Genomic DNA, 1,026,712 nt, shown 5'->3' with positions numbered 1-1,026,712 from the left:
TTCCTTCTCTGATCTTCTGTCTTAGACTCAATCAATTCCATCCCCGGGTAGTGCGCACAGACAGTAAGATGTGAAAATGAAAACTGGGGGCAAGTGATCAAGACTGGCCTCAATTGCTCGCTCGAATGGACTTGTACAACGTGCAGGATCGAGGTCAAGGTCGTGCGGATCAGGTGCTCAGGATTCGAAATTCCGATTTCCTCCGTTTTCAGACCAGCGTCTATACACTATCTATTGTAGTCACTGCCAGAGGTGATCAACAAGAAATGCGTGGATGATATTGATGAGCTGTTGAGTCATAACTCACCTTACGAATATCCGACCCAAATGCAAGTTATTATTTCTTTTCATAGTCCGATTTGGAATTCAAATGTACCTTCTCCATAGTGGCAATATTTAGCAAATATCTTTTACTCGAACTTCAAGCATACGAGATGCATCAACTAGTTATTGCAGCGCCGGAAATTCAAGCGCTGGATGAAGAATAGGTGCGGACATGCAGACGTAAGATTTTATTTTCTTGATAATGTTTTTACTGCACTCATGTATAGTAAATAGTTCCGCGGATGATCGAAAACATGTGCAGCACATCCATCAGAGAATCATGCATGACATCAATAAAATTCAAGATACTTAATAATATCCACATTAGTTCGTTCTGCATCTCAATTTGTTCCTAGTGCAGTCTCCTGATTGCCACTGCGAATGTCTTAAGTTTCGGCAGGTCAAAACAAGGCTTAGCTGAAGCATGCAATATACCCCACGACCTGCATGGGACTGTCGATCACCTGGCGTCGATCACTCGATGACCCTAGTGCTCGATCTCGATTTGTTGAAAGAAGCAAAGACACAACTTGCATATTCCTTATACATCTTGCGCTGTACATATACATCTACCAAAAGAGCAGATTATTGCTGCCTACTAGAGGCCAAAAAAGGCTATAGCTTGCGCTTGCTGATTGGCGATATGTGCGTTGTCCCAGATAGCCTGTCTTCCCTTGGCAGCGTTTGTTTGAGGTCTCGACTTTGTTTCCAAATTTATGATTGGAACAATCAATAAAAATAGGCTACATCACCCAGATCGGATCCCTGCTCATTTCTGTATTTCTTTTGTACCGCATACAGGCGTATGGAAATTAAAAACAGAATATGTCAATTGCCTCTGCAGGCCAGAAGTTTATTGGCTAAAAAAGTGATAAGAATTTCAAGAAAGAAACAAGGTAGGGAAAAAGCAAAGCTGCAGATTCTCAGCTTCCACTGAATCCGATCGGACCTGACCAAGGCCAGGTTGCAATTAGAGGTGGGTTGTGGCAAATTGGGGAATTAGCAGCTGAGACAGGAACTTGAATGGAGTTGGAGAAGGTTCGCATTTTTCGGTAGCATTCTGCACGCTCGCTCTCCTTGTGAAAGGGGTCATCTTAATTATAAGAACACATGGCAAGAAAAGAAAAAATTCAGGTAAAATGGATTCTCGGCCGACTTTTCGCTGCGTGGGAGACCCTGGAGGCCAGGTGCAGGATAGCAGTTCATGCCAACCATCTTCCTAGTCCTTCCGGAGAACTAAAGAAGACCGAATGAGGATCAAAATAAGGCACAAGAAAAAGGAAAATAGAAACCGAAGATGAAGAAAAAGAAGCCCCAGAAACCAGAAAGCAAATGCCATAGAATCGTCTTCCGCGCCTTCATGCTCCAGTCCGTAATTGGTTTCGTTCAGTGCTATCAAAGCATGTCGCTTAGGTGCACAAGCTGTGCGGGTTTTGTATAGGACCGTACCGGCCATAAGTCGAATAGACCGGGTCATATCCTCCAGCACTGAGCTGCTGCCTGTGTGGGTGGCTGGCAACTCCGGCGAAGGTAGGGTCTTGGTAGGGATCGGTCTTGAGATAGTGATCAGTCTTCAGCGTATCCATCGGATCCATCGTATCACTCATGATTGAGTAGTCAAAGCCCGACGAAGAAGACGACGAGATCAAAGGACTGTCACTCAGCGGGGAATGCTCCGCCGTAGGCATATGCCGATAATCTGTTCTGCCGAAAGGACCACGATGGCCCGAGTCGTACATGAGCAGATGGGATCGCGCTGCTTGGCCGATTCCGGGAGGGAGAGAGCCTCCGCTGCCGTCGCCGGCGTTGGTATCGGGGCCCATGCTAGCGGCGCTGTCCCGACGACCATCCTTGTAGTGACCGGGAGAGCGCCCCCGGACAACCATTGCGTGTGATTGGCGTCGAGCGATGTGAACCCAACGAGCTTTGCCATCAATGGGGTTGTAAACTTCAGCCTGGAGTTCAACAATCAGATTGTAGGTTTGTTGCTGCGCGCGGCGCTTGCCATTGTTGGCGGTTGCCTTTTGGAACTGAATTCGCTGGAAAATATGCTGCGTAGGTGGTTGACAGGGTGGAGCAGTATTTGTGAAAGATGTATTGTAGTCCACCGACTGCGAAAATCCCGAATTGCTAACATTTGAAACAGACCCTGCAGATAGCGAACTGGGCGGAGCAGGTTGAAGAATAACTCGGCCAGGCCTGGTCTCAGACTGCTTATCTCTCTTTGGAGTATGCTGCACAAGATCCCGAGTCTCGCCATATTGCCCATTCACGATTGCAGAGATGGACATTGCGAAACCTCGGATAGGTTCCAGCGTCTGATCTGGCTTGCGAAGGTACAGGGGAACCGATGACAGCCAGGGTTGCAGCGTAAATGAGCAGGTGACGGCGAAATAATTCCGGCGATAGCAGGTCCATTTGCCTTCAGATGGGAAGAATCCTCTACCCATTTTGGCATGGACCTCAGGTGTGATCGTGTGCTGCGCGCCTGCCATATCCGCCACAATGGACTCAAGGATGCATGTTTCTTCAAACGGTGGAGCTGAATTATTCTCAGCCTGTGGCTGGGATCGCTGAGTTTGTTCCATCATGGGCTGAATCAAGCTGTTCTGGCTACGGTCGAAGCCAGTGTCCAGAACTCGAGTGTTCGTGTGCTGGGGAGCCCGAGAAGCATCGCCCAGCGGGAATCCCGGCCCCCGCTGAAGAGAATAAGAAGGTAAATAGGCGTTATTCCGTCCCATAAATGCCGGAATAGAGTTGACGGAGGGCCCCAGGCTCTGCATGGTTGTTGACATAGCGGGGGGTTGTCTGAAGTGAATACCGAGTTTTGTCAGTCACCATAGCTACTTAGACACAGGCGACATACTCACAAAGTGTGTGGTAGCCCTCGAAAGTCTCCAAATCTATCGAATGAATGATGGTGAGGAGGATGAGGGAAAAGAGGACCAGAAATGGGAGAAAAGGAATCTATGTATGCCGCAAGAATTTCCTTGTTAGAATATAACAGATATTGGAGATTGATGAGGCATGGGCAATACCAGAGCAGGAATCCGGGGGTGTCATTGCAGCCGTAGTCGAGACAGGAAAACTATAAGAAGACGACACGTTCAGCATGTTACATCACCACACAATCTCCGCGAGCGAACGCCTAGCGAGAGAAAAGACAGGAATTCAGATGAACCCTCGCGCATGATGTGTAAAAAGAGAGGAGGACGGAGGGCGCATGTAAAAGCGGGAGCAGAAGCCGGAAAGCACGAGACTAACTCAGATAAAAGGGTCAAGGCATCGGAAGAAACACATGCACGTAGCAGATGGGTATGGAAGGTAAGAAAACAGGCTGGACTAAAGTCTAAGCTGCCTGGACCCGGAGGAAGCGCATTGACAAGGGGAGGCTGGCCAAGTGGCGCGCAAGGACAGTCCAGATTTAAAGAATAGAACGACTTACTGCAAATCCTGCATAGCTGCCTGCTGTACGCTGTACCTCACACCGTTGGTAACAGGCATAGAGGCGAGAGCTCCGACTCGCTGATTGTTGTCATCTTCATCCGTCCCAAACGCCGGCAAATGGGACCACAGTGCTTGCCCACCCAAATAGTCACCGTCTGAAGAGGCAGCTGGGCAGTTAAGAAATGGATCTGGAAGAAAAGACGCTGGGCACGTCGTCGGTCAGAAGGGCAGAAAATAAAAATAATAATTTGCGAAAAAGGCAAAGGTCACCAGCGGTGATATTTAACCAACCGCATGACGGGGCAACCATGGAAGGAAGAGACACTTACAGGGATCCATCCTGAGCGGTGTTTTGCCGGGTTCCTCGTGGACCCTGAGTATGGACTGGTGAGGTGACACCAGCGAGACACCTAAGCCGTTGCCTGGCCCTTGATGTCCTTTGTGGCAAAGTCCAGCGTCTAGATTGGTAACAGGGTCAGTGACTGGGTCCAAGTCAAGGTTGTCAGTGGGGGTTTCTCACAAAACTGTGCTGGAATTCGTGGCAAAGCTCGCTCTGAAGCAGGAAAGGCACGGGCTTTGGACCAAAGGTATCAGAGGTGAGAAACCGAGGTGTTATGCAGGTGAAAAACAGGAGATGTGGAAAGCGGATACTATTTTGCAAGAAGCAAAGCGAAGGGAGCGAAGAAAGAAATCAAGAGAGTAGAAAGGAGTGATAAAGTGAGGGCATGCTTGAAGAGAGTGAATAGGTCGAGCCTCAAGTAAGAGAAGAGCGAGCAGAAGACAGACACAAAAGAAATGGGGGATCGCTGACTCGTCCACAAATTCGTCACCAGATATTGGCAGATTGCATGATTTCTTAATTCAGAGGCCTCACATAGACCCGCTGACTTTGTGCTCAGCTTGCTAAAGAGCTTAATTGGAACAATGGTCAAAGCAGGAGCAAGGTCCGCGGGCACTAGACCGGGAGATCTGAGGAAGATCCTGGGATGACAGGCGCAGAATGAAAAAATAATAATAATAATGGCAGTAATAGAAAGGGAAAAGAAAAAGGAAAAACCGTAGTCGAAAAAAGGAACTTACTGGTGTAATATAATGTGACTGGCCGTACAAATTAACAGATCAAGCCACCAGCGACATTGACGGGCAAGTAGCTTGCATGCACTGTAGTGAAGCAGATCTCGCCAGTGGTGAGAAGTTCAACCAAGCATAGAAGTGCCGATGCCAAATGTACAGGATAACCCCAGTGGCAGATCGCAAGTAATTTCTTTTGGAGGGTCCTAGTGCAGGGCTGTGGCTGGGCTGAGGATGGAGCCAACGACCGGTTGCAGCTTGAATAAAGCGCCTTTGGGATCTTTGGTAAGGGGGATGGTGCCTCATCAACTGATATTTGATGTGCATTGACTGATGAATGTGTATGGGAGATGACGAATTTCTATTTTCTAGCTCTCTGCACTGGAGGATTGCCCTGCCTCTTGCCAGAATAAGACCACCGTTGGTTCTCCAGATCCTGGTTGCTTTCCTAATGTGGATACAACCCCCAGTTAGTCTCTCCAGGCATCACGGCCGAGCCGAGAGGCGACTTTCATCACATTTGCCACGAGTTTCCGTGTTTAAGCTCGGTCAGATAGCCAGGGACATGGGAAATACGTTGTATTCGGGAGGGCAAAGAATGGGTGCCAGCAGGCAGTGTGCATAGGGGTCCAACTGGAGCGGTCCAGCCCGTGGTTCTGTAAGATAATTTTGGAATTTCATTTTTGCTTTTTATTTTATTTTTCTTCATGTAATAGAGGCGCAAGAGGTATGGAGGCGATTTATCCATCCGCAGAACTGTAGCATCGAATCATTAGAGTCATCTTGATCAATTTATGGCGCATGTCATTGGTCAGAACCACCATGTTCTGTGCTCTAGAAGCCGAGTCTCAAGGGTTGAACGCCAGCTGCACGGACAGCGGCTGATACGAGATGGGTAAGGCACAGTATAGTGATTGTTCAATGGCAGGCACCTAGGCTGTATTATCCACAGCCGAGTGGCCCCGATGAAGTCAGATGTGCCAGCGCGAACACCCGATAAGCGGGTCACTGCATGAAAACGAAATAAAATGAAACGAAAAAGGCTAGAGGTGACGATCGACCCTCCAGGCTAGCCGTGTAGCCCCCAGTCGCATGACAGAGAATGATGTATCAGACCATGGAACTCGCAGAGAGCCAATAGGCGGGTTCCATCCTCATCACGGCCCTGTAGGAAAGCGCCGGTGAGGAAGCAGAACCCCATTAATTGTCAATTCTCTTTTGCACTTCTGACCCGCCTGTCGGAATAGTCACCGAGACGTGGCAATTATTTGATTGTGGAAATACTTGAGGAGCACGAGCAGTGGTTTAGATTCTGTATGAAGAAAATAAGATCAGGCGATCGGCAACTCTCTACACAACAACTGCATTGTCCTGTGCTGGCGACATCCTCACCGACAAACTGAAGCGAGAAAATAACAAGGCGGCACTGGTGACTGTATGCAGCCATGGACGGCCCGAGACACATCCCGCTCCACCACCAGAGAGCTTTGACCCCCGCCCGGCCTGGGGCTCTTTTCCTCCGGCAGACCAAGAGAGCCCTAATCCGGATATAGCCCGCACAAGGAAGTGTAAAAACAAGAAAGGGCACAAGGAAAAGCACAAGGCGTACGCGGCAGCTTTTCAGGAAAGAACTTCCGGTCTACTAGGGCAGTGGAAATAAACATCTCGAGTGGAAGGAATAACCATAGATCCAGAGATCCCAGGCCCCAGAAGCGGGTCCGCGGTCCGATTCGTGTCGACAGAACTTGCATTAGTGGACAGATCGGCCAGGCTACCGCAGCCTAGTTGGGTGAGTAGTGTGCAAAGCGTAGGACTCTGGAAAAGCACCCGACAGCTAATGATTGGTCGGGGACACAGTCAATAGAAGGCCGTGGAAATGTTGTGCATCATTCGTTCACTCTTCCCCTCGAGCTCCATACATATCTCCGTGAACAATGGCCGTGCTCATCCTAAATAGGACAGGGTGTGTTCCGCTTTGGGCTAGATAATAGCAGATCGCAAGCCATTCACACTGCCGAGAAGTGATGAAAATGTTGTCTCCTTGCTGGCACGTGCAGGGGCGGTGAGTGCCGTCCAAGTTCCAAATTAGTACAAGCTGTATCCATGAAGATAGCATGTAGTGTGTAGTATGGCCACCCTCTACTTCGTGCCGGAGCTCCGGCTCGGGGAACGAGCCTTCTTAGGCTCCACTGTTCGTGATCTATCGCTTCGAAAAACGCTAAATTACACTATTTTGCATGCGACACATAAAGCATTGTAATTGTCCGAATAATTACTAGGGTTGCTCTAGCAAACCGTACCAGGTACATCGGTCGCTGCAGGTACCTCTTGAGGTGAGTTTTTAGAGTGCTAAATATATACTTCGATTTAACTTCTACTAGGTGGGATCCCGCCAATGAGGCGAGAACCGCATAGATTTCCATCAAACAAACCATGGACAGAAGTACTCATTATTGTCTCAGCCTGGTCTTCGAAGGCACATGCCCCATTGTCGGATGCCTCCTTTTGCCGCCCGTTGGTGGCTGTATTGATATCTCGACGTCCTGACGAGCATTCCTGTGCGACGCTGGCCATTCGTCGCCAAGCAACAATGAGCCGTGGTTGATCCCGCCGCCCATTTCCGGATCGCATGGAAGGGATAGAGGGGGAGAAAAAAAGAAAAAAAAAAAGAAATACAAACTATCAGACGACAGTAAAGAAGCCAATGGTTCGTCTGCATGCTCTTGAAAGGTTATACGTTCAGTGCATTGGAACAGTCCAATGACCGGGAGTCTCCGAAAAAGGCAGCAGCCGGGGTGGCATATTGTGAATTCTTGAACTCCCCTTGTTCCGTGAGCCTGGTACAATATGTCGCTTGCTCTAGGGTTCGCTGCGCAATTTCTCTCAACGTCTAACACAATATGGCAGCAAATATCGTGCGAGTCATTTTCCGGTCCTTCAGGCTACCAGATCTACGACAAGGTCGGCAATCCCCTCCTCACTGCTTCCTCTGATTTTTCAAAATATACTTAATAAGATAGGCGCATTAACTTTCCGTAGACCAGCGCCCCAGAGTCAGAAGACACACATCCAAGGCATCAACTCCCTTGGATTCAAGGTTCCTGGCCTGTCACCTGCGTACCACGGATCCTGAGATTGAGGGTTACTTCCTTATGATCTTCAACCCGATTGCTGTTATCCACAGGGAAGGATGTTTCGCCAAGGGTCCTACCTGTCCTCCCTCAGTCTATGCAGTGGACCTGGTGGGTATTCTCATTGGCGGCAGGCCATCCTGTCATCCTAAACTTTGATCCACCGGGATCTACAACCTGGCAACATCCGATCGTGTCGTATTATAAACCATGGGGCTTCTCGGCAGATAGATCCCCTGAGAAGGAAGCCAGAAATTGCTTCGCTGCTGCTGAGCATTGCAAGACATGCCCAGCAAATGATATCCTCAAGACTGGGATCTAGCCGGCAACAAAATCTGACAATTGGACAGTCGATCTTGTCTCGCGATAATAAAAGCTTGTCAGGCGGGCGCCACCTTCTCTGAACGGTCAACGTTGGATACAGTCCGATTAGGCTGCCGTCAGGACCAATAGGCAAATATCTTTTTTTTCCCACTCCACCAGTGTGGCGACCGGATCCTCTTCTTCATCTTTCCGTTCTATTCCCTGGAACCCGGCCGACCAATTCGGACTCGGGCTTGAGTAGCACGGAGGAAACAGCCAAGAAAACAAAAAGCCCCTCAAGAAATGTGCTCAACGGCAACCTCTCTTTACCAAGAACTTCCCTTTTTGGCGTTTGCCTCGAGCGTCCCACCACACGCTCCAATACTTTGCCATCGTGGCCCTGTCAACATTGCTCTTGGCTTTGGGACGTCATGAATGCCTTTCACATCTGTCTTGCTTGTCCTACTTCAGTCCACATTGGCGGAAGAATAAGAGACAAATTCCAAAAAATAACTTTGAAATGCGGTGGCCTAATAGTTTCAGAAAGAAATTACCAGCAAGTTCACGGATCCGCCCCATCCTTGTGGCAAGGGGCGCAGCGAAACGTGCCTATCCCCTGTAAGCTTTCCCATGTCTCTTTCCTGAAGTGGGACGCTGATGCTACGTTTGGCAACCCAATATTAAGCCCTTTCCAGGGAAGTGGGTCCTGCCGTTCAAGGATCTAGACAAGTCTCTCAGCGTAAAAAGAAGGTCTTTCTTTGTTCGGGGTGGCCGATGGCATCGAATATACACCCAAGTGCATCAATCTAAGCTCTGAGCAGATCTTTAGGCATCAGAGAAAATCTCTTCAGGCATTCGGTGATGAGACATCAGGGATATTCGTTGCAGCGGGCTGGACAGGATTGCTGGATCTGGCAAGAGCTAAGTAGATACGAAAGAAAAAATCAAAAGCACATGGATTAAGCTAAGTCGAGCCTAGCCTTCTTCCATTCACAATATCGTTCCATTCTGGTAGACAAAGCATGTCTGGCATCGAGTCACCGAATAAATCACCCTCAATATCCCAAGCCGGATCCGATGGTGGCATGCTTTGGCTGGGCCATTCTGGCTCTAGCATGTTCTCATCTCTCTGCATATACTCGAGATCCATCTCTTCTTGTGGTCCATTGTGAGTTGCATAGCTTGATTCACCAACATTAGTACTCTGCGAGACCCCCTTGTTGACTTTTCTATGCGTCCCCGATGCAGATCGTCTGTAGCCGCCTCTTGCAATCCAAACTTGGTGTCGGATCCGAGCAAGACATCGCCAGATACTCCCTCTCCCAGCGCCGACTGCTGACAAGTCGTCCGAGTACGACAGGGCATCGAACATCTTGTTTACCAGATCCCACGCTTTCTCGGTCTCCGGTGCCAAGGGGAAAGCGCATAGAAAACGCAAAACATATGCGAGAGCGTACCACTGCGGGTACACTTGGAATAACCAGGCAAGGTTTCCAGTTGTTCTGCCACTGAGCAGTGAATAACTACTCTCAATTGTGCGGCAGGCTGTAGAAAAAGCTATTTCGCAGAGCCCCTTCGATGGGGAAGACGTTGAGCAGTTTTTGTGGTCGGCTTGTGAAGTGAGATGCTCGCGAGCCTGCAACATGAACTCCATTTTGGTGTATGCAGTCTTGTAATGAGCTGCAGCAGTTTCTTGGGCTTGGGATAGAGCTTTGTGGGAAAAGAATTTCTTTTCGAACCATGCTTTGTGTTCGCGCATAATCCTTTTTCTTTCTTCAAGATCGCCCGTAAGGTCGGCGCCTTGGCCCGTTGCTATCGTGCCGAGCACACGCTGCAAGATTTTGGTGGCTTCAATTTGAGCCAGAGCGAAGGATGTCTGTGTCCAGGCATCCGATTCTGATGGCAGTGTCTCCATCGTAGGGAACAAACAGTCGTCGTCAACATTGAGTGGAAGTCTCTGTCCTTGATGGAGCCAGTCAAAGCTGTAGGCAAATCCGTGATCTTCAGGTGCCCTGTGATCGAGTAGGTTAAGATGCCACCAGAGTCTGAGTCGGCGCTCAGTCTCAAATGGACTCAAACCTAGGGCGGCCCCGTCTCGATGAATGCCAATGGACTGCGCTAACCGGATCGCAGTACCGACTAGAATCCAGACGCCACGCCCAGGATCGTGAACTCGTAGACATGTCTGCTTTTCATTAGATAACACAACTACAAACATCGGGCTGAATGGGTCTTTTGACTTGCAGCAAAAATGGCTATGGCCTCAACAGTCGTAACGTCGGGTTCGTTGAACAGGTTCAAGTCGATAATGATCTGATTGAGTCCATTCTTGAATTTCTCCAGCAACTCCGAGCGGCTGTTCGAGGATATTTCTGATATCTCGTCCTCGCTCAAGCTAGTTGTGGCAGCGAAGTATATTGCAAAAGCCAGCGCTGAGAACGATGACGTGGTTTGAGACGGGTCGGCTACCAGAGTAATGATGGATGATTGTGTAGTCGGAATATGCAAAACTTTGACTACAGGGTCCACGTTTTCGATGAACGCCCTCCAAAGCCGTAGTGCTAGCTGAGGATCCGGGTACAGGTCTGCTGGATTTCCGCTTCTGTTGTCTGCTATTGGAGATATTCCAGTTATTAGATTGAGATCTCTGGAGGTTCTCGTGGCTTTTCCACTATCAAACTGGTAGTCAGGTGGTTTCATGCGTTCTTCCTACGAGATTATTAGCTGATATATTGTCAAGTCGATGGGTGTTTTGAACGCACATCTTGAAAAACGTCTAGTAAGTTAGCGTTGTCGACATAATGAACCCTCTCGCCATCTTTCAAGAGAATCTCCCATGATCTCGACGGGTTTGTAGGTGATGACTTGGAAAAATATGAAGCTGGAGAAGCCGTCGAATCTGATATCTTTGCTTGCGATGTCGGTGGCGGAGCCCCGGATGAGGGTTCTCTGTTCATCTGCCAGAGCAGGACTGACTCAATCCGCTGCAGGCGATCAGAGATATCCTGTAGCGACGAACTCTTCTTTCCACTATCACGCCGCTCACTCGGATATGTACAAATCTCCCTCATGCGAGCGCATTGAGAACAAGGGCTCTTGCGATCGCATCGCGTCTTTCTTCGATAGCACCTAACACATGAGCGGCTAGTTTCGCTAGTGCTGGCCTGTTTATCGGAAGCATTATCTTGCTCTCTGTCCATTGTATCGGATGCTCCAGTACCTGCCCAAGGTGCTTGGTAAGTGTAAATTTACCCAGGTCGGGGGCTTCGGCTCTGTCGGGCCCGGCAGGGCCGCGAATGAGCGAATTATGTAATCCTGCCCATAAACCCAGCCGGAGAGAACGAAATGAATATGATTCGAACAATACCTACTATAACGTGATCTGCGGATTCTGTAGAAATGAGAATAAACTGTTGTTCTGTCTTGAGATGTGCTGAAAGCAAATCCCATGATGCCAACTGTTTAGGAAATTGACATGGTACAGATCTAATTTTTCGGTGCAGCGGGGCCGAAGAGGCCGTGAGCAACTAAAGAAGTCTTATATCAGGTCCCTATAACCGCTATAAATCTGCAGGCCTCTAAATCTTACTAAAACCAGTTCCTATACAATAAACCATGATGGCATCGCCTGCTAGCTCTCATGGCCGTTCAGAGAGCAATTCATCCGACACAGCCGTCGAGCTCCAGACCAGAGCGCCCGATGCTGAAGAACAAGTGAAGCAGCTACCTGAAGGCGGCTACGGTTGGGTATGCGTCGTATCCGTGTTTCTCATCAATGCACATACATGGGGTATCAATAGCGTATGCATACTCGAGCCATAACCCCAACTATAACATTCAGTGAAAGCTAACGAGCACCCCCCCCCAAAGGCTTTTGGGGTTCTTCTCTCCTATTACCTTTCTAATCACACATTCCCAAACACCAGCGCCCTCGAATATGCATTTGTCGGGGGTCTAAGCATCTCCATGGCCTTCGTCATATCACCTCTCTCGACATACATGGTTCATATCTACGGAATCCGACCCGTGATATCCATCGGCGGCGTGCTAATAACAGTATCGCTTATCTCTACCTCCTTCGTCCATCAAAATTGGCAGCTCTTTTTATCCCAGGGCGTATGTTTTGGACTGGGAATGGGCCTTTCTTTCGTCGGCTCTGTCGGTGTTGTATCGCATTGGTTTCATAAACGCCGAAGTCTGGTTAATGGCATTGTAGCAGCTGGTTCTGGGATTGGTGGATTGACGTATTCACTTGCGGTGAATGCTATAATCTCCAGTCTTGGCTATCCATGGGCCATGCGCATTCTCGGTATCATCTGTTTCGCCATCAATGTGCTCTGTGGCAATCTCCTTCGGTTGCCGCCGAGCTCTGCGCCACGAACTGGTCAAAGTCTTATGCAAGTGCAACTCTTCCGACAACCGAGATATATCTTCTATCTCTTATGGGGTATCTGCAGCGGCTTGGGATATATCGCGTTGTTGTTCAGTCTATCAAGCTACGCAGTGGCAGTTGGGTTGACACAGCAGCAAGGAGGCCTTGCTAGCGCTCTCTTGAATCTAGGCCAGGCCCTCGGTCGTCCCATGGTGGGCAGATTGAGTGACTCTTTCGGTCGGATTGAGATCCCCCTCGTCAGCTCTCTGTTCTGTGCCGTATTTTGCCTGGTCGTGTGGCCTTTTGCATCATCTGCTGGGTTGCTGTATTTCTTTGCAATCGCTGTTGGCCTGGGAGCGGGGACATTATGGGCAGCAGCAGCTCCAATTGCCGCAGAAATCGTCGGGCTCAAGGATTTAGCTGGTGCATTGGCGTTCTTTTGGTTGGTTCTCGCACCACCCACCGCTGTGGCTGAACCTATTGCCGTGCAACTACGAAATCAAACCGGCGATGTGCATTCGTATTTGAGAGTGCAGTTGTTTGCCGGGTTCATGTATCTGGGGTCTGGCATATGGCTTCTCTGTCTCAAAATTTGGAGAACTAAGAAGCCAGCGCTCTAGCAACATCCTGTAAAAGGAAGTGTACAGTGTCTATTTAACACAACATGTCAATAAATACAAAAAGCAATTGAAGATGCAAATGCAGTATATCTACAAGGTAAAAACAGTATATAGACAAGAACCAAGGGAGAAAGATAGACGGATCACATCAGACTAGTCCGACCACCAATCTCATTTCCGGGTTCACCATTGGGCATCTCGCCATTGCGGCCAACAACAAACTCTCGATAGATAGCATCAAAGCGTCGGCGTTCAGCAGCGCTAAGAGAAGAGCGTGTGGTAGCCAGCGAGCGTTCGATATGCTCCCAGCGAACGATGATCTCGTCATGCAATTCATTTGCAGAGGCCTCCGCTGTACCATTGGCCATTGGAGCTGCAGCGGCACCGCTACTTCCTTGTTCCAGTTGGCGCTGGCGGCGGCGAGAGTTCTTGATTGCTTCCAGTTTGGCCGCAATCACGGCAGGAGGTGGCATGGACGCGGAACCAGATGCTTCTTCGGTTGAGGAGTAGAGGAATTGGATAAATGATTTGCTGTTGACAGTTGCGGATGAGCTTTTGGTAGCACCTGATTTTGCGGCGGGCTTATCAGTTCCGGTGGATCGGTCACCCAGCGCGTCGTGAACTGCTTCCAAGTGCGCGTTATACACAACAGCTTGCAGATCCGCACCAGAAAAGCCTTCTGTCTCGGCGGCAATGTCGCTGAAACGAGAGCGGACCTCGTCGCTCATCTTCAATTTCTCACTTACTGCTCGAATAATATCGACCCGGTCTGCGTGGGACGGCATGTTACAGAGCAGAGACTTGTCTAGTCGGCCAGGACGCAGCAGCGCCGGATCTATCAGGTCAGGGCGAGATGTTGCTGCTAAGACGTAAACGCCTGACAGACCTTCGGCACCGTCCATCTGTGTCAGGAGCTGGTTGACCACGCGGTCAGTGACTCCAGTGGAATCATGGCCACGTTTCGGTGCAATACTGTCGAACTCGTCGAAGAAGAGGACACAAGGACGGGCGGCCTGGGCTCTCTCAAACAGGTCGCGAACACTCTTCTCGCTTGCACCAATGTACTTGTTCAGGATTTCGGGACCCTTTACACTGATGAAGTTCAATCCGCATTCACCTGCCACGGCACTCGCCAGCATCGTCTTGCCGCAACCCGGGAAACCGTACAGCAGGAGACCGGAGCGCAACCGCAGCGGACACTGTGAAAAGATCGGTGCATATTTTGTAGGATATTGTAGGGTTTCGAGCAAAGTTTGACGGGTCTCGAACAAACCTCCAATGGCGGAAAATGTGGTAGTAGACGAGGTGAGGGTCACGTTTCGAAGAGAAGCCGGAGTGAAGCCCTTTAGAGCGCTATCAAAATCCTCAGAGGCGAGCGTGATCATCTTGGATTCGGCAGACAAGTCCTGAACGGAGCGAATAAGCGCCTCATTGCGCGCACGAGCAACAAGTAACACGAGATCGCCAGGCATGTAACCGTCAGTCTTGCCCGCCAAATCCAAAAAGTCAACATCTCTGCCGAGAACAAAGCCATCCCCGCCAGATGAGCTGGGACGACTTCCTGGATTCGAAGGATCGAGCCACGAGTCATGTGTGGAATGCGTGGAAGAGCTTGTGGTTCGAAAATGGCCGTTGAGTGTATCCGCCGCTTTGTCTTGGCTGGTCAGTTTCTCCAAGACCTTTCGTCGCCCATCCTTATCCGGGGCTCTCATGTTGATGATCTCACGAACGACATGGCCACCGATAATGACATTGTTCAATGATTCCTTGGCTTGCGCAGTGGCCAATAGAACAACGGAGGAGTTCATTGAACAAAACTCCCGAACCATGGAGCATATGACCTCACTGTTTTGGCGACTACGACCATTGTCTCCGCCGACTTGTAACTCGGTTTCAACAGGGCAGAGTTTATCAAGGTCGTCCAGAATCACCACCGCCTGACCACCAAGACGAGCACACCATGACGCAGACATGAAGAGGCGATTCAACACCTCTTTGATGTTGGAGATCCGCGTCTCATCAGTGACAAGCTTGCGACAAGAAAAGTACTTGACGTTGAACAGATGTTCCCTCCGCAGGCGATGGGCCAAGAGGTAGCTAAGAGCCGTCTTTCCGGCCCCGAGACCGCCAGTCAAAAGAATTGAAGAAGATTTGGTCAAGTTGCCTAAAGATTGAGAGATAATAGGATCGATCCCCACCAGATGGGGCATTGTATCGGGGATGGGGTCATCAGTGGGAAGTTGTGATGCACTTGTATCGGTTGGTTTGGGTATTTCGGCTTGCACTTCAACGCTCAACTTTGCCTCGGAGCCTAGAAGCCACCCAAACATCGGCTTTGAATCTTCAGTACCCTTCAAGGGCGGATCGAATCGGATGATGGCGCCATCAAACGAAGAGACTGACGGATGGTTCTCGGCCTTGGGCAAGATCATGCCATCGGTCAGGGGCCCCGAGAACAATCCAATATCGGATCCAGTACTGCCGTAGATTACTTTGAGGCGCTCTCCCAAGGCATCCCGAGACGCTGCAGTGTCAGCGCCAAACTTCAGTCCATCTTTCTTCTTCGACGCATCCACCATAAACGGATACACCTTCAGGGTCTTCACCGCTGAACGGTGCAGCTGTGGTGGCGCGGCCTCGACACGCAAAATTCCTCCCACAATGTTTTCCGCCCCGAGGGCCGTGCACAACAAGGAGGACATCGCCGCATGCCGACAGTCCGGTGCCTCCTCCCAGGGAATCAGCTTCGCCACAAGCTTCGTTGTCGGAGAACCGGCTTCGCTTGACTTTTGTTCCGCTTGGGCAAGGTGCTTTTGAGGATCTGGTGGAGGTTTGAGACCAGATGGCTGAACTACCGACACGCATGCCCATGTTGCTCCTCGAAGCTCATTCGTTGCAAGGAGGTCCCGATCAACCCAGACACGGAGGCCGTCGTTTGCATCCTCCTCCATTTCCTCATCAAACCATTGGCTCGCCGCCGATCGGTCCACACCTCTCAGGTAAAGTGAGCCTCGGGTAGTAGAGTCGGAGCGACTTTTCGGGCGGACAGTGCTCCCGGCGCTCCTCCCACCACCACTTTTGCGGCTGCTGCCATTTGCACTTCGGCTGTCTGTTCGGGACCCTTTACCGGGCTTCGCTCTGGTTTTTGGAGCCACAATCACCTCGGCATCCGGCGCAATTTTGGCAAACGGCGAATCGTCTGACGGAGCTGGCGTAAGAGACGTGACAACGATATTCGCGGTTGAGGTTGGAGAGAGGTGCAATGCGAGCGGGTGCATATGGTCCGATTGTGCTGCGCTGTAGGTAGGGTTTGGTAGAGCACGGATCTGCGAGAGGAGATTGAGCTCCAGGAATGTGGCATGAAGCTCGATGACTAGGGTGAAAACCGGTCAGTAAGACGTCGTGTAGTGGGCTAGAGGTGCCATGATACGTACTCTCCCAGTCTTCTGGGGTCAGTGGCTCGATGTTAATGGTATGCGCGACTGGCGGATCCAGGTGTATGAACAGCCCGACCTGGAAATGAGTGTGAGAATCCCACGTGGGAAGACGAAGCAGGGGAGTAATGTATATACCTTCTGTCCTTCCGCAAGACCGAGAAGCCTTCCAAAGGTCGTATCTAGCTCGACGGTCGAAATCTCTTGCTCTCTGGAGAAGCCACCGCTAATGCCCTCTCTGCCCACGACAGGCGCGAGCTTTCGCCGGCTCGGCATTCCCGTCCAACCCAAGAAGCACGATTGCTGCTGCGGAGAAGCGCCATTGGATTTCGGAGAGATCGACCGGTATTGCAGCTCAATGATGACATTCTGAGCAGCCTGTCGCAGTACATTGTTAGCCGGAGATGGGTAGCATGGCGGGGAAGTGATGGACTGACGGTGTTGGCATTGACCAGCAAGGCGACCAGCGACGATGGCAGATTGACCAGGCAGTTCTTGAGAGGGACGAGGGCCACTTCAGCCGTGGCAGAGGGCTTCTTGGGCGCCATACTGGAAGGCGCAGGTGAGATGGCGCACACGAAAGCTGGCAGAGGTGTGTCTGGTCAAACACCCCGGACTCCGCCAGTCACGCTTTCCCGGGAAACGACTCGGCCCGCCGAGCTCGGACCGAGGGTTGATCCGGTCCGAGACGCGCCATTCCCCTTCCGGTATGGTGCATTTCTCACGCGTCCCCGTCGTGTGTGGGTCGTGTTTTGTCGCGTAACCACAGCTCAGTCTTTCTTTCTCAAGGGCTCATCCACTCTTCTCACCCTGCGCTCGTTCCACCCTCTTCACCCCTTTCATCATGGCTTTACTGCAGTACCCCGCGCCGGTTGATTATACGAAGCAATTGGACGCTTTCAAGGACTTCTTGAAGCATTTCAAGACCTTCCAGTCCACTTCCGAAGCTGCTGCCACCGAGGCCTTGGAGGACTTGAACATCAATGGCGAGCGCTCCAGCGATGAATATGACTTCATGGACGATGCCGACGAGGCGGAGGGCGGGCAGACCAGCGGGGCAAGGAGGCGCAAAGACCTGAAACTCAAGTATATGCAGGTTCTGCAAGATGTTGCAAACCGGGACCAATCGAGCATTCTGATAGAGCTGGATGATTTGTCGGTGGTAAGTTTTTGTGTCACACTGGGGTATTCAGTCATAGCTCATGGTTTCTGCTACAGTTCGAGAAAGCGCTTCCGGATGAGCAGCAGGATCTGAAACTGGTGGACTCGATCCAGAAGAATACCAAGCGCTACATCGATGTACTGTCGCAGGCGGTCGACGAGGTCATGCCCAAGGAGACAAAGGATGTCACGTAAGTCCAAAGCTAACGACGATCCACGATTCCAACGACTAACCCGGGCGCAGATTCAAGGATGATGTGCTAGATGTGATCATGTCACAGCGCGAGAAGCGCAACGAAACGATGGAGATGGCCATGGAAGCTGACATGGACGCGGCGACTACCCCAACAATGTTCCCCCCAGAGCTCACTCGTCGATATACTCTCAACTTCAAGCCGATTACTGCCTCGGGATCCAGCGACCAACGTGACTCTAAAGCGATGGCAGTCCGTAATGTCAAGGGTGAACACCTCGGTAGCTTGATCACTGTCCGCGGTATTACTACCCGTGTCTCGGACGTCAAGCCGTCGGTTCAGATCAACGCCTACACCTGTGATCGTTGTGGATGCGAAGTCTTCCAGCCGATTACCACCAAGCAATTCCTTCCCCTCACAGAGTGCTTGTCGGAGGAGTGTACGAAGAACAATTCCAAGGGCCAACTGTTCCTCTCAACTCGTGCCTCGAAATTCGTTCCCTTCCAAGAAGTGAAGATCCAAGAGATGGCGGATCAGGTGCCTGTGGGCCACATCCCCCGGGCTCTAACTATTCACTGCCACGGCGCTCTCACTCGCCAACTCAATCCCGGTGACATGGTTGACGTTGCCGGCATCTTCCTGCCCACTCCTTACACTGGTTTCCGTGCCATTCGCGCAGGCTTGCTTACCGACACATACCTAGAGGCCCAGCACATCACCCAGCACAAAAAGTCGTACACCGACATGGGCATGGATAGCCGCACTCTTCGCAAGATCGAGCAGTACCAGAGCTCGGGCAACATGTACGAATACCTTTCTCGGTCTATTGCTCCCGAGATTTATGGTCATCTCGACGTCAAGAAGGCCCTGCTCTTGCTTTTGATCGGCGGTGTCACGAAAGAGATGGGAGACGGTATGCACATTCGTGGTGATCTCAACATCTGTCTGATGGGTGATCCTGGTGTGGCCAAATCTCAGCTGCTACGATACATTACCAAGGTTGCCCCACGTGGCGTGTACACTACTGGACGAGGCAGCAGCGGTGTCGGTCTTACTGCTGCGGTCATGAGGGACCCGGTCACGGACGAGATGATGCTGGAAGGCGGAGCGCTGGTTCTGGCAGACAACGGTATTTGCTGCATCGACGAGTTCGACAAGATGGAGGACTCGGACCGAACCGCCATTCACGAAGTGATGGAACAGCAAACCATCTCCATTTCCAAGGCAGGCATCACGACCACGCTCAACGCTCGCACCTCGATATTGGCCGCGGCTAACCCGCTGTACGGCCGGTACAACCCTCGAATCTCGCCCGTGGAGAACATCAATCTGCCTGCCGCGCTACTGTCTCGTTTCGACGTCTTATTCTTGCTTCTGGACACCCCGTCGCGCGACACCGACGAGGAACTGGCCAACCATGTCACCTACGTGCACATGCACAACAAGCATCCCGAGAATGAGGACGCGGCGATCATGTTTACTCCCCACGAAGTCCGACAGTACGTTGCCAAGGCACGAACATATCGCCCCGTGGTGCCATCTAATGTGTCTGATTACATGGTGGGCGCGTACGTTTCGATGCGCAAGAAGCAAAAAGCGGACGAGGCCAGGAAGAAGCAGTTTTCGCACGTCTCTCCTCGTACCCTGCTGGGTATTGTGCGTCTTTCGCAGGCTTTAGCGCGTCTTCGCTTCAGCGAGGAGGTAGTGCGCGAGGATGTCGACGAGGCTCTGCGTCTTATCGAGGTTAGCAAGGCCTCCTTGCTCAACGACGGCGAGGCCGGTGCCGACCACACCCCGACTAGCAAGATCTACACCTTGATCCGAGGCATGATGGAGAGCGGCGCCGCTGCGGTAGGAGACAGCGACGATGGCGAGCTGAGCATGCGCCGCATTCGCGAGAGAGTGCTGGCCAAGGGCTTCACCGATGACCAGCTCACTACCGCGATCAACGAGTATGCCGAAATGAGCGTAAGTTTTCTTTTTATCTTCTTCTATCGCATATACTGATAATTTCCTTAGGTCTGGCAAGTTACGGGCAATGGCTCGCGTCTGTTGTTTGTTACTGCTGCTGATGATGACGAGATGGGACTGTAATCTGTTTTTGTTTCTGTCACTCTGCTACTTAAATTGTCCTTATCCTGTGCCTCTTAATGTTTTCTGGGCTTATTTTGCGAGAGATTGCATGAGGGTCTGCAACGGAACTGGTAGAGCCTCGGGCTGGGTGTTTTTGGTGTTGCGAATCTTGGAGATAGGGAATCTGATTAGGGTAACTAAATCAAAAGATATTTATTTTCTGTCTCTGCAATATTGGTAGCGGTAAGCCGCGAGTGGCGATCCGCTCAGTGGGAGTCGCTCACTGAGCACTCAAGGCCAGGCCTGAGCAGCCTCCGACTGGGACCTAAGCAACCTGAGTGCTCACCCCGTTGCACAAACCCGACCAACCCCTTCAATTCGCATCATGCCTCTAGCCATCAGCCTGCTCCAAATTGTTAATTGCTCCGCTGCCTATGAGCCAGATTCCTAGAAAATTAGAAATAGGGAGAGGACGTGTATGACCCATCCGGGAATATGGTGCAGGCTTAGGCATAGTTATTCTTGTTCTCGGCCATAGAGGCCTTGGTTATCATGCGGTGCTCACGGGATCGACACTCGGGTCTTTCTTATTCTGTTTCTACCTTATATTTGTCTCTTCCTCCTGTATCGGGTCCCTTTCTGTAGCCAGTCAGTCATGAAATATAGCGGGCTTGGGCCTTTAACAGAATAAGTAGAAACCGAAGGCTAGATGCTGAACTATCTACTAAAATCCGCTCTGCACTTCTATATGCCCATGAGCTGGGTTAATCGCCTACTTAAATCGAGGTAATAGATATCTTTAATGCCTTTTAACTACGCGAAAGAGAACGCCGAGAAATGGTGTCAAAGAAATCCATATTCGGTGGTCAATTTACTGTCATCGAGCGTTGTGGTGCAATATTGTAGTATATTAAGGAGTGACCAGACAGTTTTATCTTCTGTCTCTATACACATTAACATATCCAAATCGAAGTCTTCCCTAAACATTGTTCCTCCCTTCTCCTTCCCATCCCCGTCATATGTCCTCTCACCACTTTCGCGCTTCGGTACCTCAACCCCCACCCATCAAACCACCCCAACTAGACAGCGCAATGCTCATAAAGCTTGACCTCCTGGCAGATCTCATTGGGCGCCGCATATGGGTCATCACAAAGGGTATTGCATGCGGTGTTCTCTGGGACGAAGACGAGGAATTCATAATTGCTCATCGGCAGGCGGAACTGGTCCTTGACATTGAGGTTATGCTGGGAGGCTTTGTAGCCGGCACGGCAGGCGCAGTGGAAGGTCGAACCCGTGTTGATGCACGAGGTGGTTATGTCGCAGCTGTTCTGACCTGAGATCGGGTTGCAGGTTCCGCACTTGGGCGGTGGGACTGCTGAAGAGATGGCCAGGGTGGCGGAGAGGAGGGTCAGGAGGATTGTGGTTGTGGACTTCATGTTGAGGGTTTGGGGAGCTGTGTGAGGCTCTGGTTGTATGTAGATTGAAGGGTGGCTTGGCTTGTACAATTGAAAGTGTAGAGTTGATCTTGTATATATTTTGACGGGCTATCAGCTATCTTTATATAGTTCACCATCCTCGGCTTACCACGGCGTGCTGCTAATACTTGGATGGCCATGTCTTTTCTTCTAGGGTCGTCTGCTGAACGCCTCATTTTTCTGACCTGTTCAGTCGCACCACGGGGTCTGTCTCTCGCTGGGCACATTCCACGGCTCGTCTCGCCGAGCCCCGCGTACCGGTGATATGGTAGGCGGCAGCAATATCCGTCTTTTTTTTTTTTTTTGCTCGTTTAGTTTCCCAAAATATTGGTTTCCAGGTATTCTCATGCCTGTAATTTCCTGAGAAGGTTGACCAATCCGCGACGCCGCGGGATGCGACGAATACGAGAAGTAAAACAATCCCTCGACACACCACCAATAGCTTGTCGATAATGGTGATGTCGATGGCTTGCCAGCATGCCTTGCCAGCTCAACGCAGCGCCGACTGAGCAAAAGAAAAGCGGGGTGACTATAAGTATGTCTCAGGCAGTCATAGTCATAGTCCCTGCATCCAGCCTATCCCCGCCGAAGCCCTAACCCAAATACAGACCTTGGCTCTCCCACCACCGCGGGGTCTATATATAGCATCATTTTTGTGGAGAGAGAGTTTGGTCCATGTAGTCGGCTGCTGCAAGGGTCTGACACCGCATGTTGAACTCGCTACTCATGATATGCTTGCTATTCCTGGTTGGCGGAAAGAAATTTGGGTATTCCGGCGCTGGACTTGGCCGAGTGTAGACTGGCGTAGAGTTGATCTGGAACCTGGCCAAGGATAGGGCCGTCAAAGCGAAAGTGAGAAGAGCCCATAACTAAAAATCGATGCAAACCAGCTGCAGCCCTGCGCGTATTTTTACCGTGGTCGAACAAACAGGCGTGGTGCATCGCCAGGAGTGCGGCTTCACCGCCGGAATCAATTACGGTTTACAAGTGATAATAGATTACTCTAGGATTGTTGTACTGTTCATATTTTCGCGAGCGGCTTGCATTTGTATCCACCACTCGGCCACACCGGCCTACGTCGGACGCCTGATTTCATGCACATATAGCGGGTATACCAAGAAGCGCGTGCGTCCTTGTCAAAGTCGGGGATCGGGTACCATTCTGGATGAGATAAGCAGGTGAATGAGGCCCTCGGACTCTAGATATCTTATATCGGGTTCAGGATCCCTTGTTCTACAGTCGACGTATATACATTGTACGGGGTCAGCGTAGCTGGAATCAAAATACAAAGACAAGAACCCTGAGAGTGCTTTGGGTGCGCTAGACCGAAGGGTGGATCTCGCAAGGAAACGCAGGCAGGGCCAGCGAATAACAGTTTCGAAGACAGAGAAACCGTATTGATTCTATTCTCAGATTGACATTGCCCCGATGAATGAAACCTTGCATAAAAATGCCAGGCCTAAAGATGAGTCTTAGATGCCTCCGGCTCCCCAATAAGCCGCACAAAGCTCCCATGCACTTCATCGGTCAGATCACTTGCTTGCATGCTGCGCCCCTTGGCTTCAAAGGCCCGTCGCGAACACTCCCTGGTAATAGCGCTCCCAGCCCACGCGGCCAGAAGCAGGGTAGTCGCGGGCGACATGCGCTTATTCTCGTCCTCGAGTTCTGCGCGGACGTCATCCTTATTCTCGGCCTCCTTGTCATTGTCCTTCTCACTCGAGTCCCACATTCGAGCATGGTATGCCGCTCGCCAGGCAAGCATCGTCCCCAACGAGCCGGTCAGGGTGTCACCCTGGCCGCCGCTGCGTTTCAGGCCACCTTGAATATCAGAGATGATACTCGCGAAACCGTTCGAGATGACATCGTGAGAACCCTTCTGGATGATGGTGACACCGCCCAGAGCCTTGGAAAGTTGCTCACACGCTTCGGACTCTTTGCTGGTTTTATCGCCATCCTGTCCGCTCTTGGCGATATCCGCTTGACTGGCAACTTTGATTCCGAGGGCTTTGGCTAAGCGCCCGAATTCGACCACGTTGGGTGTTAGGATACACTGCTTATACCCTTTTACCAGGTCCGGGTTCTCTGTCACAATGAGAAGCCCATCTGCATCCAGCACAAACGGGATGGATTGCGTTCGTGCTTCTTTGATCACCTCTGCCACAACTTTGAGTGTCACTTCGTCGCGCCCGAGCCCTGGGCCGATCACCAGGGCATGGAGCCGGGAGAGCATGCTGATAATTGGGCTGGCAAGTGACGGCGCGTCAATTGATTTCGGGTCTTTGACTGTGTCCACGCTGGGCAGGATTGGGTGTACCATTAGGTTCGGGGAGTAGGACTTGACGACCTAGTCGCGATATCAGATTTAAGTCGGGGGGTTCAAGATTGTATTCCCTTACAGGTGCCGCGGAGCGTTCACAGAGAACATGGCTCTGGATTATCGTGGTTAGCGTACCATGGCAGAAAGACATAGTGCCAGCAATACCATATCGCATCCTGCACTTGAGTCAATAATTGGGCAGTGACGGAAACATCAACACCACTGACCTAGTTTCGCCGATGCCATCGCCGAGAAATACGGGGCTCCAGTATAGCTTTATAGTAGTCAGTCAAAGAAACCACAGGCAAATGACTGTACGTACTCAACACAGCCTCCAATGACGGCTACACGCCCGAGTTGTCCTGGATGCAATTGTTAGTTCAGACCATAGCTGTGTCCCAGCACAACCAGCTGACCTTTGTGGAACTTCTCAAGCATAGGCGGTACGATCTTGCGGACTTTGCCGAAGAGGATCTTCGACGAGGTCGACACATGGTGTACGGACTCCATGAGGATGGCGAGCAAGGGTAGTGGGAGGAAGGGAAGTTGCAAAGTCCGGCATGGAAAGCGTGATGTCACTCACGAGTGGGGCTGACAAAGAATGATCTATAACTAGCAACCAGATGAAGTTCGAATTATATTATTGACAGGAAACCGCTCAAAATGCTAGTAACAAAACCCTGGAAAGGTTCACCGTTTATTCCGGACCAGCGCAGCCAGCTTCTTCTGGCGCTCCAGCTTCGCCTTCTTGGCCTCCTGCTCCGCCCGCTGCTCTTCTTCATCTTCACGTCTGGCGCTCCTTAGCGCCGCCGCCTCTTCTTGCTCCACATCGTTTAAACCGGCTTCCATATCAGAAGATGCATCCGACCATTCGTCTTCATAACCCCCGTAGTCTCCTTCATCTTCTTCGTCCGTGCCTAGGTATTCATCCGCCCGGGATCGTCGGCCATATCGCTTGCGATCATGTGCACCGCGAGCGACAGACATGCCTGCTGTTCCGCGATACGTAGGTGGTTCAGGAAGCCGTGACTGTTTGGCAGTGCCCTTGTAGGAAACCTCCTCCCGCTCGGCTCTCTTTCCGTCTGCTTTGCCCTTGGCAGCAATCGGGACGCCTTTCTTGACCAGTCGCGCTTGTTCTTTCTCTTTCGCCTGCGCCTCCATGATCCGCTTCTTCCGCTCCAATTTGCTCAGGCGTTCTTTGGGAACTGCTTGATGCCGGAACATGCCCGCTTGCGTCGGCGCTTTCTGTTGTAGTGTTTTCGCCTGGGCCATGATATCTGCAAAGGATCCCTTTGGTGGTACCTTCGATGGAGCAGCAGGAATGGCTTTCACCGGCGCGGGTCGGGCTGGTGCGGGCTTGGCTGGTGCGGGTTTGGCCGGTGCCGTCTTCGCGATGGCAGACGCGCCATTTCTCGATGCAGCCGGCTTGGGGGCCTGAGAAGCAGCTGCAGGCTTCGATATGGGGTTGGGCACAGACTTCGAAGCTGCAGGCGAAACGGTGGGCCGTGGTGCAGTTGGTCTGCTGGGCGCTTGGCTGCTGGGCTTCGTCGGACGAGGTAGCTGTTCTTCGGCCTTGCGTTTTGTTCCAGTATCAACATTTCCACGCACTGGGATGTCTCGGGATGCCGTTGGTGCTAATTTACGCTCATTGTTCTTCGCGGTGGAGGAAGGTGCCGGGGGTGCGGGCGGCTGTGACAGTGACGCCGAGGACGGTTTGTCCGTCTGGATGGACGAGAGGATGGAGTCGAGGAACTTAGCAAAGTGTTAGATCACAGGCACACCGTAGTAACAAGGCTGACAACATACACTCATGTTGAAGGGTGAAAGTTAGCTCAACCAGCTGATAAAGAGAGATGAAGGGAAGCTTTCACCGTCGATGGTTCGTTCGACGGGGCAGCTTCATGACTCCGAGTGCAACTCCACGAGAGCTAGTCTTCTGATCGAGTAACGAGTCCCTTCTTCTGACGAAATGCCCGTCGGTTGTCTAAGAAGATGAGTGTGTCCAGTTCATCATGCGTGGCCGACCCAGTCTGTCGGCCTTATCGGATGCGGTCACCTGACCAACTCGCTTACACAATCGCACTTTTTCCTTCAATTTTCATCTGCATCCACTCTCTCTTCAACCACCTCGAACTCGACGTTGCAGTCTCCGCCCAAACCGCGGTTAAATCGATTGTTTCTCTTGTTCTCGATATCTCAAAAAGTATGCTCGTCGCCTGATGTTTCTACACCGACGCTAACAAATTTTGAACAGCACCTTCAAAATGAAGCACCTCGCCGCTTACCTGCTCATCGCCCTTGCCGGCAACGAGTCCCCCTCGGCCGCCGATGTCAAGGCTGTTCTGTCCTCCGTCGGCATCGACGCTGACTCTGAGCGCCTCGACAAGCTCATCGCTGAGCTCCAGGGCAAGGACCTCCAGGAGGTTAGTTTCTTTCCGCATACATCAAGGACAATACTGACTCGCTGCGTAGCTGATCGCTGAGGGTTCCACCAAGCTCGCTTCCGTTCCCTCCGGTGGCGCTGGTGGTGCTGCCCCTGCCGCCGCTGCTGCTGGTGGCGCTGCTGCCCCTGCCGAGGAGAAGAAGGAGGAGAAGGAGGAGGAGGAGTCCGACGAGGACATGGGCTTCGGTCTCTTCGACTAAGCGCTTTCTCTCACGGAGCCTCAAAAATGATGAATTGGAGGGACGGATTTCTGAAATTGTGTATGGTTCAGGCTGTTGCGATGCAGTTACGAATTTCTCATGTGTGAGCTGGAACGAGCTCCTAGTCAATACAGATCATCTGCTCTCATTACTTCTACTGTAAAATCTGCCGCCTGTAAGATTACCTGGTAGGATTCACTGGTAGGCAAAGAAATGTTCTTAAAGTATTGTTGAGCCTCACAGTACATCCTTCAAACGGCCATCCCCTACACCAGGATCCATGCCGATGGGCAGTACGTTCACGCCTGGCAATTACCAGGGTATCCTGTATTCCTTTCCATGAGATAAACTGCAAATATTCCATAAGACCCCATGAACAAATCGACAATAACAGAACTTGATTGCTATACTTCAGGGACCCGGTATCACATCACGTGATCATAAACAGGGCTAGGGCTGCCCGAGTCATGTGCGTCTCTAACCGAACCCCCCAAATTCTTTGTGCCCACCCAACCGATCAGCGACACCGACCAACCCGACAACCCATCTTCCTTCGCTTTTCGAGTCACGTCCGAAAAGCGACCTCAAAGGAAACACCCGCAAAAATGGCTGACATCGAATACGTGAGTTCCCCCCTTTCTTGCTCGTAATTCTCTCGTTCGACCCGCTAACGTGAAATCTTTAGAACGCCGAGGAGGCTGCCGGTACGTTCTGAACAATATCCCATCCTGCTCCCCAGCGCCCGAATGGAATGTCAAAGAGATGGAGTGTTGCCTTGTGATGGAATTTGTGATGAGATGGAACTTGTGTGGGCGGTTTGGAGATGGAATTGTGGACGTCAACTTGGATACAGGATGGGGGCACACGAAACGAGACAACGGAGTCGCTGACAAAACCCTCGCCATACAGAGATCAAGAAGAGAAGACAGTTCCGCAAGTTTTCCTACCGCGGCATTGACCTCGACCAGTACGTTCACCCAAACAAGAGCCACACCTATAGTGTCAACTTCCAAACAGATTTGCATGGCAATCTGCTATGGATTGTTGTCGCTGCCATTTTGGCTTGCACCAGAAGATCACAAATCTGACTGTTCTTGATAGGCTCCTCGACCTCTCCTCGGAGCAGCTCCGTGATGTCGTCCACGCCCGCGCCCGCCGCCGCTTCAACCGTGGCCTGAAGCGCAAGCCCATGGGTCTGATCAAGAAGCTCCGCAAGGCCAAGCAGGAGGCCAAGCCCAACGAGAAGCCCGACCTTGTCAAGACGCACCTGCGTGACATGATCGTTGTGCCCGAGATGATCGGCAGCGTTGTCGGCATCTACTCCGGCAAGGAGTTCAACCAGGTCGAGATCAAGCCCGAGATGGTCGGCCACTACCTGGCCGAGTTCTCCATCTCCTACAAGCCCGTCAAGCACGGTCGTCCCGGTATCGGTGCCACCCACTCTTCCCGTTTCATTCCCCTCAAGTAAACGATTTCGAAAAACGATTCCCTTGGAGTGTTCCGTGGAGGAAATGGTGTTGATGATGGTGGACTCGATGGTTCTTGGGTTCATGTATTTCCAGTGCGGGTCAGCCGCCATTTCAATATAAGAATTTGTCGGCTGGATGACCCTTCACCAAAACAAAAACCAATCTAACGACCTGAATTTCACTCTGGAATTGTAGTCTTGTAGTTGTGTGTTGAGTCGAGAACATCTTGCCTCCAGCTTAAGCATATCCAAGCCCACTACGCGATAGCCTGACAGACAATTCCCCGGAAATCTTCTTATCTTCTATCCTCGAGCAATAATAATAACTCACGAATAAGAATAATGGAACACTCACTATTACCCACCCAATAGCAACAGCCGAGTAACTCAGCAATTTGCCGACCTCGACCCTAACGCCGGTTGGTCGGCCACCGGTGGTACAGCCACTTCCCGGGGCCGAGGCTATCCTCATTACCCCAACAATCCACCGAGGACTCCGAAAGGGTACTTGGGCGAACTTCTCCTGCTCCAGTATTCTTCTCTCTGGACACCTTGCAACGCGAATAGCTTCCTCTCCTTATTTTTACACTCTCATCCCTCTCGACCCTAGATCTTCCCCACAATGGTCGTATCCTCGCTCTATCCTCCAATCTCCATCCCGCCTGTGGATTTGTGGACATTCCTGTTCGAACGCAAAGACCGGCCCTTCCCTGATGACAAGAGTAAGCCTTCAAGAACATTTCTGTTTTCCATACTAACTTCACCCAGTTCTCTACCAGGATGCCGAGACCCAGCGCCACTACACCTACTCCAGCTTAAAAGATGCCTCGCTGGAGTTCGGCAAAGGCCTGAGGGCCACTTACGACTGGAAAAAGGGCGATGTCCTGGCCCTGTTCACACCCAATAGCATCGACACCCCCGTGCTGATGTGGGGAACCCTCTGGGCTGGCGGAGTGATATCTCCTGCCAATCCAGCATACACGGCTGACGAACTGGCATTTCAGCTGAAGACCTCCGGCGCGAAGGTCCTTGCAACCCAGGCGTCTGTGCTGTCTACTGCCAAAGAGGCCGCAAAGAAAGTTGGCATCCCGGAAGACCACATCATCCTCCTCGGTGATGAGCGTGACCCCACTGCTCGCCACAAGCATTTTTCTAGTGTGCTTAACATATCCCGGGCTACTCGGTATCGCAAGGCCAAGGTTGCCCACGAGGACGTCGCCTTTCTGGTTTTCTCATCAGGAACCACCGGTGTTCCCAAGGGAGTCATGCTAAGTCACCGCAACATAATAGCCAATATCCTGCAGCAGGTTACCGGTGAGGGAGGCAAGTTGAGCTGGAACGGGGGCCCAGATGGCAAGGGTGATCGGCTTTTGGCGTTCTTGCCTTTCTATCACATCTACGGTTTGTCTTTTCATAAAAGGCAAAATGAATCAGACTAACCATGGCTTAGGCTTGACGTGTCTCCTCACCCAGACACTGTACAAGGGCTACCAGCTGGTGGTAATGGACAAATTCGACATTGAGAAGTGGTGCGCGCATGTCGAAAAGTATCGAATTACCTTCAGCTATATCGTCCCTCCAGTCGTTCTTTTGCTGGGAAAACACCCGGCAATTGACAAGTACGACCTGTCTAGCTTGCGGTTGATGAACTCTGGGGCGGCTCCACTCACTCGGGAGTTGGTCGAGGCCGTGTACTCGCGCATCAAGGTCGGCATCAAACAGGGCTACGGGCTCAGTGAGACTAGCCCGACGACGCACACGCAGCCGTGGGAGGAGTGGCGCGACTCAATCGGCTCCGTCGGCCGACTCATGCCCAGCATGGAGGCCAAGTACATGACCATGCCTGAAGATGGTTCGGAGCCGCGCGAAGTTTCCGCTCCTGAGGTCGGCGAGCTCTACCTACGAGGCCCCAACATTTTCCTGGGATATCATAACAATCCTGCCGCAACGAAGGAGTGCCTGTCAGACGATGGCTGGTTCCGTACCGGAGATGTCGGGTACCAGGATGCCAAGGGCAACTTCTACATCACAGATCGTGTCAAGGAGCTGATCAAGTATAAGGGATTTCAAGTCCCACCCGCCGAGCTGGAAGGAATCCTCGTCGACCATGAGGCCATCGACGATGTTGCTGTCATCGGCGTGCAGAGTGACAGCCACGGGTCGGAGGTTCCCATGGCGTGTGTCGTCCGCAGCGCAAAGAGCAAGTCCTCTGGCGCCAGCGCCGAAGATGAAGCTGCCAAGATCATCAAGTGGTTGGAGGGCAAGGTTGCGCCGCACAAGCGTCTGCGTGGCGGCTTGCGCTGGGTGGAATCTATCCCCAAGAACCCAAGCGGTAAAATTTTGAGGAGGAAATTGAAGGAGCAGTTCAAGGACCCAGCTCCTAAGGCCAAGCTGTGAGTTTCTCGCTATTTACCTATACAGATCTGTTGTACATAAGTTAGACCGAGTCGGCTTCACGCCAAATTGATTCGTTGCATTTGTTCCATACCGGAGATAGATATCTACCAACCTAAAGCCCTAGACAATCTTCTCCAGGCTAAGAGAAAAACCTTTTAACCATACCATCAACATCCTCCCCCTCAACCGCATCCTTCTTCTCCCTCGCAACTTTCTCAACGGCTTCATCAACGGGCAAGTCCCCGTTAATAAGATCAATCCACCCCTCGGTATCAGCCCTAGCAAGCAACTGATCTGCAACAATAGCAACATCCTCACGGGTCACACTCCCCTTACCCCTTGTCCTACCCAGATCCACCATCCGCGTCGCCGGCTGATCAGTCAGAGTCCCAGGACGCAGGTTAATAGCCTGGAACGGACGCGCCGATGGATCGGCTTTGCGCTTCGCTGCCAGCGCGGTCATGTACTCATCGGCCTCTATCTTGGCCTTCGCATAGGTGGGCAGCACCTCTGTGTTGACCCGCATGATAGCCGCCCAGTCCTCGTCGGAAATCCAGGCTGGTTGCTTGGTCCGGCTGCCAAGATAAGATACCATTAGGAACTTGCTCACGCAAGTGGAGGCGAAGGATGCGCCGAGGAAGTGCTTCGCTGCTTCTTGGTCAATTGCGATTGTAGATGCGGGGCCGCCTTTGCCGCCGGCTCCTGGGAGTTGTTAGCATTCCGTGCGTTCGCGCGAGTATATGCATATTTGAACCAACCGGCCGACCAAACTACATAATCCGGGGACACTGCGTCTAGTATTTTCTGAGCGTCCGATTCACTCTTCACCTGGTCCAGGCTCGAGATCAGCACATCCAATTTGCCCTTGCGGCCTTTGCCCAACGCTAGAATCTCGTTCTCATGCTCGGGGTTGCGGACAACGCTAGTAACGTGCCATGCCCGGTTCAAGAGCAGCGGTGTCAAGTGGAGGGCCACTTTGCCGTGGCCGCCTAGGAGGAGAACTTGCATTTTAGGAGAGATGCAAAGAGTGAGGAGGAGATATGTGGAAGAAGAGGGAATTGACGAACTAACTCCTCTATCCCTTGATGTTACACAGATTGCGGGGCCGGACCAATGGCGTCATGATTATCTAGGACTAACACTCAATACCATTAGGCACATTTTCACACTTATCACTCGCCTGCCCACCGCTAAGATCAACATCCTCCCGACTAACACTCAATGCCATGAGGCACATTTTCACACTTGTCACTGGCCTGTCCACCGCTAAGATCAACATCCCTCCACTTCCAGTCCGAACAACTCCCATCTCCGCACAAGATATAAACCGGCGCCGCATCGCTGTGCACGGAGCCCGTGATTTTCTCGATGGTCAAGTCTGTAATCGAAACTCCCGTAGTCGGCGTGCCAGTCGGGCTGCCATTCTCATAGTCCTGCTCGATAACAATGCCATGGTCCGAGATGTTGGACAAGCGGATGTTTGAAAACGTGACGCCAGACACAAGACCTGTCTGCTTGTAGTCCGTCTTGATGCGGATGCCGTTCTGCGAATTGACCACGGTGGATTTTTCGATCTTGACGTTCTCGACTTTGTTGTTCGAACGCCCACCTACGGAGCCGATGGAGAGCCCATGTCCACCAAAGCAGTAGGCGCCTGTGAACAAAATATTCTATGCCATATTAGTGATGCTCTTTCTTATATAATGCAAAGAGACTGTACCGAGCCAGAGTTCACAGCAAGACAATCGTCCTGGTTACGGACATTCGCTTTCCTTATGGTAACGTGAGTAGAATCTCCGACATCAAAGGCATCGGTATTGTGAGCACCAAGCTCATCGCCGTCGGAGTCGTCAACCGTGATATGGGTGAGGAGTAGATGGTTCGATTCAATACTGAACGCCTGCACGGGCGTATTCTTCACGTTCAGCCCGGCGATGAGCGAGTTGTCTAGACCATGCGCGTAGAAGAACTTCGGCTTCGTCTTCCCTCCATTTGTGCCCTGGCCATCCCACCACCGCTCTCCGCCGCCGTTGATGGTGTGATTCGTGGTACCGACGATGACGATGTTCGAGCCCGACACGCGGATTAATGGACCGTCCCATTCCTTGTAACCGAAGCTGGTTTCGCCTGCGAAGACAACCTTGGTCTTGGGCTCCAAGTCCGACAGGTCCAGAGTTTCTCCGGCGGGGACATGGATATCTTCCAAAACGATGCTGGAGCAGGACTTCTTGCCAGCGATGGCGCTGGCCGCAGAAGTAAACGTGCAATCCGTCCGTTTTTGAACAGGCGTCGGGAGTGCAGCGACTAGGGATGTGCCGATGGCCAGCATCGACAGGAAAAACATTTCAAAGAAAAAAGATGGTCTGGTCAACAGACCCGAGAATCAAAAAAGAAACGAATGTTCAAAAGAAAGGCGAGGGTCTACCCTCAATGCGAAAGGGAACAAAAAGAATGACTCGATTAATGTCGAGCTGAAGACCCAAGACCGAGCCCAGCGGTGGATAGCCTATATACCGTGTTGGACACCAGCTGACAAGCGCCGCACCAGTCATCGTGAAACAACACCAAAACTGGCCTTTTCCCGCCTCTCTCCCGACCCCCTGCACATCGACCTAGACCTGTCAACCCGAACCAGCGTCTTATGTATCCATCCTTCCCTTTTATTTCCTTATTTGTCAAACCATTCAATTGCTAACATACAAGTCACCCCGACCGTAAAAAGAACAGTGCGTACAACAGGGTCCGCCGCACAAAAGGCTATTTTCAGCGATCGCCTCCATTTTTTGAGGGGGATCAACCTGTTTCAGCTCTAGACGCTCCGCCCGCTGGCCAATGAGTGCGCTAGGATGCACACCAACGTTGCCTGTGAGTGGGGGGCTAGCGGGAGAATCGGTTTCACCACTCAACTTCAAACTGGTCGCTTGGAGGGATGCTGGTCAGTTGGCATATTTCAAGTTATGATGATACCCTGGGCTAATAATAATGTCTTGGTCTTGGCTACCCTGGGTATGCAAAATTGGTGCATTCGGTCATACTCTATAATTTGAGGGCTTCGCGCCTTGCAAACTATTAATGTAACCCTGTGTGCGCCCCATCTACCTGCTGCTTTTATCCACACTGTCCCCAATTTTGCTCTCCATTTGCGTCTGGAAGTGTGGATCCCCGGAAGGGAGTATCAGAGAGAGAGAGCTACGTCAATAATCCCCTGCAGATCCCATTTATCCCCCGTGTCGCAGCTTATAGCTCTCACCGGTGCAGAAGGATGCTCTATGTTAAGACAAAGCAATTGCTTGTCTATCTTTCGGCCATCTTTCGGACACTTAACGTCCCTCCGCCATCACCATGGCTCCATCAATCATGGTCCTGATAAACCGCAGCCCTAAGGCTAAAAGTACATACATTTTATGTAATGGATTCACTTGCCACACCTAGACTTCTCGAAACTACAGATATCCAATTGTCAGTATTAGATCTCAATCATTCAATCGATATGCGTGTACATAGTCCCAGCTTGGCCTCGGGTGCCTTCTCCCGTCCTTGACTAGTTTCTCCTCGACCGCGCTGCTGCTGGTGGCGGGCACCCTGAGTTGCCCAGTGAAGAAGAGGATTAGGCGATTCCTCAGCTCGGCTATGGTCCGAAAGTAGCCAGGAATATTCCTGAGGGGACTCTTCGCGGAGACTGTTGGGGGGGGGGGGGGGGGGGGGGTGTTGGTGTCAATCTCCTCGTTGGCCTTGCCCTTGGCGACGCGGATGGTGGCGGTGATGCTGGTAGATCTAAATGAACTTGAGTACATTACACCACGACCATTCTGCTCTTCATACTGATGAATGTCTCAATAGAAATGCGATTCACTGGACGAATTTTCCCCCAACCCTCAAATAAGGCAACAAAACTTAACTGTGCTTTCACCATTCAAAGCTCCATCTCCTCTACAAAAACCACTTGCATAGGGAAGCCTTCCAGAGTGAATATGACACTACTGTTTCAAAGCTCGCTGTACATATTCACGAGCTCTTAATTACAGCCAGCATGATAGATACTTGCGATACCTGAGAGGGCACGCGATGTTGTGAACTTCAAACGGAATGGCCACATTGATTTAGTCAAGTGGGCGCGTCAACTTAGCCCCCAGATTACATAGTCCCGGTAATTCCGCCGCTAACTGAGATGAACTGTGCAGTGATCCACCGGCTCTTCTCTGATACTAGCAGAAGCGTAGCATCAGCCAGATCCTCCACTGACCCAAGGCGATTCGCAGCTCGCGTCTGTTCATACATAGAAAGCTGAAGCGCAGTTGGAGACCCATCAGGAGCCACTAGATACGCTTTCGACATATCTGTTGGAACTGGGCCGGGTGCGAGTGTATTGACGGTAATCCCACGGCTCTTGCCAAGCTGTCCGGCATTTCGTTAGGTGGTTGTCGAGCGTAGAGAGTGGGAAAACACGAAAGAAATCTTACCTCGCCAGCCCAAAACGTTGTCAGGGCATCCATTGCAGCTTTTGTCGCACCATATACAGGTGGTGGGACCAAAATTTTCGAGGCGATAGAGCCAATGTTGACGATGCGGCCGCCTTGCGGCATTCGACCTACGCCAACAACAGCTTGTGTCATGTAAATCACGCCGAAGACGTTGACAGCGAATTCGTATTCGAGCTGCTCTTCTTTAACCTCCAAGAGAGGTGTGTTGCGTGCAGCCGCTGCGTTGTTGACTAAAACAAATAGTCAATCAATCCCTGTTCAACTACCCGGAAAGAACATCACGCCGCCCATGACATACCGAGAATATCGATGTGATCGACGCTAAATGCTTTCAGAATCTGTTCAACCATGTTTTTTGCAGTATCGTAATTTTCTACTCCTCCTTGTACGACGGTGGTTTTGGTGCCAAACTCTTTATTGATGTCAATCGCTACCTTCTCAGCCTGTACCTCTGAGCCTTCCGACACATAATGAATTGCTACAGATGCGCCGTTCCGGGCCAAAGATCTAGCAATAGCGGCACCAATGCCAGACTCTCTGCCAGAACCTGTAACCAAAGCAGTCTTTCCTACCAGTGAGAGTGTGTCGGGCGCCATATCCAGAAAAGTAGCAAAGAAAGCTATCGAAGCAAAGGATCACACAGCTACTTCCGAGCTCGAACTGGCAAGAGGTTATGTTTTATATATACGACAGAGTTGACTATATGGAACCGATAGTATTAATTTTGCATATATTAAATAGATGCTATTATAAATCATCAAATTATAAGAAGTCGGGAAAGCAAAATTGTTCTATCTACGAGTCCCCCGCTCCTCTTGATTATGAATATCACGGGCAGGATTGTCGCCGCCCCGAATCGTTTGACTAATGCCGCATGAAAGCCTTGTTTGTATCATAGTTTGTGCTGTTTGTGTTGATGACCAAGGACCAATGGTTCGCTATGCTCCGCACCCACTGCAAGCAAGGTTTGTTTGCATCATAGTTTGTGCTGTTTGTGTTGATGACCAAGGACCAATCAACGTTCCGAGGTCCAGGCGGGTTGGCTGCATAGTCCGTGGTTTGTGCTAACAACTAAGGTCTAATGGATGCAGATGAAAATCACAAGAGAATTCAATATCTAGCTTACGAGACAATTCACTATCCAGCTTACCAAGCGTTCGGGTGCCGAACTGAGTAATTCGTATCCTGATGTTCCCGCCATTGAAGTATACCGGTACTTTTAAGCAGACCAACTCTCGACCCTTGATCGAATTCTCTTTCTCTCAATCAATTAATCTTTCATTCACTCGGCATGTCTCTCAAAACCCTCACTCTCTGGACGCTCCGGGGCCACCCTGGCACGCCCAACCCCTGGAAGGTCCTTATGATCCTAGAAGAGCTTAAGGTTCCCTACGAGCCTAAGTTGGTCGATTTCGACGACCTCAAGAAGGAACCATACGAGTCTATCAATCCTAACGGTCGTGTTCCCGCCCTCGAGGACCCGAACACCGGCATCACCATCTGGGAATCCGGCGCCATCCTCGAGTACCTAGTGGACACATACGACAAGCAACACACGATCAGCTTCACCGCCGGCTCAAAGGAGTACTACGAAAGCAAGCAGTGGCTACACTACCAGACGTCCGGCCAGGGACCGTACTTCGGGCAGGCCACCTGGTTTACGGTCTACCACCCCGAGAAGGTGCCCAGTGCGGTCGAGCGCTATGTTAACGAGATCCGTCGTGTTTCGGGCGTGCTCAACCGATCGCTCCAGAACAAGGATTACCTCGTTGGCGGCAAGTACAGCTATGTCGATACTGCTTTTGTGCCGTGGTTCGAGGTGGCTGCACTCTTCTGGTCGAACGAAATGGATCTCGAGAAGAGCTTCCCGCATGTTCATTCCTGGTTGAGCCGTATCAAGGCTCGCCCGGCTATTGCCAAGACCATTGATGATAAGGCGAAGGTCGCGGCTGCGGAAGGGAAATAAGGCAATGTGATGGCAGATGAAACTTCTAGATAAGAAGACGAATTGAATCCAAATACGTACATATATCTTCTATATTTAAATCGACCCATCTCTTAAGCTGGCGTCTTGGCGGTGGGACCAGAATTAAGAGAAGAGTGTGAAACGGTGAAGCTAGTTTTGCACTTCTCTGTAGTTGCGGACTACTTTATACCTCCAGTCAAGGGCCCGACGGGTGGAATCCCATTCGGCCGTAGTGGCCGGCAGTAGGAACAACCACACCCCGATCCATGCGAACACATCCCTCCAGGTCTCCGTGTTCCCGATTACCTTGCCGACGAAATCAACCGTCTTCGAAAAGTCCATTTTAAATGGAATTGATAGTTGGGAGTGGATAGAATGGATGGGAGACGCCTTGCTGAGCCGGAGAATTGTCCCTGTGGGGAGGGGCCTTGTTGCTGCTGATGATGGTGGTGTCCGTGTTAAAAATCATGCCAATGCAAATGCCATTTTGTGTCCGTTGTTCGTGTCGGCGGCGGCCTTGTTGTTGTTGTCGCCGCTGTTGCTCTTGTTTGCAATAGACGTAGGGACAGCACGACTGGACTTGGGCCCTTAGAGGTGTCATTGGTGGCAGTGGCGGGTGCGTTGTCAATCCTTATGGAGACTCGCTGCGGCTGGATGATAATAGACTAGGCATTTTCGAGATTGCAGCGACAGTTAACTCTAGTCATCCTTTCACGATCTACCTAGTTCGAAGATACCCTGGTTTTGCAAATATGTCATTGTATGAGACCTGATAATATACCGGAGAGTCTACCTAAAGATGACTGGCATGGTTCAACCACCAGCCCAGCTCGACGCCTAGCATCCCTTCCTGATCGTACATCACCAGGTGTCCCGCATTTTCAATTAGCACCACACGCTTAGCATGCAACTTCTCCTTCAGGCGCTCCGTCGTTTCCACAGGAATCCATCGGTCTTCTTTTCCCCAGATGATCTGCACTGGTATCCTCTCTCCTACCTCTGGGTACTTAGGCTCGACCTCGTCAGTGCTACGGCTATTAGCCTGAATCATTTGTCGCACAAACCCCCTTCTTCCTTCATCAGAAGAGATCCACGGACTCTTCAACATCTCCATCGTCTCTTTCCCCAGATCTTTGTGGGCTGCATCGCGAATATATGCTTCCACCACCCCCTCAAACACTGGTCCGGTCAACGCAGTGAAAACTGCCTCGTTTTCAGCCACTAGTTTGAATAACGGCTGGCCGAACGGCCCTATCGCAACCACATTTATCAAGCACAGGCTCGCATAGTCACAGCCATGTATGATATTAGCCCGTAAGCTCATTAAGCCGCCGTGGTCGTGCGCAACCACATGGGGCTTGTGCCGCCAGTCTAGCGACCAAAATTTATAGAGCGCAGCAAACACCTCTGTCTGAAGTGCGAGGTCTGCATCTAGAGCCGTTTTGTCGTCGATCGTCCCCTCTTTGCCGTCAAGAGGCTTGCCAAGAGGGCTGGCGCCGAAACCTGGATTGTCGAAGAGGTAGACGTGAAAGTATTTGGCAAAAGATTGGGCATAGTTACTCCAGACGCGTGAAGACCATGGGGTACCATGCACAAATATCAGAGGTGGTAATTCAGGATCGCCAAGAGATACCCAGCGGATATGATAGTCGTGGGTAGCAGTGCAGTGGTGAAAGGTTTGAGTGAGCTCGATGGTAGACGATGGCAAAGACATCATGTTGTTTCTCGAAATGGATTTAGGGCTATATTTATTTGTGCTGGAGGAGAGAGAGTTAATCGATATGTTTACTACCTCCTCGACAAGAGCATCCCCGCCTTTTATCTGGCACTACAAGGAACTTAGGTAACCAGGCCCAACTCAACGCTAATTGGTCAATTCGTAAGCAAGAATACGTCATATAAGAACTTGAACCCTCTCAAGGTGTACAAGAGGTACTCGCCCCCCAAGTCGGACTTCTCAAAAGGGTTTTGGGGAGTTTTGGGGAGTCCGACTAGGGGGGCGAGTACAGTATGGTAGGTCTTGGCATTAGGGTTCGAGAAACCATCGAAGAGTATCGGTGGTGACACCAGTTTCGTGACATGCTCTGTAAAAAGGGCGAAGTTGTCTGTAGAGTTCCCAAATTTAGGATTAGACTATCTGACATGGCTGGCAATGTAGACATATACTTTTATGCGGGCTTATGTTCAGTCTCTGCTATATACAGGGTGAAGTGTTTGGATTGAGTAAAGCCAATCCTTAAACAGTATTCACCAGATCCAAAGACATGCCTGTAATGCAATGCTTCAAAGAAGTAGTCGGTGCAATTCCATAAAAATTTGTCCGTCCCCGACAGTCAGCCAGACAAGAGAGGTCAATTCGATAGGGCCCACATAGAAACCATGATATGATTTGAGGATTGAAAGCATGACTGCAAGATTTGAACACATGTTGTCTTTTAAGCAGTCGCCGGATCTACCTGATTTCCTTTTCATGAGAATTGTGCACCCTTCAATGGGACAACAATCGATTCTGTAGTTAAAGAGTCATCAAGTTCGGACCTCGAGCAACAATAGCCTTCAAGAGTTCCATTCGTCCATAAATCTCCAAACTTGAATACTTTTTAGGAGTTTGGGCTTTTCTTCAACTCATATGAGGGGCGCCCGGGCGTTTCGGCTGTTCTAGACGTATGTACTCCGTGAGAAAGCCACGCAATATATATTTGAGCGATCGGGTTATCGGTCCCGACACACGGTCTAGAATTACACAGTGTTCGGGATAGATTAATTACTCAGGAGCCATCGTATATACAAAGTCCGTAGTGGCGCAGCCCTATCCCACTTTTTCCGAAGAGCGTTGGGCAACAAAAGTACTTGACCAAGTGCTGAAACAACGGTCAAGTGGAAACCAACAACACGAGGTAGGAAAGTGCCGAGACTGGATCCCATCCACTTGGCTCCCACACCCAGGTTGCCCGTTCGGCCCCAATAGTTCTTGTGATTTCTCAGCTGGGTCGCGCTGGATCTCTACCAAGATTTGCGACAGATTTACTTCTCGATATTAAATGCATGCATCCGACCGCTCCTCAAGCCGGCAGTAGCTTACATCTTGGCCCGTATGAAGAACAGTACACACATACGGTACGGTAGCTCTAACCAAGACAGGTTGAGACACGGTGGGAACTAACTGTGCACTCCACTCTCGTTGAATTGCGGAAAAGCGTCCCGTTTTTGCCCCCCATCAGTAGTCTCATTCTCGCCCGATGAATACTGAGTACCTAATTTAATAAGTGTGATCAAATATGTGCTACACATGTAACTAAAATGCAAGATCTGTCGCACCAGATGCATGCGCCTGACGTATGACAATGTATGGGCCATAGGATGCCCGATGCCTTATTTGAACTGCCCTATTTTAGACTAGTCCAGGGGCAAGTTCAACACTACGCCCGTCGGAGCAAGCCAGCAAGCGAGTCCACTCACTCTGGGTCCTCAACAACGGCTGTCAGCCCACACAGGGCACCCCCCTGCCTGCCCCTTCAGGCTTCGCTGTGTCCGGCGTCAGTAGTCGGTGGTCCGGTCTCCATTTTTATCAACATCTCATAGCGACGCTATGAAATCATGGTTCCACTGCCGAGGAGATTCCGGATTTTGACCCATTGCTTATTTCACGATTTTTTTGTTTTTCTTTCTTTACCCTCGGCTTAAAAAAAACACGAAAAAGAGTTCTCAGGGGAGATGGGGTGGATAACCGCGTTGAACGGGGCCTAACCCTGGTCTGTCTGGATCCACGAAAACGAGCGGTGCCGGGGCAGACTTGACGCGATTGGAGCAGCGGGTGTCGGGGTAACAAGATTATTGCATCTGTCTGTATGGTCGGATGCAGATGCCAGTAGTCTCACAGCCTATAGATCGTGCCATCACTGCTTGCTCCCTCTGCACCCCGGGTCCCGGGCAAGCATATTCTATGATTTCCGTCCGGACGGAGGCAAGGAGTTCGATCGGAGCGCATCCACTCATCCTTTAGGGGATCTGCCAAGCCGCTGGTAATAACAATCATCATCCACCGACAGGGCTCACAATGGGTCCGCGGGCCAGACCCCTGGTGACGCTAGCAAAGTCTGTTCTTTTTTCTTTGGTCTCGCCATTGCCGGATTCCGCCGCCCTCGGGAAATCTAGTTACAGATGGTAAAATAATCGAGCGATCGCGTAGGACTATGGGAATAATTAGATTGCGATGGTTGCTGGACTACATGTCCGGCAAGGGTCTGCTTACCGGACAGTCTGCAGGCATCCTGCGAGAAGGGATGCAGGTACCACAGCCCGTAACGAGAGTAATTAACTATGATCTTATTGTTGATCGACTAACTGACCTGCTAGGCCTTTGGTCGTCTACTTTTGCAAACCCCTTCCTCCGACATTCCATACTGTCAAAAGGAATGAATCAATAAAAAATTCTCCCCATCATACACGTCGATTTCTGACAAGTCCAACCGCCATCATCGGGGCACTGATTGGTCTCTCCGGATCGGCTGACAAAAACAGACACGGGTAACTCAGGTACGCGATAGAGACCCGCATTCCTTTCTTTTCCACCTCGCGCTGTTGAGCTCGTCGCTGTATGTCTGCTGCTGCACCAAACTTGCCGTCCCTAGAGATGCTGACTGCCATGTCTGTCTCTTAGTGAATAATAATCAATCTTCTGCCTCACCTTTCAATCCTATATCGAGGGCTGCGTGAATGTAGCCCCCTGGCTATTTTTCCCTGGTCCATTGCGCCGCCGCAACTATCTGAATCCCCTCGCCGACCCTGGTGCAATTCGCCATGAATCGGTTCCGCAAACATAAGAAGGTTAAGGAGGTCAAGGAGGCCCGGGAAGTGTTAGAGGGTGGCCAGAATTCTGCGCCGCCGCCGGCTCTGAGTTTTGAGAGCCTGAAAATCAAGAACCATGCCTCCGACAACACCAGCCCGAACTTGGACCTGTCGTCCGCCCTCCCCTCCTCCGACGATTTCCGAACCAGCTTGCTCATGCCGAAGCTGTCTGCCAGATTCAGCATGCTGAGGGAACAGAACGATCCATCCTCAAAAATTGGCAAGGCTAGCGACGACAGCGTTCTGTTTCCGAAGCGAGCCTCGCGTCTGAATCTGTTCGGCCATGTCCCCAATGCGTTAGCGGACATCGATGAAGTCGAATCCAACGACGGCAGTCGTCCCTCGCTCGCATTGGGCCGCGCCGATTCCTACGTGTCTGGCGGAGATGGAGGATACGGCACCGACGACGACCGATCACCCGGCGGCAGCATCATGAGTCGCGGCCGACGCACGGAAGGCAACAACCTGTTTGGCGGACGCCAGAAGGTCTATAAGATTCCAGTCCGCTCACCCGGCCCTTCGCCGAGCCCGAACGACGCTAGCCCTCGCGGAGGAATGGGCAAGGCTGTTTACGAGAACGATTTGAATCTGTCCACTTTCCAGCGGCTGCGGCTGAAGGAAAAGGCAGAGAGAGAGGCGGCCGAGCAAGCGGCCGAGCAAGCGGCACGGGACGCAATTCCCCGAGAATCAGACGATGCTCACTCGACTATCTCGTCCACGAAGCGTACCACCTACTCCTCCACTGCGTCCGGGCCCGCCACCAACGCCCGCAGTTCGACCGCTGCTACTTCAATTGATGAATCGCATAACATCCAACCCCAGGCTGCTTTGAGTTCAACTCCTGAATCCCCAACCGAGAATGCGCGAACGGGAAAGCCACTGCCCTCGCGCTCCCACCGCATGTACGGCCAGGGATTAGCCCAGGCAGCTCAGAACCAGCAATCCTCAACCTTGAGTCGCCTGGAAAGCCTCAACCGCGCTCGTGCCGGCACTCCAGAACTTCCCCCACTGAACCGCAACTTTTCCAAGAGCGCGACCAGTTTGCGTGACCGGCTGCAAAAGCTCGCCGTCGCCGATCCCGCCTTCGCACCGCTTTCTGCGCCACCTGTGCCCTGTGCCAACAGCCCTCCGTCATCCGAGTCATCGAGGCACCGACCTTCCGCAGAGACGCTGACCAAGGAACGCTTCTCACCGACGGCTACCGGATTCGGGATTACACCTCCTCTGAGCCCACGGACGAGCGAAGCGGAAGACGGCGCGTCACTGGCCGCAGCTGTCCAACCGGAGGATCATGGAAAAGCCACCGCTATGGGTCTATTCAACAAACCTGCCACGGCATTTGATGAGCAACAGTTCTCTCGTCGCCAGCTCCTGATGTATCAGGGACGGAGCACACCTCCATTGCGACGCCCGTCCCCTCCACGCCGAGCTCCACCACCAGAGCCTGCCGGCCGACCCAGAGGCTTTTCCAAGTCCAGTGTCCGATCCCGAGCCGAGTCTGCTTCGTCGCACTACAGTAGCGATCCCAATCGTAGTGTTGATCACTCCAGGGCCTCGAGCGTGGAAGCGTCCCCCCGTCGACCTGGTTTGGCCACTTTCTATGCCGCATCCACCGCCAGTGAATCTGGAGATGACCGAGACGACCGTCGCTCTTACGAGGTGTCATCTGCCACATCATTCGCCACGGAATACGGCCACTCAATGTATCATTCCACTACCACAGCATCCAAGCCAGCCACCCCCACCGGAGATCATCTGGAAACTCTCCCGGAAGTCACATATTCAGAAATGGGCGACCTCAAGCCAATTGAGGAGCACGAAGGTGTGGACACGGATATCACCCCCGAGCAGCCTTGTTCACCGACCACGCAACCATCTGGAGCAGACTTGTCTGGATTGGTTCGAGCCCAGTTACGTCGCGAGAGCGACATCTACCTCCCTTCATCCCCCGGGTTCCCCATGTACCGACAGGATGGAGGCATGAGCAACTCGAGCACCCAAGAATCGTTGTTTCAGAAGTCGGTCAACGCGTCTATGCTGAGCAACCTTGAAGAGGACGCCGTGTCGCCCCTAAATGTCCGCCCTGGAACGTCCGGGTCTCAAGCAGCCTCCAGACAGTTCGGAGACGACTCGACCCCTCGTGACAGTGAAGACTCAGCTGAAACAAACGCCTCGCCCGAAAGTACCAGAAGGTTGAAGGACGCCTCATGGCAAAACGAGCTGGCGCTCCACCATCGACGAGATGGTAGCACCGAGACACAGAAGGAGCGAGAGGAATTTGCCATTGAACTGGCTGAGAGACGCAGAAAGGTTCAAGAGAAGATGCGCAGCGTGACTGAATTCGACAGTCGATCGAGCAGTCCTATTCCAGGTCGACAGACCCCAGAGTCGAGTCAGCCGAGACCTGGAAATGCCTTTGCACTGCTGAACAAGAAGCCCAGCAAGTCCGGCTTCCAAAGATCCGACTCCAGGTTGAAGATGTTTGGCTATGGAAATACCTCCACGCCCTCCTTGGTGCAGGATGACGTCCCGCGTGAGGAGGAGCTACGTTCATCCAACTTTGGCCGGCATTCCAACTCCAGCTCCCCCAATGTTGGCGAACGGTCGATCCGGTCCCGCATGCCGATGCTTGGCCGCAGCAGCAGCCGTGATGGATCGCGCGACTCAAGCCACAGCCGTGGGCCATCGCCTGCCGGGGGGCTGAGGTCTCGCTCTGGGTCTGATGCCTCAGCGACAGCGAGCCGGTCTAAGAGCCGAACCAGATATCGTGCTGAGCGCGACGATCTTGAAACCGTGGAAGAGGGCACGGTTATCGCGCACGAGAATTTCGTTGCGCCAGAGAACTTCGAACCCCGCGCCGTCCCTTCAGTCCCCTCCTCGGCTCGTCCCTCAATGGAGGCAAGCGAGCCGGCCCCCTTGTTCGACCGCACCTCATCTGCAGCTTCGGGCAGATACCGCAGCGCCAGCCGCTCTGGTGCTGCCACCCCGAGCTTCCAGTACGAGCAGCCATTCCAGTTCCCTCGGCCTGGCAGCAATTCGCCCTCCATGATCGGGGTATCCCCACGTCCCTCACCGGCTGCACCACCCTATTCTGCCAACGCCACGCCTCCTCTCAACGAGATACCCTCTGAGCACTCTTCTAGGCCTGGCTCTGCCGCTGGCGGCGGTTCCCACTCGCTCCCTCAACGTGCACCAGGGCACAACGCACTCCCGAAACGGCCAGTGAACAAGAAGCAGATCTCCGAGCCGACCTTCCTGTCCAGCACATCCAACGTCCCGACTGTCGGCTTGCCCTCGCCAGAGACCCAATCCCCAATTCCCCCTATACCACCACGGAACCCGCGCAGGCGAGGTACACAGACCATCATCGACGCATTCAAGAGTGACAAGACCGAATCGCGCATTAGCTCACCGTTCCCCGCCGTCGACGAACAGAGCACATTCCAGGACGAGGAAAAGCGCCCTCGCTCTCGCAATCGTCTGCGCAAGATGTCCAGCGAGGGCGCCAGTATGCACGGACGGGCGCGCAAGGACTCACGGTCTGGATCTGCTCCCGCCGTCCCTGCATACCCGCCTCCTGCGATCCCTGTCGACGGAGGCATGTTCTGATTGATATACTGCTGCCTTTTCTCAGACGCTTTTTTATACAGATCTAACATCTAACCATCTCCTTGTCATCCCTTGTCTTTGTTGAGTATGTACACAGTTTGTTGTGCCGTTCTCTCTCCATATATCCCTCTCTCGGGCTCTTTCTTTGTGTTCTTGATTTTGTGCCTCTTTCTTCTGTGTCCTTAACTTTGATGACTGCCTATATACCACCCGGTGCGTTTCGTGAGCGTTTGTTGTTTACTACCATTTTCTCTTCCTCTTCCGTGTGCAGGCATATGAATTAGCAAAATGGAAACATAAATTATACTCCTTCTGTGGCCTGTCATGTTCTTTCAATAGAGCAAATGTAGTAACAAAAGCGCTGCCTGGCGAGGAAGATAGTTGGCCTGAGGCAGCGACTCCAACTGCTCTGTTTTGTGTCGCGCGGGCGTATCATGTGCTGCATCACGTGGACGATTCTAGCCCTACTCCGCTGCCCAAGTATCAGGATTAGAGCATTTATAGCTAGAAGCGCCAACAGGAATACCTTATTTCACAAAATAAAACACAAAATGATAAAATCAGACAGTAAACAATAATTCCATGTAGTGAAAAGCACTTCCACTCTTTGTTGTGGGCGTGCGTAGGTGGGATCATGAAAAAGACGGCGCGTCCATGTTCGGCTTCACCTGTAGAGCGTTTTGGAAATGGTTCGTCGCGATACAGCGTGTCCCACGATGAATATTTTTAAACTACGTCCTTATCCCAAGCTTTTTTCTTTCTTCTTAACCACTTCTCATCATTCTCGCCATCCCCCACGCCTGTGCCTCATCGGCATCACTTTTCATCGACTCATTCTCCTATCTGCCTTTCTCAAACCCAAAAGCCTCATCCTCAAATAACAACATCTTGTACCCCATCAGGGGGATTTCTAACCTCCCATTCCCTCTTCTCAAGTGCCCCCTCCTTGAACCTCCATCCTCGACATCAACGCCCCTTCTCAACTCCACTCCACTTCTCCAAGCCTTCCTCCACCTGCTCAACATGGCGCCCATTCACTCGCGCTTCGAGAGCAGCACCACAGATATATGGGTCTGGGAAGAGCGCAAGGAGAAAGCAGAGAAAGCAAAACACGTGCTGAAGTTCATCGATGGGGAGGAGGTCCCCTCTGACCCTTCCTCTCCCGTAATGTCCGACGGTGAGCTATCTCCGAGTCCCTCGCCCACATCGTCAGAGCAGGATCGAGAAATCGAAAAATTGGTGAAGGATTATCTGACTCAGCGACTTCTTGCATGCACAGCTGTCACGGTGGCCAGACGTGAGAGACGCGATATATATGACATCGCCGCTGAAGATGACGAGGCAAATATCGTGATGCAGACCATCCTGAACCAGAAGCTGCTGGAAGTGCAGGAGGCTTGTTCCCATATTGATGGCTCCTCCGAGGCGGGTCCATCGCGACAGACCCCGAGATACCCGCCGGGCCTGGGCCTCGAGCGCCGCGAAGAGGAAGAAGAATCCTTCAGCCAGGCTGGGACGATCATTGTCACTTACCCCGCGGGTCCAGCTCCTCCTTCTGACGACAAGAAAAAAGAAGACCTGACCGACAACGACGCCGAAACGGAGACGGGCGATTACGAGCCGAAAGAGCCCGAAAAAAACGGCAGCCACGACAACGAAGAGGCCGCAGTGAGTGACAGCGAGACTGCGGTTGCATCTGATACGGCCGGGCTTTCTTCTCCAAAAGTTGGTGAGCATGCTCGTGCAAAGCCTCAGAAGAGTGGTCCGAAAAGTACGAAGAAAAAGAACCATATCAAGAAGAAATCACAGAATCGAAAGAAGATAATTGAAACCCGTCGCAAGGCAAAGGCGCGCCAGGACCGAAAGAAGATCAAGGACTATGCCAAATCCGAGAAGGTAGAGGACGAGGCGGCCGATTCTTCTGCGACTGTTTGCTCTGCCTCTTCGTGTCCCATTCCGACAAAACGCCAAGCGGACGAAACGGATTCCGAATATTATACCGATGATAGTTTCAAGATCATCACCGGTGATGAACTGCCTGAGTCTGAGCGGCGTCGACGCCGGGATACGGCCGACGATGACGATGCGTCCGTTGTGCCCGAGAGTCAAGATCTTTCAAAGAGTCAGCGCAAGAAGGAGAAGAAGAAGCGAAAGAAGAATGCGGTGCGGGAGGCTGTGCGCCTTGCACAGCACACTCTCGCTGCTGAGACCTCATACAATCCTTTCATCCCACTTGCATCCATTAGGTCGGAAGCCACGGCAAAGGAACCGCAGGTGGAGCCTGGGCAGGAGAATCCTGAACAGGAGAGCTCGCTTTATGTTTCGGCGGTCGAGAATGCTGCACCCGAAGATGAACAGTCGATTTCTCTGGCAGAGAGGCTCTCATATGAGGCTCAGATTCAGCATGATGATCAAGAGCCTGCGGGAACTAGCTCCGAGCATGAAACTGAACAGGTCGCCGAAGATACTCGTTCAGAGAGACTGGCTGCGGGTAGCCCGGCGGTTGGTTCGAATGTCAATGCTTCGATCGATGATTTTGAGATCAGTGTGAGCCCCGAGCGTCCTATGGCGGCCTCAGTAGAGGAGATCGAGGAAGACAATCCGCTCGAAACTGGCGCCTCCGTCCATATTATAGAGGAGACAGGTAATGCCATCGAGCTTTCTTTCGAGACAACCGCTGTGGACGACTCTAGCGGCTCGACTACCGTGGTCAACGAGCCGGTTAATAACCCGCTCGCTGGCGAGCCGCGGCCGCGTCCCCCTCCCCTTCCGCCGCGACCCGCCAGATCGCGTACTCTGTACTATGCAGAGGGTTACCCGGTTGTCAATCCGCGAGCAGTGTGGCCCAATGACACTGCCTTGCACCACCTTCGTGCGCGATGCGGCTTCCACCTGGCATGCTGCTACCATCGGCCGCGAGGTTATGGCATGCGTCCTCCTGGTCGGTCGTGCTGCTGCATGCACCACGCCGGCGATTGTTGCCAATGCCACTCCATGGAGGTAGAGAGTAGTGGAGTCATCTACCAGCATTTTGATGGAACGGTCACCTTGCCCTATGTACCTGAGCATCTGCGGAGTCGAACTCCCAGCCCGTCGCAGCCTCCAATTGTTCTCGAGCGAGTTGACGACCCTTTTGTAGAGGAGCAGGCTGAACCTGGGTTTAATTCTCGAATCTTCTCAAATATGCTTGCCCGCTTTGGAAGCGTTATGAATTCTACCGGACCTGTGACGGCAACGGTCCGGGCTTGGGGAGACGGGCTTCGACGCACGATGGTTCTTATTGACGGCCAGGCACCTCGGTACACCGAGGTGCCGTATCCCGCTCTTCCTCCAGAGTCTGAAAGCGAGGAATTGGGTGCTCCCACCGTGCTCGGAGATATTCGTGAATCTGAGGAGCCAGGTCAGCCGGAGCAGCACAGTCATGAAGCGGTGGAGCCTGTGGCGCAGGAAGATTATATTCAGGAAGAGCCAGAAGTAGGACAGCATGGAGAACACTCGCATCAGGAGGAACATGTTCAGGAAGGGACAGAAGCTGAGCAGCAGGAGGTACATCCGGAGAGTCCACCCATTCAAGTGATTTGGCAAGTGTCATTACCCGGTAATCTCATTGAGGAACCGGAGCCGATCAGCGTTGAAATCAATCCGTCATCTCCTCACGCGTCTATCGAGACGGCGGCGGAGTTTGATGTGGGCAATGAGAAGGAGAACGCGGAGGACAAAGACGAAAAATCTGATGGCCAGGTGAAAAAGCTCAACAATGAGAATAAGAAAGCGAACGAGTCGCACGATGGCACTGACAACCAGTCCGACAAACAGCACAAGGAAGAAGAATCGAACGACGATGAACCTGAGACCAGACACCCCGTCATCCGGCCATATGTCCCCGGCGAGATTCGGTCTCATTCTCAGCCCGCGTGCAAATCCAAGGAGATGATGTTTTCTCGGGTTTCTTCTTCTAATTCACTGGCTGTGGAACATACGCGGTTGATGGTTGCGCCTGTTTTTGTGCAGCAAGCCTGTGGAAATCTGGAGGGGGAAGGAAGCTGGGCTGATGAGATGGATCGAGAGGCTTCTTCGGCTGCAGATGCAGAGGCACCTTCGCAGGCTGAAGGAGATGGAACAGGTTCTGAAGATATGCCAAACAATGAGCAGCAGAGTGGTGATGCAGATGATGCTAGAGGTTCAGGCAATGGTAATAGCGATGGGGCAGAAGGAGGAAGCAATTCGGCTGAAGGGCAGGAGCCATATCATTTCAACGAGTTCCAGCACATTCAATGGCAGGACCCTCGTCCTGTGTTTCATGGTCCCCTGCTGCCTCAGACACCTGAGTTCTCTTCCTTTCTACCACTCCGCGACTCCCCTTCTCCTCCACATCTTCACCCTCCACTCAGCAACATCCAAATCTACTACTCAGACAATCTCATTCTTGCCAGGCCTCTGATGCCACCTCTTGATACCCACACCCGCAGGATGTATGGCGACACCAGCATCTCGGACGTGGTGATCGTCCTGCACTTGGACTGGGCGCCTCTGGCGTCCATCCCGCACCCCGTCCACAAATTCATGGTCCAGAGCAACCCAACTCTACACTACATTTTCACCCAGCTCAGCATTCGTGCTGGCGCTGAGGTCAACGAGATCCACGTCCATGGCGGTTTTCTATATCGCGGCATGCACGCCTTCGGCATGGCCCTGAAGCACCTGTACAGCTGGCCCCTGTTGACCAACAACGACGTGCGCGTGTGCACTCTCCAGTCCATGGGCATAGAACAGCAGCCGTCCGAGGCTCATCCCACCGTGAACGCTCTCTATCTCGACAAGGCCATGGTTGACTACGCCTTTTTCTACGCGGCCACTGGTGCCTTCCTGGGCTACTCTGATATCGTGCAGCGCGGCATGGACATTGCTTTCACTATGGTGTCGTGGGACACCATCGAGCAGTTCCTCAGCTTCGGCGTGCGTATCAAAGAATATCTCATCCGCTGCCCCGATGTTGCTCCCGTTACCACGACTGCCGCCTTCGACTTCGAGGCGCAGAACAAGCAGCTGCAGCGCGTCTGGGGTGAACGCATGACCAACTACTCGCTGGAGTACGTCCTGCAGGCCGTGGACCCAGACTTCCCTCTGTGGACCAAGGGCCGATCCGAAATCGTGCCCGACCGCATTCCCATCCCGATTCGCACCTTGCCCGGTTCGATGATGATGAACCCTGAGCTGCTGAACATTCGTTTCGGCGACGTGCCCTCCATCAATGATGGCAAGCCCTCCGAGCCCTTCATTCTCATCCCGTGCATCGCCTTGATCACTCTCCCCTACGCCACCCTGCAGCGTGGACTGGCCATTCTGCACAAGCGCAAGGCCCTCACCAATGGCCTTCTGAAGAAGATCGTCATCGAGCGCGAGGACCGCCGTGTGCATGCCATCCGTTTCAAGAACCAAAACAGGCCTTACCCGCTTGATCCCATCCCAGAGGACCAGCTGAATGAGCTCGGATACCGTGAGTTCGTGGTCCCGGCTCCGGCCCAGGAGGGTGACACTCCCCAGGCAGCTGCTGAGCGCCCCGGTCTGCTGAAGCGGGAGTGGAAGGGTCTGGATCCACTCAACATGGACGACCTGCTCCCCCGAACTAGCACTAACCGGCCTAGGGCGCCTACGGGTGATGCCAACTAGACTAACAAAAGAAAGCAATGGCCGTCACTCTGACGACAGTTGATGATTAGATGTGAGAGACGAGCATTCAATGTGTGATGATTACCCGGGGGTGTTGCTTGAGAGATGTGAATCCGACGACGTGTACAATATCTTTTCCTTTTTTCCTTCCTTCTTTTCTTTTCTGTATTGCTATCATCTTGTGTACCAACTATGTTGAGTTTACTTGTCATTTCCACTATTGTAGTAATTCCCGTATGTACGATTGATTTTCGCAGTCCTTTCTATGAAAAATGTATATACGCTCCAAACAAGAAGGCATGTATAGACAAACGCCGCTTAAAGCTTGTCGGGGAATCCAAAGTTCACACCAAATGGAGGGAAGACAAAGCGCTGGAAGGACTTGGTAGCAGCCAGCTGATCGCTGTACTTCTTGATGGTAGCCATATCATCAGCATCAAGCTTAATGAGGTCGGCACGGTTCGCCTCGATACGCGACGGAGTGACAGACTTGGCGAGGACGGAGGAGCCGCGGGCAACTGTAAATCTTTACGTCAGACTTGTTCCCCAATAGAAAGAGGTATAACAACATACTGTGCCAGCTAAGCAAAACAGTCGCAGGCGAAACGCCGCGCTTCTTCGCAACCTCCACAATCGGCTCAGCCGTGAACAGCGGGCTGCCGGTGCTACCGAGTGGGCTATACGCCGTAACGTGGATGCCCTTTTGGTTACAGAAATCCACAATCTCCTGCTGCGGCAGCGAGGGGTGATTCTCAATCTGGTTCGCAGCAGGAATAATGCTGGCCTGGGGCAGGAGCTCTTCTAGGTACTGGACGGAGTAGTTGGAGACACCGATGGCCTTGACCTTGCCGGAGCCGACGAGCTTCTCCATGCTCTTCCAGGTGGTGACGTGCGAGTGGCTGTAGATGATGTCGCGCTCTCCGTTGGGGAGCTTGGGGAAGATGGGGTGGTTGCCTGTTCGTGAACAGGTTAATACTGTTGGTCTAAGCAATAGTCGGGCATAAGTGCTGACCGTTGGGGTTCATGGCAATTGGCCAGTGCATCAGGTAGAGGTCGACATAGTCCAACCCCAGGTTTTTCAGACTGGTCTCGAGTCCCTCAGAGACACGTCCATGGTAACTGTTCCACAGCTTGGTGGTGACGAATAGGTCCTCGCGCTTGACGATGCCAGCGTCAATGGCCTCCTTGATGCCCTGGCCGACCTCGTGCTCGTTCTGGTAGCACAGCGCGGTGTCGATGTGACGGTAGCCCACTTTGATGGCGTGAAAGACCGCTTTCTCAACCTCACCTGGGGCAGATTGCCAAGTCCCAAGCCCCAGGGCAGGGATCTCAGCACCGGTATTCAGCTTAAAGTGGACGTCTGCAGCAGCCATTCTGTATGTGTGTATGTGTGTGTGTGTGAGAGAGAGAGAGAGGAGGAGGAAAGCAAAGGAGGGAAAGAACAAGTAACCAAACCCCCACTATAACCCCACGGGAGAATGATTAGTCCATCAATCACGCTTTCGCCTAATCGCGTCAACCCGGATGATTTAGCCGACGGCCGACAGCCCGCGCCAACAGCCAGGAACCGGCAGAATATTCAGGTGGGAGGCGGTAACTCCTGAACTATGGGCTTAGTCATTTGGGCCCGCCATCGGAAACCAGAATCCTGGACCGATCGCCCTGACATAATAGCAAATCCGCTGTGCCGTTTCGGAAGCCAGAATCCGCGATGTAGTGGAAAAATGCTTCCACCAGCGCACAATGATGCCAACGGAGCCACGATGATTGGCTCTGCGGCACAACAAGTCTGGGGAATCGCCGCCATGCAAGTTAATGTCGGAAAACTAGACGCGATCAAGCGATCGATGGCAATATATATGGATGGGCCATCGCCAGGTCCCTGAACGTCACATATTCCCCACCTTGTTATTGAAAATATCCGTCTAAAATTATATCGCAACACCATGGCACCCATCGCCACAGAGACCTTCAATACAAAGCGCGACGGCCAGGCGCTAGAAGAAACGTCCGACGCCATCGACCAGGTGAATGTGCTCAAGGCAACCAATAAAGGTCTCTACGAGGCATCCGAGTTCGATCAGAACAAAGACAAGACCCAGTTCCGACAGTATGAAGACGCCTGCGACCGGGTCAAGAACTTTTACAAGGAGCAGCACACCAAGCAGACTGTCGCCTACAACCTCAAGGCCCGGCACGAGTTTCACCGCAAGACCCGCGCGGAGATGACGGTGTGGCGAGCGATGGAGAAGCTGAATACGCTCATTGACGAGTCGGATCCCGACACCAGCCTATCGCAGATCGAGCACCTGCTGCAGTCCGCCGAAGCAATCCGGCGAGACGGCAAGCCTCGTTGGATGCAGCTTACCGGGCTGATTCATGACCTCGGCAAGCTGCTCTTCTTTTTTGACGCCCGCGGGCAATGGGATGTGGTCGGCGATACGTTTGCTGTCGGATGTGCCTTCGACGATCGGATTATCTATGGCCGGGACTCGTTCCGCGATAACGAGGACTTCGGGCATGAGATCTACGACTCCAAGTTCGGCATCTACTCGCCCGGCTGTGGGCTGGATAACGTCATGCTCTCCTGGGGCCATGATGAGTATCTGTACCACATTGCCAAGGACCAGTCCACCCTACCCGCCGAGGCACTCGCCATGATCCGCTACCACTCGTTCTATCCCTGGCACAACGCCGGCGCCTACCACGAGCTGATGGACGACCATGACCGCGACATGCTGCGTGCCGTCAAGGCATTCAACCCGTATGATCTGTACAGCAAGAGCGATGACATTCCCAGCATCGAAGAACTCAAGGTAATTTTTCTCTTCTTTTCGGTACACCTTCAAGCTAACTAACTGTCTTGCAGCCGTATTACCTTGAACTCATTGACGAGTACTTTCCTAACAAGGTCGTCAAGTGGTAGATGTTTATAATGTGCTTTTTTGCTTTATATTAGATTCCCATCTTGTGTTGATCGTTCTCTTCACAAGAAGCATTCATGTCATGAGCCTGTTTTTTAATGATACAAATAAACCAGACGATGTCTTTGCCTGATATATGCATACCTCACATTCTGATCCCACTACATATGTGCCGTTATATACGCGCATAACTATGTGGCATAAATGTTTTCTATTATTTACGCTACTATACTAGCTAACAGTACTTTATCTGGACGTCTGTGGTAGATGGAAACCAATTGCTCTACGGCTACTCTGTTGGAGCCGGCGAAATCATTACCCCGTATTCTTCGCCAAACATTGTGCCAAACGTTGCTGAGTCGGGATCTAATATCTCATAGGGCTAGCAAAACTATACCACAATGAACTAATTATGTACTTTGGTGGTTTGTTGGCCCGGGCTTTGCGAAGCTCGCTGATACTCGTTTTCTAGCTTTGGGCCCATAATTATCATACCTCTTTCTGCTTGAACTCACTGACTTCTTCCCCGGAAACGGGTTTCCGAGCTCGTGGGATCAACATGTGTATGCACCTGCACAAATCTATTTCTGGTAAAGTGCAGCAGAATGTATATTGGTCAATCTGTGCCAAGTGTATATACCTTCTATCACATAAGGTCTATCATGCTATCATAATCCCACCTGTAAATCTAAAGGTGTGCAACCTCAGTCCGGTTCCCCTGGAGGTCAAAAAATATCTTCTTCCCCGTAATCAACGACTCCTGCAGCGCAGCGCCAATCCGCACAGCTTTCACCGCAGACTCCAGATCAAGGGGCAGCGGCGTGTTATCCAGACAAGCGGCGGTGAACTCGTTCGCCTCCGTGACGAATGCATACTCAAAGCGGTCATAGTAATGCTGGGGGATCTCCCTGCGCACGCCCGTCTCGTCATAGATATGCACGTGGTTGATCGCCGGCTGCGAGTTTACGGTCAATTTGCCGCGCGTGCCGATGATTTCCGTGGTATCTTCTTGGCCCGCGGCCATCATTCGCGAAGCGTAGAAATAGGCGATCCTGCCATCGTGGAACTCGACCAGGCCCACCGCGTTGTCGCGATCATTGTGCTTGCGGAGGTCGGGTTCCACGGCTGTATTGCCCACCGCGGAGACGGATTTGACTTTGCTTTCGGCGCCGAAGAACCACAGCGTCAGGTCGATATCGTGGATCGAGCAGTCGACGAAGATCCCGCCGGAGAACTGCGCGTACGCCACGAAAAAGCCTGTCGGATCGAGCTTGTCGCATGTCTGGCTGCGCAGCACGGAGGGGACTCCGATGGACCCAGCCTTCATCTTCTGTTCGGCATCTCGATAACTGGCATCAAATCGCCTGGAGAACCCGCACATGACTTTCAAATGCGGTTTTTTGACTGCCGCGTCGATGACGGATTGAGACTGTACATCCATTAGCCTCATGCAATCGATGTCTGCGGTCGTTCCGCCTCCGCATGGCGGTCGGATTTGAATGTATTGTTGGGAGGTTTTGGATGCATACAATTTCAACGCTGGTACTCAGCGGTTTCTCACACAGGACATGCTTCTCAGCTTCCATACCCTTGATCGCCTGCTCGGCATGAACACTTGTGGCACTCGCGATAACCACCGCCTCGAGCCCCTCCTGCTTCAGCATATCGTCGTAGTTCTGATACAATTTGACCCCAAAAGGGGCGAGGTGTGTCTTGGCCCATTCCAGCTCAGCCGGGTCAGGCGAGCTGGCGGCGACCAGCTGGGCGCGAGGGGTTCGTTCCAGGAAGTTTAGGGCGTGCCTTTTGCCCATCCTGCCGAGGCCGGCGCAACCGACTTGGAGTCTGCGGGCGGACATATTGTGTGCTTGGTTGTATAGAGGGAGGTTAATTTAATTAATCGGGGGTGAGGCTTGAAGGAGTTGAGTTCAGGAGAACAAAGTGAAAGGAGAGCTTGAAGTAGTGCTGCATGCGGAGGTTAATCGTTTCCCCGACCTTATTTTCGGAATTCGCGGGGTGGAAGCCACTTTCCGAGACTCCAAACAACACTCGGATTACAGAAAAAAATATTATTATAGAGAGGAACTCCTAGTGGTAGGCTACGCAATGGACTACTCCGTCTTCTCCTCGGCTTTCTTCCCCCGACGTGCCTTGCGATTCGCTTTTTCGACCGGATCTGCGAACCCATCTCCCCGCAAGAAGGCCAAGCCCTTACGCAGCCCACCGCCCTGAACCGCCGATGGTCTCGCCTCCAGAATAGACCCCATCAACGCCCACGACAGCACAAACAGCGCCAGCTCACCGCCCTTTCGGCCCTTCCACAGGCCTCGCTTGACGCCCGTTTTCCAAGCGGAGTCGACGGCCGCCCGGAAGAAGTACAGGAAGGTGCCGCGGCTGTTAAAGAATAGGAAAGGTAGCCCACCGATCGCGCCGCTGAGGAAAAACCGTTTAGTTGGGAGTGTCGAGCGAGGTAGGGAGCTGTTTAGGAGGCAGACGCTGCCCCAGGCAGAGCCAACCGCTGCGGAGAGCACGACCGTCAGGGTTATGATCCGCTTAGATAGGGTGTTCACCGAGGTGATGGGTTGGGCCAGAATCGTCTTGATGCGAGGGATGCTCAGGGCCAGGGTCAACGCTGTGAGAAACCGAGCGAGCTTCGGCACTGACAGGAGGATGTGATGCAGGAAGGCCGTGCTGCAGGTCGGGACACTAGGGTGCAGCAACGCACAGGACAGATGCGAGATCGAGGGATGAGCTGGGCCGGTGATTGGGGAGATGGCCTTGACCAAGGACGGCAGGGTGTTGGGGTCTGCGGGGTGTAGAATGGGAGACACAAATGCGCTTGATTTGATCAGCAATGACTTGTAAACCTTTCTAGATTGACTTACGGCCAGCGCAAATCCGCAATAGAAGCAAGTGAGTCCACAATCTCTTCCTTCTCCGGCCAGGGCACATTGCTAGGCAGCGACTCCGGTCGGCTCTGGATATAGCTCGGCGAGAGCTTCAGAATGACATTACCGAACCACTATTGATCGCACCATTAGCACTGTACTTTCCGCAGTCCCCTCAACCTCACAAAAAAGCCTACCTTGGGTGTAGTCTCCCGATCAAAGACAAACGCGTGAAACAGCTGCGCACACGACACGGGCATAAGCAGCCAGCTGCCGAACCACCAGGGCCGCTTATCCAAATACCCTTTCTCATCGAGGACATTAAAGAGAAACTCCAAGCTGCGCGTGCTGGTGTAGATGGCTGCCGTAAGGCGGAGCTGGTCCTGCGGGCAGATGCCCAGCGCGAAACCTGCCAGACTGGCTCCGATGGCAGGGGCGAAGCGCGAGGTTAACGCGCGCGAGACCTGTGGGTTTCTCTCGCAGAAGGGACGGGCATCATCCGTGCGCAGGTTCGCGCGCAGTCGGACGAGGAAGCGGTAGAGGATTCGGTGAATGAGGAGGAGGAGGGATAGGGAGAGGGAAAGGCGTAAGTTTGGGGAGCGGAGGAGAGAGGTGCGTGTTTTTGACCTGAAGAAATCAAAGATAGATGTGTAAGTAGGTTGATGTCAAAATAACAAAGATTTTCTTTGAAGTAGAAGGAAAGGAAGACCTACTTTTCAGCGCCACCTCTCACCCTTGCAAGAACCAGATCTGTCAACTTGAGCGCCAGACTCGACCCCAAGAACACACGCAGCGACGCGCGGACAGCGGCTTCGCTGTGTCTATTTCTGGGACGGGAGAGGGCATCGTATCGTGATGGCGAGGGTAGCTTGTTCTGCAAAGCTGGCGGAAAGCGCGAGAGGGCGGCTTTGTGAAGGAAGCGATATTCCTTAGGGTTGAGAGAAATGCGAAGCAAGTCACGTACCACGGGAGGCACGTCGCTTACATCGGCTGTGTCCGCGGTGGACATGGTTGCGGTGGTGGGGTAAAGGGGGAATAGAGAAAGGGAAGAAGAGTTGAGAATGACGAGGGAGCTGAGTTGGTTGTCTCCGCTTCACTTGACCTCGGCACATTATTTAGGTTGGACAGTTCACCGACCGAGTGACTGACCGGATGGGTACGTTGGATCTAGGATGGATTGAGTGGTTTGCAGTGAGAATCTATATAAATACCTAGTCGGATCACGGAATTTTATGTTGATTTGGATTTCCAGGAGAGCGTGTGGTAGCGTCTTCCCCAGGATTTCCCCAGATTTCACATGCGCAGTACTAACTATACTCAAGCAAGTCCGGATATCGTTCATTAAGGACGGGGATGACAGAGCAAGAAGAAACCACCACGACCAGACACCCCAAACAGGCCAGAGGCAAAAAAGCAAAAAAAGGGGGAAGATAAGTAGGTCTAGATACAAGGGAAATGAAGAGACGGAAACACTCGTAGTCACATCGTTAACCGGCCTTAAACAAACTCCAAAGTCCAGTCAGGAAGAAACAAGGATCACCAGAAACTACACCATCCGATCCAGTGCTGGCAGATGTTCTCGACGTTTGTGGCTTGTGCGAGCAACTTGTCCACCTGGTCGCTGATACCCAGCTCCTCGTAGTGCTTGAAGTCGCGACCCGTCAGCTTCTCCTTGACTCGCGCAAGCACTTGCAGGGCCCGGGCGTTTTGTGCCTCGCGCGCCTCCTGAGGGACGTTCTCCTGAGCATCGAGGATGCCGCCCTCGAGGATAGATGGCCGGCGCGGGCGAGAGAAGTTGCTCGGCTGAACTCCGTGTTCGAGGTTGATACCCTCGATGATCGACTGTCGGCGTTCAGCCGTCAGTGATACGCGGTCGGGGGACTCTTGTGCACCAAGACGCCAGTTGATCAAGGGGTCGTGAATGAACTAGATAGGAAATTAATTGGCTGGGAGACATGGGGGGGAAAGGGAAAAAAAACTTACGGCTTCCAGAACAGCCATCAACGAGTCCTTGTTCTCCCGCAGGACACGCATAACAGCCTCGCAGGTGATACGATAGCTTCCCTCGATGTTGCTGACCTCCATGGCGAAAGTCAACATGCGTGTAAGTCGGAATGGCACTCGTTCGGGATACTTCTCCCGGTGCATCGCCACCTCGAAACAGTCACCGAAATCGATGTGGACAACCCGGCCAGTTGTGCGATCCAGAAGCAAGTTCGAAGGATGCCGATCTCCCAGACCAAGGATATACCCGACCATGGACATGACGCCAAGAGACCGAGTATAATTGGTACGCCGCTCCAGCCAAGACTCGGAGCTCTTGCTCTTGAGCCATAACACGCGGTACAGATCTTTGCCGGTGGTATTGTCCATCGCATAACCAAACACTTCAACCTTCTGCATAAGAGTGAGGCTGTCATAGTCCGGTGCCATCTGAAGCATGATGCGGTGCTCGATGTTAAGCAGAATACGGCGGCTCTCACGATATTCTTTGATGAGGGCGTGCAGGGTGTCACTGTTCCACACCCAACCCAGCAGACCAGAACTCTGGGACAATGGAATGGCGGGGAAGCGCTGTACTGAGAGATGGCGCTTGAAGCTCTCGCCATCGTTGTCGAGAAGAGTATTAATCAGACCAAAGAGCTGCATGACTCTCTCATCCTGTCGAATATCCTCGTGTCCCTTGACAAGATACATGTAAGAGCTTCCGTTACTGCCCTTGAGCGTCATGCGTCGCGGGCGTTTCTTCGTCTGGAGGACATGCAGGATCGGATCAAAGCTCATAATTCGAATCACTGGGCGGCCACTCTGGTACGTTCCGGGCACAGCAAGGTCAAGATCGGAACAATCCTTGAGTCGAGGGGAGACGTATTTGAGGTCAAGAATGGAAAGTTGGGGAAGTTGACGGCTGATCTTGCGGAACACTGTGTAATAAAGATCCCACGCTTGGTTCAGATCACCAATCTCTTCTGTGTCGCGATAGAGCATGCAGTAGTGCCTAGCCTCCGCGAGATCGCGCCCGAAAGCTTGCGCGAAGGATACCTCTCGGAGCGTCTCGGCCCCCTGGTCCAGCATATCATGGAGAGGCGCAAGCGTAGCGAACATGCCTTCGACGTTGTGGTCACCAAAGTAGAGACGGGAAGCCTCCTCCAAACCTTCATGCCAGAGTTCGTGCCACAGTACCGCGACCCGGATCAATTCATGGGACACAAGATCGGCTTGCTCGACGAGTTTGGCACTGTGCTGGCGCATACTTTCCATGATGTTGCTCGCAGACTGTGAGCGCCGAGTGACGTTTGACTTCATTGCCACAGTCAACGGATACACCAAAGCCTGTGGGTGTGCTTTTCCGACCTCGGCAAGCAATCTATGAACGGAACCGCGAACCCGGATGTTGGGCTGGTTGATCCGCGCGATCAGCTGAGGAGTAACGGCGAGCCAAGTATCGATGTTGACTGCAGTAAACCCTTCCGTGACGACCGTGTTGACTTCATGGTCACCGCCGTGGGTGAACCAGAGCGTAAGCAGACGCAGAGTGTCTTGCAGAGACGATGTTGAAGACAAGGCAATAGACCGGAGGAAACCACGGATGGCAGGGATGACATGCTCCGTCACAATGTGTGCTGGAACTGGTGCAGGTACACCATCCCGGCTCGCTTGACTGGCAATTGTCGTGACGACTTCGAAGTTCGCCAATGCCCAGGAGTGCCACGCTTTGTACGAATCACGGTTGTACTGGGTCGCAGCCGAGTACGCGCTGAGGACATCACGGACATTTTCTGCACGCCAATCGCCTCTCTGAAGGGTTGTCTGCCATTCGCCTTGCCGCAGGTAGCTCTTGGAAAGAAGCTTCCGGAATTTGGCAACGTCGCCAATCCGTTCGCGCACACCCGTGGCATCTGCATGATTCGATTCTGTGATGCCGTTGACGCCATTGATACCGTGGTGGTCGGCGGCGTGCGTGAGCGCATTGTACTTGGACAGGTCATCGGTCAACCCAGAGGTAAACTCTTTCAGCGATGTGAGAGCTTCTTGTTGGTGGCCACTTGCCCAGTTGAACTTGAGTCGAGCGTAGGTGACCTCGGGAGGTGCGATAGTTCGCGTGCCATTGGCGTCAGCGATGACTGTCTCTAGTGCCGCCAACGATCGTTCCGCGAGCCCCATGCGGTTAGATTTGCGGCACAGGTTGGCGAACTTGATTGACATATCGAGATCCTCGCGAGGAGCAGTCACGAGTGCCCGAACCTTGAGCATCCGCTGCCAGACTTCTACGTTCTGCTGGCAACCCAGCAGGCGATGGTTCCAGGTTTGGCGGATGGCTTCTTGTTTCTCGGGATCACCCACGTTTTGTTTGTAAGTGATGATTTCCTCCAGTTCGGCAAGCATCTGGACTCGGACAACGACGTTGTAAGCGCGATTATACGATTCTCCAAGCAGCGCTGACAGTTCGGTATCCAGGCCGTTCCGAGCCTTTTCGATATACATGTTGGCCTCGTCGAATTGGTTGCGGTGGATGGCGAGAATAGCCCCGAAAAACGATCGATCGGGAGACTGTTCCTTCATGACTCCAAGGTAAGAATCCATCAACTCCCACTGGCGTCGGCCCCAGGCGGCGGCAGCAGCCAGAGGAGCAATAGCCCTGCGATGCTCCAAGGATGCCTGGTTCCACTTCTCTTGAGCAAGATCTGAAAGCACCTTCCACTCTCCAAGAGCGTGCAGACATCGCATCTTACCCATCGTGATGCCAAATGAATCCGGATCGGTTTTCTCTCGTCGCTTATAGGCAGCGAGGGCTTCATCCCAGCGCTGGAGTTTCTCGAACCAGGTTTCCTTAAGCTCCACATCGCGATATGCTTGAGCTTTGCGAAGGATACCGATGGCGGCATCCGACTGCTGCAACTGGTTGTTGATTGTGATCAACGCCTCAACAGCACCCGAGTTCTGATCCTGTTCAAACTCTAGCTCTTTGTAGTGAAGAGCTTTGGCGAAGGCATGGCATTTGGCGGCGTATTTACCAAGGGTCCGGATGTCGATGGGAAGGGCCTTGTCGTCGTGCTCCATGAACTCGGCAAGATTCAACAAAATCTGCAGGATCTCCGGGGGAATGTTCGGAGATGTAAGAGCCTTCTCAATCGATCGAACCAACTCCTCTTGGTATTGATCATACAGCTCAGTCCAACATGACACAAACGCGGCGTTGAAAAGATCTCTTGCCAATGGTTGATAGATACCGGCCAAGCTGGCACAAGCTCTCAGGGCCGGAGAAGGAGATTCCTTCAGAAGCTCAACGCTGAACCGACGTATCCACTCCTGCCAATCCTCACGGGTGGACTTTTGTGAGGCGTCCCATGCATTTTTGAGATGTTGTTGGTTCACCACAATCTTCTTTTGTCCGATTTCAGCGAAGTTGTTGTCATCAGTCATGGAAGCGTAGTTCTGCTCCGGGTTTAAGTCCTGAGGAAGCCCCTCACCCTTCTGGAGCTTCGTCACCAAAACCTGGTAGTTGACGTGAGTGATCTGATGATGCTTGAGGACTTTGTTCAAAAGATGGATGTAGTGCGTAAAGTCCTGGCCAAGTTGAAAGATAAGAGCACAAATGCAGTCCATAGCAGCCTGGCGCAAGAGGCGGTCGCTGCCAGCCACAACACGAGATAGGGAATGCACCATGAGAGATGCAAAGTCAGAAACATTGACTTGTCGTGACAGTTTTGTCAGACTGTCGATTGCGGACTTGCGGATGCTCTGCGGGTTTTGCGATCGATCGAACAGGCGAACAATAGCAGGGATGATGAGATGCATGTATTCCTCTCCACTGGAACCAAAAATCAAAAAGGCATGGAGGATCCTTTCTGATGGTTGGCGACGTGGTGTAGTATCCTTCTCAAGTGTGTCCAGCATCAAGGGCACCAGACCAGCAAGATACTTTCGGAATTCCCCTTCCAACGACTTGGCAACGGCTTCCACCAACGACACGATGGTGCCCTGTACCTGGTATGATGCATCCCAATATTCGCGAACGACCTCGATAATCTCTGGCAGAAACGCGCGGATATGTTGTCTGACAATGTTAACTAAGATAGCCATCTGGTTGAAGTAAGACTCGAGACGGCTAGCCGGAGAGCTTCTGATCACCGAGATGAAGCCTGGGATGATTTGGCTCAAAAATGGCACACACTTCAAACCCAGAGTCTTGAAGATGGTAACAATGGCATCGATGACCGCTGAATGATATTGAGCAAGAGAGTTTTCGCGCAGGATGTTCTGCATCAGAGTATGAATGACCACCGTAGGATAGTATTCTTCATTGGACGGCGTGAGGCCCTGCATGATCAGAGCGACATCGGACACGTTCTGGATTTCGTTGATGTGATGAACATCTGGCTCAATCTCACTGATCTGCTGGTACTTGTATGGATCAAGGGCACCGAGGACACCAAGTAGTTTGATGGTCTCTTTGCGTAGGGACCCTGTCTGTTCCGTTTTGATGATGGTGATGAGTACGGCAAGCAGATGAGGATATTCGAGGTAAGGTTCGATCACGTAGCCCGAGTTGCTGGCTAACTGTCCCAGTGTCCGCAACGCGGATTCCCGTTTTGTATGCGAAGAAAGATCCTGAAGAGAATCCAAGATGATGGGCATAATCTGCGGCAAGTATCGCCTCATTTCAGCACCGCCTACGTTGGCAAGCTCACCCACGGCCTTCAATGTAGTAGCCGCCACGCCCGGATTGCCGTCCGTCGCCTTGGGTAGCAATGCGGTCACCATGGGATCGACATACGACCGTATCAACTTGGTCGCATTAGAGACAAATAAGCTGATGAGCTGGGCCGTTTCTTCCTTCTGGCGGGCCGTATTGGCAAACCCAAGTCCAGTCAGAAGATTGACCAGCAATTTTCGGAGTGGTGGGAAAACATAGGCCGGGTTGACACTGGAGAGTCGGCCAATGATGCATATTGAGGCTTCTTTGACGGCGAAAACTTCGTCATTGACGGCCAAGAACAAACACCGGATGTTCTCGGGGCGTGCAAGATGGCGATCAAATTTGCGATCTAATGACCACAGTACTGTGCGGCGGATCTCCGGGTCAGGATCGCCGACACCAACGGTCAGCAACTTGTCGATGACCTCGCTGACGACCTGTATTGAGTGCCCGCTGGTTTGGTTGATAATGGGATCATGCACAAACAGCTGACAGCAGGTGAGAGCCGACGCCTTTCGAATCTCGGGGCTGTCATTTTCCACGTAGTTGATGGCAACGTCGCGCACAAACTCATTCAGGATGTGACCAGAAAAGTCAAAGCTTCCCAAAGTGTGAAGAGCGAGTGCAATCTCCGAGTCCGAGTGGACCTCGTGAAGTGCAAAGTCCTTTGCGAAAGATGGCATTGGCGGAAGTCGATTTTCTGGGCATCCGAGCGGCCGGAACGGCGTGCCACAGAGGATGATGCTTAGCATATCGAGAAGTTTTTCTTGGATGGTAGGTTTGATAGGAGGAATGTAGTGTGCCATATCGACCAACGCCTGTGTCAAAGACTCACTGAGACCGCAGGCAAATATCGGGTCGAGCAAAGCTTCGATGTACTTGCTGAGCGCTTGTCCTACAGCAAGGGAAAGCATACTAATGCACTCAAACATGGGCGCCTCGACGACCCCCGCTCGGTTTCTCGCTTTCATCGCAAGACCCTCCCGGATGTAAATGATGATCCCGTCCAGATATTGGGCGATGGCGGGACCCACTGCGTTCGCAATATTCCCGATCGCAATGAAGGCCGCATTCCTTTCCTTGTCCCTCTTGAGTTGCGCTTGTAGGTAGATCATGAATCGGTGCAGATATATCTCCGTAAAATCGACAGGGGCGTAGGAGGCAAGGATAGGAATGGTCAGGACGACCTGGGTGCGAATCTTGGGGTCGCGGTGGTCCTTGAGGCGAAGGACAATCTCGCAGGCGTTGCGGTAGTGCTCATTCATAAACATTGTGCCTTTCAGAATCAGCGCTTTGAGAATGAGAAGGGATCCATGGATCCACTCGACATTGTGAGATTTCAAGCCTAGCAGAGCCTCGTCGTAGATTCTCGCAAACCATTGCTGGCGGACCTGGATATCTCGGGCCGCAATGATCTCGAAGCATTCGCCCACAGCCTCTGCAGCGGTTTCTCGGATGAGGACTTTGGGGTCCCGCAGCGCGACCCAAACCAGTTCGAAGATCTGCGGTACGAAGCCGTAGAGCAAGGTCGGTGATCCCTTGGCCAGTTCTCGGATGACGAGCACAGCGGCAAAGCGACGACTCTCCTGACGCTCCGACTGAAGCCATTCCAGCGCCGATTGGATTTCACTTTCTACCAGTTCTGCCGTCAGGGCTCCGCCAGGCTTCGCTAGACGGCCCAGCGACCGGGCCGCGTAGACCAATACCACGTTATCATTGCTGCGAAGGGCGCTGCGCAGGTAGCTGGCAAAACGAGTGGTTTTCTGGGCGGCATCGACTCCATCGAAATCGATTAGGCGGTCGAGCGCGAGGAGGCCGCCGATTCTCTCATTGGCATCGCTGCCGGTTACAACCAGCTGGGCGATGCGTTGGCTGACCGTATTGTAAAACTCGACAAATTTCTCCGGGGCCCAGTCTGGATGGAAAGAAGAGAAATGTCAGTAGGATGCTTTGGGGGGTCAAAGTGGGCTCGATCGCATACCCCGTGAGACGGAGAGGACGTTGTCGTAGAGCTCGTAGGCAGCTCGCACCCTGGTCTCCTCGTTCTTGGATTTGAGCTCAGTGAACAGCCGCTGGGTCACATCTGTGATGGGACCTGCTTGTGCCATGGTGAGCCACAACACACCCCAGAGACATTGGAAGCCAATGTCGGAAAGTGGAAAGTGAAGGTGGGAAGGACGTGAGGTCAGGTGGTCGGGGAGGTCGTGTTAGGCGCACGGGCCACTTGGTGTTTGTCACCACGAGAGCAGGGCCTACGGTCTAGTAGTGCACGAAGTATAGGAAACATGCTTGGTATCCATTGTTATTACAATGATTGATGATGTCTCTGTCGTGAATGGGTAATTTGCATCCGGTCTGTGAAGTATATGTCCAGTGCGATATCGATTCTCCAACGATGCACACCGAAACAGGATATCTCACCGTTCAGTCCTAGCCGTAGTTAACCGCGTATCTAAGCAGGGTTATATAATATGATTCAGGCAAAATAATTAGCCATTCAAGGGGAAAGCGGTATTTGTAATCCAACGATATGGTGGGGAACATGACGAGATCGAGGGGTATCCTGATAAAGCCCAACTCTCCTTCCTTCCAACCAACTTTCCTCTCTCACACTCTAACATAGACATCATCATGGTGAAGGTACTCTTGACTGGTATGCAAAATGCAGCTCTAAGCCTAGATTTTTCGGCATTGGCTCACTATATTCTCAGGAGGCAGTGGCTTCATCGCCGCTCACATTGTTGATATCCTGCTGCAGCATGGGTATGAGCCCCTCACTCAATTAACATAACCAACTCTGACTGGAAAATCAGCTTCGATACTGTCGTCACAGTCCGCTCCGAGGAGAAGGGCAAGCGCATTATCGATGCTCATCCCGACACGCCCAAGGAGAAGCTGTCCTATGTGGTTGTGAAAGATGTTGCCAAAGATGGTGCCTTCGACGAGGTAACATTGGACTTTGTTTTATCATGCCTAGATACTAACATGTATAGGCGGTCAAATCCAACCCTCCCTTTACCTATGTCCTTCATACGGCAAGCCCTTTCCATTTTAATGTTGCAGACCCGCGCAAAGACTTCCTGGACCCCGCAATCAACGGAACCACGGGAATCCTAAAAGCAATCAAAGCATACGCGCCCACCGTCAAGCGAGTGGTCATCACTTCGTCCTTTGCGGCCATTGTGAACCCGAAGAATCATCCCAAGGTCTACAGCGAAAAGGACTGGAATCCGGTCACCTGGGAGGAGGCCATGGACCATTCCAATGTCTACCGGGCTAGCAAGACCTTTGCCGAGAAAGCAGCCTGGGACTTTGTCGAGAATGAGAAGCCCAATTTCGATATTGCCACCATCAACCCTCCCCTCGTGCTGGGACCTATCGTTCATTACCTCAACTCCCTCGAGGCCATCAATACGTCCAACCAGCGGATTCGGGATCTCATCCAGGGCAAGATGAAGGAGGGCCTCGCCCCGACGGGGACCTACCTGTGGGTGGATGTCCGGGATGTAGCACTTGCACACGTCCGAGCCATCGAAGTGCCCGAGGCTGGCGGACAGAGATTCTTTGTCGTGGCTGGCTATTATTCCAACAAGGTTCTGGCGGATAATATCCGTGAGACACACCCGGAATTGGAGTCGAAGCTGCCTCCCAAAGACTCCCCAGATGACACTCCTTCCGGCATCTATGACATTGACAATTCGAGATCCAAGGAGGTGCTGGGGCTGAAATATCGCTCGCTGAAGGAGACGGTCTCAGAGACGGTTACTTCATTGCAGGCAGTGGGCGCTTAGATTGTCAGACGGAGAATATATATATATATATATATACAGGAAATTTAAATCTCGATTCCTTTAGAGATTTCTATTGTATCTCTTTGCGAAGACATGCAAGGTCGAAATGCGTAGAGAGCTAACTAACGACATGATTATTTACTTCCTCTTGGCAAACCTGCGTGTTTGGTCTCTACGTTCTGCCGGATCCGCATCCTCGACTTTTCCTCTCCGACTCGTTCGGGACAATTCCATCGTCACAGCAAGATGGCATCCGCCAGGTTATCGCCAACGGCGAATCTCTTGCGGAAGTCCCGCCTGTTTGCCCTTCCGCCGGCCTTAAACCCGCCTCAGGATCCGCCAACGTCCAAGGCTGTCCGCGAATCCGACACCGCGACGCTCCCTTACCCGATTCGAGCCTCGATCGTGACACCGCGAACATCACTAGCCAAGGGTGATTGGGGTCTGAAGCGGGCGCTACCGGCAAAGTCGACTTCAGAAAAATCTTCAAGACCGATCGTCCGGTTGAACGCTCTTGACACCTATGAACATGTCACCGACTTTGACTCTGCCGCGGACCACACCCTTACCCTTCAAAAGTTCCAAGAGCTGCACATGCCTATATCGCTTCCCTTCGAGATGAAATATGCGACGAACGTTATGCCGGAGCACAGAAGTCCCTTCGAACAATCCCTCGACAACTCCGAGACTAGCAAGGGCCTGGGCGAACCGGGAGTCAAGCAATACCGACACACCGGACCTTGGCTGGCTGGACTGACGGAAGCCGAGTTCGCAACCTACCTGACCACAGTAAGCCGTCGGAAGCCTGAGCTTCTGCGACAACTACGTGACCAATTGGTTGAGAAGCGCATCGCCGAGGCCCGGAAAAAGGCCCAAGACAACGGCGAGGATTTGGAAACGCTCGCTCCTCCCACCGTCACGGAAGAGGACTTCCAACGGTATCTCAAGACCTTGCGCGCAAACCCGACCGAGATGGGACCCGTGCTCTTTAAAATGTTGGACCTTTCATCGTCTCCGGATCGGCCCAATGACCGCGTTGCGAACACCGCTTACGAGGCTCCCGGGACGAATCTTGCGGCCATCGACTACGCCAAGAACGGTCCTCCGCGCACACATCCCTCTGCGGGCCTGTCATATTCGCGGTCGCACGCTCTGATATACAACCACCCCAAGTACGGACCGCAAGTCACCCAGAAGCCGGTCCAGGCCCGCATTTTGCGTCCAAAGGGCCGGTTCAGGGGGCGTGCGTCCAGGGCCGTTGCGGGTGTGGGTGGTATTGCAGTGGAGGATTTGAACGGGATGACCTTCCATACCGACATGCCGGCTGGCCTGATGTCCTTCGACGCGTCCATCCCCGGCGGTGCCAAATACTGGGCCAGTCCAATTCGGGCCTCCATTGATGCCGCTGGCCGAATTCGCCTAGTGTCTAACCGCGCTTCGGAAATGGCCAAGCTTCCTTACGGTATTGAAGAATACAAGCCAGCTGAAGGCACGAATGTCTCAGACGTTGCCCGTGGTGCTCACGGTCGGGTCCCTCGATTGGACCGGAGCCCGTTGAACCAGGCGCGTTGGACGACTCCGGCGAACCGACCGACTCGGCAGCCCATGAAGGGCACGGAGGATGTGGCTCGCAGCCTTGTGGAGAAACTTGGATCTTAGGGCGCAGCATTGTACGATTAGAACTGGTGGCGTAAAGCCACTCCTATTATTATTCCTGTTGTGATATAGTTAAATCGAGCCTCCATTTCATCTGTACTTTACGTCCATGCCTGATTTATCGGGCATCATAATATTATGTAACCATGGTATATTCACGTGACCGCTTAGGGCTAGGGCTGGTCACACACAAGCGAAACCCATCCAAGTCTGAACTCTGCCTCTCTTCGATCATACATCCAGCCAACAACCGCCAACATGGGTCGCGTCAGGACTAAGGTGAGCATCCTATCGTGAACGCCTTCCCTCACGGAATATCCTTCTAATATTTCTTTTCCTCCAGACCGTCAAGCGCTCCGCCAAGGTCATCATCGAGCGTTACTACCCCAAGTTGACTCTCGACTTCGAGACCAACAAGCGCATCTGCGATGAGATCGCCATCATTGCCTCGAAGCGTCTTCGCAACAAGGTGAGAAAACACACAATTCCGCATTATGATCTGCCGTAACTGACCTTTTTGACTAGATCGCTGGCTACACCACCCACCTGATGAAGCGTATTCAGCGTGGCCCCGTCCGCGGTATCTCCTTCAAGCTCCAGGAGGAGGAGCGTGAGCGCAAGGACCAGTACGTCCCTGAGATCTCCGCTCTGGACGTCTCCCAGACCGAGTCCGGCCAGCTGGATGTCGACACCGAGACCAAGGATCTGCTCAAGTCGATGGGCGTAAGTCAAACCCAACTACACCTTCTCAAAACACATTCACTAAATGACCCTCTCCACAGTTCGACAACCTCAAGGTCAACGTCGTCACCGTCAGCCAGCAGCAGGTTGCTGAGCGCCCTCGCCGCTTCGGTCCCCGCTAAATGCACCCACCACACCCTACCAAAAACCCCCAAAATTCATGTCTTGTCTCTGTTCGGTCGACTCCTGGCGTTTATCCGATAACCCACTGGCTTGCGTGTCTTCGCTCGACTTATCTTAGGTTCTAAGAATGGAGGCTATGCAAAGATGAGGAATGAAAACTATGATTCTCTGAGATCGGTGTCGCTGATTCTCTCTCCATGAGGGTTGATGCTTGATTGCCAATTACTCTTCCTGGCCGTGTCTGCCTCTCGGGGCAGATCCACGTAGGATTCAGCAGGCTGATGGCCTGTCTGGAGAAGACCTTCGGTTGGTCGGGACTGCACGTGTTTTCTGGGCAGGTTCTGTCTGGAAAACAAGACGAATGGTCATTTGTAGAGATGTAGGATTTCGTAGATACACATTGCTGCCCCTGGGTATAAAAACAAAAGCAACGGCAAGACAAAGAAAAAAACAAAACGCCTAAGAACATCGCAATGCTCAAATGCTACGCCACGGTCTGTGCCGTCTGTCAAATCTGATCGAGCACGTCCCCATCATCATCGGCCGGCTGCTGCCCCCGTTCCTCCGAAGGCACATAGCCCTCAATGGAACCTCCAGTGGCATCCTCCGGCCGCAGTTGAGGAGCAGCAACCGGGTGATCCAGCTCACGTTCCTTTTCCTTGATCTGAACATCCACACGACCATTTCGAAAGACAAGACCGGTATCACCGCGCTCCAAAGCAAGGTCCTTCCCGTGGTCGGTATCTTGCAACGTCAAGTTGCCCAATCCCAATTCCGCCGTAACATCTTCCTTCCCCTCCATGTCCTTGGACGATGAGCCTGTAGTAGTCGGAATAGTCGCAGCAGCAGCGGCCTCCTGCATTCGCTTCGCACGCGCCTCCTCCAGGAGCAGAATATTCCGATTTCGCTTATCCCCCGCGCGCCTCTCCCAAACCGGCTCCTCAGCAAGCTGCACACGAATAAACAGTGCCCTCTCTGCACAATCATCAGAGCACCACTTCTCCAACTTCTCCTGCGGGACGATATCCATACTGCGTCCACGGCCACCAGGCCCACTCCCCTTGGCACCCCATTTGAACTTGAAGCTGCCCTGCTGTGCAGAACTACCCTCCTCCTTGCGATGCCTGCGCGGACAGAGCCCGTAGCCGCAGAGCTGGTCGTAGTTCCGCTCCAGGGTCAGGTTGTCGTAGTCGCTGGGGCGGAAAGGGATTAGGGCTGCTTTGAAGGTGCGCGCATCTTCGGGGGAGGGCGTGGCGGGGTCGGCGGATGGAGAGGTCGGCAGCGTGACTAGATCCAGGATCCGGTCGAGGATCAGGTTCTCGGTATCTTTTTGGGCTTGGATTTGGTGGGCGTGCTGCAGAGCGATGTCGAGATGTTGGGCTGTGGCGCCAGGTCGGGCGAGCAGGTACTTTTCTTGCTCTTCGGGAGTGAGTTCGGACGGTGGTGCTGGGCGAGGTTGTTGCGCGTTGGCAGCGGCGTAGGCGGTGGGTAGAGAGGTTTTCAGAGTGGACTGTTGTGCTCGGTCTGGGGGGTTGGCCATGGTGGGCGATGGGGGTGGGATGGGATAGGTTAGGGTTGGTTGGAGGAAGAGAGAGAAAAGTGGCCGAGGTGAGAAGTTTGGGTCGCGAGCAAAGAGGCAAATTCCCCCGGATTGTGATGAGGGAGGCGCCCAATGAGCTGGGTGCTGAGCTGGCAGTCTGGGTGGTAATGATGAATTAACTAGTGAACTATGCGTTAGCTGTCGTCCATTCCATTCTGCGAATGAGAAGCGCATGCCGTCTCTTCTATACATCGGGTGACGTCGGCCTCGGGCAGCTGCTGACTGGGGGTATAGATGAAACTCGTCAGACAGACCAGACCGACAATAATAATCTCGACTTGACGCTTACCATGTATCATCATAGTCCCTACAACCAATACCACAATAATAATAGCAGCGTTCGTAGTCGATCTGCCCTGGTGGATCTCATCCCGCCAAGTGACGACCGACCACCTCACTAACTACTACTTCCTTCCCCCCATCCGTTTTCCACCCTTCCTCTCCATCGCCCTGGCCCTCCCATCATTCCCCCCGACTCACAATCTCTGGCCTGGTCCAAGGCTGCTCAGTCCTTTGTGTTTCAGCCGGTGTGTTTCCACTGTCCCCTCCTCCCATCCATTCTCCCCCCCCCCCCCCCCCTCATCGTCATCTCCTAGCAGGCAGCACCGCCTATGTTTCATCCACGCTGACTGCCCTCACCCCGTCCGTGACACAGCAATTTAATCCTCCCACTGCATGCTACAAGTCTCAGAGCCGGTGCTTCGTCTTGTACAGTCCGCCACCCCTCGCCAGTGACCACCTTTACACCGGTGGTTCCGTATCGCCCATTGTTCTGCCCCTCCCCCCCTCTCCTCTCAGTCCCGTCTTGAGCGAGAGTTCCAACGGACCAGATGTCCAGCCCGCCGTTCACGGTGAAAGCCGTCTTCGAGTATGCGTCGGGCCATGATGACGACCTCAGCTTTCCGATTGGCCAAGTCCTGACCGTCACCGCCGAGGAGGATGCTGAGTGGTACTATGGTGTATACACAGACAGCTCGGGGGCCAAGCAGGAAGGTATCTTCCCCAAGAATTTCGTCGAACGGTATGAGCCTCCCGCTCCTCCGCGCCCATCGCGCCCGACCAGGCCGAAGAAGGAGGCTGAACCTGCTCCCCCGCCCGAGCCGGCCGCGGTGGAATCCCCTGTCGTGGAGAGCAAGTCGCAGCTGGAGCCAGAGGTAGAGGAGCAGGCCGCCGCGGAAGAGTCTGCGCCTCCTCAGCCAGCTCCTACTCAATCCCCGTCGCAGGCGGCCTCGTCTCCGCCGGCGGCACAACCGGCGGCCCCTCCACCTCCTACGGCCTCCAAGCCCCCGCCTCCGGCTGTCGCAGAGAAACCGAGCGGTTCGTCGTTCAAGGATCGCATTGCGGCCTTCAATAAGCCCGCCGCGGCACCAGTTACACCTTTCAAGCCCGGCGGCTCGTCGGCGTCCTTCATTAAGAAACCATTCGTGCCGGCTCCTCCCAGCAAGGATTCTTACGTCCCTCCACCACGGGAGCCTGTCCCCAAAGTATACAAGCGGGAAGAAGACCCTCAAATCCAGGAACAAATTGCTCGCGAGCCTCCCGTCTCTGAGAGCCGGCCGCCGCTGCCGCTTCCCACTGAAGCGCCGGCGGAGAGCGAAGAAGACCAGCCCAAGCCCACCAGTCTTAAGGATAGAATTGCGCTCCTGCAAAAACAGCAACTGGAACAGGCTCAGCGTCATGCGGAGGCGGCCCAGAAAAAGAAAAGCCGCGACCTCCAAAGAAACAGGCTGAGGAGCCGGCTGTTCCGGCGAAGCCTGGAGAGGAGCTTGAAGAACCTGGAACAACTGAAGCTTCAGGGGCTGCGCGTGATCCGAGTGTCGATACTTTGAGGGGTGGTGATCCCTTTTCGCCGACTGAGGAGATGGTCAGTGATACCAACGACGCCGACTATTCTGCTGCAGCAGACTCCGAGGATGCTGGAGAAACTTCCACCAGCAAGGATGAGGATGAGGAGCGTTCTTATCCAAGCATCCAGCGTCAGCCATCGACTCGCTCTGTGGAACAACAAGGCGACGAGGCGGATGTCGAAGAAGAGACCGGTGAAGAAGAGGAGGAAGATATGGATCCTGAAACCCGACGCAGGATGGAACTGCGAAACCGCATGGCCAAGATGAGCGGTGGAATGGGCATGATGGGTCTCTTCGGACCTCCCGGAGGCATGCCGGCTCCTGGAGCTCGCAAGCCCAAGACTCCTGGCGAGTCAGAGAAGAGACTCGGAGAGCCGGAGGTTACCTCTCCTACCAATGCTCCCCCGGTCCCTATGATTCCAATGCCTGGGATGAGCATTGGCAGCAAGCCTGCCCCTCCGTCTGCCGATGTTGAGAAGGAAGAAGAAGAGCCCCTGGCAACCCCTGTGTCTGAGCAGCATCCTGCATATGAGGTTGCTGACGTGGAAGATACTGTCCACGAGGGTGCTCTGCCCCGTAGGTCTACGGACCGGGCTCCACCAGTTCCTCCATCTCGTGGTAAGATGATTGAATACCTGTTTGTGGTATCGCCAGCTAACCTAGCATAATGCACAGCTCCCGCTCCACCACCCCGAGACTCCCGCCCCGTCCCACCTCCTGTGCCAGTTGAACATCCTGCTTCTCCTCCGCCAGTTCCTGGAGGTAGGTCATGCTTACTTCTTTTCCATATGGAAATGCTTACGTTTGATACAGGTCGACCGGCTGCTCCGCTCCCTAAATCCACAGATACCGGAGAGGAGTCAGATGATGAGCTGTCTATCCATACGAGGAACATGTCACTGAGCGCTGCTCCCCCAGCAGTTCCTGCGCCAGCGATACCTGACCACCTTGACTCTCGCCGCTCCTCAGTCTACGACACAACGTCTACCATTGGGTCAACTCCAACTACGGAGAAGGATAAGAGACATAGTCGCCCCCCTCCTCCCATCCCGCAAAATCCGCCTATGCCGCCATCGCAAGGCCGCGCTCCTCCCCCACCACCCCGGGATCAGCTACGCCGCCGGTCCACTGCTGATAGTCGCGGCAGTGCCATCTCCGCACCCCGGCAGGCAGGGGATGACGCAGAAGGCGAGGTCACCGAGTACGACGGAGATTATGACACCGATATTGCCTCCTCGGCGAAGTTCAAGGACGCACTGAAGTCCCACGAGCGTGACTCCAGCTTCGATGAGGGCACGATCACCGACGACCATTCTCTCCACTCGCCCCTAGGCCCCCAGGAAACCCGCACGGCTCCACCGCCGCCTCCAACTGCCCCTAGGGCAGTCCCACCTCCTCCTCCGAGTCAGCCACCACGAAATGCTCGCGCATCCATCGACACGCCTAGAGGACCGCCTCCGCCTCCGCCACCCAAGGAGTCATCGGGTGGTGATGACGAGGAGTACGATCCTTTCAATTACTCTGCACCTCAACACGGCCTGCCTACTCCACCACCTCTCCCTCAAGGTCGGCGACCAGAGGCACCCCCTCCAGTTCCGCAAGCACCGGCCGCTGACGACGAGGATGATCTCTACGATGCGTCTCCCGTGCAGAGCCCGCAAAGCTACTCTACATCGCAACGTGAGAAACGGCCTTCCCTCGCTCCACCGCCGCCGCCGAGCCAAGCGCCAGCCATTCCATCTCCATCCACGTCGCGAAGCCAGCGTCAGTCTATGGATTTTATGAGAGCCCAGCCCAACGTCCGGCGATCTATGGATGTTTCTCGTCCGTCTGTGGATCAGGGATACATTGCCCAGGACATTGATCTTGCTGAGAATACTCTTTGGTGGACGCAGCCCAATACCCCTCCGCCAGTTTTCCAGAACCGCAAAGATCTTCTCTATGAGATCGAAGAGTCTTCCTCCACGAAGCGAGGTGGCAAGACAACGGTGTCCAAGGATGTCTATGTGCTTTTCTTTGATTATTCTCAGACCGTGGTGACGGTGCAATTCGATGTCAAAAACCCTGCCGACGCCTCCCTGGAGCAGCGCCAGGAATCCCCGCCTCTCCAGCCCCGGCAGGACCAGCTCGAAGAGGCGCACGTCCAACTCGGCACCCGAATCTCCGAGGCCATCAACTCAATCCAAAACACGACGGTGGGCGACGGTACTCCCTTCGGATTGGTTCAGCACCTACTCAGCCCCCTGCCTGATGCGCTACTCCCCGTCGGCACACGAGCCTATGGCGCATTGGTCTACTCAAACCTGGCCAACGCGTCTGTTACCCAGAACGACGAGATCCGCGCCGGTGACATCGTCAGCTTCCGCAATGCCCGGTTCCAGGGACACCGCGGCACGATGCACCAGAAGTACAGTAACGAGGTGGGCAAGCCGGACCACGTCGGCATCGTCGTTGACTGGGACGGCACAAAGAAGAAGATCCGGGCCTGGGAACAGGGTCGCGAGAGCAAGAAGGTCAAGATGGAAAGCTTCAAGCTGGGTGACCTGCGCAGTGGCGAGTGCAAAGTGTGGCGCGTGATGTCGCGCAACTGGGTGGGCTGGGAGACCAGCAAATAAGTCCTCCTTCTTCTTTGTTCTACATTGATGATTTAGGTGGGGATTGTGGTTGTATGAGTGGAATATGGCTCTTCTCTCTCCTGTCTATCTTCTTCTTGCCCTTTCTGTCTTCTCCGTGTCCCCTTGTATCTAGGGGGTCACCCGCTGCTTCTGGGTGGGTAATGGGAGAGAAAGCAGCAAAGATGTCTTTTTTTGTGTCATGGAGAATTGAGCGAGCGTTCTTTTTCTTTTCCTTTCATGTGGTAAATTTTTACATGACTTCATCTATACTTGGTTCTGCTCTGGCACCGCCGAGATCTTCCCTTCGCTTGAGTCTTCACAGGTGTTAGTGAATCTCATTCATCTCGATGTATATTCTTCCACGTCCATGTAGTCCGAGGGTTGATACAAGTCACATGATTTTGTCCGCCTGGGGCAGCAGTGGCGCTTATCCCATCCCGTATCGCGCAGCTATCGCAACTTCTCCAATCCAACCCAACTCCAGCTTTTCCCCCACCCCTCGTCTCTCATTAGCACCACAGACTTCAAAATGGGTGGCGGTGATCTGAATCTGAAGAAGTGAGTACTCTGAACGTCATTTCTGCCTATCCTTCTCTCCTCTCTCCCCCCCTCTCTCTCTCTCCCATCTCTACCTCTTCACAAATTCAACAAAGAACTAACCACCAACTCCCATCAGATCATGGCACCCCTCGCTACTACGCAACCAAGAGCGCGTCTGGGCCGAAGAAAAGAAAGCCCTCGATGAGCGCAAACGGATCGACCAGCTCCGGCGCGAGCGTGAAGAAGAGCGCCAGATCCAAGAGCTGCAGCGTCTCCAAGAATCCTCCGGCAAGGGCAAGCAGCAGAGCCGCGTTGATTGGATGTATCAGGCGCCTTCGGGCGCGACGGGCCAGTACTCTGAGGAGATGGAGGGGTACTTGCTTGGCAAGCGGAGGATTGATGGGATCTTGCTGAAGAACGATACGGATAATAAGAAATTGGAGAAGGGGGCAGATGTTGCAAATGGTGCTGGTACTGGTGCTGCTCCTACTCTTGGCGTGGTTTCGGCGAGGGATACCATGACGAAGGTTATGAATGATCCGTTGCTGGAGGTTAAGAAGAGGGAGCAGGCCGCTTATGAGGCTGCGGTGAAGGAGCAGTTGAGGAGGAAGGAGAGGGAGGAGAAACGTGGCGGTCGTGATTCCGGGCGTGAGAGGGAGAGAGATCGTGATCGTGAGCGGGATCGCCATTCCAAGCGCAGACGATACAGTGATGAGGCCGAGGATGACCGTCGGCATCGGCACCACCACCGCTCGTCGCACCGTCATCGGTCGAGGTCGCCTGCTTCGCCGGAGAGGTCGTCGCACCGTCGACACAGGAGTGAGCGAGACCATGAACATCGAGATGGCCGACGACGTGGAGAAGATCGTGATCGTGATCAGGACCGTGACAGGACGAACGATGATAGAGCCCGTCGAGATGATCGTGACCGTCGAGACAACCGTGATCGAGACCACGAACGAGATCGTCGCGGCCCCCGTGAAAGACGCGACCCCCGTGAAAGACGCGACTCATATTCCAACCGCCACCGTGATGAACGACGCGACTCAGATACGCGGCGGCGTTCGCCATCTCCGCTTCCAACGCAAGACCGGAACAACCGCGAGTACGCTAACAACAACAACCGGCGTGACCGAGACCGTACTTCTGCACCATCCAACAATATCCCCAAGAACAACAGACCTGCACCCGACCAAAAGGATCTAGACGAAGAGCGCCGCCGCAAGCTGGCAGAGATGCAATCCAACGCCAGCGAAATGGAGCATGGTCGCCGCCAGCGCATCGCCGAGATCACTGCCGAAGAAGAGAATCAACGAGAGGTGGACGAGCGGCAGCGCTCGGATAAGGGCCGGTTTGTCTCGCAGCTGCATCAGCGCGCACAGGAGGATAGTTTAGATGAGCGCATTCGGAGGGGGCGTGGTGGGTATGCTAAGATTGAGGCGGATTGAGGATTTTCTTTATCTTTCACGTCGTTTGGTTCTTTCCTTTTTTCAACGAATCTTTCCTCGTCTCATGGATACGTGCGTCTACGTCTTAGTGTTTAGTCCCCTATTCCCAGTTTGTGGCTGTGGATTCTACTACCTTCATGGATATCAGTTAAATGGACATTCCTCTTATTATCATGCACTCTTCATATTCCTGTCCCGACCATGCGAACACTGCTATTGTTGAGTGTTGCGAATCTTCTCGTTCTCAGGCAGAGCCTATTTCACCATCCATTTCGGTTCGAGAACCTGCTGAACAGAGTGTCGATTCTCCGGTCTGACGGACAGCGTTGTGCGCAGCATCGAAGAAAGAGCATCTTGTTCGTTTGATCCAAGAGGCGGCATTCCTTCCTGTATTCGGAGTTTATGCACGCTTGTCTCAAAGCGAATCTCTAATGCTTGATATTGGGGTTGGGCTCTTTGGTTGCATAGTAGGAAGTCGAAGCTGGGAGGTTGCATGGGTATCGCAGCCGCGTGAATTGCTGATGATCTCGCTTGGGAATAAGAACATCGCTTCAGAGGGGGGTATTACGAGCAGATGGGAAGAAGCCCTATTAGAGCCTCCCATTGTACTTGCTATGGTTTGGCGCAGGGTGCCACTAACCTCCTTAAGCAAACGGTGCTGCGCCAAGACACGGCAAAATACGAGCGCTCAGCTCCATCAACAATAAGTACGAAGAAGACCAGAGGTTTTCAGAAGATGGGGTCAGACCTGGCTAAATCTTTCCGTACTCTTTATATTCCGTTCCCTTTAGGCTGCTTCGAGAAAGAACGTCTTGGATTGAAAAATACAAGAGTCTACTAGGTCTTTACAGGATGAAACAAACGCTCGTGTTCTTGACCTTGACTGTTTTTGTCATTACGTGCTTGTCCCAGTCTGTTCTTGATGAACTCCCAAATTGCGCTGTATCTACCTCCTTTCTCTTACTCCGTCCCATATCTTTGATTTATACCCAAGGGAGTCTCGCGGGACGTGCGGAATGGCTTAAAGAAAAACAGGTAGAAACGATTGAGCTGACGCAGAAGCTAACAGCTATTTGAAAAAAAAATTAGGTATCCTGCGTCAGTGATGTGTTACCTTCATCCTGCACCGGGGTTTCGTGCATCTGCGACTCGCCATCTTCTATCTCGTCCATCAGCTGTTGTGTTTACAAGGCTTGTGATTCCGCAGACCAAGAAAGTAAGTCATATCATTTCGAATTTTTGGAGAGACACATGGGAGAAGACTGTTAGGACCTCTCGATGTGAAGCAAGGGTTAATATATTTAACCCAATTACTTTTGGACACTGATTAATTCATTTACGTTTTCTTTCTAGCGACGATAAAATTGGCAAATGAAATCTGTAACTCCAGTGGGGTGGCTATTCCTTCATCTGCCAGTTGTTCGTCAACTTCATCGACCACTTCTTCTACAACCTCCTCTTCCACGACGTCTACTGGGCGCACCAGCCCGACATCCAGTTCTATCGGGACACGTTCGTCAAAGTCTGGGTTATCCACCGGCGCCAAAGTAGGCATCGGTGTCGGCGTCGCTTTTGGCAGCATCTTCTTGATACTATTTGCCTTCTTACTATGGTATCTAAGGCGCCGTCGCGGCCAGGATCTAGGGAAGTCGGCTACTGTGACCGCCGACAAGCCAGGAGACGATGTTGGAGGTCAGCTCTACGGCACAAGCCCGCGGACACAGGTGGGACATATTGTCTCGCTCGGATCGACATCATTTCCGGCATTGGGTGGCGCTAATGCCTGTGGTCACTGCGGTACAACAACCACAACACCCTTCTGCACACGGTGTGGTATGCCGTCAAGGCTCACAGGCTATACAGATCTCGCAGTACGGCAGGAGATAGGCCCTACAGATGCCGCAGCGCGACAGGAGATAGACTCTGCAGTTGTCTCAGTACCGCAGGAGATGGGCTCTACAGACGTTGTAGCGCGGCATGAGATTGACACCGGGTACTCCAAGGCAGATCGCGACGACAACGAACATCTCGCTTCCCCAGCTACAAGGCAAGGGCCTCCACTCCCGATTCACTACTCCCAGAAGGGGCAAGCCGAGGTCGAGTTAGCAGCAAGCATGGCCTCGCACAAGGGAAATAACTGCGCCGGACTTGACGAAAATCCCAATCTTTCTCCTAGGCCATATCGGGATCGATCAGGAACTGACACCGCAAATGTTACGCCGCCGTCCTTAGAACGCTCGACAATGTCGACAGCAATCGATGGACGATGTACCATGTGCAATCTTCCTGGCGTAAATACCTGTGCTGGCTGTTGATCTTCACGATACTGCTCTATCGAATGTCGCGATCGAGATTGGCCTACTCATAAGCTTCTCTGCGATTCATTCAACCACTTTATCACCTCACCACTCTCCACTGACCGAAATGTCACGTTCAAGCGGGCCATTCTTTTCCCTGCGGATGCTGAAACACCTCGCTTCGTGTGGCTCAAGTGCACCTTGGATCCGAAGGGATTTGAATTTGATGATTCCCGCAGCATGCTAGGTGACGGACATGTCTTCCCAGGCCGAAATTCCGTAAAAAGGAATCCTGTCAGAGAAAAGGAGCTTGATTACAACATCGAAATTGTTCATCGCGACGACTTCAAACATGATGGATCAAGAATTAACGAAAGTATCCTGACAGCAACTCAGCAGAAGACGACATGTCCCTGGGCCGGCAACGTTGTGGCAGTGAGGCGTGAAGGATCGCGATCAAATACAGCTGTCGTTGGAAATATGACCATGGAGGACTTTCGACATACTACGGACTATTTGTCGACTTATGCTTCCAATCCACAGGACTTCGGTTCCTCTCCAAAGCAGCTTCGGCAAATGGACGTTTACGGCCACCCAGGCATTTTGGCGCATTTGAAAAAGAACTTGGACTGGGGGGCCACATCCGGCTAACGGGGCTTTCCCTGTCCCTAGTTTTCACAAATCCCAGCGCTTTCAAAAGGTGCAACCTGGGGACTTCATTTTCCTAAAGGGTTCTAAGAACTTTGGCTTTGTACGATCTGTTGTGCACCGTGTGGAAGGAGTTAGTTAAACCCCTAATAGTAATTAGAAAAAAACGAGGTCGATAAGGCGTCTATGAGAGTATTTGACCATCGATGATTCCTTGATTAAATTGTTTATAACCCCTTCTCTATAATCTTTCTGATAGACACCTGTGATATAATTTGCCTGGTCTCGTCGTGCGACAATTTGATAAGGTAGTGCCTGGTTTCTCTAAATTATTGAACAATGTGCTTGATCACTGAACAGTGAGGATAATATGGAGAGCCACTGTTTTGTATAGGCAGACGAAGGATGGTGCTGTGAATAGCATCAATTCTAGGGGGGAGGTGGAGATGATAATTTGACCGTGAAGGACACCAAAGGACCATTGGCAATCGCTCTATCTACAATTACAACAAAAGACGCAACCCAAGGGACCAACTATAGCAGCAACAGCTCGCCTGTCGCAGCCCCGCCGGCCAAATGAGGCTGATACACCTGCTGCTGATTCTGCGTGACAACGTACTGCGTTTGCTGTGCGCCTCCATTCCCAAGGCCGTCATCACGTCCGCCAAGGTCCAGAGACGCCATCTGCTGGGAGCCGACGCCGCTGAAGTACGAGTCTGCGGCGTTGACGGCGTCGTTCATGGATGTCTGACCCGTGGTCGCGTTGGGGCCGGTGCCGGGCGCCGTGACGGGGAAGTTAGGTGGAGGGGCCGGGTTGATGGGGCTGATGGGGTTTCCTGTCGTGGTGATGGTGGCCAGGCCGCTGTTGCTTGTGTTTCCGGTTGCGGCGGCAGTGGCTGTAGGTGGGTTGTAATCTAGCATGCTGGCACTGCCGTCCTCGACGGGTGGGCGCTGCAGGGCCGGACTGTGTTGGAGGCGACGGGGACGAGCGGCGCGGAAGACCTGGTGGATGGGTTTGAGGTAGACGGTGGCAAGGGTGCCGACGTTTAGACACAGCTCTTCGAGGGTGCGCGGGTCCAGTTTTTCGCTCTCTGCCGTGATCGGGGGTTTTTGGCCCATCACTACTTCCTTGGCGGATGCTGGGTCGGTGGAGAGGAGACGCCAGTACATGTAGCCGCGATCGCGCAGGTCCGGATCGTCTGTTTCTTCAGTGCACCACTTCAGCACCTCTGGGACGATCTGTTGGCCCTTGGTAGGCCGCTGAATGAAGAGCTTGACGGTGGCTGTCAGCAGTGCGAGCTGCACTTCGATGGTCTCATCGTGGAAGGTTGCCAGGTAATCCTGCAAAAGACCGTCTGAATTCTCGATCCGGTCTGCATATTGGCCAATGATCCAGATGATGGCTGCCTTAGCCTCGGGCTCGTCGAGATCATCGATGTTTCGAATCACATGTCCGATAATACCCTCGTACTGATTTGGATATTTGCGGAAGATGTTGCGAATCACCACTGTTGCCTCCTGGACAATGTATGGGATCTTGGCGTCAACCAGCTCCAAAAGCGTGTCGATACACTGCCGCGCAGCCGACTCGATCTTGATGGCTAGTTTTCCGATGGCGCGGACTGCCTTGCGCACAAAATGCACATCGATTTCAGTTGCATATTCTCGAAGCTCCGCCAAGACCACGGAAATATTTTCTTTGGTGGTCAACATAAACATCAACTCCAACTTGGTCACCTTGACGTAGATGGGATCATTGTAGTTGCAGAAAAACACCCGGATATCATTTCGCAGGACTTCGGGTCTCTTCTGCAGGATCAGAATGGCGTTTCGCAATGCCAGATACTGGACCTCAGGAGGTTTAGAGAGCAATGTAATGAGGGGCGGTGACAGTTTGTTGCATAACGAAGTGATGTGTTTTTCGCCAGCAATATAGTTCATGAGATAGAGTATGACTCGACAAGAAGTGAGGACAACCGCAGAATTCGAGTGTGATAGCCGTGGTGCAATTCGCTCTGCCAGCAGGAGCGCCTCGGCGGTATCTTGGGGCACGTAAGACATTAATGCTTCGAGGATATAGGTTTGACCCCATCTGCAAAGGCTGTTAGCCATCATTCGCATATACAAAGGGTTGTTCTTACTCAGAACAGTCCGCCAGAATCGAAACCAGTTTTGATGCGCTGACGTAGTCGATGGTAAGGGAGATGGATTCACTCCGGCCCCAAATGTCCACCAACGAAGCCAAAACGCTTGAAACAACTGTCGGGTTCTCGTCCTTCAACATGCGGTTGAGTCTATCGATCAAGTCGGAATTTTCTACCGTTTTTTTGTCGTGCTCATACAGTTTTGCGACGCAAAAGGCAGCCGTCTTGCGGACATAGGGATCGTTGTCCTGCATCAGGCGTTTGAGGGGTTGAAAGGTCGCTTCAACGAACTCGCGGACATGTACATAAGCGATGGTTCGTAGTGCGAGTGCGCGCACCAGCGGGTTGGTGTCCTCCATATCCTATTGAGCCGAAGTCAGACATAGTTCGTTTGTTGATGGGTATGCGGGCCATACATCAACTAGAATCGGTAGCGCCTTGAGTGCGACATCGGGCTTCATCCTTGAATAGTTGACCAGGAACAAAAAGCACCTAGAGATGTCAGCACGTTACTAACCGCTGTGACTGTCCGGCATACATCTTCTTGATCTCCAAGCTGGGTAGGTTCATGCAGTCGATCACGTCCGGAAACAGGGCCACCATGTCGTTATTGCTCATGGTCATGTTGGCAACGATCTTCTTCAGCGCGATCTTTTTGGCGGAGTAGTTCTTGTCCTTCTTGCCGCCGCTATTGAGCTCCTGTCGCAGCTCGGCGACTTTGCCCTGTCGGGTTCGAGGAAAGAGTGAGCTATTAGGCGGAGCATAGGGGAGGATGCCGATGAACATGGGGTATCAGAGTTTGGGGCAGTAGGAGAGACCAAAAGCGCGAAGCCTTCAAGAACAGACATAGTCGAGGGGAGTAAGATGCGGGGAAGGAGGAAGGAAGAAAAAAGTCACGACGGGCAGCAACAAAGAGGCAAAAGCACGTTCACATACCCTGGCGAACAACTTCGCATCACCCCCGGAAGTACTCATGATTGCGTGGGCGAATCAACGGAGGAGGGGTCTGGCGCGGAACGCTTGAGAGCGACGGATTTGAGACTAGTCTGGCCGTGCGATAAAATCACATGCGTAGCGAGCGGGAAAGGGTCGAGCCAAGTGCCAGATCGCTAGCACTGGATTAAGGTATCGACAGAGCGCTAGGAAAGGTTGTGCTGGAGTCGAGGAGAGCTGGCAAGAAAAAGGGACCGTAGTGGATTCTTCAGAACACCGGGCTCGGACAGCGTTTAGAAAGATCGAAAGTGGCTGGGAGGAGGGACAGAGATGCTGCTGACTGTCATAGCAAGGGAATTGAACCCGACAAGAAAAAGATATAAATTGGATCGGGAGAATGAAAAGAAAGGAGGAAGGAGAGATGACGAAGGCAGGCAGAAGGAAGGCGGAGTGAAGAATGGCCGGGCGGGATTGCGGAGGAACTGGTGACACTCTCTCTCTCCTTGTCATCATCCATCTTCACTGCAACACACCACACCATCATGTCGCAGCCCCTTCCTCCCCCTCCACCACCGCAATGGGTCGTTGCACTCAACTCGCCTATGCCCAAACCCACTAAGGCGGCCTCTAGCATCCCCGACCCGCCTGGGTTTTCAAGCAGCAAAGCCGTAGGCAAGCAGGTGAGAAGCCATCCCACGCAACCCCCAGAATATCTAGGCTTACGCTATCCCCTTGTCTCTTCAGCGCGAAAAACAACAAAAGGATCAGCAGCAACCCACCGCCTCGAAGCCCGAAGAAACCGACGCGCTCAAGATCAAGAAAGCGTGGGAAATCGCCATCGCCCCGTCCAAGCAGATCCCCATGAACGCGATCATGATGTACATGTCCGGCAATAGCCTGCAGATTTTTAGTATCATGATGGTATTCATGCTCTTCAAAGGTCCCATCCAGGGGTTGTTCAATACCAATGCCGCATTCGCCAAATTTGACACCGAGTCGACGCGCGCAAAGCTGGTCGGTGTCAAGGCGGTTTATGTGCTGATGCAGTTGGGACTGTTGGCTCTGGGGATTTGGAAGGTTAATGCCATGGGTCTTTTGCCGTATGATTTTATTCTTTCTCTTTTTCTAATGGAACTGAACTGACTTGAAACGCAGGACGACGAGGTCGGATTGGTTGGCCTGGGAGTCAGAACGGCAACCTTTGGAGCGGGCTTATTTTGCTTTCAGGTGATGCATGGAGGAGACATACAAGGCAAAATAGATTGTTCCTGAATAATTCGAAGCTGCTTTCACGCTGATTCATCGCATGCCTATTCGCAGAACCATGTGCGATGGGATGCATTATTCTCATCACACTTTTACTACTTGTAATTTGAAAAAACATTCCATGAGGAAGAGTATAAGGCTAAACATAAATATCCAGCCGTCGCCGCATGGTTCAAATTCTGCTCGAAGTACACGTCGATTTCTTCTATAGTGCGGTACGGCGTCTCAGGATATAGAAAGACCTACCCTCACATCCGAGCAGGGATGTGAAGGCACAGGGTAAGTGTAGATTGTTGGTTAATTTGTTTTCCTGGGCAGAACAGACCTTACTGTGTCTAATAGCCTCGGTGGGACATCAATATCACCTTTTCTCTGACTGCACATTATGAACCTGGGTATCGCTCCCACCATTCTTAGCCTCCAGCTTCACCCTCCGCTCCTCGCGCCATCTCGGTCCATGCCGAATTACTAACAACAGAAGCGGCGACGTGCCCAGCATGACAAATGCAATAAAAGTATAGCACCAGCCCCTCCCCATAGCATTGAGCATGGGATCGATCAAGGCCGTAGCTCCCGCACCCAGCAAACAGCGCATAAAGTTATTAGCGGCGGTAGCTTTGGCCGCCTGCTCCGGGTAGAGGTCAATCAAAAGCGTGCTGACAGTATTGAACGACCCGGTCAGGGCCAGGCCCATGATGAACAGGATGGCTGTTGGCGCGGCGAGATGGATTCCGAAATTCAAGAGCCAGCCGAAGACAAGGATGCTCAGGCTCCCGATCGTCAGGAGCGGGAAGGCGATCTCCAGCCGTGCTTTTTCGATAGGGAAGTTCCGGAGGTCGGTGTGTCGGTTTTTCACAAGGGGGAAGTTTAGACCCTTGGCGATGCGTCTGTAGTTAAAATCGAGGAACTTGCCGTTGCCGATTGAGGCGATGGTGGCGCCTACACCAAAGGGGATGTAGCATAGACCGATTTGGAGGTCGTCTAAGCCGTATAGGTCGCGGTAGATGGATGGTATGGAGGCGCTGACGTCGTAAAACCCGGCGAATAGCAATGCGTTGGAAAATAGAATAATGCTCGTATCCTTCTGGAAGACAATGGAGAGCGTCTGGAAAGGATTGGGGAAGGAGAGTTTCTTCTTGGACGAGCCAGGTGTGATACCCTCTTCACGAGCTTTGCGGGACTTGAGATAGCTGATCAAGGACATATTCCATTTCTGAGGAGGCAGTGACCCATCCCCAACGACTCCGCGAGCGGTCTCCGGGAAGAAAATCAGGAATGGAACCATAAACGTTCCTGAGAAAATGGCGAGGAACCAAAATATGGCTCTCCATCCCAGATACTGCGATAGTAGGCCTCCGATCACTGGTCCGATGGAGGGCCCGAGGAGTGACCCCGCCGTGACGAAGCCCATATATGAGCCGCGCTGGGATGCCGTGGCCACGTCGGATACCACGCCTGCGGAGAGGGCAATGGTTGTGCTGATTCCGGCGCTTTGAAGACATCTTAGCACGAAGAGGGCTGCGTAGTTGCTCTGTAGAGCTAGAGCAATGTTGGCTGCGATGTAGAGAGTGAAGCATACAACGTACGCTGGTCGTCGTCCTGCGTTGTCGGCGAAGTCGCCAATGAACATGGGCGAAAGACCTTGGAAGATCTGGGAATCATGAGTTTTTGAAAAAAAAAACTGGAACTTTCCGAGATACTCACCATGTAGCTCGTAAGGGTCAAGTTGATTAATGAACCTGTGACATGTAGATCCTTGGCCAAGGTATTCAAGGCCGGGAAGTAGATCTGAGACGAAACCGGCGAGAAGAAGCCGGCCCACGAGGCCATGAAAACAATATATCGACGCTGCGTCTCCGTGAAGACGGAATAGTCGACCTCGGCGACGTCGGGCCCACTACTTCCATGATGATTCCCCGCATTATTGACATCCTGAGCAGCAGCAGACTCTAGGTCCCTTTCCGTAGGCTCAGCCATCCAATCCAATTCAGTTCAGTTGGTGCGAGAACATCGAAGCACCACGCCGCAGCAAGCTTGCCGTTTTAGATGGTGAGAAGAACATGTTGAGAAGAAAGAAACCCCACTAAGAAAGATTATTTGAATTAACTCCATCCATACTTAAATCCGAAGCGAGACCAGCGACAAGCGGCGCCGGTTTTTTTTTTTTTTTTTAGTGGAATCCCGCTTTCTTGATTTGCAGAGGGGCAAACTGGGTCTGTGCCGAGATGCCGAAACCGTCCACTTGAGCTTTATCGTGAGATGTCAAGCCCCGATAAAGCGGCAAAGCGTGAGTCAGTCAACCTTTTTTAAAGGTCGCACTCTAGGCAGCTCTAGGCAACCGCATCTAGACAGATCTATAAGTTTCTACCCTTGCTTCTTTCGGAGGGAAAATGCATCTGTTCGGCGACTGATGCTGCAGACCGAGATTTTTTCATTGGACGCCAGTGACGATCTCGGGATAACATCAAACACCCCGAGACCGGACTGCCAATCTACATGCCTCCAGGAAGATCTGACAGAACTCCCACACCTCGGTGTATGTATTGTACAGGGCTGTGGGCGCGACACGGACAACATCCGGCTTTCTTTCGTCGATCACCACACCATTCTGCTCCAAATGACTCAGCACCGAATCCAGCAGACCGGGCTGAAGGCGTAGACTCAGTTGCGCGCCTCGTTCGTGTGGATTGGATGGTGTGATGAGAGTGAACGGCTTGTCTTCCGCGGGTGCGTCGTGCGGGTACCTGAGAAGCAAGTGCTCCAGGTAGCCAGTGAGACGGAGCGATTTCTGGCGGATTGCAGCCATGGACGCTCGGTCAAAGATTTCAAGGGAGGCAATTACGGCGTTCATGTCCAGGACCGAAGGATTCGATAGTTGGAAGCCTGCGGCGCCGGGCTGGGGAATGAATTCTATAGCTTTGGGTTAGTCCTGCAATCCACGAGGGCCCGGGAAAAGAACGTACTGTTGTCCATATTGAACCGCGTCTTGCTATCATGACCCCACCAGCCAGTGAATCGAGGACGAAACGGTTCGTCGCTATCAGCCTGCTTCTCGTCCACACGGCCGTGTCGCTCGTGAACAAACATTGCCGCCATGCCACCAGGTCCACTGTTAAGATATTTGTAGCTGCACCACGCCGCAAAATCTACGTTCCAGTCATGTAGCCGCAGATCCACGTTCCCCGCGGCATGAGCACAGTCCCAGCCGATCAATATGCCTTTGGAGTGGGCGTGAGCGGTAATATGTTCAATATCAAAGTACTGTCCGGTGTAGAATTGGATGGCCGAGAGAAGAATCAGCGCAGTACTGGAGGCATTGTCATCAATGACTTTGAGAATTTGTTCCGTTGTCAGAATGGGATAATCTGTGTTTTCTGGCTCGATGAGGACCATGGCATCATCCGGGGTAAAATTGTGATGGCGGATTTGAGATTCGACCGCATACTGTATGTGCCTGAATTAGTGTGCTGTGCCAATATATACCTCACAGCAAGACGTACATGATCGCTAGGAAACGCCTTCCCCTCCAGAATAATTCTATATTTCTCCTTGGTTGGGCGGTAAAAACTCGCCATCAGCAAGTGCAAATTACCAGTCAGGGTCCCCATGACGGCAACTTCGCTCTGCAAAGCACCAACAACGGGCGCCATCAGTTTCGCTCCCGCGGTGTCAACATCGACAAATGGAGGCAGGAGCTGATCCTCATGCGGCATGAAATGACCCGTCACGCCTTTCGTCGCCCAGGTACGCAGATATCGCTCGATATACCGCTGGATACTGCGCGGCTGGACTCCGAGGGAGTTGCCGCAGAAGTAGATGCATATTGGAGCTGAAGATTCGTCCTCGCCTGTTGGGGGCTGTTTAGTATAATCAATTGGCAAGAACGACGAGAAATATACCTTCATCCCCAGCCAACACCTTCCGCTTCAGGTCCTTTTTGGTCGGAATGATAAACTCGTCCCGGAAGTGTCGCAGCGGATCTTGGGAATCGAGTGCCTCGGCATACTCTCTGGTGTAGGCGTGCACCTCATCGTGGTAGGAGAGCGAGGGACCATGCTTGAGATCCCGGACATACTGTCTGGAGTCCATCTCGTAGAGAGGTGTGTGCAGTAGTATACTTGTACCTCTTCTTGCAAAGAAGAGCAATGTCATCCCACCGCCGATCCCTGCCCTTCCCGCTCATTTATTCTGCCACATCCCTCCGCCTGATATGGACCAATGACAATCCTGCCGAATCGATGGCCGATGGATATCTAAGCAAGTTCACCCATCGCCTTCGCCGTGCTCTCCTCCCAAAACACCCCAGTCTCCAACATGTCACGGCCATTACTCTCGTCAACCGCTGCTCGACGGTTCTCCCAAGCCCCGCAAACCCGCCTGTTCTCAACCTCCCGCCCGGCGCAGCGCTTGTCTGCATTCCCCGACGGCAAACTCACGGCTTGCCGGCAATTCATTCACATTCAACAAAGCGCCCCACGCTGTTTGTCAAGACACTCGACTCCTCGGTCTTCTTTCCTCCGTCCGCAACATGCCTCCTTCTCCTCCTCGACTGTCCGACCCGCTACGAAAGTCACCCAGAACCCGCGCGCCGGGGACGATGGCGCCACGCTTATGGTTAAGATCTCGCCGCGGGCGGTAGAGGTACGTTTGACTACTGCTTTGGTTTCGCATATGTTTTTTGCAGGATGAGCGGATGGGAAGTACCTGGGTAGTGCTACTGAGTATTTTCGAATCGGAGCATACTCATACCTCTCGCCCGGTATGAGCAGCTTTACGGAGATTCTCAGTACATGCGACCACAGGGTGTGGAGAACAGGGCTTCCCGTCCGCTCAGCCGTACTTAAGCCACACGCCGGTCAGTTAGTAGTTGGGTGGGTGACCACCAGCGAATCCTGACTGTTGCATGTATACTTTTCTTTTTTTTTGGTCACTCACTCATGGTTCTCGTTTACTGTCAACTTTTTATCTAAACTAATAACCTCATCACCCAGCGTCTCCGCGAAATCACCGACCCAACCACCTCCCCCTCCGCCACCAGAGAAGACAACCCCTACCACCACCTCCGAATCACCGTCACCAGCGGCGGCTGCCACGGCTTCCAGTACATGATGTCCCTGGAGTCCGCGAACAAGATCGACGCAGAAGAAGACACCATCTTCGAGGGCGAGGAAGATGTAGCCACGACGGATGCAGCGGGCGGGGAGGCAAAGGTTGTGATGGATGAGCCCTCGTTGGAGCTTTTGCATGGTAGCACAGTCGATTATACGACTGAGCTGATTGGGAGCCAGTTCAAGATTGTGGATAACCCGCGCGCGACGAGCAATTGTGGTTGCGGGACGAGTTTTGATGTTAGTGATTGATCGATTGGGTGGCTTATATTTGATCATGATCAACCTTGTACATGATATGTATGGCATATGCGTCTGCTTTGCGAAGATAGAATAATAGCATATTATACCTTTCTCTTCTCTCATGCTTGCTCTTTTTACATACAGCACCACTGCAACTACCGGAGTTCTTAATACTATAAAAAGGTCTACTTCAGGGCCAGTATATCGATCTGTTTGTGTGAAAAGAAACCGAGTTTTTTCTATCAAGGTATGTATGTATATACAAAAAGGCCGGCCCGAAATTAACTAAGACCATCTTTAACAAACCGAAGAGACTACTGCCCGAAAGTCCAACCGAGAGATGTATAACTATACATCGTCTATTTCTCCTCGTTCTCGATGACATACCCCCAGTCGTGCTGCTCTTTGCCATACATAATGGTCTCAAGCCACGATTTGATCAGGGAGGCGTACCCGGCCGGCTCACCGGACGCACCAAGGGTGCTGATATCGACATTGTCGTTGCGGATCAGCTCGACGGGCGTGATGAAGTACTGTTTGCTCTTGTTAGCTGATGATACAAGACGGAAAGAAAAAGGAAGACAGAGAAAAACATACAGCAGTACCAGAGACAAACGCCTCAACAATACGCCCCTCCTTCGCGGCCAGCTCAATCTCGCCAATGGTCAACGCCCTCTCCACAACGTGCACAGGCGCCAACCCCCCAACAGCTCGCTCCGCCAGTCTCTCACGACAAAGCTCCAACACACTTCTCCGCGTAACACCAGGCAGGATAAGCTGATTCTCCAACGGCGCCGTAATCATCTCCAAACGGCCGGTATGGGCATTATGCATAACAACAAAGAAATTACTCGCCCCGGCCTCGGTAACCTGGCGCTCGGCACCAAACAGCCACAGGATCTGATCAAAGCCCTGCGCCTGCGCGGCGCCGTGTGCCTGCAGGGACGGGCCGTAATTCGCGCCCAGCTTGGCGTATCCGAAGCCGCCGGGCCAGGCGCGGATGCTGTCTGGGTGAGAGGCGTAGAGGCGCAGACCCTGAGGCGCGCCCGGTTGCCCGTATTTCTTGACTTTGCTCACGTCTGGCCAGAGGACGGCGATGATGAAGAGGAGAGCTTCCTTTGGCACTTGGACGCCGAGGTGAGGGCCATTTCCAATAATCGCGGGCCGGAGGTACAGGAACGAGCCCGGGCGGTCTCGCGGGAGCCAGCCTATATCATGATATTAGTTTTACAGAGATATCTTGAGAAGGAGGAGGTAACATACGCGGGCCATCAACCTCCATCAGCTTCGCCACGAGCTTCTTCAACTCATCGGGCTTGAAACCCGGCAACGACGAGCGCACCGCACTCCCAGACAGCCGTTCGCCATTACAATCCGGTCGAAAGAGGCGCAGCTTCCCGTCGTACCCACGGTAAACCTTCATGCCTTCGAAGCACTGCGTAGCATAGTGCAGACAGCCCGCCGTGGCGGGGATGCTGAGGTTCTCGAACGGCTTCACCTGCGGCGTCTCCCAGCCGGTCTCGGCGGTCCACCGCACGGTGACCATGTGGTCGGTGCAGTAGGAGTGGCTCAGCTCCTCGGGCGAGCCGGGGGCAGGTACATCGCGGGGGGTGGTGGTGCGGGTTAGGTTGCAGGTAGAGGCATCCAGCTCTCCTATTCTTGGGGGGGTGATGGATCCCATTGCTGGTGGATTGGATGGAGACGGAGAGGAAAGTCAATTGCAGGAATTCAATGACTTAAATCTGTGGAGTGTGAGTGGATAGAGTGAGTCACTCTATCAGAGTTTTAGGCCGAAAATTCCAACCTAAGAAACAGACAATCGTCTAGTCGTTTGTTTCGCTGTTGTATCTACGAAGATACAAAGAAGTCCAGGACAGGTCTCTCTTATAGGGACGCGGCTTGCCCCGGCCACCCATTCTTCAAGAATGCGGGCCGAGCCAAAAATTTTTTAAAAAAAAATCGGATACACATTTGCCATCGGCAAACACAGCCATTCGACTCATGATCTATGGAAATTAAATAACATTTGAATTCGTTCTCGAGTTAGATATAGCTGCATCTGGGGATACAAATGTGTGTCACACAGAGTTTCGATCGTCCTCAAAATCGGTACATATGTCGGGTAGGGTTGACGCCCTGTGAGTGACAGCGGCTTTTCTGCCGCTGATAAGGGAGACCGCCGGTTATCGATCTGCCGGAACAAGGGAGACCCACTAGGGACTCTGGATAGTGCCCGAGGATAGCCGTGAAGTAACGAACTATAGATGATATGGGGAACAGTTAGCGCAGTGCAGGGGAAGACGTTGAGATAAAGGCCGCCGCCACGAGAAATGCTGCATCTGCACTGTATTGGTCGGAAAAGAGGACAGGGATCCCAGTATTGATTCTGTCTGGCTGTCGGTGACTATGCGGGTCGATGATAGGTAAAATCATACTGAAATAAGAATAATTATTATTCATTTACTAGTTACTAACTACTGCCTCGAGACGATTTAATATTAGATCGCCAAGCTGCTGCCGAGACTCTCAATACTTTCCCCGCGCACGAAACCTGATTGTTAGATGGCTGTTTTTTCCGACTTAGTAATGTGACATCAGTTTCGTCGCCTTCGTTAATAACAATGTACATCCATGCTCCATGGGTTCCGCTGCGATTTGATAGACAGCCGCTTACCGTAGAGATCTCTGCTTTGCCTTTACCTTGAGCGGGTGAATGCGACAGCCCGCCGATCCACTAACGAGTAGTCCGCCGTCCTAGTAGTCTCCCGGTCACCTTGGCAGAATCTCGTCTATCTCCTTTGGGAGACAATCATCGCTCGCCCCGCACGGAATACCATGCCTCGATCCCTGTATGTTTATTCCAGCGTGGACTAACTAGTTTTGTCGAACGGAGGAACGAAACGGGCGATCCATTTCAGCGCGAGGGTTGAGCGGATGCCAGTGTTTGTCAGGTCGTCTCTGACAGATGCTGATCGTGGTAGTTACATAGTGAGTGAAACAAGCTTTGGGCGGTGTGCTTGCTTATGCGGAATGAGCCTGATGTGTTTTGACATCATCTCATCTCCACCGAGCCGCCTAGCGCAAAGTGGAGGGTTCAAGAGGAAAAAGATTCATACGTGGAGCACGATGAAAAAAAGAAAATCCACGCCATTCATTATTGGCGGACAATTAATCCGTATGGATAGACCATCACGCGCGCGGAGATCTTTGTCGGGATTTGGGTGCTTGCCTATCCCTGCGCAGCCAGCAGGGCAAAGAAGCAAACCAACAAACTTCGGTTGCCAAGGGATTTTACGCGCGAACAGGTTGTCGGTCCCATGCCATCCATCGGGTCTTGCCACTGCGTACAAACCCTGGCAGGTATTGAACCATTCTTCGGTTGGGGACTTATTCTCCGGAGAAGCCCTCAGGGGCGTGGATCGGATTTCATTCGTTCCCGGACTCGACTAGGATACCTTTCACCCTAGCACGGACCAGTTGCCATGACCGCATTTCTCTCAGACGGGAAGGGCAGAAGTGGAGCAGAGGCGAGATGCCCGTGGGTATCAATCAGATTGCAATCAGGATAATCTGTGACAGCTTGCCTAAAAGAAAGACGCCTCATTCCCCGTTCTTCTTTCCAATCTAACAACCACCAAGAAGATTCGTTCTCTGCCAGAGTAAATACTTCTCGCCCTCTTCTATTCATCTTCGACAACCGCATGATCAGTATCTTCTCAGGTACTGGGTTTTCAAGGACCGGGAGGAACGTTTGATGGGCCAGAAACAGCCAAACAATTGCATGACTTAAATGGGTTGGTCTCCTTCGAATCCCTGTCCCTCTCTAAACACACCAGTGCCTGACACGCATCATCGGGCGCCAGGTACCACCCACCGCGGGGCTTAAATCTTGGAAGAAACCCCTCCCTGATGCTTCTGGTACGCCATCCTCCCCAAGAAAGGCCTCTGTTGGCCCCGGAGTACAAGATGAGCCAGGAAGACAAAATGGGTATGGCCTTGGAGGGGAGGAAGAGCCAGGACGACGTGGTCAGACCCTTTCCACAGTTGCTGCCAGGGCCCCGGAAATTCGCGCCGCAGTCATCCACCAGCATTGAGCGCCTGAAAAAGACCTCCATGGCCTGCAAGGCCTGCAAGACTGCAAAGAGAAAGGTACACCCCCACTCCCCCGTCTGCGGCCTGCTCCTGGCTGACAGCTTGGTTATAGTGCAGTGGTGCCGGCAAACCACCGAAACCGCCATGTAATGCGTGCAAGGTCACAGGTACCCTATGCGAATTCGACCCAACACTCGACCTCCGGCGCAAGGAAGCTCATACCGCCAAAATCAACGGCCTCGAGGCGAAGATCGAGGAGCTGCAAAATTACAAGCATCTACTGGACGATTTGATCACAAGGGTTCGATCGCCACACAGGCATGAGGTCAATCGGATCGTGAAGATGATTCGCATGGATGATTTTGATCTAGAGGAGGTTGTTCGTGCTATCGAAAGCCCGATCGCCGCTTCCACACATCCCCAGTTGCTTCCGGACCCTCACGACTTGGAAATCTCAGGGGGAGACATCCAGGTGAAGCAGGAAAAGGACGGCATAGAATGGTTGGACTTGCCGCCACAGAGAATTGTCGACCCTTATGCTCGTGTCACGCTGGAAACCCTCTGCGATATCCCCCGCTTTAAGGTGCCAGCGCAACCGTGGACCAAGGTCACCGATGACAGCCACCTGGTTTCGCACTTGATTTCACTCTACCTCACCTGGGATCATCCATGCTCCCAGTTTATAGATCAAGACGTTTTTCTCAAACACATCAAGGCGAAGGATCTGACGTCGGAGTTTTGCACCCCACTCCTGGTCAATAGCCTTCTAGCAATGGGAAGCGTATGATTCGCCCGCAAATATCCATTTGAGCCTGACTAACCCCTCTATATAGGTTTATTCCGATAGCCCGCAAGTCATCTCCCAGCAAGAAGACAGCGTTTTCCGAGGACAGCTCTTTCTGTCCGAAGCAGAACGTTTGTGGAAAACAGAGGAGGGCCGCCCAACGCTAGCGAATGTGCAAGCACTCCTTGTGATATGTTGTGTGTATGTCGCCCACCAAGTCTTATCGACATGTTTTGCGCTCTTCCAGTACTGAACAAGATTGCAGCCACAGATGTCAAGGCAAAGCCAACCTGGGCTGGCTTCTCCTCCGACAAGCGGTCCAGTTAGCCCACGATATGGGATTGTTTTACCCCCCGGAGGCGATTTATCCGCCGGAGATGCAACGAGTTCGCTCAACCACCGCCTGGGGTATCTTCAATCTGAACTCGTAAGGGATCTGCGTTACTGTGAGGTTTGAGACATGGCTGACTGGCGTGCTAGACAAATGGCAATGGAGCTGCAGAAGACGCCGAATTTGGAAAAGCCGGGGTTCCAAGTCGGTATAGGCGACGTTGCCTGGGTCCCGTATCCACGATTGAACCAGCTGATATATCCGAGAAAGAAAGCGCATCTGCCAGATGTGCAGGATGGACTTTCCGAGTTGATGGAAATCGTGGCAGATGTCCAAAAACTCTTTTTGGACAATTTGACCCTCAGCATTGACGATCTATGGGTCAAAGCCCAAGACCCATACAATCGCTTTGTGGACTGGCTGAGTCGCTGTCCCGATGTATCGCAGATTGAAGACCAGCCGGTTTCGGGATTCTTGGTTTTGCGGTACGTATTTGACCACCGAAATGACAAGTGATAAGAGTGGCATTTGCTGATGGAAATAAACTGAAAGCCTGAAATGTCTCCACGCAATCATGGCCCTCTTCGAAATGCTGATTCGCCGCGATGAGCAAGGACCTTCGTCTAACCCCATATGGCGACAAGAGGTATTGGAACTCCAGACCCGGACCGCCGAGGAGACGGCCGAGTGCCTCCGTATCCATCGTCAGTCGTATGGCATCCGGTATATCCCTCGCCAGATGGTCGGCGCCATTCAGTCCGGTCTCCTGGTCCTCGTACACCAGCTGGCAACCCGCGAGCAAGTGCAAGTGAGAGAACCGTTCGCCGAGCTTTGGCGGTTTGGAACTGCAATTGACCACAGATTCGAACCGATCGCGGAAACTGTCCGGCAGATTCGATTGATGGCCCAGAGTGGTGTCGTCGAGATACCAGTTGAAGTGATCGAGATCAGTGATCCCGAGCACGGGGAAGGGCTTTGAAGCATCGTCGTCTCAGTTAAGTTCGGCATCGCGTCGCTATTGCAGATATAGTGATTGATCATCGAGTCACTCGTGTGGCGGCCGTCAGTCCAGCCAATGTCAAGAGGCGCGCTGAGAAGAGATGGTGGTCGTCGTGGCAGGATCGAATGTAGCGTTCTATCTTTCTCTGCCATCGTACCTTCCCGATCCAGATGGCAGGGCTGCGTTGTACGATGGGACAGGGGCCAGGGTCCTGGCCTCTCGGAGTGTGTTATTCAATCGTTGATTACATTCAGATTGTACCCTGTGTGATTGTCATGGTCTAGGTGGCTGGAAGCATCTTCCGGACCACTCCTTCTCACTGGCGGCCTGCCCAGCGTTTACGACACTACATCAAACTGGTATGATCCTTTTTGATAGAGAAATAAAGAAGATTCAATTCTTGGCTTTCGCCGTATCTATGTAGTTTGTTCTCGGGTAGTTTGCTTCCAAAGTCAGCCCTCCTCTGGTGACCGCCTACCACGCTGACGAGGACGCACGCCCGCCCCTATTCATCATATAGGTACAGACTGCGAATCGGCAATGTTTTGTTTTCCTTCGGGGCCTTGTTAACAAGGACGGCGAGGGTCAACACGGTTTTTGGTCTGGCAGAGGAGCTACAGACCCGTATCTGCAATCGAGGTGAGATCACCCGCTGTGGGTTTGGGACTTTAATTTCAAGGCTGTGGTCATGGAATATGGAGTCAAGGTGTCATTTTCATAGGAGAACCTATATACTATTTGGCTCGGAAATATCACATTGCCATCTTTCTCCCTTTGCTTATAGACTTGGATGTTTGTCGATGCTGAGTCAGCTCGATAAGATAAGCCACAAGCGAAAGCCCTCAAAATTCGTTCTCCCGCCAAAACCCACTGTGCCCGATCCCTGCCAACCCCGACTTCCGCGCCCTTTGTTGCGGCCATTCGACCGACTTCTTTCTCCCCCTTCTCCGTCACCCCTTTTATCCGCTTCTCAAGAAAAACTCTCCCCATCCAGCATGTCGTACGACGACCGCGCCAACGCGCGCCCCAACCTGAACGATGAGTCCGATGTTGAGGAGGAGGCTCTGGTCAACGACTACCGCGAGCAGGTCAATTACGATGATAGCATGAGCGAGCTGGACCGGACGACATCCCTCGGCGGCCAATCCCAGACTCAAGACCTCCAGGCACAACTCGCTGCGGCCGCTACCCCGCTGGAGTACCAGGCCACTCTAGAGACCAAGTTCGCCAGCTATGATAACTACTGCAGTCTCTTCCACTACATTCTGAACTCGGATGGTCCCGTAGATTTGGAGGTTCCCTCGGTAGGTTTTTCTTTATCCCCCTCATTGTTCGATGGGACGGGAAAGTTCTTAGCATTTTGTTTTTGTATCAGACTAACACTTTTTCTCACAATCAGTATTACTGGGCTTGGGACGTGATTGATGAGTTCATCTACCAATTCGAGTCGTTCTGCCGCTACCGCAACCGGGTCGCTCGCAGCGGGTCCAACGAGGAGGAGGCCCAGGTGCTCCGCGAGAACCCGAACACATGGGGCTGCTACTCGGTGCTGAACGTGCTGTACTCTCTCATCCAGCGATCGCAGATCAATGAACAGCAGGCCGCTATTAAGAGGGGAGAGAGGACCCCATGGCTTTCGCCGGCGAGTACGGTTCCCGGCCATTGTACAAGATGCTCGGGTATTTCTCGATCATCGGGCTGCTGCGGGTGCACTGCCTGCTGGGTGACTTCAGCCTAGCGCTGAAGACTCTCGACGACATCGAGATGAACAAGAAGGCCATGTTCGCGCGCGTGATGGCCGCCCACTTCACCACATACTACTACGTGGGCTTCTCGTACATGATGATGCGGCGGTACGCCGACGCGATCCGCATGTTCAGCCACATCCTGGTGTACGTGTCGCGGACGAAGAACTTCCAAAAGGGCGGCAACAGCTACGACGCCATCGCCAAGAAGAACGACCAGATGTACGCCCTGATCGCCATCTGCGTCGCGCTGCACCCGACCCGCCTGGACGACACCATCCACTCGGCCGTGCGCGAGAAGTACGGCGAGCAGTTCTACCGCATGCAGCGCGGCGGGCCCGAGGCCCTCCCCGTCTTCGAGGAGCTCTTCCGCTCCGCCTGCCCCAAGTTCATCAGCCCCACGCCGCCGGACTTTGACAACCCAGCCTCCAACGTCGACCCCGTCGACCATCACACCGCCATTTTCATGGACGAGATCAAGAACACCCTGTTCAACCCCACTATCCGCTCCTACCTGAAGCTCTATACCACTATGGACCTCAAGAAGCTCGCTGGCTTCCTCGAGGTCGAGCCGGAGAAGCTTCGCTCGTGGCTGCTTGTCAACAAGCAGCGCAGCCGTGAGATCCGCTGGGTCGAGGGTGGTCTGCTGGACGGCGAGCCGGCTATTGCCAACGACCTCGACTATGCGCTTGAGAACGACCTCATCCATGTCAGTGAGACCAAGGCCGGCCGTCGTCTGGTCGACTGGTACCTGCGCAACCTTGCCCGTGTCTACTAGAGGATCTGTCTGCCGTTTGTGGATGCGGTTGACTCGTTTATTTTGACGGCGAAGAACGGAGGAGTCTGCATGCATGCAAGAAGGAACGAACAACGACCTGAGATGATTGATTTTTCTTCCTCCTTTTTCTTTTTCTCTCCTTCCCTTTCTCATTCCCATTTTATTTCTCATCGCCTCCATTCCTCGCCCTTGCTTTGCTAGTTCGCATACTCATGTTTCTTTTTTTTATTGTTGTTGCTTGCTTGCCTGACCTAGACGTGTTCAGGCTTCGTGGGTTCAAAATCAAAGTCGGATGATTTACTGGAAGGGCGTACGTACGATGTTTGCCATTGCCCTGCTTTCTGCTGTTGGGCGCTTTGCCCATCTGGAAAAAATATGTTGTCGAGCAGAGAGAAAAAGAGACTTGATGAGATGAATAGATGAACAAATTACTGGTTCCACTCGTTTTCACACGTACATGCTTAGATCAGGATCACGTTGCACTCCTATTGTCATGTGCATGTAGCGTAGACCAAGATCCCTCAGTCAGGGCTCTAAATGCCACACGGCTTCAAAGCATCCCAGCGTTACATGCACGAATTGCGGCCATTATCAAGTATCGCCTTACATAAGGCTTTTCAACCCCCAGGTATCCAAGGAGCAGCAGGAGCAGAAGTAACTTTTTGCCAAGTGTGATAAGTCTGTACTAAGATACCATAGATCAGCCTCCGCAACTCGTAGGTGCGGAGACTGTCTAGTACAAAGTACGGTCCTATAGTTAAGGCTCCGCATCTCGTGAGTCTTGGAGGAGCTGTGAGAAGTTGCAGAGACTACCTCGTACACAGACTGACTATAGGTAAGGTTCTATGTCTTCCCTTAGCTCCTTAAGTGCCTGTGAGTTGCGGAAACTACCTCATGCAAAGTACTGACACGGCTCTGCACTATCTTGCCGTAACTAAGCCTCCTCAGCTCCTTGTTGAGAAGCTGTGGAACTCGGCTCATACTAATTAATTATAGGTCTACACCGTCTTGTAATAGATAACTCTCTGCATCTCCCGAGTCTTTAAGGAGATGCAGACTCCACGCCATACAAAGTAGATGACTACCAAAGAAGACATATCACCATCAAAGAATGATTATATTACTATACAACCGACGACATACCTACTGTCCCATCTCCGTATCGTTTATATTCCCATCATCCTGGAGCTCACCACCACCATCCAAATCAACCACAAGCGGCGCATACTCCCCGGTCTCCTCGTCCTCATCATTCCCATCCATCTCCATCTCGACCTCCTCCCCATCCTCCAACTGAATCATCCCGCGTCTCACAATAGCCTCCCGCTGTAGCTCCCAGTCATATTCAGCCTTCACCCACGTCCCAAGCTTCTCCAACTCCGCTTTAACCATCGACCCAGCCACACCATCGCTACCCCCAACAACCTCATCAACACCCCGCTGCAGTTTCATAAGCAGGTCACGCAGGAACGCGCCACCCTCGTCGCCGTCTATTTCGAATAGCCCACCTTCCACGTCGTCGCAGCGCTGAAGTTGCAGTAGCAGTAGTCGGAGCACGGCGCTCATCAGCCCTTCTCTTTCACGTATTGCTCGCCGGGACGTTAGGATTAGTTCGAGGAGTCGTTTCCATTGTTGTAGACATGAGTGGTTCATCATCGTTAGTACCATCAGGAAGGTAAACTGCAGTTCACCGAGCAGCTGTGTTTCTCCTGCTTGTTGCGTATCGCCAGAACCAGAGCCAGCGTTGTAGCGCTCGACAAGTTCGCCAAGAGCCCAGGATCGATCCTGTGCTGCCTCCGTTCGTTCTCGCCCCACGGCGCCCTCTCGCCAGGTGCGTTTGAGGTCGATGGGGAGAAACCCAAACTCGCGTTCTGGGAGCTCCCCCACTGCTGCATCTCTTTCTGTTCCTTCTGCGCCGGTGCCTTCGTTCGGAGCATCTAGGCCCGGTATATAGTCCGCATCCCGGTTCGCCGTGCTCGCCGAGGTAACAGTCCACCGTGGATGCCCATCCACATCTATCTGAGGGCGGCCCACAATGCGCGACAGGATGTCGGGTGTAATTCGATCCGTCAGTCCCTGCCAATCCCTCCGCCCGCTTTCCTCTGTCTCTTCTTCTTTATTATCATCATCTTCTTCCTTTTCAGCTTGTGTGCTAGAAGACTCCCCCGAATGCCCTTGATTAGACAACATGGACGCCGACACGCGGCTCCGATAGCGAAATAGGCCGCCGCGCTGCCAGACAGAGCCGAGGTTCGCCTTGTAGCGCATGGCCTCCTGGCGCTCTCGATCCGTGATTGGAAGAGATTCGAGGGCCTCGGTGTCGTGATTCCATCTCCAGATGTATATCTGTGGTTCATTCTGGCGGGATGTCGTCGTCACCAGCGCGGTCCCGGCGCCACTATCGTTCAAATTGGAGTTCGACCCCGCGCGACTGATATCGCCGACGTAGAACCACGCGCCGGTGCGCAGGGAGAAGCTCTCTGTTGTGCCTGTGTAGAGAAAATGCCATCCTTCAGGCAGATCGCGGATGCCGTGGAAATTGGGCGTGGAGGTGAAGGTGATCAGGTCGATGCCGACAAATGTCTTGGGCGGGAGGTGGGGGAGGAGGATTGTCGGGGAGGGCTGAGGGGATGGAGGGGGAGGAGGCATGGCGGCGGATCGGATCGGATCAGGTCAGATCCTGCCGGAGGGAGTGGAATGGCAGCTGCTGTGAGTGTCGCACTTGTGTTCTGTGTGTCGTTCGTGCTTGTCTTTTGACCAGCGTGCAAGACTTGAAAAATCGGCTGCAGAGATGGAGGGGGATCTGAGGTCAGCTCGAGGTGGGGAGCTCGGATCGATGTCAAAGCTCGAGACAACAGGTCATGCCAATGGGACAAGGGTTGATTTGGCTGGCGTTATAATGTCAACGGATGTATGTGGCAGGTCAGTTTGGAAATCGTTCGAGCTCTCCGCCCTCCCCGCACTCATGTTTGATCCACGGACACCTATCTACACATACGGAATTTACAATACTCCAAATATTCTCGGATCCAGTCATTGATTCAGCGGTCATAGACTAATAACTACCTAACTCAATAGCTCAAACCCAAGACACAGAGAACGTTTTCTTTTCAGGGTAGAAAAAATTGAAGACCAGGCAATAAGGGCCGTTCCTCGCGTTTATTCCATCCACAGTTGCAGGCGCAAAAAACCCGCGTGTAGCCTCCCATCCATCCAGCCATGCAGGAAAGAGAGAAAGACACACAGTCCCGCACACGCCTACAGACGGCGACCACGGCGACCACCCTTGCGACGAGTAGAGTCGGAGGGGGTGGGGGTGACGTCCTCGATGCGGCCGATGCGCATACCGGCACGGGCCAGAGCGCGGAGAGCAGACTGAGCACCGGGGCCGGGGGTCTTGGTGCCGTTACCTGTAGACAAGCATTGTGAGATTCCAATTCCACTTCCAGCTAGACCATGGGGGATAACATACCACCGGTGGCACGGATCTTGATGTGCAGAGCGTTGATGCCCAGCTCCTTGCAGCGGGCGGCGACGTCCTGGGCAGCAAGCATGGCGGCGTAGGGGGACGACTCGTCACGGTCAGCCTTGACCTTCATACCACCAGTCACACGGACGATGGTTTCGCGACCACTGTGGTAGAACAAAAAGTCAGCTACCTTAATTCGCAAGTCACTGTGAGACCATTGCATTGAGCGCGAGGTTTGTTTGTTGTGCCCGCTTCCCTTCCAATTCCAGTTCCAGATGTACCGGATCAGGTGTGGGTGGGATGTTTGCACTACCGTCGCAGCTCGCAGGGTGTAGATCGCACGGGGGTCATGTCATGACATGGACGTACCTCAGATCGGTGACGTGGACGAAGGTGTCGTTAAACGAGGCGAAGATGCGGGCAACGCCGAAAACGAGCTTGCCTGTTTGCGAGATGTCTCTGGTCAGCCTATCACGATCCCAGCAGTAGAACGACAGAAGTTGTCCAACGCACCATCACCGGCCAGGGGGCCGAGGGAGACGTTCTCCTTGGCGGGAGCGGCGGTCTTCTTGGGAGGCATTGCGACTGTGGGTGTTGGGGGGTTAGTGGATGGAATATGGAAGAAGAAGAAAAAAAAAGGACGAAGCGATTCGCAGGATTAAATGGAGTTTAGTGTGTGCCCTAGACTCGGGTGGGTCAAGCGAGAGTGTGGCCTGACCGTTGAGGTGTCAATCCGGATCGGGAGTCGGGCCGGGCAGGTCACTTCCACGCTATTTAAATTTCTTTCCGTTCCCTCGTTTTTCCTTCTTTCCCTCCTCAGCCTGGCAATTAATTGACCCAGAACTCCAGTGCCTGAACGGGTCATTTCAATTGACACATAGCAGACACTGCGAGTTTCTTCGTTCATCTTGCCTGTTCCACTTCAGTGTGTGAAACGATCGTCCCCTCGTGGGCGTGCGTGACTGCCCGACATGGGACTAACCAAGGACAATGCCTCGATTGGCATTATTGGCATGGGCGATATGGGCAAGATGTATGCCCAGCGCCTGAGTGATGCCGGATGGAGGTAAATCTTTTCTGTCGTTCTGGTCGACTGGCGACAGCCATCTTTCAAACGGTAAGCCCTGCTTTTTCTTTTCTTTACCCTCTCTCTCTCTATCGAATGATGACTAGAGTGCATTTGGCTCGAGCATGGTCCAATGGTCGACTACCTCGCCATTCTGGTCGGTAGTTGGCTGTCGGACTGTCACTGATGTAACAACCACGCTACCTTATATTTTTTGTCTGATCGATCTTCGATGCTGTTTTGGATTGTTTTTGCCACAACATCTGGGAATCCGTGCTGACCCGTGATTCCATAGGCCCATGAATCCTCCTTCGTATCTGTACTAACCATAATCAAGGATCATCGCCTGTGACAGACCTGAGAACTATGAATCCTTACAACAAGAGTTCGCTTCTCAAGTACGTCTCCCGGCCAGGGTCAAGGGCAAACCACAGATACTTATCGTACATAGCCAAGGGTCACCATCTTGCCGAATGGCCATCTCGTTTCCAGACTTAGCGATTTCATTCTTTACAGTGTAGAGGCCGGGATAATCGACAAGGTAGTGGCGCAGTTCGGGCCCTGTATGTTGTGCACACCGTGCTTCGAGGCTGTTGGATCGTTGACATGTTGGAAAAGCAACCAAGGCCGGCGCGATCGTCGGCGGCCAAACGTCCTGCAAGGCCCCCGAGCTCGCGGCGTTCGACAAACACCTGCCCCCGGATGTAGAGATTGTATCCTGCCATTCGCTCCATGGCCCCAAGGTCAATCCCGAGGGACAGCCACTGGTATGGGACCCTTCCTCCCTCCCCAGCCCGAGCGTGAATTTCCTTCCAGCCCGGACGTGCCTGAAATAACGGTTGCCATCATCAGGTCCTGATCCAACACCGCGCCTCGGACGAAAGCCTGCGATTCGTCGAAGAGATCCTATCGTCATTCGGGTCCAAAATTGTCTACCTCACCGGTGAGCTGCATGACCGCATCACCGCCGACACCCAAGCCGTCACACACGCCGCGTTCCTCAGCATGGGCACCGCGTGGCATGCCAACCAACAGTTTCCCTGGGAGATCTCACGCTGGGTCGGCGGGATCGAGAACGTCAAGATCAACATCACCCTCCGCATCTACTCGAATAAATGGCACGTCTATGCTGGCCTGGCCATCCTCAACCCGGCGGCCCAGCAGCAGATCCGCCAGTACGCACAGTCCGTCACCGAGCTGTATAAACTCATGATTGGGGGACAACGGGATGAGCTGAAGCGCCGCGTGAAAGCGGCCGGCGCCTCGGTCTTCAAGGCTGGCACGGAGGGACAAGACCTTTTGCTGAAGGATGAGGTGCTGGATCGGTTTTCTCTGTCTAATCGCTCGCGCGAGATGTCGCCTCCGAACAGCCACTTGAGCCTGCTGGCGATTGTGGACTGCTGGTCGAAATTGGGGATTGTCCCCTATGACCACATGATCTGTTCGACTCCGGTATGTATGAGGGCAGAAACATCAAGGAGTGTGCTGACGGTGTACAGCTGTTTCGTCTTTGGCTGGGCGTCACGGAATACTTATTCCGCAATCCGGAGCTTCTTGATGAAGCACTCGACACGGCGATTGACGACAACACCTTCCGGTCAGACGATTTGGAGTTTACCTTTGCGGCACGGGTGAGTTCAGAAGAAGATAAATGCGAGTCGCGTGCTGACTGTGTGGCGTATTCAGGCCTGGTCCGATTGCGTATCCTTTGGAGACTTTGAATCCTATCGGGACCGCTTCGAGCGGATCCAGCAGTACTTCTCGCCTCAGTTTCCAGAGGCGGCGAAACTGGGCAATGAGATGATGAAGACGATTCTGGAGAAGACGGAAAACAGGCATAACAATGGTGTATGATAGAGATAGAACCAGTGTATGATTTAGGGTTAATCGATTTAATTTGGGAACCACAACAAACAATCAATGGTTATACATCCTAGCGCGGCTCCCTTAGTCAGATCACGATTAGATCGACTGGAGTTGACGATGGCCCGCAACCCGTGACTTCCCCCCTCTGTAACTGCCATTCCTCCATTCCTTCCCTTTCCACCGCTCTCAATGCCCTATTCTCGTGACTGGTGCTAGACAACCCTCCCGCGGGCTGGATGGAGCTCGATGGCTTCCGGGCACAACTCAGCATTCTCCACCACCTCGACCCAGCACCGTGTTTTGGGCGAGGGCCGCTCATCTCTCAGCCAGGATGGCTCCTCCGCCGACGGAAGCTGGCACGATGCCAGCTCACGAACGGGGCGGAATGGTCGGTCTGAGTCTGGGGGCAGTGCCACCATGGCTCCCAGGGCGTCATTGGCTCCGTCCTTTGGCGGGCCCGGCAGCTTCAGTGCTGAGCTCAAGAGCATGAATTCCAGGAGCGTCACCCCGCGACCAGATGGCACGTACGCCGCCCGCCGAGCCAGCCGATCGATCGGCGAGGACGACTTACCCACCACCGAGGAGCGCCAGGCCGTCATTCGAGACAAGATCGCCAAGGAAATGAAGATCAAGACCGGGACCGAGAATATGTTGGAGGCCCTGTTGGCAAAACCCCCGAAACAGACCAAGGAACAGAGATTACGCGTCGAGTCCGAGCTCAGCTCGTCCAACCGAAAACTGGCGGAGCTGCACCAGGAACTGGAGGATGAACTCTTACGTGCGCAGGCGCCGTCGTCCCCCCCTCCTCGCAGTCGCCTCTCGGGTATCTTCCGCGGCAGTCCCATGCGCTCGCCGTCGCGCAATGACACTCGTGGTGGGTTGCTGGATGAGGATATTGAGGAGGATGGCGAAGGAGATATGGAGTCGCCAACCTTTGTCTTGACGGAAACGTTACAAGCACTAGAAATCGAAGGGATGTCGCCTGATTTCTACGTGGAACGTGCAAACAGCTTGGTTGAACTGTTCAAGCGGTACCCCTCGTTGAAATATGATCTAGCATGGCCGGTGTTCGGTCTCCGCGTCCAAGTCATGCTCCTGAGTGACAACAAGGAAGTGGTAGCCGCGGGATATCGGTTGACTCGCTATGCCATAGCGGACCGGAAATCTTTGCAGACGATCCGGACGCTTCACACCGATGAGCTGATCATATTGTCTCTGGTCAAAGAAAGTAAAGCAAGTATCGAAAGGGAACAGGCTTTAAAGTTTGTACGGGCGTTTTTGGATGTCAAAGACGGTGTGAAAGAGATTGATCGCGCCATCGTACGAACGATCGTCTCCATCGCGGAGCACCACGAGGACCGACTTCGGAACATATCAATCATGACTTTGGCGGAGATGTTGGTCAAAGACCCCGAGTTGGTCGCTTCTGCTGGCGGATTCTCCGCGCTGCATGATGCTTTGGCCGAGGGGACTTTTGGTGCGTCGGAGAGTTTGATCTCGAGCTTTTTGCATGTTCTTGATACCCCTCGGAGTCGAAAGTACTTGCAAGGGTGTGAGCTTGAAGCCGTCCTCGCACCCTTCACGGACTCCTTGTCCGATTCAATGCGCAATGGGCGGCTAAAGTCCGCCGCTAGAGCGATATCTGCAATGCTGAAGACTTGGCCGGGTCTGGTGATTCTTGCAAGGCACCAATCTCAGCCACTACGCTCCCTTCTCGAATCACTCCACTATCCCGATCCTCAGGCTCGCGACCTCATCATGGAGCTGTTGTTTGACGCTCTTCGGATCAAGCCTCCTTCTTGGTCGTCTTCTTTTCTGGCTGGCAGAAGACTCACAACATATGGCAGAGTCTCAAATCTCCGCTCAGACCCAGACCCCAAATTCTCTCGCGGTTTCTCAGACACCAGGAGCGACAAATTCGATCTCACGGCACATTTTTCGACTCTAATATTGGCAGCATTGGTTGAGGCAGGGTTACCAAAGGTATTTCTCGGCCCTCGTTCAGACAATCCAGAATGCTGACTCGATTCCAGGCGCTTTCTGATCTTATTGAAGACGAAGCTGATCCCTCACTTCGACGCAAGGCAACATTGCTCTTGACCGAGGTACTCAAACTCGCCCATCATTCTTTGCCTCAGACGATCAGCGCCAATTTGCAAGTCCTTGCACACTTGATTCCATCAGCAATCAATTTTGACATGGAAAACCATGACGTCTCCACCTCAACCATCTTCCAAATTGACAGCATTAACCGGACGATGGCGCGCTCTGGTGGTTTCAACGGCGGGGCAAATCGGTACAACATGGACGCTGATCTATCGGCGTCTCTGCTACCCGGTGACCAGGGCAAGGACAAATTGGGCCCTGCTATGGACGAACAACAATTCCGCAATGCCATCCTGGAGACCCATGTGCTTAACACGGTCAACTACCTCAAGTGGAAATGGGATCTCATCCATCGGTTGGTTGAGGGGCCTCTTACCAACCCGAAGAGACTGGACGAGGCCATTAAGGGGTCCAAGTTTATGAAGCGTCTCATTGGATTCTACCGGCCTTTCAAGTACCGTTTCTCCATGATTCCCAACTCCAAACCAAACCAGCGTTACGTCCGGACTGGCTGCGCCCTCATGCGCATACTGGTCCAAGTTCCTGAGGGTGTCAAATATCTGGCCGAGAATAAGTTTCTGAGACAGGTCGCTGAATGTCTGGCCCAAGTGGACCGGATGAGTGGTCTCACTTCCGCGTCACCCCTCTTCTCACGAGAGCAAATGACCAATACCTTGAGTGGTGGCTACTTTGCGATGCTGGGCGCTCTAAGCGCTGAACCCAATGGACTGATCATGATGGAGAGATGGCATATGCTGAACATGTTTTACCACATCATCGAGCTCCGAGACCGGAACGACTTGATCCAAACGCTTTTGGGGAATATGGATTACGGCCAGGAAAGCCATCTTCGAGTCATGCTGTCTAAGGCTCTTACCATTGGCTCTAAGGAGATTCGAATCTTTGCAACTAAGCTCCTCCGAAAATACGCCGTGGGGGATGCCAGTCTTCCCGCTAATGCAGCCATCGGCAATGCGGAATGGGTCATCAAACTGCTGGTGACTCAACTATATGACCCAGATGTCACGGTCTGCCAGACTGCCGTCAAGGTTCTCGAAGAGGCATGCAACCAGCGCGATTACCTCGAGTTTGTGGTCAAGTGCCGGCCTTCACTTGATCACCTCGGAGAGATTGGCGCGCCGCTTCTTTTGCGGTTCCTGTCCACTTCAGTCGGATACCATTACCTGGATGGCCTGGACTACATCACTCAAGAAATGGACGACTGGTTCCTTGGGCGAAACGATTCCTACGTTGGTCTGGTGGAGGCTGCTCTCTCCCGGGCTTATGTCGACCAGCCACGACGCAGCAGCTATGCGCCCGAGGATCTGGTCGATCTCCGAGACATTGGCCTGGTTCCACCGCATTTCTACCGAGAACTCGCTCGGACAGCCGAAGGGTGTAAATTGTTAGAACAGTCGGGCCATTTCAATGAGTTTGCTTGGACGATCCGCGATTTCCAGCTGGACGAGGAAGACACCGAGGCGCTGCTCAAAGTCAAGGGTTGTCTGTGGGCCGTTGGCAATGTTGGATCCATGGAATTCGGCGCCCCGTTCCTCGAGTCGGAAATCGTGCAGCGGATTGTGCAGATCGCAACGAGTGCCGGTGTCGTGACCATGCGAGGTACTGCGTTTTTCGTATTGGGACTCATCTCTCGCAGTCGCCATGGGCTGCAAGTGCTGCGAAATCTGGGATGGGACTCAGCCGTGGACCAGAAGGGAGACTCACTGGGTCTCTGTCTTCCCACCGATTTCCGCAAACTGTTTTTGATCTCCTTCCCCGGTTTCGATGCAGAAGCAAGTCGCATTCCGCGCGAGCAACTCAAAGAAGCCACCACGGACCCAGACTCAGTCAACCAGAAGATCCTAAAGCTGATCGTCGACATGGGCAACACTGTCCTGTCGAAACGCTCGGCCGCAGATCTCCACAGCATCAAATCCAAACAGCCCGAACGATTCCACCAAGTCCATCTCTTCCGCAAAACCCTCTGCATTCTCGAGAGTCACCATTTCCGACTCCCCGCCCGCCGCTTTGCCCTGGATCTATTCGACAAAAGCGTGATGCGGCGGATTGTTTTTGAAGAAGACTCGTCGTCGGACTCTGAGTCCTCAAACTCCGACTCGTCGACTTAAGTCTTTCCTACTCTTACTCTTTTTCTTTCGTATGGGCATCTCTTCCTGACTCCGGCTTAACCTATCGTCGATACTATACCCCCCCGGACACAAGACGGTGCGTCACGTTGTGAATTTCTGTTGTTCTGTGCCACGATTTATGTCCATGCTCCCCTCTACTATCCATCTGTCTACGACCTCTTTTGCAATGCGGCCTGGCGAGCAAACATGGTGCGGGGTCGGTTTATTCTTTTTTAGTTTGGTTATCTTTTTTGGGGGTTCCTGCATCTGTTTTTTTGGCATGGCGGTGGGCGGATTTACCTTGGAATGAGACATGAATTATATCTCTGCAGTTTTGGAATGATTCCGTGGAATTAGGCCATTTGTAATGTCATGTCCGATGTCATGGATCCTCAACTGCCGATTCGCCGATCTGCTGGACTCGGCCCGCCTCTGCTGATCACGAGTCCCTCCCAACCCAAACATCGTTCTTCTTCAGTACATAACCCGAATGCACTCCTATCCGCCAGACTATTTATATACATATATTTCACTTCTATAACCAGAGACTCCCAGTCTCATGACATGCGATGGAGAATGCAGCCACCACACCCCCATCTCCGCAATCCCCGCATGCCTCCGCTGACCCAGGCGCAATAATGACGGACGTGCCGACGTCACCAGAAAAACAACCGGATGCGCCGCATGTCGTCGTCCAATTTATCCAATGCCGCCGCTGCTCATGTCCCCTGAAGAATCCACTCCGTCTACCGTGCGGCAACACGGTGTGCCGCGCGTGTCTGCCCCCGACACGCCCGCGGACGGGGATCACATACCCCATCGCGGCGGGTAGGGAGGAAGGATTTCTTTGTCATTGGGATGGAAGGGATGGATGTGCTGGGGAGCACTGTGTTGGTGATTGCGGCGCGGATGTGTTGCTGGGCAAGCTCGTTGCACTGTATGAAGAGAGTCTGTCGGGTGCGGGCACCCGGCTGGATAATGAAAACGAACAGTGCAGCCTGGTAGTCAGATGGAAGACCGAGGCTCAGGAGCAGCATTCGGCGCAGATTGATCGCGCTGGGTGGTTGGAGGGTATATATGGATTGGCGTCCCAGGGCCGGCTTCCCTGGGGTGCGCGCGACGTGGTCTATGAAGGCGATCTCACAGACGAGCGCGATCACCTCATCCGCCAATCACTGAAAGAAAATCTGCGCGCTGAGCTCGACTGTCAAGTCTGCTACGCGCTCATCCTCGACCCCATCACAACTCCATGCGGACACACTTTCTGCCGCAAATGTGTCGCCCGAGTCCTCGACCACACAGATCTATGTCCAATCTGCCGCCGCAAGCTGGGCCTACCACCAACCGTGCTGTCAGAACCACTGAACAAAACCATAGCAGGGATAATCGACCATTTCTTCCCCGACCAAGTCTCGGCACGGCGCGAAGCACTCGCGCAGGATGAGACGGGGTTAGACATCGAGAAGAACCTGGCGCTATTCGTGTGCACGTTATCGTTCCCGACGATGCCGACGTTCCTGCATATCTTCGAACCGCGATATCGACTCATGATCCGACGTGTCGTCGAGAGCGGCGACGGTAAGTTCGGGATGGTCATGTATAACCGACAGGCGCGGGCACAGCCAGGCGCGGAGGAGTTTATGTGCTACGGCACGCTTTTGTCGATTGAGCGGTATGAACTGCTTCCTGACGGACGCAGCCTGGTGATTGCCAACGGTGTGTCGCGGTTTAAGGTGTTGGAGGCCGGGATGCTGGACGGGTATCATGTTGGACGAGTCGAGCGTGTTGACGACGTCTCGCTAGCAGAAGAGGAACGGCTTGAGTTGGCGGAGACTTCCATGCCGGTCAACCCAGTGCCAGAGTCAGAGCCAGAGGGTCAAGCGGCCGATCTCCTCCCGCCGGTGGACTCGATGTCGACCCAGCAGCTGCTGGATGCGGCGCGCGAGTTCATCACCCGCCAGCGCCGAGGTGCCGCTCCGTGGCTCCATCCACGCATCATGTTGGCCTACGGACCTGTGCCGGACGACGCAGCGCGGTTTCCTTGGTGGTTGGCTTGCGTGCTGCCCCTCTCAGAGGAAGAGAAGTACCCGATTCTGGCGGCGACGAGCGTCCGTGAGAGACTCAAGATCGCAGCGCGCTGGGGGCGGGAGATTGAGGCTCGAGATTTGTATGTTCCCGAGTTTTGGTTCTCGATCCACAAAACACCACTAACATGGATGATGGCAACAGGTCCACCCGCTCATCGCTGCTCTCTGTCTTATGACTAGCCGCCCCTCTCCTCATAATCTGTATCATCCCATTGTTCTCAACACCATTCTCCACGGCATTTTATTCCTCGTCTAACAGCGTCCTCACGTCGCTAACGCCCTTCTCCTTCTCGATATCCGTCTCCTTTGGTGGTGCGGGACCCGCGGTGTTCGCGAATAGCCATAGTCATCCCCAGTCCGCGCAGGAGTCGGAGACGTATGTCTCGCAGACGCTGGTGATTGGCGCATTTCTGTTGATCTTCCTGGCGCAGGTGGGCGTCAATTTCTTGCATGTTCTGCGGGATGCTCGTCGGCGGAGGGCGATTGAGGCGGAAATGCGGCGGCGTTTGAGGGCTAATCGTGAAAACCAACGTGTCAATGGGAATGATAATGAGAATCACGTTGGGGAGAGGGAAGCACACAGGCAAAATGCCGGAGAAGAAGATGGCGGGGAGGTAGGTGGATGAATCAATGGATTGTTTTGTATATAAATCCTCAACATGCTCAGCAACTCACCTCCAGTACATACACATCATATCAACAAGCACCAACCACATATGCAATGTATCTATTTCATCCTAAAAACCCAACTTGTATGTATATCTCACTCGGGAATAAGCTCATTTTCATAGAGCGGTCTTGGAATCTGTGCAGCATTGTAGATCACATGACCTTCTTAAAATCAGTAGATGGTTGCTTTTCGTAGCCAGCGTAGTAGTTGATGAACCTTCTCTTAACATGGGGCATAGATATCAACGGTGAAATTTTGGCTGGAGGTGAAGTTATACACCTCGAGAACGCTTATCATCACGTGCGTCCACATCAATAACGCGTAGAGTCAACTTCCTCAACACAACCACCAGCGCTGGAACTTCCTCCAGTGCTGAAAATTCCCTCAAAAGGCATGACAACTCTCTCCCTATCGCTGGCCCCGCCAGCCTTGATCAGGCTCCACGACGCCTTGACATGTCTCTCCAAGTTCAGTGAGACGGTCGCCATCGAGGCAGAGCACGACCTGGTAGGATTATGCTACAAATAGTGCCGCAAAAAGATAAGCATTGACCATGTGGCTTAGCTCCGCTTGAGCGCAATTAACTCCACCAAGACGGCGTACGCGGCGTTTGCGTTCGCCAGGGAGCTGTTCTTCGAGGCGTATGCCTTCAGCACCGATGGCAACAGTCGGGCTGCGCGTCATCACCAGAGCACGACAAGTAGTGCGCCTTCGGATCGGTTCTGCTGCCAGATCTATATCAAGGTCCGTGGACTGGGCCTTCTTTGCAATGCAATCAATGGCTGTTCGTTGCTAACGGTGAGCCAATACAGGCTCTGTTATCCATCTTCCGTGGTCGCATCGACCGGAACAAAGACACCGCCGTGGAGCGCTGCGACATGGAGATCCGCGAAGGTCCGCAGCAGGCTGAGTGTCGGCTAACTGTTAGGATGATCTGCGGCCTGGGTAAGTTTCTCATACTGAATGGCATGAGCAAACATCTGACTCATTGTAGGCGTGATCAAATCGTACAAGCTCACCTACGAGCCTGCAACCGTTCAGCATGCCGTCTTCGATCGCACAAAGGCTCTCAACCAGTGGACTGCGGACCCGCGGTTTTTGAGGTCGATAATCGACCACTTCAGCTTTTCAGCCGAGCAGCTGGATATGTACTCCGACTCGGGCAAGGCGGTGTTTACCAGTTTTACGACCAAGATTACCGAGGGAAAAGGTATGTTGCATGCATCATATTCGGCAGAGCGGAAACCAATTTCGAATAGAAGTCCTCAAACATCCCGTCCACACCTCCGTGGCCATCGACAAGAGGGACTTTGCCGACTTCCTCGTCGAGAACAAACTGCACGTAGCAATCAACCTAAAAGATTTCAAGGCCGTGGTCACCCACGCCGAGACGATGAATGCCACCGTCACAGCACGATACACACGCCCCTGCAAGCCGCTCCAGCTGGCATATGAGTTCGAGGGTGTCGACGCACAATTCACGCTAATGACGCGTGGCGAAGCCGTCGAAGGAGGCGACGACGATATGCCGGCCTCCTCGCGCGCCTCGATGCCACGGCAGCTGTCTGCACGGCCGACGCCCGGACCAGCTCTGACTCCAGCAGAGAGAGCCAGGCGAAATCCGAATCCCGCTCCGGAAATGCCGCCTCCGCCAGCAGCGCGCAGTCGGTCGATCCGCCCGCTGACGGGCTTGTCTACTCAGGAGAATTTCGCGCAGAGAGCTAGTGTGGAGCAGCGACCGTCAGCATCGTCCACGTCAATGGACTTTGATAGCTTGTTTGTACCGGCGGATGATGATCGGCAGTGGGATGAGATGAATGAGGAAGAAGAGCCGCAGGATATTCTGGGGTGGGATGCCACGGGCCAGGTTTGTGGTTTTGCGCGCTGTTTTCCTTTTGTGTCCTTGCTGATCATCGCATGCAGGAGACCTTCCAAGCTACGTTGCGCGATGAGGAGCCTGATTTTTCCAGACTGACGGCGTCATCGCGCAAAGAGGCTTCGAAAGAAGAGATGGGCATTCCGCCGACACAGCGCATATCCCAGGTATGTCTATTGGTAAATCCGGTCGTGAACAGCTCGCTAACGAGGCACAGATTCGTGGCCTGGGTCTTTTCGACTGAGTTATTTGTTTATCTTGCTCTCTAGAGACATCTGCTCAAGATACTATCAACCAACTAGTTGCACATCCAACCCCAACACCAACAACCCTGCCACCTGCAGTCCTCGCATCTGCCGGCAGCGACATAACATTATACGTCCCCGCCACGTTGCCCCGAGCATCTGTCTCGGACCCGCAGTTCCCATGCTCGCCCCAGCCGAACGCTGCGACGGTTCCATCCTCCAAGAGCGCAAGGACATGCTCGCTGCCGACAGCGAGCATGGCCGGCGGGGGGAGATTTGGCGGTGGGTGTTGACCGCGATCATTTCGTCCCCATGCAATGAGATGACCTGGCCGTGGTGGGATTGTGGTGATATCCCCTTCAGACGTTGATATGCCCGTTGGGTTAGGTGGAGCATGTACATAAACCCCATTCCAACTCGCAAAAATATCGGTAAACCCATTTACAGCAGTGACCTCCACAACCCCCTCATCCTTCCCGTCTCCATGTGGAGATGACGATGAAGCTGACAGTTCAGAAGAGGAAGAAAGAGAATCTCCCAACACCCCCCACCGCATCCCTCTGTCACCCAGCAGTACAAACCGTCGACAGTCATCCCCCCAGACAACCGTAAACTCCCTCCCACAGACCGCACCCCTCGCAAAGAAGGGAATCCCATCAACGCGCGTAGGCTCCCAAATAATCTTGGCGGCTTTATTCCCAGGACCCAGTTGGCCCTTTCGAGAACTGCCCCAGCCGTAGACTTGGCCGTTTGAGAGGATTGCGATGGTGTGGGCCATTCCGGTTGCTAGTGCGGTGATTTTTGGGGTTGATTCTTGTCCAGATGGATAGGGAGAGGGTGGGAAGTTGGTGATGTATGATGGCGCTGATGCCCGGGAATGCAGTGTCTGTGCCCCAGTACCAAGTTCACCTTTCGTACCTGTTCCCAGCACGTAGATGCGGTCTTCCTCTTCTTCGGGAGAGACCGATTGATCGTCTGCCCGGCGATTGATCTGTTCTGATGAAAATAAAGAATTCTTCTTTGATATTTTCGGCACCGAAGCTACAAGCAACGACCCCTCCCACGTCGCAGCAATATGCTTGAAATGCTCGACAGTCAATCCGGAGACGGGGTCGTGGACACGCACCCTTCGGAAGCGGAGGAGTGGTCCTTCTTCTTCATGGTCGTCTCGTTCTTGTCCCTGCTCTTGCCTCGTAGCCGTATTCGGAATCTTCTTTTCGTTTGCTGTTGGTGGGCCATTCTCCTCTCCATCGCGATGCCAATCTTGACCTTGCGCATGGGTACAAGTGATGTTTTCTCCACACCGTCCATCCCCATTCCACCCAGCTGCCCAAACACCCCCCTTGGCCGTGAGAAGCAGGGTATGGTTCCCGCCTGCGACAACACGTATAATATTATCATTTTCGTCAAGAGGGTCATGATATTGTTCTGATGTCTCGAAGACACACTCCGTGGGCGAGGAGACATCCTCCGTGTGGCCGATGCCGAGTTGGCCGGATCCGTTGGATCCGAGGGCAAATAGATGCATTTCTTTTCCTTTTCTTCTTCTTCTCCTCTTTCCTTCTGGGGGTCACTTTATTTGGCTTGGACCATTTTGTATAATTGGTGGATGAGCGTTGGCATAGTTAGAACAACTTCGTCGAGGCGAGTCATTGTGGTTAGTCAGCACCTTTACTGAGAGCTTCACGATTGTATCTGCAAGAGCACGTAGACAGTACACTCACGGCTAGAATTGACATCTATACAGGTAGGTACAACAGAACATTAATCAGATCAACCAGCAAATTGCTGGATGGGTATAATATGAACATCTCTAATTACAGACAGGCCACAGGCCAGCATCATTCAAGCATTTCAACAATGTGCAAAGCCAGGCGCCGAATAAGGCACGAAGCAAACGGGGGATATCGAGAGACGGAGGTAGTTTTTTCTGAAAAAAGACATTGACAAGAAAGGAAAGAAAGTGAAATATGCACAAGGTGACAAGCTTAATGCTTCTCGTTGCCGACGGTATCCTCGGAGGTCTTCTCAGCCGGCGGGGGCAGAGTAAAGTTATCCTGCTTACTCGGCACGGACTGCTCCATGCCCTTGAACATGGGGCTAGTGCGGTGGAAGTAAGTGTGGACATGACCCTCGAGGAGCGACTCATCAGTGTCAAAGACAGCTTCGCTCTTCTCCTCAGACACCTTCTCAGCCATGAGAGCTTCCCACTCAGCGCGGAACTCCTCGACCTTCTGCTGGTAGTCCAGCTCGGCGTTGTAGTACTTGCCCCTGCCGGTCATGCGCTCCCACAGGGACAGGTGCTTGGAGTGGACGGCAGGGCCGTGGTAGTCCTCCTCACGACCAGCGCGGAGGTACTGGAAGCGGCGCTCCTGCTCCTTCAGGTCCAGACCAGTGGTGTCAGGGAGGAAGAAGAAGGTGAAGACCATACCGGCCAGACCGAACCAGGGGACCACGTAGAACTTCTGTTGCGTGGTGATGTAGTTGCCCAGCACGGCGGTGAGCAGCGCGCCGAGCTTACCGCACGCGGCGGAGAGGCCGTGGGCGGTGGCGCGGATCGGGGTCGGGTAGACCTCCGCGGCGACGAGGAAGGTGATGCAGTTGGGGCCGAACTGGTTGAAGAAGGAGCTGAGGAAGTACATGGCCTGGAAAGACTTGATGTGCTCGGGCTGGGTGTAGTACTCGTAGTGGAAGGCGGGAACGACAAACATAATGAAGCAGAGCAGGAAACCGATCTGCTGCATCCATTTGCGGCCGTATAGCTTGTTGTCGACAAAGAACGAGGCCATGTAGTAACCAGCCAGCGAGACACCGCAGTTGGCCAAGTTCCACAGCCAGGTGGGCATGACGGAGTCGGTCTTGCCGATGATCACGTCGATGAAATCGGACTGGAACAGCTTGTTGCCATAAAAGAAAACATCATTGGCGAACCAGCCAACAGTGGTAGCCAAGAGACGAGGACCGAAGTACTTGAAGGTCAAGCGGAGGGACTCGACATCGTAGCCGGTGACCGAGGCCTTCTTCTTGGCGGCCGTCAGCTGCTTGCTGGCCGCCTTCATGTGGTAGGCACGGTAGTAGGTGAGCCACAGGGTGCCGACGGCGGGGATACCGAACGACACGCGGTAGGTCCACTGGGTGGCCACCGTGGAGTAGGGCGCGTTGCCGCTACCGTGGTGGAAGCAGAGCAGCAGGATGATCAAGAGAGCCTGGTTAAGAACCTGGCCCCAGCCCTGCATCAAGAAGGCGCTGACGACCTTGCGGCCGCGGTGCATACGATCGTCCTTGGTCGAAACCTTGCCGGAGCCGACGGCGTTCTCCATACCACTGGTCGCGGTCATGGGGTACTCGCCACCTGCAATTGAGTTAGAAAAGACCTCGACTGATGATCCAGTGTCACCACTTACCAACACCAATGCCGTAGATGAACAGCGACCACGCGTAACAGATCACCCAACCGTTCTGCGTGACACCCCAGGCGGCAGTCAACATGACCAAAGAGAGCGTCATGATGGTTGCGTCCTGAATCAGACCCCAACGACGACCGATCCTGGAGAGACGGTTAGATTCATTCCCGTCAATTGGGAGAGAGGGACCTACCAGTCACCCAGCACACCGACGAGGACCTGGCCCAGAATGATCCCAATGACCTCGAGGTAGGACACGGCGTTGATCCACTGCTTGTTGCAAATGGTCGCATGGTCCCAGCAGTCGGGGAAGGCAGCCTGGAACAAAGGCTGGACGTTGCCGATGGAGAAGAGCACGTAACCCTCCAGACCCAGACCGGCACCGGGGAGCACGTAGTTGCGGAAGTAGTAGCTGACGGGCGACAGGGGGTCCACCTTGATCATGGCCCAGATGTCGCTGAGTTCCCGCTTGGCCTCGTTGTTGTTCTGGGAGTTGACGAACCCGATCTTCTTCATGAGCGGCAGATCGGCCCAGTAGACGCCTTCCTTGGTGTAGCTGTCGGCCGGGCGGATCAGCTGGTCGAAGGCATCCTTCTCGTGCATGTCCATGTCCTCGAGCGGGTTATGGGTCCCCGACATGTCAGGCCCATGAGGGGCACGAGGTCCAAAGTCAGTCATGGTGAAGGAATTGATTGACTCGGGAGAGAATCGGGAGTCCAATCGAGCAATTCGACCGGGAAGGAATGGGGTGAGAGGACCACAAAAGGCGAGGCTGCACAAGCCTACTAATTGCGGGCGAACGACAGTTTAAATAAGTTGATCGGAGAGATGTGCAGGCGAAGGACGGCCGAAAGGCAGACCATAGCCATGCCCTTCTGATTTTTTAGATCGATTCGCCGCAATCATCCACGCTCGGGAGCCAATCATCGAGCCGGTCGCAGCAGTGTGTTCGGAGGGTGGACTGTCACTGGTTGCCACAGGCTCCACGGTCCTTCAGTGCGCTCGGGTCACCGCCTGCCTCTTCGCGCCCCTCTCCGGTCCGCCTTCTTTTCCCGAGACACTCGCTGTCCAGCCTGTCCACCACGTGCAGATCTAGCCTAACGCCTCCCCGGTGATTGGTAACTCTCGAGATTGACGTCGGATGGGTCAGCCCACCCCACCGATTATCTCACCACCATTCACAATCCCCGCTCACCGCACGAGATCGACTTGCCCCTAATCGCAGCTACAGTTTGGGGCGCGGCCAGCCGACGTCCCCTGCGCCCATGGTTAGTGCCGTTCGGGCCGGGCTGTCGAGCAATTGCATGCGACCAAGCAGCCACCGGTTCGACAAGCCTTCTAGCCAAGGCCTTCGTCTAGATGGTCGGAGAGAGACTGCGCGCAAATGAACCTTCTCAATCCATTGACCGGGCACCCGTTGTTCGGTTCTTGACCTTCGCATCTACTCGATGGGATGGAAACTCATCAAAACACAGCACGCGGCGGGTCTGTTCAATCTCACGGCCCCTGCAGGGCGCGTATGCATGACAACCAGTGCCGCTATAAACTTTTGCTCGGGGCTCCAGCTGATACGCAGTATGGCAGTACTTGCTGGGGCTGCCACCGGCCAATGACCATGACTTGATGACCTTCCGATATCCTCATTCCAATGCAGGGTCAGAGGGATCGGCCCCTCCGGTTGACAAACAACTCCATCCGGGTGCATCCCTCGGGCGGCTTGCTAGAAGGACGGGCGTCTTCTGGAAGCCCGCGCACGTGGTAGTGGTTTGTTTCAGTGCAATCCTGTGGGTTCCATCCGGACCCATCCATGAGCCTGCTCGTATCACTCTGCCGACGGTAGGTCCCGGGCACACCGTCTAGCCTCCGTCCTTTCTTTCAGAGACACCGGGCACGACGAGACTCCACTCTCCTGGCTGGTGAGATGAGGAATTCGCGGCGACTGGTCTCATAGTTCGGGCAACGGAACGGCACTAGTCTCGGTATCCGCGTTGGGGTCCGGTGTTGTTGGCTCTGGCAGCCTTGCCATTGGGTATTTGCTGACAATGGCCTGAGAACGTGCTACTTGCGAGTGGCCTGGCATTATCCGAGATGCTATCTATAGCATCTTTTTTGAGTCCACCCGGGCACTCACTGGGCCCCTGTCAGCCCTAACTGGAGCGACTCGGGACGGGCCATCCAATGAGGAGCTTGAGTGGCAAGACTATTGCACGAATCTGATTGTCGTGAAGCAGCAGATCATGAACAGGGGTGGGAAGTCGGTAGCGAGCTGGCTCCTAATCCTTTTCAGCGCTAGTGCTTCTTTGTTATTCAGTTCAAGATATTGACTATAGGCCATGTAGATTATGGAAGTAGTCCAAGTTAGTTCCTTCTTCTAGCTACACTTTAACCAACTCCCTCCTTTCAGCACTTAATATCAACCTGCAGATTCCCTCTCTTGCTTTTAAGGCTAGAAGAAAGCGTTGTGTGGCCAGTCAGTGTCCGCATCCCGAACCACAAAGGAGAGAGGGGTTTAGGCGGTTGAAGGGATAGATCTCACTCGTACTACAATTAGACATGCTAAATTGACAACAATATCATGACTTCGAACTACTGAACGCCGTTTTGGATTCTAATCCTCCATGCCAGTCTACACGTGATCAGCCAGATAAAAATGTGGGGGATAACTACACCACTCCACTCACTTTCTACCCCAAGTATCAATCGGTCAACCAAAATGTCCAAAAAAGAAGACTCGGACTCGGACGAATACTTCAACCTAGGGACTCACCACCGCAGTATAAGAAGCAATCACTCCGAGACCCAAAAATGGTTCAACCGTGGCCTAATCTGGGCATACGCATTCAACCACGAAGAATCAGCAACATGCTTCTCGCGCGCCATCGCGCTGGACCCAGACTGCGCAATGGCCTACTGGGGCCTTGCGTATGCCATCGGTCCGAACTATAATAAACCGTGGGAGTTTTTTGATGAGAATGAGCTGAGTAATGTCGTTAGAAGGGGATATGTTGCTGCTAGAAATGCTGCGGCTGTTCTTGAGAATGATAATACTGGTTCCGCGGTTGAGAAGGCGCTTGTCAGCGCTATTCAGTCTCGATATCCGGATGAAGTCCCTTCGAAGCCGTGTTCCGCATGGAATATGGATTTCGCATCGGCTATGAAATCCGTCTACGAATCTTTTCCACACGACCTGGATGTGATAACCATCTACGCTGACGCGCTTATGAACACGCATCCATGGACGCTATGGGATCTCCACACTGGCACTCCCACAGACGGTGCACCAACACTCCAAGTCAAGAAGCTTCTCGATCGCGCATTGGCACTAGAAGGCGCACTCCGCCACCCAGGTCTGCTACACTTATACATCCATCTAATGGAGATGTCACCATCCCCCGAATCGGCGCTCCCCATAGCCGACCATCTCCGCGGCCTCGTCCCTGATGGAGGACACTTGCATCACATGCCCACTCACCTCGACATGCTCTGTGGACAATACCAGCGGGCTATCGACTCGAACTCGGCGGCTATCGCTGCCGACGAGAGGTATGTCACTCAGATCGGGGCGAAGAATTTTTTATACCCTCTATCGAGCACATAATTATCATTTCCGCGTTTATGCGGCTATGTTCTCGGCGCAGTACCGAGTCGCGTTGGATACGGTCTCGCAGCTTGAGGCAGCTATTCCGGATGATTTGCTCAAGGTTAAGTCTCCGCCTATGGCGGACTGGCTAGAGGCGTTTCTATCGCTGCGGGCTCATGTCTTGATTCGGTTTGGACGGTGGGATGATATTATCATGAACCTGCACCTCCCAGATAACAATCCGTCCCTCTACTGCACAACTACAGCAATAGCCCACTACGCAAAGGGAATAGCCTTCGCGGCGACAGGCAACATCGAAGCAGCGGACCACCAGCGCCATCTCTTCCAGACAGCCGTGCTCCAAGTTCCCGACTCGCGAACGCTGTTCAACAATAAATGCATCGATATCCTAGCTATCGCTCAAGAAATGCTAGACGGAGAAATCCACTATCGACGCGGTGCCATCGAGGCCGCATTTACGCACCTCCGACGCGCAATCCATCTCGAAGATAACCTCCCCTACGACGAGCCGTGGGGCTGGATGCAGCCTACTCGGCATGCCTATGGCGCGCTGTTACTAGAGCAGGGGCGCATCCAGGACGCGCTGGATGTATACCTCGCCGATCTGGGGGATACGGATGTTTTGCCGAGAGCAATGCGCCATCCTGATAATGTGTGGTCTCTCCATGGGGCGCGTGAGTGTTTGCGCAAATTGGGGCGCGAGGAGGAGGCGGAAAAGATGGAGGGGAGGTTGGCTGTTGCGGGCGAGAAGGCGGATGTGCCTGTTGAGGCGTCTTGTTTTTGTCGCCTTGGAAGTGGGAGGAGGGCAGGTTTAAGGTGTGAGGGTTTGGGTGAAGGTGAGGGGTGTCATTGACGTGATCATGTAGGCGTCGTATATATATATGCTCTGTATATGGGTGGTAGATAGGGAGACAGCCATGCTGCATGTAAAACCAGAATCAATTCAGTGGATGAGTCCAGAGTTACAGGTAGATAGGGACTTGTTGTGAAGATACTATGAGGATGGTAGAGAAGAGACCCTACCCTAGCGGACGATCTACGGTAGTTAGGGCACCACCAACATTGTTCACGTCACCCCCTACTCCAACTATACATATTTTATGTATTTCAGTCCAATCCAGAACGGAGATTAATGTTTGAATTGATCAGCCGATTATGTATCTAGGCTAGAGTAAGGTAGTGCAAGATTCCCTCGGTGGCTGGGCCGCATTCCTCGCGCGGGCCGGGGTCGACTTGGACACAACACACGACCTGAATCAAGATCAAATCCCGGGGTATTCAGTATTCAGTATTCAGATCCTCAGTAAATAATGAACCATATCTTTTGGTTTAGGCGATGAACATACATACCGCGCCAGAACCAAGTCATGTGCGGGCGATTTCTCGCGCCGCCTGTGCTTGGAATGATAGAGGAATGAATCCCGCGAAGGGGGGGGGGGGGGGGGTAAGAACTGGATACAATCTCCAGAATCGAAGATTCTGAGTGCACTGAGAGTCAACCTGGGTATTATTTGATCCTGTAGGTAAGTGTGTTCTTTCTGTCCTCTCCTCTGTTGGGGATCCGACTGAATCTCTCCGTTTGTATCGGTCAGTACGCCATTCCATACCGAATCTGCTTTCACCTCACCCTCGGCGCGCGAATTCAGTTCCCCAGATGACCAAGATCAAAATGAAGCTGATGCAAATGCTTCCCGAGGGGACGGTGTTTGTCGCGTTCATCCTCACGCTCCTGTGTCTCTTCGCCGGCACGCAGAGGAACCTCCTCGACTCCGCTAATATCATGACAGTAAGCTTAAATCTGTACCTTTTAGCTAGATAGATGCCCCTAATGACGATGGCAGCTCTACACCCCCGAAGAAGGCTCCAGCGCTCACAATTTCTACTCGGTGCATCTCATGTCGTACTGCCAGGGAACCCTGGGAACCATTGATCCCGGCGTCCCCGGGGTCACGCGCAACGTGACGTCCTGCTCGAGCCGCACGATTCTCTTCTCATTTGACCCGACGCAGGCGTGGCCGAAAGAGATCACACAGGGGCCCGCGCTGGAATGGCCGCGGGTGATCAGCGACGACTTTCAGGCGTTCCGGCTGACCAGCCGCGCGATGGCCGTGCTCTACTGCATCGCGGTTGTTGCGATGGGCGGGATGCTTCTGGTACGAGTCTGGGCGTTTCTGTCGCCGAATAAGCAGCAGCATGTGTTGGAATTGCCGTTCATGCTGGTGAGTGACCTCTGCCACGAAGAACTGGGGTCATGCTGACAGGACACGACGGTCATACAGCTGGGCGCGCTCAGCCTCAGCATCGCCTCGATCATCGCGACCGTTTTGGCATTTGAGTTTGTCGCCTTGATTAATGCGCACGGCAAGGGGTCGAACGTCTCTGCGGAGTACGGAGACAAGTTCCTCGGCATGACCTGGGCGGCGGTGTCCCTGTTGATCGTGGGCAGCGCCGCCAAATTCCTGACGATGTTCGGCAGTGGTCAGCAGACCGTAACCGCAGCACCCGCAAAGGATACCGAGGAAGGGTAAGCCAAGGAAAGGCTGCTGCGAGCTGTGGCAGCACGAGAGAGAAAAGAGAAGATGTCACTGCTACCTCCGACGGATTGAACGACCAATCCGCGGGGGGGCGGGATGCACGAAATTGGGAATCCGGCGAGTTATTTGCCAGCAACGGGCTGCACCCGGACCAATCTGGGGCGGACAGGGGGAAGTAAGCGCTGGGGGGAGAGGGGAAACGGGGACACGATGTACATACGCTGATTCGTGAATGCGCGATAGAAAGCAATGGAAGAACTGTGCTCCGAAGCATCGCACGGATGGAACGATAAAGCCTCGGCCTCGATGCGACTAGCGGGAAAGGATGGGTCCAGACTGGGACAAAACAAGGTCCCAACGACCGGTCTCTGTCTGTCGTCACCATGATGGACAGAGCGATGCGCGAGGAGATGTAGACCAGTAGTTTCTTTCTGGGACTATGCTCTTGCGAGTGTTTTCTTTTGGGCCTGAACGTGCCCAATGTAGGGCAGACGTGGTCGTGGGTGGCGCACCTATCCCCGGTTATGACCGGCACTGCGGCTGGCTTGTCCCACTAAACCCAGAATCGCCCAGGGGCTTTGGCCTGCGCACCATTGAGATTGAGCGTCCCTCAGACAGCTGGAGACGGAATTTCCCGGGCGTAATCAGCATGTTTGCCGGTGAGAGTATGAGGATGATACGCGGTGTCAGGAGCATTGTAGACAGTCTACTGCACTCCGGAGTGGGTCTCTCCGAGTATAGATGTGCTATTGTCCAGTGAGAAGTATAGGAGAGGAAATGAGGTTGCACGGACTGTCCAGAGTAATCCTAATAATCGATAGTGAGAATAATAATAATAATAATATACCTCAAAATGATGATGCGTGCGACGTGCCACCAAACAAGGCGGAGCGAACTTCCGTGGGGAGGGGACCGAGTCGATGAAGTCATCGTCGGAAGGCACCACACTTGTTAAATACCTCTTCTCCTCCGTTCTTCCCTGTTCTACTCAATACATTCACCACTCACTCTCTGTCTCTTCTCTCCTCTCCTCTGCTCTCCTCTACTCATCTCACACTTATTGCCCTTTCTGTTGGTCCACCCAACAACCAATTACACCCACGTCATACGTCAACCCTAAACTATACACTTTCTCACCATGGGCAAGAAAGCTATCCACTTCGGCGGCGGCAACATCGGCCGTGGCTTTGTTGCCGAATTCCTGCACACTGCCGGTTACGAAGTCGTCTTCGTCGATGTTATGGACAATATCATCAACGCCCTGCAGACTCAAAAGTCCTACCAGGTCACCGAGGTCAGCGAGGACGGCGAGACCACCAAGACTATCACCAACTACCGCGCCATCAACTCCAAGACCCATGAGAGCGACGTCATCCAGGAGATCTCCACCGCCGACGTGGTCACCTGCGCCGTGGGGCCCAACGTGCTCAAGTTCATCGCCCCCGTCATCGCCAAGGGCATCGACCTGCGCACCATGCCCAAACCGCTGGCCGTGATTGCCTGCGAGAACGCCATCGGCGGCACCGACACCCTGCGCAAGCACATTGAAGAAAAAACCGACGCGCAGCGCCTCACGAGCATGGGCGAGCGCGCCCAGTTCGCCAACTCCGCCATCGACCGCATCGTTCCCGCGCAAGCACCTGACAGCGGCCTGAACGTGCGCATCGAGAAGTTTTACGAGTGGGTCGTCGAGCAAACCCCCTTTGGCAGTGTCGGCCACCCGGATATCCCCGCCATCCACTGGGTTGATAACCTGGAGCCTTACATCGAGCGCAAGCTGTTCACCGTCAACACCAGCCACGCCACGGCCGCGTACTACGGCTACTATGCCGGCAAGAAGACCATTGCGGACGCACTGAAGGAGCCCTTCATCCGGAATCAAGTCCGCGATGCACTCAAGGAGACCGCTTCGCTGATCACCGCCAAGCACGAGATCTCGGCGCAGGAGCAGCAGGACTATGTCGACAACATTGTCAGCCGCATCTCCAATCCCTACCTGGAAGATAGCGTCGAGCGCGTCGGCCGCGCGCCCATGCGCAAGCTGTCCCGCAAAGAACGGTTCATTGGGCCTGCCGCGCAGCTGGCTGAGCGGGGAATGAAGTTCGATGCGCTGTTGGGCTCGGTTGAGATGGCGCTCCGCTTCCAGAACGTCCAGGACGATGCCGAGAGCGCTGAGCTGGCCAAGGTCCTGAAGGAGAACTCACCGGCTGATGCAACAGCCTTGTTGACGGGTCTGGAGCGCACCCACCCACTGTTCCAGCCTGTCCTGAAGGTGGTCGCTCACGTACAGTCAGAGTCCAAGGAGACCGGCCAACCGCGCATTTGAGGAGAGTTGCTGAACTGTTTTTTTATTCTTATTTTTTGTATTACACACACACGGAATTCGCATGGAATATGGCGCGACAGGGCACTGGGAGGACCAGGATATGACTTACGACTTGTAGTATGAATAGCAATGCAATGCAGTGCAATGCACTTTAACTAGCCTCAACACTTGACAGTAGTCCTGAACAGTATAGTAGAAAGACAAACCCTTATATCCAGATATTTACAACTTACTATCCCGCCAAACAGGCTTCCTCTTCTCCACAAACGCCCTCAATCCCTCCTTCAAATTCTCCCCTTCATTCAACCTCTTCACCCAAGTATCTGCCAACATACTCGTAGCCTCCTCAGCCCCAATCCCCTCCCACCCCAACTTAATCCCCTCACGACTAACAAGCACAGCATCGGGACTATTCTCCGCAATGAGCGCCGCGACCTCCACAGCCCTGGCAACTACCTTCTCCCTCACCGCATCCTCATTTTTTCCAAGGTCAGTGGTATCAACGACCTCGTTAACAAGCCCCCACCTCTCCGCCTCGCTCGGCAACACATTCCGTCCCGTAAGCGCCATCTCCATCGCACGCTGCTTGCCAACCGTTCGCACAAGCCGCGTCAGTGCCCCCGCCAGCGCGACAACTCCACGCTTTACTTCCGGGAGCCCGAAGACTGCGTTCGAGGATGCAATTACCAGGTCGCTGTTGACGATCATTTCTGTGCCGCCGCCGAAACAGAGCCCGTTGACGGCGCAAATTACCGGTTTGCGGCCTTTGCGCCGGGAGAGACCCCCGAATCCGGTGCCTGGTTGGGTTCTGCTTTTGTTGTTGGTGGCGGATGTATTCCATTCTATATAGGCCGCGGTTTTGATTAGTATATTCATGTCTTGGAACTAGCCAACCGTGGCCTTCGTCGAGAGGGAAAGGGAAAGAGAAAAAAAAAAAGGTAGTAGTGGTTCATACCCTTCAAATCAGCCCCCGCGCAGAAAGCCCGCCCCATCCCCGTGAGAATGCCCACGCGTACAGCGGGCTCGGCGTCCATCCATTCCCAAACGGCATGCAGATCGGCATGGCCCTGCGAGTTGATGCAGTTTAGGGAGCGCGGTCGGTTGAGCGTTACCAGGAGGACATGGGGTGCGGGGAAGGAGAGGAGGGCGTGTTGGGGGGTTGGTGGGGGATTGGTGAAGGAGGGCATCTTGAGATTGTATTTTAGCGTTGGATTGGGTTGGAGACTGATGGGAGTGGTGTAGGGAGGATAGCAGGGTCTTGTGAAGTGTTTGTTGTAAAGAAGAGGTTGATGATACTGAAAATGCGGGGACAATGCCGAGGAAATACCGAGGCTAATGCGGAGAAGTGTTGGGCGGGAGTGGGTGCAGAGATGGGTTTCATGGTTGAACCGCAGCTCTGATTGGCAAGTCTATTTGATACTAATGGAAGAGCTTGGTAGCTATGTCACATCGAATCGCTGATTTATAGACTGTATAGTTGATTATTGTATGTCTCCAGTGCCTTGGCACCTCTCTGCATCTATGCTATACAACACCGTCGCTTTTATTTGTACACGTTATTCACCTCCCTCCCCATCAACTCAATATTCTGCCGCTGGTCACTCAACTCCGACGGCCTAGAGTTACTATTCATAAGACGCGACTGGGGACTCCCCCCGTATCCCGGAGGGGGGGCAGTCGCAGCCACCATCAAAGCCTTGGACAATTTGTTCGCGCGTTTGCGTTCCCAGAAGGCCCATAATAGCGACGCCATAGCTATAAGGCCGAGTGGGATACCCAGTCCTGCGCCGATGGCTACGTCATGGGAGGTGCTTGTGGAGGAGGAGGAGGTGGGGGTGTTGGTGGTTGTATTCCCAGAAAAAGAGGTGGAAGAGTTGGATGCTGAAGATGTAGATGGCGCAGATAGAGAAGAGACATTCGCAAGAACAGCGCGGCCGGGGAGAATACTCGCGTCGTTGAGCTGGAAGGCGTCGTACTCGTACGGACAGACGATTCTATCGCCATCGATCACCGGCGTTCCGCAGCAATACGTGGCGACGCCGTCCTCGAAAGCGAGGTTGATGATGGAGCAGCCCATAGTACTGAATTCTTTCTCCTCTTTTCCATTTTTCATCTGTTAGTATTTCGCAAATCGAGTTGGATGTGACAGTAGGAAGGATATAACATACGGCAATACGACGGGCACCCCGATGCCCAGCTGTCGCTCGTACAAGACCCGCGAGAGAGAACGTACGGCTGGAGCACGTCCATGCAATATCCATTCGACAGACAGATATCATCTGTGCCGCAGCACCAGGAGACTTCATCGCTTGTGCAGGGGACAGTTCCCGGAGCAGGCTGGCCGTTAGGGAAGTAGCATGTTCGCGTGTCGGACATGGTCAACCGTGGTGTGGACCAGTAACTATGACAAGGCGCGCTCGAGATAAGGGACGGATCGAGGCTGAAAAGCCTTTTTCAACTTCGAGAGAACTTAAATAGGGGGAAGGAAGTTTGATTCCACTGCTCGCCGACGATCAGCGCTTCCAACCAACCACTCAATCTGGCCGTAATGCCCCTCTTCTTGGATCGGGGTGGTGTTGCAGTCGTTACTATGTGGCCGGAGGTGTGAGATCTTTTTTAGCCTTAAAAATAACCCCCTTCCTTAGAGGAGATTTCTATTTCCATCTGCCTGAGGGGCGGGTCAGCCGCGCATCCGGGCGCTGGCCCCCACTCGCTATTCAAACAGGGTCCGATTGATGGCGGAGCACGCTAGAGTGTTGATCGTCGGGAGCCCGGTTGTTGATTGGGCAAGCCTGAAGCTGAGGTGGTGTATTTTGACACGACAACCAAACTCAATGCCCTGGGTGAATCAGAGAGCTCAACTTGGGAGTGGACTAGGGCAACCCAATTTTATATAGTGAACAAAGCATTGTTTATCAAGAGATATGAGTAATATATATACAGTAATACAGTAGCCCCAGCAGGAGTGAAACTTGGCGACCTAAATTGAGATTGAAATCGAAATCGATATTGGGGTATTTTGATCGAGCCCTAGGGGTATATATGGCCAATCCATCTCGAATGTGTATCTCGAAACCTGCCTCGAAATCCGAAAACCTAGGCGGATGTTCTGGAAAATGTACAGGGCCAGATTCAGACATGACTTTGATCAAGGAGGCGTGCGTTACTTCGAACCTACACCAAACGACTCGCAGGAACCCATGGCGGTGCTTCAATTCGTATTGCCTCATCGAGGATGATGGCCATGCTACCGTGACTGACTTCCCTGCTCTTATTTCTCTGCCTGTAACATAGACCTACAAAGAACATCCTTCTTACGCTCACTTCAATACACCCATGACACAGATACACGACTACAATCCCAAGAGTAGTTTTCATTCATCACAGGACACAGGATATCTGTCAACACGATTGACACCGCCAGCCCATAAGACCCCGAAAACGCCGTAGACACACTCAAAAGCCGCTGTCCGAAAAGAAAAAAAAAAGCCAGAGAAGGATATAAACACGAGGAAAGTCATTAACTATGCCTTGTTGATCCATCCACTGTGCACCATGAAGTCGTAAATGCGGCTCGTCTTCGTGCTCTCGATCTGTAGACCGTTAAGTCAGTGATGAACATAAGCAGAGCAAAAGGACGACTCTCACCTTGCACATCGCCCGCGCGTCTTTCTTCTTTAGACTGCCGCCTTGCTTCATCGCCTCCTTCAATAGCGTATCCTTGACAACCAGGTACGGCTTCGGCATAAGGTGGAGCACATTGCATACTTCGACCTCCTCCTTGGTGAGGAGATGCATATCGGCCGCGCCGTCGCCATCCAATTTCCACGCCGGAACACCGCTCAGAGGCTGCACCACGTACTTGGTCTTGGCGGGTTGCGGAGCCGGCATCCCGTCGCCGTTGACGGCGAAGGCGCGATCGAAGTCGTTCAAGGGTAGGTCGCTGGGGTCGGGCTGCTTGTGCGGATTCGCCGCCTTCTGCAGTCGCAGCGGCAGCTCGGGCATCGTTAACTGACCCGCTGCCGATGTCTGGTCCAACTGCTGCGACTGTTTTGGTCGCGCGCTGGCAAAGCGGTCGAACGAGCCCTGGGGCAACAACCGCTGGACACGCTGCTGCTTGTCCTGCTCGTATTTCTCGCCCGTTTTCAAATCGCCAATCCCCATTTGCCGCCATTCTTGCAGTTGCGAAATGGCAAGGCGCAAGTTGTGCTCATACTCCAACCCCTTGTTCAAATCTTCAAAGTCTTTGCGGTTCATCATCCGTGCCAACGGCTTCGCCTTGTTGAGAAGCTCGCGTTCTTCCTTGGAGCGCTTCTTATCCTGCGCAGTGCTCTTCCGATATTCAAGCAGATTGTGCTCGAAGAGGATCTTCTTGCGCTCCGTACGCGCCGTGAGCCGCGAATTGTAGATATCGACCACCGTCATCTTGAGTTCGGTCTCCGGATCCATTTCGCCATCAGCGCCGATACCCGCCCCAGGCTCGAACGTCATATGCTGGACCGCCTCCTCTGCATCGTTCAAGAACTCGGTCTCGAACTCTAGACGACCAGGCATGTAGCCCTGCACCTCGTGGCAGGCCGGTACACTGGCAGTTGGTTTCTGCTTCGGTGTCGTTGGGGGTGCTGCCTTGGCAGCCTCCTTGCGCTCCTCAATGCGCCGCTTCTTGCGTGTCTGGAATTCCTCCTTGGAGATCGAGTCTTGGAGACTGGTGTCTTCCGGGTCTGCTCGGTCCGGTAGCGGGAAGTTGGAGCTGTTGATGTAGGTGTCGATGTAGTGGTCGCGTACTTCATCTTTGGTGCGGTAGCCGCCAATGTGGTCTGCGATGTCGGCCCACGAGCCTAGGCCGTAGATCTCCGCGCCTTCCAGAAGCAACAACTCCTCGTCCGCACCCCAGTCCTCCTGAAATATTGGGACGGAGTTTTGTTCGATGACATGGAATGGATGGGATTGCGGGTCGTGGTTCTTCGACTTCTCCCCCGCACCAAAGCAGGGGACGCAAAGGTCGTATTCATGGCAGTCGGGATGGGCGCACGAGATGCGAACCTAGCCCTCAGAGTCAGCATTTGGTGGTTCCGAATAACCATAAAACACTCACTGTTGATGTGACATCCACGGAGCACACGTCGCAATGGAATTTGGTGCCAGCCTCGGTGCCGCGCGAGGCGGTCTTCTTGCGTATTACTCCCATCGATCCTTGGGCCCTTTCATCCTCCACTGAGTCCGACGCCGTTGCGAAATCACAAACACGCCCTCCAGATGTCTGAGAGGGCACACAGAGGGAGTTGGGTGGCTTGGGAAGAGAGGTGCAAACGCGTGAGACGGGGAGGCGGACGGGTGGCCCGGGGTTAAGCTTCTCCGCAGTTCGGTGGCGTAGGGGTGAGGGCTCGGTGAGCGAGGGAATATTCAATGTTAATCGGTGTTGTTGGTAGTAGTTGGTCGGGGTAGTAATCGAGGAACAATGCAGTTGAGCGACTAAGCAATCAGGAATGGGACACTTCGGTTCAGCGTGTGGAGATGAAATGGTCGTTCCCCTTGGAAGTGGCGGTGCGGGCTGTGGCTGAGTCAGTGTCAACTGTGGCCTGAGGCATGATTAGTGCCTGAGGTGTCCGGTCCCTTCCCCTCTTCTCTCTTGTTTCTCAGTCTGTCTCCCTCCCTCCCTCTCTCTTTTCCACTTTCAGTTTCTTCCCCAGTCTCACTTGTTCGTCGATCCGGGGCTTGGATACCGTCTTTCGTCCTGCTGGTTGTGCCCTGACTAGCCGTGCCACTGTTTTGTGGTGCCTCCCTTCTTTTGTTGATTGCCACACTGGTGGGTTACTTGTGCCGTGGCTGTGGCGGCCTGCGCTATTTGGGGAAACTGAGATTAATTCGGGGTCGTCAGGAAGTCCACCCACCCTTCGCATTGCGGTCGGCACCATTCTGAAACCACTTACACCCTCCTCTTTCCATTCCCCTTGAGTCTTCCTCACACACCGCCACCATGTCCTGGAAGCTCACCAAAAGTATGTTCAGTTGGTCTCCCTATCTACCTACCTCGGGATCACGCTCCCTCCCCCCCCCCCCCTTCCAACGTGACGGTCTGGCATCGAGGCTAATACAATTTGTAAACTTATAGAATTGAAGGAGACCCATCTGGCTCCGTTGACGCAGACTTTCGGTCGGTCGTCGTCCACTTCGACCATTAAGGGTGATTCGAACGGTGGCGAAGAGACCATCACACCGGTACCCTCTCATTCCCCAGCGTGGCTTCGGCTACCTCATCAAACGGGATTGGTATGCTTTTCATGTCTCTTTTCTCCCCCAGTATCTAATGATGCCTTTTCTTAGCCGCTTCGGAGGCCCTTGTTTCACCCCCTGTGGCTCCCGTCAAACCCGGCATCCTCATCGTCACGCTCCATGAAGGACGCAACTTCTCTCTGTCTCCGCATTACCAGCAGATTTTCAATTCGCATTTCCAGAACAACTCATATGCACCGTCATCCTTGCGTCCCAGTACCTCCTCTTCGTCACACTCCGCCCATGGCCAGGCCGGTTCCTTTGCGCAGTCCAACCGACCGCAGTCCACCAGCGGAGGAATGAACAACGCACCGACTAGTCACGGCCGGTATTCAACCAAATATCTCCCATACGCCCTTCTGGATTTCGAAAAGAATCAGGTCTTTGTTGATGCCGTCTCGGGAACTCCTGAGAACCCTCTATGGGCCGGTGACAACACTGCCTTCAAATTCGATGTGTCCCGCAAGACTGAGTTGAATGTTCAGCTATATTTGCGAAATCCTGCAACCCGGCCTGGTGCTGGGCGCAGTGAGGACATTTTCTTGGGTGCGGTCAAGGTCAACCCCCGTTTCGAGGAAGCCCAGACCTTTGTGGAAGATCCGAAGTTGAGCAAGAAGGACAACCAAAAAGCAGCTGCAGCTCATGCAGAGCAGGAGCGTCATCTGGGTCAACTGGGTGCTGAGTGGCTGGAGATGCAGTTCGGCACTGGCTCGATCAAGGTTGGCGTCTCGTTTGTGGAGAACAAGCAACGCAGTTTGAAACTGGAGGATTTTGACTTGTTGAAAGTCGTGGGCAAGGGTAGTTTTGGCAAAGTCATGCAGGTCATGTAAGAGTTCCCCTCCCCTTCATCCCTATCAATTTTGATGCTTATCATTCCATCCCCTCAAACAGGAAGAAAGATACTGGCCGAATCTATGCCCTCAAGACCATCCGCAAGGCTCATATCATTTCACGATCCGAAGTCACGCACACGCTCGCCGAGCGATCGGTGCTTGCGCAGATTAACAATCCTTTCATTGTGCCATTGAAATTCTCGTTCCAATCGCCAGGGAAATTGTATTTCGTCCTGGCATTTGTGAATGGTGGCGAGCTCTTCCATCATCTCCAGAAAGAACAGCGATTTGATATCAACCGAGCGCGGTTTTATACCGCGGAGCTGCTGTGCGCTCTGGAATGTCTCCACGGATTCAAGGTTATCTATCGTGACCTCAAGCCGGAGAATATTCTTCTCGATTACACTGGACATATTGCTCTCTGTGATTTCGGCCTTTGCAAGCTGGACATGAAGGATGAGGACCGAACAAATAGTGAGTTTGGCCCTCTTTGTTCCATTCGGTCAAAACTAACCACAAGCAGCGTTCTGCGGCACTCCCGAGTACCTTGCCCCGGAACTTCTGCTGGGCAACGGTTACACAAAGACTGTGGACTGGTGGACACTGGGTGTTTTGCTCTATGAGATGCTGACAGGGCTACCGCCATTCTACGACGAGAACACCAACGAGATGTATCGCAAGATTTTGCAGGAGCCTCTGACCTTCCCCAGCAGCGACATCGTCCCTCCCGCCGCTCGAGATCTGTTGACCAGACTGCTGGACCGTGATCCCCAGCGTCGACTGGGCGCCAACGGTGCCGCGGAGATCAAGTCGCATCATTTCTTCGCGAACATCGACTGGCGCAAGCTTCTCCAGCGGAAGTACGAGCCCAGCTTCCGACCGAACGTGGTATGTGTCGTCTTCCCTTTCCTCTCAAATCACAAAGCTAACAGGCTCGCTCTAGGTGGACGCCCGTGATACAGAGAACTTCGACCGCGAATTCACCCAAGAGGCACCACAGGACTCGTATGTCGACGGCCCCGCCTTGTCGCAGACTATGCAGCAACAGTTCGCCGGGTGGTCGTACAACCGGCCGGTGGCCGGGCTCGGGGACGCAGGCGGCAGTGTCAAAGATCCGTCTTTTGGAAGCATCCCCGAGTAGAGTTTTTGATCAGAGTCAAATTAGATCCGAAAAAGAAAAAACAAATGATCAGTGTGCGGACAGGCCTTTCATCATAGAAACGAGTCTCCTTTGTACCGTGTGCTTGTTCTGCTTCACTCAGATATCACCACCAATCTGATCATTTTCCAAGTTTTTTGTTTGTTTCCCCTCTTGGGCTGTTGTCTCGTCTCATTAGGAGTGTGTGGCATCTTTTGGTCTCGGAGTCTCCTTTACACCCCCATTGCAACCAATTCATCTCCCTCTCCATTCATCTCACATTATACTGTTGTGCACTGCCCGCCCTTTTGGCAAAATGCACTGCGCCCCCTTGTCCGTCGATGTTCTCAAGCGATGATCATTGTCTTGCCCTTCTTTTCTGTCGCGATCTTCGCATTTTTCCCTCTAGGTGCGAGCGAGACATCCACTCTGTATTTTGGAAAAACATCAAAGATTGGTTTCTTTCTTTGCAATTGAGAATGCAATGCAATACATGACAATGCAATGCAATACACACAGGGTTCCGATCCGAATTTTCTGAGGCAATACATCTATAGAAGAAATATAGCAAGTCTACATACCTCGCACCTTCTCCCAAACATAAGTATGCAGCTGGGCAAATGCCAAACGAAATAGCAGAGGTCTCCGAATTGTTAGACTTGGCGACAGTTCTAGGGTTTTTGTTGATTTTGTGGGGAAAATAATGTCTGATAATCAACCAAGTCGGTTCCTTTTCTCGACTCTCCAAAGCCCAGCCTTCCACCCAGCCGGACAGATCGTCTCGGGTCTGAACCAAGGCAATGTATCCGTTGTCGTTAGGCATGGGCTCCCACATCAATTGTGACTTCCTTCCGCGCATGAGAAGGGCAATTTGCATTCGCGCCTTCCTACAGTCTCTTCAGCGTTCTTGTTTGACCGGCCATGGCAAGACCCGAAAAGCTGGGAACAATCTCCATACATTACTACCCCTATCAATGCTGGAAGCGCGGCGCATCTTCCGCTCGATTTGCTAGCAGCATGCCAATAATGCAATGAACCCGCCCCAGTAGATAGATGTTGAGAGGTTCTACGATGAGGGAGGCTATATATATCGAAAAGACAATTCCATCTGCTGTCACTGTGTGTATCTTTCTTATCTACCCAGTCTCAGGTCGTCCTCGCATCCCATGGAAGGAGACAGGTTGTAGAAAATTACAAAAACAGAAATAAGAAAACGAGAAACAGAAATGAAATAAATTGTTCGGATACACGTTAAAGACGCCGCTCGCAATTCAAGAATCAGACCGACTCTCATCAATCGGAACCAAAAACGCTCTCTAACAACAACACTCTAGCCTCTCAACCCAACCCAGCAATGACAAATTCAATTTTTTGTGCATCATTTACTCCGCCTCCACTGCAGCCGCAGCATCAAGATCAATCTCGGGGCCACCGTTGGCAGCGCTCGCGGGCTCGGCACCATCACCGTCACCGTTGACATCGATCAAAGACTCGGAAGAAGGTGGTTCCGGGACAACGATGCCCTCCTTCTCCAGACGGATGTACTCATCCCACTCCGGGAACAGGTCGTCGTCGGTGGAGATGACGTCCGGGGCACCGGGTGGGACGCCGATGAGCCGGGAGACCTTGGACTTGCCGCCCTGCTCAAGAGAAGAGCGCCACTGGACGACGAGGGCGGGGGCGCTGGTGGGCTTGTAGGTCTGGGCGAGGAGAACGGCCTCGGCGAGACGGTTTGTCTGGACGAGGAGGTCGAGGCAGCCATCGACATCGCCTAGCGACCAGAGCGTGGAGAAGGCGACGTTGTGCAGACCGGACTCTGAGGCTTGGGCGGCCAGCGCGCGGAGACCCTCGCGGTTGTTGCTGGCCGTGTGCAGCAGCAGAAGAGAACCGATGTCTTTGGCGTTGGTGAAACACTCCTGTGCCAAGGCTAGGTTCCACCCGGCCAGGGCGGCATCGCCAACGATTTTCCACTTGTGCTCGACATTCGCCTCGCGTGCGATCTGGAGGGCGGTCTCGAGGTCGTTGAGCGCGAGAGATAGGTCAAAGCGATGCTCTGGGTCGGTTGCAACCTCCAGAGCCATCTCTTTGTAACCTTGGCCTTCGAGGAAGCGGGCAATCTTGTTCTGTTGGTCCACGGGCACGTCCTTGAGCAGCTCGGCGGCCATTTCCATGTCGCCACGTAGCACCAGTGTCTGATACTCAACCATGCTGAGCGACAAACCAAAGGACATGACGTTGACGTCCTTGTCGGAGATGTAGATTCGGCCATCCCGGGGCAAGTAACCGAGGACATACATGGGCTGGTCGAAGTGAGAGATCGTGTAAGTCTGGTCACCCACGAGGTAGTTCAGGCGGTTCGTCGAGTTGGTATAGATGAAGCAGTCTCCAACCCACTCTCCGGTCCGAACAGACTCTTCGACGGTGGTGACGAGCTCGAAAGCCGACTCAACGCCATCTTCGTCGGCTTCTCCGTTGTTCAAGCCGTTGACGTAGTTCTCGCGCGAGAAGCGGAGGACGTGGAAATTGTCTTCACAGGCAAGAGTGACGAGCTCTCCAGACTCGGACCAGTAAACCTGTAGGAGAAACAGTCAGTTCGTCGCCTTTAGATATTCATAGGATCCAACAACTTACAGTCTTGGGGTCAGCTTCAATTCTCCGCACCAGGTTACCGGTCTCCCAGTCGAATAGACCAATGCCACCCTGGCCCTTCACACCGAGAAGGACACCGTCACTGAAAGTCTCCAAGTTAGTTAAATTCATCTAACGCACGATATTGGCTCACCTGAGTCCCTCTGCCTGGAAACCAACGTCAAGACCACTGCTCTGCTCCTTGAAGTTCTTGAAGATCTTGACGCTAGTCGTTGATTCGCGAATGGCGTAATCGTTGCTGTTGTCTTTCGATCCCCAAGCAAAGTCAAGGGCTTGGCCGAAGGCTTTGTTTCTCCAGGCCAAGGCGGTATAGATAATGTACTCTCCATCACCACAGACGGAGACGAAGCGTCCATTCGGCGAGTGTGACAGAGTCTGCGGGTATACCTCACAGTTACCCAGATCCTTGGTCGGCAGCGAAAGAGGCGTACCATCCTTCACACTGGAGTCACCGCCCTTGATAACTGTCGACACAACCTCGCTGTGTCTGGCCCAGATGAGCTTGCCGGATCCGTCCATCGAGACGGCGGGCTCTTCCCGACCCATCTTCACGACAACAGCACCGTCATCAAAGCCCATTGCGACGCCCTGGCGGCCCCGCTGGTAGGCAATACACCATGCTCGTTCCAGACCGTAGCTTAGTGACTGTTCCAGACGGTAGGTGTTCGCATGCCAGATCTTGATCGTTCCATCCTCAGAACCAGAGATGATGACGGGCAATTCGGGGTGGTAGCAAGCGAATGAGACATTGCTTGTGTGGCCCTCGAGGGTGGCGATGAGCGCTTTAGTTGTGTAGTCCCAGACCTTGACAGTCTTGTCATCGGAAGTGGTGAGCAGGTATGGCTTATCTGCCTGTGGGTAGTAGTCGACATGGTTAACACCCTTGGTTTCGTGAGCCTCCAGGGTGAAGTTGGCATGCGGAGAGCCAAGGTTCCAGATCTTCACGGTACGGTCCAAACAGGCCGATGCAAATGTGTTGGTATCCTTGGGGTTGATTGACATTCCCATCACATAGTGGCTGTGGCCCTCGAACACCTGAACGCACTTCCAGCCCTTCTCCCAGTCCCAGAGCTTGATTGTCATATCATCGGAGGCAGTGAGTACGAAGGGCTGGGTGGGGTGGACGGCAATGGAGCGGATGTAGTCAGGGTGGGCTTCGAAGGAGGTGATCTTTTCGGACGTGTTGTAGTTGTAGACTCGGAGCTGGTAGTCGTCGGAACCGCACACAATCCAGTTCTTGCGGGCAATGAATCGACCGGCGCGGACAGGGACATCCGTGAGTTCGAACGTTTTGATGATGGACTAGATATGAATGTGAGCTATGCTTTCAGTTGAAGTTGCGTCGCTCTCAACGCCTACCTGCGACTCATAAGACCAGATGTAGACGTGACCTGTGGCGGGTGCGTGGTTAGCCTCTTTGACATCTCGCAACAGCCACCTCGTGTCTAGAGCATACCGCTATACAAGGTTGTGAGGATCTAGAAAGGCATCGTTAGTTCTTGATGAATAAACCAGCGTTTCAAGATCATCTTACCCATGGCTCTGTAGGGTGGAAATCAATGCCCTTTACCCGCTCCGAGCGGGCAAAGAGCTGCCTCTGTACCAAACAATTCCTGTCAGCGACCGCTCCCAATCTGTGGATGCCTCAAAGGACAGCATGTTGTCCGGAGGGCACAACGCCGTCTGCCCTCCTGGCTGGTGGTCGGCGTACCTTGATGTCGAGCCGCATATTGTGTGAGGGGTGTGGGAGTTGAGGCGAGTGCGAGAGTGTGTGTGTGCGGCGTAGGCCTGCCAGAGGAAATTGCACGAGCCGCTCAGACAGCCCGGGAGTCGGGGGGAGGCAACTATCCTCAGGGAGAAGACGAGGGTGAAGAGGACAATTGCAAAGAGCACAACCTGAGAGTTGCTCAGGGACAACATTCAAGTACGACTGTGTCCACAACGCCAATGCGCCACCGCCTGCCGCTTACGGGCCCTCCCTCTAGCCATCCCCATCATCATCTACGGCGGGAAATATTTGTTTGAGATAAGTTGGCTTTACAGATTTAAATAAATTGGAACCATGGCAGGTGTATTCAAACAAAGGAACGTCTAATGGTTACAGCGTGGCCACCGGCGCTCAACTGCGCTCAAAGTAAGTCCACTGGCCCGGACGGGGCTTCTCCTCGAGTTCCTCCCACCTATGACCGGTTAGAACTTGTGCCAAATAAAAGACCAAGAGGGGACAGTTCCGACTCACACTTTTGACTGGTGCAGCTCATCAACAAGCTTCATCTCGGCCTCGGCGACTTGAATGACCTCCTCGATAAGACCAGCGCCAATCTGCTGTTCGATTTGGGAGATCCTGTACAATGTGAGTTCGCTGCTCGGTGGCTCGCCACCAATTAGCTGGGAAGGACTGCACATACTGTTCGGCCTCAAGAGCCGGCTCATTTTCCCACTTCGCAGCCGACCATACCTGCCCTTCTTGCCCTTCCTTCGCGCTCGACTCCTCGCGCTTCAATAGTTCAGCGGATTCCTCCGGGGTCAGAGCGGGATGCGAGATCGGACGGGTCATCTCTTCACCGTCCCACTCCTCGCCACGAGGGTTGTCGCTGCCATCCATTTCCTGGCGGGCAGCATATGCGAATGTGCCATCCTTGCGCTGGAGCTGAGCGAATCGCTCAGGCTCGGCTCCCACGGTCTGCTTCACCCGCGCCAGCCACTCCTCAAAGCCCGGGGGCTTCTGAGATTCCACAATCTGCAAACGATGGCGGGTCAATGCCTCGACCGATTGGCGGTAGGCGGAGTTGTCGGGAAACTCCTTCAGCTTCTGCAGGGTGTTTGTGTAGAGATAGATCAGAGTCGGGCGCGGGCTTGGGTGGGTGACCAGGCCGGTCAATCCGGTCGGAGCGAAGGGCTCCAGGTACCGGGGCTTGACATTGGCCAGCAGTCGAAGAGTAGACCGCATTGTGTGTGGTGGTGGTGATGTGGGATGGGGGTGGTGGTGGTGTAGGGAGACGAGGAAGTCGAGCCGCGCCCGGAACGGAAAAACCTGTTCCAGCGGCCAGGTGAGGCATTGCCCCCCTGCCTTTCTTTTCTCTCTGGACCAACACATCATTCGTTTCTGGGCTCTGCGCATTTCCGTTCTTCCGCTCTCAGGGTCCAGGGCATTCTCTCGAGTCTCTCTTCTCATTCTCTCCCCTGTGAGCCGACGCTCAGTTTTCGGCCCCCGCCCTCCAATGTGCCACCTGTAACGTTATTTCGCAATTCTCCTTTCCTCCTCGACCAGCGCCTCTCGTTTACCTCCCTTTTTCACGTTTTCCTCTCCCGCGAGGTCGATTCGTTGCCACGATGAGACCCTCATGGCTGGGGTGGTCCCTCTTCTCGCTGTTGGCCGTGCCTGCGTTGGCTTCGGTGGACAGCTCGTCAAGCTCAGATGGCATGCGCCTCTTCAAGAGGAAGTGGTCCGCTGAACCGAGTGGTCCTACAGAATTCAATGGCCTAGAAGTGCCTCCAATTAGAGAAATCAATCCGGACAACTTCAAGGAACTCACCAAAGAGGGTTACTGGTAAGCGACCAAACATCCCGCCATCTCAGAATATGTCTCACAAAGACCCAGGATTATCGAACACTTCTCGCCGTCCTGCCCTCACTGCAAGAGGATAGCCCCGGCTTTCCAGACCATGTATGAATTCTACTACGTGAGTTTCTTTGTTTGGGAAGTTAGGTGCAATCAGATGCTAATCCCCGATAGACCTCGAACCCCCTGTCCTCGTCTTCTACAAACTCTCTGGATACCAAGTCCCTGAACTCTTTTACCGGCTATTATGATCTCCGTTTTGGAAGGATGAACTGTCAGGCTTACGCAGATCTGTGCGTGGACCTCAAGATCGAATTCTATCCGACGTTTGCATTTTACCACGATGGCGAGCAGTTAGATAAGTACGTGGGCCCAAGGAACATGGAAGAAATCAGCAAATATGTTGAAGGCAAGCTCGAAGTGATCAAGCCTGGTTCTCGGCCTCCGGATGGCGTGAAGTTGCCAGAAGTTGGCGCGACCAGCATGGTTACGACGGAGGACTCGAAGGACTCGACGGAGGACCCAGATGATTATCTTGCCAGTGACAAATACCCTCGGCCGGGAATCAAAGCTTCTGAGAAGGACAACGAGCAGGTCCCCAAGATGGCTGCCGTGGATCTGGATTTGGATGCCGGAAAAGCTGGGACTGATAGCTCCAGCTCTGGTAGCTCAACTCCTCCCAAGAGCGTTGTTCCGAAGCCCAAGGGACCGCCTCCCAACCCGCAGGGTATCTCTGTTGCGCTCACCGCAGAGAGCTTCCAGAAGCTTGTAACGACGACTCAGGATCCGTGGTTTATCAAGTTTTACGCCCCATGGTGCCCTCACTGTCAGGCTATGAATCCGAACTGGCAGCAAATGGCCAAAGAGATGAAGGACACCCTCAACATCGGTGAAGTCGACTGCACGGTTGAGAGCCGTCTCTGCAGCGATGCCCGCGTCTCGGCTTACCCGACGATGTACTTCTTCCGTGGCGGTGAAAGAGTCGAATACACCGGGCTGCGTGGCCTGGGAGACCTCCTCTCATACACGAAGAACGCCGTGGCCGTCCAACACGGCATCCAAGACGTTGACGCGATTAGCTTCAAGGAACTGGAGGCGACCGAAGAAGTCTTGTTCTTGTACTTCTACGACCATGCGACAACATCGGAGGATCTCAAGGCTATGGAGCGTTTGACTCTCAGCCTGGTGGGACACGCCCGGATCGTCAAAACCAGCAGTGCCGCTTTGGCAGAGCGATTCAAGATCCATACCTGGCCTCGTCTTCTCGTGGTCCGCGATGGGCGACCGAACTACTACAATGCCCTCGCTCCCAAGGACATGCGAGACTTTCGGCAGGTTCTGTCGTGGATGCAATCCGTCTGGCTGCCCATCGTCCCCGAGCTGACGGCATCGAATGCCCAGGAGATCATGGATGGCAAGTTCGTGGTTCTTGGCATTTTGAGCCGTCGCCGCTCCGATGATTTCACTCAGTCCCGCCGGGAACTGAAGGAAGCTGCTCTGGAGTGGATGGACAAGCAGGTCCAGCTGTTCCAGCTTGAACGATCCGAACTCCGTGATTCCAAGCAGCTGCGTATCGAAGAGGCCGAGGACCGGAATGACCAGCGCGCTCTGCGATCTGCCAAGCAACAGCGCATCACAATCCGCGAGGATGATAAGAAGGCAGTGTCCTTTGCATGGGTGGACGGCGATTTCTGGGAGCGCTGGCTGCGCACGACCTACGGTATTGACGTGGAAAATGGCGACCGCGTGATTATCAACGATGAAGATGTAAGTGTCCGTCTAGAACATGTGTGGGCAGTTCCTGAACTAATTCATTCCCAGAATCGCCGCTACTGGGATACCGCATCGAGCGGTGCGACTATCATGGCCTCGCGTACCTCGATCCTCGAGACCATTCCGCTGGTGATTGCTTCTCCTCCGAAGCTCTCCCCCAAGTCCACGGTTGGTACCTTCGAGACCATCTTCTTCCTGACTCGGTCTTCCCTTGGTAGTCGTCGCATCCTCTTCTTCGCCCTGGTTGTCGTCGCAGTGGCCGTGGCGGTCCTCTTTGGTCGTGGACGCCTCTTGAGACGTGCTGGGTTAGGCCGCGGTGGCATCCTGGGCAACCCTAACGGCGGCTTCTTCCACTTGGACGGTAAGGAGGGCCTGCTGAATGGGGGGTCGACGGACAAGGTCGACTGATGGGATAACATGTACAGTTTAAGGTGTTTGGTGGCACGGTTCTTCTTATAATCATCTTCCTTATTCGAGAAACTATTGTATTTTCTTTTCCATGTTCTGATTTGGGGCTTTTCCCCTCTCTGTTACGAACATAGTTGTCTGTTTTAATCTCATTGCATTCATGATTATTTCCAGCTTCTTCTGTTAGCGTTAGATCTCTCCCTTCCAGTCGGGACAAGGGTAATGTGCTGAGTCAGTAATCACATGACCTCGGGCGCTTTCGGTTTTGTCCAGCCCATCGCAAATGTCCACCGTCGCCGCCCGTCCTCTCTCGAGCAATTGTGTCGCCCACGAGTTCTCTTCGGAGTCAGCAAACATGGTACGTCCTCTCTTCCGGACCAGGAGGAGGCCTCTTGGCGTCTCGAGACTCCCTGTCCGATTCACAATGGGTTTGGGGGGAAGGCCATCGCGTCATCGTCACGGCTACCATTTCCTTACCTATGGCACCCACGGCATAAAGTGCCAGAGATGAGCTGTGACTGTAAGGCATTGATTGCTAACATGCTTGATATCCTCTACAGTTCACCCCCACCCTCCGCCGCGCTGCCGCCCAGGCTTCCTCTTTCGGGCCCAAGTAAGGATTTCCCCAGATCGATGTTTCTCTCTCTTTTTGGGCAATGATTGGTGCATGGTGCCGTGCTTGGAAGAGATATTCTGTAATTATCTTGCTTGTCTGCTGGGTTCTGGGTTTCCGTGGATTATGGCCTCGGATGTGTGCTGGAGTGCAAACCCATACATAGCACTCGCAACTTATGCTCGACATGGGAGAGTAGAGGAGTTGACAATGGCATTCTGGCATGGACCTTAACTGACAATTCTGTCCTTGTCCAGGTACTACACTCCCCGTCACGTTGGTGGCGTGAACCTCAGCACCCTGACCCAGGCGTAAGTTATCCTCTCTCCTCCGCCCCCCAGTTTCTCAATCGAGAGTTCCGAGTTCTTGGTGGTGGACCATATACTAACAACCCAATAGCGGTACTCTCGCTGGCAGCTTCGGCGTTGCTGCCGGTGTCTTTGCAGTCTTCTTCTTCGGCGAGGTGCCCCGTGTGCGCAAGGATATCCTGCAGAAGATCCCTGGCCTGGACGTCTACTTTGACCGCACTGTGGCCCCCGAGGACAACGTGAGTTATAACTATTGCACCCGCATATATGATGGGAAATTACTAACTCGGTGTCATTAGCCCTTCTAAACAGCTCAGGCTCAGGTTTTTGGGGTTCCGATTTGGCCGGCTGGACTGTAGAATAATGACGAGGGTCTTATCTGTTTAGATAGCACATAGAGCCGCTCCGACCGACGTTCGGCAATACACTCTCCTTTGTCTATCATTCTTCGTGGTTATTGTTATTATTCGCTATTATACAGTGATAATGATCTGTATAGTCAAAGGCCGGGGCTCAGCCATCACTCAGGGGATACTTTCCACAAGGGGCAGGTCCATGCAGGGCAGCAGATAAGCCAAGCCCAAAACAATCCGTCCATCTTATCTTGACAGGCGACACAACCCCCGTGATAGGGTAGCCCTAGCAGTACTAAGTCTATGATGATACGATGATTCCGCCCAGCGCATGTCGGACGCTTCCACCTTCCCGAGTGGGTTTGGAACTATTGCCAAGCATCCCGGGGGCTCAAGAGCCCTGTGCTCTCCTATCTGTGCGGAGACGCTGGCTGAACGGGTCCAAAGACTGCTGCTATTTTCTCGGGAATTGCACCTGTTTTTGCATTGTCTTATCTATCGATGGGGTCTGAGATAATATGGATCAAAAGACCCAAACCCACTATCTTAGGGTTGTCAGTGTGTCTTTCTCGCCCCCCCTCTTCATGTTTCTCTGTTCTAGCGGCGTTCCTTTCTTCCGCTCGCTCCGAGATAAACTTTGTCCTGACTGGCTCTGCATCGAGATGGCGTTCCCTGATCGTCAATGCGCGCGGGGGATTAAGGAGCGGTGGCTGTAGATAAATGACCCTGGTCTGGGCTTGTGGAAAGATGAGACCCCCCGTCGGCGACATTATTTATCTATGGCCCTATCCTCCCCCTGGTCTGGTTGCGATCTCAATATTGCTCTCAATCTCCATTCCCATGAGCACAAACCATGGCGGATACCAAAACCTCTGATTCGGACACTTCGAAGAAGCCCGAGGCCTACCGCGATGTCAGTCATGGGCAGGTTACCTCGGTGCTTGTCGACGGTGACAACCCCATTGCGGACCATGAGATGGATGCCGATGAGAGGGTGATCGTTGCGCTGGGGTATAAGCAGGAGTTCAAGCGCGAGTTCTCGCTGTGGACGACCTTCTGTGTCAGTTTTGCTGTCCTCGGCCTATTACCGTCATTCGCCAGCACTCTGTATTATGGTAGGTTGCCTTCGGCAGGCGTCAAGTTGCGGTTTGAGAGAAACTGACTTTGGGTTCTAGGTATGGGATACGCAGGAACGGCAGGTATGGTGTGGGGATGGATTATCGCCATGATATTCATTCAATGTGTGGCCATGGGCATGGCAGAGCTATGTTCGGCGATGCCCACGAGGTATGGCAGCCCCCGTGAGGTATTCGAAAACTCAACTGACTCGGTTTTCCTTGTAGCGGTGGGCTCTACTACGCCGCAGCAGTTCTGGCACCTCCCAAATACGGACCTTTCGCCGCCTGGATCACCGGCTGGTCCAGCTGGATTGGACAGGTCACTGCGGCGCCGTCGGTGAACTTCTCACTGTCCGCCATGATTCTGGCCTGCGGATCGATCAATAACCCGTCATACGTGCCGACAAACTGGCAGGTGTTCCTGCTCACGACCTTGATCATGATCCTCCACGCAGCTATCAGCAGCATGCCCACGAAGCGGGTCGCGCAGTTCAACTCATGGGGGTCAACATTCAACATCATCGCGCTCGCCATAGTCCTCATCACCATCCCCGCCGCGGCAAAGACCAACCCGAAATTCAAGTCCTCCCACGAAGTCTGGGGCCACATCACCAATCTTACCGATTTCCCCGACGGCGTCGCCGTGCTGATGACCTTTGTCGGCGTCATCTGGACCATGTCCGGCTACGACTCGCCCTTCCATCTGAGCGAGGAGTGCTCCAACGCCAATATTGCCTCTCCGCGCGCAATCGTCCTCACCTCAGGCGTCGGCGGCCTAATGGGCTGGTTCCTGCAGCTGGTAGTCGCCTACACCGTGGTGGATATCGAAGCAGTCATCAATTCGGATCTGGGCCAGCCATGGGCTTCTTACCTGCTGCAGGTCCTGCACCCCAACGCCGCAATGGCCGTGCTGGGTCTGACGATCGTCTGCGGTTTCTCCATGGGCCAGGGGTGCATGGTTGCTGCGTCGCGAGTGACATATGCCTACGCGCGCGACGACTGCTTCCCGCTTTCGCGGTACTGGAAGCGGGTCAACTCGTACACGCAGACCCCCGTGAACGCAGTGATAATCAACGCCGTGCTGGGCATTTTAATGTGTCTGCTTATTCTCGCAGGCGACGTTGCCATCGGCGCGCTGTTCTCCATTGGCGCTATTGCGCAGTTCGTCGCCTTCGCCATCCCCATCTTCATCCGCGTTTTCTTCGTCGGTAATCGCTTCCGCAAAGGTCCCTGGCACCTCGGTCCCTTCGGGCCGTATATCGGTGCCGTCGGGTGTGCCTTCGTGATGCTGATGGTTCCGATTTTGTGTCTGCCCAGTTCGAGGGGAAGTGACTTGACGGCGAGTGTGATGAACTGGACGTGTCTGGTGTGGGGAGGGCCGATGCTTGCGGTTACCATTTGGTATATTGTTGATGCGCATCGCTGGTTCACAGGGCCCAAGGTCAATGTGGAGCATGCCATTCATAATATCACTGAGATCGTGAGCGATGATCCTGATGAGCAGCCGCCTCTGGAGCCGAGTCCGGGGGATGTGAAGGCAGATTAGTTAGCATATTTCGGTGAGGAGTTTCGGGGGGTATATGTAGTTTTTTGTTTTTCTACGTGGATATACTTTAATATGAGGTTGCATGCATACCGATCAAATTAGTGGAGATCACTGTCTCTTAGTAGAGTGTAGGGTTAGGTGGATACAGGCAATAGCCGTGTAAAAATAAGCATATTCTAAAGAATCCGTTTCGATACTAGTTTCTCCAGGGTTCATCATGACAGCTCCTTATGGAGAACGAGACCCAGAAGGATGCCCCATCCTGACCTGTTCCTGGTATTGCCATGTGGCACCGATGGAGCAGTGGGCATTCTCCACAGGTCCCATATGCTTAAATTGACGCTGGATGATGGATCCCGTGTCCATACCATCGTTTAATTTGTATATTCAATGCAGCGATGGGACTTGCTTCTGGGGTTTTAGTGATGAGTTGGTGTGGAGGTTAAGAGTTCGCTGGATATGTATCAAGCCCCATGATAGTTGGCTCGCAAAAAAAAAAAAGCTTCGAAATATATATTACCGGCATGATGTTCTTTTGCGACCATGATCCTGCACATCCTCTTTTTTTTTGCAAAAGCCTATACATACTAGGTAGACACGCATTGCTGATCTCCTGGTACTGTACCCAGTACTTGAAGATACCCTTAAATGTCGCAGGATCCCAGACAAGCAAGTCCAACATCCACAGCCTACTTAGGCAGGACCTTACAGTATACTGGCTGGAGATAACCCCTGCACACGTCCAAACCCATCCCTCTCTCCAAAAAAAGCCACAATAACCGCCAGGCCTCGGCCCTCAGGTACTGAGTACAGAAGCACCCACCGGAAAATCTTGCGACTATGTACTGTGGTATGCAGCTCCACCGGCGCCCGGTGCGGCGGCCCCCCTGGACGGACGGGTCCCCACCGGCGGTGGTGCGGTGGACACTGGATGGACATGGATGCAACGGAAAAATAAGTTCGATGGGACACACAGATATGCTTAATCTGACTCCAGACGGAGGGCTCCATCCAGGGGGAAGAGGGTCTCCGTGTGAATTTGTTTACAACTACCGTAATAACCCTTCCTCTATCGTAAACTTTTATTTTCCTGCTAGGATCTCGAATTACCGTAAGAAGTGTCTCGGGCGAACTAACTCTGCGACGCGTGGAAAGTCAAAACGGAACTCTGCCTTTCTCCAACCATGACGACGCATAGGATCTTGCTGACTCGAATTACCAAAAATTATTTTTTGAGGACGTAATATTGTCGGGGATCTCGGAAGTACATACACGGCTGACCATACCCGATCGACAATTTCAGGGGTGCGTTGCGACTGGGTGATTCTGCCGAAGAGTTTCAAACAGACAGTCCAACAGTCTATCAGTTTTTACGTCATGAGAGAAAACGTGCCCTGGATGTGGTTGTTGTGCCTGGTTCACAGAAATCAAAAGTGTCGGGTTGTAACGAATTTACGAGCCGGAATGGCCTGTTTCGGGGAGTCGCCGAGGGGACGCCTTTTTAGCATTTTGCAACCAAAAAACCGCGCCACCGCGAGAGATCCTTACTATGTGTGATCCGAGGCCCAATCACTGCGGGCATTCCAGGCAGCCACGGGCCTGAAAGACGATCCGGTCTGGACTCCTGCGGCAGCAGCAGCAGAAACATAAATACCAAATGCTGCATTCCACGATCACTACTGCAAACAGGAAGGCACTTTTTTTTTTTTTTTTTTTTTTTTTTCAAATGGTTCGGTCGTTCCATGGATTGCAGAATCCGGGACTTTGGCTCAATTTCACTCAGATCAAATCACATGGATATGTTAATAATAGTACTTTTCGCTTCGGTCTGCCCAGAACTAGTAATAATGTCCAGAAGTATATCCGAAACCAATGACGCGGCCGCCAGGGGGTGGTGAATTATTTTGGGTTCCTCGGTACAGAACTGTATGGCCAGCAATACCATTTGCAAGTGATTTATTGATTTGTTAAGCACATAACGAACCAAGACCTTGGCCTCGGTCTCGACGAGTCGCATCGTGAGGCTATGAGGTGGGTGGCGCGATCCTCTCGCTCCCACGGGCGAACGCGCAGCGATTGGTCCCGGCGCATCCTGAAACTCGACGATCCGGACTTGGGAATCCAGTCGTTCCGGACAGTGCCGGATGGCTGGGCCGGCTGACTTGCTCTACGTTAGGCAGGTTGGCGCGTCTTTTGTTGCTCTGTCATAATGCATAGGGCCGAATTCGGCGGCTCGGGCTGCTCCTTGGATTGTGTAAGTTACTTGGTGCTTGGCGCTAGTTAACTATTAATTATTGCAGAGCTACTGACGGACACCACCGAGGCGCCGGTCTCCAGCGGTGTATTGTAGGTTGTCACTAGCCCTACTAGCGGGCCTATGGAGACTGGAATAATTGCCCCCCGTTCTCCGTCGTATCCTTTCTACCGAAGTTTAAGCTTTCCAGCAGATTTAGGGGGTTTATGCAAAACAGAAGAGTTCCCCTGACTACTACGGAGATCATGGACTTGTAACATGGGCGAGGTGCGGATCTAGCGGTCTAGCTGCAGACTGCTAGAAAAATACATAGCTTCCTGTACGTACTGCGGTGCCTATTGTAACTACATCCCATCCGAACCGCTCGGCTCCGAGTGGATCTCGCAACTCCCGGCATGCGCGTGGATGTGCAACAAAAACAAAGCGCAGAGGTAATTTCAACACACCGTGTCTTTTTCTCTTATTGCAGTTAAGGTCCCAAGTATTTGCTTAACCAAGCACGCCACCAATTTGGCCCTCCCCCTCGGCAATTGTTGTAACCGGCGCAAGCCCGACTCTCCCGGAGGAGTGGAACAAAGCGGAAGGTTAAGCGAGCGAGGGATTTTTTCCCTGGCCCGTAATCGGAGTTTCCCTTTCGAATAACTTTGTCAAAAAAGAGTTTCCTAAATGCCCTGTACTACTGCACCCCGACACGAAATGAGGCAAGATGGTCATTGTGGCGGGCAGTTAATCCATGTTCCTGTTCAGCCATGTGCCGGGGTCCATCGCGAAGTCTGCAGAACCCTGGTCGAAGCCTCAAGGTCCACAATCGAAGCGGGAAAGAAGCTCGTGCGAATCTCTGGTGGAGAACTGCCTGACGGGTCACGAATTCATGACACTATAGCAGGACTATATATCCTCCAGGGACTAGTAACTGCCAAGTCAGATGGGGCATCTGATAAATAATTCATCAAGAGGGGGTGGCGCCAATAATCAACCACCCCTGTCCCGATGATTATTATTACCCTATGGAGGAATCTCCCAAGTACATGCTAGGTATCGCGGAGGACAGCGGGATCCCTCCCGCGCGCGGAAATAAATTGGGGTTATACTTAATTCGAGCGGCTGCGGCGCATGCAATCAAAGGGTGTAGGGCAACAATGCAGGGCCGTTCTTCTGTGTCTCCTGCATGCAGAGGACTCCTTTCTCGGGCGACAAGAACAAGAATGACGTGCTGAGGCCGATCTGCCATGTAGATACTGTCCGATCCAGGCACGACAGTCGGTCGGAGGCCATTTGACCATCCAAGATGTACAATATAAGGGTTAAAGATGGCCAAGATGATTCACTAGCGATAATCAAATAATAGGAGTTGCACGATCGTAAATCATAAACTACGTATCATGATTAGTGTGCTCCGAACGCAGCCCGGGCAGGGCCGAGCTGTGTTCGGAAGCGTCACCCTTGGATGCGCGTAACGCCGTATTGCCAATACCAGCATTTCCACGGTTTTTTTGAGTAATTTTCTCGCCTCTTGCCTCCCCAAGGAACGATCGGCCTGTTTTCTGCTGAATTTTTCTCTTCTCTTTTCCCCCGTCTGCCATCACTGAAATTTTCCCCCTCGGAACCATCTTTTCCCTTTCCCTTCAATTCTTCTCTCTCTCTCCCCGTCTGCCGTTTCTTCCCTTCACAACCTTTCGACACATCCTTTCCTCCCCCCACCACCAATACAAACCTTCCCCAGCGCAGTTGCAAAATCATCATCATCCGATCTGAACTAGTTCTGTCGGTCGCTGCGAAAGACCCACTTGCACGCCCGCTTCTTTGGTGGATACAACCCGGCGCTGGTGACAACGTGCGGATTAACACTTCGGTTCCCACAACACGACGGTGGATTGCGACCGTGGGGAATTCAATCTGAGATCACGTTCTCTTCTTCTCTTCTCACCTTCACTCTCTCTATCTCAGTGGAGTCCTTGCTCCATCATCTACTCGACCTCCCCATCCCAATTGCCCTTTCCCGTGACACGCCTTCCTCGACCTCGGGGAAAAAAAATTGTTGCAAAGAGACAGTCTTTTGGGGAATCGATGATTGAGCTATCGTGAAGAAACAACAGAAACACACCTTTTTTCTTTGACCAAGTCTCTTCAACCCGACACGATGGATCCCAGATCTCATCCCTCTCGGCCTCCCTCGACGAGCCTGCCTCAAGGCTCCACGCCGCTCTCGGGGACTCCCATCTCGAGCATGCACATGCCGCAGTACTCGATGCAGCCGCAGTATCCGGTCTCCCAGCCGCACACGCTGCCTCCATTGCAGCCGCATCATACTCATTCGCCCGGACCGCACCAGTACATGGGCCAGCCGTTCCGACCGGATCTGTCGCGCTATCCCGCATCGTCTCACGACGTGTATGCGGGCTCGGCAGCCCCGATCATGCCGCACACTACTGTCGGTAGCCCTGCATCATCATACTACTCACATTTTCCTAACCCTCAGTCCCAGGCTCACTATCCGCCACCCCCAAGTGTGCTGCCACCCGCGTCGACTGCTCAGACCTACCCCCAGCCCATCGCCCCGGCGCCTCCGCGTGACCGACGTGATTTCAATGGCCTTCCCTCCGGTGCCTTCAGCTACTCGGACGGGGGAAGTCCTGGGGTATGGGCACTGACGTGAACGGCGCGAACGGCTCCCCATACGGGGGTAAGGAGTCTCCGCGCACGCAGGTTGTGGGCTCGCAGGGTCGCCGCGGCATCCTGCCGAGCGTCCCGGGTCGCGCAACTCCCGTCACGAACGGCGTCAACGGCGCCGCGAAGAGCACGACCATTCCCGCCAAGGACGCGGATGGCAAATTCCCCTGCCCGCACTGTAACAAGACCTATCTCCACGCTAAGCACCTGAAGCGCCACCTTCTGAGACGTGAGTTTTTGTTTTGCTTTTATCGGACCGTGAAAATCGCGTATGATACTAATGACGCGTATCCATTTTTCAGACACTGGCGACCGCCCCTACATGTGTGTTCTCTGCAAGGACACGTTCTCGCGCAGTGATATCTTGAAGCGCCACTTCCAAAAGTGCTCGATTCGACGGGGTAACCCGACTGGTGCTACTCACCTGTCGCACCCCCATGCGCACTTGAAGCGTTCGTCACAAGCGGCCGCGGCTGCGGCGAACGCTGCTAAGCCTATCCAGGACGAAGTCAGTAACCCCATCCCACCCTCCGGTGACAGCATGATGGGTGCGCATTTCGGCAATGGGACCGTGAACGGCAACGGGATGGCCGGTGGCCGCCCCGGCTTCGCGGAACAGCAGCCCTTGGGATTCACGATGTCGGCGGTCAACGGCATGAACCGTGGTCCCGGAGACGACGCGTTCGCCGCTGGTCAGCCGCAGGCGCGAGCCTCGTGGATGGCTGCTCCCAAGCCGAATTCGTACTACATGCAACACCACCCCGGCGCGGACGCGCATGGCCAGCAACTGAGTGTTGACCGTCCCCTTGAACAGGTAAAGCCCCTGGTCGTTCCAGACCCCAAGCATCCGATTATGCCTGGCCCCCATTCGAGCCAGCCAGGAGTTGACTGGACCTCGATGTTTCAGCACGGCCCGAACGACGGCTACATGAACCCCGTTTTCCCCCATTCGATGGCGGCCGGTCAGGAACCCATCCACGCCCCCGTCGACGCCGACCGCAAGTTCTACCCTGCCACGAGCGCAGGCGGCCCCGAGGGCGGCATGAACGGTCTGTACCTCGCTTCGACTACGCTTAGCGGCGACGGTTCGTAATGCCTCTTCTTCGTTTGGTGCCATCCCATTTACTAATATGTCTGATAGGTACTGTTCAGCCCGCTCGGCAGTAGGCGACGGTGGAATGGGTTGGGGAAGTATGGCAACATGGAGAGGTGAGGTGAGAATCATGACTGTCTAGTGCTCTACGACTTGTTTGATTCCATCCCGACTCTGTGTGCTTGCGTTACTCCTGTCTTCGCTTGATCCGCTGATCCCGCCCACCGCGGCGTTTCTCGTGCTTTCAGGCGTTTTCGCCCCGGGATTGTCTTTTTCCGTTTAGTATTGCGCGCGTGTTGGTTGATCTTTCTGATTGTTCTCGATCCCATCCGGAGTGGCACTGCATTCTTCTCTTCGGCGAGTACAAGGGTGATTGTTCTTCTTTGATTTTCTCGTTATCTTTTTCATATCTTTTGATGAGTGGGCGGACGGTACGGCGGGTGGTTTTGTTCGGCGTCCCTTTATAGACTTGGGCATGTGTGTTCATTGTGTTCGAATCCGGCCTTTCGACAGACCGAAAAAGCTATTTTTTCTGGCTCGGGAAGGCTGCCGTCGCAATCTGTGTTTCAAAATTGTTTTTGATCCTGTGTTGTCCGGTTTTTTGTGCTGCATTTGCATGTTACTTTTCCGTTTCTCCCTTGTAAGTAGAGTCACGGCCACGGACATACTTTTTGATCTTGACGGGGTTTCCGGTGAAAGATGAAAAGCTAGAAATTATCAATAGATCTCTCGTTCACTGCTTTCGTTCTGATCCATACCGTGTGTAGTAACGTCATCTCTCTAATGCCGCGGGGCTGATTGGATCTGATTGTCCCGGGGGTCCCCCTCACCACTCCTCCAACCGCCTTCCCGAACTTCGCTGAAAACCGGAATCATTATCGTTTGCAGTCATTTTCTTCTTCCCTATTTCTCCGCCCGCCCGAACAGAAGGGGATAAAATACTTAATCAATCCTCCTCCCGACTCCTGTCGATCCTCTCTCTCTCTGGACTGCTGCACACCATATCATGTCCACCAACCGGCCATTCCTGGCCAACTTCCTGGCCGCCTTTCGCGCCCCGGCCTACAAGGCCTCGTCGCAGACGTCGTCTTCGCTCGGATCGGCGCAGATCGCGCAGAGCGCCCGTGCGATAGCCACCAAGGCGGGCTCGTCGTCTTCTCCTACTTCTTCGTCAAATAACCAGACCTCGTCTTCATCATCATCACCTTCATCAGCGACAGCAAATCATCAGAACCAGTCGTCGGCCAACCATCACCACTACCACCACCACCATCATCATCACCACGCCTCCACCGAATCGTCCGCCCTCGCCACCTCCACCTCTCAACCTCCATCAACCTCATCCTCCTCTGCAACCCCCATCCCGATATCCCGCACCTCCGGCGCTGACCGCCAGCGGCGGGGCAGTGACTCCTCCAGCGGCTCTGGCGGCTTCCGCGATGCCCTCGGTCCGGAGAAGTGGTATATCGGTGGAAGGACCCCGGCTGGCGAAGAGCGGTTTTATCGGTTGGGTATGGTTACCAAGGGTGGGGGGAGGCTTGGGGGGAGTGGGAGGGTTGGGAGTATTGATCAGTTGAGTCTGTGATTGATCTCCTGTCCCGCCAGAGAGATTTGGACATCATCTGATATGGGGTTTGGTGTACGGTGCCTACATACTACACTGCTATATACTACAGTTTAGTATGTAGGTGGCTCGGTTATGATTGATTACGATGTTCATGTCTGGTTATGTCTTGTCTTGTCTTGTCTTGGGTTGGCGCTTCTCCTCTCACTTCTATTCTTGTCATTCCCTATTTTCGGTGGTCTGGATGGGGAGTTTTTTTTACTTTTGGCATCATTGGGTTCTCATCATTGGGTTCTCGGGGGCGTTTCATTTGGGTGTCTTCGAGGTTGAGCTTCGGGTGGTTCTTTTATTTTCTCTGTTTCTTCAGGCATAAGAGAAAAAAGATATATTCTATCTACCTACATCGTTACATTTACAATACATGCTGGTCTTGTTCAGACTGATGTTCTTTCCGATTTGCTCTTAGTTGCTGAGGTTGGTCGATAATGTATGAGGAGAGAGGAGGGACGAAGGAGATGCTTCATGTTGACAGAAATTAGGGGCGAGTAGCTGAAACAAACTACCTTGATCTACTTGGGGACTGCTGGATATTGACATCCTTCGAGATGAGATTCATTCCGATCCTTCAATGCTGACCCTAACGCGCACTGCTGAGATCCTCATCCAACCGAAACAGACTTCAAATCAACTCACATCACCTGCTGCGTAACGCAATGCAGCACGCCACCAGTCCTAGGCAATGCATTCACACTAACCGTCCGAATCTCCCTCTCTGGAACCAGGTCCCTCAAAGTCTGAACCGCCTTCGCATCCGCCACTGGATCCCCAAAAACAGGAGCAACCAGCACCCCATTCGCAAAGTAGAAATTGACATACGCCGCCGCAGGCACCTTCTCCTCGCCAGGAAGATTCCCACGCACCAATACCGGATCTGGGTCCTCGATATCGTGCACCTCGATCGTCCTTCCCTTCGCATCTTTCGTGGTGCGAAGCACCTCGCGCATCTCCTCGTACATATCATGATACACTTGATCCACGGAGGGATGTGGCTTGGAGAGCACGACCACGCCAGGCTTGACGAAGCGCGCTTCCGCGTCAACGTGGCAGTCTGTGATATCTAGCCCCGCTCGACCCGGGAACCAGATAAAGTGCGTGACGCCCAGGAGTTGGCGGAGATGCGTCTCAATTTCGGTCCGGCTCATGCCAGGGTTGCGTTTCCCGCCGACAATGCTGCTCTCCGTCGCCATGAAGGTGCCCTCGCCGTCGATTTCGATGCCGCCGCCTTCAAGACGGATGGGTGAGGCGATGCGCTGCACTTGATTGCTTTTGCTGATTTGGTTCTCCAGCTCGAGAACCCTTTCCGCGAACGCCGTGTTCTCGCTCATGGCTTCTTCCCCCATGACGGGCCACTCGTCGCCTAATTCTGGCTCTGTCTCGCCCACCCGGCTCTGGTAGATCTCCTCGTCTGTCTTGACGCCCCATTCGCAAAACCGGAAATCAATCGCATACCGCTTCCCGTCGTCGGCGCCGCGCACGTACACGGGCCCCGTGTCGCGGACCCAGCAGTGGTTCGTCGCGCAGGGCACAAGGGTGATTTGGGTCTTGTGTGGAGCGCTATCATTGTTGTTCATCCGCTCGTTGACCATCTGCTGCGCGCGCGCCTGGATCTCTGGCCGGACGTGCAGGCGCACGGGCTCGAAGGGGGCGAGCGTGCCTGCTAAGTCTACGATCTCGCTACATGTGCGCTCATAGAGACCTGGTAGTGTGGAGCAGGGGGATGGGAAGCCGAGAATGGTGGCGATGTGGGGAGTTGTTTCGGCGGGACAGATGTATTGTTTTGGAGACATGGTGGTGGAAGAATGTGGTCGTGCGGAAATTATTGTGGGAGAAAAAGAGATGGGACGGCAATAATATTTTGACCAAAAGAATGTCCGAGGCAGTCTACAGATCATGGTGATGTTCCCAGCGGGTTTTATACAGGAGCAAGTATGAAGTTGCCTGCCGTCGACCTGCCGGATAGGGCTGGTGCACGCGCACCAATAGGATCGTTTTGCGCCAACTCAATCGGTTGCCTCGACAGGGATTAACTATACACAACGACACGACCACTCTAGATACCGTCACTGATGTAGCAGCGCCTGGTGTTCACCCTCCTCTTCTTCGTCCCACTCGATCCCCTCGCCCAACCACAGCATCGGCATAGCCGTCAGCGCCGCCAACACTCCCAACGTCCCGGACATAGCGCCCCAGCCAAATCGATACTCCACAAACCCTCCCCACAGCGGCCCCAGGAACATGCCCGCGAACTGGCACATACTCTGCACTCCGAATCCCTGTGCGACCGTGTCCTTGGATCCCAAGGAACCGTGGCGCGCGCGCTCCATTTCGGACAGTGCGAGCTGCGTCTCGACGTACATGGCTGGGGCGCAGGCGTGGATAAATACCCCGATCAGGAAGAGGAGAATGACTAGCAGGGCGATATGCGGCGGATCATTGGGTTCGACGAAGCGGAGGCTGATCAGGGATGGGGAGAGGAGGAAGAAGCAGGTGAAGGCCACGAAGCGGGCGCCGCAGCGGTCTGTGAAGTAGCCTACACCAGATCAGATTTTTGTTCATGATGTGATTTTATTTCTGGTGAATTACTCACCGAAAAACGGCTCGAAGAAAGCGGGAATCGCCATGGGGAGGAAGATCAGGCCCATTCCAAAGGCGGACCATTCGTAGCGCGATTCGACGAAGATGGCCAGTGTCTGCATGGTCAGTTTCTGTCCGGGATTAATTCAAGAGGGAAAAGAAAGAAGGACAAACTGCGTCAAAAGCAGACAGCAATATCCCATGCACCAGGAGCGCCCACGAGGAAACCAGCACTCGGCGCTGCGTGAGCATACGCAGCAAGACAAAGACTCGACTCCTCGGTAGTTCTTCCAACCGATCAGGACGCACCACCACCTCTGCCTGCAGTCCTCCACCTCCATTATTAGCACTGCTACTTTCCCACCTCTCCGCACTCCCATTCTCAATCATAGCAACCCGCATCCCAAAATCCACTGCAATAATCCCATATGCCACCCAGAACACTGCATCATACCCACCAGCATGATACACCAGCCCACCCAGGAAGGGGCCTAAGAGAAAGCCCGACGCAATAGCTGACCCAAGATACCCAATCGTCTGACCGAGGTTCTCCTGTGGCACGGAGTCATTAATCAGTGCGAAGGCAGCGACCACGACCAGCGCTCCGGCGCAGCCTTGGAGCAGGCGACCCGCTACGAACATGGCTAGCGAACGGGATACATGTAGTACACCCATGCAGCCTGCCAGTAGGATTAGCGCGCCGAGGAAGGGGAGTCGGCGTGTGCGTGCGCTGTCGATTAGGTAGCCGAAGACGGGGCAGAGGAGGAGCGCTGTGCCGGCTTCACACATTAAGAGGACGCTGACCCAGTATTCTCCTGGTCTTTGCATTAGTACTTATTCGAATTGGGTGCTGGGGGAGAGACAACGTACGGTCTTTGTACTCGACTCCAGCGCGAGTTACTAGTGCTGTTGGCATGACGGGGACAATCTGAAGGTCGTTAGGCTTGTCCGGATCACTAGTGACGGGATAGGTCTCGAAATTTACCATTGCATAGAGAAGGAAGTCCTGGGTGAGTTATTTTCTGGTCAGCTACGTTAGTAATTCTGATAGCACTTACCGTGAAGGTGGACATCCAGATTGTCGCCACAATGAACGGCGTTGATGACCTTAGCCCTAGCAGCATCGGGGGCTGTCTCCTCCCCGGAATCGCCTTGGACACTGGTACAGTTCTCATGATATCCAGCAGGCAATTGTGTTTTCGAAATATCGATGATCGTAATGTCAAACACAGAAAAACTAAATAGGAGAATCAAAGAGCGAGTTGGGTTCAAGGTGATTCTCTTTGTTCTCAACTGATCCAACAAAGAACCACCACCATCCACCCCGACGACTCGTCTTTACTGAGAAAAACAGTACCTCGTTACCTAGTACTTTGATTTTGTCTCCCCCTTTACACAGCATTTACCAACAGGAAGACCGTTACAGCCAGACACCACCGATCGGAAACGCAAAAGTGGCAACCACGTCTCCGATTCGACGATTCGCAACCAAACCACCAAACTCTTGATGCTCCTGTACGCTGTCACGTATTTGCTTGTGCGCTCTATCACAGGGACTGGTCGGCGATGTGCAGTCACTGGTTGTCTACGGTGCGTGACCCTGTCTGAATCTCAAGCCTTGACAAGACAAGCTTCGGGCATGTGGGTTGTCCTGTGTTGCCGGACAGAGCAGACCATTTGCTTTTCTTCCGAGGATGGCCACGGGGTCTGTTTGCCGGGATGAAACAGCAGTCTCCTCTATAGCTCTTTTCTAGCAGTGCGTGATCTGTGCGCGGAGACATGGTGACACGCTGCGGGAATCTCTATCCTGGTTCGGAGGATCTACTTGGCCCCCTGACGTTTTTCTTTATCAAGTCCCCTCTCAGTTACTACCATCCAGTCTACCTCGAATCTAAGTGACACAGTCTCAAACGCTCTGCCGGTGTATTCCCGCAAACCTAAACAGCGTCGCCTTTCTGCCCGCCCGCCGGCGGCGGTTTGCTAGCTAGACACTCGAACTAGACGATGTGAACTAGAGGAGCATGTTCATGGGTTTCCTAAGCCTTTGGGGCAGTCCGACTATGTTCACAATGCTATCGAAAGGGGACCTCTACAGCTTGAGTCTCCCTTGGATTATGAACCTAGGATTCTCTACTTTATAACTCTTAACTACGGCGCTCCTAACTCCGATTTTGGTCTAACACTCCCCAGAGCTGCTCCATACACTCAACCGGCAAGATGGACTTGACTCAAGAATAGACCGGAAGCCTCTCATTAAACTAGGGACTAGTCCGGATCTATATGCCACTATATACACGAGGTAATGTCTGCTGACCATCGATTATTTGCGTTCGGTCAAAAATCATCTTGTGGATTCTACCCGAAAGTCTTTCCACATTTGAATTCCATCAGGAGTTGCTCCGTTCGACGCCAACTCAGTATCTGACTGTCCATCTATATCGTCGTCACTCCACCTAGTTGTCTGGATATTCTGACCTTTGGGCTTCGTCCTCTCCGATATAATTTCACTGTTGTTGGTACCCACGTCCATGCGAGTAAGAGAATAGTTTTGGGTAGATTTCCGTCTGCCACCAGCCCTTCTCGAACTCGAGGCCATCTCACGTCCTGATGAACCCAGCCAGTTTGCAGGAAGTACCGAAGACAAAACACGACGGAGGAGGGGCAGATTGACAGCGACGATGGCGAGTTGCTCTTCGACAATACTCCACATCAAAGGAAGGGGCAAGGTATATGTCACATCGGCGAAACTGATATGCATGAGGCTGACCACGCGGACCATGCTAATGGCGCTGACGCTGTTGGTTGAATGCATATTAGTCACATACTGGCAGGTATTTTGGACAGTCAATGGAGAGGCAATTGGCACTTACAAGAGTCCTAGCAAGAATGCTGCGATCAAACCAACTCTTCGGCCAATCGGTAGCTGTAACGTCCAGATATACGGGACTGGCAGTGACATGACCATCAAGTCGGTGACCATGTTCAAGACCCCGGCTACCACAAAGGCAGCATTCCGATTTCCGCATTTGCCGCCCGGCAGCGTTGGGTTCCAGTTAAACTCGATCGGTCGGCAAATAAGAAAAGACTCCAGAACAATACTCAGTGCCCAGGCCCATACAATAGCACCTGTCACGTAGATAGCAATTCGCATACTCGGCTTCGAGCCGAAAAGCTTGTAGTAGAGGACCATCATCGAGGTTTTGACAAGGGCGAGACCTACTCCGTAGAGTGCTTGACAGACGATAATCATCTACAAAAGCAGGATCAATGAGTGAGCTTCACATAACAAGGTCCTTCAATTTCTCATACCTTCAGCACAAACTCGATATCTGGAAAAGGGACATAAGTGGTGTGTGGTCCCAACCCTCCTGCTTCTTCTATAGTAATCGCATGAAGTCCCACACCTCCTTTTGTGACAGCTAAGAAAGTCCAATTGTGAGTGATTATTACCTTCGGAATCAAGACAAACCATACTTAAGATAACAACTATCGACGATACGATCACCATGGACTGCAATTTTTAGTCAGATAGAGCACAGAGTGGGAGAAATCAATGAACACATACCATCGCAATCAACATGAGATAGTCATCCAGCCCGAAGTTGATCTTCCTCATTTTCCGAGATGCAAGCCGAAGGATTGTAGAGAAGAATGAAACCCATCCCAGAACAACTATAACAATGACAATGTCCCTGCCATCTTTCGATTCGAGTCCGTAGTGACCCATCGCGGCATAACTCTGCAGTGCACCTCAGTGAGCAAGCGCTGTTCCTTGACAGCTTGACATTATCCAATTTTGTCTAGGAGAAGGGCGAGAGGCGAGAGAACTAAGATCGTCTTCACGCTAATACCCGTATTCGAACCCTTCAAGTCTCCACAGCGGAATTCGGCTCGCTCTGATGACAGCCTTGCGCTACTACACCAATCAATACGGCACTACTCCGTAGAGGAACGCCACCTCAAGACGGCTGTATTTAATCACAGAAAACCATACTAGCCTTGTTCACAGATTGTCAACCATAAGAAAAATCTGGCAATCTATGGTAGTGGATCAAGCAATATTGGGGATCCGCAGATCGATCTGGGAACGTGGTTCGCATAGAGTTCGGAAAACAATGCCGAATCCTATTGGAATTGGCACAATCAAAACTGATATCCAGCTTAAATTTGTGACAAGTTATTGACCCGTCCAGGTTGTTAGGCAACTGGTTTTGACCCATTGCAGGAGGAGGGTTTCACTTCTGTAATATTGTTGATAATACACACAAACCTAACGAGTTTCCTCTTGCCGATCGGGTTGGGGGCTGTCGGCAATTAACGACTTAGCACCTGCACTTAAAAATAATACTGTAGTTGTAGAGCATAATTATTCACTTGTACATATCCAGCCCCGTCGATATTACCGCGCCATTGGTCGCTTACACAGTAACTGGCGGAGCAGCTTTTCTAGCGTTGTCCTCAGGGGTTCTTAAGACCATGAGGGGTAAAATATTCAGAGAAATCCGGTGGCCCTGCACTCTGCGTCCCTCAATTCTCCCATAGTCTTCAATCGTTTTTCTCCAGTCCGAACGCAGACAAGAAACTGAACACCCGATAATCTTAGTCATGGCGCCATTGGATACAGAGTCCATCGAAGGACTGGAGAACAAGCCGTTCGACTTTGTCATTGTCGGCGGAGGAACTGCGGGCCTGGTGGTGGCCAACAGACTTACAGAAGACCCTAGTGTCAGTGTCATTGTCCTGGAAGCAGGGACCAATCGTCTCAATGATCCTCGAATTACGGTGCCGGGCTTAGGAGTGACCACGTTTGAGGATGCAGACTTCGATTGGGACTTTCGTTCAATTGCTCAGGTACGTTGCCCCATTAATCAATTGAGAAAAGTCCTATCAATAGTGGTTTACAACTGGCGCCGGAGTACAGGAACAACTCAACGGCCGCAAACTCTTAGCAAGCAAAGGTCGCACCCTCGGAGGCTCCTCGGCTATTAATTTTGGCATGGTTATCTACCCTTCCCGTTCCGGATTGAATGCATGGGAGGCATTGGGAAACCGCGGCTGGGGTTGGGATGGCCTCTCCCCGTATATTCGCAAGTCTCAAAAGGCCACTCCACCGTCGGATGCAAACCGTGAATTTTTCAAGGGGATGAAGTATAATCAGAAGGATCAAGGTACCGATGGCCCTATACAGGTCTCATTCGGAGACCAATATATGCCATATCACGCTGCGTGGATGGAGACGTTCAAAACATTGGGATATCCACAGATCGATGATCCGATCAATGGTGCTGGTACCGGTCCCTTTGTGACTCCGGGTGCAATAGATCCAGCGACCCACACTAGGAGCCATGCTGGAGCTGCTTATTTGGCACCGGAAGTACAAGCTCGGCCAAACCTAAAAGTTGTGACAGGGGCTTTGGTACAGAGCATTGCGTTCGAGAGACGAGATGTCGGAGTCACTGCCACAGGCGTTCAAATTCTGAAGGACCAGAAGACATATACTATTTTAGCCAACAAAGAAGTCATTCTTGCCGCAGGAGCGACGCAAACGCCTCAGATTTTAGAGCTATCCGGCATTGGAGATGAGAAGATTCTTCAAGCTCACGGAATTGCCTCGATTATCAACAATCCTAGCGTCGGGGAGAATTTGCAAGACCACGGCATTGTTCCTTTTGGATACGAAGTTGCGGATGGGCTTCCGTCCGGCGATATGGCCAGGGACCCTGCCGTCGGGGCCGCCGCAATGGCTGCTTACCAGAAGGATGGTTCAGGCCCCTTAGGCATGGTTCCATTCGTCTCCGCTTTTATGCCATGTGTGAACTTCCCCGAGGGAGAGCGTGAACAATTGCTTCAAAGTGTCCAATCGTCCATCGACAGTCCCAACACTCCTCGGGCACACAAGAAGCAATTCGAGGCAGTACAGAAGTTGCTCAAAGATCCTTCAGAACCTACAACTCAATATATCATGGCACCATTTCAGATGCTTCCACGAGAAGGCGATAATCCTAAGCGTCTATTTGGTATGAGCCATCCGGGATTTTTCATCAGTCTTGTCTCCCTCCTTAGTTATCCGCTGTCCCGTGGATCGGTCCATATCCAGTCTGCCAATGCTGAAGCTGCTCCCATTATTGACCATGGAACGCTACGTCACCCAGTTGACCTAGAATTTCATGCCCGACACAGCATGTGGTTGGACAATATTGCAGAGGCCGAACCAATGGCATCTCTCCTCAAGAAAGGAGGTGAGCGACTGCACACACCGGAGCCGTTGACAGACTTGGAGAAAGCCAAGGAACTGTGCAAAGAACTTGTTTTGTCCATGTACCATGTCAGTGGAACTTGTGCAATGATGCCTCAGGAGAATGGTGGTGTCGTGGACCCTCATCTCAAGGTTTACGGGACTACAAATGTGAGAGTTGTAGACGCCAGTATCTTTCCGCTGGAACCTAGGGGGAATATCCAGGTTACTGTGTTCGCGGTTGCAGAAAAGGCGGCGGATATTATCAAGCAAGATCTGAAATAGGCTGTTCGCTCGGCAGTTGACCTCAGGGTTGATCAACATTATTTGTGAAAACAGGAAAAGATAACAAAGCGGGTTCTATTGGGGGTGAGGACATAGGAAAACGTGGTAGATTGGATTCCTAGGGGGCGGAAAATGCCAGGGCTTTTTGTAATGGATCTTAAATGTCACGATTGAGATAGCTAAGCAGTTTGCATAAGGAAAATGAAGTCGCATGACCTGAACTATGTAGACATGCGAAGGCCGGATTCTGACGACGAGCTATTAGATGCAGGGATTTGCTCCTTAGACGCTGGTTGTTCTCTGGCACTTCGGTTGTGAGCTAGAATCGGCTTTCTGTGGTGAAGGCTGCTCTGGCATCTTCGCAGTTTTGTTGGCTCTCGGGACCTGCGTTAAATCTTGCTGCTGTGTCAAATATAGGTTCAGCCCGCTATCAGAACCGAAATGTCTCTTGCAGCCATCCTGAACTAAATTAGCAAAAGGTAGGGTAGAACGACAAAGTTAATAAAATCGCTCTGAACGCCGAATAAACAGCGTTGTAGAGGCGTTCAGACTAGGTGAATTCTGCGAGGAATCTTGCGAGTATCTCGGATGAGTAGGCAAATAATTGGGAGATATTAGTATCGCTAGATTGTACAGTGCATGGAAAATAGCACTCCTCGCTCGCAAAAAGACAAGGAGATTGGAAAGGCCTATTACAGGACACTCAATGCAGGCAGGCGGCGTCAGCAGCATTATTGCGCCGACATGGTACAAACGGCTAACCCCCCGGGACCATCCCGAAATAACGCGTGGCAGCACATCGGCCTACCAGGCTCACCCATCGCATCTCTCCGCGCTCCCGACCCCGTAGTGGAGATCGCCGGACGGACTCCCGTTGAGCCAAGTCGCCCAGCCGCATCACATAGATTCATTATTTATTCCCCAGCGCGACGCACGGCCGCAGACTCGGAGGCCGGAAGTTCGGATTTTCGGGCAGGAAAATTGGGTTTTGAGAGGATCTGGGGAAGCGTTACGGTGTAGGCGTAGAGAGGATGGACTTGCCGATAAGATAGCGGCAGTAAGGGAGCTGCGGGCGGCCACTCGCGGTCATCGGAGGTGCCCGATGGCTCGATCATCCTGGCGGAATAAATACTGCTGCGCCGGCTGATTGACCTGCTTATTATTTTTTGTACATCTCTTCTCTTGTCTTGCATTTCTCATCCCTTTCTAATCCTCCATCATGTCGACTCTGGCCGCTGCTCGCTATGGCAAGGACAATGTCCGGGTGTACAAGGTGCACCGGGACGAGAAGACCGGCGTGCAGTCCGTGTGTGAGATGACGGTGTGTGTGCTGCTGGAGGGCGACATCGAGACCTCGTAAGTTTCTTATCCGTCCGCGCACTTCTTCTGAGCTAACCGACTCCTTCCTCCTCTGTGCAGCTACACCAAGGCCGACAACAGCGTAGTCGTCGCAACCGACTCGATCAAGAACACCATCTACATCACCGCGAAGCAGCAGCCCGTGACCCCCCGGAGCTGTTCGGCTCTATCCTGGGCACGCACTTCATCCAGAAGTACAGCCACATCCACGCGGCGCACGTCCACATCAAAACCCACCGCTGGGTGCGCATGCAGGTCGACGGCAAGCCGCACCCGCACTCGTTCATCAAGGACAGCCCGGAGACGCGCGATGTGCAGGTCGACGTCGTTGAGGGCAAGGGCATCAGCATCAACTCGTCCATCCAGGGTCTGACCGTGCTCAAGAGCACGGGATCGCAATTCTGGGGCTTCGTCCGCGACGAGTACACCACCCTCCCGGAAGTCTGGGACCGCATTCTCAGCACCGACGTCTCCGCCAATTGGCAGTGGCGCCAATTCACTGGTCTCGCGGAGGTCCGCACGCACGCTGACAAGTTCGATGCTGCATGGGAGGCGGCCCGCACTATTACCCTCAAGACCTTTGCTGAGGATAACTCTGCCAGTGTGCAGGCTACCATGTACCTGATGGGCGAGAAGATCCTGGCTGCTGCTCCGCTGGTTGATACGGTTGAGTATGCCCTGCCGAATAACCACTACTTTGAAGTTAGTAAGTATATCTCCCTCCTTCCACTTTTACCCCGTGCTAACCAGTTTCTTCTAGATCTCAGCTGGCACAAGGGCACCAAGAACACCGGCAAGGACGCCGAGGTGTACGCGCCCCAGTCGAACCCCAACGGCCTCATCAAGTGCACGGTGGCCCGCTCGGGCGGCAAGCCCAAACTGTAGATATCGTCGGGTCCGGACTCCCGACACCGGAGTTCAGCATGGTGTTTTTATTGTACATATAGTTTATTCATACCTCTACCATCGCTCAAATCGAACTAGGATTCCTTTATTCAATATACGTGGTATTTTGTTTTTTGCTGGAAGAGAGCTGGTAGCTATAGGTACAAAAAAAGCGGCTAGTGTATCAAATGGTCGCGAAAAACATGCAACGTCACCCAAATAAAAGAGACTCCACACCCATGCGCTTGCGCAGAACATAAAAAGAGACAGAATTTGCACAGATAGAATAATACAGTAACAACGGTGCTTGAAGGGCGATTCATGAAGACTCGCGCGCGGACTGGAACGCCTTCTGGAACTCCGGCGTGTGCCCTAGCACAGACTCGTTACCGAACTTGACAATATTCTCCTTGTAAGGATGGGCAAGGCCTTCGAACGCTGCAGGATATATACGGTTAGTCGAAACCGCCCCCTGAAAAATCGCGACAAACATCTGTCCAAGGCAAGTAACTCACTCTTCAGACGCGCCAGCCGTGGCTTCTGCAGCCGGTTCTTGGGTAACATCCCCTTCACTGCCCGGCGTAATACCTCCCCGCCACCCCATTTGGCAAACATCTGGTCCATTGACATGCTCTTCAAGCTCCCGGGCCGCGTCGTGTGCGTGTAATACTGCTTCTGCAGCCGCTTCTTCCCCGTCGTATGCAGGTCGTTGCACCCCACAACCACCACGTAGTCGCCGCAGTCTGTCGAAGGATCATAGATGGGCTTATTCTTGCCCATCAGGACCAGGGCGATTGAGGAGGCGAGGCGCCCGAGCGATCGTTCGTCGGAGCCGGCGTCGACATAGTGCCATGTTCGCGAGTAGGCAAGACGGGTCTGGCGGTTGGTGAGTCATTGCGTCAGTCAGACAGAAAGAAAAGACAGATGGATTTATTTACCTTGCCGACTGTGGTGGACATGGTGGGTGGAATGACAATAATGCCTCGATCAACAAGGGTCCAATCCTCCGCGAAGTTCTGTTCTGGCATCCATCCACGTGACCAACGAGCCCTACCGGATGAGTCAGCCATTTCCCCCAACTCGGACTAGCGCCAAATTACCGATCCCACAATCGGAAAGCACGACCAACAAGACTGTTCGTTCCTTCCATCTCCCTCGACAACCACCTTCGACTCCGACAAGGGCCATCTCACCCACCATGGCTTCCGTCCCGAGTGTGCAATGCTTCGGCAAGAAGAAGACGGGTACGTTTGCTTCCTCGTGCGAATTGTGCGAATCGCTTGCTAACTGGAATCGGACTTTTAGCTACCGCTGTCGCCCACTGCAAGGTATGAAGACGAATCCTGCGAATCCCCCCGTTTGTCGTGCTTGGAGAGAGGAGAGAAAGGAGAAAAAAAATTGTCATGGTGGAATATCGCACAATCGGCGAAGTGTTAGGTGGTTGGGCTGAGATGGAGATTTGCGCACTGGATGAACACAGCACAAAAAATCATGGAAACAGATGGCTGAGACTTCTTTCTCTTACAGCAAGGCAAGGGCCTCGTCAAGGTCAACGGCCAGCCCCTCTCTCTGGTGCAGCCTGAGATCCTCCGCTTCAAGGTACGACATATCCCATGAAAAACTTCGGACCCAGCAAAAAATCTGACCCAATGCCCACAGGTCTACGAGCCCCTCCTGATCGTCGGCGTCGACAAGTTCGCCGGTGTCGACATCCGTGTCCGCGTCTCTGGCGGTGGTCACACCTCGCAGGTCTACGCCATCCGCCAGGCCATCGCCAAGTCCATCGTCGCCTACTACCAGAAGTACGTCGACGAGCACTCCAAGAACCAGCTCAAGCAGGCTTTCGTCCAGTACGACCGGGCGCTCCTGGTTGCCGATAACCGCCGCGCAGAGCCCAAGAAGTTCGGTGGTCGTGGTGCCCGTGCCCGTTACCAGAAGTCTTACCGTTAAACCTTTTCTCTTTCATTTTTTATCAGAGAGAAAAAGGGGCGCGGGATTACGGAGTATATGGCACTGTCTGCATATCATCCTCTTACGACTTTGTTTCCGTTGACTTCTTGGTGGACTGGGTGCATGGTGTCTTGTGTGTGGTAGGAGACGAATATGAATGCGGGTGGTGGTGGTTTACCCGCTGCGATGAGAAAGGACCTGAGTTGAGGACATCCCTTGACCTGGTCAGAAGGGGGAAGGCATATCCTATGTTTTTTCACTGGCGCTGTCCTTGAATGGCTGGATAAAAATTACCTAGCATAGGCCAGGAAAATCTGCTCAAATAACACGGGTTTTTCATTGTTCAGCAAGATGTAGTCCGTCTGCGGGCTCCATACGTTGTGACTGGATGTAGGATGGACTGGGAGTAGGTCATGTAGATTTGGTTGCAGTAATGCAGTGTGCAGTCTACGCTTGCCAGGTCGATACTTGAGACGCTGGCTAGATGCTCTCAAGTCGTAGTACGAAGCAGATATCTCCAACCGCCGTTGATGGCAAGGATGCCAGCCGTACACAAATCATACCTTTACAGAACCATAAATCCCTTCGAACAGGGCTCAACCACCAAACACCTCTCGTCCCACTGATCAAACAAACAAACAACCAACCTTAATATGGCTCCGGCTCCTCATCCTCATTATCTTCCACACTGCCCTGATTCCCGTCATCCTCATCCTCCACCCTCTCAACTGAAAGCACATGATAAGAGTTGTACACATGGGCGTCCTTCTCCACGGGAGGCAGTTTGTGGAGGGGTGCCGAATCGTCCATATCATCGATATCGCCGTCACATTCGTCTGGGTAGAAGCCGATCTCCAGACCACGGTACATGGTGCGAGAAAGCATGCAGGTGCGAGCGTAGAGCGCATTGCTCACGCTGTTGGTGCTGAGGTACGCGTTGCCCTCGGAGAGCTGCACATAGATGATTACCATGTTGTGGATGTGGTCCAGATCGTGCCGGATCATGTCTTCAGTTATACCGGGTCGCTGGCTAGATGACAAGGTTGCGCGATGCAGTGCCTTCCTTGGCTCGCTTCACTGAGTATTGGCCGGCCCACCACTGCCGGCCTGCCCAGATAACGGGCGTCTGGATTTCGGGCGTCAGTAGGGGTGGGATAGGGTTGACTATAGAGCATAAGGCGAGACGGATACTTACAGAGCGACGGGCAACATAGAAGACGTGCGACTGACAATAGGCCATGAAGTTCTCTGCATCACGGTGATTCAAGAAAGTGACAAAGCACGCGTTGCGGTGAGGCAGAAGGTGAATGTCCATGAGCAGACCGCCGCGGATCGCATTAATGATATCGGCGTGCGTGACACCGGTCGGGGTGCGGAGAGCGATCATGCATGGCTCACTGTCGTTATTGCGTCTGTCCTTGTCACCTACCAGTTCATGACCCCGATGTTCAGCGCCGAAGTCAACGCCAATAGTAGAATACTGGCCGCCCCGCTTGTTGTCGCTGTCATCCTGAGGGCTATGTTCCTCATCCTTGGAGGAGTCGTCCTGCTTGCGGCGGGGAGCAGGAAGCGGCGGGGAGTTAATGCTGTCGCTGTCCCTGTTATTCTGGGAAGAGCTTGAATAACCTCCAGCTGCTTGAATCTCGCCCTACAGTTTGTTGGATTAGTGTATGGTATATCATTGAAGAAGACAGATGACGCTCACTTTGACCCGCTTCTCAGCAAGGAGGATTTTCAGGTGGTCTAGAACGGAAGAATTAGATCGGGGTTCTAAATATGGTCGCAAGGACGGACCGAGTTCAGCGGACGCTTTGAGCTGGTAATGCGCATTTGATATCAGCTGGTGGACGCGTTGCAGCATAGTATCGAATAACCTACCAGTTCCTCGTACTCAGATTTTGGAATATTCACAAGATCCTCGAAGTCCTGAAGACTGAACTAGTCGTTGTTAGCTGTGTGCGACTGGTATTGTATGATCATAGTGGGATATTTACTGCAGGCTGTTTGCCAGAAGAGACGGAGGGCCCCGCAGAGGGCCCGGAGGAGAGTTCAGCCAGCCCATTCCCAGTTTCTGCCATATTGACTGCTAAAATAAAAAATAAAGCGCGAGTTTTGGAAAGAAGAAAGGTATAGTGCGAGACAGAAAGAAACGCGGAAAGGATCAAAGGGGTGTGAGATAGGAATGGGATGGACGGGAAGGGGGAAGAAAGTGAAAGTGATGGAGAGCACCGAAAAGGAAGACAAGACAGATATCAGAACCACCTACACGCTCGTGAGTGGTGGCTCAATATCAACATCAACACTTTATTATTTAGAATTATCAAGGAGGCAGAAGCCGATACAAAACAGCCACGCTCATTCGTAGATATTAAAGTAGCATGCACAGGGTTCTCTACTTTATATATTAGATATATATTAGGCTATAAGAAGGCTGTCTTTGAAAGATCCCCAAAAACATGAAGCCCTGTCTGATAGACGAATCTGCTGAAAATGGCAAAGTTGTAGTCTGTAGAATTATTCTATCCATCAAAACAAGGTCATACTTGTTCTCTGAGAGAGCAGACTTATACTTGGGCTTAGAAATTGTGGTTCATGGAACAATATTTCGAGACTGGGAGTTCCACCCAGTAGCTGCGCAGGATAAACGTCAAAATGATGATGTCTGGTGGTGGTCGTATAGAGTTAGGGCTTTGTTTAATTATTTATGCCTGAGGCACCAACCGCTGACAAAGGCACTTTAGTCGCGTCCGTGACACGGGTGCGCGGCGATGCGCGTCGACGGTGCCCCTTCTGTTTCCCCCACAGAACAGTCGAAGCCACTGGCCCAGACATCTCTCTGTTACACTCCAACAAGAACTCAATCCACCATGTCTGCTGCTGCCCGTCGGGCCAAGCTCGAACAGCTTGTCGCTCTCCGCAAGTCCGGGAAGAAGAGCGGTTCGACCTGGCAGCCTGAGGAACAGGAGGATATCTACGAAGAAGTCGACGATGAGGGCTACAAGAAGATCATCCGGGATCGTCTCGACCAGGATGACTTTGTCGTCGATGACAATGGCGCCGGCTACGCGGACGACGGCCGCGAAGTGTGGAACGAAAACACCGTGGACTACGACAGCGATGAGAGCGACGAATTGCCCGCTCGAGGCAAAAATGCCAAGCGGAAACGCGAGGAGGAGCAGCAGCGGAAGGAGAAGATGAACAATGGTATTACCAACTACTTCAACAAAGGCCATGGCGCTGCAGCCGCCCCGAAGCCCAAAGTGAGTCGCTGTCCTTTCCCGCGAGATTCAACCAGTCTGACACAGTGCCCAGCTCGTTGCCAACGCCGATGACCAGGCGTTCATGGCCGGCCTACTCGATGAAGTTGACACCAATGTGGTGTCGAATCACGTCCCGACACGAAACATAGTCAAATCAGAGGCGCGACGCAAAGTCCGAGTTCTCTCCCCACCCTTGTCCGAAAGGCGGCACCGGGAGAAACCCATAAAAAAGGAACACGAAATGCCTAGCTCCCCCATCAAGGACCAACCCATGCTCCCCTCTGAAGATTTCGACGACGGCCCGTTGCCTATGATGGACGACGAAGATGTTCCTATGAGCGACAATCCCATGCCCTCGTCACCAATCAGCAAGGCAGCGGAACGCAAAAGCGCTATGAAGATTAAGGCCGAAGAGTCTGAGGAGGAAGACACCGACCTGATGGATGTTGCGGAAGCCACGGTTTCGGAGTCCAAGGCGGCCAATGTTAATATGACGGGGAGCCGGCCACCTCCAAAACTCAAGGAGACTCTTCCAACACCAGCAAGCTCGTCCCCGGTCAAAGCATTACCGGAGGTCATGGATGCTTCCTGGAACGATGTCAGGAGCAAGTTGAACGTTCTCAGCAGCCCGGCCAAGGAATTGCATAGCTTTGGAAAACTGCGCGCCCAGGATGTCGTCGAAGAAGATGGCAGCCTGCGCATGTTTTGGCTAGATTATACTGAGGTCAACGGAAGCCTGTGTCTGTTCGGAAAGGTGAAGAACAAGCAGAACGGCTCCTACGCCAGTGCTTTCGTCAAAGTCGACAACATCCTGCGAAAGCTGTACTTCCTTCCTCGGGAGCATCGACACAAGCATGGAAGACAGACCGATGATGAGGTTGACATGCAAGACGTCTACCAAGAGGTTGATGAGATGATGACGAAGATGCGCGTTGGCATGCACAAGATCAAGCCCTGCACGCGCAAATACGCCTTTGAAATGCCCGGCGTCCCCAAGGAAGCGGAATATCTCAAGATGTTATATCCGTACGACAAGCCTGCCCTGCCCATGGACGTTAAGGGCGAGACGTTCTCGAATGTCTTTGGCACCAACACCTCTCTGTTCGAGCAGTTTGTCCTCTGGAAAAACATCATGGGCCCCTGCTGGCTCAGAATCGACGAGGCCGACTTCTCGGCAGTCAACAATGCATCCTGGTGCAAGTTCGAGTGCCAGGCAGCCAAGCCTGCGCTCATCAGTCCGGTTCCCGACACCGAGAACCTGGACGCTCCGCCCTTGACCCTCATGAGTCTTTCCTTCCGAACTCAACTCAACGTCAAGGATAACAAACAAGAGATCTTGGTGGCGAGTGCCAGAGTATACGAGAATGTTTCTTTGACTGACACTACTCCTCCCGAGAAACTGCCTTGCAAAACCTTCACTGTCATGCGTCCCTCTGGTGCGTCTTACCCAATGCATTTTGAATCTGAGACGCGGAAGCAGCGAGGCACTTTCATGTTGGAAAAGAGCGAACAATTCCTGCTCAGCAAATTTCTGGCGTTGTTCGAGAGAATGGATCCTGATGTCATCATGGGTCACCAGCTGCAGGATGTCGATCTCAGCATTCTTCTGAACCGGATGCGCGAGAAGAAGACCCCTGGATGGCATCGTATCGGTCGACTCAAGCGAGGAGATTGGCCCAAGAACTTTAATAGGGGTGGCAGTTTCTTTGCGGAGAGGCAGCTGATTGCCGGGCGACTGCTCTGTGATGTCGGCAACGATATGGGCAAGGTATGCTTTTCTCCCCTCAATTGCAACGACAAAGCTAATCCCAGGTAGTCCCTCATGATGAAATGTCAATCGTGGAGTCTGACGGAGATGTGTCAACTTTACCTCGGCGAGGGCAACGCGCGTCAGGAGTTGGATGTCGAAGCCGCATTGAAGTCGTGGGCTACCACCAAGGAGGGGCTTATGAATTTCGTCAACCACTGCGATACAGACACATACTTCATTGCTGCCCTGGTTCTGCGCCTGCAAATGTTACCTCTCACGAAGGTCCTCACTAACATTGCCGGAAACTCCTGGGCACGCACACTGAGCGGTACTCGCGCCGAGCGTAACGAGTACATTCTGTTGCACGAGTTTCATCGGAATAAGTATATCTGTCCGGACAAATACTCCTCTCGCCTGCAGAAGCAAGAGGAGAAGATGTTGGAAGGCGATGACGAGGAATCAGTGGACAAGAAGAAGAAGGACAAGTACAAAGGTGGTCTCGTCTTCGAGCCAGAGAAAGGACTTTACGACCGCTTCATCCTTGTCATGGATTTCAACAGTTTGTATCCCAGCATCATCCAGGAGTTTAACATCTGCTTTACGACTGTGGATCGAACAGCCACGGTGGGTGTCCTTTCATTTGCTGTTTAGACCTAATCTAACGTATCCCCCGTTTAGTCCGAGAACGAGAATGAAGAGAGGGTTCCCGATGTTCCCCCGTCTGATGCAGAGCAGGGCGTTCTGCCTCGTCTAATTGCGACTTTGGTCAGCCGTCGGCGCGAAGTGAAGAAGTTGATGAAGGATAAGCGTGCCACTCCTGAGCAACTTGCCCTGTGGGATACGAAGCAACTGGCCTTCAAGTTGACTGCGAACTCCATGTATGGATGTTTGGGATACACCCAGAGTCGCTTCTATGCCCGGCCCCTGGCCATGCTCACCACCTTCAAGGGTCGTGAGATTTTGAGAAGCACCAAGGATCTGGCAGAAAGCAAGCAGCTTAGAGTCATCTACGGTGATACTGATTCCGTCATGATCAACACCAACATGGACACCATCAGTGACGCGCTCAAGGTTGGTGATGAGTTTAAGAAGTTGGTCAACGAACAGTACCGGCTGCTGGAGATTGACATCGACAATGTCTTCCGTCGACTGCTGTTGCATGCCAAGAAGAAGTACGCTGCCGTCAATCTGACCGAGGTGGATGGCAAGTACGTTGAGAAACTGGAGGTCAAGGGTCTTGACATGAAGAGACGTGAATACTGTGCTCTTTCGAAGGAGGTGTCATCAAGGCTTCTCAACGAGATCTTGTCCGGTGAGGATCAAGAAATCGTCCTCAACAAGGTCCACGACTACCTGCGCGAGCTTGCGGGCAAGATGAAGGAATATACGATTCCAATGCAGAAATATGTCATCTACACGGTAATATCGGACCATCTGTCCCAAAGAAGCGCTTGCTAATATTTTGATTTGATAGAAACTCTCCAAGCGGCCCGAAGAATACCCCAACAAGGAGAGTATGCCACCGGCGCAGGTTGCGCTTCGTGACATCGCCCGAGGCAAGAATATCCGGCCGAACGATGTCATTTCGTACATCGTGACGACCGGCGACTCGGAAACCTCGTCTCTGCCGCCGGCGAAGCGATCCTACAGCCCACAAGATGTACTGAAGCAGAACTCCGGTCTCAAACCAGATGTCGAGTTCTACCTGCTCAAACAGATCTTCCCTCCCATTGAGCGTCTCTGTGCTCCAATCCCGGGCACCGACGCTGTCCGCCTAGCTGAGTGCTTGGGTCTCGATGTTCGCAAGTACCAGATCAACACATCCAGCACGAACAACCAGCAAAACAGTGAGATCTTCCCACTGGAGTCGCAGATCCCGGACTCTGTCCGCTTCGCCAACTCTGCACGACTGACCTTGCGCTGCCGCTTCTGCAAGGAGCAGTCCGTGTTCGAGGGACTTGTGGAGTCGTCACACATGTGCTCGCCGCACGGAATCATCTGTTCCAACGAGAGCTGCCACAAACCATTTGCGGTTCTGACCATCATCGCACAGCTTGAAAGTCAAATCCGCGAACAGACCGCCCGATACTACGAAGGCTGGCTGGTCTGCGACGATTCCGCATGTGGCAACCGCACGCGGCAGATCAGCGTGTACGGGCACCGGTGTCTTGGTCCCCGCGGGCGTGCCGAGGGCTGTCTCGGTCGGATGTCGTACGAGTACTCCGAGAAGCAAATGTACAGCCAGCTTCTGTACTTTGCCGGTCTCTGGGACGTGGACAAGGCCAAGGCTGCGGCGGCGAAGGAATCCGGCGAGAAGAAGGACAGTCTGGCTGCTCTGGTCGAGTTCAACCGCACGCGGTTCGGTACGATCAAGACTGTCGCTGATGGCTATTTGAAGAAATGTGGCCGGCAATGGGTGGAGATGGACGGTCTGTTCCGTTTCATGTTACAGTAAATGAATGGCTAGGCGTATAACCTTGGGAATTGTAAATATTCGGACTTGGAGGGTTTTCGTAATTTTGGAGAAATCAATCAATCTGTCCATTGCATCGTTTAACCTGTATCTTCATACGCATCATACTTGTAGGGTGAATTCTGGAAGGAATGAATGAAGCCGCCAGCAGGCCCTTATCGATCTTATCGACTCCCGGCCCCGCCACTTCTTCACTTCACCAGCTCCAAGCAGCCTCGACGCGTTGACACAATCATACGCAGAATTCGACAGTTCCGCCAGCCTGTTGACTCTGCCATGCCTCCGAAGCGGGTCTTGGTCATTGCTGGGTCGGACAGCTCTGGTGGCGCGTACGTTCATCCCCCAACTCCTCATCCCGCCGGAGCAGAAAAAAAAAGTGGCATCCGATTTCGCTCGATGGGATGTCCCCACAGGGTCATTATCCAAAAATGCCTGCACCAATAACATAGACAAACAATGATATTGAACTGATCACATTTTTTAGTGGCCTGGAGGCTGACCAGAGGGTCCTTGCGGCTCATGGCTGCTATGCGCTCACAGCCACGACGGGGCTGACAGCACAAAACACACTGGGCGTGCAAGACATCTTCGTTGTACCCCCGGAGTTTGTGAGGAAGCAGATCAGGGCTGGTCTAGAGGATATCGGTGCCGATGTTGTGAAACTAGGTCAGTCACTCTATAGTTGCTGTCCATCCGTGTCTAATGTGTGTGTTTATCAGGAATGCTCTCATCTGCGGAGACCATTGATGTCATTGCAGAGACACTTCCAGCTTACCAAGTCCCCTTCGTCGTTCTGGATCCGGTCATGGTATCGACGAGTGGATCCCAACTGCTACCAGAAAAGGCAGTCAAGGAACTCCGAACAAAGCTGCTTCCCATCACCACTATCCTAACTCCGAACATACCCGAAGCTCAGCTCCTACTGAAAGACGCCGGAGCAGATGCTCCCGAACCAGAGAATCTTGAGGAGCTGATTTGGCTCGCGAAGAAAGTATGCTCACTCGGCTCCAAGGCTGTCCTGCTCAAGGGGGGCCATCTTGTTCTCACGAAAGAGTACAAAAAGGCTCAGAGCCCGCAAGAAGCGACGACTGTCGTAGATGTCCTCTTTGATGGAGAGAGCGTTACTTTGTTCGAGACAGAGTACTTGGTCTCAAAGAATACCCATGGAACAGGCTGCTCGCTTGCTTCTGCTATTGCCGCAAATTTGGCACAGGGGAAGGACATGGCAAGAGCCGTTCGCAGTGCCGTGCGGTTTGTTGAGGCTGGTATCAAGACCAGCACTGATTTGGGCAGGGGAAGTGGACCCATCAACCATTTTCATTCGGTTTATACAATGCCCTTCGCACCGTATGTGATACTTGCTCTAGTGATTGGCACTACTTGTACTGACAAGGCACTAGTGGAGGATTCCTCGAATACATTTTGGATCGTCCAGATGTCCAGCCGGTGTGGGAGAGATTCACTTATCATGACTTTGTGGATGGCATGGGCCAAGGATCACTTCCGGTCGACCGGTTCAAAGAATATCTCGTGCAAGACTATCTCTACCTAGTAAGTATAAAGCCCGCGTGGCACGACAAATTACTGATAGGTCATCTAGGTCCAATTTGCGCGGAGCAACGCATTGGCAGCTTACAAAGCGAAGAGCATGGAGTCAATATCTGCTGTAAGTTTCCTTGGATTCTCATGTTCATAGCATATCTAATTCAACCGATCCAGTCCGCCCGAATCGTGCTTCATATCGAAAGGGAGATGGCATTGCATCTAGATTACTGTGCTTCTTTCGGTCTCACAAAGCAGGAGATGGAAAACCACCCCGAAACAATCGGTATGTTCCTTTTGTTATTAAGGATTTTCTCATACTTGTGACTCTTTTCATACTAAAACCTCCATAGCCTGCACTGCGTACAGCAGATACATTCTGGACGTCGGGCAATCCGACGACTGGCTCGCACTGCAAATGGCGCTCGCACCATGCCTGATCGGCTATGCCGCTATTGCACGCCGGCTCTACGGCGAGGAAAAACCCTACGCCAGGGTAACCAGTACTGGAAATGGATAGAGAACTACGTGGCGGAAGACTATACCGAAGCCGTACAACTGGGGTCAGCGTTGTTGGAGGACCACATGCAGAAAGTGTCGCCTAGCCGGATGGAGGAGCTGATTCAGATCTTTATGCGAGCGACTGAGCTGGAGATCAGCTTCTGGGATATGGGACTGGGCAACACTAAATGATAGTTCTTAGATTCAATATGTATTTTGCCACCCAGAATCCGGACCCGATGCACGTGATAGCACGTGACAGGACCAGAGAAAAGTCGATCCACTAGTCCTGATCAGGCCCAAGTCGACTTTTTTTTGCCTCCCCTGGCTGAGTTCTTTCCTTCTTTCTCCTCTTCATTCTCCATCCTCTCTTTTCTTGATCCGTCTCTCTTGTCAGATTCTTCTGGATTTGACCTCACTGACGGCTTCTCTTTATCCCCGTCTTCTTCACCTAACACTCTCTTCGTCCCCTTAGTCCCTTTTTTCCCACCAAAAAAAAAAAAACACCAGGCTTCATTATGTCGTACGGTGGCGGATACTCGCGCGGCGGCAACGACTCCTACCGGTAAGTCTACTATCTCGAGAGAGAATCATCTCGTAGTTTTGCTTCTCCTTTTTCATCGTTCGCATCTTTGCGATGCGTTGGGTGAAAATATCGAGCGCTTGCGCTCGGGTGGCGTTGGGCCTAGAAGCACTCCTGCGGGCGCTCACGTCCATCACAAACCCGCCCACAAACACCAACAGTTTCAGGACTTTTGTGCTAACTACTCGCTATGCAGCTCTCGTGGAGGCTACGATGACGGTTACCAGAATGGCGGTGGCTCCAACGGCTACTCCAACGGCCACAGCGGTGGCTACGGAGGAGGTGGTGGCGGCTATGGTGGTGGCTACGGCGGCGGCCGCGGTGGTGGCTTCGGCGGTGGTGCCGGTGGTGACCGCATGTCCAACCTGGGCGCTGGCCTGAAGAAGCAGGATTGGGGTAAGTCGCCGACTCTTCTAGTGCATTTTTCTTAGTCACTCATACTAACTACCAATTATTAGATCTGAACACCCTTCCCAAGTTCGAGAAGTCCTTCTACAAGGAGCACCCAGATGTCACCGACCGATCGGACGCCGAGGTTGAGGATTTCCGCAAGGCGCAGCAGATGGCTGTGCAGGGCAGCAATGTTCCTCGCCCCGTCGAGAACTTCGATGAGGCTGGCTTCCCGCAGTACGTGCTATCGGAAGTCAAGTCCCAGGGCTTCGAGAAACCGACAGCCATTCAGTCGCAGGGCTGGCCCATGGCTCTCTCCGGTCGCGATGTCGTCGGTATCGCCGAAACTGGTTCCGGAAAGACCCTGACCTACTGTCTTCCCGCGATTGTCCACATCAACGCGCAGCCCCTTCTTGCTCCCGGCGATGGCCCCATCGTCCTTGTGCTTGCTCCTACTCGTGAGCTGGCAGTCCAGATTCAGACTGAGATCACCAAGTTCGGCAAGTCTTCTCGTATTCGCAACACTTGCGTGTACGGTGGTGTCCCCAAGGGCCCTCAGATTCGCGACCTGTCCCGTGGCGTCGAGGTTTGCATTGCCACCCCTGGCCGTCTGATTGACATGCTGGAGGCTGGTCGCACCAACCTCCGTCGCGTCACTTACCTCGTTCTCGACGAGGCGGACCGCATGCTTGACATGGGTTTCGAGCCTCAGATCCGCAAGATCATCGGACAGATTCGCCCCGATCGTCAGACTTGCATGTGGTCTGCTACCTGGCCCAAGGAGGTCCGTCAACTTGCTTCGGACTTCCTGAATGACTACATCCAGGTCAACATTGGTTCCATGGACCTGTCCGCTAACCACCGTATCACCCAAATCGTCGAGGTCGTCTCGGACTTTGAAAAACGCGATAAGATGATCAAGCACCTCGAAAAGATCATGGAGGACAAGGGCAGCAAGATTCTGATTTTCACTGGTACCAAGCGTATCGCTGACGAGATCACTCGTTTCCTCCGTCAGGACGGATGGCCAGCCCTTTGTAAGTTCTTTTATTCCCCATTCCTTTTAGAATGTGCGTTGCTAACATTGTTCTCCAGCCATCCACGGTGACAAGCAGCAGAACGAGAGAGATTGGGTGTTGAACGAGTTCAAGCAGGGCAAGAGCCCAATCATGGTGGCTACCGATGTGGCTTCCCGTGGTATCGGTATGATCAAACTGCAAACCCCCCCTCCCCCCCTTCTCCCCTCCCCTGTCGGGGCCTTTCGAAACACTTACCTGTGTTGGTGTTGTGTGACATTATGGCACGGTGTTGAACTCTCTCGAAGCATGTTGGTGAAAGACGACTCGTCCAGGCGCAGCATCTGGTCATCTCAAATGGTTCTCAAGCCAGGAGAACCTTGGACTCACAGTGCAGTAGCAGCAGACAGTCCTGACTGGCCAGTATTCTCCCACTCTTATCTTTGTCGCAGACACTCGTAGAGAGTTGGAGTCTCATGTTCTCAACGTTGTTTGAGCTGTTGAAACTGCATTTGCCAAGGTTGCTCCGGGACCGCGATCTATTGCCACATTCCTATGGACTCCGCTTCCCCGGATTTTCATCAAGAAGTCCGTCCACGAAGAGAGCAGTGATGCATCCAAGTCCTGCATGACTCAGAAAGGGCCCTTCATGGCCACGTTGCTTTTTATTCCCACTAATGCGCTGTTTGCTAACATGGCCCTGATTTTTTAAAGATGTCCGCGACATTACTCATGTCCTCAACTATGACTACCCCAACAACTCGGAGGACTATGTCCACCGTATCGGCCGTACTGGTCGTGCCGGTGCCAAGGGTACCGCCATCACATTCTTCACCACTGACAGTATGTATCTTCACTTATGGTTTGTGCCGTCGATATCTGACTTCCCATTTCCACAGATTCTAAGCAGGCTCGTGACTTGGTCACTATTCTCACTGAGGCCAAGCAGCAGATCGACCCCCGTCTCGCCGAGATGGTCCGCTACAGCGGCGGCGGCGGCGGTGGCCGCTGGGGTGGTGGCCGAGGCCGTGGTGGTTGGGGTGGCCGTGGCCGTGGTGGCGGCGGTTTCACTCAATCCAACGCTGCGCCTCTGGGCAACAACCGTCGCTGGTAAATCCCGCGCGCAACCGCTGCTGCTGCTGCTCAGTGTAGTCAGTCATTGAGCTTGTATTGTCTCGACACACCATATCGGTAGACCTCTTTTCTCGATTCTCTGCGTAACTCGGTATGGATCGGCGTTTTATGTTTGAAGTCACTTAATAGACAGTCTTACTTTTTCTCTTTTATCGACTTTCTTCCTGGGAACTCTCACTGGAGCCATCTCTCTATCGTTCCGGATCTTTCTTTACTACAGCTTTCCAAATCGACTCTAGAGTTTGGCTTCTCGGAAGACGTCCCAATCATGTTGATTGATGTTTGTTGTACTTTGCAAAAGTCTCGGATACGGGGATCTCTCTCTCTCTCTGGAGTTGTTATGTTCTTTTAGTGCTGTGTATTGTCCATAAATCGAGATCATTATTGATTGCATTTCCATAAGATAGATCTTACCTGCCCTAACACAACCAACCTACGACTGTTTATCCAACCACTCCGCCAACTCCCGAGCCAGGATAGCATGTACATGGCTCGTCATATGCCCCGAATCATACCAGAAATAAGTATCCAGCGGCGTCGGACATCCATAGTTCCGATAATCCGTATAGATATCTGGCTGGTCATACCCAGCACAAAAGTTTGTGGTATTCACAATCCCATAGGGAGCAGGATCGTCCAAGATAGCACTCAATCTCGCATGCGCATCAAACAGCATCACGTTCGTATCAGCATACTTCTTTCCAAAGGACTCCGCATGCTGAGCCACCGCGGCATTGTACCATTCCACCTGCGTGATATTGGGGCTTGGGTCGCTGGACCCCAAATTCGACGGGTCGCGCTCCATAGGCGGGAGATTGAAGAATAGGTATGATCGAAATCCTAGACCGTATAGTTCGTCCACGGACTCGAAGAGCGTTGTCACGAGGGCGTCGTAGAATGTCGGGAAGTAGTCTACCGTCGTGTAGCGTGCGCTGTCGCCCACGTCGTTGATTCCGATCCAGATTGCTACGAGGGTTTCGTGGGTTGAGAGTCTGCCCGAGAGGGGCTTGTGGCCGTACTCTGTATACTGCGTGATTTGCTCTTCGAGTGAGACGGTGTAGTTGTGGTGGCGCGGTGTGCTTTGTGGATTGGTTAACCATTATGTTAGGGAAGAAAAGGGATGAGGCTGGATGCGGGTATAGAGAAAGGCAGGAGAGAAAGACGGACTACTTCGTCGAGATATCTGCCCCTGCGAAGGCAAAGTCCCATAGTTCTCGTTCACAGCTGCTGGGCGAGGTGAACCCTTCTTCGAGGCCGCAGCCTGTGAGATGTTCGATCCAGTTTGGCCCGCCTTCTGCTGTGCCAGTCTGAAGTATTTTTGAGTTAGTCCTGTGCCGGTGCCTTGTCTGGCCCTACTGACCTGGTTCTGGACAATCATGTCCGAGAAAAGAGTCTGCGCATCGTAGGCATAGTTGAAAAGATCGCCAATGAAGCTGTAGTTCTGGTGGCCGTGCGTACCCTGGACATACGTATACGAGTCACCGAATGCAAGTCTGATTTAGGTGTGTTAGAACACTCGGTAAATACTATGTCAATTCTTACTGACAGCGCCTTTGTGGAAGACCAATCAAACCTGTCCCCCGAGTGTGGCGAGGGCAGAGCAACAACTAGAGGAATGCTAGCGACGAGCGCGAGGATGCAAGCCATAGTGAGCGACGATGGTTTGGAATGAGACGAGGCAATGCATCTATCTTAATAGATATCGTATTCATCGTGCTCGGGCGAAATTGTGCCGATTCTTGCACCATATAGATCCTGAACAGGAATCGCTTCAGGTATACCCCGCATGGAAGATCAGATCCGGGGTAATTGTGCAGAGCGACGGAATCAATTTATCCGTCTACAATCCAACAGGGCTGGAGGCCTATCTATTGTTTTCCCTCGGTTTGCTTTCTCGCATTTCTCATGTGAGATGTTCTTTTTGGTGTCTTGTCCTGATCTGCAATCGTAGGACGTGCAATCTTTTCATGTTCTGATTCTAGTAATCTCTGCTTAAGGATTCAACTCTTATTTTGAATAGACAGTTCCAGAGGCTATTTCTAGCATGTACGCCTGATTGTCGACTTGACAGTTTTCGACAACAGTACTTTAGTCTCCTACTCTCTCATAGGCTGGGAAAAATCATCATTTACTAGTTTTGAAAGACGGTGTCAGACTCATCTTCGCCATTTCAATATTTGATGGTTATCTTCATTGAAAGGCACTTAGTCAACGAGAGTTAGGAGCTGATTATCGGCGCAAACTGCCTTGTCCCTCTATATCTGAAAAAAATGTCTTATAGTAATTGAATGCACCTCAGGTCACGGGATTACTTCAACAATCTATTCAAGAACTGATATTTTTGCTTTAAGTGGAAAATATCCACCGCAATGATCTTATCTAGCATGCAGATTTGCTTCCAAAATAGTATGAGAAAAAGCGGCAAATATTGCCTACTTCTAGTCACTGAAAGTGCCCACAAACCTCTGGTTGTTAATTCAAGCTTTTTTCCAAAGAGTATCTATATCAGTGACTCATGTACTTCGAATCATAATATTGGGTATGTATAGGGCATTTTAGCTTGTGGCTATGCTAATGGTGGCCTATAGTATGTGTGATTTACATTGTGACCGCGATCGATCGAACCTTGCCCGACTTGGCCTAAGTATATTTTTGATCCACGGACTACGCCGCCTCTGAGCTAGACTCGTATTCTCTGCGGTACTCTAAAATCGCCGGGGCTTTCTAGCTCATACATGGGCCCCGATAGTTCAGAAGTCAAGATTTATGCTTAAATGGCTCCGACCGACACCATGTGGGTGCTAGTGGATTCCTTCTAACGACGGTTTCCACGTCACGATGAACTAGGACTCCTAGTGCTGAGTAGGATAACCTTAATTGATCTCTATCGTAGATTTGAATGTTCCTTTGCTTTTTCTAGGCTTTGTACTAGAGTTAAATATGTGGAGTTGATGGTAGATATATAAAAGTAAGGTAGTCGGCTATAACTGCAAATGATTTCGAAATATATGTTGATGCGCTACCACACATAACTCTTCGAAGCCCTCTACCCCAGTAAATCTTTCAGTGGAGGAACTGTTCATTATTATTGCAAATGAGACTGACTGCACCGCTGAACGCCCATCTAGTCGCGCTAGACAAACAGAACTTCCATTTCCAAGTCTGAAAACCATCAGCCACCGATCTCGCATCTCCGAACACAATTCCCTAAAGCATCAGCGTGCAGTACCAAGCAAGGCCGCATCCCGCATAAGCCCCATACGCACCAATCATCACCTCACCATCCCAGGGCCCAGATCCCCGTCGATGCAGTGGAGGGAATGTCACTACGCGCCTCCCTGCCAGACCTCGATGACCTCCGATGGCGGCCAACGGGAGGCAAAGCCGCCGCCAGGAAGGATGCGCTAGCCTGCACCGACCCCTGTCACAATCGCGCAACCCCTCCCGCCTCCAGCGAAGACATCGGCCCCGGATGCTTTCTTCGTCTTGGCTCGGATTATGTACTGTACATACAGAACAGCCGTAGAAGCCGCATGGAAAATGCGACGCTAGTTACCTAGCTCGCCTGGTTGTTGGGTACATCGGCATCGGTTTAGTATCTAGTTGGCTTTCCAGCCTGTTCTTGGTGGTGTCATAATTATTGTATTTCCTTGCTCACCCTGGTTCATCTTAATTGACTTTGGACAACCGGGAACCCCCCAAGCCACATTTACAAAATAGTCATGTCGCAGCTGACGCGACGGGTTTGACTTTTTGGAGGAATTGTTTATTGCTGGCTGAAGGTGAGGGTTGAGATGAGTACCGGGCGTTGCTGCTCACCCACACCACAAGACCCCCTGTCTCGGGATTGGGATCCCTGCCAAATGTTCCACCGGCGACCATTTTTTTTTCTCGGTGGTTTGATTCTCGCTCTTTCTATCACCTATCCATCCCGGAAATCCTTTGCTGAGCTGCGACCCCCCCCCACTCAGCTTTAGCCGAGGGTGGGTGTATTTTATCGGAACCATGGGAATGCAATTGAGGGGAGAGAGCGACAACAATCTTCCTTCTTTCTCCTCCTGGGGTTCTCTTTTATCCGCGCGGAATGTCCACAGTAATTCCGGAAAAACAGAGTTGACCAAGATTGCTTGACGCGATCTACCGACGGCGGGACAGCGGGTAAGACTTACTGTGTATGGCGTAGTCCGACTGCGGCCATTATTTGGCCCTCTCACCACGGGCCCGCTGCAGTGGAGACTCTGGTGTCAGGGGAGAGACGGAGGGTTCTTGAGCCGTGCGCTAGTTAGCCCCTAACCTGTGCACGGGGCAATTGGCATCTTGAATTAAATCGATTAGCTAGAAGGCTGGAATCATTGTACGTAACTCTGCTGAGGGGAATTCGTACGGTGTGGACAGACTCTGTACAGTTTGTGCTTTGCCGAGAGGCGCCCCATCTCCCAATTCGGGTAGCTCATGGGAAATGAAGCAGCGCCCCAAGTAAGTAAACAACTGGGGGATCGTCGAGTCTTCCGTGGGCTAGGCACTTTAACTTGCGATACGGCTCGGCTCTCAGGGCAAAAGATAGAACTGATCATCCGCCGCTTCTTTCGAAAATTATTCCGTCTCGACGCCGTCACGAGGTAAAATGCTGGCGACCCTACCCACGTGTAAGCCGGTCTTCAATTTCAATCCTGTTCAGACAAACACCGAGTCAATCTAGCCGGGATTCGAATTAAGTGCCGCAGCCGCGAGAGGCGCCTTCTCCCTATTTGCTATGATTCTTCATATGAAAACGCCCAACAAGTTTCGCCTGCAACTCCCGGCTACAGAAGAAAGTAACGTCAGGAACGCGCTCGAAACGAAGGTGGACATGATGCCAAGAACTGGGGGTCTCTGATTCGATCGAGTCGCTCATCCTACCCTGGCGCCAGCGCCCTGGTGGGCAGGGTCGAGGGGATTATGAAAACTGGGGACAAGCTGGCGCCACTTTTGGGGTTTGATCGTCGGAGATACATGTATTACTGTACAGCGCAATTACCTGTCGGCCACTAATAATTATGATTGCCGCACCATATGATTGATGCCTTTTGATATCGATGATCCCGGCTGCACTACTCCCGATATCCCGCGCAGGGCGACATGTTCGGTCTTCGTCCCGCGGGAGACCATCCACCAGAACAGAAGTCCGAACCCCTGAACAATACCTGTCAACCAATGGTTGAGACATTATTATTCACCCTCAGCGCGGTTTTCACTCACCGGCAGTGGATGAACGGGTTTCCACCCTCTTGCGCGCGGGGGTGAGATCCAGCCCGCCCCGTCCACCCAATCACTGGCCGAGAGTCTTTCCGAGCAGTGGGAGGGGTGCATTTATGCTGCATCTCCGTGTTCTTCCTATCAGACTGGGCCAGTCCCGCTTTTTTTTTTTGTTTCCTTTTTTTGTCTGCTGCTGCATGTACAGTATGTACCGGAGAGCCGCCGACGAACTCCGCTCGTCCTGCAATTGAAAAGTCCGCCAATTGACGGTGGTGGAGCGAGTGCACGTTCCACGGAAATCCCGTCAACAAAGATGCCCCTTTTCCGCTTTAGGGGCTGGGGCCCTTCTCAACTATAATTAACTGCTCGCCAGGTGATGGCAGAACCACGGTAGGGTCTGATATCGAATATCGAATATCCATCTCTGATCTGAGAGTGAATGGATGTCAATGCAATGAATAATAAATCAAACGTTCGCTACGGAGGGCGGAGCCCTCCGTAACAAAATCTTTACAAGTACTCAATCGAATCACCGCCGTAGTGGAGCAAGCAGCGCTGCGCTGTCTTGAGCTCTCTCTATCTCTCTTTTTTTTCCCTGTGTGTTCGTCTCCACCGCCACGGCCCTGGTCCCACCGTTACACGGCGTATAACTCGTACAGGGTTACGCGAGAGCCGATGCTTATCAGACTCGATTCTTTTGTTGCCTTTTGCCTTTTGCCTTTTTTTTTCTGGGAAATGATCCCTACTAGGAATAGAAAACCGGCCCCAACCGCTCACCTCATGGGCCACTAAACCGGATCGAGGCCGGCCGACCCAGAGGCTCCGACTCCACCGGTCGCTTCTACTTCCCCCGACCTGCGCTACTCCTTTTTTCGCTAGCGGATGTGGTCTTCCACCAATATCAACACCTATAGGTATACATACAACCACACCACAATCCGGCTTGTCATGATGTCGAGCGCTGTCAGGGCTAACGACATCGATACCTTGTCTGTAATAATCATACTCACCCCTCCCGCCTGTAGTCGGCAAAGCTTAGCCGGAAAAGGGGCCAAACCGGTGTAATAATACGGTACGGCCCACATCCTCGGATCCCACGAGGCCTTTTTTCCCCTGCTCTCTCCTCCTTTTCCTTAGCTTCTTTTAGTCGTGCCTCTTCCCATTCTTTTTCTCTAGGGCCCGACACTAGCTCGAACTTGTCTCTGTGCATCCTCCTCCCCCGCGCCACACCACCCACCAAACCCGCCCCAAACTAAGATTTTAAGCATCTTGATTCTCTCTGCTTTCTGCCTTGCCTCTTTGCGCTTGGCTCAACAACGCGTCGATCGGAGAGCAGCACATCACCGTTCACTGCACGGAGACCCGCCGCTGACCAAAAGAACGTAGTACAGTCGGTACGTACCTGTGACTTGTTGCCTTGCCGATGATTCTTATATCGTCACAACACATACCAGCACACACTTCCCTCTCGCTCTCTCCCACATTCTCTCCTTTTCTTCACCAAAACGTGGCGTCCCACCTCCCTTGCATCCCTCTCTCCCTCCCACCCATCCCTGACTCGTCAATTTCCCCGACGCCAACACAGAAGGCTGATTTGTTTCTCCGACGCGTCGCAACAGTCTACGCGGGTGATCCTGGACCTCGGACTCGATTCGTAGCACCTGCCGCGCGAATCGCCCTCTTTTATGGACAACCGGCCCGCCCCCGAGTACGCACAGTCAGGTTCGCACCCAACACCGCCCGTCGACCACAACCACCACACCCCTTCTGAACATTCGGCCGCAGATTCTGCTGCTACCAGTGCTCATCACTCCTACAACCCGCAACCTGAGGTCCGCCACGCGCAGTACACACCGCAGTCTGAGGTGCGACCCGCCAATATTTCGTCCTCCAACACTCCTCAACCAGACTACGGTCTGAATCCACCACCGGCGCCCGCGCGCTCGCCCGCTTACCAGGACTACCTCGCTCGCCCGCAGTACCACCACGCGCCCAACTCCCAGCCCGGTGGTGCTCCCGGTATGGCTCAAGCAACAAGTCCGTTCATGTCCACCATGCCTACGGGCCTGCGCAGTCCCTCGAATGACAAGTCTGACGGCGCTGCTCCCATAGATCCCTCGATTGCGGCCTCCAGCCCCAACGCCTACCCGCCCCCCTACTCTCCCTATCAGCCGCAGGGACATGAGATGCAGTATCAGGGCCACCCGCCCCCGCCTCATCAGATGTACGCGCGCCCGGACTGGCCACATGGCTATGGACAGCATCAGCACGGCTTGCCGGGCCCATATGCCTCTCCTGCTACAACGGTTGGTTCCTCCTCCCCTGCCGCCACAACCACAGGGCCGCGCCCTGGCCAGGTATGTTTTTGATGATCCCTGTGTGTTTCTGAAGGCCTCGCACCACTTTACCGTTGTCTTGGGACGCCTCTGGACTCGACTGGAACGAAGAGCCGGCCACCCAGGGATCGTCAAAAACAGCGGGTTTTCTTACTTTTCGCTTCGGCGGATTTTCCCCCCTGATTTATCTGATACTGATTTGTTGTGCTCTATAGGTCTACTCCTTCGTTCCCATTCCTGGTGCGCAACAGCACAAGCGGCCCCGTCGTCGGTACGAGGAGATTGAGCGCATGTACAAGTGCGGCTGGAACGGCTGCGAGAAGGCGTATGGTACTCTCAACCACCTGAACGCGCACGTCACGATGCAGTCGCACGGCGCCAAGCGCACTCCAGAAGGTACGTTAATATCTTTTTTCTTCATGACGTGCATTCGCGGTCGCGGGGAGCTAGTCTTGTCGCAAATCGCTATATCGGGCTTAGCGCAGGTACGGGCGCTAGTTGAGTTAACACTCCGGCGCCGGGCCGCAGTAGCGTGGCCACCAGCGTGGAGAGATAGAACTAAACATGCCTTCATTCCCCGCTAACCAAATGCGTCCATTCCCTTACGTCGTTCCATATGCTAACTTTCGTGACAGAATTCAAGGAGATTCGCAAGGAGTGGAAGGCTCGGAAGAAGGAGGAAGAGGCCCAGCGCAAGGCCGCCGAGGAGCGTGAGCGTGCCGCTGCCCAAGCTGCGCAGGCCAACCAGGTCGATGGTCCCAACCCGTCGGACCCCTCTCAGGGTGGTCCGCCGCCCAGCTACGGCGGTGGTGTGCGGCCCCAGCTTCCTCCCATCGGATACCAGCCCGCCGGCGAACCTGTCCCGAGTCAGTACGGCCCTGGCCCGGGTGGCATGGTCTACCAGGGCAATGGACAGATGCCCTATCCCCCCAACTACCCCCACTCCCCCTACCAGAGCGGTCCCGTGTACCAGCAACGTGAGTAATGCCGCGATGTTTCCCCCCTTTGCCAGGACCGACGACATGGAGGTTCCTTTTTCGCGGTCAAAATTCGCCCAGACAGGTCGGCTGATTGCTCGCTGCGGCTTCCAGAGACCCAAGCGGCCAACTACCAGCAATAATTCCTCCTCCTTGATCGAGAACCATACGCTATGGGCGGGGCCTGCATTTCCTCCCTGATTACGATATCCCCTGTCTGATGTTTTGCTTTTTTCCCTCTCCAAATCCTTCACACCCTCAACAACGTCTTTGCAACCAATGATACCAATCCTTGTGGCTTTACATCCCTCTTCAGCCCTTGTTCCCGACGTTTTGTTCCCCTTTCCTGCGAAATTCTCCTTCCTCTTTTCTTAGAGCGCATCCAGCTCCCTTTCCTCAGGGGGTTCGTTTGCCGGGGTTGTGGCTTCCAAGGATGGATGGGCGGCGGATTTTTGCATTCGGTTATTCTTCAGCATTCTCCCCAAAATATCGGGCTGTTCGTGTTCTGTTCTGCTTATTTTCTTCTTCATGTATGGAATTACTCCGTGCAGGTGTCGTCTCCGGGCCTGCCCGTCTTTCTGCCTCTCCGCTTCTTCTTTTTAACGTACATTACGCGATAATGGGGGTTCGTCTTATTGTCTTTCTATGAAATGCTTTTCCTTGTGCATGATTCGACACCACCTATTTTTTTATTTTCCTCTGGTGTGTTTGCTTCCGATGGCTGGTGTGTAATGTTCTCTTTTCATGCTGTACTCTTGCTCTGGTGTAAATATCCCACTACCAAAACGCGAGGTGTCACGGGTGACAATAGTTACGTTTATCACAATGAACGGCAGCTCATGGTTTACAAGGGCGTTCTCTTAAGAGTGTACAGAAATGACTATGGTGAACTTGTATAGCCTCCAACTTTGCAGACAGTCAAGCCAGAATAATAACAGCCCACAACAAGGTATAATATCATTGTGCGCCATACTTTCTTCCCATTGGGACCGCCACCTACCTCATAGATAGTAACTTCTCCAGCTACGTACTACTGTAGCAGTACACCCGCTAAATAAAGTCTGGTGATCTTAGCCTGGCACTAGTAACGGATGTCAGCCTCAGCCACGCTTGACGTGCCGTGGTTGTAATTTTGCTTTAGAGTTATTTTAGACCCTGCTGGCCAGATCCTAGTCTGTGCTCCACCCGCAGCAGCGATCCAGTATTTTGCGTTCCCGCGCTTATCTAGCGTGGCGTTGTGTACTCTGTACTTAATGTATGTAGCACATAGCTAGCTCGGATCGGAATCGCTCTAGTACCTACAGTAGTGTGCATATCAACTCGTGTTGTAAAAACTAAAAAAAAAAACGAAAACGGCTGTATGCATGTATTTCTCGGCCTAAAGTACATACATACGCTCCCGTTCATTGACCCACGGGAATATCGTGCACCAAGTGCGGGATCTAAATCGAGCCAGAATTTAGTTAGTTCGAATGGAGTATGGGAAACACAGGAACCACGCTAAGACATCACGTGACTTACTGTCCCAGGCATTGCCCAAAGCCTGTTGGATTAGGCACCACATCTAACCCAAGTGGGGCTAGCGCGAGCCAGATTTCGGCGCAGTGGAAATTATTGGCAACAGACAATTGTTGAAACACTCTGGACTTCACACCCGTCGTGACCTGCGCCCCTTGACCTCGATATACCCGCCGTTCGGAGGATTCGGATACCCGACTCACTTGGATCCGCTCCGGTTTACGTCCCCGCGACACTCGCACTGGACCTCCGCGGGAGATGACGACTCGCTTGCCGGCGTCGTTCTGGAGCAGAGCTGCGCTTAGTCGAGTCATTGGTGCGCACCAGCGTCGGCAGCAGACAATCACTGCTCCATGGAATTTGAAACCGATCTCGCTATCGACCAACAGCCCCCGACTGCTTTCCTTCTCCACCGTTAAGCTCGGCAGACAAAATCCCTCCAACTCAAGGCTCTTTAAACAGGGACTCGTCGACGACCGAAATGCTCCGCCCCGCGATACAGACACACTAGGGTGGAAGAAGGCCAGCCGTCGGAAGGAAGAGGGTGACGGGGCAAAATCATCGGGCTTGAAACTGCGTACCCGCGCCGTCTCCTCCAAAGCTTTGGCTCAAGAACTCAGGTGGCTGAAGGATCCGAGGGACTTTGCCAATCGAGTCGCGCTTATTCTGCAGACGGGTGATTTTGATTTCGCGTTGAAGCTCGTTGAGCGCGGTGTTAGGGAACGCATGGGGTGCGATGTCGCATGGAATCATGTCTTGCAGCGCGCCTTCCACGAGATGACCCCCAAAGCGGTATTCAAGCTTTACAATGATGTGAGTCTGGTTCTTTTTTCACTTTTTTCTTACCCTGCGCAAGTTCTGTCTATAACTGACACATTCGTTTTTTCTCATCCGGTCAGATGAAGAAGGCAGGCAGCAAACCCAACGCCAAAACCTATACGATCCTGCTCAAAGGCTTCGTTGAAGCCTCCAGCGCAGATTCACGCACAATTGTCCAATACGCCGACAAGATTTACAAGTCCATCTTCAACCAGAATTCTGGGGTGAAACCCAACATCATCCACACCAATGCCATGCTCACGGTCTGCGAACGCCACAACGACATGGATATGCTCTGGCGCATTATCGAAGAGCTTCCGGAGTCAGGAGACAGAGCTCCAGATATGACCACTTATACTATTATCCTGAGAGCTATTCGAGCCTCCGCTATAGCCGATATCAAGGAAATAAACCCCAACGACACACACCAGATCCTTGCTCGAAAGGCCCGCATTGTTCGAGAGGCCGAATATATCTGGTCTGATGTCATTGCCCAGTGGAAGGCAGGTACCCTGTCTGTTGACAATCACACAGTGGGCGCCATGGCCGAACTGCTGCTAGATGGTTCCAGTGATAATGACTTGTACAAAGTCTTACAACTGTACCATCAAACAATGGGCATTCCCATCCTGCAAGCCAAACCGCCTGCAACTGTCGATTCTTCCCGTCGACGGACCGATCGATTCAGGTTCACGGAGAAATTTCTTCATGAACCCGAGGAAAAGGCGCGGGAGGAAGACATCCCATTCGTGGACAATGAGCACGGCCGAGCACTCCGAAAACTGGACGTCGCGGAAGAGCAGTCGCACGTTGAAGAAATGGACGAGTCTCTTTTCGAACCCATCGTCCCGGACAGCGTATCCCCACTCAAACCATCCAACAAGGATCTCACCCACATCCTGACAGCCTGTCTTAACATGACGCAAGGCTTGGGCGGCGGGCATAGCTACTGGCGATATTTGACCCGGGAGGATACCCCCCACCGCATCGAGCCTGACATAGTTTCCTGCATGCAGTACCTTCGTCTCGTGCGCCTCGCGCGGTCCAGCAGAATCGCCGCTCAAGTCCTGCGAGAGCAGATGGTCCCTGCCGGCATCGCCAACGGCAAAGTCTTCCACGTCGCCTTCACCACCTGTCTTCGTGATAAAAAGAACGTCTCCGTCCTCCTGCATGCCAACACGATGCTCGAGCTCATGGCCAAAGCCGAGGCCCTCCCCGACGCACGCGTGCTCGAAAATTACGTTCGTCTGATCTCCATTCTTTCTGAAGAAGCACAGCTCCTCCTGAGCGTGAAGGGTCTCGACGTCGACGCAGGCCCCACGCCAGACCTTCAGAAGCTCGCCACCCAGCTACAAGTGAAGTTGCGCCTGGTTGCCCTCGCACAGCTGCGTCCCCATTTCGAGACCCTCGACGTGGCAATGAAGGAGGCCACGAAGCCAATACGTCCTATCCCTGGACAGCGTTTGCACTCTGTCCCGGGCAAGGACGCTGTGCTAGCCATGCAGCGCATACGTCTGTTGCTGGATGAGACTATCAAGTTATACTCGGGGTTGATCCCCAAGCCGCAGCTTAAGGAACTCAGGGATGATTCGAGCTCTCTCGCCAGGTACTCCAATGAGGATGTTATCAAACAGTTCTCGAAGGTTGATGTCCATCCCACGCAGGAACAGAAAAACGCGTGGCTGGAACGCCGAAGGGAATTGTGAGTTCTCGAAGAAAGTAGCCATCGTCGTTGCAGGGCTCTGTGTGATGCTGCCCTTCTGATAGACTTATGGCTTGGGTTGAGTCTTAAGCCTGTACTATAGTGTATTTATATTCGTGTTCAATATAATGAGTGGTTGTCATGGTATAGAAAAATAGGAACTATTGGGACTGATCACCCTTGACACGCAAGGTACACTCATTGCTGGCTTCCATCAAGGCACAATTGTTGCACGCGCCTTTGTGCTGCCATGAATCCCTGAAAGTACGTATGATATTCAATCCGTCGGAATAAGGCCGCACTTGCACAAGGCCCGAGCTTCTCGTTTGACTTGACAACGTAATAGACGCGAGTAAGCTGATCCGCAGCACGTCTTCGCTCCACTTTTTGACATGTAGTATATGAATGTAGGTTCGTACTTTCCAGCGCCATGCATGACACGGACAGTAACTAATCCTTTCCTAATCCAGCACTTTATTCCACCCCGGCTTCGTGCATGAGGAATGCCGGCGCGCCTCTAGCGCTGGAGTGTTTAGCTTTCTTCGATCCGGTCACGCAATCACCACATGCCGTGGCATTTTGCATCCCGCTCCGACAGCTTGGCTTTATTTATTTGAAAAATTTCTGCTAGTATAGCTGGGCTGTAGATCGAGATTTTCTTTTTTTTGGGTTTTTTCTCCGAAGAGAAAGGTTGCAATGACCGTCCCCCAGCAGCGACGGAAGTGGTACTACCTGCAATGGTTTTCAGATACCGATACCAAGGAAGAACGGCGGCTCATTCTGAAGCTGGACTTGTTAATTGTTCCCTACGCATTCCTTGCGTATTGGACAAAGTATATCGACCAGGCGAATATCAGTAAGTTCCCTTCAACTAGACATCATCCACTTCAATCTTACAAGAATCTTGCAGACAATGCCTATGTCTCCGGACTTAAAGAGGATCTCAACTTGCAGGGAAATGATCTAGTTCAGCTGCAGACCATATACACAGTCGGGGCGGTCGTGGGGCAGATTCCTTTCGCTTTCTTATTCACCAAGCTTCCAATGTATTGGCTAATTCCGTTTATGGACATTGCCTGGGGCATTTTCACGCTGCTCCAGTATCGAGCCTCTTCATATGCGGAGATGGCTGCCTATCGCTTTCTGGTCGGGTGGTTTGAGGTGCGTGACAAGATCCTATTCAGTGGTACTTGCTGACTTGATACAGGCAGCTTACTATCCAGGAATGCATTATATATTCGGTAACGCAACAAATAAACTTGTTAATTTTTCCATACTCATTTTATTCCAGGGTCATGGTATCGCTCCGACGAGATCTCCAGAAGAGGAGGATGTTTCTATGTTGGCTTGACCCTTGGCACAATGACAGCCAGTTTAATCCAATCCGGAGCATCGGGCCGTCTGGATGGGGTCAATGGTCTCTCTGGTTGGCGCTGGATGTTCATCATCTGCGCAATCATCACCATCCCCATTGCTATAATGGGTTACCTTTTCCTGCCAGGCACCCCAGATAAACCCAACCGACTAATCCTGAAGGAAGAGGACATTCAACTGGCCCAGAAACGTCTCGAGCGTGCCTCGCATAGTACCAAAGAGGAAGTTCTCTCCTGGCGCATATTCACCAAGCTCTTCCGAAACTGGAAATTCTGGGCCATGCTCTGGCTGGATATTCTTTTCTGGAACGGCAGTGTCAATACCACGACTGGCGGATATCAGCTGTGGCTGAAAAGTCTGAACCGGTTCTCGACTAGCAGGCTGAACGAGCTGGCCGCCATCTCTCCGGGACTGGGTATGTTCTACACGCTTGTGATCTGCTTCGCCTCAGATCTGCTTCTTGGCCCTGCTTGGGCCATTACAGTCGCCCATATTTGGAACATTATCGGCTGTATTATCTTGGTGATTTGGACTGTGCCCGAGTCGGCGCTGTGGTTTGCTTTCCTTACCACTTTCTCCGCTGTGGCCATGTCCAGTGTCCTCTACGGCTGGATTAATACCCAGTTGCGCGCTTCGCCTGTTGAGCGTGCATTGACCCTCGTCACCGTTAATGCTGTCGCTCAGTCTACGACTGCCTGGACTCCGCTGTTGGTATTCAAGACCGTTGAGGCGCCGCGCTTTACCAAGGGCTATTCGTTTGTGCTGGGCAATGCCATCTGCTTGATTGCTTTGGCCCATGTGATTCAATATTTTCTCTCGCGCGAGGAGTATGGAATCCTTTCTTTTCTCTAATTGACTTCTTCTGACACTTTTCTTAGGAAACGAGATGCCAGCAGGAACAGTCCTGCCGTGTCAACTTCTGGAGACTCGAGTCAATTGGAATCTGGGGTTGGCGCAGAGACTGTACAGGAGAAGGTAGAACAGGGATTGTGAAATAGTGGTGTTGGAATACATCGTTGGGTGCATGCATTGCAGACAGACGCGTATAGATGTGTGGCTATCCGTATAGAGCAGTCAATCGCCAAAAGCAGCAACCAGAACAGAAACTCAATTATTCCCACTACACTAAGATCCTCTCTATGCCAAATAATTTCCGTCCTTATTGTTAGGCTCGGAAAATACACACCGTCATTGCCAAAGTTCAAATCCCGAGACCCCTGTCCGTGGAGCCTCGATCCTCAATACAAATCCCGGGGATCCACCACGATCAACAACCATCGTTCTTGCCCTGCTAAGCTGTCAATAGCAGTTTCCCCCGCATGCGATAGCATGTGATGTGCCCATTGGCTGTTTTTCTGAGGTTTTTGTAGGCGTCGGGATATGGGCGAGGAAAGCCGTCACGCCATCAGACACCCGATGATGACATTCATTCCTGCGTCGCAAGATATCCTGTGCCCCTCTTCTACCTACTGTACGTCCATTAGAGGCATGAAGATGTGAGACCATAGTATTAATGCAAATGCGGTAGGATCCGATGACTTTTGTTACGCTTTCTGTGGAGACGATGGCGAATGTCTTGTCGTCCGCGAGGCGAACAAGGTACACCCTTCGTACACAGCACCAAATCAAGGCATGTAACTCTCTTTTCACTATTCTGAGCTGTGCCGCTCTACCCACTCTGACAAAGACGATGGCGTGAGAAGCACCCACGATGGACGAATGCTGAGATCCTCTACGCCGTAGGTACTCCTCGGCGTGCATGGCATACCCTCCGAGGGCTTGTCTCGGCCGTACCAGAGAGGGTTTTTAGTTAGATCGGTTTATATAATAATACCCAGTCCCTGGAACCTCGATTGCTCAGATTACATACATTCCCTGTAATCGCGCCAACCCTGACAAGTAACATCATGGGAGACGCGACTGTGGCTTCTAGCCAGAATGGCAGCAATGGCACCAGCGCCAATGGCAAGAAGCACATATTGATCAATGCATTTGATATGTACACCGTGGGCCATTTGTCGCCTGGGCAGTGGAAGGTTAGTTGTGTAGATGTTATCGAGAGAAGAATTGGACTGATCGGCTGTTCTCGTCCAGAACCCCAAAGACAAATCGGCTACAAAGAACAACCTCGAGTACTGGATTGACCTGGCAAAACTGCTGGAGCGAGGTGGAATCAATGCTATTTTCCTGGCAGACACCACCGGTGGTCATGAGACATACGAGGGCAAGGTGGGTGTGCTTACCTGTGAACTGGATTCAGGGCTAACATCGTGACAGTTGGACAACTGCATGCGGAGAGCCGCTCAATGGCCAGTGGGAGATCCTACAATTGTAAGCGTTGATTTGCCCTAAACAGAAGATCGCAGCTGATGCAGTATAGCCTATCTCTGCGATGGCAGCCGTTACCCAAAACCTGGCGTTTGGCATCACAGCCTCCACCTCATTCGAGGCACCGTTCCTAATGGCCAAGCGCTGGTCGACGTTGGACCATCTCACCAATGGTCGAATGGGCTGGAATATCGTCACCTCGTACAAGAAGTCGGCGTTCCAGGCCATTGGACTAAACACTCCGATCGAACATGATGAACGGTATCTCCAGGCGGATGAATACTTGCGAGTTCTCTACAAGTACGTCGCTTCTCTGTCTGATGGTATCGAAACTGACAAAATCGTGGCAGGCTCTGGGAAGGCTCGTGGGCCGACGATGCGGTCTCTCCAAACCCCGAAGCAGACTCATATATCAACCCGGACAAAGTGCGCGAGATCAACCATAAGGGCAAATACTTTTCGCTGAAGACGCGACACATCGTCGATCCGTCTCCCCAGCGGACGCCATTTTTGTTCCAAGCTGGGACATCACCCGCCGGGTCAGCATTCGCCTCAACGCACGCAGAAGCAATCTTCGTCACTTCGCACTCGCCAGAGGTGCTGCGACCCAAGATTGCGAATATCCGCAAACAGGCCGCCGAAGCAGGCCGCGATCCGCAGTCGATCAAGTTCTTTGGCACATTCACACCAATCATAGGACGAACGGATGAAGAGGCATGGGCCAAATATGAGGAACTGAAGAAACACGCTTCCGTGATCGGAGGACTGGTACTCTTCAGCGGCTGGACGGGTATCGATATCTCGAAGATCCCGCTGGACGAAGAGATCACTCCCGCACACTCGCTCGAGGCTGGCAAGGTGACTAGTATCCTGGACTCGCTGACGAAGACGAGCAAGGACATACCGAAGTGGACGCCGCGCGTCGTGGCGGAGAAGGCTGCCATCGGTGGACTGGGGACTGTGGCTATTGGGAGCCCTACCACGGTGGCGGATGAAATGGAGCGCTGGATCCGTGAGGCTGACCTTGATGGATTCAATATTGGCCATGTCAGTAATCCTGGCACCTTTGAAGATCTAATTGATCTGGTTCTTCCGGAGTTGAGGAAGCGTGGGTTGTACCCTGAGCAGTCGGCTAGTGAGCCGTTGACTGCTCGTGAGAAGGTGTATGGGAAAGGTCAGAAAGGGCTTCGGGATGATCATCCTGGGAGTCGGTACAAGTATGATGTGTACCAGGAGGAGGAGCCGTATGTTGAGGGTAACTAAGTGAGAGATAGTGTTTACCCGCAAGAATAATAGGATGCAGTTGAATTTTCCTCTTTCCATCGTAGTACTCACCTCAATAGGGGCACCCCACACTTTACCTAGGGAAGCGTGTGCACATTTATGCCTCCGGCCTTGGGTCAACATTGGCCGTGTGAACAACTCATCAATACATAATCTCCATAATATAGGTACATGAATATGTTATTGATACATACCATCCAATCTGCAAGACGCGATACGGTGCAAGTAGCAGCTCTCGTTCATGTCGCTCAACCATCCTCACCTTATGATTCCACTCCCTCCCAACCACTTAGTGATAGGGTCCACTCTGAACGGATATCTGTATAACAACCATCTAAGAATAACTTGGTTAGAGATGGTCCATTGGATACGACTAGGATAGACGGGATAAAACCTACTGGCATATCTTGTAGTCCAGGAAAGTCAGCAACGCCGAGTATACTCCCAGCTGAACCATAGAGAACTGGCTCCATTGCAAAACGGTCACAGCAGCCAAGACAACAACCAGCAGTGCATTTATCCAGACCACCGGATGATCATAATTCCACTTTACGATCTTCAATGGGCCGGGTGCTTTATGCTTTTTCAAGGCATACCGTTTCCAGTTCCTCCGGAGGATTTCAGGGGCATCTGGCGGCACTGGCGGTAGTATCTCATGAAGCTCGGATGAACCTGGTTGTAGCACACTTCCGATGAGCTTCCGCATTTCTTTCGGATCGCTGGGCGGCTGCCAGGAGGACGCCGCGATTGCATCCTTATGTGTGGGGGCGCTGTCATTTTGGCCCGAAGGTCTCACTGTTCCCGAGTTGGTGGATGAGTCTGTGCTTGGAGTCGACATCATAGAGTGCTTAGAATGGGTACATGGTATGTATAGTGTTCAGGGTCATTGTGTGACATCAGGCCGCGAGGAAGGATGAACTAGAGCTTTACAAGAGCTGGCGCCTAGAAACCGACACTAAACCTGACCGACTGTGTTTTTTTACAGGGTCCTCGCAGCACCTCTTTTATTTTATATTTAAAAAAGAAACTTAAGACGTCAAACTCATAGAAAAGATTTGGCAGCAGTAGTGGTAGTCGTTAGCGGCTGCTATACACCGATGTAAAAATAGCCCCCTCGTGACCGCCCCCGGCGTCACTGAAGCCACTTAGCCTCTTCGGGCCAGCTCCATAACACTTGTCACCAACGATAACCCCCATTTCATCATTCTTTTCATCATTTGTTGTCCGGGAGCACCTAGTGCGTCTGTTTACGACCGTCTCATCCCACAATGGCCAGCGTGCAACAAGGCCACTACGGCGAGCTGCATGACGATGAATCCATCTTGGACGATGACCTGATTGACGCGGATAATGATGGTGAGCCATTGCCTCTCGACCTCATTCCTCATCCAGTGCTAACTTGCCCGCACCCAGCCATCGAAGCCGACGACCCTCTACGCGACTCCGACCGCGCCCCCCTACGAGGCAACATCGAACCCGACTCCGGATCCCGAGCCGGCGGTGCATCGGGCTATGGCAACTACCTGACCTCCTCAATCCCCGGCGAGGACCGTCGCGCGCCGCAAAATACCCTCGACGAAAGTGTGTGGCAGACCTTGTCGCGGGACCTGGTCGCCGTGTGGGAGAAGATGCGCCACGTCCTCTGGCCTAAATACCTGCTGGGCGGGATGATGTCGCGCGGTGGCAGCGGCCTCAGCGATGAGGAGACCGGCGGGGCAACGGGATTCGGTCGCAACCTACGCGGGATCGTAGGTCGCTGGCCGGATGCTGATGTTGTGCTGCAGGGTGGGATGAGTGAGGGTTTGCGCGATTGGGATCTTTGGTTCGTCTCCTATACAACCCTCGGGGAAGATGGCTAACCGGTGGTTGCGTGCAGGGGCCCGTTGATTTTCTGTTTGCTTCTGAGCATGTTCTTGTCTATGCGCGCTAAGGGAGACCAATCCTCGACGGTCTTCTCCGGTGTCTTTTCGATTGTCTGGATCGGAGAGGCTGCGGTGACTCTCCAGATCAAGCTTCTAGGCGGCAAGATGTAAGTGATGTCGTCTTTGTACTCTGGATGTTTTGCTGATCTGTCTTTCTACTAGCTCCTTCTTCCAATCCGTCTGCATCATCGGCTACACGCTCTTCCCCATGGTCATTGCGGCTCTTCTCAGTGCCCTCGGACTTCCTACAATCGCGCGGATCCCCGTCTACCTCGTCCTGGTGGCGTGGTCGCTGGCAGCAGGCGTCAGCATCCTGGGAGGGTCGGGTGTGGTGCGCAACCGAGTGGTTATCGCGGTGTTCCCGCTGTTTGTGTTCTATATTGCGCTCGGCTGCCTGTGTTTCATTAGCTAGGGGTCACATGACGATGCGAGGGGTGGACTATTCAGACTGGTGGATAGCGAGTGTGTATTAGACCCGGAGTGGATAGCCATTTTTCTCGACTGTATTGTATGGATTGACTCCTGTTATTGTGTATGGTTGCTTATTGAGGCCCGTGATGGTTGCGCTCTTCACTGCGGGGCCGAGCGGTGACTAGGGCGACACCCAAACAACTTATCGTCTTCACACACTCTCTCTCCCTTCCTTCCCTTCCCTTCCTTTCCCTCGCCCTTGTCCGCTCTTGGTTCCGATCCTGCTTCATCGCTGGTCCCGATCCTCCCCTATTTCCGTCATCTGAATCGATCCCTCTGTGTCATTGAGTCGGCTCGGATTCGGCCCGTCCGGTCTGAGCGGCGGCTCTACTACACACACAACCACAACAACCCACCCTTCCTACCGTCTTCCTCCTACCGGCTCCTCACCTTTCTTGTACCTCGTACTCGACTCTACCTTTCGCAAACCCTTCATAACCAGTGCCGTGGTGGCCTCTGACGGTACGTCCCCCATGGTTGACATTAGGCCGCAAGGGAAGCTCATGCTGATATCACAACCAAGCAGAGACTGAGCCAAGAGCCATGGCGAGACTGACAGGTAAGTGGCCCGGTTGATTTCACCTCCATGCACATCTCCATGCAGGACTCTTCCACATGCGCCAACCTTTACCCGGCTCCGTGCTAACTCTGATTCTTCACAGCCGAGGAGGCGCAGTCCCCTCCTTCCGAGAACGACGGCGAGCGTCCAGTTCGCAAGCAGCTCAAAGAAACCACCATCGAGTCTGCTCCGCTCCCTTCGGAGGCGCAACCCGAAGAGAACGGCGGCAACAGCCGGTCCAGCAGCCAACGCCGAAAGCGCTCCTTCGAAGAGTCCCGCGACGACAACGATGAGGTAGCTGGTAGTAGCCCGAACTCCAGCCCCAACGCCAGACGGAAGCGCTCACGCGATTGCACCCCGGAGAAGTCGGAGCCTTCCAAGATCGCCAAGAACAAGGGTGCGCAGTCCAGTGCCGACACCCCGAAAGTGAGTTCCTGTGATCCTCGACGCCGGCCCAAGTTGGCCATGAGCCCTCCCCAGCGTCATCCTCCTCCTGTTCCTTGGACCACATATCCTGCCCTTCCTTGCACCTACATCCTCCCGCAGACCCACACCTTTGGCCTGGAAGACGACGGATCCCCGGCTCCTTTAAGGGCCCCTTTCCCCCTCTCGGATGAACTCCCCATCCAGAAGAGCATTGAAACCGATGATGATGATTATGCCAACACAATTTCGCAGGCTGCCCCCGACAGCGAATCCGATGATGACAACACCGAGCTCTCCGAAGCCAATAACCCCAACGTGAGTGCCAATTTTTCTTCTTCTTCCCAACACATTCCTGGCTTCGGCGTGGACGACTCGAATGCTGCGGCCGCCCCTTCTGCCAACCCTGTCAATGCTGCGGAGGGATCTCCAGCCAGCTTTGGCAACCCCACCCCCGTCAGTTCTAAGAACTATGAGAACTCTCAGAATCCCGGGACCTCTGGTTTTGTCCGAGGACTTGAGCTTGGCTTTTTTCTCTCCACCTTTCTCTTTACCGCAAGGGCCGAGCTATCGGACCAGCAGCGTTATGAAGCATTTGCGTACTGGGTTTCTGGTCTTGTTGCGAACTCCTGGGCTCTCTATCCCGATCCTTCCTCTGCTCCTGTGATTTCTACCCATGCTGTTCCCGCTCCTGTGGTTCCGGAACCTTGTGCGGCAGACGAAGAGAACCTGCACAATTTCTGGGCCACAGATGACGAAGGCGATGAGCCGGTTGTGAAGGAGGAGTCTACTTCCCCTCTCTGTGCCCGCCCTACCAGCGACGATAGCGAATGTGGCTTCTGGCCTAAATATCGGCCACTGGAGGATGCGGGCGTCGAGAGTCTTTCCACATACTTTCCCACCGTGATAGACGATAACACCGAGGAACGGAACTTGCCATTCGAGCCTGCAGGAGCAGTCATCTCTTCTGGACATCCAAGACCCACAGCCCCATCTGGAGATGCCCTCAGTCCGTACCAAAAAAGCATTACCCAGTTTATCACTTCATCCGAACGGGAAGACTCTGAGTTTCACAGAGAATTCTCTGAGCCTGTGCTTTATGATTATTATGAGAATGATGCCAACCCACCCTCACAGGATCCCGCGATTGACCCCAAAGTCCCCACGAACCCGCATCCTACGAGCCCGAAGAAGAAACGAAGCCGAGAGCAGCTTGAAACGGACCGATCGATTAGGCGCGACGCCGGGACCTCGACCACTAACGACCTCTCCAAGACCGCATCCTCCGGCAAGAAATCTACGAGTGGAGAGGAGCCCGAGAAAAAGAAGCATCGTGAAAACTCTCAGGAGCGCGATAAAGCGGCTACTGACAAGGTATGTATCTCCTGAGTCGTTTTTGATTGCCTACTGAGGTTCTGGCAGGCTTTCGCTGCCAGTGCGTTCGGAAACATGTCTGCAACTTCGCCATTTGCTGCTTTAGGCTCTGCGAAGGCCAAGGCCACCACTAAAGAACAGCCCGCGTCTACGTCTGCCTTTGCATCGTCCAGCTTGGCGGGCTTTGCTAGCTCCGCGCAGTCTCCGTTCGGTTCATTGGGCGCATCCTCTTCGTCTGTCTTCAAGTCAACAGATTCCACTCCCAAGGGTGGACTTGCGTCTCCGCCTAAAACCTCGGGATTTGGTGGCCTTGGCTCCGGTTTCTCTGGTGTCGGCGGTGGATTTGGCGCAGCAGCCAAACCGGGCGGTCTCACCAGCTTTGCATCTCCCAGCGCTCCAACCACTTTTGGCGAGTCGAAGGCCAAGGCATTCGGCGCTGAGGAATCCGAAGACGAGGAGACTGGCAACGACGAAGATGAAGACGAGTCTACAGCGGGCGCCTTTGAGGAAGAAAAGACCGACGAACGATTCTTCCAGCAGACCAGTATGCATTACCTACTTTCTGCTTAGATGACATGTACTGACCCCATATCACAGTTGAGACCGGCGAGGAAGAGGAACAGAATCTTTTCGCATGCAAGGCCAAGCTGTTCCACTTCTCCGAGAAAGAGTGGAAGGAGCGTGGCATCGGCACATTCAAGATCAACACAAGGAAGGACTCCGACGGAAAGCTCGGCGCTCGGATGATCATGCGCGCTGACGGTGCTTTCCGAGTGATGTTGAACAGCCCCGTCTTCAAGGGCATGAACTTTGGCGATGCAGAGGGTGCCGAACCGGCTTCCAAGCAGATTCTGCTGGCTAGTCTGGAGGAGGGACGTACCGTTCCCCTGCTCCTGCGAGTAAGTGATGTCTTTTCTCTAGTTGTCTTGGCCGCGGTGCTAATACTTCACACAGACTGGAAACGAGTCCTCCACCAAGGAACTTTATGAGACCCTGAAGAAACTCATGGACGAGATTTAGAAATGAAGACCGACCAACTACACTTACAACTCGAAGAGGGCCGAAGACGTTTTGTTTACACGGGGAGCGCGTTATAGTCTTTTGTTTGGTGGAAGGTGGTGTTACCCATTTTGCATTGATGAAAACACTCTGTTCTGTTAGCGACGAGCAAGTACGAATACATGTTGGACTTGAAAGATTCTCTTGCCAGCAACAACATTACAGTACCTTGCCCAGGTCAGGTCGTAGTCGGGAGGGCCGATGGCGATTGGTGTTTAGCATGATATTTTAGACTGGCCGATTCCGCTGGGCGTAAAAGTATGTTCGTAGATTTTTGAGTAATCAGGAGAAGGATAAGTTAGTAAATTTTGCAACGCACTGTAACTAACAATCTGACTCTCTCTTTGTTGTCTAGTTAAGGCTAAATAGAGCACGTGACTCCGCGTTCTCGATGATCGATGATTGCGCGACAGCCCGGGAACCAACCAACTCCCGGGCAAGCAGGATGGAGTATTGTCATGGCCGGCTTCATGCCAGACTCCGCTCTAGATGCATCATCTCTCAAGCGAAAACGAAGCGACCAAGATGAAGACTGCGGGCCATCGTTCACAGTGCCCATCCCGTCGTCGCGCACAGCGCTAGACTCGACCGCCGGAACAGCGACGCGAACGAGACCCCCAAACCCAGATCCTCCCCCAGAAAACAGCAAGAAAAAGAAAACAACACAGACGAAAAATTCCAGATCGTCGAATCCCCGATCCAAACCCCCGAAGAAGAGAACGCCATCCGCGCCATGGCCAGAGCCCTTCAAACATCTATCCCAGATCCATCGCGCCCTGAATCTCGTTTACACCTTCTGCTGCACGCGCAAGCACTTTGCCACCACATTCGACAATATCAAGAAGGCAGTTCAGGCACAACTTGGTCAAGGGCGCGAACTCACGATCGAGGATGTGGCGCGGGTCAGAGTGCTCGTTCCGCGGGCCGTGCGGTTCGAGTATGTGGATGAGGCAAAGCTGGAGGTTCTGACTGCGGGAGAGCAAGAGACGATTGAGTATGGTCTGCACAAGAGCCCTGGTCTGATATCTGCGCCGGATGTAAATGATGCCGACGATGACGCCGACGCACCCACGGAACCCAGGAAGGATGTCTTGTTGTTTGAGTTTGTGGATCGGGATCTGAAGCGTGAAGTGCAGCATCCCAAGACGGGGGAGCCGTCGAAGCCTGTGCGACGAATGAAAGATGAAGATCTGAAGATGCCGGTCTACAGTCAGAAGCAGATGCTTGCTTTGATCGAGAAGCGCAATTCCAAGTTCTCGGACGCTATCGACGCATTCCTGATCCGGTGTGAGGATCAGGTTATTGATCCTGTGGAGACATTGGAACAAGAGAAAGACGCTTTCCTACCTACACCTCCTAATAGTGGGACAAATACGCCCGCCACCGCGGCCAAGCCGCCTGCTACGATCCCCAAAGAACGCAAGTCCATTTCTGAGATCATTGCTGAGATCCGGGAGATGGAATGGTACCATGCCCAGATTGTGCCAGAGGGCCACCGGGTATTTGATGCTCAGCCTTCCGTGTACGGGGACCTCTCATTTCAGCTCTCGCAGGACCTTGTCAATGCCCTATACAACATGAAAGGCATTACGCAGCTTTATTCCCACCAGGCAGAGGCGATCAATCACTTGTATGAAGGACATAACGTGATTGTCTCCACCTCGACGAGTTCCGGCAAATCACTCATTTACCAGATCCCCATGCTGCATGAATTGGAAAATGATTCAAACAGCAGAGGCATGTACATATTCCCCACAAAGGCCCTAGCTCAAGATCAGAGGCGCAGTATGATGGATTTGCTGCAGTATATGAATGGCCTACAGCATACCATGGTTGAGACCTTCGACGGGGACACGCCTATGGGAAGTCGGAACATGATCCGCGACGAAGCGCGCATCATCTTCACCAATCCCGACATGCTACACATTACGATTCTGCCGCAGGAGAGCTCATGGCGCACGTTCTTGAAGAACCTCAAGTTTGTGGTTGTCGACGAGCTGCATGTCTACAATGGCTTATTCGGGTCGCATGTCGCGTTTGTGATGCGTCGGCTTCGCCGGATCTGTGCTGCGGTGGGTAATCGGCATGTCAAGTTTATATCTTGTTCTGCTACGGTTGCAAATCCTGAAGAACACATGAAATCCATTTTCGGTGTGGAGGATGTGAAATTGGTGGATTTTGATGGGTCTCCTTCTGGCCGCAAGGAGTTTATTTGTTGGAATACCCCATACAAGGACTTCGGAGATCCCACTTCTGGGCGCGGAGACAGCGTTGCTGAGACTGCACGTCTGTTCTGTCAGTTGATACTGCGCGGAGTGAGAGTGATTGCATTCTGTCGGATCCGAAAGCTTTGCGAGATCCTCCTGCAGGCAGTGCGAAGCGAGTTCCAGGCCCTCGAGAGAGTGGAAGTTGGCAACTTGGTTATGGGCTATCGAGGCGGATATAGCCCGCAAGATCGACGTCGGATCGAGAAGGAAATGTTTGATGGCAAACTCATGGGTATCGTGGCGACCAATGCTCTGGAACTGGGGGTTGACATTGGATCCCTTGACGCGGTCATCACGCTGGGCTTTCCCTACTCGATTTCCAATCTGCGTCAGCAAAGCGGCCGAGCTGGACGACGCAACAAGGATTCCCTCTCTGTGCTGATTGGGGACAGATACCCGACAGACCAGCATTACATGCAGAATCCAGATGAGCTCTTCACACGGCCCAACTGCGAACTGCAAATTGACCTGTCAAATGAACTCATCCTCGAAGGACACGTCCAATGCGCAGCATTCGAGATGCCCATCCGCCCGGACGAAGACCGTGTCTACTTCGGCGAGCAGCTGCTTGTATTAGCAGCAACACGTCTCGTCAAAGATAGTCTCGGCTTCTACAACTGCCACGAACGCTTTCGACCGCAACCGTCAAGATGTGTCTCGATCCGCGACACGGAAGACACACACTTTGCGGTAATCGACACAACAAACAACCGCAACATTGTCCTCGAAGAGGTCGAAGCCTCGCGTGCTTTCTTCACTATCTACGAAGGCGGGATTTTCCTGCACCAGGGACACACATACCTAGTCAAAGAACTTAACGCAGAGCAGCACTTCGCCCGAGTCGCCCGCGTCCATGTTGACTGGAACACGATGCAACGGGACTTCACAGATATCGATCCCATCGAGACCGAAACCATGAGGCTGGTGGGTACAGGTGCAGATGCCTGCCGCGCGTTTTTTGGGTCTGTCCAGATCCACGCAGTTGTATATGGCTTCTTCAAAATCGACAAGCGTGGACGCGTCCTCGACGCCGTCGCTGTCGATAACCCGCCCATAGACATCCTCACTAAGGGCATGTGGCTTGACGTGCCCTCGCGCGCCATCGAGATACTTCAATCCCGTCACCTCAACATCGCAGCCGCCATCCACGCAGCCGAACACGCCGTCCTCTCGCTTCTCCCGTCCTTCGTGATATCTTCTCCAGGGGACGTGCGCACGGAATGCAAAGTCGCAAAGAAGGAACTCGGCAAATCTCTCCGCCGAGCCAATGACTCCGACGCAATAGAGAAGAAACTCCAGCCACCATCTAGACAACGACCCGCCCGTCTGACCTTTTACGACGCCAAAGGCGGATCTTGCGGCTCGGGAATCGCAAGCAAGGCCTTTGAATTCGTAAGTCTTCTTCTTCGAAGGGCTGTGGTGCGCATCGAAGCCTGTGCATGTCTCTCGCCGCAGGGATGTGTCGAGTGTGTCTGCGACGAGCGGTGTAAGGAGATGAACGTCGTTATGAGCAAGGCTGGCGCTGGTGTGATTCTGCGCTGTTTGCTTGGATGGGATGTGGATGTTGACGCCTTGCCGTGGGGTGAGGATGTAGACGGAGAGGTTTTTGGTGGTGGTCCTGGTGCTGAACTTGCTGGTGGATTGGAGACTATTGTCAGGGCGGGTGAGGTGCCCTGGAAACCGGGGTGTAGACCTGAAGACGGCAAAGTAAATAGAAAAAAGGAGTGAGGTCTAGCCCTTCTGATAGTCTCATTCTACCCGCCTTTCTTGGAACGCTATAACAAGCATACATCAATTACTTAAAAAAGGTTAGCGCCCTGTTTGGGTTCAACTGCCTCCGTGCTGCTTAAGCTTCTGGTTTTGCTTACTATGAAATTATGCTGCGGTCATGTCTCGAATTCCTTCCTCGTCTTGCAACGATTTACTATAAACCTATCCACTTCGAACCACAATACCTCGACACAGTGTTCTACATGACCGACAATACAACCCTTGATGAGATTCATCTCGCCGGAATCACACCGTGCAACTGCAGATCCCTTGAGCTGGCACCCACAGACACCTTGACATTCGTACCCAACTTAGTGACCTCCACCCATTTCTGCTGAACAACATCCCAAATTGAGATATCACGTCGACGTAGCTCAAAAATTACGGCTTGTTTGTCGCCCGGCTGGATCATTGTTTTCTGGAACCCGCGGAGCTGTCGCTTTGGCTCCCCATTACCCAGGTCAAGGTAGAGCTGGGATACCTCCTGGCCAGCCACCTCGCCCGTATTTTTAATATCCACGTGCACCTTGTACACAATGTCGTACAGTGACGGATCGCCTCCTTGAGCTTGTGGGGTCTGTCGTTCCACGGGGACAGTTGGTGTCGTAAGACTGGTAGTCACCGTCATGCTCGGAGCAAGGTAAGGATAGATGTAGTCCGTGAGCGAGCTGATAGTGCTGGGGAAGGTGTAGTCTGATGGATTGAGACTGGTGCTAGGACAAATTGTTGGGTCTGCCGTGCTAGACGTAGCGGAATATGGCAGAGACTTGGTGGCCTTCACGGGCACAGATTCAATGCGCAATTTGCTGTATGCAAATGTGGTGTAGCTGAGGCCAAATCCAAATTCAAAACGAGGCTCGATATCGTGCTTGTCAAAGTAACGGTAGTCAATAAACAGACCCTCGTTGAAGTCCAGCTGCGGAACGAGGCCGTTTGGCTCATAGAGGACATCTGTGCCGTAATCCTTGCGACTCTTGCCCACCGTCCATGGAAGCTTGCCAGAAGGGTTGACATCGCCATACAAAACATCAGCAATGGAGTTGCCACTCTCCTGACCTGGGAATCCTGCGAAGAGCACGGCAGTGACGTTCGGGTTTTCGATCCATTCCTCCATGAGTATGGGGCCCGGCGCGTGAACCACAACCACGGTCTGGCTGCAGTTGGCGGCAACCTGCTTGACCAAATTGTCTCCATCTTTCCAGGCTGTCAGATTGTTGCGGTCTCCATAGTTCTTATCGACTTCAAGGTAGCCCTCGCCGCTGATTGCGTTGATGAATGTCAGACATACGCTAGCTTGCGAGGACACCACGCCAATTTGATCTTTGGCCCAGTTATCCAGGACATACTGCACAACAGTGTCGTCTGCCAATGCACGTTGCTGGATGGCAGACAGAGGGTCGACTAGGTAAGGAAAGTTGGTGCTGCCACTCCCCCAGCCCATGGCCACCGTGCCAAGATCGCAGGCGCGATCTGGGCAGCCATTGGGACCGTACTTATTAGGACCAGCATCCTCGCCAATGACTGCGATCTGCTTTGGACTCTTAAGTGGCAAAGTGTTGTTTGTGTTCTTCAGCAGCACAACCGAGTTGGAACCAACTTTGCGGATGATCGCGCTATGGTTCTTGCGCACATCGCGATGGTCGTTGATCTTCCGCCAGCCGAGCTCCGCCTTAGGATATTCGTAACCGTAAGTGTCAAAATCACCAGAAGCAAAATTAAGTTCTGGATAGTCCTCATCCTGGCCAAGATAATAGTATGAAGCCATGATGCGGGTCGCCATGTCGTCCAGCCGCCATTCAGGCACACTGCCATTCAAAACAGACAACGTCAAATTGGGGCCCCAGAAGGACTCGCCCAGTCCCGAGACACCGTTAGGAGATGTCTCGCCCGGACCAGTCATATCCATACCACCAAGAGCCGAGTCGACGCCTGAATGCTGCGAGCCGTCGTCTGAGGTGACATATCCCTGGAAACCCAGTTCACCCTTGAGGATATCGTTGAGGAGGTGATCACTCTGGCACACCTGCGTGTTGTTGACCTGGTTGTACGAGCACATCACACCGGCCAGTCCGTTCTTCACGCCGTCATACCAGGGGAAGAGATAGAGTTCGTGGAATGTGCGATCGTCACAATTGGACGAGTAGGGTTCCGTGATATTGGGGCCGGCGTGCCACTCGTTCCACTCGACAACCTCGCGAAAGTGTTCTTGCTCATACAGAATAAAGTGTTTGCCCACTGCAATAGCGCCGGATGCTTGCATGCCTGCAACAGCTTCCCCGAAAGCAATCCCGGACAAATAGGGATCGGGTGAGAAGCCTTCAAAGTTCCGTCCAGCTTCCGGTGCCCGGCCTAGGGGACCGACAACCGGCGCCATGATACTGTTGTCGCCCTTAGCCTTGTGCTCTGCGCCATTGGCATAGGACTGAGTGTATATCAATTCTCGATCCCATGACATGGCGAGGTTTAACCCGGCTGCAAAGGCAGACGAGTAATCGGCTCCTCGAACGCCAGTTGGACTATCATCACCAGCGAAGCCCCGGAAATTGAGACGGGGAATGATTCCAGTAGAGTAACCGACTGTCTGACCAGTACCTACTCCTGTAGTAAGGTTGACCTTCTCCGTGAGTGTCAACTGACACACGAAGTGACGGGCCTTCTCGTAGGCTGCTGCCCATTCGCCATAACCAGGGCTCACTGGAGGATGATAGGAAGTCCCATGGACCAGGGTAGTTGTAAAAAGCAGTAGTAGTAGATTGGCTAACATGGTAACTGGCCAAGAAAATGTTGTTTCGCAGTTGGATAGATCGGTTTCGTGTCGAACAGATCGACTTTTAAATACTCCCTAGATACACTGCAACCCCTCATTTTCATTAACATCTTCTCTTTCGTTTTGCGTTATTGTAAACGAGATTTGATCTTCCATCCAACTTCCACATCTAGCTATCGGACAGTTTAGTATAGACTAAATAACCTGATATAAACCCTGAATGGAGGCACTAGTCAAGTTTATTCCCAAGATTCATGGTCTAACCCCCACACTTCCACCTTGTATAATGCATGGATAGAATCATTCGCAGATGGTAATTGGTGTGCTTTGCCGAGCATCTCAGTCTGGTCTGAGATCCTGCGGCGGAATATGCCGATGGAGGTGTCGATTGAGTTACTCCAGAATGACCCACCCAGATACAAGCATCTCATGGGGTTGCCTGTTCTAGAGCGGAGAAAATGCCGTGAAGATCATGATATTCATTTTACTGTGTAGCAACTGCCTGGAGAGGGGTAGACCAGGTAAAACACAAAACACGAACCCAATTTTTAATACCTCGTAATGATGTATACCGCTTAGCCTTTGTGCAATGGAGACCTGATCAGGGCGGAGTGTAACTGTAGAAAATCTCTCTAATTTTTACGTAGGCAGGCATGGCATTAGAAAGGAACTGCGTAAGATCGTCAATTCCATGTCCGTATATTAAAGTAGCACTTTGCAATACTGGTTGCAGCTGGGTGCAGCTGGTAGACTACATCACCGCAGCCGAACTAAATAGTGGAATTATCAATACTGGCCCGAGAGCCGGACCCATTATAGCGTGTCCGATAGCCGGGCATCGAAGTATCACTACTTGGAGCTCTGTTTTGGTCGTAATTCAGAGTAAGACGGCTTGATTTCATCCTCAGACAGGAACTTGGGGTTTTACACAACATCCGGCATCCAGATCAATTAGAAATAAATTCCAAAAATACTGAAGAAGATAGGACTTGACTTCAGTGTAAATTTCCATATCTACATATGGAATAATTCAGACAAATTCCCTCTTGAAGTTACTGGAAACACCAAAGCGCTTGATGGGCTGATACTTCCGAACGTGAGGTTCCAGGACAATTGGCCATGTCGTTTTGAAACCTTCACCATTAAATGGCTCGGCACTGGGGGTGTGCTGGCCATTATTATTCCACCAGATCGGCCCGGCTGCCCAGTATGTCCAACCAATCCATGAGGGATGCTCTTCAAGGAATGAGAGCATATTGTCCAGAGCCTCATAGCAAATCTTGTTATACCCACCCCCAAACTCACTCAGGAATGCAGTGAAGTTATTCTTTTCAAGCCAGTCAGACACTAATCGCAAGTTCTTCACGCCGAAGTTAGGACCCACGCATTTTTGGTGAGTGCCACTGAAGTCGTAATCCAGATATAGATGCATGTCAAAGGCCCAGTTATCAATGGGGTCAAAGATGTGGCCCATGATCTCTGAATTTGGTGTCGATCCCGGCTCCAGGCCATTACCGCTGGTGTTGGTCCAGATCTCGGCGTTTGTAAATCCATTTCCCGGCACCAAAACAAGCTGGAATGCACCTGCGTACCGGATAGCATCTATAGCGGCCTGATCATTTCGCAGAATCAATTCCGTGGTCATGTTATGTGGCTCATTGTTGATGCCAAAGATGACGTTCGGGTTGTAGCGGAAGCGTGAAGCGATTTCGTGCCAGAATGAGGCGAATTGTTGTGTCGTGGCGGCGTTGGGATCAGAAGTGTTGCCGATCACACTGCCTGACCAAGGTTGATCGGAAGCGTTGTTATAACGCATGTAATTGTGAGGGTCAATCAACACATATGACCCATGGGTGGTAATGTAGTCCACAGCGTCCTTGTACAGGTCGAAATAGGTCTCATTGAAATGCGGCCCTAAGCCGTATTCCAATGGACACATACGTTCCTGGTAGATAAATATTATGACTGGAAAAGGGAAGAGACATAGGAGAGACTTACCATCAGAAAAGTGACGCGAAAGGTATTGCACCCATGATCAATATAGTATTGGACGTAGGTTTTGTTGATAAAAGCATAATCCGTGCCAAAAGTGCCGGGTAAGACACTAGGATTGAACTCGCCCCCAGCTGAGTACGTGCATAAGCCTCTGTTTTTGTAACTATTCAAACAAGAGTTGCACCTTCATTGAAGCCGGCATAGATTATATGAGCCGTGCTGGCTGTAACACATAGGAAAACTCCTACTGCTTTCGCTAAGGAAATCATTTCACCGATTATTTGACATTAAAAATGTGAAAGTTGAGAAGATCAAAACCAAACGACAAATTTTATTTGAGTTCAAATTGCTTTGCCCTACTGTCCAATTTATTTCCTTACTTATGCTGATCATCACCATTTGGTCGGATAAATCTAAGTCAGAGCAGGATTGCGTCTCACAGTTGCAGCGCTTTGATACTCTTACATCTTTCGGACACTACCGCCGCAGGCATTCCTAATCGGGAATACGCTGAACTTTGTAAGTCTGCAACATTAATTATGTTCGACAAAATATCATGGCGATTCGGCTGGAATCCTGCAGCTAGCTCTGGCCATGTTAATTACCGGGCCCACTGACGTTGGTAGCGGTAATGCTACCCGACATCGGCAACTATTGTCGCCGTTGGTCATCGTTGTATACTCAGCCGATTGTAGGAAAAGGATTAGCGCCCAACGGCGGCGGGTCACTTCCACGTGATCGGCTATTTGATAAATTGGGATGATTCCGCAGTGAATTGGCCCCTTCTTCGAAGACACAATTGGGTGTTAGTCTCATCGTGGGGAGAAATTCCACGGCAGGATTTGCCGGGAACATTCTGGGGAATCATTTTATGGGGAAGTGGGGTTTACAAAATGCAGCATATATGACCTTGCTGTGCAGTCACTCAACGCCCTAGCCTACAAAGTCTTCTCCACTTCAGTCGCTACTGCACCTCTTGATTTTCTTAGGTATGAAGACCCAGCACGCCATGGATCGTCCAGAAGTTGTCCACGATGAGGACCCAACCAAACCTACCACGCAGAGAAACATGACCCAGTCACGTATGCAGGCAGCTTTGGTTAGGGAGAATCCTCGTGTCCTCCGAAAGAGCTTCTTAAAGCTATACGCATGCATTTTTGTTGGATACTTATGCTCAGCCACCAATGGATTCGATTCTACGACCTTTGGTATGCTTGAAATCCTTCCATACTTAACAGCTTGCTGATAGCTAATCAGGAGGGCTGTCTGCAATCCCACAATTTACTGAGCACTTTGGCATCACAACCAAAAACCAAGGCCTTGTTGCAGCTGTGTATGTCATCGGAAACATCGCTGGTTCGTTCTTTGGTGGGCCATGCACAGACACGTATGGTCGCCGGGCAGGAATGACCCTTGGGTCAGCCATTTGTGTTATTGGCACCCTTCTCCAAACCGTGGGAACCAACCTCGCCATGCTCATGACAGGACGCTTCATCCTTGGAATGGGCGCTGTGTTGGTTCAAACGGCTGGTCCTAGCTACGTTGTTGAGATGTCATATCCCAAGTATCGAGCTCAACTTACGGGTGGCTACCAAGTATGTTTCTTTCTGGGCACGATTATATCAACGTGGCTTGAGTTTGGTCTCAATCATGCAAATACGACCCTTTCGTACCCATGGAGACTTCCTCTTGCTGTTCAAGGCCTTCCATCTGTCATCATTCTATGCGCTGTTTGGTTTATTCCGGAAAGCCCTCGATGGTAGGGACTGTCTCATTTTTCCTTGACAGCAAACTGATTAGAAATTACAGGTATGTTAGCCAAGGACGTGAGCCTGAAGCTCGAGCTGTTCTCATCAAGTACCACGGAGACGGAGACCCAAACGCACTTGTCGCAAATCTCGAGCTGCAAGAAATGCTGGAAGTCATTGAACAGGACGGCTCTGACAAGCGATGGTGGGATTTCAGGTCACTCTTCAACACCCGAGCTGCACGTTACCGTACTTTTCTGGTTACCTGCATTTCCTGGTTTGGTGAACTTGACCTGCCACCAACAAGCTACTATTTCCCTCTGATGGGTAATTATTCTAGAATAGTACATTTTGAGCCCTTTGTACTAATCTAATGATATAGTAAAAACTGCCGGAATCACCAATGTCTCTACCCAACTATTGCTCAACGCAATCCAGACGGTCGTCATGGCAGTTGCAGCGCTCTGTGGCCTTAAGATGATACATAAGATCGGCAGACGACAGCTTCTAATATGGTGCAGCCTTGGGATGACAATTGCCATGGCCGTCATTACAGCATGCACCGCAAAACAGGCCGGGAAGCCCGCTGTAGGTGGGACTGGCATTGCGTTTCTCTATGTCTTTTTAGTGGCTTTTGCCTTCGGATGGGTAATTTCACTCGATTCCTCTTTTCTTTCAATCTGTTTGATGCTAACTGCGCCTTGGTCTTAATTAGACCCCCATGCAAACTCTCTACCCTGCAGAGGTTCTCGCTTATAACTCTCGGGCCAAAGGTATGGCCTACCTGGCATTCATGAACAATGCCGTCAAGGTCATGAACACATATGTTCCCCCGATCGCCATTGCAAACTCTGGCTGGAGGTACTACATTCTATATGTCGTTTGGGATGCATTCGGCATTGTTGTGATCTATTTCTTTTTTGTTGAAACAAGAGGCTGGAGTTTGGAAGAAATTGAGGACCTCTTCAATTCCAAGAATCCTGTGAAGGCCAGCCTGGAAAAGAAAAGTATCAGTGTTGCAGGTGATGGAACCATCCTCAATGTTGATAATACTGATTCTAATGCTTAAATATTGGAATAAAAGCAGTATACAGCAAAGTTATGTAACAATGGAGATGTCTCTTGGTATACACGTTTGTAAAGCAAGGCTGGCTTGCTCGAAAGTTTCATCCAATATGATAAGATTCTACCTAAGGCCCTGCTTCAGGCAATATGTGGCCCACTCTCCCGCTCCTTTCAGTATAATTAAACTGCTGTAAATGATAGAATCAGTCAGGATACTCGGAGAAAATAGCTTAACTATCAATATTAGAATAACTAATTATAACATAGTCTTGAATTCTACTAGAAATTTGGATCTCAGCATAGAAATGACGGGACAACAGTATGCTTAGAATCTAAAAATTAGAATTGGAGACTAAAGAATTCATAAAAAGCTAAGTCTAACTCTTCAGGCCATCTCAACCGGCAAGGTTTCATGTATAAAGACATCTAAGCGCTCAAGTTCCTATGATCTATTAGCATTGTTTTCCACGCTAAGTTAAATCATCGTACCTCTTGAGTAACGGGCTGAGTATCAGACGAAACAAGCTTGCTTCCATCAACAACCGTCACTGGCTGTTCGATTGCTTTGAGCTTCTCGGAACCAGTGCCCTTTGTCCGCATACGGTCAACAAACAGCACCGGAGTTTTTGCATTCGCAGTTTTCCTGAGCACGTTGACCTCATCCGTCAGGTTTAGAGAGTCTGTAATGCCCAGGATACCTCCAATTTTGTTGTTGTCAGCCAGAGTCGCCCTCAGAGCAACTTCCAGGCCCTCATTGTATCCGCCGACCGCAATGCGGCCTGGATCGCAGCCCTTGGTAATCTCCTCTTGTACAATCTTCTGGATCAAAGCCTCGTTGTTAGAGATGCCGCTCTCACTGTTCGTCTCATTGTAATCGAGATACGGGAAGATAAATGCGATGTGGTTGCAGTGCCCGAGCTTTCGTAGCGGTTCGACCATAAACTTCCAGTCGCCTCCACGCTGACCTTTGCTGTGGCACCAGACAAAGGTAGATGTGTGGCAAGTCGGGACAGCGCGCACCCGAAGGTAGTCATCGGTGAAGACGAGAGGATCAGGAGCCATGATAGGTATTGCGATTTGAAATTGGAAAGATGGAATGACAAGAAGAGCGTTGGCAAATTTAGTTGCAAGAAATAGTGACTGTTTGTCGTTCAGACCTGCCGCTTTATAGCACCGATATTTTGGAAATAGCATCTGCCGGCTCCATAGTCACCTCTTGTTTTGCTTACCGAAAAGGGCCGCATTATCATAGAGTATGAAGGAGTGGATATAGAATTTAGTCAATACCTGGTACAACAGAGGGAGCAGTGGATAATATGTAAGTGTCTGAACCAAATAAAAGACCTAAACGATCACCTGATTCGGCAGATTTTCGAATTTGGATGCAGCCGAACGACTGCTCTGTCCAAATTCGTCACGGAGTGGGGCCGAGATGATATTAGCTACTTTCAAACTAGTCTAACATCCTCACCTGTTGGGTTAGTTACTTCGGCTCCACCAGAGTCATTCATTACTCATTGTAATAGCTTCACTTTCTTTCCAAACTAATACTGTTATCTTATCCTCACATTGCTCTTAGTTGGATGCCACAGCATGGGCTAAAAATTGTTTTCAGAACCTGGACTAACCGGTCTTGCAGGATTGTGGAATTCGTTGGTTATAGGTACTGTATGGACGGCGAATCCATGCCCATCTCACAAAATTTAAAAGTCAATATGTAAATTCCATGACTGTCGCAGCGACTGTATGCCCTGGGAAGTGCCCAATGTTGTCACCTGCTCGATTCTTCGCAAGATTCGAATAAGTTCGGCTTGCTCATCAGCGTTTCTCAAGCTTCGACCACCTACTCTTATCATTAACGGACGCCGTGCTGGTCCCCGAGCAAGCACTTACATATGACAAGTGGTTGTATCGCATTTACGAGAGCGCCAGGATGATTGTCTCCGAGTGCTTTTGTCATGCCACATAATTGGATGGTATGTCTCATAATTTCAGCCTTCTGGGGTATTAGCAAGCTCTCTACAACGCAGACAGTACTTACTTCTATCCCTCTTGCAAAATGCAGAAAATCTATACCGCTCGCTTGATGTGGATTGTGAAGAGCAAGAAGCACTTTCACTAGATGATAGAACTGCATCGAGACAACTAAGGCTAGTCAGTGTCAGAGCGTCTGAACTTGGAAAATAACAGCATACTGTGCCAAGTACCTAAGTACAATATCTCAGGAAAGGGTTCACTGTCCTCAATGATATATAAAGGTTGGAATGACTCTGGCAAGGTCTCCTTCCACGTGTTGACCTCGCCCTGAAATTCAATCCACCTATCCAGATCAGCGGTTTGATCTTCACGAGAAAAACAATAGTCGACAATCTCGGCGGTCAACATAGTCATCTTCTCGGTCTTTACATAATCGAAGTCTCCTCCCCATATTATATCAGCTTTCCAACCTCTAGGGTTAATAGTGGTTGGCTTGCGTGTAGCAAGAGCAACCATGATCTCCTCTCGAAAATATGTCCAGAAAGCAGTCCGCTTTAGAGCTCGGAACCCAATGTTGTTTCGGTTGTGTGTGAAAAGAGATGAACACCCCTTTAAGTGGCGCTGGTGATCAGTTTCGTAGCTCATCATCTCATACATGCGGAGCACGACCGTGGATATCGGCAACGCGTTATCCATGGCTGTAGCAGGATCTGCTAAAGCCGGAATTAGGCCTTGGACACATAAATCATGATAATGGGCGGCACAATGCTCGTCGCATGTCCCATCACGTCGACTCAGGTGACATGCAGAAAATGCAAGAATAGCGTATAGTAGAATCGGGCAGCTGAGGGCTAAATAAGGCACAAATGTTTCAAACTGACGCAGCGGATCGTTAACATCAAGCTGGTTACCGTCAGCGTGATTATTAATATAGTCAGTTAACATACCCAGCAGGCTAAGTTATTCACGTAATGCTTGAGGAGGCGGGCAATCAATGGATCGCTGAGCGGCTCCGCTGGGCCTCGTTTGTATATTGTCGACCCAGATATTCTCCTGCGGGTCAGGGCCTGAACTGGATCGAGAGAGTCCATGATATTGCTATTTGGTGTGGAATGTTGATCCGCATATCTGATAGTATCAACGGACGGGCCCGGAGTCAATGCCAGGACTGTATTTTCTCCTACTGAAATATCAGCCATTCCTCCATAGGCTTCAAAATCTGCATTTCTGATCAGCCAAAGATAAATTGAAAAAAAGAGGGTTAGATGCTCTACCATCGATCATCATATTTGGCGAGGTGCTGCTGTGCGATATCGTAAGTTGTGGAGAGCTGGGAGGATTTGAGTTCCTCGTTTCATCTCCATCATAGCTCACATCAACTGAGTGTACAAATGTGACTATGTCGATGTTTCAGAATACCGTGAGTGCTCAGAATTCCATGAAAGGACTGACTCACTTTCTGAAGGAGTGTCAAGCCATACATGGTCCGATGTGAATCGAAATCCACCATTAGTCTCTCCACCACTTCCTCGCCTTGTGTCATACTGACAATCACGGCGACCAATTTCACAGTGCTGACATTGAGGTTTTCGTTCGTCGCCTTTTTGTTGGCACTAAGTCAGCGAATTCAACGCAAGTTGGTGATTTGAAAGGAAGAACACACATTTCATATGCCGTCTTCTACACGTGAGGCTTTGCTTGTCAACTACAATCGGATTGCCAAAATTCCAAGGGTAAGTATCTGGAATTGCGATTAACTTACCAACCTGGGCGCAATATAGTCAGTAGTGTAGTATGCCAAGGCAACAAGGGTGATATGCTGACCAGTTTTAGCACGCCTTTGAATCTCTCGCTCTGGTGCCATGGCGTCAAACCATAACAAAATTCAATAGAACACTTATGCAAGAGATCTGAATGCTGACAAGACGAAGGGATGGAGAATTCGTGGCGGAGAAGATACCGTGGAATTTGGGTTATGGCCCCCACCCACGTGATTTTCGTTTAGAGACTGGGGAAGCCTGGTGAGAGTTGATGCTGGGATTCGAAATAGTAGGTATATTTTGAATTTGGAGGAATCTGACTGGCTTAGGGATTTTTGAGGAAAGACTATTGAATTTCTCCTACGTTTCATGCCTCTTGTCAATGCTACTAGTACTCCCATCCAGCATTCTGACTGCAGAGGTTAACCTAGTTAAACATAGTACTTACTAGCATTTTCAGTCAGCGAGTGAGTCAATAGCTTATGCTTGAATTAACCAGAAAGTTAAATAGGGGTGATCGCGGCCGACAATATACATCATCTTTAAGCAAAATTATGGTATAGACTCTACTAATGTTAATCCTTATTATGTGCCGACAGTTGGCCAGTGAGTGATCTCAAGTGCGCAATTCTTATACTTCCTGTATTGCTCAATTGAGATAAGCTGGACAAGCTTGGTTTTGTTTCTAATTGGAGACGCCACATTTCGAATTTAAATGCATTTAGAGAAACATTCATCTTGTAAAACATCATTTTCTGCAAAGAATATATGACCTATCAACGTCTAATATAAGTTAACAGTGCGTTCACCAGAGCACAAGCTTTCAATAATGGCTAAATCATTTAGTGCCTCCTCTGGTCCGGCACGAGACTGTGCCTTCCCCATCTTCACAGCGTCTAGGAAAGCCTTGATCTCGAGCTCCACACCTTTGCTCTTAATTGTTTCACTGCTCTTTTCACCCGAAATCCGCTCAAGGCTTAGGGTAAAACCATCAGGACCATCAGTCAGGAAAAATGTACCTAGCGTCCCAATGATGGTAAACTCAGTGGCTCGCTTTGCGGACGAAAATGACATCGAGATGGTACCGGTTCCACCACCGCTAAGGAGGATTCCTGCATTGACAGTATCAAGAGGCGGCAGGTGAGCAGCGACTTGGCGTGAAAACCCTTGAGTCTCAACAATTTCCTGCCCAGAAATATAGCGAAGCATTGCTATATGGTGAACCCCGCCATCAAGCAGAAAGCCTCCTTGGTATTCTGGGATCTTTCTCCATGGAGTCTCATAGTACTTTCCAGTGGGACCCTGATTGCGCCATATCTTGAGGTGAAGCTGTGTAATATTGCCAATAGCTCTCTCGTCAACAACCCATTTTCGCCCAAGCTCAAATTCAGGCATGAAACGGAATTGCTCTGCAACGCTGAAAATCAACCCGTCCTTGGCGTAATGCTTCTTGTAATCCTCAATCAGCACGCGTGCAGTCTGGACGTCTTTCGCGATCGGTTTCTCAGACAACACATGCTTTCCAGCTGCAAGGCAACGGCGGATGATGTCTGGTTGGACAGGAATCGGTAAAACAACGACGACTGCATCGATATCTTTGCGTTTCAAAAGGTCGTCCAGCGTGTGACCAGCGGTGTCTTCTGAATAGAGCTCAACATCCGGAACACCAAGCTTCTTTGCTTCGTCAACCAATGTCAAAGCGGAAGTTTTCGAACGCGAGTAGATAGCTTTGAGGTTTGCCCTGTTCGCAACAAGAGCCGGGAGATGCTCTTTTTGAAGTGTTAGTGACGAGGGTTGTTATTCAAAAGTGGAAAAATTACCATCAGTGGCAAAGATGCCGGCTCCTAAGATAGCAATTCCAGCCATGGAGGGAGGTGAGTCGGATTAAGAAGGGGATTCAGAGCAATTGTAATCTGCAACGTCTCATTGAAGACATTCTTATACTAACGTTCATCTATAGGCCCATCTCGGCCGTCTACGAACAGGGAGCTACGCGAGCACGTGATCGGGTAATGAGTTCTTTCGGTCACTTGGGGTTTTGTTGATCGCATCTCCACATTTACGGGTCCGGACAACGTGAGAGAAGTTTATGGAGGCGGCGACGATCATACTCAGTTAAGTAATTGCCCGCTATAGGTGCTCCGCCCCGCACCCAGCTTCTAGAATCACATTAGTGATGTTCAAGGCATATATATAGCTGTCACTGTCATCAGTTTTATGGTCGCCTGCAATTGGAAGCGGCATTAGATTTTGTGATCTAGACTGCAAACTGCGCATTTGAAAGATGGCGGAACTCAAGAGAATTGAAATCACTCAAGGCTGGAAGTTCAAACAGGCCAGCAGCCTCAACAACTCCACGGCCTCTTCTTTTCTGCCTGTTGCCCAGTTCCCGACCGTCGCTCATATTGATCTCCTTCACCACGAGCTCATTCCGGACCCATACATCGACTCGAATGAAACAAAATGCCTTTGGGTCAACGAGGCGGATTGGACGTACTGTACGTCGGAGATACCCAATCTCAACCTTTCGAATCCCAATGAGCACGCCGTTCTTGTCTTTGAGGGCTTAGACACAGTCGTTGATGTATTCCTCAATGGTGAACATATTCTGGCAAGCAAAAATATGCATCTGGCGCATAGGGTCGATGTCACTGAACTTTTGAAACGGGCTGAGGGCAAAAGCTCGCTGGAGCTGCGTTTCAAGAATGCGCCTGCGATTTCACGAGAGGAAAAAAGCCGCATTGGATATAAGGGCAACGAGACGGATGTGCATTTTGGTGGTCCAGAGAGGTTGTTTCTGAGAAAAGCGCAGTACCATTGGGTAGGTTGTCCTGCCATGCTTGGCCGTATGCGCCAGGTCACAGGGTTGAGGTAGGGCTGACACAATTGCAGGGCTGGGACTGGGGACCGGCGGTCAATACTTCGGGCCCCTGGAAGCCCATCTATCTCGAGATCTTTGAGACCAGAATTGATGAGCTTCTCATTCGCCAAGAGGTTTCGGCAGATTTGAAGACGGCAGTTTTGAACGTCAAAGGGAGCGTTGAGCATCCTTCTCCGAACCAAGAAGTCAATCTTGAACTGCTTGCTCCTGCTGGGTCCCGTATTCAGAGCCACATTCTGAAAGCAGTTGGTACCCGATTTGAAGCCAGCATTACCATCAACAACCCTGAATTGTGGTATCCTTATACTTACGGAGACCAGCCTCTCTACACCGTGACTGTCCGGCTTCCCAAACAAGACAGCAGAAGTCAATCGATTGGTCTTCGTCGCCTTAGACTACTCCAACACTCACTTCAGAATGCGGAGGGAACATCATTTGTCTTCGAGATCAACAATATCCGCATATTTGCGGGTGGCTCATGCTGGATTCCTGGAGACTTCATGCTACCACGCATGACGCGCCAGCGCTATTCAGACTGGCTGCAACTTGCAAAGTCCGGGAACCAGAGCATGATCCGTGTTTGGGGCGGAGGCATCGTCGAAACCGACGACTTTTACGACATCTGTGACCGAGAAGGGATCTTGGTGTGGCAGGATTTCCTCTTCGCCTGTGGCAACTATCCGGCTTCCCAAGATTTCATGGAAAACGTCAAATTGGAAGCGGAGGATCAGTTGAGGCGTGTGGGCCATCATGCGAGCCTGGTACTCTGGGCGGGCAATAATGAAGATTACCTACTGGCTGAAAGATGGGGCTGGGAACTTGATATGACGGACGAAAAAGGACCGTGGGATCAGACAGATTTCCCAGCCAGAGAAATCTATGAGAGATTACTTCCTCGTCTGGTAGAGGAACTGGGCGGTGATGTTCCATACTGGAGGAGTAGTCCTTACGGTGGATCTTATTCAAATGACACCACTGTGGGAGACACGCATATCTGGGACGGTGAGTTTTCTCAAATCAGACGAATGAAAACAAAAAAAGCTGACCAGTCTAATTTCAAGTCTGGCATGGAAAATTGTCACCCTACCAAGACTACAAGAACTATACTTCTCGCTTCATCAGCGAATTTGGATTTGAATCTTGTCCCTCCTTGCGCACTCTGCACCGAGCCATCACCGATTCTTCGGAAAGGCACGCCCAATCCCGAACCTTTGACATCCACGACAAAGGACCCGGGCACACTCGCCGTTATCCCATGTACATGGGCGAGAATTTCCGTTTCCGCATGAACCCACTCCGAGATTTCGTCTATTGCACTCAGTTCCTGCAAGCCGATGCCATGGCATACGCGTACAATTGCTGGCGCCGAGAATTCCGAGGCCCTGAGCAAGAATATTGCGCTGGGGTGCTTGTGTGGCAGCTGAATGATATCTGGCCGGGCTCTAGCTGGGCCTTGGTAGATGTTGACTTGCAGCGCAAGCCCGCCTATTATGTCACGAAAAGAGCTCTAGGGAAATTCGTCGTCGGCATGGAGCGCACCGTTACAAAAGAACCACCATACATTGTGACTGGGTATCTACCAGAAAAGCATGCCTTGGACGTCTGGGCCGTGAATGGCACTCTGGAGCCACGAAAAGCAACTCTTAAACTGAGCGCCTATGATATTCGATCTGGCTCTCGCGTTTCACTGCCCAAAAATGTTGAAGAGCAGAACTTGGTGCTTCCACCTAATCGAACAACCGAAATCACGAGCATCAATATCCCAGATCCGGACAACACTGTCGTTGCCGCCTACATAGATGATAGTGACACCACTGAGCGTCTTGCACGTTGGGTTTCTTGGCCTGAGCCCCTCAGGCTGCTACACCTTTCTCCAGATCTACTTATCAATACTAGAATTTCGGAGTTGGGCGACAGGGTCTTCGTCAGTGCAAACGCCCCTGTGAAAGGAGTGGTGCTCTCCGTGCCCATGACCGAACTAGGCGAGGATGCAGTTTTCGAAGACAATTTTGTGGATTTGGTTCCTGGCGAGACGGTGGATATCGGTGTCCATTCGCTTCAGGGCCGGAGTGTGCAAACGCGTTTTCTGTATGACTGGGAGATGGAGGAGGGCTTTGAGCTGTAAAATATTAAGAGATGTGTGCTAACACTAGGAGGACATGCTGCTGTTATTTGTCTTATTGGGGATCTCAGAGATACTTCTCCCGCTGCGTGATTGATAGAAAGCTTCAAAAATGAACAACCTATACCACGAAGACAGTTAGTCCTCTTCTTCGACGTATCCCCGTACCGGAAGCCCAATAAAGATCACTTATTGCCCCGGTTGACGAAGAACATGTGAGACTAAAAGCCCCGAATTCTGAATAATATTCTCTCTTGGACACGAACCTTCAGCCGGCTCTTGCGATGTTCGACACCTAAAATAAACTCCACTGGGGAGCCTTGGACCGCCAAGCAAGGTATTACGAAGTGCTCCAACATTCTTTATTCCAGACTCTGGTAACCAGAGAGACTAGAATGGACGTGAAAAAAGAAAGATGTCCGAACCTCATTGAGGGTTAGGCGCCTATATTGCTTCATCGTATCATCTACGTCTTTGCTTAGATGTCGAATATACCTCTCTCACTTCGTTCTATTCTTTCGGCCGTGGGCTCTGCCGTCATCGACTGACTTCCTCCGGCTTCCCTCCTCGATCTGCTAGTTCCGACCTAGCGCACGAAAGTGAAGCCGACCCGCTCCACTACTAGCTAGAACAGATGTCTACTTCACTTGGCACAGATAGGCATAAAAGGATCAATAAACTCCCCAACCCAACCTTTAAATTCTTCTATAGCACAAAAAACACAATCCAAACCCAAAACAACCCTTTATCAACACCCCTCCCCACTGATGGCAGGTTAATAAGGCAAAAAAAAGAAGCAATAGAACAAGAAGACACAGGTGTATAGAACCAGTTGTTAAAACCCGAGGTTCACTTTTATGCGCACGTTTCTGGGCATTGGGTATAATTAAATGTACACATCAAGTCATGATATAACCGAGAAAATGCAGCGACATTGCAAAAGGAAGGAACGGAGGCAGACGAGGGTATTAGTAGGGGGGATAAGGCGGATTAATAGGATAGGACATGACGGAATGAGAAGGCATCGTAGGGAAAAAATGTTTTTTTTTCTGGACGGGTACTTCGGTGGCAGAACAGGAACACTGTTGCGATCGAAAGAAAGGTTATGCCGAGGGATGTTGGTAGTAAGCAGTCTACTGCTGAAGACCACTGTGGCTGCTCGAAGAAGGACTAGGACCCTGATGCGGCTCATCCTGATCGTCGACATTCAGATTCCAAAACAACGACTTCATATCGCGAACATTTTCCCTGAAATCATCGCGCGGTTGGCTCAGGCGTTCTTCAGATAAAGAGCGGATTTCGCGCACAATGCTATGATACCCTTCATCATTAGGCAGCCACCAGTGGTTGATTTCGGGTAGTTGCCAGATAGCAGCAATACCAGCGCGGAATTTCGGGGCGATTATGTAGCTGTGTAACAAAAAAATTCATATTAGCGAGTCCGTTGAATTGGAAGAAGGTTGGAGGCTCCAAAGTAGGGAGGAAATAGTTACCCGTTCTGCTCCATCAATGCCATCTTCCGCCGCGACCACATCTGGTGCTTGTTATCCTTGGGAAGAAACATGCTAGCAATGCCGATGCAGTTTTTGAAGCCGATGCAATATCCGTTCTCTTTATCTGGCCAGTGGTCGATGGCCTCGATCAATTGGCACTGCTCGTAGGCAAGTTTCTGGAGATCCGGGAGAAGGGGCCGTTTGAGGGAGAGCATGGTCTGGTATTTGTACATTGTCTCGGTGGAGAGAATATCGATCAAAGCATAGTTGTACTCCCATAGGATGCCCTGGTACAGACAACCGGGAGCATATGGGTCCACGATGTCGTCATCGGTTAAAGGTTGTTGGTGTGGAAAGGAGCGGACGAGGTAGTCGGATTCGTCGAATTGCTTTAGAATTGCCTTTGCCCGATCTAATGTCTGGCCGAGCTGTTCGTTTTGTGCAGCGAACTCATCGAATGGAATCAGGCCTCGCGATAATTTGGCATACAACGAAGCCATGTCCAACCCGAAGCGGCGGTTGATCGATGCTACCAAAGCCAATTGCATAGTCGGGTCTCCTGGATATCGAGCGGCTTGTTCGGCGTCATACTGTTCCCTTGCGATGTACCAATGCCGACCGAGGACCGCTTCTGTGCCGGCCAAAATCCCAACGACAACATCGAAGCGTGCATACCATATAAAGATGTTCCTGTGTAGCTCGCTCGCGCTGGCAGACTCAGGAGTCAACAGCTCCCGCATTAGCGCGTGAGCGGCTTGGTGGTGATCTATCAAATTCACCCAGTCACCAATGTATTCCTGTAATTGACAATGTCAGAAAAAATCTTCTCCCTCGAAGATACAATAAAAAAACAAACCTCAAAAGATGTGAGAACCAGAACCGTGACCAATATCGCCTCGCCATGCTCTTCCCCCGAGCCCAATGATTTTCGCAAAAGCGTCAATGCCTTGTTGTAATATTTGAGGAATGTATACATCTTGCCGTCGGGACTTTGTAGCGTGTGGTGGTATGCCGAGAACCCGGTGAGGGCATAGAGCAGCGGCTCATACTGCAGAGCAAGCTCAATGATGCTCTGATGGATGAAGTGGTCGGTGCTCTCGTGTAGAAAATAGTGTTGAGATGTGATGTACTCCTGGTGGAAATTCAAATAAAACCGAACGTCGTCTGGCAGTCGGGTATTGCTGAGCGGGTCCACGATACTGGCTGACCGCGCGCTCATGGACTCAAAGCGCGACGATTCGGTCGTCGAGGAAGGCGAACTGCTCTGCTCTTTATGAAGGGGAGAATTTTCGGATAACGGTTTCACGCTCTGTTTCTGTAGAGACTGTGTGCTTTGACTCTTTTGCAATTTAGGTTGCGACGTGATCGTGCCGCTCGTGGGGGACGGGCGCGGTCCCGGCTCAGCGCTCTCGGGTTCATCTTCGTCGAGGATGGGTTCCAGCGGGCTGACCTCCTCGACTTCTGGCTTGCTGGATGAGTCGCTCCCCTGCGACTTTGGGCGCTGGCCACGCGCTTTGCCTGATGAACGGACGCTGGACTTGGAGGCGGTGGGCGTAGTGGGCGAGGGATAGACACACTCACGGTTGCCCTTGCGACAGCGCTCGCAAGTAGGCCGGGTCTCATCGCACTTGATGCGTCGCGAGCGACAGGTGAAGCAGCCGCTGCGCGTGCGCTTGTGTTTTTTCAAATCCGGGATAGGTTGCAGTAAGGTGGGCTGCGACTTCGGCGGCGATGGATACGTTGGCGTGGGCAAGGAGGGCGCCGAGGAGGGGTCATGCCAGAAGGCAACGCTCTCGGGGTACTGCGTCGGACCAAATAGCGAGTATGCGGCCGTCGAGTCCTGCTGCAATGGGTCGAAGAAGCCCGTCATGGCGGGCTGGGGGTGGTAGGAGTGCGCCATGACTGTTCGCGCTCGTCCGTCGCTTCCGGCATGAATCAAATCAGCTGGAAGCTAGACGGGGGCGCATGGCTGGAAAAGAGAGATACAGAAGGAGTAAGAAGGGGGGAAGGGAAAGGGTGGGGAGCACCGTAGCAGTCAGTTGTCGCAGTTGTGGTTAGTAGTTTGTCTCGGGGAAGAGGTGAGGTCAGGCCCGAGAGGATGACTACATGGGCCTACCAGACCTGGCAGTGACGGTCATTCTGATCCTGCCTGGCCACCAAGCACAACCAGGGGTCGCAGACACTACTGGGCTGATCATCCTCCTTAATTCTCGATCTACACCGCGCACAAGCCATCCATCTGGATGAACCTCGGTGGTGGCTTGCAAGGAATGGGATCATCGATGAAGATCTATGGAGAAAAGAATACGCTCGGGATACGGGGGAAGAATGGGCACACCCCTTCCCAGCCACATCCTCCAGCACCAGAATTCATCCTAAGCCTCACCCAAACGCGTAAATGCGCCGCTCCGAGGGTTCGGCCGGACATACTCTATCCATCCATCTAACCCACTTGGACCATCTCTGCACACATCGGACTACTCCTGCGTGGATCCGGTAGAAAAATCGTCCTTTGGTACACGATATCAGCTATTTAGCTGCTAACCAAACTACCGACATGCAATATAGATTATTATTAGTACCGAGACCCCATTCGTCGGAGTTGTTGGTACCGCCTCATTCCCGGCAATGATAAGCCCACTGCTCCAGGATTGCTGCAAGAAAAAGTCTCCGGGCAAGTACAATCCATGTTCGACGGGGGCCAAGGTTGACCGGGCCCCTGTGCCTGATCGACGCCAGTTTGACAGCCCTGGCGCGATGTGGGCCGGCGGTGGTCATAGTGGTAAAAGATCAATGGAACAGGTTCAATCTTCCGGAAGCGGCAGCAACACGATCAGCAGAGACCCCTCCTGGGGATAAGAATAGAACGGGAAAAAAGAAAAAAAAGTGACTGCTCAATTTCCTGTTAGTCTAACGGCTTCCCGCCATCTGTATATCGCAGCTAGCTTCATTTCATATCAACTAGTTGCCCAGGATATGTACACTAGGTCTCTGGCCTAAAGTAAGCCGGGGCCGTGCGCAATCCGACATTCCGGCGGGCAGGAAGGAAGAGCGCCGGATAAAACCTATCGAGGCGCGCTAATCCCTGACAGAGATGGTGGAGACTTGCCCCGAACGAGCCAATGTGAATTATGTGCTCAGTATGATTATTGTGATTGCGTGCGGGCAGGGCCGCAGACGTGGCGAAAAAAAGAAAAGGAAAAGAGATCAGCCCGGTTCTGGATCGAATACTCCAAAAGGAGGTATTGATCTCCGTTGCAGGTACGGAGGACATCATTATTTTTGTGTCAGTGTGGATTGTGGGTCATGCAACTAGCTATACCTAGTGCAGTAGGTCTTGAGAGCAACAGAGTTTCCACCGGAGAGCCACAGATCAACAGGCAGAAAGGGGACAGAGAGGGGTTGGCGCTAAAAATGCCTCTCCTGCTCAAGAGCTTGGTTCTATACTTAGCCTAGGGTTTGCGATGAACAGTCTTGGGAGTTGTCCTCGTGCACTTTTCCATACTGGATTTCAGCGATTGGATCGATATTCTCGTGACTGGAGTGGACTCTCACCGTAGAGGAAAAGAGCTATACATCAAATAGAAGAGAAGCAAAAAATCAAATTTATGCCCCGCCGGTCTTCCTCCCGAAACCACCAAGTATAAGGCCATCGCTCTCCTTTTACCCAATCTAGACAAATGGGGGCGGGTGCCAGCGCTCAGGGTGCTCCGCAAGCTCCGGATGTACTTAACCCGGCAGGACACTACTGGAAGGCTCCGAGCGCATGGGCCGGCGCTTGTTCAAAGTGACAGGGTTGCAATGCATCATCCAATCCTCGTGGCTTGGGCCAGTCTCCAAATCCTCGGGCTCGTAGCTATACACATGTGATCGTTTCGGTGAGAAGATGCGTTTCATTGCAGGGATTATTATGAGGAGGCCCAACTTGATCCTACGATCCCTCTCAATCATCGCACGCCATCTCATCCCCATGCATCCCCGATGCCGGCACAGATAGCCGGTGAAGCCCCGGTTCGCTGCCTGGATTGCCGGGGCTTTCGGGCGTAGGCCTTAATTCTGCATGGTGGCATTTTGCCGCTGTATGCCTTGCCGGCGCCCACTGTAGACCTCTCTCTTTTGACTTTTTACATAGTATAAATCAAGTCGTCAATTCGTCAGACTGCCGACGAATAAATCCACTCTGCCGACCATCTCTATACAAGCAGCAAACTTGGGGCCGGGCAATAGAATAATGTCAAACCACGCCAGGACGCGCCCGCCCCGGCCCCCAGGACCAACACACGAGCAGCCCTCATGATCCTTTTTGCTTCTGGGCCACCAGCTCCTGGATCACAATATCCACCCCCTCAATGACCGTTCCCCATTCGACTTCATGGACTCGCGTTTCAAACACATGCACATCCTCGTCGACTCCCTTCCGAAACGGAATCTCCCGCACGAGGATGGGCGTGCCCATATCCACCTCCGAGATCACATCGTGGATCATCACCCCGGTCTTGTCGATCTTGCCCTCCAGCCACGCCGCATGGGCTCGCTCAATCGCATTCTGCAGAGAAAAGAAGAAAAGGAACACCGTTAAATCCATTCGTGATCCACTTGGGCCTAAATTGTTGGGGAAGATAAGACAGGAAACTTACCACACCGTTGAACGCCCCAGGTAGCGCAGGATGCAAATTAATGATCCGCGTATTCGTCTTCTGCAGCGGCTCCAAAAACCGCGGAGACAAAACATGCATGAATCCTAGACACACGACGAGGTCCGGCGCGTCCGCGAGAATCAGCCGCGCAAGCTCTGCATCGTACTCCTCGCGCGCGGCCTGGACGCCCTCGGTCGTCGGGGGGGTGCTGCTTCTTGTACTTGACGAGATTGTGATAATGTGTAGGAATCCCTGCTTGTCTTGCGCGCTCCAACCCGAAGGCGTCTTTGCGATTGGAGATTACGCGCACGATCGTCGTTGCTGCGCCCAGTTGGCCTGCTGCCACTTTGTCAATTACGGCTTGAAGGTTTGTGCCGTTGCCTGATATCAGGACGGTGAGGCGGATCGCGGGCGTCGCGGATGTCGCGGAGGCCATTGTATGTGTCTGTGTGTTTTCGGGGGAGGAGATGGAGGGAGCGTTGGTGGAGGGGTTTGGTGAGGTTAGATGGTCATGGAGCTTGTCGTAGAAATGTGGTCGTTCCGGCCGTGTACAGTGTTGGACAATTCTTGTAGAGTGAGGGTCGGGCGCGGTCAAGGTCAATTGGGGTTTGCTACACCCACGGAGCTATTGCCTGGAGCAGTCAGAGCAGATGAGAGCTCTGGTCACCGGAATTTCTCGAAATCGGAGATGCTGAGTCAGCCGAGGGGCATTTTGGACACCCGGACTGTCTATATATACGGTCGTTGTACCAAGTCCAGCGTGTTGAATAGAAAAAGAGAAATATTTTGATTCGATTATGTATGAACAGTGAAAATACTATATCATGATCCAACAGAAAGATACAAGACCGAGGGTATCTGTAGAGGCGTCCATCAACCGAGACAAAGGGGGATGTAGGCAAGGAGTCATCTCCCCCAGAATAATATGTCGTCTAGTCCTCCACTGTAAATAAAAGAAAGAGAAAAAGCAAATAAAACCCAAGAAAACCAACCGACAGGGGATAAAGGCCAAGGGGATATCAACGAGACAGAAAACAAAGTTCGTGAAAAAAGTGTTCTAAAACAGGCGCTTCATGCTAAGCTCATAAGAGGGGAGGCTCGAGTGTCCCTATACGGAACATATGACAGGAGTGATAAAAGAGATCAAACAATTGGAACATCGGGAGGCGCCGAATCGGGGGCGGGATTATGGCCGTTGTTCGGACTTTCATGCACACCCTGACCTCGACAGAGGGGGCAGGAGTTCCGTCCGGTAGTCAGCCACTAGCACACGGGTTAGTTACAACGCAATTGCAGAAAAGCATAGGTGATGCGAGACGAACCTGATCTATGCAATCTTTGTGGTAGACATGTTTGCATTTAGCCAGCTCCCGGACCTCCTCAGCGACTTCATAGTCACTCAAGCAGATCAGACAACGCTCTCCATCCTGAAGTTGAATGACGCCTGCACCATCCACCAGCTCCGCAACCAACGAGCCACCGTATTCGACCAGACGATACAATCCTCCGGCAGAGTTGACATCGGCTTGAGTGGCAACGGGAGGCTTGGCGGGACCCAAAAGTGATGAGAGCAGAATCATGTCTTCGTAAGTGGGGTTCTAAAAGAGTGCCTGTTAGTTCTGGTCGAAAACATAACATGAAGGAAAGACTCACATCAGTAAAGAGACTTGGAGTCGTCAAGGCCGGGTGATTTTCCGATAGGTTGGTTCCGACAACATAGATCAACCAGCTTCGACCGCTGCTTGGGGAAGGCTGATCAGGCTCAACCATCCCATTGCGTCGAACAGCACCAGATCCTAGGGCCCGGTGTCGAGCAAATTCAGAATCGCTCCGACGGCGTCGGTGAGCGGTGCTGGGAGGCGGAATGGCATCGTCGGCAGGCTCTACTGTTGGCTGCAAAGACTGGTCTTCGTTCAGTATAGGCAAAGCATCCGGGTACATTGCCGAAGCGGAGGATGGCCGGCGACTAGGAGTTGAGGTGCCCGAAGACACAGCTGATAAGCCCTGCTCCGCTGGGGTCGATGGAGGCGGAATAGGTCCTGGGGGGCTCTCTGACAGGGCAGTAGGAATGAAAGAAGGGTAGGCGGCGCGAGGCCCAGCATCTGACAACCTGCGAGATGGATTTAAAGTCGGCTGGCGGGGGAAGTCCGGGGCACCGGTGGAGGGTTGAAGACCAGCGGACTGTCGAGATGCCTGCAGCCGCGGCAGCCCATCTGCTCGCTGCGTGAGATCCGGAGGTCGTGGAACAGCGTTGGGCGATAGGAATGGCAGACCCCCGAGCAAGGCATCCAGGCCAGGACCTACGGGGGTACCCTGTGGTTCTGCATTCCCTGCGTTGCTTGCCGGAACTGATCGCACCCCAACCACGACGAGAGTGACTGTCCGCCCTTCGCCTCCTTCCGAAGGTTCGTCAAGATCCATTGCATCGGTCTGCGTGCCTTGTTCCTGAGAGCCATTGGAATTGCTTCGTCCAGAAGTGTTCTGTCCGGAAGGTTCTGCATTGGCAAATCGGAAGACGCGTAGAAAGTTGACAGGCTGAGATGGGCCCTCGCTTTCAGAATTACTTGGACCTTCACCGGTGGCAGTTGGCTGAGCTTGCGTGGAGGTGGCGTTTTGTAAACTATTAATGAAGTTCTCCAAGGAGCCATCCAGTCCATCATTTCCTAAGGATTGTATGTTTGGCAACACAGGACCAGTGGTCCCGGAAAGTTGGGCCGCGATAGCAGCCGCAGCAAGCTGCAAAACCCGTGACAGAGGGGTCTGTTCCTCTCGCCGCAAGACTCGAGAAGATCGTGCCCTGAGTAGAGCAGGGATGCGTCGCATTCCCGGAATACCAGCACTCGTTTGACCAGGGGTTGGGGGAGACAAGTGCTCCCCGTTTTGTATTTCTGGTTCCACTGAATCGAGCTCATGCGGGGGCTCGGTGAAGTCCAAGCTAGTGTCCATGGCCCTTGGGAAGTCCTCATCGAAAGCGGAACCAGTGGGCAGATTTGAAGCATCCCCGTGCTGATGAGGACCCATGTCGGCTAGAGACTGCCCGAACATGTGAGAAATCGGGCTAGAAATCGAGTGCCGCATACGGTGGAGACGGGCACTGCGACGCCAGGATGCTCTGGAGGGCTCCGGGTCCCCTTGGGCGGCCGTATCAAGATATGAAGGGTTTGCGGATGGATCCGACATGCTTGAGGCTTCTGTACGTGGGATAAAGTAGGGCCCTCGAGTGGTGCGCCGTCGAGTGATGCCCCTAGAGCTAAGTGAGCTGAATGGACTGAAGCGACCACTGCTGTGAGCAGCCTCAGTCCTTGGAATTGTCCTTGAGACCATCCCATGCCGATGCGCATGACCTTCTGCCGGCGTCTCTTCCTGACTGCTGAGAAGACCACGGATGACCGAATTTGGCAAAATTCTTGAGCCCAGCCTTGACATGGTGGATTGCCGTCTTGCCACCATTCGAGCGATGGCGGCAGAGCGATATTCGCGATGAGACGGGTCAACCTCAAAAGCATTCTCCTCTTCAATACTTCGCATATGAGGCAAGTGCCCTCCAGAAAACCGAGTGGGTTGTTGCCATGTCTCTGGCGCCTCGGTCTGTTGGTCCGATGCGGTATCTTGACCGGGGACTGAATTCATTTCATCCCTGGACGACGAGCCCGCCTCTCCACTATTCTCAGTTGTCTGTCCGTTGTTCATGTCTTCATTCCTTGCATCAAGGTTGAGGTCCGTTGAGAAAGGCGCAAAATGATCCGAATTACCGATGTCAGGACGTTCACGTTGTGTGGATGAAGACTGTCCCATAGTAACACACTGGCTGGGGAGGTAAGGCGAGGACGAGAGTGAGGAGAGTATCAGAGGTCGTTTACTGCCATAAGAGTGTACGAGGGCTAGGAGGTGGCGACAGTATCAGCGCCTGACTGAACCGAATGTTGAGGGCGTTGGGGATGAGCGGGAACGAGCCTACCGATTGACGATGCCTGTGAGGTCTCAAATCAGGAAGCTAGTGCCTGGACGAATACGCAAATTGGGAACCCAAAAAACCCTCCAAGTGGTGCACAAGGCGTTGGCAAGAGGCCGGGATTCCCACGGATGGACGGAGAGAGAGCGGCAAGACCGCCCTCGGCACGGGTACCGATGAATGATCCCACACCAACGATGCTAGACCAGCCCTCTGACCAATACGAGGCTCTGCGACCGGCAGTCTCAGACTCTGTCTGACAACCCAAGCACTGCCCAGAGTACCGAGGTGATGTACCCGAGCTGCGAATGCGGGCAAGGTGCGCGTGGCGGAGATCAGAGAGTGTGGACTAGCGGCCACGGAGAGTCACAGGTGACAAGGAACTGAATGAAGGAAGGGAGGGAGGATTGGAGAAGGAGGGAGGATGGTAAGGGTTGATGAGTGAGTGAGTGAGTGATATCAGAGCGAGGGAGTGATAACATAACTGTTCGGGTGTTTGCCTGCTTTGCTCTCGGCTCATTAGTCAACCACGTCAGGTGGATTCGGTGTGTCGGACCCCCAACTTTTTCTTTTGCTTCTTATGGCATCTACTCCCTCGGCTTCCTCTTTTTCTCTGCCTCTTCCACTTTGGAACCAGCCGCTCGGTCCTCGCTTGACTCACCTTGAGCGCCGAAAACGAAAGAAGCACAGTGATGCATGGACCGACGACGATGAAGGTGCCGGCGAGACCACCGATGCTACAGATGCCGGGCATTCGTTAGTCTTGACGCCAAACGAGACCCACCAATATCGAATAGCAGGCCTTTCTATCAACCAAGAGTTGCCCGGCGGCTATTTTCCACATGGACCGCCCAAGGAGAAGCGCTCTAGCAAGGAAGCCGAGTCTACCCGTCTTGTCAAGGCCTTGTCGGCCTTATCACCTCCCATCTATCCGCCTCAGTCCTCGGCGCAGCAAGGGAATATCCGGTACCAGCATCTGTCCGCCGTAACCGCCATTCTCCACCGTTGTCTCCTCCAAGGGGATTACATCCGCGCCGGGAGAGCATGGGGGTTGATCTTGCGCGAGTCCTTCAAAGGCCTTCCAATGGATGTGCGGACTGATGACAGATGGGGCATTGGTGCTGAAATCCTCCTGCGCCAAGGTCAGCAAGAAGCATTGGGTGGTGCGGATCAAGGTGGATCTCCAGAGATTCCCAGTACGACAGAAAACCCGACACCCCCCTTCACGAAAAAGGGATTTGCAGACGCCAAGGAGTATTATGAGAGACTGATTCTCCATCACCCATATACCAAATCTGCTCCCAATGCCATTTCTTCTCTGCACTTTTACCCCGCGATGTTCGGACTGTGGATTTATGTCGTTCAAGAAGAGGGCAATGCGGCGAGGCAAAAGATTGACCTTCACCACGATGATTCATCTGATGAACTCTCCCCAGAAGACGATTCCTCACCGGACCGCGAGCACCACGAAGGGTCGAGGGACAAGAAGCATTCTCTCATTGCGACAGCTAGGGCACGCGAATTAGAAAACGCGCAGCAAATTGCAGCACGTATGGATGAACTTCTTGTGTCACCTCCGTATATGGACGCTCCGGAATTGTTGGAACTCAGAGGCATGGTGTCGCTTTGGATTGGTGATTTGTTTGTTTCTTCCTTGCCCGTGCAGCCACAGCCGGAGAGTGCAGATGGATCTGATCCCGATGAGATGACCATGGATGAGCTGCCGGGCACTATTCAGGCCAGACGCGAACACAGGCTTGCCAACGAGAAGCGCCAGGCGGAGGTGCTAAAGTCCGTTGAGTTCTTCGAGAAGGCCAAGAAGCGTGGAAAGAGTGTCGCATACAACCTTGAGCACTTCCATATCGATGACGGTTCTCCCTTTGGCTGAGAAGGGAAGTCGATTAATGCCATGTATTATACTCTACGATTTAATGAAATGCTATAACGAATGATATAATAATGTGAGGACCGACATTGTTCATAGAGTATCACGTGACCTCGCGGGTCCTTCGCGTTTTGAGCTGCAACTGTGTGACACGCTTCTCCTCTGTCTACCTTCCTCCTCTCGAAATGGGGGTTTGACTTCCCCGATCACTCCTGATCTCTCTGCAAACCCCTTTTAGACTGTCCCCTTTTTTCAACCAGATTTTCACCATGGGCGTGGGCGACTACATCCACTCCAAGGAAGCTGGGCACTCTGCAGCAGTACGCAGGACAGCTTCCCTCCAAACACGACAACTGCGTGCGGAACAAGCAAAGGTAGAGGTGCCAGCAACTAGTCTATTCGAGCTGCCTCCTTCAAACGGCGACGAGAGAACTGGTTTCGCGGACCCGTCCCAAGCATCTCTCGACCATGCATTGCAGCAGCGGGACGCCTTCGACACAGATGTCGAAGCAGTCGATGACTCCACCATTGCAGGAACAAGCATCTACGGAGTGGATGATAATCAGTCTCACATAGCACCGAATGCAAATACAGCATCCGCTACCCATGAACCACAGTCCACCTACCAGCCACGCCATCCCCAGCGCTCTCACGGGTCTGCTTGGTACGATGGTCTAGGAAACAAGGCCATGAAGGAGGCAGGCTTTGACTCTGAAGATGCACATGATGGCGACGACGGTAGCCAGTTGACTTCTTCTGTCGGGGACGACGAGAATGTCGACGAGATCCGCGCAGGGTACTACACCCACAAACCTCGTGCAATGGAAGAGCCGCTGAGCCGACGCCTGGAGAATTTCTGGTCTGCCAGCAAGAGAGCGCCTTTGAAGCCACTGGATCCGATTCCTGTGAACACAGCTCCCCAGCATCAGCCACGCAAGCTGGGCCAGATGCTGCCTCCTCCGGGGACCAGGAAGCCCATTCTACCGCATAGCACGTCTGGAACTCCGCGGGCGCGGTCCCGCTTCAGTCCACCAAAGCCTTCACTACTTGAACAGCTGGATATCTCGCCAACCCGTCAGGGCTTCCAGACTTCGCTACAGCCGGAACGAACGCTCCATATGGCCGCTCTCCGCCCACTCGAGCACGAAGACCACATCAGCGATGATGGCCTAGATCAAAGAGTGGCAATTGACGACAGACGAGACAGCGTGCATTCACTCAATGCATTCGACATCACCAATCTGACCGACCTTGATGCCGACAATGACGACACCATCCAAGATCCATTCTTCACCGGTTCCATACGACGTCGTCGAGACACAATTATCCACTCGAAAAAACGACCCTTCGAAGCAGACTATCCCCCGGCTGTGCTCTACCAGAAATCCTTTTCAGACCTCCAAGCTGAGCCATTTGACAGAGCGCCATCTCCGGTTCCTCTATCATCACCAGTCCAGTCCACTCCCCCACAGCCACAACAACAACCCCAGGACATCTCCCCAGACAGCGAGTCCCCGAAAGACGCCGTGTCCCAGCTCCTGAAACAGACAGACCAAGAACGACACACCTTCCTATCTCGCATGACCGTCGACGAATGGGAAGAATGCGGAGACCAGTTGCTCGATCGCTTCAGCCATCTACTCTCTGAGATGAAGAATTCGAGGCGTGTTCGTCGCCGCATGGCTGCTGTGTTTGAGAGGGAGGTTAAACGGCGACATGATCAGGTGGAGGAGCAGAATCAGGAGTTGTCGACAAAGTTGCAGGAGATGCGCACTGGTGGCGCGGAGGTTCTGCGAGGGCGAAATGCTTAATATCTTCCCTTGTCTCGGCTGTTTATCTCTTTTCTCATTGATGTTGCTACATTCATTGCCGGCGTTGATGTTTCTTCTGATTCATTGAGTGGTGTTTGTTTCTCAACTTCTAAACAATACCCTCATCCTGTACCCCCAGAATCTGTTTTATTGTTCTGCCCGCATCTTTCCTACGGCGCACATGGCCTTGCATCTCAACGGTTGCAATCATATGGTTTCGGGATGCTCTGAGATTGAAAAGCATTTTGTTCTGCGAGTATTCCGCACTTGTTATGATTTTTAAACGCTGTGAACGTTCATCCACCGAGGTACGATAGTCAAAGTGCTTGATTAAGACGCCGGATCGAGAAACCTTAAGAGTTGTATCATCGGTTGTCCAAGCCTTACGCTTCGATATATATCCAAAGAGGTCGATGCGGTGTCCTTACAGCTAGGCTTTAAGGTCTCCAATTCGATGAGGGCGAGGAACTCTCTAGAGAATGGTTATGCCACCTGTTCGTCTTCGGAACCTTGCTCTACTCGTCGATTTAATGCTGTGGCATTGTTTGATACTCAGTCTTCTTCCCATGCGGTGATTGTGGTTCTATTGCTCCCAAGAGAACCGTTATGTGATATAATTAGCTGCACAGCCAATCAGACGAGCTCCCTCGCGATGCAGCGACTGTAATTAAGTTGGGCATAAAAGAACGCATCGCCCTAATAGGTCTAATAGGTCTAATAGGTAAATTTGAAATTAATGGCGTTAGTGGTCTAATGAATTGATGTAGAATATTGGTGGTTGATCTTCTAATCAGCTCCTTTGCCAATTACGTTACTCCATCAAGACGGATTGTTCGGCTTATACATCGCAGCAGCGAGTCTCTTATAATCATGCAGCAAAGTCGCCACCTCCCCAACGCGAAGCTCAGCCGCATCCTGTATCTCAAGGAACCGCTGGATCGGAGGGTCAATCTTACTCGAAGACGTAGAGAGTGGCGTTACCGTGCCACCGGCCCCAACTGGGGATACAGGCGAAATATTCAGCCGGTCTATCGCCGCGGGAGACAGTGAGCGACCGGCAGGAGTGTCGGGTGTGTTACGGCCAAAACTCTTGATCATTCCGGGAATGTGGTTGAGCGGGTTGAGAGTGTTGCCGAATTGGCGCATCGATTCCAGAGGGGTGGGAATAGGACTTGTTGAGTTCTGATCTTCTCGATGCACACTAGATGTCGCTATTGATCGTTTACTGCTCGCCTGGGTGCGGTTGCTGTCTGCACTTGGATCACGAGGCGTTGGTCCGTCCCTCGAGTGCCCTGTTGCTCTGGAGCTGTTTCGTGTCTGCTCACCGTCATCCAGAAGTGTCGGGTGGACTGTCACCAGATCATCGTGTGTTGGGTTTTGTTTGCCGCTTTCTGCGATGAGGCGGCGGGCTTCGGCGAGTGTTTTGGGTAGAACTGGTCCTCCGCCTTGCATATCAGGCCCTTGGTTGATCTGCATCTCCTTCAGACGGCCAAAGAGAAAGCTGAAGCTGCTGTCCAGCGTTTGGCTGATATTCTTCAGGCCTTGGTCGGCGGTATTGCGGACGGCGTCGTTGGCCGCCTCCAGGACTTTTGCAGGTGGTTGAAATAGGTTACTGAGACGTCGTTGCTGCGGCGTTACGGCAGGTCGTAGTTTGGGTAGTGTGGATGCGGCAGATTCTTTGGTCTCTGGTTTCAAGAGCTCGGGTGAAGCCGATACTGATGTCACGGACGAGATTGCAGTTTCTTTAGGCGGCCGGAAAGGATCGACCCGTTCTGATGGCGGCGGTGTCATCTCGCCTAAAGCCTTGCCGATGCCATCCTGCTCATCGGCGCGTAACGTGGACAGATCAACGTTTTCCAGAAAGCTGATTGCGGCTTCTAGGTTAGTCAAGCAGTAAGCAGTCTCGCCATCGAGCTTGTTTGATGATCTGAAACGCTGGATAAAGAGCTGATTGCTGATGATATTGATTCCTTCAGGCGGGCAAGTGACAAGACAATAGATCAGAGTAGGCAGGATCTCGTCTGCGGAAGAAGACGACGGCAGTAGCTTGGTCAGGGCATCGACAATCGCTTTGTGCGCGGTAGACAGCTGCTGAAGCTTCCCCAGGGGGTATTTTTCATCATTCATCTTCGCGAGACAATCACGGGCCTGCGCGAAACACTCGTTTGCTTCATCTTGCTTTTCATTATCGATGGAGGTAAGATCGATATCGACGCCAAGATCTTTCAAGTCAATGCCAACCAGGAGCAAAGCTGCAGTTTTGGAACGCAACTTCTCGTCTCGAACGTCATCAAGCGTGCTTTTGTGTCTCCAAATTTTATCGTAAACAAGCTCACAGACGCGTCGTTCTGCAGCCTCTTCCAGGGCCATTCGTTTGTGTTCGAGCGCTTTTCGAGCCTTGCGTCTCTCGGCAACTTCCGATGCCGTCAGCATTTGACGTCCCGTATGTGCCTGCCCAACATCATCCTGGGAGCGCTTGCTGCTCAGTTTCGATAGTCCCGTCGGCCGAGGTTTTGTAGGCATGGTGGGTGACGGATCGCGGTTTATGCGAGATGCAAGGGCAGATATATGGGTGGCAATATGGGATTCGGCGCGGCTATAAAATACTTGGAAGAGTTGCGAAATCTTGTCGATGTTGGGAGGTGTGTTGTGTACTCTAGCGCTCAAGGAGGCGACAAATCTAATCACCAAGCATTAGACGTGGGACTAATAGGAGGAATAGCAGAGAACGCACCGGTCCGTTAAGCTTATGAGTTCGATTGGGAGTTCCTCTGATGGATTCTGCACGCTTCGAGACAGCACAAACCCTTCGTCGGCGTGTCCGTCGGCCGCAACGCTGGAATCCGCAGAGCCCCTTCTTTCAAACACATCCGGGCTGGTCACTTTTTCCTCCTGCTCGACCGGCAAGGACAGTGAAGCCGCACTTGATTCTGCCTGTTCCGTAACTGTCGTCGCCCCCGCTGGCGCCTGAGGATTCCCGTCTGTACCCGTCATTCTGGTGAAAGACCGCACCGAGTGTGAAGAGGAAGCATCGTCGGGGTCTGTTGGCATGATTAAGAGGCGATGTGGTCTGTCCGGCTGTTAGAGGCGAGTGACTCTCCGACCCCAAGTCCAGCTGATAGGCTGATGCAGATCGCCGTCCGAGCTCCCGGGACTGCTTGCTGCCTCGAGCCGTTGCGATGGTTGAGAGGAAGATACCGCCAGGGGAGAAGATCAGTGCTGCTCACACGCAGCAATTATTCCCCGGACCATCGACCTGAGAGGAACCCGAAGTGCAATCACTAATGATTCTTGTCAGAGTCAAGGGGCCAGCCACTTCGTACGAACCCACCCAACGCGTCACGGGGTCCTCATCACGTGCTGGGATCTCCCGCACTGCGTCACCGTGATAAGATAACGCTGCCCTGTTGCGACTCACCCTCTCCCGAACTCGCTCTCCCATCCTCTCTGCTCATCAGACTTCCATCCACCATGCCTCGTCCGCGCCAGAAACACTTTGGGCAGAGGCTCAACCTCTCCGGCATCCTGCTGTCGGCGCTGCTGTCAGGCGCCGTCTCCGCGTCCAGCCCGCCCTACTTCGACTACCCTGCGCCGCAGGTACCCATCGTCCCGCCAAGGGTCCCCTTGGATACTGCGAAGCCCCCATCAGAAACGCATGAGTTTGTAAGTGAAACATCGCAGGCTGATTGTTGTGGTGAGCTTCCGCTGACTATTTCCCCCAGTCCTTGCGCCATATCTTCCACCGAGGCACCTATGAACACCCCGACCTTCACGCGCGTCTAGACGTCAAGCCAGATACCCGTCTCTGGACATTATCAGAAGATGGGAACAAGAAGGAACCAGTTATCCCTGATCCATACCTGGTCGCCTCATCAAACCCGATCACGATACAGCGCTTAGCCGACCGGCGTCTGTCGGTGATCGAAGGGCACCTAGCAGCGGCGCGGTCTTCCGGGTCAGCAGCGGTTCTCTCTCCATCGGAATGGGTAATGGACACACTGTTGGGTCCAAACATTTCAGATAAAGAGAGCGTTTTGACATTTGCAAAGATGACCCAAAATGACTATATCGAAGAGCCCGGCACGGAGGACTGGTTCCCCATCAACGGCAACCTCAACTACTCGTCCAGTTTTGGATGGCAAGGTGACGGGCTTCGAGGTCATATATATGCGGACAAGTCGAACAGCACCATCGTCATCTCCTTGAAAGGCACATCACCCGCCCTATTCGATGGTGCTGGCACCACGACCAATGATAAAGTTAACGACAACCTGTTTTTCGGTTGCTGCTGCGGCCAAGGAGGATCCTACCTTTGGAGACAGGTCTGCGATTGCCAAAACGCCACTTATACCGCAAATTTGACCTGCATAATCGAGGCCATGAACGACGAGAACCGATACTACCGAGCCGCGATTGATCTCTTCTCTAATGTTACAGAGATCTATCCTGATGCGAACGTCTGGCTCACCGGTCATTCTCTGGGCGGTGCAATGACGAGCTTGCTAGGACTGACCTTTGGGCTACCGGTCGTTACGTTCGAAGCGGTCCCCGAAGCATTACCAGCGGCTCGACTGGGTCTTCCAAGCCCCCCAGGCCATGACTCACGTCTTCCTCAGAAAAGACAGTACACTGGGGCGTATCATTTTGGACACACGGCAGACCCAGTATTTATGGGCACCTGCAACGGAATCGACTCGATCTGCACATGGGGTGGCTATGCGATGGAGTCGGCATGCCACACCGGCCAGATGTGCGTTTATGACACCGTCGGAGACAAAGGCTGGCGTGTAGCACTTGGAACCCACAAAATTAAGGCTGTCATCACCGACGTCATCGAGGTTTACGATCAGGTCCCAGCATGTGCTGCTGAGGAAGAGTGCTACGATTGCGAGCTGTGGAAGTTCTTCCGCAGCAACGGATCTGAGATCACTACGACCACTACAACAACAACTACTACAATGACCTCTGCGACTAGGACCTCGACATGCAAAACACCTGGCTGGTGGGGCTGTCTTGATCCAACTACGACAACCACCACCACCACAGCGTCGGAGACCACTACGACGACCTCCACCTGCAAGACACCGGGCTGGTTTGGCTGCAAAGACCCAACCACAACAACCAGTGCAACACCAGCACCCACTGCCACAACGACTGAGCCAACACCCACTTCATCAACCACGTGTCATGAGCGTGGATGGTTTGGCTGCCGTGATCCCACCAACCCAACTACAACTTGCACTTCAGCCTCGACGCCTACGTCTTCAACCTGCAAGACCCCGGGGTTCTTCTGGGGATGTCTGGATGAACCTACCAACACTCCTCCAATTACATCTGCACCCACCGCGGTACCGACCAGCACCTCCACCGGGGAACCTCACCATCATACATGTACACACAGAGCTTTTTTTGGACTGATCTGTCTTGACCCTTGACCTCGGTCATCCATTTTCCTATATCTTGCGATCACATTTCTATTTTGGATCAGCAATTTGTTTCACGAGAGATACGATTAGCACATAAGCGAGCATTTTATTTCATTTTGTCCTCCTTGTCCGAGTGGATATGACCGATTGGCGTTGAAGTGTTGGAAGGTTTCTTTCTTTTATTATTTACTATTTTCTACACTTTCCTATATCTTTGGAAAGAAGAATTCCCTGGAATGCTCTTCCCAGGTGGATACTTTCAGATGGAGACTGTATAGTTTCTCGGAAGAAAGGCAGTCCTGCTATGCCTCGTTTTCGGAACTATACAAGAACACTACTTAGACTTTGCATTTGAATTTTGTGGGAGATATCCCTATCATTCTATCATTCAGGATAATCAATTTGTGTTTCCATTCTCGGTAGTAGAAATAGTCGTGCTTATTGTTTCATTTAACCCCGAAAGTGATCCCGCTAATAGGCCCATTGTTCACACCAATCTGAAAGCCAGTGTTTTGGCCTCCAAATGTCACGCGTGGGAAATGTTCTTGGTTTTGGGCTGTTGCTTTCCGTATAGTGTCTTCTTCAGCCTTTTCAAAAAGCTTGGCTAGAAGATCGCGAGAACAACGTAGTGCATTTTTCTCTTCACGAAGTTGCCTGGACATCTGTACCGTTTCCTCCTCGGTGTCCTGAACATCACTAGAGACAATAAGTTTCTCTAGTATGTCTGTGACGTCGACTAGCTGGGAATCCGTCGTATTGGCGGCACTTGAGATTTCGCCCCGCTTTCTAGATATCGCTTCTGACACCGCTTCTTTGATTTCTTCGGTAGCGGGGTTTCGACGAAACGAGCAATATCTGTTTTAGTGGGACATGCACCGTTAACATTTTATAGGACCTAGACGCTGGCATGAGTAACTCACAATGTGGCTATACTAATCACCGAATTAATGGTGACTTGGCAGTTTTGAAGTTGTCTTTGAATCGACTTGATTTCGCCCTGTTTCACGAAGCCCACTTTGGCTCGATCCCGCCACGAAAATGATCCGCCGTGGGAGTGGCTGGTCCAACGTTTGAGATCGGCTCTGAATCGATCGCATGTAGTTGTACAAAACTGAATAGTTGATTTGGCTTGGTCTGCGACGCTAGAACCTAAAGACTCCCACTCTTCGGGTTCAACGCCCTGGAGAGAGGAAAGCGCCAGGCTGACTCGATATAAGTGGTCGTTCAAGGCTTGGATGGTGTCCGGGGCGTCTTTGATATTTTGTATGTCATCCAAAAGAAGCCGTATTCCATGCAAAGCTGGGGCAATAATGCCAATCACACTTGCGGTGGTGCTAAGTGGCTCGGCCATGACGCTGGCTGTTGACGAAGTCGCTTACGAGGGGAGAATATCTCTCTCCTTCGGATTGGGCATTTCATAGGGCAGCTAAGTCAGATGATTAGACTAGGGTGTACTAGGATCGGCCCGTATGTCCCGCACCTCGTTTCCGTGTTTCACAACCTTCAGCTCGGGGACTGTGTAATACAGCGATCATGAGATCGATAGCATTTGGCAACTAAGACAGAGGATTCCGAACTGGGGTTCATTACGATCAATCTGCCTTACGGGTATATTTTGAAGAACCTGAATTGGCTGGGATCAAATTCGACCAACCAATTGCTTTCCATTTCCATCTAGAACACCACCGAGTCCTCTGCCAACTGTCCCATGCACCACATTCGGATGCAGCGATTTATAGAAATAACGAAATCGCGCTATCTGGCTACTTGACTGGGGGATGCGGATAGTTAGTAATTGTTACCAATAAGATGGAGGAATTTGCTAAACGGGAAGCTAGAGGAGTAAGGCTATAATGAGAAGTGCTAAGAAGTATACATTTTAATGGCTCTGAAAAGCAAAGGGAAACAAATCATCTACAGACGAGAAGCCGGCGCGCCCTTGACGTTAGCCTCAGTAGCAGCCTGAATACGAGCGCCAAGGTCGCTGTTAACACGACGGAACATCTCGTAGGTAGCCTTGCGGACACGCTCCTCCGCACCGCACAGGTGTCCCGAAATGTTGCCAACGAAGTTCTCCTGCTGGCCCGGCGTGCGGCCGAGGACCTGCCAAAGACCGTTGGCTTGGACGTAGTCCTCGCTCGTAACGGGGAGCTGCTTGGCCACGACAGCACCGGTCCACTTCTCGTGCTCCTGGCTCGCCTTGACGGGCTTATAGGCGAGCGGGCGCGAGGTGGACGGGTAGTTGGGGTTTGCGCCGTAGTTGCCGTGGACGTTCATGTAGCCGTCGCGGTGGAACGGGGAGAAACCCTTCAGCGGGCAGTTGACGGGGATCTGCTCGTAGTTGCCACCCAAACGGTGGCGGTGGGTGTCTGGGTAGGAGAAGAGACGGGACTGGAGGACCGGATCCGCGGAGGGCTCGGCGCCGGGGACCATGTGCGAAGGCGAGAAGGCCGCCTGTTCGATCTCGGCGAAGTAGTTCTGCGGGTTCTTGTTCAGGGTGAAGCGGCCGAAGCGGCGGAGAGGCACCTCGGACTGCGGCCACACCTTGGTCAAATCGAAGACGTTCCAGCGGAACTTCTGCGCCTGCTCAGGGCTCAGAACCTGCACGTAACAGGTCCACGAGGGGTTCTCGCCACGCTCGATGGCGTTGAAAAGGTCCTGCGTGTGCCAGTCGGGGTTCTCGGCGGAGAGCTTAGTGGCCTCGTCGTTGGTGAAGGTCTTGTTGCCCTGGTCGGTCTTGCAGTGGATCTGCACGTAGTTGAAGGTGCCGTCAGGCTTGATCCATTTGTAGGTGTGGCCGGAGTAGGCGTTCATGTGGCGGTACGAGTACGGGGTGCCCCGGTCACTGAACAGGTGCATCACCTGGTGGACGGCCTCGTGATGGGTGGACAGGTAGTCCCAGAACATGGTGGCGTCCTTGAGGTTGGTCTGCGGGTTGCGCTTCTGGGTGTGAATGAACATCGGGAACTTGGACGGGTCACGCAGGAAGAAAACGGGCGTGTTGTTGAACACCCAGTCCCAGTTGCCCTCCTCCGTGTAGAACTTGATGGCGAATCCACGCGGGTCGCGCGCGCTGTCGGCCGATCCCTTCTCACCACCGACGGTGGAGAAGCGGGTGAGCATCTTGGTCTTCTTGCCAACGCCCTTGAGCATGTCGACGATGGTCTGCGCAGAGAGCAGATTGTCAGCGCTCTTGAATTTTCCTTTCCAACCTTCCAAGAATACTTACAATGTCGCTGATATCGTCGGTCACCTCAAACTCGCCGTAGGCACCCGCACCCTTGGCGTGGACCACGCGCTCGGGGATGCGCTCGCGGTCGAAGTGCGACAGCAGGTCAATGAGGTGGAAGTCCTGCAGTAGCAGCGGGCCGTTGGGGCCCACGCGCTGCGAGGCCTGGGGGTCCATGACCGGGCAGCCATTAGACGCGGTATAGACCGGAGTCTCGTTGTAGCGGTAGGTCTCTGCAGGATGAAGAAAGAGTGTGAGTAACTATATTCTAAACGGCCCGTGCTGCGGGAGATCGGCGAGGAGCACGAAGAACATACTTGGCTCGTCGTCGTGGCCCATGATGCTGGTAATTTTCGTCGTAAATGATACTCTGAGGAGGAGACCGAGGGTAGGGGGCGAACGGGGTCTTTATAAAGAAGTTCAGAGCGAAAAAGATGAAGCCATGGACCTTGGGGAATCATCGAGACTATGATTGGCTCGGCGGGAGGAATGGATCCAGGTACCTTGCCTCCCGTGTCGTCAGGCCCATCTCCGCGTAGTCAACGACTCAAGACTCATGTACGTCTCAATTATTATTGCATTCTGTACGGCCTAGGAAGGTTTTACTCGATTGCCTCTTCTTTTTCTGTCTGCTTTAGCAATCGACACAACCAGACAAAAGGATTGCTGACTATATACCCCGTCAAGACCATTCCATTAGTCATCGGCCCGATGAGGCAAGGCGATCCAGCCTTTGACCTGTTCCAACAGAGCAAGTCTATCCGAACACTGAAGAACAACAAATCAGTTCATCGTGAGATAGTGAATCGCTTTTTAACGGCGAAATAGGCACAGCTGTATCTTCTAAAACCGTTCTATCTCTACTGCCAACTACATCTCAGTTGGACTGCCGGCGGGCGTTCCCACCAAGATACAAGCGGCCAGCTCCGGCCTCCGACTGCTCGGCTTGATCGGAGCTGCCCCACGACAATTCCCCCGGGAAACCAGCTACTGTCAAAGGAAATGCAGTTGATCCGCTCCGAGTCGCTTTACTTCATTGGGGTTCCATACTAGAGTAGCGATATTTGGGTCACCTCGAAACTATGGTGGCCTCAACAAGGATCTGAGAACGAATCTTAGGCCGATGCTCTATCCTCTGGAGAAGCCCCATCCGGGTGGTAATGAAATGGTGAAGAATGGAGCTGCCACTCTGGGAGCAATGCGCCAACACGGGTAGCTAAGAATAGCCAGAATATTCCGACTCCGTGCGACTTTTCTCGTAGATATCTGCTCTAAACGTGGATTTGTTCACGGGAGATCGGGTTCTTGTTATACTAGTTTGCAAAGCCAAAGAAACCATTCAATCGTATATATCATTTCTGTTCATAAATAGACAACAAACCAGACATCTTAGGCTTGACTAGAGGATCCCTCCTCCGTCTTCTTCTCGCTGGACCCGCCAACGGCCTTGTTGGCAAACTGGCCAGCGCCCTTGGTCGCATTGCCGAGCCCTTCAGTAGCTCCGCTCACTGTCTGGCCGATTCCCTGAACTGCAGTGCCGGCAGTGTTGCCTAGGCCGCTCACGGTATTTCCCACGGTGTCGGTCACGCCGCCCACTGTCTTGCCGAGGGCACTGCCGATGCCACCGACAAAGCTAGCTGAGATGATAGCGTTAGCTTTAGTTCTGGGAAACACTGCAAAGAAAATCGCGGCGTGAATTGGTGACGTGGGAAGAGAAATGCTTACGATTCTCGTTGTTCTCGTTGGAAGACATGGTTTTCGGATAGATATGAAAATTTGCCACTTGGTAGTACACAGGTCAAAAATAAATGTCAAACTCCGGGCGTACGTGTCCGCTTAAATATCCGGTTTGGCTGGCCATGTTCTTGACCTTGTTTCGCATCGCCCCCAGGGACCCTATGATATCATATTTACTCCACAGATCGCCTGGCCCTTATTTGCGAGGCTGATCGACCACCATGCAACTATAATCTACAAGAAGATTGCTATGCTAGTTCTTTTTTTGGATTTATTATTAACGTGTTTCACATGTGGGTTGGCCACTCTAGTACACCCTGGTAAATGTGACATTTTTTACAACTTGATATCTCAACAATAATAGTTTGAGATGAGATTTCATCTTATTTTAATACTACAAGCGACATTCGAAATCAGAAACAGTACGTCTGGAAACTGATGTCACCATTTACACTCATTTATTGTCTCCCAAACCTAATTAGCAAGACACGCTAGTCTACTGGTACGGGCAGATAATGACTATCAGCAACGATTGGTTACATCTGGATGGCGCCCTTCAAAGCACAAGCTTATCCATGATCCATAGTGGAGAACTATCTGTATCGCAGATGGCACAGGGTGCTGGCGGCAAAAGAGTACTATCCCGGGAGTTCCTTCCAATATACGGACGTCTGGCACATTCGGTTCAGTTTGCGGACCAATCCCCCATTCTAAGAGAATGTAGGTAAACAAAAATCGAGGAGTTCACTTCCAGTTGCTCCAGAACGACCAATCGATATCGGTCGGATCTAGATCAAAGGTAAGATTCATAGGCGAATAATCTGCCGGGATTTTCTCTGCTTCCTCAGGCAGGTAACTTGCATCCATTACAGGACCTTGGGTGCTAGAGAGAGACTGATGGTCGGTATTTTGTGCCAGCACTTTACCCGCCATCAACAACGCCTCCAGCTGCTTCAGAAAGTCAGGCCGTTGGGGCTTGGTGTGTCGGCTTTCGCTGAAAGATTTCTCATAAGTTTGCCAGACACTGAGAATCATGTCAGCAGCACGAGGTTTTCTCCGGTCGTCTGCGAAATTCGAAAGATGCGAATTGGTTAAGTAGAGTTTGCCTAGTAGCTCCCAGGTTTCTTCAGAGCCATCACCGTACCGTGAAGCGTCGCCAATCACATAGACAACTATCAAATGTAATTAGTAAATCATAAAATAAGAGAAGTGCTTGAATGGAACTTACAAGCATGCCATGAAAAAAAGGTTGTTGCGCGCCAGTAGAATCTCTCAAGTGTTTTCTGAGAATGGAGATAAACATCGTACTCGAGACAGCGAGCGCACGCGGTTAACACTTTCTTCCCACGCTCGTCGACGGGTTCAGAAGCGTCTCGCATGATTTCATCAGAATGTAAAATTAGCCGACGCATATCCCACATAAATGCCCTCGACATAATGAGAATCAAAAGCTCGAGTGGGACGACGGGGTCGCAATATTGAATGAACTTGACGTTGATGCCTTTTTCAAGCTCATCCATAAATGCTTCTTTCTGCGTGCCTGACAAAGACCTATCGGCCTGCCAAGACCCTCCTACACGACAACCGTCAGGTCTTCGGAATGAGCGTTGAGTTTCTAGGACATAGTATGTCCAGAGGCAGAAGGACATGCTCGTGAGTCCTTTGCGCTCCGGTGGGAAGTCCGTGGAAGTTGGACTGATGTCTTCGTCTTCAATATTCAAGGGCAGTTTGACATCCCAGTCGGCCATCAAAACCAGAGATATAGATCCCGATCTGACAGCTAGAATGATATCTAGATGTTGCAGCTGCCACCAGATGCGTCGTCGCTTCTCTGTTTCGGCGGGTGAAAGGTTCAGGAGAATACCGTCCCGATGAAGGCCCAGTCTTTCTGCGTGGCGAATTACTACCCCTATGAAAGACCAGAGACTTCGTGTGCTAAGTTCATCTATTGATGCCGACTAACGGAAAAAAGTGTAAGTTCGCCATGGTGTTCGACTAATGACGGGCGAAATTGACTCACGATGTAGAAAATGGAAGCTTGCACCAGTGCCACTTCGGAGCGCCCGAGGAAGTCTGCCCGAGCAAACGCATTTTCTGAGAATTCTCGGTATTTAGACAGCAGCGACTTCTTTGGCTGGCCCAATGACTCTAAGCATTCGTCTTCCGATAGGCTTGTGACGGTGTTCAGATAGATCGCGAAAAACAGAGCATGTTCCTGGGGAAGAAATTCATAGGTCGCATTGGGAGATAAAGCTGTCGAACGCATCTGGTCAAGCTCCCACTGGAATAAAATCTTCACCAGAGGGATCACATTCCGATTGCACGCAGTCCACAAAACGGCGGCTTTTTCGGGCGTGGGATGTTCGCTTGCCAGATCAATAGTATCGTCAAACTGAATGATGTTTTGTAGAGCACCTATACTAGATTGAACAGGTATACATGATCTCATCGGTGTGAAGGACTGCTGCTGAACTGTTTGTTCTGTTGATAGTCTGGGCCTCTTGTCCCAACTATGCCATGTTGGTCTGTGATCGGTCAGGCCATGCTTTGACTTGGCAATATATTATAGCTTACGCCTCCAAATATACCCTCTCTCCACCTTCTTCTACAATGACCGGGTCATTGTTTGGGGCAGATCTGGCCCAGTCGGTTCTTCGGTGATAATTTTGATCATGTTGAACTGGAAGCGTTCGCTTTCTGAGCGGGACTAATGCAGTAGTGCTAGCCCCGGTATTCACGGAACTCTCTTCGCTCTCGGGGCTGCCCCCGAGGCTTCGGACGAGCTCCTCGAGATACTTGATGCGTGTTTCGGACGACACGTCAGGATAGGTGCAGTCATCTCTCTTGCGGCGCTTGCAATGAGAGCATGGTTCTTGTCGGTCGCAGCGGACCTTGCGTTTTGCGCAGGGCATACAAGCCGAAGTTTTTGGCATGTCTCTTGATTCGTTCAGAGGAGATTGACATCTCCGTTTGTATCTCTGAGAGGGATGCGAGAGAAAAGAAAAGCGAGAACGGTGAGAACAAAGTTCGGTCGCGGGACCGAACCCGAACTATGCATGTAATGAAATCTCTCGGACGCCGCTCGGATCCCGAAGAGATCGCTACATATTCAAGGGCCTTTTTACCACATAATCAGGTAGTTGAAATTTAAATTATAACCATCTCTTTTGATGTGAGTTCTTGACTAGAAATATTCAAAGAATCAAGAAAAGATGGAAGCGGAAAAATCGCCCAAGCGTCATATCGACCAGAAGGAAGAAGAGTATCCTCCTCGAAAATTGGTGTTTCCTGCAATGGCCGCTCTTTATCTGACCGTGTTTCTCATTGCACTTGTAATGATCTCTGCAATTGCTCCCTTGACTCAATTTGGTCGCTGACGAAGAAATACAGGACAGGACAATCCTAGGCACAGCAGTTCCTCAAATTACAGATGAATTCAACAGTTTTGGGGATATCTCGTGGTACGAAGCGGGCTTTTTACTTCCACTCTGTATGTTACAGCTATCCTTCGGACTTGTATATGTAAGTTGCCGTCCCTCGGATTGAGAAGCATTGTAATGCTAACTCGAAGACAGACCTTTTATTCCGCAAAATGGAGTAAGTGACAATTACATTGCAACAGGGTCCAGAACTTACACCTGATTAGTACTCACTGCCCTTGTCATCGTTTTCGAAACCGGCTCCATTGTCTGCGCAACCGCACCGAGCTCTAAAGCTTTGATCGTTGGTCGAGTTATTACTGGCATTGGCGGCGCGGGGATAACCTCCGGGGCGCTCATCTTGATCAATATTCTTGTTCCACTCAATTCTCGGCCAAAGTATTCTGGTATGTCAAGGCCTTCCGACTGGTGAGTGCAGACTTGACCAAAGTTTGACCGATTTAGGTGGAATCGGAGCTATGTTCGGACTGGCCTCCATCATTGGACCCCTCGTGGGAGGATACTTGACGGCAATCACTTGGCGATGGTGCTTCTGGATTAATGTCCCCATCGGCGGCGTCGCAGTCCTCGTGCTCATTTTTTTGTGCCCGAATAGACCTCCACCCGCTATCGCAGCACCAACCCTGCTCGGGAAAGTGAAACAACTGGACCCCATCGGCTTTTGCTTGATCGCGCCGGCGATTGTGTGTCTACTGTTTGCGCTCCAATGGGGTGGTCAGAAGTATGCTTGGAGCGATGGTCGCATTATTGCGCTTTTTGTTGTCGCCGGTTTCCTCTGCCTTGCATTTCTCACATCGCAGGTCTGGCAGGCGGGCCAGGGAACGATCCCTTCCAGGATCACTTCTCAGAGAACTATGATTGCTGCAAGTGTAGCGTCCATTGGTATTGGCTCTATAATGGTCGTTTATTCATTTTATATACCGGTATGGTTCCAGGCAATTCAGGGAAAATTGCCCCAAAGCGCCGGATTGTCACTGTTGCCTCTCCTCCTTTCGCAGGTGGTATTCGTCATCTTCGGTGGTGTAGCAACGACTGTCTCCGGATTTTATACTCCATTTTTGATTATTGGAGGCGCAATATCTATTATTGGATCTGGATTGATCACAACCTGGGAGGTGCATACCGGAGCCGGGAAGTGGATAAGCTATCAGGTGAGTATATAGTGACACAGAAACAGGAATGTGTGAAACTAAAAAGAGTCCCAGATTGTTGCAGGGACTGGGTTCGGGCTCACCCTGCAGCAGCCAAACATCGCAGCTCAAACTGTTCTTTCCAAAAGCGACGCACCCATCGGGCTTTCAATCCTCACTTTTCTGCAATTCCTTGGGGGGACGATTTTCGTGACCGTCTGTCAGACTCTACTTCAGACCAAATTGGTCCAAGGTCTGGATGGCAAAGTCAAACTAGATGCCAGTGCCATTTCCAATGGAGGAGCCACTACCTTACGGAACGAAGTGTCGAAGGATCAGCTCGAGTTCGTGTTGAAGGTGTACAATGATTCTCTGACTTCAGTATGGTACCTGACATTTGGACTTTCGTGCTTGATATTTCTCGCATCCTTTGGATTTGAATGGAAGAGTGTGAAGAAAACAGAGAAGAAGGAAGAGGGTCAGAATGTGGAAGTCTAGTTCAGATAATCGAGTCTGGTCAAATCATATATTAGATGGTTGTAGAGACTAGAAACAGAAAAAGGGATGAATCTATCTGAGTAACGAGGGGTGCAAACTTCCGCCGTGCCCTCCAGGTCGAGTTGAGTCCTTCACCTTGACTTACATGTCCATAGGACTAAGCAAATCCGAGACGCTCGTTGAGCACGTGACTGTCTGGAGCACGAATCACTGTGCTGAAATGTACTCAGCAGAGAGTCAGACCAGCGCCCACGCTAAAGGGGCGGCGGCCCAGATGGGAAAGTCCCACCCAGTAGAGGAAACCCGGTCCGTATAGGTGGATGATTATTGTATCTCTGCTTTGCAGTGTCCGGTTCACTTAAAGGATTGTGGCGGGCGCCATGGCTTTAGAATGTAGCGCTTGAACCCGGACCGCAATTAACCTTTGCGCATGCAAGGGATACCCGTGGCCGCACGTGGCGGTCCGGACGCTTAAATATGCCCGGTTCAATTCGATCCCGCTGGTCAATAGAAGGAGGAACGTAGTCTACTACTATTCCGCACGATGGACATTGGCCAGTCCAGACTCTCCCGGGTTCCCGCATTGGGATTGCCAAGCTTCCCAATTTGCAACCCAATCATCCCGCTCCCCGCAAACTCCTCCTCTTCCCAATCTGTGCCCTATCCTCATTCTCTCTAGCTCCAGCGTCCTCGCCAATCATCGCCCCAGCCCCGCGGGGAATAAGAAACCCAAAGGAGCGCCATTGTGGCCTTTGTCGGCCGCGTGCAATGTTCCTCGGAACTTGTGGGTACAATTTTTTTTTCTTCTCCCTAATTCCCGCACGCCTCCGTTTTTCAAAACCTGACCCGCTCCCCCAACTCTCAGGAGTCGACCTGACCCTCTCTCCCTTCGCTCAGCATGGCTGAACCCAAGGCGCAAGACCCCATCACGACCGCCGTCGAACCTGGCGATGAGCAGCTCCAGTACTACCCCACCACGGAGGGTCCGGGTTCGGATTCGTCCATGACCAGAGTCATTCAAAATGCCAAGGCGGCGACGACAAAGGAGCAGAACATGACCTTGTTGCAGGGCATCAAGCTCTACCCCAAGGCCGTTGCGTGGAGCATCCTCATCTCGACATGTATTGCCATGGAGGGGTACGACATCAGTCTGGTCAACAACTTTTACGCGTTCAGTACGTTCAACCACAAGTATGGCACACAAATGGCGGATGGCACGTACCAAATCACTGCACCAGTAGGTTTAGCCCTGAACGAATACGCATACGGAATGTTAATGTCGGCTATGTACAGTGGCAAGCGGGTCTGAGCAACGGCGCCTATGTCGGCGAGATCATCGGCCTGTTCATCAACGGCTGGGCTTCGGAACGCTTCGGATATCGGTACACGATCATGGCTTGCTTGATTCTGATCTCTGCCTGGACGGCCATCTTCTTCACGGCCCAGAATGTGCAGTCCCTGCTGGCGGCAGAGATCCTCAGCGGCATTCCCTGGGGTGTCTTTCAGACTCTGACCATTACCTACGCGTCCGAAGTGTGCCCGGTCGCCCTGCGAGGGTATTTGACTACATATGTCAATTTTTGCTGGGGCCTGGGCCAGCTCATTGGTGTCGGTGTGATCAAGGGGATGTTGAACCGGAACGACCAGTGGGCTTACCGTATCCCGTATGGTTTGCAGTGGATGTGGCCACTTCCGCTTTTCATCGGCATTTTCCTTGCACCCGAATCACCCTGGTGGCTGGTCCGAAAGGGTCGCACACAGGATGCGAAACGGGCGCTAGAGCGACTGACCAGCAAGAACCGCGAGACTGATTTTGATTCGGAGGAAACGATATCCATGATGGTGCATACTACAGCTCTGGAGGCCAAAATCACCAAGGGTGCCAGTTACTTGGACTGTTTCAAAGGCACGGATCTGCGCCGCACCGAGATTGTCTGCATGGTGTGGGCTATCCAGAATCTCAGCGGAAACTCCTTCTCCAACTACTCGACATACTTCCTCGAATCGGCCGGCCTCAAACCTTCCACCTCCTACTCCTTCGCCATGGGTCAGTACAGCATCAACATGGTGGGCGTGTTCGGTGCATGGTTCCTGATGACCCTGGGTATCGGTCGCCGCTCGCTGTGTCTGTACGGACTGTGCGGACTGTGCACCATGCTGTTCGTCATGGGTTTCCTCGGTCTCGTCCCCAAGGATCACCGCACCCAATCATCCCTGGCCACGGGCTCAATGATGCTCGTCTGGGCCATGTTCTACCAGCTGACCGTCGGCACGGTCTGCTACTCGCTTGTGGCTGAGCTGTCGACGCGCCGGCTGCAGATCAAGACCGTCGTCCTGGGCCGCTGTCTCTACAATATCGTCGCCATTATCTGCGGTGTTCTGACCCCCTACATGCTCAATCCGGGCGCGTGGGACTGGGGCAACTACGCCGGCTTCTTCTGGGGCGGTATTTGTTTCCTCTGCATCATCTACGCGTTCTTCCGCGTTCCCGAACCGCGCGGCCGCTCGTTCGCTGAGTTGGATCTGCTCTTTGAGCGCAAAGTCAGCGCCCGCAAGTTCGCTGTTACTGAAGTTGACGTCTTCGAGGAGACGGTCGAGGAGGGCGTCATCAATGATTACCGCGCACAGAAGAGCGGCACATCGGATCCCAGCGAGGTGGAGAAGAATCCTAACGAGGAGTATAGGTAATGATGTGCCCATGAGTATCATAGTAATGCTTCTCTTGCTTTCTCTGCCTTGAGCGGATCATCATGAATGTACATATTCATATCATATCAAACATAATAATCTATTTACGAGCGATACAATATATCCAAAGGAAGACCTGAATCAGAATAGCTAGTTCATTACAATCAGCTAACAGCATCAACGCTATGTCTTGTGTCAATCAGGTACTTCTTTTTTAGCTGCACTAAAGTGGCCTAGCTGAGCTTTCCTCCTTTCCATCTTCATAAATTGCAGTATCTTAGTCGATCCGGCGAGTAAGCTTCACCTCGATACCAGTCTGTCTCACAAAAAAGCTATTATGGGTCACCCAATCCCTTTCCGGATGGGCCAGCTTGATATTGTAGTGCGACACAAGAGTTGCAACAACCTTGTACACCTCTAGTAGGCCCAGGTGCTTTCCAATACAAATACGGCTTCCGCCGCCAAAAGTAAGGTCAGCGTTGTTCATTGATCGCAGGCGTTCTTGGAATGCATCTTCTGTCTCTCGCGTCTCATCGCGGAGCCATCTCTCTGGACGGAACACTTCGGCATCTTCGCCCCAGACCGACGTATTGCGCCCCAAAATGTAGGGGTTCATGCCAATTACGGAGCCGGCGGGAACGAATCGTCCATCGGGAAGGATGAGACCATCCTCTGGCACATATCGTTCCAGGAGCATGGCGACACCGGGATGGCATCTCATTGCCTCGCGTACCACGGCATCTAAGTATGGGAACCCCTTGGCAGATTTGTAGGATACTACCGTAGTTCCAGAAGTAGGATCATGAGCGGGAATCTCTGCTCTCAGACGCTCCCAGACGCGAGGGTGCTTCAAGGAGAAATACAATACCGCGTTAAGGGTGATGCCCGTGGTGTCGGCTCCTGCAATCATATTGATCATCAGGTATGAGACGATCTGCATGTCATCCACCACGTCCGGGAATTTCTCCTTGGCCTCGATGAATTTGTCCAGGAAGTCGGGCTTGCTGGGGTCATGGTAGTCCGTGTCCTTGTTCTGAAGTCGGTCCATAAGGTGTTGGATCGATATGTTGGTGATGGTTCCGAAGGACGGCGGACCAATTCGGTAAACGGGGTTCTTGTCTAACAAGTGGTCCAGAAGGGGCATTTGTCCCACCATGGAAAAGTAGTCCATGGCGACATTCGCGATGCTTAGGGTCTTGTCAAAGTCATAGCCCTTTGCCAGGTATCCAATGGGCTGGCTGAATGTGGCCTTGCCAACCACGTCCCAGGTATCTGAACAACAACGAATTAGTCTAAATCCCAGAAGCATCGGTAATACATCGACGGGGGTTGAACTTACAGAATGCAATCCATTCACCTAGATCGCATGTTTTAGTGGAGTTGGATCCATCGATGAACTTCTCCTCCAGGCGTTGACAGAAGTACTGAATCATCTCATCGATATGGGGCTCCAGCGGAAGCACCCCGGTCATGGAATAGTGTTTCGAGATGGGTCGCTTCTGCTGTGCATGAATTTCAGGTTTGCACTCGCTGAAGAGATTGTAGATGATTTTGCCGTTGCTTTTAGCACTACTGCCATGATAAAACTCGGTCTATCACAGGTCATGGTCAATAGTAGCAACCAACATTTGAGGTAGGAGACACCCACTTTCAGATAATCGGCTTTGGTGTTGTAGACTGTCTTGACCAACTCGGGGATATCCAGGTCGAGCACATTGGGGGCAATGCGCACCACAGGACCATACTTCTTGTGCAGCTCGTGGATGACCACCTGGTAGTTTCCCTGTCGAACATGAAACATGCGCCACAGATTCGTCCAGCCTATTGGTATATGGCAGGTCAATATGGAACTGGTTCAATTCAGTGGCCAATCGGCCTTGGGAGAATAATGGTCGGTTTACCTGCGAGGAAGGGACCGGGGAACCGGCGCAGCGGTGAGAAGAGATATGTCGTCAAATACCAAATCGACAGACCTGCCAGCAAGGCAGAGCCAAGCGTGGTGGCAGCATCCTTATTTTCGTAGCCAAACATCGCTGCTAAAAGGGACTCTTTTACTAGGATGTTATGTAGATAGTGATATTTGGCAGCAGTTATGGGGGAGTTGGTCACACCCCTGAACCAAGCCTCGAAAATCTGGGATATATAGACCGCTCGTATATGGGGAAGGCTAATTCACCTGACAGTGCCGATCCTTTGCGTCCCAGCACGACCCTTGAACATTTAGCGACAAAATTGCCAAAGCTAAATGCTACATTCCGTGGGCCTAGACGCTGCTTTGCGAACGCACGGCCGCGTTCAAAAGTACGCCCGTGGCCTTGGAGGGCTAAAAATTTGACAGGTCGGTTGTGCTAATGAAACAAAGCAGGGATCAACTCCAATTGACTAGTCAATAATGTAACTAGGAACATATTTTACTTTCCCCGGCGGGCCGTCCACCGGTGACACTTGACATGTCGAATGCACGGACTCTGTGCCGCTGCAAAGGAAAAAGCACAAAAAGTACAAAGGACCGTGTGAAGTCCCCATGCGAGCGCCACCACGGGCCCTTCTCGAGCTAAAATATTGCCATTGTTCTGATCGACTAAAGTCTCTTTGACCCAGTAATATAGGCTATTGCATAATGAGGCGGTATAGAGGTGCTACAAATGGAAATGAGCGGAACAGAGTTTGGTTGTTCTCGTTTCACTATAACCCTCCTCGTATGCACCCGATCGACGTGAAGGGTCTGGATCCGATCACTGACAGCTCACAACCGTTATCCCGATTCGTCTTTTGTCAGTTTCATCAAGGGGTTATTGGGTTGAGGATACGATATATTTGTATCCCGAAGATGCCATCCTCTGAGTTCTCAGTCTGCTCTCGTTTTAGCCAGCTCCGGGTTCCATCGATCTCCCGTACTTTTTGTCCACTTCTTATTTTACCGGCTTTCTGAACCTGAATTGAGATGCTGGCTGGCAAAGGTGTTCGTGCCATCGCGGTGATGTGGGCGATGACTTTTATCTCTTTTATTCTGGTCCCTCTCAGATTCTATACACGGGTCTACATAGTCAAAGCACTCGGGGTAGACGATCACGTCTTTAACTTGGCCTGGGTAAGTCTTCGCTCAATTCCGCATCGGGAATCATTCTCGTAAGACATAAAGCTGACCGAAGTCCAGGTATTTCTGCTCCTGTACACCATCTTTCTCACGATCGCAGGTGTGCATGGATTCGGACAGTCGATAACCACCTTGGAAATAGATGAGGCCGTTAAAGCCGTCTATAACGAGATGATTGGTCAAACATTTGCCGTATTGGGCATGGCGATTGCGAAGCTGTCGCTGGGTATCTTCCTGCTCCGCATTGTTATCAAGCAATGGCATCGTATTTCAATCTGGATCTCCATGGTCAGCTTGTTGATTGTGTCGGTGATGACCGCCATAATCTTCTGGATCCAGCGCCTTCCTTCTGAATCCATATATGACCCTCGCGTCCCAGGGCGTACCGTGGTTAGAGTCACCCCTTTCTCCGTTTTACTTGGATGTATGTTCACTGTCCTCCTCAAATGTTCCTATGCGCTGCATGCTGATATTCATGCAATTTAGCCTGGTGTGCTGCTGTGGACTTCTACTTTGCTCTTCTTCCGTGGCTCTTCATTTGGAATCTTAACATGAAGTTCAAGGAAAAGATGTCTATCGCGATCAGCTTGAGTCTGGGATTCATGTGTGTCACTCCAGTGCTAATCTTCAGTAGTGACAGACTAACTGACCCTCTTCTATAGAGCCTGTATATGCGGAATTATCAGGACCATCGACCTGGGTGGGCTGTCCAGCTCCAACTACACCGGTAATACATTACCCAACCACTCAATCTCTTCCACTCCACTAATACGTCAATATTTCCCTTTTCCTAGAGGATACTGTTGACCTTATAATCTGGTCCGCTGTGGAACTGGCTGTCACCCTCATCTGCGTTGGCATTCCTACCGTCCGCCCCCTTTATCGCACCATCGTCCATGGTTCCAACCCGGAGAGCTCAGATGGCAAATATGTCAAACATGAGGACTCCGGCCATTCGTCCCGCTTTCGTATGCGCAATCTGGCGAAGGACACTACGCCTTTTAGTCCTGTACAGGAGGGCCATACCGAGACGTATATCACTCGTGATAATCGGAGTGATGAAGAAGTCCTTGTGGGTCAGTATGGGGCCAGTAATGGTGGCATTCGCATTCGGGAGGACGTGCGATTGGAGAGACACTAAAGCTGCGTCGCGCCGCAAGCTTATTCTGGCTCATCTTTCAAGACACTACCGCAAAATTGAGTTTCCAAGCGGTTTGTTTTTCTCTAGCAGATCTTGTGAGTTCGCAGAAAATGAGGCATCTGAACGTTTAATGTCATCAATCAAAAAATCCGTATCATTCAATCGCCTCCACAAACTTGAATGCGATTTTCAATCTGTCTGGCGCCGAGCTTTAGTTCACCTAGACCAAACATATTATTTCTTGTAGGGAAAACGATACAGCGGTTTTAATCAGAATTCTACCTAGGCCTGCGCTTAGTTTAAACTATTTGCAAGACTAGGGTAAAGACAGACACGGAGAGAATCGCAATATGGATACTGTCGGGCCCGAAGCCAGCGGCATTCCGACCGGCGATGCTCAGCCCGTGAATGCGGAGAGGGTTGATTATACATGGGGGAAACGAACTGCGGCAAGTTGGGAGTAATTTGAGACTCTTTTGTATTCTCTACGTTGGAGAATAGTAACTCTAGGAAAGCATCTTACAGTCATATAGGCCAGGCCTAGGGCAGTCTACTCGTTCGACCACTCGGGCTTCTTCTTCTCCGCAAAAGCAGTCATACCTGCCGTCGAAAAATGTCAGCATAATTCACCTTCGGGGAGCAATGATTGGAATGGAACTCACCAATCTTCTGATCTTTACTCCCAAACAACCCATGGAACATCCGCCGCTCATATTCCACGCCCTCGCGCAGCGCCAACTCCTGACTCTTATTGACGACCTCCTTAGCTGCAACCACCGAGACACGACTATAGCCCGCAATAGTCTCAGCAGTCTTGAACGCCTCCTCAAGCAGCTCCTCCTTTCCACCATCAACCACTTTCGCAGCCATACCCCACTCGCCCGCCTCCTTGCCACTAAAGTTCTTCCCCGTCAGGATCAGCTCCATGGCCTTGCTCTTCCCAATCGCCCGCGTGAGACGCTGCGATCCGCCCGCGCCGGGGATGGTGCCCAGCTTGATCTCCGGCTGGCCGAAGGTTGCTTTCGACGTGCAGTAGATGATGTCGCACATCAGGGCCAGCTCGCATCCGCCGCCGAGGGCGTACCCGGATACGGCAGCGATCACGGGCTTGCGGATGGAGGTTGCGAGGTGGGACCACGGTGCGATGAAGTTGTTCGCGTACGCGGCGGCGAAGGTGAGGGGTGCCATTTCTTTAATGTCGGCGCCGGCTATTGAAGTCAATAAGTGGATGCACTTGACTTGAACGTAGGGATATGACTTTACCTGCGAATGCCTTCTCGCTGCCTGTGATGATAATCGCGCCAATGTCCTTGTCATTGTCGTACTTGCTCAAGGCATCATTGAGTTCCGTGAAGAGTGGACTGGAGAGGGCGTTCAATGCCTTTGGGCGGTTCAATGTGACTGCAATGGCTGTCAGCATGAGGATTGCAGTAAATGTGCTGGAGGCGTACTCAATCCGACACCGGGCTTCGGGGTTTCGGTTAGGATATGCTCGTAGGTCGCGGAGGAGTAGGGCCGCACGCGGGCCAGGTACGAGGTCAAGGGGACGGATGTCCGGGCAGAGACCAGACGGGCGCAGCGACGGGCGAACATTTCGATCGGGGTGCAAATAGGAAATACAGAGAAGAAATCAAGCAAAGATGAAGTTGTAATACTCCTGTTGTTCTCCCCGCAACCAACCATCCCGAGGCAAAGCGCGGGCACGTGAATGTGCTAGTCCGGAACAAGTTAGGAGAGCTCGCAGCACAGCCACCGCATCACCTGATCGGAGTGGCGCATATACCCTGCTCTGATTGGGTACAGTGGCAAGGGACACTTTTCGCTCCTGACGGGGAAAGAATGTCTGGTTTCGGCTTATCTCAATCATTTGTCTTCTTCTTCAGTTCTCTTCTCTTCCAGTCAATTGCTCCTTCGTCTTGCCTGATTCACCATGGACGTCCCTGAGCCCGAGCAGACCCCTTTCACTGCTCTGACGCAGCACACCTCGCGCCTGCACCGGGTGAGTTTATCTCCGTCCGTACACGCACGCCACCATTGCTGGCTTGCGCGCATCATTGCTGTCCGGGGGAAGTTTATGTACTGACTTAATCTGCGCCAGACATACCAATCCTACCTCGATGCCACGACTCCCTACGCGGTCTATCGCTGGGTCGGCTCCGGCGTGCTTCTCCTCTTTTTCTTCCTGCGGATCGTTCTCGCACAGGGGTGGTACATTGGTACGTGGATGGAGTCCTATAAATACAACTGGGGAGTGGGACAAGACAAGATCGACTAACGGTCTGTGATCATTACAGTCGCCTACACGCTAGGCATCTACCTCCTAAACCTCTTCCTGGCCTTCCTAACCCCCAAATTTGACCCTTCGCTCACCCACGACGAGGGCCTGGAGGACGGCGACGTCGCCAGCTTACCCACAAAGCAGGACGACGAGTTCCGGCCCTTTGTGCGCCGTCTCCCCGAGTTCAAGTTCTGGCACTCGGCCACCCGCGCCATCGCCATCGGCTTCGTGTGCACTTGGTTTACCGTCTTTAATATCCCCGTCTTCTGGCCCGTTTTGGTCGTTTACTGGATTATTCTGTTCGTCTTGACGAGTATGTTATCTTCTCTCTCTTCTCTCTTCATTTTGTTGGTCTGTAATGATGATTTCTAACGATGGATGTTTGTTTTTGTATAGTGCGGAGACAAATCCAGCATATGATCAAGTACCGCTACGTGCCTTTCTCCTTTGGCAAGACCCGCTACGGCCGGTCATGAGTGTGCTGGCTTCTTTTTCTCGTACTTATACCTCGAAGAGTTCTGTGAAAGTGCTTGGTATGGGTGTGTACGTGTATGGCTTGGGCTGTGCTTTCTTGTAATGCAGCAGTGACTGCAGCTGCATTCAGCGGATTGGGAAAAAGAAAGGGCGGTGGTTGGGTTCCTGGCGATCCATCATGAAACGGTTTTCTGTCTAATCTTTTTATTATGGCACTTCTTTTTTCGCTTCTTGTCTTCTATTGCCCCTGTGAGATATGATTAGAACGAGCCCGCAATGATGGTTGACTTATGAGTTTTTTGATTGTCTAATAATGATGATGCCTGGGCAATTATCTTTCGAGTGTACGTATATGGGTACATACATGGCGTGACTGGTTGCTGCTCCTTGCCAGAAATGGCGATCAAACTAGCGATATGATGTGATCCCGCACAGCTCGGTCCGATCATTGGTCTACTCAACTCAGAACATTTCTGCCTCCGGGGACTGTAAATTAAGCTAAAATACTCCAATCTTGATAAAGCACAGAGAGGTTTTAGGATCTACAGTGTCTATCTAGTCATGAACCGAGAGTATGGCGTCAAATATCTCGAAGGAGATGCAACGCTTAAAGTTTAAACAGCTCATAGGAATTGACTTTCTATTCTATGTTTCTATGCTTCTATATTTACTTCATACACTTCGAACACATTCACTCACTCCACATCCGGTGGTCCCATGAAACTCTTCCGACCAAAAGTCCAATAATACGCTGAGAAAATCAGCGCAAAGCCCACTACCACAACAGAGACATAGTTCATCGTAGTCGGTGAAGTAGGCAAATACGGCGGGAACGAGTAAAACACTAATGTGAACGCCGTCCAAACCAGAGTCAAAATATTGCAGAACAAACCAAGTGTGCCTAACCAGAACGGGCCGTGTGGAATACTTGACCGTCCACGACAGAGTAGCAGCACAATGCATATCGAGTAGGCGACATATTGCATAAGAATGCCTCCGCCGACGAATGAGTTAAATGCAATGCTTGAGCCGAGGTATAGACAGCCGAGCAAGGCGACGAATAGCGAGGACCATAAGTGTGCCCAGAAGGGGACTTCGTAGGGGGCCGGTGCGATCTTCTTGATGTATTTGGATAATGGGAAGCCGCCATCACGGGCGATGGACCAGGCTAGGCGAGTCTGCCAGGTTTGGATCCCGAAGACAGCACCCAAGGATGCTACCAGGAGTAAAGTTTGAAGAGCAATTGGGCCTGCCTTGTGTCCCTGGAAGACCTGAAGGAAAAGCTCGAGAGAGGGCAGTCCGGTCTCGGTTTTGAGGACCTTTTCAATATCCTGAACGCAGAACATCATCACTATTGCCGTTGGCCAGGCCAACACAGCTCCGACAAAGATCGTAGCCATTAGTGCCTTGGGCACATTTCGTCGAGGATCGGGGATCTCTTCGGACATATGTGTCACTGCATCGAGGGCCGAAAATCCCCAATTCACTCCCAAGAGTCCCGTCACAAAAGCGATGCCATCACTCCAGCCCGTTAAATTCGTAAAACCCGTGAACACGAACTCGGCGGGCTGTTTTGTCTCCGTTCGTGCGAGGACAGCAATGACGATGACGAGCGGGGAGAGAACGGAGATCGTGAGCCACATGCGACTGGATTTCGTGACTATAGTTTCCCAACAATTGAAGAAGAACATGACAATATTGAAAGCCTGGTATGTGAGAAAGACCGCCCAAGTCGGTGCCGGACTGCCAGGATGTTTGAGCTGATACAATGCCACAGCCATCTCGGCCGAGGCAATCAGCGACGAGGCGCACCCGAACACAGCAGACGCCCAGCTGAGATATCCGACCACGAAGGAAGTTCCTCGCCGAATAGATTTCGGAGCAAGCATAGCTGCCCAGTAGTATTGCCCCCCGGCATTCGGATACGCCGAAGCAAGCTCGGCCAAACTGACAGCAACACAGAATGCCATAAAGTAAATGAGGAATTGGCCCCAGATCAGGGTTGCCTGCCCGCCACTGCCTATGCTCACACCCAACGAGACGATCAGCGCAATTGGTGATACGCAAATCTCATAGCCGATGGCAAACAGACTGAAGACGGTGAACTTGCGCGGAATTTCGGCCGCGTATCCCATGCGGGTGAGTTCTTCGTCGTCATTGTCGAGTGGGACTTTGTCGTCGACGGGTGGGGGGAGATGGGAGTTCGATTGTGATCGATCTCCATTTTGTCCAGGGCACGAAAGGGGGTGAACATGAAAATCTAGGAGGCGCTGGAGTATTTATCTGGACCCCAGACGGAACTTCCGGGGACAAGCCGTAATGCGGGGAGAAACAATAGCCGAGAGCGTGTCAAATAACCATAACTAGGGTTTGATATCTGGGGTACGTACGTCGTGCATATCTCGGGGCGTTCCGTCAATCATCTACTTCGCGCAATGTATTGCCTTTATCATCTCCGGCGCTTATTCGTCGATATTGGCCGAGGTTATCTCATGGCGCGCCATTGGCTTCAGATACTTTTCCCCTCGTCAAATAGCCTGCCCGCCAATATAATTAATTTCGTTTCGCGATAAGCCTCTCTCGGACTCCCCCGAGGTCCAATCATCCCCTCCACATGCTCCCCGCATCTCTCCACACGCAATGTTTTGCCTTATTGAGTCATTTGATGCGGTTTCTGTGAAATAGAGGGACCGGCTAGCTTTCCAATTTTCTGAACAGCTTATCTGGATACATCACTTCTTTCAAGCATGCCGGACAACCTCACCAAAGACCCTTCTCTCCCGGTAGCCAATCCGACCAAGTCATATTGGCAAAGTCCCCCGCATCCAGAGCTGTTGGGGACCCAGTCCGCCAGCTTACCAGCAACTCGAGATATCGTGGTCCTGGGATCTGGAATCACGAGCTGCAGCACAGTCCTGGAACTACTCAATGGCAGCGCCAGCAACAGTATCACCGTCCTAGAAGCCCGCGAAGTGTGTTCCGGTGCAACGGGTCGCAACGGCGGGCGCATTAATTGCGTCGCCATCCTCGATTATGACAAGTATCGCCGCCGGTTCGGGCACGAGGCTGCTGAGAAGATTGTTCGGTTTGAACTAGCTCATTATGAAGCTATTGAGTCTCTCGTGAAGAGTTTCGGTTCCGAGATCCTCGACCGCTCCCAAGTCCGCCAGGTTCATACTACTGCCGCGATACTTAGTGACCAAAAGCTGCGTGATATGAAGGTTTGCTTGAAAAATTTTGAGGACGCCTTTCCGGATATGAAGGGACGCTGGTGGATTTGCGAGGGAGAGGAATTATCTACCGTAGGGGTAACCCAAGGTTAGGCTCTTATCGTCCTTTCTGACCTGGACTCCAGAAATACCATCTCCCCGCAGCAAAAGGCGCTCTTATCGGTAAATCAGGAAGTGCCTGGCCTTACCGGATGATCACCGATATCTTCACATGTCTGCTCCGACAATACGGCGAACGTCTAAGCATCGAGACAAAGACCCCAGCGACAGCTATCCGTCGCGACGCCTCCTCCAACCCCGAGTTTCCGTATATTATCACAACGCCTCGAGGACAGATCCGGGCCAAGCATGTTCTGCACTGCACCGAGGCCCACACAGCACACCACGTCTCAGGTCTCCGAGGCATTCTTGTTCCACGCCGTGGCCAGATCAGTGTGCAGAACCCTGGTTCGCTTTTCCCGTACAAAGGCGGAGATCAATCGTGGAGTTTCTACTTCCAAAATGGATTCGACTATGCAACCCAGCTTCCGCAAAGTAATGATATCGTGATTGGCGGTGGTGAACTGGGAGGTTTTGATACGATGGACGAGGTGTTCGGTGTCTCTGCTGATGACGCAGAAGACATCCCGGCCAAGATTCATCTTGCCGGAGTCCTGCCTGTTATCTTTGGAGAGAAGAATTGGGGCACCGAGGTGGCTGGAAAGTTGCGGTTAAAGGGTTCTTGGGTCGGGATTATGTGTAATTCTCTTGACACTGTGCCCATGGTGGGCAAGATACCGGGTGAAGCATTACTCGATCGAGAGGAAGGCGATGATAAAGGCGCCGAGTGGATTTCGGCGGGCTATGGTGGTTATGGGATGGTAAATGCGTTTCTGTGTGGCCAGTCTCTTGCTAAAATGGTATTGGGTCGGGATGTTGGGGGATTGTTACCGGATCAATATCGTATTTCGGCGGAGAGAGTGCGCAGACTCCAGGGTGAGGTGAGGAGGCTTTCGAAGCCGACAAGGCATTTCAAGGCTTTCTTATAATTTGATATGCATATCTGAGGAGGATAGTTGGTGCCGAACCTACCATACAAGGATCTAAAGTATCATAGTGATTAAGATCATGGTGATGGCAGGAACCCAGTATGTACTCTTTAGGGCAGACAATCTTTAATCACAAGCAGAAAAGGACAGCCCCCTCAGCCCAGTCCCTGCAAAGAAAAGACACCATACACGCCTTGTACTAATAGGTATTGGTTAAGAAAAAAGACATCCGGCTTAAATCTGCAAATCCTCAACACTGCCGTTCTTCCCTGCCACAGCACTATCACCCAACGAGAGCTCCGAGATCGTCCTACCATTCTTGGGACGGACGAGGTCCTCGGTCTTAGTGCAGATCCAGGTAGAAGCGTACATATTGACACTAGGTTTGTTGATTGTGAGTTAGTTCCTGTTAGAAACAGCGGGCAGTAGAGGGCCTCCAAGACTTACCGATCAATGCATGTTCCCGGGAACCGGGCTCCGACACGGCGTGGCGCAAATCCGTTCTTCTCAAAATGCTTGATGTACCAGGGTTCAATGCTGGCGGAACGAAGAAGAATACGACCGCCCTTCTTGAGGGCATGGTTGAGCTTGCGGACTTGAGCGATGGCAGCTTCGCCGGATGGGTCGAACCAATCCATTGAGTCCATGATCTGGGTTAAGTTAATATCATAGAAGAAAATAATAGAGGTTTTTGGTCACATACTACTGCGATTGTCAATGTGCCAGGTGTGATACGCTTGATGACCTCGTTGATCTCGTCTGTGTGAATGCGGAGGCCATCGAATGCGCCCGGGGTAGACAGTTTGACATGTGCCTTGGGCGATAGGTAAGTTGGGTGGCATCTAGCAAAAAATCAATGGAAATCATTCTGAGGCGACCGGTCAATTACTAACCGTCGAGAAAACTGGCCCTGTAAACACAAGAAGTAGAAGTAGTTGTCGTTGCTGATAATGGTATCGTTGACAACAGGGTCGAGGGTGTTGACGACATATTCCCAGATCGACTGACCACTGACATCTTTACCTGGCTTCATCTCAGGTGTCAGACCATTGCGATGGAAGAAGTCGTCTACTATCATGTTGCGCTGGTTGCGTGGCACACCTGCTGCCTTCCAGGCAAACCATTCCGTGCTAACAATGGCCCAATTCAGCGGCTTGCTGAGCAAAATGCGGCGGATACGAGGCCAGATGGCGCGCTGTTCTTGTATTGTCTGCGCCTCGCACAATTTGCGCACCTCGCCTTGCAGTCCAAAGACATTGAATAGATACCGCACCATGCGAATGGCGTGGCGCGATCCGCCCGTCTCGTACAAACCGCGACCAGAGCTTGAAGTGAAAACTTGGGTGTGCTCCAGCCAGTACTGGAATGCCTGGCTGGACAGATGTGGGCTCAGTTTGGAGATGAGAAGCTCGCGGAACTGTGCGTGCTTGCCCTCCCCGAAAATCTTCCACATGTCGCGGTAGCCCAGTGCGATGTAGCTCGCTACTTTCAGCTCCAACAGGTGGTTCTGGTTGGGATTTAGGTCGACTGCGTGCACTCGTCGCGGGCTCTTCTGGAGATAATCCAATATGTTGTCTCCTGCGCTGGTGATGGCCAGGATCACATCGTCGCTGCCGATGTTCAGTAGACGATGGTCCACTCGAGGGTCTTCCCATGTGAATGCGTAGATATACTCGTTCTGAAATTGCGTGTGCTTGTGCAGCATGTCATTGTACGAAATGCGGCAATGATGGTTCTGGTAGAATGATGATGGGAGTGGCAGGTTGGCGCTCAGGTTGATCACGGCGGACTCGTAGGCTTTCGAGTGAATTTCTTCGGCGCTCTGCTCAACAGCCTTGTCCATCTCCTGCTGGTGGTTTGCTGGGGAGAGATAAGGAGACTCAGTGAATGAAGCATCCAGCTTCTCGATGGCCGACGAGGTCGAGATCATTTCCTTGGGGCAGCCAACGAAAATGTAGTATGGAATGCCGCCGAGTAGATAATTTCTCTCGCTTGCGGAAATCACTGTTCCGAACCGGTACTCGAGATAGTCTCGACGAGCAGCCTCGAGGCTGACGCGGTCAAAGTCGAACCAGGCTCTCCAGAACATACGTCCCAGCCAATTGACATGGCGGTTGAAGGCGCCGCCAGTGTAGTTGCGAGAGGACACATCCACAATGCTTTGAACTGTAATGCAAGTCAGAGAATATTATGAGTTTAAGAATATCTCACCTACCATAGAAGTCACAGACACCCAGAATCCCGGATGATGTGAGGCGCGAAGTCAACGAGTCCACCACGCTGTAATAGTCTAGGGCAAAGTCAGTAATATTAATTTTCGGGTGTGGCATTGAGAACGCACCAGGAATCATAGATAGGCTGTAGCTCATGGTAATCAAATCCGCGGCGCCACTTGCGGCGCTGGTGGCAGACCGAGGATCGACCGGTCTTTCGGGCAGACGGAAAGATCGGGCATCCTGGCAGAGAACGGTGACATTCTTCCATCCAAGACGTTCAAAGCGCTGACGGGCAACTTCGCAGAGAGATGGAGACAAGTCGACCAGATAGACATGCTCGAAAAACTTGTTTACGGGAAGGAAAGCGTCCATGGCTTCGATGTTGTAGCTGCAAAATAGTGAACGATTAGCCTCAAATCTTGAATCTTTTTTTTGCGTCAGCGAATGGACTTACCCCGTGCCGCCACCAATCTATACCCGAGTCCATTAGCTTTCGACGAATAAACACAACCAACACTGAACTTACATCTACCCAGATCACCTTTCCGTTCTTGATTTTCTTGCTGTCCACTTTGTACTTCAACTGAGCAGCCACAAGTCCGAGCATATCTTCCCGACCACGGAGAAGGCGTCGGCGAGTTGCATCGTAGACGGCCGCCTGCTATTTGTCAGTATACAGGAAAGTCGGCCAGATATATCACCCGCACCTGTGTCTTGTAGAAGCTTTCGAGCGCATGCTGCTGGCCCTCGCCGCCATGTTCATGTGGCTTGAGAAAGTTGGCCCAAATGAACTTCAGATAGGTGGAGACACCGCTATCATAGTTGATTTTGATCTTCTCGAACGAGATCAGTAGCACCAGCCCGACTAGGGCAAAGACCGAGAAGGCGACCACGGCGATGTAAAGATGCAGCCAGTCCATTGTTTTCAGCAAAGACAGTGTAGTGAGTATGAAATGCAAGACGAGGTAGAAGAGCAGCCATACTTCATATAAGCCCGCCCGCAACCGGAGGGGCGGGGCGACCCAGCACGAGGGGCAGCGAGCATTGCTTACATCCACTCACACAAACACATGGACCCGATCAGCCCGCAAAAAGATTATCGAGGGTCGCAGGCTGATCGACGATGCTGCACGCAGTGTTTAGGGAAGGACGATAAGCAACTTTAACGGCTTTTGGCTTCGCGTTCCCTGCGTTAGGGCTAGTTTCCGGGCCAGTTAGGGGACAGCTTGGGGACCATGTGTCGGGACAACTTCTCCGCTGGGGGACTCTCGGTCAATCATTGCGGCCCCGTGGGCCCAGTTGTTCGCCCCGATAGGCCTGTCGCCACCTGCCAATCAACGGTGCCATCGCCGGCACACCTTTCATGGGGCATGGTACGGGATCGCCCGGAGGTGAGGGGCATTTTGACTTGGTTTATTACGATCATAAAGAATAATAATAGCTGTTTGTTACTCGACAAAAAAAGTTTCGGGAGAATCCTTTAATTTCTCCATGTTAGTGGCCCGTGATTGAGTGGAGTGGATCCCGATCGGGACTGAACCCTCACGATGCCTATATAACAACTATACATAGTCTATACGCCAGAAGGACACAGAGGCAAAAAAAGAAAGAAGTCATGGTTCCAGAGGGGGTCGAACCCTCGACTTTGGCGTTATTAGCACCACACTCTAACCAACTGAGTTATGGAACCAGAGGCTTGTGGCGGCCTCCGAATAGAGAATGTTGTGGGAACTACTGTGGACCGATTAGGGCTTGACACTCCACATCTCTTCAAGGTGCCATAATAATATAAAATGTACATTTAAAATACGAAATAATAGCACTGAAGGAGTGGATCCTAGTCTAAATCTGTCAATACCTCGAATTAATCTCTTTATTATCCGACGACAGCCGCGTCCTATTTGCTGTACGAAGGGTGTATGAATGCAGCCCTAAAAATGAAACCCTTATGTACTGAAACCTTAACTGAGCCATAGAGGGCATAGAATGGTCCAGGATACATTTATCGACCATTTGGGGACTGAATATTTGCTACGTAGAGTGTAAGCGCGCTGCAGAAATTGTGGGGTAAAATCTGTGCTAGTACTTATCACTATCAATTGGATTATTTGGCTAAACTCCGTAGAAAAATTCAGAAAATAATGGAGAAAAAAGATCAATATGACATGTGGTCACTAATCACTATGGGCGCCACGGGACCCTTTTATCAATAAGCCATCTTCTCCGTCCAGGCCTAAGCCTCTCGACTGACTTCTCGCAAATTCTTGGATTCCCACGATTAGCTCGAATAAGCATATCGGATTAAATGTCTTCGTTACCTAGTATATTTTGGAAAAGATCCTCTTTATCCAGGTCTAGGCCATTCGAGACTTTCAGTTCAGAGTTTGAAAACGCCTAAGAATGTTTCTAAGTGGATAAACGCTTCCACGCCCAACTAAGTTTCGTGCCGAATAGGGCACAACGTGTAAACAGATAAATGGCTTTTAACGAAGAACAATTTCCTAGCGGACTCAATGTAAAGATTCATCCTATTCTTTAATCCTTAATCCGTTTAGAATGCCTGCGTGGCATATAATATACGGCCAAACCGATATTCTTAGCTTCCAAGAGAGTAACCTGGTTTCCAAACCTGGGTGCAAACATCATGTCTTCAAAGAATCCTGGGTTGGGGTTAAGGAGGGTTTCTTTTGAGCTCCAGTGCATCTACGTAAGGCTCGGTTAGTCCATCAAGTATCACAAGACATTCCTGAACCCATATCCTTCGTTCTCAACAGCCAGATTATCCCGCTTTCTGTCAATATCTGCGGCTCCGATAATCTCGGTCTCTTTCTTCTCAAAATACTTATTCTGCCAGTCAAGGTATGTCCTAAGCGAGATCGCTAACAATGCACAGAAGAACATGAATGCAGCACAAATCCACTGGCCCTTGATAAAAAGAGGGCCCTCACTAGAAGGGTATAGCCGGGTGCCTAAGATAGGGCCGCACTGACCAACCAGTTGCAGCAGAGCAAAGCCAACACCACGCTTAGTGTCAGTTCCCTGGTTATTGAGGACCCAGGGGAAAATATTAGAGATCGCGGGGAATATTCCGGCGGCAGCGAGGAATATACCGGCGTACCGGGCCTCAACGGCTCTGCATGTAGCTAGAAGGGCATAGCCGATTCCACCTAGGATACAAAGCGTCATTATGACTAGGCCACGCTGCTGGGTACGGTCCGCGATCCATGTCGTGACATTGCACATCACGAAAGAAAGAAAGTACGGCGGTGCACTGAGACCCTGAGCATCTAAAGCGGAAAATCCCATTCTGAAACGAAGTTGCGTTAGCACGTTTGCGGGAAAAAGGGGTGGTTCTGCTTTCGGTTTACATACTCCTTGAGAATCATAGGGGTGAATACAGGAAGAGAGGAGAAAGACACATTACAACAAAAAAACATCAACTGGTAGGAAAAGTCAGCAAGGAAAAATCATATCAGACACCTAAACATGAGAGACTTACTGCTATCAGCCAATTTTTCGGATCCAACAATGCTTCTCCAACTTCTTTTAGGTTGAGAGATCCAATTCTGGCTCCCCCTTCCTCACCAACTTGCCGAATTGCTCTTGCCCGTGCTACCTCCTTCTCATCTTTGGTCAAAAACCTCGCTTTCTCCGGGCAATCAGGGAGGAAGAAAAATGCAACGACAGCCAAGATAAGTGCTGGTATGCCCTCCACTATGAACATGAATCTCCAGCTCGGTAAATCAAGTCGGCCTGATGTGATGCCGAATGCCAATGCTCCCGCAAAACAAGTAGCAAGTGGAGCCGCCGAGAGAAATACACCGATGCGCAAACCAATCTCTTTCCGCAAATAGAAGAATGATAGCAAGTACGGAATTCCTGGGGAAAAACCAGCTTCTGCAGCTGCAAGGAAGAATCGGCAGGCCATCATGCCTTGCCAGTTGAATGCAGTGGATTGAAGAACAGACGCAAGGCCCCTTAAGGTAAATTTCAGTCGCCATGGTCTACTGCAAATAGGACTGGGATCAACCATACCAGACAAAAACCGTTCCGAAAGCCCATATGTGTGGTGGCACGATTTTCCACATCAGCGCCATCCACTCCAAGAATATATACGGAATGTAAAAGATGGTGAGAAGCCACTGATACTGGGCGTTGGTTTCATGGAGATCCTTGCTCATGCCCGCTGTCTCAGCATTTCCTATGTTTGATCGGTCTAAGAACGAGACCAGGTCTAGAAGTGTGAGCTTTTTTTTTATGTCTTCTCTCCAATACCCCGGAGGTAAGATACTGCACTTACAAAGGGCCGCCACTAGCGGCACGAAATTCCAGTCCAGTTTGCGAACCACACGCTTCTCGACGGCTGGGTCGATATGAACGTACCGAGCGCCTTCTGGAGGAGCATTCTCCAGTTGATAATCTTGCGCCTTCTCGGTGGACATGGTTGACTAGATGACTCGAAAAGAAATGAATCGAGACGTAGTGATATAGTAGTGATCAGTCTCCCAAGGTGCTTCTCGTATCTGACGGACCGAACAGACAACGTGACAGCTATCAGCCAACAGGCCATGAGATGGGGGACCTCAGGGTCAATAAATATCCAACCCAACACTTCTCCACCCCCGTACATCTAGGTGGGTCTTCCCCTGACCCCAGCTTTTGAACATGGAGATGGGCGGCCGCATGTTGGAGATTGGTGGTAATTCTGTTTTGCATCATTATCGGAGGCCTTGCGACCGGGGTTTAGGAAGCGCCAGTATACAGACCAATCACAGCTGGCGAACTGCGTCGCCGATCGGCGAGGGTCGATCGCCGATCGGACACCACTACCCAAACTGCTACAAAGGATATAGCGGGATCTGCACGGCTCAAAGCCGATCGGAGACTATGACCGTCACCGATCCCATTTCAACTGTTTCTTGAGCAGCATCAACGATAGCAGACACAACCAAAAAGAGAAAAAAATGAGGGTTCGTGCACGGAAAGAGACGATTTGTTGGAGGTCCGAAGTTCGAGGTGAACCTGCGACTTAGCACCCGGAGAATATATATCAAATGCGGAAAGCATCATCATCCACGGATCAGGTTATGCATTCTCCAAATGATCCATCATTCCATGAAAGCCATGCTTCCCGTGTTTGCTGACAACTCCCCACGGCACAAAGTCTAAACAGGGTGAAGATCCATCAGCGAGTGAGTAAGTAGATTTTGGATAAGGTAGGGGCCATCTAAATCGTCCTCGGATTGCCGCTTTACGGCTAGATTCACCACCAATTAAGTAATATCACAAATCTCATCATCTTACCCCGGAATCAATGACCGGAATGTTTCAATTTGACCAAGCGATGAAATCATTAAACCCCCCCGCCTATCTATTTCACCACCTCAGTAATGATTCATGTGATTCGATTTGATCATCAATAAAGTACGCTTCAGCAGACCATTTCGCGTCAAAAAATAGATGAAGTGATTAAATTTCACCACGCCTCGAAACCATTACAACGCTCCATTTTACCATCTCAACGTATATAATCGGGTCATATTAAGCCGAGCTGCTTTGTAGAGTTTGTGCGCCTGGATGCAACCCCAATCCGCTTTAATTCATCACCGAGACTGCGGGGAAACTACAAGAAATGTGGGGAAGGATGGAAACATATTGTCTTGGCGAACCAATTGAATCAATCTTTCGACGTCGTTGAGGGACCCTTGAAACGTATGCCAATAGTTATAATCAAGCAATTTGATCACTTTTTGTCCCGGAATACCCCAGGATTTGCTTCTGTTCTGCTAGCCCTATTATGGTAGTACATCATGGTCACTTTCCCACTTTTTGCTGCGCTGCTGATCGTGCTATGTTCAACTGCATTTGCAGAATGTTGGAGAGACACAACATGTGATGGTCCAGCGCAAGCATCGTTCCCCGGCCCTTGGGAGGACGGATTCTTCGTGCCAGATACTCGGACTCTTTCTCCCGTTCGCATCCTGGACATTAACCATCGTCAACTCGGAGACTGGTCGACGCAAAGCATCCCAAGCTTGAACAGTAACGGGTCTCTATACATATTTGATTGGGGATTCGAGGTTGGTGGCGTCGTGACCATTGAATATGTCGCCAACGGCACGGGTTCCCTTGGCATTGCGTTCTCTGAGACAAGCAACTTTACGGGATATATTTCTGACGAGTCTAACGGCGGCATTGGACATGACGGTGCCCTGTACAGCAATATCAGCACCAGTGCGGGAGACGATGGGCATACGGTGCAAAAATACATAGTGCCAGATGACAAGGCTCGCGGTGGTTTTCGATACCTAAGCTTGTACACCCTTACCAACTCAACATTGGATGTCTCGGTCACAAACATGACTGTTGAGCTATCATTCCATCCGAACTGGGGAAATATGCGTGCCTATGGTGGCTACTTCCATTCGAGCGATGGCCTTCTCAACCGCATCTGGTACGGAGCGGCCTTTACAGTCCAGACGAACATCATGCCAACAAACACAGCCCGTGTGTATCCTTGTTTGAATTATGGTTGGGAGAACAACGACGACCTGGATACAGAGGGTCCTGGCCTAGGTGCTGGTAATAAGCGCGACAGAGCTGTATGGGCCGCTGATTTCGGTATGGCCTTGCGAAGTGGTAAGAACCCTCTACTATCCATCTGTCTACTCTGAGCTTGTTCACTTAATAATCCTTTTGAAGCTGCAATTGCTCTCGGAGACATGAATACACTGAAGAGATCTCTGCAACTTCAGTATAAAGTTCAGGTAAGCTTCGATATTGGACCTGCAGATTGCCATTTCAAGCTAAATAGCAAGTAGCAAACCACAGGAGAACTGCCGTGGGTGCCACCACCAATCAACATTTTTGACTCGGACACCTACCATATGGCCACTCTGCTCGCCACATACGATTACGTTCTTTTCAGTGGTGATATGAACTGGCTCACAGAAAGCTGGAATAAGTTCAAACTTGGCATGTCTTTTGCTACTCAAAAAATTGACAGTAGCGGACTCATAAACGTGACTGGAGGTAACAACTGGGGCCGCACAGCTATCTCTACTGGACACACCACAGATGGCAATATGCTACTCTATGGGTGTTTAAGAAGAGGCGCCGAAATGAGTACTTGGATGAACGACACAATCGGCATCCAATGGTTGGAACAAGCCGAAACCGTCAAACAAGCAATCCTAGAACATAATTGGGATTCTTTTGTCGGGTAAGTTTTCCTTACTTTAAGGTATCCTACGACTATTCTGACCCCAAAATAGAGCATTTTGGAATACAGAAGAAGATCACAGCAACCATTGCCAAGATGGAAACAGTATGGCATTGTATTGGAACGTTGTCGATAACTCTCATGCTTCCAATATAAGCGACTATCTGTCTACCCAGTGGACACCCATCGGTGCTCAATGCGGTGAGCTCCCGGGAAGCATTGTAATGTATACCGAGGGGTACGAGATTAAGGGCCATCTCGCCATCGGTCAGTCAACACGCGCACTTGACTTGATCCGACGAAGCTGGGGTTGGAACCTGGAAAATCCATATGGGACTAAGAGCACCTTCGTCGAGGGTTACAATATTGATGGATCCTGGCGATACAGAGATGATGCTTATAGTAAGAATGGCTCATACACGGCCCATGCTCTCGGCTGGAGTACTGGCCCGGTCGATGCATTGAGTTCGTTCATCGTGGGCTTGCGACCAAGCAGACCAGGTGGCAAGGAGTGGGTATTAGAACCACAATTCGGCGACTTGCAGTTTGCAGAGGGTGGCTTTACCACCCCACTTGGGAAGTTCTCCTCGGGCTGGACGCTGAACAGGGACGGAAGCGGCTTTGGTATTTGGGTGAACACTCCTGAGGGAACGACAGGTCAAATCATTCTGCCGCAGTCCACTGAGGGAAGCTTCTATCAGGCTACTTTGGACGGACAGGCCGTAACAAATGGATCGAGTACTGTCATTGACGTGACCGGAGGAAAACACCAAATCAGTGCGAAGTATTGAGATACGCTGCAGAAACAAGAATATAGATGACATATATTTTGCTCCTTGCCATTGGTAGGAAGGTCGCGGGAGCGGTACCTTTACGTTCTTCGTCAAGACCAACTTCATTCAGTCGATTAGTGAGTACATAATTATGAAAGATAATACCTACCCGCATGGCACAAAGATGAATTAAAGTTGAGCAACGCGAGCCGGTATACCCACTTTACCCGCATGGCACATAAGAAATTAAAGTTGAGGCAATGCGAGCCGAGCTTCGGCTCGCATTGCCTGGTTTGTTAGAGAAAGTCCGTATAGCGATATGGAACAAGGTCAACCAATAGAATATTTTGAATATTTTTATTTCAGTTTCCTTTTGAGAATCAGATTTATTGTGAGGATACTTTATAAAGAACACACGGTGCGGGACTTTTGCCTCGACAAACTCATCAAGATTTCTTGTTTTCCTCCTGCAATTGAAAGGCTGAACCATCGGATCTGATAATCAACATCACTCTTCGCCTGACTCCGATTGCTATTTTTCCTTTTTCTTTTTCCTTCTGTGGAAAATGAATGACCAGATACCCTCATGGCAGCAAATTGGAGTTGCTCGGCGAGCACAGATCTCACGCAAGATACCTGATGCCTGGAAGCTCCCAGAGTACTTGCTCACCAAGAAGAACTTTCTCGAGTTACCAAAAATATGTGGTATTTTGAGCAAATCAGAGCTCGAGATCACCGAAAAACGAGCAGTGGACATTGTCTCTTTGGTGCAGACAGGGCTACTGACCTCCGTTGAGGTTACCATCGCATTTTGCAAGAGGGCTGCGATTGCACATCAGACGGTAAGTAAACAATTTGTCCATAAGTTTCTAGACCGACCTAATAGCATTTCATTTTCCAAGACAAACTGCCTTGCAGAAATTCTGTTCGAGGAAGCAATAGCACAAGCCGAAGCACTGGACGAATATCAACGAGTGCACCGCAAAACACGGGGACCATTACACGGGTTGCCAGTTTCTGTCAAAGAACACATTAGGCTTAAAGGTTCAAGGGCCACTTCCGGTCTCATATCTTGGGCCAATGCAGAAGACACCGAGGATGCACATATTGTGAAGATTTTTCGAGAGCAAGGTGCAGTATTCCACGTTAAAACTACAAACCCGCAGTCTTTAATGTCCCTTGAGACAAACTCAAATATTTTCGGAAGAACACTGAACCCTCACAATGCCGACTTGACATCGGGTGGCAGCTCCGGCGGTGAAGCAGCTTTGTTGGCAATGCGAGGAAGCATCCTGGGTATAGGGACAGATATTGGTGGGTCCATTCGCGTACCCTGTGCCGCTTGCGGTATCTATGGCCTGAAGCCTAGTGTGGGAAGATTACCACATAGTGGTTTAAGTGGACTACACGAAGGCATGCAGAACATTGTCGGTGTAGTCGGACCCATGGCTCTATGCCCCGAAGATCTGGAGTTATTTTGCACTGCTGCTCTACGACCACAGCCGTGGCTTTATGAGCCATCAGTTATTGAGATCCCATGGAGAATTACAAAGTCGATTCCTGTCCATTTGAAGATAGGAGTCATGTGGAATGATAGCGTCGTGCAGCCACACCCTCCCGTTTCGCGAGCACTGAAGCGCACCGTTTCAGCATTGAAAGAGGCAGGCCACTCTGTCGTGGACTGGGAACCTCATCTACATGAACAAATTTATAACGTGGCCAACGAAGCGTATTTTCTCGATGGCGGTGAGGAATACTTCCAAACGCTGGAGAAAGGTAAAGAGCCCCCAGTAGCTATGTTGAAATGGTTGCTTGACACAAAGGCCCTTCGTCGTTATTCCATCGAAGATAGCTTCAAGGTGAGGTTTGATGTCTGTCTATTACAAGGTTTTCGGATTTAACACATTCCAACTCTAGGTCAATGCCACTATTGAGATGTTGAAGACTTTGTATACAAAGCAGTGGAACGCTACGAAAGTGGATGCAATAATCTGTCCTGTCCGCCCAACAGTTGCCGCTGTCCATGATGAAAGTCGATACTGGGGGTACACTTCCGTCTTCAACGTCCTTGATTATTCATCTGTCTCAATTCCCGTCGGTACTGTCAACGAAACGGATACCTGGGAGAATTTCCCCCCTGCGTCACCTAAAGCTATGAGCTCTCTTGATGCATGGTACAGAGAACTATATGACAACGCCCAAGGATACAAGAGGTATCAAGACGCGCCATTGTCTATCCAAATTGTGGGGAGGAGACTTGAGGAAGAGAGAACTCTGCGAATAGCCACTCTTATCTCCCAGCTCTTGGCTGCATACAAACCAGTCTAGCCATAAACGCCTGTGGAATTGGAGTGTGAACTATTTGGGCGAGTTCAAGGAATGGAGGCTGGAGAAAGAGGCTGGAGAAAATATCTGGATTTTCAATGGGGCTGACTGCGTTTTGATGAGGCTTTTTTTCGGATATCAATGAAGGAATTTCAATTTCCTATTGACCAAAATTCATCCAACTAGTCTGTCTTTAAATCAGAAGTAAACTAATATTGAGCTCGTTCATAGCAGTTTTCCAGTTTACATCCCGCTCTGCTTCAAGTCTTCTCATTTCCCAACATTTCTCCATTATTAGAAGCAAAGCATCAAGGTTTCCGAATTCACGAGAGCTTTTCATCGCTCTTCGAACGAAATTCCGGTAGATCGACTGCTGATCAGGCTCTGCCATGCTCCCAGAGACACAAAGAGGCCAGACGAGCCCTCGAACAGTCTGAGGATCATCGATGTGTTTCAGAATAGCAATATTCCTTGACACTGCACTCTGAAGTTGAAATAGATCCGGGTAGCTGTCCGAGGCTATTGTTTGCAATTGGACAAGGGCAGAGGTAGCAAAAGCCCGAGTTACGAATTGGACAGATTCGGAAAATCGGTTTGGACCTTTCATTGGGTCACCCGGCGACTGCTCTGCTGTCGTTCCCAGCTCACTCAGCCCTTCCTCAAGTTGCTTTTCTATCTCAAGGCTGCGTAAGAGAAGTTCTCGTGTGTTCAGCACTTGAAGCTCCTTGGCACGACATTTCCAAGAGCTTAGGTTGGCAAGATCTCCGATAGCACGCATCACCCGGTTTGTGCACCCCATCACGCTTTCCATATTGACGATACCATCGTCCAACAGTCTGCGATATGGCAAACGAGGAGTGGTCTCGGTAGAGACACACGAAAGCAGATCAAACCACAAAAGAACCGTGAGAAAAAAGGAAAGCGCAGTGTGTTGCCAATCAAAGGACTCATCCAGCTCGTTCTCAATAACACAGCTTTTCCCGAAACTAGAAAGGTCACATCTGTCCAGGATAGATAGCAGGGCATTTAGGTGCAATTGCCAATTGCAAATCCCACCCTGAAAAAGCTGTTCAAGTAAGAATCAAAGAAACAGAATCAGGAAATCCAAAAGACAGACCTCAAAACTGATAAGCGATATGCCGCAAGCCAAAACCGTGACGTCTCGAATATTTCCGTTGGTGTCATTGTCCATTCCAGCATTTTCCAAGAACACCTGAAGGTCACGCAGGGCGTTTTCATGATATGCAGCAAGCTCTTTGGCCCTTCTGTCTGATTGTGGGTGAAACAAAGTATATTGGTGGAGGGCACTCAAACTCAAGGTAGCATGGAGCAGCGGACCCGTGTTGAATAGAAGCCAGAGCAACCAGCCTCGGCCCCCTGGGTGCGAAGAAAAGTCATAGAAACGAAATTGCAAGGGAAATACATAATCCAGATAATGCATCAGTAATTCTGTCTCGCGGTAACTTCTGATCATCGAAAGAGAGGATCTAGTAGCTGAGTCATGTGCTATTAACGTATTGGCTTCCGAAGGCTCGGAAGCGGTGACATTTCGACCGATGGGATCATTTGGCGCCTCGACCTCATCTCCGATGTGCAGTGAGATGTCCGACAGCATCCTACTCTTGCAACCTTCGAAAGTGGTGCCGAGATTGCGGTCATGCAAGGAGAATGGTTTATCCATGGCTACCTCGACCGCACCCTGGGAGACAGGAGGGGTAGACGACGACACTTCTTTCTTCCGCTGGCCAAAAAACCTCCTGATATCATGTTTCAAACGAGCGGCCTCTGACTTTTCCCGAGGACCTCCATCCATCCAATCTGGTTTGCGTCCATATCCATGACACTGAATATTTCTCGATGTGCAGGCCACACAGGAAGGCTTTCCCTCGTCGCATTTTTTCCTTCTCACACGACAAGTCCAGCAGCCACTGTTAGACCGATACATTGTGATTGCATTCAGGTATGGTGGCCGGGACTGAGGTAGTAGGGGGAGAGTTGGAGGTCTGACGGGAACCGGGTATTTATTTGCCCGTTCATTGCCACCGCTCTTAACATTAATCTGTAGGTTCTGTCAACAGTTCAAAATATCGACACCAGCTTCCCAGCTGACCTTCCGACCTTCCCATGTGAATTCTCAGTTATATGGTACTATACGAGCGAAAAAGCGCCAATACTGGTTGCCTGCTAGCCCTTGGTAGTGTTAGTTAATCGTACGGCAACCTGGATATCCTTTGCGGCTACAGTGAATATAACATGGGAAAACAGAGACGAGAAAATTTTCCGCAAAAAGAGAAATGGAAGTTTTAATATTTGTTTGTCCCTTCTTTTTTTTGTCTGACGCGCTTTCCCCCCAGAGACTCATGATTCATGGTAACATTGACCATTGTTGCGACCTTCAACTCTTCTCTTCTAATAAATACTCTGACTTGACTTTCATCTCCTGTTCCACAGTACCAACTGCTGCCACTGTTTCTGCGTATTTCCTCGAAAGTTTGTTCCTCTCCGTTCTCCAAGAATCGACTTGTTGACGAGCCTCTGGGGTTTCTCCCCAGGGAGCCATGATTTCGCTTGAGATACCTTCTCCTAGGACTTCATAAAGAGGAACAACCCCCGACCAGACTTTTTTTGACTTCCACTGAGGGTTATGATTCATTATTTTGTCGGGATCAAAACTTCCTACATTCCCGGTTCTGATCTTTGCGCTTGCGCAGCGGATCTTGACCTCGATAACCTGAACGTGTTCCATCGCTTTAGGAAAGACAGGATAAGTTGCTTCCCACCTCCCTTTGGACATATGATTCGTGAGAAGCCGCATGGCCCATCTCTTCTTATCAGTTTCGGCATCAGGAACCAGTGAAGCTTCACCATGTAGGGTGGCTGATCGATAGTTCAAAGAGTGCCCATTTGGTGTAAGAAAAAGGACCACACCATCAACTATGTTGCCATATTTTCTTAGCCATCTTCAAATCATAACTTTGTGAAGTTCTCTACCTTTTGTTGAGGAAATGCAAACAGGAACTGAACCATTTTGACTTGCCCGAATTTCTCGATGGAGCATTGATGCCGAATTTCCATGCAAATAAGCTTCCATCGGGACATTCTGCATTGCCTCTTGTTGCGTTTTTTTCAAACATTCGTCATCATAATCTGCATAATCGCAAAGCGGGTCATAATGACCAAGTACCATTGTCAAAGGCATATTCATAGGCATTTGTTGACCCTCATATTCTTTAATAAAGGAAACGTGTGAAACAAGCGTGGTATCGACGATGGAATGTACTGTGCTATAATCGTATCGCGCTAAAAGCATATTCTCAGAATCTGCGTAGAAAGTAAAGCAAGACGTTGCCGTACCTCGATCTTTGTAGAGTCGAATTTGGTTTAGCCTCTCCTGAAGAAACTCCCCTTCCTGCTGATGATGTTTCAAGGGTTGTGACATTTTTTAGAGTTGATGGTGCCAAGACTAGTTGGCCCAAATGATATATGTAGGGGCGCGGTTGGTGATTAGAAAAATGTAAATCCAAAAGGGTGTTTGATTTTTTCTCTAGCATATTAATCTGCATTCTTCTTTAAGTACCTTCCCACCTCACACCCGCTAAATTGACCCTTCAACCATAATTCTGCAGTCTTGACAGATGCGGCGGTCGGGCCTCGGGACACCATAAAACATGTGCGGGAGCACGCACTATCCACCAATCAGATTCTTATGTACTTCTGATCATACCCTGATCCCAATTGACATTAGCGGTACAAGGTCCGGCGCGGTCAGGACACAATATTCTTAGTGCGGGAGCACGCACAAAAGGTACTCATATGTATTAACAATAGATTATAAGGGCGTGCGTGGTGTGTGAAGGCAGCCTGGCCTCTCGTTTCATGGCCGGCCCGGTAACCAGTAATTTGAGGACAGCAGGTCGTGGCGATGGCTAATATTAGGTTTTCGTAAATTTATCTCTCGAGGTATGTCGAGCCGACTGCAAGTCCACATACACTTAATCAATTGAAGGCATTCAATCTTACGGAAACCCGGAAAGCCGAACAGAGAAGTGGACGAGGGAATAACATACAAATTGCCCCCTATTATCACTTTTGAGTGGGGGAAAACTTCTCACAGACGCCAACACAGTCTTGTTGCGAAGTAAATGAAACTTGGTATGTCGCAAGCGCTGCTGTAATACACATTTACGTCAACCGCGAGAAGTGTCCGTCAACACCACACTTCACAAGGCTTTATTATTTATAACCCGCGAATATGGCGCTCCCTACGACTGTGGGCATTGGACTGCGAGATGTTGTCCCAAAACATTACGACCTGAAATTGGAGCCTGACTTGGAGAATGCAGTCTTTCACGGTACAGTGAAGATTTCGTAAGAGATTCTATTTCTTGATATCTACTAAATTATTGAACTGACATTGCACATAGAATCGACATTCTGCAGAAAACTTCCGTCATACCGTTGAACGTGAATGACTTGAATATTCTTCGAACGGAAGTCAGAAGCATGCCAGGATCTTCAACCGCCGCATTCGATCACACGGTCTCATACGATGCTGAAGAGCATCTTGCCATCATATCTGTGGCATTTCCCCTTGAGGCAGCCAGCCAGATACAGCTTGTTTTCGTATTTGAAGGCAGGCTTAACGATCAAATGATGGGGTTTTATCTATCCCGTTACCTAGATTCGGATGGCTTGCCGAAGGTATTAGCCACCTCTCAATTGGAGGCGACCGAAGCACGAAGGGTATTCCCGTGCTTCGATGAGCCCTCCCTTAAAGCGAGCTTTTCGGTCACCCTGGTTGTGGACAGGCATCTGACCTGTCTGAGCAACATGGACATTGTCGAACAAAGAGACATCGAACTGGTTACCGACGACGAGTTGAGTCGAAGGAGCCCCCTGAAAAAGATTGTGACGTTCAACAGAACCCCCAGAATGTCGACCTATCTTCTTGCCTTTGTGGTCGCTGAGCTCCAATACGTGGAATCAACCAATTTCCATGTACCAGTGCGAGTTTACATGCCTCGGCGACAAAATGCGACATTGGACCATGGGCATTTCTCTTTGAATTTGGCAATGAAGACTCTTGAATTTTATGAAAGAAAGTTCAACATCGAGTATCCGCTCCCGAAATTGGACATGATCGCCATTCCCGATTTCCCAGCCGGTGCGATGGAAAACTGGGGCTTGATAACTTTCCGTGAGGCCGACCTCTTATTTGACGAAGATCTCGGGAGCATGTCCAACAAATTACGCACAACTTTAACTGTCCAACACGAAATTGCTCACCAGTGGTTTGGAAATCTCGTCACAATGGATCAATGGGATGGCCTCTGGCTGAAAGAAGGGTTTGCCACGTGGATGTCCTGGTATGCTTGCGACCATTTCTATCCCGAGTGGAAAGTATGGGAAAAGTTTGTGGCGGATAGTCTCCAAGAAGCATTGTCGTTGGACTCGCTTCCCAGCAGCCATCCACTTGAGCTTCCAACTCAGAAAACGAACGCCATCGGCTATGCCTTCGATGCTATATCCTATCTGAAAGGTTGCAGTTTGGTACGGATGGTCTACTCCTACCTAGGCGAAGATGAATTCATGAACGGTGTCCGGCGCTATTTGAACCAACACGCTTATGGAAATGCCAGCACAGCTGACCTCTGGGCTGCTTTAGGGCATCCAAACAGAGGAGATTTTGTTGACTCAATGAGTGTCTGGACGACACAAGTCGGCTATCCCGTCGTCACAGTTACGGTTTCAGAAGGCTGCATATGCCTTCAGCAAGACCGTCATGTGCAACTTCAAAAATTGTCATCCATACCACGGAGCGAAAATTATCCTGTGCCCTTGAATATACGTTCAGATCAAGGGGTATTGCGTGGAGAGTTGTTCAACGAGAAAAGTGTTCAAATCAGAATGCACGGCTTTCTCAAGCTAAATGCCGATCAAAGTGGGATATACAGGACCTCCTATGATGCTGAACATCTCCAGAGGCTCGTCAAAGTCTGTACAGAAAGCGACACTTTCAGTGTTGAGGATCGATTGGGAATCATTGCAGATACCGGGGCACTGGCAACATCCGGCCACCAGAAGACATCTGTGTTTCTCAGGCTACTCATGGAGTTCATTCATGAGTCACAGCCAACGGTATGGATTGTCATAAGCAGGCATCTTGATGCAATCCAATCAGCATGGCTTTTTGAAGATCCACAGGTTGTTGCGGGGCTGAAGACGTTTGCCAGACAATTGGTGAGCCCAAAATTAACTGAGCTGGGACGGGAGAAGGACTATACCGGTCACTTAGAAAAGGAGCTGCAGGCATTGCTCTTTGGAATTGCTGGACAAGCAGGAGATCAAGAGGTAATTGCCACAGCGAAAGCGCTTTTCACTGGGTGGGTCAACAAGACCTCAAAGATTGATCCGAACCTCCTGCCTCACATATTTCGCCTGGTACTTGAGCACGGTGGATTGTCCGAGGTGAATTAAACAGAGGTTTCGTTGTCAAACAGTTTTTTGCTAATAACTTAATAGTACGAAATTATTCTGAAAGAATATATGAACGCGAAGACGAGTATTGAACGCAACACTGCTTTACGGTCCTTGGGCTACGCTAAGGATACGACATTGGTGACACGGACACTTGAGCTCGCTGCAAGTGAGCATGTTCGTGACCAAGATCTACACTTTGTCATTAGCTCTTTGCAGGCTCATCGAACGGGAGTCGAGACCTTGTGGAAGTGGTTAATGCAGAACTGGACAACACTCGCTCGACGTCTCACCAAAGTCGCTTTAGGCAAGCTCGTTAAGGCTTGTATTACGGGCTTCGCGACCAGGAGACAGAAAGAGTCTATTAAAGATTTTTTCGACACTCAGGATACAAAGGGAATTGAGATCCCATTGACCCAAGCACTTGAGGTGATAAATGTTAAGTCGTTATGGGTCGAAAGGGATCGACATGAGGTCGCTTTGTTCATCAAAGGTCTGGCACATTAAGAAATATTTCATCAAACCGCCTCCCTCCTGTGACGATTTGGGACTCTCTAGAGTCTAACTAGAGTTAGAAACTCGAGAGATATAAATCCTCATTCCTCTTATATTTACAGATGGATTAGAGTCTTGGTGTAGTAGACAGTAGATCGGTTAGCATCGGAGTAGGAGAAGGACTAGAGGCACCATGAGAATTGAAGGGTGTGAGCAACGGGGTGAGCGCTCAGGTTGCTCAGTGAGTAGCTCAGGTCCCGCTCTGAGTGCCCAGGGAGAGGCTCACCCCATGATCTCAGAACCGATCGCCACCGGAGGCGACAGGTTTACCGTGACCATTATTACCGATAAAGTACACAAAAGGTGGCTAACGGATGTAGAATAGCAAGAACGTGGCTATACGACTCAACTGCATCGTATCGCGTTTACGAGACATTCACCTTCACTCTGATTGTGTCGGTTCAATAACAAATACTGACAAAGTGTCAAGATGGAGAAGCAACAGGAGATATCGGCCTGGTTTCCATCTTCGACCCTAGCAGCATCATAATGACTCAACATCAGATACAAAGATACAACATAACAGCATTTTTGAATGCTATCAGCCTTGTAATTGTCGATGCTAAACTGTATTAAATAGCATTAGGGGAAACACTTTACGTTTTATAGATCTACATTGATCCGTACCATACACAAATTGTTTTCTTTAAGGCACTACACTACTTGACTCTTTTGTGACTCTGTACAAAGCAACTGTCGTGCTTTGTCCGACAAATTAACACCAAGTCCTGGACCATTTGGAACAGGAAGTGATGCGCCAACGATTTTCTCCTCTGGAGTCAGAATTTCACCTCTCCACGGCACCTCTCCATAGGCGTATTCCAAGATATCAAAGTTAGGTACAGCTGCCGCAATATGAAGACTTGCGGCTGTCGTAACTGGTCCTAGATGATTGTGCAAGGAAGATCGAATCCCGAGTTCCTGAGCACGCAAAAGGATTTCATATGCTCCTTTAACTCCTGCAATTCTAGCATCGGGTAGCACAACAGACAAGACGCCCGAAGAAAGAAGTAGTTCAACGTCTTCCAGGCTCTTTGCCTGCTCTCCACCAGCGAGGGGAATTTTGGTGGCTGCGGCAACCTTTTTCCAACCATCAATATCATCTATAGTTGCAGGGTCCTCTAGCCACACAACATTCAAAGCTTCTAGCTGTGGAAGAATTCGTAGCTGCTCATCGATTGCCAATTTATGATGAGCATCCACCATAAGCTTCACATCTGTACCAATTGCCTCCCTTAGCGCGCGTAGATGAGCTAGGCCACCTTCTGCATTGGTATCATCAAAAGGTGCCAGCTTAACAGCTCGAAAACCATCAGCAACCGCACGGGCTCCAAGGGCTGCTAACTTGGCTGATGTACGGTCTCTCTCGGCACGGTTGATGTTTGCGTAAAGTGGTATCCTGGAACGATATCTCTCTGTTGGTAATATATCGAGTGCCGTACCGGTAACTTTGGCTTTGAGATCCGATAGTGCTAGATCAACAGCATTCGCCAATGCCCCGGGAAATCCAGCGACCATAGAGCCATCCGAACGAATTTCTGCTATAGTGCGACCGCGCAATCGTCCAGCAAGAGAACTGACAAGCTCCCGTACGAGGTCAGGAGTACCAGAATCAGAACATTCTCCGAGACCAACATTGCCAGCTTTGTCCACAAGCCCGAGTATGAGCCATTTAGCTCGCCAGGTAGCTTCTACCACGTTGAGGGAAACGTCATGAATCAGAATTTCACCTTCTGTTAGATTCACCTCTTGGCTCATTTTGTCAGAAAATAAAAATATATATATATAAAAGGTAATGACGGAGTCAGTAGAAGCGGTATATGCTTGTATATTTACCAGCCAATGGCCTCCAGGATAATTGAGAATGATGAGAACGATGGCATTCCAGACTATCTACGCTGCCCCTATTTATTACAGCAAAGCCTGTACCCCTCATTGACTAAGCTAGCGTGGTCAGAGGAGCTGTTGGTAAAGCTTAATAATCCTGAAGGCTCGCTAAGTTAACTAATATAGTTAACTTAACGTTAGTTAACTAGCTGTATTGCACATTTATCAGGTAAGCCTATTGGATTGAAATGTACAGTAAATTCTTGACTCAATGGAATAGTTGATACCTAAATTCAGACCAGCAAATCAAAGATGCTACACGATAGAATCACCATGCTCAAACTGAAGCCGTTCAACTATAAGGTTATCAAATCCTAGGGCAGTCCAAGCACAATAAGGTGCTCTATGAATATGCCCAATGAGACTTGCGATTTGGCATCATATTTTCCTTTTAATTATCTTTATACTTTTACTTTTCCTATATGCTAATTACCACTAGTTAGAACATAATCTGTCTTTTTGGGATGCCAGAAGTTTAGGGATGGTCTTCCATAACTGAGAATGCAGTGGGTGTTTAGTATATTATCATGGAGCATGCATCAGGGAGTGGTGCGAATACCTGCTGGGTTGGAATATGTATACTTGCCGGTCGAAATTGACCAGCCCGGGTTCCATAACTCAGTTGGTTAGAGTGTGGTGCTAATAACGCCAAAGTCGAGGGTTCGACCCCCTCTGGAACCACGATTATTCTTTTTGCAACAATTTTCTTTTTTGCTAAGCTATTCTGAAAGGGCACACTAATGTGTATAGAATAGACATCTCGGCATGCTTTGTGTTCAAAAAGAGGGCTGTAGCGCAACTCTAAATATACATGCGCAGAGCCGCACTTGTCTTTCCCCATTGGGAAAATCCATCTGGCTCCCAATCCCTTCCTTTCTATGGGGGGCCAAAGAAAGACAATGACACTAACCAAAAAGGCACTGCATGTACGTATTACTTTTTTAAAAGCGCTCTCGCTCCTTGCGAACTCCATGCCCGTCATCCTCCCACCTATCCTACTCAAACCTACAAAATGCGTATTATTCTTGTCACCGTCCTTGGTCTCGCCGCCACCGGCGCGGTAGCCGATTCCCAAATCACATTCAACACATTGACCAACGACCTGGCGTTCTGCGCGCGAGAGTGCTGGAACAAAGATTACAATGAGGAAATAGGCAGCACATGTGGCGGTGCGGCCAAGGCCAGCACCAAAGCGTCCGACCTCAAGTAAGGAATGAAAAGATATTCGCCAGATATCACGAACATCCTCGGTCACCGGATTGGGATTCAAACTTCGACGATATATATGCCATGCCCACTGAGCTCTGAAATGTGTCGGGGACATTCTGCACTACAGATCACGAAGACATATCTCTATCACCTGGAAATGGATGGCAACATACTGCACCGGCATTCTTCTGATTAGGGCATGCCGTATGGTTGATGGCACATAGCTCACACTGGAGACACGAACTAAAGAGCCATCTATTTGCCGAAGAGTCTTGAGCAGAATTCATTCAAGGCCGAAAAGAGATACTGACCTGATTCCCACTCTTTGATCTATCCACTGCGTCTCATCAACGCCTGTCCCGACTAGATAGCAACGATTTAGATCTCGATCTACTAGCCACCCTAGATTGTATTATGCCTACCTTGAAACCCCTTGCCGATACCCTCATGGCCCGCTACATCAGTCAACATGGGCGTGTCCCTACGGATACTGTGCACGTCGGAGTGGCAGACACCCGAGAACTCGAGTTTCACGAGAACCTCACCCTCGCCTGGCCTCGGCACTTGGTGCGAGGTGGTGATTTGTACATCTGTCGTGGATGTACTCGAAGCTGGGACGACGGCTACGATCTGAGTCGAGGGGATAAGATCCATATTGCACTGCAGTCCAGGGTGGATTTAAGAAGAGGATGAAACACAGATGCGGAGTGAGGAAATAAGTAAGGCTTTGTTTTTGTTCATAGACTCAACGGCGTCAATTAAACTATTATCTGCCATGATGAACCGCTTCCAAAAATAACCATGTAGCGATATAAGACAAGGACTCTGCAGAGCCGAAGAGAAAAAAAAGCACAGCACATCAAATGCAGCAGAACGGCCTCCAAGCACCCCTCGGCGACCATGGAGACCAAGGTATATCGTCGTTTCAAAATCTATAGCCCGATGCAAAGACACCAGCAGCTCATGCGTTTTCCGACTGGATGGTTTGCTACAGATAAAAAATGACAGGATTAGTCTGTCTAGTCCCCAAAAAGCAAGACGAGAAAAAGAACTCACCACCAGCCAATCCATGCCTTCCTCAACACCCTTGCCGTCAATGGCAGAGCACGCGACAATGCTCCAGTTGCGGTCCCGGAGCTCTCCCAGCTTAAGGGCCTCGGAAATATCACCCGCGCCTTTAGCACCCGGTTGATCCTGCTTGTTGGCAAACACCAGCAGCGCCGCGTCGTGCAGCTCTTCCTCGTTCAACATCGCCGCCAGCTCGTCAGCTGCGGTCCCCAGCCGCTCGATATCTGTGGAGTCGATGACGAAGATGACCGCCGCGGTGTTGGCGTAGTAACAGCGCCAGTAGGGACGGATGGACGTTTGACCGCCGAGATCCTGGAATATACGTGGTCAGCAACAAGCCCCTACTGTCGGTGATCGCTGCAACACATGAGGTACCTACCCAGACATTCAAATTCAGGTTCCGGTATGTGACCGACTCGACGTTAAATCCGATTGTAGGTATCGTGGTGACGACTTCGCCGATCTGTGGACCAGAAGTATTACTTAGCAGCGCGCTTCGCTAACACCAGAAAGCAGTCTCTGGTATCCGGGCAGCGCGTACCTTGAGCCTGTAGAGCAGTGTCGTTTTGCCCGCATTATCCTAGATCGCCGAGTCAGCCTTTGAGCCAGCCACGCATAGGCCAGCAGATAGGTCGGCCCGCTCGCACAGAGGTCGTACCAGTCCCAGAATGAGAATTCGGATCTCCTTTTTGGTCCAGACCATTGACCATAGACGCGATAATGATCCTCCCATGATTGTGTATTATGAACGGGCCTTGATTTCAAAGCAGAGGGCCTGGCGAGGGTGGTGACAGGTATGCGATGTGGATGACAGGGTAAAGGGATGCTAAGTCGGAGTCAAAGACAAGCAAAAAGAGAGAAATGTGAGTTGGCGAGGTTGTTGTTGGTGTGTCGAGGAAGGTCGTTGAGTGAAAGAAAGGATGGTGGCAATCGGCCCAAGTAAGTTGGCGGGCGGTCAATTAATTGATCCATTCATCCATCCACTGTTCATTCGTTCGCGCATTCATTATCCACTGCTTGTGTCCCTCGCTGGGCCTTATATATTGTTCCCTCTCCTCCCCCTTTCCAATTCCCTTCCTTCTTCCACCTCTCCAAGCGCAATCCGGTCGCAACACCCATCCACCTCTGCCCTCCCTAGATTCGCTGCCCGCGGCATCGACCCACGCCGGTCAAGTTTCCGCTAGAATCACCCATCATGGTCGGCAAGAGCAGAAAGGCCGCCCGGGATGACGGTAAGTGACCAGCGATTGAGAAAACATCCAGTGCAAGATCAGCGTGCTGATTCAAAGTGGACTACGCAGGCCTGGAGCGGACAGACAACAACATGGAGCTTTCCAGCTGGCCGCAGATCGCAGCAATCAATCAGAAGAACTACTACACGTATGTCGCGGAGCCTGATTGACCTTACGCAACTGCTAATGGTACCTGGTTCCCTGCAGCGACTACCTCAAGAGAGATGATCAGTCCCTCGCGTTCCGACTACAAAATGAGGAGGCCCGGTCCAAAATGACAAAGGCCGCAAAGGACCGTGATCGCGCCCTTGCAACGGCCAAGACCAGCGAACCTGCCGCAGAACCGGAAGTGGAAGCCGATGAGGATGCAAAGATGGAGGACACGGAAGAAGCGCCTGCTGAAGCGGCCGGGTCCAAGGTCATTGTGATCCACATCGGCAGTCAGAACTTGCGAATTGGGTTGTCGAGTGATGCACTACCTAAGACGATTCCGATGGTGATTGCGAGAAAGTCCGCGACGAGTGAATCAGAAGACCGGGAGGAACCCAAGCCGAAGCGTTTGAAACGGGACGACGGTTCTCCTATGGAGCCGGAGAAGTCGTTTGGCCCTGAGGTACGGCCGACGCTGCGTTTGTGAAGCTTGGCAAATTCATTAACTCTCGTATAGTGGTCGTCTCAGTTCAACAGAATGTCTGCCGATCTCAAGGTACATATGCGACAGAACAAGCGACGGATGCTGCCCAACTCCAAGGAGATGGTGGTCAACTACAACCGCAGAACTGCTCCTGAGGCCATTTCGGAACATAACGACCCCATGCGGGTCGACTGGACCGAGCTCTCCGACCCCCCACCAGAGTACATTGTGGGACAGCCCGCCTTGCGCGTACCGGACTCGTCAAAGCCCCGATACAAGCTTTACTGGCCCATCCAGAATGGGTGGTGCAACGAGAAAGACTACGAGAGCAAGCGGATGCTATTCTTGGACATCTCTTTGATCCTTGAAGATGCCATCAAAACCCACCTGGGCTTGACCAGCAAGAAAGACTGGCCGCAGTATTCGTGTGTGTTTGTCATCCCAGATCTCTACGAGAAATCATACGTCACCCAAATTCTTGAGATGTTGATGCGAGAGTTTTCCTTTGCCCGCACATGTTTCATCCAAGAGAGCCTAGCGGCCACCTTTGGCGCCGGGTTTACCTCGGCCTGCGTCGTCGATATCGGGGCGCAGAAGACGTCCATCTGCTGTGTGGAGGAGGGCATGTGCATCGAGAACTCGCGCGTGAACCTGAAGTTCGGTGGGCGCGATGTAACCGAGACCTTTATCAAGATGATGCTCCACGACCACTTCCCCTATGCCGATATCAACCTGTGGCAGCGGCACGACTACCTGCTAGCCGAGGAGCTCAAGAAGAACCTCTGCACCATGAACGAGGGCAGCGTCTCACCCCAAGTGTTCGACTTCCATCTACGTGTGGCTGGCCAGGATACACGCAAATACAACTTCAAGGCCTACGACGAAGTCCACCTGGCGCCGATGGGCTACTTCGAGCCAACCATCTTCGACAATGAACACAAAGTCGACGCACGACGAACACTCATTGACCGGTCTATGGATATCTACGACGGGCAACTCAATGACCCTGTCTCTGCTGCGCAGTCGGAGATTCTGACTGCTCTTGCCCCGCCACTGCCTTCCGATGACAAGGCGAACGGGGACGCGCCGACGGCACCACCGGATGTGCAGGCGACACCGGGCAAGCCCCAACACCCAAGCGCCGTCAGCAAAGTTCAGGAAGCCGAGGCCACTCCTCGGTCGTCTGTTGCCGGCTCCCCAGCACCAGACGCCGCGGGGACTCCGCAAGCCGGTGGAGCTAGCACGCCCGCTGTGAAGGATAAGGAGTCGGCTGAGAAGGAGAAGGCACCTCGTCCTCCCTCTGTGGAAGAGCGAGACGACATAATCCCGGTGTACCCTCTCGACAGCGCGATCCTCACTTCCATTGCTCACGCTGCTCGCTCGGATGAAAAGAAGATGCGCGACTTCTACGGAGGGATCATGGTGGTGGGTGGTGGCAGCTTGATTGCGCAGTTCCACCAGTTCCTCGAGGAACGACTGCAAGCTCTGCGCCCTGGGTTTGCCAAGGAGATCATGATTGGAGTTCCTCCTCGAGACCTCGATCCCCAGGTGGTTGTGTGGAAGGGGGCCAGTGTGTTTGGGAAGTTGAGTGGGACCAATGATAGCTGGATCGGGCAGCTCGAGTATGATCGACTAGGGCATCGACTGATGGCATACAAGTGCATGTGGGCGTATTAATGAGAACATGGAGTGTGTTAGTGGCAATGAATGATGCTTGTTCCTTCCTTGTAATTCTCCTTCCCTTTCGTTGCTTTCTTGTTTACCCAACACGTGACTTCCCTCCTTCATTTTCCCTCTCCCACGCTAACCCCCATTCACCAGGCGGTCACTGTCGGCAGAATGGCACTCGTCTATGGTAAGTTTGCGACCAGCTACGTCTCTCTTCGCTCGGGATCTCTCGTTCTCTGCTCATTCAGGGCTGGGTTGATTCTCACATTTCTTTAGATTTGCCCTCTCCTCCTTCCACTCCTGTCCCCCCTCTCACCCCTCCTGCCAGTCCGCCCCCGGTTCCTGGCCCGACTCAACCTCAGAGCCACCAGCCAAACCTTCCCCCGGCTCAAGGTAAGGTGATCACTAGATTGGGATTAAAGACCCAGTGCTGATCAAGTATGCGACAGCTGCCCATCCTGTCAACAACCCCAAGGTTGGGATTGAGGTTGAGAGCGATATAATCGAACCTCCGGCGCTCGAACAAAGCGACTCAACAAGCAACATGTCTTCCAAGTCGAAGAGCGGGCAGTCCTCGGGTGGTGGCTTCCACCAGGAGTACATTGCCTCGCTGCGCTATCGCAATGATCTCCCTCCCCCGGACATGCCGCCCAAGTTCCTCGACATCCCACACGAAGGACTGGACCGTTTCATCACTCCCGGATTTGCCTCGAACCTGGCGCGGCGCGAGGAGCCGAACATAGACGTCGATGCCGAAGGTGGCATGCCCATTGACCTGGTTGGAATTCCGGGCCTGCATTTAGGCGATGAGAGCGGTATGTACCTTTTACTTTCTGGCTTGTCGAGGACATGCAGCTGATTTTCTTGCGCAGCTATCATGGCTCCCGAGCACCCGCAGCCCATGGACCCGGCTGATCTCCCGCTCCTGATGACACTTGATCAGCTTCGGAACCCTGCCCCCAAGAACGCCAATGTCAGCTTCCTCCGTCGCACGCAGCACATCTCTACTGAGCGTGGTGTTCCCGAAGGCCAGGGCTCTGCTGTTAAAGCGCGCGCACCCTCTCTGAAGAAGGGAAAGACGTCCGTGGATGATCCGAAGCATATCAAGAAGTACATCCAGAAGGGCTTTGATATCGCCTATCCTAAGAGCAAGCACACGGGCGAAGACACGGAGAGCCGCATTCGGGGCTTGCCCCCGACCAAGAACGAAGTTGATGCCTGGGCCAATCCTGTTCACCCCGACAACCCGAAACTGAAGCCATTGGGAATCTACCCTGTGCTGCCCGATCTTCAGGGCTTCCCCGACCCTGGCGGATATGTCCAGTTCAAGTTCGACAAGGCCCCCGTCGCAGGAGTTTCTGGCAAGCGCGATAAGCGCATGGAAGTTGCTCTGCTGCACCCGTCCGCGCCCGAGGAGCGCATCTGCCAGGACCACGCCTCCAAGGCAGCACTCCACAAGGCCAACCCCGACCTCTACCCGGACCCTGGCCCCGTGCCATGGGACTACGAACTCTTCCTGCCGGAGAAGCCCGATTCGGCAAAGAACATCAAGTCGAGTATGAGCATGACGCACCCGGACCGCGACAACGCAGACCTATACACGCACGAAGGGCCCGATGGCACCAAATTCCACCGCTACGACCGCGTCCGCACCTACGCTACCAGCGCACAGACCCTCGACCAGAAACAGCGCGACATCGCACTCACCATGTTCCAGCCCTCGGACGGTGAGGCCAAGCAGCAGGCCGCCTACTACTACCCGATCATCGGCAAGACCCGTCTCAAACCCGAGCGGGCCCGCACCATCGCCCAAGCGGGCCTTGCTCCCACCGCGTCGTCGCAGGTCCAGGAAGACAAGATCGACCAGATGCAGGTCATCGTTCGCGATCCCGATGAGGCAGAGGTCTACAAGCGTTCGTTGCACCGCGCTAACATCGACCCCAAGTTCGCGAAAACTCTCCCCCGCCCCCTGAGCAGCCTGTTGCTGAGGACGAGGCAGAGGAGCAGGAGCAGGAGGGCGAGGAAGAGGATACCCACATGAGCGATGAGTAAAAAGGGGTGTGCCACTGGAGCGGTCTTTGACCTTGTCTATCTTCTCTCCATCTGTCTTTTTTCGAGTGTTTAATGTTCTTTCTGGTGTCTGGGTACATAAACAGGTAGCGAGGACCGGCGTTTTAGCAACATGAATCGGAACAAACTTGTAGTTTATTTCCTTCGTGGCTTACGATCATATACTTCTATCTACCAGTATGTCTCGGAAGACAGTGAACATCATCAATATTGACATTGATCTGCTCCTCTTGTCCTGCTTGCTCTAGGGTTGCCGCCGTTGTAGCCGTAAGTGAATGTGAGGTTCAGAGCTGTCTGACGGCCCGCAATCCATTAAGCAACTCAAGTCGCAGCGCAACTCAGCGATATCATCCTATTAGCAGTGTATCTGATCCTTCAGCGTATGCACTTGGGAGTGGAAATCTTTGACAGAGATTCCTCCAGCCTCTGTATCAGAATGGCCCTTCCAACAATTTCAAGGATAAATTGATTGTTGGTCTTCAGACTGTTGAGGGACCTCATGACGGCAGCTGATGCGATCTGATGGGCAAGAAGAGACATTGCTATATCTTATGCAGTTGAGTAGCAAAATCGTTTGTGCCAGTATACGCTCACTTTATATATCCAGCATACAACTAATGCTAGCTGCCCTAAAATGATTTGGGGGGTTTTTTGGAGCATAATAAATAGACTATCCAATCCAGCCCTAGGTACTTGAACTCATCAATGATGTTATTTTAGTTCAGACACTCACTCAGTACTCAGAATGCAAAAACAAATGCTGAAGTCAGATGTAATGCCCTAAAGAGCTAGTCTCACCGCCCATGACATAGTTGGATTCTGCCATTTCTATTTCTCACCGCTAATGTTGGCGATTTTGCCCGATTCGATTCAAGGGAGTTTCTTTCCCTGCTTTAAATTGAGCGACAAACTCATTGGTGAGTCTCTACCGCTTTCTGTCATACTGCCCTATTGTTCACCCAGCTACCGAGCGATTGGTTGTCGGAGAGCACCCCTACTCCTTAGCGTTAAGCTCCAGAAGCTGTGGGATGCAATACTGACCACGCTACAGGCTCAATCCGCGCCTACTTGCCAATGAAATAGGCCAATTAGCGTCCTGCACAGCAATTGAGCCAGCATGGCATCCAAAACCACCACAATCGCCTGGAGAGCCGCCAGCGCACGGACTCGCGGCCTGCCTATCACCCGCTGGGCCCAACGGCCATCATGCTTCAGCACCTCGCGATATGCATCCGAGGCAGCCACTTCCGGTCCGGCGGAGACGGTCAAGACAGCGCCCAAGCGGGCTGGCCGCACTGCCAAGAGGGCCTTTTACGGCACTTCGTTGGCTCTGACTTTGCTGGTGGGCTACTTTTACGGCACTGATACTCGGGCTAGTGTCCATCGGTACGCTGCTGTGCCCTTGATTCGGCTCCTATATCCCGATGCGGAGGAAGCGCATCATGTAGGTGTGGATAGCTTGAAGACCATGTATCGGTATGGTCTTCATCCGAGAGAGCGAGGGAACCCGGATGGGGATGGTGCGCTCGCTACTGAGGTATGTCTGTTTCTATCCAGTCATTCTCATCCTGGAGTTGATATACTTATTTGGGTGTCTGTATAGGTCTTTGGCTACACACTCACCAACCCCATCGGCATCTCCGCTGGTCTGGACAAACACGCCGACATCCCCGATGCGCTGCTCGAGATTGGACCAGCGATCGTTGAGGTCGGCGGCACGACTCCCCTGCCACAGGAAGGAAACCCTCAACCCCGGGTTTTCCGTCTTCCCTCGCAGCGCGCGATGATCAACCGCTACGGCTTGAACTCCAAGGGCGCGGACCACATGGCCGCGGTGTTGAAGCAGCGGGTGCGAGACTTTGCCTACGCCGCCGGGCTGGGCGAGCACGACCTCTCCGAACAGCGGGTCCTGGACGGCGAAGCGGGTGTTCCTCCCGGCAGTCTGGTGCCAGGCAAACTGCTGGCCGTGCAGGTTGCCAAGAACAAACTTACCCCGGATGCGGATCTCGACGCCATCAAGCGCGACTATGTCTACTGCGTTGAGCGGGTGGCCCGGTACGCGGATATTCTGGTGGTCAATGTGTCCAGCCCCAACACGCCCGGTCTGCGCGACCTGCAAGCGACCGCACCGCTCACTGCGATCCTGACGGCCGTCGTCGGCGCGGCGAAGAGCGTGGAGCGCAAGACAAAGCCCTTCGTCATGGTCAAGGTCAGTCCGGATGAAGACTCGGACGAGCAGATCTCCGGGATCTGCGAGGCTGTCTGGAATTCCGGGGTCGACGGCGTTATCGTGGGGAATACGACGAATCGTCGTCCGGACCCTCTTCCCACGGGATTCGCTCTCCCTGCACAGGAACAGCAGACCATCAAGGAGACAGGCGGGTATTCGGGTCCGCAACTCTTTGATCGGTCTGTTGCTCTGGTCGCGCGCTACCGCGCCCTGCTTGACCAGGGACCCTCATCGACGGCGGAGCAGGATGTGGAGAGTCAGTCAGCTCCGCGCAAGGTCATTTTCGCCTCCGGTGGAATCACCAACGGCCAGCAGGCGCTCGCGGCTCTCCGTGCCGGCGCCTCGGTCGCGATGATGTACACGGGGGGTGGTCTATGGGGGCATCGGCACCGTTACGCGGGTCAAGCAGGAGCTGCGCGAGGAACTGCAGAAGAAGTAACTAAGTGTTTGGACAAGTCATGTGTAAATAAAAGCAAGGTATAGGATATGGAATGTCGGGCAATTTTTTTGGTCCTGATTGTGACCCACCATCATTATAGGTCTATCTAGATCTAGACAAACAGTCAGTCCTGAGTTCGGGTTACTCAAAGCAGCAATCACCACCCAAACCCTGACGCTCCCAAACAAGAATAGAATTAAGGTCATCTGAGCCATTGAAAAATCCTTGATCGGCCTCGTGACACGGCCCGTGGAGACACACAGCAGATCCAGAACGGGTATACCGGCTGAGCTCCATTAAATACCCACCCGCGGCTCCAGCTGACTCCATAAAAATGGGAAGCTGCAGCTCCAGGGCTCCATCGATCGCGGGTTTCCCCAGATAGGCTCTTCCGACCTCACTCGGCCGGATTTTTTTGGGCGTGGGTTATTTGAATGGTGGGGGTGGTTTTCTTTTCACAGTTCCTTTTGGCATGACTGACACTGATAGTGCGGTGGATTTAAAGCAATTGCCCACTGGTCTAGATGCGCCCGGCTCCAGTTTTTATTGTGGTGTATGTCTCTGTGTGTATGTATCTTTGGGTATAACGGTGACGAGGGAACGTATCTGCAAAACCATTGATACGCTTGAAGGGTGGGGAGAAGATATGGTTGTAGGGAGTTTGCATCAAGGCGCAACGCCGAGCGTCTCCTCCACCTCGCGGACGACCTTGCGCACGCCCTCAATCTCATGCGCGAAGCGGCCAAGGAACATGCCATCAACAGCCTTGCCCAGGCCACCTGCACCCCAGAGACCGGGACCGGCGCTGCCGCCGTATAGAACACGCGCCGCGCCGGGCCTGGAACCGATGACCGCGCGAATGCCCTGCACCACAGCCGCGACATGGTCGACGCTCGCAGGCTTGGGCTTGCCAATTGCCCACACGGGCTCGTAGGCGAAGATGACCGGCGCGTCGGCGGGGATGGACCCCAGCACGGCGCGGATGAGCACCGCGCATTCGGTCACAGCCTGTCCGACGGCCTCGGACGCGACGGGTCCAGGCGCCGTCACCTCGCCGACACAGACGAGGGGCACCATCCCCTGGGCGACGGTGGCGGCGGCCTTGCGCGCGGTCTGATCGTCCGTCTCGCCGAAGATGGCGCGACGCTCGGCGTGGCCCAGCTCGACGATTGAGCAGCCCAGGGCGCGGATGGAGGCTGGCGATACTTCGCCTGTGTATGCGCCCGCCGCTTCCCACATGCAGTCTTGTGCGCCGAGCAGGAACGGGGCTGGGCCGGACGTCGCTGAGGCGGGCAATTGGGCTTCGTAGTTCTCGATGATCTCCGCGCAGGGATACACGGTGAGGAAGTCGGGGATCAAGGCTAGTAGGAGGCGCTCGCGGTTCTCAGGGCGCACGATCTCGTTGGCTGGGTCGAGGAGCCCGCGTAGGTACTCGAGGGTGCGCTCTGGGCTGAAGTACATCTTCAGCGAGATGAGGAGCAGCTTCTCCGGGAGGACGGGGTAGGTGGTGCTAGCCATGGTGGGAGTGGAAGGTATGTTGTGGTTGGTCGTGTGGATGAGGAAAGTTGGAGGTGACAGGAAGAGTGTTGTTGCCGTGAAACTATAACAAACCCAAACCCAAACCAACCACCCCCCAACGATTGAATCCCCGAATCCTTCGGGATTGTCTAGCCCAGTCCAATAATTGCCCCTCACTCAAAGTGCCCCTCTCTTATTATGTACTAGATAATTCCTGTCCCGGTGAACAAGGGTCCTCCATCCCAACAGCAGTGATCAGCATTATAGTAGTAGCATTAGCGGTAACTCCTACGGGCGCCCGGAACCGGGCAACATACAATGCGACATATACTTCCTAATTGTTCCGCCCTGAAGCCAAATGATGTCACTCGCGTCTTTTCTTTTTCTCATTGGAAGGGGGGTACGAGGGGATATGATGCAGGGGCGAAGCGGGAGAGTAAACTAGGCACTAACATCCGGAGGACACAGTCCCGGTGGGGAAGGTCTCGCGACGTGCTTCCGAGTCTGATGGAACGCACGGCTTGTCGCATTGTCGGTACCAGGTCTATGATAGAGGGGCAGGGAAGTGCGTCCGAAACTTGTTATGTAGAGCCAAGTTAATTTCCGATGGCCCATTCGGTACAATAATCACATTCAATTGATTCCCATGCATAGATATCGAACCTCCGAAATTTGATCGTGCAGTCACACCAAGCCGCCACCCTACGGGACTCTCTTTCTCGATGTGCAATGAGCGCAGAGGACACCCAAGCCAGAATCCGGAGTAGGTTCAGTCCAGGGAACCGGTTATGCGCCGGTCGGTTGTCACCGGCGGCGCTGGGCCAACAGCGGCTCAGATGGTGGAGTGGCCGGTGGGGACAATTACACCACGGCTTGGGGTCGAGATGCCCTGAGCGGAGATCGACCCAGCCGGGGTTGGAAGAGAGTAGGAGGGACGAAAAGGATATTCGTTTTTGTACTGTGTTGCATGCCATTGTATATTTGGGAGACAATTGGATTGTGTTGAAGCGGTTCGGCTTGGCGGCGGTCAGTGCTCATCGGCAACGGATGCGGACATACCACAGTGTCGGCATCAAGGAAGAATGACGGGCTGAGCTCAGCCGGAGGCAGCCATTCCGAGGGCTAATAATAATAACGCGACGGACTCGGTGTATCATTCACCCCCAATCCATCCCGAATCACTCACTACTGCAGCTAACCCTACTTGTGCCTCTCGCGAATGAGCGTTTTGCTCTGGCCGCCACACTGACATCGATGGCTTTACATCCTTGAAGTTGTAGATGTAAATACAGTGTACGGCAGCCGTATCTTCCTAAAGCCTCCGATCCCTTTCTATGACGCCACTGCGGGTCTGGCGGTGCCCCGAGGAATAATACACTGTAACGCGCACCACGACCCAAGGTCGGGACAATCGCATTCGGGTTGGATCCACTGTATGGTAGGCGGGGTATGGAAGGACAGAGAGGCATCAGATGTGCTGAGAAACGTATATAAAGACTGGCATTTCCCCCTGAGAATGCGCGTTTCTCTACACATACTCCATCCATACCCCATTGTTTGATTATCTATCACCCCACCGCAACCACAACCCACCATCATGACTGCCGATCTCCAACCCATCCGCATCGTCATGGCCTGCGACGAGGCCGGCGTGCCCCTCAAGGACGCCGTCAAGGCCCACCTGGAGAAGAACCCCCTGGTAGCCTCCATCATCGATGTGGGCGTCAACTCCGCCTCCGACAAGACCGCCTACCCCCACCCGGCCGTCGAGGGTGCCAAGGTTATCGTCGAGGGCAAGGCCGATCGTGGCCTGTTCATCTGCGGCACGGGTCTGGGCGTCGCCATCGCCGCCAACAAGGTGCCCGGCATCCGCGCCGTGACGGCCCACGACCCCTTCTCCGTTGAGCGCTCCATCCTGAGCAACAACTGCCAGGTTCTGTGCATGGGTCAGCGCGTCATTGGCGTTGAGCTCGCTAAGAAGCTCGCTGCGGACTGGCTGAACTATCGCTTCGACCCGAAGAGCGCTTCTGCCGCTAAGGTCCAGGCTATCACCGACTACGAGAACCAGTTCCGCGCTGCTGCTGCTTAAGTGCATCGCTCCGCTTCTTTCGACTTGGTCAACCAGCTACAATACCACCACTAACCGATCTGCGGCTGCGCATCAGTCTTGAAGCTGCGCCGTGTCTTTTTCTTCCGTTGTTCCGCACCCATATTATATTATATACCACTGAAGCGATATGATACCACGACAAACCCGCGACCGTATCTTCCGGGATGGATTAGAGGACGGGAGATAGAGAAAAGAGTACTATAGTCTACTGTCATATATAGATCCAATGAAGAGACTAGGTGTGATATTTTGGACCACTGAACTTCGAGCATAGATCAGGCTGAGTCATATTTTCCGTGGGTATCGATGACCTTCGATTATCCACTCGACAAGAATCCCTCGGCCGGCGGATCAATGAGTGATCAATCATCATGCTTCACTCGGACTTTGCCTTAGCTATCCTGCCTGTCTGAGTGTCCCTGAGGATCTATCTTGGCACTGCGTATCTGCCCCGCGTGGGGGACTCAACTCCATTCATTGATCCGCAACACCCATCCAGCACCCACCAACCACCATGGCCCAGGACCTCAAGACCAAGGGCAACGCGCTCTTCAAAGAGGGAGATTATAGCGGTGCAGAGGAATACTTTTCACAAGCGTAAATAGGCCACCACCGCCACCGATGAAAAAGCCATGTCACTAACCCGCGCATTCATCTCATCTCCGCAGAATCCAAAAGAACCCGCACGACCCAACTTTCTTCACCAACCGCGCCGTCACACGGCTCAAGCTCGAGAAATGGGCCGGCGTCGAGCACGACGCCCGCGAAGCAATCACCCTGCACGGCCCCAAGAACCCCGCCAGCCTGAAGAGCAGCTACTACCTCGCGCAAGCGCTGCTGGGCCTCCAGCGCCCACAGGAGGCATACGAGGTCGCCATCGACGCCTACCGCGCCAGCCTGTCAGCCAAGAACCCCCAGACCGAGAATCTGTCCAAGACAGTTCTGCGCGCGAAACAGCAGATCTGGGCTGCTCGGGAGACGGGGCGGCTGCGCGAGATGAATGAGACGCTGGGGAGTGTGGAGGTCCTGATCGAGGCGGATCTGAAGCGCGGATTGGCGGAGTTGCAGGCAAGGTTGGAGAAGGACGAGATCGGGGAGATTGGGTTTGGTGAGGATACAAGGGCGCTGAGGGAGGATAAGGAGAGGAATGTGGCGAATGTGAGGGAGGCCTTCCGGATTGCTTCGAAGGGGGAGGTGCAAGAACGGGTGAGTATATCTACATCTGCTCCCGGATTGTGTGGCTGGCGGGGATTAACTCCAATACTATAGATCGTGCCGGACTATCTGATCGACGGCATTACCTTCGAGATCATGCATGACCCCGTCATCACGCCGTCGGGGACCAGTTTCGATCGCCTCGGCATCGTCAAGTACGTTGAGCAGTCTGGGGTTGATCCGCTTACGCGCGCGCCGATGAGTGTCCACGATCTGAGGCCGAACTATGCGCTCAAGGCGGCGTGCGAGGAGTTCTTGACCAACAATGGGTGGGCAGTGGATTGGTGATGTGCCTTGGTTTCTTTTCTTGGAGCATTATTGCATCTACATATGGCGTTGGTTATTGGTTATTCCTGTACTATTCTACAACTAGACGTATCTATTATCTTTTGGTCAGTAAATACACAGTATTTATACTCGCCACCCTCTATGGTAACTGGCATATTTACTACCCGGAGCCTGTCTGCCCCACCCACCCCTCCACCCCTCAATCTTCATTCTCTCTTCTCCTTCCCTTCTCTTCCTCATCCCACTCAATCTACAACAACACACCTCCCTCCCACTCAACACCCCCACAAAACCAACCATCACAATGGCCGACATCCCCGACTTCATCACCGCCCTGGAGGCAGCGCAGTCCAAGTCCAAATTCACACCCGAAGTGCAGTCCGCCGCCGAGGGCATCGATGCCGCAACCTTGAAAGCCGCCGTGGCCGCCGCCGCCGAGATGGGCGAGACCGAGACCGTGTCCGACGCGGCGCAGGCCGCAGCGCTGAAGGCGGGGTTCGAGTTCGCGACTAAGCTCGTGATGATGCTGAAGAGCGCCCCCGGGCCGTATGAGAAGAAGGATCTTTACGTTTACTTCAAGATTGCGCGCAAGGAGACGGTTGAGAAGCCCGCTTTCTATGATATGGTTGTATGTTACCCACCCTTCTTTCTTTTCTCTGTCTTTGGGCGTATTGTCTTGTGGGCCATTTGCTAAAGGTTTTTCTCGGTTGTGTAGAAGAAGCAGCTCTACGGCGAGTGGGAGAAGGTCAACCACTACAGCGACTCGAAGGCGCAGGCTATCTATATCCAGAACGTGAATACCCTCATCAACAAGTATGGTACTCGTGATGAGTGAGCCGGTGCTGGACTGGGTCACTGCCCTCGCTGAGGGGGATGGGAGCATTGAAGATTGAAGGAGAAGGAACAGTTATACCTGATCAGAAATGAAATGAACTTATGCATCAAGCGGCTGGGCGTTGTCTCGTAAAGTAGACACTGCTAATGCTGTAGACATAACCTGACTCTGAACACCGCCTTTCAAAGAACCCAGCTCCGTCCCTGCCAGTCTGGCAGATGGTGCGTGGCAGTGGCACACCACGGTTCGTCCGCGGCCTTGTACGGCGTCAAAGGCAGGTCATACGGCATGCGGAACCCAACCACCACGGAGGGTGATTCACTCTTCGAAGCCACGCTTGGAATATCCGTTTGGAAGCAAGGTGCCATTGCCACTGTGGCGGAATCATCAAACAGCTGCGGCCAGACAACAACGCCAATCTCCCAGCTCGAGATCCTAATCTCCCCCTTCGGATTCGTCCCTGCGCCCCATGCCTGCGTAGACAGGTTCGCAGACGTAACCATCGCCCAGTCGATATCGTCCATCGTTTCTGCATCCGAGAAGCGGATGTAAGTCTTGATATGCGGTGCAGCGCGAGCTCGACCCGCTGCTCGCTTGGAACGCTTTTCCTCTTCTTGAGTTAGATCTACGCATCCGGAGTCGGAGACGCTGTCGCCTGCCCACTGGCAGAGATACGGACGCATGTATTGCAGTTGTTTCTGTTGCGGTGCGCTTTGGGTCTTCATGTGGATGGATCCTCCGGATTGGTAGCCGTCCAAGGACCGGCGGATCTCGTCTGGCGTGGGGAAGATGATGGAGAATTTGGGCCGGGGTGTTGAGGATGGAGAGGGAGGTGCGAGGGAGGCGAAAAATGTGTCTTTGAGCCATTTGTCTGTTTGGCCGAGGGAGGCAACTGAGGAAATCTGGAGATACGTCTTAGTGAATGTTGATACAGTAGCCTCGGGCACGCGCACCTGGATGACGATGTGAGGTTTGGGAGCAGTGGAAGGGTCGGTACGCCTCCGTATAGGGATACGGCCCATGAGATCCTTGAGAGCAGGCCAGCCCCAGAGAGTAAGTCTGTCGGAATCCAAGCCGCTGTCGACGTGTTGTCTGCACGGGATGCTCGCAACCAGCGCCGCGCGAATACCCGCGAAATCATACCCGTTCAGTTGTTGGACTAGTGGGCCGGTCTTCTTCGTTCCGTACGCTTTCAGGTATGCGAGAAGGTCTCGTTTGAATCGCACGCCTGAGCCTATGGTCGACCGTGCCGTGGACTCTGCTGCAGCGCCCTGCTTCTGCAGAGGAAGCAGCGGAGACCGCCAGACGGCTTGGGACATATTCGCCCAGTCTCCGCTGATCATGTTTGCCGTGTGGATTATAATCCTGCTCAGTTAGAAAGAAATCTATCGTGTGAAACAGAGGAAGGAGCCATACTGAGCTAGATCGTCATGCCGAAGCAGAACCATCATCTTGGAATGATGGGTCCCAAAACGTTCGGGCATGTACGCCACAATCGACTCGACATTTTTAAACCGTGTGCATGCTTCCTGTCTACAATTAGTCCTGATGATAGGAAGATAGAGACAAAGACACACCTCAATACGAATGCGATTCGGGGCCTCCTTCTCCCACGACCCATGCACGACTTTGACCTGCACCAAGTCCCGCACATCTTCATCAAACTGCGACATTAAGAAGTCCACGTCGAAGAGGTAGTTGAACTGCCAGCATTCGCGGATCATCGGGTCCCCGAGGATATCGCGCAGCCGGATTGTGTCGGCATTGTAGCCTTTCTGGGACGGGAAATCCCGGATGTGAGTTAGTTGGACAGGAGATGGGATCTGATGAGGATGATGCGGAGTGGGGAGATCTCGTGTTGGAAGTTCCTCGGTTTGGCCGTCCTGTTGATGATGTGTCGAGATTGAAGGCATGGACTGCCCTGAACGTGTTCGGGGAGGTGGGGTGATGGACCGGTGCATGGATGCCAGATACGTATTTGATTGTGCATCTTCTCTCGCCGAGTCTGGGGAGACTCTGGCCCTTTTAGTTGGGCGCTCCATCTGGTGATGGTTGCGCGTTGTGGCGTGGATGCAAGGGTGTGGGGAATTCCTCCGAGGATCAGCTAGAGTTGAGAAAGCATCGAAGCTGAGATATTGCTGGCCGTGATTGCGCGTGATAAGACAGGGTGCACGAATTGGTTTTTGAAAGAACAATCGGGTGGATTGTCGGAGCATAGAATTGTTTTGTTGCAGCGGACGGGTGTTGACAAGATCAAATTGATTGATTGAGGTGGTGGCGGATATACCGGGAGGTGTACAGAACCACCCACACACAGCAAGTGATCGTATCTGTAGGGAACAAATGCAAGATTGAGGCTAGCTGGGTTCAATGACCATTTATTCGCAACTATACATACGCATAAGCACTGGTGTCAACCTTGGAAGTAATGGCTAAATACTGGGGTCACTCCTGATTCGCTTCATCGGCAGTATAGCGAGTAGACAGAACGCTGGACAAAAGTAAATAAATAATAAGTCAGCACGAGTATTCTTGAAAGCATCACCCATAGAGGTTCTTCTCAAAAATTATACCAAATGTAATAGTGACGTCACTTACAGAATGTAGGTTCTGGATTCTAGGAAAAAGCCCATGCTGCTCAGCCTCTATTATCACCACGAAAAGAAATCCAAGACAGAAGGACCGAAGACAAATGCCGTCTAAAAAGATCTACTCTTCAGAGCTCGGCATCGATCTCGACACAGGCAACGAAGCCGAGTGCTTTAAATGGTTCATGGCATGTCTACTATTCGCCAAACCCATCCAACAACAAATAGCAAAACAGGCATTCCTAGACCTCACACAGGCAGGCATCACGTCCCCCAATGCTCTCGAGGATGCCGGATGGAACAAGCTAGTGGAAATACTTGATGGGGCGCATTACACCCGCTATGACTTTTCCACTGCTGACACGTTACTCGAAAACGCGAATGGTCTCAAGAAAAGATATGGGACTTTTGGGGATTTGTTGAAGCAATTTACCTCGACCGCTCAATTATCTGAACGCTTGCAGGAGTTCAAGGGCGTGGGACCGAAGACTGTGGAGATATTTCTGCGAGATATGACTCCGGTGCTTCAGAGCAAGTGGGGATATAGTACATAGCAAGCATATTCCATATTATGATACAAACATTATTCTTATGTACATCTATCGCCATTCTAGGTAGGAAGAATCACCACATAAACCGCTGAATCTTGCCCGGCTCCTGCGGCCACCCGAATCCCTTGTACAAGAAGACATACCCAGTCACCGCATTGATAAGAACGAACCACAGCGTCTCCAAGAACTTGGGGGCATTGGTAGCCAGGTCCACACGGGCCATCTCACCCTCCTCGAGTGGCCGTCGTTGCCGAGCCAGAGCAAGGGTCGGCGTTGGAGGTAGATGCAGGCGCCACAGTACCCAGGGGATAATGAAATACCGCGGTTCCACCAGTGGCGCCGTCACTAGGGAGAGGGTAGTAGCAGTTAGCCAGACAAGGACGAAGCTGACATGCGGTGCACCTGCTTGCTCGTTCTGGCGCTGGAGGATATGCTGCTGCACTTTGGCGAGAGCTTCTGGAGAGATGGCGTCTGGCGGGACCCGCCTGCTCTTTTTAGTGGTGCGAGTCCCTCGGGGAGATTTCTTGGGGTCCTTTGTGGGCTTCAAGGCCTGCGGGACTTGAACAAGTTTGGGCGGGGCCTGGATGATTGAGAATCCGAAAGCAGAGATAACGGCCCACGCGCAGAGAAAATAAACTACGACTGCAGCGTACTTGACGCCCGGGTGATAGTTCAACAACAAGCGAAACACATAGAAAACGTAGTGGCGGTTATCGGCCAGAGTGAAGGGGTGCACAATGGTGTTGAAATGGACCACGGCAAGCATGGCTGGAATGGCAAGAAAGATAGCCACAATACTTGGCAGCCTCTTGTGCTTGTCAGGGAACCCGTAGTTCAGGTACTTTGGGATATAGGCCGATGGAAGCAGAAGGTTGATCACAGGAAGTAGGATGATGGGCCAGGAGAAGAAGGCGAAATATGGCCAGATATAAAGCATCTGGGCGAGATGCAAGCCAGCAGAGTGAAACTCTTTGTGGCCTGGTTTCGAGTCAGTATATCTATTACCCCAACGATTGTTGAGCATCGCTTACCGAGGACAACGCCATTGTTCCACAGGACAAATGCACCAAAAGCTCCAAGGATTGCAAGGTGGGGAATAATCGAAACCACAACGGAAAAAGGCTGCTTAAGACTCGCCGCAGCAAAAGACACGGCTGTCTTGAAATAGTCTAAATCAAATGAGCGTCTCGTTTTTGACAGAGTAGCGTATGACTTACCCGCCAAGGAAGCCTCGGAGACCAGAGGATCGTAAACCTCATTCTGCAGACTTCGCGCAACAACATCCGAAAAATCAGACTCTTTACAAGGTTCCGAAGATTGCCGAATCCTCCGAACGACTTGCAACCCACCCAGAAACACTGAGACCCAAAAGATATTAGTCTGGCGACAGACCAGCGCAGCTAGTCCAACGAACACAAACACCAACGTTTGCAGCACAGCGTATCCCTTCACAGCCGATCTCTTCAGATCCCAATTATACGCCTCCACAACAACCAACAGAGCCAAGATATCGGTGTAGTACAGACTCGAGAAGAAAAACAGCGGGGGGAACAAGCAGATATTCAACACCGTATGGCTCAACCACGCACCCAGTGGTCGGGTATTTCGCATCTGGTGAACTGTATCCAGCAAGGTCTGCAGCCTCCACGGCAAGAACACCGCCGAGGCCGCGACATTGGTCGTGCGTAGAGCTTCTGTGTCGAGCTGTGTCGGAGATCCGCGGAGAGCTAACAGTCCTGCGCAGAGGATATAAGACCACAGGTATAGGCCTGGCGGAGTGGTGATCTTGGGATCCCAGTGCGTCCAGTTGTGAGCCCAGTATGCCTGCGCCTGGGGGACGTGGAATGCCTCGTCCAGGTAGGGCTGCGGGACTTCGGCGTTGACTTTGGTCCTCCAGATGGGGATAAGGACCAGGGCGAAGGGAACAGCATAGCGAGCTGCGCGGCTCAGGTTCGATTCGGGCGATGTGGAGCTCATTGTCACCCGGCGAGATCGAAATGACGGACAGACGAAGAGGAAGTAGTCAAGTAGAGGAGATGGTGCAGCTTAAGTGGATGCGCTGCAAACAGACCAAACAGACCAGCTCACCGCATTGGGCAATTCATGTTTCGCGGACACGCGCCACACTTTCCTTACTTGCTTTCGAGGGAGATAGGAAAGACCATGGGGCAGTACTAAGTGAGAGTGAGAGCAGTATCCTGGTCTATTTCTAACCTATATCGCCGTCGCTCGCTCCAATGGCCTTCCCCCATCCGCGGGGCATCATCCCGTCCGAGATCGCCTTTCTCGCGGAGATGGAGATGGTGACCGTGGTGCCTCGGCAGCGCCTGGAGGGCCTCGAGTTACTCGGGGTGAGTTTATGGCCATGGTCCAGCTACATACTTGTCACATTTCTAATCTTGTGTGTTATATATAGGGCCCCATCGAGCCGCTCGTCCCACCCCGACGCGCCTCTCTCCCGCTCTGGCTCGCCCTCCTCCTCAAACGCCAACGCCGCGCCAACATCATCCCACCTGCATGGCTACACCCTGATCCCTTGGGTCTGATCCTCGAAGTCGAGTCCCAGCACCAAGACTACAAGAACGCGTTCTCGCCGCCTCCCCCGCTGCCGGGCCAACCTAGCGTGCACGATCGGGCCGCGCTGGAACCCATTGCTCGGCCGCAGTATACCCCCGACGGAGACAGATACTACCCGTCGCCGCCTTTTCTGGCCCAGAACACGGCGCAAGCGAGCACGTCTGCGCGGGATATGCCCGCGTTGCCGTTTCATTGGGTCGAGGTTGGGAATATGCTCCTCGACGCAGCGAGTGATGATCTCGTGGATCCGGATCAAACCCGGAGGTTGTTGAAGGATCTGCGCGAGGTGCGCATGGCTAAGATGAGGTCTGGGGTTGATGTTTTGGATGCGGCTGCTACCGGTGGTGGAGGCGTTGCGCTTACGGGTGTCGGGGCTATGGAGGTGGCAGAGGAGAGAGGGTTTGTGGCTGGAGTGGTGAATGGTCTTCGGTATGTACTTCCAAAAAAAGATGGAGGTGATATACTAATTGCGCTCAGGAAAATCGGAGCGTCGAAAGAACAAGCCCGTAGGGAGCAGATGGCGGAGCAGAGAGCCAACGGTGGCTACGATGGTACTCAAGACGACGAGGAGGAGGATTACATGGAGTTCTAGGCGCTTTCCTCTGGTCCCCTCGGTGTTCTGGCGCACATACCATCCCCGAAACGAAGCTCATGTACATAGAATTTACGTATATACCCTATTCATTACCCCATCTCTTAACCTCAATCAGTACACAGAAAAGTGTGGAACCAAGGATTATTCCAATTTTACCTAACACCATACAGCATGCGAACGCTCCAATATAAGCCGCGAACAAGGCGCGAGAAGACGCAGGGAGATTCGGATATCAAGGGAGACAGAAAAGGACAAGAGAGGCAGGTGTGTCCGCATCAAGTTTGAATCAAGCAAGAATACCACCACCAAAACCCCAAAGCCCTAAGTTATATCAGAGGATCGGAACAAGATTGATTCTCATTGGGGACTGCCTTGCTCCTTCTGCATCATCTTCCTCCGCGCGGCGAGGATCATCTCATCCCGGCGCTTCTGGAGCAGACGCTGTCGCTCGTCCTTGTTCTGGGACCAGGAGCTTTTGCCCGATGCCGCTGCTGCTGCCTCGGGAAGGTCTCCGCTGCCGGTGCTGGCGACCTTGCCGCTGAGATTGTACCGAGATATCAGGTCTTGTCCGTCTCCCTTTAACGCCGATGCGGTTGCCGAGGTAGTCCTTTGCTGCGCGGGAGCGCCGGCTGAGCGGGTTGGGATCTGGGGTTGGAATGAGGGAGGCGGCTGGAAGGAAAGATAGATGTTAGTAAAGACATATTTCCTTTCTGCCTTGTCTCATAGCAAAGACGCGGCAATATCTCAGGGAAAGAACAAACATACAGTATCCAGCCCCCGCCCCGTCAAGATCCTCTCCGTCGTAGCAGCAACACTGCCCCCATTCCGTTGTAGATCCCACATGATATCTCGGGTCCCTAGCTGGGGGAACATCTGCGCGATCTGGTCCACCTGGGCCGGGTCGACGGCATTGCCGCCTCGGCCACGAGCCCGGCCGCTGGCGCCTGCGGGACTGTCGTCGCGGTTGAGGAACCAGCGGAGCACGAAGAATGACACGACTGCTAGCGTTAGGAGGGACGGGATGTTCAGCGAGGGCTCGTCGTCGTGCATTTTTGCGGTTTGATGATGCGCGGGCGCCCGCGTGAGTCAGGGTGGTGTTGGATGGAAGAGCCGCGGTGGCTGGATGATGGAGGCGGAAGAGTTCCGGGATGGGTAGGGAGGCGCGGGAGATGGGCGGTTGGGCGGTTTGTGCGAGGTGGATGGCGGGAGAAGTCGTTAGTAGGAGATGTGTTGGCGGCGGCGGTGGCGGGTTTGAGTTGAGGGCGCCGATGCGCAGTGGTCGCGGAGTGCGGCGATGGAGAGAGTGTGAGTGAAAGGTGGCGGATGGAGAGAGTCGCACGTGCCGGAGGACCAAGTCCTGAAAGATGAGTAGGAATGAGTAAGTATGAAAAAAGGATTATGAGATGAAAGAGAGGAGGAATATGTAATAATTAAATGAGGAGCGATTACCCGCAAACCAGAACGATTTTGAACGTTGGCTGTGTGTTGTTGCTCAGTTAGTTGTCCTAGGATAGAGCGAATGTACCAGCGCATGGGTCCGTCTCAGGAGTCCCAGCTGAACATCCTGGCTCTATATTATAACGGTCTAGTACATTACAGTGCCGTGATGAATCTTCTATGGAGTTTCGATGATATGAGAGTTGTTTGACCCCTGAAGTACTATTCTGTGCGCGGTGTTGGTTCCATATGGTACGTGGACATAGTACCCGCCCACTATAGTCGGGTATGCTGATCTTTGCAAGATGAAATGCAAAGAATGTTAGGTTGTACTGCCCAAACCAATGTGTATTCATGACGCAAAGCCAACCCTTTTCTTTCCATTGGTCTCCCCAGGCTCGACCCTCGATACTGCCAGAAGTCTCAGGAAGCTATGCACGAGCTCAGGCTTCAATTATCAATCTTTCACAGATCATTCCACCCTAAACTGCATTCTCAAAGGCTGATTTGAAACTCTGTGGGTCATAACGAGTATCTGACTCACACAGAGCATTTGAGAGCACATTGAGGAGATTATCGTTACCGCTGAACACGCCGTAGTTCTTTCCCTTCAGGATACTTGCGACCGTGCTGGCTGAAGGCCACAATTCGTCGTTTGGTTCTATGAGGTTCCTCCACAAGTCAAAGCGAGTGTTTGCGTCTCGCAGTTCCGGCACAGACATGACCAAAAAGGTCATTCCAATCGAGAATGTATCCACTTTGTTGGTATAAGGACCTCCGGACTTTGTTTTTTGAGATACAATTTCTAGGTCGAAAAGGTTAACCCCGGACTCAGTGGGTACAAATGGAGGATCAACATTTACCTGGAGCAGCATAGGTTGCGGTGCCAACGTTGGTCTCATCTGAGCTTGCAGCTTCGATTGCTGTATCAAAATCGATAAGCTTCAGCGTGCTGCCATCAAGCAGGAAGTTCTCAGGCTTGAGATCGCGATGAATGATTCCTGCGCTCTGAACTGCTGCCACTGCACTGAGAATCTGCTTGAATGCGCTGTTGACCGAATCTTGATTCGAGTAGGAACCAAAATTTTGCTCCAGTGATGTAGCAGGGACGTAAGCCATGATCGCGTTGCCAGCTGTGGGATCGTTTGAAAACACAGCACCTAGAGCTCCGAGAATGTTCTCGTTGCCCTCAAGTCGCATTTGTAAGGAGGCACCGTAGACAACTCCGTTGGCTCCATCACCTCGGTCTCGTTTAACAGCTACATCCTGGGTAGATTGCACTTCACCGTCCTTCTTGACCTGGAGCGTGCCCTTATAAACCGCAGCCATGTTTTGGGCGATTGGATTCTTCTCCCATGTGACCACCATTTCTTCGGAATTATCAGTTACCCAGGTGAGTGTTCTAGTCCCTCGATTGAAGGTTCCCATGTCACCGCATGCGTCACCTTCGTAGGTGTAAGGTTGAACATCGAGCATCGAGACCCACTCATTGTATAACTTCCAATTATCCGGTAAACGTTTGGCGAGCTTCGGATAGTGAGGAACGGCGGTGCTTCCCGTAAAGAGAAGATTTGTACTCAGTAGAGCAAGAGAGAATCGGGTGAAAAGATTCATCGTAGCCAGTATACAGGCACAGCCAGATGATTATGGAATGGAAGGTTGGTAACGTCGCTTCGAAGATCACGTAGTACTTTGTACATTCAAGTCCTGCTTTCATTATATCTTTATAAAATTTAATTTACCCCTTAGGCCCGAAACATAACCGCGCGCCTTATACACAAGAGACCTAGTAGAGATCTCAGCCTCGTTCATAGATCTAAACGGTACAGCCTTGCTTATTTCCCTTAGCCGTCTATATGAGATTAAGGGGAATAAGCGTGGCTATGCCCTATGAAGTGCTTTGGGCCCCCACTAGTAGTATCATCCGCAAATTAGTGCTAAAAATAGCCTAAGCTGCGATTGAGAATGCATGTCTCATATCTAAAGATTTGGACCATATATCCCAGGCATACTAAGACCATACATTAGAAAGTGATGGCAGAGTATAGTGTGCGTGGGAAGAAAGAGGCTATTTGCTGATTGAGAAATCAACATCATATAACAACACAGTCTCGAAGGGCGCTAACAAGAGTCGGAGGCCTAAGGTGCGGTGGGATGCCTTAGCTGAAGCGCACAGACACCTAAGCGGACGCAAGATGTAGTTATCAATCACGACATTACAAGCAATGAGTTCATTCCGTGGCTGAACCTTGAATGGTCTATGGTGTTTCACCTCCGAGGAGGAAAAATCGTCGCCCACCCTTGTTGTCTTGCCAGTAATTGTTTGAGATAAGGGACGCATGGGTGGTTAACTGAGGGTGTAACCGAATTAAAAAATTTGTTTACCAGGTACATTTGCTCGACGAGGTGGTTCTCAACGCCCTGTTTCGTGTCCAGAATGAATTTGAGATCATCGCAGAGAGACAAACTGTAATAAACTCACATATTTCCTTTCGAACCTGCTAGACAATCGGAGCTTTCGTGGCTTCTTTAAACGCAGTGACCGATGATCTACAACAGACAGGACAACAAGAGTCATGCAGATGAACCAGCGAAATTCATGCCAATACATTATTAAACCAAAAAACACCCCCAAAACAAACATGCGCCAATCTGAACAGACCAAAAGGCTATAAACACAAATGCCCGGCCGGCGATTTTATTTCATATCGGCCGGTGTTAGCGCCTGCACAATACTGGTTCCCTCGCTGAACCGCGTGCGGAAGATGCGGTTAGCGTTCTGGAACATGCCGTCCTTGAGCGAAACTACGATGAATTGAGATCCCTTGAAACGGGTCTTGATCAATCGGCCGATGTTCTGCGTGTGAGATAGATCCAGCGCTGCGTCGACCTCGTCCAGAATGTACATCGGGGCCGGCTTGAATTGCAGGAGGGCCATGATCAGCGACAAAGCGATGAGAGATCTAGAACAATTAGTACGGGCTTCCAAAAAAAAAAAAAAAAAAAAAAAACAGAGAATGACATACCGCTGTCCGCCACTCAGCTCCGTTAGGCTCTGTTTCCAGACCTTGCCGAGTGACACCTTGACCTCCAGGCCGTCGGTGATATCTTTACCCTCTGGAGGATCGAGCTTGGCAAAGCTGCCCGGCAGCAACTCGGCGAAGATCTGCCCGAAGTCCGCGTTGACCTTGACCCAGGTCTTGTGGAGAGCCTCCTTCTTGTACTCGTTGAGGTTGAGGATGGTCTCCTCGATCTTGCTCTTGTCACGGATGACCGTTCTCATCATGTTCTTCAACGCGGCTTCCTTCTTCTCGACGCTGTCGATCATGTTCATGACCTTCGGGTTGATCTTCTTCTTCATGCCCTGAGACCGCTCCGTCAGGTTCTTCAGGGTCGACTTAGATTCGGCGATATTTTGGTTCTGGAAGTGGTAGGCCGTGTTCGGACGTCCAAAGTGCTCCTTCTCGTCTGCAATCCACTCGTGCTCCTGTTCCATATGCGCAACAGCCTGAGCCGCACTGTGCTGATCCTTCTGAAGCTTCTCGAGTTGATGGCCGAGTTTCTGCATCTCTAGACCTTCCTCGGTGACCTGAGATGTCTTGGACTGTATTGTCTCCTCGAGTTCTCGCAGTTCATCGTCAAAGCCAGTCAGTTTGGCTCTTTCATCGTCGAGCTGAGCCTGAGCCACATCGTGGGCATCCTACTGCCGTTAGATCTGCCTTCACAAAATCTTGAATGGCATTCACAAACCTTCAGTCGTGCCTGTTCTCGCCTCAGAGACTCAATCTCCTCGAGTTGTGCCTTCAAAGTGCTGTCCGATTCGGCAGACTGCTCTTCCGCTGCCGAAAGATCACTGCCCACTTGCTCCGAGTCCAACCGGGAAGTCTGCAATTCTTTCTGGAGTTCTTTGACGGAAACAGAGTTCTTGGTGAGCCGCTTCTTGAGAGCGTCGAGTGACGTCTGCAGTTCCGCCAACTTGCTGTCCTTGTTATTACTGAACTCGCTCATGTCCTTTTCGATTCTCTTGATATCCTTGGATGCCTCGCTCTGGCGAGCCTTAGCATTGGTGATGTCGGCCTTTAGTTGCTCGATGTTCGCCCTCATCTCTTCGACGGCTTGGATAATCTGCCACATGTTAGTCTTCAATCATAGTCAATCGTGATGGGCGGTACACACCGATGAAGAAGAGTTGCTGTTGATCTGCTCCTCGGTGAGCTTAATCTCATGGGTCTTGAGGTCCAGCTCCTGCTTGATAGAGCGAACCGCATCCAGCTTCTTCTTCTCCCGCTTCATATTTTCCTCCAATGTCGCCAGCTGGCGCTCCTTGCTCCTCAGTTCCCTCGAGATCTCATTGAGCTTGCCCAATGTAACAAGCAGGCCGCTTGAATTCGGCGAGCTTCCTCCAGAAAGAGTACCAGAGGGATCATACACGTCACCATCAAAAGTGACGCTCTTCATCCGGACAGAAGGATCGAAGGTCACCTTCTTGGCAGTTTCGGCGTCCTTGCAGATCAGGGTGTTGCCGAACACATAGTTCATCGCCGCAAGCACTTCTTCATCGTAGCCGATCAAGGATAAGGCCAAGTCCACCTTGCCGGGAGCAAGATTCTGGGCCGCACCAATCTTCTCAGCGGAGGCTTTGAATGCCGAGATCTTGTTTAGAGGAATAATGGTAACGCGCTTGCGCAATTTACCGTTCTGCAGCAGCTGCGTACCAACGTCTGCACTGTCAACCACAACGTTGTAGAGACGACCACCGGCACAAATTTCCAGCGCCGTAGCAGCCTCGAGCTGGTCTTTGTTGAGGGTGAAGAGTTGAGCAACCAGACCCTTGACCTTGGACCGGTCAAAGTTGGGGTGAGGGTCAGTGTAGTTGAAGTCGATATTGGCTGCCTTTCGTTTAAGACCATCGGCCCTTTGGCGCAAGTCGCGGATATCCCGTTGTAGTTGCGACTGCTCTTGGTAGATCTGGTCCTCTTTGCCCGGCTCAAATCCAAGCCGGCTAAGCTCGCCTTCCAACTTTTTCCCTTGCGCCTTCAGACCTTCCAGGTCTTTCAGGAGACCCGAGTTTTGCTCCTTGGCCTTCTTTGCTCGGGGCTCTTCCTCTTTGATCCTCTTCTCGTAGTTGGTGATCTTGAGCTTGGCCTGTTCCTGCTCCGTTGCGGCGTTGCTAGCACGGTTCCTTGCGTCTTGCAACTGACCCTGGTATCCGCTTTCTTGTCCTTCCTTTGAGGCAACACCGGTCTGCAGCGTTTGAAGCAGCTCTTCCTTCTGCTCCACCTCCTTCGTCTGCGCATCAAGTTCAGATTTGGCAGTGTCGAACTGCGCTTGAAGCTTGTCGTAGACCTTTTTCTTCTCTTTCAGCTGCTTCTCAAGATCGGCCACGGTGTTCTGGATGGTCTTCCGCTTCTCTTTCTCCTCAACCATGCTTGTATTCTTGAGGTCGAAAACGGTGGTCAGCCGAACCAGCTCATGTGAATAGTTCTTGACTTCGTCCTCGAGGGCCTGGAACTTGCCGCCCTTCCGAAGCTCTATATCGCGTGCTGCCCGAACCCGTTTGACATCCTCTTCCAAGTGCGCAATCTCACTCTTCAACTTGTCCGCATTCTCCTCCAGCGATTGTGCCTTCATTCGCTTGTTATCGCACTCTTCACCTGCGACTCGCAGTCGCTCGCCGCCGCGAACGTAGTCGTGTGCCACAACCAGACGAGTCAGGCGCTCCAAATCATTTTGCGTTTGTTGGAAATCAAGAAACGCACGCTTCTCGGATCGAAGCTTCTCCAGCTTCGGTTCGATCTCTTCTTTCAGAAGTTCTTCGATCTCCTTTAGCTTCAATTCCTTCTTGCTCATGGTCTTGATCGCCTTCTCCCGTCGATCCTCAAACATGCGCGTCCCAGCCGCTTCCTCGATCATCGACAGAATCTCCACCGCCTTCATGTTCAACACCTTGGTGATGCGACCCTGCATGATCAAGAAGTTCGGGTTGTTGATGTTGAGCTGCACGCTCTGAAACAGGTTCTGCACAGTCTGCTGCTGTGCGCGGTGGCCATTGATCAGGTATTTGCTCGTTCCTCCTAGGACAATCTGGCGGGTAACAGAGATGTTGGCGTATTCCTCGAACCCGATCGGCGACTTGGACGTGTCCCGGTTATCGAAGACGATGGTGACGCTGGCTTTGGTCACACCGGCCTGGCCGCGCTTGTAGATGAGATCTTGTAGGTTCTGGGCGCGGACGGTGCTCATGTTGGTGATACCGAGGACGAAACAGATGGCATCGAGGATGTTGGATTTCCCGGAGCCGTTCAGGCCGGTGATCGAGTTGAACGCTTCATCCCTGTGGCGCACTATTAGTATCATTCATCTCGTGCTATCTCTGCAGCCAATTCTCCAAGGCGATGATGATGGGTGCATACCATCCCGAGATCACCGTTCGCACGGCGTACGATTTGAAGCCCTGCGCAACACATATTTAGTCCAAGCCATGCAGTCGAGAGTAGAAGCCCACTCACATCTATAACAATCTCCGTGATCCTCATGGTGGCGGCTGAGCTACCATGGATGTTGGGGTTGTTGTGTTGTTGAAGTGGGCGCGACCGACCGACTGTTTTGCCCGCCGATCCGCTGTTTATGCTTTGCTCGTTTGGGCCAGGATGATGACATAAGCGAGGGGATAAACACGGGTCACCTGATTTCTATACATTCACGTTTGGAATCGAAGGCTCCGTTACTACTTGTTGAATGAGGTGCCCGAAGGTACTCGTTGCTGCAAGACAGCCACTGGTGGTCCACCAATGACAGACCCTGCTCCATGCCCACTGAGGTATAGCTAGGGACACTCTCGGAGACATTGTCGGACACTTTTCCATGCAGGTGGGCAAACTATACCAGACAATCCAAGGATGATTGGGGGCGAGAGGTATAAAGAGTCCGCTCAAGACGACAGCAGAAGACCCCATCAACTCATCTTCTATGACCCTGTCTAGAAACTTGGTTAACCTAGTACGAATCCACTCCCAACTCAAGCTCCCTCTCACCAACAACTCATCTCTATCTACGATGGCCGCCAAGGACTTCAAAGCCCTGTTCGAGTCTGACTCGTTCGTCTCCCAGTATAGGACCGGCGAGAAGATCACGGGCACATTCGCCAAGTGCCTCATCAGCCAAAGCGGGATCCTCACGGAGTTCAAGACCAAGTCGCAGCCTGACAGACCTCTTGTCGTTCTTGATAATGCATGCGGTACCGGGGTGGTGTCGAGCATCCTCCACCACGAGCTTGACGAGCACGTTAGGAAGCAGTGGACCCTGACCTGTGGTGATATCTCCGAGGGGATGCTCAAGTATACACGCGCCAGAGTGGAGGAGGAGGGGTGGCTAAATGTCGAGGTGAAGAGTGTGGATGCGCAGGAGACGGGTCTTCCGTCTGGGCAGTTTACGTATATGTTTACTGCATTTGGTACGTCGGATATTCTTCTGCAGGACTTGGGACTGATTCTCTTCGAGCGTTCATGGCACTTCCTAAGTCACAGGCTGCGTTGGATGGTAAGTACTTCCATCCATACTTCACGACCAACAAACACTCACATGTATATCCTGCCATCAGAGTCACTGAGGATTCTCCAACCGGGTGGAACGATCGCCTTCTCAACGTGGATTGAGCGTAAGTCCTTGCCTTCTCCCATAGACCTATATCTGACCAAACTTGCTAACAAACCCACCAGCCGGATGGGTCTCCGTCATGAAAAAGGCCATCGCAACAATGCCAGGCAATCTCCCCTTCCCCACGGCAGAAGAATTCCTCTCTACACTCGGCGACGGGCAGTGGAATTCCGTACCGTGGATCGAATCCCAGCTTCAGCAGCGGGGATTCACAGATATCAACGTCAAGGCCGATACGAAGCACATTCCGCTGACCACCAAGGAGGTGCTGGACTCGACTATGATGATGTTCTCCGTGATCACGCAGAAGTTCTGGACGGCGGAACAGCGAGAGCAGCATGAGGCTAAGGTTCGGCCAGCACTGGCGCGATATCTGGAAGAGCAGTATGGGGAGGATGGGGTTGTGCCGATGGATTGGGTTGCTATTCTTTCTACGGCGCGGAAGGCATGCTGATTGACAGGAGCATTTGTTCTAACTTCTATGTAGTGTCGGAGGAATCCATCCCACAAAGCAGTCGAGTAGTATGATGAGATTCTAAAGTAGATGGATACCTAGAACCAGTTATCATGCCATCCGAACTCATTCAAGATGCTTCCTCCTGATTTCCACAGATAAACATGATTGACACCCACCCACCACATGTACTTCCCGATAAATCAGACACACCCCCTGTTCCTGGATGACCGACATCACAGAAACCGGGTTACAGATGAACCAAACGCCATTGCCGATCAATTAGTGTTTCGCCACCTCTTGCTCGAGCTTGAGATAATTCATGAAGCATGCGTGACGCCGGCTGGGCGGTTCACTCCTCTATTGGGATCCAGCCGGTTGTCCAGGTCCTCGTATCGAAGAATGAATTCACGCTAGAGGGTCGGTTAGAAAGGTCACACAAAAAAAGACGAGGAGAACATACCCGGATCTTTTTCCAGCTGGCGGGATCCCAAAGCAGGTACACGCCGCGTTCGCTCACACCACGCTCAACATCCACCGGGCCAGGGTATGATTCATCACGAGTCAACCAGCACCGCTCAAGCTTGTGATACCGCCACTTGCGACCCATCAACTCCTCTGCGACCAACTCCTGCATGATATCACGAGGCATAGTGTAGAAGATGTAGAAAAGCGTTTCATCACTAAATCCCGGGATGCGCGACTGAAGAGGTTGGATGTTCGCAACATTGTAACAAGATGGCACAGAGAAATCTTGCTCCAGAGGAACCGCGGACATAGACGACACAAACGGCGAGGCAAAGGACGTATGGAGAGGTCTGCATGACACATTAGTTGAAATCGGTCGACAATACAGAGCGGGAACACTGACTCGGGCTGGTTCAAGTCCAAGCCCAACGTCATCAAATCCTGTCCCACGGCAAGACTTGCGACATCGGGACTCTCGCTGTGGATCATTCTCAACAGACCGGACAGTCCAAACCGGTCGAGCTCACTCATCTGCTCAAGCGGCGGTTGTTCGGCACTCTGTGACGCTGCACGGACCTGGGCCTCCTGCTGTGCATCGCTGGCTTGTCTCTGCTGTAATTGTTGCGGGTCGCTAAAATTGCGTTGACCCGACATGAGGGTGCTGTCGTTCAAGTCCTGTGGTTTCTGTTAGTGCGGGGCGTGCGTGAGGATCGCCAGACCAACTAACTTCTTTCTCTTGGCCCAAGACTCCATTAGGACCTGGGTTGACCGGCGACCGCGACGATCCCAGAGCTGTGAAACGGAAGAGTCAGCAGGTTTCACTGTTTTTAGGGAGTCGTCCAAACTTACCGCCTCTCGCCCCTCCTGGTGACATGATGCGACCCGCCTCCTGTCCATTCAACGACGGCGCAATGACATTGCGATTTTGCGCAGATTGGGCCTGGTTCACGCCGGCGAAGGCTAGGCTAGAGTTGAAGCTTCCAAAGCCCGTATTTGGCATGAGAGAGCCCCGACGGTCCGAGCCAATCTCCGCAGCAACATTGCGGCCCAGAGGAGGGAACTCATCAATGTTGCCTGTCTGAGGTTGGCTGACCGGTCCGAGTTGGCTGCTGATGCCTTGACCGCCGTTTCTAAAATCATCGAGTCGATTTGCGAACTGAGTCCCGGAGGGGAACATATCGTCCTGGGGCTGTTGAGACGTTTGGGGGGTGAGGTGCGAAGGGGTTTGGGAAGCTCGAGAAGGGGGTTGCGATGACGTTGAGGGGAGCTGCTGTCTCTGGACCGGTGTTTGTTGGGTAGCTCGCTGATTGGCATTGGCCCACATCATCTGGCCGGGGGTCTGCGACTGTGATTGTTGTGATGCGTTGGAGAGAGATGGGAATTCCCTAGTAGCATGGAGATGATCAGCCTCTCGCCATACACCAGTAAATCCACAAAGCCCACTTACGAGAGATCAAGCGATGTCGCTGACTGAGAACCACCGAGGCTTTGCGCAAAGCTTCCCATAGATCCCATCGTGCGTTGCTGGTTGCCCTGCAGGCCGGAGGCTCCGCTCACGGGCAAGTTGAAGTTCCAATTGGCAGCGCCACCTAATTTCGCATATCAGCAATCCATCTACTCTCCGATCATTGTATGTATGTGTGTAGTGTACCGAGTTTTCCGTTTGGTAGCCGCGACGAGGCGAGGGTGGCATTTCGAGCCTGAGCTTGCTGTTGCTGCACGGGGAATCCAGACATGCCTCTCAGCGGCTGCGGACCTGGTCCTGGATCAAAAAGCATGGGATGTCAGTATGGATCTCCATTTTTGTCATATCAAAGCGCCTCTGATCCTGTCCACACCCCCAGGAATGTTTCGACAGATCCTTGCCAGAATGTCTCGGTCGCAAAATGGAGAATCTGCTCGAGACCCTGCCATTGGAGTATCAAAAGAGCAATCCTGGAGATCTCGCTCATGTCGACCACAGTTGAAGGCTATGGATGGCAAGAGAAGCAAATGTAGGAGCCCCTACGGCCCTCCTCCGGCGGTGGCAGCAGGATCGGTGGAGGGTTCAGCAGCAGAAGCGAAAATGACACACCTGATCTGTTCATGGTTGGCACCTCAACTTGGGCGCGGGTGAGACTCTCTCAGATTCTGCCTGAGAGAAGGCTGTTGGCCAAACGAGCTGTCGAGGGAGGTTGAGTCTAGGGGTGGCCGTTCAAAGGGTGTCTTGAGACCTGATGCGGCGTCCCGCTGCTTGGAGGTGGAGAGTGTCGATTGGGCGATTAGACGCGCGGATGCTGTTGGTGCACAGGCCAATGCCGAGCACAGCCGCAGGACTCGGCGCAGGACAAGAGACGGATCGGAGAAGTGCGTGCCAGGGATTGAACGGACAGCAAAAGAACTGTTGCGAAGAGTCGTGGGAGAACAAACGCAAATGACCAGAGCGAAACGATGGATCACTGGCTCCTCTGCCGCTCGGTTCCAATCACGTGATCTCCCTTGCCGCCTTCCCAGTTCTCTCGCGCAGGCAGAAAAAAGGGCTGGTGTCATTCATTCATTCACTCCCTCATCACCATCCGCCATGCATCGGCAGTCCGTGGCCCGTCTAGCTGGCCATGGCCGCCTAGCTCTGGCAGAATTGCCTCCACCCTACCTGGCACCATCTCTGCATTTCCCATCGAGCCGGTCGGCCCAGTCCTCGAGCTTTTCGTCAACAGCCATTGCTGCACGCGACCTGAACAGAAACCGAGCCGTGTCAGCCATCCATCGGACTGGTCCCAGATACCCTCTGAGTGTGTCGAAATACCCATTGCCGAAGCCGGTTTCACCTAAAGACATGAAGCCCCGAGACCCCAACCCCAACCACGGCCTCTGGGGCTTCTTCCCGCCCAACCACGAGGCATTGAGCGACCCGGAATACGATATGGATTTCGGTTCGTGTTGCACGATGATCTATGCCATTCACGTCTAACGGATATTCGAACAGGTCGCCCGTGGGCCATCCAAGAACTCCGCGAGAAGTCCTGGGAGGACATCCATTCCCTGTGGTGGGTTTGTGTCAAGGAGCGCAATCGCATCGCCACATCAAACTATGAGAGGGAGCGATTCAAGCCTGGATACGGTGCACACGAGTCCGAGGAGCGGGACAATGCGGTACGTGATGCCCGGGCGCTTGCTTGTCGTCGTCTTGCTAACAGTTGCTGCTGTCCTAGATCCGACGTACTATGGAAGCGATCAAGTATGTCCTCCGTGAGCGGTGGTACGCCTATGAGGATGCGAAGCAGCTGTACGCCAAGGGCTATCGCCCGGAGAGCAGCATCGAGAGTGAGGAGGCCTTGTAGTTCTATATCGTGTCGTAGTTTCGCATGTACATTATACACCATCCATCGCAGATGACACTATTTGGTCTCGCCAAGGGTTAGGACCAAAATTAAATCAAATCTGATTCCATCGTCGCATGAAAGTAACACCCTGATCTGGTCACTGAGGTAACTGTCAGTGGAGTCCAATAGTCTAGTCCCGTTGACTTACCGCTTCGACGATCCGCGGGGGGCAACAGCTCTCCAGGAGTCTTCTTTTCTTTCTTTCCTTCTCTCACTCCCCCATCCCCCTTTCCCTTTCCCTCTCGGTTTCCCATCGTTGGAATTTGCTTCCCCTATTATTCACCATGGATGAGATTGCTCCCGAGTACGATGTCGTGGTGCTCGGCACTGGTATGTGACTACCCCGCCATCCTGCAACGCCCGACCTAACGCCCGCTAGGCTTGACCGAGTGTGTGCTGTCTGGGTGAGTATCGCTGCGTGTCTGCTCCTGGTGCAGCTCATATTGATTCTGGTTCAGTGTCCTGAGTGTGAAGGGCAACAAGGTCCTTCACATCGATCGCAATGACCACTATGGCGGGTAAGTGGGTAGCTTCACCCATCCCCAACGGCTGCTAACAAGGAGCTTAGTGAGGCGGCTTCTGTCAACATTGAGACAGTATGACTACTGCGGGAACGTTGGCTCGACCCTGCTAATCTCTCTTGCAGCTGTTCAAGAAATATGGCAATGTCCGCCCCGGCGAGGAACCTTGGAAGAAGTACGGGCGCGTCAACGACTGGAATATCGACCTGGTCCCGAAGCTGCTGATGGCCAACGGCGAATTGACAAACATTCTGGTGTCCACCAACGTCACCCAGTACCTCGAGTTCAAGCAGATTGCTGGCAGCTACGTCCAACAAGGCAAAGGCACCAAGACGACGGTGGCCAAGGTTCCGTCGGATGCTGGTGAGGCTCTGCGCTCGTCTCTGATGGGCTTGTTCGAGAAGCGCCGGGCCAAGAAGTTCCTGGAGTGGGTTGGCGAGTTCAAGGAGGACAACCCTGCCACTCACCAGGGTATGTAGTCTGGAACCGCATCAATAAATCATGGCTGCATACTAACAACCCCATCAGGTCTCAGTATCGGATCGTGCACGATGAAGGAGGTCTATGACAAGTTCGGTCTTGAGGATAACACTCGGGATTTCGTCGGTCACTCCATGGCCTTGTTCCCTTCGGATGAATACATCACCACGCCCGGCATGGCCGTCGAGACCATCAACCGCATCCGCCTGTACGTCAACTCCATGGCGCGCTACGGCAAGTCGCCCTACATCTACCCTCTATACGGCCTGGGCGAGCTTCCGCAGGGTTTTGCCCGTCTGTCAGCCATCTACGGCGGCACGTACATGCTGAACACCCACGTCGATGAGGTCCTCTATGACGACAGCGGCAAGGTCTCCGGCATCAAGGCCACCATGAAGGACCGCGATGAGGGGACCGATGCCATGAAGTTCGAGACGAAGACGAAGAAGATTATCTGTGATCCTTCCTACTTCCCCAGCAAGGCCAAGGTCACTGGATACCTGCTGAAGGCGATTTGTATCCTGAAGCACCCCATTGACAAGACCGACGGCAGCGACTCGCTGCAGCTGATCATCCCCCAGTCTCAGGTTGGGCGGAAGCACGGTAAGGATCAATATCTAATTATCTCATGGTTCCGCTAATAATGGCTCTAGATATCTACATTGCGATGGTCTCGTCGGCCCACAACGTCTGCCCCAAGGGCTACTACATCGCCATTGTCTCTACCATTGCCGAGAATGACGCCAACCACCACTTGGAGCTGCAGCCCGGCTTCGAGCGCCTGGGTGAGATCGAAGAGAAGTTCATGGGCCCTCCGATCCCGCTGTACGAGCCTCTCGAGAGCGGCGAGAAGGACAACATCTTCATCTCCAAGAGCTACGATGCGACGTCGCACTTTGAGACCACCACCGGTAAGTCTCTTTCATGACTCATTGGGATTATGCTAATGTGCGATGCTGTAGATGACGTTCGGGACATGTACCGTCGCGCGGCCGGCGAAGAGCTGGTGGTTGAAGGGCTCCGGGAAGACCAGCAGCTCGTTCAGGAGTAAAAGAGCCATGTTCAATCGGATAATCTTTTTGCTGCTTAGATGCTGGGTTGATTATATTTCTCTTGGATATGTTTGATGCTCTTCTTGATATTTCTTTTTCGCTCCTTAGCCTCAAACGCTGCCTGTCTGGACCTCCAACACCGATGCCGTATAGCTGCGCTGTCATATCGTATCAGGATGGAGACGTTGTTTCTATCATAAATGAATTGGTAACAATTGGCACCTAAGCTGGTATCACAAACAACAAGACAAATGAACCTCTATACACTCAAACCCTCCTATCTATTCAACTGTCCCCATCTAAATCAAATCCGCTGCGTAACCTCCGGATCCGTATTCGCCTTCTCATGCTCCCCAACCACACAAACGTCCCCGGTATCGGCCTTCTGAATCTCCGCCCTTAGGAGCGCCAACCGCTTACCGACATGAACAACCTCACAGACAAGCCGGACCTCCGTCCCCGTCGGCACGGGACGCAGATACGTCACTTTGAGATTCCGGCTCACACCACCAAGCGCGAACTTGCCCGGCTGCGAGACGCCTAGAAGGATTGTCGTCGAGAGCACATCGATCAGGGTCGCCGCGCAGCCGCCGTGTAGATTGCCCATGTAGTTGCTTAGCGAGGGGACGATGGTGAAGAGGAAGGAGACTTTGGCGGGCGGGCCGAGCGTGGCGGTCTCGAAGCGGAGAGAGCATTCTTGTGCGTTGACGTCCCAGTGCTAGTATGGCATGTGGTTAGTTAACTCGACAGGTGGTGGGAGTAAGTGAGAGAGCGAGGGAGAGACCGACCTCGTCGCTGCCCAGGCCCATTCGCTGGGTATACTCGAAGACCATCTCCTCGAATTCGTCCATCTGGCGCGATGGTGGGCGGATGCCGTGCTCAGACATGGTGTGGGTAAATGTGTATGTACTGCTATGCAGCGCTAAACAGAGAAACAAAGTGCTGTCGTGAGTGAGACGTGAGTGAAGCCCATATTCCGATCGGAATTGGCGGCCCTGAGCCAATGGACCTCGGCTGATCTCGCGCCCACGGATACGCCAGGTTGCCGAAGGAAGTATGTCGGTCCAAATGGCTCGATTCGTGGAGAGTGAGTGTTTGTTGTTTCCAGGATGATAATTATTATTTTTATTTTTATTGTACGTTTACAAATGTTCAAGCTAAAACACTTTCAAGATGAGAAACAATCATGATTGCACCTGATCTCGCGTCACGCGTTTTGGCCTGAGGCGACAAAATGCGCTCACTGGGCTTATCGGCGGACAAACAATCGGAGCTCCTTGCACCCTTGTTGTGAACCTTCCGCCCACCCAATTCCAGCCATGAGAGAGCCTCGTGCCTCGAAGCGGAGGAAGGTCTCCGAAGAGCCGTCCTCCGACGAAGATGGCGATATCAAAATGGAGGACGACGACCAGGATTTCTCGGCGCCCTCCTCTCCCGATGCCGCAGAGGACGACGAAGACTCGGATTTCGCACCGGCTCCGAAACGAACGCCCCGGCGTCGATCGACGCGCGGTGGCAATGGGCTTGTGGAGGATGACTTGGACTTGGATATCGGTGACGCGACTCCTGGTAGAGCCGGCGGCGGCGCGCGGTCGACTGGGCGGCAGCGCAAAACACCCAAAAGGCTTGAGGATGGTGTGACGACGCCAAGTCGCAGAGCGGCTGCTACGCCGAGGAGCGCGCGTGGGGCGAGAAGTGCACAGCGGCTCAGGAAGAGTCCAGAGGTGGACGAGGATGACGTGGATGTGGACTTTCAACCAGCAGCTAAAGGGTCACTTGCCAGGACCAGGTCACGGAGGAGTACGGCGAGAGGCGGAATCAACGGCGATGGCAACCGATCACCTTCTCCCAACGAATTTAACGATGGTCTCGATGACCTCGTTGCAATGCAGCTCCAGCACGACCTGCAGCAAGACCAGCCAGATGCGATGGAACCTGTCGATGTGGTTGAGCCGGTACCTGAATATGCCGCCAAGTTCCAGGCTCTGTGTCAGAATGGCCTCCACGACGAAGTCCGCACACTCACGAGCGTCATTCTTGATAAACTGTCGGGCAAACGACAAGTCCCGGTGCATGGCTTGGAAAATGAGTACCAGAAAGTGCATCAATTGGTCGAGCAGACCGTCACTGCTGGCGAGGGTAATTCGATGTTACTTCTTGGGTCAAGAGGATGCGGGAAGACCACAATTGTCGAGACGACCCTCTCATCCCTGAGAAAGCAGCACGGCAATGACTTTCACGTCGTGCGTCTCAATGGTTTCTTGCACACGGATGACCGGCTGGCCTTGCGGGAGATGTGGCGCCAGCTCGGTCGAGAGACCGACACCGAAGACGATGTGGCCAAGGTCAGTTCCTATGCCGACACGATGGCAACCCTGCTGGCTCTCCTATCACACCCCGAAGACATTTTCGGGCCTTCTGGAGAGGGAGGAGCTGTGACTGCCGCCAAGTCTGTGGTGATTATTTTAGATGAATTCGATTTGTTCGTGACCCATCCACGACAGACCCTGCTGTACAATCTGTTCGATATCGCCCAGGCCCGCAAAGCCCCGGTTGCTGTGCTCGGACTGACCACCAAGGTGGATGTGACTGAGATGTTGGAGAAGCGAGTTAAAAGTCGCTTCAGCCATCGATATGTGTACATCCCGCTTCCCAGATCGTTCGAGACTTTCTCGGATGTCTGTCTGGCAGGTCTGGACCTTGATGACAGTGAGTGTGAGCATATTGCCCAGTCGCGGGGATGGGAGACACTACTCGAGGGCTGGAAGGCATATCTCAAGGTTGGATTTGTTATTCTCTATCATCTCTCACTTGATGCTAACATCGGACACAACAGGATCTATGGGAGGACAACAACTTCCAAATGCATCTGAAACGGATCTTCTACCAAACCAAATCCGTCAAGGAGTTCTTCACCAGCGCCCTCCTCCCCATCAGCGCTCTCCACCACAGCACCTACGCAGACGAATACGAGATCCCCACACCTCAAGCCTTCGCATCCGAGCCTCTATCATGTCCCGACCCGGCTCCGCTCCCCTTCTCCACATCCATCACAACCAAGTCCAGCCCCTCCTCGCTCCCTCTGGCCCTAGTGCTAGCAGCAACGCGCCTATCAGCGATCTTCGACCCAGGCCGCGAAGGAGCACAGAGTCTGGCACTTTCGTTTCCCGCCGCTTACGCGGAGTACGTGCGGTTGCTTACCACAGCCAAAACGTCCGCTTCGGTGTCTGGCGCTGCTGCGACACCTGGTCGGGTCTGGGGGAGGGATGTGGCCCGAGAGGCGTGGGAGAAGCTCGTCCGGTGGGGTCTTGTCACACCGACTGGATCAGGGAATGGCACGGCGGATGGTCAGATGTTCCGAGTGGAAATTAGCTTTGAGGAGGTGGTTGAAATGGCGGGTAAGGGTGGCGCACTCGGTCAGTGGTGGCGAGATGGTTGATCTGGAGGGGTCTGTCTACTCTTGCAAGAATGATGATAGAGCCATGGCGTGTTACGAAACAGGAAGGCTTAAGTTGTATTGCATTTGCATTTATAGAGCTGGATTTTGATACCTGATCATGTTCAATATCCACCCACTTCCAAGGTTGTACATCGTTAGTTTTACTGTTCCCGGTTTAGCGCCGCCGTACCCCGTACATCGTCACGTACACCTCGCCTTCCCCGACATAATTGACCCGACAAATCCCTGCGCGATCTCTTCTCATCAACCGTATCTGTTGTTGCCATCCTCGGGATTTCTCAGTATGTTTACAGCTTTTACCCTATATCTATTCCGCCTATTGCATTTCCGGACGCACAAGGCACTTGATTCCTCACAGTGTCCTGGTTAACTATTTGCTGATGTCTGAGAATTGTTTTTAACGGGTGTAGCTTCGAACGCTTCACCGTTCTTGCGCAACCACCTAGATTCAACACATATCGAGGCCCTGCATAAGTCTTATTATGTTTATGAATATAATATAGCATGGACACTGTCACAGTCAGACTGGCAGAGGCAAAAGACGCACCGTTTCTACCAGCTGTGGAGCGCTCAGCGGCCCAACTATTTTTACAATTCCCGGATCTTGCATGGATCGCCAATGACAGCGTACAATCCGAGGATCAACACCGAGAGCTGATCGATAACGGGGCTGCATGGGTAGCCGTTAATCCTGAAGATATACCGATTGGGTTTCTCAATGGCAAGTTGATGGACCAAAATCTTCATATACATGAAATCTCGGTTCAATCCAACTGCCAGGGAAAGGGAATCGGCCGGAAGTTGATAAACGCAGCGAGGGACTGGGCGGTATCTTGCGGCTGCCCGTCTATTACTTTGACTACTTTCCGCGATGTACCCTGGAATGAAGGATTTTATAGGTCTTTGGGCTTCACGACTTTGAAGTCCTCTGAATTGACCATATCACTGAATGCTATCATGAAGGAAGAGGCTGATTCTGGATTACCTCTCGAACAGAGATGTGCGATGTGTTTGCGCCTGTTGTGAAGAGCCTTCTCTATTGATTGACCTGTCGTTGAGCGTCATACGGGGGTTACACTGTGTAGTCGGAGTAGGTAACTGTGAGGAATATCTAGTGAATACAAAATAGCGTGATTAGCCGTGATTAATTGGTAGCATAGTGGTGGATACAAAACGCTCAATCGGTGGTGATTTGCAAGACGGCAATTTGCCGTCCACGCTTTCCCCCAAAGCGATGGTGTGAGGCGAATGCGGTGTGTCCGACAACAACAAGAACATGACATCGATGAGTCCGACGTAGATGTGACCAGGGTGTTGGATTTTGATCGTCTGATAGCTTCTCTTTTCGCAAAACTGCGCTGCAGTTTTTGCTGATCGAATGATTTGCCGAAGAAATAACCCCACCAGCCTAGAAGGCGCAGACTTAGGCCTGCGTCGTGGAAGTTCAGAACCAAATTCGAGATGAGAGATTCAACTACATCTGAGAATACAATCAGGACGGCAGGAAGCCTTAACTGGTCATCAAACTTGCTGTAGTAGAAAGAGCAAAGTTTGCAATCTATCGTTACAGTTTCACCGTTGTCATCGCTGTCAACGATTGAGGCCAACTGAATCAATGTGAGGGTTTAATTGCGGACAGGATTGCGCCTTGAGCTTCATACCAGTCAACAATGCCCAGTTGAAAATGAGGGCTGTTGACGATATTGACGATATTGGTAGACACCTCATTCAGACTTAGTATACTCCTAACCCTCGCCATCGTCTTAGGTCCTATAGCGCGATAAACACGCCAATAATAACCCCAGTCAGCAAAGAACCGATTGAGGTGAAGATTCCAGGTTGATCTGCTGATCCTCTTTGGTCTTGAATTGACACCTCAGGCCACAAGGCAAACCAATCAACAGCACTAACTGCATGTATAGTAAGGTCTGCCGTCATCCTGCCTGCCCAGATTCCGCCCTACGTACTTTTTAAAACAGGTGGTGTTGTCATCTTGGCCTGCACCCAGATTTAGCACTCCATTATTATTTCTTCCTGCCTATGGAATCACTCAGTGCCAAGGGACTCGTCGCATTACCCCAGGAAATCATCGAGGCCATCTTGGTCGAAATCCGTCCATCTAGTCTCCGGTCTGTCAGTCATGTGTCTCGCAGTCTGCGTTCGATATGCCTACCGTTTTTGTACCGCTCGATAGTGCTTCGGGATCCCAACCAGGCAGAGACGTTCCTCGCGACACTTTCTCAGTCACAGCATTCGATTCCCCCTCTTGTTCGGGAACTGCAAATTCATTACCACAACACACTTGATGAGAAAGACCAACCAACTACGTCTCCGGAGCACATTGATCCCATCATTGCGAAATTATCTAGCCTAGAATCGCTAGTAATCAAAAGCGACTTTTTTGATTATACAGCCGCGGCGAAATTTAGCCTATTACGCCAACCTGAATTGTTCCCCTCTCTTACTTCATGTAGGGCACCTTACGCTGTTAGTAGAAGTACAGATTTCTAAATTCTTATTAGGTCATATTGGATTTGATGTCGGGCATCTTCAAACCTGGTACCTCTTTCCGTACGAGGGGCTGCTCTACCATCCGGGCCTACGAAGTCTCACTTTCTCAGGAGCTGCAGTCCAGACATCCTCACAGCAGCCCCAGACCACTCGATCAACGCAACTTGAAGAACTACGCTTCCTGAACTGTGACCTCCATGCTTCTGAATTAGCAGATATGCTCCAGTTCCCTCGTGCGCTGAAACATTTCACCCTCAAAGGCCAGGGACCAGACCCTATCATCACCCCGCGCTTCAGTGAATCTGATCGCACGGAGTATCTCGATGCTCTAAAGCCTCACGCCTTGTCACTTGAAAGCTTAGATCTAGATCTTGACCTTGACTGGGAAGATCCATTGGACATGAGAGATTTTGTTGCTCTCAAGCGGCTGACCATAACCCCAAGAATGGCTATAGGGGATGATACCGAAGAGGAGGAATTGGATGGGCGTACTAGGTTCACTCCCTGGAAAGAATTACTTCCGCAGTCCCTGACGCATCTGACTTTTCGCAACGACGAGGCTGTTTTCCCTCTCGATGCTATCTACGACATCATACGTGATGGGGATCTTCCCAATTTGACTTCCTTCACTTGCGAAATGCTTCAAGACACGCCTGAATATGGCGTTTCCTGCACCCCGGACGAGCTCTTGGCCAAACAGTACCACAACGGGTCGTCTTTCTCCCAGGCGTTTGGTCAACTGGGGGTTCAGCTGTCCGTCGTTCAAGTTAAAGATTCCGTGGCCATGGTGGAGAACGAGCATTGCCCATGCCCCTGCTGGACTTATCGACATCGATTTGGGAGCGGCGTACCGTGGTGATTTTAACATTTGTTTAGATTTACCTGTTTATGTGCCTACTACGAACCGATTAAGACTTGTAACTTATAAACGTAGTATACTGGAGACGGCTATCTATCTTCCTATATTGTACAATGAATAGAGCCGGGGCCTTCGGGGGCTTTCTACAAGTACGCCTAATTATCAACATAGCCTACCAAGGCCTAGAAATCTCCGCAGGTAGTCGCAACCCTAGCAATGTTTACGCCTCAACGAAAGCCAAAACCTCCTCCACGAAGCTTTCGGGATTCTCTTCTGCGAGGTAGTGTCCACTGTCCTTGACAGTCCCAACCTTGACGTTCTCATACATCTCCTTCGCCATGCCCTCCGCTTCAGAGGCAATAAAACTATGATCGCCCGATAGGATCATGGCGCGCACTTTCGCCTTCCCGTTCTCCTTCAGCCATTCCCGGTTGTGCTTTCCATCCTCCGTGAACGCGCGATAGCTGAGGAAGGCACATCGCAAAGCATCGGGCACCTGGTATTGCATCGTGTAGAAGTCCAAGACCTCGGGAGTGAAAACGGCCGAGTTCTGCGTCAATCGATCGTAGAAGTGCTTCAGGTACATCCTCTCCCTACCCTGCACGAGCGCCACCGAGAATTCGGGGTTGTGGCTTTGAAAATCAAAATGCCAGAGGGTCTGCGTATGCTTGATCTTGTCGAATAGCGTGGTCCCTGGAAGAGGGCATTCGCCCCAGATCACGCTGGCTACATGGTCTGGGAATTGAGAGACGTAGGCGTGGGCAATGGTGCCGCCAATATCGTGTCCGACCACGTGTACCTTCTCTGTGACTCCAATATGCTTAGTGAGCAGTTGAAAGATATCAATCGCGAGTTCTTTCTTGGTGTAGCCGGTATCCCCCAAGGGATGGGAAGAGAAGCCATGTCCTCTATAATCTGGCGCGATGACGTGATATCCAGCTTGAGCGAGTGGTTCGATAACGAAGCGGAATTGATAAGAGCTCTGAGGAAAGCCGTGAATGAGGAGGATCGTTCCTTTCTTCTCTTGAGGGGGTAGACATTCTTGGTAGTATAGCCTGACTTCTGGGTCTTCTCGGTTGAGATGTGTTTGACGATGCATCGTCTTGACAGAGTTGTTAGAGGCCATGGAGGACAGGTTCAAGGTCTTTTTCTTATTTCTTTTTTGAAGGTAGATTTGAGCGCGTTTTTGGAATCTTATCAAATTCTGGAAGAACTTCGGGATGGAATCTTATATAGTTGTACCACGGTACTCACGGAACACCGCTCCAAGCCCACCTCGCAAGATTTTTGAATTAACACGTGGGGTTCAGTTCAGATTCCACTCCAAAGGCGGGGACGGGTTGTCAGATGTCAAGATGCTTGCGGAGTGGGATTAGCAGCGCGTCTCTTCTAACACTTAACAATTCTACCAATTTAACCACTTAACCATTTTACCAATTAACCACTTAACAGTTTCTCTATACCAGCATAACCCACGATTATGTACTAGTATGAGCGTCTATACATTCCGCAAGCATATTTGTCCCACCCCACAATCGCTTTTGCATAATTATAGGCGTTTCCTGGTACCGAGGCCGCGCCGAGCTATCCCCAGACGGTTGTGGGGGTAAGCTTCGACTCGGTTTGATTCAAAAGGTGGAGGCCAGGAATCGGACCCCAAGATCGCTTTGCGAAGGCGAAGTGTGACTATGACTGCCCAGAATCTGTTGGTTTAAGCGTTTAACAGCTTTATCGATTTCCATGCGTTGGTTATTGACCAGACCTCTTCAGGAATAATCACAATTCTTGGAAATCGCCCGTGGCTGGCTCCTAATTTACCGCCATTCATTTCAATCCCATAACGCAACAAGGTCTCGTTTTTTTTTTGGCGTCGTTAGGTTCCGTTCTATTGTCTAGGGTGAAGCATTCTCCGAGGCCGCCCCAAACCGAGTTTCTATAAACATCGAGTCCAGGTCCATCCACCCAGAGCCCACGATTTCTCGATTTCTATAGTGAACTGTACCAGCCAGAAGAAAGGATTGCATCGTAGACAGCCAATATGGGTTTCCGAGTATGGCAGAGTGTTCCTGGAAAGCTGTTGCTCCTGGTTCTCAACCTTTTTACCGCAACGGCTTTGATTTTCGAAGGTTACAATCAAGGTGCGTATTGAGGCTCATGCAAACCATACCTGTATCACCAAGCTGATCGTCATCGTTAGGTGTGATGGGTGGTGTCAGCGGTACATCAGATTTCATTAGAGTCACGCAGATTGGCTCAGACGGTGTCATCACCAACGCGACTAAGCAAGGGTAGGTCATATCAAATCAAATTTACTTATTCCCATCTGACCATTTCCTTAGAGGAATTGTCTCCGTCTACTATTTCGGTTCCATGTTTGGATGCTTCATTGCTGGGTGGTTCGGTGACAAATATGGCCGAAAGAAGGGCGTCTGGCTCGGCGCTGTCTTCGGCGTGCTTGGAGGATCTCTCATGGCTGCCAGCCAGAACGCCAACATGTTCATCTGTGCTCGAGTCATTGCTGGCATTGGAATTGGGTTCATCAACACGATTGTGCCGCCATGGATCTCGGAACTTGCAAGAGCTCATAATAGAGGCGTAAATTTCGCCTTGATCTTTACCTCTAACTGTGAGTGCCTTCTGCTTTTTCCACTTGGCCTTCCAAGTAGCTTATCGTTCTAGATATCGGTATCACCATTGCTTATTGGCTCAACTACGGTGTTCGAAACAACTCAGATGTATCCTTCAAGTGGAGATTCCCGTGGGTCATTCTCCCCCAATTTTCCAAGACCATTGTTAATACTATACAGATTGGCTTTGATGACAGTCCCCCTCATCCTGATAGCCACTACCGTTGTGTTCTTGCCGGAATCGCCTCGTTGGCTCATTGCTAACAACCGCCGGCAAGAAGCTGTTGATGTTCTAGCAAAGGTTCGTGGAGATCTCCATCACAACGATCCTGCTCTTGTGGCGGAGGTTCAGCAGCTTGAGGCTGTTGTGGAAGCATCTCAACACAAGCGCAACCGCATCTGGAACATTGCCTTTGGACGATATTCCGGTCGTCTCCACCTCGGTCGCCGTGCTTGGATGAGTTTCTTTACACAGCAGATGTTGATGTGGAGCGGTATTATGGCCATCACTACCTACTCAGGGGAGCTCTTCCACCAGGCTGGTTTCACTGCATCCAAATCTGCATGGATGTCCGGTTTCTGCAACACATTCTGTGGCGTTTTTGGAACCCTGGCAGCTGTAAGTATCCCTTAACTACGTGTTCAGAAAAGTGCATCGTGTCCTAACATACCATAGACCCTTGTCATCGATCGCTTCGGTCGAATCAAGAGTATGTTGACGGGATTTTCGTGCCAGGGAGTTGTTCTCTTCATGTGCGCTGCTTTCCTCAAAGTTTCTAAGGACACAGATGATGTTTCCAAAGCTGAGAAACTTGGTGTCGCTTCTGCCTCTATGTTGTTCGTTTTCTTATGGATCTTCACCATGGTAAAATCCCTATTCCAAGTGTACAGACCATTTTCTAACACGTCATAGTTCATCATTGTGCCATGCTTTTTGTATGCCACAGAGATCTGGCCACAAGAGGTTAGGGCTCAAGGATACGCCTTCGCAATCTTTGGATGGTATGTCTTGCTATCCTGTACAGAATGGATTGGTAGAGTGTACTAACGATGACTTTCAGGTCTGTGGGCTCTGGCCTTACAGCTTTGCTCATCCCCATCATGTTGGCAAATATAGGATACGGAACCTTCCTCCTTTTTGCCTGTTTCAATATCAGTAAGTTGCTTGCGGCCATTCTTAACCACATACTAATGATGATCTATCAGTTGCAATACCTGCAGTGTATCTCATTTACCCTGAGACCAATGGCCGCTCCCTTGAAGAAATGAACCTGCTCTTCGCTTCCCCTTCGCTCCTTGTTAGTGCCAACAAGCGCGAGTACGACAGAATGCTCGATCAGGCTGGTGGTAACATCGCTGTCGCCGAACGTCGCCTGTTTGAGAGCGTCGACGCCGAGGCCAAAGAGAATGATTGTAGTGTAATTTTACGTGACGAGGTAATATAAGATACAATAGAGCGCATTTTATTGCGCCCCTCAATTTAACGCGGCCAGCTCAGTAAATGATCTGCATCAACGCCTTGGCAGTGGGACCAGGAAAGAGTTTCTCAGTGTATATTGTCAAGGCGATTTCGAAAACGACTGTATCAGAGGAGGAAACCGCTATTCGGTCTAAGACATTCACTCCATCGCAAGCAAAGTCCTCCGCCAGAGTTCCTCCTCCTCCAAAATGGCAGTCTTCACATTCTCCTGCATTCGGAACCCATGTCCTTCTCCTTGAAATACAACAAGTTTCACATCTTTCCCGCCGTTTTTCAAGACTCTTGTCATCTCCTCAGCTTGATCGAGAGGCACCACCTTGTCCTCATCTCCCTGCAATATCAACAGCGGACTTTCAATTTTGTCCACATGGAAGACAGGACTTCTCTCCCGATAGATCCTCTCCCTCTCTTCCTCAGTCGTATCTTCTCGGAAAATGAGAGCAAAAAGATATTGCGATTCAAACTTGTGGGTCATCATCGCCAGGGACTTTAAGTTTCCGATCCCAAACTTGCTGTTTCCTCCAGCCCACAGTTTTGGGAAGTCAACCAGTGATTGAAGTACGGTATACCCACCTGCACTTCCTCCCACGATGCCGGCCTTGGTACCATCAACGAGACCCTGTTCCGAAAGATAGGCAACGCAGGATGCGGAATCATCTACGTCTTTGATACCCCAGGAAGAATTGAGGGCCTCCCGATATTTGCGTCCATATCCAGTGCTACCAACATAATTGACATGGACATAAGCGTAGCCTCGGGACGTCCAGTATTGGGTTCGGAGATCCAAGCCTGGCGCATCGTGGCCTGTTGGCCCACCGTGAATGGAGACTATGACTGGGGGCTTGGTTTCGGGGACAGGAGTGTAAGATGGGTTATGGGGCGGGTTGAAAATTGCATGAGCAACGCCGCCTGTTTCTTTTCCCTGTGTTCGAGGGAACGTAATGAGTTTGGCAATGGAGTATATCGAGGGTGACAATGGAATAGCGGTGGAAGATTTTAGAAGAACCTTTTCGGATGGTTTCGATATGTCAACGAGGTACAGCGCTGACGGAGACGTCACTGTACTCCCTATCACGACGAACTTGGTGTTTGAGATCTTGCGAATCGAGTTCATGGGAATATCGACGAGACCTAGCGATAACTCCAGCGCTTTGGAAGTTTGAAGATCCACAAGCAGCAGCGCATCCGTGGCGAGCTTGGTGGAAGTAACCACAAGCTGAGTAGGCGTCAAGATAATGTATGAGTTGCTGTCCACTAGTCAGCTAGATGCCTTCAGTAAAGAATCGGACGCCTACTTTCCAAGTGCTGAAAACACTCGTTTGCAAGCAATGTCTGCTTCTTCCCATCCAGGTAAAACAAGTGGCAGTACCTCCAAAGATGAAGAATTTAAACGATACAGTTGAGCAAATCCAGTACGGTCGCTAGTGAAAAATAATGTCCCATCTTCGTGCCATTTAGGTTGCCCAACACCTTCCACAGCAGCTTTACCGGCAATGTGCTTTGCATTCCTTGGACCTGCAGCATTCCAATCTGCAATGTGAAGTTCGCTTCCAGTCCACGGCATATCAGGATGACTCCACTGGATCCAGCAAATTTTCGTCCCGTCATGATTGAACCTTGGTGCCGAATAGAAATCCGCTCCTTGGCAAACATTCGTAACACTCTTGTCATCCGAATTAATGAGTACAACCGTATTCGCGACACTGTTGCCGGAATGATCTTCCTGAACAGCAAGAATCAAGTTTGTCTGAAGAGGATGAACGTCGAAATCAGCATATCGAAACTGTTCCGAAGCGGTGATGATCGGCTGAACATCGTTTGCTGCTTTGAGACGGAAGACACCACTCGTGTTGGCGTCTGTAAAGATCAGACTTCCGTCTGGATTGACAGTGCAGGCACCACCACCGTATTCATGCACCTTGCTTCGAGCAGTGTACTCTGATGGCAAGATATCAATTGATTCCGTGCCCCGTTGTTCTACGATGGCGCACCTTCCTTTCTCAGCTGGTCTGCCTTCCACGAGGTAGATTGCACCCGTTTTCGGCTTTTCGTGTCAGCTACATGGGATAAATGCTGTGCCAAGCTGACTTACGTTGACGTGGAGCTCGGAGAATGACACACTACTTCCTGAGACCAGATCAACTGATATGGGGCTGCTCCAGGTGCCATATGGCGCGACTTGAGGCTGGGAGCTCATCTTTGGCTACAGGAGAGGGTGGTTGACGAAGGGAAGAATGAGGGGAAAGAGGCAAAACGTGGCTGACGTGAGAGAGGGAAGCTAGCAGCCGATCTGGCCAGACCAGATCAACAAAACAATTCTGGATAGCTCTATGTAATATTGTTATCGGGAGTAGAGGTAACGTAGAGCATAAAGTACAAGCCTTATCAGGAAGATAAATCGTATTTCTATGGCAACCTCCTGTCTCTGCACCTCTCAATGGTCTTCCTCAACCCTAGATGAGGAGCAACGGAGCAAGTCCGACCGTAGATAGGCCGATGAGGTGTATTTACTCCACTTCCGAGGGCATACCACTCTGCTTGTCAGCATGGTTGTGATCATGCAGTCTGTCAAACTCCGCCTTGGCATGTTTATAGTGCGCTTCTTGTTTCCAGGTGAATGGCACGGATGACTCGAACAGCCAGTCGATAGACTCGAGCGAGCGCTTTGCTGTCTAGAATTTCCCATTAGATAAGAACAAACAAAGCTACAAGGGAAGATAAGTACCTCTGGCCAGAAGAGATAAACTAAGGGGATCCAAGCAATATTCAATGCGCCGTAAACGTAGAAGATCTTCTCTTGTATCCGGCTGAACATGACCGGATTTGCCAGAATGGAAGAGCCACAGCCAATCGCCCATCTATGGAAGGGTTAGCTCGAGCACTGACTTCATTCAAGTTCTTGACATACCCTGCAACGCCAAAGCCGTTTCCAAAAGCCCTGTGGGCGACTGGAAAAATCTCAGTTGGATAAACAAAGGGTACCCTGCAACAAAATAAGCAAAACTCTTTGGCAGTATCAAGTGAAGATAATGGAAGCATACATGAGCCATGTAGAGCTATAAATCAGAGTAAATAAGAATATCCACAGGACACTGACAGCACCGTACTCCGAAGCTTGGCTGGGGCGATTAACAAGCAGCCTGTCAAATCCGCCAGCCAAGAACAGTGTAACAGCGATGCCAGCGGCCCCAACGAACATGAGATTCCTTCTTCCGAATCTGTCAATTGTTTGGGAGGCAATGAGGGTCCCAAATATGCCGGTTGTGTTTGTTAGAGCACTGAGCCAACCGGCTTTTGTGGTGCCGTACCCAGCTTGCGCGTAGATTGTGGGCGAGAATACTGTGATTGCAGTGATGCCGTTCCATTCCATCATAACTTGCAGCCAGAAAGCCAGGTTTGCCCGAAGAGGCAAGTGAAGCTTGCCAGACGCCGTGCCAAAAAACAAAGAAAGGAAATTTCCCTTCTCAGCCAGAGACCTCTCGGCCTCGACAACATCAATGATTTCGTTATACTCCTGCTGAACAGCTTCAGCATTGGCGCTATTGTCACCTCTCAGAGCTTGAAGAACTTCCAGGGCCTCTTCATTGCGACCTGCCTTGATAAGCCATCGTGGGGATTCGGGGAGGAGCCAGATAGCGCATGCTAGGATTATTGCCGGTAAGCACTGGAAAGCAAGACAGAAGCGCCACCGAAAGCTAGGACCGACGCTCTCGCTAGTAAAGCTGAGTCCAAAAGAGAGCCAGTACGCAATTGAAATGCCGACATAATTAGCCAAGAACACAAGGCATATGAAGGCTCCTATACAGCGGTTAGAGACTCCAGTTGGAGAGATTTGTAGCTGCTCGAACCTCTTGAATGGCTCTGAGCAACCTCGGCAGACCAAACTGGAACGATCGCATTCAAATGGCCAGTACCCACGCCAGTGATGACACGCGCGCAAATGAACATTTTGTCGTTTATGCTGCCAGCCTGCAAGGCTCCTCCAATCAGGCAGTAGCATGCCCCCACGAAGACGATTTTGATACGGCCTAACTTGTCACTTAACCAACCGCCCAAGAAGCAACCACTAGATTTCGTTAGTAGTGAAACAGGTAGGGGCAGGAGCAATTATCTGACAAGAGAGCACCCAAGTCTACGGTAATGTCAGTCAGTGATGCAGGTTTAATTGTCTAATCAGCGTACTCACAATAGACTGCTACCAGACCACCCTGCTTGGTTGGTTGAGTGACAATGCCATCTCCACTGCCAATATTCACCACCTTCTGGTAGTCTGGAGAGCCGTTCACACCTCCCATGACACCTTGATCATAACCTTCGAAGAAAATCGCAACTGCCGCGAAGACGTTGATTGCAAAAAGGACAGTCCGAGGCGACCAATTGCGCCAGAGTTTTGTTTGAACCATGTTTGGAGGCCAAGTAAATTTTGCCTTGTGAGATAGGTGAAGCACGAGAGGTGGCCCAGCAGGGAGATAAATACCTGTAGCACATGTAGCACATGCCGTAATCCAGATCGCCTTGGCTTATGCAGGCACAAATCCCCGTGGGAACCCCGGGGATTCCCCAGTGCAACTCTTTCCCCACCGGCCGACCTTGGAGCCTCATAGAGTTCCCCGCTTAAACGGTTAAAAGCTTATAGTCGAGATCCAACGGGGCATGTGGGGGGATGAGCAAGAATCCTGGAATTGTTGGAATAAGGCGCGGATATTCGGCACTATTGATCCAAGATAAAAGTTCGATCTTAAATTGAGGGTGGGCACTACTGGTACCTTGCCGTCGTGCCATCGTGGATTCCTCTTCTTCTGGTCACTGACTATCATCTGTGGTGGCTGCGTGTTTGGTCCGATCATCCCTCTTTCTGAAGCCTTATTGCCTCTTCCGACTGCCTGTGCTCCTCTAAGTTGCGCAAGACAGACCTCCATTTCATTTGCATTAGTGCCTGTATCGAATATGGAAAACTCTTTCTTTCGTGTACAACAAGACAGAGATGGGCGTTGGTTCTTCGTCGATCCATCAGGCGAGCCCTTTCTCTCCATTGGCCTGAATCACGCGGACGAGTCTAACCTCAAGTATGACTTTAATGCGTCAGTCTGGGAACGCAAATATGGCTCAAGAGCGTCCTGGATACAAAATGGTGTTGTCAAGGACTTCCAAAAGTTCGGCTTCAACACGATCGGATGGACACAAGAATACGTTGGCGGCGGCTGGGGGAAGGCGTTAGACTGGTATGGGGAACCCATGGATCTACAGCACAGCCTGTTCCCCTGGAGTGCTGAGGAACTCAAGAGCACTGGTATGCCATATGTTGTTCAGCTTCGCGTCATGGAAATTGAGGATTGGAATGGGAATCCCATCTTTCGTGATGTTTTCTCGGAAAGGTTCGAGAACTGGTGCCGATACCTTGCCCGAAGTGTATGCTCTCAACACAAGGACAGTACCAATTTGTTAGGCTACTACTTTGTTGATATACCTGCATGGATTCGGCACGCCTCTGGGGCCGATTTTCCGCAGCTGAAAGGTCTGAGCGACACCGAGAGGGCAAAGAAGGTGGGCGAGATTGCCGAAAGGTACTATTCGACAATTGTGGGAGCGATAAAGGAGCAGGACCCAAACCACCTCATTCTTGGAGATAGATACAACGGCAACAAGGGAATCCCCGAAGCCGTGCTCCACGCGATGTCAAAGTATGTCGACGTTCTATCTGTCCAGTACTTCGTGGAAGGACCGAGTCCGGTAGCGCGAGAGAAGATGCGACAGGAACTGGAAATGTTTTCAAGGCAGTGTGGCGGAAAACCAGTACTACTGGCTGATATTGGCAACTTCTGCTGTACAGAGTTGAACCCACAACGGAAAAGCTCAATCAATGGACAGCGAGAACGCGGGGAGGATTACGTCGCCAGTCTGGCTGGGGTTTTGCAGGAGAAGTGGTTCGTGGGCTGGCACTGGTGCTCATATATCGAGAACCTTGCCAGAGGATGGGGGTAAGTCTTGACATATTTACGTCGCATGGGATATTGACATTAATCTTTTACAGAATTAAGGACCCTTATGATGAACCATATACTGAGTTGACGGATCAGATGACCACTTTCAATAACTCGGCTAAGGATAATTGGTTGCGGCGAAAGTAAAGGGGCTGGTGAGCACCTTTTGCTACCAAAATCGAGCATCAGCCGGGGCCTTGCGTCCAAGGGCTGGTCAAAAGAAACTGCCCGGGTCAATGCCCGAGAGCGCAACCTAGACCTTCGTGACGAATACCTTCACTATATCTCACACTTCCAGTCTTACCACCTTCTCTACGTGGATGAATCTGGATGTTATACAAGGATAGGCTTCAAACGGACGGGCTGGTCCGCTCGATACCGTACTAGCTCAATTGATCAATGCTATAAGCCACTGCCTGTATATGCCTAAGATAGCATCGTTTTGTCACGAGTGTCCTTACGATTCAACTAGCACATCCGTCTTTGAGGATTTTATTGGACAGCCTCTCCAGCTTATATAGAACATCTCCCCCGGTACCATTCCATCTGGCTCCAGATCTCTGACCTTGGAAATTTGCTGGACAGCATTCCACAAAAATACAAGTGAAATCCTGATGCGCAAAATGCTGACAAGGAATTGGTACCTCGATCTAGATTTGTAGAAGCAGTATTCTCGAGTATGAAAGTCTTTGGTAGTATCCTTACCTATTGCGACTTGTTCCAATCATAAACAAGCGCTATATTGATAGTCGAATGTCTTATTACCTTCTTTCAGGAAGACCTTCGTACCGGAAACTCATTCTGGGAACTGAGAACGTTCAAGGGCTGTCCCAAACTTCCGGAAATCAAAGAGGTCGAAGGTCGCAAAATTGGGATAGAGCTATGGGGCAAGATAAGTTCTAAAGATTCTCTGAAGGGAACGAGGGTTTATCTCGAGTTTAGCTTCCGAGCGACAAAAATCTGAATTTTCGAAGTCTTGGATAGCAAGATTAATGATGCTAAAGGCGACGTAGGTCTAGGAACTATATTTCCTTTTAAGCCACAATTAGCTATACTAACGCTCCTAGGATAGATGTTTGACATGAACAAAACAGAGGGATCAAAAACCCGAAACAGCTTGACCTGAAGTTGCAGCAATTAAACATATTGGGCATGGCTTTCGACTTTCTAAGAGACTCTGATATGCAAGAGAAGTTTAGAGACTCTAACTCTGGCATCTACGAAGACTTGCGGCATATATATTTCAGAGACCGTGTCCATCACCATGTATTTTGGATTCAAGAATCTCTGGGTCCAAACCCACAGTAATGCACACACCCATTTGCACACCTAAATGACACCTAAACTGGCGTATCTCGAAAACAAACAATACTGTACGTAACTCCTCTCATTACCAAGGCATTTATAATTGATTGTCAATCGTCCGATCAGGATTTGTGGCTAGGCTGAATGCAGGTAAGCATGCGAAGCGCCATGTGTCTGAAGTGACATGTCGCGAAGCATGTCAAGCATGCAAGGAGGGCGCATGGTTGTGGCGACCGGGGTACCATGCGACCAGTCTGCAGGCCGCGCGTGGTTTTAGAATAGACCAATCAATAGTTTCCTCCTGAATCCATATATCCGGGTTTATTATTGTGTGGCTTGCTGTATTGCTATGCTGTGACTACACGTCTTGCAATGTATACCTCCTGTATACATATCCTAGAACCCCGTCGGCTGTCGGCTGTCTAGTTTGACTGACCATGCAGAATACACCCACGACCCAAGTCAATCGACCTTTGCACCTAGTCGTAGGACAGCACCTGACGGGCCGTTGCCAATCCACCCAGCCACTGCTGCACGCTGCAGATCGTTATTCTAGGCCGTTGCACGGGTGGCCAGGTCCAGCCCTTGCCGAAACGACTGAAGGGAAAATGAAGTAAAGAAAGCTGGTCGAGAACTATTTTTTGGGCCCTGCAAGGAATCTGTGCAACATGGCTGCAACACTGCAAGCGACCGTCGGCACCACATACACGCAGAGTCAAAATGAGGAACAGGTATTTTGCAGATGGACGGAGGCTGCCGAGGTGTGAGGGCCATGTACCCAACCCCGCTTGCGGTGATGCATTTTCGTCCCACCCCACCCCAGCAAAGACATGATCGTGAAACGTGTTTTAACGATTGACCTAAGCTACTTTATTGGTCGGTACGAGTGGCGGATCATCATGCATATTATTCTACTATTCATCGGACAATTTCGGTCTTCCGGTTGAGAAGATCGCCAGTTTTCGAGTGTCAGATGGACGACAACCGGATAAAAGGAGACGAGGGGAGCAGGGATCATCACTGTGAAGAAACGCCACGAGCGCGTTGTGATTCGGCCTCGTAATGGCGATCACAGTCCGTCATCTCCGCTGTCGCCGTCCATGCAGTAGTCTACTTGCAGAAGCGAGTCGATCAGACAATCCACGAGCCGTGTTTGGACTGTTTGGAAGACATCACCCCCTCATGACGCCATATTTGTCTTTTGCAGTGGAAAACATCGACAGTTGTAGTTAGTGGCGAAGGAGTAGTACATCTGCAGAAGTTTGTGGTATTGGAGACTGCACATCAACGGAGTTTTTTCGGGTTTCGCTAGGCATGGCAGAGAGAGAAAGACAGACTGGACGGACATGAAGGAAAGGGAACAATAGCTCTGCCCGATGGTGTGCAGCAGTGGGTGTTTACCATTTTCGGGCTGTCATACACAGCTTTATGATTATACTGTGGTCCTTTTTGCGCAGGACAGACATGCTCCTACCGGAGACGGCGGACTTGTAGATGATTTACATCCTTCATCCTTCACCCGGCGAAGGATGATAGACTGATGCAAGTCATGATCGCAACCCCTGGGCAATCGATTCCTGCGATCTTCGACCTCATCCACTAGCGAATCCTTTGGATGATGTTAGATGTACCTACTGATCCTCCATTGCGACCTTTCGCAGGGAACCCACGTGGAGTTGAATCCTTGCGTTAATACTTACGGGCGAAAGGAATCGTAAACCATACTCATACATTCGCCCACTCTCTTTCTCAAATTCAGGACTATTGCTGCATGGTAGGCCATATTATCTTAGTAAGTACTGTCCGATCCAATCGCCCGCAGCCCCCCAATAGGGATTTGTCACTTATCGGTCTGTACAGTAGTTAACTAACAGTAAAGCACACGATGATCAATAACTAGAGTTTGCACTCCGACAAATTCCGCCAAGCTTCGGTGGAATGGTACCCTTTCCCAAGCCAAAGGTAAGTCAGGAACAAAGACGAAAAAAAAAGGGGCAATACCGAGTTCCCCCGAGCCCAATAATCGGATTGTTCTATTATTCCAAATCGCTTCATATATCCGGGAACCAAAGATGGCCGCCAAGAAGATAGATGGTGGAGCAGACGGACCCATGGCTCGGCCTAGAGGCGGTGCTTCTTAGTGTCTTCCAGAAAAATTCTTGAATGGTGCTAGTGCGAATGCGAATGCGAAAACTTGCCACACGGACTATCCCCGTATTCTTTCGTTTTTTTCTCCCCTGCGGCGAAACATTATTGGCCCGCCCGCTGCTGCTTGGAGTCCGCTCCGGCCGAACTAGATCGCTGGTAAAGGGTCAGGAGTTGTTCGGTTCAGATTGATCTGGGCTTTTCCCTCCGATTCCAAATCTCGTTCCCAGAGTCTATGACGTGATTCACTCACTAATATGTACCCAGCCCTCGCACGCCATGTCCCGTTCGAGCAAGTGGATACAATGTTTTGTAAAGTTGAATGTACTGAGTAAAATTGGATGTACGATTCAGTCCTAGAGTCATCGGGCCAGCACAAGCTGCGGCGAGTGTCCGAAACATGATTCACAGGAGGCCGGAAAAATGGTCTAATCCCAGCTCGGACAGCGCGCAGAGCCCCCTCTTTTTTCTGACGATTCGCAAATTGGGGGCCGAAAAGGAAAGAGCAAAAAACCTCCGACACGACGAACTAAGCCCACGGCGGGAAGGGAAGATCTCGCCTTGTAGTTACATCTATGGATTTGTCTACGCCACGCCACCTGAGCCAAATCGGGGTGCCGGATCGCAACAAACGATCATGAGTCATGTCTGGTAGCCAGATCTTGCCTCAATTTTGTACAGTACATAATTTTGCTATGCTCTGCATGCTCTACATTGAGGGATCCCTCGCTTCAGGATGGCCATCCCTGTCCCTCCCCGATCCAGGAAGCAGCCACACGTCGGCAGACGCAGTGAGTACCCGAGAAGGAATAGGCGATGGTCCTAGGGCATCCCACGTGGCAGAGAGGGGGCAGAGAGATCGTGAGATGACTGGTGTGCACTCTCTTCCCCACACGCTGCTGTCTGGGGTCGGCCGCATGCTTTACTGTCATAGTTTCGAGACGAGGGCACTAACCAACCATTTCAGCGGAAGGGCTGGATTCTTGTTAATATGGTTATTATTCCGACCGCAAATACGAGGGCCTCCCCAAACTATCACCAGCGCTATCGGCACGCAAGGGGGGGGCCAGGCCGTGATGGCCCTGGTAGACTTTTCTCTTCAGGTCCGTGGCTAACACGAACCAGGGCTGGCTGCACCCCTCTCCCCCCCTAGGGCGCACCCCTGAGCGAGTTTGACACCGCCGCCGTCGCGTGGCAGTCAGGGATGGTGTGATGAGGATCAGCACGGGGATCGACTGACTTCCACTACTTCGGTCGTTGAAACCGTCTGACCGCAACTTTGCGCTCAGATGGATAATCCTCCGGTGACTCTTGGTAATCACTATTTCCACCAGCTAGAAATAATAATACGTAGCTGTCTGATCTTAACCCTGTTTAGCTAGTAGCGGATTCCCGCGGCCGCACGGCCCACGCTGAAACTGGTCCGTAACGTGGCTTAGACTCTCGTAGACTGCTAGGAGTCGTTAGGCCAGCCATTTATCCTGTCCAACCACTTTTAGTTGGACACTGGCCCCCAATTATTGGAGGGAGGAGTCAGAGCCTCAGCGATCATTTATTGTCCGAGGGGCTCGATCGGATGTGCTCGGATGCGTACAGGGCACTATTGGCCCCTGGTGGCCCCCTTTGTCGTCCTGGCTGGTGTACGTGCGGAGGACCTACTAGGTATTGTTTACAGAGACTATGTCCTCCAGTATGGTATGGATAGTCGGTGATCCACGCACCCCCCTGTCCAATCCACGTGGCAAGGGGATCGGCTGGATACATCAATTGGATATATTGCGGAGGTCGTCGCTCGAACGATGCTAGCGAAAGCCTTATCAAACGATTGGGAGGCGTCGGATCGATGACTCCCAACCGTGCCTCGTCGCGACACCGCTGACGTGTCGGATGCGTGAGACCGGAATGAAGCATGGTTGGGTGCCTGGATCCGGGCCCCGCGGACCGGTGAGAGGCTCGTTTTAGGCGCCAGAACCATCATTCCTCGTTTGAGGCCACACCTCAAACAAAGGGGTGAAACAAACGGGCTGTTGGTGCGAAGAAACAAGCGAGATTGTACAGACGCTAAGACTCCACGTGGGCGTGGAACCGTCCTAAAGAAGGGCGTGGAAGGCGAGCTGAATCCCCTTAGTCGACGAGGTACTGCCTTCTCGGGCCTAGTTGATCACCAGTACGAGGCGGACTTTTCGGCCTCCGAGGACTCCTCCCCCCGAAGGGCACTAGCGCGCAGTGGCGACCCACGATAAGGTTGGTGTTTGACCCAACACGGGGAGGCTGAGAAGGATTCCCACGTGGTGTGCGCTCGGGGGCTTTTCCTGAAATCATCAGAGGCAGAGCGCCGATCCCTGCAGCCGGGTTCCCTGGGTCGGATGCGTTCAATGATTTCACCACACGCCGTATTGGTATTACCGCTCCACATCACTTGCATGACCTGGGATTTAACGTGGAGAGTGGTGGACGGAGTCGCCGTGCTCTCTCGCCGGGTACTGTCGTCGTGGCCGGTGGTTGTGGTCGCGGAATGGAAAGAAAGAATCAGAGGCTGCCTCGCAGGATGTTCGTAGGATGTAAACCCGGCCCTTCCACGCCGCTGCCGTTCGCGTGGCCAGTGGGTCAAAGACACTCTTCAGATTTTCTTTCCATTCTTCCGTATACTACAGACGGGTTTCAACGTGTTGTTGCCCTCCAAACAAAAAGAAACCATTTCCCCCTTTTTCCCGCTCCCCTTGTCTCCTTCCTTCCACCCATTATTACCTGTGCCCCCTTCCTTGTCCCCGATCGGCGCAATCCTCATCCTTTTCTGCCTTCCTTCCCTTCCCTGCCCGGTCCACCCATCCAATGCCAACCATATCTTCCGGGAGCCACTGCCGAGAAGATTCTCTTCCTCTTCCTCCACTCCTTCCGGACTCTTTCTCTCCTGCTCATACTCCCACCCTCACCCGCACATCCTCTTCGTCCTCTTCTGTCATCATTTCTCCAACGAGCACCACCACTACCTGCTCCTCCCGCACTCGTCCCTCCTTTGCCGCCTTGGCCCGTGGGAAACCCTCCAGTGCTTTTGCCAATTTATCGGCCTCACAAAAGCCTCCGTCGCCGAACGGGTTGCCGGTGACCCCGCCACTGTCCGCCAAAAGCCCCAGCAGTGATCAATTGTCCTTTGACTCTGCGCGTTCCTCCTCCCCGGCGCCAGCCGAATCGTTCCCCAGGCGTCGCCAGAACGTCTCGCGCCTGCCAACGCCTCCTGAGGACAGCCGCCCAGTCCAGTCGGCTCTACCCTCCAAAATGCACCAAACCTCATCCCGCTTGTTGCGCATGACCGAAGATGACCGTCCTTTCACTAAGGTAAGTGCGATTGCATGGATGGTGGACAGTGGACACTAACAACCTGTAGGATTTTATGGACCTCTTCTCCACCCTCATGGTCAGCCTGAAGTTGGATTCGCACCGTGTCCGGTTTACCCGATATGACCACACTTTCACCTCGGAAGAGGCCATCAACAACCTGGGCTCGCTCAAGTTCTCCCAATCCAATCGCATGCCCGACCCCAAGGACCCGTCTCGCATTGTCACCACCACCACGACCACCACCTTCTCCATGGCCAAGGAAATGGCCCGCTCGGTTTGCCAGCGATTCCTCGATGCCCGGTTCATCGAGACCGTGGATGGCAAGCTGACCATGATCTTCCCGCTCAAGGGAGCTCTGTTCCAGCTCACGCCCAAGGGTATCAACATCCTGCAGCGTTTCTGCCAGCGCAATGGTATCACCGCGCGCCACGTCATGGCTGTCCTGGAGTCACCTCGCAACACGATGCAGTTGGTTACCCTAGAGCGTGATGTCGAGACCGACAAGCTGTCGCCGGATCGCGCCACGATGGAGGTGATCTTCCGCCGCTTTGCCGGCCAGGAGGGCCCCAACATCAAGAGCACCATCTCCACTTCGGACTCGGATTCGCTGACTGATTACGCCAACGGTTTGGTGGGTGTGAAGATGGCACGCGAACGGAAGCTGCAGGATGGCAAGATATACAACAACACGTTCATCGGCAAGGCCGCAGTGGACTGGCTGATGGATTGCTCAACTACCATTGACCGCCGGGAAACGTGCCTGATTGCCGAGCTCTTTGTCAAGTACGGCTTGATCACAATGATTCAGGATGATAAATCATTCCCAGATTCCGGGAATGCGGTTTTCCAGCCCTCTAAATATTCGATCTACGGCATCACGGAACGTGGCCAGCGCGTGTGCGGGTGGATTGCCCGTGACAAGAGCCGTGATACCAGCAGTGGCTACGACAACCGAGGAATCCCGCGCGACTCGAACAACTCCCGTTTGACGCATATCCTGCAAGACCCGGCTCTTCGGCTTCTTTTCCGGGAATTTCTCCGCTACTCGCTGTGTGAGGAGAATCTGTCCTTTTATATTGACGTGTCGGAGTTCACGGCCAACTACCACAAGGCGGAGAAGATCGGTACATTCAACAAGGTGGACTCGGTCCGAGAAACTCTAGCCGCAGCCTATGGCTTGTACAACGCTTTCCTGGCCCCTGGCTCGCCTTGCGAATTGAACATCGACCATGCTTTGCGCAACAGCTTGGCTGGTCGTATGACCAAGGCCGTTGGAGATGACGAGTCAATGTTCAAGAGCCTCCAGGAAGTCGTGAGTCTGTTCGAGCTTGCCCAAAACTCGGTCTTCAAGTTGATGGCTAGCGTAAGTCTTTTTCTTTTCTTAATTCTATGGTGCTAACTAACCTTCTTCAGGACTCTGTACCAAAGTTTATGCGCGATCCCAAGTACGCCGTGGTCCTCCAAGAACACGATGTGGACATCTCTTCTGCTCGCTCGTACTCGCCCAATCAGGGCCTTCCAGAGCGCACCATGAGCCGATCGGCCCGGGCATGACACGTCTCCCGTGGTCAGCGTTGACATTCTGGACAAAACGGCCATGCCCCGCGGCACTGTATCATCGTCATCCAACAACCTTTTGGGTCAGTCGAGATTCATTGTTCCGGTGGTCCGCCTTCACCTCCGTCACGACCGACACGACCTGCCGCCTGTCAAACAAGCACCGACGGCTTTCCATACCCTTGATACCCACCCGTCACGAGATCGATACATCCTCGGCTCGCTCCCCCGACGAAAGACGTTACGATCGATGGCTCATGTTATAGAGAAGGCCGGAACCTGGAAAACATCTTGTAATATTTGGAACGACTTTTCTTTCCCTTCCTTCTCCAGCCCACACCCATTGGAAGAAGTGTCTGCATCATACAAAACACGTCTCATCGACTCCCCATTCATGGAGGACAACAGACTTAACTAAAAACACCAAAAAAACACCAACACATTCAAGACTCGAGGATTATTTTTCTTTTGAATCTTTCTACTACCGAGCATCGGAAATGGCGTTTTCTTAATTATTCGTGCTGTGTTTCGTGTCTTCAATACACCATTTGTTCGTCTGCATTGCCTGCCTTATCTGAGCTTGATTTGAGCACCTTTGTTCCTTTTCATACCACTTCCGATTCCATTTTCATCTTCTTTGTCCAATCTGCATCTTCTCATATCCTTTATCATTTTCTTCCGGCACAGCGTGTGAGTTCTGGCTAATTATTTTTTATGATGCGTGTGCATGTCGTCTTAACTAGCTCGGCTCTGTGGATTTAATTGCAATGGACATGATTCTCAATTCTCAGTTCTTATTGATTTTGGCCTGTAGCAACTACGTAGTTTCCTGGTGCTGTGATGCTTATAAGCTATGCGCCCTTCTTAATCCCCAGTCCTGTGTAAATATCTTCATAGATACTATGACTGTTTAAAATTAAGTAAAATAGAGTTAAGCCGTCGGATAGCATATGCGCAACGTGTAAATAGAGTTGACTTTATAGATAGACTTCATCAGGACCTGCACATGCAGTACGTGGCGTAACGTCTGCTATACATCTACTAATCCACAACGCTTAGACAATTGCTGTGTCTTAAACTTTGTTTGACTATAATTTTGCAGTCTTTCCACAAAGAAGTCAATCCAAGTCCATTTCTTTTTTCATTGTACAGAATAAAACCTTTCTATCTGAAGGGAAGAAGACTAGAATAGAAAAAGCTTTGGGGAGGTAAGAAGAGTTCACACAGCTAGACAACGCCTGGACCCCCGCCTTGAAATATCATATCGTTGAAATCGAGAATGGGGGGAAGAAGGGAAACAAAGGCAAGAAGGGAGAGATAGAGGGGGCGAAAAAGGAAGCTCATTTCGATCCCCATCCATGCAGCTTCATGCTCTCCTCAATAGTCGACCAGATGCCCTCGACAATCTCATGATCTCTCCAGCGCCCAGGACCATGCGGCCCGCCCTTCTCATCCCAGCGGTCAACGGAGAAGCTTTTCACGCCACGACCCCACCCCTTGACTTGGCTGGGGACTTCCTCGCCGGCCCAGCCGATATGGATACCAGTTGCGTGCTTGAAAAGATCCGGGGGCGAAGTCCACTTGTACGACTTGAACTGCCACGTCTGGCCGGTGGTAAACACAGCGACAAGCCGGTTCCAGTACTCGGGTCGGAAATTGGCGGGGCTGTCGGCGACGATGAACCGCGTGGGCTTGCGGGGCTTGCCACCGGAGGAACCGATTGCGCCGCTCGCTGAGGCGGATGGGTCGGCCAGGATGCGCAAGGGGCGGTTGATGTAGAGGAAGTTGGGGGCGTCGGTCATGCTTAAGGTTGGGTGGTCGGGAGGTACGAAGACGCCATCTTGGAGGAAGGATTTGATGTTTGACATGCGGATTAGGGATGAGGCGGATGGGGAGAGGAGGATGATAGGATCGGGTCGCGAAGACGAGCCGGACTTGCGAGATGACGAGGTCATGGACAGCCCAGCGGACGGGGCGGGCACAACTTGGTTCTTGCTGCCAGGTTTGGCGCCAGCCTGCCCGGCCCGATTGCGGTTGCGATCCAGGAAGATTTCCGCGCTTTTGCGGACGTGTGAGAAGTCCTGTTTGGTTGTTAGATTGGATGTGGGTGTGATTACGGACTGAAAACAAGACTCACCGTTGGCTTGATGCCCCGTAGCACCGTATTACGATCCCCCGTCTTCCGTTCTCCGTTGTAGATCTCCTGCAACCGAGGATCGATAGGCTTCTGCGCGCGACCAGCCTGAGCTCCCGCCTGTGCAGCCGGCGCACCACTGGGCACCGAGGAAATGCCCCCAGTTGCGCCAGAGGCAATACCAGCCGATGTCTCCGCCTGAGCGGCGCCAGCAGCGGCAGCGGCAGCCTCAGCGGCAGCGGCAGCACCCTCGAGAGGTTTGATGTACTCGCTCTCATCAGAGGCGCCCTCGAGCCAGGTGATGAGATCGAGACGCTCGACGAAAACCAGGTTCTGCACCACCTCCTCCTTGCCTGGCTCCTGACCCTCCTTCTTCTTGAGGTTTTCATTCAACTCCTGCGCCGAGGCAATGTAATCCGGAATGGCGACATCTTTCTTCTGCCACGCGAAAAAGATGCTGCGCAGGTCGACGGCCGCGTCGGTGGACGCAGACACGAAGCGCGTCGCTGTGTTCAATGCAATCACCTGCGGACTTGGCTGGGCGAAGTACAGATGAGTTGCTTCGGCCAGATTGTCGGTGGCTGGCTGGTCGCTGAGCTCGGACGAGGTTGTCGGCGTGGGAAGGCTGCCGGCTGCGATGGCGCGGCGGAGCGAGAGGAGGGGATCCTGCGACGCAGCATCGGAAGCCATCGTGGAGACGAGGATGGGCGATGGCCCTGAAGCAGAGGCTGCAATGAAGGTGGTTAGGGGGTGCAGCTTCTGCTGTTGAGGGTTGCGCGAATGACACCTTCTCGGCGGACTCGCAGTGAATGAAGCGGCAGAATCGATCACGTGATTTGATCTCGATCTATATGGGCATTCACTTCTCTGGCGACCAAGTGCTGGTCTTCGTGAGTTTCATATGATACGCTGCTATTTGCTATCTTTCACATTTCAGCCTAATCAATCTCACTGACCAGCCGTAGTACTCCTTAATCCCACGTCAAATGACCAGACGCACCCCGGTGCTGATATACCGCCACATCCAGCTCCACGCACCAAAAAATGCCGTGATGCCCGTGAAGAGAATGAGAGTTCCGTACTCAGTGCCAAATCCAGTACCACTATGGCCATGACCAGCGGTAAGAGAGCCCTTTTGGATCAGCGCCGTGCTCAGTGGTCCACTGATGACATTCCCAATGCCCCGGCCCCCAGCCAGAAGGCCAAAGACCAATCCTGTCTCCAGGGATGATGAAGAGTCACGCTTGATCTGAGTGATGACACCAGACCAGGTAGAGCTGAACCCGCCGGCAAAAAAGCCATAACAGATGGAGAACGTGATAAGAAGTCCCATTGCTGTTTGCGATGAGCCTGGATCCTCGGACCCTGCCAAGCCCCAGAAAAGTATCACAGACAGTGCCGATCCCACAGATGACAGAAGCATAATGTTTGTTACGGGGAAGCGATCGCAGAGCATACCTACAGCAATCCCGCCGGCAACAGATGTCGCGTTAAAGAGCGACACGAGCAATGTGCCAGTGGTCTGGGACAGACCGACTGTAGTGGTAGAGTATGAAGGGAGATATGTCGAGGGGAGGAAGTATCCAAAGCTCTGGATGACATTTCCTGCTTGCAACATCCAGAAAGTGGTCAGTTTTAAGAAGCCAAGATCCAGGGGGCGGGCGGACGCAGATGGCGACACTGGAATCCGCGGCTTCATGAATGGCAGAGCCATGAGTGAAGTCACCAACTAGATGGACTGTCAGCTTTATGATGTTGTAATGTCAAGTATCATCATACCGCGGTGACAGTCCATGCTCTCAGCGTAGTTTTCGAACCAAAATTGTCCAAACAAGCACTAGCAATGAAGGGCATCACCACCCCAGAAATACTCTTCGCAGCCCACATAATCCCAAGCGCGAGGCCTTTCCGGCGCACAAACCATTGATCGAGATAGAGTGATGACGGACTGAACAGGAGCGCATTGCCGATGGCGCACATAACGCCTTGAGTGGCGATTAAATGCCACACCTCAATGGCGAAGGAGGAAAGCAATGACCCGAGAACGGTGATAACAATACCCGCGGGAGCACAGTAGTACTGAAGACGCGGATACCGAGTCAACAGCGTGAAAGTGACGGGCGAGAGCAGGTATATGACGCCCTAATCTGAGGATCAGAATCTTTCTTGGTCTGGAGAATTTCTCTGCATACAGTAGAGGTAGTTCCCACCGCGGCCAGGTCGCCTTTGCTTCCCTTCAGCACGTCATGAGTATAGTAGTATTCCTGGAAGACACCAAAGGCAAGAGAGAAGCCTGTTTGCAGTTAGTAATTTTATTTGAAAACACGAGTCCTCTCAAGACACACCCCATACGGGCAATTGAATGAGACAAATTGACGCCAGCATCAGCCAGGCAGCTCTGCCGCCGTCAGCTGGCGCTAGTGCGGGCTGTTCGATCTCGGGAGTCATTGCATGGAATGATCGACGGGATGAGACGTCACCCGGCGACAAGGAATCGGTTTCTGAAGCACTCATAGTAAATGAGGTAGGCTCAGAATTGGCCTTGAGGGCATTGTAAGAGAGGGAAAAGTCGATGAAGGATCACCGATCGACCCCTCTTATCGCCAAGTTTGACTCATCGACCGTGACCTCATATACCACAACATTTCACCCAATTGACTGGTGGAGAGGGAATACGCATTGCCAACTGTTTACGCTCGACCAATGCCTTTTAAGATCCTAAACAATTCGAAATACAGCAAATCAACTATCATTGCCGAAAAAGAGCACGCGATCACTTTCCTAGCTGGAAGTATGTTGCTTCTTCCCAATTTACGGCTAGCCACTGGCCGCTTTCAGTAAGGAGGCCTGTTGTTACCAGCCTAGTATCTTGCAGAAAATTCTCGTCGAACATCTACATGTTCTGTTTTGGATATACACTGGTTCGCTGTTCAGGGTGTAGAGTAATCTCCTCCCCGCCCACGGAATATGTATTCCTGCAGATGTTGGGGCCGTAACTTGATTTCTAATCACAAGTGAATAATCTTAGTTTTTACTATCAACATTGTAGGAGAGCCTCTTCTTTTTGCCTCACATCTCACATATCCAGAATGGCGCCTTCCAATATACTTCTCACCGGAGCAACTGGGTTTATGTACGTCCAGCTAGTCAATATCTAATTAGTATTTGACTGAGAAACGTTTACAGAGGAGGAACAGTCTTGCACCGGCTACTCGACACCACTGATGCTGCACTCAAGTCCCTATCCATAACAGCCGTTGTGCGCCGACCTGATCAAGCAGACCTTCTTGCAGGCAAAGGAGTTCAAACGGTGCTCGTGAACGACCTGGGTGATGCAGATAGATTAGAACAGGTGGCAAGCAGCCATGACATTGTTGTGAATGTAGCCTCGGGTCATCATTCTGATGCTCCCAAGGCACTAATACGGGGTCTTCAAAAGAGAAGGGAAGAAACAGGGGCCGATGTCCATTTTCTTCACGTGAGAGACTCCAATTGGCACATAGTAACGAGAATGTACTGAACGGACATCTAGCTCTCTGGGACAACTAACATCGCCGCGTCATCAATTACTCAGTCTCCCTTTGAAGTGCAGACATTCTCTGATAAAGATAACATCTATGAGTATGAGCTGCTTCGCGAAGCAAACCAAGCATACGGCCAACGAACCGCCGATGTCAACGTTATTCAAACCGGTGAAAGTGCAAATGTCAAGACGTACATCGTGATGCCACCTTCAGTCTATGGCCGTGGCGATGGCTGGTTCAAACGACAATCACATCAGATCCCAACTTTGATCAGAAATGCAATCACAACTGGTTATTCGGAGCATCTGAACGCAGGAACAACGAATTCTGGCCATGTCCACGTGGCTGATCTTTCGAGTTTGTATGCGCTGCTATTGGAGAAGATTCTCTCTGGAGTAGATGTTCCTTTCGGCCGCAATGGATATTACTTTTCAAGCACCGGGTCTCATTCGTGGCTTGACGTGACGACACAGATTGGAAAGATAGGGTTTAACCTGGGCGCATTGCAATCGGCGACCCCGAGGTCAATTAGTCTGGAAGAGGCGGCTGTGAAATTGGCCGACGGAGACACTCAATTCGCAGAGGCATGCTTCTCATCCAAGTAAGGAACTGGATCGCCCCGCAACAGCAAGAACATGTGAGCTGACTGGATGAATAGTTCAAGCACTAAACCTGAAAAGGCTTATGAGTTGGGTTGGAAACCTACGAGAACCGAACGCGATTTTGAGGCTTCCATTCAAGAGAGCTTTGAAGATCTACTGGCCGGGGTTGTGTAGCCAATAGAAATGTGCTATGCGTATCGCATAGAACTAAATATATGATAGTGCGCTTACAGGAATACGTCAATTGTAAAGAGAAGCCCTATAGAAGCCATGGGAAATTCCCAGTTGGCAATCATGGCACCGATGAGGCGTTCTCACCACTCGATCGACATATCGTTACCCCGCAGACCTCCACCATTCGCGGTTCGACCTATTTGGGAACGGAACTACCACCGAGACAACTTTGGAAGCCAACGGCTAAAGTCCGGTGCATTGGTCAGCCCATCAGTCAAGCGAGTATTCATAAGACCAAATGACAGTGCTTCTCCAGTAGCTCAAATCTCTTTGACTTCTGGAGAGGAATACAGCAGCACCAAGTATGCCCGCAGCAAAGCCCCAATATACTCTCAGTGAGGAGCAAAAGCAACACTGGCTCAAACATGGCTTCATCAAAATTCCTCAGTGCTTCACTCGTGAAGCAGCTGCGGAATTCACCTCCTCAGTTTGGACTCGTCTAGGCGTCTCGCCCACTGACAAATCAACCTGGGTGCAGGAGAAGGTGAACATGCCGGGTCATACCATGATCAGCGTCGAGGACTTTGCTCCCAAAGCTTGGCACGCCATCTGCGAACTGGTTGGCGGAGCAGACCGAATTGCTGACTGGTGCAAAGACTGGAAGGATGGTTGGATCGTGAATATGGGCAAGCCAGAATACAGTCCGGAAGATGATTTGGATCCTCGGTCTTTGGATAATTGGCACAATGATGGGGACTGGTTCATTCATTTCCTGGATAGTCCTGAGCAAGCACTTTTGGTTATTCCGCTGTTCAGCGATATTAAGTCGAAGGGAGGAGGGACGATGATCTGTACTGATGGTATTGGGCTGGTGGCTGATCATCTGGTATGTTCTTTTCAAAGAAACTCAATCTTTTGCGGCCTAACCTGTAAGATGATATAGTATAACCACCCCGAGGGCACATGGCCGTCCCTCACCTCTCGCAACGTCCCAAATACCGTACCGAAAGAAACCCACTGTTGGAAGCGGTGGGGTTCTTCCTCAACATATACAAATGATGAGTCCTTCCACGAGGCTACTGGGGAGGTGGGAGATGTCTTTCTTCTCCACCCATTCATGCTGCACTCCGCTTCTCGCAACTTGCGACGCGATATTCGCATTATTACCAACCCGCCGGTCGCCCTTAAGGAGCCCTTCAACTTCAACCGCGCAGATGGCCAGTATAGCCTGGTTGAGCAGAAGACTTTAAGAGATCTGGGTAAGCCCAAGGGCCTACCTGAATGGAAGATTACAGGTCCGAGGGAGCTTATTTCCCCGAACCGCATAGAGGTAAGTCCCCTACGATTGAGATATTGCTTTGTTTATAGGAACTAACACTCCTATATAGATACAATCGAAAATGGCCCGTGAAGAATTGGAAAGGGTAGAAAAGTCAGGTGAACCTATCACTAAACTGGCCGGTGTCAAGCCCGTGAAGTACTATCCATCATGATTTCAGCCATCTTCCCCACGCAAAAGGTTATACCGTATCACTTTGGACCGGCAATGTTTCCTTCACGGGATGTCATGAGAATAATGTAAAAGCAAGTTAGGCAAATAAATAAGAAATTGTACCAAGAGAAGTGAATGGCAAACGTGCGTAGAAACGATTAACCCATTTGGCATGAATAAAAATTCTTTTAATGGACTTGATATTCCCGTCGTTGAATCCCAGAAAACCTTGTAATACCCTTCTTAACCACCATAAATATGCTCGACAAGCAACAGAAACGCGTGCATTACTTCCGTAGGCGCCATGGTTTCCTATGTCTGTACCTTGGGCTGCAAGTATAGGCTTGCCCAGCCGCTTCCCCAGAGACTCAAATTCCTCCGAGGACTTCTGGGAGGTATATGGTCGAGATACTTGCTCAGAAATCCCGCCTAACAGATTCAATGCGAGCTCTTTTTACCATCCGAATCTTAACAGGAGCATTCTTGTATGATTTTCCTGTCTCGTTAAAATCGATATGTGAAAATTACAAATTGAACAGTATTTAATAGACCGATTTACTCGACAACCACCCTCGCTGCTGATAATGTCATAATATTCATTTCCTCAGACGTACATGCATCCCACACGTAACAAGAACGAATGCAAGGGACGTTTTGTCCGAATTGCAATAACCAACATAACCCAGCTTACCCTCTCCAATCTTGGCCAACGCAACCGGTGTCAAGTTCAGACCATGTACAGTATTATCCAACGAGCCCACATTTCCCTTGATAGCAGCGCACTCATTTGGCCGGTACCAAGCTTCGGAATCCATAACGTTATCCAAGAAAACAGTCTTTGCGGTGTATGACTCTGGCAGAAACCAGCATCCGTCTTGGGTGGCGTGAGTCTTGTTCAGGGAAACAGTCGCATGATGATCAAGTCCATACGTCCAGGACAGCCCTGCATGCTTGAAGAACGCAGTGAGTTCCTCGGGACTGGAATCTTTCGCAAAATCGCTCGTGCAGATTGCAGTGCCTCCGTCACGAACGTATTCAAGTACTGCATCGCGGACCTTCTCGTGCTTTTTGCTTGTGAGTGCTCGATCTGTCAGAATGACCGCCTTTAGAGGAATATCGGAAAGGATCCAATACACTTCGTCGGCTCGCCATGCCTGTCTGAGATTTGAGATTTTTCCGAAGTGGTTAATGAGACTCTTGTACTCATGGTCAAATGTGTGGGGTTTCTCCAGAGAGACGAGTAGGATTTCTGGTTGAATTTGCGGTGATGTAGTAGCCATGATGAGTTCTGGGGCTGGAGTTGATAGACGAATTTCATGAATTCGGTCAGAATGGGGCAAGAGATGAGGATCAAGAAGAGGAGGCCTGTGATTTATGTAGAAAGTCCGCATCTTGTCCTACTCTGCACACTGGTTTATCCGTGTGCTTGGGCACATTTGGCATGTCCTCGTGGATGAGCGAGGTATCTTCATGTGCATAGTAACACCTTAGGGCTGCCCAGTAGACACAGATGAAAGCAGGTGTATACATATCCTCGATCGCCAAGTTTGCAGTAGTACACACCATATATCTAAACCACACTCTGATAGTATTCTTTAGGGCACTCTTGCCCTTAAATTTGGTGGGGAGACAAAGCGAGGTACTCGGGTTCATTGAAATAACTAGATTGAGTGCAGATCTCGATCTACATCCTGGTTGGTTATAGAGTACGCGTCCTGTTTCACAATGGTCTGTTTTACAACGGTTGCTGTGTTCGCCCCAATAAAGCTGCATTATTCATTCAATGCTCAACGGAATCGTCGAATCTCGTCCTATCACACGCCAGCGAGCCCTAGATTTCCTATTGGCATGCGAACCGAGGGTTATCGACTAACTCGGCATTAGTTGCTGAGCCTCAGAACAGTCCCGAGCATACTGCTGTAGCGTATGGCACCATAGCAGTGTTTATTTGAGATCAGATGGCACGTTGCCAGAAAAATTTCTGCATCATTTATTAGAGCTAAGACTGGTCGTGGTTCTTCATCTATGGAGATACCGTGTGGTCATGTTAGCTTATGTGCTTGGTGCTATGAAGCTAGATTGATCTGCCCGTCAACAGGGTATGCGAAACGACGATTTCCGGAAGTACTAAGTTATAGAGAGCTAACAAGTAAACCTATCAAGAAGCCTTGCTTCATCAATACCCTAGTGGTATACAGCAACGAAACACATCCATCAAATACGGGCATGGCTTATCATCGAGAGAGAGAGAGAAGAATATAAACATGGGGTTAATACAAACTATCTAATATACCGTCTCACGGAAACAACCACGGGACGATAGTGGAAGAGAAGATCGAATAAGTAGTCTCACAAAATCATTGAAAAGAAAAAGAGAGAAAAAAAGAAAAGAGTAGGAGTAGGTTAGGAAGAGTGAGAACGGAAAAGAGAGAAAAGAACAAAACCCCCCTGGAGTTCATTTGGAAAAGAAAAAGAAACAAGAACAATAACAAGTCACTCCAGTTTGGCACTTTGCAGTCCGCCGAAATAGAACAATCCGTTTGCCCAACCGAATTCGCTTCCTGGTATTTCCGTACCCAAGTTCCCAACCCCAATACGCCGAAAAGCAAGAATAAAGAACAAGGACGTCACACAAAAAAAGGTGGCCTCTCGATGAACGCCGGGAAATAAATCAGCACTCACACGATGGGAGTACAGTTGACTCATTGATTGGAAACCACAACACAACATTTTTTGGGAATCGTAATAACACGTAAATCTCACCCATTACCGCCGCTAGTATAAAAGGTTCAGGAGGGTTCAGGAGGAGACGGACGGGACGGGAGGGTATGTCGTCGACTCTGTAGCATCCTTCATGGACACATCTGGCGAGCCGGAAGCCTCGTTCTTGTCGGTGTCGTCGGGCTCTGACTTGGTGGGCGTGGTCTGTTGTGCATTGTCTGTACCGGCGACGGGCCCACTACCGCTACCTGGCGTGGATGGTGAGATCTGTGCCGCAGGGATGGCGTTGGCTTGGGCCTGTGACTTTTCCGAGGTGGGCGTTGTGGCCATCGTGCCTCGTCGAATCAGATAATCACCAAGACTGAGTTTCTTCTTGGCAGGAGTCGGTGTTGGAGCTGACCCGAGTGGTGGCTGTCCAGCAGAGTGCGGGGATGATGTTTCGAAGGTGGTGGGAGATGCAAGGCTCGCTGTGGAGGCGGATCCGGGACTGATGGAAAGAGGCATGGGAGGGAGTGTTGGAGGAGGCATGGAAACACGCAAATTGCCACGGTTGTCGGGGGTGGTCATCCCAGGGATCCGGGTGTTGTGGGCAGCAGTAGACGGCCATGGTGGTGGAATCAGTGGCTTGCCAGAGTCTTTCGCTGACTGGGGAGATTCCGAGTCAGGCATCACCGACGTATCTTGCATCTCCACATCACCTTGTGACGGTTCCGCATCTGCCATGGCAACGTCGGGTTTGTCGTTGAAGGTGCTCGACGACGGGGATTCCGCTGGCGCCACGCTGTCAGAGCCAGCCGACGACAACTTCTGTCGCGCAATCTCCTCAGACCGTAGACGGTCCGTACTGTATCGCTTCAGGAGGCGGACTGTCATTGGAACGAAACCGCGCTTGCGACGTGAGTTATCCGGCGTAGACGGCGGTTCATCACCCTCGTACACATCTGCTTGGACGGCGGCATCCACGTATATCGGGCGGGCGAGAGGAGAACGATTGAGCGGCGTGCTGTTCCCAGATGTCTTCCGAGGAGAAGCTTGACGAGCAACACCCATTGGTGAAACGGCGGCGGTGGGCGAGCGAGAATGGCCGGTATCCAGTTGTAGTGACTTGCCTGATGCACGATTCGACCCAAAGAATCCCGTTTGCGTTGAGCTGGTGGGAGCAGCGGGAGTTGACCCTGCCGATGGACCGCTGGGACGTTTCTTTTTTCTTGCCCTGGCCTTGCTCGAGCTGCTGGAATTGCTTTTCGGCATCTGCGATCTTGCGCCGCTCGCGACTGGATAGCTCCGATGCAGCGGCCGCTGCGTCTTGAGCTGCACTTGGACTGAGATCGCGACTACGGGGCTGACCCCGTGCAGACCCAGAAGTGGAACGACTCTCAGCGCCTGGATCATCCTCATCTGGATGCTTGGTCGTCTCGCTGTCTGCCCGGCTGGTGGATGCTCGACCCGTATCGAATGGTGAGGCAATTGATTTTGTTTTCGCCTTCTTTCGCTTGCCGTTTGCTTGCCTCGAATCCAAGGATCTCGGGTGTCGCCGGCGATCCAGGGTGGCGAGTAGACAGTTTTGTGAAGGGTCGCAAGCACAGCCACCGAAGTTGGCCAGAGCATTGCTGAGACGAATGGCAGCAGCTTCGGTTGCACTATCGCCGGACTCTTGCTTCACCAGTCCATCCGATGACACGGACAGTTGCGGTTCCAGGTACCACATCGTAGTGATTTCTGAGTTCGCCGGGATGTTCTCCTTGGCAACGAAGCAAAAGTGATACTCCACATCGTTGGTAATGAAGATCTTGAGGGTTGCATTGGCCTTGCAGGAGCGTCGGATGTAGCGGAGGATGCTGCCTTCGTGCCGGCTGTCAATGGTAATGGGTAGGTGGGAGTGGAAGAAGACAAAGGGTTCCGGATGGCGCAATTCGGCCCATCGATTGTTGGGGTCAAGGCAGTAGTCGCGAAGATGGCCGACCTTGCCAGTGATCTCTCCCACGACCTGTCCTTCTTGTATCGGATTCTGGGTCTTGAGAATCTTCCACATCGGGTGTCGGCCATCGATCTCGAGATTGGGATCTGTGATGGTCTCCGTAGTCAAGGAGGGCCACTGTGATCGATCCATTGCGAGATCAGACCAGGTAAAGACCTCCTCGGGACGATGTCCACCCGTTCGTTGCGCCAACGCGTTTGGATCCTTCAACCACAAAGCAGTGTCCCCCACTAGGCTCACATTGACAAACAGATTGCTGTCCATGCTGACATGGTCATCGTCTTCGTCGTAGAGGTGCATGAACTCGTTCGAGTAAAGAGGGATCGGAGGGCCAGAGAATTTGGTCGGGCTCATCGCCATAGAGGTGGAGGAACGGCGCTTGCGCGAGTCCGGCGGAAAGGCCGGAGCGCCAGCCAGAGCACTGATAGATGAAGACGCACGATGCGAGATCTTTGCCTTCTTGCTCGGTGGCTGGTCGCGACTACCCGACTCGCTCCGGAAACCATTCACATCGCCCTCCTTGTTGATCTTCTTCCTTTGGGAGGACTTGGCACCCGACCGCCGGTTTTTCCGGTCACCGTCTTCGCTTTTCTCTCGAATCCGCCGCTGCCGCTGTCGGTCGGTCGCGCGCCGACTATCCAGCTGCCGGGGCTCGCAGTCGACGCAGTTGTGCACATCCGGCACTCTCTTGTCCGGGTAGTAGCAGACAATATGCTGCCACGTCTCACACCCTTCGCAGAATACCGTACTACCATCATCTTCGTCAAACTGACAGATGCATTTGATGGTGTAGGGCTCTTCTTCGTCGGGCGCGACCGAGTCAGAGATGGCGCCGTTGGCGGCAGGGGAATCCAGAGGCGCGGTGACCGGAAACGAATCCGTGGTGGCGTGCGTGATGGCGAGGGAGGAGGTATCTGTCATACTCTGACAGACAACCCCCTCTCAGGTCCTGACAAGACTAATGTTCTTAACAGGGAGGCGCACTTGAACCCGTGACCTCTCACAGAGCATGTCAACGACCACGATGCGTGGGTGAGTTGTCCGCAGTTTTCCGTCGCAGATCCTGACGCGTCTGGACGTTAGGGGCGTATGACTGGCAGAGACGAAGGGAAAACCTCAGCACTAAGCGCAGACCGTGTCCCTGTCACCAAGAAGTGTTTCCACACTGGAGATATGGAGCGCGATAATGATGGATCAACGATGGAAATGGGATGGTCGAACTCGGGAGGCAGGGGAGCGCAGGAGGGCCTCGTCAAAAATGCGCAGTCTAGCGTCCTCGAGGGAGGGAGGAAGAGGACGAGGAGATCCGAGGGGGTCCGGTGAGGCGTTGGTCTTGAAAGTCGAAAGCGACGAGGATTCGTAGCGCAGAGGGTGCGATTGGATTGTAATGCGCTTGAGGAGACGAGGGTGAAAAGGGTGACAAATTCGCGTGGAGTGGTCCGAAGAGGAGAGAAGAAAAGTGAGGCAGGACAGTGAGTGGGAAGAAGGGAGGACGGTAGGAAGGAGTAGGAGGCGAGAAAAAGGGAGAGAGAGGCGGAAGGGCAGAGACTGGTGAGTAAGATTCGAGGCAGGAGGAAGAGGAGGAGGAGCAGATCCAAGAGAGCGAAAGAGAGGAACAGAGAGAGAGGGCGAGAGAGCGAGAGAGAGGCTAAGTTACGGGGGCCTAAGGCAGCGAAAGCCCAGCGAGTGAACCGCGCGGTGTCCAGTCAGACGCTTGCGATCGCGGCGAGAGGGGGGGATGACTCAGCCATGCTGCAATGTGCGCAGTGCTGAACTGTGCCCGTGAGGCGGCGTGGCACTAGACCCGGTCCGGTCAAGCGTGGGCCGTACCGTGGCAGTCACGGGGTTTCCCGCGCGGGTGGGCTGGGCAGTATCAGGCCGCAGGCAGTATGTGAGTTGGGAGAGGGGGGAGTTAGTGCTGCGGGTGTTAGTACGGGGGTATATCATCCGAGCCGCTGGCATTAACCGCTGGGATTAGTGTAAAACCTCGGAGGTGGAATCTAGCTGTGGGATGGTCAGTCCGCCGAGCGCAGCGAAGAATGAGTGAGAATGCAAGAATAATAATCGACTGGGCTGGCTGGGCTGGGTGGTGGAGAACCCAGCGGCTGTTTGTTGGTCATCATGATTGCCAGAAAAGAGGGTGTCAAGTGGGTTTGCTGCACAACCGGCCCTCCTGCGAGACACCACCCAGGGCAGGGCGCCCGGAGAGGGAGAGTGGTGAAAAAAGAAAAAAGAAAAAGAAGAAGGGGAAAGCAGAAAGCTCGGTGGATCCTGAAAGGATGTTTTGGGTGTACGTAGTAAGTGTGGGGAAGGAACCCCTAAAATAAAAAGATAGTGCAGGTGTGGCGAAGAGGTTGGCATATGGAAGTACAAGGAAGACGTTGGGAGGAAAAGGGAAGATCGGCCAAGTGACGCAGTGATGGACGGGGGGTGGCGCAGAAGGAGGAAGAAAAAGACCGAGAGAGAGAGAGAGAAAGAGAGACAGAGGGGCAAGTGGTAGCTAGTGTGTACGACGGACTGATTCAGTTTACCATCATTTTAACTCGGCTGATCAGCCGGACTAACTGAAACACGTGGACACCGTATACTACTCTAGGGTAAGGATAATTTCACCCCATTAATGACAATAACACCCCAACTACAATACACACGAGGACGATAGGTCCACTTTCCCTCCCAGTCACGCCCCAACCATCCGCGGGTGCTCTTGCATCTCAAAGGAACCCAAAGGGTGAAATGAATTCGAAGGTTGCCCATGGACTCGCCGCGGCCACGAATCGGGAACTACATGCACACCTTCCCCCGGCTCAGCTGGTCGGTTATTGTCCGCCCACCTCTGCTTCTTCGGCAGCGTCCGCGAATTGAATCGATGTCCCACATACAGGAAAAGAAACACCGGGATCCCCGAGTACGTCGTGATCGCTCTCACAGGTCGTGATTCAGACGCAGTGCTCGGAGCGACCGCATTCAACCCGCCAAAAACGAGCAGGCCGGCGCTGGCAAGAATTCCAAAGGATGTTGCCATTGGTTGAATGGCGAATCGGTCTCGGGGAATAGTTTCATCCCTCTTCATTTGCTGGTGAAAGCGGCGGTAGACGATGCAGGAACTTAGCCAGGAAATGTACCCGGAGGTTGTGACGAAGCGGAGCAGCCAGTTGCACACCACCGAGCTTGAGCGCATCGCAGACAGAAATGCTACGCCGGTGAACGAGGCGGACGTGGCCACGGCGATCCAGGGAACGCCCCAGCGATTGCGAGACTGGAACATCTGGGGCGCGTATCCCAGTTCGGACATGGCACACAGAATGCGTGAGGATTGGTAAAGAAACGACCGACCCGAGGCCACGCACGAGAGAAAGATAGCGATGGTCGCCGTCACGGGGAGAACATTGACCTGGGCTGTCTTGAGGCCGATGACGAAGGGGGATAACCCGGCGCCAGCTCCATTGTTGCTCAATTGGGGTTCGTTGAACGGAGCCATCACACCCATGGCAACGGCACTCAGGACGTATGGGAATACAGTTTGCAACACATCGGTCGCCGTTCTGGAAGGGATGCTGCTGCTCTGGGGAGCTTGACCATTCTCGGTACGCTTGGTAGCCTCGGCCAACTCGGAATTCTCAGCGCGGTGCACGATCAACTCAGGTGCGAAAGCGAACGCGACGGCGGCATGGAGCAGACATTGTAACAAACCCAAGAATCGTCCCAGCGATCCGTGTGCCAAGTATTCACGCATCGCGCCAGGGTCCTTCCAGTATTTGAACCCCCACTGCTCATGACCAGAAGCGCCGCCGAGTCCGATCGACAGGGAGAGAGCGAGGAAGGCAACCATTGTGCCGGCCTTGATGCGAGTGAACAGCACTTCGGACATCTTAATAAATCGCTCGGGAAGAAAGTTGGTCCCCACCACAATGGATGTGATCAATCCCAAGCGCATGGTGACATTGCGACCTGGCTGCCATACACCGAGGTTGACCATTGCTGTCGTAGTCTCAAAGGGGACCAGCATCGCCATGGAGTACCACCGGAGCATCGCCGTGGCGAATCCCATGCTGCTGGACATGTACTGGTAGCCGTGGGTCACCATGGTCCCGTGTTCCGAAGGCATGTGGGTGGCGACTTCGGCCACCGTCGTGGCCATGGAGTAAGTTAGGAATGACAGGAAGGCGTAAGACATGAGGAGGGAGGCCGGCCCGCCCACGGCCAGAGCCTCACCCGCGCCGATGAACAGGCCGGTGCCGAGTGTTGGGCCAACAGCCATGGCAGGCTAATGATCTGTAAAAATAAGAAAGAGCAGCATGCCAAAGAAGGTGACGCTGGACGAAGAGAGTAAAACAGACTGGGGTGGGACCCCCGCCCGCGGAGGGTTTGGAGTGGTTGTTCCTGCCTCATATACGGATGTGCACGCAACACCGGAAACTCAACATCATTGCATGGGTATCTCAGAAACGGGATGTAGTATATGGCGGATACTTGTGGATCACACAAGCAACAGAGTTATACAGCGGGTGTCCGTCATGATACCGCCCATTCGGTCTCACATTCAAGTCCGGCCACGCAGGATTTCATTGAGATGCCATGTCGGTCTCGGCATACTCAAGCCATTCCCCTGACAAGGATTTCTTCCAGAACCGAACAATTCCATCATCCCCCGACGAGATGAGAGCGTCACCTGGCACCGAGTCAGACCGAGGAGCGTGATATAGGGTAACCAAATCACTCACCAGCAAAAGAAAACTCCACCTGCCACACATCGAGGTGTTTGCTGTCCACGCAGGCGACCTGCTTGCAGGAGTGGCGGAACTGCGTATCTCCACTCGCCCGACGGTTGGACGTGGATTTCGGCGCACGGTTTGCCAGTGCGGTTCCAATCCCGGACTGAGTCGTTGACCGAATCGAAGGCGACTGCGTCCTAGCTTCCGATTTCCGCCCGCTTGCATTTTGTGAGCTGTGGGTGTTGGCCGTGGTATACACTTCGAAGATGCGAACCAAGCCGTCCTTCCCCCCGCTCGCAATGAGATCGTACCCACGCACGGAGCCATTTGCCCACGAAATGTCTCTCACAAGACCCGTATGGCCATTCAACTCAATGGCATGATAGAACTGACGGTTCGCGTCAGTGCGATAGACTTTGACCGTGTCCATCGCCGCCACGACAAGTGAAAGACTCTTCCGTTCCGATTCCGGCAGGAGGGTGTGCGTGATATCCGTGGGATCGTGATGAAACTGGACCCGGAAGCTGGTTTCCTCGCCGCGCTCCGGGGCGGCACACACGCGGAACTGGTCGAGGGGCTGCCAGTCCGCAAGACTGTCCGGGCTGACGGGTTCCATGACCATTAAGTAGCCATCTCGCGTAATCAGAGCCAGCCACGACTCTAGATCGATGTTACGGAAATCCAGAGAAACGAACGGGTGTCTTTGCGGTGCGGTCATCCGAAAGATCGACCTGAATCGCCGACCTGAATTGGGCGGTTGTGTGACATCTTCCTGCCAGATTTTAAACTTCATATCTTCCCCCACACTGCCGATATGCTGGCCTGTAAAGGGACCGTTCCATGTTGCCTAAACTCCACGTTCAGTAAACATTGGATGTTTCGTTTTTCTTTCCTACTTACATCGCGAATCTCCGCGTCATGGGCACGCCAGGTGTCTGTCAGTTGCCATTGACCGTCTTTCAGATCCCACACTTTCATGCGATGATCGGATGATGCAGTGACGATGCGATTACCGTAGAAATTGAACTTGGTCACCGTCACCAAATCCCGATGGCCGGCATCAAAGTCGGCAAATCCGCCGGACATCGCTCCACTGCTCTCGTTGAGGTCCGGGAGTTGAACACTCTATGTTGGGACCCTGGGAAGAGGCAGGGCAGCTAGAGGGAGAAACGACGTCTGGGCCAGGATTATTCTTATGCAAGTGCGATTCAGGCATGAGTCCAGCGCCCCTTCGTGTGGAGTCGGCCATCGTTGCCGTAGATGGACTGACCGCTTCCGTGGCGGTGAATGGAAATATCGGCAGAATAAGCCATGTTGTTCGAGGATGAAGCCAGATTGCGAGTGCAACAATGCGTCACAACAGCTAATTCTTTCAGGTGTGACGACAATCTCCTGGCTTGGAAGCTGTTCGCTCACCATGAACTCTTCTGGCTCTCTTTCACGTACAGAAACATGGCGTCTACTGCTGCTCGTGGGGGCCAGCGTCGGCATCCTGGTAAACACGGTCCAGGGCGACGGTGCGCCGCTCGTGGCTTCGATTGCGTTGAGCGGAATCACCTTCGCCCTGGGGTATAGTCTGGTTCAATGGCTTGGGCCGGTATTTCTGAAGGCTGGCCTGAAGGGAAAAGACATGGCCAAGCCCCGACGGCCTGAGATGTATGTATACAAGTTCCGGGCAGGCGGAGTCGACCGCAGCACTGACGTCGGACCCCTAGACCAGAGACCATGGGAGCCGTCTGTGCGGTCATATATCTGTTGTCGCTGATTATTTTTATCCCATTTGCCTTTTACAAAGACATCGTCGCAGCGACATCCGGTGGAGGAAATCGCGATGTCGTCCTGGAAGTCCATCATGTTGAAATGGGCCGATACCTCCACCGATTCCCTCATGGCAAAGTCTGTCTCTCCTAAGTTCCTTGAATTATCGGTTTGCTAATATTTCATGAAAAGCTTGCCTCATACTTGTCGGGTCTTCTTTCCCTGCAATCCGTCGTCATCCTGGGGATTGGAGACGACCTGCTCGACATCCGCTGGAGACACAAAGTCCTGATCCCTGCATTCGCCTCGATTCCAATGCTGATCGTCTATTTCGTCGACTTCGGCGTCACCCAGGTGGTCGTTCCGGTACCGCTCCAACGCTACCTGGGTGACTTTGTTGATCTCGGATGGTTGTACTACATGTACATGGCCGCAGTTGCAATTTTCTGTCCCAATGCCATCAACATGCTTGCGGGTATCAACGGCATTGAAGTGGCTCAATCGCTTGTGATTGCACTTTTGCTTCTTTTCAATGATGCCATGTACCTCGCCCCCGTCACGCCATACCCGCACCCGGCAACCGACTCCCACCTGTTCTCGATCTATTTCCTGTTGCCATTCATTGGCGTGTCGGCTGCACTCCTGTGCCACAATTGGTATCCTTCCAAGGTGTTTGTGGGTGATACCTATTGCTACTTCGCCGGCATGGTGTTCGCCGTCGTAGGCATTCTTGGGCACTTCAGCAAAACCCTGCTGCTACTGTTCATCCCGCAAATCTTCAACTTCCTTTACTCGACACCGCAACTATTCAAGATTATTCCGTGCCCTAGACACCGACTGCCAAAATTTAACGCTGTGACTGGCCTGCTGGACACGTCTGTGACGGAGTGGACCATCCCACCATCTCCGCTGGTTGGCGCGGCACTACATCTTCTGCACAAGCTCCGGCTGGCGCGCATCACTACCAATGAAGATGGTCAGATTGTCGAGTCAACTAACCTCACAATTCTGAATCTGTGGCTGGTCTGGATGGGACCAATGAAAGAGAACCGACTTGCATGGCACATGGTGGTGGTACAGATCGCGTGCGGCATTCTTGGTTTGTTCGTGCGACATCGCCTCGCTTTACTCGTGTTCCACCATGATAATAGGCCTTTTGAGCTTGTTTAGAGACTCATAGAACTCTTGAATGACTGTGCTTTGATGTACATATACTCTAGCTACTGAACCAAAAATGCTCGTTTCGAAGAGTCTCTGATCGTCTTTATACTATATCGCCAAAACTATCCGGAGCACTTACTTCTTTTTATTCGCCGTCAGAAGCCTCCCGCAACCCGCGCGTCTCTCTATCCAACTTTTTGTCTCCTAGAATTGTCCCTATCTCTCTGACTATGAGCCATGCGGGCAGGACGGCGACAGCCCACAGACCGAAGTTGAGATAGACATCTCCCACAGAAGCCATGATGCTGACGCTGCTCAAACCATACTGTATACTTCTAGTTAGCATCATCCACAACGCTGACAGAAGGAACAAGAAGAACGTACGCTGACAGTCTGAGCGGCAGACTCGGTCCCGCGCAACAAACCAGCAATCCGAATAACTTCTTCGTGGTCGTCCGCCAGATTGCCAGCGAGGAAAAAACTATTGATCATCATATTAGCAAATTTCCATTTCGGCCGAGGTTATGATAGGGTCCACGTACAGGAACATATAGTTGAGCTGAAAACCAGCAACCCAGAACAAAAACAGGGCAAAAGCCTTTCCAAAGCCGTCGTCGGTCCAGTCATAGACCGGATTTGTCTTCTGGAATTCTGTCGTTACGATCGATGCCCAGGTCCAGCACATCCCTTGCCAGGCGACGACAAAGACAAACGCAGACCGAGTCCTTGTTTTCAATGGAATCCTCTTGCTGTCAAGGAATGCACCGAGGAGGTTACCCGCGATCAGAGCAATTACACCTGATAGAAAAGAGCCAAGCGCTCTCGCCCGCACCGTGAACCACAATCCCTCATAGCTGAACATCACAGCCTCGGTGTAGACCGCCTGACAGATGAATGGGATGATGAGCAAGAATTTCCGGCTAATCCAAAGCTTCGACATCTGCTTGATCTCAAACCAGGGGGTATTCGTGACGTGAAGCTGAACGGGGATCCCATCCTTCCGCTGAACCCTAGATGGTCTGTTCAGGAGTAGTCCGGCAAATGGACCGATAGCCTGTAGCGCAATGAAGATGAGATAGACGGTGTATGATACACTGCCTTCTGTGCCACGTTTGGCATTGATACCCAGACTGATGATGCCACCCATGATTTGCCCTCCGACACGGAAACTGAGCCAAAATCCTAAGAAACGTCCCTGGTTGTATGGTTCTGGGTAAGCGAGCGCGATGGCCGCCTCAGCCATCCAGAAGATTCCAGCAGATATACCGCACAGCGCTGCGCCCAATATAACCAGCCATGTATCCCCAAATCGGTTGTTGGTGTAGAGCCCGGCCGCGTACGGCGCGTATCCCATTGTGCCCACAATCAATGTCCATTTGATTCCAATGAGACGGACGACGACACTTGATAGGAAACAAGATACTACCATCAGACCAAAGGTTAATGCGTTTGCCGCGTTGACCAGGTAGGGCTTCTCTTCTCCTCCTCCGCCGAGTGAGTTCATGGCGCCCCAGATGCCGGGGGCAAGGAAGTTGCATAGTCCGAGGATAAGAGCATTGTAGAAAGTTGAACGGTACCATTTTACTAACCTGTCAACCTTCTTATTCTCGGGCGTTTTCAATTGCCAACTTACCTTCTCGCCGTTCAGCGCCTGCACCATCTAAAGAAGAATCGCCATTCACCTCCTCATCACTTGGAGCGATGTCTTTTTCCGAGCTGGCCATATGGAAGTTTCTTTTGATTTTGGCACGATATGTATGTCAGATGCAGCACAAGTCTTATGTTTATTTCTCCAAAAAAAATAAAAGAACCCGGCAGCGCGGCTAGCCAATCTATATCATTAGCTGCTAGATGCTTTGACCTCACTCTAATCCATGACACGATATGGCAACATCGGCAGTTTGTGGGCTGCCTTCCCTGTTTTGGGCCCCTGACAATGATCGGCAAGATTCATCGTCAATTCTTAGAAGTTGTCGTCGTTCTTGACCGCGATTACGTGCTCGCACGAAGGCCCAGGCGGCCCGAGTCTTGCAAGTCGAATAGTCGGCGGATTATTTGGGAATCATTGTGTAGTTCCGCTTCATATACATTTTCCATAAACTCGATAGGCTGTGAGGCAGGGTGTTTGTTGGAGGAGCTGAGATGAATCTGGGGTTTGGCGTTGTTGACAATTGTGGTTCCACGTTAGGGCTTTAGTCTACGAAATTCACAAGCTACTTAATTATTAGAATCCAACGGCGATAACTTAAAAGGGTGAATATTCAGATTCTGAGAAAGATCACTCGAGAGATTCTATTTCCAGAATTCCTGGAAAAGTTGATCCGTCAATGCCACCGCGGCGTATACGTACTCATGGATCTACCCCAATGCTGCTGACCCAAATATGTCACACCAAGAATTACGTATAATAACACCTTTTGTTATTGCGGGATCTGAATATCTGCAATCAGATGCACTCGGGATTTGGTTGTTTTCAGTCAGGGTCGCGGCAGACTCGAGCCAGTAGCACCGAAGGTCTCGTCATCACAGCCCCGGATCACATCAATCCCGGTCAATGAGAGCCCCTTCACATTCGCTTTTCTGCTATTGCTGACACGTGTTATGCGAGCTGCTCCAAGTCAAATGCACATTAATAATCCTCAAGGTTTCTGATTATCAAGATTAGTGTCTTAATTCGGGTTTCGCATCCCATGTCCAGAGTATCTTCCTGTTTGGAGACACCATTCTCTCAGTAAGCTCCAGAGTAATCATCCAAGTAGTATCCCGCTTACGATAAGATTTGATCTACCGTTTCCTCTGCGAGTGTTCCAACGAGAATCATCATCACGCCATTCCGGCCCCGCCGTGAGCAATGAGAATCATCCTGACCACGCCCCAGACGCATCCGAAACTCTCAATTGCGCAACAGACAGATGATATGCCTCCATCTAGTCCAATTCCGCTAGACGCCGAGTGGAGGTGACCCAAACCCTACGTGCTTCAGCGAAGGATTGATATCACTGCCCGCCCGCCCTAGCCTGTGGCGAGCGCGCTTTGCCTTATTATTATTTCTCTCGCCCGAGAGGCTGTCCTGTTTGTAAGCCATCATAGATTATTGATATAGAAAGTGGTAAGGGCTTCTCTCTGTTGTGTTTGTGGTTGTATTATGGCTCTACTGGCCCCACGCATCATGTCGACAACAACTTCGACGTACCTTCAGCTCCAGGAGAAGCCTACGACTTTTCATCGTGGATTTATTACTACAGAGGAACAGTTAAATGTTTCTACGTCAAAACCAGAAGAGAAGGCTTCTGGGAGACAACTAGTCGAGACAAAGCAGAGGGTGTTGCTTCTGAAAGGAGTCCGCGAACGGTATACTTTGGTCAACGATCATGATATTCCCTCTGTCTCTAATCCAAGCGAGATCCTTGTCAAGGTATGGCAGCTATTCGTCATGCAGATTATCATGTTCTAATACTGGCTCCGCAGGTTCTTGCAATCGGTCTGAACCCGATTGACTGGAAGGCTCCGTACGCAATTCCCGGCCCCATTATCATTGCGATCTTTAGTTGCTAATCGAATACCTGCAGAGCATTCAACTTCGGCATACCTAGTTTGCCCTGGATTAACGGACGTGACCTGGCCGGGCAGGTGTTGCAAGTCCCTAGCGACAACTCACGTCTCCAGGTCGGCGACATTGTCCTTGTCCCCTCAACAGACTACAGAGACATTCGCAAAGCTGCGTTCCAAGAATATGCCATAACAACTCACTTCAATGCGGCGCGGATTCCATCCACGACGTCGATTCATGCCTCGGCCTCTGTAGGAGTTGCATTTGTCGCTGCAGCATTGGCCTTGGGTGTCTCTTTTGGAGTGGACTTCTCCACCATTTTACAGTCTCCTGGTCCTAATTTGGTCAATATCGTGACTCAGCTCGAGCGAAATGACATCCCAGAAGATATTCGAGATGAATGTTTCTCTTCTATTCGGGAAACTGAACGACTACAACGTGGCGATTGGCTCGCGATCTGGGGTGGTATGTTGATCCTCGTTAATGTGAAATCTAATTCCATGCTGACTGGTATTTTTTGAAGCATCAACAACAACTGGACTGGTTACTCTCCAGCTAGCCAAACTGGCTGGACTACGAGTTATCTGCATCGCAGACGCTGCGCGGTATGGCTCTAAGCTCCTCGCCGCCGGTGCCGATGTCCTAGTGGACCGGCAAAATCCTGATCGTGCCGTGGATATCATCCGCGGTGTGACTGACGGAAAACTGCGGTATGCAGTCGACATCGTGGGAAGAGACACCGCGACTCTACTTGAAAAGACCCTCGATCTCACCGGCCGTGCACATCTTCTGGGACTAACTGGTCTGCCCAAGGAGAGAGACGAGAGAATCCGCTATCACACCGTTCCCATTAAACTCTTCCATGAATCACCGGCGGTGGGCGAGAATCTGGTGTGTTGGCTGGAGAACTTACTGCAATCAACAACACTCACGTTGCCGGACATTGTTCAGGCCGACGGAGGACTGGAGGGCATCAATGCCGCTTTGGAGACGCTTCGGGCTGGCTCGGTGTCTGGCAAGAGGATTGTAATGGATCTGGGTTCTTCTCGTTCGTGATTTTTTTTTCACTCTCTATTTTTGTACATAGATCAGTTCGGCCTAGATGATCATGACCTTTCTGTGTTCTCAATATTGCCCCGGCATTGAATTCGCTAGGGTTATATACATCCCCCATCGGACCCCCGCATAAACCATCCAACGGCGCGCGGCGCATGCATCCAATTAGGGCTCGAGCGTGAGGCTATGTTACCCTGGGGTCGGTGTCTTTACGTCATGGCCTCTGCATGAATTCCAATTTACATTGACTATTATTAGCCGTATTGTGAATCTGATGAAGACCGACAACGACCTATGTACGGTCTCCATGCTATAAAATAAAAATTCTTCAACCTGAACCTATCAGTGGGCAAAAATAAGAATCATGCCCATGGTACCACCATATAGTCCTTGAGTCACTGACAGAGCCGCCACTAGCCGTTACTCCGCTGGAGTCCGACATCGGGGCCCCCCTGTTTGCCACCGCAGCCAATCAGGCGCCACGTATTCGCCGCTGACCGACCGAGATCGGGGCTGCCCCTCGACTGGCCGGACTGCGACATCGCGGTTGCTGCAGAATAAATTCCTCCTGTCTCTCCTGATTACTCGAGTCGCAACATTCCCCACTCCCCCAATTCTTCATTTTCACTATGCCTTCCGCAGAGACAAAGCCGAAGACCTTGTATGATAAGGTCTTCGACGCCCACGTCGTTAATGAGCAAGAAGATGGCACTGTTCTGCTCTATATCGGTATGCCACTCTTCGTATAGATCAACCCCCTGTCCCTGTCTAATCTGTTCCAGACCGGCATCTTGTGCACGAGGTGACCTCACCTGTAAGTACTCAACAAGACCTGTGTGCTTGTGACGAACGTATGCTCACTTTCTTTTTTCTCTAGCAAGCTTTTGAGGGTCTGAAGAACGCTAGCCGCAAGGTCCGCCGGCCGGACTGCACCTTGGTGACTGTTGATCATGTATGTGACACGCTCTATCGATCATAGACCATGGCTAATGCATTGCTGGCGTCCAACAGAACATCCCCACGTCGTCGCGGAAAAACTTCAAGAACGCCGAGCAATTCATCGAAGAGACTGACTCGCGTCTGCAATGCACAACCCTCGAGGAGAACGTCAAGGACTTCGGCCTGACCTACTTTGGCATGGGTGACAAGCGCCAGGGTATCGTTCACATCATTGGCCCCGAGCAGGGCTTCACCCTGCCCGGCACCACCGTCGTCTGCGGAGACAGTCACACCTCGACACACGGTGCTTTCGGCTCCCTTGCCTTCGGTATCGGTACCAGTGAGGTCGAGCACGTCCTCGCGACCCAGACCCTCATCACCCGCCGCAGCAAGAACATGCGCATCCAGGTCGACGGTCAGCTTCCGCCCGGCGTCACCAGCAAGGATGTCGTCCTCCACATTATCGGTGTCATTGGAACAGCCGGTGGCACTGGTGCCGTTATTGAGTTCTGTGGATCCGTTATCCGCGGCCTGAGCATGGAGGCGCGTATGTCCATGTGTAACATGTCAATCGAGGCTGGTGCGCGTGCAGGCATGATTGCGCCAGACGAGACCACCTTCGAGTACCTCAAGGGCCGTCCCCTTGCTCCCAAGTACGACAGCGCCGAGTGGAAGAAGGCTGTCAACTACTGGTCCAGCTTGAAGTCCGATGCCGATGCTGTGTACGATACCAACGTCGTCCTGGACGGCAAGGACATCATTCCCACGATCTCCTGGGGTACCTCCCCCCAAGATGTTATCCCTATCACTGGTGTTGTTCCTGGTCCCGATGATTTCCAGGATGAGAACCGCAAGGCTTCGTGCAAGCGCGCTCTCGAGTATATGGGTCTCACCGCGGGAACCCCTATGAAGGAGGTCGTCGTTGACAAGGTCTTCATTGGATCATGCACCAACGCCCGTATTGAGGATCTGCGTGCTGCCGCCAAGGTGGTCAATGGCCGCAAGGTTGCTTCCAACATCAAGCTTGCCATGATTGTGCCCGGATCGGGTCTGGTCAAGGCGCAAGCTGAGTCTGAGGGTCTAGACCAGATTTTCACTAACGCTGGCTTCGAGTGGCGCGAGGCTGGCTGCTCCATGTGCCTGGGAATGAACCCGGATATCCTCCAGCCCCAAGAGCGCTGCGCCAGTACCTCTAACCGCAACTTCGAGGGTCGCCAGGGTGCCGGTGGCCGTACTCACCTCATGTCGCCCGCCATGGCTGCGACCGCTGCCATCGTCGGTAAGCTGGCCGATGTCCGCGAGCACGTCTCTGCTAGCCCCGTTGCTGCCAAGGCCGAGCCCAAGGTCGATGTCCAGCAGGACTATGACTCCCCTGAAACCGAGGACGAACTCGACCGCGTCCTTGACCTGCCGGCCGACAACGAGCCTCACACCAACACCTCGGTTGGCAGCAGTGCCGGTCTGCCCAAGTTTACCACTCTGAAGGGTATCGCTGCGCCGATGGACCGCGCCAACGTCGACACCGACGCCATCATCCCCAAGCAGTTCCTCAAGACCATCAAGCGCACTGGTCTGGGCTCGGCTGCCTTCCACGAGCTCCGCTACACCAACGGCCAGGAGAACCCAGACTTCATTCTTAACCAGGGCGTCTACCGCAACGCTAAGATTCTGGTCGTGACGGGCCCCAACTTCGGCTGCGGCAGCTCGCGTGAGCACGCCCCCTGGGCTCTGCTGGACTTCGGCATCAAGTGTATCATTGCCCCGTCCTTCGCCGACATCTTCTTCAACAACACCTTCAAGAACGGCATGCTTCCCGTTGTCATCTCCGACGAAGCTGCCTTGCAGAAGGTCGCCGCTGAGGCCCGTGCCGGCCGCGAAGTCGAGGTCGACCTTGTCAACCAAGAGATCAAGGATGCCCAGGGCAACAAGATTGTTGGCTTTGATGTCGAGAGCTTCCGTAAGCACTGCCTCATCAACGGCCTGGATGACATCGGTATTACCCTTCAAATGGAAGGAAAGATCCGTTCTTTCGAGACTAAGCGCAGCCTTGAGACTCCCTGGCTCGATGGCAGCGGCTACCTCAAGCGTGGCAACCGCGGTGCCACCATGGTTGAGGCAGCTCCCGTCCCCAAGACCAATCGGGGTGACGTGAAGAACGAGCCTCTCGAGTGGTAAAGTTGTCTTGACTACTCTATGGAGGATGATGAGCTTGGATATAAATCTGGTAATTCGCTATCCTAGTCCTGGGCTGTGCTTCAAAAAACATTATTCCCCGCCATGTCTTGTTCCATGCTCCGTGTTTCTCGGGCTGTTTCCTTTTGCTTCTTCGGATAGTCTACGAATTTTCTTAGGAATGAATTATGAGTTTAAATCACCAGCTGAAGAACTTTGTTCTTTTTCCCTGATGTAGAGAGTGAGAGTTGTGAACGATCCTCAGGACTTTCTCACTTCGATCTGTTCACCGATGTCCTTCCATTAGGCACTTGATCAATAGCGACAAACTAGAATACCCAGGAAATTGACACATGAAATAGACGTATAAAAGGACGTATAAAAGGAGCGTAAAGGTCTGAGTATAAAGCCTTGTCACGAATACCGTATACTGTTTGACCGACATCAAGCACCGGGTATATAGCTTATGGCTTAGAGAGTTGTTCTCTTCGGAAGAAGAGAAGGAAACCGCCGCTAGAACTATCAGTTAGAAAAGAAATGCTAATATATATATCGCACCCAGAGCAACTTGCCAGATTGAAAGTTGGAGCATCAATGCAATCCAGAACCAAGCATTTCCCAATGCGCTTGCCCCGCCCGTGATATCCGGAGATACAGGGCCAGGCCCAATATTATTTGGTGCGAAAGAGCGGGCACAGATGGTGGCAATGGAGCCCAAGATCTGCGATACTAGCAAAGTGAAGCAGATATGCATGCGCGTCAGTGTTTGCAATAGGATCATACCAAAGCCCAGACCCTGTAGTGCGTCCAAGACACCAAGCCATAGCCACAAGCTGCGCGACACTAGAGCCCCTGATGTATATCCACCTGCCCAGGGAAGGAAGAGGCCTGATCCAGACGTTCCCCACCAGATTTGTGCCCAGCGTGGCGCGCCGAGGCCACAAGCGATGACGGGGAGAATCCAGCTGTGTGATCTGGATAAATACGCTATGAATAGAAGCACTCCTATCCAGACGACACCGAAGAAGCCAATACAGAGAAGCAGGATCTGCCATGGTTTGGCATGGTTGGAGATCCAGAGGACTATAGCATGAACGGATTAGCTCAGATGTGTCCTTGTGAAAGAGAAAATACTTACAGTTCCAGTTCCGGCCATAAGGGGCGCCCAAAAAGAAGTTCTGAAGAATGACCACAACCCAGTTCCACAGCACGATCTTGCGTCGGAAAACAGACTTGTAGAAGGAAGGAACTTCGCCCGGGGTCTGTCGGTAGTAATCTGGAAGACCGAAGAAGACTATCAAGCCTATAGACCAGAGGAAAACCGTGATCGGTGTGCAAATAGCCCTGTGATATTTGTGTCAGCATTATAATTAACGTTCATAGAAGGTGACAAACGTACGTCATTCTCCAAGTGTTAGTGATATTGCCCTGGATATTTGACACACCAGCTGCGGAGGCTTTGGTCAAAGTTGATCCCCAATACCACAGCGCAATAACATAGGCTTGTTGCGTGCCCTGAATCAGACAAGCGCGGAACACCCATTTCTTGACCGGCGCACCGCTCTCGTCACCGAAATTAAGAGAAAAGAAAACAGAGCCGCTTGACGAGGCTGCAGCATATACGGCGCTTCCCACGTTCTGGATCCAGCCGCGTGCGAATGAGTTGGGCTCAAAATGAGCCACGCCGATAATCAGAAACGCGAGTCCGTACAGGAACCATGGGACTGTGAGAACAAGCACCGACTTGCAGAAGCGGAAGAAGAGCCACCAGAGACATGAAGTGACCAGATACACTGTCGCGATTCCGTACAGTTTCTCGGCTGACTGTCCCACCTCACCGGTGAGCAGTGTAACTTGATAAGAGTTCGCGGCGATGATCTGCCCTAGACCAAGGAAGAGGGAGTAGACAGGCCAGTCGCCGATACGCATCTGCATCCACTTCTTTAGTCCAGTAGGTGGAACATAGTCGTCTCCAAGCTGGAATTCGTCTGCACCATCTTCTTTGCGCCCTGGAACTTCGCTATCGTGGGAAGTTGAATCGTCGTTAGTGATGGATTCTGGAGGAGAGGTGCCAGTTCTGCCAAATAGCATGGAAGGGGCTGGTGATTGATTGCGACCCAGACGAGCGTCTCTGAATCGGTCGAACCATTTCCTTTCACTTTTTTCGAGGTATTGCTCAATGCATAGTTGAGTATCAGAGTTGGAGCCGCTGAGTTCCTCAAGCTTCTTTTCGAATACTCGGTAATACTCGCCATTGCTGTCAGTAAAGAAAGGGTCCACCTTCTGAAGTTTGTAGTCTTTTTTGTCTCCAACAACTGAGTCAACTGACAGAACGGATGTGCCGCTTAGACGGCTTCCTGGTTCTGCCCAAGGTCGTGAAAGAGGGAGAAGTGTATCCTCACTCTCTACTGTGCTGGGGGCGGTCGAACTCGAGGGTGTACCAATTGACCGGGCTAGAAGAGATCCCTGGCTTGAGTGTCGAGTAGAGAGAGCTTCTTGGTTGAAAGGAATGCTGGAAGATTGAGCATCTTGCGGCGAGGGAGCCGAATCAGTGATGGGATACTCATCTTCCCCGTAGATTGTCGAAAACATTTCGTCATCGCTATCGTCTTCTGCCTGTGGAAAAGTTCCTCTGTTCTTGTCATCGGTCTCAACCGCAGCACCCTTCCGAACATCTCGTCGGCCGCGACCACCAAATGCAAGTTCGCGGCTCAACCCTGATTTTGGACGTCCATCCGCGCCAGGACTTGGATCCCGACTGTAAACCACAGAGCCTCTTTGAAGCGATGAGATAGTCCCATTATGATGAGGGGATTGAGGCGAAGGATTAATCGGTCCACCCGACAAGCCAGTCCTTGGAGATTCGGACTGGGGAGTCATCATGCCATAGATAGCATTATATGCAGAGGAAGAAACCATGTTCTGACTTTGGGTCTTCGCGCTCTCTTTATGATGGATGCGAAGAGCAGTGGATTGTAGAATCTCCAGATCTTCAACCCACTGGGCAACAGGAAAGCGTTGTTTAGCTGATCTAGCTCGCATCATAGCTCTCACCTCCGGCTTGGAATTCAGGGCACTGTCGATGGCCAGCCTGAATTGCTTCAGAAGATGCGAAGTTGTCGTCGACTCAACAGTATACCACCAACCAGGCATTTGACCAAGACCACCAACTCGAGCACCAATTCCGAGAGCACCCTTCCGGCCGAATTCAACGGCAACAAGGCCGAATGGCTCGTCTCGTGAAGGGATCAATGCGAATTCTGCACCCGAGAAAACGAACGGTGGCAACACAGTGAATTGAGGCTTCGAGAATACACGCCCAGGATAGAGCTTCATCATCCGATCCATTTTCAAGGCAGCGAATTTTCCATACAAATCAATGAGCGGTCCAATGCAAATGAGCTGGACACTTGGCCGAGATTCCAGAACAGCGGGCATGACATCGGCGATGAGGTCGATCCCCTTCTGCATGGACCACCGTCCAACGAAGACAAGTAGATCGGCATTTGGGATCTGCTCAAGCCCGGCCCATTGCTGGGCTTGTCGTCTGAATTTTGCACGACTTGTCTCGTATTCATTGTCGACGTTGATATCGCTCTCTTTTGGTAGCTTCTTGTTCCATTCACCGGTATCCGAGGGATCAGGGTTTGGCAGAACTCCCACTTTCTTCAGACCCCAGAAGATTGGATAGCGTGCATATGACCGTTTCCCATACTTCTTCGATACACCGACCGCGCCAAACCCCTGCTGGTGAAGACGGAGGTAGCTTGCACCTGCATGAAGGAGATTGAAGACTTCGCCGAATTGCACATAGCGAGTGACAATCTCTAGGTCGAGATTGAAGACAGATGCTACTTCGGTCTTCTCTTTCTGTGTCCGCATTGGCCATAGCCCTTGAAACTCGGCATTGTGAAGCGATAGGCAGATGGGGATGGTTTCGGGAAGCAGGTAAAGAGGAGCAAGCGAACCGTGGTAATCATTGACGTGATAGAGGTCAGCAGGGAACCGCTTCATGGCCTGCGCAATGCACTGGTTCCAAGCAGAGTAGTAAATGGCGCTGTCGAGATCATCCATGCGGGCAGGATAGGGCTCCAGCGAGGTCTGCTGACGGAAAACCGGGGCGTCGAGAAGAATATAGGTGATGTTTCTCAAGATGTGGTACTGGATTTTGACCTCGTATTGGTTGCCCAAGATCATGGCAAACATTGATTCGGCGGGCTTGTCAATGGGGTATTCCACATCACCCACACAGGGAATGACCCAGATGAGATCTTGGTGGCCGAGTTGTTTACCCATCAGCTGAGCCATGACACCGAGGCCACCGATCTTAATCCTGATGCCCCAATCGTCAAGGTCGTACTCTATAGTTGCAATGAGAACCTTTCGTCGGCGCGATTCTCGATTGCCAAAGGCAGAACTGCTCTGAAGAAACCGGGACTTGTTCATGAGGCGCAGGAAAGGATTCATAGAGTGGCCATCTTCCAGATGGTGCACCTTGAACCTATCCAGAAAATCCACTGAAATAAGTGTTTTCTTCTCATTAACCCCAACCTGATTGAACTTGATCCTGTAGAAAGTCTTCATGAACACATAGGCAACACTCGTCGCAGTTACCACGGGAACAATCCAAAGTAGGGAAAATAGAGCCATTTGGACATGTTTTGATCCGCTCGGCACAAGCTTATATCGCAAAGTTCCATCGTCAATGTAGATAGTCCAGGCTAGGTGCGGACTGGGCGGATGTTCGGTGATATTGATGCTGGTAACGCTGAGGGATGATGGAGGCAGACGATCCAAAACGGAATCCCCGTCCGAATCACCATATATATAACTCTGGTCCGGTTGGCCATTCAGGTTGATGCCCCACACATTGAGCTGGCCCTGGGCAGGCCATTCAGCCATGAAGCGGTAGATCCAGGTGCCATTTTCGTCCTGCTTTACCACGTTGTCCAAGCCGGAATCATAGCCGTATTCGTTGAACGGGCCATTGAAATAGAGGTGAGGCCAGCGTCGCTGGATAGATGGATTCCATCCGGCGCCATCACCCTCTTGGACGTAAGCACTGCTGCCAGTCAATCGGCTCCAGTATTCGACTCGAACGTGTTTACCTTTCCATCGTTGTTCCTTAGTCCCTGACCAAGGCAGCTCCTTGATGGTTGCATGTCCTCCTTGGTACGGTTTCCAGTCGCTGAAGGTACTACCGAAGTTTGTCGAGTAACGGTACTTGTCGGCACCCGCGGCGTGCTGTTCAATGTAAAGTTCTCCATTCTCATATTGATGAAGGAGACTGGTTGAGTAGTTTGCCGCTGTGAAAATCATAGGATTGTCTTGCTGTCCGATTCGGATCAAGAAATGATCAATGGCGTCGGTTGTTCTTCCATCGACACTAGTTGCGTTACTGACGGTCAATCGATGGATTCCATTGTACACCCGGTTCAGAGTCGCCATCCAAACCCATGTAGATGGAAGTTGTCCGGTCAAGATCGTCTTCTCCACGGCGACATTGCCGCACTTGATACTATCCAAATTAATGGAAGGCATTTTCCCAAGCTCAGTTGAGGATTCAATCGAAATGGACTGGGTTACTGAAGTGCAATTCATCTCTGTTGAGAAATATAGACCAATTTTCAAATCCTCGCTCATACCAGGCCGAACTTTTGAAAGCACTGGAACATCATGGCCTGGGGTATACTTGGTGATCATAGGCCGAGGAAGTCGGAATTCCTTTTTCGGAACATATGCCCTGAACTCATACGGATGGAGAGTTAAACTGTCAAGGCAGCCATTCCATTTTGTGGATCCATTCAGATACAGTTTAGTTGAACTGTCCTTGAGTGTGAGCTCATCATGGGGATAAAAGAGATTCTTGACGGTTGTATTAGTACCGAATGGAGCAACCAATGCATGATTTTGATCCGAACAATCGAAGGTATATGTCACCGTACGGTTGTCATTCTGGTAGAGCAGCCATACTGTTTGGTTGCCTTGTTTGCCCAAGTCTTGCACTTCGTAGTAAGGACTGCGCAAAACCGACCACATGCCGGTCTCGGTGAGAGTACCATTGGAACCAGGGTAGTAGACGTCGTGCGTTTGATTTGACAGCAACTGTATCCACAATCCGTCATTTAGTGCGGGATACTCCTGTCGCATCTGGTACATATGCTTGATGATGTTCCGAAGCGGGTGAGCTGGATTGCGATGATCATAAGTGGCAGCCGCATCGTGGCACCCCAGTCGGCCGGATTCGATGGGCCATTCAAAATATTGAGTTGAGTTCAAGTTAAAGCAACCATGAGTTTTCCAAGCCGTCGCTGGAGACATGGCTTGACGGCCGTAGATGTAGTTGGAAGCGGTCGCATCCAGAATATAGAACGCCTGCTCCTCTCCCCAAAGTAGAAGAGGGATACCAGGCATATGCAACGTTGTGATAAAAAGGCCTAGAAGCTGTCTCTGAACACCGAATTCAACAGTTGGCCAGCGGAACACATCCTGGTTTGTCGCTCCATACATGTGGCGTGGATCAAGTTTGCCGGTGTTAGCATTAAGTAGATCATTTGTGAGCACCATCTCATACCATGCTTCGGTCCAGTTTACTGGAAGGTCGTAACCAGCGGCCAGATTGCCATCCATTCCCAGAAAACGAGTCAGAGACCGATACACCGAGTAGTGGAAAGCGGCTCCGTCGATCGCTTGTTGACCTGGATGTCGGATATAGGTGGACTTGGAGGTGTTTGTTAGCTTGAATGCTTCTTCAAGCGTCTCTGGCTGCATGTCTGGCTGTCGGCCACGACCAAGAAAAACTGAACCAAGAGTATTTCCAACAGTAATTTCTCCAGGAATGAAGAAGTTATTTTTGCCAACTTGGCGAGCACACTCCCGATATGCACTAGAAATGTCGCTCAAAGCATCCACGGTGGCTTGAGTTGCCTTGTCATAGCGGAAGCCATCAATGTCCAAGGAATTAATTATCATGCACGAGTGACGGATGAGCCTGTCTCTGACACTGGGTATCCATTCGCGAAGACGATCCTGCACAGATGCAAATTTTGCCAGCTCACGCTCCCAGTCAGGGAAGATGCCAAAGGCTTCAATGTCACCATACTGGTCAAAATCACTATTATAACAGCCTTTCAGCTCTTCAGTGACATACTCCTCTACCGGATACCCAGTCTGGTTCCAGAACCGAGGGTAGTCACAGGTTTCGTTGTAGCTATTGCCAAAATGGAAGTCAGCATAGCGACGATCCGACTTCCATTGGGCTTTGTGCTCTTTGACAGTAAATGGAGTAGTCGTGTTGAGATAGCCGTCAAAGCCAATGAGATCTCCCAACCTGAATTCTGATCAATATACTGATTTTAAGCAAAAGGAGAAAGTTTTTCTAGGCAACTTACGTAGCCACAGTATTGTCAAATATGACATACATTCCACGTGAGTGGATCTCAATAATGGCATCTCTCCATACTTGAATGGTACCATAATGCTGGTCGAGCAAGGTGGTGTCAAGAGCGGAATACCCGTCTGAGCCCCATGGTTGGTTCATAAGCACCAATCCTGCAAGGTATATACCCTAAAGAGGATTATCAGCAATCATCATATTGAGCTCCAGATCACGTCTCAGAACTGACTTTGATACCCATGCCTTGCAGGTAATCTAAGGTGTCAACCAAACCGACCACGTCTCCACCATGACGCATTTGGTTCGAATTGAGGTCATGCTCAAAGAGCGTTTTATTTATATTGTCGTTTGTTGGATCCCCATTGACAAATCGATCCAGGAACAAGGTGTAGATAGGGAAGCGCCAATTTTCCGGAGATGGGAAATAGGTGTGGTTCGGCCACGCTCCCCAATATTCTGCAGGGTTCGTGGCTGTTTTGTTCTCATTGATATTGTAGGCAACCAGAGACTCGTCGTAAGGCCAGCATGTTACTGTCACCGCGCAGAGTAAAAGTAAACCACCCGCATATTCCCAATGCATTGTCACCAATCACTATCTCTGGCCGCCTGTAGTATTCAGGTTCGCAGCATATGTTGCGAGCTGATAGCGGAAGACAAACAGGAATGGAGAAGGAGAATATTCTCAAAAGATCCAAGCAATTTTAATAGCCTCGAGCCTGTATATTATCAGCAAGAGTTTCCTCTGCGTGAGGGTCTGTGAGGAAATGCGAGGATACGAGTGTCAGTGAGACAAGGGACAGAGATGCATAACAGGTAGAAGTGGGAAACAGAAGATCAAACAAGAAAAGCAATGACTAGGTACACGTACGAAATGGTTTTCCAGAAATATAACTGACGATATGGAAGGGCGTAAACGAGGAACATCAGGCATCTCTAGCCAAAGTGATCCTGTCCAAAATTTCTCCAGTTCCAGCAGTCCTCGTGGATCAAAAGCAAAATCGGGGATAGTATAGGAAAATGCAATTCGAAGATATATGAAACTGTAGAATAAAGAACAATGCTTGAGAAACAGTGAAGAAACAACCCCAGCTGAGGCTGGATACCACAGCATGCTTTAACAAAGACTTTGAAAATGTTCCTTCTCCATTTCTTCACATCAAATAAATTGTGCGGGATCATACTTCGCTTTTTTCGAGTTCACAAATTTTGTGATTGGACTCCTCTGAGACCGGAATGAACGTTCTCGCTGACATCCCGGTCAATGCATTCTATTTTCAGTGGCCTCGGCGTTCAGACAGTGTTATCTCCCACTGTCTTACAGCACATCTTCCTCGGTTCGTGCATCGCTAACATCTGTAGCTCCGCATTAATGGCGGCCACTGTGGAATAATTGTGGCTTGTCAATGTCTACAAGAATACATGCAACAATTGTAAGACAGACTACTGTGATACTCGACCATGGATGGCAATAGGCGATGTAAATATAGAGAAAATATACATCAATGATATTATATCAGTCCAATTCAAACGCTAACTGTCAATGAACTTAAACGGCTTTACGTACAGGCCTGATTGAAATACAAATTTGTAACAGGTTTAAGCTATAAGGCTCTTCGCACCGATTCGATCTTCTACAGTGGGTCCAAATGTGCTGTTTGCCAACGATATTTGCCACCTGCATCTTAAAGCATTCCCACATTTCCGTGAATTTTTACAATGCCTGCAAATGTACATGTATTTTTCTTCCTGATTTGGGACGCGGTTACATGATAGGCATTGCCTTCTCGCCTGGTCGTGCATCGACATAGTGGGAGATATAGAGTACATATACAAGGCCCGTGCTCATCTGTACTCGGAATGTGGTGACTCTGGCCGGAGAACTGTAGCACATTGTACCTAATCATTGCTCATGAGACTTCATCTTGGACGAGGAGGCCCGGTAATAGAAGTATCTACCAATAATCATTGTGCGTGCTCCATTGCCCATTGACATGGCTGTTATGATAAGTGCAAAGAGAAACTACCGGCAATGAAAAAAACAGCAACTGTGAGACTTACAGGCACCGGAATGGTCGGCAGATGAGCAGGCAATTTTCATCTGGCCTATCCTGCGTGTCCGCAGCATCTCGGCCCTGCAAGACATTGAGGACGGTTTATTGGTGTAGCGGGCTTGTGTTCAATTCCAAGTCTTCCTATTCCTCGATTTTGCAAGACACGCTTTTCAGATATAATAGGGCGGCCGGATTCTCTGAAGAGTATGAAGTATTAGCGGGATCGAGCTTGCTCAGAGCTCTCACCCGTGGATGGAAGGAAGCTCGTTTCTAGTCTTGAAAAGCAATCTCTAGGTGAAGCTATAGATAATTTCTATTACGCATTTTGAATTTGTTGCCATCTGTACCCCGGATATGCTAGTGTTGCGCTAGGCGCCACCCACCATCACTGCTATAAATACACAGAAAAGATTTGCAATAGGCCTAACGGGCATTATAGCGTCTTTTATAAGCGGTACCCGTATGTCGAGGAACCCTGTTGAGGATTTGTGGTGTAGCGTGTTGTGTTCTGGTCATCTTGAAGGATTTGATGGACAAAACGAGAATAATTAAGAGATCAGTAGTGTCTCGCCGGGTTCTCGAATTTCTTGAACTATCGGTGCCTATGTCCTCTGCTATTGGCCACGAGTAGCCCATATTAAGATGGATTGCCGCTTTTAAAGATTGCGTTGAGCAGAGAGCGAGATATCGGCCGCAGCATATCAAGTACAGAGCATTATGCCAGTCAAAGACTAGACCCTTAGCTAATAATAACAACACTAGAGCTCATGGAAAGTGGACTTAGTAGCAAGCAATGCCCTAGCACCAAATTGACGAATAGAGCAATGTACCGAAGATGAACAGGTGGTATAACAACTTACTTCTGAGGGATTCCTCGCCCTTGTCAAATCGGACACCCTGGAGCCCAGATGCAAGGACGGCATCCCCTGGACAAGCTTGCCTTGAAGGTCAAATGAAACCTGAAGCCCTATCACCGGGTCTTGACAAATCACTTATTACTTTGACTCGATATTTCTAAGTCTTACACACCCCTGATCAAGTGGTATTTCACGGGGACTGGAATGCCTGTTCAATTCAGCAGGGGTTCAGAGAATTTGACAACCTCCAGAGAACAAATACTCCTGGCTACACGGTACAGTGTTGGATATGGGCCGTAAAGATAGGACGCAAATCATCTAACCGAATCACTATACTTTCGCACCATGAACAAGAAATATTCCAATATTGTAAGAATCACGCCTAGTTATTATTTAATAACCAATTAGAAATTTACATTTAAAGGGATTTGGTAGTGTCAAAAGTGGTCGTAGAAGGTTTCTTGCTCCGGAGTTGTAGAAATATCTTTGACACATGCGAAAGTAGGTGCATCTCTACAACTCGACTGAATTACTATAAGATTTAATTATTTTAGCTGCATACGAAATTGGTTTGAGAAGCCAGGAGAAAACTCGTAGGCGTCAAAGAGGTTTTCAAAACTATCCGCCTGAAAATATCGCAAGCGTTAGGAAAAGCCGTCGCTTCCTTAGATAGCCCCTTTTTTTCTTGTATTACCTATGGTGGTGAGACTCAGGGGAAGTAGGGCTGTTCACGATATGCGATCTCGACGATATTATCGTGCGATAAATTATCGCAGAAATTTTAGTCTAACGATACGATATACGATAATGAAAATCCTAACGATATCGTATCGTGAACAGCTTTAAGGGGAATTCGGAGCGCCACGGCAGAAACCCGAGAAGGAACGAGATCACTCAGTCAATACATCTCACTCCGCTCGATTCCTCTCCTTCATGATCTCCCAAAAGGGAAATCCTATCTATCTAGGGCGGTGGGCGCTGACACCTCAGGCACCCACCACATCAAGTATAAACCGACCAGGATTTGAATCCCCATTCCAGAAATGCATCAACAAAAACCTTTACTCTTTGAGCTCCCACCGCCCACTTTCAATATAATCTTTGATTCTGACATTCTCCCTAATATTCTTCCAAAGTGCCCACATTCGTGGATATTTCTCTTCAGTGATAGAGCCGGGGGGAGACGGAATCCACTTGGTTATGAAACGATTCACCCAGGTGAAGGCGTAAATGTCGGGCAATGAGGGCTAGAGATAGATCAGTACCCAAGAAATTTTACAAGGCGAATCGTAACCAACCTCTTTCCCTCCGTAAAATAGACCCCTACTTGCCAGTATATTCTCGTGTGCCTCAAGGAACTTAGGAAACAAATCCCAGAACTCTGCAGCGCCGCGCTTCTTTGAATCCTCATTGCTTGCCCGCCACACTTTCCACATGAACATGGCTATCATATCACTCCAAGCTGCATGATACATGTCTAGCACGGCTGCTTCTACCGGGCTTGAACCGAGGAGTCCGAGATCTGCAGCGAGGAAACGCTCCATGGTGTGACTTTCGGAAATGGATTCCTATGTTGTTGCGATCAGTAGTTGCTCGCTCAGTATCATGAGCCAAACTAATGTACCCATTCGCCGGTATTCTTCTGGACATGCAGAACCGGTAATTGTCCAAGCGGAGTTGATCCCTTTTCTTTATCCCAGTCCTACCGTGCCATGTTAGATGCACAATGGCCGTAATTAAATATAAATACAATACTCGCCTTAGGGAACACGTTCTCGTACTCCGCTCCACTGATCTCAAGGATCAACCGGGTTGTCTCGGCGAGACCCTGCTGGCGGCGGTTGTAAACTCGGTATTTGGCCATTTTGTGGTAAGATGAATAAGGAAGTGTCTTGCTCTGAGGAGGAAGAATGTAATTGCATTGGATGTGCTGCCGTACTTATAGTCAGAAACAGCGTATAGGCCCATGAAGCTGTCATCAGGGATTTAATCCCTGCCAAGGTCGTATTCAAAACGGGGCTTAGCTTCGTGTTCATCCCGAGTTGTCCTCGCTTGGATGGTCTGAAGTGCGCCTCAATCTAAACGCTTTCCAGTCGATATTATTGACACGATCGATTATTTAGGTTTCTTTCCCTTCGCTCTCGAAATTTATATAGATAAGGAGGGCTCTTTGAGAAGGTCTATAAAAATCATAATGGTAATAATATAGGTTGCATGGAAGGAAAATGACTCCATAATTCGAAACTAAAGGACACTGAGTAAATCCAGCGCCGACTTCTGCCATATCCTTCCGCCGCCAGCCGCAATGCAATTTTCATCACTCCGGCCGCTCGTCCAGAGGTGGAAGCACAATAGGCCTATGAAATTTCAACATCGCCAGACGAGGATGAACGGAGAGATCAGATCAGAAACGCGGTGGAATTCTAGTGGTTTTAGTTCTATATTATTACCGCTTGTTGGGCAGCAAACAAAAGCAAACCTTTATTGGAAAATCACCAAGCAAATCGCCGCAAGTTGGCTGTTCGAGGAGTGGGCCACTTTTGGGGTACCCCGTTTGTTGCACTGTATGGATGAAGGTTCTACACGGTTCTATGGACTATTACTGTATTAGAAAAATGACTCATCGATTGTTGCAAGATAATATGGTACAGTTCAGCGGGGACTATGGGGGCAGTGGTCTAAAATTAGACTAAGACATCTTAGATTAGGGTTTGGGAATTAATTTGTGAGAGTGTGGTGGGAAATTTGATTTGAAAATTCTCGACAGGGGTACGTATTAGAATAAGTTCCCTGGAAAAGGTCAATCGGCCCCAGGAGCCGGCGAAGCTCCCGGTGAAGCTTCCGGACACGATGATGCTTGCTCCTGGGAGCTATAGCCACGTCTCTCAGAGCACTCGTAGCTCCCAGGTATAAAGAGCATGATCCGGGAGACGGAGCAGGCATTGCCATTATCGGTTCCAACCTTGAAAGCAGTTAGTTCTGGCGTCATCTTCACACGACCTCACATGCTATTTGTAGAGGGAATAATAGCGGGGATACAAGAGATTCACGTAGGGAGATTGGTGATCGAGCTATGTTTACCGTCAAGAGCAGTTTCACAATCATCACGAGCGTGTTCGACTGTTCAAGATCTAATGCTTATACAGGATGGATCGAAATCAGTTTCACCACTTTCTCCCAGAGATTCTTTCTTGAATCCTATTTCGAAACCCACTATGCTGCAGTCGGCTCACACGCGTCTAATCGTATCGACTTCCGTGGCGTTTTTGTTGCTTGCGTAATTTTCCTCCGTTTGTCGGCTGTCGTCGGAACACCGAGGGTTGTTCCACCCCCGCCCCTGAAATATTTGCGCCCCAACATTCCATCGACAGTATAATTTCAAACCACGATTGACCATGAAGTCCTCTGTGTCCGCACGTGTGGAAAATCCCGTCCGGATGGATGCCTTCCAATTTAGGAGCCTTGGCAACACAGAGAGCTGCCCGACATCACAGAAAATTGACTTTATCACGACGGAGTCAGTGGATCAAATTGATCCACCACTCTCTCACAAGGGGCGAATTGAAGCAAACCGAGCAATCCCATCCGGCCGCTCTCGCAACCGCGTCATGCCATCTACGTTATCAGATCCCCCACCGGCCAACATCCGTCCAATGAAGGGTTCCGCCCACTAAGCTCGCTAGCCGGAAAAGAGTGTGCGCTTTGGTCTTCGGACAATACAATTTTCATCGGTCCTCCTCTTAAAAGAGCCGTAACCCGCCGGTGTTATCTGATCGATCTGATAATCCGATTCACCAGCTGGGCATTCCTCCCACTCATGCCAGGGAATCAAACCCTCTGTTTGCTAGGCTAGTCAGCCAACCGGGCCCTTCCTTCTCAACGCAACCTTCTGTTCGTTAGTTGCGGCACTCGGTGCCCGATTGCCAATTGCGATGCTATGCCCGTCAGGGCCGCATAGGCACAGCTTCAGCCCGATGCTCATTCTCTCGACGGCCCTCCTTGTCATCTCGGCCTTCAACTATGGTTTCAGCGACCAGGCTTTTGCATCCTGCCAGGCCATCGAGGCTTTCATCCGCCAGTTTGGCCGTTATGACAAAGTCCTCGAAGCATACGAGGCTCCACCCTTGTTCACGGCGCTGTACAACAGCCTGAAGGCTGGGACGCAGATCATTGGTTCGTCTCCGCCCTCCGTTCTCTAAACAGAAGCCTGTCCTTGACTGTTATCTACCTCAGGCGTTTTCGTCGGCAGCTGGATCAGTGATAGGTGGGGACGACGGATGTGCGTCTTCGTCATGAGTGTGTACGCCCTCGGTAGTGCCTCTGTGGTCATCAGCGCCCAAAACGACGGCCAGATCCTCGCCGGAAGAGCGTTGCATTGTGAGTGGAAGTTGACAAGACGGCCCAACGGCCAGTTTCCCAAGTCGCAGACCTGATCACCTAACAAGGCCGGTAGACGTCTACCTCGGCATGCAGCTGGCCGTCATTCCCACGACTCTTGCGGAGATAGCCCCGGCCAAGATCCGCGGTGCCGTGGGCGTGCTCTACTGGCTAAACGTTAAGGTCGGCGGGTTCGTCGTCACGGCCATCACGCGCGGTACTTCCACGATCCCTAACAACGCCTCCTGGCGCATCCCCTTCGGCCTCATCCTCATCATACCCGCGATCGTCATCTCCCTCATCTGGTTCACCCCAGAATCTCCGCGATGGCTCCTCCTACGCGACCGCCAAGAGGATGCTCTCAAGTCCCTCACGCGCCTCAAGCACAAGAATACATCCCTCGAGAATATTCAGGTAGAGTTCGACGAGCTCTCGCGTCGCGTCTCCGCGCAGCTACAGCGGAGAAGGTTCAGAGATCTTTTCGTGGCACAGAACCGGCAGCGCACCTTTGTCGTTATCATAATGAACTTCTTCCAGCAGGCGAGTGGGCAGGCCTTCGCGTCGCAGTACGGCACGCTTTTCGTCAAGGCATTGAAGACGGTCAATCCATTCAGTGTCACGTTGGGGACGAATGCCACTGATATTGGCGCTCTTGTTATCTCTCTCCTCACTATTGACATACTGGGACGAAGGTCAGTCTCAAATCCATAATAAACCATGCCCACCCAGGCTGCAAGAATTCGTGATGGGCGATATCGGCTGACAGTGACATAACGGGGACAGAACCCTCATGATTGTTAGTTCGACGCTGCAGTCGATTGCCCTGATGGCTATGGGCATCCTAGGCTCCGTCCATGACGACAACGGCGTCAAGGAAGGCATCATCTCCATGCTCCTCATCTTTAGCTTTGCCTGGTCTCTTGGATGGGGCCCTCTGACCTACGTGATCGGAGCAGAGATCCCCTCTGCGCCCCTACGAGAGGCCACGCTGCAGATGGCCTATACGTTGAAGCTAGTCACCGAGTACACAGTCCCTCCCTCCTCATCTCCCCGCGTCTCTCAAGGCACTGATAACAAGTTTTCTGCTCTATAGGTTCGCGGTGACTTTCTCTTACCCTTATCTCGAAACACCCGATGACCTAGGCCACGTTGACCTCGGCGGGCGGCTCGGTTTCGTATATGGTTCATTAGCCATTCTATCGCTATTATTTTCCTACTTCTTCATCCCTGAGACACAGGGGATAGAACTCGAGGACATCGACGTGAAATACGGAGTCCAGAACGATTCGAACAACAGCAATAAGGACATGGAGGCACTAGAGTCTATCCCAGTTTCTAATAGCGCAGCAACAGAAGCATCATACCAGGAATCGGTTTTGTTGGGGTCAAATTAGAGGCGAGGAATGACTCTCAGAGGTTTCCCAATGTCTTCAAGGGCATCCATACAGGTCCGCAGTGATGCCTCAACTGTCACATACATTCGCTCTCTCTAGTCATAAGCTAATCCATTTACTTGAAGAACGCGAATTGCTGTTTATAGATTAGTGATCTTATTTATTTACCCTTTAGTTTTATAAGAACTCTTATCAAAAATGGTAAAACTTAAATTATCCTGCTTATTGCTGAGACAGTGGTATAACTGATTTCGAAAGGTACTGTACTTTGTCAGATTTCCTTTTTCTCTCTGGTTATTATCATAGTGATAATCCCCTCATGAGGGGTAACCCCTCAGCCCTATATTTGCCTCCTAGGGCTGACGACTCGGGGACCCACCCTATGGGCCCACACTTGAAGCTTGTTTGTCCCCGGCTAACCTGATAGAATTTTAGCACAACGGTACACCGTTCTATTCGCAACAGAATCAAGTGGACAAAAGAGGGAGGGGCTCCCTTGAGGTGCGCCCAAGCTGAAGTCGTGCCACTTGATTAGGTTTCCCCTATCCTCCTTATCCTAAATTAGGAATCGGGACCAGAATGGAGATACTGCGACTAGAATAGACGAATGCTATGCAATGCTTTGAGCAAATATTTGACCTGTCTCCACTTAAAGCTTAGAAGTGTTAGGTTTCGTGCTCGGAAGTTCAAGGAGGAACCAAGTGGAGCGGATAGAAAAGGCATATGGTATCTATCCGATAATAGAATTTCATTGTCTAATGAATTTGCCTCAAACTAGAGTTTCTGTACAGAGTCAGCCCTATTGAAAATGCGGGAATAATGATCGGCATAGTATTCCCGATTCTAGGCACCATTCATTTAACGCATACGTCATCTTGAGTTCGACATCCTATTTTCAGATATTCTACCTGGAGTAGGATGGGTCAGGCCGCGAATTCAACTCGGAAACGGATACTTTTTGCACTCAACGGGGGCAATGGTTTCCAAGGCTCAATTTTCTAGGCTGCTCTTAATTCAATGACTCATTGAATGAAGTTTGAAATAGCTAGGTGATATTAATATATAAAGGTGTAGCCACTCTTTGAAGCTAGACCCACAAGTTCTTCATCCTGTTTTCTTATACTTCTATAATTCGAAGCAAAATGTCGCCTTCTCCATACTCTGCCTCCCTCTCCAATGCCGAGCCCTATCATTGCAGTGATCTAGGCTCTTTGCGTGCCATCACGGCCGCTGAGCTGCCCCGCCTTCGCAATCTGTCGGTAGAGAAGCTCGTTCTTGCCCCAGGTGCTATTCGAGAGCCACACTGGCATTCCAATGCAAACCAGCTTTCCTACTGCCTTCAAGGTGACATCCTTGTCTCCATCCTGGACAACGACAATGGGTTTTCGACTTTCACCTTAACAGCTGGTGAGATGTTTTTTGTGGAATCTGGGTCTCTCCACCACATCGAAAATATCGGAGGCACAGACGCAGAACTTATCATGTGCTTCCGGCATGAAAATCCACAGAACTTTTCTCTTGCTGCATCGATGGGTGCTATGACCGATGCTGTCCTCGGCAACACCTACGATGTTGATATGTCGGCATGGGCGGACATTTCTCGTACCACTCAATCCAAGCCTATCGTCCGTCGTCAAGGTCTGCCGAACATCCCCCATTCGGCTAAGCTTCCCAACAGCCACAAATTTTTAGTTGAGGCCATGAAGGCTCCCGTGCTCAATGAACACGGCTCTGCCAAACAAGCCCGTAGCCAATTCTGGCCTATCCTGCACGACATGTCCATGTATTCCCTCCGCGTTGAGGAAGATGGCATGCGTGAGCCACATTGGCACCCTTCCACCGTGGAAATGGGATATGTGCATCGGGGCTATGCGCGCATGTCTATCATGGATCTTAAGGGTGTAGTGGAAACCTACACACTTCAGCCGGGCGATGTGTATTTTGTCCCGGCGGCGTATCCACATCAAATTGAGGTTCTAGGAGACCAGGACATTCATTTTTTGATTTTCTTTGATCAGCCTATGCCGAAGGATGTCGGGTATCGGAATTCCGGAACTGCAATGTCGAGGAAGGTGTTGGCTGCTGCTTTTGGAGTGGAGGAATCGCGGCTGCCAGCGTTACCTTTCACGCCTAAGGATCCTTTGATCGTAGGTAAGAAAAACCCAGAAGATCCAGTCAAGGCAAAGCTTTAGTCGTTGTCATTTATCCTTCAATGGCTTTTGAGTTTGGCTAGGCAGAATGAAATGTTTGGTGCCGATCTATTCGTGGTAAATTGTGACTTTCCCGTTTAAAATATATTGCACATGTAATAGTCCTTCAATGTAAGCATGCTAAAATATTTTATGGCTACGAAGACCATGATGTCCTGGCCTTAGGCTTATTCTTCGTTCTAATTCCTCAGTGGCTCAAAACACTTTGCCTACATCGCAAATAATCTTAAGCTAAGTCAACTGTAGAGAGGCATCTAATACCATGCATAAAATAGACCACTAGCCTCCCAATCGTTTTGTTCGCCAACATACGCTTCTCTGGACTCAGACGCAGTTATATCCGGTACCTCGTCCTGACAATGGGCGAGGTCGCTTGAGTCTAGTTCCGTGTTAGCATAATCACTAAAAAGAATAATGGCAAAATCACTGACGTTTTTTTCTCCATGCGTTCGACGTAAGAGAATGAACCCTTATAACATATGCGTATATCCACACTTCCGCTGTCCTGATTGTATCGCTAACTTCATCGATATGCTTTGTAATGAATCCCTTCATCTTCATTTTTGATAGCAAAGGATGGAGATATGTTATAGGATTTGTTTCAAAAACTGAGTATTTGCTATTAAAGAAACAAGGTTATCCTTCTTATATCCTGGTATGTGGCAAACAATGTAAGTGACTTCGGCATAATAGGCCGGTTGGGGGGCTTCCTCATCCTACTTTGAGCGGAATTTTCCGGGAAAGATTTGGTATTTTTTTTAGATCTAACATGTTATAGGAATAGGTATTAGGCACCCACGTTTGCAAATTTAGTATAGGGAAATTAGCACAGCTTAACAGTGTTCTTACGCTAATATCCTACTTCCAGCTAGTGTTTCACAGATCTGCCCTCATTAGAAATTTAACTTGTTGAATTTAACATTACAGGTAGAAAAGTGATTGTATTATCATTCACTGCCTATATCAAACGCCCGCTATGTCATGATTGCAATGGGTTTTGTGAGAGGCGGGATTCGACTATCACCATGATCATTGTCCACATCAAGCTACGGATTACAATTTCACAACCCAGCAAGATAATAGAGAGCGTATGGGTGGGTCCTGATGATACTTACGCACTCCGTTTCATACTGACTATCCCTAACATCATTCGAAGTGCATTTCTAAGACAATGATATCTGCCGATCATACCGCACGTTACTTGAACATAGGCGCTCTAGAGGCCTATCCTGAAGTTGTGAAAAACGGAGCAGGAGAAACACTTACGAGTTTTTACCTTTTAGCTGTGAACTCTGATTCTGTGAGACCCTATAAATTCGTCCTCTTGAGCTAGGATTTAAGGTCCAGCAACTTGATATCCGAACCTTCGTATTCCCGCGAGGTATGAAAGCAGGGCCTAATCTTTGAAACGATTTCTAGGGGCACGCGTGCTGTCGGGGTTCATAGATCACAATTCTGAGAAAACAGCACTGGAGGGTATCCAAGAAAATTACCTGAATACTCGGGTGATATCGATTGAGTGGCCCCGAAATTTAAAGTTTCAGTAACCGAAAGCTGAATTTGTCTGACTGACCGGGTAGGGCTGAGAGGCCCCCCCCCCCCCCCCCCCCCACTCCGTGGCAACGTCCCCTCGTGCGGAGAATTGGAGAAGGGGCCGACTTTTCGTCGCCGGACCATTTGACGAATAGGAACTAAATGAGTCATTTTACTTTCTCGCAAAAGTCACTCGCCGATCTAGAGTTACTTTTTGTCCCCAGTGCTGTAAGGCTGCTTTTGTTCCAATCCCAGAAGAAGATTAAACAAATTATCCTCCGTCTTCCAAGTCTGTAGAATATCCCGAACAAGGCATAGCTTTAGCTCAGATTGGTCTATATCAGTAGCAGTCAGGCAGACTCAATACAGGAGAAGAAGGGGAAAACTTAGAGTTTGGGGAAATCACGTGGAAGATATTTAAGGAAAAATGAGCAATATAATGCCATATTTCTTGTGACTCTGGGTTTTCTGAACCATTGGTTTCAAAGAAACGCTCCACTTGATATGTATGCATGCCGATAGATCCGACAGCAATGGTCGGAGGAGGTTATCATACTTCGTCAACATTCGTATCTTCTCGGGAATCTGCAATTTAGGAGCGAGAAAACCCAATTTTCATTCCCTCATCCCTTCTCGATCCTCACTCCGCAAGAAAACGAAAGATTTTCTATCTCATCAATTCAAAAATAACCGAAAATCCACCTTGCCCTTACTTACTTGGATCAGTCCAAAGGGAGTGAATTTGAGATTCGCCAAGCGCCAAGGTCTCTGCTCACAGAAAATGCATCAGCCGTGTTGAAAACACCGAAAATTGGACGCATTCGAAAGTCAGAAAGCGACTAGAAATGGGGTTTTTCTTCAAGCTCCGCCACTTTTTTGCTCGACGTATTTTTTCCTTATCCCTTCAGTCTCTCAGAAAAGCAATTGACTGGGTTTAGGCCAAAAGGCTCGCAATGAAACTGCCATTGAGACCCCTTCAGCAAGCGATGATGAAGCCAAAAATTCAATTATATCCGGTATACCAGAATATTCGGGATCTCTATCAACTAGCGTCTTTCGTGATGACGATTTCACATCCATACAAATTGGAGCAAGGTCTGAGTATGGATATCAAGTGAAGTCCAATATGAAACGCCACGATTCAACTTCGAATTCATTCCATAACTCTACGTCTTCCCCCAAGACAGACCACTGCGCTGAAGAAGGAAGCGACGTATCCTCGGTCCTTTCTTTCCCCAGCATCTATAGCAACACTTCAACCGCAACGGAAGAAGATCCGCCTCCGTACACCCGTGAAAGGGACGATCTGAGAGAAGATCTTGATAGTGGTCTTTTCGTCTTAACTATTCAAGGCCGGTGCAAAGAATACCTCATACATTTAAGACACAGCGCTCCTCAAACACATTACCAACTTCGATGGACTTTTTCATGCGATTTCTAGCTGAAAACAGCTTGATATTTTGCGTTATAAAGGGCAGATTGATTTCCATCATTGTCTAGTGTTGGGAGAAAACGACACGTTTGGTTTATCGTCATGCAAATTGGGAAGTGTAGTTAGTTACAAAATATAGTAACTGTTGACTTCCTAAGCGCAACCACATTCAATTATACAGGAACTATCAAATGCCTTAATGAAATCTTGCTGAATTTTTTTGAAAGTAATTGGGTAAAATACGTAGATTTTAGATTAATCGGGACTGTCGTTAAGACTTACTGCCATCTACTGTACTATCGACAATAATGAAAACAAGTAAGTCCTATGCGGGAACTTTTATGATGAGATCTTCATTGATTGCAACAAGGTCTATTAGACAAAATCCAACGACTGGATACAAAAAAAGTGAAGAAAGAGAGAGAAGCGCAGTTGCATCTCTTGGAGTTAGTGATTATGATGTTGAATGATTTTTTGGGGTGTCTCTTAGCCGAAATAAATTTTGATCCTCCCTTTCTCTCTAGTGGATACATGCATGTTGTTGCCCCATACCATGTTGAGTGTACAAGGTAGCAGTAGTCCAGAAGATAGATCAAGCACCAGGCCCGGGAAAAAGGTGAAACAAGAACAGAGAGAGAGATATGGAGAAGAAGAGAATGGATCGATAGAGACGCACACCGTTATTGTTAAAGGGACGGGGTATCGGTACATGAGAAATGTGTAGATGTTGAAAATGAGGAACTGAGTTAGAAACGCTCAGGAAGAAATCGTTGAGAGGTCTTCAATCGTGACGCCATGACGCATTGCAAATTATGCCCGAGAACGGTGTTGGATGAATTGTTCTCTCTTATTCGGGATTTTGTATCGTTGAGAATGGTGATGTTGAAATTAGGTGAGAGTCATGGTAGTGGTGGTAGTTGAGTAGGTTGAAAGGGGTGAGCTTGGATTGAGAGAGCTCGATTTAAGGAACTCGTGTTGGAGCAGAGTCCTGAATCCCGGTTGAGTGGGAGAGAAAGAAAGAGGTTAGTTTTTAGGTGCCCCGTTTTGATGAGCAGTGCCGTTTGATTCTGGTTTTCCAGGGAATTCGACATTGAGATCCTTGACTTCCAGGTTGTCGAAGAGATCGAAGACAGCATCATTTCTGTGGAAGTCATTGTCGACTATAGTCCCTTCTTGTTAGATAAAACTCAGATCAATAGGGGTATGGATGATCTTACCGATGTTGACAAGGTACCAGTCGTCCATCACATGCTGGATCAGTTTGCGACTGGAGCTTCCGGCCTCGTGGCACTTGGCCCAGTCCTCGCCCAGCTGGTAAGCTTCGTCTTTCCAGGCGAGGAAACTGATTGTCTCGACAATAGTCGGCTGGATGATTTCCCGCCCAGCAAAGATACCCCAGGTCAACGCATTCGGACTGTCGATCGTGTTGGTTCTCAGCTCGCCAGTCTTGCTAATGGCATGATATGTGAGATCCTCGTTCTTGTCGATACGCGCAATCAGTTCATCGATCAAATAGGAGGGCACCATAAGCTCCAAGTACGCCTTTTGGTAGACAAAGCCGTTCTTGGGGCCCCAGCCGAAGATGGCATGAGAGGATTTGACGCCATCGACCGCAGGCTGAGAGTTGATCGTCAGGAATCCCCTGCGGTTCAAAGAGAGCAGCTTATCCTTGATGGCATTTGCTTCCGCCGTGATCGGGGAGTCGCTCCAGGGCAAGCGATCCAGCTTGCCCTCCAGAAAACGGATGAGGATATCGGACAGATCCTTGAACGATTTCGGTTGACCCCACAGTTTGATGTTCTGCTCGTTTGTGCCCTTGAGACCGACGCCGTACGCATCGAGCTCACCAAACGCAGGTGAACGGGAGTCGGTCCAGCGACCATTCGGGTATTCATCCCACGTTTGCGTACGTGCGACATACGACGAGTTTCGGTTCCGCCAGAACACTGGGCGCACATCTTCATCTCTGCGATTCAATCCAAGCGACGGCCGCCATGGCAGAGCCCGTTGGATTGGAGATTCCTCGGATGGCGCGAGACCAAGCTCTTCCAGGACCAACCGAGTTGCCTGTGCAAGGTTCATGGTATAAAAGTGCAAGTGGTTGATACCGGAGGCCATGAGCTTTCGGCACATCTCTGCGATCAGATGCTTCCCAATATCCCGAACGGCAGCATCATCATTCTTGACAGGGTCAAGTGACTCCATCCACTCCGGGGGCACGCGAGTCTTGGTCCAATTGGACCGCCGAATGAACGAGGCATATGTCTGGATGGGCATAATACCCGGAATGATTGGAATATTGATGCCCTTGGCCCGACACTTCTTAACCCAATCGATAAAGTTGTCCACGTCATAGAACATCTGTGTGATCACGAAGGAGCTGCCGGCATCCACCTTCTCCTTCAAGTGATCGATAAGTTGATCCACATCCGCATTGTCGTCGGCACCCTCCGGGTAACCACCCACACCAATGTCGAAGTGGTTGCCGTACTTCTCTCGGATGTACTTGACCAGATCCTTTGCATAGCGAAAGCCTCCCTCCGTAGCTTCCCAAGTTTCCTTCTCTCGTGGCGGGTCACCTCGGAGGGCCAGGATATTGGTGCAACCGGCCTTGTAGGCAGCCTGGAGGGCTTGGTCGACCTTTTCTTGCGGCATGTCTGTACATGTCAGATGCATACACGTCTCCAACCCATAGACCGTTTGTGCCACGCCAACCATCTCGCACGTCAGATCCGATAGGCGGCCACCAGCTCCCCAAGTGACATCGACGAACGATGGGCCCAGTCCGTGCATGCGATCCATGCGGTCGTAGAGGTTCTGCACACCCTGGGCAGTCTTGGGCGGGAAAAACTCAAACGAGATCCCTGGTTGCCCAGCGGCCTCGTTCTGCGCCAGCTTCTCTCGAATATGCATGGTGTCGCGTCAACCTATGCAGGAGGGGCTTTCCATTAGCGAATTGTCCGACCGAGTAAGAATTTCCAAGAAGCCGGGTAGACGAGCTTAAACATACCACAGGCTAGGATATAGTTCAATTGAATTCTTCTCCGACACCGGGGCGGCGGGGCAGAGTCTGCAGCAATAGTCTTGCAGGGGATGACAGGGTGGAATTATCCCCTTCGATATATGTCGAGCACCAAATAAGCCAACTCGACAAGGAAACGAAACAAAACACAAGAAGGAAACAATGGCGAGGCAGTTGAAGCAACTAAGAAGCGGGAAAGGAAGGAGGGGCGAGATTTTGGCGGGGGGAGGCAAAGCACGTGTTCTGCCCTGCCCTGGAACTGCCCACGAGAGCGACGACGGGCCTCAAAAGTCAGTCGGCGAGCTCGGTTTGATTTGGACGGCCTAGCTGTATTTCCAACTAACTGTCTGCATCCGAAGACACGGTATTGGTGCTGAACTGCTCGAAAAAAAGCCCTCCGTTGCCCCTCCGAACGAAAAAGAGGGTCTCCCGGGAAATTTTTCCTTCGCCGCTTTCGCTCCGCTTGCACTTTCCAAATCTCACTCTCTGCAATTCGACCAGCGGGGCTTCGCGATTGAGTCTTCAATTCCTGTTTGATATCGCCAGATAGCCCCAGCAAAGGCAGCGAACAGACGATGTCAACCACCACCATCCCCCCGCCGTCCGCCAACCAGGACTACAAGGCGAGCCTGCTTCCTCTTCTGATCTCCAACAATGTGCTCTCCTTCGGCACGTACGTCCTGAAGTCTGGTCGCGAGTCGCCCTACTTCTTCACCTCCTCTCTCCTGCACACCGCTCCCTTGCTGCGTGCCACCTCCGCCGCTTACGCCAGTGTGCTCTCCGCGGAGCCATTTGTCTCCACCAACGCCGACGGTGTCATCAAGCCCAACTTCGACATCATTTTCGGACCGGCTTACAAGGGCATTCCGATCTGCGCGGCAGTCACCAACGAACTTGCGGTGCGGGACTCGTTAGCTGCATCGCCCCAGGGCACCTGGGACAATGTGAGCTACTCGTTCAACCGCAAGGAAGCGAAGGCCCACGGAGAAGGTGGAAACATCGTCGGAGCACCTCTGAAGGGCAAGCGCGTGGTCATTGTGGATGATGTTATCACCGCGGGCACTGCACTGCGTGAGGCCGTCGGCATCATTGAGAAGGAAGGAGGAATCGTCGCTGGTGTGGTGGTCTTGCTCGACCGTGAGGAGCGAGTGAGCGATGCTGAGCCCAAAAGCGCTATTGGTGTCGCGCAGAGAGACCTGGGCGAGAATATCCCGATCCGGTCAGTCATTGGTCTGCATGACTTGATCGAAAAGCTGGGTGACCAGATTGGCGCAACGGAGATCCAGCGGTTGAAGGATTATCGGGCACGCTACGGTGCTGAGTAGATGGGAAACTGGATAAATGGTTAAATGAGGCATGATGCATGATAAACAAGCCAAAAAAAAGATACCAAGGTAGTCCGGAGTTTCCCCCCAAGGACATTCATTCAAATTGGATTAGAACCCGCTAGAGAACACTATATGGCTCTCGTGCGTTGTCATTTGAAAACCAAAGCCAACTGATGGAACGTTTCCACTCGGGCTTCGGGGACGGCATGCCGCCGGGGAATCAACTACTCTAGTTCAAGGACAGAGGATGGTAGAACGAGTTAGGCCACAAAGTCCAGCATGTAGCCTTCGATTCCTACTTACTTCAAATCAATGCATGGTTGTTTAATAAATTAAAAATAAAATAGGGGACGCGTCGTATACGCGCTAAAATTGGGAGCGGTGTTGCTAGACTTTTAGTAGCATTCGGGGATTTGAGTGCAGCCTGACTGTTAGGAGAAGATGACCACACCGTTCATGACTAAAGAAAATATGGGCTTTTCTGCGTATATAGATAGGAATGACAGTATAGATAGAATGCAAACAGAAAAAACAAGAAACATTGAGTATAGGTCCCATCCTGGAGAGCCATCAACACCATCCAAAAAACACCATCAATGATCCACCACCACAAAGAACCCCCATTTCCCACCTGAAAAATACATTAGAAACCGATGCACACAGAAACAGGAAAGCAAAATGCAACGCTTGTCAAAGAACTCAGTCTTGCATATCCCACATCCAATCTCGCAGTCCACCAGAAAGTAAGAACACTAAGTACTACAAGAAAGCCCGGCCGACGCTCTGAACGGTCCAAGCAAAAGGTCTCGCAAACCAGACGACCCAACTACCCACCAGAACGACGTAGCCAGCAATCCGACCAAAGACCACAGCTCCGAAGCCCAGAACAAAGAGATACACAATAGCCTGCAGCAATTCAACCAGGAACTTGCTGATGGCTTGGTCGTTATGGGGCTTGGGCCAAGTCCCCGTAGACTGGTACCGCGAGACAGCGCGAAAGATACGCATGAAGACGCGGTAGCAGTGGCGAGCCATGTTCATGATACTACCCAGCACGGACTTGATGTGCGGGTTATCGATCCAATTGCGGAAGTTTCGGTAGATGTGCGTGGCTGCGGTGATGGTGAGCTCGAATGCCACTGACAGTGCCACTGGGTTAAAGGCGTCTTTGACATCCCTGACAGTGATGGCCTTGTCCAGCGGAGATGCATCCTTGCGGGAAGTGTGCTTCTCCTTGGGTTTGTCTTTGGTAACCTGTCGCTTCTCGCGAGTGATAATCTTTTCCAGCGAACGGATTTCACGCGCCTCGGCACGAGTTTGTGCAGTGTTGGATTTAGGGATCTCCTTGGGCAACTTGGGTAGCTCCCTGGGCATGTTGGGTATCTCTTTGGACAACTTGGATGTCTCTTTGGGCAATTTGGATGCTTCCTTGGGCACTTTGGATGCTTCCTTGGGTACTTTGGATGCTTCCTTGGGCACTTTGGGGGCTTCCTTGAGAGGTTTAGGCGCTTCCTTTGCCACCTTAGGCTCCTTTGGTACTCGAATTGACTCCTTTGGATTAGACACCTGTTGACCATCCAGTTCAGCGATTTCCACAACCTTAGTAGAGCGGAGCAAGGAGTGAACCACGGTGTGGTCCTCCTTGACTGAAGATGCCGGCGTCGAGCCTTTCGCCGAGTAGAACGATTTGCTAGATCTAGACGAGTCAGAGTTGTCCCGTGACGGAGGCGCTGAGAGGGTAATCGGTGATGGTTTTCGCGAAGAGTCCGGGAGATGAAGGGAGCCAGCCCCATTTCGAATCATTGAAGCCAGGCCGTCAGTGGGCGACTTGACCAGCCCGGAAGTACGGATGAACCCACGGATACCGCCTGAACTTTGCCTTGTGTGGGGGGGTCGCTCTTCTTTCTCTTTCGCATCGACTTTGGCGGGAAGAACCCTGCTGAGCTGTGTTGTTTGAGAGTGTGTCATCTTCGGCCCGGTTGAGGTCGTGAGCGACGCTGGAATCGAGGGTCGTAGCCCAGAAAGGGTGGTGGACACCATTTGAGGCTTCGCGCGGACAGCCTTCATGGCCTCGCCGGTGATGGCCTGGCCATTTCCAATGGAAGGACGTCGGATCCCTTGCTGTTTTGGATACACGGCTTTCTTCTCGGTGGTGGGAATCAAAGTGCGCGTGATAGTGGGTGTGATAATGAACACATCGTCGCCTCTGGGATCGTCGTCCGGGATCTCCGGCAGGCCAGAATGACCAGTAGGGAGGGAGTTTTCCTTGTTCGAGTTGTGGGCGGATTCCCTTGATCTCTCGTGTTGCTGGCAACAATGATCCCGGCACAGCGTCCTGGACGACGGCTTCGAGCATTGGACATGCTTCGTATTCCGAGAAGTTGTTGCCCACTCGTCTTGAAGGACGGCCTGCTTTGCTGTCCGCACCGTCCGATTGGCGGTTGCCGCGTTCTTCTCTTCTATCTGCCGACTCTTCAGTTCGTATTTGGGCGGAGCATATTGAGGATCTGAGCTGGTATCGTCGGTCGAGAACAGAAGGATTTCGTCCGGGTTCTTCTCCCCCGGAGCGAGAATAGTATCTTCTCGGGGCTGCTCCCGGGGCCCGTTGATCTGTTTGCATCCTAAAAAAGAACCGTCTGCCGCAGAGGATCGTTTGTCTTTACTCTTTGAAGGCGATGACTCTTCCCAGATCGTGCTGAATCTCTTTTTCCCAATTTCATCCGGGCTGTAGTAGCCAGGCGGGCCATGGGTCTGATGTGGAGTTGCTAGTTGCTGGCTAGTCTCTGGCAAAGACGGCATAGGACGCCCGTCGTAAGCCTTGAAAGAGCATGGCTTCTGGTCTTGGTGAGCACCCGGGTTCGCTTTCACTTTGGGAGACGACCGTGGGGGACTAGGAAGAGCGTCAGGATCAACCATCTTTCCACCACTCCGATGCACTCTTTCGATGCTCTGCTGATACTGGGCTATCTGGTGCGCGGTCATCGTTGGCGGATTCGGGTCTTTAGCTGTCGGCATATGAACAACGAATCTGTCCTCCCATTCGGTCATTGGGCTGTCCTCAGCAGACACGGGCGAAACTGACGGATGGGATTGTTCGCTGGAATCAGTGGTATGTTCTATCCTTTCGGGCCTCTGTGGCATGTTGTCGTTGGTCTCGCCATCCATGCACAGGTCGCCATGTTTCCGCCATTTCGTTTGGCTCTCCGCTTGCGCCTGTCGAGTAGCACTGGTTCGAGTGTGGCGCGCAAGATTGTTGCTGCTGCTGGTGGGAACAGCAATATCGGTTCGAAGACTGGCTCCGTGCGTGACGAACAGATCGTCTTCGGTGTTGGTTTCATATTTGTTCTGGTACCAAGATTTCTGCGCCTGGTTGGTGCTTTCGCTACTGTATTCTTTCTGAGACTGAGGGGATTCTTTGTCATTTTTACCACGGAGCTTCCGCCAGTATTGGTCGCGATCCTTCGCCATCGCTTCAGCTTCGCCTTCGTTCTGAGTTGAAGCCGAAGGGATTGAAAGTGGCGCTGGTCGGAGTACTTCAGTCGAAGAAAGCAATTCACCTCGTGGATCCTTGTTCTTGTCGGCCAAGGCCCTGGGAAGTGGAAGTTTGGTGGCTTTAGATCTGCGGAGGTTGCCCGACGTTGCAGGCGTGTATGGAGACGGGGGCGCTGCTGAAAGCTCGGTGATGTTATGATATTCGGCTCGATATGCTTTGTAAGGACTGGGCTGCTGGGGCCGTGGATGAAGATTCACGCAGTGTCCCTCTGGTAGTTTGACGGTTGCCATGTTGGGCCGGGGGCTCTGGGTGCTAAAGAGCCCGACTCGCAAGCCAGATAGAATCCGTCATCTGGCCCATGCCGTCCAAATGCAGTGCTTTCTTGACGGTGTTGTGTGGTGGCTGTCCCGGATTAGGTGGTTATGTTTAGGGTATGGCGAGGGGCGTCGAGGGGCGTCACAGGACAAATGACAGACGCACAGAACCGCCAGGGGGCATGGATCCCAGTCCAGCTGCGAAGTGCCCAGTAATCGCGTTCTACACGCGTAAGGATAGAGTGTGCTCATAGACTGGAATGTTATGCGGCCCGCGGTGAAGAATGCTGCCAGCCCCCGGGGCGGAATGCTCGACCATAAACCCCGCCGCCATCTGGTATGGATGGCACCTGCCCTGGCAGTCGCGTGTCAGGGTTGAGTTGCGGACGCAATTGCATCATTTGGAAGTTACGAAGTGGTGGTGGTGGTTGAAGCGGAAAGCGGATTGACGACAACCAATTCATCGACTGTTCTGCTCCGTGTTATAATACAGCATTGTCCACCAATAATATCACATTTAGCAATTCGTATCTCGTACATGGATTGGTCCTTTAACGTCAGGCCGCATTTTTGCGTGTGGAAGGGCTGCAGTCCAGGAGGGGTGAAAATGGCAAAAGAAAGCGAAGTCACGCGCGCCCTGTCCAATTGCACCGGGGAAAACGTCAAGTAAGAAATGTACGAGCGGAGTTTCTTTCCGAGCATTCCCCTTCGCAGGTGGACGTGCATTAAGTAGGGCTTGCATATGACGCATTCGAGGGAGAAAAAAGTCACGTTGAAATGTGTTGATCAATTCGTCTCAAAAGCGGCCCGTTTCTCGCCGGGTACCCAAACTACCTCCTGTTCTATGCACGCCAACCGCGGGACTTGCAGGTCCCGGCACGCTGGTACGCTTGAGCGGACTCGAAGGCTTCTTCAGCGGACTCGTGCCGCGCTCCTTGTAAAAGAAATCACCGTTGCTTTGCAGTCGGCGGTCAAACGCAGTCGATGCTGACTTGCGCAGAGGGGAATTGGCATGGGAGTAGACCCCCAGGCTGCCTCCGTCGCCCGTGCTAGTGCTGGCTGATGGCCGGAACTGCGGCTGTCGCATTGCGTTGCCCGAGGTTCGCACCAGGGGAGAAGCGTCTCGCGAAAATTGTGGTGTGTTCAACGATGGCTGCGCCTGGAAGATGGTAGAGCTGGGGGTAGAGGAGGTGGTGGCCAGGCGCCTGGGGGAAAGTCCTTCGGGGTCGACATGGCTCAAATAGTTCGGATTCGGACTGGTTTTAAATCCCCCTTGGATATTGAAGGCCGGGGTATACACGTCGACCTTGTTGTATTTGGTGTCGGAACTTCCAGCACTCGTATCAGTGAATTGGGTGCCCACGTCGCGCATCAGGGGCTGGGTTCGTGGATGCACAAATTTGGTGTCATATTCCTTCAAAACCTCCTTGTGCACCAAGGTCAAATCCTTCGCTTGCTGCTTGTGGAATGATGAAAGGAACGACAGCTGCACAGAAAGCACCGATGCAAAGAGGATAGTCAATACTATCGTCACGCTGGGGCGGGGATCAGACAGCTGCGTCGGCAGCAAAAGCCAATAAATGATGACATGTCCCGGGCTAAACATGCAGAACAACCGTAAACAGATCGGCAAGGGATCCCAAACCGAAAGCTGCCACACATCACGGTGCGCGTCCGGATGCGCCCTGGACTCTGCTGGCTCGGTGGAAAGCGCATTGGCGAGATATCGTATCGGCGACGCAATCATGGGGCTCGAATCAACTCGCACTCGTTGAGCAGATGGTGTCGCAGGTGTCTTGTCTATGGCTGCTTCAAACAGGCGATATGATCTCGTTTTGTAAAAGGTGTAGGTAGCATTGGCGCACGAAGTCAAAGTTAGACATGACGTGGTAATCGATACCTGTGCACATAGAGTCTCTCGTTAGCTTCAAGCAATTCTGACATGACGAAACTGCGGCGCGACAACTTACCAGCCAGCTACCCCAGGGCACGCCACTTTCCTCCCCAAACACGTCGTCGATGGCTCTGCTCCCACTCGACTGACTGTTTGCTCGCGCGATGAGAAAAATCGCATTCAGCGCAATCCCAATAGCCAACCCCCAGTCCTTTTCCAGTTGATCCCAGTCATTTCCTTCGATCTCCTCAGACACCCAGAGTAGAAAGTCCCAAGGGTTCAAATAGGATCCAATTCGCTCCGCCAGTGGACGGCGGCGGACGAGGCGGGGCATGCTGATGATGGAAAGACACGGAAAGAGCTGGTCCTCGGCAGCTTCCTCCGATGCAAATACCCGTGGAGGACAGAGGTGAGTTGTGTTGGTTGTGATGGAGACCGGAGAGTGTAAACAAAAAGGCTGACATCAGTCTGCTGACTCAGCCTCGTGATAAGGATCGGGAAACGACAGCTCGAGCGACCTGTTCTCTTGTTCACATCTCTCCTTTCATCATGGCGGCATCGGCCGCTTCATACAAGGTACTCGAATCTTGTTATTCGCGAGAGCATTGCTAATTACCCTCAAATGCAGGACCGGCAATTCCTGGCCGTCATTGGCGACGAAGAGTAACTCCACCAGTGTCCCGCTCTGGTTGATCCCCAAGCTAACCTACGACCCATGCAGCTCCGTCACCGGGCTTCTGCTTGCAGGCATCGGGGTATGTACTGCTTACAATCACTGCCAGCTGCTAGAGGAAAGCAATCAGGATGCTAACTCTTGTCCCTATTCTAGCACGTCACCGATCCGCCGGACTCCCAGCGAAACTTCCTCGTCGTCGATTCCAAGACCGAGACCTCGGAGATTGAGCGCGCCTTTGAGAACTTCACACAGGAGCGGAAAGATATCGCTGTAGTTCTGATCAATCAGCATGTGCGTATCCGTTTGTCCTTCTCCATTCGCTTTTGCCTGGGTACGATTGGGAGTTCTTTCGTCTGACACATCTCCTCTACTCTGCAGATCGCAGAACGTATCCGTCACAGCGTCGACACATTCTCTGACCCCTTCCCTGCTGTCCTGGAGATCCCGAGCAAAGATCACCCCTACGACCCGGAGAAAGACAGCGTGCTCAAGCGGGTGCGACGACTCTTTGGCGAGTAAGGTTGTGGAAGAAGTGCTGTGGCTTTCGTTTCATTAAGAGGTGGCTTGTGCATCGCTTGGGGCTACATGGGCCTATGCAGACTACGGCCATCTGCTTGTTTCGCGTCTTGTGGATAGTGCAGCCTGCTTGAGCTAGCTCTGGGGCTAGAGTTGATCGAAAGCTTTAGAGGGAAGATACCCGTCATGTCTGAAATGAGTATGCATATATAAAACCCAAATGTATTCGGTCTCTAGTCAATATCCCCTTGTAAGTGCTGGATTACATTGAGTCACAAATACATGGATAATTAGGAGCACGGGCTTGAAAATAGTCCCCGTTGATGGATGATAACAATGCGAAGCAAGCCACAGAACGAAACATGATCATCAACGGTGATGTCTGCGAAATATAGGAAATCGAGTAAAAATGCTGGAAGTAACAGAGAGGGTCATGAGGAACGGCGGTGGGCGACGTGGATAACGAGAATCACAGAGCTAGAGGCATCTTGATAGTAGAACAGGCCGAAGAAAGCCACTCATGCGCACCATTACTGCAGAGCGATGATCGATATATCAAACAGGTGTATTACATCTTAAACTCGAGATTGTCGGCCTTGAGGCAGGTCACCTGCCGCTGGTCCTTGGTGTAGACATCGGCCAGAACAGAGTATTTGCCCTGGTATCAATCAGTATGTGTGCAACCACTGAGAACGCAGGGTGGCTTACCGGTGGGATCTGCTTGGGCAAGTCGACCTTCTTCGTCAAGACCATCTTGCCCTTCTCCAGAGGACACGTGAGATCGACATTCTTGATCTGGTCACACAGGTCGACCGTCTGTTTCACCAAGGTGATCAAGCCCCATTTCACCTCCAGCGAGACGGTCGCGCCTTTCTCTATCTTGTCTAGCAAAGTGCCGCTGGCTTTGATGGTGAGAGCTTGACCTCTGTTCGAACGCAGCAGTGTTAGTGGCGAGTCATTTCAGATTGGGGAGAGAGAAGACGGACGGTTTAGGTGGGTTGGGTGAGAGGTCCACTTGGTCGATCTGGAGGAGATAATTGGCCGGGCTGGTGCAGTACATCAACGGGTTGTCGCCCTTGACCGGGAAATCCTGGGTGGTGTCGACCTTGATCGGGACCTGGGAGGGATCGAAAAATGACACCGAGCCCGCCGAGACTTGGCCGGGGAGCGGTGCGAAGGCGACCAGAGTCAGAGCGGCTGATAAGAACTTCATGGCTGCGACCGGGTGGGGGGTTCGAGCTGGGGTGGGAATCAGGTCGGGGGGTGCGTGTATTCAGAACGAGGTGAAGGGAGTAAGGGAAGTGGAAGAAATCACACCAGTCAAGATGTTGGGCAAGGGACTGAATGAATGACTCTTGAGGGGAAGCAGGAACAGGAACCGCCATCGATCACTTGATGACGCCGCGCACGTGACAGGGGCTGATCGGATTGGTGGGTTACTGGAGACGGGGGGAACCTTCAGTCGGGGGAGCTGATGACATGGAGTTACACCGAAAGGCGAGAGAACATGGCGGTTTCTATATTCCATGCGCAAAGCCGATCTTCCATATGGACGAGCATGCATTCATTTCACTTATCATATGTACTTCTCAAATATATACAAGCATCGTATCACCCTGACTCTAGTGCTCCGAGACAAAAATACCAGCCATGCCCATGCCCTGTCACAGATTAGAATCGCCGCATTCGATAACAGGAGAGTGACTTACCGTTCCGACACACATCGAGGTCACCGCGACCCGCTTGTTCTGTCGGCGCAGCTCCGACAGCGCAGTGACCACTTGGCGCGCACCTGTCGCGCCCAAGGGGTGGCCGATAGCGCTATCCGCGAGTCAGTGACTGATATTTTGCTCGACCCGAACATGACTTACATGGCACCGCCCCGCGGGTTCACCTTGGACTCGTCCAAGCCGAGCTTGCTCACACAGTAGACACCCTGCCCGCATACAGGTTAGCTCATGTGTTACATCCACTGCCACACAAGGATCGTGTCCTCCCTACTTACCATCGAGGCAAAAGCCTCGTTAATCTCAAAGATGTCGATTTCGTCCTTGCTCAGGCCAAACTTGTTGAGAATCTTGGGGATCGCGATCGATGGCCCAATACCCATGATCCGGGGCTCCAGACCCGCCACCGTAGCACCGCAAAACTTGCCGACAATCGGTTGGCCTAGCTCCTGCGCCCGCGAGCGCTTCATCAGCACCAGAGCCGCGGCGCCGTCCGTGATCTGACTGGCATTGCCGCCCGTGGTGGCACTGGGGGTCCATTGTGGGAAGGCAGCACGAATCTTGCCCAGTCCCTCGGCGGTGGTGCCGTAGCGGATGCCATCATCCCTGTCAACCACGACCTCCTTCACCTCGCCGGTCTTGGGGTCCTTGATCTGAGTCTTCACCGGGACGATCTCGTCGTTGAGCCAACCGGCCTTCTGGGCACGCTCGGCCTTTTGGAAGCTGTTCGCTGCGAATCGATCGTGTTGCTCGCGCGAGATATTGAATTGTGCAGCCACGTTCTCCGAGGTCTGTCCCATGGGCTGGGCGTTCTGTGAGGCAAGAGGGTGCGATGTGATCTTCTCAGACATCTCCGGGGCGCCGCCGTCGGCGTTGGTGCTCATGCTCTCCGCACCCACAGCCACACCAACGTCGATCGACCCAGCAATGATCTGGTTCGCAATGTTCTGAACGGCCAGCAGACCCGACGAGCAGAAACGGTTCGCAACCGAGGCAGCCGCAGTCACGGGGAAGCCAGCAGCGAGGACGGCGGAGCGGGCGACATAGGCAGAGCCGGGACAGAGGACATTGCCCACGCAGACATCCTCGATGAGGCTGGGGTCGATATTGGACTTTTCCCGAACAGTCTGGGCTCCCAGTCAGAGAGCGTTTCTACCACAAATTAAAAGCAACATACCGTCAAGAGGGAAATTAGGAGGCTATCCAGCGCCGTGTCCTTCAATCCACCCTTCCGAGCCTTGGTAAGCGGCGTACGGGCCAGGTAGGTGATAACCTGCGATCCATTCCATTAGCCTCCCCAATTGCGCTTGCGCGGCGGAAAGTACATACCACATCATCCGGGTTTTTCGCGAGAAGCTTCTGGCGCGCAGCTCCAGGAGTGGATAGCTGGTTTGCGACAGAGGTGAGCCGTTGCTGTGGCGAGGACATGGTGTATAGCAGTTAAAATGCGGTCAGAAAATGGGAGAACAGTTTCCCCACGACTCCGGCGCGTTATATTATTTATTCTTCTGGGGGCGTGGGGAATGAGCCGCGGCTCCTGGACTTGTGACTAAAAGAAAGGACCGAGCGATTACGCAGTCTTGTCCGAGCCGAGCTGTATGTCCGCCGAGTGAGCTCTGAACGGCATCGGATAGCCGATGTAAATGCCGTTCTGCTCGGACCTGATGATGTATGATACCGTTACACTGTCCACCTCGGCTCTCGATGTTTGGCTCTCATTGGTGGAAATAGAAGCATGTTACACATCTAGCGCAGCCTGATTCTCACCATTATCTCTATGCAAAACCACATTTAAGGGCTCTCAGATAGCTGAAGCTGGAACATTGAGTTCTCTCTATTCCTTTCTTCGCTTGTTTGAGTGAAAGATCGAATTGAACACTCAAAACCTGGGGTAAAGCGCCAAGACTCTGACTGTGGGGACTGTATAGACGTTACACATCTGATACATCTCGTTCTCCCCACAATCGTCCCCCGGTGCTCCTTCGATGACATGGCCCCTGAAATACGGGGAATAGACGGTAATTCACAGAAGTCAACTGGAGACGTGCCAGGAACCAGACCATTGGCAATGGGTGTCATCAACGGCAGATTGACCCTTACTCGCATCCGCCTCCTGACTCCGGCCCTCGGGGGAGGCTATGTATAGATAGATTGTACACCTCCCTACGGAGCTTCATCCTGTCCATTGCCATAACAATTTTCCCATCTGGCTTCTGCACAATGGACCTGCTTTCCGAAGTCAGCGCGCCCACTGTGGCCATGGCATCCGCTCTGTCGGTGGCCGCCGGGGCCTATCTGAATGCGAAGCTCTCCATCTCCACCGATCTCTCACAGCTTGCCGGCGATCGCGCCTTCGCAGCCCGACTGGGTGAGCGCATAGCTCAGCTGGGCGACTCTACGACCATCTATAAGATGCTAGAACGGGTGGTCGAGGTTGAAGGGCAAGGCGCAGCCGATGCGCTCTGGTTCGAGCACAAAACATGGTCATACAGCCAGTTGAAAGAATGTCAGTGCTGAAAATTTGTATATTAAGTATAACGACTAATTGGTATTACAGTGGTTGATCGATTTGCGGCTTTGTTGCATGCTCGCGATATGAAGACTGGGGACTTCGTGGGCGTCTTCACAACCAACTCGCCCGAGATGGTCATTATTCTCTACGCGTTGTCAAAGCTTGGAGCGGTGGCTGCCATGATTAACACCAACCTCCGAGGTACGCGATTCTCCCCAAAAGTGTAAGAAAACAAAACTCTAATGACTCGAATAGATGATACATTCATCCACTGCCTGACTGTGTCCGGGTCTAAGTTCATTATCTCAACCCCAGACCTGTCACAACATGTTTACGCCGATTTACCACACTTGGCATTCAATCTATCATCGTTCGAAGATGTTTCCACCGGCGCTGTCGAACTCATTACTTCAACCGACCTGCAACAATTCTCTCCAACCGGACTGGCATGTGCGAAACGTACTCCCCGCGATCTAACCGCATTGATCTATACATCCGGCACCACGGGCAAGCCCAAAGCCTGTGCCGTACGCAACATGCTGGCATTGATAACCTCAAACACCCTTCCAGCAGATGCGAACAACCGGGCCAAGTACTCCCCGCTCCGCACGTACTCGTCTCTGCCCCTGTTTCACGGCACGGCCTTCTTCACAGGGGTATGCTACTCCGTGGGCAACGGCGGAACGCTGTGTCTGAGACGAAAGTTCTCCGCCTCGCAATTCTGGAAAGATGTCCACGACTCGCGCGCAACCCGAATTCTCTACATCGGCGAACTATGCCGCTATCTACTATCCACGCCGCCATCCCCATACGACCGTAACCACAACTGCATCGTGGCCGCGGGCAATGGCCTCCGCGGCGAGATCTGGGAACGCTTCCGTCAGCGATTCGGCGTTCCCGAAATCCGAGAGTTCTACCGCTCCACGGAGGGTTTGGCCAAGTTCGACAACCACGGTGTCAGCGCCTGGGGTGCTGGGAAAGTAGGCTTCTCGGGCCCAATCCGTCGATTCCTCGAGGACGACACATTCATAGTCAAGTATGATACTGAGACGGAGATGCCGTACCGCGATCCCGAGACTGGGTTCTGTGTTCGTGCTCGTCTTGGTGAGGAGGGTGAGGCCATTGGCCGTGTGCGTGACCGGGGCCTGCTCACAGAGTATCTGCACAACGAAGAGGCTACTGAGAAGAAGCTCATCCGTGATGTTTTTCAAAAGGGCGACCTCTTTCAGTGCACAGGCGATCTTGTTGTTCAAGATCAATCTGGATGGGTCAAGTTCCAAGACCGTGTTGGTGATACATTTCGCTGGAAAGGAGAGAATGTCAGTGCAGGTGAAGTCCGGGATCACGTTTGTCGGATTAATGGGGTTCACGATGCCGTGGTGTATGGCGTCAAGCTGGGCGGGTAAGTCTGCATTCTTCCTGTCAAGTCAGCCTTTGTAACAATTTTTGTGTCTTCAGATATGATGGCCAAGCTGGCGCTGCCGGCATTACTCTCGAAGAACATTCCTCGGCCGCCGAAGCCGATCTCATGTCAAACTTGTACAGCGCGCTGAGGAAGAAAGGTGTTCCCTCATACGCACTTCCTCGCCTAGTGCGTATCACGGAGAAGTAAGTTTCCCTTGGTCCCTTCTATTTCTGTGACCTATTTGCTGATTGTCGAATTAGAGTTGAAACAGGCGTCACGTTCAAACAAGCGAAGGGCGATCTCGTCAAGAAGGGCTGGGATCCTCGCCAAGATTGGGCAGGGGACAAGTTGTACTGGCTGAACGGCACAATCTATGAGAAACTGAACGATCAAAGCTGGTCGGAGATTGAGAGCGGCAAAGCTAAGCTCTAAGCGCTTGAGGATGCAGGCAGGCATGGTGGTAGTACTTATTCGGCAAGCCAGCAGATAGCATACCAGCATAGGATATCGTCGCTATGCCTGGGACAGAGCCTTGGCATACCGAAGTTGTTCGATAAAGACATTACTGTACAATCAAAAGGACAGATACCGTGAAGTAGAGGCTGAAATACGCCCATCCGAATGTTGTGTATTTGATGTGATGTTCTACAATCTATAGTGCCCCAACCCTTTTCCAAAACCGATCGCAAAAACCGATTATACAGCATGACTTTCTACTACCTGTAAGGCAGAACTGTAGTTGCGCAGTACCCCCGGCCTATCCACCTGAGAGACTCACTGACTCAAGTTGCCGATCAGCAATTTCACGTAGAATAAAAATCTGGCCTATTTTCAGGAGATGGTGGACTTCTGATCTCTAACAATCGCACAAGGTACAGTCTCTACTCTGGGTTGTCAAGTACGCACGCATAACCTTCCTTGGAAGCAGCCTCCGGCTCATGGGTTAGCTACCGTAAGGGGCTAGTGCAGCACAGACCCACACGGTGGCTGCGCTAACCTTGTCCGTTGTCATCCAGGAGCTGCTAGCTCTAAATGAAGGTGACGGCTCCAACGGATTGATGAATAGCGACGCAGAATATGAATTAATGCCGAAGCAATCACCAAGTATTGGAAAAGGAGGAGTAGATCCTTTTTAGGAAGTGGCTCATGAGTAAGGCGAGTTATAGTGACACCCCGGAATCACGTTGTCTCCCCACAACTAGATTCGGGGTAAATCACACACCAGAATGGCCAGCACGCCTATATCCCCCAGACAACAGTCCTATTCGACATAGCCCTAGCATTTCATGCATATGGGTTACATTTTTTTCAACGGCGCGCTCCGTGTCAGAGATGTCCCATCTAGTGAAAATGCCGCATGTAGTGAAAATGCCGCAGGTGAGACGCTGGCTGGAGTGGGAGATTCACCGTTTTCTTTTCTCGAGCACTACAATTGTATGAGTCGAAATCAGCCTTCTACAGCTTTCTCTAATTCATAACAGCAGCTGTATGAGCCTCGGTGAATCGGTCTATCTGGAAATGCAGCCTTGGTTGGGGTTCCATGGCACCATTTCTTCCTTCTTCCTGGCGTGGTTGACAGGATCGTAATTGTTCAATTTTTTCCGGGGGCTTGATTTCGCTTTCTTCCCTTCCTGGGCAGTTTCCGGTCTCCCCGAGCCGAGTTAGCATGAAACGTCGGCATCCATGGTCCCGGCTGGGTGTCCAAGCGGCAGCAACCCAAGAGCGACTAGGCCCGGGAAGGTTAGGCTATCGCGATCGGCAGCCGCATTCCAACGCAAGCGGCAGGCGCCTCCCCGTGGCTTTGAGTTTCCTTCGCGGGGCTCGGACGGTCGGGGGAACTCATTTAAATCGTGGCGAAAAGTCGCTAAACTCCCCTTTTCCTTCCTTTTTTTCGTTTTTCCTTCTTCATCCTGCGTGAGACCTCTCGCAGTAAAACACCACGCCCGCTGAAAATATGGACCAGGACCAGGAACAGGGCAAGGACACCATCCTGACCTCTGACGAGGTGGCTTCGGCCAGAAGTCCCTCGGCTGAGGACAAGCCCACTGCGCCCGATCATTTCGACGATCAATACCGCACCACCCAGAAAGAAATCTGGGCCTACTATTCGTGCGTGGTTTATCGAGTTGGCTGTGCGGAGAACTAAACCCCCCTGTAGCTACTACATCGGCAACAACGGCCTGTCGCTATTCAGTCAGTTTTTCGTTCTCTCTGTCTCTTTTTTTTTTTTTTTTTTTTCACTCTGGGCGCATAAGCTGACTTGCATCCCGAATATAGACTTTGCGCCCACAGCCTTCCAAAACCTGTTGTATCAGGCCGCTCCGACCAGCGGGCTACTGTCCTTTGCGGGAGAACTGCGCAGCATAAACAGCATTGTCCTGCTTAGCAATGGAATCTCCTTTGCCATCCAGATCGTCGTGTTCGTTACGATCGGTAGTTTCGCCGACTTCGGCTATTGGCGCCCTAATATCCTGATCATCCTGTCTCTCTTCGCCTACGGGATCGGTTTCGGCTGGCTGGGTGTGCACACCGCGGACCAGTGGCATATCGGCGTGGGATTGTATATTGTGGGTTTAATCGCCTATCAGACGTGTCTAACCTTCTGGACCGCCGCGTTCCCGGGTCTGGCGCGCAACACCGCCCATATGAAGGAAGTGGCCAACCAATATGTGTCGGGCCAAATCACTCGCGACCAGTACGATTATGCCGATACGATGATGCGAAGCAAATTGTCCAACGTTGCATTTGTCGTTCAATCGGTTACTGAGATTGTTATTCTGGCCATCATTGTGGGGATCATGTTCGGACTCGACGTGGATGCTAGCCAGGCCAACAACAATTGGGGTCTCAGTGTGCTCATCGCCTTCGTCTCGGGCGTGTGGCTGTTGGTTTCTTTGCCGTGGTTCTTCATGGAGAAACGCCGGCCCGGCCAAGACCCGGGCAAGCGGTCGATTCTTGTTGCGGGCATTTGGCAGCTCTGGCACGCAGTTCGACAGATCTGGCATTTGAAACAAAGCCTGATATATCTGATTGGTGAGTGACGGCTGTTTTTGATGATATTCTTGAATCATTTTCTAACCCGTCAATAGGGTATTTCTTGCTGGGAGATTCCCTCAACACAACTGTGACCGTCATCTCGACCTTACAGAACAGCATCGTCGCCTACAACACCCTGAAGCTGACATACCTTCTGATCGTCGGTATTGCCGCGCAGGCTGTCGGCATCTATTCATTTTGGTGGATCCAACAGCGTTTCAAGCTGGGCACCAAAGCCATGTTCAACGCGATTGCCTTTGGAATCATCCTGCTTGATGGCTGGGGCATGATCGGAATCTGGACGGACAAATTCGGGTTCCACAATGTCTGGGAGGTTTGGGTATGTCTTTTTTCTGACTGGCGGTGTGAACATTAGCTGATATATTGTATAGGTCTACCAAACATTCTACGGGCTGTTTATTTGTCCGTGGTACAGTTACTCGCAGATTATGATCTCCGAAGTCACTCCGCGCGGTCATGAGTTCCTCTTCTTCAGTCTCTTCAGCATTATCGGCAAGACCTCCTCTTTCATCGGACCAATTGTCTCAAGCGCTATCATTGATGCATCGCCAACCCACAACCCCTCGACCCCGTTCTACTTCCTTTTCGCGCTCAGCGTGTTTAGTTTCATCGTCCTTGTCTTCTTCGTGGACCTCAAGCAGAGTCGCATTGAGCAAGAGACGTTCTTGCAGGATAAATTGCGGAAACTGGAAGGCAGTGACATGTCTTCTGAAGGAGAGACGTCTTCAACAGTTTGAAATTTGACCCCGTCTGGACAGTTCTACATACATTTTGATGACTTTCATGATGAACATATTGTGCATGTATCAGGAAATACGCCGAAATTCCACTTTACTTGGCAGTGAATATTACATTGGAGAAATTACACAGATCACTCCATCAGAAATCACAATTCATCCTTTTTTAGATGGATAACCCGCGAAAACTAACCCCAGTTCCTAGACACAGTGGCCCTCGATACTCCGTTCTTACCTGATGTCCATCCCGGTATCAAATGACTAGTATACCGTAAGCGGACATGTTGTGTTGCCCGCCACTTCCCCTTGTACGCCGTCGGGTTTCATTTCGAATCCGGTCTGGTACGACATGTTTCTCCCACTACCTATCTTGAAATCTGCGGCGTATTAGTTACTCCCAAGCTGAGTTGGCGGAGATCAAAGCCAATTTCGAGTATGAGAAGCAGATTTCTAGCAGCTCTTGGGCTGATTGCTTTAAAGGTGGCTTGGCGTCTAGTGGGAATCTGCGTCGAGTTGTTGCTGGGACGTCCTTGCAGATGTTTCAGCAATGGACTGGTATTAACTTCATCTGTAAGTGAATAATTATTGAATTTTAGAAGGGAAACCTGGCCGTGCCTAGTCTACTATGGTACCACGTTCTTCCAGCAAGTCGGCATGTCCAACGCTTTCTTGATGTCGACCATCATGAACACTGTCAACGTGGTGACCACCCCAGCGTCTTTCTACATGATCGAGAAATTCGGCCGACGAACTCTACTTCTCTGGGGAGCCTGCATCATGTGTATCTGCGAGTTCATCGTCGCCATCGTAGGGATTGCCGATATCACAGGCCATGCGACGTAAGTAACTACACAACGTGATATATTAATGATCAAACCCTTGACCATTCCATCCACAGAAACATGTGTCTGATAGTATTTACCTGCTGCTACGTCGCCGCATTTGCAATGACCTGGGGTCCCGCAGCATGGGTCGTCATCGGCGAGATCTATCCTCTCCCAAATTGAGCCAAAGGCGTCGCTCTCTCCACGGCCTCGAACTGGCTCTGGAACTGTGTCATTGCCACCATCACGCCATATATCGTTGACAAGGACAAGGGCAATCTGGGTGTCAAGGTGTTCTTTGTCTGGGGCAGTGCGCTCTTCTTATGTTTCCTGTTTGCCTTCTTCGTCATCTCGGAGACGAACGGCCTCACACTGGAGCAGGTGGATAAGATGCTCGAGGAGTCGACGCCTAGGACGAGTGCTAAGTGGGTGCCGCGCGGGACATTTGCGCATGAAATGGGCATGGCAGACGAGCAGGAGGGCATAGTCGGTGCGGAGGAACAGAAGACCCCCTGGCGGAGCAGAGTGATGCGGTTTAATCTTGCTGAGCCAATGCGCTGATCATTGAGGGGAGCCAATTCTCCAAGAAGTTCGAAGAATGGGCCGCAATGAAGTTTACGCTGCGCATCTCTAGATTGAGCTCATCCTGTTCTTGGGATGGCTCACTAGGGTAATGGATGCACAAATTATCTACGTGCATGAGATAGAGCACCAAAGGCATATAATAATCTGCTTGATACTTATATATTTTGTACAACAACTGATAAAAGAGATCACACGGAACGAGAAACAGGAAACGCCAGATCCATGCTCAGCCATAAGCGCCAAAGACCGAAGAAAGAAGAAGAGATGCTTACTCCTCTGCATCGGAGGACGCTTCCTTGCTCTTGCTCTTTCTCTTCTTTTTCGTTTCCTTCCGCTCGACAGCATTGTCTCCGTCGGCTTCGGCCTCGGCCTCGCGCTTCCGCTTCTTTTTCTCCTTCTTCTCCTTCTTCTTTTTCTTCTCTGCTTCGGCATCGACGGGGAGTTCTTCCTCGGGCGCAATGAAGTCCTTCTCGCGCTCGCGCATCTTCTCCTCGCGTTTCACGCGCTGGCGCTCGACCACCTCCTCCTTCTGGGCGCGGTCCTTGGCCTCCTTGGACAGGAAGTACTCGCCAGACTCGATCTGCAAGTCGACCTTGCTCTTCTCCGGGGCGGGCGGGAAGGGAGTGTAGACCTTCTTGGACTTGTCGGTAACCGTATGAGGGACACGGCGCTTGGAGAGGGTGCGCTTCTTGAAGTTGGGCAGGAACCGGTCCCACGACTCGTTGACCAGCGTCGGGTCTTTGGCCAGCTCGCGCTTGATCATCAGCTCCTTGATGTAGTAGATCGGGTGGATGTTGGCCATGCAATCGTCCACCACGCGGCGCACCTCCTTCAGGCCCTTGAACGGACCCATCACCGCCACCGTGTTTCCCTGGACCAGGATGTAGGTGCTAGTCAACAACTCCAACGCCTTGAGGGTTGAGCCGTTGGGCCCCAGGATCCGCTGCCGTCGCTTCACGAATCGCTCTCGGTTCCGGACCTGGTTGCGGATCTTGATGATGTCGCACGCCACGTCGTCCTGGAGAATCTTCATTGCCTGGGATGCGGGAACGCTTCGCGCAAGTAGTTTGATCAGGTCGCGCGCTTTCAGGATCGACGCCGGATCCCAGGTCTTTCGTGTTGTCTTCACTGTCATGCTACCTTCTACCAAATCCAGGGTGCAGGCGATCCCCTGCTTCTCCAGCGCTAGCGTCACAGCCGGCCAGGCTTCCTTCAGATACACCTCGCGGTATTTGGGGAAGAGAGTCATGAATGACGACTCCTCTGCGAAGCTGCCGCCCACATTGTGGTCGGGCTTAAACTCTTCGATCTGGATGGGAGCGCGGAGCCTGTCAGTTTTTTCCCTTGGAATTAGATTCGACGAGAGCGCATACCTTCCACTTGTCGATATCATCCGTATCCCACGGCTTGTCCTTCTTGTAAGTCGACGGCATCTTGCTCAGGGTGTTGAGGTGGTTGGAGAAGTCGAGCGACAAATTCCCAAGAACTTTTTTGTCCCGCCGCTGTTCCTGTTTAGGTAATAGTGGTGCCCGAAAAATGAGGTGTCAACCACATGGTCCTTTGTGCTTCTGTGGCTGTCTAGACACTAGTGATGAACAGAAAAATTTGGATAGATAAAGACCTTCGAGCCTGGAATCTGACAAAAGCTTGATAAGAGGAACTATGCCACTAGCGTCTCCTTTTTAAACAGAATAGACTCGTTTTGGTCCTCTCACCGTCCGTTCTATCAGGCAGTCTAAGCCTCTAAGCACACTCTCAAAGCATTTACCGTCCAGATTGAGACCAAGAGAACGATATTTTTCTTCTTTGATAAGTTGTTCCCCCAGCTTCATGGTCATGATAGTGAACTAGTGATCCTCTAGAACAGGCGGACGTCTAGGCTGATGCACCACGGAAGGGTTCCTAACACATCTTGCAATACACCTATTGATATCAGGTATCTAGTTATGAAGCTAAATATGCAGGTCATCACTGATGAGACGACCTGAGACGAGTTGAGACGGTGTAGGAAAATCATGACTACTACCATGTTTCTGCCCAACAGGACAATTGTCTTTGTTTGCTCCCGTCTTGTACTTTTTCGCAGCAACAACATCAAACCCCTTTCAGATCACCCGCTTGTTCTCTCCGAGAAATGGCGCCTCAGACCAAGTCTTATCTGGCCATGTCTCTATTCCCGATCCCTCCTTAATCCCTTCCGATCTAAACATGCCCGGCGAACTCTAATCGAACGTCTCGTTTGCTCCTGGGAGGGAGCTCTTGAGGGAATCGGATACTAGTTTTTCGGAGAGGGTAAAATATGACCCTGTGTTTGTGATTGATGGCCAGAGCCAGCGGCCCAGGCTTCGATTCCCAAGGGGCAGATACCGGCGGTATGGATCGAACTGACCCTTCCCGACAGCCCCTTCTTCCCGCTTGTTTCTCCTCTTCCGTCTCGCATTCTCTTGCTTCATCAACAGCATGAACGGCTGGTCGGCCCACCGACCTCAGCCACAGCCGGAGCCTTAATCGCATGTTTCCCCAGAAGGTATGGTCGGGCCGACCCAAGATCCCCAGCGCGATTGCCGGCCGATCGATCGGCTCACACGGGCCGCAGCCCCCTGGACCCTATGTTCCTCGAACGCGTGTCGAGGCCGGCCATTGGAAGATTCTGGATAAAGCTCAGCTTCCGTCAGTCCGCGACGACGGAGCATCAAGCATCCTGATGAGACCCGTGGGTCCGTCGGTGTTTGTGTGGTGAACGGGGGATGACACTACGAGCTACCTGTCACGCTAGAGGAGACTCAGGCAGCCCACAAGCAGAGTGTGCCTTGGAACCATACAACTCCAGTGTCGAATTACTTCTCGACTTCTGAGGTCTCCTCCACTAGGGGACTTCAGCAGGTGGCAGAGCGAGGCAATTGGTAAATAAAACTGGCTTGACTAACCCATGTCTTCCGCTAAATCAACATATATATGCATACCTCCATGCAAAGCACAAAAACAACTGGGACAAGCGACGACGAGGCCAGTGCTCATCGTCAACAGTCACAAACTCGCTAGACACAAAGGCACATCCTATGGCTTGCGACCGATGCAAACATACCTGGTATTGTCAGAAATTTTGCGCGTGACTTTCTCGGGGTGATACAGACAGTGGGAAATATGGCTTTAAACTATGGTTTCTCGCCTCCTCCTGGGCCTGCGCCACGAGAGAATCAAAAGTCGCTGTCGTCATATGCAAGCGTCGGGTGAGCGGATACAGAGCGAGATCTCGAAGCATCTGACTGATGTTCTCGCAGTTGGATCGACCAATTTCCCGCATTCTGGGGTCTGGGTTCAAGTCAGCGAGCTGTTGCTGCTTACGACAGAAGGGTCAAAACACGCACCATTGGACCACCCACAGAGAGGCAGAGGGATCATCTTCAAGTCGACTTCAACAAGGCCCGCCTCTGTCAATAGGTTTCGCAGTTTCGACCCGATTCGGAGGTCCTTCCTGTCCTCCAAGGAGCGCATGTACTGCGTGCTCCATTTTCTCAGGGCATTCTCGTCCGTGAGCGAGCCGTTGTCAGACTGCACGTTGTAATAGATCTCGACCATCTGAACCCAGCCTCCTGGCTTGAGAACCCTTCAAGATGGAATGTGTCAGCGATGGGCGGCTTCCACCACGAAAGGGCTTACTGCAGGGCTTCAGTCCACTGCAGAGGAGGGCGTCACACCTGGCGATGTCACGGACATAGGACGGCCATCTAGCTCGATTGATGCCGGTCGCAAGCAGTCTGGAATGCACAAGGTCGAAGTGCTTGGAGGGGAAGGTGAACGTCCGATTCAAGTCGTCGACCTATCCGACGGCTCGTTAGCGACCATTCTGAACAACGATGACTTTGGCACGGGCATGGTTATTACGCCAAAAAAGCCTCTGTTTCTTCGCCCAGAGCACTCTGTCGGACCCAACTAGACGAATCACTTACCTGGAGCCACAAATTTTCTGGCACATTGTCCGGGCTCATGTGCGGGGCAATATCTATGCCGATGACCTTTGAACACACCAGTCTTAATGATTATTAGTATTCGGGACGGAGCGTGCCACTTACCTCGCAATCAGGGTACTGCTCAGCAACCTCAGCGGCCCAAGATGCGGACCCGTGGCCGCAATCCAGCACCCGCCGAGGTTGAGAAATGGGTGGGAAGATCAGGCGGTGATCGAAGATTCGGTGGAAGACCCGCTGCTGCATCTCGAGACGTGCTGCTTCTTCCTAGAGCCAGCGAGAAGTGTCCGTCAGTATGAAGGCCTAAAGCCGTGCATAATACTCTTTTGCCTTACCTCGTCTACCGGTCCAAAGTAGATGCGGTGATCGATTGCGTATTTTTGGTACTCACGACCCTGAACCGTGATGGTATCAAGAAACTCGCGGTCCAATTCTACTGTCTGCGCATCCGGACTCCTTTGAAAAACAAAATTTATAACGTCAGTGCTTGTCTCGTCCTGAACAGGGGGCGGGAAAGAAGATAGCCGTACGTCATGGTATCTCTGGCTCTCTCCTGGCCGTTTTTGGATTCTGGGTCTGGTTAGATCGTCCTTTCTGTCGAGGGCGAGAGTTGGGGTTTCCGGATGGAAGGAGGTGTGTATCGAATGGAAGGGCTTCTGACGGAGGAACGGAAGCGGGATTGATGAGATTTGGATTTGCTGGAAATCCTCGGGTGCTGTGTGGAAAACGTCGGCACCAGCAGTAGGTAATTCTCGGAGAACGATGGCGGCTCGCGCGAGAATCATTCACCCTTCGTGGCCGACTGCTGAGGGATGTATGAGTGGCCCCAGTCATACATGGTATGTACTAATAGGTATAGATGGGCCAACACTCCGCTTAATTCGGGATGTGTCTCCTGAGCTCAGCAGAATTCTTTCCAATCCTGGAAATGACCAAGAACCTAAGGAGCAAAGGTCGAGGGCCGAACGTCGGGGCAGTCTCTTCGGCAAGAGACTTCGTGTGCGAACACTGGATATAAGCCGTGATGTCTCCTCAGTGTCTTGCTCGGATGACTGAGTTCCTTCTAGGGAATTCTGAGGGTCTCCAATCACATGTCTTGCCACCGTGAACTACTACAGTACGCGAGCCTGAGCGATGAGGACAGATGCTTCTTTCTACTTTTGTGTCCTGAGAAACGGACCGGCGAGCAAGACCCAAAAGGACCGAGAAAAAAAAGCAAAAAAAAAAAACAAAAGAGCGGGTCGGCAGAGTAGCCGAAGCGTGAATAGTTCACAAGCAATATGCTAGCGTGACTGACACTAGGATTCGCAGTAACGAGTGTTTTGTTAAGGTCAGGCTAATGAACCTTGACCAAGGGGTTGAGCCATCAGCTAATGATGCACCGCCATCTGCCGTCTTGCACTACTGGGTTTCGAGGGTCCAAGGACGCCCGACTGTGTGGATCGAGCGTATCCCGGCCCTACCGCTTGTGCTGCGTCTCACTGGGGCATCATTACCCAACCCATGTTTCGGGCTAGTTGAAACTCGGGGGCCCGATGTTCTGCAGCGGTTAAGGCGCGAGCTTACGAAAATGATTCAGAGTCTATCCACTTCCCTTTCCGATCAAAATATTCGACAGCAGACAAATGAAGATGATGTAATTAGGACCGATACCAAAATAAAAGACAAATGACAGGCCGTCCCTGATGCGAGGGTGAACCAGGGAGCCAAATATCCCAACTGATCGAGCCTTCACAAAAGACGGAGATTCAGATCTGAGCCAGTCCTTGCTTGCACGCGAGTCAGGCAAGCCCTACATTCTTTCGGATTCTAGTGGCCCGAAAAATGGATCTGTTCCCGCTGTCAGTGGACAAGAACCCAGCGGTTTGGAGACAATGTTTCGTTTTCGAAACAACAGAATACAGTTCGGAGAGGCTCCAGGGCCAACAAGGACTAATCTTTACGCGCGCTCTCTAACTACGTCCCACCGGTGTGCCCAAGGGGGTCTTTTTCAGCCGGCCAGAGCACTACTCTAATTGACACTACTCGGCTTGATGACAACATCCAAAAATACTCCGTCGAACTGGAGAGTGGGGCTCGGACAGTGTCCATGGCCTAAGATCAGCGACATCCTCGTTGGGCTCCATTCCCTCGGGATCCTGCTTTGTGGGTAAGATTCCTTTTTATCCCTCTCACCGCTTCTCCGACGTGGTCTTGGTCTTTGGACCCGACTGCGTGGACTGGCTGTGCGGCCAGCGCCGCCGAGTTTTGCCTCAACATCCAATATGTCTCGAAATAGCAGACCGTTACATACTGGCTTGCATCCCATTTGACCGAAACGCCACGCATGCATGCATGCATACATGTACCCTAGTGGGTTTTTTGTTGGCAGGCCCTGCCGAACGGAAATCATCTCCATCCCGAGAGAAAGGAAGTCCGCGCTCGCCCGTGGAGCATATTCCTCTCTTTCTCCTTCTCCGTGCAAAGACACAGACACACCGTCGGAAAGGCTCCACCGTCGAAAAGCCTTGGAACTTCCCAACCGAGCTGGCCGCATTGGATATCCTGGGGGCAAATCTCCGAATCGGACCTGACGCATCACAGAGGATCGGGGGGCTCGGATCCACTTACTGACTCTCGGCGGCCCAGCAGAGTGTAGGTCCGCACGCGCCACGCCAACAACCCTCCGGGAGTCTAACCACTTCGCTGGGTGGACTGGGTGGGCGGGCTGGCTGGGTGGTCGGGCTTTTACCACCGTGTGCCTTGCCTTTCACAGCAAAAAATAGTTAATAGTCAGAGTTGCTGTCTGACAAAAGTACTATGCTACTAGATTCTCGGGTCATGTATTTCTGCACGCCTGATTTCCTGCACTCGTACGAACGTTCATGCACGTTACCCACGGGGCAGAAAACCACCCGGCGTGTCGGGTCTCCTTTCTTGTTAGAAAAAAAAATTGATTTTTTAATTGCGAGGCCGTTGACCAGCGCACTATGCCGTGTTGGGTGTTTTCACTGAACCCGACAGAGTGGTTCACACCTCGGGAAGACACCTCAGCCTCGAGGGGGCCATGCGGTAAGGCCCCTTGGCTGGAGGAGGTAAGGTTGAGCCTGTGGCAGCGTGGGCCGACAGGGTTGTCGGAAAAAGCAGCATTGATCTGTGGTAATGTAGTATGTACATTGTTAATACGTGGTAGCAATTAAATAATCATCAGTCAGAAGTTCATTCAAAAAACCAGTGTCGTCCCGGTTCTAGGGAAACACAAGCCAAACTCAATGATCGACTCCAGGATCTGTATCCAACACTACTACACATCGATTGCCGTACTCCATCCAGTATGTCATAGTGCCGCGGTGCCATCACACCGGTCCCAGTCGGTGCTTTTTCGGTATAGGGCCGGCGGTCCTCGCCAAGGTATAATTTAGGCGTTTATCCATTGCCCTGGAAGTATACCGGGAAAAGAGTGGGATTACGTAATTAGATAATACATACCATGTCACTTCCAGCCCCTTTCTATTAACTAACTTCCTTCGCAAGATTGTAGATACCTTTTTTGCCCCTGCTTGCTTTTCAAACCCCATTTTGTACACTAGAAGGATTAGGGGTTTTCCGGCGACCCCCCGAGGGTGTTTCGCTATGTGTCACAATCCCAGTCCTCCACGTGTTGAATCTCCACTGCCAGCGTGGATGAACCAGCGCGTCGGTTCGGAGCGTGGCTTGTTGGAATATTGTTATGACTCGAAGCAAGTGCTTCTTTGCCGTGCACAAAATTATGTATTATTGAATGTGCACGTATGCCGGGGGACTATATAAGTTGAATTTATTGTCCGGATCATCATACCTTGGCTACTTAACACCTACCTAAATAGGTATGTGGGTCGTAGACTTTGGAGTTCCACTGAACTAATCTCTTGTTTAGTCTCTTTCGGCCAGTCGGAGGTTTATATAGCGTTTCTTCAGCAAGACAGTGTTACTTTGACACTGCACCCAAAGTTGAGAACGTATTGATCTGTTATCAGCCACTGATGAACACACTTATATATATTCATCGAGATCTTTATATCCGATCCTACGATACGGTGACAGGTAAATTCTCTGTGAAGAAGCGCACTAACTCTCCGAACCGACTGAATGATCGAACTCATGGATGACACACATATAAACGCCCAATTATAAGCAACAATCTGACAGGAGCTTCCTCGCATGTCAACAATTAAAAGAGAGACAAAATTATTATTGCCAAGTGTGTTCAACAACACATGGTATCCAAACACGACGCCAACCAGCCCAAAAAAACTCCGAAGCAAGAAGACCCTGCAAATACATAAATCATGAAAAAATCCATCAGCCCTCAAGCACAAGTTACCGCACGTCCTCCCTTCCGGCCATGAACTTGACACTCGCAGCAATAATCTGCATGACGACTTCGATCTCCGCCTCGTTGCGCGGCGCATAGATGAGCAGATACTCTGGCGGTAGATTCGGTACACACCCGGAGGTCGCGAACAAGGATAGAAACGCCGATTTGGAGAGACCGGAGAGCGCGTGGCGCTGGCCCCATCCTGCTTCGATGACTCGTTTGCCTATACAAGATTGATTAGTTTGATATATCACATGAGAGAAGGATTGTACGTACAATCAGCGGGCGACAACACAGCATGCACGGAGTGATCGGACAAATCGTGCAGATTGGCAATCTCGCGGCGCATGCGTGTTGCAATGGCCGAGGCGGGGAGGTTAGCGGCGAGGAAGAGGGCATCGGCGTTGCCCTCGAGGAGGGACGAGTTTGTCTTGACGAGGTGGTAGTTGCGGTTTGCAAAGGAGCTGAAGCTTGCGCGGAATTTCTAGACACGATCTATCGTATCAGCACTGCAGTTATAGAGAGAGAGGCGGGTAGTTATATGGATAGGGTACGCACTTCCTGCACGCGCTCCACGGGGATCTGCGTCAACTGGCGCTGCGGCGAAACATGCGGTCCAACGACAGGCCGTGCATCAGTTCGTCGCACGGCGCTGAGCTGCTCTTCCGTGAGAAAACCCTCATCGCCCTTCCCGTGGCCCTCGGCCGCTGCCATGCGCCGGTCATACACGTCCGTGCTGAGCATTTCGCGGCCCAGCGGCTGCATGACTAGGCGCACGTACAGCCATCCCAGGAGATTGTCTGGCACGCCGCCACCGCCGTAGGAGCGAAAGGTGCGATAGTCGCGGTAGGCGGCCGGGACGACAACGCTGGTGCCTAGTAATGCGGCGGCAGTGGTAAGGACGAGCGGAAGGCGGTCATGCTGGGTGAGTGAGCGGGGGAGCGCGAGGGAGCGCACGGCGGAGCTCAGGGAATCGGTCGACATCGCGGGTGGGATGCGTCGGGGGGAGTGAGTTTGGTTCCAGGGTGTGCGCCTCTGCGATGGCGCCGCTTTTTATTTCGTTGCACGCCTGACGGGAGTCAACCGGGGTCTAATGACGTGAGATACGCGCGATATGGTGGAGAAAAAAACAATTCGGCTGTGATCGCGGCATTTCGGGCACCGCCGGCGCAATATGTACCTGGTCAACCACCATCACATTCTAATATTTTCCTATTATACGTAGGCACATTCCTGATTTCAGCGGTAAATTGTAGATTGCTACTTGGATGGTTCCTGTCGATGTATACACATGCGAGAACTGATCCCCGCTTGCTACTATCTTATCAGGTCTTAAGCCAGCTCCACCGCCCTCCATAGCCAAGGCATCGGAGAAACGCTGTTGCCCCGGAGTACATCACGGCGCGATGCCGCACGGAGGGTACACTCGGCGTATGTCTGAAGCAGATAGGTTTGGACGCTGGTGGCTGTGGGGCGTCGTATGGTTACTTTACGACAAGTAATAGCAGAGAGTCCTGAGCTCATGAGGAGGGAGGGAATATGTCCTGGGTATCATGCCGTGCGCTTCAATCCTCCTTGCTAATCGAGCTCAGAGAATGTGCGAGCTTCAGAAGGACCACGCTTTCAGTCGCAGCGAAATAATTCAAGCTAAAAAGTGGCGAGTTAGAGAAAGAAGTGATAATAGACGCGGAACTACCCACCTGTCCATCAAGATCCGCAGATGGCGGTTGAAATGGTCCTCGTACCGCTTGAGTGTGTCTTCGAGCTTGCCGATGCGCGTTGGATCATACGCCCGCGCATCGGGGCCCCCGGCCTTGTCTCCAGACAGGTCCTGGTCGGCCGAGGCCAAGGCGCGGGAGAGCGATGCTGCCGTCCAGGATGCGAACATGGTACAGCAGGTCATCAGCTTAGAATGGATCTGCTGGGTGTTAGCGGTCTCCTTCCAAACGCCAAAGAGAGCCATTTACCTTTAACAGCTTGGCCTGAGTCAGCATGCACTCCTTGAGACATGTATCCAAGAAATCCACATGGTCCTGCATCAGCTCGTCAACCGTCCGATTGACCTGTTTCGACTCCACCGCTGACCCCTTGAATTCAGCGCCCTCGGCACCGTTCACACGCTCCATCAGTCCAACCCAATTGGGCTCGATCACCTCTGCCGTGCAGAAGTAGAGCAGCTGTTGGACAAAGACAAGCATCTTCGCCCGCAGGTTCCACGCCCGGCGTTTCCACATCTCCAACCGAGGATCTGAAGATTTGTGCCGCCAGCAGGTCGTCTTGTTCTGGTCGGCCCAGGACGTGACCAGCATCGTCTCCAGGTGGCGCAATGACAGCAGATGCCGGAAGATGAGCTGATACCGCAGCACGGTCTTGCGGCTGATGACAAGTGACAGAGGAAATGGCACCGAGTAATCCAGCTCGAGCGCATCGAATCCGACAATATCCTTGTCCTCCTCGGCGATTTGGGATGCAGGCGTCTGCTTCTCAAATGCGGCTTCCGGGTTGTCCTGATCGATCCCCGAAACGCTGACGACCTGCATCAACCACTTCGTGAGCCCGATCTTGTTCATCGAGACTTTGACATCTTCCTTGAATGGATCTTGAGCAGCAATACTGCCCGGTTGGCGGAGAACAAGGTCCAGCAGTGACTGAAGCTTGCCCTCATTTACCACACGCGCCGGCTTGCGCAACTCTGAGGCACCAAGCTCCAGAAAATAAGAGAAGAAATCCGAGCGATCGAGGAAGAAGTAATGTTTCAAAGAGCGGAAACGAGTCGTGAGCGAATTCTTCGTCAAAAGGAGATTCAACAAGGAGGCATTCGCATGGGTGTAGGCCGCATTGACATTCTCCAAAAACCGCGGGTCATCAAGCGTCTTGGGCACATCCTTGACGGCTTTGCTGACATCGACGCCGCCGCATTCGCGAACCACATTCAGATACTTGCCCGCCAAGAGAACTTTGTCTCGGACACTGTCGAGCTGCGGTGGAACCTCGTTGTCTCGGATAGTGTAGCGTTTCTCCCAGTATTCATCCGTATAGTCTTCCTCGAGCTTCTCCCGCTTGATCCATTTCTGCTCCTTCACCAAGAACTCTGCGTGAGGGTCTTTGATGCCTCCGTGGTGCAGCCATTCATTCAACATGTTCATGTAGGGCCGACTGGCGTCCCGAAGTAGGGTCTGCAACAGAGTCTTCGTGGTGGGATCACCGGAGAACATGGCGAGACGTTCAGTCAATAACCGCAGAACGTTGCCTCCTTTGCAGATTTTCCTGCTTGCCATGGCACCGGGAACCAAATCTCCTCCTTCTTTGAGTTGCTCGAGAATATTATCGACGTCGTCAAAGTCATCGATTGTCTCGTCGAGGTCCTGGTCCAAAAGGCCATTTCGTCGCAGAAGTTCCTGGCCCAAAGAATACAATTGGGCCACACACTGGCTGGTGGGAATCGTGTGGAGATGGAGGAGGTGCAGCGTGAATGTGGGGTCGTTCAGTAGTTGGCCTTCCAGCTGAGCAATGAGGATGAGATAGTCCTTGAGTAGTTTGCGGATGGACGCGCACAGCGCGTGACAGACGGCTCCATACTCGGCGCGACTTTGAATTTCCACAAAGGCTTCCATGGCGCTGTAATGGGTCGCCATCTTCAGCATTGACTGGGTGAGATCCCTCAGCGTTGGGTCCAAGCCTGGTGCCAGTTGGAAACTCGGGCCAGTCAGGCGGTCCTTCTCAACCGAAGGATTGTAAGTACTTTGGTAATGGATATATTGGCCCTCAAGCCCCATGAATACAAACAAAAGGTCTTCGAGAATTGCAGCTTCTTGAGCGTCAGATGATAGCTCGCGAAGCGGCCGGGGATGAAGCGACTGCGGGACCACGGATGCCAGCGGAGGCACTGATACACGACATGCTAACGGAGCGGTTGAGTGAGCAATCAACGAGGCCTGCGGATCCCATGGCACTGTATAGTCGAGCGATGGTTAGCACTTGCGTCTCAATACACCGAATGCAACAGGGCGTTGTGCGCTGGAATACTAACGGTCAGCGGTCTCCTTCCCCTTCTTCCGAGCATTTGGACTTGCGGCATCGGCCGGCGCAGTCTTTTTTTGCCTTGGATCTCCTCGGTTTGCAGCACTGGAAGATTCCTTGACCGGATTTCTGGTGCGCGCCTGCGCCTTCTCTCTGGTTGTGATCACCGTGCGCTCGGTGCGCTTTTCGGATTGTTTTATGTCTCGTGATGGGACTTTCTTGTGTCCCGATGAGCTTGTTCGTAAGGGGTCCATATTCTCGGGCTGTAGTGGTTCATCCCCGGGAGTAAACTTGTCGGAATCGACGCGACTGGAGGCCGCGCGGGGTCGTGAAGGGTTCATATTGCTGGATTGGCAGTCATTTACGGACATGCTCCCGCGAAGATATGGGGAGTGGCGTGCAGCATAGGAGAGCAGAGAGAGAGAGTCCAGGACACGTCAGAGACAAGACAAAGACACGCCAGAGAAGAGAGTTGGGGAGGTCTGTTGCCAGTCGCAGCGAAACAAACAAACTAGGCAAACAAAACATCTTTTCTGCCTGAGGCAGCCACACCAGGCACTCGCCCACTTGCGTAGTTGAAGCTTGGGGAGCTCCATCTCATCTCATCTCATCCTCTTCCTCTTCCATCACTCTCTCCCTCCCTTCTCTTCCCCCTCCCCTCTACCCTTAACTCTAACTCTCTACATTGCTTCCCCTTGGTCACCCATTGCGTCAACTCTCCCACCATGTTCATCGCACGATCGGAATACGGTAAGCTCGTCCGTCCCTCTCCTCTCCGCTGCGGAAGCAACTAACCCTCCTCCCCAGACCGTGGAATCAAGTACGAATGCTCCCTGATTGCCTTGTGATGCACCATCAGTCTGACAATGACCCCTCCCACAGCACCTTCTCTCCCGAAGGCCGTTTGTTCCAGGTCGAATACTCTCTCGAAGCTATCAAACTAGGTTCCACAGCGATTGGAGTACGTCCCTCCCTACGCCTCGATATTCGAGTCCTGCTTTCATAATTCACAAGAGGATCCTGACTCTAACGTCAACCTTAGGTAGCAACATCCGAGGGCGTCATCCTCGGTGTCGAGAAGCGCGTCACCTCGACCCTGCTGGAGGCATCCTCCGTAGAGAAGATCGTCGAAATCGACCAGCACATCGGCTGCGCCATGTCCGGCCTGCAGGCGGATGCCCGGAACCTGGTCGAGCACGCCCGCGTTGAGTGCCAGAACCATGCCTTCCACTATGCCGAGCCGCTGCGCGTGGAGAGCACCACGCAGGCGATTTGCGATCTGGCGCTCCGGTTCGGTGAGAGCGGCGACGACGAGGAGAGTGTCATGAGCAGACCGTTCGGGGTGGCGTTGTTAATTGCTGGTTATGACGAGGATGGTCCGCAGCTGTATGTGTAGTGTTGTGTTGTTTTCCAGATTGAATTGTGGGTGGGCTGATTGTTTCGACTTGACAGATATCACGCTGAACCCTCGGGTACATTTTACCGTTACGACGCCAAGGCTATCGGTTCCGGAAGCGAGGGCGCGCAGGCCGAGCTGCAGAATGAATATCATCGCTCCTTGACGCTGCCCGAGGCCGAGACCCTGGTGCTGAAGACGCTGAAGCAGGTCATGGAGGAGAAGCTGGATGCCAAGAACGTTCAGCTTGCGAGCGTGACCAAGGAGAAGGGTTTCCGCATCTACAATGACGAGGATATGGGCAAGGCTGTTGCGCAGCTGGGTGGGAATCAATGAGAGAGATTATGTATCTCTCGCGATCGGTAGCCTACTGGTCTGTTTTGTATTGTTGTTGGAAGCAATAGAAAAATAATTGATGAATTGATCCAACGCCTAGAGCTTCTTTTTTCACTCAAGCAGTTCGATATGATCTTGACTTGTCTCTATACAGGTATCTAACGGATCTTGTATACACACGGCTTGAGCACCTGCGCCTCCTGCTCCGGTGACATGCCACCGTCCGCCTTCTTGTCGACGAACCGCTTCTTCCCACCCGCTGTCGGGGGTGCTACTGCAGAAGCGTGCTTGCCCTTGCTCGGCGAACCGCCCTGCTTCACAAACTCCATCCGGACAAACATCTTGTTGGACTTGTCAACCGACTCCGGACGAAGCACGAATCCGCGAGTGCGGAACACTTCCACAAACGCCGATATATCCGTCTCATCATCCGTGGCCGCTGGGCGCGCATCCTCCGCGTAGATATCGGCATCATCCATATCCGAGTCCGCATCGTCCGCATCTCCACCCTTCTTCTTCTTGAGCTTCTTCTTCTCCGTCTTGCTCTGTGGCTTCTGCGCTCCGATCTGCGACTTCTTGCGAGTCACTTTGCCGAAGCGGCTCTTGACCTCGCTGACCCAGCACTCGCCCTTGCCGTCGCCGCGCAGAACGCGCCATGCTTCCTCGACGAAGGAAACCCAGTTCGTGCCCATCAAGCTCAGACAGAAGACGGCTACATCGACCGAGCCGTCTTCCAGCGGCAGATTCGAGATATCTGCTTTGGTGATCAGAGAATTCGGGGCTTGCAGGTCGTAGCTGTTGAGCTTGATGGCCAACTTCTTAGCTGACGGGGTCAGGGCACGCGCAAGCTGGGCATCGCCGCAGCCCAAGTCGATGATAGTGCATGCTCCATTTGGCCGGCGAGGAAGCGGCGCTCCCTTGCTGAGATTCTGAGGCTTGCCTCTCTTTGGGACGGGGATGGCGGCCCGTCGACGAATGGCTTGGATATAGCCATCGACTGGGTTGGAGGGCCAGGACTCCTTCACCTGTCGGGCAAATCCTGCATGATATTCATCGAATAGCTCCGGGTTGGCGCTGAACAGCTCAAAGGCCTTGGCAGACGGGGTCGTGTAGAGGGTCTCGTTCAGATGGCGGAACCGAGAGGAGATGAGCTTCTGGCGCATCGCCTGTTGGAGGGGTGTAAGAGTCGCTGATGTAGGAGGAGGTGGTGCAAGTGTCTCCGAGGCGGAAGTGGCAGCAGGCGCTTCATCAGGAACCGTACTAGAGGCGCCGTCTTCCTGTTTCTTGTTCTTCTTGTCCTTCTTCTGCTTCTTCTTTGCCGTCTTGTCTCCGTCCCCAAGTGGACCAGCATTGGCACCCGTGGCTATCTCCTTCTTGGGCTTGGAGGTTTCCTTCTTCGGCTTCGGTGCAGCCTGCTTCTGCGGTGTCTGCTGGTCTTTCTGCTTCTTCTCTGACTTCACGGAATCTCCCGCCCGGTTTTTCGCAGCCTTGGGTGTTGGGACGCCGCCCTCGATATGCCGGCGATACATTTCGTCCACGTTGCCGGATGTGACATTGTCGTTTCCGCGCTTGCGCTTCTTGTTCTTTGCATTGTTGGGGGTGGGCGTATCTTTGGGTGGTTGTGATTGGTTTGCCGATTGGGTCTGCTGCTTGAGAGCAGAGCTCGAGACTGACCAGCCTGGAACGGCGAACATGGTCGGTGGGAGGTGGTGAGCGAGGTACTACCCGATCCTCTTCTTGGAAATGTTGTTGCTGGGAAAGTGTGGAGGTTGGAGAGAGAAATGTAGCTTTCGCCGAAAAAAAAAAAGTGGCCGGCAGAAAACCAGGCATGCTCGCGGCCTCAGGCATCGACATAGTCGTCGGCCCACGTTAAGAAATAATTCCTCCTCCTCCGCCTCGGTCCAACTGTTTTTTTCTATTTAATTAGAATATTTATGAAACATGTCTGTTCGACCCTACTGTGTAATTTAGGTCGGTTCTCCGCCCGAGTGGTGGTCCACCAGGGCGTCCAATGTGCCATCGATGCACCCTCCGCTACACCACACGGAAAAGGACCACAACAAATCCGATCTAACACTAGTGACTAAAGTCATAATGAAGCGAAGTAGTCGTATCTCTATCGGGTGATCCACCTCGGCGTGTGGGGAACCCCCCGATAGCCCGATCCAGGCTGGCCCACCACATCATCATCTCTCCTCCCCCTGTGGACCATCCACGATGTTACCCGATTATCCCTGACCATTAACGATTCATCCGGAGTCTGGGCTCGTGGACCAGATGGAAAACACCATCGAGGCCGGGCTGGATGATCGCCTGGCCAGGAAACCCTCCGTGGACAACGGTGGTGCGGCTGAGACTGCGTTAAGGAGGACTTCTCTCTCCCACAGAGCGCCCAAAAAGCGAACCAAGACGGGCTGCCTGAGTACGTTGCTGCCAGAGACATGGATCTGTTCAATTGGCTGACCGCAATAGCATGTCGCAAGCGTCGCATCAAATGTGGCGAGGAGAAGCCCATCTGTCACCACTGCGTCAAGTCCAAACGATTATGTGAGGGCTATGCCCAGCGCGTGGTGTTTAAGAATCCACTGGGCATCATCCGAAGCCATGCTCTGGACCAGCAGTTCCCGCAAGGCCAGATGCGGGTTTCCACGTTTAATGATTATGCCAGCTCTCTGGCTGCCCAGCAGGCTGCTGCTGCCGCCGCCTCTCAGCATCCCGCGCTAGCACCGAGGCCGGTTGACCCCGCGGCATTGGAGTACGCTCCTCCGCCCTTGTCGGATAGAGCCCCACCGGAAAGTCCTCAGCCGAGCAGTACATCGCATTTCTACTATCCAGCTGTTTCGATGCAGACACACCTGCAACAGTGGCCATTCCAGACACTTACGACAGCCTCAACCGACTACTCACCACCGCCGCAATCGACCACTTCTAGCCAGACTACCCATTATAACCAAGAGCCGGCCACTGAATATAGGGACCAGGGTGCCTCATCCCAATACCCAGGCGAAGGGGTTGTTTCTTATGCTGGACAATTGCCGCTAATAGCAACTGGCCAAAGCAGCAGTGAGGATATATCTCCGGTTTGTGGTCCCAGTACTTCGACGCTCGTCCTATTGCTAATGGCATTAGAATACGAATCAAACAACACCCCCGATTGTCTATCATCATCAATCGCCTCCAGGGTCATTACAGCACCCTTTACACCCCCATGAACCATTCCTGCCACAGCAGGCTCAGATCATTTATGTCGAAGACGAAAGTGAAGACTATTATGATGTCGAGTCGGACGAAGAAATGGTTGACCAGGTACAAGCAGAAGGCTTCAACCAGTTAAGTCTGATCATGTCCTCCGCCAACCAAGATGACCGACAGCTTCGCTCTTTCACCACTCACCTGAATGAACCAAATATCCTCGCCACCTATCGTCCCACCCTGGGCTCGTCACCCCTCAATAATCCAAAGACAGCCCGTATATTTGTTCATTTCATTCACTCCACTGGGCCTTCTATGTCAATGTTTGAGCGGCATCCCACAGACTCTTCCATTGTGCTAGGCGCTCCGGTCCCCACTGCGCAGCAAGGTCTGTGGACGTATACGCTTCCCCTCAAGGCATTGGAGCATCAGGCACTATTGCAGGCCATCCTCGCGATTAGCAGCTTGCACATCTCCTACCTCCAGAATGCCCCGACCACTGTGTCACTGAAGCACTACCACTACGCATTAAAGAGAGTCGGTCATGCCGTAGGCCTCCCACTGCGTCGCAAGCAGATTGGTACGCTCGCAGCGACGTTGACTTTGGGTTATTACGAGGTGATCTCAGCCGATCACCACAAGTGGAATAGCCATGTTGCTGGATCTGCTCATCTGATCCGCGAGATCGATTATGCTGGTATAACTCGAGATCTTCGGGCATACCGACGGCGAATATATAAGCAGTACAACCCCATGGCCCATGTAGTCTCATGGCCAGGGGGTTATAGTTGCCACGATCCGGGTTGTGAACCACCTGAGGATGATCCATTCGTCGAAAAAGAGAGCGTTATTGACCAGACGGTCCTCGAAACCATTACGGGGAGAGCGATGAATTACGATGAATTTGGACATGTCGACGAGGGCCATGTGCGAGAACCTCGGAAGCACTTCACGCGCAAAGACATTGAGAACTTTCGTATCCAGTGTGATCTGTACTGGTGGTATTGCAAGCAGGATTTGATCCAGAGCTTGATCAGTGGGAACAAACTTTTGTGAGTCGAATGCTTCCACATTAGATTGCCATGTTTGCTGACTTGGGTTTGATTCTAGCACGCCATATTCCCAATGGGGCCAGTGCCCACCGCGAGCAGGTCTTGGACGGTTGGATGCCATCTATGGCTCAGTCGATCATCTCTGGCTCCTACTTGGACGATTAACGGATTTTGGGTACCGTGACCGGAAGCGAAAGCTGAAGGCTCTCAAAGCGGCGGGGAAGGAGTGGACGCCTACTCCGGGCATGTTCAAATTCATGGCTCGCTTTGCGGGTGGCAGTCCCGGTCAACAACCAGGCCCACCGGGCTCAGGTCTTGGAGGAGCTCCCCCGCCTGGTTCGGCGCAAGGAAACCCAGCACATCGGCCTGGAGACGGGACATCACCGACCCAAAAGACTGCCCCGCCATCTCGAGACAGTCCTCCCATGTACGGCATGATTCCTCAGACAGGCCCAGTGCGCCTGCCATCCGGGTTCACCGACCAGCGCCAAGAATCCCGGGAGTCTCCAGAGGGAGACAACGAGGACTCCACGTATAATGAAGCCGAGCAAGAATGGGAGACCATTATGGAAGCCTTCGAGACGTTTTCCCATTCCCTGGGTCGAGATTTTCAACCCTTGCCCGCAGATATCACACCTCCCATCTCGACCCCATTTGGACCAGCCCTCCAGTACCGTACGCACACGATCGCGGTCCTGTGGGGGTTCTACTATGCTGGGCGGATTCTGCTACTACGACTACACCCCTCCATGCCTCCGGCAATGATGGTTGCCGCCGGAGTCGCAGCCCGCACGACAATCGAATATGCGCAAAACGTCGGCAAGATCATGGCAGGCATTTACTATCCACAGCGATATAACCTCGAGGCCGGTAGCCTCAGCCCCACATTGGGCACGTCCCTGACCGAGATGACTGTGCCGGTCTTCTTTGCGGCGGTGCAGTACACCGACGCCACGCAGCGTGGCTGGACAATCACCAAGCTGCGCGAGATCTCCCGGCTGACGGGCTGGAAATCCTCGGACGCTGTGGCTGCTGGCTGTGAGAATTCATGGGTCGTAGCGGCAAGGCACGGGCGCGGGCCGCCGTACAGTAGGACGCAATACAGCGATCGCGAAGTAAGTAACTGACTAGTGGCGAATTTGCTGGCCGGTGCCTGGAGCTAACTCATATCCTTGTCCGTAGCGACCTGGGTTCAACGCCGTGCAGCGCGATGATGTCAACCATGACCGACGGTTCGTGACCGTCAGTGGATCAGGCCGGCTTCACTGGGCGTTTGGGATATTGAGTCTGGAGGATGATGTCGACGACATGGATTGATAGGTAACCAACTAGAGTAGGAGGTAGCTAGTCCACTCAGTGGTAATAACTACTTGAGCCTCTGCCCTAAGTGTCTAGTGTCACTTTAGTCCCGTCACTGCCACACCCCACATGCGATGCCATCATCGGCTCCGTTCTTGCTTCCTGCTTTTCCTCTTTTTCCTCACCTCAGCCACGTTGACTCTCCTACTCCCTGTCGTATCATTTGGTTTTCAGCCCTCTACACTGCCCGTCAACCATCTCGACCATCGTCACCCGTGGTTCTCACCCCCACTACCACACGGCGGCCCGGAGTCAGCCGCCCGCGTCATCCACGGTTCTGGTCATCCAGACTTGGCAGCGTGTTTGTGTCTGGCAGCAATAACAGGCACCCACCATGTCGCGCTACAACGATGACTACCGCTCGTCAACCGGCACCCTCGACTCCCGCGATCGCTACGACCGCTACTCGCGGGGACCACCGGTGGCTGAACGACCCCGCCAAGTAGATGACGAGCGGTTCGAGTTCCGACTTCGCGAAGAAGACAGCTACGGTCCTCCCGCGCGCGCTCCAAATCGATCCTACGACGACGACCACCTGGACCACCCTCCTAGCCGTCGGCGGGAGCAACGCCGCGACGACAGCCCAGACTTTCGTCCCCCGCGCCTGGTGAGACGGCAGTCGTCCCTTGATACCTTTGACCGTCTCCCGCGGCGCAGGATGGAGGCACCCGGGCGCAGCGGCCCTGGTGTCCCTCCTTCGGCGAGAAGTAGAGGTGGTGGCCTCGTGCCTGCGCCGCCGCCACCTAGGCGCCGGTCACCGCCTAGATATCATGAGCGCGAGGTCTATGAGGAAATTCGCATCGCTGAGCCCGACTACTACGGTGACGAGGAGTATCGTGATATTAGGGACAGAGACCGCATGGCTGATCGTCGACGCTCGAGTAGCGCGGCCAGACATCGTGAGGAGAAGCCCTATCCTCGCAAGGGAAAGACTCGTCTGCCGAGGAAGCTGGCGCATACGCATGCTATTTCCGAGCTTGGGTATCCCTACAAGGAGGAGGTGGGTGTTTTCTTTTTACCGACATTCAAAGGATCAAGTGCTAATGTTGAGTCCAGGATAATATGATTATTATCCAAGTGGCGCTGTCGAAAGACCAGATCGACCAAGTTATCAGCTTGAGCAAGGAGTATAAGCGCCGATCATCAGAGAGTACGTCGCCGGTTGGACGATCCATTCCAAGAAACAGACAACTGATGTTATGTGTTAGCATACTATGTCGCCAGATCACCCTCTCCGATCCGACGACCCCGAGAACGGGTCACGACAGAGACTCTCTTCGTCAACTCCTCATCTCCCCGATCCAGCTACGAAGAGTTCATCGTGGAGGGGTCTCCATCGCGGCACCGAGATATCGAGTTCGAAGAAATCATCGAGCGGCCGCGCCACTTCCAAACCATCTCCCGTCCCCGCTCTGTGTCTGTCCATGGTCGCAGACGAGTATCATCGCCCATGCGATACGTGGAACCCCAGTTTTTCGAGGAGCGCATCGAGTCCGTTAGTCCCCGCACCGGTTCGATGGTCTTAGTCCAGCCGAGAAGCAGCGAAAATGACGTCCGCGAGCTGGAACGGGAGATCCGCATGCTGCAACTCGAGCGACAGGGTGGTATTGAAATTACTCGGGAACACGAGACGGACCTGATCGATAGCAATGGCAATTCGGAGGAGATTACGGAGCTCTCGAGGTCCGAACGCAGACGTATGTGCCCTGGTATCTGCATGAGATTCTATACTGACTGCGGATACAGAACCGAATTCCCGGATTGTGCGGGCGATGTTTGCCACTTTGACGTGATATGCGGGATGGATGATGATGTTCTTCTCTTCAGTAGTGTTTTATTGCATCGACCTTTCTTTCCATTTTTCAAGTATGTCATGGTTGTTGTTGTTGCTGTAATCAAGATAAAGTGATGCCTGAAACACGTGGTCAAGCAAGGCGGTGCGGGCCTCGAGCACGAGCACAAGTACCTCTCCAACCTTCTCCTATCAACCACTTACCATTTACCCTAACCACACCACTCTCCCTCCACTATCGGCCATCATGGATCGGGTGCAGGCATTCGGTAAAACTTTTAGGTTCGTCATGCTGTCTGTTTATTGGTGTTCATTACGATAAATACCCCCCGAGGTGTCTCGCCTACTGACATCGTCTTGTCTGTATCTCGCTGGGAAATAGCGCGAATTTCTCGCCCTTTGCCCAGCGCACTCAGCAACTGATCAAGGAGCAACTGGGCCAGGCCGATGAGAAGACCCAGCTCCCTGATGAATACATCGAGCTCGAGAAGCGCGTCGATGCGCTGAAGCTCGTGCACCAGAAACTGCTGCAGGTGACGTGAGTTGTTTCCTTTCCCCAATCACCGCCACCCTCGACACAAGCTAACAACAACAAAAATAAAAAACAGTTCTCAGTACTCCAATGAGGCTTACGACTACCCGCCCAACATCCGCGAATCCTTCAATGACCTCGGCCGCACGATCAACGACAAGGTCACGCTCCTCTCGCAGGCCAACTCGCCCGCTGAAGCCCAAGCTGCCCTGACGGCACCCCCTTCCGCAAAGCCGCAGCCCAAGACCTTCAACCATGCGATCGCCCGCGCATCGCTCGCGGGCTCGCAGACTCTGGCACAGAGCTCCGAGACCGAGGACCCGCTCGCTAGCGCGCTGGAGAAGTACGCCCTGGCCGAGGAGAAGGTCGGCGAGGCCCGTCTAGCTCAAGATGCGCAGATCCAGTCCCGGTTCCTGGCCGGATGGAACACCACCCTGAATACGAACTTGATGTTTGCTGCGAAGGCGCGCAAGAATGTTGAGAATGCGCGTCTTATGCTCGACTCTATCAAGGCGAGCAAGAAGGCTGCCGCACGTGGTGATCTGGATAACCTGAGTGAGGATGCCCGCGCGGAGATCGAGCAGGCGGAGGATGAATTTGTTGGTCAGACGGAGGAGGCTGTCAGCGTGATGAAGAACGTATGTCTTCCCCCCCCATCCCTTACTTCTCTCGGTACTAATTGCTTAGGTCCTTGATACCCCCGAGCCCCTTCGCAATCTGGCCGACCTGATCGCCGCCCAGCTGGAGTTCCACAAGAAGGCCTACGAGATCCTCAGCGAGCTTGCGCCCGTCGTCGACGGCCTGCAGGTGGAGCAGGAGGTGAGTTGGGCCCAATCTGTTCCCGTGCACCCCTAACGCTATGTTAGGCCAGCTACCGCAAGAGCCGTGAAGGCGCATAAGCGGTGCTTCTCTATTGATTTTTGGTTGTTTTTGTTCCTCTCTCAGCCGTGGGTCCTGCATGCCCTGTGTATTTACCCCTGTTGCTTCTACTGTGTCATTCTACGGAATCGCAAAATCGGTCATTTGAATTAAGTCGTTTCATGAATGCACAACACAAACCATGTAGCTAGTAATCGTCACTCAACAATAGCAAGTCTAGGCGTACTTGGCCTCGATTCAGACCCACCGCCCTGTTATGCCTGAGGCACCCACAACCCGCAGCTCCAGAGCTCCGACGTTGAACTTCGCTCTCGTCCTGCCTGTATCCTCGCCACCACTTCCCCCTGCATTCCTTTAAACGCCTCTGCGGCTGTTCAAGTACAGTGCCCATTGAACCCACGACACGTCTCCCCGTTCTCCGTTACGAATCGCCACCCCTCGAGACTTCGTGCTTAGGTGGCCGTTGGCCGTTCGGTATTCGCGCGATCCGGTGGATACGAACCATTTGGGATCATTGCAGACAGGATAGATTATTCGGCAAGGGGCTTGACGATATCACTGTTCGAATAAGATTCGCCTCCGAAGTGTATTCGTGTTGTGCGCTCTCGCCTTCTTCCTTGACTCCGTGGACATCATCGCATCCCCGCATCCCGCCAACCAGACCATAAGTGATCGGTCAAGTCATTGCCGTGCATTGGTTTTATTGGGGTTTAAAAATTGCATCTGAGTGCTATATCCGGGAAATCAAGCGGAAACTTTACGACACCGTCGCGGGCCCAGAATCGCGCTCGCACCTATCAATTCGCATCGCCGAATCATATCATCACAAGGCGGACAAAATGGCAAGCGGGTACGTCTGGTCTCTTTCTTCCTTTGTGGGCAGATGCCTTGACCGGGACGACACATCCTACGAACTCGGAGGATCGTGTGCTTTGGTTCAAGCTATCCGTCTACTTACGGGGGGATCACCCCTTACTATTTTGGCTCCAATCTCATTCTCAGGGGATAAGTGCTAACATATTATTACTATAGCTGGAGCCTCATCATCGGCCTCGTTATCATCGTGGGTGCCTCGCTTGCGGCATGGTTCCTTAGCCCGAAGGGCGATAACCAGACGTGCGTTTCTCCTACCCTTTCTCCCGCCTTGCAACCAGCAAACAGAATGGAATAGAATAGATGTACTGACACTTCTTCTTATCAGACTCTGGCGCAGCACGCTGATCCTCTCCTTCGTATCTTGCTATCTGATGTGGGGTACGTTTCTTTCTTTCTTGTCTTACACTGCAATTTAAAGATGAATCTAGCTAACCCACACGCCCCAGCAATTGTATTCCTCGCGCAGTGGCATCCCCTCATCGCGCCCAAGAGATCCGACATGCGGCCCGAGCGTGTACCGGAGTAAACGAGCCCTATTCCTTTGTCGCATTTGGTGTTTGTTGATAATGATCATGGTCATATCGCGTGGGAGATGTAGACCCATTCAGGTTGTGTTTTTGTCCCTTGTGGGTTAAATAGTCCGGGGTGCCGTCTTCCTGGCGAGAGGTGGAGATGGATGCGCTTGAGGCGCGGGTGTTCTGCTCTGTACAGTTTTTCTATCACCTCATCTCGTAGCTTCTTTGCTAGACATAGTTATCTATCCGTTTTCAATCCTCTTATGCTCGTATTAAATCTGATATTCCTTTTCTCTAAGATTTCGGCGTCTTGGCAAGTAAATTTCCCGTTCATGTACTCTTGTTCCTTTGTTCAAGTATTTAGTTTCTTGCGAGAGAATTCCCTTTTATGGACAAGACATACTCTCTCCCCTAAATGCAGCCCCTACTACGTCCAACAGATCTACGGAGTAGAGAGAGTCGAGTTCACACGGTTCTTGGTAGTTAGTCGTTTGGCAGTGGAGGAAACAGCGAGTACTGGAAGGATGCCACAAGCTAATATTACACAATCACGACAAGGCCAGGTAACATCTAGCCCACTCCCACAGCACCCAGAATGACTTTCTGCACCGCCCATCTCGCCACCTGCCCTGTCACGGCAACAGCCACGGCACGCAGATACCCGCACCCAAGAAGAATGTACAACGCCTCGATATTACTCAAAAGTACAAGATGGGTATCAACCACGCCCAGTGAAAGCAACGAAGCAAGCAGATCAAACAGTGCAGTAAGATATGTAGTCGGCGTCGAAGCGCACAGCGACGACGCAGCACTCGCAAGCCAGGATTCACCCTGGTCCGAGAGCGCAGCTCCGGCGGAAGACGTGTGGTCAGCGAATGCCGTGGCAGTTTTTCGGAATGCGCTGTGCATGGGCGTTGAATGCGCAGATGAACGTCCCGCTCCTCCGGCAGCGTGCTCGTTGGAGTTACCGTTGCCGTCGGTGCCCCAGATCACCAGGAGGATGGGAAACAGCTTGGCGCAGCTGCTGACTAGGAGCGCGGTGCTGATTGCCGCGGGACTGGCCGCTGTTGGTGGCGGCAGGGGTTGGATGTTCTGCGGGGGTGCTGTTGACGCTCGTCGGAGTGGTGGAGGGGGCCGTGTTAGAAGAGATGGGCCATGCGCGTTTGGGGATGGGTCTATCGGAGAGGTAACATCGGTGGAGGAGCCAGGGTTGGGGGTTGTTTTTGTTGGGCTTGTGGCGAGGTTGCTGGGGAGCTGCGACTGAGTAGTGAAGGACTGTGATGATGGTGATGCGCGGATAGTGGTGGGCGTGGGAGGTCCGGAGGGGAAGGGGGTGGTGTCGCCGGCGGTACCATTGCTGCTGGGGTCCACGCCGCCGTAGCGGTGGGACTTGGGCACCAGTATCGAGGCTAGCAGACGGACTGTGAGGTGATGCGCAAGAGTGGCCGCCGCATTGAGACTCAGAAAGAAGAGATATTGAATGACGATGGGGGCGCGTGAGACAAAGGTAGTTGCCAGCGAGGGAGACTTTTCGAGGCGCGCCCAGGTTAGATAGACGTCGAAGAGGAGAAGGAGGATGCCGAGACGGATGATTGATCGCTAAAGAGAACTCGTTATTAGCTCTGTAGCCATGTCATGTTGGACACGGCGTCACTCACATCGAACTTGTCATCGTCTCGCCCGAGCCGATTGAAGAGGAGATGGCGGTACACCTAGCTCGAGTGGTCAATTGAGTCCTTGCTTCATGTTTCCCATGCGACGCACCTGCGGCTTGATGAGCACCAGGTCGATAAAGAGCACGACAAAGTCATATTCGACATATTTGTCGGCGAAGCGGTGGCAGCGTGGACATTGGGTGAGTCGCACGCCCTTGCCCAGCGAGCGGTCGTCCGCGCGGCTGTAGGTGCTATACAGATGTGAGACTGGGTAGGAGCATTCGATGCAGATGGGCATCGTGTCTGTCGCGCAGACGTGCGACGAGCGAAAGCTGCTCGATAAGCTTGTTGTTGCGATAGGGAGGAGACCCAATCGGGCACCAAGTTAGGTTAGGGTTGGCCACGTCTCGTGATTGTGCTCGAAAAGGAAAGGGAAGGAACCGGCCCAGGAAAGGCTTCTATGTTCGATGGAAAGGGTGAAGGAATAGAAATGGATCCGTATATAAAACCTTCCGAATAATCAGAAGAAAATACGGGGCGAGGGGTAGTTAAAATGAGTCAATCACCCCCCAATCAAAGATCGACTCTGAAGTATATAGAAAGCACCCAACAGTATTGCATTCAACTTCTGGCGGTGAATGCAGGGTATGTTTCTCCCTTGAAGCTTATCCATTGTTCGAGCTAGCGCTATGGGAGTAGGGCCCAGAAATAAAAGAAGAATGTAGAACCGTGAAGCTGGCTTTGCGTTTGCCTGTAGGCCTGAGGCCGGTAGAGTTACCCCATTTGTCGCAAGGTGATTTTAGTGATATTATTGACTTAGTAGTTGACAAATTCTTTTCTTTGGGGTGGGGGGGGGTTGGACGCTTATTTCACAGGGTGATAATCATTTCTATATCTAGCCAGTATGTCTATTAGTTGTGAATCTCGGGCAGCACAAACAAATTCCAGTACTCGTCAAAATCCAGCGTCTGCGTCGCTCCAACACTACCACTCTTGGTCTCTCTCAGGGAGAATCCGTCACCCAGGTAGGCAAATCGGTTCGAGCGAGCTTCCGGGAGACGTTTGATATGACAGTCCTCCCAGCGCGGGTTCTTGAGGGCCTCCATGAAGTGGAACGAGGTGCCACCGTAGATCGCGACAACAGGCCCGTCAACAGTGCCGCGCTTATACCAGCTTCGACAACCACGCGTCCACACGGTTCGCTCCAGGAAGTGCTGCATGTGCTGGTTGTACTCGTCATTGGCATCCTGCCTTACTACGAAACTACTGACCATCTCTGTCTGCAGTTTCTCAAGCCATTTATAGACGTACACTGCCGTTGCCTGGATCCCCAACACCAAGGAGCCATTGCTGATGGGGCTATTGGGCCCAATGAAGCAAAAGTAATTGGGCATGTCCGGCACCAAGATCCCGAAGTACGCCTCGGGCTTCTCGGTCTCCCATTTCTTGGCCAGGTCGACACCGTTGCGTCCAATCATGGGGAATGAAGGCCGGAATGATGTGTCAAATCCGGTGGCACACACAATCACGTCGTACTCTTTCTCCTCGCCTGACCGTGTCATGATTCCCTTCTCGGTGATCCGCACGACATCATCCCACCGCAGATCGACATTGTCCTGCGTTAGGGCTTCCAAAAATCCAGGCCCTGGTGTCTGTCGTCGGCATCCAACAGGGAAGCTAGGCAGCAAGTACTCTGCCATCTTTCGGCCCTTGGGGGTATCACCCAGCCGCTCGAGCATACTCTTACGGAAGATCTCTTGAGCACGTTTTTGGAGATCGCTGTCGGCAATGGCACGCTTGAAGTTTTCAATTCGGCGGTCCATTATAGCTGCCCGGTAGTCGCGCAGTACCTGGGGATCTTTAAACATATCCAAGCTGCCCTCGGTAAAGTTGTACTCCGAGTCCATGTCCGGGTCGTTGGCCGTCGGTTCGTTGATACCTGGTGCTGGCGAGATCCAGGTCTGTGTACGGACGTAGACGTCCATTGAGTCGACTACCTTGGCTAGCTGAGGCACGATCTGGATTCCAGAAGAGCCGATGCCGATGCTTGCAACTTTCTTTCCTGCGAAATCGTACTGATCATCCCACCGGGCAGAGTGAACGAGCTTGCCCTTGAAGGTATCAATGCCTTCAATATTCGGCCACTTCCACTTGCTACATGTGAACAGATGTTAGCATGAGCTCAAAGCGGAACAGGGAGCCAGATACTAACTTCAGAACACCGCCAGCGTTGATGAATACATCCACTTCATCATCGAGCATGGACCCATCGGCCCGTTTCACCTGAATCTCCCATTTGGCCGTATCCTCATTCCAAATGGCCGACTTGATGGTATGCTGGTACTTGATATACTTGTTGCAGTCATACTTGTCCGCCACACTGTGCATGTACTCATGGATTTGCTGCGAAGTGGCATAGTAATTTGGCCAGTCAGGGTTCGGCGCAAAGCTGTACGCGTAGTTGTGTGCGGGGATGTCACACTTGCACCCTGGGTATCTTTTGATTCTAGTTAGGACATGAAAATAGCATGGATTCGAGTCTGAATTACCTGTTTTCAAGCCATGTGCCCCCAAGGTCCTTGTTCCGCTCATAAATGACGAGCTCGGCGTTTTTATCCTTCATCTTCTCGCTGAATACAATCGCCATCATGAGTCCTGAGTATCCAGCACCCATACAAGCAACTCGGATCGGGCGCCGGGTGCCGATGGGCTGTTCAACGATTGTGTAGAAAGGATCAAGGTTGGTGTGGGCATGCGCAGAGCCATTTTGGTGACTGTTGACTCCATTTTGCGCGGGATGTGTATCAACATGGTCTGGGTGTACCGCGGAAGGCGCCATAGTAGTGGGATGGATTATCGGCTGTGATGCGACTATAACTTGAGAACACTCCTTCCAAGAAGAAAAATCACAAGTTGACAAATACACGCATTTAAAACGAATCTTTCTTCTTGCTATTCTCCCCTCCCCTCTCTCGGCCAGAAAATCAATGTCCGTTGAGGGACTACCGTTCTTTCCAATCAAATTGTCTGGAAATACGAAGCCAATGCGCGGAGAACATCGACCGTCCCGGACATCTTGTTCCGGCGCCTTTCCAAGTAGGGCGACCAAGACCCGCTCTAAACGCATGCCTGCGTGTGGAGATCCCGGTCGGCTCCCCGCAAAATCCATTTCTGATCAGTGATTTGAGTCCATTGACAACGAAACCACAATGACAACGACGAGCAAGGCGATTCAAAAGGGCAATCGAGAATCGCGCGTGTCTCGCCCGTCTCGATCCGCCGGAACGTGCAAAACGTGCACTCCCTGTCGCCAGAAAAAAGTCAAATGCGACGGGACCAAGCCGCATTGTCTCGAGTGCAGCACCGGGGGCCTCAATTGTGTCTATCCTCATGACGCCAGACGCGAACCAAGGCCATCAAAGGCCCGCGTGCAGAGTCTTGAGGCCACGGTGATAGCCATGCTTCAGCACATGAAGACATCCGGGATTATCCCGCCTAATATGCAACCCGGAGACTGGATGCCGCGTGAAAATGGGAATTTCGATAGCGATAATGCGGGCATTTTTGCTATCGGGAATGTTGAGGATGTGCGTAATCCTCTTTCCCAAGATGGCAGCCTAGTTCATCTCGCGTCAACTGCAGCCATTGCCAGCCCGCTACCCACTCCGTCCACATCGGTATCAGGGACGGGCAAGCATGGCTTACCTTCATACTTTTTGTCCCCCAGGGCGTCAGCACATACCAGCTCCTCAGAGTACCTGCATGAATACTCGGGGGCAAATACCATGCAGAATGAGGATACACAGCCAGAAGTTGTGACGTCTCTATCTCTTCCAGAACATGCGCTTCCTCCAACGCCGACAAATGTTACTGCCAGGCCTGACGTTCAAGGCCAGGTACAAGGACAAACTCTTAGCACAGGTATAGCCAAAGAAAACGATACTACTGCTGCCACTGGTACTGGAGGCGTGTCGGGCATGTCTCCTTGTGAAGCTCGCGTTGCCGGGGCGTTTCATGAACACGGGTGTGTCTCATCAGTCCACGGTCTAGCCAGCATTATGAATCCAGTGTCAAGGGCACAGCATAAAGAAACCATATCCAAAATGACATGGAAAGGCGACAGCGCTATTGCGGCCTCCAAAGCGCGACTCATCAGCAATGCCGCTCTCCAACGGCAGCAGGAGCCTCGCATCTTTCGTCAACCAGCCAATCTCGTTGACCTTGATGGCTGTGCTCCTGAGCTGGCAAAACATCTTCTGGACCTCCACTTCAACCGACAGCATTACGCCTATCTCGTCTCTTACCGGCCGGCCATCACGGAGAGTTTAGTCAATGGCGGTGGACCCTGGATGAATAAACTACTACTCAATGCAATCTACTACTCCAGCACACTTTATAGTGACAGGCAAGGCTTAAGATCAGACCCGGACGACCCAAATAGCACCGGATCCCACTTTTATAGGAGGTTTCGCCAGCTACTGGCGGATGAGATTGACAAGCCCAGTATTCCATCTGCACAGGCTTTGCTGTTGACAAGTGCAACCTTAGTATCCCATGGAAGATCAAGTGCTGGCTGGAATCTGTCTGGGACAGCATATCGCATGATCATTGATATGGGCTGCCACTTGATGCTTGGTCCCGATTACCAGAGCATGTCGAAAGCAGGCCACGGCCAGCTTTTTAGACGAGATCTAGAGCAGGAAATGCGCAAGCGATTGTACTGGGGCGCTTTTGTCACTGATGCCACCCAGTCGCTCTATCTGGGCCGGCCATGCATGTTTGCTGCCGCCGAAGCGAGAGTGCCATTGTCGTTTCTTGACACTTTTGAGGAACTCGAGGAATGGGAACCGTATATTGACCCTTTATCTCCTGTGGAGCCGCCACCAGCCTATGCGCCACAAGCTGCGCATGCTGTCTCAACTTTCAGCTGGCTTGCTCGTCTTTTTCAGATTTCGACTCGAATCACAGACCTGTATGGCCTGCAAGCAATCAAATGCAGCTCGGAGTATCTGCAAGACAAGAAAGTTTCGATTGAAAAAGACCTCGACTACTGGAGAACTTCATTGCCGGCCCACCTAAGATTCGATCCGGATGGACCTTTTACGCCACCACCGCACCAAATAACACCACAGTGAGTACTGTCTCTGCAAGAATTTGGAACTTTGTTTGATTTTGCATTACTAGCACGACCCACCATGCCTTGACTATTCTCCTCCATCGTGCATTTCTGGAAGAAGGCCATCTCCACCGCCATTGTGACGAAGGCGGCCGCAGACGAAGCGAAGAGGCATGCATTACTAGTGCACTAGCGATTCAGAAGCTAGTCCGTGCATACAAGAGAGCCTTTACTCTCCGCCGCGCGCCATTTTTGTTATCCTACGCTATCTATTCAGCTGTCATAGTGATACTCCGTCAAGAGCGGCACGAACGCGGACAATTCATGGAACCCATCTCATTCTTCTGGACTTGCCTGAGCGAGCTGCAGCACGGATGCAACTTAGGTCTGCAGAAGCCACTTAGTATCTTGCGAGATATGGTGTATGAGTTCCAGGTCAGCACCCGAGAAGGCGGCACAGGTGAATATGAGTTGCCTCAAATCTCTGGCTTGAACGAGACACTTTTCTCACTGCCCATGACACAAAGTCAAGAAAACATAATGACAGATGCCCTGAAAACGCCAATGGCTGGAGAGCAATCTCTATCCCCGGATTACTTGGAGATTATGAGCCAGCCAGATCTGGGATTTGGCACCTCGTCGCCGGGCTTCCTTGCCTCTTTGAATCAGCTGGAAAATGATATATCGCAAGATACTTTGTACGGACTATTTGCGCCGCCACAGTTGTTTCAATAATATATTTATAATAGCAAACACGCTACTATACCCTGATCGCTGTTATCTTCTTTCTCATAATCACTGTGTTCCCTCCACCTTCCACACTCTCCGAATATTTGGCTTAGCAGCATTACTTCTAATTCGCAGCGTCCATCCCGTCACTCCAGCCTGCCATTCTGGCCCTCCGAGGCCATTTTTCTCATCATAGAAATTAAACCCGTAGAAGTTCGCCGTTTCGGCCGCCCCATAGACCTTGGCTAGGGAGTAACGTCTCGCCGCTTGCCAGCCAGGCACCCGAGTGAGCTTGGCGCCATGCTCCTGATCGTACCACGCATGGTAGTCTGCTTCTTTGTCTGAGTGGGGAGTAGAACCGTTGATCACAAGGACAGATCCTCGAGCTGGAGGCGTGGGCGGTACGTGAGGGCTGGTTTGCAGTTCGCCTGCGCCTTCCGTGTCCCGGCCATTGATAAAAGCACAGATTACCCAGGAAGTACTGAGGTTCGTAGTTGCGTCGTCGTCATAATGCTCCTTTGACGAGAGAAGCGGCGAGATGTCGCTAAGGAAATAGACCGTGTTATGCCCGGGGGTTTTGTTGTCGTCCGCCTTTAGTGTGTATTTGCCCTCGATATTTGGGATCTCGATGGGCGAGACATTGTCAGAAAGACGCATTAATACTCCAGGAATGGCCATAATTGTGAGATGGCCGTAACTCGTTGGAGGTATATATTGCAAGATGGAAAGTATGAACAAAATGGCTATACCGCCTGCCAGGTCGCTCTGAAATATAAATTTAGAGAAGGAGGTTTCATTTGCTTGAGATCGTGTAGGTAGACCCAGGGAAAGACTTTACTTCCGAGTGAAAGAGAATACTTCCGCTCCGCAACAACATTTCATGTCTTCCCCACATCTCTACCGGACATCGACATCCGATCTGAGTTGAGTTGATGGAGCCCGGAGATGGTTGTCTCCAAGATGAAAAGAGTGACCTAAAATATTCCCAAGTCTTCCCTTCTCGGTTCACCCAGATTCTATCATAGCTGACCTGGCTTTCAACGTTGTCTCACCCTCACAATGGCCCCTCAGCGTAATCCTCTCCCTTCATTCGACCAGCTTCCCTTGCGCGAGGGCGACCCACCAAACTCGGCCTGGGGACTATGGGGCGACGGACCAGACAGTGCGCTGGGATCCCTGAACTATCTGACCGATGAGTTGGTGTTGAAGACAATCAAGGAAGAGGTGAAAACCGGAGAGCGCATTGGCCTAAAGTGTGTAACTGGACATTGAACTAAAACCAGATCCAAAGCTAACAGATACCTTTTCTCGAAAAATAGTCTGCCTCTGGATCTATTCAATCCGCCACTTCTGGGACGAGCAGGTTTCGAGCAGAAGATTATCGACAAGAACCCGCTCGTAGTCAACGATGACGTGGTGAGCTTCTCTTTCTCGAGAGCAGATGAACTACCAGAACTAATTATCTAGATTACTTTCAACACTCAAGGAAGTTCTCAATGGGATAGCCTGCGTCATTTTGCTTATCAGCAAGACAAGAAGTTCTATAACGGGTAAATCAGACCATCAACAACTCGAATGTTTACGAAAGCTAACCTGTTGGTTCCAGGACCACTCAAGCCGATATCCACGCTTCTAGTCGCACAGAAATCAATGGTTTGCAGAGTTGGTGCTCGAAAGGGCTTGCGGGTCGGGGTGTATTGATTGACTATGTGTCGTACGCAAAACGTCGCGGTATCGAAGTGAATCACTTCTCGGGTCACGCCATCTCAGTGGAAGACGTGCTAGCCATTGCTGAGGAGCAAGGAGTCGAGTTTCGCACCGGGGATGTGCTTTTTCTGCGTACTGGCTATGTTGCTGCCTACAAGACCCTAGATGCAGAAGGCCGAGAGAGGGTCTCCAACGTGCGCGAATGGTGCGGCCTAGGTCAGTCTCGAGGGACGACAGAGTGGCTCTGGAAGAGACAGTTTGCTGCCGTGGTGAGCGACTCGCCGGGATTCGAAGTACGACGTAGGTTATAACCAACTACTGTCAATGTATAATCTTCTTACTGACTGGTTTCTGATATAGCTCCGACAGACAAGACGTGGCATCTTCACCCGATCCTGCTGGCCGGATGGGGTACACCACTAGGGGAACTGTTTGACCTAGACAAGTTGGTGGAGATCTGTGCCAAAAATAAGCGCTGGTCTTTCTTCTTTACGTCGGCACCGCTGAACTATACTGGTGCTGTGGCTTCACCTCCAAACGCGACAGCTATTTTGTGAATCCTCTGGCCGCAGGATGCTTGTTTATGTTCATAGTTTTCTCTGGAGTATAGACGGGGCAAAGGACAAACTGTCTTTGGTAGATATTGGCTCTCTCTGACAGATAGCTTTAATTATTTAGCACCAAGACTGAGCTTGTTGGACAAAAAAAGATATGGATCATCTATCTTCCCAAAAATCCTAGTCCTGATTCTATCCAAGTCGTTCTCCTCTGCTCCCCGCTCAACTCGTAGACTTCTTTCCATGTCTTCTTGCTTTGATTCTCAAAATTGGCCCACTCAGCTTTACCTTCATATCGAGCAAAGACCAGCAAACTCTCGTCCTGCTCTCCATCTCCACGGTGCAACACCCAGAAACTAAGTACTTGGTCGATTTGCTTCGCGTCTTGGGCAAGCCGGCGCAGCTGCTCCAGAACTTGACCCTTTTTTCCAGCCAGTGGTGTCAACTCATCCACAACAATGTACTGGTTGGTCCCAGTGGAAGTCATGAAGCTAACAAGCTTGTGATCATGCGTGAGAAAGCCCACAGAGGACGGCCGCCAGAAGCGCAGGTCGCTGGGACGATCGAGCAGCGCCTCCTCGCCAACGGCGGCACGGAAGGCTTTGTATTCAGCGCTCGCACGGTGAGTTACAGTATTTGCCTCAACATTTTCGTATCTGAATTCTGTCAGTCCGAGATTATATATTCCGGGGCTACGATCTTACACTTCTAGCCCCCTCAGCCAATGGTGAGGGACAGTGTCGTTGTCTTCGGCACTCCGAAACCAGGCATATGCGTGGCACTTGGGCTCATTGCTATGGGTGACTGGGGCGATTTTAGAGATATATTCAAGGAACTGTGAGGGGCAGAAAAATTAGCGTTAGAATTCACATGGATTCATTTATTTTCAATTTTGACTTACTCGGTCCCGCTTTGCTTCAGAAGCGCAATTTGAGAGAGGGGCAACGATGAACATGTTGTTGATAGCGTGTCGAGATTCAGGATGGGTAATTTATCAATAGGTCGTCTCCCCAGGTCATATCCGGACTTCTCGAATCCACCCGGAGAACAATGTCCATCGGTCCCGACACCAAACCCCACATCTCGGCAACTAAAAGAAATGTCCTCCCATTTCGAATCTTGGCTTTCAGTTCGAGCCTAAGATATTCACAGTATGTCTGCCGCCGATACGCCAACTCTGCCGGCTTCCTTCTGGGAGTCCGTTCTTGCTCTTCCCTCCACTTCGGACCGCCTCAGATGGTACATGTGTGTTCTAGTTACCCTTTCTTCGCTCAACTATTCCGACGTAGTTCCACAAGTCTACAATCATCTCGATGAGCACCTGTTATCCACTATGTCTCCAGAGGACCGCTTTGCCGCGGCTCAAAGGCTTCGGGAGGGGCTGATTAAATCCACCGGCATCGTCGGCGCCGCGCGAACGGGTAACGCAATGCGAGCCTTGGCCGCGTGCATACCAGTTGAGCTCCGAGAGAAAGAATCGCCCAGATCTAAGGAGTCAGATGAGACAGCTAGGAAAAGAGGAAAGGAATTTTGGACGAGAATCTACTCTCGGAATCGAGCGTTCGATCCTGAAGCTTCGGTGCGAGCTAGTCCCGATTATGCATTTATTATCCGAGGTATGATACTCAAACAATTTGAGATGATTTAGAATAGCTAATGGATTACTAGAGGTGCTGTATGGACGGATATTTTCCTTTGACGGCGTCATTGATGATTTGACAACAGGATATGTAATTGTCTCCGCGCTTTACGGCATGGACTGTCCGAACCAGTTGCAGCATCATATGAAGGGGATGTTGATCAATGGCGCCACGAGGGAGGAACTAAAAACCCTCCAGGATCTGTGCTTGGGAGTAGCCAACATTCTTGGTGTCAAATCTAGGCACGGCCCTGCTCCTATTCCTGAGATGCCGGAGTAAAAACAGAAGACAAACTCGAGAAATAGAAGAATGAATGTGAATTCCATCAAAACGCAAAACCATAAGACACATTTAGCTTTACTGGTACTCATGCCATCCCTCGATCTCATTCTCTTCATGCCCACCCAGCCCTAGCGTCCAGCGAATAGACTCCAGCATCCGTGCATCAAACACCTTAGTGGCTGGGAGATCTTGCCATCTTCTGAAACCATGGGGAAGGCCTGGAAAAATATAGACACTTGTCGGAATGCTGCGTGAGTTAGCAGATGTTCAGTATTCCTTGCTTGATCCTCTAGTCCTCTAGTGTCTCGGTAACTCACCCCAGTGCTTCTAGTCTTCTAGAGAATAGCAGTCCATCATCTCTCAGCGGGTCCATTCCAGCTGCCACAAATGCTGTTTTTGGCCAGTTACTTAGCTGCACGTCAGGCACCAATGCCGTATTAAGCAGCGGGTCGGTGTAGTCTTCTGCACGAAGCAGGTCACTGAACATCTTCAGTCGAGGCCATGGAATCACTGGTGCGTTGCGGCATTGCACCTGGGCAGATTTCTCAGAGGCGACAAAATGATTGAATGGATAATTATCCACATGGATAAGCCAGGGAATGCTCAGTATGACGCCCTGAACCAAGCGTTGCCCCCGAAGGTCGCGAAGTACCGCGGCCGCGGCGAGCCCAGCACCAGCTGAGATGCCCAGAATAGATAGACCTTTAGCTGCCTCAATGCCTAGATCTGGCAAACTTCTTTCTATATACGCCATGACATCTTCGGTATCCTCGTGTGGGGCTGGATGGGACCACTCTGGTGTGTGTCTATAGATAACACTCAAAACAACCACGCCAAGCGAGTCAGCTATGCTGGCACAGAGGCAATCATCTGACTTCTCAGATCCAAATAAGAACCCTCCGCCGTGAAAATATACTAAGCCCTGTCGTGGATCTTGTCGTTGTCCATGCTGGCTGACTGGGGAATATCGGCGTAATGGAATGGTGTGGCTGGCACGAGAAGGGATTGAAAGTGTCGAGATGTCAACTCGATTTTTCAGACCTGACTCGGCCATCAATTTTTCAGAGGCAACCTCGCGATTGGCATTCACAGCCTGGCGGAGCTGCGAGGCTTCCAGAATGTCATTGCCACTGAACCCTTCTTTGGCGGCAGCCGGGTTGTGAGCGATAAATTCGAGCCATTCTTTGCTCGGCGTTCCGTATTTCGAGAAGTCCATGACAGTACTGTTTTCAATGGGATTTTGGGAGGTGTAACTACCCCGCGTCCTTTACGTCCTCATAATTAATTACATGTCTGCCCGAACACCGGAGGTCAACCTCCGGACCCGGAACCATTAAAAGAAAGTGGTTCGGGTGCACGAAAGTTTGAATAACTCAGAAGAGAGCCATGCCTCCTGTCGAAGCTTCACAACGAATACTGCACACGTTGGTTGTCTGGATATATTGGCCAACAATGTCGAAGTAATGGGGCTCGCGGTGCCGCCCCGGCTGTGGATGCAGCGGATATTCTAATGGCCTTGATGTTAATGTCACAAGCATGATGCTCATGGTCAAGTTTGCGGTTCCCACCATACAGAAGAACGAGCCAGAAGACGGAGGCAACATCGTAAACATGGGCTTCGTAGCCAGCGTATAAAGAGGAACCACAATCTACTCTACCCGATGAGCAAAGGCGCTGTGGTTAACATGACTCGCGTGATGGCAGCTCATCGTGCTATGGCCAAAACCCGAGTCAACTGCGTTTGTCCGGGTAAGCACTGATCCATAGCCCCCCCCCCACTTGGCGGTTGCTAGCACCTGATCAGCCTTGCGCATCCCAGAAATGCTCTCCTCACCAATCATGTACCTGTCCGGAAAAATGAATCCGGCCATGCGGGAGGCTCAGCGGAAACGCAGTCTACTCCAGGCCTCGAGTCCTGCGTACTCCAGAAGGAGGGCAACTCGTGAGATTGCGCCGGGGCTGTGAGGGCCTTAACGCAAACGACGCGCGGTGGGTTACAGGCACAATCTTGACGATGGATGATGGCGCAACGTGTGCGAAACTGGTATCAGAGAGCCAAGAATTATTGAAATATATAGAATATAATATCAAGGAAAATAAAGATTCGTCCGAGAACCCCGCATGGCCCCGTGGGGATACTGTGGAGAATTAGGGTTGGGGAGTGGACTCTTATTTCCGGATACTAGGACACAGAATCCTTTCTCGCGGCTAGCCGACTATCAGTAGCTTGGACCGGGGAGATACTAAAGAATCCATAGAGCAGCTCAACTCTTGGAACTATTGCTGCCCAAACTGTCGTTTTCCTTTCCTTTCAAACCTCCTCATCATGGCCACCACCGCTGACCAAGATCACCCAAAACATAAAAGCCTAGAAATCGAGGATGTTGAGCTCAAATCAGCCGTCTACAACCCCAGGGCCCACCTCGTCCCCCGGCCATCCGAAGATGAAGGTGACCCGCTCAATTGGCCGATGAAACTGAAGCTCCTCATCTTGTTCCAAGTCTGCTGGCTTGCTTTCGTGAGTTCAAGTATTCCTGTAAGAGTAAACGCTTAATTAATGTTGCCTTTATCAGCTTGGAACGTGGAATACCTCTGTGATCAACCCAGCCTACGGTCTACTATCAGCATCCCTTCATATCTCTGAGGTTCAAGCCTCCTACCAGACGTACGTTGGCTACTCAGTGAAGTAGATATACAATCTAACGAATGGTTATCTAGTACCATTGCCATCGCCTTGAACGGTGTCGGCCCCTTCATTTGGATCCCGCTAGCCAACGTCTATGGTCGACGTTTCGTATACTTGTTCACCACGCTGATCGGCTTCGCCACAGCTCTTGGGTCTGGATTCGCCAAATCATACGGTGCACTGGTCGGCGTTCGCGCCATCAACGGCCTCTTCCCCGTATCAATGGCCCTCGGCCCAGCCACCGTGACAGACTTATTCTTCTACCACCAGCGCGGCCGCGCCCTCGGTATATTCACTGTCATGCTCAGTTCAGGCTCGCATTTTGCGTCGCTGTTCGGTGGGCCCGTCACGGCGTTTGTGGGCTGGCGCTGGATTTTCTGGATCACCGCGGCCATGAACTTTGTCACTTTGGCCTTTCTGGTCTTCTTCCTTCCTGAGACCATGTACTACAAGCCTCGGATTTATTCCGATACCAATACGGAACCTCCAAAGCTGAGTATGGCCAAGTATCGCGAATTGCTGCGGCCATGGACCACCTTCGCAGGTGTCAAGCTCAGGGCTAAGCATATCATCCTCCCAGCTTTTCGTATGGGTCTTTATCCATCCGTTCTTTTCCCCAGCTTGTACTATTCGGCGCAGTACTGCTTCACAGCAATTTTCCCTGCTGTCACTTACGCCATTACCTTTAAAGAGCGATTTGGCTGGAATGCCCTCCAATGTGGCCTGGCGTATGGAGGTACTATGACCATTGGTGCTCTTGCAGGCGAGGTGGGTTTTATCTTATGTCAAAATTCTGAAACATCAAACTAACTGTGGCGACTGATCATGGTAGCTTGCGGCAGGCAGAATCATTGACAGTATCATTCGGCGCGAATCCAAGCGACTAGGTACAAATAATCCACCGCCCGAAGTTCGATTCAGAGGTCTTTGGTTAGGTGCAGCCCTTGTACCAGCAGGTCTCCTTATTTTCGGCTTCACTATGTCTTACAAGTCTCATTGGGCTGGCCCATTGGCAGGCATGTTTATCGGCATCTTCGGAGTCCAGATCGTCGCGACAGTTTGTTACACTTACAGTATCGATTCATACCGGGTCGAAGGCTCTGAGGTGGCTCAGTTCTTTAACTTCAGCCGTCAAACCATGAGTTGCACCATTGCATTCTATGCCGTGAAGTTGTGCGATGCCATCGGGTTTCAGTTTGCATTTCTCATGTTCGCCCTCGTTGGTAGTGGTCTAGCTTTTGCGCCTGTGGTTTGGCTGATGTGGAAGGGAGAAGATATTCGTGAGAGAATGGGTAGCCCGGTTAATGTCAGTGTTGCCGATGATATTATTGCGGATTACAGCGCGGTCTATCAAAATCAGGCCCGTGAATAGGGCAAGGCGGTTGTTGTAGTTTATGGGTGCTTGTTAAAGGTTGTATAGCAAGTATTCCGCCGGAAATTGGCTTATTATATAGGCAGCAATTGAGTATTGTCAGGTCGAACAAATATGCACATTTCCAATATGTACTTCAGGCAAATCAGTCAACAACACTTTTGCCATCTGCCCAACTAGGCTGAATCCTCCGACAAACACCCTCATAATCCTGAAACCGCTGCGAGTCTTCCGTCAAACCCTGCGTTGTCCAGAACATAGTCCAATTGCTATCCGCCACCTTCCAAGTTCCGCATGAGCGCTCAAAGTACCATTTATTCACTGGATTATCCTTTCGGCTGCGCCAGCACACTCCATTCGGAAAGCAGGTGCGCACCATGGCATTAAAGACCACGTCAGCGACGCCACCGGCGCCCTGGCTGCGTTTCAGGACGGCGAATTTGTCTAGGTATGGAACCATGCGGGACAGACTGGCTTCGCTGCCGTCGTCGGGGACGCCGGGAGGTGTTTCCCAGGTTAGGATTGCGCCGCCTTCGTACTCGCCTGCGATTATGAGGCCGGCGATGCGGTCGTTGACTCGTTGTAGGTATTTCTGTACATCTAGTTTCCGGTCGAAGGAATCTTCGATCAGATGTACTAGTCGTGGTAAGTCGATGGATGGGTCGTTTAGTTGTAGGCGTGGCTGGCTCTGTGCGGTCCATGCCTGAACGCGGGGGTTGGGGAGAATGGTGAGAGGCATCCCGCGCTTAACGACGGTGGTATGCGACGAGAGGGGGTTGACGGCGCTGGGCCCACCACGATTGGCCGCACCGCGTCGGCGCGGCGGGAGAGAGGACGAAAGTAGAGGTTTGTCAGTGAGAAGGTTGTGGATGAGGGGATTTCGTTGGCGTCGAGTGCCAACGGCTGAGAAGTCTGCTACAGCTGGCTGACGCGGACAGGCCGATTTGGCAACCTCCTGTGGGGAGGTGATGATGCCGGAAGACGCAGATGGGAGCATTGCAAGGGTCTGCTGGGATAGTCGGAGATTCTTGAGGTGCCCACTAAGCGCTTTTGCGACTGTCTCGGTGCCGGGTAAGTGGCCCGACTTTTCTGGCAGGGGGGAAGCAACCTCGTTATTCACGAATTTCGAAAATGGGTTGCTGTTGATAATCGAGGACGCCGCCCCAGGACTCATCTGAGATATTGACTGTGTACTGTGCGCAGAAGCTGTTTCTATGTGCTGAAGCAGTTCGTCCTCAAGCTCGTCAAACTCCTGCTCCATGTTGATGAACACATGAGACATCTGCGGGCCATGGAAGGCTGGAATGCCTCCTAGAGGATCCAGAATAATCACACGATCTAGCGAAACCTCTTTCTGAAGACGATTAATCCTCTCCGCGGTGATTGTTGGATCTTCATCCGGGTCTGGGTACGTCGACAGACCCGCAAAGTCTTTGGTCAAGGCAAGCACCACATCGTCAGCGGGCACCGGGACGGCCCTAGGCCCATCTTCTGTATAGGCAATAGGGGCAACGATGAGAACATGTCCAGCTCGAAGGGGGTTTAGCAGCGCCTTGCGAGACATGATCCTAAGATTGCCATTATCTGACATAGATAAAGCTGAGTCAAGGCGGAAGGAGTTTGAGTCGGGCTGCGAATCGATTGCCGCCGATATCCGATTTGCTTGCTCCACAGATACTTGTCGTACCGTAGAAGCATCTTCGAGCTTCCCCGGATCAACCACAAGGCAGCATGCCATCCCCAGCCGGATGAGCTGCGACAAGGTCTTGGCCACTCCATCCACGACCTCATCCTCCAGCAATTGAGGCGCGACGATCTTGACTAGAGCCAAATGAACCCTTTCAGTGTATTCTCGCCCCTGTGGAGCCGGTGTGGTATCTTGCCGGAAAACGGGGCTATTGTAAACTGCCCTTGGAGCGCCATAGAATGAGCCGAGGTTCACCCCGGATGGTAGTGAAGCTGGAGAAGACTCCTTCTCAGATTCTTTAGATGGTTTCTGTCCGGGTTTGGAGGACTTTTCTTTGAAACGAGAGAGGTACGATCTGGCTTCTCGTTTGGTCGAGGCAGAGCTTAATAAACTGAGGAAGAATTCCTGTGCACTTTAGCGATTGAAGCTCCATTGCTGTGCAGCTACCTCCAAACATACCCTGTCGAGCAGCTTCTCTTTTGCCCGGTGGCCTAGCCGATCCTGGTTCATGCTAGCACCAGAAAACTCGGCGAACTGGGGTCGCTGGAGTGGCGGGCGCGTCGCGGGGTCATTGGGACGGGAGACCTATTGAGGCAATTAAGTCAGTGGGAGCTTCGGATTCAGGGTCCTGTGAGGCTCACCGTCCGCAGAGCTGTCCGCGAGCAGCCCAGTGTCCGAGAGCTCATTTTCCAGCTTGTCCACCATTCATGTCGGGGGGAAAGAGTGCGCAGGACTCTAGGAGTCGGGGGAAGAGTGAGTCAGCCCAAGCCGCCACCGCCTCGGTTCTTCTGGTCCTCACTATGTATGAGGAATATAGTCGCTGGTGGTGATATAGATGAGGGATATTATTGGCCGTCACATGCGCTCCTTTCTGCCGTGACCTTCGGATTTGAGGTTTTCTAGAATCCTGGGCGATCGACACCAGGGGATCGGGTGATGATCTGGCAGGCAAGTCACCGGTACGGGCGAGGTACTTGGCGGACCAAGGGAACTCCGACGGGCAGGTAGTACTGCCAAGTCGCGGTACATGGTCGGGAACGCACCCCGCCAACTTCCGTTTCCCTCGCCGAGACTCAGTCACCAATTCTCTCCAACTTCCGCCCTGCTCAACCCCTGCCCTGGTCGCCTCGGTTCCCTATTTGAACGAGACTGTAAGTGTTCTCTGCGTTTACTCTCCATTACCCGCTCCTTGCTAGCCCACGGCTCCCCTTCCTGCGCGCGCACACTTCGCTGGCGCAGATTCTTATCGGCCACTGGGTCCTGGTCTTGGGGAGAAAAAAGCCCCCCCCACCAAGGACCACTGGCAATCATTGAGAATCTCAGATCATCGCTACGTGCTCTGTTATCTTCTGCCCCTGCGAAAATATATTGTCTTATCGCCTGCATGCTGATCCCCACCGCTCTAGATCAATTTGCATCTCATTTGACGCCACCGATCCCGGGCTCCCCCTGCCCTTTCGATTCCATTGTGGGCGTGCGCTTTTAGCCTAGCACCACGCACAAATTGGCAATTCATCCACCACACCGGTCGCTTTCCCAACCTCAACGAACATGTCCGATCCTAGCGAGCGGCCCTCGGAATCCATGCCGGGTCCTGACAACAACGGCCTGAAGCCCTTGTCGAATGCAGACGACTATTCGCTGCCGATTACCAACAACAATGATCTCTCGCGGATCATGAGCCGCGCGGGAATTGCGTTATCCAACGGTTTCCCGCTCGATGACGATGACGATGACGAAGGGGTGGATGAGGACTACGTCGCAGTGGATCAGGACGATGCCAACGAGTTCCCATACTGGCTCCGCCGCCCGCCGACACACCACCGCACCAAGCTGGATGAGCTGCACCCATTTGTTCAACTTCTCTCGGTATCCAATGTCGAGGATTGTGTGGAGGTGGAGAATGCGTTCCCAGAGAATGAGCGTTGCTCGCGTGACAAGGTACGAACACTCTGACGACGGGTATCGCCCAAAAAATCCCTTTTGCTAATGTTCCCCTTCCCCATAGTTTGTCTACCGCCTCAGCCGGTGCCCCGAACTCAGCCTAGGGCTTTTCACTCTTCCCATTATTCCTGAAGGGCAGCCCAAGCCTCGTGCTACCCTTGTCGGACACATCATCGCCACTCGGACCTCGGAGCCCTGCGTGACGGATCGAGCGATGCGCTTGCCGGACAACTGGCAGAACGAGCGCTGGAGCTTTGAGGAAGACCACGCGGTTGGCCACGAAGAGGGCGGCAGCACCATTGCCATCCATTCGCTGGCAGTACTCCCGGATCACCAGGGCAAGCAGGTCGGCAGCACCCTACTGAAGTCTTATATCCACCGGATCCGCGAGGCCCAGATTGCCGACCGCATTGCCATCATTGCTCACGATCATCTGATTCCGTTCTACGAGTCGTTTGGCTTCGTGTCGCATGGCCCTAGCAAGTGCCAATTTGGCGGCGGCGGGTGGGTTGATCTGGTAAGAAGCTTATGCTAATCTTTTGTGATACTTTGCTCTAACATTTGCCACAGATCCTGGAGCTCGGGAATGAGCAGTAGAATGGTGGTTGGTTTTTGGCATTCCTTTCTATCGGTTTTCCTTTTTGTTTTGTCATGCTTCCCATGTCCCCCTATTACATGTTTATGGTCATCTTCGGGTTGGGTCCTACACGGGTTCGAGAGAAAAGCAACGGAGTTTCTTGTGGGGCGGGAATTGTGTCGGCCATGCAATCGAGTCTTATATAATGACATTCCCGAATCGGTCGCAAATGGCTTGTGTACCATGAACAATGCGATGTACATGACTTTTGGTACTTGTTCTGTAGGGCTTCTGGTCTGTAGATGGGTAGATCACGTGCTCGCCTATAACACCCAATCCCGCCCCCCGCGGGTGCTCGCCGCCCGGCAGAAAAGGACCGGTAACAATTTTTTTTCGTGGAGAAAACGCAAACCACATCAACCCTTTTGTCACCAACTGGGATTCTCGAGTCGTCGTGCAGGACAGACCGATTCGTGGCCCATCATGAAGACTACTTGGAAGGACGTGAGTTTGGCACTCTTCTTCCTCCCACAACAACCAACTAATGTGTGTTTTTTCACCGCCGATTAGATTGCGCCTGTGCCCACGAGCCAGGAATTCCTCGATATCGTCCTCAGCCGGACTCAGCGCCAGCTGCCGACGCAGATCCGTGCTGGCTTCAAGATCAGCCGTATCAGAGGTATGATTCCGATTGTGTGTGGTGTTCAAGGCGACCAGAAGAAAAAAAAAAAGGCTATCAGACGAGGTTATCGATAAGTCCCATCGCTGACCGAAATTTTTTTCTCCTCAGGTTTCTACACCAGAAAAGTCAAGTACACCCAGGAAACTTTTGGCGAGAAATTCACCTCTATCCTCGATGGATTCCCTCGGTTGCAAGATATTCATCCTTTCCGTAAGTTGGCAGCCACGTTGATCAATATTGTGAGCGGGGTCTAATGTCGCCCATAGACAAGGATTTGATGAACACCCTCTACGATGCCGACCACTTCCGAATTGCACTGGGCCAGGTTTCGACCGCCAAGCACTTGATTGAAACCGTCTCTCGTGACTACGTTCGCCTCATCAAATATGCGCAGTCGCTGTTCCAGTGCAAGCAGCTCAAGCGCGCTGCCCTGGGTCGCATGGCCACCATCTGCCGTCGCCTGAAGGACCCGCTCGTCTACCTGGAACAGGTCCGTCAACATCTGGGTCGTCTGCCCTCGATTGACCCCAACACTCGCACCCTCCTGATCTGCGGGTACCCCAACGTCGGAAAGTCGAGTTTTCTGCGCAGCATCACCCGCGCGGATGTCGATGTCCAGCCCTACGCTTTCACCACCAAGAGTCTGTTCGTTGGCCACTTCGACTACAAATACCTGCGTTTCCAGGCCATCGATACCCCCGGAATTCTGGATCACCCGCTGGAGGAAATGAACACCATTGAAATGCAGTCCATCACTGCGGTCGCCCATCTTCGGTCCGCTATTCTGTACTTCATGGATCTTTCGGAACAGTGCGGATACTCAGTTGGAGACCAGATCAAACTCTTCCACAGCATCAAGCCCCTGTTCGCCAACAAGATCGTCTACATTGTGGTCAACAAGATTGATGTTCGCCGCCCCGAGGATCTTGAGCCTGAGTACCAGGAGCAGCTGCAGGAGATTCTCAAGTCGGGTGATGTCGAGATGCTGCAGGTATCGTGCACCACTACCGAAGGAGTGACTACCGTGAAGAATGCTGCCTGTGACAAGCTTCTCGCCGAGCGTGTGGCGCAGAAGCTCAAGTCCGGCACCAGCAACTCCGGAGCCAACCCTGGCGGTCGTCTGGGTGATGTGCTCTCCCGAATTCACGTCGCCCAGCCTCTGGGTGGTGTCCAGCGGGAGACTTTCATCCCCGAGGCTGTCAAGAATCTCAAGAAATATGACAAGAACGACCCCAACCGGAAGAAGCTCGAGCGTGACCTCGAAGAGGAGAACGGTGGTGCGGGCGTGTACAACTTCGACATGCACCGCGACTACACTCTCGCTGACGACGAGTGGAAGCACGACAAGATCCCCGAGGTGTGGAACGGCAAGAACATCTACGACTTTGTGGATCCGGACATCGAGGCCAAACTGGCTGCTCTTGAAGAGGAAGAGGAGAAGCTTGAGGCAGACGGCTACTACGAGTCCGACGAGAGCGTGGAGGATGCCGAAGACGCCGACATCCGCATGAAGGCCGACCTGATCCGTGAGAAGCGCGTGCTGATGCGCAACGAAGCCAAGATGCGCAAATCGCTCAAGAACCGCGCCGCCATTCCCCGCAGCGCCAAGTCTAAGAAGCTGTCTGAGATGGAGACCGCTCTGGACTCGGCCGGCTACGACGTCGACACCATCGGTGCCCGCGCGCGCTCCCAGAGCCAGCCTCGTGGTCGCACCGCTACTCGCAGCGAAGCTGCTAACGACGATGCTATGGATCTCGACGACCCACGCCAGGCCATCGCTCGTGCTAAGAGCCGCGCCCGCAGCCAGGCTGCTACGAACCGCCGTGATGACGGTGTCACAGACACGACTTCCCGCACCAAGGCCGAGCGCCTGTACAAGCTGGGCCAGAAGAAGATGAACCGCATGGCCCGACAGGGTGAGGCCGATCGACACACGACCGTCTCGCTGGCCAAGCATTTGGTATGTTTATTTGTCCTTCAGTTGCCATATTTTACTAATATCGTGTACAGTTCGCCGGAAAGCGCGGAATGGGCAAGACTCAGCGTCGTTAGAGCAGACTCCGCTGATGATATTGCTGTGGACCCCATTCTTAATCATTCATCGTTTGGTACGGGTGCAAAATGGTGTCAGGCGTTCTTTTCCTTCTTTCCTTCTTCATCATTCGTTCGACGTGCGATTGATTGTCTAGTGGACCAGCATCTAGATCATTCCTGGCGGATTATTTATGTCAAGAGGACCAAAAGTGATTGACTTGATGATCTTGTTGTTGCAAGCATATACCACTACCAATACAGATGAATATTGATGTGTTTTCTTTTGGATGTTTGAATTCTGCTTTTAGCCTGTATAAATATCACCCTACCACCTTCCACTGCTGGGTGGACATTTGCAGGTCCAATTCGCTTCTCCCAAGACATCTTAGTCACCCACGGCGTGCGGGGCCCTACGAGGAACCAGTGGCTGGACTACTCGCAGGTGACAGAACATGTAAAAGCTGACCGTTGGGGGCCAGGGCGATTATGCGGGAAATCCCATGACACCCTGCGGCCATGGGTATTGTTTTTATGTGTTCCATATCAGTACCAATCGTCCACCCCCGCTACTCCATTCAATTAACCCACCGCGGGCCCATCGACTTCTATTCAAACCAACAACCATAAGACCAAGAATACTCACGAGTAATATAAGACACCACGATGCAAGAGCAAGAACAACCCCAAACCAAGGTCCTCACCACCCCTGAACTCCTCGAGATCATCCTCCTTCACCTCGACACCCGCACCCTCCTCGTCTCGGCCCAGCAGGTATGCCAATCCTGGACAGTCTTAATCCAGAGCTCGCCCGCTATCCAACAAGCGCTCTTCTTCCAACCATTCACCCCAAATCTCAAAAAGGGCAAATGGCACTCAAAACCAATCTGGAACTCTATCCTTCCATCACCCTTAAAAAAAGACACAAAACTAAACCAAGGAAACATAAACGAATACGAATCCTCATACAAACGCCCTATCTACAATCCGCTCTTAGTACAAGCCTTCCGGCCCTTCTTCCCGTCAGACTATGAATTAACCCTTATCCACGACAACGAAGAAAAGGCAACTGAAACTGAATATAAAGGGAAAGAGCAAGAGAAGGAGAACCCTTTCTCTTTCAAACCCTTCGACATGCTCTCATCCCCTCAAAAGAAATCTGCCTACGAGAGAAAAGAAGCCAGCTGGCGAAAGATGCTCCTCCGCCAGCCACCCGTATACGGAGGCGTCACCATCTTCAAAATGCACCATGCAATGGGCGGGGACTCGTATAATTGTTATAAGGTTCTTCCCTCTATCTTCCCTTCCCCCCACCCACCTCATCATCATCAAAAGAGAAAGCCGAAAGAAATGAAATACGCAACTAATAGCAATAGGCCCCCGAAACAACCCCTAAGACCAACCAAGAAGAAACTCTAAAAATGGGCCACTTATTCACGATCTTAACACAAAATCCCGAGCTCTACTTCGGCCGCTTCGGTCAAACGCGCGTCTACTGGTCCGCTCACGTCCCGCCCTACGAGCCTAGCCCCGACGGCCGGGGTGGTGACAAATACCCACCGCAAGATGGGTCGTACGACTCGAGGGTGAAAAACGCATTTGCAAAGGCAATCGAGAATTCCGAGGTTGTCGTATTCTCGAGGGAGGTGATTCAGTGCTGTATTTGGGAGAAGAGGGAGTTGACCGAGGAGGAGAATTTGCGAAAGGAGATTGCTAAGGCTGAAGCTGGAGGGTCTAAAGGGGCAGAGGAATGAGGTGGATAGAACCAACTTTGTGAAGTTGGGGTTATATGAGTGGCAGAAGAGAACGTGGGGTCACTTGAGTGTGAAGATAAGCGTACAGCAAATATTAGAAGAGTGGGCAGGGTTTGGAACATGACGGCGCAAGCAGGGCGTGTTTCGAGTGTAGGAGGCAAACAAGCTGGTCGACAAGTGGGGGCATCGCGGTGGATGGATGTAGACAGACGTTCTTGCCGGCCACAATCACTACAAGCCCGATTTTTGTCTTGATAAGCGGGCAGACTCTCATTCTCCCTACCATTCAAATATTCCCTTTTCCAAATATTCGAACCTATCTAATTTTTTCCGGCCCCACCAATAGTACGGCTAAAAAAGTATGTTTTCGATGTAAATTGACCCAAGCTGCTTAAGTTGGAACGATTGAGGCGTACTAGCCACCCGACTGAAGCAAAGCAAGTGGGTTAGAAGTCCGAAGACGAGCTAATGCTTTCGAGGCCACGTTGCCTGGAGTGCTGCTGGTGCTCCTGAGAGAAAAGCTTGGGTAGATGCACCAAATGCCCTCGCTGGATCCGGACGAAAATGGCATATACAAAGCCCGCAACACCGACTGCAATTACACTGATGAGGGCGGGCCATTTGAATTGATCAGGTCGCGAGAAAACGATGGTGGATATGTAGGAGCAGATCTCAAACAGATTTTGCCATGCAGCTTCAGTTGAGGAGAAAGACCCTCGAGCTGTGGTTTCGACACCCTATTGTCATGTTACTTATCAGCCGCAGGTCACTTATCCTCAAGGCTATGCGAGTTGGGGCTAAGCCAAACAGTGCCTTAGTAGCCGCTCACCTCTTGAACAAGGATCTGCACGCAGAGATCAAACCCCCTCAGTCCCACACGACTGAGGATTGTACCGCCCACGAGACCCGATGCTGAGATGAGAGGATAATTCGAGAATCTCCAGAAGATGACTATTCCGCTTGATAAGCAAGTAATCTGCCAATTTGCCAGCCAAATGCCGGCTCGAACTGGTCCGATTTTCCCCATGAGCCAGGGCGCAACCCATGTGGCAAGCACTTCAAATGTCACGGATAAGGTTCTGGCGATGGCAATCTGGGTCGAATCGTAGCCTGCTGACAACAGCCAGGTGACCATTTGGCCAGCGAAAGACAAGACAGTCAGATAAAGTAGAGTCCCAGCAAAAGACGGAAGGACCACGCGATGGTGAAAATAAGCGGTGATATCTTCCAAGGTCTTCCGCATAAGGATGCACCAACTCCTCCATAGATTCGATAGATTGCCTTCGTCACGTGGGGATTCACCCGCGGCCGCTTGTTTCGGTTTCTGCAAGTCAGGTACCCTGTCGTACACCTAAGTAATTGCGTAAGAAGGATGTTTTGGGTATTGCGAGGGGCTCGAAAAGACCATTAGTGAGTAGAGAATCTTACCTGGGCAATTGAGAAGTATTCAACAATCACTGAGCTGACATTCATTCCTAGGTTGACAAGAATGGCGGCCTTCGTCGATATGCCGTCGATAAGTGCAATGAAGAGGGGTCCGACCAGTTTGCAAATCAGGTCGATCCGTCTCATCTGAGCGTTTATAGCTCAATTGAAAGACAAGTTAGCGCGAAATCATATCCCCAAGTTAAAGATCATACACACTTCTGAGGCTTCCATGGCCTTCTTTGGTAACAACCACAACCTGTGAAGACTAAATCAGTTGACCGTGATCATTAGGAGGTATACTTGTTCACACCCAATCCTTCTCTACAGAGACTAGATTCATGATTGAGCATAGCTTTTCGATGCAGGCCAGAAGCGCCAAAGTAACTAGCAAATAATTATCGACCACTTGTGGCATGTCTAAGCGGATAGTTAGGAAGTAGAAGATCGCACATGAGGTAGCCACAACAAGGCGCTGGAGTACTATGGCGGTAAGAGATTTGAGTAAGCATTTGCGCTTCTTTGAGGATCTAATAACGGACAAAAACGCACCGATTGATACTCGAACCACCTGTAAACGGTTTCCAACATCAATATAATGGCCCACAGCGGGCGCAAAGAAAATTGCTGCTAGGCCACGAGAAAGCGCATATACAGACATGGGCAACAGGGTACCCGGGTAGATCGTGGCCAAGTAGAGGACGGCTCCAAACTCGAAGACCCGAGAGTTCCATGTTGAGAGAAAGTGCGAAATGTAGAGACGATAGGCAATGTTTGTTTGAAGTCGATCTTCTGCATGATCTTCTTGTTCTTGCGGAGAGTAGCTTTGGATTTCGCCAGTTTCATCTTGGATGAGAGGCGTACGTTCATCGGGAGCTGTTTGCTCCGCTATCAGTTTCGCCATGGCTCGAACGACCCGCGGATGGTTAGTGAAGCTTTCAGGTAGGAGCTACGAGGTACTTCAGATGACTAGCCGCTGGGTTACTAATGCGTAGTCTGAGATACGGCAAATAGTCGATCCGACGGCCATCGCCCATCCTCTTGCCCCGATAACTATGTAACTTCTTTACCCACGTTTAAGGTTTTGGACCCACCACGCAAGGCCTAATCTCCATTTTCTATGGTGGACCATGAGTGACCTTTTTTTCTTTCGGCGGCCGAAAATGCCGCTTACAAATATTTTTAGATGTCTTCCAACTCTTCTGTAGCTATAACTACGTAACTCAAGAATTTGACTGGCCGGGACAATTTTCCCCTGCAACTCTCAGTTTAGCATTACTCTGAACAATTCTTTATGATTCGTTCCGCTTTTGCAAGCAAGGCATCATGCCTTAGGCTGCAACTGTCTATGAGCAATAGTCACAGTCTTAGGTCTATTTCAAACAGAAACGCAATGCACCAGAAACAAATTCGTCGCAAATCATGCCTTATGGAAAAAGCATCCGAGTATAGCAGGATGTGCGACGCAGATGTCTGTTTGAGCATACGTCTCCGGGAAACCGGCCAAGTCTATATCCTGTCGGCGGATGCTTCAGGATTTTGGGCGTTCTTTGGCTCGCAGCTAGTATGTCGCGATTTCTTTTTCTGAGGGAAAGATGGCCGATCTCCCCAGGACTCTTATTATCTAACCCCGAATTTAGTAACAGACCAGGACCTAGAGCTGGTTGAGGAGGGTACAATGGTTGGGAATATCACGCCTGGACAATGGATATGGAGTCGTGGGAACAAACCAGACAATATTTATTCACGCCATTCTGGCCTAACCAGTAGATACAGCTCTAGTGTGTCAATATTTCAAATTCCTGCTTTCCAACGCAAGCAGTCCCCCTGTATAGCGACCGAAGCTTCTACCGCCTAGCTTGATTTCAAAAAAATTCGAAATTCCAGACATCCCCAAGTCGATCATTCGATTCCCCTAGCCCACCATGGACCAAGATTGCGCTCGTACCAACAACATCAGCATCGAACCAGCCCCGCGCAAGAGGAAGCTCACCCCCTTGAACGTCCACTGCCTCCCATTTCTTGCTTCTAATGTCAAATGCCCACACATCACTCAACATCTTCCCCGCTCCTTGGTGACCCAGTGAACTAGGGTCATGCTCACCGAATAAGGTGATTAAAAATGACCGGTCTCTTAGATAAATCGGCAGTAAGGCGCTCACGCTTCGCGGCATAGGACCGGATTTGCCATCAGGCGAATACAGAAGCGAAGTCCAAGAATTTGTTTCGGGAGAATATACGTCCACGCTCCCACCTTGTTCGGTGTTCCCATCAAAGCCATTCATACGATACAGCTTCCTAGCTGTAAAAGCAATCGATGTACCACCGCGTGGAGGATCGAATGCCGGCGCGAGTTCCACCCATTCTTTGCGAGAAAGGCTGAATGCCCATAGATCTGACAGTCTTCCCTTTTCAGGGCAACCTGCGTGGATGTAAAGCGTATCCTTCCCATCACTTGCCATACAATGATAGCTGCGAGCGACTGGGAACACCCCCGAGTTGGAACCAGATGGCATAATGAGCGACCAGCTTAATGCAGTGGGATCAAATTCCCAGACCGCTCCCCGTTCCTCAATAGGTGCCATTGCGACACCCCCTCGACCAGAGAATAGATAGATCTTTCCGTTCAGTGTAGCGGTTGCCGTTCCAACACGTGGGGAGGGAGATTGGGACTTTGCGGGTTCGGAAGTGATCATAGCGTCTATTAGATTATAGCCAAGGACGTCAGTGTCGTTGTATTTGAGAATTCTTGTCGTTCATCACAGCTCCACAACTTACTGGTGCCTAATGAAACAGTATGGACATCATTGTCTCGAGGCTCGCGCGGTCGCAATTCTCCTCCAAAAATGTAAGCTCGTTTACCAACAACAGAAACAACTTGAGAAGAGCGACGAAGGATTTCGGCCTCCAAAATCTTGTGACATCTAGCAACGATATTTGCCATTGAGAGGGTAAGCCTTCAGGCGTAGCTGATTCTTTAGCGTGAGTGACCAAAAACAAATGGAAGGCACGAGGAAGATACAAGGTGATCAGGCGGGAGTGAATTTATAACAGATTCTAATGGTTCAAGTCGGATGGCGACCAACCGGCGACAATGATGTTGGGGCGTTCGTCTTAAAGTTCGGGGGTCTTGAGGTTCCGAAGTACCGCAGTGCTCTATATTAAAAGTGAAGGCGGATGTCGCGAGTTCGGCGATCAGAGTAGCCAATGACAGGAGGGTATGGGCTCTTAGGTCACATGATTTACACGCTAATATCCCCGATTGTGGACTTGGCCAGCACCAAGCCGCTCTCCTCATAATAGACACGGCCTCCGAAAACTCCGAAGATCCCTCCGTACTTCCGCGGCTCCCCGAAACCAAAACCACTGCCAATTGATTGCCCCTCGCCGCCACCATGCCTCCAAAAAAAGCACGTCCCCAGAAAAGAGCATGCGATGTTTGCTATCGGAGAAAGGCAAGCTACTGTATTCCCTATGCTGGAACAATTAGCCCCTTCGTAGTCTACTAGCTTTACAGTACTGATATTTACTCCTATTAAGATCCAGTGCTCTTTTCTTAACCCGGAAGGCCCCTGTGAGTGGTGCCACCATCGCAGCCTCGAATGTACCTTCAACAGAGAGAGGCCACGGAAGAGGCAGCGGAACAGGTGTGTGATTTTCCGTATACCTCACACTTCAGGTTGTGCAAATATCGCTAACGCCTTCTCCCTCGGGTCCCCTGCGTCCAGTGTGGAATCTAGTGACGTACAGGGTTTATTCAGACGCATTGAGCAGCTTGAGGAGTCCCTAGCCCAGGCTGAGACATCGCAGGAGCCGACATGTCGAAATTTGCTAAACCCTGAGGAGCCAATAATAACCGTCTCTTCGAAAGTCAACTCTCCGCAGATTTCAACCGGAACGAGTGGTAGGGAATGGACTGCCTTCTCTGAACATTCCCCCTCCCCTGCTGCCTTTGCACAAACATCTACAAACTCCTGTGGCTGTCCTATCAGGGACTACCCCCGCGAGGTTACTGTGACCGCAAATCAATTGGGACCCAATTGGTTTTTCAATGGTATACCCATTTCCTCCGAAGCAGGCCGTCGATGGATCTCAACAAGAACCGGCCAGACTACCACGTGGGAGGAATTCAGTATCCCCATCATGGTATCCTCTCCCTTTTCAGCACTTCAGCCATCTTTCTCACAAGAAGTATGCGAGCTACCTGATAAGGATTCCACTGGAGAAATTTTGAATGCCTTCTTCAGGTCTTCATTCAGACTAGAATTCCCTATTCTGGACCAAGTCCTATTTGAGACGACGATGGAAATCGCGTATGAGCCCATGGACAGGATGCTGTTCTCGTCCACACAGATATCAGCTAGAGCCTGTGTTTTAAGCGCTCTCTCTATAGCGTCTCGCTTAAATGCGTCGAGGCAGTTACCCCTTTCTATGGATGCGGACATGTGTGCGGCCAAGGCGCATTGTCTCCTAATGCACATTACTGGAGACATTAGCCTAACGACACTTCAAACAGCACTCATTTTGGTAAGCTGGATCAAATTGTGGCTTGTCCTTCACTTCGGAGACCCAGGCTGAGTTTATAAATTAGCAACTACAACGTGCATTCGGTGCCCACTGGCAAGGCGCTGCCTTACTTCATTCGATTGCATGTCGCATAGTCTGCTCTTTAGGGGGCACATCTATCAACCGTCCAAACCTTTTGAGCTTGAAATTCCCCGTTTAGAACGCGAGAATCGCCACATTCGAATGCTCTTCTGGCTATGCTATATGTTCGACAAAGATATATCGCTTCGCACTGGAAATCCTCCCCTTCTCACCGATGTTTATTGTGACCTCACCCCGCCTGATAACTATTTGGACTACTATACCTATTTACCAGGTTTGGATGAATTCTTTGAAGCTAACGATAAAACCAACGGGCATCCCGCACCCCATCTTCCGGGAGACCTTCACCTCAGCCGTTTGAAGGAGAAGGTCTGCCGACTGCTCTTTTCTGCCCGGGCCTTGAAGGACAATGATAACCAACTCCTCCTTAGTATCCGGCAACTAGATGATGAGATGGAGCGCTGGCGATTATCTATCCCTGTCAGTTTCCGGCCTGCACTTTTTGTCTCACAGAATACTTCTGCAAACATATCCGACGAAAATCTACCGCATACAATTCGCCGTATGTCACTACAATTAGATTATCACCATCTCATGACCGTTATCCATACGACAGTGAGAAAATGCACTGCTGAAGCTAGTGATGGGATCCGGGACCTTCATGACGTAGTCCATTCGAGCTTCGATCTATCTTTGGTGGCCAGCCGGTCAACACTCTGTTGCCTAAGATTTCTCGTCAGCACAATTGCAGAAGAAGCATTTCGGTAAGCATTGTTGCTTTTGGCTTCGGAAAAAAACAAGAATAAATGACACTAAGTGTGATTGTAGGTTCATAACATTCTATTCGAATACCGCCTGCATGTCGCTCTTTCTCAACATAGTTATCCACCCCCTCGATGCCCAAGCGCAGCTTGATTTGGAGCTTCTTATATCGGCTGCCAACTCAATGCGTAGCATACCTGTGCATAATTTGACGCAGAGAGAGATCGACCGAGTACAAGAAACAAGCAACTTTGTGATGAGACTCATGTGGCTTGGAACTTGTGCAGTGATGAAGGCGGCAAGAGAGAAGAAACATGAATTTAGCTAGACGTAAGTGTTCCTTTCATTACCTGCTCTCTCGCTCTATTGTGATTATTATGGGTCTACATTTATGTCGAGTCCCATTTGGATACGCACGCCGTGATGATAGCATAATTTATCAGCTACTGCTCTATGAAAATTCCAGTCCAATATTCTTCCTTTCCTATTTGTGTACTTCAGCTTAAGTCGATTTTTTCCTACGTTAGATCGACAGGGCTGCGATATGAAACGTCAAATGTGCTTTTGCCGTGCTCAAAGCCTCGCCAGCAAGTTACAGGTTTATTTTCGGAAGAATATCTGCCTTTCCCACCCCGGCTTTTATCTACCTCAAGATTAATTGAACGTTTTTATTTGCATGTTGAGAAGAGAGGCTCCACGGCCAATAAACACAATTCCCCTGTGTTCTTAGGCCTGTGTAAAGGTACATAAACATAGTTGATGCGAGATGCAGAGAGAATTGTCGACAAATTCTCCAGATTGCCAAAGGAGGTTTGCTATGTTTGCATGAAACCTTCCAGGCTCCAGTTTCTAGAATTTTGTATCTTCATACTGGTATCATATAAGATCTGGTATTGTTCGGAATACGTATAATGGTTATTTACGCACAATTCACATTATGTTTAGTGTATCATGTGATTAGAGTTTGAAAGAGCATCTCAATGTTTCTGACGTGGAAGTCAATAACGGCCGCGACTGTACAGTACACTATACACTCGGATAGACTAAGTCTTCAAAAAAAAGGAAGAAACTTCCATACAGTGTAGCTAGCATCAGTAGGATCCCGTACAAAGACTGTACACGGCATCGCTCTTCCGGCCTCGACCGAGGACTCATCTCCCAGCTCACCGAAAACCCAACAGACCACGTCTTCAAGTCAAGCGATGGGAGGCATGAGAATCATGATTGGACCTTGGTGTGTCCATTTCCATTTTTGCAGATGTTGCCGGACGCTAACGCTTGATCTGTTAGCTGCACCGCTGGATCTCGACCCACATAGCTCCTTCCAATTTTTTTTCCCTGCGTTGAGAACAATAATGACGACGCAGGCTCACCGCACATCGCGGCAGGGGCGTCAGCCGAAGTGGGTCCCTCGTTCTTTGCTGAGGGCTCTCCCTAGTTTGGACCCTAAGACACGATCCCGAGAATCCAGGGATGCCGACCGATCAAGAATGTGTCTCGCTTTCAGCTGGCATGTTTACAATTCTTTGTCAGTCTAAAAATATCCCAGGGGCCTGTGAGGAATGCTAGCCTTGGCGCCCGCCCAAAATATTAAAGAAAGCAGCTCCCATCGTACGATCGTCAGCCCAGCCATCCTCAGCAATGGTCGGACACGGTACGTCGATCCCGATGCCGAGTCGGCTTCGGGAGCACATCGGGAATACTACCTACGCATTCGGTGTGCCGAATGGGTCTCTGGTGGGTCCCCGGGCTTCTAGCCCAACAAAACAGATCGACAACAAATCTCTGCCCGACGGGAGATGTCCGAGTGAGCTTCACCGGTAGTGGGGCCTTGATGATTTTCGAGGCTTATCTTTTCAGCTTCTTTTTAAAGATTGCAGTCGGTGAGCGAGGTGGTTTTCTATAAAGTGATGGCTTGCCCACGGTTTGGCAATTAGGGCAGATTCCGCGAATCTGCTCTACTTTGTAGATCAACAAAGATGGCTTTTCGCTGAAAGCAGGCCGAGTCGAGCGTTGATGACGATGAGCTCATCTCTAAATCTGTTCGAACGGCGCTGAAGAATCCACGTTTGCGACCCACTACAAGTAAACAGATTTTTTTTTCACGCTCAACCCATCACCGGTTTCAGTGGCCAGTCTTCTCACAAGGGATCAAAGTCGGGGAAAATCGTCCCCTGAAAATTTCTTCCAGCTCGTGTTCGGCACCAGAGACAAATAGGAATAATGGTTTGTGTCAATTGTGTGATACTGGTGCCCGTCATCGACTGCGATGAAATTCATGGAACCCACGGGCCCTGTTTCCACTTTGCCTGGTTTGCAGCTAGATTGACCCAACAGTTAACTAGAATGCGTAGTTTTCTAGAAGGTGGCAAAGGGGCTCGGCTGATCATTGTACACAACACCATACCGCATACACCGTTGCCTGCTTTCCCCGTGACACAACCGCAAGCATCTGCCCGATGCTCACAGAACAATGCTGTAAACAATAAACAAAAAAAGGAAACGCAAGAGAATGTTGCCGCTCCCAATGTCTTACAAGTGAATTCAAAACAAAACCCTGAAGTTCATACTTCCGCTTCTGGTTTGGCATCGCCTGGCCCACCCATTCTCCACTGCAAACGAAGCCCCGAACTACACACACATACACCTTCTCTGTCAGGTCATGAGGTCCTTGAAATTTCCCTCCGCCCCATTCCGGGCCCAAAACGTGGGACAATGAGATCCGGGCCCCCATTTCGCCTGCCATGGTACCCCAAGGGGGGATTCCGGGTCTGTTGACGGCATATTTATTAGTGCTTGACTGCCCACCCTCTCTTTTTCCCTCCTTCTTTGATTTTTTATTCCCTTTCCCTCTCGTCCCTGCCCATACTATTATCACAACAGTCTCTTCATCATGGGCATTGGAGGCATGTTCAGCCGGACCAAGGCCGCCGAGCCGGGGTCATCGCCCTTCTCCTCGCAGGCGCCTACTCCTCCTCGTGCCGACTCGGTCCTCGAGAAGGATGAAATTACCATTGATGACAGCCCTGTCAAGTACTTGACTTGGCGGTCCTTCATCCTCGGCCTGTGCGTCTCGATGGGTGGTTTCATCTTCGGATACTCGACTGGTCAGTTGTAACGTTATTTCCAACAAGCGGCCTAAAACTAACGCAATGTGCAGGTCAAATCTCTGGTTTCACCACCATGGTTGACTTCAAGCAGCGATTTGCTGAGTTCAACCCCGCGACTGGCGAGTATGCCTTCAGCAACGTTCGAAATGGTCTCATTGTTGGTCTGGTATGTGCACAATCCTCGAGAGTATCATGATCTATGCTGACTAGTTATTTCCACAGCTGTCTATCGGAACTATGATCGGTGCTCTTGTCGCTGCTCCCATTGCTGATCGTATCGGCCGCAAGCTGTCGATTTCCTTCTGGGCTCTGATCCACATTGTCGGTATCATCGTCCAGATCGCTACCGTGGACAAGTGGTACCAGATTGCCCTGGGTCGTTGGGTTGCCGGTCTGGGTGTCGGTGCTCTATCCAGCGTGGTGCCCATGTACCAGAGCGAGTCTGCGCCTCGTCAGGTCCGCGGTGCCATGGTCAGCGCCTTCCAGCTGTTCGTGGCCTTTGGCATCTTCATCTCGTACTTGGTCAACTTCGGTACTGAGAGCATCAAGTCCACTGCCTCGTGGCGCATCACCATGGGCATCGGCTTTGCCTGGCCTTTGATCCTGGGTCTCGGCACTCTCTTCCTCCCCGAGTCTCCCCGTTATGCCTACCGTCACGGCCGTGTTGAGGAGGCCCGCAATGTCATGAGCAAGCTCTACGGTGTTCCGACCAACCACCGCGTTGTTCTCCAGGAGATGCAGGACATGAAGCAGAAGCTGGATGAGGAGCTCGCCAGTGGACAGGCTGCCTGGCACGAGATCTTCACTGGTCCTCGCATGTTCTACCGCACTGTTCTGGGAATCGCTCTGCAGTCCCTGCAGCAGCTGACAGGTGCCAACTTCATTTTCTATTATGGAACCAGCATCTTCCAGGGCGTCGGTCTGTCCAACTCATACGTGACGCAGATTATCCTTGGTGCTGTTAACTTCGGTATGACCATCCCCGGCCTGTATGCCGTTGAGCACTACGGCCGCCGCAAGTGCCTGATGGTGGGTGCCGCTTGGATGTTCATCTGCTTCATGATTTGGGCCTCCGTGGGCCACGAGGTTCTCCACTACCACCCGGAGTCGCACGCAGCCGGTGTCGCGATGATCGTGTTCACCTGCTTCTTCATCGTCGGCTTCGCCACCACCTGGGGCCCCATAGTCTGGGCGATCTGTGGTGAGATGTACCCGTTCCGCTACCGCGCCGTCTGCATGGGTGTCGCAACTGCTGCCAACTGGACCTGGAACTTCCTCATCTCTTTCTTCACTCCCTTCATCTCCAGCTCCATTGACTTCCGCTATGGCTACGTCTTCGCCGCGTGCTGCTTCGCTGCCATCTTGGTTGTCTTCTTCTTTGTGTGTGAGACTAAGGGCCGTACTCTCGAGGAGGTCGACACCATGTACGTCCTCAACGTGAAGCCCTGGAAGAGTGCCAGCTGGGTGCCCCCTGAGGGCATCGTTAGCGACATCCACGGCCCGGCTACTCAGGAGGGTCCCAAGGAGGGAACTGCTGGTGAGCACCATGATCAGTCCATGGAGATTCAGGAGTAAAGGAATGGCGTGATGGAAGAATACCCCTCAAAAACTTGAGAAGCATAAGCTGGCATGTGGTGTTATTATTGATTTGTAGTCTATGGTCTTTGTGTGCATATTTTACTCTTTGCTATCTACCTGTTCGCATCGGGTAACTGATTTGAATCAGCAATGAATTGAAATCTGAAGTTGTGTAATATTCTAAGAACTTTTCTCAACATACATAATCAGATGAATCCGTCTTCTGCTGCCTAATGGCGCGATTGGTCACTTGCACCGAAATGCGTTTAGCGAGGACGGGTTCGAGGTGGTCCACATTGATAAACGGGTAATCTTCGGGCAAAGTCGACAAGTATGTACAATATGCTGTCACCAAAGCCGAGAAGCCCAGTGAGATGCGGGGCTTTGATTTTCAAGATTGCTGACTGGCCCCAATATATCAACTGTAAGCAGATCGATCACACTTCGCCACTTGCAGTTCCCTTGGGGCCAACGGAGTTAGGAATTGCACAGGGCGTAATTAAGCATGATGTGCATGATGACCGACCCACTACTACCACCCCGCCTTAACCCCGACCGCCCCGACTGAGTTCACCCCGACTGAGTTTACCTATAAATCGAGCGATGTCACCAGATTTTGTTGTTCCTGCAATCAAAACTCCTCCTAGCCCATCTCAAACAACCGTGTAATCAAACAAAATGGTCAAGACGTTCCCCTTTGGCGACATCCAGGTCCCATCGCCAGGCTTCGGTGCAATGGGTCTGAGCTTTGGCTTGGGTAGCAATCTCAGCCTTGAGGAAGCTGAACCAGTACTTCTGAAGGCAATTGAGCTCGGATGTACATTCTGGGATACCGCTGTGAGTTGACATTTGATAGCTTCAGAACCATTAGACCGCAGAATCTGATTGGGGGACAGGTTGTCTACCAAGCCGGTGTGAACGAGAAGTTGCTGGGAGACTTCATCAGAAAGCATAACGTTCGCGACAAACTTTTCAGTGAGTTACAGAGCTCTCAATTTGCAACCGCTCCTTTTTTTTAACTGACCATTCTTGTTAACAGTTGCCTCGAAATGTGGATTCAACGTCTTTGGAGAAGGGGGTTTTACGGTCACCAACTCTGCATCGCATATTAAGGAGTACATCGAGGGCACTATCGAGAGACTTGGATTTACTCCTGATCTTTACTATCTCCATCGGATAGATCCCAGTACGTTCGATCTTGATAATGTTTATGTTCGCTTGGCTTATTCTTTCAGACACGCCTCTCACGGAATCCATCCCCGCGCTTGATGAGATTCGTAAAGCAGGCAAGACGAAGTATATTGGTCTTTCAGAGTGCTCCGCTGCTACACTGCGCAAGGCAAACTCGAGTAAGCTTAACCTTTATTCGCTTAGCAAGTCTTTACTCACAGACCGGAAATAGTCGCCAAGATTGATGCCGTTCAAGCCGAGTATTCAGCCTTCGAGACAGTCCACGAAACTGACGGCCTGATCGATACAGCCAAGGAACTAGGCGTTGCCTACGTTGCCTACAGCCCACTTGGACACGGTTGGCTAGTCGATGACTTCCAGTACAACTCTCCCGACGACTTCGCCGCTGATGACTTCCGCCGCAATTCCCCAAAATTCCAAGGCGAGAATTTCTATAAGAATCGAGCAATTGTGGAAGAAATAAAAAAGCTGGCTGCTCGCAAGGGCTGCAATATTAGTCAAATCGCACTCGCCTGGGTCGCTTCTCAAGGGCTGATTCCCATTGCCGGCACCACCAAGGCTAGTCGATTGGAGGATAATTGGGCTTCTCGTGATATTGAGTTGACGGAGGAGGATCAGCAGGAAATGCGGAAGATTATTGATGCTACTAAGCCTCATGGTAACAGATATGGTCCCGCGCACCAGGCTATGGTTGGTCATTAGAATACTGGCTACTCGAATTGGAAATAAAACCATGGCGCAGAGATAAGTCTATTCAATATCGAAGAATAATTTCGGCTGGTCGGGTTTCGGGATAGACTGATAGTTATGACACAAGCAAGGGCAGGTCAGATAAACCTCACTATTAGAACTGAGACTTTCTACATCTAGTACAGGCAACGGGCGTAGCAATTCCAAGCTGCTGTCCAAAGGCCGCATGGCGCTGGGTAGGGGTCCAAATGAGCAAATACGCAGGAATACCATCTGCAGAATTCCAGTCCAAGTCGACCGCCGCGGTACCTTCCGAGATCTGCTTGCGAGTCAGTGGTTTCTTCAGAACACCTTCCATCTGGTCATTTCCTTGACGAATCCATAGTTGAGGATCAATGCCCAAATTCCGGTAAATTTCCCCTCGTAATATTGCACGTTCAACGAGTAGAACTCGTTAAGGAAAGTTTGAAGAGTTGCAGGATCTTGCTGGCCATGTTGGCGCCGGTGGGGAGAGTGATGTTGAACACCTGGCACCATCATAGCATGAGCGGGCAGACCAGAGAATCAATGGAGTTTAGTACATACAATGCCACCGTGCTTGACCGAGGTGGGGGGAGGCGCGGGCTGGGCCAACTGCGGGCAGTTGGCCTTCACAAGCTTTGGGCTCCCGCACTTCCAGCACGAGGGGGGTCATCATGGTGAGATAGAAGGTGATGAATGTAGATGAATTGGAGATAGGCAAGCGATTGTCCAAATACTCCACGTGTGTGTGGTTCTTTAGATATCCCATACTCTCAAGTCGCGGCAGATCACAGGCTTCCGATTGGTGTTACATACTTCAGACATTGTTAGTATTAATGGAAGCGCGTTATAGCATAAGCTACTCACATCTCTAGTGTGTCAATGTCCTTTTTCGCAGCAGTATTGTCATCCTCCCTGTAGAAGATGAGAGAGGTCTTTGCGTGATCAACGTTGCCACGTGCTCGTACAACTGCCAGAATATCATCCTTCAGCTGTGGTAGTGGGAGCTTGGAGAAGTAATATATCGAAAAATGGGCGTAAGGTCTGGGGCTCATATATATTTGGGGTGGCAGAAGAGGACTGAGAAGGGGAGATGAGGGAAAGGGCGAGGGTGCCTGTTTATATACCTGGCCGGGGAAAGACAAACACCTTAAAACGCCTGCCTGGAACAATAGACAAACCCCCACTACAATCAATCATCCCAGGCAAACACAAACATTCACTATGTGCTAATCACACCACTTAGGCACCAAAGGGATGCGTCCTCGACCTTACCTCCGCAGCCTTGGTTGCCTCATCCAAATCCTCCTTCGGCAAGCCCAGCAAAGCATTAACCGTCCCCTTACTATTCTCAATGTCCCCTGAGCCATCAGGATAAAAGACACGCGTATAAAGCATCTTTACAAAGCCTGTTCTATTCCCCTCGTGCATCTCCTTAACTCCATTCGCATACCGCTCCTGAGCGGACTCCCTGTTGATCGTCCAGTCCGACTCCTTCGTCCCCGTCACCCGCAGCGCGGACTCGAACATCTCCCTCTGGCTAACGGTGAAGGAAGCAAGATAGAGGAGCTTGTTCTTTAGGTTCTCGAGACTAGCGTTTGTATTTGGTTCTTCGGGGGTGATAGGGAGACTGAGGAGGAGAGGCGACGGCGCGGCCAACCTGATGATTGAATTAGCTATATGATACAAGATGGAAAGAGAAGAAATTCTGGAGCAAAACAGAGCATACCTGTGGCCATGTCGAGGTTGAGATCTTCGTCTCTCCCTCGTCAAAAAAGGTCACGGATCGATTGGCGAAATCCAGGCCGTACGCCGCGGGGATAGCCAGACTCCATTCATACCAGAAGCCCGTTGACAGAGCAATATATGAACTTTTGCCGAGATCCACAATCGACTGACGGATACCCTCTAGAAGATACCATCGGTTAGCATCATTGAAGCTATATCGTAACCAGTACCCAGTATGGGAAGTATATAAGAAACTAGGTAGTTCACTCACCATGAGGCTGGAAAACAAACACATCCTTCGCCAACTCCTTATTGGCCGTATCGGGCGCCCACTCATTCGGCAGAATCCACTTCACGCCCGCTTCACCGGCGGCGTGGATCAGGTTCTTGTCGACTTCCTTGGATGTGTAGCCGTTCAGGGTGATAATGAGCGCATCCTGGCCGGTTAGGGCTTCGACGAGGGATGAGATGTCGTTGTAGTCTACTTTCTTGGCAATTACGCCATCGGGTAGCTTGCTCTGGCTGTCGGCGCGGGTTAGTGCCGTGATGATGTGTTTGCCATTGTTGAGGAGGCCTTCTGTAAGGCAGCTGCCGATGTTTCCACCGGCCTTTTGGTAGGTTGGTTAGTATATGTTTGTATTGGAGAAGGGAGCGAGGGGTGCACCTACACCTGTAATTGCGACTTTGGTGATACGGTTGGGTGTCATTGTATTGTGTATTGAATATTTTGAAGTAGTCTGAGAGATGTATGGAGCTGGTTCACTTTTCCCACTCTTATAGATCAGGCTCGGGATTAAGCGGACATAACAGATGTCGGTCTTCCACGGCACCGAGGGTGGCTGTTGTCCGACTTCAACTACAAAGGAATTCGCTCCGGTATTAAGGAGGGCGCGAAGATGCGAAGCCGAATGAGAATGGCAAGGATAGGTAGTGTAGTGTCGTGCTGGACGCGGGGAGAACGACTCTATGACTTCATACTCTCCGGCAGGCACCGACGCGATGTATCCAACCCTCAATCCTATTCTAGATACCAAACACAAACATACAACACCCGAAAAACCCCCCTAGTTCTCAAACTTCAAGCCAGCCTCCTTCCTCGCCGCTCCGTAAACAGCCGCAACATCCCCCTTCTCCCCGCGCTTCTCCTTAACACTCTCCAAGAAATGATCCGTAACTTCAACATTCCGCATACGCTGCCCACCCTGCTTTGCCAAATTCTTCGCATGCCTCAGATCCTTCCGCGCCAGATCAACCGCGAACAGCGGCTCCTCACGCTGATGGTAATCACCACTCACCATGCGGTCCGCATACTTAGCAAAAGGCCCGGGGGCGAACTCATCAATCCATTCCTTCATCGGCTCAATGCCTAGTCCTGATGCTTCGGCTGCGACGAGGGTTTCGGCCAGCACGCCGACTGTGTTCAGGATGAATGTATTGCCCAACACCTTTAGGGTCAGTGCCCGGCTGACATCGATGTCGGATCCTGTGCCGGAGGAGAGGTCGATTGTCTTTTTGGCGGTTACGCCGTCGAAAAAGGGTCGTGCTTTAATTATCGCGGACTGTTTGCCCGCCGGCACGACGATGAGCTGCCCTGCGTCGGCCATGTTCGGAGCTCCGAAAACGGGGCATGCGACGAAAGCCGCTCCACGAGAGGCGAAGGCCTTTTCCGTTGCGCGCGAGGTGTCCGGGTGAACGGTTGAGCAGTCGATGAAAGTTTTGGTGGAGAGGTCGAGGGACTTGTCATCAACGATTGTAGAGACGATCTGGTTCAGGGCCGCGTCGTCGCCGACGCAGCTGAAAATCAGGTCGCCGCCTTGCACGGCTTCAGACAGTGTGTTTGCGACAGTCGCCTTGCCGCCTAGCGTCTGGGCGTGCGCTGTTGCTTTCGCCGTGGTGCGGTTGTACAGGACCAGTGAGGATTGAGGGCCTTTCTGGGCGATGTTGGTGCTCATGCCCTATTTGGAGTACGGGTTAGCTCCAGGGTTGTTTGTTGGCGATGGGGGAGAGAAGTGGGCTCTTACCCGGCCGATGTTGCCGAGACCAATCCATGCGACGCGAGTTCCGGCCATTATTGTGGTGAGTGATTGTAGTTGGACAAAAGAAGAAGGAAGAAGAAGAAGAAGAAGAAGAAGAAGACAAACAAGCACTCGACGTGGGGCAGCGTGGGGTCAACGATAACCGGGTTTAGGTCTTATCCGGCGGTCCGATTATGGAAGAACATTGGAGGCAACTATGAGCTATTTATACTGCGGCTAAAGTCAATTTCGGTCTCGGGCGAGACACGAAGCGAAACCACATCAGCAGCGAGTGAGTGACGAAAGACAAACACTAGTTCGGGCTAACGATAACATCATGGAGCATAGTCATCACCATCCCGAACCCGAGCCTCACCGAGTTGATAAGCAATACTGTTTGTTCACTTCCCGAGCGTCTTGCTCACCATCTCCACTATCTTCTCACAAGCCACAACCCGGCCCTCCGTACCCAGACCGTTAGCGATCCCCTGTGCTCGTTGCATCATTCCAGCCGACTCGCTGCTAGCCATCACTCGCACCAACGCCGACCCGAGGTCCCCACTATCGACAATCGGTGCGGTCCGATGACTCCCCCAAACACCGATGCCGAGCCATTCCACTCGCACAGCGAAGTCGTACGTGTCGAGCCAGACTGGGAGGACGACGTGGGGGACGCCGGCTCTGAGGTGGGGTCAGGGAAATGGGTCAGAATGAACTGTTTCACTCACCGGATAGCCTCGTGGTACGAGTTGGATCCTCCATGATGCACCATGCATACAACGCGACCGCTCTGCAAGACCGAAATCGGTTCTACAGGCAGCCAAGAAAGCACCTTGACTCGGTCGTTCTGAATGTAGTTCACAATGGTCTCCAGCCCCTCCATTGAAAGTTGACTGAGAGGCTGTCCGTCTGGAAACGCACGCTGTAGCTTCCACAGGACTTGGATATCTGCCCGGTGAGCCAGCAATGTCCTTAGACCCGCTGCAAACCGAGCCGTCTCCAACGGAGTCCACGTAACGTGCGACCCCATGTTGACAAGAACAGTCGCCTGGCGCGCCAGCCATGTAGCCAGCGCCGGGTTTTCTTCGGTGATCGGACGGTATGGGCGCAGGATGGGGCCGCAGCAGGTGAAGTTCGAGGGAATCGAGCATGGAAAGTCTGTGTCCCGGCGCGATGGCAGCAGGCAGGGAACCTTGCGCAGCTGGGAGTTCAGTAACGACGGTGTGGGCCCGGGGATGCCATTGGCGTTGCGAAACCGCTCCAGGCTCTTGCAGACCGGCGCCGATCGAAGCGCGAAGATGAGGCGGATGAGAAGGTAGATGTTTGGCAGGATGAGTTTCAAGGGAATGGGGAAGGGGAACCCCGAGTTGATCCTGTGGGCGGTTAGTTAGCAATGTGTCTACCTGAGAGACAAGTCATGGACCGGAAGTGTGTACTGCGGATACTTCCACGGCTTGGTCAACCGCAGAGACGGGATATGCTCGAGAAAGGTATTCGGGCTGAGAAGACAGAAGCGCGAGTTGGTAACCTGACAAGCATCGATGCCCGGCGCGAGAAACGGATCGACCGCAATGAGAGTCGGTTTGGCCTGCTGGATAGCCTCGACACAGCTGTGGTAGATGGTCAAGTAATCGGCACCGTTATCCCAGAGCGCGAGGGTCACGGGAATCAAGCCCTTGTACGCGGCCGTGGCACGAATGCCAAAGCCGGGGGCGCGCAGACGCTCGACCGCCGGGTGCTGCGCAAAGGCCTCTTTTAAAGTCGCACCAGCGAGCCGATGGAAAGTGGCCGCATTGGCTGGGGATGTGGTGGTCAGCGTAGCGACGGTGGAGTTGAGCTTCTCGACTTCGTCGCGCAGCGGCTCGAAAGAGGCAATGTGCACGTCGTAGCCGGGTCGCAGGAGCAGTTCGTGGGCGACGGCGAGATGGATATTGGCCTGGCTGAGCTCGGCATTTGTCAAGAACAACACGACGTGGCGGTCCATACCTAAGTGTTATTTATTGAATAGGGCGAAAATGTACAGGAATGAGATGAGACGGGAGACAGCTAAGAAAAGGAAGTCGAGCACCTGCCCGATTCGGAAGGGAAGGCGAGGTTGACTAGAGACGGGCTTTAATAGTAACATCTTCAAAGGGCAATCCTAGATACTGCCACATGAACGCAAACCGATCACTACCGAAGAACGGCTCTTCCTTGCCCTGTGCATTACGCACCCAGAACCACGGCGCCCCGTACGCGCCTTTCCCAAGCGCCGCCTGTGTGTTATCCGTCAGGGCCTGCTTATACTCGGGACTGGACGCTGCCTTCAAAATCGTCTGGATCTCCTGCTCCGAATACTGATGGCCCTTCAGCAGCTCTGCCATGGCTTCAGGCTTGCTGATGTCAATCCCTTTGTAGAACATCGCTTCCCAGAGAGATAGGAATGTGGTCTCGAAGCGTTCGCGCGGGTAGTTGCGCTTGACATAGATCATGCAGCGTTGGGGCTACAATCGGATCAGTGTGACATTTTTGGGGTTCTTAACACAGGCATCTCACCATGATCGATAGGATTGGGAAAAACTCGGGCGGCTTGATGGGCGGCACCCCAAAGTATTTACACGCCCGCTCCGAGTCGAATTTTGAGTACGCTGCTTTGGCGGGTAGTGTCCACGGCGGTTTATTCCCTGGTGTGAGTGATTCACGTCAGCCTCAGACCAGACCGGTCCGGTCCGAACGGGGATCGATCGATCGGGGACTGACCGGATCCGACATTGATTCCCCCCAAGAAGACGGGGTGGAATCTGGCATGGATTATTAGTTTTGAGAATACTTAAACGACGAGATAGAGAGAGGGACATACTCCACGTCCACGCCATGCGACTCTAGCGCTTTGCGATTGCGTCGCAGATACAGCGTGGCGTAGTACGAATAGGGTGACACTGTCATTCAGTCATTGATCAGCGGTGCTTAGCTGGTTCCTTTTTGTCGGCCCTACCGCAGTCCACGTAGGCGTCAATCTTAGAGCCTGCCATGGTGGTTCTTGAAGCTGGCTGCGAGCAGTGGAGGTTCAGGGAAGCTGTCTGCCGGTCCGGGGTATTTAACCGCTTGGCAAGTGGCCCGAGGTGGGGACGAACCGAGGCTTCTGATGAGTGATCAAGCAATTCAGGGCAACCAGATCGCATCAAGTATTCGGTTATTAATTATCACTATGATATTATTTCTATGAACTATGTACATCTATATCATTAGGCCTGCATTCGGCTAATTCTTGCCAAGGCCACTAATTGCCGACTGGCGCGTATTCACCAGATCCAAATCGTACGGATTCTCCTCATACTGCGTCGCCGTCGGCGTGCGATGCATCGACCGACCCGACTGGCGTGATGCCCTTGAGGCATACCGGCCGATGGTGCGCGAGGGCACAGTAGAGATACTCTCGCTATCAGAAGAGCTTTGCGCGTCGTCTGCTACAGCCGTATTGTCAGGCTCCTTCTCATCCGCATCCAGCACGGTCTCCTCGCGCTCAATTTCAGCCCGGTTCTGGTTCTGATTCTGCTCTGCCAGCCGTCGCATGAACGCATCAGCCTCAGCGGCAAAGGTGCATCGCTGACGAATCTGGGCTCCGTATTTGTAGAAGATGAATGGGAAGGGCACGCAGATGAGGGCTAGGAATGCTGGGATCGATGAGGCCCAATGGATGCCGAGGTTGGCGTACATGTATGTCGTGAAGAGCGGGAATGCGGCGCCGAATAAAGACCGCAGCGCAGAGTTGGCTGCTAGCACTGACGCGGCGAATATGGTATATGAATCGATGAGGTAGTTGAACACGCTGAGGAAGACGAGAACCATCCCGAACCCGAACGGCGCCCCAGCGGCGATGGATGCCATCCAGTGGATGGATGCAGAGTTGGTCCATGCGAACCAGAATAATCCGATAGGCAGGGCAATACCGCCGACCATGCTGGGTGGGAGGCGAACCTCCGGGGCGAGTCGGTCGGTGGTCTCGCTGCATTTTTTGGCATAGCGCATGTTTTCGGGGAAGGTGTAGATGACGGCTAGGACCATTCCCACAAGAATTCCTAAGAAGGCTAGGCCGCCCACACCTTCGCTCCAGCCGCGCACTTCTTGGAAGACGATTGGATATGCTGCGAAGAGCATGTATAGGGTGCCGTAGATGATGGCCATGTAGATAGAGAGCAGAAACACGATAGGTTCGCGGAACAGCAAGATCCAGGGACGGGAGAGTGCCGTTCGAAGCGTCTTTCCCATTGGGATCGGGCCGCGCTCGATATCAAGCTTGCTGCGGTACACACTGCCTGTCATTTCAGACAATTTCTCGGCTCGTCGGCGCAGCAGAACGGGCGCATAGGTCTCTGGGAGCAAGAAGATCACGCACAGCCAGAGTGCACCCGAAAATGCAGCCAGAAAACCTTCCACCCAGCGCCATCCAGCCCCTGTCGCTAGAAACCCACCGATAATAGGACCAATAGTTGGGCCCAGGAACGGCGCCGCGGCAAAGAAACTAATCGCAATACCACGCTGCGACGCAGGGAACATATCCGCGATAGTCCCACCGGCATTCCCAAAAGGCGAAGACCCAAAACAGCCCGCCAGGAAACGCAGAATAATCAACGTCTGGATATTAGTCGCGCCTGCGGCGCCGGCATTGAACGCTGTCAAAAAGGCAAAGCTAACAGTGAAGATATGCCGACGACCAAAGATCTCGCTGAGCGGCGCCCATATTAGAGGCCCGATAGCGAACCCCAGCACGAACAGTGACACGCCGAGCAAGACGACTTCCTCGGCGACGCCGAAGTGCTCAACAATCTGGCCCATGCCGCCTGAGAAGGCGGAGGAGACCAGGGCCACGGCGAGCGTGACGAACGAGACAAGGATCGTGATGGACCATTTCTTGAGAGTCCCGAAGTTCATGGGGTTGCGGGCGTCGCCGTCGATCCAAACCACGACGTATGGATCATTTTCCGTGCCTGAGCCGGCATAGGGATAGCTGGCGACCTGGTCGGTGATCACTTTTTGGTCGAAAATTAACCGCCAGAAAGGGATTCGGGATGGCAGAGATGCCTCGTTCCCAGCGGCGAGAGTCGCCATGTTTATCAAAGATGCTTCTTTGATGTTGTTGCGCTCAAGCACCGATCGATGCGATCTATATGCGGCCCACTCTGGGTCGACGATCGCAATGCAAGGATGGAGGTCGCGCAGATCAAACTGGAAAAATATTCAACATGACAGGAGAGAGACAGAAAAACAGTCATATAAGAGCAGAAGGATGGCAAGCAGAAAAAAAGCAGGGCCCCACTCAACACAACCGAATCCAGCCTCGGCTTGCATCCGCCTTAACGACTGTTGTTAAGTAATCGCGGTGGCGAACATTTTCAACTATATTCTCCCTGGTTTTGGCGCAAGGCTCTCTGAGCAATGATTCCCTTCTATTCTCCTTTACATCCCGAAACAAATTAGCACGAATATTATCAAGCACTCACCTTTGCTCACGAATCCGTGGCCCTTCATGGTTTCGGCCCGAATCTTGGATCTGGATTGTTAGGGTGAAAACTTCGGTGGATGCCGCGCCACAGGCACTCCACCCGGCATCCGGTGCCGATTTGGGCAGTTTCTACGCATTGCCATTGGCTGTTCAATTGTGTATTGCTCAGGCACAACTTTCTATCTATAGACCTGTACGACGCTGCACAACCTATTCTTGCGTATAAACCCGAACGACAACCCGAGAGTCCGGGTGGTCGGGTTTAGATTGTTTGGTGAGTGGGAAATGCACCGAATATGATGGCGTTGCTCTGGTAGCTCTGCTGCTCTTCCTGTGACTGTTCCAGGGTGAGGAGTAGGCGTGTGGAGCGGATATGCAGTTCTGTTTCGTCAGTTTTGAAGATTTCCCACCATTCAACAGTATCACTTACCTTCCAAGTCAACCTCGTAGGCGTCCGTGGACTCCTCGTCGCGGTGCATCAACACCGGGAAAGCGGAATTCCACTTCTTTTCTCGCACGCGCATCTTCAATCCGACCGTTTCGTTTCGATCCACCCAGAGAATCTCGTCGGCATCCTGTAACATCCGCGCCGCCTCCGGTCCTTCTTCCTCTGTAACCCGCACCGCAGCTTTCCACCGCGCGTCCTGCCTCTTCAACCACTCCCGCCACAGACGAATAAATCCGTCCTCAATCGTATGCGCACTGCGCAGTAGCGTCGTCCCAGGCATGACCTGAACCAGATTCACCACGACACAAAGCTGCGAGAAATCCTCATACCCTTCCAAATTCACCGCCCTCGTCACTGGTGCCCCCGAACTTTCTTCCTCATCCCCATTCGTGTCAGCCCGCATAAACCCCACCACCCCCGGCAGCAAAAGCGTCGTACCTGGCGATGAGACGAGTCGCGACATTCCTCCACTGACATCTTGGTCTGGGTGCGCTTCAGGACGGAATCGTGAATATAGCCCCGTTAGCCGAGACAGTCTTTGCGCGGTGTCGACGCTTTCGTAGAGTGAGCCCTGCCCGTCATGTCGGTCACTTAGTCCGTCGGTGCCGAGGTATGTGCAGAAGACGTGCGGCTCGGTGAGTTTAGAGCTCGGGTGGAAGCATTCGAGGAGGAGTTTATATTCTGGGAGGGAGGCGGCAGCAAGGAGGCGGTAGTGGAGGATACGGAGGATGAGGGCGTGAAGGCGGTGGTTGACGGCTGTGATGGGAAGGAGGGATTGCGTGGAGAGTGAGGAGAGGATCTGTAGAGAGACCTGGAACGGACGAAGGAATGAGTCTGGGGTCGGATTAGGGGTGGTTTATTGGTCTTGCCTCGTTCGGTAGGGAATCGAAGGTTACTGTTGGAGGGTTCATGGCGGTGAGGCTTCCCTGGCTCCGGGTTTATCTATATCTCGTGAGTGCCATGGTGGTGGGGGAGTTGGAGTTGAGAGGAAAGCGCGATAAGCCAACCAGCGATAAAGAAGGGTCTGACGTCACGTTTTAGGTATTACATTTGAGATAGTTCACGACCCAAGTCCCGGCAGGTCGGAACACGTTCGCAGCCAGATAGTCTTCGCACTGCTCGAGTTATGCTTAGCCTGCTGCTGCGGGGCCGAGTTTGAATGCATCGATCGTTTCTGGTGATTGGGGAAGCTTGGTGGCGGATCGAACGCTGATGGGGGGCAGGGCATTGGGGATCCCGCCGAAGGCGTCTCCGGTCTCGTTTTCTCTTTGGATCCCTACGACCCGACCGTGGGAAGGCCATGTGAACGTAGACATGTCGGTTTTCGCCATTTATGATTCATGTTGGAATCCAAAGGTGTAAATGCGAATGCGAATGCGAATGCGGGGGAAACCCAGTCGATCCCGTTCCTGTAACATCAGTTACATAGAAAAGATATCTCTGTCAGAATCAGCTTTTTAGAACATATTTCGTGCGAAGCCATACGAGCATGCCGTCTGGCTTTAGGTGATAGCGCGGTGTTCCCGATCTAAGTTCCTCACAGCACGCAAATATAGCCGTGCCGATGGCTGCCCACCATACTATACCCGTCATCGCCACCAGGCAAGTTGATTTAAAATAGATAACCAATAAGACGATTGAACATGTAGACAAACATTCTGATCTTGTGGGGACCGATTGAACTATATTATGTTCGAAAGCATACATTAACTAATAGGTAAGGCTTCATAAAGCCCAATCTTTCCTGGCGTATCTTTTCCTGCCGAATGAGTGTTCTGTTCGATTGTCCCATACCCTGACATGGTGACACCCCATCACTCCGATATCACAGGAGTGCTTCGATCCCAAGTGTTCTTCTCAACAGCGTCCACCAAACACGCCGCCACACTAGCCCTCGAGATCCCCCCCCAGGCCTGCGAAAATACCGAGTCCTTTCCCCTCGTCGCCAAGGAACTGGACGGGCGCTTTTTTGCCCATAGTCAATCTCGCTGGCCTCAACTCCACGAATTCCAATCCGCTCTTCTTGAGTATCTCATCGACATGATTATGGTCCGCGAATGCATGCCCAAGGCTGGTATGGGCAATTGCCCATTTCATAAGCACATTGATATTCGCGAGAGAAGAGCCAACTCCAAATGAAGACAGTGTCGCAATTTTGGAAACACCATGCCTTTTCATAATAGCGACGAGGTTTTCGTGCGCGTGAGACATGACTCGAGTCCCCTTTTCTCTTGGGGACGAAAGTGTGACGATCACGGCAGTTGGGAGGTCGCCCTGGACTGCGTTGAAAGCGCTTTCAACGTTCGAAGGTTCCACGGGTGTGCCCTTCACGATATTCAGGCCTTCCATGGCTGGAAGGGCAGAGGGATTGCGAATCAAGGCAGTAACCTTATGGCCGCGCTGCAATGCTTCATCGATGACGAGACGACCAGTCTGTCCATTGCCGCCAATAACGAGAATACGCATATTGGAAGATGATGTTGCGCGGTGGTAGGATGCTGACTTTGTTGCCAAATGTGACGGGGTGGTTTGGATTGACACGGTGAAACAATGATTGTAGGGAAACTTTTAACTTTCTTGAGACCAACGGATGATCAACTGGATATTTTGCAACATGTAAACAACGAGCTCCCATCAGGTATATATAGGTGTGACATGCAACATGCTGCAACACATAGGTAGTCTTTGAAATGCGTTACTACGACGCGGCCGACTTCTGCCTAGTTGATGCCAAGTTAATGCTTGCTCAGCTACCGCAAGTCAGTGACGCGCAGACTACTTCCGGCATCAACCTCGCCATCTACTGTAGTCCGAAGTCCGTGTGGTCGTATAGGTCCGGCTTAGTTAGCTGACAGTCCGTAGGATTACCAATCCTGTTGCTTACGAGGGTCGCGGAGGGGTTTGGAGACCTCCGATGATCCAAGGCAGCATGGCCTACGACGACTCTCTCCCTGCAGGCTGGGCGCCTGAGCATGTATTCCCAGAGCTAAGGAGAGTCGAACCCTCGAGCGATTGCGAGGTTGTGTGCGAGAACGAGCGATGACGTTGCGGTGAGGCTACATCGACCATCATCTTGGAGAAATGTGGCTTGACCACGGCGAGTGGCTCAGGCATGCACGCTTTGCCACAGACCGCCTCGCCAAAAACCGCCCAAGGCCCAACCCACACGCGAAAAACCCGACCACGGGTCTACTAAGACAAAACAGTTATTGTGTGTGTGGTGGTCAAGGCGATTTCGAGAATGACTGTGCAGTCTTTGCTCCACTTGTTCTTTCCGAAAATGGTAAATGCGCAGTCTCCCGAGCAGCGTCTTCCAGGGATCCTCCTGTTGCCCCCATCGTTATCGTTAATTACTACGTATGCATCTTCCCGAATGCTTGTTCCCAGCGAGTGGGTCCGGGGTCATCAGTCCAGTGTGGCCAATCTCAACCAGAATAATAATCGTCGGGGCGAGCAACAACTAACTTAGTGCCGGATTGCCGGTAATTATCCCTCACTGGTCCCTTGCTGCTGGGGCACTGCCTCTTTGCTGAGCCTCCTTCTCTTGGCTTACTTAGTCTCCGTGTTGCGTAGCCTTGTTACCCTTTTTGCACCGCCACCTCTTTGCTAACCCCTCCCTCTGCCTCCGGACGATCGCATTCTCTTGGCTTTAAAAGCACAGCCGATGAACCCTAGCTCCCTGTCCTGACTCGCAGACCTGTCCATAGAACATCGTCACCATGCAGCCCGACAAAGCGAGCTTGGCTGAGTTTCTCAGCTTCGCTCCCGGTGCGGACGACAAGACGGCCTCCATGTTTCTTGAAGTACCTCTCACCCTGATCGACATGATCGCACGTTGGCTAACTCTATCGAAAGAACGCGAATACCATCAATGAGGCTGTGGACCAGTACTATGAGAATCCAGAGAAACACGCCCACAGCGAAAAGAACCACTACGAAAAGGACCACTCCGAAAAGAACCACTCCGAAAACAACCACTCCGAAAAGAACCACTCCGAAAAGAACCACTCCGAAAAGTCGGAGAAGCGAGCTCCCGTGCAGGCTCCCGTGCAGCCGCCTTTGCAAAGGCCGTTGCCTCCAAAAGCCAGGAGCGCAACTCGATTTCACACAAATGCCGTCATTAGAGCAGGGGAGGTCCGCGCTCACGACGAGCAAGAGATGCAGAACCTGCTACAGACCGTCCAAATGAGGTACCGCATCTACAACCCGGAGATTGAACCCGAGCACGAAACAGACTACTACTGTAACTGCGACATCCACCAATACAAACGAAGGAAATGGCAGCGCCTGCCCGTCCAGCAAATGTGGTCCAAGGCCGTCATGTACCCGGGCGAAAGCTCCTATCACGACTGCTACCAGCAATCCCTCTTTTCTAGCAACCCGTACACGTATAGTATCGTTTCCCCCTATGGATATAGGATGGGTAATACCTTTTGGACGATCCAGCAACCCAAACCAGGCTACCATGCCCGAATGGTACACCAGACCATCGCAATGAATGCGTCGCTCAACTCACAAGCACAAGCCGCGATCAACGCCCAGGAACCAAAAAGCAGTATCTGGGCGACGGACGAGCTGGAGGCTCAAATGTCCAAGCTGGCCATCGCCGGTCCTCCCACCGATGAGAAGAGAAGGTTTTCTCTGAAACGGGCTTTTTCGATCAAATCGCCAGAAGAAAAGGCATTGATCAAAACGAAGAAACAGATGAAACACGCCATCGTTTTGCAGAGCGAGATTGTCAGCGAGGAACAGTCCAGATGGCCGGATCCGCTGGATCGACAGATCGTGCTCAACTACCAGGACAAGATCGGCATGACTGCAAAGATCGCGGACCTGCGCAATCGCTGCCCGATCCAATATCTCCACCTCCTGCGAGCGGGCTATTTCGAGCCCATTCCCGTGGCGTGGGCCGATTTGGCCTCCAACCCATTGAAGTTCAGCATCGAGGCGGCGTCGGGGTGGAGAGGGATCACGCCTGCGTGGAGAGGGTTCGAAGATACCGCCGAGGAACGGCTCTATTGGGTCATGAATCACCGGGATGGTGTTGGTGGACCACGATTGAAACCAGACATGATCTCCGCGCTGGACATGGCTCGTGCCAGAATGGCCTCTGCCGTGGAACCACCACCAGGGTATTACTCTGCCGATGATACTTGCCATGTTCAGCATACCTCGGCGGGATACTCGAAGCAGGTCATGCCCCCGCCGTTTCGAGCGTTTGATGCTCCCGAGACTCCTAACGACGACACCATGATCCTACTAGATGTCTCTGGCTCTATGGGCTTTGATCCCGTTCGACCAAACTATAACCAGTATCTCATCACGGGCTATTCTCGATCAACCCAGCCAAAGAACAAAGGTAATTTTCCCAACGCAGTTATTTGATCAATCTTCCTAACCCTTTATGCAGACGTAGCAAAGGCCGTCGTCCGTCGATTCACCGACGCCATGGCCAACCACGACCACAACTTCAAGGGCTACGAGCTCACCACATTCTCCACACACGCCCATCACGTCGGCACAATCAATCACTACAACTTGGATCAAATGTGGCGCAACATCCGATTTGGCGGCGGCACACGCGTGATGACAGGGTGGCAGAAGATCAAGGAGCTTCACTTCCAAAAACACTCCGAGTCCGCGACCTACCACCCCATTTTCGGGTGGCAAGCTGGCCCGCAAACGCCGATTCTGCGGCTCCTGCTCTTACTAGACGGCGAAGCCACGGACATGGATGAGTTCGAGCTCGATCTGTTGAGTCTTAGCTGGGTGCACGTTACGATTTTCCTGATCGGTGTTGATGGGTGCCCGCACCACCATCGCCATGCTAATGAGCTGCAGCGCATTAGCGATGTCAATCCGCATGTCTCGTTTGTGGATGCACAGGGTAATGCCCCCGAGCGATTCGTCACGCATGAACTGCTCAAGCGGCATCTCGGGTACGAGCTGTCCATGACGGAGTTTGAGGAGTTGGAGACGCCGCCTCCGTATACTGCGACGGCGTAATTGGCAGTGATCATGACTTACGATGTGTTGTGCGTTCTTTTTTCTTGTACATATCGGTTCCTTTGTAAATAGTACTTGCTCCATGCTCACCCCACATTTCATATATCGGGATCCCGCCGATTCCTTTCCGGCTCACCGGGTTCTGCGACAAATGACGATGCCAAGACAGACATACTGCACGACATGCACCAATTTTGCCCAATTTCCAGTCCATTGAATACCAAAAGTACAAGGAAATTAATCTGCCCGAAAATCCATTTCTTTCCATATACATATTGTCATACCTATGCTATAGTACCTACAATCAATCAACCAAACCCGGAGACCCCGCGACCCCACCACTGGCCGACATCCGGGTTTTTCTGTTTCCTGTTCTTCCACTCCTCTCAAGGTCCTCATCCTACAGACAGCCATCACCATGGACAGCGTCCTCGACGACATCTCCCACCGGAGATACAACCCCCTGCGCGGCTCCTCCATCCTCGTCTCCCCCCACCGCACCAAGCGGCCTTGGCAGTGAGTCGATCTAGCCACGCCGTCAATCACGACAATAACTAACAATTCGTAGAGGACAGCAGGAAAGCCCCTCCAAGACGACACTCCCCGCCTACGACCCGCAATGCTACCTGTGTCCCGGCAACCAGCGCGCCGCGGGCGACGTTAACCCCAAGTACGACAGCACGTTCGTCTTCGTCAACGACTACAGCGCCGTCAAGGAGGAGCAGGCCGACTACGATGGCAGCAAGGGAGATGGTTCGTGATTCAATTGACCTACCTCTCCGGCAGCTCATACTCACTCACCGAACGCAGAGCTGGAGGCGCGCTTCCTCAAGGCCGAGCCCGTGACAGGCAAATGCTACGTGCTGACCTTCTCGTCGGCGCACAACCTGACGCTCGCCGACCTATCGCCGCGCGACATCGTCCCCGTAATCGACGCCTGGACCGAGATTTACGCCGCGCACCTGGCGCCGACCTCGCCACTAGCCCAGATCGCGCCCGCGACGACCCTGCAGCCCTCCTCCCCGCACGCTAGCATCACCAAGCCCAAGGAGCAGTACCGCTACATGCAGATTTTCGAGAACAAAGGCGCGGCGATGGGCTGCTCGAACCCGCACCCGCACGGTCAGGTGTGGACCACCAGCTCGCTGCCCGAGGAGCCCGCCGCGGAGCTGGAGCAGCTGAAGAAGTACCGCGCCGAGCACGGAGGGCAGCACATGCTGGAGGACTATGCCGCGCTGGAGGCGCGCAAGGGCGACCGCGTCGTTTTCGAGAACGAGGCTTTCCTCGTTGTTGTTCCCTGGTGGGCGACTTGGCCGTTTGAGACCATGATCGTTAGCCGCTCGCACCGGCGCGCGTTGGTGGATTTGTCGGCTCCCGAGAAGACCTTGCTGGCCGAGGCGATTGCCGAGACCACTCGTCGCTACGATAATCTCTTCGAGACGCACTTCCCCTACAGCATGGGTATCCACCAGGCACCGCTGGATGCTGACGCTGACGAGCTCGAGGCTTCCTATCTACACTTGCACTTCTATCCGCCGCTGCTGCGGAGTGCCACCGTGCGCAAGTTCCTGGTCGGGTAGGCTTCCCTCATGTCTTTTCTTTTGATCAACACTAAAATGTGTCACAGGTATGAGCTGATGGCCGAGCCCCAGCGCGATATCACACCGGAGCAAGCCGCCGCCAAGCTCCGGGGCTGTGGCGGCGAGCTGTACAGAAAGAAGCTAGACGGATAAAAAAGGCAGTGCAGTGTGGTGTAGAGTCAATTGGAGTCCGTACACACAAAAAAATAAATCACATATATACATGATTTAACCAATTCCCTCTTCTCCCAATCATATAATGGCAGGAAATGCATCCATCCTACAAACCTAGATACTCCCCGCGCTGCGTCACCATCCACGCCAAAGTAGACGACGCCACAATGAGCGGGCTAACGAACCGTCCACGCAGACCCGCGCTCCCAAAGGCAAGCCACTCGCTCACAAAATGCACGAGGGCAATGCCGAAGGTGGACGCGGCGAGATCGTACACGGCGGGCGTGGTGATGTGGTATGCAGCGGTGAGGCGGACGGCCGCTGAGAGTAGGGTCCACGTTCCGAAGAGCCGGCTGGCGAGTGGGTTCACGGGGGACTGGCCGTTGACTTGGCCGTTGTACAGCTGGGCTGTGTAGTCAGGGGAGCGGATGGCTTGGAGGCTGTTCACGGCAGAGATGACGGAGACCTAGCGGGCAGAGGATTAATTGGGTGCAAGATAGAATGAAGGGGGAGAAATCAAAGTACCAGGAATAGCCACTTGGGAAGCAGGCCCTCGAAGGGCGGAAGGTAGGACAGCAGCGACGACATGGTTGTTTGTTTGTTGTCTGAAGAAGAAGGAAGAAAAAGACCGAGGCCCTCATGTGTTTGATTCTTGGCGGCGATCATCTCTCCCCAACCTTTTTCTTTCAATCTCCCTGGTCCACACACACTTTCTCTTTTTCAACTCACCCTCTCTGCGATAGTCTCTCTCTCCTTCAATATGGATCTCTCGAAACACTTCGAGTGCCTCTCGCAATGGCCCACACACCTCGCCCCCGGCCTGCCCACTGTCGGAGCCCTGCTTCTGCTGGCCACCGGCGGGCTGGTCGTTGCCTGCAAAGTCTGGACCTTCATTCGCGTGCTGCTCAGCCTGTTCGTGTTGCCTGGAAAGCCGGTATGTATGTCCCTGTTTCTTCAGCTCTTCAGAGACTAACCTACACCCTCTTCACAGCTCCGCTCCTTCGGTCCCCCCGGTAGCTGGGCAGTGGTGACCGGCGCATCAGACGGCCTGGGCAAGGAATTCGCGCTGCAGTTGGCGCGGTCAGGGTTCAACATTGTGCTGGTATCACGAACAGCCTCGAAACTCGCTGCTCTCGCCGAAGAAATCACAGCGCAGTACTCCGTCGAAACTGAGACCGTGGCCATGGACTTTGCGCGCAACGCGGACGCAGACTACGAGGCCCTGCGGGAGGTCGTGGCAGAGCTGGATGTGTCTGTGCTGGTCAACAACGTGGGCCAGAGCCATTCGATCCCCGTTCCTTTCGCCCAGACCCCGGCCTCAGAGATGGCCAATATCGTCACGATCAATTGTATGGGTACCCTGCGCGTCACCCAGCTCGTTGTGCCAGGCATGATCCAACGCCGCCGCGGTCTAGTTCTCACCATGGGCTCCTTTGGCGGCCTGCTCCCGACCCCACTGCTGGCCACCTACTCCGGCAGCAAGGCTTTCCTGCAGCACTGGTCGACCGCGCTGGGAGCCGAGCTGGCTCCCCACGGCATCACAGTCGAGCTCGTCCAGGCCTACTTGATCACCTCGGCCATGTCCAAGATCCGTCGCGCGTCGGCCTCCATCCCAACGCCGCGCGCATTTGTCCGCGCCACCCTTGGCAAGATCGGTCGGAGTGGCGGCTCACCCGCTTACGCTTATAGCTCCTCGCCTTACTGGAGTCATGGGATTATGGCTTGGTTCTTGACCTCGGTCACTACGCCTATGAATTCGTTTGTCATCTCTCAGAACAAGAGTATGCATGAGTCTATTCGCAAGCGTGCTCTGCGCAAGGCGGAGCGGGAGAGTGCGAAGAAGAGCACCTAAAGCGGTGATGGAGTGTATGAAGAATAGAGATTGTGGCAGTTCTTCCCAAAAAGAGGATGGATGTCGTGGTTAGGAAAGGGTGTCAACTTGGCGAGCTGTGAAGGAGCGGGATTTCTACTTTGCCAAGCCGCGAGACATTGATGGCTATGAATTATAAGATACTAATAATAAGCATTATGAGTAAACAAACAAATACCTTCGTGACGTACCTCTTGCGAAGCTACCATCCTCGCAACCTTATCCCGCAAGCCCGGAGAAATACGCACAGTCTACTCATCCCGCCACCACTTGCCGACATTACGATATGTAAAAACTTTTGTTCTATCTGCGATGCTGTTATACAAAGCATGCATCTGCCCTAATTCCGAAGCGAGTAAATGCGCGCCTCATACGGCCGCAGCTTGACCTTATGCTTCAGCGGGTCATCTCCAACCTTATAATTGGCAATTAGCATGACGGCCAGGTCGACGTCAATTTCCCCCGGGATATCAAACTCGGTGTTTTCCGTTGTCCAGTTACAGAAGACGAGCGTGCGCCACGGGCCCTGGCACCGCAGGAACGAGAAGACTCTGGGGTCCGTGGGATTCACCGGGACGTAGGCTCCGTAGAACTAGACCATATCAGTAAAAGCAAATATGAACGGCGGGATTAAAGGCGTACCATCAGCGGGTGCTGCTTGCGGATATGAATCAGCTTCTTGAAGTAGTTCAACACTGAGTCCGGATCCTGCTCCTGTGACTGCACGTTGATCTCGGGGTACTCATCGTTCATCCTGATCCACGGCTTGGCCGCCGTGGTGAAAGCACCGTTCGTCGAGTTGTCCCACGGCATCGGGGTGCGTGCATTATCGCGGCTTTTCAGACGGATGACATCCATAGCGTCCTTCATGTCCGGTTCCTTGTTGGGCTCTTTCTCTTTGCGCAGTTTGTATTGACTACAGAATGGAAGATATCAATATCCATCTTCTGGTCTGTCTGGAAGAAATGGCTGGTCTGTTTACTTACGCTTTGTACCATTCTTGCGTCTCGACGTCGGGATAGTCCTCGATCTTCCAGTTCTGTGGGTGCGGCGTGCCGAGCTCCTGGCCCTGATACAGGAATACAGTTCCGCGGAGCGCAAACAGCACGGTGGCGAGCATCTTCGTCGACACGGCGCGGAAGCGCACGTCTGGGTTGCCGAAGCGGGACACTGCGCGCGCCTGGTCGTGGTTCTCCATGTACAAGGAGCTCCAACCTATATCTCGATTAGTCTAGTGGACACAACCCCAGAAAAGCACGGACCGTGATTTCCGAGCATATGCTGCTGCCAAACACGCATCACACGCTCATACTCCCACAGCTCCCATTTACGAGGCTGCCACTTGTCGCCGTTGGCGCCGTCCAGGTTCATGTGGTCGAATTGGAAGACCATCGAGAGCTCCTGGCGTTCTTTGGCTACGTATTCACTGGCCTCGTACTCGTTCACGCCGCAGGGCATCTCGCCAACTGTGCAGTTGCTGTATTTACAAAGAACCTTGCGGTTCATTTCGTGCATGTATTTGTGGATATTCGGGCTGCACCGTTTTCAGCAATGACTGTCTCTCTGGGGGAGTTGGGAACTTACCCATTCGTGTACATCTCCGTTGCGGGTTGCTCGAACTTGTTAGGGAATTTGATCGGCGCGTCTGGGAGACCTGGCGTCTTGGAGACCAGGTTGATGACATCGAACTGTGAAATGTCGGCAAATGCTCACAAGTTTCAGCGAGAGGTATGATTTACTCGGAATCCATCCGTGCCCTTCTTGCCCCAGAAGTCGATCACGTCGTATACCGCGTTCCGGACGTCGGGGTTGTCCCAGTTGAGGTCTGGCTGCGATGACGAGAACAGATGCATGTCTGGCATACATCAACAGATGGCTAATACTCCAAAAGCGGCCAGTACTTACACCACTCGTCGGTGGACTCATCATACTTCCATCCCGGGCCTGTCAACGTGTCAGTCCTATCTCAAAAAGATGCGAACAGGGCTAACCTCCAAACATGCTCTCCCAGTTGTTCGGAGGCAAACGCTCCCCGTTCTTGCCAGTGCGTCCCTTGCGCCAAAAGTACCAGTCTCGTTTGGGATTGGACTTGTTCTTTTTCGACTCGAGAAACCATTCATGCTAACCAGATCTCAGCTCTCCATCATCACTCTCCATATTTGCGTAAATTCTCACCTGGGAACTGGTATGGTTAAACACCATATCCATCATCATCTTCATTCCCCTCCTGTGCACCTCAGCGCACAAGTCCTCCCAATCCTTCATCGTCCCGTACATCGGGTTCAGTTCCTTGTAATTCGCGATATCATACCCTTGGTCCTCGAGAGGCGATACATAGATCGGTGTCAACCAGATCATATCAGCACCGAGACTCTTGACGTAGTCGAGTCGCTGGATGATGCCGCGGAGATCACCGATTCCGTCACCGTTGCTGTCTTGGAACGACTGCACATAGATCTCGTAGATGATGATCTCCCGCCACCATTGGCGGTCAAAATCGAGAACCATCGGCTTGAAGGTGTCGTCGGATGCAGATGCCATCGTGCCTCGTTTTTGTTGCGCGAATGGTTTATATGGAGTAAATGGCCGCAGCGAGTGGAATGCAGGGAGAGAACGCTTCGAGAGAAACGACGTATAGAACCGACGGTTTACAATTGTATTATTTCTTGTTCTGCAAAGTGTGGGAACGGTCAATACTCTCTGTAGAGTTGAAGACTTTGTGTGAAGCATCCTTCGCGGAAAGTCCAGGAGCTGTCCGCAGGCGACCGACTCGCCTTATAGATATACTGGCCGTAGAAGAATTGCCACGCCTTCGCTAGTCATTCATCATATTGGCTGGTTGATCCAACTATGATTGTCTTTATTTCCTTCGGAACCGACATACGGTGGAACGCCTCCCCGATTGGGTGAGCATCTTGTTTGCCATGCATTACCTTCCTATGACTTCAGATGCCCCCAAGAATAATATGCTAAGATATGTAGTATGCGGTTTCTGCATCCCATTCTGTGTTTATGGCTGGATTCACATGTGAAAAAAAAGAAGTGAGTGAACTTCGAATATAGAGGCGCCATCGGACACCCTGTCCCGTAAACCCATCACCAATATTAAATCGCAGCTCACCGGTCTCAATGGGGAGTAGCGAAGCATCGGGCACAACTAGCGACTCTGAAGATGTCGACAGTTTAGACAAGCTGCGCTGGTGGCAGAAAGCAAGCATATACCAGGTGCTCATCCAGAGCTTCCAAGACACAAACGGAGATGGCAAGGGGGACCTTCGCGGAATCGTGGAGCGGCTCGATTATTTCGTCGCACTGGGTGTCGATGTCATATGGATCTCTCCAATCTATGAATCGCCCATGCGTGATATGGGGTTTGTTGTATTTATTTCAATCAAAACTTGGGGGCTAATAGTGGAGCAGGTATGATATTAGTGATTATCGCAAAGTCAACTCTATTTTCGGCACGATGGAAGACATGGAGTTGTTGGTCCACGAAACACATTACCGTGGTCTGAAGATCATTCTCGATATCGCCTTGAATCACACTGCGGACACGGTCAGTAATCCAGATTTACCTCGGGATGTATGCTGATGTCGGTAATCCAAGCACGAATGGTTCCAAACCTCCAGGCGTGCTCGCAAGAACCCTCATCTCGGAAAGCGAGATTGGTATTTCTGGAGCCCAGGAAAGCTGGACGAACAAGGGAAGCAGATCCCGCCAAATAACTGGGAGAGCACTTTCGCCGGTAGGATATTGGTATACCTCAAAAAAAGAAACTTGGCGGCTTATGTCCTATCAGGATCAACATGGGAGTTTGACGAAGAAGCCGGCGAGTTCTGTCAGTAGTTTTCAAGGTGCAGCTTTCCTGAAGCCTTGGCCCGGTTCTGACGATATATTTCCAAGATTTGCACATATTCGGGAAAAGCCAACCCGATCTGAACTGGGACTGTGAAGAAGTTCGACAAGAGCTATACAGTGTACTAAGATTCTGGCTGGACAAAGGAGTTGACGGTTTCCGGGTACGACGCCCTAGTTATCCTGTGAGGTAATGAAGCTAACTTTGTATGAACAAGCTGGACACGATGAATCTCGTGTCTAAAACTTCTGAATTCCCCGATGCTCCAATCTCCAAGTGCGGGAGTACGTGGCAGCCAGCCAATTATCTATTTGCCAACGGGTAGGACCACTGTAAAAGCAAACAGCTCAAAATCTGACACTGCTAGACCACACATCCATGAATATCTGCAAGAAATGTACGAGCAGGTTTTCGCACACTATGATGCCGTGACATTGGCCGAAATGTCTTGTGGAGTCACCCCACGCCAAGCAGTCCAGTATACGTCGAAGTACAAGCCTCGGCCGGAACTCAACCTCATAATCCAATTTCAGCATGTCGAGCTGGATTGCCACGATGGAGACAAATGGATGCTTCGGGAATGGGAACTCCCAGAATTGAAACGGGTCATAGCGGAGTGGCAAGAGACTTTGGTCAACAACGGTGGCTGGAACACGGTCTGGATGGAGAACCATGATCAGCCGAGAGGCATCTCTCGGTTCACCACCAATAGTCCGCGCTTCCGGGCGCTGTGTGCTAAAATGTTGGCTCTATGGCAGTTCACGCTGCAGGGAACGAACCTCATATTTCAAGGTCAAGAGCTGGGAATGGTCAATCCCGGTACCTTTTCGGAGGACATGAATCAGGATATCGAAACAATTCAATATTGGAATGAGTATGTCCGTCCTTGCAAGTATGGTATTCTTCTTGTTGAGCACACATAGGGCATGTGAACATGCGGGTTCAGGTGAGGCCGACAAATTGGAGCTTGCAAAGAAAGCAATCATCCAGAAAGGCCGAGACAATACCCGTATCCCGTTTCCTGTAAGTTTTGATCCCCGCGAAACATGATAGCAAAGATCTTGACTCGGCTAGTGGACAGACGATCCGCACGGCGGGTTCTGTGAGCCAGCTGCGAAGCCATGGATTCCAGCCGTCAATCACGAGAGCGAATGGTGTGGGAGCCATCAGCAGCGCTGTCCCGAATCAGTGTGGTCCTTCTACCGGTCCATGATCACACTGCGCAAATCCAATCCAACTCTAGTAAGTCGTCCGTGCTTCCGTTGTCTGTAACAAGCTCATGCGGGCGAGTGTGTCAGTACCATGGGTCCTTCGAAGCCCTAGACCTCGATAATCCCCTCATCTGGGCCTACAAGCGGCAATCCAAGCATGCATGCTACCTGACGGTGCTCAACTTCAGTCCCGGCGCAACTTCGTGGAGCTATGTGGACCACGGTGTGGACTTGTCGCTTCCTAAGATGCTCATCTCGAATCACCAGACGTGTGAGACAAATTCGACCCCGGATATCATTCTACTGCGGCCATTTGAAGGGCGGCTGTACCAGCTTAGTTGTGACTCGCAGTAGTTAGTTTTCTTTGGTTTTGTTTTGCATATAGTCATGGATCAGAAACAGTTGTTTGCATACCATCAGAAGGTTTTCAGGCATCCAGTAACACCACGGCAGGGTGCTTGACGTAGGGGAGTGTCAGAGAAGCGGTCTGATCGCAAAGCTGAGTCGGAACGTGCAGGGATATGAAACACGAGCGTGCGGGATAGAGTGAAGGTGGAGCCAGGTACATTCACGACAGGAATTCCCCAAAACAACAACAACGTTTTCGCTTGTCAGACCGACTTCTTTGCCGATCTGCCCAGGAAGTCAAGAAACATACATTATTCCTGCGAGGGTCTCAGCCCTGTCCCTTGCCAGCAGCATCCCACCTTGACTGCTGCCTTAACTAGTTGCTCTCCCCACCCATCCTGGAAGATATTATCACATCAGCGTTGATTTCGCCTTGATGGCGGTGATCATTATCATCTAGTCAAGTCGTGGGTGAGAGCGACAAGAAAAAGGAAAAAAAGAGAAACGAATGTGTGGGAGTGAAAGAGTTGGCCGCCCTTGCATCGTTCGACATCCTCATCATCACCATCCCTCGTGGACTCGATGCCGCCTCCCCTCGACACTCTTGCTGGTTCCCTCGGCCATAACACGCCGGGGAAGGCCGACCTCATTGTTCAATCTGTTCTGCTTGCGCTGGGTTTCGTCGCTGTGGGTCTGCGACTGTGGTCGCGACGATCGCTTCAGGTGAATGACTGGCTGATTTTGACAGCGACCGTAAGTATGTTCCTATGTTTTTTGTGAAAATATTGACGATCTTCAAGCTTATTGCAATCGGTCGCTATGTGGTGGAAATCATCATGGTTCTGCGGTGCGGGCTAGGGCTTCATGCAGCCGAAGTAGCCCGGACTGGAGGGCCCGAGGCATTTGTTCAATTGGTCAAGGTAGGCTCAAAGTCTCCAAGTATCTCACGAGTACTGACAATACTTGTAGATGGCCTATACTGGTGACCTTCTCTGGACGACCGCTGTTGCCTTAATCCAGTTGTCCATCCTCCACTACTACATCCGTGTTTTCTCTCAGCGGACCTTCAAGTGGTTTGCGTGTGGCACGATGACTCTGAGCCTGGCCCTATGGATTGCTAGCTTCCTAGCCACTGCACTCTTTTGCATTCCACCGTCGAAGATCTGGCTCCCTGACACGCCCGGTCACTGTGGAAATAGAAAAAAGTTGGAGATGAGCTGCACTATATCCGAGCTCGTTCTCTGCATGCTGGTTCTCATTCTACCAATACCGACGCTATGGAGACAATACCATCCACCGTCCAAAAAGGCCGGGCTGACAGCTATATTCGTGCTAGGCGCTGGGTGAGTTTTCTCTTCGGAAAACCACTGTCTGTCCGTCTTACTCATTGTATGTTGTCGCAACAGTATCATCACCATAATCGGTGTTCGTCTCAAGTACATTATCTCCCCAGACCCCGAAGATCCAACTTATGGGTCCGCATTCAAATCCATCCTAACGGCTATTGTTCTACCTCTGGGTATTATCGTGGCCTGTCTTCCGGTCATCTATACGGCTATTGGATCATCCAGTCGCAGACCTGGATCCCCCATGTCTGCGCGGTACTGGAAGACAACAGTCTTGTCGTCTCGTCGAGCCCAGGGTCACTTCCGGATGGAAGAGCCAGAGATGCCACTAGTCACAGTTACGCAGCCTGTTATGGTAAAGGGTTCGGATTTTCTTCGGGGCCATATCCAAGTCACCTCTGATTGGGAGATACATTCGACGCGGGATTCGACGCGGGATTCGTCGCGGCTTCGAGATTCGACCCGGATTGAGGGTAGGCCTATACGTGAGGTCTGAATTTGGGCAGGATTTCAGGTCTTCAGTTAGATGCTGGTGACAGATGCCACCCAGCTCTATTCAACCTAGGCGAGCACTCTCGATCAACCCTTCACACTCTTCACACCTCCCCCTCGGGACCATCCTTTCGCGAACAAGGCTGTTCGTGTCGGGCAAACTCGATCAACATAGGAATGCATCCTGTGCTGCGCAACTTGCTAGATCTAGCACCTTACAGTATATGCCCCTGGTGGGTAATGAATTTGACTCATGACTTACGTTATCGTTCTTTTGTTCGGCCCTTTATGATATCTTGTGATATCCAAATCGGTTCAATCATCCAATCTAGGTTGTTCATACATATACTATGTTCTCTCAAGAGACAAAAAATATGATAAACGCGTCGACTGGGAGTCGAACCCAGACTTGCCGATGACCAGAACCAAATACGATAGCTGTCAGGTGTGCGGCCGCTACACTATCAACGCGGGGTTCAACGTTTTCGGGCCAAAACAAACCCTAATATCTTGAGGCGGGGCTGTGCATTGATGTGTCACGGTATGAATTTCTTGGATAACGGGGGGAAGTATATACAATTCGTAATTCGTAACCTGTCCTGTTCTAGATCTGTGAGGCCTGAAGTATCACTGATGAATGGGGGTAGGAGTATGGGTTGATAAAATATATATTTCTGCTATTTGGCTAGGCTCTCACACTTGACACACTACGTATTACTGAATGATGCTTCTGTAGCCCTCTAGGCCCTTTATTACACCACAACGCTAGGTGACGGTAAATTGTACGCCGAGAATGGATATATTTGACACTATTTTCTGCGTCTCTTTTACCGGAGTCTTGGTCAAACTCTCTATCTGGGCGCTGAGCAACTCTTGAGTGCGCGGTGATCAGTTCATCTCTCCTCTTGGCCAACAATATATCCACAGGCGCCGTTCGACAAGCCGACACCACTCTTCCCACGGTGTGAAATAGAGCCCGTAAGCTGGTTCTCTGACGGGACGCATCTTGCCGCATTGTAAATAAAGCATGTGCCGTCTTCGTAACCACTTAGAACACAGCTGCTATCCTGCGCACACAGTACACAGCAGTCGTAGGGGGAATCGCTGCTGGCCTGTGTCTGCGTCACATCTCTGACATGGTGGGGGATCGTAAGCTCCACCAAGTAATCGCCAGCGATATCGCCGAACTCGTGTGAGAATGGAGTGATGGCAATGTTGTTAGTGGCACAGGCGTCGTAGGCAGTGCTCACGGCCGAAGCGGTGGCAGTGTTGGTGCTGGTGACGGTGTCAGTCACGGCAGGCAAGGTGGTGTCGACGCAGATGGTCGAGGTGATGGTGTCGGTGACGGTGGCCGAGACATCGGGTGGGACGATGGTCTTGGTGACAGAGATATGGTCGGTCTTGGTGACGGTAGTTGTATGGGCGGGCAGCCACTTGATGATAGGAGGGCCGATGATGATTTCGATGATGATGACTTCTACCACCACTTCATGTGTGCACTTGACAGACTTAGGGTATCGGAAGTCAGCGTGGTCAAAGCCTTGAGAGCGGCGCTCCAGAGGAACCAGCTCCCTTTTCTCTTCTTTCTCTTTTTTGACGGCAGTGGGGGTAGGGAGAGTGGAGATAATGGGGATGAATCCATATACAGTCGGGATGTTCGAGGTCGTCGTTGTTGTGATGGTGGTGTCCGTGCAGACGGTACTGGTGACCGCCGGCGGAGTTCGAGTCTTCGTCGTCGTGTCAAATTCAGTCGATGTAACGCAAACCGTATCAGTGTTGGCTGCAGCAGTGACTGAAGTGGTCGATTTCACGATTTTAGTCTTGGTGTGGGTGACCGCCGCCCGAGTCTTGGTAACGGTCGGATGTTCGGTATAAATGATAATAATCGGAGCCAGGGTCTTAGTATGTCTGACAGTAGCCGTCGGGACATGGCCATGATAGGGTTCGCCAGCTAGTTCGGTCTGATAGGAGACTTTGGTGGAAGTATGATGCTGCGTCTCGCGCCTGTTCGGCTTGGGGGCCGCCGCAGCCAAACCCAGCAGGGCCACAAAGAAAGGGACGCCGAAGAAGCGCATAATGATTATAATGATAGTTTGAGTTCTTTATGGGTTATGATTCTATGGAAATCATCTACGGCTTTCGATGACTATTTATATTTTCACGATGAGGGTTCCTCGCTCTGGACATCCGGGTTCTGATCCGCCTACCCTGGATATGGCGTCGCGAACCCTTTAGGCTTAGCCCCGATGTCGTCCACTAGCGCGGAGCCCAGCTGGCAATTTTGAGACCTCTCTGACGAGAGGTGCAGACGAGGCTACGAACGAGCTGGTTTCGAACGATCCAGTCCCCGGATTTGAAAAACACGTCACAGGCTGCGCTGGGCCAAGAATAAGCCTTCGGCAGATATGACCCCGGCCCTGGCTCCGAGCTGTAAGACCTGCATATTTAATCAGCCTCTAGGGGCAAACAAAGGGCTATATTTCGCGAATACGAGTACCCGCCCCTTGAAAGCAGGCCCTCACCGCTGGTACTCCAGGAGCTAGGATCGGTGATACTCCTCAACTATAGGTTAAGGAAGCGAATTGCCAACACATCAGTTCGTGTCTAGGGTCTTGGGCCTCATAAGGAAACATCAACTTGACACGTAGGAATCTCTGAGCTAATGCTATTGAACTCCCAAGTGATAATTAGCGACGAACGTATCAGAAAAGCCTACTTCTCGCTAAGAGTCACTTCTATACATAGCAGCACCGACTTGACCCAAAAGAACATACAGAGATACGATAGGGAATCGCAAGCAGATAGCGGTGAGTCGGTCCACGACCGGTTTGGCGGCGCTATGCGACCATAGTCCAAGGGAGGCTGTTAAATATCCTTTTAGTCTTCTTCTTTTTCTTCTTTTTTTTGGTAAGAGGGAGGGCGGGGGATTTTAAAAAGCGGGAAAATGCCTTGAGGTGGGCTTTACGTTATTCAGTTCAAGTCAATCATCCAATTTGGGGTGTCCGTATGATCCTTCTAAGAAACCAAAGAAAGTAATGGAACGTATCGACTGGGAGTCGGATTCAGACTTATTGGTGATTTGCTCGTGCGGCCGCTACACTAACAATGCAGGGATATAGTTTTCTCAACATCCAGAACACTCACTAGTGTCCACAGTCCATAGAGGTAACTTGAGTCTCACCATTGACAACAAAGCTGTCCGCATTTATCCGCAGCCGGGCGGTTGATTGGTGGTGTTTTAGCCGGTGTTGCATCATGGTCAGTCTTTTACTTTATTCTATAGCTATGTTCTAACAGTTATCAAGGTCCCAGACAACCTCTGCCTCTTCTGATCGACAGTAAATTCCTAAAACGTCCATACTTTTAGATCAAAATGGCGAAACTATTGAGTTAGTACTGATCCGTGGAAAATTGAGGTTTATCATTAGGCCCCTAAAGCATATGCCTATTATGCACGTGGTAATTCAACAAATATTGTGCTTGGCCGACATTTACAGTAGACGCTAGGCATACTTCTATTATCAAATGAGACGCAGAAGACACGGTTTTAACCGCTTTCCTAATCCAGTGAAGAGAGAGGTCGAACTGGATGAACTTAACCTCGCCAGTTCTGTGTCCCAAAGCGAAGACGTTGCGATACTGAGCCACTTTGTCCACTCTGTAATCAAAGGGAAACCAGAGAATTCGATTTCGACCTTGAATCGCCCACTCACAATTAATTCTGACTGAAGTTTCTGATAATGTTCTCTCACAATCCTGACAGTGATTCTCGAAAAGATTTCTGGGGATGCCGAATAAATTGTTGACGGTCTTGGTCTGTGATGTCGTTCCTGCCTCAGAGCTGAAACACCTTTGGGTGAGATCAAACACATCACCACCATTGGTCTTTAGAGATCGGCTATTGTCAGAGAATGCGATAGCCGAGAATTCGAACTCCGTCAAATGAAATGGGGATAAGAGCATTCTTTCCAAGTCCAAAAGACAGAAACCTGATCTGAAACCTAACGCTAGTGACCTTCCGTCAGGTGAGAATACCAGACGATCAAGTACGTCGCCCAAACTGTCGGTTTCGATCTGAAATTTCTTGTCACCAGTAGCCACGTCCCGGACTGTGGCATATGTATCAAAACAGATCGCAATTGTCTCCCCATCATGCGAGAAGGCGATATCAGAGATGAGATGAGAGTCTTTAAACTCGTCACCCAGAGCGCTTTTTTTCAGTGTCCATGATACTCTGTCCCAAAGGTCTACCCCTGGATATGAGCTCGTGGCAATTGTATCGTCGGCTGGTGACCAGGTGACACAGCCGAAGGTAAACGTCTGGGATTCTCGGATCACTCGCTTCTCCTCACCAGTTATGGCATCCCAGAATATAATCGCGTGGTCCCACGAAATGGATAACACTTCAGTACCATTAGATGAGAAAGCAAGAGCACAGGCCTGACTATCTCTTGCCGTCCGTATTGTTTCCATCGTTGCTGGATTCCAGAGTTCGACAAACGTTCGTGTAACGCTGGGAGGATTATAATCCTCGTGATATTTATCGTCCTTTTCATCCGGTATGGTGCTGAAAACCAGAATTGTGCGTTGCCTATTCCCGACGGCCAGCATCTTCCCGTCTGCAGAGAACACAATAGGCCTGTAAGTATCGCCACCGCAATGAATGATCTTGCTTTCTCTGAGCGTTTCCCCGTCCAACAACCGAATTTTACTACCAGCTGAAGTTAACGCTAATGTTTTGCCGTCCGGCGCAAATGCGATACTATAAGTAAGGCTGTCTTCCAAAGTGCGTCTATTATTCCCTGTCGTCGAATTCCAAACGCAAATTTTCCCAGGGGAACTGACTGACGCAAACGCGTTGCTGTCTGGTACCACCGCAACGGCCGATATATGTGTTATATCTTCATCCGCACATTCGAATACCTTCATCTCTTTGCCTGTCAACGTACTCCAAATTCGAATTTTGCGTTTTTCTTGTTTGTCTTCATCAAACGCTGATTCCCCACTGCACGATTCGTCACTGTCGGACGATAGATCTCCGTAAAATGGAACGTATGAGGAAGGAAATGAAACAAGAGTCGCGCCGTCAGGCGAAAGGACGTTCCTGCATCGAAACTTGTGTGGACAAGGAAATTTCACTTTCTTTCTCATATGGCCCTTTTCTGTATCCCATAGCCGAACTGCGCCATCACGCGAGAGCGACGTCAAGATTTTGCTGTCCTTTGAATAAGCCAACCTCACAACCTCATCCGAAAGGCGTTTGAGTGTTTTTCTCTCTTCACATTTCTCTTCGCCTGTCACTGTGTTCCAGAAACGGATTGTAGAATCATCTGAGCATGATGCCAAGGTTTTGCCGTCCGGTGAATATACGATGTGGTTCACAAGAATATTTTCGCAAAGCTTTTGCTTCTCTTCACCAGTCGCTGAACTCCAGAGCCTAATTGTTTTATCCTTTCCGCAAGATGCTATTGTTTCATTATCTGGTGAGAAAGCAAGTTCGATGACATCGTCATTGTGTCCTTCCAGTGTGAGAGCATTATTCCAGTCCATATCAATTGTCGGCAATCTTGAGACCCATTTAGGGATATTCCTTTCAAAAATAGTCTTTACAAGGCTCCTTTAAGGGGCGAATATGAGTGCGGACGAGTAGATTTGGAGAGGACATTGGTTGATAATCACCCTGAAGTTGAGGATGAATTGGATCGCATCCTCTAGAAAAGCAGAAAGATTGAAATCAGAATCGGCTTTAACACCTGCAGGAACAGGCGAGGTGACGGCAGACGGACTACTCTGGCTTGAGAGAAGTCTTTGCAAACTTTTTATCATGGCAATACTCTCAGATAATTTGCCCAAAAGGCTCAGCGCCTCGAGCCATTGGAGAAAATGAACTTTGAAAAAATCATAGACTTCATAGAAGTCTTGTAAAGGAGCACCGCTCTGGATAATATGATAAATCCAATGTTGACACGCATATTGAACATCCGCTGATAAGTGGAGGTTCACAACGGCAACCGGAATCTCTTCCCGGGCGGTCCCGGGCATTGTGAGACCGCAGATATCCTCTTTCAAGTTGTCATTGGAAGAAAGAAGCTTGAGACAGCGACTTGCAAGATTGGCGTGAATTTCTCTTTCATCAATCCAAAACGGATTGGTCTCAGATCTCTCAGGGTCAATGAGAAAGTCCCGGAATGACAGGTGAAGCATCCTAATTGGAGCTTCGGGGGACTCTGGAACACTCAAGACAGAATGAAGAGATCGTAGCCTGCGATCAATAACAGGTCTAGGAATATCTAAAATCTTAGATAAAGATAGGACCGAGAGGGGCTCAGCCAGGAGTATGATAGAGCCAACAACTACCCGGAACTCGTCCACAAGAGACTTCTGTGCCGCTTTTGAATTTCCGACGAGCTGATCTAGGACTGGACGGTAAGTTGAATCGAGGTTGTCCATTCTAAGCTGTGCATTTGCTGACCGATAGCTCAGGACCTTCGCTAACTGGCCCTTGGGTTCAGACCATACCGGGTCTTTGACAAAACGGCAAACGGTAGCGGCAAAGATGAAGAGCGGGATAGCCATCTGAGCTAAATCTTGAATGACCTCTTGACCGGGCCATGCTTGCGGAAGGAGGTCATTGGGTGATAGGACATTGTACTCATTCCTGATATTGGCAAACTCGGAATCCAAAAAAGCACCTATATCGTGCTTGATAATTGGCTCTGGCATCTGGTGCAAGACAAGATCTTGATATTCACCCTGGATGCCGTTGAAGCCCAATCGAACTGGTTATTCAGGTCTGCTTGTAATGAAAGTTCTTAAGCGCACCGAGGTCAGAGTTCTGACTTGTGATAGTAAACGGATAACAAGTCTGATATCATCATCTTTCTCACACTCGTCGAGGGCGTCAATCACGAAAACAATTGTTCTAATTTCTTGCGAGGTGGATTTCAGTGCTTCCAAGAGTTTCAACAAGAGCTCGGTGAACTGTTCTCGGAGATTTTTGCTAACAATGGCGGGTTCTGCTTTGATGGCACTTTCGATATCTGACGCAAGAGAAGGTTCTTTGACGACCAGCCGAGAGCAAATAGTGGTAAAGAGCCGAGCTGCATTACTTCGATCCTGCTCGCCTCTTTTGAAGAAAAAGCTAGCACCAAGGATACCCTTGTCAGAGAAGGACTGTGCGATTGTGCGCGAAATGGTTGATTTCCCAGTGCCAGCCATTCCATTCAGCCAAAAGATACATTGGCCTTGTGGATCTTCAGCCCAATCCAGTATATCTTGTCGGAGGGCAACACGTGTTGCTGGGTGGCATCGTGCATGGTGCTCTTCGGCGTGGGAATCAAAGGTTGCGCCATTGGCAATGGGTAGCTTTGAGAGAACGAGTGTTTGGGAAAGGTCAAGAGTCTGTGCGCTAGATACTTTTCAGCCTAATTCAAAGTTTAGACTTGTGAGCCTAATAGCTTACGTGTGATCAATGGCCAGAGCGACGGAGAGCGTGTCTCGATAACGTTCGAGGGTCGCAATGATGGCGTCCACTTCTTTGCTCTCAAACGGCCACTTGAATGCTCGGATACCAAATCGGCTCCGTATCCTCATTGATTAGAGTCAATTTTTTTCTTCAATATTGCTTCAAGCTCTGTAAGCTGGACCGAGCAACCATGAACGCCCTCGTGCAACCGTTGTGATGTATGAAGCTTCTTGCCATTTTGACTGTCAAGAAGCTTTCGCGAGCCTTCGAGAGTAGTATTTAGCCTTCCAAGCTCTTCCTGTAGACGGATAATCTCTGACTGGGCATTTTTAACTGCGGTGTAGTATTGCAATAGGAGTGAGGCGACCTTCGCCCCTATTTCGATCACAGTGATGATGCTAGAAGCTGCGCTCACAGCGTCCATCTTGAGTGAGAGTAGATGGAATCACGACTAAGAGTAGAGCTGACAAAATGTTGCGTACAGAAAGCTGATTCGAAAGGGGGAAGTCCTCGAATTCTCAAACGGTCTCTGACGGAGGGGCTCACCCGCGCGGGGTCAATGTACAGGGATATATGATATGATGCGCTTCAATAGTTTTTAGCTTCTGGATTTGCAACAAAAGTTATGGATAGATGATAGACCTCACCTGAATTTCAGTGGGTTTCAAACAAACAGTCCAAGCCCTAAATCCATAATGTGTAAGTTCAGCTACGTTGATAGATAAAGAGAATTTTCAGTGAACTCCAATGGCAGTAGATTTTCTGGATGTACTGTTTCAATCCAAGAACAATGGAGAAGGTATAGATTCCATGGGAACCAAGAGCCGCAAACAAAAACATGTCCAAACAGCCACAAACGCCAGAACAAAATGCCGCTAAAAAACGACTCAAAGACAATTAAAAGATGGTAGCATAGAGGCAGAGGGACATATAGAGAGATGGAGATATGGAGATGGATAGAGAGTAGTGTGACGCACACACACACACACGCACACACACACAAGTTGTCCCATGCACTATCTAGCATCCATGCATGAAGTGGTTCTTCGGCCAGTGGTACCCGGCATCCGCCCTATCATATCTGGTTAGTGTAAGTCAGAATAGAAGGATGTCAACAAAAACATACCAAGAAGTCAGGTTCTGATTAAGATAGGCTTTCTTATGGGCCTCGATATACCCTGTCGTCTCATAGCCCGGCGGGTCACAGGTGACGCTAATCTCGTCCGGGTCTTGGTAGATGCGAACATAGTCAAAGCGGAGGAACGCAGGCATATACTCGCGAATAGTCTTGTTCTGGGGAGCAAAGTTGTCTGCCATGCCCAGGTTCATCACCAGCGACATGGGCTCTAGCGGCACCATGCGCTGCCCGATGTTGCCATTGGGCCCAATGGCCCGCCCGTCCAGTGTCCATGTCTTGTCTGCGCCGACGAACCAGGTCACCTGGCCGTCCGCACCGGGCTTGTACTCGAAGGCGTACTCCTGGTACTCTGTGCCGTTGAACCAGCGTGTGTTCAGGTTGGTCAATCCGGACATGGCTTGCTGGTAAACGCCGCCGCGGTAAGGGTTTATTTGAGTGACCTGGGGATTGTACACGGCAGTGTAATCTGTGGATGTTAGGATTTTATATAAAAATATAGAAAAAGGGGAAAACTCACCATAGTCTGGCATGTACCAAAGATCAAAAGGTGCAGCTTGCAAACTCTGAGATGCACTACCAACGTACGGTCCGTAGCTCCCCTGAAGAGGCGCAGTACTACCTTCAATCACGTCGATTTCAGGAGCACTGCGTGCATGTCCCGGGGAAGGGTGGTCGGAATTGGGGCAAGTGCAGCCAGGCAACCGCATGCCTGGAAGAAAGTTGAGTCCGTCCGGTGCACTCTGGTTCGGGGTGATGCCAGCGTCGCAGCCGTCGTGATAGCTGTATGGCCACATGCCGTCCGTGGTAGCGGCGTACCCAGGACGAGCCAGATTGCCCATCGCCCAGAAACCAGGCCAGAAACCCTCGACATGTCCGTCGCCTGGCAGGGACATGCTGGCCTCCAGACGGCCGCCCTTGAAGCAGAGCTTGTTCCAGCTCTGAACCATTCCAGATCGGTATTGCAAGTCATGATTCTCGAAATTGTCGAATCGAAGCTCTAGCACTCCCTCGGAGGTGGTCACTGCATCGGGATCGTACCACTGCAGACGGTTAGCAAGGCATCATACTCGGCGAGCATAAGATGATACACACCTCTTTATCGGCCGTGACGCCATACCAAAGATCCACTGCTTGGAAAAAAGGATCATCATCGTCGTAGAATGTGCGGCCAGGGGTGTTGAATTCATCAGAGAACTGTTGCATGTCAGTCGCGTGTCCGTCAAAGTTGCCTCATCCCACAATCCGGAACTAACCACAAGCTGCCACATCTTGCCATCTGCGTTCCTCTTGTACATTGCATCCTCCGGCGTGTCTGGATCGATCAATCCTTTTCGGATATTCTGGAGCAGCGGTCGTTCTCCAACATCGAGACACAAAGTATCGCCCGGTTGGCAAACGTGCCCGCGTTTGAGTATCCCTTCCACCCACGTTCTTCAAACACTGGTTAATCTTCTGCAGGTTAAAACAGTTTCAGGACAACTCACATGATAGGATATCCAACAAAAAGTGTCAAAATGCCCAATGTCAATATCACCAAGCCGCCCACATTCAAAATACCTCGACGATTGCAGACATCACAGTCACGGTCCTTGTCCGCAGGGTCCGGGTTATGTAGATAGTCGTCCTTTTCCACGTCCTCAGGGAACAAAAGCAACCCATCCGTCGGCATGATATTGAACTTCTCCGAGACTGTCTGTGTGTTGACATCATACTCATCACTCCCGGAACGCGAAGGCGCGCGCGAGTCCTCAAACGGACTGAGCGGCATGCAATTCTCGCGGCTGATCTGGTCTGAGCTGACGCTAGACCGGCTAAAAGACCAACGATCCGGCGAATGCGGGCGGTCCACCTCGCTGCGAGACGATGGGCGCAGTCTCGGAGGGAGCAAGAACTCCGCTGAAGCGGGAGCGTTTGATATCCCGTACGGCGATATTCCCTGCGCACCCAAAACGATGGCTGCGTCTGGGTTTGCTGGCGTCAGAGCCCGTGGCTCCGGGTGCGACTCTGTCGAATCCACGGCCGCCAGGGGCTCGTAGCCTTCGTTTGTCTCAATGAATGGGTCCTGGCGGCCCGAGTTGAGGCGGATATGAGGCATCCCGGGTCTCGAAGGTGAGTCTGGGGTTGAGGCTGGGGTTGTGTCTGGAGTTGAGGTTTGGTTTAGGGTTTGGTTTTCACCAGGATCCTGGTCCGACATCTGGAGGATATGGTTGGGTTGCTGAGAACCGATTATCCTTGAAGGGAACTGCTTGCTTTGCTCTTGCGTTCTTCCGCTGAATTACCTATCCACCGTGCGCGTGGAGTTCCCTGGCATCAGGCGTTTGTCGTAGTTTGGTAGTACCGTCTTTTTCCTTCCCACTCTCTCCTTCTTTTTTCCACCTGTAAAGACAGAAGAGAGACCGTCCGTCGATGTTGCACTGTCGTTGAGCGCAGATCGACTCAGAAAGAGTGGACAGGACGATGTCCCTGTTAGTTGGTGACTCTTCAAGAATAGCCGGAAGGTAGGAGCTAAGAGAAGAGAAAATCACAGAGCCAAAGAAAGAAAAGAGCCTAGACGCTGAAAGGAGTATTGTTTGGGGTAGGGCACGATGGGGAGGGAGAGGAATGGCCCACCGAAGGTAGGGAGGGGGACAACGGGCTATGGTATGCGTATTCCGTGCTCTCGTGCTTGTTTCGTGTCAAATATAGGTAGATCAGAGTACAAGGTCCTGCCTGCTAGATCACCCAGTGAGTTATTATTTCCTGTTGTCTTTTCTTCGTTCTTATTTTCCTCCAATTGTTTCAGATTAATCGATGCTGACCTCGCCGTACGAGGAGTAAGTACAATCAGAAAAAGCACCAGAGAAAATAGTCCTGGTTGCCCCACGGCTAGTGAGGAATGGAGGTCGTGAATGCTGGCTTGGAATCCGGGGATCGACATCATTCCCGCCCTAAATTAGAGCTCTGGAGTTTCAGTGAGCAGTTACGGCTCGGTCTTACCTCACTACTACCGGCCAGCGCCTTGATCTAAAATGAATATTCCTGACCAAGTGTTCAGCAACGGAAGAAGAAAGACATGCCTAATGTTCGTTCCAACAATAAATCGACCAGTCTGCCATTCCCGAACACGCGGCCCCTGTCGCCAGCCGCCCTGGCACAGCACGGCCCATCGGAATGCCACGATACCCGAGCAAAAGACTGACAGGGCTCTTTTTCCCTGCATCGCATTCTTACAAGCGAGACAAGAAAAATCAAGGCAGAAAGCGAATCTTTCCACGCGGACATCTCGGCCGGCACCGAAACGGGAAACTCGCCATGCCAACACGCAATAATCCATATTTCATTTCGTATGCCTGCGCTGGATGCACTGACTCTGCATGTATATTCAAAATTAGAAACCTAAAAGCAACATCCCACATTTGCGCAATTCAACTCCTTCAGTCAAGCCCAAAACATCCTCGCGTGTCAATAGCCACCGACGAACATAACCCGTTTAAGACTCAACAGCCTTCGCGCGCAGTCCGACAAGCTGACTCTCCGGCGCATGCAGCGCAAGAACCCAGTACTCGACGCGCGTCTTATCCAGCTCCACTCTGTACACCTTGACATCAACAGATGACTGGTCTTCGCCCTCCGCTTTCTCAACGGCAGCAGCTCGCACCGCGTTTAGGGCAGAGGCATACTGGTTCTTCGGGTCGAAGGAGGCGGGGGAGAGAGTTGAGATGGCTTTCGATAGGTCTGCATCTGGGGAGATGAGGGAAGAGAGTTGAGCTGGGTGGGTGATCGAAGACAGTGCGTTAGCATAATCCATCCACAAGCAGCTCACAGTAATGGGCACGCAATCAAAGGAGAAGAGAAGATGGTATCTCCCTAGCTGGGAGAGCCTCCAGGCCAAGAAAACAAAACTACAGCTAAAAACGTACCTGCACTGGGCCAGCTGCCGCGCGCAGCACCGTCCCATTTCAGAGTAACAGGTTCGAACGGCTCATCCGTCTCAGAGACGTAGTATGCATCGACAGACCGCAGCGGTGCAGGCACCTTGAGGGAGGTATGTATGGTCTGGGTGCGGATGGTGGAGGAAGGTTCTGAGGCGCGGCCAGCGTCGAGGTCGGCATTTGCTTTGTCCAGGAAGGACTTGTAGGCATCGTCGGAGGACATGGTGGAGGCGGTGGAGGTTGAGAATGAGGAGAGTAGTGGTCCGGCGGGGAGGTAGTGGTTTTGCTGTGGATGAAGTGCAGGTTTCGAGATAGTTGCAGAATATGGAAGGTGATGGAGTAGGCGATTCTGAGACTGAAGAGAGGGTGGGCTGGAGTAGAGGAGGGGATATCGTCGAGAGCGTTGGACAAGACAAGTTGGAGTGGGCAGGTGTTGGATGACGCAATGAATGGACGCCGGGCAGCGCATATTAATATTACGTATCACCACGGAGGAAATCCAGGTTTGTGTAAGTCGGTGGCTGAGACACCGTGTGAGTAGTAGCAGGGGAAAGAACGTGTTGAAGAAGGGGAAAAAGGGTTGAGCCTTTTTTGAGGATGACGCCGGAGCTACAACCAAGGGTCGGAAATATATAGCTGCACTACACATACTCCATCAAGTCTACATAGTCACATTACATGTTCACTCTACATATCCGAAAGGCATGAAGTAGTCGCTTTTTTTTATTGGACAACTGGAAAATACGTAACACTGCCACCCTCCACAGCTCAAAAAACCTTCTTAAACAGTAGTAATAAGGTCCTTCTTGAGGGTACCCAGGAAGGCGCGCTTCTCCTCGGGGGTCTGGAAAGCACCGTGGCCGAACTTGGACGAGGTGTCGATCCACTTGAGCTCGACCTTCTCGGTGGCCCTCCGGTTGGTCTGGGGGTACAGGGTCTTGCGCAGAGTCATGACACGCTTCTTGACACCGGGGACGGAGCCCTTGACCATGACGAAGTCGTTCTTGACCTCACCGTAGTGGACGAAGCCACCCAGACTAAAAATGTCAGTTAGTATATGATATCCAGGCAACAAACGGTAGAGAGAAAGAGGAACATACGGAGTGATCTGCTTCTTGGAGATGTCGAACTCGGTCGAGGCGTTACCCTCATCGGTACCCTTGCCAATGCGGAAGACCTTGTGGTTGCAAGAGGTACGGTGGTGGTAACCCATCTGACCGGCACGGGCCACAGTCCACTGGACGTGGTTAGGGTGCCAGGCACCGATACAGGCAACCTTGCGCAGACCCTTGTGCGTCTTGCGGGGCAGCTTGGTGGTGCCCCAACGGGAGGTGACACCCTGGAAACCGTGACCCTTGGTGACGGCGATGACATCAATCATCTCATCCTTCTCGAAGATGGAGTCGATGTCGATGGTCTTCTCGAACAGGTTCTGGGCGAAGTCGACCTTGTCAGCGACGGAGCCACCGTTGACCTGGATCTCCATGAGGTGGGCCTTCTTCTGCTTGATGGGGGTCTGGCGGATCTGAGTGTGGGCGAGCACGCGCACAACGGTGCAGTACTTCTTCATGCGCTCCAGCTCGCGGGTGACGGAGGCACCCTTCTCCTCGGCGTGCGACTTGGCGTACTTGGTGAAGGCCTTCTTCTTGCTCTTGTACCAGTTCTTGTAGAAGCGGCGCTTGAGCTCGTCGCTCAGGTGCTCAGCCCAGACGGTGGTGAGCGAGCGGAGACCACGGGGAGTCTCGATGTAGCCAACGACACCAACGGCAACGAGCTGGCAGTATTTATGTTAGTACAAGGTCAACTGGTCAGGGTGAAGAAAAAAACCTACAGGAGGAGTCTCGATGACGGTCACGGCCTCAACAACCTCCTTCTTGTGCATCTTGGCACCGGGACGGTCAAGGTCACGGACGATGGTGGTCATACCGGCCTTGTAGCCCATGGAGGCCGTCAGGTGGACGGGCTTCTTGGGGTCATCCTTGGGGAAGCTGGCGCACAACATTTAGTCCCTCGAAATTTTTTTTTTTCCAGAAAGAGTTCCATAAAACTCACCTCTTGACCTTTCCACGGTGACGGGCGGCGCGCTTGCGCGGGAGGTAGGCAAGGGAGCCTGTAAAAATCTCAATCAGTACCACCGCACACTGGGGGATGTCGAATTTCGATGCCGGGAAAAGTTGTTCACGAACCGTGGCGAGGCGCTTCAAACTTGCGGTGACTCCTGGAAGAGAGAGATAGGTGAGCAATTGTATTCTGGACATGAAACCATGAGATGGGCAGGGGTGGGCAACATACATCTTGACCCTGTTGTCGTTAGTCGTCGAAGTAGGAGGAGTGTCGAATCCAAAAGAGTCGGCGGACGATTTTGCACGCTTTGTGGGCTGACTCAGCACCCGTGGGCCTGGTCTGTGTGGGATAAGCGATTGGTGCCTGAGGATCCATTGTTGATCACGTGATACACTGGTCACCATCCCGGCAGATATTTACGAGTAGTTACGAGAAACCGAGCGATACTTGACAATTGGAGTTAATTTGGGGGAGATGCAGGGGGGCATCAAATAATTCACAGGAAAAGTAACAAAGATATGAAATCAGTACAAGAGACGAATACAGCAAGGGTCGCTTCAGCGCACTCGTCCAACACAGTTCCAACCAACCTCACTCGCACCATCATACAGAGAACAGAAGTTAAAAAGAAGACAGGGCCGGGAACAATGGCAGGAGAAAGGAAAAAAACCGCACAACAAAGCTAATTCTCATGTTCTCTTTCGGCATCGCTTGCAAAACTCGGGCAAATTTCTTTTTTCTCACGCAGAAGACTCTGCCTTGGACGGGCTGCCCTTGCCCTCGCCATTGGCGGCGTTGCCAGTGTTGCTGTCGTGAGGGCTCTCCTTTGTAGCAGCAGTAGCAGCGCCGGTCTTCTTCTCCTCATCAGCACCCTCATCATCGTAGTCCTCATCGACGTCCATCTTGCGAGCAGCAGGCTCGTGGGACGAAGGAGCCTCGGAGCGAGGAGCCTCCTCCTTGACAGGGGTGTGGGCCGAAGGAGGGCCCTCGGGCGGGCCGTTCGACGCCGGGGCAGCGCTCTCGGCCATCGGAGGAAGACTGGGGCCACCAGAGGTGCTGGGAGGCATATTTTGGATGGAAGGCAGAGTCGAGGGGTGATGAGCGGCCTCGGAGGGGTGGTAATTCTCATTGGCACGACGGGCCTCTTCACGCTTGATCTCCGAGGGACTCCGTTGCATCTCGTTGGGAGAAGCCGCCCGGGCAGGAGGGCTGGCACGGCGGCTGTTCTGATCATCCAATCGGGCACGGGTTTCCTCGTTGGCTTGTTTTTTCACGGGGCCAGACTCGCCCTCCCACTCACGGCTGCGCTTCATGGCAGACGGCGGTCGGTCCTCACTACGCTCGCGAGCAGCAGCCTCGGCGGCCGTGGCGGCAGAAGCCGGCGCAGGAGCACCAGAAGCAATGCCAGTAGAGGTAACGCCTTGGTGAGGACCGGTATGGAACTGCTGGTGGGGGTAACCCGAACCGGGCGAGGAGGGTCGCTCATCCCGGAGGGGCCGAATCTCGGTCGGGGGAGTGAACGGACGGTTGTAGGGAGGGGCGGCTCCGTTGCCAGCCTGACCTCCATTGGCAGGAGGAGCACCACCAGCCGGGGCGGGAGGCAGAGGACCACGGGTAGCGCCGCCGCCAAAGCCACCGCTCGGGGCGCGTTCGTGGCCAGACGCAGGCGGGTTGGCAATCTGAGGCAGGGTGTTGGGAGGCGGGTATTGACCACCCATCTTGGGCGAACGGGGCGGCCCGCCGCGACCGGCATCCGGGAGTCGACCGGGATCCTGGCGAGGGCTTGGCTGCTGAGGAGCGCCAGGGCCACCATTGGCCGGCGGGGCTTGACCTTGCGACTGCAGCTCATTGATGCCGCGGTTCCAGTCAGCAGGCTGGCGGGGAGGAGCAGGGCCGGGAGGCATCGGACCACCGGTCGGAGCTGGAGCACCCCATTGAGGCGCGGGAGGAGCACCCACTCCAGGACCCTGGTAGGCCTGGGGGTGAACATCCTGCGGCTGAGGTGCAGGAGCCGAGGCATTGGTCTGGTTCGAACCACCCTGCAGCTGGCTCTGAAGCAGCTGCAGACGCGCCTTGATGTGGACGTTGGTGGGATCCAGGTCCGCAGCGCGACCGTAGGCATCAAGAGCATCGGCGATTTGGTTGTTGCAAGATTCGTACAGTGTACCCAGATCATACCACACTTCCGAGATGTACGGATTCAGGCGAATAGCACGAGAGTAGGCATCCAGCGCATCGCGGTACTGGTTGATCTGGTAATAGAGAACACCGATCGAGCACCAGAAGGTAGGGTTGCGTCCATCGCGGTAGACAGCCTGCTGATAGGCCTCGTATGCCTTGGGGTATTTGGCCTGGGACATGTAGCACCGACCAAGGAGGTACCAGCTTTGAGCATCGCTGTTGTCTGAAAGAATGGGTCAGTATTTTTTTTCAAGGCCATTCCAGACAGAATTCAACTTACCAGCGTTGACCGACTTCTCTAAGAACTCAATCGCCTTCTCCTGGCTAGCATAGCTACTGCTCTGCTGGTGGTAGAGCCATCCCAATTGCTGCAGGACCTTGGCGTGGCTGGGGTCCCGATCGAGGACGCGCCGGTAGGCGGCCTGAGCAGACTCAAAATCTTTCTGCTGCTCGTGAACGTGACCAATCTGGAACCAGATGTCCTCCTCAGTGAGGGGACGAGGCGGGTCAGTGACGATGTATTTGAAGCACTCCAGACTCTGGCTGAACTTCTGCTGCTGCTTGTAGATGATTCCCAGGCGGAAATAAATCTCGTTGGCCTTTTCGAATTCGGGAGCCATGCGCATGACCTGAGAGAAAGCTTCCTCTGCGTGGTCGAGAGAGCCATAGCGGTCGTACAGGATGCCGATGCCGTACCACAGCTTCGGTTCCTTGGGGTCGCGCAGGTGATAAAGGGCTTGCTGGTAGGAAGTGTAGGCCTCTTGCAGGTTATCCATCATCAGATGGCAGTGCCCTGTGACAGTTAGCGGGTTGCGTTGCAGTTTCGCACATTAGATAAACTAACCTAAGCTCCCCCAGGTTTCCCCATTGGCAGGGTCCAGCTTGAGAATGTTTTGCAGGTACTCGATCGCCTTTGGGAACTGCTCCTTCGTGCGAAGGATACAGGAGATGGCGTTCATGGCAGGAATCGACCACTGGTTGTGGCGAAGAGCTTGCTCGTACGCGTTCATGGCGCCATCCAGGTCGCCCATCAATTCCGTCAAGCTGCCTATAGCAGGTGAGTCAGTACTAGTTTGTGGTTTTTGGCATTGAATAGCCGATGCTTACCGATTTGCAGCCACACCTGCTCATTGAGCGCCGCGATCTTCTGAGCCGTGGAAAGCGGGACTCCCTTGGGGCCCTGTGTCGGCATAGGAGGCATGTGGCCATTGGCCTGGGCATGCGCCGCGAGGTGCGCCTGGTGCGGCGCAACCCCAGTGGTGGGGGATGGTTGCGTATGGGACATGGTTCCCGGGGTTTTGATGGAGAAGGGCTGTGGTTCAATCGGACCGGACGTGCAGCACAAGCTTTTCCGATCGGCTTTTGCGACACGATGATGCAATCAACGAGTAACCACACACAGTAGCCGTCGGCGACCAGTGTTCTATTCCAGCCTTCTGGCCCCGTTCGTGGACGATTGAGGGGAGCGAAAACGACAGGGCGCGCGGGGGTTGCCTCACACGACACTAGCTGCGCCAGCCACCCGCGACCGATCGACGACGGAGATTGAGCTGGCGATGAAGGTCTTGCGCAGTGCCAAGACCACGGAAACAGGTTTGGGGAGATGGTCGCGACACGATCCCGGCGGCGGGTGTTGATGGGGCCCGATGAGGTCAGTGCCGGGGGCGTGAGGGAGAGTGTGGAGGGGGAGTGATTATGGAGAGAGGATGGAGAAGAAAAGAAGAGGGGGGAAGAAGTCCTTTGGAAGATCCCAAGAGGGAGTGGCGGGAGTGGTGAAAGAAAGGGACACACTACTCAGGAGGCCACGCAGAGAGGGAGAAGGGAAGGAGAGTCGAGGGGGTTGGAGGAAACGCTGAAATTGAACCTAAGCGGCGCTAGTGGGAGGCAGCTCGGGACCAATTAGGGGACGGCTGGTCAAACCCGTCACAAAACGAAAGGCTGACGCCCCCAGGAACGGTTAGTGTGCGGTGGAGCCGATCTGGCACTGACGGGATTGAGCTCAGAGAGGGAGGGGTCGAAGCGATGGAGACGACGAGCGATCGGACATCGTGAGCATCGACTCTCCTCTCCTCCACGCTCGCTGCCCATCGTCGAACATTCCCATCATATCCTCACCGTCATGCGGGATCACGCCCCAGGAGTGGGTCGGTCCTTGACGGGGCGCCCGTGGATGCCGCGGCCGGTTTAGTGTGACGCTTCTCCGTGCCACTCGTTGGTCTGTGCTTGTGCCACGGAGAAATAATAATGCCTGCCCGCAGGGATCGCGCTAGCGGCCCATTCGGGGGCGTTAGCGTCCACCGGCTCCTTTTCTTGCTTCATGCCATCTGGGCGAGTATGCCTCATAGGGCATCCGGATGATGGGCTCACCACCATCCATCATCCGAGAGCACCGCAATTGCCAGACGACCCTAAGGGAGTCGATCTCTCGCTCCCCCACCCTGCTACCGTCTCGCTCGGGGATCGGACCGGCATCGCCTCCTCAGGCCACCCTTACACCGCACCCAGACTATTTTCCATTTAAATAAACCCCCGGCACAATCCTTAATTCTGGTGTCCAGCTACCGAGGGCGATGCTGCACTAGCGCATCTCGCCCCTTCCGTCGGCCATCAGCCACTCCCACTAGCCACGCCGCAGACTTGTTCGTGCCCGTGATCCACCCCTGCCGCATCCAGCTGGCCACTCCACCCCTCATGTCGTAGTGCATGCACAGGGTTCTTTCCGCCCCGGCCTGCCGCCCTCACTACGGGACTAACGAACGTTGGTGGGACTCTCCCCAGCAAGAATGCCCCCCTCTCCACCCGATGTACAATCATGCTGTGCCCAAAGTACCACTTCAGTCGGTGACGACCGGCGACACCTCAGCCGCGCGCATACCAGCTCCACACACTATCCCCCGGCCAGTGGAGACGATTGGCCGGCAAATGACAGGAACCCCCCTGCCTGCCCCCATGCTCCGTGCGACACGATGCCCGGATCGCAGGGAGACGATCCGAGCACATTTTTGCTGTGTCAGTCCCGAAAGGTTGCATGCATTCTTGCTGTATTTTAGCGCGCCCTGGTGTCTTGGGAGCCTAATTTTTCATACGATGCAGATCGCTCATGATTCCGTCAGTATTCCCCCCATTTCTTGTCACGCACAGACGATGTAATTCTGAACGCACCCGGTCGGCAGCCACGATGGTCTGACACCATTGCCAGCCACTTGATTATTATTAAAGTTAATTACATGCTTTGATTATATGTGAAGAATAAGCGCCTGCTCTAGTCTAGGGTCCATGTTTAGGGTGTCGGTTGAGAAGAATATATATATCGCCATGTGTATAGCCATGGATACCTACCTAAATCACACAGCGCTTCGTATCCAACAGCCTGCATGCCTGCATGGGCCAGCCCTGGTCCTCTTTGCAATCCATCTGAAGACATCGCGATCGGGAGGTTCACGATGTGGACGTGACTGGAAGGGATCCGTTCGGGAGAAGCTTGTTGTACATGTCAAATGTGCGATTTGTCCCACACTATTAGCCAGTTGATGGCCATTAGCTACCGAAAATGTGCCACGCCGTTCTCTTCTTGCAAAGAAAGAAAACGCGAGTTTTGGGCCTGCGGTCGTTTTGGTCCTGCGGTCCCGGTAAGTCTGATCCATGCGCCGGCGGGCGGATCCTACAAGGCTGACTCTTATGCAGGTGGCTTTTCTTAATTCACTCCCCAAACAGAAACTCTTGTTTCAATTTCTGCACTTTCCGTAAGTCGATCCATGCGTCGGCTGAGGCTCCGACAAGGCTGGTTGCTGTGCAGTACCCATCTGCAAGGGTCCTTCAAAACGTCTTTGCCACGGCGTTGAAGCCCAGCCGTAAGGACAGCGCTCACGAGAAGCCCATTCGCCGGCGGAAGGATCTCCGAGGCTCAAAGATGAAGACATAGTTGTGCGAAACTCGAGGTCGCAAGGATGCGCCTCTAGAATCGACGCTACCCTCTGTCTCGCCAAGTAAATATATATAGTACTCTCATGGCCATCATAACCACACACCTCTTGACCTAGATCGTCTCGGCACCATTGGCATTAATCACCCCTCTACTATCCATCTCCAATAATATTCAGCGCCCAGAGCCTTGTGTCGCACCAGGCGTCACGTGACGAAAATTTCCCGCCCTTGACTGGATGCAGCGGGCCACCAGGGACCCGCCCATTATTCCGTTATGCTTGGCTCGCCCATGTTGTTCGTCGTATCTACTTCGCCCATCATCAACAGTGCCCGGGCAGCAGTCATCTGCAGGACCGCTTTTTTTATATTTCTTCTTCTTCTTCCATGGACATCTACATAATCCGCCCTGGTCCAACCAGCAGAGCGAAACGGTCCAATATGACGACAAAACGAGCTCAACGCAATGCCGAGCCCTTGGCAAACCTAGCGCCGCCTGAAAACAGATCCTCGCCTTGCACAGGGCCATATAATAAAGAGCAGAGTCTGCTCCTCTCAGAGGTTCCTCTCTCTGGTAATGACCATAGAGAGCTGGACAGACAGCATGTCTCGTGAGCTGGAGGCCATGCCGTGAGCCCCATCTCAGTCCTCGTCGCCCTCTGTGCGCCTGTACAACTTCTTGGCTGGTCCAGTCCTCTCTTCCTCCCTCTCTCCCTTTCTGGGGGAGAAGAAAAATCCGACTCGCCATGGGGCGTCCGGAGATGTCTTATAGCCCTGCCTACCGGGACCAGCAAACCCGCGGTCTCGTACTTGCGTCTCCTCCTCCTCCGCCTCCTCCGCCGCCGCCGACTGCCCGCCGAGCTCTCGACCAACCCTCTGTCCCTGGCGGAGTGCTCTGCCAGTCCTCGGACTCATTTGACGGCCACGACGCCAGTCCGAGCACTCGCTCCTACATCCCCGACCCCTCCCACGTGGTCTCCGCCTCCATTGGTGCCCGGACATCCGTTTCTAGCACCACGCACAAGGAAGCCCGCACCCGCACTGGCTCGGCAGATCAGCCGTCCATGTCCAGCGAGCTGGGGGGTTCCAGCGCAGCCCGCGGGCCGAAACGAACTACTCCGGAGGACGATGGGTCGACAGATGACAGCGAGGATGCGGTGTTGATGCTGGTATGTATATATACCCTCTCAAGACCCCCCAGGCTTTATATTGGTTCTAATACTGTATAGTTCCGCCTCTCCCTCCCCGTCCCAATCTTCTCCCTCGCTGCCTCCCTCTACGCCGTCTCCGCCATCATCTTCGCCGTCCTAATCTCCCCACTCCGCCTCTGCTCCATATCCCACTACCTCCACACCACCTCCTTCGCCTCGCAGCTCTGCGACCTCCTCTCTCCAGCACTACATATCCACGAGCGTCTAGTCAACCTACGAACATCCTCCAACACAGCCCGCTCCCAATCCACACAATGGATCCACGCAGACCCAGACCCCGAGCCCGACGGACCGGTGGTCGTCCCCTCGGACTCGCACGAGTACTATTCCGTGACAGGTCTGATCCTCGTCCTGATGCTCTCCATCTTCGGATGTCTTGCTGTCCTGCTCTCTGTCTGGACAGCGGCCTTCTTCTGGGTCTTTGCTATGATGCTGGGTAATCCCGACGGCACGGAGCGTAGCGATGATGGCCGCGCTGCTGTGCTGGGTGTTTGTAAGTGGTGGCAGACTTGGTTGGGTAAGGCGAGGAAAGTTAGATAGCTAGCCTTCCCTAACCTAAGATCGAGCTGCTCTTTTAATGTCCCCCTTCTGTGGGAATAGAAGAAGGACAATGTGGAAACGACACTTTGCTTTACATGGAGTATGGGATTTTCTATGGTGTCGGGGTGTATACATGGACTATTGTTTTTCTTTTTCCTCTTCTGATCCTCTCTGAATATTTGCCCTACCATTGTACTTGTAGGGTGTATACAAGACCCCTTCATGAAAGAATTTGATACCCAGTTGATTTATCTGTTTTTCTACATACACCTTCGGGTCAAGCTCATAGCGAGAGCTAAGAGATAAAAAAGAAGTTACTATTTATTTACCAACGGCAGTCCAATCCTAATCAACAAGACTTGATGAATTGAATGATTAGAAAGGGTATTTGACCTACTACACCCGACATACGCAAGTCCTAATGGATAAATGGCCGGGACTCCAATATCAAGACCGCCTGCTAAAATAGTAGTCTCTGTACGGGAGTCAAGTCGGAAGAGTGAGCGGTCAAACTGAATTCGAAAACTACTGTACCCAGAGAAAGAAAAGAAAACAAAAGAAACACCTGCCCACAATAGTGACAATCTAATAATCTACCTCCGCCGACCCCTTCCAGCCCGGATCTGGCCCCTCCCACTCTTGCCCGGACTGCGACGCTTCTCAATACGTCCCCCAGTATTCCCCGAAGCACCAGGCGTCTTGGGCATTCCCAGCCCACGGCGCCCAGAAGGCGCAGCACCACGCTTCTGCTCATTCACATCGCCCTCATCCTCATCCAGATCCATCCCATCACCACCACCAGACTTCTTCTTCTGCGCCTGTCCGATCTTCAGCTTCCCCTTCTGTCCGCGGCGGACGGCGTCCGGTCCGCTAACGGCAGCGAGGTAGGCATTGATACCCGCCGGACCCGCAGCGGATCCGCCGCTCATTTCGACATCCGCAGCATCGTCATCACCACCACCCAGAATGAGACGGCCGTCTGCGTCGACCTTGGCGGAACGCTTTCTGCGCGCGCCGGGGCCCGTGTTAAGGAAGCGCTGGGACGGCTTGGTGGTTGAGATGTTGGCCAGCGCGTTCGGAGCTAGCAGGTCGAGCGGGTTGTCTTCCGGTGACAGCTCACGGATGTACTGGTTGCCCTGCGCGGAGGATTTCTTCTTGTTGGCATTGGGCCGGCCCTTGATCCGCGCGACGCCCTGGTCATCGACGTCAATCTCGCTAGCGTCGTCGTCGGAGTTGCCATCATCGGACGAGTCTGAGAAGTCAGAGCCGTAAACCGCCTTGTCGAAGGCATTGCCGGTCTGCCGGGCACCTTCCTCTTCAGCCTCCTCGCCATCCTCAGCACCGCCCTCCTCCTTCTTCTTGCGCTTGCTGCGCTCGCGCTGTTTGCGGATATTGACCACCAACTTGCGATCAGCCTCGCCGACAAGACTTTCAAGGAGGGGAGCGCCGAATCGGCGGACAAGTCGGTCGATGATCCCCTTTACCTTGCTGCGGAGACGGCCCTTGTGCTCTTTGTTCCAGGCCATGAGGTTGGGGACGAGGGTTGCCAGACGCGGACGCAGGATATCTTCCGGGAGGACGACGACGGCTACCTTGACGAAACCGAGGACTGAGCGGACGATCTCTCGGTTGTTGCTGGTTAGGAAGAGCTCGACGGTCTGAACGAGATCGGTGAGCATCTCCGGACGCAGCTGGGTATGGAAATCGAAGAACAGTCGGGACAGAGCCGTCACGGACGCGGCGACCATGTGCGGCGACGTGCCTGCCAGACCGGCAGAGACCATGGTGAAAAACTCCTCGATTGTAGCTGGGGCATCAGGCGAGTCGTCAGGCATGTGCGGGACCAGTGAGTTGCGGATCACGGTGCCGGGAGGGTTGCGTTCGGAGTCGATGGTGCGCTTGGCGAGGTGGATCAACAGATCAAAGGCTGCAGTGCGGGCCTTCTCGTTGCTTTCCTTGCATCCCAGCACCACTTCGGACAGGATTGACGGAATGAAATGCAGGTCTGATGTAGGCAAGTGCGTGATCAGCTCGTGGATGGCGAGCATGCGGTCACGTCGGCCAGAAGCCGGGGTTTTGTCGGACGTGGCCAGCATGAGGGCGTGCAGCTCGCCGCTGCGTTCCTGCAGAGCGGCACTGCCCGTCTCAGTGGAAGCAAGACGGGGAATCAACTTGTAGGCCTTCTTGATGAGTTGCTGGTCCGGGTTCGAAGATGGGCTGTTCAGAATGTGTGCTGCGAGGGCGAACAGACCACTGAAGCTCGAGCGCGGCAGGTAGATAGACATGGCAATGACCAGGTCAATCAGAGTGTGGGAGGTTGGCGGCATCTTGTCGGCTGAGCTTGAGTCGGCCTGTTTGGCGGCGGCGGCGGCCTCTTGCTCGGAAGCCAGAGATGACTCGAGCATGGAGGTGACGCGCACAAATGTGTCATTAAGTTCCTGCGCAAAAATTATTAGTTACTGTGGATAAACGAGAAGAAATTTGCGTACCGTTTCAGGAGCAATGCTGAGATACGCATTGATACACTGAAGAATATAACCCCGGTAGTGCGGCAGCGTCTGGCTGTACACGTTGAACAACACAGCCAACAAATTGCTGGAAAAGCCAGCGAGGTGAGCAATGTTCTTCTTCGCGGCAGCCTTGGTGATACGACGCTGCAGAATCAAGTCGTCCTCATCGCCTTCAACAGACAAAATAGCCTGGTTCGACTCAACCAGGTTCTGCAGAGCACGACAGACATCAACGCGTAGCTCGGTCTGTTTGTACAAGACGTTGGACAACAGCTCTGCGAAGCCCTGGTCAAAAGCATCAACCAGATCCAGCGGGAGTTCGCAGTAGCCCGGGAGAATGCCCCACGTCTGCTGAACGAGGGTCTCGAAAATTTTTACTTCAACCGTCTTCTCAGCGGCCCCATAATTCACGACCTTCTGGTACAGCGCCTCACTTAGGGGTACCATCTCGGTCCGGAAATGGCGCAGGTCTGTATTGGTCACAGAGTCCCGCAGGATGGGAAGCAGCCAGACACGGCCAGGCTGGCTGGGTTTCTGGTCGATGATGTTCAGCGGCAGAAGCTCGAGCACGGCCGCGGGGCCCATCGCCTGGATGGCGCTGCCCAGCACGCGGTCCGCCTCCTTTTTACCGTGGAAGGACTCGTTACTGCGCAGCTCGCCGATAGTGGTGACAATATCCACCAGGAACGGGCTGGATCGCCACTTGAAGCAGTCGAACATGGCGGCGCAGACATTAAAAACTTCCATCCATGCGGCCTGGTACTTGACAGAGAGAAGGTCTGTTGCGGCCCGAGCCAGCTTTTCCAGTGTCTTCTCATCGTAGACTGACGCATCCACGATGACAGTATCGGGGATGCAGTTGTGTAGAAACGAGATCAGACACTCGGAAGCCGACACACGGATGTTGTTCGACGGCGATGCCAAAAATCCAGAGATCAACTGGAAGAGATCTGGTAGTTTGGCAAACGTATCTTCAGGATTAATCTGTGCAGAAACATCATATCCACGAGAGAGAACAGCAATCCAGGGAGGCAGAAGCTGCGAGTCGTTCTGAGCAGGCTTCAGCTCGGAGATGGCATCCAACAGACGCGGCAGTTTGGCGGACGAGAATTCATCGGCCATACCTTCGAAAATGACCTCGAACACCTCAAATGCCCCCATGGTGATGTACTCGTTGCTGGAGCGCGAGGCGTTCATCAACAATTCACACAGCGACTCGATTTTCTTGCTCGGCCAGCCGCCCGAGGCAGAGGCAATGGTCTTGACGAGTTGCAAAGAGTGAATCACCAGCGGCTCATGGGTGTCACGGTGGTGCTGTGCGTCCTGTCGGCCCTTTTTCTGCTTGCCAGCAGCCGCAATGCTGTCGGCCAGGGTCTTCATGGCGGACTCGGCGCACATATCAGCGGCCGCGTGGTCGAGCGAAGGACTTGGCGGGGGAGTCTTGAGGACCTTGATCAGGGCATCCTGAGCCCTCTTGCGGACCTTGGGGCGGTGGTCGACCGAGAGGCTCAGCAGGCCGGCCATGGCCCGGCGAGGACCAATCTGGGTGTGGGGGAGATTCCAGGACGCCGCATCTTGGGCAATGAGCAGGGACTCGAGACAGCCGATGGACGGACGGAGGAGCGGGGCGTCGACCTCGGGCAGGGACAGGGCCGGGGCGAGACTGGTGAGGATCTGGGAGAATTTGGAGCGGAGGATGGAGGCGGGGGCATAGGCGGTTGTCAGATCGAGCAGGTAGACGACCGAGGTGGCCAGGTCCTTGTTCACAATTCCTTCGGTTGCGGAGAGCGATTGGGATAGTAGGGCGAGCAGCGCGGCAAAATAGGCTGTGGGCGAGAAATCTGCTTTTTGATCGCGAAGGGTGTCTTCCACGGCAGAGAGCACCACAGCGGTCTGTTCGAGTTAGCCATGCGCCCACAGAATCACCAGCGGGGGACACATACGTGATGTTGATTCTGCAGCTTCGGAGACTTGATCTTCTCGAGCTTTTCCGCCAGAGTCGCCATGATGGCTGTGTGACGAGTGAAGTTGGCGGTGGAGAAATCTGAAGGAACGAAAAAAAAGATCACCTCTTGGCGGGTTATCGATAAGCTCTACTACGACGAACACTCGATAATATTATAACATTGGATTCATACGTGCCAAAGAATTCACTAGACTTTGGCAGACGGAGCGTCATAGACGATATAATCTATGCTCCTGGCCATCGTGGGTGGCTCACTCGGAGCCATCCTCTCATCGCCCGGTCGCGAAGCCGTCGGAGTCGTGCTCTCACACATGCCGGAAACTCCTTCACTCGCGGCGCATAGAGAGATCATTGATACAAAACATACGTCGACACCACTTTATCCTTCCCCATTAAAACAAAATCTCCCCGCTATGTTCAGGCTCAAAGCCCAGCGCCGATAGATGGGTGTGGCGCTTCTTATCGCCGGATTTGCGCTGGCTGTCTTCCTTCTTCTTGAGTTCGAAGACCTCCTCGAACGAGGCCTTGGTGACAGAGGAGGGGATATCATCCTCGCGGTCGAGGTCCTGGACACATCACATCGTCAACACTCAGCACCGAAATTCACGGAAGTAATGTACGCACCACTTCGCCTAGAAGAAGAACATTCTCGCCGCGAACGAGGAAAATGCCGCGCGGCACATCGGCATACAGATTCCCTGCGTAGATCCGTTCGATGGTTTCCTGAAGAACGAGATTCGCTACACAACGATGGTTAAAGACTTGCGTGGTGTCAGGCTATGTGACTGCCATACCGAATTGATCCCAGCTTCGCAGCACGCCGATCAGTTTCCTCCCATCGCGAAGGACGAGGACAAGTTTTTCTGGGTCCTGTCAGTATCCACCACCCATTCCAATTCAACCCAGGCGATCACATACTATCTGTCAAGTCGAGCAACTGGGCCGCGGTCGTGAACATTTGCGGCGGCAATTGCGGCGGGCCGGAAGTCTGCTGCTGCTGGCCCATTTGGCCTGGGGCCGAGGGACCGAGGGAATTCTGTTGATGGAACTGTTGGTTTCGCTGCTGCTGCTGCTGCTGTCCGCCAGCAGGGCTGTCGTTGAGGGATAATCGCTCCATTTAGTTGAGAGTGGGATGGTGATAAGAGAAGGAGAGGGCGGAAGGGCGAGGGAACGTGTGGACGGGGGTGCGCCGGTGCTCGATGCGACCGGGATTCGGTGGGCGCGGAGGGGGTAATTTCAGGACTGGCGCAGTAGTGAGGACGAGGGTCGCATCTCTGGGGACATGAGAGAGAAATAATGAATGGTTCGGAATGGAGGAGGAAGTGCGGGTGTTTGCTCTGTTTGACTCTGATCGGATCTATAGCCAGACCGCAACTTGACTTCAGTCCTATAATGACCATAGCATATATTGGCAATATAGACGCAGTATATACGACGAGCCAGAAATACATACACAATATACAATCCCCCACTCTCTTCCGAACGGCGGACAAGTTCAACCCACACCAACCCCATTATTACTCGTCTGCTCCCTCAGCCTCTCCTCCCTCCTCCGACTATAGGGCGCACAATATGGCTCGTCCGCAGACCCAATACTCCTTCGCACGCCATCCAGTGAGCGATGATACGCAGGACTCGACGGCGCAGGCGGCAGCTGCATCGCCTTGAACTGGGCATCTGAGATCACACGCAACCGGTACAGATAGTCCATGAGCTCGAAATCCGGTCGGCTTCCTGCTAGTGTGTGACCGTGCTGGTAGTGGACTGTTGCGACGTGGGTCAGGAGGTGGGACCATGCTGAGGGGGGCTGTTCTTGCTCGTGTTCAGATGCGAGGATTAAGGTTGGAGTGGGGAGAGGAGAAGGGTCTTGGATCGACTCGTGGCTGGCTCGATTCTCCAGCATAAGCAATGCACCTGTGGACGTCACTGCGCCGGAGCTGGTGAACTTGACATTCGGACAGAGAGGACACCGCGCGGTGGGAGGGGGCGGGTGTGTTTGAAAATGGCCGAGGACATGCGTTCGCCATTCTGCGATCTCGTCAAAGGACTCGTAGCAGTCCAGCATGTGGAAGAGACAGCCATATAACCCCGGACTGGGACTTGGACTCGGCGTGGAAGACGGCGGTTGAGACGAGAAAAGCGCCGCCGTACTCCATGACAAAGAAGATGATGTTGATAATGCGCACGACTCGTCAGAGCCGGCGGATGATGGCTCCTTCCTCATGACCCTATTCTCGAGCATACGGATACTCTCGCTCTTATCTGCGACACTGGGAAATTCCAAGCCCGACGACGGCGACAGTAGGGGACTGGAGATTACTGGAGCTTGCTTTTATCGAGGATGTTTGCGGTGAACTGGCGGGTTCGGGACTGCGACTGCGACAGTCAACTAGAAGTGGTACCAGGTCTGTGTCGTCGGGTCTTGCGACTATTATTTCTTCCGATATGCTCCGCAAGGATGACCGCGCGGGGAAGAGAGGAAGGGGAAGAGGAAGAAAGACTAGGTTAGTCAGTCAATCTGACGGACGGACGGACTGCTGTCAGCCATTTACCTCGAGGCGTTGAGTCCATGCGCGCGATTAGCGACACAGAAAGAAAGGAAAGAGGACTTACCTGGAGAATAGTGGACTGCGATAGATGATCGTTCTCCCAACTCAACTCAACACAGATCTGCACATTGCTGTTCGTCAGCATGCACGACATACATAGACATCCTACCTACTAGGCCGGTTCTGCACTTACCACACTATAACCGCACTGGGTAGATACGGATTGCGACTTGTCGATTCCTGGAATAGGTTCGAGTCGGAGACTGGGATAGGATAGAACGACCGGGCTCTTATCTACATCTTCCACACCTGCCCGCGAGCGCCAGGGCCTCGTGATGAGCGGGGGTTGGGTTCGTGGTGTGATGGACGGTGAGCTGTTTGGTTGGTGGTTGGTGGGCTTGATCACATCACTCACATCTGCCATTAATATTATTAATACTGGTTGAAATAACTAGGTCGTCAACATGTCCATGGGTAGTTACCGAGGCCACATAGCGAGAGACATGTACTGGTTAGGGCAAGCATATATATATATAGGCAGGATAGGCATCTACGCATGGAAAGATGGTTTGATAGTCAAGTTTTCATTCCCGTCAAACAGGATCAGCAATTAAGTAGATCAACAAGTCGTTGATAATAGAAGAGAAGAGAAGACCAAAAGTCAAAAAAGAGGTCAAGACCACAGGCCTCAACTCAGCTCCAGGAGAGGAGAAGAAAAACAAGATGGGTAAGAGAATTTTTGGAAGAAAGAAACTCGAACAATCCAAAGAAAAGAAAAACAGCCCCAGATCCGTCTATCGGTAGGTAAGAGACGCCTTGACAGAAACACACAAGTCAAACAATAGCAAAAAAAGCAGAAGTAACCCGAACAGATTCCAATCCGACACCGATGATGCCCGCAAACCAGATCAATCAGTCAAAGTAATGCACCAAGTCTATATCGTTTCGTAGCGCGCATAACAACACATAAAATAGAAAGCGAAATTAGTAGCGATCTGCCAGGTCGCCGCCAGCCACGGAATTGTTCGTCGACGAGGACATGGACGAGAAGCCGCTGGTCGGATTCAGCATATCCTGCACGGCCACCTTGGGCACCTGCGGCACGGGCAGCTTGCGCTGCGTACCGTCCGATTTGGACATGATATCGCTGAGACTCGGCCCCATGTGGCCCGGGCCAGGACTGTAGTAGTTGGGACCTTCGGGCTGGGGCTCCATGGGGGCAAGGGCGGGAGTGTGCTGGAGCGACAGATGGCGGATCGAAGGAAGATGCAGCTCATGTTGGCCCATCGGACGGAGACGAGGGGAGTGGGCGGGTGTCGCCAGAGGAGTGTGGTCGGGCGTTGGGGACAGAGAGTCGTGCGAGAAGGTGGGCGAGGAGGGCGCGGTGGAGTTGGGCGAATTAGGCCGCGAGCGCTTGACGCGATGCCCGTAGCCATCGTCGTCCTCATTGGAATGCGACCGGGTCATGTTCTGGGAGATGGCATAGGCCGACAAAGACGGAAGGCCGCGACTGCTGCCATGGTGGCGAGATCCGAACATGGGGCCGCGCGAATGATAGCCGATGTGGTCGTCACGCTCGACCTGCGAGGCAGCGGTGGCCAGCAGGTTAATGTCCATACCCGAGGAAGCACGGTCGCCATTGCGCGAGTATGGCCCCAGATTGGAGCGCATGTGATTGGCATAGTTGGAGAAGGAGTGCGGCGGCGAGACGTCCGGAGATCCGACCTGGGAGACCGGGGCGGAGCGAGTAATCGGCTTGGTGGGAGGTGGCATCATGTTGCCCGAGTTGGCCATGGGGGTATCCTGACCGGCGGCCGCGGCAGCGGCAGCGGCCAGATGCTGCGCCTTGTTACTGCGGCGTGAGTTGGGGTTGTTGTGGATGCGCGAGTGACGAGTGAGTTCATCGGAGCGACTGAAGCGCTTGGTGCAGCCGGGAAACTGGCAGGCATGAGGCTTTTCGCCAGTGTGCGTGCGGATGTGGCGAGTCTGATGCTCCAGACGATGGAAGGCCCGGTCGCACAGGGGACACTTGTAAGGCCGAGGAAGGTCCTGGCGGACCTCCTCGGTCGCGGGACGAGCACCCTTCATTAGTGGCGGTAGTAGGCTCGCAGAAGAGGCCATGGAAGAGTGAGATGAGTCGGTTGAAGTAGCCGAAGCAGCCTCGTTGGGCGGGTTGAGTAGATTTAAGAAACCCGACGTTGGAGACGGCATGTGAAAATCCCAGGTGGGACGAGAGGGTCTTTATCAGACGCCGTGGGAATGTGGAAGGAGAACCGAGGCGTCGGGGGATGTTGGGATAGATGAAAAGGACTGGTCACCGCAGGGATGATGGAGGGTCCAGACTAAAAGGAAGCGCCCGAGCGATCGACTAGTTGTAGATCGGGCAAGGTTCTTTTTTTTGGGTGGGGGTTGGGGTAGAAGGGAGGGAAGGAGGAAGAGAGAGAGAGAGGGATGAAGAGAAGAGAAGAGAAGACGGAAGAGAGGAAAAGAATCTGGAGAGACGGGGACGCGGATCTGGGGCGGGCGAGATAATAAAGGCGAGGGAAGAAGAAGAAGAATGGAGGGGAAGGGAGGAATGGGAGAAATCGGGGAGAAAGGGCGAAGGTCGGAATCGGGGGAAAAAAAAAAAAAGAAAAGAATTTTTTGTCCGTGTGGAGAAGGGCTTAGTTAGGGGTTGGAGTCACTCCCTACGGGGGCGAACCTGGGTTTTTCTCCCTGATTTTTTGCCGTTTGAATTTCGGGCGTCTTGGATGCGAGCGTTCACCGGCTTTCCACCAGGCAGAGGCCAGATTGACGCCCTCCGCCCTCCTGGAGACGCTCCGTATACACGTATGCACTCCATTCCAGGATGCTCGATGTGGGGACGCGGATTACCTCATAATTTGCTGAAGAACCGTGTGGCGTGATCCGGTGCGTGTCCCTACGCCGGCTAGCGCGGGTTCGCCCTGATTCGAGCCAGGATCATCGATGAGCACATAGTGATTCTCATCGAGGCAGTCATCCTCTGCCACTCATGAGATCGATCATGATGGCACCATCCCTGGATGAGCGCTGTCCATGATGATGGATTAGGCAATCGTTAATGCCTTTGTTCCTCGATGGGGAATTTCCCCCGACTCGGCCAGTGTTGCCCCGGGTCCCGCCCCCGATAGACTGGGGATAAAGATAGATACGCCCCCATGATAGGGCGAGAGGCATGTGATGGCCAATGGATGATCATAGCTCTTATCTTTGAAGGCCAGTCGCGGGGTCACTGGGTAAAAGGAACCAGCTATCAGGTTACCACTGCTATCACGGCCATGGTTTACGTCGATCGGTAGCTGGTCTGGCGGACTCCCTCTCCCCGCAATTTGGCCTGCTCGTCTCGACTGCCGGGCCGGCTGCCGAGTACGTGAGATAGGACAGACGTGGGTGTTTGAGCAGACGTGGGGGGCTCCACAGCCGAATCCGGCAGCCTCAGACGCCGGAAGGGATGATCTGGAGAAATCAGCCTGCCTGGGGCATGGCGTGATCTATCCTCCTGTACTCCGGAGTTGGCCTGATCTGCAGGGGATGGAACCCACCATACGGAATACACCAACGACCACTGCTACTGTACAGCTAGACGTGTGAGAGGTGTGAGGGTCTGCAATTACCCGCATTTTGCCGAGTTTCAACAGTCACGGAATTGGGCCCCCGGTTTCCCTTTTTCCCCTTCCGTCCGAAGATCCTCCGCGCCCCCGATCGCAGGATCGACAGATAATAGGTACTAAGAATGTGTCCCCCACGCACTATTTGAGAAAATTTTTTCACCGTCTCTACCAGCTGAAGTAGTCAGAGGCGTCGAGAGAAGGTTTTTTGACTCATAGATTACTCAACCCCGCAGTCTTCCAGCTTATCACCTAATAGGAATGGGTGTCATGTCCAGTCGGAATCCGGCCCTACGCTCCAGCTTATCTCACGTCTCCCGCGGATAAAAAGCAAATTCCGTAACAGGAAAGCCGGCGGGGAACGCCTCAGGGAACGACGGTCCGTTACTACGAACAGTCACGGAGCACAAACGGTCTCCGGGCCCGGCGAGGCTATTTATTATTCATGGATTATTGCGTTGATCCCCCGACTATTGCGGTGACCAATCTGTCCCTTCCTTATCTTCGTCACACCCCCCGCAATCACGCAAGGAAGCACGACGCGAAAGGGCAACTCGATCCAGGCCGGACGACGCCGCTTTGTTGTCCACTCAGCTGAAAAGGCAAAAAAAAGAAAAAAAAAATGGAAAACCAAAAACAAGGCAGCCTAGCCCAGCCCAGTCCAATTCCCACCACCCCTTGCTACAGCGCATCAAGTCATGACGTGCTCCCGCCGCAGCCCAAGCCAGGGATATGTGCGACGGGCCCGTTGCGTTTCGCATCGCTGACCGCTGAGACACTTGGTTCGCAAGCGAGACGCCACGGAGCTCCTTTTGATATGGAACTAGCTACTGTAGCAAGCAATTAAGTCGTACGGGCCGGCCCCTGCATCCGGGCAAAAGAAACGAGCGGGTAGAGTCGCAGTAGCATTGTGGATGGACTGCTCCATGCGGGGGCCCAGAATCCGGGGAAAGATTGATTGAGCGCGGACGGGAATGTAACATGCCCAGACCACGATACACCCACGCACCGTATCGGGCTATTGCCACACGCCAAGAGGATCCGCGATCCACAGCTTCTGGAACATCTAGTTAGTGCAATCCGGGTGAACATCAGCCTGATATCACCGCCCCCGGTTAAGGATCCTGGAGGATGGTTATCTGTGGGGAGAGGGGCATGATGTGATTATGGACCTGAGAGTTCAATAGGCGTGTGTGGGCGAAGGGGAAAGAAGGAGATCCCTCGGCGTTTTTTCGCTGGGAATAATAATATTTCCACCGTGTCCACATCGGATCCGAGTTACCCCATAGTTACTGTATCCTCTACGGAGTAAGCATAACGGGGAGATCCTGACCGGGCACGGTCTGACGGGAAGCCCGCTGGCCATTCCTGTTCTCACGTGGCCCTTCACATGTCTTATCGCGGAGAGGATTCTGGTCCATGACTTCAGGGCGTGATCGGCCTCGGCTGGATTGTGCCAGGTCTGGATCGCCGGGCGCTGATAAGACGACACAATGCTTGACAGCAGGAGTTCAGGACTATTACCTCCGCGGGCGCACTAGGATACCCAAGCTGCAGGTACAGGCCCCCGCTGTTCCTCTTCCCACCAGCCCTAGGAATAGGCACGCCCTCGGGCAATCTCGGGGCCAACCCTGCTTGAATATTATACCATCCTGGGGCGGGCTTGCGCAGCAGCGGGCAGCTCGCAAGGTCTTCTCGTTGCGGGGCTTAGTGTCGATGGCGCACCTTATCCACTGTGATCTCCACGATGATCTAGGGGGCTGTCTATTATTTTTTGATTTTTTTTCTTTTTACTTCCCTCAATAATGTGCTCCACACTCGGCGGTCCGCACATAGCGGGCCTGTCTGGGCACAATAGTGTAAAGGGGGAAAATCTCCAAAAAAAATCTGCGCAGCGGAGTCCTTGCTCGACGGAGGACAGGTCAAAAAGGGGCCCCTCGGTGAGGCGAGCGGAGAGAGTCCGTCGAAAAATTCACTCTTCCGGCTCGGTCTCTGCTCGGCGAGGACTTTCGGCATTCATTCCCGTGCCGAGTCGGGCTCGTCTTACTTGCCCTGTCCACGTTTTGCCCCTCGCCTCTCGCCTTTCACCCCTGACTAGTGCTGTCAGTCCACTATTATTATTTTATTCATCCACATCCTTTCGCTGTGTTTTATTCCGGCATTCTTCCGGGGGCCGTGATTCGTCTCCACTCCGACTGCACCACTCATGTCAGCGGGCTTTCGCACGAGTTGCCATTCCCGACTCTGATCCGAGGCTCGGAAGTGGCCACCTTGTTTTTTTCTGGAAGTCTGGGGTTTCCGAGGATCGGCCACTCTCCGATTAACTTATGGCCTCCAGGCAGGTGGTGTTCTGTTTTGCCCTTAGCCTCGGGATACCCCCTGATCACGGAGCCAAGTCTTCAATTTCGGCCGAGCTGCGGGAGCAACTAACCTTCCCCTCCCCCCCAGGGTCCCCTCTCCTCCGCGGACTCGGGTAATGCGGCAATAAACTGACCAGTGGTCGCAAACAACTTCCTTCTAGTCTGAATAATAGCCTCAAACTACGGATGACTACTAAAGGGGAAGGTCGGCGAGAGGAGCGGTGGGCACGCTTCGTCTCCGCATCGAGAGTTATTTACTTGCGCAGTCTCTGGACCACGAGCCACCATACCCTCAATGCAATTCAATTCAACAGAGATCAATTTCCTTCATACTGATTTTTCTCCTATCGATCAATACTCGATCCTACCATCTCATCCATACCGTAGACAAAATGTAACCATCTGACACTAACCCCAAAACGGTCTAATTCTGCCGCGTCCGTCCGCGCGGCGAAATCGAGTCTGACGAGCTGCTCTTTGATGCCGTCAATTCCTGTGCTTTGTATCTGATGCCAGTGTTGCTTGCTCCTGTGCACAAACACTGCATCCCCTCCCCAACCCTTGCTATTCGCTACCTCACCACAGTAAAGTGACATCCCCGACGTACGTCATGGCACCCCCGCGCCAGCGCACCGCCGCCGTCATGGACGACTCGCGCTCCGAGGCCTCCAGTGGCACGCGCGAGTACCGCAACGCCGCGGCCAAGAGCCGCAAGCCCGCGGGATCGACTCAGAAGGCTTCTTTGACGAGTGTGCCAGTCGAGGCGTTGGAGGATCAGCCGAGGGTGAGTTCACTTTCTTTTTGCCTTCTATGACGACCGACCACCCCCGAGCTCTGCTCTGCTTGGGAGATGGGATCCAAACCAACCATGATCCAATCCAATCTGATACACTACTCTACGAGATTATACGGCATTTCAATGCTAATAACTACTGCACAGCTCCCATGGTCCGACCTCCCCCCTCGACATCCTCCACGCCTACCGCCACGCCCACAAACTACCCACCCCCTCCGCCTACAGCAACGACTACTCGCGCATCATCCTATCCCAGGGGGTCGGCCTGCGCTCGCCAACGGCGCTCGCCACGCGCCGGGGCCAGGCGCGGCGAGGGAATTATAACGCTTCGCATTCTCAGCGGAGGAGTGACGATGCCAATGCCGATGCTGATGCTTCCTCCGCCGATTCCAATTCCAATGCCAATGCCAACAATCCTTCATCTGGCTCAGTTAACGATGCAGCCCTCCACCGAATCATCTCCCAAGGCCGAGTCAGCAAAGACCAGTTCGCGCTCGCCGTGCGGAAACACTTTAATTCGGCCGGGTTGTCGGAGCAGGAGTCCATCGCGCGGTTTTTGTATACCGTGCGTGAGGAGCGCAGAGGACGTCAGTTTCGACTGAGATTTTTGCCTTGAGTTTACACTGACGGGCTCTGTTCATTTGTTTCGGGTTTCGGGTTTCGTTTTCCTTCCTTGCTACTATAAGATACCCATTGGCGTTGTGGTCTGCTTTTTTTGGTGTTGGATGGGGTACGGATTTTGGATAGTACATCTCTTCTTCCGACTTTTCATGGATGGTGGTGGAGATACATACAATGTGAGCATACACCGTACATACAACGTGATTCTCAATTGTCAATATCTTACTTATATCTATACCAGGGAGAGGTGCTAGATTGATATCTTCCATTCATCATATACATAACATAGAACAAATCTTCTAAAATAAGAACCAACGCAGTGCAGGTAAATATGAGAACCATTAGCAGAAAGAAGCCAAAAGCCGAAGGCAATAAAACAAGGCAGTGAATGATCAAAAGGGAGGTTAGGTTGTTCAGATAACGAAACTTGAATGCCAGAATGATTAAACGCCGAGAGGGATAGATATGCCCTTCCTTCACACATTGATCCTTCTCGTCTCCGTATATTGAATTGCATTGCTCATTTCCACGCATTCAAACCAGCCCATGGATCATTTGATGCGGATGGTGGCTGTGAATGCGAAGAAGGCTTATGGTGCGGATACGGTCTGCCCTGGGCATAACCACCGGGACCGGAAGGGTACGCACCGCCCGAAGACGGAGGATAACTCGGCTGTTGAGGGCGCGGCGGAGGCGGAGGCGGGATGTAGCCCTGTGAGGCCATGTAATGCGAAGGGGGAACGGCACCTCCTGGAGCGCCAGGGGGAGGGCTGGCACCGGAGTATCCGTATGGGGTGGGGGGTTGAGAGAAGAATTGCTGGTTTGGCGGCGGGGAGACTGGGGTTCGGTACGGGTATGCCATCGGATTGTAGCCTTCGGACAGCGGCGCGGCGGCGCCCTGCTGGAATGGCTGATGAGGCACGTATGAACCAGCTCCCATGTATTGGCCATAAGGCGCCGGGGAGTGTGAAAGGGGCATGCCGCCAGGCAAGTTTGGCGGATAGCGAGGGGACATCTTTGGGGATGGACCTGCTGACGGATACGACGGCGTCTGCACAGGTGGCGGCGGGGACTTGATCTTCGCTGGGGCAGCCGCAGACCCTGTAGATGGTGAGGTCGATGACGGCTTTGGTTCTGTGGACAGACGCTCCATCAGCAGTCGGAGCTTCTCTCGCTCAAGGTCCTCCTGCTCCGACAAGCCGGTGGCTTTGTCGCGCTCGATCTGACTCAGAAGCTGGGCACCTTCGGACCGACGGTTGTTGATGAAGGTCTCGACATTCTTCCGCAGACTCTCCACGTTTTCGCTCATGTCCTTATAGAAAGTCCGGGCCTGGGCAATGCCAGACGTGAGCCCATTAAACGCCTCGTACACCTTTTTGTATCGGGCCATCACGGTGTTCCGTTGCCGCGTAATCCCTTCGTACTTGGACTGCTCCGCTCGCACGCGCTTGTCTTGAAGCAAGTCTCCGTATGTCTTGGTCAGTTCTTTCATTAGTGATGACTGTTTGTGGTTTGCCTGAAGGAGTCGGGTCTGATGTGGCCTGAATTTCTCAAGCTCAGCCTCAAAGAGTTGAGTTTCTTGACCGGTGATGGATTTCTTATTGAGTATCAACACATTCGAGATGTCGTCGTTGTGGACCTGTACGAAATCATAAGTCTCTTGTCTTTTTAAGATGCGGAAGTCCAGCTCACCTTGTCCTTCAGATCCTTGAGCACTTGAGATCGTTCCCGCTTGACCAGGTTAAGTTTCTTCAAAATCTCCTCGACCGTGGCGATCTGTTCCGCGACGGAAGCACCGCCTTCGTCATACACATCATCCAGCAGACTGCCCTCTGACGGAGAGGCAACCCCATTCTTGCCTTTCCCATGTTTCGACCCGGCTTTGAGCATCGCCCGCTGGAAGAGTACGTCTGCCTCATCAGTCTCTCCCGCAGACCGCATTTCATCAAAGTCTCCCTCATACTGCCGCAACGTAGCCGACAATTGAGAATCACTGGCGCTGGCCTCGTTGATTGTGTCTCGGTATGTTCGAACATCACCTCGAAGCGTGGTGTTGAGTCGGCCGCTGGGTTGCTGACTCCAATCTGCACCGTATTTCGAACGCATCTTTTCACATACACTCTCTTCCAAGTCTAGCTGCTTAGAGCACTGGTCCAATTGGGTCGTCACATCTGCCTTGCGCTCCTGCAGCTCATCAAATGCCTTGTGGAATGATGTGTGGCCGGCAAGCTCGGAACACCAGCGGCGGAACTCTTCGTCCACGCTCATTTCCTGGTCCATGCCTCCCTTCAAGATATTCAGACTTCCCGGTAGCTTGAGATAATCCAAACTAGCGGCCATTTCACCGTTGGCAGTTTCCACCTTTTCCGTTTCGGCCCGAATCAGCTTGGCCTTTTCTTCATCGTACAGACTGGCCGTCTCGGTGATGGCCATGGGCACCAACTTCTGGAAGATATCTGGCCCGATGATCCGCTGGATATCTTGTCCTTGATATAGCTCGCTGACGGGAATCGCCTTTGCGGCCGGAAGTTTCGCAACTGCAGCCAGACTGGCTTCATTTGGCACGGGTTGGTGGTAGATGAAGTCGTTGTCCTTGGTCAGTGTGGTGAGCGCGGCTTGCACATTCGACTGGTTGTGCTTGATCAGCTCGACCAGAGCAGGACCGGACTCCGCTGTCAGATTCGAGGTGGTGGGAGCCGACGAAGGGAATGACTTGGCCCATCCTAGCGCAGTCGTGGCCTGCTTGTCGGCTTGCTTCAAGCGGGCAATCGCAACTCCATGAGATCCGCTTTCACCGTCCGCTACCGCCTGATAATAATTCGCAACAGAACTCATATGAGCGGCCTTGGCCTGCACAAGGGTCGACCACACCTTGTCGAATACGTTTTTGCTCACAAAGTCCTGCATTGTTTCCACCGCTTGGGAGTAAAGATACGCTGACTGGGAGGCCAATTTCGCCAAAAATCCCGGTTTCTTCGAGTCCGCTATTTGCTTCTCCATAAAAACCTCCTGGGCTTGGGCCAGGGTGACGTGGATAAGCGTCTTGACCGTCTCCCGGTTCAGGTCATTCGACGGCGCATGTAGGAAGTTCTCGTTGATATAGGTAAACATACCCGCGGAGGCTTGGAAGGAGTGGTAGGAGGTTTTGAGGCCGGCCTCCTCGGCCCGGTTTTGATTGGCGGCATGGCAAGACAAGACAGCGGAGATGTTGAAGATGATGGATGCCTTCTCGTAGGCGAGCGAATACTGGGACGTGGGTTTGTGGGTGAAGGCATCGTACCTGATACCGTCGCGGTTAGCAGATATCAATGTCGGGGCAAAATCAATTCTTACCAGGTAAAGGAGATCTTGATGTGATTCTCATCGACGGGGAACCGGAGGTCCAGCAGTTCCAGCTGGCCGTAGTAGCGGTATAACAGATCGCGACCGGTAGCACTATCCTTGCCCGCTCCCCTCATATCCTGGCGCAGTCGATGTAGGGTCGCGCATTCTTGAGCGTAGCGCTCCGGGTCCTCGCCGTAGGTCTGACGGATGTAGTCCTTGAGGGGCTGTATCCAATCGATCTCGTTGGTCTGCTTCAGCGGACATGACAGCATCGGAGACTGAACCATGATGGGATGGTCGTCAGGAGCAGTACGCTCCCATGCAGAGATAGCTGGGGATGTGACGAGTCGAGGGGCAGGCAAGCTGTCGGTGTGAAGCAGGAGAACGAGCTGTGGGGTAGTGAGAGAGAGAGCGGAACGTCAGCGCCTAACGAATGGGCTGGGCTGGGCTGCCAATGACGTCGGTCGGGATGAGAAAGAGGATGCGCAGGTGGTGGAGAAAACAAGGTGTGAGATTCGCTAGTTAGTGAAAGAAGGATTCGAGAGTGTGAGGAGGGAGAGAGAGCGCGTGTGTGTGATGGACGCGAAGATGATTGATGGGGTGGCAAGCCCGAAGTGGGCGCGGGATATGTGATGCCTAGGCGCGAAAAGCAAACCCACGGCCGAATCAGAATCCGGCACACCTATACACTCGATTCTACAGTAGGAGCACAATATGAAAGCTGAGAGGGTCTGATAGGCTTCAAAATAATCATAATAATACAGCGCACAGTGTCCCCCACCCTCGCTATGACAAGTAAATACAACCCATGGTTTATAGTGTACAATGCACATTTACACATCTTCACGATTTCTTCTTGCTGTCGCCGTCCTTCTTGTCGTCCTTGGTGTCCTGTTTGCTGCTATCGGATGGCTTCGAGCCGTCGCTGTTCTTGTTGTCCATGAGCTTGTGCCAAACAGACTTCAGGAACCCGTCGCTCTTGTCCCCGTTGCCAGACTCGGAGCTCGGTGGCGGACTGCTGCACGTTAGCATAGAAAGAAAACGATACACGCGAGGAGACTCACCTATCCTTGCTGAAGTTCATAGTCCGCTTCGCCGTCTTGTCGTTCATCTCGTCGGCGAGGACCTCCAGGATGGTGCGCTGATTTCCGGTCAGGTACTTGGGCATGGCCACCTTGAACTCGACCTTCAAGTCGCCCGTAGGGCTGAACCGCGAACGACTGCCGAGCTTCTTCATGCCCATTCCCGACAGGGTAATCCGATCCCCAGTGCCCGTGCCCGTGGACACCTTGACCTTGACCTCGTTGTCGAGAGTTGGAATGGTGACTTCACCGCCCAGAAGAGCCGTCGTCAGCGGGATTGACGCTGTGTAGAGGATATCGGATCCATTCCGGCTAAACCGATGGTCGGGGGCAACTCGAATCGAGACATAGAGGTCACCGCGCTGGGTTCGCGCCCCAGCGGCGGCGGCTGTTCCTGTGGGTGGCGCATCACCTTCTCCTGGTACTCTCATCCGCTGGCCATCCTCAACTCCGCCGGGAATCTTGACTTGAATGGTCTTGCGCTCCCGGACCACGCCGTTCCCGTGGCAGCTACCGCACTCCGACCCGCGGGGAACGGTCATACCGGTGCCACTGCAGGTATCGCATGTCGCGGCAAGCTGGAACCCACCCTGCATGAAATGTACACGAGTGCCAGAGCCGTTGCACGAGCTGCATTGAGACCGTTTGGCGCCTTGCTTCAACCCATCCCCGTTACAGGTTCCGCACTCAGTCAATGGCGTGATGACAATATCTTGGGATGTGCCCTTCGCAGCGTCCATGAACGAGATGTTGGTCTGAACTTCAATGTCCTCGCCAACAAGGATCTGTTCTTGAAACGGATTGCGGCGCCCGCGTGGTCCACGACGCGCCCCTCCGGTGAACGCTCCGAACAGATCCTCGAAGTTGATATCTCCTGAGAAGCCTCCGTTAAACCCGCCACCACCAAAGCCCCCGCCAAAGCCATGAAACCCTCCCGCTCCGGTGAATGGGTTCGCGCCGGCAGCATTGGGGTCGAACCCGCCACTCTGATCAAATGCGGCCGAGCCAAACCGATCGTAGTTTTCTCGTTTTTTGGCATCGGACAGCACTTCATAGGCGGACTGTGCCTCGGAAAACTTCTCTTTGGCATGCTCATCCTTGTTGGTGTCCGGATGATACTTTTTAGCCATGCCATAATATGCCTTCTTGATATCGCCTGCCGACGCATTTTTATCCACCCCGAGGACTTTATAGGGATCCGGGATGGCCGAGAGGGGAGAGGTCGAATGAAATGTCTGGAAATTATAGAAATTAGCTACTGTCGGCACGGATTGGCCAGTCAAAAAGGATCAACTTACCCGCATCGAGAGCACGGAGTCCTTCTTCTTGCACACGCCTTCCCGCAAACGCCTAGCAGGAGACGCAGAGGTTGATACATGGTGGTAGCGTCGCCCTTGCCTAGATGAGCACAGTCCGGGGCGTGTGCTCTGGTTCGGGCATTGTCGTGATCGCAGCAGGCGCGCGGGAAGAGCCGCGGCCTTGGGGACTACTGCGGAAGAATTCATAGAGAGTTGATGCCCAAACAGCAGGTGAGAAGATGGTCGTCGACCAAAGGCGGACGACCGTCGGAGGGAAAGGAGAGAGAGAAAGAAGAAGGATTTTGGATAAAGGAATGGCCGGTAAACAGTAGGTAGTGTAGAAGAGAGAAGCTTTGAGTTGCCAGAAGTTTCTCGGAGCAAAGTATCTCCGGAACGATGATGAAAGAGGTGCTGCTTACTGAAGCAACTTTCGACCTTCACTTCCCTCTTGTGCTGGCGCTGTGTGCTACGGTGTTGTCCACCGTTTTCTGCTCCCTCAACTCCCGTTCAACCGTTCTCTTCGCCTTGTCACACCCCCAGACACCAGTAGCATGCTCCGCAGCCAGACCCTCCCCTGGAGAGCTGCGCTCCACCAAACACCCCGTTCCCTGCTCCGCCGGCCGTTCCTTGCTTCGCCGAGGTACAATGCCAGCTTCCAATCGGCCTTGAGCTCGGCGCAATTTGGTCGCCCCCGTCTGCCGACTCCTCGCACATTCTCCTCAAGCTCAACTCGACGGAGAGAGAAACCCCCACCAGACAACGAGAAGGACGAGGCCGAACAGAAGGAGGAGGAAGAGACAAATCAGGAGGAAAAGGATGCGGAACGTACCCCGGAGTCTCAGAGGGAAGCAACCGGCCCAAAAAGTACGGTAGAGCAAACGGGCTCGACGCGGAGGAAGGACCGATCACCCAGAGATAAAGACCAGCGAGTCGCGGAGGCGGCAAAGAAGGAACCCTATGCCGCCGATAGCAAAGGCGACTCCAACAAAACTCCATCACCAATCCCGCCTAGTGGTTCGTCGGCCGATTCGAAACCCAGCAGCGCAAGCAGCGGCGGAAACAACGGCAATGACGACAGCGGGAAGAAGGGCAAAAAAGGTGACAAGGCCCTGCAGAAGCCGGCGGTCCCGGACGTTTATCCGCAGGTGATGGCAATCCCTATTGCGAAGCGTCCTCTGTTCCCTGGCTTCTACAAGGCGATCACCATCCGAGACCCGAACGTCGCCGTTGCGATCCAGGACATGATGAAGCGGGGCCAGCCATACGTGGGTGCGTTCTTGTTCAAGGATGACAGTGCCGATGGCGATGTGATCGAGAACTTGGACGATGTCTACGATGTCGGTGTATTTGCCCAGATCACAGCTGCGTATCCTCTTCGTGGAGAAAATCGGGGTGAAACCAATGGTGTGACAGCTGTTCTCTACCCGCACCGGCGCATCAAGATTTCGTCGCTGCTGACGCCCAACGAGACTAACAAGACGGACACGTCTGAAGACAAGACGACTGAGAAGCGAGGTGATGTGGTGGCCAGCTTTGAGGAAGGGGCCCCTGAGCCAGTACCTAAGGATCATTACGAACCTACCTCTTTTCTGCGAAACTACCCAGTGAGCTTGGTGAACGTGGAGAACCTCCTCGAGGAGCCGTATGACAAGAAGAGTGGCATCATTCGTGCAGTGACCAGTGAAATTGTCAACGTGTGCAGGGAGATCGCCAATTTAAACCACCTGTTCCGCGATCAGATTTCCGCCTTCTACACGGACCAGTTCCCGGGGAATTTGCTCGACGAGCCGGGCAAGCTGGCTGATTTTGCTGCCGCGGTTTCTGCGGGCGAGTTGCATGAAATGCAAGATGTTCTCGAGACAATGAAGATCGAAGACCGTCTGCCCAAGGCACTCGTCGTGTTGAAAAAGGAATTGATGAACGCACAACTTCAGTCCAAGATCACGAAGGATGTGGAAGCCAAGATCCAGAAACGCCAGCGCGAGTATTGGTTGATGGAGCAGATGAAGGGGATCAAGAGAGAACTTGGCATTGAATCCGACGGCAAAGATAAGCTGGTGGAGAGGTTTAAGGAGAAGGCAGAGAAGCTCGCAATGCCAGAGGCCGTCAAGAAGGTCTTCGATGAAGAGATCAACAAGTTGGCTCACCTGGAGCCTGCTGCCTCTGAATTCAATGTCACCCGCAACTATCTCGACTGGTTGACCCAGATTCCCTGGGGCCAGAAGAGCGTTGAGAATTTCGGCATCAAGAACGCCGTGACGGTCTTGGATGAGGATCACTACGGCTTGAAGGACGTCAAGGATCGTATTCTTGAATTCATTGCCGTGGGGAAACTGCGAGGAACCGTCGAAGGAAAGATTCTCTGTCTTGTGGGGCCGCCAGGTGTTGGCAAGACCAGTATTGGAAAGTCGATCGCCCGCGCTCTGGACAGGCAATACTACCGCTTCTCCGTGGGAGGCTTGACGGATGTCGCAGAGATCAAGGGTCATCGCCGGACTTACGTCGGTGCTCTGCCTGGGCGCATTATTCAGGCGCTCAAGAAATGTCAGACCGAGAACCCCCTGATCTTGATCGATGAGGTGGATAAGATTGGACGTGGTCACCAGGGTGACCCGTCTTCTGCTTTGCTTGAACTACTTGACCCCGAGCAGAATTCCTCGTTTTTGGATCACTACATGGATGTCCCCGTGGATTTGTCCAAGGTTCTCTTTGTCTGCACGGCTAATGTCACCGACACAATCCCTCGGCCACTTCTGGACCGGATGGAAATCATTGAACTATCTGGCTATGTGGCAGATGAGAAGATGGCCATTGCCCAACGCTATCTGGCTCCGTCTGCCAGGGAGTTGACCGGCCTGAAGGACGTTGACGTGACTTTGCAAGATGACGCCATCGAGGAGCTGATCAAGTCGTACTGCCGTGAAAGCGGTGTTCGCAACCTGAAGAAGCAAATCGAGAAAGTGTACCGTAAGGCTGCGTTCAACATCGTCCAGGAACTGGGCGAGGATGTATTAGCAGAGGAAGATGCCTTGACGGATGAGGGCAAGGCCGCGCAAGAGGAAGCCAGGGAGCATGAACCATCTGATCCGGCAGAGGCTCCCCTGGAACCCGAGAAGTCTACTACCGAGACCCCTCGACTGGCCCTCAAGGTTCCCGATTCCGTGCATCTCAGTATCGCCAAGGATACGCTGAAGGACTATGTCGGCCCGCCCGTCTTTACCGCTGATCGTCTGTACGACAAGTTCCCTCCGGGTGTGACTATGGGTCTGGCATGGACTAGCATGGGCGGTGCGGCTCTGTACGTCGAATGTATTCTGGAGAGCGCGTTGACTTACCAGTCGCGGCCGGGGTTGGAAATCACGGGCAACCTGCAAAACGTTATGAAGGAATCTACTCACATCGCCTACTCGTTCGCCAAGTCCGTGATCGCCCAGCAGTTCTCTGAGAACCAGTTCTTTGAGAAGGCGAAAGTCCATCTGCACTGCCCCGAGGGGGCTGTTCCCAAGGATGGTAAGTTTTGTTTTTTTTTTTTTTGATCTACCTTCGTTGCTCACACTTTGTCCCAGGCCCCTCCGCCGGTATCACCATGGCAAGCTCCCTTCTGTCTCTGGCATTGAACCACCCTCTCGACCCGGCCGTTGCCATGACCGGAGAATTGACCGTCACCGGCAAGGTCCTGCGCATTGGCGGTCTGCGCGAGAAGACAGTGGCTGCCCGCCGGGCTGGTGCGACCAAGGTTATTTTCCCTGCGGACAACACATCCGACTGGCTTGAGCTGCCCGAGGTGAGTTATTTCCCCAATCATTAATGGAACTCGAACTAACAAGTAACCCCAGAACATCAAGGAGGGCATCGAGGGCCACCCGGTAAGCTGGTACTCGGAAGTCTTCGACCTGCTGTTTGCCGACCTGGATAAGGACAAGGCCCGCCAACTTTGGAAGCAGGCGCTGGCCAAGCCTGCGGGCAAGCAGGCAGCCGAGGCGGAGGAGTAAGGCTGGTATATATATATATCGATTGTCTCACCTGTATAGTTCTGATTTGCACATGGGATGTACATGGCGTCTTCATTGTCCTCCTCCGACGGAATGCATCGGCTGGAGTTCGCGGTCCTTGTGTCTAGACTTTGGATTAGTGGTAGGGCTTCGTGGCCCAAAACGGCGAAAATAGACTCCCCTCTGCTAGCTGTATCTCAATCATAGACTCGTATTCTTTGTCGTCGTCGCTCACTTGTGGTTAGACTCATCGCGTGTCGTTTATATCCCTCGTGATGATGACGATGTGTATAGATCCAGAACTCCAGTAGAACCACCAGTCAGGCGCCTCACTTGGACACAGACTGTTTCCGATCCGAATTACGATTCGCACCAGTCATTGCATCATGATGGAGGTCGAGTCATATTGAATCAGGCAGTATGGTCAGGCCGCCACGCATCCCAGACCACCTTTTTATCTGTGCGCCGCCGGTGATGAATCAGATTGATTATTTCTTTTATTTCTCTTCTTATTTCCCATTCTTCTTCTCCCCGTGAAATATTACTCCCGTTTCGAAATAATAACTGTCCCCTGCAGCCCATTGTGCAGCCGGTGCTATCCCTGCAACTGCATAACGTTCTTTTTTTCCCTTCATCCGCGCCAAAGCAGACCGACACTCTCGTGCACCGCTTTTTCCACCCCAATGCGCACCTCGTTCTGGCCCAGCCCAGCCTCGCCCATTGCAATCCGGCATTGTGCAACCTCGAATCTGGCCTGACGGTGCCTCCAGAAATAAAATTCGGAGGAATTCCGAACATAAAAAGAAAGGAAAGCGAAACGAAACGACATAACACAAAAACTGAAACTGGGCTGCGTCGCGGATAGGAGCAGAGCAGACGAAACTGGTGGGCAACAGAGCTTTTTCCCCCCGTCGTTTCGCGCCGGCGCCTCTTGGTCTGAAAACAATTCTCTCTTATGGCCGGCGTTTCGGCCGCGTGTTGTTGTTCGAGTCGTTGTTTCCTGACACGACCGAGCGACTGACGGATGGCCATCTCTGTGGCCAACAGCGCCTGTAGCCCGGTGAATTTGCTTCCTGACGACAAGGGCGCTCCGCCGAAACAGAGCATGTGGCATCGTCTGGGTCTGCGAAGATGGCTGGGCCGCGACGATCGCGAGGAGAGCAATCAAAACAACACTCCCCGCCAGCACCTCCGTACCTCCTCCACCGACAGTCACAACCGCAACAACCTCACCCGCCGACTCTCTCGCAGAGTAGGTGTCGGTCTCCCTCGATCTACAACCTTCAAGCGACAAAACTCTGAACGCCGCGACCGTCTCCAGCCGTTAGACCCGGACTTCCGTCGTGCTCTCTCCGTTGACCGGGGCCCGTTGTTGAGTACAATCCGATCAAGGTCCCCACAACCCCCAGGCGTGGGCCCCCCGACAGTCCGCGCCCGAGGTTCAGTGGGCCGACCCGACGCCCTCAACCACGGTCGTCGACCCCGTCGAGAAAAACGATGACCCCGACTGGGACCCTTGCCCGGACGTGAACATGCTCCCTCCCGAGCGCGAGGCCTCGGGCATGGCGGAGGGGAGTCCAATTACACTAGGGATGGAGCTGGAGCACCGATGGATCCTCAATCTGAGCATGCACTTCCGCGACCGCTCCGAACGCGAGAAGTTCTTCGTCACGTACGCCGAGACGCCGAACCGCTGGCGGCGGGTCACCATCTCGTGTGATTATCGCGGCGCTGAACCGGACTCGCTCGAGCAGGACCTGAAACAATTGCGATACCAGCGTGATAAGTGCGCGCGGGTCTACGAATCCATCCGCGAATCGCTCCCCGATATCCAGTTCTATGACACCGTGACGAATCTCAAGGTCGAGACCCGCGATGGGCGGCTACATGTTCATGTGACGGAGGATGTAAACGAGATCATTCCGTACCCGCCGATATCTAGCATCGGGCATTTACTGGGTGTCCGATGCGTTCCTGAGCACCATCTACATTTTGAGGCGCATCTGTCGGGGTTTGTTTACAAGGTGCGGCTGGGCGAACAGACCTATATCAAGAAGGAAATTCCCGGTCCCGACACCGTGGACGAGTTTCTCTACGAAATCAATGCCCTGCATGCGCTCAATGGTTCCCCGAGTGTGGTCCGAGTGGAAGGAATTGTGGTGGACGAGCGACAAGAAGTGGTCAAGGGCTTGCTGATCAGCCATGCCGAGCAGGGTGCCCTCGTAGACCTTCTGTACGAGCAGCGAGGGACGATTTCGTTTGCGCGCCGAGAACGATGGGCAAACCAAATCGTCCAGGGCCTCTGCGAGATCCATGAATCGGGCTACGTGCAGGGTGATTTCACCCTGTCGAACATCGTGGTGGATGGAGACGACAATGCCAAAATTATCGACATCAACCGGCGAGGGTGTCCAGTCGGCTGGGAGCCGCCGGAGATTGCGGTGAAGATTGAAAGCAACCAGCGCATCTCCATGTATATCGGCGTCAAGACGGATCTCTACCAGCTGGGAATGACCCTGTGGGCCTTGGCTATGGAGGAGGATGAGCCGGAGCGCCAACCTCGTCCTTTGCTCTTGGGACCAGAGGTTGCCGTGCCGGATTACTATCGACGGCTGGTTGAGATTTGTCTTAATCCAACCCCGCGCCACAGACTTTCTGCGAAGGAGCTGCTCTCATTCTTTCCTCCCGGTCTGTCTTCGCTTCCACCGATACAGGCTGCCCAACTTGAAGACCCGCTGGCGGAGAAGGCTTGGGCTGAAAATGACATTGATGCATGGTCGGACTTGCAGTATGCCAACCATGCACCAACTCCGAATGGCTGGACAACCGTTACCCGAAACGGCTCCCATGACGACTTCGCGAACGGAGAACCACCCCAAACTGAAACCGACCAACCCCCGCCAAATAACCTCAGCAAAGAACTGACACGCCAATCCAGCTGGACAAGCTCTTGTCTTCAGCCAGCGAGCAGACCCTCTCATTCTCCCCCTTCACTTCTTCTATCCGCTCTACCAATCAACCCAGCCCAGGGCGTTCGTCAACATGAGCTGTCTCCGGCCATGAAAATCTTAGATCTTGAATCCGCTTCTGCGGGTGTCTGCAGCAGACAAATATCGTCTCTCTTCGAATCGCAACTACCAATCAACCCGGACTTTAAAGGCGCGTTACAATAGAACTCGGCTGTGCTCATTTCCACACAACGCCACGCTTACGAACCTCATGTTTATACCCTTCCTTTCCTGTACAGTTTATACCTCGTCGTTTGCCTCAGCGTTCAAGTCAGACACCTTGAGAGCATTTTGCACCGATGGAGGGTGCGCTGGCGAAATCTTCGGAGTCGAAAAAGCTTCTTGTGTTTTTTGCATTTGGTGGATCTTATGGTCATCCTTGTTATTTGCTAGTCTTGTGAGATTTTTCACCGTCATTTGGAGGTTGCTCATTTGGATTTTGTTTTCGCCTTGGACTTGGCTTGGGAGTATTTATTTTGCAACAGGCAGCTCTTCTGACGGAACTGTATTATTTCATTCTTTAGGATTACTCGCAATGCATCGTTTTGATACTAAGAAGCCCATCGCACCATCAAAGCAAGCCGCTCAACAAGTAACTATGCTGGGTTTCATATGTTATATCGTCATCCATTTTCTTAAGCCAGAAAAGACTCAAAACTCTCCTGCCACGGCTCCACGCTCGATCCCAGCCCGCGACCAATCAACACGACTTTACACTGGGCCGTTGCGGTGTCTTCACCGCTAGGTGCTGCCTCTGCATCGCGGATCTCGAACACGTCCCTGACCGCCTGGATGATCTTAGATGACCTGTCGTCCAGAGCGAGGATCCCCTTCAACCGGTGGATCTCGAAATCCTTGGGTTGGGCTGTAGACATGCTTGTCGCAGGGAATGTCGATTCCCACAGAATAGAGCGCAGCCATTCATCCACGCGCGGAACCTTGTCTGCAGCGATGGGCGGCGTGATAATAGCCATTGTGGAGATGGCCTAGAAGGGTCAGCAAGAGAAGCAAAACAACCCACAACCCGAAAAGCTCACCGGGTCCATATGGCTATGTCCTTTCTTCCCAAAATCCAAATCCGCCAGGTGATCATACGCATGTAGATCCAGGACCACGCCCTCAATTTGCGGCGTCTGACTATGATCCGTAACATGGATCTTAGCGACGCTGTTAATCGCCGCCACGCGGTCCCTCACAGCCTCTAGTTCATTCACGCTGACCAGATCCGCCTTGTTAAGAATGATCACGTCTGCATGCGATATCTGCATATGCGCCATGGACAGCACGGGCCCGGCGTGCGCGTGCCCGGAGTGCTGCTGGCCTGCATCGTGAGACTCGGCTTTCTCTTCTGGTGCCGGTTCGTCTAGCAGATGGAGAATGCTCTTTGCGTCGACCAGAGTCACGATCCCATCTAGGTAGATCGAGCTGCCAAGGCCGTCGTCCATCCAGAAGAGCGGGGCGATGTTGCCCGGGTCAGCGAGGCCGGTTGTTTCGAGCAGGATATAATCGAATGTGCCGCGGCGTTCCATTAGGGATTCGATGGCCATGACACCCGAGTCTCTAGGATGATATCAATCACTGAGAACAGAGGTAAAGGAGGAGATGGCCTACTTGACGGAGCAGCAGATACATCCGTTGCCCACCTCCATCCACTCGGTGACTTCTTGGCCCCCCTCGTTCACAGTCAAGGGCTTTTCAATGTCCGTTGCTATTCAGCGGAGAGGTATTAGAGCTATACTCTAGGTCCAATTGCACACGCTTACAGTCTCCGAATTCTAGGGTTATGTTAGTTTGGGTCCAGCAGAGGATAAATGCCGGGACCAACCGTTCATGATCACAGCAATCTTCTTGCCGTGTTTTACGGTGAGAATATAGTTCAGCAGGGTCGTTTTGCCCGCTCCCAAATATCCTGCGTGCACACTGTTAGCATTCTATTCGGGTGTTGGATCGATTCGCATATACCAGTTACGATGGTGATGGGCACTCGACTCGCAGGGACATCGTCCTCCAAGGACAGGCCCCGGTATAGCTGGTCTGTTGGCAGTGCAGACACATCGACCAATTCGGGGGGTGCCTCCTCGTCATCCATGGTGTAGGATTATTATCCAAAGAGGTGATCCAGCATCGGACCTGGAATGAATTGGAATATTACCTAAGCACCACCTCATGCTGTCTCAAACAAGAAAGAGATAGAATAAGATATGGCTGCCGGTAGAAGTACGATTTCAATGTCCATTCATTAATAATTCCTTTCTTCTGTTCTTCTCCACGCCATTGAGGTCGTTCCCAAAAAGGATGCATTGTAGGGCTAGGGTTTAGTTGGTCAGTGGCTTTGTCCTTGCTTATCGCAGCTTCACTCGATTGCTGTCCCCCCGTCAACAAAACACTCCGGCCGTCCCTGTTCTCCTCCACTCCTTCCATGCCCGCCACAGGGCCCGGTTCGTTCTCCTTCCTATTTCACACTCTCGTTTGATTTCGCTCCCTCTCGCCATGACTGCTGCGGGAGTCTCTCCGTCCAGCTCCCCGCGACTCCCCAGTCCACCTCCGTTCACCGAGGTCCAGATCGGCCCGCAGTCGCCATCCGTCGGTGATTCTTTTGGCAAAGACGCAGATAACCTGCTGGGCTCGTCGCCCGGCGATGATGATGGCTCGACGCGCAGGATCCGCCCGGGCACCAAAGCGGGTGACATGGCGTTTGGTCCGCCGCTGATTCCGCTGTCGCAGGTAGGACTTGGAAGACCAGCCCATAACAGATCCGGTAACTGACGCCCGCAGCTCGACTCGCCTTTCCAGCTTCAAGAACACCTGAAAGCCCTATACCATCATTTCACGAAGCCTGAAGGATCAGACACGGTAGTCCCAATCACCCGCGAGGTCGCAATCCAGCTGGCTGAACCGCCTGAAGGCGTCGACCGATCCCTCTGGCTCTACGAACTGTGCCGCTTTCTCACCATGAAAGTCAACAACCTCCTCATTGCCTTCTTCGCCGAGAACCCGCCCTGCTCATCGCAGACATGCCCCGAAATGCGCGCGTCCGAATGGCAGTACCTCTGCGCCGTGCACGACCCGCCCAAGTCATGCTGCGCTATTGATTACTGCTGCCATACTCTCGACTGGGCGACCAACACCCTCACCTCCCCCAAGTACTTCCCTAGCCGGCTGACGCTGGGCAACGAGGCTGCAGGCGGCCCGCAGGCCAGCATGAGGCATTTGACCAACATCTTCCGGCGACTGTATCGCATCTTTGCGCATGCGTGGTTCCAACACCGTGATGTTTTCTGGGAGGTTGAGGGTCATGACGGTCTGTATGTCTTCTTCAAGACTGTCTGCGACATGTACAACCTCATCCCAGATGACAACTACACGATTCCTCCCGAGGCAGAGGGTCCCGACGCGGTCCAGCCTGCTGCCGCCGAAGAGTCTACTATGGATAACCGACGATTAACGATTCTACGCAAGGATGATGAGACCCCCGTCAATTTGGCCGTGGAGGACATGGACCCGTCTATCAGTACCGGCGCCACTACACGACGACACAAACATAGCCCGTCGACGGGATCGCGCGTGACTACTATTAGTGAGAGTGCTGAGGATCAAGATGATAACCAGCAAAAGCCATCACCGGTGCGGGAAGCCTCGGCGGAGCCGTCAGGGTTGCCGAAGAAGGAGAATGTGAATAAAAGTGAGGAGACTGAGAAGACTCCGGTCGAGAAGACTGCAACGGAATCCACAGATGGCTCACAGGAGAAGACCGAGGAACCGGCTGCTGAGACACAAGAGCAGCCATCGCAATCTGAAGAGCCAACGAACTCAGAGCAACCAGGACCTCAGAAGCCAGAGACAACGCCAAAGACAGAGCCAGAGGAGGAGCCCACACCTTCAGTGGCAGAGAACAAGGAAGAAGCCGTCTCTACAGATGCTACGGCTGAACCCGAATCTGCACCGGGGCCCAAGGCAGAACCCGAGACCCAGCCCGATACAGAGGCCGAGACCAAAGAGTCTTAGTTTGAGGAGGATTTTCTTTCATGTGTATGTACTGTAATATAGCCCACGACATTCTTTCTCTGCGATAGGCGTCAATATGATATCCATTTTGATAACCGTGATAAGGTCTTATCTATCTCCTGTTCTCCTTCCGTCTTCCGCTCCTCATGTCCACTACAACGAACATCACCATGTCCGCCCTCAAGGGCGCTACGCCCATCCACTTTGGTCCTTTTCTCGTCACTCCCCAGGTACAATACAATTGATTTACCCATTGAGCCCGGACCCAGTCCCCTTCAGGTGTTAGTTATTTTCTTTACAGCGGCGACTAACAAAGGATCAACAGGTCTTCCACACAACACCACTCAGTTTCGCCCTGGTAAATCTCAAACCCATCCTCCCCGGCCACGTCCTCGTCTCCCCACGGCGCATTGTCCCCCGCGTCGCCGACCTCTCCCCCGCCGAAACAAGCGACCTATTTCTAACGGTCCGGCGCGTGGGCCGAATGGTCGAGCGAGTCTACGGCGCGGCAAGCTTGAACATCGCCGTCCAAGACGGCATACATGCCGGGCAGAGCGTGCCACATGTGCACGCGCATATTATCCCGCGGCGGGCGGCGGATCTGGATCATGCCGGGGGCACGGATGCCGTTTATGATTTGCTTGATGGGGCGGAGGGGGATGTGGCGCGGGCTTTGAGGGACGCCGGCGGGAATACTTCTGCGGACGAGGGCGACGAAAGCGTTCGGAGTAGATCGAGGTTTCCTGTTGTTGATAACGAGGGGCGGAAACCGCGTGGGGAGCCGGAGATGCGTGCCGAGGCGGAGATGCTTGCGAGGGAGATGGAGAAGGAGCCGGTTGATTGAGTGATTGATTTACAGTCTATGCTATTCGATTCATAGAGTAGACGATGATGATCTGTCGTGTCATGTATGTATTCCCTGTCACATCCAGCACCGTGACACCGTGAGCTTGCGCTCTTGCTCTCTATCGTGGTATCTAGAAGCACCCTGACCACCAAAAGGCTAATCCCAAAAACAAACTCCAGAAAAGAAAGATAGATCAAGCAGTTCCATTGCCATTGCCCGTTCCAACAGGTGGCTTCCCACGCTCGCGCACCACGTCTGCCGCCCAGGCCTGGATCTCAGGCAGCTGGATGCGGCCGGCGACATGCTGGAACTCAGACAGGTCGACGTGGTGGGTGCGCTCGTACTCAATCATCTGCAACAGCAGCTCCATCTTATCGATATCATGCACGAAATGCGCCTCAAGCGTCTCGTTATCCTCATATTCCTGGAAGACGCGCTTGATCTCCGCTCCGGACAATACCCCACCAGGCACATTACCCAGCAGGGTGGAAGTGATATATTCCATGACGGACGCCTCGCGGCGCGCCTTCTCAGCCTTGGTAACGTCCTTATCGACGGGCGTGATATCCCCCACGAGCGATTCGGCCATATCGTGGATCAGAGCCATCTTCGTGCAGTGCGGGATGTTCAGACGCACGGCGAGTGACGGCGGGGCCATCATCGTCATGATTGACATGCGGTACATGTGGTCGGAGATTGATTCGCCGTGTGCCATCCCGAACCGTCGCCATCCCTCTCGTTTCGTGGTCTTGAGCCGCTCGATCAGGTGGAAGAAGGGGATGGGGGAGGTGGAGTTCTCTTCTGGTGGGTAAGGAAGGGTGGCTAGCACTGATTGTTGGGTACGACATTAGTGACAGGGACCGAGGCAATTATAAGGATTCTTACCAGTCTGAGGAGTCCACGGAGACTGGGACTGGTCGTTGGAGCCCATGGTGGCGGTTGCAATTGACAAAGCGGAAGGAAGAGTTGATTGGGAAGAGATAGGTGGGAAGAACAAACAGTGCAAACGCCTTGTTTACCCCAATATTTAGCCAATCTATCTTTCCACATTGAATAACTGCAACCAACATGGCTGCCTCCAGGGCCAGGCCAAAACCGCTGAAATGGTCTTCTCCCTCGCATCTGACCGTTTTTATTCGCAATCTTCGGTTGTTACAGCTGGACCAACAGCCGGACTGGCCCGTCATCAGCCTTCGCGCACTGTCCCCATCCTCCCAGAACCACCGACAGCGCATCCGTCTGATAGAATGGGCTCTGTTCCACTTATTTGCCATCTGGGACTTGGAGGAGACGCAGAACGTACATTCCTCAAAATTCTGTGCGCAGATAGAAACATATTAACCGATCAAATAGAAACTCCGGCCCTTCTTCCCTCCTCTCGAACCACTCCAATCCGTTAACCTCCGCGCGGCCCTCTTCCGGGCCCTGACCGATTTAAAGAAAAATGGCGAGCTCGGGCGCGAGGTCACTCTCCGCAAGACTATGCTGGATGACTGCAAAGGCGAAAAGTTCGACGAGCTCGTGGCCGTCTTTTCGACGGCCGTTTTGCGCAAAGTCATGGCGGGTTCCGTCGAGGAGACATTTCGAACTCCCGCCTTAAAATTGGCTACGGCATCAACTGTCTCTCCAATAGACTATCAGAATCTTGTGCCGCTCATTCTTGCTCACCAAGTGTCTCTGGGGGCGGTGGGGGAGCGTCGCGCGCGTGTGCGCGAGGTATATGAACAGTTCTCGCGGTTGCTTGATGCGAAGAAAATTGAACTTGCCCAGCGTGTGGAAACGCTGTCCGAACATGGTGCTGAACATGCAAATTCGGAGGGTCTGGAGCGAGAGCTACGGGCAAACTGGCTAGGAAGCGAGGAATGGGCGAGTGCTCTGCTGGACGGGGGAGCGCAAAGCAGCACCGATGCTTTCCTGGAACTTCCTTTCTCGGAGGCTTGGGGGCGCGCAACGGGCTCCACCGCGGAGGGTCTGAGTGGCAACCTGAAGCAAGATCTGGTGATGGATCTGGAGGCTCGGGTGTTGCGACAGCGGAATCGGTTGCGCAAGTGGCATGCATACAATGATTCGGTCCGAAAGGAACAGTATTCCCGTGCAAGCATCACAGAATCCGTTTCCAAAGAACCACGGTTACTTTTTCGGGACCACCAGTCTCTTACGGTTGCAAGTCTATCCAGGACTGGTCGGCAGCCCACGGATCGGCGACGGGTGTTGACAGATTCGGATCAGTCTCTGATATCGTCTGTGAATGAAGCCATCTCTCACATCAGCGGCAAATTGCATCGTGTACCAGCTCCTCCACTCGCAGAAGCTATGAGCTATGTAGAAGAACCACTCCATGTGCTCCCAGAGCCCGCTCGCTCTGAGGTATCATCCCCAGTGTTAGAGGATGATCCAGCTTCAAGTCCACCTGAGATGGCAAACTCTCCAGGCCATGGATCGTCTACTCAATCCGAGTTGCCCATTGTCCGCCTCGACCCCCGTCATTCTCCCTCCGACCACTCCGATTCAGACCAGGAACCCATCAAACCGCCCAAATCCAACTACAGCCTTGTCGAACGCACCCGCAAATCAATGTCTCTACTCCCATCACTGCCTCCACAAGAACCGCAGGCCCGACAACGCCGGGGTCCACGACCTTCTTTCCCAGTCAACCAATTCCAGACGCCGCGAAAGTCATCACCAGTAGAGGTCGCCCGGTCTGGCGCCTCTACGCCGAAGGATAAGCTCCTCGAAGAAGATGTTGACTACGCAAGCGTCTTCAAGTCTCGGCCTCGCGTGGCGCTTAGTCCTATCTCATCGCCGGCGGTGCATGTGAGCTCCATGCCAGAGGAAGACTTTGAGCTAGATTATGGGAGCTCCGACTGGGGGACTATCGATTCGCCTTTGGCTGCTGCGCGGCCAAGGGATTAGACGTGGGAATTGTACACAGAATAATAAATGCATTGAAATATACTACCTCCTATTTACCCTGAAGTCCTAGCACAAAATCCATATCCAACCTGCTAATCGACTCCTCAAACGTCTTCACGTTCACCTTGGCCTTCAACTGCGCCGGCTCAATCACCCCGTCAACCCCACCACAATACCCAAACTCATCCAGAAACGCAGGTGCATACAGAATCTCGAGCGGCACACCGGACATCTCGTGCAACTCCTGCAGACCCATCTGCACGAAGGCCGCCTTCTTTCCCGTAACCTTCTCCCAAACCTCGATAATCTGCTCGAGAGTGAGATACTCATCGTACGCAAGCAGTTTCGTCCGCGGCGCCTCATCCTCAACCAAAGCGCGCACGAACGGACCCGTCGAGACCGCGGTGTCGATAATCGGCATCCGCATCTGCTTGCTGGCTGGTATAACCATCGCATATGCCCCACCGGTTTCTTTCTGTGGCTTGGGGTACAGGAACGGGTTGTGCAGATATGCGCCGATATAGATAAGCGAGGTTTTGGTCGCCAGCTCCTTCTCCTGGTCATTGAGATAGTCTACCAGGAACGCCTTCGTCTCCCAGTGGTGCGAGTCTGGATACTTCCCGCCCGAGGCGCGGTTCATTGGTCCCAGGGCCGAATAGATGAATCGTTCGAGCGTGGGGACCTTCGCCGCAGCGGAGATGGCATTTCTGCCATTTGTCACTTCAGTGTCGTACCCGATTTTGCAGGCCGTTTCGTGGTCTATCCCTGATGCCAGAGCGGCGCGGAAGGGTGCCCAGAAGTCGGTGTTCAAGAAGATGGCGTGTACGTCTTTGAAGGCACGGGAGAGAGAATCTGGGTCGTTTAGGTCGGCCTGAATTACCTCCGCACCTTTGTCGGCTAGGGCTTGTGCGGAAATTGGCGTCCGCGTCAGAGCGCGGACATGCCAATTGGGCAGATCTAGAAATGTGTGGGCAACTGAGGAGCCTTGGGTGCCCGTGGCGCCGACGATGGCGATGATTTTCTTGGTGGACATGGTATGGTGACTGGAGTATGTTGAGATGATAAGTCAATTGAAGTGAGAGGTTTCTGAGCTCCATTGATACCGTGCTTTACATCGGTATATATACTTGCTACAGACTTCATAGTTCGGGCGCCGGCCGATCGTAAGCCATCATGGCTTATTTATGGTCGAGCCAGAACGGGACTAGCAGTTGACCGTGGCCCGAAAAATTCCTTAGTCATACAAGGCAGTTTCGAGCCACGCTCAGGTATGGGAGCTGAACGTGGCCCGAAGTGCTAAGCTACTATAAAAACACTTTAAAGAGAAGTTGTTTTGTGTTTATGATATATTAAGTATGATAAAGTATGACTATTATACGATAAGAGGCTGCATTATAAGTTAGGAAATTCAATAATTCAGTACTAACTAATTTCGGGCCACGCGCACTACATTTCGGGCCACGGTCAACTGCTAGCCCCGTTCTGGCTCGGCTCTAAGCGGATTTAGGCGTCGCCACTTCGTCTCTTGTTCTTGAAGGGTCCCAGGGCCATAAGCCATTGATCTATTCGACTCCAGCCCATAATACATACATTATAATGCCTGTCGCTAGGGCTGAGGGAAATGATAAGCCAAAGAAGCGGGCTCTCACCCAAGCCCGCAGAGACCAAAATCGGGCTGCACAGCGCGCTTGGAGTAGGATTCTCATCCCTCACTTGGAACACAGACTGATAGTTTGGCCCAGGACAAAGACAGAGAGAGCAGAAGAAGATTGCCGTGAAAGGCAATGATAAGCCAATTCGCCTTGCGCCGAAGTCCACGGGCCCGACTTCTACTTCTTCTTCTCCGGTGCATTATGATTATTTGACGGATCGGCGGCAGGCTCCAAGTCGGGATGCCTTGCGTGCTGCTGAGCCGCAGAATATTAATGACAGCCCGGTTCCTGAATTATATTATAGTCCCAAGGACAAGGAGTCGTCATCAGAGAACGACCGCTCGCTCTCGGAGAAGCACCACGAAGGGTCCAGCCCAGAGGTTCTCGACGATGACAATTCACAAAGTGCCTTGAGTGTATTCCTCCATTCGGAAGAAGGTATGTTAGGTACCTAACCAATTATATTCTCTTCACTAACATCAAATACTCTAGGCCAACAACTTCTCAACAAATCACCCTCCACATCGACCTCCTACGACACCCTAGTCACCAACTCCCTCCGAACCCTCCAACTAAAAGACACCCTGCACGTCCTCAACGCCGACCCAGTGATCAACACCCTTCAAACACAACACTCGAAAACTCTATTAGCACTTCTTAATAACGCTCTCTGCCTCGGGTTCGACATCCACAAACTAATGACCTGCCGCAAGACCTACATGTCCCCCTTCTTCCGAACTATCTCTCCAACAGATAACCCCCAGGACCTAGTAGCGTCAACACTGAACCAGTCCATCCCCATCCATCTGCAGCCGACAATGGCGCAGATTCTTGTTCCGCATCATGCTAGTTTGGATCTTATTCCGTTGCCCTTGCTTAGGGAGAGGATTATCATGCTAGCGTTTGCTATGCCGCAGGTTTTTGATTTGTGGGATTTTAAGTTGGATATTTATATTAGGCATGCGCTGACGATGAAATTGGACGGGGAACGGCTGCCTTGGGATCGGAGGTGTTGGGAGATGAAGGGCTGGTTTGGGAAGAAGTGGGGGGTGAGTTTGTGTGAATGAATAATTCAGGATCTTGTCGATAATGAAACAAAATCAAGTAAGAGGAACATCCATGTTAAATCCTATTGCTGTAACTCCTAATCCGAAGCCTTTCCCGTGAATCCACAAAATAAAGATATAGTGCAAGTCATCATACATCATTGTCCCCAGAGTTCAGTCGGTGTAGTCGGACTCGGTATCGGAGATGTCTTCGGGTTCAATAATCTCTTTGTCAATTGCCTGGACTTGCGATGGGCCAGCGGCATGGCTTCGATCATCCAGGTGATGGTCTTCCACGATTAATGGATTATCCACTGCGCCGTCATCCTCATCAGGGAGAAGAAATCCCCCACCATGGTCGATAGGGTTTTTGTTTTTGTCGTCGCCCTCGTCTTCCTCATGAATGTCAGCCCGGCTGCTATTCCGATTAGCAAAGGGATTATGCGCATCGCGCTCCCGGTCCTTGTCGGAATCACCACCACCATACTCCTCGCGAACACGCTCAACAATGCGTAACCCAAACAAGAACTTGCGCCAGGTTTGCAAGATCTTCTTCTCGGCCTTGAGCTGCTCGCGCTTCTGTCTCTCCGCGGCATCCACGCGCCAGGCATCTTTCAGCAGCGACTCGTTCTCAGCGGCGACGACAACACCCTGGATCACGGGGACGGCCATCTTCGAGCCAAACTCAAACCCCGTCACGGCCTCCGCATAGTCGATCCCCAGCTTCTTGCAGACTCGCACAGTGCCCGGCCAGGGAACATGCGCGGCACCCTGTGGCACCATGCTCGGCACGAAACAATCGATATTCCCGTAGGTGTTTTTGGGGATGACTCCGTCCTGGATCGGGGGCGGGGTGATGTACTCAGTCTGGTCGCGCGCGTACAATCCCTGTAGTGGTTTCTTGCCTGTCTCGCGCTCCAGCTCGTCGACCTCGCGTTTGCGGATGAGTGTCACTGCCCGGATGGGTACTCGCTTGAGAGGCACTGCGCCTGCGCAGACCTGGCGTCCTTCCTTGTGCCAGCTCTCTGCAGACATGCACTTCACCACGTCGGTGCGTCGAAAGACCGGTTCCTCTTTGGCCCGGGCACCTTTGCCGGCGATAAAGGTGCGGACGGACTCAGCTCCAGGCCGCAGAGCTTCCTCGCGGCGGAGGAATCGTTCAAGCACGAACTCGGTGGATGTGCGTAGGCTCTGCAGCGTGTCGCCCGCCTGGGCTGGTTTCTTCTTCTCTGGTTGTTTGCGTCGCAGCTCCCGGTTGTCTTCAATATCATCTACCGTAGTTCTTTTGTCCGGATGTCGTGCGTATCCGCGCATCGTCACTCGGAACCAATCGTACTCAAAATATTGGCCCCGGAGGCCAGGGATGGGGATCTTTTCCACGGGCATTCGAAATCCCTTTGTCTTGCCAGGCCATGTCCGTCGTCGTAGATACCTTGTCGTTACGTCCTTGGCGGTTCCATCAGCGGAGTGTGCGACCACATAGCAAATCACCTGTTTCGCTCTCTCGGCTTTAGCGCCGCGCGGTTCGAACGCGGCCTGAAATTCTGGAGTAGTTGCCACAGGGTTGGAGAGGACCAACGGGTCGACAGGGATGATTTCGTGGGTGACGGGTGATGCGACTTCCGTCCAGTAAATGGGATACGGCAGGTCCGAGTCGTATCGATTGCGCCGCTTTTTGCTTGGTGGCTGTTTCTGTTCGGAATCACTGTACTCTTCAGGCTCCGGTTCACTCTGAGGACCTTCCTCTTTGGGGGGCGTGTAGATCTCGGCTTTGGTCCAGCCGAATCCCAATGGCTGCAGACTGCCAACCAGTCTCGCTTCAATGCCGAGCGCCCGAATGAGAGTGGTGAAGAGCTGTGCACCCACATCCCGTGAGCCCTGCATAAGCTCCGCGGCGGAGCGGAACTCATCCACGCCACGAATGCGTTCTCCGTGCTGCTCTGGGTCGTGTTCCTCCTGGCGAAACGCAGAGATGATCGCTTCAAGGGGGGCCACCGGTCTGTACCCATGTTTGCGTAGGCCCGGCGCTGTAATGCGGAATTGCTTCTTCCAGTATGCGACCAGCACCTTCAGAAGAGGGATGATCGGATCTCCGCGACTCATATCCGGCTGTCCAGGCTCTAACCTCTCCGAGTCTTCGCTCCAGTCTTTGTTCTTTTGAGCTTTTTTGCCTTTCTTCTTGCCCTTGGGTTCTGACTTGGGTTCTGGCAGTTCGAGTCCGGACGCGATGCGCCATTTCTTGACCTCTTTGTGGATTCCATCTGGCAGTTTGCGACGTAGAATATCGTGAACTTTAGCGTCATTGATCCATGCGTTGCGAATTGCATTATGAAAGAGCAAGCATTGGACATGCATGCAATGACTCTGGATGCGAATCTGCCGTTCGATCTTCGTCGGCCCTTTTTTGCTGTCTAGGATGTCGACTGTGTGCACGTCGTTCTTGTCCAGGGTCAGCTCGAGATCCTGGAGCTCTGGGCCTGACGTGGCGGGAGTCGTTGCGCTCGTGGTCTTGGTGTCTATTGCGTCTTCCCAGTCGATGTCTTCTTCTTCCTCGGAATCTTTGTCATGGTTCTCAAGCTCCTCGGGCGCATCGCTCAGCGAGGAATCGGAGTCGGAGTCCGCATCGGATTCGGGGATGGCAGGCGCAGGCTGGTCCTGGCTGTCCGGCCGGAGACGCTTGGCCGGGGGCGGATCCTCGGAGGAGAAACGCTTGCGGGGGACGAACGGTGGCATGCGCAAGTGGGAGTAGAAGGAAGTGTTGGAGACAGAAGGGAAGGTGGAGATGGGAGATGGGGAAGAATGACATCAGCCGCACGGTGTGCAGGAGGTAGTAGATCGACAACATTAGATCGAACTCAAATTACGAAATCAAACTAAAATTTGGTTGTATAATACTATATATCCTTGTTTTTTATATTAATTTTCAATAGACTTCTCTTTTTAGGTATGATTACTTGAATACTATGCTATCTTGGTCATCAAAATATTTCTTCGGCCTAAATCTTGCTCAAAGCCAAAAATGATTCGACTAACGCAGGGCTCGAACCTGTGATCCCCCGCATCGAAAACGGATGTTTGTTAATTATGTTAGCCTCATGCTGTATCCGACCTTGTTGTCTCACAGTAGTCGAGAATACCCTGTATGTAAGTCCGTGACTATCTCGATAATGTCGTCGTAATTTGAATGGTCTGGCATACCGGGTGGTTGTCTTGCAATGAGGATATCGACAGTAGAGTTCACCGCGGTAGACGACCGGGTTCTCCGAGTCAATTCGTGGCAGACGTAGGGAGTGTTCCGCGTCCAACTGGAAGTAGGTCTTCATGGCGTTATGGGAACCAGCTGGCTGCGTGTCGATGGCATTTTTATCCGAACCTTTCACGGATCCACGGGGCACACATTGCTTCTTTCCCGGTGTACATTGGAAAATCATGACGAAGTTGTTGGAAATACCGAAGCAAATCGACAGACACATTAATCCAAATGCAATCCAGTGGAAGTTACTGTTCGGAAAGATGCGGAGATAGAACGCGAGGAACGTCAGTTGGGTCAAGGATTCGGCAGCCATGTAGCAGATCTCGGCCACGTAGAGTAACTCCAGGAGGTATTGTATAAGTAGAGGACAAGGATCAAGAATTCTCGAGCTCACCTCTAACTTTCATAAGTCGCCTGTACTTGGCTCGCTGCTGATTGAATGTGTGCTTCGGGGACTATTTGAATCCCGGATTCGCTCGTCCTGGGTTCGCGAGGTGAAGACTTGGCTATGGCCATCCCTTTAGACTCACGGCAGCAGGGTCCGCTCAGTTTTATGACGCTCTTCCGGACGGTTCCTATGACAGGTTGGAATATAGGCTTCATGAGTAACAGACAGCCACAAATAATTGCCATGTCTAATTCCAAGATGGTCCAAATCGAGTTCCACGAGGTGCTCACTACTCATGACATCAGAACTGAGGTTTTGTAAGGGCAGTAATGGCACTTTACCAGTCAAATTGCCAGTCTGGTAGTGTTTCAGCTCCACTAGTCGCAGGATGCTGAAAATGCAGACTCTGTGTGATACATACGGATTAGTCCTGGTACCAATAAGTGATAGTTTGAATCATCTTACAGGCAACCCATTGAAAACAGGACCGTCATCTGTAACTTTTGTCTTGTGGAAGTGTGCAGATCCCACACTATTGGTAAGGGGAGGCAGAGAATGACCACGTCCTCCACCACTGACAGCGACCCGATGACTAGGAAGAAAGTGTCTTGCCCGCTCATGCAGTGTCCCTCGATGCTCCTAATCCAGTAATATTGGACTGGCCAGCATTGTAAAGTATTTCCAATTAAGGCAGTCAGCCCCCAGGCAACGACGAAAATGATGACTGCCGTGGCGGCATGTCGAAAGCGCTTGTTGAGGCCAAACAGCCGGCGAAGAAATAGCACAATCGAGGTTTTCACGAACAGTTGGGCAGAGGGCCAAAATTTAATAAGTATCCAGTTGGCCTACGGTGCCAGGATTAGCAAATTACTTCGAGCAATGAACGATTGTCCGGTGTACCAGTGTAATCCGCTCTCTTTGCTCACGAGGCAACACCCATATTGGCTGATCAATTCCAATGCCATGTACCGCCGCTAGGTAGTGAAAGTCAGCGTACTAACGTCGAGAAGAGACCCAAGTACTTACAGTATACCTGGCAGGTGGCAACGCCATACGTGCATAACAGTCCCATACCCATCAGAAGGTCCTCGACGCGAAGCTTGTGAGCTACAACATATCGACAGCAAAGACGAAGAATGAAGAATATTGTTGCGACAGTAGTTCCGACAATGGGAACGATGATCAGAGCATTTCGCCAGTGGTCCGGAGCTGGCAGCGTCATCTCCTCGAGATATTGTGACCATGCGAAACCACTGGCCTTCTAGGCAAGATTGTTCGGAAATGTGAGGATTCAATCTTCTCGGCTATGTGGTTATAGTGCGACACCCGCTGTGACCGAGTTAGTCTTTGATAAAGAGCAGACATCGATCTTATCCGACCATGTTGACCTGTGGCCAAAAGCCTTGTACTCGAAAGCCGAGATCATGTCATAGGCGAATATGTCGGCACGGGAAAAAACGGTGGCAAGCAGGAAGAAACATCCATATTTGAGAAGATAACTCGAAGGGAAACAGACGTCACCTGTTGTCCGCCACAACTCCATCGAGTGTTGTGGCGATGCTCGGCTGAACCCGCGATTTTGGCCAAAAGCGGGCAAACCGGTCCCAAAACGAAGCAGATCGGTCCAAAACAAAGAACCGCTGGACAGTTCACCTTTCACCTTCTCGCTTACATGGCATCACCAAAGCGAAAAGAGAAATACCTGCTTGATTGAATGAGGAGCAACTGTTGTCTCTAGTCACCCAAATTAAGGTTTCAAACTTGAAGTTGTAACAGACCTCTCAATTCGAGGCTAACCAGCGAGCAGGATTGGCAGATCAATTATAGATCATTGTTGAACCTTGTTGAATCGGACATAGAACACAATGCTTTGAGTCATCCTGTCGCCATCGCACTCAGTATCGCCAACTCGTCGGATGTTTTAAAGGTTGCTAACGTCGCGTTGAGGCTATGGCAGAGGGCCCGGATTAGGCGAGGGTGAAGTAAGGGCCAGGCGATAGTACCCCTGTCTATGAAGCTCTCATACGGTCAGTGGAAAAGGAACAAAACTTGAGAACCAGGTGATGCGCATGATTTATTTCTTCGTGGCGGAAGGATACCTGACTGTACCCGGAGCTAGGTTGCTCGCAGGATAAGTCGATCAACCAACATATTGATGAATTACCGTACGAAAGGTGTCGAATAAGTTCAAGTTGTAGTTAGTTACAAATTGGGAGTTCCTGAAACCATATAAACTGAGCCCAGATTCGGATCGTCTTGTCGGGACAGCCGTTGCTGTATCAACTAGTCCTGAACCAGTCGACCCACTACATGTTCATGTTCACGTACCCGTTTTGGCAAATCTCGTAGAAACCACCGGGTCCAAATCTACCAGTTCACATTCGAGAGGAACCAGTGTTCAAGGGTACAAGAATCCCATTTCGGTCTTTCCGAAAATCGACAGAAAAAGAGAAAGGACGCGAGATGTTCCCGACGGGAAATCATGATACTGCTATCAACACCGCCATTCATCTGTCGCTCGGTCGTACCTCCGTCACGGCTAAGGCTACGCCCTTCGCGGAGTATATGTTCAAAGCCAAACCCTATGCTCAGAGTTACGTGCCCCCTCCCCCCCTGACTGGCTATTGGGCACGCCCCACCGACCTGACTCCGATTATCAGGTAGCCCTTAAGCAAGGAAAGCAACCAAGTAGGGTCTCAATATACCCATTTAATCATCTTCAAGTATCCGTGCCTGGCGTCTAGCCCGGGTTTTCCTCGCTAAATTGGCACATTTCTTAGTGAAACTATTTTGCAATAGAAGTGTGAGGGTACAGTTTCAACAAAAAGGAAGAAGTGACATTCTACGAAAATCTTCAAACTAGAGAAAAGATGAGAAAAGAAGAAGAAACAGAAGGGAAAAGGAAACAGATAGACTAAATACAGAAGAGCAACAAAGAACGACAAACAGGATCACGTAATCCGGCTTGTGCCTTCAGATCTTCACAAGAAGGATCATGTACAAAGTCATTAGATGCTTGCCTGTGGAATTTGCGCAATAAACAATATTCTTATACTGTGCTATATACTACCCTCGGCCGGTCAATGTAGGTGCATAGAGTATTGGGACTTCAGTATACCCCCCCTTTGCAAACCTGGAAATGTATATATCTTGACCTTCAATACATTAGCATTTTTTGGGTTTCGACTTTGCTTGTACTCGGACTTATCCCAAACATATATTTCTGATTCCACGCACATCACCATTTTCATTACTACTCAACAACCACGCTTTTTCGGAAGTCGAAAAATAACCATAGAGTTTCCTCATTCAACAGAGCTTGAAACACTGAGAGAAAAGATTCTAAAACATGGTCAGAAAGCAAAAAAAGATTGAATCGACCGACGCAGGGCTCGAACCTGCGATCTCCCGCATCGGAAACGGACGCCTGGTAGTTATGTTAGCGAATGCACCATATGTTATGGATTAGTCATGGTATTCTTACCTTACCACTAGGCCAGTCGGCCGAACAGTTGAAAATTTGAAGAAGAGGAACTGTCAAAACCTACAGAATTCGAGCGAGGGATTGCGTAATCAAGAAAGACGGACGGCCGGCATACTAAATATGAGCCTACTTTGCTACTTATCAGATGGCCGGCTGGCCTAGTGCATATAGTAGACCACGTTGCAATGGTGCGAAGCCTCCAACAACCCAATCAGTGCGCCAGACAGTTCCTCTTGCCGCTTGAATTACGGGGGAAAAAACGCTCGTGGAATAGGACTGTTGAATTCTCAAGAAGGTGCATATCCTTCTCAGGATCAAGTCCCCCATTTCCGCTTAGATCTCGTCCTGAAAAGACGCGACCATTCTACGCCCAGGTTCAAACAGGCTTGGTAATCATGCTGGATAACGGTCACGTACTCTATGACTCACTCCTTCTCTTCTCTTTCTTCCCCTTCAACTTCTTTCCCTCTCCCATTTTCGTGCTATCAAACTCGTTAGCCGGCCCCGTTTGGGGCGGCTCTTTAACCACATATCATCGTGACGCCCACCACAGTCAGTCGCTGGCAGACGGTCGACGCGTGTTGCCCAAAACATGGCAACTCTAGTCCGGTTGTCGTCGCAGGTACAGCGTTTACAAACGAGTTCGCCATATGTCGATATCTACACCAACGGAGTTCCAAACCCTCTTCGTTCACGACCAGTTGTTCCGCCGGTTGCTTCGACGACTCACTCTCATCCAGAGCCAAAACGATGGGAAAACCCTGGTGCTTGGGGGGCGCGACATATGAATGATGCAGCACCGTTTACGCTATGGGATGGGCAGAACTGCAAGTTTCGTTCCCCAACGTGTGAAGAATGGGCATGGATTCGAAACAAGTTTGGGAATGGGCAAGTCATCATGTCTGGGTGGTTCATATCGATTGAAACTACAAGGCCACCGCAGCCAGTACCTCTTACTATCGGATGCATGCCCGTGTACTTCGTTGCGATCGGTGCATCCCACCTCGAGCCCCTTCCACGCACTCCATATCCGAACCCCCGCGTCTCAGACCCATGCCCTACTCTACGTTGGCCGGCGATGCAGTTTCCAAGCAAGGAGCAAACCACCGCGTTGTTGAGAGCTCTAAAACCGCTGGCAAATGTTCGAGCGATTCTTTATCTGCCGAGTTGGACGATAGTCGAGCTTCAGACTGGGGATGGACGTGTCTACCAGCCATCGTCCCTTCCAGGTGTGGTGGCAGGTCGAACCACGCTCTACCACCATCAGGAACAGCGCTTTTACAATGCTATGAAAGACCAAGCACGAGAACGAGCTATCGATCCCCAGGCTCATGAGGATTGGAGTCAGTCTCTACCGCAAGACGACTCGAACTATCTCCGGGCCTCCTACCTCTCACCTGGATGCAGACTAGAATGTGGTTCCGGTTCTCCAGGGTCCGCGAACGAGTTTGCCAACTTCGCTACAACCTCGGGTGTGAAGATTCGCAATCCTCGCGGGGAGGAAGCATTGACAGTCGCCAACCATGGTTTCCTGCTATCTACCGAGGTATACCACCCGCGCGCGTCCGCAGACAGGATCGGGGAAGTTTTCGATAGACGCCCTGAAATAGACGTTGCCCTTGTTGGCCTCACACCAGCTGCATCGGCCCAGTTTACGAACAGCTGTTATTTTCAAGCCGAACCCCCTCGATTTCTGTTGAAAGGTGATCAAATCGAACAGGGGTCGTGGAGTGAAGTAGATGGAATGAGTTCAGGTCTTGTGAGCATTATGGCGTATGGGAGATTGTTCGAAGCACCGGTGCGGCCCACTGAACATCCAGCGATCGATTTCCGACAATGGCAATCGTATACTCTCGGTTCAGTGTTTGGTGCTGTCAATATGGCTATTTCGGAGGGTATTTGCGGCGCCCCGATCGTCAACTGCGAGACAGGTGGGGTGGGTGGCTTCTTCCATCAGTTCGATGGAACTAATGTTTTGACTGCGCACCTTGACGATTTGATTGCTGAAGGATGGCAAGTGGCTTCTGTATCGTTTTAAGAGAACATATTGCCAAGATTCATTTTTCCTACAATAGTAAAAACGGACCTCGGAACCGTATGGTAGCTTGCCTTAATCACGGACATGTAGAATAATAAGTTTGTAGATTCTTTTACGGGGTCTATTTTTCCGAATCAGAGAGAAGCTCTTTGGATGACGGGATTTCTCTTTCCTAGGTCTACAATTTTTTGTGACCAATTGGAAGATGCTAACTAGCTACCGTGCTAGGCAGAGCGAGAAGTTTTCGTTGCAAAGATATTTTATTTTGAGACCTCTTTTCATATAGATGGTATTAGCTCTAAACTAGTGCAGCATCATAGCGGATGAAGGCCATCATAATCACACTGAATCGAAATGAACGCGTTGAAATCGCTGCAGCATTCGAACTATCCTTCGATTATTCTTCCTCACTGCTCCAGCTTTTGCTTTTGAAACCTGCTGGTAAATCTCCTCACCCGATAGCTCAGCCCAATGGAGAACAATCCATTCAAGGAGGATTTGAACGCATTTGACGTACACAATGAGCGGCGGGGTTCGTGTTGCGGCAAATTTCAAAGGACTATCTCCATTTTCGTCCTGAAGACGGGGGTCTGCACCCCTTTGCAGAAGGACGTTCAGTTGATTGGGATAGTAAAGAGTGATAGCGTCCCAGATACAGGTGCGCTGGTGCTCATCTCGAGCGTTAATGTCTACCCCACTTCTTAATAACGTATCAAGTAACATTTCAGTGGGGCTATCGGAACCTTTGAGGCGGGCGGAATGGTTGATGCACTCCGGAAGCCGGTCGTCACAAGGGACTGTGAAGCCTCGATTTAAGAAAAAGCTAGCGACAGAAACATCTTCTCGTCGAATTGCGTCACTTATTGCGAGTTGTATATCATCGTCTTCCACGGATAGTAGATCAAGTCCGTTTTGGAAAAGGATTTCGAGCATCGCCACACCTCCACGACTAGCGGATAACAAGATGGATCTTTCTCTATTCCCTTGAGTTAAGGGCGGAAATTTGAGCGGGAATCCTCGATGGAGTAACGTTTGGGCTAGTGATAGACGTCCTGACTCGAGCACATGTTGGATCAAATACTCTCCCTCTTTCACGACGTTGGTAGGATTAGCCCCGTGGTCTAGTAGGAGCTCGAAGCATGCATCATGCTCTAATGCGGAAAGCAAAAGTTCGTTAAACCAGCTTGTTCTGCGATAATCCTCCAAGTATCTATCAAGTAGGACTTTGGCAACCTGTGGATGTCCATATTGGATAGCACGTGCTAAAGGCTTTCGATCATTCCCAATGACCCCGTGCTGGAGTAGTATCTTCACTACTGAGTCGTGCCCTGCCTCAGCAGCCCATTCGAGGGGTCCTTGAGACCCTAGGTGGTAATAGAGATCCCCTTCTGTCCATTTATGATTTGGATAGCAACCTTCCTGCAGTAGCTCTTGGACGAGCTCATCTCTACCTAGCGCGGCGGCAATCGTTAGAAGCGTCACTCGGTTGTCGTCTCCTGTCCGAAGCAGATTGAGATTCATATGATTGGCAATGAGGTTTGTAATGACCACTCTGCTTGCCCTGTTTCTTTTATATGTGCTCATTGCCGAGTAGATAGGAAGCTCATGGTGAGCTGGAGCGGGATTCACGTTGGTGCCGTATGCAAGCAAAAGACGAACAATTTCGACATGACCTTGCTCAGCTGCAATCCTAAGGGGCAATCCCTCACGTTCGATATATAGGTTTGGATTTGCTCCCTGTTCGAGCAAGAGCTCTGTGGCTCGCGTCTGGGCCGATCTAGCGGCGACGGCCAATGCACCGAGGCTTTGTTTCTTCGGGTCCAAGCCTGCTTCCTTCATAAGGTACTTCATCATCGCAAGATCTCCCTTCGATGCAGCAAGCGTTAGCAGCTCCCTGTTTATTGGATAATAAAAACTGTTGACCCCATGCGCAGCCAGGACCCGTGCTACAGCTATGCGTCCCTCGTTCACAGCGCGACAAAGCGGGGTATCGTAGTAGTGGCGCCCGGCAGCAAAGCGATCGGTTTCCTCCTCATCGTGAATGGAAGTGATGCCATTCTTAATGAGATGTTCAACTATTCGATCGCGTCCAAAATATATTGCTGTCCGCAACGCTGCCGTGATGATGGGTTTGTCCACATATGCGAGGATATCCGCCTTAAGGCATTTGACAAATGCATCTTCATTGCCTTTCTCAGCAATCCAGCGCAATACTGCGTTGCTGCAGGTAGGAAGTGTTTGCTGGTAGAGGCATGCGTCGACGATCCCATAGAGTCGGCGATTGGCCACGCCAAACGCCGTTAGATCCCAGCCATATTCCAGAAGTTGGGTAATTTCCAAGAGGAGTTCGTTGGGGAGATCGAGGAGTCCCGTTACGGAACTAGCCATAGACATCTCAGAAGCACGCTTGGTTGGTGTGAGTGGGAGAAAAAGATGTTAGGGAAAGCCTTGGGTGGCCACTCCGACCGTGCCAGCCGTCCCCACGTTAAGGCTCAAAGCTGGGTGAGCTCAGGGAGGCGTAGGACCACCCAAGACCCGCTAGAATCGGGTACGAAGGTGGAGGCTTTCAAGGTATTGCGATCAATAGGAGACCAAATAATTAGTTAGTTAGTTGGCTGAAAAGGGTAGCTTAGTAAATTTGGAGATACGGACCCGAGGTATTAGCTTCCTCTTCTTCTTCTTCTTCCTCTTCCTCTCCGCCTCACTTCTCTTCTTCTACAAACAAGCCCGTGTTGGAATAACTAATTCGCACAACCTCTACTGTCAATATGGAAACCGCTGTCAAGCGCTTCTTCTCATCCCCCCGCTTCGCCGTCGCCGGGGCCAGCAACGACCCGGCCAAGTTTGGTTACAAAAGTGAATATCGCCAATCTATAACATGAATTATCTATTAACACATATCAGTCCTTGCCTGGTACCACCAGCACTCGCTGCCCGTGACGCCCCTCAACCCGCGAGCCGCGGAGATCTCTCTTCCCTCGCATTCGATAAAAACAGAGCCCTCCCCTTCTGCCCTACCAAACCCTAAGCAGACTTCACTGTCCGTGGTGACCCCACCACCCGTGACGCTCAAGGTGCTTGAGGAGGCTCACTCTGTAGGCATTCCGGCGGTGTGGTTGCAGCCGGGAACCTTTGATGATGGTGTGTTGGGGTATGCGCGAGAGCACTTTGAGGCCGTGATTGCGGGCGATGGCGGACAGGGCGGAGAAGGATGGTGCGTGCTAGTTGATGGGGATGATGGACTTGCTGCCGCAGGGGTTCAGTGGACGAGCCAACGACTTTGAATGATATATAGTATTGATCCGATGAGAAGAGCTATTGCATCACTTAGCTGAATATAGATACAAGGTACCACAGCAATTACTGGTTGTTGTCGTAGTAACCCGCTAAGCGTCATCTTTGTGCCTCACCTTTCTTTTTCCTCGCTTGCCTCTCGCTCACCAACAACCACCCGGGGGAGAACCCTCCTTTCCCTCCGATTTCTTGATTCGCTTTTCGCCAACATGCCTCTCTTCCATTTCGAGTCGCCGGCGCCGCCAAAGCTGGATCTCTCCAGCACACCCGAAGCCTTCCAGGTGCCCAACTCGATCTCCGCGACTTCCTCCCTCCACAACTCCATCTCCGGTCGTAAACGACCTCGACCCGACACGGGGACTCTAGCTTCCCATCTCCAACCCCCGACCGAGCTTGGCCGGTCCACGCCGCTGCTCCGCGATCCGACTCAAACAAGCACAACATCAACAACAGCAGCCGATCACCATTCCGCCGAGCTCGACTACCGTCAAAACAGATACCGCGAATCCTTCCTACCCCCTTCTCTTGATGCCAGCGTGGATTCCATAGAGCCCAGCAGCAACAGCCGCAAACGCAGCCGGCGCGACTCGTCCGTCGCGTCCCCCAGTATCGATGGCTCGGTTCCCGCAACCCCTGTGGGCTGGGGCCGTACGGTGATCAACGTCGTCGGCAAGGTCTTGGACTTGTGCTGGTCCGGTGCGTTCCGCGGGTTCTACGCAGGCGGCGGACGTGGCTACGATATGCCCGCCGGGCCGGGACAACAGCTCGATCCCAGCGCGTGGCAGTCACCATCTTCTGTCGAAAATGACAACATTTTCAGCTCGCACAACCAAGTCCATTTGACTCCGGTCCCGGGCCAGTATCCCGAGGAAGACATCGACCGAAACTGGGTTGTCGTACCAACCGAGTCCAAGGATCCATTCATCGACACCGGCAGTCCTTCTCTCCGCGCTCGCAGGGCTTACCAGGCCTCCAGTCCTCGTCGACGACCAGCACAGATTCCGCGCCTCAACAAACGAGCCGCGTATTCCTCCGGTGCACGCCCCTCCACACCAACCAGGAGCCCAACGAAGAATCCAGGTCTGACATCGCCTCGATCCAATAATAGTCCAGGGTCCGCGGAAGTGCAGCGATACGCGGCGCAGCTTCGCCGCAAAGAGCGCCAGGAAGATGCCAGTATCCGCCGGCTGAACAAGCAGTTGCAGAATATGATCCGGGAAGGCAAAGAGGCGCTGGGGACGACGGTGAACGTGGGTGATCTGGACATGGAGGACTACGACTGACCCCTCACGGAGTCGTCAGTCGTAATTTGAAGGTTCTCTTGTTTTGTTTTGTTTTTTTGGCTTTGCTTTGGCTCTGGCTTTCTCGCATTGATTGATTTGATACCCCAACGGCGCTCGTTTACTGGGAATAGGCGGCTTTTGCGTGCAGCAGGACGAATTACGATCTCGGTGTTCTTTTCTCTGCTTTGTTTTGGTTCTTCCAGCTGCGGCTGTTTTGCTCCGTCAATATAACGACAACCCTTCATTTCGGGTTTTCTTCTCGCCTCTCTCTGCCTTTGCCTCATCCCCAGAAATATGGCGTAGTATGTCTATCCGGGGAATCATCTTCTGACATTGCAGCTCGCGTTCAACAGTAAATACAGCAGCAGACTCAACATCAAAACATCAATCCCCATTCAACATCTCCCTAAAGCATCTCATTCACTCTTCTTGCCATTACAGATTACTGAACCTGCAGGGCCTTCCAAGAACAGGTTTACACCCCAGGAAGCAAACCTTTGATCCGACCGAGAACCCCATCCTTGAAAACAGCATCAACGAGGGTGGCGCCCTGGAGAGGTGAGTCGCGGGCTTCATTCTCATGCTTCTGCTCCTCATCCCGACGTTGCTGGAACTGTATTAGCACATTTTTCCTTTATTCTGTTTCCAGGGAAGTGTCATTTACCGGCAGGAGACCCACTCCGTGTTGCGCACTCCCGAACAGAGCGCCCAGGCCTGCCTTGCTCATCAGTTCCTCGATCTGGCGTTCCTCATGCTGGTGCTCGTCGCGACGCTCCTAAAAATAGTCGGTTAGTATATACTTTCTTTTTCTTCCACTCACACTCAAAACGTACGGGGTGAAGAATGGATCCGATGATGGGAAGTTTTCCAGCGATATCTGACAAACCCTCGTCCCTTGCGTATGTCTTTTTCTGGGGCTGAGTACCCTTTCCGTTTTGCTTTTTCTCTTTCTTAGCACCGCCCTGTTATCATGTTAGCGCTACTTGGATCAATCTGATTTTAGGTGTCACGTACGGCAAGAATAGGACCCAGGATGGGCAGGTTGCCTAGGACATTGTTCCGGGATTCAAGATCCTGGACATCCCTCTTCTTGAAGTCAATCGTTAGCGGACGTTGGAGTTCATCACGAGGAAAGACAAAACACGTACACTCAAAAGACTGCCGAGTATGGGGATGCCAGCGAGTATACCCCCATTCTTATCCTCGTCAGGCGCATCGCTGTTGCGGCTAGTCAAACCGCCCAGCAGCTCGGCGACACCGCTATCCGAGCCGCCGATGAGGTTAGCGCCTCCATCTCGAGTGTTGACATTGTTCTACATGGTAGTGATTAGCATAGAACATATCAGATCTACGAGGAAGGAGAATACATACACCCGGCTGTGGAACAGGGACCGCAATACTCGCAGCAGCGAAAAGTGTCAGAGCAACGATAGACTTGACCATATTGGCGATTTTTCGAGTATCTTGTTGTATAAAGGAGAGGAAGCGTCGACGAACGACAAAAAGCGACGGACTGGTTTGGCGAGAGAGTGTTAAGCAGCAACAACAACGAGTGAGGGAGGGGGCGAGTATTAACGAGTGTGTACGGAATGCGAAATCAACCGAAGAAAATGGCATTCCGATGCCTTTTATACGAATTCCACTGCGTTCCTTCAGGAATCCCAGGGGGCCGGGGAGGGAAAACTCTAGGTTGGATTGTTCTCCCATCGCTAACCCTACAAGCAACGCTGTTCGGCACCATCCCTTCCGAGGAATGTAATGGATTTCGGGATTGGCTCTCTAGCCCATGGCAGGAATGCTTCTATAAAGATATCCGAGTGAAATCGCTGTCGATCTTGGATAGAAGGGAGGCAAGGGTTGATCGGTGCTGATCGTGGTGGGAGTGTGGTCTGTGTGTTCCTGGACTTGAGCTCTTGGGGTCCTCTCTGGGAAGTAGCGTCCACCTCCTGGGCTGGGGATGGATGGCCTTAATCTTAGGCATCCCCTGCAGTGATGAGGTCAAATGGGGAGAGGGTGTGAGTTAGGGCTGGTCGCCACACCTCCTTCCCACGGATATTATGAGGTATGAATAATATCATTCAAGGTCATTTGACGTTGGTCTGTGGAATTTGAGCGATAAACAATATTCATATACTGCGCTATACTACCATCAGCCGGCTCAATGTACATGCGTACGGTATTGGGACTTTAGTATATACGACCTCTGCAAATCTGCTTCTCGTACTCTAGTTCCCGCAGACCTCATCCCAAAAATATATTTCTGATTCCTCGCACATCACCATTTTCTTTATTGCTCGACCAGGACAGCGCCTGCGGCGACCTCATCACACTCTTCGTTTGATGCGCTTTTCCGAGTGGGATTCGTAACGCCACGTCCCTATCCTCGTCCGCTGAGGAGCTCGATTCGTCGTCACAGTCGCAATTGGCGTCTGCTTAGAACGCGTGGGTTTTATCGCGGCGGTCATCGTCGCCTCGTGGCTCGCGACCGCCGTGTCGATCGCAGTTGGAGTTTGGCATGGTGATGGTGCTTCGCTTTTCGATGATGCTGGAGTATCCCGATGCGTACTGTTCAACGGTGGAGAATAAGCCACCCAACAGAAACGGTTAGCAGGACAAGCAGGTTCGGAGCTATCAACTAGCTAATGTGATCTGGATTTAAGCAAATTTGTAATAGCAATGCAGCAACTCCTTCCAGTCATGCCCGTAAACGCTGACGTGTGCCACCCTGTAGAACCCATCCAGCACAATCCGCGTCCATTTTCACAGCCAAATTCAACCTCCCACAGCAGAATCCTCATTGTCTTGATCTTCAGCTTCACCCAGCGAGTCTTCAGCGTCATGCTCAACTATTATCACTTTCCGTCCTCGATATACTGCTGTGCCGACGAATTGCGCCGACTCTGGGGCAAATAATATCAAAGAGCAGTCCAGCCATGACTAAGCCATTTAACCTCATCTGGTGCCTGTTTTGACCCCACTGCATCCATCCTCCATCTTGCGCTTCTCTATTATGAATTGCCATCTCAGCAGATTTCCTCGACCGATAATATATACACAGACGAAAGATAGGCGCTGAATCATGTATGTGCGATGATAGCCCTTTTGGACGGTGATGAACGAGACTCATTCTCAAATAGACGTCATCATCTCTCCAGATCTATAATTCAATCGTAAGGTATTCACATCAAAGTCGTGAATACCTGGCAGCAAGTGGAAAATCTTCTACTGGTCGCTCTTGCCTTCTGTGGGCAGGACCTATCCCTCTGTCACTCTTCACTCGTCAATTTTCTTCTGCGGCTTCCAGACGGCTCTCCCGTACTGGCCTGGAGTATCATCCTTGATTTAGATATCAAACTCTCCGCACAAATGTCACACAGCGGATCAAACACCCCCGGGACAACTCCCCATGCCGTCATCCCCATCGATATAGACACAGACTCCGACTACGACTTTGACCCCGACGACGGTGGCATGCAGCTCGATCCTCCAGAGCCAGCCTTTGCAGTACCCCGACTCGGATCACTAAGGGGTTTGCATGCGGGTATGTCAAACGATGTCGTTTCAATCTACCTCCCATATCACTCACACAAGACAGAATACTCTATCCCCAACCTCGACTCCCCTAGCTCAGACCAATCAGCTCGAATGAGCCACACAGCAACCCTCAAGCAGGATGCTTGCGCCCACAACCGTATCCGCGAAGAGAAGAATGGCGCCCTGGCTGTATTGACGAACTGGGAGCTGTTGATGACATATGCTCTCGCCAACAACGAAGTGAGAATATGCCCTTTCTCTTTTCTCCACCTTGTGCCTGGGCCTACTCAAATACTAACCAAGAAAAGTCCGTCCCCATGACCCGCCGCCGCTTCACAGCCAAGCTTATTGCCCCGGGCAACCCTAAAAAACAAGAGGAGCTCGTCGCCGAGCGCTGGGTGGTTCATTCCGAGAATGGTCCCGTTCTGGTTCCTGGCCGCCGGCGTATCGTGGTCGATAATGATGACTCTGGCTGGAAGGGCCCGCGCAAGCCGCCCACTACCTCTCCTGGCACCGCGTCTCCTTCGAGGTCTGTATCACGCCCGGGCTCGAGATCCGCTTCTGCGGGGCACTCGCCTGCTCGCCGTGGGAATAAGTCTCAAGGGCGGAAATCGGAGGGTTCATTATTTGGGTCGTAGGACTGAGCGGGAAGGGAATCATACTCGGAAAAGAAGGAGTGAATGGCTGCTATGGTTTGAAACTATGATTCCGTATCCTCGGAGGCTTATTTTTCTTGTTGTGTTAGGGACACACTCCCAGGCGGATCTTCCCTGATAAGGAACTAGTAGTGATTGGTCTTTGGAGAAGCATTTACAGAAGCAGGTGATTGGGTTCAAAATACAGTACAGTACAGCAGCAATTCGAGTGCATGTCCGTCCATGAAAATAGTTTTTAGGAGGTACAAAAAGGATGAGTCCCAAAAGCTCCAGTATGTATACACCTTGGTCATGGGTTGGAGAGTAATGGGTATCATTAAGCATGCAAAACCAACATAACGTGGCCTGCCTCTTGTGGTGTACTCTGCTTCTCTTTTCCAAAGAGAAGAAGACCAGACCCATTTTTGGGTTATTGGGTCTGGTCTGGCAAAGCAAGATTTGCGATATTTTTTGCGCGAATCTAATCCAACGTCCGGGAGAAAGGACCTACATCATATCCTCCTCTCTCAGACGCAGCTCCAACTGGAAAAGACTCTCCGCGTCGCCGACTTGCTTGCGCTCCGAGACCTCCCGGGTGCGGAGTCTCGAGCGCAGCGCCTGCACGTTCATGGGCGTCAGTCCTCGAGAGGGCGCGGGGGTGGGTTCCGGCTCGATGTAATTGGGGTGCAGACGGTGCGAGGTGGTGAACCGGACCCGGCCATCTCTCATGACGGGTAATTGTCATTGCAGGGGCTCAGAGCTTGAGGATAAGCGGTTCAGGTGGAGGTAGACGTCCGTGCCGTATCTGGATGGGTTTAGGTTAGTTTAATTTGGTTGGGCGATGTGTAATTCAGAGACTCACCCCTCCATGCTGATCAGCTTGAGGTCTCCGCCAAAGTAGCGGGCGTACAGTCGACTGATCGGCAATCCATACCCAAACCCGGCCATGGGTGCTTTGAAGTCGCTCTTGTCAAAGTCCGGATCTAGGTTGGGTGTTTGCTCCACGGTCGTGTACATATACGTCCAGACGAGAGGGATCGCCGAGCGCGGGATACCGCCGCCCTCGTCGGAGACCTTGATCGTAATGTCCTCCTTGCCCTCCGCCACAATCACCTTGGTGACGGGGAAATCTTCCTTGTCGGCACCGTGTTGCTCAACCACCGCACGCAGCGAGTTCTTGAGGGTCTCGAACAGCATGTGCGACAGGTGGCCCGGCACATACATGAAGTTCAAGTCGTCCTTGCAGACCAGCTGCACCTTGGGCGCCTCGAACAAGCCATAGTAGTCCTCACAGACAAACCGAGCGTTCTCAATGGCTTCCAGCGCGATATCCCGGACATTCGTTTTGGTGCAGATGATCCCAACGTAATTGGGGTGCTTGACGTGTGTTTGTTCCGTTAACGCGATATGTTGCCCTATGAGCATTCGTATGCCTATTCGCGACATGTAAAAACGGTCGAGGAAAGACTGTATCGTGGAGTCGATCTGCATCCGCTGGCGCTCCCGTTTCCATTCCAGAATGCCTTGTGCGACAGTCGTTACGACGCTGTCGTGCCGCCGCTTGATCTGCTGTAGGGTCTTGGCGAATCGCTGGTTATAGTCGTTCAACTCGGGCGGCCAATGCGCATGATCATCGGCGGGGAAGAAGTACCGTCGCCCAGCCGCCGCCGCGGCCTTCCCGTTGCCATTGCAGGTGGAGTTCGAGTTCGGAGATGACCGGTACTGGCCCTCGCGCACACTGGGATTCTGGGTGGCTTCGGAGAGAATCTTGGAAGCTCCACCGTTCATTCGGCCCGGTCGCAGCAGACGGCTTTTGACTTCTTCTGTGAGCGATGGCCGGGGAAGCGTGATGATTTCCTGGTGCCGCGGTCAGTATCACAGGCGGGAATCAACTCGATGACTCATACCTCGAACGACTGGGCATACCAGTCCTGCACCTTTTTAATCGAGGGCATTTCACTGAGCCCATCTGGTAGCTCTCCGAGATCCTGGACGCGGTGGGCGAGGCGAATGGGGAGCTCTTCGGAGAGGAATTGAGAGGCGCGGAACAGAGTGCCTACCCTGGAGTTAGTTCGTTCTTTATGGTCGGTCGCAGCAGAAAGCGTCGCATACCGGTAGATGGTCGGTCTCCGAACTGCACCATTTGTCTCAGCGAGACACCGGTGGCGGGGAAGCTGGCATAGTGCCTGATGGTGTTCATCAGGCTCTCCGACGGCTTCCACATGCCTAGAGCGATTTAGGCCGCAACGGCCTGGGTTCAGCGGGGGTCCTTTGCTGGGTAGAGAAGGGAGAAGTGTCTGGAGTGGACAGTCCGCGGTGGTAATGAGGTGAGGTCCGGGGAGGTCGCGTGAGGAATGTGGAGGGAAAGCGAGGGAGGCCGGTGAGTAATAATACCTGGGCGCTCCGATGTGTTCCACTGCCGAGGTTGAGACGATCTGGAGTCTCCGCTTTTAGGCTCCGGGGTCGGAAGAAGCGAGGACCAGTTTGGCTACTCTCGTGACCACCTGGAAGGAGCGATTGAACTCGTCTTGGAATTCCCGTCCGTCGTAGTAGTAATAGTGCCTAGTAGTGAAGGAACTACGGGAAGAAACGGAAAGCACGAGCACAACGACTGACTATACTCGGGTGACCGCGAATACCCGATACGGTTTAGCGTATCGGTTGCGTCAAGCACTTCTATACACCCGTGGACCTCTAACTACAAAATCACTCAGTCAATTCATGGCTCAGCGTCTACAAAAGAACAACATCTTTCGTCCTTCAATTACTCTCCACCAATCCTACGCGTAACCGTTTGACTGGCCCCAAGATCCCCGAGCATTCTCTTTCTAATTAGCTAGAGCTCACCGGGTGGATTGACTAGTAGGGTAGTACGGTTCCGCCGCCCTTCTGCAATGCGGCATTCCAAATAATCTTCAAATTAAGGTGACGAAATCTCGGATTCCCTGAAGGAACTTATGTTACCAAACAATTCAATTCCAACGATCTTGAAGAAAGAGAGTAGGTTCAGCAAGGAAACGCTTCCGCGGGCGTCAACTTCACTGTCTCTACGTCAAACGGACAGCAGATATGAATCTAGAACATTACGATGCGTTGGCTTATGATCCCAGCATACTTGCCAGTGGCTTTTCACCACGCGAGTGATCCCCAGGAGTGGCGATAATGCAGCACTAAAAGCCGATCGAATCACAGAAAATGGGCAGAGGTGACCGGTGACAAGACAAGACCCTGCCTAATTGCGTATTCAGATGTTGATTCGAGTGAATATCTACAACTGGCATACGCACAAATTGAGGCAGATGAACAATTTCAAGCGTGCTAGGAGGTGATCGGAGTTGGGAATGAGAGGGGTGGGCGCCTCTTGCTTACTATTATGAAGCCAAAAGTCGTGAGGAAAAGGTGAAGGCAGATGCTCTTAACACGGCTGAAACGGATGAGGAGAGAAGAAGAGTGTAAGAACATTAAATTTTCGACGAATTCTGCGAAGAAGATTATACGTGAAGATACCTAAGACCTCATGATTAACTTGGCGAGAGGATCCTGTTCGAAAGTCATCATCCTCACTATGGAGACGATTATTGTTATGCTCTCGTGAAATGAAGGAGCGATTTACCCCTATTTATCCACTACCGGGAAGAAAAGGAATACACGAGAACAACACACACGGCAATTTCTACCGTCCTCGAGGTCCTGTGTGGGGAGGCGATCCACCACACCGTTCCGGACTGCTGACTTCTTGGATGGTTATCATGATTATTCTTCGTCTGACGAATCCCAGCATGCGACAGGAGAACACCTATGGTTAATTTTCCGATCATCCATCCCATTCTCACTCTCCTCGGCTTCGTACTTTTTCGTACTTTTGTCCCTCTTGGCGGGGGCGATCATCAGCCCTAGTCGCTCGCTCAGACGCTGGACAGTTGTCCCCGGGGCCGGGTGTCTAGACCCGTCTTCCGTCCACCACCGATCGAGAGACGGACAGACGCGACAGTCGACAAGACGAGGAACCCCAAGAGTTCCCCCATTTCGGCTTTTGCTTCGCGCATTGGCCCACGAGTCCCGCCCGCCGGTTGGCGGTCTTAATTCGCTGATCATTTCAGCCAACGCCCGCGGCAGATCCGCTTCTGGAGAATCAAGATTCCCTCTTTGAGCTCAATGCTGTTGTCCGGCCACTGCTGACTTGTCCTCGTCTTTCGCCCCTCCTTTTGCCTCTCGTTAAACCAAACCACGAAGGATTCGGCTGTCTTTTATTTCTTACCTGCACTATAGTAGTAGAACGGACTCCTTCCGACCATCCTATCTCATCGTGGAGTGTTGCCTACTGCCTCTTGGTTTTTTTTTTTTCCTCCCTCCCTCCCTTCCTCTTCTTTTGGCCCACCGAGTGTGGTCTTGTGTGCGGAATACGCCTAGTCTCCTCTCTTCTTCTTCTTTCTTCCGGAGCCCATTCCCGGCGCGGGTCCACAGCCAAAACAACCAAAACAAAACATTAATAATGGCCCGCCGTCGAACCTCACACAGCGAGGCCGCCATGAACGAGGCCTTCGCCTATCCTTTCGCCCACATGCAGTCCAACGGCCATTCGCACTCGCCGCCGCCCCCTCCACAACGCCGCGGTCCGATCGAGGGCCCCAATGGCCGCCGCCTCGTCCGCCGCGTCACCTGGCGTTCGTCAACGTACAAACTCATGGCTTCGCTGTGGGTGCTCGGCTTGTTCTACATCGTCTGGCTGATTCGTGATATGTTCTATATGCCTTTTGCGGCGCCGGAGGCCAGCCCCTCTGCTCATGCGGTGAATTGATGACGTATCGTGGGTTCGGAGGTCAAGGTGCTAGCGGGGGAAGGGGGGAGTACGGGGGTATGGTGTTGGGATAAAAGCAATTATGTCAAACCGGGCCCTGTGGTGAGCGGCATCTATGTGTGAGTAGAATGCCGCGACGATGGTTCGTCTCCCAAATCAGACCAAGAACCTGTCTGAGTTGGAACTAATGTCGCTAATCGACAAATGCAGATGATCGACTGACCGAAACTTCCGACAAGAGCAGCTCCGAGCATATAACGACATGATGATCTTGATCTTCCCAGGGACGAGCAACGGCCCTTACTATTCTTCTCACTAGCATGTCTACAGCGTTCAATTGCATTCTCCCATCTGGTCCACCTTTTGAGGTTGATGGCACTTTTCTATTCTATTCTGTATCGGACGATTTTGGTTCTTTGTTTTCTTTAGATCTTTTTCTCCACACATGAAGCTCTGATCGAACCTTGGATACAAAGTTGATGCCTGTCATTCCTATGGGGTGCTTCTCTCTCACTCTTGTATTCTAGAAATGGGTTGACTGTCTTTCGGTCTCTCCGGCTGATGGGCGCCCAGTCCGTTTATATTAATGCATAATTCACAGCAGACACTGGTCGCAGAATCTAGACCATTTATGTATCAATTCCTGAATTATCTATATAACATTGCTGATTCGTCCCACGACTTTTCTTTCATCTCATCAAATTACTTCATACATCCACTAGAATGGCTTCCGCTTAGACGTGCAGCGCAGCAGTTTCCGCCTTGGCAAGATACTTCTCATACGGCTTGAGTGCAGCGATGACTTCAGTGGAAGTAAACTTCTCCACCTGCTGCGGCGCACGGCCAACAAAGGTACTGGCGTCGAGCAGAGCATCCAGCTCGGGCAGGATGGGGCCGAAGAATGCGGTGCGGCGGATCCGCTCGATCAAGTCGTTGTCTTTGCCTTGCTTCTTGACGTTGTCGGCGGCTTGGTGGGAGAGGACACCTGGAGACGATCAACTGGGGCTCGCATAAAAAGGGAATATGGCGACTTACGGATTTCCTCGTGGGCATCCTGCCGGGAGAGGCCCTTCTTCACGCAGGCCATGATGATCTGCGATAATTAGCAATGGAATATAAATGGGATTATTTTGTTCGTACATTCTCACTACAAAGGAATATTAGTACCTGATAACACAGAGAAGTAGAGACACTTACGTGGCCATGAAAGGAAGCTCATCATTGACCCGGCGTTTGATGACTTCAGGGTAAACGACGAAGCCGGAAGTCACATTGTTCAGAAGAATGAGACAGGCGTCGGCGGACAGGTAAAGCTCCGGGATGCTGATACGGCGGATAGCACTGTCATCCAGCGATCGCTCGAACCATTGAGCAGAGTATGTGTCCAGAGCATCCTTAGGAAGGTTCTGCAGGTGACGGCCGAGCGAGCACAGACGCTCAGAACGCATAGGGTTACGCTTGTAGGCCTGGACAAGATTAGTTTGAATTTCAAAAACAAAAGACCAAAAAAACCCACCATAGCACTGCTACCGATTTGATCCTTCTCAAACGGCTCCTCAACCTCCTTGAGCATAGCCAAGTGGCGAATATCAATACCAATGCGCTCGCAGGTCGAACCAAACGAGCCCAGAGCATTGCCGACATCCACATCAATCTTCCGAGAGTACGTCTGGCTGGAGATAATGAACGCGGAGCTGAAGCCGGCCTTCTCAGTGACGAGCTCATCCAACTTCTCAACCTTGGCGTGGTCCCCGTTGAAGATCTGCAGGAAAGAAGCCTGCGTACCCGTGGTACCCTTGACACCGCGGAAGCGCAAATCGTCCCGCGCGCGCTCGAGATTCCGCAGATCCATCAGCAGATCCTGGATCCACAGACAGGCGCGCTTGCCGACAGTGACTAGCTGGGCGGGCTGGCCGTGCGTGAAACCCAGACACGGCAGGTCCTTGTACTCCTTGGCGAAGGCTGAGAGCTTATCGATGACCACGGCTAGCTTGGGGATCAGAATATCTAGGCCGTCTCGCAGGAGAATCAGGTCCGCGTTATCAGTGCAGTAGCACGAGGTGGCGCCCCAGTGGATGATTCCAGCTGCGGCGGGGGCGGCCAGTCCGAAGGTGTGAACGTGGGCCATCACGTCGTGTCGCCGGCGCTTCTCCTCCTCGGCTGCCACAGCGAACTCTTCATCCTGAATCATGACATGGGCCTTCATCTGCTCCACGGCTTCGTCGGTGATGGGGAGTCCCAGCTCTAGAGACCTTGATTAGTCCGATGTCGGGTCGGCGAGTTGGTTGGTAGGGTATCCTACCTTTCTGAGATTCGGCCAACCACACCCACAGCTTACGCCAGGTTGAGAACCGCATACGAGGGGAGAAGAGGTATTTCATCTCCTTGCCTATCAATTGGACCCCGTTAATCTATCACTTCCGGAATCGTCCGTCGGGAGAATTGTTGGACGGAAAAGTCTTACTCGAATAACGCGAGTTGAGGGGCGTCTGGTAGACATCGTTGCTTTCAGACATGATGTCTGTGTTGTGTCAATCAATTGATTCAATAATGAGTGGAAAGTTCGAGGAAATTTTTGGCTTGTCGCGGGGTGTGGGTGTTATCAGTCACGTTATCGGAGATGGCAGCCTGAGGCATAAATATTCTATTTCCGGGATGGAGTATGTATTCATTATTGCTTCTAATGCCTGAGGCGATACTAGGCGAGCTGTGCCAGCTGAGTCGACAGGCCGGTCTTGTCGTACTTGATGTACTTGCCCCGTCCCTTGTCGACCTCATGGTACCGATCCCAGAAGCGCGAGTACAGCGGCTCGAGTACAGCCTGCAACTCCCGAGCGAGCACGTTGCGTACCTCCCGTTCCATGTGCAGCGATTTGTGCTTGGACACCATATCGTCGAAGCTCGCATTAAAGGATTTGAATTTCTCCTTGATCGCATCCCGGTCGCGTGACGACAAGTTCTTGATAATGGAGCTCGAGTCCACAGCGCCCCCGGAACTGGTCCGAGACCCAGTCTTGGAGGTGTACTGCACGTCAAGCAAGCACTGAGAGGTTTCCTTCCACGCATCGAGATAGGTCGAGGTTGCACGCTTGCGGAATGTGTCGATGCGGGCGATGCTGTCCGGTGCACCGAGATAACGCGCCAGTTCGGGGCTCTGGCGAATCGATCGGTCGACAATACAGAAAACATTCGACAGAAACACACCAAGAGCGGCCTTGGTGCGGTGGAAATTCCGACCCCGTGCTTCCAAAGAAGTCATGAGGGCCTCAATCATATCCAGAATAAAGTGAGACAGAAGGGTACTACTATCCGGGCCGACATCCAGGGGAGCCGCACCGGACGTGTTGGTTCGCGAGCGCCAGTTCCCATCACCGACTGACGTCAAGATCGAGGCTAATGGTCCTGAGTAGCCTGTCAGGGTAGAGAGTGAGCTCATCACCTCCGTCACAAGCGGCACCGATCCGCCATCTGGAGGCAGGGCCGACGAGCTGGAAGCCTTGCGTTTTGTCTCTTCTAGCAGCTCTGAGAGAGATGACTTTGCAGTTTCCCGCACGGGCCTTAGAGCTTCGATGAAGAGACTCTTTAGCTCTCCCGTCTTCGAATCGATTCGGTAAGACATAGCTGTCACAATCTCCATGATCTCAAACGCGAGGAAACAATCCGTCATCAGGTTGGCCTTGATATATTGGTTGAGTTCCCGGAGAGTCTTGGAATATTCTGCCATCGGTGACAGGAAAGTGGCCTGCAACGCCAAGCCTCGCTGGTCCCCGGTAAAGATTTGATTGATGATGGCATGTTCTGTGGTGATAAATCCTTCTAGCGCATTCGAGTAGATCCCAATCCCGTTGGTGCCTTGTTTGTAGGGGCCGTCTTGCGGTTTGCGTTTGACCGTGTTGAGGGAGGCGATGGCCAGGTTCTGCAGGCCGGAGGTAATGTACGACCCGCGCACTTCGGCATATATCTTGAGCGCGGGATTATCCCCCGAGCCAAGCAGTGGCCCATTCTTGGCTGCCGAGCTGATTGCAGCAGCTAGCGGGGTAAGTTTGGAGATCGTGTCGTCGGGAATGGAGGGGAAAGGGAGTTCTAAACAAGGACTCGTCGTCAGCAATCGTATTGAAGCAGATTACGGGGTAGCAACACACCTTTGGTCAGATAATGCAGCGGCTCAACCGGGCTGATATGCAAACTCAACTCGTCCCGGAACATGTCCTGCAGCTTCACACTGCCTGTATTCAGAAGATTATTAAAGTCGGCGATTGCTTTCTGGTTGGACCGCATGTTCGTCGTGTTGAGGTCGACCAGCGCCTTCTCAACACGTCTCATCGCGGTCAGGTACTGCGCGAGGCCGGTGGCTTGCGGACTGTTGGGACCATTAGCATCTTGGATTTGTTTACCCCCTAGCTAGACCACATACCCAGCGCGGATGACACCCTCCTCTCGGGACTTTGCATCGAGGGGCTGGCGTAAACGATCAATCGCATCGTTGACCTTATCAATGTTGCTGTTGGTGATCTGGAGGGACTGCGTGTTGCTGTAGATGGGGCCAATGGCTTCCTTGACGACCTTTCCACCGGTCTCCAGGCGCACCATGGACCCCTGAATCTTCTTGGTGAGGCGATTGAGCTTCTCGAGGTTGGCATACAGCACCTCCACCTCGGCGCTCTCTTCCGCATAGGCGGTGTTGCGCGGAGCCACCATGGTGAACGCGTCTGCAGGAGTGAATCGGACGGGTGTTCGCAGAGTCGATAGATAAGCTGTCTACCCCAACGCTAGTCCTGAAACGGTGCGGCTGAGTAATCTCGGCCACCGCCTGCCTTTTTGTATAAACCTGCGTCATTGACGAGAATCAAGTTGGCGGCAATTGCACTTGGCTGCATGCTGGCGCTCCCGTCCTCTCACCTCTCCCCAATCGCAATGGCTATGAGGGCGGCCCGTCTTCGTTGGACTGTCCCTCCAGCTGCTCTGGCCGCATACACTGCGGGAGAGTGGACTCAATCCAGCAGACGCCTCCAGCAGCCTGAGCAAAAAGCCTATTTTGCTACTTCCTCTGGCCTCTACGCAACTGATCCGGACTCGAAACGTTCCTCCTCCTCAGACCTGCCAGATAGCAAGGAAGACGGTGATCATGGATCCGTGTGGACCAATATTGTCAACAAGCTCGATGGGGTCACCCACACCGTTCGTTCGGGGGAATGGGTGGACTTGGGGGGCAACATCACGCACTACATTCCGGATTGGGCGCGATTGCTGCCGGCGAAAGCCCAAAAACTGCAGCGGGAGCTCTCCTTAGCTCCCGGGTCGCTAGCAGACTCCATTTGGGCGGATGCCAAAGATCCCGATCTAAACCCTGAAATCTTGAGGGACGCCAAAGTGCGGGTGAGCAAAGACCTCTGTGCAGAGGAGCAGGCTTTCAGACGCAACCGCCAGAAATATGCTGTCAAGGCATTGGCATCGTACCTCAATATTCGCGAGCAGGACATCCATCCCGATGATGTGCCGGTCATTGCGATGTGTGGCTCCGGAGGGGGCTGCGCGCCCTCGTTGCGGGAACTGGATCCTACCTAGCAGCACAGGAAGCTGGGCTTTGGGATTGTGTGACCTATACCGCGGGGGTATCTGGCAGCTGCTGGCTGCAAACACTGTACCATTCATCTATTGCGGGCCAGAACTTCAATAGGCTCGTCGACCATCTGAAGAATCGACTGGGCGTACATATTGCGTTCCCTCCCAAGGCATTGAATCTGCTCACTACCGCCCCGACTAACAAGTATCTCCTGAGCGGATTGGTGGAGAAGCTCAAGGGGGATCCCGGCGCAGATTTTGGATTGGTGGATATCTACGGATTACTCATTGCAGCAAGACTGCTGGTGCCGCGTGGAGAGCTTGGAGTGTCGGATTCGGATATGAAGTTGTCGAACCAGAAGGCAAATCTCCTGACTGGCGCGCATCCTCTCCCGATCTACACGGCTGTTCGACATGAGATTCCCATGCTTGATGAACAGAACGATCCCAAAGCCGACAAGCATAATACGCCAGAGGAGCTCATGAGAGAATCTAGGAGCGAGGCATGGTTCCAATGGTTCGAGTTCACCCCGTACGAATTCTTCTGCGAAGAACTCAATGCCGGGATTCCGACTTGGGCTCTCGGGCGCCAATTCAATGCCGGCCACAATCAGCTTCCTCCTGGCGATTATCCGATCCCCGAGCTCAGGCTTCCCGGGCTGATGGGGATTTGGGGCAGCGCCTTTTGCGCCACCCTGTCGCACTACTATAAAGAGATTCGACCACTACTCAAGAGCCTTGCTGGATTTGGTGGAATCGACTCGCTCATCCAGGGCAAGAACCGGGACCTGATTCGCGTGCATCCCATCGATCCCGCCGCCATCCCCAACTACGTGATGGGCATGAAAGACCAGCTCCCGGCCTCAGCTCCCGAGTCTATCTTTCACAGCGAGTACCTGCGGCTTATGGATGCAGGCATGAGCAACAATCTTCCCATCTATCCGCTCATCCGTCCTGGACGTGATGTTGATATCATCGTAGCGTTCGATGCGTCTGCCGACATCAAGCAAGAGAATTGGTTGTCTGTCGTAGACGGCTATGCTCGTCAACGGGGAATTAAGGGCTGGCCCCTGGGAGCCGGATGGCCCAAAGAAGGTGAAAGCATCGAAGCCCTCCGCGAAAAAGTGGACCAAAAAATGAAAAGCACGAAACCCTTTTCGTCTACGGACGGTGACCTGGACTACTGCAACATCTGGGTCGGTACAATGGAAGAGCGCATCTCCGATGATGAACCACCACCCTCAAAACGCCTATTCCATCCCCAGAGCACCGACCATTCGGACTCAGACTTCCACCTCACGCGTCCTGACGCAGGCATCGCCGTCGTCTACTTCCCTCTCATCCCCAATCCATCCGCCCCAGATCTCCCGCCTACATCCCAGCCCAGCCGTCCTCGTCCCGCAGTCGAGTCTCTGCAGCACCAAGACAGCTCCCAGACGAAGGATCCAGAACAGCCTTTAGCCCCGCACCCGGCCTCGATCGACCCGGACGTGGATGATTTCTTGTCTACCTGGAATTTCATCTACACGCCCGAACAGATCGACTCCGTGGTTGGTCTGGCGAAGGCGAATTTCGCACAGGGCGAGGAGCAGGTCCGTCGCGTTGTGAAAGCTGTGTATGAGCGGAAGAAGTCTGATCGGTTGAAGAGGGAGGCGCAGGACCAAGAGAGTGAACATCGGAAGCGGATGGAGGGGTTTGTGCCGCTGTGAGATGGGTTTGGAAGGAAGAATAATACATGGACGGCGCTGGGGTTGGAGTTGAATTCAGGGTGTATGTAGATGGATTAGATGTATTTATTGTGTATAGACCGAAGAGGATAATATCTAGAGGCTTATGTCTAATTAATGTAAAGGCGTCAACCGGAGTGAGCTACAGAGTGAAGCAGCTTAGGACATATCCCTCTACCATCAATTCATTTAATAGAACATGGGGACCTGTGAAATTGATAATTGTCGACATATACTAAATAAGTCCATGACGTGCTCGGATCTCCCGTGGCCGCCCCAAAGGATCGCCGGGACCAATCGCTACCTAAGGAATGCCCACTAAGCACCCCCCAGTCCGCAAGCACCTAGCCAGAGCTCATTGGACGCCTCTACCTCATGCACAGAGGGACGGACAAGGCTGCGCCCGTGATCTGATGAACCGTCGGGATCTCACCACCTATTCTCCCTTGATGAAAGACGGAAATGTCCAATGTCTTTAATCATCTAGCCAAGTGAACAGACGGTCTATTTGCTGGTCTCCATTCTCTAGAACACAATGTCGTACTTTTACCCATCGGCCGAGTACGCCGAAGACCAGCCATTGGCACGAACGATTCTCACCACCCACGTCCTCAGCCGTGGCTTCCAGCTTGGCAGCGCGATCGGCTTGCTGAACAGCGGTGCGGCAGTCCTTTTCAAACGTCGATCCATGACCGCACCCTTTCTTCTCCGCTCCGCAGGTACGGGGGGAATCATCGGGACTGGAATAGTGGGAGTTGGCATGATCGCTCGGATGTGGGGCCGAGAGGAGATCGAATGGAAAGATCGCAGTTGGCGTTTACGGTACAACTCCGGCCAGGTGGACGTTGACAACTGGAGTGAACCGGCTGCAGCTCTGGGAGTCCTTGCGGTAGCTTCACGGCGGTTGACGGGACCTCTGACAGGGGGTTGGCGTGGACTTGCTGGCGGGGCTGGTATTGGATCGTTGATCGGGGTCGTTGGGTGTATGTGTGTATCGAGCATTTTGCCAAAGCAAAGCAAGTAATTTTAGGAAGCTGTTACATATTTCTGTGGCTGGTATCTATCTCGCCGTGGACCTAGGGTAAGAGCTCATCTGAGGGCCGACTAGTCTGCCAAACTGCATCTAATATCACTGCCAATGGTTTTCACTGGTGTTATATTCCCAGAAGTTTGCAATCAATTTGTTACACAGGACTATATCCTACAAATGAAGCTTGCACTATGAGAGATGACTATCCAACTGAAGAACTCAAAATATGCTTCGTGTATGTGATATGGTATACATGCCTCGAACACAAACAAAGCAAGCACGTATATAGTACGTAGGATGTCTATAATCTCGTGAAATGCTCAGTGCCCGCCCTCCTCTCCATCCTTCTTCTGCTCGTCCGGCCCCGTCTTCTCAAAGTAAGACCTCACCCCGTCCAAATCGACAGAAGAAGTAGAAGTGTGGGTTTGTTCTGTGCGCCCGCGCTCATCTTCGCTTCCCGCGAGACTTATGTCTTTGCTTTCGTCTGTTTGTTTGCGCAGCCCGAGCCCCTTGTCGAGTCCTACCACGGATAATAGATGTGCGGCTGCTGAGGCAGGCGCTCCGCTAGAGGTGCTAGTAGTTGTGTCCACGGGGTGGGCTTCTGAAGTTTGTTCAGTATTGATGCCAGCGGGGGGCTGTTTATTCTCCTGTTCTGTAGTGGTGGTGGAGAGAGTGGAAGGGGTATCCTGCTCTAGGAAGTGCGGACCCCGCCAGTCGGCAGGATGGGACTCGGAGATGGGCTCGCCCGGTTTCGGCTCGCTGATCGGTCTCGCGGTTGGATCTTGTGTGGACGGTGGCGGATACCGCCATACAACCTTCAGCCGCTCTATCGCGCGAATACCCTTCTGTGCACTCCCCTTGATCCCGTCCATGGCGTCCCATTCCGTCTCGAAGACGCCCGAGTCGTGCTGCGCGCCGCCCTCGAAGTAGGCGTTGAACCATACATGCGCGATGGAGGTTACCATGGCGAACCCCGTGTATGAGGCTTTGCTGCGGCGCTCAAAGTCGATATTTACGTCTGACGTTGGCACGATCAAGGCCTTCTTGGGCCGGAAGATCATGGTAGTGGGGTGTTGGTTTTGTGAGACCGTCGTTGCCGAGCGGAGGATGTTGGATGTTGACGAGGCTGGTGTGGAGATGATCGGTGTGGCCGACTGTGATGCCGAGGCTGGCTTTTTGTTATTGTCACTCCCTTCGGAGTGGGAGAGATCCCCATCATCGACGATGGTCCGCTCGCTGCGGTGAAACATGTGGAGGGTCTTGATCTTCTTGCCCTCATCAACGTATCCCGCCACAGCGACTTTGACGCCGTCCCGCAGACCCCAGATATGCACCTCGAGGATCTCAACCGGTCGCTCAACATACTCCTTCTGGAGCTCGTTCGTCCACCGATCAATGTATCCGACATAGCGCAGCTGGCTGGGAATGCTCACGCCAGCTCCAAACCCCGTCCGCATGCGCCGCTCCGTAAACCGCTGCAGCGCGTCCTCTTTCTTCCACCCTTCCTGGCTGATCAGATACCCGGAGGCAATACTGCCGCTGCGGCCCTTGCCAGCCTTGCAGTGCACGACGGCGACGCGACCTTCCTTCTCCTGCAGCCAGTTCCGCATGCTGCCCATGATGTTCGGGATCAGCGCGAAGGGCGGCGGGTGGTGATCGGGCCAGGGGAAGTGGTGGATGCGGCCATACACCTCTGAGTCTGGGTACCCTGTGCCCTCGGCGCGAAATTCCCAGATGCACCAGTCGGAGCCATGTTTGGAGTCGAGGAAATGGACCAGGGCATCGAGCGGGTTGCGGTATGCGCGCTGGGGGTAGGTTGCGGAGGGACCGGAGGTGGCGATCACTAGGTTTGGTTAGCCGTGATCGTGAGCCCAGGGGGATATTGTGTCGTTCGTTACCGTTGTTCGTTACATAGCAGAGATCCAACCCCGCCTCCGGGTGCTGCAATCTGGGACCCGCGACGATCTGGCGGAGGATGGAGGACTGGGGATGTCGTCAGTATTCAACACGACACCAATCAGGGACCATACGGACCATGAGGAGGTCAAGTCATGCGGGGACGATGGAGTGGACGAGGAGGAGGGGGATGAACCCTGGGAGTGATGAAGTGGCGTAGCTTTATCACGGCGGACCGGGGTGTGAGTGGCTGCATTTTAGGGTGATGTCATGATAGACCGAGGTGAGATCCGACCAAGAATTATATCATGAATTGAGGTAGTATCAAATAATATACAGACTAGAGACTATGTACTGTTGTAGTAAAAGGAGTGTATCAAGCACCTGGTATCTCCAACCAAACCGAAGAAGAACGCCGAATAGTCATAAATAGGAGATGAATCGAGGAAGCAACTACTCGACGCCCGCCTCCGCGGTCGGCTCCATCGTAAAGCTATCCAACTGATTTGTCTCAGGGACAGTGATATTCGTCGAGCCGGTCGCATAGCGCGTCGAGCCCTCCTCGGGGTGCCACTTGTGCTGGACAATGATCTCCCACTTGGGGTATGTCTCGGGCTTGAGATTGGATAGGACATTGGCGTCCTCACAAGGCTTGAGGCCGCCTTGCTCGTCCGTGCCATTGCAGGTGGTGTTGAAGCCCGGGGTATTGGCCGACTTGGCGGCGTGGATGTTGAACGAGTACGTACAACCGCCCGGGGAGCAGCCCGTGGTGAAGTCGGTCACTTTCCAGGCGGGGGCCGCTGCGTGTGCTGCGTCCGTGACGGGCGCGCTTCGGCCAAGGGTGGACAGCAGGGCCACGGGGGTGAGGAGAGTGAAGCGCATGTTGATGGTGGGAATAATCAATCAAGATATGTACAGACCTGGAGAGTGAGATCGATACTGCAATATGATTCTGATGGAGTGAAAAGATGGACGAGAGGAGAGGGAAAGGGATGAATATATACGAGAGAAAGGAGAGACCATGGTTCGTCCCCAGTAACGGTGCTTGGCGAGGGCCACTTGGGCGTGTCGATCGTACGGGATGATTACGCCATGATTGACTCGGCCATGTGTGCTCCACTTGGCCGTGGTGAGACAATTATGGACTGCTGGATGTCTTGACGACCAGCCATTGTGACTCGTCCCTGGGTGGTCAGCGGGTGGTCGGCGCTAAGAATAGCGAGCAGTGGGTGGGCCCGGGGCGCCCATGGTTCCCGCGGTGGTTCAGGGCAGGTTTTTCGTGGCGGAGTCCAGTTTCAGGTACTGCATAGATTTTAATCTTGACATCCGGAATGGCACAGTAACATGCAATACCACAGGTGCAGGTTACGCAGGCAAAAGGCTGCCTCATAGCGCCGCGGATGATGACCAGGCAATCATACAATAGCACTCATACCGACCCAGAAAGGAAGTGCTGTGCACTTGCCCTCGGAACACTCGTCCCGTCTTACTTCAGTACCAGAGAAAGATGTCCGTACGGAGTCGTCTACTAACCGTGCCTACTGTCTTCTGCGCCCTTCGCATGCCTCTAGCAACTCGGACATTCAGGGCGCCCTTCCCCCCTTCCCCGGACAAGGCTTGGCTCGAGTGCGCAGGATCAGGATTCTTGCCTGTTCCGGGCAAACTGTCGCTCGGTCATCTCGGGAAACTGCCATAGCCATAGCCGGATGCCTAGCTACGAGCTAACCACCGGGCCGGTAATCTCGTCAGCTGGAAGTGATGTGCATATCTTCTTGGGGTGAATAGTAGCAATAGATTTGAATTGATCGTGGTTTTCCAACAGGGTTGAAAAAATGCATTGTCAAGGTCATTCGAGGGGTTATATTTTGTAATAGATTCAAGGGAGCTATCTTCAGCTCACGGATTATGATATAGACTACTGTACAGTGGTTGTCTTGACACGCAATAACGCGAGGATACGATGACCGGTCAACGATCAACATTATCGTTCGCAGGGCCCTTGTGATCACCGTTATCCTTCGCAGGGCCCTTGTCAAGACCCCCAGCCTCCCAATCCGCCCACCCCTCTTCCTCCCCATTGCGCGCAATCGCCTCGCGCCGCCGCCGCTCCTTCCGACGCCTCTTATTCCAAGCCCGTCGCTCCTCAACCGACATCCCCATGCGATGCTCCGCGGGTGACAAGAAGGGACGGCCCGTTGAGTGAGCTTGCACACGTCCACGCGCCCAGGCGGCATTTTGAGTCTCTGGTCTTGTATCCTCAACGGGCCCATGCACGTGCCCGTGCTCCTGCTCCTGGACGTCCTCCTCTCGAAGCTGGGGATGATACTGTAGTCGCAGCGCAAACTCGTCCACGGACTTGGCGCAGATCTCGCAGATCTCCGCGCGCGCTTCTTTGCTCACGGTAGCGTCTCGTTTGACGAGATCCTGGAAGTAGAGGTATGCGGACCGGAAATTGCCCGCGTCGAGACACATGAGGATGATGGATTCGAAGGTCGTGGCGTTGGGGATCACACCCAGTGAAGCCATTTCTTTCACGAGGAACATGCCCGCTTGGCGGTTGTTGCCGCGGCGGCACATCCGGATGAAGGAGTTGTAGACGGTCACATCGGCGCCGCCGGGGCAGAGCGTGTACAGCTCTTTGTAGAAGGCGATGCCCTCGTCGACAACGGTGGGGTCCTGCTCGGCGCGTTGCTCGCATACTTCGGCGATGGTACGCACGCACGCGAGAGGGATGTTCCGGCGGTGGTCCCATTGTAGTCGTTTGAGGATCTGCCATGCTTCGCGGTGGTCGAATCTGGTTTGGAGCATGGATTCTGCAATCGGCCGCGTCGAGCTTTCTTCTGGTGTGACCTCTGCATCGTGCATGCTGCACAGCACGTCGAATGCGGCGGATAGATCGCCGGCCTTGACGTACGTTTTGATAAGCAGGTCGTAGTCTTCACGACGCGGCAGGATTTGGGTCTCGGTGAAATATCGAAAGACAGAGCTGGCTAGTTCGGCGCTGCCAACGTGAGCTGCGAGAGCTAAAACATTGCTGCAGGTGCTGAGCGATGGGTGCAAGTAGCACAGGTCCACCATGCGCTGCCACACAAAACGAGTGGCCTCGTAATGCGAAGCTAGACTTGCCTCATTCAGTACATGCGACCAAAGACTGAGTGTCATGTCATGGTTCTGGTTGACGCGTTCTTGCATAAGACGATGCACTTCGTCGAACTCTTGAAGATCGCAGAGGGTATAGATAATAATGCTGTGCAGCCAATTCTCGACGAAAATGTCTTTCCGCTGCATGAGCTCGAGTTGCTCGAGCACCAATTCCAACTGGTGTTCCCGTAGAAGACCCGCGACCACGAAATGCCATCCTGGGGGGCTCAAGGGCAGCCACCGGTCTCGAAGTTTGCCGAGGATTTCCTGGCGGAGAATATAATCGGGATGCACGGCGAGGACCTAGCCCATCAGAATGTCAGTCATTATTCTCTGTGCATGTCAATTTGTTGCCACCCACCTGCAACGCTGAGTGGAGGGTCCCCGAATCGGCCGTGATGCCATTGTTCTCCATTTCGTCAAGCAAAAGACGCACCATGTCCGGTGAGCCTCTCTCCGAGTCCGTATTTGCCAGAATCAGGGCTTTGTAGTGCCGCGCGGAGGGCTTGATATGGCGATCCCGAATCAAAACCCCCAAGATCGACGATGTGTGCCGGATGTTTGGCGACTTGAGTGTCACAGCCTCCAACATTGACTCCAGATCATCGGTTGACTTTTCGTATATGTTCCTGGGCACTCGGCGAGACGGTGCTCTCGAATGCTCCCCGCCTGTCGAGTCTGGCGCGCTGGTGGTATCTTGCTCATGGTTGGGGGCTTCGTTCGGCGGCAATGGGGGCTCAGAGTCGATAGATGGTTTCGATTTGGAAGTCTTGGGGACTGTGCTGTCTGTAATATTGTTAAGATCAACAAACCCCCCGGCTTTGCGCTTGTAACATCGTCGCGGAGGTGAATGCGCGGCAACGGACAAGGCCGGCGGCGGGCGCGGTTTCTTCAGGAGTGGTGCTGGGCGACTGAGTGTAGAAAGACTGAACGATGGACATAAAGAGTACCATAGCCCGTCAAACACCAGTGCCCGCCGTGACATGACGAGCGGCTGTCGGGGTGAGGAAGCTCCGTCTCCAACATTCGAGGAATAGGTGGGACAGCCACGTGACTTGAGACAGAATTATTTCGACGAGCGCAAGAGCAACAGATCAGGGGGTTTAGATGCGTTTATTTGTAATACTAGTAGGTCAGAAATAGACCAGACTGTTCCCCCCAGTTCCCACTGAAGAAAAAAAAATAGGAAAAAAAATTGAAAAGCCCAGGTACGCCAACAAGCATGCGACCAACCCGCCAAAAGATATCCGATCATGAACCCGACGGACTTCCCTCCTTCATGGCTTTTCTCGCGCGGGGGTATCACGTTAAACACCTTTCCTTGAGGCCATTTATGGACCGCCTCGCCCACGTCCCCGGCCGCGTCCTCCACGACCACCGCCCCGGCCGCGATCGCGCCCACCGTCTCGTCCGCCACGACGGTCCCGTGGTTGGTTTTGTTGCTGCTCCTTGACCTGGTCGACAATCTCCTCCGGGATGCGAAGGTATTTGATCTGTATGACAACTATTAGAGGGCTGGATCGTGGAAAGTGTTTGCGCGTCGGAGACACAGCGACAGAGAAAGGAGACATACGTTGTTGCCACGGATGTAGACCTCGGGTAATCTGAAGAAACGATCGCCTTCCGGGCTTGTCTGGACCACCTCGCGCAGGATCAGGTTCATCCAGTTGTCGCAGTTGACCAGGTGGCCGTTCAGCGTCTCGCCGTTCTTGAGCTCGACCAGCATCGGGTGGCCCTGTGCGGCTGTGAGGAGGCCGAGGGGTAACTGTTTTTCCTGTCAGGATATGTTTGGGTAGTATCTGTGGGTTTGAAGGGTAGCGCACCATCTTGAAATGCGACGGAGAGAACTCAGGTGCCGGCTGTGAAGCAAGAGTCGATCGGTGGTGGTGGGAGCGGTGGATATGCGTAAAGATTGGGGAATGCGAATGAATAGAGACACACTGAGAGCAGATGAATGTGTGTAGCCCGATTGAAAGAAAGGCAATGGCGTGGCTGGACTATTGGGGAAGTGGTGGGGGAGGAAGGAACGTCAGTCACGAAGCTCCGATGCGCTCGGAAAAAAGTAACCGAGAGGCCGATGGAACTACAGAAACCACCGACGACAAAGGGTTTACGTTTGAAATATTTTGATCTGAACGATCAATCCATTGCGCCCCAGAGCCCAGAATTTAAATTACACAGTCCAATGGCAGCAGACAAGCCATTCCTTCTTACACCTTAGGCCGCTTGGCAAGCTCCGTCCCATTCTCCTCGTCTTCATCGTCCGAGATGGTGAGCTTGCGTTTGACGCGCCCGTTCCGGCTCTCACTGGCAACCACCGGGGGCTCATCCTGCACATCAGGCAAGCGACCCTCCAGTGCCTGGAGAGTAACCTCATAGCCCTCCTCCACATTTCGCACAGTTTCGTCGAGCTTCTCAACTCGGTCGGTCGCATCCAACTCGCTTAGCAACGAGCGGTGTTTCTTGAACAGTCGTTGTTTGATGAGCATGCGCCACCAGTAGTAGCGTCGGTCATTCACGTCGTCGATCTTGTGCTTCTTGATCAACAGTCGTGCAAGGTTGGCACCGCCAGACAGCCGGTGTCTTGAGGGAATCTGGCTGAGGAGGTACATTTCCAGGATGTGCGCGAACTGGGTCGACTCGATCTTGAAGGATGTGCGGATGTCCAACAGCAGTTTGGTGGGGATCAGAGCCGCGGTGGGCACCACTTTCAGGCGTTGCTTCCGAGAGTATGCTTCGTAGGGATCAGGGTTGATGTTCACGCCTTGCTTGAGGAACTCCGGCCGAAGAAGGCAGTAGTCGGCCGTGTCTCGCAACGCATCAAATTGCTCGTTCGGGTCTTCCACGGTTAGTTCCACAATGGTCGGGTCGGCGAGACATGTAGCGTGGATTGTGGTGTACAGGTGGGTGCCGTGGCCTGAACGGTGGTGTGGAGGGAGGACGAGGAACTGCGCAATCCGAAGCCTGGCAGGAAGCTCTGAGATCTTAGCTTCGGGGCCGGGGAACGGATCAGACTTGACGGTGGGTGTTTCAGAGCGGTCTCGCTGGTAGAGCCAGTACCGATAGGCTGTGGCATATCCTACAATAGAGTATGCTGACGCAGTGGGAGTCGGAGGAGTCACTTTCTCATACCTGTGATAGACATTAGCCTTGTCGAAATGGAACCATCGAGTTCTCCTACACAAAGTAGATTGTCCACCGCTCAAGCGTCCATTGTGGATCGTCCGTTGTCAACGGAGTCCCAGCTTCAATGAAAAGAGAGACTAGGATCTGAACGCGGTCCAACAGACGGCGCACCTCGGGGTCTGCCAGGGACCCAGCCCAGATCTCATATTTCCGGTCATCCACCTCATAGCTGTGAACCAGCATGCCTGGGGGCTTAAATTCCTTTGCGCTCGGGTCGTCCTGGACGGCATTCTCGTATTCCGGTAGGTTGATAAACGCCTCTGATTTCCAGGAATTAGACAGGTAGTCCTCTCTCTCGGATAAACAAACCTACCCTCTGGAACAAACGGTTTCAAAGCACCCAACAGGTCGACCGCAGCTGTATCGCCGACAGCCTTGAACCGGTCATCGTACGAGATGTGGATATGGGGGCGCAGGTCATGGGCCGCAAAGCGCAAGCGAATGATCAGGCCCTTGTAGCCAAAGATGCGCTCTTCGTCGCCGAAGATGGGGTATGTGAATTGCGGATGGAAGGTCGAGAGGGTTTTGGGTTTGGTCTCGCCGGGCTGTACTACGGTGATATGGACAGCGTCGTTGGCGTCGCAGGACCCTAAAAAGCGTGTCAATTAGCAGGCCAGTGTTGTATGAAAGGTGAGATAAACGTACAGTCCTCTTCGCTCGCCATTATGGGCGAAATAGTGTGTTGGGGATGATGGATGGCAAGGGGACTTCGAACCACGGCAAGGGAGTCGGCGGCGCGGTCAAACGCGCCGCGCATCATTACTTAATAATCGGCGGCTTCCACTGTATTACGATAACTAAGCCATCTTCTCTCAGCATTTTGGTCCAAACCACCGCGATATTATCTCTATATGAACGGTCAGCAAAAAAAAAAGGTCTATGGATCATTTCTACCTGTACTCTCCTAATAAAAATTAGGTCTGTCGAGGGCTTGTGCAACTTTTAACCACGTCCCTCGTCGGCGCATACGGCAGGCAGCGGAGATGGACTCCTTAGTTAACCAAGAAGGTTTAGGTAAGTTGATGAATAGTATAGTCCATCTTCAAGTCGAGAACTAGTTCCCCCCTCCGACGGCTCGTCCACAACGATCCACGTTTCCGAGTCAAGCTCTAAAAGGAAATCAGAGAGATCAGTCGGATAGGTACATATAGAAACTCTATCGAGCAGCATCTTAGGTCCCTTATGATCTATGAATCTTTTCATCTTTTGTATTTTGCCGTATGGCGTAGGCTCTTTTGACCACTGAAAATAGACCTTTAGCTTGCTGAGGTATGTCGTCGGGTGCACTCATAGAGAAGGATGCAGGTGGAGGGGTATGTTGTCGATCGCCCAGGTCGTGTCTTCTCACGTCCTCGCCGCGGCGAGCGAAGACAACCGTAGGTGTCCACTCAGTGCAGCAGCAGCAGCAGCAGCAGAAGAAGAAGAAGAAGAAGAAGAAGAAGAAGAAGAAGAAGAAGAAGAAGAAGAAGAAGAAGAAGAAGAAGAAGAAGAAGAAGAAGAAGAAGAAGAAGAAGAAGAAGAAAAAGAAGAAAAAGAAAGCGTTTGTTATTGTGTCATCGTTGCCTGCGGGCCCATTGATGGGTCCACCGAATTAGGGTTCACCAAGGAGTATACAGCCACGGTTGTGTTCTATGGATATCATCGATACTAAAAATGTCTACGTATAAACGTCTAAGCAGTTACTACAAGATGTTGATGATCCACCAAGTCTCTCTGCCACTCATCCACTTCCCAGCTCGCACGAAGCCGTTTTTTCAGCTCCAGAGCCCGCTGGATGCCCATCGTTCGCCCAATGTGTTCTAATGTCTCCATCACCCAAATATGCACCGTCTCCGGAACTCCGGCTGCGCCTCCAGCCACAGCCAACGGGAATAGAAGCATAAAGACTCCGTTCAGTGGTAAATCACTCGATGTGTCCTCCGTATTGATCCCTTGATTGAAAAGTGCAATTTGGCCCGCGGCACCGGTGCAGATGTCGACTGCCATGCGAGAGATAGTGTTCAGTGAGTGCTGGCGCTGACCTAGATCCGCTGCTGTGGGGTACTGTAGTCGCAAGTTATGGGCGAGAATGATTCGGTTGACCAACATGCGGCCCCAGCGGAAATGGTTTATTATCCGAAAAGCCCATGTATCTTTGTAGACATGGTACTTCCCATAGAACGTGCCTTGAGCCTTGTCGGACTCGTGGACCTCAAATGAAAACTTGTCCGGGACGCTCTTCTCCCACTCGTCTAGCTCTGCCTCGAAACCTAAGGCGGCACGGATCACACGATCACCGTCGAGTTCTGATCCATTGTATATTGACAAATTCAATTTCACAAACCTCACCAGGATATCGGCGAGACACACCGCCGGTTGTTCCTCTGGGGGGGCGGTGATCGAATTGGGAGACCAGTGCACCAGATACATAGGGATCTTGCCCGGGACCAGGAAAGATTTGACGATCGATACATAGGAGAACTGCAGGAGCGCCTTATGGTCTATTGCGTTAAGGTTTTGACGAAATGTGGACTGAGCTATAAGGGCAGTGGCACCGTCCAAGTGCACAGTCCAGGAATCGAGTTGATCAGCGCCACAACTGACCATCTACATGAGTCGGTTAGCGTGTATCTTCACTAATGAAAGGAAGTTTTTTACCTCATACAACCCCAGCATCACCAAAATCCTGAGCGCCTGCTCGGTATTCGCCTGGGCAGGATTCATCACTACAGATCGAATGTAATGAATAGCGGAGACATATTTCTCCCGCGCCACCGTTCGCAAGGCTCTGTCGTGCTTAACATTGGCCATGGCATATAGACCAACCGCCACCAGCGAATCTCGAAACGACGGATCTAGGGGCAGGATGCCTAAAAATGTAGGGGCATGCGAGGTTCGAGCGCTCCTATTATTGGCGTTTATGAAGGCCGTAGTAACGAAGGTATTGAAGAAGAAGCGCAGCCCCAGCTCCTCTGGGCTTACCGAAATTGAGACAGGGACCGAAGTAAGGATCCTACACAACTGCTGGATGGTAGCCACCCGATTTGGAAGGGTCTGCAATACCAGCTTTGATGCGGGAGAGTTTGTGGGTGGTGATGAGGATGATGAGCTGCTTGAGGCGATCTTCTTCCTGCGCGGTTTCGCCGCCGCGGACCGGCTTTGTGTCTTGGCGGTTTCATCGCGGAATAGTAGAGACTGCACATCGCGGTACCCGCCGCATTGCTTGCCTACCCTCTTGCATTGTGTGCATCTTGGCTGAAGTTGGTCACACTAGACCTGGTCAGCGCGCGCTAGGCGAGTCATTCATTGCTGCATCCTTGCCTTGATTCTTCGCTCCCGACAACTCAAGCAGCCAGCGCTGGGGCGGCCAGAAAATGGCATGGTACGTGCTTCTAATTAGTTGCTCTCATAATCGGCCGACGCCAAAAGGGGTATATAAATCGTGGGGTTGTCAATCGCATAGTGGACCAGGGGAAGTCGGCGACTATGAAGTCTGATTGGATGGACATTCGAACGGTTCCGAATGGGGCATGTGTTTCGCCGTTTAAGCTCGGATCCTTTTACCTGCCAATCCATCTATCACTATGAAATGAAATTCAATGAGCTGACTATAATAATACTTCATGCCCTACTCCACACTGTCGGCCAACACACTTGGCCACATTGCTCATGGAGCGATGGCTCGGACCAGCAGTGTTACGAACTACGCGGTATACCCACTGACAATCTGGTTGACTTGATTGACAATGGCAACCATTTGCACGCCCCCAATCTGGTCAGCATTGTCTCCATACTGTCCTAACCAGTCCCAGCAGCCATTCGGGTTCGACTGCTCGATACCGCCCCAGATAGTGCGGATCGTGTTGTCAGGAATGGCTTGAGGATAGAGAATGATAATATCATTGGTATCTGTCCTTCTTAGTAAGATGGTCCGCACAATTTCATGAGGGTATATTCTTACCAGCCCACATGTTGTACCCAGTGTTATCAACGAAATCCATCCCGATGTTGGTATGGCTCTGCAAGCATCCATGCAGAGCAACATGAAGCCTGCAGACAATGGATCCGCTCTGACAGCTCTCAGGAACATACAGATAGCCTGTCGTGTCCATGCCGTCGGCACCGAACGACGCGGACTGAGCAAAGGAAAGAACACTGCCGGATAGGGTTCCTGTGTTCCGAGCATGCAGCGTACCATACATCCACTGCAAGGCTGCGCCAGCACCATCGTAGCCGCAGTTGCTGATATAGGGTGATATGGACAAACTGCATGGATTGTCACCCGCGCCGTCGAAATCGGTAGGGAAAGTGTGCACTGCACCCTCGGTGACGACGTATGAGACATCGGCTGAGTTGTCGAAATGGGATAGCTGGGCCTGTAGCGCGTTCATCACATTGAGTCCCACAGTGACGTCTGCAGATCCTTCCCACAGGTAGATCTTGCGGCTATTCAAGTTGCTAACGGTGTCGATTTTGTTACCGCTCCAAGCTTTCATATTGGCTATTGGAGTGATGATCGAGGGTACTTGGTCAAACATGCACTCAGTATACTAAACAAGGTTAGCCAATTATTGTGAGTATAAAAGAGAATGTTCGCGCTTACAGGTTGATTGCGAGCACAGTCATATGGCCCACCGGCCAAGACACCAAAGCCGACAGTGAAGACGTCGGAATATGCCACGCCGATCTGCGCGGACATGAATCCACCGCTGGAGAGACCGGACACAGACACGGCGTTTGGATCAACATTGTACGCTCCCAGTGCGTCTGCTGCTACTGCACCAGTAGCACCCAGGCTGACCAGCCCGAGAGAGGTAGTCAGGCTGACCATATTAACTGTGAAGACTTTGTGAAATTGAAGTCGAAGAATGCTGGTGGAGTAGTGTCAAAAGAGGGTTCATGGTCGGCTTTTGTATCCCACAAATTCGTCAGATGTAAGCGGTTGAACAGAGTAAGTGTAGCGGTGCTCTCGGAACCGTCAATGCAATGCTGCACTGGAAAGCACTTTTTTCGTTCTTAAGTAGGTCTAGCTAGATGTACAGTGAAGAAGTGATGTGTGTTCATGTAGTAAGTGTGTGGGCTGCCGGATCCGATTTACATAGTGTCGGAGACTCGAGATGAAGGGGACGGACTGCTCAAACTAGTGCGGGGTGAGGTGCAAGCCTGGGTCTCCGTTGGGCTCCCGGGATCACAGATCGGATCTGATCCGACCACGTATCGGTTCCACCCAGCTTGAAATCGTTCACACGGACAGTCGATGTATCCAAGCAATATCTTCGTCGACAGTCAATGGCATATCACATATCTAGTCGAACTCGTGGGCATGCTCACTTCCATCAGAGACCATGTGCCCTCCGTATTGGGAGACCGGTCGTGCTGTCGACAACATCTTGGTGAAAACCTTGACACATTTAGCAAAACACACGACGAAACGAAAAAGTGCTACGTCAGTGCTTTCAAAATGGTTCAGAGGGCACATAATATATACCCCCGGCAAAACTCCAGGACCCTCGATTCCATAGATGACAAGCGAGTGGGTCAGGCCACGATTGGCTATGTCTGGAACTTATTCCGAATGGGGCATTTAGTTCGCCGTTTAGCGTGACACCGCGCCCAACTGCGCCACCGTTTGTTAATTAAGGGTGACTTTGTTCAAGGAAGCCATAAATATTGGAGAGCGCCGTCAGACAATCGTAGCCGCCGCCGATCCGATTATTCTCCTTTCGATCTCATCGCCCCGTGTACCTATCATCCCCCATGATACATCCGATCCAGAGCATCCACGATGTCTCGTACTATCGCTATAACCCGTCCCTGGCGGTAGCGATTGTGGCTGCGGTTTTGTACGGTATTGCGTTCATCCTGACTCTGGTTCAGTGGGTTCGCTATAAGTCATGGGTGTGGGTGGTGATGGTCATTGCTTCGGCCAGTAAGCGTTTCGATCACCTTCATTCGGATGTCTCCTAACGTTTAATCCAGTGGAGGCTGTGGGCTACATCAGCCGCTGTATCTCCGTGGAGAACGTGACGCAGAAGCAAGTCTACGTGGTGCAGTTCGCGCTCATCGTCCTGGCGCCCGTCCTAATCGCCGCCTGCTGCTATATTGTCTTCAGCCGGATTTTGTTCCTGGTCGTCCCGAGTGAGGCGCGCACCTTGCGACTCTGCTGGGTGCCTCCGCGGTTCATCACCCCGATCTTCGTGGGGTTTGATATCTTTGCGCTCCTGCTGCAACTGGGTGGCGCGGTCATGATCGCCTCGGTCAGCCCGACCGATACCCATGCGGCTCGCACGCTCAATACGGGGAAACGGGTTGCCCAGGTGGGTGTGATTATTCAATTGGCGGCGTTTGGACTCTTCAGCGTCGCCGCCGTTCGATTCAATTTTACCTCGAAGCGCTTCGACAAATCCCTGGGTGATCGCTACGAGAGCGTCGGGGAGAAGGAATATCGGATTGATGGACGGACGAGGGATAAGCACTGGCCGGCGCTGCTGCGGGTGGTCAATTTGACCTCGTTCTTGATTCTGGTGCGTAATAACCTGATCCTCATTCCAGTCGGACACTAATTCATTGGCAGATCCGCTCCATCTACCGGCTGGTCGAGTTTACCACGGGCGTGACTGGGTATATCAACACGCATGAATGGACGCAGTATGTGTTCGACGCGCTGGCCATCTATCCCTGCGTGGCGCTGTTCATCTACTGGCACCCGGGCAAGTATCTGCCGTATCTGGGGTTCCGGCTGCCCAAGTCGGCGCGATAAAATTGTACATTAGAATTATAGTTCGTCTCGAGGAAATAATGATATGGCTCGATTGGAGAATGTATGTATGTGTAGGGCGGTGATTGTCGCGTGGGTCCATCGGGCCAAAACTGCCACTTTTCCAACTGGCCTCCTACTTACTTACCACCTCTCCCTCCCTCCCTCTGTCTCTCCGTGGCTGCGCGCCATGCTTGGATCCTGCTAGAGCTGGAGTCAAGTGCGAAGTGACTGCCAGCTGCCAATCATGGAGGGCCTTTTCACTCTGCTCGCCCTGGGCATTGTGATGGCCGTGACGTGCGTGTCCCTTCCTTCCTCCGGTCGCGATAATATGAAACTAACGCCTGACCAGGTCCTTCGTCGTCGGCTCTCTCCCTCTTGCCTTCACCCTTTCCCCGTCTCAGCTGCGCCTCATCTCCTCCATTGGGATGGGTGTGTTGGTGGGGACATCCTTGATCGTCATCATCCCCGAGGGCGTCGAGACGCTTTACAACGCACGCTCCGTCAGCCAGAAGTCCATCAGCACTCGCTCAGCCCCCGTCCAATGGATGCACCGGGCCATCCCGCATGTCGCAGATACACCCGCCGTGAACGGGCGACAATTGATCCCAGGTTTCTCCCTGGATGACCACATCGAGCAGCCGGCCGTTATCGTCGGTGAACCTCAAATACACGCGCGGGCAGATGAGTCGAGCGAAAAGTCTACGACAGAGACATCGAGCGACCACCACGAGGACGAGAGCTCGCCTCATGCCTGGATCGGCATCGCCCTCATCAGCGGCTTCATTCTGATGTACTTGATCGATAAACTTCCCGAGTTCGCATCGCCAACCAAAACCGAGCGACCGCGGTACCATATTTCGCTGGATAACCTGGGCTCGGGACTGCGGCGAAACTCGTCTCCTTCTCGCGACGGAGGAGGTCTGCTGGACCAAGGCTCCTCGAGCTCCAGGCGCGGCCACAGCTTTGCAACGACTACCGGCCTGGTGATCCATGCCGCTGCGGATGGGATTGCGCTGGGCGCATCTACCTCCGACACCGGCCTGAGCTTCATCATCTTCTTGGCGATCATGGTGCACAAGGCTCCGGCGTCTTTTGGATTGACGTCGATCCTGCTCAAACAAGGGCTGTCGAGTCGGACTGCGCGAGCGCATTTGTTGGTCTTCAGTCTGGCGGCTCCTATTGGCGCTCTGGCGACCTTTCTTTTTGTGCAGGCCGTGGGCTCCTCCAGCGGCGACGAGGCTGGCTCTCAGTGGCGGACTGGAATGCTCCTGCTGTTTTCTGGTGGCACCTTTTTGTAAGTGGGTTCTGTTCTATTCTATCTTCATTTTACTGATGGGTTTGCCGCAGATATGTGGCGATGCACACGATGCAGGAGAATGGGCCCGGCTCCCAGCCGCGCGAGTTACCTGTCAACGGATATGGCGACACCCGCGATGCCCAGCATGGGTCGGACAAGTCCATGCGAGACCTGATCGGCTCCGTGCTGGGCATGATCCTGCCGCTGTTCCTGCAGATCGGACATGCCCATTAAACTCTGTTCTACATTTATGCAATTTTGCCTTGGGAGGCAACTCTTCCACACATGTACTACTTTTGCCTGTTGTCCGACATACTGGGAGGATGTACCTATCATTGGCACCTGTTGGACCCTTTTTTTCTTGGATGATGAGTTTGGCGGAGTGGACGACAAGGAGGCGATGTGCAACTACTAGATCTGGTCTTGTATAAGTGTTGGTCATTATTGCATACTTCGTATCTCACGATCACATCTATGTAGCGTCACTGCCAGTACTATATAAAAGCAGGCTGTCCCCGCCTGGCCAGGACATGAAGCTCTGATGAAAGCATTCGTCAGGTTGCATCATCTGCCTCGATCCATGGTCGGTAGCAGCGTGCCGATAGCCTACCCAAGGACATGGGGCAACTGTATCTGCCAACGCCAGACGAATAGCTACCACCGATCGCAGAGGCAAAGGCAACAAAACACATCGCCCCCTATTCTTGCCATCATACCCTGGTTGCCTCCCTGCAAGCACAAGATGCACCTTATCGGATCTATCACGAGGAGTGGAGATGTGCTTTGTCAGGTATCCAATTCAAAGCGGTCACGACTTTCCATTCTCTCTCTCACTCTCGCTCTCCCCCCGTTACTCTACTAACTTGACTATCTGAGACACGCCCAGACTGCCTGCTCGGAGGCGCTTGTCGCGTGCTTCTTTTTTGCCCTCCTTATTATTACTTCCCTCAAAATTCCCATGTTCCCATCGACCAGCCTCTCTTTCTTCCTCTAGCCGCCGGATACTTACTACGCAAATCCACCACTTACCTCACCCGTTCCCCCGTCCCCCATTATTTCCGGCCACTGCTCTATGCCGACCCTAGGTGCGACCAGCCTCTGAGTGTGGCCCCCGATTCCAGTGGGAAAAAGAGAGACACGGCGCCAATAAGGGCGCTTTGCTCGGTCGCACTCCATGGACTCCCAACACGCCTCCTTCAGTGACATGGGGGACCAGTCGATGAACCCACAGACCCCGTCTCTGTCGGACCAGCTCGACACTCATCCCCAAGCCCCTCCCAACCGAAACTCGGTCTCCAGTTTCACCAGCACGCACTCGCGATCGCTCAGCGCCACCAAGAAAAACGTAACTTCATTACCGGCCAACCTCCTCCCCTCGGCTCCCGCTTCTCCTCCGACGCCCGCTCCCTCCCCGACCCCCCATCAGCGATCGCATACTTGGCCCTCCGCCGACGAGGAAGAAACTACTTTTCTATTAAACCTCCGCTTGCATTTCAGTACTCTGTCCAACGCCCGCAAGCAAAAACTCCTCGAGGGGTTATTGGATGTCTGCGATAGCCAGCAACTGAGTTTCGTCTCAAGTTATGTCGGACCGCGGCTGAGAAAGGACCCGTTTCAAGTTTTTCCTAACGAACTGTGCTTGAGGGTATGTCTTGTGTCCTTTTTTGGGAGAGGGAGATGACAGAGGAAGCTAATCCCTAGCTCTATAGGTTTTATCCTTCATCGACGACCCGAAGACCCTAGCAAGAGCATCGCAAGTATCAAGACGCTGGCGAGAGCTATTAAACGACGATATCACCTGGAAGAATCTGTGCGAGAAACACGCCTACTCGGTACGACGGATAGCGGAGGAAGACGGCGACATGGCAGATTCATTCTTTTCCCAGCCCGACTTAAGCTCCAGCACTTCTGCGCTGGAGGATATGCAGGAAGCTACCGGACAGTCCCCAGAAAAACCTCTGGATCTTCCGCGCACGCTCTCGGGTGAATGGCTCCCCACCAGCTTTCCCTCTCGGAGACGGCGGGCTCGCCCGGTCTCTTATCGGTCGCAGTTTAAGCAAAAGTACATGGTCGAGTCGGCTTGGAATAAAGGTGGCCGGTGTACCCAGCGCCATATCACGCCCGACCAGGGGGTGGTGACCAGTCTACATCTCACCTCCAAGTATATTGTGGTCGCCTTGGATAATGCAAAGATCCACGTATACGATACCAATGGCGACAACCAGAAAACCCTCCAGGGCCACGTGATGGGCGTCTGGGCGATGGTTCCATGGGACGATATTCTGGTTAGCGGCGGCTGCGATCGTGAAGTGCGAGTGTGGAATATGGCAACAGGGTAGGTTACTCCACTAAATATCGAAGGACGGATCATTAACATCCAGCAGGGCGGGTATCCATCTACTCCGTGGCCACACATCAACCGTGCGGTGTTTGAAAATGTCCGACCGGAACACGGCCATCTCAGGGTCTCGAGATACGACCCTGCGCATCTGGGACTTGGCGACGGGGACCTGTCGGAACGTCCTGGTCGGGCACCAGGCCAGCGTCCGATGTCTCGCGATTCATGGGGACCTGGTGGTCTCCGGCAGCTACGATACAACTGCACGGATATGGAGCATTTCCCAGGGCCGCTGTCTGCGCACGCTGTCCGGCCATTTCAGCCAGATCTACGCCATCACCTTTGACGGTCGCCGCATTGCGACGGGCAGTTTGGATACTAGTGTCCGCATCTGGGACCCGAATTCCGGACAATGCCATGCCATCCTCCAGGGCCACACTTCGCTGGTCGGACAAATACAGATGCGCGGGGATACACTGGTGACCGGTGGTTCGGACGGCTCTGTCCGCGTGTGGTCGCTCACCAAGATGGCACCGATCCATCGACTAGCTGCGCACGACAATAGCGTTACTAGTCTTCAGTTCGACCACACCCGGATCGTCAGCGGTGGCAGTGATGGTCGCGTGAAAGTGTGGAACCTGCAGACTGGCCAGCTACTGCGCGAGCTCTCCAGTCCAGCCGAGGCGGTCTGGCGGGTTGCCTTCGAGGAGGAAAAAGCGGTGATTCTGGCGAACCGGTCTGGCCGCACAGTCATGGAGGTAAGTTTTTAGAGTTTCATTAGTTTTCGATGGTCTTGCTGATAATCACTTCCAGGTGTGGTCGTTTTCTCCACCCCCAGAACACAGCGACGACGATACTGCCGTGATCGAAAGCGCCTCTAGTACTCCAGGCCTGGGCTCTTCCTCCACCGACGACACTGCCGAACTCGTTCTCAACCCGGGCCGGCACCGGACGATTTTCTCAGACCCTCCACGGACGGTCCCTTTGGGCAGTGATGGCGATGATCAGCCGATGCCCGATGCGCCCTCTTCTTGATTTCTTCTTGAACATCATATCGTCTTTCTCATGACTTTACTTTCATATCGTACATCATATCACTATTCTCCCTCCGTTTTGTTGTTTGCTGGGTACTTTGATCAGAATGAGCCTCCGATGTCTTTTTTTTTCTTGTTATTTTCTTCTGCTTAGAGCACCAAGCGATTGCATATCTGGCGTGCAAAGGCGGCCCCGTCTCGCCGTCGTGTTGTTTGGTTCTTCCATCAGGACAGGCAGGGCAGGTTCCAAAGCCGTCTCTATCTGTGGAGTTTTCCAGTGCTGAGAACGTCATTTCGGAGTGTTTTGTGTCTCAAGTGATACCTTTTTGTCCTCCTCACTGGGTTGTCCGATATATTGTCATCTAGGACGTGGACGTGGATTTAGTCCCTAGAAAAGGCAAGACGAGTGCATTTCACTATCTCTTAACACAGTAAAGTAGATCCTCTAATTCCCTTTGCGGGAGTGCCTATTCTACCTCTGTTGCCATACGCCAGAATCGTTATCAGATTGTTTCTTGAGATGACTAAGCGACCGAATCTCATCGCCTGATGGCGAGTCTACCGTCTCCCTATTCCTCAGCAGAAAACACAAAGCGACAGAGCAAGTGTGCGTGAGCACTGCTGAATGTAACTCGCAGTCATCCAGCGAGTCCAAGCACATCCCGTCTATGATGTACTTGCGCCCCGCTCGGACCAGGCAGCCGAGGTGATCAGATCGTTCTCCAACTGATGACAGCAAGGTAGCGGCGCCTTTTCTGCTGTGTGAAACCTCCAGGATCTAGGATCTTGGCTACTTGCGTTTCGAGAATTGCCTGGAAGTAGCCGCGCGGTGTGAATATGGTATATGGGGGGAAGCCAAGCACCGGATGTTACCTGTGTCGCAAGCGCAAGATCAAGGTACAGTGCCCACCCACATGTCGACCATTAGTTTTGTGTTACTGATCACCCTTCAAGTGCGATGAAGCACTCCCCGGATGTCGCAATTGCACTATCTACGGGCGTCCATGCCCTGGATACCGGCCTGATGCGGTCTTCCGCAACGAGACTGAGAAAGTTGAGCAACTAGTCAAAAAATCGAGAAGCTCCTCGGCAGACAGTAGCCGAAGCCAAGTCCAGAGCCAGAAAGCAGTAGTAAACCAGCACTCTGGGGCTCTTGTGTCCCAACACAGGCCTAGCCCCAGCCCATCCGAGGCTGGGTCTTCGCTGACGCTGTACTCCGTCGCGGACGCGACGTGGGAACAGCGCGCCGTGTGCTATTTCTTCGACCAGTACACCATCGGGGAGGACGAAAATGAAGGCATGAGCCATCTTGAGTTCCTGCCTGCATTGTACGCTCGCTGCGGCGAGGTGGACAACCATGACACTTTGTCATCTGAGTGTTTGCGCTGGGCGGTGGATGCTACGGCGCTGGTGGCTCTCGCGAACACAACAAATGCAGCCCCATTAACGATCAAGGCGCGGCAAGGTTATGGTAGAGCTCTGCGTGGTCTCCGGCATGCTTTGTCGTCGCCGACTCAAGCGATCAAGGACGAGACCTTTGCGGTTGTGGTTCTTCTCTCGCTCTATGAGGATATTGCGGGTGAACGGAACGGACTGTTCAGCTCGCATACGGCTGGCTTTGAGCTGCTAATGAAGTTGCGAGGGCAGGACCAGCTCTTTCATCGGCAAGGCCGCGATTTGTTCAAGTTTGCCTACACCCATACGGTATATCCTCTATCTCGTCAAAAAGTCAATCAGAAACTAACAATAGCGTCACAGTATGTTGAGGTCCTTGCACTTGGAGACAAACCCCGGTTCAATACCGAATGGGTCCTGGGTCTCTTAGACAGCAACGATCCCATCCAGAGCCTGATGACTTCTGCATCGAAGATCACCAAGGTCTTCATGGCAATGTATGCAGCGTCAAGCCCACCGGACCAGGAAACGGTCAAGCAATGGATTGCCGCGGCCCGGGACTGCGATGTCGAACTATCCCAATGGGGCGAGCATCTACCTGACCGCTGGCTACCGCTGATCTGCTACTCAGCAAAGGGCGAACCCCTGATCACCTACAATCGCATCTCAAACTCCGTGGTCTGGAACCACTACCGCGCTGCGCGCGTTCTGTCCCAACAGCTTCTGCTCACTCTCATCACGATGAGTGACGACTGCAATCCTCCATCTGGATCCGCCCTCGACACATCCAGTCTGCGCGCTGTTATCCAAGACATGACTACCGACCTCTGCCGCAGCATCCCTTTCTCTTTGGGGGATGTTGATTCCCTCGGCCGTCCGACCCCAGGCGACGAGGCTCATACGGCCCAGACCCGTCTAGGCGGGTACGGCATGCTCTGGCCGCTCTGGTACGTGCTGTGCTATGGCTTGCCTACCCCTGCGCAGGTCACCCAGATCCGCCACGTGCTTGCGCGTGTCGGGTCCACCATGGGAATCAAATTGGCGTTGCTCCTGGCGCGCGAGGCTGCGCGTTTGCATGGCGAGGATGTCACATCGGAAGGACCATGAATTAATTGTATCTATTTTCTTACTTATGGCGCCAGGGATGGGATCGCCGCGTTGGATAGCGGTGGTTGTACATAATAATAGGATTTCTCTCCTCTCCGGTGTTTACGGTGGATCATCATCCCCGGCCTGTTATCTATGTGGGTGACGTCACCACCTACAAACACCTGGGCAGTCTCTTCCAGCGCCTATCGGCATGCTTTCTATATGTCGATTAACGAAACAGGAAAACATCAATTCCTGTCGAAAATATCCTATGGGGAGATATAACCCGGTAACCTCATCATAGAAATGCGAGGACAGGGCGATCGATCTGGGCCGATCAGCCCGAGACCCAGAAGCCGACGTAGCCGTTCCCGGCACAGCGTAGTTATGCTCTTGTGCATTCGGAGGCGCAGGAAACTGACGCCATCTAATAACTAGTGGCCCAGGACATCCGGGCAGGGGCGCTTTTTAGGTACGACACTCTCCCCTCCCCAACCTCCTCCTGTCACCTCCTCTTCTCTCTGTCACTCCCACCATGGCCCTGCAAGAGCGCAAGCTTCCCTTTGGGAAGATTGAGCCCTACTCGAGCAAGTATTTCTACAGCTGTGCTCTCGGCGGTATCATCGGTAAGCTTCCCTTCCCCGCTGTCCTGATCGTGATAACGAACTGATGATTGTTCCAGCTTGTGGTATGTGACGCGATAGCACCAATCCAACCGGATAGCTACTGATCTGCGCAGGACCAACCCACACCGCTGTCACACCCCTCGACCTTGTCAAATGCCGTCGCCAAGTCGACCCAAAGATCTACACCTCCAACATCTCAGCATGGCGCTCCATCTTCGCCAAGGAAGGCCTACGCGGCGTGTTCTTCGGCTGGTCGCCCACCTTCCTGGGGTACTCGTTTCAGGGCGCCGGCAAGTACGGCCTGTACGAGTACTTCAAGTATCTGTACGGGGACCAGATGTTCCCGCAGAGCAACCGCACCTTGGTCTTCCTGGGCGCCAGCGCCAGCGCCGAGTTCTTCGCTGATATGGCGCTGTGTCCGATGGAGGCCATCAAGGTCCGCATGCAGACGACTCTCCCGCCCTTCGCGAATAACCTGCGAGAGGGGTGGAGTCGCATTGTCGCGAAGGAAGGGCTCGGTGGCCTCTACAAGGGATTGTATCCGCTGTGGGCGCGCCAGATTCCCTACACGATGACCAAGTTCGCAACTTTCGAGAAGACCGTTAGCATGATTTACAAGACTATGGGGAAGCCGAAGGAGAGTTATGGACAGTTGGCCCAGACTGGTGTGAGCTTTGCAGGTGGATACATTGCGGGTATCTTCTGTGCGATTGTCAGTCATCCGGCGGATGTGATGGTTAGCAAACTGAATGCGGATCGTAAGGGTGAGTATATCTTTCTTCCCCCTGAGAAGCCTTGTGCTAATTGTTTCGTGCAGCGGGTGAGGGCGCTATGAAGGCTGTGTCGAGGATCTATGGCAACATTGGCTTTTCTGGTCTGTGGAACGGATTGCCTGTCCGTATCGTCATGCTGGGCACCTTGACGGGCTTCCAGTGGCTTATTTATGACTCGTTTAAGGTCTTCTTGGGTCTTCCAACGACGGGAGGACACTAGATTAGACACTATGTGCGGAATGAATTTGTTATGATTACAAAAACACCAATGCTGCACCCCTGGCAGTCATAATTGCCAGAAGCACCGACGAAAACACAAATAAGCTGAATCGAACCATGATCTTATTACTCGTGGCGTGCACCAAACTATGCAGTATGCGCGTGCCAGTATACATCCAGGCGAGGAGAACATCCACATCCTCAATCTGGCCTCCACGGGCAACCGCCAACGTAAGGCTGAGGGCGTAGAATTGGGTCGGTTGTTCCATCAAATGGTTGTAGTTATCCCGTTTCCAACGTGCGGGTGCCGGAATCTGGGCGTCGAGCTGGCTCTTCGTGATGGTGTTTTCGGGTTTCAGCTTCTCCATGATGGGGATGTTGACCGCGTACATCCAGACTTCCATTGCGAGTGTCCATGCGTTGAGTGCGATGACGGGGCCCAGAAGGCCTGAGGCTGTGGCTTGTAGCATTTTGGATTTAAGTCAAATAGTAGGAATGTACTTGTTGATTCGGTATTGCTCATCAGATGGGACATATTGACATATTCTTGGGCCTATATATCCCACTGCTCCAGGCAGATATATTTTATCCCTCAGATCTTTCCCCCTTGTGGCGGTGGCTTTTTTACTAGCCCTTTTGGATCTGCTTATAAGGCTGTGACCGAAAGGATGGTCAAGTATGTCCTAAAAGTACTAGTTATGCACCGACAATCAGGTCGGTCAAACTTGTTCGTTGTTGTTTGTGCCAACACCAACGCCTCAACTTCCTCGCCTCGAGACCTTTGCTTTTCCCACACATTCCTTAGCTTCTTTTTGTTTTTGTCCTTGGCATTGCTACCCACTCCATCTGCATAATCAAACCTTTTTTCTTCTGGTTCATATTTATCACAGCTGATGAGCACATTTTCGGGTAACCCATTCGTCTTCCAGGCCCCCAGCTCCTCGGCTTGACGAATAGCGAGAATGAGATATTGTGGAGGTGCTAAGGCAGCAGATTTTGTCAGAACACCGTACGGGCAAAAATTTGAAGAGTAGTAAGTTGAAATCAACCCCACATCACCCAAAAAGGAAAACTATCCGGCCGCAAGGGTAAGAATGATCTCGGTGTTCTGTATACTTCCTGATATTCACCGCCCGCGATAGCGGCAGAATATCTGTGTTTGAGCTGCTACGAAGGCCTCACGTCGATCCTTGCCTCCCACCCCATCCATCGTCATCCCTCGCAATCTTCATCCTATCTCCCAGAATTTTAATATTCCTATCAACCGTATCCAATTGTCCTACTGCGATCCCGCGGTTCGACCATCCTCGCCACGAACCGTTACCTAGACTCTTCTCCACACACGCTCACAATGGAGGCTGCCCGACCACAACCACAACCGCAACCCTCACACCCAGCCGCTAACCCCCCAAGCGTCGAAATAGCCTACAAGCGCAAATGTATCGCGCTCAAGAAACGCCTCGCAGAGGTGGAGGCCGAGAATGAACTCATGCGGACGCGCAACCGCCGCGGATGGCAGTACATCCAAAAAATGCGCCTCGAGTCATGCATGCTGCTCGAACGTCTTGCCAAAGTCACCGGCATGGCGGAGGAGGCCAAGTCCGACGCCGCCGCGGATCCAGATCTGCGCGCTCGCGCTGCAGCCATGATGTCCAATGCTGCCGCGCTGAATGGCCTCATCGGACAGGGGCAGCAGCAAGGCAATGGGACTCATCTGGAGGATGATACGGAAGGAAGCTCGGATGAACAACCTCCTACTGTACGTTCTCTTTTCGTTGTCTTTTTGACCATAGCTGACCCCCCATACAGCCCGAAGAACGTCCCCTCCGCGTTAAACGCTCGCGCAAATCAAACGTTAACCTCGACGACGGCCCCGAAGACAATGCCCCCGCCGCCGAGAACGTCACACAATCCAGTGCTGGTGGAGGCGAACTGCCACGCCTTGCCCCGGCCCCGACACAGGAAGAACTCACCTCCTCGTTCCGCGTCCAGACTGACCGAAACGGCTCTGCCCCTGAGGGAGGAGACCGGACGCCCGCCGCAGCGAGTGCACACAGCAATGATCGCCGCGAAAGTCAGCAGGCGGAGTCCCATCCTGCAGAGACGGCTGCTGAGTCTGGGACGACACCGATGGACATGGATACCAAGGAGCCGAAGGTGGAGCAGACCTGATTTTTCCTTTAGTTTTTTTTTAAGTTCAATTGTGTCATACTTAGGATTCATACAGCGTCGGATACAGATGGATTCTTTCTCTCATTTTGGTTTCAGGGTTGGTTGGTTTGCGGACTGAGGGTTTTTGATTCGCTTCTTGTTTGCAATCACTCTCCCTTACCGGAGTTGTTTCGTTTAGGGTTAGGTTTCTATTTTGCATTTTTGAAGTATACGAGGAACAATACCATACTTTCTCTTTGCGAGAAATATCCACTCTGGACTAATTGGAGGTATACCTATATGTGGTATATGAAGTGGCGATGGGATAAATACCCAGGGATACCACAGGCATCTAGTACACAAAATATCTTTCCTACACTGATGGAGATAGGCATCCCGGGCTCAACGTAGACCCAAAATGTAGTGCTATTAGCCCCGAGAGGAGAACAATGGCGTTCTTTCGCGCATATCCCCTTTTATAAGCGGATACCGGCCTCCTGCCATCCGCTTTCGCTTCTCCTTCCGTATCTGCGCGTACAGGGCACATCAATCCATCTTTCAGACGGCAAACTATATAGTATGTCATGAGGGAGACCTGGAAATCTCAAGCACTGGACAAATTAGAAAATGAGCAGAGGAAATGTGGCATGGGATGAACTGGACTTACTGTGTGTCCTCTCCTTCATCAGAGACCTGATATTTCTTGAACTGCCTGGTCGGTACATTGTTATCAAACATGATATCCAACTCCTTGTACGTTCTATCCTTGGTCTATGACGTTGTCGTCGGAGTTAGAAAGGTATTAGATGAATTGAAATGGGTGACATACCTCTGGCAACCGAAAATAACTCCATACCAATGAAAATACCGAAATCCCCCCAAATACAAATTCGATTTTTGCACCTGCATTGATGGCTCCGGGGTTTAGGAAAAAGGGACCCAGAATATCGAGAACCAAATATGAGAGGCCATTGATAGTTGCGGTGAGCGACAGTGTTCTTGCTCGTAACTTCGATGATGGGACCTCGCTCGAGATAGTGAATCCCAAGGGTCCGATAGTCAGAGCAAACACAAACTGAAGACTAATGAGCATTACCGCCTGAGCCCAGGAGTATGAGGGTGTAGAGTTGTAGTTTTTGGCAAAACATAGAATAGCCACGATCCACATAATGGCCACAGAATAGCTTAGCCCAATCAGCCAGGATATCCGTCGTCCAAACCAGGCCAATGGAAACACACACAAAAGGGTCCCGACGAAGGAGACTGCGTTGAGGGCGACACCCATGTCGAATGCTTGCTCGGCGTTCAGACCAACCTGCTCGAATAGGTATGTAGCAAACCCAGTCGGATTGCCGGCGAAGTTTTGGACAACAAAGAGCATAGAGCAAATTTCAAGCCGTCTTCGGTTGGACCCCTTGAAACAATCCCGGTAGGTTGTACCGAGCTCTTGTTCACGTTCGTAAAGATCTGTCTGTGCCATCATTGCCAGCGTATTGGTGTTCTGAGCCTGGATAGATTTGTTCGTGAGTTGGTCGAGGGCTCTCTTGGCATCTTCCAGGCGATTCTGTCTCATCAACCACCAGGGTGATTCGGGCGCCCAGATTAATCCAATCAGTAGGATCACTGGCCACACCCATTGTATCGCGTACGGAATCTTGTATGCCCATTTGTCGGCTCGATTAACAAATCCTCGGGTAATCCCTGTTTGAAGGAACTGGCCAATGGTGTAGCATAGCTGAACATAACCGGTGAAATATCCCCGAAGACGCAGAGGCAAAACTTCAGATGCATATGTCGGGGCTAGGACATGATAGCCTCCCCAAATGAGACCTGCCAGGTACATAGACGTCGTCAAGACACGGATGTTCGTCGCGAAGACTTGCATGAATATCAATGCAATGGTGGCGCATAGATATAAAGCCAAGGTCTTCTTTCGTCCGATTCGATCCATTGGAATGGCACATGCCCATGCTCCAACAACTTGCCCTACAATGGGGCCCATGGACATTGCCACTTGCCATTTGGCTGGGATTTGATATCCGCCTCCAGGAGACTTTTCACCAAAATGCTTTTGAAAGGCGGGCAGGGCATAGAAATTGCCAGTGATCTCGATGTCGTATGCTCTCATGATAATACACAAGGAAAAGAATAACGACCAAAGGGCACCGGATCGATGCATTTTGAGTGCTTGCCAAGTCGAGATATTATGCTCAGCCTGTGTAGCTTGATCGGCCATTTCTAGGGTAACGGCATCCAGCTTGCCGCCATGCTCGACAACCTGCTGCAACTCTCCTCCAGCAGAGTCCACAGAAGGGAGCTCCGCGGTGGGATCTTGGCTTCCCATAGCGTGTAAATATTCGGAAAGTATTGCTCAAAAGTAGGAAAGGAAACACGCAGTCAGGCTGAGGATTGACAATTCCTCAAATGAAAGTGGGCCATAGGGCTCCTTAATACTTTCGTTGGTCTTGTGTCTCTAATTATTTCTCCTAAAGTCTACCCCGCACAATGGACGAGCTAACTAGTTCGAAAATCGAGCTATGTTACCCTTAAGAAAAGATACGAGTGGGGAGAAATCGATTGGTTACCAAAACGCTGGAGAAAATCCTGCGAAATGAAGCGTACGAAATCATAAACAGCCGCTAAAGGTGCTAACCAGTAGTCTTGCGGCTACTTAGAGGGCTCGGAAAACACATGCGGATGCAAATAGAGACTGTTACAACATTCTCCAACACACAAAACGTGAGGGTATGTTTCGTCCAAGCTTCATGTAGGGTTGGAAAATAGAACTAATGAAATAGTTTCTTTGGATTCAAACTACGCTTCTATAATACTATGTGAACTTACAATATCTTCTGGCCTGAAACGATATTGCTTCTTCCATAAGATGTCGGCTGTCTGGATCCGGGAAGCGATCGCGTATCTGCCCTTTGGAGATCAGTAGTGATCCTTATTTACTGTGTAAGCCAATCAGAGATTAGCCGACGGGTATTTTGATTGGTCTGGCCTAGGACTCCTACAAATTGCCAAATTTCCCCGAACTGCGGTTGGAGTTTCCGAAGAGCGTTAAACTCGATTACTCAACGCGGTCTTTCCAACCGGACTGGGCTCTTTTTCAAGATAAACCAAAGCTCTTCGACGACGGCCAATTCATACTGTTTGCTAATCACCGCTAGCTGCATTCTTTGACGCCATGACTATTAGACAACTCACTCCTTTCGGCAAGCCAATGCTGAAGCATTGGCTGTTTGACCCCGCTTACAAAAACCTCAACCACGGTCTGTGCAAGAAGTGGCATTCGAGGAGAATACCCACAGAATAACATTCTATGATCAGGTTCTTATGGTGCACACCCTGCTGTCGTCCGTGATGCTCAGCGCGCCTATCAAGAGCTCGCTGATGGGCGACCGGATCGATATGTCCGGCAACTACATGTAGAGTTTCTGGATGAGGCGCGCCAGGATCTCGCAACGCTTATCAATGCGCCCAGAGACGAATGTGTTTTCGTCAAAAATGCCACCACTGGCGTCGCAACGGTACTATATAACTTGAATTTCCAGCCGGGGGAAGCGGTTATCTACTTTGAACCCGTTTACGGCGCCGTGGAGAATGGGGTCACTTCTTTAAAAGAGCACACTGCCCTCGAGACTCGAAAAGTGCATTTTCAATATCCTATTTCCGAGGAGGCGATAGAGGGCCGATTCCGCGAGGTTGTCCTCCAGACTCGTGAGGAGGGCCTTAAAGTTCGAGCCGCAGTCTTCGACACGATTCACAGCGTTCCCGGCGTTCGATTTCCCTTTGAGCGTTTCGTCGCTATCTGCCGCGAAGAGGGAATCCTGAGTGTAATTGATGGTGCACATGGCATTGGACAGATCCCTCTTGACATGAACACGCTACAGCCTGACTTTCTTGTTTCGAACTGCCACAAGTATGGACGTCCTGACTCTATACTTTTCGGTTTATAAACTGACCTTATCTCTCAGGTGGCTCTATACTCCTCGTAGTGCTGCTGTTCTCTACGTTCCTAAGCGCAACCATCATTTTATGCACACTACACTTCCTACCTCCTGGGGGTTTATCCCTACAGCCGACTCTCATACCCTTCAAAATTCCAAGAAAAAGACTTCATTCGAGGAACTGTTTCAACTCGTCGCTACTGACGACTACTCCGCGTACATTTGTGTGGGAGCGGCGTTAAAATTTCGCAAAGAAATTTGCGGCGGCGAGGACGCCGTCATGTGGTATTGCCAGAAGATAGCCAACGAAGGAGCGGACACTGTCGCAGCTGCCCTTGGAACCAATGTCCTTCAGGAGCCCGATCTGAAACCCGGAGAGGCCAGTAAGATGCGCCAGTGTGCTCTGACAACTGTGCGGTTGCCGATCGCGGTTGCCGACGATCAAGCTGGCGCAATGCCTTCTGGTGCTTCTGTGACTCTAACGCCGGAAGAAGCGAATCGGGCTTCTGAATTTTGTCATTGGACTCTCTTGAGAAAACATGATACCTTTGTGCCTGTCTTCCGGCATGGATCGTGGCTGTGGACGCGGTTGAGCGGACAGGTGTATCTGGAGAAAGCTGATTTTGAATGGCTGGGAGGTGTTCTTGGCGAATTGTGCGAGCAGATTGCTCGAAAGGAGTTTTAGTAAGATTAACAAAAACAACGACAGCAGTATGGATATTATGTAGCATCATGCATAGGCTTTTCATACGATGGTGGCCGGAAGTTTAGCACAGAAGGGGCTGGCTGGTATCTACTAGAGAAGCTTGTTCCTTCGAACATCCGCGTTGAGACTGGCTACGTATATACATGAAGAAGAATGCCAGTTGCGCGTGTGTGTACAGGTCAAATCAATCCATCTCCCATTCCATAAACCATCCTTCCCAGGATATGACATGGAAAATACCCTGGAACCGCGCCAACTCCGATACTATCAGACAAGGAATAATTGAAACAAGGTGTGCGTCCCAGCATTTTCATGCACAGCTGCACACAAATTCGTAGTGTGGAACGAAGTGGTGAAGTAATAATGTCGGCATTGAAGAGAAGGACTGGTGCGCAGAAGAGAATTGACGGTTCGGTGGCTAATCTACACCGGCGTATAGATCGACGACGATATTAATTGCTGCCACAAGGATCTCCGCGGCAATCAAAACAATCACTGTGCATCATGTTAGCTTCTAACACATGCTGCCCAAATACTAGATCTAAACTTACCGATCCATTCAAGATACTCGCCGTGACGGTGTGTCAGCTGGTCTTTCAGCACGGCCAGAAGATCCGCAATGACATCCAGTCGCTCCGTCAGCAGACTAACCCGCTGGTCCATCTCCAGGTAGCTACGGACAGCCTGGTACACAGGCTCTAGCTGAGGTTCGGCCCAAAAGAGCTCGGGACTGTCCAGAACAGACCCCTGCAAATGGATGTTGATGCGCAAGATAAACAGTTCTCCAATCTGCATGTTGATCTGCCGTCGCGTGAGATTGACACTGCCCGTCTGTGCAATCTGAGCCGGTAGCGGTGCGGTGTCAGAGATGGTTTCTGACAGCAGATCCTCGAATAGCGAAGTCTTGACGGACTGGGCAAGAGCATGGGAGATGGCCAGTTTGATCATGTGGTTGCGCGGTTCGCGCAGCGAGATGAAGTCATTGTAGATCCGTGCTTGGTACTCGCGCGCATAGTAGAAGTTGAAATTCTCGATCTGTGTGTCATCAGAGCTTAAGATCGAGGTCGCAAATTTTGATATATCCGACAGGAAACGGGATTCCTGCGCGGGTGTCATTCCCCAGATGACCACGGTGCCATAGTCAAACAAGAACACTTCTGGCGTGTGGATTGTGGTATCGATATCAGGGGTTTCCTCTGCTTGCGGCGATGTAACCAGGTGCTCCGTGTTAACATTGGCCCCCTCGGAATCGTGAAACTCAATGAGGTCTTCGCGTCGAGTTTTGGTGTTGTCCTCCACCTCCACCGCGCTGTCCGAGTACCTGCGCTCACTGGGGCGCCTCTCGTGATGACTGCTCCCGGAGCTAGGAAACAGACGACTGCTCTTTTGCTTCTCTTCATACTGATAGTCAAAAGGCGAGTAGACGCACTCATCAAACAGCTTGGGGTTAGCCCCCCGGGTTTTGGCCCGTGACTTGAGGAACTTGATGACCCCCTCGAGTCGATAGGAATTGGCCGTGCAGTAAGCCGTCACGCGCGGGATACGGTCTCGATCGGCCTTGCCCAGTCGCGCGGCATGGCTTCGTGCCGCAGGTTCCTTTATCCGGGTGATCTGCGAGTAGACATCGCGCGGGAAATCACCATCGCCTTCCTCTTCTTCTGCCGTCACTGGATCCGGGAGTAGCTTGAGTTTCTGCGCCTTCTTAGTCGTCCTCTGCGGTCCAATCTTCGGGGCTGAGGGTGAGGTGCTTGATAGGGGAGCGCCATGGCTGTGGCGACGGCGGAGCTTGCTGTTCAAGGCAGAGAGCATGGGCTGGCTGCCCGCTCGAGGTTGGGCGCCTTGGGCGGTGACATTCCATACGGGAGGAGAGCCAGCCTGCAACGGGCGAAACGTCGGATCGGAGGTGGTAGTGGTGGTGGTGCCGCCGTACGTGCTGATTGTCGTCAGCGGGTTGAAGGTGACCGACCGGGGCGGCCGGGAAGTCCGTGGCGATGAATTTGCCTGGTTCTGAGGCAGAAGGGGGGAGTCTTCTGCAGAGGAAGCCATGGCCAAAGTTATGAGGCCATTGACGGGGGAAGAAGAGAGAGAGGTCGAAAAGTCGAAGCTTGCGCACGGGCTTATTAATGCGTCATTCGCCGACCGTGCCGTGAACCACGTATGGATGGCCAACTATGGACCCAGCGTCCCATTAATTACGATGGTATTTATTGAGCACATTGTTATGAGATGCATTTGATTAAGTCCCTAACGTTTCATCGTTTCCACTACCAGCTCACCGGCGCACAAACCCAGATGAACCACCCGCTGTCCGCCGCAGCCCATTGACCTGCCCCGTACTGCGCGGGTTTTTGAGCCAATTGTCTTTGATATTCCGACCAGATTTTGATATCTTGGGAGCCAGGCCCGGCTGCGAGTTGTTCTTCTTGGTCGACGGCGCATCCAGAACTCGAATCGCAACGTCCCCAACTCGCACATCCTTGGGCGCTTTGTCAGTCTTGTCCAAGAACCTCAGCTTGTTGGGCTTCTTTCGCTCCCCGACTAGATCCTCGGCCGGAGGTGTAGGGGGCCGCTCGACAGGCACCGCATTAAGGATGTCATCGGGGAGCAAGGCAGGAAGGGCACGGCGTCGCACATCGTGGGTGATTGAGCCTTGCAGGGTGGTCGTGCTCTCGGAACGTAGGTCATCGGCCGGTGCGCTGGGTTCGTTGGCCTTTGCGGTCGATTTGGCCTGCAGTTTTCGGCGCTCGTCGAGTTTCCGCCGTTTCTCTTTTTTCAACTGTTCTTCTCTGTACTCGTAAGTTAGCAAGAGCGGGGGTTGGCAAAAAAAAGCTGAGACAAAACATACATTTGCTTCGCCACCTCCAGTTTCTTTGCGTGTTCCTTAATCTTCAATAGTTGGGCAGAGTTGTCGATCGCTTCCGGCGCATCATCATCGCTATCATCGTCGTCCTCTTTCTGGTTTGATGTCTCTGGAATCTCTTCCGGTTGTGTTTCCTGGGGCAGCTCGGGCTCTTCGCTGCCGAATCTCATATGCTTGGTTTGGGCCGAGGGAGCAGTAGGGGTTTGGTCTTGTCCATCTGTTGTTGTTTCTGTTGCCCCAAGGCTGTCCCTCTTCCGCCGCTTAGTCTGCTGGCCCTCTGCCTTCTTTGTGGTTGCAGACTCTGCCTTGCGTTTCCCGTTCATTGCAGGCTCGGTCGCCGATTTTGCAGCACCAACAACTCCTTGCCTTGTTGCGGACACCATCGTCGTTAGATCGTCGGATTCTTGTTCGTTTCGCGCAAAAAGACCTTTTGCTGCGGTGACCAGGTGGGAAAACATAGAGGGGTAGCGTTGGGTGAGGAATAATGCTGGTGCAGCTGCGCTTAGAAAAAAATCCTCGGAGCGGGATTTTCCGGTTCCGATCTATATCTCTCAGCAATACTACGGTCGTCTTGATTTTTTGATAAGTACATAACGTGATAGTACTAAGTCTATGGGCCCAAGTACAATGTCTCTCGATGATACTCGCTCCAAAATCTATATTTGTAACCACCAGTATCCCTTCCCCCACGCTCTTTCTTGTCTCTGCTTCCCACGTGGTCACCGCAGAAGAGGGCATTTTTGCACCACTCTCCGAACAAGAAGGCGACGATCCTGCTGCCCCTTCCGCTACCAATCCTTTAGAAACAAGAAATGGATCTATTTGCTTGATTCCTTTTTCGCGAAACTAACTAGTCCCCAGGCTCAAATCAATAATCAGCTTTCCTTCAACCCCTTCGTGGTGTCGCGCAACCAAGTCGTTGAGATGTGGCAAGGCAAACAACTGAGAAACACACTTGACTCCATGCTCATTGGCAAAAACGAGCATTTCGCGTAGGAGTGCATTGCTTCCGACCAAACTTCCAATGATCGAAATGTGCCGAAAGACAATGTCTTGCGTGGAGAAGGTAAACCCACTCGCAGGAAACGACACCACCATGCATGTACCCCAGTTCTTCAGCAATCGGATCCCATAATCAAATGCTGCTTGTGATTCTGGGAGAATAATCGTTGCGTCAACCCCCCTTCGCCCTTGCTCAGAAATGCCATCTTCGTTTTCTATCATTTGTACCACCTCGTCGGCGGCAGTCTTCGTCGCATTCACTATCAGGGAGCCTGTCGCTAATCGCCGAGAAAGCGCAACAGCAGGCCCTGATGTATCAACACCAACGACCTTGAGGCCCATCTTCTCCGCAAACTGGATACCCAAGTGGCCCAGTCCTCCTCCACAGCCTAAAATAGCAACTCGATCGCCCCGATTCAGTTGACAGTTTTTCAATGCCGCATATATGGTCAGCCCAGCGCACATCAGCGGAGCAGCCTCCACGGCGCTCATTCCAGCGGGGAGCGGTGCGACCTGTCGCGCATCTACCACAGCATATTGTGCAAACCCGCCGGGGACACTGAGGCCGAGGTTTTTGGCTTTGGGGCAATACACTGAATAACCCTTGGGGTCGCTGGACTGGCCGTGATTTGGCGTCTCTCGCTGACATTCATAGCAGGTGCCGCAGGGATGAAAAGCTCGACCGGGGACACCTACCCGGGTACCAATCTGAAGTGTGACAACAGAGGAGTCACTTTCGGTCAATGGTTTACATATATCTGCCACAGTTCCCGCGAATTCATGGCATCCGATATGCGGCCATTGTGTTGGAGCGTTCGCATGGCCGTCAAACCCGCCAGTTGCACATACTGTATCAGTGTGACAATATGATGCAGCTTCCACCTTTATCAGAAGGTCATATGGTGATGTTAGTTTTGGAAGAGGCACATCCATGAAGACGTAGGGTTCGTTGTAGGCTTTCAGAACCTGTGCCTTCATTGTTGGAGGCAGAGTAGCCATTTTGCATACCGGTCTTCCTATGGAATGTACACAATAAAGAAAGATAATTTGACAGCCAATTCTAGTGCCTGATGGTTCAAAAGAATATACTCTTTGTCCCCCACATGGAGAACGGTGCTTCCCCGCATCTACCTATGATCCCCAATTACAATTCTTTCGAGCCTCGGGGTAATTACCCTCGTGCCTTTGCACAAATACTGTCCAAATCAGACTATTATCATTATCTGCAACACGTGTTTTTTCCTACGTTCACATATGAAGCATATCTGTATTAATCCCAACAGCCAGCCACGGCAAGCATTCAAATCAAGTACTTAAAATCCAGCCCACGGTCAGTTGGGTGCCACAATTTCGGAACGCCAGATTCTTCACCACGAGCCAACCTGGCCCTTGCCTCGTCCTTCGACTTCTCTCTCCGATGATAGATTACTCTCATAATACTGCATCCAATAAAAGCGATGGCCAGCGATCCCAAGCTCCAAGAATGACCCAGGACGTATCTTGGTTCAGATGTGCTTTGATAAATCTGACCCGCAACGATGCCACCAAGGTTTGTCAACGTGAGCTGGATTCCCAAGCTGGCTGCTCTTTTCCCGTCTGGTGCGCAATTGCTGGAGAGCCAGGCGATGTTGCCGCCGGTGGCCAAGAAACAGGGAGTTGCAACTAGGAACATAGCGAAGTAGAGGACCCCGACGGGAACGTTGAATACCAGCAGTATAGCATATCCAGCAATACCGAATGGAATAGTGGTAGCAATGACGAGATAGCGTGCATGGTAGCGATCAGACAAAACCGCACCAATTCCATACACGATTGCGCCCCAGAGATTCACTGGCAGAGTTAGCATGGACCTTCATGCTCTGCATCTAGGGCTGCTTACCTGGAATTGTTAGATACTGCGCCTGTTTGGTTGTATAACTGAACCCATCCTTCAAGATAATAGGAAGGAAGGTACCGAATCCTATCCTCAATGAGTTACTGTAACCACGTATATTTCAAGCGGGATACACACCGTATAAAATAGTAACCACACAGATTTGGCTAACCCCATGGATCCAAGTCTTGATATCTTTGGCTGCAAGCTTTACATCTGCCATTTTGTAATGGCCTTGTCCGCCGCTGTAAGCTCGGGACTGCTCGTCACGGTATCTCATGAGTTGTTTTTCATCCGGACTCAGAAAATATGCAGTTTCATAGTCCTTTGGAACAAGGAATACACAACAGACCGCGAACACCATTGTGATAATTCCTTCAAGGATGTAGAGCCTGACTTTTGTTAGTATGTCCCCTTCCTAAACATTCGTGACAGAGAACTGACCAGCGCCATCCAGGATATCCCGCGGTACCATCCATGTATAGAATCCCAAATGCAATCAACCCTCCAAACGCACCGGAAAGAGCAGATGCGACTGAAGATTAATGTTAGACAGTTTCCTCAGAAGTTGGCCACATCTTGCTCACTGAATAGGTAGGAGATTCTGGTGGCCAGTTCCTCTCTCAGGTACCAGTTGGCCAGTAGCAGAGTCATTGAAGGGAAGAGGCAGCCTTCCAAGAAGCCCAGAATCAAGCGACAGACACACAATCCTGGAAAGTTTTGGACGAACCCATTACACATGCAGACAAGACCCCATGCAAATGCTATCGTTGGAATCACACGATTGAACTGGAGGCGCTTCACCAAGAGCGAAGTCGGAAACTCTGCGAGGACATAGAAGATGTAGAAAATCGAAATCGCAGTCTAATTTTCCGTTAGACCACCTAACTCATGTTTGTTTTGACAGGCCATACTCACATTCAGCTGCGTTCCAGTTAGTCCAATATCATCCGTCATACCTTGGGTTGCAGCGAAGCCGATGTTGCCGCGATCCAAATAGCTAATCAGCATGAGGAGCATCATGACTGGTGCAATATAAAGATCAAGCTTTCGAACGAGGCGTGAATTGCGCTTTTGAAATTCCCCGTCCTGGGCTTGCGCATTTTCTGCAAGCTCTACCATTGCAAAATCCGCCTTGGCTGGCTCAGTGGCATCTTTTTCCGACATGCTGGCTGTGTGTCAATGAGAATCGAAATTTTTGACCGTCTTTATGACCTTGAGGATTTTAAAATTTGAGGGTCAATAAAAATTTGATAAGTATTGAACAGAATGGAATTTAAGTGTTTTGTAAGGGGGCATCGTCGACTTCAATATGAGTTCCACCACCAGCTGAGGCCAAGCCATTCATCCCCGGTACTCGGATACAAGACTATACTCGGATAGGATTTGGGGAAGGTAATACGCCATCCCCAGGATGATTGTTCCTCGTCTATGGGCCCGGCCAAGACCGAGAAGGGGCGGCAACATGGATTGGGGTAACAATGAAATCCTTCCCAGCCCGACGGGTCACCAATCATCAGTCTTAAATTCCTGGACAAACTTCCACCTCCCCGCGTTTCCCCACGATGGAAAAAGTTGGGGTATGCTTCTTAGTGCGATTATATGGTTTTGAACTCATACGTTGTAGAGGCCTTTCATAGTTAAGTTGGCGAGAATAAGAAGGACCAGGAGACGAGCCTAGGAGCCATCCCAAAGCTAAGCCATCATGACGAACAAAGACGCTCTCGAAGCAAAATTCATTCAAGAAGTTGGTCGAGATGCATGGGATTCCAACTGGAAATCCGTCCTTAACATAAGCCCGGAATTGTTTGACGCGAGCATCAATATTCTGGCTGTTCCTCGACGCAAAAAGCATCTTTCTCCCAAGGTGCAACAGCTAGTCTCCATCGCTGTCGATAGTGCAGCAACCCATCTCTACTTGCCTGGAGTGAAGCAACATATTACCCAGGCTCTTAAAGAAGGCGCGACTCAAATGGAAATAATGGAGGTGATTGAACTTACTAGTACATTGGGTATTCATGCTTGTAACATCGGCGTTCCCTTGCTTGTGGATGTGATGAAAGAAGCGGGAATCTATGACAGCCACCCTGTTGCAGGGAAGCCATTAGATGCGCACCGTGAGCAGCTCAAGGCCGACTTCACCAAAAATCGTGGCTACTGGCATCAATTCTGGGAGGACTTCCTCGCTATGGATCCCGAATTCTTCGAGGCTTACCTTGGTTTCTCTTCAGTGCCTTGGTCAAGAGGAAATGATAAGAACCAAGTTGGAGGTTTAGAGCCAAAGGTATGTTTGACATGAAAGTTCGGTCTTCATCAACGTTGACAAGAAGCTCTAGGTGAAGGAGTTGATATATTGTGCTTTTGATGTGGCTGCAACTCATTTGTATGTGCCCGGACTTCGACTACATATGAAAAATGTTCTTGGGTATGGTGGAACACCGGAAGAAATCCTTGAGGTTTTCGAGATTGCCTCACAGCTGAGTCTCCATACCGCGCATGCAGCTACTCCAATCCTGGAGCAGCTGGCTAGTGCGAAGTGATATATAGTTGAAAGTTAGATTGAGCAATATGTACGCGCATTTGGAACACTTGAGTGAGCACAATTTATCGATACAATCCTGACTGAGATATTATAAGAGTTCAGTAATAAATTAGATCGCAGAACACAAGCTCGAAATTTTCAATGAATCTGTTTCGGCTACTAGAAGAAAAAAGATATCGCAAGATAAGGCATAAATGACAAGAGAAAGAAAAAGAGTGTGAGAATTTCCAATGAAAGTTCTATCTATTATTTGTAATTCAGAGAATATGCTCACACTTTAAACTCCCTTGAACATGCACCAAAAAATCTCTTCTGGTTGTCTGGGTTCTGCTCCCACTCAACATCGTGGGCAAAAATAACTTCGACGCCTTCCAACTCCAATTGCTTAATACGCCCAATCGTTCTTTCAGCCTCTTGTCTATTGGCGTGGATACAGCATATATGACCATGCTCATCATGCCATTCCCCAATCTCCCTTTCCCGGGTCATGATGCGTCGATCGTGACAAGCATCCCCGGCTAGGTAAACATACTTGTCTTGACCTGTCCGTGCAAGGATGTTCATATGCCCTGGCAAATGGCCAGGTGCATCGACAAGTAAGACACTTCCATCTTGAAAAATGTCCATTGTTCGTGGAAGAGAGCCTCGGGGCTCCCATGATTGATTAAAATTGGGAATATCACCATCAAATGAAATATCTTCCTTCATAGTGTTCATATTCCTGAATTTTCCATCTGGCATAATCTCAATTGCTTGTGATTCACGAAGCAGATCAACTTCGAAGAATGAGTGGCCTCCACGTAAGGCGAGATTACTTCCATCCAACAGACTTGAAGTGCCGGGACCAGTAACAAAAGTGCTTTTCCCGAACATCTTCGGATCGCCGATGTGGTCCCAGTGGATCTTTCGGCCAGAATTCAATCATTAGCAAAGTCTAAGCAAGGTACGTTGCTTAAAGGGTACGTACATGCGAATATATCACGAAGTCAATGCTATCTGGGGATAAACCCCCAGCTGCCAGACTCATGACAACATCCGGCTCAGCGCTTAACGGTTGTCGAGTCTTAATATGGTTCTGAACTTGGATAGGGTAATTCGATGGGCGTCGCAACCCAAGATCGAATATGATCCGAGTCACTTTTCCCGAACGAGGCTCAACATGTTCAATTAGAAATGAAAGGGAGGGCACTGTCTTTCTGGCCACATCGGAGGCGGGATGGACGAAAAACTTCTCTGGCAATGTAAGGTGTCCAGCTTGAAGAGCGCTCACTTGCACTAAACCTTCCGGGTCGGGTAATGAGTGCATGATAATTCAGTCGCCAATGGAAACAAAGTGAAGAAGTATTTCCTTGATAGTTTCCAACTTCTTTTATCTTTTAATACAGGTTTACGGATTACCATAGCTGATTCGGCGTGGTTGGGGAAGAAACCTCTAGGATTCCGAGCAAACAATGATCAACCCGTTACCCCAAGATTGGGGAAGCTGAGTACACTACCTCGGGACCCGTTAAGCTTCCCCACTTGGTCGATCTTTTGGATTTCAAATAAGTTTGAAGCTGCATAAACAGAATTCAGCACCGATTCTTTTGGTTCCATTCAGTGAATGCATGCGACCTTTGCATAATGACCGTTCCTCAAGCAAATTCGATTGGATTCGTCGGCCTCGGCGCCATGGGCATGTGGATGGCAACGCACTTGGCAGAAAAACTTCCGGCGGACACTAAGGTGCATGTTTTTGATATTGTACCAACTCTTGTGGAGGAATTTTGTACGAAATACCCTCATACGGCGGTGCGATCTTCGAGTCCGAAAGATGTTGCGGATAAATCGGTATATCCTCCCAGTCTACTGTATTTCATATTTTCGCAAAGTCTAATTACCGTGGCCAGGATATAATTATTACCATGCTTCCAGAAGGGAAACACGTGAAAATGGTTTACCTGGGCCCTGACGGGCTATGTTCTGGAGAGATCGGAGCAAAGCTACTCATTGATTGTTCGACTATCGATACTGCTAGTTTTCTAGAGGTCAAGGAGCAAATTGAGAAAGTATCTCCATCTACCTCGCTCTATGATGCGCCTGTTAGTGGTGGAGTTATTGGGGCAAAGAAGGGAACCATTGCGTTTTTCCTCGGCTGCGCAGAAGACGATGCGCGTGAAATCCAGAGGCTATCCGACTTATTGTCCCTGATGGGAAGCACGGTCATTCCGTGTGGCGGGCCATCTTTTGGTCTAGCGGCAAAGCTGTCCAACAACTATTTATCCGGTATCATCGCCATTGCATGCTCGGAGGCTATGGACATGGGAATGCGGTCCGGACTAGATCCTCGTGTCCTTGCCAAAGTCTATGCTGCTGGAACAGCACAAAACACGATTTGTGATAGATTTTGTCCCGTTCCTGGCGTAGCTCCGGAGGCTCCATCGTCAAATGGATATAAAAATGGGTTCAAGGTGCAGTTGATGCGAAAGGATATCTCACTAGCATTGGAAATGGCTCACGGGGTTGGATCGAATAATGTTCTTGGAAGTGCAGCATTGAAAACATACGAAGGTGCCAGCGTGGATGCACGATGCAAAGACTTGGATTCTCGAGTCGTTTTCCGTTATTTGGGTGGCAATGAAAACTGGAAGTCTGATCACCCAGAGACAAGCTAGACCCGCAACGCTGATTTTCATAGTTATGTATAACGTTAGATTGAATTAGATATTACTTATATTTAGGCTTTGTTCTGCCTATTTTATGATAGTATGACTTCAAATGTACGAGCCAAATCACTCTACTGAATTAATTGACCTCGGCTGATGTTAAACGAGCCAGAATAGGTATTGGTGTGCCTTGACCTTAATAATTCAACCAGAGGGGGAAAAGCACGGAACTCGCCTTCGGGGGTCATTTAATACGTGTAACGTTTCTTGCCGAGACTACAGTAACTTGTACAGTGGGGTAAGGCAGGAAACTAGAAAAAGTTGTCTTCCTTTTCCCCAAATTCGGAGAAAGATAAGGTTGCGGGGTTGGGACATCCGTTTACGCCGAGAAAATCCGATGCATCATGCCTTATCTATTACTTGACAGATCCCGAGTTCTTAAAATAATCAACTCACTGCAACTTCAGAATCTGCCAAACTCTTTTAACCCCCTCAAAACGATCGTTAAGCTCCAAACCAGTCGCAACTACATTTCCTCAATATGTCAACAGATCCGAAGTTCGACGATCTTCACAACCAACTCTTTGAGGAAGGCCTCAAGGTTCGCCGCGCTGTGGTCGGGGATACATACGTCAACAGAGCTCTCGAGAACGGATCAACTGAATTTTCGCGACCCGGCCAGGAGCTCGTCACCGAATGGTGCTGGGGATATGCTTGGACCAGGCCTGGCCTTCCCCGGAGGGATCGCAGTCTGCTCAATATTGGCATGTTGATGGCTCTCAATCGCGCCCCTGAACTTGCTGTCCATATTCGCGGTGCTCGAAACAACGGACTGAGTGAACTTGAGATTAGGGAGGCCATCCTACACGCAACAACTTACTGCGGCGTTCCGGCTGGGGTTGATGCTATGAAGATTGCCGAGAAGACACTCAACGAGATGGCTGAAAATGGAGAGAAGCCACGTGAATTGGGGGCAAAGTCCAACAAGGCATGAAAAAGATATCTGTGTGGCTCAGACAGCGGAGTAGGGAATAGATTCCAGGCTTCGTGTACATACAGAATAGTATGCGTACCAAATGCACCCGCTTAGCAGGAACTGAGGTGATGCTATTCTTACAGCATGATAAACCACGAATGTTGGAGGGAGCGGCCTTGTTTTGTTTTGGCCTCTAGATCAATGGCCCTCAAGATAAATGAAAGAATAGTCGACATCACGTACCCTACCATGAAGGCCGAAAGTATTAGCATGCATCGCGTTCACGTCGCCCTATCAAATGAAATTGCAAACAACCCACCATTCCCAACTCTCTATATCTCTATCAATGCCCTTTTTTCGAAATTGGCTTTCATTGTTAGAAACTCATCTAGAACCTTTTGTTCGGCGCCCACCAGACCAATTATTGCAATAGTGGCAGAGAATGTGATCCATAATCTAGCCGAATATAGTCTAGTGAAATACGCTACAGCCTTAGCGCCAAGATAGCCAAGATATTTTCTCTGTGGAAAAAGTGGAAGCCAATTTCGAACGTACCTGTAATTGTAAAAAGACTCTCAATAAGAATAGACAATGTGAGAGTTCACAGAGACCCAGGAAAGAATCTTGACCCGTTCTTTTCACGCCACTCGCCATCATGTGCAATGACTACTTCTACCTTCTGATTGCTTCCTGACTCTGTTGCAGTCTGGTTTATGCCATCCACCAATTTCTGGACTCTTCTCAACGTTTCCCTTGCCTCTGCAGTGTGAACATGTACACTCCTTTTCCCGCCATGCCCATCATCATACAAGGCGATATCCTTGTCCTTGCTTAGGATACGAGAATCATGACAACAGTCGCCGCCCAGGTAAACCCATTTACTCGGTGACACTCGCGCCAAAAGGTTGACATGTCCAATCATATGGCCTGGGCTGTCGAGAATGTATACGCTTCCGTCAGAGAAGAGATCGATGGCAGATGCAAAGGGACCGAGGGGCTGCCATTTATGTGAAGACTGCTGGGCGGCAGGAACACATTCAGGAATTACCTCTCCCAACTCGGGGTCTGCAGATGGCGTATTCGATGGGGGGAACTCTTGAGTTCGTTTTTCGGGCAAGAGATCAGGAATAAAAATCTCGGCGGGATAATGGGGCCCTGCACCATGACGGAGGAGGTGTAATGTCCCAGCACCGGCCAGGAATTGAGCTTTAGTGAAGTCTGCCGGTGTACCGACATGATCCCAATGCACCTGGTGGAAGATAGCGAATTGATAAGTTATCCTTCTTCAATGAGAGCCCGCAGGAAAGCCTTACATGGCTGAGAATCACCATATCAATCTCGGCCGGATCCAAGCCTCCAGCACGCAACGAATCGCCCACATCAGGATGAAGTATAGTCGGCTGTCGATTGCGAATATGGGCTTGCATGGGTGGCGGGAAGTCTTCTGGGTTTCTCTTCATACCAAGATCAAATAGCAGTCTTGTTGGAGATCCAGAGCTTCCTGATGGATGTTGGATAAGAAATGACAGAGATGGCACAGTGGCTCTTTTGTTGGGATCGGCATCTGTGACAAACAGATACTCTGGGAGGGTCAAGTGTCCTCCGTCCAATGCTGAGATTGTGACATAAACTTGATCAGGCCTTGGTGGAGGAAGACTTATATCCTGGTTTGTCGTGTTGGTTGAAGGCATGTTGATAACTATGTCTGGTGGTATTCAGCGGCAATGATGATGTCTGCTCACTACATGAAAGATGAAGAGTACAGTGGGGAGAGCAAGTGTTTAGATCAAATCGATTTTATTTGTCTCTGGACTTTGCTACGACTGTTGACACCAGCGCCCGTACACATTGTAGTCTGGGGTGGGGACTTGGGGAATCCGGGACGATCAACATCGGGGGAATTGGGGAAGCTCCCCGAGCCTTGGCTTTCCCCACCCAATGCACCCGAACAGCCTTCGCTCATTCAATATCATATATACCTTTGGTATTCTCTATTCAATAGCGCTTGGAGGCCTGTAGTTGTATTCAGGACTGCCGCTCTACAATATCTCGCTTTTGTCAAAACTATATTCACATTTTAATCACACAACTGCACCAATATGTCTTCGGATCAGCGTATAATAGCATTCATAGGCATGTCAAATCTCTCTACTCAAAGCAAGAATGTGAGGTTAATTATCAGCAGGGCTGGGTGTAATGGGGTTTCCAATGGCCATCAACCTGCGCGAGAAGATGGGACCCAATGCGACTCTTTTGATATGTGATGTGTCAGCCGATGCCATTGGAAAGTTTCAAAGCCAAACAAAAGATCAGGGACCTGTACAAGTGGTTAAAAATGGCTTCGAGGCAGTCCAGAAAGCGGTAAGCCCCGCAAAGCATAAATTGTGGAAGAGACATGTTGACAATTTTTGCATAGGATATCGTTGTCACGATGCTACCTAATGGATCTGCTGTAGAGAGTGTCTATCTGGATGCAGAGACGGGAATTCTGTCGGGTATTCGGCACCGCAATCCAGAGGCAACAAAGGAACTAATTATCATGGAATGCGGCACGATCGAGTCGGCGACCATCCAGAAAGTGGCGCAGGCAACTGAAAGTCTCAGTAAAGACTTTCCGGCTGTCAAGTTTGTTGATGCCCCGGTGTCAGGAGGTCCCATGGGGGCCCAGGCAGGGACTCTTACCTTCATGGTAGGTGGGGAAGAGACCTCATTCAAGGCGGCGGGAAAAATCCTCCAGCATATGGGAAACCCGGACGGAATCTTCCATTGCGGGGACGTCGGCGCCGGAACAGCATTCAAGGTCATCAACAATTATCTGTCAGCCATCACTAGCCTCGCGGCCAGCGAAGCGCTGAATATTGGTGCCAAAATGAACCTAGATCTACAGACATTGACGGATGTCATCAATGTCAGCGGTGGTCAGTGCTGGGTCACATCCAAAAGTAATCCGGTGCCTGGTATCCATGCAAATGCGCCCGCGAGCCGAGGGTATGAAGGCGGGTTCCGGATCGAATTGTGTTCCAAGGTGTTGCAGATGGGCAGTGATTTGGCGAAGATGGTGGGTGCGCGGACTATTCTGGATAAACCGACTTTGAATGCGTTCCATGAGGCGTGTGAAGATCCTCGCTATAAGGGAAAAGACGCACGCGTAGTGTACAAGTGGTTGAATGAGCAATCCTAGCGGCAACGAAATTGGCAACTGTCTCTTTCCTTACTTTATATTTACAGAATGATATCAAATAAAACGAACCTGGATTATGTTACACTGTTTTCCACTAGATCCGCGCAGAGCTCCAAAGAGGCTCGAACAACATCGACAATGGCCCAAACCTGTGCAGGCCCATAGAATGCTTTGGCCCATACTCGAAGAACATTTGCAGCCAGTAGCTTCATACTAGATGCAGATCCGACGTTGAAATGTGAAGGAACTGCGAAATCCGTCTCATCCAGCATCGTTTTAACCAGCATTACCATTTTGTATTCTCCAGGGGTGATAGTTTCAATTGCTGTCGGTAAGGACAAAGCTTCAAGCCATTTGCTAAGGAGGAAGGCACACTCGAGGGTTGCTAAAGAATGCTGTATTGACCAGCGGAAAGTTTGTGTTTGAGCCACGAGATGGACACCAATGCGAATTGGTATGCTCAGAGCATGTGCAGCATGCAGCACTGGACGTAGTAGCCTTGGTGTTCGGGATATAAGCTGGGCTTTGAGGAATGCATTGGCAACCTGTGTTGGGTCGCGTGTGTGGAGGGCTCGTCCAGGTCCAATATCCGCATTGATGCGGATGTATGCCAGCCGGAGCAAAGCTGTGGAATTGAATGATACTGGCCCCATAGGGTTCGAAGGATCAATGCTGGAATCTGGAGTGTGCTTCCACATTGCCTTCCAGTTTCGTAATGCAATCTCAGTCGACGCGATATCATCTTCTGGGATGTCCTTCCGGCGATGGCGGAAGACTTCACGGACAAGATAGATATGCTGGATGAGTGCATGCACAAGGATGTAATTGCCGAGGGTCGAGTTTGGTGCAGTTCCCATCGTGCTAAAGTCCTCTTGGAATAAGCTGGAAAATGCATCTTTGAAGGATATGTCTACTTCGGCTTCTCTTGCTTTCAACCATTTGGCGTGCGATGTTGCGCGGAAAGTGGAGGTTTGACACGGTAGGAGCATCCCATCCACATCAGAGCTCAAAATTGGAGATGGGATGTTGTAGACAATCGTGTGCAGGTTGAAGAAGCAGAATACAATCCATTTCGTTCTCTTTGTGCTTTCATATATTGCCCATCTCTCCCAAGGAACATCTTCCGGCAACGGTGGCGTCTTCAGACCATGGTCTCGAACCAAAGTCGCCAAAATACTCTGGATAGCAAGAGCCTCGCGAAGAATTCTTCGATGGTTAGACCATGTTGCCTCTGCCATGAGTAAAAGAAGAGCCTGTGCTGTTTGGATTGTTTCTTCACACTGTGGTAAGGTACCACGACTCGAATAGCTGTGCATCATCGGTGTATGTTCACGGTCACTTCTTGATTGAGATACGGATGAGGCATCCCGCCTCCGAACGCGCTCTCTTGCAATCGCGTGGCTCGTTTGGAATAATTGTACCGTTTTCTCTGGCTCGAAGCAGTACTGGGCGCCAATCGATGCAATGGCCAGCACAAGCTCAATGGAACACCCTTCCGCCGACATGGTAGGAATGTGAAGAAAAGGCATATGTTCATGGAATCCTTTGACATATGCAGTCAAATACCGATATAACGCCAGTCGAGTTGGCATTTGAAATTCATCAGGAACTACAGAAGCAAACTCGTGGACCTTGTTGAGAAGCACATCGCGCGTATGTGAGCTGATGTTTTCGAACAAGTTGCTTGGCCGGGCGACTTGAGGAGGAGCTCGAGAGACAGGAGCGCGCTCCTCTGGCTGGAGAGAAGGCAGTCTGGATCCAAGTTGCGAGAAAGACTCAACCTCATCGCCTTGCTGGACAGGTTTTGTTGTTGCCAATTCCGTGCCCAGATGTAGAGGGAAGCCTCCGGAATTAGAGTAGCGATCCGGCGATGCAAATGTTATGCCGTTTGCTGATGAAACAAATGAGGCAAAATCATCTGTGAAGGGAGTGTGGTTGTCCATGAAGGCAGCCAAATCCTGAAACGAATCACTCAAGAAGCCGGGATGGGGAAACAATGGAATTTGCGTTGGTAGATGGGGGGAGAAGTCGTTTAGCGTCTGTAATTGTTGGTCTGTGTGGTTTTCGGTGTTCGGCGGTCGAGGCAATCCGCTCATGTGGTCCAAGTTAATGGTGTTGACCTCTAGCGTTGCCTCATAAGCTGGTACGGAGTATTGGTGTGCAAGGTTCTCCATAGGAATTATCGAAGGCTCATGAATACTCTCATTCACAGCCGTCTCTTCCTCTTCTCGCATGGGAGGATTTGAGACGCTCCCCTGGATAGAGGGCTGTTGCCAGAATTCATTCTCCTTGTCCTGCTGACCCGTGGATTCTGCATGGCTCAGTCGTTCGTGGCGTACCAGCAAATCACTAAGGAGGGTCAGAAATAATTACGCAAGGCCATGCGGTAAAATACCTCCTTGAAAAGTGACGCTTGCACTGAGCGCAGCTAAATGGCTTCTCATTGGTATCTACGTCTCTCTTAGTGACCCAATAAAAAAAGGTTCGATTGAAGGACCCACGAATTCTCTCATGTCGTTGCAGATGCTCTAGTCGGGCAAATCGACGATCACAGTGCTCACATACGAATCTTTTGGGCTTTTTGACTGCACCACTAGATTTCCCTCTGGCTGACGAGGCTACCGAGCCGGTCGGCATGGCGATGATTGACGGCCTCTCCAACGCCAAGGGACTGGGGGTGTTGGCCGGAGATCAGCACAGCCAAATCGGAATGAAGAATGAAACAGCCGGTGCTTGCATTAGGGATTCAGAACTAGCCGAGCAGTCAGGAAGGAGATGGGGAATATCCGGCTCCGAACTCTCCGGATTTGCGGGGGAATTATTGGTTCGTCGTCCAATCCGCCACAACCCCGTCCCTGCGCCACAGATCTGCCATCCAAGTTGAACTCCTCTAGAAGATCAGCCTGGTCTCGGCACGCAAGCCCCCCTGGCTAACCATCACCAACTACAGTACGGAGTACAGTATTGCACCATTGCCAATTTGCCGCGTTTCTGTGGATCGTAAAGCGCATCCGTCTGACTTTCTAATACTTTTTAGCCAACTCCTTCCTCAAATGTAACTTAGCGCGGGCATATTCAGCGATTGGAGTAATCGCCTTATTATTTGGCCGACCGAGACCGGGCATATAGAAGGCTTTTTTTCCCATACAAAATAACATCATTCCCCCGCTCTACTACTAATCTCCACGAAGAAACTCTGCCATTTGCCCTTAACATATGCATCACTGCTATCGGTACTGGAAGACATCAATGCATTATCTTACTCTATAGTACAGAGGACGAAGAACTTGGTGCATATTTGCCAAGTTCGATGAGGCCGAGAAGCCCTAGCAAAGTTTCTCGCTGTACAAGCAGGATGATGCGCCTTGAAATTTCGGTGTCAACACCACGGATATAACGGGGATTGGCGGCGGAACAATGTGATTGGCCCGAACGGAGTATGCTTCAATCCAGCGTCTCAGAAGGACGTTCGTCCACCGCAAAGTCCGGAGTCTCAAAAATATAAGATTGAGCGACTGGACAATCAGTTTTGTAACAATAGCATCTCAAGCAACTTGTTCTACACGACAATTCCGCAGCTTCATAAGGAACACCCTCCTAAAGCAAGACATGGCCACTTTTAAGGCTCTACCCACTCGCCCACTGGGTCGAAATGGGCCTCTTGTTCCCCGGCTGGGACTTGGTCTCATGGGTGCTAGTGGAACTTACGGCTCGGCCCTCTCTGATGAAGAAAGATTCGCATTGCTTGATGAGGCGTACAAGAAAGGAGAACGATTTTGGGATACAGGTAAGCACCCCCATGGCTTATTCGCTTCGAGGAGCAACCTGTCGAGCCCAAACGTGAGATGCTGATAGACTCGAAGCTGATGAATACGGCGACTCCGAGGATTTACTCGGAAAGTGGTTTGCTGCTAATCCCGATAAGCGGAAGGACATCTTCCTTGCGACCAAGTTTGGCATCAAGCGCATCGATACTCCCCCCGGAATCACGATGGACTCGTCACCGGAATATTGTCGAGAGCGTATTGAACGATCCCTTGGTCGACTCGGACAGCCATTTGTGGACCTATACTACATTCACCGTCTGGATAAACTCACACCGATCGAGAAGACCATGCAGATAATGGTGGAACTCAAGAACGCCGGCAAGATCAAGTACATCGGGCTGAGTGAGTGCAGTGCAGATTCCCTCCGTCGTGCCCATGCAGTGCATCCAATTACCTGCGTGCAGATGGAATATAGTCTGTTCTGTACTGAAATCGAATCGCCGAAGAGACGCCTGCTGGAAGTGGCACGAGAGCTCGGAGTGGCCATTGTCTGTTATAGCCCCCTAGCGAACGGGTTTCTGACAGGGAGAATTCGTTCGCGCGCCGACGTGAGCAAACATGGTGACCTGCGTAGTATTCTACCGTGGCTGAAAGAGGGCAATATCGAGAAGAATGTTGCGGTCGTCGATCAGATCGCCGAGATTGCAAAGCAGAAGGGCGTGACTCTGCCGCAGTTGGCTCTTGCTTGGTTGCTTGCTCAGGGTGATGATGTATTCCCCATTCCGGGATGTTCAAACATCCATCGTCTGGATCAAAATCTTCAGAGCTTTGAGGTGGCACTGTCGAAGGAAGATGAACTAGAGATGCGAAGGCTGGCGGAAGGAATCGTTGGTGACGGGTTTCGGCAAATTACCGGATATGCATTCGCGGACACGCCTGCCTTGGAGCATTGAGAGAGATCACGTCTTTCATTATTTCTTTTTTTTCAATCACTGGCAAATATGCATGAGTTAGATGATGGGGCCTTCTCTTAAAGATTGGCGTCTGTGTGGAACTTTGTATAGTTTGACCCACTATGCCTGCACTATGCCTGCGGATGGTAGTCCTTCTGTGGCCAGGGAATTCTCGTCTCCAATGGTGAGCATCGATCGATTGTCAATAAGGTACGGAGAAATAGTCGCCAAGTCGAGTCCATCGGAATTCCAGACGCCTTCAACCAGATGATTCTGGCGCATCTGGCGTGGGATGAAGATGCTTAGTGAAGGGGGAGGGGGAGAGAGCAGGCCAAGAAGAGTGCCTCTTCTGCCCTAGTACATAGTAGGGTACAAGTCACATCTGTCATAAGTTCAGACGAGGGATAATTTGGATATACCGGATCGTGAATTATTCTCTATGTATTAATTAATATTCATTATGGACATGCAATTCTCCCATCTCTTTAGCATTTACTTTCCGCCTTCGGTTTTTTCGCCTGCTTGACACTCTTCCATTCCATCGCCAGAGCAGCAAAGATCGACAAAGACGACATGGCAACTCCCAGGTAGAAAGTATTCGTGATAGCACTGCTGTATGCCTTCAGAACAGCCTGCAGCGAAGAAGCTGGCACACTCTCGCGCAGATTCGTGGCCCCGATGTTCGCGACGTGAGCGGAGTCCACTCCCTTGACGCTGGACAGGTTCGAGGACAGCATGTTCGAGAAGAGCGTCTGTGCAACGGCGAGCCAGACTGCACCATTCAGCTGCTGCGAGAACATCAGCAGCGATGCGCCGATCGGTACGTCTGCGCGCGCTAGACAGGTCTGCACGGCTACGTTGGCCTGCTGCGCGCCGAGACCCAGGCCGAAGCCGAAGATGACCTGGTAGCCTATCCATTCTGGATGGGCGGTGTCAGGCGAGAATGTGCTTAGTAGCCCGGCGCCGATGGACATGAGGATGGCGGAGGCGATCATGAAGGGGTTGTAGTATCCCAGAATTGTGATTAGGATCCCAGATCCAATGGACCCCACCACCATGGATAGCACGAGAGGCAGGTTCATGATACCGGATTTCTCGGCGTCCACGTTCTTGATGGCCTGGAACCACACCGGCAGATAGTAAAGCATTACCATCATGCCACCGCTGGTACACATCGTCCACATCACACCCGCGAGCACGGATCGCTGCTTGAAAATCCGAGGCGGCACCAGAGCCTTCTCCTGGCCCCGTATCTGTGTGCCCACAAAGATGATGAAGAGCACGCCGAACAGCACAAACAAGAGAATAATACGCCAACTGCTCCAGGGATATGTTGACCCGCCCCATTCCAATGCCAGCAAGAGACAGACGACACTGGGAACCAAGAACAAGTTCCCCAGCGGATCCAGCTGCTTCATCTGCTCTTTAAATGGCATGTTGAAGTTTTTCGGCGCCGGGATATCGAGCAGAAAGAAGATGGCCACTATTGCTGCGCCACCAAATGGCAGATTGATATAGAAACACCATCTCCAGGTGAGTTCGGTGGTAAAAACTCCGCCCAGGACGGGGCCCAGCACAGAGGAAATGCCAAAGATGGCGCCCGCAAAGCCCTGGAATAGAGGCCGCTGCTGGAGAGGCACCGTGAGCACGATGATGACGATCATACCGGATGAGATGCCTCCCGTGCCTAGACCGGCCACGGCACGGCCGACAATGAGGGCCGTGGACGAGGGAGCGGAACCGCACACGGCGGATCCGATTTCGAAAATGGCGATGGAAATGAGGAACACCCATTTGGCTTGGTAGAAGGTGTACAGACGGCCGTACACGAGTTGCGAGGCGGATGCCGTCAACATGTACGCACTGCCGTACCAGCCGATATCGCCTAGACTGTGGAAGTGGTCGGTGATTTGCGGAGTGGCGGTTGCGACGATCAATCGATCCTAGAGGGTATGAGTATATGTAGGCAACGGGAAAGTTAGGGCTGTGCGCACCAGAGAGACTAGGAACATGGCCACATAGAGAGACAACATGATGGTCAGTCGTTTGGTCATAGAGGGATACCGCATAGAGTCCGTAGTGGTCGTGGGCTGCAGTTGAAGCCCATCGCCGGGCATCTGCGAGTACTCCCCGTCCTTCTCAGGCGGGATGTCTTCTTTTTCGTTGGTCATGGTGAAGGTGATAATTAGGTATAGACCAAACGGGAAAGAAAAAAAGGCAAGAGTGGACGGTGAATTATTATATAGCCACCAGGGCAAGGACGGAGGAACGGACGTCCTAGTCCTTCTGGTGCAAATTTCGTCTGCTGTACATCTCGAAATAATTCCCGGGACAGGGGCCCTCCGAGCGCAGAGAGCCAATTGTTAATGCGCACTTCCGAGTTATTCGTGTGGGGCCGGCAAAGGTGGGTTCCGGCTTTCATAATTCGTCCCGGTTCAGGCATCGGACGGTCGGCGCGGGAACCTCCGTTTACCTCCGTTTGCGTTGAGCACAGCCGCTACGACGGTGACGCCGATCTGTTTTCTTTTCGGCGCATGACTGGAGGATACAATGACTTCACCGGATTTATTTTTGGCTTGATCAATTCTCTCGATGGTATCTCCAAGATCATGTCCATCCCAAACACCAGAAACAACCCAACGCCGTAATCTCCCAAGCATGTCCAAGGAAAAAGAAAAAGGAATATAGTACAGGCTCAATCAGACCACAGATTCCCGCATCGCAGCAGCCACCTGGGCGCGCTCCATAGCCTCTTCGCGGGCATTTATAAAATCATCCTCGTTGATATCGCTCGTCTCCTCCCACAACTTATCATACTCATCCATATCATCCCCATTGACCGCCCACATGCTCTCGCGCAGCCGTTTATTCCGCTCGCGATCCTCCTCGATCCGCTGCTCGATCTGTCTCTTGTCCACACGCTGCGGCGGCTTGGAGCTGCGCGGCGTCCCGGTCTTCGATCGCGCACTGCTGCCTTCTGGGATCTCTTCGTGTTCCAGGTCTAGGTGCGAAGGATGCGACTCGCGGTCTTTAAGCGCGGCATCAATCTCCGCTACTGTCTCCGTTGAGAGTGTTTCTTTCGTCTGTAGGCTCTGTAGCACTCGTCGGACGTGCTTCACGTTCGCGGCGCCCGTCCCGTCGGGTGGCACGACGGCGTCCACGACGCGGAGGATGTCACGCTGTATCATCCGTACGTAGGGCAGGTGGTCTTCCTTGGTGGCCATTTCGCAGAAGTGCTCGATGAAGGACATGATGTTTGCGCGGTTGTTCATATTATTCTGGAGATACACAATTTAGACACGGGCCGATATGATGAGGGCAGAGGCGCTTACACGTTCGAGCTGCTCCAAAATGCACGAATGGAGGTCCTCGTCCAGGTCGCGGTATTTGAGGGCATAGTGGGCGGCTTTCTGTGAGGACGTGACAGAGGCACTCAGGTGCTGCAGCTGCGTGGTAAAGCGCATGCGCACCTCGAATGGATCGACCATCATCTTGTCCGGCGGCGACTCGGAGAAAGAGCGAGGGGTGAAAGAGGCGTTCATAGTGGGTTCGGTCGATCACGGGGAAGAGAAGGCGGTGAGCACACCAAAATGGAAGAACGGAGTACGTGGACAGGTCAACAGGGTAGTGGACACGGAAAAAAGTAAACTGGTGGATTTAATATGAGATAAAGCAAGTGAGTAAAAGAAAGAGAATGTGGTTTAGTTGAAGGTGGAGGTCGGTGGTTGCATCTGGGTGATTAAACATGGTCGATATATATCGTGAGACCTTGAGACCAAGCACCAGATTCGCAAACTTGCTTTCATTCCTGAGCAAAACGCCGAAGCTATATGTTTGAGTGTATATCCATGCCAAAAATTCAACAACGGACCATCGTGCCCCCGAGGACAAGATCAAAGCAAGTGTACAATAATTTCCCCCTAAATATCATCACAACGAATCTCGCCTCAACGAACTGCTAAGGCTGCTTCGGTCTTCCCCATGAAGCAAGCCGACTTCCTCGGCCGCACCATTCTCCACGAACTCACCCCCTCGCATGGCTTCTTGTCGACGGAACTCGACTCCGTTCAGCACAGACCACACGTCTTTCTTCGTCATCAATCCTTGGAGAATGCCCTTGTCGGCAAAGATTACATATCGCAGACCCAAGCGTTGGAACATCCGCAGCACAATCAGGAAGCTGATGTTGCTGTTCAGCGTGATGGGGGTCTGGTCCATCCAGGGCCGCAGATCCAAGGTCTCGACGGGATCGGCGAACGGCTGATGAACGAAGAAGACCTGTGTTTCGCCGGATAGGTTGGGATTGTTCGGAGAGGAAGAGCATTTCAGGGCATACGAAAGCTCATTGCGGGTGATATACCCAAGAAGGACGGGCTTCGACGAATCAGTCACCACAGGGAATCCCCGATATGAAGTGTTGGTAAGCAGATTGCGAAGAGACCCAATGGTGTGACCCGTAGCAGTGATGCAGGTGATGTCGTCGACGACGGTCATGACTCGGTGACCGCATACGTCTGGTGGAGCGGTATCATCGCGGTGATCCAGGAAGGGGTATTCGTTGAGCTGAATCCACGACTCGTAGATACCGCGCTTGCCAAAAATGTCACCGCACCATTTGGATAGCATCACTGCAATCATGATCGGAATCACATACGTCAATGCGCCGGTCAACTCGAACATGATAACAACTATTGACAGTGTCATTCGCGTTGCACCGCCCAGAGCGGACGCTGCCCCAATGATGGCATATAAGCCGGGTGTCACGCATGGAACGTCCGGCTCGCAATTGTCAAACAGGAAGATGTTCGGATAGGCTTCCTGCCACATTCTCATACCAATCCCGAAGGCACGTCCATAGAGAGCACCAATGGCAACCGAGGGGAGAGAATAATGCCAGCAGGGATTTCCAGGCCAAATGTCACCGTAGCAAGGAGAAAGCCCAGGGCAGCCGCCCACAGCAACAACGCAATAACCCCGACGGAGTCTGACCCAGACTGGCATAGCCCAAACCGATCGTAGTAATCGCTGCTGCACTCGGAGAACAGCGCTTGAACCAGTTCAGAATTCTGGGCCCTCATGAAAACGTTCGGGAAGTTGTTAAAGGCTGTCAACAAGGCCACCACAGCGACTTCGACAATGGGCTGGGCAGGAGAAGAAACGGGTCGGGTTCGGCGCCATCTGGCAACTTTGAGATTCACACGGATCAGGAACGCCCCGTAAAGACCACCCACGATACCAAGAATAATGAACGGGATGATTTCAAAGCGATGCCATCCCCGTGAGTATGAGACTTGATAGAGCACAATCTTGCCCGTGCGGAAGGGGTTGACTGCCTGCAGCGTGACTGCTGCGACCATAGCACAGACAAAGCTTTGCCACATTGTTTTGTCAGGGAAATAGTATGACAGTTGTTCAAGGCTGAAAAGGACTCCTCCGATGGGAGCACCAAAGGCGACCGATATGCCAGCAGCAGCGGCCGCAGAAAGAACCTCGCGTTTTCGCGCTGAAAATCCTATTAGTGACGAAGCAAACGATCAAATATCGGCTGATCTAACCTTCATTATTGTTGAGACCGTCAAAAGGCTTCATCATGATATTGGCACAGCAGCATGCAACATGCACCAGGGGGCCTTCTTTCCCCAGCCACAAGCCAGATGCGACAGCAAGACACTGATATGATGAGTAAAGATAGTCCCTCAAACATGAAGTGCGCTTACCAATCCAAGGGACTTGATAGCCAGAGTCCATGGACCCATGAAATGCCGAATCACAAATCCACCAAGTACCGTCTTGATTTCGGGAATTCCACTGTGCCGGGCATAAATGGCATAGTTGCGGACGAGGAAACACGCACAAACAGCGAATAACAGCTAAAGTTTTTATCAGCAAGATTTGAGGCCTGGGAAGGAGGGTAAATACCGAGAACACGATATAGACGAAATATGCAAGAGCAAAACCTCCCACGGTGGAGTCGTCGCCAAAAGCATTCCCCCAGGGTGTCCAGTCTATACAGTTGGACAGATCTGGGACGAGAATGAGTATACTATTTCCAGCATTTTAGGATTGGACTCACCATCGTGACCCCAGCAGCAGAAACTCCGATTTAGATAAAATTTGCCTCCGCCCCGACCGCTTTTGCAGTACCCGGTCTTTAGATCTCCTAGCCAATCCGTCGCAATGTCGATCGCCGCGGCAATGATTCCGACCGCAAGCCCAGTTGCGACCAACACAAACCATACATTGCTGGCCTCCAGCAGCCGACGAGCATGACCCATAATGCCTTGTCCACTGGCATAGAGTAACCGTTTCCGTTGACGCTCTTTTGTGTACTCGTAGATCCAATCGATGGCGGTGAAATCGTCGTAGCCTACACGCCGTCCCGGGCCCTCCACGTACCAGTCGAGACCGGTGCCATCTTTGGATGCGTTGGCATTGCCATTCGTTCCAACCGGAATCTGTGATTCTGGTGGTGGTGGTGATGCATCTGCGTTGTGTCCACCTTGCGGCCCCGGGGAGCCAAAGCCCGCATGCGATTCACCCGCGTTATTCGAGAAGAGACTCGAGAGGCTGAACCCGGATTGATGTCGTTGCTTTCGCTTGAAGGAGATCCTGCTCACACGCCATCATCAGTAAGTAAGTAACACAACAGTCGAGGTTGGCTGCCACTCACGGTTCATGTAGACCATCTGCCGGATGCGTTTCTGGAGGTTGTTGAGGTAGGGGGCTGTCCTCGGTGTGCTGCGCCGCCCAGGGCTGATTGTCGCTGCCGGAGCCCTGATCTTCTATTGACATTGTGGACCATCAACCAAGGAGTCAGCATCTCCCGAGCTCACTCTGGGCGATGTATGAATGAAACAGCGTCCCTTATCGAGTCGTAGCTCGATTGGATTATGTCAGCCCTGTCACCGCTCGGATCGGCCCCACAGGTTTTGGCGGCAGAAAAAAAGTTGACTTTTGAAGCCGAAACAATTCAAGAGGAGAAATAATTGTTCCTCTTGCGGTCGGGCTCGGTATGTATGGAAGGCCCGTCTACGAGAGGACTCTCTCAGAGTCCCAGCTGCTCGAGCAGCTCCCCTCTGATCTCACGACGCTTATTCGCTCTGCATCGGGGACTCAGTACCTCCACGCGCTTGCACTCGCCGCATTGCAACCGGGATGCACAGAGAGCGTTTTCGCCCTCTACGAACCAATTTTTGTCGATCTAGCCGCTCGCTGGCTTCGATCGGATCCCCATGTCGACTATATTCACGTCCTGTCGGCATTCGCTCGCATTCTACCTTTTGCGCCGCATTTACGCCCGCTTGCCAGCCAATTCGCCTCATCACGCGCTGGCCCTCTCTCGGCTTTGGCGGCGTCGAAGGAACTGACTTTGCTACAGTTGGATGATCCCACAGTTCGAACACTTCTCATCGCCCTCTTCCGACTCCTCTCTTTCGATCTGGAGACATTCTCGACAGCCGTCTCACCGCTTCAACTTCAATCTCTGTTCCAACACCAAGATCCGGTCATTCGATACCTTGCAGTCCGATGCTTCGCTCTATACATGCACGCTGCGGACGCAGCTACCCAAAAGATGCTATATGTAAATACTGGGGCTGCACCTATCGAAGGAGAATGGGAAGAGACAACAATCGACTACCGTCTTTTGGGTCTATGGGAAGAGCGGCGCTGGGAGACCCTTGAAGCACATGTTCGGGACCAAAGATCTTCTCGGTCACATACTGAGGCTTCCGCACATGTGGAGAGGCTGCGGGAGTTCTTCACCACCAAGACCGCGGAGGTCTGCGGCGTCTTGATTCCCAGGCTGAAGGATACCCTCCCTTCATCATCTTCTCCGGTTGTCAAGACGCCTACGGCTGTTGAAAATCTGCGCCGCATCGCAACGTCCTTACTTGGATCCAAACCTATTCTGCTAGTCGGCCTGCCCAACTCTGGGAAGACCTCCCTGATCAACGACATCGCTGCCACTATGGGACAGGCCGAATCCATGGTCACCCTCCACCTGAACGAGCAGACGGATGCCAAGAGTCTTCTTGGGATGTATGCTACCTCGTCCGCCAGTGGGTCATTTTCGTGGCAGCCGGGTGTTTTGACAAAGGCTGCGAGGGAAGGTCGTTGGGTCCTCATTGAAGACCTAGATCGCGCTCCCTCTGAGGTCATCGGTCTTATCCTTCCGATCATTGAGCGAGGGGAGTTGACAATCGCCAGCCGAAGGGAACGGATTAAGTGTGCAGAGGGCTTCAGAATTATTGCGACAATGAAGTCTTCATACAACATCGTGGGTGAAGAAGTTGCCCCGAGTACGTCAATGCTTGGCAGCAGATTGTGGCAGAGAGTGCAAGTTACCTCTCTTCCCATGGAAGAAATGCGGAATGTGATCCTGCAGAAGTTCCCTTTGCTTGAATCTCGTGTGCCCACCATCATGGATGTGTATAACAGAGTCTGCGCTGCTTTCCATGGAAGCCTAGCTATCAAGGGCTCGCAAGGCCGTACCCCCGGATTCCGCGATCTGATCAAACTGTGCAGCAGATTGCACCGACGACTCCAACGTATAGGCGCGAAGACTGGATTCGAAGCTACGCCTGAGGGGGTCGAGGACGAAATTTTTCTGGATGTAGTCGACGTCTTTCTCAAATACCTTCCAGAAAGATCGATGCAAAGCTCTCTCGCTCTTGTGGTGGCCGAAGCGCTTCAGATCTCGCCCCAGCGAGCCCAGTTCTGCCTTCAGGAACGTACTCCCATCTTTACGGATAAGAACAATTCTCTCATCATCGGAAGAGAATCTTGTCAGAAGATAAAGGTTCCGAGCAGCTCGGCCTTGAAGCTGGCGGCATCGGCATCTCGCTTTGCCTCTACGCGAGCTGCACTGTCAGTCATGGAGCAGGTCGCCGCCTCTATCCAAATGGCGGAGCCAGTTCTGCTCGTCGGAGAAACTGGTATCGGAAAGACGACAGTGATTCAACACCTTGCCACACTGATGCGTCAGAAGCTGACAGTTGTCAATCTGTCCCAACAAAGTGAAAGTACCGACCTGCTAGGTGGGTTCAAGCCTGTTAATATTCGCACAATGGCAATCCCGATGCTTGATGAGTTCACCCAGCTATTTGAGCTCACATTCTCGGCAAAGAAGAACCAGAAGTTTTTGTCTTCGGTGTCCAAAAGTGTTGCTTTCTCGAACTGGCCACGCTTAGTGAACTTATGGCATGAAGCTGTTCGTCTTGCGGATGGCGCCTTCAAACCATCTCGCGATGTTTCGAATGACACCGAGAATGGCGATGAGCAGCCCGCGAAAAAGAGGAAGCTGGAATCACCAAAATACCAGCACCTTCGACAAAGATGGGAGAGTTTCGCTACTCAGCTTGGTGACTTCGAGGCTCAAGTTTCTCAGGGAGATGCCAAGTTTGCATTTGCCTTCGTACAAGGAAAAATTGTGCGAGCTCTCAGAAATGGAGAATGGGTTCTTCTGGACGAAGTGAACCTTGCTTCACCAGACACACTCGAGAATATTGCCAGCCTCTTGAATCATGGTAGCGAGGGGTCACCATCTGTTTTACTTTCCGAAGCTGGCGATGTCGAGCGAGTCTTTGGCCACCCAGACTTTCGTATATTCGGCGCCATGAATCCTGCTACAGATGCTGGAAAGAGAGATCTGCCCCCTGGCCTGCGTACACGATTTACTGAGTTTTACGTCCATTCTCCCGACACTGAATTGGACGATCTTCTGGCATTGATACAGAAGTATCTTGGTGACTTGACACTTAGCGACCATCGAGCTGTGTCAGATCTTGCGCAGCTATACATGGAAACCAAGAAGCTCAGCAACGAGAACAAGTTGACCGATGGAGCAGGACAACGTCCGCATTTCAGTATTCGAACCCTTGTTCGCGTGCTCATCTATGTCATTGACCACGCACACATCTACGGTTTGCGAAGGGCAATTTTCGAAGGCTTCAGCATGAGCTTCCTGACTGTGTTGAGCTTGGTGTCAGAGCGGTCTCTCACACCTCTCCTGGAAGCTCACATCTTCGGCAACACCAAAAATGCAAAGTCTCTTCTTGGCCAAACCCCTCGGCCTCCGGCGGACGGAAACAATTATGTTCAGTTTAAGCATTACTGGATGCGATGCGGTCCTTTGACACCTGAGGAGCAGCCCCACTACATCATTACCCCTTTCATCGAGAAGAACCTCAAGAACTTGGTCAGGGCTACTTCGACTCGTCGATTCCCCGTTCTGCTGCAGGGTCCGACTTCGGCTGGAAAGACGAGTATGATCGAGTATCTGGCAAAGGTTTCCGGGAACAAGTTCGTCCGCATCAACAATCACGAACATACAGATTTGCAGGAGTATCTGGGATCCTACATTTCTTCCGATGACGGTAGTCTGCGCTACCAGGAAGGTGTCCTGGTCGAGGCTCTGCGGAATGGGTATTGGATCGTTCTCGACGAGCTCAACCTTGCTCCTTCGGATGTATTGGAGGCACTTAATCGCCTGCTGGACGACAACCGTGAGCTGTTCATTCCGGAGACCCAAGAGGTTGTTCATCCACACCCGAACTTCATGTTGTTTGCCACACAGAATCCTGCAGGTCTTTATGGTGGCCGAAAGGTCCTCTCACGCGCTTTCCGCAACCGCTTCCTTGAACTGCACTTCGATGATATCCCCGAGAGCGAGCTAGAATTCATTCTGAAAGAACGTTCTCAAATCGCGCCGTCCTTTTGCACTCGCATCGTCTCCGTTTATAGGAAACTCTCATTACTGCGCCAGTCGAACCGGCTTTTTGAACAGAAGAACAGCTTTGCCACGCTCCGTGATCTCTTCCGCTGGGCTCTTCGGGATGCCGACGACAAGGAGCAACTCGCCATCAATGGGTACATGCTTTTGGGAGAACGCGTGCGCAATCCCCAGGAGAAGACCGCTGTGAAAGCCGTAATTGAAGAGGTCATGAAAGTTAAACTGGACGAGGATGTTCTTTACAGCGATGCGCAACTGAAAAAGTATGCTCCTCAAATAGCCGAGCTGCCTGCCGGTATTGTCTGGACCAAGGCCATGCGGCGTCTCTTCATCTTGGTCTCGAAGGCACTGCAGAACAACGAGCCGGTCCTTCTTGTTGGAGAGACTGGGTGTGGCAAAACCCAGCTCTGCCAGGCTGTTGCCGAGGCTTTCGCAAGGGAGCTGTTCATTGTCAATGCCCATGTCAATCTGGAGACTGGCGATTTGATTGGAGCTCAACGACCAATCCGCAACCGGGCCGCTATAGAAAAACAATTGTTGGCCGATCTTCGAACATTTATTCACGGAGAACAGACTGGTTCAACTTCCCTCGGACAGCTGAAGCAAGAATTGGCCGCTATAGATGGAGAAGCACGGCAAACGAGAGACCAGGGACTACTCAAGAAGATCGAAAAGAACATTATTCGATGCAATGCTCTTTTCGAATGGTCTGATGGAAGCCTTATCACTGCCATGAAGACCGGCCAGTTTTTCCTCCTTGATGAGATTTCCCTTGCCGACGATTCTGTCCTTGAGAGACTCAATAGTGTTTTGGAGCCCCATCGATCAATTCTCCTTGCCGAGAAAGGTCCCATTGACTCCATGGTCGTTGCAGATGACGGGTTCCAGTTTTTGTCAACCATGAATCCCGGCGGAGACTATGGAAAGCGAGAGCTCTCGGCCGCGCTCCGGAATCGTATGACTGAGATTTGGGCACCACAACTGTCAGATGATGAGGATATTCTGCCCATTCTTCATATGAAGCTGAGCTTGAAGGATGAAAGAGTCGCCAAAGCCATGTTGCAGTTTGCGAAATGGTTCAAAGCAACATTCCAGAACACCTCGACCACCTCTCTTTCCATTCGTGATCTTCTTGCTTGGGTTGATTTTGTCAATACGTGTCAAACATCAGATGCGGTATTCGCAATTGTTCAAGGTGCTGCCATGGTGTTCGTTGATACACTAGGTGCGAACCCGGCTGCGATGCTTGCTATCTCGCTGCACAATCTTGAGGGTAATCGACAGTTGTGCCTTGACAAACTTGGCGAATTGTTTCAGGTCGATGCCTCGAAGATTTACTGGGAGTCGTCAACCGTCTCCGTGGAACCAGGATTTCTACGCGTTGGCCCTTTCAGCCTGCCGACGGTTGGAGAGACAGAGCCTGATCCGCAATTCACTATGGATGCCCCAACAACAATAGCCAATTCTGTTCGAATTGCCCGTGGCCTGCAATCTTCGAAACCCATTCTCATGGAAGGAAGCCCTGGCGTCGGCAAAACCACGCTCGTCACAGCTCTTGCCAGAGCTCTCGGCAAGCCTCTCACTCGAATCAACTTGTCAGAACAAACGGACCTGACGGATTTGTTTGGTTCTGATGTCCCCGTGGAGGGTGGAGATGTCGGACAATTCACATGGCGAGATGCACCCTTTCTCCGAGCTATGCAGCGTGGTGACTGGGTACTTTTGGACGAAATGAATCTGGCTTCGCAATCTGTTCTTGAAGGTCTAAATTCTTGTCTGGATCACCGTCAGCAGGTTTATATTGCCGAACTCGACCAGACTTTCAAAAGGCATCCTGACTTTGTGTTGTTCGCAGCCCAAAATCCGCACCATCAGGGTGGTGGACGAAAGGGACTTCCTGCATCCTTTGTCAACCGGTTCACCGTGGTTTACGCAGATAGCTTCACAGATGCCGATTTGAAAAGGATATGCACTAAGCTGTTCCCCGGCAGTCCTTCTCAGCAGACAGAAAGCTTAGTTGACTTCATCTCCTTGCTGAACATTGCCATTGTGGATGAACGCAGGCTAGGTACTGTTGGTGGACCGTGGGAAGTCAACCTGCGTGATATTCAGCGATGGCTCCAACTGGCAGACCGAGGGAATTTGCAGATCCCCACAAAGCATTTCCTGGATATTGTCATCAGTCAACGGTTTAGGAGCGAAGAAGATCGAGTTTTGGTCTCCCAGCTTTATGACCGCATTTTCACAGACTCTGATGTCGGTCGAAAGAGCTACTATCATAACCTGACACCGGAGTATCTGCAAGTTGGCCTAGGAATCTTGTCCCGAGACTGCCTCTTGCAACGCACAGCCGAACCCCATATGAAGATCTTTCCCAAAGATCTCCACATCCTCGAGTCACTCATCCTGTGCATCGACAATTCCTGGCCAAGTATTCTGGTTGGACCAGCTGGATGTGGCAAAACCACACTGATCAGAAAGCTTGCGGCCGTCAATGGTGCGAATCTGACGGAGCTGGCTCTCAGTGCGGATACCGACACCATGGACCTTATCGGTGGCTTTGAGCAAATTGATCACCGAAGGGAGGTCTCAGCATTTGTCCATGATCTTGAGATCTTTCTTCAGCATCAGGTATTGCAATCGCATGCATCAGGTGAGGTCACAGATGTCGTTACCTCAGCCCTCCATATTTGCGAGCATCTCAAAAGCTCCGACGCCTCACTTGATGCCATTGTGTCATCACTGTCCAATTTGTGCCAGTCCTACCCCGAACCAACCCTTCAACAATTACTCAGCAAAGCCCAAAGCCTAGGAGATGCTATCAAACAATCCGACAAAATGAAGGTTGGTTTCGAATGGACTGAGGGTGTCTTGACCCAGGCCGTCCAGCACGGGTACTGGGTTGTTCTCGACAATGCCAATCTGTGTAATCCGTCTGTCCTGGACAGATTGAACTCACTGACTGAGCCCAACGGTACCCTCATTCTCAACGAACAACGCACGGAGGATGGATCTGCTCGCATTATCAAGCCGCATCCCAATTTCAGACTCTTCTTGACGATGGACTCTCGCCATGGGGAGTTGTCGCGAGCCATGCGGAACAGATGCGTTGAGATCTGCTTCATGGCGAATGAACTCCAACAGGGTCCCGCTTCATTCGGCCCATCTTACACCTGTGAATCCTCTCTTTATCGCATGCGCCAGATTTGGAACACCGATGTCTCTGTGCCATCAACTGCGTATGAAGACTCATTCGAAGTACGCTTGGATCATTTGGCTCCAACAGACCTTTCCTACCTTCAGCAATCACCGGGAATATCACTCACCCACATTCCCGATTCCAATGTGAAAGAGCAGGCCTTGAATGTGCTGCAGCGCTATTCCTCTCTGCTTGATGACAACAAACAATGGAGACCTCTCGCCATCACAGGACATGAAGTTGTTCTGAGCGGAGCATCTCTTGGGCTCCGGGGATCTTTGCAGCCACTTCACCCCCTTGTGAACGAACCTCTCGTTTCAATTATCGGATCGAGTGATATCCGATCGGAGCTCACTATTCTAGCCTACTTGCAAGAGTTCAAGCTCAACATCCAGCAGTTGAGACAGGGAATGCTGCAAGCAGATGCATCCGGAAAGCAGCTGAAGCCAAGCCAAATGACACGTTTGGAGCGATCATTGGCTTCGAAACGGATACCATCTCTGATGAAGGACACGACGCAACCTGTTGGCGATTTTCTGTCGGATTGTGGTCAAACCCTGTACGACTACATCCAAGGCTTGGATCATGTCGCTTTTCAAACCCCTGAAATTGTTACGGCTATCCAGGCAGTGATTCTCCTCTGCTGGGATATTTTCAGGGCCACGAAAGTCAGCCAGGTTGACGAGGGCGAATTCCAGATCTATCTTCAGATTGGTCGGAAGGTTTCCGCCTCGATTCTCAGCACATTACCAGTTCTGAAGCCACTGGAAGTTACACTGTCCCACGCACTGGACCGTTTTCAGGAAGGTTGGGCTTTGAAGACAGGTCTTAGTATGCAAAGAATGTGGGATGCTTGGAGGCCTGTCACTCCTATCACGCAGGAAAAGCTGCAGTCCTTGATCGAGCTGGAGACCACAGTCTTTGATTTCACCACGTTGGCTTTACAGATGCGAATCGATCTTTCTCAATTGAGCAGCATCAGAGACTCGCTGATAGATGCCCAACGATTCATCCTTCTGAATGGCGCCGATGCAGATGCGCTTGTGCAGGGAATCAAGCAGACTGTTACGGAACTCTCTCAAGCTGTTCGACGCTCCGACTCGACTCAATACCCATACTTCTCGGAAGAGTTTGAAGCGTTGTGCCAATACCATGACCTCTCTCTTTTGAGTGAGCGGAACGGAGACGACCCAGTGATCCGAACAGTTATGCCATTGCTTGCTGGTCGCCCTGCACGTCCCTTCGACACATCTAATTTCCAGAGTTCCGTCCCGGACATTCTCCACAGGGTCTCACTTTTTTCGGGAGCGGCAAACAAGTCAGGCTCTGCGCTTGCCGTAGGGGGCATCGTTTCTTTGTCGCTGCTGGGCAAGCTGGCATCAGTCGGTGCTACGAGCTTGGGGCAGATGGACATGCTTGAGGCAGAGAAACGCACGCTCTCCAAGGCTATTTCTTTCAGCAGTCAACAAATTGCCCTAGATCAGTCTATGAAACTCAGAAGCATGCTTGCGACTTTGACAGCAGAGTTGGTAGCCTCTCACCAGGAATATCTTCAACCATACTGTGCCCAGCATCTGATTACACTTCTTCGTGCCATTGAGACTGGTGACTCGATAGATAATCAAGCTTTGGACGATATTGTCTTGGACGAAGGTGTGCCAAATGATCACTTCTTCAAGGTTTTCTCAATGAAAGCTCTTCCGAGCCTCATTCAATCCTTGAAACAGCACCATCCTGATCGAGAGCAAAACATCAGGGCCACTGGGATTGCAGCCGTGCAATTGGCCGTCATACTTCTTAAGCTATTCGTGCCGGACAAGCCGTTCGATCCCTCTCTCGGTCTGGTCGTTCAACGCAAACGTCATTCCCAGCGCCTTGCCGAACTTATGGCCAAGTTGGAAGCCATTTCATCGTTTGAAGTGACTTTCTCCGGTCAATCTTGCAACTTGCGTTCAGATCTCTTGCAGTCTGAAATTCAGAATCTGGGCTCTGCTCCTCCTCCGTCGTCAGTTACTCGACCGCAGCAGTCGCAGCTCAGCCTTTTACAAGGCGAATTTGCGAACTTAATCAATTCCGTTCTGAACAGAGACCCTGAGCAACTCTTGAAATCGACCGAAGATGTTTCGCGGTCTCAAGAGATGATTCGCCTGCTACGTGAGAACATTCACCAGTTGGGTCGTCGACTCGGCGCGCACTACAGGTCTTACGATGACATCACGGTTCTTGTTGTTCGTTTCCTTCAGCTCCTGGATGTTGGCCTGTCCCTCGGCTCTAGTCATATGGAGCAGTCTGGCGACGTTCAAGACATTCAATCGGTGAGCGAACGGACGCCGTTCTTAGGAGGCAAGCTTCACCCTGTCCTCGCGAGTGGCAACTCTGAGCATCTACCATCAAGCCCAAGCAACGCAATTCAGATGCGCCTCCATGAGCTTTCGGCTCTTTCAACCGCCAAAGATGCAGACTCAACAATCCTCAACGTCAAGTCTACGCGTGATACTGTTCGCTGGATATTGGCAGACTTCCATGCACTGTGGAAAACAAAGCTGAGAGAGGACCAGGAACAGGAGGCTGCAAAGTCGGAGCTATACCGCTACAAAGGCTCGTGGGAAGATGAAGAGGAAGTCAATGAAACTGAATTGCATCAGCTTTTCCCTACTTACGAAGATGACTCTCTCCATGAACCTGAGGGTGCTGATCGTATTGATCCCAGAGCCATCTCTGTCCGACTTGCCTCGCTTCATGCAAAGATTGTTAGAGATCAGTCTACCGGAGCGGCATTGTCTACTTTCGTCAAAGAATCTGGTCGCCTGCTGGGCTCTATGTGGTCAAAGAACAAAACCACGCTGTCGCCCGTGCAGGCGCAGGATCATCTGCCTGCCGTTCTGTTGCTTCTGGATGATGTGGTAGGAGAAGGAACCGAAGATCGTGCGAAGAGCTACAACTTTTACACTGACTCGAACCTTGCCGAGGCTAGAAAGCTTGTAAATTTCACGCTTGCTATCCAGTCTCGCTTCCTTCAGATCCAAACAGCCTGGCCTGAACATGCTGTCCTCCAGGATGTCATTACTTGCTGTACGGAGATCCTGCAATTCAAGCATACCGAGCCCGTTGCCAAGTTCCTGACCAAGGTTGAGAAACTTCATTCCTTTGTTCACGAGTGGCAGCTGGTAGCTAGCAGAGAGTACTCGGCTGCTTCGCTCTATGATGAGATCACGAACATGACCATCGGTTGGCGCCGTCTGGAGCTGTCAACGTGGGCGAAGCTCCTGGATCTCGAGAAGGAGAGATGTGAAGATAACGCCAGTTCATGGTGGTTTGTTGCCTATGAAGCACTCATCGGCGCTCCTGTTCAGATGGCGGAGTCTGGCGAGACAGATTTGAGCGAACACGTACAAGGCGTGATCTCAACCCTGGAGCAGTTCTTCCAATCTACAACTCTGGGTCAATTCAGTCGGCGACTGGACCTCGTTGCGAACTTCCATGCTCTGCTTGCTGTCTTTGTCCAAGATTTCGACTGCCTACAACCGCTTGTTTCAGCATTGGGCAATTTCCTCTTCCATTATCGGCCTTTCGAGGCTCCAGTGGAGAAGATTCTCGCTGAGAAGAGATCGACCCTTGAAAAAGACATCAAGGAACAAATTCAGCTGGCGAGCTGGAAGGACACTAATATCGTTGCGTTGAAGGTAAGTGCCAGAAGGTCGCACGTCAATCTGTTCAAGCTGGTCCGCAAGTATCGCCAAGTCCTTGGCCAAGCAGTGCAGCCTGTCCTTGAGCAAGGACTGCCGGATATCAATGGGGAGGCTAGTCAAGCTGAAGATGTGGTGTCAGCTCTGCCTACTGTGGTCCCTGAAGCTTTGGTCATTTGCCAGGAAGATGCCAAGTTGTGGTCAAGCAGAGCACTCAGATTCCGAAACCCAGACGGCACAGCCGGGAACATGTTGAACGTGTATTTGTCACTTCCTGCGGAGTTCGACGTGTCGAATGAACTTGAGGCTTTTACAGTATCCGTCATCGAGGGCATCGACGAATTCAAGTCTCAGACGCCGAAGGTGCTCACCGAGGAAAACAAGGATGATGTCCAGCATCTCAAGGTTCAAAAGCGCCGTCTCTACGCGGATACTCTCAAACGCCTCTTCGAGATGGGCGTGAAGCGCAATGCCGGAAGCAGTGTGATCGAAACTCAGACCTCGCTCGCACAAGTCCTTGCTACCAGTGCACAGTTTGAATATGGCAGTAATACCCCGAGCTCGATTCAAAGTGCCGACTCGTATTTCCACAGGCTTCTGGACTACCTCCCCCGTGCCCGCCTGGCTTCGCGCAATTATTCCGAGGAACTCAGCAACGTTGAGGTTTTCAGAAGCATGGGATCCATTGAGCACCTGCTGTTCATAGCCAGGAGACAGCGAGGTATCATCTCACCGACACTTTCCCAACTGGCAAGATTCAGATCCACGCTCGTCACGATGGAGAATCTCTGGACAACGGGCCCGGCGTTGCTCTCGAGAGCCCAGCCGGCCGAAGTGGAAGATCGGACAGACCTGACTCGGGTTGTTGCTTGGTTGATTCCTATTCTTGATTTGGCCAGCACGATTCTTCAAGTGCATTCGAAGTTCTCAGATCTTGATGCCTCTTCAATCATTGAAGAGCTACGATCCAACAAATCCGGACTTGAGAAGCTGCGCCGATCTCTCGATACCCTGGCTGTTTTGCCGTCTGGTATTGGTTCCCAAATGCACCAGGAGACTGTGCAACGGACTCGTTCGGCGCTTGAGCAGTTGAGCCATGACTTGACCCGATGGAGCCAGTCCCGTCCCGACTTGTCCTTTGCTTTGGATCAAATTACCCCCTGGGTCCACATCAAACTCGCCTCTCGCTCCGATTCTAAGTCACGAGGCGATACTTCTCTTCAAAGCTTCGACAACAATCTTCTCGCAGCCATTGACAAGATGCTCATCGGTCTCCAACAGCTCAAGGGTGTGTCCTCCGCAATCGACTTCCCTGGGCAACTATCCAGAAGCGACGAGTTCTTCTCACGCGCATTGAAGGCCGTTCATCTTACCGAAATCACGTCGTCGCTGCAGGCTGCTCTTGACCAAATTCAAAATCTGCAAAACCACTCCTCTGGCGATATTTCCACTGCGGCCGCTCTAGTCACCAGCATTCTCCCAATTGCCAACAGATACTATCAAATCTGCCAGGATCTGACGAATCGCTTCATCTCAGTCCACCGGGAGGTCTGCAAGACGTCCTACATCCTCACAAAAACGTTCACCCAGATAGCCTCTGAGGGTTTCTGTAGTCCAGCTGAGGCATCCGAAGAGTCTGGTAAAGATGGCAAGTTGGAGAGTGGAACGGGTCTGGGTGACGGAGAAGGTGCGGAAGACATCAGCAAGGACGTCGGAGATGACGAAGATCTCTCGGAACTGGCACAGCAGGAGAAGAAAGAAGACGCCAATGAAAAAATGGATGACTCCGCTGACGCTGTCAACATGGACCAAGAAGAACTTCAGGCCGAGACTGGAGAACAGCAGGAAGGCGAAGAAGATGAAGAAAAGGATGAGGATGGTTCCGAAGAAGAGGACAATATCGATGAAGAAGTAGGAAGTGTCGATGATCTTGACGACGCCGCTGTTGACGAGAAGCTCTGGGATGGTGCCCATGACGAACAGCAGAAGGAGACCGAGAACAACGAAGGCAAGGGAACTGGCGAGGCCGAAGATCAGGCCGCTGCACAGGAACAAAAGAAGGAAGACGAGAAGGGAGAAAAGGGCGATGAAGAGGAGGATGAAGAAGCTGACGAGGATGAAGAGGCACCTGATGATGAAGGTGAGGCAGTTGGTCGCGAAGATATGGATGTGACCGACCCCCAGACCAAGGAAGAAGATGCACTGGACCTTCCAGAGGAGATGCAGTTGGACGGCGATGAGAAAGAAGGAGGCGAGGAGGAAGATGATGATGGCATGGATGACATGTCCGACATGGGCCCTCTTCCCGAAGACGACGAGAAGATGCAAGAGCAGGATGAGCAAGGTGGAGATGAGGATGAGAGAATGCCACCTGATGAGGAAGTGCCAGGAGAGGATGAAGAAATGGGCGACGAAGGCGCTACCAACGAAGCCGAAGAGAACGGTGATGAGAACGAAGCCGAAGGTGAAGAACCCGAGGAGCCAGAACAAGACGACTTCCTCGCCCAGCGCGACGAGAACGAGGCCGCCGGCGACAATGTTGCCGAAAGTGAAGCTGTCACCGGTGGGCTGGGTGCTGATCAGGACCAAAATGAGGAGAAGGGTGCTTCTGGTGATGCCCAGCAGGAGAGCGGCTCAAATGATCCCAGCGCCAATGCGGAACAACAAACCGGTGCTGCAAAGGATAGCGAAGAGAGCAAGCGGAGCCGGGACGCCGGTGGTGCCGATGATATGACCCCCAACGACCCTCAAATGCAAGCCTTCAAGAAGCTGGGCGATATCCTCGAGCAATGGCATCGGCGACAAAAGGAGGTGTTGAACGCATCGCAGGAAGAAGAAGACTCGCAGCCTTTACCTCAAGACACCGATATGGCCGATGCGGATTTCGAGCACCTCAAGGATGACGATGATGTCGCTGACACCCAAGCTCTCGGACAAGCGAGTGAGGAACAGACACAGGCCCTCGACCAGAACAAGGGCGTGGAGTCAGACATCAAGCCGGGAGAGAATGAAGTGCTCCCGGATGTCTCGGACGACTATCAAGACGCTCTGGACAATCAACTCGAAGACCAGATGCAGCTGGACCGCGATACCGTTCCTGCGGATGACCAAGCTGCTGGGGCTTTTATTCCCGGTGGCCAGTCCTCCCATGACCACATGGACGGCGCGCCAGAGGCACAAGAAGCTACGGAGGAACTGGATGAAGTCGACACGCAACTCGCGGCTATCCACCTCTCCTCCTCGCTGCCCGCATTGACACCACAAGACGAAGCCAGGCGACTCTGGTCGCGCTACGAATCTGCGACAAATGACCTCTCGCTGTCCCTGACTGAACAACTCCGTCTCATCCTCGCCCCGACGCTAGCCACCAAGCTCCGCGGCGACTTCCGCACCGGCAAGCGTCTCAACATCAAGCGTATCATCCCCTACATCGCATCCCAGTACAAGCGCGACAAGATTTGGATGCGACGCTCGATCCCCTCGAAACGGAACTACCAGATCATGCTCGCCGTCGACGACAGCAAATCCATGCTGGAAAGCGGCAGCGGTCAGCTCGCATTCGAGACGCTGGCCCTGGTAGCCAAGAGTCTGAGCATGCTTGAAGTCGGCGATCTGTGCGTCCTGGGCTTCGGTAATGAGGAGCACGTCCGCGTCGCACACGAGTTCGGCAAGCCCTTCTCCTCTGAGGCCGGCATGCAGGTGTTCCAGCATTTCAGCTACCAGCAAACAGGCACAAATGTGCGCAAGCTGATCGCCGACTCGATCGCGCTCTTCCGTGAGGCACGCTGGAAGCGCTCGCCTGGTGCTGGCTCTGCGGATCTCTGGCAGCTTGAGCTGATCATCTCCGACGGTATCTGTGAAGACCACGATACCATCCGTCGTCTTGTGCGCCAGGCTCTCGAGGAACGCATCATGATTGTCTTTATCATCGTTGATGCGGTCAAGGGCAGCTCCATCCTTGATCTCTCGCAGGCGAGCTTTGAGCCTGATCCCATGGCTGGTGGCGAGATGAAGCTTTCTATGAAGCGGTATCTGGAGGGTTTCCCTTTCCCCTACTATCTTGTTGTTCGGGATGTGCGTGAGTTGCCGGCTGTGCTTGCCACCGCGCTGAAGCAATGGTTTGCCGAGGTCGTTGATGTGTCGTCGTGATGTATGTAGTTTTTTTTTCTTTTTTTTCCCTTTGTTTTCATTTCATGGCGTTCAGGATGACTTTTGTACATAAATGATAGAATTTATTGGAACATGTTTCGTACATGAAACTAAATCGTCTCTACTGCTCCTACAATGTAGTCTTGACTCGGAAAATGCATTGAAAATGCAGTAGATGGCGGCTGGTCTCTCATGAAAATATCCACCATCACTACCACCCATACTTCGAGCCCGCCTCCTTCTTGTTCCGCCTCCCCGTCGCAAAACTTTCCTCCAGCGCTTCACGCTGTGAGTTCGCCGCATTGACCAGCTGCTGGAGTGTATGTTTGCCTGGCGCAATGGCCCGCACGGGATTGTGCTGCTGCGCAGCCAGCTCGCTCTGTGCCATCGCCTGGTTCGATGCGTACTCCTGGTCCGTGTTGAAGGTGAGGACCCGCGACTCTGCGGGAATGGCATTCCGGCCGAATAGCTGGCGGCGCTCGGATTTGGATAGATTGAGGTCGTTGGCGATTGTGTTGAGGGTGGCGGGATTGAAAGATGCAGCACCAGTGGGATCGTCTGGTGTGGCGGAGGGTATAGATTCTGGCGCGGGAGCTGGTCCGGCGGATGGGGCTTCCATTTCGGTACTGTAGACCAGTGGCTCGTAGGCTGCAGCGGGTGCGGGGGCCGCGTCTGATCGATCTTCCGAAGATAGAGAGAATAGGCTGACTTTCGGTTTTGGCGGGGCTGGGGCTGGGGCTGAATCTGGGCCCGATGTAGTTTCTGTCTGGGATGTGCTCGGCACTGAAGATTGAGCTGTGGGTGGTGCAGCTGGTGCTGGCTGTGGTGTAGTAGATTTGGGCGTCTTTTTCTTCTTCGGATTCGGTCTTCCCACAGACAACGGCCGAAACATCATCGGATTGCCTTGGAGCTTGACCTGACCCGAATCCAACTTCTTCTCCTCTGGGGCACCGGTGGATTTCGCGGCACTGTCGCCCGGCATGATAGACTGGCCATTTGCTTTGCCATCATCAAATGGCTGGCCGACCCCCATCTCCACGTCCGCCTCCCGATCAAACCCCGGTGTCGCGCCAGTCTTCAAACTGAACACCTTCCGGCTCGACGGCGCCGGCGCTTTCTTCTCGGCGGCCCGTTTGGGAGCGGGCAGCAGCGCATTGAAACCGGATAGAGCACCACCCCCGCCCCCTCCTAGCCGTGCCTTCTTGCGCGCGGGTCCATCGTCTGCCTGATCTTGGGAGGGGTCGGGCTTGAGCTCCGGGAGCGCGACGCGGATCTTGCGCGGGTTGCTGCGGTCGACCTGAAACCCGGTGGTCGACTCTGTCTGCTTTGCTGTTCCGGAGGGTGCCGCAGGCGTGGTCTCTGGTTCGGCATCTGAGCCCTCAGAGTCGGAGTAGGCTACCAGCGCCATGATGAGAGGGGTGTTGGTAGGTGAGTTGGGTCAGACGGTGTTCCCTGCGTCTACGGAGATTTGTCGATGCCTGATGTTGGCCTCAAATACATGCCTTCTGTTCCAGGCATCCATCACGACTCTGATGACATAATCCGGGGATGGGGGCAGTAAGCTTCGCAAGCAATTGCGATGGCTCACGCACTCCGGGAAGGATCTCGCTACGGTGTGTCTGTCGACCATGCTCCCCCTCCGCCAGCGTCGAGGGATCTCGAGCAGTGCACGGACCAAAACCGCTCACCACGTCATAACGTCATCGGTGTCATCCGGTTTGTCCGTCCGCGCTTCACTGCGCTACGTAGTCGGGGAGGGAATGGGGGGAGGAGTGCAGAATTCATGACATGCCCGGGACCATGGGATGGACGCCGAGCACCATAGTTAGCTAGTGAAGAATGGGCGTCCCCTATCACCACCAGAAAGGATGCCAACCTCCAGATCGATCAATGCGTCATTCGCCCCTCCTCCCCACTCCCTGCCTCTCGCTCTCTCTCCCTCCCCTTCCCGTCCGTCCCCGTTCCGTGCCTCAATCCCACCCGCTCTTCCACCCTCCACCTCCCCATGCCGAGCCTAGGAGGTCTGTTGAAAAAGCGGCGAAAGGATTCGTCGATCTCGAAGGATTCGGACCACCCCCACCCCCGAATAATAGTAACCCGCCCTCTTCTTCCTCTCCTCCCTCTCAGACCCCCGAAGGTGAAGGCGCCTCCATGCAAACGCAATCGCACCCAACGCCGCCGCAACCGCAGCAGCAGAGCCAGCCGAACAATGCCTCGAGCATCAATGACCTAAGCAATGCCGGGACGGCGGACAATGCCCACAATGCCAGCTCCCAGACCAAGGAGCGCAGCACCAGGGGCAAGTACGCACAGGAAGACTTCACCCTGCAACGCACTCTCGGCACCGGAAGCTTCGGTCGCGTCCACCTCGTGCAGTCCAAGCACAACCACCGCTTCTACGCAATGAAGGTGTTGAAAAAGGCCCAGGTGGTCAAGATGAAGCAGATCGAGCACACCAACGACGAGCGGCGGATGCTCACTCGCGTGCGCCATCCCTTCCTCGTCACGCTGTGGGGCACCTGGCAGGACTCGCGCAATCTGTACATGGTCATGGACTTTGTCGAGGGAGGCGAATTGTTCAGTCTGCTGCGCAAATCACAAGTGCGTCGTGTGTCCCGACTCCCCCCAACCAGCGCTCGGCTAACCTTTCCGGGCTCTCTAGCGATTCCCCAACCCCGTTGCCAAATTCTATGCCGCCGAGGTGACTCTGGCCTTGGACTATCTGCACCAGCACCAGATCATCTACCGTGATTTGAAGCCGGAGAATCTGCTCCTGGACCGTCACGGCCATCTGAAGATCACGGATTTCGGATTCGCCAAGGAGGTGCCCGACATTACCTGGACGCTGTGCGGTACGCCCGATTATCTGGCACCGGAAGTGGTGTCGTCCAAGGGCTATAACAAATCTGTCGACTGGTATGTCTGTGCGAATGGTCCTGGCTGGCCAGTCTAACATGGTCTCTAGGTGGTCATTGGGAATCCTGATTTTTGAGATGCTGTGCGGGTTCACTCCATTCTGGGACAGCGGCTCTCCGGTCAAGATCTATGAAAATATCCTTCGAGGCAAGGTCAAGTATCCGCCGTACCTGCACCAAGATGCGGTCGACCTCCTGTCCCAGCTCATCACCTCCGATCTCACCAAGCGCCTGGGCAATCTGCACGGAGGATCAGAAGATGTCAAGAACCACGTGTGGTTTGCCGAAGTCACTTGGGACCGCCTGGGCCGGAAAGACATCGATGCGCCATATATCCCGCCCATCCGGGGAGGCCAGGGCGACGCCAGCCAGTACGACAAGTATCCCGAAGAGACGGAGCACTACGGCATGGAGGGCGAAGATGCGTAAGTTCCTCCCTTCGTTGGCATCACCCTTACTAATGCGTGCTCTAGATACGGACATCTTTTCCCAGATTTCTGAAGCGCTTGTATAATTTAATGACGAACGAGATGAAAAGGCCGCGCCAGGGAGCTTATTTGGAGTCGCCGCGCGCGGTATACGAAAAATTTACTTTCCGTTGGGACTTTGGGATGGTCGCGATATATCAGGCCTTGATTGATTGGAATTGATTGAGTTGTATTTTCTGTTCTTCCTTTCCCAGTATCTATCCTGAAAACAGAAATGCCGCCGCCCAGCCCATAGTTTACACGGGCGAATCTGGCCGCCGATATTGTACATTGTGATTGATCATCCTCGCCTTCATCGTAGCAGCCCGCTGTCCTTGTACGACGAATTCAGCTCAGCCCTCCGCTGCTCCCCTCCGACGCTCCAGTCGCCATAGCCGCAAAGGCAGCAGCATCTTGGCCGCCCAGACGCTTGCTTTCTTGCCCGACGCGGGCGATGTAGGTGCGGCTGGTGACGTTCCACATGGCGATGTACTTCTCCATACAGCTAGACAGGCAGGTGCTCTCCTTGGAGGAGAGGGTCGAGCCGGGCGCGGGGATACAGGCATCGAAGCAGTGCTCGTTGATTTTCTGGGTGGGGAGGGGTTGTTAGAAGCTTCAATGGCGGAGGAGGGCGGGAGGAATACGTACTCCGATCAGAGCGCGGGCGTTGGCCATGGCGGCTTCCTGTTGCAGCTGGCGCACGATGGCGGACTTGACATCTTCGGCGGGTTTGGCCGGGGCGGCGGAGGACGATCCGAAGAATGACATGCTGGGTGATTGGTGTGGAGGGCGTGGGTGGTTGCGGAGGTGGATGTGAGAGGTGTGAATTGAAGAGAGCCCAGTGGACGGGAAGAGTTCGGTCAGTGGCGCAGTGGTTCGGCCCCAGCCACAGTTGGATCATTGGGGCCACCGTAGCATAACAACGATATACTACGTGAACTCTTCTGCAATTGCTTCCACTCCTTGCCTTGTTCGATTTTCCTTCACCTTGCCCCCTCCTCTTTCATCCCGGGTCCTCGGGTCCTGGTGACACCGCGACCGTCTTCTCGTCTATCGTTCACCCTCCGTTCCTCTCTCCAATCCATTGGACCCTTAATTCACACGAGCCCACCATGCGCCTCCCGTCGCTTTCCTCCCTCCTCTGCCTCGCGGGCCTGGCGTCCCTGCCAGTGGCTACAGCCTACGACGGCAGTGATCCCAATATCAAGAGCATCCCCGTATGTACACTATACCTATGTCGATACCCCGTGTGGGACGGTAAACAACCTCGGTACTAATGCGTGACGGTCTTCCAGCTTCGCACCCACAGTCTCGCTCCGGTATGCCCGCCCTAGCTTTCTCGTGCCATGGACGAGAAGCTTTATTTGTGTTGCAGAACAATCTTTGTTAACAACTACTGCACAGCCATACCTCGATTCCGACTTCCAAAGCCGCTGGTTCGACTTCGGGGGAGACACGATCATCCGCGCTGACAAGTAACTGCTTATCTCTCCTCCTCTGCTGTGAGCCAGTGCTAACCGGTGGCAATCCTAGATATATCCGCCTAACCTCAGACCGCCCATCGCAGCAGGGATGGGTCTTCTCGCGTGTGCCTCTGACCGCGACCAATTGGCAGGTTCGTGCGGAACATTCGACGCGAGGCCTCTTTGTTTGAGACTTACTCATAGCCTGCTAGATCGAACTCGAATTCGCAATTCACGGCGAGGGCAATCTGCACGGCGATGGCTTCGCCCTCTGGCTCACCAAGCAGCGCGCCACCCAGGGCCCGGTCTTTGGTTCAGCAGACCAGTTCGAGGGCCTGGGTATCTTCTTCGATACCTACAAGAATAACCGCCCCGGCACGTCGTTCCCCTACGTCATGGCCATGATGGGTGATGGACAGACCACGTACGACCAGGCGCACGACGGCAAGGCCAACGAGCTCGCCGGCTGCTCCGTGAGTAATACCTTTGTCTTACTATCCAGTCCGCTAGTCTAATCAAATACAGGCCCGCGGTATTCGAAGCGCCCAGGTCCCAACCAAGGCCCGTCTTACCTATTTCCAGGACAAGTCCCTGACCCTGGACCTGCAATACAAGACCGAGGACACGTGGACAAACTGCTTCACTCTGTCCGCCGACGACGCCAATATCGCCATCCCCTCCGTCGCTTACCTGGGTCTGTCCGCCGAAACGGGTGAGCTGAGCGACGCCCACGACATCATCTCCCTCAAGGCAGAGAACCTGTACTCTATCAGCCGGGGCCAGAATAACGCTGGCAGCCGCGGTCCTTCATCGGATGGCCGGACCAACAACAAGTCCAAGAAGGAGAAGAGCAGCGGTAGCTGGCTGGGGTTCTTGTTTAAGACAGTGCTCTTCTTCGCGGCTATTGCTGGTGGGTATATGGGCTGGACGATCTACCGGACGAAGGCACGGTCTTCGCGGTTTTGATTTGCCTGAAGTAGGATATAAGCATTGAATGGGGATGGAGATTGAAACTGTGGTTTTTTTTTTGGTTCAAAATGTCCGACTCTTAAATGAACTCGAGATGCATACATAGCTCTTCCCTCAATTCTGTTTCTTTCCGTTTTTATACTCGACATGAATGAACTCCAGTCATAATTGAACAACTATAATATAGACCCGGGGTATCGATAATCATGAAATGCGCCGCCCATATGCAATGACTCAACGTTCACGCTTTCGCCCTCTCCTCGTTCCACATGCGATCCACGATCTGGAATACCTCCGTGACGCTGCGCATCACGACTTCGTCAACGCCAAGAACCCCATACCGGTGCTGGATCTTATCCGGATGCCAGCGAACACGCTCCGTCTTGAGAACAGCCAATAGATCCTCTTCTGGCGGAGGCGCATGGCGCATAAAATCCTCCACCGAAGCAGGCGCCACATCCCTGCGCTTGCCAGATTCAACGGGCCAGAACAGTAGATTCCGCAAAGGCTTCACATCCTCCGACTTCTTCTCGTCCGCAGAGGAAGACTCCATTGCAGACGCAACAACCCGAGCAATCTCATCCCACGACTTCAGATAATTCTCCCAAAGACCCTCCCATGTCCGCTTTCGCTTCCTTTCCCGTCCCCGCCGAAGACTCTCATCCATCGCGCGCTCAAACTGCGCTCGTTCCCGCTCAGCCGTGCGACCCTGTTCCTCGTTCTTTCGCTGTCTCATGCGCTCTGCCCGCGCCTGCTCCCGCGCCTCTTCCATCCCCTCGCGCGTGCGCTCCCACATTCGCGCGCGGACATATGCCGCGTATTCGTCCTCGGTCATTTGCTCCAGTTCCCCCTCTGGTCCCGTGGGCACCTGCGGAACGCTGTAATTGTGGATCGGTTGCCCGTAAACGCCCTCCCAGTATGAGGCGCCTTCATCGTCGCCCATTGCATCGAAGAGAGATTCCCGGAATGCCGTCCGGGGCGAGAGTGGGGGTTCACCATTGACATGGTCGTGGGCGTTACTTTGAGGGCCGTTGCTCTCTCGGCGTTGTTTGTGGCGGTGTCTGCGGCGCCGACGTTCGTAGCGGTCTTCGTGTCGGGCTTTCTCATCTGAGGTTCCGTGCCGATGTCGGTGGCGGGATGAGCTGCTCTTGAGCCGGAAGCGGCCTTTGCTGCCGGGATGCTTGGTGTAGTCATCGTGCGTGCTGTGAGGGGCTTCCGAATGTAGTTTTGCCTCGTTTTCCGGTGGCCCGCCCTCAGCCGGAGGGGCGTCCATCGTGGATGGTGTGCCCTGGCGCTGATGTGCAGATTATAGACTTGTTGGGAAAGACATTTGGGTGAGAATCGCAGAAGAGGCGTCTGTAGGATGGAAAGAAAGTGAGGACAACTGACCGATAAGGTGCCCGCTGAGTCAGCTCTATCTTATCTTAAGTTAGTTAGTTAACTATCGGCTTATCTGGGATTATTGTTTCCTCCATCATCTCGATCTCCTCAAACATCTCTGCCAACTCTCTCCCAGTGATCCAGTCATCCACTGCATCTGCAAACCACTGTGGCTCATGAATACACCACCCATGCCAAATCCGCCGACACTGTACCACACGACTCCCATTCTCGCGTCCACCCACCACAGCGCGAAACAGCTGCCGCGCACTCTCGATCTTGTCCTTGGGAAGCCATGTCTCTCTTGTGGCCGCAACGACCAGTGAGCGTACATGAATATCTTTCAATGTTCTCCCATCAGATAATGTGCCCACAACCTCCTCACATAGTGCCAGCGTGCCCTCTCCCTTCCTGAGACGCTTCCACTCCGTCACTGGCGAAGAGACCATTCCAAGGGTACGCTGCAGAGTATATATGAACGGTGGGAAGAATGCCGCCACGACCCTCCATGGCAAAAACGTATTGAATCCTGACCCCAAGACTGAAGAGATATGCTCTGGCCCGCCGAGCGCTGCAAGACTCGCTGCGACATGTGCACCCAGACTCATGCCGACGATATGCGCCTTGCCGTTGTGCGCATGTGTTATGATCAATGGCAGCAACAGCTCTGCGGCGAGCTCCACATTGAATGGCTGGATTGTCACCGAGTCGCCATGGCTGGGTAGGTCAGGGACGAGCAGGTGGTAGTCCTTCGCTGTTAGGAGTGGCACAACGAGATCCCAGTCCTTGCGGCTGCTGAATCCGCCGTGGATTAGAAGGATAGTCTCGAGGCCTTCTGGGTTATGGACTGAGAAGGAGAGCGCCGCATCTGAGGGGCTGGGTTCTACTGAAAGGGCCATTGGCTGCGGAGTCTGTTCCCCCGGGGCAAGGATGTAAGGTTGTAGGAAGCTTTTGGGCTGAGGGAAGTTGTCAGGAAGCAAGCAACTTCTTATCTACAGCTGATGGAGTAGATTTTCATGGCTGCTTACGCCACCAACTCATCCATGTCGGCTGTAATGGGGGCCATATTATGACCTACGGCTTATACTCGGACTAACTAATGACAGCATTAGTCTTTCTATAGGACACTACGTTTTAACTACGATGAATTGATGCACATTACTAGTGAAATATACTCAATCTGCGGCTAGGGCTGCAATATTTACCACCACTGATGCACTCGGGCAGCCCTGTCTGTCTCCTAACATCACAAATTTCAATTCTGCACACGCAGAAGCCCCTTATATTCTTTCTTGCTTCTTGCTTCCTACTTTTCTGACACCAATCTTTCAAGCTCACGAGTGCAAGTGTTGGAAATATGCTGGTTTTACTTAGCCCTTTCGAATCGGTTATGAAATGTTTCCACGTTAGTCATCGAGTCTATGTTCGACTGGCCCAGTGGTTAAGGCGCCCGTCTTACACACGGGAGATCGCAGGTTCGATCCCTGCGTCGAACATTTTTGCTCTATTTTTGATCGATTGGTGATGAGTTGAACAGGTATTGTTCGGATTGAAGGTGGGATGGATAGGGGGAATAGCAGAGAAGAAACAGCTATGAGCAATAGGGTTGAAACGGAACTAATTATTGCTTGGACATTCTTATTCAAGTAGTTATAGTTTGCAAGTAATAAGCAGCTAAAAGTCATAATAATTACTCTATACAATCAACCCCCAATCTCCCGCTACAGAAAAGCAGCAGTCAAGCCCACAAACCCACCGACCAGGGGGAAGATACCCCGAATACCATTCAGCATAGTCCAAGTATTCAACAAGCCAATCGTCTCCTCATCGGACGCCTCCGACTTCGACAGCGCCATTTTCTTTAGCTCATTATTGGTGCAGGCCATCACACCCAGTGTCCAGGGCGTAAAAGCCAATACCAACAGGCCTGCAGCCACATACAAACCTGCCAGACTGGTCTGGGCCGGGCGAAACAATGCTCCCCCTTCGCGAACAGACCAGGCGCAGTAGAAAAGCGTGCAGGCAATTAGCGCGGAAATTTGGGGGTTCTGCGAACTGCCATTGTCGTACAGGTGTCGCCATTGTTTGGCCAGTATGCTTGGAGAGACATTGTTCTCGCGGTGCGAGCGGAGCAGGGCGGGCATGACGATCATCGACAGGGTGGAGATGTTGCCTGCGATTTGATTAGAGTGGCTGCTATCGAGCAGTAACTGCAAGTACGGGTGGTTCCTTACCAGAAAGCCAGGCTGCGCCGGACAAGCCAACGGCTTGTGCAATGCGGAAACTCAAGGGATAATCCATGGTGATGTTGGTGGGGTCGAAATGCGATATGAATTGGGAATGATCAAGTAAAGTCCAAGAGGAATGTTGACGACAAGATTGAGCGACTTATTGAAACTGAGATCCAGATTGAAAGTGACTATCAAATGTAAGAGTCTATGATGCCCCGCCGCCTTTCAGGCCTCCAATGGCCATCGCGGAGCCCCATTCCCGATAGACCGGTCCGGCTGCGTAACCACCGATCCGACCGATACGTGGGTCGAGACCATCGGTCGGTCTTTGGAGAAGTGGGATCGAGCTCAGTTTTTGGCTTCTGTACTATTATTGCCAAAGGTAGACATTGTTTGGAAGTACATGAGCTCCAACCATAAGGCTGTTCAGGAATATTTCATTAGTCAAAAATCTGGTGGGGTCACCGCATGAGCCTTGGAGACCGAGTCGCTCGAGATTTGCCAGGGGTCAGATGTAAAGATTCTATTTCCCTCTCACTCTTGGTTGGTGTTTCGTTACCATGCGCCATTTATAGGATTGTATTGCATTCCCTTGTAAATAACCTGTTTTTGTCTGGGGACTACTATAGCTGGCCCGATGTAGCTCCGCTGTCGTTGATCTCATTTGCCAAATAGTCCGGGATGGCCATAAGCTTGTATCCTACCCTCTATCTCAACTTGACCACGATATCAGCCGTCGAAACATCTCTGGTTATCTCTGGAACGTTTCTCTTATTCAGTCGACCTTATGTTCTAGTTTCGGTAGTCGGACCCGGTACGCATGCCAAGCTCGCCCATTTATCCTCAATATGTAGACAGCTATGAAAGTGCATTTTTTTGACAAATCTCCCTGACAAACTTCCTTGCGTGTTAGTCTGCAACTTCTTAAATAGGAGCCTTTGTCTCTATGGTCAATTTTAGTTTATTCTGCCACTAGTCAATTTTAATTGGCTTTCGTTGTGTGCCTGATAACCCTTGCTATTAAAGTCCGAGGTCTCCGAGTCAACTAGAAAGAATGATGTTTCACCTTGCAGATGGCGTTGAAATCGCGCTTTTCTTCCTCGGCTCAAAAGTGCCGCTCTAGACTTCGCCGACCTTCTAAGGAATTTGCGCGTAACCTTCAAGCGCAACCTTCAAGGAATGGAATGCGGCAGAAACAACAACGCGCCACAGAGACTCGATATTTTATATTAACCTCCAATCTGATCTACGCCGATTTAAAATGGATTTCCCACTGTCTGCAGGTTTCTTTAGCCTTCTATTACGGGGATCAGAGTTGATCACGTCGATCCATTGCTCTTTACCTCGTGGTGGGCAGATCAACGTTTTAACTCGGCTGGCATGTCACGATTTCTTGGCCTTCGTGGCAATGGCCTCAACATTGCCGCTATCCTTGGCGTTCTGATGCCGGGGATCATGTCAGTCGGCTACAACACATCACTACTCGGGGGGGTGTTATCTTTGGATAGTTTCGAAAAGCAATTCCCAGAAATCAGCGTGGAACGTGCTCACGCCCAGTCTAATGCATCAGGACTCCAGGGCGCCACCGTGGCGGCCTTTACAATAGGCGGATTCCTTGGGACACTCTCCTGCATCTGGTTGGGTGACTGGCTTGGGCGTCGGCGTCTCATGATGGTAGGAACGGTTATCCAGATCATTGGGACCATCATTGCCACCAGCGCCTGCTCCCTTGCTCAGCTCATCGGTGGGCGAATAATCATCGGCCTTGGAACAGGTGAAATCTGGGCTACGATTCCTCTTTGGCTCTCTGAGATTTCACCCGCCCAAAAGCGTGGATCCCACGTTGCAACAAAGGGTATCTTTAGCAGTCTTGGATGCGCTTCAGCCTTGTTCTTCGACTATGGAATGTCCTTTACGCATGAAGCCATCGCCTGGCGCTTGCCATTTGCATTTCCAGTTCTGTTCTCCGTTGTCATTCTCGGATTTCTTGCTTTCTTGCCCGAATCGCCTCGTTGGCTTATTCGACAAGGCAGAGTCTGCGAGGCTAGAGAAATTCTAGCAGCTTTGGAGAACACAACTGCCGAAGATGATCTTATTGAAGCGAGAGTTGTTGAAGTGCAATCTTCGCTGGCACTATCAGGAAAGGGAAAGCCTCTCAAGGAAATGTTCTGCATGGGTCCTCAGAGAACGTTCCACCGAGCTCTTTTAGTTATTGGTGTTTTGATGTTCGGACATTTGACAGGTGCTACAGTTACCGCGTTTTATAGTACGTTTTGCCCTATCTTGCACTTTTTCTCATCGCCACTGGAACTAACGCATTATTCTATGTTTAGCCACTGAGATTTTCGAGCATAATCTAATGCTAAGCGAATCAACGTCCAGGCTTCTAGCCGCAGTATACCAGATGGTCGGTCCTATTGGTGGTATTGTCTGTGTTCTCACGATCGAATCTTTTGGCCGACGGAAATTGATGCTGGCAAGCGCACTTGGGAACGCCACTTGCTTAGTCTTGCTTGCTAGTCTTGGATCTGAGCTTGGCAAACCGTGGGCAGCGCACGCTGCAGTCTTCTTTCTGTTTTTGTTTCACTTCAGTTACATTATCGGTTTCGGGGCCATCCCATACCTTTATACCACCGAAATCGCGCCTCTACATATCCGCACGACAGTGATCAGCTTTAGCATGAGCATCTCGTGGATGTTTAGCGTTGTTATCGCCACCATCACTCCTATCGCATTCAACAGCCTTGGACAGCGATTTTTTTTCATCTTTGCGGGGCTCAATGTGGCAATGATACCAACCATTTACTACCTTTGTCCTGAGACCTCCGGACGCAGTCTCGAGGAGATGGACGAAATATTTGTCCTCTCGGAAGGCACCTTGGATGCTGTCAAAGTCGCGAAACGACTTCCGCATCGTCACTGCAACAACTCGGCGCTCCGTGAAGCAATGGTGGAGATTGCTATTACTACCAAGAAAGTATAGTTCAGTTGGTCACCGATATGGGCGTACTTATTAGGTACCACTTTATATTCTGTCTAGCAAACACCCAGTGGAAGACTGGTCATATACGCACATGGGATCCAGTCAGTAGTTCGGTAGGCGCCCATCAGTACCCAGGCCGCTGAAAGTTGATAATTTTGACTTCACTACTTTCCCTCTTATTTGTCTATGGAGTTTTGTTTCACGTAGGTGGTAAAGAGGTGACCAACCTTTTTGTCTGCTGGAGATAGAGGCACAAGATAGCCTGATGACTGGAACCTCCCAATAGAGTATATAATGCTATCCAAGCAGGTATCCGATGATCGGAGTAATAGTGGAGGTGATGGAGAGTATTGAATGAAACATATAAACTAAGACTACTATAGGAAAATGAAAGACATTCTACCTATCCCAATTAATACCGCAGTCGCTCACTTTGAGTAGGACACCTACCTCAAAACGCATGACGACTTTCACCCTCAATTCAGAAAATCACCCTTGGTCTTGGCAAGTTGCTCATCGTAGTAAGGTTGAAATGCAAGCCATCCCTTGTCTGGGCCGCCGACGGTCTGTACGGCGTATTCCGCCTCCTCTTGAGGAATCAATTTCTTCTTGTAACCAGCGGCGGCAGCAGCATCGGCAAGCAACTGGGCCTGGCAAGTCTTATCGAGACTAATAAACCAGAAGGCAGCTTCATCCACGCTCTGACCAACAGTCAGGAGACCGTGGTTTTGCAGAATGACTGCCTTCCCATTGCCGATGGAGTCTGCAATGCGTCTGCCCTCTTCGGCATCAACAACGACCCCGCCGTACTGACCGTAAACAGCGTGGCAATTATAGAATCTCAGAGAATCCTGCGTAATCATTTCGAGCTCTCGACCGAAGACAGAGAAAGCCTTTCCGTGAACGCTATGAGCGTGACAGGCTGCATGAACATCGGGCCTAGCCTTATGGATCGCCGAGTGTATGGTGAAGGCAGCAGTGTTGATGGGCTCATCGCCCTCAACCACCTGTCCTTCCTCGTCTACTAAGATTAAATCGGATACCTTGATAAGAGCAAAGTGCATCGACAGAGGATTCAACCCTATGAGGGTTAGCCAAGAAGCAGTTTAACAGCCATTTGGCGTTTGGAGCAATGCAACGTACAGAAGTGATCCGTCAAGATCGGGTCACGGACAGAGATATGCCCAGCGACACCCTCATCGAATCCACGATCAGCAAAAACTCGAAAGGCTGCAGCCAAGTGCTGCTTCCGATAAACGCGCTCTTCCTCGAGCGTTGCGAACTTTGGGTATTCACGAATTTTCAGCAACCTGCCGTCTTTGGTCCTTCCCATGGATTGCACCTGGGGAGGCGGCTGCAGCGTGGCAGTGACCGAAGTCGCTGTATGGGTCACAGTTGAACTCATTCTGTTGGTTAACAATTTTTATCCTCTCTTATAGTTGTCTGTATATGCTGCCAATGCTGAAGCAGCGAGGTCATTGGAGTGGAAACGTGCCAAAGTGAAGAGTGAAAGACCGCAGGTTAGAGCTAGTGTAGAGTTCTGAATGTGTTCCAAGATAACACCCCCACCGATGTCCCCGCATGACTTCGGAAAACAGAATCTCGGAAATCGTTACCAGAGGCCGGATTTCTACACTAGTAGAATCGAGCGGATACCGATTGGAATGGACTGTCCGGGGATGTGGGGAAATCAACAGCCCTCCCCGACTCCCTCGGCCATCTCTCCGGCCTCGGAATTGGCGCAAGTGGCTTGAGGAATATTTATAGTTGGGTATTTCTTCTGGACCCCTCATTTAAAGTAGAGAATATACATCAGTGACAAGTACTTCAGGTACTCGTCCTCCTAATATATATATAGCTGTGCAAATCGTACTGTGGCCCACCATGGGAGAGTTAGACGGCAAAGTAAGCCTTCATATCAGAAGGGGAGCGTGTAATCCTGACACCAGATTTGTAGGTTATTATCGTCACGGGGGCAGGAGCCGGATTTGGCAAAGGCTTGGTTGGAGCTCTCACCATCGAAGGAGCCAAAATCGTTGCTGTCGACCTGAATGACGAGAATGTCAAGGCAACGGCGGCCGCGGCATCACCCAAGTCGTGTGTGGCTCATACCGCCGACGTTTCTTTGGAGTCCTCTTGGAGAGACATTCTCAAGACTGCATTGGACACTTTTGGGAAGGTCGACACCGTTGTCAACTGTGCTGGCGTCCTCCACGATATCGTTCCCTCACATGAGGCATCCGAAGACGTCTTTGACTTGATGTTCCGGGTAAACGTGAAGCCAATACACTGGACAACGAGAGTCATCATCCCATATTGGCTGTCAGGGAATATTCGGGGCCATGTCATCAACTTTGGAAGTAGTAGTGAATATCGACCAAGAGCTGGATTGCTATGGTATGCCGCCAGTAAGGGAACCATAACTACGGTAGGGCTACTCTTGCAAACTACTGTGTGTACATTTCAAAGTACCGTCCCTGACTAATTGCATTACAAAGGCGACAAAAGCTCTCGCCCTAGAGTACGCCAAGTCTGGGATCCGGTTCAATTGTATTCGCCCCGTTGTTGGTGAGACTGGAATGTGAGTGACCAAGTTTACATTACAGAGGCGCCATTTGCGTTAAACTAATCCATGATAGGATGCTCAAAGTAATGGGCGGGGAAGACACCCCAGAGGCTCGGCAAAGGCTCTGTAGCACTATCCCGCTCGGGAGACCATGTCAACCCAGAGATATTTCGAATATGGTCACCTTTTTGGCCTCAGATAAAGCAGAATTCCTCACAGGAATCACCATGGATGTGGATGGTGGACGGGGAGTGGCTTAGGATTCTAGATACAACCTTCCTTTTTGGATGAGCGTCTTGTCAAGTTCTCGTGCTGCTGAACAGATCATTAGACCTCAGGCTGAAGAATGTTGAGAGCTCCGCCAACTAGGTACAAACTCCCTGTTATGAATACTTGATTTTGACCTTCCTGGGATGCTATATCCCTTGCAAGCTGGATGGCTTCTTCGATCGTTTCCGCAGTTGAAACCTTTGCTGACTGCACTCTGAGATCAAGCTCTTTCCAAATGGAGGAATACAAAGCGAAATGTTCAGGAATCGACGATTCCGGGACTTTGAGCATTTTATCTATCACGCTTGTTAGCTGGATTTGGCAAGGAAGGTTGCACTGGGGCCGAACCGAATCTTGTTGAACCATCTTTTCTCTCTTTGTATGTTGTGAAGATGACATGGTCAGGCGCTGCGTTGTTGGCGAGCAAAGCTAGTACTAAGTGTCTGAGAAGGGCGGGCCCATCTCGTTCCTCTGAGAAGTGTGTGAATATGAGAACACGATGTCTTGATCGCGTATGTCAGCCGGTTTCCATCGCATTGACAGTATAGGACTTACCCTCGCTGGCAAGAATTCGTAATTTTGGCATACCACTCAGCGGCCTGACCAATACTCAGTTCGTTATGTGCACCATCCAAGAACCACCGAGTTACACCCTCATCGATGATTTCGAACCTTCCAGGCCAGGAAAAGCGTTCCACACCGAGAGATATGTCATCACCAGTGAGGTGACTACCGGGACCCTTTGAATGTAGAAAAGCCTTAGAAAGCTCCAGAGCCAACGAGAAATTCAGTCGTTGCACGGGAACTCCAAGAACTTTGGTATTGCCTGGAAGCAAGCTGTCATTGACTGAGACAAAACTCAAGGTGGTCCCCTTCTCCGCAGCACGTTTCCTCATGACAGCTGCGGGACTTGGTTCTTGCGGCAGCGAAAACGCGGGCGAGCCAGTCTTGAATATTCCGGATTTGTGCCACGCAATGTTTTCGATCGTAGGGCCTAACTGCTCGACATGATCTAGTCCTAGAGAAGTGATTCCTGTAACGACGGGCTTTTGTATGACGTTCGTCGCATCGTACTCCCCGCCATGGTGGGTTTCAAAAATCGCAGCCTCGACTTTTTCCCCGATGAATGCGTGGAAGGCCGTTAAAGCCAAGAGCTGCAGAAATCGAGGCTGTCGGAGGGTCTGAGCATCCGACTGGCGATTGACAGGGAATAAACAGTCCCAGACTTCAAAAAAGTATTTTGTGAAAAGGTCTTCAGTGATGGGTTTGTCATCGATCTGTATTCTCTCTCGGATACAGCGTAAATCTGGAGAGGTGTAGAGCCCAACACGTTTCGGAAACCCTGTTCTCAGGCCATGGGCACGAAGAAGACAACGTGTAAAGGCACATGTGCTTCCCTTGCCTTTCGTTCCAGTAACATGCACGATGTTTAATCCATTGATGTCCCTATCCTACAGAGTGTGAGATGAAAGAAGACCCCACTTCAGAGAAGGATCTCACCGAATGACCGAGGAGCTGCAGCCACTCCTTCATTCCAGAGAGACTGGGCAATCCTCGAAGGGCTTGACTGCTTCCCTGGGACTCTACTTGTAAGGGCGCATTAACAGCTTTCGGGCGCGCATTGCGCCGTTGACTATTGAGCAGCTTGAGTGCATTCTAGAAACCATTAGAACGGGGGAAGGAATGAATCAAAAATACCGGGTGATACAAACCTCATAGCTCCGTAGCATAGTGAGCACTCCACGGGGCTTTCCAGACGATTGCATGGGGTGGGTGAGTAAACGGGGGAAACATCGATTTTCGGACACGGACACGTGACTGACATCAGAATTGGCGTCCAAGATATCCAGATACTTATTTTCTACGACAGAGAGTGTATGCATTATGATAATCAATTCGTAGGTGCCTAGATATAATCAACTCCCAAAAAGGACAAAGAATCCCGCCTGTCCTCAAATCCGATAATGCGCCATGTTCTTCTTGATCTCGTCCACGATCTCAACAGCCTCCAGTGCATTCCGCGCCTCAAAGTCATACCGCTTCTGCTCCGTCGCATCGTTGCCGCGCAGCACCACCACCCGGAAACTCTTGGGATGTCGACGACTGACTTTGCAGCCCACCACATCGTTGAAGCTGATGGAGCGTGTTTTGCCGTCGGAGCCGGCCTTACCCGACTCTCCTGGCATGATGTGCATGTAGTCGTTGTCAAAGGTCAGAATGCGGTGATTTGATGCCGTAAAAGACATGGACTGTTTGCGGAAGACATGGTAGCGTCGGTAGTAACCTCCAATAAGGTCTTGTTTTTGTGTCAGCGAGGGTAGCATGCGCTTTGCTTCTTTTTTGCCCTTTTTGACTGTCGTTGGAGGTTGGCTCTCGACCATCAGCGGCGCGTTGGGGGACGAGCTGCCGGGAGAACCGCCCATTGTCAGAGGACCAGCCCCAAACCGACGGCGAACAAGGTCGAGATCTGTGATAGGTCCCAGTGCTTCTACGGTGCGATCCAACGGTGCGATGGTATTGGATCCCACCACCTTGAGAAGGTAATTCCCTTTATCAAGCCCCCAGCGCTTGCACACCGAGTCAAGGATCTCCGCAATATAGCTGTCCGAGGTCGTGTTGATCGTCATGGCGTGAGCCGATGCTTCCAGGTTGATGAACCGGACCTTCAGGGTCTTCGAGACACCGAGACGGGGGGTGGCGTGGGAGATTGGCACAGCAGGACGATCCGCAGGTGTAAGTGTGCTGTCATTCAAGGCAGACGAGAAAGGGCCTAAGATGGGGTTTTGGCGAGCCGCAGTTGCTTTGCTTTGTGAAGTAGACTGGGTGCCTGGTGCTGCCAGATTTGCAGGTTGGTCGCCCTCAGCAGATCCAAGACTCTGACTGAACTGCGGATAGAGTCGTTCGTTTTCCTCAAATTCCGAATCAGAGGCCTCCACGAGCGCAAACTCATCGTAAGGCCTTCCTCGTGACCGACCCCGTGCCTTGCTCGCTTGGTTGTTATTCGAAGTGAAATCCGTCATCGGCAGCGTTCGTCCCAGCGCTGGAAAGTCGAACTCCACTTCCCCATCTTCCACCATGCGAAGCGTCCATCGATTAACCGTCAACTTTTCGCGGTTGATAGATGGGCCTCGCGCATCTTCGGAGTATTTCCAGAGCGCCGCACCGATCGCTTCAGAGACAGTGACTGGGGCCGGCTGTTTGGCCAGTTTGGACTCTCGCATGAGCGGCAGGTCAAGTGGATCTTCTGGATCCGAGGAAAACGGCACGTATATTTTCAAGTACAACGAGTCATCCGGGCTTTGTCCCGAGAGAACCATAAACTTCTCAACCGGATTGCTTGGTGCGCGCTTGCGAGCTTTGAGCTGACGAGTTAATAAACTGACTGGCTGAATGGTGCTGATAGGCCGTGGCGGAGGAAGATCATGTAGTTCGGGGGCCAGAACTTTTGTCTTGCGTGGCGACGTGTTCTGGGGTCCTGTCCCACTAGGAAGCTTGTGCATCAAAGCCATAGGCGACGAATCCAAACTTCCAGCAATGCCCACCCCGGCCAGGAGCATGGACCCAGAGCCAGCAGTACCATCATCAAACTCGGACGATAGGGCAGACCCAACAGATTCGGCGCCCGAATCTTCGGCTTGTTCAGTCAACTCTCCCAGGGCTAAGCTCTCCGCACCTCGGCTTCCAGTTCGCTGGCGCCGTGTACGGGGACGATCGACCACTTGATCATTTGAGGAGAATTGAACTGATCCAGGTTTGTAATTTTGAGGGTCGCCTTCGTTGTCCGTTGACATGTCACTGCTAGTAGTCGTGTCTCGGCGTGGGCGCTGCCCTTTGATCGCCGATACGTTTCCCAGAGATCCTGTACGATAGTGGCCCGCGCCTTGATTGTGTGTTGGGGCTGTGACCATCACCTCTGGCCGATCACGGTCCTCTGTCGAGCGGATTGGGGACGAGTCAGCCCGATTGCGGTTGATGGGCATCTTAGAGAATTTGATTGCATCGACCGCCCTGTAACGTGTGAGAATGATATAAAACAGGGTCAGGTACAATGGTTGACCAACCGGTGAACATTGTTCTCGTCATCGTCGCTATCGTCACTTAGGTCACTGCTATCCTCGTCCTCTGGCTCGGTCGGCCGCTGGGTTTCTTGCTGGTGTCTTTCCCGGCGCCCTTTTTTCTTTGTACCTCGTCCATGATGTCGTCGTCCAATCACATCCATGTTGCTTTTCCCGGTGACCATCCCCCCTTCTTCGTCTTCGCCGTCGTCGAGGCCGAGCACGTCGTCCCGTGCACCGTTCGCATCTCGAGTAGCCAGCCGATAATATTCCGAGGAAACAGCAGCCGTGGTAGGGATAGGTGGAGAGTAGGTGCGTTTGAGACTGGAGGCGCTCTGGATGTTGGGGTTCGCGGACGCGGAAGACCAGCCCGCGGCGCGAAAGCCAGGGGTATTGAGAACGGAGTTGTTGACATTGATCAACCGGTCTCCGATGCCATCTTTAATCGTAGACAGATATGACGAGCGTAATTGCCAGATCGTAAAACTGCACGTTGGTGAGTGCTGTCCAGCAACGCGCAAGGGAGGGGCGGGGCAGATCCTCCGCGCGACTTACTCTTCATTATGAAGGAGCGACATCTTCCCGATCGCTACGAAGGAAATGTTGATAGCAAACCACGTAGGTAGCGCAACGCGATCGGCGAGTTAGTGATATGTTGGGGTGTCAAGGGAGTCGGTGAGGCTGAGGCCGCATGCTCTCCGGGGGGGGGATGCACAGAGAAGGGAGGCATGCGCCTCAAGAAGAAGTCTTGGGGAACAGAAAGTAAGGCAGAGAGAGATTCAAACTGACAGGCAGGACCAGCCTGGGCACGGAGAATGAGTGAAGTGAACAGAAGCCGAGGGGGGTAGCTAAGATGGAGAGGCGGTGATCCATCGGTCGCGATGCCGATCCCTGCCAATCATAGCCGCGAGTACAATACGTCTACCTAGAGCATACCATCGGGTTCTTGTATAGATTGACCGGATGATGAGTATCCGTGAGCTCAAATATCTTCTGCTATTGGTCTCCTCGTATATCTGGATATGATGTCTCTCATATTATGCTAGCTACTCCTGCTTATCGTTCTGTCTGCTAGCCCCAAGTAAGCACCGAGGTGCAGTGGCTCGGACCATGCAGGCATTATTGTACAAATCACGCGAAATGCTTATGGTGAGCATTTGAATCGTCGCTCTAATTTGCTGCACTACTCCTTTTATTTTGTCCCGAGAGAAGTAAGCACCGCAGAAGTACTTTCTCACCTCACCCCACCGAGTCGAGACCAACGTGGATGACAAGGACACGATGAACATGAGTGATAAGCACGCATCCACCACCGTATGGAAGATGGTTCTTGGTATACTCCCAGGAAATGCCCAGGTCCTTTTCATGGTCCTCTCATCTTTAGATTCGGCCTCTATACACGAAGCACTCATAAAGGATGGGCCAACGCCTACGAACAAAATTTCCACCCTGAGACTCACTGGCATCCTTGCCACGATCCCAAGTCATGGTTAGCATGGGATTTGAAACGGGTTCAGTGCTATAGGAACTGCGGCGCACAGTTCCCTTCACGAGAAGACCGCCCCTACACCAAACTCGAGAGAACAACAAAAGACCATCCTAACGAATACTGATTACATACCTAGAAGTCATGTTAATATACAACCTCGTTAAACTACAAAGACAACGCACGCGACCTGGAAGCTATGCATCCAACTATGAATGCCTTCCACCACAATACAAGCAGTGCCGTCGAGTGGGGCTGTCTTCCCCGGCTTTACACATTTGTCCACGACTCTCATGGACTGTTCTATTCCCAAGGTCGAATCGTGAAGTACTTCTCCGATGTGCTCGAAGAAGCTTAGAACCAAAGATATGGTGTGATTCTAATTTTGAACGGCTGGGAGGCTTGGACTGGCAGAGAATCTGATCAAATTGTTGATAATATACAAGACGCTGGATTCGAGCTGGAAGTTTCAGGCCTCCGAAGCAACAAACCCACTCTTTCTTTCTTTTCTGGTACTAGACATAACTGGTTAATAACATCTTCCATGTTATTAACTGTCTATATAATATAGACAAGACTCAGACCAGTTAAAAAGTGAGCAGAACGGTCCGCAAAAGCGAGAAAAAAAAATGTAACTGGACGAATGGCGGATCGAACGCCAGACCTCTCGTATGCAAAACGAGCGCTCGTACCGCTGAGCTATACGCCCAATAACTTTAAAATGAAGAAAATAGACAATGATTGAAATAGTAGCGTAGCATAGTGAGAGTTTGGAATGTCTCCTCTTCTGCCCGGGGGGGGGGGGGGGGGGTCAATTTGAGATTGGAGACAGCTTAACACCGACCCGCTTGCGCTTTATTGAGAAACCAAGGGTCGCGATTCCTTAGTTCTATAGTCGTCCCGTGTTTAGTTTAGTAGCTCGTATTCATTCAGCCACTCTCAAAGTCCTCGTTTCGGCAAGCGTGGAATTAGATCTCGCCAAGAGTCCGCGGGTCTTGGCGGTCCGACTCTTGACGGGTTTTGGCGAGGTCTATTCCAATCATGCTCGAGGCTTTGTGCGGTCACCTATTCTAAAAACCCACCTTGTACTACGACGAGCTAGCGAATTTTCCATATGACCGGATTCGCTCTTTAAGCAACGAAATCGAGCATTAGCCGCGCCCTTGCGTCTAAAGGTTAGTCAAAAAAGACCACCCGGGTCATGGCCTAAGAGCGCAACATAGGCCTTCGTAGCAAATAGTCATATATGTAATAGTACGGAGACCAGGGTTTTACCAGATGACCACGGTCTTACCAGAAGGCTGGAACACGCCACATCGGGCTAAGAACTAGAATACAAGCAGCTAGTCGCTTATAAGCTGAGGTTACGAGATAGCGGACTGGCTCGCATTTATTTTCAATATCGTTCATAGCTTAGATTTACGTTACGCGAAACTATCTCAAATCAACGAGATTGTTCTCCATTTACCCCCGCCTGTCTTAGATTGTGGAAGGAAACTTTAGTTGCGTACGTATCAAAGCTCGCCTACTATTGCAGTTGTATACCAGCTTACATGTCTAAAACGTGTAAATACATATCCTAGCTATAGGTGCAGTCTGAAGTGCTCCCTGAAACCCTAACCCCTAAACAGTAATTGAATCCCCTAATAAATTAGCTGCCAGAAGCCCTGTCCTTCCTCCAAGTCCATATCTTTTGTTGCGCTCTTCCATACTGGCTGAAACAAAACCAATCGTCCTATGGGACGAGCAGAGACACCGCCTAATACCAGGATCGCACTTCTCTGCAAGATCCAATTCATTGAGTCTCCCGTCACAGTCACAATGGGAAGGCCTAGATATCCGAATTTGTCGGTCGCTTCATTCACTCTCCTCTGCAGATTCTGTGACACTTTCTCCACATTCCGCGATTTGATCCAACTGCGCCACAACGCGACTATAAGACCGGTATACCTATGGGAGTTCATCTTCTGCATCACCTTAGCAAATGCATCCTTCTCGGCGTCTGTCACCAGCCCAGCTCCCTCAACTTGGTCGCGCAAAAAGGTCCACAGTAGCTTCCGATCCCAACCCACATTCTCGAGCGTTGCAAAAAGGCCGGCAGCATGCGAAAACGTCCATTCGCGGTAGGTAATAGTTGCGATGCAAGGTATAGGCAAGAAGAAGTGCCTCGATTGCCGCGGCCAGAACTTGATGTGTCGAGGTGGCCGCCTACTGCTCTTTGTCTCATGAGCAGCGCCGACATAGCGGATGAGGTCAGGATGTATACGCTCAAAGTGTTTCAGATACAACGCGACGGGCGCTTCGTCAGACGATGTCAGGGACCAGTTTGAGGAAAAATGGTAAAGTGTATAGGGAAGTGTGAAGGGGAATACAAGGACTTCGACAACCAAGAGAATTGGGACGATGATAAGGAAATAAAAGATTAATATAAATATTCCAAACGCATATAGAAGGGTGGTTTTCATAGTTTTTAGCGAAGAAGCCATTGGAGACAGGGGATAATATTAACGTGCTATGACGCTCTTGACGGCAATGACGATAAAAAAGGATTATGAAGCTTATTAGCTGGTGCGTTCGGTCTATTTTGTATGGGAAAGGCCATATTTAACATGAGGAATTGGGCAGGATACGAGGATAATCAGCTAGCAAAGTTACTTACATCAGTGACTAGGCTTAACCATTTAGAGACTGCCAAGAGTCTCTGGTGTCGGAGTTTCGGATCGGCTTTCCGTTTACTTTAAGTGTAAGGCGCGAGTTCTCAGCGGTTAGATAGCAGCCCCCTCATTCTCATTGCTTCACGAAGATGCTAGAAGCCAAGGAGGTCTACTTCCGCTACGAGGCTTGTGTGCTTTACCCCTTGGAGTCCTTTGGAGTCCTTAGGACGTCAATTTATGGACTTATTATCTAATGAAGTCTTGGAATTGGAATGCATCTTATGATGTATCATTGCCCCACGTGTCAAGCGCTATGCTTTGTTGAACGCCATAATCATAATGGTTAACGAGAGAACTAGGAGTCATTTTCTTGGGCCTACTGTAACGACAGACTAAGTTAAAGGTGAGTGATTATTAGTTGAGGTTACACCATAGGGAGCGGTTGAGGTGTTGTTCGCCTACAAACAACCGCCAAGTGGTTAGAATAGTTGTTGGCCGCTAGTATCACTTTGAGGTTCTCTACGCTAAAGAGATAGCCTCATAGATGACGACTAGTACACACCGCATAACATGAGAAGGAGAACTGAAGTCGCCTAGAAGATCATTAAGTTACCCGGCACTAGGAAGCCCTCCCTACATGATTTGCAGATCTACTATACGATTCTATGGAATTCCACCGACGTTTTACACGTATGGTGTAACTTTCTGTTAGGATACATATAGTACAGAGCGCATTTTATTGCGCCCTCGATTTAGCACGGCCAGCTCAATAAATGATCCGCGCTAACGCCTTGGAAGTGGGGCCAGGAAAGAGTTTCTCAGTGTATTGGTCAAGGCGATTTCGAGCACGACTATGAGTAAACCTATAACTCAGAGGTTCCGTAGCCAAATAAGTGGCAAAAGTGCACATCAACCAGGGGGGGAAGTAATGATGGTCTAAATTAGTATTGCATAACATCAGATCTTAAGTAGCCAAAGAGGTGCATGGCGAGTCAATGCGATGCCGATCTCCATCTATCCTGACGGATTTTGTAAGTGGACGGATTGAACGCACTCTTTGATTTAATATTGAATTTGCTTACACTGATGTTGCTACTTCCGGTTTTAAGCTGGGGATGCAGATGCGCGAGTAGCAAAGTTTACATACTGGTAATACTGTACTGTACATCCTTAGGGCGAGATAAATGTATGTTTACTGTATGCGATATCTACGGCCCGCGTGACCGATTTATTTCAACGCCGGTATCGCCAAGCTAAACACGTTTTCTGGATCGAACTTAGCCTTCAGAGCCTTCAAGACCTCCACCTTTGACCCATATGTTTTTTCTAGTGTCTTTGCCGGTGACGTTGCTTGAACAGTAGTGGCGTATAAAGACACGTAAGCCGAAGGGAGTACATAGTCTGGGTCGGCCTGCTTGATATCTTCTGCCATCTGAGCGGCCCACTTCTCCGACTCCTTCTGTACATCCTTCTGAACCGTCAATCCCAGTAACTCCAGCATATAGTGAGGCTCTCGGGCCTCAAATACCGAGGAAGAAATGCCTTGCGGTTCTGTGGACGGCCCCCGAAGCTGGTGAATTGACACCATGGTGCCTGGGTCGGAGGGCATTGAGGCCAGACCGCGTCCGATCGTCTCAGCTATGACTGGGGACACGCGGCTGATGTTATGCGTGTATGAAGAGCCAAAGGCCGTCGGTGGGACAAGAGCCCCATTACCGCGAAACCAGTCCTGAATGTTGGCAGGGGCGACAGTATTCGCTACAAGAGGACCAAGACTGGCGATCTTTTCGCTCCAGTATTGGCCTTCTTCAATATTGACACCGCTCCAGACGAAGATGGTGCCGAAGCAGCGCCCCGTGGGAGCGTTGAAGGCAATTTGTTGGATCGTAAGTTCTAGCGGTAGACCTTCGGTGTCGAGGAGGTTTTCATAGGCAGCGTTAAAGTCCACGCATGTTTTAGTGATATTAGAAGAATCGAAAATAATGGCACCGGCGAGGAGCTATGGAGATGTTACTAGTCAGACCTGATATAATGTTTGATATCTGGATGGTAGGAGATAGCTTATAATGGTACTTACACTGGTGAGTGGGTAAACCTTAATCGTGAGATCAAGAATAACTCCGTAAAGACCGCCGGCGCCGCGGATACCTTGCAGAAGAGGCTCGTCGGCGTTGACGTGAATAATATCACCGTCGTGGTTGACAATAGTAGCACTGAGAATCTGGTCTACTCCTAGGCCCCAATGCGAAGAGAACGGTCCATACCCGCCGTATGTGGCCCAGCCGACATAGCCGACGGACGGGATTGTTCCTGTTGGAGTGGCTAGGCCCTCTGCCCAAAGCTTATTGGCGAGGTCACCTTGTAAAACACCACCTTGAACAGTAGCGGATTGACGATCCGACGCGACAGTGACGGCAGTCAGGGCACGCAGGTCGATGCATAAGGCACCTTCAACAATAGCGCGACCTTCCAAATTGTGACCGCCTGAACGGATAGTAAAAGGCAGGGAGCTAGATTTGGCATATTTGATAAGAGCAGCGACGTCAGAGGGGGATTGCGGCTGGACAATAGCCAGTGGGTTGTCACGTCGGCCGGCGTGGAAGACCTTGCGAGCAGCGGGGTAGTCGGGAGAGTTTGGAGGGATGTATTTTATTTCGGGACTTCCTTGAAGGAAGGTCTCCAGGCCGGTTGACTTGGCGAGGCTGGTCATGATGGGCGCAATTGGTGTTTAGGATAATGAACTGGATCTCGGAACCCCAAATGGTGTGGTAGTTCAGATAGAAACAGGTCGATTATTATATAGGGCTAGCTTTGGTGTAAGTAAGACACGAACACGAGTAAGACGAGGGCCAGTGAATTCCTTCGTACGGTTACTTTCGTCTCGCACGATTTAGCGCACCCTAATACACCATCATATAATCTCGGCTTGTTTTTGCGAGAAAGAAACGACCTTTCCCTTTTTTGATCTGAGATGGATAGCCTTCTGAGTAGTACTAGGGAGTGCTTAAGAAGATCGGTGTGTCACGACAGTCTCTGAAAAGTCCAAATGGCACGTAGTCCTCAATCAACAGGAGCAATGGGGACGCCAAGGATCAAGTCGTTGATGTCAGTATTAAGGCCCCCAGGTAATTTATCCAGCAGCCGCATCCTGACGCTTACTCATCTGGGAATTTCCCAATCATGGAACTGCGCCCCGATGTGGTCAGATCTCACTGTGTAGATTTTTTCCGCTGTAATCTATGTAGGGGTTGGTTCACTCAAGGTAATTCTGATGGTCAAAATAGTAGTTGTTGTTGATCATGCTTTGACTAGCGGAGCATCACACATGCCTAGACAGGACTAGCCCTATGGACCGAGCACGGCTGGATGATTAGCCAATCCTAGCACTCTCCTTTTAGCTCTATCTAGAGTAGGTAAACCTTTGAACAACAGATGCAAGTTTCCCGCTTATTGGGCAGCAGGCGGTGGCGGCTTCCCCTGGGGAAGGAGTTGATTGCAATTATTCTGTTGATGCCGGGCATTTTGCGACGTTGAGCCAGCCGCAGGCTGTTGCTAATGTGATCCACGAGATCGCAACGACCGCAGAGTGACAGGTAGGGCAGTATGAATAATAATGAACGCTCTTATAGAGTCGTACACAGACACAATTATTCCTCAGTAAACACCAGGCTTGTGGTAATACAGCCTGGAAAATATGCTACAATTACAAAAAGGTTCACGCCTTGGCCTTGCCTTTGCCCTTGCGGCCCTTCTTGGGCTTCTCCTCGCTGTCATCGACGACATCGTCGTCCGTCTTCTTCGCCTTCTTCCCTTTGGGGGCAGCGGCCTTTTTCTTCTTGGGCTGGCTCACATACTTGTCCTTCTTCAGATCAAGCTCCTCGTCTTCATCCTTGATTTCTTCGACAACCTCTTCTTCATCGGATTCTTCAATAGCATCTTCGATATCCGGCTTTTCCTTGGGTCCCTTCTTTGGCGCAACAACGCTGCTAGCCTTCATGAACGGCATCGGGTGTGAGCGCCCATTGTACAGACGCGTGAAAGTAGCTTTGGTCTGCGTTTCCAACTTGACCGTTGACTCATCCATTGGCCCCAGCCCTAACTCGATCATGGCGTCGAAATCGTCACGGGTAAGGTAATATTGGTCCATGAAGTCAATCACACTCTCGACACTCTCCTTACCTTCATCTCTCAGTCGCCGAACAGATTTATCCCACACCAATGGCAGGTACTGTTGACGGATCTCATCCCGGTTGCCTGTAGTTCGGAGACGCATATGCCCTTGGATTTCTTTAACAAAACGCGACAATTTCCCTGGAGCCAAAGAGTCAGAGATAATAATTAAATCATTGCATGAAGCCTCTTCTTACCGTGCTTGCTATTTTGTCCCAACCAGCTGGTGAACCCGGGCCGATCAGACAGATTGCCATGGATGAAACTGGCCGGCCGCACAAAACTGAAAATAGCATGAGTAGGCATGAGACTCCATTGCTGCTGAGTACCATGAATCATCCGGTCGACAAGATCACCGTCACTGATGCTCGAAGCCGCATTATCCGCCAGTTCCAGAAGCTTCAGTTTCTGTTCCCTGCCGTGATAATTTGAAGCAAGGGTGGGTCGGGTCTTCAAGTAGTTCTCCTGCAGCATCAGATAACTGAACTCATGGTCGTTGAAATACAATTCAGTCTTGTCGTTCAGTGTAAGATTGGAGTTTGGTGAGAACATCTGGGCGTTGAGAATCTTGCTGACAATGTCCCAGGGTTTGAGGATGACGTGTTTCTCCCACGCCTTGGACATTTGCTTGCCCTTGTCAAAGTCCATACTCTTCTGGTCCAACCTTGCGGTGGACAGCATGTTGATCACTTGCCGGATGTCGGCATGGGTGCCCTCAATAAGACCATCGAGTACAGGAGGTGGAATTTTCAGGCCTTCTCGGAAGCAGATAGTCGACAGACGAGCACGAATTTGCTCGGCGGTGGGGCGTCTGAACGGAATATCGTAGGTGACGAAGTCGAAAGGCTTCATTTTGGGAAGTCGGCGCTCGTTGCAGATGAGGATAAGCGGAATATGCGTCTTTTTGGCGACGGCAGCCAAAGCTCCGACACCTCCACGGTCACCAGCAGACATGCCATCGACTTCATCCATGACCAGGACGAGGTTCTTTTTCTCGCTCTCGACCTTCTTGCCCGCTCCGGCAAAATATCCCTGCAGGGATGTTGTATCAAGTACGTCGGTAAGACTATTTTCAACAAGTTTCTTGCTTCTGGTGTCACTCGCATTGGATTCCACAACGTCAAACCCTTCCAGCTTCGCCACCAAATGAGCAGCCGTAGTTTTACCGATTCCTGGAGGACCATGGATCATGATGGCACGGTAGACTCCCGATCCATCTTTGCCTGGGGTCTTGAATTTGCGCTTGGCATTTGTATGCCAATTACGCAGCCAGTTCTGGATCTTCTCCACGGCAGCCTTATTGCCACATATCATATTGAGCGAGGTGGGGGCATACTTTGTCGTCCAGAGCCGATCATCGACTGCCGGCTTAGCCTGTGAGCTGGGCAGCGGGCCAGCAGGAGCCGGGGCGCCTGCTTTGGCAGTCATGGCATCCTTTCGCTTCCTTTCTTCCATAGCACGCTTCATCTCCTCGGCATCAATTTCAGCCGCCAATGCTCGGACTTTCTCCTCGTCGGCCTTTTTCTTGACAGCGTACTTCTCTGCAGCCTGTCCATCACCGCCGTTTGCCGGTAGGCGCCTAATCAACTCGAAGAGGCCGTCCTCGCTGATGGTCTTGATTTTGTGCTTCGCGATGGTCTCCAGCTTCTTTGGGCCAGCATCGCCTCCAAGGACGACATAGCTAGTTTTAGAGCTGGGGGCACCCGTCACCTTGCCTCCATACCGTTTGACAAGCTCCTGGCCTTCTTCCCGACCGAGCGTTTCCAGAATGCCAGTGAAAACGAACGACAAGCCTGCGAGACAATTTTCTGCCCCAACTGGCATCTCCTTTGTTCCAGATGCCGGCGGAGTTCGCGATCGCTGTGCTCCAAACTGAAACTTCTTGGTCTCACCGGTTTTGGGGGGTGGTGATGGCGCTTCGACCATAGGAATGCTGTCAAAGATATCTTGAATCTCTTTACTTTCCGTTCGTTCCTGCGTTTTGGGAGTGGCCTTCTTTGATCGCTTTGCGGCGGGAGACGCTGTTGCCTTGGACTTGGAGGTCGACTTTTTGGTGTCCTGGTAGTCGTCATCTTCGTCCTCGTCGATGAGAGCTTCTGATTTGCGCTTTCGGCCCGGTTTTGATGCTTTCGACGCAATCTTGGGCAGATCTTCCATGACCACGTCGTCCTCTTCGCCGTGAGCGGGCTTCTTCTTTGCCGGTTTCTTGGGGGCTGCCTTTGCCGGCTTCGCCTCCAATATCTCGAAGTCGTCGTCGTCGTCATCCGCAGCCACATAGTCATCGTCTCCCTTGCCGGCCTTGCCGTGTTCGCTTGCAAAAATGTCATCACCGCCAAGTTTCTCATCATCGATGGTAGTCCGGGATTGCTTGCCGGCGTTGCGTGATTCGGCGGTCTTCATAGCTTTTGGAGGCTCGACCTTACTATCATTGGCACTGTTGGATTGAGTCTGTTCGGGTTTGGCCGACTTTTTCTTCTTGCTAGAGGCAAAGTAGTCAGACGTAGTGGTGGGTTCTCCTTCGGGCTCTTTGGGTTTCCTGTCGCCATAAACCATCAGCCCAAGTGCCCAGTGACCAAAACTTAGGAGAAGGGCCTTACGGTTGACTCTTGGACTTCGCTTTCGGAGTGGGTGCTTTCGCGGGTGTCACGTCATCTTCGTCGCTGTCCTCGATCACCTTTCTGCTACCTGTGAGATTGTCAGAATTGTGCTCGGGAGAAGAATTGTAGTCATACGCTTTTTCCTGGCGGTAGAGGAGTCCTGTATTATTTTTTAGATTTAGCAGTCAGTAAGCTTGGGAGATATTATGTGATGATCACGGCGAGAACCAACATACCTCTGCTTTGGTGGCAGGCTTGGCCGGAGAGCTGAAGGCCCCATCTGGCTTCCCGCCAAAGAAATTCCGGATATCCGACGGCATGCTGACCTCGAACGAGAGAGTTGACCGGATGGATTGGTGGAAGAGAGCAGAGCACTTCACCGCGCAACGAACAGGGAGACGCGACAGGGACGTGACGGGGATGACTAAGACGCACTTATTCCCCACTGGGACTAGCGCGGCCGGCGAAAAGTGTCTCCCGGAACAAGTTGAAGATCACATCACCATCACCATTCACAATGGGCCCGAAGATGCTCGCGGGACCATTGTCGGCCTGTACGCGGCCAAGCTGTGAGATATCCTGCATGGAAGCCTTTTCGCGACTCGGAACTGACGCTGGACACAGGCTTTTCGGGCTCGCTCGCCGGGCTCTCGCTCGGTCGCTCATTCTCTACCACCTCTCCTGCCCTCGATTGGCTCACGCCCAAGTTCGCCGAGAAGTCCAAATCCCCCAAGGGTCGCCCTCATGTCGCAACGGGTGGATCAACCCGAGGAACAACGGTGGTGTGGGGAGATTTTGGACTGCGCATGAAGGATCACGACCGTCGGATGCCTTCATCAGCACTCAAGATCGCAGAAGAGACCATCAAGCGGCGGCTTAGGGGGATGAACTACAAGCTCTACAAGCGCGTGAGCGCCAACATCGGTGTCTACACTAAGGGCAATGAGCAGCGTATGGGTAAAGGAAAGGGAAAGTTCGACTACTGGACCGTGCGATTGCCCGTGAGCCGGGTTGTTTTTGAGTTGAAGGGCGATATCCACGAGAAGATCGCTCGGGAGGCATTCAGACTGGCGGGCCACAAGCTGCCTGGTATGTGTGATTCAATATTCTATTTTCAACTCGTGCTGATTTCGTTAGGTCTCTGGGAATTCGTCAAGAAAGATGACCCGCCAGTGGTCGGAATTACAAAACTCGGCAGGGGCGTCACCCTCGAGACCCTCAAGCGAGCACGCAAGGACCCTCCTCTGGACTCCGACGCGAAAAGCGTCTCGTCCAGCACCTCCCCGTCCCAATAAACCGTCAATTTTTACCACATGATACCGAAACCGCCCTCACATGTCATCCTGTTGTCTCTCTCGAATAGACTAGGCTCCAACGCCCGAACCAGGTCCATACCCCTGTAGCCTTCGGATCCTCGTGGTTGCAGCATCACTGTCCTGGGAGTCGAAATTCGTGCCTGTTTGTGTACATTATCATCAGCCTTTTCCTTTGCGTGTTGATCCTCCGTGACCTGGATGGATATTTGTGATACTGGAGTTAGAAGTAGGGAAAATTATATCTCTCAACATGTACCTTTGTCGGCTGTATCTTTGGGGGGTTCCCAATGCCTAGCTTCTGCGCCGCGTTGTCCTCTTCTGCATTGCCATTGTCGGTCTCATCCGACGCCGGCCCCATGCTGGATTCACTTATCGTATGTGCCAAATTGCCTGGATCTGTGTGAGCCCGCGATATACCCTGATGGATCAAACCGTCATCCCACCTCCTAACTGCCCTGTCTGCTTAGAGGGTGTCTGTGTGTAAAGTCGGATAGACTCGTATCTGGATTCTGAGGATCAGTGAATGCAATTTCCCGCCTTTGATATCTTTATGTGCGTACTGGGTGCTCTCCCCACCGGGTTCCATATCGATCAGTCTGGGGTCCGACATTATTTCTTCAGATAATAGCAACAATCAAGATGTGATGTAGCAGGCTCGATAGACGTTGAAAGCAGCCAAATTGTTGCAGATGTGGAGGATCTCCGGCTGGTCTGGGGAAGAACGCAGTGATGACGTAGAGTCAACCAAGGTTGACGACGACCACCAAACTGCGGGTATATATTTATTATAGTTGAAGCAAACGAACAAAAAGATCTCAAAATTCATCAAAAGAGTTCCTCCTTCTGCATCTCCATACTGGCTGGATGACCTACTACGATATTGGCGTCAAAATCGCAGACGTTTACGCTAATAAACACATATGGTGCTAAAGAAGAGGATATTCCATTGAAAGGAAAGCTTCATGAATATGTTCAAGAAAGCCAATAATGCGAGATGGAACTATTTCAATGTCTTTGTTTCACAGACACCTTAAAAACGCTTATCCTAAGAAATATGATCGAACTAGCAAAGCGTCGAGACAGCTAGTGACCAACCTGACTACTCTGGTGATTGTACACTATCCTGATACTTTGGAAGGGATATCACAATGAGTAATTTTATTGTCCAATTATCGTATGCTCCTCACTCCCTCTCCACTCACATAGGGCTTCGTATAGCGCTATCTACATACCGAAGCTCGGAGCCATTGATAGTGCTTACCACAAGCCCCGCCCGTTCTATACACATCACCCGTTGTGAAATATTTGAAAACAAGCAAAAACGCCCAGTGGGTCTTTTCAAGTGGTGATGATAAGTTGTTCTTCCGTCTTTGTCTCGAAGAGCATGACTACCTTGTCCTTCTCTTTCTTTCCCCATGAAGATGGCAAAAGAAATATAAGTTGTGGATAAGAATAGGCCTTGAGAGTTTCCCTATTCTCATGCTAATTGTTAATATTAATTTAACTGCCAGTGTTTTTCTAACCGTTTTCACATAATTTAAACGAGTTGATGGCACTAGGCGGCGCTACAACTATATGAGGCAACTTCAACCCTGCATTCAGAACTATGGGCATGGAACATGGGAACGCCAAATACCAAAACAATGCCTTGATGCGCCGGAAAGTGATAGATCGAAAACCTCTGTGTCCAGGATCTGAATATTGAGCAGATGCACCCCAATCGAAATCCACTCTTAGTGTACAGTCATAATTCATCCGTTTTGTTTGATGTTGTCTACTGAGCCTCAGAAATCCATGCCCATCAGGTAACTAGGGTCATGTTAGTGGAAGGTTCCTGATTGAATGGTTAGGACGGTCAGGAAGCATACCTCTCATAAATACGCATGAACTTGGCAACGAAGGCTTCAAGATGAAAGATGACTTTCTAAACACGGAGAAGATTAGTACTTAATTCGGATAATAGTCGACCAGCAAACTTACACTGCCCAGCTTGATTCGGTGTTCATAGAACGCGGACCACTTGATGACATCGGGTTTCAATGCATCATCGACTTTTGCGACAAGCTTGAAGGTCAGAGTCTGGAAGGCACAGTCAGCTAATTGTGTTTGCTCACTTTCTAGATGTGGAGACCTACCTTGAGAACGGTGGTTGGCGGGATACAGTGAGTCAAGAGATCATATAACCTTGCGCGAACCTGCAACAGCCGAGCTGGTGATCGTTCGGCCAGGATCTCATCCGCCGTCACCTGGATTAGCGCCTCCCAGTCCGGAGGCGGAATCAGAGTCTTCTCCGTCACTTTCTCATTTTGCGCATAGATCGCTTCAAACATGAGTAGCGCACGACGCAGGTTCCGTCCGCTCTCCTGTGCAATCCGCTTGTTGAGTTCCTCGACCTCGGCCCAACCTTCTCTCTTCCCTGCGACCCGAAGAACCGAGCAGATATCGTTTTCGGTGGGTGCGGCTACTCGAACCAGCAGTGTTCGCGAACGAATGGGGGCAATTATGTTCGAGGTACTGTTGGCCAGAAGAATCAGGCGCAGATTGGGACTGTATTTCTCCATCGTCCGACGCAGGGCGGCTTGGGCATCACGAGTCAAGTGGTCGGCTTCGTTGATCACCACGATTTTGAACCGTTGTTTTGCGGACAAGTCGACTTGTTGCGTCTGCGCGACCTCCTTGAGCAGCTCCTGGATGACAACCCGGTCATAGTTACCAACGTCCGCAGGAGTGATTTCGAGATGGTAGACTGAGGAGACGATGTTGAACTCCAGCTTGCGGTTGCTCGTCGTCTGAAACACCCGGGCATCGATCTTGATTTTCTCCACTCCTGGACCGTACAGTTCCTTCAGGGTCGCAATGATGCGCGTCTTTTTGCCTGCGCCCGATGGTCCGTATACCAGCAAGTGAGGGAAGTCTCCGCTTTGAGCCTGCGGTGCGAATCCTGAGTGAGCCAGTGCCGAACCTTTCTCGATCAGGGTCACCTACCAAAGATCGCAGGCGATCCGAGAGCTCTGGATGGTAGCTCAATGCATCAAGGGTTCTTGGACGCAGCTTATCGACGAGAAGCGCCATGGTTGTAATATTAATGGGTGTTAAAAGAAGTAAGTTGCAACGCGGGAGGGAAAGAACGCGACGCGCTGGAAGTGGTGGTCCGTGCACACACACTCGAGACTATGGAACATGACACTCCAATCTATATTCTTTCCGACTTAGGTCTGTATCCATACGCGTGGCCGATGCCAGGGTCATATGCTCTAGTGGCCTTTTGCCTTCTAAGTCTTATTTTTTGTATCATTGCGTACTTCCTCATCCATATTTCTGTTGCCTTATTAATATTCCTACTTGACTCTCATCGTCATTCGCAAGATGGAGGACAGTTCCCAGCTTTCACCAGGCTCTATGTCGTAGCCGTCTACTGAGCACGAGTAAGCGAGTGGAAAGAAATTGGGACCCAAATATCCTTCTGATCCTTTCGAAAAGGATTTTCGGCACGTTGCGGCAAATATGACTATGGAAGAAGCAGCAGATGTCCTCCGTCAACATGATCTGACAGAGGATCAATGGCACTATCTTCAAAGCAAAGAATCTGCTCAAAAAATGCGTCCATGACGGCAATTAATCTCAAGGTTCAGGTTTTAGGTCTGCTTCTCTGTTCTTACGTTTCCCTTTATTTACTATAGGCCACAAATTGCTAACACTAAGGAGCGCCGTTTAGAAACATCTCAAAATCGAACATACACGTGGTTTCGGAGTACAGGCAAACAGTTATAACTTAGGATGCCGGCTTTTCGAGGCCGAAGCCCCGCATCTAAGCAATAGAGGAGCATGTGCGTATAGAAGGCCGGAGGAATTGGAAATTCCATAGCCACAAATTTAGCCTATGACGTCGGGATTGCTATCCGTCAATAGCTTTCGCAAATTGGTTATGTAAAGAATCATAATAATTCCAATTTTTACTCTAGAATGCTTTAGGGTTATCTCTCCCCTGCTGGAAGAGATTAAATGGAGATTGTGTGCTTGTTAAGTTTTGGTTGAAGGAAGAGCCCGAAGAGGAAATGAAGTCGTCGTTCATATAGCGAATTAGGCGAATATTGTTTAAAGGTCGCAAGACAAGGAGTTCCTACAAATTGCCTTATATCCAAACCAACTAAAAAGATCGGTATTTATGGACCGAGACGGTTCTCCCTGCCGGGCGGTTTGCTCGCTCCCACTTAGCCCGCTCTCAAACAGAAATGTGAGACTTGCAATATATTTTCCACGGCGAAGGTGCCTTTCGTGACCCCGGAAGTTATGTAATTGAGTGGGAAAGGCGGGGAAGACTCTTTAAGGACCAAGCTCTTTTAGTGCCTATAGAAATTGTCTGATCGCTGACGCAGTGCCTAAACCTCGGTCGAAACGATACCGAACAGCAAATCTGCCCTAATGGCTGAGACAATATTGACTCCCAGACTTCCTCATCTTCCATCCCTATATGTCTGCTATGATGAAGTTGGAGTCCCAGACAGCATTGTCCAAACCCGGATATTCTGGCAACAAACCGTGAAATTTCTATAGCTCGGTACGAATTGTCCCGATTAAGGTTTGTTTACGACGCAGGGTCGCATTCGAAATTCGCCGGTACCCATCCGGCTAGTCTGGGGGGGGATATGACTTAAATTAAATCTAACTCATTTCCTTGTCAATCTCTAGATGCGATGATACATCTCATTTAATATTATGGCTCCGATTCTAGTCAATGCATTAGCGGCACTGCTCGCAGCTAGTGTTGGCTGCGCGGCCTTCGACAAGCGAACAATTGCACTCGACGACAAGAGCTGGCATGAATATGTTCGCTCTCCTAAAACTTCAATAGTCAAGCCGAAAGCTATTTTAGCGGCCAACACTACCGGCGACGTATCCAACCCGGGCGGCATGCTGGGTAGGAACCATTCCCCGACAGTTCTGACCCGCAAACAAGAAAGCGACGATACCCCAAGTGTCATTGTTGATTTCGGTCAAAATGTCGTTGGTATTGTGGCTATTTCTTTTGCAGGATCCACCAATTCTTCTGTCGGGTATCCTGGTCTTAAGCTGGCTTTCTCGGAGACACAGCAATACCTGACAAACGTCAGCGACTTCACCAGATCTGACAACATGCCAGCTGTGAGTTATATCAGACCTGTTTGGAAGACAAGTACTAAAGGCAAAACTATAGGGTTCCCAAATCACCAGCGGAACGGATCAGGTACTAGATTGGGACCCATATCATGCTTTGGAAACACTAACATTGGCATCCAGATTGCTGTCGCCAACGAGCCGTTCACCTGGAAAGATCAAACCGGGTGCCAATATGGTGACAAAGTGTGCTCGGATGGCCTTCACGGATTCCGATATGTGAGGATAACGCTCGAAGCTCTCGAAAGTGACTCCCCCTACACACAGTCCTACGGCTCAGTCTCCATCTCCAGCATTGAACTAGAATGGAGAGCATATCTAGGCACACCCGATACCTTCACTGGGTGGTTCGAGTGTTCCGATGAAGAGCTTACCCAATGGTGGTTTGACGGTGTTTATACTGCTGACATGATCAACTATAAGTTCCTTGCCAATGAGACTGATCCGCGAAACTCGGCCAGCCCGACTCTACAAGGCAAGGAGGTTCTCTTTGATGGCGCCAAGCGTGATAGAGATCCCTATGTTGGAGATCTGGCTGTGGCTTCACTGACCTCGTATCTATCTCATGACGACCCTGATTCGACACGCAATATCCTTGCGGATTTGGCAAATCACCAACGAGACGATGGATGGATCCCCCCTGCCAGCATGTAAGTGATACTTGTGTGGTGCATTGATCACATTGCTGAGAGAAACTTAATCAGCAATAACTACACCCTTGACCTCTACGACTATCCAATGTGGTGGGTCGTTTGCACATATGACTTTGTCATGTACACCGGCGAGACGGATTTCGCTGCCCAGTACTACGACGTGATGAAGAAGACCTTGGATAATTATTACGGACAGAACATCACTTCCACAGGCGGTCTTCTTGACAAAACCAATGGGTATGGCGACTACGCTTTCCTCCCTCGCTCCGGCAAGATTACATATTACAACGCACTCTATGTCCACGCCTTGAAGTCGGCTGCTCAACTTGCTAGTATACTCGGACATGATGAGGATCAGGATGCCTGGACTGCGCGAGCTGCGAATGTCAGTACCAACTTGCTAGCACGGAACTGGGACACCTCTGTAGGTGCCTTTTTCGATGGAGGGCCATGCCCAAATGATGCAGCAGACACCATTTGCAACGTCCACGCCCAGGATGGCAATGGTCTCACGGTGTTAGCCGGAGCTGTCAATTCCTCGACTGCAGCCAGTCTACTAGATTACTATGCTCGGGTCGCTGCACGACCGTACGGAAACGCCTTTTACGACAATGATGCCCTGTCATCCGGATTCTCAGAGCGCGTGTACGCCTTCATCTCGTACTTCGAACTGGCTGCCCGTTTCGCCACCAAGGGCGCTGCGTCCTCGGCCTTTGAAGAGATCAAACGTTTATATGGCTGGATGGCGACTCATGACCCGAAGATTACATTCTGGGAGGGCATTGGGCCCGGTGGTTCTCCATACGAGCAGGGCTTTACTTCGATGGCACACGGCTGGTCCACGGGTATCGTGTCGCTCATGAGCAACTATGTTCTCGGTATCCAACCCACAGGACCCGGATTCAAGACCTGGCAGATCTGTCCTGTCGTGGACGGTGGGAATCTCACTTGGGCACAAGGGGGAGGTCGGTACGCCGTCTGGTCCGATTAGAGTTAGTTGGAAAAAGAGCGATGATGGGTCGTTTACACTGCAGATTGATACCCCCAAAGACACCAGCGGGGTCGTTTGTGTGCCAACGGAGGGTTTTAGGAGTGACCGAACGGTCATGGACGGGAAACAGATTAAAGGTGTGAAGGCAAATACCGTCGGGCCCATTGCGACGTCTGGGGACGGGTTCGAGGTGATTAAAGCGGATGGTGGATCGCATACGATCGTAGTAGGGAGTAAATAACTAGCCACCAGAGATTTACACAGGCCGGAAGGTTGAATTAAGTCTAGCGGCATTTTAACATCAAACCTTTTGCACAGCCTTGCCTGTTTCCCACCTCTTTCCAACTTAACTTCAGTGTACAACATGGCTCCCATTGTATACCTAATCCGCCACGGCCAAGCTGAGCACAACGTGAACATCTCCAAGGTTCCCAGCTCTCCATCACCTGGGTAGTCACAGACATACTCACCAAGGGGATGATAGGACTCGCATAAAAGACCAGATCCAGGCCTGACAGCAACCGGAAAAGAGCAAAGCAAGGATCTATGCACCAGTTTCCCACACCACGAAAAAATATCTCTCATTCTTGCCTCGCCATTGAAACGCACTGTTCAAACAGCGGCTTATACATTTGGCCCGATCCTCACAGAACGCCAAATACCTCTAATGCTCGTCCCCGCGGCGCAGGAAATTGGCGCCTTCGAATGTGACACCGGACAAGAGGCACATGCCCTCAGGACTCAGGCCCCGGAGTGGATCCGGGAGGCTGTGCCGGGGTATGACATGCAACAGTTGAATGTGGATCTTATTCGGGAGGGTTGGAATAGAAAGGTTTGTCACCCATAGTGATTGGTGGACTTTTCAAGCGCTTAGAGGGGAGTTCGAACCATAGGATGGTGTCTACGCTGCTACACTGGCAGCTGTCCGTGAGCGTGCAGCCGCACTTCGAAGCTGGCTGTTTCAACGCCCAGAGTCACATATTGCGCTCGTCACGCATGGTGCCTTTCTGCACTATTTGACTGATGACTGGGCAACCTACGATCGCCTGCGCGGGACGGGGTATAAGAACTGTGAGTATAGGCAGTTCGGGTTTACGCCTGAGTCGAATTTGCATGAAGCGCATTTGAGGGAGGTTGGTGGTACCCGTGAGAGACAGCGCCGGCCTTCGAACATCGAGGCCCATGTTTTCCAACAGTGATGACTTGACAATATGTTGAAATATTGGGTTATCTCTCTGCCTCGGGCCCCGGTTTTGTAGGGTTTGATAGAAGACATCTATGATTTCTCGTGACATATAGTACATGCGCGCCTGATCCAGGAGAGGTGGGCCAGGCGGTACAGAATATTTGAACCAATTGAAGTGTACATAGCCTGCACTGCAAATTGCTGATTTCAGATGTAACTCCCAAGCACGGGCACACCATCAGGCACCAGGGACTGGCTTCAAAACCCCATTGTCATCATATTTCGCTTCTATTTCCAAGTCAGACCAGCAACTTGGCAAAACACCAGAAGACAACACTCACTGAAAAAGGTATATGAAAGTGTAATGGTATCAATCCCCTTCATATTGGGATCCGTCGCAAAATCAGGATCAATAAAGAAGAAGACCGGCATATCGACCGACTCGCCGGCATTAAGCTTCTGCTCCTCAAAGCAGAAGCACTGGATCTTACTGAAATACGGCGCGACCTGGCCGGGCGTGACGCTGTAAGTCGCAACCCCGATGATATCCTGCGGACTCTTGTTGGTCGCCGTGTAGAAGGCCAGCGCGGTCTCGCCGGGCAGCACGCGGACTTCGCGCTGCTGCGGGGTGAATTTCCAGGGGAGCACGTCGGAGACGGAGCCGTTGAATGTTATCCGCAGTCGGCGCGAGTCCGTTACTGGTGTTACGCGTGAGGCGGTGTCGCCGTCGCCGCCGCGGTGGGTAAGGATCGGTTGGCCGCCCCAGCCGGTTTGTTGGCAGATCTGTGGATTCACCAGGAACGGGTCAGTGGCGGGCAATGGGGATGGGGTTTATGGGTGTCTGTCTGAGCGTACCATTTTGTAGAGAGGTACGGATCCGTAGGCTAGAGCAACGGTTCCGAGAATGAGACTGATGGTATAGTACCTAGTCGAGTACAATGTCAGCGAGTGCAACAACGAAGACAGCGGCAAGCTCACATAGTAGATGCATTGCGTTTTTGCGATTGGGGTGTGCTGAAAGGCGCGGCCGATGCATGTTGCCGTGCATGGAGGAACGAATTGGCGGAGAAAAATCGCCTCTCGGCGGGGAATATGCCTCTTTGCAAGCGTATTGAGTGTGGTGGTATTCCTGCTGTCCACTGACAGCGTCCCCATGCAGGGAACACGCGGGAAAACATGACTTGGAGATCGGAAATCGCATTCGATCACCGGGGTTGAAGACAAAGTGACGGCACGTGATCGGGTCTTATCGATAAGACGCACGGGACCTTTTCCTGTCGAAAAACGGGATGTTATACTATAAACCAAAGAGTTCCGAGGTCCATGTTAAACTAGTGGAAGCAACGAACCGTGGTCGTATCGGACGTATTGATATTAGGAGTCAAGTAGGCAATATATGATTAGGCCCACGAAGAAAGAAGTAGTCTAGGGTGAAGGAGGTGGATAATAATACACTCGTCCCGGGTCCTGTGGTGGCAGGCCTCGAATTCCTCGCCACGAAGAGCAAAAGTCTAGTTCAGCACACTGGTCGTAATGCGACCGAAAACTCCACGGACCATGCTGGGTCGTTCTCGAAGACAGGTGAGAAGAATAGCTGCGCTGACCGCAAATGCAACGCGCTCGCGATATTGATACTAAAAACACAGACAATGTCAGCACAAGGTAAAGGCCAAGAACAGAGAAAAAATGTCGGTGCCGAAATGTACAATGTAACCCTTACCTTTTTATCATACAACCGTGGCAAAATCGTGGCCGCAGCTCGGGGTGCCACAAACTGCGCCAGCTCCTGTCTCCTTCGTGCCTTCTCAACCAATACACTCCATCCGCACATGAAGCATCCCGACGCGACGCACAGGCCGGAGTCCCACATCAGCGGGGTGACGGTCTTCGGATCCAAGATCTTGGGACCGATCCTGGTCCGCGCGAGACAGACGCCATAGTAGAACAGACTGACAAAGGAGGCGAGGAAGGCGGAGGACTGGGCGGAATCCAAAAGAGCACGGCGGAGGGAAGCGGCTGACTTGAGTCCCCGCAGACGCAAGACAAGTTGCAGCGGGATATAGGTTGCACAGGCAAACTTGAAGGTTCTGGCAAAACGGGACACCGCGTGTTTCTCACAGCTGGGGCCACAGCCCATGTGGACCATTTCGCATGGAATCGGAATTGTCTTGACTGGATCCCCCCACGCCGTGGGCCAGCGGTAGTCCCTGCACATGGACTGGAGCAGAGGCGCTTGCCCCGTTTCCTTCCCGTATACAAAGACCCCACGGCGGACACGACGTAGAGCCTCGATCAAGCGCGAGTCCACCTGGGCAGCCTCTCCAATCCACTTCTCGTACGTCCGCGGTAGCCGTTCGGGCAGATAGAACCACGCCCACATGACGACTGCCGCGCTTGCAGCAAACACGCCGGCATCCGCGAGACCCGGAGCCAGCGACTCGGCCACGGTCCAGCGATTCTGGGCTTTGCGGCGACGAGACCAGCGGTTCCACGCAATGCACGCTACCACGTCGATGGCTCTTGTGACCGTGAATAAGGTCAGATCCATGGTCCTCCCCGCCAGCTCTGGCCGTTGATGCTCACGTACATCGGATGCCACCTGACTGGCATCTCCTGTGGCCACGCGTTTCGCTCTGACATCTTTTGTCCGCAGACAGACACGATTTCGGTTGAGAAGTTGGAAACTGAACCATGACGATAGGAATGCGACGGCGAATCGAACGAGGCGGTCCAGCCGGTGGGAGATCCGGATTTCGGCTTTGGAGCCAAGCCCGACGGCAATCGACGCGTAGAGCCGGTACAACAGCACCGGCAGCAGGGTCGAGCCACCGATGAGAGAGGCGCAAAACGTAGGGAAACCGTTGACACGGACGGGGTTCGTCAATACTTGAGCTAACTAGACCTGGGTTAGCCTTGAATGCCATCTCGGGCACCAAACACACCTCTTGAAGCTTTTGTTCTGTTGTCCAACCTTTGTTGCTTCCCAACCGCCGTACATAGGAGATGAGCTTTGGCATGACCGACGACAGATACCCGAGCGCGTAGGCTCGCAGAATGCTATGACCCTCCCATCAGCAAACGCCCCAAACACAAATCAGCAAGATGGCACACACGGTTTAAGGATACGCGCATTGACGTTTCTGTCACTACTCGGCAGGATGGTAGGTCCCATCTTCCCGGATAGCCTCCTGTGGTCACCCGTCCTTGAGGAAGGGCGCAGCACCAGACTCTCACCCCGACGCAGCGACACTCAACCACACATCCGTCAGCTTGAGCAACCGGTCGTGGTTCCTTGGGTAGTATTTCTGGGGTCCCGGGGCGTAACAGGCAGAGTCCTGCGCGATCGGTGATGAATGATCAACTGTGGATCTCCTGTGCCACACGCGTGGAGGTTAAGTAGAGACCGGAAGGGGCCCGCGGTGATTGGGCCTCGGTCCCCGGCGGGCGAGTGGAAGAAGGCAGGTGAAACGGTGGGCCGCCAAAACCGTTTGAGAGCCAAGGACGGACTTTCAGGGGTTTAGTCCAGGACGGGCGATCATCCAACCCGGGCAGGCAGAGCACAGTGTTCGGGGAGGACCCCGGTGCGAGTGGGGACAAGAATGATGACCCGGTACTGTGAGGATGGTGCAACCCCGATGAGGAACGCCAGGAACCTTGTTTAGGACTGGCTGGAAGCCCCAGGTGCAGTGGCTTGGCCAAATCCCAGGGTGTTTGACGATGCCAATGACGCAGGTCAGATCTCGGGGCCTCGGAGAGAACTGCTGTATGGGGCGGTATGGGCTGCGGTTCCGAGCCCCTCTCGGTATGGGTAAGTTTGGTCTCACCGATACAGGCATTCACATGTGATCCGATCTACTTGGTCCCCCAGATTCTTCTCTCCAGACTCCCCGCTCTTTCCCACTGCAATCCTCTCTCATCGCTCTCGTCTCTCGACTAGCTATCGCTTCTTCTCGTCGCTGCGATCGGGCGTGTGTGGTCAAGGCATGCCCATCTCCACTGCCTCGGTTCGCCCAGCTCGGCCTTCGGAGAGCGCCTGAGAGTCTTATCGCTGCCAGCGCAGACAAGAATGCAAGACCACGGCCCCGAAGTACAAACGGGGCGGGCATCACCTCCACTAGGTCCCTTTGGATGTAAGTTCCAGTTGCTCCGGGCCCAGAACACATCCCCCTAACCGTGATGGCTGGCAGATTCATTCCTCGCTCCCATGGACACTCCCTATGAACAGGCGCCCGCGCTTCCCCCGGGTCCCTCTCTTCTCGATGATAACGAATCCAATATGCTCGACAATTTCTTTACCACCATGAACGCAAACCATTTCACCAACGACTTTTGGCTGCGCGGGCAGCAGAACAAATCCTCCGGCTCCCTCAACTTCGAATGGTCCGATGAACTACCACCGACCTTTGAAGGCTCGACTACCTCTTTGTCCCAACCGTCCTTCCAACACGGGCTCGGCAAAGCCACGGACAATCACGCCCCCGCCGATATATTTGCTGCAGCCTCTATGCTGTACCAGAGTGGCATGAACGCACCGGAGCTCGGGTCGGCGTTAGCCGGCCAAGCATTTCCGGCACCGCTCCCCATGAACGGGACCCAATTAAGCCCCAAAGATGTGAGGCGTTTTTCAGCTGACCACCTGGGGCCCAAGGCCAACCTATCACCAACCCGGGAGCGAGTCCCCGGAGGATTCCACACCTCAGAGATGCTCTTCGATGTGCATAACCCAATACCTGTCGACCAACACCCGTCCAAAAAAGCCCGCGCCCTTCGCTGGGGGTCCGATTCCAATTTTATGGACCACTATATAGCCCCACCGGACGTACCCGACGACGAAACGCGAACGGAAGAGCTGTTGGAGAATCTGCAATGCTTCGAGCCGCAAAGAAGTGCAGACAATACTCGCGCTCCCAGTCCGGAACGGATCGCAGGTGCGCGAATTTCGGCCTTCCAAGGCAATGGGATGGAAGATGGTGCACAGCCACGGAAACGGCAACGCACCTTGGTGAAGGAGGAAGACGATGCATTCTCCGACGACGATGACCTACGACCTCAGTCCCGCAAGTCCAAAGCTCTCATGGGCATCAAGGGACGGCGTACGTCCACCGATATGTCCCGGAAATCACGAGTGACGCCCGGCTCCAAAGCGCCCCGCGAAAATCTCACAGAGGAGCAAAAGAGAACCAACCACATCCTGTCGGAGCAGAAACGCCGGAACCTGATCCGCCAGGGCTTCGACGACCTCTGTTCGCTGGTGCCCAGTCTCCATGGGGGCGGGTTTAGCAAAAGTGCCATGCTCACACAGGCGGCGGACTGGCTGGAGGATGTCCTACGTGGCAATGAGATTCTGCAGGCACAGTTGGCTGATCTCAAGGGCATTAATGGTTTAGTGATGCCGCGATGATACCCTTGCTTTTTGGACTTGTTGATGAGACCACGAGTTTTCTTTCTTTTATCAGCGTTCTCATTGTCAGGATGCAGGCTGGTCAGCTGGCAGGGTGTTGGACAGTGGGCGTTTCTCGGATGGTGGTCGGACAACCGCTTCTATCTGGATGGCTGGGACTTTGTCCGGTCGAAAACTATGCAAGGGGGATATACATATCTAATACAGTGCATATGTCTTTGGATTTAGCCTGATCTATTGGGAGTGAATAGCTATAATAGAAGCATGCGTACATATACTTTCTGTCTACTCTCTTTATAGTGCCACACCGCCTCGCCTGGGCATGTCAACCACTCCCGCGCGTAACCCAAACCACAACAACTCTGCAACAACAACAACAACAATTACAACCATGCCACCCAAACGAAAACGCGACAGCGAGAGCAGCGACCAACAGACGGATCGCAATAAACGCTATGCCTACTTGAAACCTCACACCCGACGCGTCCCCGAGAAAACCATCAAAGCCAAATGGACAACGCTGCCAGAGCCCGTTCAGGAGAAAGTCCGCGATCTCTTTCATACACTCGAGCGGCCAGTGATCATGCGACAACCGAATGAACGCAAGCGCATCGAGGCGCAGACGGCGGTTCAAGCGGTGGTGCGAACGTATGTCTCTTCAGAGAGACTCTTGATTGTTGGGCGCATGATGCTAATTCTCTTGCGCCATGTTAGTCTAGGACGGCGACTTCCTCGCATGCCCTTTCCGCCTATCACCAAGGACTCGAATTTTGATTACGAATCTGCGTTGAACGAACATGTGTGTGCTCCGTCATCCGTCTCATGACTATTGCTGATTGCAATTCCAGCGACTGCTCGAGGCCAACGTGGCTACCATGAAAGACAGCATTGATCTTCTCAAAACTGAAATTGCAAAGGAGGAGGCGCTCCTGGACCGCGAAAGGAAGTCGCTGCAGGAGATGGACAAGAACGCCAAGCGAGCGGAAGCTGAGCGGAAGCGCCAGATGCAAAAGGTATGCGATGAATTGCCTCTGTGAGCTTCTTGAACTAACATGATGCTTGAAGGAACACCCAGTCCTGCGTCGCCTGGATGAACTGCCGCACACTCAGGACCGAACGGCCGAATTCACACTCCTGGACACAAAGGATAGCCAGGCAACGTTGGATGAGGTATGGAAATTCTTATTCATTACGACGGACACGGCTGACAGATCGCTCGACAGCTGGACACCGATCCCGAGGTCCAGAGCCTAATGAAACAGCTGCATGGCCATTTGCAGTCCATGCAGACCAACACGGCGCCGCTAGCTGGGCTCCGGGACGCCATCACCCGGTCGCAAGCTGCCCTGGACCTTTATTCGATGCCGGATGACTGAACCAGGGGGTCCGAGGTTCAGTATCACGAAGTAACACATGCCATGTGCATATATGCCCTAACCCCCCCCCCCCCCCCTGGTCCGAGGGAAGGGTGCTCGCGTGCTCCGATCGGATCCTGGCGCAGTGATCATAACTGTGGCAAAGTACGGCCATCTTCTCGGGACCCCTGAGCGGCAGCCACTCAGCCGATCCGTGGTGATTGTCCAATCTGGGGGATTCCGGTACTCCAGGATGGAGACCCGTACTAGGCCGGCCCACTGCGAGGTGTCGAAACGATCTGCTAGTTCGCCCGATGGATATTATTATTAAATGTCATCTAGCTTCAATTGCTTTTGACCTCAATTATCCGTAAATACCATCATTATCGCACCTACATACTGCCCTCTGTAGTCCGCCCCTGCCAACCTCGGTCGGTGGCGTTGATCCCCACGGAGCAGAACGGAGGGGTCTCGGGGTCTCTCCGCCTTTCGCGGGAAACCGTTCTTCACTGCGTACTTCTTCCCTCAGTCAGTCAACTTTCGCTCCCTGCAACCATGCCCGACACGACGCCAGATTCCAAGAGAGATGCAGCCAAGGATGCGCGCGCAAAGGATTTCTCTGCGGCCAAGGCCGACAAGTCCAGTCCCAAGAAGCGCCGCAAGGTCAATCACGGTAAGCTGCATGCGCTGGCTCAGACGTGGACGCGATAAGGGCTAACCTGTTCTGTTTGCACAGCCTGTGTCTACTGCCGTCGCTCGGTAAGCTCTTTGTCGAATTGATTCACCGCATAGCCTCTCTCTCTCTCTTCTACTACCCATGCGCCGCGACATCTCCAAGGAACCGCTTGGCTAACCAAAACCGCAACTATGGTCGCGTGGGACAGCATATGACTTGTGATTCGGTACGACCGCTTCTCTCCGTCGATTGTGAAATCTGTCTGACTATTTTTTGTTTTCGATCGTGAAGGAACGCCCTTGCACCCGTTGTATAAAGCGCAATATCGGCCATCTGTGCCATGATGAAGCCAGAGAACCAGCGAAGCGGACCCGGAGCGAAGCAGAGCATTCGGCGGCGGACGAAGAGGGCTCGTCGACTCACGACCTCGCCTCTGTCCAAGGGATGCCTCGCCCCGTCGACGTCCCGGATACCTCCGCCCAGTCCATTCTTCCAGACGGTACGATCGCACTCCCGCCCACTGTGAATCCTGTCGCATCAGGTCTCGGCTCCAACTCTCAGCAGCGTAAGCTCGGAGATGCCAGTTCCGCCATTATCGTTCGGAATTGAGCTGACATTCTTTTTGTTTTAGTCATGGGCTACAACGACTGGCTCGGAGGCCAGCAGAACCAGTTCCAGGATATGCACTCGCTCCATCCGTCGTACATGTTCAATGCGCCGGAAGTGACCAACGAATACAACCTGCTCGGGGACTTCCTCAGCAACAGTCTCTTGGACGACGGGGCCATATTCCAGAATCCGGATATGCAAGGCATATATTCGGATCCCACGCCGATGAACTCCATGAACAATATGGGCGTGCCCAACGGCTTACCCCCGCCGCAGCTCCCACCACCGGCCCAGAGCCAGGCACCACAGGAAGACTCGATCCAGCGCCCGACATCGACAGTAGGCAACGACAAGGCTCGCGAAACGTACTACATGACCGCCGCCGATCCCTCGGGCTCTGACCCGCCCGAGGAGCGGATGAACAAGCTCCTCAAGGCGAAATACGATGCGGGACTCCTGAAGCCATTCAACTATGTCAAGGGATACGCACGGCTCAACCAATATATGGAGAAGAACATGCAGCAAGCGTCCCGTCAGAAGATTCTCCGGCAACTCGACAAATTCCGGCCCAAGTTCCGCGAGCGCATGCAGAGTCTCACCGATATCGAACTGATCCTGGTCGAAATGTGGTTCGAGCGCAGTTTGATGGAGTACGACCGTGTTTTTGCCAGTATGGCCATCCCCGCGTGCTGCTGGCGGCGAACAGGCGAGATCTTCCGAGGCAATAACGAGATGGCGCAGTTGATTGATGTGCCGATTGAAGTCTTACGCGATGTGAGTTTATTTGAGCGGTGTTGCATACTGATGTGTACTGATGGGGAACAGGGCAAACTCGCCATTCACGAGATCATCGTCGAAGACCAGCTCGTCAGCTACTGGGAGAAGTTCGGTGCCATCGCCTTCGACAATACCCAGAAGGCCATGCTCACCAGCTGCACCTTGAAAAGCCCCAATCCCAATTCCCCGGGCGATGGCATCCCATGCTGCTTTTCGTTCACGATCCGACGAGATAACCACAACATGTAAGTCTCCTCCGGTGGTTGGTTCACTCCGGCTCACGATCTGACATTTATTTAGCCCCTCTCTTATTGTCGGTAATTTCCTGCCCACGCAGCGAATACACAAGTAACGGGCAGATGGATGGTGTCGTTTGATTTGACAGATTGACATTCGAGTCATGAAATATTGTTTCTTTCTTTCTGATTCCCCCACGCTCCGAGTTTCTGACTTGCAATTGAGGAGTTTGAAAAATGTACCATGTCCACACTGGATGTACAGTATGGCGTCTATTTCGGAGTTGCGATTTATGCGCAAATAACCTAGTATAAGCTGGTCTTATATCTTATCCTCAATCGATGCTGTTTCGCCTGTAGTCCCTCCTCTCCTAATCAATGCTCTCCCCGTGACTCCCTCCCTCCCTCTGTCTTCCTCTTTTGTCCCTCACGAAGCAATCATCTCGCATTTGCCTGTTTCCATCTCCCCGCGTCACTGCTGTCAATGGAAGTCGACATGGAACGCAACCCACGCAACGCCCTACACGAGCAAGTCACTGCTCTCGCAGGTACGCCATTGGCAGCTCAGCAGACTCCCGCTCCCTTCGATTGCTGACATCCACTGCGCGCCTTACTACACATGTAGCTTCAATTCGTAATCTGGAAAGCCAGATCTCCACTTCGAATACCTCTGAAGCTCCTCTTCCTGGCGACCACGCCCTGCGATCTCTGGAGGATCAGCTCAACCAGCAACCTTCGTTCGCGGGACTCTCCACGGCGTCGCGATGCGAGCTGGACTCTGCTGCCACGGCTTTGTGGAATACATGTGCCCAGGCGAGAAAAGAGCGCGAGAAGAATGAGAGAGAGCTAAAGCTCTTGAGCAGAGGTGTGTTTATTCTCAAGTGCTGCTTTGCCATATCTCATCCACTTTCATAGTGAGGGCTCTTGCGTTCGCGGTGCTGGATATTGCTGCACCAACTCGACCTTGCGGTACTCGACTGGATTATACCTTGACAGTGATGTTGATCTGATGGTTCAGCAGGACATTTGAGGGCTCTCAAGGTGGCGTTGAAAGCTGCTCGCGGTTGTATCGGTACCTAAATCTCTCTCCAATGTCTTCTATGGCAGGCTGATATAAAGGCAGACTCTGAACAGCCTGACCTTGGCCTGAAAGTCCTGGGAGCAGGAGCGCAGAGGCTTGACTCTCTCGAAAGCTCGACTACCCAGGTGGACAAAGCTCAGTTACGATCTGTTGCGATGGAGTACTACATGCTACGGATTCAACTGGTATGCAATACCATCTCTCCCTGGGAACATGATCTAATGTTCATAGGCATGGTTAAGAGGTCGTCCTGATATCGCAGAGCACCTGCTTTCAAAGGCTCCCACAGCAGTGATGATCGAAGATCGGACGATAGTCACCGAGACATGCTACGACGTGGGGAATGCAGCGCTCTCGGCAAGTCAATACGACATTGCGGTTCAATGGCTGGAGAGAGCTTCAGAGCAGATCGATATTCTGAGTTCGGAGAGTCACAGCCTGGGTGCGGGTTTGAATGACTTAAAGCTACTTGTTCGACATGCTCTTAGTGAGTACATTTGATATGAATCGACCATGTATACTGAAATATTCCAGTTCGAGCTTACATGTGTCTCAATACACCTGAATCAAGAGAAGCGCTTACCAGACAGTTTGCCCTGCTCAAATCTGTACGTACAATGCCTCATTGAGCGGTTTCATTAACCTGAGAAATACAGGACGCCGGAGACTCGCCCAGTGTTCTTTTCCTTGAGCTGGAGATTCTCTGTCGAGAGAGAAATCCAGATCGGGGTGATGGGTTTAGAGGTACCAGCCGAGTTTGTTGCCATTGGGGAAACAGATTTTAATCTCGTGGCAGCACTCTTGACGGCCCTTGTCAGCAGCATGAATCTCTCAGACGAGACCCTGAGACTGTGAGTGTCCCATTTATCATGAAGAACCATGGTTAACTAATAGAGGGTAGAGCATTGTACTATATTGAGAACTATGCGAGCTCAAGGTATCTTTCCTTCTCATAGTCTTGAAATTCTTGCTCACCCGACACAGTCTGGATTTTACCGTGCACATACTGCAATCCCTTCTCACTCGCCTTCTTCCATTTCACATCCAGGCGTGGGTTGAGAGGTGCTTCCTTAGTCTGGTGTGGCTACTGCGATCCTCGAACGAAAAATGTCTAGATGTTATCATGGACATGGCCAAGAAGCTGGAGACGCATAGACACAGCCCTCTGAGCATCGACGCAACTCATGCCACCTTGATTGTAGAGAAGACGCCTTCTCAGCTACTGAGCCCTGCTGATGATTTTACTAGGTGATATGGAAACAGATGGATTCTGCAGTTCTCAAGAAGCAGCTTACTATTGCAGAGAAATGGGGTCTGCTCGCCGTCGATACCAAGATCTTTGAATCTTGCTCCAAATCCAACCGACATAAAACACTTCGGTAAGTACAGGATAATTTTCTGATTGCCCGTATTGAATTGTTTCTAGAAAATTGGCAGGATATGCCTTGAGCAATGAGAACGTGACTCTCGCTCGAAAGACACTGGATCGGATTCCTGTCAGCGAAGAAGATATCGATTCTCGAACCCTTTTCCTATGCTACAAGCTGGCATTGATGGAGGGTACAAATTGTGCAGGTACCTAAATATGATGTTTCACCGTTACTATAAGGTTAACTAGACTAATCCGTCAAGAACTTCATTGTCAAGAAGTGCTCGACACACTCGGCGCGGGCTGGTTTACTTATGTTCTATCCTGCGCAGCCGAAGCTCAACGGCAGAACAAGCAGTCAGAATTGCTCGAATGTGTCCTCTGTGTCTTTGAGTGCATGGGTATGAAGAAGTTCTTCTCTCACGAGGTTGATCTTTCTTCTTTCTTCATGTGAGAATGCTCATCTTTGTGTTGCTTGCAGGAAGCTGATTATTACAGATTCACGTTCTTGGCCTTGAAAGACCTGGCAGACCAAACCAGGGGAGAAGAGATGATGTGTCAGACCTTTACATCTGGTGAGTTTTTATTTGCTTTCAAGCACGGCACTCTAACTTGTGTAGCTTTGAGAGTGGTCATAACAGATATCCCTGCCCGCAGTACCTTCTCAACAGACGACCTCCAATGGCTCTACGGCGAGAGCTACGACCTGGCTTTGAGAATGCTTACAGAGTCACGGGTGGAACGTGTCACTCCGCTGCTTGAAGCATCTAAAGAGGTATACAGGTTCAACTGGATCCGATTAAGACAGTCACTGACGGGAAAGATTAGTTTGCACGGCGTTACTTTGATAGAAGACCCGTGGACCGCAGAAAAGCTTCGCTGCATATCTTTCTCTGCAACTATTTAGGGGCAATCTTATCCGTCAAGAAGGCACGTTCACAATCAGACAGTTCCATCCGAGTGAGTCTTCTGCCAGGTCACCTCAGGCAGTTCTTGAGTCTAACTCATATCCAACAGAAATGCCACTATCAAAGGTTGCATGATGATCTCTTTGTTTACGCCAGTGTATCTCAGTTCCTGGAAGGAAAAGATGTCTCAACGGTTGAAATGGAGTGGTTACAACGCTGCCGAAACCTGATCGCTCTTGATTTCGAAGCCTCAATCTATCTCGAGCAGTGGTCTTTTCTAATATCACTTGTTGAGCAGGCCCAAAGCTTCCTGGATGAGGAGCTCTGCTCGTCCTTGCTGGACTTGATCCTTCGCTCTCATGCACCGATTCAAGAGGTCGTTACTGTGGTCAAGGTATATCCTGCAGAAGACACTGCGCACCTGATTCATAGATGAGAGAGTTACTGACACTATCTGTATAGAGCATTATATGCACCGCCCACGACTCACCATCCCCCTTCCTCAACACATCCTCCTTCCGCATCAAACTGCCCCGCTACCTGCGCTGCCTCTTCCACCTTGCCGTCACGTCAGTTCCCAGACAGGTCTCCGAGATATCATCGCAAGAAGAAGAATCAAGCAACTCAGTGGTCGATGCATCGCTCGCAGAATCCGTCCTCGACCAAGTCCTCCTTTTAGCTTCAGACGAGTGTTTTATTACTAGTGCCCGGCCCAATCAGCCATTCAACCTAGGCATGAGTTCTGTCTCTGGTATTCTCGAAGACAGATTTTGGTGTTCTTATCCAGTTGAGGAACTAGAGTGGCTCGCTTCTGTTGCTTTTAACAAGGCCGTCGACTTTTACAGCGCGGCCCGGGACGAGGAGTGTCAGCGGTGGGGTATGAAGGCTGTTCAAGTGGCGGAGTGTGTGGACCGTGTGTCAGGTGGTGCTCTTGCGCGGACGCTGCGTGTGAATATGGAGAAGTTGAGTTGAGTTGAATTGTCTGGAGTGGTGTCGTTGATGGGTTGAGGCTAGAATTAGGTTAGGGCTGAGGGACACATTTATATATTTCGCCCTCGCGAGTGGCCCGTGGTGGAACAAGAACATTTCTTTATCCTGGCAGGGTCCTTGCGTTCTGTATGAGGAGCCTATGTGTCTTTTACATGTATTACTTTACTTTAATGATTTTGTTTTCAGATAAGAAGAGAATTATGAATTCCAAATCTTGATTAGACAAGAACGCACCACGACTTTGGCGCAAGTAAATAACCTGGGTATCATAAGAAGCAGAAGACAGAAGAAAAATCTGCGAAGAAAAGAAAGCAAAACGCACAGAGAGCAGTACCTCTGCAGCAGGGAAATCGAGCACATCCCCAGGGCGAGTATGGGGAAATGGAGTATAGAACGTCACGAACAGGTTAGAACGATGAAAAAGGAACACTTGGAAGAGAACGAAGAGAAGAAGAAAAACAGAATAAGCGAAAGGAAATAGGATGCCCCCAGGGCAATCCATCGCCCGAACCGAACACCGTCCATGCCAATTCCTTGAGAGGAGGTAGAAAACAAACCGCGCGTTACTCCCACCCGAAATCCCGCAACCGATAAATCTGTTGGCGGGGAAAAAAAGTCAAATAACCCAAAAGGCAGAAATAAAAGAAAAAAAAAGAGCTATAATGAAGATGAGGTGGGGTCTTATTCATCAGTCACGGAGTAAGACCGACTCCTGGATACCTGTCTCGCCCCCTTATGCCGCAAAAGTGGTGTAGAAGGCATATGTCTCGGCAGATGCGGCGACCGCGACGAAACAGACGAGCAGCTCGCCTTGCGATCCATGTCTTTCCCACTGCTATCTGTTTCTGTCTCGGCGCTCTCGTCGCTACCCTGTTGTGCACGCGAACTCATGACACGTAGAGTGAGATTGAGCTCTCGCTCCAGTTCCTTTTGAGCCTGGATCCGCGTTGTGGATCCGTTGAGCTTTTTTCTGTATGCTCGTAGCGTGCGGCATACTTGCTCCGTTGACATGTCTAGACTGCCGAATTCACTGCGATTGTTTGCTTTGCTGCGTGAGCGGAACTCGAGAGATGTGCGGCGATTGGGGCCCTTGGCGCTGTATGGTGTTTTGGAGGTCGAGGTTTTCGACTTGGGGCTCACGGGAGACGGGGATCTGCGAGTTCGGTCTGTTTGAGAGTATGAAATGGGTGACCTGCGAATGGAGGGAGAGGGCGTTTCCGAGACAGAGTTATTCTTCAGTGACGATGGTGCCAGTGATAGCTTCGACATTTTCCGGAGTATCGATGGCGAATGTTCGCGAACCGGGGTCGGCGTTCCCACCGGGCTGTCTGCGCGTTGGAAGCCGGCGATTTCACTGCGAGAAAGAACTTTGCGCAGAGGGGGTCTGGCCGCCGTCAGCTCCTTGACGGGGCTTTCATCATCATCCCGGGTATTATTGACCTCCGGCACTGGTTGTGGTTGCACGGAAAGGTTCCACATCATAACGATACCATCCATGCCAGCACTGATCAATGTCCTCTTGACGAAAGGTTTCTCCGAGGAAGTCTCGTAGTCCTCTAGAAGCAATACGTCGCTGACGCCTTCGGTATGGCCGAATTCACCGGCGAGAAGGTGATCTCGTTCAAGATCATAAACGCGTATGGATTTGTCAGTGCTCGACATCCCGATGAGAATCTTAGGGCTATGCCCGGGAATCCCAGGTGCAACAGTCAGAGAAGACATGACGACCGCATCGCCTACTTCCGAGTCAGCTGCTCGGAAAGAATGAAGTTGCCGTCCAGATGGTATATCGAATTTTGAGATGAATCGGTCGACAGTGGACAGATAAAGCAGGTTTGAATCGTCAGGGCTAATTGTCATAGAGACAGGGGATGCTTTCAGCGTGATGACCTTCGTAATAAGGTAGGCAACGGAAGTAATACCGTCCTCTTCTCGAGTCGCGCGATCTCGGATTAGGACTGTGCGATCTGAAGAGGACGAAAGGAGTTTCTCGCCGTCGTTTCCGAAAGCGATCTGACTAACGGCGCCAACGTGGTCATCCATCGTCTGGATCAGCCGGAATGTCGATTCGGTCTTTCGGAACAATTGCACCATTCGATCACGGCCGGAACTGGCAACCAGGCAACCGTCGTCTGTTGGCTGCAAAGCAATGTCCGTGATCTCTGCGCCATGAGCGCGGACTTCACTGGTGCAGCTCCAGTCCTTGCCCGAGAGGACTCTAAGAACTCCAAACTTATCCCCCGAGACAAACCATTCCGCGTTGTCGGCTGCTCGCAAGACTTTGAGCTCATTTGCAACATCGTCTTCATTATATGCAGAGAGCTGTTCAAGGTGGATATTTTTCGAAGCCAGACACTTTCCCTGAGCATCCCAGAAATTCACAGAACTACTGCGCGACCAGGTGAAGAATTTGGCAGAAAACTCATTAGGAAGTTTCAGGGCCTGAATGCCAAAGACCGGGTCTCTGTGGGCTAGCATTGACGTTTCCCCCGGCTCTTGCTCACCGTCCTCCACCAATTCCTCCATAGGATAGACATGGACTTCGCGAGTCGCCTCAACAGTGACGAGGTGTGAGGATAGAGAGCCCATGCAGGTAATTGCAGGGCCTTTAGTCCCCCCATCAGACATGGCCCTTTTAAGACGGACAGGAGACGCAGGTGTAGATGCAGTAGACGACCGAAAGTCTTCGAAGGATAATCGCTGTGTCCATCTGGCGCGGCCACCGAGCCAAATGCATTCCTGATCAAAATCGACGGCGAGAGAAGTGATGCCGAAGCCAACCTGTTTTACCATGGATAACTTCTGGGATCCTTCTCTGTCATCAAGCAAGCATACTGCGCCAGACTCCGTGGCAAGAACGGCCTCTTGGTCGGAAATGCTGCTAACACTGCTGAACGTGTGGTCTCCCAGTGCACCTAGCAAGCAATTTCGACCCGAAAGCGCCTTCGGAGCTGGGTTTGGTGACGGGCCGGCTCCATCAGAGTTCAACCGTGATTTTGTAGGGGAGATAGGCCGCGCTGCAGGGAGCCTCCAGACCTTGACGTGCCGCACGCCAGTTCTAATTCACGTTAGCGAGTGACCGGACGCATCGATCAAGGGTGACACATACGTAACCAACGACTGTCCCACCCAGCACATGTCCCGAACAAACGAGGTACACTTGTTGGCAGAGTGGAGCTTGGCCGACCCGTTCTTCAGGTTGATTGTCCAGATAAACAAAAATCCATCATTCGGGTTTCCGAGCGTCGCCAAGTACTGCGAGTCCGGGCTGAACGCTAGGCTGCGCACGCCAAATGTATGCTCCATTAAGATTGATAAAGGCACATCCGGCAGGGCGTCTCTTGCTGTGGAGAAGAGAAGAACTCGGGGGTTGTAACCAGTCTAGAACCGCATTAATACCCTATAGATTTCCCAGTGTATCTTCCACTCACCTCGCCCACTGCCAGGAATCTTCCATTGGGACTGATAGAAACGCTGGTAACCGCTTTGACCCGTTCTCGCGAGGACCACGTGCGCGGGCTGCTATAGTCAGTAACTTCGTTCGACGGCGACGCATTGTGTAGATTGAGGTGTGGATTGGAGCGGATATGGGCGAGAGATCGCGATTTGGAGTCTGGTGTCGCGGGAGGAGTGGACGGGTTGTAAAAGGAGGTCGTCGGGTTCACGCTAGTTGCAGACGGACGAGCTCGAAAGAAGCGCTGGCTGATATTCCCATCATCGTCCAGCTCGGCCAGCACGGCGGCCGATCCCGCGCACAGGGCGAAGCTTCTACTCTGGTCATGACTGGAGAAGCCGTTCGGGGTCGTAGTGGTTGTGCCGATGACGGTTTGGAGGGACAGCGAGGCCTGGTGGGCAGATTTGCTGGGGGAGCGCATGCCCGGTCTCAGGTTGGGAGAATTGGAGGGGTGATTTTCAGGGATGCCGGTCCGCCGAGCTTGCTCTTTGCGCTGAGGGGTGCGGTGGTGGCCATCACCGCGGAGATCGGTGATTTAAGGTCCCCGGAGCGCGTGGCGGGTGTGCATGGCAGTTGGCGACCGCATTCGCCAGAGAGTCAGGTGGGATCGAGGAAATACTCTCGAGGTTATTGATTTGGTGGGAGACAAAAGGAGGTGGGCCTTGTTGGTGGCTGGGTGTTTGCTTGGTGGGGAAAGCTGAGCTGGAGAGGAACACAACAATATTATTCTCAAGGGGGAATACTGTGGATAAGGATGGGAGGCAGAATGATTGAGAGAAAAGAGGGACCAAGTTGAAAGCGAGAGAAGGAGGACGTGGAGGTTATGTGATAGGGAGAGAAACAACAAGCTCTCATTCCGCGCTAAACTGAGAGAACGCGTGCATCATTCCTGGTGATCCTGGGAATGATAGTGAGTCGGGTCCACGATAAGCGCGATCATTAAGACATATACTCTATCAATCGCACTAAGTAGCATTGTAGATATCTATAACTGCACAGTATACGCTGCACCTCGATGCACCGTCACTGCATGATCTCGATCGCCACGAGATGAACCGGTGGGTCTGGCTTAGCTCCTTCGGGGCCTGAGCACGGTGTTCTACATACATTATATTTTGACATGAACCATGGCGGTAAGAGCGAATTGTTATTCACGAAATGCGATAATGGCCAGAGGTGGACGACAAGACAGTGTCCCATCACCCTACTCGATCCTAAACAAGGGGCACTTGATTCCAATGGTGAGTCTGCTTCGAGATAGGTATCCTTGAACAACTAGATTTCCAGTCAGAGGAGGCGTCTAGTTCGTATTTAGATCGAGTTTAGATCGTTGTAACTATATGCCAAATCCAGTGAACTTGGGAGTTGTGAGATATTGGTTCGGTTTGTATAGATCCCCGTTTGTTGGTGCCTTAGGTGTCGTGGTTATCTTATCGCCCCATCCTCCTATTTTCTTTTCATCTTCTCCTTTTGCTGTGCATGATCCTCCAACTCAGTCATGGCAACCCGCTGCACCGCTTCGTCCCGGTTGGGCCTGCCCACCATTCTGCGCGGCCTCTTCCGGGCCGAGTTTGCTGGTGACTTGCGCATTCCAAGCACCCTCCCCAATCGCAGTCCGCTCGCCTCACGCCCCCATCTACCTCGAGGACTGCAGCACTCACGGCAGTTCAGCACAATCCCGACCCTGCGCGATGCTCAAGACATTGTGTTCGATCTCACGACGCCAGCCGGGGCTCCTCCTGAAACGAAACCCACGGAGAGACTCGAGTCTGGAAGGTCAGGAAAGGGGAGAAGGGCCAGAGAAAACGCCAAGGCAATAAGGAGCGAGTCTACATCCGATCCCACCAAGAAGAAAAAGAAACTCGAGCACTGGCAAATGCAGAAAGAAGCCCTCAAGCAGAAATTCCCCGTCGGCTGGAGCCCGATGAAGAAGCTGTCCCCCGACGCGCTGGAGGGCATCCGCCACCTGCATGCGACTGCCCCTGATCGATTCACGACGCCCGTGCTGGCGAATCAGTTCCAAGTCTCGCCCGAGGCCATTCGCCGCATCCTAAAGGGAAAGTGGCGGCCGTCGGAGGATGAGATCGAGAAACGGCGGGTGCGATGGGAGAAACGACACGACCGTATATGGGGACGAAAGGCGGAGCTGGGACTGCGCACACCGACCGAGCGCAGTAAAGCCTTGACCGACTCGAATATTTTGTATGATCAGAATTAGCATGGTGTAGCTATAAATATTATTACTGTTAGTACATACGGCTTGCCTGTCAACTACCGCATCGAGAGTAGCTCCGGTCCGGCACCGACCCGCGGCCCCAGACACGAACACATGTTGTCTTCTTACTTCCACACTTCTCTTGTTGCTCTTCTACAACCCCCCGAAACCAGGCCCGCGGACAGAATGCGCAATTCCCATCCTTCATCACTAGCCGGTTCCCACTGCTCCTGAGCGCGAGCGACTCCCTCAGCTCGTGACTCTTCCTCCTCGATTGCGGCCCCCCCATGCTGACCGACCTTCGCCATGCCGTCGTCCAACATCCAGGTCTTCGTCAAATGGAAGGATCAGACGATTTTCGCCGGCGAAGATGTGGAGTGTGTCATCACCTTTAAGAACGTGACGGACACCACCCCTGCCGCCAGCATTGGAGGTGAGGGCCACCAGAGGAAGCTGTCTCGAGTCGCCAACCACGCCAGCAACTCCGCCTCCGACTCCTTCTTCTCCTTCAAATCCCCCAACAGCTTGTTCTCGGGCCGGCGATCCTATTCGATCGGCTCCCAACGGAAGCCCTTCCACCGAACCGCCTCATCGCTGAGCTCCCCGCTGGTCGGCTCCAACAGCTTCCCGCCAAATAGCCCCTCCACACCCCGATCCTGGCAGCCCGGTCACAGCCACAAGAGATCAGTCTCCATTCTCTCCATAGACAGTGAAGGTCACGTCGACTCCAGCCCTTCACCGCAGAACTTCGCTCGAGGCAAACCAATAGCCAGGGGCCATGGGCGCTCAGCAAGTCTTCAGGTTGCGCCCCGGAGGAACGATAGCTATGACGAGGCGTACAGGAAAGGTATGTCCCAGCAATTAGGGAAGTCCCGCACAAAGTCTGACTGTGCTTTCTTAGTCGGGAGAGCTTCGATCCGTGGCTTCTCACCAATGGACACACCACTCGAGTCAGCCTTGGGCGATCTCAGGGTCGACACCAATCACTCAGCCCGAGCAAACCGTCATAGTCCAATGGCAAATAGCCCAATAGTCCCGGGGGAGCCAATGCGCATGCCCGCGCGAAGACCACAGCCACCCGCCATCGACTTCAAATTTCCAGCTGCTCCCCCGCCTTCCGAACCGACTAATGTCCGGTCTGCTGCTCGAACTCCTTCCCCGAAATCAGGTGAAACAAATGGAAGGAAAACAAAGGATCCGTCCGTGGCCCCTAGCCACCAGCAGCTCGCGCGGGTTCTATCGGCCACCAGCGTGAATGGAAGCAGTCGAAGCAGCGGCGAATTTTACTCCGTCAGCGACCATTCGAGTGAGACACTTGCATCAGAATATACAAACTACTCCGTTCAGGGTGCACGGCCTCCCCCTCCTGCTCGACATGCACGGCACCACTCCAGCATCGTACCCTCGATCGCCAAAGCGGACGACCAGGCCTTGCTGATGGGATATGCGCAGGTCAGCGCATCGTTTACAGTTGATGGTTCACTAATTGATCAATCTGTATTCGACGAAGTGAAACGCAAGGGAGTGGTTGGTGGGCAGGGAAGTGGACTTCCTGGCCGCGCCAACCCGTCCACCGATCGCTCGCGCAAAGGTGGCGGGTTCTGGGGTGCGTTCAAATGGAACACCATTGAAGAATCCATCAATGGCCTGATGTCGAACAACGAACTGGATGGCTTGCGAGAAATGCGCGGCGTCGCCTCCTCGCGGTCAATACCTTTACTCTCCACCACCCAATCGCTTCTCTTTGTCGACCTGCGACTGGCGCCGGGCGAGGAGCAGTCATACACCTTCTCGTTCACCCTCCCAGAAGGACTTCCAGCAAGTCATAAGGGGAAAGCCATCAAAATCTCGTATAATTTAGTCATTGGCACTCAGCGGCCGAGCGGACCCAATGAGCCTCAGAAGGTTAACCGCATCAACATTCCTTTTCGGGTGTTTAGCGGTGTGAATGGTAAGCTGCCTCTGTAAGACCGTGATATCAAATCTAACACCCGTCCAGTCAAAGGAGAGGTTGTCGGGCATGACTTGATGTCACCGTATGTGCTCTTGCGCGACGAAGCAAAGGTAACCAAAATCGGGCCAAACACGCCCGCGGCAACCGTAAAGAACCAAAGCATCAGCAGTCCGTGGGGCTCGGCTGGTGACTTTTTGACATATGTGGACAACATCCTCGAGCAGCGAGCCCGTTCCAACACATTATTTCCTCCAGGAGCCTTGCATGAACGACAAAAGAGCATAGATACCACGCCCTCTCAGCAGATTCTGTCTGCGAAAGATACCATCGACCTGGCGATTCTGCGCAGTAATCAAGCCATCCACACAAGGCGCAGCCCCAACCGATTTGAGATCGCCCGTGAGGGGCAACGCATTGCGGTGGTTGTATTAAATCGGCCGGCGCACCGGCTCGGCGAGACCATTATCGCCACCTTGGACTTTGGCGAAGCCGCCGTCCCGTGCTACGCAGTCCGGGCGTCGCTGGAAACCTCGGAGAAGGTGACGCCGACTCTGGCTGTGCGGTCAAATGCCAGCATCCATCGCGCCACACGACGAATCTACGCATCCCTATTTGAGAATACGCTGTACGCTACGCGAGTTGTCTTTGTTCCGGCGATCCCCATCACGGCTACACCTACGATCCGCACCAGCGGCGTTACTCTGGATTGGGAATTACGGTTTGAGTTTGTGACCGCCAGCAGCACCGGCGAGCAGGGACCTGGTCCATCGGGCATTAGCTTGCTCGAAACGCTGTCTGCTGATGATCGCGGCAAAGTGATGTCTGCGATGGAGCGATTGGGCTGCGAGTCGTTTGAGATCTCGATTCCGTTGACGGTTTATGGCGAGACAGTACGTGAGCAAGTACCTGAGGAGAATGAGGGATACTCGATCTAGTTGGAAGACTTTCGTACAAATCTATCATCTCAAATATAATATAAGCTATCTCCTACGGCTGTGTTCTTCGGATACTCCTGGCGCGTAGGTCTGACGTCGTATGTAGAGTTGTCGCCGGGGCAACCCAGCACCGTCACTTATCTCTCGATAACAACTTCTCTTCCACCACACCTCACTAAGCCCGAACTGGCAGACATTCCTCGGTGAGTCGTCGGTCTTCCGCCATGATCTATTGACCGAAACTAACTTCCTGACTGGAATGCAGGCCTGTCGCAACCCACCCTGAGTGCTGAAGCCAGAGAACACAAGATGGCTTCGTTCATCACCACCATGTCGGTCCCCGCTCCCCCTGCTCCCGTCCACTTCTCTACTCCCTCCGAGTCGCTGTTGCGCTCGCCTCCTCCTCCTAAACCTTCCATCCACGTCACCTCCAGCCCTTCCTCTTCCTCTTCCTCTCCTCGCTACCAGACTACCCGCACTTCCCGTGTCCCAGCCTTGGAGCCGCCTTCCTACCTGTCACCCGCTGTGCGCGCGCTCAAACAAGGAGTCTATGGACTAACACCTCCTAGCAATGCCCGGACACGAGCGCCGTTCAAACCCCGGTCTGCCGCCAAGGGGACCAGCAGCTACCAGCTGCGCCAGTTCGCCGAGGCCACTCTGGGGAGTGGGAGTCTCCGCAAGGCCGTGCAGCTGCCGGAAGGAGAAGATCTGAACGAGTGGCTAGCTGTGAATAGTATGTCGCATGTCGTTGAACTGATTTCTGACGGAGCGAGGCTAATGGGTTTTGTCCACCGGTTAAAGTCGTCGACTTCTACAACCAGATCAACTTGCTCTACGGCTCGATAACGGAATTCTGCTCCCCGCAAACATGCCCGGAGATGAAAGCCACCGACGAATTCGAATATCTCTGGCAGGACTCCGAGAACTACAAGCGCCCGACCAAGATGTCGGCCCCGGAGTACATCGAGCACCTGATGAGCTGGGTTCAAAGCAACGTCGACAACGAGCAGATGTTCCCCAGCCGGATTGGTATGTTGTCATCGTGTTATTAGAAGATTCGAGACACGCTGATTGTGAATCATCAAACAGGTGTTCCCTTCCCCAAGACCTTCCCCAGTCTCCTACGCCAGATCTTCAAGCGGCTGTACCGTGTCTACGCCCATATCTACTGCCATCACTACCCGGTCGTGGTGCATCTGGGACTGGAGCCGCATCTCAACACGAGCTTCAAGCATTATGTGCTTTTCATCGATGAGCATCGGCTGGCGAGCGGGAAGGATTTCTGGGGGCCGTTGGGGGATCTAGTAGACAGCATGTTGAAGAGCGATTGATTGATTGATTGATTGATTGATGGTCAGACTCGGGTTATCTCCAGGCGTTTCGGGGGTGTGCATGCATCGATTAATAGTCGGGCGTTATGGCAATAATGCAATTGAACCCTAGCATTCCTGTACTTGTTGTATACAGCTCTAGCGACAGTGGGGGACCGACGCTTTTACAGGCTTCAGCTCTCTGCTTGATTTCGTCGAAGCCGTGTTTACTTAGGCGGCTCCCAGAGAGGCGAGAATACGAGCGTTCTAAACAGGCCCCCCACCTCCCACCTCCTACTTCTCTTACGGGCACCCTTCACGACATTTCGTGCTTTAGCTATGGCTGACCCGTTGTCCGTTCTAGGCACTGCCTTGAGCGTGATTTCGTTGGGACTCCAAATGCGTGAGGAGATCGTATCCTATTGCCGGGCATGGCGGGGCATCCATCAAGAGCTCCAAGACGTGGCAAACAAAGCGGACGGCCTAGAAGCACCACTCGAGGCGCTGCGGGAAATAATCCAGGAAACGCAACTCACCGATCCAAAGATCGCCGAGGACCTACAGACAAAACTCGGGGCACTTCGTGGTGGCATTGAAAGAGTACAAGCATCCATCGATAAATGGAGACCCGCGATCTCCCCGAAAGCGTCCGCGACAAAATCCGCGCCAAAGGAAAAAGGGCGGCGTATCCTTTTCGTAAAGATATGTTGCGCGAGTTGGCCAATGAATTGGACAGCATCCAAATCAACCTGCACACTACTCTCCATGTGTGAGTGAGCATAGCACGTCGTCATTTGCTGGATTGTGCCCAGCAGATTGTTGACGGTTATTGCAGATTTTCAGCACAAAATACACGACTCATCCCGTCATTAGTGCTGATGCAGGCGAAGTTGCTTCGTGAAGTCCAGGCGATGGTAGGCATTCACTACACTCAGCTGCAATGCACGCTAATTTCTCCCTAAAGCATTTAGAACTACAACAGAATCCCAAACAGTCTTCACCACCGCCACCGGAGTTGCTCCTCTCTTGGTGTGATCAGCAACATGAGGTGATGCCGAAACGTCGATCGAATCCAGTGGTCCAGAAATACTACCGATATCACAGTCGCCTCTTGGGACTCACCATTGCGGCATCATTCTCTCTGACAAGAGGCGCCGGCGGTCTGTCCATTGCCCCGTCACTGAGTTTTCAAGTCCCTATATCGCCAAACGACCCGGGGTTTCGTACGCTCGGTTTATATCCGTTGTTTGGGAAGGACCTACCTCCTGCTGACTTCGTGGACAATACGATAGAGGAGCTTAAATATTTATTCGGGACACGCAGATTGACTCCGTCTGATATAACCACAGGCGGTGGCTCTCTCTTGGATGTATGTTTACCCTCAGATGTCTTTCTATATATGCCTTGTTATTGTGAGGTCTAACTGGCATAACTTAAGGTTGCTTGCTTCGCGTTTTTGACAGGCGCACAATGGCATTCTGATGCTTTTGTTGAATTCTCAAGGCTTTTCATGTTCTTGATCAGTCAAGGCGTCTCCTTGGACTCGACTCGCACCCAAGGCACATCAGGGCTAGATTACTTCGTCGGGGCTGTGAAGCTCGGCGATGAGGAATACCGGTTACTTTCGCGGTTGATCGAGTGCGGCGGGGTTATGACTATTGGTGCAGCCTCGCAATCCCGGATAAGCAAGGAAAATATGCGCCGTGTGCTTCGTGAGAACGAAGAGGGTACGTAACCCAAGTTTAAGAGAACTCTTTTTCACGTATTGACTTGCTCAATAGTAGTTATCATTCCTGATGTTGCGAAATGTATCATTGAAGAATCCGAAGAAGGTTTACTGCATGTGCTCCGGTCAGGCAGAGCTTCACCCAACGACCTTATTGGGAAAACAACATTACTAAAACTAGCTATCGGTTGGAGCAGAGGCGTACAGATTCTTCTAGAGGCAGGATCTGACGTGAACGAGTGTTTTCGAATATCTCCCTTGACGCTTGCGATCCGCGGAGGCTACTACGAGTCGGTGAAAGTATTACTGCAGGCGGGTTGTCCGTTGAGCGTGAACGACATATCCGAATCTGAGCAAGCCAGTGGCTGGGAAAAAACCACCTCGCTTCTCATCTCCGAACTAGCATCCCGGCGCAGAAGATTATTAAAAGTCGCGCAAGCTCACCTGTCTCAAAAAACACTTGCTCAACTTGGAGTAAACAATGACTCCTCTATTCCCGACGTGACTGCATCACGGATATACGAAGCACTGGTTGCCCAAGATGCACCCCTTGATTCATCACTCCAAGTGTCCAGCCCTCCACGCTCAGTATACCATCACCTCTACCTACGCACCCGGACCTTAGATGAGCTATACGAGGCTGGTTTCGATAATGTCGAGCTACCAGATTCATCAGGTCGAACTCCTCTGATGGTCATGGATAAATGGGCAGGACTGCGCAGGATCACACAGGAAAGAGCCAGATGGCTTATTTCAAAAGATGCCGACCCTTTTCGGAAGGTGCCTGGGACTAATGCGACAGTTCTTCACCTCATGGGTATCTACAGCGCCGAGTGCTTGCATCCGGAATTAGTGCATTCGTTCCTCTTGAATTTCCAATCTTTCAAGTCCCAGAATCCTTTGGAATTTTTGAAGTTCATGTTCCAGGTATCGCAGCAGGACAACTGTATTTGCGCCTGCTCACCAGGCGGATGCACGCCGTTCTCCGCAGGGCTACGACATCTGCTCCAGCACCCGTCCAGATATTACCAGATGAAGGGCCGTAATCGATTCCCAGAACTACTTCAATTTGTCATCCGCCAGTCTGAAAGGAGCCTAGAATTCGACCAAGTGATCATCCGACTGATGACTTTTGACGCGCTCGATCTGAGACATACGTGTTGTCGCAAAGGAGATAGTCTGCATGAGGACTCGATTCTTTATTTAGAGGAGACCGAAATTGATGAGATTCGGGACGAAGAGCATTTGCTTCTGGAAGACTTTGAACGCCTATTCGCTGAGCTCTCAGCCAAGTTTGAGAAGTCTGGCCTTCTCATCATGGAATTCTTACAGGGCCCTTGGTATCAGCGCATGGTGGAATTTCTTTCTCAGTTGGATCCCTATGATGAGGAGTACGCGAAGGGTCACCGGAGCATTGGGTTGAAAGTCGAAATAACGGAAAGCATCCCTGACCGGGTATCTCTGCTGGTGGGTTCGAAAGTGGAAGAGATTCTGTAAATAGTGGGTTATGTAAGCCACGGAATACTGAGTCAGCCACGTGACCACGGGAAAGAGTCGGACGACAACTCAGTCTGCATCTTCGCCCATTGTCGCACTCCCGACTGTCGCATCTGCCTCCCTTCCACCACCACCTCAACTCCTGTTTCCTCCCTCCATTGAGGCTCTATCCTGGTCAATTGACAACATGTTCTCCGCTCGCGTCGCCCGCGCCGGCCTGCGTGCCTCCGCCCAGCAGTTCGCCGTCCCTCGCACCGCTGCCATCAACGGCCTCCGCTCCTATGCCACCCCAGCCCAGAGCGTGAACCCGCCTGTGGCCCTCTTCGGTGTTGACGGCACCTACGCCACTGCTCTGGTACGGTTTTTGTGCATTGCTATCGCATTGCGTCTACCCGGTTTCCCCGGCCCCTGCTCGCCCCCTCTTTCTGTCATCTTGAACCACACATGCAAAAAGAGAAAAACCCAGCTGACATCCCCTCAAGTTCACCGCCTCCTCCAAGTCCTCCGCCCTCGACCAGACCGCCAAGGCCATCTCCAACCTCGGCGAGACCTTCAAGTCCGACCCCAAGCTGTCCACCATCCTCGGCACCCCGACTCTGAGCAACGCCGACAAGCAGCAGATCACCCAGGAGCTGCTGAAGATCGCCGGTGCCGATAAGTCCGACATCCTTAAGAACTTCTTCGCCACCTTGGCTGAGAACAACCGCTTCGGTGCGCTGGAGGGTGTGTGCGAGAAGTTCGCGACTCTCATGAGCGCCCACCGTGGTGAGATCGAGCTTAGCATTACCAGTGCTCAGGTAAGTCCCTTCCTTCCCTGATTATCAATTGCCACGGAAACTCATCGGCGTGAATAGGAGCTCGACGCCAAGACCGTCTCCCGCCTCGAAAAGGCCGTCGCGAAGTCCGAGTACAGCCAGGGCAAGAAGCTCAAGGTCGTCACCAAGGTCAGCCCGGATCTTGTGGGTGGTCTCGTTGTTGAGATTGGTGACCGCACCATCGACCTGAGCGTGTCGTCGAAGATCGCCAAGATGAACAAGGCTCTGACGGATGCCTTGTAAATTGCCCGTGGAATGTAAAATAGCCTCATGGTGGGGGATTTATGCAGGATGAGTTGTTACCTAGACATAGCATCGTCCGTTGGATTGACTTGAAGTGGTGATCGCCCAAATCAGGGTTTAGAGAAATTCCCTTTGTCTTTCTTTGTTGGTTTTGTTTCATTATGTGAATTGCAGATACATTTCTCCCAAACAGTTGCGCTCTGTAGACCCAGCTCCGCTGATGGCCGATTTATCCTGGACTCGACCCTTTGGCTTGGTATTTCTGCCCCTCTCTTGTTGGATAGTCCAAGGATCACCCCCAGGACGTATGAGACAGACTATTGACCGTATTGGCCTGTGCCGCTTTGGATTTATCCCTGCCGTTCAACATTGTCTATCTGTACTATAACCCTATAGTTGGATCATACGAGTCTAGCCGTGTTGGATAGACTATTTCTTAGCGATGTAGACTATATACATCTTAGTAGCTATACCATAGATGATGGCTCCCTAGTATGAACTTATAAGTGAAAAGTAAAGTACGAATTGAAAACTGATTCCCCTCCAGACACACAATCCAGGCGCTCTCTATGAACCAAACACCCAGAGCTAGAACTTGTAATACCTCGACTACTTAGAAAATAATTCTGGCCCTACGTTATTTTGCAAGCTAACATGCGACGGTACTGCTATCCATTACGGGAGAGCTTCTCTCATAATTCCTCCAGCTTACCCTCCGTATCGAAGATTTTGGAATCGAACGTGCAGAAGAGGGCGTTCCTGTTTGTCTGCAAGGGGCCGATTCCCCACCCCTTGCCACCCCTGCATTTTCTGTCACAGCCCCCTATATGTTCACTTTCTCATCACACGCGTTGGAAGTAGAGGAAGCCGTTGGGCCGCTTATGTGGCTTGACAAGGAGCTCCAATAATGTAATTAGATTGTGGCTTGTCTGTTGTAACATAGAGACTCATGTGCTATCCAAAAGCATTGCCTCATTTCATATGACGAATTATAAGCTTCCTTCCCTCTACTGTTCAATCGGTCTTCTTTGTGATGCTGCCACTGAGTTTTTCCAATTGAAGATATTCTCGCTTAGAAAGGGAATTGATCTTTGTTAAAACTCAGCAAACATCATTGAGAAATGAATGCGAGGGTAAAAAAACAAGTCCAAGGATGGCCACTTGGATTCACTTTGGGTCATGTTTACCTTACTTTGGAAAATGAGACATGCCTATTATCAAAATGATAAAGAACTAGGTTAGTTAGGTTAGCTTAGGTTAGGTCAGTTAACTAGTAAACTGTTAGGATGGTTATTAGGCAACTCCTGTGCTGCAAGGAGAAAGAATTGGATCGGCTTTAACCAGAATCGAGGGTTTTAAGTGCCGATCCTGTCATCTTGGTCCCTCATTCTTGAGAATTTGTATTTATTGCTATATCGGGTTGATCTGCATTCAACATTCAATGTAAATCATTCTTAAGACCTTGTCACATCACTAGGCTACCCTCCAGTAAATCTTTCCAGATAAATACAAAGTAATAAATAATACGAACCACCTTACGATTGTTGAACGCATCGTCACACAATGCAAATCCCCAACTCCTGGGTCTTTCCGATCATCTCAGCATCTATCTGGATAAGTACGGGGATTATTTAAGTTACTATTGACAGCGTCGTTCTGATATCGAGTCTTTAGCAATGTTATTCGCAATGATAGGCCACTGGATCATGGTTGGGAAACCAAAATATGACAGAATGAAGTCAGGGCAGACCATACCGTTAGCACCCTAACCAAGGTATCCTCGCGAGCTAAGTAATTTCGACTAATAAGACTGTACTAGATTTATCTCTGATATAGGAGCTGGGGAACTAAAGCCATTGTTCATGATCGGATGTATCGTCACCATGCTGTTTCTAAACATGGCTTTCTATCAATCTTTGCATTTCAAGGGAAATGCAAACCAGGTCTGCACATATATTTCATCTCTCTTCACAGTTATTGGGAGCCTTGGATTGATCATGTTATCAGCTTTTGATAACATTGATCACCAATTTGCCCATGATACTTTTGTGACCATATTCATGTAAGTTCTTCATCTACAATGTTCGTACCTATCGGTGAATTATTCTCACAGTTTAATAGGGTGGGATATCTAGTCAGTGCAACTGTAATCTGCATAGATTCCTTCTGTTTGAGTTCCCACAGGCCACAAAAGCATGAAAAGATGCCCATGGCAAGCTTGATGATCAAGTTTTCCTTTATCATTATTGAACTCGCCCTTATATTGGCCTTCCGTTACACGGAACAAATCTCCTCCGTCCCACAAAACACAGCCGCGATTCTTGAATGGGGTAAGAAACATATTTTCAGTTTTATATTGCTTCTATCAGTTCAAGGCACTAATATTATGTAGTCATTGCCTTCGCCTTTGCAGGTTACATCCTGTCTTTTGTGATTGATTTGATCCCTTCTGGTCCTAGGCTTCATCCTTTCCTCTCCAGCTACAAGCAACTCGAGATGAGTATGGATCTACCCAGGCTCTCGGTTTAATGGCGAATGTGGAGGCCTCCTAAGAACTGGCCATTATGAACGACCTTGCCGAGATATTCATCGGCCCTTTTGTTCTCTGACAAGCCTTGCCTTCGGCTGTCCACCAGAGAAGGACTATTCCGATTTTAGTCAGCCTTAAGATATTCATACGTGGATCGACAATAATCCTCACAACAAATGGGCTAGCGTCTCGCAGATCTGTCCAACATATGAGGGTTGGGCTGGTGAACATGGATATAATGACGGTCGGTTGTTAGCTCGTCCGGGGATTGTCAATGTGCGCCACGATATAACGAAAATGGTGACAGCTTGGAACCCGCCCGTTGGCTATCCGGAGCACCCATGAACTGTTCATAACATTTGATTAATACCCATTATGTACGTCCCTAATTATAATCATTAATGATGTCCTGTCAGATCGAATTGAAGTACATTCCAAGGTATCTAACCGCACACTAGGCCGCATTAGGAAAAACCCGCGAAGTACTGCTTTCTGATAATCGCACGAGCTGGATTTAAGGGTAACGCCGTGTGGAAAGATATCTGGAATAAATATAAAAGAAGGCATTCACCCCCGAATCCAACGGTGTATAAGACACACTTTCTTTCTATTAATTCAAGATGGCCAATTTCCCCTTCCCCTCATCCCTTCAGAAATCCCTCGCTGACACTAAAGTCGAGTACGTTCAACTCGGTTCCTCGGGTCTGCGCGTGTCATGGCCCATCCTCGGGGCAATGTCTCTAGGAGCTCCCAAGCTGATGCCGTGGGTCCTGGATGAAGAAACATCCCTGTCTGTCCTCAAGGCTGCCTACGATGTCGGCATTAATACCTGGGACACGGCGAACACGTACTCTAATGGACTAAGCGAAGAGGTCATTGGGAAGGCCTTGCAACGGTTTAACATCCCGCGCCAGAAGGTCGTTATTATGGCCAAGTGCGCGTTTCATGTCGGTGATGAGCCGGACGTTATTGGGCCGCTGCATGCGAAGGAGTTGAATCAGAGTAAGGACTATGTTAATCTCGGGGGTGAGTCCATGTACCATGATTCAATTATTGCATTGATATTGAACAAATACCATAGGTCTATCGCGAACTGCAATCTTCGCAGCAGTAGACGCCTCCCTTTCCCGCCTGGGCACCTCGTACATCGACGTCCTCCAGATCCATCGGTACGACGCCCACACTCCGCCGGAAGAAACAATGAAAGCGCTACACGACCTCGTGCAGTCCGGAAAAGTGCACTACATAGGCGCTAGCTCAATGTGGGCGACGCAATTCGCGCAGCTGCAGTTCCTCGCCGAGTCCCGCGGCTGGACCAAGTTCATTAGCATGCAAAACTACTATAATCTCTGCTACCGCGAGGAAGAGCGCGAGATGATCAGGTTCTGCAAGCAGACGGGCGTTGGACTTGTGCCGTGGTCGCCACTTTTTGCGGGGAGGCTTGCTAGACCTGTCGGGTATGATCTGTCGGCGCGCTCAAAGAGGCCCAGTCCGCACCATCCTGGTACGACGCTCGTTGATGAGGAGATTATTAGACGGGTGGAGGAGGTTGCGGGGAAGAAGGAGTGGAAGATGAGTCTTGTTGCTTTGGCGTGGTTGAAGAGTAAAGGTGTTGTGCCGATTGTGGGTATCAATTCGGTTGAGCGAGTTCAGGAGATGTGTGAGTTGAGAGGGAAGATGTTGACGGATGAGGAGGTTGCGTATCTGGAGGAGCCCTATAAGGCCAGACCCGTTGCTGGTCATTCTTAGGTTGAAGGTGGTGTAGGTCGTCTCTAGAAATTGAACTCTCCACTCTCAGCAACCGTGTGAAGACGATCGGCTCCAATGACACTCGCGACTGTGTGCAGTCGGTCCTGCAGCCATTTTCTCTGAGTTGTCGGAACTGCTTCGGTGCTTACAGCCACTGTCAAGGGCCAGGCGAGAACAATGGCCATCTTTGGCGTGATGTTGTGTTCGGTGGTTGCCACGTCGAAAAAGGAAGGGATACTGTGGCATAGACATGCTGTAAGAGAGCTGATGTTCGCCTGGCACTGTTCCAGCTCCGTACCCATGGATTGTGTGATACGGGACATGGTGGAAAGTAGGCGTATGCGTAGACTGTTTATAATCAAACGAACAGCCCGATACCGATTCAAAGTAGCAGCATAGCCGCGGCTTGTGTAGCAAGGCAGGGAATTCTCGGTATATGCTGAGCCTAAATTCTCGAAGAACGTCCAGTCTGAGGGAATGCGCTGGGTCCATTCGACCAACGCAGAGTCCAATTGCCGTGCCCCTAACACCAACTCATCCAATTGGCCTAATTGGAATATAGAGACCCCGGCTTGCAGACAGTTCTGAGCTTTGGCTCGAATATCTGCAACTTGAATCATGAGGGTATCAAGTTCTGATATCGGACTGTCCTCGATATATAGCGCGTCATATTGGAGCCATTTTGGAAGAGAGACACCACGAAGGATGCACGAGCGGATCTGAAAGCCTGGTAAGTCAAAGCGAAGGGCAGTTTATCAAAAAGGAAACCTTACTATGGGCCTTCGGAGAGCTCTGTCAAGATCCGTATTTTGGGAAAATCCCTGCTGCTGCCGAGCCTGCAACAGACCCACGATGCCTGTACAATGGTACGTGCTCCTCCAGCCCGTAGAGCCAGCTTTTGCAGATGACTGACTTGAGGAAGGTTGGCGCATGATATTCTGTAAACCCGTTAGAACAGCTTCATGTAGGAGATAAGGTAGGGCAGACATCGTAATTAGCCATCAGCAAGATCGCAACAAGAAGCTGATCAATCGTCCGATTAGAAGGAGCCGCAATCTCCTCCCGGATTCGCGCAATACTCTTGCCATACAGCCTCTCTGCATCCCCCAGAGCCCGGTTCACATTCCTCGCTAGTCCGAAGACAGCAAGTGAAAACGCAGACACGGCAAGCTGCAGACTCGAGTTCGGGGCTGCACAAGTCCAGTAGCGGAGTGCATAGGTGCCGTATTCGAGTCCAATGTCAAAAAAATCATCGGGCCACGCGGTGAAATGCTCAACCCAATAGTGGAATGCATGGGTCTCGAGTGGAATAGTAGGTGGGGATGCAGGCGACGAGTTTATCACGGCTCGTGTGACTATATGTCCTCTCGGACGACGTGGCCGGCCTTGAGCAAAGGCATTCTCACTTCGAAATGACAAGCCTGTTTCTTCGTTGGATCTCCAGACACAGGATCGACTTGCTTTGCTGCACCGGCTACAGGTGGGTCGGATGGAATCGCACTGCAATGTGTTCAGTGATGGATAAGGGTTTCTGTCAGAGATTCGCTGTGTACCTTGATGCGACGCCTCTTGCATGTGAGGCATCCTAGACTTGGGAAGCCCATGATTGCGCGAGGATAAAATTATGTGGATGACAATCAGGTTAGCAAATGTATGTGTCGGGCTTTGGGTTGATTATCTCCGGACACCTCCGGACACCGCAACTGGGAAGATCCAATAAGAGAAAACAATGAAACTTTTGCTCTATTCTATCTATAGCAGCATAGGCGGCCACAACGAAATGGTATATCAAACAATGCAACGAAGAATCCGAAAAGAGCCAGAGAGAAAGGCTCATGACTGGAGAACAGCGGCAAGGGCCTGGTCCAAGATGCCCAGACCCGTCTTGATCTGTTCCTCTGTGACAGTCAAAGCAGGCACGAAGCGAATGCACCCACTGCCCGCCGTGATGATCAAGAGACCCCTCTCACGGGCGGCGTTGACAATATCGCCGGCCTTGTCGGCATACTCGGGAGACAACTGCGCGCCAAGAATCAGGCCACGGCCGCGAATCTCTTGAATGAGATCCGGGTACTTCTTCTCCAGGACCTGGAATCCAGACATAAACTGCGCTGACTTTTCCTTGACGGAAGCCTGCAGCGACGGCGACGAGAGCCGCTCCACGATGTGGTGTGCCACGCGGCAGGCCAGCGGGTTTCCTCCAAAGGTCGTGCCGTGGTCGCCCGTCTTGATGTGTGGAGCAACGGTCTTGCCAGAGATGATGGTTGCGCCGATGGGAATGCCGTTGCCCAGTGCCTTGGCACTCGTCAAGATGTCTGGGTGCGCAGCCTGTCCTGAAGCCGGAGTCAGGGACGGGTGGGCGTGAGCCCAGAAAGCGCCAGTGCGGGACAATCCGCACTGAATCTCGTCAAAGATCAAGACAGCCCCGACCTCGTCGCAGCGCCTGCGAAGAGCTACGAGGAACTCGGGTGTCGCCACGTTGACACCTCCTTCACCCTGGATCGGCTCGATGATCACACCGCAAGTCTTGTCCGTAATGAGGGTCTGGAGCTGCTCGATATCATTGTAGTTGCCGTACTTGAACCCCGGCACCATGGGCGAGAATGGAGTCTGGTACTTCGGGTTCGGGGTCGCGGACAAAGCGCCCATGGTGCGACCATGGAAGGAGTTGTGGAACGAGACAAACTCGTGTTTGGCGCCTGACTCGTCCAGAGACCGGCCAACCTTGCGGGCAAACTTGATGGCGGCCTCGTTGGCCTCGGTGCCGGAGTTAGAGATGAAGACCTGCGCTGCATCGCGCATCGCCCCCGACTCGTGGGTCAGTTTAATCAAAGACTGACTCAGAGCACCAGTCCAAGGATTGTGGTAGAGGTTGGAGGCGTGAATGAGAATCTCAGACTGTTCCGCAATGATCTGTGCAATCTCCTGGTCACAATGGCCGAGGGAGTTGACCGCAATTCCAGCCGTGAAATCCAAGTACCTCCGATTCTCCATGTCCCACAGATAAACACCCTGTCCCTTCATCATCATCGGTGTCGGGCGAACGTAGGTCGGGACCATGTAGGGTGTGCGCTCTTGGATAAAGGACATGGTGAGGGAATCAGGCGCAGGATCAGGATTAGGGAGCGCGGCCTCCTTCTGTCTCGCTGTTAGCCGTGGCCTGCCGTGGGTTTGAGCCATTCCATACCAGTGCTTGTGCCTTCATATCGTGAGCGGCATTTGACGCCCATCGGCGCTGCAGCGGTGACTCAGTGACCGCAGCAGAGAACTTGCACGCGCGAGGCAGGCGGCGCCCGGCGACACGAAGGGCAGACATGGCGAATTGAGAGTGCACACGATCGAATGGGCCTCAATTGCGCCGGACACAGTAGTTAATACTTTCAATGTATGAGTCAATAAGTGAGCACAACCAGTGGAGCAGAAAAGTGCCGCGATAACTAACTATCGGGATCGGCGAGTCGCTCCGAGTTTAGTCACCTGCTTCTTCCTACTCTTCTACCCACTCTCTCACTAACTTACGCTCTCAACACCCAACACCCAACACATTTCCTTCATCATGCTGTCCTCCCTCGCTATTCGCCGCACTATTTCCCTCTCTCTCCGACCGACGGCCCCCCGGCTGTTTTCCACCACTCAAATCCCGCGCCAGGCAAATAAGCCCTCCAATGCCTTCGGCAGCGGCCCAGCTCCGCCACGCCTCCCCAAGGAAGAACAAGAGATATTCGAAGAGCTGCAACGACGCTCGACGGGCGCCTTCAGCACACCACAAGTCAACCAGTCCCCGCAGACGGAGATCAAGGCCAGCGGCGATGGTTCCGAGCTACACCCAGATGCGCCGGCGGGCTTGAAGCCGGAGTTCGACGGTGAAAAGAATCCCAAGACGGGCGAGGTGGGTGGACCGAAGAACGAGCCGTTGCGATGGGGGTCCGATGGGGATTGGAGCTATGGTGGGCGGGTGACGGACTTCTAAGGGACAGCCATCGCAATTTGGAATATAGCTTGAGGATTGCATGGATTGGCGTTGGTTGCCTCATCATTATTTTCACGTTGTTGTATATTATCACCGAGTGGAGTACTTTTGTATTTGTTCATTCCAATTGTAGTTACGCTGAGAAGAATCATTCACCAGTTTAAGAGACTCCAGGGCTATAAAACAGTCAAGCAGACCGTGTGTTTTATGTTGACAATCGAGCGAGCGTCGCTTTCCCGGCCCGGCTGCCGTTGGCTCTGCCCAGCTCCTCACTGATCCATGAGCCAATCCGCGACATTTCCTCCAGATTGATCCCCGTGTGCATGCCCAGGCTGTGGACGGTATGCACCAGGTCCTCTGTCGCGACATTTCCCGTCGCGCCTTTGGAGTAAGGGCATCCACCCAGGCCGCCCACGCTACTATCGAAGATGCGCACACCATGCTCTAGCCCCACAATCGTGTTCACCAGGGCCTGGCCGTAGGTGTCGTGGAAATGCAGTGCCAAGTCCGAGTTGGCAATTCCAGCCGCCTTGAGCGCTTGCAAGAGGGCCATCGTGCGGGGTGCCGTGCCCATGCCCGTCGTGTCTGCCACCGACACCTCGTCTGCGCCCATCTCCAGCAGCGTGGCGGTGATATCAGCCACCTTGGACGGGTCGACCTCGGGTCCTTCGTAGGGACATCCCAGCGCCACCGAGACATACCCTCGTACCCGGATGTTCTTGGTCTTGGCCAGGGCGACGATCGGCTTGATCCGCTCCAGCGACTCAGCGATGGTACAGTTCGTGTTGGCTTTGGAAAAGGCCTCAGTGGCGGCAGCAAATAACGAGATCTCAGCGGTTGTCGCTGACTTGGAATCCGAGCCTGCCGGAACGCCTGTCGAGTCCATGACTTGGACCAGGCTCTCCAGTCCGCGGATATTAGGAACGAGATAGTTGTATGCGATTGTCTGTTTGGATGGGGGTGGCGAGGTTAAAAGGTGCTGGCAAATCTCGGCAGTGCTTGCCATCTATGCCGGTCAAATCGTCAGTCAGTACTTGCTTACCCGTCAACTAGACAGAGGGTTGCGCACCTGAGGAACCCATTTCGCAGGCACAAACGAGCCCGCTTCAATGGTAGTCACGCCTGTACCGGCAAGCTTCTCGATCAACTCGATCTTTGTCTCCAGCGGGATCGTCTTCTTTTCGTTCTGCAGGCCATCTCGAGGACCGACTTCGACCACGCGGACATGGTCCGACGTTAACCGAGAGTCGGTAGCAAAACGGCGTGTGCATAGGGGGGCACGAAGGGGGGCACGAAGGGCCGAGAAAAGACGCATTCGAGGTCGAAAGGCCATGGTGAGAGAGAGCCAGCCAAGCGAGCAGCAGAGGAGAGAACCGACTCGGAAGAGAGCAACGTAACCAGCAAGAAAGACATGGGGGGCAATGCGGAGACAACGCTTAGCCTGTTGAGGACTAGTGCGGGCCTGAGTCAGCGAGAAGAAAGTTGGCCGATCATCTTTCTGATCGTCTTTTCTTCTTTCTTCATCCTTGTATATTCGCCATGGAGGAGTCCAGTGTCACGACAGATGCGCCTTCGGGCTCACAGCTGCGCCAGCCCAAGAAGAGATTTGTCGGCCGACGAACCGCCCAGGCCCGGGACTCGCCCGGCTCAACCGATGTTGAGTCGTCAACGGCCGTCCAGAAAGGTACGACCGTTTGATATACTCAACTTGTATGTATACTCACGAAACATGTTCTCTCCAGCTGCCCCCAGGCGTACTCCACGCACCCTGAACCAGGTCCCGCCAGAGATTCTTAACGACCCCGAGATCCAAGCTGCAATCGAGCTACTACCCAAAAACTACTCTTTCGAAATCCCAAAAACCATTCACCGCGTGCGCTCGTCAGGCGCCAAGCGCGTGGCCCTTCAATTCCCCGAGGGCCTACTGATTTTCGCCACGACCATCTCCGACATCCTCACCCAATTCTGCCCAGGCATCGAGACCCTGATCATGGGCGACGTCACCTACGGAGCCTGCTGTATCGACGATTACACCGCGCGGGCCCTGGGCTGCGATCTGCTAGTCCACTACGCGCACAGCTGTCTGATCCCCGTCGACGTCACAAAAATCAAAACCCTGTATATCTTCGTCGACATCAGCATCGACACAGACCACCTTATCGCAACTCTCGAGCGAAACTTCCAGCCAGGCAAGACCATCGCCACCGTCGGCACAATCCAATTCAACGCCACGCTGCACGGCCTGAAACCCGTCCTCGAGCGCGCGGGCTTCCGCGTCGTCATCCCGCAAATTACACCGCTATCCAAAGGCGAAATACTAGGCTGCACGTCCCCCCAACTTTCCGACTCGGAAATCGATATCCTTCTCTACCTCGGCGACGGCCGCTTCCATCTCGAATCAGCCATGATCCACAACCCCTCCATTGCCGCCTACCGCTACGACCCGTACTCGCGCACCCTCACCCGCGAGTCCTACGAGCATGAAGAGATGCACACCCTCCGTCGCGACGCGATCAACTCTGCGAAAACAGCACGCAAATGGGGGATTATTCTCGGATCGCTCGGGAGACAGGGAAACCCGCACACGATGGCGATGATCGAGAACCATCTGCACGAGCGCGGCATCCCGGTCGTCAATCTATTGCTCTCGGAGATTTTCCCGGGCAAGTTGGCTGCCATGTCGGAGGTCGAGTGCTGGGTACAGATCGCCTGTCCCCGTCTGAGTATTGATTGGGGGTATGCATTCCCGCGGCCGCTGCTGACGCCGTATGAAGCGCTGGTCGCGCTTGGTGTGCGTGAGAATTGGGATAAGGCGAACAAGGGCGTGTATCCGATGGATTTCTATGCGAAGGAGGGTTTGGGGAGGACGAAGCCGGAGCAGGCGTTGAGTGGTGCGGCTTGAGGGTGGTTCTTGTTGCTTGCATTGATGATCAAAGAAAATAGATATACCCCCGGAAATAACGGCAGCCGGCCTGTCTTTGAAGCGGATGAGACGATACTAAAAATGAGATACATGGCTTGTTGAAGGTGTACTTGATGGTGTTTGTGTGGTCGCAGACAGATATAGAGAAAAGAACGCGAAGCTAGATCCGAGCATAATGTTATTTCGTGTATCTCTGATTTATCGAGAGGGATCTCGTTCCTGGGGCCATATGGGATTGGGACTCAACTTTCCACCCGCGAAGCCACAGAAGGAACACACCACCTGTCTACAGCTTTATGTAGATGCATGGGTATAGAACAGTTTACAGTAGTCATTAATTCAATTCAGATCCTAATCAGACACAGCATTACAAGCCTCCAGCCATCCATCACCCCTTAGCGTCATCCGCACTGTCGGTATTGAAATCACTAGCACTGCCGCGCCGGAGAGACAGTATGTTCTTGTTGTTGGCCAGCTCATCCGCTGTCCGCTCGGCTGCACGCCACCGGTTAACCGCCTGCTCGACATCATCGAACATCTCCAGCGAGTCCTGGATGATCCCGCCTTCGTCGCCGTCGCCTCCGGAAGTCTCGGTGCTCTCACGAGTGTTCCGGTCGCTGATCATCGGGAAGGCAGGACCGAAACCACGCTCGGGGATGGGGTTGAACATGATAGCATTGGCAAACATGCGGGTGAGCTCTTTCTCCAGCTGCGCCGAGTTGACGATACCCTTGGGCGGTATCAGATCCTCTGTTTTGGGTAATTGGAGCATGCCACTCCTCGTTGGCGTCCCCGCTGCGGGAGCGGGGAGACTCGCCGTCACCGGCTGGGGTACTGACTGCCTCGGCTGCGGCGGAGACTGCTTTGCTGGCCTGGTGAACGGCGGATTTGATAGACTTCAAATCCTGTGGACGGTAGATAAGGTCATGGTATCCCGGCGCGTCTCGTTCTGTCAGAGGCTTTGCGAAGATCGAAGCGAGTTTATGCATGGTCACGTCGTTCAAGATTGTCTGAGCAGTCCGGTGGAAACCACGAGCACACAGGACATATCGCGTCGTGTCAATTTTCGGAGTCTCGGGGGGAAGAGGCTCTTGTTCCAAGGCTTCACTAGGGCCACGTTTGCGCTTAGAGCGACTCTTGGCGAGTGGTTCATCCTTGCGGGACCGCAGGTCACGGTCCCCGTCTTCTGGAGGCTCGGGAGATTCCTCGTCACGCGAAACCACAGACTGCCTGCGACTGCGCGACGAAGCGGCGCTCACAGCACGCTTCCTTCGGCCCGGCTCTTTTTCGGTTTTGATTTTTGGGCCGGCCTTGTCCTCGGCGGCAGCGGCACGTCGAGTCTTCTTTGCGGCACGACCACCCCGCATGGAGGTTTCAACCTCATCACCCGGAGAAGGGGCTCGTTCACTGATAGGACTGACATCATCTGGACCAGGGCGCACGGGGGATACCGGCGATCCGGGGACGCTCAAATGGGGAGTTCTTCTCCATGGTGTGGAGGAACCAGGAGTGTCAATGGACAACCGTGGGCGTGAACCACGACGAGACTCCGAGAACGATAGGGCGGTGGCACTTGGCGTTTGGGACATACGAGCATGCCCGATGGGTACTGGGGTGTGAGCAGCCGATGCACCCGGCGTTGATGGAATTAGTGGAGGCTGCGCGGTGGAAATAGGTGGTAACGGCTGCTTGCCAGTCGTCTGGCCAACTTGTGGTGCAGCCGTGCCGGGAGTAATGGCGGGGTATGGAGATTGAGGAGATGGTTCCAGCTGCCATTGCTGGAAAGTCGGTTGTGCTGACACGCGCGGAGTAGCTGTAGACTCGGTAGAAACTGCAGGACCTGGTTTTTCAGCGGGTGTCGATGCCACAGGAACATTGGCACGTGGTGGAAGTTGGGATGGATGGGCGGCGGTTGCCCGCACAGCTTGAGCCGCTGCTCCTGGTGTTGCTGCATCGACTGGCTGTGCCCGTGGCGCAATCGCGGGTTGAGTTCCTGGCAGAGAGGGCTGGCCATTGGTGGACGGTGGTTGTGGTTGTCCGGCCTTCTCTGGAAGAGTCGTCACTTTTGTAATGTCATTGACGGATGGTTGAGCTTCCTGTACTGTAGCGGCTTTCTCTGGAACAGGTCCTGCCAACGCTTTGCCTGTTTCCTCAGGGTGCGGCGTCTCTTCCTTTACATCAATGTCCATCGATTCAGGAACGTCCTCCGGTTTGGCAGATTCCGCCTTGTGCGCTTCCTTCTGCAGTCGATCGAGTTCATTCTTGATTTCGATGTACCTCTTCTCATCATCTCTGATTTCCTTGGTGACGAGCTCCCGATACCTCGCATACAAATGCGACACGAGTTCCGGGATGAGCTTCGCATGGGTGACTCCGTCGGCGAATCCGTCCGGCTTTGGGCTTGAAATCTTGCGCTTTTTGGGGTTGCTAGCGCCTGAATTATCCCGATCATACCCATCGCGCAGGAGTGTCGCGTACAGATCCTCCAGGGCCTCCGAGCTGAGTCGGTCTGCGTTGAAGGCTACATGTTGGCGCACGAAGGGGTTGCTGCGCAACAGGGCCGAAATGGACCCAAAGCTGGCTGGGCGATCATCGGACGTCGCCAGGGACTGGAAGAAGAGGAGCGACTCAAATGGAGTGTAGGCCGACAGAGGAGGCATCCCCCATTGCCCGTCCGATCGGCCGCTGGGGGATAAAGGTTTGGGGATTGGGGCCACGGTGACAAGTCACACGGGCCAACTGGGGCGAGAGGACTTTGGTCGGAGGTCTGTCAGTTGGAGAAGCGAGCGCGACCGACCAAGGACCAGACAGGCATAGCCCCTTCAGTCCATGCGCGCAAGGGGAAACGAACGGGGGAGGAACAGGAGTGAAAGAAGGGGATGAGAAATGTAGGCGCGTGGATAGAGGAAGGAAGAAGGGCGAGGCGAGATGGAAAGGCGGTGGGGGGTGGCGGGTTGGAGGAGGATGATGATGATGGAGAAAGAGCGCGTGGTTGGAGATGGAAATCGCGAACGGCCAAGGTGTACGGAAGGTCGAGGTGTGCAGACTCGGCGTGGTGCGGGTGCCTCAGGCAGCAGTATGGTCACGTTGGTATTGGGACGGTAAGATACACATCACGTGGATGGATCGGCAGTCATCCTTGGTTGCCGGGCGATCGAGTAAACAGACACGGGAGTATAGGATCGTAGGTCGACGGGTTGGAGATGCTTAGTCCCTCGGATTCTGCCCGTCGAACCACTGGTTGAAGAAGAGTACTATGGTTGTTAAATGGTGATACCTCTAAACTACACCCAGACGGTTCACCCCACGTTGGACGCTGTCAGGGGCTTCATGCTCCAACTAGCTCCCGTTCGCCCCTTTTCGGGCTAACTCCTCGCCGGCACGATCTGGGAACCCGCGGGACCGCCTCGATCTATAGGGATACGACATGAATTCAGAACGTAACCAATAACTCGTAGTACCTTGGTCCCTCCCAAAATCTGGAGCTTCGCAACAGTTATCCCTTGATGTCATGACATTGCGGTGGAGATATCCTGGGCGGCGACTAGTAACATAGTCGGTGGGCTCGTTACTAGTCCTCGCGATCATCGTCCTCTCACTTCTCCCTCTTTTTTCCCCTCTCCCTACTATTCTCCCTCCTCTTCCCACCGCCCAACCCCAGTGCAGATTCCGCGTCCGTGTGTCCCTGACTATCGATATTCGTCGACCCCCCTACTCCTTCCGGTATGTCCCTCCCCTGATATCCCGATCGCCGAGGATGATGATCGAGGGGTCCAACTGACGGGACCAGGCACACTCGATCTCTGGCCGGAACCCGCTGTCTGACCGATTCTCAGCTGGTCCTGGTCTCGACGATTCCTTTATAACCCTCTCTCTAATTATAACCCGGGGTCCCTGGCGTTTGCCCCGCTCAGGGTCGCATATACAAACCAACCCGCTCGACCGCCTGAGAGGCACCCCTGGACTGTAACACGCGCCGCGATTCTCAACCAGTGACAGTGTGCGCAGGCGGTTCTCGAATCTACATCATGTCCAACGCGGAGCAGGAATGGAAGCCCAGGGTTCGGCCTCAGTCGTGCGTCCCCCCGTGGATGGTGTTCTAGGACGTGGCGTTAACGGTGCACGGTAGGACCATGGCGCAGGCCTTCTCGACAGCGCTGGACAGCGCCTTCTCCTTGGATTCGGAAGTCGACGATCTTTCCAATAGCATTGACCAGAAGTGGGTTTTTGAGTCTCGCGGCAGTGCTTCCCTGGAGCTAATCACCGCAACAGAAAATACCAGATGATGATCCAGAGCCGCCAGCTGGAGGAGCTGCAGGCTCGGATCCGCGAGGCGGAGAACCGCCTCAAGATGCGACAGTCGGTCCAGCTCGGGGCCAATGACGTTCCGGAGAAGATCGAAGAGGAGGGGGCGGAGAGTGGTGAGCTATTTCCGATCGTAGGATGTCCTGTCTAGGGTCGCTAACACCTCACCCCCCAGCTGCTCAGCAGGACAACCACGAGTCCCAGGCCCGGGAGCAGCAGCAGAAGCAGGAGGAGGAAGAAGAAGGAAAGGAGAATGACTCGTGATTTTCATCCTGTGCCAGTTCCGCAGTCCTTCTTGTGTTTCCTCTTTTCTTTTTTCTGTTATATACTCAGAATGGACCTCGCTGGACCGGTGGGAGAGTCCAGTTAGCGTGTTAGGGATTGTTTTTCTGTCTGTCGTTTTGGATATCCACTTCCCGAGGGGCTCGGTCGCCCAGCGCCGGAGTAAAGTTGCCCAGCCCGAATAATCCTGCTTTTGTCTGCATCCTGTACCTACTTATCAGTCGAGATCCCAATCGGCCCAGCCCGCACCCAATCACAACCCCCAGATCAAAATCCCGATAGGATCCACCCATGCCGTCATGCGCAGCCGGAGCTAGAACCAGGTCTGCCCCTCCATCCTCCCCCCGGACTGCTGTCTTCCACTTCTGATTTCCCCCCTCTCACACCCTCTCCCTGCCATTGCTCGTCGCTAGCCCGATCAGCTCTCCGCCATGGTGTTGATCGACAAGCACGAGTACCTCACCGAGGAAGAGAAGCGCCTGAAGGAGGACCGCGAGCGCACGAGGTACTGGAAGCACTGGGGCCCGTACGTGGCTGAGCGACAATGGGCGACCGGTGCGTTTGACTGATCCTCTGTAAAGGGCAATTATGCTAACGGGAGTATCGATCTAGTGCGCGAGGACTATTCGTAAGTGATGGACTCGGAGAATTGCAGAGAGCAGAGCTAACACGACCCAGTGCTGATGGCGACGCCTGGAGTTGTAAGTCTCCTGGGATGAAATTTTTTTTTAAAAAAAAAAATATTTCAAAATAGTTGCTGACTATGCTCAGACTTTTCGCATGACCATTCGCGGTCGCGGACCTATCGCTGGGGTGAGGATGGCATTGCCGGTGTCTCGGACACCCACAACCTGCAGAACATCGCGTTCGCATTCTGGAACGGAGAGGAGTAAGTGCAGTCGACGCTGGAATTAAAGAACCGGGACTGATCTCGACCAAGTGATTTCCTGAAAGAGCGCCTCTTTGGCCTGTCGAATCCGCAGGGCAACCATGGCGAGAGTGTCAAGGAAGCCCATTTCCATGTCGACAACACCCCGACGGTAAGGACTATCACTAACGATGGTGCTCAATTGTGACAAACTGACCTCCCTCCAGCACTCCTACATGAAATTCCTCTACAAATACCCACAGAAGAAATTCCCCTACCAGGAATTGATCGACGAGAACGCCCGGCGAGACCGCACGGAACGCGAATACCAGATCCTCGACACAGGCGTGTTCGAAGAAAACCGGTATTGGGACATTTTCATCGAGACGGCCAAGGAGGGCGACGATGAGGAAGAACTGCTATTTCGGGTCATCGCGTACAACCGGGGGCCCGAGCCCGCCCCGTTGCACATTGTGCCGCATGTCTGGTTCCGCAATACCTGGTCCTGGGGCTACGAGAAGCAGCACGAGAAGCCGATCATCAAGAAGGACGGGTCGCTGGTGGTGAAATCCCACCATGACAAGCTCGGGGACCGGTATGCCTGCTTCGCGCCGTCGCCGCCCGTCGGGTCGAGCGATGAAGATGTCCAGCCGCGCATGCTCTTCACGGAGAACGAAAGCAATAACAAGAGATTGTGGGATCAGCCAAATGATCAGCCGTACGTCAAGGATGCCTTCCACCGTCACATTGTCGACGAGGAGAAAGGCGCCGTCAACCCGGCCAACGAGGGCACGAAATGTGCGGCGTGGTACGCCTTTGACAACGGCCAGGAAGTGCCGCCGGGCCAGTGTGCCGTCGTTCGCTTCCGCTTTTCTCGGAAAAAGGAGGAGTTTGTCGACGAGGAAAAGCTGGACAATGTGATCGAACAGCGGCTTGCCGAGGCCGACGACTTCTACTATCGCATCAACCCGTTGCCCATGAGCGAGGATCTGCGCAATGTCCAGCGCCAGGCCTTTGCGGGAATGATGTGGACGAAGCAGTACTACCACTTCGTCTGGGATCAATGGAGCAATGGAGATCCGGCGGAAATTCCGCCTCCCCCGGGACGTAAGGATATACGTAACCAGCAGTGGCGCCATATGTACCTCGATGATATTCTGTCAATGCCGGATTCGTGGGAGTATCCGTTCTTTGCGGCCTGGGATACTGCCTTCCACTGCATCCCGCTGGCTATGATCGATCCCGACTTCGCCAAAAAGCAGCTGGACCTCTTGACACGCGAGTGGTACATGCACCCGAACGGCCAACTGCCAGCCTATGAGTGGAATTTTGGCGATGTGAACCCACCCGTGCACGCGTGGGCCGTGTTCCGCACTTTCAAGATCGAGCGCAAGATGTACGGCCGACAGGATCTGGACTTCTTGGAACGTGTTTTCCAGAAGTTGTTGCTAAACTTCACATGGTGGGTGAACCGCAAGGACGGGGATGGTAAGAATGTGTTCGAGGGCGGCTTCTTGGGTCTGGATAACATTGGTCTCTTTAATCGCTCGGAGCCCTTACCCACCGGTGGTGTCCTGGAGCAGGCTGATAGTACAGGCTGGATGGCGTTTTACTGCTTGTGCATGCTCAATATTGCCTTGGAGTTGGCCAAGCATCGACGGACATATGAAGACAGTAAGCCGGCGCTTTTGATTTTGTGTCTCCATGCTGATCGTCATTCCAGTTGCATCCAAGTTCTTCGAGCATTTCATCCTCATTAGCGACGCGATGACTTACCGATCTGGAGAGGATAATATCAAGTCCCTCTGGAATGAAGAGGATAAGTGAGTGTGAAATGTTCTCAACTCAAGGATTAACTAACAGTAAGCCAGCTTCTACTATGATGCCATCTCCTATGGAGGACCGTGGACCCAACAGCTACCCGTGAGGTCACTAGTGGGCCTGATTCCGTTGTATGCAGTGCTCACCCTAGAGCCCGAGCTTATCAACAAGTTTCCCTCGTTTAAGCGCCGATTGAACTGGTTCATTGAGAACAAGGCGGATGTCGCTGAACGCAACATCGCCAGCATGAAACGACGCGGGAAGGATGACCGGTTGCTCCTGTCGCTCGTGAGTAAGGATCGATTGGAGATGATCCTGAAACGCATGCTCGACGAGACCGAGTTCCTGTCAGAACACGGCATCCGCTCCATGTCCAAACACCACGAGAAGAACCCTTACTCCATGGAAGTTAATGGCCAGACCTTCAAGGTGGGTTATGTGCCGGGCGACTCAGACAGCTCTCTGTTCGGCGGGAACAGCAACTGGCGCGGACCGATCTGGCTGTGTGTCAATTTCCTGTTGGTTGAATCGCTGCTCCGCTTTTACATGTTCTATGGCGATTCGTTCAAGGTCGAGTGCCCCACGGGCTCGGGCGATTACATGCACCTGGGCCATGTGGCCGAGGAGATCCAGCACCGGCTGCAGCATCTTTTTGCGCGTAACGACGAAGGCCGCCGCGCTGTCAATGCCAATTCGGACCTGCTCGACTTTGATGAGCACTGGAAGGACGTCCTGTGGTTCCACGAGTTCTTTGACGGCGACACCGGCCGCGGCCTAGGCGCGTCGCACCAGTGCGGCTGGACTGGGTTGATCGCCAAGGTGATTCACGACACGGGGTAAGTCAACCAATCCACCATACACCATAATATTCAAGCTCACGAGTTTCAGCATTAACTGCCGTCTCCCACAAACCCCGCGCTCTCCCTTCGCCGCGGCATCCCACTACTTCGACGATATCTTCTCGCGCACCGGCCGCCCGCAAACCCCGGGGCCCCGCAGCGTGCGCCGGTCGTCCATTACCCGGTCAATTGGTAACCGAAGCGATTTCAACTCCACGATCGCAGGAGATATGACACCCGGTGCATCGTCGACTCTGGACGAAGACTTCAGCAGCACTAGTCCGCAGAGTCGTCGCGGCAGCGCCGCCCCCGGATTGGATGGCAATGACGAGCATCTGAATCACTATGTGGCAAGCCAGCTGCAGCGGGTGCGCAGCTCGGCGTCGATGGCGGCGTATGAAGATGAGTTTGCAACTAAGCTCGAGAAGGAGAATGGGGAGAATGGGGCTTGATTTAGATACGGTGATGATATTGAAAGTGATCTACTTCGAAATATACACAGCATAGATGGTGCTAGCACTCCTTTACATTTTTGAATACACCATACTACACGATTTTATTTCCTAATTGCTCAACTCTCCCCATTTCACTCCGTATAGTTCGGGTGTTGTGTTTACCCGCCTGACGTAGTCAAGTTCTCCACTCTTCCTCGGCGGATCAGCATCATGAACTCACCCACTCACCCTCATCCCCTGACTTTCGTTCATGCCACAAATCCCATAACTAACTGGCCCCCATGCGGTCTTCACTATTAACAGCAGTAGTCTCTCCCACATAACGTACCTACCATTTCCCAGATATGCCATCGCCCGCGTCCACCGAGGACGCCCCGATGCTGACCTCTGCTACCGATGCAGACCCAGCATCGTCGCGATGGACTCGCGTCTGGGAGAAGCTGAAAGCGCCCTTTAGCGGCGCAGACCCGCGAGTCTGTATCGCCTTCTGGCTCTTTGGTGAGAGTACCTAGGTAGCCTTGTAACAAGACCGAGAGCTGACAACCGGCAGGTCTGGTCAACAACGTGCTCTACGTGATCATCCTCTCCGCAGCGCAGGACCTAGTCGGCGGCGACGTGCCGAAAGGTGTCATCCTCGTCGCAGCCATTATCCCCGCCTTCGCAACCAAGCTCACAGCTCCGTACTTCATCCACTTTGTCCCCTACGCGGTCCGCATCGTCATCTGCGTATTCCTCTCAACAATCGGTATGCTCGTCGTGGCATTGAGCCCCAGCTCAACCGACCCCTCTTCCATCGCCAGCAAGATCTCGGGAATTATTCTGGCGAGTTTCTCCGCTGGCGGAGGCGAGCTGAGCTTTATGGCCCTAACCCATTTTTATGGGCCGTTCAGTCTTGCTTCGTGGAGTAATGGGACGGGTGCAGCGGGGCTCGTGGGTGCGGGTGTTTATGCGCTTGCTACTTCGCTGATGGGGTTATCGGTGCGCACGACACTGTTGGCTTCGGCTTGCTTGCCTCTTGCTATGGCCTTTGGGTTCTTTGTCGTGCTACCACGCGGGGTGCTACAGGCGGAGCTAGCGCAGGATGGATATACTGCGATTGAGCGCGGGGAGTTGCTCGCGGAGGATGGGCTGGAAGGTGATGAGGCTGGTTCAGAAAATGACGGGCTGCTCGGCGTGGCGATCCATTTAACAGACAGCCATAAGGATATCCGGGTGAACGAGGCCTCGTCCTGGTGGAACCATGTTCAGACCAGCTTGAAGCGCATGCGGAAGCTGTTTCTGCCATTGTAAGTTCCTCTCTACCCCTATGTCTTGGCCCTATAATTACTAACTCGCCCACGCCAGCATGGTCCCCTTGCTCATCGTCTTCATCGCCGAGTACGTGATCAACCAGGGTGTATATCCTACCCTACTCTTCCCCCTGCGCGACTCTCCATTCTCTCACTTCCGGTCTTTCTATCCCGCCTACAACGCCGTCTATCAGATGGGGGTTTGGATATCTCGGTCATCGACTCCATTCTTGCGCATTCACAACGTCTACATCCCCGCCTTACTGCAGGTGGCCAATCTGCTGCTCTTCACGCTGCAGGCGCTCTTCAATTTTATTCCCAACATTTGGCTTGTTTTCATAATCATCTTCTGGGAGGGACTGCTCGGCGGCATTGTGTATGTCAACACCTTTGCCGAAATTGGCGAGCGTGTGCCTATTGAGGAGCGGGAGTTTTCGCTCGGTGCCGCCACCGTCAGTGACTCAGCGGGTATCTGTATTGCGGGCTTCTTGAGTATGGGGTGGGAGGTGTGGTTGTGCAATTGGCAGATTGCGCATGGGCGGGACTGGTGCCGCAAGCTGTAAGGAATATATGAGATAGCTAGAATACTTATTTGGCTTCATGACTATACCACCTTCAACACTAAATCGAGATCACAGTTAGCTGGCGGCCATACTTGTCCCCAAGTCGAATCCTCAAACCCGCGCGGTTGTAGGTCATTGCACGGTCCAACATCAGAAAAGGAATACCTTCGAGTATCACAGTCTTTACAGGTAAACGGTCACGAGTCGACTGTACGTATCGTGGTAAGATGTGCGACGTTGATGAACGCATGCGCTGCGTCCAGGAGGAGAACCGCGTTGAAGTGTTTGGCAATTTCTAACACTCAAATATGGGCGCCAGAGCACGCACTAAAACTGGCACGCTGTTCTGTCCCTTGAACAGTGCCCCATCATAGATTATGTACTTCGTCGTGTTCAATCTTTCTGCCCCATTCAAGCCCCACCCCAGAATGGGAAACATTTTAGGGCTTGCGTAGTATAAAAGAATGGGAAAAGTATGTACTGTGATTGTTTGTTTAACAACTATACTGGTTCACGATGGCTCTATCACACCGCACATATCGTGATCAATACTGGCATCCGGCATTTGCAGGTAGCGGGCGGTGCGACGGACATCTTTGGGCATATCGTCACGCCGGCTGATCACCAGATCAGCTCGAGAAGGGTGAAAATGTGGGCGAAGACTCATTCAGCGGCGGTGGACCATGCGGCCTGGCATGCGGCGCAGAGGTTCCGCGAGGGGCTTTCGTATCTCAAGAACTGTGATGTCAATGGTATGTTCCATTCTCCATGGTGCTTGGTGATTGGAACTTTAACCTGTTACGCTTCTCATCACTTCGGGGCTGAGGAGCAGCCTACTATCCTCTGCACGCATGCTGGGGGCCGTGGAAATGCAGCAGGAGGAGTTGGCGGGCGCTTATGAATCATCTCATCTCATTGATGGCGTCTGTTTCGCCGATGGATATCTGGCGAACTCTGAGAAGATGCTCCCTGGCAACAACATGGTCTTCTGGTTGGTTGATATCTGCCGTTAACTAGCCACTGATGCCTCATTCCATAGGCATGAAATTATTTATCGCCACTCTTTCTCGAGGAACGGTCCAGCAGACTCCCATCGGCCTGGGTGAAGTGCTGTGATGGTGAATGAGGATACTCGTCAGGCTATTCGATTCCAGTTCTTGTATTATAGGCTGTCTTGCTCCAATTCATAGCTCAAGACGGGATATAATCACAGCTGACAATTTCAATACATCGTTTAAGGCCTAACAACTTGAATGTGCATTTGGAAATCATTTTCTATTGGCTACAACAATTTCGTTCACCAGAGTAACCAAGGTGGTGCAGGTGAACAGTAGAGGTCTAAAGTATTCATAAAGCCCCGCGGCTAGAGATGATGGCCAGACTGGTGGGCATACGTTTATGATTAGGCCATCCCAAGTGGTGGCGTTTCGTAATTTGTAACGTTCGTAAGTGATTTCCGAGCCAGCGATGGTGAAGTCAGAATATCGTGGCAGGATGTGTGCACGGAATACCGTCCCAACTATCCGCTCCCGGTACCTAGCGCACTGGCGGGATAGATCTCACAACCAGTGTCATACAGGCTTCGTGACACAAAAGTAATGTTTGAGCTGTTCTTACCACCGAACCTTACAATTCCGGGCACTGAGCTCATGTTAGTCGCTTCTGCATCAGTCCTTGCCAGTCAGATGTACGCACACTCTGGGTTGTAAACCGGCAACCCTTTCCGTACCAGCCCATTCCAAGGATCTTTAGCGAATGTAGTCCAAATATCCCTCATCATCTCACCAAAAGCGGCCTCCTCTTGTGTATCGGGAATATGTGTCAGAAATTCTGTTGTGCCGAATATTTGCGCAATCTCCGATCCATGCCACGCGCCAGCCCCCCGACGTCCTGATTGGGCCACATCGCAGCATACATATACCGCCACGCGTTGATTCCGTGTTCCACACGAGCTGATACGGTGGGATTCGCCGCACATCCAATTGGCGATAAGGAGAAGAAAGAGTCGTTCCATGAAGTAATTGGAGGGCACTGTCCAGTTCCACAGGCAATAATAGTTTCCAGACCGTTTTCATTTGTCACATCCCCGGCGAGAATAGGCTGCCTCATGAACGAAGTTGGTAAGCGAAGGTCTCATTTTCGTTCGTGCAAAGGAATCAACTTGCCCGTTTTACAAAAGCTCCCCTTATCCTTTGGCTTGTGTAATTTGCCCAAACAATCCGGTTATCTGCCGTGGGACCGAAATACCCTTGTACGGCGCTGAGTATGTCCATATAACTCTTCGTTTTCATGCATTCCAGTGTTTTGATTCCGGCTTCGGGCCCACCACAGTCAAGCTGAAGACTTGTATTAAACCACCCCGACATGTTGGCGGCAGGAGCATCATACGCGAAGCCAGACTCGATGATAAAACCGGAAACAATCGGATCTTCCGTCCACGCAAAAGAATAAAAATCCACCGATTGCCCCCCAGCCGACTGTCCAAAAAGTGTGATGCGATCTGGGTCACCACCAAAGTGTGCAATATTGTTTCTCACCCACTCGACTGCCAAACGTTGATCAAGAAGGCCTAGATTCAGGGAAGGCAGTTTATCAAATCCTGGAAACCCAAATATACCAACACGGTAGTTGATGCTCACTACCACGACATCTTTGGAGTCTACGAGACGTGCGCCATTATATGCCGGATTGGCAGTACTGCCAGAGGTAAACCCTCCTCCGTATATCCAGATCATCACCGGTTTCAATGTTGGTCCACCATGAGGCTTGGCCCATACATTTAAGGTGAGACAGTCTTCTGAAAAGGAGTCCCCCGCCTGAATCAATGTACTAAAAATAGTATCAGCTACAGATTCATATGATATTGACGAGTTTGGCGGAGCCATTCCATTGGCCGGACAGTCAGGAGAAAACTTGGTCGCAAAGATGGGCTCTGCCCCATAGTACGGTCGCGGTGCTTCGAACCGAAGTTGTTTAATGGGTGGCTGGGCATAGGGGATTCCCAAGTATTCGGATACATTTGGTTGCCACGAAGATGAATGGCCAAAAACTAGTCCACTTGTTGTCCGCACGGGCTGACCAGCTCGGACATTTGGTTGGCCACGTGTAGCCAGGACCAAAGTTATCAGGAGTGATTGTAGATAAATATTGAGATACATGGCGAAGCCAGTTGAGAGCTCAGAGAGTTCGGTTTCTTGGTTTTGTATCTTCCAAGCCGAATATCTCACCGTCAGCCTTGTTTTATTTCTCCGCCGAGAAGAGGGGTAGAGAGGCGACGGAGAACCAGTGCAAATGTGCCATTCCCACGCGGAAGTCTTTCTCTGCCACTCCACCAATGATAGCGGTCATTTTATTATTTTGTATCTCTGGCCTTTCAAGACCTCAAGTCATATTTGGTCCCGTAGCTAATGGGCAACACACCATTCCATGACGTTCACTACTACGCGATCTTCTGTGCTTCAATTCAAAGGAAGATTATCATTTTTGTTTGAGAGGGAATCTATATATGCGAGATCAAGTTGATTAAGTTGATGATTCGTATAGACACTTCAGGAATAATTTCCGACGCTGCGGCCTGGTCAACTGGTTAGCTCCGACAGGCTGTCGTTATTGGCAAAACGGAACAACGTCACGGAATTCCATAGAATCGCATAGTGAATCGCTTCAAATCGGACTTTAGCAAGCGCCACTAAAAAAGTCTTGTTATAGATGACCAAGCGCCGTCTTATCATGGCCACGTGATCCTTACAGGGTACGCTGACCTGCAGTCACCGGCCTCGACAGGCATCAACTCATCCTGCCTTATCTACCTACAAATGCTGCTCTTAGGCTCGTCTTCTTCAATTACGATAAAGACCACGAACTAACTGGATTTGCTTCAAACTCACTGAGTTTAACTCCTATGCGATTTGACTATTCGAACACTAAGTCTTCAAATGCAAAATTCTGTCCTCCTTTATGTCACTGTCGATCGGCCGGCTATCGAAATATCGCATCTGGTTGACGCTTTGAATGAGCCAAACAGACAGTTCACTGCGGTCTACAACCTTCCTGATGTCATCGAAGTCGCTCCACATGCACATCAAATGATTATCGGAGCACCAGTCAGTAGTCTCGTGGCCTTGCAACTAGACTGGGCTGAGGAGCATCATATATCATCCGTGACAAATCACAATGTTTCACTTTTCATAGTCGCGGACGAGCTTTCACTGCCTACAGTCCTCCCGCGTACTGTGCAAGTAGTGTATTTGGTTGAGAATTCTGACTCCACTGAAACTCGATTTGAATCGTTACGAACCTTGGTACCTGACGCTATAAAAGTCTTCACTACTATCGATGGCGGCCAGCAAGGTTGGGATGAGTTCATGGACTTAGCACGATCGAATGGGGGGTCCTCCCTGAATTAGGAGGTCCATAGAGCTCTTATAACACAGCAACATTATGATTCGATAAAGCTATGTAACTAGACGTATGAAGAGCAATATCCAATGGTGAAAGATCGTTATTTACTCCAAATTGAGTAGATAAGGGAAAGCACTTATATCTCAACCTGTCCCCAGGATCTTAGCGAGGGAAGGCCAAAGGATGTACGCAGATGATATGAGGATACTTGTTACTACATGACGATTTATATCGATACAGTTGCGTTGAATTTGCCCAGATTTTGTGCAATATAAAACCTGTGATTATTTCCGGTAAAGGAGACATTGTTCACTATACAATTTGCCTATATTTTTGCAAGGCTCTTGGCCCATTGCACAAGAACTCAGGGCACGTTCTTGAAGTCCTTCTTCTCACAGTCAAATCGATATATTTCGTCGTAATTATCTTTTAGCCTAATGTGTTCGATAGAATCTCCTAGAAACCTCTCCACGTACTCCTCGACAATCTTGAATTTCAGACCGTCTATACTGATAGAGAATTCCTCAAGAAATGTCTCAATCTCAATAAAATTTGCCTGCCTGGTTTACGTAAACGCCCTAGGGATTGCCAGTACATGTCTCGACAAAGCTTTCAGATAGGAAGCACTTGGAATATCCCTTTGAGCCAATTAGAAAGGAAGATTATTTGCTTCCGATATTGTACCGAAGTCCTAAATGTGGCATTACACTAACAAATGTTTCGTGATTTTGTCGACGAGCTTGCTTTTTCGTCTCAGTATTTCTCGCTCTGACATGCGAGTACAGATGATGGTGATTGTCGCGAGTTGGACGGATAAGGTAGCTGGAGTGATAACAGCCGTTAACGGGATAAGCCTGCTTGGATAGTGAGTGATCGTCCATTGGCCTCAAGGTAGAGGTCGCACGGCATCCAAAGAGTGTGCGGTGGACGGCGGCATTTGAGGCTATGAAATTGCTCCAGGGGTTGTCTCTCGGTCATACAGTAGATACCTAGCCGTTGACCCCTATCTCCCGCAAGGTAACTAAAACTTGTTCATTAACCCTAACTCTTTCTCCCTATGCTCTGTCACATGAATGTATGCCTCAGGCACCTATCACATGATAGCCAATACGTATTCTTGCATGTGAAGGTGACAATGACATGGATAACTGCAGTTTCGTGTTGCTCTTTGGTAACTCTTCTTCATCTGTATAGACTAGTAGATTGCACAGTTACTGCTGGCCATGATAGGTAAGGCATATCCTGCTCTAAATATGGGCTGCCGCTAACCCAGATGGGCAGACCACGTCCTGGGCAGACCCTCCACCCGATTCCGCAAGATCCAAGTGTTCGCCGTGGTCTCTTTCTGGTCACTCTATCTTTGGAGGTTAGGCTACCTACCCAAAGCATATTCAATACTCATGCCTATTCACTAACACCCATCACAGAGCCCACAAGCATGGCCCACCACTCTTCCGTTCCGTCTCCTCCCGCCTGTCAGGCCGGTTGTCTACTTGGCAGACAACAGTGATCATCTTCCTCTATCTATATGTCAGCCGCAACTTTGCCAAGATCGTCGGTCTGGAATCCCCTGAACCACTGTCCAATCTATATTCGCGCTCATTCTTCCGCGCAACATGGATCGCTACCGGCCTTGACGCGGGCTTCTGGACCGCTATGAAAATCAAGCCCAAGTGGCTGCGTGATTTGGCATCGCTCGTGTTTACGGTTTACTATCTCATTGCTGCGGAGCGTGCAGATGATAAAGTTCGTCGTGTGCGCGCCACCCTGACCGTCGAGCATCTGCGCGTCGCGTGGAATAAAGCGACCACGCCGTATCTGTGGGCGATGGCGAAATTGGTGCGCCCGCGGTTGACAAGGTACTCGCCGCGGGCAATTCGGATTCCACGTCCTGCGCAGTCGGTTCATACCGAGCCTGTTAATGCGTGGCTGTACTTTGACGGACCGTTGAGTGCGCTGCGGGACCAGACATGCTTGGTGCTGGATGTTCCCGGCGGCGGGTTCGTGGCCATGAGTCCACGAAACTCCGAGGATAAACTGCTTGCTTGGGCGGGACAGCTCAAGGTGCCGATTCTGAGTATTGATTACAAGAAAGCGCCCGAATATGCATATCCATATGCCCTGCACGAGTGTTACGATGTCTACCACGCCATCGTCCGTTCCTCCGGGCGCTGTATGGGGCTAAGTGGCGAGATTCGTCCGCGTGTGGTGGTCACTGGTGAAAGCGCGGGTGGTAATCTTGCAGTGGGGATGGTCTTGATGGCGCTGCAGTCGGCTATGGCACAAGGCTGGCAAGGCGACGATGTGCTCCCGCGACCGGATGGCGTCGTACTCGCGTATCCGGCACTGAATATGCAGGTTGCAAGCTGGATGACAGATGAGCAGATGTCGTTGATTCAGGACAAAGGCTCGAGTAATACGAACCGCAGCGTTCTTGAACGAAAACGGGATCAATATCGCAAGTTGACGCCTTTCACTTCGCCTGGTCATTCCGTTGAGGCCCTGACCGAGCTCTCTCCCTCAAATGGTGAGCAAAAGGACAAACAAAACGATGTGCCAAGCGAGGTCGCCAAATCCCTCGAAGAGAGAATTAAAAAGAGTGATATCCTCGCCGCAAACAAGACAGACGAAGTCCAGCCCCTGCGGACCAGACTTGCAGTTTCATCGATGATCTCCTATGTCCACGACCGTATCCTCACGCCCGAAATGATGCGCGCCATGATTATCCTGTATATCGGACCACACCATCGTCCAGATTTCAGCACAGACTTCTGGCTTTCTCCAGTCCTTGCCCCCGATGCCTTACTCGCAAGATTCCCCAAAACATACATCCTTACTGGCGAGCGCGATCCATTAGTCGACGATACGGTCATTTTTGCTGGCCGTTTGCGCCAGGCAAAACTGGGCCAGTTCCGTGAACGCCACGATATGGGTTTGGAAAAGTCACAGCGCCAGTTCCACGAGAAAGACCACGTGGAAGTCTCCCTGATCCCGGGGGTATCGCATGGGTTTATGCAGATGGCCGGCTTCTTTCCCGAAGGATGGAAGTATATCAATCGCAGTGCGAAGTGGATTGAAGATCTGTTTGATGCCGCCTGCAAGCGGAGCCCGCAATCAAGTCTCCTCCAGTCGACGAATAGGTCTGCCATGAACGGCTCTGGAAGGTCACCAAATTGGACCACGCACACTCCTAATTCCATTTACCAGCGCCGAAATCACTACCGCAGCCTCACAGGCGAATCATCGGGCGATGAGGATCGGCCTCTGGAAATGAGTATTGGCAAATTAACACCAATGACACAACCTGAAAACACGGAAGATTCCCGTCCCCGACACAAGAAATCCCGGTATCAGCTACCGGGACGGCTGACGACAATGAATGACAAGCAAACTACAAACAAGCATTCCCACCTAACTCACCGAGTCGACTACTTCTCTGCAGACGAGACAAATAGCGCACCGGAGAGCCCGGTTGCAACCCGTCCCCGTGGACGAAGCATCAGCTCTCTCGGAAGTGAGGAAGATATCCTCGATCGCAGAATGAATGGATTAGCGGGCGGATTAATGGGACTCGGCGAGAGAGCGCAGACACCCGGTCCGTGAGAGGGATTCGCATAGACTCCGACATGACATGATTTACGACATGCACGTTTTTAAGACGCTTGGTACATAAACCCTGGCCTTTCGCAAGGGTTCTATTTTTGTTTATATTGTGATTTCAGTGTTGTAAATACAGAGCAAGTGCGATGCGGAAAGGAGTCACTGCCCATCAGTGGAGAAATGTATGTATCTTCAATTCATAAGTTATAAAGTGCAATAATTCTACCATCATGCAATAATCAATCATCTATGTATCTCTCGCATCTATCTCAGCATCAGGCTGGCTCTGCTCCTTCGACAACCGTGGATTCCTCAGAATGAAAGCCAGCAAAATCATCGGCGCCGCAATACAAATACCTGCCATGCAAAGAATCTTCTGAACATGTCTGTAGCTCACAATTATGGCGTTCCTCTCCGGTGTCCCAATCGGATACGAAGGAACAACCTCGAATGGAGACCCGTATACCGCTTTGGCGAGTGTTGCGTTGGACTGGAACGAAAGGTTTTCTTTCAACGATGGATATAGCGTCTGAGTCCAGATTGCTCCGGAGACGCAGGTCCCCAGTGCGCTTCCCACGTTATATGATGCGAGGTAGATCCCCGTTAGAACGGCCATGTGTTCGTGTTTTGTGGCCGCTTGGACGGATGCTTGGGTTGGGTATGCGAAGAAGCCGCCGGCTAGACCCAAGAGGACCTGGGCTCCAATGACACCTGCTTTAGAACTATCGGAGGCACCACCTCGGAAACGGAGGACTAGGCCGTATGCGACCATGAAGAGACACGTGCCGGCCACAATGAAATATTTCAGCCTCCGCACTTTGTAGATAATCAGGCCCGTTATGAGTCCGCTGATCAGGCCGAAGAATGAGTAGAAGGATTGGACTCTTGTGGCGGCGGCGACAGTAAAATCAAAGGCCACGATCAGGACGGTGTAGAGGTAGTCTGCTTGGAGATACCAGGAGAAATTTAACAGACATCGTATGGCGAGCGCACTCCAGACACCACGATCCGTTAGCAGATGGAATGGTGTTAATGGATGTCGTGCGCCTTTTATCTCCCAGAGGATAAACGCAGGGATACACAAAAAGCCCACGATAAGGGGAGCAATGATATACACCTTCTCCCAATGCAAAGTGGTTCCACCGGCGATAGTCAGCGGCGCAAGAATAAACCCGAAAGCGAGGATGAGCAAAATGATGCCTATCACGTCCAGCTGGTGAAGGAGATCTGTGCCAAATCGACGCATCCCCAGAAACTGCATTGGACTGGGGTAGTCATCCAGTGCACCGCTCTTTTGGGCTCGGCGTCCAGTATAGAATAAAGACCAGAGAAGAGGCACCGAGCACACAGAATAAATAATTGCCCACATGCCTATGCCCCATCGCCAGGATGTTCGCGCCAGTACCGTGGAGGTTATATTGCCGCTGATCCAGGTGTTGATGATGTATGGCGTGGCTGGGAGGTAGCTAAACAGCACCCTTGATCGCATCGAGGTGATGTCCGAAAGAATGATCTCGACGAGCAACAGAATGCCTGTATACCCGATTTGGTAGGTCACTGTGCCAACGCAAAACATTTCTATGGATGAAGCACTGCTTTCGATAATGGTGCCAACAACATAGAACGCCATCGACACCCCAACAATCTCAAATCGACCAAAGACATCGGCGATTCTTGCAGCTGCGGGTTGAGCCGCGACCGCGATGACACTGCGAACCACATTCACCGCCGCGAGAAGGGAGTGCTGGCCGAAGCTCGACGTCGCATGGGATTGGTATGTGGATCGGACTTGGCTGTCGAGACCGTAGGCATATCCGACAAGGAATATACCGATAAAGATCAAAATACGGTCTTTCCTCGTCAGCTGGGCGTTGATGGCTTCGATCCGGGCGACCCCTGGAGACTTGGCGCCAAATAATGACGGCGTGAGGTGACCGTTATTACTCTCTCTGATAGTCCCATAACCCCGATCCCAGCCGTTTTGCGCGAAACTGGATGTCTCTGTGAGGAGATTATTGTGGATTCGCGCAACGCTGGCGCGGCCCAGCGGGGCATGATTCGTCATATTGGTCGTACAGTCCGACGGAGATCGTGCTGGGTATGCTGTGTTAAGTCATGGGTGCGAATTTAGAGATATGCGAAATGAGCGAGGGCGGGAAGCCATCCGCAAATCATGGAGAAGTAGGTGAGAGTTGTCAAGAGGGGAAATGTTTGATCTGATAAGATGGCCCCGACAAAAACAGGAGCGACCCACTTACGCGTATCCCACCGCTCCGATAAACGGAGACGCTGTCAGATGATATGGACCCCAAGTCAGAAAACTAACTAACTAAAATAGAATTAGACTCACTACAGTAATGAGCCAGGCTACACCATTCCACACATCCGCTACAGGTGCACGTAGTGAGGTTGCATAGGAGAAATGATCCATGAATCCGATATCCACTAACCTAGGGAATCCCTAGTATCCGGCTAACCTGATCGTCACTGACACCAGATCCAGCAAAATCATCAAAACTCGTCTTTGCTAGAGGAAAGATGTGGTTCGCAATGAATGGCGCACCCTCCTCCGCGCACACCATCTTATCCTTGAACGCACATTCAGACTCAAGCACAGCCCATCCACAGTATCCGTGTTGGATCAGTCGTGTGAAAATCCCCTTGAATTGTACTTGGCCATCTCCGAGTGCTCTGAAGCGACCCGCCCGTTCTATCCATGAGCCATACCCTCCATAAACGCCTTGGCGACCATTTGGAACAAACTCGGCGTCTTTGACGTGGAAAATTTTAATGCGTTCATGGTAAATGTCCACAAAACTGAGGTAGTCGAGTTGTTGTAGAATGAAGTGACTGGGGTCATAGAGAATACAAGCTCGTTTATGACCACCCACGGCTTTCAGGAACAGTTCGAATGATACTCCATCGTGGAGATCCTCTCCTGGATGGATTTCATAACAGAGGTCAACCCCTGCTTCGTCAAACGCGTCGAGTATCGGCTTCCAGCGCGTTGCGAGCTCGTCGAACCCTTTATCGACCAATGATTGCGGTCGCTGTGGCCATGGGTACATGTATGGCCACAGCAGTGCTCCACTAAACGTTGCATGAGCTTTCAACCCCAAGTTCTTTGATGCTTTAGCTGCCATAAAGAGGATATTCCGGGCCCATGCTTCGCGACGCGGGGATCTCCGCGAACGTCTTGCGGAGCAAAGCCGTCAAAGAGAACATCGTAGGCAGGATGAACAGCAATGAGCTGTCCTTGAAGATGCGTGGATAGCTCAGTAAGTTGGATTCCATAGCGTTTGAGAGTGTCTAAAAGCGCGGAACAGTAAGATAAGTCGTCTGCGGCCCTCTGAATGTCAATGAGCCGTGGGTCAACAGGGATCTGAATCCCCTTATACCCGAGACGTGCGGCCCACTCGGCGATTCCTTCCAGAGTGTTGAATGGAGCTTCATCGGAGATGTATTGTGCGACAAAGATCGCCGGGCCATTGATGCCGCTGGAGTTGGACATGGCACAGTGTGTATAGACGAAAGCGAAAGGGTATCAAGGAGATATAGTCCGAAATGGTCTATCCTTCGATAGGATTCTAGAAGATAAGTGTCATGATCTAGATGCAAGCAAGTGCACAAATTTGGCGAGATTTAAGCAATTATATTCGAGACTGATCAAAGAGCCCCGCTATCCAATGATGTAATACGCACTCGGCTCGAGACGATCGACCATTCTCCGAGAAAGAAGCCCATTTCCAAGGCCCAAGATACAAACTCTCTACAGAGAAGGCACGATTTTATTATGAGTGGACAACCTTGTGTCATAATTGTAATCTACAGGTTGTACTTCTGGTAAGCCCTACTAGATCTCCAGTCGGATGTGAAAATAAAAGGGCCGCGACGAACGCGGAGGGTCTCCGAGGCGCCGCTGTCGGGGCCGGCATGTCTCCGTGAATGGGGGTGTCCAAGCGTCAAGGCGCATCTGCCGTCCATATCTCTATAATAATCTAAACAGTCATAATTAATTCGAGAGAACCAAAGTTGGGAGTTATCCCTAAGCGTCTTCGTTAAGATTTCCATCCCCTGTGCTAGCTTTTCCATCGCTATCTTCATCGAGATGGGACAGTCCATAACAGGCCGTGGCCGGCTGCACCCGTTATTGGCACGCTGCCACAATTCACAGTATTTCACAGTAACGTAGTCATCATCTAAATTCTTGTTGAATTTGTTATCTATCTCCAATGTCTAAAAGTAAATAAAGCGGGCAAAAGAATGATAAGGCATGGCTCAGGGATCAGAACAGAAAACCATGAGCTTCTGCAGGGAGAAGACAAGGAAATGTTTCTCTAAAATGGGCCTCGACCTCAACTGGCTTGTAGGTCTCCTCCAAGTACTTCTCCTCTTCCTATGTGAGTTCTTCCCGCGCACAGAGAGAGCATCATCGATTCTCGCGACGCTGCTGAAGCCAATAATAGGGCTTGCCACTCGCTTCATTTTCCATGCCAGTGTGACTTGAGACATAGTCCACCCCTTCTCCTTGGTTAGGTCATGTACTCGATTGATGATTTCTTTGGACTCATCACCCATGCTCGAAGGGTTTTATTACCGCCAGAAGAAGGCCCTCGGATATTCAGGGGACGAGCAAGCTAATCTTCTGCAAGCGGACCTCACTAGATAAGAAAGACCAGGATTAGTCGATAGAAGTGTAGATGAATGTAGCCAGGGCGCTTCATTACCGGTATAACAGTCGCGTCAGTTGCATTGCAGAACTTAGTCATCTCACGTTCTTCTTCGCGATACAGCAGGTTGTAACGATTTTTTAAAGCAATTAGCAACCCAGGTAATCCAGTCGATGTCTGTTAATGTTGCGTACTTGCATGGCAATAAATTTGGTCCATTACTTCTGCTCCGCCTAGGCTTGCATTATCGCGAATTGGTACGTCCACATTGATGGAGCTCCGAGATAACGGATCTTGTCTGAAATAACGAGATCATAAAAAGCATGCATGATCTCTTCGATTGGTGCGTATAGCCAAACCGATGGATCCAGAATACGTCAAGGTAACCTGTCTCCAAACAGTTGAGGGAACCATTCACTGAAGTAAATAGTGCCGACCTTGAAAGACCTTTTAACTTCAATTAGCAAATTGCACACGTTACACTATAGTTGTAATTGGCTCGCCAAACTGGTTTGAACTCAGATACATTCTGGCCACTATCATTTTTCTTACCTGCATCAATTTATCTTGATTTGACATTTGACACGTCTGTTGGTTTGGTTAACTTTATATGTAGTTTCTGACTTCCCGGCTGGATGTAGCTTACATGGATCTTGTCAAGGCACATAAAGCACTATGAGCATCAGAGAGGGGTGCTGTCAATTACTTGAGGCTCTCCTATGTACTCATATTCGAATATGTGACATGAACATGATCCTATAGGCATTGTCCGCGGTGCGCCGTAGTGCCCCTGTCAAGGCCGGCATGTCTCCGTGAGTGGGGGTCCAAGCGTCAAGGAGCTTCTGCCCGTCTGTCTAGTCTCTATAATAATGTATTCGAGAGAACCAACGCTGGGATTTGGCTTTAGTTTCTTCGTTGCTAAACTTTCCAGCTCCTTCGCTAATTTTTCCATCACTATCTCATTGTTTGTTGCTGTAAATCATGAAGCCCTACTTTGGTTTAACTGGGGGGTGGCTCACTTTTTGGTTGACTGTGGCGTGCGCGACGAATATGGCATTATTTGGGTATGATCAAGGAGTTTTCAGTAAGAACAAGCCAATTATTTTCTACTGTATTTGCAGAAATACATTAACATTTATAGGCGGTGTTGTTGTATCCGACAACTTCTTGAATACCCTTGGCCTCGTCAATAACCCCAGTCTCATCGGAACAATATCCGCGTTGTTTGATGTTGGATCGTTCTTTGGCGCCGTTCTAACTTTGTTCATTGGAGGGTTGCTCGGTCGAAAGAAGACTCTATTGCTGGGTACAAGCATCATGATCCTAGGTGTCTGTCTTCAAACAGCTGCTTCTACCATTAGTGTGATGATAGCCGGGCGCATAGTCACGGGACTCGGAAACGGGCTCAACTGTGCAACAGCTCCAGTCTGGCAGAGTGAAACCTCCAGTGCAGAAATGCGTGGCAAGCTCATAATCTTGCAGCTTATTATGTGTGTTGTTGGGTTTTCCGTTTGTAACTGGCTGAACTTCGGCCTTGCCTTTGTCGGTGGCTCGTTCGCCTGGAGATTCCCACTTGCATTTCAACTTCTCTTCTTACTCATAATATGGGCTACCACGCCATGGCTTCCAGAATCTCCCCGCTGGTTGATCAGCAAAGGAAGGGTTGATGAGGCTCAACAGATTATTGCTGATCTCGCAGCTGTTCACTCTGACCACCCCCATGTGGCAAGAGAGTCACGGAGAATTGAGAGCGCGATCGCGTTCGAAAGGGAAAATGAGCCAAGTTTCTGGGATATCTTGCTAAACCGGACTCGCTCTCACTCTGGAACATGTGCCACCCGCCGACTTATTCTTGCAATGGCTACATTGGCTATGAAGGAACTTACTGGTATCAACGTCACCAGTTATTATCTTCCTACGCTACTCACTTCCTCTGTGGGGCTTTCCAATACTATGGCGCGACTTATTACTTCACTGAATACGATCAGCTATCTAATTGCGAGCTTCTTCGGAATTCCGTTGATTGAGCGCTGGGGTAGACGGAAGATGATGATTGTGGGCGCCGCAGGGCAAGGATTCTCACATATTATGATCTGCATCTGCATTCGAATCAAAGAGCTCCCCAGTGAGACCCACCAAACCGAAGCTGCCAAGGCATCAATTGCATTTTTCTTCCTCTATTATGTCTTCTTCGCCATTGGATGGCAGGGAATACCATATCTTTATCCAACAGAAATCAACTCATTGGCCATGCGCACCAAAGGGGTTGCGCTCAGCACTGCTACAAGCTGGGCTTTTAACTTCATGGGCAAGTGACTCCTTCCGCTCTGTGGAACTAAAACAAATAGTCTAATCATGTGAATAGTTGTTCAAATTACTCCCATAGGGATTAGCTCCATTCGATGGCGGTTCTATATTATTTGGGCCGTTTGCAATGCCGTTTTTATTCCGACTATATATTTCTTATATCCTGAGACATCCAATCGAACCCTCGAGGATATTGATAAATTCTTTCGCGAAAACCACGACCCTTTGGTTTTCCGGTACGATGAAGCAGTATCTGTGAAACGACCCTCTCGCTATCATCTGGAGGACCAGAGTGAGCTGGACGGTAAAGATTCGGAGAAAGCAGAAGTTCAACACTGCGAGTAATATTTGGAAATACATGTATCTACCCGTACTTAGCTCTGTTTCTATTCATACTAAGTCCGTTAAAATTCTGGCATACAAGGCCGTCTGTAGTATAGTACCGAGTTTCGCATGTCTGCTTATAAATGTATACCCAAAACGGTTGACAGTGATAAGTTTTCGCTCAATCGGTTGCCCTTCTGCTAGCAGTATCGCTGAGAGGTTGAAATATGATCAATGTTAGTTTCTTGAATTACTGAGTGCCAGTCGATCACCAGCATACAAATCTATATTACAGTTTCATTTGCTACCATTCTTACGGTATGCAAGAAACCAGGTCACTAACAAACGAAAACGTTCTGAAAATGATCGAAGATGCAATATGAACATAAGAATTACACGCAAGATTGACAGAAAATAATACTTGGTTCTGCTTTAGGCATGCGATGTCAAGGCTGCATTTGCAAGTCGCTCTTCCAACTTCCAGTCGACCGTTCCATCATCCCTCATCACCGGCAACATTGTGGGTTTGATCACTCTTGGTAGTTGATCGTTCCCGGAAATATTCTTGTGGATATGGCCATTGATGACAATGGTGTGTATTCGCTTCGTGTCCTGGAAGATTTCAATGTCCTCGAGCGGATTACCGTCGATCAAAATCACATCCGCGTAGTATCCCGGAAGAACTTTTCCGAGCTCTTCAGGATGGCCCATTATCTCACCACCCCAGGCTGTGGCCGCAATGATTGACTCCATAGAGGAAAACCCAAATAGATTCACAAAGTGCGCTAGGTCTCTAGCATAGGTTCCGTGTGGGGACCATGCAAAACCAAAGTCTCCACCAGGAAGGACCTTGATGCCCCTCTTGCGCATCTCACTCATAGCTCGAGAGGCGATCTCAACTTCGCGCTTGAGTCCCTTCTTAGCCGCCATCTCAGGGGTCAATCCGTATGGTGTTGCCTCGCCGGTGCACGAAGTCAGAGGAAAGTTGATCGCAGGAGCGACAAACACACGATCCTTGATTTGCTCCAAGAGATCTAGACCTGCCTGGTCGACGAAAGAAGCATGATATATGACGTCCACTCCAGTCTTGGCACAAAGCTTGATTGATTCGCTGCTTCTGGCATGTGCACAGACACGCTTACCACGGTTGTGGGCTTCTTCGACGGCCGCCTTGGTCTCTTCCATCGTAAAGTATGTCTCCTCAGATCCCATAAATTCGTGGATGTAGTCGCCCGTCATGCTGAGCTTGATGTTGTCAATGCCGAGGGCTAGGAATTCCCGAACTACTCGTCGCATCTCATCCACCCCATCGGCGAACTTGGTGATACTGGGGACAATGGCACCACCGGTGGTTGAGATTTCTTGGGAGTTAGACAGGGTGCGAGGTCCAGGAATCATGTCCTTCTTTATTGCGCCTTTGATACATACATCCAGTCTAGGCTGCGCTGAAGCAGCTCCAAAACACATGGTATAACCGCAATCCAGATACGTTTTGGCGGAAAGCGCTGTGTGCAAGACATGCTCCTCGAGAGGTAGACTGACAAGCCCATCAAGAGTCGGGGAGTTATTCCAGCTGAGATGTGTGTGCGCATCACATAGTCCGGACATGAGTGTTTTCTTGCCCTGTCCGTCGATGATGAAAGTGTCTGGTGATGAGAGGACATCTTCCGACACTTTTCCAACCTGCACAATGCGTTCACCCTCGATTAGAACATCGCCGAGATATGGTTCCTTTCCCGTTGAATCCAAGATATTCACATTCTTGAACAGTATTTTGGCGGGATCATCGGGCTTGTGGTTGCTTATCTCAATATCGGCTGGCGTGGGTTTGTAGTGTTGGACGGCGTTGCCGTTAGCACCGTTCATAGAGGTCATCATCAAAGAGATGCTTTGTTTGGTTGGAATGTACAGGTAAAATGGCTCTCAATCGTTGCGAAAGTTATATGTCAACCTTCAGAGGGGTTATCAGTAGCGTCTCTGATATACGTTCCTTGATCATGGAGTGGCAACGGAACCTGTGGTTGAGCAAGCGGGGACAAGCCGGCAAGTAGGGAGAAATGCCTCCACGAATCCCTCCAACCTGAGTTAATCAGGTTTCAACTAGAACCAATTTAGATATCACTACCGTTCATGAATTTAAACTAGTTGAGGGGTTTACCTTGGTATCATCCGTAGGCTGGTGCTCGGCGGAGAGATGCCGGTGCGGGGACTGCTTTTGCCCCCACGAAGAGGTGTACGGCTATCAGAGAACCCATGCCATCCTCGTAGAGTGGACTTGGAAATGATACGACCTCATTACAAAAATATGAACTAGTGGGCTGAGCTGCTGAGGGTCACATATTTAGCAAACGATATTTCACCTTCTCAACGAACAAAAACCTATTCGTGTTTTCCCATTCTTCACTTCGCTTCGGAAACGTAGCCAGGAACCAAACCTCGAAATGGCGTCCAAGTCTTATTCCTTTGGATTTGTTGGCCTGGGTAATATGGGCATCAATATGGCCGCTAATTTGTCAACCTACGCGGCTGAGCACGGATTGCCCAAAATTCATGTGTGGAATCGTACTCCTGAGAAAGCCGAGGCTCTGGCGAAGGGGCATTGTCAGGCTGCTAGCTCCTTAAAAGAGCTCGCATTGTCTTGTGATATCGTCCATGGCTGCTTGGCCAACGACGAAGTGGCGCTCTTGGTCTACAAAGAACTATTTGCCGCAAACAAGACCGATGCCATCTATGTTGACCATTCAACTCTTTTCCCACCGACGTCACAAGCGCTCTATGAAGAAGCGCAGAAGCACGGCGTTCACTTCTTGTCGTGTCCAGTGTTTGGGCCTCCAGCGGCTGCGAAGTCGGCTGGTTTGCTGATTGCGTTATCTGGCAACGATGACTCACGGGAGAAAATCAAGGAGTACATTGTGCCCGCAATTGGGAAAGGAGTCATTGATTGTGGCGTCAAGACGTCAGACGGAGCATTGTTGAAGATTCTCGGTAACAATTGCATACTGGGAACCATTGAACTCCTTTCCGAGAGCTTCACCCTAGCAGAGAAAACCGGGTTTGACGTCAACTTGTTCTACGACTTTATCCGTTAGTTACCCTCCGTCTGCTACTTTTCACACTTCATAGTCGGATATAAGGGACTGATAGCATACACAGAGCAATGGTTCCCAGCGCCGGCTTGGGTGAATTACGGGAAAAAGATTCGAGATGGTAGTTTCAGCGGTCGAACAGGTTTTACTCTGCCAGGGGGTATGAAAGATGCAGATTTTATTCGCCGGCTGGGAATAGAAACTTCAACACCTACACCCATCATTGATCAAGCTTGGAGTCATTTGACAACGGCGAAAGCAATTGGTGGCCCTGGTCTCGACTGGAGCTCTTGCGCTGCGGGCATGAGGGTAACTGCTGGGCTGAAACCATTTAAAGGAGAGGACTTTTCTTTGGATCGTCAGACAAACGAAGAGACGAAGGGCGCCAATGGCACCAATGGCAGGTAAATGCCACCTCACATCAGCTGTTTTCTTGGGTGCCGTGTGCCTTGGAGATTTGGGGTACATAAGATAGATCTGCATATGTATCATATGGAAATCGGGTTAATCGGCCTGAAGGAAGTATTCGAAGAGTCTATGTGCCGTTACTCATTCAGTACCTATTGTGAGGTTCACGATCCAAATAGTTTTAGGGACTAAGCTTGGCTATCTCTACAGTTTAAAGACCTTTTCTATCGCCTGAATGCATCCTGTGGGGTTTTCCAAAGTATGCCAATGGCCTGCATCCTCAAATGATATGACCTCTCTCTTTGTCGAGGTGAAGTTAGACGCGACCGACTCCACTGTGGCCGGGGAAGAAACCTTGTCATCAGAACCACCCACAATGACAACTTTGGCAGTGATCCTGCTCCAGTCTGGCTCGGTGCTCTCTGCAAGAGCTTCACAGGCAAGCGCATAACCTTCTGGCTGCTGTCGAGAAAGCAACTCTCGGGCAAACCCGACGAGTTCTGGACGGGTCTTGAGGGTTGTAGGAGACAGCGATGCTCCAATAACGGTATCAGCCACTGCAACCATTCCAGAATCGCGGACAGTTTTCGCACGGGCTCGAAGTCCGTTCTGACCAGCTTCAGGCGGCGGCTTGACTGGACCATAGAGAACAAGACGAGTAACGGTCTCAGGGAGTTTTGCCGCCAAGTGCAACGCGATAAGGCCTCCTAGAGAGTGCCCCAACACTGTCACATCCTTCAAGCCAAAGCGTCTTATTATGGCTGCTCAATGAACAGTTAGCTAACTATGAATATATATTCCAAATTGTACACTTTCATAAGATAATTATTTCCTCTCTTGAAATTGGAACTGACCTTCTGCGTCTTCAACGTAGGTTGCCATGCTAGTTCTGGTATTTGCATCTTGAACACTTCTACCATGGCCACTGAGGTCGAAGCGAACCACATTGTAATCGCGAAATGATGAGACAATCGGTTGGAAAAAGTTGGTGGTACCGCCCAGTCCATGGATTCCCAGAATTGCTGGCCCATCCTGATTTCCCTCTTGCTCATAGAATATGGTGGAATGGCCATTCTGTAGTTGACCAGTCGCCCTCACTGATGAAGCCATATTTCATGAAAGCAGTGTAAAAATATTTAACAGATTTTAGATGGGGGTTAGAAATGGAAATTCGGCGCAGTGAAAAGCAATGAACATTGTTATATGTCATAAAATCCGCTCAACTAAATATCATGTGAATATTTGGAGAAAGGCCTGGGGCGGATGGGCACCACCGGAAACTCTCCGTCCAAAGTGGGGAAGCAGATCTGCAGCTACGATAGTCGACAAAAGAGCATACGCTATTACTCAAGAAGTATTTCAGCGGCATTCCAATACATGCAAAATTCACGATGAAGTCTTCCGATGGCAACCATGCATAGACTCCTTACCTGAACCTTATGGATCGTTATGACCAACAATTGTATAATTATCTAGTCGAAATTATCAAAAAGAGCAACTACGTATTCATTGTATACTTCAATTGCCTTGGCTCCCATTGAGGCTGCTCCTTTGCCCTCAATCTTGACTTTGGGAGCTCTACCTGGAGCGAATATCTGCGAGTTGCTTTTGACTTCTTCATGGGCCGACTCCAGTGCTTTCTGAACAAGAACAGGACTGCCGCATACCGTTAGTGGCTTGAGTTGAGACTCTTCAATCTCAAACAGCGCGGACATGCTGAAATTCTCAACTCCAGGCATGGCAGAAAATTGGCGAAGATCGGCATGCCGCAAATAAAACGTGTCCGCACAGGCTAAACTGTGCCATGTCTCTTGTCCTAGTATTTTTCCTCCTGGAGATGACCACCCGATCAGAGTGATACCACATGCCAGGCTCCGATTTTGTAGCCAGAGAAACGTTCTTAGCGCCCCTTCAAATGCTGCGGGCGATATGGATGCGTCAAGTGGAAAGCAGATTCCTATCGGCGCCAGCTCAGCATCGCGGCCTGCACGGCTGACATAGATATTGCCCAAGTTATCTTGCTATAGTGAACAACACAATATGTTAGTGACTGTCAATCATTTTATATTGGACATCGAAATTTGGTGCAGGAAGATACCGTATACTGTAACATATTCTTGGCTGCCAACAATCGCAATCCTTTGCGCAGGCCTATGTTGAGTGGCGAAACATTCAGTTCTGACAATTGTGAATAGAAGCCAAGCAGCCACTTCACTGTCTGGTCAATCTTTTGGTCTTCAGCCATAGTAGCAGATATTTTTCTTGACTCCGAATTTCCGCAGTAAGATCCGCTTTTTCGTCGCCCTGAAAACAGATATTAATATTGTACTGGTGTATGTTAGTGGCTGTTCAGTGTTGGCCTTTCCTTCTCCACAACTGCTGATGTTCACTCATTAATTTCAGGTTTTGGATTCCTGCAGATCCCTAATCTTGGTGATATCCGATACACGGTCGTCTGACACCTGCTCACAATAACCCCCCTCTTCTGCATTCGCCAGACACTAATTCCGGAGAGATGCCGCTCATACTGTGACGTCAATCAGCCCGAAGGATCTTAATTTCAGTGACCCCGCATTTGGGCCTTTACTCTACCCCGGATAGACGCCATGCTCACGGGGGCATTCTATCACAAGGATCAGGTAGCCCCGCATTTTGCCCCGTCGAACAGAGTCAGAGTCATGGCCGTTAGAACCAATCCACTATCGTTGTTATGTCTGTCTTGCTCCATAGCCATCTCGGTAAGGTTTGCTCCGGTCAGAATGCAGCCTAAAAGCTTGGTGCACACCTTGAATCGTTGTCACGGACCGGGTAGAGTAAATGTCACTCGAGGGCCGCAATTGGCTGTCTCTTGTTTTATAGCCGCTCTAGACTAGGAAATGATGGAATATAAAGATATAAGTCAAATACCGGGAGTTGTAGCATACGGCTTGCGCGCCACCGCGGTCTTTCTCAAAGGCGTGCATTCTAGTAGAGTTTCGGGGGGGAACAAACGGCGGGGAAGAAAACGCGGGGGACCGCGCAAGTCCGCTCGTAGAGTTGCCTAGTGCAATATCCTCGATGTGCCTGCGGGCAGAATACTATCCAGGAATCAAGGGTTGCATTCACAATCCACACAGTGATGGCCTCTCAGTCGAACCAAACGACCCCAGCCAAACCCAACGACAATCTGACGGCGCGCCGCACCACTACCCAAAGAAGGAGAAACCGCCAGGCCCGCAAATATGGATTTGCCTGTGCTAATTGTAGACGCCGCAAAGCTCGATGCAATGGAAATTTGCCTACCTGTGATCGATGTCTAGCAAACAACGAGACCTGTTACTTTGACAAGTCAGTGTTTTGATAAACCCCCAATACCTGCAAGCCATCATGAAAAGCTCAAAGCTTGAGGCCTTTCGCTAACACTGGCAATAAATTGATTATAGGGCTCCGTCTGTCACGTATGCGTTAGGTCTCCAAGATCGTCTGAAATCCCAAGAGGCCATATTGAAACAGCTGCACGATGCTGCCACAAATGAAGAGAAATCACAGCTTTTAGAAAAGTACTTTAGCAACAGTAACGCGTTGTCCAAACCTCGCAGAGCCTCGCAGGCAAATCCCAATGGTAGTTTCCACCGGGATGGAGCTGACGCTCAGGCCGCTGCCAATGTTGAGGTGGACGACTCATCCGAGGATGAGGTTACCGAGCTGCTCAATGAAACAACTGTCGGGGAAGATGGACGTATCTACTTTTATGGGCGGACAAGTCACTATCATCTACAGCCGGCGCAGATTTGTGAATCCGGTGCTGCAGAGAGAGAACTATCCGAAGCTATACGATACCGATCCGCTATCCACAAAGATCCATCTCCAGGAGGAACAAGTCCACAAACAGATTGGGGATCAATATTCACAACAGATATCTCACAAGAGCTAGTCAGTGAGCTTTTGGATGTGTATTGGTGCTGGCCGCATCATCTCCATCTCGTTCTGTGCCGGAGAATATTTATGCGTCAGCTTGCTTCCCTGACCTCTAAAAAAGAAAACTGTATCATAACTGACATATTCGCCAAATAGGTGACCTTATTCATTCAGGATCATATGTGACAGTCTTCCTTCTCAACTGTACGCTGGCCCAAGCCGCTCGTTTCTCAGATCGACAAGACGCGTCCGATCTCAGCGCATATTTTGCCAAAAAGGCACTCAATGACCTAGCTGAGGAGATTGATCGAGGATCATCCATCCCGACCTTACAAGGGTTATTGATTCTATCAGCAAGGGAATGCGCTGCAGGACGAACATCCCAAGGATGGCTGTTCTCAGGCATGGCATTCCGTATGATGCGCGATCTCGGAATCCATATCCATACAAAATCCCTGAGTCATCTTGAGGGCCAGTTTTCACTGGAAGATCTAGCTCTTCGCCAACAGATCTTTTGGAGCTGCTATACCTGGGATAAGACAATGAGTCTCTGTCTCGGTCGAGCGCCAACCATACATGAAACGATGCCCGTTCCTAGCCCGGAGACCTGGCTTGATGAAGAACCAGAAAACGAAAAATGGTACCCTCATTTTAGCTCCTCGATTCCTTCAGATGTAGGGTGCATATCTCAAAGGTCATACACCAACAGTCGATTTTCCGCTTATTGCACTCTTTGCATCATAATCGATGACGTGCTGGACACATTGTATTCCCGACCACATCACGCCGGTCAAAGCCATCTGAACGGCTATTTAGATCGGATCATGGCTAAACTCGAAAGCTGGTCCAAAGCTCTTCCCTCTCATCTATACATCGCTGAAAATGACCGGATCATATCATGCCCTCCTCTCCATATTCTTCTGCTCAATCTTCTCTATCATGCTACCATCATTTTACTCTGTCGCCCATATCGATCCAAAGATTCGACCGCGAGGGCAACGGCAACAAAGGCGGCAGAGATGATTGACCGTCTACTAACATTACACGTCCGACGCTTCGGGTTCAGAGTGCTCACATATCTCGAGACATATACTGTTTTTGTCGGTGCCACAGTCAATATCTTGGATCTCAAACAGTGTGAAGGCGAAGAGGCAGAAGCTGCAAATGCTAGATTGGCATTCAGCATGGAAGTTCTCCGAAATGCTCACAGCACTCCGTCTACTCTTAAATGCGTCGAAATTATTGAAAAATGTCTGCGCAATGACAACCAGGCGATGAGTAAAGGCCATTGTGAAGAAAGGAACAATCGACTATCCAAAACTCCCCAATCCCTAAACTCACCTCAGTCTTCGAATCACGAGCCACATCAACACCAAAGCGCACCGCAACTGGCAGTACCTCCATCCCTTCCTGTCAGCAGCAGGCCGCCTTTTCTGGTGCCTAATGCCCAATACCAAACTCCGGTCAACAGTACGGGTAGGAATTTAACCTGTTCAAACGGACTATCTAATCATTTTCTGAGCTATCCAGCTATATACGAGCCAAATCAGTTGGGAACGGATCCAAACGGTACAATATTATCCAACGAATCACCACCAATGCAGACCAATGAAGGTTTTCCTGTCGATACGCCACTGCGATGGTTGCCAGACAACGTGCGAGATGACTGTACTTGGATGATGATGGGAATGGATTTTGCCTATCCTCATGATATCTTGCGAAATTAGTTGAAGTAATGACAGAGGGACCCTCTCGATATTCTAGTGAAACTTCGACTTTTAAGAGCCGAGCATTCTTGATCCCATTATGGAATCTGGAGTGCAGGCCTGATCACTGGACAGTATAAACAAGCGAGCTCCTTAACTAATTAATTTATATGAAAGAGCGGCGACCTATTATCTATCTGACAGTATGTTCAACGAGAGGAGAGATCTCTAATTGCTTCGCAGCAGACCATAAAAACAAAATCAAACGGCAGCAGCTCTCGTTGCAACATCGTGAATCACATCCGCCACGGCCTGCGGCTTGCTCAACATGGCAAAATGTCCCCCGTCAACGGTGTACGGGTGTACAACCCCTTCTCCCGGGATAGCAGCTATCCTCTGTTGCGCAAAAAGTGGGAAACCCGCATCCCGAGTGCAAAAAATGTAGTTGGTAGGCACATCATGGTAGGCCGCGTAGGTTAGCGGAGTCCGCATAGTTTCGGGGGCATGGGGCACTATTGCAGCCAGATACTTTGATGCAGTTTCTTCGTCCATGTCGTTGTAGAACTTTTCCCTGGGGTCCTTGGGATACATTTTCTCTCCCTGTAGGATGGGTCAACACTCGCTCGTCAAGAAGTAAGAAAATATCTCCCATGGAACTTACGTCTGTTGTCATATAACGATCTAATCCACCGGGCAAAAAGGACTCGACGCTTGCTCCAGCGGGAACCAGGAAAGCTGATTGGTATATGAGGCTGATGACCCCCCCTTTTTCCCTTGCGCAACGAGATCTTTCCGTGCCAAGCCCTTTACACTCTCTGTGCCAGGAATGCCACCGTAGGAGTGCATGACGATGATAACTTCCTTGCCCTGGGCAATGAGGTCGTTAAGATACGCTTTCCGGATATGATCGGCGTCATCGTAGGCAGTCGTTGATGCTGGTCCACCCGCAGAAGGTAAAGTTATAGTTTCTGCTTGATACCCTTGCGCTCGAAGTATATTCGCGACCGGCTCGAAGGTGCTTCCTTGATGCCAGGCACCTGGAATAAGGAGGACGGTAGGCTTCTCGATTGACATGGTGAGCAATTGTATGGTTAAGAAATAGTACAAGTTCAATCGAACTGGCGGGGAGAGGCCTAACAATATATACCACAGATTCAGGATTTACTGGAAACCTGTTCGCAGCCTCGTGATAGTTATAGAGCCCCCACTCACGCTGGCCAGAAATCTATTTCTAGACGATGGGGGCCATTTAACGGGAAAAGCGGCATTCCGGAATGGAATGCCCCGGTGAATAACTACGCACGCCATGCCTCCTTATTCGAGTTGCGAGTTCGATCTTTGACCTTGGGAATTTATTACAAGGACAAATACTCTACCATTGTCCTTCAATGTACGATATGCAATTCTGGGGCATCCGTTCAGTCAATATATACACCAAGGTCAAAGATGAGTAGCAACATAGAGGTAATTCCACCAACTAGATGCAACTCCTAACTCCATTGAGATTCTATTTTTCTACATAAGCCACTTCCTCCGACGCAGTTGTCCACTCTCGAGTGATAGACTGGCCTCGATCCGCACCCAAACGGTGGCTAGAGTCGCCGCAACTAGCAATACTCCCACCAGGATACTAGTGTTCTCGTAGCTGCGCGGATCTGTCTTGTGTTGGCTACTCCGAATCAAAACACCGGCAACTGGTGTTCCTATCAGGGTGGCCATGCCGCGCACCATATAGAGCACACCGTTGACACTAGCAAAATTCTGCACACCGAAGAGCTCGACTAGGCTCGTGGGGAAGAGCGACACATATGCCGAGGCGAACACGCCATAGAATATCGTGAATGCAATGAACAGGGCGCTTCCACTTGAGGGCGTGGTTACCAAAGCGGCTGGCAACCACAGCGCTAACACGGCGACAGCAGAAAACATAGTTGTTAGAAAGAGCGTGTTCAGGCGGCCCATGCGGTCGGCAGCGTGTCCGATCACAATTTTCCCTAGGGCATTGGCAGCATTTGAAATGGCAATGAAGTTTGCCGACGTCGAGGACGAGTATCCAAGCGTACGGGCAAACGACGCAAAGAAAAATACTGGTGTATAGTAAGCAGCAGACTGCAGGGCAGCACCCAACGCATGCGCTGCAAACTTGCGAGTCCGCACGACGTGCCAGTCAGCCAGTGGGATTCGGAGAATGCCCGATGAGCGCGAGGATGCAGCATTCTCGGCTTGAAGCCGTGTTATTTGACTTGCAGGCCACTTTACAAAAAACCCGGAGATCGCGATTAACGTGAAAGAGATGGCACCTGTAATGCGTAACGTGTTACGGAATCCGACGCGGACGATCAGCGAGCGAAAGGCCAGTGGCCACACGACACCACCAACACCGGTGCCTGCAAGGATAATCCCCATGGCGAGACCGCGATGGTGCGAAAACCAGGTCGGTGCCACGGTGACAGAGGGCATGTAGGTGAGGCAGGTGCCCATGCCCAAAAGCAGGCCCTGGGTGAGGGTGAACTGCCACAGAGCCTGGCTAACACTGGCGAGACAGTGCGAGACGACGAAAACCAGGGCGCCGGCCCAGATGACTGTGCGTGGGGAGTAATGCTTCGTCCAGGCGGTCGAGAAAGGCGCCCCCATGGTCATCAGGGCGATGGCGAGTGTGCCGATCAGGTCAATCTGCGCCGGCGTGGCTCCCGTGAATGGCGTGCCGGGTTCTTTGGCCATGGAGTCATATAGATCTTGGTACACACCAAAAGCGAAATTGATACCGCATCCTGTAAATACGAGCGCAGTTGATGAGGCGACAATAAGTGATGGTTGTCTGTAGTAGTCAGTCTGGTGGTGGCGGATAGACCGTTCTCGGAACGTACAGACGATCCCATAAACTGCGCTGAGCAAGTTGGCCATCGGCCAGCTGCATTGGCTCCAGATCGTTGTCCATGATGTGAGATGCTTCAGAGTAGACAAACCCAGGCTCGGGATTAGTTCAGTCGAGCTTGGCGGAGCTTTACGGGTCTGACTCATGGGGCTGCGGGGACTCTCGGCTACTGTCCGGGCCGTAACCGGTGTTAGTCGCACTCTTGCATCCAAATGCTAGTCAAAAAAGGCTGCGCAGGTCAAGGCCAGAGACTCGAATCTCGACCCACGTAATGAACATTCCCACAGTCTGGAGAGAAATTTGGGACCGTGGATTTTTTTGAAAATGGTTCACATCTGAGCACCAATTGGGGGTTCCTGAAGATCCAGTCTTCGAGCGACAATCCATCCTTAGCACCATCTCCGGCCAATGTAAAGATGTTTATGCAGGACACACAATGGCTATTTTACCACGGCCAAAGAGTCCTCTGGATACCTCCTGATTATCGACCTGCTTGCCAATCGTCGAAAGAGATCATGATAGCTCTGGGGCATACTTCAGGGCGGGTTATCTGGATACGATTTTCGGCGCAGTAGTCAATGCATAAAAATTTACTCTTCCTGTCGAGAGAGATAATGATCCCCCTGAATGGCCATCTAGACCAACTCCAGCCCAAGCATGAAGAACGAAAAGTATTGTCCATCCCTCCCGCCGTATTATATACAAAAGCCTCCAGCCCATAAACCCAACACACCGACAAATGTGACAGTGGAAAGGCGAAGAGGGACAGGAGGCTTCGGAGTGAGCTTTTGAGCATATGGATCAGAGTTGACATCTATTCGGTTACCGCACGGTACCCATACGCGCGTGATTAGACAATACTAAATACAAAATCAGACGCCCGAGTCAAAAGGTCCGTGGATCCCCGTATACTGCATCCCATACGGATTCCGTTGCGCATACTGGTCCCACGCCCGACAAGTCCGCTCTAATACCCCCTTATCCAGGAACTGTTGGAGCTCAGTCCGTCGCTCTACTATCTGCTGCGCAAAGCCCTCTGTTGCATGGAAGCCCACATGGCAGTGCATTAGCCATACCCCCGGGTTGTCCGCCGGAAATGCCAGCACCAGATAACCTCCGCCTTCATCCTTGGAGGGCAGCATGGCCGTATCCCTGCGCGGAGGGTTATTGGTCTGCAGCGTAACGTTGTGCGAGTCATAAGTTCCAAGGCCCTGAGCGAGAACGAAGAAGTCGTGTCCTACACATGGTTAATATCATTGTCTGCGAGGCTGTCAAGGTAGCCATACCGTGGAGATGGATGGGATGCGGTGCCTGGATGTACGTCTGGATGATAAAGACCACTAATTCATCGGCCTTGTCCACCTGAACTACCCCCTGCCCTGCCTTCCAGTTAACCTTCCCCGGTTTTGCCGTCTGCCGTAGCGTCGGGTCCTGCCAGGAGACGTTGAAGGCACTCCCGCCGAGCGTCCAGAGGTACAGGCTCGGATCCCCGACAGCGTCGACGGCTGCAGGTGAGTTAACCAGCCTAGAGTTTTTGTTGAGATCTGCATCAAGAGCGAGATGCGGCACAAGCTTTGACATGACAAAATCCTCGCATTGCACGTCGTCACCGTAGTCCCATTTGGATGATGCGGGATCTGTGTGCGGCGCACCGGCATACCGGATCACTCCTTTGATATTGTCCCCGCTGGTGTTATTGCTACAGAAGGTCTGCGGTACGGCACGCATCCAGTAATTATCCAGGGGCTGGTCTGCGGTCATGATAACATCGTAGCGTTGTCCCATGCCGATGGGCACGACAGTGGTGGTAAACGGGGCGAGTGGGACAAAGTCGTTGGCGATGACGGTAAGATCATGCCCATCGATGGAGAACTTGAAGTGAGTGTGCATGGCCGTGTTGATGAGCCGGATGCGATATTTCTTGCCTGGTTTGAGGAATGTTTCGAAACGACGGCCCACCGTGGTCCCGTCCGCTTGCACCCATACATTCATTCCATTCAGCAAACCGCCCTCCATCTGTGGCGTGCCATACGTCTCTAGCTGGCTCTGATACATCTCGTCGATGGTCCGGTGGGCCCAGTCACTCAAAAAGACAACACCAATATCCTCATCATACTCCGCCGTGGCGGGTCCGTGAATTACAATAGGCCCGTAGACACCCTCCCATGCTTGCAGCGAGAAGTGCGAATGGTACCAGCTGGATCCGTACTGCTCTGCACGCCAAACATAAGTGTAGCTCTGCCCGGGAGCAATGGGGCACTGCGTCAGAGAAGCCACGCCATCCATCTGGTTAGTGCGCAGCTGTCGCACCCCATGGAAGTGCAAAGCAGTCCCATTATCACTCATCCGGTTGGTGACGTGCACTTTGACCGTGTCGCCCCAATTCGCTTCGATGGCTGGGCCGGGGAACTGCCCATTGACGAGCAGCACGGGGCGTTCAACGCCGTCCGGCGCAGCAGTCGTGTTGACAATTTCGAACCAGTACTCGCGGACCACGTTGGTATCCGGTATGGATTCATAGTAGTTTGTGTCGATAGTGAAGGGGTGCCATGGTGCTGGGTGGTTCCGGGGATGGGTCGGGCCGCCCAGGACAAATAATGGACCCAGGAACCACAAGAGGATCTTCATGTGTGGGATTGTGTGCATTGTAGATCACATGCACAGGGATGATTTTGTACTATAATGCTCTGCTCACATCATGGGTTAGATTTATATAGTCGACCAGAACAGCCACTTGAGTCGAGCTGGAAGCCCAGAGTCGTCCCCCGAGTCATCTAAGCCTTCTATAAACCTTCCTGAATTTTTGGTTTGCTCGCTTCAGCTGACCTAGACTATTAGATACGAGCAAACACCGCCATCGCTGACTGTGATATTGTCTATGAAATGATAGGCGGTAATATTCCAGGGGGCCGATACAACGGACTCAGGCTATATCAGCACTAACCAGTCGCTGTACTTGGTGGGTCAGCCCAATATTAGAACAATATATCTGGCTACAATTTCAAGATGATCCAGAAAGTACTTTCCCGGAGCAATTTAGTTGACCAAAACTGTCTAGGCGACAATCATCTCCCTAGAGCGCAAAAAACATCAAATATAAGACTAGCGCCTTCCCTGATACATGGTGTGGTGAAAATTCATATTTAATAAGGTGCTAATAACCGACCCATGTCCTCTTCCTTTCTTGTTATTGCGTGAGCTCCATCTCGATAATAATAGATTCGTTTATTTCAAGCGAGTTAAGGGACGGTCCACCGGTTGCAACATGAACAAGGATCAACAATAGTTGGCGAGCGTAACCTAACTAGATTGGACTACATGAATAAGCCTCAGCCGCCTTTCATGCATGAAGGGAATGGGTTAAGTTTCCGCTAAGGTCCAGCTAGCAACGAGGCGGAATCGGGGACATTTCAGTGGTGCCTGGAAGATTTGGACACAGTAGGACTAATTTAGGGCGAAAGTTTCTTGGAGGAGTGGTTTTGGGCTTTATTAAACCAATTCAGATTAGGTACGGTAGTGGATGCTCTCCCGTATTTATCCGACATCCGCAGGTACTTAGTGAAGTGCTCCCAACGTATCGCCACGCACCGCGATTTTTGATGAGACATGCCTGTAAAGGCAGTCCTCTATGGCAAGTGCGCAATTGTCATTTTCAATATTACTGAAAAATTGCCTGAAGGCTGAACCTTTTCCCCGATGCGGAAATACGAGCCTTCACCCTGGTCGTTGGGCCCACCGCCAGCAAGATCCAACCAGATGAACAGTATTAACAGGATTTTGCAGGGGAACCGCGTGCTTTCATCGGACGCCTATTGGTCGATACGAGATGAAGCTCTGCCAGCTGCGTGGAGTAGTGATGGTTCCATTAACAGTGGGCTGAATCCTGCCAACACTCGCTGATTGCGACGCCTCTCGTATTCCCTCCATGCTGCAACGTGCGGCGCCATTTGTTTCGGCTTGGCACATAGCATGTGTGAAGAAGACAGTTCTGCCTGTATGCATACCCTCCCTGAAAGAGCATAAAGTCGGGGATTGTTCCTATTCTCGGACTCTGTAGATCACCGGAGATATCCACCTGCAGTACTGCACATCCTAAAATGTTGACCATGACACGACCTCGCCAGAGCTGGACAACAGAAGAAGACATGATCTTACGGCAGGCAGTGGAAAAAGGTACTCCAGACACACCCTAGTATACGAGTTGGGCTGACCGTAAAATGCAGCAAAGACACAGGGCGCCGTTAGCTGGCACGAGATCGCGTCCTTCCTCCCCGGGCGAACCAACAAAGACTGCCGCAAGCGGTGGCACGGCACCACGGACACCAAAGTCAATAAGGGACCTTGGACCAAAGCGGAGGACGAGCGACTTAGTAAAGCCGTCCAACACCACGGTACCAAATGGGCCGTCGTAGCTTCGGTTGTGGGTACCCGACTGCCAGATCAGTGCTCCAAACGATGGATGCACGCTCTCAACCCGGAGATCGATCATAGCCAGTGGACACCAGATGAGGTAAGGTTCTATTGTTTCTTTTTTCTCGGAACTTGTATTCGTTCTAATGCATAGCTGGTAGGATAATCTCCTCATTCACGCGGTGGAACAATACGGGCGCTGCTGGCAGCAAATTGTTTCGCTATACTTTCATCGGAGAAGCAGTCTTTCAGCGAAGAACCGGTATCATCTGCTCCAGCGCCGATTGCAAAGTGAACCAACTGGAGCGGCGGTAAGCGCGGGCGATTCAATTGAGCTGATAGAGCTGGACAGTGGGATGGAAATGACGCCTCCGTGGGAGTCTCCCACCTCTGATGGAGGATTGATAGGCACTTTGCCTTCAATCTCCCCGTTTCCCTCCTGTGATCTCTCCGGTGGTCTTCTTTCTGAGTCCCTAGCATTCCCTTTTCCGTCATCCGTCACCGAGGAATACAACCTCAACACGAATTCGTACCGCTCTTCGACTCTCCTTACGCCGTCGGTGTCAGATATTCCACGAAGCCAATCGCGACCGAATTCCTCTCATCGCAGAGTGACAATCCAGGCAGTATGCCCTGTGGATAATCTGGGAGACATGTTCCAAGCCGTGACGGATCTTTCTATTGCTGCTGTATTTAAGACGGATACATAGATATTGTTAGACGATATACATACAGACATATTTTTATCTATGTAATTAGTTGATATCTATATCTCGTAACATCTGTTGCTCTATCATATACCGCCTGCCAAATACTCTATGTATCTATCTGTCCACGTTGAAATCCCACCCGCGCATTCGACTGAAACAGAATCTTCATTACCGTCATGATTGTCTCCGGCTCGGCTCCGTCCACCGTAATGGTAATTCGAGAGCTCTGATCTTCCGACAACTCTGCGGACGAGCTGGAATCAGGAGCAAAGGTAGTAGTCTGGATGTGCAACGGAGAAGATTCTCCTCGATAACTATCAAGTAGCTGAGGAGCCTCGGCTGTCCAAGAGGGCAGTTCCAATCTCAAGTCCGTACTGAGTTCGAGATTTGGATTGATGAACGTATTGTCACGATCTGGAAGATTCATGATGGGATCCTGATCATCAAACTGGCTCAAACCTGTCTCGTCCATGTTCCAGTTCCAGGGCTCTTCACCGAGAGCGTCCCTCAAAGGTGCGTCAACTTGTATGTCATGCGTCAAGAGTGAATTGTCTTCTTTTGACTCTTCAACTGGCAACAGACGTAGAAAGTGATCGAATGAGACATCCTGCCTCGGGGTCGAAGCTTCCATATTCTGAGACACGGAGGAAGTAGCTGGTGAGGGTGCACTTGTCGAGGAATTACTAGTATCACTGGCTCGTCGACTCAAAACAGTGAATCTAGTAGAGTTAGAGATCGTACTTCAATGTGTCCTTTGCCATCTTACTGGTTCTTGATATTGTTTGCTGAACGGGTGGGAAAGTAGCCTCGTTGTATGTCTTTCCAGCTGGTCCCATGGACATTGACTGCGGACAGAAGCAATTGATTCTTCCCAATCAGCAGAGGCCGTGCAACAATGATAAGGAACCTACCTCGGCGTCAGCCCATGGCCTGCGCTCCAACTCTGGATTGAGGCTGTGATGCCACCGCTTCGAGCATTCTGTATCATTACCATTAGCTTTATCACCACATGTTCCATACCATAACATACGATCTGCATTTCTCGTCTCCATCCGCTGGCCGATAAACGCCCAATTGTACCGGTACTTTCGTACCAGCCCCTTGAGCCGGGTGTCTTCCTCGGGGGTCCATGGGCCCTGCACCACCAGTAAGTGCCAACTCAGGTGCGGTATAGCTATTGCACTCGATTCTGGGATACCTTTCTTACACAGCCTGCAAACTGGTTGTGAAATCGTTTCCGGCAGTCCTTGTTGCTGCGGCCCGCAATTTTCCTGGCAATGGCGTTCCAGTCGATGCGTCGAGATCGCCCGGTGGGGGCTGTCAGCCTTAGCGTGATTCTTCCATACCGCCCATACTAGCCGAAGAGAAGGCATACATCGTTCTTGTAATTCCATCTCCTGACGAAGGAGCGCATCCTCGGCAGGCGTCCAGCGGCGTCTTTCCGCGACCATTGTTGTTAGTTAGACGAGGTGTGCTGTTGAGACCAAGTTGCAATGGCTGATGAAGAGCGATTTTGAGAATGTCGCCAAACTTTATTGGGCAACGGCTCGCTTCAAAGTAAGTTTGGTCTAAAAATCAGGGTCCCAGGTAACGCCGTGTTTCCTCCGTAGTAAGCTGAAGATAAGTTAAAAGGAGTGCAGTGGAATTCATCTGCCAAACACCGAGTGAGGGTTGCAGGGGGTCAGGCTAGCGCTTACGTAGTGGGAGTAATTTAACGATACGAGCTGACATCAGGTCAACGATATGGATGGCTATGCAAGCCAAAAAATTATTTGCGTTGGTTTTTTGGATTCTGGATCGAGAGCGAGGTATATAAAGATAGACACGCCTTCATTGAACTATACATTGCGGCGAAAGGCACAGAAATCGAGCAGCATCTGCAGCATCCCTAACCCCTGTCATTATGAAACTTTTCACTATCACATGCACTATTCTTGCAGCAGGAACGGCGGCAATGGCCAGACCGACCTCTCTCCCTCCCTGCAGTATGGTTGATCGTCCCTGCAAATGTCCTGCGGGCACCTCATTCAAGAACCTTACGTCCTATGGTGTGATTGGCGCTCCCGCCCACGATGTGCAGGATATCATGGGCTCGTGTTAGTATCTTCACCCGTCTGTTTATTCTCGGTTAACGTTCCTAGTCTTCAACATCCAGTTCCAAGGCGGTCTAGTCCCTTCCAGCACGAAGGGTAAAGACCGAGTCCCCGGTGCTGTTCGGACTTTCAATTTCTCGGGTCCAACAGGCTATTACCAGATCAGCGAGGAGGTTTGCCTCCCATTCGGAAACTGAATCGTCGGATGGGGCTAACACTTGCAAGCTTACGCAATGGAGGACCTGGCCGGATGGTTCGTTTGACCAACAGTATCAGCAGAGCCCGAGTATGTATCTGAGCCCAGAGTGTGTTTTATGGGTGACCCTAATACTCCGATAGAGCCTCCGGTGGTTCAAGTGCCCGGTGCTGGGGCTTATCACGGCGAATGGACCAGTATCATCGGCCAGCAGACGGTCGTGCGTAATGAGACAGCGATAGCGTGGAAGAATTGGCGCTGCGAGACCGGAGAGACATTTCGTAAGTGCATGACGTTTGAGTGTTAGTGGAGAAACTTATGATTGTCGGTAGCGGCGGCCCCGTCGCACGAGGGGGGAATTACCAATACGTCAGCGGTTCTCGAGAAGCAGGGAAAGCTCACGGGCGTGAGCATTGATTCTTTTACCATTTTTTATGAGGTTAGAGACGATTAGATTAAGATAAATGTCTACAGGGGCGATTACCCATGGACTCCGGTAGGGGATTATACTGGTAGCTAGAGTGGTGTATCAATTGCAAGATGTATATTGAATGTTGGATATCAGGATGTTTCAATTTAGCACAAGTTTATCTCAAAAGGATCCGTGGCTGATACCAGACAAATATGCTTTAATCAACAGATTACATAAGTTATCCTGTATTTGTTTGGATATATATATTTGTTTTTGAAGAACTACCAAGAAAAGCAGTCTAGTCTCTGTCTCTACTGACCACAAAAAATAACTCGCTGGAAGATCTCAGAATTTATCGTACGAGAAATTCTCAGACAGGAATGGAGCGGGACTTGGATAATGGAAAGATGCCAATAACGATCACCAAGCTGCCCACAACCGAGCCAACAGACCTTCCTTCTTCTTCGTGTGTTCAGTCTTCTCACTCTCCAATAAAAACGATGCAAAATACTTATCCAGCTTGTCCATCTCTTCCGGCCAGACACTCACCCCGACCGTCAGATCAGGGCGCACCGCCACCACCGCTCCGCGAGCATGATTTACACCGTACCAGTAATGCGCATCCTCATCCGGCGGGCGATCGTCATAGACAATCGTCGCATGCTCCTTGAGAGGTGCTAGGTCGCCCTCCAGCATCTCTGCTATCTGATATGGGAGGTTCTTCGTCACAAGGACGAGATTAAACAGCTTCCGCCCCCCAAATCGTTTGTAAAATCCTCTATTCCTGCAAATCTCCCGTGCCAAAACCGTCAACCGCTCCCTCACAGGACCCTGCAGGTCTGACCCAAATACCAGCAGATGGAATCGCGCCACCCCTACTAATTTATCGTACAGATATGCGGTGTAATTAGTCTCGAGGCAGACGCGCGGATTTGGTGCCCTGACTCCATTCCGTAGAGACGAGGGCCGTACGTCGTCATCAGAGGGACAAATCGCTGAGGTCGTAATGGGCCACTCCACGCCAAGCAGGAACATCGCATGTCGTTTGAAGAATGTATAAAGAAAGTCCCGATCTGCCTCAGTACTCCCGTCTAGCAGCGGGAGGTGCTCATCATGTGACTCGAGATGAGTGCCTAGATCTCGCAGGGCGGCGAGTGGGAGCGATGAGTTGCAGATGAAGCGCAGGTAGGCGCCGGAGCATCGGATAACGCTGTTGGCGAAGAGGCGGCGCTCCGGGTCGTAGGTGGTCAAAAGGGAGGGCTGGGCGTGTTTGCGGAGCACGAGGCCGAGTTTCCAGCCGAGGTTGGCAGCGTCATATATAGACGAGTTGAGCCCGAAGGCACCCAAGACGCTGTGGACGTGTCTTTTCAAGTCAATCTCAGCCGCATACTGAGGAGGGCTGAGACTTACGCGGCGTCCCCACCGAGATGGACGCGGAGATCGGGGGAAGAGAAGTTGCGTGCGACTCGTTCGCTCACTGATTCATTAGTAGGTGATTTATATCAGTTGGTCGCGCTGACATACCTCTCCAGACCGAAAACCAGCTCATAGCCGATGCAAATTCGACCTTGTGAGGCGCAATGATGTGGTTGAGCTGTTCGAGTACCTCGTCCGGCGTGATGCCGTGGTCATCAATACGGGTCTCTCCTACCGCAGAGCCATTGTGTCGGGCCTGTCGGTTTGCCTGTAATTTCCGGGCCTTTTCGCCATTGATCTGAGTGTAGAATCTGGCACGGTCAGAATGTATGCTCTCCGCCAAGCTCGGAGGCATACCGAGTATATCCATCCTCTCGCGGAATCACAATGCACCCCCCATGCTCCGCACTAATAATGACATTGAACCCAAGGATATGCGGATAGTCCGTCTTGAAGCGACAGTCCATAATTGCCCAGTAGATATCCGTCGTGATCCCATCAAATTCCACTCCTAGTTGCTCGCGGATGCTACTGGCCGCTCCGTCTGCACCGATGAGATACCGAGCGCGCACCACCTCGTCTTGCCCAGTGGCAGTACTCTTCAAGGTCGCCTGTACCGGGTGCTCATCCCACGACTGATTCACCTCAAATTGACTGACAGTCGTGCCCCGCTCCACGACGATCCGGTGCCGGAGGAGATCACGGATGTAGATGCGCTCCATCTGACCCTGGGTGATGATGTGGATTCCCTTGTAGCGGGAGTCACAAGTGGAGCTAAATCCATGAAACAGCTTGACGCCATTGCGAAAGAGTACGGTCGAGTTCAAAATGGGCCCTTCTTCGGAAACCTCGTGGGCGAGACCCCAGCTGTGGAGGAGCTCGAGGGCTCGGGGATGAACACCATCTGCCCTTCCCGAGAGGCAGGGGGCATTTGATTTGTCTATGGCCATCAATTCCAGTTATTATACTATGACTGAGGACAATAACACACCTATGATGCGAAAGCTAATCCCCTGCCGGGCGAGAATCAGCCCGACCTCCAGGCCAAATGGACCGGCTATAATTGTCCGTTAGGGTTGAAATATATATTGTCGATGGATACTCATACCTCCGCAAATCAACACATCGACCTTCTTGGAAGGCTTAAACCATTCCGGCTTCCCCGTGGAAGTACCGTTGAAGATGCTCGGCCAAGTTCGCAAATGGGTCAACCCAAGTTGGTTACCAATAGTCGAAGTGGGCGGTTCCGTATACACCGGCAGCGTCCAATGCGCCTGTTCGCCGTGCTCAGTTACATAGTTCGCCTCAGCTCCCCAGGAGGCTTCATCTGCCGGTCGCGCGCATCCCGTTTCCCATGTTTTGGGGGGAAGTGTACTAGCCATTGATCAGTAATAGTTAGGGTTAGTGAAGATTAGTCAGGGTTTAAGATGACAGCTACGAGATCCTCCTTGAGCAGGTGCATGTTTCATTTTCACTGTCACCTTTGGACCAAAGGCCGTGGCAATACTCTGGGTTGATGGCCCGGAGTCAACGACCGTAAGCCGGGAGCGCTTGAGGCTGTCGGGTGGAGACACGGCCGGAGATCCGAGGGCCAGCTGGGGCCATCGCTTATCTTGACCCTTGTGGATTGGATGAGGCCCTCTGGACCCTGACATGCAGGGGTTCGAGTACTCCGGTCTCTCATGTCACGCCAACAGGCAAACAAAGAACGTCTGCGCTGACAAATTCCCTGCATCGGACATAGCGAGCGGTGTCCGAGAGTTTCTGAAAATCCGCTATAGATCGAGCCGGACAAGATACAGCCACCATGTATAAATACCACCCAGCAGAGAGATGTATGGAAGGATACATTGAACCATCATACCAACACTTCCCAAAAGTACGATACCACCATCTCCCAAAATGCCCAACGTCTTCATCCTCGGCGGCTCAGGCTACGTCGGCCTCGCCGTCTCCAAATCCCTCCTCGCTGCGGGCACCTACACTGTCTGGGGTACGGCTCGTACTCCCGAAAAAGCGAAACTCCTCCTCCAGAACGAAGTCCATCCCGTCGAAGATGACATTACCAATCCGGCCAAACTCGCTGCCATCATTGCTGAGCACTCCATCGATGTTGTGGTGGACTCGACCTCCGCCTACGAGCAGGCCACACAGATCCTCCAGGGGGTCGTGGACGCGGCCACTACTCGCCGCGACACGCTGAAGAAGGAGAATATCGTTGGTCCCAAGCTGGGATACGTGTACTGCTCCGGCTCGTGGGTGCATGGCTCGCCTGCGTCTCGTGTCAGTGATCTGTCCCCGGTCGGCAGCGCGCAGTCGAAGGCCAAGCCGGCCACCGCGGTGGCCTGGCGTCCGGCGCACGAGCAGGCCATCTTGGCGTCTCGCGATGTCCTGGATGTGGCCATTTTGAGACCGTGTGCGATGTACGGTCGTACCTCCTGGGTCTGGGGCACGTGGTGGGGTGGCCTTCTCGCCGCGAAGAAATCCGGCAGCCAGGAGACGATCCAGGTCCCCGTTGATATCACCGCGAGAACCGGCACGCTGCACGTCGATGACGCGGCCGCTGCGTTCCATGCGGCCATTGACCGACTGGATGGACGACTCGGTACCTGGCCCGTGTTTGATCTGGTGTCGGAAACCATTGGCGTGCAGGAAATCATGCAGGCGGCCAAGGAGGCGCTGGGTGTCAAGGCCAAGCTGGAGTATGCGGGTACACACGGCAATCCATTCCTGGAGGCATTGAGCCTGGTGAGCAAGTCGGATGCGTCGCGGGCGAGAACGGTGCTCGGATGGGAGCCTCGCCGGAAAGAGTTTATCTTGAATCTGCCAGTATATCTGAAGGCGTGGGAGGCTTCCCAGTGAGCAATCATGTTGGTCGTTGTTTCACAGATACAGAACATACAATACTTAGCAATATACCTGTTATTCACTCATCCCCAAGTCCGATCGACTTCAGACGTGACTGACACTACCTCTTCCACTAAATCTTCCCCCAATTCAACCCAACCTGAATTGTCCTCGAAACAATCAACATCCCACACCCTGCTGCCATAGCCGCACCGCTGAAGATCTTCAGATACAAATAGCTCCCATCATCACGTGCAATCAGTGCCCCAGCAATCGGATTTCCTGTAAAGGTGGCTAAACTCATAATCCCGAAGCACGTCCCAAGGCGGATCCCCACGTTCTGCACCGCAGATAGCTGTTGGATCAACGCTGGTGTGATGGACACAAATGTTCCAGAGCTAAAGCCAAAGAAGGCGGCAAAGACAATTGTGGTGGCGGAATGTTTCGCGAGAATCCACAAAACCAGGACTAATATAGCCGATGTTCCCGTGGTCAGAATGGCGATGTTGAAGCGTCCGATTCGGTCACCGAGCCAGCCGGGGATAATGCGACCGAATATACTGTTTTTGTCAACCATGCTTGAAAACCGAAGGGTGATGGATGGATACCTGACAGCGTTCAAAATGGCAATGAGGTAATTAGCCAGATACAGGCTCATCCCGTGCGTCTGCGCCTCGAGCACTAGAAAGTTGAACGGGACAAACATGCCCCAAGAGAACAGACACAACCCGATCGTGGTGGTGAGAAAGGGCAGTTCTTTCAACGGAAGCAGGAAATCCTTGATATTCCATGGTTTAGGCTGTGGCGGCACGCGCGGCTCCAGGAAAATCATCGCAAGAAGCAACAGACCAAGGAACATGAAGGCGCAAATGCGCATGGACCATGGGAATCCAATACGGGGGATTAGTCGCGTTACGATGATTCTACCTGGGTCAGTTTCCTCCAGCAGATGGATGAAATCACGCACGGAACTAAACACCCGCTCAGCGAAGACCCCGAAGCAACTACTCCAAAAGCCAATGCTCGATTCTTCAGAAACCACGACCCCACCGGTCCCAGTCCAGCAGAGAATAGTGCTGCCGCACCAAGGGCACTGCAAATTGACTGCGCCAAGAAGATTTGGTAGTATTCTGTTCCAAGCGAGGCCATCATCAGCCCGAAGACATGGAGAAAGGCGCCCCCGTACACCAGGGGCTTGGGCCCATAATTGTCATAGATTTTGCCATATACAGGCGATGTAATGTACATGGTTCCTGTCTACTGCAATTAGAATATGCAATTAATGTTGGCCGCGGAGCAAACCTCGACGGATGTGATCCAGGCGATGGAACTGGGTGCGTAAGTCTGGAACAGCTCATCCTGGTAGAAGGTCTGGAAAAGTCCAATGGAATTGATCCACCCAAAACTGCAGAAAAGGCACGACCAAGCGCCTAGGACGACCGACCAGGCCTTCCAGCCGCCGTCGGGAAAATCCGATGGATCAGGAAGCTTGTTGTCGACTTGTTTTTCCTCTGCCATGTCGATAGCCAGATATTGTGGGAAGAAACATGCCGGCACAGATTGAGATTTAAAGGGAAATAAAGCGTAAGAGTTGTCTTGTTCGGGGCGGGATCATGAGGGACCAGAGTATATCCTTCGATGCTGTGAATGCCAATCGGACATGAGCATTATCTCCGAGACCAGCCCGGTGGCTCTTCTATTTAACAGTTCGCATTCTACATTTCATTACAACCATCTATTCTTTTATCGCACCACAGCCGATTACGTTCAATATGTCCCTCACAGGCAAAGTCGCAATTATCACCGGTGGCTCCAAAGGTATCGGCAAGGCCGCCGCCCTGCGTCTTGCACAAGAAGGCGCCTGTATCGCAGTGGGCTATCTCTCCGATGCTTCAGGGGCTCAGGAGGTGGTTGAGAAAGTCGGCAGTGACCGTGCCATTGCCATTCAACTCGACGCAGGCAAAGTGGCCGAGATCTCGCGATTCGTGGACCAGACGGTCAAGAAGTTTGGCAAGATCGATCTCGTGATTGCTGCAGCGGGAAAAATGGCCATGAGCCCCCTGGAGGCTTTGACAGAGGATTTGTATGATACATTGTTTGAGTTGAATGTTAAGGGGCCGCTATTTTTGGTCCAGGTAATACTTCCTGCTCCGTGGCCGTCAAAACGATGATTGATGATCAGATAGAAAGCTGTCCCTCACCTGGCTCCTGGATCCCACGTCGTCCTCTTTTCTACAACGCTATGTGCTGCCTCCACGGTGGCGCCGCCCTATCTCAGCTACGTATCCAGTAAAGGGGCCATCGAGCAAATGACGCGTGTGCTTTCCAAGGATCTAGGAAGGAAAGGCATTGCGGTAAACTGTATTGCACCCGGGCCCACCGCCACGGAGCTATTCAATCGAGTGCAGACGGAACAGACACTGGCCTTTGTGCGGAATGCGAATCCCAATGGACGCGTTGGGGAGACTGAAGATATTGTTGGGAGTATTGTGTTTCTTTGTAGCAGCGATAGTCGTTGGGTGATGGGACAGACCCTCAGAGTAAACGGAGGAATGGCTTGATATACATTAGTTCTTCTACATTAGAGCTGAGTTCTTAGTGCACTTAACCCCGGTCCCGGGACCAGAGTATAATTTTTGGATGCAAATACCCCACGGCTCCTTGTTCTCGTTCTAATTCTACTATCAAGTGTCACCCATAGATAGCAAAATGGCTCTTTTCCAAGACACAGTAAACTTTGTCACGTCCAATCCAATCATTCTGGGAGCCATTCCTCTGCTTCTGTTTGTTCTTTCGCTACTACGATCGTACCTTCGACTGTCCCACATCCCCGGCCCATTTTACGCTCGCTGGACCAACATTCCCCGTTTCACTTGGGTTTTGAGCTTCAAGGCGCATGATATCCACACAGCACTGCATCGAAAATATGGTGCCCTTGTCCGTTTTGGTCCGAATATGGTGTCTGTTGGTGACCCGAAAGAAGTCGGTCACATATATGGGTTTACCGAGCCATGGATGAAGGTATTCCTGCTTTCATCACACATGTAAATGTAGCTAATTTTCTAGTCCGACTTTTACCACGCCCTACTTATGAAACCTCGCGGAAAGCCTATTCCCGGGATCTTTGCAGCACAAGACGAGAAAGTCCACCGCGCTTTGAAGAAGCCCATCTCGAGCGCCTACTCCATGAGCACCTTGCTCTCCTTCGAGCCCTACGTCGACAGCACTATGCGTGTATTCTGTGAGCAACTCGAGACTCGCTTCCTGGAGAAAAAGACACCCCTAGATTTCGGCAAGTGGTTGCAGATGTTTGCTTTTGATGTCATTGGCGAGTTGACCTATTCGCGGCGTTTGGGATTTCTTGAGTCAGGAGAGGACATCAATTATGTCATGGCGAGCATCTGGGGGACGTTTAAGAAGACTTCGTTGGTGGGTTGATTCTTTCATTGGTGCTTAGCCTATCTAACCTATAAAGGTTACCCAAATGCCCTGGCTCGACAAATTCTGGATCAATAACCCCATCCAACGCTGGCTACGAGGTGGTGGCGCCAGCCCCGGGGCAGCGTTCGCCATGGCCCGCGTAGAGGAACGTCGGGAATTGCAGCGCACCACGAACAAGAATGACTGGCACTTTAACACGCGTGATTTTTTGTCCAGGTTCATGGAGGCGGAAGCCAAGGATTCATCGGTGCCCCCATAGTGCGTATCTGCACGATTCCTTCTCGATTCCTTGCTCATTGAAAACAGTGCTCTGAGTGCCTGGGCTTCCTCCAACATCACCGCCGGTAGCGACACCACCGGTATCTTCCTACGGGCTGTCTTCTACCATCTCCTCACCAATCCAGACACCCTACAGAAGCTCCGGAAAGAACTGGATAACGCAGCCGCAGCGGGAAATCTAAATGAGCTGGCTTCGTGGAAGCAAACTCGCGAACTACCCTATCTCGATGCAGTGATTAAAGAGGGTGGCCGTATTCACCCCCCGTTCGGACTTCCATATGAGCGGGTTGTACCCCGCCAAGGCGCGACTATCTGTGGCAAGTACCTGCCGGGTGGCACAGTAGTTGGTATGAGTGCATGGGTGGTACACCGGAACAAGGAGCTGTACGGAGAGGACTGCGATGAGTGGAATCCGGACAGATGGTTGAGATGTGATGCAGACAAGCGCAGGAAGATGGAGAATGCACTGCTGACGGTGAGTCACCCTTCATCCTTATAATCCGCTGTTGACTGACGATGGTGTAGTTTGGGGCCGGTCATCGGACCTGCATGGGAAAGCATATCGCGTATCTAGAGATGTACAAGGTGGTTCCGACTTTGTTGAGGAAGTACGATGTAAGTGTTTCTATTTTTTTTTTTTTAATGGATTGGGCTGATATGAGCAGTTCGAGCTGGTGGGACAGGAAGAGGGAGGAGGCTGGCGGGTGATGAATCGGTGGTTTGTCATGCAAGAGGGCTTCTTGGTGAGATTGAGGAAGAGAGATATACAAGAGACTGCATAGACAGGATGGGGAATTTTTGGCAGAATTCAAATGCATACTCGCTAGAAATGAGTGAATGCAGTGTAAGCCAGCGAGTTTACCAATGGGGACAGACAGATAGACCATTAAACGGCCATACTCTGGTCCATGACAGTCAGATGAATGGCCAATCAGCCGCGGACCCGGTTGGTGTCGAATAGATGAGCTTGGGATGAACTTGGCTCCTATCCTCGGCACTGAGATTTATAGATGTTCGACAAGGCTTCCCAGAAATCTCTGTGCGGGTGTAACGAACGAAGAATATCGTCATGTCCCCCATCGCTATCAACGTAGCTCCTTTCCAGAGAGCCAAGGTCAATCTGCTTCAACCTGAAGACTCGAAATCATTAAAGAGCATTATAGAACTTTTGCTCTTCAACGCTCAGCACAATCCAGACCATGTCTTTTGTCTCCAGCTGCCCTCCAAACAAAATAATGCGATCGGCAATGCTATTTCGATCACGCATCAACAGTTCTACCACGCCGTTAATTACTGTGCCCAACGACTACAGGAAGAAATAGGCATTATTTCTTCTCCTACGATAAACGAAGATAGAACAGTGACCAAGTGCAGTCCTGTGGTGCTCTTCCTAGAGAGCAATGTCGGGCTCCTGGTCCATCTCCTAGCGTTACTGAGCCTGGGAGTTCCCGTTGCCGTTCTTTCTGCTCGACTCAGCCCGACGGCCGTACATCATCTCTTGTCCAGTATCAGAGCACGGTCAGCCATTGTATCACCACGACTGACGAGTACAATGAAGGAGGCGATTGCACTCGAGGGCCAAGGCCAGTCAGTTGGTATTCAGATGTATGTACAGCGACCATACGAGGACGACCTCGAGAAAAGTCGAACGCTGGATCTTTCTGCTATCAAAATCGATGACGGCAGGCATTTTGTCAGCGAGAACGATCGGAATGTATTGATTCTTCACTCTTCAGGAACAACTGGGCTCCCCAAGCCAATCTACCAACCACATCGTTATCTCCTTAACTTTGCGGAATGCCATCAGCTAGGCAAAGAGGACATTATAGGAAGCGTTCTTTCAGCGTTACCACTATTTCACGTAAGTTTCTGAGTAAGGAAGCCAAGCAAAACGCTGATGAGCCAGGGATTCGGTCTTGTCGCACCATGTCTCGCCATGGGAGCTGGGAAGCCATTTATGCTGCCTCCTTCCAACACCATACCTACTGGCTCTTTGATGATCGAGCTGATTCACACCTTCACCCCAACAGCCCTGATGACAGTACCTCACATTCTCGAGGAAATCACGGCACTAGCTCCAGAGCAAGGCGTCAACGCCTTGCGGCCTCTGGAATTTGTCCTCTCTGGCGGAGGACCACTCAAGAATTCCGTCGCCGAGATCTTAGCAACCTCTGGGGTGAGTTTACTGGCTCATTTTGGCACTACCGAGTGCGGACCTTTGGGGGTCGTTTCCGTCCCCGCCCCAGACTACGACTGGCACTACTGGCAACTTCGCCAGGATATCAACTACCGTCTCGACGAGGTTGATGCAAGCTCCTCCGCTGAGGAAAAACAATACAAACTAACTATACACCCGTTTGGTTGGGATTCGCCATTCGAGCTGCAAGATATTCTCATCAGCCGCGGTGCAGAGTACAGGCACCATCTCCGAGCTGCAGGACGCAAAGATGATTTGATCGTTCTCGTTAATGGAGAGAAGGTCATCCCACGGATTCTCGAGTCTCTCCTTATGCAAGACAGGCGAGTAAAGTCCGCCGTAGCATTTGGGGAAGGCAGATTCGAGATTGGTGTCATAATTGAGTCCTCTTATGAGATCGGAGATGAGGAGTTGCTCAAGACAGCCCTGTGGCCAATTATCGTCGAGGCCGGGGAGCAGATGGATTCCCATGCGCGTATCTCCAGCCCGGCTAGTATTATATTTGCGTCGCCAGAGAAACCGATTCCAAGGTCCGATAAAGGCTCGATCCTGAGGAGGGAGACTTACCGAGTTTATGAAGAAGAAATTGCCGACGTTTACAGAGAGTTGAAGGACACCGAGGAAACAAACGCCCTGGATCTTCAGTCCGACACCCTTGAAATGGAGTTGAAGGATCTCATCCAGAGGGAGATAGGGTGGAAGATCCCTCCTTCACAATGGGATAATGGTAGCGATCTCTTTGAACTAGGGATGAATTCACTGCAGGCAATGCGCTTGCACCGCCTTCTGCTATATGCTGTGCCCGAAAGCCAGAGAGGATCCATGCGAGTCGATCTCATATACAGGAATCCTTCCGTGTCCAAGCTTGCAACGGCTCTACGCGATATAAAAGGAACTCAAACCGGACATAGCGAGAGCTCTGAGAGTGATATTGATGAGATTATTCGTCAGTATTCCCTCAGTATCCAAGGGAAATCCATCGTGCTTTTGACTGGCAGTACTGGCAACCTTGGTTCTAGCCTGTTGGCTCATTTCATCGCTTCCCCTACGGTCGAGAAGATTATTTGCCTAAATCGACGACCGGCAGACCCCTTGACAGGGCAAATTGACCTTCTCCAACGACAACTGAACATAGCAGAAAGCAAAGGGGTATCAATTGGACTCAAAATGGCGTCAAAGATTGAAATCATCCCATGCGATCCGACCGCCGACTTGTTCGGTCTCTCTCTGAAGGTCTACACCCAGCTAATATCACAAACTACACACATCCTCCATAATGCCTGGCCGATGGACTTCAAGCGCAGTTTCGCCTCTTTTCAATCCCAATTTCAGTATCTCAACAGCCTCATCCGCCTCAGTCTTGACATTCACAACCGTCGGCCGTCTATCAAGCCACGACTTCTCTTTGTCTCCTCTATCGCTGTTGTGGGACAATATCCCCGCACTCACGGGACATGTTTCGTTCCTGAAGTCCCCTCAGATAAAGCCAGCGTCATTGACGACTTTGGTTATGGCCAAGCTAAGTACGTGTGCGAAGAGGTTCTACGCGCCGCAGCAAAAACATACCCAGGGCTAGAACTGGGGATTGTACGAGTAGGACAGATGTCGGGATCCTCCACTAGCGGCTACTGGAACCCAAAGGAGCATATCCCTACGCTGGTGAAGTTTGCGGGCATGGTAGGACAACTTCCGATAATTAAACAGGTGTGTTCCCCTTTCTTACATCTATATGACAAACGGTTGCTAACAAGATAGACTCTGTCTTGGATCCCTATGGATGCTGCAGCTGCCGTGCTGGGTGATATCCTCTTTTCCGCTTCGTTAAGCGGTATCTACCATCTGGAAAATCCCATCCGTCAAGCGTGGCAAGATATTCTTGATGTATTCGCTTCTTGCATGGACATCAATACAGTTCGTGTGCCGTTTAACCAGTGGTTAAGTAATGTACAAGCGGCAGTGGAGCATCAAGGAACGGAAGACGAGCGCATGGAGTTGCATATGTTGTCCGATTTCTTTGAAAAGAATTTTCAGCGCATGGCGACGGGGAGGGTTATTCTTGATACGAGTAGAACAAGGGCCGTCTCGAGAACTTTACGGGAGGTAGATGAGGTTTCGACAGAAGTTGTGTCGAAGTATGTGAGTCAGTGGAGGAGAAATGGAACACTGGGGGACCACATGTGTCGTATTAAGTCTACCTAAAGTTATGGCCTTTCCAATCGACTTATCACGGTAGTCAATCACTTCAAAATCTTGATCCCCACAAAATAGCACGCTTTCACGTAAATAATTATACCATACTCAGCACTTTTGAATACTGTAATTTGAAACCCTACGTGACGAACCCCTAGACTTGGTGTTCCCAGGTCACTGACCATTATCAATTCCGTGGCTATTTGATATTGGCAGGTTTTACCTTAACGGTAGAAGTTTCGAGAGTCTGCAGCGGTGATGTCCGTGAACAAATCAGGATAGTCAGCCCTCCCAGGCTCACTTGCATTGGAAAGAGTGCCAGAAAGCTCAGGAGTAATGGCCCACTGGGAGATACGAGGCTGTGCTTATCATGTCAGAGGGCCAGAGTATACATGGGCAGAAAATATAGAAGTTCCGAGACTCTTTACTCGGGGTTTGGGTCTGCAGGGTCCGGCGGCTCTATGCTACAGGGACCATCCGGTATAACTCCCGAGATGATGAAGCAGATCGTCCCTATTCAAAAATAAACCCATGGCTGTGTAACTCTTTATCATTGGTAACGGCTGAACATCTTCAACAGTTCTTCGCTGTGCATTTAGCCACCGACTCAACTTCTTCACTATGACCCCATCCCTGCTTCTGTGCGGGTCACAGGCTATCCAATGGTCTGACGACTATCTTGTTTCCCTACGAGACGTCCTACTCTTAGACCCTATTCTTCAGCCCTTTGCCAATGCCATCCGTGAACTCCCCCAGTTATGGGGTACGCTACTCGAGGCAGACACAGTGCTGCAAACCTTTCCCGGGAAGCAAATCCTGGAGCGATTCAGCAAGTGGCTTGATGGAGAGGCATTACTCGACACTGCCTCAGTTGCAAATCCCAATTTACTATTGTCGCCACTCACGGTCGTCTCTCAAGTGGTTGAGTATCTCAATTATTTGGACAAGGGAAACCCCACCCAGTCCCACCTACGCATTTTGAACGGAGTCAAAGAAGGGGGCATCCAAGGGTTCTGCACTGGGTTTCTCACTGCAGCTGCATTGTCATGCTCTCGAGACTATAGAGATATCGTCGAGTTGGGGGCTGTGGCATTGCGTCTGGCTGTCTGTATCGGGGCGTATGTGGATTTGGACCAGCGCAACACCTCAGAATTTGCCTCTCTGGCTGGGCGGTGGGCTGCAGCGGCAGACGAACAGAAGGTCAATGCTATCTTGGCCAAGTATGATAAGGTATGCGATGCGTCTGTTGTGTTGGATATCTTGCTAACGAAAGTTCTAGGCATATATATCTGTGCACTCGGACGCGACCTCAGCAACGTTCACTGTTCCACAAACACGCAAGTCCAGTATCATTCACGATATGAATAATATTGGCCTTCAGGTCAAGGAAATCCCTCTTGCTGGTCGTTTTCACAACTCGATTCATCAAGAGTCCTATAACAAGCTGGTCCGTTTATGTGAGAGCACATCATCACTGCGATTCCCCGACCATTGTCGCCCCCTCGTCCCTCTACGAACCAACGTCAACGGACAAATCCTCTCTATTGACGAAGCTCTGCATGTTGCTGCACTACGAACGTTGCTTCTCGATGTATCCGACTGGTATCAAACCACGAGCAAAGCAGTGGATAGTCTTGGATCATCAACAGCCGGACAACATGAGGTCGCTGTCCTGGGGCTGGGCGATTGCATCCCACGCACAATTCGGCAGTCTGGTGCTCTCCATGTAAGCCATATCCAGACAGGGGCCAAGCAGGATTACGACAGACCCTATCTATACCCCAGAGACGCTGTTGCTATTGTCGGAATGGCTTGTCGATACCCCGGCGCAGACTCCTTAGAGGAATACTGGCGAGTCATCGAATCTGCAACGTCCATGCTGAGCGAGCTCCCAGACGGTCGATTCCCTAAAATCAACCTCCGTCGTGATCCAGATAGGAAGATTCCTTTGAATGGGAACTTCCTACGTCACCCTGACCTCTGGGACCATCGCTTCTTCAAGCGATCTTCGCGCGAGGCTGCTTCGATGGACCCTCAGCATCGCCTGGCGCTGGAAGTTGCCTACGAAGCTCTCGAGTCAGCTGGTTATTTTTCCCAACACACTCTTGCAAAAGATATCGGATGCTACATGGGCGTTGCGGCGTCTGACTACGAAGACAATGTAGCCTCGCATGCACCAACCGCCTTCTCAGTCCTGGGCATGGTTCGCGCCTTCACCAGCGGCAAGATCAGTCATTTCTTCGGATTCAGCGGGCCTTCGCTTGTCTTTGACACGGCCTGCTCTTCTTCCTTGGTGGCCATACACACTGCGTGTCGTGCCCTACAAGCAAACGAATGTTCCATGGCCCTCGCTGGTGGTGTGAATGTCATTACCAGCCCCACTCTGCACCAAAACCTCGGAGCAGCGAACTTCTTAAGTCCCACTGGTGGATCCAAATCCTTTGATGACCGTGCAGACGGGTACTGTCGTGGCGAGGGCGCAGGTATAATCCTACTCAAACGACTTGATCGCGCCATTGCCGACAAGGACCGCATCTTGGGCGTCATCGCCGGCTCCGCTGTGAACCAGAACGACAACGCATACCCCGTGACTGTTCCTGTTTCCCTGTCGCAAACTGCCCTTTACCGGCGTGTGCTGGATATTGCCAGTCTCTCCCCACGCCGCGTATCCTATGTCGAAGCTCATGGCACTGGCACGCCAAAGGGCGACCCGATCGAATGCGCTAGCATCCGCCAGGTGTTTGGCGGGCAAGCGGATCGGAAGCTCTACTTGGGCTCAGTGAAGGGGAATATAGGACACGCTGAAGCCGCGTCCGGCGTGGCGGGCCTCATTAAGGTGCTGCTCATGATGCAGAAGCGCCTGATCCCCCCCTCAGGCGAGCTTCATTTCCTTGAATAAAAGTATCCCGCCATTGGAGCCGGATAATATGGCCATCGCGCGAGAGATGACCTCGTGGAATGCTGAGTTCTATGCTGCCTGTGTGAACAACTACGGCGCGGCAGGAAGCAATGCGGCTGTGATTGTCACACAGCCTCCCAGTATGGGTCGTGGAAATGATGTGACAGTGCCATTGAAGAAATACCCTGTCGTATTATCTGCTAATACGCCTGGAAGTCTCAAGCAGTATGCTACTGCTGTGAAAGAGTTTATCTCCCAGAATCGTGCGGTCCAGCAGGGAAACTTCCTGGCCAGCACGGCCTTCCATCTGTCCAGACGGTACAATCATTCCTTCAAGTATATGGACGCATTCTCTGTTGAGTCAATCGATCAGTTAAATAAGAAGCTTCATATCTGCTCTCAGTTACCGGACTCAGACATTATGGTGTCGAAATCCCAGCGTCCCATTGTTCTCGTCTTCGGCGGCCAAACAGGCAATCTTATCCACCTAAGCGAGGAGGTGTACCGCGGGTCATCCCTTCTGCGAAAGTATCTCGACAAATGTGACGTCCAGTTGCGACAGCTCGGTTTGGCTAGCATCTTCCCTGGCATCTTTCAGCAACAGGCTGTTGAAGATATCGTCCAGCTTCATTGTATGCTATTCTCGCTGCAGTACGCCAGTGCAATGGCCTGGATTGCTGCCGGTCTCCAAGTACAGACAGTCATCGGACACAGTTTCGGACAGCTGACAGCCATGTGTGTGGCTGGAGTCTTGAGCCTGACTGATGCAGTTAAGTTGGTTTCTGGACGTGCATCGATCATCCGGGAGAAATGGGGAGCCGAGCGAGGATGCATGTTGCTTGTGCAGGGTGATTTAGCTGTTGTATGCAGCTTCATTGCCCAGGCTCGTGAAAATACTGGTCATGTTGTGGAAATTGCTTGCTTCAATGGACCCAACAGCTTTGTCATTGTAGGCTCGGAAGCGGACATTGATTCTTTTGACTCATTGGCTGCCTCGACCCTGAAGACCCGCAGAATGAGCGTTACCCATGGGTTCCATTCAAGGTTTGTTGATGCTATAATGGATGATTACGAAAATTTGGCGAAGGATATGGTCTACAAATCTCCCACTATCGCTATTGAGACCTGTTCCTCGGTCGAAAGCTGGAACGCATTCAAAGCAGACCGGGTGGCCCAGCAGTCCCGTCAACCCGTTTACTTTGCTGAAGCGGTGCAGCGCATCTCCCAGAGCTTAGGACCTTGTGCCTGGGTCGAAGCGGGATCTGCGTCCGGGATCACCAATATGGCTCGCCGAGCTCTTAACGACGCAACCAGTCATGACTTCTACTCGATCAATCTGGGAGGGCCTGAGCCATGGGATGCTCTCGTTGACACAACGCTCAGTCTGTGGAAGGCTGGGGTGCAAGTTGATTTCTGGCCTTTTCAAAAGGAACATCAATCTGAATATCTCCCTCTCAATCTCCCACCGTATCAATTCGAACGGTCGCGGCACTGGCTCGAATATGTCGATCGGCCCGGCGCGGATGGTTTTTTCCAAATAAAGGAGGCATCAGCGGTCGAAACCAAGCCCAAGCTAGTTTCCTTCGTCAAGTACCTCGACTCCAACCAGAAAACAGCCGAGTTCACCATCAGACAGGATTGCGAGCAGTATCAAGCGCTGGTCCGTGGCCATGCCGTCCTTGCCAGCATGCTGTGTCCTGCCTCATTGTACGTCGAGATGGCCGCGTCTGCTGCTAGTCTGCTTGTCCCCGAATTTTCACCGTCATCATACACTGCACGAGTTGAGGATCTACATATGCAATCGCCCTTGGCTATTGATCTCAAGCGTGGACTCCGTCTGCTTTTCTCGGCTAGCGGCCCGGGAGCATGGCAGTTTACCCTACAGGGATTCCCCCTCGGGGAAGAGGACAGCACAATCCAACATGCCAGCGGTACAGTCACCATCAGCTCTCTGGCAAGCGAAAAAATAGAGGCCCGGTTCTCCCGGTACAGCCGGATTGTCGACTACCAGCGCTGTGAGGGCCTGCTCTCTGACTCCAGCTCTGCGGCCGTGCAAGGCTCGCTGGTCTACAGGATGTTTGACAAGGTGGTCATCTACTCAGATATCTTCCGTGGTGTGCATAAGATCGCTTCCAAGGGCAAGGAGGTAACTGGTCTCGTCTCGTTGCCATCTGTTGGTTTGCAGCTGGTCAACGAGTCAGTCTGCAATCCGCTCGTGATAGATAATTTCACCCAGGTAGCGGGTCTGCACGTCAACAGTCTAGACGACTGTGGGCCAAATGAGGTGTACCTGTGCAACGGGATTGAGCAGATCGATGCATGTAGGCCACTGGACGCGTCTGGATCGTGGCTGGTTCACTCATCATTCGATCGCGTCGGCACAAGGGAACTCGTGAACGATATCTTCGTCTTTGATGCCGTCACGAAGCAATTGGTGATGACCTTGTTCGGATTGCGGTTTGCCAAGGTGCCCATTTCATCCCTCAAGAAGGCACTGGAACGTGCAAACCCGGTCCAAGGCTCTACACAAACCCCTTCTGTGAAGGTATCTAAGCCTTCGACAATAGTTCAAATGACGCAGCCCACCCACATACCTCCGAAATCGGGGAGGACAACTCCATCTGCTGATGCGCAGGTTCGAACAGCAACAATGGCGTTGCTTAATGAGGTCGCTGACGTTCCCTTATCTGATATTACCGATGGTGCTCGCTTGGAGGATCTGGGGATTGATTCCCTTATGGCAGCAGAACTTCTAAGCACCATCCGGGAAAGATTCAACCTCGACATCCCTACATCCATCTTCTCCAGCATCGTCGATTTCAGGGGCTTGTACCAGCATATCACCTCCGCTACTGACGCAGGCGCCATGACACCGTCTTCTTCGTCCGGCACGGAGACCAACGATAGCATTCTCGAAGTACAATATACGGATACCAGCACGCCGTTCTCCGAGATTGCCTACCCGTTCGACGGCAAGGAGGCTGATGACAAGGCCTACACAGATCAAGTGGCTCAACTATCGCTGTTGTTCGTTGAACATCTAGAATGCGCTGTTCCGATCCCCTCAGGCGAATCGCTCCGTAATATTGGTCTAGACTCCTTAGTTGGGCTTGAACTGGCAGCAGATATCCACAAGGCATTCGGTCAGAAGGTTAACCTGGCGACCCTGGACCCCGAGTGTACATTTGGACAGTTCTGTGACATGGTCATCCCCCAGACTACGTTGCCGGTACCCACGGTCTCCGAAAAGGTGGAAAAAACGGTGCGTTGGGCGTCGACACAGGTCGCTTACTCCACCAAACGCCAGGATCAAACTACAAAGGCGCCGGACGTGGGCCACGTCAATTATCTCTCTCACTGCGCAGAGGACTTTGCCCAAATACGCCACAAGTACACCTTATTCGCGAAAGAGGTCGGGTTCGCCGACTTTCGCACCAACGTCTACCCCCAGCAGAAAGAACTGGTGTGTGCGTATGTGACTGAAGCCTTTGCTGCTTTGGGAGCTGATCTTAGGACTATCCCCTCCGGATCAGCGCTGCCTCCTGTTCCACATATTTCCAGGCATGCCAAGGTGATGAAGCAGTACTACAAGGTGCTCGAGGACTCTGGCTTGATTGCTATAACAGGCAGTGGGATGATCCGCACTGCAAAGCCCATCAGCCCGGTCAACTCTCAGGTTCTCTACCAGCAGATTGATTCGGTATTCCCGCAGCATCGGGGTGAGCATATGCTACTGAACTCAACCGGGTCAAAACTCGCATCCTGCCTGAAAGGAGAGACAGATCCGCTGCAAATCCTCTTCGGTAGCAAAGCAAGCAAGGATCTGATGGAGGACGTTTACACCAACTCGCCCATGTTCGCCACCGGAACCCGTATCTTGGGCGACTTCTTCGTCAAGGCTTTCGGCAAGTATAAAGGGTCTGAGAAACTGCACATCCTGGAGCTTGGGGCTGGTACAGGAGGTACAACAAAGTACATCGTAGAGAAGCTGTTGGAGCACCATATTCCGTTCACATATACCTTCACCGATCTCTCTCCTTCGTTGGTGGCGCTAGCAAAACGAAAATTCGGCCACTATGGGTGCGTCGAGTTCGTCGTGCTCGACATCGAAAAGCCCCCTGCAGAGCACTTAGTGAACTCATACCACGCCATCCTCTCGTCTAACTGTGTGCATGCCACGAAGGATCTGCTCAACTCCACCACAAACGCGCGCAAGCTGCTCCGTGAGGATGGTTTCCTTTGTCTGTTAGAACTCACCCGCAACCTGTTCTGGCTGGATTGCGTCTTCGGGTTGTTGGAGGGGTGGTGGCTTTTTGAAGATGGACGGAAGCATGTACTCGCCGATGAGTACCTCTGGAAAGAGACATTGCTCCAGGCTGGATTCCAGCATGTGGACTGGAGTAACGATGACACTGAAGAATCGGATCAGTTCCGTGTCATTACTGGCTTCGTGGCTGACATTGGAAGAAACCCCATGAGCCAGAAGAAGACTGTCACTGGGAAGCTGCAAACGATGGAAACAGTCCCGTTCACTACGGTGGATGGAATACCCCTGCTCGCAGATATCTACTATCCTGCTAAGGAAGATGCACCCGGTGTCAAGCGCCCCATTGGTAAGTACTCTCTCCATTTTCATGTTGGAACTACTTGGCTAATTCCGCAGGGCTTATGATCCATGGTGGAGGTCACATCATGCTCTCTCGCAAAGACATCCGGCCCAAACAAACGCGTCTCCTCCTCGAGCGCGGCCTGCTTCCCGTCAGCATCGACTACCGTCTCTGTCCCGAAGTCAGCCTTACTGAGGGCCCTATTCCAGATGCCTGCGCCGCCCTCAATTGGGCTCGCACCGTCCTCCCAACTCTCCAGCTGCAACGACCGGATATTTATCCCAATGGCGAAAAAGTAGCCGTAGTGGGTTGGTCAACCGGCGGGACGCTGTCAATGATGTTGCCCTTCAGCGCCCCGCAACGGGGTATCCAGCCCCCCGACGCGATTCTGGCATTCTACTGCCCTACAGACTACGAAGCGGACTTTTACCGGGAACCGAACTACCCCGAAGGCACTTCTGGGACTGTTCCGCAAACCTATGATCTCCTGGAAGGTGTACAAGAACATCCGATTACAGGCTACAACGTCCCCGCGTACAAGGGTGCGACGGGTGGATGGATGTCTCTCTCTGACCCGCGCTCGAGGATCGCATTGCATATGAACTGGAAGGGACAGGCACTTCCTGTGTTGCTAAATGGTCTGCCATCTAAGAAGAAATTACTGGATGACGGAGACGATGCATCGTCGACGAACTGGCTGGATCTACCACAGCCTAGCATGGACCGGGTGCGAGCCTTGAGTCCATATGCGCAGATCGTCGAGGGAAATTACCGGGTGCCTACGTTCTTGATCCACGGTACGCGGGACGATCTCATTCCGTGGGAGCAGTCAGTACGAACGACCGATGCGCTTGCTTCTCAGGGAGTCGGCGCAGGTGTAGCGATTGTTGAGGATGCAGTGCATCTGTTCGATCTCTACAGGGATCCGGAGGGGAAGTATTGGGAGGCTGTGTTGGAGGGATATGACTTTTTGTTGAAACACCTATAATCTCTCCTCATTGCAGAAGATAAAACAGAGTAAGGCAGTGTGCATTATGTCATTGCTCAACGCAGAAGGAGCGGATCCGACCCTAGAAATTTGGTGCAGACAATCAATAATGCTTAATGCCGGTGACAGCTGGTTCTAGATTTTGAAGACCCTGTCTTTCGCTAGATGATTGGCCTGGGGACATAAATCCGGCAAGATATCCGCTTTAAATATTGCTGAAACTGAAGGCTGTCCACATTCCTTGCGTCCAGGTAATTAATTTGTGCAGATAATTGTATAGATGAATCGGTCCCACCGGCACTTCATCTAGATGGTGGTCCGTGGGCCCTTTCTCGACCATGGCCTGAACCAGATCCATGGGTCGGATTCAGCCATTGTCAGCCACTCTCCGCAGTCGTTCCCATTCGGGAGGTGTCAAGCTGCGTTTCGTGTGCGCTGTCAACTTTCTTATGGTGCTTCATCAAACTCTCGACAAAACTGGCGTGACTTCCGATCAAGATGCCTCGATCCAGAAGTGATCTGGCTCATGGCAAATGAATTCGTCTATTCTAGGGCATAACTTCGCCGTCATAATATGGTCAAACCATCGTTCCAGAATGTAGCTTAGCTTGCCCCATCGGCAACTTTGGAGCCTTTCGCCCACGCGGCGTTCATATTAAGCTCCCCATTTACTTTAAATGGACTGGACCCTGGTCGTTCGCTCATGAGGCGGTTTTGGTTCCCCATGCACTCGTTTCGACAATGTTAGCTACAGGGGACTTCGGGCCTGCGCCCTTGGGGGTCAACCTTGCAGATAATCAAAACTCGGAGATGCTGGGGGCCGTCATCACACTGATGATCGTGGGAACACTAGCTGTCATTCTCCGTATATATACCCGCACCAGTGCCTCACAGGCTCATTTTGGAATTGATGACTACTTGATATTTGCTGCACTGGTGAGTATATACTTTTCGGGGAATCAAATCAAACACTAATTCCAATTCAGATCTTTGCCTATGGAACTGGCATATGTGTTTTGATCAGTAAGCATGCCTTCTTTGGTCCATTGAGAGGCGATAATAACGCGTTTGAATCATAGGCACGAAATATAAGAACGGATGGCATATTCAAGCCCTCACAGACCATGAGTTTATCGTTGTTTGGAGATTACTCTTCGCCCATGTCATGATCTACGCCACGACAGTCAGCTGCACTAAAGCGTCGATTATCATGTTCTACCATCGGATCTTCAACCTGCAATACTCTCTGTGGATCACTCTCTCTATTATCGCCGGCTACTTCGTCTCCGTTGTCATTACTATGGTAGCGGCGTGTCGCCCAATCGCGTATTTTTGGCTGCAGCATACGAATTCCGCCGCAGAGGGCAGCTGTATTAACGTCCCGGAGTTTTTCCTGATCAACGGCGTCATCGCCGTCTTGATTGATCTAATGATCCTTTGCGTGCCGGTGCCGATTATCTGGAATCTGCAGATGCCGCGGAGCCAAAGAGCAGCGGTGATTGGGATCTTGTTCCTGGGTGGATTGTAAGTTTTTTAGCCTCGTTTGTCCATCTTCTTTTTCTTCGAAAATGTAAGGTCCTAACTAAAAGCACTCAGTGTCTGCGTCGCAGGTATCGTGCGAGTTGTCGTGTTGAACGAGAACACAAAATCGGACGATCCGTCATGGAGCATCGCACCCGTCTTCGTCTGGTCTTGCGTCGAACCGTTTATTGGAATTGTCTGTGCTTGCCTGCCGACATTCTCACCAATTTTCCGTCGCTGGTGGGCAACCCTGGTGCCTCGCAAGAAACTTTCCAGAAAGAAAGAGTATTACGGTCCCGAGGGGTCCGGCCTCTGGCGCATCAAGCGCGAGAAAGGCAAATCGCCGCCGGATGACAGTGCGTTATCGCAGGATGAAGTCGAGCTGACGCATTTCCCCGGCTGGCCGGCAGGAACTCTGCACACGAGAGAGAGCAGGGACCAGATGGTGTCACCGCATGCGCGGATCCAGATCAAGGAAGAAGTGACTATTACTTGGGCGTGATCTGTACATAAAACACACCATTTCAATCGATAGGTCTTCTCCTAATTGGGCAATCCGGCTTGCGTGCTTAGGGTGCATATCGTGCCCACTCAAACCCCCGCGGTGAGACCCTTAAAGAAGAGAAAGCTCCCGATCATTAGCGGTGTGGATCCCGCCACAGCTCAATGGTGCCTGGGCTCAAGCTCTGATTGCTCGAGAAGCGATTGGGTGATCGGAGTCACTCTTGACCACATCCTGTTGGTCTTGGCAGACACCATGACCATCGAGCAGTTTGGGGCTTCAAAACAATTGCAACGGGCATCGAAGCACACGTATATACCCCTAGATCCCGAGAATCGAAATGATTCTTCTCGGAACACCCACGAGGCCCCATGACAGGATCATTCCGCAGCTCAGACAGGGTCCGACGATCATCCGCAATCGCCTATTGTGATGGCGTGCTCTCACCACCACCTGCACCCAATCGCGCAATACAGCCATCCCCTCAAGAAGCGGTCACGTCAATTTTCTTACTTATTGACCCTCGTTCGCTCGGGGCTTGATGCGCCATGTTCTCTTTCTCTCCAAGTTTTCCGTGACAGCTTGAAGCTTCCCCGTCCGCGCGCTCCTTAACTCCCGACCTTGCTCGTTGGTCTCCGTCGCGATGGCTGCATCCTCCAGCCTGATACTACCCAAGAGCGAGCTGTCCAAGGAAGAGCTGTTCACTGCGAAATCATCACTCCAAGAATATCAGCCATGGTTACTCGATGACCATCCACTGCGCTCATACCCGACTCAATGTATCCCGGGCCTGGGACCGGTGCTGAGAAGCGGCTTCAAATCGTTTCGCGTGCGCTGGAAGGAGCACTCGCTTCGCGCCGTTTGCCTTATCCTGGCATCCTTGTACGTCGTTGTTTTGGCAACCCATGCCGCTTACCTGCTGACTCCTTTTGACAGTGCTGCATACGAGGGCCTCCGCGCGCTCGCCGGTTCTATATTCCCGCAGCCCACAGTGGCAGGGATACATCCACGCAGCTATCCTAATGCATGCACCTTCCCGCACCCGGATACCCGACCAAATGCCCTGTCGCGGTCTCTCGCTGCTGGGTGCGACGGCCTTAATACCGCGCTCTGGTTAGACGAAGACGTACTGAAGATTGGCGCTCCCACCTCGAGTCGCAAAACAGAGAATGCCCTGCAGCGGCTAAGTCTCAACCCGCTTGTATCCCGGCTCGACGATGAAGTCACCACCGACAACTCACAAGCTCCCCTGACGGCTGCTGATCCGTCCGATGATGCTGCGCAGTCATTCCTTCTCATCTTGGATACCAAGTCTCCACTCCCTGACGTGTATCATCTTCTCATTTCTTACCTTGCTCCCCTCCGGGAGAAAGGGATACCTGACCCACTGGGATCAGGATCGGATTGTCTCTCGCCGCGTGACGGTTGTTGTTACGGGGGATGACGTGTCCGAGACCGACTGCTCGACGCATTCCTACTCTGATGTCTTTTATATGGCATCACCGGAGGACTCGGCGGTGACTGGTTCCCATCTGAGTGACGTTCTCCCTAACGTATCACCGATTTGTCTTACGTGATTCCCGCTTTTAATTAATGATACCCAATGTATACCATATTGTAGTAGTGGCATCTGCAGTGGTAACTGTGCTTTACGTACGTAAAATCCGCCGGAGATCAACGGTCCTGAAATATCCTTGGGGACGAAACACTGTAACGGGTGAAGGGGGACGAGCGCGATGGTGCGAGACCCCTCGCCATGAATAACCGAGCCGAGAGAGCGTGCCGGGCGATCACGCTGCAGTCCGGCTGCAAATGCAAGATAGAGTCTTGGCCCCAGCTCGCGGCTAAATCACTGGGGCGGTATCAGGCATCCCCTGATGATGGTTCTTTCACCAATTCATGAGCCTGAACCGAGTTCTCCGCCCGCTAACCTCGGATTCGCAAACCTCATTGGGCGCTATTTCCAAGCGAGCATCCGTCGCGCGACCATCAGCCGCTGATCCTGCATCACAGCTCTGGCCCCGGTCGGATCTGTCTTTTCCACCGCCATTTTACCACCGAGCTTACCCCAGGGTCGACGCTGGTTTTCTATTCTCAGGGCCTCGCAGCCATCTTGTCCTTCCTTGTCCTTCACCCCCGCGGCGAGATGGACTTTTTCCGACGCCTCAACCAGAGTTACCCTCCCCGTCCGTCACCCTTGGGCACCTCGGCGCAGCAAACTTCTCCGCAGGGCCCATCGTCCGGTACACCAGCCTCGAGTGCTGAGTCTCGCCGTCCCACCGAGAGGCATCGCAATCAGGATCCGTCGCGCCCGACGACGACTTCTCCCTATGCGCGCACATCACCCACATCTCCGGCGACGGGCTTTGGGCCGCGGTCTGTCTCCCGACCGTCGTCCCTGCGTGGAGAGGCCCCGAGCACAGACAAGTCGGCCCAATCCCATCGTCGGCATGGCAGTCTCGACCGCAAAGAGCCTTCGGCCACACACCGGCGGAACCAGTCGCAGCCCTTCCTGCGCTATCGCGATGGTACATCTCCCTCCATTCGTCCTTCTCCCCTGGCTGTCTTTCCCCGGGATCGGCCCGGGAGCTAGTCAACAAAAGTGGATTAGCTCATCCCCTTGCCTCTCCCGGTCTAGCGCCAGTCGAGCTTCTCTCTCCGCCTTTTCATTCTGCCATTCTTCATTCTCCCCTGCGCCAGCTGGCTGACCGACCTTCTTTACTGACTGACACAGGGCTGCTGGGACACCGCGACATGAATCCTTCCCCCCACGACTCTGCGCGTCGCACCTCTCACGGAAGCAGGGGAAGCCCTGTGTATTCCGGTATGTCTTGCCCCTCCTTGGACCGGTCGCGCCGCACCCCGGTGTCACATGGCGTTGGAATGACCTCGCATCAACCTGCGGCGGAATGACGCTATTCGCACCTCGGTCGAAAAACAAACCTGTCCTGACCATTTTTCACTATATCCAGGTCCCCACGAACACCCGGCGCCAGCCGCGTTTGGGAATCGCCAAATGCCACCTCCATCTCCTCCACACGCGTACGGCTCGCGAGCGCAATCTGCGAACGCGCCTCCCTCGTCGTCCATGCTTCCACGCGACCCTTCTTCCAGCCAATCCCACCGTCCAGGTAGCAGCATGTCCATCTCCTCCATGTTAGGCGGTGATTCTGAACGTCCGGCCCGAGATTCAGGGCCGTCGTTCTTCTCACGCCCATCATCGCTGTTTAGTAGCGCGCTGCCATCCTCAGCGACTGGTGCCATGTCGCCACCCAGTGGACCAGCAAGAACATCGCCGCTCGACCACCCTCTCTTCCGGCGATCGCGTACCCCCGAAAAGTCTTTGTCGTCGAAGCCGCAGACCGGTCGGCCTGCCCGGTCTGGATCCGGGGGCGGGTCGTACCTCTTCTCGGAACAATCCAGGTTTGGTGGCCTGTCGCGCGGACCGTCATCGTCACAATTCCCAGATAAGCCTCACTCGACACACCCTTCCCCACGAATCTCGTCTGCAGAGGCACCACCAAACGAGCCTCGGCGAATGAGTCTGAGTGGGCCCATCGCCCGACCGAGCAGCCAGCCACCACATGCCGACGGACCAACTCGTACGCCAGCCTACAGCCCGATCTCAAGGCCGTCTGGAAGTGTGTCCGAACGGCCGTTTGAGTCGGGTCCGCGCTCTGCGTCTACATCCTACATGGGGCAAGATTCTGCGCTCAGCCGGCTCGGTAGCCTTTTTGGAGATCGTCGCTCAGAAGACCCTCTATACCGTGACCGAGATCGAGCTGCCAGCCATGGAACCGATGCCAAGGCTACCCGAGGCGCGTCCTCCCGGTTTGGTTCGCTCTACGGAGATCGAGAACCGGTCGAACGGCATTCCGGCGCCTCAACCTGGGAGCAACGTTCGCATCCCGCATCGCCAGAGAGTAGGCGTTTCCCCGTACCGGAAAGTGCATCAGGGTTTGGATTCGGCGCTATTCAGAGCTACACCAAGTCATTGGGGTCTCAACCCGGCGGGGGCCGCCAACCTCCTTCGTCTTTACAAAGTCGACACAGCCAACCTACTTCACCGCCACATGAATCCCCTTTCAAGCAAACGCAGCCTCCACGCGGAGGTTCGACCCCGGCAGGGTCATCGGCAGTCCCAGGACCATTCAGCCTCTCCACCACAGAAGACACGCGACGCAAAGGAAGTGATGAACTTTTCCACCATCGCAACTTGCTAGCGGTTGGGGCAGATGGAAAGCGCGGCGGACGAGCCTCACCTCTTCCTCAGGCCGTTCAGGGAGCTCAGGCTCCGTTCATCGGGTCCAGTGGCGAGTCTGGCATCAAGAATGAGCTGGGACGAGTGTTTTCTGGAATCGGAAGCGGCGTTGGCGGCGTGACGGCCACCTCTGCCAATAGTGGATCACCAACACCCATGACCTCCAGCCCTTTCAAGCGTGATAGTTTCACCGGGCGCTCCGCCAACGGCGAGGTGTTTGACGAGTCCAAGATCGCCCGACCCGCATCTGCCACGGGCTCCAAGCGGGCACGAAAATCCCAGGATGAGGATCAGCAGATGGATCTGGAGGGATCAACGCTGTCAACCCGTGGAAACCGTCGTGCTCGACACCCCCATCACCATCACCATCAGTAAGTCTCGGATGACTATTGATTCATCATTTCTGCTAACATTTGTTTGTAGTCATCACCATCACCGCCATAAGCTTGAAGAGGAGGCGGCATTGGCTGGGCTACAGCGTCCGCTGTCAACCGCGAGTTATCTCCATTCCACTTCTACTCCCGCAGACGGAGCCCCTGTGTCCGCCTCTGGCCATCATCACCACCACCACCACCATCATCACCACGCTCCTCGACCGGCCAGTCTCCCAGTTGCTGTGCCAACACCTCTACGGGAACCCCAAACCACCGTGAATATCGAGCCCTTGCTGTCCAGTGTGGCTAATCGACCGCGGCATCACCTGGGATCAACGCTCTACACCCCGCGAATCAATGCCCCATCAGCCAAGGCATCTGTGGACAGCGCCAAGTTCGGGTATACTACGAGCCCACAGCCGCTTCCCCGGTTTGAAGGACGCGAAAATTGCACGTTTACCGTCCGCGTTCCCCGTTTCCGAATCGACGCAAATCACCGCGAAGAGATCTGCGCGCGGCGTGCGTTGTGGGGAACCGGTGTCTACACGGATGATTCAGATCCAGTGGCTGCCGCGATCCACTCGGGGTACATCCGGGGTGCATGGGGCGAAGATGTGGACGAGTCCATGCTCGATCTGGAAATTAAAGACACCTATCAACATGCCCCGCAGCTCGAAGTGAATGGAGCCGACGCTTCCAATCCAGATGCCCAGGCAAGCAAGGAACCGCGCCTGCCCCCTGTTCCTCCAGCGGACAAAGATCTCCACATCACGCTCTTGATCTTGCCGCGTCTCGAGCGGTATGACTCGGCCGTGTTGTTCGGGCTCAAATCGCGAGTGTGGGATGGCCGGCATGACGGCATGAGCTTCAAAGTGCATCGCATTGACTGGGTGGATGAGGGGGTCGGTCGCGGAGAAGAGCGAAGCGGCGAGGCCCGACGCAAACGGCTGCGCACTCTAATGCAAAGCGGCCGCATCTGCACTGGGCCGGCGATGGCGAAGATGGACGCGCTGCGCCAGAGCGGGGTGCAAGTTCCCCGGGCTCTTGATGGTAAGAACCAGATAGCACCGGTGCAGCCGGTCTCTTAAAGGCGTTGTGATCATTGCGGTTCTTTTACGGTGTTGTCGATCCATGGCCCTGCTTTCCGGTCTGGAGTATTCTGGTGGACTCGGCGAATCTTTACAACATTCTTGTTTCCTTTTCTCTGCATCTGCTGATACCAGATTTGGTGTCTTGGTGTCATTGCATTCTGGCCAACGGGCGAAGGGGGGAGGGGGCGTGTATTCCGGTCTTGTTAGGGCTTTCTCGATCTACTTGCACTCCATAATCTATCTGCACCGTTGGTGTTGTCCGCGGGAATACTCTGTCGTGGTTGGCTCGTTCCGATCGAGCGTAGTGAACTAGCTCTCCCCGCATTGTTATTCTTGTCTGTGGATTGTCTTCGCCAGGGCGATCACTGCGTCGAGCGCTAGAGGTGGATGTATAGAATCTTTTGGACCTCATCTTTTGCTTTCCTTCCCCTGTCTGTACCCAGCTGCTTCTTGGCCCTATAATCCACTCCAACTCCCTAACCCACCCAACCATCCATCCTCCGATGGACCGAGGCCCATTAACATACCGTGTGACATTTCCGCGGTAAACGGGCACTGTGGGGCCGTCTCCAATACCTGGCCGATACTGGTTCGGCCCTTCCCTTCAGCCGAGGCAACGCTGCCTCTCGTTCTTTATTCCTCGCCATCGCTGTCCTGGCTGTCCGGCGATAGTTTTTTCTTCTCTTCTTTTCATACCTCCTATTCTCTCCCCTTATATCCTACCACCGCTGAGAGGGATGTTCACTGCTTCTGCGAGAAGCCGTCTCTCTACCTTGTCACGGCCCCGGCAACCTCCGACAGTCTCTCTCCTCGCTCGCTCCGTGGTAAGAACGGCCGTCTCCGATCTTGCCGACCGCTCGCAAGAGAGTGCGCAGGAGTAATTGACTGACCCCCCGACAGACTCCCACAATGGCTCCCCGGCGAAAGGCGTCTTCGGTCCCTGAGGGTGAGTGATTCGATTCACATGTTGACCGCTCCCAGGTCTCCACAGCGGGACCCTCGTCATGGCTGACCGACATGCCTAGGATACAAGGAGGATCTCTCCAAGGGCAAGATGCTCCGATTCGAAGATTCCTTGCCCCGTCTACCTGTTCCCTCGCTCGAAGAAACCGGCGCCCGATACCTCAAGTCCGTCCACGCCGTTGTCTCCGAGACCGAGTACGAGCGCACCAAGAAGGCTGTCGAGGCGTTCATTCGCCCCGGCGGTGAGGGTGAGCCTCTGCAGAAGCGGCTGCTGGCACGCGCAGCCGACCCCAAGATCAAGAACTGGCTGTCCGAATGGTGGAACCACGCCGCGTACCTGGGCTACCGGGACCCCGTCATTCCCTATGTCTCCTACTTCTACTCCTACAAGGATGACCGGCTGCGCCGCAACCCGGCCCAGCGTGCGGCAGCGATTACCTCGGCTGCGTTGGAGTTCAAGCGCCAGGTGGATGATGGCTCCCTGGAGCCCGAGTACATGCGTGGCCAGCCAATGGCCATGAACTCGTACGAGTACATGTTCAACTGCTGCCGAATCCCCGCCGAGGGCGCGGACTTCCCACGCAAGTACGCCGCGGCCGAGAACCAGCATATTGTGGTGGTGCGCAAGAACCAGTTCTTCAAGGTGCCTTTGGTCGTCAACGGAGAGGCCTTGAATGTCTCCGAGCTGGAACAGCAGTTCCAGCACATCTATGAGACCGCCCAGCCCGCGCCGCCGGTCGGCGTGCTGACCGTTGCGGACCGTGACCACTGGGCCGCTGCGCGTAAGAAGCTTGTTGCCGCTGATCCAGCCAACGAGAATGCTCTGCGCGACATCGAGTCCTCCGGGTTCGTGATCTGCCTGGATGACGCTAAGCCCGTCACCCTGGAGGAGCGCGCGCACCAGTACTGGCACGGCGATGGCTCCAACCGTTGGTTCGACAAGCCTCTGCATTTCATTGTCAACGAGAACGGTACTGCTGGTTTCATGGGCGAGCACAGCATGATGGACGGCACCGCTACCCACCGTCTCAGCGACTTTATCAACGCCACCATCTTCAATAAGAAGATTGATCTCTCTGCCAAGCCTGTGCGTTCTTCGCTAGCAGAGCCTAAGCCCATCACCTTCCACCTGAATGAGGAGGTCAACGAGGCCGTGGATTTTGCTGCCCAGTACCACCGCAAGCAGATTGCCGACCACGAGCTGGTTGTCCAGGCCTTCCAGGGCTACGGCAAGGGCCTCATCAAGAAGTTCAAGTGCAGCCCCGATGCCTTCGTCCAGATGCTCATTCAGCTGGCCTACTTCAAGATGTACGGCAAGAACCGCCCTACTTACGAGTCCGCCGCCACCCGCAAGTTCCAGGAGGGTCGCACCGAGACCACCCGCACCGTTTCGGACGAGAGCGTCGCCTTCTGCAAGGCCCACCAAGATGCGAACGTGCCTCGCGAGGAGGTCGTTCGGTTGTTCCGTGCCGCCCTCGCCCAGCACACCAAGTACACCCTCGAGGCTAGCGACGCTCGCGGTGTCGATCGCCACCTCTTCGGTCTGAAGAAGCTCCTGCAGCCAGGGGAGAAGGTTCCTGCTCTCTTCGAGGACCCAGCCTACACCTATTCTGGCTCCTGGTACATTTCCTCCTCGCAGCTGAGCTCCGAGTACTTCAACGGCTACGGCTGGAGTGAGGTCATCCCCGAGGGATGGGGCATTGCCTACATGATCAACGAGAACAGGTGAGTTTTATTTTCTACAATATAATATGAGATACTAATGACGTGCAGCCTCAACTTCAATATCGTCTGCAAGCGCCTCGGCGCTCACCGCATGAGCTACTTCCTGAACGAGGCTGCCTCCGAGCTGCGTGACTTGCTCATGCCTGATCTGGCTGCCCAGCCCGAGAAAGCGAAGCTTTAGTTTCTTTGTGTTTGCTGTGTATATCGGTTCTCTACTGGATTCGGGTTTGGTTTGCAGCGACTACCATAGATGAAAATACTTTCTTGTCTTGTAGACTTGGTCATAGTTTGTTGAGGAAGTCATACGTTATATAATTTCTTCGAAGGAATATTTACTGTTATTATTCTCATTGCTGACTTGCAACAAATGTCAACAGACAACCTCCAGTCTCAAAAGACCCCAAAAACGCACCTTCCCACACCCCCTTCTATACTCACTCAAAAAGCAAAATGATTAGCTCCCTTAACCTCCATCCCCACTGCCTTACTGCCTTATCCAAATGACGCTCCGGGCGAGAGAGCAAACTTGCTCAAAGCACGCAGTCTCGCACCATAGAAGTAAAGCAGCCAGATACCAATAATACCAATAACGCTCAGCCCACCGAGGACGCTTACACCACGAGCAACGCCCAAATTGCCGAATAATGGGTGCGCAAAGAGCACACTGCCACAAGCCAACGCACTGCGGAAGAAATCATTTGCAGCAAACAGACTGGCAGCGTACTTGGGGTAGCTGAGCGGGATATAAACGAAAACACACTGCATGACAATGAACACCGACCCGCCGTAGATGGTGATTCCAATGGTAGGCACGATCCAGTGAATTGAGGCGCGAGCTGTCCAGGCGAAGAGGAAGAGACCAATTGTCGGACCAAACGAGGCGGGCAGTGCTGGGATCAGGCGCGACTCTTGCGCCGGAAATCCAAAGCGGACGATGCGCGGGTTCATCCAGAAGTATATGTAGGAAAAGTAGATGGCGATGGCGACGATGCAAGATACCAAGATACATAGGAAAACTAGACCGATTTCGCCGAGGTTCATGTTGTAGTCGGCCGGGTAGACCAGCGGGAAGACCTCGAAGAAGGAGTAGTAGATTCCGTAGATGATGGCCGTGTAAACCTGGACGAAGAGCACCGCGGGATCCTTGATCGTAATTTCCATGGGCTTGATGAGCGCATCCACAGTGACATCCGAAACGCGCATATTGCGCTGGTCAATCTCAGACTGAGACATGAAGCGACTATCGTTGTAGATTCGGCGGAGACGACTTGCACGCCGGTACTGGATCGTCGGGCCGCTAGTCTCCGGGAGGAAGAAGAACATGAGGAGGAACACAGGGGCTGAGGCCCAAATCGATTCGAAGAGAGCCCAGCGCCAGCCCTCGACGGGGACAGAGAAGCCGCTGAGGAGTGGACCGAGGGCAGCTATATCACACTGTTAGTATGGAGGAATGAATAGAAAGAACGGCGGGTAGACTTACGTCCGCAGTACGCGGCAGCAACCCAAGCCATCATGGCGTAGGGCAGAGACATTAAACTATACAAATCGCCGATCGAAGCACCGCCTGAGGCAAGACATGGTGAGCCGAAGAATCCCTGCAGAAACCGGAGCACCATCAGGCCCGCAAAATTGCCCACGAAAGCTGTCGGGATGGAGATGATGACGAAGAGGAACATGGTCACGATATAGACTGGGTTGCGCCCAATAATGGGGATCTCACTCATCGGTGAGAAGATCAAGGGACCGGTCCCATATCCAAGGACATACAGCGAGAGACCCAATGTAGCGACTATCTGACTGACGCCGAATTCCTTCATGACCCCTCCCTCCGATGAAGTGTAGATGGCGGATGTGGTGTATACTACGAAAGTATAGAGGCAGATGATTGTGGTCGTCAGAGCACGCTTGAGATTAGACCAGTTGTGTGGATTCTCGGCGTCATCGGTATAGTACCAGTCGACCAGGATAGTGCCATCTTTGGTCTTTTTCGGACAAATGGGAATGGACTTGATCTTTTCAATCTCGTGTTGCTCGTCCGTTTCAAGCCGAGTTTCTGTTGAGGGTAGACTATTTTGGGTCGAGACATGACTGAGACTTTCGTCACTGTCGGGTTCTGATGATTGGGATTCGGGTTGAGCTTCGGCTTGAGCTTCAGTCTGAGCTTCGGCTTGAGCTTCGGTTTGAGCTTCGGGTCGAGCTTCGGTTTGAGTGTCTTCGGAGCCGGCGGCAGCGTCCGACCCGTCCATAACCTTGATCCATTCGTCAGGCAGCTTGAAGTCGGCTTTCTCCTCAGGATATTGAAAGTATTTGTTTTTGGTTACGAGACGGACAAGCTGCCCGAAAGGGGCATCTCGGAGGACAGCTTGCATCCTGTGAATTGATCGACGGTAGTCGAACTAATGCTTTCTGTTTGCGATACTAAGAAGCAATGTATGCAATGGAAGGCTATCTGGAATACAATATATATACTGAGGTGTGAAAAGCTCTTTATAATTGTCTTCGCTCCGTTATCTCCATCCACCATTATGACGTGAGTTATCACAGAGAGTGCTTGCTAATCTAATTCATGCCTGAAACCAAACAAAATGATAAATCAGGCATGGAAACTTCTCAAAGCGTATTGACTCATCTAACAATGGAGATGATTGGACCATTTACCAAGTTGAATAATAATATGGCCCGTTGAATTGCCCCGATCCCGATGTGCCCAGGGATCGAAAAGGATCCATTAATTAATTGTGATTCGCCCCGGATGTGTTTGACGGAGATAAGGCTAGATTAATAATGAGATGTGGCGTGAGTGTGTGAGTTAGTTGGTTAATAATCGTTATATCGCCTACGGTCCCCAATGGCACAATCCATGGATGACCGGATTCATCTGCCGCCGCATTGGGTATGTCGAAATTCTAATTGAAACTCTTTCCATAACGTCATTCTGGATTTGGTTGCCTGATCTGTCAGGGCAACAATGGCTGAGTATAGCTTCTTTGTACGCCCAAGGATTTACATATATACTGCGATTGCGATCAACTGCAGATTTAACCATGAGGTTAAGGAGATGTCGGGATTCGAACGACCTTGTCACACACTTTGTTTCTAACTCGGTCAGTCTTAAACTGCCGAATCCCACTGCGAAAAACTATCACGAAACGAACAACGCGAGAAGCCAGTTGTTCCACTGTTCCAAGCACCCTGTTGTATCGCATCCATCCCTCGCAGGCATAGTGTTTTGACCGCCCAGAATAACCCTTGCCGACATACTGGCGTTACTTGCCCCAGTATCCCTCGTTCAGTATCCGCAGCTTTGCAACCACAGCCTCGAAAAGCTAGGTCGACCAAAATGTCCGGTAGGCCCAAAAAATGCCAATGACAAGATATCAAGCGCTGAACGGTGACTGATTTTCTTGGCTGACAGATCACGGTTGATAAGTCACCATAAGATCGCCCGGGGAGTGCCGCTCTGAGGTACGGATCTCGGTAAATGTTCGCACCTTAAGACGACATCGCGGAAAGTTATTGCAAAGATGTTAGCAATACTAGCCTATCTTGGATGACAATACTACTAATGGTCGACCCCTTAACGTAGTTCAGAAGCTTGATCGTCTCAGACTAAAGTAGCCGATTGTCGAGCGGATCTCGGCAAGGACTCTTGCAATTTGTCTCTGCGGGGCATCAAGCGACTCCTTCATCTGACATGAATAATGATTCGTTTCTGTCAAGAACTCGGAATCCAATTCGCCCGCTAGCTAAATCCACCGCGCAGACACGCAATATGTGTAGCATATTGCGGAGTCGGCTACCTACGCTGCAGCTACGCTGTGTTTATCCGAGAGACTTGTCGACATATATAAGATAGAAATATTTTCAGCAGTTACTCTGACAGCGAGTCTTATTGTAGACAGGCGGAGAAATATAATCTTTCAAGATGCATCCGTCTCTTGTCCTCGGCCTTACGGAGATGTCTGTGTCCAGCAGTCAAACATACACCCTCGCTCCAGAAGCTCAAGCGCCTATTGGCGCATCTCAGCTGGTTGACCCGTCTTTTCCCAGTTTTGCAATTCAAGTCAGCTCATTTCCAGCCTATTCAGGTGTGTGAATTTTATCCTAGGCGCATGGCCGTTGAACATACTAAGAAGTTGGTTAGGCAATGCCTCGTATCCCAATACCTTTTCCATCAACCTAATCCGTGCAATCGAAGAGCGCACAGGAGGGCCCTTGGTTATTCGCGTCGGTGGAACTAATGGGTAAGTCATTTTCACGGTTGTCTCTAATCCCTTCCTCTGAGTGCTCATAGGGATTTTTCCAATTTCAACCCTGCTCAAACAAGCCCGATCGAACCCCCAATGCAGGGGAGTGGCGTCCAGCAGAAATTCGTCCTCGGGCCTGATTTTTATGAAGGCTTCGGCAATTTCCCCGACACCCGTTGGGTCTATGATATCCCTTTTGCCAATCAAAACCATACGGACTCCCTTGATCTGGGGCTCGCTGCAGTCCACCAGATAGGCTTCCAGAGCCTGGATGCCCTGGAAATTGGCAATGAGGTTGACCTTTATGTTGGCCAGGGTGTGCGCCCTGCTGGATGGGGACCGCAGAATTACACTGTTGATTTCTTGAACTATGCGGAATTTCTCACGGATGCACTAAATCTGCCGAATTACCCGATTTTCCAGACTCTGACCTTGTCATCTTCAAGGGTGCCGCCGTGGAGCGCGTAAGTTTTCCTCTGTCTGTAGTTTGTCCTTCTCTCTAACGGAATTAGGCAAGCTGTATTCGAGGATGGTATCACGAAAGGCAACCGAGTCAAATCGGTCTCCTTGCACCAGTAAGCGAGATATTCTGTCTTTCTTGTTGACATCCACTAATGTCATCCAGCTACGAGTATACGAATACAACCACCACTCTGCAAGGTCAGCGTCTTGTCTAACATTCTCGATATGGTTGTTGATAATACACCAGAAACTCTCATGAATCACACTTTTGTCACGAGCGGTGTCGATAACGCCTTTCTCTCTGACTTCGAATACATGAAAGCAAACTTCCCGGAAATCCAGATAGTGCTTGGTGAGGTCGGCCGCTTCCGTGACGGCGGGGGATCCCTTGATCAATCCGAAGGTATTTTCGGGTCTGCGTTGTGGACCGCCGATTATTTACTATACACCATGTCATTGGTAGGGCTCGAAATTTCCTCCAATTCAGGTACGATAACAACTAACAAGTTGAGGGCATACAGAACGTAACGCGCGTCAATATGCAATTGAGCAAAGCATTCGGCTACGCCGCTTGGCACCCAGTAGCCTATGATGATCTTGAGCCGGCGGTTATCGCACCATATTATGGCCACCTCCTCGTTGCTGACTTTATGAAGGGTTCAAGTAATTTTCGAGTAATTGAAATTCAATCGGATGACGATCTGCTTGCTGCCTACGCCGGCTATGAGTATGATCAGCTCAAACGCGTTGCCATCATGAATTACGACGTCTGGAATGCGGGCGATGGAGAGCGTCCTATTCGAAACATCGATTTGAAAGTTCCTGACGGTGTCCAATCTGTCCGTATCTCCACCTTGACCTCTCCTGGTGGAGCGAGTGCTACCAGCGAGTTCTATTGGGCTGGGCAGACGTGGACCTACGCAAATGATGGTGTGGGGCAAGCCGTTCACCAAAGATATGCAGAAGAGCTAGTTAAGGATGGACATGTGGTAGTTACTGTCGGCGCCAGTGAAGCGGTGATAGTCACTTTAATTTCACCTTGATTTGGTGGGATGCTAGAATCGACATTCTTGAGATGGGATGTTCATCGCCCTATTTTTCTTTTCAAAAGCTGTTATGGCTATGTTTCTGCTCTAAAGTAATACTGGTTTCTTGTAAACTGCAACAAGGAACTAGTTCATGGGAAGCCGTAGAACAAAATGGGTGTCTGACTGAACGTGGCAACAGGGCTGGAACGACGTTCTCCAATCCATTGCCCACAAAGACCAGAGAGGGACGAGCAGCTACTTCAAGCGTGATACCCAAGCCCACACTGTCCAATTCCATCCTTAAAACATCATCCGGTTCAGAGTTTGCTGCTGGCCATACCCATAAGAAGAATCCCCACCGTACTGCATAACACCCGTGGGGCCCTCATACTCGGCAAGATATCCCATCTTGCACGCACTGAAAGACACATGAGGCTGGGCGCTGTAGAAAGCATCATACTTCTCATCCAGCGCATCTTGCAAATTCTGCACATTGCCCTGGGGATGGAGCTGGAGCCAGGGCTTTGTGCACTCTATCCCGACGCAAGTCTTCAGCACCATCATCAGGGCGTCGAGGCGCGCGACAACGTTGCTCAGTGGGCGGTCAAGGTATGTCCCTGAGGGCACGTTGTTGATGTCTGTTGTATCTGGGAGCAGATTGTCCATCTGGTAGTAGTCGTTCACCATGTCGTACAGCTCGTGCTCGTTTGTGCACCAGACTGAGTAGTACAGGCTGTAGTCGTCGGCGATGATACGGAGTCCCTTGTAGGTGTTGTTGCTCACATTTGCAGGCAGTTTGATGCTCCTGAACTCTTTGGTCTCGTACACGGCTGCGGCGCCCCAGAGCTCAATGTTGACGTGCTCGGTGGCTCGCGAGGACTTGTCATCCGTAAGAAGCGGGATGATCTGTCCATCCAGCCTGGTTCGTTGTGGTAGCCCGAAGAGCTTCAAAAATGTCGGGGCAAGGTCGGTGTGCGTCGATACAGACTTGCTAGTCTCGTTCCTGGGTATGCCGGGTCCGCGCCACACGAAGGGGATATTAATGTCTGTCTCGTATCCTTCTTTCTTGCCGCATCCCAAACGGTGCTGGCTGATGTGGTATCCATTGTCGGTGGTATAGATAACATGCGTATTATCAAGCACGCCATATTTATCCAATGCCTCGATCAACTGGCTGACCATCACATCCAGTCCAGCAACGACCCGAAGCCGCGCACGGTAGAGCTCATCCAGCTCATCCACAATCGTCTGGTTTTGGTACGGGAGGTCCAGGAGAAACGACACACCGCTCGGCTCTGTGGGATTCCAGTTCGGCGTGCGTGGAACCTTCGCGTCTGGGAATGCATCTGCCCATTCGGGCTGTGCGATCGGGAAGTATACCTCCCCATTGCTGGCATTGATCCCAACGTGGGGCACTGCAGGCGCGACTGTGAGGAACCAAGGCTCTCCGCCGTTGACAGCGGTGTCCAGCATATCCAGCGCGTGGTTGGTAGTGACATTGATGGCGTGTTCCCCAAGGAAGTAGCTCCATGGACCGTTATCCTTCGCCCATGAGGTGTTGAGGTAGTCGTACACCCCAGGTTCTAGGAGAAAGCTATATCGGTCAGTAATGCGACAAGGCAACTCTGGACTCATCTCCTAAACATACTTGCTGCCAGTCCATCCAGCACACGGTGGATCGAGGTAGTTGGTGACCTTGTGGGCGTTGGCAAACTTGCCGACATAGTACGTGTTGATGCCGCCCTCCTGTAGCCAGAGAGGCAGGTAGTCTTCATTGAAGCCTTGCGTAATGAACTTGGGATAGCCACCTGGCAAGAGTCAGTTTGCTTCATTGCAGACGAGAGTGTGTTAATGTCCTACCCCATGGGACAGCCACGTCGGTGATGTTGGTGTTGCTGTCGATGTCAGCGTGGAAATCTATAGATCGGGGCGGTGGGGCCCCACTGGACACATTTCCCCGTAAACAAGCTCATTCGTGACGGACAGCAAAAGGCACTCGTGCAGTAATGCTTTGGGAAGGTCACTCCATTGTCCCCGATGAGCCTTTTGACATTGGGCATATAGTCCATGGAGTTCATGAGCAGGTCTATCGCAGTCAATATGGTACAATTAGGCCATCGCGGCTATTTACCTTGGTCGTCCGATATGATAAACAACACATTTGGACGCGAGCTGCTGGCTGCCGAGGCATAGTGGCCGAATAGGGCTACCATCGGAGCCAAAGAGAAGCACAGGCTGATAAGATACATCTTGCTTGAGCTTAGGTATGTACTTGGTCAAATGAGTCCTCTAGAACTAGCATTTCCAGGAGGGGGAAAGAATACGAAAGACGAAACGACTTGGTTTTATAGCTCGAGTAAACATTCCCCGCGTATGCATCTATCACATCCCGGTCTGACCTCATAATCTCCTATGACCTTTCATTGGCGGGGAATTACGACATCCGACGAGCGGATTCGACGAAGCCCTTAACTAGTCTATGCTCCTCGTCTGCGGGGATCACCATCACCCAGACCCTGCCAGGGTCCTCGGACACATCTCCTCGAATCACAACAGTTGCTCGCCTATCGCCTCGACGGGCTCTGGTCCCTAACCGAGCTTCTTCTAGCCCTAATGCAGTGTGCTACTCGCGCCGTCACCTTTACTGCATCGGCCACCGCATCATCGCAGCGGCCACCGGATACCCTCGACTGCGTGAGAACAGGCCTGGTACTGCCAGACTGGACGCCTGGTATGCCTAGCGCAGCACATAGGAAGGGCTAGCTGTGTGGGCTGGATCCTTCGAGGTATACTCCGTACACGGACCAGGAAACAAGCAAAATGTAGGGATGCCCCGCTCCAGAGATATATTATCAAAAGAGGATAGGAATTTCCCGGCATCCCCAATGCCTTTTGCGAAGTGGCTCCGGGAAAAGAAGAAGTAGATATACGTGCCGCAGCGCGTCACTTCGCATGCCAGGTACCCCCGTGGAAAAACACTTTCCTGAAATCCATCAAGACCAAAAAAAGGGCTTCTCCTGGCGAACCGGCGAGCTTTAAGATGCATTGCCAAGCTCTGAGGTTCCAATGCGACACGAACAGTCCGTGGGGGCTTATCTCACTCTTTCCTTGTTGATCCTGCGCTCGGTGGATCCCCAGTCTCCGGTCCCGCTTGCCCCGATGCAACCTCTGGCCGGGCAGCGGAAGATGCTGTTGTGAGGTCGTTGATTTGGCGTTCTGTGCGCGAGTCAGTATCCAGCGGTCCACAGAGAAGTGACGGACGTGGCTCCGGTGCGCAGCTCCTCCGACAACCTCTCGCCGTAATCCTGCTATCACGCAAGAGCAGGGTTCCACTGACCTAATTCTCGAATCCTCTGCCGCAGCATCTGGTTTTCTCGACCGAGCATCGCCGCCTCGGCCTGGTAGTATGCACCTTCGTCACGGCTGCCCCGCCGAGACACACTCTCGCGGGCCGCCGGGAGAGTTTCTCCCGCTTCTGATCCCCGCGAGGAATCCAACGGTCGCAAGTTCGGGGATGTCGCTTGGCTTGACGTCCGTGATGACCGGCGATTCGTGACGGAGGATATCGAGGGCCGGTGGCTGATCCCGGCAGGCGGGGGGATGGGGGGAAAGAAGGCTGACCGCTCCGACGGCGGTGTATCGTCCACCACGGCTGTTCCGGATTGGGCGGACTGTGGAGTTTGTTGTTGTTGATTCTGGAGTTGTTGTAGTTGGGCCTGTTGACTGCGGATCATCTGCAACAGACGATTCTGCCAAGATTAAACGTCAACAGGTCTGTTCCACTGATTCTTGTAGGGGCCAAGACCCACCACTTGCGCTTCTTGCTCCTGCTCCAGTTCTTGATGTAGCTCTCCTAGTGATGGCGCTCGTTGATGATGAGGGTCTGCGGTCGCAAAGATCGGGCTTCCTCCGTGGTTGGAGGGACTGGCTGTTCGCAAGGCTTGGCCGATAGAGGACCGGTGGTCCGACAGCGGGGCATCACCATTGTTGCTCGGACCAGGGCCCGACTCAGTCAGGTTTAGGTTCATGCCTGCCGCTGACCGGCGTCGCTCAGAGACCGATAGTCGGCCTACACTCGGGGACGCTCGGGATGGGCGTGGAGATGTGTTGGCGTTCATCGGGATGGGTCCGCTTCCGGGCGACACGGGTTGCGGGATGTTACGATGAGGGAGAGATGAGGATGAGGATGAGGAGCGAGAGGGAGGAAGCGAGTTGAGATCGGGTGGCATGTTGAGGAACTTGTGGGGAAGGAGGCAGGTCATCAGTCCCGTCGACGGCGGTGACGCGCGAGTCTGGTTGCGGACCAAGCCTCAGGCATCAGTGCTGACTCAGGAGATCACATGATGGTCCGCGAACAAGATGTGGTCGCCTGAGGCAGAAACATCCTTGAAACGGAATTGACCGGGATGGAGGTCAAGTGGCACAGCCTTCAAGATTAGATGACATTGTGTGACCGGCGAATACCTTTCGTCCTAGGGTATGACGCGTCAAGGGAATGACGGACTAGGGGATAGTCCTACAAGGAAGCGTCCGCAAGCCTGGTCTGAGCCGCCGGCGTCATCGGATGGCTGCGGGTGGCGCAAATGCTAATATGGCGCGGTACCTACACCAACTTTGGTATTGTCTGTCGAGACTTTGTGTTTTCCATGGTTAGGGTTCAGGGCAACACTACGACCGTATATGCATGTAAGGACATCGCCGGAAGGCCACAAACGCCCAGCTGGGAATGTATGAGGGAAAAAAACGGCCTGGCACCCGTGATCCACCCGCGACACAATGGTGGACCCCACGAAAACTTTGTTGCAGACCTTTCTCTCTGGGCCTGGCCAGCAATAGGGGGATGGAATCCGGAACCAAAACAAGCAGACAAGGGCCACGAAGCGAACGCGACGCCCCCAGGCTATTATGCATGGGGGTGGTGGCAAGGGAATGCGATCGAGCCTCCCCTGCATCGTGTGGTTGACAGGCTTCGATTCCGTTTTCTGGAAAGCAAGGCTGCGTACCAGGTGGAGAACCAAGGAAATGGTTTTCAGTCCGCATGATCAGGGCGAGACACCCGATGGAGGCACCATGTGTCGATGACGATGACGATCCTCGCGTTGAAACAGGCTCTTCCGCCCCGACCGGCGGGGACGATCGCCAGAACGCCACGCCCGGACGGGCCCCGAGCGCGTTGCTGGCCATCCCTGAACATCCCGGGCCTCTGATAGGCCCGGGCCCCCGACCCTGACGTCATCTACGGGTGGCCCGAAAGCTTGCGCGATCACTGGACGCCGGGCAGAACGTCGCCCCAGGAGAGTCGGCCACTCAGCCCTCACCGCAGGATTCGAGACTGCTGTTGGGAGGGCCTTGGGTGCGTCATTCTTCTGCGAGGATCACGTGGTATGCGCTGTCAACGCCATGCGATCCGGGCATGCTCGGTCCAGCTTGCCGACTCCTTGCGTCGTGCCACTCCTACCAGCCAAAGCATGGTCGCCTCGATCGATCTGCGTGTACCGTCGATTCTCGATTCCACTGTTGCATGCAAAGCAGGTAGATAGAGCCGAGCCCTGTTATGGTCGCCCAGGGCCGCGGTGCCCGATGCGGACATTCCTAGCCTAGAACGGTGCCACGGGTGGTACTCTCTCGACTGGTGCACACCGAAGAACGCATCAATCATCAGTCATCGTTTTCTCCCATTTCTCCAGGTGGAACCACCCAATGCGGGACTTTTCCCATGGGGCTAAAGCTCGTTTCGGCCGTGGCCATCGTGGGGCGGATTGGGAGACCACGCGCCTAGAGGAGGCGGCGAACGATTGCAGGATGAGGATTGTCCCTCCTGGAGTTTCCAGAACGAGCGCCACGCGTGTGCCTTATTACTCCAGTTTGTCACATCTGGGGGTTTGGAGCCTGGGGCCAGTCCGGGGCGTGACGAAAAAAGTGGGTAGATGGGCAGGCCACAGCCTACGGGAGGCCATGACGGGCTGTTCGGCATCCCGGGAGAACCATCCAAGGGAAAGTCTACAGCGAGCGTAGAAAAAGTAGTTGGTGGGGACTCTGGAGAGACCAATTAGGCAGTCTTGGGCGGGGGGCGATGGAGGCGCATTCTAAGTGGTCCGGTTCCTGTTGCATCGTACCTGCCCGGTTCTTTCGCTGGCTGCGGCGTCCCTATATAATCAATCATGCGTGCCCTGGGTTTGTTCCCCCCACCCTTTCTTTTTTCTTGCCTCCCCTTCCCTTTCCTTCTCACCCTCCCATTCCAGCCCATCCTTACACCAGGAGACAGTTTCCGTTGTCTTTTGTTGTTCGTTCCTCTTAATCTCCCGTACTCACTGTCTTCATCCACCACTTCACCGTTTTGAGTAACACCTGCCGTTTTCACCGATCGGCGCACGGTATGTATCCACGGGCCCTAGATCGTCACGAAACCCTCACGAACGCTCATTAATCTTTCATTTTAGATCATGGCGATAAGCACTCCGAAGAAAGAGAGTCCTACCATGGACCCTGTTCATGCGTCCGAGACATCTAGCGTCACGCAAGCGGATGCTGTCGTCGATGTGGCTCTGAATGAAAAGGACGAGAAGTCTGAGGCTGCCGCGCAGTTCGAGAATACGGCCGCCGATGGCCGTCAGTACCTGACGGAGGACCAGTGCTACGACAAGCTCGGCTATTCTTTCAGCGAAACGCGCAAGTGGGCCATCATCATGGTCATTTTCGCCGTTCAAACGTCCATGAACTTTAACACCTCGCTGTACTCCAATGCCCTGAATGGTATTTCTGAGAAATATGGTGTTTCGATGCAGGGTGCCCGTTGTGGCGCCATGATCTTCCTCGTGCTGTACGCCTTCGGGTGTGAGCTCTGGGCCCCGTGGTCGGAGGAACTTGGCCGAAAGCCCATCCTCCAGGCATCCCTGTTCCTCGTCAATGTGTTTCAGTTCATGGTCGGCTTTGCTCCCAACTTTGCCACACTGATGGTTGGCCGTGCCCTGGGAGGTCTTTCGTCTGCCGGTGGATCTGTCACTCTGGGCATGATCGCTGACCTGTGGGAGGCTGATTCCCAGCAGTACGCCGTGGCCTGTGTTGTGTTCTCGTCTGTCGGTGGATCAGTGCTGGGCCCTGTGGTGGGCGGTTTTGTTGAGGCCTTTGTTTCTGACTGGCGCTGGTGCATCTGGATCCAGCTAATCTTCGGTGCGGTTGTCCAAGCTTTGCACTGGTGGATTGTCCCTGAGACCCGAAGCACCGTCATGATGAACAACATCGCGAAGAAGATGCGCAAGTCAGGGGAGAACCCCGACATCTACGGTCCCACTGAGGGAATCAGTTTCCGGGAGCGCTTCCCCCTAAGGAACTCATCTACACCTGGGTCCGACCCTTCCGCATGTTCCTCACAGAGCCCATCGTTCTGTGCCTTTCTCTGCTCTCTGGTTTCAGTGATGCTCTGATCTTCATGTTCGTCCAGTCTCTTTCTCTGGTGTACGGCCAGTGGGGATTCAACACCTGGCAGCAGGGTTTGGCGTTCCTCCCAATTCTGGTCGGCTACTTCATCGCCTGGTTCTCATTTATCCCGGTGATTAAGCGCAACATCAAAGAGCGTGCCGACAACCCTAATAGCGAACGTGCACAGTACGAGTCCCGCCTCTGGTGGCTGCTCTATACTGCCCCCCTTCTGCCGATTGGCCTGATCGGCTTCGCGTGGACCAGTCTTCCCCAGTGCCACTGGATCGGATCAATGATCTTCGCTGCGTTGATCGGCATTGCCAACTACTCGATCTACATGGCCACCATCGACTACATGATCTGTGCCTACGGTCCATATTCAGCATCTGCAACTGGTGGCAATGGCTGGTCTCGTGACTTCCTGGCTGGTGTTTTGACCATCCCTGCGACTCCCTTCTTTAACAGTAAGTGCCAAATACAAACCCAGATATAGGGGGTTTCTCATCATGCTGACCCCTCTTCATAGACATCGGCGGCAAGTACCATCTCGAATACGCCTCGACCATCCTCTTCTGCATTGCAATTCCCCTCGTCGTCGCCGTCTACGTTATCTACTGGAAGGGTCCTGTTCTGCGCAAGCGCTCGCCCTTCGCTCAGCAGCTGGCAGATGCTCAGCATGAGATGGGAACCCAGAGCCGACGCGTCTCCAAGGTCCCCGCCGTGTCTCGTGCCCACTCGTACGCGCGCTCCCAGCAGGATCTCCGCATTCAGCAGATGGGTGGCAGCCGCGCTGGCTCCCGTGCCAATTCCCGTGCCAATTCGCGTGCCAATTCGCGTCGCAACAGCATCGACGCATAAGAGAGGGATCTCTTCACGCACCTAGCCAGCCTTGGGCTGGTGCACGAAAACACGAAAACAACGATGGTGTACGATTCAGAATTAAGGAGATCGCGTGCTGGTTTACAAGGGTGATCTATGTTTCCATTTCTTCCTGTTTGTATGTTCTTTCACCCGCATGGTAAAATGCGCTGGGCGTGTTGCTGGCTTTTGCTTTCTTTCCTGATCAGCAGGCTCTGCCTCCCCGCAAGGGTCTTAACGCTGAATGCTTTCTTTCGGTGTGAGGGTTCGGGAATGGGAGTGTCTGTGTTCATTAATACCCCTTTCTTTGCTGTTCTTGCTTCTTTACAGGATTTATGGCGGATATGTGCCCTCTAGAGCTTTCGCTGCCCTGCGATTCTCTTTGTACGGCCATCATGTATTTTTATCCAGTGGCCGAATGAAATTTCTTCGCGTTTTGCTCAAACCAAATTCCCCAAAATTGTCGTAGAGGCCCTTCATTCTTGGATATGACCTGCAGGTCAACTTGGAAACTCCCGCTCAGATCGAAGGGGTTGAGCGACGATCCGGAGATCCTGCCGAGCGAGCCCCCCACAATCCTGAGGTCTATGCGCGATGTGCCACAACGCCACAGGGTGGCATTCTTTCTATCAAGAACCGGTTCCGGTGGTGCAGGGTCTAAGAGAGGTCCGGATGGGGAAGTGTCAAAAGTCCTATCGCTCCAGACGCGGTGGCACTCACCACCTGGCTTGCGAGTGATAAGTGCAGAAAAGCGCAATATGGTGCTGTCTTGCCCTGGTGGCTTGGTCTTGGGTCGCATTTCGTCGAGGTTACCTCAACTCTTTTGTGAGGGCACGGTCTAAATCGGTATGTCTCGGAGTCAGCTGCCGTTATCGCGGTCGGTTGCAGCTGTGCTGCAAGTCGAGACAGATCTCTCATGCAGGCAAACGTAGGTGAAGACTCAGGCCCTTGCAGATGCTGTGTCTCTCTTCTGCGAATGGGGAAGTAATAATGGTTACTATGGGCCGGTCTAGACTGACTATATCTAGACTTGTTTCTATTCACAGAGGACCCCGGGGATCAGGAAATCAACATCCGCCATTGTACCGGATGCAACTGATTCCATTGCAATCTAGCATGCCGGCGTGTTTTATATGGTTTTAGCTCGGTCAGTTTAACTGGATTAGCCTAGGAAGAAAACAGGCGCGCTTTCTTGTGTCCGCCTGAGAACAACATTACAGTATAAAGCTGCAAAACTATGGAGCATTGAGCTGTGCTCCATGTTACGTCCCACATGATAAGAGCCTGATAATCTCTACCGTCAGTCCGTCGGAATGCAGCTTCGATTAGGCAACCTGGGTGTCAATCCTCCGCATTCCAACCCCGCGGGGTTTGATTCCAGCCCATGCTGATTCCATCAAAAATATGGTGGAGTCCCACACTGGCATCCTTTTGCGGCTTTACGTGTCGAGCTACCAGATGATCTGCAATCTGCCATATCAGCATTTTACCAGTGGTTATAGAACGCGGTACCACACTACCACGCGCAGTACGATCGTCGTGGCTCTTTGCGCATTCGTTGGGCATTTGTGCGTGGTATGATTTAGTTTTCCACCTACGGATCCAGTGTCTTCTGCAAGGTCTGGTCAAATGGCACGTTATTGTCGATGGATGATATTTTTCTCTCGTTTGGATAGTGCATTCCCACCATGCAGTGTCTCTATATATCTGGCAATTTCCCTATATCTGACAAAACTGCAGTCCATTCAATTCCCTCGATCAAACATAGATTAATCCCAGAATGATGTCCATTCCGAACTTGTTTCGATGATGGTCTCGGTGTTTACTGTTGTGGCCCGTGCACGTGAACCGCAAAACCCTTTGTCCGGGGGGCGACGGGGATGACCTACCAGAACCTATACATCATCATCATCATGAGGGCCCCTCTCTCCGCCTGGCGTCTGTGCCAGAGCTCTTTGTCTTCATCTCGCGCCCGTCCGATCATCTTCACTCGTCCTCTCTCCATGGCTACCGCCACTCCCCGGTTTGCGGAAGGCCAAGACCCGCACCAGCTCGGACAGGACACCCAGGCTCTGCTGCAGGCCGGCTGGGCGCTGGACGCCGACGCCATTGGCTTGACCAAGACATTTTATTTCAAGAGCTACTTCAAGGCGGTGGTACGTGATTGTGATTGTGGGTTAGCCGACCTGGATCAACCTCGACGCTCACCTCTTCTATTCCAGTCGTTTGTGAATCTGATTGCCTCGGAAAGCGCGGTTAAGAAGCACCATCCGACCATAACCGTTGTAAGTTCTGACCCGCGTCATTATTAAACGGTCAGAGGCTGACGCAACTAGCGTATCGGCTCGGTGGATGTCCACTGGACGACGCATCACCCGCGCGGCCTAACGGTCCAGGACACGGCAATGGCCCGGCATTGCGACCAGGGAGCAGCGCTGATGAGGGCCGTGGAAGCCGGACAGGGACAGAAATGTTGAATGTAGTAGACGTTTGGGGATCGTTCATAATAATGGAAATAGTATGCCACCCATCCGACCCGAGGCTCCGGCTCAGGAGATCATTTTATTATTCTCAGGGGGCCAGAATGGATGGTTTTCTTGTTCGTCCCCGATCCCGGTCCCCCCTAGTCTCGTCTTGGCCGGGATGGAAATACTCATCTCTTTTCTCTCCCCTGACCGAGATTTCTATTTTCTCCTGCTGTGCTCCAACTGCTCAAATCGGCCCTTCTTCGCGGCTGCCATGACGTGACGCTGCGGCCCGCAACGGTCGTGCAGATAACTCCCACGTTCCCCTGAGGATCCGTGCCCTAATTATTGGTCTGTCCACGGTGATTGACGGGGACAGGCCAATTCCATCGCCCACCATGACTGCCGGCCCCCCCTGTCTCGCAATCGTTCGGCGAACGCAGAGGACATCAGCTCGCCCCGTTGCAGACCAATTTCAGTCGCCCGACGGCCGGCCAACCCGCCAAATCGACTCCTTCTCGACTCCGCCGTGCTCGACCAACCGACCCCGACCATGACCCTGAGTCTCCTCGAGTCCCACTTCAGCCGAAACGTCAAGCGTCCAAGTCCAGCTTGCGGGGTCTGTTTGGTGGCCGTGATAAGAGCTCGCAGGCCGCCGCCGCGCAGCTCGATAACAAGCTAGCCGAAATCGACGAGGCCGAACGACCAGACCTGGAGGTGGCCTCCATGTCGGAAGCTCCATTGTCGCCTCCTCCCTGCCCGACTCCCCGGACAGCCACTTCCACTCCCGGTCTCACCTCCCCGATCGTCGAGCACAAGGTCGAATACAAACGTCAGCGCAACACACTCAAGTCGCCTCGCGCGAGAACCTTTGAGCAGAAGCCGCCCTCGCAGGAGCAGTACGGCTGGAAGCCTCCACCCCTCTTCCAAGCTTATCCACAAGCTATCAAGCATGAATGTCTCCCAGCACCTGCGCTGTCCGCGGATTCGATTCTGCGACTCAATGCGGCGGCTGGAAAAGGCACGGCGGAAGATAACCGCAGTGGAGATGACCGTAAAAAGGAGCAAAAGGAACGCAAGCACCAGCGGACAGTCTCGAACACGATGAACAAGGTGGAATGGTCGCGTAAAATCTTTGTGCTCGCAACTGCCGGTTTTATACTTCAGTATGGGGCGCAAGGGAAACATGATCGACTCCCCGAGAAAATGCTCCAACTCGGTCCTCAGTCTGTAGCATTCGCTAGCGATGCCATCCCTGGCAAACATTGGGTGGTTCAAATTTCCCAGAATCCCGCGGCAGATGCTGGCACACCTCCGGGCCCTGAACCTCCCAAGCCCCGGTTCTCACTCTTCCACCGATCCCAAGCGCGCCGATTTACACGAAGCATGCTTCTGGTTTTCGACAACCCCGACGCCATGATTTCCTGGCTGGTGGCAATCCGCACCGAGATCGAGGCTCGCGGAGGGCCAAAGCTTCCTACAGAAAAGCATTCCGAGGACGAGTTGACACCGCAGTTGCGTTCCAGATCCAGCGTGCGCCAGATCGTGCAGAAGGATCCGAACCGCGTGTCCAGCGTGTTCCTTCAACCCCAGATGCGGGAAGAAGAAGATGACCTCCACTCTGTGGGAGGGCTGACCTTACCGTCTCGATCAAGCTCATACATGTCGGACAATCGCCGTTCGATGGTCGACGTTTCGTCAGTATCCACTGGTCCGACAGAGGCTACAGCGCCTATGAATGGTGCGGGTTCCTCATTTACTTCCAATGATCCCCGTACCCCCTCGTTCACATCTGCAAATCCTACCTCGCCCACAATTGGCCCCAGCTCTCCGGTTGCAGAGGCTCATCTCACGGAGGAGATCGATCGTACCAACCCTCGCAGTCCATCCTCGTCCGTCCAGGGTAAACGTCAATCATTACTCGGTTCCCCCTTTGGCCATTCCACGCCTACTCCCAGCACCGTGGATGTCTCCCAAACAACTTCTCGGCCCGACGGCTTGATCCGGTGTGCCTCGCCTCCAGCTCCAAACTTCAGTGTCCCATCGTTCAGCAAAAAGTTCGTTGCAAGACCGGGGCCGACCCCCATCAATCTGCTGTCGGGCCCCTCTTCTGCTGCCGGCTTTCTTCCTGCCTCCACCGTTTCTTCTTCCCCTCAGTCTCCCACATTTAGTATTGCCAGCTCACGGCATACCGAATCAACGGAACCACCCCTTATGTCCTGGGATCTGGCCGGCCGACGCACACTACGAACGTCTAGCTCTGAAGACGCCCTGACGAAGACCCTACGCTCTTCTCACGCCCCTACAAACTTCTCGCGGGTACCTCGATCCACAGCGCCGGGGTCACCAGACTCCAGCAGCAGCTTCTCCCAGCGACCTGTCAGCGTGGTAATGCGTCCAGGCATGAGCCCCCCAGTCAACAGCGAGACACGGGTCCAAACGCTTTCTCCTCCTCCAGAGCCACTTCCCCGTCCCCGTGTCTCTGCTCTCTACGCCGAAACTCAGGCACAGAGCGTGTCACGCCGCAAGAGCATGCCGGGCTTGCTCGTCGGTCCCCCCGCCGCTCCGCCTCCTAACTGCCCGCTGCCGAAGATTCCTTCGCCTATTCCTGCGCAGGCGTCGGCTACGTGGTCAAGTCCGCCGCCGCATGATCGGTTCTACGGGTTGTCGGAGGTGCGCGAGCGTGTTGATCAGCGGAAAAGCACTTTGCTGTCTGGGCCGAAAATGGCTTCTCCTAGACTAAGATGATGCACTTGTCCTATTTTATGAGATTTCAGCCAACCATGCTTCCAAGCCAGGTCCCTTTGGGCCTCTTTGGACACTCATTCATTGAGATACCCCCCGAGCGAGTCTCGACGCATATCTGCATACCTTATTATTGCTTGTCGTCTTGAATCCTTTCATATTCCTCTACCTACTCTCTTTCTCATGATACCCACATCTGTGTCTGTGTCCACATTTTCTCGTGCTGTATTCAGCCTTGTCATTTGTCTGTACACCAATATATACCCCCGATTGTCTTTTTTGCTTATGTCGTTGTGAAGATACACTGTGTACACATCTTTGTGCCTTTTTCTTTTTTGTCACCCTAACCGGGCCATGTACATGATATTGGGATCCGGCTGCTAGTGTCTCTGTCTGGTTGGGGAAGATATATATACTGGGCGGAGTTCGAAAGTGTATCTACCAAAAAAGTGATCTTTTTGGGATATGTGGGATAACTAGAGAATATCTGTGCCGCCAAAGTATATGATTCCTGTTCCCATACAAGTCAAATACCATACTTCAATTGACCCATATAGTTGATGATGACTCCATTGTAGCGCTATACCCATGGCCTATGCCGTGCACAGACCGACAAAAAGACACAATGAAGGAATCAAGAAAATAATACACAATAGAAACTCCGGGATGAGCATTCGTTTTGGAATGGTAATAAGAACAACACCCAATGAAGATATTTGAAGAAGAATACCCTTTCAATCCGGCCGGTACCGACAAACCCGCAAGCTAACAACATCTACTCTTCCACCTCCTCCACCCGAGCGCTAAGATCACGTCTCACCGCTGCTGAAGCCGAAGCAGACGCAGTATCCGCCGACGTGGTTGTGGCCGAGGGAGCTGCGTCAGTGGCTGGGGCAGCGGAGATCGATGACTTGGATTTCTTACTCTTTTTACTCTTCTTGCTCTGTAATTATCAGATGTTAGCCTTGCAATGAGAACAACACCAAATAAACGCACCTCTTGCCAGCCCCACAGGGGCTTGAAGCTGTCGAAGAATCCGACATCCTCGAACAGATTGGGGAACAGCCAGAGACCAGGCGGCACCGCGAAAACGGTGATGCAGAACAGAATTAGACGGAAGATAGCCATGGCGAAGAACAAGCCGAGCAGGCCCATCATGCCCACACTCAGATACCATACGCCCTGACGGAGCATGATAGGCCACAGGGGGAAGAGCACGACGGCAAAGATACCCGCAACAACAGCGGCCGCCATGGCCTTTTGTTTCCACTGCGGACCCTCATACAGCCAGACATAGTGCATCATAGGGTCGGTCTCCTGGTGCTGCTCGATCTTCACAGTCCAGAGGCCCTTGGTTCGGTTCTTGGGCTTGGCGTGGTTGTGGCCCTCGTGCGGGTCAATCTTGCTCACTCGCAGTGCTAGCAGGGACATCGGCAGAAGCTTGAACACGTTCTCGGCGGAGGCGCGGTCTGTCACGGGCGGAAGCAGGGAGTTCTTCTTGGCTGCGGCTTTGGTGTAGGCGGGGGATTCAATTGCGCGGATGGCTCGCTTGACTGTGGGTTGTCATGAGCGTTAGCTTAGTGAGATAGTCAACTCCGGCAGACTACTCACCCTTGATCATGTCCTTCCGCTGTCCATCCAGAATACACGTCCGCGGCTTGAGGTTCTGCGACTTCAGGAAGTGGGCGACGGCCAGTGCCTTGGGATCCGGCGGCTGGCCTGCATTGACGGGCACCTGGTGTTGCTGAGGCTGCTGTGGTTGCTGCTGTTGCGGAGCAGGCGGCTGGCCCTGTTGGGCTCCTGGCTGTGGTGACGCTTGACCCTGGCGCTGGGCTTGTTGCTGCTGCTGTGCCTGCTGCATCGCTCGCATGCGCAGCTGCGCCACGTATTGTTCAGGTGAGAGACCGAGTTTGGCGGCGTCAGCAGCCAGCTGTTCACGCTGCTTCCTAGCGAATTCCTCGGGCGTCATCCCTCGTTTGGCGGCCTCAGCGGCGAACTGTTGCTGCATTGCCGCCATCTGCTGTGGCGATGGCTGGCCGGGGGAGGAGGAGGAGTCGCCATAGCGAAGGAACTAATCAATATGGGGTGGAAGAAATCCTAGGGAAACGGTCGAGGTGTGACTGAGAAGTTGAAAGAAACAAACGAACTCGAAGAGGCCAGATCGGCTCAGGTGACGCGGGCCAAGACTTCGCTTTCTTTCCCCCTGCGTCCTCTTTCTTTGTCTTTCGCCCAACTTCACACGACACCCGGATTAGTACGGTCGCAATGCCCTTCATGCGACTGGGTTTCTTTGGGTTCTCGCCATGTCTGTCGGCTATGACTCCGAGGCCACCATTATCAACGCTACCTGGGTGGCCGCCCTGCTGGTAAGCAGCTCGCTTTCCCTTGCTGACGGGATAATTCACTCATGCAATTCAATAGAGCGAACGAGATGTCGCCGGCCAGATCCCGATCAACTTCATCCCCAGTCCAGCCGTGACCCTGTCGGCCGCTTGCTTTGGCAATCGCATCTATGATGAAAAGGCCGCCGCGAAATGCATCTCCAACCTGCTGGCAGTTGGCTACCGACGCCTCATTCTCGACATATATTGGTCGGTGGAGCGGAGAAAATGGACATTCTGCCCGGTCATCGTTCCCGCTAGAGCTGATGTCGAAGTCCCCCCCGACTCATCGCCGACCCCGGTTGTCGCAAAATCCCCGTCGATCACATCTGATGCGAAGGAAGCCCCCGCGACAGGCTATGACGACTCCCATGGGGACACAGTCTATGAGCTAGGAAAATATAGATGCACAGATAACCTGGACTTATATACATTGGCCGAAGTGCTTGTTGAATATTTTCAAAGCACCACCACCGACCTGGAAGTGTACACGACCTACCTCGTGTTGAATCTGCATGTGGCTGCCAGCGATTCTGCACCGAATGAGCCCGCTTCTGCCATTTCCGGCGATCAGCTTCCCTCCTCGCAATCGGAACGCGCCGGCTCATATCTCGAGGAGACTCTTCGAGAGTTTCTCTATAGTCCAGCCGAGCTAGCTCAGGACCGAAGCAATTTGAATGAGTCTTGGTATGAAGTGGATCAAAGCTACATGCCGATCACGGAGTACTACACACTCCACGAAGACGAATTGGGCCAACAGAGCACACCTGACGGATGGCCGTCGTCAAAGTACATCCAGTTGGCCAAACGCGATCGAGTACTGATTGAATACGGCACCGTCGATCCACAGCTTTCGGCATACGATCTGTCTCAAGACGAAGATTTCGTCTTCCCTTCTGGCTACCTCACCTCGGGTGTGGCCATCTCCGAATCGCAGAATGGAAGTGTCCCGTCCGGGTGCCTTTACCATGCCGGCGCTGTGGAGGTCTCTCAAGCCAACTCATCCTGGGCACTGTCCAGCCATCTCCCGGTCATCCAGAGTTCGTCCACAGAGAACACAATGGACGCATTGACCAACACCATCTCCGACATCACGGCATGTGGTATCTCGCCGATCCTCAACACGACTCTTTTCAACGAGACTGCAGATACCAACGTCGCGCACTACCGCAACGTCTCCCTCTCGGCGGGCTGGGCCTGGGCCATCGGTGAACCTCGAGGCGCAGCGTACGCCGGAGGAGAGAACGCACCCCAAATCGACCGCTGTGCCATCATGGATATGTCCTTACAGGGGCGCTGGCGCGCGACCAACTGCAGCGATGTCCTGCGTGCCGCCTGCCGAGTGAACCATTCCCCTTTCTCTTGGACACTCTCTGACTCGACTGCGTCTTACTCGAACATTGCGAGCAGCTGCCCCTCGGGCTCCGTCTTCTCCGTGCCCCGCACAGGCCTTGAAAACACCTACCTCTACGAAACCCTAATTTCTGAACACGGGACAGCCATCAATCCGACATCCACCGATCCCACAGTCCGTGATATTTATGTCGACTTCAACTCTATTAACGTCGAATCCTGTTGGGTCTCAGGCGGACCTGGTGCCGCATGTCCGTATGCCGCCGACCCACAGGAGTTGGAGCGGCGAACTGTTTTGGTGGCTGCCGTTGCAGGAATTGTGATTTTGATTATCACGGCCTTGACCCTGTTTATCAAGTGCAATGCCAACCGCCGGAACTCGAGACGACGGAAGCGTGTCATCGAGGGATGGGAGTACGAGGGTATCCCCTCATAATCTGGCACAACCAAAGGCTGATTGGGGCTATTTGTACAATATGTCACGTTATGGAATGAAATTTTCTGAGTTGTCTAAATACGTACAGCAAGGTCAAAGTCATCAAACACCAAGAAAAAGTAAATCAAAAATCCAAAGTACAAGAACCAGTTGTAGTCCATCAAACCAAAATCCTCCCAGTAATTCGCTACATGCCTTCATGAATCCTTTCAAAATCTCAAACTCCATCAGCAAAAATACTCAACTATCCTTGCCATCGTTGAATCCTTAAACCTGCGCGGCTTGCTCACAGTCCCGCGAATCGTGCCCATCCAGCAGCTCGAACGGATTCAGAGCCTTTGCTCTGAACCGGACTGGGACTCTCGTCCTTCTCTGCACCACTGCGTCCCTCTTCAGCGACCTTGCCGCTCACATCGCGGCGGCGACCCACGCCCAGACCGGCGATGTAGCTTCCATACGAGGACAGGGATGCTCCGACACCTGCCACAACGCCCAAGCGTGCCGTGTCTGCGCCGGAGTTACTGACAACACGGCCCTGGCGATCTCCCTCGGCGATGGCAGGCGAGGTGTCATTGGTGGTTAGGTGCTCGTCCTCATCGTCACTGTCGCTCTTTTTGAGAGACTGGTATGCGGACATCTTGTTACGTTTCCGCGAAGACTTCTTTTCTTCAAGATCCTCGAAAGCGGTCGACCCATGGGGAAGAGACACGTGCGCCTTGGAGTTGTGAGACAAGTTCGGGTTATCACTCAGCGCGGCACGTCGAACTGGATCGGTGTTCTCGGCTGTATCGCTCAGGAGAGGTTGGGGTGTTGGTGGGTTGAGCATGAGTGGATTAAATCGGAGGTTGCTTTGACTACCATCTTCGTTGTCATGGTCATGCTCCTCTTGGTCAGGGAAGATGTTGATGCGCCGATCACCTAGGTCCTGCTCACGCTTCTCTTCGTCGTTGCCATAATACTCTTGCACCGCCAGTGACTCGTACTCCCCGCGAGTGTCCTCCGGAATGGCACTTCCAAGACTAGCTTTCCGGCCGTATCCAAACCAGTCTCGAATGCCGCTGCCGTTGGACGTGTTAGACGTGTTGGTTTTTCGGCTGTACACGGACGATGATTGACGAAGATCGGTGGTCTTTTCATTACATGTCTCACTCACCGGTGACGGCGAGCGATCGGAATATGTCACCCAGTTCTCTGATAGAGGACTCACAGTGTCGGATCGATTGGCAGCACGCGACATTAACTGGCGAGTAGGGTTGACGACTTCTGGGGAGTGCATGGCCACATTACCATATCCCGGCGCTGGGATCCCAGAGGTCAGATCGTATGGCTGGCTGGCTGGGTGGTGGAAGAGCATCTCAGGGTTTGAGAGTCGATTCGTATAAAAGCGTGGCTGGGACTGTCGACTGTTGGTCACATCCCCGAATTCATGATTCATATCACTACCCAACGACTGGCCTCGGGTATGCATGAAGGGTATAGTGCGAGGAGGATCAATCAGGGGGTCTTCAACGGTGGAGTTCAGCGTGGATTGACTCATATGCTTCTCATCCATCTCATCCCTAATGCGCTTTTTGCGAGGACGAGCTGTGAGGTTATCCTCGAGCGGGTTCATGTCGGGGGGCAGGTGTGCGATCTTCCGGAAAATGACCGCAAGGAAGATAGACAATGTAAATGAAATCGAGTGCAATCCCGCGTTGGCAGCGCTGCAAATGAACATAACTTCCGCGAACTTCACTGTAAAACTTGCGTTTTGGAAAAGAGTGCCCCAGTTGTAAGCCTTCTCTGTCCATTCCCCGTGGGCCATAAATGCCGTGAAGATGTAGAACGGGATCAGTCCAGCATCCAGAGTCGAAGCGAACAAGCCATAGCTAGCCTGTGAGAAGGGTGGTCTGGTTACAGCGGAGCGAGACATATGGTATATTCCGTAAATTGTGTGAAGAATTGCAACGATGGGCTAGTGCTACAGTCAGCGCAAGAAGCTAGCACGATAAACAATGTGAGGACTTACACCAGCCCGAATGATCCAGATGACCGTGGTCGGGACATGTGTCACGACAATTGAGCAGAAGAGTGATCCCAGCGCGCCCACAAAGGTCACCAGCCGCAGAACCAGCTGTGCTGACCGCGCATATTTCACTCGAGACTTGGTGTTTGGACTCATCGGCGTCCATGTTGGCTTCCCGGCACTGACGTACTAATCACAATTAATCTTGCCCTTAAAATCCGAACGACTTGTACATACCGAATCTATCCGACCGTTGTTAAAGTTGACCAGCGGGCCTTCAGGTTGTGGTTTGAGCTGCGCGGGGGCCCAGCTCGCCCGCGTTACGGCCTTGGGGTTGAAAGAATGGTCGATAGGGCCATCGAAGTTGTAGTTGGAGGGACGATCGTAAAGGAATGGAGGCGACGATCTGCCCATTTTAGCGACCGCAAGTGAATGGCATCCACGCGAGAGAGACAGAACTGGAGACGGCGAGGAATGAAGGAGGTGAGGCTGTCAACACAGCTGATTGTCGTCGGGGCAACTGCCGATAATAGTCACATGACCTTCCGATAAGCCAAGCGGGTGACTCTTTAGGTAACCTGACTTTGTTCTCCGGACAGCACCATGCGACTGGGAAGAGCGTCTTTTGTTTGTGCACATTGCACTGCGCGGCTTGGTGGGCGGCCATTGCTCTCCACTGCGCGCTTGTCAGCATCGCTGTGGCAACATCCCCGGCGTCTGAATAGCGATGTCGCTTCAACGCGGCCATTCCGGGTTGCCATTGTGGGCTCTGGGCCGGCGGGATTCTACGCTGCCTCTCGTCTGCTGGCCAAACAACACAATACAGTGGTGGATATGTACGAGAAACTCCCGGTTCCATTTGGTCTGGCTCGGTACGGTGTAGCCCCAGATCATCCTGAGGTTAAGGTAGGTTGCGTAGCAATTGCGGATCTAAAAGTGCTTGCTGACAGTGTAAATAGAATTGTGAAGATAAGTTTACAGAGGTTGCATCCTCTCCGCGTTTCAACTTTGTTGGAAACGTTGATCTCGGGAATGATCTACCGCTCTCCAGCCTCAAGCCACACTATGACGCCATTCTCTTCGCCTACGGAGCTTCCAAGGATAAGGAATTGGGGATACCAGGAGAGCAGGCTCTCCGTAGCGTCTACTCGGCACGTGCTTTTGTCGGCTGGTACAATGGTCTCCCCGAGCACCGCGATCTGGAGCCGGACCTAACCAGCGGGGAAGACGCTGTGATCGTGGGCCAAGGCAACGTGGCGCTCGATGTGGCCAGGATTCTGCTTTCCGACGTGGATGCTCTTCGGAGCACTGACATCACCGACTATGCTCTAGAGACATTGTCTAAGAGCCGCATCAAGCGGGTGCGCGTCGTCGGTCGCCGTGGACCTTTGCAGGTCGCATTCACTATCAAGGAAGTTCGTGAACTTTTGAATCTTCCCTCTGTCTCATTCGATCCGATACCAGGGGATATCATGCCCCCGGAATCGGTCATATCTGCCCTTCCCAGGGCACAGAAGCGCCTTATGCAGCTGCTTGCCAAAGGCTCCACAAATGACCCAAAGACGGCAACCAAATCCTGGTCTCTCGACTTTCTTCTTGCGCCAGAGTGCCTGCACTGGTCGCCTATGTATCCCTATCACCTATCACATGTCAAGTTCTCCCGCAACGAGCTTGACCCATCTGACCCGTATAACCCCAGCTCCAAAGTCTCTCCCAAGCTCATGGCCAGTGGGGAACGCGCTCGGGTCAACCTCCCTGCCAGCGTATTTTTCCGCAGTGTCGGTTACAAGTCGCTTCCGCTGCCGGGGCTTGAAGACCTGGGGGTTCAGTTTGACACCAACCGTGGGGTGATTCCCAACGATGGATTTGGCCGCGTTACTAGCCTCTCGAAATTGGGGGAGGACCGGCAGCTACCTGACGGCTCGCTCATCTCCTACGTACCTGGTCTATACTGTGCCGGCTGGGTCAAGCGCGGTCCAACTGGCGTAATTGCCTCGACCATGACTGACGCCTTCACCACTGCCGATGCGATTGTTAAAGATCTGGCAGACAGTCAAGGTTCCTTGCTGCATGCACCTGGCCAAAGCAGTGGGCTAGGCTGGGATGGGGTACGGGCCGAGGCTGAGTCTCGTGGTCTCCGCGCGACATCGTGGCAAGACTGGCAGCGCATCGATGCCGTGGAGCGAGAGTGTGGTCAGAACAAGGGCAAGGTTCGCGATAAGTTTGGACGTGTACAAGAGATGTTGGATGTGATATTAAAGTAAATAATCTTCTTGTACTGATAGTTAGTAGATCTCATTGACCATCATCACTCATGTATAGCAGACTCTCCGCCACTTTCCACTCGTCCACTTCCAATTCCGCCTCATTTCATCGCGTCTTATTCAGATCCTACATTCCGCATACACTATCCGCCACAGGCACATAAGTCGCCTCGACGCGTCCCAGCTGCTCAGCCATACCATCAGTAAGCCGGTTCATGGCAGTAACGCCGATGTTGAAACCGCCCGGTGCCGCATCAATGGCCAAGACATGAATAGAACGGCTGATCTTGCCGGACGTATAGTGCAGCTGGTAACATTTGCCGCAGTTAGGGCTGTTCCAGGCTTTGATAGTGGGCGCCCCTCCAATCAGCGGGAATGTGGGCAGCGACTTGAAGTTGGAATAGCCCAGGCTCTCAAGGCCATTCACTCCATTCGAGCAGGCGACGGTGTTGAGCGACATAGATCCATCGTCGTACTTGGGATCATACGAGACTGAGACCGACTTGGGGGCCACAGCTTCCGTTGTCTCGTCAGGAGTGGTGGGGGCAGCGCTGGCAAGAGTCGCCAAGAGGGCACAGGTGAAGACCTTGATGGACTTCATGGTAGAGAATAAGTTGGTTGGGAAGGTCAAGGACGTAAGGATGAGAGGGAATTTCTTGTGTTGCTGGTTATTGACATCCTCCCAGGAGCTTTATATATATTTTCTCCGATCCTAATCCTCCCAGCCATAGCAACTACTATCGGCTCAAGTTGCTGCATCTGACATTTCTGAGAACCCAAATATAGCTGCACTCGACATGAAATTTCAAGGATACCTTCACATGGCCCGCCATCTGGAGAAACCGGTGCAATGAGACGAGGCCAACGTGCGGGGGAATACGGGTACCAGCGGGCTACCAAGTGAGACAATCTGGCTCTTGTGCAGGGCGAGGGAAGTACAACAGATCCACTTGCTGGAAGGAAATTCGGACTTGCATTCCATGCCACCTTAGGCTTGCACACGCGGGGTGGGTAGCCGCAGCTCACGTTGCATTTTTTCGATCTCTGGAATGGGGAAGTGTATACAACACAGCCCTAACTCGTTCAAAATTTGGTGTGACTGACTTGGAGCCCGTTACTGTAGTGCACATTGTATAGATTAAAATCCACTGAAAAAAAAAAGAAACGAAACAGACAGAGTATCAAAAATCAGTTTATGTTATCAAAAAAAGATCGTCCCCGGGAAGGCTCGAACTTCCAACCTCCTGATTAACAGTCAGACGCGCTAACCAATTGCGCCACGGAGACGATTATTGATGGAAAACATGTTAGAAATAACCCTTAATCAAGAATTTAATTGTCCAATCTCACCTGGGCGAGGAAAACCATACCATAAACCAGGACCAGGTATATCCCTGTTGTGAAGGGCTAGCAGATCTGGGCTATTGGATAGCATGGCAATTAGAGCTACTGGATACGAGGAAGATGGCGGATAGACAGAGAACAGCTGTGAAGATCTGAAGGCACAAGCCGGATTACGTGATCCTGTTTGTCGTTCTTTGTTGCTCTTCTGTATTTAGTCTGTCTGTTTCCTTTTCCCTTCTGTTTCTTCTTCTTCTTTTCTCTAGTTTAAAGATTTTCGTAGAATGTCACTTCTTCCTTTTTGTTGAAACTGGACCCTCACAATAGCAGAGCAGAGATTGAAGTTGGATTCCTACAATAATGAAAGAACTCACTGTGTATATATAGAACAAGGAAGCACAGTCACGTCCGCCCCTAATAAGATGTTTTCTCAGAAGACATTAAGTAACGGCGAAAAGAAGGCGAGCATAACAGTTGCGAATGTTTGCTAAGCGTTGCTAAGAGGAACATGTAATTATAATTGGTATACTGGCCGTTGTTAACACATTGGCATTTTCCGCAGTATGGCCTCTATAATATTCCATATCATGCCTAGGTTGAAACCGTGCTATAGTGTAACATGATGAACTAACTGTGAAAGGTTAACACATGTGTATATTTCGGCACAATTTTCAATTGGCGTCAACTCCTAGTGATATGAGAGGTTTGTGAAGCTCCACTCGTCCAAGGTAATGGGTTCGCCATAAAGTTTATCTTATGGCCGATAGCAATACACGAGAGCAAGGCAGCCTTTGTCGCCTTATGTCGAACCGATAAGAAATATGTATGCATTTTGAGCTCTTCGTGGCCAGACTTGAAACGGGGCTGAAATGGTCCAGTTCGCGCGAGCTGCAAGTGTTGACCCCATATAACTCTTGCTTCTAAGCAGCCTCTTGCTCAAAGAAATGCAGCTCTTGCTTAGTGGTCAATCCAGAATGGACGAGTTTTCCGTTTATGGTCAAAGTGGCGCAGGTACGTGGCACGGGCCGCTCACGGGATTCCCCCAGCAGCCTGTCCACCTGCTCCCTCCTCAAACCTCCATTCGACTGAGATGAATTGGCTCGCAATGGTAAAGGCCACTAGTTGTATCACTAAGGGCCTGTGTAAACGTATTTGACTAAGGTAGAGCAAACATGCACACACTTTCCCCGGAAGGAAAGAGCCAAAGGCAACGGCAAGCAGGCAGTGAGCGTCTGCCTCAGGCCTCTAGGGTACATTCAGAGCCGGGAGTAGACACTTCTAACTCAATCTTATTGGCTAACTTACAATCGCTATCAACTGCCCTAGTAACTGACTTTAGGGGCCGAAACAAAAGTATGATATCCAACCCTGCCCTGCTCCATGCAATGCCAACGTTTTCTCCGCACTTGTCAAAAGCTTGCCAGACTACTGGGACTTAGGGGCCGCTAAACGCACATTATTGAAATCGCTTCTGCTTTTGAGATCTGGAAATATCGATGGTAGTCGAGGATCAATAATCTGTTGGTTATTTGTAAAGAAATCATTTACCCGACAGAGACATCCCCAGATGGCCAGCTCCAACAACACCTTCATTGTTATGGGTTACCTCTACTGGAGTTCTCCCCTCTCACCTGGACCGGCTTGACTTCCGGGGCCCGGCCTTGACTCCATCACAGAGCAACAGCAAGCTGCCTCGAGCGTGGATGTGCTTTGTACCCCCTAGAAATCAAATACCACAAACGTTCCTTATAACAGCCAATTAAGTACAGAAACAAGTCCAGTCAGGATTCGAACCCAATCGGATGTAGAGTGGGCCAATTTCAAACCTTCGGTGGTAGCTACTCATAATGTTTGCGCGTTGAAAATGTGCGAGGCCAGCCCGGAATAATAATCTGTGATGATCGCCGTCGGCTCTGCATCCAATGGCTAGCATGCGGTGGCAGATGTCAAAGTTCAGGATCAAATTGGAGATAGTTTAGTTGCAAAAAAACAATCTGCCCCACGGAGAACGAGACTAAGGACCGCACGTTGACAAACTAATAGCCCGCACGAGCCTCATGAATCTTCCCATTGGTGGGTCGACGTGGACCTATTGGCGTAAGATTAGTCCCGACTCGAGCGCACCCACTTAGTCTGTCGATGGTGCGTTTAGCTCTTAGCATTTCGACTTGCGATCTTAGTCTCAAGGCGACGGAGGGACCCGCGAGGTTCGCCAAATCCTGCACTTCTTCCGAGCGATCGTCACCCTTTTTTTTGGAGCCCTAAAAAATCCATCCAGATCCCCACTATCATCCACAGCTAACTTATAGCGTGCTAGCGATGTGGACAGGGCTCGGCACAGTTTTTCGAATTACCGTGGAGAGAGCTCAGGGGCCGCGTTCTGTCTTGTCCCAATAGGGTATACGGTGCTGACCGAAGGCCGCTAACTAACTAGCATCGCCGACCAGGAGGGAGCCGTGGATTTCCCGAACAGCTAGTGACCAACGGCGTTCGTCCTTTGGAGCTAAGGATCGAGAAGCTTTAGACGGAGAACAGGGTGCGCTGCAGGCCGATCAACCAACACCGGCACGCTGGTTCGTGGCAACTCCCGCGGGATCTTCCACAAATAATTAAATATCCAAGGTCCCTCGACGCATGTTGCTTGTCGCAGCGTTGCAGCATCTTCACCATGGTCATGTTGACCCATCTTCTCCGTTCGCTCGCCCAGGGCCAAGATGGTTCCCTTGCCCGTCGTTGGGAGTTCCAGGAATGGGATCCCCTTGAGGGTACGGACCGCTCACTCTTTATTGCCATTGGCACGGTGGCCTTGCTCTCTTTGATCTCAACGCTGTCCCTACTGTCTTTCCTTACCTACCGTTTCATCTACTGGAAGCGCTATTACAAACACCCATTGGCCCAGAACCAATATGTCGTCCTCATTTACAACCTCCTGCTGGTTGACATGCAGCAGTCCATCGCCTTCTTGTTGTCCCTCTACTGGGTCTCGAAGGGAAGCGTTCATTTTGGTGAGACAGCCTGCTACCTACAAGGATGGTGGATTCAGACAGGAGACCCCGGCAGCGGTCTGTTCGTGCTGTCTATTGCTCTCCACACCAGCGCCGTCGTACTTCGTGGTCGCCAGCTCCCCTATCACATGTTTGTCTACGTTGTCATCGGAATCTGGATGTTCATTCTAGTCATCGGCTTCATTCCCGTGGGACTATGGGGATCAAAGGCCTTCGTCATCTCAGAGGCCGGTTGGGTATGTTGAGATGTTTCTCTTGTTCGTTGTGGTTGTCTGCTAACCTTCTCTCCCCAGTGTTGGCTGAGCCCAACCCATGAAGATGAACGTCTCTGGGGCCACTACTTCTGGATCTTCCTCTCCGAGTTTGGCACAGTCGTTCTTTACGCCATAATGTTCTTCTGGCTCCGTCGCCGTATGAGGCAGGCCAAGATGCTGCGTCGCGGCCAGCAAGAGAGCCTCCAACGCCTCAACCGTGTTGTCGTCTACATGGTTATCTATCCCGTTGTGTATCTTTGCTTGTCGCTGCCGCTGTCAGCGGGTCGTATGTCAACTATGCGGGGCGTGCCTCCCAGCAGGACCTACTTCGGTGTCGCTGGCTGCCTGATGGCGTTCTCGGGGTTTGTCGATGTGTCCGTATACACACTAACTCGTCGCCACCTGTTGATCGACACCGAGCACAGTACCACCGACCCTAACTACGACAACAACACCGACTCCCGCTACCAAACACAGATCAGTGCCCACCCCAAGTCCCGTAAGGGATTCGGCCTCACCTCTCGCTTGAATACGCGATTCCGTCAGAATCCTAAGACCGTCGACATGGACGACACACAAAGCCCTCTGGGCGGCTCCACGGAGAACATTGTTCCTAACAAGGATGTTGAACTCCAAAACTTCCACGGCGTGTATCAACAAACAACCATTGAGATTTTGCACGAGCCCGCCACTTCGGCAGAGTCGGTCGCGCATCCCGAGCGCAGGGGTTCATGATTCCCTATCCATTCCCTGTCCATGACGATTCGTTGTATCTACTTTACGCATTTTATGCCTATCACCTACTAGTTAATTTCTTTAATGCACAAAATCTATATTCAGTAATCCAATACATCCACGCACGATTGTGCAGGATCCTCCTCCTTGCCTGTGTACATAATTTCACGTGGATTTAGCAACTAATTACCGACCTGCCTCGGTACCGACGATCCAAGATAATTCGTCACAAGATACCACCGGCAAAGATATCGTTGATCTGCATTATGGACCTAAGATCCAGGATGGTGCCGTTTCTCGTCCTATTGCGTCCTGAATCTGTCCAATAACTTTTTGGACATCGGCACTGGCACACCTTTCAGTTTATGAGCCATTGCTTAGCTGGTGGAGCGGTGGAGCTGCTTAGCAGTGGGGGATAGGTTTTAGCCGGAAGACGATCTTGGAAAGTTCCCACGCTGGAACCTTGATAAATGGACTTTTTTACTTTGTGGGGCCGTTTTGCTCATGCAAAGGCGTTTCTTGGCTAACCAGTTCTGGGGCTTTCGCCGGATGGCAGATCCCCATGTTGGCGGGCCGTTGCCCGCCGTCCCCGAAATTGTAATCGCTGAATCCACGCGTTCATATTTCCAGAAAAGATGGGACAATTGAGGAACTCCCTGAAGGAGAGGCCGGTAGCAGATACCCTGGTGAACAGGAACATACCGAGACAGGGTTGTACATAGAGTTGCAGGGTTGGCGGAATCCGAGCTTGTACGTTCCGGGTCCTTACATGTGAAGTCTCGAAAGTCAAGAGAAGAAACCTTCCGAATCGAAGATTGGTGACGGGTGGTCAAGGCGGCGACTCGCTTTTCAAAGTTGCGGGTGGAAAGGCGGTCGTTTCTGGCTTCAGAAGCGGTCATTTTCGGACTCAATTTTCCAGGCCCCCATATTATTCTAGATGAATAATAAGAAGATGCCAAGCCTCATCCAATAATGCTTATATTGTAGGGCTTGAGTAGTTTGACTATTGTAAATTTATAATTACGGTCTACTAACTATTCCCCGGTCTCCGGCCCCAGTCCAATGCGCGCGCCGCCGGTCCTTACTATCTATCTCTTATTCCGTCCCAATCTACAATGGATTTTAGTCGCAGCCACATATTTCCCTGTAGACTCGGACTTGTTATTAGACTTCGGAGCTTGAAATGCATCTGTTGAGGATTCCTGCAATCTGTGTCTTGGCTCTGGCAGCTTGCTTTTTTCACGCTTGTGGTCGCTATGCAAATAGCTCTGATCAGAATATGCTTTCTAAGATCTTATATGTTTGAATAATCGTCCAAATACCAGGCTCTGGTTTGCCTCCAGGTATACCCAATAAAATTTCCACTTCGCTGTACAACTCATTATATCCATGCCAGCCTGAGCCACTTTTGTTTCAGTTGCCTGAAATTCAACTTCCTTGCTTTCATATCCATCTCATCCTCCAAGGCATGCCCATCGCGAGTTTGTGCTCTCAGGCGCGTCTGTGAAGAGATGTTAGCAATGAACTCCCTACCGGTAGTCATCGGCGGAATCAACAGCGTCATTTCTTTGGTTTATGAGGTGTGCAATGTGCAGCGTCGAGAGGCTTCAACAATGATGACATTTTGTCGAACGTAGTATCTGAGCTCGGTGATTCATATGGAAATCGCGGCCCTAAACGAAAAAGCTCATTCGTAGTAGGGGCGGGTAGGCCACAACATCTGCTCAGAAGCCGCCACTGAGAGGATACAGTATTGATATTTACCCGGGGAACTTAAACCACTCTCGCAAAAGCAGCAGCAGCTTGAATAGAGGGATGAGATGAGCAGAAGCATATCCCAAGCATTGCGCTGCCAGACCATAGGCCAGCCACACTGGGTAAACGCGATCCGCCATCCAACACCCTTTGATAGCTAAATCCAAAGATAGCTTGCAGAATGACAAATACTTACCTGAAGGAGAAAAAGGTAGGCTTAGGTTTGTGGAACGAGAACGACAACTAAGGCGGTGCAAACCCTGCTACAACCGCCGCGACTTGGCTAACCAAAAATACAGTAGTACTCGTAGTGACAGAGCAGGACTCTAGACGACTAGTTCAATACTGCCATAGACCCTGACCCGGGTTCTGGGGTTAGTCCAACAAGCTGTTGGTTTCACGCCGGAGGCGCAGCACACCAACCTCCCAAAGTGAAAGCTGTCGGCTTACGCCACAAGAAGAAGGTCATAAGGGGTTTCGGTGTTCCTGAACCGTTACGGGGTCCCCGGAAGGCAGAGATATTCCATGGTCACGTTGGATTGAGTAGATGTTTCGCAGGCCGCCATTTCGATGCAATGCCCTTGTGCTGCAATCGAGTGTTGCACAAACGTTGGCCCGTTTCGCCCGACCTCGACCATTCAAAGAGAGCCAAGATCATTCTTGCATGGCACCGGTTTGTGTTAAACAAACCGTCAGTGGTTGTGCCACCAACGGGGCTAATCTAAGACACCAGCAACAGCTTTTATATCCCTCACCCCCCTCTGAATCTGGAAGTTTACGGCCACTTCCCCAAACCATGCTCATCATGGCGGTATATCCCTTATTATGGCTCCTGGGGGGCTTCTCGGCCTTGGCCCAGGTCCAAGTGTTCACTCCTCCAGGACAGACTGATATCACGTATAGCGTCAACATCCCCACGGACACCGCGACCTTGGGTTCGGGGCCCGTTTACTTCCAACTCAAATCCACGAGTCCCGTCCAGTGGTTTGCATGGGGCCAGGGCGACCAAATGCAAGGTGCAAACATTTTCGTGGTATATGCCTCGGGTGATACTGATAATGTGACGGTGTCTCCTCGGCTGGGTGAAGGCCACTTCGAGCCACGATACAATCATGACGCACGGGTGTCGCTCCTCGACGGTAGCGGGGTGAAGGATGGAACCATCACGGCCAATATTCGATGCGACACCTGCATTGCATGGTCGGATGGAAGGGCAAACGTCACCAGCACCGCCAGTCCCTACATCTGGGCCGTGAAATATGGGCCGCCGCTAGACACCAGCGACGTGAGGGCGACCATCACCAAACATGATGATATGGGAGGTGCTACCGTCAACATGAGAAGATCCACCGGCGGCCACATCGCCAACCCATTTTCCAATGCGCTCGACTCCAGTGTAGCAGAGGCTGTCGGGCCACCGTTTGACATTGAGTCAATATATCGGCAACGGATCGCCCACGCCGCGCTGATGATTGTCGCGTTTGTGGTCTTCTTTCCGATCTTCGCTCTGGGGCTGCATCTTTTCCCGGCCCTGTGGACGGTGAGAATCCATGGTCTCGCGCAGATTTTCACCCTGATGATATCCATTGCCGGTATGGGTCTCGGGGTCTCCATGGCGCATGCGTTCGAGATGCTTCAGCACCACCACCCGATCATTGGCCTCGTGGTCATCAGTGGACTGGTTCTGTTCCAGCCCTTCATGGGCCTTCTTCAGCACCGGCATTTCCGCCAGACGGGGGGCAAGAGCGCCTTTGCGTATCTGCACCGGTGGTTTGGCCGGGCGATGATCGTTTTGGGGATTGTCAATGTGGGCTTGGGATTCCGCATGACTCGAGAGGCCAACCCGGGGGCAGCGCCTCGGGCAGTGATCATTGCGTACAGTGTCGTGGCAGGCGTAGTGGGCGTAGGATACGTGGTGGTGGTGGGCGAGCGTAGCCGGCCTCGGGCCGCTTAGTTTAGTTTCGCGCGGACTGACGCCGTGACATCATGATCGTCTTCAAAAGACAACTTAGTTTATGACGCTGCGCCCCTGGCCCCCGGACAACAGACATGCCCCGATTTCTCACCCCAATCTCTCCCTCCTAGATGGCCACACAATGCCATTGCACACGGTCGCCCTCGGCGCCGCTTTGACTCCCACCGTTCTACATACTCTCATCAATCATGTAAGTGTCGTTCTCTGCAAGGAGGCAATGTGCTGATCCCCTGCCCGCCGCAACCCGCCAGTACCTGCATCGCAAGTCACTCCGCAATCAGCCCTCCGTCCACATCACCTACGATGAAGGCATCCAGATTATCCGCAAGTTCTTGGCCTACGCCTCCAAGCACCCGGTCGAGGATCTCCAATCCTTTACGCGTCAGTCGGTGCCAAGCCCTCACTGGGTGAAGACCGAGACCGTGACGATCCCAGAGGAATCCTTGTCGGCGGCTGCAGATGCGCTCTCGAAACAGCTGGGTCCCAGGGGCATTGCGCGGGTGGGTGGTAAGAAGTGGTGGCAATGGCGGGGGCCGTCCGAAGAGCTGAAGGGGGAGTGGATTGAGATGCGCAGTGACTACAACAAGGCCAAGAAGTCGGGCCAGCGCAGCAACCGCATCATGCTGTATATCCACGGCGGTGCCTACTTCTTTGGGAGCGTGGACACCCATCGGTATATGCTGCAGCGCCATGCGCGAAAGCTGAAGGGCCGCGTCTTTGCCCCAGATTATCGGTTGGCACCGCAATTCCCTTTTCCGTGCGCGCTCCAGGACTCCCTGGCGACATATCTCTGGCTGCTGGAAACCTACGAGCCCACGGAAATCATCCTTGCTGGGGATTCCGCCGGTGGCGGATTGGCCTTGTCGATGCTGGTCATCATGCGTGATCAGGGTATCCCTTTGCCGGCGGGAGCAATTTTGATCTCTCCTTGGGCTGATCTAACGCATTCCTTCCCGAGCATTGTCGCGGACAGCCCCGGGGACTATATTCCTCCATATGGATTCAGGCACAAGCCGTCCATTGCCTGGCCTCCACCCAACGCCGACGAGATTCTCAAGATCAAGAAGCTGTCTCGGAAGGAGACAGTGACCGCTCAGGACGTAGAGGAGGCCGTCCCGGCTGCAAATACCGAGGCAGAGGAGAACGCAGTTCGCGGCTTCACCCTCCACGAAAACAAGCCGGTGTCCACGGGGCCTGCGTATCCTGGGCAGCAGCAAAATCCGGATCCGGCCACCTTGTACACCGAGCCAGACAATATCCACGTTGTCTTAGATGGCAAGACTGTGGAACTTAAGGACCAGATTCAGATGTACACGACCAACCAGCTGATCTCGCATCCTCTTGTCTCGCCCGTTTTGCAACCATCGTTGGGTGGCCTTCCGCCTTTGCAAATTCTGAGCGGTGGTGGCGAGACACTCCGTGATGAGCAATTCTACCTGGCCCACAAAGCAGCGGATCCGTCTGCGTACCCTCCAAGCGACGTCTACCTCAACGAGCACGACCCAGAGCGAAAAATACTCAACCAGTATGGCCCCACCTATGTGCAGCTTCAAGTGTGGGACAATTTATGCCATGTGGCTCCCACTCTCAGCTTTACAAGACCAGCCAAGTACATGTTTCGTTCCATCTCGCAGTTTGGCTCGTGGGCACTGGCGCGTGCTCAAAAAGCTGAGGTTGAGATTGTGGATGAAAGCGTTCTCTCACCCGTCTCGACCAGTGGCTCAGACGATCCGGACAATCAAGGTTCTGGATCTGACTCCGCTAAAAGACCACCGGTGGACTCTGTGGGAAAGGCTGGAGACCCCTTGCCTGCGTTCTATAAGTACATGATCCGCCAGAGAGTCGACAAACGCGGGCGTATCTACCACCTGGACCCACCGACCTCATATCCCGTACTGGATATTCCGCCTGCTCAAGTTGGAGCCATCAATCCGGTACTCATCCGGAAATGGCTCGATGCCAAGCACGAATGGGATATCAAGTTTGCGAAGGAGAAGCTACGCTTCCAGGGTCGGCGTATTAAGGAGATGGCGCATGGCTTCCAAGATTTTGAAGGCGAGCATCCACCTGCGAGCTCGCTTGCTGCACGAAGAGCTGCCCCAGGCGTGCTACCGAAATGGCAGGCCAAGAAGAACTACGGTCTGATGCTCTGGAGCGGCTGGGGAAGCAAGCATGATGAACACACGTTGGAAAAGGAGCACCAGGCAGAGAAGTCTGGACGGCCGTCTACCCGCACAAGCGTGGATGCTGGGCAGGCTGGCGACTGGTCTAGTGAGCCATCCAAGAAAGAACAGCCAGATACCCAAGACCCTTCTTCCATCAATGAAAAATCGAAATCTGCTGATCCCGGAACGGTCACCTGGGATGAAAAGGCGCGTCCAAGTGCGGATGCCCTGTCGGGACGGTTTTCTGGTGAAGCTGGCTCAGCATATACACGTCCTGGGTCGACACGTCCTGGGTCGGAGAAGAGCGCGGGACCGCTTCTCGTGTTGCCAGGGATGGATAACCAGAAGCTCTATCACGAGAATGCGAGTACAAGGGCCCTTTTCCATGCAGCCATGACCTCCGATGTCTCTCTGTCCCTCAGCAAACACCGCCCAGGGTCGGGTAATGGATCTGTGGCTGGTCGCAGCGAGCTCATTTCGGACAGTGCTAGTACTATCGGTGGCGACACTGACTCCGTGGCCGTGACCAGTGTCGCTCCAGATGGAGCCAGCACGCGTGCTGTAGTCCACGCCAGGGGCATCATTGGTGAGATGAAGGCAAATGATGGCGTTCGCCTATCCACGGATACTTTGTCTGTCGCTGGCCGGGACTCGATATCGCTGCGACCCGGCATGCCGTCAAGAGATGAGTTCAAAACCGCCGAAGAACATCTGTAACCGCACACTATTTACAACCATCTGTCACCATCTGTATACAATCTTTTTGATTTCCTATCTTTGTTTGTTCCACCAGTTGCGAGGGCTTTTGACCATACCCCCTGAGACATTTCATTGGTTGTCCTTCATCGCATACCCAGCCACTAAATTGTGGGATATACACGACTTGGGATTATATGGCAGCATTTCATATCGTTCTTCCTTTGTGAATACCCCATATCTAGTTTCGCAATCAACCTTGCATCGACAGACTTTTTTTTTTTGGAAGAAACCGTCATTGTGGCTGGAGATAGACATTTGATAAAAAACTATGATACAAGCCGACCCCCATACTTCGGCATACAACCTAGCTATACAATGTCGAATAATGTACAGAGATACCATAATAGCCGAAGCCTAGGCTGTCAGCGCCATTCTAGACCAATCTTCCGGGCCACCTGCTCCGCAACATCCATAAAAGCCTGGCGTCGCACACTACGCTCGGCCGACTCCTCCGCCACAACAGTGGGCATTCCACGATCTGCATCTTCGCACACCTGTGCATCAAGCGGAATATCACCGAGAAAATCCACACCTAACCGCCTGCACTCGGCCACCACACCACGGTCCTCTGCATGCGCATGACCGCTATGCTCACCGTGCGAAAAGATTCGAGTCTGATGCCCGCACTGCGGACACGCGAAATAGGCCATATTCCGAACCATCCCGAGCACGGGCACATCCATGCGCTGGAACATGCCGAACCCGCGCACGGCATCTCGCAGCGCGATGTCTTGTGGCGTCGTTACGATCACAGCCCCGTCGATGATGACTTCTTGGTTGATGGTGAGCTGGACGTCGCCTGTTCCTGGTGGAAGATCCAGAACGAGGACATCAAGCGGGCCCCACGAGACGGAATGTAGCAGCTGGTGCATCGCTTTCGTCACCATTAGCCCGCGCCAAGAGATCGGAGTTGTGTCCATAGGTGCTTCGGCGGTTGGGTTGTCGGATTGTGTTTGAGGGAGGAGGTAACCCATTGACATGGACTTGAGGCCGTAGTTTGTTAGTGGGAGGAGGCAGTTATCTGGAAGTTGAAAAAAAATATCAATATATTGTTATCGTTCTGGCCTGGGAGCCCATCCAGCAAGGTCGTCTCACTTTCGTCTAGGCGAGGTTCGCCTGATAGATTCAAGAGGGTTGGGATAGATGGGCCAAAGATATCTGTGTCGAGTATTCCAGTCCGGATACCGCGGCGAGCAAAGGAGAGGGCGAGATTTACTAATGTTAGGGGACATGTTTAGCTCCATGACCTCACAAACAGCTCCAGGTTTAAGCAAATGGTCCTTGATTTGGGGGAAGATAAGAAGCAATTAAAAATAAAAAGAATCAACCAACCCGCGAGAGTCGACTTGCCCACCCCTCCCTTGGCCGAGGAAACAGCAACCACTTTCTTGACATCTCGGATCTTGCGCTTCTCAGGCAGTCCACGCCGTCGAGGAAAAGATGGTGGTGTGCCAGAGCGTGGGAGTCCCTAGCAGTAATGTGTTAGTGTAAGTGATTTGATGGGGACTAGAGAGCACACTTACCAGGGGATTGTCATGCTGGAGAACTCGCCCTGTGGAAAAGAACCTCCCACGCACTAGGGATATACCACCTGGTGATAGTATCATGTTAGACAGGATACTCTGTAAGGCAAAAGTCCGAGCAAAGTGCGAGATCAACGACGTGGAAGTCACGAACAAAGGGGTAACACAAAGACGCGGGAGAACAGGAGAAGTGACGAAAAACAACGGACAAGATGAAGCAAAAGACCTGATTCTGCCCGCCGGTAGACAGCCACCGCCCTGGATGCCGCCCGCCTAGGCCTGATGGGGATAGTTTGGCCGCGATCCGCTTATCGCAAACCAAAAGAAAAAACCGAAGGGCTTTCCTTCCATCAACCATGGCGCCAGGCAAGACACATCCAGGACGGTCGCTGGCAGACCAGCTGGCAGATCTTGAGGATCCGACTCCCAAAGGTATGCAACATGCTTACTTTTTCTTCACTGGGGGACATTGAGAGCTGACATGGGGAATCCAGATTTCGATCCCGAGGATCTTGATCGTGATGGTCAGTCCAGCGATGAAGAGACTGGCAAGCCGTCAGATGTGAATGCTGGCCGAGAGCATTATCAAGCAGTCGGGTGAGTAGAGTGACCTACCAAAGCAAAACAAAAGGATAGGCTGATGAAGGCGAAACAGAAAAGCAAAGCTGCGGAAGCAGGACCCAGTTGTACTGGGAAAACAATACGCTGGTGCGCGAGTTAGTCGGGATGCACTTGAGGCAGACAGTGATGATGATCCATTTGCGGCACTTTCCGATGAGAGTGATCAAAGTGTCAGTGATGAGATTGAGTCCTCGAGCGAGGAATCGTCCACCGGCCGCAGTGGGCTGGGAGATGGAACAGAGGAGCGCTCAGAGCACAACTCAAAGACAGGCCAAATAGGCGGGAAATCTACCTTACCGAAAAAGAAGGCTTCGAAAAACAAAGAAACCACCGTGACATCACAATCCCCATCAAGGTACAAGATAGTATCGTCGCAGAACTCGTCCACGAGCCGAGGAAAAGAGGACCTCACCACCTCGGCGGACGAGTCTGACTCAGAATCGGCACTCCTCGCCTCCATATCGGACGACGAGCTCGACACTGTCGGGGATGGGAGTATCATCGGGGATCAGCTCGGTGAGGTTGTCGAGGACGTCGAAATGGATGATTTCGACGTAGACTCAGAGAATGCCCTTGAAGAGGTGCGGGATGAAGATGTATCGAGCGAAGAGGAAAACCAGCAGGGAGCACAAGCAGAGGGCCGCGATGCGGAAAGTATGGACGATGATGAAGATGAGCAGCTCAACCAGAAGAACAGCAAGAGGGTCCATTTCGAGAAGTCTCGGTCGAAGGAAACGAAGGATGATCGGGAAGAGTTACGAAAGCTGATGGCATCGGATCAGAAGACAATCGCGGCAACGATCTCGCAAGCTGCCAAGGCAGATGCGGTAAAGGGGAGGGCAGTCAAGGAGCAACGTACAGTGTTTGACGCGTTGTTGAACACGAGGATCAAGCTTCAGAAAGGCTTGACGGTGATGAACGAAGCGGTCGTGATGATTGGGGAAGAGGATGATGGGATGGAAGAGAACGGGGAGGCAATCAAGTCAGCTGAATCGGCAGCCCTCGCCCTATGGTCTACGCTGGAGGAACTACGTCTCGCATTGACGGATTCCCACGCCAAAGACGAGACCAAAAAACGCAAGAGACCTTCTTCTATCTCTTCAGCGACCTCCTCGCCATCCCTCTGGGCACGTATGGAGGAGCTGGAATCCGCTTCTCGCGCCCATCGTCGTGCTGTGCTCGATAAGTGGTCTGCCAAAGTAAGAGGCGCCTCCACCTCTCTTCCCAATGCCCGGGGCAAGCTTCTGGGCTCTGCCTCTGGCCAGCAAACCATCACAGCCGTCCTCGATGCGCACATTGCCACAGAAATCGGAGAGCGCGCGTCCAAACGTTCTCGCTCGTCAGAGGGCCACCATGAGCCTGTTTACGACGACACCATTTTCTACCAGTCCCTTCTTCGAGATCTCGTCGAGCAACGAATGTCCTCATCGGACGCCATGACGAACGGTCTCGACACTCTCCACCAACTGCCGTCTCGCCTGCCCATCCACCCCGTCACGGGTATGCGCAACGACAAGGTGAAGCGAGACATCGACACTCGCGCCTCCAAAGGCCGCAAGATGCGATTCAATGTTCACGAGAAGCTGCAGAACTTCATGGCTCCGGAAGATCGTGGGGCGTGGAGTACTCGGGCCCGCGACGAGTTTTTCGCCTCTCTGCTTGGCAAGACTGCCAGTGGCCTGCTGGGCGAGGCAGACGAGAGTGCCAGTGGCGAGGACAGTGATGATGACCGTGAAGAGAGCGGATTGAGACTGTTTCGCACCTAAATGATCCGTCTACAGGCCTATATGCCTTGACTTGTGTATAGATAGCAATGATGCATGTCCATGATACTGATCCGAGAGTTTGTACATGCTTTTAATTGTATTGCAAGCAGCATAATCAAATTTACACCTTGACTTTGATCTACTAGACTTCGAGACTGTCATCTTCATTCCGCCATGATGCCCGTGCAGGAAGTTAACGAGTTCACTGTCGCCGGCTTGAACAACTGGCCATGAAGCCGTTCAACGCCGTAGAGATCGGCTGTACCGTCAGGAGGCCTTTTTGACCAAATCTCCGAGCTTTGGAGATATATCAGATCGTGTCCAATTCCGAATGAGGATGCGAGCAGTGAGATTCCGTCAATGTCACAATCCCACTAAGGTTTATTATGTCCAAGTTGTTAGATTCAGTCGATGACCGTGACACGGCATTAGGGCATCGCGGTCACGGGGCCTGATCGTTATCACCACTGCCAACCTTGGCCCCTCGCTGAATCTTCTATCCCAGAGTTATTCTTGCTCAGAGTATTCTATGAGTAGGTCATCGAACACTTCCGTCATCCGTCGCGGTATTTCGTGCTTGAGACAATGGCGTCATGGCTTCCCCACATGCCGATCAATCCAACAAGGGGCGCTGCTTTCTCCGCGTCCGTCAGCCGTGATCTCTCTCGACAACTGCTCATCTCGCTCGAGTCTCCAGGTCGAGATCTCTTGCCGGACTTTTCTGCACTTTGGGGTTTAGTTTATTTTTTTGGTTGACTTAAGCGCCCGGTGCGCGGTGTTAGACCCTTTGGGATCCCAGATCTAGTCAAACCCAGTATGCGCCTCGACTGGCAGGCCCCGCTGGGACTGGGCTCCCTCTGTGCTTCGGTGCTCTCCTACTTCTGCAGCGAGCAGCAGGGCGCCGTCTCGCACCACCCCGTCCTGCCGCCATCGTATCCGCTGGCTGTCCGCAACCCGTACCTATCGACATGGATGCCCAGCGACCGGGTTCAGAATCTGCCGCATGCTGAGCCTCAATTCTGGGCCGGCCAGAACCTGGGCTGGTCCGTGATCGTGCGTGTAGATGGTCGTGCATATAGCTTGATGGGCGTGCAGAATGCCAACGCCAGCGGCATCCACCCTGCCATCGTGCACCGCGCCGAGTTCACGGCGTCGCACTCGGTCTTTGATCTCTCGGCTGGACCGGTGGCGCTGACCTTGGACTTTTTCTCGCCTGTTTCACCCTCAAATTACCTGCGACACTCTCTTCCCTTCAGTTAGTATCTCTTATTCGGACCACATGGATTGCATTGAGACTAACAGGGCGGTGCCAGGCTACCTAACGGTGCATGTTACCAAATCTCGTGGACACGATATCCAGGTCTATTCAGACATCGACGGCAGATGGACAGGCCGACCACGGCGCTCGCAAAGTGCCTTTGAAGAGGCAGATGGGCTCGCGTATTACTCGCTTACCGTTCCGACCGCAAGAAAATATGCCGAGGCCAACGACATGGCTCTCTGGGGTCGAGCAATTCTTGCATCTCGTCCGTCGGACTCCAGCACACTCACTTCGTCCTCGGGGAACGCTGCTGCAGTGCGTGGCTTGTTCGCCGGAGAGGGTATTCTCGCTGGAGTGCACGAAACATGGTCTCATGAAAGTGTAGTCGCACTGGCCCATGATCTGGGTAAAGTGGATGGTGGTGCCTCAGTGAATTTTGTTGTTGGTTACGAACGAGACCATGCCATCAATTATCTGGGAGAGCCGCAGACGGGGTACTATCGGGCAAAGTACCCAACGACGTCGAAGGCCCTTTCATTCTTCATGGACGACTATGCAGATGCATTGTTGGAGTCCGTGAAGCTGGACCAGGAGCTGGCTTCTTCGGCTACAGCTGCAGCAGGCCCAAAATACGCAGATATTGTTACTTTGTCCACTCGCCAGGCCTATGGGGGAATTGACGTGACCATTCCCGCCGACTCACTTGACACCAATGAAGTATTGGCGTTTATCAAGGAGCTATCCAGCGACGGAAATGTCAACACAATCGATGTGATCATGCCCGCGTTCCCCATCTATTATGTTATGGACCCAGATTACATTCGGCTACTGCTTGAACCCGTGATGAAGTACCTGGACGCTGGCCGTTGGCGACTACCCTACACCATCCATGACCTTGGATCAAGCTATCCGCACGCCGTTGGACATGATGACCAGCGCGCAGAACCTATGCCCATCGAGGAATGTGGAAACCTGCTCATCTTGGCGCTTGCCTACGTTCGCGCCACCGGCGATGTCAGCTGGGCTGCTCAGTATACGGAGATCTTCAAGAAGTACGCAGACTACCTTGCCCATAACAGCATTGACATCGCCAATCAACTGTCGTCCAATGATGCGGCTGGCCCACTGCCCAATGAGACCAACCTCGCGATCAAGGCCGCTGTCGGTCTCAAAGCCTTTGGTGAAATGAGCGGTTACGAGTATTACTCGCGTGTTGGCAACGAGCATGCAAGCCTCTTCTTCGAGCAGGGTCTGGGTACAGACGATGAGAAGACTCATTTTGTGCTTAGATACCCAGACCGGCCAAAGAGTTGGAAAACACCGTACAATCTCTTCCCAGACGTGCTCTTCGATTTGGATACCTTCCCTGAGGAGGCTTACAAGATGAATGATAATTTCTTCCGATCTAAATCTGTCCGGGGGAGTATGGTGTGCCGCTCGATAACCGGCAGGACTGGGCTAAGTCCGACTGGAACATGTGGTTGGCCGGCACCTTTGGGACGACGACTCGTGACGAGTTTGTCGATGACCTCTGGGCATTCATGACCAGCGGCAAACATACCTGGCCGTTCTCTGATCGTTATGTTGCCACATCGAAGAAGGGAGCCAACCCTGGCACTCCCATATTGTGTCGAGCTCGCCCAACAGTTGGCGGCCACTTCGCTTTACTTGCTTTACAAGGCCCACGGTCCATGAAATCTTTGTCTCGATATCCATCCGGACCTGGGATTTCGAGACAAGACTATGGCCAGGCGGAGGCTCGGTTTAGGAGCCGCATCGAAGAGCTGTGATTTGTTTGTGGTGGTATAGGTGACTCGATGCCATATTCTCACATCGAGATTCCTGAGTACAAAGAATACATTTGAAATGCCATTAGCGTTTCGATATGCACACCTCTAGCCTCTGCTTCGCTTTGCTTGGTGAAATTCTTCCAAAGAGAATTGACAACATAGTCGTAGATCGATTTTGGAGGTGCCATGTCCAAGGGTGCACTTAACGCATCGCCTTTGCGCGAAGTTGAACTGAACATCACTGAACGTCGATTAGGCCCATAGTATATTCTCCCTCCCTAGTGTAACCAAGCCAATTTATCACATCGGACAGTTCATGGCTGTAACCCTAACCAAGCTTCACTGTGTAGTCCAAGGGGGCTTACCTAATCTCCCTGTCACGCCTCGCCTGCCTCTCCCTCCTACCAAACCAAACCAACTCTTTCTTTCTCTCTAACTTAACCTTTCTTCCCGCCGCCGTCATCTCTTCTTCCCTCCTCTTCTTTCATTCCTGTACTGTCTCCGTCCTTTGTGATCCTCCCCAGCCCTACCCATGGCTTCTGTGAGTTCTCCTTCCCTCACCTTCCCCGTCCGCTCACCGCGGCTTCGCGCCAGCCGATTGAGTCGGTCGGACATATCTCACGCGTTGGGCACTGCGAGCTTCAGACTAACGATAATGTCTTCAATGTCTAGCCCCGTCCTCCTCACAACTTCGGTGCCCAAGGATATCCTCTCTCGAACGGCGCGCCGAACCCAAACCCGGTCCCCGGGGCCACGCCGCTTCTCCCCAACAATGGCCGAGTGATTCAGAACGGGCCAACTCGGATTCTGTGCATTGCAGATGTTCGAGGTACGGGTTATCTGAGGAGATCCCGACTACCCGTGAAGCTAATTTGATCTTTAATGTAGGCAACTTGAAGTCTCTGAACGAGCTGGCCAGGCAGGCTCGCGCAGACCACATCATCCACACCGGTGATTTTGGTTTCTATGATGATACCTCGCTGGAGCGCATTGCAGACAAGTGAGTGTGGTCTCGATAAACCTTTTTTCACGCGCCCTTGCGGCCCAACGCGAGGCGCCATCTTGGCGTAACCAGAAAGTGGGCGAGATCTGCTAACATCTCATCTGCTTCCCAGGACCCTCAAACATGTGGCACAGTACTCCCCTCTGTTGCCCGAGAACGTGAAGCGGACGATCGCACAGGTTCCTCCTCAGCAATCGATCAAGCAACGCTTTACCCCGGACCAGCTGCCCCTCTCTGAACTCTCTATGCTGCTCGACAAGCGGATTACTCTTGATGTTCCAGTCTATACAGTTTGGGGTGCATGCGAAGACGTGCGTGTGCTGGAGAAGTTCCGCTCCGGCGAGTACAAGGTTGACAAGCTGCATATCATCGACGAGGCCAACTCCCGGCTGCTGGATATTGGCGGTGTGAAGCTGCGTCTCCTGGGTCTGGGTGGTGCGGTGGTGATGCACAAGCTTTTCGATAATGGCGAAGGAAAGACGACGATTGCTGGTGGCCAGGGCACGATGTGGACAACGCTTCTGCAGATGGGAGAGCTGATTGACACCGCCAATCGCGTCTATGATCCGTCCGAGACCCGTGTGTTTGTGACCCACGCATCGCCCGCTCGCGAGGGCATGCTGAACCAGCTCTCTGTCACCCTCAAGGCGGACTTTTCCATCTCCGCTGGTCTCCACTTCCGTTACGGCTCTTCCTACAACGAGTTTTCCGTCAACCCGTCCTTGGATCACTACCGCGGCAAGTTGGCTGCCTCCAAGGCCTCGTTCAACGATGTTTGGGAGACTGTTCGCGGCGAGGTCGAGTCGGCCATCTCATCTAACGAGGCGCAGAAGACTCTGTTAGACAATGCGCTAGACGTGGTGCAGAAGATGCCGTCGATAGCCAACGGTGGGAACCCCTTCGGCGGCCCCGTCGCTGCTGGAAATGCAGCTGGCCAAGTTGATGAGAGTGCGTTCAAGAATATGTGGAACTTCAACCTTGCGGATGCTGCTTTTGGATACCTGGTCCTGGAGGTTGAGGGTGGCCGCATTGCGACGGAGATGCGTGCCCAAGGCTTCAACTTCGCTCACCGTAGCAGCAAGCCTCAGGCGGGCGGAGCTGCCCCCATTGCTACCGGTCCTCCGGCTACCACTGCGTCTCCCGCTCCTACCAGCGCCGCTCGCCCTCCTGCGGTGAGTCAGTTCGGTCAACCTACGCGAGGCGGTGCCCCTGCCCCCGTCTCGGCCAAGGGCTCTCCGGCGCCGGTCATCCCTAAGGTAGCCACCCCCCAGCCTCCCGCTACTTCTTCTGCCCAGCCCGGCGGCGAGGAAAAGGTTGCCGCCGAGACGAATGGCGCTCCTCAGCCCGAGAAAGCTGGTGATTCTCCCGCCCCTCGGGGTGAGAAGAAGCCCAGCAACGGGCTCTTTGTGTCCAACGTCGAGGGCGAGCAGGCCGTCCGGGATCTGCTTCCCGAGGAGGACAAGGCCAAGGTTGTGAAGATCGAGAAATGGGGCAAGTTTAACAACTACGTTGTCACATTTTCGACCGTTGAAGAGGCCAAGGCTGCTCTGGATCGCCAGCCCGCCGAATACAAGAAGCCTTCTCCCGCCGGTCAGCCTCGCAAGCCCAACTTCAAGTTCTTCGAGGAGCGAGGCCGTGCCCAAGGTAACGCCGGCACATGGGGGTCCAGCACTCGCGGTGGAGCTACTGGTGGCCAGCGCGGCTACCAGAGCGCCAGTGACAGCGAAGGCGCTCGCCGTGGCGGATTCAGTGGTCGGGGTCGCGGCCGGGGTGACCGTGGTCGTGGCGGACGAGGCCGTGGTGGCTTCAACAAGGGAGGTTCCGGATCGGCTGACTCGCCTGCTCCATCGACTCCTTCCGGTGACAAGCCTGCTCCCTCCGGCGGTGATGCGTAGAGCATGAGACCTGCCCTACTTGATTATACTGCTGCGTCTTTTGGGCCGTTGGCGAGCATTGCGAGCTCGTTTTCCATACGCCTCCCTTCATGTTGTCCCCATGTTCCTCCCTTCCCCCTATCTTTGAATTCTCTTGTGTCTTCTTCCCTCCCTTTTTTTGTGATATGCAAATTCCCCCCTATTTCATTTACCACTTTTTCGAGCGTGGACTTGCTGCTGGCCACGAAGAGGGAGAGAGTGTGTCTGATGAACGATGCCAGAAAAAAAAGAATGAAGAAAGAAGCCCCCTCAAGAAAGAAGCAAAAACCCCCAAAAAATCCTCCATTTTTCTGTACTTTACTTCTTTTTTTCTTATTTGCAAGAGACCAATATCGATACCCTTACACCGCTTCACGCTGTGCTAGACATCCTCGTACATTGTAGGAGGTGAGGTGGGATTGCAGAAACGCAGATGCTTTGTGTACACGGAGTAGATACATTTCGGAGACATTGCGAAAAGAGCGCGAGCCGTCCCAACCAGACCTAGATATTCATGTTCGCCGGTCCACCGAAGTTTCAGCTCCAATACAACCATCCTGTCAGATTCAAGGAGATACTGAAAAGCAGATGGCATTTCGTCGCGCGAGATGCGGGAAAACAACCACGGGAAAAAACAATCAAGGGACAAACTACTGAAGAAAGGACACGGAGGCAGATAAAATCAGAAATCCCAGAACGGGTACCGAGCGATACGCCGTGCGAACGCGCGAATTCAATCAATTCCCAAGAACCAGACACGTATTTGGGGGATGCTTATTTCCTAACCGTTTCCTCTTATTTGCTCCTGTCGTTTTTTATTTCATGACGCCGTGTGGGGTTCAAATCCAAATGAAAGATAGGGTATGAGTGCAAGAAATGATGCATGAGTGGGCGTTATCGTTCCGCGGATCGTGAAGTGAAATTGGATGCTGGGTAAAAGCGTTACTTGGCGCGGCCCATGATAGCATCGACATCGCTCTGGTTCACGACCACTCCACCCTCGGAGCATCGCGCCTTGGTACGGAGTTCGGAGCAGAGATTGTCTACGTCGATTTCGCCGTTGCGGAACTTCTCCATGGATTGCAAACGATCCCTGAGGAGATTATGTTAGTAATCACAATGACAGCGAGGCTTGTCCACGAGTAGGGCGCATACCAGATCTTGTTGCAGGAGAGCATCTGGGACTTATCCTCGCCCGGTACCACTTCATCCTCATTCAACTTGTCATCTATCAGAGAAATCAGATCTTTCTTCTGTGTTGGCTCATTCGTGGCCTCGGTGATGTTGTGCGACGGGCTACCCAAGTCCGGAAGAGGGAACGCATCATTGAAGAAAGTGCCAAAGTCCTGGGAGAGAATGGCATCTTGGGGCTCGCGCCAGTCACCAAACAGAACCGGATCGAACTGGCCACCATTCTGCTGTGTAAGCCACTCAATCCCCAAGGATTCATCCGTTGATCCGTCCATGGATCCCGCGGTGTTTCCAGAGTTATTGTGAGTCTGCATCTTGTGCTCCCGAGCAGCTGGAATGGGGTTATTGATATTGCCGCAGGCGAGGCCGAGTTGGGCGCAGAATGATATCTCACCGTCACTGGGACTAGTCTTTCCGCAGCCACAATCGTCCTTAGGAGTCGTCTCGTGCGGCTTGGATTCCCGAGGGGAGTTGACGCTTGGCTCAGGGGAAGTCCCGTTCGATGAAAGAAGCTGGCTCTGGTGAGAATCAGACGAGGAGGATGGCGAGTCCGAAGTCGAGGTATCCTGGGCAAAGGGCTTGATGGTAGAGCGAGTCATTTGGGCCACGTTGTTCGGAGTGCCGTTGGATCCCACGGTGCTCGATCGGCCATGGCCAGCTCCAGCAGGGCTGCCACCATTGGGTCCCTGTGAGGAAAGAGAGACATTGGACTTGGTGGGGGACACGTTGGTCGGACTGCTCAAAGATCCACGGCTCAGCACACCCGGGGCAGGTGGAAAACCGTTCGGGACGTTGGACTGTTCGTTTTTGTTGAAGATGCGGCGGCCCGGCAAGTCGCCAAACTTGGGGAAATCAAACAGGAACTCGGAGTTCTGGAGACCAGGGCCTCCCTTGGAATGAGCACTGGGGATTGCACTCATTGCTGAGATACCAGAGCTGTTCGTCGCCCACGAGAGGCGTTTACGATACTCACGCAGTTCTACCTGCAACCGCTCAATCTGAGCACGCAGCACGCTGTTCTCCTGGTTTGCCGAGTCCGACGACTTCTGCAGGTCCTCCACTTTTGTTTCCAAATCCTTCAGGTGCTTCTCCTTGCGCTCCCGGAAAGCCCGCTGTGCCGCCCGATTTTGAGCTTTGCGCTTCTAATCTATCCATTAGCATCAAGATTCCCACCAGGAATCGCTACACCATCACACCGAGGGCAGCATACCGTAGTCGGCTCAGAGGTCAACGGCTTCCTTCCGGGCTTCTTTGCCTCGCTCTCCCTCCGTTTGTTTCCGTTGTCCTCCCCGTTGGTCTCCGACTCGCCATCGATCGACTTGCGTTTTTCGCCCAGTTCGTAGTCGCCCAGACCGGGGGTGGTTCCCGGAAGATCGCCAATGAGACTGGCGGAGCCGGGGAATTCAAAGTCTGCCTCGTGGTTGAAGTCGAGATACGGGCTTTCGTCATCCGCCATTCCGAAAGCGTTGGAATGTGGGAAGGCGTCGTCGAAACCACCGGACGGTGGACCGCTCATGCTGTGGGAGGAGCCATGCCCCGGGGAGGTGTCGTGTTCGGATTTCACATGAGCTGTGCCACCCGGCTGGTCGTGCGAGGGGTTGTTGGAGGAGAGAGCCGCGAGAAGGAGATCGTGCTCGTTCGGGGACAGGTAAAGACCCTGGTTGTAGTGGTTGTAGTCACCCATTGTGTTGTGTGGTGTTCGAGATGAATCGTTTCCACGCAAAAGGCCGGGCTTCCCGCCCGAAGTAGTAGAAGCGCTGCGGGCCAACGTTTTCTTCAGCCGTCACGCTTGTCGATTATTCGCCCGTCCGCGGTGGATCCGATGCCAACGGTCCACTGGATTGCGTTGGTTGTAGAATTTGATCGGAGAGCCCGAGGCAGCGGTGTGGAGTGATAGGGAAAGGGGGGGGGGGGGGATGGTACAAGGAGAGATGAGGAAGGGAGGGATGGATGGATAGAGTCGTAGTGGGTGAATCGAGTGAGACGACGGGGCTGGTGCCTGGGGCAGGTGGCCAGCAATTGTGGCAACTACTAGGCCCGAAGAGAACAAGGCTGAGTTTGCGTGAGCAAGAGAGAGTGTTGAGGAAGAAAAAAGTCGGACTCGATCGATGATGATGGAAGAGGGGAGAGAGAGGCGGATCGGCACCTTGGTCGACCAATGACCCGTGCCCCACGGGCCCGGGAATGCCTGCTTAGAAATCGCCTTCCACCCTGTTCTGTTCACTAACCCGATTGCGGATTGAGATCCATGGACTACGACCATAATCTGGTACCATTCTCCCTCCTCGGACGAACCCCGTGACCCCCTCCCTGACTCACCCTGTCTATCGCAGGGTCTGGGCCCCAGTCAGCATTCGTATTCCTCTCCATCCGTCGAGTGGCGGTCCCCTGCGTCCTGAGCCCTGGGTCGATCCTGGAATATTGGTCGATGAGACTCGACGGAGAGATGGATCGGTCTACTTCACTCTGGGTTTCGTCGTAGCGGATTGGCTGAAAACAGATCTCCATCCGGACGGCCATCGGGCGGTCGCTCGGGCACGTGATCGGAGCCTCCCAGATCAGGCATAGGATGATTTTCTCTCGCGGCGTGATCCCACTCCGACCTGTGAACTCTCCACCCGGATCCCGACGCCGCGTGTTTCCCCGTGATATCGATTGCATATCCCTCCCTCACAATGTCCGATGTGACCGCTCTCGAGGCGGAGGTCAAAGAATTCAAGCTTCAGGTAGGCAATGCCATCATCAGGCCGGACCGTGCAACTCACCATCCCCACAGCTGGAAACAGTGCAGGCAAGCTTGCAGGTAGATCCCGACAACACAGAGCTGGAAAGCCTCAAGACTGAACTCGAAGAACTCATATCCCTCACCGAAACCGCCATCGCGGAACTGAAACCCGCCGCACCATCACCACCCACCCCGGCGCTCACCAAAGAGAGATGGTCCAAGGACACGGGACCGCCAACGGCCGACCGAGCGGAGGAAACCCTCACGGCCCCGGCTACCTTCACCGTCAATGAGAATGTCCTGGCGCGCTGGGTGTCTGGGGACGGTGCCTTCTATCCAGCCCGCATCACCTCGATTACCGGCTCCTCCACCAATCCGGTGTACATTGTGTCGTTCAAGTCATACGCGACGGTTGAGACCCTGCACGCCAAGGATATCCGACCCATCTCGGGCCCAGACTCACGGAAGCGCAAGGCTGATGGAACCCCAGGCAGTTCGGCGTCGCCGTCCCCAGCGCCCCCTCACCCGAGTGTGATCTCGGCGGCTGCAGACATCAACCCCGCGCTGGCCACCCAGGCCCGAACGGAGCCCAGCAAGGCCACCGACGGACCGGCTCGCCCCGCCAAGGCGCCACGAAAGGTCAAGGCCAATAAGGAACTCGAGGAGGGGAAGATGAAGTGGAAAGACTTTGCCACGAAGAGCAAGGGCAGGAGCAAGTTTGGCAAGAAGGATAGCATGTTCCGCACCGGCGAGGGCGTGAATGCTCGAGGTACGTTCTATGTGCCCGATGTACCCTCTGTATGACGTCTGGTGCTGACTTGGTGTTTTCTAGTGGGATTTACAGGCTCTGGCCAACAGATGCGCAAGGACCCGACCCGGACACGACATACATACCAGCAGGCGGACGATGAGGGCTACTAAGAGGCTGATACCCGGTTCGGATGTGTTTTCAGCGGGCCTCTGGTGGTTGGCTATGTTCTTTTTTTTTTTGGAGTTTCCATCTCTTTACGATCATCATCTTGATTTTACATTGTCCTCGTCGCTAACGGAAGATTTGGCGATGTAGATGCCGTTCATGTCCCTCGGAACTCGGAGTTTCCTGTCCATAGAAGGCGGTCCAGCGAGGAGTCGGTTCTTTTGCAGTTTACAAAATCATTTAGGAACGTGTGTGGCCCAAGTAGTTGAGTCTTCACATCTTCTAGCATCACCATTCGAGTAGGTTTAGCGAACAAGATCACCACACTCGACTTCCACTGTCCGAACTGTGTTTCTGTGCAATTCTTCTGGTACTGCCTTAACGTCACTCACTATGTAGCTATAATTCATCACGACCTAGAGACCGTGAGGTCAATCCCACGCTAAACCCCATCAGGCCCAGCCCACCCCTGACAACTTTTTTTCTTCCGTCCCGCTTTATTTTTTTTTCTCTTCCTCCCCACTACACAACAACCCTCCTTTTCTCTCTCCTTTTTTTCCTTGTTCTTCCTGTCTATAGTGCTTTTTGTGATACCCATCTGAGCGGTTTGTCTCGGTACAAGCTGCTCATACGTGTCCTTGCTGCCCTAACAGCCTGACGAAGGGGCCTAGGACAACCCCGCGACAGTGATCAGTTCATCCCAAAACAAATCCCTTTTTTTTAATATCATCCGACCATGGACCAGCAACGGTTCCTGCAGCAACTGCAGGTCGTCCTGAACCGTAAGTCCGCGGATTGATCGACTTAACCCCACGTCGCTAACCCTGTCGTCTGCAGCCTCCCAGGGCAATGTCAAGGAGGCCACCGGGATCCTACAGCGGGAGTTCTATAACCAGGCTCAGTCGCTCGTCTTCCTCATTCAAATTGCCACCGGCCATGAAGACCCGGCTCTTCGTCAGCTCGCTGCCGTCGAGGGCCGCGGGCTGATCTCCAAGCTCTGGTTGAAGGTCGCTGCCGACCAGAAGCCCCAGATCCGCGAACAGCTGCTTCGGTCGACCATGGGCGAGAGCGAGGCCCTGGTGCGGCACTCGGTGGCACGGATCATCTCGACCATTGCCAAGATCGATCTGGAAGACGGCGAGTGGGTGGACCTGCCCAATATCCTGCTGCAGGCTGGTAACAGCGGCAACCAGGATGAGCGGGCTGTCGCCATTTACATCCTTTTTACCATTCTCGAGACTCTGGGAGAGGGCTTTGAGGAGAAGTTCCAGGATCTGTTCAGCCTGTTTGCCAAGACCATTCAGGATCCGGAGAGCGCGGAAGTTCGGATCAACACCCTCCTCGCTTTGAGCAAGCTTGCCATGCACCTTGACTCGGAGGAGAACATGGCTCCCGTCAAGGCTTTCCAAGACATGCTCCCGTCCATGGTTGCTGTCCTGAAGGACGCCATTGACCAGAATGATGATGACCGGATCATGCAGGCCTTCGAGGTTTTCCAGACCCTGCTCGGCTGTGACCCCCAGCTGATGACTGTCTATCTGAAGGACCTGGTCATCTTCATGAACGATATTGCTGCCAACACTGCGGCCGATGAGGACACTCGTACCCAGGCCATCAGCTTCCTCATGCAGTGTGTGCAGTACCGCAAGCTCAAGATCCAGGGTATGCGGATCGGCGAGCAGCTCACCCGCACCGCCCTGCACATCGTCACGGAGCTTGACGAGTCCCCGTCTACCGATGACGAGATCAGTCCAGCGAGCTCGGCTCTGGGTATGCTCGACATCCTTGCCCAAAGCCTTCCTCCCAGTCAGGTGGTCGTTCCGCTCCTCCAGGCTCTCGGCCAGTACTTTAACAGCAACGACCCCAACTACCGTCGGGCCGGCATCATGGCCCTGGGCATGTGCGTCGAGGGTGCTCCCGACTTCATCAGCACTCAGATGAAAGAGATCTTTCCCATGGTTCTCCAGCTGCTCGCCGACTCGGAACCCAAGGTCCGCCAGGCTTCGCTGCATGCTGTCGCTCGTCTGGCCGATGATCTGGCCGAGGACCTCAGCGCCGAGCACGAGCGTCTCATGCCCCTGCTGTTCAAGAACCTGGCCAGTGCCATGCAGGAGTACAAGGGTGAGGAGGACGGCCCCACCATGAACATCATGAAGGCCGGCATCAGCGCCATCGACGCTGTCGTGGACGGTCTGGACGAGAAGGACGTTGCGCCCTACCAGGCCGAGCTTGTTCCCATTCTCCACAAGCTGTTCAAACACCCCGATTTCAAGATCAAGGGTCTCGCTGCCGGGGCCCTCGGCTCGCTTGCCTCCTCTGCTGGTGATTCCTTCCTGTCGTTCTTTGACGAGTCCATGCACCTGCTGCAGGAGTTCGCTACCGTTAAGGACAGCGAGGAGGAGCTTGATCTCCGTGCCTGCGTCACCGACGCCATGGGTGAGATGGCCGCTGCTGCTGGTCCCGAGCGGTACCAGCCGTACGTGGAGCCTCTTATGCGTGCCACCGAGGAGGCTCTTCACCTTGATCACTCCCGTCTCAAGGAGAGCACCTACATCTTCTGGGGTGCCATGGCCAAGGTCTATGCTGAGCACTTCTCGCCCTTCCTTGAAGGTGTGGTGAAGGGCCTGTTCGCTTGTATCGAGCAGGACGAGGACGACCTTGAGGTTTCTCTCGGCGAAGCGGCCAAGGATCTTGTTGGCCAGGAGGTGACCGTTGCCGGCCGCAAGGTCAAGGTTGCCAGTGCCGATGACGATGATGATATTGAAGGCGAGATCGAGGATGTTGATTTCGATGATGATGAGGACAACTGGGACGACATCACTGCCACCACCCCTATGTCGCTGGAGAAGGAGATCGCCGTCGAGGTTATCGGTGATCTTGTCACTCACACCCGCAGCTCTTACCTGCCCTACTTCGAGAAGACCATTGAAACAGTGATGCCTCTGGCTGATCACCCTTACGAGGGTGTCCGCAAGAGCACTATCAGCACCATGCACCGCTCCTACGCTATGCTGTTTGCCATTGCTGAGGAGAGCGGCCAGATGCCCAAGTGGCAGGCCGGTCTGCCCCTGCAAGTTCAGCCGGCTAAGGAAGTCAAAAATTTCGGTGATATCCTGATGACTGCTACCCTCAAGATGTGGACCGAGGAAGATGATCGGTATGTATCACGATTTTCCCGTTATTTTTGTTCGATTTCTTTTTTCTTTGCATGATGAGACTTCTCGTTTAACCCAGCTCACTTTGACGCGCCAAAGAGCGTGATTGATGCGAAACACGTTTATCACATCTGATTGCCATTGCTATTATTTGTCATGTTATTCAAGCAGTTTGATCTCAAGAATAAATCACTGACCTGAAAACCCCTAGGGCTACCGTTGCCGACATCAACCGCAACATGGCCGAGAACCTGCGCTACTGCGGTCCTGCGCTCATTGCTGACGAGACTGTGCTCCACAATGTGATCCAAATGATCACCGATATCATCACCAAGAAGCACCCTTGCCAAATGGAGTTCGCTCCCGAGGAGGAGACCCTTGAAGCTGGTGACGAGTCCTCCGAGTTTGACTGGGTGGTCGTGGACACCGCTTTGGACGTCGTCTCGGGCATGGCTGCCGCTCTCGGCCCGAGCTTCGCCGAGCTCTGGAAGGTATTTGAGAAGACCATCCTCCGCTACGCTGGCAGCACCGAGTCCCTGGAGCGGGCTACTGCCGTGGGTGTGATCGCCGAGTGCATCAACGGCATGGGCGGCGCGGTGACTCCCTTCACCTCCTCGTTCCTCAAGCTGCTGCTTCACCGCCTAGGCGATGAAGACCCCCAGACCAAGTCGAACGCCGCGTACGCCGTCGGCCGCCTGATCCAACACTCCAACGCGGATGCCGAGATTGTCAAGGAGTTCCCTACCATCCTTGGCCGTCTGGAGTCCTGTCTGCAAATGAATGTCTCGCGTCTGCAGGATAATGCCACCGGTTGTGTCAGCCGCATGATCCTACGCCACCGTGACAACGTCCCGATCAAGGACGTGCTGCCCGTTCTCGTGGACATTCTGCCCTTGAAGAACGACTACGAGGAGAACGAGCCTCTGTATCGCATGATCTGCCAGATGTGTATGTCTTTATATGCTTTTTTATTCTTCGAGCGCCTATGCTGACTATGTTTCCAGACAAATGGGAGGATGCCACCATCCGCGAGCTCACCCCTCGCCTTCTGCCCGTCTTCCAGGCTGTCCTCACCGGCGATGAGGACCAGCTCGAGGACGAGCGCCGCGCGGAGCTCATCGAGCTGGTCAAGTGGCTGAACCAGGTGCAGGCCGGCGCCGCTCCCTGGGTGGAGCAGCTGTGATGGGACGATGACCTTGTAATGGATTTGGATAGACGGATGACTATGACTAGACGATACCCTGTGGTATCTGCGGTGATATCCACGATTTGATGAAACAAAAGTGCTGTTGTACATACTTCGCCAATTGATCCTGTTTTGTTTAACCTTTTTGCGCATGTTTATTCATGACGTGAGTGGCTTGGGAAGTAGATGCAAGGATGCTCGAGGTTATACACACCGCATTTCCAAGGTAAACACCTTGTGCCAAGCGCTGTGGAACTACATATTGTGGCTGCCTGGACGCCTGAGAGGTTTTTCTCCGTGGCCTTTCTCATGTCCTCAGAAGAACATCCCTTATCCCTGTAATCCCCTTTATCGGTTAGTTCGAGGTATCCAGTCTCTCTTGAAACAAGTTAACCCACGGCTCCTAGTCCGTTCCATTATCACGCAGTGCCTCCTCTCTGCCATGGCCCCCACTATCCTAACCCCGATCAACTGGACACTGCCCTCCTCTGGTTCGGGTGGTTCCGTGAAGAAGCCTATCAAGACAGTGTCGAAACCGTGCTTCGGATGTGACTGCGGCGACGAGGAGTGCGATTGCTGCATCTGCACTGTGATGTGACATCACCGGGTCCAACTCCGAGAGCATATACAGACTGTCGAACATAAGAGAAGGTTTAATATATTTTAGCTGCTTGGAGGGACACTACGGCATAATCGGATTGCGCATAGCGGTGGACTGCATTTAAATTTTGTCTCTGCATTCTTCGGTTCTGTCTTGCATTGATTTGAGTGTATATATGGCCCAAGCTATCGTTACTGGAGGTCTGAAATCATTGGCTGGGGGTGAGATGATAGTTTCCATGATATATTACGAAGATGACTTAGGACCCTACTGTTGGATTCCGAGAGTTGTTGCGTAGCCAAAATATATTTTTCGGGTGAGGACAGACTCGGACTGTTAATAGCAAAGAAGATGAGATGCCAGTAAATTATACATACGACCTTTTCTACATTTCTCTTCTACATAGAAATGGACAAGATCATGGACGAGTGGAAAGCTGGAACGCTGAGTCAGGAATTTGTCAGCGGCTCGGAAGATCCGCAGCTTCCTAGACTTAATAGTTTCACGCTTCATTTGCTGCATGGCTCTTCTTACTGTCTCGCTAGGAGCATTGCATTAGGGCGGGATGGATCCAGCGGCGGAAATCTCGGACGCCCAGCCGCACAAGCGTACCGCGCGTGCTTGTGATTCATGCTACAAGCGAAAGGTACATTGTCCCGACGGCCCACGATCTAGATAAGAATGCTAACAAGAGCAGATCAAATGTGACGCAGCACTGCCGCAGTGTAATTGGTGCAGTCATCATAACATCCCTTGTACTTTTGACAGAGTAGTGCGGCGCAAAAAAGAACGAGGCGATGATGGGTAAGAACCTCTCCCTCAGCATCAGTCAAGCGGACGCCTCACCAATCCAACGCAGGCGGCCCAAGGCCTCGCACCTGTCGGACCGAATCAGTCGTATAGAACAGCTTCTGACGGATAATCTCATACAAAACTCAAGCTCCGGTATGTATTCGTTCTTGCAATGACGTGCGACATGTCTGACCAGCTCGGCAGGGTCGCCACCGATACTTCGCGAGTCTTACCATTCACCGCGAACTATCACTACGGCATCTAGCTCGCCCAGCAGTAGCGGCAGCCAGCCTCCAGCCTCATCGTCAGTTGCTGTGCACTTCGCTGGCCGAGAGCTCGGCGTCGTCAGCCTGCTCACCGGGCTTCCGTTCCTTCTGCCCGAAGGCCAGGAATGGATCGAGTCCCGAACTGGACAGCCCATTTCGGTCGATAAACTCACGCCAGTCCGGCCGCCATGGGAGAAGGAACGAGCCCAGAGCTCCAATAAGCTGCTAATGAGCATGCAGACCCAAAAACACTTCGAACTGCCCGAGTGGGCCATTGTCCAAAGCCATTACCAAGCTTTTCTCAACTCCAACGTGATGCAGCGCATCTTTCCGATTATTGATGCCGTGCTGTTTCAAGAAACCATGAATGCGGCCTATCACGAGTCTCATTCTCGCTTTTCATATGGCCAGGCTGGCGTCCGAGCTTGCATGTTTGCATTTGTGGCCTTTGTCTCTCACCTCCCTCCAGTCAAATCCCAACTTGGATCGTTTTCTCGCACTCCGATAGATCGTGAGGCTATGGCTACTAAAGCAGAGTTTCTCCTGGCACAAGTCCTGCAAGAGCCGGCCAGTCTGGAGGGAATCCAAACTGTGACCATACTAGTAAGTTTCTTATTCGCGAGTGCAAGCCAACATTGATTAAAATCTCCAGGCTCTATTTGAACTAGCCTCGGGTAATATGTGCGCCGCCAGTTACTATGGGGCTATCGCTGCTCGTTTGCTTTTCATGCTCGGTGGCAATTTGACATCGGGAAGGACCATTCATCCATCCGATGATCGCAGCCAACGCAAGCGGCGACATATCCGCAATCTCTTCTGGATTTGCTACACGGTTGATAAGGATGTCGCCTTGCGCACGGGACAACCACCCACTATCTCCGATGAGAATTGCGATCTGACCCTTCCGGAGGGCTACATGGACCGCCTGTGGGACGCCATTGAAGACGAAAACAGCCCCTATGACCAACCAGTCTTTCCCTTCGACTTGCGCCTAAGTATCATCAAATCCCGAGCTCATACTGCGCTGTACTCGGTTCGCTCCCTCCAGAAATCGGACGCTGAGCTCCTCAAGGCTATTCGGGAGCTGGATGATGAATTAGAACAATGGCGGTTGTCTGTGCCTCCCGAATGGCGTCCAACTATGTCCTTCAAGTATGAGGCCCCTGATCCTACTGCTAGCATGCATTCGGTCATCCTGCGTCTGAATTATCACCTCTGTATGACTATTATCCACCAGGCGAGCAGTCGCTGCAAGGCTTGGGTTAACGCCCAGAGCGGAATTATGGAAGGCGTGAGCTCGTCTCTCGCACTCTCCGTCGAGGCGAGCCGCTCAACCTTGTGCTATCTGGAGGCGGCAGAGCATGTGCTGGTCGATGGTATTTTCTGGTGGGTATTTTTAACCATCTGAAGATCTTTTATCGACGGCTAATCCTTCTTCAAGGACATTAATTTTCTACCCGATGTCTGCACTACTCGCCATCTTCTGCAATATCCTGCAGAATCCTCTGGATCCGCAGTCACGCAAGGATCTCGACCTGCTGAAGATTGCGTCGGGCATGGTCGAGCGCGTTTTTTCGCGACAGCTATCCTCTGTGAACGAAGTCGTACACCTGAAGCTGGTGGCAGATTTTGTCGTGGAGCTGAAGCAACTGGCCGGGTGTGCCATTGAAAAGGCCTGGGCCGAGCAGAGCGCCGGATCACGAATGCAGGAATGAGTACGGTTGATGATTTCTTTTTCGCGCTTTTATCCTTCTTGGGATTGGGATCAAGCGGCATATAGGGTACAAGGCGTCTTGAGGATACAAAAAAGGATAAACTAGACGACGATAATGACATAACTCCTACATATGTGAACTCCCTTACGCAGTTTGAAAGCGAAGTTCATCTGAAGTCAAATTGAAGGTTACATCTAGCATCGCCATGATCGAGGATACTGTGAAGAGCATATATACAGCCCTGCGTTGGCAGAAATCGGCTGCATCCACTTTGCCCCAGTTCATTCCAGCCAATGCTTATGGGTTCGCGTGGGTCCAGCTGCAAAGACCGGGTTGCCCTGTATCTGCAGAGAGCGTTCCCGAGGGCGGGCTGGAGTTAGGTATCTGCCTGAAGCCCTCGCATGGCCCTGATTGGGAGCGTGTGGAGTCCGGCGCAATCAAGGATCGGCGCGTGATGCTTCCTAGAGCAAATACCGTGGTTTTGCAAGAGGTTGATGGGCTTCAATCTCAGGCAATTGAGGGGTATCGAGTCGTTAAACCGGAATCGGTCATTGTGACTGTTGGGGGAACAAGTTCCTCGGGGGGCGGGGGTGTCGGTAGCAATCTAAACATCCATTCCCTTCAGATTTCTTGATCCAGGAGGTCCCAGATCAAACGAGCGTCGCTGTCGGCCTTTCTGTCTTGCTCCTTCGACTGAATGGCATCCGACGGTTGTGCGGTGGCCGCTTGGCTGCCTTCTGTCTGCAGCCGTTCGAGGACGCCTTCAATGTCCACCTTGATCTTGTCCATCTGTTTGATCTCCTCTCGGCTGCGGGCCAATTGTTCCTCCATCATCATGATCAGTGACTCGCGGGCCTGGTGAGGGCGGTAGAGGTTCAGCAGGTGGTGGGCGTTGATGAAGAGATTGCGCATATCTTCCACTTTGGACTCGAACTGCTCCGGTGACCCTGACAGAATGCCGACAAACTCGAGAAAATTGAGAAGCAGGGACTTGCTGATCTTGAGCAGATAGTGCGCGTGGTTGAGTGGCTGCGACGGCTGCGAAGGGCTCGCGCGGCCGTCTGTGCTGGCATCTGCGATGGGAGAATCTGGATAGAGTTGTTCAATTCCCTGTTCTTTTAGGGAAGGTAGAGTGGTCGAGAGCTACATGCGATCCTGTCAGCAAGTCTCAGGCACGAGGTCACTTCCTAGACTCACGCTTTGAAGTTCACCGAATACGCTATACTGGCCCGAGGTGGGCAACTCCGGTGGCACCAAATATCGTAGCTCCGCAGGCAGGTCCAGGGAACGCAATTCTTCCGGGGTCCAGTTCTTGTTCATGTTGGGCGATCCGTCCTCGCCCTTGGCTGTCTCGTCCTTGATGCGTTCCAGCTGGTCGAGCTTGTCGCGAGTGAAGTGTTTCCACAGCGGCGGTGGTGGTGCGAAGGCCGCCGTGACGGTTCGCTGCTGGCTGGCGTCGGCCATTGTGGGAGGGATTGCTGGAGGACGACCAATGCGGAGTGGTAGGAGAGAGAGAGAGCAAATGGTGAGTGATGGTCTGTGCTTCCGTTGTTGATCTGTCGCCGACCGGGGGCACCTGATCTCTTTCACCACCTCCCCCAAAACAATAAGGATGTCTCGCCCGGGCCTGGGATCAACGCCCTTAGCTCACCAGGCCGGCTTCGCGGGCGCTGCGGCTCGTTTCTGGCAGCGGTCGTATGCGGCCGACTATATTGCGCTGGGGTTGCTGGTCGCTCTATGGACCTTGGTCAGTTCCTGCCACACACACACACAGAGAGAGAGAGGAGTGCTAATAACAAAACAGATCCAGCTCTTTATCGTCCCCTTCCATCGCATGTTCTCCCTCGACAATCGCTCCATTCAATACCCGTTTGCCGTTCATGAACGGGTTCCAGTCGGTACGATCTGCTCCTCCTGCACTTCCCCATACGCCTCCAATAAACTGATCTCTTGGCCCAGCGTGGTCGATCTTCTACGCCGGCGTCATTCCCTTCTGCATCCTTCTCATCTGGTCTGCCATGTTCCGTCCCGGGGTGCAAAAGACACAGGTGACAGTGCTGGGGCTCCTTGTCGCCTTGATGTTGACGTCTTTCCTGACGGATGTGGTCAAGAATGCCGTGGGCCGGCCACGCCCTGATCTGCTCTCGCGCTGCATACCCTCGCGAGGCACAGCGGACAATGCGCTGGTCGCATGGACTGTCTGCACGCAGCCCGACCAGCACATTTTGCAGGAGGGTTGGCGGAGCTTCCCGAGTGGACACAGCAGCTTCGCTTTCAGTGGCCTAGGCTATCTGTCCCTGTAGGTGTTCACGTTGCTATCCGAAGCAAGTCTGCTAATCCATTGTAGCTTCTTCTCTGGTCAGATGCATGTGTATCGTCCCCGGACGGATCTCGCGCGGTGTCTGCTGGCCTTCCTGCCGCTGCTGTGCGCGTTGATGATTGCCATCTCACGCCTGGATGACTACCGGCACGATGTCTACGACGTCACCTGCGGCGGGCTGCTGGGTCTTTTGGTCGCCTGGTTCTCCTACCGTCGCTACTATCCGCCTCTGCGCTCGATCCGCTGTGATGTGCCTTATGACAAGTCCGAGGTTACCACCCCGGATGGATTTGCCAGGTTGGGCGACGAAGAGCAGGCTCTGTCGCGATCAATCCACGATGGAGCCCCATCAGAGGAGAGCTACGCGCTAGAAGAGGCCGAAGGGTCCCGAGGCCATTAGGTACGTTGTACTATGTAGCTCATAGTGGAATGAATCAATTGTAAATATGAATCATGCGGGGTGGCGGCCGATAATCACTTTCTTATCGCCAGCTTTTTCTTCTGCTCACTCCTTCCTACTCTGCGACTCACCACCACCACATCCATCGAGGGTTTTTTCGGCTGTGCAACAATAATAATCCTGCTCAGACTGGGATCGCTGTAAACAGCCAACCGATATCCTCCAGATCGAAACCCGTTCTCCGCCATCCACCCACCACTTGACCAAGGCCTGCGTCCAGGCCATGTGAAAGAACAACCCCCCTCTCTTTGACTCTTCGGATGCCACGCAAAAAGGCCGCGGATCGAACAGGCCCCGCCAAGACACGGTCCCGCAGCGGCTGCCGGGAATGCCGGGCGAGTCGAGTCCGGTGCGACACCAAGAAACCCGTATGCACGCGCTGCCGGGAGCGTGGCCTGCCCTGCTCGACACACTTAGTCCTCAAATGGCAGTCTGAATTCGCCAGTCGGGGCCTGGCCTTTGGTCGTGCGGGCGTCTGGAGTAAGGCCCGCGCAGTGCATGGCGGCCAACTCACCAGCTCGCCATCTCCTCCCGCATCGCTCTCGCTAGATGACGTTCGCGAGTGGTGCCCCGTGCCTGGGGTGCATCCCTGGGCCTTCATCAATAGCAGTGTCTCTACATTCGACCAATCGGACCAGGTGGATGTTGCGTTGAACGAACTCGGCGCCGTCGTGCCTGTCAACGGTCTTGCCTCCTGGTTGCAGACCAATTATAGTCGGAGCCCACGTCCCATGCCGCCTCTGTCTTTATTTCCCAATGTTCCTGAGTCGGGTCATGGTCCGCTATTCGAATACTATCTCCAACAAGTGTGCCCTCGAACGACGGCCAGCTCGACGTCATCCTCGCCTTTCGCCTCCGTGATCCTCCCTTTTTGTGTCTCCGCTTCCCCGACGCTGTTTCAAGCCATTCAGGCCTTGGGTGCTTGTCACTGGTCTCGTTTTGATCCGACCTACAGTGCTATGGGGCTGCGCCTCAAATCTGCAACATTAAAGGATCTCCGCCGTCGACTCTTCTCTGAAGGGTCTCTGACCTGTAGTGCGGATCCCGAAGTTCTGGTCATCATGATGATGCTCTGTCTTTACGAGATCGTGGATAAATGCGATCACTACTGGACGATCCATCTCAAGGGGGCGAAGGACTTGATTCGGCTGCGCAGACAACAGATGATTGCTCAATCTCAATCCGCCCCCGATCCAGTCACTGCGTTCGCTGAACATTTCTTTGCCTTTCAGGACGTCATGGGTCGCACGGCCTGCGGCGAGGAGGTGTTGTTTGGCACCGACTACTGGAAGGCCGATGATCGGAACATTGATCTCTGGATGGGCTGTAGCCCCGAACTGGTGTCGGTGCTCTCGGCCATCACAGAGCTGAGCCGGAGACGGCGCAAGCTAGGCTCTGACGCGGACCGAATCTCATTCTCGCTGCATGCTGCGTCCCTGGAGCAACAACTTGTCGAACTGGTTCAAGAAGTTGAGGATGGAGACGACGAGACTCTCGCGTCTGTGGCCGAGGCCAAACGATTGGCTGCTGTTCTCTACCTTCACTGTGCTCTGTACGAAGCCTGTCCAACCACCCCTTTAGTTGTGGAATACGTGCGCCGGATTCTGCGCCTTGTCTCCGAGTTGCTCAACCAAGGATCGCACGCTAACGTGACATGGCCCGTCTTTGTGGCCGCCGTGGAGCTCGATCCGGCGCAGGATGAGCTCTGGGCAGACTCGGAGAGCGATGCAATATCGGGGCGGCCCCTGGTGCTACAGGCCCTAGCTGTCATGGCCGAGTCGACCATCTCCAATGTCGCGCGGACGCGGGCTGTCATTGCGAAGGTCTGGCAGGCCCGCGATCTCGATCTGGTCAAGACGCCCGGAGCTGCTCCGCACCGCTGCAACGACTGGGAGTGGTATGTGGCTCCCATCAGCACGGCGATGAGTCTAGCATGATTTCGTCTACTTCTGTATATCTGTACAATATTATCTATACTACCGACTATCTGTGACTCGAGTATCGGTGCCCTAGTTCCCTGCCGCATCCGGTTAGCGCCCCCGTGATCTCCGCATCGACCATCAGTTCGTCCGGCGTGACTTGTTCACCAGCACCATGATTGCCCCGGCCTGATCATGACAGACGTCCGCCCGTCTGGGGGCCGCCTCGCCTATGACAGCAAACTGACCGAACAGCTCCAACAACCCTCGCGCTCACCCAAGTCGCGCTCTCTATCCGACGCTTCCAAGCCAACGACCTCATCCCAACCCTCCACCGGTGATCTCAGTCGCCCACCCAGCAAGGATGACAGTGTGATCCCGTCTTTACCCTCCACTCCCCGGCGTTCCTCCCTTCACCAACCCAGCCTGTCCCTCAACCTCCCCTCCAAGACCGCCTCTCCTTCCGTCCCTAACCGCGCACCGCCGCTCTCTCCCCAACTCGACTCCTCCCACACATATGGTTCACCAAGCTCCGTGCTTCCGCGACGCTCACGCGGCCTGGACTTTTCGCGCGCATGTACGAATCTCCACCACTCGATTCTAGCTGAATCATCCCCCGATTCGTCGCCGACCATCGGTGGCCGGGGCATGACGATTCCTCAGCGCCGCGGCTCTCTAGGCTCAACCTCAGTTCCACCGCTTGCAACCTCTGGTCCTGCAGACCGCACGACGATCTCGAGTTCTGTGTCCAGCGTCAACATGATGGAATCCGACACCAGTACGAGCGAGGACGACGATGACCACATGATGGGCGATCGAGATGATATCATGCTCAATACACCGCAGGCGGTAAGAATGGGCAGTGGACCAAGTCCCTTTGCAACGGGCAACATCCAAAGTCCCGGCAACGATTGGATGGCTGGATGCCACCAGGCAACGGCAAGCCTCATGAGCTTCCAGCGGGCACGGTTCCGCAACACCAAAGGACGCAGTCGACACAGCTCGAGTAGCGCAAGCGGTAACAGCTCCAAACCGAGTCCTGGGCCTCAGTCTCCTCCGGTTATGAAGAGCGTGGAGAACCCTACAGGGGGGTACTTCGCCCCGCGACAGACCGGACATGCGCGACGAGAGAGTCTCAGCTTGGGCACGCGCGACTTGCGTCTGTCAGATCTGAGTGATGACGGTGAAAGCCGCGCTCGTGGCGGGAGTCCCACTGCCGCATCGCATATGGAGGGCGGGCCTTTGGGTGTGATCCGTCGTGCGGTTACTCGACGCGGAAGTTTACTGGTGAGTGCTATTTGGGTTTACTCCATTCCATGATATCTGACAAATATCTCCAGCCCAAAACCAAGACTTTTGCTCGCATTCGCGCAGCCCTTATGGAAGAGGGCGCCCCTGTTGACAGCGATATGAAACGGGAGGCTGAAGTCATTCGTCAGGTTCGGGACACGGAGCCTGAGACGTCTCCCACCTTGGATTCTTTTCCATCAACCATGCAGCCACCACAAGATGTGGCATCGGAATTTGACACGGCTTCAACCAAAACGGCAACCCCATCTGCGCCCAGTTTCAGCAAGCAAGCCAGTCGCAACTCGGGAGGCGTGGAGTTTTGGAACTCGTTCGATGACCGATATCGTACCCCGCCGCCCCTGCGCCAGATGGGCGCTTCGTCGGCTCTAGATGATGAGATGGCCTTGGACATGACCCCGTCGACCACGATGGGGTCTTCTGTAGCCGACTCGGTCAAAGTGCGATCTCGCTCCTCCACTCCCCATGCCCCCAACACGGCCGCCATCGAGATTACGCGCAAACGGCGTCGTGAGGACGACTTTGACCCCAATCTATTCAAGCGCCGCGCCGTGTCGCCCAGTGTGAGTGCCCAGAGCAGTCCCGTGCTGACGCATTCCTCCACCGTCAACGAGACGGGGCCGAATCCCTGGGGGCCCCCGCCGAAGCCATCGCTCGGAGCGCCCTTCTCGGAGCGCACTAGCACGGAGAACGATAAACGAACGAACCCCCATACGGGGACGCCGAAACGCGTGGGACTGCAAGGCATGACGGAAGCTAGTGATGGATTCATGAACATGAGCATTGAGTAAGGGGTACTTTTGTTTCTTGGGGATCTGGCTGGCGTTGGGGATTGAATATTTTTTCCATAATATTGATTATTATTTCTCTTCAATACCATATCATATCCTTGTGGTTATCGCTGTCGTTGTTGTGCATACTAGAGATGTCGTCCCTTATCCAGGTGTAGAGCTGACCACGTGCCGATTGCCTCTCCGCCTTGGTCTGTTTCCCTCCGCAAACCACATCGGACAACAACGACCACTACCCAACTCATAAAGTGTGCGGCTACGGTTGATTTTCTCACCCACCCGCCATTGCACCATGGCATCCACTGTCGAACTCGCATCCTCCTTCATCGAGGGTGCCCCGCCTGGCGAGGTATGCAACTCACCACCCCGCAGCCACTACCCCCATTCGTGGCTATCACCTCCAAGACTCGCTGACCCAGATCTCTTTAGCTTGCGGATGTCGTTGCCGGTAATTGGCCTTCCTCTTGACCTGTTTTCCTCCCTACCCCGCCGCACTGTTTACCTTGCCTGTTCGCTTCGGTCACCCCGTGCTAAGCTCAATGCCGCTACAGACGTGCAAGCCCTGACCTCCGAGGGCGAGAATATCATCCCTTCGCTCGCCTCCGCCTTTGAACGATACAATGAGAGCCAGCTTACGACGGTGAAGCTGCCAGGATCCAGTCAGGAGGTGGGGTATTCGTGATTGGCCATGTTTCTGCGGAGATGCTGATACTCTCTCTAAGGTTCTAGTCAGCGAGTTTAACAAGCTGGAAGGCAACCGCTACTTTGACACGGAAAGCCAGACATCGTTCGAGGTCGATCATACCACACAGGTAGGTTTGGGTGGCCCCGGTTGCGGCGACCCGTCGACTGACATACAACAGACAGCATCGGGGGCGCAATCATCACCCTTGGAGTCTCAGAATGCCGACTTGATGTGAGTGCTGGGGTAAACGCAGAAAGAATAGTGCTGACAAGCTACAGTAAATCGCTGCTCAAGTCGCTTGGCGTCCATGCTCGTGAACATTATCCCAGCTGCTCGTACGGTGTTTACCCAATCGAGAACGATTCGACAGTCGCAATCGTTCTGGTTGCAAACCGCTACTCGCCCAACAATTTCTGGTGAGTGACTACAACGGTTTCTATGAGAAATGAACAAAAAGCCAATAAGTATCCCCTGCCTTCAGGAACGGTCGTTTCCGTGCCATCTACCAGGTTCCTGTCTCATCTACGTCCACCACCGTCACTGGCAAGATCCACGTGGACGTGCACTACTACGAGGACGGCAACGTGTCTCTGAACACCACCAAGCCCATCAACGTCGCCGTCCCCTCCGTGTCAGCCGAGTCGATCATTTCCCGCATTGCGACCGCGGAGCGCGATTACCAGGAGGATTTGAACCGGGCATTTGTGCAGATGGCCGAGGGCGCATTCAAGAACCTGCGGCGACAGCTGCCCATTACGCGGCAGAAGGTCGAGTGGGAAAAGGTCGGAGGTTATCGGTTGGGGCAGGACATTTCTGGCGGGAAGGGACGATGAAGCCGCTACCGCATTCGCATATGTTCATCAATATCTGCCAGAATCTGAGGCCCGTATATCCACTGCTGATTCCTTTCCGGCTCCTCTGCACATTGCCCAACTAGATGGAGACAGTCCCGCGCACCCCCGGTGCTTCACCGCATTAGTTGAGAATCGTACGACATAAACCACTGTCTATTAGTACATTTGTTGCATATCATGTCCACTATAGGTGGTTTCTTTCTCCCCAATGTGCTGAATAAGCAAGGCCCCTTCGAGGCCTTTCGGGAGACAACTAGTTCACTAGCCTGATCAAGCTAACTGTTTCTAGTGGGATATTTAACCCGCGATCCCTACCACACCGCATCCAGCCACCTCCTCACTCTTCTAAAATGATTCACCAGTTCACCCGCTTCGTCAATTGCACTGCCGGCCTGGACAAGACGCTACGTCTGTTCCAGGCCCTCGCACAGATCGCCGCGGTTTTCAGCGTCGGAACTCTCGCCGTGCAGTTCACGACGGCCAAGCTTCAATTGGCATTGAGTAGGCTATTTCTTCAGAAATTGCTTGGAATACTACTAATGTTTTCAGCGCGCCGGTTCCTTCGGCTCTTTGGTTTCATACCCTCATTCCAGCGCGTGGCCGCGCTCCTTAGTGAAGATGGTGTCGGCTCGATGCCCATATGGCTCGAGATGGCCAAATGTACGTCCTTTGGTTTATATATTGTGCTGGAGGATTTGACGATTGTAAGTGAATCCAATTGACCCCTGACCGTTCACCTAGGCATGCGGGCTCGTTACCCTGCAGAAACCAGAAACCAGACAAGTGACAAATGGCGTACTGACCTAGTTTCTAGCTCCATGCAACGGGTGTCCATCCAGTGCCCTGGAATAATCGTATTCTGCGCGAAGCGTTCCAGTTCTGGTTCTATGCTCTGGCCCTGTCTGTTGCAAGAAGTTCTTGGTGCCTCTTGTTTACATCTTCCAAGCCTGCAGAGACAACTAGGCCCGCTAAGGACCAGAAACAGCAGAAAGATGAGGATGAGAAGAAGAAGAAGAAGAAGCCATGTGCTTCGGCTGCCGCGCCACTAATGAAACAGCTCGTTGCTGATAGCTGCGATCTGTTGTTGCCGGGGTCACTCCTTGGCTGGATTCCCGTGGGTGACCTTGCCGTCGGTGTGAGCACCGTGGTGAGCACATTGATCACCGGCCAGCAGGTTTGGGTTGCGCAGAACCAGTAAGGGCATAGCAATCGTTCACCTAGAGAGACATAGATCATTTCAATAGTAAATATTAGAAAGCTCGGTAAACCAGACGCTATCCTGCGCTTGAAAGTTGTTCAATTGCCAGAGAAATAAATATTGACCAGGCCTTTCCACATATCAACGCAGAAAACATAGAAATCCTTTTTTTAACCCAAAGCACCAAAAGACACTACGGGATCTCAGAAAACAGGGGGAAAAGATTAAACTCAGACTATCCCTAGGCTGAGGGGATCATTTCTTATATCTCGCTGGCCATATTATTTTGTAGTGATGGCCACTGACTTTGAAAATTTATACTTGTTAACAAGGTTGTCATCCACACATCACTACATGAACAAAATCCTTTTTTTTTCTAACACTCAAAACATCAAAAATAACGCTCTTCACACATCTGAGGTGTGCATGGAGCAAAAAAATGGACTCGCGGGGAATTGAACCCCGGACCTCTCCCATGCTAAGGGAAAATCATACCACTAGACCACAAGCCCATTTGATGGAGAGCAATCCAGGGCCTAGACTAGTATAGGAATTAGAATCGTACAAACCTGGTATGCACATTGGGATCAACTGGCAGCAGGTCTTTACCTGATAGAAGGATCATTTGCTAGCTGAGAAGAAACTCTATAATAGTATTCACTCCAAGCCTATCTATTAAGGAGTTTAGGGCCTATTTTCACATCGGAACGAGAATTTCACAAGAACCAGTGGTCTCTATGGTTTCACGTTACCTTTCCGCTCTGCCACCACATGCACCCGATCTGGATAGATCAGATGATCCCAATGCATTGTGGCATACTCAACACCAAAAGGGATACGGGGTCACGAGTGGCTGTGGGATGGGCACCAGGGGATACCTACTGCAGCGGGAGGAATTATGCCAAGGAGTAGCCCAAATCAGACCGTTCCTAGAGGTCTGATAGATCTCACCAGAACACGATCCTATATCGTGCCTCACTACCCTATCTAAGATCTCCCCGAAGCCTTGGTTCATACAACGAAATAAAGCCTCCAGCCTGTAGCAATGCTCATTAGTTCGACGCGTTGTATACTTTCTGTACCTAGACCCCGGGAATGTTTCCCCAACATACCCAATGATACCCAGTAGTATCCATAGTAGCCTCTATGATAAGGTTGACACAGCCTGACCAGTGGTGGCTCAGCGAATACGAGTGCCCGAGTTCGGATGGGCGATCCACGGACGGGCCGATCACAGCCTTTCCCGATCGGGAAAGTCTCGTATCTGACGAAAGACTGCAGATGACCCGCACCAAGTGTATAAAAGCGGGACTTGATACCACGGGAAATCACTAAAATCATCATGGCTATGACTTCGACCACCAAGCTCGACTATAAAGTCGATTCCGACGTCGTGTCGATCGACTCCTCGGCCAGCACCCTCTGTCCAACCATCACCGACGAGTCGTTCACGTCCAGTCGCAAGTTATACATTGGTGCAAAGGGTATCCGGGCATTACGCCTCCCAATGCCGGACAGCCAGACAGAGATCCCCGTCTATGATGAAGATGGCGTCATCGCTTATAGTTAGTTTCGTCCGGACACTCTATTCGATTTGCACTGATCAGAAACCAGGTTCCGCACGCTCCAAGCGCTGGTCGGGCAGCTGCGTGCTGTCCAACGTAAAATGCGGCAATCTGATCCACACGGACTACTTCATCGGCCCGAACAGAGATCCAATTCTACGCTTGCTCCAGTCCACCGATGTGCGGCCGGAAGAGTTGCAGATCTCTAGCAAATGGACGTCCCGAAGTACCACGTTCACGATGCCCAATGGCACTCGGTTCGAGTGGAGCTATGCTAAAGAGAAGCGCGATGGCAAGCATGTGAACCTGATCATCCTGCGAGTGGTGGATGCCGACAGTCAGGGCAAAGAACCGACAAATGGCCGGATGGTGGCGAAGCTGGTGCGTGGACAGGATACGCGCACCCCGGGAACATCGCGCAGTCGAGCGGGCAATGGTGGCGAGCTCCAGATTGATGGAAACGCTCTGACTTCCGCCCAGCTGGAGGAAGCCGTGGTCGTCGCAACCTGCCTCGTCATGATGAAGCGAGAGATCGACCGGCGCAGGGCGCTTCAATTCGCAATGATTGCCGGCGGCGGCGGAGGTTAACATGTTATATACGCATCATCAAAACTATTCTCTTTTTATTTTTCTATCATCTATTCTTCCTGGTCGTCGTGGCTAGGATCCAGCCCTCCACGCTACTTGTGAGCAAACATTGCCGTAATGTGTCCATTGAGCCAGTACCCGTCCAGAGCTTCGGGGGACATATCTCTCGCGCCAGAGATCCAGCCTTTGCAGACCCCATCTCCGGCACCACAGGTGCACTGGAAGGGCTGGTCCATCTCCCACTCGGTGCTGGGGTAGAAGAATGTAAGGGCATCGCCCGCCTTCAAGGGCCGGTCATCCACGACGCGCACCTCCATGCGAGCCATGTCGAAGACCACGGATGGTGCGCATGAGTGGTTGCAGTACACCAGGTCGGAATTGAGCTCGACGTGCGTGTCGGGGCCGGTCTGGACCGTCGTGTACGCCTTCTTTCCGGGAGTGGGGTTGGTGATCCGGGCGAAGACGGCTCCGGCGGGCAGATCGATGAGCGAGTAGGCGCCGCTGGCAAAGGCCTTGGGGCTGCGGTTGACGCGCAGTCGGTCGGGGTGCGTTGGGGCAGGTTGTTCGGGGGTGGCGGGCGTTAGTGGTAGGGGATCAATGGAGGGCGCCATGGTGGAGAGTGTAGTTAAGTGATTCGGTGGTGGTAAATAGTTCACTGAATGAAGTAGGGCCCGCCAATGGCTCCTTAAATAAGAAACTCGAAGTTCTTCAGCCGAGGGATAACGAAGAAAACACAAGATCAGCGTTTCCCGTCCGAGTTTCTCCTAGGTTGCAGAGAGGAATGACGCCAGCGCGGAGCCAAACAGCATTAGGCTCGGAGCTCCATCGGAGGTGGGAATACATTATCCACATGAAAAAAAGGACTGCTACACCAGGGATCATGTCCGGAAGAATAACAATGTACATTGATAGATTCTCTACAATTTCCCTAATTCATTCATCGGCAGATGCAAGGGCTTCCCGTCCAGCCATCGCTCGAGGTTCTCGGCCACTTCCCGATACCACCCGCGCATCAGATCCTCTTCTCCGTAGCCCATGTGCGGTGAGAGCAACACCTCGCTGCGCCCGTCCTTGCCCCACGCGGTGGTCCGCCACGGACTGTTGGCAGGTAGTGGCTCCGGATCAAACACATCCAAAGCGGCGCCCTGGATTTGACCAGCGTTGAGAGCGTCCAGAAGAGCGGACTCGTCAATCAACGGCCCGCGAGACGTGTTCAGAATCAGGGCCGTCGGGCGCATGGTCGCGAGTTCAGCCTTGCCGACAATCCCACGGGAGCGCTCACTGAGGACGTAATGAACACTGACAACGTCGGCGCGGGAAAAGAAGTCGCTCTTGGACGCGACCACCTCGAAGCTGCCCGCCGGGAGACCTTGTGCCGCAGCCTGTTCGTCCGCTTTGGCCTGGGTCAAGTTCGCGGACCAGGCGATGACGTTCATGCCAAAGGCCTGCACGGCAATCTTGCCCACCTGCGATCCCAGCTTCCCGAGACCCAGCAGCGCCAGGGTCTTATTGGACAGATTCATGCCCAGCGATCCTTGCCATGCCCCTTGTTTGACGGCGGCATCATCGCGCGCCACATGTCGGGCAAGGGCTAGGATCAATGCCCACGTGTGTTGCACCCTGCATGAAAGAGCGTTAGCGCTCGACCGTTCAAGATATTCTGATAGTCCAATTCTCATACGTTGAATTAACACCCGGGGGCCTGCCTGCCGTGCCGGCCACGGAAATGTTTCGATCGGTGCATGCTTGCAGGTCGAGGGACAGGTTGCGCGTGCCCGTGGTCAGCAGCAGCTTCAAGTTCGGCAGCGCGGCGATGGTCTGGGCAGCGAAGGGCGTGCGCTCACGCATGGCCAACACGCCGTCAAAAGGCTCGAGGCGCCGGATGAGCTCATCGTGTTGTGCGGGGATGCGCGGGTCGAGGGTTTCGGGGAAACTGACGACGTCGACACGCGAGGCTAGATGGGCAAAGTAGGGGGGTGCAATGCCCTGATAGTCATCTAGGATGGCGAACTTAAGTTTGGCCATAATGTGAGAGTGAGAGTGTGCAACATGAGAGTCTCGAGTCGGTCTCGAGTATCTAACTATAGCCGGGGGATGGAGCCCCCCACTGCGGCAGTCGGCTCTACCGCCGGACTTTGAACTTCCGTCGTAATAATACGCACGATTGTAAATAATAGTAATTGATTATGATACGGTATAAAAGAAACAGAAATGGGCAACCAAATGCGCTGTATCATACTTTCACCGATCGTCCTCGGACATACACCTTGGCGATGTTGCGGTCGTCACCAGTCATGAGAAACTTCTCAAAGATCATGGAGATGGAGTCGTCCTCCTCGACGGGAGTCATCACTCCCGGCTGTTCTAGGTCCATGGTACGGATCTCCAGTGCATCAAACTCCTTACCAACCGCAAAATTGCCGATCCGGTCATCGAGACCACAGACCTGCGCTCCTCCCAAAGTGGCTAGGAAGAAGCCTTCGTGCAGCGACAGAGCCGGGTCCCGACCCTGGGTCAGCATCTGCTGCGCATTCGAGACCACAAAGGCCTGCTTCATGACCTCCAGCATGGATGAGGAATGCCCGCCGCCACTGTCCGTGCCAAGTCCAACCTTGATTCCACGGCGCAGGTACTCGCGGATCGGGGCGACCATGAAGTCTTGCATGGTAGTGTTGGAGATAGGGCAGTGAGAAATGCCACAGCGAAGCTCTTGTAGGCGACGGATCTCTTCCTCCTGCAAGAAGATACAGTGTGCCAGAATAGACCGTTCGTTTAGCAAGCCAAATCTCTGGTAGAGGTCGGCCTCCGTCCCAAATTCTGGAAATAGTTGGTGGGTATACTTTATTTCATCCTTTGCTTCATTGAAGTGGGTCTGGATAGGCAGATCCGGGTGTTCGCGGACGATTTCCCCAAGACCCTCGAGCAGTGGCGGGTCACAGCAGATCGCGAAGCGTGGCGTGATAATCGATTTGATCAAGAGATTTTTGGGGTCGAGCTGCTGAACGTGCTTGATCAGGGCACGCGTTTCTAACAGAGATTCGGACGCTGACTGGTCACGGTACCAGTCTGGCGCGCTCCGATTCATGTTGCACTTGCCGACTAACGCCCGTTGCCCTTTGTCCAAGCAGACATCGGCGAGGATGCGTGAAGCTTCGCCATGATAGGAGCCGTAATAGGAAGCCGTGGTGATGCCCTGCTGAAGGAACCCAGTGACGCAGGAGGTGTACATGCGACGGGCATACTCCGGGTCGGCGAACTTGGCCTCATGCGCGAAAGTAACCTGATCCAACCAGTCGAGGAGCGTCATGCCGCGGCCAACTCCGCGCTGAGCCCATTGGGGCGCACTGTACGGTGTTAGTTGATTGAACACCTCCAGAGTGAGCTCAGAGCATTACTGGTTGTGGGTGTCGATGAAGCCTACGAAGAGATCCAGATTAGCTTGAAATCATTGCTAGACAGATCGATAAAGGACATTTCACCTGGACACAGGAACTCGCCGCGGCGCAGGTACTTTACGGGGAAGACATCGGGGGCATAGCCATGCTCCGCCACGATGGCATTGATGCGGTCTGGATGTGTGTCGGCCTGGAGGGTCTGGATGGTGCCCGATTTATCGACGAGCACGAAACAGTCCAGCAGAATCTCGAGCTCGTCGAGACTGCGCGAGTGGACGACAGTGCCATGGAAGCCCAGTGGGAGACCCGACGCCGGCATGGTGATTTTGTCCAACTCGTCCATCGTGGTGAATCGATAAACAATAATAATGAGCCGAGGGCGAGTCGCACGCTTTATCTGCTCCGCTCAGCTTATCGGCGACACGCGGGGATGATGACGCTATAGTTTTTCCTGCGCAGAACAATCAAGTTTTCTTGGATCTATACTCTACTGGCTGTGAATCAAATAAAATACAGAAATCCGCCCTGAAACAAATTCCGTCTGGCGAAATCATCTATGAACCGACTCAAAGGGTATAGTACGAAGCCATCTCCTCCTGAAACCAATTGTAAGAGTAGGACAGCTGCTCCGCCATCTGTGGATCGATCATTGGTACAGTCCCACTGCCATCTACAAGCAGGACATCATCGAGAATTGGCGCCAAGGGGACTGGGGGAGGTGGCGGCGCGGCCAGAGAGATGGGAGGTTGGGGCGGACCGGGAGCTGGTGGCGGCGGAACCAGCTGATTTGGCTCCATTTGCTGTTGTTGGTAGGCCATCTGGCTGAAAATCGTCGTGCTCTGATGCCGGAAGGTCTCTGCCAACCGATCGACCCCTGGTCGCCGCTTGCCAAACTCCTCCAGCAGCACAACCACCGCCTGGGTGGCCCGGCGCATCATCTGTTCGTCCGGGTGCCAGGGGGCAGGTCGAGCCTCCCGCAATGCACGCGCATTCTGCTCCAGACACCACAGGATGGTGATGCCCGCAAAATACACTTGGCTCAAGGTCAACCAGATCCACTTGAGCTTGCCGACCGAATAGCTGTCCCAGTAGGACCGAATGACTTGGATGCTGGAGTCCCCGCAGCTGATAATACTGGTCGTGTCGGGGGTCGGATTGTGCTGGCTCGGGCGATACATCAGCAGCAGGGTCGTATAGTACAGATAATCGTAGTACGAAGTGGAATACAGGAGCGCCGATGGGAACACTGGGGCAGACATGCGCCAGTCATCCACCTCCCGGCGGAATTGGCTGAGGGTGGCCGCGACTTCGCGTGGAGGTGGCTGCGGCCGACTGCTGTATACTGACGGACAAGTGAGAAAAGCAAGCCAATCCAGGCCCAGGGACGGACCACTTACAGTATCGGTAGATGCGCGAAAAGATGCGGCGCAAGCGTATCACCTGCACCGGAATGGTCATGGCGCTGGCCCCGGGCACTTCGGTGCCATCGTCATTGAGCTCTCGCGGGAGACTCACACTGATATCTTCGTCTGCAATTCCCAAGGGTCGACCCAGAGTGCTGGCGATCAGCCGATCGAGATTGTAGAGGCTCCAGAAGGCCCGTTTGGCCATTTCTTCTTCCTCCATGGTCGGATACGACCGGTCCTTGTGCAGGCCTAGGCTCGTGGCCAGTCGTAGGGCCGTTCCCAACACATGCCAGATACTTGGGCCCGCGGTCGCAAAGGACGTATATAGCGCCAACCCCAGCAAGGCCCGGACCGCTGGTAGGTCTTCATTCTGCAGCGCTAGCGGCAGAGTCTCCTGGCTAGCGTGGTAAAACTCCGCAGGCTTAGCCGAGTCTGCAGACCCGATCAGCAGCGCAATGGCCATGGTGATGTGGTAGGCATTGTGCACCTCGGACGATGGCAATCCGCCGCTATAGATGTGGCGCAAATGTTCCATAAAGTCCAAGCGGGATAAAAATGGGTACTGATACCCTATGCTGTCGAAATACTGGCCGGCCACCTGCTCTGCTTCCTCCAACGACGACAGACGCAGGACTCGCGGGGCGGATGTGGGGCGCGCGACGGACGGGCGACGATGTTCTAATTGATCGCGAAAAATCTCCCCGACGTTGGGGAGTTCGGTGCCCACCCCGGTCGACGCCTCGGACCCCGTCGGACCAGCCGGCGCAGGCGAGTCACTACTGCCGGCAGGACTGGGAATCGATGCCGGCGCACGACTGCCCGTCGCGATCATTGCCGGCACCTGGTACCACCAGTCCGGGTCTCCCTCACCATCGACGGGAGTGCCCGTGGCCAGGTCGGCCACCGAGATGCCCGACTTGCGGCGCACGATCTCCTCCAGCCATTGCACTCGCTTCTGCAGGTTCTCCAGCTGATCGCGCGGCACGGAGGTGTTGGCGACTTGCGGGCCCGGCGGCGGGATGGTGCAGCGCACGCCGGCACGCGTGCAGGCGGAGCAGTTGGGATAGCGGAAGTCACATTTCTTCTTGCGCTTGCGACAGAAATCGCAGGCCGTAGACACGCGCTTGCTGCGCGCGGGGCTGGAGTCGAGGGGGGAGGCGGGGGCCGGCAGTTGCGACCAGGACGAGGGCAGGGACGGGGGATTATTGGAGTCGAGGCGGAACTTGCCCAACTGGTCGCGGAAGTCCTTGTTGCCGGTGCTGCTGCTCATGGTGAGGGCGGCTAGAACCGCAGCCCATGATTGACGGATGGTATTATTGGGGGAGAGAGAGGAAGAGGTGAGAAGACTTGAAACCCAGGCTCTGCCGATCGGTGACGACAAGGGCAGCATTCTGCGAGCCAAGTAGTGGAGCCCTGTTCAGGGTTCGGCGATGAAACGCTCCCGTTAGCCCTAACTGGCCGACTGGGCCTCGCAGTGCCTGATGAGACTCGCGGCCCCCAACGATCTGCCGAGTTTGTTTCTTTACGGATACGATCGATCTGCATTCTTGATACGAATGATGGGTTTGTCTGGGGCATAAATAGAGCCATCGACGCTCCTGTCTCATCTCATCTCTCCAATTCATTCGCCACGAACTAACCAAGAATATAACTTCCATTCCTACATACCAGTCTTTCGTATTATTGATCAAGATGAAGACCACCACCGCGGTCTCACTGCTGCTGTCCGCTGGCATCGCCACGGCCAACCCTCTCGCTCCCCGCTCCAGTGGGGTCCAGGGCTTTGATATTTCCAGCTACCAGGGCACCGTCGACTTCTCCGGAGCCTACAGCTCGGGAGCCCGGTTTGTGATCATCAAGGTAAGGGTACCGATCCTGCGATCTGGTTGTACATGACTGACTCGGCCAGGCCACCGAGGGCACCACCTATATCGACGCGGACTTCTCCAGCCACTATGAGGGTGCGACCAGCGCGGGCCTGATCCGTGGAGGGTACCACTTCGCCCACCCAGACGACAGCTCCGGGGCAGACCAGGCCACCTACTTCCTCGCGCACGGCGGCGGCTGGACCAATGATGGCCAGACGCTGCCGGGCATGTTGGACATTGAATATAACCCCGACGGCTCCGAATGCTACGGGCTGAGCGCATCCGAGATGGTCTCCTGGATCTCGGATTTTGGCGAGACCTATAACAGCAAGACCGGTCGCTACCCTATGATCTACTCAACGGCCGACTGGTGGAGCACCTGCACGGGTGATAGCACCGAGTTCAGCACCAACTACCCGCTGGTATTGGCGCAGTATGCCAGCTCCATCAGCACCGTGCCCGGTGGCTGGCCCTACCAGAGCTTCTGGCAGAACGCCGACAGCTACACCTATGGCGGCGATTCCGACATCTGGAACGGCGACTCGGCCTCGCTCTCCAAATTTGCCAAAGGCTAAGAGACGGGAGGGACATAGCACTCTGTTGGTTTGGGGAACTGTAGATGGTCATGTCTGTCGCTACTGCCATACATACGCTGAATTCAGTATATTTGCACAGAACCTTCCAAGTCTATATTTATGTGTACAGAACGGTCGAGTCCAGCTATCGGCCAGATCACGCCATCTTCCAGGGGGAAAGTACGGGGCCCGGGTTTCGTAGCACTGGCGGAGGAGGTAGAGGTAATCACTAGGCACGGTCAGCAATCCAATCCACGCAGACGGAAAAAACAGAGGAGGCATACGATACACCTGGTGCTGGCGACCAGGCTGGATTTCCTTTTACAGACATTGCACGCTGTGGGGGCCAGACCGAGTCGGGGTTTCGGAGTCCCAAAGGAGCCAAGTCAGGGAGTAAGCCATGACTCATCATACCTATTTAGGACAATAACCAATTGAACAGGAATTGTTTTCTCTCTCACTCCTATCGTCACCATGGCTCTCATCGTTCGCTATGCCACCGAGGCCGACGTCAAGGCCCTGACCCGCATCAACATTGTCTGCTTCCAGCAGTACGGCATGCTCCGGGCTATGTTCCCCCAGAGCGATGTGCCTACCCTGATGGAGTTCAAGGTGCTCAACGCCATGAAACACATGGCCAACCCTCAGATGAATGTCTTGACTGTCGATGACCCGGTGACCGGGGAGGCCGTGTCCTATACCCGTTGGCTGATCCCCAAATCCCTGGGTTTTACCCCTAGCACGCCCGATCTGAGCGAGAGGGGACTAGCCCTGGCCGAGGCGGCCAAGAATCCTCTACAGTATGCGCCTCAGCCAGTCAATGAGAGCGCCTACAATGGCTTCCGCAAGATGCTGGAGGAGGCTCGCGGGAGACATACCACCGATCGCGACATGAGTAAGTAGTCGTAGTAGCCTTTCTCTGCTGTCGATAGTGGTAAATTGACCAATCCCTATAGTCCTGGACCTGCTGGCCACTTTGCCATCCCATCAGGGGCGTGGCATCGGGTCTGCGCTGCTCCGTTGGGGAACGGAGAAGGCCGATGCGTGGCAGACACGGATCTTCCTGGAAGCAACGCCAGAGGGAATCCCTCTCTACCTCAAGCACGGCTGGAAGATCGTGGAGGAAGTCACCATGGATTTGGACGCCCATGGCGCCTCCGGAAAGGAAACGTTTACCATGATGATGCGCGACCCGGTTCCAGCTAAATGAATAGCGGGATATACAGTCGATGTAGGTCCGCCCGGCTATAGTCCACTTTGAAATCGGCCTCTGGGAAGAGAGCAATAGGATGTTGAGGATTCAGCTGCAGCGGGAGGGAATTATATCGGAAAGGGGCATGTCGGAGGGTACATAGTTGGGACAGTTCATTGTTATTAGATGATGATAATACATGGCAATATACCGATCGAGTGCCAATCTCTGTTGAAAGATTGGTGGCTTGCTGTACGAGGGTCAGCTCCATCTCGAGAGATCCCCTTTTATCGGAGCCTCTTTTCACAGATTCCATCGACTTTTCACTCCTCGCCACTGTTCTGCACAGAGAGTGGCCTTCCGCTAATGCCATGAGCCCTTTGGGGGTCCAAAATAGCCACGCGGCGGAATGCTCTGGTAGGGCGTACCTTGCCCATCGGCCGTCTTGGTGGAGACGACATTACCCCACCAGTTAAGAGAACCGGCCGGGAGCGTAATGCAGAAGAAGATGATGACGGTAGCCACTGCGACGCCGCAGTCCAGCGCGGCAGACAGCACGTAGTCTATAACGGCACTTAGCAATTGGTGGAAACAAGAAAGAGAGAGACTCACTATATTTCGACCACCAAGCGGTCTTCCGCCAGCGCAGCACGCCGTTGAAGATCACATTGATCACCCACCACGATGAGAAACTCACACCGGTGGCCGGAGGAACAAGACTCATGGCACCAAACGCGACGGGCCAGGACAGGTAATTAACTACTTTCCATTTTCGGCCTAGGAGATAGGTAATCACAACCACAACAGGCCCCGCGAGAAAGAACCACAGCAGATTGCTATAAATCTGCCCGGGGGAGAATAGTCGACTGGGGCCGATAGCGCCTAAACGACTCGATTTAGCAACTGTTCAGGATGGCAACTTGGGCCTGTCAGGAATAAATACCCCAGATGAGAGAGGATGAATATGTCACCCGCCCATGGGGACAGGTAAAATTGCCCTCTGCGTCCGATGTACAGACGCCGTTGATACGGGTGACCATAAAAACGGTCACCCCACATTGGACAACGGCTCCAACGAGCGTAGCGATTCCCTGGGCAAAAAATAACGTACGGGGTGCAATATGCATATAATGAGCCAGCTTCATATCCGAGACGAATCTGGGAAAGGTCAGCGAGGAAATTTATGCAGGGGTGTGTCGTGAGGTACTCACTCTAGGCCTTGGGAGATGGCGACATAGCCATAGAATTTGAATGTCATGTTGGCCATTGGTCTTCCGAGAAAGGCATACCCACCGATAAACTCGGTGAGCAAGTTAAGTTGATTGCTGCTGATGTTGGTGACTGCTTTGATAATGCCCACCGGGACAAAATAAATGATGGGAAGCACAAAAGCCAGCAGCACAGCCCACACAGGAAGACCGGTATGCCACACTTCGTTGGTTACAATGCTCAGCAAGAACATTAACCCTGTGACTGCCCCAAACCACCACCACGGCACGCCCTGATATACAGACATGAGTCGCGAGTGAACGTCTGGCTTGTTAGTGCCCTTCCACTGCCGCCATATATCCCCACCATGATATAGACTGACGTGCACAAAGATCCCCGTCAGGTTGGCGAAGGCGACGCCGTATGTGACGGCATACCCGGCCGGCAGAAACATAGGCGAATAGTCCCGATATGCTGTCTGGTTGACTGTGCCAGCGGGAGTCAGGATGCGGCTGGTGTCATAGCTGTTCCCCATGTTGTCGAAAGTATTGGAATTAAGGAGCGGTAGGTATGCTGAATACCAAGTGTTGGTGTAGTAAATGATGGGGCAAATGAGCCAGAAGAAGAGTGCAAAAGACCCCATTACATTGAGGCCGGCCCAAAAGGGAACTAGAAGTGGGCTTTGGTTGGCGTAAACGACCTGCGCCCAGTCGAAGGTCAACATCGACATGCCCAGTCCCGTGGTCTGTCCAAATAATTGATTCACCACGACGTTGGATGGCACAATCCAGCAGATGAAACTGAACGTACTCAGGCCAGTGAAGAGATACCCTGGCACAAAGTACCAGATAGAGCCGCCAATGAAGACGAAGAGAAAAAATCGAAGACGGGAGATCCGCCAGCCGTCAGCGACCGGGTTTGTACGAGAATGTAGCGTCGCCAGGAGTGCCGCATTCGACAGCACCCCGGGCCAGATCATTGACGCCGGGCTGACCAACCAGCGAGCAGCCATGCCAGCGATGCCAAACCCGAGCAGCTGCGTGGTGATACAGAGAAGAACCTCAAATCCTCCTTGGGATGGCATACCGTAGAATTTGACAACTGCCTCAATGACCTGGGTGGCAGCGGCGGAGCCAAAGGCGACATTAGCCATGATGGTGATCAGCGCATGCTCCTTGATGTTGAAGTGTCGGTCGGGGTTCAGGATACCGAGAGGCATCCATTTGCCCCATGCTCGCCCGACGGGAAATGCCAATAGCTGCGCTACCAGAGCGCTGATGGTGACACTCGGCTGGCGCAAGCTGAAGAACTGGTTCAATCCGCTCCCGACCTGGGATTGAGAGTGAGCAATGTTCTTCGCAGCGGTCGCATCCATGAATTGTACTTACAATAGTGAACACAAGGCCAATCGTCCACATGCGGACGGTGTTTACCGGTTGCGTAATATCATTGACCGGCTGGACGACGGCGCGCACCTCAGGGTAGGGCGAATCCTCCGCCTCATAGGGCAGGATTTGCTTCGCATCCTGATCGCGAAGGATGGCAGCCTCGTCGCAGACCTGGTCTGCGGGAAGTTCCTAGCAAACGCGAATTCGTTAATAAAGAAACGATCGATGCATAATGATGAATGACAATGCGATGATGCCCGTCGATCCCCTGCCGAGGTAGCCTGCCAGGCACATATGTAAGATGAATTACATAGTGAGAAGGTCTCGATCGTGCAAGTGGAGATCCATCATCACAGTTGACAAAAACGCGAGTGCAACCCACCTGGGGCCATGAGTTTCGCCGACATTTCTCATCCTCAGTCGTGGACTCCATCGCGCCCACAAGGCCGGAGATGACCGACAAGCGCCCCCGGACAGGAAGCTGATAGCGAGAATACAACGCAGCCCCAATAATCCCGCGGCGTTGGAGTAACTCGCGCCGTCTGACAGGCGGCTCCGGCGCTACCCCAGACTTGGCGCGCCTGCAGCCGTGGGAGACAAAGAATGCAAAGATCGGATAGCCAGAATAAAGAGATCGGGCAGCTTTATGACATAGTTTGGTACATCGGTCAGGTCTGTCGGGCGAAATTGCGTGTGACAGCCTGATCGGTGTGGTGCAAGAGTTATGTATGTAGGTCCAGAGTCCCCGGATGACGCGAGCGAAGAGGGTGTTGCATGTGGTGAGGAGTTAAAGCCTGGACTGCCGCTGTCCGGCCCCGGGTGGCGGCTTGACCCGCCCAGCGTGCGTTTATCAGAGGATCCGACGCTCGGAATGCTGCGCGATTCGGGTCAATCCGCCGTACTACTTGCTCCGTCACCCAATAATAATACCTGGTAGGGGGAAAAAAAAAAAAAGAACTGACGGGCTGCTGGATGATCGTCACGAGTCAAATCGCCGATATAAAGCGTCCCAAGACGCCAAAATAATGCCCTGGGTATCGTCATTCGGCGACGGGCTCTGAACGCCCTCGATACGCAGGGCCGTGCTACCGCTGTTTCTATTGTTCCCGGGCTTCTGTCACGCGGTATCAGCTCATCGCCATCATGGATGAAAGTGCCATCACCACGTTCGATGCCCCCTTCTCCCAGCGGCCGGTCGTCGTTTTAGGCGCGGGAATCATTGGGTGTGCGACAGCCCGACAATTGCTACTTCACGGCTTCTCGGTCGTGCTGGTGGCCGAATATCTGCCGGGTGACCAGAATATCTACTACGCATCCGCATGGGCCGGTGCGGCGTGGCATGCTGCTGGCGGCATCACTCCGGACCAGCGGTATTTCCAGGCCGTGACCCATCGCGTGTTGCTCAAGATGGCGCAGGACGACCCGAGATCGGGCGTCAGTGTCGTCGATGCTCGCGAATACCTCGAGCAAGAACCGAAGCCCGACTCGGCGATCTGGGGCAAGACTGTCGTATCCAAGGTGTGCATGTCTCGCGGGGTTTCCAGATATCCTTGCTCATTGCATCTTCACAGTTTCGCGAATTGAACCCTGGAGAATATCCTTCGGAGTTCAACTGTGCATGGGCTTACGAGACTCTCGTGACGGATCCCACAAAACACATGCCCTATCTCGGAAAATTGGTAAAATCACTCGGCGGTCGGTTCATACGGAAACGAGTGGAGTCGTTGCAGGAGCTGTACGACATGTTCCCAGGGTCGCGGGTGTTTATCAATGCGAGCGGGCTGGGAAGTAAGACTTTGACTGATGTGCAGGATGACCGTTGCTTCCCTGAGCGTGGGCAGAATGTATTCCTGCGCACCGATCGATGCCATACGCTGTACTTCCGGAACGGCAAGGAGTACACATATATCATTCCCCGGCCATTCTCCCAGGGAGTGGTCTTGGGAGGCGTCAAGCAGCAGGACAGCCTGTAAGAAAGTCCCGCTTGAAGTTAACATCTGAGGCTAACAGCTGGTTTCTTTTAGCTCACCAGACGTGGACATGGACATCGCGCGGGACGAGATCGCCCGAGCTCATCGTCTAGCCCCCGAGATTGTCCCTGAACAGCCTGCTGAACATGAGCTGAGCCACATCATCGGCATCCGTCCATCGCGCAAAGGCGGCTTCCGCCTGGACTCGGAGCAGGTACATGGGAGCCGCACAGTGCTATCAGCTTATGGGTTCGGCGGAGGAGGGTATGCCTTCTCCTACGGGATTGCCGATGCGTTGGTCAAGATGGTGGAGAAGACCGAGCGCGAGAACGTTATTGTCTGAAACCCAACGTCTTAGTTATGTGTTGATGCGCGCTGCAAATGATATATATATATACATATTTCTTCTCTCCTTTTCTCCCAGGGCTTTAGGAGAACTCATGACCTCCCAGCACGTGCCTTCGCCTGTCCTGGTTCTTAGTGTTCGTCATCCTCTTCTGCCTCACCGTCTACCTCTCTCTTACTCTCCTCCGTCCGGGGAATAGTCTACTAGCATCGCTTGTTTGTCTTGGATTCTTCGCCACCCTGTGTGACCCAGCTGGACCGTGAGTATTTTGCTCCCTCGCGCAACTAGAACCAAAAAGAAGAACCCCCCCCCCCCCCAAAAAGACGGCACTCGTGAGATTGGCATTGACCAGCGTCGTTGTGTTGACGCCGCTGATCCATGGGGCAGAAAAGGGCGAGACAATAATCGGTGTGCATGACGTCATTGGTGTCTATCCAGCCCCTATCCTCCTCGCCGCCCACCCGGTCTTCGAGTTCCAGAGTTCCCTATCGTGCCTCTTGCTCGTCAAGCCGTCGGCCCAGATCGATCCGGGAAGGTTGACCGTGGTTCCTTTGCGCCCGTCCTGGGAAAAAAGACTGAATTCCTCCCACCGGCGCTACTGGGTGTTTGTGCATTCTCGTTGGCACGGCACGGCGGGGAGAACCCAACGGCGCTTTTTGCCAGCCAGTAATCGACCAGCATAGCGCTCCCAGAGCCTGGTTCGCCTTCGATAGTCAATCTGCTTTGTCAAAAGCCCGGTTTAGTGTGTCTGTGTGCACTGCTTCTTGGAAATTTAACAATAATAATAGCCACCCACCACACCCTCCCTCCCCCCCCCCCCACCCCCCTTCCCGGGGAAATCTCTGCTGTCGTCGCCTGTTGGTTTGAAGATTGATCGACATCCTGCCCTGTTTTCACACTGGCCTTGCCTTGTTTGCTTATTTCTGCGTCGGAAATCTCGAACCGTCCGGTACTCGCTTGATCCGCTTCTCGCACAGCTCTCTTGGGTTCCACGGACTTTGACATCGCGACCGGGTCGAATGAGTCAAAAGACGCCGCTTCCGTTTCCTGTGTGCTGTTCCTGCCACGAGGCAGGTCAGCCGTGACCTGAGTGACGATGGTTTTGGATCAGCAGATGCTCCATCTCAATATTGGCGAAGACTGTCCGCCGACCAATTTTGCCATGGTTACAACGCCTCCGTCGGAAAGTGATTTGATCATGCGGCAGGATGACCAGGACTCCGGAGTCAAAGTGCAAGACCATACAATCGCCTCCACCAAGGCCACTCCCGTGGCAGCATGCCCGACCCCTGCCGACGACGCAATGTGCCGGATCTATCGTCGAACTCCTACCCCGACCATCGTCTTGAACGGCTCCTTGCGGGTCACCGAGGTCTCCGATAGTCACTTGGATACGTTTAAATCGACTAGGGGGCAGCTTCTACATGCCAGCGTGTATGACCTAGCGCCGTGCATGGTTCCAGCACCAGACATCGCGTTGTTGAGCGGCGCCCTGGGTGCGGCGTTTACCTCCCGAGCCGTTCAGACCATTGATCCTATCTACGTCAATGCCTGCGATGCATTCTTCTCACTTCGGGTGACTCCGATCTACGAGGGGGATGTCCTGATATACGCGCTCCTTGAAGCGCAGGACTCCAAACGCGGACAGCCCGTATCAAAGGCAATTAGTGAGCAGAAATACCTCAACGAGACATACCTCAACGAGACATACAAAGTCTTGATCGACACGGTGAAGGACTATGCCATTTTTATGCTAGATACACGGGGTTACATTGCAACATGGAATGCGGGTGCTGCCATTCTCAAGGGCTACACGCCCACTGAAATTATCGACCAGCACTTTTCGATCTTTTATTCCCGCGAGGATCGCCTGAAGAACAAGCCTGCGAAGGAGCTGGAGGTGTGTTTGCAGGAAGGCAAGGTGGAGGACGAAGGGTGGCGCTATCGAAAAGACGGGAGTCGATTCTGGGCCAACGTCATGATCACACCCATCTATCAATTCGATCGGCACGTTGGCTTCGTGAAGGTGACCCGTGACCTGACCGAGCGCAAGGCCGCCGAGGCACGTTTGATTGATGCATTTGAGGAATCTTCAAAACTGAAAACCGATTTTTTGGCCAACATGAGCCACGAGATCCGGACACCAATGAACGGGATGTCGCTAGCGCTGACCATGCTTACTCGGACGCCATTGAATGATGAGCAGAATGAGTACGTCTCCGTCCTCGAGGATTCAACTGCCATTCTGTTACAGGTCATTAATGACGTGCTGGACTACTCCAAATTGTCGTCCGGGTCCTTCTCTCTGAACGCGGATGTAATCAACATACCCAGCGTAGTCAATGCGGTTATCCGCAACTGCAGGTCTTCGCTGAAACCTAGGGTCGTTCTGGAGAGCACCCTCAGCCCCGAATTCCCTAAAATCGTCAGAGGTGACCCTCTACGATTCCGCCAAGTTTTACAGAATTTGGTCAGCAATGCCATCAAGTTCACGGAAAGCGGCTACGTTCGTGTCGATACCACCTTCTCCGTGGATGAAAATGACCCAGACACGTATAACATCTCAACCCAGGTGGTGGACTCCGGGATCGGTGTTCCCGAGGATGCCATCAACACCCTCTTCACACCATTTACCCGATTCGCAGACACTGTGACGAAGCGATACCAGGGCACCGGACTGGGACTTTCGATTTGCAAGAGTTTGGCTGAACTCATGGAAGGGGCGGTGGGGTTCCATTCGAACCCTGATGGGCCTGGCAGTGTGTTCTGGGCGACAGCCAGAATGGGTCGCGTCGACATGCCCGTTCCCCAGGAGAGGCCCCGAATCTGGCCGGCGATCGGCACACATATCGATTCGTCGGATTTGCTTCAGAAGATTGCGCCACAAAAGCACATACTGCTCGTTGAGGACAACAAGGTGAACCAAACGATCATGCTCAAGCTGCTCAGCAGCCTGGGCTTCGAACGAGTCGATGCTGCTTGGGATGGCGCCGAAGCCGTGCGGATGGTGAAGCAGAAACCACTGGCATATAATCTGATTCTGATGGATATTAACATGCCTATCATGGACGGCTTAGAAGCCACCGCGCAAATCCGCCTGACCCACAGCGAGTTGCCCATCATCGCACTTACTGGGAATGCCCTGAAAGGAGATGCTGAGACCTATTTGGCAAAGGGAATGAGTGACTACATTGCGAAACCCTTGCATCGCCAGCAGTTGGTCGAACTGCTCTGGAAGTGGTTTGAAGGATCTTGATTTAGCGGGCACAGTTGCAACCGACTCGCCTCAAGGCGCCTCTGTGAAAATCGCAAGCCCGCACTTCCCCCAAACCAGCCGCTGTTGTCTGTTAGACGGTTGTTGAAATAGACCCGTCATCAGCTGGCGGAGGGAATGAGGTCATTATCGATGGCAACAGCCTCAGTAAACCACGTGAAACTGGTCTGAGCAATCCGGTGGACCGGAGTCATCGCACCTAGGGGTATTGATCCATGTGATATTTCCGGTAAGTGTTTTGTTTTTTGTCAGATTTGGTTCCGTTTATGTCGAGCTAACCAGCTAGCAGTAGCCATCGGTGTTTGAAATCGGTTTGTGCGAAACCATGGTGTGCAACCGATGGGCCTGCTGATGTCAAGCTCAGGCTAGAATTATGGACTGTACTACTGCTGGGACCGGTCCATGCGGTAGCTTTGAATTGTGGACCTCTAAAGATTGACAGCCTCCTATATTCCTCGAATTTGCTGTCTTCCCACAATACTAAAAGCTCACGGGTGCTCCTAAAGAGCATGAGCGACCGCGGGTATGCATGCACAAGGACCACCGAGACCTCCAAGGCTCCCAACTGTACTGCAATAGTCTAGTTTCTAGTTAACAAATGATGATGCCTAGGTCTCGGTGGATTGCCATGTGCGGGGAAAGCGGGGCAGTGGAAACTACTTTAGTACAAGTCTACAATACGTTACTACTAGCAAGGGAACTATTGACCCCGACATCTTCCTGTCTCGGAAATCGATGCCTGCAGGGGGTGACGAGAAGCACTGCAACCCCGTAACTAGACACTTCCGATCGAAGGTTTTAGTTTTGATATTACTTATTTTGTAGAGGTACCCTGTATTATAGCAGATCATGAACTCCCAGTAACCCTCCGCTAGCGTTTCCATGCTCTCTCATCATCTGCATACCTTATTCCTGTATTTCAATAATAGTTAATGTTGCGCAGACTGATTAGTTAGGTATTGACTGGAAATGATTGTCTACGTACGCCTCAATTATGATCTCCCGCTGCCGGCGTGGAAGATCAGTGGGCGCCTGCTAACGTTACTGGATCAGGCTGGAAGGAGCCTAGCCCCCCGAGACTGTGCGGACGGGTCTCAGGGGGATCTCATCAGGATCGACAGATGGGCCCCGCCGGAGACGGGAGCTGGCCGAATCAGTGAGTTGGACGGGAAGGGATTGGGATTGGGAGTCAACACCGCCTTGCCCGATTTAGAAAGGTGTCGGAACGCCTAGCCATGGACAGGACCAACTAAACAACAACCCGGCCCTGTGGAGTACTGCAGGGTCCCCCCTTTTTCCAAGTCCCGAGCGCATTCTGAGCCGTACTGGTCTGTGCACGAGGAGGGGCCTTACTCTTCTTGTAGGGGTCGCAGGATTCACATGGCAGTAAATGTGTGCCGCCCGAGGCTGTCTTTCGTTGTGACTGTGGCTTGACTGGGCGTCAAGATGGGAGACGTCCTGATGGAATGAATTATGGTATTGATGTCCAGGAACCAGTGGAGGATAGGTCAACCTTTTCCCAGGGTGGACCATCGTCGTTGACGGGAGGATATCCTCATCCCTGTTCAGGGAGCGAGCTAACAACTACTAGTCCGTCCACATCATTTGAAATCATCGGAGGATTGCGATTACGAACTACGGATACGTATCATCGAACTATCTCTTCATACACCATGACGTTCCCATGGCTGTATCAGCTACGGATAATTATACATCAATATCTCGAACTCCTCAAGGATGTGAGCATCACGGTCCTCCTGGACGCTGCATGCGCGCTGGATGACGGTGTAGCCCCAAGACTCAGACGCATAAGCTCGGTCTACCCCGTGTCCTGCCCCGTCGCGGTCTTAGCAGGAGCAGATCGGCTCTTCAACCTTCCTGTTGAGTGGTTCCCGTCCACATGCAGCTGCGCTACGGGCGTGATATGGCCCCGTTTAGACCCACTGTGGATGTTTATCACGGTTCCACCACTCAAGCCAAAGGAGTCGGCATGAAATTTGAGTTGTCAGCCACGCAGACGACCTATTGGGCGCGATTACGCCATGGACCGAGGTGAGGTCCGATCTGGGAGAACTATGGGTCTCTAGGCACAGCCGGGCCCGCTATACCAGATGGTATAAAGCTCCTGCCCCCTGGTCCGGGGGTGGAGTGTTCCTCATCCGGCCTTTGACTGCTGAAGGGAGTTTGAGCTGGACCTGTTTCGATCAGAAAAATGAAGTCTTCCATCCTGCTCATGGGAGCGGTCACGACTGTGATGGCCGCGCCCGCTACCCACAACTACCAATTGCATGAACGTCGTGATGTGATCCCCAGTTCCTGGATTGAGGGTACGAGATTGGATGGCAAGACGTTGCTTCCCGTGAGAATCGGGCTGACCCAGTCCAACCTGGACCATGGCCATGACCTCCTCATGGATGTGTATGTTACCGGGTCTATCCATAACACCACACAAAGCCGGCAACTGACATGAATCCAAAAGGTCGGATCCGTTTTCCCCGAATTATGGGCAGCATCTCTCCGTCGAGGAGGTGCACGACCTGTTTGCACCTGCTAAGGACAGTGTGGATGGCGTCCGCTCCTGGCTGGAGGAATCCGGCATCCCGGCCGATCGTATCTCACAGTCGGTGAACAAGCAATGGATTCAGTTCGATGCAGATGCCGAGGAGGTGGAGAAGCTGATCAAGGCCGAGTACTATATGTACTCCCACGCGGAGACTGGCAATTCCCATATCGTGTGCCGAGAGTAAGGCTGGCCCTTGGGATCTGATCGTATATCTGGCTAATTCTGTGAATTAGATACCACGTCCCGCACCACCTGCGTGACCACATTGACTACATCACCCCGGGCATTGCCCTGCGCGAGGTGAATGGCATTTCTAAGGCCCGCCGCAGTCTCCAGAAACGTGGTTTCAACGGCCTGCCCCCTATCATTGAAAAACTTACGGTGTCCATCGAGCAGCTCTTGGACAACCTTCTTGACCTTTGTGACGTTGCCGTCACCCCGGCCTGTATCAAGCGTAAGTTCCCCAGACTGGCGATACCTGGATATAGACTCAAGCGAAGCAGAATTGTATAACATCCCCGAGGGTACGACATCCACCAAGGGCAACGAGCTAGGCATTTTCGAGGACATTGGTGATGTCTACGCCCAAGACGACTTGGACTTGTTCTTCACCACGCTGGCGATGTATGTTATTTAGCCTGTTTTGATCGGCCCAATACTTCTGCTAATGGTTTATTAGGAATATCCCTTCGGGCACTCACCCCATCCTCAAGGCCGTTGATGGCGCCACGGCACCGACCACGGTGACGAACGCTGGTCCCGAATCGGACTTGGACTTCCAGATCTCATACCCCATCATCTGGCCGCAGAACTCGGTGCTCTTCCAGACTGACGATATGCACTACGAGAACGACTACACTTTCCGGGGTTTCCTCAACACCTTCCTGGATGCCATCGATGGCTCCTATTGCAGCGAAATCTCGCCTCTTGACCCGAAGTATCCGGACCCCAACGGATACAAGGGTAAGCTGATGTGTGGCGTCTATAAGCCGACCAATGTCATCTCCATCTCGTACGGCAGCGCCGAGGCCGACCTTCCCATCTCTTATCAGCGTCGCCAGTGCCAGGAGTTCATGAAGCTTGGTCTCCAGGGTGTATCGGTTGTGGTCGCCTCGGGTGACTCTGGTGTGGCCGGTCGTGGTGGGGATCCTACTCCTAGCAATTGTTTGGGCAAGGATGGCCAAATCTTTGCCCCTGACTTCCCTGCCACCTGCCCGTATCTGACGGCTGTGGGCGCGACTTACCTTCCCACGGGCGCTAGTGCCAAGGGCAGCAATGAGGTGGCTGTGTCGCGTTTCCCATCGGGTGGTGGTTTCAGCAACATCTACGAGCGGCCTAATTACCAGGCGCAGGCTGTGAAGGACTATTTCAACAAGGCCCAGCCCACCTACCCCTACTACGAGAGCGTCAACAACAACAGCTTTGGCGCCAATGGCGGTATCTACAACCGCATTGGCCGCGCCTATCCCGACGTCTCTGCCATTGGCGATAACGTGATCATCTTCAACGCGGGTGCTCCCACCTCGATTGGTGGTACCTCTGCCTCATCGCCTGTGTTCGCTTCCATCCTCACCCGGATTAACGAGGAGCGTCTGGCAGCCGGCAAGAAGACCCTGGGCTTCGTCAACCCTACCTTGTACGCACACCCAGAGGCCTTCTTCGATATCACCTCCGGTAACAACGCGGGCTGCGGTACCAACGGCTTCAATGCTACCGAGGGCTGGGACCCCGTTACTGGACTGGGCACGCCCAACTACCCTGCCCTGCTGAAAGTCTTCATGAGCTAGAGAGCTCCGGGCATTGAGATGGACCTCGACGGTTGATCTTGCATATAGTACACCTTAATCAATCTCACTCTTTGACTATGATTGCCAACTTTGATTTCCATCGGACTCTGTAACTGCATGGCGACTATTAATGGTAGTAAGAAGGTCAAAAGCACCCAGGCTGCGTGGCATCCGTCGAGGTCCTCATAGTCGACCGAAAGTTCCCCCGACGCGCCACCGCCTCGATCCTATCGGCGCGATCGCTCCGGCCGGGCCTCGGGCTCGGTGGATGTCCGATCGGAGGGGAGAAAGAATAGTTACTGCATGTATTAGAGAATTATTAATCTTTTTTCTCGGCGCCCACTTTCTGGACGCGGTCTAGTGCCCCTCGGTCCCGTCGGCTAATTCTACGGATAAAAAAACCCGTGACATCATGGCCGTGGGAAGATACCTAGTCGTGCCCAGAAAATTTGTAAATTGCGTTGAGCAAGCACCGATGACAGGAGATAGGATGTATAGCTCGGTACGGACTGGTGAAGTAATTTTTTGTCCTATAGTATATCCTACCTACCTTAGCAGTACTACTCTCTGGAATCTTCTCCCTCTCTGTCTAACACCCCACGCTGCCCCTCCTTGTCTCCACCGAGGGGAATCAGAACCTGTGTATTTATTTATTAATCGGGGATGCCCCGGTGTTCTCTTTCTCTTTCCCATACTCTCCCTACTCCTCTCACTTACTACCAGTTACTACCATATCCTCATATACCCGTTTCTCCCACATTATGTCTCTAGGCAAGAAGGTCACCCTCAACACCGGCCACCAGATCCCGTAAGTGCTTGCTCCATGCTATAACGACCCCCACGCCACGTTTCCAGCTCAATTCTGACGAGCATTATAGCCAGCTGGGATTTGGCACCTGGCAGTCGGCTCCCGGCCAGGTTGGTGAGGCTGTCTACGAGGCCCTGAAGGCGGGCTACCGTCACCTGGTATGTTGATCGATCGTCCCACAGCGCAAACAATGCTGACGCGTCGTAGGATCTCGCCACGATGTATGCTATCCGGATCCCTTCACGGTCGCAACAGTCCTTGAGAGACCGATACTGACTACTCTCGTTTCCAGCTACCAGAACCAGCGCGAGGTTGCCGCCGGCATCAAGCGCGCCTTCCAGGATATTCCTGGCCTGAAGCGTGAGGACCTGTTCATCGTAAGGTTGCCCCGACGGGTCTGTATCGACGGAACTTGTACGCTAATATTTTTTTTCGTGGAAATAGACGTCGAAGTTGTGGAACAGCCAGCACCGCCCGGAGGTTGTCGAGGCGTCGCTGGACGCGTGCCTGGCTGAGCTGGAGCTCGACTACCTGGACCTGTACCTGGTGCACTGGCCCGTCGCCTTCCAGAAGGGCGATGACTACTTCCCTCTGATTGCCAACAGCACCATTGAGGGTGGCGATGTTGTCATTGACGATGGCGTGTCCATTGTCGACACCTGGAAGGGTAGGTAGCCCCCAGGACATCGTGGATAGCCCAAACTCACATCCTCCAGCCATGACCCAGCTCCCCAAGAGCAAAGTCCGCTCCGTCGGTGTCTCCAACCACACCATTCCTCACGTTCGTCTCCCTCCCATAAACCGTGGGGTCCGTTCTGACCGCACCGATAGCTCGAGGCCCTCATCAAGGGCACCGGTGTCGTGCCCGCTGCTAACCAGATTGAGCGCCACCCCGTGCTCCAGAGCAATGACTTGATTGAATACTGCCAACAGAAGGGCATCCACATCACCGCGTACTCTGTATGGATCACCGCCGTCCCCCTCAGGAGAACATTACTAATCTTCCCAGGCCTTCGGTAACAATATGCTCGGTCTTCCGCTGCTTATCACTCGCCCTGAGGTCAAGGAAGTCGCCGAGTCGGTTTCCAAGCGCACTGGCAGCGAGGTCACCGGTGCTCACGTCATGTACGCTTATTGATGCCCTTCAGTTTTCAACTGCTCGTGCTAACCTTCTTCCAGCCTCGCCTGGTCCCAGGTCGGTGGCCACAGTGTCATCCCCAAGTCGGTTACGCCGTCGCGCATCCGTGACAACTTCAAGGAGGTGGAGCTTACCCCGGAGGAGATCCAGAAGGTCAGCGCTCTGGGCAAGGACCGGAGGCGCTTCAACACCCCTCTCACTGCCAGTATGTTTTACACCCCAGTGACCAGCCAGCGTTTTGATGTGCCTAACACCATACAGACAAGCCGCGTTGGAACATCAACATTTTTGGTGAGCCCGAGGAGCAGTCTGCTGGCCACAAGGTCATTGTTTAAGCAGGACATTGTCCCATATTAAAATATAAAAGAAACAAGGTAAACGCATCATGTATTTTCCTTGATGGGAGAAATATCCATAGAGACCAACAGAGTACATGAATAAAATTCCGGAGTCGGATGCACGTGGCTTCCTCCCCTCTATAAGATAGTCCGTCCAGTGTCCATCACAGCCAAGCCAACCAAATAAGGAAGAATATCGCCAGGTACATGCTCGATAGAGGTGCTTTGTAGGCCAACTGTCCCGCATTGCCCTGGCTGTCATTGCTGCCGTCACTAGTAGCAGATCCGCTGGACGACGATGTTTCGGTGGCGCTACTGGCACTTCCGGACTCCACATTGTTGGCATTGTAGGTGGCTGCAGTCACCGAGTACGTCACACCCAGGATACTCACTGTGGTGGTCGCTCCCCCGGGCGGCGATGTCAAGGGCCCAGATCCCTCCGTGGTGCTGAGGCTCTGAGTCCCACCAGAGGGGAGATTCGCGATGTCGACATATGTACCGTGGTCGGCGGATCCGATGCCAAATTGATCAAGGCAGATACTGGCATCAAGATTGGGGCAGCTGCCCACGATGGAGCTATATTCCCGGACTTTCTCCGTGAGTCTCTCAATATTCAACTGGGACATGTCGGTGGTAGGGCAGATTCCGTAGAATCTATTCAAAAAATGATTCAGAACATATTTTGGAAGGGGCAGATAGGCAAGGGCAACATACGCCGACAGCGCTGCACTAAGAGCACAACACTGACACTCGGATAATTTGGTCGAGCTGGAGAACGTGTAACTGGAACACTTGCTTTCAATGAGACTGATGCTCGTGGTTGCATTGACTAGCACATCACCCATATTGCATGAGCAGCCGCCAGGGGCATTGGCCGGGGCTGGAAAGAAAGGAACGCTAACTTCGGTGGTGTGCTGTAAGAGATAGCTTGACACCAAGTATTGATATTCGCAAGAGTATATTTTATTCCAGCAATCGCTCATGTAGCATAGCATCTCGTCCACTTCTTTCGCCAATCCACATGCAAGGACCACAACGTCGCTGCCGGCAGCGTTGATGCACGTAGCTTCTTTGTCGGCGGCCGCGTTGATGCATGCCGTGAATCCTGAGGGATCAACACAGCCTGCCGAGGTTATCGTAGTTGCATTTTGCGCAAGTGCCCGGGAAAGCAGCCAAAAAAAAGCGGGAATAAGGAAAGAATTTGGTGATAACATGCTGAGAGCTCGATGGCATTAATTCTCTAGTTTCCAAAGGAAGGGGTCAGCAGAGAAATATATGTTCCGACTTTCACTTACTTAAATACCGATGGTCGAATGCACAGTGCCCATCAGAAAGATAGTTACCTGGTAGATGATCTTACATAATATTTTATTAGTATGCAGCTCAGCACGAAGGCTCCCGGACGCGCTGGCAAGAGTTGCCGACGGAGGTCCAATAATGCAATGGTTCGTGTAAATTTGGGGTCCAAGCCAGCACCACAACAGGAACTCTGAAGCGAGAATCTGACAAGCGAGAATCTTATTATTTTCACTTAAGACTCGTTAGCCCATGTTATTGTGAGGCAAGTGTGCCTTGGCTAACGCTTAAATACACATAAACCACAAGAGGGAAAATATCTTGTTTGGATCGGGGGTAAGTAAACCAAGGGTGTATAGACATTGAATTCAGAGAACCATCTTCCTATGTGACGATCCCTATCCCTGGCCACAGACTGGTGGATTTAGCTGCTATTATTCTCCATGAAATTCAATCACGGAAACCGACAACATAGGTCCGAATAGGAGAAGCGGTACGGACCCACAAATCCGCCGGACCAAGGGCCAGCTGAATTACCTAAACGGCGTGCCGGCGATAACAGCATCGATCTCCGGGTGATCTTAAAGGTCCGGCTGAATGCGGTTAGCTCCGTCGGGGTATATACATCTATGAGATGAGTAACCAATGTAGAGTTCGATCTGGATATAAATGCCCTGGGTTGTGTGTTAGTCCAACAACTCTTTCTCACTCTTTCTCTTCCATTCTACACTCACCACCACCACCATCACAACCATCCACAATGACTCTTCCCTCGACTTACAAGCACGCAGTCTTCAAAGAGGCCGGTGGTCCTCTGACCATCGAGGACACTCCCATGACAGCACCCGGTGCGGGCGAGGTGCTGGTCAAGGTGGAGGCCTGCGGAGTGTGGTGCGTACCTATCTGTCCCTTCTGTGGTGATGGCTTGGTCTGACCCTGCGTAGCTTCTCCGACACGATCGCACAAGTCCATGGAATGAAGGGCCAATTGTACGAGTTATCGGATCGATCATTTCCAATGCATCCACTGACCACCATTAACTAGCCCTGTCACTCCCGGCCACGAGATCATCGGGCGCGTGGCGGCGCTGGGCGATAACGTCTCCCAGTGGAAGGTCGGCGACCGAGTTGGTGGACCCTGGCACGGCGGCCATGACGGTACGTCTTTGGAATGGGTAGAGATATCGAACTAAACTGGACTCCTAGGCACCTGCCAGGCCTGTCGCAAAGGCCATTTCCAAATGTGCCAGTTAGGCATTATCAACGGCGTGACCAAGAGCGGCGGATGTACGGCTAGCGTCCCCTCCTGACCATTGGAGCCGACTGACTGAAGACTAGATGCCCAATACTGTATCCTTCGGGCGGAAGCAGGCGTCCGCATTCCCGAACACGTGGATGCGGCTAAATACGCCCCGATTCTCTGCGCCGGTGTCACCGTCTTCAACTCGATGCGCCGAATGAATGTCCCCCCGGGATCTACGGTCGCCATTCAAGGACTGGGCGGTCTCGGTCACCTCGCCATTCAATATGCGAACCGGTTCGGTTACCGCGTCGTGGCTTTGTCCCGGGATTCCAAGAAGGAAAAGTTTGTGCGGGAGCTGGGTGCTCATGAATACATCGATAGCAGCAAGGAAGACGCGGCGCAGGCACTGCAGAAGCTTGGAGGTGCTTCCCTCATCGTCGCCACAGCGCCCAACGCCCAAGTCATCTCGCCTCTGGTGAACGGGCTCGGTATTATGGGCAAGTTGTTGATACTGGCAGGTAAGGAGTTCTGTGCCAATCACTGAGACAGACAGACAGACAGAGCGAGAGAGAGAGAGAGAGAGAGAGAGAGAGAGAGAGAGAGAGAGAGAGAGAGAGAGGCTGACACGCGGCGTAGTCCCGGGAGAAGTATCCATTGATACGCGACCGATGGTGGGTGGACCTACCCGATACTGATCCGGGATTCCTACAAGGTGGTCGAGATGGCTGACATTGACCGTGCAGATCCAACGCGGCCTGTCGATCCATGGATGGCCTAGCGGTCACGCGATTGACTCCGAGGAGGCCATCCAATTTACGGAACTGGAGGGCATCAACTGCATGGTGGAGACCTTCCCGCTGGAGAAAGCCCGCGAAGCCTTCGGTGAGTTTCCGTCTCAAGGCTTGATCTAGGGTTTGATCGGCCGCTGACCGTTTCACAGAGGCCATGCGCCAGGGGAGTGTCCGGTTCCGCGCCGTGATCACGATGGATTAATGCAATCGGATGGTTTAGGTACGGTAGTTCGCTAGCGGCTCCTGCATACACCGCGCTATTCGCGCTGATTGGCCGGCGAGTCGCTGCCTGGGCACGGAGATAGTAGTCGAACACCAGAGCAATCAGAATAAAAAACGAACGATTCTGTTTCTCTCATCTACGCTTACCCAAGTCCGGTTTATAGACCGGCAGTTGCCTCCTGGTCCCGTATCCGCGTTCTCTCCCCGCATAAATACCCTAAATTCCCAACTCTTTCCGTCCTTCCCCCAACACCAATCTCCCAGTCCTATCGCCTCCCGGACACCAAAACATCCACTATGACAATTGAAAGCTGGACTGAGATCGTGAAGCAGAAGCAGGCCGAGGTCGCCACCCAGATCCCACCAGCTTGGCGTCTGTCAGCCGAGTATACGGATATCTCGCCGACCAAGTCCACCAATGTGCTCGATGTACCTCGCCAGTGTGGTCTCTTGTCGCCCAAGCAGATGGAAATTACGGAGAAGTATGATGCCACAGCTCTGCTTGAAAAGATCCACCACCAGGAGTTATCAGCCTACGAAGTGACCGAGGCCTTTTGCATTCGCGCTGCCATCGCCCAGCAGGTGGTATGTTACCCACTACAGAACGCTCGTACGAGTTTGATTGTTAATGGACTCATGATAGACACATTGTCTGACGGAAATGTTTTTTAACCGTGCCCTTGAGCATGCAAAGCATCTGGACGAGGAAATGCAGCGCACGGGAAACCCCATCGGACCTTTGCATGGCTTGCCAATCAGTTTCAAGGTAATGGAGAGTATAAATTCTGAATGGATCTATTAACACCGTCAATAGGATTGTTTCAACATCGAAGGTATCCCCTCCTCGATTGGGTTCACTTCCTTCATCAAGAATGGGCCTATGCAATCCAATTCCGCCATGGTTCAAATCCTGCAGAAACTGGGGGCGGTTCCTTATGTAAAGACGAACATCCCACAGACGATGATGGTAAATTTGTCTCCCGTACAAGCCATGAAGTAGTGCTAAATCCCCTCCAGGCAGCAGACTCCCATAACCATGTTTTCGGGCGAACTCTTAACCCGCATCGATCCAATCTAAATGCGGGCGGATCTTCGGGTGGAGAGGGCGCGCTCATTGCGATGAGAGGCTCCGTGTTGGGCATTGGAACCGATATCGCAGGTTCGATTCGAATCCCTGCAATCTGCAATGGAACATTTGCCTTGAAGCCTTCTGCTGATCGCATTCCGTACGGGGGGCAGACTAGCTCCGCGCGTGGTGGCCTGGCAGGAATCAAAGCTTGCGCCGGTCCGTTGGCAACATCAGTGAGAGACTTGGAGCTGTTGATGCGCGTGGTGACGAATGCAGATCCCTGGCAAGCTGACTCCTCGGTAATTTTTGCCCCATGGCGCTCGGTAGCGCCGAAGTGCACGCTGCGATTGGGGCTGATCCAAGAGGATCCCCATTTTCCGCTGCATCCTCCAGTTTTGCGGACCCTGACACATGCTGCCGACAAGCTGCGAGCGGCGGGACATGAAGTTGTGCCGCTGACCACCCCCTCCATCCGGGACGCCTGCGCGTTGGCGTTTCGCATGTTTTCCATGGACCCTGCAAACACACCGTTCAAACATATTGCTGCTAGTGGGGAACCTGTCATCCCGGCATTGGCATCAACGGCCTTGCCGCACGAGTACATGCAGTACGATCCCGCACCAATGACACTCCAGGCGCTGTACGACTTGAATGAAGAGCGACAGAAGTTCAAGGAGGCATTCCGCTCACTAATAGTGAAGGCTAACATAGATGCGATTATCATGCCAGGCTACCAAGGGACTGCCCAGCCACATGATCTTTTTGGCTTTGTCCCCTATACAGTCATGTGGAATGTAATGGACGTAAGTTAATATTGGATTGCTTGACTGGCTTCAGCTCACAGACATGAGTATCCGGGATGTATCATCCCATATGGCAAGGCCGAAAAAGGTCTCGATGCGGCCTTTGCTCGTGATGATGTCGAGTATAAGCCACCGTGTGAGTGTTTTCCATGAATTTCTAACGCTTTTAGCTCCATATTCTAACTACAGAGTAAAGACACGGCGGATGCGGTTGAAGGAGCTCCCTGCTGTGTGCAGGTTGTTGGGAGGAATATGCGTGAAGAGGAATTGTTGGTAGTTGCAGCGACGGTTTCTAGGGTTCTCGCCGAATGAAACCACTTTCGCGGTGGAGCCAGTTCTCATTGAAATCCCAAAGAGGCCATTCAAAGCTGAACAGATGATAAATCGACGGTGGCGTCTGTCAGTGCGTAGGGGTTCATATTTCGCAGAATGAGAGACAGCTGAGTCAGATAGCTGGAGTGTAACTTATAGAAACACGCAGAATATACTCCATGACGTGTTTCTTGATCGGTGATTCATCTTCATACAGTACATCAGATTCCGCAAACCCCGCAGACGCACACACATGTAGCTGACATGTATTAGATTACACCTATTGCCAACAGTGATGCCAATACCTTCTTGGGCGGATGAGAGGCAAGTTGGTTATTCAGGGCTCACCAGAATTGTTGCGAGTCTAGTTCGTGCCCCGAAATTATATTCTAGAAGGAAATGTGGACGACAATGTATATCTCTAGGTTGGAGTTAGTCCCGAATTGGCACGGAACAGAATCCGATTAAATTGGCCCGTCCGTGGATGAATAACACCAACCCCCACTATAGATTATAGGGCCAGACGGTAACGTTCCATCTTCCGTTGCAACCCAGGAACATAATGGAGCCTTCTCACGAACTAGATGAGCTCGAATCTCTGCCTGACCATACTCCTGCCCCAGCGGTCGACACGTCAATCTCGAGGCGCACATATCTTCGCCTGATCAGTGCCGGTTTTGCGTTTTTTGTGGCCGGAGTCAATGATGGGAGCTTGGGAGCGTTGATGCCGTATATCTTAAATACGTATCACATTGGCACAAATGTGGTCACTGCTGTGTCTGTAACTGTGTTTAATGCGTTTGAGCAAGAGCTGATCGGGTTGTAGATACGGCACCACATTTGTGGGATGGTTAGTGGCGGCACTGACCAACACGCTCCTGTCTCAATACCTCGACTTAGGCGCCATGCTTATTCTTGGAGTCTGCTTCCAAATTTTAGCTCATGCGCTTCGTTCCTGGCAACCCCCGTTTCCTTTGTTCGTGGTGACTTTCTTCTTTGCCAGCCTCGGCCAAGCTTACCAAGACACCCACGCAAATACTTTTGTTGCCTCGGTACATGGAGCGCATCGATGGTTAGGCTTCATTCATGCGATGTACATGGCGGGCTGTCTAGTTGCGCCATTCATGGCGACGGCGGTGGCATCGGCCAGCTCCTCGACCCGATGGGCATTATTTTACACCGCTCCATTGAGCCTAGGGTGTGTGAATCTCATGCTGGCCTCCATAGCATTCTATGAGCTTGTCCGTGCAAGGAAGGGCAGACAAAACGCAGTGCCTGCGACGTCTAATACGTCTCGAAGCCAGACTGCCCTGTCCGAAATCAGACGGATCTTACTCAATCCAGCGGTGTGGTTGCTAAGTCTCTTCTTTTTTTTCTTTTTGGGGGCAGGTATTACTGCCGGCGGTAAGCAGAAAAGCCTCCGTTATCTCCAAAATGTGAGCTAATTGATCCAAGGCTGGGTTGTCGAGTACCTGGTTCGCGTTCGCAAAGGCGATGTCGTCGATATGGGCTATGTCCCTGCTGGATTCTATGGTGGTGGATTCCTGGGGAGACTTTTATTGGCGGAACCGACGTATCGTTTTGGTGAGCGACGTATGATCTTTATCTATGTCGTGCTGTGTGTAGGACTGCAGTTGATATTTTGGCTGTACGCAATATACCCAGTTTCCTGTCAGAGCTCTGTGGATATTTGGCTCAGCTGATGAATAGCGTACCCAACATTATCACCGAAGCCGTTGCAATCAGCCTTCTTGGACTTTTCTCGGGTCCCTTCTTTGCAACAGTCAGCTTGCAATTACTCCTCTGATTACCAAAACATATCTCTGACCCCTTTCTAGGGAATCTCCGTGGGATCTAAGATTTTCCCCCCTGATATTCGGTCTTCAGCTCTCGGTGTGAAAGCCCAATATTATTCAACCGCTTAATAGAGGACTAACGTTATGTACAGCTCTTGTGTTTGTACTCGGACAGATTGGAGGATCCATATTTCCCGCGATTACTGGCATTGTTACCTCCTCCGCTGGTGTTAAAGTCTTACAACCGATCCTGATAGGATTGTTAGGAGCAACTGGCATTAGCTGGTTATTAATTCCAAAGACGAGAGCTCATCACAACGAATAAAATGGTAACTATACTGGGTGCCTCAAAAGCCTAGGGAGCCAACCTGGCTTCCCCCAAACACCATACTTGGTTTTTGTGGGAAGAATATCGTGAAAAGCCAGGATATGGACCAAGTGTCTCAAGAATAAACAAATTATATGTCACCAGAAGCCAAGATAAGACAAAAGGAAGGCTTACTGAAGTGCTGTAGAACGTAACTCCAAGAAGGGCAAAGTCTATCCTTCCTATCCATATCTGACACTCCCATGACTCTTGAACATCAAGTCCTGTTCGAATGTGGCAATGTAACAGACAAACCTGGAAATGGCTCTACAGAATGCAATTTTGACAGAATCGACAGGCCTACTTCTCTTCTTCACTCACATGCCTCTGCAGGAATAGGGCTTTCATGGAGGGACATGTGCGTACTTCCAGATCTTCGGACAGCGTCGAGGTCACCTCCTTATTCCCAAGTCCGTACAAGATCGTCTGAGGCATCTTCTCTTTGGCGCGTTTTGCAAACCAGATAGCATAGGCCCAACCAATCCAGACCTCTTAACCACCACTTTGGTCGTCAATCAAAATGGCGGCATCTTCGTGAGATCGGAAGCGACTGTCAAGGCCAACACTCTCTTCTTCGCCCCCTTATTCGTCAAGCTTGGCATTGGAGATGATTTGTACCCGAGTGCGGTCAATAGATATGTAGAAAATTGTGTCACTTCCGGAAATAATAATCCATCGGACAAGGTCACATTGAAAACATTCGTCTGAAACTATAGCTTCGAACCATTTTCTAAATAAAACAGATTTCTTCTATGACCCCGTTCTCCAGACGAGTATTCTGGTATGACAACGCCGACTTTCCCAATCTGCTCATCACTCGTGGACCCTAACAGCTGTAAAGTGGAGTGGTCTCCATCGTTCGCAATAAACCGATGCTGGTTGTCTATCAATCGGCCCACCACACAAGCTCGCATCGGTGAACCATCTCGGTGAAACTCAACTGTGTATGTCTGGTGACTGTCAGCGTTGTGACTCATTAATTCGGAGCGAGGGAGGTGTCACCTCGATAATGGCTTTGCCCTCAGCCTCTATGTCAATCACGGGCACAAACTCCTTGACCACATTCCGGAGTGCATTGCTGTCAGGGTAAGGGGAATTGTTTCGCCGTGGCTGGGAGGAGATACAGATTGCATGCTGGTATGAAAGTACTCCACCATTGGCAAGAATTATTCCGTTGCGCCCAACACCCTGCCGCAGCTGACGGACCATCTCGGTTATCGCCTGATACATCAGTCAGAGGCAGCCATATCTTGTCTAAAGAATAGAAAGTCTTACATGCATCGAATAATTATTTCCGGCTCCACCGAACGACGTCAGCCCGCCTAAAACGGTGATAGGCTTTGCTGGCTCTGTGATAGAAAGCCCTAGATGATGACAGGCAAGCTTTGGAACAATCGGAAAGCATCTAAATAATTGTTAGATACTTAGAAAGTAGATGATCAGATATGTCTAGGAGGTTATACGAGTAAAAATCGTAGAGATCAATCTCGTCACGGTCAATTTGGCTGGAGCTGAGACACTGATCTAGCGATTTTGATACAGAAGGAGATTCGAAGAAATTCGGGCGTTCCCAGACTGAGTAAATTGATTTTAGTACAATTTCCATATACACCGTGCTGAACGTACAGTAATCGCTGTCCTTGTAGCCGGCCCCGCTTAGTGGATAGATCCATTTATCTTTGGGGATCTGGAGCTGCTGTGCATACTCCGTCGTGGTTAAAACACAGGCAGCGGCTAGATTGACAGTGTTGAATGCATTCATCAGGAGGGGATCTGCAACACAGATTAGTAAGATAACTACAGTGAGGTGAAGCAGAGATGTTATACACGGAAGACAAATTATACGATTTCTTTTTGACACCGTTCCAATAGACTTCATCGTCTCGGCGTCGTGACCATAGTTCCAGGCATATGGATTGCGAGCCGCGACTTGGCTGAAGTTGGCATAGAGAAAAGCAGACTCTTCGTGATTTTCGCTCACTGACTGGCCCCGGTGTGCTCGAAATCCATGCTCGTACAGTGGGTATACATGGATCGGAGAGCCAACAGAATGAATGCCACCAAGATCTGAAAATTTGTACTATTAGAGCCACGGTCGTTTGCCGCGCACTAAAGACACACATACCTTTCCTCAGCCCTCTTGTAGTGGGCGAGAAAACATCTTTGACAGACTTGGACGGTCGGGACCATCCAGTGGGGGGCATCTTCTTCTCTTTAACACAGGAGGCCACTATCGAACGGCACGTGAGTCAGTTGGCGTCTGGTGCTTGCATGAAGTTGTACTCACAAGAAGCTAGTGCTTCCCCTCCCGTAAGCACAGCAACTTTGCTATCCCCAGTCGCAAGCCGGAGAGCTGCTTCGTCAAGAAGCTTAGCAGGCTGATTGCCCCCGTGGTCACTATACACCTGATGGCCAGGGTTAATCCCAAGATGCAGAGAGAGAAGCCCTGGAAGATCCGGGTAGTCCCAAGTCCAGGTTCGAACAACACTAATGCTATCAATGCTAGATCGTAGACGTGAAGCAGTTTCTGGCCGGTCGCTTGCATCTCGAATAGCCGAATTGATAGCCTCCAGAATTAAATCAGCCGGTTCTTTCGCATCTTTAACCGCTACCGACCGATTCTTGATATCAGCGACCCCAATAATCACTGGCTGCATCCTGAGAACGTCTTGATGGCAAGTGCATGGGGAAAAGAATCAAGAATTGGAAACGAATTCCCTAAATGCTAATTATTCCGGCAGCCATGATTTGCGCCTTCGGCAACGAGGGATCATGTGGAGAACCACTCGAATTGTACCCTCGGCCCGAGTCCCTTTGGATGGATGAACTACAGTACCAGTACCATTTGGTAGAATATGTCGCGCCCGCCATATTATCGATTCTGTTGATAGGCTTTCCAGAGGATATTAGAGCTCTCAGGCAATAGGCGTACAGAATGAGATCTATAGGCACTGTCACCTACGAATGGGAATTATTTGACCCAAAAACTAGTGGTCTTTTTCCGCCCGACACAATCTCAATGTCATGATGTGTAACTTTGAAGGTCTGTTAAATTAAAGGCGGGAGGGAACCCATTTCGGTTTTCGCTTATTTGCAAATGCTTCAACACCAATTTTGAAGTTCTCGCCAGCAACGAGCCGATTCACAAATTCGTGCCTGGTCCGCGAAGTTGCATGTTCAACACTTGGATCATCCCAGGCTTCTCGCAGGCCCTGGCGAGTCACGATAATCCCATCGGGAGAGAAACTTGTTATTTTTGCTGCCAGGGAAAGGCACTCCTCCACGACTGATTCGGCCGACTGCGAGATTTGATTGATTAAGTGGTAGTCTAACGCATCTTGGGCAGATAGTCGGCGACCCGCCATTGCAATCTCAGACGCCAACTGAAGGCCGACAATTCTCATCAAACGCGGCAGCCCGCCAGCAGCAGCATATAGTCCAACTGCAACCTCTGGTAGTCCAAAAATCGCATTAGGAGCTGCAACCACCATATCACTTGGTGAGTATTGGTGTTAACATAAATTGTGCCAATCAGTCGGGCGGGTGGTCATACCAATTGAGGCAAATTTCGAATCCGCCCCCTAGAGCAAATCCATTGACAGCTGCCAGCACTGGCTTCTTTCCTCTACGCTGGCTTAACCCCATGAATCCACTCGGGGGATGGTTCATCACGGCGAGTTGCGAGGCAGTTCGTGGTCCTCGGCGAGACGAACTTTGTTCAACCAAATCCTGCCCAGCACAGAATGCTTTCTGACCAGCACCGGTGACGACTGCCACCAACAAAGACGGCTCTTCATCAAACCAGGAGAACACGTTATGACCCTCCCAATGCGCCTCGGCGGGTAGAGCGTTGCGTTGCTTTTCTCTATTGATCAAAACAAGGAGGATTCCTGGTCTTGGAAAAGAGAGTTGCAGGAAATGGGTCGCCGGGAGCTGCGACTGCAGATTTTCGGCCATAACTGCTGTCCGAAACGAGGAATTTGATCTCTGAATACGCGGACTTGGTTGTCTTGCAGATGATGCGAGTGCGGATAGGCGATTTACCGTTAACTTATGCTCATGTAGTTGTTCAATGGAAAAGTGTGCTTTTAATAGTTCCATTATTAGGCAGCCCAAGCTCGACTTAAGCGATGTGGTCCTTGTGCGGGGACATACCTCGGACCCCAACCCACCCGAGGTTGGGTGATTATGATTGACCGAATAAATGCCAAGAAAAGAAAAAAAAAGAGAAGAAGGGGAAAAGCAGAGGCGTCGGGATCTGACGTTTACTGAGTATTGTGTGTGAAATTAATCAATCTATGTAAATTGCTGGAAGATAACCTAGTTATATTCGTAAGGGCTGTAATTATACTTAGCACCAGGACTTAGTATCGTGAATTATTTGGAGTACCTGCTGGATTCTGGAAGTTGCACTGCAGGTGAACTGCTAGTCCCGTAAAGCTCCTTCGGTACCGACGATGGTCCTAATTCCCGATACCCTGAGTACCAGATGTACCGATTTCAACAGCGCCTTGAGCAGACGGAAATTTTCGAACTGGATTCAATGGGACCTCTACCGCGCTGTCTCTCTTCTTCGCATGGATTCGACGCCTGCCCCAAAACCCAAGGGCCCCAATAAGTGCGCAGCCCGTGATAGGACCAATGATAGCACCAGCAATCCAAGTTTTGCTTTTGTGTGGTTTGGAATCATTTGGTGTTACGACAGTGACAGTGGAAGTCGGAGAGGGATTGGATGCCGTGATAATAGCCCCGGGGGCGATTCCAGTCAACGTAGCTTGTGCTTCACAGCGCAGAATCAGCAAACAAGTTACCGATTTTTGATGACGGCATTTCAAGGTTGTGCATAATGCATCTTACCAGAAGTGGGAGTCGCTGTAACATCGGTCGTGCGGAAGATGGTTGAAGCTTCCCAGTTCGAACAGCAGAGTAGATAGACAGTAGATGAGTCACTTGTCATCGACTGGTATATATTCACTATCGACATGTTTGACCCGAGCGCTAGCAGAAGTTAACCGTCTTGGTCAGCCTGATTCCACTGATGCACAATATGCAGAAATCTCACCAAACAGACGAGCCAGTGGAGTAATAATAGATTGTAGAATCTGTGCGACTAGTATCGAACCCGCAATTCGACAGCGTGTTGTCGCAACATCGGCCTATTTCAGAACGTCAGGCCATTAAGTAGGAATTCCAAGGCACACCGGCCTCAAGGAAAAGAGCCAGCAAAACTGACCGAATGTGCTTGATCTGACATATGTCTGATTGTAATCACAAGTGATCGGTTGCCCTGTAGGTACGGGTAAATTAGCAGCGGGTGAAAGGTCACGAATGATGATCACCTACAGGAATTTCGAGACCGAATGATACCCCTCGACAGACCATGGTATTGAGTGTGCAGTGACTTGTTCTCCGAATGAAACAATGGCAGCTATGGGAATAACGACGAGGGGTGGAAAAGGTAACATTTTTAACCCAGGATCGTTGGCTTTGAGGTCGAACGATGGGCTAAAAAGACCGAGATGCTTTCAAACAGGGGCCAACATGCTGGCGACTCAGAAGAGGGTTACCAAGGTCTAAAGAATTGCTGCGTGGTCGTGGGGGATATATTGGGAAACACTTTTCCAGTTCCATCCTGGATTGCCCAAGTGAGACTCCCAGGAGTCTATCTGCACCTTTGCCGGAACAGTCCATGTGGCTCCATTGATCAATGTCGAACCACCTAGTTCGTTGCCTGTGTAAATGGTTACAGGTCGCCTGTTGATAGCCAGTGAGACGGTGTCAAGCGCATGATCGACAGACGTGCCGAAGGCCTGACCGAAGGTTGTCACATCTTCAATTATAGGCCCCGGTTTGACTGGAAATAACCACTTTCAATTACTAAAACCGTGATGTTTGGATCTGCAGTCAACCGTGCCGCAGTTGTGAGAGCAGCCAGCCCTCCTCCAGCGATGACATAGTCGAAAGCTGCTCCGACGATTTCATTTGGGTCTGTGAATAGGCTGGAACCGGCGGTAAGTGAACATGCGGGGATAGCGACCTGAGCAAGGAGTAGCAGTTTCATGGCGGCCACGAACACAAGACTCTGGAAATTTGGAGGCAAGGAGAGCAATATCTCGTTGATATGTAGCGGGTTCAACCTAGGGCAATCCCTTCCCGAAATATAATGCTCGCTCAAGGTCCGACGCAAACCGCATTAGCGGTGGGGGGCCTAACTCGAGGGCGAGTAGTACGTTGTCCTTGATCAATACAAGGCCAGTAAACGTCCCTCCTTCCCAAAATTGTACAAGTAAATTCATTTGTGCCCTCTGCGTTAGCAAATTTATAGTTCCCATTGCATACCAAAATAGCAGTAGTCGTGAGGTTACAAGAGATCTGCCACAATTCTCGTTGTCCCTGAAGTAAAAACTAACTGGTATTCAGCTACCGACCATATTACGTGCTGGCACAACTATATACGAGCGGATAATTTTCCAATGGTTTCCTTCAGAGCGTAGTCATGCCGCTTTATCCGACTTCGGACTCGTTCACCATCTCGGGGCGTGATGAAACGTGCCTCAGTGGCTGGATTGTATTCCAGACCGGAGATCCTCTTGATTTCATCATCCGAGACTGCACGAGTGGTGTGGCCATCAGCTCGTTTATAGACGGTCACTACCACGGCCCCTCCCAGTCCTAGATTGTGCTGTAGCGCAACATTCGCCCCCTGGACCAGTCGATTGTTTGCCCAGCCACGGAGCTGCCATGTGAGTTCAGCACACTGTGCCAGTCCTGTTGCTCCAAGTGGATGGCCTTTAGAGATCAGCCCGCCCGACGGATTGATAACTGGACCGCCGCCGCCATAAGTGATATCACCCCGACGAACCATCTCATGTGCTTTTCCGGGATCTGAAAACCCCAAGGAATCCAGAAGTAGAAGCTCATTGGTGGAGAAACAGTCATGTAGCTCACAAACTTTGACGTCCTTGGCCTCTACGCCTGCTTCTTGCATCGCAAGCTTAGCTGCTTGGCGGGACATGTTGAACCCTACTAGATCAATCGCGCTGCGCGAGTAAACTTCCGGCCCATCAGTCATTAGAGTTTGACCGGCCATTAGAATAGCTTGTGATCTAAGGTGTGGCCGCGCATCTAGGAAGCGCTGCGACACAATAACCGCCGCTGCTGCTCCGTCGCTCGTCGGGCTGCATTGAAGCTTGGTCAGAGGTCCGTATATACTGCCGGAGTTAAGGATCTGATCCAAAGAGTACGCTGTACGGAATTGTGCGTATGGGTTGCGCTGCGAGTGTTCGTGTGACACGCGGGCAATCTCGGCAAAGTCTTCTGCTTTAGCCCCAAACCTTCGCTTTTGGTCAGCCTTAGGGATTAATCATAGCCTGGGAGTATCTTGCCTCTGCATATACTCCTGTCCCGCATTTCCAAAGTACTGCGCATTGCGAGGGCTGTCATGCTTGCCGTAAGTATCTTCCATCATCTTTGTCGAAGGACCCAAGGGGCTCGGCCGGTCATCCCACACGCTTTTGATGGAACCTGGGCGCATCTGTTCGAATCCAATGACCATAACACAGTCCGCAAGTCCTCCTTTTACCATAGTACGAGCCAAATGCAGCCCGGTTGAACCGGTGGCACAGGCATTGCTGGTGTTATAAATAGGGATGCCTGTCATGCCGAACTGGTAGAAAATTCGCTGTCCACAAGTGGTGTCGCCATAGCAGTAGCACGCGACGCCCATTTGGACATCATCGTATGTAATGTGAGCATCCGTGAGAGCCTTGACTCCAGCCTCGTATCCAAGTTCGGGGTCTTGATTTAATCAGAGTCGCACAAACATCACTTGAGAAAGAGTGACTTGGGCTTACATTCACGAATGCGGCGCGGTTTTAGGAACTGGGTCATACCCACTCCCAAAACGTACGCGGCGCCTGAAGTGCTTTGCGATGACGATGTCATTGTTGTTTCCCTGGTGAGAGTCAACTTCCGAAAAAGCTGTATTGCGTATATTGTATAATTATATCCCCCGAGGAAGAAGTTACCGAATATCCGAGGCAACATTGTAGGCCCCCGCTTTATCCGCTCGCACCGTGACCAAAACGCCGACTTGGGAGGGGAACCAGTGATGACTGGCTCAGTGCAACTTTTGTTGGCATAATCATCCACGATTCATAAAGCAATATAATTCGGTATGACGGCTATACAAGGGTTTAATGAGCTTGGGTCTTGAGCTGCATGAGGTGACTCCACTCCTTACGTACCGGACCCTCTAATGGTTCATACATAGCTTCATCTAGTAACAACGAATTGGTCCGCCAAAGATGTGAGTTGAGCTTTCTAGCAATCAGGTTCTATCTCAAATTACATGACCCCACTTCCGAAGCCAATTATTGACTTCTAAAGTAGTTTATGTGAAGCGTCAAAGATTAGACACCCTCACACGCGCTTTCCCCTCCGCATAAGTTGAAATGAAACCCATAAGCGGTTGTGACAAGGCATTTCTAACCCAGCCGCTTTAAGCCTCAGTCTCACGTCGCCCATTCTCTCAGGGTTAAATTCTTATTCAATTATTGATGACACAAACCCGGCTAACCGAGGCTCTTGCCATCCCTTTTCGTCCGACAATTCCACGTGCACAAAATTTAACCCATTGAAAGGGTGGTCTTTCTCAACCCGGCCAAATATCGACGATCACAGCCAGACCCTTCTCACCACTTTGATTACTATTGATTCCTGAGTTTCCTCACCATAAAGGCAACATAATATCTTTTGTCATTATGTTGTGGGGTCAAACAGAAAGATTTGTATATCCTTATACCATAATTAGAAGCTTATGTCAAGAATTGGAATTCCTACAGGACACATACAGGGATTTTACCCCTCATCAACATTTCCTATTGTGTACTAGTCATTCATTACTTAGTCGGCCCTTTAAATTGTCCTACATTCCCAGATTTATCTGAATCAGAGACTTATCTCTTCGTGATTTAAAGTTCCATGTGGGATCGTCGTACGTCTAGATTTCGACAGCTTACGATGCTTCAGCGACCTAAAACCCAGGAGAGGAGGATTTCCCGTCAGTAGAACATCTCCGCCCTATCCAAGCAATGTTAAAGGGCAATCCTCGCATGGAAAGAAAAGACCTAAACAAACTTTTCTAATTGGTTCCTACCGCTTCTCAACTGAAAGATTGCCTGAATGACTTTTAAAAAATGTTCTTCTCGCGGGTAGCCAATAGTCAAACCGGAGGGTCCTGATTGAGAAAGTGAAGTGACATTAGGGTGCTGTAATTATCTCGGGAATGCCGGTGGCTTCTATATGAAACACATTGAGGCGCGAATGCATTGGCATTTTTTCCGAGACAACAATATCTCAACGTACTTCAGCGAATCGAAGAGTATTGTGTAGGGAGCAAAGCTTACCGTTCCTCCATATGTTAGTCAAAAAACGCCATCCACAACTTAGAAGATCCTGCGCCTAGGGTGCCCTTCACCCTCAAAACTCCTAACCGAAAATCATTTGAAATATCTGTTTGTACGGTGTCACATTCTATTAGTTCAGATTATTCGATTCTAACGAGGATATGTCCTTCGCCCTGCTTTCCTCGATGAATAGCGCATCTGCACGATATGCTAGTAATAATGAACTTGAGGGTGCGACGTCAGAATTAGGCAAAGTATAAATTAAAGATCCTGGAAAGGTAGATGATTGACAGTAACACGCTCGGGTTTTATCATGAATCTGGATAGCTTAGGAGTCGAATACTATGAGCAGATCTAAAGAAATCATAGTGGTAAGATCGTTTGATTTACCATCCGTGCACCGAGCAGAATGCCTAGTAAACCAATAAATTTCAATAATAGGGAGGAAACTGTATTATGGTTTGAAGAAAAAGCCCCAACATTGAAAGCCAAGACAAAATTCATTGCTGGTGCGGGGTTGCAAATTCTTGTCTCGACTATTATTGGAGCCCGCAACGGGTAATAACTTGCCGTCGGACTGCAGACGGAGCCTGCGAGCCCGTTACATTGGAGTAGATAACGATAGTTCTGGGCATCTCAGACCAAGATTCAAGTTGTCGGATCGTTTTCAGTAGTGCCCCGTGAGAATATCAATAAGGGAACAGTGGCCTACTCTTGGATTGCATCCATATATTGGTGAACTTTTTCTTTCGATCCTAAAGACTTTTCCCTTGAGCTCCAAACAATGACCACTGCCACATCCACAGTCACTACCGAGTCAAATGGACTCGACCAAACACCCCTAGGAGCGCCGAATGCCACCATGTCCAAGGACAGCTTCTTTGAAGATGTTCATTTCTTGGGCGACAAAGAGGGACGAGTCGTCATTCGTTCGCCCCCCTCGTTCTCTGACAAACTAGAAGATCTTGCCTATCAGAAACAGCACTTGGCGGCTGCATTTCGGGTTTTTGCCAAGCAAGGCTTCGACGAGGGGGTCGCAGGCCATATTTCGTTGAGAGATCCTTCTAATCCACGTCAGTTTCTTACGAGCCTCGAGATATAAGAATGAAGAAATAATTACTGACCTGGACGGATTCTAGACCATTTCTGGATCAACCCTTTAAGCATGCACTTCTCTATGATTCGTGTCTCTGACCTCGTCCTTGTGAATGACCGCGGTGAAGTCCAGCCAGGTGGCGCCCAGCATCCTATCAACGGCCCGGCCTTTGCGATTCACAGTGAAATACATAAAGCTCGTCCTGACCTGAACGCTGCATGCCATGCACATTCTGTCTATGGAAAGGCGTTCTCGTGTTTTGGTAGACCCATCGAAATGATCTACCAGGACGCACTACGCTTTTACAATGACCTTGCTGTCTACCCGCGGTACGGCGGAACCGTTGTCTCGGTCGAAGAAGGAGCTCGAATTGCGAAGGCTCTTGGGCCGAAATGCCGCAGTGTCATCCTCCAGAACCATGGCATGATCACTTGTGGCAAAACGGTTGATGAAGCTGCTTTTCTGTTCATTGCCCTTGATCGCTGCTGCAATGCCCAGATGATGGCAAATTCGGCGTCCGGACCAGGGTGGGAGAAAATATATATTAACAAGGAGGAGGCCGAAATGACACACAAGAAGAGCGGTAACTCCAGCAAGATGTGGCTTGCGTTTCAACCATACTTTGACCAGGTGGTCAAAGAGGACCCCTCGGTGCTGGAATAGGACATTTATGCAAGTATTGCGCTGAACTACAAAACCCCCGACTTTCTTGTACCCGGCCATATAAGAATGAGAACATATTTCTTCTTCAACATATTGGCCGTACATAAAACAAGAATGAGTTATCAGGATAAGGTGTTAGATATTTATATCACTCAAAATTGCCGGAGAAGGGACAGCCTCGTTCATAAATCCGAACAATAAATCCAAATCATGAGGAAATTCCTGAAAGCTCTCGCTTCGGAGACACTCATCCTGTCTCGCCTGATCAAAAGTCAATTCTGAAAATGATTGGAAGTCAAGATTTATATCGATAGGGTAACTGCCTTGGGAAGCAGTATCGTGATCTTTCAAAGTAAGGTTAGCGATAATCATTTACCAAAGATGATGGTCGCCCCTACCATCTTCAACGGGGATTCCATTTGAGTCCATCAACCGCCGAATAATTCTGGCTGGCGCTGAAACACCACAATTCGGTATGGCAAGCTCATCTAGGCATCGCAAACACACCGTCAAGGGAGAATTCGCCTCTCGTCGCCGGGTGCTTTCCCAAACGGTAGGATTGCGGGCATGGATAGTGCATGCCACATACACAGCGTAACTGAGCATGTAGTTGGCCTGGCGGAGTGAATAGGTTGAGCGATACGAAAGCGCCAGGCGAGTAATATTGCGAGCCGCGGTAATGCAGCGCTCCCAAGAATCAGCAGAGCTATGGGTAGAACGAAGGTGTCCGCTGGAAATGAAAGGGCGATGCAAGAGAATGATGAGGGCATTATATGTGGTTAAAAGGATGATGACATTAGGAGCAGCGACAACAAAAGAGTCTGACGATGCCCCAACCCAAGGCTCAAAACGTAGCTTTTGTGGTAATTTTCGATACCAAGCAGACAACCGGCGATCGATGATATCGAGATATTTTCGAGCCACATCACCCGTTGCTCCAACAACGTAGAATCGGTCAATGATACTGGTCATCAGCTTCGAGAGCGAACACAACTGTTGGAACACGGAAATTGAATGTATGCGTGTTAGGATGGAATTCGTTTTCGCTGTTGATGTGCCAGGCAGTTGTGGGTCAACATAAGGCGTCCATAACTCGTTTTCTTCGAACGTATCCATGAAGTCTCGCGAGACATGTACATCGCGGAGTTGAATGGTAAATGGCCGACCAAAGTACAGACTTTGCAGTTTGTCACAGATGAACGCGGCCCAAAACACCCTCCGACGGACTTCTATATCCTCAGCGCTTCCTGCAACAGCATCGCAATCCAAGTGAAGGCCGAGGTCATATACCATACGAAGTGCATAGCCTGTGTACAGCCAACCTTTAGAGGTTTGCCCCCGAGCGTTGAACGTACTTCCCAACATTAGCAACCCAGCAACAGTAGATATGCTGGAGTAGGCGAGAAGTGATTTCTCTGCCAGTAACTGGTCACAGCGATCAAAAAACTGCTTTCCAGCGGTCTCTGGGCGTGTTATATCGGAACGAACGTCCAGGCGCTCCGAGAACTTGCTTGAGCAGGCGAAAACTGCATTGATCAAAAACTCAGAGCAATATGGGCCACCAGAGAGTAGGTCTCTCATGAAAGCTGGCCGATAGGTCAGAAGAAAAGTGTGATGCTGCCGATTCCAGTGAAGATCAAGCAGGTGCATTGCAAGCTCAGAGGGTATGCCGGCAATATTTTGTTGGCAGCGCAGATCGTACTCTGTTTGCCTTTGCAGCGCAGCATACGCTATTAATCTGTAGGGGTCAGGCTCGCATTTTGATTTCGATGTCGGAGAGTCCGCAAATTCAATTGAGCTCCCTGCATGCCATACTGAAGAGGGCCCGTAAACTCCAATAGTTCCGCACTCATCTCTCGATATAAAGGGTGTAAGATCATAACCATCATCCTCAGAGCTGGAGGGATTCAAATCATCCGCTGTATTACTTACTAACAGGTTCGAGCCGCTGCCACCAGCCTTCGTCTGATCAAGCCGTGTGCTTGTTTTCTCGAGGCTTGTCAAAGCATCGGAAATGTCCAGGCAGCCATCTCTGACTAATAAGGAGCTTAGAATTGAATCACGACTAAGTCCATCCGCATTTTTTAATGCAATGAGGATTTTTTCAACGGAATGTTTTTGTCGATGGGCCTCGTTGACCAGAGCTCGAGACGGCCTAATAAAACAAGTTATCAGTAATAGAGGGTCATTTCGCTTTCGGAACAAAGTACCTCTGTCTAGGTGGATTGTTCGTATATACACATTGGCGGTCATGTGCGGTACAAGACGCGCATCTCGGTTTGATTGTATCGCATTTGATCTTCCGCACTCGGCAGAATTCGCACGCCCGTACTGCCCCGGCTTGGGAAAGAGAATGTGAAGAAACTGTTTTCGGGCTCATAGTTGAACTATGCCTAGTCGAATTTTCGGAGGAATTGTTCACGCTACGGGGTTACTGACGGGAAATCACATAGCGCAGAAAATTCGCATAACCCTGATTCTCGGAGGAGATGAGTGTAGATATTGCCTAAAAGCCCCGAACAGTGGCCGAAGTTTGTACAGCTAGCCGCAATGCTAGGAAAAAGTCCAAGGTTAGAGAAAGAAGTGATTGAGAGAGCTGCCTAGAATTGAGTAGTGAAACTGGTGACCCCGCGTATGCAAACAGGAATGCGCTTGCCTGCTTATTAATGCCAATTTCTTTAGCCAAGTTGACTAACTAGTTTGTTAAATATTTAACTAACGTGTTAGTTAGTTAACGTAATTCATAAGCGACCCCCCCACCTCAAAACACCGTAATAAATGCGATAGATGAAACTCAATACCTTTACAACAATACCTTAATATGAGGTTCTATTATATCCTAGTATTATTTAGGTCATATCACGTCTCCTTATGAGGTTTAAAAACCAATCATATTGTTTATGGTTCGGGCTTATAAATTCGCACCTTAACAGCAGCAGCAGCAGCAGCAGCAGCAGCAGTAGTAGTAGTACGTAGTGTTCATTTGCTTGATTTAGTTTGTCTTACCTACAGCCACTATGCGGGAGTGCAGTTACGCCTGCTCAACAGTTAGAAGGCTCGTTGTCCGAGTAGTCGTTCTTGTCGTCGCAATCCCAGTGGCCTCATTCTCACCATCATCCTAATCAGGTATAGCCGTTGACGGGAGATACCCCTTTTATTGTCGGTGGGACCTACATCCTCGTTCCCGCCCGCTACGTGCAGGAGGTAAGCACCCTTTCGCTATGTGATATCGTACTTATGGGGTAAACTGAAACCGATCGTGCTGAACCCTTCGAAACTCAAACAATCCATTTTCATCCACCCGCCGTATTTCAGGTGTTCCGTGACCTATGGTTTACATGCTCTAGCAGCCACAATTGCCGACTCAATGTCAACCGAAGGCCCCCATGGCACAGAGTGGTATCCAGTCAGCTGCGAGATTTGCGTAAAACTGATATCAAATTCCACGACGAGAAGCAAAGCTGCCGGAGATATCAGGGCCGATGCTATGATCAATGTCAGCCTTGATGGCAAGCAATGAATATGGATGTAAGAGCTGCGAAGTGAACTGGGTGCTATTGGAAAATTGCAAACGAGGACAGGATAAGTCTCAACTCTAGCGCACATAGTAGTGCAATAATAAAACAACACGAATATGAAATTGCGTTGGCATAGCAGCTAATTCAGCGGATCGTTTTGATCATTGGAGGCTACGGGATGAGCAGGATCTTACCATCACCCGTGCTTAAGACGCGACACGTCTGACGCCCCAGAAACATCCCCAAGCATAGGGGTGCCCGGAACAAGATCCCGGACGTTCTTGGGCTCCAATATCCCGAAAGTCATGGCTACAAAATGCTGGAGTGAGGTGTGAGAAGAAATATTTTGTGCTACTGAATACCGACAAGCCGACAGACAGTATTTACGTAAATCAATATGCTCCTGACGTCTCGATTTCTTGCTAATGAAGAGAAATAAAAATATCGCCACCAAGGCCAAAATGTGACTGTAAGGCTGTTCTACACTATCCCAGTACCGGCCCAGAAGTTATTTTCCGATTTCTTGACAAGTGCGCCAGACTTTGGCACGCCATGGCTGGCCAAATTTGTAGCTTCAGTTCTATCCCAGGGCTGTCACTGAAGCGAGGAAACAACGCCATGCAAAAAGTAGTTCGAGAAACAACTTGCACAATCTAACCCTTCGAGGAAGTACAAGACGGTTCGAACACACCAGGGTGATCGGTGCAAGATGCTCAGGGGATCGAAGCGACGACAGAAACCAGAAGAAGCCGAGATCACGAAGGAAAGGCAACGAGCGAAGTGAGTTGTATTGACTAAATGATTGCCCAAAGGGGAAAACGCTACGTATCTAGTATCAGAGTGGCCGCACTGACACCTCAAGCACACAGATTATTATAAGCCGACTCCTTGTGACCAAACCTCTTATTCGAAATCCATTTTGTCTAAATTGCCCGGAAAGCGCTTGCTTTACATTGACAAAAGTTAGAATCCATCTCCTAGCGGATCCTTCAGCAAAGCTGCGGTGCGGGGAACTGTGGGGAAGCGGGCTTATTTCTTGATAATTTCCACCAGTGATAAGCTTAACGGATAAACAGCATGAAGGGGAATATTTATCTGTATTTGATAAGTGGGCTATGCTCTCTCGAATTTGTAGAATATTTGCAACTCCCAAGAAAAGCAAAGTGATTGCTGTCGTTTATTCTCACGTCATACAACAATGCGCCTCTTACATTGTCAGCTGTTGACACTTTTGGTTCTAACGGCTAGGGCAGAAGCTAGCATCTCCCCGTCCCAGCGACGAAATATAGTGAGATCATTCAACCCACACCGCAATGTCAGCTCATCAACAACACCTCTGCAAGTCGGAAATGGCAATTTTGCCTTTGGCGCCGATATCACTGGCTTACAGACATTTTCGCACTTTGCCATAGAGAGTACCTGGACCTGGCACAACTTCAGCCTGCCAACTACTTCAGGACAAACCTTACCCTCCGGTATGTATGACAGCAGCTCAGCAGCACTCCCAACCAGAATGTTGACACTCGGCGTTTAATGGCGTGCTACAGACTTCACGGGTTTAAATTGGTGGACGCATGACCGCCTCGTGAACTACGATATGCCAAACCCAACAGAGGAAGATATTTCAAATTGGCTTATCGAAAACCCACAAAGATTAAACCTCGCAAACATCGGTCTCTTCTTCGGCGGAGATAATGTCACAGAGAACCAGCTGGTAGAAAAGTCTCAAGATCTGGATCTTTGGGCAGGTACAATCCAGTCTACCTTCCGCTACAAGGGGTCAGAGGTATCTGTAGAGGTCTGGTGTCATCCAACACTGCCTACTGTGGGTATCCAGATCAAGTCCGATCTTCTAGAATCTCGCGATCTGGGGGTTTTCTTTGACTTCCCTTACTCCGACACTAACAAGTTCGACGCCCCATATGTGGGCGTGTGGAACGACACCTCTCATAATATCGTCAAATTGCGCTCTACTGCCGGTATGGCTTCCTTCGAGCATATTATCGACAGCAATAGCAATGAGATCATGGCCAAATGGAACACGGAGGCTTCCGTTTCCGGCCCTCTACCAGGTTCAAACAAGTTCGTTCTCAGCTCTTCGGGATCCGATACTTTGCAGCTCGTGGTTGCCTTCGATACGGCCAATTCTCAATATAAACTCCCATCCTATGACAATATTGTCGCGGCGTCCAAAGAGTGGTGGGCTGACTATTGGGTATCCGGCGCATTCATTGACCTCTCAGCAACCGAAAATGCCAATGCAACAGAGCTTCAGCGTCGTATTATCCTCTCGCAGTATCTTGTCGCCGTAAACGAAGCGTCGCATAACCCTCCACAAGGTTCGTGCCAGGTCCCTCTTGTTTCCGGTCCTTTGGATGTTAACTTTATTTTAAAGAGTCAGGTATTGGGCCCCCATAGCTGCGCTGCCTATATCTTAGCCGTGCCACTTACAGAACTTCATATAGGGTTGGTAAATAACGGATGGTACGGCAAGTTTCACGTAAGTTTCGTTCACGTCGGCCACAAAGAGCGGCTCGGATCCGATCCCTCATCTGCTAGGGAGTCTTGGACATTCAACTGATTTTAGAAAAGCTCGAAATGTTCCTGTGGCATTGCCTACACTTTGCCCGATGGGGACACTATGATCTCCTTTCCCGGAGTGTTCCCAGCACATACCAGCGATTCCTTCAATCCAGCATTGACCGCGCTACTGCGCAGGGCTATGAAGGTGCACGCTGGGGTAAAATGACGGATACTACTGGCCGCAGCGCCCCTGGTGAAATCAATGCTCTTCTCATCTGGCAGCAGCCTCATGTCATGCACTTTGCCGAATATTTTTATCGAGCGTTTCCACATGAGAATACATTGCGAGAGTGGGACGAAGTCCTGACGTCTACGGCCAATTTCATGTCCTCGTATGCGTGGTGGAACACGACTACACAGGTTTACGACCTTGGTCCTCCCTTGTACCCGGTCAGCGAGAACACAAATCCCAACTCCACAATCAACCCGACATTTGAGATAGCATACTGGCGCTTTGGTTTAAATGTTGCTATTCAGTGGAAAGAGCGCCAGGACCTCCCCATTCCGAAAGACTGGGTCACTGTGCGGGATAATCTCGCCCCGCTGCCTGTCATTGACCACGCCTATGCCGTCTATGAGGGCATTCCGGATATGTGGAAGCCTGGAACTACCACCTTACAGGACCACCCTGCAATGATTGGCATCTACGGCCTACTTCCACCTCCCTCGACCGGCCCCTCTCTCAACTTAACCATCATGCACAATACAGCTCAGCTCATTCGGGAGCGGTGGGACTTTGGAGACTCGTACGGCTGGGATTTCAGCATGTTGGCCATGAATAGCCTCCGCCTTGGCGATGTAGACCAGGCCATTGCTTATCTCCTCGATACCTACTACGTCTTTGACGACGCAGGTTACCCTGAGGGTGGCAGTCGAGTTCCCACTCCTTATATGCCTGACGCTGGTGGCCTGCTTCTCGCCACCGCCATGATGGCGGGGGGCTGGGATGAAGATGAAGGCCCACATTTCCCTACAGATTGGAATGTGACAGTAGAGGGCTTTACTCCGAGCCTATGAGTCGGAAAGATCAATGAAGAAGCCTAGGTCGTGTTCTCTAAGCAGGTAATGAATTAGAGGGAGGGATGTAAAAACCTTTGTCAAAATATGGGCGTACGACAGTCCCACATGGACGTGTAAATCACGAAGAAATAAATCTCTGATTCAGATAAATCTGGGAATGCCCGACAATTTAGAGGGCTCTCTAACTAATGAATGACTAATACATAATAGAAAATATTGATGAGGGGTAAAATCCGGTAAAATCCCTGTATGTGATCTGTAGGAATTCCAATTCTTGACAACCTTCTCTGTGTCTGCCTGTAGATCGCAACTTGGTTGTAGGAATCAACCAACTTCTAAGATATATCAACCCAACCTTTTGTACACTTAGTTGGTCAAGTGTCCAATGCTTTCAAATCTGATGGTCAATGATGAAAATTTTCGAATCTAATACTGTCTACCAAGGACCAGCGTGTGGTGTCGGACACGAGATCAAGCCAGTCCTATTCACACCGCCTTCTAAGGTGGCATGATCATCAGCGCGTGGTCGTTCGACGGAGACTGCCGGTCGCGTTGCAGCATATGCCGTCCTTCACTCTATCGAGATCGATCGATCCCAAATGCAGTCGGTATCCGCGCAGGCCCCAACCGGGCAAGACCCACACAATGACCGTAGACCGTCAGTCCGTGTTCCGCGTGCTTGCATGCGATGTCGACGACAGAAACTCAAGGTACGAGAGCTACTTGCTGAATCTACACGCTACGAGATACTAATACCCATACGACACATAAGTGTGACCCAGCCCGCCCATGTACAATGTGCGTGCGATCCGGCAATGAATGCCAAGCTCGTGAGCCCATTCTTCCCCGACGGGCACACTACAAGCGTAAGCAGCAGTTTCCAGCTTCGGTCGATGCTTGCACCATCAACAAGTGCCATCTATACCGTCCTGCGGTTGAAAAAAATCCTACCCTCGATGCGCAGGACATACCTACCATTACTAGGCAATGCCCCACGGAGAGTTCGCAGAAGGGTGATGCTGTTCCAACCGATCCCCAACGTTTCGGAGCTAATAGCTCTGCCGTGGGCTTTGCATCGAGGCTATTTGGGGACCAAATTGATTCTCCCAGTGATCAATTTACAAGTATTCCAGGACATATTCCTGATTCAACGATAAATGAAACTGGATGGACTTTGCAAAGTTTACAACGGCTTCCTCCATTAGCTGTGCTGACTGTCCTTTTTGATGCTTATTTTGATCAAGTGCATTGGTTCATTTTTATTTTTTACGAAGCTTCGTTTCGCCAGAACTCGTTGGAAATACTGTCCAGAGTCGCATGGAACAAAACACATGTGGGAAAAATCCAAGTGGCCTTGATGGTCGCAGCCGTTGGTCTATACAGTGTCAAAGACGATGTTAGCTGGCCCGGACATCAGATCTTGAGCGCTGCTTCTATCGACCCTGAAGATCTTCTCAACAATTTGATCAACGAGGCACGGAGCAGCTTTATAGATCTTCTTGATGAGTGTAGTATTGAAACCGTGCAAGTATGCATACTCCTCGGAACGTACTACATCTACAACGGATCACCAACCCTTGCTTGGAGCATTATAGGACAGGCAGTGAGAACCGCATACGCCCTGACACTATACTGTGATAATTTGAATGAAGGTAACATTGTTGTTACACAAATTCGACATCGCCTTTGGGCTCACGTACTCGTTGCCGACACTTTTGCTGCCATGGTATACGGTCGACCCTTTTCCCTGGATCCGGCATTTTCTCAATTACTACCGTTACGCGAGCTGGATGATACTAAAATTCCTGTCTCTTTTAGAGATCACCCATGCTTCAATGGCCGTCGAATGCCATTGACAAAATTATCATTTGCCAGGCTCAAACACCGCCTTTATGATTTGATACGCCTTGCTCTGAACAAATTTCGCTTGCTTTTCTCACAAACTACAGTACCTTTGGAAAGTGCATCCTCGTTGATCTGCTTTGTCAAGGAAGCCAACTTGTCACTGGAAACCTGGCGTGCGGACCTGCCTCCTCTCTTTGACTGGGAGCTTTGGCCGGAAAACGGTCCTGCTGCGATGCTACCCAGCGAAATAACATTATCAGAATCGGGACGAAAAACTCGAAGGCATCTTATTCTGCAGGCGATAACCCTTCAAATATCCTACGATTGCGCGGTGATTTTCATCAACCGGCCAATCCTCGAGTATCGGTCTCATATCGAATCTCATCCTGAATTGTCGTCGTCTTCATCGCAGGCTGTTGCGCAATCTTTTCACGCAGCGGCAAATGCAGCAATTCGCATTTCAAAGACCCCAGTGGCTGCTACTGCGAAAGGATTCAATGCCTGTTTCCTTCTCATGAATTACTTTACGGCTGGTGTGATTCTTTGCGTCATTCCTACAATTATACCTTATTCCCCTCTCTCAAATGAAGCCAAAAATGCGCTTCTACGAATTATACATTCCAGCCGAGTGCTCAGGAGGTCCAATAAGATTGCGAAACACACAGAGGAGCTTCTTTCAACTTTGATGCGGCTCAGCCTGCAACAGGAGATGGAAAATGCACTTCGCCATGACAATGGCGTCGTCCAGAGAAAATCAGCCGCGGAGATCTCAATGCCTTCCTATGGGGCGCAGTCTTGCCAACCTCCCCGGCCGGAATACTATCCTGAGCTCATCTCATCCATCTCCCAAAGGCCTGGCACGAGCAACGTTCTGGAAGATGGAAAAGTAGCTGAGCAAAATAGCTTTCAAGCTGTGGCATTGGAAAACCCATTACCTGGCTACAACGAAGAGAACGAATCTTTTGACAACCATCTGGACGATATCCTTGGGACTTTTGGTCAAGGTGAGCTATCCTCACATGTGACGATAACTATTGGCGGCTGACATTGCGGCATCGCAGCTTTTTTTAATCTGAACCCCGGGGATCCACTTGCTGCTTGGACATGGGGAAACAGAGGTCAGGTTGGCCACAATGGGGAATGAAAGAATGAAACTAAGATTCCGAGCTTCGACGCATGTTCATTTTTCAAAGCTCCAGTGGGATGTATACCAGGACCCGTAGTGGGGGCTCCAAAGAGATTAATTAAAATCGGGTGTGGCAGCTTCTGACTATCTTTAATCCCAGGATCAGCTTTCGCATCTTCGAGTCATTCTTCAGGGGCCAGTTGTGTCTCGCCAAAAGAACGAAAGTCCTTCTTGTATACACCTGTGCATGTTGTGTAAACTCTACTGCAGTATTTGTAGTGAAGTTTTACGTTTTACAGCAGCGCCAGGTCCAAAATTATGAGGCATGATGGGGCCATCAAACGGATTTATCATACGATGGCCAGGGCGCATGCTTTTCTCTCTCTCCCTTTTCTGTAGCTTTTGTTTTTCGAATATTGGGTTAGGGACTGATCTGAAATTGCTGTATCTAATATACTTCATGTCAAGTTTTCTATCCACCCTTAGATCTATATCAAGTGAAATTCCAAATACCAAGTGTTAGTCTACGAAACTTGCTTTTAATTGCATTGTAAACAGTCCAGCGAACAGCAAACCAAAAATATATAGAAAATGTATGGAGTTTGAGAAGAAGTTATAAACGACAACCTGTGATAGCCAGTTATTACAAGTTGAAGATACATTACGGTAAGGTCTGCGTTGTGGGGGCTGCGCTATTAGACGGCTGACCGGCACTGCGATCTTGCCTGGCTGGCCCCACCAAGTGTCTACTTTACAGGGGTTCCTGCTTATGCTGATTGGTTGATTGATACTGCATGTCCACCGGAAGCAATGCTACAAATCTAAATTCAATGCAGTTTTCGTGTTGTGATTCCGGTGGATCCCACATGACAAGTAATCAAAAGTTTTCGGAGAGACGTGTGGAGGGCATATCAAACGTATTTGGGGCAGTTCATGAAGTTGACTTTTACGAAGAGCTTAATTTCGAGCTCAATGCAGAAACGAGTATAGGATCCGTTGCTTTTTATCCTAGCGCAGGGATTGAAATATGACTATACTGTAACTTTGCAAGTAGTCAAGACACGTGTATCCCCCGGAAAAGAAGGTGTTTGCTTTAAAGGAAAAATCCCAGTGCTACGCGTTGGAGGTCAATGCGTCATGTTACAGGCCTAGGAAAACCACCACTTTTGCGCTAATGGCAGATACCAAGACCTCACTAAGGTTTTCGTACGACGTCGACCGATCGGTGATTACTTGAGAGGCATAGATTGACAGGACTGGCCTAGGATTGATGGTCCCGTTACTATTCATGAATTTCACTGGTATCTTAGTTTGCCGAGCTTGTGTTGTCTGTAATCTTACTTCACCGGCTACTGAACTCGCGGCCGACAAATCTCAGTGGCATGTTTATTGGATAGCTCTAGATGAGCTTGCAGCTATTAAATAAATAACCAGGGCAGAAACAGCATTTATCCGACTGATAGTCGTCTGAGAATATTCTTTCTATAAAAATAAATCTTGGTGGTGAAAAAGAGATTTACGCAGTGATTAAGTTATCTGAACAGGTTATCTCTGAACGGGTTATTTGTGATTATCATGCGTAAAACTTTGTGCCCCGAAGCATAATAAAGACTTAAGGAAATGAGATTCCTTGGGACAACGTTTAAGTTTCTACTAGGTCTCGTAGTGAGTGGTGTGACCTGAAAATCCAATCTCCTTACAGCTCCCTGTCGCATCGCCACGGTCGCTACCATCAAAACATTGTGCGAAGATTTCGATATCTGTTTGGGGTGAAGGACTTGTTCGTTTGACGGACACGGCAGCTGCAGAAAAGAAACGGAAATCCCAAAATTAGCAAACCAAGGTCTTCTTATCAACCATCGTATTGCCCCTATTGTATACACAGGGGCCGGTAAGTGATAGTGTAGAGACATACCTCTATCTCGAGCCACAATTATCCCTGGATTACCCTCAAAATATCGATCGATGTCTTCAAGTGTCCTTCCAGTCGTCTCCGGATAAAAGAGGTAGGTGACGGGGATGAACGAAAAGCAGATGATGGCCCAGATGATCCAAAAACGCCAGCTTAGATTTTGAATGCCGATAGGCGTAATTTGAACAACCATGTAGTTCTGTGAATGGAAGCCAATGTGACAAATTTGATCAGCAACAAAACGTTTATTGTGTCCTATCACTTCGCCCCGTAAAGGTCGTGATATGTTGGAGAGACGAGAACAAAACACATACAATGATCCACTGTATAGCAGCAGCGAGGGAAGCGCCTTTGGTGCGCATTTCGAGAGCATTTATCTCCGCCGCGTAGACCCTATTCTCTTAGTTTTTAGCGGTTGCATTTCGGCCTTGAGAGTATGATTCAGCTGACCAAGTAACACCAAGAATACCCATCCCAAAAGATGCAAAGAAGATGAAGAAGAAAGCGACGGCTACAATATTCAGTCTGTAGGTATCTCCAAGTCCTTTGTCAGAGAGATAGAGGACTATTGCAATGACTACCCAACAAATACAGCAAGCGGCTGAGGATAATATCATGACTTTCCGACGACCAAAGTGTTCGATGGTGAAGAAAGCGGCACACGCAAAGAAAAGATAGTCCATGCTGGCTGCTGCTGCGAGAAGACGGGAGAGGAGCTCATCGAAGTTCAAGGCGTTTTCAAAAATGTATGACATATAGTAACTAGCCTCTTGTGTCAACAACATTGTGTCGGATTTTTGAAGAGATTCGGCGAATCATAAGACTGACTAGAGTGAAATACATACGACGTAAGGTTAATGCCAGATAGTTGATTCATGGCTTGTATGCCAATGCCGAGCATCATTCGTCGGAGAACACCGGCCGGCCCTGAACGAATGTCAGCGCTGGCAACGGAACATATATGCCTGTATGCAGAAACTGCGTTCATAAATACCTTTCCCAGTCACCAATTGAGCCCACGAATAAGTGTTGATTTGCTCGGTATTCAAGACGTTTCTAATATCCTCAAACTGGGCCCTTACTGACGGCGAGTCTGGATTGGCGCCATTCCCCTCTAAAGCAGCGAGAACCTCTAGTGTTTCCGCATGCTTTCCCTTTCGGAGAAGCAATCTCGGGGAGTCTGGCAAAAACGGACACATGAAACAGATCAGTAAGGAGAAGAGGACTTGAAAAGCGAGAGGAAATCTCCATGCGACGCTGCCTTTCGCAAAAGAAAATCCTAACGTGAGCCAGTTGGAAATGGCAAAGCCAGTGATACAGTTTGCCTTTGAACAATAACCCGCCACTTAAAGTCAGCTTCAATATTGATATGATGGGAGCTAGACATAAGGAGGGAGAGGGTAAGAAGCTACCATTTGCACAATGATCAGCTTTCCGCGGCTGGAAAATTTGCTAGTTTCAGCTTGCCACACAGAGGCGGTTGCGGTATTCATTCCTGTTCCAATTCCTGCTATGACTCTTCCCACGATCATTTGAGCGACATTAAAGGAAGATGATTGGATTATCGCTCCGATTGCAAGGACAATACTGCCCAGAATAAGCTGCCGGGGCCGGCCAATGAGATCTCCTGACCACATAGTACTCAGCGAGCCCACGAAAGCGCCGATCGTGTAGAGAGACGCCATCGTACTCAGAAGGTCTGAAGAGGGATTGCCAAAGGTTTTGAGAAAGTTCTTATTGATGATAACATTGCCGAAGACACCCTATACGAAAGAATAGCACCACATTAGAACAGCCAGATCAATCTATCTGTTTGTCTCCCAACCGCGGGAATAAAGCAGAGAATATGTAGAGTTGAGCACACACCTGGTCGTAGCCGTAAAAAATCAACACAGTCGAAGCTGCAACCGAAATCCACACGGTCAAAGGGTGACCAGAGCCACCCAAATACTTTCGAGACATTGACAAGGAGCCTTAGATTTAGATATGTCTCACGTCTTTCGCCGAAGCAGAGTCAAGGTGACGAGGATTGTCGTTGGTGCCACTTAAGAACCACACACCAACGGGAGAGATCAGTATAAGTACTCTTTCCCCCAATGCCCACGGGCGGCCCGAGGTAAACTCAACCACCCGAACAAGCTGGGTATTTAAGATGCGGGGAACTTCATCTCCATGAGAGCGAACATTACTGAGTGTAGCTCTCCGGTCGTTTACCGGCTTCCGGTGGATATCATGGCGGGTGTAAATGTGTACACGCGCGTCATCATCCGTGACCCACTTTGTTCCACCGGAAGTTCGTAGAAAGTAAACGCCCCGAACGGACGGGACAGAACGTGGACTACGGCGTGATTGTTGGCTCCGAGCGCAAAGATTACTAGTCCACTTGTGGTACGAAGTCTGTGATCCTGTTTTAGTGTCCGTAAGGAAAGCCCTTCTCACTCGTCACTTTTTTGGATTCAATTTTGTAGGAGATATAATAGGATTGGAGCAGTCTAATTGCTTTCGTTGTCGGACCAAGTAGTAAACTTAAGCACTTTTCAAAGAGGCTGCCAGTTGTAGTGCTCAAGCGCGCCAAGCTTTAGGTTCTATTATGAGGAGGTACTTATATCCACCTCTACCTTCAGCTATAGACCTACCTATATGGTATCGTGGAATCCGTATACCTTAGTAACGAAAATACCTCCTACCACGCTGTGACCCATCCACCTCCCCCTCCCCCAACCAATACACCCCTATTTAGCAAGACGTTACACCTAATGCCATGATACCTACCATCTTACCTATCAAAAAGTCACTCAGAGATCAAGTTACTAGATCACTAGCCGGTCAGCTTTGTCATACATTCGTTTTCCAACTGACCTGGGGTCCAGGGAATATTCATCCAATACCTTGCTGAACAAGGGCATAAGGGTCGTTAACTCAGAACGGAAACCAGATAAGACCGTTGATAACACAGATCTTGGTGCACACCGAACGATGATGCCAACGTGCCGTAGCGTCCGTAGTGTCACACAGCCTCAACCTCGAGTTCCTCGGCGATGTAATTCCCAAGACAACTATTTACAAGCAATTAAAAGAGAAAGCTAATACGGCGGTTGGGAAGGGGGTGGTGGTGTTATGGAGAAGGGCCAGCGTACATTGAACGGGACTAGTGGGCCCGTCAGCAAGTCGAATGCCACATCGACTAAATTTCCAACGGCAGTGATTATGGCACTAGCAGAAGAAGAGTCTCGGTCGATGCCAGTGACTCGGGCACCAGTAGTCACGCACTCGTCGGAGTCGGTGAGAGCGCCGGTGGTGGATCGGACGGTTGAACAACCCCGGCGCCGGGGAATTATGTGACGATGGGCTCTGTACTAATTGAGCACAAATATTTGAAGAACTCAGGATTCATCGTGTCCGAATTTATAAAGATGCCCTTAACCTAGTTTTTATGAGGACAAGATCTAAATTGACTTTCGTTATTGACTTCTACCTTCTTCACTTGCTGGATCTTATTAATGCCTTAGTATTTGTTTAAAAAACTTGGTAGAGGCTTAAAAAGAGCCAAGTGCAAACTTGAGCCCTAGTTGGAAATAACATATGGCAAATCAGCCCGTCCAAAATCTATCCAAGTCCCGTCTGAATGGATTTCCATGGTACTCGAGCGGAGGGTACTACCAAATGGGAAAGCAAGATCAGCAGTTGCTCCATCGATGGCTGTCTAAAGTAGGGCTTTCCATGGCAGATTTCTCACATTGAAAGGTTTTGTGTCATATTCAATTTATCAATCTACTGTTCTTTGTGCTTGGAAATGGGATTTCCTTGTTACCCCCCCCGAGTCCCCACTTGGCTTTTGTGTAATATTCCCACCTTGAGCGATGGAATATGATTTTTATTTCGTTTTTCTTTTGGGATACAAGTAATCAGGAAAACGACAAACAATGACAATTAGCGATTGATAGTTTTTCACCCAATTTTCCTTCTTTTTGGCCCACAATGCTCCATATTCAGGAACCTCAAGAGATTGGTCATCTGTTCCTCCGTGGCAATCTGGTATGAGAACCATCTCAGCACTAGCAGAAATGAGATTAGTGAGCAAACAGATCTTTGTGATCGTGCTTGATCAAGTCAGCACCCTTCTCAGCCACCATGTAGACCGAGTTTTGGATACGGCAATCTGGAATCACGGGAATCACCGACGCATCTGCCACACGCAGGTTTTTGATGCCGTGTACCTTGAGGGAAGGATCCACAACGCCCTGATCGATGTTCTTGGAGAGACGAGTGGTACCGCAAGGATGGAACGAAGTCTGCGATCGATCCAGCACCGTCCTCTTCATTAGAGACTCGTCATCCAATGGCATCTCCCATGGGTATTCATCAACAATTATATCTTTAAAGCCTTCGCCATTCTTTAAGACGTCATAGCTGTATCTGATACCTTCGCGGATTGCAATGATATCCAGATCGTTATTGAAGTAATTAAGATTGATGTTGGCTTGCTCGAGAGGATCAGAGCTATTGAGCTTGACTTCCCCCGGATCCGAAACAGGACGGACAAGATCAACCATCACGGTCATATAGTCGCCCTTCTTAGGAGTCGGGTAGTGCCATTGGAAAGCACTACCGAATAAGCAGACAAAGTCGAGCTCAAAGTGCGGTTGACCATAGGGGGAGAAAGGATCCACGCCGCCATTAGCAGCCTTTGCTTTTTTATACTCTGGCACTTTCTCTAGATACTTGTCGATTCTAGGGAAACCAACCATTTCTAGGAATCCAGATCCCATTGGCCCACCATGATTTTTCTTGTAGGCCGCAACAGCCTGATCATGCTTAGGGCCTTTGCGAAGGACATGGTCGTCCATGCCGAACCCATCTTTCACTCGCAGAACGAAGGGCACACCTGGGTGGTCAAGCAAGTGCTGACCAACATGACGAGAGTCGACAATCGTGCGAATACCGTGTTTATTTAATTCCTCCTTAGGACCGATTCCACTAAGCATCAATAGTTTAGGGGTCTCAAACACTCCCTCAGAGACAATAACTTCTCTTGTCGCGTAGAAGTTTAGTTCTCCTTTAGGAGTGATCGCAGTGACACCTTTGCAGGAGCGATCGGCATCATCGATGATCAGACACTTCGCATGAGCCTCCGCAAGAATCGTGACGTTTGGTTTATCTTGAAGAGCCAAAAAACTTCCAGATCGCTGACCCTTATAAATTGTATTCACGCTATGGGTTAGGCCATTTAATTCGCCGTCAAATACGTTCTCTGTAATCGGCTGGCCGGTCGACTTCCATGCTTTTGTAAGCAAATCACGAAATGGTTGCATCTCCGGAATTAACGCCGAGTGAGCAATTGGAATAGGGCCGCCAAGGCCAATTTTCGTGAGCTCTTTTGGGTACTTCTTTTCATCGTCATGGTATGTTGCAGGCTTCCGAAGATAGTGAACAAGGTGATCCCATGTCCATTCCTTGCCTCCGTAGGCTTCCCACATATCGAATGTGGGCTTACAACCGGGAACCCAGGTAAAATAATTCAATGATGAGCTACCACCGAGAGCCTTGCCGCGTGTATTCGGCTTTTCAATACGCTCGTAGTCGTCACGTTTGACCATCGTAGTTTTATAGGCCCAGTCGTACTTGCTACTGCGAAGGGACATCGCTTCAGCAGGAGTCGTAATCTCATCGATGGCATGAGAGTTACCCACGCCAGCTTCAACAACCAAAACAGTAACGTTCGGGTTCTCTGCAAGGCGACTGGCAACGATATTGCCAGCGGTACCGCCACCGACAATGACAAAGTCGAAGCGGGCACCGTCTTTGGGAGTCATGATTGATATTTGACTGTTGAACAGATTCGATAATTGATTTAAGAATGGGATAACCAGAAACGAAGGGTGTTCTTCGTTCTTATGTAGAAAATAATCCGTCCTCCTTTCCGGAAGAATGTCTGTTCAACTATCCCGCAAAACTACGGCTCAGTACAAATTCTGTCAGCAAATGACGTCCCAGACTGGAAGTCAATCGACGAAATCGGAACTGGAAGGTTTCGTTAAGAAGTATATTTTGATCGAGATCAATCGAATCAGCTTCAAGAACCAACCTATGAGATCATAACAGGCCTCGAGATGGACAGAAATTCTCGCAGGATCTTGCCATGTTCAAATTGTCATTCGCTGATTTGTAGCGACCGAGATTTGATTGCAGCTTAATCCGTCGACGAGCTATGGTTCAAGTTCGGTCTTTCATTAAATAGCTCGTGTCGGCAAAAATATTGAAAACGTTGATTCGCTACTGAGGGCTTCCGAAAGAAGAGCGAGTATGGTTCCAATTAGATCACAAGCTACAGGGCGGTGGAGTCAATATTAAGACAACTTTGCCACTTTTATCCAGAATATATGGCATCGATCATATAGGCATGCGAAAAATGCTGAGAACATGAATCATGTCCAAACCTTATCGCCGCCAGCGTCGTCAAATTAGCGAATTAAATTTTTTGGTTTGAATCACCCATTGGGTAAATATAGCCCAAGGCAAAGCTGTAATCCCTGGTAACGGCAATAACGTAATCTGTATGACATACACGAACTGAAGCTACTCCTTTGGTCTTTTTTATCTAGACGATGGCATACAGAACCCGTTGTTTGGTAATGTGTAGTTATTGACCCAATATCAGATTTCGGGACGGATGTAAGGGCATAATGATGACGCAATCGGCGGCAAAATTAAGATTCACATGTAACTTTTGGATCTTCAACGATCCGATCAAACTCTCTCTGTCCAAATTTGAAGGGTATTCGAAGGGAGTTACGGAGTGAATTTGGAAATGCGTCTGGTAATGTGTCGAGTCTGCTGGGAGGCTCAAGCGAAGGTAAGATAGGTAAACTAGACACCGTCTCACAAGCTAGAACGGTCAAGGCCACTAGACTTGGTGTCTCAACGGGTTCGAAGTCATGCGCCACGAGGGTAGCATAACATAAGGAATGGCAATTATGCCATGATAGCCCTTAGTGAGGCTCTAAATTCGTTCTCAGGAAATAGTAGACTCGAGTTGTACGCACACATGATTAGACAGCGGCCCTAGCCCGTTACGTAGGGTTTCTTATTAGACCCCTAGATGGGGATGACCTGAGGGAGTAATAGGGATAGTTCGATCGTAATGATATTATTTTCATTCGAACTGCCTGGCCTAGCCGGCACTATTTATGATTAAAAAATATCAACATTCCGAATGCTAGGCCGCTCCGGCATTGAGCGTTTCATGCGGTAGTTTGGGGAATTCTTTTGGGTACAGCGCCAATCTCTGCCTGAAGTTTATACCGTACACGGATCGATTGTCGCTCTATAACATATTCGAGGAAAAAAATGGCCCTTACCTAGTAAATCATAATGCGACCGTGGGGAAGAACGGCATGATATGGACGCTGGGCCCACTTTTCCCACCAATAGGCCATCTCCCCCGGGGACGCCCTAGTGCGAGCGTGCCAGACCTTCGAGACCCTCAGTCCCGTTGGCTAGATTACGTCTGCTGAAGGGACCATCGTCGCAAATACAGTCGCAGTAATTGAAATATTTCTCTTTTTATTTTGGTGAGAAGTATGCTGAGGGTAGATGCGCGGTCCTGACCTGCTGAAAGCTCTTTAGAGGCAGTTTCGAGATCTAAAATTACGTGATGTATGTAACATGGTCATATGGATATGCGTCCATCGAGCTAAACTTATTTTGTTATAATTATGCCATATCCTCGTGTTAAAATCCCGCCCCGATGTTGGTAATGTGGAACCCCCGGTTTTACGTTGTGTGATGATTTTACTGCTAATTACAGTGTTTCCCCTTATGTCCGTGCGTTCTCTCGTCTTCCGGCTTTCTGCTGACCAATAGTCGCACCGTGTCAATTACGGTGACTGTTGTGATCCTGTGACATATTGATCGCCAATGCCATTGTTCGCAATGTTCGCAGCCATTGCCACGATCCTGACCACAGAAGAGGTCCCGGATGATAGCGGCTGGAATTACGGCTAAGAGTTACGAGTATTGCGGCAGCAAGCATCAAACCAGGCATCCGACATCCACGCATGTAAATTATCACATTTTTACTCAATTAAAATATCCACCCCGTCTCAAGAAGCCCAGCTTTGACTTTGTATGTGTGTAACAGTGTGTTCGAATGGACAGAATGCTGGCATGGATATGTTACACAGTCAGAGCTCTTACTCCATTATTCTAAATGTTTATGCACTCAAATCAATTATTTTATATTGTTGGCTATCCTAGTTAAATCTCGTGTTTTCCTGGGTCTGGGATATGTCCGGATGCGTATGTACCGTGATTGGGACCGCTCCATTCAGCATCTTCTCAGGCCAGACGATGCGGCCTTCCATCCCGCCATCGACGCTGATGCAAAGACCTGTAATGTGGCCAGCAGTCCTGTGAGACGCCAAAAATGCCATAGTCCTCGCAATATCTTCAGGTTCGCCGATCTTGGCCATCGGGACCCTAACCACACGTTTTCGTCAGTCAGTCGACTTGGAACATGAAGCAAGAAGATCAATTACAACAACAAAGGATCAGGGCAGCGTACGTCGCCTGGGCCTCAAACCAGTATTCATGCGCATTATCAAGACGACCATAGTTCATTGCCGTATCAATCCACCCGGGCGCCACGGCATTGATGCGCGCTTTACGGTTTAGTCGCACAATCTCGTTCTTGACCGATCGAACCAGGCCGTACTGCAAGCCCGCTTTCCCAGATGCGTAATCGGAGTGTCCGGCCTGGCCGTAGACCGCCGTCTCGGACCCCGTGAGCACGATACTGAGGTTATCGAGCTCTCTGCCGTTCTTTTCTTGCCATGCCTCGGCAGCGAGGAGGAAATACTTGATAGTCAGGAAAGTTCCTGTGTCGCTTTAGCAGCTTAGTTCCTGATTTCCATCCCTCTCCCCTCAAGAAGCTAGAAACCAGGAAGTACTTGCTCACCTCGTACGTTGTTATGGTATCGCTTCTCCCAAACATCAAGCGGGATCTTCCAGATCGGCCATGCATGCGACTCATCGGACACACCGGCATTGGCGATAAGCATATTGACCGGCTGTCCAAAGTGGTCTTGTGCGGCCTTGAAGCATGCTTCGATCTGCTCAGGGTCGGACATGTCACCTTTGACGGCATAGAAGTTCTCTGCCGGTTCGCCGGGGGCATTCTCGATTTCACGCACATCATGGCCAGTCACCTTGCAGTCAGCATCTAGAGGTTGTTAGCATGTTCTTGTCCTTGCTTGGTATTTATTATCCTGAAAATGCAATAAGTTATGGACACATACTGAGGAATTCGACGACTGCTGCAGCGCCGATACCCCCTGCTGCTCCCTGTCCAGATGGCATCAATCAGTGACAATTAATTATGAATTTGTGGTACAGTTCCGCCTGCCGGGCCGAAGCCTTAGACTCTGATCTTACCGTCACAAAGACATGGAAACCTTCAATTCCTAAGAATGATTGGGGCATTTTATCGCTCTTTCTTTGTCTTTCTTTTTATATATTTTTTTTTCCTGGTTTTCTTGAAATATCGGGGAACAGGTCCTTGCTATTTCATCAGTTTTCTATAGAATGTACCTGTAGCAGACAGCTTTGTTGGCCATATATCTAAATATTCAGCTAGTGCCGTCGATTTGACACTAGGAAAGGTCTGCCTATCTTTTTGCCTATCTTTTGCTTATCTTTTGCCTATCTTGGCCCTATCTTTGCCTCAACTACTTTGACCTAAATAGCTAACTAGTAACTTAACTAGCTAATGTGGTACACTACTACTGTATATGCGAAGACATGGTAAAATAGTGCTAAACTACTAAGAGCATCGGCTAGGAATTCTAACTTGTATGGGCATGGGGCTGTACAAGTGATCTTTTCTGTCTGTGCTGTGTTATTCGTTTGATCTTAAGCGAGGCATCTTTTATCACTCAAGGTACCCTCAGACAACTGGAACCTGTGTGTGGTTCACCCATCTGACGCATCTCGGTACACCTTCGTATGACCAAGGTCGATCAAGGTCCGTGATACCGTGTTGCTGTGGCGCTTTTCTGCAAGCTGAGCTGAGAGTTTCAGTCTCCAGTTAGATATATCTAAACCTTTATCGCCCTATCGCCCGGTCGCTGTCTCTGATCGGCAGGACAACCCTCCCGGGGAGGTTGGTGGGTCACAGACTTTTGTGGCGCCAAGTTATTATAGAAGTCAGACCAAATAAGATGATTATCTCAAGCGATATTAGTTCTTCCAACTTGAGATGACCTTAGTGATCTAGTCAGACCAAATAGAGTTCTGAAGAGTAAAGAGTGCTTTGCTCTACAAAGTCTATTCACTCCGTTCCTACAAGAGTCAAGACAGTATTGAGTCCAACAGCGCCAGTTTGTCATCATTGTGAGCAGGCTCTGAGTATAGAGTGGGAAGGGCTCAGGGGAAGATACCCGAAATAAGGTTTGCCGGCTAACATGGGAGCCTTAGGTCAAGCAACTAGCAGTGATAAAAAATTCAGAGGATAATTCATTGATTTAGATATTTAACCATATGGCCCTCGGTTTATTTCCAATGAACGCATTTATATAAATATGTTTTGCTTTAAATGCGGTCAATTCTTCATATTATTAAAATGTTATAATCCTTGTAATGTGTCTCCATATATTTATTCCTGAGTTTTCTATAGCTTATTTATGTCCAATCTTATAATTTTATTTAATGTGACGCTTATGGGACTTCACACACCCACATCTATACAATTGAGACTAGCACACTTTTGTAAAATTCAACAGATGGGGATCTGGATATCAAGCAACAATATCTACCCAATGAGCAAGCATCGTGCTCTTAGAGCATCAATTATGACTTCTCACCCTCCAACCACATCAACTTTCCATATTTCCCGCCATTTACATCTAAGATGTGTCCTGTGATACTTCCGCTAAGGTTCTCACTGGCCAAAAACAAGATGCCCTTAGCCACTGCTTTCTCAGGTATCGGTTTCCCACTAGCAGATGTCGCCTGCGAGTCCTTCCATAACTGTGATTCATCGGCCGCACACTCTATTTTGAACTGTGGTGTGTCCACAGGGCCTGGAGCTATTACATTGACGCGACCATCGGGGAAGATGCGCGGCACATCTGCCTTGAGACTGGGAAGTAGGCCGTACTGCACTGCCGCCTTGCCCACCGCGTAGTCGGGGTTGGTACGTTCGCCGTAGTGACCCGATTCTGAGCCAGTGATGATCAGGGAGACATTACGTGTAACGCCGGGGATGGCATTCGCGCGAATATGTCGCAGCCACGTCCGCGACGTCAGGAATGTACCGAAGACGTTGATATGGAGCGTGTGCTGGAACTGATATGGAGTCATGTCGCAGCTGCTTGGAACGTGGTTCAGCGCACTGTAGTCGAGAGAGGCGAGCGCTACGCAACACGCCACAACCCCGAAGCGACCACATGCGCGTTCAAAGCACTCTTCCAACTGTGACTCGGACGTTATGTCGCAAATTTCCTTATTCAGATTGGGATGATTGCCCAGATTGTTAAGTTTAACAGCATTGATGTCTAATGCAGTGACTTTGGCGCCCACAGAGAGAAAGCCGGCTACCACAACGCTCCCTAGATATTCACAAGTTATTTAACATTTGAAATGATGCAATATGTGTATCCGTAGCTATAGTGCATTAACGTACCGATGAAGCCAGCCGCACCAGTAACAATAACATGGGTGTCTTCCAATCCATACCCAACCTCAAAGAGTTCAACCATCGTGAGACCGATTTCAGAGCAAACCTGTGTTCTGGGAAATCGTGAATTAGATGTACGCCACTTTCTGCAGAGGCAAATTCTGTGGGTGAAATATGGGTGGTCGAAATTCTTGCGACAATAACTAACGGATCGTGTTGGAATTATTGTGCCCTAAATACATTATATGCAACATGCAGCGTACCCTATCAAGCTATACAGAGGGGTACGCGGAATGCAAGAGATTGTTACCATGATTATCTCGTATAATTTCAATGTTCTTATCTTAAACACTAGAGCTCAGAAGCTTAGTTCACAGTTCCTTATCAAAATTGATAACCCCTCCCTTGAGAACATGCTATATGTATGTATAGTCTTATCATGGCTAATCTTTAACCCGCCTCAGAGATATAGGCGGCGACGTATTTGGTAAGCAGAACTATTATCTATTAACCATTTTTAATATTATTCTTGATTTGTTATATCTAATCCTTTTATTTAATATTATCAATTAACTAAGAATTAACTATCCAATCCGTATGCTTATCCAATGCAGCAATGGTTACACGTACCTAGTAAGTATCCTGATGGATCCCGGCGGTGAGGCTTGTTTGATAAGACAATGATAAGAAGTTTCCAGCTCCTAAGCCCATATAGGATTCCAAAATCCATGGGTAATTTTAAATATATTAGCAATTTAATGGTGTCAGCATTTTCTAATCTTCAGCTGTGGATGTAAGATGCTTTTATTACTATAATATAGATAGATTGCGGACCTTGATGTCACTTGAACAGTGAAGAAAAGGACAATCAATCCATCCACATAAACTGACTCTCCTTTCTGCAGTATTCAGCCGACGAAAGAAGGTTAACATGGCACCTAAGAAAGTCCTCTGTGCGTTTGGTGTGCATATCGACGCCGTTGCTGGCTGGCTAGGCACCTACGGTGGTGAAGATTCCATATCAGACATTTCCTGCGGTCTCTTCGCGGGCGAGGTCGGCGTGCAACGCATTCTTGACCTGTTCAAGAAACATAGCGTCAAATCAACGTGGTTCATCCCCGGGCACTCGATCGAGACGTTTCCGGAACAATGCAAAAAGGTCGTCGAGGCTGGGCATGAAATTGGATTGCATGGATATTCACATGAGGTACCTATTGTCATGCGACAATTATGTTGAAACACAACGTTTTAATCGCGAAGTATGCTGACGGACGCATATGACTTTAACAGGACCCCCGAAAATGCACGGTCGAACAGCAGCGCGCGATCATGCTCAAATGCTATAATTTAATCAAGGAACTCACTGGAAAGTCACCTAGAGGTACCTGTGCGCCATTTAATCAACTGTCAGAAACACAGGCCGACATGCTTGAGGAGCTCGGGGTCGAATATGACAATTCATTGTCGGCACACGATTGCCTGCCTTACTGGTTTGTCGATGGACACCAGTGGACGAAAGTACAATACGAAAAGCCTGCCGAGGAATGGATGAAGCCATTTACGTACGGCCAAAACAAACGCAACATTGTTGAGATTCCGTGCAGCTGGTACATGGAAGACATGATGCCGATGCAGTATTTGCAAAATGTCGACAACGCGGTATGTGAAATTAATGTATAGAGCTTGAAATGGCGTTTCTAACGCGGCAGCGCTGTTGAACAGAACGGCTGGATCGATCCACGCACCGTCGAATACATGTGGAAAGAACGTTTCGAGTATTTCTACGAGAACTACGACGAATTCGTCTTCCCTATGACACTGCATCCGGACACCACGGGCCTACCGCATGTGATTCGTATGGTGGAGAGGTTTCTGCTCTGGACCAAGTCAAAGCCGGGAGTGGAATGGGTGGAGTACCAGGACATCAATGATTGGTATCGGCAGAAGAATCCAAGGAAGTAGAAGCAGAAGCAATTTATGTGGGTGCGGGCGCGTAAATATGAAACAACGATGTCTGTGAATACTGAGCAGTGAACATTGAATGCGAGATAGTCACCAGAGAAAAAGCGTCAGAATGGATTACATAGTGATTGGCAGTCTCAAGCGCCCATGGTGACATGATAGGGCTTACTTCGATTCCCTGACGGATGGTTTCACTTCAAGTATAGAGATAGACCGAGATCTAGTAGAGAGATTTGGTAGCGAGAAAATTACAAGTTCGTCCATTTCTGGATGGACACTAGACGTAGTGTAGTAGGCGATTGAATAATCTGACTCATCTGGTCCCATTTTGAATTTGTCCTCGCCGGAATCTTGGTCTAAACTTCGGCGAATTGGGACTAGGGGGCTAGCCCTTGTTAGGACCTAGTTAATTCTCTTATTGTAGCCCCCTCCTCTCATATCAGTCATATTGGCACAGAACAGCCTCTTCTGCGTCGTATTGATGCCATTGTAGAACAAAAATAGCTATAAATACAGTACAAGAGATCGAAGTATCCATTTTTGGCAATTGTGGGGCTTAGAATAGTAAGAGAGCCAAATATAGTAGTCAAATCATAAAGTGATGTAAAATCTCTATCATTATTATTGCAAAATGTAATCCATCTAAACATTCGAATGTTGTTTATTATTGTCATCAATTTTAAGAATAGTTCAACTTAGGTATAGTCGTAATAAGTCGGGCAGAAACTGATTGGGAACATGTATTTGGAAATTTTGGCAAAACCTCTCCATTATTATTCGTTTAGATACGACTTCTGCTGCCTCGGGCTTCCCTTATTCTCTGATCATACTTCGTACGTTTCCTCTGCTGTGTCTGCTGATAACGGAAATCAAGGAGAAACGCTATAATTGAGCTGACGAGTCAGCCACCAATAAGACGCTCACGATGGCCGGGCGATAGGGCAAAGCCTGTTAATATATTGACGTCTATACTTTCAGCATGAATAGTCTCGCTAAGTTTAGCCGGTATCTAGGAGCACTGGTGTCAAAAGGAGGATCCACGGGGCTTATCGCCTTCGCAGATTCGCAACAGGCTGAGCAGCACATTTCCAAAGAGGAAGGTCGATGGCGTATCCCAGCGAGTCCCGATTACCGCGAGCTTAGGACAGAGTATTTTCAGCTAGAGACTGGTGACTATTCTCTCTGAGCTAGAAGCTAGAGAGCCAATTATGCACGGTCCCATATCTTCGGGATACGGATTACGCGTGCGGCGATAAAGTTCCAAACCGCTAGATAGTGTCTTTGGCGCCCCTGACTCGTTCAGAACTATACTTTTCCATGTTAGGTATAGGGTTATACAATTACTAGTCTTGGAAGCGCAAGATTAATGGTATAATAATGGCCTAATCGATGTCTTTAACAATCGAAACTCGCGAGTGATGTTCTTGACAACTGCACGTAGCTTTTAAGAACCGTTATCTCTTGCACAACCATGCAGTCACAGCAGAAGGCTACGGCCATTGAGCCCATTGTGGCGCCTATGACTCCCAAGATCCAGTCGGATCTAGAGCAGACGCTTCCTGAGGATGAAGATGCTCGGAAACTACAAGCACTAGGGCACAAACAGGAGTTACGCCGGAACTTCTCGACATACAGCATTGCCGCCATGGGGTTTGTCAATGGGAAGTATGTTTGAAAACAACCGTTACAGACAGACAGTGTTGGCTGATTCAGAGCAGTGCTTGGTCTGCGCTGGGTGGTAGTATCCTTGTTGCCATCTACAATGGTGGTCTGGCTGGAGTGCTCTATGAGTTGTACGTGAGCTTCCTGCAAGCTTAGATAAACAAATAGGATGTGAACTGATTTCAGCAGAATCGCAGTCTCCCTCGCGTATGGGGTCATCACCATGTCCTTGGCTGAATTGGCGAGCTCGATCCCATCATCTGGTGGAGGTAAGCAGTTTCCTGTGCCATCTTTGTGAATATCAACAGCTGAGGACGAACAGTATACCACTGGGCCACCGTCGTTGCGGGTCCCAAGTATGGCCGAATCGTTGGGTTCTACGCTGGCTGGTTCAACTTCCTCGCCTGGGTGTTTGCAACGTCGTCGACGTGTGCCATTCTCGGTAACGCGCTAGTGCAGATGTATTTGATCAGCCACCCGGAAGTGGTATGGAAGCCATGGATGGTCTTCATTGCCTTCCAGCTGCTCAATTGGCTGGGATGCTTCATTGTCTGCTGCGGGAACAATTTTTTACCGATGTTAAACTATGTCGGAGCGTTTGTGATGGTCAGCGGTGTCTTTGTGTCAATCATTGTGCTCGCCGCCATGCCCAAAGTGCATGCGACCAACGAGTTTGTATGGCGAAGCTTTGTTAATGGGACGGGATGGTCGAACAACGGGCTTGTGTTCATCATGGGCATGTTGAATGGCGGTAAGGCAGCTCAATTCTCTCCAGTACGGGCATTACTTGACTAAGTCTCTACCAGCGTACTCGGTCGGCACACCAGACTGCACCACTCACCTCGCGGAAGAGGTGAAACGTCCAGAAGTAGCTGTACCTAAAGCCATGTTTTTCCAGCTCATTCTCGGTTTTGCAACGTAAGAAACATGCATCCCGTTTACACCTTTTGTCGATGCTAAAGAATGTTTTATTTAGTGCATTCGCTTTCGTCGTGGGCCTTGCCTATTCCATTGTCGACCTTGATAGCGTCCTCAACATCCAGTCCAGCTTCCCATTGACCGGAATTTACCTCCAGGCGACCGGATCCCAGGCGGGCGCTGTCGGCCTTACCTGCGTTATCTTCCTGGCGTACTTTGTTGCGCTCCCCGATACATTCATCGCGTCGGGACGCATGTTCTGGGCCCTGGCGCGTGACAGGGCAACCCCTTTCAGCGACTATTTTGCTAAAGTTTCTGAGCGCTGGGACAATCCGATCCGAGCAAACGTGCTCTGTGCCATTGTCACCACGTGCGTCGGGTGTATCTACGTGGGAAACACCACTGCCTTTAACGCCTTCGTGGGGTCTTTTGTGGTCCTGACAACTATCTCATACGGCATTGCAATCGCCTCTCATATGGCGGCTGGCCGTAAATCCATCCTGCCGGGACCATTCCACCTCGGTCGATGGGGCTGGCTCGTCAACACAATTTCGATACTGTACATTGCTTTCTCGGACATCGTGTTTTGCTTTCCTTTTGTTCAACCCGTCAATGCAGCCAACATGAACTATGTCAGTGTGATTGTAGGTGGCTTTACAGCCTTTGTGACATTGTGGTGGCGGTTCAGGGCGCGCTCGAATTATGAAGGTCCGGTAAGTAATCTTTTCTCTTCTTGGAGCTGAGTCTTGAGAAAAGAATCAATGAAACTCATTTTGCGTTTAGAAATACATTCCCCAGATCCTCGAGGGAGAAGAGGCGTTGCATGAAGGACAATCGCGTTCACCCGTCGAGGATAAAGAGAAGGTGGAGGCTTCCGTCCCATTATAATAGCAGAAGGGAATCTGTGATATCTGTCATGTCTCTTGCAGCCTTATCTCACGTGTTCGGGAGGTTCAAACAGAAAGAAACACCAATCAACAGATTTTTCAAGGTCTAGTACTGCTTTATATTGTTAACTGTCCGGTATTCGCTCTTTAGGTGCACTATATATATAGTATTATCTCCTTACTGAAGCATTTGCCTAGGAGGTTAGGATAGTGGTTAGGTGTGACCTTGACTACCCAGCGAGACACTTAGATTGCCACTTTGAGGTCATTTATCTGTCCTATACCTTTATATGGACTCTTGGGGTTGATTTCAAGGTTGTTCACTGGGCTATAAGATCGGGGTGGTCACTAGGCGTGGCCTTCATGGCCTAGCCAGACACTCGGGTCGCCTTCTTTCAACGTTAAGTACATAATCCTTAGAAAAAGTGGTGCTACTCCATCCTGCACAAATATATATATTGACAAGCGTATTATAAATCTATTCTAACTTCCTTATTAAGTAATTTTACTTGCTACTACAATTATATACATATACTGTAGCTAGAGAAATCTATAATAAGCCTAATAAAAAAAGTTACATATACCAGGACAAATAAGAGTAAAGCATCTAACGTGGTTTACAGTTACAATTCATAATTCACAACATGCTTAGGCTTCTATTGAATTTAAAAGCTATGTTGAGCTGGCCCTAGAGTGGTTTAATTGGACACAGCACTGGGTTCAGTTGGGTCCGCGTTGGGTTTTGGGTCGATGTCTTGGGCCCAAGTTGGGCTTTGCGAAAGTCTACTCAAGATCAAACTCCTAATTGACTGCTAGAGGGGTGTGTATCTGCAATTACTCCAGCTGCGTGAATAAGGTAGTGTTGAGCTGAGTGGAGATATGAAGTATCAATGTGACTGTAAGTACGATCTAGCATTATATTCTAATTCATACATAATCTACTAATTTATACAGTTAAGTTGTATACATCCACCTACCTAGAGAATGAGATTACTTGCGCAGGCGATAGCTGCCAATCAAATCTCTCTTCTTCATCACGCCGGCTTCCTCCAAGGCTTCAATGCGTCCAGGACCGAAGTTAGGCGTGCCTCCCAGCGTGCCAAAGATATCCCCTATATAATTGGTGGGCATGATCCCGACTTTGAATGTCTTCTCCCACTCGTTCAGGATGCCCTCCACCACCTTGATCCCCGCATTGTACAGGTTCTCCACAGCTGGCTCAAATGCATCCTGGTTCACATACAGCAGGTTCTCAACTGCCGACTCCCCAGGATACGGGCGATCAAAGTCCGACGCCGTGCGCATGACGATCACGCGCGAGAAATCCACCAGCTTATGGTAGGCGGCGCGCAGCAGGGCCTCGAGGGTAGCATTGTCCTCCTGTGCCGTGGCACAGTATACACCCGTGCCGTTGGTGATGAGGGCGGTAAAATTGCCGAAAGCTTCGCCAAGGATATCGCCGGAGAAGTAGACGTCGCTGGTAGCGCCGTCACACTCCACGACGCTGGGGGATTTGGTGGCGGCCTCGTACAGGCCGTCAACGGTGGCGTACTTGGCGCGGTAATCCTGAGCGATGGTGGTGTCGGCAAGCTTCGCCTGACGGGCGAACGCCACGGCCTTTTCGCGTAAGGCGGCGTTTACCTCGAAAACTTCGGTTCCGTAGAGGCTGGACGGGTATTGACCGGGGTAGTATTCCCCGAAGGGGATGTAGCCGGTGGAGTAGTTAGCGGGCAGTTCGCGGGGGTCAATCTCGTACTGGAGGGCGACTTGAACGGCATAGCGAGCGAAGGTGACGGAGGAGATGGTGGCGACCTTGGGGTTGATGCCGGCGATGCCGGCGATCATGAAGTAGGTCTGCGTCAGGTCGAAGACTGGAGACAAGGCAACGGCGGAGATGGTGGAGGCCGCGTTGATCTCGGACTCGCCTGTCGTAAGCTGGCAGACCTCGAAGTCTTCCGTGCAGTGTACGTCGGGGTAGATGGGGGACATGCCGGGGATGGTAATGTTGCGGGCAAGCACGTTGAACTCGGGGATTCCCCACCAGGCGGCGGCTTCGGGTTCGAACTGGCTCTGTTAGGATAGTATCCTATTCCGAAGAGGAAAAGCATACCATGGTCACAAGGAACACCTTAGGGGCGATCTTAATGTTGTCCTTGGGTTCCGGGCGAAACGGGATTGTCTTCCCAGCTGCAATGGAGGCAAACCCACCCGCGAGCATAAAGCCGGTCATTGACTGAAGAAGCTGCATAATTTTCTTCTCTTGTGTTCTTCTATTTTGAAACGGGGAACCTGCAGAACGTGAGCACTCTAGAGAAGCGATGCGGAAATCACGCAACTTATATTGCCGATCCTTCCCTTTTCTTTATCCATGTTAGTCAATTAATTGGACCTGGCGACGGGGGCCTCCTATCTAATGTCACGATTAACGCTACCTTCATCCTAGCCAAGGCAAGATCAACGATGATAAGGGAGATAAGCGCACGACACTTGTCTTGGCTCTAGGCCAATTGTGGCCAAGGACCGGTCCAGAAGATTAGATCCTTTTGGGTAAAATGAGGTGTTATCGTGGAAAATTCTGGAAGGATTGGTGTCAGGCCCCACTGGCGATAGGAGCTCGCCGCCGACAACGATCATCGTGTCGTTTATTATTGCTTCATCTATGCGATCCCAGAAGCAAATTCTTATCTGCTAATTAAAGTTTACTTTATACAAATATTTAGATGCATTTCATATCTACTTATAGTATTATTAATGTTGTTTGAGAAAACAGAGGTAAGCGTGTCCAGGTGCTAGGTCAAGAAGGAAAAAAAACAAAGAATTCAATTTGAGTGCCATGGTCGGGGAAGTCCAAGTTGAGAAAAGGAAAAAGAGACAGAGGAAGAGTCTCTACTTATCTACAACATTCTATGTCCTGTATCACCTGTCAAACGTAGTCTTCAAACGCAGTCTTTAATCGCAGTGATGCCAAACGCGGTCCCGTCAAGCGTAGTCCCGTCAAGCGTAGTCCCGTCAAGCGGAGTTCCGTCATGTCTGGTCACAGTGACTGCCGAGCATCTGTGCTCGGTCGGAGATGGATCGATGCAGATGTAGATCAAGCCAACCCGGAATGACCCACCTAGAAACAAGAATCTCACTCACCATGTGGCTGTTTCAAGATTTTGGTATTTATATGTAGCAACTGCTTGGAGAGGGGTAGACCAGATGAAACTAATCTTCATACTTTTGCAAAAAGATTCCCCAATAGCTCTTTTTGGCATCCAAAGCGTTTAAGGATGGCTCTCGTGATTGGTATTTGACCGTGTAATTGTAAGGTATAATCAAAAGATGCAATATATACTGAGATTATATGAGCGTCTGGACCCTTAGCGATACTACTATCCCCGCAGTCTTAAGTGGTTAAACAAGAGGCCTGTGTTACCTACTTTCTTTGGAATTGATTTAGAATTTGCTGGCTGGAAAGTTCACTCCCAGCCAGATATCTACCCCTAGAGATCGCGTCATTTCCCCTGGTACATCTACTAATTCAAACCCAGCTGATGCAACTGGACATGGTGAATGACACAATGCATTTAAAATGGTGTTCTGGAGTGGCCCGCGCGCCTATGCGGCCACTCGCTTGTGGAATACATTACACATTATTAACGATATGGGGTTTCTTTCGTGACATCGGGCACAAGGGCCTAGCGGATAAAACAATTAGATAGCCATGTTAGCACAAGTAAAAGCCGGCGTCACAGATCCCGAGTAATCGGCGATAATAGCCTCGATGGCAGCATACAGTCCGGGACCCAGCAGGAACAATCCCACAGCAAAAATGAAAACATAGAGCAGAGTCTCAGCCGTTCGCCCTAGACTAGAGAACAGCTGACCACGATACAACTGCCAGTAAGCGACGGCGAAATAGATGAAACCAAAGAAAGAATCAAACGCCGCGCTGAGCAGAGAGAGGAAATCACCCATGCTGGGCACGACTTCAGAGAAAACGAAGGCAAGCAGCCAGATGCCGATCATAACCAGGATCCAGACACCCCACCCGATAACGGTGTTGCTGTGCGCATGTCGAGACTTGCCCATTGTGAGAGTATAGATGAATTTGGCCGTAACATTGGCGTAGATTACGCCGATAATGAGCGTCGGCACGATCACGAATCCGAAGGACGCTTTCTTGTATGAGATCACACCTAGACTGCCAAAGGCGGGTGCTGTGGAGTATTGGCCTAGATATCGGAACCCAATTGCCGGAGGCACGATGAATAGAATGGCCGAGATGACAGCTAGAACGGCCAGGGCTTTGGGAAAGTCTTGGGGCCGTTCCATCTCGGCGATGAAGGTTGGGAAAAGGATCTGCGGAACCCAGAGGAAGGTGATGTTCAACACGGCGTTCATGCAGGCCACCCAGGTGGTTCCTGGAAGGGGAAATGCGTAGGTTTTCACGAGTCCGTCCGTTGGGTAGTTGCCGTTGTATCCGTATAGAGGAGCCGTCTCGATACCGGCGAAAATGAGGAAGAGCAGGATGGCGAGTCCCATGCAGGCAGCTGTGCGAGAGTTACAGTGAGCAAAGAACCTCGTGAGAGCGTTGTTCGGTCATGGGAGGGCACTCACAGGAAAATATTGACATGAAGCTGACATGGCGCAGAGTTCGCGGAAGGGACATGACAATGCCCATGAGTGTGACAATAACGGAGAAGACAGCAGTGCATAGCGTGTGGCCAGACAAGGTATTCAGAACCTTTGCGCCAGTGAGGACGTGGAAGCCGATGAGCAAGATGTTGTTGGCAAGCAGCATAAATGCAGAGAAGACATAGGCAGCCCGGTTCCTTCCAAAAATGTAGTATCCGAAGTCGCCTGTAGATAACCAATTGATTAGGCTGGGTCCGATGAAAAAGAAGAGACTGATATTCCACGTACAGATGTCCTTGATTTGCGGATGTTTCATAATGTACTTGTGCATGGTGATGGAGGTGATCCAGAAGAGAGTGCCGGAGAGAACCATGGTGATGATGCCGGGCACCCATCCTAGCACACTGCCGGGCATCAGTTTCAATTGTGCCGTGTTGCCTTAGTATGAGTCTTAACTCACGAGAGAGACCACGACTGGGCCATGATGGCCAGGCAGACCTGGTCGCCTGCGAGCAGACAGGCGGTCTTCTGCCAGGACATAGTCCGAAGTTTGATATCATGTTCGTGATCTGGGATCGTGAGCCAAATGATCCTGACACTACGAGTTGCTGTTTCCTACCTTCAGCAATGAGAGCCGTGATGGTGTCAAAGGAGCTCGAGACATCGACCTCTGTTCCAAGCGCATAGCCCACCGGCTTCTTCTCATCGACCTCCTGAGGTTGAACCATTGTGAATTTCGCCGATGGAGTCCGCAAACAAATCTACGAAGAGAAAGAGGAGTGTAGAGGGGAAGATCTACAGGGACGCTGCAGCATTTAAGGTAGGCGCAAGAGCGGATTGCACAAGGATTACGGGGTATTTTTTGCTTTTGACTTTCTTTTCTTAGCGCTAACACTCAATGTACCATACAATGTACGTAGACGTGGATAGCGTCATAATTAAAAGAATTGCGATATACCGCGGCTGATGTTGTGATTTTCTTTATCGGCCAGTCCGTGGGTCTAGGCCACGCACATACCCTTGGGGGCTGTCACTTTCTCGTGTTCCCATTAGTGCACGGCGCTCAGATCCAGGCTAAGCAAGGTGGACACTAGTCTCCACACTAGTCTCAAGTAAGTAGGTGCTGCCAAGTACAAGCCCAAGTCGACCAGTAGGAGGCCTACCATATCAACATCAGGATCGTCAGATTTTGGCTCGGTGGCCCGAATATCGCTATATGGGGGTGGCTAAGATGTGTATCGGATATCAGTCACCATAGAAGGCGTTCCGGCCTTTGTTTTCTTGCTCACCGTTAGACGACGCTTAGGAGTTTCCAAGGAACACTCTGATCTCCGTCGTGGCAAAAATGTTTGTGCTGGATATGCAAATCAAGAATTTAAGAATGTCTGGCTGATGCTTTGTCAACATAATAGGAGATTTTTCGAAAAAAAAGTGACTTCTGGCATTGCGAGGCCCTTTAAATGCTCAATCATGGTGTTCGGAGCTGTAGAAAGTTATGGCCCGGCGGCTAGATCATGAGTCCTGTGCACAGTAGTCACTAAATAATTTGTTTTTAGTTATCATACTAATATGCCACAGCATCTTTGATCAAGGTAGACAACTTGGAAATGGGGGTAAAGGGCCAGTCTTTCATTCCAAACAATTTCTCCTGCTAAATTGGAACGACACGATAATCATGTGGTCAGACATAAGCCCCACGGTCCGTACTACTTAGTACGAATCAAAGCACTTTTAATGGCGGTGAGACTCAGGGGAAGCTGAAGTGCCACGGCAGATACCTGAGAAGGAGCTAGATCATGAAGGAGAGCAAAGAAGTGGAGGGAGTTGTATTCACTGAGTATTCTCCCAAAATGGAAATCATATCTATCCAGGGTGGCGGCCGCTCACACCTCAGGCAGCCACTTCATCACTTCCCCCCTCAGCGCGCACCGCGGAGAAGTAGGGGATCAAAATTTTCATGAGATAGCTAAAACAGGGTACCAAAAAAAAAGGGGGGGGGTTGTGGACCAATCAGACGACGGGAATCAAATTACTTTGGGCATGCACAAGCCTAAGCCGGTAGTCTCTAAAGCGGATGATATCGTCTGTGGTGGTGGCCAGATCAGGGCGCTTACCGAGGGGACCCTTAAGAATCAGACTATATACAATCCTTTATAAGACCCTCGCGTATACAATAATAGGGTCGCGAGAGAGAAACTTTCATGATCAAACAATCAATATTAGACGATGCAACGCGACGCGTCCCATACTTAGATAGCGCGAGCGAGGTTGAGTCGTTAGTTTTAATATATCAGTATAATGGCCCCCAGGTAATTAATTTATCTAGCTGCCGCATCCTGACGCTGACTCATACGACAATTTCCCAATCAGGGAATTGTGCCCCGATGTGGCCAGATTTCACCTGTATGTAGGGTTTTTTTACGGTTCTCTACTATAAATTTAGTCATGATAGCTAGACCTGAATACCCTCGTTTTCAATCATTGTCACATGACACTACCTAGTAAGTTTACCAGTGGACACGCGAATTCCAGACTCCGACATAATTATCGTCGCAGGTATTCTCTATGTAACGGGGGGTCAATTTAATACCGCTTTATCCTATTTCGAATTAGTAAATTTTAGTGCTAGCCAAATACTGATGTCTCCCCACTGTACTTACACCCTAATCTAAGAAGAAAATGGTCTGTGCACTAAAGGAAAAGATTTTTCAACCAATCAAAGACGCTCATGTTCATATTATCATCTCCTTAGTCTAGACACGTTCAGACCTGCTTTTCTCTTTTTCTGGTCTACGGATCGGAAAAACAACCGAAAATTTCACGTATAAGTTATAGTTTCCCCGCTCTGCACACAGTCGAGATTTCCCTCGTCCACCGACTAATTCCTCATCCTTGCTGTAGTGAGCGACTTCAGGGGCTTTGCGCTTACTCTCTATGACAAAGCTCCCTCAATCCCCCCGTTGGTACCAGTCAAATTGGGCTAGGAGTTCTCGATACTTTGACTCTCACCATGGTTGTCTCGCAAGCACCCCGCGTTTCTCCGATTGAAGCGTCACCACCTACATACGACGAGCATGCGGAGAAATCTGCATACGGTTCGGTGACAGAACCTATCGACGGAAATCAGGTGGAGACAGAGCATCCGGTTGCGAGTACGGATGTCACGGAAAGACATCAAGATGGTGAGCTGGGCGGTCAGCACTGGGCACGGCGCTTCTTTGCCTACATGAAGACCCGCGAATTTTGGATCACCCTTGCTCTCGGGTCAGTACTGTCATCTTTGAGGGGAACCAGTATTCAACTTTGATCAATAATAACTAACATTTCTTGCTCGGCCAGGCAAGCATTGGCTCTGGCGAACACTGGGTCGTCTACGTTTACGAACCTGATGGCACGGGGAGGCAACAATATTCCCGCCTTCCAGACGTTCTTCGTTTATGTCTCCCTGAACATCGTTTACACGGGCTTCACGCTGTACAAATATGGGTTCAAGAAGTGGGCTCGGATGGTGTGGCGTGACGGCTGGCGCTGTATGTGAAGTGCCGCTTTCGCATTGCTTTATGCAGTACTGGACTAATTGCATTCATCATTCAGACATCATTCTTGCATTCTTCGACGTGGAGGGGAATTACTTCATCGTCCTGGCGTACGACTATACGACTCTCCTTAGTGCTGAGCTATTCGGATTTTGGACCGTCGTTTGCGTGGTTATCATTTCGTATGTTGTTCTCAAAGTTCGCTACCACCTAACGCAATACCTCGGCATTTTGGTCGCGTGCGGAGGACTAGGCTTGTTGATCGCTTCGGACTATCTGCGCGGCGCGAACTACCCGGGAGAGAACTTGGTAAAAGGTGATGGATTTGCCTTGCTCAGCTCGACTCTGTACGCGGTGGACAACGTGTTCCAGGAGTTTTTGGTGTCTAAGCGGCCCATGTATGAGGTGGTAGGTCAGCTTGCCTTCTGGGGCATGCTGATCAACGGAGTCCAGGCCGCCATCTTCAACCGCACGCAGTTCCAGACGGCCACGTGGAACAGCGCCATTGGAGGATACTTGGCGGGCTACACCATCATGCTGTTCATCTTCTATACTTTGGCACCCATCATGTTCCGAATTTCCTCGGCCGTCTTCTTCAACATCTCGATGTTAACGATGAACTTTTGGGGGTTGATCATCGGTATTCAGCTCTTCCACTACCAGGTCTACTGGCTATACCCAATTGCATTCGTCCTGATCGTCTTGGGACTCTTCGTCTACTTCATGATGGAAGGCATCCTGGGAGAAGCCAAGAAACCCTGGCTTGGCGAGAATCAGGAGGCCGGCGTGGATGGCATTGGAACAGGCAAGCGTGCTCAAGTTGTGGGCCATGCCATCGTTTAGAAATACGACAAGGCTGTTACTCCATGAGCAAGCCAAATGGCACCTAAGTTTAAGACCAGAAACACAGTGTAGAACTGTCATGATACGTCTCACGATACACCTGCTGTGGTGGTTTTACGGATTTGAGCAATAGAGACTCGTGGGAAAGTTCTAGGTACGACTCAGTATAATTCCAAGACTGATCACTGGCCCCTGAAACTCAGGTGCTAGCGAGATATTCATGTATATGCCCCTATACCTTAGTAGCGAACCCGTTAGGCTGCCACTTCGCTAGGCACTAGGGAGGTGAACTACTGCGACTACAAATAGCTGGACCTTTCCTTATAGTTAGAATATCATCACACTTGTACCTCAATTCAGAGCTTCAACTTTTTGCGAGGGGTCAGGGTAAATAACACACACACCCAGATTGTAAAATCTATGATAATTGCAACGCAATCAGAAAACCACCAACTCTACGTACCGAAAACGACTTGCAATGTAGCAATACAGTCGGGTAGCTGTACATAGACCCCATAGAAGACGATCCAAGCCAGAGCAAACAAAATCAAACAAGACAACAAATCCTCGCTTTCCATATGGTGCTCATGTTCAGGTCGTATAGACAATTGGCCCGCCGAAGGCGCATCTGCTGCGTATCAATCGGTCTAAGTGCCGAGATTGCGTCGCGCTCGAACGAATGTGGTATATCGCTTCCCCCCAAAACGCCAAAAAGAAGGAATAAGAAGAGCAAGGGGTAGATAAACTCCCCGACGATCAGCATGTATCGGATGTCAGGCTGGATACGGGTGTTTATGAATAGCCAAATCGGAAGTCCCATCGGATCTCGAAGTCTTATATATACAATGAGGCCAGCAGCCTTGGATCAATGGTTCTCATGAGGCCATTGCATTCTCGGCCATGGATGCTGGAGAGCGAGGGTTGCCATATGCTTGTTGAATATTCCTAGGATGGCGCCTATTTCCTCGCCGCTGTGGCCCGTCAGCAGCCACACGAAGCGGCCGAGCTTTTGATATAGTAGTGACGGAAAGTATAGAAGCAGTGCCCATAGCAATAATGTCAGGACCACGAAACTTTTCACTCGGAGTCATCACGTAGAGCCCAAAAGTGACCTCGTAGCGGTAGTACTCCAGCCGCACGCGGTCGACGCGGCGTTGGATGGGACCGCGGCGTGGGTTTTTGAGGGTATGAGACGAGGTGCTCGTATTAATTGTGGAGGAGTATTTGCGAGAAACTCGTCGACAGCCGGGCTGTGGGAGATGTATGTTGAGGTTGACGGTGTATAGAAGGGCTACATCTCGGTCCTCATGGTCGGATCTATGCGGATTGTGGGACGACCCTGCCTACCACAGCGTGCAATGGCGAGGGGAAAGGGAGAGACAGGTCGAAGAGACTTCTATTCAAGGTGGGAGAAACTGCGAAGACGCAGAGTGATTCCCCAGACACCAGAATCCGGTCGAGGTGGAAACCTCTCGAATGCAAGCGGATGGTCACAGGCCTCTCGTAGATCGGAGGGAAAGGGTGGAGCGACCGGTAGAGAAGCCAGACAGACCGGAGGACAATCCCAGGAATAAAAGGGAGAGAAAGAAAAGGAGCTGGGGCAGCGAGACCAAGGGGATGAGGCTCAGGGGATTGAAACAGAAGAGAGAAAAAGGTCGGGTTTGGAATATTCACTCGCCAGCCAGCCCTGGTCGGCGGAGCATGAGCACTATGAAGTATGTATCATTTCTTGAGCAGGATCCACACGAACTATTGTTTAGTTCGCAACTCAATAAAATCCAGTGAATCTGTATCTTATGCACAGCATAACGTGCACGGTCGCTCAAATGGATCTGGATCATCGCCAGGAGCACAGTATATACCACATAGTATTACCTAAAGAAAGGTATAGAGTAGATCTTAGAAATATTAGCAATAAAAAAAAATCCTATTTTATACTTACATCAAACCTTTGAGTCCTTTATAATCATCGAAGCCCGAATGTACCGAAATGAATCTTTTGACCGACCAGTATACTCGTCTTTTAAGCTGTTTCTGTAGTTCAAGCTGATGAGGTACATTAGGGTACGAATAGTTCTGGTACTATTTTCTAACTGTATTAAATTTTTGGTGTCTCTGACGATCCATTCAATATGACAAGAGATATATTCATATCCAAATCCTACGTCAATGATGTAACCCCTGATGGAACAGCACAATCGTGATTTAGGCGAAGAACTTGCTATTGGTCTATTGGTCACAATCAAAACTTCGTAGATTTTTGGCAATTGACGGCTCTATTGAAATCCACGTCTCTAAATAGAATGGTAACAATTGTGTGCCAATTTACAAAGAGCAGTGACTTACAAATGAAGTATTTTTCAAGCCCTTCTCAACCTCATTTCGGCCTTTTCTCTCATTTTTCCTCCTACCCTCTCAACTGGAAATGTAGTAAGTCAAACAAATAATGTATGAATTAGAGATATTAAAATTGAACCATGGACAACAACATTATCGCTTACTTCTTGTGGGTTTGTACATTGGGATTCTCCACAAATCATGATGGTAGTGGCGCGTGTCACCAGTGAGGGTTCTCATGCCACATGACCATATCCAAGCGACACAAGGTCTATTGTAGAAGCAATTCTTTCGAATAAATATGCCTGATGTTACCGATTCCCACGAAACTTCAAGGAAAGAGGGTTAGAGCAACGGACAAAGGGGCTAAACGAGAACATGCTTCTAACTCAGATTATTGTATTGCGAAGGAGTAGCCAATTATTGTTATATCAGAGGACTAACGTAATTGTACACCGAAAGTCACAACATACCGAAAGTCACACTTTAATCCGCTCACATAATAAATATCGCGATAATTCCACCACAACGCCTAAAATCAATTGATACTACTAATAATCTTCTTCCTCAGACGTCTCTATTACAATCTGACAGGTGCGTGCGTTATGTCCGGTCTCGCCGCAATTGCTACAGCGCCGCGCGCGCGTTTCTTGCCTTGGTTTCCGACCACTACGTGCCTGCGTTTCCTGCTTTATCTGCTGCATAATGTCCCTCTCATCTTGTAAATCTTGTGCTTCCTGTTGACTAAGTGATCCACCTTGCCGTAGACGTGTCTTTTTAGCCCTCCGGCGTTTACTAAGCTCTTCATTTGCTTGTCGAAGGATCTGAACCTCTGACTGCAACAACGCCAATTTGTGCATAATCTTCGACGTCCCTTTCGCAAACTGGTCGACAGCTTCGTAAATTGAGGTTGGAGAGCTATTATTATGATAGGCAATGCGATTCTTGATGAAAGTAGTCTGCGAAGTGGCTTCGATTGGGTTATTAGGTGTCTGAGAAACCCAGGGTTCAGGGGTTCGGGGGCGGGAAGTTGTAGGTGTTGGCGTCTTTAACTTGAGATCTAGTGTAGATATCACACTTTCCGGGTCAAATGGAATAAGTCCAGCGCCTCGGAAACCTCCTTGAATGTTGCTTTCCGTCATTGTAGCAAAGAATGCGCTACGAAAGGCGGGGAAGAAGTCGTCCTTCGTAATATGGGTGATATGAGCCCGCATCATATCCTCGATGTGTCGGCCATATACCTTCTTCAATGGGCTAAAACACCCAATATCTAGTGGCTGAAGGATATGAGACGAATGAGGAGGCATACAAAGGGTGATAATGTTGTTTCCTTTGCAGTATTCCTCAAATTCGTCCGAGTGGTGGCTCTCATGGCCATCGAGGATCAAAAGGCGATAGCAACCTGTAGTTCGGGCTCTAGTATGCTTCTCAAAATGCCGAATCCAATCCACGCCTTTCTCATTTGTTGTCCAGCCGTTATCAGTAACAGCGATTACCCAGTCAGGTGGGAAACCACTATTTTGGTACCAAGACGAAAGGTGATTTTTGCCCGCAACAATGATAAATGGCGGCACCGTCCAGCCTTGGGAATTAACGCCCTGAATTACCGTAACCCATTCCCGATTACCAGGCTGTAGCTTTTTTGCCTTTATACGTCCCTCTGAGCTTGTGACAACTGTTGCGGTAGAGATAACGCCCATCATAAACCCAGTCTCGTCAAAGTTGTAGATATCTGACTCCACAATGCCGTACTTCGCGATTGTATTGCGTACAAGCTCAAACCAGCCACGAATGATCACTGGATCTTCGCACTTAGCTCTCTGGTAGTCGTATCTCCGTTGAAAACGAGTTCGGAGCTCTGGGCGGCGATTAATGAACCTAGAAGCCCAACGCATCCCGACGCGTGGCGCGTCGCGTGTCGCGAGAAGCCGATTTGCCATATCTCCAACAATAGACACTCGGGGAGGGAATCCTTTGATAGCTAAATCGAGGATATGTTGAATAAGGACTGATTCCTCTAGATCGGTCAAAATTCGTGAATTGGCCAGAATATCGCGTCGTGATTGTATACCGCGCTTGCGACGACTCAGCTTCTCGTGGTCCACAGAATAGATCCTCCCTGCTGCTCGAGCGCTTAACTTTGGGTCATTTTGCATAGCTTGAAGGGCTAACATGACCCGCCTTTCGTCATTTTTTTGAGGCATCTTTTGTTGTGGAGGAATTTGGTGTTTGGTGGAGGAGACGCGTGAGCGGATTAAAGTGTGACTTTCGGTATGTTGTGACTTTCGGTGTACAATTACGTTAAGTGAAACTATATATACGATGAGAAGACGAATTTGATTTCCAAGTTAGCTTTTATCAACTTGGTAGCTCGTACAGGTATCTTGGGAATTGTTTCCGATGGTGCAGTCTTGTCTCTGTATTGACGGCACCTGTTTCCAGGCTTTGATTCCAATTCAGGAGCATGCAGGTAAAGGGAGGTCGCAATAAATATAACCTCGACAGCGTAAAAGATCTAAGTATATCAATACTACATTTTTGCAATTCAGATCGAGCAATTCCTTTATGCACCTCATATCATGATAGGATCTGTGGCTTGCTAGGTAATTTTGTTTATTGACGAATATTCAAAGGCACTACTGCTAAGTTGGAATCAGACCCAGCGCAGAACTAGACGCCATATTTGCTTGTTGAAGATTCCCAATTTGTCATTTGAGAAGTCACCTTGTTCTTACAACCATTCTCGTGTTGGTTATGCGCTGGACTTTTTGAAACGTATGCCGGCACCGACAAATTAGCATCTCTCAAATGACAGGATCGTAAACGGAAAGGAACCTGAGCAGTCAGGTGGTTGCGCCGCTCAGATCCGTTTGTGTTCTTGTAGAGCGAAATCGCTAACTCGAACTAGATAAAAAGGTGTGAGTCATGGATTTTGTTTCGTGTCAGCTCAACAGACTAACCTTCATCCAGTGCTTCACTTGGAAACCACTTTGGTCCACATCAAAGTGCATAGGTGCGATTTGGTTTCCAGGACTGTGAGGCCCGCATGGGGGCATGGACACATTTAGCTCCAGCTCTGTAGGCTCTTTGCAAGACTTTCGAAGGAGCAGATCTAACCCGGCACTTTGCTGATTGTCTCCATCGAAAGTGAATGACGTGGGGTTGCACATGTCTATAATATGACCAAACCCCTTGTCTGACATGGGTATACCGTCACAGAATTCCGTGGAAGATATCGAATAACTGCTGTTGCCATGGCATTTCCGCGACACAATGATGGACACATCCATATTTTCGATCAAAGACAGTCTCACCAAGATACAGTTTAAGGTCAAGGCAGCTAATTTGCATTTTAGGCACAATCTTGATCGTAATAGGAACCGAGCCATTTAATGGTGCTGCTCTGCCACCGATCAAAACTCGAAGCGATATCTGATTTCTCCAATGTCTTGAGAGGATAATAGGTTCCAAATGCTCAGTAAAAATCTCCTCCGGGCAGTTGACCACCGTGATTTCTTCACTGTGGGTAGCCTTGAGGCCAAATATGCTGGGTGACTTGACCATGGCTTGAAGGCGATAAGATACACTAGTAGACTGATAGGCCATGGTCTCAGGCAGTTGCGGATCAAGCACCAATTCGAAGTTGTGTATATATTGGCCTTGACGAAGGACTCTGGGCCGAGTAATGGCTTTAGTTTCGTCCAAATTGAAACTGCTTTCAGTAGAAGTGATTTTCCATTTGGCGATGGAAGCTCCTTCAGTTGCATCTGATCATAGTCGTTTTGTAGATGGCTCTTTAATAAGCCCTCGGCCGCATGATCAACGCTGGGAAATATATCACAGGTTCGGTCAATTACCATTCGAGCTCGACATCCCCCTTCTACTGTTGGTCAAAGACGTAAGGGCAGTGTTCAAGAACGACAGCACTCACCGACAAGATTGCACCTCTTGAAAATGCCCGAAAAGTTCAAGAAAGACCTTTCTAGCTTAATGTCTTTGAAGGCGTGCAGTATGACCTGACCATGTAGCACAGTAGGGGTCTCGGTGCTTTTGTTAAAAAAAAATAACTGGTTCAAGCCAGGAAAAGGATATGCTGATCTGATCATGAGTAAAATGTCAGTACGTCTTACCGTTTCGTTCCTCTGGGGCAGATCGCATCATGATCAAGAAAGCGAGTCTGATAGATGCATTTAACCTCGTACTGGGAATTTCCAATGGCGCTCTCGAGCCTTTAAATGCAGAATATTCGCACGCAATTTGCACTGATGTATCTTTTCCTCCGTACGTATACCAATTGTTCAGAATTATATTAGGAATGAGGTAATCACTCTTAACGATAATTTTTATCCTCGGATTTACCAGATTCCACTCTTTCGATGCCATATTGACCGGTCGCAGAAATATTTCACAGAGTCTTGTCTCAAACTAGAGCACCTGGTCCATATTTCGATGACGTCATTGGAAGCCATAAAGCATGTTAGCTGTAGCATCCAAAACACGAAGCAGTCAATGACGTCGGTGCTTCTTGTGTTGGGGCATGAAATAGAAGTGGAATTGCTAACTCTAATTCGACGTAGCGATCTAGCTGGTAGCTTCGTATTGGCTGAATCCACTGATCTCATTGCTAGTTTTCTTTCGTATGAGCCAGGGAATAGCATAATTGAGCAATGCGGGCCATGATTTGTAGTCAGTCTTGCCAAGATTAGATATGAAGAATTAAAGATTCCTGTGATTTTTGACCGGCAAGTGGCGAATGACTGTTCCAGGAAAGACTAGCCCATCAACTAGTTAGATTCAAAGACTCGACGTTATATCCATAGAGTAGGCAACTCACCGTAGACCCGATCAAGTATTGAATATACCCTTTTAACCTTAAAATTGGTTATCCCTTTCCCCCGGGTGCTAACTGAGACAGGAGATGGGAGCTTTAGAATTTAGTCAGTACCAATGTATTCATCCCAAACGATCATTACAGGACCACCAATTTGACTGAGGGAGATAATTTCGTAGGCTAAAAGCTTTACTGGCAATTTATCTATATTATTCGCAGCCGCAAAGACTTCTATAAATGCTGTCACCATGTTCACAAGGTAAAATGCCTGCTTCCATCATTTCTTGTTAAACTTCTCAACCGCATGAACCTCTCCCAACTATCGCCTGTCAGGGAACCTTTCACAGAACGACGAGCATTGCACAGATTAAACATGAAAATACATATAAGCTGCTGGTCATGGAAGGGTCGTCGTATAATCAATCAACTCATCAAACCGTCACTATCAATGATTCAAAGCCATTTATTATCGATGGTCCTCATATGGCATTGAAGTACATGTCAGAATACGAGATTTCGACGGACTGCCTCTTCAATCACCCAAATCATCCCCATAATTATTTTGATCATGAAAGACACCAGAAAGACTTCTACTCCATTGCATTTTCCTTCACCCCCAAGAAGACCATCAATTCGAAGGACCTAGTTTGGGGCAATGACTTTGATCATCCTATTCGCGATCAACTACCATCCGATTTCAACATTGCCTAAAAAATTGCAAAGATACTGATTGACCCTGGAATCAATTGCGATGCTTACTCTAATCGGCCCTGGTCTATGGTCCAGCTTTGAGCTGTTGGTGTACGTTTCGAGTGGGCGAGCATCAAAACAAAGTTACGTAGACTAGATGATCAGCAGGACATTGAGATCCACTCAGACACTACCGGTGACGGTGTAATCCCCTTCTACCGTTTAGCTAGGGCAAATTGAAATCTCACGAACGCGTTTTTGGTTTTGGTTTGGAGCTTAAGGATTCCTGCCATTTTGCGACTAATGATTGCCGATAGATCTTTACCGCAAGCGGAAAACCGGTGTTTATTTCTGGAAGATAATGAACAAGACAAGTATCATCTTATAGCGATATGAGAACACGCCAAAGCTTGCCTTTATTGCTTCTTCTCCCAATATTCACTTCGTGTGCTATTGCTGTTGCATATTTTCCACCATATTTCCGCCCTGCTTTCTCGATTCCTCCTCTTGTTCCTGGTAATCGTGTTTCAGGAAAGTGCGCGCGAAGCGGGGGGATCGAAAATAGTTTTCGATTGTATGAAAATCTCGTCCATTTCCTCGAGAGATCGACCGTTCGTTTCCGGGAAGAGGAAATACACGGTGACGATGATGAGGAAGTTGGTAATAGCCCAGATGATGTAGTAGCGGTATGCGATGGTGTCAAATCCGGCCGGGGTGACTTCGACAACCACAAAATTGAAGAGCCATGTCATGGCATTGGAGAGACCACTGATCTTAGCTCGAAGATGGGGAGGTGCGACCTCCGAGGAGTAAAGGAAAGGAAGACCAAGGAATCCAAAGGTGTAACACATGTTGTAAAAGTAGAAGAAGACTACCGCCACAATCATAGCAGCCTGATTTCCCACCAATGACGCGGTGATTGCTAGAATGATCATGGATAGACACATGCCAGTTGCGCTTATCAACATGAGTTTCCGACGCCCCAAGCGGTCAATCGTCAGCACGGCCGCGAGAGCTCCGATGATCTGGACAAATGTCATGAAACTGCCGAGCAGTCTGGATCGTGTAGGATCAAGGTCCAGACGTTGTTGGAAGATTATGGTAGCGTAAAAAGTAAGCGAGTTAATGCCGCATAATTGCCCAAACGATTGGCCACAGATACCGAGAAGGAGGCGATGGACGTTGCGTTTCTCACCCATCCGAACTAGATCCCATTTAGTAGCATTTCCTAGCATTTCCAAAGACGCCTGAATTGCGGCGACTTCACTCTGGACCCTTTCTGAGCGGGGATCCGCATCGCGGAGAATGCCGATAATTTCCTGTGCTTCTTCCACATTGTTCTTTCGCAGATGCCAACGTGGGGACTCCGGCATGAAAAATATCATGGCCATGACCATCACTGAAAGGGGAGCTTGAATGATGAGAGGCACTCGCCATGAAACAGAACTGGCACCAAGATAGTAGAAGCCGAAGTCGATCCATTGGGACGCAGTGATACCAAAAGCAATGAAGAGACCCTCCGTGACGACATGAGCACCTCGGTGGGCGGATCCTGCAAGCTCAGACTGCCATACTGGCACTGTGGCTGTGATGGCACCGGTAGCCATGCCTTGTACCAGTCTCGCCACAATCAATTGGCCTAGGGAGTACGAGCAAGACATAAGAACTGCGCCAACAATCACTAAAGTTGAGGAGATAAAAATGATGCGGCGACGACCAAGCCAGTCTCCGACGAGAATGGTGCTCAGAGCACCGAAAAAGCCGCCAACTGTCCACAAGGCACTGACAGCACCTAAATGACCGAAGGTTAAAGAACATATTAGTCTTCCGCAGATATTCCCTCTGCTAGGTATAGTTGACAATAAAGAATGGTGGCGGACCTTGAATATTCGCATTCAATTTATTCTGAGCCCCAGTGGTATTAATGGTATCCAACTGGGGGAACTGCTCCACAAACGATGGAAGAGTGAGCAAGCCACCTGCAACCGCCAAATTGTAGCCCATACAGATATATGCGGGACAGACGACCAGGAACACGGTCGCCATGTGCAGGCGTGAGCCCGTGAAGCCGAAATAGCGCCCCATATTGAGATAGGCAGCGAGGCGTTATTGGGATATTTTATAAAGGACGAGATGTCAAGAATATTGTGAAAGCTCTCGGAAATTCCCAGGACGAGTGCTCTTAATATAGTCTTAATTCAAAGTTCCAAACGTGCGGAGGTCCTCCAGTCAGCTGTAAGGTCTCCGCAAATTTGTCACTTGCTGGGTAAAATAAGAGTCCCAGGCGGCATCCTGAAACAGGCGTTGGGGAAATATGGTGGCGTCCGAGGAACTAGACGAATTGAAACACAGCGAGACTGAGCTGTGGCGATTTCCAGTGGATTGCAACTCGCTTGAAAATTCAGAAAGACTGATGCCTGAAACTAAAATCCCCCATACTGCCTAACTCAAACTTTATTGGGATAAGGCGGGCCGAAAGATCGTTAGCCATGCGGTACTGCTGATGTACGTACTACGAAAACTAGGTTTTCATCCCAGGAGAGCCCTCCTTTTGATTGGTCACCAAAGCGTATCTTAAAAAAGCGTATCTTGAAAGCAACGTAATCGGTAAGCGAGTGGGCCCATGTAAGCGAGCGAGCCACCCCATAGTAAACAGGATATTTTGCAACCTCATATCTTAAAAGCTTTGTTCTACTTAATTTTCAGTATATTATGGTAAATTTTAAAGTTGACAGATGCCCAGTGCAGGATCCGTGGCAGATAGAAATCTTGGGCAGGTCTGTCCATCCCATGTCTTCATTTATGTCTTCATTTGCTTGTTTTTTTTGGGCACGCTTGAGGCCTATCCCGAAGTTGTGAAAAACGGAGCAAAAGAAATCCTTACGAGCTTTTACCTGTTGGTTGTGAACATTGATTCCGTGAAATCCTATAATTTCGTCCTCTTAAGCGAGGATTTAGAGTCTATCGATTAATCTACCAACCTTCGTATTCCGGTGAAGCATAAAAGAATGGCCCGATCTCTGAAAGGAATTCTAGCGGCACGCGTGCTGTCAGGTACGTGGGTCACAACTCCAAAAAAAAACCTCAATATTCGGGTGATATCGATTGAACGGCCCGAAATTTGAAGTTTAACTAACCCAAAGCCGATTTATGTCCAAGTGACTGGGTAGGGCTGAAGGCCATCCCCGCACCCCGTGACAACATCCCCTCGTGCGGGGAATTGGAGAAAGGGCCGACTTTTCGTCGCCGGCCCATTTGACAGTTAGAATTGGCGACCCATTTTTCTTCGCGAAAACGGCATTACACTTTACCTTGTCATGTTCTTCTTTCTTTTTCTCGGATTTTTTCTCTCAGTCACTTTTTCATTCCGTTCATGTTCGAAAATGACTCACACTTGCCAAACTCCTGCCATAATCTGCGCCGAAACCGTTTCGCTTAATTACCTTTTCCATGGAGTCCTGAAGTCCCCACAACAAGAACGGACAAGCCATTCATCCTCATCGAATTGCAAATATATATTGCCATTTTCAAGGGAACGTGACTTGGTAGAGGTCCTTTCGTTTCTGTCCAAAACCGGGGATGGCTCAGGCTACATCCCCGCAATATGTGTTGAGCAAGATCCGGCTGGTAATTCTCAAGAGTCCTTCTGCCCGTGAATAAGAGAACATGGAGTGACAGAGATGATATTCTTTAATCTTTGAAAGAACAATTGGATAAAGTCTTTAGTGTGCTTCATTTTCTTGATGCAGTAAGCTTCCCATTTATGTCCAAATATATTAGGTCTAGGTAATTACTTTACTATTGAAAAGGTCCCTAGTCTTATTTCTTGTTCTAATTCTAAACACTCTACAGAACAAGAATTACTTAATAAATCAAATCTATAAAAGAGTGGATATGTATGTTCTTGTCCCATCCCGCTAGCAGGTACACGTCATTTAGCTTCCCGAATCAACCTCGTGAACATGATCTAACACTTTATAATTACCCCACGAGTCACATGTATCACCCCTAAACACCCTAACCCTAACTTTCAGATGACTAATCCAAGACATTTTGAAAGTTAATTTGCGCAATTCTCAGCTGAGTGAGCCACCGGCACCCAGTTAAACGTGGTCCGAAATCTGTCTTGACTACGAAAACAAAAGCCTCAACACTTCCTAAATCTCTAGGAACTGAGTTAGAACAACTTCGGGCCACGCTCACTAAATTTCGGGCCACATTTAAGTGGAACCCGGTGGGCCATCCGGTTGAGCCGGCTACCCCAAAACACCATATTGAATGCGGGATTTTACATTCCATTCTTAGATTTGGATCGCTTTAGCATGGTAGGCGGTATCTTAACAGGTTGAGGATTAAAGGCCGAGAACCTGTTGCTGATCAATAAACCGATAGAGAAATCTTCCAATCATAGCTATCAAAAGACGAGAGGCAAAACCCTAAGCCTTTCTCCCTTTCCCCGCATGAGGGAATGGCTCCACTAGCCCTCAGCCCTACCGGGCGAAGTCGGCATCTCACACGTCTCTGTCAGTCTGATCATGGGCCGAGCCAACGTCCAGCTCGACCCTTTCATCCTACCCCCGGAGAAAGTCGCGAAGATGATCGAAGACTGCGGGTTCGACGTGGCGGTCCTGTCAACCGAGGAGCAGGCAGATAAAAGCAGTGCACCTGATGGACAGACAGCGCGAGTCTCGATGACCAACTTGTTGGTCGAGGATATGACCTGCGGCGCATACACTTCTGCCATCGAAAGCAGGCTCAAACGCGTGAAATGAAAATTTTGGCCATAGTAATGATGAGGACGAACCTCAAGATCATGTGAGGCACCAGTTCTTCAGACAAAAAAAGTGCATTTCAACGAGGATCTTGGTGTTGGAAAGAAGACGAAAACAAATCATAGAGGAAAGCTCTCTAGGTACAATGCGCAACAAACAGTACAAACGGCACAAATACAACATCATGTAATCCACTCTCCGCTAGCGTCCGGATATTTAGAGAAGGCACCGGCCCTATGTACAGCACCACTCAAGCCAAAATCAACCGCCTACCGGTGGTAAAAGCAGCAGAGGATACCGGACTTGCTCAAGAAGAAGAGAGATCCGATGAAGCGGAACAGCGACAAGCCGGCGGTCGTCCACAGGATGGCCGCAAAGTAGTGGGAAGTGCGGTTAGTCGATGTGTTCTGTTCCGAGTTAAGTCTGCCAGACATGCCATCGCAGAAACAGAAAACATACCGTGAGACACAGCCGCGAAACACCCTCGCTCGTGATGCATAGCGACACGACCAGATTACTGAAGATCCAGAGCAACACGAGGTTGGTTCGGAAGGCCTTGTACGAGTCGTCCATGTTCTTGTCCTCTTGCTCCTCAGGTTCGACATACGGCGCCAGCGCTCGCTTCACCGTTGACTCGAACTGACCATCGATGTCGGCTTGTGGCTTGTCCACTTCTTCGATGAAATTTGACTTTGCGTCATCTTTCTTGGTCTGCGCGGCCGGCAGCATGTCGGCCTTGTCAGATCCCTTCGTGCCCCAGGAAACATCGTGCCAGTTGCAGAATGCGTAAACCATGAGCACATTAATCGAACAGGTCATGCCCAAGAAGTACGCCCATGAAGAGGTCAACATGTGCCAGGGGTCCATATATAGGAAACTGGCCACAAAGTAGATTCCATATATGGACACCAGCGTGATCAGAATAATTCCAGCCCCAGTAGAGCTGAAGAAGGATTTAAGGAACATACTTATGCCTTTATCTAAGTTAAAATCTAAGGTGCCACCAGTGAAAGCATTCTTGACTAGGTAGAATGCTAGAACCAAAATGTAGCCCTGGACAATGCTAAAGTAAGCAAATGAGAGTGTGTACGCCAATCGCGAACTACGCTAGTCAGCACTCTAGATCCCGAAGAACGTGTAGTTTAATAGCTTACCCTTTTGGCCGATTTCCTAGTGCTAGGATGAACTGTAGCATCAGGAAAAAGAGGTATCCGTATTTGAGGAAGTTGTTTACAATTGGAGAGGCATCATTCCCGAAGGGCCACCCTTTGTATCTGTTGTCCGCACTGGGGGTTCCCACAAGATCCATGATGACTGATGTGGTTAGCCAGAACGAAGCTATAGAATGTTAGTAGCCTATGTGCGCAAGAAAGAAGGGCAAAGGAGCATATACCTAAGGAAAACCATGTCATGATAAGACTAGCACAATTGTAGATTATCTGCACATGGAAGAAGAATAAACGGATGATGCTGTGACTACTCCGGTAGATTCGACTGAAGTGCATAATGCCGTACAGACTGGCCGCAAATGATCCATTTAGCCAGCGGCGGCGCTGGCTGATGAACTCAGCAGAGCCCTCCGGAACATCCGTCTCAGCCTTGGACGCCTTCACGTAGGTCAAATGCCATTTGAACCCGGCCTTAGCTACTAGTTCAAAGCAAAGAATTCGGTCCTCGGCAAGGAACATATTCTTTTTGAAGATGTTCATGCCTTCGATACCTTTCTTGCCTAGCTGTCGGGAGAGTGTGTGATCACCATGGAAGTATTGTTCTAGGGGCTGACCCATGACAGCGCGGTAGCGGTACGCGGAGAAGGCACCCGGCAACACACTAACATACCCAAATGCGCTTTCCAACGGCTTGTCCAGAATATTTGAGATCTTGTACTCGAAATTCTGCGCCGCAACAAGGGGATTCATGACATTCTTCCAGCCAGGGCCTAACATGGCATGGATCTCACCACACGATCCACCCAAGTTTTTGTCATTGTAGAATGATTCCCACAGGGCTAGAAGGGATTTCTTGCCTGGTTTAGTACCAGCATCAATCAAGACGACCACTTCAGGATTGAGGATACGGCTGAAGCCATTGAATAGCCAACGGTGGGAATTGATCTTCTTGCTATTCTTTTGCTTCAAGCAGAAAATCATCTGGACAGGCGGGAGATTGGTCGCATCGTCGCCCTGGGGGCGAATCAACTGCTGATTGGGGGTGACGGAGAGCTGGGTGGTGTATTCGAACTGTTGCCCATTAGTCAGTGTCTCTCCACGGCTATAGCAGAAGACCAAGAATGGAAACATACAATGTGTGCCACGGTTTCTCTGCCGTCCACGGAACGCTTCATAATCCCATCCTGGTAGACCCCGATCGTGGCTAGCACATCGAGAGTATTCTTATCACAAGGGTCAATCCCATCGAACACTAAACAACACACAATCTTCTGCCAGGCCGGCCCCCCCCTTGTTCCAGAATTCGGACTTTTTCAGGTTGACTATATCTCGGATATTCTGCATGACACCGTGCAAAGTCCGCGATGTCAGCACTTTATCTTCGTTGTAATATGTGATAGCAATCAGCAACTCTGTGTGACGGTTGTATATGGCGGGTCGCAGATTGTAGCCCTTTCGCAAGGTAAATTCATCGGGATCGCAAGTGGCCGCCGTGTCTTAAACCGGGTCAGCTTCCACGAAAATCAAGCATCAAGAAGTAGCTACACGGCTACACTCACAGCGTAGATGGGTGAACTCTTCCGGGAATCCTTCCTCCAACTCCCGGTACTTTTCCTGAATGGCGTTCTGAATCGCACTCGGGACCGGGTAATCCACACTCAGAATCGAGCCCTTGACCAGCTTGATTTTTCGAGTCGGATACCGCCGCAGCTCGGAACCGGGCACCTGTCGCTGTTGCCAGGCTTCCGACGGGGTTTCTGACATGGGAGCTCGGACTCCGGAGGGGCGATTCAGTCCCCCCGCGGGTTCCTGGTGTGGGCCACCACGGAAGATGGTGTTGCCGGGATTAAACATGGTATAGCGACGCAGAGAATCGGTAGAGGCATAGGGGTCATCGAAGGGGGCATTGAAAGGACTCGGTTGGTTGCGGTAGAGCAAGGACTGCTGGCTCTCTGCGGGTTCGTTCTTTTCCTCACAGCCGTACGCTTTCTGTTTCACACACAGTATACATTAGCACCCCCGGGATTGTGTTTCCTAGCTTTCATTTGCTTACCTCACGAGACGGACCATTATGAGAATACAGGCTGCTCTCGCTGGACTGGGGTGGATGGGTCGAAACCGACGAGTGAGGCGAACAGGGAGACGTAGTGAAAGGCGTGTCCATTGTGAACAGCTCCCTAGTGGGCGATGGCATGCCGAGGTTCAATACTCAGAGCAATCGAAAATATGCAGCACAGCCAGAAAGAAGAATATCAGGAGCTTCAACACAAATGATCAGTTTAGAGATGATGAATCCATCCAACTAAGAGCAATGCAATAATAAATAAAGATCAGGCTAACAAGAATTACATTATTGAACGCGGTTGCCTTGAAGAAAATATGTCGATGCTTAACCCGCCGGAGATAGGATAAATCGATATTTTTAGTACCAGCAGCTTAGTGTTTTGTGGCTGCTACCCGTCGCATCCGTGGTCGTTATCCTAGTGGATCTACCGGTGCTGCAGTGCGCTAGCTCGGCGAGAAGGCAGTTCCACCTAGGTTGGTTGTATCAATATTTTTATTTCTCACTTCGCAGGACCACATCTACGCTTAGGACATGATTGCGAGGAAGTGTTGGGTCCTCAAAAAAGTCTAAGCGTTTACGACTGTGTCGCGTCTCCCAGTTTTGGCTCGGCAGACGAGAACTTGACTCCGTGTTCTGGATGAACCGCGGTGTGATTGCGGGTCGACCACACAATACGTCTTCACATTGGCTGAGGGGTTCTTCGAATCTATCACCGTCGAGAGTATCTCTTTCGTGAGATCTGTGAAACAACAGACCAACCCTGGATGCACGCTGATCCTGGAGTTCCTGTTCTTATGTCTTGGGAAATTACTATTATTCTCCGTTCAGCCAGAGTAGTGTGGTGCCTGGGTCCGGTGAAGAAGATTGCCGCGGTGGCGATAACGACAGGCAGGCAGGCAACAATCAGCTGGACGGGCTGATTTGACCGGTGCTAATCCACAGTGGATGTAACTGGATGTCAGATCAAGAAAGAAAATAAATAAAGAATTCAATTTGAGTACGTAGTCGACGGGAGATCCAAGTTGAGAAAAGGAAGAAGAGACAGAGGAAGAGTCTCTACTTATCTAGAGCAGTCTATGTCTTTTGTCACATGTCAAAGGCAGTCTTCAAACGCAGTCTTCAGTCGCAGGGATGCCAAACGCGGTCCCGTCATGCGTAGTCCCGTTAAGATTTCATCAAGCGCGATCACACAATGAACTATTCAAATATCTTAAAGTTTTAAAGCGACAATTGTAGCAAAAAGGGTTTGTCTTATCGTTTGCTTTCGTTTTACTTTCGTCTGACTTTCCTCTTGCCTTTACTAACCTCTTAATTAGGTTAGATAGAAGTAATAGATGCTCAAAGCCCTTAAATTCAGTGAACATAAGCTTCGTGAGTACTATGCGAAGATAGATACTAAGGAAATTAGAGATATCTATGCGCATAGTACTATCTTTGCTCTATAGCATAACCTATAGTCTTTTGAAGAGTATAGACTAGGCTAGCTGTGAGGGTCCAGTTTCAACAAAAAGGAAGAAGTGACATTCTACGAAAATCTTCAAACTAGAGAAAAGAAGAAGAAGAAACAGAAGGGAAAAGGAAACAGACAGACTAAATACAGAAGAGCAACAAAGAACGACAAACAGGATCACGTAATCCGGCTTGTGCCTTCAGATCTTCACACTAGCGGATAGGACGCTTGTTACTATCATAGCCTACAAGATCGGATTAAGGGTTATTAATCTAATGATTCGATATTAAGGACTTAGGCTAGGATATATGTCTCTAAGCTTAATAAAGTGCACATGGCTGCGTCTAGATCTCACTAGGATTAAGATGAATTAATATAGTTCCTTAAAGGAGGTAAGGCTTATCTCTGTTATATATTTACCCTTTCTTCTCGAACTAATCCTTTACATTTATATAGGCTTCGTCAATATGACCCCTATATAATTTTAGAAGGACTATTAACATAGTTTCGTACCCTAGCATGGGTAGCCCGCGACATCTTTTCCATCCTAGCAACTAGTGTTAGTATTAAGCAGCTATTTAGTTCAGCCCGCGATTTTTACTACTACCGCAGAGGTCGTCTAAATCATATTACTATCTAGGATCTTATGCTACATAGGTATACGACTAATTTTGAGATAGCAGAGGAGTAGCTTTAGTTAGTCCGGTCTCTATAAATCCCCAAGGAAGGGAAATAGAAGAGATATTGATAGGGTTTAAATCAGGGGAATACAGAGGCCATTTGATAGCGTGAATCCTACGACGTCAAACTACTCCAATATATGCTCTGATCTATAGATTACCGCACTGTATTACTAGAAGATAGAATTAGGTGTATAGACTTTAAAAAAACCTATCTTTAAGAGCGTCAGTATAGGAGATCGAGGAAGATTCGTTGCGAGGAGCTTTAGGATCCCGTTCTATGATCACTAACTTTGACTAGCCACTAATCTAAATTCTAGCCTAAACTATTTACGAAATATCTTGCCCATGGCTAGTTAAGTTCGTAACATCTTATTTAAAACTCTCGTTTTAGAAGCGGAAGACGAATTAGATCAGATATTCGATCCACATTATACGCTGTATTCGACATGGCATGTCAGGATAATTTTGGCACTAGCGTCAGAGTTAACGGTAAGTGCCTGAAATAGCTCAACGGCTATTCCGGTGTTAATTGCAACTGAGACAATGATGACATTGGCACTTTACAGGTTGTTCATCGATTACGGTAAGTCACCCATGTTACCGCTCATCACCGACAGCCGTTTATCCGGTTGAACCAGTTCGGAATGGAGCGGAGCGCAGAACCTTTGCTCAGAACCACAGAGTCCAAAATTCAGTCACACTGTACACACCGCAATTGTTCGGTTCCTAATACCTGGGTAGTCGGTCCTATGTACTTAGTATACTTGCCTTGAATGGTTTGTGATACTTGAATTCTCTCTGCCGGACCGTTGAAGTTTCACATGGACGCGAGTCAGCCACCATTGAGAGAGTTCTAGAAATCCAACCGTGTGGGCAGCCCTATCAACCCCAACTTAATGCACGGACCGGCGAAGTGACACGCGTCGTTGATCGGTCACTTACGAATCCCCCGCAACTCCCATAGCGTCCAGCGCATTTGTCGTAGGTCGACACAAAAATGCTTAAATGACATCTCATTGCCAATTTTTCTTTTGCTGTCTCCCACAATACGCTAAGTTTAGAATTTTGACGACATACATCAAGGCAAGGAATAATGAAAATCATGTGTCTCCAAAAAGTGGCCGACTCTGGGTCAAACTAGGCGAACAGAGAAAGCGGATCATATCGTTGGCGGAATGGTCCTCGGGGACCCACCGACAATGAATTGTACCACGAGGAACAAGGAACATTCCGGATTGCCACGACCCGACTCAGTGACGTGTGTGCATTGCCTCCGATGGAGGTTGAACAACACCAGACCTTGACAGCCACTGCTCATATATTGACGCAGGGACTCTCAGTCCTAGTGGAGGCGATCAAACTTTTTCTCGAAGAGGTCTAGCCCTCTACGACCGTCTTTGGCCTTTGCAACTTGAGGTATGGGTGATAAATCGGCAGTGAAATAAAGCTATAGAATCTCCCGGACTATTGAGTGTTTACACTTAGCTATTCCAGGCACCAAATCTGGAGGTTCTGCACGAGTACCTCAATCATCCATATGCCGACCATCTGGAACAGACGAGCAGGAGTCAATGAGAAGCCTGAACTGTACCTTATTACCATAGAAACAGGCTCGTGCACCGGCTTGATCCGGGTACTGGTAGGCATGCGCCAGTCGTTGTACTGAGCTGGTTTCCATGGAAGAGGCTGTATATGCCAATGAAATCGCGTTGACTGCACAGGAGGGATCCAGACTTGATCGAATGGCTTTTATGATAGGCCCTAGAGGTCCACTGTAGCCGTATCTCTTTCAACGGCGGCCATGAACGGATGTTCTCTTAGTGGAGCATCAACCATGGCCTCTCCTTCATATCTCAGACATTGTTCTTTTCTTAGAAATGACGTTTACTATGCCACGGCGTTGGCCTGCTCGGCTGGTTCGGTCCTACGACTGCCTGCTCTCTGAGACAGGCACCGGTCCACTTTACCACGGAAATCGACATCGAGCCAATACGGTAGGAATATCGGTTGACAAAAAGCCCTTCTTCTTTTCCCCCTTGACTTATTGGAAATGTCAGCAGAGCCATATATCCTGATTCGTGACGAAGTGTCCTGAATCCACTGTTGGTTATAAATACCCTCCGTTCTCCAACACTTGGTCCCCAATGAATCCCCCTGTTGCTGATCTATACTCAGTGGCGGATACCAAGCTCATAAGAACTATCAAGCTCTTTGTCCAAAGGGTTGTGTTCCTTCGTTTTTTGACTTCCTTTACTTCACTCGCTACTTTGTACGATGAAGAACTTCGTCACCCTCGCAGCATTTGCTGCCAGCACCAATGCCTTGGTTGGCCGCAGCAGCACCTGCTGCTTCCATCTGACTGCTTCTGGTGGTGTGTCTGGCTCAGTTGGCCAGCTGAACAACGGCCAGACCCGTGTTGGGGACAACACTCTGTCGCCAGCTCAATTCTGCCTTAACTCGTCCAACGGCACTATCGCTGATAGTAAAGGCCGTGGCTGTATCATCAACTGTGAGTACTTAAATGATACAGTTTCAATACGCAGTTCTGATAATCTTTCCAGCCGAAACTACCCAGTTCCAGTGTGGTCAGGGCGCCGCTGCCACCCCGGGCTTCTCTATCAACTCCCAGGGTGAGCTCCAGTTCTACGGCAGTGACAGCTTCATTGCCTGTGAGACGGGAGCGAACAACGGCAGAAACATCTACACCGCTGACAGCTACGATGTCACCATGTGCAAGAACGTGAAGCTGCACGCTGACTCTTGCTCGAGGCCTGGTGCTAGCGCTTCTTCGTCTGCCGTGGTGACGCCCGCTTACTCGAGCATCCCGGTCTCCCCTGTGCCTGCTTCATCTGTCCCGGCTGCTCAATCTACTCCTGCCGCCTCGCCTTCGGGATACACCGGGTCCGGCTCCGGATCTTCTCTTCCAGCTACTGAGACTACTCCCGCCGCTGCGTCTTCGCAATACCCTAGCTCCGGCACCTCTGTTTCAGCCCCGGCCGGCTCGGGTAGCCCCCCTCCGGCTGGTTCACCATATACCGTGGTGACTACGGTCACTGTTACCGACTGCAGCTGCTCGGCTACCCCTGGTGCTCCTGTCCCTGGTGCTCCTGTCCCCGGTGCTCCTGCCCCCGGTGCCCCTGTCCCTACTGCCCCTGCCCCCGGTGCCCCTGCCCCCGGTGCTCCTGTCCCTGGTGCTCCTGCCCCTGGTGCCCCTGCCCCCGGTGCTCCTGTCCCTGGTGCTCCTGCCCCCGGTGCTACTGTCCCTACTGCCCCTGGTGCCCCTGCCCCCGGTGCTCCTGTCCCTACTGCCCCTGGTGGTGAGTCGTCTGTTCCTGGCTCGCAGCCTTCTGGTCCTGAAAGCAGCTCCTTGGTCCCGGCACCCACCCTCGTTGTTTCGTCTCAGTCTGTTAGCACTGCTAGCATCCCTGTTTCCTCGGGCAGCACCTACTCTTCGGTACCAGCCAGCGGCTTCCAGTCGTCTATCTTCTCCACTATCCCTGCTAGCTCGCGCTCGGTAGCCCCTTCTGCCACCGTGCCTGCTAGCTCGCGCTCGGTAGCCCCTTCTGCCACCGTGCCTGCCAGCTCGCCCTCCGTTGACCCTTCTGCCACCGTGCCTGCTAGCTCGCGCTCGGTAGCCCCTTCTGCCACCGTGCCTGCTAGCTCGCCCTCCGTTGATCCTTCTGCCACCGTACCTGCCAGCTCGCCCTCCGTTGACCCTTCTGCCACCGTGCCTGCGAGCTCGCGCTCGGTAGCCCCTTCTGCCACCGTGCCTGCGAGCTCGCGCTCGGTAGCCCCTTCTGCCACCGTGCCTGCGAGCTCGCGCTCGGTAGCCCCTTCTGCCACCGTGCCTGCTAGCTCGCCCTCCGTTGACCCTTCTGCCACCGTGCCTGCCAGCTCGCCCTCCGTTGACCCTTCTGCCACCGTGCCTGCCAGCTCGCCCTCGGTAGCCCCTTCTGCCACCGTGCCTGCCAGCTCGCCTTCCGTTGACCCTTCTGCCACCGTACCTGCCAGCTCGCCCTCGGTCGCCCCTTCTGTGAAAACCTGAAGGAAGACCGCAGATCTGAAGGAAAACTGCAGATCACATGATCCAGTTTGCTCTCTTTGTCTCCCTCTGTACTTAGTCTGCCTGTTTTCCTTTCCCTTCATCTTCTTCTTTTTCCCCTCTAGTTTGAAGATTCTTGTAGAATGTCATTTCATCACTTTCAGTGAACCTGGACCCTCACACTAAAAGTAGTATAGCGTTTTGAGATCGTCGGCCGTATGATCTTAATCTTCCTCGTTATAAGCTTCCCTAGCATCGTTAGCATAGCTAAAGTAGCACTAGACATTAGTTCGTTTATTCTTATCGACGTTAACTATCTCACCTAGCCGACTTGCAGTATAAGCCGATACTAGCAAAAGAAAGGCTAGTTAGATGGTTTATCGACTCTCGGGGTAGGGTGTTATATCTTTTGTCTAGTAGTAATAGTAGAGCACAATATATAGATCATCGACACTCACAGTAGGTTTCTCTCCGATAGATAGATCGAGTTTATAACGTGGGATTAGGTTCTATTTTATGTACTTCAGCTTTTTTGTTTGCACCTAAAGATATAAGGTAGTAAGAGTTACCTACGTTATTAATATCCTAAGAGCTCTTCGCATAACGTCGTCCTATAGCTTTTCGATAGAGCTAGTAATATTTCATTAAGGCATAGGATAATAAGGTCGGTAGTATGGTTAGGACCGAACATGTGTATCTTTTGTTCTGAAAAATAAATTGATAAGCTATATAAGAGGCATATGATCACCTCTAAGTACATAATTAAGCAATATTTATGCTAGTGCAGTCATCCTCAAAATATTCTCGTATCCTAGCGGATATCCATGGATATCCTCAATCTGCGGATATGGTATATGATCCAATAGCCGATGGAGAGGATATGCCGCAGTCTCGTCGGGGCCAATGACTAGAAACTTCTACCGACCGCATTTCTCCCTAGGCGATCCCGGTAGAATAGCTGCGCGGGACCGCGGGCGCACCGACGTTTTGTGGCGGGGGTTCCTGACCGCTTCCGCCGAACTTGGCTCCGAGAGGTACTTAAATACTGTCGTTTTAGTACAATGCAAAATCATGCGTTGTTTCCCGAATCTCACTTGTTCAAACCGTGCCAGGTCTGAGTCCAGGCCCAGTAAATTCACGTTGCCGGTGAGTTTATTTTCTAGGAACCGGCAAATCTCTTGTGGCGAGTGTCGTGAGCTGTTGGAGGGTTTGAAATGCTGCAGCCTAAAGGATTCCCACTTTTCTGCTGTATCAAGTATTCGCCTATATGAAGGGGTTTTTTCAGTAGGTGTGGAGTCCAGCCCTACTGTAGGGCTGAAGGTACGCAGCCAATCCCTTCAGAGCATAAGAATGAGAAACCTTAACCTCAACTCCGCCGCAGTAGATTTGGGTTATGCAGCTCAGAATACAGGCCCTGTACCTGCCAATGAGGCCTCGCAGCGCCATTTCTCCAAGGTCCCCAATAATCACGACTGGATCCAATTTGAACCATCAAGGTACCTATGTGCCTCAACAATTGTGAGGTTTCTCGGAGCTCATGAAGTCAACATACGCCCTGGATCAGTTTCACTCAGAGTATAAATAACCAGTGCACACCCAGCTTCTCATCACCAATTGTCGACGCTGCTAGTCATGTCTCAGCCACAGAAGAGTTGGGTGTCCAGCGTCAAACTCGCCCTGGCAAAGCCGGGGAAGCGCTATCCGGTGCACTCCAGCCAGCAGCTGATGGTGTCGGATGAACCGTCTTCCTCCGATGGCACCTCTTCCGACCTCAGTCATCACCAGCCCAACGAACTCCGGCCATCGGCGTGGTTTGAAAGTTTCACGACATTTGCTGGCTCGACCACTATGATGATAATTATCCTAGTCGTCATACTGGCGTGGATCATCGTGGGCATCATTTTCAAGGCCCCCACCACCTGGCAGATAGTGATGAACGACAGCAGTTCGATCCAAGTATACATCACCAACACGCTCCTGATCCACCAGCAGTTTTACAACCATCACCGCACCCTTAGGCTGTTTGCCGACATGCGCAGCAGAAGCCTCTCAGTGCGGGAAATAATCACCTCTCTGCTCCAATGCCGTGTTCCGACTTGCCATCATAGTTATGTTACTGTTCACCACCACAAGAGCAGTCAGCTGACGACGGAGAGCACGTACGACAAGTGGGTCAACCGCATTCTGGCCACGGTTGGATCTTGGTATTCAATAGCCATCTACTGGACCGGCATCGTCATCTGGCTGGGACTCGGCAACTCGGTGCAATGGGACAACAATTGGCAGCTGGTCATTAACACCGCTACTGCCGTGGAGCTGACCTTCACCACCGTCTTCCTACAGCACGTACGCCATCGCCAGTTAAAGTTCATCGAAACGTCCGTGGACCTTGTCAAGGCTCAAGATGAGAGGCTTCTTGAATATCTGCGTCTTATCGGTGGCTGTGTTAAGCAGGAGGTGCCTGAGGTCGAGATTCCGTCACAGCGGCTGGGTTTCGCCCATCGTTTCATCGACTACTATGCAGCCGTTCTTGGTGGTATCCCAGGCATGACCCTCTTCGTTGCCGTCCTGATCTCCTGGCTTGGTGTAGGCCATATTATGCAGTGGAGCTCAAACTGGTGGCTGATATTCGGCACCTACACGGGCCTGGTCTCCTTCATCGACGAGTTCGTGCTACGGAACATTCAGATGCGCGACAACGAGGAGCTAGACGTCGAGCTAAGCAACATTGTCTCTATCGACAGCGCTAGTCTCACAGCTCTTGACAACCAGTCCCCATCGCCAGCCTCTCTGCCCCAGGATACCAATGCTGCCCTGAATTTAACCCAACGCATGTTCCAGATAATCGTCTTCTCAGTTTCCTGCTGGCAATCCGTTATAGCTTCGTTCGTTTTCACCTTTGCCGTTATATTCGTCGCATCGGGAATGCGCTGGAACTTGACAGGCCAGTTGATCTGCAACACTCCCACAATGATCATTGAGGGCTATCTGATGATCATATTGTTATATGGACAACACTCATCTATCACTAAGCGGGGTATTCAGTTTGACGATATATTGCTCCAGCGGACTACACTGTTCAGCAAACTTGAAGCTTTGTATCCGCTTACCAACGCATCTTCGAACACACTAGAGATAGATAAAAAGACCTAGTTAGTCTGCGCCATTACCCACGATTGGGTAGGCGAATCCTACCCACAACCTAACCCACTTGAAGGGCTGTGGTACCGTAATGTATGCTGCGACTGCCTGGCCTCAATAGCAAGGCTTGACCGCTACCTCGCTGCCGCGCAGGGATCGCACGCATTGGTGTAAGTCGAGCGGGGAAAGAGACCTGTACATAAAAGCCTCGCTGGCACCTGAGACTCAGGCGCCAGCGATCAGTCTTGGAAATATACTGAGTCGCACCTAAAGCCTCCCTGCGAGTCTCTGTTACCCCAATCCGTAAAACCACTATACGGGTGTATCGTGAGACACATTCCAACAATCCACCACCTGATTCGCATGTGGTATCCCAAATATCGACTTATGTTCTGCTCCGCTACTAAGGCCACCCGCCTTTTGCTTAAGCAGGCTGAGAAAAATTCAGGCCGTAGAGCGGGGGTGCCATTGGTAGTACCAAATCCACATGGTCTAACTCACATGCGAGAGTGTTCTAGGATGTGTTCATGTGTTGGCCGAATGATTTTAAGACTCATCCTCCTGCTCATTTTAGGAGCAGTGGTGAAACGAAGGATTTGTCCTCTCTATAAATAACGCATTTACTACAGTGTTTTGGGTTGGTTGGTGTTGGACCTTACATGATGCTAATTGGTCTACTTTCATTTAGTCTCCTGCAGCGCCCTGGTTAGCCCCTTTTTACTGTTTACTCGGTGTCATTTGACAACATCGCGTACAATCACTCCGCCTCTAGAGGACCGCAAGTGCGGTAATCTTACGTGCGGGTTCTCTGTTCAACTTCACGTAAGAGGAGGCAAGCGCTAAAAAGCCGCACGTATCCATCCCTCAAAGCCTGCACCAGCCAATACTTATATTACATTTATTACAGCCCCTCGTTTGACGCGTCGTTTATGTTAAGTCACATAAAGAGGCGGCTTAATTTAAACCAAGAACCATTTGAGGGCCACATTTTGGACACAGCCGCAACCCTAGTTACGATAGTTAATACGGTATACTGGCTTACATATTCTCGAAAAATCACATCTTCCCAACAGGGCTCCCAGACAGAATCATTGTGGCTGAACATATTTCTTTCGAGAGATCGATATCTGGGAAAGACTCAAGACCATACACAGCTCGCATCTCATATTCCAATATTTACCTGATCCCCTCATCTTTCTGTGCAACATCTGAGCTCGTCGTTGCCTCAGTCTCGTTACATATAGCCCATGAGCTTAAGGAATTCAAGTTGTCGCATTTCACCACCGACCTTGAGCGCACGTTTTAGAGTGGTAAAACGATCATAAGAGACGAAGCAACCTCACTAATAAGCCTCTCTCCCTACCTAGCGATGCTAAAAGAGAACATCTGGTCGAGTCCATCACGTACTACCACAGGATATTATATCAAACACAATAAAAATACAAACGCACTACTTGCCAGGCTGTCCTTCTGGTATGGATAGCGTGATGTCCGCAACCGTATTAGCAAACACGGCTTCGGGCTAGGAATCCTAGTCTCAATAAATAATTCCTAAAAAGGATTCTCCTTTATCCTAGCTTTCTTCCACCGAGGCAAGGGCGAAATGTGTTGTCCTACAAAGTTGTTCAACGGTAACGCAAGAGGCTCATCTCGCCTACGGTTGAAAACAGTGTAGGCGAAGTCAAGAAACACAATACGAGCTAATCGCTATTGGTGGGCAACTCAGTATGAATATGATTATTGTAGACAAAAATGCGCTCTCTACTCTACTGCTTAAGGCTATGTTATTGTTATTTTCATCTTTTTTAGGCTTTTTTTTGAAACACACTAATGCATTGTTACATTCATCCTACGGATGGTCTGACTATCACAGGGAGCCTAACGGGATCCCTATGCGCAGAGACACATGGGGGCTGAGCACCAATTCACACTATCGGGAAGGCCTATGCACTTAAAATAAGCTAAGTCGGGCAAATGAAGACTACTATTAATAGTACAATTGATGTATTGTTGGTCTCTTGGGTGCATCGTACTACATGAACTTCTAAGAGATGCAGATCAGGTCAGCTTCTAGTCATAAGATCAAGAGACAATACCAGTATAATCTAGATGTTCAATTCACGAAAAATAACAAATCTCTGATTCTGTAACACTAAATAACTCGACAAAACACATATGAGCCAAACAAACCAGCACTATACCCAGCAGGATTCAGTATGGGAACATGAATTCTGACGGACACAAATCTTTTTATCACTCTCAATCAGCGAAATTAAATGCCTCGATAGGAATATCACATCCAGCCGGTTCTCTATTAGTCACATAATCAGAATTCCAGGGGCCAGGATCCTTATTGTCCCAATAATCAGCATCTCCGGGTGGACCACAGGAATATAGCACGGTTCTATCTTCGTCTCCCCAGCACTGTATGACGTTCCGCGCTTCAACGTTTATGCCACGTCCTGTAGTAGCACCCATAGAGCCGGAATTAGGAGCATATATAACTGTCGTCCCTTGATCGTACCACTCGACGAAGCCGAACCCCCCAAAGCCTCCTTCCTGCACCATAACGGTATAGGCAGTCACCGCTTGGTAGAATAGAACACAAATTGCGTCTGTGTCAGAGGCACAATCGAAGCTTGCCGAGTTTGTGACCGTCGTCGACTCACTGACGAAAAATCCAGCGTTGAAGAAGGCGGCTGTTATCCCGCCGGAAATTGACCATGAAAACCCCACCGAGAGCCCAGATGTCGTCGTTCCTGGACATGTGACCACTGTCCCAGACTTCTGGGTAATCATGTAGTTCTGATGGGGGTTTGAATCGTCGATCGTTTTTAATCTATACAAGATATTATCCCGTCGAAAATTCGAAGTATCGAGATCGTCGCTATCGTTGCCGAGATAGTTGCCCTCTTTATCCACGATGATGTACTTCATAGTAGCGAACTCCTCCGAAGTTATATTCAAAACCATTGGAGAGTTAGAACCGCGTACGTAGGAGGATGTTGGTGGAGAAGGAGTAAATTCATAGTGATGCTCGCTCCCTATATCTGGCATAGGGGAGGCATAAGCTAGCTTAGAAAGCAAGGTAGCAACGGCTAGAAAGGTGGTGTGGAGATACATAATGGAAGGAAAGAATAATGGAGATGTAGAGGGGATAGTCATCGAGGAGGTGACAGCTTTATATATTTCATAGGAATGCTATCAGTGTATACACACAATGCTCTAGCGCTATTTAGTGCTATGTTGGCATATGCAGTGCTCTTAGTGCTGACCGGCTGCTTTCTATAGTGCGTTTTCTGCGTGTCTAGTGCGGACGCTAATCATAGCGAGAAGGGCGAAGGAGTCACCTAATTCCCAAGCGACCGCGACCCGCCCAACCAACATGATCGCTCCCCAACGCGTCAACTTCCTCATTTCAACTACCCACTATGCCCTTTATTCGCACTAGTAGGCTAAATCATAAAGTATTATAGCATAGATATCTCTAGATGGCGAGTACAAAAACTAGACATAATGTCGATCGTTCCTTACGTATACCAAAAGTGTACTGGAGTCTATATCTAAAGTAGATAAGGAAGATTGACTAAATGCCGCCACTATCTCATCTCATTGTAGACGGTTTCTAGATCTTTAAGGAGCCTATAAAGAGACGGAAGCGATGTATCAACGTGCATTAGAAGCATAAGAGAAGGTACTTAGACGCGAGCATCCCAACACGCTCACCAGTGTCAGTAACCTTGGCCTAGTGCTTGACAGTCAATGGAAATATGAAGACGCAGAAGCTGTGAATCGAAGAGCACTAGAATGACATGTAGAGGTATATGGACGTGAACGTCCACAAACGCTCACTACTCTCGATATTCTTTAGACTTACTGGATCAACGAGCAACTTGCAGAAGCTTCTTAATCCTGTGTCTCCAGCATTAGTGTAAAGGCAGCATACATGGCGATATAATACCTATACCTGGTGGTTTCCTTGCAGCACTGCATATCCTCATAGTTTGATGCGTTCCCAAGGTACCTCTACTAGAGTTATGTTTCCTTCAAGCAGGCCATCTAGTTGCGGACAGGGTTGTGGGGCAGCCGTTCCGTCTAGTGGCGCTAGTAAGTTCCATACATCAAGTTACATGATTGTTACCTCACCGTGTATTCGCCATATCAGTATTTTTGATTATGTACTACTGCTGCCAAGAGTTCCACCACAATTGGTATATCCTCAGGTAACATAGTTTTGATGAGATAAAAACTAGTCTAGATAACTAGGTATGCGAAATAATGCAACATTGTCTTCGCTATCTATCTCAGACGTTTTTGTGGATGATCTAGGCGTCATAGTAGTGAACAACGGATTTTCTAGTAGTGCGTGTCGTCCTGTAATCCGCCACTCTAGCACTTTGTGATCTTTGTTTGAAAATAACTATCGAATAAGAAATCAAATGGTTATTATTTCTGCTGCACTCAGACGGTATTTAATAATTGGAATGGGCGTGACGGTGCTCGAATATGCAGGTACCTGATAAGCGTTTCATCACACAGGGCATTTCACGTCATCGGGATGGGGGTTACCCTTCAAATATGTTCGCTATTCAAGATGGTCAAATGTAATTATCTTGATCCTTTAGGATTTAAATTAGTGGGATGTTGAGATGCATGTAATGAGAGATCACCTTTGGTACCACTCCTAGACTTGACGTAGTAGCTAGTTGAAATGGCTTTTCGCAATGTGCTTGTTCATCGAATAGAAGACATCGATATTGACAAAGAATTCAAATGGGTCTAATTGGTCTACAATTCTGCCCAAATCGCGGGCCTCGATAAGTTTCATGGGTGGCCAATGTTCAATAATTTGACTAGAGAGCGGTGAAATTGACGCACACTAGTCATTGTTGAGCGAATAAAATAGCTCCTTTGATTGTTGCTGCCGAGTGTAGTCATACGGATATCTTAAGTGCCTCCTGGGCCAGCCCGGCATCGACGTCAACGCGTCAGACAGGAGCGGCCACAGCTCTTTATTCAGCTTCTCGGCGGGGGCATACGGATATCGTCAGGTGTCTCCTGGGTCAACCCGGCGTCGACGTCAATGCTTTAGAGAAAAGTGGCGACCAAACAGCTTTCCAGTTGGCTTCTCAGTACGTAAATGCAGAAATCTTGAGGAGATTCCCTCATTTGCTAGTCAACCTGGGGAAACCACTATGATGCGGCCGTCACCTCTTGGATTGAACCGCGAACAAGGCATTGTGCTGTCTTGTTTACCTCTTCTTTGTTGGAAATATTGAAATACCAGGCTGAACGCGGCAGGTCATGAGTCATGACAAGTCTTAGCTGAGCATCTGCGGAGAGATCTCTGACGGAGTTACTTCCCCTGTTTTACGCCACACTATTCTACGTTGCTATCGGACCTTTGACCAGAATATATAAATCTGTATATTGAGAGCTCGTCGATGGGAAGTTGATATTTCGGAGAACAATAAAGCAGTATTAATGGTTGTCAAAAAGGTGATGGAAGTTGCCGCCTCGGGGAGCAATCGGCTCTGAGATCACAGGGTGAGCCATTCACTTAAGCACCCGAAGTGGAGAGGCGATGCGAACGGACTAATACCACTAGCCGGCCTAGAACAGCCAACTCCAGCTTCAACTTGATGCTGTAGACCATGGGTTTGAGCGTCGTCTGGATGACAAAGAGGTTCAAGAACTCAACCGTTAGCAAGACAATGTCGAGCATAATGATCAATAGGTTGATGCCGATAAGCTGGTACAGGATGTTCGTGGAGCGATGGGGTTGGTCGAACGTCTCCATGTCCAAGCGGACCATCTTGACGGTTTCAAGAATGTATAGCCCTGAGATAATGAACTCTTGCAGCGAGAAGCCGATTAGCTGGATGCGCTCCATGACCCCGTAGCCGTTGATATAGGCGGGTTTGGTACTGAAGTTAGAGCCATAGGTCAGGACGGTAGTAGGAATTTGCAAGCAAATCGCATTAAACACGATCATAACTAGAACACGGTGCAGGACTTTGGGGTTATGTACGACGAGGTTGAGCCGTGAATAGAGGACGACGGCCTGCCCGGTGACCATGAAATACCAGCCGATGGTCGAGAAGGTAAGCGTAAACCAGAGGGGGGCGAGCGAGTAGTACTTGAGAATGAAGCTGATAGACTGCGGGATGACACCGAGCACAACGGAGACCATCAAACTCCAGAAGTACAATCCCCGATAGTGTTTGAACGTCGAGAAGATGAGGATGACGAGTTCGATTGAGTTGTACAGTGCGATCACCAGGAACGTGGTGAAGGTGACTTTGACAGCATAGTTGTTACCGTCGTATCCTCCGCGGACGCCGTTAGCGGAATCGATATCGGACATTTGCTCAACCCAACCGCCATGCGCCCAGAAGGAGCATCAGAGGAAGCAGAGCATTGTAAACTGGATTGGTGTCTGTGATAACTGATCGTAGGTAGCTCGACGCCTAATCAGGGAGGGCAAATTTAGCACAGATTTCAGGGCAACATGACCTCATGTGATTATATAAATCGGCATGGAGCACTCTGGGGATGGCATCGCAAAAAAGTGGCGACAAGCGGGGTGGCCGGCAGGTCTCACCTAATCCGATCGATCCATGGGTCCAGGGTTCTTGGGCCTTGGTTCCTCTCCCCGTCTACTCCAAATCGAGAGTAGGAAAATTGAACCGGAACACTACAAATAATCCTGCAACCCGCCTTTTTATCACAGTAACTACCGGAGTGACAGAATGTGTGGCGGCTTCTCCCTCAAGCGTGGCCAATTAGGGGGAATTAATTTTCACAAAGGGTTTGCCACGGGAAGAGCGAGAAGTCTGAGCTGAGAAAACGATGGTGACAGGTGAGGGTGTGGTGCCAGAGCAGGTCATTGCTATTACAGAGGCTAGTAATAGCGCAAGCCAGAAAGTCTTGCTGAGAGCAGGCTTTCAGCAGTTCGAGAATTTATGGAAGCAGATGATTCTGAGCCTGAAGGTTCGTGAAGCTGGTGGCCTATACCCTAGAGGTAATGTCACTGCGGTCGTCGGGGGGGGCCCAGTGACATTCCCCCCGTCCCCATTGGTCCAAACCCTCCCCGGTGCGTGCCCCCGGCCCCTAGCGTCCCGTGCCCCGAACCCGACCAACCAACGACCCACCCCTTACACTGGACTATATGCCACTATCGATGTTTCCCTTTTCCCTTTGGCTTCTTTGGCTTTTACTTGCTTTTTACTCCCTCTTCCTCCCCTCACTCGGTGCCTAGATCGATCGTGACCTTGACGCGCTCTCGACGCGTCGTAGCGTAGGAGATGACCACGATGCCGCGTCTCACGCACCACCACAACACACAACGTCGTCAATCTGTCGCCGCTACCGCATATACAGACGCGTGTCGTAGTTGGAGCGGTTGCTAGTTCCGTTCTCCTCTCTTCTTCTCTCCTCTGGTTCCTCTACCATCTACTCATCGTCCTTTTTTTTCTTTCCCCCTCCATTCTGACCCCCCCCCCCCTTTTGGCCGCTCCCTCCCTACGCCACTGGTTCACAACTATGGACCTATTCGCCTGGAATCAGACCTACCGCATCTGGGTTTGTAAGACCTGCGAGCATGGCGTTCCGCCGCGAGGGATCTCAGGCCACCTCGGCTCGAAGAAACATCGCGACCACATAACTGCGAGAACGGGCAAGCAACGAGCCGCGGCCGCCCAAGAGGCCTGGTCCGTCGACCCGTGGGACCCTCACGTCGAACCATTCCGCCCCCCGCCGCCGGACTCCCTCCCTCTCCCAGAGCTCCCTGTCTACATGGGCTGGGGCTGCCTAGAGGACGGATGCGATTCGTACGCGGTACGGACCCCACAATCGATGCGACAACATCGATATCGAGACCATGGCATCCGCTGTCGTCTAGGGCGCCCTGACCCCTCGAAACCGTCGCAGCAGCCAGCCCTACGTCCCGTCAGCTGCCAACGATTCTTCCCAACGGGCCGGGGGAGTAGCTATTTCATTGTGACGCCTACTGTGCAGGTCCAGCGGGCTCGGCACGTCCTCGAGATGAGCGAGGCGGAGTTCGTACAGACGCAGGTGGCGGACGCGCTCCAGCGCTCCGATAGGCTCACGCGGGCCGACGAGGAGGTCGCGCCTACGCATAGCGACCCGACCGAGTACTCGCCGTGGCTCGAGCTCACGCGGTGGCCGGAGTACGTTCGTGGGCACGCCTTCCGCGATCTGGCTATGCTCGCCGCCCTACCCGATCCTACGGCGGAGCCGATCCTCCAGGCCGTTGAGCAGAGCGTCCAACGGCTAGTCCAGGCGGCGTTCGACTCTATTACTAGCTACCGCATCAACGAATTCGACCAGGTAAAGATCAATAGCTTCCTCCAGCGACAGGGCGTCTGGGACCGCCCCATCCACATCCGCCTCCGTCCTAAGACGTACCGCCGGTATCAGCAGATCTGGGTACGGCTAATTAGCTTCGTCATTCGGACTAGCCGGCCTAACCAGGCTATCGATCTAAAGCACCAGCCTACTACGCGGCAGCTCGAAGCTGTCGACCGGATCGACCAGTTTGCCCAGCAGCTCTTAGGCCTAGAGATCGAGAACGGCCTAGAGTCCCTAGACGCAGTAGAGTCCCCAGCCCAGGAACTCGGCCCGTCAAGTGGGCCCAAGGGCACCCGTAAGAGCTCCCCCGCCCAGCGAGCCATGGCCCAGCTCGACCGTGCATGCCTCGATCTCTCGATCGCGCTCCTCGACCACGAGCTCCGGGGCGATCTCTTCGAAAGCCCCCTAATCGGGTTTATGGCAACGATCGGGGTCGATGTACCGAACCAGACGTACCGCGACCCATTGAGCTACACCGGGCACCTGTCTGGCTTAGTTAAGATATCGCAGATGCTTGTAGCCCAGCGGGCTGTACAGCTCGCGGACGACGGCGAGGTTGAGCATCCGGGCGACGCACTCGACCGCATGCGGGAGCGCTTCCTTATGTTCGGGGTTCACGCCCCCTTTGGGTGGATCACCCGGCTCCGGGCCTACGGCAAGAAGATCCAGAACACGACGACTAGTATAGGGTATATCAACTGGAACGACGACCACGACGCCTTAAGCTATCGGGAGCTCCACCTAACTATGGATGGCCTTCGACGATTCGTCCGCGTAGAGGTCGAGCTCGCACAGTACGACCTCGAACGACTCTTCCTCCTTAGCGAGGACGACGAGCGAGAGGGGTAGTACCGGAGCTCCCGCTACATCGGCTCGCCGACGATCCGGTGAATAATAAGCGGGGGTGGAATTTCCTCCAGGACCCACGCAATCAGGCCATCCTGCTAACCACGGGCCAGCAGTGGCTCCTACAACGCGTTCTTATGAGCGAGTCGCTCCGCAAGGAGTTCACCGAGGTACAGCGGTCGGACTCGAGCGTGATCTGGCGCCCACATGCCGTGAAGGAATATCTCAAGCTTGTCGATCGATTCCTACAGCGGCTCCTCTTACTCGTATTTATGACCGGAGGACAGCCACCACGAGGGACGGAGTTGCTAGCTCTTCGGCACCGGAACACACCAGAAGGGCGACACCGAAACATCTTTATTGAGCATGGCCTAGTGAGTACGGTCACGGCCTATTCTAAATCACAGCGCGTCACAAACACGACGAAGCTCATCCATCGCTATCTCCCCCAGGCCGTTAGTGAACTTCTCGTGTACTATCTGTGGCTGATCCTCCCATTCACAGAGGCGGTGACTATGCTTTCACAGGGGAAAGATCGAATGAACCAGTCCCCTTTCCTATGGCCGTACGACAAGGGGCACTGGGATCCCGCCCGCCTTGGGATCATCCTCAAGCAAGAAGCAGCAGCGCAGCTCCAGACCCGGATTAACGTACTGTCTTGGCGGCACGTCGCGATTGGGATCTCTCGTATGCATCTTAAGTGCGGTGGATTTAAGCGCGATTACGGAGTGGAGGATCAAGTAGTCGACCAGCAGGCTGGGCACGGGTCGTGGATGGCGGCTACAGTATACGCGCGGGGGTTGCAGGAAGCGCCTGGAGTGATCGAGGGCCGACGGGTCCGGTTCCGTGGGATTAGCCGTGAGTGGCATACGTTTCTTGGCTTTGCAAGGCCACTTAGTCGCAAACGCAGTTATAGCGAACTCGACGTAGGGGGAGAGGCCCCACAGCGAAAACGTAGACGGGAGTGGATCACGTTCGAGCTAAGTGGTGATGAACGGTAGGCCAGGATCTGATGTAATACCAATTTCAAACGTCTATAGATATTCAACATACGCTTGTGATAAAGTCTAGAACTGAGATCTACTTTGTATAGCATAGTGTAGTGTAGTATGGCAATAATAGCACGATCGAATCGTCTTGAGTCTACAAATATATGTAATATATAACGAGCCAGCATATATATCTAGCATAACAACACATATCGAACACACACTCACTCGCCACGTACTAAGATCTAGTTTATATATTATAGTTTGGGCGATTATAAAATGATTCAATTGTCTTATTATGCGAATGGCTAGATTTAGAATAAGGTAGTATCTTAAAGTGGTTGGATCAAGAAATTAGTAGGGTGGTACGCCGTCCTTACGGACTACATATACTAACCTAATTCGGCTTAGTTCCCGCACTTACGCGTATAAGGTTGCGTTAGCGCAATATCAAAACGACTCCATAAGTACATCACGCTTTTGACGTTTTCCTTCATAACTCGACCACTATAGCAGCTACAGAGCCTAGATTTGGATATAGGACTTATATTCGGACACCCTAGCCAACGGGGGTATAAGGTACGGGCACCATCCCATATTGGGCTAAGGCCTTAACTATGGGATCGATTTTGGCGCTAAGGGGCCGATACCTAATGCTTTCGCCGAGTCGCCCGAATGCCTTCCCAGCCCTAGCCAACGGGGGGTAGTTCACTCCGTCGCGGTGAACTTTAGTCAGCAATCCTAGCCAACGGGGGTGGGAGCAGCGGACTCGCCTGGCATAAGGGTGTAAGTCTATACTATAGATAAGAAAAGTGGGGCCATAAGCCTATTTCCGTTAGCAATAAAAGCCCACTACCATAAGGATTACTTGTCCAATAAGTATCAGAGTTTAGTATGTGAAAGAGCGATAATTAAATCATACGCATTTTGAATCGGAGTCTAAAATTCCGATTCGAAGGGGTGGTTGCAGGGATATAAAATGGTCGGGTTATTTTGGTTGGGTAAGATCGGGGCCACCCCCGACCAGCATCACCATACAATAGCGTCGACTTATCATTTTCAAAATTAGTCTAAAGCGGAAGAGATTTTCAGGGGTTTATTCAGGGCCTCGTCGTCGTATCCCATTTCCATTTGATCATAATCTGAGTGGTTTTGGATCTACGTCGATTACAACCACGAGTCAAAGATATACCACGATCAATTACATATATCTCCATATACGATGTCGACTATCCCCACCGCCGACCAGCTATTTGCACGAGCGACGCCATTTCCCATCATTATATGCCGGCAGTGCGAGTATGCTGTACGGCCAAAGCAGGTACTTTACCATTTAACCCACAGTCCGCATCGAATCCCCGTCTCGGTCGCCCGTCAGGTCGCCCAAACGATTAGTAATTGGGATTGTATCGAAGAAAATCCCGATGAACTTCAGTACCCCATATGGGTCGATCAGCCCATTAAGGGCTTACGTACTTATAACGATGGTCTTTTATGCAAACGAGGTCAGTGTGGCTACGTATGTCGGAATCTTAAGACGATGAAGATCCATTGGCGCCAGGAGCATAGTTGGTCTATACACGACCACGCAGGCAAGCCCCAACGATCCGAAATCGAAGCTAGTCAGCAGGCGATACAGGACTCGATGCTTCCAGTCATCTGCCAGCGATTCTTTAAGCATGGCCATGGCTCGCATTACATCCACGTTCGCAAGCCCGGCCCAGATCATGAACCCGTTGGACCGCCCCCCGCGCGGATGTAGTCGACCAACTCATCCAGCAGCTCGAACAGACGTACGTTGAATCGCAGGCCAACAACGACCATACGATCCAGGTCGGCCCGCTCGATGAGGCGAACCCGTGGCTACGACGGACGCAGTGGGCCACATATTTACAAGGTGCGTATTGATTCGTCGATCGTTGGCTTGACGGTAGAGAGAAAGAGTTTAAGCACCCCATCTTAGAACCCGGGTTTTAAGGAATGAGCTTAAAACCCAGGTTCTAAGGTAGGGCGCGCAGCCCAGCTTTGGCGGTTGATCGATTGATCCACGATTTGACTGACCAACGGCTCGTAGGCATTTCCCCCGCGATATACTGAAGTCCATCAAGACCCCCCCGGAGGACGCCCAGGGCCCAGAAGGGGCTATGCGCGCCATCTGGGACGCTATGGATGGGGTCGCGCGGATCAGCCAGCGCATCACGAAGCAGACGGGCCATCTGATCCGTATTGAGGCCGCGCGCACGGAGAAAGACCAGAGCCCATACCAGCCGTTACAGGCGTACATGGATGAGGAGCAGATCCAGCGGCATGTCGAGCCATGGCAGCAGATCGTGATGTTTTTCGCCCGCACCCAGGTCGAGCACGATTGGCAGAGCCCGCCATACCGATTCACCCCCCGCCAGCGACGGGCATGGCAGGCACTATGGCGGTGTGCCCAAGACACGCGTGGGAGCCCCGACCCCATGGACAGCCAGGGCCAGGATCGGGGCCAGAGCCAGGGCGACCACACCGACGAGGAGTATCAGATGACTTCGATCCAGACCGCATGCATGGACTTTTGCATTGAGCTATTGAACCAGCGCATCGGCGCCGAAGAGTACGAGTGTGCATTGGTCTGCGCATTAGCCGTGCTTGGTCAGGGCCGTGATCGATGGCGGGACGCGGAGAGCTATCCCCCGATTTTGTCCAAGATGATCAAGATCAGCCGATTCATGGTATTACACAAATCATTACGATTAGATCCACGGGCCGAGGCGATCATCCAGTACATGCGCGACCGTCGGGAGCTCAGCGTGTGGTCCGTGGAGAGCCCGATGGACGATGTCGACTATACATACGCTGGGCAGGACGAGGGCTACGGGAGCGAGAGCGCACCAGGCAGCGCACCGAGCAGCGCAGCGAGTAGTCCCAGGAGTAGTCCCGGGAGTAGCCCAGCGTTTGAGCCCGTCCATCGTCGGGAGCCGATGCAATTCAGCCAGCAGCAGCGACGGAAACCACGACCGTTTCGCGAATGGCTGCGATTGTTGACGGACACGTTCATGGTCCGCGGCACGCATAGTCCGATGCAGTGGATGCTCGATTTGCGCACGTACGGTTTACGCATCCATTACAGCAGTACGGCCACCGGCCACGTGAGCTGGTCCGGCCAGGACGAGTTGCTTTACAAGGAGGTCCATTTCACGATGGGCGATTTCCGGGGCTTTGTCCACGGGTTGGTCAGCTCCATGCGCCAGCTGCTACACGAGGAGCTATTGATGTGCGACGCCGCCAGCGCCCCCACGATCCCATGGGACCAGATGATGGACGACCCGACGCAGCCCAAGCCCGGGTGGAGTTTTTGAATGACAGTCGCACGCCGTGGCCCGTCCCCGGGGCACAGTGGCTGATAGGGCGGATCCAGAGCGAGCCCCGACTACAGCAGCGGTTCATCGACGGCCCCGAGCGTCGGTTCCGCATGCGGGCCATCGAGCGATACATGCAGAACGTGGTGGAGTTCCGCGAGAAGCTCAGCGTCGGCATCCATGTTACCGCCGGCCAGCCCGGACGGGCCCCCGAGCTGTTGAGTATCCGTCATCGCAACACCGAAGGGGCCCACCGCAATGTATTCATCGAGGACGGGCTCGTCGTGTTCGCCACGAAGTACCACAAGGGGTTTTATGCGAGCAACGACGCGAAGATCATCCATCGGTATTTGCCGCGCGCCGTCGGCGAGCTGGTCGTGTGGTATCTGTGGTTGGTGTTGCCATTCGTCGAACGATTGCAGGCGTTGCAGCAGCAGGTCCAGGGCACCAGCGAGGAGACCATCCAGACCATGCAAATGCGTGCATCGTACATCTAGGGCCCCGACCCCCACCGTGGCCGCGAGTGGACGTCGGAGCGATTCCGGGAAGCATTGAAACGGGAGACGACCGCCGGCTTGAAGGGACGCGCGTTGAATTTGCTCGCGTACCGGAACATCGCGATTGGCATCAGCCGGCGGTATTTACGGTGGTCCAGTGCATTCCCCGACAACGTCCAGAGTGAGCGAAGTGCCGAGACGCCCATAGACGAAGATCATGAACCGGGGATGGACTACGACCAGTTCATGGGCCACATCGCGGACTTACAGGCGGCGCATTCATCGCACTTGGCGGGGATGATTTACGGCCGCGAGATCACCGAGCAGGCCGGGACGACGGCGCACCGACGGGAGATGTTCCGATTGTCGAGCACGGATTGGCACCGGTTTTTAGGGTTCGAGAGCGCGGAGGACGCACTAGGACGGGTGCTGGGGAAGCGCAAGGCCGGGCCGTGGGAGAGCGAGGCCGACGAGCGGCGACGGCAGCGCCAGTAGCAGCTCCACCAGGCGAACATGACGGAGGCGTTGCAGCGGATGACCAACGACGACCAGAGCCAGTTCCGCGGTATCCAGGGGCCGGCCATGCAGGCGATCCAGCATGGGGTGAGCCCCGTGGTCGTCGTGATGCCGACGGGCGGGGGGAAGAGCATGTTGTTCATGTTACCGGCATGGGTCAGCGGCGGGCTAACGGTGGTCGTCGTCCCATTGATTGCTTTACGCCAGGACTTGCAGCAGCGATGCGCGGTGGCCGGCATCTCGTGCGTCGAATGGGAGAGCCGGCGGCCGCCCGACGAGGCGGCCATTGTACTCGTCACGCCCGAATCCGCGTTGAGTGAGGATTTCATCACGTTTTTGAACCGACAGCAGGTATGTCCCCCCGCGATCCGAGACCCCAGCCGGCGCCCCCAGTTTAGAACCGGGGTTATAAGGATGCGTTCGAACCCCGGTTTTAAAACGGGGGCCCAGGGATTAGGGTTGATGTCCCCATGTCCCACCGTCACCAACTGAGATGCCCCCCGCGCCCGCAGCTTATAAGCTGGGTTTTAAGAGGTCAGCAGAGGTCCGCTTAAAACCCAGGTTATAAGGTAGGCCCGCGCATCGGGCTTGAGGTTAGCATCGACGGAGCATAAGATCCATACTAATGTTCGCCCAGGTCATGAAACGGTTGGACCGCATTGTGATTGATGAATGCCACATCGTATTGAATCAGCAGCGTGATTTCCGGCCCATGATGCAGCAGCTTGGACGATTGATGATCGCACGGACGCAGGTGGTTTTGTTGACGGCGACATTGCCGCCCAGCTTAGAGGACCGATTATGGCAGCGCATGCGATGGTCCCGGGAGCAGGTCAGCTTGTTCCGTGGTCGAACCAGCCGGACCAACGTGGCATATCGTTTGTGGCGTCCGATCATTGAGCGGGAGTACAATGGGCCCCATCGTTGGATCCAGATGGATCATATCGCAGCATTCATCCGGGACCGCATCCGACGATCGCGGGGCGGGCGCACCATTGTGTACGCGCATATCGTCGAACATGTCACGACGATGGCGGAGATACTTGGGTGCGAGGCGTATTACCATGACCAGCTTGATAAGGCCGGCGTCTTAGAGCGGTTTCGCAGCCAGCCCCACGGGGTGGTCGTGGCGACGAGTACATTAGGGATGGGAGTCGACATCCCCGACATCCGCAGCATCATCCATTTGGGGCGACCACGAACGTTGCTGGATTACGCGCAGGAGAGCGGGCGCGCAGGTCGGGACGGTCAGGCGAGCGAGGCGATCATCATCCAGCCCGACGGGGTTGATACCCCCCCGCCGTGGATGCAGGACACGCCGTCCGCGGAGCAGCAGCGGGTAGATGCATATATGTCAGCCAGTCCATGCCGGCGGGTCGTTTTGGACGGGTATTTGGATGGCGTGGTAGATGGATACCAGCGATCCCATTGTGGGGATCACGATTATGGTTCGGTCACCAGTGAGGCACGATGTGATGGGTGCGACCCCGATTGGCAGGTGATAGAAGAGTAGGAATCCAGCGAAGCTGCCAGTCCGAGAACCAGCCCAGAAGCCAGCCCAGAAGCCAGCCCAGAAGCCAGCCCAGAAGCCAGCCCAGAAGCCAGCCCAGAAGCCAGCCCAGAAGCCAGCCCAGAAGCCAGCGAGACGGCCAGCAGTATTGATTCCGAGAGCTTACAGTCACAGGCACCATGGGAGAGCCCCATTCATGATCACATACAGACCATGGCGGCCGGCACAGGATCCAGTCATCACATACAGACCATGGCGGCCGGCACAGGATCCAGTCATCACATACAGACCATGGCGGCCGGCACAGGATCCAGTCATCACAGGCAGACCATGGCAGCCAGCGCAGAATCCAATGACCACAGAGGTATTCCATTTGGGGTCCGGCAACAGTTCCAGCAGCAGGAAATTGATCGCGCACGCATGTCCGAGCAGCATCAGCAGGCGCGGCAGCAGGAACTGACAGACGAAGAG

The 1,026,712-nt window shown here is 51.9% G+C and overlaps 450 protein-coding genes across 450 annotated transcripts; 235 read left to right on the top strand and 215 right to left on the bottom strand.

Moving 5' to 3' along the window:
- Positions 1 to 1,733: 1,733 nt before the first annotated feature.
- Positions 1,734 to 3,957, bottom strand: N7510_009933 (uncharacterized protein; the record flags this gene model as incomplete). Its single annotated transcript, XM_056981858.1, has 3 exons — positions 1,734 to 3,132; positions 3,195 to 3,412; positions 3,811 to 3,957. Coding segments are annotated over 3 exons (1,764 nt in total), but the record flags the coding sequence as incomplete, so codon positions are not given.
- A 5,283-nt stretch (positions 3,958 to 9,240) lies between these two features.
- N7510_009932 (Zn(II)2Cys6 transcription factor) lies at positions 9,241 to 11,476 on the bottom strand (the record flags this gene model as incomplete). The annotated part of the gene is made up of 3 exons (XM_056981857.1): positions 9,241 to 10,415; positions 10,493 to 10,985; positions 11,039 to 11,476. The coding sequence occupies 3 exons, from the start codon at positions 11,474 to 11,476 to the stop codon at positions 9,241 to 9,243; spliced, it is 2,106 nt and encodes a 701-aa protein (XP_056829693.1).
- A 415-nt stretch (positions 11,477 to 11,891) lies between these two features.
- N7510_009931 (major facilitator superfamily domain-containing protein) lies at positions 11,892 to 13,268 on the top strand (the record flags this gene model as incomplete). Its single annotated transcript, XM_056981856.1, has 2 exons — positions 11,892 to 12,066; positions 12,118 to 13,268. The coding sequence occupies 2 exons, from the start codon at positions 11,892 to 11,894 to the stop codon at positions 13,266 to 13,268; spliced, it is 1,326 nt and encodes a 441-aa protein (XP_056829692.1).
- A 143-nt stretch (positions 13,269 to 13,411) lies between these two features.
- On the bottom strand, positions 13,412 to 17,250 carry pex1 (AAA family ATPase peroxin 1; the record flags this gene model as incomplete). The annotated part of the gene is made up of 4 exons (XM_056981855.1): positions 13,412 to 16,641; positions 16,703 to 16,781; positions 16,841 to 17,080; positions 17,140 to 17,250. The coding sequence occupies 4 exons, from the start codon at positions 17,248 to 17,250 to the stop codon at positions 13,412 to 13,414; spliced, it is 3,660 nt and encodes a 1,219-aa protein (XP_056829691.1).
- A 296-nt stretch (positions 17,251 to 17,546) lies between these two features.
- On the top strand, positions 17,547 to 20,151 carry N7510_009929 (DNA replication licensing factor MCM7; the record flags this gene model as incomplete). Its single annotated transcript, XM_056981854.1, has 4 exons — positions 17,547 to 17,864; positions 17,921 to 18,054; positions 18,108 to 20,025; positions 20,077 to 20,151. 4 exons carry the CDS (start codon positions 17,547 to 17,549, stop codon positions 20,149 to 20,151), a joined length of 2,445 nt encoding a protein of 814 aa, XP_056829690.1.
- Positions 20,152 to 21,209: 1,058 nt separating this feature from the next.
- Positions 21,210 to 21,566, bottom strand: N7510_009928 (putative adhesin; the record flags this gene model as incomplete). The annotated part of the gene is made up of 1 exon (XM_056981853.1): positions 21,210 to 21,566. The coding sequence occupies one exon, from the start codon at positions 21,564 to 21,566 to the stop codon at positions 21,210 to 21,212; it is 357 nt and encodes a 118-aa protein (XP_056829689.1).
- Positions 21,567 to 23,064: 1,498 nt separating this feature from the next.
- N7510_009927 (ATP-dependent (S)-NAD(P)H-hydrate dehydratase) lies at positions 23,065 to 24,432 on the bottom strand (the record flags this gene model as incomplete). The annotated part of the gene is made up of 5 exons (XM_056981852.1): positions 23,065 to 23,949; positions 24,002 to 24,098; positions 24,150 to 24,185; positions 24,245 to 24,284; positions 24,339 to 24,432. 5 exons carry the CDS (start codon positions 24,430 to 24,432, stop codon positions 23,065 to 23,067), a joined length of 1,152 nt encoding a protein of 383 aa, XP_056829688.1.
- A 180-nt stretch (positions 24,433 to 24,612) lies between these two features.
- On the bottom strand, positions 24,613 to 25,734 carry N7510_009926 (uncharacterized protein; the record flags this gene model as incomplete). The annotated part of the gene is made up of 2 exons (XM_056981851.1): positions 24,613 to 25,674; positions 25,729 to 25,734. The coding sequence occupies 2 exons, from the start codon at positions 25,732 to 25,734 to the stop codon at positions 24,613 to 24,615; spliced, it is 1,068 nt and encodes a 355-aa protein (XP_056829687.1).
- Positions 25,735 to 26,186: 452 nt separating this feature from the next.
- Positions 26,187 to 26,565, top strand: aspf8 (ribosomal protein P2; the record flags this gene model as incomplete). The annotated part of the gene is made up of 2 exons (XM_056981850.1): positions 26,187 to 26,345; positions 26,395 to 26,565. The coding sequence occupies 2 exons, from the start codon at positions 26,187 to 26,189 to the stop codon at positions 26,563 to 26,565; spliced, it is 330 nt and encodes a 109-aa protein (XP_056829686.1).
- Positions 26,566 to 27,170: 605 nt separating this feature from the next.
- On the top strand, positions 27,171 to 28,033 carry N7510_009924 (40S ribosomal protein uS19; the record flags this gene model as incomplete). The annotated part of the gene is made up of 4 exons (XM_056981849.1): positions 27,171 to 27,188; positions 27,251 to 27,269; positions 27,475 to 27,532; positions 27,667 to 28,033. The coding sequence occupies 4 exons, from the start codon at positions 27,171 to 27,173 to the stop codon at positions 28,031 to 28,033; spliced, it is 462 nt and encodes a 153-aa protein (XP_056829685.1).
- Positions 28,034 to 28,655: 622 nt separating this feature from the next.
- On the top strand, positions 28,656 to 30,430 carry N7510_009923 (acyl--CoA ligase; the record flags this gene model as incomplete). Its single annotated transcript, XM_056981848.1, has 3 exons — positions 28,656 to 28,755; positions 28,802 to 29,434; positions 29,484 to 30,430. The coding sequence occupies 3 exons, from the start codon at positions 28,656 to 28,658 to the stop codon at positions 30,428 to 30,430; spliced, it is 1,680 nt and encodes a 559-aa protein (XP_056829684.1).
- Positions 30,431 to 30,569: 139 nt separating this feature from the next.
- On the bottom strand, positions 30,570 to 32,774 carry N7510_009922 (uncharacterized protein; the record flags this gene model as incomplete). The annotated part of the gene is made up of 4 exons (XM_056981847.1): positions 30,570 to 31,132; positions 31,189 to 31,431; positions 31,647 to 32,100; positions 32,151 to 32,774. 4 exons carry the CDS (start codon positions 32,772 to 32,774, stop codon positions 30,570 to 30,572), a joined length of 1,884 nt encoding a protein of 627 aa, XP_056829683.1.
- A 1,790-nt stretch (positions 32,775 to 34,564) lies between these two features.
- On the bottom strand, positions 34,565 to 35,507 carry N7510_009921 (SDR family NAD(P)-dependent oxidoreductase; the record flags this gene model as incomplete). Its single annotated transcript, XM_056981846.1, has 3 exons — positions 34,565 to 34,825; positions 34,891 to 35,141; positions 35,210 to 35,507. The coding sequence occupies 3 exons, from the start codon at positions 35,505 to 35,507 to the stop codon at positions 34,565 to 34,567; spliced, it is 810 nt and encodes a 269-aa protein (XP_056829682.1).
- Positions 35,508 to 36,202: 695 nt separating this feature from the next.
- N7510_009920 (glutathione S-transferase family protein) lies at positions 36,203 to 36,877 on the top strand (the record flags this gene model as incomplete). The annotated part of the gene is made up of 1 exon (XM_056981845.1): positions 36,203 to 36,877. One exon carries the CDS (start codon positions 36,203 to 36,205, stop codon positions 36,875 to 36,877), a length of 675 nt encoding a protein of 224 aa, XP_056829681.1.
- Positions 36,878 to 37,670: 793 nt separating this feature from the next.
- N7510_009919 (alpha/beta fold hydrolase) lies at positions 37,671 to 38,594 on the bottom strand (the record flags this gene model as incomplete). The annotated part of the gene is made up of 1 exon (XM_056981844.1): positions 37,671 to 38,594. The coding sequence occupies one exon, from the start codon at positions 38,592 to 38,594 to the stop codon at positions 37,671 to 37,673; it is 924 nt and encodes a 307-aa protein (XP_056829680.1).
- A 1,583-nt stretch (positions 38,595 to 40,177) lies between these two features.
- On the top strand, positions 40,178 to 40,470 carry N7510_009918 (uncharacterized protein; the record flags this gene model as incomplete). Its single annotated transcript, XM_056981843.1, has 2 exons — positions 40,178 to 40,213; positions 40,273 to 40,470. 2 exons carry the CDS (start codon positions 40,178 to 40,180, stop codon positions 40,468 to 40,470), a joined length of 234 nt encoding a protein of 77 aa, XP_056829679.1.
- Positions 40,471 to 41,677: 1,207 nt separating this feature from the next.
- N7510_009917 (uncharacterized protein) lies at positions 41,678 to 45,334 on the top strand (the record flags this gene model as incomplete). Its single annotated transcript, XM_056981842.1, has 1 exon — positions 41,678 to 45,334. The coding sequence occupies one exon, from the start codon at positions 41,678 to 41,680 to the stop codon at positions 45,332 to 45,334; it is 3,657 nt and encodes a 1,218-aa protein (XP_056829678.1).
- Positions 45,335 to 46,357: 1,023 nt separating this feature from the next.
- N7510_009916 (uncharacterized protein) lies at positions 46,358 to 51,004 on the top strand (the record flags this gene model as incomplete). Its single annotated transcript, XM_056981841.1, has 1 exon — positions 46,358 to 51,004. One exon carries the CDS (start codon positions 46,358 to 46,360, stop codon positions 51,002 to 51,004), a length of 4,647 nt encoding a protein of 1,548 aa, XP_056829677.1.
- Positions 51,005 to 51,322: 318 nt separating this feature from the next.
- N7510_009915 (putative glycerol dehydrogenase) lies at positions 51,323 to 52,377 on the bottom strand (the record flags this gene model as incomplete). The annotated part of the gene is made up of 3 exons (XM_056981840.1): positions 51,323 to 51,530; positions 51,574 to 51,958; positions 52,017 to 52,377. The coding sequence occupies 3 exons, from the start codon at positions 52,375 to 52,377 to the stop codon at positions 51,323 to 51,325; spliced, it is 954 nt and encodes a 317-aa protein (XP_056829676.1).
- A 573-nt stretch (positions 52,378 to 52,950) lies between these two features.
- On the top strand, positions 52,951 to 53,930 carry N7510_009914 (inositol oxygenase; the record flags this gene model as incomplete). The annotated part of the gene is made up of 2 exons (XM_056981839.1): positions 52,951 to 53,820; positions 53,874 to 53,930. The coding sequence occupies 2 exons, from the start codon at positions 52,951 to 52,953 to the stop codon at positions 53,928 to 53,930; spliced, it is 927 nt and encodes a 308-aa protein (XP_056829675.1).
- Positions 53,931 to 54,616: 686 nt separating this feature from the next.
- N7510_009913 (putative NAD binding Rossmann fold oxidoreductase) lies at positions 54,617 to 55,784 on the bottom strand (the record flags this gene model as incomplete). The annotated part of the gene is made up of 2 exons (XM_056981838.1): positions 54,617 to 55,357; positions 55,458 to 55,784. The coding sequence occupies 2 exons, from the start codon at positions 55,782 to 55,784 to the stop codon at positions 54,617 to 54,619; spliced, it is 1,068 nt and encodes a 355-aa protein (XP_056829674.1).
- A 252-nt stretch (positions 55,785 to 56,036) lies between these two features.
- On the bottom strand, positions 56,037 to 57,822 carry N7510_009912 (uncharacterized protein; the record flags this gene model as incomplete). Its single annotated transcript, XM_056981837.1, has 4 exons — positions 56,037 to 56,763; positions 56,811 to 56,947; positions 57,011 to 57,440; positions 57,527 to 57,822. 4 exons carry the CDS (start codon positions 57,820 to 57,822, stop codon positions 56,037 to 56,039), a joined length of 1,590 nt encoding a protein of 529 aa, XP_056829673.1.
- Positions 57,823 to 58,349: 527 nt separating this feature from the next.
- Positions 58,350 to 65,621, bottom strand: tor (putative TOR pathway phosphatidylinositol 3-kinase TorA; the record flags this gene model as incomplete). The annotated part of the gene is made up of 3 exons (XM_056981836.1): positions 58,350 to 58,739; positions 58,797 to 65,428; positions 65,495 to 65,621. 3 exons carry the CDS (start codon positions 65,619 to 65,621, stop codon positions 58,350 to 58,352), a joined length of 7,149 nt encoding a protein of 2,382 aa, XP_056829672.1.
- Positions 65,622 to 66,144: 523 nt separating this feature from the next.
- On the top strand, positions 66,145 to 67,304 carry N7510_009910 (SDR family oxidoreductase; the record flags this gene model as incomplete). The annotated part of the gene is made up of 4 exons (XM_056981835.1): positions 66,145 to 66,166; positions 66,225 to 66,276; positions 66,327 to 66,459; positions 66,507 to 67,304. The coding sequence occupies 4 exons, from the start codon at positions 66,145 to 66,147 to the stop codon at positions 67,302 to 67,304; spliced, it is 1,005 nt and encodes a 334-aa protein (XP_056829671.1).
- A 246-nt stretch (positions 67,305 to 67,550) lies between these two features.
- N7510_009909 (mitochondrial 37S ribosomal protein bS1m) lies at positions 67,551 to 68,963 on the top strand (the record flags this gene model as incomplete). Its single annotated transcript, XM_056981834.1, has 1 exon — positions 67,551 to 68,963. One exon carries the CDS (start codon positions 67,551 to 67,553, stop codon positions 68,961 to 68,963), a length of 1,413 nt encoding a protein of 470 aa, XP_056829670.1.
- Positions 68,964 to 69,218: 255 nt separating this feature from the next.
- N7510_009908 (40S ribosomal protein eS17) lies at positions 69,219 to 69,823 on the top strand (the record flags this gene model as incomplete). Its single annotated transcript, XM_056981833.1, has 4 exons — positions 69,219 to 69,239; positions 69,304 to 69,429; positions 69,486 to 69,683; positions 69,743 to 69,823. 4 exons carry the CDS (start codon positions 69,219 to 69,221, stop codon positions 69,821 to 69,823), a joined length of 426 nt encoding a protein of 141 aa, XP_056829669.1.
- Positions 69,824 to 70,332: 509 nt separating this feature from the next.
- Positions 70,333 to 71,364, bottom strand: N7510_009907 (Rtr1/RPAP2 family protein phosphatase; the record flags this gene model as incomplete). The annotated part of the gene is made up of 1 exon (XM_056981832.1): positions 70,333 to 71,364. One exon carries the CDS (start codon positions 71,362 to 71,364, stop codon positions 70,333 to 70,335), a length of 1,032 nt encoding a protein of 343 aa, XP_056829668.1.
- An 890-nt stretch (positions 71,365 to 72,254) lies between these two features.
- On the top strand, positions 72,255 to 75,886 carry N7510_009906 (SH3 domain protein; the record flags this gene model as incomplete). Its single annotated transcript, XM_056981831.1, has 4 exons — positions 72,255 to 73,044; positions 73,098 to 73,889; positions 73,947 to 74,033; positions 74,085 to 75,886. 4 exons carry the CDS (start codon positions 72,255 to 72,257, stop codon positions 75,884 to 75,886), a joined length of 3,471 nt encoding a protein of 1,156 aa, XP_056829667.1.
- A 529-nt stretch (positions 75,887 to 76,415) lies between these two features.
- On the top strand, positions 76,416 to 77,874 carry cwc25 (U2-type spliceosomal complex subunit CWC25; the record flags this gene model as incomplete). The annotated part of the gene is made up of 2 exons (XM_056981830.1): positions 76,416 to 76,444; positions 76,563 to 77,874. The coding sequence occupies 2 exons, from the start codon at positions 76,416 to 76,418 to the stop codon at positions 77,872 to 77,874; spliced, it is 1,341 nt and encodes a 446-aa protein (XP_056829666.1).
- Positions 77,875 to 78,979: 1,105 nt separating this feature from the next.
- On the top strand, positions 78,980 to 80,822 carry N7510_009904 (Zinc finger mynd-type protein; the record flags this gene model as incomplete). The annotated part of the gene is made up of 4 exons (XM_056981829.1): positions 78,980 to 79,090; positions 79,265 to 79,386; positions 79,496 to 80,165; positions 80,244 to 80,822. 4 exons carry the CDS (start codon positions 78,980 to 78,982, stop codon positions 80,820 to 80,822), a joined length of 1,482 nt encoding a protein of 493 aa, XP_056829665.1.
- Positions 80,823 to 81,353: 531 nt separating this feature from the next.
- N7510_009903 (putative AP-2 adaptor complex subunit beta) lies at positions 81,354 to 83,749 on the bottom strand (the record flags this gene model as incomplete). The annotated part of the gene is made up of 4 exons (XM_056981828.1): positions 81,354 to 82,911; positions 82,961 to 83,325; positions 83,380 to 83,455; positions 83,502 to 83,749. The coding sequence occupies 4 exons, from the start codon at positions 83,747 to 83,749 to the stop codon at positions 81,354 to 81,356; spliced, it is 2,247 nt and encodes a 748-aa protein (XP_056829664.1).
- A 689-nt stretch (positions 83,750 to 84,438) lies between these two features.
- Positions 84,439 to 85,127, top strand: N7510_009902 (ER membrane protein complex subunit 4; the record flags this gene model as incomplete). The annotated part of the gene is made up of 3 exons (XM_056981827.1): positions 84,439 to 84,576; positions 84,641 to 84,996; positions 85,052 to 85,127. The coding sequence occupies 3 exons, from the start codon at positions 84,439 to 84,441 to the stop codon at positions 85,125 to 85,127; spliced, it is 570 nt and encodes a 189-aa protein (XP_056829663.1).
- A 396-nt stretch (positions 85,128 to 85,523) lies between these two features.
- On the bottom strand, positions 85,524 to 87,139 carry N7510_009901 (MFS transporter; the record flags this gene model as incomplete). The annotated part of the gene is made up of 2 exons (XM_056981826.1): positions 85,524 to 86,813; positions 86,867 to 87,139. The coding sequence occupies 2 exons, from the start codon at positions 87,137 to 87,139 to the stop codon at positions 85,524 to 85,526; spliced, it is 1,563 nt and encodes a 520-aa protein (XP_056829662.1).
- A 487-nt stretch (positions 87,140 to 87,626) lies between these two features.
- On the bottom strand, positions 87,627 to 89,251 carry bna5-1 (kynureninase; the record flags this gene model as incomplete). Its single annotated transcript, XM_056981825.1, has 4 exons — positions 87,627 to 88,072; positions 88,126 to 88,606; positions 88,663 to 89,009; positions 89,062 to 89,251. The coding sequence occupies 4 exons, from the start codon at positions 89,249 to 89,251 to the stop codon at positions 87,627 to 87,629; spliced, it is 1,464 nt and encodes a 487-aa protein (XP_056829661.1).
- A 225-nt stretch (positions 89,252 to 89,476) lies between these two features.
- Positions 89,477 to 90,522, top strand: N7510_009899 (FeS cluster insertion protein; the record flags this gene model as incomplete). The annotated part of the gene is made up of 2 exons (XM_056981824.1): positions 89,477 to 89,803; positions 90,154 to 90,522. 2 exons carry the CDS (start codon positions 89,477 to 89,479, stop codon positions 90,520 to 90,522), a joined length of 696 nt encoding a protein of 231 aa, XP_056829660.1.
- Positions 90,523 to 90,872: 350 nt separating this feature from the next.
- On the bottom strand, positions 90,873 to 92,194 carry N7510_009898 (branched-chain amino acid aminotransferase, cytosolic; the record flags this gene model as incomplete). The annotated part of the gene is made up of 3 exons (XM_056981823.1): positions 90,873 to 91,046; positions 91,111 to 91,721; positions 91,777 to 92,194. 3 exons carry the CDS (start codon positions 92,192 to 92,194, stop codon positions 90,873 to 90,875), a joined length of 1,203 nt encoding a protein of 400 aa, XP_056829659.1.
- Positions 92,195 to 94,479: 2,285 nt separating this feature from the next.
- Positions 94,480 to 96,699, top strand: N7510_009897 (putative C6 transcription factor; the record flags this gene model as incomplete). The annotated part of the gene is made up of 6 exons (XM_056981822.1): positions 94,480 to 94,662; positions 94,718 to 95,386; positions 95,439 to 95,590; positions 95,655 to 95,816; positions 95,870 to 96,205; positions 96,273 to 96,699. 6 exons carry the CDS (start codon positions 94,480 to 94,482, stop codon positions 96,697 to 96,699), a joined length of 1,929 nt encoding a protein of 642 aa, XP_056829658.1.
- A 1,016-nt stretch (positions 96,700 to 97,715) lies between these two features.
- N7510_009896 (putative eukaryotic translation initiation factor 3 subunit EifCl) lies at positions 97,716 to 99,243 on the top strand (the record flags this gene model as incomplete). The annotated part of the gene is made up of 3 exons (XM_056981821.1): positions 97,716 to 98,024; positions 98,120 to 98,280; positions 98,340 to 99,243. The coding sequence occupies 3 exons, from the start codon at positions 97,716 to 97,718 to the stop codon at positions 99,241 to 99,243; spliced, it is 1,374 nt and encodes a 457-aa protein (XP_056829657.1).
- A 1,143-nt stretch (positions 99,244 to 100,386) lies between these two features.
- N7510_009895 (AAR2 splicing factor family protein) lies at positions 100,387 to 101,892 on the bottom strand (the record flags this gene model as incomplete). Its single annotated transcript, XM_056981820.1, has 1 exon — positions 100,387 to 101,892. One exon carries the CDS (start codon positions 101,890 to 101,892, stop codon positions 100,387 to 100,389), a length of 1,506 nt encoding a protein of 501 aa, XP_056829656.1.
- A 609-nt stretch (positions 101,893 to 102,501) lies between these two features.
- N7510_009894 (40S ribosomal uS11 domain-containing protein) lies at positions 102,502 to 103,292 on the bottom strand (the record flags this gene model as incomplete). The annotated part of the gene is made up of 5 exons (XM_056981819.1): positions 102,502 to 102,653; positions 102,716 to 102,876; positions 102,920 to 103,021; positions 103,082 to 103,154; positions 103,226 to 103,292. 5 exons carry the CDS (start codon positions 103,290 to 103,292, stop codon positions 102,502 to 102,504), a joined length of 555 nt encoding a protein of 184 aa, XP_056829655.1.
- A 391-nt stretch (positions 103,293 to 103,683) lies between these two features.
- N7510_009893 (putative cytosolic regulator Pianissimo) lies at positions 103,684 to 109,879 on the top strand (the record flags this gene model as incomplete). The annotated part of the gene is made up of 9 exons (XM_056981818.1): positions 103,684 to 103,778; positions 104,116 to 104,176; positions 104,230 to 104,341; positions 104,397 to 104,545; positions 104,631 to 105,230; positions 105,278 to 105,409; positions 105,465 to 105,626; positions 105,861 to 107,627; positions 107,678 to 109,879. 9 exons carry the CDS (start codon positions 103,684 to 103,686, stop codon positions 109,877 to 109,879), a joined length of 5,280 nt encoding a protein of 1,759 aa, XP_056829654.1.
- Positions 109,880 to 110,448: 569 nt separating this feature from the next.
- N7510_009892 (uncharacterized protein) lies at positions 110,449 to 112,146 on the top strand (the record flags this gene model as incomplete). The annotated part of the gene is made up of 1 exon (XM_056981817.1): positions 110,449 to 112,146. The coding sequence occupies one exon, from the start codon at positions 110,449 to 110,451 to the stop codon at positions 112,144 to 112,146; it is 1,698 nt and encodes a 565-aa protein (XP_056829653.1).
- Positions 112,147 to 113,029: 883 nt separating this feature from the next.
- Positions 113,030 to 114,611, top strand: N7510_009891 (uncharacterized protein; the record flags this gene model as incomplete). Its single annotated transcript, XM_056981816.1, has 5 exons — positions 113,030 to 113,143; positions 113,201 to 113,380; positions 113,449 to 113,581; positions 113,631 to 113,846; positions 113,896 to 114,611. The coding sequence occupies 5 exons, from the start codon at positions 113,030 to 113,032 to the stop codon at positions 114,609 to 114,611; spliced, it is 1,359 nt and encodes a 452-aa protein (XP_056829652.1).
- A 180-nt stretch (positions 114,612 to 114,791) lies between these two features.
- Positions 114,792 to 116,285, bottom strand: N7510_009890 (Regulator of chromosome condensation RCC1; the record flags this gene model as incomplete). The annotated part of the gene is made up of 1 exon (XM_056981815.1): positions 114,792 to 116,285. One exon carries the CDS (start codon positions 116,283 to 116,285, stop codon positions 114,792 to 114,794), a length of 1,494 nt encoding a protein of 497 aa, XP_056829651.1.
- Positions 116,286 to 116,745: 460 nt separating this feature from the next.
- N7510_009889 (putative MFS phosphate transporter) lies at positions 116,746 to 118,839 on the bottom strand (the record flags this gene model as incomplete). The annotated part of the gene is made up of 3 exons (XM_056981814.1): positions 116,746 to 118,109; positions 118,162 to 118,304; positions 118,355 to 118,839. The coding sequence occupies 3 exons, from the start codon at positions 118,837 to 118,839 to the stop codon at positions 116,746 to 116,748; spliced, it is 1,992 nt and encodes a 663-aa protein (XP_056829650.1).
- A 2,035-nt stretch (positions 118,840 to 120,874) lies between these two features.
- On the top strand, positions 120,875 to 122,615 carry N7510_009888 (tetratricopeptide repeat protein; the record flags this gene model as incomplete). The annotated part of the gene is made up of 2 exons (XM_056981813.1): positions 120,875 to 121,704; positions 121,730 to 122,615. The coding sequence occupies 2 exons, from the start codon at positions 120,875 to 120,877 to the stop codon at positions 122,613 to 122,615; spliced, it is 1,716 nt and encodes a 571-aa protein (XP_056829649.1).
- Positions 122,616 to 123,416: 801 nt separating this feature from the next.
- Positions 123,417 to 124,290, top strand: N7510_009887 (SUR7/PalI family protein; the record flags this gene model as incomplete). The annotated part of the gene is made up of 3 exons (XM_056981812.1): positions 123,417 to 123,548; positions 123,604 to 123,981; positions 124,024 to 124,290. The coding sequence occupies 3 exons, from the start codon at positions 123,417 to 123,419 to the stop codon at positions 124,288 to 124,290; spliced, it is 777 nt and encodes a 258-aa protein (XP_056829648.1).
- Positions 124,291 to 125,434: 1,144 nt separating this feature from the next.
- N7510_009886 (mannitol-1-phosphate 5-dehydrogenase) lies at positions 125,435 to 126,622 on the top strand (the record flags this gene model as incomplete). Its single annotated transcript, XM_056981811.1, has 1 exon — positions 125,435 to 126,622. One exon carries the CDS (start codon positions 125,435 to 125,437, stop codon positions 126,620 to 126,622), a length of 1,188 nt encoding a protein of 395 aa, XP_056829647.1.
- A 222-nt stretch (positions 126,623 to 126,844) lies between these two features.
- On the bottom strand, positions 126,845 to 127,809 carry N7510_009885 (enoyl-CoA hydratase/isomerase family protein; the record flags this gene model as incomplete). The annotated part of the gene is made up of 2 exons (XM_056981810.1): positions 126,845 to 127,464; positions 127,578 to 127,809. The coding sequence occupies 2 exons, from the start codon at positions 127,807 to 127,809 to the stop codon at positions 126,845 to 126,847; spliced, it is 852 nt and encodes a 283-aa protein (XP_056829646.1).
- Positions 127,810 to 128,165: 356 nt separating this feature from the next.
- N7510_009884 (uncharacterized protein) lies at positions 128,166 to 128,998 on the bottom strand (the record flags this gene model as incomplete). Its single annotated transcript, XM_056981809.1, has 2 exons — positions 128,166 to 128,719; positions 128,791 to 128,998. The coding sequence occupies 2 exons, from the start codon at positions 128,996 to 128,998 to the stop codon at positions 128,166 to 128,168; spliced, it is 762 nt and encodes a 253-aa protein (XP_056829645.1).
- A 1,148-nt stretch (positions 128,999 to 130,146) lies between these two features.
- On the bottom strand, positions 130,147 to 131,810 carry adaB (chromatin-binding transcription regulator ADA2; the record flags this gene model as incomplete). Its single annotated transcript, XM_056981808.1, has 3 exons — positions 130,147 to 130,215; positions 130,271 to 131,665; positions 131,718 to 131,810. The coding sequence occupies 3 exons, from the start codon at positions 131,808 to 131,810 to the stop codon at positions 130,147 to 130,149; spliced, it is 1,557 nt and encodes a 518-aa protein (XP_056829644.1).
- Positions 131,811 to 132,599: 789 nt separating this feature from the next.
- N7510_009882 (serine/threonine-protein kinase) lies at positions 132,600 to 134,869 on the top strand (the record flags this gene model as incomplete). Its single annotated transcript, XM_056981807.1, has 5 exons — positions 132,600 to 132,621; positions 132,947 to 133,721; positions 133,787 to 134,202; positions 134,252 to 134,616; positions 134,672 to 134,869. 5 exons carry the CDS (start codon positions 132,600 to 132,602, stop codon positions 134,867 to 134,869), a joined length of 1,776 nt encoding a protein of 591 aa, XP_056829643.1.
- Positions 134,870 to 136,248: 1,379 nt separating this feature from the next.
- Positions 136,249 to 139,244, bottom strand: N7510_009881 (coatomer subunit beta'; the record flags this gene model as incomplete). The annotated part of the gene is made up of 7 exons (XM_056981806.1): positions 136,249 to 137,439; positions 137,498 to 137,597; positions 137,649 to 138,817; positions 138,875 to 138,906; positions 138,972 to 138,993; positions 139,050 to 139,112; positions 139,227 to 139,244. The coding sequence occupies 7 exons, from the start codon at positions 139,242 to 139,244 to the stop codon at positions 136,249 to 136,251; spliced, it is 2,595 nt and encodes an 864-aa protein (XP_056829642.1).
- Positions 139,245 to 139,634: 390 nt separating this feature from the next.
- On the bottom strand, positions 139,635 to 140,465 carry N7510_009880 (complex I NDUFA5 subunit family protein; the record flags this gene model as incomplete). The annotated part of the gene is made up of 3 exons (XM_056981805.1): positions 139,635 to 139,695; positions 139,755 to 139,859; positions 139,924 to 140,465. 3 exons carry the CDS (start codon positions 140,463 to 140,465, stop codon positions 139,635 to 139,637), a joined length of 708 nt encoding a protein of 235 aa, XP_056829641.1.
- Positions 140,466 to 140,848: 383 nt separating this feature from the next.
- Positions 140,849 to 143,259, top strand: N7510_009879 (putative disulfide isomerase; the record flags this gene model as incomplete). Its single annotated transcript, XM_056981804.1, has 4 exons — positions 140,849 to 141,066; positions 141,118 to 141,199; positions 141,253 to 142,845; positions 142,900 to 143,259. 4 exons carry the CDS (start codon positions 140,849 to 140,851, stop codon positions 143,257 to 143,259), a joined length of 2,253 nt encoding a protein of 750 aa, XP_056829640.1.
- Positions 143,260 to 143,542: 283 nt separating this feature from the next.
- Positions 143,543 to 144,488, top strand: N7510_009878 (cytochrome b-c1 complex subunit 10; the record flags this gene model as incomplete). Its single annotated transcript, XM_056981803.1, has 5 exons — positions 143,543 to 143,617; positions 143,820 to 143,872; positions 144,130 to 144,183; positions 144,272 to 144,419; positions 144,480 to 144,488. The coding sequence occupies 5 exons, from the start codon at positions 143,543 to 143,545 to the stop codon at positions 144,486 to 144,488; spliced, it is 339 nt and encodes a 112-aa protein (XP_056829639.1).
- An 898-nt stretch (positions 144,489 to 145,386) lies between these two features.
- N7510_009877 (amino acid permease) lies at positions 145,387 to 147,197 on the top strand (the record flags this gene model as incomplete). The annotated part of the gene is made up of 3 exons (XM_056981802.1): positions 145,387 to 145,648; positions 145,709 to 145,820; positions 145,877 to 147,197. The coding sequence occupies 3 exons, from the start codon at positions 145,387 to 145,389 to the stop codon at positions 147,195 to 147,197; spliced, it is 1,695 nt and encodes a 564-aa protein (XP_056829638.1).
- A 4,394-nt stretch (positions 147,198 to 151,591) lies between these two features.
- On the top strand, positions 151,592 to 153,288 carry N7510_009876 (C2H2-type zinc finger protein; the record flags this gene model as incomplete). Its single annotated transcript, XM_056981801.1, has 4 exons — positions 151,592 to 152,089; positions 152,158 to 152,350; positions 152,424 to 153,206; positions 153,263 to 153,288. The coding sequence occupies 4 exons, from the start codon at positions 151,592 to 151,594 to the stop codon at positions 153,286 to 153,288; spliced, it is 1,500 nt and encodes a 499-aa protein (XP_056829637.1).
- Positions 153,289 to 154,220: 932 nt separating this feature from the next.
- Positions 154,221 to 154,799, top strand: N7510_009875 (uncharacterized protein; the record flags this gene model as incomplete). Its single annotated transcript, XM_056981800.1, has 1 exon — positions 154,221 to 154,799. The coding sequence occupies one exon, from the start codon at positions 154,221 to 154,223 to the stop codon at positions 154,797 to 154,799; it is 579 nt and encodes a 192-aa protein (XP_056829636.1).
- Positions 154,800 to 155,467: 668 nt separating this feature from the next.
- Positions 155,468 to 156,625, bottom strand: N7510_009874 (agmatine deiminase family protein; the record flags this gene model as incomplete). Its single annotated transcript, XM_056981799.1, has 1 exon — positions 155,468 to 156,625. One exon carries the CDS (start codon positions 156,623 to 156,625, stop codon positions 155,468 to 155,470), a length of 1,158 nt encoding a protein of 385 aa, XP_056829635.1.
- A 273-nt stretch (positions 156,626 to 156,898) lies between these two features.
- N7510_009873 (MFS transporter) lies at positions 156,899 to 158,587 on the bottom strand (the record flags this gene model as incomplete). The annotated part of the gene is made up of 5 exons (XM_056981798.1): positions 156,899 to 157,368; positions 157,426 to 157,528; positions 157,587 to 158,227; positions 158,283 to 158,418; positions 158,471 to 158,587. The coding sequence occupies 5 exons, from the start codon at positions 158,585 to 158,587 to the stop codon at positions 156,899 to 156,901; spliced, it is 1,467 nt and encodes a 488-aa protein (XP_056829634.1).
- Positions 158,588 to 159,753: 1,166 nt separating this feature from the next.
- N7510_009872 (uncharacterized protein) lies at positions 159,754 to 161,139 on the bottom strand (the record flags this gene model as incomplete). Its single annotated transcript, XM_056981797.1, has 5 exons — positions 159,754 to 160,207; positions 160,283 to 160,662; positions 160,722 to 160,831; positions 160,887 to 160,923; positions 160,978 to 161,139. The coding sequence occupies 5 exons, from the start codon at positions 161,137 to 161,139 to the stop codon at positions 159,754 to 159,756; spliced, it is 1,143 nt and encodes a 380-aa protein (XP_056829633.1).
- An 878-nt stretch (positions 161,140 to 162,017) lies between these two features.
- N7510_009871 (GMC family oxidoreductase) lies at positions 162,018 to 163,932 on the top strand (the record flags this gene model as incomplete). Its single annotated transcript, XM_056981796.1, has 2 exons — positions 162,018 to 162,263; positions 162,334 to 163,932. The coding sequence occupies 2 exons, from the start codon at positions 162,018 to 162,020 to the stop codon at positions 163,930 to 163,932; spliced, it is 1,845 nt and encodes a 614-aa protein (XP_056829632.1).
- Positions 163,933 to 164,846: 914 nt separating this feature from the next.
- On the bottom strand, positions 164,847 to 165,047 carry N7510_009870 (uncharacterized protein; the record flags this gene model as incomplete). The annotated part of the gene is made up of 1 exon (XM_056981795.1): positions 164,847 to 165,047. One exon carries the CDS (start codon positions 165,045 to 165,047, stop codon positions 164,847 to 164,849), a length of 201 nt encoding a protein of 66 aa, XP_056829631.1.
- A 104-nt stretch (positions 165,048 to 165,151) lies between these two features.
- N7510_009869 (urate oxidase) lies at positions 165,152 to 166,176 on the top strand (the record flags this gene model as incomplete). The annotated part of the gene is made up of 3 exons (XM_056981794.1): positions 165,152 to 165,288; positions 165,378 to 165,997; positions 166,052 to 166,176. The coding sequence occupies 3 exons, from the start codon at positions 165,152 to 165,154 to the stop codon at positions 166,174 to 166,176; spliced, it is 882 nt and encodes a 293-aa protein (XP_056829630.1).
- A 319-nt stretch (positions 166,177 to 166,495) lies between these two features.
- Positions 166,496 to 167,135, bottom strand: N7510_009868 (mitochondrial 54S ribosomal protein uL13m; the record flags this gene model as incomplete). Its single annotated transcript, XM_056981793.1, has 3 exons — positions 166,496 to 166,614; positions 166,692 to 167,052; positions 167,115 to 167,135. 3 exons carry the CDS (start codon positions 167,133 to 167,135, stop codon positions 166,496 to 166,498), a joined length of 501 nt encoding a protein of 166 aa, XP_056829629.1.
- A 218-nt stretch (positions 167,136 to 167,353) lies between these two features.
- Positions 167,354 to 168,126, top strand: N7510_009867 (40S ribosomal protein uS9; the record flags this gene model as incomplete). Its single annotated transcript, XM_056981792.1, has 4 exons — positions 167,354 to 167,420; positions 167,482 to 167,504; positions 167,704 to 167,775; positions 167,836 to 168,126. The coding sequence occupies exons 1-4, from the start codon at positions 167,375 to 167,377 to the stop codon at positions 168,124 to 168,126; spliced, it is 432 nt and encodes a 143-aa protein (XP_056829628.1). The 5' UTR covers positions 167,354 to 167,374.
- A 648-nt stretch (positions 168,127 to 168,774) lies between these two features.
- On the bottom strand, positions 168,775 to 170,204 carry N7510_009866 (uncharacterized protein; the record flags this gene model as incomplete). The annotated part of the gene is made up of 6 exons (XM_056981791.1): positions 168,775 to 169,156; positions 169,224 to 169,774; positions 169,832 to 169,869; positions 169,921 to 169,966; positions 170,005 to 170,064; positions 170,121 to 170,204. 6 exons carry the CDS (start codon positions 170,202 to 170,204, stop codon positions 168,775 to 168,777), a joined length of 1,161 nt encoding a protein of 386 aa, XP_056829627.1.
- A 789-nt stretch (positions 170,205 to 170,993) lies between these two features.
- Positions 170,994 to 177,671, top strand: N7510_009865 (DNA polymerase family B-domain-containing protein; the record flags this gene model as incomplete). The annotated part of the gene is made up of 12 exons (XM_056981790.1): positions 170,994 to 171,386; positions 171,439 to 173,154; positions 173,203 to 173,760; positions 173,815 to 174,555; positions 174,611 to 175,587; positions 175,852 to 175,938; positions 176,094 to 176,275; positions 176,329 to 176,956; positions 177,010 to 177,160; positions 177,210 to 177,275; positions 177,329 to 177,437; positions 177,505 to 177,671. The coding sequence occupies 12 exons, from the start codon at positions 170,994 to 170,996 to the stop codon at positions 177,669 to 177,671; spliced, it is 5,775 nt and encodes a 1,924-aa protein (XP_056829626.1).
- A 499-nt stretch (positions 177,672 to 178,170) lies between these two features.
- Positions 178,171 to 180,755, top strand: N7510_009864 (DEAD-box ATP-dependent RNA helicase DBP2; the record flags this gene model as incomplete). The annotated part of the gene is made up of 6 exons (XM_056981789.1): positions 178,171 to 178,217; positions 178,432 to 178,631; positions 178,694 to 179,662; positions 179,721 to 179,828; positions 180,356 to 180,484; positions 180,541 to 180,755. The coding sequence occupies 6 exons, from the start codon at positions 178,171 to 178,173 to the stop codon at positions 180,753 to 180,755; spliced, it is 1,668 nt and encodes a 555-aa protein (XP_056829625.1).
- Positions 180,756 to 181,208: 453 nt separating this feature from the next.
- Positions 181,209 to 182,422, bottom strand: N7510_009863 (SGNH/GDSL hydrolase family protein; the record flags this gene model as incomplete). Its single annotated transcript, XM_056981788.1, has 4 exons — positions 181,209 to 181,854; positions 181,943 to 182,082; positions 182,136 to 182,268; positions 182,322 to 182,422. The coding sequence occupies 4 exons, from the start codon at positions 182,420 to 182,422 to the stop codon at positions 181,209 to 181,211; spliced, it is 1,020 nt and encodes a 339-aa protein (XP_056829624.1).
- Positions 182,423 to 187,695: 5,273 nt separating this feature from the next.
- On the top strand, positions 187,696 to 189,331 carry N7510_009862 (putative C2H2 transcription factor (Con7); the record flags this gene model as incomplete). The annotated part of the gene is made up of 3 exons (XM_056981787.1): positions 187,696 to 188,367; positions 188,562 to 188,742; positions 188,982 to 189,331. 3 exons carry the CDS (start codon positions 187,696 to 187,698, stop codon positions 189,329 to 189,331), a joined length of 1,203 nt encoding a protein of 400 aa, XP_056829623.1.
- Positions 189,332 to 190,404: 1,073 nt separating this feature from the next.
- Positions 190,405 to 191,155, bottom strand: N7510_009861 (uncharacterized protein; the record flags this gene model as incomplete). The annotated part of the gene is made up of 2 exons (XM_056981786.1): positions 190,405 to 190,567; positions 190,845 to 191,155. 2 exons carry the CDS (start codon positions 191,153 to 191,155, stop codon positions 190,405 to 190,407), a joined length of 474 nt encoding a protein of 157 aa, XP_056829622.1.
- On the top strand, positions 191,100 to 193,366 carry N7510_009860 (pentatricopeptide repeat-containing protein; the record flags this gene model as incomplete). Its single annotated transcript, XM_056981785.1, has 2 exons — positions 191,100 to 191,654; positions 191,741 to 193,366. 2 exons carry the CDS (start codon positions 191,100 to 191,102, stop codon positions 193,364 to 193,366), a joined length of 2,181 nt encoding a protein of 726 aa, XP_056829621.1.
- A 692-nt stretch (positions 193,367 to 194,058) lies between these two features.
- Positions 194,059 to 195,729, top strand: N7510_009859 (putative MFS transporter Seo1; the record flags this gene model as incomplete). Its single annotated transcript, XM_056981784.1, has 5 exons — positions 194,059 to 194,218; positions 194,273 to 194,523; positions 194,570 to 194,603; positions 194,654 to 195,563; positions 195,615 to 195,729. 5 exons carry the CDS (start codon positions 194,059 to 194,061, stop codon positions 195,727 to 195,729), a joined length of 1,470 nt encoding a protein of 489 aa, XP_056829620.1.
- Positions 195,730 to 196,643: 914 nt separating this feature from the next.
- On the top strand, positions 196,644 to 198,327 carry N7510_009858 (xenobiotic compound monooxygenase, DszA family; the record flags this gene model as incomplete). The annotated part of the gene is made up of 5 exons (XM_056981783.1): positions 196,644 to 196,772; positions 196,831 to 196,965; positions 197,014 to 197,067; positions 197,117 to 197,364; positions 197,415 to 198,327. The coding sequence occupies 5 exons, from the start codon at positions 196,644 to 196,646 to the stop codon at positions 198,325 to 198,327; spliced, it is 1,479 nt and encodes a 492-aa protein (XP_056829619.1).
- A 415-nt stretch (positions 198,328 to 198,742) lies between these two features.
- N7510_009857 (uncharacterized protein) lies at positions 198,743 to 199,189 on the bottom strand (the record flags this gene model as incomplete). The annotated part of the gene is made up of 1 exon (XM_056981782.1): positions 198,743 to 199,189. One exon carries the CDS (start codon positions 199,187 to 199,189, stop codon positions 198,743 to 198,745), a length of 447 nt encoding a protein of 148 aa, XP_056829618.1.
- A 427-nt stretch (positions 199,190 to 199,616) lies between these two features.
- On the top strand, positions 199,617 to 200,682 carry N7510_009856 (Yip1 domain protein; the record flags this gene model as incomplete). Its single annotated transcript, XM_056981781.1, has 3 exons — positions 199,617 to 200,170; positions 200,225 to 200,377; positions 200,433 to 200,682. The coding sequence occupies 3 exons, from the start codon at positions 199,617 to 199,619 to the stop codon at positions 200,680 to 200,682; spliced, it is 957 nt and encodes a 318-aa protein (XP_056829617.1).
- A 2,490-nt stretch (positions 200,683 to 203,172) lies between these two features.
- On the top strand, positions 203,173 to 204,086 carry N7510_009855 (uncharacterized protein; the record flags this gene model as incomplete). The annotated part of the gene is made up of 2 exons (XM_056981780.1): positions 203,173 to 203,641; positions 203,695 to 204,086. The coding sequence occupies 2 exons, from the start codon at positions 203,173 to 203,175 to the stop codon at positions 204,084 to 204,086; spliced, it is 861 nt and encodes a 286-aa protein (XP_056829616.1).
- Positions 204,087 to 204,614: 528 nt separating this feature from the next.
- On the top strand, positions 204,615 to 208,151 carry N7510_009854 (ATP-dependent 3'-5' DNA helicase; the record flags this gene model as incomplete). The annotated part of the gene is made up of 1 exon (XM_056981779.1): positions 204,615 to 208,151. One exon carries the CDS (start codon positions 204,615 to 204,617, stop codon positions 208,149 to 208,151), a length of 3,537 nt encoding a protein of 1,178 aa, XP_056829615.1.
- Positions 208,152 to 208,425: 274 nt separating this feature from the next.
- On the bottom strand, positions 208,426 to 210,957 carry N7510_009853 (beta-glucosidase; the record flags this gene model as incomplete). The annotated part of the gene is made up of 1 exon (XM_056981778.1): positions 208,426 to 210,957. One exon carries the CDS (start codon positions 210,955 to 210,957, stop codon positions 208,426 to 208,428), a length of 2,532 nt encoding a protein of 843 aa, XP_056829614.1.
- Positions 210,958 to 211,990: 1,033 nt separating this feature from the next.
- N7510_009852 (glycoside hydrolase family 5 protein) lies at positions 211,991 to 213,084 on the bottom strand (the record flags this gene model as incomplete). Its single annotated transcript, XM_056981777.1, has 2 exons — positions 211,991 to 212,905; positions 212,944 to 213,084. Coding segments are annotated over 2 exons (1,056 nt in total), but the record flags the coding sequence as incomplete, so codon positions are not given.
- Positions 213,085 to 213,964: 880 nt separating this feature from the next.
- On the top strand, positions 213,965 to 215,772 carry N7510_009851 (putative MFS lactose permease; the record flags this gene model as incomplete). Its single annotated transcript, XM_056981776.1, has 5 exons — positions 213,965 to 214,163; positions 214,213 to 214,714; positions 214,765 to 215,030; positions 215,086 to 215,351; positions 215,419 to 215,772. 5 exons carry the CDS (start codon positions 213,965 to 213,967, stop codon positions 215,770 to 215,772), a joined length of 1,587 nt encoding a protein of 528 aa, XP_056829612.1.
- A 381-nt stretch (positions 215,773 to 216,153) lies between these two features.
- Positions 216,154 to 216,830, bottom strand: N7510_009850 (uncharacterized protein; the record flags this gene model as incomplete). Its single annotated transcript, XM_056981775.1, has 2 exons — positions 216,154 to 216,210; positions 216,258 to 216,830. The coding sequence occupies 2 exons, from the start codon at positions 216,828 to 216,830 to the stop codon at positions 216,154 to 216,156; spliced, it is 630 nt and encodes a 209-aa protein (XP_056829611.1).
- A 1,089-nt stretch (positions 216,831 to 217,919) lies between these two features.
- N7510_009849 (uncharacterized protein) lies at positions 217,920 to 218,836 on the bottom strand (the record flags this gene model as incomplete). The annotated part of the gene is made up of 2 exons (XM_056981774.1): positions 217,920 to 218,648; positions 218,693 to 218,836. 2 exons carry the CDS (start codon positions 218,834 to 218,836, stop codon positions 217,920 to 217,922), a joined length of 873 nt encoding a protein of 290 aa, XP_056829610.1.
- Positions 218,837 to 220,288: 1,452 nt separating this feature from the next.
- On the bottom strand, positions 220,289 to 221,371 carry N7510_009848 (Gfo/Idh/MocA family protein; the record flags this gene model as incomplete). Its single annotated transcript, XM_056981773.1, has 2 exons — positions 220,289 to 221,274; positions 221,326 to 221,371. 2 exons carry the CDS (start codon positions 221,369 to 221,371, stop codon positions 220,289 to 220,291), a joined length of 1,032 nt encoding a protein of 343 aa, XP_056829609.1.
- Positions 221,372 to 221,789: 418 nt separating this feature from the next.
- On the top strand, positions 221,790 to 224,511 carry N7510_009847 (beta-mannosidase; the record flags this gene model as incomplete). The annotated part of the gene is made up of 3 exons (XM_056981772.1): positions 221,790 to 222,326; positions 222,398 to 223,388; positions 223,448 to 224,511. The coding sequence occupies 3 exons, from the start codon at positions 221,790 to 221,792 to the stop codon at positions 224,509 to 224,511; spliced, it is 2,592 nt and encodes an 863-aa protein (XP_056829608.1).
- Positions 224,512 to 225,641: 1,130 nt separating this feature from the next.
- Positions 225,642 to 227,901, bottom strand: N7510_009846 (Zn(II)2Cys6 transcription factor; the record flags this gene model as incomplete). The annotated part of the gene is made up of 3 exons (XM_056981771.1): positions 225,642 to 225,918; positions 226,002 to 226,798; positions 226,858 to 227,901. 3 exons carry the CDS (start codon positions 227,899 to 227,901, stop codon positions 225,642 to 225,644), a joined length of 2,118 nt encoding a protein of 705 aa, XP_056829607.1.
- A 2,391-nt stretch (positions 227,902 to 230,292) lies between these two features.
- On the bottom strand, positions 230,293 to 231,074 carry N7510_009845 (phosphoribosylglycinamide formyltransferase; the record flags this gene model as incomplete). Its single annotated transcript, XM_056981770.1, has 3 exons — positions 230,293 to 230,547; positions 230,639 to 230,858; positions 230,914 to 231,074. 3 exons carry the CDS (start codon positions 231,072 to 231,074, stop codon positions 230,293 to 230,295), a joined length of 636 nt encoding a protein of 211 aa, XP_056829606.1.
- A 707-nt stretch (positions 231,075 to 231,781) lies between these two features.
- Positions 231,782 to 234,433, bottom strand: N7510_009844 (RING-H2 finger protein; the record flags this gene model as incomplete). The annotated part of the gene is made up of 3 exons (XM_056981769.1): positions 231,782 to 231,901; positions 231,961 to 232,236; positions 232,292 to 234,433. The coding sequence occupies 3 exons, from the start codon at positions 234,431 to 234,433 to the stop codon at positions 231,782 to 231,784; spliced, it is 2,538 nt and encodes an 845-aa protein (XP_056829605.1).
- A 737-nt stretch (positions 234,434 to 235,170) lies between these two features.
- Positions 235,171 to 236,478, top strand: N7510_009843 (uncharacterized protein; the record flags this gene model as incomplete). The annotated part of the gene is made up of 1 exon (XM_056981768.1): positions 235,171 to 236,478. The coding sequence occupies one exon, from the start codon at positions 235,171 to 235,173 to the stop codon at positions 236,476 to 236,478; it is 1,308 nt and encodes a 435-aa protein (XP_056829604.1).
- Positions 236,479 to 236,744: 266 nt separating this feature from the next.
- On the top strand, positions 236,745 to 238,286 carry N7510_009842 (uncharacterized protein; the record flags this gene model as incomplete). The annotated part of the gene is made up of 1 exon (XM_056981767.1): positions 236,745 to 238,286. The coding sequence occupies one exon, from the start codon at positions 236,745 to 236,747 to the stop codon at positions 238,284 to 238,286; it is 1,542 nt and encodes a 513-aa protein (XP_056829603.1).
- An 819-nt stretch (positions 238,287 to 239,105) lies between these two features.
- Positions 239,106 to 241,337, bottom strand: N7510_009841 (VPS9 domain-containing protein; the record flags this gene model as incomplete). Its single annotated transcript, XM_056981766.1, has 2 exons — positions 239,106 to 240,966; positions 241,021 to 241,337. The coding sequence occupies 2 exons, from the start codon at positions 241,335 to 241,337 to the stop codon at positions 239,106 to 239,108; spliced, it is 2,178 nt and encodes a 725-aa protein (XP_056829602.1).
- Positions 241,338 to 241,757: 420 nt separating this feature from the next.
- Positions 241,758 to 243,676, top strand: atg15 (triglyceride lipase ATG15; the record flags this gene model as incomplete). Its single annotated transcript, XM_056981765.1, has 2 exons — positions 241,758 to 241,949; positions 242,009 to 243,676. Coding segments are annotated over 2 exons (1,860 nt in total), but the record flags the coding sequence as incomplete, so codon positions are not given.
- A 482-nt stretch (positions 243,677 to 244,158) lies between these two features.
- On the bottom strand, positions 244,159 to 245,063 carry N7510_009839 (uncharacterized protein; the record flags this gene model as incomplete). The annotated part of the gene is made up of 2 exons (XM_056981764.1): positions 244,159 to 244,567; positions 244,633 to 245,063. 2 exons carry the CDS (start codon positions 245,061 to 245,063, stop codon positions 244,159 to 244,161), a joined length of 840 nt encoding a protein of 279 aa, XP_056829600.1.
- Positions 245,064 to 245,626: 563 nt separating this feature from the next.
- On the bottom strand, positions 245,627 to 247,280 carry N7510_009838 (catalase; the record flags this gene model as incomplete). Its single annotated transcript, XM_056981763.1, has 3 exons — positions 245,627 to 246,877; positions 246,942 to 247,174; positions 247,259 to 247,280. The coding sequence occupies 3 exons, from the start codon at positions 247,278 to 247,280 to the stop codon at positions 245,627 to 245,629; spliced, it is 1,506 nt and encodes a 501-aa protein (XP_056829599.1).
- A 1,050-nt stretch (positions 247,281 to 248,330) lies between these two features.
- On the bottom strand, positions 248,331 to 248,694 carry N7510_009837 (uncharacterized protein; the record flags this gene model as incomplete). Its single annotated transcript, XM_056981762.1, has 2 exons — positions 248,331 to 248,578; positions 248,667 to 248,694. 2 exons carry the CDS (start codon positions 248,692 to 248,694, stop codon positions 248,331 to 248,333), a joined length of 276 nt encoding a protein of 91 aa, XP_056829598.1.
- Positions 248,695 to 249,422: 728 nt separating this feature from the next.
- On the bottom strand, positions 249,423 to 251,611 carry N7510_009836 (uncharacterized protein; the record flags this gene model as incomplete). The annotated part of the gene is made up of 4 exons (XM_056981761.1): positions 249,423 to 249,850; positions 249,907 to 250,636; positions 250,699 to 251,098; positions 251,253 to 251,611. 4 exons carry the CDS (start codon positions 251,609 to 251,611, stop codon positions 249,423 to 249,425), a joined length of 1,917 nt encoding a protein of 638 aa, XP_056829597.1.
- Positions 251,612 to 251,890: 279 nt separating this feature from the next.
- Positions 251,891 to 253,746, top strand: N7510_009835 (uncharacterized protein; the record flags this gene model as incomplete). The annotated part of the gene is made up of 6 exons (XM_056981760.1): positions 251,891 to 252,010; positions 252,069 to 252,200; positions 252,254 to 252,275; positions 252,325 to 252,504; positions 252,563 to 253,269; positions 253,324 to 253,746. 6 exons carry the CDS (start codon positions 251,891 to 251,893, stop codon positions 253,744 to 253,746), a joined length of 1,584 nt encoding a protein of 527 aa, XP_056829596.1.
- An 898-nt stretch (positions 253,747 to 254,644) lies between these two features.
- On the top strand, positions 254,645 to 256,434 carry N7510_009834 (putative MFS alpha-glucoside transporter; the record flags this gene model as incomplete). Its single annotated transcript, XM_056981759.1, has 2 exons — positions 254,645 to 254,983; positions 255,040 to 256,434. The coding sequence occupies 2 exons, from the start codon at positions 254,645 to 254,647 to the stop codon at positions 256,432 to 256,434; spliced, it is 1,734 nt and encodes a 577-aa protein (XP_056829595.1).
- A 277-nt stretch (positions 256,435 to 256,711) lies between these two features.
- Positions 256,712 to 258,465, bottom strand: N7510_009833 (cytochrome P450; the record flags this gene model as incomplete). The annotated part of the gene is made up of 4 exons (XM_056981758.1): positions 256,712 to 257,706; positions 257,774 to 258,026; positions 258,083 to 258,255; positions 258,336 to 258,465. 4 exons carry the CDS (start codon positions 258,463 to 258,465, stop codon positions 256,712 to 256,714), a joined length of 1,551 nt encoding a protein of 516 aa, XP_056829594.1.
- A 913-nt stretch (positions 258,466 to 259,378) lies between these two features.
- Positions 259,379 to 260,672, top strand: N7510_009832 (uncharacterized protein; the record flags this gene model as incomplete). Its single annotated transcript, XM_056981757.1, has 5 exons — positions 259,379 to 259,525; positions 259,592 to 259,955; positions 260,018 to 260,135; positions 260,194 to 260,258; positions 260,326 to 260,672. 5 exons carry the CDS (start codon positions 259,379 to 259,381, stop codon positions 260,670 to 260,672), a joined length of 1,041 nt encoding a protein of 346 aa, XP_056829593.1.
- A 550-nt stretch (positions 260,673 to 261,222) lies between these two features.
- On the bottom strand, positions 261,223 to 262,265 carry echA (enoyl-CoA hydratase echA; the record flags this gene model as incomplete). The annotated part of the gene is made up of 4 exons (XM_056981756.1): positions 261,223 to 261,272; positions 261,335 to 261,880; positions 261,936 to 262,073; positions 262,124 to 262,265. 4 exons carry the CDS (start codon positions 262,263 to 262,265, stop codon positions 261,223 to 261,225), a joined length of 876 nt encoding a protein of 291 aa, XP_056829592.1.
- A 337-nt stretch (positions 262,266 to 262,602) lies between these two features.
- On the top strand, positions 262,603 to 263,426 carry N7510_009830 (Rer1 family protein; the record flags this gene model as incomplete). The annotated part of the gene is made up of 4 exons (XM_056981755.1): positions 262,603 to 262,671; positions 262,771 to 262,888; positions 262,967 to 263,263; positions 263,347 to 263,426. The coding sequence occupies 4 exons, from the start codon at positions 262,603 to 262,605 to the stop codon at positions 263,424 to 263,426; spliced, it is 564 nt and encodes a 187-aa protein (XP_056829591.1).
- A 693-nt stretch (positions 263,427 to 264,119) lies between these two features.
- Positions 264,120 to 265,559, bottom strand: N7510_009829 (uncharacterized protein; the record flags this gene model as incomplete). Its single annotated transcript, XM_056981754.1, has 1 exon — positions 264,120 to 265,559. One exon carries the CDS (start codon positions 265,557 to 265,559, stop codon positions 264,120 to 264,122), a length of 1,440 nt encoding a protein of 479 aa, XP_056829590.1.
- A 612-nt stretch (positions 265,560 to 266,171) lies between these two features.
- Positions 266,172 to 267,634, top strand: N7510_009828 (NAD(P)/FAD-dependent oxidoreductase; the record flags this gene model as incomplete). The annotated part of the gene is made up of 2 exons (XM_056981753.1): positions 266,172 to 266,732; positions 266,780 to 267,634. Coding segments are annotated over 2 exons (1,416 nt in total), but the record flags the coding sequence as incomplete, so codon positions are not given.
- Positions 267,635 to 267,916: 282 nt separating this feature from the next.
- N7510_009827 (class I SAM-dependent methyltransferase) lies at positions 267,917 to 270,818 on the bottom strand (the record flags this gene model as incomplete). The annotated part of the gene is made up of 9 exons (XM_056981752.1): positions 267,917 to 268,061; positions 268,130 to 268,332; positions 268,386 to 268,524; positions 268,576 to 269,848; positions 269,898 to 269,972; positions 270,024 to 270,286; positions 270,353 to 270,369; positions 270,425 to 270,556; positions 270,606 to 270,818. 9 exons carry the CDS (start codon positions 270,816 to 270,818, stop codon positions 267,917 to 267,919), a joined length of 2,460 nt encoding a protein of 819 aa, XP_056829588.1.
- Positions 270,819 to 272,631: 1,813 nt separating this feature from the next.
- N7510_009826 (major facilitator superfamily transporter) lies at positions 272,632 to 274,340 on the bottom strand (the record flags this gene model as incomplete). The annotated part of the gene is made up of 5 exons (XM_056981751.1): positions 272,632 to 273,205; positions 273,271 to 273,338; positions 273,398 to 273,875; positions 273,934 to 274,132; positions 274,199 to 274,340. The coding sequence occupies 5 exons, from the start codon at positions 274,338 to 274,340 to the stop codon at positions 272,632 to 272,634; spliced, it is 1,461 nt and encodes a 486-aa protein (XP_056829587.1).
- A 1,368-nt stretch (positions 274,341 to 275,708) lies between these two features.
- Positions 275,709 to 277,911, top strand: N7510_009825 (uncharacterized protein; the record flags this gene model as incomplete). Its single annotated transcript, XM_056981750.1, has 4 exons — positions 275,709 to 276,537; positions 276,601 to 276,665; positions 276,720 to 277,120; positions 277,173 to 277,911. 4 exons carry the CDS (start codon positions 275,709 to 275,711, stop codon positions 277,909 to 277,911), a joined length of 2,034 nt encoding a protein of 677 aa, XP_056829586.1.
- A 548-nt stretch (positions 277,912 to 278,459) lies between these two features.
- On the top strand, positions 278,460 to 280,221 carry N7510_009824 (amidase; the record flags this gene model as incomplete). The annotated part of the gene is made up of 3 exons (XM_056981749.1): positions 278,460 to 278,735; positions 278,796 to 279,752; positions 279,811 to 280,221. 3 exons carry the CDS (start codon positions 278,460 to 278,462, stop codon positions 280,219 to 280,221), a joined length of 1,644 nt encoding a protein of 547 aa, XP_056829585.1.
- A 190-nt stretch (positions 280,222 to 280,411) lies between these two features.
- Positions 280,412 to 282,031, bottom strand: N7510_009823 (fungal specific transcription factor domain-containing protein; the record flags this gene model as incomplete). Its single annotated transcript, XM_056981748.1, has 2 exons — positions 280,412 to 281,275; positions 281,336 to 282,031. The coding sequence occupies 2 exons, from the start codon at positions 282,029 to 282,031 to the stop codon at positions 280,412 to 280,414; spliced, it is 1,560 nt and encodes a 519-aa protein (XP_056829584.1).
- A 2,439-nt stretch (positions 282,032 to 284,470) lies between these two features.
- On the top strand, positions 284,471 to 287,202 carry N7510_009822 (M1 family metallopeptidase; the record flags this gene model as incomplete). The annotated part of the gene is made up of 3 exons (XM_056981747.1): positions 284,471 to 284,586; positions 284,643 to 286,686; positions 286,741 to 287,202. The coding sequence occupies 3 exons, from the start codon at positions 284,471 to 284,473 to the stop codon at positions 287,200 to 287,202; spliced, it is 2,622 nt and encodes an 873-aa protein (XP_056829583.1).
- A 702-nt stretch (positions 287,203 to 287,904) lies between these two features.
- Positions 287,905 to 289,008, bottom strand: N7510_009821 (mandelate racemase/muconate lactonizing enzyme family protein; the record flags this gene model as incomplete). The annotated part of the gene is made up of 1 exon (XM_056981746.1): positions 287,905 to 289,008. The coding sequence occupies one exon, from the start codon at positions 289,006 to 289,008 to the stop codon at positions 287,905 to 287,907; it is 1,104 nt and encodes a 367-aa protein (XP_056829582.1).
- Positions 289,009 to 290,748: 1,740 nt separating this feature from the next.
- On the bottom strand, positions 290,749 to 292,147 carry N7510_009820 (ADP-ribosylation factor family protein; the record flags this gene model as incomplete). The annotated part of the gene is made up of 5 exons (XM_056981745.1): positions 290,749 to 291,006; positions 291,403 to 291,726; positions 291,794 to 291,877; positions 291,956 to 291,994; positions 292,073 to 292,147. 5 exons carry the CDS (start codon positions 292,145 to 292,147, stop codon positions 290,749 to 290,751), a joined length of 780 nt encoding a protein of 259 aa, XP_056829581.1.
- A 462-nt stretch (positions 292,148 to 292,609) lies between these two features.
- On the top strand, positions 292,610 to 294,957 carry N7510_009819 (putative chromatin remodeling complex subunit (Arp8); the record flags this gene model as incomplete). The annotated part of the gene is made up of 4 exons (XM_056981744.1): positions 292,610 to 292,646; positions 292,704 to 292,794; positions 292,854 to 293,259; positions 293,314 to 294,957. 4 exons carry the CDS (start codon positions 292,610 to 292,612, stop codon positions 294,955 to 294,957), a joined length of 2,178 nt encoding a protein of 725 aa, XP_056829580.1.
- Positions 294,958 to 295,119: 162 nt separating this feature from the next.
- N7510_009818 (uncharacterized protein) lies at positions 295,120 to 297,000 on the top strand (the record flags this gene model as incomplete). Its single annotated transcript, XM_056981743.1, is given in 5 exon segments — positions 295,120 to 295,135; positions 295,277 to 295,341; positions 295,358 to 295,763; positions 295,821 to 296,851; positions 296,926 to 297,000. 5 exon segments carry the CDS (start codon positions 295,120 to 295,122, stop codon positions 296,998 to 297,000), a joined length of 1,593 nt encoding a protein of 530 aa, XP_056829579.1.
- Positions 297,001 to 298,135: 1,135 nt separating this feature from the next.
- Positions 298,136 to 299,731, top strand: N7510_009817 (dihydroorotate dehydrogenase 2; the record flags this gene model as incomplete). Its single annotated transcript, XM_056981742.1, has 2 exons — positions 298,136 to 298,555; positions 298,622 to 299,731. The coding sequence occupies 2 exons, from the start codon at positions 298,136 to 298,138 to the stop codon at positions 299,729 to 299,731; spliced, it is 1,530 nt and encodes a 509-aa protein (XP_056829578.1).
- Positions 299,732 to 300,353: 622 nt separating this feature from the next.
- On the bottom strand, positions 300,354 to 301,205 carry N7510_009816 (triose-phosphate isomerase; the record flags this gene model as incomplete). Its single annotated transcript, XM_056981741.1, has 1 exon — positions 300,354 to 301,205. The coding sequence occupies one exon, from the start codon at positions 301,203 to 301,205 to the stop codon at positions 300,354 to 300,356; it is 852 nt and encodes a 283-aa protein (XP_056829577.1).
- A 1,597-nt stretch (positions 301,206 to 302,802) lies between these two features.
- Positions 302,803 to 303,294, top strand: N7510_009815 (RpiB/LacA/LacB family sugar-phosphate isomerase; the record flags this gene model as incomplete). Its single annotated transcript, XM_056981740.1, has 1 exon — positions 302,803 to 303,294. One exon carries the CDS (start codon positions 302,803 to 302,805, stop codon positions 303,292 to 303,294), a length of 492 nt encoding a protein of 163 aa, XP_056829576.1.
- A 535-nt stretch (positions 303,295 to 303,829) lies between these two features.
- Positions 303,830 to 304,818, top strand: N7510_009814 (putative U-box domain protein; the record flags this gene model as incomplete). The annotated part of the gene is made up of 3 exons (XM_056981739.1): positions 303,830 to 303,912; positions 303,984 to 304,521; positions 304,585 to 304,818. 3 exons carry the CDS (start codon positions 303,830 to 303,832, stop codon positions 304,816 to 304,818), a joined length of 855 nt encoding a protein of 284 aa, XP_056829575.1.
- Positions 304,819 to 305,122: 304 nt separating this feature from the next.
- Positions 305,123 to 305,653, top strand: N7510_009813 (acyl-CoA-binding domain-containing protein; the record flags this gene model as incomplete). Its single annotated transcript, XM_056981738.1, has 2 exons — positions 305,123 to 305,446; positions 305,534 to 305,653. The coding sequence occupies 2 exons, from the start codon at positions 305,123 to 305,125 to the stop codon at positions 305,651 to 305,653; spliced, it is 444 nt and encodes a 147-aa protein (XP_056829574.1).
- A 182-nt stretch (positions 305,654 to 305,835) lies between these two features.
- Positions 305,836 to 307,695, bottom strand: N7510_009812 (tyrosyl-DNA phosphodiesterase 1; the record flags this gene model as incomplete). Its single annotated transcript, XM_056981737.1, has 3 exons — positions 305,836 to 307,018; positions 307,070 to 307,182; positions 307,231 to 307,695. The coding sequence occupies 3 exons, from the start codon at positions 307,693 to 307,695 to the stop codon at positions 305,836 to 305,838; spliced, it is 1,761 nt and encodes a 586-aa protein (XP_056829573.1).
- Positions 307,696 to 308,345: 650 nt separating this feature from the next.
- Positions 308,346 to 308,795, top strand: N7510_009811 (uncharacterized protein; the record flags this gene model as incomplete). Its single annotated transcript, XM_056981736.1, has 1 exon — positions 308,346 to 308,795. The coding sequence occupies one exon, from the start codon at positions 308,346 to 308,348 to the stop codon at positions 308,793 to 308,795; it is 450 nt and encodes a 149-aa protein (XP_056829572.1).
- Positions 308,796 to 308,865: 70 nt separating this feature from the next.
- Positions 308,866 to 310,769, bottom strand: alg10 (dolichyl-P-Glc:Glc(2)Man(9)GlcNAc(2)-PP-dolichol alpha-1,2- glucosyltransferase; the record flags this gene model as incomplete). Its single annotated transcript, XM_056981735.1, has 3 exons — positions 308,866 to 309,770; positions 309,824 to 309,961; positions 310,010 to 310,769. 3 exons carry the CDS (start codon positions 310,767 to 310,769, stop codon positions 308,866 to 308,868), a joined length of 1,803 nt encoding a protein of 600 aa, XP_056829571.1.
- A 260-nt stretch (positions 310,770 to 311,029) lies between these two features.
- Positions 311,030 to 311,961, top strand: psf2 (DNA replication protein PSF2; the record flags this gene model as incomplete). The annotated part of the gene is made up of 3 exons (XM_056981734.1): positions 311,030 to 311,143; positions 311,209 to 311,798; positions 311,847 to 311,961. The coding sequence occupies 3 exons, from the start codon at positions 311,030 to 311,032 to the stop codon at positions 311,959 to 311,961; spliced, it is 819 nt and encodes a 272-aa protein (XP_056829570.1).
- Positions 311,962 to 312,321: 360 nt separating this feature from the next.
- N7510_009808 (uncharacterized protein) lies at positions 312,322 to 313,014 on the bottom strand (the record flags this gene model as incomplete). Its single annotated transcript, XM_056981733.1, has 2 exons — positions 312,322 to 312,633; positions 312,730 to 313,014. The coding sequence occupies 2 exons, from the start codon at positions 313,012 to 313,014 to the stop codon at positions 312,322 to 312,324; spliced, it is 597 nt and encodes a 198-aa protein (XP_056829569.1).
- An 869-nt stretch (positions 313,015 to 313,883) lies between these two features.
- Positions 313,884 to 315,015, bottom strand: N7510_009807 (serine threonine kinase; the record flags this gene model as incomplete). Its single annotated transcript, XM_056981732.1, has 2 exons — positions 313,884 to 314,206; positions 314,265 to 315,015. 2 exons carry the CDS (start codon positions 315,013 to 315,015, stop codon positions 313,884 to 313,886), a joined length of 1,074 nt encoding a protein of 357 aa, XP_056829568.1.
- Positions 315,016 to 316,099: 1,084 nt separating this feature from the next.
- On the bottom strand, positions 316,100 to 319,937 carry N7510_009806 (condensin subunit SMC2; the record flags this gene model as incomplete). The annotated part of the gene is made up of 6 exons (XM_056981731.1): positions 316,100 to 316,364; positions 316,428 to 317,101; positions 317,152 to 317,526; positions 317,578 to 319,735; positions 319,815 to 319,855; positions 319,911 to 319,937. 6 exons carry the CDS (start codon positions 319,935 to 319,937, stop codon positions 316,100 to 316,102), a joined length of 3,540 nt encoding a protein of 1,179 aa, XP_056829567.1.
- Positions 319,938 to 320,457: 520 nt separating this feature from the next.
- Positions 320,458 to 321,511, top strand: gtmA (gliotoxin thiomethyltransferase; the record flags this gene model as incomplete). Its single annotated transcript, XM_056981730.1, has 2 exons — positions 320,458 to 321,058; positions 321,120 to 321,511. 2 exons carry the CDS (start codon positions 320,458 to 320,460, stop codon positions 321,509 to 321,511), a joined length of 993 nt encoding a protein of 330 aa, XP_056829566.1.
- A 320-nt stretch (positions 321,512 to 321,831) lies between these two features.
- N7510_009804 (NOT2 family protein) lies at positions 321,832 to 323,757 on the bottom strand (the record flags this gene model as incomplete). The annotated part of the gene is made up of 7 exons (XM_056981729.1): positions 321,832 to 321,924; positions 321,975 to 322,329; positions 322,383 to 322,654; positions 322,707 to 322,771; positions 322,829 to 323,364; positions 323,427 to 323,568; positions 323,631 to 323,757. 7 exons carry the CDS (start codon positions 323,755 to 323,757, stop codon positions 321,832 to 321,834), a joined length of 1,590 nt encoding a protein of 529 aa, XP_056829565.1.
- A 319-nt stretch (positions 323,758 to 324,076) lies between these two features.
- N7510_009803 (uncharacterized protein) lies at positions 324,077 to 324,508 on the bottom strand (the record flags this gene model as incomplete). The annotated part of the gene is made up of 1 exon (XM_056981728.1): positions 324,077 to 324,508. One exon carries the CDS (start codon positions 324,506 to 324,508, stop codon positions 324,077 to 324,079), a length of 432 nt encoding a protein of 143 aa, XP_056829564.1.
- A 31-nt stretch (positions 324,509 to 324,539) lies between these two features.
- mrpl4 (mitochondrial 54S ribosomal protein uL29m) lies at positions 324,540 to 325,299 on the top strand (the record flags this gene model as incomplete). Its single annotated transcript, XM_056981727.1, has 3 exons — positions 324,540 to 324,891; positions 324,945 to 325,111; positions 325,171 to 325,299. 3 exons carry the CDS (start codon positions 324,540 to 324,542, stop codon positions 325,297 to 325,299), a joined length of 648 nt encoding a protein of 215 aa, XP_056829563.1.
- Positions 325,300 to 325,625: 326 nt separating this feature from the next.
- N7510_009801 (secretory pathway gdp dissociation inhibitor) lies at positions 325,626 to 327,393 on the top strand (the record flags this gene model as incomplete). Its single annotated transcript, XM_056981726.1, has 8 exons — positions 325,626 to 325,671; positions 325,721 to 325,745; positions 325,800 to 325,859; positions 325,910 to 325,937; positions 325,988 to 326,333; positions 326,391 to 326,945; positions 326,996 to 327,253; positions 327,305 to 327,393. The coding sequence occupies 8 exons, from the start codon at positions 325,626 to 325,628 to the stop codon at positions 327,391 to 327,393; spliced, it is 1,407 nt and encodes a 468-aa protein (XP_056829562.1).
- A 305-nt stretch (positions 327,394 to 327,698) lies between these two features.
- N7510_009800 (PaaI family thioesterase) lies at positions 327,699 to 328,281 on the bottom strand (the record flags this gene model as incomplete). Its single annotated transcript, XM_056981725.1, has 2 exons — positions 327,699 to 328,112; positions 328,183 to 328,281. The coding sequence occupies 2 exons, from the start codon at positions 328,279 to 328,281 to the stop codon at positions 327,699 to 327,701; spliced, it is 513 nt and encodes a 170-aa protein (XP_056829561.1).
- A 432-nt stretch (positions 328,282 to 328,713) lies between these two features.
- On the top strand, positions 328,714 to 330,833 carry N7510_009799 (origin recognition complex subunit 4; the record flags this gene model as incomplete). The annotated part of the gene is made up of 2 exons (XM_056981724.1): positions 328,714 to 330,174; positions 330,231 to 330,833. The coding sequence occupies 2 exons, from the start codon at positions 328,714 to 328,716 to the stop codon at positions 330,831 to 330,833; spliced, it is 2,064 nt and encodes a 687-aa protein (XP_056829560.1).
- Positions 330,834 to 332,894: 2,061 nt separating this feature from the next.
- N7510_009798 (F-box protein) lies at positions 332,895 to 334,224 on the top strand (the record flags this gene model as incomplete). Its single annotated transcript, XM_056981723.1, has 2 exons — positions 332,895 to 333,324; positions 333,377 to 334,224. The coding sequence occupies 2 exons, from the start codon at positions 332,895 to 332,897 to the stop codon at positions 334,222 to 334,224; spliced, it is 1,278 nt and encodes a 425-aa protein (XP_056829559.1).
- A 220-nt stretch (positions 334,225 to 334,444) lies between these two features.
- N7510_009797 (alpha/beta fold hydrolase) lies at positions 334,445 to 335,350 on the bottom strand (the record flags this gene model as incomplete). Its single annotated transcript, XM_056981722.1, has 1 exon — positions 334,445 to 335,350. One exon carries the CDS (start codon positions 335,348 to 335,350, stop codon positions 334,445 to 334,447), a length of 906 nt encoding a protein of 301 aa, XP_056829558.1.
- Positions 335,351 to 336,262: 912 nt separating this feature from the next.
- On the top strand, positions 336,263 to 338,197 carry N7510_009796 (Sugar transporter STL1; the record flags this gene model as incomplete). Its single annotated transcript, XM_056981721.1, has 9 exons — positions 336,263 to 336,362; positions 336,422 to 336,512; positions 336,564 to 336,850; positions 336,904 to 336,982; positions 337,032 to 337,470; positions 337,528 to 337,716; positions 337,765 to 337,853; positions 337,913 to 338,007; positions 338,058 to 338,197. Coding segments are annotated over 9 exons (1,509 nt in total), but the record flags the coding sequence as incomplete, so codon positions are not given.
- A 273-nt stretch (positions 338,198 to 338,470) lies between these two features.
- N7510_009795 (S9 family peptidase) lies at positions 338,471 to 340,528 on the bottom strand (the record flags this gene model as incomplete). Its single annotated transcript, XM_056981720.1, has 3 exons — positions 338,471 to 339,578; positions 339,627 to 340,375; positions 340,424 to 340,528. 3 exons carry the CDS (start codon positions 340,526 to 340,528, stop codon positions 338,471 to 338,473), a joined length of 1,962 nt encoding a protein of 653 aa, XP_056829556.1.
- A 310-nt stretch (positions 340,529 to 340,838) lies between these two features.
- N7510_009794 (MFS sugar transporter) lies at positions 340,839 to 342,734 on the bottom strand (the record flags this gene model as incomplete). Its single annotated transcript, XM_056981719.1, has 7 exons — positions 340,839 to 341,003; positions 341,057 to 341,189; positions 341,240 to 341,314; positions 341,373 to 342,129; positions 342,180 to 342,397; positions 342,448 to 342,463; positions 342,518 to 342,734. The coding sequence occupies 7 exons, from the start codon at positions 342,732 to 342,734 to the stop codon at positions 340,839 to 340,841; spliced, it is 1,581 nt and encodes a 526-aa protein (XP_056829555.1).
- Positions 342,735 to 343,278: 544 nt separating this feature from the next.
- N7510_009793 (uncharacterized protein) lies at positions 343,279 to 344,313 on the top strand (the record flags this gene model as incomplete). The annotated part of the gene is made up of 1 exon (XM_056981718.1): positions 343,279 to 344,313. One exon carries the CDS (start codon positions 343,279 to 343,281, stop codon positions 344,311 to 344,313), a length of 1,035 nt encoding a protein of 344 aa, XP_056829554.1.
- A 4,144-nt stretch (positions 344,314 to 348,457) lies between these two features.
- N7510_009792 (uncharacterized protein) lies at positions 348,458 to 348,877 on the top strand (the record flags this gene model as incomplete). The annotated part of the gene is made up of 1 exon (XM_056981717.1): positions 348,458 to 348,877. One exon carries the CDS (start codon positions 348,458 to 348,460, stop codon positions 348,875 to 348,877), a length of 420 nt encoding a protein of 139 aa, XP_056829553.1.
- A 433-nt stretch (positions 348,878 to 349,310) lies between these two features.
- On the bottom strand, positions 349,311 to 349,673 carry N7510_009791 (uncharacterized protein; the record flags this gene model as incomplete). Its single annotated transcript, XM_056981716.1, has 1 exon — positions 349,311 to 349,673. One exon carries the CDS (start codon positions 349,671 to 349,673, stop codon positions 349,311 to 349,313), a length of 363 nt encoding a protein of 120 aa, XP_056829552.1.
- Positions 349,674 to 350,594: 921 nt separating this feature from the next.
- On the top strand, positions 350,595 to 352,655 carry flbA (developmental regulator FlbA; the record flags this gene model as incomplete). The annotated part of the gene is made up of 3 exons (XM_056981715.1): positions 350,595 to 351,098; positions 351,148 to 352,464; positions 352,515 to 352,655. 3 exons carry the CDS (start codon positions 350,595 to 350,597, stop codon positions 352,653 to 352,655), a joined length of 1,962 nt encoding a protein of 653 aa, XP_056829551.1.
- Positions 352,656 to 353,998: 1,343 nt separating this feature from the next.
- Positions 353,999 to 355,482, bottom strand: N7510_009789 (RNA polymerase II accessory factor CDC73 family protein; the record flags this gene model as incomplete). Its single annotated transcript, XM_056981714.1, has 2 exons — positions 353,999 to 354,739; positions 354,796 to 355,482. The coding sequence occupies 2 exons, from the start codon at positions 355,480 to 355,482 to the stop codon at positions 353,999 to 354,001; spliced, it is 1,428 nt and encodes a 475-aa protein (XP_056829550.1).
- Positions 355,483 to 355,774: 292 nt separating this feature from the next.
- Positions 355,775 to 356,506, bottom strand: N7510_009788 (putative MFS monocarboxylate transporter; the record flags this gene model as incomplete). Its single annotated transcript, XM_056981713.1, has 1 exon — positions 355,775 to 356,506. One exon carries the CDS (start codon positions 356,504 to 356,506, stop codon positions 355,775 to 355,777), a length of 732 nt encoding a protein of 243 aa, XP_056829549.1.
- A 1,375-nt stretch (positions 356,507 to 357,881) lies between these two features.
- N7510_009787 (NAD dependent epimerase/dehydratase) lies at positions 357,882 to 359,092 on the top strand (the record flags this gene model as incomplete). The annotated part of the gene is made up of 4 exons (XM_056981712.1): positions 357,882 to 357,925; positions 357,979 to 358,270; positions 358,325 to 358,917; positions 358,975 to 359,092. 4 exons carry the CDS (start codon positions 357,882 to 357,884, stop codon positions 359,090 to 359,092), a joined length of 1,047 nt encoding a protein of 348 aa, XP_056829548.1.
- A 364-nt stretch (positions 359,093 to 359,456) lies between these two features.
- On the top strand, positions 359,457 to 360,585 carry N7510_009786 (uncharacterized protein; the record flags this gene model as incomplete). Its single annotated transcript, XM_056981711.1, has 3 exons — positions 359,457 to 359,978; positions 360,036 to 360,422; positions 360,481 to 360,585. The coding sequence occupies 3 exons, from the start codon at positions 359,457 to 359,459 to the stop codon at positions 360,583 to 360,585; spliced, it is 1,014 nt and encodes a 337-aa protein (XP_056829547.1).
- Positions 360,586 to 361,180: 595 nt separating this feature from the next.
- On the bottom strand, positions 361,181 to 361,864 carry N7510_009785 (uncharacterized protein; the record flags this gene model as incomplete). Its single annotated transcript, XM_056981710.1, has 1 exon — positions 361,181 to 361,864. The coding sequence occupies one exon, from the start codon at positions 361,862 to 361,864 to the stop codon at positions 361,181 to 361,183; it is 684 nt and encodes a 227-aa protein (XP_056829546.1).
- Positions 361,865 to 363,383: 1,519 nt separating this feature from the next.
- N7510_009784 (putative PHD finger and SET domain protein) lies at positions 363,384 to 366,204 on the bottom strand (the record flags this gene model as incomplete). The annotated part of the gene is made up of 2 exons (XM_056981709.1): positions 363,384 to 364,455; positions 364,493 to 366,204. 2 exons carry the CDS (start codon positions 366,202 to 366,204, stop codon positions 363,384 to 363,386), a joined length of 2,784 nt encoding a protein of 927 aa, XP_056829545.1.
- Positions 366,205 to 367,026: 822 nt separating this feature from the next.
- On the bottom strand, positions 367,027 to 367,245 carry N7510_009783 (uncharacterized protein; the record flags this gene model as incomplete). The annotated part of the gene is made up of 1 exon (XM_056981708.1): positions 367,027 to 367,245. The coding sequence occupies one exon, from the start codon at positions 367,243 to 367,245 to the stop codon at positions 367,027 to 367,029; it is 219 nt and encodes a 72-aa protein (XP_056829544.1).
- Positions 367,246 to 367,963: 718 nt separating this feature from the next.
- N7510_009782 (putative proline permease) lies at positions 367,964 to 369,544 on the bottom strand (the record flags this gene model as incomplete). Its single annotated transcript, XM_056981707.1, has 1 exon — positions 367,964 to 369,544. One exon carries the CDS (start codon positions 369,542 to 369,544, stop codon positions 367,964 to 367,966), a length of 1,581 nt encoding a protein of 526 aa, XP_056829543.1.
- Positions 369,545 to 369,848: 304 nt separating this feature from the next.
- On the bottom strand, positions 369,849 to 371,084 carry N7510_009781 (putative nuclear pore protein (SEH1); the record flags this gene model as incomplete). The annotated part of the gene is made up of 3 exons (XM_056981706.1): positions 369,849 to 369,955; positions 370,008 to 370,845; positions 370,899 to 371,084. The coding sequence occupies 3 exons, from the start codon at positions 371,082 to 371,084 to the stop codon at positions 369,849 to 369,851; spliced, it is 1,131 nt and encodes a 376-aa protein (XP_056829542.1).
- Positions 371,085 to 371,415: 331 nt separating this feature from the next.
- N7510_009780 (UDP-N-acetylglucosamine--dolichyl-phosphate N-acetylglucosaminephosphotransferase) lies at positions 371,416 to 372,926 on the top strand (the record flags this gene model as incomplete). The annotated part of the gene is made up of 3 exons (XM_056981705.1): positions 371,416 to 371,654; positions 371,714 to 371,894; positions 371,949 to 372,926. 3 exons carry the CDS (start codon positions 371,416 to 371,418, stop codon positions 372,924 to 372,926), a joined length of 1,398 nt encoding a protein of 465 aa, XP_056829541.1.
- A 136-nt stretch (positions 372,927 to 373,062) lies between these two features.
- Positions 373,063 to 374,641, bottom strand: N7510_009779 (DUF895 domain membrane protein; the record flags this gene model as incomplete). Its single annotated transcript, XM_056981704.1, has 4 exons — positions 373,063 to 373,242; positions 373,302 to 373,398; positions 373,460 to 374,501; positions 374,551 to 374,641. 4 exons carry the CDS (start codon positions 374,639 to 374,641, stop codon positions 373,063 to 373,065), a joined length of 1,410 nt encoding a protein of 469 aa, XP_056829540.1.
- A 1,445-nt stretch (positions 374,642 to 376,086) lies between these two features.
- N7510_009778 (zinc-binding alcohol dehydrogenase family protein) lies at positions 376,087 to 377,523 on the top strand (the record flags this gene model as incomplete). Its single annotated transcript, XM_056981703.1, has 4 exons — positions 376,087 to 376,332; positions 376,386 to 376,426; positions 376,487 to 376,932; positions 376,991 to 377,523. The coding sequence occupies 4 exons, from the start codon at positions 376,087 to 376,089 to the stop codon at positions 377,521 to 377,523; spliced, it is 1,266 nt and encodes a 421-aa protein (XP_056829539.1).
- A 629-nt stretch (positions 377,524 to 378,152) lies between these two features.
- luA (3-isopropylmalate dehydratase LEU1) lies at positions 378,153 to 380,637 on the top strand (the record flags this gene model as incomplete). The annotated part of the gene is made up of 4 exons (XM_056981702.1): positions 378,153 to 378,252; positions 378,306 to 378,337; positions 378,401 to 378,475; positions 378,535 to 380,637. 4 exons carry the CDS (start codon positions 378,153 to 378,155, stop codon positions 380,635 to 380,637), a joined length of 2,310 nt encoding a protein of 769 aa, XP_056829538.1.
- Positions 380,638 to 381,160: 523 nt separating this feature from the next.
- On the bottom strand, positions 381,161 to 388,610 carry ags2 (alpha-1,3-glucan synthase Ags2; the record flags this gene model as incomplete). Its single annotated transcript, XM_056981701.1, has 5 exons — positions 381,161 to 381,717; positions 381,773 to 381,978; positions 382,034 to 387,964; positions 388,026 to 388,201; positions 388,260 to 388,610. The coding sequence occupies 5 exons, from the start codon at positions 388,608 to 388,610 to the stop codon at positions 381,161 to 381,163; spliced, it is 7,221 nt and encodes a 2,406-aa protein (XP_056829537.1).
- Positions 388,611 to 391,999: 3,389 nt separating this feature from the next.
- On the bottom strand, positions 392,000 to 392,802 carry N7510_009775 (uncharacterized protein; the record flags this gene model as incomplete). The annotated part of the gene is made up of 4 exons (XM_056981700.1): positions 392,000 to 392,185; positions 392,237 to 392,506; positions 392,563 to 392,640; positions 392,689 to 392,802. 4 exons carry the CDS (start codon positions 392,800 to 392,802, stop codon positions 392,000 to 392,002), a joined length of 648 nt encoding a protein of 215 aa, XP_056829536.1.
- A 2,110-nt stretch (positions 392,803 to 394,912) lies between these two features.
- On the top strand, positions 394,913 to 396,709 carry N7510_009774 (sugar transport protein; the record flags this gene model as incomplete). Its single annotated transcript, XM_056981699.1, has 5 exons — positions 394,913 to 395,111; positions 395,172 to 395,315; positions 395,392 to 396,007; positions 396,099 to 396,338; positions 396,409 to 396,709. 5 exons carry the CDS (start codon positions 394,913 to 394,915, stop codon positions 396,707 to 396,709), a joined length of 1,500 nt encoding a protein of 499 aa, XP_056829535.1.
- A 1,142-nt stretch (positions 396,710 to 397,851) lies between these two features.
- Positions 397,852 to 398,901, top strand: N7510_009773 (cupin domain-containing protein; the record flags this gene model as incomplete). The annotated part of the gene is made up of 1 exon (XM_056981698.1): positions 397,852 to 398,901. One exon carries the CDS (start codon positions 397,852 to 397,854, stop codon positions 398,899 to 398,901), a length of 1,050 nt encoding a protein of 349 aa, XP_056829534.1.
- A 4,006-nt stretch (positions 398,902 to 402,907) lies between these two features.
- N7510_009772 (methylenetetrahydrofolate reductase (NAD(P)H) MET13) lies at positions 402,908 to 404,797 on the bottom strand (the record flags this gene model as incomplete). The annotated part of the gene is made up of 2 exons (XM_056981697.1): positions 402,908 to 403,044; positions 403,102 to 404,797. 2 exons carry the CDS (start codon positions 404,795 to 404,797, stop codon positions 402,908 to 402,910), a joined length of 1,833 nt encoding a protein of 610 aa, XP_056829533.1.
- A 684-nt stretch (positions 404,798 to 405,481) lies between these two features.
- Positions 405,482 to 406,231, top strand: N7510_009771 (orotate phosphoribosyltransferase; the record flags this gene model as incomplete). Its single annotated transcript, XM_056981696.1, has 1 exon — positions 405,482 to 406,231. The coding sequence occupies one exon, from the start codon at positions 405,482 to 405,484 to the stop codon at positions 406,229 to 406,231; it is 750 nt and encodes a 249-aa protein (XP_056829532.1).
- A 762-nt stretch (positions 406,232 to 406,993) lies between these two features.
- Positions 406,994 to 410,017, bottom strand: N7510_009770 (putative NTP binding protein; the record flags this gene model as incomplete). The annotated part of the gene is made up of 1 exon (XM_056981695.1): positions 406,994 to 410,017. The coding sequence occupies one exon, from the start codon at positions 410,015 to 410,017 to the stop codon at positions 406,994 to 406,996; it is 3,024 nt and encodes a 1,007-aa protein (XP_056829531.1).
- Positions 410,018 to 410,837: 820 nt separating this feature from the next.
- N7510_009769 (Nur1/Mug154 family protein) lies at positions 410,838 to 412,269 on the bottom strand (the record flags this gene model as incomplete). The annotated part of the gene is made up of 2 exons (XM_056981694.1): positions 410,838 to 411,941; positions 412,012 to 412,269. The coding sequence occupies 2 exons, from the start codon at positions 412,267 to 412,269 to the stop codon at positions 410,838 to 410,840; spliced, it is 1,362 nt and encodes a 453-aa protein (XP_056829530.1).
- Positions 412,270 to 412,484: 215 nt separating this feature from the next.
- On the top strand, positions 412,485 to 413,130 carry N7510_009768 (H(+)-transporting V1 sector ATPase subunit F; the record flags this gene model as incomplete). Its single annotated transcript, XM_056981693.1, has 5 exons — positions 412,485 to 412,511; positions 412,564 to 412,598; positions 412,657 to 412,690; positions 412,765 to 412,942; positions 412,997 to 413,130. The coding sequence occupies 5 exons, from the start codon at positions 412,485 to 412,487 to the stop codon at positions 413,128 to 413,130; spliced, it is 408 nt and encodes a 135-aa protein (XP_056829529.1).
- Positions 413,131 to 413,695: 565 nt separating this feature from the next.
- N7510_009767 (ML domain-containing protein) lies at positions 413,696 to 414,340 on the bottom strand (the record flags this gene model as incomplete). The annotated part of the gene is made up of 3 exons (XM_056981692.1): positions 413,696 to 413,785; positions 413,836 to 414,052; positions 414,114 to 414,340. 3 exons carry the CDS (start codon positions 414,338 to 414,340, stop codon positions 413,696 to 413,698), a joined length of 534 nt encoding a protein of 177 aa, XP_056829528.1.
- A 409-nt stretch (positions 414,341 to 414,749) lies between these two features.
- On the bottom strand, positions 414,750 to 416,282 carry N7510_009766 (putative peroxisomal 3-ketoacyl-coA thiolase (Kat1); the record flags this gene model as incomplete). Its single annotated transcript, XM_056981691.1, has 6 exons — positions 414,750 to 414,788; positions 414,837 to 414,948; positions 414,999 to 415,063; positions 415,133 to 415,981; positions 416,032 to 416,127; positions 416,184 to 416,282. 6 exons carry the CDS (start codon positions 416,280 to 416,282, stop codon positions 414,750 to 414,752), a joined length of 1,260 nt encoding a protein of 419 aa, XP_056829527.1.
- Positions 416,283 to 417,074: 792 nt separating this feature from the next.
- Positions 417,075 to 419,203, top strand: N7510_009765 (putative bifunctional fatty acid transporter/acyl-CoA synthetase (FAT1); the record flags this gene model as incomplete). The annotated part of the gene is made up of 5 exons (XM_056981690.1): positions 417,075 to 417,360; positions 417,412 to 417,567; positions 417,622 to 418,768; positions 418,825 to 418,974; positions 419,032 to 419,203. The coding sequence occupies 5 exons, from the start codon at positions 417,075 to 417,077 to the stop codon at positions 419,201 to 419,203; spliced, it is 1,911 nt and encodes a 636-aa protein (XP_056829526.1).
- A 1,522-nt stretch (positions 419,204 to 420,725) lies between these two features.
- Positions 420,726 to 422,565, top strand: N7510_009764 (putative autophagy protein (Atg22); the record flags this gene model as incomplete). The annotated part of the gene is made up of 5 exons (XM_056981689.1): positions 420,726 to 420,880; positions 420,930 to 420,964; positions 421,049 to 421,804; positions 421,861 to 422,147; positions 422,200 to 422,565. 5 exons carry the CDS (start codon positions 420,726 to 420,728, stop codon positions 422,563 to 422,565), a joined length of 1,599 nt encoding a protein of 532 aa, XP_056829525.1.
- A 1,677-nt stretch (positions 422,566 to 424,242) lies between these two features.
- Positions 424,243 to 425,407, bottom strand: N7510_009763 (KRR1 small subunit processome component; the record flags this gene model as incomplete). Its single annotated transcript, XM_056981688.1, has 2 exons — positions 424,243 to 425,283; positions 425,348 to 425,407. 2 exons carry the CDS (start codon positions 425,405 to 425,407, stop codon positions 424,243 to 424,245), a joined length of 1,101 nt encoding a protein of 366 aa, XP_056829524.1.
- A 1,079-nt stretch (positions 425,408 to 426,486) lies between these two features.
- On the top strand, positions 426,487 to 426,881 carry N7510_009762 (uncharacterized protein; the record flags this gene model as incomplete). The annotated part of the gene is made up of 2 exons (XM_056981687.1): positions 426,487 to 426,691; positions 426,751 to 426,881. 2 exons carry the CDS (start codon positions 426,487 to 426,489, stop codon positions 426,879 to 426,881), a joined length of 336 nt encoding a protein of 111 aa, XP_056829523.1.
- A 150-nt stretch (positions 426,882 to 427,031) lies between these two features.
- Positions 427,032 to 428,439, bottom strand: N7510_009761 (class I SAM-dependent methyltransferase; the record flags this gene model as incomplete). The annotated part of the gene is made up of 7 exons (XM_056981686.1): positions 427,032 to 427,059; positions 427,109 to 427,286; positions 427,343 to 427,571; positions 427,690 to 427,794; positions 427,925 to 427,990; positions 428,048 to 428,209; positions 428,278 to 428,439. Coding segments are annotated over 7 exons (930 nt in total), but the record flags the coding sequence as incomplete, so codon positions are not given.
- Positions 428,440 to 432,280: 3,841 nt separating this feature from the next.
- Positions 432,281 to 433,262, bottom strand: N7510_009760 (uncharacterized protein; the record flags this gene model as incomplete). Its single annotated transcript, XM_056981685.1, has 3 exons — positions 432,281 to 432,501; positions 432,555 to 432,762; positions 432,837 to 433,262. 3 exons carry the CDS (start codon positions 433,260 to 433,262, stop codon positions 432,281 to 432,283), a joined length of 855 nt encoding a protein of 284 aa, XP_056829521.1.
- Positions 433,263 to 433,843: 581 nt separating this feature from the next.
- On the bottom strand, positions 433,844 to 436,669 carry N7510_009759 (gamma-tubulin-complex subunit SPC97; the record flags this gene model as incomplete). The annotated part of the gene is made up of 4 exons (XM_056981684.1): positions 433,844 to 433,925; positions 433,979 to 434,196; positions 434,246 to 436,230; positions 436,309 to 436,669. 4 exons carry the CDS (start codon positions 436,667 to 436,669, stop codon positions 433,844 to 433,846), a joined length of 2,646 nt encoding a protein of 881 aa, XP_056829520.1.
- Positions 436,670 to 437,145: 476 nt separating this feature from the next.
- pup2 (proteasome core particle subunit alpha 5) lies at positions 437,146 to 438,030 on the top strand (the record flags this gene model as incomplete). The annotated part of the gene is made up of 3 exons (XM_056981683.1): positions 437,146 to 437,259; positions 437,341 to 437,684; positions 437,751 to 438,030. 3 exons carry the CDS (start codon positions 437,146 to 437,148, stop codon positions 438,028 to 438,030), a joined length of 738 nt encoding a protein of 245 aa, XP_056829519.1.
- A 158-nt stretch (positions 438,031 to 438,188) lies between these two features.
- On the bottom strand, positions 438,189 to 439,724 carry N7510_009757 (25S rRNA (adenine645-N1)-methyltransferase; the record flags this gene model as incomplete). The annotated part of the gene is made up of 1 exon (XM_056981682.1): positions 438,189 to 439,724. The coding sequence occupies one exon, from the start codon at positions 439,722 to 439,724 to the stop codon at positions 438,189 to 438,191; it is 1,536 nt and encodes a 511-aa protein (XP_056829518.1).
- Positions 439,725 to 440,307: 583 nt separating this feature from the next.
- On the top strand, positions 440,308 to 443,591 carry N7510_009756 (uncharacterized protein; the record flags this gene model as incomplete). The annotated part of the gene is made up of 5 exons (XM_056981681.1): positions 440,308 to 440,452; positions 440,503 to 441,110; positions 441,160 to 442,274; positions 442,333 to 443,389; positions 443,457 to 443,591. The coding sequence occupies 5 exons, from the start codon at positions 440,308 to 440,310 to the stop codon at positions 443,589 to 443,591; spliced, it is 3,060 nt and encodes a 1,019-aa protein (XP_056829517.1).
- A 376-nt stretch (positions 443,592 to 443,967) lies between these two features.
- Positions 443,968 to 445,542, top strand: N7510_009755 (uncharacterized protein; the record flags this gene model as incomplete). Its single annotated transcript, XM_056981680.1, has 2 exons — positions 443,968 to 444,633; positions 444,904 to 445,542. 2 exons carry the CDS (start codon positions 443,968 to 443,970, stop codon positions 445,540 to 445,542), a joined length of 1,305 nt encoding a protein of 434 aa, XP_056829516.1.
- A 130-nt stretch (positions 445,543 to 445,672) lies between these two features.
- N7510_009754 (BAR domain-containing protein) lies at positions 445,673 to 446,652 on the top strand (the record flags this gene model as incomplete). Its single annotated transcript, XM_056981679.1, has 3 exons — positions 445,673 to 445,707; positions 445,808 to 445,963; positions 446,034 to 446,652. The coding sequence occupies 3 exons, from the start codon at positions 445,673 to 445,675 to the stop codon at positions 446,650 to 446,652; spliced, it is 810 nt and encodes a 269-aa protein (XP_056829515.1).
- A 1,023-nt stretch (positions 446,653 to 447,675) lies between these two features.
- Positions 447,676 to 448,238, top strand: N7510_009753 (H(+)-transporting V0 sector ATPase subunit e; the record flags this gene model as incomplete). Its single annotated transcript, XM_056981678.1, has 4 exons — positions 447,676 to 447,686; positions 447,869 to 447,952; positions 448,038 to 448,090; positions 448,159 to 448,238. The coding sequence occupies 4 exons, from the start codon at positions 447,676 to 447,678 to the stop codon at positions 448,236 to 448,238; spliced, it is 228 nt and encodes a 75-aa protein (XP_056829514.1).
- A 559-nt stretch (positions 448,239 to 448,797) lies between these two features.
- On the bottom strand, positions 448,798 to 450,180 carry N7510_009752 (sterol homeostasis protein ARV1; the record flags this gene model as incomplete). Its single annotated transcript, XM_056981677.1, has 3 exons — positions 448,798 to 449,826; positions 449,886 to 449,939; positions 449,992 to 450,180. 3 exons carry the CDS (start codon positions 450,178 to 450,180, stop codon positions 448,798 to 448,800), a joined length of 1,272 nt encoding a protein of 423 aa, XP_056829513.1.
- A 613-nt stretch (positions 450,181 to 450,793) lies between these two features.
- N7510_009751 (flavin-containing monooxygenase) lies at positions 450,794 to 452,721 on the bottom strand (the record flags this gene model as incomplete). The annotated part of the gene is made up of 3 exons (XM_056981676.1): positions 450,794 to 452,036; positions 452,095 to 452,379; positions 452,432 to 452,721. The coding sequence occupies 3 exons, from the start codon at positions 452,719 to 452,721 to the stop codon at positions 450,794 to 450,796; spliced, it is 1,818 nt and encodes a 605-aa protein (XP_056829512.1).
- A 370-nt stretch (positions 452,722 to 453,091) lies between these two features.
- On the top strand, positions 453,092 to 455,733 carry N7510_009750 (uncharacterized protein; the record flags this gene model as incomplete). Its single annotated transcript, XM_056981675.1, has 2 exons — positions 453,092 to 455,013; positions 455,067 to 455,733. 2 exons carry the CDS (start codon positions 453,092 to 453,094, stop codon positions 455,731 to 455,733), a joined length of 2,589 nt encoding a protein of 862 aa, XP_056829511.1.
- Positions 455,734 to 455,793: 60 nt separating this feature from the next.
- On the bottom strand, positions 455,794 to 456,405 carry N7510_009749 (uncharacterized protein; the record flags this gene model as incomplete). The annotated part of the gene is made up of 1 exon (XM_056981674.1): positions 455,794 to 456,405. One exon carries the CDS (start codon positions 456,403 to 456,405, stop codon positions 455,794 to 455,796), a length of 612 nt encoding a protein of 203 aa, XP_056829510.1.
- Positions 456,406 to 456,786: 381 nt separating this feature from the next.
- On the top strand, positions 456,787 to 457,991 carry N7510_009748 (uncharacterized protein; the record flags this gene model as incomplete). The annotated part of the gene is made up of 5 exons (XM_056981673.1): positions 456,787 to 456,980; positions 457,047 to 457,143; positions 457,195 to 457,277; positions 457,334 to 457,734; positions 457,795 to 457,991. 5 exons carry the CDS (start codon positions 456,787 to 456,789, stop codon positions 457,989 to 457,991), a joined length of 972 nt encoding a protein of 323 aa, XP_056829509.1.
- Positions 457,992 to 458,154: 163 nt separating this feature from the next.
- N7510_009747 (putative quinol monooxygenase) lies at positions 458,155 to 458,946 on the bottom strand (the record flags this gene model as incomplete). The annotated part of the gene is made up of 3 exons (XM_056981672.1): positions 458,155 to 458,647; positions 458,696 to 458,826; positions 458,893 to 458,946. The coding sequence occupies 3 exons, from the start codon at positions 458,944 to 458,946 to the stop codon at positions 458,155 to 458,157; spliced, it is 678 nt and encodes a 225-aa protein (XP_056829508.1).
- A 198-nt stretch (positions 458,947 to 459,144) lies between these two features.
- Positions 459,145 to 459,910, top strand: N7510_009746 (uncharacterized protein; the record flags this gene model as incomplete). The annotated part of the gene is made up of 2 exons (XM_056981671.1): positions 459,145 to 459,607; positions 459,660 to 459,910. The coding sequence occupies 2 exons, from the start codon at positions 459,145 to 459,147 to the stop codon at positions 459,908 to 459,910; spliced, it is 714 nt and encodes a 237-aa protein (XP_056829507.1).
- A 78-nt stretch (positions 459,911 to 459,988) lies between these two features.
- Positions 459,989 to 461,129, bottom strand: N7510_009745 (Alpha/Beta hydrolase protein; the record flags this gene model as incomplete). The annotated part of the gene is made up of 2 exons (XM_056981670.1): positions 459,989 to 460,160; positions 460,231 to 461,129. 2 exons carry the CDS (start codon positions 461,127 to 461,129, stop codon positions 459,989 to 459,991), a joined length of 1,071 nt encoding a protein of 356 aa, XP_056829506.1.
- A 445-nt stretch (positions 461,130 to 461,574) lies between these two features.
- On the top strand, positions 461,575 to 461,878 carry N7510_009744 (uncharacterized protein; the record flags this gene model as incomplete). Its single annotated transcript, XM_056981669.1, has 2 exons — positions 461,575 to 461,662; positions 461,718 to 461,878. The coding sequence occupies 2 exons, from the start codon at positions 461,575 to 461,577 to the stop codon at positions 461,876 to 461,878; spliced, it is 249 nt and encodes an 82-aa protein (XP_056829505.1).
- A 361-nt stretch (positions 461,879 to 462,239) lies between these two features.
- On the top strand, positions 462,240 to 463,971 carry N7510_009743 (MFS general substrate transporter; the record flags this gene model as incomplete). Its single annotated transcript, XM_056981668.1, has 4 exons — positions 462,240 to 462,431; positions 462,487 to 462,578; positions 462,632 to 463,367; positions 463,432 to 463,971. The coding sequence occupies 4 exons, from the start codon at positions 462,240 to 462,242 to the stop codon at positions 463,969 to 463,971; spliced, it is 1,560 nt and encodes a 519-aa protein (XP_056829504.1).
- A 145-nt stretch (positions 463,972 to 464,116) lies between these two features.
- Positions 464,117 to 466,344, bottom strand: arg2 (acetyl-CoA:L-glutamate N-acetyltransferase; the record flags this gene model as incomplete). Its single annotated transcript, XM_056981667.1, has 3 exons — positions 464,117 to 466,063; positions 466,118 to 466,243; positions 466,300 to 466,344. 3 exons carry the CDS (start codon positions 466,342 to 466,344, stop codon positions 464,117 to 464,119), a joined length of 2,118 nt encoding a protein of 705 aa, XP_056829503.1.
- Positions 466,345 to 467,209: 865 nt separating this feature from the next.
- On the top strand, positions 467,210 to 468,199 carry N7510_009741 (polyamine acetyltransferase; the record flags this gene model as incomplete). Its single annotated transcript, XM_056981666.1, has 3 exons — positions 467,210 to 467,599; positions 467,667 to 468,119; positions 468,173 to 468,199. 3 exons carry the CDS (start codon positions 467,210 to 467,212, stop codon positions 468,197 to 468,199), a joined length of 870 nt encoding a protein of 289 aa, XP_056829502.1.
- A 463-nt stretch (positions 468,200 to 468,662) lies between these two features.
- Positions 468,663 to 470,913, top strand: N7510_009740 (putative GTPase NOG1; the record flags this gene model as incomplete). The annotated part of the gene is made up of 5 exons (XM_056981665.1): positions 468,663 to 468,683; positions 468,750 to 468,858; positions 468,970 to 469,071; positions 469,128 to 470,821; positions 470,872 to 470,913. 5 exons carry the CDS (start codon positions 468,663 to 468,665, stop codon positions 470,911 to 470,913), a joined length of 1,968 nt encoding a protein of 655 aa, XP_056829501.1.
- Positions 470,914 to 471,558: 645 nt separating this feature from the next.
- N7510_009739 (uncharacterized protein) lies at positions 471,559 to 472,646 on the top strand (the record flags this gene model as incomplete). The annotated part of the gene is made up of 2 exons (XM_056981664.1): positions 471,559 to 472,176; positions 472,269 to 472,646. The coding sequence occupies 2 exons, from the start codon at positions 471,559 to 471,561 to the stop codon at positions 472,644 to 472,646; spliced, it is 996 nt and encodes a 331-aa protein (XP_056829500.1).
- Positions 472,647 to 473,092: 446 nt separating this feature from the next.
- On the bottom strand, positions 473,093 to 474,975 carry N7510_009738 (iron-regulated transporter; the record flags this gene model as incomplete). The annotated part of the gene is made up of 4 exons (XM_056981663.1): positions 473,093 to 473,383; positions 473,476 to 473,997; positions 474,075 to 474,218; positions 474,385 to 474,975. The coding sequence occupies 4 exons, from the start codon at positions 474,973 to 474,975 to the stop codon at positions 473,093 to 473,095; spliced, it is 1,548 nt and encodes a 515-aa protein (XP_056829499.1).
- Positions 474,976 to 475,936: 961 nt separating this feature from the next.
- On the bottom strand, positions 475,937 to 477,015 carry N7510_009737 (Kelch repeat protein; the record flags this gene model as incomplete). The annotated part of the gene is made up of 2 exons (XM_056981662.1): positions 475,937 to 476,772; positions 476,850 to 477,015. 2 exons carry the CDS (start codon positions 477,013 to 477,015, stop codon positions 475,937 to 475,939), a joined length of 1,002 nt encoding a protein of 333 aa, XP_056829498.1.
- Positions 477,016 to 478,721: 1,706 nt separating this feature from the next.
- Positions 478,722 to 479,769, top strand: N7510_009736 (fungal specific transcription factor domain-containing protein; the record flags this gene model as incomplete). Its single annotated transcript, XM_056981661.1, has 2 exons — positions 478,722 to 479,443; positions 479,508 to 479,769. 2 exons carry the CDS (start codon positions 478,722 to 478,724, stop codon positions 479,767 to 479,769), a joined length of 984 nt encoding a protein of 327 aa, XP_056829497.1.
- Positions 479,770 to 480,796: 1,027 nt separating this feature from the next.
- N7510_009735 (uncharacterized protein) lies at positions 480,797 to 481,198 on the top strand (the record flags this gene model as incomplete). The annotated part of the gene is made up of 2 exons (XM_056981660.1): positions 480,797 to 480,833; positions 481,011 to 481,198. 2 exons carry the CDS (start codon positions 480,797 to 480,799, stop codon positions 481,196 to 481,198), a joined length of 225 nt encoding a protein of 74 aa, XP_056829496.1.
- Positions 481,199 to 482,334: 1,136 nt separating this feature from the next.
- N7510_009734 (sugar porter family MFS transporter) lies at positions 482,335 to 484,126 on the top strand (the record flags this gene model as incomplete). The annotated part of the gene is made up of 3 exons (XM_056981659.1): positions 482,335 to 482,548; positions 482,602 to 482,717; positions 482,774 to 484,126. 3 exons carry the CDS (start codon positions 482,335 to 482,337, stop codon positions 484,124 to 484,126), a joined length of 1,683 nt encoding a protein of 560 aa, XP_056829495.1.
- Positions 484,127 to 484,807: 681 nt separating this feature from the next.
- N7510_009733 (uncharacterized protein) lies at positions 484,808 to 486,022 on the top strand (the record flags this gene model as incomplete). The annotated part of the gene is made up of 5 exons (XM_056981658.1): positions 484,808 to 484,966; positions 485,026 to 485,104; positions 485,169 to 485,315; positions 485,365 to 485,478; positions 485,532 to 486,022. 5 exons carry the CDS (start codon positions 484,808 to 484,810, stop codon positions 486,020 to 486,022), a joined length of 990 nt encoding a protein of 329 aa, XP_056829494.1.
- Positions 486,023 to 486,164: 142 nt separating this feature from the next.
- N7510_009732 (uncharacterized protein) lies at positions 486,165 to 486,368 on the bottom strand (the record flags this gene model as incomplete). The annotated part of the gene is made up of 1 exon (XM_056981657.1): positions 486,165 to 486,368. The coding sequence occupies one exon, from the start codon at positions 486,366 to 486,368 to the stop codon at positions 486,165 to 486,167; it is 204 nt and encodes a 67-aa protein (XP_056829493.1).
- On the bottom strand, positions 486,353 to 486,707 carry N7510_009731 (uncharacterized protein; the record flags this gene model as incomplete). The annotated part of the gene is made up of 2 exons (XM_056981656.1): positions 486,353 to 486,537; positions 486,596 to 486,707. The coding sequence occupies 2 exons, from the start codon at positions 486,705 to 486,707 to the stop codon at positions 486,353 to 486,355; spliced, it is 297 nt and encodes a 98-aa protein (XP_056829492.1).
- Positions 486,708 to 487,273: 566 nt separating this feature from the next.
- Positions 487,274 to 488,466, bottom strand: N7510_009730 (uncharacterized protein; the record flags this gene model as incomplete). Its single annotated transcript, XM_056981655.1, has 4 exons — positions 487,274 to 487,606; positions 487,761 to 487,971; positions 488,051 to 488,336; positions 488,424 to 488,466. The coding sequence occupies 4 exons, from the start codon at positions 488,464 to 488,466 to the stop codon at positions 487,274 to 487,276; spliced, it is 873 nt and encodes a 290-aa protein (XP_056829491.1).
- Positions 488,467 to 488,823: 357 nt separating this feature from the next.
- On the bottom strand, positions 488,824 to 489,828 carry N7510_009729 (NAD(P)-dependent oxidoreductase; the record flags this gene model as incomplete). Its single annotated transcript, XM_056981654.1, has 2 exons — positions 488,824 to 489,714; positions 489,781 to 489,828. 2 exons carry the CDS (start codon positions 489,826 to 489,828, stop codon positions 488,824 to 488,826), a joined length of 939 nt encoding a protein of 312 aa, XP_056829490.1.
- A 347-nt stretch (positions 489,829 to 490,175) lies between these two features.
- N7510_009728 (glycosyltransferase family 1 protein) lies at positions 490,176 to 491,758 on the bottom strand (the record flags this gene model as incomplete). The annotated part of the gene is made up of 3 exons (XM_056981653.1): positions 490,176 to 490,455; positions 490,503 to 491,041; positions 491,198 to 491,758. The coding sequence occupies 3 exons, from the start codon at positions 491,756 to 491,758 to the stop codon at positions 490,176 to 490,178; spliced, it is 1,380 nt and encodes a 459-aa protein (XP_056829489.1).
- Positions 491,759 to 491,873: 115 nt separating this feature from the next.
- N7510_009727 (putative DSBA family oxidoreductase) lies at positions 491,874 to 492,785 on the bottom strand (the record flags this gene model as incomplete). Its single annotated transcript, XM_056981652.1, has 3 exons — positions 491,874 to 492,257; positions 492,310 to 492,437; positions 492,749 to 492,785. 3 exons carry the CDS (start codon positions 492,783 to 492,785, stop codon positions 491,874 to 491,876), a joined length of 549 nt encoding a protein of 182 aa, XP_056829488.1.
- A 229-nt stretch (positions 492,786 to 493,014) lies between these two features.
- N7510_009726 (MFS transporter) lies at positions 493,015 to 494,862 on the bottom strand (the record flags this gene model as incomplete). The annotated part of the gene is made up of 1 exon (XM_056981651.1): positions 493,015 to 494,862. One exon carries the CDS (start codon positions 494,860 to 494,862, stop codon positions 493,015 to 493,017), a length of 1,848 nt encoding a protein of 615 aa, XP_056829487.1.
- A 656-nt stretch (positions 494,863 to 495,518) lies between these two features.
- N7510_009725 (uncharacterized protein) lies at positions 495,519 to 496,536 on the bottom strand (the record flags this gene model as incomplete). The annotated part of the gene is made up of 2 exons (XM_056981650.1): positions 495,519 to 495,637; positions 495,687 to 496,536. Coding segments are annotated over 2 exons (969 nt in total), but the record flags the coding sequence as incomplete, so codon positions are not given.
- A 1,055-nt stretch (positions 496,537 to 497,591) lies between these two features.
- Positions 497,592 to 498,170, bottom strand: N7510_009724 (NAD(P)-dependent oxidoreductase; the record flags this gene model as incomplete). Its single annotated transcript, XM_056981649.1, has 1 exon — positions 497,592 to 498,170. The coding sequence occupies one exon, from the start codon at positions 498,168 to 498,170 to the stop codon at positions 497,592 to 497,594; it is 579 nt and encodes a 192-aa protein (XP_056829485.1).
- A 1,253-nt stretch (positions 498,171 to 499,423) lies between these two features.
- Positions 499,424 to 501,710, top strand: N7510_009723 (uncharacterized protein; the record flags this gene model as incomplete). Its single annotated transcript, XM_056981648.1, has 3 exons — positions 499,424 to 499,507; positions 499,560 to 501,063; positions 501,115 to 501,710. The coding sequence occupies 3 exons, from the start codon at positions 499,424 to 499,426 to the stop codon at positions 501,708 to 501,710; spliced, it is 2,184 nt and encodes a 727-aa protein (XP_056829484.1).
- A 418-nt stretch (positions 501,711 to 502,128) lies between these two features.
- Positions 502,129 to 503,443, top strand: N7510_009722 (UDP-glucose:hexose-1-phosphate uridylyltransferase; the record flags this gene model as incomplete). The annotated part of the gene is made up of 4 exons (XM_056981647.1): positions 502,129 to 502,226; positions 502,279 to 502,463; positions 502,521 to 503,286; positions 503,338 to 503,443. 4 exons carry the CDS (start codon positions 502,129 to 502,131, stop codon positions 503,441 to 503,443), a joined length of 1,155 nt encoding a protein of 384 aa, XP_056829483.1.
- A 127-nt stretch (positions 503,444 to 503,570) lies between these two features.
- Positions 503,571 to 504,052, bottom strand: N7510_009721 (Erg28 family protein; the record flags this gene model as incomplete). The annotated part of the gene is made up of 2 exons (XM_056981646.1): positions 503,571 to 503,930; positions 503,990 to 504,052. 2 exons carry the CDS (start codon positions 504,050 to 504,052, stop codon positions 503,571 to 503,573), a joined length of 423 nt encoding a protein of 140 aa, XP_056829482.1.
- A 172-nt stretch (positions 504,053 to 504,224) lies between these two features.
- On the top strand, positions 504,225 to 505,316 carry N7510_009720 (ketoreductase; the record flags this gene model as incomplete). The annotated part of the gene is made up of 2 exons (XM_056981645.1): positions 504,225 to 504,398; positions 504,456 to 505,316. The coding sequence occupies 2 exons, from the start codon at positions 504,225 to 504,227 to the stop codon at positions 505,314 to 505,316; spliced, it is 1,035 nt and encodes a 344-aa protein (XP_056829481.1).
- A 358-nt stretch (positions 505,317 to 505,674) lies between these two features.
- N7510_009719 (alpha-glucosidase) lies at positions 505,675 to 507,875 on the bottom strand (the record flags this gene model as incomplete). The annotated part of the gene is made up of 9 exons (XM_056981644.1): positions 505,675 to 505,926; positions 505,977 to 506,250; positions 506,321 to 506,549; positions 506,597 to 506,868; positions 506,919 to 507,022; positions 507,074 to 507,189; positions 507,240 to 507,278; positions 507,326 to 507,455; positions 507,510 to 507,875. 9 exons carry the CDS (start codon positions 507,873 to 507,875, stop codon positions 505,675 to 505,677), a joined length of 1,782 nt encoding a protein of 593 aa, XP_056829480.1.
- A 588-nt stretch (positions 507,876 to 508,463) lies between these two features.
- N7510_009718 (glycoside hydrolase family 13 protein) lies at positions 508,464 to 510,756 on the top strand (the record flags this gene model as incomplete). The annotated part of the gene is made up of 10 exons (XM_056981643.1): positions 508,464 to 508,705; positions 508,755 to 508,890; positions 508,942 to 509,080; positions 509,135 to 509,173; positions 509,239 to 509,354; positions 509,409 to 509,512; positions 509,559 to 510,065; positions 510,115 to 510,214; positions 510,266 to 510,433; positions 510,490 to 510,756. 10 exons carry the CDS (start codon positions 508,464 to 508,466, stop codon positions 510,754 to 510,756), a joined length of 1,818 nt encoding a protein of 605 aa, XP_056829479.1.
- A 576-nt stretch (positions 510,757 to 511,332) lies between these two features.
- On the top strand, positions 511,333 to 512,592 carry N7510_009717 (uncharacterized protein; the record flags this gene model as incomplete). Its single annotated transcript, XM_056981642.1, has 4 exons — positions 511,333 to 511,503; positions 511,551 to 511,670; positions 511,720 to 512,093; positions 512,157 to 512,592. The coding sequence occupies 4 exons, from the start codon at positions 511,333 to 511,335 to the stop codon at positions 512,590 to 512,592; spliced, it is 1,101 nt and encodes a 366-aa protein (XP_056829478.1).
- Positions 512,593 to 513,044: 452 nt separating this feature from the next.
- N7510_009716 (uncharacterized protein) lies at positions 513,045 to 514,663 on the bottom strand (the record flags this gene model as incomplete). Its single annotated transcript, XM_056981641.1, has 2 exons — positions 513,045 to 513,109; positions 513,514 to 514,663. 2 exons carry the CDS (start codon positions 514,661 to 514,663, stop codon positions 513,045 to 513,047), a joined length of 1,215 nt encoding a protein of 404 aa, XP_056829477.1.
- Positions 514,664 to 516,492: 1,829 nt separating this feature from the next.
- On the bottom strand, positions 516,493 to 518,138 carry N7510_009715 (WD40 repeat domain-containing protein; the record flags this gene model as incomplete). Its single annotated transcript, XM_056981640.1, has 2 exons — positions 516,493 to 516,582; positions 516,639 to 518,138. The coding sequence occupies 2 exons, from the start codon at positions 518,136 to 518,138 to the stop codon at positions 516,493 to 516,495; spliced, it is 1,590 nt and encodes a 529-aa protein (XP_056829476.1).
- A 2,039-nt stretch (positions 518,139 to 520,177) lies between these two features.
- Positions 520,178 to 520,477, bottom strand: N7510_009714 (uncharacterized protein; the record flags this gene model as incomplete). The annotated part of the gene is made up of 1 exon (XM_056981639.1): positions 520,178 to 520,477. One exon carries the CDS (start codon positions 520,475 to 520,477, stop codon positions 520,178 to 520,180), a length of 300 nt encoding a protein of 99 aa, XP_056829475.1.
- Positions 520,478 to 521,073: 596 nt separating this feature from the next.
- Positions 521,074 to 523,286, bottom strand: N7510_009713 (SKN1/KRE6 family beta-glucan synthesis-associated protein; the record flags this gene model as incomplete). Its single annotated transcript, XM_056981638.1, has 6 exons — positions 521,074 to 521,125; positions 521,180 to 521,657; positions 521,709 to 522,231; positions 522,284 to 522,385; positions 522,445 to 522,622; positions 522,676 to 523,286. 6 exons carry the CDS (start codon positions 523,284 to 523,286, stop codon positions 521,074 to 521,076), a joined length of 1,944 nt encoding a protein of 647 aa, XP_056829474.1.
- Positions 523,287 to 524,660: 1,374 nt separating this feature from the next.
- N7510_009712 (uncharacterized protein) lies at positions 524,661 to 525,571 on the bottom strand (the record flags this gene model as incomplete). Its single annotated transcript, XM_056981637.1, has 2 exons — positions 524,661 to 524,938; positions 525,091 to 525,571. The coding sequence occupies 2 exons, from the start codon at positions 525,569 to 525,571 to the stop codon at positions 524,661 to 524,663; spliced, it is 759 nt and encodes a 252-aa protein (XP_056829473.1).
- A 312-nt stretch (positions 525,572 to 525,883) lies between these two features.
- On the bottom strand, positions 525,884 to 530,632 carry cyc8 (60S ribosomal uL3 domain-containing protein; the record flags this gene model as incomplete). The annotated part of the gene is made up of 10 exons (XM_056981636.1): positions 525,884 to 526,139; positions 526,203 to 526,876; positions 526,934 to 527,090; positions 527,155 to 527,212; positions 527,289 to 527,320; positions 527,395 to 527,505; positions 527,911 to 529,570; positions 529,628 to 530,140; positions 530,192 to 530,395; positions 530,455 to 530,632. 10 exons carry the CDS (start codon positions 530,630 to 530,632, stop codon positions 525,884 to 525,886), a joined length of 3,843 nt encoding a protein of 1,280 aa, XP_056829472.1.
- Positions 530,633 to 532,877: 2,245 nt separating this feature from the next.
- On the top strand, positions 532,878 to 533,269 carry N7510_009710 (uncharacterized protein; the record flags this gene model as incomplete). The annotated part of the gene is made up of 2 exons (XM_056981635.1): positions 532,878 to 532,976; positions 533,096 to 533,269. The coding sequence occupies 2 exons, from the start codon at positions 532,878 to 532,880 to the stop codon at positions 533,267 to 533,269; spliced, it is 273 nt and encodes a 90-aa protein (XP_056829471.1).
- Positions 533,270 to 534,014: 745 nt separating this feature from the next.
- Positions 534,015 to 535,019, top strand: N7510_009709 (uncharacterized protein; the record flags this gene model as incomplete). The annotated part of the gene is made up of 2 exons (XM_056981634.1): positions 534,015 to 534,437; positions 534,498 to 535,019. 2 exons carry the CDS (start codon positions 534,015 to 534,017, stop codon positions 535,017 to 535,019), a joined length of 945 nt encoding a protein of 314 aa, XP_056829470.1.
- Positions 535,020 to 535,612: 593 nt separating this feature from the next.
- On the bottom strand, positions 535,613 to 539,535 carry N7510_009708 (mRNA-binding protein RRP12; the record flags this gene model as incomplete). The annotated part of the gene is made up of 3 exons (XM_056981633.1): positions 535,613 to 537,457; positions 537,509 to 539,422; positions 539,473 to 539,535. 3 exons carry the CDS (start codon positions 539,533 to 539,535, stop codon positions 535,613 to 535,615), a joined length of 3,822 nt encoding a protein of 1,273 aa, XP_056829469.1.
- A 352-nt stretch (positions 539,536 to 539,887) lies between these two features.
- Positions 539,888 to 540,612, bottom strand: N7510_009707 (U6 snRNA-associated Sm-like protein LSm1; the record flags this gene model as incomplete). Its single annotated transcript, XM_056981632.1, has 4 exons — positions 539,888 to 540,061; positions 540,120 to 540,235; positions 540,290 to 540,358; positions 540,414 to 540,612. 4 exons carry the CDS (start codon positions 540,610 to 540,612, stop codon positions 539,888 to 539,890), a joined length of 558 nt encoding a protein of 185 aa, XP_056829468.1.
- A 378-nt stretch (positions 540,613 to 540,990) lies between these two features.
- Positions 540,991 to 541,719, bottom strand: N7510_009706 (uncharacterized protein; the record flags this gene model as incomplete). The annotated part of the gene is made up of 1 exon (XM_056981631.1): positions 540,991 to 541,719. One exon carries the CDS (start codon positions 541,717 to 541,719, stop codon positions 540,991 to 540,993), a length of 729 nt encoding a protein of 242 aa, XP_056829467.1.
- A 1,309-nt stretch (positions 541,720 to 543,028) lies between these two features.
- N7510_009705 (C2H2-type zinc finger protein) lies at positions 543,029 to 544,255 on the bottom strand (the record flags this gene model as incomplete). The annotated part of the gene is made up of 1 exon (XM_056981630.1): positions 543,029 to 544,255. The coding sequence occupies one exon, from the start codon at positions 544,253 to 544,255 to the stop codon at positions 543,029 to 543,031; it is 1,227 nt and encodes a 408-aa protein (XP_056829466.1).
- Positions 544,256 to 548,643: 4,388 nt separating this feature from the next.
- Positions 548,644 to 549,445, top strand: N7510_009704 (histone deacetylase complex subunit SAP30 Sin3-binding domain-containing protein; the record flags this gene model as incomplete). Its single annotated transcript, XM_056981629.1, has 2 exons — positions 548,644 to 548,798; positions 548,974 to 549,445. The coding sequence occupies 2 exons, from the start codon at positions 548,644 to 548,646 to the stop codon at positions 549,443 to 549,445; spliced, it is 627 nt and encodes a 208-aa protein (XP_056829465.1).
- Positions 549,446 to 549,970: 525 nt separating this feature from the next.
- Positions 549,971 to 553,061, bottom strand: bro1 (putative signal transduction protein BroA; the record flags this gene model as incomplete). The annotated part of the gene is made up of 3 exons (XM_056981628.1): positions 549,971 to 551,089; positions 551,143 to 552,730; positions 552,784 to 553,061. The coding sequence occupies 3 exons, from the start codon at positions 553,059 to 553,061 to the stop codon at positions 549,971 to 549,973; spliced, it is 2,985 nt and encodes a 994-aa protein (XP_056829464.1).
- A 556-nt stretch (positions 553,062 to 553,617) lies between these two features.
- Positions 553,618 to 555,361, bottom strand: N7510_009702 (putative mitochondrial DnaJ chaperone (Mdj1); the record flags this gene model as incomplete). Its single annotated transcript, XM_056981627.1, has 3 exons — positions 553,618 to 553,789; positions 553,839 to 555,091; positions 555,155 to 555,361. 3 exons carry the CDS (start codon positions 555,359 to 555,361, stop codon positions 553,618 to 553,620), a joined length of 1,632 nt encoding a protein of 543 aa, XP_056829463.1.
- Positions 555,362 to 555,705: 344 nt separating this feature from the next.
- On the top strand, positions 555,706 to 559,146 carry N7510_009701 (endopeptidase La; the record flags this gene model as incomplete). The annotated part of the gene is made up of 3 exons (XM_056981626.1): positions 555,706 to 558,664; positions 558,721 to 558,938; positions 558,991 to 559,146. The coding sequence occupies 3 exons, from the start codon at positions 555,706 to 555,708 to the stop codon at positions 559,144 to 559,146; spliced, it is 3,333 nt and encodes a 1,110-aa protein (XP_056829462.1).
- A 1,024-nt stretch (positions 559,147 to 560,170) lies between these two features.
- Positions 560,171 to 562,319, top strand: N7510_009700 (protein kinase family protein; the record flags this gene model as incomplete). Its single annotated transcript, XM_056981625.1, has 2 exons — positions 560,171 to 560,489; positions 560,539 to 562,319. The coding sequence occupies 2 exons, from the start codon at positions 560,171 to 560,173 to the stop codon at positions 562,317 to 562,319; spliced, it is 2,100 nt and encodes a 699-aa protein (XP_056829461.1).
- Positions 562,320 to 562,789: 470 nt separating this feature from the next.
- On the bottom strand, positions 562,790 to 564,243 carry N7510_009699 (CobW family GTP-binding protein; the record flags this gene model as incomplete). Its single annotated transcript, XM_056981624.1, has 6 exons — positions 562,790 to 563,140; positions 563,192 to 563,714; positions 563,766 to 563,862; positions 563,918 to 563,929; positions 563,980 to 564,063; positions 564,117 to 564,243. The coding sequence occupies 6 exons, from the start codon at positions 564,241 to 564,243 to the stop codon at positions 562,790 to 562,792; spliced, it is 1,194 nt and encodes a 397-aa protein (XP_056829460.1).
- Positions 564,244 to 564,644: 401 nt separating this feature from the next.
- N7510_009698 (Mob1 family protein) lies at positions 564,645 to 566,159 on the top strand (the record flags this gene model as incomplete). The annotated part of the gene is made up of 2 exons (XM_056981623.1): positions 564,645 to 564,878; positions 564,930 to 566,159. 2 exons carry the CDS (start codon positions 564,645 to 564,647, stop codon positions 566,157 to 566,159), a joined length of 1,464 nt encoding a protein of 487 aa, XP_056829459.1.
- Positions 566,160 to 566,329: 170 nt separating this feature from the next.
- Positions 566,330 to 567,003, top strand: N7510_009697 (HIT family protein; the record flags this gene model as incomplete). The annotated part of the gene is made up of 2 exons (XM_056981622.1): positions 566,330 to 566,389; positions 566,485 to 567,003. The coding sequence occupies 2 exons, from the start codon at positions 566,330 to 566,332 to the stop codon at positions 567,001 to 567,003; spliced, it is 579 nt and encodes a 192-aa protein (XP_056829458.1).
- Positions 567,004 to 567,199: 196 nt separating this feature from the next.
- On the bottom strand, positions 567,200 to 567,937 carry N7510_009696 (HD domain-containing protein; the record flags this gene model as incomplete). Its single annotated transcript, XM_056981621.1, has 2 exons — positions 567,200 to 567,834; positions 567,892 to 567,937. The coding sequence occupies 2 exons, from the start codon at positions 567,935 to 567,937 to the stop codon at positions 567,200 to 567,202; spliced, it is 681 nt and encodes a 226-aa protein (XP_056829457.1).
- A 137-nt stretch (positions 567,938 to 568,074) lies between these two features.
- Positions 568,075 to 569,919, top strand: N7510_009695 (uncharacterized protein; the record flags this gene model as incomplete). The annotated part of the gene is made up of 2 exons (XM_056981620.1): positions 568,075 to 568,305; positions 568,360 to 569,919. 2 exons carry the CDS (start codon positions 568,075 to 568,077, stop codon positions 569,917 to 569,919), a joined length of 1,791 nt encoding a protein of 596 aa, XP_056829456.1.
- A 49-nt stretch (positions 569,920 to 569,968) lies between these two features.
- On the bottom strand, positions 569,969 to 570,952 carry N7510_009694 (uncharacterized protein; the record flags this gene model as incomplete). The annotated part of the gene is made up of 1 exon (XM_056981619.1): positions 569,969 to 570,952. The coding sequence occupies one exon, from the start codon at positions 570,950 to 570,952 to the stop codon at positions 569,969 to 569,971; it is 984 nt and encodes a 327-aa protein (XP_056829455.1).
- Positions 570,953 to 571,515: 563 nt separating this feature from the next.
- N7510_009693 (bZIP transcription factor) lies at positions 571,516 to 572,738 on the top strand (the record flags this gene model as incomplete). Its single annotated transcript, XM_056981618.1, has 4 exons — positions 571,516 to 571,612; positions 571,662 to 572,009; positions 572,064 to 572,620; positions 572,727 to 572,738. 4 exons carry the CDS (start codon positions 571,516 to 571,518, stop codon positions 572,736 to 572,738), a joined length of 1,014 nt encoding a protein of 337 aa, XP_056829454.1.
- Positions 572,739 to 572,791: 53 nt separating this feature from the next.
- On the bottom strand, positions 572,792 to 575,350 carry N7510_009692 (Rad4 family protein; the record flags this gene model as incomplete). The annotated part of the gene is made up of 1 exon (XM_056981617.1): positions 572,792 to 575,350. The coding sequence occupies one exon, from the start codon at positions 575,348 to 575,350 to the stop codon at positions 572,792 to 572,794; it is 2,559 nt and encodes an 852-aa protein (XP_056829453.1).
- Positions 575,351 to 576,396: 1,046 nt separating this feature from the next.
- N7510_009691 (uncharacterized protein) lies at positions 576,397 to 577,519 on the bottom strand (the record flags this gene model as incomplete). Its single annotated transcript, XM_056981616.1, has 3 exons — positions 576,397 to 576,688; positions 576,724 to 577,103; positions 577,256 to 577,519. Coding segments are annotated over 3 exons (936 nt in total), but the record flags the coding sequence as incomplete, so codon positions are not given.
- Positions 577,520 to 578,721: 1,202 nt separating this feature from the next.
- Positions 578,722 to 578,922, top strand: N7510_009690 (uncharacterized protein; the record flags this gene model as incomplete). The annotated part of the gene is made up of 1 exon (XM_056981615.1): positions 578,722 to 578,922. The coding sequence occupies one exon, from the start codon at positions 578,722 to 578,724 to the stop codon at positions 578,920 to 578,922; it is 201 nt and encodes a 66-aa protein (XP_056829451.1).
- A 1,412-nt stretch (positions 578,923 to 580,334) lies between these two features.
- N7510_009689 (uncharacterized protein) lies at positions 580,335 to 581,780 on the top strand (the record flags this gene model as incomplete). The annotated part of the gene is made up of 1 exon (XM_056981614.1): positions 580,335 to 581,780. The coding sequence occupies one exon, from the start codon at positions 580,335 to 580,337 to the stop codon at positions 581,778 to 581,780; it is 1,446 nt and encodes a 481-aa protein (XP_056829450.1).
- Positions 581,781 to 582,119: 339 nt separating this feature from the next.
- N7510_009688 (ankyrin repeat domain-containing protein) lies at positions 582,120 to 584,168 on the bottom strand (the record flags this gene model as incomplete). The annotated part of the gene is made up of 1 exon (XM_056981613.1): positions 582,120 to 584,168. The coding sequence occupies one exon, from the start codon at positions 584,166 to 584,168 to the stop codon at positions 582,120 to 582,122; it is 2,049 nt and encodes a 682-aa protein (XP_056829449.1).
- Positions 584,169 to 585,283: 1,115 nt separating this feature from the next.
- N7510_009687 (uncharacterized protein) lies at positions 585,284 to 586,357 on the top strand (the record flags this gene model as incomplete). The annotated part of the gene is made up of 1 exon (XM_056981612.1): positions 585,284 to 586,357. The coding sequence occupies one exon, from the start codon at positions 585,284 to 585,286 to the stop codon at positions 586,355 to 586,357; it is 1,074 nt and encodes a 357-aa protein (XP_056829448.1).
- A 475-nt stretch (positions 586,358 to 586,832) lies between these two features.
- N7510_009686 (uncharacterized protein) lies at positions 586,833 to 587,800 on the bottom strand (the record flags this gene model as incomplete). Its single annotated transcript, XM_056981611.1, has 6 exons — positions 586,833 to 586,964; positions 587,022 to 587,132; positions 587,191 to 587,319; positions 587,372 to 587,446; positions 587,506 to 587,670; positions 587,729 to 587,800. The coding sequence occupies 6 exons, from the start codon at positions 587,798 to 587,800 to the stop codon at positions 586,833 to 586,835; spliced, it is 684 nt and encodes a 227-aa protein (XP_056829447.1).
- Positions 587,801 to 589,723: 1,923 nt separating this feature from the next.
- On the top strand, positions 589,724 to 590,529 carry N7510_009685 (uncharacterized protein; the record flags this gene model as incomplete). Its single annotated transcript, XM_056981610.1, has 2 exons — positions 589,724 to 590,131; positions 590,200 to 590,529. The coding sequence occupies 2 exons, from the start codon at positions 589,724 to 589,726 to the stop codon at positions 590,527 to 590,529; spliced, it is 738 nt and encodes a 245-aa protein (XP_056829446.1).
- Positions 590,530 to 591,033: 504 nt separating this feature from the next.
- N7510_009684 (PDK/BCKDK family protein kinase) lies at positions 591,034 to 592,750 on the bottom strand (the record flags this gene model as incomplete). The annotated part of the gene is made up of 4 exons (XM_056981609.1): positions 591,034 to 591,250; positions 591,389 to 592,383; positions 592,434 to 592,582; positions 592,639 to 592,750. 4 exons carry the CDS (start codon positions 592,748 to 592,750, stop codon positions 591,034 to 591,036), a joined length of 1,473 nt encoding a protein of 490 aa, XP_056829445.1.
- Positions 592,751 to 595,018: 2,268 nt separating this feature from the next.
- On the top strand, positions 595,019 to 595,324 carry N7510_009683 (uncharacterized protein; the record flags this gene model as incomplete). Its single annotated transcript, XM_056981608.1, has 1 exon — positions 595,019 to 595,324. The coding sequence occupies one exon, from the start codon at positions 595,019 to 595,021 to the stop codon at positions 595,322 to 595,324; it is 306 nt and encodes a 101-aa protein (XP_056829444.1).
- Positions 595,325 to 596,058: 734 nt separating this feature from the next.
- On the bottom strand, positions 596,059 to 597,840 carry ade13 (adenylosuccinase ADE13; the record flags this gene model as incomplete). Its single annotated transcript, XM_056981607.1, has 7 exons — positions 596,059 to 596,309; positions 596,360 to 596,417; positions 596,465 to 596,471; positions 596,522 to 596,790; positions 596,841 to 597,568; positions 597,627 to 597,713; positions 597,789 to 597,840. 7 exons carry the CDS (start codon positions 597,838 to 597,840, stop codon positions 596,059 to 596,061), a joined length of 1,452 nt encoding a protein of 483 aa, XP_056829443.1.
- A 182-nt stretch (positions 597,841 to 598,022) lies between these two features.
- Positions 598,023 to 600,022, bottom strand: N7510_009681 (EXO70 family protein; the record flags this gene model as incomplete). The annotated part of the gene is made up of 3 exons (XM_056981606.1): positions 598,023 to 599,407; positions 599,467 to 599,684; positions 599,739 to 600,022. The coding sequence occupies 3 exons, from the start codon at positions 600,020 to 600,022 to the stop codon at positions 598,023 to 598,025; spliced, it is 1,887 nt and encodes a 628-aa protein (XP_056829442.1).
- A 216-nt stretch (positions 600,023 to 600,238) lies between these two features.
- Positions 600,239 to 602,595, top strand: N7510_009680 (putative phospholipase A2 (PlaA); the record flags this gene model as incomplete). The annotated part of the gene is given in 2 exon segments (XM_056981605.1): positions 600,239 to 600,834; positions 600,849 to 602,595. The coding sequence occupies 2 exon segments, from the start codon at positions 600,239 to 600,241 to the stop codon at positions 602,593 to 602,595; spliced, it is 2,343 nt and encodes a 780-aa protein (XP_056829441.1).
- A 553-nt stretch (positions 602,596 to 603,148) lies between these two features.
- On the top strand, positions 603,149 to 603,637 carry N7510_009679 (uncharacterized protein; the record flags this gene model as incomplete). The annotated part of the gene is made up of 1 exon (XM_056981604.1): positions 603,149 to 603,637. One exon carries the CDS (start codon positions 603,149 to 603,151, stop codon positions 603,635 to 603,637), a length of 489 nt encoding a protein of 162 aa, XP_056829440.1.
- A 326-nt stretch (positions 603,638 to 603,963) lies between these two features.
- Positions 603,964 to 605,626, bottom strand: N7510_009678 (putative phosphatidylinositol-3,4,5-trisphosphate 3-phosphatase; the record flags this gene model as incomplete). The annotated part of the gene is made up of 2 exons (XM_056981603.1): positions 603,964 to 605,486; positions 605,542 to 605,626. Coding segments are annotated over 2 exons (1,608 nt in total), but the record flags the coding sequence as incomplete, so codon positions are not given.
- Positions 605,627 to 605,992: 366 nt separating this feature from the next.
- N7510_009677 (uncharacterized protein) lies at positions 605,993 to 606,421 on the bottom strand (the record flags this gene model as incomplete). The annotated part of the gene is made up of 1 exon (XM_056981602.1): positions 605,993 to 606,421. The coding sequence occupies one exon, from the start codon at positions 606,419 to 606,421 to the stop codon at positions 605,993 to 605,995; it is 429 nt and encodes a 142-aa protein (XP_056829438.1).
- Positions 606,422 to 607,507: 1,086 nt separating this feature from the next.
- N7510_009676 (pentatricopeptide repeat protein) lies at positions 607,508 to 609,665 on the bottom strand (the record flags this gene model as incomplete). The annotated part of the gene is made up of 2 exons (XM_056981601.1): positions 607,508 to 608,983; positions 609,042 to 609,665. 2 exons carry the CDS (start codon positions 609,663 to 609,665, stop codon positions 607,508 to 607,510), a joined length of 2,100 nt encoding a protein of 699 aa, XP_056829437.1.
- Positions 609,666 to 609,902: 237 nt separating this feature from the next.
- Positions 609,903 to 610,133, top strand: N7510_009675 (uncharacterized protein; the record flags this gene model as incomplete). The annotated part of the gene is made up of 1 exon (XM_056981600.1): positions 609,903 to 610,133. The coding sequence occupies one exon, from the start codon at positions 609,903 to 609,905 to the stop codon at positions 610,131 to 610,133; it is 231 nt and encodes a 76-aa protein (XP_056829436.1).
- A 54-nt stretch (positions 610,134 to 610,187) lies between these two features.
- N7510_009674 (U6 snRNA-associated Sm-like protein LSm4) lies at positions 610,188 to 610,406 on the bottom strand (the record flags this gene model as incomplete). The annotated part of the gene is made up of 1 exon (XM_056981599.1): positions 610,188 to 610,406. One exon carries the CDS (start codon positions 610,404 to 610,406, stop codon positions 610,188 to 610,190), a length of 219 nt encoding a protein of 72 aa, XP_056829435.1.
- A 484-nt stretch (positions 610,407 to 610,890) lies between these two features.
- Positions 610,891 to 612,626, bottom strand: hat1 (histone acetyltransferase catalytic subunit HAT1; the record flags this gene model as incomplete). The annotated part of the gene is made up of 4 exons (XM_056981598.1): positions 610,891 to 611,805; positions 611,978 to 612,160; positions 612,220 to 612,455; positions 612,575 to 612,626. The coding sequence occupies 4 exons, from the start codon at positions 612,624 to 612,626 to the stop codon at positions 610,891 to 610,893; spliced, it is 1,386 nt and encodes a 461-aa protein (XP_056829434.1).
- Positions 612,627 to 613,137: 511 nt separating this feature from the next.
- Positions 613,138 to 613,461, top strand: N7510_009672 (uncharacterized protein; the record flags this gene model as incomplete). The annotated part of the gene is made up of 2 exons (XM_056981597.1): positions 613,138 to 613,179; positions 613,264 to 613,461. The coding sequence occupies 2 exons, from the start codon at positions 613,138 to 613,140 to the stop codon at positions 613,459 to 613,461; spliced, it is 240 nt and encodes a 79-aa protein (XP_056829433.1).
- Positions 613,462 to 613,537: 76 nt separating this feature from the next.
- On the bottom strand, positions 613,538 to 614,452 carry N7510_009671 (uncharacterized protein; the record flags this gene model as incomplete). The annotated part of the gene is made up of 1 exon (XM_056981596.1): positions 613,538 to 614,452. The coding sequence occupies one exon, from the start codon at positions 614,450 to 614,452 to the stop codon at positions 613,538 to 613,540; it is 915 nt and encodes a 304-aa protein (XP_056829432.1).
- A 259-nt stretch (positions 614,453 to 614,711) lies between these two features.
- On the top strand, positions 614,712 to 615,104 carry N7510_009670 (uncharacterized protein; the record flags this gene model as incomplete). Its single annotated transcript, XM_056981595.1, has 1 exon — positions 614,712 to 615,104. The coding sequence occupies one exon, from the start codon at positions 614,712 to 614,714 to the stop codon at positions 615,102 to 615,104; it is 393 nt and encodes a 130-aa protein (XP_056829431.1).
- Positions 615,105 to 615,786: 682 nt separating this feature from the next.
- Positions 615,787 to 616,676, bottom strand: N7510_009669 (putative polyhydroxybutyrate depolymerase; the record flags this gene model as incomplete). Its single annotated transcript, XM_056981594.1, has 2 exons — positions 615,787 to 616,386; positions 616,449 to 616,676. 2 exons carry the CDS (start codon positions 616,674 to 616,676, stop codon positions 615,787 to 615,789), a joined length of 828 nt encoding a protein of 275 aa, XP_056829430.1.
- Positions 616,677 to 617,602: 926 nt separating this feature from the next.
- On the top strand, positions 617,603 to 618,605 carry N7510_009668 (RTA1 domain-containing protein; the record flags this gene model as incomplete). Its single annotated transcript, XM_056981593.1, has 3 exons — positions 617,603 to 617,774; positions 617,825 to 618,369; positions 618,420 to 618,605. 3 exons carry the CDS (start codon positions 617,603 to 617,605, stop codon positions 618,603 to 618,605), a joined length of 903 nt encoding a protein of 300 aa, XP_056829429.1.
- A 244-nt stretch (positions 618,606 to 618,849) lies between these two features.
- N7510_009667 (Mn(2+) transporter ATX2) lies at positions 618,850 to 620,136 on the top strand (the record flags this gene model as incomplete). Its single annotated transcript, XM_056981592.1, has 3 exons — positions 618,850 to 618,899; positions 618,955 to 619,899; positions 619,953 to 620,136. 3 exons carry the CDS (start codon positions 618,850 to 618,852, stop codon positions 620,134 to 620,136), a joined length of 1,179 nt encoding a protein of 392 aa, XP_056829428.1.
- A 940-nt stretch (positions 620,137 to 621,076) lies between these two features.
- Positions 621,077 to 623,275, top strand: N7510_009666 (F-box/WD repeat-containing protein; the record flags this gene model as incomplete). The annotated part of the gene is made up of 4 exons (XM_056981591.1): positions 621,077 to 621,547; positions 621,612 to 622,237; positions 622,287 to 622,998; positions 623,054 to 623,275. The coding sequence occupies 4 exons, from the start codon at positions 621,077 to 621,079 to the stop codon at positions 623,273 to 623,275; spliced, it is 2,031 nt and encodes a 676-aa protein (XP_056829427.1).
- An 836-nt stretch (positions 623,276 to 624,111) lies between these two features.
- On the top strand, positions 624,112 to 625,776 carry N7510_009665 (putative C6 transcription factor; the record flags this gene model as incomplete). Its single annotated transcript, XM_056981590.1, has 3 exons — positions 624,112 to 624,171; positions 624,229 to 624,978; positions 625,033 to 625,776. 3 exons carry the CDS (start codon positions 624,112 to 624,114, stop codon positions 625,774 to 625,776), a joined length of 1,554 nt encoding a protein of 517 aa, XP_056829426.1.
- Positions 625,777 to 626,293: 517 nt separating this feature from the next.
- On the top strand, positions 626,294 to 627,377 carry N7510_009664 (putative mitochondrial phosphate transporter Pic2; the record flags this gene model as incomplete). Its single annotated transcript, XM_056981589.1, has 4 exons — positions 626,294 to 626,384; positions 626,441 to 626,446; positions 626,498 to 627,148; positions 627,202 to 627,377. The coding sequence occupies 4 exons, from the start codon at positions 626,294 to 626,296 to the stop codon at positions 627,375 to 627,377; spliced, it is 924 nt and encodes a 307-aa protein (XP_056829425.1).
- Positions 627,378 to 627,411: 34 nt separating this feature from the next.
- Positions 627,412 to 627,846, bottom strand: N7510_009663 (MAPEG family protein; the record flags this gene model as incomplete). The annotated part of the gene is made up of 1 exon (XM_056981588.1): positions 627,412 to 627,846. The coding sequence occupies one exon, from the start codon at positions 627,844 to 627,846 to the stop codon at positions 627,412 to 627,414; it is 435 nt and encodes a 144-aa protein (XP_056829424.1).
- An 881-nt stretch (positions 627,847 to 628,727) lies between these two features.
- N7510_009662 (uncharacterized protein) lies at positions 628,728 to 629,548 on the top strand (the record flags this gene model as incomplete). Its single annotated transcript, XM_056981587.1, has 2 exons — positions 628,728 to 629,135; positions 629,186 to 629,548. The coding sequence occupies 2 exons, from the start codon at positions 628,728 to 628,730 to the stop codon at positions 629,546 to 629,548; spliced, it is 771 nt and encodes a 256-aa protein (XP_056829423.1).
- Positions 629,549 to 630,131: 583 nt separating this feature from the next.
- On the bottom strand, positions 630,132 to 631,871 carry N7510_009661 (uncharacterized protein; the record flags this gene model as incomplete). The annotated part of the gene is made up of 3 exons (XM_056981586.1): positions 630,132 to 630,138; positions 630,195 to 630,298; positions 630,357 to 631,871. The coding sequence occupies 3 exons, from the start codon at positions 631,869 to 631,871 to the stop codon at positions 630,132 to 630,134; spliced, it is 1,626 nt and encodes a 541-aa protein (XP_056829422.1).
- An 846-nt stretch (positions 631,872 to 632,717) lies between these two features.
- On the top strand, positions 632,718 to 634,165 carry N7510_009660 (uncharacterized protein; the record flags this gene model as incomplete). Its single annotated transcript, XM_056981585.1, has 3 exons — positions 632,718 to 632,802; positions 632,861 to 633,452; positions 633,508 to 634,165. 3 exons carry the CDS (start codon positions 632,718 to 632,720, stop codon positions 634,163 to 634,165), a joined length of 1,335 nt encoding a protein of 444 aa, XP_056829421.1.
- Positions 634,166 to 634,693: 528 nt separating this feature from the next.
- Positions 634,694 to 636,232, bottom strand: N7510_009659 (YagE family protein; the record flags this gene model as incomplete). Its single annotated transcript, XM_056981584.1, has 1 exon — positions 634,694 to 636,232. The coding sequence occupies one exon, from the start codon at positions 636,230 to 636,232 to the stop codon at positions 634,694 to 634,696; it is 1,539 nt and encodes a 512-aa protein (XP_056829420.1).
- A 226-nt stretch (positions 636,233 to 636,458) lies between these two features.
- On the bottom strand, positions 636,459 to 637,504 carry N7510_009658 (uncharacterized protein; the record flags this gene model as incomplete). The annotated part of the gene is made up of 2 exons (XM_056981583.1): positions 636,459 to 636,950; positions 637,028 to 637,504. 2 exons carry the CDS (start codon positions 637,502 to 637,504, stop codon positions 636,459 to 636,461), a joined length of 969 nt encoding a protein of 322 aa, XP_056829419.1.
- A 388-nt stretch (positions 637,505 to 637,892) lies between these two features.
- Positions 637,893 to 639,047, bottom strand: N7510_009657 (GroES-like protein; the record flags this gene model as incomplete). Its single annotated transcript, XM_056981582.1, has 1 exon — positions 637,893 to 639,047. The coding sequence occupies one exon, from the start codon at positions 639,045 to 639,047 to the stop codon at positions 637,893 to 637,895; it is 1,155 nt and encodes a 384-aa protein (XP_056829418.1).
- A 301-nt stretch (positions 639,048 to 639,348) lies between these two features.
- On the bottom strand, positions 639,349 to 641,088 carry N7510_009656 (uncharacterized protein; the record flags this gene model as incomplete). The annotated part of the gene is made up of 6 exons (XM_056981581.1): positions 639,349 to 639,878; positions 639,928 to 640,008; positions 640,060 to 640,313; positions 640,366 to 640,456; positions 640,509 to 640,785; positions 640,840 to 641,088. The coding sequence occupies 6 exons, from the start codon at positions 641,086 to 641,088 to the stop codon at positions 639,349 to 639,351; spliced, it is 1,482 nt and encodes a 493-aa protein (XP_056829417.1).
- A 538-nt stretch (positions 641,089 to 641,626) lies between these two features.
- On the top strand, positions 641,627 to 642,461 carry N7510_009655 (carboxymuconolactone decarboxylase family protein; the record flags this gene model as incomplete). The annotated part of the gene is made up of 2 exons (XM_056981580.1): positions 641,627 to 642,205; positions 642,258 to 642,461. The coding sequence occupies 2 exons, from the start codon at positions 641,627 to 641,629 to the stop codon at positions 642,459 to 642,461; spliced, it is 783 nt and encodes a 260-aa protein (XP_056829416.1).
- A 1,625-nt stretch (positions 642,462 to 644,086) lies between these two features.
- On the top strand, positions 644,087 to 645,117 carry N7510_009654 (uncharacterized protein; the record flags this gene model as incomplete). The annotated part of the gene is made up of 2 exons (XM_056981579.1): positions 644,087 to 644,293; positions 644,353 to 645,117. 2 exons carry the CDS (start codon positions 644,087 to 644,089, stop codon positions 645,115 to 645,117), a joined length of 972 nt encoding a protein of 323 aa, XP_056829415.1.
- Positions 645,118 to 645,649: 532 nt separating this feature from the next.
- On the top strand, positions 645,650 to 646,102 carry N7510_009653 (4-carboxymuconolactone decarboxylase; the record flags this gene model as incomplete). The annotated part of the gene is made up of 1 exon (XM_056981578.1): positions 645,650 to 646,102. One exon carries the CDS (start codon positions 645,650 to 645,652, stop codon positions 646,100 to 646,102), a length of 453 nt encoding a protein of 150 aa, XP_056829414.1.
- A 583-nt stretch (positions 646,103 to 646,685) lies between these two features.
- Positions 646,686 to 647,775, bottom strand: N7510_009652 (MBL fold metallo-hydrolase; the record flags this gene model as incomplete). The annotated part of the gene is made up of 2 exons (XM_056981577.1): positions 646,686 to 647,333; positions 647,398 to 647,775. 2 exons carry the CDS (start codon positions 647,773 to 647,775, stop codon positions 646,686 to 646,688), a joined length of 1,026 nt encoding a protein of 341 aa, XP_056829413.1.
- Positions 647,776 to 648,183: 408 nt separating this feature from the next.
- N7510_009651 (uncharacterized protein) lies at positions 648,184 to 649,265 on the top strand (the record flags this gene model as incomplete). The annotated part of the gene is made up of 3 exons (XM_056981576.1): positions 648,184 to 648,199; positions 648,270 to 648,445; positions 648,501 to 649,265. The coding sequence occupies 3 exons, from the start codon at positions 648,184 to 648,186 to the stop codon at positions 649,263 to 649,265; spliced, it is 957 nt and encodes a 318-aa protein (XP_056829412.1).
- A 74-nt stretch (positions 649,266 to 649,339) lies between these two features.
- Positions 649,340 to 651,902, bottom strand: N7510_009650 (C2H2 finger domain transcription factor; the record flags this gene model as incomplete). Its single annotated transcript, XM_056981575.1, has 2 exons — positions 649,340 to 651,614; positions 651,661 to 651,902. The coding sequence occupies 2 exons, from the start codon at positions 651,900 to 651,902 to the stop codon at positions 649,340 to 649,342; spliced, it is 2,517 nt and encodes an 838-aa protein (XP_056829411.1).
- Positions 651,903 to 652,874: 972 nt separating this feature from the next.
- On the top strand, positions 652,875 to 653,985 carry N7510_009649 (Aldo/keto reductase; the record flags this gene model as incomplete). The annotated part of the gene is made up of 2 exons (XM_056981574.1): positions 652,875 to 653,052; positions 653,129 to 653,985. The coding sequence occupies 2 exons, from the start codon at positions 652,875 to 652,877 to the stop codon at positions 653,983 to 653,985; spliced, it is 1,035 nt and encodes a 344-aa protein (XP_056829410.1).
- Positions 653,986 to 654,470: 485 nt separating this feature from the next.
- Positions 654,471 to 656,156, bottom strand: N7510_009648 (MDR family MFS transporter; the record flags this gene model as incomplete). Its single annotated transcript, XM_056981573.1, has 2 exons — positions 654,471 to 655,928; positions 655,980 to 656,156. The coding sequence occupies 2 exons, from the start codon at positions 656,154 to 656,156 to the stop codon at positions 654,471 to 654,473; spliced, it is 1,635 nt and encodes a 544-aa protein (XP_056829409.1).
- A 528-nt stretch (positions 656,157 to 656,684) lies between these two features.
- N7510_009647 (CTD kinase subunit gamma) lies at positions 656,685 to 657,527 on the bottom strand (the record flags this gene model as incomplete). The annotated part of the gene is made up of 2 exons (XM_056981572.1): positions 656,685 to 657,263; positions 657,318 to 657,527. The coding sequence occupies 2 exons, from the start codon at positions 657,525 to 657,527 to the stop codon at positions 656,685 to 656,687; spliced, it is 789 nt and encodes a 262-aa protein (XP_056829408.1).
- A 388-nt stretch (positions 657,528 to 657,915) lies between these two features.
- On the bottom strand, positions 657,916 to 660,777 carry N7510_009646 (chloride channel protein; the record flags this gene model as incomplete). Its single annotated transcript, XM_056981571.1, has 7 exons — positions 657,916 to 658,764; positions 658,821 to 659,488; positions 659,541 to 659,655; positions 659,703 to 659,855; positions 659,905 to 660,008; positions 660,059 to 660,594; positions 660,656 to 660,777. 7 exons carry the CDS (start codon positions 660,775 to 660,777, stop codon positions 657,916 to 657,918), a joined length of 2,547 nt encoding a protein of 848 aa, XP_056829407.1.
- Positions 660,778 to 660,997: 220 nt separating this feature from the next.
- Positions 660,998 to 675,751, top strand: N7510_009645 (AAA family ATPase midasin; the record flags this gene model as incomplete). Its single annotated transcript, XM_056981570.1, has 1 exon — positions 660,998 to 675,751. One exon carries the CDS (start codon positions 660,998 to 661,000, stop codon positions 675,749 to 675,751), a length of 14,754 nt encoding a protein of 4,917 aa, XP_056829406.1.
- Positions 675,752 to 675,962: 211 nt separating this feature from the next.
- On the bottom strand, positions 675,963 to 677,159 carry N7510_009644 (PRCC domain-containing protein; the record flags this gene model as incomplete). Its single annotated transcript, XM_056981569.1, has 1 exon — positions 675,963 to 677,159. The coding sequence occupies one exon, from the start codon at positions 677,157 to 677,159 to the stop codon at positions 675,963 to 675,965; it is 1,197 nt and encodes a 398-aa protein (XP_056829405.1).
- A 171-nt stretch (positions 677,160 to 677,330) lies between these two features.
- On the top strand, positions 677,331 to 677,576 carry N7510_009643 (uncharacterized protein; the record flags this gene model as incomplete). Its single annotated transcript, XM_056981568.1, has 1 exon — positions 677,331 to 677,576. One exon carries the CDS (start codon positions 677,331 to 677,333, stop codon positions 677,574 to 677,576), a length of 246 nt encoding a protein of 81 aa, XP_056829404.1.
- A 1,905-nt stretch (positions 677,577 to 679,481) lies between these two features.
- tim13 (protein translocase subunit TIM13) lies at positions 679,482 to 679,901 on the bottom strand (the record flags this gene model as incomplete). The annotated part of the gene is made up of 2 exons (XM_056981567.1): positions 679,482 to 679,721; positions 679,782 to 679,901. 2 exons carry the CDS (start codon positions 679,899 to 679,901, stop codon positions 679,482 to 679,484), a joined length of 360 nt encoding a protein of 119 aa, XP_056829403.1.
- A 344-nt stretch (positions 679,902 to 680,245) lies between these two features.
- N7510_009641 (legume-like lectin family protein) lies at positions 680,246 to 681,562 on the top strand (the record flags this gene model as incomplete). The annotated part of the gene is made up of 6 exons (XM_056981566.1): positions 680,246 to 680,350; positions 680,429 to 680,452; positions 680,538 to 680,608; positions 680,667 to 680,748; positions 680,809 to 681,069; positions 681,122 to 681,562. The coding sequence occupies 6 exons, from the start codon at positions 680,246 to 680,248 to the stop codon at positions 681,560 to 681,562; spliced, it is 984 nt and encodes a 327-aa protein (XP_056829402.1).
- A 244-nt stretch (positions 681,563 to 681,806) lies between these two features.
- On the bottom strand, positions 681,807 to 682,838 carry N7510_009640 (uncharacterized protein; the record flags this gene model as incomplete). The annotated part of the gene is made up of 1 exon (XM_056981565.1): positions 681,807 to 682,838. The coding sequence occupies one exon, from the start codon at positions 682,836 to 682,838 to the stop codon at positions 681,807 to 681,809; it is 1,032 nt and encodes a 343-aa protein (XP_056829401.1).
- A 160-nt stretch (positions 682,839 to 682,998) lies between these two features.
- Positions 682,999 to 683,844, bottom strand: N7510_009639 (alpha/beta fold hydrolase; the record flags this gene model as incomplete). Its single annotated transcript, XM_056981564.1, has 1 exon — positions 682,999 to 683,844. The coding sequence occupies one exon, from the start codon at positions 683,842 to 683,844 to the stop codon at positions 682,999 to 683,001; it is 846 nt and encodes a 281-aa protein (XP_056829400.1).
- Positions 683,845 to 684,666: 822 nt separating this feature from the next.
- Positions 684,667 to 685,246, bottom strand: N7510_009638 (anthrone oxygenase family protein; the record flags this gene model as incomplete). Its single annotated transcript, XM_056981563.1, has 2 exons — positions 684,667 to 685,118; positions 685,180 to 685,246. The coding sequence occupies 2 exons, from the start codon at positions 685,244 to 685,246 to the stop codon at positions 684,667 to 684,669; spliced, it is 519 nt and encodes a 172-aa protein (XP_056829399.1).
- Positions 685,247 to 686,556: 1,310 nt separating this feature from the next.
- On the top strand, positions 686,557 to 688,159 carry N7510_009637 (uncharacterized protein; the record flags this gene model as incomplete). Its single annotated transcript, XM_056981562.1, has 2 exons — positions 686,557 to 687,442; positions 687,510 to 688,159. The coding sequence occupies 2 exons, from the start codon at positions 686,557 to 686,559 to the stop codon at positions 688,157 to 688,159; spliced, it is 1,536 nt and encodes a 511-aa protein (XP_056829398.1).
- A 476-nt stretch (positions 688,160 to 688,635) lies between these two features.
- On the bottom strand, positions 688,636 to 689,564 carry N7510_009636 (class II aldolase/adducin family protein; the record flags this gene model as incomplete). Its single annotated transcript, XM_056981561.1, has 2 exons — positions 688,636 to 689,240; positions 689,303 to 689,564. The coding sequence occupies 2 exons, from the start codon at positions 689,562 to 689,564 to the stop codon at positions 688,636 to 688,638; spliced, it is 867 nt and encodes a 288-aa protein (XP_056829397.1).
- Positions 689,565 to 690,043: 479 nt separating this feature from the next.
- On the top strand, positions 690,044 to 690,985 carry N7510_009635 (uncharacterized protein; the record flags this gene model as incomplete). Its single annotated transcript, XM_056981560.1, has 4 exons — positions 690,044 to 690,064; positions 690,117 to 690,587; positions 690,658 to 690,740; positions 690,799 to 690,985. 4 exons carry the CDS (start codon positions 690,044 to 690,046, stop codon positions 690,983 to 690,985), a joined length of 762 nt encoding a protein of 253 aa, XP_056829396.1.
- A 67-nt stretch (positions 690,986 to 691,052) lies between these two features.
- N7510_009634 (uncharacterized protein) lies at positions 691,053 to 692,761 on the bottom strand (the record flags this gene model as incomplete). The annotated part of the gene is made up of 5 exons (XM_056981559.1): positions 691,053 to 691,291; positions 691,344 to 691,498; positions 691,551 to 692,446; positions 692,496 to 692,651; positions 692,708 to 692,761. 5 exons carry the CDS (start codon positions 692,759 to 692,761, stop codon positions 691,053 to 691,055), a joined length of 1,500 nt encoding a protein of 499 aa, XP_056829395.1.
- Positions 692,762 to 692,947: 186 nt separating this feature from the next.
- N7510_009633 (Sin1 family protein) lies at positions 692,948 to 695,628 on the bottom strand (the record flags this gene model as incomplete). The annotated part of the gene is made up of 3 exons (XM_056981558.1): positions 692,948 to 695,003; positions 695,057 to 695,536; positions 695,606 to 695,628. 3 exons carry the CDS (start codon positions 695,626 to 695,628, stop codon positions 692,948 to 692,950), a joined length of 2,559 nt encoding a protein of 852 aa, XP_056829394.1.
- A 2,551-nt stretch (positions 695,629 to 698,179) lies between these two features.
- N7510_009632 (uncharacterized protein) lies at positions 698,180 to 699,001 on the bottom strand (the record flags this gene model as incomplete). Its single annotated transcript, XM_056981557.1, has 1 exon — positions 698,180 to 699,001. The coding sequence occupies one exon, from the start codon at positions 698,999 to 699,001 to the stop codon at positions 698,180 to 698,182; it is 822 nt and encodes a 273-aa protein (XP_056829393.1).
- A 1,417-nt stretch (positions 699,002 to 700,418) lies between these two features.
- Positions 700,419 to 701,900, bottom strand: N7510_009631 (FAD-binding oxidoreductase; the record flags this gene model as incomplete). Its single annotated transcript, XM_056981556.1, has 2 exons — positions 700,419 to 701,189; positions 701,268 to 701,900. The coding sequence occupies 2 exons, from the start codon at positions 701,898 to 701,900 to the stop codon at positions 700,419 to 700,421; spliced, it is 1,404 nt and encodes a 467-aa protein (XP_056829392.1).
- Positions 701,901 to 702,905: 1,005 nt separating this feature from the next.
- On the bottom strand, positions 702,906 to 706,277 carry N7510_009630 (replication factor C subunit 1; the record flags this gene model as incomplete). Its single annotated transcript, XM_056981555.1, has 5 exons — positions 702,906 to 703,501; positions 703,558 to 705,896; positions 705,958 to 706,045; positions 706,093 to 706,117; positions 706,194 to 706,277. 5 exons carry the CDS (start codon positions 706,275 to 706,277, stop codon positions 702,906 to 702,908), a joined length of 3,132 nt encoding a protein of 1,043 aa, XP_056829391.1.
- A 197-nt stretch (positions 706,278 to 706,474) lies between these two features.
- Positions 706,475 to 707,252, top strand: N7510_009629 (mitochondrial 54S ribosomal protein uL16m; the record flags this gene model as incomplete). The annotated part of the gene is made up of 3 exons (XM_056981554.1): positions 706,475 to 706,511; positions 706,582 to 707,046; positions 707,095 to 707,252. The coding sequence occupies 3 exons, from the start codon at positions 706,475 to 706,477 to the stop codon at positions 707,250 to 707,252; spliced, it is 660 nt and encodes a 219-aa protein (XP_056829390.1).
- Positions 707,253 to 707,263: 11 nt separating this feature from the next.
- On the bottom strand, positions 707,264 to 707,631 carry N7510_009628 (uncharacterized protein; the record flags this gene model as incomplete). Its single annotated transcript, XM_056981553.1, has 2 exons — positions 707,264 to 707,467; positions 707,530 to 707,631. 2 exons carry the CDS (start codon positions 707,629 to 707,631, stop codon positions 707,264 to 707,266), a joined length of 306 nt encoding a protein of 101 aa, XP_056829389.1.
- Positions 707,632 to 709,057: 1,426 nt separating this feature from the next.
- On the bottom strand, positions 709,058 to 710,345 carry N7510_009627 (replication factor C subunit 5; the record flags this gene model as incomplete). Its single annotated transcript, XM_056981552.1, has 5 exons — positions 709,058 to 709,082; positions 709,142 to 709,197; positions 709,254 to 709,352; positions 709,409 to 710,200; positions 710,259 to 710,345. 5 exons carry the CDS (start codon positions 710,343 to 710,345, stop codon positions 709,058 to 709,060), a joined length of 1,059 nt encoding a protein of 352 aa, XP_056829388.1.
- Positions 710,346 to 711,989: 1,644 nt separating this feature from the next.
- N7510_009626 (uncharacterized protein) lies at positions 711,990 to 714,071 on the top strand (the record flags this gene model as incomplete). The annotated part of the gene is made up of 4 exons (XM_056981551.1): positions 711,990 to 712,415; positions 712,468 to 712,497; positions 712,551 to 713,077; positions 713,132 to 714,071. The coding sequence occupies 4 exons, from the start codon at positions 711,990 to 711,992 to the stop codon at positions 714,069 to 714,071; spliced, it is 1,923 nt and encodes a 640-aa protein (XP_056829387.1).
- Positions 714,072 to 714,738: 667 nt separating this feature from the next.
- Positions 714,739 to 715,270, top strand: N7510_009625 (uncharacterized protein; the record flags this gene model as incomplete). The annotated part of the gene is made up of 2 exons (XM_056981550.1): positions 714,739 to 714,903; positions 714,965 to 715,270. The coding sequence occupies 2 exons, from the start codon at positions 714,739 to 714,741 to the stop codon at positions 715,268 to 715,270; spliced, it is 471 nt and encodes a 156-aa protein (XP_056829386.1).
- A 225-nt stretch (positions 715,271 to 715,495) lies between these two features.
- Positions 715,496 to 718,303, bottom strand: N7510_009624 (uncharacterized protein; the record flags this gene model as incomplete). Its single annotated transcript, XM_056981549.1, has 7 exons — positions 718,200 to 718,303; positions 716,978 to 718,153; positions 716,783 to 716,891; positions 716,236 to 716,437; positions 716,113 to 716,182; positions 715,599 to 716,040; positions 715,496 to 715,545 (listed from the first exon to the last, which is right to left on the bottom strand). The coding sequence occupies exons 1-7, from the start codon at positions 718,272 to 718,274 to the stop codon at positions 715,496 to 715,498; spliced, it is 2,124 nt and encodes a 707-aa protein (XP_056829385.1). The 5' UTR covers positions 718,275 to 718,303.
- Positions 718,304 to 719,323: 1,020 nt separating this feature from the next.
- N7510_009623 (basic helix-loop-helix domain-containing protein) lies at positions 719,324 to 720,658 on the top strand (the record flags this gene model as incomplete). Its single annotated transcript, XM_056981548.1, has 2 exons — positions 719,324 to 719,387; positions 719,445 to 720,658. The coding sequence occupies 2 exons, from the start codon at positions 719,324 to 719,326 to the stop codon at positions 720,656 to 720,658; spliced, it is 1,278 nt and encodes a 425-aa protein (XP_056829384.1).
- A 391-nt stretch (positions 720,659 to 721,049) lies between these two features.
- Positions 721,050 to 722,034, top strand: N7510_009622 (uncharacterized protein; the record flags this gene model as incomplete). The annotated part of the gene is made up of 5 exons (XM_056981547.1): positions 721,050 to 721,306; positions 721,373 to 721,457; positions 721,507 to 721,671; positions 721,724 to 721,828; positions 721,882 to 722,034. 5 exons carry the CDS (start codon positions 721,050 to 721,052, stop codon positions 722,032 to 722,034), a joined length of 765 nt encoding a protein of 254 aa, XP_056829383.1.
- A 534-nt stretch (positions 722,035 to 722,568) lies between these two features.
- On the top strand, positions 722,569 to 724,427 carry acuM (gluconeogenesis transcription factor RDS2; the record flags this gene model as incomplete). The annotated part of the gene is made up of 6 exons (XM_056981546.1): positions 722,569 to 722,686; positions 722,750 to 722,772; positions 723,008 to 723,254; positions 723,321 to 724,072; positions 724,124 to 724,320; positions 724,376 to 724,427. The coding sequence occupies 6 exons, from the start codon at positions 722,569 to 722,571 to the stop codon at positions 724,425 to 724,427; spliced, it is 1,389 nt and encodes a 462-aa protein (XP_056829382.1).
- Positions 724,428 to 724,795: 368 nt separating this feature from the next.
- On the top strand, positions 724,796 to 728,641 carry N7510_009620 (SPO22/ZIP4 family meiosis protein; the record flags this gene model as incomplete). The annotated part of the gene is made up of 19 exons (XM_056981545.1): positions 724,796 to 724,859; positions 724,937 to 725,176; positions 725,227 to 725,280; positions 725,330 to 725,383; positions 725,435 to 725,577; positions 725,624 to 725,879; positions 725,927 to 726,000; positions 726,049 to 726,136; positions 726,189 to 726,243; positions 726,294 to 726,329; positions 726,377 to 726,590; positions 726,641 to 726,771; positions 726,819 to 726,952; positions 727,025 to 727,211; positions 727,260 to 727,336; positions 727,382 to 727,536; positions 727,590 to 727,721; positions 727,779 to 728,063; positions 728,132 to 728,641. 19 exons carry the CDS (start codon positions 724,796 to 724,798, stop codon positions 728,639 to 728,641), a joined length of 2,889 nt encoding a protein of 962 aa, XP_056829381.1.
- Positions 728,642 to 729,340: 699 nt separating this feature from the next.
- N7510_009619 (WD40 repeat domain-containing protein) lies at positions 729,341 to 732,534 on the bottom strand (the record flags this gene model as incomplete). The annotated part of the gene is made up of 3 exons (XM_056981544.1): positions 729,341 to 731,717; positions 731,769 to 732,040; positions 732,091 to 732,534. The coding sequence occupies 3 exons, from the start codon at positions 732,532 to 732,534 to the stop codon at positions 729,341 to 729,343; spliced, it is 3,093 nt and encodes a 1,030-aa protein (XP_056829380.1).
- Positions 732,535 to 733,611: 1,077 nt separating this feature from the next.
- rrg9 (mitochondrial ribosome assembly protein RRG9) lies at positions 733,612 to 734,331 on the top strand (the record flags this gene model as incomplete). The annotated part of the gene is made up of 1 exon (XM_056981543.1): positions 733,612 to 734,331. The coding sequence occupies one exon, from the start codon at positions 733,612 to 733,614 to the stop codon at positions 734,329 to 734,331; it is 720 nt and encodes a 239-aa protein (XP_056829379.1).
- A 303-nt stretch (positions 734,332 to 734,634) lies between these two features.
- N7510_009617 (uncharacterized protein) lies at positions 734,635 to 736,296 on the top strand (the record flags this gene model as incomplete). The annotated part of the gene is made up of 1 exon (XM_056981542.1): positions 734,635 to 736,296. One exon carries the CDS (start codon positions 734,635 to 734,637, stop codon positions 736,294 to 736,296), a length of 1,662 nt encoding a protein of 553 aa, XP_056829378.1.
- Positions 736,297 to 736,356: 60 nt separating this feature from the next.
- N7510_009616 (uncharacterized protein) lies at positions 736,357 to 737,217 on the top strand (the record flags this gene model as incomplete). The annotated part of the gene is made up of 1 exon (XM_056981541.1): positions 736,357 to 737,217. The coding sequence occupies one exon, from the start codon at positions 736,357 to 736,359 to the stop codon at positions 737,215 to 737,217; it is 861 nt and encodes a 286-aa protein (XP_056829377.1).
- Positions 737,218 to 737,526: 309 nt separating this feature from the next.
- On the top strand, positions 737,527 to 738,548 carry N7510_009615 (Mob1/phocein family protein; the record flags this gene model as incomplete). Its single annotated transcript, XM_056981540.1, has 3 exons — positions 737,527 to 737,950; positions 738,019 to 738,246; positions 738,307 to 738,548. 3 exons carry the CDS (start codon positions 737,527 to 737,529, stop codon positions 738,546 to 738,548), a joined length of 894 nt encoding a protein of 297 aa, XP_056829376.1.
- Positions 738,549 to 738,866: 318 nt separating this feature from the next.
- N7510_009614 (uncharacterized protein) lies at positions 738,867 to 740,262 on the top strand (the record flags this gene model as incomplete). The annotated part of the gene is made up of 3 exons (XM_056981539.1): positions 738,867 to 739,127; positions 739,154 to 739,296; positions 740,031 to 740,262. 3 exons carry the CDS (start codon positions 738,867 to 738,869, stop codon positions 740,260 to 740,262), a joined length of 636 nt encoding a protein of 211 aa, XP_056829375.1.
- Positions 740,263 to 741,066: 804 nt separating this feature from the next.
- N7510_009613 (uncharacterized protein) lies at positions 741,067 to 741,750 on the top strand (the record flags this gene model as incomplete). Its single annotated transcript, XM_056981538.1, has 1 exon — positions 741,067 to 741,750. One exon carries the CDS (start codon positions 741,067 to 741,069, stop codon positions 741,748 to 741,750), a length of 684 nt encoding a protein of 227 aa, XP_056829374.1.
- Positions 741,751 to 741,937: 187 nt separating this feature from the next.
- N7510_009612 (F1F0 ATP synthase subunit 5) lies at positions 741,938 to 742,808 on the top strand (the record flags this gene model as incomplete). Its single annotated transcript, XM_056981537.1, has 3 exons — positions 741,938 to 742,105; positions 742,233 to 742,547; positions 742,605 to 742,808. 3 exons carry the CDS (start codon positions 741,938 to 741,940, stop codon positions 742,806 to 742,808), a joined length of 687 nt encoding a protein of 228 aa, XP_056829373.1.
- A 1,676-nt stretch (positions 742,809 to 744,484) lies between these two features.
- Positions 744,485 to 744,874, top strand: N7510_009611 (uncharacterized protein; the record flags this gene model as incomplete). The annotated part of the gene is made up of 2 exons (XM_056981536.1): positions 744,485 to 744,564; positions 744,628 to 744,874. 2 exons carry the CDS (start codon positions 744,485 to 744,487, stop codon positions 744,872 to 744,874), a joined length of 327 nt encoding a protein of 108 aa, XP_056829372.1.
- A 14-nt stretch (positions 744,875 to 744,888) lies between these two features.
- Positions 744,889 to 745,337, top strand: N7510_009610 (uncharacterized protein; the record flags this gene model as incomplete). Its single annotated transcript, XM_056981535.1, has 2 exons — positions 744,889 to 745,138; positions 745,201 to 745,337. The coding sequence occupies 2 exons, from the start codon at positions 744,889 to 744,891 to the stop codon at positions 745,335 to 745,337; spliced, it is 387 nt and encodes a 128-aa protein (XP_056829371.1).
- Positions 745,338 to 745,958: 621 nt separating this feature from the next.
- On the top strand, positions 745,959 to 747,087 carry N7510_009609 (aldo/keto reductase; the record flags this gene model as incomplete). The annotated part of the gene is made up of 2 exons (XM_056981534.1): positions 745,959 to 746,364; positions 746,420 to 747,087. 2 exons carry the CDS (start codon positions 745,959 to 745,961, stop codon positions 747,085 to 747,087), a joined length of 1,074 nt encoding a protein of 357 aa, XP_056829370.1.
- Positions 747,088 to 747,110: 23 nt separating this feature from the next.
- Positions 747,111 to 748,691, bottom strand: N7510_009608 (Zn(II)2Cys6 transcription factor; the record flags this gene model as incomplete). Its single annotated transcript, XM_056981533.1, has 4 exons — positions 747,111 to 747,806; positions 747,861 to 748,025; positions 748,075 to 748,587; positions 748,641 to 748,691. The coding sequence occupies 4 exons, from the start codon at positions 748,689 to 748,691 to the stop codon at positions 747,111 to 747,113; spliced, it is 1,425 nt and encodes a 474-aa protein (XP_056829369.1).
- Positions 748,692 to 748,920: 229 nt separating this feature from the next.
- Positions 748,921 to 750,403, bottom strand: N7510_009607 (acetylornithine transaminase; the record flags this gene model as incomplete). The annotated part of the gene is made up of 2 exons (XM_056981532.1): positions 748,921 to 750,225; positions 750,275 to 750,403. The coding sequence occupies 2 exons, from the start codon at positions 750,401 to 750,403 to the stop codon at positions 748,921 to 748,923; spliced, it is 1,434 nt and encodes a 477-aa protein (XP_056829368.1).
- A 240-nt stretch (positions 750,404 to 750,643) lies between these two features.
- N7510_009606 (succinate dehydrogenase assembly factor 4) lies at positions 750,644 to 751,057 on the top strand (the record flags this gene model as incomplete). Its single annotated transcript, XM_056981531.1, has 1 exon — positions 750,644 to 751,057. The coding sequence occupies one exon, from the start codon at positions 750,644 to 750,646 to the stop codon at positions 751,055 to 751,057; it is 414 nt and encodes a 137-aa protein (XP_056829367.1).
- Positions 751,058 to 751,262: 205 nt separating this feature from the next.
- N7510_009605 (hydroxymethylglutaryl-CoA lyase) lies at positions 751,263 to 752,390 on the bottom strand (the record flags this gene model as incomplete). Its single annotated transcript, XM_056981530.1, has 2 exons — positions 751,263 to 752,063; positions 752,127 to 752,390. 2 exons carry the CDS (start codon positions 752,388 to 752,390, stop codon positions 751,263 to 751,265), a joined length of 1,065 nt encoding a protein of 354 aa, XP_056829366.1.
- A 206-nt stretch (positions 752,391 to 752,596) lies between these two features.
- On the top strand, positions 752,597 to 753,959 carry dph1 (2-(3-amino-3-carboxypropyl)histidine synthase; the record flags this gene model as incomplete). The annotated part of the gene is made up of 2 exons (XM_056981529.1): positions 752,597 to 752,741; positions 752,845 to 753,959. 2 exons carry the CDS (start codon positions 752,597 to 752,599, stop codon positions 753,957 to 753,959), a joined length of 1,260 nt encoding a protein of 419 aa, XP_056829365.1.
- Positions 753,960 to 754,368: 409 nt separating this feature from the next.
- N7510_009603 (uncharacterized protein) lies at positions 754,369 to 756,640 on the bottom strand (the record flags this gene model as incomplete). The annotated part of the gene is given in 2 exon segments (XM_056981528.1): positions 754,369 to 754,806; positions 754,820 to 756,640. 2 exon segments carry the CDS (start codon positions 756,638 to 756,640, stop codon positions 754,369 to 754,371), a joined length of 2,259 nt encoding a protein of 752 aa, XP_056829364.1.
- A 1,368-nt stretch (positions 756,641 to 758,008) lies between these two features.
- On the top strand, positions 758,009 to 758,549 carry N7510_009602 (uncharacterized protein; the record flags this gene model as incomplete). The annotated part of the gene is made up of 4 exons (XM_056981527.1): positions 758,009 to 758,055; positions 758,110 to 758,199; positions 758,253 to 758,401; positions 758,461 to 758,549. 4 exons carry the CDS (start codon positions 758,009 to 758,011, stop codon positions 758,547 to 758,549), a joined length of 375 nt encoding a protein of 124 aa, XP_056829363.1.
- A 449-nt stretch (positions 758,550 to 758,998) lies between these two features.
- On the top strand, positions 758,999 to 762,547 carry N7510_009601 (uncharacterized protein; the record flags this gene model as incomplete). The annotated part of the gene is made up of 9 exons (XM_056981526.1): positions 758,999 to 759,122; positions 759,180 to 759,195; positions 759,246 to 759,268; positions 759,339 to 759,456; positions 759,508 to 759,607; positions 759,663 to 761,109; positions 761,159 to 761,258; positions 761,307 to 762,092; positions 762,145 to 762,547. The coding sequence occupies 9 exons, from the start codon at positions 758,999 to 759,001 to the stop codon at positions 762,545 to 762,547; spliced, it is 3,117 nt and encodes a 1,038-aa protein (XP_056829362.1).
- Positions 762,548 to 762,894: 347 nt separating this feature from the next.
- On the top strand, positions 762,895 to 764,402 carry N7510_009600 (battenin family protein; the record flags this gene model as incomplete). The annotated part of the gene is made up of 3 exons (XM_056981525.1): positions 762,895 to 763,048; positions 763,101 to 763,836; positions 763,895 to 764,402. 3 exons carry the CDS (start codon positions 762,895 to 762,897, stop codon positions 764,400 to 764,402), a joined length of 1,398 nt encoding a protein of 465 aa, XP_056829361.1.
- A 475-nt stretch (positions 764,403 to 764,877) lies between these two features.
- On the top strand, positions 764,878 to 765,303 carry N7510_009599 (uncharacterized protein; the record flags this gene model as incomplete). Its single annotated transcript, XM_056981524.1, has 1 exon — positions 764,878 to 765,303. One exon carries the CDS (start codon positions 764,878 to 764,880, stop codon positions 765,301 to 765,303), a length of 426 nt encoding a protein of 141 aa, XP_056829360.1.
- Positions 765,304 to 766,083: 780 nt separating this feature from the next.
- Positions 766,084 to 766,511, bottom strand: N7510_009598 (alpha/beta-hydrolase; the record flags this gene model as incomplete). Its single annotated transcript, XM_056981523.1, is given in 2 exon segments — positions 766,084 to 766,433; positions 766,448 to 766,511. The coding sequence occupies 2 exon segments, from the start codon at positions 766,509 to 766,511 to the stop codon at positions 766,084 to 766,086; spliced, it is 414 nt and encodes a 137-aa protein (XP_056829359.1).
- Positions 766,512 to 766,558: 47 nt separating this feature from the next.
- N7510_009597 (alpha/beta-hydrolase) lies at positions 766,559 to 767,560 on the bottom strand (the record flags this gene model as incomplete). Its single annotated transcript, XM_056981522.1, has 1 exon — positions 766,559 to 767,560. One exon carries the CDS (start codon positions 767,558 to 767,560, stop codon positions 766,559 to 766,561), a length of 1,002 nt encoding a protein of 333 aa, XP_056829358.1.
- A 777-nt stretch (positions 767,561 to 768,337) lies between these two features.
- N7510_009596 (uncharacterized protein) lies at positions 768,338 to 768,808 on the top strand (the record flags this gene model as incomplete). Its single annotated transcript, XM_056981521.1, has 1 exon — positions 768,338 to 768,808. The coding sequence occupies one exon, from the start codon at positions 768,338 to 768,340 to the stop codon at positions 768,806 to 768,808; it is 471 nt and encodes a 156-aa protein (XP_056829357.1).
- A 1,651-nt stretch (positions 768,809 to 770,459) lies between these two features.
- Positions 770,460 to 772,406, top strand: N7510_009595 (putative lipase; the record flags this gene model as incomplete). The annotated part of the gene is made up of 1 exon (XM_056981520.1): positions 770,460 to 772,406. One exon carries the CDS (start codon positions 770,460 to 770,462, stop codon positions 772,404 to 772,406), a length of 1,947 nt encoding a protein of 648 aa, XP_056829356.1.
- A 244-nt stretch (positions 772,407 to 772,650) lies between these two features.
- Positions 772,651 to 774,468, bottom strand: sit1 (putative siderochrome-iron transporter Sit1; the record flags this gene model as incomplete). The annotated part of the gene is made up of 1 exon (XM_056981519.1): positions 772,651 to 774,468. The coding sequence occupies one exon, from the start codon at positions 774,466 to 774,468 to the stop codon at positions 772,651 to 772,653; it is 1,818 nt and encodes a 605-aa protein (XP_056829355.1).
- Positions 774,469 to 774,853: 385 nt separating this feature from the next.
- Positions 774,854 to 775,914, bottom strand: N7510_009593 (sugar phosphate isomerase/epimerase family protein; the record flags this gene model as incomplete). Its single annotated transcript, XM_056981518.1, has 2 exons — positions 774,854 to 775,453; positions 775,597 to 775,914. The coding sequence occupies 2 exons, from the start codon at positions 775,912 to 775,914 to the stop codon at positions 774,854 to 774,856; spliced, it is 918 nt and encodes a 305-aa protein (XP_056829354.1).
- Positions 775,915 to 777,064: 1,150 nt separating this feature from the next.
- Positions 777,065 to 777,273, bottom strand: N7510_009592 (uncharacterized protein; the record flags this gene model as incomplete). The annotated part of the gene is given in 2 exon segments (XM_056981517.1): positions 777,065 to 777,250; positions 777,268 to 777,273. 2 exon segments carry the CDS (start codon positions 777,271 to 777,273, stop codon positions 777,065 to 777,067), a joined length of 192 nt encoding a protein of 63 aa, XP_056829353.1.
- A 781-nt stretch (positions 777,274 to 778,054) lies between these two features.
- N7510_009591 (general substrate transporter) lies at positions 778,055 to 779,389 on the top strand (the record flags this gene model as incomplete). The annotated part of the gene is made up of 2 exons (XM_056981516.1): positions 778,055 to 778,157; positions 778,215 to 779,389. 2 exons carry the CDS (start codon positions 778,055 to 778,057, stop codon positions 779,387 to 779,389), a joined length of 1,278 nt encoding a protein of 425 aa, XP_056829352.1.
- A 747-nt stretch (positions 779,390 to 780,136) lies between these two features.
- On the bottom strand, positions 780,137 to 781,570 carry N7510_009590 (metal-dependent hydrolase family protein; the record flags this gene model as incomplete). The annotated part of the gene is made up of 1 exon (XM_056981515.1): positions 780,137 to 781,570. One exon carries the CDS (start codon positions 781,568 to 781,570, stop codon positions 780,137 to 780,139), a length of 1,434 nt encoding a protein of 477 aa, XP_056829351.1.
- A 575-nt stretch (positions 781,571 to 782,145) lies between these two features.
- N7510_009589 (NAD(P)-dependent oxidoreductase) lies at positions 782,146 to 783,198 on the top strand (the record flags this gene model as incomplete). The annotated part of the gene is made up of 2 exons (XM_056981514.1): positions 782,146 to 782,788; positions 782,858 to 783,198. 2 exons carry the CDS (start codon positions 782,146 to 782,148, stop codon positions 783,196 to 783,198), a joined length of 984 nt encoding a protein of 327 aa, XP_056829350.1.
- A 204-nt stretch (positions 783,199 to 783,402) lies between these two features.
- On the bottom strand, positions 783,403 to 784,937 carry N7510_009588 (alpha/beta fold hydrolase; the record flags this gene model as incomplete). The annotated part of the gene is made up of 3 exons (XM_056981513.1): positions 783,403 to 783,959; positions 784,053 to 784,272; positions 784,716 to 784,937. The coding sequence occupies 3 exons, from the start codon at positions 784,935 to 784,937 to the stop codon at positions 783,403 to 783,405; spliced, it is 999 nt and encodes a 332-aa protein (XP_056829349.1).
- A 1,379-nt stretch (positions 784,938 to 786,316) lies between these two features.
- On the top strand, positions 786,317 to 788,539 carry N7510_009587 (fungal specific transcription factor domain-containing protein; the record flags this gene model as incomplete). The annotated part of the gene is made up of 5 exons (XM_056981512.1): positions 786,317 to 786,440; positions 786,498 to 786,525; positions 786,621 to 787,114; positions 787,252 to 788,373; positions 788,442 to 788,539. 5 exons carry the CDS (start codon positions 786,317 to 786,319, stop codon positions 788,537 to 788,539), a joined length of 1,866 nt encoding a protein of 621 aa, XP_056829348.1.
- A 523-nt stretch (positions 788,540 to 789,062) lies between these two features.
- N7510_009586 (alpha/beta hydrolase) lies at positions 789,063 to 789,875 on the bottom strand (the record flags this gene model as incomplete). The annotated part of the gene is made up of 3 exons (XM_056981511.1): positions 789,063 to 789,401; positions 789,463 to 789,511; positions 789,562 to 789,875. The coding sequence occupies 3 exons, from the start codon at positions 789,873 to 789,875 to the stop codon at positions 789,063 to 789,065; spliced, it is 702 nt and encodes a 233-aa protein (XP_056829347.1).
- A 441-nt stretch (positions 789,876 to 790,316) lies between these two features.
- Positions 790,317 to 791,739, bottom strand: N7510_009585 (uncharacterized protein; the record flags this gene model as incomplete). Its single annotated transcript, XM_056981510.1, has 2 exons — positions 790,317 to 791,619; positions 791,669 to 791,739. 2 exons carry the CDS (start codon positions 791,737 to 791,739, stop codon positions 790,317 to 790,319), a joined length of 1,374 nt encoding a protein of 457 aa, XP_056829346.1.
- Positions 791,740 to 792,548: 809 nt separating this feature from the next.
- On the bottom strand, positions 792,549 to 794,304 carry N7510_009584 (uncharacterized protein; the record flags this gene model as incomplete). Its single annotated transcript, XM_056981509.1, has 2 exons — positions 792,549 to 792,913; positions 792,963 to 794,304. The coding sequence occupies 2 exons, from the start codon at positions 794,302 to 794,304 to the stop codon at positions 792,549 to 792,551; spliced, it is 1,707 nt and encodes a 568-aa protein (XP_056829345.1).
- A 1,469-nt stretch (positions 794,305 to 795,773) lies between these two features.
- Positions 795,774 to 796,796, top strand: N7510_009583 (uncharacterized protein; the record flags this gene model as incomplete). Its single annotated transcript, XM_056981508.1, has 3 exons — positions 795,774 to 795,849; positions 795,900 to 796,186; positions 796,248 to 796,796. 3 exons carry the CDS (start codon positions 795,774 to 795,776, stop codon positions 796,794 to 796,796), a joined length of 912 nt encoding a protein of 303 aa, XP_056829344.1.
- A 106-nt stretch (positions 796,797 to 796,902) lies between these two features.
- On the bottom strand, positions 796,903 to 798,247 carry N7510_009582 (uncharacterized protein; the record flags this gene model as incomplete). The annotated part of the gene is made up of 6 exons (XM_056981507.1): positions 796,903 to 797,515; positions 797,563 to 797,663; positions 797,708 to 797,775; positions 797,827 to 797,932; positions 798,004 to 798,113; positions 798,172 to 798,247. The coding sequence occupies 6 exons, from the start codon at positions 798,245 to 798,247 to the stop codon at positions 796,903 to 796,905; spliced, it is 1,074 nt and encodes a 357-aa protein (XP_056829343.1).
- Positions 798,248 to 798,783: 536 nt separating this feature from the next.
- N7510_009581 (uncharacterized protein) lies at positions 798,784 to 799,539 on the top strand (the record flags this gene model as incomplete). The annotated part of the gene is made up of 5 exons (XM_056981506.1): positions 798,784 to 798,892; positions 798,938 to 799,062; positions 799,115 to 799,175; positions 799,229 to 799,366; positions 799,418 to 799,539. 5 exons carry the CDS (start codon positions 798,784 to 798,786, stop codon positions 799,537 to 799,539), a joined length of 555 nt encoding a protein of 184 aa, XP_056829342.1.
- Positions 799,540 to 799,917: 378 nt separating this feature from the next.
- N7510_009580 (uncharacterized protein) lies at positions 799,918 to 802,295 on the bottom strand (the record flags this gene model as incomplete). Its single annotated transcript, XM_056981505.1, has 6 exons — positions 799,918 to 800,848; positions 800,908 to 800,974; positions 801,022 to 801,224; positions 801,271 to 801,853; positions 801,905 to 801,970; positions 802,022 to 802,295. 6 exons carry the CDS (start codon positions 802,293 to 802,295, stop codon positions 799,918 to 799,920), a joined length of 2,124 nt encoding a protein of 707 aa, XP_056829341.1.
- Positions 802,296 to 802,328: 33 nt separating this feature from the next.
- On the bottom strand, positions 802,329 to 802,568 carry N7510_009579 (uncharacterized protein; the record flags this gene model as incomplete). Its single annotated transcript, XM_056981504.1, has 1 exon — positions 802,329 to 802,568. One exon carries the CDS (start codon positions 802,566 to 802,568, stop codon positions 802,329 to 802,331), a length of 240 nt encoding a protein of 79 aa, XP_056829340.1.
- A 247-nt stretch (positions 802,569 to 802,815) lies between these two features.
- N7510_009578 (NAD-dependent epimerase/dehydratase family protein) lies at positions 802,816 to 803,775 on the top strand (the record flags this gene model as incomplete). The annotated part of the gene is made up of 1 exon (XM_056981503.1): positions 802,816 to 803,775. One exon carries the CDS (start codon positions 802,816 to 802,818, stop codon positions 803,773 to 803,775), a length of 960 nt encoding a protein of 319 aa, XP_056829339.1.
- A 118-nt stretch (positions 803,776 to 803,893) lies between these two features.
- On the bottom strand, positions 803,894 to 805,278 carry N7510_009577 (uncharacterized protein; the record flags this gene model as incomplete). The annotated part of the gene is made up of 3 exons (XM_056981502.1): positions 803,894 to 804,683; positions 804,728 to 805,017; positions 805,063 to 805,278. The coding sequence occupies 3 exons, from the start codon at positions 805,276 to 805,278 to the stop codon at positions 803,894 to 803,896; spliced, it is 1,296 nt and encodes a 431-aa protein (XP_056829338.1).
- Positions 805,279 to 805,469: 191 nt separating this feature from the next.
- N7510_009576 (uncharacterized protein) lies at positions 805,470 to 806,321 on the top strand (the record flags this gene model as incomplete). Its single annotated transcript, XM_056981501.1, has 2 exons — positions 805,470 to 805,895; positions 805,947 to 806,321. Coding segments are annotated over 2 exons (801 nt in total), but the record flags the coding sequence as incomplete, so codon positions are not given.
- Positions 806,322 to 806,469: 148 nt separating this feature from the next.
- N7510_009575 (cytochrome P450) lies at positions 806,470 to 808,188 on the top strand (the record flags this gene model as incomplete). The annotated part of the gene is given in 5 exon segments (XM_056981500.1): positions 806,470 to 806,781; positions 806,827 to 807,189; positions 807,236 to 807,448; positions 807,461 to 807,955; positions 808,006 to 808,188. 5 exon segments carry the CDS (start codon positions 806,470 to 806,472, stop codon positions 808,186 to 808,188), a joined length of 1,566 nt encoding a protein of 521 aa, XP_056829336.1.
- A 361-nt stretch (positions 808,189 to 808,549) lies between these two features.
- Positions 808,550 to 811,876, top strand: N7510_009574 (uncharacterized protein; the record flags this gene model as incomplete). The annotated part of the gene is made up of 3 exons (XM_056981499.1): positions 808,550 to 809,341; positions 809,363 to 811,354; positions 811,433 to 811,876. 3 exons carry the CDS (start codon positions 808,550 to 808,552, stop codon positions 811,874 to 811,876), a joined length of 3,228 nt encoding a protein of 1,075 aa, XP_056829335.1.
- A 522-nt stretch (positions 811,877 to 812,398) lies between these two features.
- On the top strand, positions 812,399 to 814,766 carry N7510_009573 (uncharacterized protein; the record flags this gene model as incomplete). The annotated part of the gene is made up of 3 exons (XM_056981498.1): positions 812,399 to 812,406; positions 812,467 to 813,097; positions 813,147 to 814,766. The coding sequence occupies 3 exons, from the start codon at positions 812,399 to 812,401 to the stop codon at positions 814,764 to 814,766; spliced, it is 2,259 nt and encodes a 752-aa protein (XP_056829334.1).
- Positions 814,767 to 814,794: 28 nt separating this feature from the next.
- On the top strand, positions 814,795 to 820,361 carry N7510_009572 (uncharacterized protein; the record flags this gene model as incomplete). Its single annotated transcript, XM_056981497.1, has 2 exons — positions 814,795 to 819,379; positions 819,430 to 820,361. 2 exons carry the CDS (start codon positions 814,795 to 814,797, stop codon positions 820,359 to 820,361), a joined length of 5,517 nt encoding a protein of 1,838 aa, XP_056829333.1.
- A 741-nt stretch (positions 820,362 to 821,102) lies between these two features.
- On the top strand, positions 821,103 to 822,384 carry N7510_009571 (uncharacterized protein; the record flags this gene model as incomplete). The annotated part of the gene is made up of 4 exons (XM_056981496.1): positions 821,103 to 821,297; positions 821,348 to 821,384; positions 821,441 to 821,885; positions 821,958 to 822,384. The coding sequence occupies 4 exons, from the start codon at positions 821,103 to 821,105 to the stop codon at positions 822,382 to 822,384; spliced, it is 1,104 nt and encodes a 367-aa protein (XP_056829332.1).
- A 643-nt stretch (positions 822,385 to 823,027) lies between these two features.
- On the top strand, positions 823,028 to 823,961 carry N7510_009570 (uncharacterized protein; the record flags this gene model as incomplete). The annotated part of the gene is made up of 2 exons (XM_056981495.1): positions 823,028 to 823,713; positions 823,754 to 823,961. The coding sequence occupies 2 exons, from the start codon at positions 823,028 to 823,030 to the stop codon at positions 823,959 to 823,961; spliced, it is 894 nt and encodes a 297-aa protein (XP_056829331.1).
- Positions 823,962 to 824,530: 569 nt separating this feature from the next.
- Positions 824,531 to 828,107, top strand: N7510_009569 (uncharacterized protein; the record flags this gene model as incomplete). The annotated part of the gene is made up of 4 exons (XM_056981494.1): positions 824,531 to 824,930; positions 824,996 to 825,208; positions 825,357 to 827,016; positions 827,069 to 828,107. 4 exons carry the CDS (start codon positions 824,531 to 824,533, stop codon positions 828,105 to 828,107), a joined length of 3,312 nt encoding a protein of 1,103 aa, XP_056829330.1.
- Positions 828,108 to 829,019: 912 nt separating this feature from the next.
- Positions 829,020 to 830,979, top strand: N7510_009568 (carnitine O-acetyltransferase CAT2; the record flags this gene model as incomplete). Its single annotated transcript, XM_056981493.1, has 3 exons — positions 829,020 to 829,056; positions 829,136 to 830,798; positions 830,847 to 830,979. The coding sequence occupies 3 exons, from the start codon at positions 829,020 to 829,022 to the stop codon at positions 830,977 to 830,979; spliced, it is 1,833 nt and encodes a 610-aa protein (XP_056829329.1).
- Positions 830,980 to 831,290: 311 nt separating this feature from the next.
- On the bottom strand, positions 831,291 to 833,167 carry N7510_009567 (MFS transporter; the record flags this gene model as incomplete). Its single annotated transcript, XM_056981492.1, has 2 exons — positions 831,291 to 832,222; positions 832,279 to 833,167. The coding sequence occupies 2 exons, from the start codon at positions 833,165 to 833,167 to the stop codon at positions 831,291 to 831,293; spliced, it is 1,821 nt and encodes a 606-aa protein (XP_056829328.1).
- Positions 833,168 to 834,723: 1,556 nt separating this feature from the next.
- N7510_009566 (glycosyl hydrolase family 79 C-terminal domain-containing protein) lies at positions 834,724 to 836,550 on the top strand (the record flags this gene model as incomplete). The annotated part of the gene is made up of 7 exons (XM_056981491.1): positions 834,724 to 834,886; positions 834,943 to 835,042; positions 835,093 to 835,509; positions 835,558 to 835,620; positions 835,671 to 835,705; positions 835,755 to 835,966; positions 836,020 to 836,550. 7 exons carry the CDS (start codon positions 834,724 to 834,726, stop codon positions 836,548 to 836,550), a joined length of 1,521 nt encoding a protein of 506 aa, XP_056829327.1.
- Positions 836,551 to 836,835: 285 nt separating this feature from the next.
- N7510_009565 (sulfatase family protein) lies at positions 836,836 to 838,748 on the bottom strand (the record flags this gene model as incomplete). The annotated part of the gene is made up of 5 exons (XM_056981490.1): positions 836,836 to 838,129; positions 838,184 to 838,343; positions 838,396 to 838,452; positions 838,520 to 838,621; positions 838,667 to 838,748. The coding sequence occupies 5 exons, from the start codon at positions 838,746 to 838,748 to the stop codon at positions 836,836 to 836,838; spliced, it is 1,695 nt and encodes a 564-aa protein (XP_056829326.1).
- An 884-nt stretch (positions 838,749 to 839,632) lies between these two features.
- N7510_009564 (uncharacterized protein) lies at positions 839,633 to 840,764 on the bottom strand (the record flags this gene model as incomplete). The annotated part of the gene is made up of 3 exons (XM_056981489.1): positions 839,633 to 839,751; positions 839,873 to 840,284; positions 840,345 to 840,764. The coding sequence occupies 3 exons, from the start codon at positions 840,762 to 840,764 to the stop codon at positions 839,633 to 839,635; spliced, it is 951 nt and encodes a 316-aa protein (XP_056829325.1).
- Positions 840,765 to 841,118: 354 nt separating this feature from the next.
- Positions 841,119 to 841,577, top strand: N7510_009563 (uncharacterized protein; the record flags this gene model as incomplete). Its single annotated transcript, XM_056981488.1, has 1 exon — positions 841,119 to 841,577. One exon carries the CDS (start codon positions 841,119 to 841,121, stop codon positions 841,575 to 841,577), a length of 459 nt encoding a protein of 152 aa, XP_056829324.1.
- Positions 841,578 to 841,927: 350 nt separating this feature from the next.
- Positions 841,928 to 842,194, bottom strand: N7510_009562 (uncharacterized protein; the record flags this gene model as incomplete). The annotated part of the gene is made up of 1 exon (XM_056981487.1): positions 841,928 to 842,194. One exon carries the CDS (start codon positions 842,192 to 842,194, stop codon positions 841,928 to 841,930), a length of 267 nt encoding a protein of 88 aa, XP_056829323.1.
- An 820-nt stretch (positions 842,195 to 843,014) lies between these two features.
- On the top strand, positions 843,015 to 844,812 carry N7510_009561 (uncharacterized protein; the record flags this gene model as incomplete). The annotated part of the gene is made up of 3 exons (XM_056981486.1): positions 843,015 to 843,880; positions 843,949 to 844,418; positions 844,481 to 844,812. 3 exons carry the CDS (start codon positions 843,015 to 843,017, stop codon positions 844,810 to 844,812), a joined length of 1,668 nt encoding a protein of 555 aa, XP_056829322.1.
- Positions 844,813 to 845,215: 403 nt separating this feature from the next.
- On the bottom strand, positions 845,216 to 845,611 carry N7510_009560 (uncharacterized protein; the record flags this gene model as incomplete). Its single annotated transcript, XM_056981485.1, has 1 exon — positions 845,216 to 845,611. The coding sequence occupies one exon, from the start codon at positions 845,609 to 845,611 to the stop codon at positions 845,216 to 845,218; it is 396 nt and encodes a 131-aa protein (XP_056829321.1).
- A 1,204-nt stretch (positions 845,612 to 846,815) lies between these two features.
- N7510_009559 (4a-hydroxytetrahydrobiopterin dehydratase) lies at positions 846,816 to 847,289 on the top strand (the record flags this gene model as incomplete). The annotated part of the gene is made up of 3 exons (XM_056981484.1): positions 846,816 to 846,968; positions 847,035 to 847,097; positions 847,149 to 847,289. 3 exons carry the CDS (start codon positions 846,816 to 846,818, stop codon positions 847,287 to 847,289), a joined length of 357 nt encoding a protein of 118 aa, XP_056829320.1.
- A 386-nt stretch (positions 847,290 to 847,675) lies between these two features.
- On the top strand, positions 847,676 to 850,025 carry N7510_009558 (peptidase family M20/M25/M40 protein; the record flags this gene model as incomplete). The annotated part of the gene is made up of 2 exons (XM_056981483.1): positions 847,676 to 847,705; positions 847,746 to 850,025. The coding sequence occupies 2 exons, from the start codon at positions 847,676 to 847,678 to the stop codon at positions 850,023 to 850,025; spliced, it is 2,310 nt and encodes a 769-aa protein (XP_056829319.1).
- Positions 850,026 to 850,797: 772 nt separating this feature from the next.
- N7510_009557 (Sec62 family protein translocation protein) lies at positions 850,798 to 852,039 on the bottom strand (the record flags this gene model as incomplete). The annotated part of the gene is made up of 3 exons (XM_056981482.1): positions 850,798 to 850,965; positions 851,019 to 851,575; positions 851,634 to 852,039. The coding sequence occupies 3 exons, from the start codon at positions 852,037 to 852,039 to the stop codon at positions 850,798 to 850,800; spliced, it is 1,131 nt and encodes a 376-aa protein (XP_056829318.1).
- Positions 852,040 to 852,325: 286 nt separating this feature from the next.
- Positions 852,326 to 854,192, top strand: N7510_009556 (Lectin C-type domain protein; the record flags this gene model as incomplete). The annotated part of the gene is made up of 2 exons (XM_056981481.1): positions 852,326 to 852,388; positions 852,444 to 854,192. The coding sequence occupies 2 exons, from the start codon at positions 852,326 to 852,328 to the stop codon at positions 854,190 to 854,192; spliced, it is 1,812 nt and encodes a 603-aa protein (XP_056829317.1).
- Positions 854,193 to 854,478: 286 nt separating this feature from the next.
- Positions 854,479 to 856,611, bottom strand: N7510_009555 (uncharacterized protein; the record flags this gene model as incomplete). The annotated part of the gene is made up of 3 exons (XM_056981480.1): positions 854,479 to 856,146; positions 856,201 to 856,386; positions 856,435 to 856,611. 3 exons carry the CDS (start codon positions 856,609 to 856,611, stop codon positions 854,479 to 854,481), a joined length of 2,031 nt encoding a protein of 676 aa, XP_056829316.1.
- Positions 856,612 to 856,800: 189 nt separating this feature from the next.
- On the top strand, positions 856,801 to 858,461 carry N7510_009554 (NADPH-adrenodoxin reductase; the record flags this gene model as incomplete). Its single annotated transcript, XM_056981479.1, has 2 exons — positions 856,801 to 857,103; positions 857,157 to 858,461. The coding sequence occupies 2 exons, from the start codon at positions 856,801 to 856,803 to the stop codon at positions 858,459 to 858,461; spliced, it is 1,608 nt and encodes a 535-aa protein (XP_056829315.1).
- Positions 858,462 to 858,588: 127 nt separating this feature from the next.
- On the bottom strand, positions 858,589 to 859,062 carry aspf13 (allergenic cerato-platanin Asp F13; the record flags this gene model as incomplete). Its single annotated transcript, XM_056981478.1, has 1 exon — positions 858,589 to 859,062. One exon carries the CDS (start codon positions 859,060 to 859,062, stop codon positions 858,589 to 858,591), a length of 474 nt encoding a protein of 157 aa, XP_056829314.1.
- A 3,408-nt stretch (positions 859,063 to 862,470) lies between these two features.
- On the top strand, positions 862,471 to 863,796 carry gprD (the record flags this gene model as incomplete). The annotated part of the gene is made up of 2 exons (XM_056981477.1): positions 862,471 to 863,043; positions 863,101 to 863,796. 2 exons carry the CDS (start codon positions 862,471 to 862,473, stop codon positions 863,794 to 863,796), a joined length of 1,269 nt encoding a protein of 422 aa, XP_056829313.1.
- Positions 863,797 to 866,347: 2,551 nt separating this feature from the next.
- On the top strand, positions 866,348 to 867,505 carry N7510_009551 (cytochrome and DOMON domain-containing protein; the record flags this gene model as incomplete). Its single annotated transcript, XM_056981476.1, has 1 exon — positions 866,348 to 867,505. One exon carries the CDS (start codon positions 866,348 to 866,350, stop codon positions 867,503 to 867,505), a length of 1,158 nt encoding a protein of 385 aa, XP_056829312.1.
- A 142-nt stretch (positions 867,506 to 867,647) lies between these two features.
- N7510_009550 (uncharacterized protein) lies at positions 867,648 to 870,408 on the top strand (the record flags this gene model as incomplete). Its single annotated transcript, XM_056981475.1, has 2 exons — positions 867,648 to 867,716; positions 867,778 to 870,408. The coding sequence occupies 2 exons, from the start codon at positions 867,648 to 867,650 to the stop codon at positions 870,406 to 870,408; spliced, it is 2,700 nt and encodes an 899-aa protein (XP_056829311.1).
- Positions 870,409 to 870,812: 404 nt separating this feature from the next.
- On the bottom strand, positions 870,813 to 872,057 carry N7510_009549 (Mrp/NBP35 family ATP-binding protein; the record flags this gene model as incomplete). Its single annotated transcript, XM_056981474.1, has 4 exons — positions 870,813 to 871,471; positions 871,546 to 871,665; positions 871,783 to 871,918; positions 871,974 to 872,057. The coding sequence occupies 4 exons, from the start codon at positions 872,055 to 872,057 to the stop codon at positions 870,813 to 870,815; spliced, it is 999 nt and encodes a 332-aa protein (XP_056829310.1).
- Positions 872,058 to 872,329: 272 nt separating this feature from the next.
- On the top strand, positions 872,330 to 874,360 carry N7510_009548 (AATF family protein; the record flags this gene model as incomplete). The annotated part of the gene is made up of 2 exons (XM_056981473.1): positions 872,330 to 872,405; positions 872,658 to 874,360. 2 exons carry the CDS (start codon positions 872,330 to 872,332, stop codon positions 874,358 to 874,360), a joined length of 1,779 nt encoding a protein of 592 aa, XP_056829309.1.
- Positions 874,361 to 875,176: 816 nt separating this feature from the next.
- On the top strand, positions 875,177 to 877,411 carry N7510_009547 (putative glutaminase; the record flags this gene model as incomplete). Its single annotated transcript, XM_056981472.1, is given in 3 exon segments — positions 875,177 to 875,615; positions 875,674 to 877,034; positions 877,046 to 877,411. 3 exon segments carry the CDS (start codon positions 875,177 to 875,179, stop codon positions 877,409 to 877,411), a joined length of 2,166 nt encoding a protein of 721 aa, XP_056829308.1.
- Positions 877,412 to 877,943: 532 nt separating this feature from the next.
- On the top strand, positions 877,944 to 880,309 carry N7510_009546 (uncharacterized protein; the record flags this gene model as incomplete). The annotated part of the gene is made up of 4 exons (XM_056981471.1): positions 877,944 to 877,952; positions 878,084 to 878,240; positions 878,300 to 878,411; positions 878,527 to 880,309. The coding sequence occupies 4 exons, from the start codon at positions 877,944 to 877,946 to the stop codon at positions 880,307 to 880,309; spliced, it is 2,061 nt and encodes a 686-aa protein (XP_056829307.1).
- A 960-nt stretch (positions 880,310 to 881,269) lies between these two features.
- Positions 881,270 to 883,202, bottom strand: yap1 (putative bZIP transcription factor AP-1/Yap1; the record flags this gene model as incomplete). Its single annotated transcript, XM_056981470.1, has 3 exons — positions 881,270 to 881,420; positions 881,483 to 882,660; positions 882,729 to 883,202. The coding sequence occupies 3 exons, from the start codon at positions 883,200 to 883,202 to the stop codon at positions 881,270 to 881,272; spliced, it is 1,803 nt and encodes a 600-aa protein (XP_056829306.1).
- Positions 883,203 to 884,193: 991 nt separating this feature from the next.
- On the top strand, positions 884,194 to 885,164 carry N7510_009544 (tudor domain-containing protein; the record flags this gene model as incomplete). The annotated part of the gene is made up of 3 exons (XM_056981469.1): positions 884,194 to 884,244; positions 884,295 to 885,012; positions 885,076 to 885,164. The coding sequence occupies 3 exons, from the start codon at positions 884,194 to 884,196 to the stop codon at positions 885,162 to 885,164; spliced, it is 858 nt and encodes a 285-aa protein (XP_056829305.1).
- Positions 885,165 to 885,895: 731 nt separating this feature from the next.
- Positions 885,896 to 889,497, top strand: N7510_009543 (putative importin beta-4 subunit; the record flags this gene model as incomplete). Its single annotated transcript, XM_056981468.1, has 4 exons — positions 885,896 to 885,941; positions 885,997 to 888,316; positions 888,526 to 889,262; positions 889,319 to 889,497. 4 exons carry the CDS (start codon positions 885,896 to 885,898, stop codon positions 889,495 to 889,497), a joined length of 3,282 nt encoding a protein of 1,093 aa, XP_056829304.1.
- A 445-nt stretch (positions 889,498 to 889,942) lies between these two features.
- N7510_009542 (putative C6 transcription factor) lies at positions 889,943 to 892,874 on the top strand (the record flags this gene model as incomplete). The annotated part of the gene is made up of 6 exons (XM_056981467.1): positions 889,943 to 890,094; positions 890,661 to 890,826; positions 890,875 to 891,046; positions 891,098 to 891,762; positions 891,812 to 892,545; positions 892,601 to 892,874. 6 exons carry the CDS (start codon positions 889,943 to 889,945, stop codon positions 892,872 to 892,874), a joined length of 2,163 nt encoding a protein of 720 aa, XP_056829303.1.
- A 621-nt stretch (positions 892,875 to 893,495) lies between these two features.
- On the bottom strand, positions 893,496 to 894,338 carry med7 (mediator complex subunit MED7; the record flags this gene model as incomplete). Its single annotated transcript, XM_056981466.1, has 2 exons — positions 893,496 to 894,017; positions 894,072 to 894,338. 2 exons carry the CDS (start codon positions 894,336 to 894,338, stop codon positions 893,496 to 893,498), a joined length of 789 nt encoding a protein of 262 aa, XP_056829302.1.
- Positions 894,339 to 894,486: 148 nt separating this feature from the next.
- On the top strand, positions 894,487 to 895,594 carry N7510_009540 (phosphatase PAP2 family protein; the record flags this gene model as incomplete). The annotated part of the gene is made up of 4 exons (XM_056981465.1): positions 894,487 to 894,621; positions 894,679 to 894,772; positions 894,834 to 895,173; positions 895,222 to 895,594. 4 exons carry the CDS (start codon positions 894,487 to 894,489, stop codon positions 895,592 to 895,594), a joined length of 942 nt encoding a protein of 313 aa, XP_056829301.1.
- Positions 895,595 to 895,914: 320 nt separating this feature from the next.
- N7510_009539 (Zn(II)2Cys6 transcription factor) lies at positions 895,915 to 897,591 on the top strand (the record flags this gene model as incomplete). The annotated part of the gene is made up of 1 exon (XM_056981464.1): positions 895,915 to 897,591. The coding sequence occupies one exon, from the start codon at positions 895,915 to 895,917 to the stop codon at positions 897,589 to 897,591; it is 1,677 nt and encodes a 558-aa protein (XP_056829300.1).
- Positions 897,592 to 897,768: 177 nt separating this feature from the next.
- On the top strand, positions 897,769 to 898,893 carry N7510_009538 (uncharacterized protein; the record flags this gene model as incomplete). The annotated part of the gene is made up of 1 exon (XM_056981463.1): positions 897,769 to 898,893. The coding sequence occupies one exon, from the start codon at positions 897,769 to 897,771 to the stop codon at positions 898,891 to 898,893; it is 1,125 nt and encodes a 374-aa protein (XP_056829299.1).
- A 59-nt stretch (positions 898,894 to 898,952) lies between these two features.
- Positions 898,953 to 899,672, top strand: N7510_009537 (uncharacterized protein; the record flags this gene model as incomplete). The annotated part of the gene is made up of 1 exon (XM_056981462.1): positions 898,953 to 899,672. One exon carries the CDS (start codon positions 898,953 to 898,955, stop codon positions 899,670 to 899,672), a length of 720 nt encoding a protein of 239 aa, XP_056829298.1.
- Positions 899,673 to 899,964: 292 nt separating this feature from the next.
- On the top strand, positions 899,965 to 902,409 carry N7510_009536 (subunits of heterodimeric actin filament capping protein Capz; the record flags this gene model as incomplete). The annotated part of the gene is made up of 8 exons (XM_056981461.1): positions 899,965 to 900,344; positions 900,406 to 900,484; positions 900,536 to 900,588; positions 900,636 to 900,773; positions 900,839 to 901,153; positions 901,501 to 901,712; positions 901,761 to 901,915; positions 902,026 to 902,409. The coding sequence occupies 8 exons, from the start codon at positions 899,965 to 899,967 to the stop codon at positions 902,407 to 902,409; spliced, it is 1,716 nt and encodes a 571-aa protein (XP_056829297.1).
- Positions 902,410 to 903,751: 1,342 nt separating this feature from the next.
- N7510_009535 (uncharacterized protein) lies at positions 903,752 to 904,562 on the top strand (the record flags this gene model as incomplete). The annotated part of the gene is made up of 2 exons (XM_056981460.1): positions 903,752 to 903,974; positions 904,024 to 904,562. The coding sequence occupies 2 exons, from the start codon at positions 903,752 to 903,754 to the stop codon at positions 904,560 to 904,562; spliced, it is 762 nt and encodes a 253-aa protein (XP_056829296.1).
- A 92-nt stretch (positions 904,563 to 904,654) lies between these two features.
- N7510_009534 (uncharacterized protein) lies at positions 904,655 to 905,173 on the bottom strand (the record flags this gene model as incomplete). The annotated part of the gene is made up of 1 exon (XM_056981459.1): positions 904,655 to 905,173. The coding sequence occupies one exon, from the start codon at positions 905,171 to 905,173 to the stop codon at positions 904,655 to 904,657; it is 519 nt and encodes a 172-aa protein (XP_056829295.1).
- A 306-nt stretch (positions 905,174 to 905,479) lies between these two features.
- N7510_009533 (D-2-hydroxyacid dehydrogenase family protein) lies at positions 905,480 to 906,587 on the bottom strand (the record flags this gene model as incomplete). The annotated part of the gene is made up of 2 exons (XM_056981458.1): positions 905,480 to 906,182; positions 906,244 to 906,587. 2 exons carry the CDS (start codon positions 906,585 to 906,587, stop codon positions 905,480 to 905,482), a joined length of 1,047 nt encoding a protein of 348 aa, XP_056829294.1.
- Positions 906,588 to 906,795: 208 nt separating this feature from the next.
- N7510_009532 (Amidohydrolase 1) lies at positions 906,796 to 907,869 on the bottom strand (the record flags this gene model as incomplete). The annotated part of the gene is made up of 1 exon (XM_056981457.1): positions 906,796 to 907,869. The coding sequence occupies one exon, from the start codon at positions 907,867 to 907,869 to the stop codon at positions 906,796 to 906,798; it is 1,074 nt and encodes a 357-aa protein (XP_056829293.1).
- Positions 907,870 to 907,979: 110 nt separating this feature from the next.
- Positions 907,980 to 908,276, bottom strand: N7510_009531 (uncharacterized protein; the record flags this gene model as incomplete). The annotated part of the gene is made up of 1 exon (XM_056981456.1): positions 907,980 to 908,276. One exon carries the CDS (start codon positions 908,274 to 908,276, stop codon positions 907,980 to 907,982), a length of 297 nt encoding a protein of 98 aa, XP_056829292.1.
- Positions 908,277 to 908,523: 247 nt separating this feature from the next.
- On the bottom strand, positions 908,524 to 910,633 carry N7510_009530 (putative C6 transcription factor; the record flags this gene model as incomplete). Its single annotated transcript, XM_056981455.1, has 2 exons — positions 908,524 to 909,299; positions 909,355 to 910,633. The coding sequence occupies 2 exons, from the start codon at positions 910,631 to 910,633 to the stop codon at positions 908,524 to 908,526; spliced, it is 2,055 nt and encodes a 684-aa protein (XP_056829291.1).
- Positions 910,634 to 911,055: 422 nt separating this feature from the next.
- Positions 911,056 to 911,806, top strand: N7510_009529 (lysozyme; the record flags this gene model as incomplete). Its single annotated transcript, XM_056981454.1, has 2 exons — positions 911,056 to 911,223; positions 911,273 to 911,806. The coding sequence occupies 2 exons, from the start codon at positions 911,056 to 911,058 to the stop codon at positions 911,804 to 911,806; spliced, it is 702 nt and encodes a 233-aa protein (XP_056829290.1).
- Positions 911,807 to 912,280: 474 nt separating this feature from the next.
- Positions 912,281 to 913,016, top strand: N7510_009528 (GNAT family N-acetyltransferase; the record flags this gene model as incomplete). Its single annotated transcript, XM_056981453.1, has 2 exons — positions 912,281 to 912,701; positions 912,763 to 913,016. 2 exons carry the CDS (start codon positions 912,281 to 912,283, stop codon positions 913,014 to 913,016), a joined length of 675 nt encoding a protein of 224 aa, XP_056829289.1.
- Positions 913,017 to 913,361: 345 nt separating this feature from the next.
- optF (uncharacterized protein) lies at positions 913,362 to 916,028 on the bottom strand (the record flags this gene model as incomplete). The annotated part of the gene is made up of 6 exons (XM_056981452.1): positions 913,362 to 913,561; positions 913,611 to 913,880; positions 913,942 to 914,156; positions 914,210 to 915,537; positions 915,596 to 915,784; positions 915,978 to 916,028. The coding sequence occupies 6 exons, from the start codon at positions 916,026 to 916,028 to the stop codon at positions 913,362 to 913,364; spliced, it is 2,253 nt and encodes a 750-aa protein (XP_056829288.1).
- A 710-nt stretch (positions 916,029 to 916,738) lies between these two features.
- N7510_009526 (FAD-dependent oxidoreductase) lies at positions 916,739 to 917,908 on the top strand (the record flags this gene model as incomplete). The annotated part of the gene is made up of 3 exons (XM_056981451.1): positions 916,739 to 917,113; positions 917,167 to 917,564; positions 917,620 to 917,908. 3 exons carry the CDS (start codon positions 916,739 to 916,741, stop codon positions 917,906 to 917,908), a joined length of 1,062 nt encoding a protein of 353 aa, XP_056829287.1.
- A 1,099-nt stretch (positions 917,909 to 919,007) lies between these two features.
- On the top strand, positions 919,008 to 921,167 carry fos-1 (sensor histidine kinase/response regulator Fos-1/TcsA; the record flags this gene model as incomplete). The annotated part of the gene is made up of 1 exon (XM_056981450.1): positions 919,008 to 921,167. One exon carries the CDS (start codon positions 919,008 to 919,010, stop codon positions 921,165 to 921,167), a length of 2,160 nt encoding a protein of 719 aa, XP_056829286.1.
- Positions 921,168 to 922,858: 1,691 nt separating this feature from the next.
- On the top strand, positions 922,859 to 923,179 carry N7510_009524 (uncharacterized protein; the record flags this gene model as incomplete). The annotated part of the gene is made up of 1 exon (XM_056981449.1): positions 922,859 to 923,179. One exon carries the CDS (start codon positions 922,859 to 922,861, stop codon positions 923,177 to 923,179), a length of 321 nt encoding a protein of 106 aa, XP_056829285.1.
- A 218-nt stretch (positions 923,180 to 923,397) lies between these two features.
- N7510_009523 (S53 family peptidase) lies at positions 923,398 to 925,535 on the top strand (the record flags this gene model as incomplete). Its single annotated transcript, XM_056981448.1, has 5 exons — positions 923,398 to 923,603; positions 923,665 to 923,928; positions 923,982 to 924,202; positions 924,252 to 924,372; positions 924,428 to 925,535. 5 exons carry the CDS (start codon positions 923,398 to 923,400, stop codon positions 925,533 to 925,535), a joined length of 1,920 nt encoding a protein of 639 aa, XP_056829284.1.
- Positions 925,536 to 926,296: 761 nt separating this feature from the next.
- On the top strand, positions 926,297 to 927,816 carry akr1 (putative aldehyde reductase (AKR1); the record flags this gene model as incomplete). Its single annotated transcript, XM_056981447.1, has 10 exons — positions 926,297 to 926,343; positions 926,414 to 926,501; positions 926,551 to 926,564; positions 926,636 to 926,720; positions 926,788 to 927,010; positions 927,060 to 927,124; positions 927,175 to 927,303; positions 927,353 to 927,468; positions 927,523 to 927,686; positions 927,743 to 927,816. 10 exons carry the CDS (start codon positions 926,297 to 926,299, stop codon positions 927,814 to 927,816), a joined length of 1,005 nt encoding a protein of 334 aa, XP_056829283.1.
- Positions 927,817 to 927,983: 167 nt separating this feature from the next.
- On the bottom strand, positions 927,984 to 929,033 carry N7510_009521 (uncharacterized protein; the record flags this gene model as incomplete). The annotated part of the gene is made up of 1 exon (XM_056981446.1): positions 927,984 to 929,033. One exon carries the CDS (start codon positions 929,031 to 929,033, stop codon positions 927,984 to 927,986), a length of 1,050 nt encoding a protein of 349 aa, XP_056829282.1.
- Positions 929,034 to 929,875: 842 nt separating this feature from the next.
- On the top strand, positions 929,876 to 931,350 carry N7510_009520 (alcohol dehydrogenase; the record flags this gene model as incomplete). The annotated part of the gene is made up of 8 exons (XM_056981445.1): positions 929,876 to 930,006; positions 930,060 to 930,104; positions 930,160 to 930,272; positions 930,321 to 930,401; positions 930,453 to 930,875; positions 930,994 to 931,028; positions 931,101 to 931,239; positions 931,298 to 931,350. The coding sequence occupies 8 exons, from the start codon at positions 929,876 to 929,878 to the stop codon at positions 931,348 to 931,350; spliced, it is 1,020 nt and encodes a 339-aa protein (XP_056829281.1).
- Positions 931,351 to 931,667: 317 nt separating this feature from the next.
- N7510_009519 (Amidase) lies at positions 931,668 to 933,554 on the top strand (the record flags this gene model as incomplete). The annotated part of the gene is made up of 6 exons (XM_056981444.1): positions 931,668 to 931,955; positions 932,014 to 932,136; positions 932,185 to 932,337; positions 932,388 to 933,242; positions 933,291 to 933,378; positions 933,439 to 933,554. 6 exons carry the CDS (start codon positions 931,668 to 931,670, stop codon positions 933,552 to 933,554), a joined length of 1,623 nt encoding a protein of 540 aa, XP_056829280.1.
- A 517-nt stretch (positions 933,555 to 934,071) lies between these two features.
- Positions 934,072 to 935,479, top strand: N7510_009518 (putative MFS transporter; the record flags this gene model as incomplete). Its single annotated transcript, XM_056981443.1, has 5 exons — positions 934,072 to 934,331; positions 934,381 to 934,958; positions 935,010 to 935,172; positions 935,220 to 935,337; positions 935,393 to 935,479. Coding segments are annotated over 5 exons (1,206 nt in total), but the record flags the coding sequence as incomplete, so codon positions are not given.
- A 538-nt stretch (positions 935,480 to 936,017) lies between these two features.
- N7510_009517 (Thiolase) lies at positions 936,018 to 938,374 on the bottom strand (the record flags this gene model as incomplete). The annotated part of the gene is made up of 8 exons (XM_056981442.1): positions 936,018 to 936,206; positions 936,515 to 936,667; positions 936,720 to 936,938; positions 936,993 to 937,122; positions 937,181 to 937,292; positions 937,344 to 937,728; positions 937,877 to 937,947; positions 938,005 to 938,374. The coding sequence occupies 8 exons, from the start codon at positions 938,372 to 938,374 to the stop codon at positions 936,018 to 936,020; spliced, it is 1,629 nt and encodes a 542-aa protein (XP_056829278.1).
- Positions 938,375 to 938,770: 396 nt separating this feature from the next.
- N7510_009516 (enoyl-CoA hydratase/isomerase family protein) lies at positions 938,771 to 939,674 on the bottom strand (the record flags this gene model as incomplete). The annotated part of the gene is made up of 2 exons (XM_056981441.1): positions 938,771 to 939,212; positions 939,271 to 939,674. 2 exons carry the CDS (start codon positions 939,672 to 939,674, stop codon positions 938,771 to 938,773), a joined length of 846 nt encoding a protein of 281 aa, XP_056829277.1.
- A 1,616-nt stretch (positions 939,675 to 941,290) lies between these two features.
- On the bottom strand, positions 941,291 to 941,778 carry N7510_009515 (uncharacterized protein; the record flags this gene model as incomplete). The annotated part of the gene is made up of 2 exons (XM_056981440.1): positions 941,291 to 941,527; positions 941,596 to 941,778. The coding sequence occupies 2 exons, from the start codon at positions 941,776 to 941,778 to the stop codon at positions 941,291 to 941,293; spliced, it is 420 nt and encodes a 139-aa protein (XP_056829276.1).
- A 387-nt stretch (positions 941,779 to 942,165) lies between these two features.
- N7510_009514 (uncharacterized protein) lies at positions 942,166 to 943,661 on the bottom strand (the record flags this gene model as incomplete). Its single annotated transcript, XM_056981439.1, has 3 exons — positions 942,166 to 943,051; positions 943,115 to 943,514; positions 943,571 to 943,661. 3 exons carry the CDS (start codon positions 943,659 to 943,661, stop codon positions 942,166 to 942,168), a joined length of 1,377 nt encoding a protein of 458 aa, XP_056829275.1.
- Positions 943,662 to 945,908: 2,247 nt separating this feature from the next.
- Positions 945,909 to 946,883, top strand: N7510_009513 (arad-like aldolase/epimerase; the record flags this gene model as incomplete). Its single annotated transcript, XM_056981438.1, has 2 exons — positions 945,909 to 946,197; positions 946,264 to 946,883. 2 exons carry the CDS (start codon positions 945,909 to 945,911, stop codon positions 946,881 to 946,883), a joined length of 909 nt encoding a protein of 302 aa, XP_056829274.1.
- Positions 946,884 to 947,255: 372 nt separating this feature from the next.
- N7510_009512 (fungal specific transcription factor domain-containing protein) lies at positions 947,256 to 949,136 on the bottom strand (the record flags this gene model as incomplete). Its single annotated transcript, XM_056981437.1, has 2 exons — positions 947,256 to 949,038; positions 949,123 to 949,136. 2 exons carry the CDS (start codon positions 949,134 to 949,136, stop codon positions 947,256 to 947,258), a joined length of 1,797 nt encoding a protein of 598 aa, XP_056829273.1.
- A 2,463-nt stretch (positions 949,137 to 951,599) lies between these two features.
- Positions 951,600 to 951,935, top strand: N7510_009511 (uncharacterized protein; the record flags this gene model as incomplete). Its single annotated transcript, XM_056981436.1, has 1 exon — positions 951,600 to 951,935. One exon carries the CDS (start codon positions 951,600 to 951,602, stop codon positions 951,933 to 951,935), a length of 336 nt encoding a protein of 111 aa, XP_056829272.1.
- Positions 951,936 to 951,998: 63 nt separating this feature from the next.
- N7510_009510 (uncharacterized protein) lies at positions 951,999 to 952,982 on the top strand (the record flags this gene model as incomplete). The annotated part of the gene is made up of 1 exon (XM_056981435.1): positions 951,999 to 952,982. One exon carries the CDS (start codon positions 951,999 to 952,001, stop codon positions 952,980 to 952,982), a length of 984 nt encoding a protein of 327 aa, XP_056829271.1.
- Positions 952,983 to 952,999: 17 nt separating this feature from the next.
- N7510_009509 (uncharacterized protein) lies at positions 953,000 to 954,001 on the top strand (the record flags this gene model as incomplete). Its single annotated transcript, XM_056981434.1, has 1 exon — positions 953,000 to 954,001. One exon carries the CDS (start codon positions 953,000 to 953,002, stop codon positions 953,999 to 954,001), a length of 1,002 nt encoding a protein of 333 aa, XP_056829270.1.
- Positions 954,002 to 954,800: 799 nt separating this feature from the next.
- Positions 954,801 to 956,894, top strand: N7510_009508 (fungal specific transcription factor domain-containing protein; the record flags this gene model as incomplete). Its single annotated transcript, XM_056981433.1, has 1 exon — positions 954,801 to 956,894. The coding sequence occupies one exon, from the start codon at positions 954,801 to 954,803 to the stop codon at positions 956,892 to 956,894; it is 2,094 nt and encodes a 697-aa protein (XP_056829269.1).
- Positions 956,895 to 958,628: 1,734 nt separating this feature from the next.
- Positions 958,629 to 960,849, bottom strand: N7510_009507 (MFS sugar transporter; the record flags this gene model as incomplete). The annotated part of the gene is made up of 8 exons (XM_056981432.1): positions 958,629 to 958,777; positions 958,891 to 959,086; positions 959,202 to 959,280; positions 959,338 to 959,649; positions 959,733 to 959,814; positions 959,882 to 960,212; positions 960,300 to 960,650; positions 960,754 to 960,849. The coding sequence occupies 8 exons, from the start codon at positions 960,847 to 960,849 to the stop codon at positions 958,629 to 958,631; spliced, it is 1,596 nt and encodes a 531-aa protein (XP_056829268.1).
- Positions 960,850 to 962,957: 2,108 nt separating this feature from the next.
- On the bottom strand, positions 962,958 to 964,700 carry N7510_009506 (GMC family oxidoreductase; the record flags this gene model as incomplete). Its single annotated transcript, XM_056981431.1, has 1 exon — positions 962,958 to 964,700. One exon carries the CDS (start codon positions 964,698 to 964,700, stop codon positions 962,958 to 962,960), a length of 1,743 nt encoding a protein of 580 aa, XP_056829267.1.
- Positions 964,701 to 967,139: 2,439 nt separating this feature from the next.
- On the bottom strand, positions 967,140 to 968,244 carry N7510_009505 (SDR family NAD(P)-dependent oxidoreductase; the record flags this gene model as incomplete). The annotated part of the gene is made up of 4 exons (XM_056981430.1): positions 967,140 to 967,365; positions 967,451 to 967,763; positions 967,844 to 968,107; positions 968,184 to 968,244. The coding sequence occupies 4 exons, from the start codon at positions 968,242 to 968,244 to the stop codon at positions 967,140 to 967,142; spliced, it is 864 nt and encodes a 287-aa protein (XP_056829266.1).
- A 1,488-nt stretch (positions 968,245 to 969,732) lies between these two features.
- On the bottom strand, positions 969,733 to 970,643 carry N7510_009504 (SDR family oxidoreductase; the record flags this gene model as incomplete). The annotated part of the gene is made up of 2 exons (XM_056981429.1): positions 969,733 to 970,493; positions 970,568 to 970,643. 2 exons carry the CDS (start codon positions 970,641 to 970,643, stop codon positions 969,733 to 969,735), a joined length of 837 nt encoding a protein of 278 aa, XP_056829265.1.
- Positions 970,644 to 971,492: 849 nt separating this feature from the next.
- On the top strand, positions 971,493 to 972,523 carry N7510_009503 (polysaccharide deacetylase family protein; the record flags this gene model as incomplete). The annotated part of the gene is made up of 3 exons (XM_056981428.1): positions 971,493 to 971,768; positions 971,852 to 972,220; positions 972,284 to 972,523. The coding sequence occupies 3 exons, from the start codon at positions 971,493 to 971,495 to the stop codon at positions 972,521 to 972,523; spliced, it is 885 nt and encodes a 294-aa protein (XP_056829264.1).
- Positions 972,524 to 973,994: 1,471 nt separating this feature from the next.
- N7510_009502 (Choline transport protein) lies at positions 973,995 to 975,991 on the top strand (the record flags this gene model as incomplete). The annotated part of the gene is made up of 7 exons (XM_056981427.1): positions 973,995 to 974,188; positions 974,242 to 974,316; positions 974,375 to 974,454; positions 974,508 to 974,936; positions 974,992 to 975,103; positions 975,162 to 975,816; positions 975,887 to 975,991. The coding sequence occupies 7 exons, from the start codon at positions 973,995 to 973,997 to the stop codon at positions 975,989 to 975,991; spliced, it is 1,650 nt and encodes a 549-aa protein (XP_056829263.1).
- Positions 975,992 to 976,980: 989 nt separating this feature from the next.
- N7510_009501 (purine-nucleoside phosphorylase) lies at positions 976,981 to 978,238 on the bottom strand (the record flags this gene model as incomplete). Its single annotated transcript, XM_056981426.1, has 2 exons — positions 976,981 to 978,054; positions 978,101 to 978,238. The coding sequence occupies 2 exons, from the start codon at positions 978,236 to 978,238 to the stop codon at positions 976,981 to 976,983; spliced, it is 1,212 nt and encodes a 403-aa protein (XP_056829262.1).
- Positions 978,239 to 979,686: 1,448 nt separating this feature from the next.
- On the bottom strand, positions 979,687 to 981,338 carry N7510_009500 (uncharacterized protein; the record flags this gene model as incomplete). The annotated part of the gene is made up of 5 exons (XM_056981425.1): positions 979,687 to 980,525; positions 980,593 to 980,835; positions 980,899 to 981,014; positions 981,071 to 981,179; positions 981,230 to 981,338. 5 exons carry the CDS (start codon positions 981,336 to 981,338, stop codon positions 979,687 to 979,689), a joined length of 1,416 nt encoding a protein of 471 aa, XP_056829261.1.
- Positions 981,339 to 983,620: 2,282 nt separating this feature from the next.
- Positions 983,621 to 984,989, top strand: N7510_009499 (uncharacterized protein; the record flags this gene model as incomplete). Its single annotated transcript, XM_056981424.1, has 3 exons — positions 983,621 to 983,874; positions 983,950 to 984,140; positions 984,205 to 984,989. 3 exons carry the CDS (start codon positions 983,621 to 983,623, stop codon positions 984,987 to 984,989), a joined length of 1,230 nt encoding a protein of 409 aa, XP_056829260.1.
- Positions 984,990 to 997,382: 12,393 nt separating this feature from the next.
- On the top strand, positions 997,383 to 997,619 carry N7510_009498 (Copper-transporting ATPase; the record flags this gene model as incomplete). The annotated part of the gene is made up of 1 exon (XM_056981423.1): positions 997,383 to 997,619. The coding sequence occupies one exon, from the start codon at positions 997,383 to 997,385 to the stop codon at positions 997,617 to 997,619; it is 237 nt and encodes a 78-aa protein (XP_056829259.1).
- Positions 997,620 to 997,888: 269 nt separating this feature from the next.
- N7510_009497 (uncharacterized protein) lies at positions 997,889 to 1,000,952 on the bottom strand (the record flags this gene model as incomplete). Its single annotated transcript, XM_056981422.1, has 8 exons — positions 997,889 to 998,026; positions 998,079 to 998,721; positions 998,774 to 998,957; positions 999,013 to 999,859; positions 999,922 to 1,000,011; positions 1,000,040 to 1,000,284; positions 1,000,348 to 1,000,777; positions 1,000,842 to 1,000,952. 8 exons carry the CDS (start codon positions 1,000,950 to 1,000,952, stop codon positions 997,889 to 997,891), a joined length of 2,688 nt encoding a protein of 895 aa, XP_056829258.1.
- Positions 1,000,953 to 1,005,260: 4,308 nt separating this feature from the next.
- On the top strand, positions 1,005,261 to 1,005,620 carry N7510_009496 (uncharacterized protein; the record flags this gene model as incomplete). The annotated part of the gene is made up of 1 exon (XM_056981421.1): positions 1,005,261 to 1,005,620. The coding sequence occupies one exon, from the start codon at positions 1,005,261 to 1,005,263 to the stop codon at positions 1,005,618 to 1,005,620; it is 360 nt and encodes a 119-aa protein (XP_056829257.1).
- A 94-nt stretch (positions 1,005,621 to 1,005,714) lies between these two features.
- On the top strand, positions 1,005,715 to 1,007,381 carry N7510_009495 (uncharacterized protein; the record flags this gene model as incomplete). The annotated part of the gene is made up of 2 exons (XM_056981420.1): positions 1,005,715 to 1,006,986; positions 1,007,355 to 1,007,381. The coding sequence occupies 2 exons, from the start codon at positions 1,005,715 to 1,005,717 to the stop codon at positions 1,007,379 to 1,007,381; spliced, it is 1,299 nt and encodes a 432-aa protein (XP_056829256.1).
- Positions 1,007,382 to 1,008,660: 1,279 nt separating this feature from the next.
- On the top strand, positions 1,008,661 to 1,010,181 carry N7510_009494 (iron/zinc ion transporter; the record flags this gene model as incomplete). The annotated part of the gene is made up of 1 exon (XM_056981419.1): positions 1,008,661 to 1,010,181. One exon carries the CDS (start codon positions 1,008,661 to 1,008,663, stop codon positions 1,010,179 to 1,010,181), a length of 1,521 nt encoding a protein of 506 aa, XP_056829255.1.
- A 2,247-nt stretch (positions 1,010,182 to 1,012,428) lies between these two features.
- Positions 1,012,429 to 1,013,142, bottom strand: N7510_009493 (uncharacterized protein; the record flags this gene model as incomplete). The annotated part of the gene is made up of 1 exon (XM_056981418.1): positions 1,012,429 to 1,013,142. The coding sequence occupies one exon, from the start codon at positions 1,013,140 to 1,013,142 to the stop codon at positions 1,012,429 to 1,012,431; it is 714 nt and encodes a 237-aa protein (XP_056829254.1).
- A 2,587-nt stretch (positions 1,013,143 to 1,015,729) lies between these two features.
- N7510_009492 (uncharacterized protein) lies at positions 1,015,730 to 1,016,536 on the bottom strand (the record flags this gene model as incomplete). The annotated part of the gene is made up of 1 exon (XM_056981417.1): positions 1,015,730 to 1,016,536. The coding sequence occupies one exon, from the start codon at positions 1,016,534 to 1,016,536 to the stop codon at positions 1,015,730 to 1,015,732; it is 807 nt and encodes a 268-aa protein (XP_056829253.1).
- A 485-nt stretch (positions 1,016,537 to 1,017,021) lies between these two features.
- Positions 1,017,022 to 1,017,565, top strand: N7510_009491 (uncharacterized protein; the record flags this gene model as incomplete). Its single annotated transcript, XM_056981416.1, has 2 exons — positions 1,017,022 to 1,017,265; positions 1,017,474 to 1,017,565. The coding sequence occupies 2 exons, from the start codon at positions 1,017,022 to 1,017,024 to the stop codon at positions 1,017,563 to 1,017,565; spliced, it is 336 nt and encodes a 111-aa protein (XP_056829252.1).
- A 149-nt stretch (positions 1,017,566 to 1,017,714) lies between these two features.
- On the top strand, positions 1,017,715 to 1,019,391 carry N7510_009490 (uncharacterized protein; the record flags this gene model as incomplete). Its single annotated transcript, XM_056981415.1, has 1 exon — positions 1,017,715 to 1,019,391. The coding sequence occupies one exon, from the start codon at positions 1,017,715 to 1,017,717 to the stop codon at positions 1,019,389 to 1,019,391; it is 1,677 nt and encodes a 558-aa protein (XP_056829251.1).
- A 134-nt stretch (positions 1,019,392 to 1,019,525) lies between these two features.
- N7510_009489 (uncharacterized protein) lies at positions 1,019,526 to 1,020,389 on the top strand (the record flags this gene model as incomplete). Its single annotated transcript, XM_056981414.1, has 1 exon — positions 1,019,526 to 1,020,389. The coding sequence occupies one exon, from the start codon at positions 1,019,526 to 1,019,528 to the stop codon at positions 1,020,387 to 1,020,389; it is 864 nt and encodes a 287-aa protein (XP_056829250.1).
- Positions 1,020,390 to 1,021,599: 1,210 nt separating this feature from the next.
- On the top strand, positions 1,021,600 to 1,022,139 carry N7510_009488 (uncharacterized protein; the record flags this gene model as incomplete). Its single annotated transcript, XM_056981413.1, has 1 exon — positions 1,021,600 to 1,022,139. One exon carries the CDS (start codon positions 1,021,600 to 1,021,602, stop codon positions 1,022,137 to 1,022,139), a length of 540 nt encoding a protein of 179 aa, XP_056829249.1.
- A 403-nt stretch (positions 1,022,140 to 1,022,542) lies between these two features.
- N7510_009487 (uncharacterized protein) lies at positions 1,022,543 to 1,023,718 on the top strand (the record flags this gene model as incomplete). Its single annotated transcript, XM_056981412.1, has 1 exon — positions 1,022,543 to 1,023,718. One exon carries the CDS (start codon positions 1,022,543 to 1,022,545, stop codon positions 1,023,716 to 1,023,718), a length of 1,176 nt encoding a protein of 391 aa, XP_056829248.1.
- A 113-nt stretch (positions 1,023,719 to 1,023,831) lies between these two features.
- On the top strand, positions 1,023,832 to 1,024,710 carry N7510_009486 (uncharacterized protein; the record flags this gene model as incomplete). The annotated part of the gene is made up of 2 exons (XM_056981411.1): positions 1,023,832 to 1,024,198; positions 1,024,268 to 1,024,710. 2 exons carry the CDS (start codon positions 1,023,832 to 1,023,834, stop codon positions 1,024,708 to 1,024,710), a joined length of 810 nt encoding a protein of 269 aa, XP_056829247.1.
- An 18-nt stretch (positions 1,024,711 to 1,024,728) lies between these two features.
- On the top strand, positions 1,024,729 to 1,026,070 carry N7510_009485 (uncharacterized protein; the record flags this gene model as incomplete). Its single annotated transcript, XM_056981410.1, has 2 exons — positions 1,024,729 to 1,025,082; positions 1,025,369 to 1,026,070. Coding segments are annotated over 2 exons (1,056 nt in total), but the record flags the coding sequence as incomplete, so codon positions are not given.
- Positions 1,026,071 to 1,026,085: 15 nt separating this feature from the next.
- N7510_009484 (uncharacterized protein) lies at positions 1,026,086 to 1,026,534 on the bottom strand (the record flags this gene model as incomplete). Its single annotated transcript, XM_056981409.1, has 2 exons — positions 1,026,086 to 1,026,402; positions 1,026,528 to 1,026,534. The coding sequence occupies 2 exons, from the start codon at positions 1,026,532 to 1,026,534 to the stop codon at positions 1,026,086 to 1,026,088; spliced, it is 324 nt and encodes a 107-aa protein (XP_056829245.1).
- Positions 1,026,535 to 1,026,712: the final 178 nt, after the last annotated feature.

The sequence above is a fragment of the Penicillium lagena genome (genome assembly GCF_028827675.1).
Source record: "Penicillium lagena strain IBT 129212 chromosome Unknown utg000007l_segment0_segment0, whole genome shotgun sequence".
Taxonomy (NCBI): Eukaryota; Fungi; Ascomycota; class Eurotiomycetes; order Eurotiales; family Aspergillaceae; genus Penicillium; species Penicillium lagena.
Note: the sequence above shows the minus strand (reverse complement) of the source record. Positions and strands in the feature narration are given on the sequence as shown.